Raw genomic sequence first — 1,153,433 nt, 5'->3', positions numbered from 1 at the left:
TGTTTTCATTTTCCCTATGCCAGACTAGGTACCCCTGAGAGAAAACAGACCTTCCCAGGGAATCCAGGCTCAGTGCCAATGACATCCAATCCTGAGTAAATTAACTTTTTTCCCACTAAGGTGAGTAGAAAACAGGCTCTAAGAGAATCCATGTTGACTCCTGGTTAATCTTTAGTTTTACACGTTAAGCTCTTTTCTCCTTAATGATTTTAACATCTGATCCTACACTTTCCTGTCAAATAAGCAAAAAGTCTGGCTTAATTCTATTTTGAAATTTGTAACTAAATATTTATATATGTTCTGAAGAAAGAGGGGGAAATCAGATTGGTTGTGGTAGAATGCCTTTCTGCACACATCATCAGAAACTGTTGAAAATGGTGATGTAATTACCACCATATTAAATGTTCAGGTCTGACTAGTTAAAAAGGTTCTTACTGTTTTCCTGAAAATGTCCACTTAATTTTCTCTAATTTTTACCTTATTTTGCTAATTGAGACTTCTACAAATCTGAGACTGCATTGAATCCAGTCTGGACATTTCTAGTGTTGGCAAAGTCCTTCTGAAAATGAAAACAAGTCATTTTTGATAGTCTTGATTTAATGGAGTCAATGCTCAATTATCCATGTAGATTGAGAAGGGAAATTGGGGAAGAAGGGATTTAGGAAGGGAGGAAACACAGATAATATTGGAATCCTTTTTATTTAATTTGGACTCTTGCCCTACATTCACGTACATAGATATCACATAGCATTGTGCCATAAGTGTACTTTTTTTTAAAGATTTATTTATTTATTTCTCTCCCTCCCCCCCCCCCCCCCCCAGTTGTCTGCTCTCTGTGTCCATTCACTGTGTTCTTCTGTGACCACTCCTATCCTTATTAGCAGCACCGGGAATCTGTGTTTCTTTTTGTTGCATCATCTTGCTGCATCAGTTCTCCGTGTGTGCAAAGCCATTCTTGGGCAGGCTGCACTTTCTTTCACACTGGGCAGCTCTCCTTATGGGGCAAACTCCTTGCACGTGGGGCCCCGCGCATGGCAGGGCACTCCTTGCACGCATCAGCACTGTGCATGCCAGCTCTACACAGGTCAAGGAGGCCTGGGATTTGAACCATGGACCTCCCATGTGGTAGGCAGACGCCCTATCCATTGGGCCAAGTCTGCTTCCCTCATAAGCGTAAATTGCTGCCTGGGTCTAGAGAAAAATTTGGCCAGGCTGCTTTCCTACCTCCTTGGAAACTTCAGAAATGGTAGGGAGGGATATGTTATGATTTGGAGACCCTGAGGTAAAGTTTTGAGAACTACTGGCTTATCATGAGTAGAGAGGGTTCTGTTATACTTTAAACCTGGTGTATTATTTTCCTATTGTTGCTGTAACAAATCACCACTAACTCAGTGGCTTAAAACACACACACACATTTATTATCTTACAGTTCAGGAGGTCAGAAGTCTAAACAAGTCTTAACGGGCTAAAATCTGAGGTAGCAGAGATGAATTCCTCACGGATGACGCTCTGGGAGATAAACCATTTTCTTGCCTTTTCCAGCTTCTAGAGGCCACCTGCATTCCTTGACTAGTGGCCCCTTCTTCCTTCTTCAAACTATGTCATTCCAGCCTCTGCTGTTTCTGATGTTAACCCTCTTACCTTCTCCTTAGTAGGACCCTTGTGATTATACTAGGCCCATCCATATAATCCAGGATAATCTTCCCTTGTCAAGATTCTTCATTTACTCACATCAGCCAAGTCCCTTTTGCCATGTAAGGCAATGTATTCACGGGTTTCAGGGACTGGGACCTGGACATGACTCAGTCGACCTCACCATGGCAGGCCATGCTTCTCATACCTGGACAGACCCTGGTCTTCAGTCGCCACCGCGAATTTAACCTGGCCACGGTCCCTGCACGGTCCAGTCCCCAAGAAACCCCATGGTCAGTACACATTCTGCCAGACACTTCAGTTACTGCTTCTACTCTCATTCATTCAAGCAGCCAGGACATAGGCGAGCACCTATGGAGAAGAGACTTCAAGGAAACGTCAACCCAGATGTAACAGATATGGTGAATAAGTATCAACTGTGATAGACTCGAAAGACACTTTTATTTTTGTCTCCCACTGTCTTTTTAAAATTTATTCAGGGAGGGAAGTAATTCTGCTCCTGCTTCCATGAGTATGTCTCAATGGAACCCTGCTAACATTTAAAGCAGGGCAATTCTTGGCATACTAGAACACTTAGCACCTCCAGTCCTAGCCCTCTAAATGCCATAGCTCCCTCCCCACCAATCACTGTGACAATTAAAACACATCCCATACATTTCCTAACAATTCCTAGGGAGGTGATAATGAAAAATACTGCCTGCAATGGCAAAGAAGATATTATATCATTTCTAAGAGACAACAAGAGGAGGGCATAAGGGGGTATGGGATTTTTTCTTTTAGAGTAATGAAAACGTTCTAAAATTGAGGTGATGATAGCACAACTCTGTGATGAAAATGAGAGCCAGTGAGTACACATTTTGAAAGGACTGTACAAAGCATGGGATTGTATAACACAGGGAATCCAGTGGTAGATGATGAACAGTGGTTAACAGAGTAAATAGGAGGACAATCTCTCATGAACCAGAACAAATACATAATACTAACATAGGGTGTAAATAATTGGGTGGGTTTGGGGGAAAATACACAAATGTAAGATATGGGCTACCGTTAGTAGTATTTTGACAATGCTCCTTCATAGTTTGTCACAATGTTTCACAACGATACAAGGTGTTGGTGGTGGGGTGATATATGGGAGTCCTGTTTGAAGACATGCATGCTTGTTTTATAAGTTCACAACTTTTACTATACACTTATAGTCTATGCATGTTCAATAAAATTTTATATAAAAAATACTGCCCACTGCCTGAAACTTGGGCAGGCTCAGACTTCTCTCTCAGAGCCTCAGGGAGTAATCATTTAATGGTTCCTTTAGGCCATAAATATAGTCTCTATTCAGTAATTAGAATACCTAGTACAATGTAAACCTCAAAACCCTGATGGATTTAGGGTTGCAGCTAGGGAAAATCTACAGTCAGGGAAAGGAGTTCTGGTCAACATCTGCCTTACCCCTTAGCGTCCGCCAGCTTGCTAACTTGAGTGGAAAAGACAGGGGAGGGGACTAGAAAAGTATCCAAGTTCTGATGGCTTGGTTACAATGGACTCTTCCTCTCATGGCTGTTTTTTGTGAGTTTTTTGGAGATTCCTATCACTGGGAACTTCTGGCAACTCCCAGGAGTGTGGGATGTATTCCATTGTCAAGGTCATATACCTCACCCCTGGTCCCTGGTAGGCCCGCTCACAGGCTCACTTTCCTCAAGGAAAAGGTGGTTCAGAATCATACAATTGCTTCGTCCTCCTGTGTATGGTGGTCTAGAGCCTCGCTTTGGAATGTCACATCGTTTGCATCTTGGTACCTAGGTGAAACTTTCATTTTAACATCCTATTGTGGTCAAGAATTCAGAGAATAATTTCAAAACAACTAAGAGGCAACCCTTTCATGGCTAATACTCTCTAGGTCTCCACGCTCCCTCATCATGGTAAAGTATATACTACAACTCATTTTTATAAAATCCAATACCTTTTCAGGCTGAATTTTGATGATTTACTTGAAATAAATTTTTGTCTAGAAGGGTATTTAGGAAGCGCCCCCCCCCATTAAAAATCCACTCTTTTCTTTTCTACTAATTCTTAAGGTTCTTTACCCTGCTGTATTATATTCCAGTCCCTTCAAACTTGGGGTTTGGAGACCCACAGATAATTTCTCATCTTTGGTTTTTTGTTGTTGTTGTTTCGAGGTGCTAGAGCCGGGGATTGAACCTGGGCCCTCATACGTGGGAAGCTAGAGCTCAACCACTGAGCCACATCGGCTTCCCTGAGTTGGTTTTTTCCTTCGTTTGCTTGTTGTTTTCTGTTTATTTGTTTTTAAGGAGGTACCGGGGAACCCAACCCAAGTCCTCCCATGTGAGAAGCAGGCACTCAACTGCTTAAGGCACATCCATTCCCCTATGTTCTCTTTTGACTTTAAGAATGACTGGAACACAGAGGAAGGACTGACGGACTGACTCAAAAATAATGAAAATATAATGATGTATTTCACAATAACAGCTACCATATGCAGCAATTCACAGCTTACAAAGTGTCTGCACATATATTCTCTCATTTGATCAGTATGTCAGTGGCGGCAAGCTGTATTTTACAGATGAATTAAAGCTCAGATGGAAAAGGAAGGGAAACTAAGATTTAGTGGATGCTACTCTATGCTGGGTGGGGTTTTTTATATTAATTATTTCATTTAATGCTCATAGTGAATATATAAGGAGATGTTATTGTCTCCCCCCAGAAACTAAGCCTCAGAAAGTTGAATAATTTGCCCCAAATCACACAGCCAGTAAGAACAGACTCAAGATGCATGCTTGTTTTTAACACTGCCATAAATTTAGTCTTCTCTCTTAAACTAGAACTTATAAGACAGAGTTTAACAATGAATTTGTGAAGCGGATACTCATCTTATACATGGGAAAAGGCTTGAGGGTGTTTTTGCCTATCTGTTTCATTGAATTTTAACGTCAGCATAAAGCCAGATGGCCTAAAAAAAGAACACTTTTATAGTTTATGGTTCCCAATTTTGGCATTTAAGGGTGAGTGAAAAGGAACATGAATTTAAGGAAATAGTAGTGCAAGTCATCACCTGTCTGTAAAATGCGTACTTTGGGACCAATCAAGCCCAGGTAAACACTGAATCATTTCAAGTGAGACAAGCACACTCTCATTTCTAGAGTGCTCATTAGGAGCCCTGAGCACAAAGCTCAGGGGACTGGTGATAGAAGGTTAAATTCTGGAGAACTCCTGGAAACAATTCCAGAGACCGCCCTTTGCTTTGTCAGCAGCACATTAAACATCTTCCTTAGCCCAAGAGGTCCCTTCTTTTGTAGACCTCCAGTTGGGCAGGGCCTTCGACCCCTGATTTCTCTCTTTACCTTCAATTTTAGGAAAGCCCTGTTAGCTCCTTTTGTTGCAGAGTTAGGTTCCGCCCTAAGTCCTCAGGCTTTCTCAGGCCCTTTCTTCTCTGAGGTTTTATAGCACTTGTTGATTCTTCTCTGCAGTGTTTCACTTCATGCTGTGTTGTAAGGAGTATGGACCTTTATCTAGGTCAGTCAGGTGCTGCAAGGATGAGTGACTCTGGAGATAGTATGAAAGAAAAGTTTACTGTTCCTCCTCACAGGTCCCAGAACAAAGGAGCCAGAGGCCTCTTGGGGCCACCTGAGGACATACATCAGGCATGTCCACTCAACCAAGCAGGCAGGGAGCAAAAGGTCGAAAGGACCTGGGACCATGCCTTTATAACAGTACCTTGATGGAGCCACAGCAGTTGGTCCAAAAAGCGTGGGAATTGAGTCATTTGTATTTAGTTTTCACAGAGGAGTGAGCCCAGATAGGACATGGGTAGGAGAAAAAGAAGCTGTTGATCTTGTGTAAGCAGGTGTCAAGGAAGTCACTGAGGGACCTAGCCACAGGCTCTGAGGTGCTGGGGCAGCAGGACAGTATGAAATCCCCTGTTTTATTTTACTTTACCACAATAATGTACCATGTTTTTTGGTTGCCATTATGTACATTTAAGTATTGTTATTATCAAGGCTTTATACATCATGGATTTATAGCAAAGAACTGTATAATGCAAGTTTAGAAGATATCATTTTACTGGATACAGGAGATTGTTAGGGGAAAAAAAAAAGCAAAATTATTCAGCTGTGGTGATGTGGCACCCAAATGCGGAACAAGGCTAGGACTGTGCAGAGGACTCTACTTAAGAGGCAGAGGTGGCTGGTCTACGCAGATAAAGGGAGCGGATGCTTTAAAGTTAAATAGAAGTTTCAAATAGGAACAAATTCCCAGAAAGAAGCCGCTCTTCTCTGTTTCCTATAACCTCATTTCAAAGCAATTTTATGGAGTCAATAACTCTACAGCTGGTCGGTATGATCATAATGGACTCTTGCCTTTCAGAACAATCAAAGACAGAGGAAAGCTCCCTGGGACCATGATGAGGACTTACGTCCACAGCACTTACCATTAAAGAGGACAAAGCTCAGAGGGCAGGAAGCAGGTCTGCACTGGCCAGGAATGACAGCCTGGTGGTAAGGGAGAAAAGGTTCAGGTGTTCTGGCTTCAGTGATGGGGGTTTATTATTAACACAGAAAAGTAAAAACTCCAAGTCCAGTATGTGGCTAAAACCTCAGGCTCTAAAGTCAAATGGATCAATTCAAATGCTGATTCTCCCGTTCCCAAGGTGATGTGTGTAAATTATTTAACCTCCCTCAGACTTGATGTTGTCATCTGTAAAATGGGAATAATATCTAATTTCTAAAATTGCTTGAGGTGAAATGAAATAATGCTATAAAGCTGTTAAAGTACTTAATACTGTGGCCGGTACACCAAAAAAGGTTAGTTATTTCATCAAAAACACCATTTTTTAAAAACCCACCATTAAGAAAATGAATAGACAAGCCACAGACTGGAGAAAATATTTACAACATATTTATTCATCTTAAAAAGGATCCATATCTAGAATATATAAAAAATGAACCACCCAATTTTTTTTTAATGGGCAAAACTTTGGACTGCAGATGCTAGACTATTATGCAATTTCATGCACCACAAATGTTGGATTCCAGATTTGTTTTTGACAGACCTCTTCCCATATCTCATCTTATGTCTCTAATTGGAAGCAAGACCCAGATAGCAACACATCAATCTGGCTGGAGACTATAATGTGTGGGGCTCATCGCAGGTTATGATCACAGGGACCTTTCCACCTACCATTTTTACCTGAGCGCTGCGTCCATTGAAGCCCACACTCTTTCAGCTCATACTTAGGTGGAGAGACATATATCTGAGGTTATGGGATACAATTTGAATGAACTGGTTAAACATGGTCTGTGTGCCTTGGGAGAAATACTTCCTGCAGAGCAGAACTTAACTACAAAGAATGTTTCCATTTAGAATTGTTGGTAAAGACTTGGAGTTTGCGATCTATGATGATGGTGATCGGTCTCCATTCCTGGAAGGTCTTGAAGAAAGACCTCAGAGAAAGGCCCAGCCCACTCAACCTTCTGATGAACCTGCAGGAAAAAGTGATGAACCAATGGAATGTTGGGCTAAACCAGTCTGTACATGTATTATATAATATGTAACAATGCAGGAACATGTACCTGAGGGACAATACTCTACACTTTGAACCAAAAGATGCAGAGTGGTGGGATGTTACATTTTAGAAATCAGACCAGATGTGAGTTTTTTCCAAACAACCTAGCTGAAACCATATAATGGGGTGCTTTTTTTAAGAGGGTCTATATAATCTTTTTCTAGAAAGTATAGATTATCTTTACAACTGTTTTTTTTTTAAGTTAACTCTCTCTTTTTTAAGATTTTTCATTTTTCATTTATTTATCTCCCTTTCCTCACCCCCTCCCCCCCGCCCCGTTTTCTGCTCTCTGTGTGTTCTTCTGTGACAGTTTCTATACTTATCAGGGGCACCGGGAATCTGTGTTTCTTTTTGTTACATCATCTTGTTGTGTCAGCTCTCTGTGTGTGGCACCATTCTTGAGCAGGCTGCACTTTCTTTCGCACTGTGCAGCACTCGTGGGGCTCCCCTACATGGGGGACACCCCTGCGTGGCACAGCACTCCTTGCGTGCATCAGCACTGCGCATGGGCCAGCTCCACATGGGTCAGGGAGGCCCGGGGTTTGAACCGCAGACCTCCCATGTGGTAGGCGGACGCCCTATCCATTGGGCCAAATCCGCTTCCCACAACTGTTTTAATATGAAGAACTTAGTGTCTTTGTGGTTTTAAAGACAACAGAGAAATAAAATTTTCACCTGCAAAAAAAAAAAACTTGGACAGATACCTCATAAAAGAAAATAAACAAATGAGCACATGAAAAGATGCTCAACATCCTTAGTCATACAGGAAATGGATAGTAAAGCAACAATGAGATACCATTTTACACCTCTCTTAGTTTTCTAGGGCTACCTATGACCAATACCAAATAATGGGTTGACTTAAACAAAAGGAATTTGTTAGCTCTTGGTTTGGAGGGAGAGGTCCAAATCAAGATGTCAGCAAGGCCATGTTTTCTCCCAGAGTTGGTAGTGTTCTGGTGATGGCAGGCCTCTGTCACACGGCCATCTGTTTCTCTCCCTCTGCCTTCCTCTGACTTCAGGTTTCTTCCTGTGGTTTTCTCTCACTGCATTTAAATATCCTCTCTTTCTAAGATGTCCAACCATACAGATTAAGACCCACTGTGTTTTAATTTGACCTCTGTGCTGGTTTCAGTCTTTCCTGGACCCCAGAAAATCCTGTTCTAAAAGCAAACCCATCCCTGTGCCTAGAAACCTCTTGTAGGTGGGGCCTTTTAATTAGATCACTGTCCATTAGATGGCTTCAGTTAAGGCCCTTTGATTAGATTGCAGGGTGGGTCTTAATCCTTTTATTGGAGGCTTTATAAAGGGAGGATTAGCCTCAAACACAGTAAAAAGTAGCAGAGACAGAGAAACCCCAAGAGGCTGAGAGAGGTCCCAGAGGCTAGAGGCTGGAATCAGCAATACACAGAGGCATAGAAAGAGGCCCCTGAGAGACTGAAAAAGAGACAAAGCCTGGAAAAGAAGGAAAAGTTGAACCATTGCCTGATTGCTCACAGCTGAGCTCAGGGAGAAACCATCTTTAGATGATGCTGTCATCTTTCTGATCGCCCATAGCTGCATTTCGTGAGACAGCATCTCTTGATGATGCCTTGATTTGGACACTGTGGAAGTGCCTCAGAACTGTAAAGTTTTAACCCTATAAATACCCATCATATAAGCCAACCCATTTCCAGTATATAGCTCCCAGCAGCTTTCACCAGACTAAAACAGCCTCATCTAAAAAAGATCTTCAAAGATGCTATTAATAAGTGAGTACATACCTTAACTAATTATAAATCTTCAAAGATCATATTTACAGATGGGTTCATACCCACAGGAATACAGGGTAAGATTTGAACAAGTATTTTTCTTTTGTGAGGGACATGATTCAGTCCCCAGCAGCATACAACAGAATGACTAAATTAAAAAAGACTGACATCAAATGCTGGAAATGATGTAGAACAACTAGAACTCTTATACATGGCTGGTAGGAGTGTAAAATGGTACAATCATTCTTTTTCAAGGAAAAGAATCTCGAAGTTTCTCATAAATTTTAACATACATCAACCCTATGAGCCAGAAATCCTACTCCTTGGTATTTATCCAAGAAAAGTAAAACATGTATCTCAAAAAAGATTTTTACATGAATATTTGTAGCAGCCTTATTCTTAACCCCAAACGGGAGACACTCCAAATGACTATCAGCAGAAAAAAGAATAAGCAAATTGTAGAACATTCCTATAATGGAATACTACTCAGCAATAAAAAGAAACCAACTATTGGCTCTGCCCTGATCAAGATGGCAAATGTGATACTTCAGGGCTCCATTCCCCCCACAGAGCTCTGAACAATCAGGAAAAATTGGCAGAAACATCTTTCTCCAATCTCCAGAAAACGTTTAAAGTACTGAAGTATTAGATCAAGATTTGAATCAATTGAAAGGTCTTTTGGCATCCTGGATGGCCCCTTACCCACACCTCGCTGACTTGGAGCAGAGTCAGCTTGCACTCCCAGTGTATGCATCCCTGGTCCTAGTTCTGGACGGAGCAGAGTAACCCTTATGCACATACGGGGAGCACGTATGTCTGACTCAATCTGTCTGATAATGGCCTGGGAAATGTGCCATCCCAGAGCTTGCCCTGCATGCAGAAGGTGGTTCACAGAACTCTCCTATAGAATTCTGTAAGGAGAGCAGATGACATGTGCTGCCTGGGGCAAGGGATTGCACGCTGTAGGATATATAGCTCAGTGACCAGAATTGTGAGGAAACTGTTTCCTAGGAAAGAGGTAGCATTCTTATCCATGTAAATTAGAGAATTCCTAGGGCCATACGTGCGTGCTCAAGACAAGACACATGCACAGAAAGGATCACGGAGAGCCCTACACTTCGGCATTGAGGTATTCTCTAAATTCATTGTGTAGATAATCCCTTAATGAGGGCACTCCCATAGGTCAGTCTGCAATGACAGAGGTAGGAGTTTTCTCTTTTTTTCTTTTATAACTTTTTTGTTTGTTTGTTTGCTCCTGGCATTCAAGGAAAGTTCTGTCCTAATGCTAGCTAGGTGCAAGCTTTAGAAACAGAAGCTTAAGGAACAGATGCCTCAGAGTCTAAATTCCAGGTGTAACCCTGTAAAATATCAAAATGTCCAGGTTTCAACAAAAGATTACAGGAAATACAAAACACAGGAAGTGATAGCTTCAGCAAAGGAAATATAACAGCATTAGGAATCAACAGTGAGGAGGACCATACCTGGGACTTATCAGACAAAGAATTATTTTTTAATAGGTCCTAATTATGCTCAAAGGGCTAAAAGAAAACATGGGCAAAGAATGAAAAGAAATCAGGAAAATGATAGGTAAACACAAAGAGAATATCAATATAGAAATAGATACTATGAAAAGGAATCAAACTGCTGAAGACCATAGTAACAGAAATTAACCCTTAGAGGTTTAACTGCAGATTGGAGCAGACAGAAGAAAGAATCAGAGAATTTGAATACAATACACTTGAAATCATCCAGTCTGAGGAGCAGAAAGAAGAAAAAATGAAGAAAAGTTGAAACAGAGTCTGAGAAACCTGTGGGAGACCATAAAGAATATCAATACACACACTGTGGGATCCCAGGAGAAGAAAGAGAGAAAGGGGCAGAAAGAATATTCAAAGAATCAATGGCTGACAATCTCCCAAATTTAATGAAAGATATGAATACACACATCCAAGATGCTCAGTGAATCCAAACAAGGTAAACCCAAATAGAGTTGTACTACAACATACTTTAATCATACTGTCAAATGCCAAAGAGAAAGGGAAAATTTTGAAATTCACAAGAGTGAAGCAACATGACACGTACAAGAGTTCCTCAATAAGATTCAATGCTGGGAAGCAGGCTTGGCCCAGTGGTTAGGGCATCTGCCTACCACATGGGAGGTCCGTGGTTCAAACCCCGGGCCTCCTTGACCCGTGTGGAGCTGGCCCACACGCAGTGCTGATGCGTGCAAGGAGTGCTGTGCCATGCAGGGGTGTCCCCGCGTAGGGGAGCCCCACACGCAAGGAGTACGCCCCATAAGGAGAGCTGCCCAGAGCGAAAGAAAGTTCAGCCTGCCCAGGAATGGCACTGCACACACGGAGAGCTGACACAACAAGATGATGCAACAAAAAGAAGCACAGATTCCCATGCCACTGACAACAACAGAAGCAGACAAAGAAGACAACCCAGCAAATAGACACAGAGAACAGACAACTGAGGTGGGGGGAGGGGGAAGGGGAGAGAAATAAAATATATAAATAAATCATAAAAAAAAAGAAAAGATTCAATGTTGATTTCTCATCAGAAACCATGGAGGCAAGAATCCAGTGGGACAACATATTTAAACTAATGAAAGCAAGAAAACTACCAACCAAAAACTCTATACTGGCAAAACTGTCTTTCAAAAATGAGGCCAAAATTAGGACATTCCCAGATAAACAAAAGCTGAGGGAATGTGTCACCACTAGACCAGACCTACAAGAACTGTCAGTGAAAGTTCTGCAGATTGAAAAGAAAGAACAATATACAATAGATCAAAGCTGCAAGAAGAGATAAAGATCTCTGGTAAGGGTAATGACTGGGGTAAATATAAATGCCAGTATTGTTGTATTTTTTTAGTTTGTAACTCTACCTTTTACTTCCTACAGAATCTAAAAGGCAAATGCATAAAATGTAATGAGAAGTCAATGGTTTTGGACTCATAAATAAGCAATTTGTGACGAGAAGTACATGAAGAGGGATCCAGGGGCATGAGAACATGGTTTGTACATACCATTGATGTTTAACTAATAACAAAGCAAATGAGATTGCTACAGATTTAGGAGTTAAATTTAAACCCCATGGTAACTACAAAGAAAATATTGGAGAATAGGTGAGTTCATAGAGATAGAAAGAGTACAGTCCACCAAGGTGGGCCATGGGCAATAGAGAATAATGGAAAGTGGGTGCATGGTTTCTGTTCAGGAGATGAAAAAGGTTTAGGAATGGAAGGTGGTGAGGGGACCACAATATCGTGAATGTGATTAATCCCACTGAACAGTATCTTGAGATGGAGAAGTTTATTGTTGGATATATGTTCCCATGATTTTTTTAAAAAAGAAACAACTAAAGAGACAATGATAAATGAAGGCAGTACATGATCCTGAATGGGATCTAACAAGGGAGGAGAGAAGACTCAAAAGGACATTATTGGAACATATGAAAAATTGGAATATAAACTATAAGCTTTATATCAATCTTAAATTTCTGGAACTTGATAACTGCACTTCCAGTGGATACATAAGTAAATATCCTTGTTCTCAGGAAATGTACATGGCAGTATTAAGGGTTCAAGGAGCATGATGTATAAATCTCACACTCAGTTGTTCAGACAATGGATTATTAAATACATAAACAGACACAGATAAAAACACAAATAGGTGGATAAATAGATCGATGGATTAATAGAATAATGGATAGATAGAAAAATAATGCAGCAAATGTGGCAAAATGTTAAAATTTGTGGTTGGATATCTGGGAGTATAGGGATATGTTGGAGTTCTCTCTATGTGGTTTATATTATTTTTTCTGACTGTCCTGTAAATTTGAAAGTATTTCAAATTTAAAAGTTTAAAAAAAGTCAAAACTGCAAACATGAATTCTTCAAACATCCATGACTGTTCTGGAGTGAAAAAGTTTCCTCAAAAATGCCCGTAATTTAATGCAAATGTGGGTGTTGTGTGCCTTTCTCTTATGCTTTTCCCTGATGTGAGCAAGGAATCAGTCAGAACTATGGCAGCCAGCATTATATGGTCCACCTTCTGGTTTTGATGATCCAGAACCTGATCTAGAGGTAAAACCTAGAATATTTGGATTCTAGACAAATGAACAGATTGCACATCCTTTAAATACTCATTAATAAATCTCTCAGCTAAGCTCTGGATAAAACCTGAGCAGTAAAGTCGAAGAATCTGCTTTCTGGCTGTCACAAATTTGGCCTGCAGGAATTCTGCTACTAAGGAGTAAAAGGAGAAAATGTGTCTCACGACCAGCAGGGAACCTGGCCCATGGTAGACACTAAATGAACATGTGCTGATAGCATTCAATTTTAAGGGTGACAACAGTGTATTAAAAAACAACAACAACAGTCTATTGAAGATGTTTGTAAAGTCTGGAAACAATTTTTTTTTAATAAATTGAGTGTGATCTGGTGACATAATGTATATTTGCCCATGTTTTTGGACTAATAGGAATACACTCTAATATCAGTTCTACAAATCAAGCATTTTTGGTTTTCTTGGTAAATACCAAAGTAAACTCAAAAAGTATTATAATCTACCTTTTATCTAACTTGCAAAATGTACAAAAGTTTGTTAGCACTACTTGATATTCATGCCAGTATTTTCCTTCTATAAAAAACAATGCCAGAAAAAGTAAAAATTTCAAAAATGAGTTACTGACGTGATAAAACTGCACCTCACACACACATACACACACATACATGCATGTAAAAACTGGTAATATCTATTAACATTTTTTAAGTTTTGGAAATGGATACTGATGATGCTCATGCAACATTGTGAATGGAATGGAACTGAACCGTATGCTTAAAAATGGCTATTAAGCTGCTTATTTGGTTCATATGCTTATCTTCCAAAAGCAGAAATTTCCTGGAGCAAGCAACTAACTTATTTTTGCTTGATCTCAACATTGTTTAACCAGTGACGGTGAACTATGTTTTCCAGTTCTCGCAGATTTGCTCATAAAACTTTAAGGCAATTTTGCACAGATTCTCCTTTAATCTCCTACCTTCCAATGTATCACTCACGAAAAGGCTTTGATGTAAGTCATAGCTGTTATAGACCTTGGGCAACAAGGGCAGGTTGTGACAGAGTGGCTATTGGTTTTTAAGTTCCTATGTGGCAACAGATACTTTTTATATTTTACTCATTGCTCTCACTCTATTAACTTTATGATCCACTGCGCTACACTCCTGGTTGCCTCATTTGTAAAAGAGGAATAACAAATGTACCTACCTCAGAACTGTGAGCATTAAATGTTGTGAGATTACACTCTTTATGTTAAGTGTAAAGAGCTTGGAAACAATTATTATCATATTATTAATATTCCTCTTTTCACCAACCTGGGCACGGCAGAGGTCTGTTACTCCAAGGGCACGTCTTGGCAGGTCCTTCTAGTGGCACATGCCCCAGGACTTCTGCTGCCTCACCCCTGTCCTTTGGTAACCAGCTTTACAGATATTGCCAGAGTAGTTATTTAAAATATCGAGAAACTTCCATCCGGGTGTCCAAGTCCTTTAAATGCTCACCTCCCTCCACTCTGTATTGCTGTCCTGGTCTGTCCCCTGGGTCAGGCTCTAAAGGATAAATACATGGCCCAGGAGGGGGCTCCAGGACCATGCTCAGTGCCGTTCTCCCCCTCCTCCCAGCCTCTGCTTTTGGTTTCAGGCTCCCACCCTCCAATATCAACCTGTTCAGATAATAATGTACTATTTAAATTTTTAAAAGTTGCTACAAGCTCTGAAGCTATGGACAGATTAAACACAGTTAAAAGCAGAGAATCTCAGGAGATAAATCACTTGAGTCTGATTCCAATTAAGAATCATTTACAGGGAAGTGGTTGTGGCTCAACTGACTGAGCATCCGCCTACCAGAGTTCTATCGCTAGGGCCTCCTGACCCATGTGTGGAGCTGGCCCACGCGCAGTGCTACCGTACACAAGGAGTGCCATGACACACAGGGATGTCCCCCACGTAGGGGAGCCCCATACAGAAGGAGTGCACCCTGCAAGGAGAGCCGCCCCCACGCGAAAAAAGCGCAGCCCGCCCAGGAGTGGTGCCACTCACACGGAGAGCTGACACAGCAAGATGATGCAACAACAAAAAAAGGCAACACAGTTTCCCAGTCCTGCATGACAAGACAGCAAGCAGACACAGAAGAACACAGAGTGAATGGACACAAAGAGCAGACAATGGGGGGGAAGAGGAGAGAAATAAAATAAATCTTTAAAAAAAACAATCATTTACAGAACCAGGCATTAGCTTGAACTAGGGGTTTACTTCGGGCAGCCTTGCATCGTATAGGGCAGATGATGCAAACAAGTAACCCTCCTCATGTCCACATCTTGAAAATGTAGACTAACTACCATATGAGCCCAAGAGCTGGGAGTCCAACAAGGCAGCTCAGCCTCCGGAGCTGAGCCGGCTGCCTGGCCACAGGCCTTCTGTCTGTTCTGACACAAGTTGGCCCTGACCTTATGGAGTACTCTAATACAGTTCTCCGAGATCCACCCAATACTAAACCAAAACCCTTTTCTTTCCCACGATCAGTCTCTGTCTGTGCCCAGATGCACAGCTTCTCCTGCTTCTCTCAGAATTCAAGACTGTTTCTTGCCGACGGGATTAAGGGGCATTCCTGGCTTACCCACTTACTGTTAGAGCAGCTGACCACGTGTGGAAGCCATTTACATGCTGTCACGTGCTCAGACCCAGCCCAAGGTGGGGGCCCGGAGGGACATTCACCACAGGCCTCCCTCTCTTTGAGCCTTCCCACTGTTTCAAATGTCAGTGGCAGAAGTTCTGTTGGCTCAGGAGTGGGAGGAGGCACAGTGTGTGTACGAAGGAGCAGATGGCTGCAGGGGGGTGTGGATGAGCTGCTCCCCACCCCTGCCTGGCTTGCCCTGGCAAGTTCACGGAGTTATCGCAGCCCCGTATTGGAACTGCCACCTCCCTGGTCTCCCCACCTCTGCTTTCTCCCCTTCTCTCTCCCTCCCCTCAAGCCAGAGTGCTCCCCTTCTTCTTTTTTCATCAACTTCAAAAATTAAAATGACAAAAGGCAGCTTAACAAATTATGGAAGCATTTCTTTTTAAATATCCTGTCCAAGCTCATTGACTCTCCTTAATCCTGAAAATAAATTCTATGTTTCTCAGGTGTTCTGAACGATCAACAAGTGAGTACAGGTTTGTTGAATGACATGACCAAGGTCTGCTTGTTGATGAAGAAAATTAAATTCCATGTTCTTTGTCGTTGTTCTTGTTTTGGTTTTGTTGTATTTTTTACCCTTAGCATTGATACAGTACCTTATTTGCCTTTGCTACAAAAATATTACAATACTGTTAACTATAATTTATAAATTATATTAGCTGTATTTTCCCATTTATCACCATATTCTTAACACCTTGTAATAGAGAAACATTCTTGTATTTGTATTAACCACAATCCTCATCTACCACCAAAATCACTGTTATACAATTCCTAGATTGTCTTCTAGCTGTCTTTCAATTAACATTAACCTCCCTAGACTACTCGTTTTACTCATAATCACATTTATAGCTCAGCAGTGGTAGTTACACTCATTATAATGTGTTTCCATGAACTCTATCCATTTCCACATATTTACAATCAACCTTATTAAACATTCTGCACACACTCAGTATCAGCTCCCCCTTCTCCACCCACATTCTGTCTCCTACTAACCTATACGCTAGAGTTTAACTCTGTAATTACTCATCGTATTTAGTGCATATTAGTGAGACCATACAATAGTTGTTCTTTTGTGTCAGGCTTGCTTCACTCAACATATGTCCTCAAGGTTCTTCCATGTTGTCATATGCATCCCAACCTCATTTCTTCTTACAACTGAATAGTATTCCATGGTATATATATACCACATTTTGTTTATCCCTTTATCGGTTAATGTACTCTTGGGCTGTTTCCATATTTTAGCAGTTGTGAATAATGCTGCTATGAACATCAGTGTGCAAATATCAGTTCACATTCTTGCTTTCAGTTCTTCTGAATATATTCCTAGTAACAGGATTCCTAGATCATATGGCAGTTCAATATTCAGCTTCTTGAAGTACTGCCAAACTATCTTCCACAGAAGCTGCACCGTTCTACATTCTTACCAACAGTGAGTGTTCCTATTTCTCCACATCTTCTCCTTGTAGTTTTGTGTTTTTTTTAAATAATGGCCATTCTTTTTTTTTTTTTACCATTTTTTTTATTGACTTTGTAATAATATTACATTAAAAATATATATATATATATGAGGTCCCATTCAACCCCACCACCCCCACCGCACCTCTCCCCTCCCAGCATCACTCATTCCCATCATCATGACACATCCATTGCATTTGGTAAGTACATCTTTGGGCACCTCTGCACCTCATGGTCAATGGTCCACATCATGGCCCATACTCCCCCCCATTCCATCCAGTGGGCCCTGTGAGGATTTACAATGTCCGGTGATTGCCCCTGAAGCACCATCCAGGGCAGCTCCATGTCCCAAAGACACCTCCACCTCTCATCTCTTCCTGCCTTTCCCCATACCCATCAGCCACCATGTCCACTTTTCCCAATCCAATGCCACCTTTTCTATGTGGACATTGGATTGGTTGTGTCCATTGCACCTCTATGTCAAGAGGAGGCTCAGATTCCACATGGATGCTGGATGCAATCCTCCCACTTTCAGTTGTAATCACTCTAGGCTCCATGGTGTGGTGGTTGTCCTTCTTCAACTCCATCTTAGCTGAGTGTGGTGAGTCCAATGAATCAGATTGTAGGTGCTGGAGTCTGTTGAGGCTCAGGACCTGGCTATCACATTGTCAGTCCAGAGATTCAAATCCCCTAAATATATCTTAAACCCCAACACTAACTGCACCTCCAGCACATTAGCATGAAAGTCTTATGAAGAGAGATCAATGGCCATTCTATAAGGTGTGAAATGGTAACTCCTTGTAGTTTTGATCTGCATTTCCCTAATAGCTAGTGATGTTGGACATCATTTTTTCATGTGCTTTTTGCTGCCTCCCCCCTCCCCCGGCTGTTTGCATTCATTGTCTGCTCTCTGTGTCAATTCTCTGCATGCTCTTCTGTGTCTGCTTGTCTTCTCTTTAGGCAGCACCGGGAACTAATCCCAGAATCTTCCGGAATGGGAGAGAGGCACTCAAACTCTTGTGCCACTTCAGTTCCCTGGTCTGCAGCATCTCTTACTGTCTCTCCTCTGCATCTCTTTTTGTTGCATCATCTTGCTGCACCAGCTCTCCACGAGAGCCAGCATTCCGTGCAGGCCAGCACTCCTGCATGGGCCAGCACACTGTGCAGACCAGAACTCCTCATGGGCCACCTCTCCACGTGAGCCAGCTCACCACGCGGACCAGCTTGCCTTCACCAGGAGGCCCTGGGAATAGAACTCTGGAGCCCAATCACTTGAGCCACATCCACTTTCCTCACCCTCATTTTTGAAGTTTTGTCAGATAAAGAATTCTTGGCTGGCAGGTTTTCTTTTTCAGTATGTTAAATATGTCATACCACTTCCTTCTCACCTCCATGGTTTCTGGTGAGAGAATGGCACTTAATTTTATTGAAGTTCCCTTGTAAGTGATACATTGCTTTTTCTCTTGCTGCTTTCAGAATTCTTTCTTTATCTATGGCATTTGACATTCTGAATATTGAGTGTCTCGGAGTAGGTCTATTCAGATTTATTCCCTGTTTGTAATGCATTGTCCTTCTTAGATATTGATATATATGTCTTTCATAAGGGTTGGGAAATTTTCAGTCATTATTTCCTCAAATATTCTTTCTGCCTCTTTCTGTTCTCGTCTCCTTCTGGGACACCTAAAATGCATATGTTCGTGCACTTTGCACTGTCATTCTATTTCCTATGTCCTGTTCAGTTTTTTTCCATTCTTTTACCTATCTGTTCTTCAATTTTCCAGTTCAGAGGCTCTGTCTTCTAACTCACTAATTCTGTCCTCCTCCAATTCAAGTGTGCTGGTAAATACCTCTAACGTATTTTTAATCTCATCCATTGTGTCCTTCAGTCCCATAAGCTCTGTTACTTTTCTTTGCAGACTTTCAAATTGTTCTTAATGCTTACCCAGTGTCTTTTTAAAACCCTTTATCTCACTAGTCATATTTTCCTTCAATTCCTTGAATTGATTTAGGAGATTTGTGTGAATATCATTGATTACTTGTCTTAAATCCTGTATCTTATCAGGATTCTTGGTTTGTTCTTTTCTTAGTATGGTGTTGCAGTTTGATATTATTTACGAATATATAAAGAAAAGAGATATTTGATTAAGTTTCTAAATGACTCTGTTCCTCTAGGAGTGATACTCCTTTGATTGTATTAAATTCAGAGGTTTTGTTTTACTTATAAAATCAAGATTAGGGCTCTAATTTGACCATGTCATTAGGGCATACAGGGTTGAGACTCCACCCCTTTGGTGAGCTATATAAATGGAATCTCAATCAATAACATGGAAGTATATACACAGAGAAGTAGATATGCAGAAGAACACAGAGGAAGAGAGAGAGCTCCACAGACACGGCAGAGGCTCCTGCAAGAGAGATGAGCCACTTGCCTGATAATTTACAGCTGACCTGGTAAAGAGACCAGAGCAGCTGAGCCCAGAAAGAAACAAGCCTTAGGAAGAGAGATGAGCCTTATGCAAGCCTACAGCTGAGATGGAAAAAAGCTGGGACCAGAGAACCTGAAGAGAAAGAAGGAAGACTGAACTCTCATAGACATTGCCTACCATCTTGCTTCAGCACATGGCCAATGACTTGGGATTTTAAAAAAGTACCTTTTATGGTACCTTGAGTTGGACTTTTCAGGCCTTGTCATAGTAAGCTTCTGCTCCCAAATAAATATCCTTTATAAAAGCCAAAAGATTTCTGGTACTTTGCATCCATTTCCCTTTGACTGACTAATAGATAAGGCTTGTAATTTTTTGCTGATGTCTAGATATCTGATAATGTCGGTGATTTTACTCTGCTGGTCAAGTTCTCTCTCTTGTCTAGTGGTTTTGTTTTACAGTTCTTCTTTGATTTTTGGTTCAATTTTTCCTAAAACTGTGATTGCCCTTTTTAAGTTATCAAAAAGGGTCAGGGACCCACTAATGTGGTACAAGCCAGATCAACAGGACTCAGAAAGGAATGAGACACCAGCGATCAGTTCCTTCTGTTCCCGGCTGGACAGCAGATGGCACTCTTTGGCAAATCTTTCCACGGAGATGGATCTTTTGAGTTCCACTGACTGGATTTTCTGAGCCAGTGATTTAAAGCCAGGCTATACTGTTTAAACTTGCAGAAGAGAAGTCACACTCAGCCCTCTGCCACACCCTTACTCTTCCCAGGAAGGAATATGTCCTTTCTCCTCTCCATTGGCCACTCAGCCACAAGTTTTACCAAGGCTGTTCGCCTCAAGGGTGAGAGATGGGTGGTTCTCCTATTTGTGGGGTCCAGTAATTCATGGTTTTCCTTTTGACCTCTTCATTTCTCTGTTCCCAATCCCTTCTGTACATTGCATGAAGCATTCTCCTGGTCTGCAGATTTCCAAAGCAGGTCCCCCTGACAACTTCTTCTCTTTCTTCCTTGTTTTGTAAGAGAACTGTGCCCTGCCAGACCTACTCTGATGCCATCTTCCCAGAACTCCCAGGTATAGGAACATAGTTTGTATATACTATTGAAGCTTAGCTGTATCAAAGAAAAGAGTTTGTTACAAATTTAGGATGTTAAATTTAGTCCTGTGATAACCATAAAGAAAATATAAAAAAATATATATATATGCACAGAAGGAAGAGAGAAGAGATCTAAAGAGTTCACTACACAAGAGGAACAAAATAAAAAATAGCCAATAATGGAACAATTAAAGGACAAAAAAGTTGAAGTTATACAAAAATGAAAGAACAAAATAGCAGAAGTAAATCTTACAAAAAGCCACCATTCACACCCTGGATTGCTTGCAGAACTTCTTTCAGCTTCTTGCACCTGTAGATATATATATAGATACATATAGATATATATACATTCCATTTATAAAAGACTCTAGTAATAGGATTAAGTCCATCCTGAATGAGGTGGGCCACCTTAACTGAAGTAGCCTCATCAAATGATCCTGCTTACAGTGGGTTTATACCCTGAGCAATGGATTAGATTTAAAACATATTTTTCTGGTTTACTTACAGCTTCAAACCACCACCCACTAGACCCCCAAAAGACATGTTCTTTCTACATGTAAATATGCTCACTCCATCACAGCATCCCCAAAGCCATAAGTCATTTCAGTAACAATGCTAAGTACAAAGTCTCACCAAAATCAGTTATAGTCGTGGCCTGTTTCGTGGCACATTCCCCTTAGTATGTGGACCTGTGTAACCTAGAGAACAAGTTATTTGCTTCCAGTATATAAAGGAAGGACAGGCATAGGATAATTTTTTTTTTAGTTTCCTAGGCTGCTTAAAGCAGATACCATGAAATGGATTGGGCTTAAAAATAAAAATTCATTGGCTTATGGCAGGAAAATGTTCAAGCAACAAGGTGATGCTTACTTCCTGAAGATTGACTGCTGGAGATCCTTGGCTCCTCTGCCACGTGGCAAGGCAGCATCTGCTGGTTTCTCCCTTTTCTTCTGGGTTTTGTTGCTTTCAGCTTCTTGCTCCTGTTCTCTCTCTCTCTCTCTCTCTCTCTCTCTCTCTCCCCCCCCCCCCCCCACCCAGTGTGTATATTCAATCCATTTACAGAAGACTCCAGTAATAGGATTAAGTCCATCCTGAATGAGGTGGGCCACATCTTAACTGAAGTAGCTTCATCAAATATCCTACTTACACTGAGTTCACATACACAGGAATGGGTCAGATTTTAAAAACATGTTTTTCTGGTGTACATACAGCTTTAATCCACCACACAGTTGCACCCAGTCCCACTCAAGCCCACACCTGAAGACTCACCTTATACTTCACCCCAAAGTCCTCACAAATATCCCACCACTGACTTCCCTTTTGCAAGATGCAGGCAGTGGTCTCCACAGGGAACCCTCAACAATATAATCAAATGAGAAGAAAAGAGAAAAGAAAAGAAAAATGACTATTAGAGTACAAATAAAAGGAAATATGTAATGGATTGATACTTCTAAAAGCCACTATTTTTTGAAAAAGGGGACAAAGTCTTATAACTACATTTTGTCATAGCAGTAATGAATAGCATTACAGTTTCTGTTTTGGGTGACTTCTGCAAATTGACAATGACGTCAAAATCAATGTTCTTGACATGTTTACCACACAGCATAGTTGTCCTCACTCATAATTAAACAGAGGACATTTTAAATTATTTTAATTTTGAAATTTTTCTTTAAAATGAAGCAAAAAAATATATGAATAGTTAAGAAAAAACTTAAGCGTAAGGATGAAATTGGCAAAGTCATAAAAAATCCCATTTTACAATAAATCCAAGAGATGGCAATCCTGTCCCTGTCTCTTTTTTTCCTTCAGGATCGATTCTAAGAGTTTTCAAATGTCTCTACATTAAAAAAAGAAAAATCTTCACCAGAGAATTCTGATAAGTTTCTATTGTATATGGTGGAAAGTTCCTTAACTTTTCTCCTGCAAAGATCAGAGAAAATGGTTGACATAATAAACACTGATTATATTTGATCCTTTGTTTTAGAATGAGAGTGCAGTTCTTGGTGTAAACAATTGAGACATTCAAATATTGCCCTATTGATTTCTTCTGGCAGTGTAAGACCAGCATCTTTTGTTGTTTCTCCTGGCATTCTCTTTTGAAATATTCATTTCTTAATCCTTTGTTTTTGCCAAGTTAATGGTCTTCTCCACAGTTTCTCTGCACAGATCTTCAATGAACAACTTTAAAGTTTAGCACTTCACTGTACTTTGTTCTAGGCTGATTCTGGCTGTTTGCAAATATGTTTCAGTAATCACTTAGAATGACAGAATTAAAATTCCTCAAGTTCTGTTTCTCTGTCTTTGCAGTCACTATCATTGCTTATTTAATAAGCAATTGCTTATTAAATTGTACCACTTACTCCTGTGTTTAAACTGTAGATTTGAAATAAGCAATTGCTATCATTGCTTATTTCAAATCTATAGTTTAAACACAGGAGTAAGTGGTACAATTGTGCCCAAAGTGAGATATAATAATTTCAATCGATCATGACCTTATTCTTGAAACAAATGCACATAGCTGAGTGTGCATGTCCCAGGCCAACTCTGTAGCTAGAAGTTTTCCAAATTAACTTCCCTGATGTAAAACACAATGTTTATGAAAGGATAAGTAACAAAAATATGTGCATTGGAAGCTTGAATGTATTTTCCTAAAACTGAACAGAAACCACAGTAGTTGTTTACAACTCAGACCAAAACAAGTTTTTTTTGCAGGGAGAATTATTTTTATCACTAACATTATTTAGAATGCTGGCCAATGGTGAAAATAAAAAGCAAGTCATCTTTGAGTTGGTTGTATTATTGTTTTTAAATTCCCTTTAGACACCCCTATTGCCCACACCGGGGTGAACTGCTCCCATCACCCTGCCGCTGGCACAGCCCTGCTTCCAAAGCTCTGCCAGGGATGGAAACGGAAAGACAAGCAAGCCTTATGGAAGACTGTGATATATTCCCGTAGCAGCACATCTTCCTTGTAAGCAGAACCCCAGTTTTCCTCGGGTCTCCATGTAAGGGGAGACGACCATAACCCCCCTTCAGGAGAGTTTTTACCAACAATCCAGTTCCCCTTGCCTGCCACTGATCTAGGCATAAACATTTGTCAAAATTCTAGCCAACAAGGTATGAGAGGGAAATCCGTTGTGGGGCTTCCAAGAAAGATTCCTTCACTCTTTCAGTTTGTTTGGGTTTTTTACTTTTTTTTTTTTTTTTTTTACTTCTTCTTTTTGTTTGTTTTGTCTTTTTTTTTAAAGATAAATAGATCACACAAATGTTACATTAAAAAACATGAGGGAAGCGGACTTGGCCCAGTGGTTAGGGCGTCTGTCTACCACATGGGAGGTCCGCGGTTCAAACCCTGGACCTCCTTGACCCATGTGGAGCTGGCCCATGCGCAGTGCTGATGCACGCAAGGAGTGCCGTGCCACTCAGTGATGTCCCCCACGTAGGGGAGCCCCACACACAAGGAGTGTGTCCCGTAAGGAGAGCTGCCCAGCGCGAAAGAAAGTTCAGCCTGCCCAAGAATGGCACCACACCACACACAAGGAGAGCTGACACAGCAAAATGACGCAACAAAAAAAAATAGATTCCTGTGTCGCTGACAACAACAGAAGTGGACAAAGAAGAACACGCAGCAAATGGACACAGAGAACAGACAACTGGAGTGGGGGGGAAGGAGAGAGAAATGCAAAATAAAATAAAATAAAAAACATGAGGTTCCCATATACCCCACCCCCTCGCCCACACTCCCACTCCTCCCACATCAACATCCCCTTTCCTCAGAAAGGCACTCTGTTATTCTCTTGGAGGTCGTCATGTTGGCTTAGGCTGGCTGGAATCTTGGTAGGCATCTTGCTACCCTGATAGGAGCTGGCCTGAGGACAAAGGCAACCCACTCAGAGTGGCAGAGCAGAGAGGAAGGATGGAAGGGAGGATGGAGCACTGCATTTAGTTAACATATAGGTATAACCGAACTCCCAGTGTTGAAATGGCTCCTCACAGTACTGGTTCTACCTGGACACAGAAAGCAGGCACGTTAGAGGTACACTTGCATGGCTGGCTGGTACCCTGGTTTCTAAATTTTATTTTACTTATTTATTAATAGTATAATGGTACTAAAAATCACTAGTTCACTTAAAACACAAACAAAATGTTAATGTACAAATAAGCTGAAAAGTTGCATTTTATGTGGGGTTTTTTTGTTTGTTTTTTGTAGGATTTTCTGTTTTGTTTTGTTTTTCACCGTAGCAGGTACTGTATTTTTCATGCTGGATTTTTTTTTTTAAAAGTGAACAAACAAAAAATTAAGGGTGTGTTTTATTGGATTATGACAGGTTGAGCTAACAATGGCTTAAGTTGTCCTTTCAGTAAAAAGGGCCTTTTAAACAGCTTGTTTTTGTTTTAATTTTTTTTTGGAAAGATATGGTTGTATTATGTGCAACTCAGTTCCTTACATTATAACTACAAAATAATTTGGGTTTCCTGGAAAAAGGTTAATAAGTATATTTGGCTGCTAAACAAATTAAAAGAATTCATTGGGTCACTGAATTCAGCATTCCTGAAGTCACCTTACCTTAACATGAGTCCCAGTCCTCCAGCCTTATGGGATGCTCTTCTTTTAATACCTTCTCTTCTGGAAAGGCTTGAGTCTTAAATCAATATCCTGTGAGAATGCTGGCGATTCCCCAAGATTTCCAAGGATTTCTGGAGGGATTTCTACTCTCCAGAATCTCCTGCTTCACAGCCTGGCTCACGAGATGGTTCCTGACCCCCACTGAGCGTCTCGTCTTCATTGCTACATCTCCTGAGTAGGGGCGCAGCCCGTCTTTCCCCAGAGCACCACAGCCCAAGGCTGCGCCCTGAATGTAGAGTCACAACTGAAGTAAGCCACCCTGAAGCTACACCTCCCCAGGAGTTTCCAACTACCTGAGCCAAAGCAGCCCCTTCCCACCCAATCCAGTTTGAGGTGGGTTTCTCTTACTTACAATCAAAAGCTTTCTATCTCAAACACTGACTCTATACTTTGAGCAAAGTCTGTAATCTCTCTGAATGTCCGTCTCCTCATCTACAAAATAAACAGAAATATTTGACCCTTCCTTTTCAAAATTTCAGTTCATGAAGTCCATTCCTCGCAGAGCAAGTATAAACTCAGTGGGTGAATGCCTTCTCTGCATGTATGTGGTCCCAGGTTCATCCCTGGTACGGGAGGAGGAAGGAAGGGAGGAAGGGAGGAAGGGAGGGAGGGAGGAAGGAAGGAAGGAAGAAAGGGAGGGAGGGAGGGAGGGAATTCCTCTGTTCATACTTAAACAGTAACTATAAAAACTATATCTTTTTTTAAAAACTCTAATTGAGGTATAAGTCATATGTCTTTGAATATGCATAGAATGATGGAAAATTTTAGAAATAAATGGTGATGATAGCTACACAACATTGTGAATGTAATTACTGCCACAGAATTTTATGATTAAATATGGTTAAAATGGCAAATTTTATGTTATACATATATTTTTTTTCTTACCACAGTTGAAAAATTACAGTTTAAAAACAAATGAGGGGCAGCGGACTTGGCCCAGTGGTTGGGGCATCCGTCTACCACATGGGAAGTCCGTGGTTCAAACCCCAGGCCTCCTTGACCCGTGTGCAGCTGGCCCATGCGCAGTGCTGATGCGCTCAAGGAGTGCCCTGCCATGCAGGGGTGTCCCAGCGTAGGGGAGCCCCACGCGCAAGAAGTGCGCCCTGTAAGGAGAGCTGCCCAGCGCGAAAGAAAGTGCAGCCTGCCCAGGAATGGCGCCACATACACGGAGAGCTGACACAGCAAGATGACGCAACAAAAAGAAAAACAGATTCCAGTGCTGCTGACAACAACAGAAGCAGACAAAGAAGACGCAGCAAATAGACACAGAGAACAGACAACTGGGGTGGGGGGGAGGGGGAGAGAAATAAATAAATAAATAAATCTTTAAAAAATAAATAAATATGAGGGAAGTGGATATGTTGTAGAATTTTAGAGAAGTTCAATTATTTGAGTATAGAGAGGCCAGGACTCAGGAATGATTTTGAGAAGGAAAAATGGTTTATTGACGGCCGGCCAGACTCGGGAGCTTTCTGTTTGAATCCCGAGCCCTGAACAAGATTTTCAAATGTCTTTTATACAGAGAGGAAAGGCCAAATGGTCTCTTTGTTTCAGTTCTCAATAGGCTTCAATTAGCATATATATCTTCCACATCTTAGGTAAGCTTTTAGCATGGACTCCAGATATTCTAGATAAGCTTTTAACATATTTGGTTTTTGCATTTCCCCTAAATACTTAAAGTTTATAGCCCTTGCATTGTTAAACTGTTTCCTGGGACTGGAGCCTGTTGCCATTGTCCCTAAGGGCAGGACTGCAGCCTCTTACCGTTCCACACCCACAGCCTTCAGCTTAGGTTATCTCTGAAGAGACAAGGAGCCTTCCACCCATAGCCCACATCAGATATGGCTCAACTGACAAAGCGTTTGTCTACCATATGGAGGGTCCAGTGTTTGAGCCCCAGGGCCTCCTGACCCATGTGGTAAACTGGCCCATGCACAGTGCTGCCACACGCAACGAGTGCCATGCCCCACACGCAAGGAGTGAGTCGTGCAAGGAGAACTGCCCTGCGTTAAAAAAAAAAGCACAACCCACCCAGGAGAGGTACCGCACACATGCAGCAAGATGACACCAGATAATGCAAGCAGATGCAGAAGAATACACAGTGAATGGACACAGAGAGTACACAACGGGGGGCGGGGGTGAAGAAATACAAATAAATAAATAATCTTTTTTTTTTAATGAATCCTTCCCCTGCCACTATCAAGACTTTTGTCTTGGGGAAGTGGACTTGGCCCAGTGGTTAGGGTATCCATCTACCACATGGGAGGTCCACGGTTCAAACCCAGGGCCTCCTTGACCCATATGGAGCTGGCCCATGTGCAGTGCTGATGCGCGCAAGGAGTGCCCTGCCCTGCAGGGGTGTCCTCCGCATAGGGGAGCCCCACGCGCAAGGAGTGCACCCATAAGGAGAGCCGCCCAGCGCAAAAGAAAGTGCAGCCTGCCCAGGAATGGTGCCACACACACGGAGAGTTGATACAACAAGATGACGCAACAAAAAGAGACACAGATTCTCATGCTGCTGACAACAACAGAAGCGGACAAAGAAGAACAGGCAGCAAATAGACGCAAAGAACAGACAACTGGGATGGGGGGGGAAGGGGAGAGAAATAAAATAAAATAAATAAATCTTAAAAAAAAAAGACAATATGGTTTGCACCTGCCTTTAAAAAAAAAGACTTTTGCCTTTCTTTCCTCTTAATCCAGTAACTCCAGCTCTAAAAATAATAAATAGATCACCTGAATTCCTTTAGTATCCCAGTGTCCAGGAGAGTGACTGGGGGAGGGGAGCGTTTCCCGGGACCCCGGCATCCTGAACTGGGAGGGGCTGTTTAGTATTTGAATTCTCTTCTAACACAGCAAAGAAAAGTAGCAGGGAAGAAAGTGGCAGTGTGAAGGGAGAAGTAGATTATAGAATGGTTCAAAAAACGTACGTATTCATTTAGTACTCTTTTAGTTTCCTGTGTTACACCTGAACTTACATCAGCTTGCTCTAGTCTTAATGGAGGTAGCTGAGTAATAATTTTTTTTTAATACTGTCTTCTTTAACACTCAGTCCTCTATGCCTTGAGCAATGTCTAGTAATTATTCACTAAACTTACATGGAATGAAAGAATTTTGCCTTTATTTGAAGTCCCAAACCTACATTGGATTATACCTTAATTTTCATTTTGAACACTAAATCCTTTAGGGTGAGGTCACACCCCCTGCTGTCCTTTGAGGTACCCATTGTTTCAGCTTGTGTTATAACACAGACATTGGCAAGCTGTGGGGGGAGGATGCGGTAGAGGTTGGAGAGAGGACTGTGGAGTTATTACAAGGGGTCTCCAAATCCAGCAGGCAGTCTGGCTTGCACCCCAGGCAAGTCAGTCGCACATACACACACCCACGTACACTGCCACCACCACCGCCAACAACACCTTGCTTCCAAAGTACGTATTTACTATTGAGATCAACAAAAATAGGCGTTCATATGAGAGATACTAAAGTCAGAGTAGCTTTTTGTCTTTATGTATTTTTCTCAGTCAAGAGATACTAAAAGTACAAAAACTATCACATGCAAGTTCACGATAGAGTTTTTATAATCTACAACTGCCATTTTTTGCCATCAAATAATCATACCATCAAATTTTCTATCGACCACTAGAGGGTAGTAGAGACCAGCAAATTGTCTGACCACGCCACAGGCTACAGCACATTCTTGACAAGCTCTAAGTAGCAATAAACAGCCACTTCATTAGAATGGCCAATTTAGGCAAAATAATTCAGGCTGCGTTTTTTTCACCCCAAATTAAAATAGCTTTTCTAAATCCCATGAGAAATGTGTCTTTTTAACTGGTTAGACAACATTAGGCATGAAGTGCAGAGTCTAGTGTCAGAGTGACTAGGTTTAAATCTCATCTCCACCCCTCAGTAGAAAGTTTTTAACCTTTCTGTTTCCTTGCCTGTAAAATGATGATAATTATAGTTTATTTGACCATGCAATTAAAACAATGCCTAAGTTAAGCGTGGGTTCAAATATTGTTTCCTCAAAACTAAATAGCTTCTGACTTCAGACAAGCTGCTTTTCTTAGCTGTTTCCTCTGCTGTAAAATGAGCCCAATAATAACCTCATAATACTGCTTGAAGATTAAATGCACATAAGCACTTAGCACAGTGCCAGGCACATAGAAGAAGGTAATGTATGCTTGTTGTTAGTATTACTTTTAATCTTCTTTTTATAGTTACTATGCTATTAACATTATTAGACCTGTTATGAAAAATTTGGCACAGTTTTATGTACCATTCATTGTATAACTTTAGGTATATTTGAGAAATAGCGACATGGGGTCCATTTTCTAAAAATTCTTCACAAAGTTAGTCAAGCTCCTACCCACAGACTGCTCCTCACTGTTTTAAAGCTTTGCCTTTATCTGAAAACTGAAATGGAAAGTTGTGCAATTAAGTGGAGAATTTGATGTATATCAACTGACAAATTATACAATTTGTACCTCTCAAAACCTTGTTTTTTTGGAGAAATAGGAACACTTATTCAACGTTGGTGGGAATGTAGAATGGTGCAGCCTCTGTGGAAGACTGGTGGTTCCTCAGGAAGCTTAGTATAGACCTTCCGTACGATCTGGCAAACCCACTCCCCGATATATACTCAGAAGCACTCAAAGCAGGAATGCAAACAGATATTTGCACATCACTGTTCACAGCAGCATTACTTACAATTGTCAAAAGTAGAAACGACCCAAATATCCATCATTTGGGCTAGAAGATTGGTCACGAGAAGATAGAATAAGGACAGAGAATGGGGAGCAGATCTTAATCTGTGCAGAACCGGCAATAAGGTTGATTGTAAACGCTGGGAATTGCAGAGAGGTGATGATAGCACATTAGAGTGAATGTAATAAGCAGCATCAATATGGGAGTATGATTGTGCTTGAAAGGGAGGGTTTAGGGTTGCATATGTCACTAGAAGGGAAGCTAAAGGATGGAATAAGGGACTGTATAGCACAGTGAAGGGAGTGGCAGATGATGAGTGTGGTTAATTGTATAAATATAAGAATGTTCTTCTATGAATCAGAACAAATATGTATTAATATTTCAAGATGTTAAAAATAGGGTGGTATATGGGCAAAAATACACCTAAAGCAAGCTATGGGTTGTAGTGAATAGTAATATATTCTTGTGTTTCCTTAATTGTAAAAAAGAGAGAATTATCCTGAGTGACAGAAGCCAGACACAAAGTACTACATATTGTTTGACATCATTTATATAAATTGTAAATATAAATAAACTTATAGAAATGGGATTAGATTAGGATATCTGTATGGCAAGGGAAGGATGGGTTGAGAGGTGATTGAAAAGGGGTAGGGTTTTTTCTTTTTGGAGTAATGAAAATGCTCCATTATTGATTGCAGTGATAAATGTACAACTCTATACCAAAGGCCACTGAATGTACACTTTAGATGGATTGTATGGTATGTGAATATATCTCAATAAAATCGCTTTTTTAAAAAACTTACTTTTCCCCTCAAAAGTAGATATCTTAGATTGAGCACAAGGTGTCATCCTACTTTATTTCTGGGTAGACTTTTCCAGATGTAAACTCAGCTGGCCTCTGCCCATCTGTGTCTTGTCATTGTGCAAGGATGGCTCAGCATTGAAAGCCTGGTTTACGTCTTCTTATCTCCATAGGGAAATTATCTTTTAAAAACTCATGCTTTATATATGAAACCACAATAACATTTTTAATCATACCCATTTCAATTTGATATAAAAATCATCTGTCATTGTATGTAGGTTTTTTTCTTTTTAAAATTCTTTAGATTACATAAATGTTACATAAAAAGTATAAGGGATTTCCATATGCCCTACTCCCCCCTCTCCCACACTTTCCCACATCAACAACATCCTTCATTAGTGTGGCACATTTTTTACAATTGATGAGCGCACATTGGAGCATTGCTACTAAGCATGGAGTATGGTTTACACTCTCTCGAGCACACTTTTGTAAGATATGATAAAATATATAATGGCCTATATCCATCATTCAGGACAAAACCAATGTCCCAAAAATGTCCCCATTTTATACCTATTTTTCCCTGTCCCATCCCTCAGAATCATGGGTGGCCACTGCCTCCACATCAATGATAAAATTTCTTCCATTGCTAGAATAACAATAAGTCTATAGTAGAATAACAGTAAGTCTACCCTAATCCATCATTCATTCCCCAATCCTGAGGATTCTGGGATGGCGATGCCCACTCCACCTCTAATTGAGAGGGGGGCTTCAATCCCATGGGGCAGATAGATGGGACTACCTTGCTTGCACTACCACCTGTTCCTTAGGATGGGCATTATCCGTCATCATCTCCTTGTTAGTTGTCCTGGGTGAGTCCAATGAACTAGAGAGTAGGTGTTGCAACTCTGTTGTGATTCAGAGCTCAACTAGCACACAGACAGCTCAAAGATTTAAATCTCTTGGACATAAACCTATCAAATCTATTACTAACTATAGGTTCAAATACAAAGGGCAGAAGAGCCATGTGTAAGGAAACCACAAATGAATACAGCTCTGTCACCGTGTGTTTTATTCTATCTACCCAGGGAGTTGTGTCTCTCAGCAGTCTCTTTTAGTAATCAAAAATAATTTTTTTTAGTGTTGATAACAAAAATCAACTGATTCATGAAATTAACAATAGTTTTGGGGCTTTAGAGTTTGCCACTGTTACAAAAACTTTTCATGCAACATAGGATCTCACAGCATTTTTGAGCCATTCATGAATCGAGCAGCATCTCATTCAGCAAGGAGAAGGGAGCTTATGTAGGGTAAATGCAGAAGCAAGAGAGGAAATGTTATGACTAGCTGATGTTAAGTTTCTATTTTATACAGGGGTGGTTTTACAAAGTGGAAGCAGATATAACTTGATTAGTATGGTATACTTGTCCATTCTGATAAGCTAACTCTCCTGGACCAAAATTAGTCTATCATTAGATACTGCAGTTCTGTAGGATGTGTCCCACTGATCCATTTTCTCCGAAAGACCCTGTAGGTCAACTGCTTCTGTCTTCTAGAGAACTGTTTCCAGAAAAGGGGTGCCTCCTGGCAATGCCCAGTGAGGGGGTCATTTTATTTCACTTAACACCATAATGAGCAGAGGAGGCCAAGCTGCATTTGCCTGACCTACAAATCCCACAGGTGCCAACTTATCTGGTCAATTTTTGGCAATGGATTGACTTCCTGTCAATTTTGCTTAAAGTCACCTCTGAGTTTCCTATTCTACTGAACACCATCACCACTTACATCAGCCCTAGATGGACAGAGCTCCAGTGGGTAATACTACCCAAAGATGAGAAAATGGCTGGGTTGACTATTATAAGCCTTCTAGAAGACAACTTCCCCACGTGGACCAAAGAATCAGTTTTCCTAGTCATCTGTTTTCACCAAGAGTTCAAAAGACTTGTCCAGAAACTCAGAATGTCCGTGGCAGAACGGCTGGTATTCCAGTGTGATCATGCCTGCCCTTTAAATGTAAAAACTGAAGCACTTTGTAAAACCTGAAAACAGTTCACGACATTAAAGAGAACCCCCCAAAAAGGAATTTTCATGCACTGTAGAAACCATTCAGAGGCAAAACATCACATCCTAGTGAATATAAAAGGGTCTTGCATCCCCCTCTTATTTGAACACAACTCTCATTGACTTAAAAGTGACATTTCCAAACTGGCTGTAAGAATGATTTGTCCCCCAAACAAAGCAGGCTGCATTTGTTCTGGTAGAATGGCTTCTCTTCTTTGTCTCGGGATAATTTGATACAGCATTCATTCTCCAGTGTGACTCGCATTTGAAAAATTTCTCAATGAGACCATTTTAAAAATAGATTTTAATCCAGAGCTTTCATGACTTACTCTAAGGCTTCTTTCAGCCTTCAGCCTTGCCGCTTTAGCTTAATAGAATTGGTGAAAACAGGTTTTTTAAATAAAAATTTTCAGTAAATTTCAGCCTAGATGTGATCATTTTTTCCCTACAACTTTGTCTGGACTGTGGATATGTGGCTTGCATCCATGATTTTTTAAGATTAGGGATTTTCCAATTGCTCAAAGTTTTTTTTTTTCTCCCAGTGAAAACAACAGATTATCAGCCTTTAGACTTGGAAGGGAAGGAAAGTCACTTAATGCCTAAGGCCATAACAGAAGGAGTAACAAATCCCTGAGTGTTTAAAAACAGTGTTGTGGAAACTGGAGCTGCAGGTAATTTTATTTTCTCTTCTGGGAACTGTGCCCCGCACCTTCTCCATTCCTGTGCACATCCTGACCCCTTAGGTCGTAATTCCTGCCTATTTCAGGGCCTGCCGTTTTCCCAGAGGAGAAGTGAATGCCAGGGAAAAGGAGTCTCCAAAATCACATCCTCATTGGCGTAAATACAGCAGATGTCCAAGGTTTAAATTTTGGACCTTTGAATCTTCTTTGTGATGGTTCCCATGTCTCTTTAAATAAACAATGTGGAAAGAAAAATATGGTCTTGATTTGCAGCATTTTCTTCCAAAAATAACTTGCGCAGGAGGGGTGAGTTATTGGCAAGTGCCTGAACGGAGCTCTCTGACCTCAGCTTTCCATTCACCTCTTCACAATGCGCCGGCTCACCAGTTACCACTGCAGTACCTGCACGCACGGCTGAAAGTCAAAACTGCAAAAGTCCCTTTCATGCTAAGGGGAAATTGGGAGTTAAATTTAGGACCGATCAGAAGACAGTCTTGTCGGTGATTATATTTTGCTTTCAACTTCTGTTTTTAGCATATGAATAGGGTTTTAAAGAATAATCAGTATTTAAAGTCAGGGTAGCCCTGTAAGACTCCAATACCTTAACTGAGCCAGTCAATGGGAGTTTTAAGTATCAAAGCCGTTACTATAGCTAACGTCCCCTTGAATGAGAAGTAAATGATCAAATCCAAAAACACTTCATTTGATAAAATGAAATGTTTCACCTTGCTAATCTCCCCCAGAATTTTGCTCTTCGTTTGAGCGAATTAACCGAGGGTGAACGATGATCAAAAGAAAACCTTATGAAGAGCAAACTCCATTAATTGCTGGTGAAATTAAAACACAGATCAGAAAACTCTGTCTTCAGTCAGATAAAGATCAGAAGCAGAAGGCGCAGTCCTGAGCATGAGACATCCACCATAAAATAAATAGAAGGAAAATAGAAATAGAAGGGTCTAGAGAGGGGTTATGGATGTCACAGTCAGAGAGAGCTCTGCCACGCTCCGCGGCTCCCCCTGCCCTCCTGGTTTACCATTCTTGGCAGGTCGAGCCTGAATTATGAGCAGCTCCTGCCTTTAGCCTCCCCAGGCCCCACACATACACACACACCGCACACGCCAATGTTCTTTTTTATAAACAGGGTTTACACAAGCCCTTGGGCTGAATAGGAATGAACAGAGGACGTTTTCGTACAAGTTAAGAATGGCCGTGCTTTAAGAATTAGTCATTTGAAATTACTTCTGGAAATAAATCCTACAGTTTACCTGCACACCTACAAAAGAACCTGGGTACAAGGTTATTCATGATAGCATGGTTTGCAAAGAAATCATTGGAAACAATTCAAGTATCCATCAATAGGGGGCTGGTTAAATAAGCTACACCTAACCCACAGTAGAATAGTAGATAACTATTAAAAATAAAAGTATATATACATTTAAGGATATTCTCCAGAACATACTGGTGCAGAACAGTGTATACAATATGTTATCCTTGGTGTAAGAATAGAGGGGAGATAGGAATGTATTTTTTTACTTAGATTAACAAGCTTCCCAAGCAGACAAGAAATTAATGAAAGTGTTCTTAAATGGGAACAGGACAGGAGTTAATTGACAGAGATGGACACTTTTAATGAATGCATTTTTAAATAATTTTGGTTTCTGAATCATGTGCATATATTACCTATTCAAATTTTTCAATTAAAAGTAAATAATACAAGTCTATTATAAAACTCTAAGTTTTTTGTGTGTGTGTAAAAAATTTGGACACATCAAAGAAAAGCTATAGATAGCAAGTAAGCACATGGAAAGATAATCAACATCATTAGCCATTAGGGAATTAAATGCAAAAATGTTCATGTACTACAAACATCTCCAAAAAATACACAATATCAAGTACTGTGGAGAATGCAGAATAACTAGACTTTTCATACATTGCTGGTAGGGATGCAAAATTTTACAGACACTTGAGAAAAGATAACAACAATTTCTTATAAAATCAAACATACATTGGGAAGCGGACTTGGCCCAGAGGTTAGGGCATCTGTCTACCACATGGGAGGTCCATGGTTCAAGCCCCGGGCTTCCTTGACCCGTGTGGAGCTGGCCCATGCGCAGTACTCATGCGCACAAGGAGTGCCGTTCCACGCAGGGGTGTCCCCCGCATAGGGGAGCCCCACGCACAAGGAGTGCGCCCCGTAAGAAGAGCCGCCCAGCGCGAAAGAAAGTGCAGCCTGCCCAGGAATGGCACCACGCACACAGAGAGCTGACACAGCAAGATGATGCAACAAAAATAAACACAGATTCCCTTGTCGCTGACAACAACAACAGAAGCAGACAAAAACAAGAATACGCAGCAAATGGACACAGAACAGAAAACTGGGCGGGGGGGGCGGGGTGCGGGGAAGGGGAGAGAAATAAATAAAAATAAATCTTTAAAAAACAAAACAAAACATACATTTACCATATGACCCAGCAATTCCACTCCTAGGTTTTTTATCAAGAAAAATGAAAACTTATGAATGCACACAAACTAAACACAAATGTTTATAGCAGCTTTCTTTGTAATTACCAAAAACTAGAAACAAGCCAACTGGTGAATAGATAAATAGTTTTATTGCTGGAATATTACTCAACAGTGAGAAGAAATGAACTGCTCATATGTGTGATAATAGAAAAAATTTCAAGTACATTATGCTAAGTGAAAAAAACCAAACTCAAAAAGCTATATGATTCCATTTATGTGACATTCTGAAAAAGGTGAAAAATCAAGACAGGAAATAGATGAGTGGTCAGTAGCCACAAGTAGAGAAAGGTTTGCCTGCAAAGGAGCTCCAGGGACTTCTGTGGAGTGCTGGAATTATTCTCTATCTTGATTGTGATAGGAGTCTCACAACAGTGTACATATGTTAAAATCCATAAAACTGTATGCCTTCACGGGGTGAATTTTATGGTATGTAATTTGTACTTCAATAAATCTGACTCTTTAAAAAGTATAGTAGGGAAACGGACTTGGCCCAGTGGTTAGGGCGTCCGTCTACCACATGGGAGGTCCACGGTTCAAACCCCAGGCCTCCTTGACCCGTGTGGAGCTGGCCATGCGCAGTGCTGATGCGCGCAAGGAGTGCCGTGCCACGCAGGGGTGTCCCCCGCGTGGGGGAGCCCCACGCGCAAGGAGTGCGCCCGTGAGGAGAGCCGCCCAGCGTGAAAAAGAAAGTGCAGCCTGCCCAGGAATGGCGCCGCCCACACTTCCCGTGCCGCTGACAACAACAGAAGCGGACAAAGAAACGACGCAGCAAATAGACACCAAGAACAGACAACCAGGGGAGGGGGGGAATTAAATAAATAAATAAATCTTTAAAAAAAAAAAAAGTATAGTAAGTAGGAGAGAACCTTTGTCAAACGTCTGCTTTGAAAAATCACTAGCCCCAACCTTATTCCAGAAAGGTTAAGAAAACCTTTACTATGGATGTACTTTATACCACATTACACAATTTCTTTGGACAGTAAAAAATATTTCTTGGGAGTTAAAAATACTCAGATGTGGGGAGCAGATGCGGCTCAAGTGACTGAGTGCCCGCCTCCTCCATGGGAGGGTCCGGGTTTGGTTCCTGGTACCTCCTGAAAAAAAATAAGCAAATTAACAACAAGCAAAACCAAAAAAAACTGACTCAGTGAAGCCGATGTGGCTTAATGGTTGAGCACTGGTTTCCCACATACAAGGTGCAGGGTTCAATCTGGTACCTCAAAAAACAAAACAAAACAAAAAAAAACAAAACCCAGACGTGGTTTGAAAGGTCAACTAATACAGCAAAGCTTGTAAAAATAAACAAACAAAAAAGAACAAAAATAGCAGCACTTGCTTCCAGAATTAGGCTCCCCAGAGACAGAAGAAATTTCTATCCCAACTGGCTTTTCCTCTGCTTAAATTTAACTCCTTATTTTTAAGTAATACATGTGTGCTGCTATTTATTGATTGAACAATTTTAGACAATATTTGCACACTTCCTACTATCGTAGATAAGGATTTTGTAACCTTATTGCACCTCTACACACACATCACATTCTTCTCCTTTCCTGTGTGCTTTATCATAATTTTGTGTTAAATAAATATTCATTTTATAATATAATGATGCAAATATTGTTCACAATTAAGTGATCTGAATACCTTGATAACATTTCTTTTTCTATATAACTTTTTAATTTTTCCTGGAGATCAATATTGCTTACATTTTTCCTCCCTCCCTTCCTTCCTTCATTCCCTCTTTCCTTCCTTCCATCACTCCTTCCTTCCTTTCTCTTTTTTTCCTTCTCTTGTGTGTGTGTGTGTGTACTTAATTTTCTATATACTTTTTTCTATTCTTTCCTTGTTCTCTTCCCAACAGGGAGTTCTAGCAGCTCCACATTTTTATTGAAACTTTACTCCTGGATCTCTCTATCCACCTGTTTCTGTCTGGACCGGCTCATCTCCAGAACTGCTACATTTTGTCATCCCAGGACTTCTCTTCATCACCACCATAGAAACACAACTTCCTTCTTTCCTTTGTTGGAATCACTGTTTTCTCTCAGGTCCCCTTCTTTCTTGGTTTATTCACTTCTTTTGATGGAACACATATATCAGAAGCTTCCTGAAAAATAGAGGCAAAGGAAGCAAATTATTTGAGATTTTGCCTGTCTGAAAACATTTTACTTGTTTGTTTGTTTGCTATCCTTGTATTTGATTGTTATTTGGCTGAGCAGAGAATCAGGTTGGAAAGATTTTCTTTTGGAATATTATAGTTCCTAGTGTTGTTGTTGAGAGTCCAATAACATTCTATTTCCTTGTGACCTCCCTTTTTCTTTCTGGAAGCTTTTAGTTTCTTTTTATCCCTAATGGAAATGTTAGAGTGATATGTCTTGGTAGGAGTCATTTTCATCTATCATTCTCAGTGGGGCCCTTCACCAGGAAGGCACATCCTTCATTCTGGTATACATTCCTTTATTAAATGTTTGACAATTTCTGCCCCTCTCTTTTCTTCTTTCTCTAAAATGCCCATTAATCAGATGTTGTACTTCTAAACTACCTTAATTTCTCTCTTCTTTCTACCTCTTCTGTTCTTTTATTCAGAGATTTCCTCAACTTAATCTTTCAGTCCTTCTATTGAATTTTTATTCCAATAGCTGAGTAATATTTTAATCTTAAATTCTAAGAGTTGTTTCTTATTCTTTGATTGTTCCATAGTCTTTTTATTTCATGGATACAGTATCACAACGTCTTTCTGTGGATATTAATAGATTGACGTTTTCTTTTGCTCTTTGCATGGTCTTTGATTCTTTAAGTTCATTTTATTGTTTGTTTTGTTTCTATTTTTCATGTTGGAGGCTTTCCTGAAAAGTCTGCCAGTTCACATTTAAAAGTAATGAATTCAGGAAGTGGATTCGGCTCAAACAATTGAGCTCCCGCCTATAAGATGGGAGGTCCCAGTTTAGTTCCCAGTGCCTCCTGGAGAGGACGAGCAAGACAGCGAGCTGGCACAATGGGCTGGCACAGCAAAATGATGCAACAAGGAAGCACAAAGAGGAAACACAGTGAGAAACACAACAAAGCAGGGAGTGGAGGTGGCTCAAACGATTGAGTACCTTTGTTCCACGTGGGAGGTCCCAGTTTCAGTTCCCAGTGCCTCCTGTGGAGAGGACGGGCAGACTCAGAGAGTGCACAGCAAGTGGATGCAGAGAGCAGACAGCAAGCACAAAACAACAAGGGGGGGAATAAATAAATAAAATAAACCTTTAAAAAGTAATAAATAAATAAATAAAATAAAAGTGAGGCATTAAAAGGCTGCTTGGTAGATAGACAGACAGACAGATGGACATCCAGATAGATGATGGATGGATGGATGGATGGATGGATATATAAAATGATATGACAAATGTGGCAAAATATGAAAATTGATGGGTCTAAATAACTAGATAACTCCATACTGGAGTTCTCTGTATGGGGTTTGTATTATTTTTATAACTGTTCTGTAAGTTTGAAAGTATTTCAAAGTAAAAAGATTTTTTTAATAGGCTGATTGGAGGCTCTGAATACATGAATGAGGTTTGTTGACTGCTCAACTTCACTGTAGGACGATCAGGTGGGACATTTTGTTGGATGACCCTGAAAGTCAGAGGATATTCACCTTTGTCTCTTGGAACTTCTCCAAACAATCACCCAGGGGAAGTGGACTTGGCCCAGTGGTTAGGGCGTCCGTCTACCACATGGGAGGTCCGTGGTTCAGACTCCAGGTCTCCTTGCCCCGTGTGGAACTGGCCCATGTGCAGTGCTGATGCGCACAAGGAGTGCCGTGCCACGCAGGGGTGTCCCCCGTGTAGGGGAGCCCCACGCGCAAGGAGTGCACCCCATAAGGAGAGCCGCCCAGCGTGAAAAAAAGTACAGCCTGCCCAAGAATGGCCCTGTACACACGGAGAGCTGACACAACAAGATGATGCAACGAAAAGAAACAGATTCCGGGTGCCACTGATAAGGACAGAAGCAGTCACAGAAGAACACACAGCCAGTGGACACAGAAAGCAGACAACAGGGGGCAGGAGGTGGGGAAGGGGAAATAAATAAATAAATAATAAATCTTTAAAAAAAAAAGAAGAAGAATCATCCAGTTTTCTGACTGAGGGGTCTAAGCCTTCCTGCCAGAATTCTCTGGGCTGAGCAGGGGGAAAGACTGGGAGTCTCACTGTTTGGTCTTCTGTTTCTCAATCGCTGATTTCTGTCCAGTGCCTCGTCTCTACTTCTGTTGTGCCTGTGATACTTAAAGCAAGAGTCACTTTGGCATAATTTCTCCAGGTATTAAACCTCCCTTTTCCTGGGTTTAGGAGAGGGTAGTCACTGCACTTCAGAGGCAGGGAAGAAGTTCATGAAGTCTATTTCTTACACAAACTTGCAACTAATTTTGCTATTTTTATGCCACAAATCATCCCTCCTTTGAAAGTGCATGGTGTCTCTAATATCTGAATTTCTCAGGTGTTCGGGGCCATGAATCAGCTTGTTTCTCTTGGGCAATGACCTCTGCAAGAAATGTAAGCTTTGGTTTTCTCTATTCTACTAATTTAGTTCCTACTTATCCTCAATTTTTAATTTGACTAATTTTTTTATTAGAGAAGTTGTGAGTTTTCAGAAAATTCATGCATAAAATACAGGATTCCCATACACCACCCTATTAGTAACACCTTGCTTGGTGTGGTATTTTTGTTACAGTTGAGGAAAGCACATTTTTATAATTGTACTATTAAATATATCCCATGGCTTAATTTAGGGTTCACTGTGTTGTGTAGTTCCATGGATTTTTAAAAAAATTTTTCAATCTAGTATCAATATATATCACCTAACATTTCACCTTTTAACCACAGTCAATATATAATTAAGTGCTGCTCTTTACATTCACAATGTTGTGCTACCCTTACCACCATCCATTACCAAATTTCCCATCAAACCAAAGCGAAACTGTACATTTTAAGCCTTAAAATGTTCCCTACCCCTATCCCTTCCCCTGGTAAACTTTACACTAGATTATGGCTCTATTAGCTTGCTTATTCTAATTGTTTCAAATCAGTGAGATCATAAAATATTTGTCCTTTTGTGTCTGGCTTATTTCACTCAATATGATTTCTTCAAGATTCATCCATGTTGTCAGATGTATCAGAACTTCATTCTTTTTTATAGCTGAATAATATTCCACTGTGTATTTATACATATTTTGTTTATCCATTCATTAGTTGTTAAGACACTTGGGTTGCTTCCATCTTTTGGCAATTGTGAATAATGGTGCTTGATATCAATGTGCAAATATCTGTTCAAATCCTATCTGGCTTTTCTTTGTGGGGAGATTTTTAATTACTGATTCAATCTCTTTTCTAGTTATTGGTTTGTTGAAATCTTCTATATCTTCTTGCGTCAGTGCAGGTAATTTGTGTGTTTCTAAGAATTTGTCCATTTCATCTAGGTTATCTAACTTGTTGGCATACGGTTGTTCATAATATCCCCTTATAGTCCTTTTTATTTAAGAGGGATCTTAATGGCTCTCTTTTCACTTCTGATTTTTGTTACTTGTATTCTTTCTCACTCTAGCTAAAGGTTTGTCATTTTCTTGATCTTCTTGAAAAACAAACTTTTGGATTTTTTTATTCTCTCTATAGTTTTGTTTTTTGTTTTTTTAGGTATCAGGGGCCGGGGAATGAACTCAGGACCTCCTATGTAGAAAGCCAGTGCTCAACTACTTAGCAACATAAGTAGTTGGTTTTTTCATTTGTTTTGCTTGTTGTTTATTTTTTCTGTGTTTGTTTGTTTGTTTTCGGGAGGTGCAGGGAGCCAAACCTGGAACCTCCCATAAGGGGGGTGGGCGCTCAACTGCTTGAGCCACATCCACTCCCCTCTCTATAGTTCTTTATTCTCTGTTTCATTTATCTCTACTCTAACCTTTGTTATGTCCTTCCTTCTGCTCACTTGGGTTTAGTTTGCTCTTTTTTCTAGTTCTTCCAGTTTTTTGAGGTGAGGTCTTTGATTTAAAATCTTTCATATTTTTCAATATAAGCATTTAGAGCTATAAATTTCCCCTTCAGTACTGCCTCTGCTGCATCCCATAAGTACTGGTATGTTGTACTTTCATTTTCATTCACCTCCCAGCATTTCTTAATTTCCCTTGTTATTTCCTCTTTCTTGGTTGTTTTAGAGTAGATTGTTTAATTTCCACATATTTGTGAACTTTCCATTTCTCCTTCTGTTATTGATTTCTAGATTCATTTCATAGGGGTCAGAGAAGACACATTGCATGATGTAAATATTTTTATTGTATTGAAACTTGTTTTGTTATGCCTACCCTGGAGAACGAGCTACATGCACTAGAGAAGAATACGTATTCTGTTTTCATTGGGTGCAGTGTTCTATATATGTCTGTTAGATCTAGTTGGTTTAGAGCATCATTCAAGTCTTGTTTCTTCTTATCAATCTTCTGTCTAGATGTTCTAGCCATTATTGAAAGTGTTGTGTTTGGGTCTTCTATTATTAATGTTCAGCCATCAATTTCTCCCTTCAAATCTGTCAATATTTGCTGCATGTATTTTGAGATTCTGCTGTTAGGTGCGTATGCATTTATAATTGGCCCTTTTATCAGTATATAATGATGTTCTTTGTGCCTCATAATACAATATTTGTCCTTTTGTGTCTGACTTATTTCACTCAACATAATGTGCTCAATGTTCATCAATGTTGTTGCATGCATAAGGACTTCATTCCTTCTTATAGCTGAATAATCCCTCATATGTATATACCACATTTTGCTTATCCATTCATTGGTTTTTGGATATTTGGGTAGCTTCCATCTTTCAGTAATTGGAATAATGCTGCTGTGAATATCACTGTGAAAATGTCTGAGTCCCTGCTTGTAGTTCTTCTGGGTATATATCTAGTAGTGGGAGTCTATATTTAGTTTCCAGAGGAACTGCCTAACTGTCTTCCACAGTGACTGTACCATTTTTCAGTCCCATCAGCAATGAATGAGTGTTCCTATTTCTATACATCCTCTCCAACACTTGAACGTCTCTTTTTTTTTTTTTTTCCGCTAATGGCCATTCCAGTAGGTAGGAAGTATCTCATTGTGATTTTGATTTGCATTTCCCTATTTTCTAGCGTGTTTGCACATCTTTTCATATGCTTTTCACCATTTGTATTTCCTCTTTGGAGAAATGTCTACTCAAATTTTTTGTACACCTTTTAATTGGGTCGTTCGCCTTTTTATTGTTGAGTTGTGTAATAGAATTTCTTTATATATTCTGGATATTAAACCCTTATTAGAAACAAGGTTTCCAAATATTTTCTCCATTAAGTAAGTTGTCTTTTCACTTTCTTGACAAACTCTTTGAAGTATAAGTGTCTGTAATTTTGAGGAAGTCCCATTTATCTGTCTTTTCTTTCATTGCTTATACTTTGAGTGAAAAGTACAAACCAATTGCCTACCACAAGATCTTAAAGATGCCTCCCTACATTTCCTTCTAAGAGTTTTATGTTCCTGGTTTTTGTATTTGGGTCTTTGATCTATTCTGAAGTAATTTTTCTAAGGTGTGAGATAGAGGTCCTCTTTCATTTTTTTGCATATAGATATCCAGTTCTTACAGCACCATTTGTTGAAGAAAGTATTCTGTCCCAGTTGAAAGGACTTGGCTGCCCTGTCAAAAATCAATTGGAGGGGAATGGAGGTGGCTGAAGTGGTTGAGCTCTGCCTCCCACATGAGAGGTCCTGGGTTTGGTTCCCAGAGAATCTTGAAAAAACAAAAAACAAACAACAAGCAAAACAAACAAAAAGCCACCTCAGGGAAGCCGATTTGGCTCGGTAGTTGACTGCTGGCTTCCCACATACAAGGTCTGGGGTTCAATTCCCAGCCCTGATACCTCCTAGCAGTTGCTAGGAGAACTCACTATGGTGACAGGGAGATCAGGTGGATTCTTGGTAACTAGTCCCAATCTGTAAACAATCCCTACCTCTTTCCTGGAATTTGAGGTAAATCTCTTAACTTCCTACCCTATGAATAAAATCAGCTGGCATTTTTTTCATTTTACTGGAGACATGAGACTGAAGAGATCTCTTTTAAAATCAGGAATTAGTGGGCTGTGTTGGCTGGACTCCTAAAGAAAAACTGTACTCACATAGTGATGATCACAAAATGGGGAAGTAGAACTTGTTAACAAGTGAAACAAGTCAAATAGTAAAGCTTCCTCATGATATTTAGCCTATGGATCTTCACTGGTTTCCAAAAAGTTTAGGCATAAAAACACCCAACTCAGGCAGAACACTTTGTCCTCATGAGTTGTGATGGTAAATTTCATTTGATTTCTAAGGTAGGAAGAGTGGAAAAAAGTATAAAGGCTCACTGTTGAGCAGTACTTGCAGGAAGATGGAATTATGAAAGAACAACATTAGTTGCAGTTGGAGAAGATGGGCAAATAAAAATTTGGTCCAAGACTGGGATGCTAAGATCAACTTTAGCTCAACAAGCCCTTTTAAAGAGAGGAATAAAAAGCTGCAGACACAGAAATAATGGCAGAGACAGTGAGGAACCCAGAAGCTGAGCAAGAAGTTCCCCGGAGCCAGAAGTTAAAACAAACAGAGCAGAGAAGCTGAGAGGAAACCACGTTAGCCAGAAGCTGAAAGCAAAGAGGCCTGGAGGAGAGGGGAGAGATGAGTGGAAGCCACCACATGTCTGACAGCCCACACTTGCACATCTTCTGATGAGGCTGCCATGTGCCTGATCACCCACAGCTGCAGATCAGGGGGAAAGCATTTTTGATGATGCCTTGATTTGGACACTTGCCCAGCCTTAGAACTAATAAAACCCATGGAACATATGAGAAGTTAGGGTTTGTATCTATCTTGTTTGGTGTCTTACCAATTACAACCTATTTATGCACCAGTCTGAGATGAAATCCTTGGCAGATCAAAACAGGTGGTTCCTGCACCTATATTGTAAGCAAATAAATTAGCTTCGCAGTAAGTTCTCCCCAGTTCTCCCCACAGAAGCTTTGAACAGAACTAAAACAGTTTTTGTGTTCTGATGTCAGATTGAAAGTGGAACTTATAATCAATGAGTTTGGCTATTTAACTGAGGTGACTTCCAAGCTGAGTGTGGAAGGGTGCAGCCTGAGATAAGCAGAGACTTAAACTCTTAAACATAAAGGAAATAGCAATTGATGATTTTGAGAATTCTCATCCTCTCCAGATAGTTTGCTCTGAGAGCAGGACCAGAAGCAACTCTATCAGGGACCTCCTTGAGCTTTCTGGAAATGAGTGCCCAGAGGTCAGATCTCCAAGTGAGGGTTTAACTGAACATCCCTTTGCTAAAGAAGGTGTGGGTGACCATGGATCCAGTCAGCCATTTCAGTGGAAGTCAGAATTGGAGATGCAGTTATCGGGGAAGGATTTGTGGAAAGTTCTATTGTCTGATGGTTTGGACCCCCTGGATCTGCACACAAGGCCAACAAGGTTTTTTGTTTGTTTGTTTCTCAAAGATTTATTTTATTTATCCCCCCTGCCTCATTGTTTATGCTTGCTCTGTGCTCTCTGTGTCTGTTCATTATGTGTTCTCTGTGTCTGCTCATCTTCTTTTTAGGAGGCACCAAGAACCAAACTGGAGACCTCCTATGTGGGAGGGAGGCACCCAATCACTTGAGCCACTTCTGCTCCCTCCTTGTTGCGTCTTTCTTTTTGTGTTTCCTCATTATGCCTCCTCGTTGTGTCATCTCCTTGTGTCATCTTTTTGCAACAGCTTCCTGCATCAGTCCATCCCACCAGCTCCTATCTTGCTCATCCTCTGTAGGAGGCACTGGGAACTAAACCTGGGACCTCCATGTGGTTGGCAACACCCAACTGCTTGACACACATCTGCTTCCCACCAACAAGATTTTTTCAGAATTTGAATAGAACCTCTACCAGCCTGGATAGAAAAGGACAGAGAAGGGATGAGCTGAAAGAAGAATGACTTCAAAGGAAGAATCATTGAAGCAAAGTTCTGAATCAAAAGCTTTCCTTGGACCAAGAGAATAGGCCCACCCTCATGCATGGAAAGGGAGAGCCACCCCTATGCTTGGGGGGTGGTGGTGGACCTTGCACTTGTCATTTGGGGAGACTGCCACCACCCCAGTGTTGGAGATGGTGGCACCTGTGTCCCAGCGTTCACAGAGAGCCTGGCTGCCATGTCCGTGTGGGAGAGGGTGGGGCCTTCACCCCAGTGTTCAAGAAGAGCACGGTCATGTACAAGTAACTTGGAAATGGTGGAGCTGCTGCTCCAGGAGACCCAGAAGATAAGACATCAACCCATGAATGACTGTCAGACCTTAAAATCTAATCAAGTTTGCCCTGCTGGGATTCTGACTTGTTAGGACCCATGACTACTGTTTTCCTTCCAGTTTCTCCCTACTGGAATAAGAATGTTTATCCTATACCTTTCGTTCCACTGTATATTGAAAGCAGATAACATTTTTTTTTTCCCCTACGTTTCACAGGTTGATCAGGCAGAGGAATTTTGCCATAGGACAGACCACAGCGAAAAGTGATTTTGATGAGACTTGGTACTTAGCGTTGTTATTTACATGACTCAAGGCTTTTGGGATGTTGCAATGGAATAAACATATTTTGCATGTGGGAAGAATATATCTTTTTGGGGGTCCAGAGATCGGTTGAATTGAGGCGCTCTCTATTTTAGTTCATACTCTGATGGGTGTGGCCCCATTGTAAATAAAACTCTTCAAGATGTTACTTCAGTTAAGCTGGAGGCCTTTTTAAGCAGGATAAAAGTCAGATGCAGAGGGAAGCCATGGGGAGCGGCTAGAAGCCTGTTATGTCAATAGGAATCAGAAGAGAAGGGTGAAGCCACTGTGTTCATTGCCACGTTCCAGAAGAGCCCAGGACCAAGCATCACCAGCAGGCAGCCCCAGGCCTCCACAGTCTGCAGGAAGAAAGCACACCATTGGTGATGCCCTGCTATGGACTTTTCCCAGCCTCAAAACCGTGAGCCAATAAATTTCCAGTTTATGGGGGAAAAAAATCAAATGTCCATAGATGTGACAATTTATTTCTGAACTCTCAATTCAATTCCATTGGTCAAGATTTCTATCTTTATGCCAGTATTATGCTGTTTTGACAACTGTAGCTTTGTAATATGCTTTAAAGTCAGGAAGTGAGAGTCCTCCAACTTTGTTCTTCCTTTTCAAGATGTTTTTGGCTGTTTGGGCCCCTTACCCTTCCAACTAAATTTGGTAACTGGCTTTTCCATTACTGCAAAGTAGGGTATTGGGATTTTGATTGGGGTTGCATTGAATCTATAAGTTATTTGGGAATATAATTGGCATCTTAATAATATTTAGTTTTCCAGTCCATGAACACAGAATGTTCTTGAATTTACTTAGGTCTTCTTTGAGTTCTTGTAGCAATGTTTTGTAGAGTTGTGTACACAAATCCTTTACATCCTTGGTTATATTTTTCCCAACTTATTTGATTTTTTTAGTTGCTATTGTAAATGGAATTGTTTTCTTCACTTCCTTCTCAGATTGCTCATTACTAGTGTTGAGAAACACAACTGATGCTTGCTTGTTGATCTTATATCCCACTACTTTGCTGAACTCATCTATGAGCTGTAGGAGATTTGTTGTCGATTTTTTGAGACTATCTATACATGGGATCATGTCAACTTGGCTAGGTATGATGCCCCAATTGTTTGGTCAAACACTGGCCTAGATATTGCTGTGAAGGTTTTTTTTTTTTGTTTTTTTAAAGATTTATATATTTATTTATTTTTATTTCTCTCCCCTTCCCCCGCCAGTTGTCTGCTTTCTGTGCCCATTTGTTGTGTGTTCTTCTGTGACCACTTCTATCCTTATCAGTGGCACTGGGAATCTGTGTTTCTTTTTGTTACGTCATCTTGTTGTGTCAGCTCTCCATGTGGTCGGCACCATTCCTGGGCAGGCCGCACTTTCTTTTGCGCTGGGCAGCTCACCTTATGGGGCACACTCCTTGCGCGTGGGGCTTTCCTATGCAGGGAACACCCCTGCGTGGCAGGGCACTCCTTGTGCACATCAGCACTGCGCATGGGCCAGCTCCACACTGGTCAAGGAGGCCCGGGGTTTCAACCGCAGACCTCCCATGTGGTAGGCAGTTGCCCTATCCATTGGGCCAAGTCCACTTCCCGCTGTGGAGGTATTTTGAAGATGTGATTAGTAGCTGTTATCAGTTGACTTTAAAAAAAAGACTACCCTCTGTAATGTGAGTAGAGTCACATCTAATCAGTTGGAGTCATTAAAAGCAAAGAACTGAAGGAAAAATTCTGCCTCAAGACTCTATCATCTGTGATCTATGAACTTCAATTTAAAAAGAATATATTAAAAAAGACTCTATCATCTACTCCTCTGTAACATTCCAGCTTGCTGACCTCCCGTATGGATCTCAGACTCAAAATTTCAATATCAGCTCTTACTGGAATTTCCAGCCTTCCAATATATATTGAGATGGTTCCTGTTTCTCTGGAGAACATTAGATCCACTACTGACTCCTCTCTGTTCTATTTGCCCTTTATTGTCTCTTTACGTCTTTATTATCATTTTGATGAGGTTTTAGGGAAGTACATAGATGCATGTACCTACACAATTCCTAAGCATAAAGAGCAAAACATGAGCACCCCCGTAACACCTCTCACTCCATTCCCCCAAGGCAATCACTGTCAGTGGTCTGGAACACACAAACCCTTCTCAGTCACCTTTCAATGACTATGCATTCTCAAAGCATTTTGTTCTATATTTTTTGTTCTGCCTTTGTTTTGTCACTTAACAAAATGTCTTAGAGCTATTTCCACATTAATACCTATAGGGCTATCTCATTATTTAACGACAATATAATAATAAACAGTACAAATTTTTCATGATTTATTTCATCACTCTCTTTAAAATTATGTATATCCTCAATTTTGGAGATATCAGCATAGACATCCTTAAAGGTCAGTAAATTAAGGGACTAGAATTTCATTAATATCAAACAATTACATATATGCAAGGAATAGAGCAAAAGAATGATAGTGGTATAAGCATAGGAATCTTCATCTTGGAATCTTAGAGTTAAGTCTAATACTGAGTGAATAGAACCTCCTCCAAGACCTCCAAAATCAGATACTTAATATACATATCCTGTTGAAGATGAGCCATAAATTAAACTAAAGCATCCTTGAATTTTTTTAAAAAGCAGTTTTATTGAGATATATTCACATACCATACGATCTATCCAAGTGAAGCAGACTAGTAAGATAGGGAATCAGTAGATGGGTCTGGAACCTGGCAAGAAGTCCACGTGGACATCACTAATCCCTAAGATGGCTGCTGGAAGACCCCCACCCCCAAGATTCTTCTATCCAGAACAAAGACTTCTTCTAGAATCCAGGAAAAGCCCCAGATATTCCCCAAGGACTTTATCATCATTGAGCCCTCACTGGGGGACTGATAGGTGGGGTAATCAATCAAAGCATCTGGAACCCCTTTCCTGCTGTTAGCAAAGGGGTGGAATAATTAACAACTCAGAAAGCCAAGGGGGCCTGAATGAGTCCTCGCTCTTAGCTCTCTTGCTTCTGGACCGGTTCCTGCCCTCTGTGCACCACTCTCACCATTTTTCCTCTGCCATGTGGCCATGCAAGTAAACTTGGGCATTTATAACCTATAATGGGGAATTGTAGCCTCTAAATCAGCCCTCCTTATCACTTTTCAGCCCCTTCCTCTCTACCTGAGACCCCTGCTCTGTTTTGTTTTTCCATTTCTCTTCCCTTCCTACCTGAATAAATTACTAGCCTAACCTCACCCGGCATGCTCTTGAAATTCATTTCTGCAACATAGCCAAGAACCTAAATAAAATCCAGTAACACAAGTGTACAATTGATGGCTTTTAGAATAAACCCAGTGCTGCTCATTCATCACCACAAAAATTTTAAGAACAATTTCATGACTCCAGAACGAAAAACTTCACAACCCTTAGCAGTCACCTCTCAATCCCTCTATCCTTTCCCAGCCCTACATACCCACTGATCAAATTCTATCTTTACAAATTGATTTATATTTTTATTTTATATAAATGGAATCATACAATATGTAGTACTTCGTCTGGTTTCCTTCCCTTAACATAGTATTTTTTTGCCTGATATTAACATCTTGTAACATTAACAAATACGTTTTTTCAGTTTCAAAAAAAAAAGTCTTATATATGCAATATTCATATTTCACATGAGGTTTTGCTATGCTATCCAGTCCCATGTTACATCCTTTGGCCTTCCTTTTAGTAATATACATGACCTTACACTTTTAATGTAAGTCAACAAACTTCCCCACACCACCACCCCGCAAAAAGAAATCATCATTTGCATTTTTTTTTCTCTGTAGTTAGAGTTTACAGAGAGAGAAGGAAACTTTTCATTATCATAATCAGAAAGTCCCTGAGGCACTTTGGTAGAGGTGAACACTAACCTAAGAAAAGGAATAATCGGTATCTAAGGGAAAACTGTATACTTAGAAGAATCAAAGTAAAATTTCCATCAGAAAACAAAGGAGGACCAAATAGACCTAATTGAATAAAGGTAACCTTTCTCAAAACACAGATTATGGTTTTAATTCCTACAGTGTGTACCTGATAGCCCACCCAGGGGGTGTCCCCGTAATTCTAGTTGATTTTTGTGTACTCTTGTGGAGATAGATTGATTATGCCCCACCACAGTCTAATACAGGAAGAAGGAAGGATTTTAAGGGCCGTTTTATTAAAGGAAACCCTAGTCCGCATTAGAGACTCAACAACCCAGGAAGTGAAATGTTGCTGACTGCTGCCTCGGGGAGGGGGCGGGGGAAGCAGGGCTGTACCTGGATCCTGACCAAGTCTGTTTCAAGTTTACTTGATTGAGAATTTCACTTTGAAAAGAATACTTCAGGGGACTATGGGGAGCTGTCAAACTCTGCCCCAGGGCAGAAGATTAACTGCTCTGTGGACCAGCAGGGAGAAGCTCAGTAAATCAGAGGCCTCTTGTTTGTGAGTCTGTGGATTTACAGGTGGCAAAGTAAGAGGCAGTGCCTCACTGTAGGCGCCTCGGGACTTCACCGTTTATGAGTCAGAACTAACCACATGAATGGAAAGGACCAACTAAATCCGTTCTCCAAACTACAGATTGAAAAATGGGTTTGAATGAGCCTAGAAAAGGAAGGTTTCCTTGAATTACCCATCCTCTGGAAGAAGTCCCAGGAAGCTGGTAACAGTGTAGCTGAACTACACTGGCAACAGTGTGTTTCCAAGAGCCCTTTGGAGACTTACTGAGAACGCAGTCAAGTGTAGTAGAAGCCTGGCTCTGCCCTTTAGTGGCCTTCGGAGCTTTCAACTTTAAATTGTCTCAGCTATAAAACGGAATTATGATAGAACCCAGCAAATGCGGTTAATGTAGAGATTAAATAACTTACTTATATGTAAAACAGAACAAGGAATGTAGAAAGCACCATACAAGTATTACTTTTTATTATTTCATGTCTTGCTCTGTATTGCCTATCAAAAAATACTTCTATATGTTATTGTAAAGTACTGGAAGTGTATTTTGTAAAGAATCATCTCGTGATCTCTTTGTTTTCTGGGCTTTTATCAATTAATTTCATTTAAAAATTTTTATTGAAGTATTGTCATTCATACATGAGCATACATAAATAGTAAGTGTATAGTAAAATTTATGAACTTACAATACAAACATGCATATCAACATACAGGGCTCCCCTATACCTCACCACCACCACCACCTTGTTTTGTTGTGAAACATTTCTTACAAACCATGAAAGAGCATCTTCAAAATATTACTATTAACTATAGCCTACATCTTACATTTGGTGTATTTTGTTCCCCCAATACACCTGATTATTAACATTCTGTATTAATATTTTATATTGTTATAGTTTATGAGAGAATGTTTTCATATTTGTTCTTTTAACCACAGTCTATCAACCACCACAGGATCCACTGTGTTATACAGTCCTATGATTTGCACAATATATTCAAAGTGTGCACTCAATGGCTTTCATTTTCATCATGGAGTAGAACGTTTTCATTACTCCAAAAGGAAACATCCTATACACCCTTTATACTCTCATGTGATGGGCAGACACCCTATCTGTTGGGCCAAATCAGTTTCCCTGCCCTGCTTTTAGTTTCTAGATGTCTCTAGAGGATTTAGGAACTCCATTGGAGGCACTGTTTACTGTGGCAGTCAATCAGATCCTGCTGAGACTTGCATATGTAAAACCTCTGGAATGACCTCCCAACTCACTTTGAAATCTGTTAGCCATAAAAAGTAATTTGTGCTTATCATTTCCCCCTTTTGATCAGGGTCTTTTTCCCTGCATTGCTATTTGGTTCTTGGTAATGACCCCTTAGTGCCAGGGAGGGTCATCCCTAGGAGTCATGTCCCACGCTGGAGGGGAAGATAGTGAGTGGGCTGCCTTTTACTTTCTTGACAAAATCTTTTGAAGAAAAAAAAAATGTTTAATTTTAAGGGGTTCCTATTTTATCTATTTTTTTTTCTTTCATTTCTTATACTTTGGGTGTAAGGTTTAAGAAACTACTGCATATTACAAGATCTTGAAGATGTTTCCATACATTTTCTTCCAGGACTTTTATGGTTGTAGTTTTTCTATTTAGGCATTTGATCTTTTTTGAGTTAATTTTTGTATAAGGTGTGAGATAGGGATCCTCTTTCTTTCTTTTGGATATGGATATCCAGTTCACCCAGCACCATTTCTTGAATAGACTCTTCTGGTCCAGCTGGTTGGGCTTGACAGCCTTGTCAAAAATCACTTCACTGGTAAAGTAGATGGAGCTTGTGGTTTGAGTGCCTACTTCCCATGTACAAGGTCCTGGGTTCAATCTCCAGTACCTCCTAAAAAAAAATTCCTTGATCGTAGCTGTGAGGGTCTATTTCTGAGTTCTCAGTTTGGTTCCATTGGTCATTGTGTTTAACTTTATGCCAGTACCATGCTGCTTTTACCACTATAGCTAAGTAATATGGTTTAAGTCAGGAATTGAGAGTTCTCCAACTTCATTCTCTTTTTAAAAACATTTTGGCTATTCGGGCCCCTTACCCTTCCAAATAAATTTGATAATTGGATTTTCCATTTCTGCAAAAAAGACCGTGGGATTTTTATTGGGATGTGTTGAATCTGTAAACCAGTTTGGGTAGAAATGATATCTTAACTATATTTAGTCTTCCAATCCATGAAAACAAAATGTCTGTTCATTTATTTAGGTCTTCTGTAGTTTCTTTTAGCAATATTTTACACTTTTCTGAATACAGGTCCTTTATGTCCTTGGTTAAGTTTATTCCCAAAAATTTGATTCTTTTAGTCACTATTATAAACTTTTTTTTTCCTGAGTTTACTCCTCAGATTGCTCATCAGTAATGTATAGAAATGCTATGATTTTTGTGTATAAATTTTGTATCCTGCCACTTTGCTGAACTCATCTATTAGTTCTAGAAGCTTTGCTGTGGATTTGCTGGGATTTTCTAGATATAGGGTCATATCATTAACAATACCAAACATTTTATTTCTTCCTTTCCTATTTTGATTTTGTTGGTTCTCTCTATTGTTTTCTGTTTTTGTTTGTTTGCTTGTTCTCAATTTCATTTACATCTGCTCAGATCTTTATTATTTCTTTCCTTAAGCTTGGTTTGGAATGAGTTTGTTGTTCCTTTTCTAGTTCTTCCAGGTGTGTGGTTAGGTCTTTGATTTTAGCTCTCTCTTCTTTTTCAATGTAAGCATTGAGGGTTATAAATTTTCCTGTCGGATGCTTGTGAGCTGAGAAACCCAAAATAAGAACAAGGCCTAGAACAACTTTGTGCCTGGGAATTTCCTCCTGTCAGCCTTCATGTTACTCAAATGTGGCCAGTCTCGAAGCCAAACTCAGCATGTAAATGCAATGCCTTCCCCCCAGCATGGGACATGACACCCGGGGATGAGCCTCCCTGGCAACGAGGGACCACTATCAACTACCAACTGATGATGCAACTGGAAAATGACCTTATACAGAAGGTTCAATGCGGATCAGCAGAATATCCATGTCTACATAAAATACCATGACTTTAAAATGCTGTTTGACCTAAAGTAAGGGGGAAATGGAAAGGAGAAATGAGTTTATATGGCTACGAGTTTCTAAAAAAGAGTCTGGAGGCTGGCAGAAGGTTTGCCCTCATGCACAACTGAGCAGAGTCAGAGAGACAGATAAAGCAGATACAACCCCCAGATATTGGTTCCTTTGAGGGCTAAAGTGACCCACGGGAGTTATGGTCATGGCCGATGGGGTTAACTACCAGGGCAGATGGCCCCTCTTTGGAAATGGTGTTTATGTGTGATGAATCTGGACTCAGATGGGATCTCCCTTCATAAGACTTTCATGCCAATGTGCTGGAGGTGCAGTTAATGTTGGGGTTTAAGATATATTTAGGGGATTTGAATCTCTGGACTGACAATGTGATAGCCAGATCCTGAGCCTCAACAGACTCCAGCACCTACAATCTGATTTATTGGACTTACCACACTCAGCTAAGATGGAGTTGAAGAAGGACAACCACCACACCATGGAGCCTAGAGTGATTACAACTGAAAGTGGGAGGATTGCATCCAGCATCCAGGTGGAATCTGACCCTCCTCTTGACATAGAGGTGCAATGGACACAACCAATCCAATGTCCACATAGAAGAGGTGGCATTGGAATGGGAAAAGTGGACATAGTGGACGAAGGGTATGGGGAAAGGCAGGAAGAGATGAGAGGTGGAGGCGTCTTTGGGACATGGAGCTGCCCTGGATGGTACTTCAGAGGGAATCACCGGACATTGTAAATCCTCACAGGGCCCACTGGATGGAATGGAGGAGAGTATGGGCTATGATGTGAACCAATGTATATGAGGTGCAGAGGTGCCCAAAGATGTACTTACCAAATCCAATGGATGTGTCATGATGATGGGAACGAGTGTTGTTGGGGGGGGAGAGGGGGGGTGGGGGGATGGGGTTGAATGGGACCTCACATATATATTTTTAATGTAATATTATTACAAAGTCAATAAAAAATAAAAAAATTAAAAAAAAAAATTTTCCTGTCGGCACTGCCTTTGCTGTTTTTTGATATGTTTTGTTGTCATTTTCATTCATCTCAACATACTTACTAATTTCTCTTGCAACTATTTTCTTTGACCCACTGATTATTTAAGAGTGTGTTGTTTGGGAAACAGACTTGGCCCAGTGGTTAGGGCGTCCGTCTACCACATGAGAGGTCCGTGGTTCAAACCCCGGGCCTCCTTGACCCGTGTGGAGCTGGCCCATGCACAGTGCTGATGCGTGCAGGGAGTGCCGCCCCACGCAGGGATGTCCCCCGTGTAGGAGAGCCCCATGCGCAAGGAGTGCGCCCCGTAAGGAGAGCTGCCCAGCGTGAAAGAAAGTGCAGCCTGCCCAGGAATGGCGCCACCCACACTTCCCGTGCCGCTGACGACAACAGAAGCGGACAAAGAAACAAGATGCAGCAAATAGACACAGAGAACAGACAACCGGGGGGGGGGGGGGGGGGCGGAATTAAATAAATAAATAAATCTTTTTTTAAAAAAAGAAAAAGAGTGTGTTGTTTAATCTACATGTATTTGTGAATTTTTTCAGTTCTCTTCCTGTTATTGATTTTGAGCTTCATTACATTATGATCAGAGAAAGTGTTTTGTATAATTTCAATCTTTTTAAATTTTACTGAGACCTATCTGGTGACTCAACACATGGTCTATTCTGGAGAAGGATCCATGAGCACTTGAAAAGAATGTATATCCAAATATTTTGGGGTGTAATGCTCTACAAATGTCTGTTAGGTCTAGTTCCTTTATCATATTATTCAATCTCTCTGTTTCCTTATTTATCCTCTGTCCAGATATTCTATCCAACGTTGAGAATGGTGTATTGAAGTCTCTAAATATTATTGTAGAGATGTTTGTTTCTCTCTTCAGTTTTACCAGTGTACCTCATGTATCTTGGGGCATCCAGGTTAGGTGCATAAATATTTATTATAGTTAGTTCTTTTTGGTGAATTGCCCTTTCATTCTTCATCTCTTATAACAGTTTTACATTTAAAATCTATTTTGTCTGATAATGGTATGACCCCTACAAATCTTTTTTGGTTATTATTTGCATGAGATATCTTTTTCCAACTTTTCACTTTCAGCCTGATTGTGTCCTTATATCTGAAACGAGTCTCTTATAGACAACGTATAGATCACTCATATTCTTTTATCCATTTTGTCAGTCTACGACTTTTGATTGGGGAGTTCAATTCATTAATATTCAATGTTATTACTGTAAAGACATTACTTTGTCCTTTTTATCCTTTGACTTTCCAATGTCATATCTTAATATTGTCTTTTTACCCTTTAACTTACCCTTACTAATAATTTTCATTTCCAAGCCCTTCTCCAAGTTTCTCACCCTTTTTTTAAAGATTTATTTACTTATTTATTTATTTATCCCACCTCTCTCATTGTTTATATTTGCTGTGTCTGTTTGTCTTCTTTTTTTTCTTTAGGAGGCACTGGGAACTGAACCCAGGACCTTAGATGTGGGAGGGAGGTTCCTAATTGCTTAATCCACCTCCATTTCCTGCTTTTCTTGTATCTCTCATTATGTTTTTCTTCTTGTGTTTCTTGTTGTGTCATCTTGTTGCATCAGCTTGCTATGCCTGTCTGTTGCATCAGCTTGCTGTCTTGCTTGTCTTCTTTAGGAGGCACCAGGAACCTCTGCTCCCTACTTTGTTGTGTCTCTCATTACGTTTTTCCTCTTGTGTCTTTTGTTGTGTCATCTTAATGTATCAGCTTGCTGTGCCTGCCTGTCATGCCAGTTCACTGTCTTCTTTAGGAGGAACCAGGAATCAAACCATGGACCACCAGTGTGGTAGCCAGGAGTTCAGTCGCTTGAGACACATCTGCTTCCCTCACCCTTGTCTTTCCTTTCAGGTTGTAGCACTCTCTTTAGTATCTTTTTAAAAAATATTTCTTTATTTCTCCCCCCTCCCTTGTTGTTTGTGCTCACTGTGTGCTCTCTGTGTCTGTTCATTGTGTGCTCTCTCTGTCTGCTCATCTTCTTTTAGGAGGCACTGGGATCCAAACTCAGGACCTCCCAAGTGGGAGGGAAGCACCCCAACCACTTGAGCCACATTCACTCCCTGCTTGGGTTTCCCGTTGTGTCTCCTTTTTGTGTCTCCTCATTGCCACATCTCATTGTGTTATCTCACCATGCCAGTCTTCACATCAGCTTGCTGTCTTGCTCATCTTCTTTAGGAGGCACGGGAAACCGAACCCAGGACCTCCCATGTGGGAGGTGGGTACCCAACTGCTTGAGCCACATCCACTCCCCTTTATTATCTTTTGTAAATCTTGTCTTTTGATAACATACTCTCTCAGTTTTTGTTTATCTGTGAAGACTTTAAACTCATCCTCATTTTTTTGCTGGACAGTTTTGCCAAATAAAGAATTATTGATTGGCAGTCTTTCTCTTTCAGTCCCTTAAATACATCATACCCATTTCTTCTCACCTCCATGGTTTCTGATGAGAGATTGGTACCTAGTCTTTTTTTTTTAAGATTTTATTTTTTATTTTTTTCTTTCTCCTTCCCACCCCCCACTCCCAGTTGTCTGCTCTCTGTGTCCATCTGCTGCATGTTCTTCTGTGACTGCTTCTATCCTTATCAGTGGCACAGGGAATCTGTGTCTCTTTTTGTTGCGTCATCTTGCTGTGTCAGCTCTCCGTGTGTGCAGCACCATTCTTGGGCAGGCTGCACTTTCTTTTGCGCTGGGTGGCTTACCTTATGGGGCACACTCCTTGCGCATGGGGCTCCCCTATGTGGGGGACACCCCTGTGTGGCATGGCACTCCTTGCACGCATCAGCACTGCACATGGGCCAGCTCTTCATGGGTCAAGTAGGCCCGGGGTTTGAACCGTGGACCTCTCATGTGGTAGACGGACGCCCTATCCATTAGGCCAAGTCCACTTCCTGGTACCTAGTCTTATTGAGGTTCCCTTGTAGGTGTTGCATTGCTTTTCTCTTGCTGCTTCTAAAATCTTCTCTTTATCTCTGGTATTTGTCATTCTGTATAGTAGGAGTCTCAGAGGTGCACTATATTTCTTCGATATTGATATTTATGTCTTTCATAAGAGTTGGGAAATTTTTGGTCCTTATTTCCTCAAATAGTCTTTCTGTCCCTTTTTCCATTCTCTTCTCTTTCTGGGACACTTATAATGCATATGTTTGTGCATTTTGCATTGTCGTTCAGTTCCCTGAAACCCTGCTTGATTTTTTCCATTCTTTTATCTTTCTGTTCTTCTGTCTTTTCCAGTTCAGATGTTCTGTCTTATAACTCATTAATTCTGTCCTCCACCAATTCAAATCTGCTGGTAATGCCTCTAATGTATTTTTAAGTTCATGCATTGTGTCCTTCATCTCCATAAACTCTGTTACTGTTCTTTGCAAGCTTTCAAATTGTTCTTCATGCTCATACCATGTCTTCTTTTTTTTTTAAGATTTTTTTTTTCTCTCCCCTTCTCTGCCCCCCCCCCAGTCGTCTGCTCTCTGTGTACATTCACTGTGTGTTCTGTGTCCACTCACATTCTTGTCAGTGGCCTGGGAATCTGTGTCTCTTTTTGTTGCATCACCTTGCTGCATCAGTTCTCCATGTATGCAGCGCCACTCCTGGGCAGACTGGACTTTCTTTCACGCTGGGAGGCTCTCCTTATGGGGCACACTCCTTGCCCCTGGGGCTCCCCTACGCCGGGGACACCCCTGCATGGCACGGCACTCCTTGCGCACATCAGCACTGCGCATGGGCCAGCTCATCATACGGGTCAAGGAGGCCCGGGGTTTGAACCATGGACCTCCCATGTGGTAGGCAGTTGCTCTATCTGTTGAACCAAGTCCACTTCCCCCACCACGTCTTCTAAATATCCTTTATCTCTTTAGTCATATTTTCCTTCAACTCCTTGTATTCATTTAAGAGATTTGTGTGATTATCATTGAGTAATTGTTGTAAATCCTGTATCTCATCAGGATTTTTGGTTTGTTCCTTTGGCTGGGCCATCTCTTCCTGTTTTTTTGTATGGCTTGTGTTTTTTTTTTTCTGATTTCTAGGCATTTGTGATAGTTTGAGATTATTTTTATGAATCCCAAAAAGAGAAAGATTATGTTTGTCAACTAATCTATTCTTCTGAGTGTGATACCTTTTCATTATATTGGATTCAGTTGAGGGGCCCTTGATTACATTACCTGCTAAGAGTAGGGCTTTGATTCCACCACATCAGTAAGGCATGACTCAGGCTGAGTCCCACGCCCTTCTCTTGGTGGGCTGATTTAAACAGACACCTGGAAGAGAGCTCTGTCATGTTTGATTCTGGGGCTCCTGGGATTGATGAGGCATTCACCTTATAGTTTGCAGCTGTCCTTGGGAAAAGAACAGAACAGCTGAGATTGATATAGAAAGCCCAGAAAGAATTGACCCCTATGCCAGGAAAGCAAGGACACCCTGAGAGACAAGCCCTATGTCAGCCTTCAGCTGAGGGAGAAGCCCAGAGGGGAAGGCTGAACCCTCGTAGACATCAGCGACAGTCTTGTTTCAACATGTGGCAACTGAATTTTTTGGTGAGAAAGCAACCTTGAGTTGGACTCTTTAGGGCCTTAAAACTGTAAGTTTTTACCCCAAATATATACCCTTTATAAAAGTCAACAGATTTCTGATACTTTGCATCAGCACTCCTTTGGTGGACTAATACAGCATCTGAAGACGTTAGCGACTTGCCTTTGACGATCAATTTCTCTCTCTTGGCCTGTGGTTTTGCATCATGGCCCTTTGATTTTAGGTTCAACTTATTCAGAGTCATCAAAATAGGGCCAGGGACTCACTAATGGGGTGCTGAGCTGCCCCAAGGGGTTTGGGACAACAGACTCCAGAAGGCATTTTTTTCCTTGCAGTTTCCCAGCTGTGCAGCAGATGGCACTCATTGGTGAATCTTTCATGGCAGTATCTCTTTCATCCTTTTCTCTTTTGTTTGTTTGGTTTTTTTTTTTGAGGTACCAGGGATTGAACCCGGGACCTTGTACGTGGAAAGCCAGCGCTCAACCACTGAGCCACGTGAGCTTCCCTGAGTTGGTTTTTCATTTGCCTTGCTTGTTGATCTTTTTTTCTGTTTGTTTTTATCAGGAGGCACCAGGAATCGAATCTGGGACCTCCCATGTGGGAGGTTTTAACATATTCACAGAGTTGTGCAACTATCAGCACAATCAATTTTCATCACCCCAAAAACAAATCTCTTACCCTTTAGCAATCATCTCACCTCCAGCCCCAAAATTTCCCCTAAGTCTCTGTCCTCCTCCCAATCATAAGCAACCACTAATCTACCCTCTCTCTATTATAGTTTTGTCCATTCTGAACATTTCATATAAATGAAATCATACAATGTGTGGCCTTTGTGAATGGCTTCTTTCACTTAGCATAATGGTTCATCACATTGTACCATGTATTAATACTGCATTCTTTTTTATTGTCAAATAATATTCCATTGTATGGATATACCACATTTTATTTATCCATTCATTAGTTGATGGAAATTTGGGTTGTTTCCCCTTTTTGCCTAACAAAACATTCATCCTCAAGTAACATGACATTTTTGCCTCTAATATTTGTTTACTTTTCATCTCCCCCCTTGCAGCTTGTTGCTGTCTGCTCTCTGTGTCCATTCTCTGTGCATTCTTCTGTGTGTCTGTATTTATTTTTATTTATTTCCCCCCTCCTTGGGGCTTGCTTGTTGTGTGCTCTCAGTGTCCATTCGCTGCATGCTCTTGTGTGTTTTTTTTACTTGTCTCCCTTTTTGTTGCATCACCTTGCTGAGTCAGCTCTTTGCAGTGTGTGCTGGCTAGGCAGCATTCCATGGTGCCTGCTGACCAGCAGTTCTCCGTGGCGTGCAGGCTAGCCTGTCTTCACAAGGAGGCCCTAGGATGTGAACCCAGGGCTTCCCATGTGGTAGACAGGAGCCCAACTAATTGAGCCACAGCTGCTTCCCTACTTGTTTTTATTTATTTCAAAGAAGTAAACTTAATCTCAATCAGGTTGGGACTTCAGCTCCATCTTTCCCCAGGGGGTGCATGAATTTCAAGGGACTTGCAGATTATGGATGTGTGTGTGAGTGGAGGGGTGGGTATTAGGTCCTGATCGCCACCTCTATGGCATTCGCGGAGATATCCTTATTGCCCTCTGATCCACTCGGCACACACAGATCAATGCTGTCCTCCCTCTCAAGGTCTCTATGGGTTCATTGGCTGTTTGGGTCCTGTCTATACTACTCTTGAGTACACAGAAAATTCTCTATGGCTGCAGTTCTCACTGTGGGTTAGGAATTCCATCAGGTACTGTCCAATACGGCCACCAGCCGTAACTTAATTGAAATGTGGCTTATCCAAATTGTAAAATACACATAGACTTTGAAGATTTAGTGCAAAGGATATAAAATATCTCTTTAATAATTTTTTATATTGATCACAAGTTAAAATAATGTTTTTGACAGATTAGGTTAAATAAAAAATATTATTAAAATTAATTTCACCTGTTTCTTTTTACTTTGTAATGTGGCTACTAGAAAAATTTTTACTTATATATCCGGCTTGAATTATGTTTGTGCTGGACAGTGTTATGGTCTAGATTTTCCATGTAGTCATTTCTTCCCTACTCCATGCCCCTCCGAGACAGGGGAATCTGGTGTTTTATCAGCTCCGCAAGGTCTACCCAGTAATGGGCTTAGCAGGGTCCCGTTCTTGGGAATACACACCATCACCTTACCTATTTCCGCCTGCCCAGTTCTCCATTCTCCTGCAAATTAGACCCTGTTTAGTTAGGGGATGGGTATTTAAGCTTTTCAGCTAGTCTGTCAAATCTGTTGTTTATACCTCACCTGAACTTTTGAAAGTCAAAGTAAAAAATGGACTGTGTTGCTACTGTGTTATTCTTATCCTGAGGCAGTCTGTGCACAGAACACCCTAAGGGCTGCGGGAAAGGGGGAGGTGGACACAAAAGCAGGGAATGATGGACATGGGCAGTGTGGCAGTTACCATTCCGAAACATTACCCACTGCCCATCATTCCACACACATATTCTGTGCCAAATGCTGTGCTAGGAGCTAAGAGACAACAGGGCTCAGTCCTAGCACTGAAGGAGTGCAGGGCTAACAGTGATTCAAATCACGTAAACCCATGAAATGTCAGAGGCGCCACAGCGGAAGTCTGTTCAGGGCACAGTAACACACAAGGGAAAGGCTTCCTTGGCCGGTGCTGTGGGGGAGAGCAACGGGGAAATGCAAGCGGAAGCACTGGGGAAACTGCAAAGCACTTTAGAAACCAAGCACATTCTTAAGGCCTGTTTTAATTCTTCAGGAAAGTCACGTAACCTTTCTGAGACTTGTTTTCCTCAACTGAGGAGAATAATGGGGATGATTTTGACCTGTTCCCTCTACCTTGCAGCCCTGTTAGTTGAAGGGGAAATGTCCAATAAATATACCAAACCATTAGCATGGTTTGGTCTTGGGCGGTGGGATTATGGCTGACGATTATTTTGTTCTTAATATTCTGAATTACCCACATTTTATGAAATGAATGATTATAATTTTTAAATTTGGGTAACATATAGGTAACCCCAAATTTCCTATTTTAACCACTTCCATGAATACAATTCAGTTACATAAATTTTATTCACAATATATATTACTTTTATAAACAGGAAAAGGAAAAAATTTAATTTTAAAATTGCCTGTGCTGCCAAAGTCCTTGATCCATATTGTCTCCTTCCACTCCCTCCTCATCCACTGAATTGTATTAATACAATTGTATTAATAATCTGGCTTCCACATCCTCATCCAAAGTTCTTCAGTGACCTCCCACTTGCCAAGTCCAATGACCTCTTTTCAACCCTTGTCCAATTTGACTTCTCTACAGCATTAACATAGCTCCTTAAAATTGAAGATCATTGTTTAAATTATAGAAGCAATGTATCTAACTATACAAAAAGTCAAACCCATCCTCCACAATGCCCCACCATGACATAATCAAGGTCATTTCAGCATCTTTTACTGAAGCATATTTTATGTCATTAAGGCATGCACATATATCCAATTTTGGATTTACCATCTCTTTCTTGAAACTCTCCTTACTTCTACAGAATTCTCCTTGTTTTTCTACAGTTTTCCCATCCTGCTGACTCACCTTCATGAGAAAGTTCATGTGACTGAATCAGCTCCCCAGACAGTGATTGCTTTCCTAGTAGTACAGAAAAATCTCCTAGGGTGCTTGTTAGAATGCAGATCCCTGTACCCCAACCCCATCTTCTCCCCAAGATTCTGTTTTATTAGACTTGGTTTGGGCCCAAGAGCACATTTCCCTGCTTTCTGAAGCATGTGGTCCAGAGACCCTACTGAGACACACTTCTGCAGACACATTGCTTCACACATACCAAAAAGGTAAAAATTAGGAAACCCTAACCAGTGTTTCTTAATCATCAGATTCCCTAGGGTGGAGTACAAGTATCTGTCCATTTTTATTTATTTATTTATTTAAAGATTTATTTATTTTGTATTTATTTCTCTCCCTTCCCCCTGCCCCCAATTGTCTGCTCTGTGTGTTCATTCACTGTGTGTTCTTTTATGTTCACCTCTATCCTTATCAGCGGCACCGAGAATCTGTGTCTCTTTTGTTGCGTCATCTTGTTGTGTCAGCTCTCCATGTGTGCGGTGCCACTCCTGGGCAGGCTGGACTTTCTTTCACTCTGGGCGGCTCTCCTTACGGGGTGCACTCCTTGCTCATGGGGTTCCCCTACATGGGGGACACCCCTGCATGGCAAGGCACTCCTTGCACACATCAGCACTGCGCCTGGGCCAGCTCCACACAGGTCAAGGAGGCCCAGGGTTTGAACTGCAGACCTCCCATGTGGTAGGCAGGCGCCCTATCCATTGGGCCAAGTCCGCTTCCTCCATTTTTATATTTTAGAATTGTCTTGTCTGTTTCTACAAAGAAGTCCTCTGGAATTCGAAAAGGAACAGTGTTGGATCTGTAGATCATTTGAGGAAGTATTGCATCACCACAAGACTATGATGCTCCTGATCCATGAGCATGGGATGTTTTTCCATTTATTTAGATCTTTAATTTCTTTCATTAGTGTTTTGTTAGTTTTCATAGTATAAGTTTTGCACTTCTTTTGTTAAATTTATTCTTAAATATTCTATGTTTATGTCATTGTGAATAGAATTGTTTCCTTAATTTCATTTTTGTTTGCTCATTGCTTATGCGTAGAAATGCAAATGATTTTTTTCCTCTTTGGTAATTTTTTTTTTTTACAATTGATCTTTTTTTTTTAAAGATTTATTTTTTATTTATTTCTCTTCCCTTCCCCACCCCCCTCCCCAGATGTCTACTCTCTGTGTCCATTCACTGTGTGTTCTTCTGTGTCTGTTTGTGTCTTTGGCACCTCGAATCTGTGTCTCATTTTTGTTGCATCATCTTGTTGCATCAGCTCTCCATGTGTGTGGTGCCATTCCTGGGCAGGCTGTGTTTTTTTCACACTGGGAGGCTATCCTGACGGGGCGCATTCCTTGCGCGTGGGGCTTCCCTACATGGGGGACACCCCTGTGTGGCAGGGCACTCTTTGCGTGCATCAGCGCTGCACATGGGTCAGCTCATCACATGGGTCAGGAGGCCCTGGGTTTGAACCTTGTACCTCCCATGTGGTAGGCAGACACCCTATCCACTGGGCCAAATCTGCTTCCCCTACAATTGATTTTTATATATTGATCTTCTATGCTGCAACTTGCTGAACTCATTTATTAGTTCTAATAGTTATATATTCCTTAGGATTTTCTATATATATATGGTTATGTCACCTGTGACTAGAGGTAGTCTTACTTCTTCCTGTCCAATCTGGATGCATTTCTTCCTTGATTTTCTTGAGTTCTTATTTACAGATTCTGGGAGAGAGCTGGTCTCTATTCTTCTGTAACAGTGAGCTCTAAGAATGACCTAAGCTTAAGTTTTTACAGCCATTTGTTCAGGTGATATTGGAGGAAGCTGTCATTAGTAAGAGAAAAGAGAGGCAAACATGAACAGATATGAAAAGAGAAAAGGGAATTCTGGTAACATAGTTTGAGCCCCTTTGATCCATCCATGACTGAAATTTACACCTGGGCTCTTCAGTTACATGAATCAATAAATTTCCTTTTTATAGAAGGAAATGAAAGGAGCTCGAAATTCAATAACATTTTCTGATATATAATATTAAGATATTTTATAGGGAAATGTATGCTATTAACCATAAAGAACATTAACTGATTTTATAGATTTTGATGAGTAGGTGTAAAACAACTATTAACCATCATTTGCTTTTATTGACAAAAATAAATTACGATGATAAGGTAAAAAAATAAATTTCCTTTTTCTTTTAAGCTACTTTAAATCGGGATGCTATTGAGTTACTATACACAAATCAGCAGGGTCCCTACTTTATTCCTCTTGAATCTCCAGCATTAGGTTTAGTTCCTAGTACTCAACTAAAGTTTGATGAATACACTATATATTAATTACTATATTTTTACATAAAAGCACTCTGATATCCATAATGTGTACATACATTGAGGATTTTTAAAAAGAATTGGTAATTTGCTGAGTAAATATTAGTTACAAGAACGCTAAAAACCTTAGGGTTTCTTTTGTGGAAAAGTTTCAGTATTTGGCTGTAGGAGCTCCAGAGCCTCTGTGTTAGCTTGCTGCGCTCAGGGTCAGTTTCCTATAATTCTGTGTGTTGTGGTTGAATAAGCAGTTCACCAGAATCCCAAGTATTGCCAGAACTAGGGTAAGAAAATGGGGCTGCTGGAGAGGCACACCATGTTGCCATGGTAATGAGAAAATGGAAAGCGTGCCATGAATGTCTCCAAACACTTGCTTGTGCAATATGTGTGTAAAATTGTGTTGTCAGAATTAAAATTAATAAATGGGTAATTTATTCTATAGAATGATGGTTGTGGGCTGGTGATTTCTGTTCCCTCTAAGGACCATACCTGGAGAGGAACCTGAAAAAGAAAGAGGCAAGCTCAGATTTATAGCAGCAGGTGAAGAGTTCACCAAATAACTGTGCTAGTAATCAGATTATCCTAACTCTTCCCTTTGCTGAAGGGCAAAGGAAAAGAGAAAAACATGGTTCATGAAGGACCATTTTGCTGTGGCTTATATCAGTAACTTCACATGAGCGGCTGTTTTAGTATAGGATAATATAGAGGTATATAAAAGGAAGGAAGTGGGAAGCAGACTTGGCTCAATGTATAGAGCATCTGCCTACCACATGGGAGGTCCACGGTTCAAACCCCAGGCCTCTTTGATCCATGTGGAGCTGGCCCATGCGCAGTGCTGATGCATGCAAGGAGTGCCCTGCCACGCAGGGGTGTCCCCCGCGCAGGGGAGCCCCACGCGCAAGGAGTGCGTCCCATAAGGAGAACCGCCCAGAGTGAAAGAAAGTCCAGCCTGCCCAGGAGTGGTGCTGCATACATGGAGAGCTGATGCAGCAAGATGACACAACAAAACGAGACACAGATTCCCGGTGCTGCTGACAAGAATAGAAGCGGGCACAGAAGAACACACAGCAAATGGACACAGAGAGCAGACAGCTGGGGAGGGTGGAAGGGGAGAGAAATAAATAAAATAAATAAATAAATAAAAATAAATCTAAAATAATCCACAAAACTTAGTCATTTAATAAATAAATAAAAGAAAGTAAAATATGGACAAGAGAGTGGCAGGTTGTCGGCTGTCTGCCTTTCTCTTGAAAGTCTTCTACTCGGCAGCTTTGTTACATCTAAGAAAACTGTTATACACATCATCAACCAAGTGACATATCTTTATTTTTAATTCATCACAGAAGCCCTGCTACCCAATGATGCTTGACAGAAACTCCCTTTTAGGTAAGGGTCTTGCAAAGACAAGGAAAACCTCAAGATTCCTCAGTATTTCCCCCTGGGCTCTTACAGCAAGTCCATGTCTCTTCAACCGGATAAACTCCTGTGGTTCTCAGTCACTTAGCCCACTGCTATTTTTCAGAAAGAGAAGTCTGGTATCTATTTTACTGAGCAGACTGAATTCTGGAATCAGTCTGCCTGGGTTCAAATCGTTGTTACCCACGTACTTGATCTGTATGTCAGACAAGTCACTCGCTGTGCCTCAGTTTCCTCCTGGATAAAATGGTGTAATGGTTAGTTTTGTATGTCAACCTGGCTAGGTTCTAGTTTCTAGTTATTTAACTTAATTAACACTAGTCTAGATGTTGCTGGTGAGTATCTGGTATAAGTGGTTAACCTTTACAATTAGTTGTCTTTAAGGGTAGGCCTCATCCAATCAATTGAAGGCTTTAAAAGCAAAACCTGAGGTTTCTAGGAAAAGAAGATATTCTGCCTTGTAGCGTCAACTCCTGAGTGAATTTCTGGTCTGTCAGCCTGCCTTTCAGACTTTGGACTTACCAGCCTCCACAATTCTGTGAGCCAAGTCCCTAAAAAAGAGTATATGTATATATACATATATATATACGCACATATATATAATTTCCTATTGGTTCTGTTCTCTGGAGAACCCTGAACCTCTTCATAGAGTTGTGGCAAGGATTAAATGAATACATATTCAAGTATACATAGGAAGCCGTGTATACTTTTTTATATTCTTAGTATATGAACAAAACCACATTGCTCTCCATGAAAACTTGCCACATTTTCTTCAAATCTTTGTCATTCCGTGTAAATGTTTCCAATCTATTTGGCACACATTTTCTTCATTAAAGGCATCTCATGGACCAGGTGCTATTAACTGACTTAAGCCAGGTGGGTGGTGCCCAGGTGTGGGCGTCTTGGTGGGGCCTTTGTGCTCAGAGTTGTTAGAGCGGGGGCCCTCGCGCCCTCCACGGTGCTACTGGGTGGTGTGAGCAAAGAAAGTTGGTCTCAGACTGAATGCCACGTTCAAACACGCACTAGCAAATAAGCACTGCAGTTGAACAAATCGACCTCATGGGCTTGGTGAGCTCCGGCCTCTGACCAGCACTTGGTGTGCGATGTTCACCTGAAGCAAACGCAACCATATCCTAGGGCAGAATTCGGCCACAGTTCTGGTTGGATCAGGGGGCAGAATCCTCCTTTAAGTGGCAGGTAAAGGAGTGAGCAGACAGCCATGGCTAGGAAACTGGACCAGGCTCACCGACGACTACGTTGTGCTTACGCTGGGTTACGTATTATGGGACGAGGGGCCTATGGGGTTCACAGACCTCCAGCACCGTTCATTTAACCAATGAAGCATTTATCACTGTGCTAAACAGTCAATTCCCTAGTGTAGATTCAGGAATGGAATCCCAAATCCAGGATCCTGATTACTGTCCTTAAATGCTAACAAACCAACCCATGAATGTATATTCCCCATTGGCCCTTCAGATGTTAACTAACAACTTCTAGCGTGAATAATAAAACTAACCTTTAAAGCATGGATATGCTGCTGTCTAAGCTGAAGTATTTACATTACAGACAATAATCACCCTAGGTCAGGGAAACCCTCAAACTGTAACTTGATTTTTTTAAGTCACAGCGTAGCTCCTGACTCCAATTCCTAAAGAGGTCATAGGTTCTTCATTAAAAACAAATAATTAAAATAAAATTGGCTGATAAAGTGCTCTGTTTGAAAGGAACCTTCACAGCTCTTGATTTTGTAATTGCTGAAAATGTGTTTTCAGATGTGTGGGTGGGTTGGAAGTGATCCTACATGTGACTCAGCCACATGAGAGGTGACTCTAACTACAGCTCTTTAATCCAGGATTATCAGTGGGCAATGACTCCTCGAAGAGAGATTTTCGATAAAGCAAGTGGAATTTCAGCAACTAAATATCAATTTGTTGATGCAGAAAATATTGTAAACTTTTGCTTCCTTTAGGAAACAAACTTCAGTTTATGGCACAAAAGCTGTGCAGCCAACACTGTGAAACAGTTCATAGATGTATTTATTTAGGACACACCTCATCCCCTTCTTTTGAAACTGAACTAAAAGTAGGTCACAGTAGGCAAAATATTAAAAGAAAATGATTTATTTTTAGTGTCCTTGTTGGTACCTGTGTTTGGCCCTAGCTAATCGTACAAAGGGGCGCAGGAGGGCATGGCTTCTCTGCCTGGTTGAGAGAAGGCAGAAGGGAGGAATGATCAAGAAGGGCAATCGTCAAGTCAGGCTTGACTAGTCTGAAGTAGATGGTGTATCACTGAAAATCTGCATGAAGAGTTTTTGTTCTGACTTTTGTTAGGGAAATGGATGAGCACTCCGATTATTATGGAGTAGCAAGTCACTGCGGGTGGAAGCACGAAACCGCTCCATGCCGCCTTGCACGGAATCCCTGCTTTTCTCTGAATGGTAGGCTTCCTTAAGATCTTTTTTTTTGGTTGCATTCTTTGTAACAAAAAAATATTAGAAACGATCTAAATTCTCATCCACAAGAGCCTAATTAAATAAACAATAATGCTTCCACATGATGAAGGATTAAACAACTATAAGAGGGAATGAGGAAGATCTCTATGATTGGATATGGAGTGATCTCCATGATGTACCATCAACTGAAAAAAGAAATCCAAAGTGCATGAGACTTTTACAGTATGCTGGGTTTTGTGGATGAAAAAATAATGCATATGTAATCGCATATTCTTACAAAACCAAACACAAGAAAGTAAACCATGAATTAAGGTACTTGGTAACCTAAAGAGGGTGAGTAGTATTAAAGTGAAAGAAATCAGGGAAGTGGGGAGAATTCCTTAAGATCTTAATGATGACTCCATCCAATTTCATACCATTCCTAATGCTCAGTCCTATTCATTTTTTTTTTGTCTTCCTACATTTATTTCCAGAATTCCACATTTTAATTCAGTGATCACTCTTACCTAAATATAGTTCCCATGTATTGAAAGCCTGAAAGGCCAGCAAAAGAATTTAAGAACATAATTTCAGCCTTCCGTTTGCATAGTTTGAGAGACGATCAAAATCTGCATATACTGGTGAGCAGCTGTAGCTCAGTGGTTGAGCGCCCGCTTCCCCTGTACGAGATCCTAGGTTTGATTCCCAGTATCTCCAAACATTTGGCAAGTTCTCTGTTTTCTGAAAGGAATCCACAACCTGGACGTAGAGCTTGGGCCCTGGGTTTCTTAATGGCGTCCGTGATGGCATTTGTGTTGAGGCAGCTTTTACCGGTGGGAGCTGGGCCAGCACAGCCAGCCTCATCTGCCTTTTTCACATGAACAGAATTAGCATCAGCATCACTGTGTATGGCAACTGTCGTAATGCCCATCTTCTCACATGTTTTAATAACCCTACATGCAATTTCTCCTCTATTAGCAACAAGAAGTTTATTAAGTTTTTTCATTAGGATCATATTTCACTGAACAGAGACTACGGGACACAATTAAGCGTTGTCCTGAATAGTTTGGAACTTGCTTCAGAGTCCACAGGGCCGCTTTCCTCACCAGCACCTCACACCATCCCACCGCGACCAACGCTATAGCCCCTACCCACAGACCCGCCGTTGCCGTCCCAGTCTACTGGCCTTCCTACTAGCCCTATTCATTTTTAAACTTCAATCTCAAGAAAGAGAACAACATAAAGTTTTTATTAAAATTTATTTTTTATTTCTCTCCCCTTCCCCGCCCTCCCCCCCAATTGTCTGCGCTCTGTGTCCATTCGCTGTGTGTTCTTCCGTGTCTGCTTGTATTCTTGTCATCAGCATCAGGAATCTGTGTCTCTTTTTGTTGCATCATCTTGCTGTGTCAGCTCTCTGTATGTGTGCTGCCACTCCTGGGCAGGCTGCAGTATTTTCACGCTGGGCGGCTCTCCTTATGGGGCACACTCCTTGCGCGTGGGGCTCCCCTACGTGGGGACACCCCTGCATGGTGCGGCACTCCTTGCGTGCATCAGCACTGCGTGTGGGCCAGCTCCACACGGGTCAAGGAGGCCCCGGGCTTGAACCGCGGACCTCCCATGTGGTAGACGGACGCCCTAACCACTGGGCCAAGTCCGCTTCCCCGCTACGTAAATTTTGATGTCAAGAATCAAAGCTTGTTACGCCGAAATAAAGGCAATGATCACCTGAGGTTCCGAGGGAAGCGAGAGGGAAGAACAGGTGTAACATGGGGCATTTTGGGAACATTGAACTTGTCCTGCATGACACTGCAATGACGGACACAGGCCATTGTACATTTTGTCAAAACCTATAAAATTGTGAGGTGCAAAGTGCAAACCATAATGTAAACTACAGACCATGGTTAGCAGCAATGCGTCAATATATGCTGGGGGAAAAAAAAAAGAATCAAAGCCTTCTCCTCTCTGTCCTCATGCCCAGGACCAGCCAGTCTGGTGGGGAGGAGGTGGGGCTGTGCCTGCCCTCACAGGCCACCCCTGGCCCTCTCCCAGGCAGGAGCACCCTGGGTTTGGAGAGTGGCGTGTGCGGCACCTCCTCACTTGAGGACTCCAGGCAGGGTGGCGTGGGTCTTGCGCCGAGGTCGCGGCTAACTCCCCGTCAGGCCTGCCTCCCGCTCTGTGGCTACCCGGGAGCCCTTGTCCTGACACTCGGTTCCTTGGCAAGGGTGTGCTGGCTCGGGCTCAGGTCTCACCCTCCTCTCTTGTCTAATACCCTCCCGGATGTGGCCCTGGCAAGATGGCTCAAGCCCAGCTACCTTGTCTACTCCACTTACAAGAAACTCTATCCTTACAGTGCAAATGGTGCAATGACGTTTGGAACCTCATTAAGAATGAATTAGGGGGGAAGCTGATGTGGCTCAAGTGATAAGGCCTCTGCCTCCCATATGGGAGGGCCCAGGCTTAATCCCTGGGGCCTCCTGGTGAGAATGAAGAAGAGAAAGTATGCCTGTGCTATGAGCCAGTACCCGCGCGGCAGGCTGAGTGCCTGTGCAAGTGAGTTACACAGTAAGATGATGATGCAACAAAAAAGGGGGAAGGAAGGAAGGGAGAGAAGGAAGAAGTTAACAGGAAATGTTTTTTAAAAAAAGAGTAAATTAGGAGGAAGTAGATGTGACTCAAGTGATTAAGCTCTTGCCTACCACATGGGAGGTCCCAGGTTCGACTCCTAGTGCCTCCTGGAGAAGACTAGCAAAACAGTGAGCTGGTGCAATGGGCTGGCTGCAGCAAGCTGATGCAACAAGGAGACACAGAGATGAAACACAATGAGAGACACAATAAGACAGAGAGCAGAAATGGCTCAAGTGTTTGTGTGTCTCTCTCCAATATGGGAGGTTCCAGATTTGATTCCTGGTGCCTCCTAAAGAGAAGACAAGCAGACAAAGGGAGCACACAGTGAATGGACACAGAGAGCAGAGAGTGAGTGCAAACAGTGGGGGGAAGGGGAATAAATAAATAAAATATATTTTAAAAAAGTGAATTAGGGAAGTGGATGTGGCTCAAGCAGTTGGGTGCCTATCTACCACATGGGAGGACCTGGGTTTGGTTCCTGGTGCCTCCTAAGGAAGACGAGCAAGACAATTTTCCCACGAGCAAAAAAAAATTTGTTTAATTAAAAAAATCAAGAGAGTGAATTAGAGCACTTTTTAGGAGACCAGGGAAAAAAAGAAAACCATTCTGGAAGTATTATGATTCCAGGGTGAGTCACGGGATGCATAGCGCAAGCTTCTGATTGATCTCTCAATTCCAAATATTAATTTAATGCCTGTTTGCAGGCGGAGAACACATCAGCCCCTTTAACTGATAAGAACACATATTACATTTGATCGTAGCCAATAAACTGAGAAGTAACAAGATTTTACTCAAGTCACGTCCCTCCCTTTCACACTTGAGGTGGGAGCTGACACCTCCACAGCTTTCCACACCTCTCTACTGCTCTGAATCTGTCCCTGATAGATTTCTGACCTGATACAATGCTCCTGGGGAAACAACTTTCTCACTAAAAAGGATCAATTTCCAAGTCTTCCTCCTGAGCACTGATCCAAACACCTCCATTCCATACACACTCACTAAACTCAATTGATCAGCTCTATCCTCTCAGCTCCTATATTTTCTGTAACTCTTTGGGAGACAGGAGACAACTCTGGGACTCAAGTGAGCAAACTAATTTTTAAGTCTTTATTATGGAACTTTCCAAGCATAAACAAAAGTAGAGAGAACAGTATAATGAACTGGCATAAACTCATTTCCCAGCTTTAACAATTATCAATTTATAGTGAATCTTGTTTAATCTATGTCCCTACCTATTCCCCCTTCCCTCCTGCCCCATGCATTAAAGCCTAGCCTTTTTTTAAATGTAAGTACAATACCATAAACACTCGTAAAAATAGCAATTTCTTAATTATCTTCAAAAATTCAGTCCATATACAAATTTCTCCGATAGTCTCATAAATCAGGATCCTAACAATGTTTCTATGTTGTATTTGGTTGAAATATTTCTTGTGTGAATCAGGTAACACTAGATTATGCTATAGTAGAATACAACTTCAAAATCACAATGACTTACCACTCAGGTTTCTTTCTTGTTCAGGTTAATTTCCATTATGAGTCAGGCCTGCATCCTCTTCATGCCTGGCAACAGGCTGAAGAAATTTCCCGTCTTGGGATACATCCACTTTCTGGCAGATGGAAATGAGGAATGCTTGAAACAGGCAATGACTTTTAAAGCTTCTGCTCCAAAGTAGCAACCATCAAGTCTGCTCACATTTCATTGGTCAAAGCATAGCACATGGCTTAACCTGATGTCCGTAGTAAGGAGGAAAGTATAATCTTTCCACGTGAAAGTACAGTGAATATTGGGAATAATACAATCTACCAGACTTGAGTCTCCTCTAATTTATAGGTTCTTCTCCTTACCTTTCTTTTTTTTCCAATTTAGTTGTTGAAGAAATTGAGTCATCTTGTAGAATTGCCCATATTCTGGATTTTGTGCTTTCATCCCTGCGGTGTGTTAGTTTAACATATTCTTCTGTCACCTCTGTTTCTTTTAAAATTGTAGTTAAATCTAAGGACATAATGAGATTCAGGTTCAAATTTGTGGCAAGGGTACTTACTAAGTGATCATACACGTTGTACTAGGGTTCTAATGCTGTGTATCATATCATCCCGAAACTCAGTGACTTAAAACAATAATAATCATGTATTAGCTCATTCATGGCTTCTGTAGTTCAGGAATTCCAACAGAGAGATGGCTGGTCTCTGCTTCAAGGTTTCTGGGGTGTTATCAGAAAAATCTGAGAGTCTGGAATCATCTGAAGGCTTGACTGGGGCTGATAATTCTGCTTCCAAGGTTTGCAAGTTGGCACTGGTAAGTTGGTTCTTTCCAATGTAGGCCTGTCTATAGGGCTGCTTGAGCATCCCCGTAGCATGGTGGCTTACTTCCCCTCAAGTGCTAAAGTAGCAATAAATATTTTAGCAACTGGCTTGGGAATTCATACACTGTGACTTCTATTGGTCTTAAAACCAGCTCTTATTCAGTGAGGGGTCTACACGACAGCATCAATATCAAAAGGGAGTTTCACTGAGTGCCGTCTTACATGCTGGCTACCATATATATTAGGTGGTTTTTGATGTTAAAAAAGAAAAAAAGGCAACAAGCTAAATCATGTCCTCAGGTATAATGAATTTCTTGAGATTTCATGGTCCAGTAGAATTTCAGGGGGAAAAAAAACAAGGGCCTGAGTGGAGATATTAGATCTTTGTTTTATCACATAAAGACATTTAAAAAGCCATCAAGGGAAGCAGATGTGGCTCAACAGATAGAGTATCTGCCTACCACATGGGAGGTCCAGGGTTCAAATCCAAGACCTCCTGACCTGTATGGTGAGCTGGCCCACGTGCAGAGCTAATGTGTGCAAGGAGTGTCATGCCATGCAGGGGTGTCCCCTGAGTAGGGGAGCCCCATGTGCAAGGAGTGGCACCTCACATGGAGAGCTGCCCTGCACAAAAAAAGCATAGCCTGCCCAGGAGTGGCACTGCACACAAGGAGAGCTGATGTAGCAAGATGACGCAACAAAAAGAGACACAGATTCCTGGTGCCGCTCACAAGAATGCAAGCAGACACAGAAGAACACACAGAAAATGGACACAGAGAGCACACAATGGGGGGGGGGGGGAGGAAGGGAGAGACATAAATAAAAAATAAATCTTTAAAAAAAAAATTTTTAATAAAAAAAAAGCCATCAGTTCTACCATCATTTTTATTTCTTTTTGAAAGTCCTCTTTTGTGCAGAAGTACATAATCTCGGAGTAAAGAATCATTGGTATAGATGTAGAGCAAGGAGAATTCTCCTAAACTGCTGGTGGGACTGCACATTGGTACAACCACTTGGAAAACATTCTTTAGTTGAGTTGAATATTCACATACTCTATTACCCAACAATTCCATACCTAAGGCCCTAAGAAATGTGTATACACACCCACCAGGGGTCGTCTACAAAAATGTTCCTAGCAACATGTTAATAATAGCCCCCAACTGGAAACAACCCAAATGTTCAGCAATCGTAGCACAGACAGATAAATTGAAGTTTATTCGTACTGTATGATTCTATTTATATAAAATCCCAAAACAAGCAATTCTAAAGTTTAGTGTTTTGTGATGCATGCTTACACCAAAAAAGTTAAAAAAACAACAACAACAAAAGAGGGTGATTACTGTAAAGGTCAGGCTGTGGTTACCTTTGGGGGGAGGAAGGGTTTTCTGATTGGGAAGGGACACAAAGTGGGGCGCAAAGGGGTGCTGGCTGGCAATGTTCTATTTACTGACCTCAGTGATATTGACTTTACAGCTAATTAAGCTGCAAGTTTATGTTAATAAATTTGTTCGCCTGCTATATTTTCTGATAAAAAGGATTTTTTAAGAAAAAAAAATTCAATAGCCTTTTCAATTTAAAAAATTTAGCTTTAGAGAAAACTTAAAAAAAGCAAGACCATCAGTTCTTTCTTGGCTCCACCATCTCTCTCCTTTCCCTTCTCCACACAGGGCATCTGTGGGATCTCGGCTAGTTCTGTCACTCGCAGCCTTCACACTGGAGACTAGGACATGTGCCTGACTCACGGGATGCGGGGACTGGTATGTTGCACACACACATGCATTCTCTCTCTCTCTTCCTGCCTCCTTCTCTTCCTTCCTTCCTCTCTCATTGGGCTCTACTCCCTATGCTCAGGAAGTACTTTCTCTCCTTTTAGATTGATGAGAAGAGGGAATAGCTCTTCCCCATAACTTGGCAGCCTTCTCTCCCCAAGAAGGCCTCCTTCTTGATACCAGGCCTTCTGGGCAGGGATAATGGCGGCTTGCTGTCTCTCAGCAAGCCCTGCAGAGAAGCCCGATGCCTGGCAGTGCCTCGGGCTAAGAATGTGCCTTGCTTAAAGTTGCTTTAAAAAAAGAAAAGAGGTAAGTGGACTTGGCCCAGTGGTTAGGGCGTCCATCTACCACATGGGAGGTCCGCGGTTCAAACCCCGGGCCTCCCTGACCCATGTGAAGCTGGCCCATGCGCAGTGCTGATGCGCGCAAGGAGTGCCCTGCCACACAGGGGTGTCCCGGCGTAGGGGAGCCCCACGCACAAGGAGTGTGCCCCGTAAGGAGAGCCACCCAGTGCGAAAGAAAGTGCAGCCTGCCCAGGAATGGCGCCACACACATGGAGAGCTGACACAAGATGACGCAACAAAAAGAAACACAGATTCCCGAGCCGCTGACAACAGAAGCGGACAAAGAAGAACACACAGCAAATAGACACAGAGAACAGACAACTAGGGGAGGGGGGAAGGGGAGAGAAATAATAAAAAAAAAAAAGAGAGAAAAGAAAAATGAGAAGAAAAGAAAAGGAAAGGAAAGGTGCCTTGCTTAATGCTTCAGTCCTCAGCAGTGGGACTTAAGAGCCAATTTTGGTACTGGGCACTGTACACAATCCTGTTACACCACTGTTGTTAGAGTATATATTATATGCCAGGGGCTTTGCTAGAAGTTTGTTAGGAGTGCGTGCTTTATAACAACATTTTATTTATTCTCTCAGCAATCCTAGGAAATAGAGTGGGGATATCTACTTATTTCCACTTTTCAAATTGCCTAGTGAGGCTCTCCTGAGTCTGAGCGTCTTGTCTCAAGCCAAGGTGAAGTCACCTCTGAATGCCTGCTACACCCACAGCCTCTTGGCAGGGACGTAGCCCTGGGCATTCTTCAGGCAGGGTTTGCCTTGGAGCTATCTCCTGACCCAGCCCAAGACCATAGCAGATTTTGCTACGCGGTGGCTACCTGACTCAGCTGTAGTCAAGCAGATAGATGGGAAAGCCTAGAAGAGCTCTGCCTGGAGAGGAAGCATGGGATTCAGTAGATATTTAGATCATCTTGGACCATTTTGTGGAAAATAACAGAAAAAGCTAAAAAACCCCAGGATGAGAAGACTGTACGAAGACACTGTGCAGCACTAAGAATCATTAATAAATAGGGTATACAAGTAAGAGTGAGGTAACTGAGCAGAAAACCAGGCAGAGAAACGCTATTCAAATAGAGAGTAAGATAATTTATTGGCACTGGCAGGAACACTAGAAGTAGAGGTTTAGGATGCTAAGTTCCACGATGGTGGTGGAGTAGCACTCTTGCTTCTGAGTGGACATAGTCCAGTGTTGGCAGGATCTGTATCATTATGAGAATCAGTCCCATTCATCTATTCCTATGAACTACACTGTTTTAATTACTCTACCTCCAAAGCAAGTTTTGATACCTAGTAGTGTAAGAACATCTTCATTCTTCTTTCTCAAAAGTTTATTCTTTTTTGGGAAACGGACTTTGGCCCAGTGGTTAGGGCGTCCGTCTACCATATGGGAGGTCCGTGGTTCAAACCCTGGGCCTCCTTGACCCGTGTGGAGCTGGCCATGCGCAGTGCTGATGCGGGCAAGGAGTGCCGTGCCACGCAAGGGTGTCCCCCGCGTGGGGGAGCCCCACGCACAAGGAGTGCGCCCGTGAGGAGAGCCGCCCAGCGTGAAAAGAAAGTGCAGCCTGCCCAGGAATGGCGTCGCCCACACTTCCCGTGCCGCTGACGACAACAGAAGTGGACAAAGAAACAAGACGCAGCAAATAGACACCAAGAACAGACAACCAGGGGTGTCGGGGGGATTAAATAAATAAATAAATCTTTAAAAAAAAAAAAAAAAAAAAAAAGTTTATTCTTTTGGATAAGCTAAAAACAACTTAAATTCCAAAACAAAAATCTACTTTTGAATCCATTAAAAACATTTTTTGGGGGATTTTGATTTTAAATTTTTTCATGGGAGTAAAAGCAGGGCAGATATTTCGCTGGTATGTGCTGCATGGCTCTTCTGGTGGTTTATAATCAACATCTGTTTCAATTGCTCGATACCCATGACATGCCAATTTGAAATATTTTGAAATCCCTGTAGCAGAAAAAGTTTGCTGTACTTGGACATATAGTTGCCCAACTATGTTACATTTCCCAGCATCCTTTGCAATTCTCTCCAGGAGCGTGTGAGTGGAAGTAATGTGTGTCACTTTCAGGCCTGACCAATACAATTTTCCATGCTCAGCTTTCATGTTCTTTCTTCCCTTCCCCATTGCTTGGATTGGTGAAGATAGCAAGAGTCACCTTGGAACATCATAAAATGGCTAGGGTCCTAAAAGCCTGGATCCCTGAAGGACTGTGTGGTTAGGAGTCTGTTGGCACAGCCAGACCCGCACACTGGCCACACCACCGCTGACAGAAGAGCTGCCACGGACAATTGCAGAAGAAAGAAATACTTATTGTCTTCAAACCACTGAAAATTTTTAGTGCTATTTATTACTGCAGTTTACCCTACCCTAACCAATATAATGAATGACTTAATGTTGTTACACTTTTGGAGGGCAATTTGAGAGAACCTATCAAAATAGTAAAACAACTGTTCTGATACAGCAATTCCACTTACACAAATGCATCATAGGAAGCAGATGTGGCTCAAGCAATTGGGCTCTCTCCTACCACATAGGAGGTCCATGGTTTGGTTGCCAGTGCCTCCTAAAGAAGATAGAGCTCACGCCTGTGAAGGGCAGGTGCAGCAAGTTGACCCAACAAGATGATGCAACAAGGAACACAAGAAGAAAAACATAATGAGCAATACAACAAAGCAGGGAGCAGAGGTTCCCAGTGCCTCCTAAAGAGGATGAGCATGACGGCAAGCTGGCACAACCAGCAGGCGTGGAGAGCTGACATGACAAGATGACATGACAAAAGATACAAGAGGAAAAACATAATGAGAGACACAACAAAGCAGGGAACAAGAGGTGGCTTAAGCAATTAGACGCCTCCTTCCCACATCAGAGGCCCGGGTTTGGTTCCCAGTACCTCCTAAAGAAACAAAGAAGATGAACAGCCACAGCAAGTACAAAACAACAAGGGGATGGGGAAAGATAAACAAATAAAATAAATAAATAAACAAGGGGATGGTGAAAGATAAACAAATAAAATAAATAAAATAATGAACAGGTAAGATTTTATTGTTTAAGGATGTTCACTGCAGAATTATTCATAGTAACAAAAAAATTCGGAGACAACAAAAATGTAGATCTATAGGGAATTATTAAATAAATTGTTATAAGCTTATGATGAAATGCTGTGCAGCCATTAAAAAGAACAAGAGATATGGTATGAGGAGGAAAGATATCCTTAAATTATTTAATGAATAAAAAGTTGCAAAACAATAGTTATAGCATTTTCTAAGGGATTTTGTAAAGCTATAAGTAAATAAATAATAAATATGTATATATATACACATGCATACACATGTACATCATGTAGTTATTTGTGTGTGCATAGTTTTCTATTAGAAAGTTATATACTAATATATTAATAGTGGTTTCCTTTAAGGAAGAGAAGCACCTTGGTGGTTTTAAAATGTTTCCACATATTCTTCAGTACTCCTCTCTCCTAAAGGTGGAGCTCAACTCTTCCCCCTTTGAGTGTGGGCTGGATTTATTGTGTGTGTGATTTCCAACATTTAGGTCATAAAAGACATTCGCCTGCCTTCTTGCAGTCTTTCAGATCATTTGCCCTGGGGGAGCCATGAAGAGGTCTATGTGGCAAAGAACTGAAGCTTCTTGCCAACAACCAGAATGAACTTGCCAGGTGTGAGAGTGAGTCCCATGGGTGGTGGATCCTGCAGCCCCAGTCAAGCTTTCAGATGACAGCAGCCCCAGCCAATCATGACAACAACCTCATGAGAAACCCTGAGCCCCCACCAAGCCACTCGGGATTCCTGAACCCCAGAAACTGAGAGAGACAATAACTGTGACTAGAAGTAGTGAACGCATATATACATATGTTTATATGTACGGTCCAAAAACATAAAACCACCCACTCTGGGTGATATGAAACAAAAGACCTTGCCAGCCATCAATTGTTGTTAAATTTTTCTGACTGAATATTGCCTGGCCATCCCTGACTTGTAGAGGAGAAAAACATACAAGAGCATTTTCTCTCTGCAGAACAGATATTTATGTTTAGGTTAACAAAGGACAAAGAACCCCCCCCCCCTTTTTTTTCCCTTAGAGAACCAATACCTCAACTTGCAGTACTGATTAATGGTAAAGCCACTAGTTAAGACACCAGTTTAAAAACTTACGTATTTAACATCTGTTTTTTCTCAGCACCTCCAGAGGCTTCCTCTGGGTTGCATTTATACCCATTTGGACTTCAGAATTTGCCTTTAGCCCTCACCATTTCTTCTCTTCTACACAATTATTTTATCTCTGCAATCCTTGGGCATGACCAACAAATCACTTTAGCCAGGCTGCAGAGTAAGAACTTCCTAGAAAATACCATTTACTTAATGGCTTCCCCTGTTCATGGCTACATTTAATTCCTGTTGAGCTAATGGCACCGGGGGACTGATGTCTGCATCCTGCAGCAAATATTCCCATTATTTCTTCCTCTCCACTTAAAACATTCTTTAGCTTTTAGTAAAGTTAAGGGGCCCAGAGTTCCTTATGTGAGTATTATATGTGCTGTTATATGGATTTTATCCATGTACCAGATTTTTAAAAAGTGAATATTAATCTTGCCTGTTATATAAACTAAACATCTGAGATTTTCCGCATGTAATGATACCATCAAGGGAGGAAGGAATGTAAGAGAAGAAGGGGGGGGGAGGGGAATCATTAAAACACGAATGTTAGGCTAAGACAAAAGAACCTAGACCTCAACTGACTGTCTGAAAAGTTAAAGTAATTGTTCTTGAATTACATCATCAACCCAAGTCGGGGCATTTGGGGCCAATCCAATCACAGTATTTCTAGCTAGCCACCCAAATAGCAACCAAGACGTACAAAAACACTCTTAACCTGTTCCTGTTCATTTTTAACCTCCAGACTTATTTAGTGTTCAGGCAGGAACCTGACACCTAAAACAACCCTTCTTCTCCAACATCCCTCCCCAGTCCCCTTTGCTAACACAAAGTATCCTCTACAACTTTCCCAACAGAATCAAGATCTGCACTGCTTTCTATGGAGATCAGGTCTTTAGGGGACTGACTGTTTTATGGTGCCATTTGGATTGTGGTGGGCAAATAAGGGTGAGATAAAGTCCAAATAAACTGACTCTGACATTCCCATGCTTGTGTGGATTTATTTGGACCTTTGATGTCTTTTTTGTTTCTTTGTTGGAATGTTTCAAATATGCACTTATGTTACCCACAGAAAAGGCTGCTAATGTAAATGGATATGTGTTTAGAATGGGCTGTCATCTTAACCTTCCCAGAGATGCAAAACCCATAAAACACAAAGGGTTAATTGGAATTACCTTTTCTGTTTCTTCTTTTAAATATGAGAGGTTGTAGAGTTCAGATTGCCCTTTCCTTCTTTTTTTCTCTGTTTATTCAGGTGACTTAAATTTCAGCTGTTTTAAGAAAGGGTTGACCCTCAACTCTAGGACTTTCTCTTAAAACTGAGTTTTGACTTCTATGTCTTGATGATTATTTTAAGAATACTATTTGAGACTTAACTTTGGTATCCCTTTTATCCCCTACTCCATAATCTATCTTCACAGTGATTTCTATTTTAAAAAATCTGTAGGACTATGAAGCAAAGTACTTCAGCTTATATTGTAAATACTCTTTTCAAAGTCAAAAATATTTTATTATGAACGTATTACAAAAGGGTAACCCAAGTGTCTGTCAACAGATGAATGGTAGACAAAATGTGATATGTACAGGGAAGGGGACCAGGCTCAACTGATAGAGTGTCCATCTACCCTATGAGGGTCCAGGGTTCAGTCCCAAGGTCTCCTGACCCGTGCGGTAAGCTGGCCAATGCACAGTGCTGCTGCATGCAAGGAGTGCCATGCTGCGAAGGGGTGTGCCATGCGCACGAGTGCACCCCGCAAGGAGAGCCACCTGGCATGAAAAAAGCACAGCCCGCCCAGGAGTGGCGCTGCACACATGGAGAGCTAATGCAGCAAGATGATGCAACAAAAAAGAGACGCAGTTTCCCAATGCCACTGGATAATGCAAGCGGATGCAGAAAAACACACAGTGAATGGACACAGAGTGCAGACAACAGGGGGAAAGGGGAGAGAAATAAAATAAATCTTAAAAAAAAATTGATACATACATACAATGAAATACTATTCAATCATAAGAAGGACCAAGTTTTGGGAACTCATCCTGCACTACACCTGCAAGCCATGCCTTGGATCTTGTATTTTCTTGTTTTCTTGTTTCTTAATAAACTCTTTACTTCCTTTAAAAAAATTTTTTAAATAAATAAAAATAAATAAATCTGATACATGCTACACCAAGGATGAACACTGAAGACATCAAGTTTAGAGAAATCAAATACAAAAGGATAAATATTGTATGATTCCACTCATAAAATACCTAGAATAAGCAACTTCTAAGAAATAGAAAGTAGATTATAGGTTACCAGGGGCTGGGGCATGGGAGCAGATGGGGAGTTATTTCTTAATTGATATAGAGTTCCTGTTTGGGGTAAAGAAAAAGTTTTGTTAATGCTTGGTGGTGAAAGTAATACAAAATTGTGAATGTAATTAGCCTCACTGAATGGTGCTCATGAAAGTAGTTAAAATGTGAAATTTTATGTTACCACAATGGAAAAATTTTTAAAGCATAACAAAATTAACACTAAAGTGTGGAGTGGGTGTAGCTCAGTGGTTGAGCACCTGCTTTGATGTATGAGGTCCCGGGTTCAATCCCCAGTACCTCCTTAAAAAAATAACGCTAAAGGAAAACTAAGATACAGGGAAAAATTTATCCACAATTCATGACTTGAACACAAGTCCTGGTAAAATAGGTCTAATCAGAGGTGAGGTGAGGCCTTGACCCAACAGAGCACATGGCATGCAGAAGGCAGTGTGTGCTGTCTACCTCGCAGCCATAAATCCAATAATGGTGCTCTAAAAGTTTACAGACTGCCTTTGACATGTAAGATTACATCACAAGAATTTTTAGGTACAGTCTTCAAAAGAGTTACCTTTATTCCAGGGTTACAATTTTTTGAGCATGTGCTCAGAGAAATTAAAATTGAGATGTTATATCAACAGCTTCAACCTTGGTTGAATATTTAAGGTCTTACTGTTGGCTTTGTTGTAGAAATGAGACACAGTGTAAAAACTATTTTAAAAGATGAAAGGTTCATTCTTTCCTTGCTGAAAATTACATCAATTATTGATGCAGGTCAATGGTACACAACCACAGTCTTCCGGAGACTTCAAGGTAGGCTCACTCTCTGGTGTGATTGAGTGCATGCTTCACTTCAAAATGTGAATATCTTTGTCAGAACTAGTATATTTAGAGCAGTAATTAAAAAAATATATGTATGTGTGTGTGTGTGTGTGTATGTAATGCTTTCAATGAACTTCTCAAAATTATGAACAACTCTTTAGGGATTAAAGGTGAGAAATTATATTATATAACAGCAAAGAGAGCTATTTTTTTTTTTAAAGATTTATTTATTTATTTAATTTCCCCCCCTCCCCTGGTTGTCTGTTCTTGGTGTCTGTTTGCTGCGTCTTGTTTCTTTGTCCGCTTCTGTTGTCGTCAGCGGCACGGGAAGTGTGGGCGGCGCCATTCCTGGGCAGGCTGCTCTTTCTTTTCACGCTGGGCGGCTTTCCTCACGGGCGCACTCCTTGCGCGTGGGGCTCCCCCACGCGGGGGACACCCTTGCGTGGCAGGGCACTCCTTGCGCGCATCAGCACTGCGCATGGCCAGCTCCACGCGGGTCAAGGAGGCCCAGGGTTTGAGCCGCGGACCTCCCATAGGGTAGACGGACGCCCTAATCACTGGGCCAAATTCCGTTTCCCACAAAGAGAGCTCTTTAAAGCAACTGGGTAGCATCCTGAGTAATAGGAGACATTCTAAAGTAATCACTTGAAGGTTTTTGATGAACAGAAATCGCTTAATGCTGCCTCTCCAATTTATGGTCCTGTCTGTCTGACCTAGTTTGTATCCCTGTCATCCCCTAATCCGTAATCTTGTTTTGTTACTTTCATTTCTGGCTTTGTGGTGTTCAGTTTGGGATCCTGGACAAGTTCCTTGAGCTGTCTACACTTGATATTTCTCATTTGAAAATTAAAATCAAAATTTATTGTGGGAATTAGATAACATAAGTATATGGCACACAGTTGATACATATTAGGTACCCAGTAATGCAATTTTTCTGATATATAGTTATTAGTGTGCTTTGCCAACTCTCTGGTGCTCTTTTCCTGGCATGGCATAGGGTTACACTGCCTGCCCACTTTTGGTTGGGTAGGAACTTGAGACTGGCTCTGGCTAATAAGTTGTGAACAATAGTGACACATACAAGTTACTGCCAGTGCAAGACCCTCTTTTCCTTTTGACATAGTGACTGGCAATGTGCAAGATAGTAGTTGCACTGTCTGATTGAGTTCATTGGCTTCAATGAGCCAAGTGTTCCTACTAACCCATGAAGGACCAGTGGAGTAAACAAGAAGCAAATTTTACTGTTTCAGCTGCTGAAGTTTGGACATTGTTGTTACTGCAGCCTAACCCAACCAATCCTGTTGCTTTCCTCTACCTGAAAAACAAAATATAAAAACTGAGCGAACAGGAGCATAACTTAATTAGTGGCTTGAGAAGAAGTCAAGTAGGTTCTCTGATTTCGCCCTGCTTACATGGAGATGTCACATATCCAGACTGAACCTAGAAACAGCTTCTCTTGTGTTGAGGATGGACCTATCTTTCACTCCAAGTAGAGTAGTTCAGGGAAGCAGAGACTTGAGGGCAAGCTATTAATCGTGCCATATACTGACCCTTAGGAGAAGCAAGAAATTTCCTAGGGCTTTTATATACTTTAGATTTACTTCTGGGTTAATCAACAATATTCTATTCTACCCATCTCCAGTCCCAGTCTTGCTTAGAAAGCATTAAAATATTCCCCGAGTCCCAAAGAATCGAGTAAATTATGTTCATAAATAAAAATGAAGAAAGCATCTCTTGGAAATCTCTTTCCCCAAAATAAAACTTAATTTGGGGGAAAAAACTCCAGTCAAAATATTTCTCCCCTCCTGTAGGTTTACTAGAATATCAATAAAATCATCTCCGTAGAGAACTAGGTAAAGCAGCAAGTTAAAAGCAACAAAAGAATGTCAAATTCTATCTCACCAAATGTTATTACAGCCACTGTCTCTGAATAAGAATGTTTCCCAGCCCCAGTTCATAATTGATTACTTTACACAATACCCACCATAACCAAATTCCATAAAAATAAAAGAATCGGGATCCTTTCTTAGTGCTTGATGCAATTACAGTTGACTTATAATCATATTTTATAGAAAAGTAAAATGTAACATTTATTAAGCTAATGTTATTGGCAGGCAAAATGCCAAGGGCTTAGACCAGGATTGCATTCAGTTGCATATGATGGAAATGCAAACACAGGGGTTTAGCAAAATAGAGTTCATTTTTCTCAGGTAACGGGAAGTCTGAAAGAAGGTAGACTGCTCCTGGTGCAGCTGCTTGAGAAAATCATCAAGAACTCAGGTTCTTCCTGAGATTTTTTTGTCCTCTTGGTTGCAAGATGGCTACTTTTCTTATAGGTATCTGCATTCTAGACAGAAAGGAAAAGGAAAGGAAAAGAGCAAATTACATATGCCAGCTGGCTCTGTCCTTTTTTTTTTTTAACCAAAAAATTATTGCTTTCCTGCATGTCCCTATGCATGGAACTGAATCATATGATTACCAGAGCTACAAGGGAGTCTATGGAGGGTAGTATTTTAGTTGGGCACACTGTCATCCAAAAAAATTGTGTTTCTGTTAATAGAAAAGAAGGGGAATTTTTTTAATTTAAAAAAAAAAAGAAGGGTAGAAAGGACCTTGAGTAGACAGCTAGCAATAACCCCACCGAATATAAAGTACATTATTGCAGATCTTTGCAACAAGCCTATGAGGTAGCAATTGCTACTTCCCATTTTATCCATGAGAAAACTGAAGCCAAAAGGGTTTAAATAACTTATGTAGTGTCACAAGGACAGTAGATGGCAAAGCTGGAATTTGAACCTAGGCAACCTTAGGGAAACTATTCTTAATTAATCACAAAAGGCAAAAATGGAAAGTTTGTCAAGTTTGGAGCTTGGTTTTGCTTTAAGTCTTTTAACTGCCCAATCAATCACACAGAACCAACCAGGGCACGTCCAAGGTCTCTTGGGCAATCTGCCAGCAGGGCCTTGTGGGAGGCAGCTAGGCTGTCATATTTTCCCTGCTCCAACCACACACTCTCAGACTTCAAATAGTCTTCAGCCAGCTGTGGTAAGCATCTATATTAGCCTGCTAGTGAGGCAGAGCTCATGATTCCCCAAAACCTGGCACAGCAGTGGAACTGGGAAGCAGCAGGGAGTGGTGAGTGAAGGGGAGGGGTGAGTGAAGAGGAGGGGTGAGTGAAGGGGAGGGGTGAATGAAGGGGAGGGGTGAGTGGAGAGGAGGGGTGAGTGAAGGGGAGGGGTGAGTGGAGAGAAGGGGTGAGTGAAGGGGAGGGGTGAGTGAAGAGGAGGGGTGAGTGAAGGGGAGGGGTGAGTGAAGGGGATGGCCTTTCTGTCCTCTGGGTTTAGGGCATCTGCTTCAGGCAGGGTATAAGACATTCAGGCTCAAGGAGAGCACACAATAATTCTCAAGCTGTAATTATTTCTAAAATTCAAATTACCATTCAAATGCCATTTTGTGTGTGTTCACCCTGTTATCTTTATTCATTGCTTTAACTTTAACAGCTCCTGGCCTGTAGTAAAATACGTGAAGTATAGCAACAAGAAGAAAGGCTCATCTCAGGGCAGGAAAGCAGAGGCACTGGGAGCCAGCCAGTGTTCTCAGGTTGTAAAACAAAATCTCTCAACCAATCAGATACTGGCCTCGGGCCACGGCAGTGATTAATTCCAGAGTCATAAAAAGTGCTATGGTGGGAACAGTTAGCTTGGTTGTATTTGTATGTGAGCAAGTTGGTTTTTTTCTTCAAAGCAACTTAACATGAAACATAATTTTCAGTTGTTTTGAAATCTAAAAATAAAATTAAAGGATCATTTACTTTATTCTTTTAATTAAGAACTTAAGCAACTTTATAGGAAAAAAGAAGCCTAAGGAGCTTTATTTAAGCTCTAAACTAGTTATATCATTCCAAGTCTCCCCTAATCTTTGTTAATATGCATTTATATATTTTACCCAGTTGTAATTAGTGTAGGCATGTAATCCTGGGTTCTACTTTTTCACTTAACCATATTTTACATGAAGATTTTCATATTTATTTGAAACGTGTTTCTTTTTTTTTAAAGATTTATTTTTATTTATATAATTCCCCTCCCCTACCCTGGTTGTCTGTTTTCTGTGTCTTTTTGCTGCATCTTGTTTCTTTGTCCGCTTCTGTTGTCGTCAGCGGCACAGGAAGTGTGGGCGGCACCATTCCTGGGCAGGCTGCTCCCTCCTTCGCGCTGGGCGGCTCTCCTTATGGGTGCACTCCTTGCACGTGGGGCTCCCCTACGCGGGGGACACCCCTCTGTAGCACGGCACTCCTTGCGCGCATCAGCACTGTGCTTGGGCCAGCTCCACACGGGTCAAAGAGGCCCGGGGCTTGAACCGTGGACCTCCCATGTGGTAGATGGACGCCCTAACCACTGGGCCAAGTCCGTTTCCCCGTGTTTCTTTTTTAAAAGCTTTATAGTATTATATTACATAGATATGCCCAGGTTTGCTCAATCATTCCCTATTGTTGGGCATATGGGCTGTTCTTATGGTTTTGCTGTTATTAATGTCTTTCCCAACATCTTTATACACAATCTTTTTTTTTTTTTTGCCTTTAGGGTATTTCTTTGGATTATGTTCCAAAGTGGCATTATTTAGTTAAAAAGTATGAAGAGTTACTCATCTTTAAGTGTGCTGTAATTTGTAGTGTCATCAGCAATGTAGAGATATACCTGCTTTCCCACATCATTGTCTCTCAGCTCCATACTACCCTTCAGTATTCTACTTTGTAATTCTCGGGCTAGGAACCTGCAAACTACATTTCCAAGACTTCATTTACAGCTGGCTTCCTGTTAGTTTCTACTAATAGAAGGCACAAGCAGAAAGCTAAAATGTGGAAGAAAGGGTTCTTCCTAATTCTCTTTCTTTCTGCTTCTGACAGTTTCCTTAGAATTGACTTTATTTCTAGCACTCCCAGCAATAAAGAGCCTCCCTCTGGCACTCCAAGCCTCCTTTATGGTACTCCCAGTGACAGAGTAGGAAGAGGAAGTGCAATCCTAGGCTACTGTAGTAACATCTCTTCATCTTGGTTCCCGCAGCTGTTTTCTGTCTTTCTGGGCTTACAAATCCCAGGGTTACCTTACCTTTCCCTTTTTGTCTTTTTAGCCCTCCCAACAATATAGGTACCCTATATTAAATGTCCTCTCTTTGAAATCTCTAACTTGGTTTCTATTTTCCTGTCTTTACTCTGGTTTATAATTTTAAAATATATTTTATTATGTTTATGTGTGTATGATGGCATACCAAAGTCTTATTTTGCATTTTTAAAAATTGCTAGTGGAAATGGATTTTCTAGAACTGTAAACATTACATTATCAAATAAAATTGATTTGTAGTTTTAAATCTAGTCTTAGGAGCTTTAGTCAATTTCATTAGCTTATTCTTCTGTTATAATAAATATTATGCAATTTTGCTGTTTAGTGTTAGAAACTATTTTTTTCTTTATCCATTTGTGTTATTCAAAGTACGTATGCATTTAAAAGGGAATTAATTGGGTTTGAGATGATGCTTCTTTATGTGATTTATTTAGTTTTAATTCCCACCTTTTTTAAATTATTACAAATTGTCCTTATTCTCTTCTTTTCTGTTTAATTTTGCTGATGACTCCAGTAAGCCTTAAAATTGGGTCTCAGTGGCGGACTTGGCTCAGTGGTTAGGGCATCTGTCTACCACATGGGAGGTCCATGGTTCAAACTCAGGGCCTCCTTGACCTGTGTGCAGTTGGACCATGTGCAGTGCTGATGCGTGCAAGGAGTGCCGAGCCACGCAGGGGTGTCCCCGTGTTGGGGAGCCTCATGTGCAAGGAGTGCACCCCGTAAGGAGAGCTGCCCAGTGTGAAAGAAAGTACAGCCTGCCCAGGAATGGTGCTGCACACACAGAGAGCTGACACAACAAGATGATGCAACAAAAAGAAACACAGTTTCCCATGCCACTGACAACAACAGAAGCGGACAAAGAAGACACAGCAAATAGACACAGAGAACAGAAAACTGGGGTGGGGGGAAGGGGAGAGAAATAAATAAATAAATAAATAAATAAATAAATCTTTTTTAAAAATTAGGTCTCTGTGTCATTCTGTTTAAGGAAAAACAAAAACAAAAACTTAGTAGCTTCTCATTGAAAGACTCTCACAATTAAATTTTTTCCTTTTTTTTTCCTTCCAATCCCTTTTTCATTTTTAATCTTTTATTACCCTTGTCTCATTCTCTCTCTTTTGCTTCCTCTTAAGTTTTTTTTTTAATCACCAAGATCTCCTTGATTATTTTCCCCATATAGTTCACAGTTTGAAGAATTTTTATCTATAACCCATATTTGTGGAAATTTGTTGGTGTGGGTCCCCCTAATCTTACATTCATTTGGGAACTTACTCCTTCTCTATGCCGCCCACATGCTTCAAAGCAAACGGACCACCTTCTCCACTAACATCAGGGATAGACAGAACTGATCTGACTGATCAGCATGGTCCACTCCCGTCATTGCTTTAGAAGTGGACATTGGACGTCAGTTTGTCCAATCACTGTAAACTTTAGGACTCGTGCTTAGAATGTTGGAACAGTAGTGCATGTTCTCTCCTACTGGATGTAAGTGAGAAAGCATAAAGCTCTGTTGTGGTGGGCAGCTATATTTCCTTCACAAAGACAACAACATTAGGATGAAGGATGAAACTAACACTGTGCACAGCTGAGCAGAAAGACGGAAAGAAAATGGATCCTTGATGACCTTGTTGAGTTGCTGGATCACCCAACCCTAGAGCTTGCTCTACCTCTGGCCTGACCACTTAAGTGAGCCAATAACACCCTGTTATTGGTTAATCCCGTCTGAGCTGAATTTTCTATTACTGTAGCCATCACTAGTATATCAAACAATTATTAATTGCTTTTATTTAGACATGTACATTTGAGCTCTTGATCAATAATCATAATACTACTATATATTGAGTATCTACTATGTGCCATTGCAAGGTTGTAATTATAATCATTCTTATTAAAAGTATAACTCTTGGGTCAGCTCCCAAGGAAAGCAGAATGGTACATAAGACACACAGAAGCAACATATTAGCACAAACAACTTTAAATGCAATAACAGGTAACCTCATTCTTAAAATGTTCTTCAGCCACTGCACTGCAGGGAACTTCCGGGGGGGGGAGGTCCTTCAGACACATTGGCCTCTTACCACTTCGCTATTTTGCAGTTTCCTCTCATCTCATCTCCTTTTCAGGAGCAAATATAAATTCCTCTCCTTGTCGCTCTAGAGTAGTTAGCCCTTATCTCTGATGCCTTACCACTTAACTTGTACACGGTACCTTAGGGTCTCACCTCCTTCCCCAATAAATGTTTTCACACTAAAGACAATTACTTTCCAGAGGAAAAGACTGATGCCAGGTACTAAGATGACAGTTTAATCTTGTTGGAAAAGTCAGAGGGACTTGCAAAGAGGGAAACCAAGAGCATATAGCTATGAAGGGGAGAACTGGACTGTGAGCTCTGAGGCACAAGGTCTTTTAATTACACTGTGGGAACTTGCAACAGGAACACTAAAGGATGCGGTGTGACTTCCAAGTCTGGGTTAGAAAAGGCGTGCAGCTTCTTTTGCCAGTTGCCCTTGCAAGCCCAGTCTGGGAGCCTTTGTGTGCCACGTGAGAAGTTCAGCTATGCTGAGAACACCACGTGGAAAGACCACTTGGAGACACCAGCAAAATCAGATAGAGATGCCCAAGCAGTCCCAGCTGTTCCAGCTCCCAGCTGTCTGAGGCTTCCCGATCCCGACGCCATGCGCCCGGCTGTCTCCTGACCGCAACCACATGGGAGACCCTCGGTGAGAACTGCTTAGCTGAGCCCACACTAGCCCCAGATTTGTGAACAAGACAAATGATCGTTGTACGAAGTCACTGAATTGGGGGGGGGGGGGGGGGAGGGAGGGGAGGGAGCATTACACAGCAATAACATAACTTGAAAAACATATACATTTTATATTCATTCCATCATACAACATGTTTCTTGTCCTCACGAAGTCCTCATTCTGGGGGAAAAAGTTGGCAGGCTCCCTCCTACTATTTTTTGTCGCTACCACTTGGTGATTATTTGTGGTACAGGCCTCTCTTCTCAAGGGCCTCTGGATGTTTTGTTTTAGTATCTGGAAAACGGTCTTTGCTTTTGATACATTTATCATTCTCAGTGATGATACACAGGGCTTTTTATCAAGACATTTCTTTCTATTATTATTTTGGTTTTCAGCTTCCTGTGTATTGTTTGCCATTGTATATTTTTATTTTTTATTTATTATTTATCTCCCCCCCCCCCCCCCCGCTTGTCTGTTCTCTGTCTATTTTGCTGCTTTGTCTTCTTTGTCTGCTTCTGTTGTTGTCAGCGCACAGGAATCTGTGTTTCTTTTTGTTGCGTCATCTTGTTGTGTCAGCTCTCTGTGTGGGTTGTGCCATTCCTGAGCAGGCTGCACTTTCTTTCACGCTGGGCAGCTCTCCTTCCGGGGCACACTCCTTGTGCATGGGGCTCCTCAACACAGGGGACACCCCTGCATGACACGGCACTCCTTGCGCGCATCAGCACTGTGCATGGGCCAGCTCCACATGGCAGCTGACCTCCCATGTGATAGACAGACTCCCTAACCACTGGGCCAAGTCCGCTTTCCATATATTTTTACATTACACAGTTTATTCTTAGTTCATTGTAGATTCATATGCAGTTGTAAGAAATAATATAAAAGAAAGGAAAGAAAGAATTCTGTACTCATGTGTTCTTTGTCTGGAATATCCCAATGTTAACATCTTGCAAAACTGTAGTGTAATATCACAAAAAGGACATTGACATTGATATAGTCAAGATACAAAAGAGTTGCATCATCACAAGGATCCTTTTTGTTGCCCTTTTATAGCAACTCCCATTTCCCTCCCCACCCACTCTCATTCCTGACCCCTGATAATCAATAATCTGTTCTCCAATTTTACGATTTTGTCATACAAAGAATATCATACAAATGGAATCACACAGAATATTACCTTTTGGGATTGTTTTTTTTTTTACGTAGCACAATTCTTTGAAGATTCATCCATCTTGTTTTATATATCCACAGCTCATTTCTTTTTTTTTAAGATTTATTTTATTTATTTATTTCTCCCCACCCCCTTGTTGTTTTCATTTGCTGTGTCTCTGTTTGTTGTGTGCTCATCTTCCTTTTAGGAGGTACCAGGAATCGAGGACCTCTTGTGTGGGAGGGAGGTGCCTAATTGATCGAGCCACCTCTGCTCTCAGCTTTGTTATCTCATTATGTTTTCCTCCTTGTGTCTATTGTTACATCATTTTGTTGTGTCAGTTCATCATGCCAGCCTGCTGTCTTGCTCGTCTTCTTTAGGAGGCACCAGGAACCGAACCCGGGACCTTCCATGTGGTAGGTGGGAGCCCAATCGCTTGAGCCACATCCCGTTCCCTAGTTCATTTCTTTTTATTGCTGAGTAGTATTCCATGGTCTTTTTATTGCTGAGTAGTATTCCATGGTTAGGCTGTACCACAGTTTGTTTAAACATTCGCCTGTTAAAGGACATGATTGGTTGTTTCAGTTTTTGGCTATTACAAATAAAGCTGCAATGAACATTTGTATACAGGTTTTTCTGTGGGCATGTTTCATGGTTTCATTTCTCTGGACAAAGACCCAGGAGTGCAATTGCTGGATCCCATGTAGTTGTACATTTAATTTTGTGTTGTTGTTGCTGTTGTTTTTAGGAGGTAGCAGGGATTGAACCCAGGACCTCATATATGCAAAGCAGGTGCTCAACCACTGAGCTACACCCATTCCCCTGTATGCTTAGTTTTTAAGAAACTGCCAAATAGTTGTCCACAGTGGCTGTGCCATTTTATGTTCCCACCAGTGGTGTATGAGTGATCCAGTTTCTCTGCAAGTCACCTGATTTTGAATAAGTTATAGATAGCTTCCCAGATAAATATTTTTTTTTCCTAATTGCAGGTACCAGATTTCCCCAACAATATTCACACCCCTAGCATTCTGGTTGGCTCTTGGGGACAGGGTGGGGGTGTGGAAATTAGAAAGAAAATGCTGAGCCTAGGAGACACGATCTGATTTTAACACCCGGTGACTGCTATCTTATTTTGGGTTCTCATGTCTTTTTTTAACGTGTTTCTATTGTAATTGTATCAGCAATCTCATTCCCTTCAGGTGGTCTTTTCAAAGGCACAGAAAACCTTAAAGAGTGAGAACAGGCAAGAGGAGGCTTAGGAAGAGCTTTGAAATCGCTGAAAGGTAACAGCTTTCGCCACAGCTCACTAGGCAGTCCAATCAATCTTTACTAAGTAGCTTGTTTTTAAAGCAAATGGTCTAGGTAAGGAGTGACTTCTCTGATGACACCCAGTAGTTTAATTTCTTCTGATAATTACATAGTGCACCATTTTCTCTTAGACTGACACGACTCCTGCTAATGCCATTGAAACACTTATGTAGGATACACACGAAAGCAATAGAGGAAAACTTAAAAACAGTTTTTGCCCTAAACCTAAAATGTTTTGATTTTTAGTAACTATTAGATAGACACTGAAATTCTGATTGTTGTACTGAATCCCCAAACCTAGTTTAAAAATTAGGTTTCTAAACGCATGAATTCTGTTTTACATATCTTTTGTCTTGGAAGCTTTTCCTGTCTATTCTACATTCCCCTTTAATGGAGAACTCTCTTTGAATTCTATCAAGTTGATTATCATCATCATCAATACTACCAATATTCCTCATTTATTTCTGGAATAGGTTGTCTGATCAACAGTGAGAAAACACTGAAGTGATTTTTCAACAAAACCAAAATATTCCATTTGACTAGACTCTCCATATTAATTACCCAAATGGTATGTGCTAATCTCTGATTTACATATCTACAGCTTTCCTCAAATACATAGGCAAATGCAAGTTTTGTTCTGTACTTCGTTTTAGAGAAAATATTCACATGGTTTCAAGTTCCTAATCTCATCAGTGTTTATATTGCTATTTCACAGAACTGAAAATATCATAGTGACACTTGCTTTTTTAAAAGACTCTCGGCAAGAATATATTATACAACCAATATTAAGCATTTTCATATGTTGATTTGCACAAAGTGAGGTACACCTGTATTGTATATTTTTCCTCTTTAACATTAAAACAAAGGAAAAATATAACTCTGTTAATGGCTTCTGACTGCTGCTATTTGGAGACAAGAGCTGCCAATTTACCCCCACATGAGTCTCTTACAGCTTAATTAGAGTCATTATCTACTATTAAAACATCTTCAAGGTGCTCTTCCTTTCACATTTGGCAATTGTGGGCCTTGTGGACAGCTCTGATCAGAATTTTAGAATTTTAGATTGTCATTCCAGCAGAAGTGGTCCCAAGTAACAGGAAGGGGAAAACATACCATATGTTGTCTATTAAATAAAGTTTAACTTCTGTTAATTTACTAAGTGCCTTTTACCTTATTTCATTTTCCCAACATGTGAGGCAGGAATTCTATGCTATCCTTATTTTATAGATGAGGAAACTGAGGCTCAAAAAAGATAAATGAATGGCTAGAATCACAAACAAGTCCAGAAGTCAGAACTGTAATCTAGAGATTTTGACTCCAATTTCAAAGCCTTTTCTTTCTTTCTTTCTTTCTTTTTTAGTTTTTTAAATTATCTTTTTTTAAAAAAAAGATAAATGAATCACACAAAATGATACATTAAAAAATATAAGAGGTCCCCATATACCCCACTCCCCAAACCCCTACTCTTTCCACATCAACAACTTCTTTCATTAGTGTGGCACAATCACTGCATTTGATGAGTACATTTTGGAGCACTGCTACCACAGCATGGATTATAGTTTATGTTGTACTTCACACTCTTTCCCAGTCTATTCAGTGGGTTATGGTGCGATGCATAGTGTTCTGCATCTGTCCCTGCAGTATCATTGAGGACAACTCCAGGTCTTGAAAAAGCCCTAATATCACACCTCTTTTTTCCCTCTCCCTATCTTCAGCCACTCCCGTGGCCACTGTCTCCACATCAATGATATAATTTCTTACATTACTAGAGTCACAATATTTCTATAGTAAAATACCAATAAGTTCTCTCTAATCTGCATTTTATTCCTCCATCCAGAAGACACTGGGATGGCGATGCCCACTCCATCTCTAAATCGAGAGGGGGATTAGATGCCACATGGCTGATGGATGGAATTCTCTTGCTTGCAGCTGTAGGCTGATGGATGGAATTCTCTTGCTTGCAGCTGTAGACTCTCTCGATTCCCTGGTGTGGTGGTTGACCATCCTCACCTCCCTGTTAGCTGATCTGGGTAAGTCCAACGAACCGGAGAGTAGGTGTTGCAATTCTGCTGAGGCTCAGGGCCCAGTTGGCATACAGACAGTCCAAACATTTAAGTTTCTTGAGGACACACCAACCTAGCGCCAACCACAGGTTCAGTAAAAATGACAGAAAAGGCATGTGTAGACTCAGGAACACAAATTCCAAAGAGGTAGGGCTGACTGGCAAGGCACTGAACTCCAGAGCCATTTGTCATGACTGTAGGGCCTGGGTGTCTCTGTAGCCCTCAGGAGCACCACTACCTGAGGTTGTATCTACTTTGACTGTCTTTGAGACCCTGCTGAGATGTGCACACGTCCCCTCTGATGACCTCCTGACTCATTTTGAAGTCTTTTAGCCATAAAAACTCATTTGCTTTTACCATTTTCCCCTTTTATTCAAGGTCTTTTTCTAGTTGCATCACCAGCTGGTGCTTGGTAGTAATCCCTTAGTGCCAGGGAGGCTCATCCCTGGGAGTCATGTCCCATGCTGGGGGTGAAGATAATGCATTTACATGCTGAGTTTGGCTTAGAGAGTGACCACATTTGAGTAACTTGGGGGTTCTCAGGAGGTAACTCTTAGGCAGCCTGCAGCTCTAGGCCTAGTTGAAATTTCAAGCACACAGGCTCATAAGCATAGTCATCAGTATCAAGGGCCCATCATTGGACCTTCCTTCTTCACTGGTCTTTGCCCTTGTAATTGGGGGATTGTTGCTGCTCCATTGGGGAGTACAACAGAGTTTCCTGGACTGGAAACTCAGTACTCCCTCAGGGTTATGTGAAACTCTACCCCCTATTTAATACCCAAGGAACATCCACACATATCTTTATACCCTATATGCATACCCTGGAGGACTCCCTCCCACCCAGGCATCCCCCATCAATGACTCCCCATATCAGTGCTCCTCCCCTGCATAGTCGAACCCCTCTGTGATCCAAAACTTCTTCAAAAATGAAGCCTAGGGAAGCAGTTGTGGCTCAATCACTTGGGCTCCTGTCTACCATATGGGAGGCCCTGGGTTCATATCCCAGGGCCTCCTTGTGAAGGCAGGCTCATCTGTACACCATGGATAGCCGCTGGCCCGCAAGTACTGCGAGTGCCGACTCAGCAAGATGACACAACGAAAAGGGAGACTACCAACAACGCAGAAGAATGTGTAGTGAATGGACACAGAGAGCAGACAGCAAACAAGCTGCAAGGGTGGGGTGGGGGAATAAAAAAAAATGGAGCCTAATATATTGCCAAATTCAATTAATAGGAAACAGAAATGGTAATGATAGGTTTAAAGATTAGAAATAGAATATATAATAATTTAGAAAAACTAAAAGTAAAAAATAAATTTGGATATTAAAAAAATGAAAAATATCATAAGAAAATGTTTGATATTTTGCCTTTCATAACTGCAATAGATGTTGCCCTGTATGTACAGTGGCAAGGCAATCTCTTCCATTTCTTCCTCAGTATCTACATCCTTTTTTAAAATTATATTATGTCTGCAAAAAAGTTTTAGGCCACAGTAAAGTCACATATAGAATAGGGAACTCCCATAAATGCAACATCAAACCCTTTTCCTCCTTCCCCAGCCATGATCTTTTTACATATTACATTTGCTGCAACTGATGTACAGATATTGAAACATAGCTACTAACCATGATCCCATTATGGTTTACACTTTAGACTGTACACTTTTATACATTTTTGGTTACATTATGGTTTATATTTTAGAGTATATGCCTTTATAAATTTTTGATAATATTTAACACGGCCTGTATCCATCATTGGAGGTTCATGCAGAATACTTCCATTGCCCCCCAGTTACCACTCTTCCAACCATTCTATTCCTCTCCCTCACTCCCCTCAGGGCACACAGTGACAACCAAGCTTCACTGCTTGACAAGGTTCATAGATATTTGCAACAATGCTGAGAGCTTAACACACAAGTTTATCCTCCCCCTTTGGGAGCCACCCAGGCTCTCTCTCGAGATACCCTCCCCTCTGTTTGAGGACATCAGGCCTCCCCAGGATGGGGATACAGCACCTTCCCATTCATTGTATGGGTCTCCACCCACTGATATACTACACTATGATGTCATGAGCACTCACACCCTCCCTAGAAGCCTGCCCCAGGTGCACCCTGTGCAGTGTTCTCTTGTTCCCTCCAATCTTCCCCCTAATTCCTTGGACCATCTGACCCATCCTCCCAACCCCAGGCCCCCTCAAGCTTGCAAAGCCCAACCCAAAAGTATCCCTATGCCCCCGTCTTATCCCTTCACTGCACAATTACTTACTTCCACTTTATTATAAATTTCACCCATATGGGCATTGCTTCAGAGTCTTTCCTGAGTCTTTGCTGAGAAGAGGGAAAAGTGACACTCCCAAGGCATAGAACATTAAAATGCATTTGTTATACTCAATGTTAAGGGCACATTTCCTTTAAAGCTATCTTAACCAGATTCAACAATAGTTATTGGAGGGATTACTACCTGATTGCATTACCTTACATTTTCTGAACACAGGAAATTCCTTATTTCCCTCTACATACCATTTTGCCATTAGAAGATGGACTAAACTGATATTTAAAATATTATGGATGGCATGCCATCTTAAACCACATTATCCCAGGACTTTAATTACTCTCATAATATTATAAAGAAATGCGAACCTCTGAATCTATCTCCTTGCTTTCTTCCCTTAGTGGACACCTTACTGGTTTAAATAATTTATTATCTATTCCATAGCGAGTGAGTTCCACAATAGTGGCAGGCTATGTGCTAGACCTGCTGAGGGGCTATATGTCCCATTAGATGAATCCTTTAATTTAACTGCCTGGCTAACGATGCATAGATACAGTTTTTTATATTCCTGAAAGAGCCATTAGCCGACATCTGACCACAGTGTTGGTATATGTGTGTGACCATGTGCAGGGACTGTGTATGTAATTTTGTTACTTTTCCCAACTGGTCTCTCACTATATCTAATTTATTTTATTATTCCCTATGTCTTTAAAAGTATTTAAATTATTTTCCTTTCCAAGATGTTAAAAGGGAGAGGAAGAATGAATGGACAGAAGGAGAATGATTTCTAACATTAAGACAGTCCAAAGAAAAATACGTGCTATACCCTGAATTATTTTAAGTTCTGGATTTCCTACCTTGCCTTTAAGAATTTTTAATTCTGTCTCAGTCTTTGTATTTAATTACTACACTGTTTTAAACATTTCACTTCTCACTTTGTATCATACCATAATAAACACTGGCTAGGATCCTAACTCGGACTTGATTTAAAATAGCAGTACTTAAGAATCCAGCTAGGGAGAAGAGTATACTAACACTTACAAGACACATTCTTTTCTCATACCTTCCTCTGCCTATTGCCCTGGGCAAAAAATTGTATGGTAAAATAACCAGTTTTCTCTCACTCTACTGAGAAGAGCTACACTGATGGCAAACTGACAGGAAATTAAAAAATGTAATTCAGATTCATTGTATGTGTGTTACATATATTTCCCTTTTAATTTTTTCCCAGCTGGTATCAGCACAAATGTAATGCGTGAGATTTAAAACCCTATGGGATGAACAGAGATAACTCAGGAAAAGGAAGAGGTGATTCTTGTCCTCCCCATCCGCATACAAATACAACAATCACCTAATAACCAAGTATAAACATCTTTTATTTTCAAGAGGAAAGCATATTTTTCAAAAACATTAAAATTCATTATTTGAACCTGTGTTCAGCTGATGCTTCACACAATAAAGTACTTAGAAAATGTTCACTTTTTTTTTTTCCTTTCGGAAATGATCTTAATGGAATCATTCCTTTTCCCACCCATGCATTTTTATTGCTGTTTTATGGTCTTGCATCTTTTAAATATGTACCATTTTCACCTACAGCTTAAGACAGTTTTGATGTTCTTCTTACAACATACTGTATGTAATGTTATCTGTTTAAAGTTGGAAATCAGATTGTGCACAATAACATGTAGTTTGGATTACATAAACACTACAGGAGAAAAGGAAGACAGGGCCCTTCTGTGTACAAATTTCAGATTGCTAGGTGTATGCCTGTTTAGAATGTTAAACATCCTAACTAGGCAGTGATGAAATTACTTCGTTAGTGATTGTGATTTCTGAAACAATAAAGACAAAAATTCTACTAAAAATAATTTAAAAATAAAGATGATGCCAGTAATTAACATTTATTTTACGTGAGTTTCTACTTGCTACTTGGGAAGAATTGAAGGTAGAAGGAAAAAAAATCTAATTTCATTAAATTCAAAGCCCAATATAAATGAGCAATTTCATTTTAAAAAATCGGAAATCGGGAAGCGGACTTGGCCCAGTGGTTAGGGCATCTGTCTACCACATGGGAGGTCCGCGGTTCAAACCCCGGGGCCTCCTTGACCTGTGTGGAGCTGGCCCCTGCGCTGTGCTGATGCACGCAAGGAGTGCAGTGCCATGCAGGGGTGGTCCCCGCATAGGGGAGCCCCCACACACAAGGAGTGCGCCCCATAAGGAGAGCCGCCCAGCAGGAAAGAAAGTGCAGCCTGCTCAGGAATGGCACAACCCACACCAAGAGCTGACACAACAAGATGACCCAACAAAAAGCCGCTGACAACAACAGAAGCAGACAAAGAAGATGACGCAGCAAATAGACAGAGAACAGACAACCAGGGAGGTGGGGGGAAGGGGAGAGAAATAAGTAAATCTTTAAAAAAAAACCAAAAAAAATTGGAACTATAGAGAGAATGTGATACAAATTATAATTTTCATCCATTATACATTTCACGTATTATAAACAAGTCTGAAGCAGAGAAATATACCAGTCTATTTTTTTTTAGTGCTGTTTTTCTCGTATCTTAATATTTCTGAGTAGTTAGATCATGGTGGAGCTTTTTTCATTTCTTTTTCTGTCATTAAGATTGCTGTCTGGCTTTTTCATCTGTAGCTGAAAGAATGGTACCCTTTTATGCATTTCATTCTAAGAGAAATTAAATATTACAAATTACTATCTTTTTGGCAATGAGACATTTCAGAGTGGAGAAAGAAGTCAATAGCTTTTCTGTCTTAATATGTATATATTTTAACACTCCATATCCTGCCTTGTTTCAGGAAGGCTTAAAGGCTGCTGATATGTTTACAGCTCAAATATCAGGAGAGCAACAATCAGGTCTTTGAAACTATGGGTGAAAAATTTAGCAAATTTCAGTCATCTTTTATTTACCTAGACTGATTGTGTGGCATTTTGCCGCTCGTCCCTTTTCATAAGAACTCTAAATATGGCTGCCCCTCGGGCCTGGACTCTTCATATTGGGAAGCTCTGCGCGAAGCTGAAGTTTTTATGGGAGAACATGTTTAAAATAAAGTTGTCTTTCAGAGCAGGTTTGCTACAGCAAGGTTAGAGTTTGCCAATAAAGTCATTTATAGTAACTTCTGTATTCCCTACTCCAGACACACCAATGGGATGGCCACAGAAGGTAGCAGCAGCCCCAAGTGATCCTTCCGTGATAAAGACTGGTCTAAAGGGCTGGGGGTGTGAAGTGGGTGGCGGACACCCCCAACCTCAGGCTGGACTGGCTGCCTGGGATTCCAGGGGATGGGGGTTTTGTGGGGAGATTAGAGAACCCAGCCCCTACCCTGACTTTCCGTCTGCGGGAGAACAGCAAAAACATTTTGGGAATAGCATCAACCAAAATAATAATAGCTTCTTTGTGTTTCCCCCTTCTCCATCTTCCTCCTCCCCTCGCCGAAAGAAGCACGACGCTGGCCCTCTGTGGATCCCAGACAGCCCAGCACCAGTCCCGAGCGATCGCGGGAGGCTGCAACCTGGGGTCCCGGGGACGCACGGTCGGTCACCGGATCCCTCAACGTCCCTAATTCGCTTTTGGGAACGAAGAGGACCCAGCTTTCCGGGAAGCAAGATACCGCTTAACACCTTCCATTTCCTTTAGTTCACTCTGGCTCCAGAAAGTGAGTGTGTTTGTGTGCGTGTATACAGTTAACTGAAGCGGAGAGAAGGAAAAGAAAAAAGAAAAAAAAGCCACACAAGCGACCCTAAAGCATCCACCGAAACTTCAGCCGGGTTAATTGCTCCCATATGTCCTCCACCGCTGCTTTGGCTGTTTTCAAAAGGCAGCAGAGAGCGGAGGGCAGGGCCACTTCATTGATTTTAAAGACGCAGGAAAAAAAAAAGACAGCAGGGGGCCAGGCCCCTCGGGGGCAGCTGGGGCGCAGACAGTGGGGACCCGGCCGAGAGGAGCCCCGCCCGCACTCCGCTGAAACTTCGCCAGCCGCGCCCCAGCGGGTCGTCGGAGCCACCGCAGCGCCGGGCGAGGAGGAGGCGCGCGAGAGGAAGGTGCCTTCGGGAACACGCGCAAGGGCGGGGATTCGCGCTGCCAATGAGGCCCGGGTGTGGGCCGTGCGAGGAGGGGGGACGGGTCGGAGCGCAGCCTTCACTGTGGCAGCTGCTGGAGAGGCGGCCGCCTCGGGAGCCGGAGGAGAGGCAGCCGCGGAGAGCCGAGCTGGCCGCGCCCCGAGGCCCGGCCCTGGGAGTGGGGAGCCACGCCGAAGAGCTGGAAACTTTACCGACAGGTAAGTTCCGCCGCTCGGGCGCCGCCGCGGGCCTCCGAGCGTCTAGGGCATGGCCAGTTCCCGTGGTGCGGGGTGGGGCGGAGAGGGTCCTGGGGAAGGGGAGAGAATGATAAGGAACGTGGGAGGGCGAGTGGGAAAGTTTCCGGAGCCCCCCTCCACCCTCCATCCCCCCGCTGGAAGCGGGCACATCCACGAGCTTTCCGGGGATAAGCACGGACATGTTGGGCCCCCTGGGCCTTGGTCCTGGCCGCACCGGGGAGTCCGCGCCTTCCCAGCTCTCTGTCCTCCGCGCCGGGCGGATCCTGACTGGGCTCCGGCAGGAACCGGGCTTCGGGGGCACCGGCAACACGCGGGGGCGCTCCTAGAGTTTCCGGACCACCCCCGCCCGGCGCGCCTCCTCGCCCTCCTTCCCGCCGCCTCTGTAGCCCTGGGGCTTGGCTAGGACCTGGGATGCGCCTGGTACCTGGGGCGGGGGAGAGGCGCGCTTGGTCCTGTGCGGCCCAGGGCACCCCCGGAATGCAGGGGTGCGCGCATCGCGAAGTTGCCAGGTGGCCTTTGGCGGGGTTATATTGCCCCAGTTCTGGGCTGAAAGTCCCCAGCATTGCTTCGCTTCCAAGAACCTCCAAGCTTTTATTTTGGGGAAGGGGGTGGAGGGAGGAATTAGGATTAAACACTGAAGGTTTTTCTTTTCGGAAGAATTGAGGATTGTGTCGATTGGAGAGCCTCCTCTGTTCTTGGAGGGCGAAGAGTGGTCACTTTAGGGCACTTTTGTCAGGGCGCACGTTATTCCCGGAGGACTTTGGGTGCGGACGCCGAGCGCTGGGAGTGTGAGGGGCTCTTGGCTTGGCGCGGCGGGTTTCCGGAGCGGCTGGCGGGGAAGGAAGCTTTAGGCATTGTGTGGTGTGTTTGCAAACAGCAGCGTCTCTAGACCGGCGTTCTCAGAACTTAACTTGACTTATTGTGTAAGACTCCAGGAGGAAATGCGGCGGTGGCCAGGTAGAAATGCGGCGCCACGGCCAATGGGCGGCAGGACGCAGGGTTCGGCGACCGCGACAGTCTTCCCCTCCCTTTCCCCCGCCGGCCCACTCTAGGCAGCTCCAGATCCTGGTACTTGAAGTGACGGGAGTCTTCACTTCAAGTACGGGGTGCGCTAGTCCCTGCTGGAGTGGCTCTGGGGACGGTAGGAGGGCACCTTCATTTTGAACTTGACCCTGCCAGCAGCACCGTCCCAGTGGGGACCTCACACTCTGGCGTGGAAAGGAAGTGCGTGGTTCAGAATCTTTGAGGAAAGGACTCAGAACTGCTGAGGTCGCTAACACTGGAAATGCCAGACACACCAGACTGCAGAAGTTAATGTGTTGGGAGGGGATGAATGTGGGAGTAGGGGAGGAAAGGAAGGAAAGGAGAGGAGAAACCTGGTTAGTTGGAATAGTGGAAATGAAGGGAAGTGGGCATCTTTGCTTACACCATGTCCTCCATTCTCCCCCCCCCCCCCTTTTTTTTTTTTTTTCCTTCCTGGGACGTCTTTATTCCTGCCAGCCTGGCACTTCTGGGATGGGGGAGGGGAAGGAGAAAAAAGTCGTTCTGAAGATTTTCTGGCCTGCCCTGGAGGTATTTCAGCTCTACTATTAGGCGGACTAGAGATTCTTGGATTTTTAAACAGCTGCTTCTTGATTGCTGGGAATGAAGAAATTTATGAGGGCCTGAGAGGTGTTCATTATAGTAGTAGTTTGAATGCTTTACTCATCCTAGCTACTTAAAGAGCTCACAAGGGACCTTCCCTAGAGATTGCCAGTTTCTGCAAAGTTTGTGTCAGCCAGAATGCTTAGGGGGTGTCAGCCAGAATGCATTGTAAATATATCCTGGTGGTATTAAAATGAAAATATGTGGGAGTAAAGGAAATACGGTATCTAACATCCTTCAGGGCTTCCTCCAAGGATTGCTCCTGTTACCTGCCATGTGAACTGGGTCCAGGCTTCCGGACTGTTGTGATTTGACAATAAGGGATGGGAAATAGTGTCATCCATTTCAGTGGAGGCAGGAAAGTCCAGAAATAAATGAAAGGTCACATTTCATGACCCTGTCTTGCAGCTGTGGTGCCAAAAGCTTACTTCTGCTGGAACTTGGAAACACTGGTTTTGCTGCTTGCTTGGTTTAGTTAACCACCAGAATGTCCAAATCATCATAATTTATGTCCATTGTGGAGCTAAAACATAACTGATTCATAGTCAGCTTTTTTTCTTCTTCCCATAACAGTCCATAGAAAAAAGAACATTTGTCTCTTTAAACCACACACAATTTATATGGTACCACAGTGGGTTTTTTATGTTGGGTGATTGCAGACACAACTTTAGAGACAGTGAAGTTAATTTTTATTAAATTGGCCATTTTTAAGCAACATCTTCTTCTGAGTTGTTCATTAATTCTTTCTCTCCAAGGGAACATTAAAACCAGTATTCCTGGACTGTTAGAGCTGTAATCCATGATATAATATGCGTGGTAGCATAGCTGGAGGTTAACGTTATGTCAGTGTTTCTATTAGACATGTCTAACCCAATTGTAAAGGTTTTGTCTGGGTTACCAGTATGATGTGAGTCTCGTAGCAAGAGAATTGGCTTTATATTCCTGAGGAAAACTTAACTTTAACTGTTAAAATACAGGAGTGAAGTTAACAAAAGCAAAATAAAGCAGAAAGCTTTTTTTTTGGGGGGGAGGGGAGATTAATTTTAGTGCCTAGGTTATTTTACATGCATGCTTCAGTAGTGGAAAATAGATTTGCCCTTTCCTCAGTTTACAGAAATGTTCTCTGTACAAGGTCTTTAGCCTTTCTGGGCCTTGGCTTCCTTATCTTTATCATCCTTGAAATGGGTCTTCCATCTCCAAAGTTTTGTGACTGCTAGGAAATTCAGGCATTCTGGAGCCGGTGCTGTAGGACTTATATATTTTATCCCTGAATCCTTAGTTAAGGAAACTGAAGCTCAGGATGTTAGATTAGTTTATCCAGTTACATCTATAAATAGTGAAGTTGAACTTTAATTTCTGATTCTTGAACTTGTTTTCTGATTCTTCCTGTTTCTCCCCCATACTTCTCAGTATTCATGGAGTCTCCTATAAGGATATTGTGGCCATGAGAATTGGCCCAATATTGATGAACTAACATTAATATGTGGCATTTTCTCACAGTATTTTATTTATGAGCTATTTTGGCTTTAGAACCCCAGGGTTAACGTCTGTGCTTTGATGTCTGGGATTAAAAACAGTTCACTAATAGAGGTAATAAAACTTTCTCTCCAAGTGAGCTTCAGAAAGTCACATACCTCAAACTAATCATTTATTTATTTTCAGCTTCCTTTTTATTAAGAATAAAGCTTCAGGGTATAGTATGATTTATAATCTGACTAGTAACTGAGATAGCATTCTTCAGGAGATCAGTTCTTTTTATTTTTTAAAATAAAAGAAATGAATTTATCATTTGCCTTTCATCTTGGCATCTCACAGTCTAATTATAAAGCCTGGTTGAATATCCCTTTTCTGGTGTCATCGTTCTTAGGCTTTTTCTGTTGATGTACGGATAAATTTGATTTCGAAGCACTTTCTGAGCTAAATATGCTTTGATTTAATTGTAAAGAAGTAGTAGGTTGCAGGTGACCTATTTTCACAACCATGTCCCTAAATGTTGTGCTGTGTCCTGCTTGCCTACTTAGCAGTGCTAAGTGCATCTTGACACTCATCTAGAAACTGGTATGGATTTTCTTTAAAAGGTTCTAAAATAAAATTATGTGCTAGGCAATGGGCTCTATTATGTCTAAGCAGCTTGTCCATCTTCAGCTTTTAAAACTTACTCTCAGAGGACTGTGTTTTCAGCATATTGAGCAATGGGTTTAAACCTCTAAAAAAGATGTATCAGTCAGAACTCAGTGACTGACTGTGAAGGAGGTTCGGTTAACCTAAAATTCGCTGCCCTTTCCCTTAAGACCAGGGAAAACATTATGAAGCAGTATTGACTAACAAAGTTGGGGACTTTGCTCTCAGTGCACCGGAAGGGGACAAGAGCAGCAAAGCAGAATAATGGCTGTTTTGTATTATCAGGAGATGGGTTTTGCATGAAAGGTGGGGAGGGTTGATGAGGAAGGTTTTCTGGAAACATTGTCTCTTGAAGAGTGAAAGGTTTTAGGGTAGGGGTTTTCTTTAGAAGCTCCTGTGGTTGTTTGTCATCAGAGAGAATCTTCTGGAAAGAAGAGTCCTGTAAACAGGAATGCTGGGGTAAGAAAATGTTGCCAAAGCATGGCTATTCATAGTCCCTAGATTTTAATATAGATATTGTGATTAACGTGAGGGAATTTATTAGTAAAAATCATCTCCAGTGGTAGACTGATGCTCAGCCAGGATGTTTAGCCATATAGCCTAGAGTCTCAGTGACTCACCACCTTCTCTACCACCATCCCTGCTCCACCCAAAACACCTCAGGTCACACACCTGCCATCAACTGGTTATTACCTCAGGGAGAGGGAGTTGGGGGCTGGGGTGGGGCAGACTCTAAGGGACACTTGGCTATGACCTTTTCATGCATATATACTTGTGCACAAATGAAATCCTCTTTTACTTGTGCTTTTGAAGAATTGTGAAGAAAGATAGATACAAGAGTGCATGAGATGTATTTGGAAGGCGGCTATGCTCACCACTATACCACCAACGCAATGAGATGTATTTGTACATTTTCAAGTATAATACATATTTATGTAATGAGCTTTTTTCCCTGTCATGTCAGTATACATTTTTCTTTGGCACTGTTTTAATGGCTGTTTGGTAAATCCATTACCTGTGTTATCATAGCCTATTTAGCCAATCCTCCTTTGACATTAGAAAAGAAATGTTTCTTAGACTGTCAGAGTCCTCTGGCTCAGGTATGATTTACTCATTAAATCACCAGATCTTAGCACAGTGTCCAGTAAAAAAGCACATAACCAGTTTGGAGCTGCTGGTAGCTCCAAAATCTCTCATCACCAAGTCTCATTTCTCTTATTTCCCTTTTGAGAACACCTAGGGGAGAACATTTATAGGCTTTGTGCAGCCAAAGGGGAAGTATGGTTGGCAGTCCCATTAGACCCACAGGGGTTGGCCTGGAGAGATAAAGTATCCCATAAAGAAGGGGATTATTAATAGAAGAAGGGAGGAGCTGGGTAAACAAAAAGGGCTAGTTGTCTGCTGTAGTATCCATTCCCCAAAGTGGTACTGTTGGCCCTAACAGCAGCGCACCATTATGGCAGAGGACGTGAAGATTTTTACTGTTCTTGGGATGTGCACCTCTGTAGTACTGAGAGGTCATGGCTTTTTCCACTTTCTGTGGGGATCTGAATTGCTGCTCTGCAAGGCACTTGTGTAACCGGGTATTAAATTACTGTGAAAAACTTGGAGCTGGTCTTTATTCTCCCGTTACCCATTATTCTTCCCTCTCTCTGCTTTATTCTAAATTATTTGGGATTAGTAACATCAATTATTAATGTTTGTTGAGTGCTTGCTGACTCTGAACTAGATGTTTGAATTACGACTCTGAACTAGATGTTTGAATTAAGAAAAAAAGAGTTTGTGGAAATGGAACCGTGTATTTCTCCGCTGGTCCCCCGACTCACACACACGTAGAATGCTACGGCAGGGATTGTTGGTGCCCACACGAAAGCCGTCTAACTTCCTTCTTACAGCCTAAACCAACAACCACGTGTTTGTCTGGGATTTAGCGACTGGAGCTGGGCTCCCCTGGATGGATGTTCTGCCTGGGCCTACGCTCACTCGTGTCACTGGTGGTTGCATGATTTACTGGGGGACTGTTACATTACTGGAATAATTCACCACCGTGATTTGATAACACAGCCCTGAGTTTGGTTAGATTTCCGTTGGCCGTGTGCTTCATGGTAAGCTGGGATCGTTCTCTGCCCAGGGAGTGAATCTTGCTTAAGCCACGTCAACCTTAGTAATCCCCTATCTGTTGCCAGTGACTGGTTAACAAATAGGTATGTGGCACCTATTGGGTCCCAACCTATGGGGAACATAAAGTTGTCAGCAAAAGATAACAAGTCATCATTCTGAGGACTGCAGAACACAAAGACAGAAGGTGCCTAAGACCACAGTGACTTTTTTGTGTGTGTGTGTAGGTACCAGGGATTGAACCCAGGACTTCACACATGGGAAGCAGGCACTCAACTACAGCAGCTACAGCTGCTCCCCAGTGAGAGTTGGTTTTGTTTATTTTGTTTTTAGGAGGTACTGGAGATTGAACCCGGGACCTTGTACATGGGAAGCAGGCACTCAACCCTTTTAGCTCCCCCACAGTGACTTTTTTGGGCTGCTAAATTAACCAACTCTGGAAGCACTCTTAACTTGGGTGTCTTATCATGTGAGAAGAAACATTTTCCTTATTGTTTAAGACAATGATTTCCAAAATGTAGTGTGGTCGGTCATCCAGTTGTAGGAGAGAAGAAAATATTAGAACTTTATCTAGGAAAAAAATTAAGCTTTACTAATTCTCTTCTGTTACTTAGGCTCTTTGATAGCCTACGGGAAGAGTGGGAACGTAGTCACGGGGTGGAACTGATGGTGATACCCTCATTCTTGTTCTTGTTTTGGTGAACGCTATTCATTTATATGACATTTTGGAGTCTCTTATCTGGTTTTAACTAAACTGACCTCTACAGAATGGATGCACAAGTGGTTTAAAAATACTCTTGCAAAGAAAGTATGGAGTAATGATAATATAAGTATAAAGGAACAAGAAAATGGCATGTTAATGAGATTTAAAAAATGACTTCTGAACCAAATTTGACAAGAAGTTGACACAAAAAATTGTGTATGGATTTACATTAATGAATAAAAATGAATTAAAAAATACTGTAGGAATCCTTCCAAAAAATTTTAAAAGTTTATTGAGATAACACTAGCATACCATATAGTCCATTCAACGAGTATAAATCAGTGGCTTTTAGTAGTACCAGAGTTTTGCATTCATCACCACAGTAAATTTCAGAACATTTTCATCACTCCAAAAAGAAAAACTCCATACCCCTAAGCACTCACCTCTCAATCCCGTTTTCCTTCCCCAGCCATACATAACCACTAGCCTATTTCTGTCTCTATAGATATATTTAATTTCATATTTTATATAAGTGGAATCAAAGAATGTACAGTACTTTATGCCTGGTTTCTTTCACTTAGCATAAAGTTTTTAAGAAATTATTTTTAATTAGAGAAGTTGTAGTTTTACAGAAAAGACATGTAAAAATATGTTTCCATATACCCTCTGTCGTACTTTTAGACTGTATGTACCCTAGAAAAGATCATGTCCTTAGAGCTAATCCATTCCTGTGGGTGTGACCCTATTGTGAGGGGGACCTTTTGTTTGCTTCAGTTAAGAGCCTTTTGATTAAACTACTTCAGTAGGGCATAACCTAGGGTGGGTCTTAATCCTCTTTTGGAGTCCTTTATACTGGGATGAATACCTAGGGAAACCACCTGAAGCTGAAGGAGAGAGCCAGGAGAGCAAGAAGCTGAAATCAGTAGAACCCTGGAGAGGGAAAGCCAGAGGAAGCCAGAAGCTGAAAGCAGTGGAGCCCGAAGGAGGAGGAGGAGGAGAAGGCAGAGACCAGCAGACGGTGCTGTGTACCTTCCCATGTGACAGAGAAATTTAGGATCGCTGCAACTGTGAATCCAGAGAGGAAGTTTCACCAGATGTCTTGATTCGGACAATTTTCTTAGCCTCAGAACTGAAAGCTTATAAATTAATAAATTCCCATTGTAAAAACCAACCCATTTCTTGCATATTGCCTTGGCAACCTTTAGCAAATGTAAACACCCCCTTTTGTTTACACTTTGTATTAGTGTGGTGCCTTTGTTACAGTTGATGAAAGAGTATTAAAATAGTACTATTGGGAAACAGACGTAGCTCAACTGATAGAGCATCCTCCTACCATATGGGAGGTCCAGGGTTGAAACCCAGGGCCTCATGGCCTGTTTGGTGAGCTGGCCTACACACAGTGCTGATGTGCACAAGGAGTGCCATGCCACACAGGGTGTCCCCAGTGTAGGAGAACCCCATGCACAGGGAGTGCACCCCATAAGGAGAGCTGCCCCGTGTGAAAGAAAGTCCAGCCTGCCTAGGAGTGGCGCCACACACACGGAGAGCTGACACAACCAGATGACGCAACAAAAAGAAACACAGATTCCTGGTGACTCCAAGAATGCAAGCGGACACAGAAGAACACACAGTGAATGGACGCAGAGAACAGACACGGGGGTGGGGGAAGATAAATAAAATGAATCTTAAAAAAAAAAATAGTACTATTAACTGTAGTTCATAGTATATTATTTCCCATATGCCACCCTCTTACTAACACCTTATATTAGTGTTATACATTTGTTACAATTCATAAAAGACCATTCTTAAGCTTGTACTATTAAACCTAGTCCATCGTTCACAACAGTGTTATATGTCCATATAACTTGTGTTATATGGTCCCATGTTTATCTCTTAACTTTTATTCTAGTAACATACATGACTCAAAACTTCCCCTTTCAACCACATTCAGTGCTTTTAATTATATTCCCAATAATGTGCTAACCATTACCACTATCCATTTCCAAATCTTATACAATCCACTTAAATAGAAATTCTACACAAACTAAGTATCATCTGCCCATTCTCTACCCCTAGTCTATTCCCTAGTAACCTATATTCTAGATTTAAATTTTTTTGCTTATTATACTTAGCTCATATCAGTGAGATCATACAGTATTTATCATTTTGTGTCTGGTTTATTTCAGCATAATGTCCTCAAGATTCATTCATGTTGTTGCATGCATCAGTACTTTATTCCTTTTTTATGGCTGAATACCATTCTATTTTATGTATATATCATATTTTGTTTGTCCATTTCTCAGTTGATGGACACTTAAGCCCATTTTTTGGTAATTGTGGATAATGACGCTATTGCTATGAACATTAGTGTACAAATATCTGTTCAGGTCCCTGCTTTCAATTCTTTTGGGTATATAGCTAGTAGTGGGATTGCTGGCTACGTGGTAGTTCTATATATGGCTTCTTGCGGAACTGCCAAATTGTTTTCCACTGTGCCTGCACCATTTTACATTCCCACCAGCAATGAATGAGTGTTCCTATTTCTTCACATCCTCGCTAACACTTATACTTTTCTGTTTTTTAAATAGCCATTCTAGTGGGTGTGAAATATCTCACTGTGGTTTTAATTTGCATTTCCCTGATAGCTAATGATGGTGAACATCTTTTGATATGCCTTTTAGCTATTTGTATATCCACTGTGGAGAATGTCTATTCAAGTCTGTTGCTCATATTTTAATTGGGTTGTTTGTCCTTTTATTGTTGAATTGTAGGATTTCTTTATATATTCTGGATATTAAAGCCTTATCAGATAGGAGGTTTTGAAATATTTTCTCCCATTGAGAGGTTATCTTTTCACTCTCTTGACAGTGTCCTTGCACAGGAGTTTTTAATTTTGGGTGGTTCCGTTTATCCATTTTTTTTTTTTTTTTAAGATTTATTTTTTGTTTATTTCCCCTGCCCCCCAGTTGTCTGCTCTCTGTGTCCATTCGCTGTGTGTTCTTCTGTGTCTGCTTGGATTCTTGTCAGCAGCACCCGAAATCTGTGTCTCGTTTTGTTGTGTCATCTTGCTGCGTCAGCTCTCCGTGTGTGCGGCGCCATTCCTGGGCAGATTGCATTTTTTTCGTGCTGGGTGACTTTCCTTACGGGGTGCACTACTTGTGTGTGGGGCACCCCTACGTGGGAGACACCCCTGTGTGGCACAGCACTCCTGGTGTACATCAGCACTGCGCATGGGCCAGCTCATCACACGGGTTAGGAGGCCCTGGGTTTGAACCTTGGACCTCCCATGTGGTAGGCAGACTCCCTATCCATTGGGCCAAATCCTCTTCCCATGGGTATAAAGTCTTAAGAAACCATTGCCTACCATAAGATCCCAAAGATGCTATGCTACATTTTCTTTTTATAGTCCTTGTTTTTAATATTTAGGTCTTTGATCCATTTTGAGTTGATTTTTGTTTAAGGTGTGAGATAGGCCTTCTTCATTGTTTGGCATGTGGATATCCAGTTCTCCCAGCACCATGTATTGAAGAGACTATTCCTTCCCATTGAGTGGACTTGGCAGCCTTGTCAAAATCACTTGACCATAGATGTAAGGATCTGTTTTTGAACTCTCAATTCTATTCCATTGATTTATCTATCCATGTGCCAGTACCATGCTGTTTTGACCACTGTAGCTTTGTAATATGCTTTAAAGTCAGGAAGTATCAGACCTCCAACTTTGTTTCTATTTTTCAAGATGTTTTTGGCTATTTGGGGCATCTTACCCTTCCAAATAAACTTGGTAATTGACTTTTCCAAGTAGGCTATTGGAATTTTGATTGTGATTGTGTTGAATTTGTAAAATCAATTTGGGTAGAATTGACATCTTAATTATATTTACTCTCACAGTCCACAAACATGGAATGTCATTTTATTTATTTAGGTTTTCTTGATTTCTTTTAGCAATTTTTGTAGTTTTCTGTATACTAGTCCTTTACATCTTTGGTTAAATTATTCCTAGATATTTGATTCTTTTCATTGCCATTATAGATGGAATTAATTACTTGATTTTGTCCCCAGATTTCTCATTACTAGTGTATAGAAACACTGTTGATTTTTGCATTTTAATCTTGTACCCCGTCACTTTGCTGAATTTGTTTGTTGGCTCTAATAACTTTGTTAATTTTTTGGATCTTCCTCTATGTAGGATCAAGTTATTGGCAAATAGTGAAAGTTTTATTTTTCCTTTCCAGTTTGAATGTCTTTTATTTCTTTTTCTTGCCTAACTGTTCTGGCCAGAACTTCCAGTACAATATATAATAATAGTGGTGACAGTGGATATCCTTGTCTTGTTCCACAGAGAAAGTATCAGTCTTTCACCACTGAGTATGATGTTAATTGTGGGTAATCATAAATGCCCTTTATTATGTTGAGGAAGTGTCCTTCTATTCCTATTTTTCTAAGTGTTTTTATCAAGAAAGGATACTGAATTTTGTCAAATGCTTTTTCTCTATCAGTTGAAATGACCATGTGTTTTTTTCCACTTTGTTTTGTTGATGTTATGTATTACATTAATTGATTTTCTTATGTTGAACCACCCTTACATACCTGGAATAAAACCCACTATATGATGGTATATAATTCCTTAGATGTGCTGTTGGATTTTATTTGCAAGTGTTTTGCTGAGATATTTTGCATCTGTATGTTCATTAGAGAAATTGTTCTGTAATTTTCTTTTCTTGTATTATCTTTATCTGGCTTTGGTACTAGGGTGATGTTGGCTTCATAGAATGAGTTAGGTAGTGTTCCTTCCTCTTTAATTTTTTGCAAGAGTTTGAGCAGGATTGGTATTAATTCTTCCTGGAGTGGTTGTTAGAATTCATCGGTGAATCCATCTGGTCCTGGGCTTTTCTTTGTTGGTAGGATTTTAATGACTGATTCAATCTCTTAACTTGTGATTGGTCTGATGAGGTCTTCTGTTTCTTCTAGAGGTAGTGTAGGTTATTCATGTATTTCTAGGAATTTGTCCATTTCATCTAGGTTGTCTAATTGGTTGACATACAGCTGTTCATAGTATCTTCTTCTGATCCTTTTTATTTCTGTGGCGTCAGTATTAATGTCCTCTATCTCATTTCTGATTTTATTTATTTGCATCTTCTCTCCTTTTTGTCAGTCTAGCTAAGAATTTATTAATTTTATTGATCTTCTCAAACAACCAACGTTTGGTTTTGTTAATTCTCTCTGTTATTTTTATATTTGCAATTTTACTTATTTCTGTTCCAAACTCTATTTCTTTCCTTTCACTTGATTTGGGATTAGTTTGCTGTTTTTCATGTCCTTCTAGGTGTGCAGTTAGGTCTTTGATTTTAGCTCTTTCTTCTTTTTTAATGGAAGCAGTTAGGTCTATACATTTCCCTTACAACACTGCCTTTTCTGCATCCCATAGATTTTGATATGTTGTGTTTTCATTTTCATTGTCTCAAGATATTTACTGATTTTCCCTTGCAATTTCTTCTTTGACCCACTGATAGTTTAGTTTGAGTGTTTTTACCTTACAGATACGTGAATTTTCTAGTTCTTTGCCTGTTGTTGATTTCCAGCTTCTTTACATTGTTCTCTGAGAAGATGTTTTTTATGAGTTCAATCTTTATAAATTTCTTTTTTTTTTTAAAAGATTTATTTATTTATTTAATTTCCCCCCCTCCCCTGGTTGTCTGTACTTGGTGTCTATTTGCTGTGTCTTGTTTCTTTGTTCGCTTCTGTTGTCGTCAGCGGCACGGGAAGTGTGGGCGGCGCCATTCCTGGGCAGGCTGCTCTTTCTTTTCACGCTGGGCGGCTCTCCTTATGGGCGCACTCCTTGTGCGTGGGGCTCCCCCACGCGGGGGACACCCTTGTGTGGCATGGCACTCCTTGCGCGCATCAGCGCTGCGCATGGCCAGCTCCACACGGGTCAAGGAGGCCCGGGGTTTGAACCGCGGACCTCCCATATGGTAGACGGACGCCCTAACCACTGGGCCAAAGTCCGTTTCCTATAAATTTCTTGAGACTTGCTTTTTGACCTAATAAGTGGTCTATTCTGGAGAATGATCCATGAGAACTTGAGATGAATGTTTATCTTTCTACTTGGGGGTACAAGAATTCTGTATATGTCTGTTAGTCTAACTCATTTATCATATTATTCAAGTTTTTTCTTTCCTTATTGGTCTTCTGTCTAGATGTTCTGTCTGTTGATGAGAGTAGTATATTGAAGTTAAGAGCTATTATTGTAGAAGTGTATATTTCTCCCTTCAGTTTTGTCTGTGTTTGCCTCATGTATTTTAGGGCATCATGGTTATGTGCTACATAAATATTTGATCGTTATTTATTCTTGGTGGATTGCCCCTTTTATTAATATGTAATATCCTTATTTGTATCATACAACACCTTTATTTTTTAAATTTTTATTCCTCTCCCCTTCCCTACCCCCCCCACCCCCAGTTGTCTACTTTCTGTGTCCATTCACTGTGTGTTCTTCTGTGTCTGCTTGTATTCTTGTCAGCGGCACTGGAAATCTGTCTCTTTGCTGCGTCATCTTGCTGCGTCAGCTCTCCGTGTGTGTGGCGCCATTCCTGGGCAGGGTGCACTTTTTTCGCGCTGGGTGGCTCTCCTTACGGGGCATACTCCTTGCGCATGGGGCTCCCCTATGCAGGGGACACCCCTGCGTGGCACGGCACTCCTTGTGTGCATCAGCACTGCGTGTGGGCCAGCTCACCACACTGGTCAGGAGGCCCTGGTTTGAACCTTGGATCTCCCATGTGGTAGGTGGACACTCTATCCGTGAGCCAAATCCACTTCTCCAACACCTTTTTTAAGTTTTTTTTAATTTTGAGAAGGAAAAATGGTTTATTGATGGCTGGCCAGACTCGGGAGCTTTCTGTTGTGAACCCGAACCTCCAATACCTTTTTTTTTTAAAGTAAAATTTTACTGAAGTATATCACTCATACATGAACATACATAAATAATAAATATATAGTAAAATTTGTAAATTCACAAAACAAGCATATGTATCATCATATAAGGCCTTGTACATCTTCCCACCGCCAATACCTTGCGTTTTTGTGAAACATTTGTTACAATCGATGAAAGAGCATTGTCAAATATTACTAACTGTAGCCTATATCTTATTAATACATTTGTTCTTACGATAGCTTTTTATGTGTGTGTCATCTGTTTTTATTTTTTTGTTCTTGTTTTTTTATCGATTTTGCTTGTTTTTATTTTTTTTTAATGTTTTAAAAATACTGATTATATAAAATGTTACATAAAAAAATTTAAGGGATTCCCACATGCCCCACTCCTCACACCTCCCACTTTTCCCTACATTAACAACATTAGTACATTGTACATTAGTGTGGTACATTGATTACAATTGATGAACACATTTGGAGCATTACTACAAGCATGGATTATAGTTTATATCTTAAAATAGCTTTTGATTTAGACTATTTTGCATGATATTAGTAAAGCTACTCCAGCTTTTTTTGGGTTACTGTTTGCACAGAATATCTTTTTCCATCCTTTCACTATCACTCTATTTGTGTCTTTGGGTCTAAGTTGGGTCTCTTGTAAGCAGCCTATAGTTAGATCATGCTTTTTATTTTATTTTATTTTATTTTTAAAGATTTATTTATTTGTTTATTTATTTCTCTCTTCTCCTTCCCCACCCCCTGCCCCGGTTTTCTGTTCTCTGCGTCTATATGCTGGGTCGTCTTCTTTGTCCGCTTCTGTTGTTGTCAGTGGCACGGGAATCTGTGTTTCTTTTTGTTGCGTCATCTTGTTGTGTCAGCTCTCTGTGTGGGTGGCGCCATTCTTAGGCAGGCTGCACTTTCTTTTCGTGCTGGGCGGCTCTCCTTATGGGGCAAACTCCTTGAGCGTGGGGCTCCCCAACGTGGGGACACCCCTGCGTGGCATGGCACTCCTTGCACGCATCAGCACTGCACACGGACCAGCTCCACACGGGTCAAGGAGGCTCAGGGTTTGAACCATAGACCTCCCATGTGGTAGAAGGATGCCCTAACCACTGGGCCAAGTCTGCTTCCCTTATTTTATTTTATTTTAAAGATTTCTTTATTTCTATCCCCTTTCTCCCCCTCCCCCTGCCCGGGTTGTCTGTTCTCTGTTAGACCATGCTTTTTAAAAATCCATTCTGTCAGCCTGTGTCTTTTGATTGGGGAGTTTAACCCATTAACATTCAGTGTTATTATAGTAAAGGCAGTAAGTACTTCAGCAATTTTGCCACTTTATTTTTAGGTCATGTATTTTTGTCTCTCTCTTCCTTTATTGCAACCTTCTCTTCTGTATAGTTGATCTTTTATGATGTATCTGACAGATCTCTTTCTCATTTCTGTTTATATTTTTTCATCTTTTTTTTTTTTTTTTTTTTTTTTTGAGGTTCTAGGACTAGGGATTGAACCCGAAACCTCTTATGTGGAAAGCTTAACCAATGAACTACATTGGCTTTGGTGAGAAAGCACCTCTTAGGGTAACCTTGAGCTGGACTTCTTACAGCCTTGAAACTGTAATCTTTTACCCCCAAATAAATCCCCATTTATAAAAGCCAACAGATTTCTGGTGCTTTGCATTGGTACCCCTTTGGCAGACTAAAATACCTAGTATGTGACAAATCACTTTTTTCCTTGCTGCTTTCAGAACTCTTTCTTTTATCTCTGGCATTTGCATTCTGATTATTATGTGGCTCGGAGTAGGTATATTAAGATTTATTCTGTTTTGAGTATGTTGTGCTTCTTGGACATGTAAATTTGTTTCTTCCATAAAAGTTGAAAGTTTTTGGCCATTATTTTTTCAGATATTCTTTCTTCCCTTTTTCCTTACCCTTCTCCTTTTGGCATATATTTGCATACTTAATGCTGTCACTGAAATCCCTGAGTCACTGCTCAGTTTTTTCTATCCTTTATTTGTTCCTCTGATTGTATGATTTTGATTGTCCTGTCTGCTTTTCTTTTTATACTTTCTAATTCTTCTTTATATGCACACATTGTCTTTTTTAAAAAAACATTCTTGGGAAACGGACTTTGGCCCAGTGGTTAGGGCGTCCGTCTACCACATGGGAGGTCCGCGGTTCAAACCCCGGGCCTCCTTGACCCGTGTGGAGCTGGCCATGCGCAGTGCTGATGCGCGCAAGGAGTGCCGTGCCACGCAAGGGTGTCCCCCGCGTGGGGGAGCCCCACGCGCAAGGAGTGCGCCTGTGAGGAAAGCCGCCCAGCGTGAAAAGAAAGAGCAGCCTGCCCAGGAATGGCGCCGCCCACACTTCCTGTGCCGCTGACGACAACAGAAGCGGACAAAGAAACAAGACGCAGCAAATAGACACCAAGAACAGACAACCAGGGGAGGGGGGGAAATTAAATAAATAAATTAATTTTAAAAAAAACCATTCTTTTTTAAAATTTGCTTCATATTCTTCTTAATATCCTTTATCTCTTTATGTTGTCCTTTATCTCTTTGAATTGATTTAGGAGATTGAACATCTTTGATTAGTTGTTCCAACATATGAGTTTCCTCTGATGTTTTAATTTGTTTTCTTAACTAAGCCATATATTTTTAGTGTGGCTTCTAATTTTTTGCTGATGTCTAGGTACCTGATTATCTTGATGAGTTTACTCTGAAGTTCATTTCTCCCTCTTGTCTAAGGTTTTATTGTTGACTGGCTTTGTGTTTAAGGCTCTGCTTTGACACTTGGGCCAACTTATTCTAAATATTTAGAATTGCCTGTGTTAACTGTTAAGATTTTCTCAGCTCTTCATCTGATTCTTGACCGGGGTATGCAATGCAGTTTTTAAGCTGTCACTTTTTGTGCAGTTGTTTGACCTCCAGGTGAGAGCTTCTCTTTCCTCCATACCTTCCCTGGGAATCTTGACCTATTCTGTTTCTGTTCAGATTTTTCTGTCCAGCTCCTATTAGTATTATTTGTTTAAATTCTCTCCCTAACTCAGTTTTGCAACTTGTCCTGTCCAGTGTTACATTAGTTCAGTTTAATCCCAACCCCCACCCTTTTTTTTTTTTTTTAACCTTCTGTGAGACTTTTCTGCCTCTGGTTTCTTCCCTTTTATTATATCCCACCCTGGGGGAACCATATGGGACCAATCCAGAAAGGTGAGTAACTTCAGAAAAGTCCTATTTTTCCTTCAGGTTGTCTAGTGAAAGGAAACTGGGTTGAGTGAAGGCGTAATAGTTCTTACCAGCCTCTCAATTGTGGTCTCCCCCTACCCCCAGGGGGCCCTATTGTGTACAACACACCACAGTGACTTGTCATTGTAGACGAGGGTGGAGGGTGATGCATATATGGTGGAGTTCTCACTAGCTGCTGAGTCACTTTGCAATCTTGTAAGTGGTGGGTGGGAAAGACCCAGGCTTTGCTGCTTTTCCAACTCCCAGCCTGAGTGTGACCACGTGAGGGGAAGGAGAATGGGAACCAAGGGCTGGTCTGTGACAGAATTCTACCTGAGATTTTTCTGTTTCTTTGATTCACCATTTATAGAGTCCTTCTCCGGTCTCTACTACCCTCCAGAGTTCTAAGGAAATGAGATTTGTCCTTTTATTCACTAAATATCTGGGGAGGTTTTTTCAGGGGATGTCTTACGTCGCCATATTGATGACATCACTCTCCCGAAAAAGTTTTTAATGGATGTCTTATACTGTGCACACTATATTAATATCCACGTGTGATTCATTAATATAGTGTATTAATTATAAAGTATATATATTTTATAATATTTGGGAGGTACCTGTTCAATATTTTCTTACTGATGGGCTGCATAATCCAAGAACTTTTTTATTTTATTTTATTTTATTTTATTTTTTTATTCATTTTTAAAAAAATATTACATTCAAAAAATATGAAGTCCCATTCAACCCCCCCCCCCACCCCCCCAAGAACTTTTGAGATCACAATTTAAGCCACTCGTAGTAGGGTAGTCCTGTTGCTTGCCAATGAAAGCAGCACAGTTTATGTGAGGACAGACAGTTCCCCTCCCTTAATCATAGCTTTCAAGAGCCAGTGTCGTCTAGTCCCTAACTTTCCTTTCCAATCCTAGTTGTCCTCTTGCTGATGCCGCTGAGTTCCTGCCCATTTCTTGTCACATGCTTTCTTTTAGTTTTGCCTGTGATGAGGCTGTTCTCCCCTCTCTACCTCCACCACTGACATTTTCTTATTCTGCAAGGCCTAGGTCTCCTCAATACTACTTCCATATTTAAGTGGCTTCTTCCTTGTAATTCGTATAACACATTGTTGGTACTTTTCTCATCATGCTTTTCTCTTTTTGCCTTTTATTGTTAACTTGTGTACCTGTTTGCTGTACATATAGACTGCAGGCTTCTTCTGGTAGGGGCCCTTTCTTAACTTAGTCATTTTTTTTCTTAAACTTTTAATTTTGAAATAATTTCAAACATACAGGACATTTGTAAAAATAATATGCTCCTATGGAAAACTCCAACATACCACCTCCCTAGATACCCAGATCTTCCCATTTCAACCTTTTGCATTATTTGCAGAATCATTAATCCATGTATCTGTTTATCCATCCACCTACCTGATTTCTAAACATTTGAGAGCAGGTTGTGTAAAATCATGTTCCTTGAGCACAGTACTACTTCCATGTACATTTCACTTATGTAACCATCTTAAGCACAGTTATCAAATTCAGGAACTTTAACATTAATATAAAACTCACAGTCTTTATTCCAATTTTTTCTTATGTCCCAACAATGTCTTTATGTGACTTTACTCCTTCAGTGGTGGATACATTCTGGCATCATGTATTGCAGTTAATTGTCATTGTATTTTTAGTGTGTGTGTGTATGTGTGTGTGTGTATGTATGCCTTATTTTCCTTTTGGGGATGGGGAGACAAGCAGAGAACCCACAATTTTTAAGAAATCATCTCTGTGCCACTGCACCTTGGTACGGTTCTCATCACTCAGCAGCCTTAGGAAGGTAGAAAACTCCATGTATAATGAAGAATCTCAGGAGCTCCCATGGACAAGATACACAACGAGGATTCAAAGCCCAGTCATTTTTATAACAAAGCTGTTTTGTCTGCCCTCACACATGTTGCCTACAGTTACATGTTGTCCTTTCATGTGGGAACACTGACTTGGGTCAAAATGGGATGCTGCGTGGGATGATGGTGCAGGAATGTAACTAGACAATGTTAAAAAGCCAATCTTTTCTCCCTTGTGGAACAATAGGAAAGGCCTGCGCGTAGTTAACCATCTAAAAGTACCACCAAGCAAAAATACTGGAGGTGGTCCCTGTGGTAGACTCTGGAGTGATCTTCTCTGGGAGATGGCAGGAGACGATGCTTTGATGCTCCGCTGAATTGAGTTTTCCATACAGGTATTCCTCCATGGAATTGCAAATTGAGGCCTTAACTTTGAACCGGTTAGGTGTATGCTATAATGATGGAAAACAGACATCTCTCCAGGGTTTTGAGAGTCAAATGACAAACTATATCAAAGTGATATGAATGTTATAAATAACATTCACTCTCAGGCGCTAGAGAAGGCATCAAATTTGGTTGTTTCCCTTTTGCAGTGACTTAGTGCTCAGATTTCTTTGTCAGCCATTCTTACTTTCTTTTAAGTATATTTTTTGGAAAATCAGATATGTAAATAAAAGTTACTATGATGGCAGACGTTGCTAACCTCATTTGTTACTTAAACTTTTTTCCCTTGATTTCTTTCCAAGTTCTTGTTGTATGTCTGGGAAAATTAAACTTAAAGGAATTTTTTGTGTCTAAATAAAGTATAGTTTGGTATATATAAAATAGCTTTGTGATGAATGGTAGTCATCATAGGCAGTTCTCAGCACATCTCTTTATTTAATCCCTTAGAGGGCAGGGACAGTGTTTTATATGTTAAAACTTGTCTGTTATGAATAATAAGGTGCTTGGACAGAAGAGGTACTTACAGTAGTACATGAAAAATATACACACATTCCTTTTTTCTGCTCCCACCCCTTTTTTAAAAAAGATTTATTTATTTATTTTTCTCCCCTTCCCCCCTCCCCCCCCCAGTTGTCTGTTCTCTGTGTCTATTTGCTGCATGGTTCTTTGTCCGCTTCTTTTGTTGTCAGCTGTACAGGAATCTGTGTCTCTTTTCGTTGTGTCATCTTGTTGTGTCAGCTCTCCATGTGTGCGGCGCCATTCCTGGGCAGGCTGCACTTTGTTTCACTCTGGGCGCCTCTCCTTATGGGGCGCACTACTTGCGCCTGGGGCTCCCCTAGCGGGGGATACCCCCGCGTGACAGGGCAGTCCTTGCGCGCATCAGCACTGCACATGGGCCAGCTCCATATGGGTCAAGGAGGCCCAGGGTTTGAACCGCGGACCTCCCATGTGGTAGGCAGATGCCCTAAGCACTGGGCCAAGTCTGCTTCCCGTTTCCCCCCTTTTTAATATACAGATACAATATGTATGATACAATGAAATAAGTGTGATTCTTGAAGCCAGATGAACCTATGTTTTACGTGTAACTTTGGCAAATTTTACGTGACCTTTGTTTCTTTTCCTGTAAAACGGAGGTAGTAATTCCTGTTTGTAGGGTTCCTGGGAAGACTGAAGGAGAGGGTCTATATAACGAGTTTAGCACTGTGCTTGGCTCGTAGGGGCCCCAGAAAGGTTCTTTTCACCCTTCTCTTTCTCATACCATAGTCTGGTAAATAAATTTATTTTAAAAAATTCAATTTTCTGGATCAGTGGATGAATGGAAATTTTTATTCTGTAAGTCATTGTTTTAAATATTGCTAATTTTAAGGCAGTTGTTATTGAAGCCTCGATGAGATCTTGGTTTCAGGGTAATCTGTATAAATAGTTGGTTTGGTTGCTTATTTTAAAACAGTTAAATATTTATGCTTAATGTTTCAAACCATCAGGTGGGAAACTTTTAGATGATAATTTACAGAGAAGAAAGAACCAGAGAAAAGAAAGTATTTTATTATTGGCAACCTGATATTGTTAACAAACTCTGGTATTTATGAAAATCAGTATTTAAAAAGTCCATTTATTTACTGAGACTATGAGAACATGAGAAGTTTGATAGACTTCAGTAGTGTTTTGCTCGAGTGTGGCTTAGAACAATAAACTTTATTTTTATTTAGATAGTGTAAGTCTATAGCACCATGTTCAAATCATACCTACATGTTTGATGATCTCTGCTATTTCCAATTAGAAGAGCAGGCTTCCCTAGGCACAAGAACTGTCCTGAGGCCTCAGATCATCAGAATGGAGGAAGAAGAGGGGAATTCTAACTGGCTTCTTGCCTTAGCCCTGTTATTGACCCAGGTAAAGGTAGAGTTCAGAGAGTGCAGGCACTTTTCTACTAAAAAAGTGAAAAAGCTGGAAAAAGAGACTGGAATTAACTCTGTAAGAGATAGCCCTGAAACCAGAGTGGACATTTAAAGAGGCTGCTGAGAATCATCTTTTGTAAATGAAAGCAGGATCCAGTGACCAGCTTCTATTGCTTAGCCCCCGAGGCAGTGGCACTGGCACCGACTGTGACAACGTGGTCAGGTTCTGGGAGTGGCTAGCTGGGGCCAAGGTTGGCAGAGGAAACCTTCTCCTCTAAATGTTGGAGTTGAGGGTTGATGTTGATCGGGGATATCTCTAAGGGATCAGCAGGGAAGCTGGCCTGAGTTTCAGCCATCCGGGCAGCAGCACATCCAGCTTCCTGCCTGAAACATGAAGAGCTAGTGCATCTTCTCTGACCTTTTTTTTTTTTTTCCCTTCTGTGTGTGTTTCCTGGTCTGGCACATACCTGAGGGCATGGCATAGACTTTGACCTTGGTTGCAGCCTTCTCTGCAGCAGCAACTCCTGGCACGCAGTATCTACCAGGAAGTAAAGACGCAGTCCTCTTTCTCATTGGTTGGGTTTCTTCTTCCTCTTTCTTAAATTGGTTAGTCTGTTGAATCCCAGAAGGTCTAGCACAGATGCTAGTCTTGGTTTCTCTCAGACGCAGTGACTGCTGGCCTTACACCAATAGTTACAGGGATGTAAAGAGCCAGCATACCTACTTTTTCCTTTTTAAAAAATTTTTGGGTCTGGTGGATCCCTGAGGGCTGAGCAGGGACACTGGCTTGGGTTTCAGTCTTGAAAGCAGCAGTTTCTGGGTTCCCATGGGCACATGAAGAGAAACTTGGACAGGCAGGACACTTCTTTATTTTTTTCCTTTTTATTCTTGTGGTGTTTTGTATGTATTTTTTTCTAGCCCCTCCACTTGTTTTCCTTTCTTCTTTTTTTTTCCTTTTTCTTTCTCTTTCTCTTCTTGATTTTAGACTGTGGTCTGAAGAGTAGGAGAACTAGATTACCAGACTGACCACAACATAATACTCAGAATGTCCATTTCTCAAAAAACAATTAGAAAATATACAAAGAGACAGGAAAGTGTGACTTAGTCACAGGAAAAAGAATTCAATGGAAAATATTCTGGAGGAAGCATAGTCTCTGGAATTACTACTCAAAGATCTGAGAACAACTCTCATATGTAGGATTAATGAAATAAAGGAAAACATGGACAAAGAACTAAAAGTAATGAGGAAAACAAGATGAACAAAATGAGAATTTCAGGGATGAGACAAATTATAAAGAAGAACCAAATGGGCATTCTGGAACTATACAGTAACGGAAGTGAAAATTTCAATAGAGGGATTCAAGAACAGATTGGAAGAGGCAGAAGAAAGGATCAGTGAACTTGAAGGCAAAACATTTGAAATTGTTCAGATTGAGGAGCAGAAATAAAAGAATGAAAAATGAACAAAGACCAGTGCCTGATGAACCTGTGGGACACCTTCAAGTGTACCAATATATGCATCATAGGAGTACCAAAAGAAGAGAATGACAAAAGGTTAGAAAAAATATTTGAAGAAATAATGGCAGAAAACTTTCCAATTCAGATGAAAGATATGACTATACAAATCCCAAGAATCTCAACACATATCAAGCAGATGACTCCAAACACATCTACACTGAGACACACTATGATAAAAGTGTCCAACATCAAGGACAAAGACAGAATCTTAAAAACAGCCAGAGAGAAGCCATGTGTCACATATAAAAGCTCCTTTATAAGATTAATATCCAGTTTCTCAATAGAAACCATGGAGAACATACTTAAAGTGCTAAAAAATACCATTCCCCAAGAATAATATACCTTGTTTTCCTTGAAAAATGAGGGAGAAATTAAGATATTTCTGGACAAAATGAAATCTAAGGGAGTTTATTACTACTGTACCTCCTTACAGGAAATTCTAAAGGGTGTCCCCCATGTTGAAACAAAAGGATGCTAGGCAGTATTTCAATGCTAGATGAAGAAATAAAGACCTCCAGTGTAAGTAACAATATGCTAAATATGTATGCCAGTGTTATTTCATTTTTCATTTGTAATGCTGTCTTTTGCTTCTTATAAGGCTGGAAATTCAAATACATAAAAAACAAGAGTAAATCTCTTACTGAGCACACAATACAAAAACATATAATTTGTGACATAAACAACATAAAAGGGAAAATTGAAAGGATTCAGATATTGTAGTCTATTGAAGTCAAGTTGGATCAACAGAAACTAAATTGTAGTAGTGTGCTAAATGTAATCCCCATGGTAACCATAAAGAATATATCTGTAAAATCTACACAAAAGGAAAGGATAAGTGTTTCAAAGTGGAACATTAATAACAGATCCTCTAAACAAAAAGGAAGGCAGTAATGGGGGAAAGGAGAAACCAAAAAAGGTATTAGACTCATGAAAAATAATTAGTGAAATAGCAGAAGCAAGTTTTATCTGTAATTTCCTAAAATGTAAATAGATTAAAATCTCCAATCAAAAGGCAGAATTGACAGAATGGATAAAGAAATATGACCCAACTATATGCTGTTTATAAGAAAGCGATCTTAGATCCATAGAATAGGTTAAAAGTGAAAGGATGGGGAAGCGGATGTGGCTCAAGCAGTTGGGCTCCTGTGTACCATATAGGAGGTCCAGGGTTTGATGCTGAGGGCCTTCTGGTGAAGGTAAGCTGCCTACATGGCAAGCTGGCCCATGCGAAGGGCTGGCTTGTGCGGAGTACTGCCCTGCAAAGGAGTGCTGCCCTGTGCAGGAGTGCTGGCCCACGTGGAGAGCTGGCTCAACAAGATGACCCAACAGAAAGAGACACAGAGGAGAGACGGTAAGAGATGCAGCAGGTCAGGGAGCTGAGGTGGCTCAAGAGAATGATCATCTCTCTCCTACTCCGGAAGGTCGCAGGATCAGTTCCTGGAGCCTTCTAATGAGAATACAAGCAAACACAGAAGAATACACAGTGAATGGACACAGAGAGCAGACAGTGGGGAGGGGGGAGAAATAAATAAATCTTTAAAAAAAAGTGAAAGGATGGGGAAAAAATTTTATGCAAATAGAAATTAAAAGATGTGGGGAGTGGATGTGGCTCAGTCCGATGGGCACTTGCCTTGCATGTGGAAGTCCTGGGTTTGCTTCCTGGTGCCTCCTGGAGAAGGCACACAAACGATGAGCATACAGATGAGTGAACCATCTGAGGGAAGGGGGGATACATAAGGAAAAAGAAAGTAAATTACAAATAAATCTTTAAAAAAAGACTAAAAACAAACGAAAAAACCAACTCAGGGAAGCCAGTGTGGCTCAGTGGTTGAGCGCTGGCTTCCCAATATAAGGTCTGGGGTTCAGTCCCCAGCCCCAGTATCTCAAAAAAACAAAAACAGAAACAAAAGGAGAGAATGGGGGTGACTATTTTAATAGTCTATTTTAATAGACTTTAGGTTGAAAACTGTTATAAGAGACATTCATCTATAGATGAGTTAATTCAACAAGAATATTTAACATTTATAAGCAGGTACCTAAAGCAGAGTGCCAAAACATATGAAGCAAGCACTGATAGAATTGAAGGGAGAAATATGACAGTTCTACACCATTTTCAACACTGTATAGAGCATCTAACAGAGGACTTGAATAGCGCTATAAACCAACTAGATCTGACATACATAGAAAACTTCACCCAACACCGCAGAATACACATTCTTTTCTATTGCACATGGATTATTCTCTGGGATTGATCATATGTTAGGACATGAGAAGTCTCAACAAATTTCTTATTGAAACCTTAAAATGTAATCTCTGAGCAAAATGGAATGAAGCTAGAAATCCTAAGCAGTGGGAAAATTGGAGAATTTACCAATATGTGCAAATTAAACAGTACACTCTGAAACAACCAATGAGTTAAAGAAGAAATCACAAGGGAAATTAGAAAATATCTCAAGACAAATTATGGGTTACAGCAAAGGCAGTGCTCAGAGGGCAATTTTTAGCTATGAATGTTTATAATAAAGAAGAGCAAAGATCACATTTTAGCTTAACTTTACGTCTTGAGGCACTAGGAAAAAAGAGCAAAGTAAACCCGAAGTTAGCAAATCAAAGGAAATATTAAGATTAGAATGAAGAAAAATAAAATGGAGACTAGAAAAGCAATTGAGAAAATAAAAAACAGTTGGTTCTTTGAAAAAAGTCAATAAATTGACAAATCTTTTAGACTAACAAAAAAAGAAAAGAGACAACTAAACTCAGAGATGAAAACTGATATCACTATTGACCTTATAGAGATAAAAAAGTATTATAATAGTATGAATAATTGTACCTAAATAAACTAGATAATCTAGAAGAAATGGAAAAATTCTTGGAAATACATCAATTATCCAGCTTGACTTAAGAAGTAGAAAACATTAAAAAACCTATAACAAGTAAAGAGATTGAATTAATAATCAAAACCTTCCTCCAGAGAAAAGTCCAGGACCAAATGGCTTCACTGGTGAATTTTAACAAACGTTTAAACAAGTATTAAAACCAACCATCCCAAAATCTTCCAAAGAATGAATAGTAGGAAACACTTCCTAGTTCATTCTGTGAAGCCAGCTTTACTGTGATACCAAAGCCTGGTAAAGACATCACAAAGAAGGGGGAGTGGGGTGTGGAGCATGTGGGAACCTCATATTTTTTAATGTAATATTTTTTGTGATTTATATATCTTTAAAAATTTTTTTTAAATAAAATAAAATCTAAAAAAAGACATCACAAGAAAAGAAAATGAGAGACCAATTTCCCATATGAATATAGATGTAAAAATCAACAAGATACCAGCAAATGGAATCTAACTGCATATTAAAAAGATAATACACCGGGACCAAGTGAGATTCATCTACAAATACAAGGGTGGTTCAACATACGAAAATCAGTCAGTGTAATTTACCTACACGAACTGAATGAAGGAATAAAAAAACACGATTTTAATAATAGTTGTACAAAAGGCATTCCACAAAATGCAGCTCTCTTTCTTGATGAAAATACTCAGAAAAGTAGGGTAGAAGGGGACTTTCTCAACATGATAAAGGCCATTTATGAAGCTAACAAAATTCTCAATGTGAAAGATTAGTGATATTATCATATATAGAATGCTCAAAGGAATTCACAATGAATGATGAAAATACTCAGAAAAGTAGGGTAGAAAGGAACTTTCTCAACATGATAAAGGCCATTTATGAAGCTAACAAAATTCTCAATGTGAAAGATTAGTGATATTATCATATATAGAATGCTCAAAGGAATTCACAATGAATGAAACTAAGGGGAAAATTTGAATATGGGCTGTTAGATTGGCAAGGGGAAGTAATAGTGCCACAGTTCACTATTTTTAAAAGTATGAGTTGGATGTATATAAGGAAGTATGTATAAGTAAAATGATATAATTTGAATTTGCCTTAAAATATTCTAGTAAAGTAAATAAGATTTTGGGAGTAGCATGTATAAAACAAGAAGAGCAATATGGTAGTCATTGTTGCAGTTGAGTGAAGTATTAGGGGACATTTATTATACCATTTTTCACTATTGTGTATGTTTAACATTTTCCGTAATAAAAAAGTAAAAAGGCAGAAAAAAAAGTAATATATCCTAAGTTTTGAAGAGAAGTCAAGGAACAATTTGGGTGCTCCTTAAATAGGTGTTTATGAGCCTTGGCATTTATGGGTAAACCAAGAAGTGTTTTTCTCTTCTGTCAGCTGTCTCAAAGCCTTTGCATCTGGCCTGTACAAGAAAAGGGCTCTACAAGACAAGAGCTCCCACTACTCCCCACGCGTGTGGTACCTGTTCTCTAGGAATGAATGTGATTGCCTAAAGACACTCAAGCTGAGCTGTACTTGAGCATTTGACACTTTTTTCCCTGCCATTAAGTGCTAGTTTTGTTTATTCTTTCCTTTCTGAAATGTTTTGTTTAAGCGGGAGGGACCCTGAAGCTTAACTCTACGTACAGAAAGTCAAGCCAGGTGGAAACAAGATGGAGGCATCTAAGGGCGTGATTTCCCTTTTCCATTATGGAAAGAGTCAAGACATCCCATTTTTAGAGGGACAACATTGAGATCTGATCAAGTGGAATTCACAGAGCTCCTTTGCTTCTTTCATTAAGAGTATTCCCAATTAGCTCAACAAATATATTATCTTTGTGTTTTTAGAAGTAAGAAATGATCATGAGGGTGTTAACTGTTTGACAATTTGGAAACTATTTTCATTTGGCAAAGGGTGACAGAGATCTTGCATTTCTTTTTCCAACCAATATAGATTGAGGGTTGTCATTTCGACCTTCGGAGGTCGAGGCCCAGTTATGTATCTCAGTCTGAGCAGATCAGTGTATACACGGAGTGCAAATACAAGGTGTTAGGGACACTCGTGTGCATGGGGAGAGCACAGGGGAAGGGAAGGAGTTGGTGGCTGGGGAAGGCTTCACAGGGGATGGGAAGGGTGCGTAGGTCTTTGCCAGGTGGGGTAGAGGGTGAGGGGCCTTCTTTGTGAAGGGAGCACAAGGAGCAGAGGCTGGGAGGCATGAAAATACATGTCATGTTTGGGGTGTTATTACTAGAACAGACAGTGCTTGGCATTTGGGTACAGTGGCAGGGAGGAGGGAGCCAGATTGTGAAGGGCTTTGTGTGCCAGGCTAAGAACTGGATTCGATCCTGTAAGCAAGTGATGGCTGTCATAGGTTTTTAAGCAGGGAGATGATGTAATCAGATCTGTGTGTTGGAGATAAGCTTTGACAGGGGTGGTGGGCAGGAGAGACTGGAGTGGGGACAGATGGGCAACAGGAATATTTGTTATGGGGCTTTTGACATAGGCCAGGTTAGAGATGATGTTCGAGGCTTGAGCTGAGTTAGGAGGAAGAGATCTAATGTCAGCTGACTATCTTTCATTTTGCGTTTAGAGTTCATGTAATCTTCACAGAAACCTTTTCATTAGGTACTATTGTCATCCTCATTTTGCAGATGGGGAAATGGGTGCACAGTAACCAAGCCAGGATTTGAACCCAGGTTTACCTGTGGCACCAAACTTTTAGAATAGAGGAAATGAGAAGCCAAAGAAGGGTGTGCCTGGGAGCTTATTTTCATGGTGAAATGGAAGCTTTTTCCAGAACAGTAAGGGAAGACTTGCAGTAGAACTGACTTTAGGGAGCAAGGAGGACTTTTCATTCTTGGCAGCAGGGTGTGAAGGATGAATGATTCTGGTACCTGAGAGACCCTCAGGAGGGAGGGCCAGGATTTGGGGTGTGTGGACTCTGCGGCCCCTCAGGGATGTCCTGTTAGAAGTGTCCAGTTGAACATTTGTTTCCTGAAGCAGAATCCCAGCCTCTCCCTGTAGAAACTCCTTTGAGCCAGTGACTGACCTCTAGGTAGGCTTGCAGCTTAGAACATCTCTAGGAGGGACTGGCCCCTAGTGCAGTAGTGCTCAAATGTAATCATCAGGGGTACCTACTCAGCATGCAGATTTCCGGGTTCTGATTGTAGGTAGTGTTTTGGTAGATCCCCATGTATATCTAGCTCTTGGGTAGAATCTGAGGCCAGTTGCCCAAGGATTATACTTTTGAGAAATACTGGTTTATGTGGTTTTGTTTTGTTTTTTTAGTTTTCACAGCATATAAAATTAACCATTTAAAGTGAACAATTTGGTAGCAGCATTGTGCAACCACCACTCCTGTCTCATTCCAAAACATTTTCATCCCAAAGGGAAACCTGTACCCACTAAGCGGTCCCTCCCCATCCCTCCTCCCACCAGTCCCTGGCAGCCACCAAACTGCTTTCTGTCTCTGTGGATATATGCATAGAAACTTAATTTAGAACCAAAGATACAAATAAGTTGAAAGTGAAAGGACGGAAAAAATCCTCCATGTAAATAGTAACTAAAAGTGAGCTGGGGTAGCTATACCAATATCAGATAAAATAGATTTTAAGTCAAAACTTTTACAAGAGATAAGGACACTATATAGTGATAAAAGTGCTAGTCCTCCAAGAGGAAATAATAAATATAAGTATTAATGCACTTAACCACAGCATCCCAAGATACATGAGACAAACACTGACAAAACTAAAGGGAGAAATAGACACTTAATAATAGAGACTTCAGTACACCACTTTCATCAATAGATAGAACATCTAGAGAGAAGATCAATAAGGAAGCTGACAAATTGAACAATACTATAAATGACCTAGACATAACAGACATATACGGAACTCTGTACCTAAAAGCAGCAGATTACACTGTCTTCTCAAATACACATGGATCATTCTTCAGGAGAGACCATATCTCAGGTCACAAAATGAATCCTGTAAATTTAAAAAGATTCAAAGTATTCAAAACATCTTTGACCACAGTAGAATGAAGCTAGAAATCAATAACTAGATAGAGGGAAAAATGGAAAATCTACTAATATGTGGAGGTTACACAATATGCTCATAAGCAATCAGTAGGGAAAGAAGACATCACAAGTGAAATCAGGAAATAACTTGAGATGAATGAAAACAAAAACCTATCAAAACTTATGGGATGCAACGAAGACAGTGCTCTGAGGAAAATTTATAGCTATAAATACTTACGTTAAAAAGAAAGTACAGGAAAGCAGATTTGGCCCAAAGGATAGGGCGTCCGTCTACCACATGGCAGGTCCAGGGTTCAAACCCAGGGCCTCCTGACCCATGTGATGAGCTGGCCCACACACAGTGCTGATGTATGCAGGGAATGCCATGCCATGCAGGGGTGTCCCCTGCGTAGGGGAGCCCCATGCGCAGGGAGTGCACCCCATAAGGAGAGCTGCCAAGCGTGAAAAAGATGCAGCCTGCCCAGGAATGGTGCCACACACACGAAGATCTGACGCAGCAAGATGATGCAACAAAATGAGACACAGATTCTGGGTGCTGCTGACAAGAATACAAGCAGACAAGAAGATCAAACAGCTAATGGACACAGAAAGCAGACAAGTACGGGGGTGGGGGGAAAGGGAAGAGGAAAAAAAAGTAGATCGAAGACTTAAATAAAAGAATTAAAGTATAAATCATGGAAGAAAACATAGGGAAATATCTTCAGGACCTTGTGTTACTTTGTAGTTTCTTAGATTTTACACCAAAAGCATGAGCAACAAGAGAAAAAAATAGCTAAATGGGACTTCATCAAAATAAAAAACTTTTGTATATCAAAGGTCTTAAGAGAGTAAAAAGACAACCTACTTACTGAATGGGAGAAAAATGTTTGGAAACCATATATCTGAAAAGGGTTTAATATCCAGAATTTATGAAGAACTTCTATGATGCAACAACAATGAAACACCCCGATTTAAAAAGTGGGAAAAAGATGTGAACAGATGGTCAATAAATATATAAAAAGATGCTAAACCTCATTAGTCATCAGGAAAAGGCAAATCAAAACCACAATGAGATACCATCTCACACTCAATAGAATGGTCACTAAAAAAAAAAGTGTTGGAGAGGATGTGGAGAAATAGGAACACTCAATTGTGGGAATATAAAATGGTGTAGCCATTGTGGAAAACAATTTGGTAATTCCTCAGAGGGTTAAGTAAAGAATTACCATATGATCCAGCAGTTCTTCTACTTGGTATGTACACAAAGTATTGAAAGCAGGAACTTGAAATGATAGTTGCACACCGATGTTCATAGCGGCATTATTCCCAATTGCCAAAAGGTGGAAGCAGCCCAACTGTCAATCAGCTGACGAATGGATAAATAAAATGTGGTATATATAAAGGAGTATTATTTGGCCATGAGAAGGAATGAGGTTATGACCATGTGACAACATAGATCAACCTCGAAGACATCATGTTGAGTGAAGTCAGGCACTAAAGGACAAATACTCTTATGTTCTCGCTTATATGAAATAAGCAGAATATACACATTCATAAGGTCAGAAGCTAGAATACAGGTTACCAGGACTGGTTGGGGGAAGGAAAAGTGGAGTTAATGTTTAATTGGTACAGAGTTTCTGTTTGAGTGATGGAAAAGTTGTGATAATGGATGATGGCGATGGAGGCACAACATTGTAAATGTAATGAACAGCACTGAATTATATATTTGAAAAGCAGTAGATGACATTTTAGGTTGTACATAATTTACCGCAAAAATACACATAGAACTGTACAACACAGAGTGAACCCTAATGTAAACAGTGGGCTAAAGTTAATAGCATAATTATAATAATATTGTTTCATCAGTTGTAACCAAAGTAGCACACCAATGCAAACTGCTAATAATAGGGAAACCTGTGTGAGCAGAGGACATATGGGAACTCTGTACTTTTTGCATAATTTTTTCTGTGAACCTACAAATGCTCTTTAAAAAAAAAATCACTGAAAACTACTCAACTCTTTGAAATCTGGGCTTTAAACGGAGCAGTTATTATTCCATTTGCTTGTAATTAGTTATGACTCCAGCCTAGGCCTCTTTCTCTCCTCGGTGTCTTTGTCGGTTTTTTGCCAGGCTTTGAAGGCAGATAGACGGTGTTGGGTCCCAGTCACCTGGAGCTTGTAGCCTATTAATTTGGAATGTGGTTCTTTTGAAGGCTATTTGGGAGTTGAGTGCTAGGCAGTGTGTTTAGGACTGCCTGCCTGCATGCCTTTCCTTAGAACATTACTTGCCTTATTCTTCTGGAAGTCATTCCTGTTTGGTTGTGGTTCATAGTAATAGAGAAAGGGTTGTTTGGGTTTTTATTTTCAGTCTGTACCTTCCTTTTTGGTGTCTGGTTATACCTGGAATGAATTTTGCTTTTTTGTTTCCTTTAGGGAATAATATTTGGGTTCATTGCCTGCTTGCTGCTGATCAGTTAATTTTCCTGGCACGTGAGAGGGAGGAGCAACTTCCTCTTGTTTTAGGACTTTCACTAAATGCCATCCCCACTCCCTATCTCAATTACAGGGCCTCCCAGCCTCCCTTCCTCTTCTTCTTCCCCCTTTTTTTTAGGAGGGACCAGGGATTGAACCTGGGACCTCATACATATGAAGCAGGTGCTCAACCATAGGGCCACACCCACTCCCCACCCTCCTCCCTTCTTTAGTTCGCATCCCAGTGGGAAGGAGGGATAGGAGGAACGTTGCCCACTGGTTGGCCTCTTCATCATTCAGCAGATGCCATCTGAGCCGTTAGTTTGTGCTAAGTGCCTATTCTTTAATTGTCTAATTTAATCCTTGTGAAGGATTCCAAGGGAGCAGCGGTCTCGCTTGCTGTGCCCATTTTTGTAGTAAAGAATGTCTGGCCGTGGGTCTCAGCAGGTTAGTGGGGTGCTGGGACCTCCTCTGGTGGTGCTGCTCTCCTGTCCCACCCCCTCCCCAGTCATGGGCCTCCCAGGAGGGAACACACCTGTTTCCTGGGGTATCTGTGCATTAATCAACTTCTAAACGCTTTAGGGGTGCTTTCCCAAACATCAGTTTTGGTGAGTGCTTCGGGCTGTAGATAGTGCAGGGGTGGGAGGGGAGGGAGCCTTGACATTACTGACAGTGTTCATGGGGAAGGAAAACTGGTGGAGCCTCGCAGGCAGGTGGCCACTGGTTCAGACACTGTCCCCTTTATTTTGATTGGCCCCTGAAAGTCTCTGCCTGGGTATGCTGAATCCATGTTTGTGGATACTGTATATAAGAAGTGCTTATTCTTAGCATCCTTTCAGTTTTCTGTGGTTTTAGTTCTACATTTTATGTTGCTTTTGATCGTGTTTTTGGAAGAGTTACAATGCCCTCAGGTTATCCATAATCATGATGAGGTCCATGACCTTCAGGACTCCCTTGCCTTTCTTTTTCCCTTTCCCTTTCCCTTTTCCTTCCTTCCTTTCCTTCCCTCCTTTCTTTATTTCTCCCCTTCCCCGCGCCCCCCCCAGTTGTCTGTTCTCTGTGTCCATTCACTATGTGTTCTTTGTCCACTTGTATTCTTGGTGGCAACACCTGTTGGCGACACCTGGAATCTGTGTCTCATCTTGCTGCGTCATCTCTGTGTGTGGCACCATTCCTGGGCAGGCTGCACTTCCTTTCGTGCTAGGCGGCTCTCCTTATGAGGTGCACTCCTTGCGTGCGGGGCTCCCCTACGTGGGGGACACCCCTGCATGACAGGGCACTCCTTGCGTGCATCAGCACTGCAAGTGGGCCAGCTCCACACCAGTCAAGGAGGCCCGGGGTTTGAACCTTGGACCTCCCATGTTTGATAGGCAGACGCCCTATCCATTGGGCCAAATCCGCTTCCCTGCATATATTTTTTAAAGATTTATTTTATTTCTCTCCCCATTCTCCCTGTCGTCTGCTCTGTTTGTCATTCGCTATGTGTTCTTCAATGCCCGCTTGTGTTATCATATGGAACTGGGAAACTGTCACTTTTTTGTTGTGTCATCTTGCTGCATTGGCTCTCTGTGTGTGCAGCACCACTCCTGGGCGGGCTGCGTTTTTTCCCCATGGAGGGGCTCTCCTTGTGGGGCTCACTCCTTGCGTGTGGGGCTCCCTTACATGGCATGGCACTCCTTGTGGACCAGCTTACCACATGGGTCAGGAGGCCCAGGGTATTGAACCCTGGACCCTCCATATGATAGGCGAATGCTCTATCAGTTGAGCCACGTCCGCTTCCCAGGATTGCATATTTGACCTCCTAACTTAACTTTTACCATGTGAACAACATAATGACAGATCAGTGATTCGGGAGTAAAGTAGACTTGGTTTCAAATTTCAGCTCTCCCCTAATGTTGTTGGGTAGGTTTCTTAACTGCAGGGCCTCCATTGCTTCATCTCTAAAATGGGATTGCACTCAGTGAGAGTAAAATAAAATAATGTTCCTACATAGATCTAGAATCTGACTTAGCACATCATGGGTTTTCTAAAGTTTCCATCTATTTCAATTTGATTCAGTGGGTATTAAATATATTTAATGTGCCAGACTCTGTACTTAACTTTGGCAGTTAAAAAGATGAATAAGATGTGGTTTCTGTCTTGGAGGGACTTAAATTCTAGTGGGCAGGGCTGATACACATACACAGTTTCATAGTGAGGAGGTTAGTGGCAAGGCAGGGGCTTGGCAGGAGCAGAGCCCCAGGACTGGAAGATCTTTTGTAGGAAGAGGTAATACATAAGCCCTCTTTTAAAGGATGAGTAAGAATTACGTAAGCAAACAAGGTGGAATGGGTTCCAGTCAGAGGAACTACCTGAGCAATGGGATGAACTAAAGTTTAGGAGAAGTCTGCAGAGTCTGGGTGTGTGCGGAGTCAAGTGAGAAGCAGGAAGTCTTGGGAAATGAGCTTCCTGAGCCCCAGCTGTGGGCCTTGTGTACCCTGCTGAAGAATTTAGACTTGAGCCTGAAGGTGATGGGGATCACTGAGGGGCTTTAAGTAGGGAAGGGACATGGTCAGGTTTGTGCTTGGTGGAGGAGGGTGCATTTAGGAAGGGTAGGACTAGAGGCTGAGAAACCAGGAAGAAGACTTTTTATGGTTAAGATGAGAGATGATGGCTTGAACTTTGGCAGGAATGGGAGGGATGGAGAGGAATATTAAAAGGCAAAATCTGTAGGGACTCATGAATAGAGTCTAGAGGGGGAGGAGGAAGGAAGAGTCTAAGGTAAGGTTCAAAATTTCAGCCTGTGTGATTGTGAAGGGCAGTGCCAGAGAGCAGGGGCAGAAATATAGGAGTGGAACTAGGGAGCCCCTCCACCTCCCAGGAAGATGAGGAGTTTGGGGGCATGTGCCGTTGATGTACTGAGGGACTCAAGGAAGAGCTGTTCAGCAGGCAGTTGGGTGTTGGCCTTAGGCCACACATATTTACAGCACATCATCTGATTAAATAAACTATGGTGAATTCCCACAGTAGTATGACCTGTAGAAGTTAAAAGCATGAGGTGGGTTTATATGTGCCCTTAAGGAAATTTTTGAAGGAACATTAATAAGTAAAAAAAATTAAATGAAAAAAAATTTGTTAGAAAATCATGTACAGAATGCATCTATTTCTATTACTATTAAACAAAAGAGGGTTTATAGACTGTATATGCATAAAGTATATCTTTGGAAGTATATACAAGAAAATAGTAATGGTGATTTCCTTTGGTAGGAATATGGAGGTCTGGGTAGAAGAAAATCTCTTTCTGCAGACCCTGTTGTGTTGTTCGGAAATTTGCCCATCTTATGTACTTCTTGAAAAAAAAAAACCCACAAAAATACTGTTAAAAAATGACTAAGGTTGTACATTATCAGGTGAGCCAGAAACCAAGTGGCAGAGCATAAAAATACCTTATGCTGCTGCACTGTAATGGTATCATGCGGCATGCTAGATTATTTTGTGTTCTGACAATAATACCATTCATGAAGAGCTTTAAAGTTTCCCATACAATATTTCAGTCAGAACTAATCACTTTTCCATCTGTGTGCCCAAAGCAGTTAAAATATGTTAAGAATTATAAATGTTAAATGATGCTTTTTAAAGTTTGGAAAAGGGAAAAAAAGGATAATTTATATTGGTTTAATGTAACACCCATTATTACTTTTATTCCCTTCTAGTCTTTGCATGTGTCTTTTAAAAAAATATATAGTTGTAACTAAAGTATACATTTAATTATAGGCTTTCCTATGACTTCATACATTGTGTTGTGTAGCTGTTCTTCTTATCTTTCTAAATAGCTATTTTTTTTAAAAAAAAGATTTATTTATTTAATTCCCCCCCCTCCCCCAGTTGTCTGTTTTCTGTGTCTGTTTGCTGTGTCTCGTTTCTTTGTCCGCTTCTGTTGTCGTCAGCGGCTCAGGAAGTGTGGGTGCCGCCATTCCTGGGCAGGCTGCACTTTCTTTCGCTCTGGACGGCTCTCATTACGGGGCGCACTCCTTGCGCATGGGGATCCCCTACGCGGGGGGACACCCCTGCGTGGCAGGGCACTCCTTGCACGCATCAGCACTGCGCATGGGCCAGCTCCACACCTGTCAAGGAGACTCGGGGTTTGAACCGCGGACCTCCCATGTGGTAGACGGACGCCCTAACCACTGGGCCAAGTCCGTTTCCCTAAATAGCTATTTTTTGGTATGTTGTGGAATACTATGACTCGTTTAACTGTGGCACACTAGGTTCCCTTGCTCCTTCTGCTCACATGGTATGCCTTTCTCGTTGCTGTGTTAGTTTTCTGGGTTGATGCTGTACTCTTCCAAGATCCTTGGGGCTGGGATGGCCTCGTTGTGGCCAGAGTGCAGGATTCAGGAAACAGGCTCAGCAAGTACTTTTGAAGGAATGGATGTTTCTTTAGGGCTTTGCAATAGCATTTTAGGGTAGATGGAGCAGGTAGTATGGGCAGTTCTCAGCCAAGGAAATAGATTGAGGTCAAGCAGTCTGCAGGGTTACGCAACTATCTCTAAATGGTTGAACTCAAACTTGAATTTGGATTTCCTAACCCCAGCCCAGCTTTTATACATTTGATTGTTATATCTTCCTGGTGAATTGCTCCTTTTATTAATAGATAATGTCCTTCCTTGTCTCTAATAACAGATTTGTGTTTTTTTTTTTAAGATTTATTTATTTATTTATTTCTCTCCCCTCCCCACCTCACCCCAGTTGTCTGTTCTCTATTTGCTGAGTTGTCTTCTTTGTCCACTTCTGTTGTTGTCAGTGGCACGGGAATCGCTTTCTTTTTGTTGCATCATCTTGCTGCGTCAGCTCTCAGTGTGGGCGGTGCCATTCTTAGGCAGGCTGCGCTTTCTTTCGTGTTGGGCAGCTCTCCTTACGGGGTGCACTCCTTGTGTGTGGGACTCCCCTATGCGGAGGACACCTCTGTGTGGCACGGCACTCCTTCCGCGCATCAGCACTATGCATGGGCCAGCTCCACACGGGTCAAGGAGGCCTGGGGTTTGAACTGTGGACCTCCCATGTGGTAGACGGATGCCCTAACCACTGGACCAAGTCTTCTTCCCTCCAACAGATTTGAGTTTAAAGTCTACTTCATCCAATATAAGTATAGCTACTCCAGCTTGAAAAAAAAATTTTTTTTTTAAATTACTGCATGTGTGGAATATCTTTTTCCAGCCTTTCCCTTTCTATCTCTTTGTATCCTTGGGTATAAGGTGAGTCTCTTGTAAATAGCGTATAGATGTCTTGTGTTTTCTTATCCATTCCACCAGTCTGTGTCTTTTCATTGGGGAGTTTAATCCATTCACATTCAATGTTATTACTGTAAAGGTAGTTCTTCACCCAGTTTGCTTTTTGGGTTTTATCTGTCATATCTTATTTTCACCACTCTTTTTACATTTTTAGTTACATTTACTGATATAGTCTTCATTTCTAGACACTCGTCCAGGCCTCTCTCTCCTGTCTCTTCTTTTCAGCCTGGAGTACTCCGTTGAGCATTTCCTGCCAAGCTAGTCTCTTGATTACAAACTCTCTAAGTTTCTGTTTATCTGTGAAGATTCGAAATTTCCCTTACTTCTGAAAGACAATTTTCCTTGATATAAGATTCTTTTTTAAAAAAAAAAGATTTATCATTTATTTCTCTCCCCTTCCCTCCCCCCCCCACCCCCCCAGTTGTCTGCTCTCTGTGTCCATTCACTGTGTTTTCTTCTGTGGCTGCTTCTCTCAGTGACACCGGAAATCTGTGTTGTTTTTTTTTTGTTGTTGCATCATCTTGCTGTGTCAGCTCTCTGTGTGTGTGGCACCATTCTTGGGCAGGCTGCACTTTATTTCGCGCTGGGCGGGTCGCCTTACGGGATGTACTTCTTGTGAGGGACACCCCTGCGTGGCAGGGCACTCCTTGCACACATCAGCACTGTGCATGGGCCAGCTCCACACGGGTCAAGGAGGCCCGGGGTTTGAACTGTGGACCTCCCATGTGGTAGGCGGATGCCCTATCCATTGGGCCAAGTCCGCTTCCCAATATAAAATTCTTGACTGGCAGTTTTTCTCTTTCAGTCTCTTAAATATATCATAACACTGACTTCTTGCCTCCATGGTTTGTGATGAGAAATCAGCACTTAATCTTATTGTGCATCCCTTGTATGTGAAGACTTGGTTTTCTCTTGCTTCTCTCAGGATTCTCTCTTTATCTTTGGCATTTGACATTTTGATTAGGATGTGTCTTGGAGTAGGTATATTTAGATTTATTCTGAAGGAGTATGTTGTGCTTCTTGAACACAGATATCTATGTCTTCCAATAGTGTTGGGAAATTTTTACCATTATTTTCTCTACTATTCCTTCTACGTTTTTTCCCTTTTTTCCTTCTGGAACCCTCATGATACATATGTTTGCATGTCTCTTACCATCATTTAGTTCAATTTTTTTACCTTCCATTTTTTATCTGTTCTTTTGTATGTTTACTTTTAGAGGCCATTTCTTCAAGCTAAGTGATCCTTTCTTCTGTCTCTTCAAGTCTTCTGTTAAATGCCTCCAGTGTATTTTAAATTTCATTTCTTAGGCCTTTCATTACCATAAGATCTGCTGTTTTTCTACATATGCTTCCAGATTCTTCTTTCTGCTCATCCAGTCTTCTTAATGTCCTTAATCTCTTTAGCCATCTCATTCAATTTTTTTTCTGAGATTTATTTATTTTTTATTTCTCTTCCCTTCCCCGCTCTCCCTCCCCCAGTTATCTGCTCTCTGTGTCCATTCGCTGTGTGTTCTTTTGTCTGCTTATATTCTTGTCAGTGGCACTGGGGATTTGTGTCTCGTTTTGTTGTATCATCTTGCTGCGTCAGCTCTCCATGTGTGCGGTGCCACTCCTGGGCAGGCTGTACTTTTCTTTTGTGCTGGGCGGCTCTCCTTACAGGACACACTCCTTGCGTGTGGGGCTCCCCTACACAGGGGTACCCCTGTGTGGCATGGCCCTCCTTGTGTGAATCAGCACTGCACCTGGGCTGGCTCATCACACAGGTCAGGAGGCCCTGGGTTTGAACCCTGGACCTCCCATGTCGTAGGTGGACTCTTTATCCATTGAGCCAAATGTGCTTCCCTCATTGAATTTATTAAGGAGATTTGTTTGAATATTATCTATGATTAGTTATCTCAACTCCTTATGTCATCTAGAGGCTTATCTTGTACCTTTGACTGGGTCTTTTTTTCACATGGGGCGGCTCTCCTTACAGGGCGCACTCTCCTTGCAGGGCGCACTCTTTGTGCGTGGGGCTCCCCTATGCAGGGGACACCCCGTGTGGCATGGCACGCCTTGTGTGCGGCAGCACTGCGCATGGGCCAGCTCACCACACGGGCCAGGAGGCCCTGGGTTTGAACCCTGGGCCTCCTGTATGGTAAGGGGACACTATCAATTGAGCCACATCTGCTTACCTTCAAAGTATTTTAAAGTAAGTTGCAAACATCAGTATACGCTGTGCCCCACTCCCCGGCCCAAAGAAGCAAGAAAAGGAAAACTTACTCAAAATGGAATTCTTACTATCTCTGCTAAGTTCACAGTTGAAGAAATGTCTGCGGTTGTACCCTTTTTAATGTGGAGGAGGATGAGAAGTTACAGAGGGGTAGTTAAGCAGGTACTGCCCTCATGATCACTCCTGCGTCTGACCAGGTGGCCGTGTCTGCCTGAAGAAGTGGACCCGTATGAGCGGGCACTGGGCGTTGTGCGCCTGCAGAAATAACCGCTCTTTTCCTGGCGTGTGTGTCCAGTATCTCAAACTTGGGCAGCTTTAAGGATGGTTGGAAGCAGTGGTGAGTCTGGACAGGACAGTACTGAGCTGCTGAAGCTGGGGGGGCTGTCTAGCTCCTGAACATTTATTTGCAGAGAGCCCAAGGCCTCCTCTCACCCAGCCATTCTTTTCATCCTCCCTCGGCCCATGGGAAAATAGAGAGAGCTGGAGGAGCCAGAGCTTTTGCTCTGGAAGAGGGTAGAGGAATTGATCAGCTCATCAATCAGGCGAGTGTGTAATTATGCAGAAAGGACAGAAATCACTCCCTGTAGACCACAGACACAGACTTGGGGATTTGCCCAGAAGAGAACCTTACAGCTGCTAACAGTAGCCCTATTCAGTTCGGGTGCATAATGATTTTAAAACTAATCAGGAACCAAAGCCTGAGGTCAGGGACAAACACAAATATCTTGTTGACAAAGCAAACATCTAGGTTTTGTCAGATAGGAAGTTGCTGAGGAAGGTCAGAGTGATGTAATGGTGTGCTCCAAGCCTTCATCCTTAGACAGATGGGCCCCCAGGCACCATCTGCAGCTCCCTGGGGCCCTTTGAAATCACTCGCTATAAATTAAATTATAAGTTAGTATTGAGAATGAGTATAGTAGCCATACCAGAAGTAAAACTGGACTGAGGAAATTTCCACTGTTGTTAGCAGTTTCCTTTTCCTCCTTTACTTTTATAAACAGACCTCAGACTTAATTATTTTGGTCAACTTTCTTGTTTAGTACTTGAATATTGTTGCGTCCCCCAAATAGCCATCCAAAGTAAACTTCCTTCTTTAAGCTCGGACAACTGCATTTATCCCCACCCCAGTCTGTGTCAGCTGAATATTTTTCATAAACTGTCCTGCTATTTTGGGTTTTCTGATTCTGCTGAGGAGGAAGTTGTGTTTTTGTTCCTGGTTTTTTCTTTCATCAAAGGAAGATTTGTTCTGGGAAGGCAGTGGGGGAGGGGACGGAACCAGTCTTGATCAGAAGGAAAAAAACGTACTTATGTATCCTATGTGTAAGTGGCCGACTGTGGATCTTAATTAATATTAACAGCATTTCAGAGCAGAGTGCCGGGCCCGCTGTACCCATCCTGTTGTTATCACACCATCAGCCCACCTCTGTGCCAGGCCCTGAGTCTTCGCCATGTCAAGAGTGCAGCCTCAGTTTTCAGAGATTTTCCTGTGGGTGGAGTGTTAGAGAAGCTGAGGAAGGAGAGGGAGGGAAGGGACATCAAAGAGCCAGACCATGGGAGTGAGGGGATGTGAGGGAAAGCTGGCAGGACGGGCGGGTGTGGTCATCAGGCAAGAGCTCTGGGTTGTAACCTCCGACTCTGGACTTGTGGCGCTGGGAATGGCCAACTTGGTCCAGAAAGCCAAGGATTAGAAGTCGTGTAGTAATAATGAAAATAGTCGCGGTAACTGCGGTCATTTATTAACGTTCAGCCTGCAGCCCACCTCGGCCGAGGCCTCCAGGTGGGGGAGGGAGGACCTGTAAAAGGGGTAGAGGAAGAGAGTGATTGATAATCGCTACCCTTTATGAAACATTTCTCCTTAGAAAATGGAAACTGATTAAATATTTGAATGTATGCTGGGGATTTTGCTAAATGCTTTATGTGTATTTTCATTTAATCCTCACTTTTAGAGATGAGATAAGCCCTGTTGTCCAGAGAGGAATCTGGGGTTTAAAGAGATTAGACCATTTGCCCCAGGTCATACATCCAGAAATCAGTGGGGGCTGGATTCTCTCTGACGCTAAAGCCCTTCCCCTTGACCCTTGGGAATTTCACTGTGGAAAGAAGATCCAGAGGATCTGGTAGAGAAAGGGGATTGTTGACAGAGGGAGAAACCGGGATGGAAAACTGCTGATGGAGGAGGGAAGGGTGGGTGTATGGGGAAGCGGTTAGGCCACGGGGATGAGCGGTCCATGGTAGGGACCTGCTGTGTTGGAGCAGGTGCAAAGTCCAGGTGGCACTGACCTGGCCTAGGAAAGGGGCTGGGAGTTACAGAGAAGCATAAGGGCCCAATGTGGAGATGTCTGTGCCATCTACAGTCTTGTGAGCAGAAGGTTTTCCCCAGACTGGGACCTGTAGGGGGTTGGAGGTGGGACAGCGCAGAGATGGGGCTCAGTCTGTATCCCTTTCTAATCTTCCTCCTGTTGCCAGGTTGCCCGAGGGGGTTCTGTACTGTTGGATGAACCTGAAGTCAGCAGCCTGCTACTCAATTTAGGTTATATACGTGGGAGGAGGAGATGGTGCGGAGGATTTAATATTATTCTCACGCTGACAGTGCAGATCCCGAGGGTAAGGTCAGATCATGGCCAAGTACCTGGCTTGGTAGACATCACCACCTCGCATACATTTTGCTGCAGATTTACTTTCGTAGCAGAGTGGTATGAGATCTATATGTCAGGAAGTAGATTTTTTTTTACCCGGCCTCCTGTGGCTTTTCTGAGGTTGTAACTTAAAACGCCTTCAGTGGTGGCCAGTGGTATTTGTTACCCCCAGGGTGGATGGAGCTGGGGGCCTGTCTCAGCTGTTTGAATTTAGTGAGGTGTTTGTGAAGTGATCTAAGCTGTTCATAAGGGAAGTGCAAGCGCTCTTGGGAGTTCCTGTTATCATTTTACTTCACGTGTTTACTTTGGATTCAGTGGAATTCTTTTATCCTCCTGCTAGTGGGTTTAAATTCTGCGGTGAAAGGCAGGCTCTGCTCGAGCAGAGCTTTCTGTGTGGCAGTGGTGACTGTGGAGAGCGTGGTCCGTGATTATATAATAACTATGAATAAATAATAAGGCGTTCTCATGGCAGGGCCTGTAAGGGCAGCCTGGAGGTCGGCATCGTGAGGGATTAAGTTGCACTGCAGTTAAATTTTGCAGCTGTCAGACGGCAGATCAACTGTAACCTCCAGGTGTGAACAGACCTTCATCAGCGCTGTGGAAAGTGCCGGGAGGATCCCCAGCGTGGCAGGATGCTATCCATCACAAGTCCTCTGCGCAGCCTCATTCCTGGCTCAACGTGTCAACCCCAATAGCTGGCTGGATTTAGGGAGTGTTACAAGAGTTCTTTTCAAGGAAAAGTAGAATGTGTATGTATACGCTTGCTAGCTCAAATTCTGATTCATCATTTAACTGTCACCTTTTCAGTTTTTTTTTTTTTCACCTCCTAAGAAACAGATCCGGACTAGGTAGAATAGACAACTTTGTCTTAAACTGAAAATGAAACAAGGTAATGATGGCTCTAAAGTAGCCCTGAGTTTTGGGAAAATAATTATAATGAGCACTTATCTTCTGTGCCACTTGCCTTCCAGGTATATTAACTAATATGCTCCATGAGAGCATGCTTTCTTATTTAAAATCAGTTTTACTGTTATATATTCATGAAGCATACAATCCATCCAAAGTGTACAACAATGGTATGAAAAACAGACAAAAAACTCTACCCTTTAATAAGCACCTGTCAATCTCTCTATGCTTCCCCTGCCTTACGTAGCTGCTATTCTGTTTCCATCTCTCTAATTTATTTGTATTTATATTTTGTATAGATAGCCAAACCATATGTAATACTTTTTGTCTAGTTTCTTTTACTTAGTATATACATATATTTTTAACCCATAATGGAAGATTAATATGTTGCTATACGCTACTGTTCATAGTTTGCTTTGGTTGTATTATGTATATATTTATTAGAAAAGTTGTGAACTCAAAAAATACAATCACGTGTAATGTGCATAATTCCCATATACCACTCCTCTACCAACACATTACATTGTGTGGAACATTTGTAACAGATTATGAAAGAACATCATCAGACTATTACCACCAACTATGGGCTATAGCATACATTTGGTATATTTTTTCCATACCCCCCCCAATTAACACCATGTATTACTATTGTTCATTTGTTATAGTTCATGAGAACACTGTTTGTACTGTTAACCACAGTCCTTCTTCCACCACATGGTTCACTGTGTTATACATGCCTTGTACAATCCATCCAAAGTGTACACTCCGTGGCTCCCACTTTCATCAGAGTTGTGCAGTCATTGCCTTAGTAATTTTTTGAACTTTTTCCTTAGTGCAAACAAAAAATCCCATACCCCTTTATTATTGACTCTTAGCATTGATATAGTACCTTCTTTGACACCGATGCAAGAAATTATTACAATATTGCTGCTAACTATAGTCCATAAATTAAATTAATTGTATTTTTCCCATGTATCACCATATTCTTATCACCATGTAATAATGATATACATTTGTTCTAGTTCATGGAAGAACATACTTGTATTTGTACTTTTAACCACTATCCTCATCTATCTCCAGCTTCACTGTTATTCAGTTCCTAGATTATTTTCTAGCTTTCTTTCAGTTCACAGACTATCCCTTTAAGCCACATCCCATTTATAAACCAGCTATGTTAGTTACACTCACTATGTGTTACCATTGACTCTATCCATTTCCACACGTTTATAATCAAGCTAATTAAAAATTATATATTCATTAAGCATCAGTACCCCTTCTCAGTCCTCATCCTATCTCCTAATAACCTGTACTCTAGGTTTTAACTCTATATGTTTATTCTTCATATTTAGTTCATGTTAGTGAGAACATACGGTATTTGCCCTTTTGTGTCTGGCTTATTTCACTCAGCATAATGTCTTCAAGGTTCATTGGTTTGGTTGTCTTTTTTGCCTGATTTTAACATCGTGTGTCATTAAGATACATTTGTTCTCTTTCAAAGAAAAACAGTCTTATATGCAGTTTTACCCCTGTTCATATTTCACATGAAGTTTGCTATGCTATACAGTCTCATGTGAAAGCGGTGTTTTGTCTTTTGTTCACGTCTGCATCTCTCAACCTAGCACAGTTCCTGGGTCATGGTAGGCGCACCGATGAGCACACTCAGTGCAGATGAAAAACCCAAGGCCCAGAGATGTTGAATTGCCTGCCCAAGGTAATAACTGCTAATACCTTGACAACAGATAGATGCAGAAATTGGATGGCACAGATAATAGTGGTTCGTCTTCAGAGCTTCCTTGTTAAATATATTATTTACAGCGGTATTAGAGGTGTCTTAGGATTTACAACAGTAATTTCTCCACCCGGGGGGGAGGAGTTGGAATAATAAAAGAATGTTTCATTGCTTACCTAATCTTAATTTTGAGGTAAAGACAAAATGTTTTTTTTAAATACTGTGAGAGTGTCTTTAAAAGTAGATTTGATGAGAAATTGTAATTCAGAGATAGAATAGGAAAGCTGAGAGGGCAATCTAAAGTCTGATTATAGTAATAAGATGTTATTGTCTAAACACATATGAAAACAAAACATTTTGTTTGCCAAGTAACTAGAATACAACATTTTAGTAGGAATTACTCATGGGGCACCAATAAAGTGTATTATGAGAAAGGATTCTTGTTTAGACTAGTAGTCTTCAAGCTTAAAAAAAAATTTATTTATTTATTCCCCCCCATTGTTTGCTCTCTGTCCATTCACTGTCCATTCTTTTTTTTCAAAGATTTATTTATTTTTTTATTTCTCTCCCCTTCGTCTCCCCTGCTGTCTGCTCTCTGTGTCCATTCGCTGTGTGTTCTTCTGTGTCCGCTTGCATTCTCGGCGGCACTGGGAATCTTTGTTTCTTTTTGTTGCATCATCTTGCTGTGTCAGCTCTCTGTGTGTGTGGCGCAACTCCTGGGCAGGCTGTGTTTTTTTCGTGCGGGGCGACTCAATGCAGGGCACACCTTTTGCATGTGGGGCTTCCCTACGTGGGGGACACTCCTGTGTGGCATGGCACTCCTTGCGCACATCAGCACCGTGTGAGGGCCAGCTCACCACACGGGTCAGGAGGCCCTGGGTTTGAACCCTGGACCTCACATGTAGTAGGTGGACATGTGGACACTCTTATCAGTCGAGCCATATCAGCTTCCCTTCAAACTTTTTTGACATGGCCTTTTTTCTCACATCTGCCACATTTGTATATTTATGAATTATAATCACATATTTCTGCACTCAGTTATTTGCATGATAAAATACTCAAAATAGAAATAAAAAGGATGAGAAAAGTAAACGTGATTAGACTGTTTTCTTTCTACATCCCTTGCACCCCCCCACTTTTGAGATAGCTAGTTTGAAAGACTGAGAGAAACACACCAGTTTTTGAAGGAGAGCTTGCTAGTTTTTGGAGTGATATGTGGATGAGAAACTGAAAGCGAGGTAAACTGTGCAGATTGAGTGTGGGAAGTTTTGGGGGAGTAAACCAAAAAGCTATCCTTGGCCATCTGTCTACAAATGTTGGTCAGGTGATCACAGGCCAAACTCATACGAGTTAAAGCGCACCTATTAGAATTGTCACATCACTTTCTCATAACTGATTACGCTGGAATAGAGGAAAAAATATAGTTCATGCAGAAGGTATGCAAAATTGCTTTTTGAAAAAGGAATACGCATACGTTGAGTGTTAAGGAGGCCAATTCAATCATTTGGAAGGGGGAAAGTGGAAAAAAAGATGAAAATGCTGGATTTGACCTTGACAGAAGGTGTGGGGAGATAGTGAGGTGACTCTCATCCCAGCTCCCAGGCCTAGTGGGGTGGGATCGGTGAAGCACCTAGGGTGGAGGGCGGCTGAAAATTCCAGGAAGGTAGGGGAGAGCCCTGTAGTAGGACATGCTTACTGTTGTTATTGTGGAATATTTGCTGGTAAACTAGGGTTAGTTTCCCCACAAATTAACATTTTCTAAGATTATTAAATACTTGACCTGTTCTGAATAGAAAATACATGAGGTGAGACTATCAAATTAACAGGTACTTTGCTGCTAACTCTTGTCTTGTAACAGGACTCCACAGGTGGAATTCCTGAGCCTTGCAACAGTAGTCACCACCTCAGACCAGTGAGTGATCATGAATGCGAATGTACTGGGGAGTATGTTGGGGTCGGTTGACCACATTTTCTTCTTGATCTGAGGCTGGGCTTAAAAACTGTGATGTGTTGGAGATTTCAGACAGATTTAGAATTCAAATTGTAGTTTATTGAAGAACCAAAAGCAGGCTATAGAAATAAATGGTAGATTGCCCAAAACTTCATTTTCTTTTGAAAGTGTTCAAAACTATGTATTTAGTAATGGATGAGGGTGGAATTTGATAGCACTTCAACAATGATGACATCCTATTGATTATCTCCAAATCAAATAGCTAAGTGTTTCTGGAGTATCTTCAGCAGAAGCATTTCATGAGAGAGAGAGAAAGTGAAAAACAAAAAAACCTGTTGTGGAAATAGGATGGACTGGTGGGCCAGAAGAAATGGCAAGTGTGGGCTGTAGTTGGTAGGTACTTTCCATTCGCTTGTGAACGTTCTCTTGAAAGATGGGATAAGGAGGTGTACCTAGTTTTTGGCAGTATGCAGCCCCGGAAAACTTAACTGATAATCATAACGGTATGCAGGCAACTCCAGTAGTAAGTATTCCTATCTTTAATTTTACATAGAAAGGGCTTAGTCACTTTCATAAATAATTTGTTGATTTGTGTCTTAGTTGGCAAATCCTTAGAAGTGACAGGAATAGAATTAAACACTGATAAAATAAGGATTTAGAGTTACTGGGAATCCTTGAGAAAAGTGGACTCATTAAGAGAATGAGTCACCGAAAAGTTATGCTGATTCCAGAAACATTCATTAGGGGAATGCATCAGTGCTCCTTCTCACCCTGGATTGAGAAGCTGTGGGCGTCTTTTCCTGAGACTCTTCCTTACCATAATTTGTTGGTAAAAAAGGATTTAACCCTAACATGTGGCTCTAGTTCATAGATTATAATCTGCCAAATCCTATTTCAAGAATTTGGGAAGGGAACAACGTTCAGAACTATAAGCTTATAGAAATGAATGAAGAGTTTAAAAAAATTTTCTCTTTATGACCCTTGGCAGATCATTTTTTCATATTAGGTCCCAATTTCCTCATAAGAAAAGGAAAGAAAAGCTGCTTTAAATCTCTTAAAGCCCTTTCTGGTTCTAAGTGAGTGTGTTCATTTCGTGTAGATGAGGATAGTGGAGGTGAAATTTATTCAACACTTCATATGTTCCCGGTGCTCTGTGTATAATATGCACAATAATTATCTTAATCATTATTTCATTTGCTCTGTGTCATTATACGTGATTATATATAACCATAAGGGTGGGTAACATGGACAAGCTAAGTAGCTACCACTAACAAGTGGTTGAGCTAGAATACAATGAAAATTGGTCATACTAGTAAGTGATTTGTTAAAATTTTTGAATGAAATAAAAAGTCTGTGTTTGAGGTATTAGAATTGTTCTGTTGTCTCACGGGTTACTGCAAAGTAAAATAAACTTTTTAAAGATAGCAAGATCTCAAATTATACCCCTGGAAGAGAAACTACTCATATTTTGGATTGAGAGGTTGGGGATGGTAATAAACAACACCTGAGATTTCCCATTCGTTCTGTGCTCTGAACCATATTTCATGGGAGAAAGAAGACATATTGAATTCACTCACCTTTTTACAAAATGAAAGAAGTGATATAGGAGAATGTAACTTCAAAATGTGTCAACAGTGAGCTTTCTGATACTAGATTACACAGTGGAAAGGCTTGCCTGCCTTCCTGGAGGCAGTGCTGGACCACCAAGGCATGTAAGTAGAATGTTCAAGAAGATCTAAGTGTGTGCACCCAGAGGTAGCTTGGCACCCAAGAAGGAGCTATGGACTGGACCCCTGTCCTAATTTATGTTTCCAGGCTTCTCTTGTGCTTCTAGGAAAGGGCCAGGAGAGAAGCCCAGGATGGACACTGTTCTCTGTCACCAAGGCCAATATCATTCTGGGTAAACTGGCTTCCTTCTACCTGAGATACTGAAGTTGGATTAGGGAAAAAAAAAAAAGCTTAACTGTGTTGTTCAGCTGAGGTTGTTTCCATTTTAGTAGAAGACAAAGTAAAATATTCTGGCATGTATTATTTATTCAGTGTCCTAAGAAAGTCATTGGTAAGTGATTGGGCAATGTCTTTCAGAAACTGAATTCAAACGCATGCCTTTACCCTAAAATACCTTGATACTTTTCAAGTTTCTTTGGGAGAAGATTTCATGTAAACAAAAATTGCCACTTTCCATCATGGCTATTGAAGACTGCCATATGAGAGACCCAGTTTTTTAGGTATTCTTTCCCCTCACACAGTATTTTTTTTTTTTGATAGGAGGGCAGATACTCAGACTGACAATTCTTGTGGGCACTTGGCTTGTCAGTTACTAAGGTAACATTTTAATTCAACAAGTAAAACAAATTGGACCAACTAAATTATTCATAGGAATCACAAAACTTGTCATTTAGAGTAGTTGGGATATTCAGGTCATTTAGGAGGCTGTGGTTAAAAATACAATGACCTAAATATCTAACTCTTTTTTTTTTAAGGGAATTTTAAGCTTTTAGTTTTTGACATTGGTCCTAATTCTGTTTCTAGTGGATTGTAATAGCTGCTTTTTCAACATTCTAAATAAAGAAAAACTCTTCTCTGGTTGTTACTCATAGTGTTTGTGGTTCTATTTTTCAGCCAGGTTGTATAAGTTCTTTATCTTTTCTGACACGTGAGGTATATGTATAAGTCACAGGGAAACTGGAGAAGGTGGTAAGCAAATGACTCTCCTCCAAGAAAAATTGAAGACAATTCGTTGATTGTTGTGATCACTCCTTTTCTACTTTAAAGAAGGTGCATTTGAAATATGAACTTGTTCCAATCTGCTTTTGAGTTGGAGCAGTAATTGGAGCATAAAATGTTGAAAATCAATTATATCTTTAGGGAGGATGAAACAGGCTGACATATTGAAGGCATATTGTATTCTGTTTGGTGGACAAAGCAGGACATTGGCATCCTATTCCTGAAGTAAAATTATGTCCCAAGGGGGTGAGACACAGATGATAACATATCCTGATGTACCCAAACTTTGTAGAACATGAGAATATTTATAAAATCCTCTCCATTTGTCCTGGGAGAAAAGTCCTTTCTTAAAAATTGACTCTACTTTTTTTCTTAACTAATAAGCAAAGAATTTAATACTTTGTTTTACACCTACTTGGTTCTGACTTATAACATAGTGGCAAGTTTACAATGCATTGTATATTCCCCATGCCAGTTGGTGGTAAGATATTTGAAGGAGACACTGGGGTTTTAGTTTCTTCTATAATGTCACTGTGCTGGGCGATGCTGACTGGCACTACTTAGTAGTTTGTGGTGGATTTGCAGGATACTTGCATGGGTATAGTGTTATTTCTACTTTATAGGTGAGACCCCCGAGGACTCGATTGTGTTGAGGCGCACGCCACATGGTGGTAAGCAGCAGATCTGGGGTCACAGTCTCTTTCCGTCTTCTAGATCAGTGGTTTTCCCTGCCCTGCTTAATATGTATTTGTTGTTTGGTTTTTAGGCAGCATGGTCAGGGAAGACCAAAGAAATAGCTACTCTGTGCCTTACACTTTGCTTTCATTCTGGCTTGTAGATTGAAGTTTTCTAGATTTTGCCATTCTGCGGTCCTTCCATTCTGGTTTATAGATCTGGATTGTAGATGGAGACAGTTATGCTTAAGGCTGTTTTTCACTGAATTTTAAAAACACTTATCTTCACCTGTTTTGATCCCTGGAGTATAAAAATACATGTCAGTTGGTGTACACGTTGGTTTTTTTTTTTGAAGAAAAATAAAATGTGCACTTTGATTATGATCTTTTCCATTTTTAGAAAATGCCAGGAAAAATGACTAGTATTTGAAGGTATAGATAGATAGATAAGAGACCAACTGTCCAATATATATAGCCACTTGGACAGTTGGTCTCTTATCAGGCAGCAGCAGTGGAAATAAGAAATTAAGATGGTAGGTAGTACTCTTAACTCAAGTTTAGGTTGGTACTCAGAATGTAATATTTAAAAGATAAAATATACTATTCTGAATCACTTTGAATTTTCAATAATATTTCGAAGGATCTCTTAGGTCAAACATACATTTGTGTCAAAAATGCAACTGTTTATTTAAGCAATACCCGAGAGTAGTGAAGTTTCTTCTGGAGAGAGCTAGGTCAGTCTGCCTGACTCATGATTGTAAACTCTCAGGGGCCAGACCAATATGTGTTAGGGAATAAATGCTTGTGGTGGTTTTCAGTTGGAAGAATGCAAATATATACCAGATATATCTTGTTTTTCACAGATTATTGCAGTTTTAAAGTTGTTGTAAATTTGATTATATTTTACATACTTTTTTAAAATTAAAAACCTTTGACAGTGGCAACACATAGAAATTTAAAATTAAGACTCTGCTTGGGATATTCTTAAGTGCATGTTGATTTCTAGCCAGGCAGGTTCTTCATGTGTGCATGCATGAGTGTGTGCATGCACATTCTATGAATATTATCATAGAACAGGCATGGAGAGCAAAACCTCTTGTCAGTGATGTGTAGCATCCCACAGTTCACATGCAGCCACAGTGTTTGTCAGAAAGTCTCCCATTTCGTATATTTGTTGAGAGAAAAGAGAGAATGAGGAGTCTGTGTGGAACATTTAATAATGAGGGAAGAACAGCTAACTGCTGTAGACAGGTACTAAAAGTTGATCCCACTGGCCCCATACTGCATTTGCTACAGATGCATTCCTGTGAGACCTTTAGATTGAAAAGAAAGCCCAATGTTGTGCTGCACAGCTGTTAAAATAGTTATTACTGTTCTTCCCAAACCATGATGGGATATGCAATATGTGGCTTTTGAGAACATGAAGTCATAGTGCATTTGGAGTCATCAGGATCATTAACAATGTAATTCTAGCACAGAGCAATGGACCAGATTCTGTAGGCTCTAAGTAAGTCTTAAGTTGTGTGTGCATAGCTTTCACTGTATGCAATTTTCTTTTTGATCGTGAAATAATTTGGTAGATAACTTTAGAATATTAAAGCTGTGGATAAAGTTTGAAACTCATGCCTTCAGGGGCCAGGAGGCAGTAACATTTATATTTATAGAACAGTTACTGGGTATCAGGTGCAGCTCTAAGCATTTACAGGTATTCATCCTCACACCAGCCCTAGGAGGTAGGCACTAGGCATGCGCCAGTTTTGCAGTTGGGAAACTGAGGACAGAGAGGAATTACTTGCCCAAGACAACATGGGTAGCATGGGGCAGAACTGGGATTCCAGCTCAGAAGTCTGCTCCAGAGCCAAACTCCTTAGAGCTACTGGCTAGGCAAAGATGCAATGGGCTGGGAAATGAAAACAGCCCCAAAGCAGCAAATAGCCTTCGGGTTGGGGCTAATTATCAAGGAGAGCTGGAAGGAGGTGCTGCTGTGGATTGTTGATGAGCAGGAATGTGTGCTCAGTACTTCCCCTAGTTTTCTACAGAAGCTGGAAATCGTCACGTAAATGGAACCGTCTGCTTTCTAAGTGTGCAACCTATTAAAAATCCAACAAACAAATATGTGGGCCACAAAGAATACCTGTGGCCCGTTAGTTTCAGACCTCTATTCTAGGGCTATCAGGATAACCTTTGTCCAGGCCCCTCAACTCCTCGTACCCTGGGGACACTCATCACTTGCCATCGTTTGGACCCAGGGGCAGGGTCTTGCTGATCTTTGCCTCCTCAGTTGCAACTTGCATGTGGCAATTTTCAGTCAGTGTGTGCTGAGTGTATGAGCCTTTACAGCACTGGTGATTTGTTCCTGTGTGCTGCCAACGGTTCACTGAGAGTCTAATTTAAAACAGAACAAAACCAGGTGATGCTGAGAGGCTCCTATCCTTTCATAGCAGAGCTTCATAATTTATTGTTTCATTTTGGGCCCCTTTGATTTAACAGGACTGATAAAATAGAACTTTAAAGTAGGGTTTTTCCCCCCGCTTTCTTTCCTTTAGAAAGAAATTGAAACAAAGAAAATTGAAAAAAATATATGGTTGTGTAGAACATATATAGACCTGAATCACCTTAGCATTTATGGTCTGACTATTATGTGCTAGCCGCTGTGTTAAGGGTTTTACATGCCTTGTTTCTTTTAATTTGGAGCCAGTCAATAATGAATCTGTGAATTTAGATTGAATTTTAGAACCTGAAGGACTTGAGCATCATCTAATTTGCTAATGTTGCATATGAAGCTGCTCAGGGACAACAAATTTAAGATACTTATTTAAAGTCATATATTGGTTTTATAGTGTAGCCAAAACACTTTAGGACATACAAATCTATTGCCTGAACTCTTGGAACATACATACCTTTTGAGTGGTGTAATCAGAATCTGCTTGGAAACAAAGCTTTTGGAATGGTATGGTATCTTTTTCTAGATACCATAATGCTTCCACTTTTATCTTTCTATCATCTGTGGCTAAACAGGGTGTTTTAGTTTTCTAGGTTGCTTAAAGCAGATACCATGAAATCTGTTGGCTTAAGCAGTGGGAATTTATTAGCTTACAGTTTGAGGCTGAAAAAATGCCCAAATCAAGGCATAATCAAAGTGATGCTTTCTTCCTGAAGACTGGCTGCCAGTGATCCTTGGCTCCTCTGTCACATGGCAAGGCACATGGCAGCATCTACTGGTCTTTCCTTTCTCTTCGTGGATTTCATTGCTTTCACATTCTTGTTTCTATGGCATTCTCTTTCTTTCTGTATTCATTCCATTTATAAAGGACTCCAGTAATAGGATGAAGTCCCATTCTGAATGAGATGGGCCACACTTTAATTGAAGCAGTCTGGTCAAAAGATCCTACCACAATTGGTAAGTTTTAGCTTTAAGAACATGTTTTTCTGAGATACAACTTCAAACCATCACATTGGGTTTGGTAAAATTAAAGTGTAGTATGCTCAGACAGCTTCTGAACTACATAATAATTACCAGGGTATTTGAAATGGTTCACTAGTACTGGTGTGAATTTGTATAATCTATTGTGTAGCTAAGAAAAGACACCCAGGTCTACCTCATTAGCATACAACCCTAAACCTGGTTATCTCATCATCTTACAGACAACAGTGTAAGTATAAGGAGAATTTTTTACTTAAAACAAGTAATTTACATATGAATGATACAGTAATCATCACATATATCTAATATTTGACCTTTTATCATACATTTTGATACACATCAGTGGTTTCCAAATCCTTGTTTGGGGGTTGGGTGGGTGGGAGCTGCATTAGGGCAGTGTTCTCACTCTTCCCTCATTCAAATGAAAATCAGATCACTAAGGCTCCTCTTTATCAAGGCATTTTCTTGATGAAAAAGTAATCTTTTTACTGTAGAAATTTTTAAAAAATACAAAAGGTAATTGCATCGTTCAGAGATTGTCTGCATTTATAATAAAATAGTAATTTTTAATTTAATCTTAACTTTAATATAACTGAAATTGACTGCAGGAATTGCTGAATTTGAGATAAATGTGATTTTTTTCCCCCAAATTTAATACCCTCTCATGTACCCAAAGAGAATTCTTAGTCATTTCCAAAATAAAAGAGTTATGCTACTTAAAAATAGGTTTGAAAACCACCAGATTATTTTACTTCCTCACAATAACTTTTTGAAGTATTGATATAGCTACTTTCATTATTGAAGACTTGTAGGCTGATGGAGGGGATGTGTCTAGATTCCTGGGAGGGGCCACTGCTTGTCAGGTCCTTTCTCAGCTGCTGCTCTTGCTAGTCTGTCACTCAGGCCAATAGTGTGACTAGTATAGGGTAGCAAATTTTAGAATGAATTTTACTCCAAATTAGTAGCCAAGGGAAACCATTGTAGAAATTGTCAAAAACATGAGAGCAAATGTAGCTCAGTTGAGTGCTGGCTTCCTATATATGAGGTCCCAGGTTCAATCCTTGGCCCCAGTACCTCAAAAAAAAAAAAAAAGAGAAATTGTCAAAAACTTACAATTAGTGAGGCATAGAATAATGGACCCTTCAACCAGTTCACAAATATCAACATACTGTCAATCTTGTTACTAGCTCACATTGTTTTTAATGGTTGGATCATTTTAAAACAATGCTTATAAAATCTCAGACATTATGTAATTTCACTTGTAAATACTTCAGTATGCATCTCTAACCTTTGAACCCCCCACCTTTGTCCCATTATTACACAAGAAAATAAGCATAATTTCCAAATACATAGTCTATATACAGATTTCCCCCATTAACAGTTTTATACTAAAAGGGAACAGTTTCACTAACTAAAAGATGAATTCATTTAGTACACCTAATTTTTCAGGGATGTTGGCTAAATGGAGCTTTACTCTAATACCATATTTTTTTTTTTTAAATTACATATTATATTTTTCATTTTTATTTGTTGTTGACTTCCTTTTTTTTTTTTTTAAGGAGGTACCAGGGATTGAACTCAGGACTTTGTACATGGGAAGCAGGTGCTCAACCACTGAGCTGCATCCACTCCCCAATGAGAGATGGTTTTTTCTTTTTCTTTTTTAAAGATTTATTTATTTATTTAATTTCCCCCCCTCCCCTGGTTGTCTGTTCTTGGTGTCTATTTGTTGCGTCTTGTTTCTTTGTCTGCTTTTGTTTCTTTGTCCGCTTCTGTTGTCGTCAGCGGCACAGGAAGTGTGGGCGGCGCCATTCCTGGGCAGGCTGCACTTTCTTTTCACGCTGGGCGGCTTTCCTCACGGGCGCACTCCTTGCGCGTGGGGCTCCCCCACGCGGGGGACACCCATGCGTGGCACGGCACTCCTTGCGCACATCAGCGCTGCGCATGGCCAGCTCCACACGGGTCGAGGAGGCCCGGGGTTTGAACCGCGGACCTCCCATATGGTAGACGGACGCCCTAACCACTGGGCCAAAGTCCGTTTCCCATCTAATACCATATTTTTATTCTTTGCTTTAGGAATGTTATGTAATTTTAAAAGATCTTATTTCTAATAGTTTTAATTTAATTCAGACTGGCTCCAGTGGAGGACTCTGCCCCCAGGTCTTCCCTTGTCTTTTTGCTTGTTGTTTTTGCTTCTTGTTTGTATTTATTGTTTGTGCTTGTTGTCTGTTCTTTCTTTAGGAGACACCAAAACTGAACCTGAGACCTACCATGTGGGAAGCAGGTGCTCAACTGCTTGAGCCACATCTGCCCCCTCCTCATTTGTTTTTGCTTGTTGTCTGCTTGTTTTTTTGTTTTTTGTTTTTTTGCTAGTTGTCTGCTCATTGTTCTTTTGCTGGTTGTTTGTCTTCTTTAGGAGGTACCAGGAACCAACCAAAGCTGGGACCTTCCATTTGGGAGGTGGGCAATCAACTGCTTGAGCCACACCTGCTTCCTGCCTTACAACTTTTTATGCTGCTTATTTGCAGATAGCAAAGCTTTTTCTGGGATTTAGAGAACACTTCTATCACGAGGGCTGTGGGTACTCTGATACATGGCTTAGTTCCTTTGGGTTTGCTTCAGTTTTTAGATTGCAGTGTTTAGTTCATGAGTTGGAAGTGTGCAGTTTGTTCCACATAATGCTACCCCTGCAACCTTTGAAAGCTGTTCCCTTCACGCCTTTTTGGCTTTAGCCAGATGCGGGTCTTGTTCCAGTCCCCACAGGCTGAGCCTCTCCTTCAGGGCTTGGCCTCGGTTGCCCTCCTTTATGATAGTTTCCTTGACTACTTGAGCCTTGTTTGGTTTCCTGTCTCCTCTCCATTCCTCCTGTTGTGAATTGTGATCTCTAGCCCTTAATTGTATGCTAATCTGTATTGTTTATACTTTCCTTGCATGTGGACCATAATGGTGCAGTCGGAAGCACTGAAACTTTGAAGCCAGAGGAATTTGAATTCCCGAGTCTGTTTCCTTTTTTCCCTTCAGGTTCATAATCAGCAGCTTGGGCAGTGCTCCACGGGATGCCTGGCCAACTGAGGGGCCCTCGGGGGATGTCTAGAGTAAGACGGGTGGCAGCTCTCGGCACAGACAACTGCGTAGCTCATGTTTCCTATGCGTCAACCTAGGTGATTGATTAGTGCTTGCTTTACTAAAGCTTTACTAAAGCTTTACTATTTTTGACCATGTCTTCAATATGTTTGAGAGTACTTTTGGAGAGAAGTAAACATTTTCCCAAAAAACTTTATTCACTAGACACTCACAGCAGCTGTGTCACTCAGGAAGTGTTGACACTGCTTTTGGTTTTTCAATGACTGTGTATTATTCCTTCCCAGGGTTGAAAAAATGGCAAGGTTGGATTTTTCCAGATTGTTAACAAAATAAAAAAGCAAAGATATAAAGCCAAGGTTGGGTATATTCTTTCTACAGAATAGAGGTAGATGGCAGAACATACTAGGATTCTGTAGAAAATGATAGGTATTGCAAAAATAAAACTTTGACCAGAAAATAAAGGTTGCTGTTTTTCATGTTATTTTGTGTAAGACATTTGAGTCAGCTCGAGTTTTTCGTGTTGTCTGATTTTAAAGGATATTGATACACATTCACATTTAAATTTATCTTTGTTAATGGGGGTTTAGAAGTTGAATTGATTTCCTTATGAAAGCAGAATCTTTTATTTATTTTCATGTTTCTAATTTCAGTAGCCATGGGTGTTAGCTGTGAAGTGGTTCATAAGAAGCCTTTGATTCCTCTGCCATGCAGAGAAGACACAATCACAGCCATTTCTCTGATTTTTCCTTAGTTTTCACCTGAGTAATAGTGCTAGAGGGTGTGGTGGCTTGAGGGACCAAAAATCAATTTGAGGGCCTTCAGTTCTCAGTGATAAGATCTATCCTGTTTCCCTTTTTGTGGATGTTTTGTTGTTGGGGTTTTTGTTTTGACATATTTGATGGGGTAAGATCCAGACCTCATGACTGACTTGTGTTCTAGCCAGAGGACCCTCAGCTTTTTGTGATCTGAGTCATTTCCTGGAAGGGCCTGGCTTGCTGGGCCTGGCATTCCCCTCCCTGGGGTGGGGCAGTGTCTGCAGCTGGGCACAAGTCCAGAGTGCCAGGGAGAAAGGGCACAGGTCTTTAGGGCTGATTGTCCACCAGGTTGTGGTCTGGTTCTGGGACATCAGAGTAGCCTGGCAGGGGCACCCATGCCACCTGACCTGGGGTTCAGGATCGACCCCCAACTCCCTGGAGGATTGCCAAGATCAAAGGCAGTGCCTTATGCCCCAGGCCTCAGCTCCCAGGACTGGCAGGTTGTCAACAGAGGGTCTGCAGGGATGCAGGAGGAAGCTGAGTCATTAGATAGAAGGTCAGGGCTCTTTAAGCAGCAAGAACAACTTGGAACTGTGTCTCTGTGCTAGGCCAGAGCTGTTTACATCTCTATCCTAGAAATTCCTTCAGGGGGGGAAACGGACTTTGGCCCAGTGGTTAGGGCGTCCGTCTACCATATGGGAGGTCCGCGGTTCAAACCCCGGGCCTCCTTGACCCGTGTGGAGCTGGCCATGCGCAGCGCTGATGCGCGCAAGGAGTGCCGTGCCACGCAAGGGTGTCCCCCGCGTGGAGGAGCCCCACGCGCAAGGAGTGCGCCCGTGAGGAAAGCCGCCCAGCGTGAAAAGAAAGAGCAGCCTGCCCAGGAATGGCGCCGCCCACACTTCCCATGCCTCTGACGACAACAGAAGCGGACAAAAGAAACAAGACGCAGCAAATAGACACCAAGAACAGACAACCAGGGGAGGGGGGGGGGGGGAATTAAATAAATAAATAAATCTTTAAAAAAAAAAAAAGAATTCCTTCAGGGTTGCGCCAGCCAGCAAGCGAAGGGGGTGGGGTGGGGTGGGGTGGGGTGTGTCTGTGTGTGTGTCTGTGTGTGTGTCTGTGTGTCTGTGTGTGTCTTTGTGTGTGTCTGTGTGTTGAGGGTCAAGAGGCTTCAGCTGTCTGTAAGGGGGGCTGTGGAAGCTGGAAACAGGCCAGGCCTGGGATCCCCAACTGCCTAGTCCTAAATAGAGAGGTTTCAGTATCCTGGTAGGTCATTTTAGCCTCTCTGTAAATGAATAGGTCTTAGGGTTTGAGTGGCATATTCAAGAACGAGCTTGAACATGGGTATAGATTTTGTTTTTAATTCATTATGGATAAGGAATTCCTTGAATCAAGTATGAATCCTAATATTATAGAACTTCCTATTAAATTCATTAAGTACTCTTCTTTTGAATGTTATTTATCACACAGTAAATATGAAGCCACCTGATAGCCAGTTCTGGATAGGGATGCTTGAAGATGTTTGAGGTTGGGTTGCCCCAGATTTGGTGGCTCAGACAGGCACATGTGGCAGTGCAGAATTTATTCCTTGGGCTCAGTATCCCTTTACAGCAGGGGTTCTTCACCTTTCTTGTTTCATGGACAGGCGTGTATAATAATACACCTGACTGGCAAAAAGAATACAAATATACAAATATTTTTATATGCAAATTATATTATATACACCTGACTGGCAAAAATAATACAAAGGTGTATAATTATGTACTGTATTATTTAATAAACATAGCACACCCACACCAACACATCCCCACAGGAGTGTTTTTGAATTTCAATTCAAGCTCAGGGACCCCTTGTTAAGAACCCCTGGTTTAGAGACTAGAAATGCTTAGGGATGGGCCTGAAACTCCCCACAGGGTGTTTGTGGGGGGTATGTGGTGAGAGCAGGCGTTTCTATAATCTGTAAAAGGAGCGCCAGGTGTATTTTCACTCATTAAATGCCTTCTCCCCGAAGGTATTCTGGCCCTAGGAATTCTGCTCAGCTTGGCAAAGGGAGCGTAGGCTTCTGCTGCTAGAAGGGGTAGGGGAGAGGGGTAATGGGTCATACAGAGGTGTAGCCCTCTGCTCAAGGTCTCTACTCAAAGACTTACTCACAGATGTCACAAGGTAGGTGAGAAGTGGTGCGTGTGGGTCGACTGTGGGAGGAGGCCGAAGGCAGGTGCCAGGTGAGCGGCAGTGCTGAGGGCTGTGTGCCTGCTTTTGAAAGGTGATCCTGGAGGCCACGTGGAGGCGGTGCCCGGCCCTGATTCTGAGAACACTTTGGTCTTTGGGGCTGAGACTGGCCATGCGGGCACCTTTTCTCCCGTTGAAAGCAAAATAACCGTTCTGGGTGTGCCAGGGTCATCTTTCAGGAGCCACCGATTGTGCTGTTTTGAAACGTTTTGGTATCCTTGGGCATTGTTGGGGAGTGCAAAGCTATTTAAACTAAAAGAGCCTGTAATCTACTGTTTTTCATTTTTTGTTTCCTGACAGTCATAACTTTTCTGAGAGCTATCATTGTGTGCTTTGCCTAGCAGTTGCTCTCCACCCTCTTAAATTTATGGTGACAGGAAAACCAAATAGTCCCTCCTGTTGGAATTGTATCTAAAAGAAGTGTAAATGGCTCTAAGGGAGGCAAGACTTGGGAAGGAGGTGGTTGGTAGAGGAGTGGGGAGGTTGGGAAGTTCTAAATGTTTGAGGTAAGATGAAGATGTAGACAGCTCACAAGACTCCTTTTTTCTGTTCGTATTTTCTGGATATTTGAGGTTGCTAGTTTCTATTTTGCCTTTCATTGGTTCCCCCCACTTTTTTTCTCACTAGCATATAAATAATTCTTTGCTCCCACTCTTGTTTGAATCAGTTTTGTTGTGGAAAGGCAAGAATGAAAGCTTATCCAGGGAAATTGAGATACGGTGACTGAGGGAAAATCCTGATAGGAGTGAGGAACTTTGAGCCGGGCGTGCTGGGATCAAAGTGGTATTTGAGGAAGCGGCCATGCAGTGCAAAACAGAGACCTGGTCGGGCCGGAGAGGAGGCCCAAGTGATCAAATGCCGCTTTTGGAAGTGGCAGACGTTATGAGAGATTTCGCAGCACCTCCAATGAACCCATATCAAAGGAAGAATTGCCGAGGGTTTTGTTCACAGACTGTTATGTCTGTGTGGCTGATTAAAATGCAGACTCTTGAGTTCTGCTCCAGATTTCATGATTCCCTGTGGTTTGGAGTGATGCCCAGAAATGCCCCTGGTCTTTCTGCTACAGATGGCCGGCAGCACATACTTTGGAAAATACTGGGAAAGGGCTGAGGCAAAGTTGGATTAATTCCCATGAGGGACAGGAATTGGGAAGGAGACATTCAAGCTGGGCAGGCTGAGTTTGTCACTCAGTTACAAAGGACAGGTAGAGAGCTGGTAGTCCTAAGTATTGAAAAGGGAGTGAGAGCAGAACCACCTCCTGGCCTGAAGCCCTTGTTCCCGCAGTCCGGACTCTTTACCCGGGTACCCAGGTTCTTTCTTATCTGCTCACTGTTACCTGAGAACATCGTGATGCTGATGACTTCAAGTTTGGGTTCAGCCTGTGTTGAGCCAGCTGGTGCCACACCAAGGAAGCCTCTGTTATTAGGGCACTACAGCTCCAGGCTATGTACTGTGCGTACACAAGCCTGTAAGTATGTATGCTTTGTCAGACTTGAGCAAGAAAATATGGATCATCAGTTCAAAAGAAAGGAGAAAGAAAACCATGTCAATAGTGCTGATGGAAGAACGAGAAATCACAGTGGTAAATGCGGTTGGTTCAGTAGATTATTCACATTTGAAAACCATATTATAATCACTTCTCAAATAAGAAATACTTGACTTCAGAATGACCTTTACTGATGAGCTTGGAATTGCTACCTCTTAGCCTTGCCCCTGCCTGCCAGAGCAACCAAACTCCTGTTGGGAGTTGCCATCCAGGGTTTCTTTAGGGAGTGAGCCCACCTGACTGGGCTCCTGTCTTTTTCCTCGGGGAGCGTGTACCTCCGGGTCATACCTCACACCTACCCCAGCGGCCCTCATCTGCAAGTTAGTCCCTTCAACTTCCTTCAGCCCTTCTCTCTTGTACCTTTGTGTGTATCCTCTCCTCGCCCCCCTTCTTTTGAGGCATAAATTTTCCTACCCCACTTCCAAAAGAAAACAGAAAACCACCTGCTGATCATGTAGTTCAGAGGTAGTGGTCTCAACCCTGGCTACACGTCAGAATCAGCTGGTCAGCTTTAAAAAGTACCCGTGTTTGGTTTTAATTGTTCTGGGCATCAAAATATTTTGAAACTCCCCAGGAAATTCTAATGGGCAGTTGATAGGTTAACAGTAACTGGCAGTTCACCTTCTTAAGACCAGGGAAGCAGCAAGGTTTGGAGTGGAGATAAGGGCTTTGTAATAGCGCCTTTCACCGTGAACGCATGCTGAGACCTCATAAAGCGCTCGGTCCTGTCTTCCTCCCCTGTGTCCGTCTGCTTTCTGTTAAGCACCCGCATGCAAAATGAAACAAAACAAAACAGAGCTGCTGCTGCTTTTTATTTTATTTTTGCTATAGGACATCTGGGGTGTTGTTGTTTGCCACGCTGTTGCAGTTGACTATGACTTGAGCCTTGCCAGGAACTCATTGACAAGGTGGGGCAGGAGCCTTTTTTCCTGGTTTCCATCCTTGTGCTGTTTAACCTCTCTGGTTCCTCTCCTACTCAAGCAGTATTCTGTGCTGCAGAATCCTATACTCCTGGAGGGTCTGGGCTGTCACATGGAGTCGATTGTGATATGATTTGACCCATGAAAACACACAGGAGTCAGAAGTGGTCTGAGGAGGCCCATTGCCAGATTTTTAGGGGGGTACTTAAGAGAAAATTTGTTGATACTTACCTTCCTTTTGGATAAACAACCTTTGAAGACTCTCTGTTGACCCTGGAAAGAGGGTGATGGCCAGGAGGTAAGCCCTGATAATTCTCCTCAAAAGACTTTAAGGGCTTTTTAAAAATTTTTATTTTGAGTCAATTGGATATTAGGTCAGAAAATAAAAAGCATGTGATAGGCAGCAGAAAATTGTCACTTGGCTAGTCTCTAAACTCATGTTTTAGCTCCCATTAAAAATTACTCCAATAAGTATTTTGTCATCACTTTGCATTTTGCATGAGAATGTCTTGTGGCATAATGCTTGTTTTTCAAAACTTTTTTGGGCCCATATTTTGGGTTGAAAAAGCCTTTGAAGGGAGGGATGCCGCTACAAGTTAGTAAAAAGTTCCATGATATTTTTGCTTAAACCAAAATTGCCTGAAGTAGAAAAGATTGAAACTTAAGGCTTAGTGTCTCTTCTGAGTCTGATAGGTGATTTGGCAGTAGTTATAAGTAACTTCTCAAACACCACTCAGAGTTCCTCTGGTCTCATTGACCTCCTTTTTTTCTTTCTGTAATTACTGGATATGGCCCTTAAAACCCATGTAGGCCCAAATACAGACTCTAAACTCTGTGATCTCATCACCGCAAACACAGACGGTAGGGAAGCCGCCTCCCCTTGGGACCTCTGGAACTGCAGCTTACAGTGGCGTCTTCGTAGTCTTCAACTCCGAAAGGAGCCCCCTCCTCTCACGACGTAGTACAACGAATGTGCTGCTGTAGATGGAGAAGAGCCGCAGAGAAGCTGTGTGTGTATAACCCAATACAGATCTCACTGGAGAGCTCCCGACGTGTCTGTGTGTGGTCTGGGCAGAGGGTCTTCTGTCCATCTGACAGCAGGCATGATGTGGGCTGTGACGGATATTCCTTCATACTTGCCTGTTGGCTATGGTTGGGACACATGAGAAGCCTGCTTTTCTGCTGAGGTGTGCTTTAGGAAAGGAGGCTCACTGGAAGCCCTGGCAGCAGCTGGAAGATGGATTTCCTTCCTGGCTGTTAGAACCCTCTGTAAAGAGGCAGGTGATTCCTTTTATTAGCGAATAGGAGGAAGCTTCAGGTATTGGTGCTACTGCTCACCAGGTGGTGCTGTCCTGCAGTGAATGCTTAAATACCGTGCCCATGAGGCTGGATAAAACCAGGGGAAGTGGAAACCTGGGGTGTCAGAATCCTTGGCAGTGTTTGCAGGTTGTGGCCGAACCCGAGTCCTTTTTGAGGAAACGTTAAACATCTGACACGGGGCGACCACCTGGCCCATTCTGCTTGAGTGAGAGCTCAGCTGCTTCTGAAGTGGAGGGGTGAAAACCTCCCCTGGTTTCCTCTCAGAGAAAATCACCTGCATTCCATTCTTACCTTTGAAGTCCTGGTGGGAAAGAGGCATGTCTTCTACAACTCTTGGTTAAACAGACTCAAAGGGGAGAGAGGAACTCCACCCAGCCTCTGCATGCACCAACTTACTAGTACCCCAGGCCCTGCTAACTGGCTTTTGTTGGCTCAAACATGACCACACATGATTCAATCCTTCCTTTTAGGCAGTGGAGCCCAGCCGCATTGCTGTAAGAGACTGACTTGGGCAAGAGCCTGGTTTTTGGTGTCTTTGAGTATGTATAGCACCTTTGAAAAGAACATTTTCCAGGACAGGTGTAGCATTAAAAACTGTTTCCCAGAGAAATGTACTCTGAGCCAGTCGTGGGAAGCCTCTTGTTGGAATCCTTTAATCAACAGAAATGCCTTGAGCATCTGCCTGTACTTGTGGTGTGAGCTGGAAGGTGGTGGTGGAGCTCGCTGGAGAAACTTTGGCACTTTGGAGAGGAGGTCAAGGTAAAACAAATACGAATTCTAAACTTTAGACCTCTGCAGGTGCTTTGAGTGTAGAGGAAGGGCTGGTGGAATTCCAGGGGTGTGGGAAGGGGCATGCAGGTGATATTTGAGGTGTGCTTGGGGGATGACTAATTTCCAGATTGGGAGGGAGGTATTTAGGAACAAGGGAACAGGGAGAACAAAGGTGTGAAATTAGTAGGTGTGTTCGGAAATGGCAAGTAGCATGGAAAACTGGGTGTGGAAGTGGAACTTGTTAGAGTGAAGCAGGAAAGGGGGAAAGAGAAGCTCCAGGAAATGAAAGCATCCTGAGGGTTTTGGAGGGTGCTTGGCTCCCTAAACCTTTCCCTTAAACCTTTAAAGCCTTTTCCTTATGTTTTGGGCTGCAAATCCATTAGCATCATTTAAAGAGAAAACCTGCAATAGTGTAAGAAATCTTAAGTTTGCTCAAGAAAAGGGATTGTCAGTAATTGTCCTTTGTCAACTTGAATGGAGGGTGGGTTTGTCACCCATCTTTTCCCACAGTTAGGGGTATGTCTGTGTGGATGTCCCTTTCCTCTCTCTGCATCGCTGTTTTCTGGGAGGCCACGACTAGTTTTATAAACTGTTTCTTGCTTATCACCAGTGAGTGTGCTGAAAGGTTTTTTTTTTCCAGTTCTTCCAACTTTCTGTGGTCGACTTGTCCAGAGGAACTTTCCTGGTGCCTGGAGTGAGACAACTGTCTGTTGCAAGCAAATGAAATCTGGGGTGAGGTGAGGCAAGCCAGGGAGATGAGCTGAACAGAATTCATGCTCTGATAGACCAAGATTCCCAAGATAATGCAATTTTCTGAAGTTTTTGAGGTCTTTGAAAGTAAGGTAGTGGTTTTCAAAGAAATTTAAGAATTATTTTCAAATAACTACTGTCTTACTGTGTTAAAGCACTCATTTATTATTAACACTCAAGTTAACACTTAAGTTTCTAATTTTGTGTTTGTGCTCATTTCAGAGTTTTTTTTTGTTTTTTTTTTAATTTGTCACCTCCTTTATGGTGTTTAACACTGCAGTTTCCACTGAACTTAGTTTACTGTTGGCCTCTATAGAAGTATAACTTAAAAAAAAAAGTCCAGCCTTTTACATAAAGTCAGACTGACTATTCTTGATCATTGTCATTTTTCCTGCCCCATTCCCGCCAATCACCATGAAAAACTTTGTGAAGTTTAATTACAAACTTGACAGTAAGGGACCCTAAGGGATTATATTAGTCAGGGTTCTCTAGGAATCAACAAGGGATATCTGTTGATAGAGATTTATCAGAATCTCTCACACAGCCGTGAGGATGCACAAGTCCAGGTTCCACAGGCAGGCTACAACCAGGAGCTCTGATGGAAGTCCAGTGAAGATTCTTGACAAGTGCTGGGAGATGTTGGCTTCCAAAGACGGCCTGCGAAATTCTCTCAATGGTGGAATCACTTCCCCTTTTTAAGGGATTCAACTGATTGGGTTAAGCGTCACTCATTGCTGATGGCAGTCTCCCTGACTGATGAATTATAGCCAGCTATCTATGATTTACCACTGCAGTAAAGTCAACGGTGACTAAAGTCCATAAATGCCCTTGTATTACAGTTAGCCCAGTGCTTGCTTGACCGTAACAACTGCGCACAATTAGCTGGCGGAGTGGACACAATAGCCTAACCATCACAGAGACCCTTTGCAACCTGCTTTACCCCAACTGCTCTTCAGAGGTTGGTTTATTGGGTTATGATGGTTAAAGCTGGCTTAGGTTCTGTCTCCACCTGTTCCACAGGTTGCCCTGTGAAACTGTTCTGAGTTTCGCCCTTCCCCTTTCACATGTTTCAAGAAGGATTTTCTCGTTATATGGCTTGAGGAACTTCAGTGAGTTGATCAACTTCAGTGCTGAGGTTTTTCTGTACTGTAGCCTTACCTGTAATTGCAAAACAAAAATACCTGCTTCAAGGGTTTTGGTAAGACTGGAAGCTCGGAACGGGTAAAGTTTTTGTTCTTTTCATCTTTTTATTTGCATTCCCTCTCCCCAGTGTGTAGCAGGTAGTCAGATTCAAAAATTCCCTTCTTTTAAGAAGAGAGAGCATTGTTTGTCTGAGGAGCGGGCCTCCAGCCTGATCTGTTGTGTGCAAGGCCATTTAGCTGCTGTTGAGGCAGCAGAGCAGGGATCCTCAGAAGGTCCCAGACAGAAAGGCTGGTGGGGCTGAAGACCCACCCCTGGATCTCTTCTCTGTGGATGTGGAAGTGCTTTTCTGTAGTAGATGGGGGTCAAGGTTACCTCTGAGAGCTTGAAATGTTGTGACATGCCAGCAGTCTCGGCCGTCTGTCCTGTGTGACTTGTGGGCAGGATCTCATTTCGCACTCATGCCTCCTGCCCCCCCTTGCTCACCCAGAAGGAGCAGAGTGGCCACACTACACTGCCCTCAAGTCCTTGCGGGATCCTGCCAAAAGGCTGAGCTTCTCAACAGGAGTGTGGTGGGGAAGTGACCATCACCTTTAAAAAAAATCAGGATATGGGGACTCGCCCTGTATAGGTGAGGAACAGGTGTGAGAGTCCCTCCTGTGTATATATTTTTTCAGTAGACTGATAGGATAGGATAGGATAAAGAGTTTAGATCCTTAAAAATAGTGACCAGAAGAGAAGACAAAACCACCTGCTTGGATCCAATAGTGCTTATAAAGGGTAAGAGTGTTTTTAGGAGATGGCGTTTCAGAATTCTCAAATAGTCAAATCCTTTGTTATGTGTGGGTGACTAGATAATTAGTATTTGAGATGTTTAACTTTTTAAAAATGTTTGTATGTAGGGTAGACTAAAAACAAAACCAAACCCTCTTTCTTACCCTGAGCAGATGTTTGGGGGAATAATTGAACTCTTCTAACTAGTTTAACCAGTTTATACGGCCAAGCCAAACATTCCCTTGTTATACCATAATATGTATTGTAGAATCATGTTATAACTTTAAAGTTGCCTAGGACATTATCTGTGGTTGTGTGTATACAAAGAATAAGAAATATGACATTGAAGAACAATTTACTAAGTTAAACAAGCATATAGGCTTATTTAGAAATCCAGGTGGGAATCTGCTTAAATGAAATAATAGAAAAGTATATAAAGATTTGCATATTGAAAGCAAAGCCATTAGACCTGTGGTAACACATTTCTCAAAGTAACTATGAAATAGGAATTTAAATATATTGCCCTTAGGATTTTTCAGACAGATATTTCATTTGATATATTATACATTTCCCACTTGTTCAATTTTTGTGTGGCAAAGAATTATCTAATTTTTCTTTTTTCCTTTCCTGGGACCAACTTTAGGAAGTAGATAGGAGCTTAATTGTGTAAAATAAGTTTTGTGTTTTTAACTATTTCTTTTCCATGTTCCCTTTCTCCTGAAGAAAACCTTGCAACCTGTTGTTATTTGGGGTTTTATTAATTTGATGAATTTTGAAGGAGAATGGTAAGTTTGTTTTGAAATAAGAGTTTGAGAGTTTGGGAGGAACCTTAGGGATGGCCTGTCATCTGGTTTCCATTATCTTAAATCTGGAAACTGCTCTAGCTGGGGTCATAAAGACCCGATGGTTGAGGCTTGTGGTCTCTTTAGTCCTTGATGTAACACTTAATCCTACTTATTTGAAACTTTCTCCTCCCAGTTCCTTTGCACCATTCCTGGCTGTTTTTCCTTCTTTCATCTCTTCTTAGTCTGCCTTTGCCCGCCTCTTAAGTATTGATGTTGCCCCACGTTTCATCCTTGGCAGATTTCTCTTCATCTGCTCAGCCTCTTTGGGGACTCTTAATGCTTCAGTGTCTTCAGTCATCACCTACACATTAATAACACCTGAGTTTCTCTGAGTTCAACTTACTTTTAAAAAATCTTTTAGACATTTCTACTTGAATGATTCTCAGGCACTTGAAAAAAATTTTTTTTTTAGTTTATATATGCTGTAAAGTTGCCATTTCAACCATTTTAAGTGGGCAATTCAGTGGCATTTATTACATTTACAATCTTATGTTATCACCACCATCTATTACAAAACCTTTCATCATCAGAAACAGAAACTCTGTATTCATTATGGAGTAACTTACCATTCCCCTTCTCTCTAGCCCCTGGTAAGTTCTAATCTACTTTCTATTTCTATGAACTTGTTTATTCTAGATAGTTCATATAAGTGAAATCATATGGTGTTTGTCCTTTTTGTGTTTGGCTTATTTCACTTCCCATAATGTTTTCAAGATTTATCCAAGTCGTAACATGTATCAGATCTTCCTTTTATGGCTGAATAACATTTAATTGTATATATTCAATTGTGTATATACACACATATACACCATATTTTGTTTATCCATTCACTTGTTGATGGACACATAGGTTTTTCCACCTTTTGGCTATTGTGAATAAGGCTTTTATGAAGATTAGTTTACAAGTGTGTGGTCGAATCTGTGCTTTCAGTTCTTTTGGGTATATTCCTAAGAGTGGAATTATTAGGACATATGGTCACAGGTACTTTTTTAGTTTTATTTTTGGTCATAGGTACTTTTAACTCAGGATATCCAAAATGAACTCATTTCCCCTTAATCAATGCCTTTTTCCTCCGCCCTCCCCCAACAAATCCCTCACCTCCATGCTGCTTTTTTCCCATTTTGGTCAATGGTTTTATACTCTACCCTAATATTTTACTCAAGCCAGAAATGTGAGTCATCCTTAATTTCTCATGCAGTCAGCCCCATATTTTAATTAAACCATTTAGTGCTGTCATTTTAAGCTCCTCAATTAAAAAGGAAAAGGCAAATTAAAAAGCCATGGCACTAACATTTAATTATTGTGGACTTTAAAATGTGTTTTTGGGCCTATATAAGCAAGTTTAAGTACATGCTTAGGTCACAAGGCAGAGAAAGCATGGTAGATTTGGGGATTTAAGCTTTTGGGTTGGGCTCTCTGACTCTGAAGTGTTGTCTTTGGCGTCATGCCACTGTCTTTCCTGTTCCCATAATGCCACAGTGCTGTTTTAGTCACTTGTTACTTAGACTGTGTAGAAGGGAGAAACTGGGGTTTATTCACACGGTCTCTGCCAGTATATATTTTTCCTTACATAGTAGGTGCTAAGAATGTGGTTCTTAATGAAAAAGTGTGGTTGGTGTCTTCTGTGGCTCCATCTAGGTTCAAGGTCTGGCAGTTCTTTAGCCGAGTATCAGCTGTGTGGCCAGATATAAGGATGATGGGATCAGGCTCCTGCCCTCATGGGGGCATTTTATGAGAATTAGATGGGTTTGCATGAGTGAAAGTGCTTCAAAATTTAGGGGCAATTTTGAGAAATTATTTTTGTTATGGAGGTTGATAATTGGCTGGCTCAGATCTTTTTGTTGATTAATGACTGTGGGAAAATATTAAGCCTGGATATCTGGTGATCATTCTGATTGAATCATTCACTTATAGGTAATAAGGCAGAAAAGGCTCTTTCATGTAAAGACCTTGTTAATAAGAACAGTATATGTGGATCTAATTAGTTTTGAGTATGCATATTTTAGATCAGATAAGGATGTGGTCTACAAAAACTAGATAATATTAAATAATACATTTAAGTAGGTGAATTAAAGCAGAGTCTACTAATTTTGTGTTGAAGTTCTGTGTATTCTGTAAAATTGATCTTGGGAGAGGATGGATTTGGGCATGTTTTGTGCTGTACTAAAATGAGCCCCAAATCATGACACAGACATAGTTCTGCATTTTGTTTCCTCATAGGTCTCCTTTGTTCTCATTCTCATTTTCTTTCTTTATTGTTCTTCCTTTTTCATTACATTTTGGTAACAAAGTTTGTCTAAGGAGAGGGTTTATTTCTTTTTTAAAAGCAGTTTTATTGAGATATATTCACATACCATACAATTTGGATAAAGTGTACAATGTCTTTTATTATAAACACAGTGCTGTGCATTCATCACCACAAAAAAAATTTTAGAACAAGGAGAGGGTCTTTTAAAGTGACCATATAAAACCAATTTGTTACTGTGAAGTTTAGAAATCATTTAACCTTTCTGAGTCTCAGTTTCTTACAGCTATAAATTTAGGGCAATGCCACGTAGTTTTCATGTTGTTTGGATATCAATGGAGATAAAATTCCTAAAGCACTGTAGGCACTTTGTTAGTGCTAGCTATTTCTATTCAGAGTTAGTTATTGAAGCCCTAAACATTCGCATTTAAAAAGGGTTAAGATGTCCTGTGATAGAAAGTTCAGGAGGAAAGAACTGGTAATATGTGAAAAGGGAAGGGATCTAGAGCAGTGATGCTCAGAGGGAGTGCCCTGATCAAGGGCAGCAACATCACCTGGGAATTGCTAGACATGAAGATTCTCAGTCCCACCCCAGAATCAGAAACTCGGGGGCGGGGTGTGTGTGAGCAATTAGTATTTTAACATGCCCTCAGGGTGATTCTGATACATTTTGGTCTGTAAATCCACAACTTCTCTAATAAAGAAAAAAGGGGAAAAGGCAGAGAAGGCAGGCAGAGATGACAGTAGAGGGGCAGTGAGGCCCTCCCTAGACTGGTGGGAGGGAGAGAAGAGGCGGTGGAATCGGTAAGGCTTGGTACTTGTTTGGCAGTTTTTCAGACAAGGGCGGAGGCTTTGAGTGTGGTGGACTAGTAGGTGGTGGTGCCTGGCAGCAGAAATAGGGAACACAGGCTGGTGAGTGGATTTTGGAGATGAGGCAAGGAGAAGACGAGTTTAATTCCCCCCCACAACCTCTCCCACCTCCCCCGCCCTGCTGTTTTTGCTGTCTGTCCATTCACTGTGTGATCTATTTCTCTTTTTGTCTTCTCATTTTCTCTCCTCTAGGATTCACTGGGATTCGATCCAGGGGACCTCTGATGTGGAGAGAGATTCCCTGTCAATTGTGCCACCTCAGTTCCTGGCCTCTCTTGCCCTTCATGTTGACTCTCCCTTTGTCTCTCTCTTTTTTAAAAGATTTATTTATTTATTCCTCCCCCCCCGTTGTCTGTTCTCTGTGTCTATTTGCTGTGTCTTCTTCTTGGTCCACTTCTGTTGTTGTCAGCGGCATGGGAATCTGTGTTTCTTTTGGTTGCATCATCTTGTATCAGCTTTCCGTGTGTGCGGCACCATTCCTGGGCAGGCTGCACTTTCTTCACGCTGGGCAGCTCTCCTTACGGGCGCACTCCTTGCGCGTGGGGCTCCCCTACGCGGGGGACACCCCTGTGTGGCAGGGCACTCCTTGTGTGCATGAACACTGTACTTGGGCCAGCTCCACACGGGTCAAGGAGGCCTGGGGTTTGAACTGTGGACCTCTCATGTGGTAGATGGATGCCCGAACCACTGGACCAAGTCCGCTGCCCCTCTCTTCTTGTTTTTCACCAGGAGGCCCTGGGGATTGAACCCGGGTCCTCCCATATGTTAGGTGGAGGCCTGATCACTTGAGACACATCCGCTTCCCGAGTTTAATTTTTGTACACCTTGAGTCCATGTTGCCAGGATTGATGCCAGAAGGTTGGAAATAAACTGCTGTAACTGTTGCACATGTAAAGCAAGGGAGATAGAGATTTGTGAGTCACCTGCATTGAAGGGGCAGTTGAAGGGGATACTCAGATAATTGTCGCATGCAGAGAAAAGAGGGCACAGGATAGATTGATATGGGCTTGGATGTTTGGGATGATGGTGTCTAGTTTCTCTTACTGAAAGTTAAGTTACAATATTTAGGATTCCATGAGGATATAGTTTTGAATAAAACCAAATTATCAGAGTGACATTGGAATTTTCCCATAATGCTATCTTTTAGCTCTTTGCTGTGTAACAGAAACTTGTTCTTGTGGTCGTTTCATCTTGGAAACCAAGGCTTAGGGTGCCAAGGTGCAGTCCAGAATGCATCTTTACTTCACGGGAGGAAGTGGATTAGGGTAAGAGCTGGGACAGGCTGCTGAGATTCCCTAAGACTCAGTTCTTTATCCCTCAGAAGAGGATAATTCTAGTTCCTACATCACTGTTCTGAGGACTGAAGTGATGTCTGGGAAATACTTACTGTCTGCCACGGAGTTATCCCTGCATGGATGTCCCCGCCTCTGCGGCTGCTTTTATGATTGGCTCGTGGGCTTGTGGAATAAAGGTTTTCTGTTTGTAACAGATTTTCAGTACTGATAAAAGGAGATCATTTTAAATAGTCAAAATATAAGTTTAAATTGGAGATGAATGTGGTTTTACGGTTTTCAATGAATGATCAGTACATTGAAATATGGGCTTTATTAAAAAAGGTTTTTAGAAGGCAGAAATTTGTTGAGTTGGAAAGTTTTGCTATAGAAAAATAACCAGATTTTTTTTTTTAAGTGCTAGGTTTTTAAAAAATAACTTTTCAGCCCTTCTGCTTTGTTGCAGACTCAGGTGTTTTGCTGTACCAGAAAGATGTTTCATTGAGACAATGAAAATTTAACGAGAAGCCGGTGTAGGCCAGTAGTTGAGTGCCTCCCTCCCATGTATGAGGTCCCAGGTTCAATCTCTAGTACCTCCTAGGGAAAAAAAAAAAGGTAAAAAGTAAACCAAAAAAAAAACCACTTAACACATCTGTGCAACATCTTCATTTCATCCAGAACAATTCCACATTCACTATCTAAAGTCATGAAAAAACGTGTGTGTGTCTTTCAAAGGAAGGCATTTGGACCACACACTTATATTTAGGAAATAACTTTGTGCTGCATGTCTTAAGTATGTGTAAGAAATGCTCCTTCTCAGTTTGGAGGATGAAACATTTGAAACTCACCTCTTAGAGAAAAGTGATCAGTGTGTACATGTGTGTGCATTTGTGGCTTCTGATTAAATGCCAGTGTCATGGGTTCCATACTGCCTCACAGTACTGATTTTGTTCCTTAGGTCTGAGTTGTGTCATATGCTGTCTGTCTGTATTAGGAGAAGTGGCAACAGAATCGGTGATCAAAGCTTTCACTGCAGAATTACTCAATGCTTTAATTGAGCCTTTCACTAGGTCTTAGAGAAATTAAAAAGGAAAAAAATCTGATGTTCGTACATGGCATTGTGACATGCCTTCAAGTGGAAAAGCTTGAACTTCATAGATTTAATTGAAGTTTATGGGACTTCTTAAAAATAATATTTGTGATTTCCATGCACAGGAATTACCCTGTAATTCAAAATTTAGCTGAAATTTTTTTGTTTTGTTTTTGCTGTTAAGTTGGGTTTGAATACCTTGTATTTCATTCACAACCATCATCCCCACTCTTCTAGAATGGTTTGAGGCTTGCATCTTTCTGGGAAGTTTGGCTGCTGCCACAGCTGAAAAAGTGAGACAGACTTAGGTAATTTTATTAGTCTAGAAAAAGTATTGCACTCCTGCAGCTGTTATAATTCCTAACCAGAAAAACAAAAACCATCTCAGTTACCCAGGACTCATGAGAAATTGGCAGCAGCCCAATATAAATCCGTGTATTTTGGACTCTGAATTATATTTATGCCCCTGAATTAGTGGCATGCAGCTGGGTAACAGCCTAATATGAGGCCATGGGGCGAGAGAGGCTGAATCTTGGATTCCATCCTCACTAGGAAGTCAAATCCGGTTAATTGTGGGAGATTTTAGTTGCTAGACCCAAAATGCTTTAAAAAGAGTGAGGAGTTCACCAAGTAAACAACAAAACCAATGCTGTCTATTAAATGCACTTACCCAAATAATAAACCTGTCTTTCTCATTTTTTGTTCATTGTCTTAAACTGTCAAATATCCAGAGATATTTTTCATGTAAGGCCATGCATGTTTATTGTAGGTAAATTAGGAGTTTAGGGGGTCATAGACTTTCTTGTTAAATAGAACTTTTACAGACTAATCTGAAAACTAGTATGGGACTTAGCACTTAATTACTAGGAGTGGTACTTATATGAAATACCTGATCCTGCTAATGTGTGCCAATCAGTAAATTACTGTTTAATTTTCTGAATTTCAGTGGTTCAGTGAATGGTATAAACCGAGCTACTGTTTCTCTGGAAGTATCTGAGCTTTTGGAAGGTCTGAGTAATTGTTGCGTTGGGTCTAGCTCTGATTCTTTTGCTCAAGGTCCTCAATCCTCAGGGTTGTTGGATGGAATTGGGGAGGATGGGGAGGAGGGTGCACCTGTGAACTTGGAAAGAGAGAGGAAAAAAGAGACTTTACTTTTAGTAATCTCTAACCAAAACTTAGTCTTTCCTTCACTGTGAATGGAGGCAAAAAACATGGATCATTAGCAGTACCTGTAACTTTGTCACATGGAAATTAGGTGTTTTTGTCTTACATTGTTGCAGATAGTTTAAAATATCATTTATGGACAGTATTGCTTAGGAACTACAGTAATTATTAGACCTGCTGCTATGTCTTGTTATTTATACGTTAAGAAGCACAATTTTACTATATCGCAGATTTTGCTTTCTAAATAAGAGTCTTGACATATTTGGATTTTCTTTCCTAGCATGACTTGTCTTTGACTTATCTGGAATCATTCCCCATTTTCAGGCTGTTGGAATCAACTAAAAAATAAAACTATCCATTCCCACGTGTCTCCTCTCACAGGCTCTTGTATACCCATTCCCCTTAAGACTATATTGCAACCAAATGCTTATGGCCAAAGATGGTTTTCCCTACAAATTTGAGATAAGAGTACCGTGATGCATATGTTGATATCATGTGCTTCAACCGTGGGAGGAGATGATGCTATGTGACTTGTATGATTTTCATTCAGCTTTTTGCTGTATTAACACTGTGTGTATTTATTTTAGAACATGATGTCCAAGATTTATACTGTACTAAATTTATTGGGCCGTGTAAAACTGCCCAGTGAAAGAAACTGACGTTTGACTATTCCTTGACCAGTCCCATCACCTTTTAACAAGGTTGATACAATTCATTCTGTAACAAATATGGTGATTTTTTTGAGCTCCTCTTGACTAATGTAGTTCCTAACTTCTGGATAAGTGTGAGAGATAGGGAAAGCACCGTCCATGTGACAAAAAGCTTTCTATCCCAAATAATTCCCATTGGCAAGATGACCCAGCTTCCAATGTTCTCTTCGTGTGGGCTGATGAATTGAAGAGTTTGCTAATTTTAGCATGTATCCTGTTCCTTGGTACCTCTGGGGCACACATATTGACAACGCTGGTTTGAAATAATTCCATGTTGGGCACCTAGCAGAACCCAAGGGAGTGGATTTAGGTGTCTTTCATTGGGGATAGGGTTTGTTGCTGTTGTTTTTCCAGGATAGATTTGGGGCATTAGATGATTCTCATGGGGTGGAGGGGTATGTGCTTGTGACAAAATAGGACTGTTCTTTCCTATTATTTAGCAGTTTTGCCTGGGTTGGCTCTCCACATGGGACGCCTGGGAGCTAGTCTCCTTTGCATCCTAAAGGGGAGGCATTGCATAGGAACTGAGGGGTCAGACTGGAGCCGGATCACCTGGATAGGCATGCTGGCTCTGTGCTGTATAGTCTGTGTGACCCTGGGCAGGTCACTAGCCTCTCCTTTCTCTCTAGAATGGGGATAGTAATAGTACCTATTATAGAGGGTGGTTGAGAGGAATAAAGAGGAATAAGCGACTAGACTCCCCCCCCCCACCCCCCCCACCCCCCATGCTTAGTTAGAGTAGGGCCTGGCCGGTGATTACAGGTCAATAAGGGCTGATGGCTGCACATTATAACCAGCTGTGGGAGATTCAAAACCTGCATGGGCATTGAGAACTCCTATCCTAATGAAATTAAGGCCTGGGATGGTTATGACCCATGTTCAAAGAGTCATAGCCAGTCATTGACAGAAGTGCAGGAGGGATTTTGATGTTTAAATTCTGCAGCATTAAGTGAAAGATCCATCTGTCAGTTACATGAGCAAGAGATCTTTCTGTGATGAATAGTTCCTTTTCATGGGTCATCTTTGAAGTTGTCTGACCTTTATCACTTTGAGACCAGATGCAGTGCAATTTAAAAATTTAATTTCTTTAGATTTATATTACCAGACTTCATTCAGCTGGCATTGACTGATTGCCTTTTAACACTTTTGAAAAATGGACTTTGACAGTCTTCAAGGTCTCTTCTCTCATGCTAAAAGGCTTATTACCCACACCACGGTGTCCTCTGATTTTTTGTTCACCGTAGTGATGGTTTATCAGCTACCACGATTACAGTGGTTTTATAAACAAGTAATAAAGTTGCTTCCTTAAGTTATTGAGCCTACAGATGGAAGGAACCTGGAATTATCTAGCCCAGCAGGAAAAATAACTGCTTTTCCATTAGATAGACAAGTCCATGAAAGATTAGGGAACTTGCCCAAAGTCGTTTTGTAAAGTAATGCCTACCACTGCTCTCCAGGGATTTGTGACTGCCTCATGTCAGGAAGGTGGGGATGATACCTCTGTTGTATGATACAAGTGGAATACCTACAGAGAAGGGAAAAGAGGAGGGTGTGACCAGAGTGAGGCGTTACAGAGCCGGCGGCCTTAATGAGTGTTGGGGCTCATGTCTTCATAGTAGTAGTACCTGGTTCCTACTGTAGAGAATGGTTGAGAGGAATAGAGAGGAATAAATGACTGGACACCCCCCAAGCCTTAGGGGCATGGAGCATCCTGTGATTCTGCCAAGTCCTCCAGCGCTCTGTGAGAGAGGATGGGGGCACATTCAAAGACTGTTCACACCAGGTGGTTCTCCAGAAGCCTTTGGCCTTCTGGCGCCTGGGACCCAGGGTTGACACTGGTGTTCTCCCAGCTCTCCTTGGGTCCATAACTGCTACACTTTAATCCTTATGCAAAAGCCACCTTTCTTTGAGGCTTGTGTTCTATGTTTTCCTGGTCACCCTCTTCCCCCTTGCTCTCCACTCCCTATTTCCCCCATTCATTGAGGACTTTTGAGGCAGCTCCTCAGTGCCTGGGCTGGTAGGTCTAGACCTGGATTCAAGTCCCAGCTTCAACTTGAACGATTGTGTGATTGTAGGAAAGTTATTAAACTCTCTAAGCTTCCTTTTCTGTAAAAAGGAAACAATAAACTCAATCTCATAGATGACTTTTTTTGGGGGTATGGGGCAAAAATGAGATTAAGTATGTAAAATCTTCACTCTGCCTGACAAAATAGATGCTTAATAAATATTCACTTCTAGGATGGTTGTTGACACCTCAAGTCCTGCCTCTCTCATAGCAGCAATCAACTAAATGGCACATCCCCAAACCAAGAAACAGCATTTCTTTACTTCTTTGCTTCTAACAATTCTAATTAAGGATATTCCACTTTAACAAACCATACTGCTGACCATCTTGTGGGCTTTGTAATCATCTGGAATTGCTTCACACCTAGAACCTAAAAAGGTATTTAAGAGGACTAGACTCTTTTCAGCCTCCTCGTTAATTTATTCTGCATGTGTCTTTGGTCTCTTTTTGTGATACCATCCCTTTTCTTTTCTGTCTGACCCTAGCACCTTTCTGGGCTCCTGTCCCTTCCCATGCAGCCCTGATACCTTGGCAAGCCACTTAGCACTCTTGTGAGCACCTTGTCAGTCTCATTGCACCTCTGCTGCGAATGTCCATTCATTCATCAGTCCTCTCAGCTCTGGGTGGTTTTTTCTTGGGGCCAAGCCTCAGGGGAAAGAACGCCATGGTTTTGTGACTTGTTGCCATGGCCTATTCTGCAACCTAGGTTGGGCATTCAGAGCTCTTCAGCTGCATCTCCTTATGTGCCTTCTTCTCATTTTCTACAGTGGCATGTTTGTTGACATTGTCGTCTGCCTCTGCTTCACGTTGTTGACTTTGTATATCTCATTGCTTGGCATGGAGGAGATATTTAGGAATGTGTGTAGAATGAGAAAAGCTGCGGTTGCTAGCCCAGTGTTGTTCTCTCTCTGCCCTTTCTAGCTGGAAGAGCCAGGTCCATTTCCATTGCTCGAGGCCTTGCATTGCAAATGAGAGGTTGGAATGTTTTAGCTTTGCTAGTCTATGACTAGAAGTTATTTTTCAGAGTGCTAAGTATCCTTGTAGTTTAACTTTTCCCAAGAATGGATATTTAAAGCAACCAAAAGAATGTTTACATTACACATGAAGAGTTTGGGTTTGTCATTTACTAATTTGTTAAAGGATAGCTGTCTGTTTTGAAGTACAGCCATTCCCTTTCAGAATTGTACATGGGTGAAAATTATGTTCCTCCACAAATGGTCCGTTCTTATTCAAGTGAGAAAAAAAGTACCATGTTGGAGAGTGGGGGCCCAGGTCTCACCATCCAGAGGCGCACAGCTAGTGGAGGAGGCAGGTGTGTAAGCAATTAACATTTGATTAAGAAGGCTTTAAGAAGAAGGTCCTCTGAGATGGGGATTTGGTGTGGAGTTAGGAAATTTCTTTGCTTTCTCTACTAGATCTAAATATCTATGTGTTATCTGTGTGGTGGTAGTAATGTTGCAGTTATTTTGTCTCCCAATTGGGAGTGTTTTGCTGCTAGGCTAGGGGGAGGTAAATGCTTGGTTGGGAAGGGTCCAAGTGAAGGAACCGAAGGCAGTCTTTGTGTGGTCAGGGCCTTTCTGAAAGACTGGTACTCAATCTTGCACATTAGCGACTGGCCTGGGAGGCACGAGGCACGGCAGTTATACACAGAATGGTGCTCTTGGCTATTTTCCCTATCTGAGCCCATCCTGGTTTGAGGGAGAATGTACTGATTTCAGGTTTTGGCTTTTTTGTCATTGCGCTTACTTTTTCTGTGTGCACATATGAAATACCAAAACTAATACTTCCTGCAGCTGGTGCTTCTGAAGCCTGGTATTTTTTACGTTTTTCATCATATATTAATCAGATAATTTTGACCATAAAATTGGGAATTGATACCAGAAAAATTCTTCAGTTATTAGTACAAATCCCTTGTTTTATCGATAAGGGGAGAATTATCATTAACTTTTATTTCTCTTCCATAAAAACCTTGCTACTCTTTCATTTCAAGAGATTTATTTATTGTTTGTTGTGTATAATGTAAATTGTCATGAGGGATTTGTAGAGTTTAAAATGATAGGGAAACATGTTGATAATGTATCAGTACAAGGTGAAATTAGAGAAAAGATTCCTTTTGACCAGCTTGGCCTAGGAAAGCTTAGTGAAATAGTAATGGTAAAGGTTAGTCTGAACAAATACCTTCATGGTACAGGCATACCTTGCTCTACTTGTACTTTGCGAATACAGCTTTACTTATTTATTTATTTTTATTTATTTTTTTACAAATTTAAGGTTTGTGGCAATCCTACATCAGGCAAGTCTTTTGGCACCGTTTTTCCATCAGCCTGTGCTCACTTCATGTCTCCATACCACATTTTAGTTAAGGTATGTATATTGTGTATTTAGACATAATGTTGCTGCACACTTAATAGACTATAGAGTAAATGTAACTTTTAAATGCACTGGGAAACCAAAAAATTCATGTGACTTGCTTTCATGTGAGAGTCACTTTATTGCAGTGGTCTGGAACTGAACCTGCAGTAGCTCTGAGATTTGCCTGTATGTAAAAATGACTCTTGTAACCAAAAGTAACTTGTTCATATTTTATTCCAAAGTGACATTTCTTTTCTGCAAAGTAGTTATTAAAAATAAGAACGTGTTTGAACAAACTTGCACTTAGTAATTAACTAGCAATTGAAATCCTGGCTTAGAGTCAGATTTCTTTAGAAACATTTCCTGAAAGAGCTTGTATTTATTTCTACAGAATATTTCAAATATAGAGTCAAAGTGATTTCATCATAGTAGGGAATTTCCACTTAAGTTAATGCATCAAAACTTAGGCATTTTGGGTTTTGAGAAGATGATGGAATATAGAAGTATAGGAAGCTCCAGAATTGGTCCTTTCCCCAAAACAACTATTGAACTGGCAGAAACTGTTTTAATCAACTACTTTGAACCCCCTGAGTCTAGGGGAACATTGTGCAACCTCCAGGGAGGAGCAGGAGAAAGAGGCTGGTAAAGTACAATAATTACCAGTGAGTTTCACCCTCCCTGCAGTGGCTACCATCCCCCTTCTCCCAGCCCCATGGCAGGCAGCAGTGGTGACTGGAGTGTGGGCTCCTGGCACAGCTTACTGGTGCCATGGTTGGTCAGAAAGATCTCATTGTCCAAATTCTTGAGGTGTGTGGTCTGATCCCAGATCGTCACCTTTTTTTTTTTTTTTAAAGATTTATTCTATTCCCCCCGCCACCCCCACCCCAGTTGTCTGTTCTCTGTGTCTATTTGCTGCGTGTTCTTCTTTGTCCGCTTCTGTTGTTGTCAGTGGCTTGGAAATCTGTTTTCTTTTTGTTGTGTCATCTTGTTGTGTCAGCTCTGTGTGTGTGTGGCACCATTCCTGGGCAGGCTGAACTTTCTTTCGCTCTGGGTGACTCTCCTTACGGGGTGCACTCCTTATGCATGGGGCTCCCCTACGTGGGGGATACCCCTGCGTGGCACAGCACTCCTTGCGCACATCAGCACTGCGCATGGGCCAGCTCCACACGGGTCAAGGAGGCCCGGGGTTTGAACTGCAGACCTCCCATGTGATAGACGGACGCCCTAACCACTGGGCCAAGTCCGCTTCCCCAGATCGTCACCTTTGATTAGCCACTTCACATTGCTGTGGCCACTGGGGCTGGCTCTGAGGATGATCACTGTCCCAGCGCCACTCCCACCCCCCTTAGGTAAAGGTGACAGTTTAGACAGTAACCTTCAAAATGATAGAAAGTAGTTAAAGGGCTGCGTTAACAATGCAAGTGCTAAATCCAGAAAATGAAGCTTCAAAAACAATAGAAGAAGCTCCTGGCACCCTTCCAGTTCCTACCCCAATTCCACTGCAAACTTGAGAGGAGCCACTTGCACTTCCATTGTGGGTCCATGGCCCTATTCCAGAGGGAGCAGAGTAGCCCCTGCGTGCATACTGGGGTGCATGGATGTCAGTTCCAGTCTATCAGGTAGAAGTCTGAGACACTGATTCCAGGTATGTATTTCCTGAGGGCTGAGAAGGGACTTGTAAACAGCTAGGATAGTGTGAGAAATAATAAGTTGAAGTGGCCCGGAGTAAAGGACTACCTGCATGAAGTATCTCAGGAGAGGGTATTGACTTGAATACCTGTGAACTGTTAAAAAAGAATTCCTAAGGCCTCTAGTAATCACAAGTCCAGGTAAAGAAGCAGGTTTCTTGGCTGGCCTCCATGCAGGCTCCAATAAAACAGGGCCTTGGACTGCCCATTTATCTGGAGCTGATCTTTTTGATAGGAGGGCTAATATAGCTCTGAAGGATACCAATAGCCAAAGGAGGGTCAATTTGTAAAGACAGTGAAGGTCCTCTTTGCTTTGCTTTGTTTTGATTTGCTACTAGCATTCAGGAAAATCTCTATTGTATCATTAGCTGAACACAAACATAAGGAACAGACAGTTCAGGGACTAAATCCCAGAGTCAACACTTAAAAATACTAAAAGGCATAGAATGTAACAGAAGATTACAAGACAAACAGGAAGTGATGGCCATCCAAAGGAACACAATAAAAATCCAGAAACCATCAAGAAAGAGGACCAGACTTTGGCTTATCAGGTAGAGACTTAAAAAAAAAAAATCCTCGGTATGCTCAAGGAGATAAAGGAAAACATGGAGGAAGAACTAAAGGGTATGAGGAAAATAATAAACAATATGGGAACCTCTCTGTGAAATACTGGAAATGAACACAATAACAAAATGAAAAATTCCCTAGATCGTTTGAATAGCAGATGGGAGGTGGTGGAAGAAAGAATCAGTGATCCCAAAGACAACTGAAATGATTCAGGTTGAGGAACAGAAAGAAAAAAGAATAAAAGAGAATGAACGGAGACTAAGAGACTTATGACATAGCATCAAGCACAATATATACATTATAAGATCCTTAGAATGAGAAGAAAGAGAGGCAGAAGGAGAGGCAGAAGAAATATTCAAGGAAATAATGGCAGAAATCTTCACAAATTTAATGAAAGACACTAATATGCACGTTCAAGAAGCCAAACGAACCAAAAAAGATAGACTCAAAGAGAACCATGCTTAGATATGTAATCATCAAACTTCCCAATGCCAGTGACAAGGAGAGAGTTCTGACAGCTATAAGAGAAAAGCAGTGAGTTATGTACAAGAGAATACCAATAAGATTAAGGGTCACTTTCTCATCAGAAGCCATGGAGGCAAGAACCAGTGGTATGAAATATTTAAATTACCGAAGAAAAACAAATGCCAGCCAAGATTTTTATATCTGGGAAGACTTTGTTTAAAAAGTGAGGGGGAGGTTAAGACATTTCCAGATAAATATAAGCTAAGGGAGATCCTCACCACTAGACCTGTTCTATAAGCAAGAGGAATTCTTCAGACTGAAAGTAAAGGACACTAGACAGTATATTAAAGCAGCCCAAAGAATGAAAGATCTCTGGTGAAGGTAACCATATAAGTAATTATAAATGCCAGTACTATTGTATTTCCTTACATAAGGTCACTTCTTTCTTTTTACAGATGCTAAAATGCAAATGCATAAAAAGTAAAGATAAACTGGTGGTTTTGGACATACAATGTACAATGATAAAATTTGTAGCAAGTAGAAAAAAATTGGGGGATAGAAGGGTATATATAGGAATAGTGTCTGTATATGCTATTGAATTTAAGTTGGTATGTTATAGATAAAGGATGTTAAACTTTAACCTCAGGGTAACCACAAAGAAAATACATGAAAAATATCTTAAGAAAGAAATGTGAAGGGACTTAATATGGTACAAAAAAAATGTATGAAAATATGCATTAATGGAAGAATTGAGGGTCTTAAAGTTGTAAGATTTATGAAGACAGTAGTGGGAAATTCTGGCAAGTTGGTATTGGCTTAGGTGAGCACTCCCCAGCTCTCTCACAAAAAACTGCTGAGAAGGGGCAAAATCATACCCTAGTGAGCTGTTTTGGGAACCCACAGAGAAGGAGGTTTCAGGGCATTGACCTGGAGGGAACTGGACAAAGAAATAAAGAGCCCAAGGGGAAACCTTGGTGCTGGAGTAGATAGGTGTACATCCAAGAGACTTGAATCTTTGTGCTGTATGTGTGCCAGCTGGACCCTGAACTTCAACTGAATTGCAACACATACTCTCCAGTTCATTGGACACACCCAGGACAACTAACAAGGAGGTGATGTTGGACAACTACCATACCAAGGAACTAAGAGAGTTTATAACTGCAAAAACAGAGAGTCCCATCCATTGGTTGTATGGGACTGAAGCCCCATCTCAATTAGAGGTGGAGTGGGCATCACCATCCCAGAATCCTTAGGATTGGGGAATGAGCTATGGACTAGAGTGGACTTATTGGTATTCTACATTAGACTTATTGTGATTCTAGCAATGGAAGAACTTAACATTGATGTGGAGGAAGTGCCCGTTAGAGGTTCTGAGGTCAGGGAGAGGGAAAACAGGTATAATATAGGGGCATTTTCGGAACTTGGGAATTGTCCTGAATGACATTGCAACAGGCCAATATATATTTTGCCATAACCTACAGAGTGTGGGAGAGAGTATGAACTACAATGTAAACTATAATCCATGCATAGTGGCAATGCTTCAAAATGTGTTCACTGATTGTCATGAACGTACCACAGTAGTGAAGGATGTTGTTGTTAATATGGGTAAATGTGGGTGGTGTGGAGAGCGGTGCATATGGGAATCCCCTATTTTTTATGTAACATTTATATAATATAAGTATCTTATAAAAAATAAAGTCTTAGCAAAATGTCAGGAGAAAGTATTGCATCATGAGTAGTTACTTTAAGTGTAAATGAATTAAACTCTCCAGTCAAAAGGCAGAATTGATGAAAAAGCATGATCCAACTATATGCTGTTTAGAAGAGACTCACCTTAAATTCAAAGACATAAGCAGGTTGCAAGTGAAAGGATGAGGAAAAATATATACCATACAAATGGTAACCAAAAGAGAGCTGGTGGGATAGCTCTACCAATATCAGATAAAATGTGCTTTAAGTGAAGAACTGTTATGAGGGACAAAGAAGGTCACTATATACTGATAAAAGGGTCAGTTAAATAAAAAGACATAACAATTATATGTACCTACCAGCAGAACCCCAAAATACACAAAGCAAATATTGACAGATTTGAAGGGAAAAATAGACGGTTCTGTGTTAATAGAATATTACAGTTTACCACTTTCAATAATGGATAGACCATAGAAACAGAAGATCAGTAATAGAAGACTTGAATGATATCTAAACCAACTAGACCAAACAGACATGTATAGAACACCTCACCCACCACCATTGGAATATACATTCTTCTCTTGTGGACATGGATTTCCTAAGACTTTATACCCAAAGCACAAGCAACAAAATTAAAAAATAGATAAATTGGACCTCATCAAATTTTTTTTTTTTAAAAACCCTTGTATTCTTTGGTGGTCTATATCAAGAAATTGAAAAGATAACCTACTTAATGGGAGAAAATATTTGGAAACCAACTGTCTGATAAGGGTTTACTATCCAGATAATATGAAATTCTACAACTCAGTAGCAAAAAGACAATCAAATTTAAAAGTGGGCAAAAGAGGCCATAGATATTTTTCCAGTGAAGACACGCAAATTCCAAAAAGCACATGAAAAGATGCTCAGACCTTTAGCTATTTGGGAAATGCAAATCAAAATCACAATGAGATACCCTTTCACACCCATTAGCATGGCTACTCCTGAAAAAATGGAGAATTACAAGTGTTGGAGAGGATGTGGATTAATACAAACATTCTTTCATTGCTGGTGGGAATACAAAATGGTGCAGTCACTGTGGAAGACTGGCAGTTCCTCAGAATGTTAAATAAAGAATTACATATGATCTGGCAATCCCCCTTCTAGGCATATACCCAGAAGAATTGAAAGCAGGGACTCAAACAGATAATTTGTACATTGATGTTCATAGTGGCATTATTCACAATTGACAAAAGATGGAATAAACCTAATGTCCATAAATCAGTGAACGGATAAGTAAAATGTGGTATATACGTACAGTGGAATATTATAGAGAGGTAAAAATGAACGAAGTTTCTGATACATGAGAAAATACAGATGAACCTTGAAGACATCAGTAAAATAAGCCAGACACAAAAGGACAAATATTTTATAATCTCACTGTTATGAAATAACTAGAATAAACAAAATCATAGACTCAGAAACTAGAATTCAGTTTACCTGGGGCTGAATGAGGATAGGGAATGGGGAATTAAAGCTTAAATTGTGGAGAGTTTCTGTTTGAGTTGATGGAAAAGGTTTCAGTAGTGGATGGTGGTGATGGTAGGACAACATTGTGAACCTAATTAATAGCACTGAATTGTGTATTTGAATACAGTTAAGATGAGGAATGTTAGGTGGTATCTGTGGACCTAGAAGAAAATTTTAAAAAAGTTTGTTTGCCAGCAGAATGGGGATTTGGGGGCATGATAAATAGGTGAAGCACAAGGGATTTTTAGGGCGGTGAAATCATTCTGGCATCTGTTAAAACCCATGGAACAGGGAAGCAGATGTGACTGAGGTGACTGGGCTCCTGCCTACCACATGGGAGGTTGCTGGTTTGGATCCCAGTGCCTCCTAAAGAAGACAGAGCTGATATGATGGGCAGGCGTGGCGAATTGATGCAACAAGATGTGGCAAGAAGAGACGCAGGGAGGAAAAATATAATGAGAGATACAGCAAAGCAGGGAGCAGAGGTGGCTCAAGCGATTAGGTACTTCCCTCCCACGTCAGAGGTCCCGGGTTTGGCACCTGGTGCCTCCTAAAGAAACAAGGAAGATGAGCAGACACAGCAAGTGAAAAACAAGGGAGTGGGAAGAAATAAATCTTTAAAACAAAAACAAAACAGAACCCCATGGAATTGTACAATACAGAGAGTAAACTCCTAATGCAGGGGTTCTTTAACAAGAGGTCTGTGAGCTAGAATTTAAAAAAAAAAAACAGAACAGAACATCATTCTTGTGGGGATATGTTGGTGGGGTGTGATATATTTATTAAATAATACACTGGATAGTGTGGACTTAGTAAGGGGTCCATGGAACAAAAAAATTTAAGATCCCCTGCCCTGGGGAGCTGATGTGGCTCAGTGGTTGAGTGCCAGTTTCTTACATATGAGGTCCCAGGCTCAATCCCTGGCCCCAGTATCTCAAAAACAAAACATAAAACAAAAACAAAAGAACCTCTGCCCTAATGTAAACTAAGGAATTTAGTAAGTTACCAGCATTTATTTGTCATCAATTGCAATAAGTTTACTACAGTAATGCAAGAGATAGAAGAAACTGTGTGTATGGGGATGGTTGGTTATATGGGAATTCTCTGTATTTTCTGTGCATTTTTTTTCCTGTAAACCTAAAAGTGTTCTAAAAAATAAAGCCTATTAATGTTTTTTTAAAAAGTATTTTGAGTTCAAATGTCATGCCTAGAACACTTAAATTCACATTTGTGGCTTTCAGTTTACTATGTTTTTAATAACTTGTACTCAAATTTGAAGTCTTTTTGCCTAAGATAAACCCAACTATTAAAAAAAACAGTAGAACTAGGGAACAGTTGTACAGTGGATATGAATAAAGAAGACTGAATGGTTGAGTCTAAGTAATTTAGGGAATAAATTATAGCTTAATGCTACCTTGTGACTCAGCTATGAGAGTTAAGCAAACCGAAGGCCAATTTGTTACGTATCACAATTGCTTTCTGATTGCTTGATAAACAGTTCACTCTCCCCCATCCTCTTACCTTTTTGGATGAAGTATATAAATCCTAGAGTAGTTATGTGACTTGTTAGGACTAGGGCTTAGGACTATGTCTCCTGATTCATAGGAGGGTATTTTTTCTACTACAGAACAAAAATGTGAGAGAGACATCTTGGAATTTCAAGTATTCATCAAGGGGTGTTTTTTCCCAGCCCTGAGGGATCTCAAAGAATGTTGAGACAGGGCTCTTGCTCTTGGGAAGCTTTTACATAATGCAGGGTTTTCCATGAATTTCCAGTCAACAGCCAGTGCCTGCTTCTAGCAGACCTTCGTTTCATTTGCCATCTCTATTCTGCTTTGTTTTCTCTTATTTGCTCTATTCAATTATCTTGTAGACTGCTTCAGACTCCCTGCTACCACCACCCATTTCCTTTCTTTTGATGAGCATTAAATGTTGGTGTTGCAAAGAAAAGTTCTAAAGGTAGGCAATTTTTTAGGTGAGTCAAAACTTAATAGAAATTAAATAAAAATACAAGCTCTAAAATTGAGAATGTTTCGATGTTCTCCCTCCTCTGAAATAAGCAATATTTCTTGTTTCCAGCATTTCATCATGCATACTTCATTTTCCAGTTTTACTTGTAAATATTGCTACTCTGGCTTTATTTATTGATTGATTAATAAAACAAAGGAAGCAAATCTTCAGAAATAATTTTGCTTTGAGGATTAGATGGATGGTGTGATGGGAGAAACTCGTTCAAATGGCATATGCACAAACCATATGAGATAAGGTCTTTGGGATCACTGGTTTAAGATGGCAATTTTAAGAATAAATCAGATGTGAACTTGAAGGGATATTACGAAATTGAGCATTTCCTTCCCTAGAATCTCAGTGAATGGTCCTATATGCTTTTAACTGAGTTTTCTTATATTCCTTGTGAGTATAGAAAATAGGCAGGAATGTTCTTCGTAAATAATAAACTGCTATAAATACTAGTTACTTGCTTGATCTGGGAAAATTTGCTCATCTATGTTCCTTACAGCCCTTTTAAATTTTTCAACAAATATTGGGTACAAACTGTATACAAAAGTCTGTGTTCCAACTTCTGTTTGTATCTGTTAAAGAATAAACATTACCCCTGTTCTCAGCTCACAGATTTGACTTGAAATTTTGTAAATAAGCAGTATGGTACTCCACAAGAGGAAAGTTTTAACACTGGTGTTTATGATTTCAGACAAGGTGGCCATGGTTAACAATATTGCCATTGTGATTGCAAGCTAAGATAGATTTTGTCTTGTTTTGAAATCATCTCACTGTTTTATCTCGAAAGATTTTTATTATATTTTATATGCCATTGTAAGACACTGTGCAGAATCCTAATGCATAAGGTAAAGACATTGTGCCTGTCCCTAAAGACTTCAGATGCTAAAGGGGAAATAGCGTACCAGAAGTGAAAGTAAACTTGGTAGATGGTTAAACTTTTAGGTTAAGTTTTTTTGGTTTTTTTTTTTAAGACTTTTTTCCCCTCTCCTCCCCCACCCCCACTGTTGTTTGAGGTCGCTGTCTGCTCACTGTGTCCATTCGCAGTTTGCTCTCTCTGTCTGCTCATCTTCTTTTTAGGAGCCACCAGGAATTGAACCTGGGACCTTCGCTGTGGGAGAGAGGTGCTCAATCACTGGAGCCACTTTAGCTCCCTCGTTTGTTGTGTCTCTCATCGACTTTCCTCTTTGTGTCTCTCTGTTACATCATCTTGTTGTGACAGCTCGCCTTCTCCAGGAGGCACTGGGAACTGAACCTGGGACTTCCCATGTGATAGGCGGAAGCCCAGTTGCTTGAGCCACATCTGCTTCCCTAGGTTAAGGTTTTATGTCAAATTTTTTTTTTTAAGGTGTTATAGGGGATTGAACCTGGGATCTCATACATGGGAAGCAGTTGCTCAACCACTTGAGCTACATCTGCTCCCCACTAGATTAAGGTTTTCAGTAGTAGGCATTCTGGAAATGTTGATATTGAGTGAGAGTCAAAATGAGGAAATTTTGGGTGAAGGAAAATTCAGGTCATTGGTGCTCTAATATTACATAATGACCTTTATTTGTTTTAAATGAACATTACAAAAATTTTTCTCCCATTTTAAAAATCTCAATGATAGTAACCTAGAGGCTGATCTGTCTTCTTTAACTCATATGTAATATAAATAAATGATAGACAAAAATAGCTAGAGGCCAGGCTGAAACAGCCCAGAAAAAGATCTTCTAGGGTTTAGGACACCAGGTGAAGGCTGGACACTGCTCAGAGGAGAGAGGGACAAAGGAGGAGAATGACAACCACAGAAATATTATGAGTCGAAACCAGCAGCTGCGCTACTGGCACTCTTCCCATGCTAAAGACACTTTAGAATACTCGGCCTCTAGGCCTGCAGCGATAGACAAAGGGGGTCCAGGGATCCACTACTCCAGGAAACAGGAGAGTGAGGGACACAGCTTAAGGCTGACTAAGCTTCTGACCCACAGAATTGGTCTGTTGTGTCCCAGGAGCCCTTCCAGGCTGGGTGGGGCTGCACCATTGTCTGCCTTAGGAACAGGCAAGGGGCTAAAGGTATATGACCATCCCAATCTCCTCTACTAACCTGGACTGATGGTTGAGCACACAGAGGGGAGTGGAAATATTTCCAGTTTTGGAAAAGGGAGGGGGCTGCCAGAGAAGGGGAGAGATCTGCCTCTGAGAAAGTTTGAATCCCAAGGCTCTTAGCCTCCAGGCAGGAAGCTCTATCATATTGATCCTGTCTGTGTTGCAACAAATACTCTCCAAGGAGGCATTGAACTGAGAGGTACCAAAGATCGCCATCTGCTGGCAGGTTAAGGAAATGCATGTGAGAAAATTGAAAATAAGTAAGGGAGGCTTTTTCTGACCTATACCGCTCCCCTCCCCAATGCCTTAGGAAGCAGGTTTGCAACCAATTACTGGGTCCAGTGCCCAGTTTTGAGCAACTAGCAGGAACAACCCTAACAATTTAGGTTGAACCAAGAATCAAAGAGCAGTGGTAACACACAGCCTCCTGCTACTAGATCCCTACAAAAGAGAAAGAAATTGAGCATCAGAGTAACCTACATACTAATCAGATGCCTATACATCAGCAAAAAATTACGAACCATACCAAGGAAATGAAAGACATTCCCCTCCCCCCCCAAAATAGATCAAAACCCTAGAAGAGACACAGGATTTGAGAGAACTGATTAGCAAGATGCATACAAATTTCCAAAATCAGATTAATGAGTTGAAAAATAATATGACTAAAGAGATAAATGATATCAAGAAGACATTGAGCAAGTGCAAAGAAGAATTTGAAATCCTTAACAGAAAAGGAACAACTTGTGGGAATGAAAGACACAATAGGTAAGATCAAAAACACATTAGAGTGGGAAGTGGATTAGACTCAATGATAGAACATTTGCCTATGACATGGGAGGTCCAGGGTTCAAACCCAGGGCCTTCTGACCTGTGTGTGGTAAGCTGGCCCACGCTCAGTGCTGATGCGTGCAAGGAGTGCCATGCCATGCAAGGGTGTCTCTCATGTAGGGGAGCCCCACGTGCAAGGAGTGCACCCCGTAAGGAGAGCCACCACACATGAAAAAAGTGCAGCCTGCCCAGGAGTGGCACTGCACACAGAGCGTACGCAGCCAGATGACGCAACAAAAAGAGACACAGTTTCCCGGTGCCACTGACAAGAATACAAGTGGACACAGAAGAACACACAGTGGATGGACACAAAGAGCAGAAAACAGGGGGGTGGAGGGGAGAGAAATAAATAAATAAATAAAAGAAACTATCATTGTGGTTTAAAAAAACACATTAGAGGCACACAACTCAATGATAGATAGAAGAAAGAATAAGGAAAGTGGATGTGGCTCAAGTCATAGGGCTTCTGCCTACCATATGGGAGGACCCAGGTTTGATCCCTGGGGCCTCCCGGTAAAAAAGAAGACGAGAAAGCGTGCCTGTGTGGCGAGCCAGTGCCCACATGGTGAGCCAGTACCTGCGTGGCAAGCTGAGTGAGCCAGTGCCCACGCAAGTGAGTCACGCAGCAAGATGATGACACAACAAGAGAGAGACAAAGGGGAGAGTCAAGTGAAGTGCAGCAGAAACCAGGAACTGAGGTGGCACAGCTAACAGGGAATATCTCACCCCATCAGAGGTCCCCAGAATTGAATCCCTGTGAATCCCAGAGGAGAAAAAATGAGAAGACCAAACGAGAAATAGATAAAATTGAAGAGAGAAAAGAATGGGAAAAAACAGAGCAGGGGCTCAGAGAGTTGAATGACAATATGAAATGCAGCAACACGTGTCATGGGAGTTTGAGAAGGAGAAGAGAAGGGAAAAGGGGCAGAAAGGGTATTTGAGGAAGTAAGAGCTGAAAATTTTCCAACTTTCATGAAAGAAAGAAACTTACATGTCCAAGAAGCACACCGTACCCAATCACAATAAATCTGAATAGACCTACTCCAAGACATATAGTACTCAGAATGTCAGATATCAAAGATAAAGAGAAAATTTTTAGAGCATCAAGGGAGAAGCAAACCATCACATACAAGCTATGCCCAGTAAGTCTTGGAATGGATTTCTCTTCAGAAATCATGGAGGTGAGAAAACAGTAGTGTAATATAATTAGAATACTGAATGAGAAAAACTGCCAGCTGAGAATTCTTTATCCAGCAGAATTGTCCTTCAAATACGAAGATGAGTATGAAATGTTCAGGAACAGGAACTAAGAGACTTTGCAAGAAAGAATCCACCTTTGCTGGAAATATTAAAGGAAGCCTTAGAACCTGAAATGAAGAGATAGAAAAGAGAGGTCTAGAGGAGAGTATAGAAAAAAGAATAGCAGAAAGGATACCCAAAAGAGTAAAAAGACAAAAATGTGATATGACATATGAAAACTAAAAATAGTGGAAGTAAATAATGGATTTACAGTAATATCAATCAAAAGATATAGGCTGACAACATGGATAAAAAAAACATGAGCCATCCATATGCTGCTTATAAGAAATTCACCTTAGACCCAGGCATATAAACCAGCTGAAAGTGAATGGTTGGAAAAAGATATTCCATGCAAATAGTAATCAAAAAAGAGCAGGAGTAGCTATGCTAATATCAAACAAAACAGACTTTAAATGCAAAAAAGTTATGAGATACAGAAGGCCATAATATATTACTAAAGGGACAATCCACCAGGAAGATATAACAATCGTAAATATCTATGTATCTAACCAGAGTGCCCCAAAATATGAGACAAACACTGGCAAACTGAAGGGAGAAATAGATATCATTGGAGACTTCAACACCCCACTTACATCATAAGAGAGAACAACTAGACATGATCAACAAGGAAACAGAGAACTTGAACAATATGATAAATGAGATCTAACAGACATATACAGAACACTGCATCCAAACTCAGCAGACTATACAGTCTTCTCAAGTGCCCATGGATCTTTTTCCAGGATAGACCACATGTTAGGGCATAATACAGTTCTCAATAAATATAAAAAGATAGAAATTATGTAAAGCACCTTTGCAAATCATAATGGGATGAAACTGGAAATCAATAGACAGGAAAAAAGTAAATTTGGAAATGTGTGGAGGCTGAACAACACACTCCTAAATAGTGTGTCAAAGAAGAAATTGCAGGTGAAGTCAGTAAATATATTGAGACAAATGAAAATGAGAACACAACTTATCAAAATTTATGGGATACAGTGGAGGCATTCTTGAGAGGTAAATTTATAGCCTTAAATGCCTATGTTAAGAAAGAAGATAGAGCTAAACTCAAAGATTAAACTGAACAACTAAAGAAACTAGAAAAAGAACAGCAAACGAATCCCAAATTAAGCAGATGGAAAGAAATAATAAAGATTAGAGCAGAAATAAATGAATTTCAGAACAAAAAAAACCACAATATATTGAGAATATCAACAAAATGAAAAGTTGGTTCTTTGAGATCAAGAAAATTGACAACGCCCTAGCTAGATTAACAAAGAAAAAAATGCAAATAAATACAATCAGAAATGAAAGGGAGGAACTTAACAACTGACCCCACAGAATTAAAATGGATCATAGTAGGATGTTATGAGAAACTATGTGCCAACAAACTAGACACCCTGGATAAAATGGACAAATTCCTAGAAATGCGCAAACCACCTACACTGACCCTACAAGAAACACAAAATCTTCACGAACAAGTCACATTTAAAGAGATTGAATCTGTCATCAAAAATCTCCTAGCAAGGAAAAGTCCAGGACCAGATGGTTTAACAGGTGAATTCTACTGAACATTTCAAAAAGAATTAACACCAGTCCTCTTTAAATTCTTCCAAAAAATTGAAGAGGATTGAAAATTACCCAACACACTTTATGAACCCAACACCACCCTAACACCAAAGCCAGATAAAGGTACTACAAGAAAATAAAATTAAAGACCAATTTCTCTAATGAACATAAATGCAAAAATTCTCAACAAAATACTTGCAAATCAAATTCAACAGCATACCAAAAGACTTATACATCACAACCAAATGGGATTTATTCCTAGTATGCAAGGCTGGTTCAGCGTAAGAAAATCAATCAAATGTAACAGACTACATTAACAAATTGAAGGAAAAAAACCCACATGATCATCTCAGTTGATGCAGAAAAGGCATTTGACAAAATCCAGCATCATTTTTTTTATATATATAAAAACACTTCAAAAGATAGGAATAGAAGAGAAATTTATCAATATGATAAAAGGCATATATGAAAAACCCACAGCCAGCATTGTACTCAATGGAGAAAGGCTGAAAGTTTTACCTCTAAGATCTAGAACAAGACAAGGATGCCCACTCTCACCATTGTTACTCAATATTGCACTAGAAGTTCTAGCTAGGACAATTAGACAAGAAAAAAAAATTAAAGGCATCCAAATAGGAAAAACAGAAGTAAAACTCTGTTTGCAGATGACATGATCCTGTACTTGGAAAATCCTGAAGTATCCACGACAAACCTATTTGAGCTAATAAATGAGTTTAGCAAAGTGGCAGGATACAAAATCAACAAGCAAAAATCAGTAATGTTTTATACACTAAAAAACCTGAGGAGGAAATCAGGGAAAATTCCATTTACAATAGCAGCGAAAAGACTCAAATACCTAGGAATAATTTAACCAAAGAAATGCAGTACCTGTATGCAGAGAACTACAAAACAATGCTAAAAATAATTTTAAAAAGACCTAAACAAATGGAAAGACATTCATGGTTTGGAAGAATAAATATCGTGAAGGTGTCAATCTTACCCAAACTGATTTATAGATTCAATGTAATACCAGTTAAAATTCCAAAAGCCTACTTTACAGAATTAGAAAAGGTAATTACCAAATTCATTTGGAAGGGAAAGTTCATCTAAATAGCCAAAAGCATTCTAAAAAAGTAGTACAACATGGAAGAATTTTACTCCCTGAACTTGAAACATATTACAAAGCTACAGTGTTCAAAACAGCATGGTACTGACATAAAGAAAGACACATAGATCAGTGGAATAGAATTGAGAATCTGGAAATACACCCTCACCTATACAGTAAACTGGTTTTTGACAAGCCTACAAAGTCCATATTAATGGAACAAAATAATCTCTTGAAGAAATGGTGCTGGGAGAACTGGATATCTACCACCAAAAGAATGAAAGAGGACCTCTATCTCACTCCCTGTACTAGAGTCAACTCAAAATGGACCAAAGACTTAAATATAAAAGCCAGGACCATAAAACTACTAGAAGAAAACATAGGGAAAAATCTGCAAGACCTTGTAGTAGGTGGTGGTTTCTTGAACCTTACACTCAAAGCATGTAAAAGAAAAGTATAAATGGGATCTCTGCAAAATTAAACACTTTGCACCTCACAGGACTTTGTCAAAAGGGTGAAAAGGCAGCCGATTCAATGGGAGAAAAACTTAGAAATCACACGTCCAATAAGGGTTTAATATTTAGGATATATAAAGAGACATTACAATTCAATAATAAAAAGACAAATGACCCAATTAAAAAGGGGCAAAAGACTTGAATAGACAATTTGTCCAAAGAAGAAATACAAATGGCAAAAAAAAAAAAAAAGCTCAAATCACTTATGATTAGTGAAATGCAAATCAAGAGTACAATGAGATATCATTTCACACCTATCAGAATGGCCACTATTAAAAAGGCAGCACTCAGTGTTGGTGGGAATGCAGAATGGTACAGCCACTGTGGAAGACTGTTTGGCATTTCCTAAAGAAGCTGAATATAGACTTGCCACGTGACCCTGCAATACCACTATTGGGTATAAACCCAGAAGAACTGAGAGCAGTGACATGAACAGACATCTGCACACTGATGTTTATAGTGGCAATATTCACGATCGCCAAAATAGAAACAACCCAGATGTTCATCAGCAGATGAATGGATAAACAAATTATGTTGCATTCACACAAAGAAATGTTATGCAGCTGGAAAAAGAAATGAAGTCGTAAAGCATATGACAACATGGTTGAACCTGGAGGACATGATGTTGAGCAAAGCAAGCCAGACACAAAAGGACAAATACTGTATGATTGCATTACTATGAAACAAATATATTGTGTAACCTACTGTATGATTAAAAAAAAAAGTTATAGGCATCCAGTACATTTAATTGAGAAATGTATTTATTCAACTGTTTTTTTATTTTACATTGTTTATATTTTCATTTATTAAATGTACAAAACAAATTAAAAAAGAAATGACACCTAAAGTTGTCTACCTTTCCAAAGATTTATTCTTAAGTAACTGAATTCAACCATATGTTTGTACTACCTGCTATTATAGAGGCTGATGTTTTATGGGGTAGAAATTGAGGATTGTGTTTGGCCAGTAATGTTTGAGTTATACCTGTGTTTTTGGTCTGTAATGTGACATTTAAAGTAAAAAAGCACAGAACTATGTTTTATCCTCTTAGTACTTTTCCATAAGTATGTGTGTTACCACATATATCTACTAGCAAATTCTACTAGTTGCTACCTCTACTAGGATCGCTTCTGGCAGGTTTCCTTTTTGCTGCTGCTTCTGCTGTTTTTATCCACAGATATTGGGCTTGTCATTTAATCATTAGGGCCTGAATTACTGTGTCTGGAAGGCTGGTGTACATCATTTCTACTTGGTTTTCATCAGTGACTGGTCAGTGTTCATCCATTTTAGGAGGAAAATGAGAGTAGTTGAAGTTGCAAAGGGAATTGATGCGTGGACGGGTGTGTTATGATGCAGAGGACATTCAGAGAGATCCTGCTGGCTGCCCTCACAGTTGTGCTTCATGGTGGATTTTACATGGGAGAATTTACCACTGCCTTCTCATTGGTCCAAAATGGGGGTCAGAAACTGCGTATTTTCCTTGCCTTAAGTTGATGGGGCTTGACCAAGTGGCTTCCTTTAAAAAAACTTGTGAGAGCTTTTGTTTAGAGCCAGAACCCTGGTTTATTGATTTATTCCCAGCATCATATTTGTCAACAAGCCAGAAATGGTGTTTTCTTAACTGGATCAGCATACTCTCTCCCCAACTTGGGCAGCCCAAGGAGCCAAATCATTAGATTTAAGCACATAATCAGAACAAGGGGAAGTAGTTACATGATGGCAGTGTTTAATGGCATCAGGCATCTACAGCCTGATGTATCCGTTTCCAGATTTGGATGTGGGAGTACTCATTTGTAAGTACAGATGTTATTAGGTGCACCCACTGCTCTTCTCTGGAATATGTTGTTGTTGCTGGCCTCTCCGTCCTGTTACTATAACTGCCTTCACCAACTACCCCCTTTAGATGGGCACTGTCTTTAGGTCAGTTGATGAATATCAAGTTTCAGGTACGTCTCTTAGGCAAGGGATGGTTATGGCGCCCAAGTAACTTTGTGTAGCTCCACTCTGGTCTGTGTTAATTTCAGAATTGAACTTGCTGGGCAAGTTCATTTATTTATTTTTTCCAGATGGTGTGTATATGGAGAGGGATGCCCTACTGTTGCACTCAGGTATAACTTCTCCAGGCCACAGTTTGAAAGCATTTAAGAGAAAAATTTAAGCCATTTTCCTCAAGTCGCTACTTACGGAGGAAAGAAGGAACTAAAAAAAGAAAAAAAATTAACAGGACATGTTTGATAGCCCCTTTCATTTAACTCAGACCGCTGATAGAGATGGGACTATCCTGAAAACTGCTCAGCTCCCCAAATTAGTAATCTAGAATGAGATGGCAAAAGCCAGTGTCACCCAGTCCTGCGCCTTTGGGAAGAGTAATGTGAGTGGCACGGTGGGTCCACCGAGGATCAGTTGATGGCCAGGATCCTCATCAGAGGCAGCTTCCCCTGCACAGTGAATTTCAGTTGGTTGGGGATGCAGGGAAATGGGACTATGAAGAAGTCACCAAGGCTTGTACAAGGGACCTTAAACCAGCATCACTGACATGCTCTGTTAATTTTGTTTTGTTTTGTCTTTTAAGAACGTAGTCCTTGATAAATTACCAACCCTGGAGGTTGGTTGATCTAGTTAGAGAAGATATTTGTGCTTGCCTGGCTGACTTGCTTTCTAGCTTTTAAAAATTTTACATACCGTTTTCTAAATACCAAAGTTTTGAATTTTTTCTTTAGCCAAGACCTTCAGGAGCAATTTGTGTTTCTGCAGTTCCTCTTATGATAGTAACACCAGGTCCTTCCAACAGATTCAGTGTTTACCCTTTAGATGAAACTTAAGTCCCTCCAGCAAGATTCACTCAAGTAGCATTTTTAAACAAATTAGACTCTAAGCTATGCCCCTTTGTGTCTGACAGTTTGTTTGCAAGATGATTTAACCCTAAGAAACTTCACTCTGGCTTCTCCAAATTCTGCCAAAGATATTCTCTTCCTGACATTTCTCAGGTTGGTAGGTTGGTGGTTGTTTTTGTTTCGTTGCTGTTTTGCCCAAAACTTTCATTGATCTAAGAGGAAGGGCAGGCTGGAGTGGGAGGAGGAGGACCTTTGCTGGAAGTGAAATTCAGACGTTCGCCCTGCTGTTAATTAGCTACATGACTCCAAGGCATGCCAGTCCCCCAGAGTCCCTTATTTCCTCATCAGTAGAACAAAGGACTTAGAAAAATAAATCCAGGCTTGGACCAAATAATTGATGAGAAAGGTCACTGCAGGCTTACCTTGTGGGAGTCTGAATGGCAACCCCTTGGAGCTCCTTATCCCCCTCAACAGTCCTCACAGAACCTATGCTTTGCTCTTGGCCGGGGGTTCTTGACCAGGGTCCGTGAACTTGAATTGAAATTAGAAAACCATTACTCTTGTGGGGACGTGTTGGTGCAAGCGTGATATATTTATTAAATAATACATTGTATAGTGTGGACTTAGTCGGGTCTGTGGTTTTCACCTGACTGGCAAAGGGGTTCGTGGAGCAAAAAAGGTGAAGAATACTGGTCTAGGCAAGGCAAGGGTGGTGTGGGGCTCTACCGAGGCATTTAGCATTCAGGCCAGCAGGCAGGTGTGGGCCTCCCCCACAGAGGAGCCACTTCCAGCCCCCCCATTTCTCTCCTTTCCTCCCACCCTCCTCTCTCCTCTCTGTCTCTCTGCTTTCCTGTCTGTTCAGATGCAGCTTACCTTCTCCCTTCCTCTCCTGCATTAGCGTAGTGGTGATGCGAAGCAGCCCACCGCTGTTAGAAGCAGGTTTGTTACTGTTGGGGGTTGTCCACCTATCTCCTCTGCGTTGGTGGAGGGGAAAGGAGATTAAGTTGGTGATGAAATAATGGTTCTTTTGTTGTTTCTTGCTGTAGAGGTTTCTAATTTCATTTTAGGCCTGGGCCATCGTGTTGTTTTTATAAGCTCAGTCCAATCCTGCTTAAAAATACAGGTCATTATTAAAAGGATTCAGCTGTGCTGCCACAGGCCTGTCTGCTCTCATCCCTCCTCACCCCGCCCCCAAATGATAACTATACATAGTTAAAACTGTAGTGTGTACTATTTCTTGGGTCTCCTGGCATCAGAGTTAAAATGTATTCCCACTGGTACTGGTTTTGCAAATGCTTATAAGGTATGTTTTATAATGATAACCTTTCAAAGGGTTTTCCTTGTGGTTGCGTAATTAGTACCACCTGTAAAACATGCCTTTGACAACATAGCTTCCTTCTTAAACATTGTTTTAGATCCTGTGTTTTAGTGTTTTCTTTTTTTGCTGAACTGGGGCTGGGAGATCTCCAGTACTGTGCCAGGCCTCTTACAATAAAGAGCCCAAGTTTAGCCTCATAACCTTAATTAGATGTGGAATGCTGAGAATGCACTTTTTTTTTTTTTTTAAACATTTATAACAAGACAGTGAACTTCTGGTCACTCCATTGAAAGTTGTAATACATTCCTTCTGTCTTCAGCATTGAGTTTCCCGTTTTACTTTATTCATAGAAAGTTAGTGTAAAACTCAAGGTACCTTTAGATTGTCTGAAGAAATCTGTTTGCGAGAACACAGGTTATCTCTTGTATCAATATTCAAGTTATATTCCAACTTACAACCCTTATTTCTTCTTTCCTCCCGTCCGTTTCTCTTCAGAAGTAAGAGTGTTGAAAATGCTAAAGGCTGTGCTGAAGAAGAGCCGAGAGGGAGGAAAGGGAAGCAAGAAGGAAACAGGTACGTGTGGAAGAGCGAGTTGAGCTAGTGGGTTGGGCCTTCACAACATGGTCCCAATCTGGCTGGGGCTGGGCAGGTGTCCTTGCTTTGGGACCGGGTCAGAGAGGGCTGTGTGCATTAGAATAAACATACTGGAAGCTCTGAGAAACTGGTGGGGTTCATATCTATCTCTTTTTAAGTGTAAACTCTAAATACATTTCTGAGCTTTCAGTGAGAAATTACTTTAAAATTTGAGTTTGGGTTGTGAACCAGATCCTTCGTCGGGAGACTTTTAAGGTTCATAATTTTAACAGGTCATTCAGATCCAGAGCCAGTCAAAATTATAGACTTTGAGGGGTAGCAGGTGTGTCCAGGAATTTGGTTTCTAGAAAGCCTTTTCCTTTCCCACATGCAATTACATTTTATATGTTTCACCAACTGCTGCTGACTGGTCCCCATCTTTTTAAGTATCAAATTTTACCCCTAACAGGTGTAGTTCTACTTAATGCCAGATCACTAGTTTTCATTAGTATGAGAACTACTTAGTTTGGCTTGCATTTCATTCCTATTTGTAGCTTTCTGGTGTATACATAGTCATTGTGACTCTAATAGCATAAATATGATAAATTCCCCCAACTTTATTTTGGTGATGATCAGTGTTACACCTTTTTTCTCAGCAAGAAACTATAGCTTGTTTAACTGTATTGTACAATAAAAGTCTGTTAGCATGACTTAATTTCACTGAAATGTGACATTGCATGTAAATTTCTTGTTAATCCAGAGTGATTGAGGAATGGCTAAATATTCTTATTTTCTGAGTTAGATATGCTCTGTATCAAATAACAAGTACAAATACAAAGAATAGAAGAAACCAATATCTAATGACATAAACAAGAGGACCTTGGTTAACTAGCTCTTAACCTTAGAGAATCAACTCTTAGCTTTGAATAATTAATTAGAACTGTTATTATTGAGAATTTTCTCTTCAGTTCACATAATTTCTATCCAAGGGGACATTTACTCTTTGCCTGGGTCAAAACCAACTGCCCTTCTCATTATTTTTCTCAAAACTGCTTTAAAAGAAATTTTTCTCCCCTCACCTGGCCCCATCCTAGGAACTTTATTTCTTCTTTAGAAGTCTTTGTAATTTCCAGAATAAAGGTAGATCTCAAACTGTCAGGGGTGGCGTTGACAACAGTGAGTTATTTTTCTCAGGCCCAGGGTCTCCAAGCCAAAACCTAGACAGTAACAGTCTTTTACCACAGACCCACCATGCTCTTTGACCAGCCAGACGCTAGTAATACAACAGTGTGTTAACTCTCTTGGGCACCTGTGCTCGTCAGAGGGGCCAGACGGTGAGCATAACTTGGTGTGAAACACTTCCAATTTCAAAGCTTGTGATTTTTGGGTTTATTTCCCCTTTGGTCTTTAAGAGCAACTACTGCTTTTTCTGAATCATTTCTTCAGAAATAAATACCACACTGTGGCCTTTTGCTAATGCAAACAACTTGAAAAGTCAACGGGAACATTTCTCTTAAAGCATCTGTATGGTATGTTCCTTTTTCCTCTTAAGTAGATCCTGCTTGTGTTCATTTGGAAACAAAGCAGATGGAATTTTAAATCTTGATGAAGTTATGTCACAAGATGATTGGGAAAATAGCTGGAATTTGACCATTCATACGTTGAACTCTGTGCCAACTTTCATGTAAGTTAAGGAAATTGTAGCCAAGTTTCTCTATAAATGAAAGCTAGTTAATCTAGGGATACTGCTCTGAAACTTGGGTAATAATATCTCCCACAATTTGGAAAAATTTTGCTCTACTGTTCCTGTGTTGGCTTGGAGTTATGTACTCCAGGAAAACATGTTGTTACTCTTAAATTCATTCCTTGTGGGTGTGAACCTGTTCTAAGTAGGACCTTTTGCTGAGGTTATTTTTGGTTCAGGTACAGTCAATTGAATCCGAATGGGCCTTAATCCTGTTTCTGGAGGCCTTATAGAGAAGGCCACAGGGAAGAGCCAGAAGTCCGGGGAACCCAGAGGAGAAAGGAGAGACATACCGGGTATATTGCCTTGTGACAGAAAAGTCGGGAACCCCAAAGATGGCCATGCAACCAGAAGATACCGACTCCTGGAGGAAGCAATCCTCCTAGGCTCTGAAACCATGAGCTGATAAATTCCTGTTGCTAAGCCAACCCATTGAATGGTATTTATTTTAGCAGACAGAAAACTAAGAGAGTTTTCACTGAAAACCAATCTTTGTCACAGAGACAAAGGGAAATACATTTTTATGTATGTGGACACAATCCATAGAAAAGTTGGAAATATTTACATCTAAAAAAATGAGTTTAGCTTTTCATATCCTTTGATTTGTTTTTATAATTTTTTAAAAACAAATCAGTTTTATTGATATATATTAATAAAACATGCAATTCATCCAATGTGTATAATCAGTGGTATTTGGTATAATCACATAGTTACATAGTTGTGCATGCATTATTACAGCATTTTCATTTCAATAAAAATAATAAAAAAAAAAAAACATTCATTACCTCTTAATCTCTCTGCTTCCCCTGCTGTACATACTATTTCTGGCTATTCTTGCACATTTATTTTTTTTAAGCAGTTTTATTGAGATGTATTCACATACCATGAAATCTATCCAAAGTGTGTAATCAGTGGCTTTTAGTATAATCACAGTGTTGTGCACTCATCACTACAGAAAGTTTTAGGACAATTTCATTACTCCAAAAAGGAAAACCCCACACCCCTTAACAATCACCTCTCAATCCCTCTGTCTTTTCTCAGCCCTACATAGCCACTAATCTCATTTCCTCTTTATAAATTGATTTATATTTATATTCTATATACATAGAATCATGCAATATGTAGTATTTTGTATCTGATTTCTTTCACTTCACACAATGGCTTTTTTCTTTCTGATGTTAGGTTAACATCTTGTAACGTTAACATATATTCAGTTTCAAAGAAAAAGTCTTAAATATGTATATTACCCATTCATATTTCTCATGAGGCTTTACTATGCTACACAATCTTGAACTATACTTTTATGTTGAATCTGTTTTTGAGAATTTAGAAAATATCACTACATTCAATTTTGTATTATTTGAAAGAAATATTTTCATACTTATTGAAAAGTTGTTATTTTCTCAACCCCATCTCTAAAACAAAATGTCACATGCATCTACTTTAAATTATTAGTAAAATTTTAACAGGTATTTGAATTCACGTTACATATGTATATAAGGATATTTGAAATACTGTATACAGTGAGATATAAGTTCTTGAAAGTCACAGAGTGAACTCTAAAAAGAATTCACAAAATTCTTTTTGTATGCTTTTGTTCACTTTGGAAATGCTTGTTGGGCAAAATATTGTTGGGCAAATATATTTTCGAGATTCTAGAGGCTATAGAAACAAGGTGGAAAGTGCATTATTAAAAATTACAGGGAAGCGGACTTGGCTCAGTGGTTAAGGCATCCGTCTACCACATGGGAGGTCCGCGGTTCAAACCCCGGGCCTCCTTGACCCGTGTGGAGGTGGCCCATGCGCAATGTTGATGCGCGCAAGGAGGGCCGTGCCGCGCAGGGGTGTCTCCCGCGTAGGGGAGCCCCATGCTTAAAGAGTGTGCCCCATAAGGAGAGCCTCCCAGCGCGAAAGAAAGTGCAACCTGCCTAAGAATGGTGCTGCCCATATGGAGAGCTGACACAACAAGATGCCGCAACAAAAAGAAACACAGATTCCCGTGCTGCTGACAACAACAGAAGTGGACAAAGAAGATGCAGCAAATAGACACAGAGAACAGACAACCGGGGCGCGAGTGGGGGGAGGGGAAGGAAGGGGAGAGAAATAAATACATCTTTTTTTAAAAAAATTACAAAATATTTTTTTGGTTAAGTACATTCACCCTGCCCCCATCAATGCACATAAGCATTATATATTTCTCTTTACTTTGAGTTAGGTCTAAGGGAATAAAAATCAATATTAAACCATAATGGGGGCAGGGCCAGGGGAAGGCGTCTATTTTTTCACCCTCTGTTCATTAGGACCTTGATCTCAAACAAATGAGGCGCTCTCTTTATTTTGAAGCACTCCAGAGTACTCTACAACCTTCTACTACTAGTTTATTTTAAGTGACCTTTACTATCAGAACAATTTCCTGTTACTCTTATTAAACTATTCTAAAATTCAATAATTACTGCATTGTAAGACTGTATCCTGATATCAGTAATAACTAGTAAGATTTTAGAGTAGATATAACAGCAGCATATGTAATATCTTTTCTATATGGTAATACTGTTTAGAAAATGAATAGAAAAAAATCCTTTATAACAACAACAAAAGCTTTAAATGTCAGTGTAGAAAGAAATGTACAAGCCTTATATTGAAGAAAATAAAATGTTACCGAGGGACATGGAAGACAGGAAAAAAAGGGAAAGAAATACTGAATTCCTGAATGAATGAATTCATTATTTTAAAGTGACTCATTCTTTCAAAATTACCTATAATTCAGTTGAATTCCCAATTAAAACCCCAACAAATTTTTAATACAACATGACAAGTTGATTTAAAAATTCACCTGCAAGAGAATATGCTTAAGAATAGCCAAGGAAAATTTCAGAGTGAGGAATAATGGGAGGATTAGTCTGTCAAACTATCAAAATAATATGAAATGAAAGTCACTGAAACAGTCATCTATGGCTGCTGGAGTAGACAGATTCATGGGACAGAAGAGTTCAAAAGAGATGCCATTCTTTTTATTTAAACTATTTTCAAATAATTTTAGACTTAAGAAAAAATTGTTGAAGTAGTCAAAAGTTTCCATTATATCATGTACCCAATTTCTGTTAATGTAAATATCTTAAGCATAATGTGATGATCTAAAGCAAGAAATAAATATTGATGGAATTGATGGAATACTATGAACTTTATTTGAATTTTGCCATTTGTCTCACTAATGTCTGTTAACTGCTCCAGGATCTAATCCAGAATACCACATTGCATTGAGTTTTCATGTCTCCTTAGTTTCCACTGATCTGGGAGAGTAATTTAGACTTTGTCTTTCATGACCTTGATATTTTTAAAGAGTTCTGGCCAGTTTTGTAGAATGTCCCTTAATTTGCTTTGTCTGATGTTTCCTTTTTTATTTTTTATTTTAAAGATTTATTTCTCTTCCCTTCGCTACCCTTTGTCTGCTCTCTCTGTCCATTCGCTGTGTGTTCTTCTGTGTGCGCCTGCATTCTTGTCAGGCGACACCAGGAATCTGGGTCTCTTTTTGTTTCATCATCTTCTGCGTCAGCTCTCCATGTGTGTGGTGCCACTCCTGGGCGGGCTGTGCTTTTCTCGCATGGGGCGTCTCTCCTTGCTCGTGGGGGACCCTTATGTGCAGGGAACCCCTGCGTGCCATGGCAGTCCTTGCACGCAGCAGCACTGTGCGTGGGCTAGCTCACCACATGGGCCAGGAGGCCCTGGGTCTTGAACCCTGGAACCTCCATATGGTAGGCAGACTCTATCACTTGAGCCACATCCGCTTCCCTGTCTGTCTGATGTTTTCTTACGGTTAAATCGAGGCTGTTCATTGTTGGAAAGTAATTCACCCAGAGGTAGTGATGTGCCCTTCTTAGTGTGTCATATCAGGGGTTCATGCTGTCAATGTGTTTTTTAGCTGACAGTGTTAACTTTGACCACTTAATTAAGGTAGGGTCTGCCAAGCTTTTCAATTGTAACATTACTCTTTTTCCCTTTGATAAGACTTATGTGGAGTGATTTGGAGACCGTGCAAATATCCTGTTTCTCATTAATATTTTTGCCCACTTATTTTCACATCCATCAGTGATTCTTGCCTGCAGTAATTAGTGTGGTGTTTGCCAATGGTGACTTTCTGTTTGTATCATTTCTTCTATATTAATGGTAATTCTACTGTAAGGAAAAGTTGTTCTTTCTCCCCTGTTTGTTCAGTTTTTTAAATGTCATGAGTATCTATTCTATCAGCTCTAATCCCTTATTGTCATCATTTCCTTTTTTGTTCAAATTATCTCAGATTTGGACATTGCAAATGCCTTTAAGTTGGCTCACATGTCTTTAACATGCCCCTGTAATTTTTTGGACCACTTTCTTACTATCTGGCAACACAAGTTGTTCCAGGATCATCTTTGTCCTCTCCCTGTGTCAGCTCTGGAATTAACCTTGCTTCCTCTTTTTGGAGAATGGAACTTAGAAACCAAGATGTGGTTGCTAGGTGTGCTCATTGCTACTGGGGTGCCATTGTTTTTAGAACCTCTTAGCTCACAAAGCTGGGAAATATATGCATATTTACACATACACACAGCATCTGTATCCATCTATGTATATTAAAAACTATGAATTCACACAGATGCTTCCAATTTCAGTTTAATACTACAGCATTTATTTTGTCCTTCCCCCTTTCCTTATTTGTACAATTCCTTTCTCTGACAGAAACCTGGCTCTCGTTATCCATATCTTATTTTCTTAATTGCTCAATTCTAGGATATATGAAAACTAGAGAAACTGATGTCATTCTTCAAATCCATCATGTCTGTCTTTTAGTTTCTTTGCTATAGCTCCTGGGGAGCTTAGAGGCAAGTGCTTATTCATCTGTAGCAAATCAAGCTCTGAAGTTGGTGTGGCAAGTTTATTCATTTTAGCTGTCAACTTTGTTTTTAAAAATTCCTCATAGATTGATAACTTCAAGCTAATTTTAGCTGCTACAGTATCAGTTTGGAGGTTCCTTGGTTGTGTGTCTAATTCAGTGAATCAGTGAGTATTTATTCACTTCTTACTGTATCAGGCTGTTGGTGGGGACCAGTGATGAATTAGACCAGTGTTTCTTGATCATGGTGCTTTGGACTGGATAATTCTTGGTGTGGGGGACTGTCCTGAGTGTTGTGGGATGTGCAGCAGCATCCTTGGCCTCTACCCACTAGATACCAGTAGCACCTGCTGTGACAACTGAAAATGTCAATTGCCCCCTACCCCCAGGTAGGGGTAAACAGGACTGGGGGTTAGGAATTGAACATGTCATTTTGGGGGACACAATTCATTCCATAACAGTGTGTAGAAGACCTAGAGAGGTAGGCAAGGGCCCACCTTGGGCTTCCTAAATTTTAGCATCTCCATTGACTGTGTTTCTTGGGCAAGCACATCCTGCCATCTTTTACTCCACTTTTTTCTTACCGTACCTCTCCTTTCTTAATATACTTTGACCATCGAGTCCTGTTGATTCTACTTTTATTTCCTCTTTGTAATCCTTAGGGTATTTCCTCAGTAATCCTCAGGCCTGATGCAGGCCTTACCCCAATGTATTATAATAATAGAATGATTTATTCCAGCACCGAACTGTGAGTCCTTCAGGTGCATGACAGGGCCTTGTTTATCTTGGCATCCTGTTCCCAGCACAGTATCTGGCATGTGGGATCAACAGGTATTTGTTGAATTGATTCAAATTACTTCTGTAAAAGGATAAGCTTATCCTTGGGTATCAGGCAGCTTTCTTATTTATAAGTACCAGAAACTGACTGAGGCGTGTTTACTACCCATTCCATATCCCCCACCCCAGCCAATCCCAAAAAAAAAAAGAAGTAGGGGAATTTATTCAAAGAGATTAGGCCTGGTTTAGGGTAGGATCAAAAAAGAGGCCATGCAACTAGAACCATCGCCCAGAACCACTCCACAGTGATAGTGTAGGGCAAGATTGCAAACTTCCAACAGATGTTCAGTGCTCCTGTGTGCACTGCTGATATCACCAACCTGGCCACTGCTGCCAGTGCTGTCTCTGGAAACCATTTGCTGCCCCCAACAGCAAACCAGAAACAATAAGAGATAATGGAGAATTTTTTTACATGGGCACATGCATCTGAGTGACTGTGCCTGGGTCACATGTCTGGGTTTTGTTTGTAAGAGAAGCTGGGAAAAGTGGTGCCTGGAATTATTAGCTTCTGTAGGGTGAGGGGGACTTCACCTCGCATGCAGACACGAATTAAAGAGTTCTTCAATTGTAGATGTTGGTTAGGTCCCCTCTGATACTAATAAAGAAGAGCTGTCTAGAGTAGCACCTTTTAATAGCTGCTGCTTCTACTTTGAAGTAAATGTCTCAGCTAGAGTTTTAAGCTGTTTTTTCCTACCCAGAAATGAAACAAAATTATATCTAACATCAATGAGCTAATGAAAGCTCACAGTTGAGTGTGTATGTGTTGTGTTTAACCCTTGACATAGTCATCTCATTCTGGAAGCATTAGACAGACGTGGCCTCTTGCCCTCCTTTGAGGGGCCTGGCCCCTCTCCCACTCTGTGCATCCCTTCTCCCGCCTGCTGTCAATCGTAACTCTGTAGTTTTTGTTTTGTTTTTGCCTTTTTTTCTGCATCCAGGCTCTCCTATGTTGCTTGGTATTGGTTTGGAAGTACCTCCAAATTGGGGCAGAAGAGCAAAGTTCAGTAAACCTTTAATTGTGGTACTGCCACTTTTAAAATATAGACTGATTAAGGAACAGATGCTTAATATGCCAAAGTAATAGATGTTTATTAGTATTTCCCTTGAGTTTAATTGTGTTCTTTTTTCAGCAGGGGTCTTAGTTTGAAGCAGTTTATTAAAAAAACATTTGGCCTTCACCTTTCTGTTGTTAAAACCCAGGCAGTTAGCTAAGTACTCTTGTAATGGTGTTAATTAAGGCATTGAATAGTCTTTAAGCTTTGGTGTGTATTGAATTAATCGGTTAGTTTCGCATCTGATCCTTCACTTTGAATTTGAAGTAAAAGGAAGCTGGTTGTCTCTAAAGTTTAAAAGCCATTGATGTGATTGTTAAACTTGGTATTTTAAGCCATTCCAGGCTGTAGCCTGGCTTTCAGTGGTACCTTCTAAAAATGCCTCAAGACAAACTATGCTTTGTTTTATCTGGAAAATATGAAGCTGCTTTTGATTATTTTGCACTGCATTGCCCGTTTTCTGTGGTCGTGGACTATTATTTAGGAATTCCATGCAGTGACTGTCTTGCTGAGCTATGGATATTTGGTGGCTTGTTGTTAACTGACTCCAAAATCGTTTCCCAAGCAACAAAACAAGCAGAAATAGTGCAGTCTAAACGTATTGTATTTGTCTTTCACCAAGGCATTTATACAGATTCTGCAAAATATCAAAACATGATTTAAATATAGACTAGAACCAGGCTGGCTTTTAGTAGGAGCTGGGATGCTGTTCCTTCTGGTTCGTTCGATTGTGTTGTTTTGTTTTGTTTTATTCCCATCAGTTTTTCCTTTTCTTATTCCTTAGACATTTCAATATCTAGAAAAACCACAGACTGGGGAGTTAGAAGATACAGATTCAAAACCCAGCTAGACCCACCTCCTCATTAAATTGACGTTGGACAAATTTATTGAATTCTTTAAGCTAACTGACAGGGATATTTTCAGAGTTAAATAAGAGAAATTTTTGCCAAAGTGTTTGGCTTGATATCTGGCTTATGTTAGATATTCAGTAAATCTGTTCTTGAGGAAGCTGTGTGGTACCTTAATGAATAAACAAACCCGTTTAAAACTTCCTGTTCCTACTTTGTTGCAAAGAAAGCGTAACTGATCTCAGCCAAAGAAGTGACATTCTAGAAACTTCTTTTCATGGCTCCCTATCTTCAAATACTGGCCCTACCATTTACTGTGGGTACTAAATGTCTTCCTGCCCTTTTTATCCTTTTCCCTGTTAAACTGTTGAAGGCTCCAAATCATTTGTCTGCTATATTATGCTTTGAAAACAATTTATTTTAGCTTATATCAAGTACTTAGATTTTATCCTTTTTATTTGTGAAGTTAAACCAAAATGCTTTTTCCCTTGCTTAAAGGGGTTTCAGGAATAGTCAGTTTTGGGAATAGATTTTGAACTCCAATTTATAAAGTTTCTGAGATGTTTCATATCAATACATCCTATATTAATGAAGGTCTTTATATGAATGGTCCTTGTCTCCCATTCTTTCTGTAGCTTTCCCATGTGTTTTAGAGAAGTATGAAGGATGAAGGATTTATAGAAGGAAGGGAACACATACGTACTGAGAGAGCATTTATCATGTGTCAGGAACATACACATAATAAGTCAAGCTGGTCCATCCTGAACTGCTTGTTTCCTGTAACACAGATAATTAGAAAAAGCTCTGGACTGAGAGGAGAAAGATTTATTCTAGATCTTCCAGTATTTATGGCCAGTAAGACCTCCAGGAATTCACAACCTATCTGAATAAAGGATGTGGCAAAATTCTTAAACAACAGTTATTTACCTGGACCCTTTGTATATGTGTGTGTAAATGCAATAAGAAACTTAAGTTATAATAGGGAAATATGAATTAATAATTCAATGTCCCATTTTCTATTGTCAAATCTAATTTCATTTCACAAAGATTTTTTCATTAAAGCTGCTTTTCTGTTTTAAAAAAAAACATGAGTTTTATTTTGCTTGGACTGACTTTTCAAAGATTTTATCATGGTCTTAATTTCCATAAGAAGTTCCATAATTTCCATGTGACATAGTTGCATTTCCTAGAACGGTAATCCCAATATTTTACTTCTATTCTACAGAAATGTAAAAAAACTTGATTTCATATCATCTTACTGGCAAATACAGTTCCTTAGGGGGGAGGTAGGCTAATAAAGATTTTATTTATTTATTTATTTGTCTCCCTCTCCCCCTCCCAGTTGTCTGCTCTCTGTGTCTATTCGCTGTGTGTTCTTCTGTGACCGCTTCTATCCATATCAGCGGCACCGGGAATCTGTGTTCCTCTTTGTTGCGTCATCTTGTGTCAACTTTCTGTGTGGGCGGCGCCGTTCCTGGGCAGGCTACACTTTCTTTTTTTTTTTTTTTTTTTTTTTAAAGATTTATTTTTTTTATTTATTTAATTCCCCTCCCCTCCCCCGGTTGTCTGTTCTCCGTGTCTCCTTGCTGCGTCTTGTTTCTTTGTCCGCTTCTGTTGTCGTCAGCGGCACGGGAAGTGTGGGCGGCACCATTCCTCGGCAGGCTGCTCCCTCCTTCGCGCTGGGCGGCTCTCCCTATGGGCGCACTCCTTGCGCGTGGGGCTCCCCCACGCGGGGGACACCCCTGCGCGGCACGGCACTCCCTGCGCACATCAGCACTGCGCATGGCCAGCTCCACACGGGTCAAGGGGGCCCGGGGCTTGAACCGCGGACCTCCCATGTGGTAGACGGACGCCCCAACCACTGGGCCAAAGTCCGTTTCCCGGCTACACTTTCTTTTGCGCTGGGTGGCTCTCCTTACGGGGCACAGTCCTTGCGGGTGGGGCTCCCCTATGTGGGGGACACCCCTGGGTCGCATGGCACTCCTTGCGCGCATCAGCATTGCGCATGGGCCAGCTCCACACTGGTCAAGGAGGCCCAGGGTTTGAACCTCGGACCTCCCATGTGGTAGACGGATGCCCTATCCATTGGGCGTCCCTAACAAAGGGACGCTTCCCCTAACAAAGATTTTGACCTAGTCTATCCCCCTCACCCCCAGGATGATTTAAACTTGTTATTCCTCTTACGGGAATGGGAGTTTTGACTTTGCATCCTGCAGTTGATGAAGATGCCCATCAGGGTGAACCCAGCGCTGGTGTAGAGCATCCAATTGGGGAAGCTCAGTTCACGTCCAAAATTATGGAACTCGGAAATATAGGATCTGTGTCTCCAGCCTCCGCACCCTCCCCTTCCTTTTAGTGGCAGGTTGGTTATAACACATGAGCCATATTATAGACTCAAGTGAAGTTTGTGTCCTACATCCTGGGGTAAAAATAAAAGTAGAGCCTGAACAGTTGGTTTTAATTCTCATTCTCTTCAAGTTTGTATCTGAGAGTTGCCTATTTTTAAGGTAGTTTGGGTGCATCAGATAGCAAGACTTGGTACCTGGTGACAATTTTAGAGCCTGCAGTACTGAAGAGTGAAGATGTCTCCAAGGCTGGGTTTGCACCTTGGTGGCTGTCTGTGGTGGTTTGGGCTCTATAGATGGTGAAACTGGCTGGTAGCAGAGGCAGTGAGTGCTGGATGTCAACTCTGGGTTAACCTACACACTGTCATCCTCCTGTTCATTGTCCTTTCATTAATACTTGTTGAAACTGAGCAGTTTATATGCTAATATCTTGCTTCTTTGTGAGCTTGTGTTTTCTCCCACATAAGGAAATTTTCTAGATACCTTGAAAACTTGTTTCCAGGTGCCAGATATGAAAAATATTTTGATATTTAATAGTACGTGGTCTTGTCTCCATTGTTCTGATTACAAATGTAATACCACATTTCACAGATTATAAAAGATGGCTTTGGGAAGCAGATGTGGCTCAACTGAGCATCCACCTAATGTATGGAATGTCCAGGGTTTGATACCCAGGGCCTCCTGGCCCTTGTGGTGAGCTTGCCCATGCGCAGTGCTGCTGTGTGCAAGGAGTGCCTTACCATGCAGGGGTTCCCCTTGTGTAGAAGTGCGCACCCCCACCCCTGCTCAAGGATTGTGCCCCACACAACAAAAGCGCAGCCCGCACCTGACGCAGCAAGATGCTACAACAAAAAGAGACACAGATTCCCATTGCCATCTGACAAGAATGTAAGCAGACACAGAAGAACACACAGCAAATGGACACAGAGAGCAGATAACGGGGTGGACAGGGAGAGGAATAAATAAAATCTTTAAAAAGAAAAAAGATATCTTTATTCTATGGACCAATAAGGAAGAAAAAACTGCTGTCAAACTAACAAAACTTTCTCACTTCAAATGTTTGTCATACTTGAAATTTCTTTTAGACAGTTTTAAAAATTACTCTTTTCCATAAAATACAATGAAAATGTAAATGAAATATATTGCTTAAGGAATTTTTAAAAAAATTATATTCAGAGTCTGGGTTGTCTAACTCACTCACTGACATCGCCATCCATGTCTGTGTTTCTCTCCACTGCATCCATTTGCTATTAAGATCATTGGTGTTGTAACCTTTCTTCAGAGTGCTTCACCATTTTTTCCAGGACTTTCTTCCAACTTGCACACACTCATTCTGCAAGTTTGATGCAATCCCTTTTGTGATCTCAAAAGGAAGTTTAAATGGAAGTCTTTCAGGCAAAATCCAGATCTCTTATTCCTTCCACAGTGGACTTCAGGTGGTTTGTTCACTATAGTAGTGTAGTCAGTCTACCAGATGTACTAACCTCGGCTTGCACAGGCAGGGACTGCCATTCCACTACCAGTGCCTGGCTGAGAGCAATTTAAGAAGCTGTCAGCTGTGACCTACATTTTAGTTTTGAAAAAGCTGAAAAGTAGAAAAACATCAGTCTTTGAATCAGTGCCCAATATGGTAAATACTCATTGTAGAATGTTTGGGCAATACTAATAAGAATACAGAAGAAAACAAAATATGTCTTTATCATTTTTTACGTAGTATGTTTAATCTTTGAAAAAAGCGTAATATACCAATATACCATAATATACCAGTATACCTTGATTTTTTTGGTATACATATTGTTTCCATGTTTTTTCCTTATTCCTTAAAAAAAAAAAACTATGGAAAATAGTTTGGTTTCTTTTAAAGATTTTATTTATTTCTCTCCCCTTCTCCCCCACCCTGGTTGTCTGTTCTCTGTGTCTATTTGCTGCGTCGTCGTCTTTGTCTGCATCTCTTGTCAGTGGCATGGGAATCTGTGTTTCTTATTGTTGTGTCATCTTGTGTCAGCTCTCCGTGTGTGCAGCACCATTCCTGGGCAGGCTGCACTTTCTCACTGGGTGGCACTCCTTACGGGGCGTACTCCTTGCGTGTGTGGCTCCCCTATGCGGGGGACACCCCTGCGTGGCAGGGCACTCCTCGCACTCATCATCAGGACTGTGCATGGGCCAGCTCCACACAGGTCAAGGAGGCCCAGGGTTTGAACCACGGACCTCTCATGTGGTAGACGGATGCCCTAACCACTGGGCCAAGTCCGCCACCGGAAAATAGATATTTTGGTGGGAATTTCTGATAACTTTAGTGGAATAATCATGGCATTTGGTAGAATTACATGTCATGGAATTAATAATGAAAGAGATGTGCTTTTTAGAAGCTCTTGATATGCCTCTTGCCAAATTGTTTCCCAGAAAGGTTGTATGGTCTCCACCTGTGTAGGCAATGTGTTAACATGCCTTCTTAAATGACTTTTACAAGCATTGGATATATTACATGTTTTAATAATCTTTGCCAATTTTATAGGTTAAAATATGTATTTCTGTGTTTGTAACTAGCTCTTTTTAAAAATATATTTCTTTATTTTTCTTTTATTATTTTTCCTTTTTTTAAAATTTCTCTCCCCTTTCCTCTTCCCCACCCCAGTTGTCTGTTCTCTGTGTCCATTCATTGTGTGTTCTTATGTGACCGCTTCTATCCTTGTCAGTGGCACCGGGAATCTGTGTCTTGTTTTGTTGCGTTATCTTGTTGTGTCTGCTCTCCGTGTGTGCGGTTGCAACTCCTGGGCAGGCTGCACTTTTTTTGCTTTGGGTGACTCTCCTTATGTGTCCTTGCGCGTGGGGCTCCCCGATGCAGGGGACACCTCTCCGTGGCACGGCACTCCTTGTGGGCATCAGCACTGCATGTGGGCCAGCTCCACATGGTCAAGGAGGCCCTGGGTTTTAACCCTGGACCTCCCCTGTGGTAGGCGGGTGCCCTATCCATTGGCCAAGTCTGCTTCCCTAACTAGCTCTTCTTTGAGATTAGTAGACCTCTTTTAAGTATTTAATGCCCATTTACATTTTCTCTCCTGTGATTGCTGTTTCATGGCCTTGTTGGGACTGTATTGATAGGCTTGTCAGTCTGGTAGTTTAGTTTTCCTAGTGTGACTTATTGTGTGTTACATTAGTGGATTTTTAAAAATAAAGTCACTTGTTGGGGCATTGTCAATGAAGTTGTTAATAGTTAAGATGCTGTATTAGCCAAAGGGGTGCTGATAGAAAGTACCAGAAATCTGTTGGCTTTTATAAAGGGTATTTATTTAGGGTAAAAGCTTACAGAGTTACAAGGCCCTGAAGAGTCCAACTCAAGGTTTCTTTACTTACGCAAAGTCTGTTGCTATGTGTTGAAGCAAAATGGCGGGAGATGCCTGCGAGGGTTCAGCCTTCCTCACTGTCTTAAGGCTCTGTGGTCCCAGCTCCTTCCAATCTCAGGTTTAGACCAAAGGGCTCTTTGCTTTCCTGGCTCAGCTGCTCTGGTCTCTTCACAAGATCAGCTGTAAACTATTATATCAGGCAAAAGGTTCATCTCTTCCCAGGATCAAAGTCTTTTTTCATGTGTCTGTGGGGCTCTCTCTCCGTGTGCTTATCTTATTAGTGTATCTTCTAAGTGTGTCTCCTTGATTGTCTGTTTTTACCCACAAAGGGGGCGGGGCTCAAACTGAGCCATCCTATTGGCATGGTCAAATCAAAGCCCTAAGCTTAACATAATTTAATCAGTGTCATCTCACCTGAATCTAATACATTTAAAGGGTATCACAGAGGAACAGACCACTTTACAAACATAACCTGTCTCTTTTTGGAATCCATGAGTGGTATCAAACTGCTTCAGATGCTATGTTAATTGGCTGAAAAGGTTCTCTGCATCATTACAATTTCATACTCATGCTGAGGCATATTCTGCTAGTTTGATTGGTTTATATTACAGAAAATAATTTTAGAGTAAAACCAGAATAAAAACATGAAATCAACTAAAATTAGTCATTGGTTGTCCACAGTTGATAGAATTGTGCCTCTGTGCACAGCGAAAAATTCTTTCTGCTTACTCCTACCTACATGTGCCCAAGGCCTAACTCCTGGTGAGTTCTTAACAGCAGTCAGGGATTGTTTCAGCAACATCTCCTTAATGATTTGCTGTATTCATAAGCACAAACCTTTATTTGTAGTTGTATCTTCTTAGATTATTATGTAAAGGAATTCTTTTTCAAAACTATAATAATGAAAATTTTTAAAAAAAGATTTATTTATTTCTCTTCCCTTCCCCCACCCCAGTTGTCTGTTCTGTGTGTCTATTTGCTGCGCATTCTTCTTTGTCCACTTCTGTTGTTGTCAGTGGCACGGAATCTGTGTTTCTTTTTTTGTTGTTGTTGCGTCATTTTGTTGTGTCAGCTCTCCATGTATGCGGTGCCATTCCTGGGCAGGCTACACCTTCTTTAGTGCTGGGCGGCTCTCCTTACGGGGCGCACTCCTTGCGCGGCGCACTCCTTGCGCATGGGGCTCCCCTACGCGGGTGACACTGCTGGGTGGCACGGCACTCCTTGCGCGCATCAGCACTGCACATGGGCCAGCTCCACACGGGTCAAGGAGGCCCGGGGTTTGAACCGTGGACCTCCCATGTGGTAGGCAGACGCCCTAACCACTGGGCCAAGTCCACTTCTCAAAATAATGAAATTTTAAAAGGTCTGGATCTAGAAGGGCTCTAAGAAATTGAGCTGAATATTCTCATTTTTAAAGGGCTATTTGGAAAAGAGGCATTGAGCAGTTGTGAATGGTCATAGAATTAGTTAAAGCAAAGTAGTTTTTTGATCCAGACTAGTTATTTCTACTAAAGTAGACTGGTTCCCTTATTTTTATATGTTCAACTGAGTAAACTTAAAGAATATATATCTCTGAAATATTAATTAGTAGGTTTCATTTATAATTTCCTCTCTCCAGGGTTGTTTGTTTTCCCAGAAGGGTTATTTCTGAGATTGTTACATGGTCATACCTTAGACTGAGCGTCACTATAAGTAATAGCTTCATTTCTCTATATTTTAAAACCAAGTTCTGCTTGGTGTCCTCAGGACTGTTACAAATTCAACCTATTCTGAGACTTTTTTTTTTGTAAAGCCATTTAAACCACATAAATGTAAAAGTTAAATAAAATAAACAATTATTTTAAAAACACTATAGAATGATATTAGGAGAAAAGACACCATCTCCATTTCTTCTATTCCCTTTTCACTCCCTGAAGGCAGCTGTAGTACTCTGCCAAGGCGGGTGCCAATGCAAAGACCAGAAATCTTTTGGCTTTTATAAAGGGTATTTATTGGGGGTAAAATCTTAGAGTGCCAAGGCTGTGGAAAGTCCAACTCAGGGTACAATAAGTGCTTTCTCACCAAAGTCAGCCGCCATGTGTTGAAGCAAGAGGGTGGGTGATCTCTGTGACGTGTCCTCCTTCCCCTCTAGGCTTCCTCTCTCAGGCTCAGCTTCTTCCTGATTTCAGGGGCAGGGTTTGTCTTTTAGGGCTTCCTATATCAGTCTTGGCTGTCTTGCTCTCTTCCCAAGGTCAGCTGTAAGCTATCAGGTAAAATGGCTGTACTATCACATGGCAGTCTCAGAAATGACAGAGCTCTCTCTTCCTATGTGTCTGTTTCTATCAGACTCAGCAAGGGAGTGGGGACTCAACCTGGGCCACGCCCACTGGTGTAGCCAAAAGCCCTAATCTTAACAAATAATCTAATCAAAGACAACTCAGTTGAATTTAATGCAATCAAAGGGTGTCATATCCAGAGGAATAGATTAGTTTACCATCATAATCCTTCTTTTTTGGGGATTCATAAAATAAACTCAAGCTGTCACAGCAGCAAATGTTAATGGTTTTTATGTGACCATCGATACTTTCCATGCATGTGTGCAGATGAACACACATACACATGTATGCATACACATACACCCATGTATGAATATACACATATACATGCATACATATATAATCTCCTTAAGAAAACCTGCGTGGACTTTATAATATATTTTATTCTGTAAATTACTCTGTTGTTGAATCCATTTTCAGACATTTTTCATATTAGTATATACCAATATATATAGGCTTTTTACAAATTGCTCAGTATTATACTGTGTGAATATTCTATAGTTTATTTCATTATTTTCCTGTTGATGAACATTTAAGTTATATCTCTTTGTTGTCAGGATTACAATCAATACTATAGCAAATCTCCTTGTACATAACTTCCTGTGCTTTCATGAGCATAACTGTATGATAAATTGTTGGATCAAAAGTTTGTTCATTTATAATTTCCTTAGATTTTCTCATATTGCCTTTCAAAAAGGTGGCATTAAATTTCTAATTCCACCAACAATATATAAAGATTCTTGTTTATTCACATCCTTACCAATATAGGTTATAATCAAACTATTTCAGCTTTGCCAGTAAAAGAGTTAAAATGCTATCTTCTTGCCTTAATTATGCAATTTTTAAGAATTCAAATGTTCTTATGTTTATTGGCCTTTTGTTGAAGCCATATTGCTTGTGTTTGGATCCTGGCTCTACTTCTCCCTGGTTGTGTGAACTTGTTTCTGTGCCTCTTTGGGCTCTTGTGAGGATTGAGTTAATATTTGTAAAGTGCTTAAAATCATCTTTGGCACATGGTACATGTTACATAAGAATTTGTCAAAAATAAATAATAATATAAATTTCTTTCTGTGGCCTGTCCGTTCTTTTACCAATTTTTCTGTTGGGATCAGGAAGGCTATTTTAATGTTTCATTAAGTGCTTAACCATTCATAGTTTACTTACATAGTTCTAAGCTAGTCAAACATGTGTCATGTTTAATTTTGAATTATAAAGCCTAAAAAGATTAATCTAAGTCATCATTCATTTTTTATTGGATTAGGTGAAGGATTTTGTATTAATTCTGTAAATTCAGTGTTGAAAACTGACTGAGAGATTACAAATCATTATTTCAGGGAGGTCAGCTCTCTTTCTTTCCTTGCTTTGTGTGTGTTTTGATGCTGCTAATCTGATTAAACCTCTTTGAGCTGTATCCTTAGCTCTAAGATTCTGAAGTCTTCCCCCTACCCGCTCCATTAAATTGTTACCATGGTTATAGGACTCCCCAAACAGTACCTCAAATCCCTTCTAGTTTATGGAAGCAGCAGCTTAAAATGATTGAGAACTCTGCTGTTTTGGATTCAAGAAATTTGGGTTAAGAGTCCCGCTTGAATGTACCTACTAGTTCTCTTCTTTTGAGCAATTTGTTTCATTTTTCTGAACCTCTGTTTTCTTGCCTATAAAATGGCAAAATGATATATATAGTAATTATGAAGGTCAAATTAAATTTTTTCACTTCAGACATGATTAATGTTGAAGATGTAGAGTGTTTTTGAGTGTTGTTTTTTACCACATGGTATCCTTGGTTTTGAGAAATGTCTTTTAGGAAACAAAATACTCTTATAAATATTTAAACGTATGCCAGGAGCTTTTGATTCTCTAAATGTTAGGGGGTAATAGATCTTTTCCTTTCTCAGCATTAAAGAAACCAGGAAGTGAACCAGAGTTCACCAGGAAGTGAATCTTTTGGGACCAAAAAAAAAAAAGGCAGTACTAATAAAAGTTCCTCTTTGAGTGCTTACTGTGTATCATACTGTGTGCTAAATGTGTATAAACATCTCACATATAATAACTTATTAGTGAGTATCTCACACATTTTACTGCTAAGAAAACTGAGGTTTAGAGAGATTAAAAACTAGCTTAAGAGACCGCACAGTTACTGGGTGGCAGAGCCAGAATTTGAATCCTATTCATCTATCTCCAAAGCCTAGAAGGTATAGCTTTGTGATTGAGCATGGGTTCTGGAACCAGACTGCTTAGGTTCAATTCCCAGGTCAAATTGCCTAACCTTTCCCATATTTTCATTTCTGTATCTGTAAAATCGGGATAAAAGTATCTACCTCCTTGGGCTGTTGGTTGTCATGAAAATTAAGGGACTTGAAGTGTGTAGCATGGTACCTTGACCATAGTAAACATTTTATAAATGTTTCCTTTGTTATGGTAATTCTTTACCATTCTTTTACTTTGCTTTTCTATTCTTTGACACTCTCCTAAATATCTAAATAGCTCAGATATTTTTATTTCCATAGTTCACTTGTCGGTATGGCAGACAAGACCACGACCCTTCCATTCCATCTGGTGCACAGGAGGAAAAGACCTGTGATAATAGGCATGTCCTTAGCAAAGTGCTGTGGGGACAGTTGCTGTAAACAGTCTGGAAGGGCATGTGTTTGCTGCAAAAGAGAACCAGGAAGGGTTGTGAGGTGAGGGCTGAATGCAAGGGTCTGAAACCAGGTCAGTAGCTGACAGAGGTGTGTGTATGTGTATGCATGTGCAGCCAAACATAGTGCACACACATGACTTAGTATTCATTATGGCAGGAATGGGCCCTTGTGTGTTTCGAAGTACAGTGAGTCCTAAACGTGGTGTTTCACCTGGGCCACTTAGGACAAATGGAAATCCCCATCACACGTACTGAATTTCTCACCGGGAGTCAGCCACCTAAGCACTACGCATCTTTTTTTTTTTTTTTTTTTTTTAAAGGAGATACTGGAGACAGAACCTGGCACCTTGTATATCGGAAGCAGGTGCTCAACCCCTCGAGCTACATCCACGCCCCTCTTTTTTTTTTAATTTGAATGCTAGCCAGGTTTGATAGTCACAGGTGATATACTAAGCCATAATCTCACAGCCCTGTGAACTAAAGGTGAATTTGAAATGCAGGTTTTTTTGGAAAGCAGATGAATCAAAGGATTCTATTACTGAAATAACAAAAAGGGACAGGATTTTTATCAAAATAACTTGTGAATATATTTTATTGGGTTCTTGTGTTTATGCTGATTCCTCATCAACATTTGCTTATTCTCATGTATAATTACAAGTTAGATGCACAAAAGTAATAGCTATTAAATACAATTTTCATGTTTACATACAACTTTATAGAAATTGTGTTATTTTCTCAGAGTGATAAGTCAGAAAATGAATGAAGTGAGTAACTCACATTCCAATTTTTCTATTTGAGAATCTATGATTAGAATGGAATGTTAATATGGTTAGCTATAGCGAGACAATATTGACATTGTTGCTAAGCTGTCTTCCCTGGCATGTCATTGAGGCTGCTGTTTTGGAAACTGAGCAGTGGGTTTTGAAGTGGGGAGGGGATTGATGTTGTGATGGTGGAGCTGAAATAAAGCAGGTAACATGACAGGCACAGAAAATGTAAAGTCATGTCATTCTCAACCTCCAACTTTGCTCCTACAATACAGACCTGAAAAGAACCTAGTTAAATAGCCACATGTACACAATTGATTTAGTTTGCTTCTTTCTAGAATGTGAACTGAGTTGGTTGTATTGTGCTTTTTTTTTTTTAATGTGTTTTTGAGGGGCAGAATAAATGCTGCCTAGAAACTCCGAGGCATGTTTTCCACAATGTTTACAGATCACATTTTCCTTGTAAGGAATTGTAATAAGATAAGTGGTAGCAGTTCGCCTTTACCCTCTTTGTTTCTATTCCAGCAAGGCCTGCTGGCAGACAGCTTTGCTGACGGGATGGCCTGAGTTTGCATTTGACTAGTTAGTGAGGAGGTGGTGTACTGGTTATGTGGCATTGTTCAAAAAGCCTTTTTCCCTCCATGTTTTTTTCCACCCCCAAAATGTCAGTGAGTCCAATATGACAGAATGTTCCTGATGATTATCATTCACAGAAATGTGACTTGCTAAATTATCTGTGGATTACAGTCAATTTATTAAGTGCCTAATAGTGCTCTGTGTTCGGTACACGCCTTGGTTAGGGGACCCTCAGTCTGGGAAGGCAGGACTATGGATGCTGCGAGTTCTGACAGGTCAGACTGCTGGGCATCCAATCCACACCTGCTGCTTACAGGCTGTGGGTCCCTAGGCAAGTTACTTAGCCTCCCTGAACCTTAGTTTCCTCATCGGTAACAATGGGACAAGGGCAGCATCTACTTGAAATAGGATAGGATGAATAAATAAGGTGATGTATATAAAGTACTAATGAGTTAGGTACTTGGCACACAGAGTGTAAGGGCTTAATAACTGTTAGCTTACTCATCGTAGTAGGGCAAATATACTTGATGTGCTGACAAATGGAAAGCTAAAAATAAATCTTGACTTGTTCCTGGAGTGCTTGCTTAATGTGCAGTTGAAGGGTAATGGTGGGGGAAGGTGTGCAGTTGAGGAAGAGGATGGTTTTAGCAGTTGCTATTCAGTGGGGGAGACACAGTTCAGGGGCACCATTCACATAGATCCGAGATGTACAGCGGGTGGCTCACCACCACCATTCCTCTTGTGGGGAAGTCCTACAGCAGGAGCGGAGGATTCTGTAAGGTATACTTGGGTGGTTAAGAATAGGATTAATTGGTGGTAGGAGGGTGAGTGTGGAGAGGTTAGAGTGTAGCTAGAGCTAAGGTGGTGAGGTTCCTTTGAAGTATGATGATGTACGTAGGGCAAGGAATTGGAAATTGGACCTTAACGTTGGCTGTAGCAAGAAGCCAGTCCAGAAATTGACTGAGAACAATCACCAGAGGAGACCGTCTGACATGAGGAAGACCTGGGAGGAGGAGGATCATGGAGCTTTGATGAAAGATGACCGTGGGCAGTTTGGGCCAGGTTGACAAGGGCAAGTCCGAGCCAGGGGGGCGGGGTAAAAGCATACCAGGATAATGGAGCCCTCCTTCCTGGGGAAGGGGATGAATCCGAGCAGAAGCCCCAGGGTCTGGTAGGGAGTTTTGCTTTGGAACGTATGGAAGTTAAAGGAGGTGGTTAAATAATATGCAAACATATTTCAGATAAATATTTAATGGAAAATTAAGTATATTTTTTCTTGTAAAGTATTCTCATTATAAAAGTTTCAGAATATATACCAAATTGAAAGTGTAAAGGAAGGAGGAAAAAACCACTGATACTTCCACCCCTCTGTCTCCCCACCCTCAAAAATAACCACCATCACCGTTTTAGTGAACTCCTTTCTAGCTTTTGATTGTGTATATTATTTTTCTATGATAATCTCATGACATGTAAAATATTGTGTTCTGGCTTAAATATTTATTCTGCATGTTTTTAAAAATGCTGATCATATGGTAAACTGATTTTTTTAAAAAAATTTAAATTCCTTGGCAATGAAAATGGTCATTGTGGTGTTCTTTGCTACACTGCTTGTTTAAGGGGGGTGAATAGTGTTTTCCCTGCCCAAGGTCCCAATTATGTGAAAAATGTTATCCATTGTTACCAAGTTCTGACACTGGGCAGCTACAGTTATTGTTTTAAGCATTCCTCAGATTAAGGTAAGAGATTCTCTCTGTGCTATGGGCTGAAGGATGTGGTTCAAAAAACATTTCCTGAATGAGAAGGGAGTGGAAACAGAAAGAGGGACTGTTGAGTGAAGTACTGGAAGACCAGGCTTGGGTAATAGTTTTTTGGATTTTTTTTTTTAAACCATGATGTTGCCCATTTTGAGTCCTTAGTTTTGATTCTTTCATTAAGTAACTCTCCTTTTACCCAGAATAGGAAATGGACTGTGTATTACCTGAACCTTTGGGTATCTGAAAATGTTTTTTGGTTGGTATCACATATAAGGTTTGGCTGTGCCAACCCCCTACCTCCACCCCACCCCCCAGTTTGGCGGATTTTGCTTTTTGACTTCTGGTTCTTGGTGTTGGAGAGAAGTCTGAGGTCAGCTTGGCTCAGGTTCCTTTAAAAGTATCCTGTTGTTTTTAAACGTATCCCATTAAAATTCTGTTTTCATTTACTACCATGTTGGTGGTAGTTTTTCCTTAATTTTTCAAGTTAAGGTTTTGCCAGGATGAGTCTAGGCATGGGTGTCAGGGAAATGGCCAATAGCGCAGTAGGTCATTTTTAACTGTATACCTCAGCTCCAAAAGTGGTTGTGTGTGTGTTAGCTTTTAAAATTCAGTTTTGTTTTGTTTTGTTTTTTTTTTTAAGATTTATTTATTTCTCTCCCCATCCCCCACCCCCCCAGTTATCTGTTCTCTGTGTCCATTTGTTGCGTGTTCTTCTTTATGTCTTCTTCTGTTGTCAGCGGCACGGGAATCTGTGTTTCTTTTTTGTTGTTGTTGCGTCATCTTGCTGCATCAGCTCTCCATGTGCGTGGCGCCATTCCTGGGCAGGCTGCACTTTCTTTCCCGCTGGGCAGCTCTCCTTATGGGGCGTACTCCTTGCACATGGAACTCCCCTATGCGGGGGACACCCCTGCGTGGCAGGGCACTCCTTGCACGTATCAGCACTGCTCGTAGGCCAGCTCCACACGAGTCAAGGAGGCCCGGGGTTTGAACCGTGGACCTCCCATGTGGTAGACGGACGCCCTAACCACTGGGCCAAGTCTGCTTCCCTATGCTGTTCTTATGTCTTCTTCTAGAACCCCTTTGTCTATAATCTTGTCTCACATCATTTAGATTTTTGCCCCCTTCCTCGTTCTGCAGAGACCTTCTCAACCTTGCTCTCTTTATGTTGACTTGATTTTCCAATAATTCTATTCTTTACGGCCTGAGATGTGGCTCATAATTTTGCTATTGGCTTTTTTAGTTTCCTTGTTGCCTTTCCCTACCTTTAGCCTTAGTCTATAGCATAGATAATTCATCAGGAAAAAGACAGCATATGAAGGGTGTGGAGGTTATGTCATCTGAGGTTCTTTCGAGGATGCCAAACAGTTGACTGGTTTTTTCTTTAATGAGTTTTCTTTCTTTGAGTCTTCAAGAAGATATTCCCTTTCCGTATGAGCTATGTGTTTTCCTCAATGTCCACCGGGTTATTTTTATTTTGGGGGAGTAGTTGAGGGAAATATAAGATCTAATCAGTTCTGTTTTTACTTATCAGAATCTGTTGTTTCCTGCTGATAGGGTGGGGTGGAAGTACTAGAGCAGACCACAGGGTGGGGGGCCGGCCTCCCCCTGCGTGGTGAGCAGGCCCTGCTGCTTCATTGGATGAAGCATGTTAGACCACCAGTTGTTTGTTGTAGCAACAACAAGGGCTGATCTGTTGTCACCCTTATAATTGCTGAGAATTCTTTCCTCTTCTGGCAGCCCCTTATCCTTTGGTATCGTTTTTGCACTTTTGAGCTTCTGTCTTTTACTCTCTAGGTGTTTTGTCAGGGTGCTGGGAAAGGCTTTGTCAGGACTGCTAGTCAGATGCAGTTTTAAACAGAAGCAGGAATTCATGCTAATAAGGCACCCCACTCTTGTGTTGGTCTCCCTTGACCCCTTTCTTTTTTAGATTCCGCCCGCCCCCCCATCTCCGCCATCGCAATCTCCATCTCTTACCGTCCTCTTCCTGAAGACCGATGTTTCTTCAGGCCTGGAAGTTGTCAGTGTTGTGTGAGAGCCTGCATCCCCCCGCCCACCCATCCATCACCACCACCCTCTGCAGAGATGACTGGACCTAGAAGAGGGGTGGCGTGAAGGGTGGGGAGCGAAGAACTGTGCTGGGTCCATACCCAGGGCCCATTGGTGGTGGGAATACCGGGAACCTGACCTCCTTCAGAGCATTTTCACTGGGCACTCTTCTTTCTTCCTGCTCCTGTGTCCGCCTCAGCCAGCTGGAAATGAGCTCACCTCTGGACAGGAAGGCACTGCACATGTGCCACTTTGAAAACAGACTTTGTGGAATAGAACCTTAGGTCACCTACTTGTCAAGTTAGGCCAGAGTGGGTGGCCCACTTAGCCTTTGTCAAATCTACACATGGCTCAATCCTAAGGAATGTAAATTTAAAATATTTATAGGTAACATGCACATAGAAAAGAAAATGTAAACCATAGAAGACTGTATACTTCCCACTCATGCTCCCAGTCGGCCCGTTCCCTTTCCTAGAGGCAACCACAGCTACTGGCTCCTTGTGTGTCCTTCCAAAGACACTCCACACATGTGCAAAGGGTATGTGTGTGTTTGTGAGTGTGTGTGCACCTCTTTCCATACATATATGCATATATACACATATTTACACATGTAAGGAATGCGAATTTTCAGTAATTGGAACTTTTTTTTTTCAAATTCTACTCAATTTATTCATTCTTTAAAAAGATAATACATTAAAAAAATATGAGGTCCCCATTCACCCCCACTGCCCCCACCCCACCACTACCCCCCCAATAACACTCTCCCCCATCATCATGTCACATCCATTGCATCTGGTGAGTACATCTCTGGGCATCCCCCATGTCCCGTGTTCCACACCATAGCCCACACTTTCCCACGTTCCATCCAGTGGGCCATGGGAGGACATACAACATCCGGCACTTGTCCCTAGGGCACCACCCAGGACAACTCCAAGTCCCGAAAATGCCTCCACATCTCTTCTCTTCCTCCCCTTCCCTGCACCCAGCAGCCACCATGGCCACTTTTTCCACATCAATGCCACATTTTCTCGATTATTAACCACAATAGTTCATGAATAGAATATCATTAAGTCCACTCTGATCCTTACTGTGTTCCTCCTTCCTAGTAATTGAAACTTACCTTAATCATCTGTGTGGTTGTATATTCCTTCAAGATTTTCCTCTGCCTTTTCATTTTCCCCACTTTCTGTCTTATAGTAGGAACACAAGATTTCAGATCTTTTACCACCTTCTTGCCTCAGTAGTTCTCAGTTCTGGTTGCACATTAGAGTCACCTGGTGAGCTTTAAATAGCAATGCCTGAGCCACGTATCCCAGCCCAATTAAAACAGACTCCTGGTAGGGCCCAGGCCGCCCCCTGTGTGGACAGGATTGGGAACCGCTGTTGTAATCAGGTGTGCAGACTTCAGATAGGCTCTGTGTAATGTAGAGTGGTGGATTCCACGCAGATTTGAGACGGTGTGCTTCTGACCACAGCTGTCCTGCTACTTTATGCTTCACCTGTGTTGGGCAGCCTGACTAGACTTTGCATTGTACTGTGGGCTGGCTGTGGCTTCTGGCACAGCAGCCACAGGGAAAAAGAGCAGACCCAAAGGCTGTGAGAGTTAGTGAATTTATAGTACAAAGTGAAGTGAGACGAGACTATTTAGGGTGCCTGACGACTAAACATCTGTTTTGGATCTACTTCCCTTGCATGGAGACAGCATAAGGTGTGACCAAAAGAAAATTAATGATCAGTGGGCCTGGGCACCTCCCAAATGGAGTGTTGTGGAGCTAATCAACCTGCCGGCACAAAAAATGAAAATAGATGAGGGAATGGGTTTCTTTTCAGTGGCCCAGTACTGTGTGTAGACCTACATAGACTATTTCTGGATTTCCCTATTAAGTATACATAACTACGTAATTTTGAAAAGCTTATCTCAGTAACTTTTTTCTAAGGGGAGCAGTACTGAGAGGATGGATTCCAGATTTCAACTGCCTGGGTTCAAATCCCAGCTCTGCCACCTGCTAGCTGTGTTTCCCAGGCAGGACTCGATCCTTTCTGTGCTTTGGTTTCCTCACCTAAGAAGGGAGGTAATAAAAGCATCTTCTTCACGGGGTGGTTGTGATTAAATGAGTTTATATAAATATATAAATACCTGAAATTCGGCGTGGCCCATACATAGCACATCTACAAAAGCTTTCTTTCAAATTGTACACATTCTGGGATTTAGAATTGGGGAGTTTTTTGAGGTCATATATTTTTAAGGCATAGAAAAAAATTAAAAAAAAATTTTTTTTCCCAAATTCTACTCAATTCATTTTTAAAAAAGATATTACATTAAAAAAAAATATGAGGTCCCCATTCACCCCCACCACCCCCACCCCACCACTCCCCCCACAGTAACACTCTCCCCTATCATCATGTCACATTCATTGCGTCTGGTGAGTACATCTCCGGGCATCGCTGCACCCCATGTCCTGTGTTCCACACCGTAGCCCACACTTTCCCACGTTCCATCCAGTGGGCCATGGGAGGACATACAACATCCGGCACTTGTCCCTGGGGCACCACCCAGGACAACTCCAAGTCCCGAGAATGCCTCCACATCTCTTCTCTTCCTCGCATTCCCTGCACCCAGCAGCCACTAATATATATATTTTTATTGGACAAGTTGTGAGCTTACAAAAAATCATGCATAATGTGCAGAATTCCTGTATATCACCCTTCATCCAATACATTGCATTGTTATAGAACATTTGTTACAGATTCTGAAAGAACATCATCTGACTGTAACCATAACTGTGGTCCATAGCTTATATTTGGTATATTTTTTCCATACACCCCCATTATTAACACCATGTACTAGTATTGAATATCTATTACAGTTCATGAGAGAACACTCTTCTGTTGTTCTGTTAACCACAGTCCATCGTCCACCCCATGGTCCCCGGTGTTATACACTCCCATGCCTTCCTTGTGCAATCCAGAGTGTACACAGAAACTCTTGATAGTAACATGTCTTCAAGGAAAAAGGTTGACAACTGGAGAGGAAATGCCAGTCTGTTTACTCATCATCTGTTTCAGGATAAAGCACATTTGGTCTTATAACCATTGAATATTAAGAATTAGACTGTGAGAATAGTTATCACTCATCTCTATTTAGAGCCAACTTGGTGGATATTTGAAGACAAAAGGATAAGCCTAGTCTACCGACCAGGGTTCTTGACCCTGTGTTCACTGTTTTCTTGCCTCTTAATGGTATTGTTTGAGAATAGTCACATCTGGGCAAATGATGTTGAAAACTGCTTTCTGGGATGCACTTATCTTAAATTTCTTTTTTTGAAAATGTGTAATAACAGTCACCTCTGGCTGGATACTGTGGGAAACCCCGGTAGACACAAAACAGATTTAAAGTGCTTTTGTTTTCAGAAAGAACCTTCTGGAGGATTAAAAAATGATACTGGAGGAAATATTTTCCAATTTTCTAGGTTTCCCTACATGTATATGTATGTATACATGTATATGTGTGTGTGTGTATGCTCTGTGGTGGTAAACCCTTTTGATAGAAAACAAAGAAACATCAGTGCATTCTAAGGCAGAGACCACACAAAAGATGCCCTAACACATTTAATGCCTCGTTAAATGTATTGCGCAGGTCCTCATTTCTGAAACTGGATAACAGAACATCTTTTCTCTTTCTATTCTAAGCTTCTATTCCCCTGTCTTCCACTCAGCCACTTCAATGGCACAATAAATGGAAATCTTATTTCCTGCATCTGCAGACCTATTTACCTATCTAAGCTTCACCCTTGTCTTTCTTGGTTCTACCTTTCATGAAATACACTCTTTCATCTCCCAGGCTTTGTTGTCCTCATTTTTTAAAGCCTTTTCTAATCGTTCACTCCATGTACTTTAATCTGTAATGTTGGACATTGCCCTTCTGCATAACCTTCCATTCATCTCTCCAATTCACATTTTCTTCCATTATGAATTTAAATCCCTTTCACAGTGTAATAGTGAAAATATTTGAAAGAACTATTATCAAAAGCCATTTCTGCTCATTAAAAATGCTTTATTTGATGGCTTTATCCCCTTTGCTCATTCCATTATCTTGAGAAGTTTTCTTTAGTTTTTGTATCTGCATGTGTATATATAAATGCATATATTTATTATAAACAGGGAGGGCCTTGTAAATGCTCCCATGCCCTTTCTGGTTTTTATTTTTGGAAATGAGGAATTTTAAAATACAATGAGGCCTATGTGCATGTTTGTGTTTACAGTATACATGTATATAAAAATATACACATGCATGTGATATAGACCGTTGTGGCCTGCAAAGCTTAACGTATGTTTATGATCAAGGCCTGTACAGAGAGGCCCTACATAGATTTAAATCACTTAAAAGCACGTCTGTTTTGGGGACCACCACGTCTTCAAAATAAGGTTTTTAATTGTGTAGCAAGTGTGATGGAACCTCGGCCGGCCGTTTGGGGTCAGGTTCTGGTGGGGGCCCCTGTGCCTCACGGTTCACTCCGGGGCCCTCTCTTCCTGTACAGCAGTGGGGCTGGTCTCTGAGATTCAAAACATGTGAGGGTGGAAGTGCCTGCCTTTGGTGTATAAATGCTCCATGGGAAACACCTGCTGGTGACACAGGAGGAGGCCTGCCTGGTAAATCGTTGGTCGTTTGAGAACGTGATTTTCATACCCTGGAGAGGATTCAGTGCCCTGGCTTGGCTGGGCATTTTCTGCTGCAGCAACAGGAGCGTGATGGAAGTGCGCTTCCCATCACTTAACTGAAGTGGGGAATAAAATAGGTCACGGTTTAAAGAAAAACATCTATTCAGAGCTGGAAAAAAAAAAGTGCCAGCGGTGCTTGGTTGTTGCAGTGAAATGTCTTTAATTCTTAAACCTCTTTAAGCATCTGCTGAGGAATGTTAAATCAACTGGAGAATTTCTGGTGTCATGTTGCCCAGAACCAATATTATATTCCTTGTGCGGCTGCCCCTAGGAGATTTTCACTTTCTGCCACTGGCGTCGTTGGATGCTTTTGGACTTAATTTGACCTTAACCCCCTTGCCCTTGTGCTTTTAAAGCATCAGCTTCCAGCTTGCTGTCTCGGGCTTCTAAGCCACTGGATCGCCCCACTTGCTTTGTGCTGCCTCTTCACAGGCAAAACCCCCCCCCCCCCCCCCACTTTCCACCTCCCTAATAAAAAAGGAAGCTGAAAAGCTGAAAGTTAGGGACCTTCACTTTTTTTCTGAAAACCAAACCAAACCAAATAGAGTAACATGTTTGGAACTGATGTTATGGTGAGGAATCAGAGAAAACTTGAAGTATCAAACTTCCCCCACCCCAAGCCCCTTTGCTAAGTCTGTTTTATTGCAGACTGCATCACATCAAAGTGCCAGAGTGCAGCTGCTCCAAAGGGTGAAAGGCTTCATGATTACAGCATGCTTTGGAAACTCATCCCCACCAGATTTACAGTTAATGACAATATTTGCTTTGCTTGATATAAACAAAGTTTATGGGCAAAATTTGTAAATAGGAAAGTCTTTAATTTTCTCTTTTACCCTTCAACCCCCAGTTTCTCTTCTATCACACAAGAGAATTTTAAGTAATTAAGAAAATAAACCCTTTCTTGGTATCATCTTTATTTTTTATTTCTGGAGTGGTCATGATAGATGCATTTCTCCCTTCTTTTCTGTCCCCATCCATCTGGAGTTTTTCCACATAGCTCAGAAACCCTCCTGGGGGACTAGGGAGATGTGCATTGTCCCAGTGCCTTGTGGCGTATCAAACCATCCCCACAGCCATTGGATAAGCCCAGGTCAGAGATTTGGGCAGTTTAAGGCCAAAGACAGGGCTGTCCCCTGGGGCTGAGGGTGGGTAGCACCACTGGATTTGTAAGCAAGGCATGAGCCCTTTTCCCAGCTAGGCTCGTTTGTGGTACATAGCCTTTGTTTTCTACTCAAATTGTCAACTTCTTGTCACCAGTTCTTTCTTTGTACTTGCTGCTTGGTTTTGGTTTTCCCTGTGCTGTCAACTATCAGGCTGCTGGTTAACCTCATCCCATTCTCTGATCCCCAACCTTGTGTTTGATTTTTTGGTTCACAAGGCCTTTTGTATAGAGGGGGAGACTTCTTCCTTCACTGCCCCCTAATGCTGAAACAAGCACAGTGATGCAATTTGGAACTGACAATTTGGGCCACATTCCTTTTAAACTTTGTACTCAAAGGTCTGCAAAAATTGAATTCCCACCTGGCTAGCGAGCTTTCATTTTTCTTTTTTTTTTCAAGTTCTCTGCAACTTGATTTTTTTTTTTTATTGATTTTGTAAAAATATTACATTAAAAAAAAATTATATGAGGTCCCATTCAACCCCACCACTCCCCTCCCCCCCCAACAACACTCACTCCCTTCATCATGACACATCCATTGCATTTGGTAAGTACATCTGTGCACCTCATGGTCAGTGGTCCACATCATGGCCCATACTCTCCCACATTCCATCCAGTGGGCCCTGGGAGGATTTACAATGTCCGGTGATTGCCCCTGAAGCACCATCCAGGGCAACTTCAAGTCCCAAAGGCGCCTCCACATCTCATCTCTTCTTGCCATTCCCCATATCCATCAGCCACCATGTCCACTTTTCCCATTCCAATGCCACCTTTTCTCTGTGGCCTTGGATTGATTGTGTCTGTTGCACCTCTATGTCAAAGGAGGCTCAGATTCCACATGGATACTGGATGCAATCCTCCTGCTTTCAGTTGTAGGCACTCTAGGCTCCATGGTGTGGTGGTTGTCCTTCTTCAACTCCATCTTAGCTGAGTGAGGTGAGTCCAATAAATCAGATTGTAAGAGCTGGATTCTGTTGACGCTCAGGGCCTGGCTATCATATTGTCAGTCCAGAGATTCAAATCCCCTAAATATATCTTTTTTTTTTTTTTTTTAAAGATTTATTTATTTATTTAATTTCCCCCCCTCCCCTGGTTGTCTGTTCTTAGTGTCTATTTGCTGCGTCTTGTTTCTTTGTCCGCTTCTGTTCCCGCTTCTGTTGGCACGGGAAGTGTGGGCGGCGCCATTCCTCGGCAGGCTGCTCTTTCATTTCACGCTGGGCGGCTTTTCCTCACGGGCGCACTCCTTGCGCGTGGGGCTCCCCCACGCGGGGGACACCCTTGCGTGGCACTGCACTCCTTGCGTGCATCAGCACTGCACATGGCCAGTTCCACACGGGTCAAGGAGGCCCGGGGTTTGAACCGCGGACCTCCCATATGGTAGACGGACGCCCTAACCACTGGGCCAAAGTCCGTTTCCCTCCCTAAATATATCTTAAACCCCAACACCAACTACAATTCCAGTAAAGTAGGATGAAAGTCTTATGAAAAGAGATCCCATCTGAGTCCAGTTCCATCACGCAGAAACACCAGCTCCAAAAAGGGCCATCTGACATGGCAGTGAACCCCGTCTGCCATGACCATAGAGCCCGTGGGTCTCTTTAGCCCTCAAAGGAGCCAACACCTGGGGATTGCATCTACTCCATCTGTCTCCCAGACTCTGCTCAGCTGTGCACAGGGGCAATCCTTCTGACAGCCTCCAGACTCTTTTTTAGAGACTTGTAGCCATATAAACTCATTTCTGCTTTCCATTTCCCCCTTACATTAGGTCAAACAGGATTTTAAAGTCCTGTTATTATATGTAGACAGGGATATTCTGCTGATCCGCATTGAACCTTTAATTCAAGGTCATTTTCTAGTTCCATCTTCAGCTGGTATTTGGTAGTGATCCCTCGGTGCCAGGGAGGCTCATCCCCGGGTGTCATGTCCCACACTGGGGGGAATGCACTGCATCTACATGCTGAGTTTGGCTTCGAGACTGGCCACATTTGAGTAACATGAAGGCTGTCAGGAGGAAATTCCCAGGCACAGTGCTGCTCTAGGCCTTGTTCTTATTTCAGGCATATAGGCTCACAAGCATAGTTATTAGTATCATGGTCTCCCTGTTGGACCCTCATTCCTTCCTGGTCCTTTACTGTTGCACCTGGGGGATTGCCGCTGTTCCCCTAGGGACCACGACAGCGCACCTCCGGCCAGGAACTCAGTACCCCCCCAGCTGTAGTTTTTAATTGTTGCCACTATGAGTATATCCAAATATTACCATGCACCCTGGACATATGCCCTGTACAGCTCCCTGTCAGCCATATATCACCTGTCAATAGTATCCTATACCAGTATTCCTCCGCTGCCATTGTTGAACCACTCTGTGATCCAAAACTTCCTGAAAATTGAAGCCCAATATACTATCAGTTTCCCTTACTAGTAAGATGGCATATAGCGATGGGTTTAAAGGTTAGATATAGAATACGTGTTGACTTGGAAAAATTCTACATCCTATCTTTTTCTTTTTTTTTTCCCCCTAATTATTGAACTTCTCTTCACAAGGGCCCTAGTCCACAGTAATTCATATATACAATGTACAGTGCTCCCCCACATCTACCGTTAAACCTTTTCTCTTCCACAGCGATATTCTTATAACTTATTCATATCATATTTACTTAAAGTGATGTACAGACTCTGAGACAATAGCTTTCAAACAAGGTGACATCCGTGCTTACATTGTGTTCCATACTTTAGGATATACAGTTTTCTAAATTTTTAGTTATCCTATGTTTTACATTGTGGTTTACTTTATTAGTCTGTCGTCCCCTATATGTTTATGGTGTAATATTACATGTTTTATATCCATCCTTGTGTACTCTCGTGAAACTCCTCCCTTACCCCACATTTACTTTGGTTCCACACATTTAACATCCATTTTCCCATCCCCTTGGTGCCCACAGTGACAGCCAACCTCCATTTCCTGAGGAGCCCCATCCAGAGATACTTGCAACAGTGTTCAGGGCCTAACTTGCTCAACTGCCCCAATGCCCTGGGAGCCACCCTTTCTCTCAAGAGATACAGTTCCCTCTATCTGATGGCATTAGTCCTCCCCAGGATGTGGGTCCACCCCCACTCTCATTACTTGGGTCTCTACCCAATGGTACCACCCACTCTGGCAAAATGAGCACTCAGACATTCCCCAGGAGCCCGTCTCGCATCCGACCATCCCCTCCGAGCATCCTAAACAGGCAACCCTCTTAATTATATTTTGATACGATTTTCTCAGCATTTTACTCTCGACCAACACCTGACACTCTCCTATGTTTGTATGCTACCCCTCCCTCCCCCCACTTTTGGGCAATATTACCCATCCGCCCATCCCCAGCCCCCCTCAAACCCGCAAAGCCCCACCCAAAGGCAACCCCTTACCCCCATTTTATCTCTTCTTTGTGTTCATACTTACCTCCAGCTCATCATAAATTCCACCCCTGCAGACGTCGGCTCGCATCCTTCCTCCACCCCCTGATTTCCTGTAAGCCTATCGTTCAGTCTCTAGCTCTCTGAGGTAGTTTTCTTATTTCATATCATTGAGTTCATGTAGTATTTGTCCTTCAATGCCTGGGTTGCTTCACTCAACATAAAGTTCTCAAGATTCATCCATGTTATCACGTGTGTTTGTAGTGTATTTGTTCTTACAGCCGAGTAGTATTCCATTGTGTGTATATACCACATTTTATTGATCCACTCATCTGTTGATGGGCATTTGGGTTGATTCCAACTTTTGGCAATAGTGAACAATGCTGCTATGAACATTGGTGTACATATATCAGTTTGTGTCCTTGTTTTCAGTTCTGCTGGGTATATACCCAGCAGTGGTATTGCTGGGTCATATGACAAATCTATGGTTAGTTTTTTGAGAAACCGCCAAACTGTCCTCCAGAATGGTTGGATCCTTCTGCATTCCCACCAGCAGTGGATGAGTGTTCCCCTTTCTTCACATCCTCTCCAGCATTTGTATGCTTCTGTTTTTTTCATAGCTGCCAATCTTATGGGAGTAAGATGGTATCTCATTGTAGTTTTGATTTGCATTTCCCTGATAGCTAGAGATTTGGAGCATTTTTTCATGTGCTTTTTAGCCATTTGTATTTATTCTCTGCAGAAGTGTCTGTTTAAATCTTTTTCCAATTTTTTAAATCGGTTGTTTATCTTTTTATTTTCAAGATATATGAGTTCTTTATATATGCAAGTTACAAGTTTCTTATCAGATATATGGTTGCCAAATATTTTCTCCCACTGTGTTGGCTCCCTATTTACTTTCTTGACAAACTCCTTTGAGGTGCAGAAGGATTTAATTTTGAGGAAGTCCCATTTATCTGTTAGTTCTTTTGCTGCTCGTGCTTTTGGTGTGATATTCATGAATCCATTTCCTATTACAAGGTCCTGTAGATGTTTCCCTACACTGCTTTCCAAGGTTTTTATGGTCTTGGCTCTTATATTTAGGTCTTTGATCCATCTTGAGTTGATCTTTGTATAAGGTGTGAGATGGTAATCCTCTTTCATTCTTCTACATATGGCTATCCAGTTCTCCAGGCACCATTTGTTGAATAGGCCACTCTCTCCCAGTTAAGAAGGTTTGATGGCTTTATCGAATACTATATGGCTATATATGTGAGGTGCTATATCTGAGCTTTCAATTTGATTCCATTGGTCTGTGTGTCTCTCCTTATGCCAATACCATGCTGTTTTCACTACTGTAGCTTTGTAGTATGTTTTGAAGTCAGGTAGTGTGATTCCTCCAATTTCGTTTTTCTTTTTCAGTATGTCTTTGGCTATTCGGGGTCTCTTTCCTTTCCAAATAAATTTCATAGTTAGTTTTTCTAGTTCCTTAAAGAAGGCTGTGTTGATTTTTATTGGGATTGCATTGAATGTGTAAATCAGTTTTGGTAGGATAGACATCTTAATAATATTCAGTCTTCCTATCCATGAACAAGGAATATTCTTCCATTTATTTAGGTCTTTGATTTCCTTGAACAGTCTTGTATAATTCTCGGTGTATAAGTTTTTTACCTCTTTAGTTAAATTTATTCCTAAGTATTTGATTTTTTTATTTACTATTGTGAATGGTATTTGTTTCTTGATTTCCTCCTGATCTTGCTCATTATTGGTGTACAGAAATGCTACTGAATTTTGCGCATTGATCTTATAACCTGCGACTTTACTAAACTCATTTATGAGTTCTAGAAGCTTTGTTATAGATCTCTCATGTTTTCTATGTATAGGATCATGTCATCTGCAAATAGTGAAATTTTGACTTCTTTCTTTCCGATTTGAATGCCTTTTATATCTGGTTCTTGCCTCAGTGCTCGAGCAAGTACTTCTAAGACAATGTTAAATAGGAGCGGAGACAATGGGCATCCTTGTCTTGTTCCTGAGTTTAGAGGGAAGGATTTTAGGATTTCTCCATTGTAAACAATGTTGGCTTTAGGTTTTTCATATATACTCTTTATCATGTTCAGAAAATTTCCTTGTATTCCAATCTTTTGGAGTGTTTTTATCAAGAAAGGGTGCTGTATTTTGTCAAATGCTTTTTCTGCATCAATAGATATAATCATGTGATTTTTTTCCTTCAATCTGTTTATATGGTGTATACGTTGATTGATTTTCTTATGTTGAACCATCCTTGCATACCTGGAATAAATCCCACTTGGTCGTGGTGTATAATTCGTTTAATGTGTTGTTGGATACGATTAGCAAGTATTTTGTTAAGTATTTTTGCGTCTAGGTTCATTAGAGAAATTGGTCTGTAATTTTCCTTTCTTGTGGTATCTTTGTTTGGCTTTGGTACTAGGGTAATGTTGGCATCATAGAAGGAGTTCGGCAATGTTCCTTCTGTTTCGATTTTTTGGAATAGTTTCAGTAGGATTGGTGTTAGTTCTTTCCGGAATGTTTCGTAGAATTCACCTGTGAAGCCGACTTGCCCTGGGCTCTTCTTAGTTGGGAGATTTTTAATGACTGATTCTATCTCTCTGCTTGTGATTGGTTTGTTAAGATCATCAATTTCTTCTTTCATCAATATGGGTTGCTTATTTGTTTCTAGGAATTTGTCCATTTCCTCTAAATTGTCATTTTTGTTGGAGTATAGTTTTCAAAGTATCCTCTTATGATAGTCTTTATTTCTGTGGGGTCAGTGGTGATATCACCTTTCTCATTTCTTATTTTGTGTATTTGCATCTTCTCTCTTTTTTTCTTTGTTAGTCTCACTAAAGGTTTGTCAATTTTGTTGATCTTCTCAAAAAACCAGCTCTTGGTCTTGTTTATCTTTTCAAGTGCTTTCTTTTTTTCTATTTCATTTAGTTCTGCTCTTATCTTTGTTATTTCCTTCCTTCTTCTTCCTGTTGGGTTACTTTGTTGTTGTTTTTCTAATTCCTTCAAATGTGCAGTTCTTCAATTTTTGCTCTTTCTTCTTTTTTGATATATGAATTTATGGCTATAAATTTCCCTCTCAGTACTGCTTATGCTGCATCCCATAAATTTTGGTATGTTGTGTTATCATTATCATTTGTTTCAAGGTAGTAATTGATTTCTTTTGTTATTTCTTCTTTGACCCACTGTTTTTCTAAGATTGTGCTGTTTAATTTCCAAATCGTGGTGTGCAACCTGGGCCTCTGTCCCTTGCAAATTTCCAGCTTGACTCCACTGTGGTCAGAGATATTGTTTTGTATGATTTCAATCTTTCTGAATTCTTTAAGCTTTTCTTTGTGGCCTAGCATATGGTCTATCTTGGAGAATGATCCATGTGTGCTTGAGAAAAATGTATATCCTGCTGTGTTTGGGTGTAATGATCTATATATGTCTATTAGATCCAGCTCCTCTAATATACTGTTCAAGTGTTTTGTTTCTTTAGTGATTCTCTTTTGAGATGTTCTGTCCAAGGTAGATAGTGGTGTATTAAAATCCCCCACTATAATTGTAGATGCATCTATTGTTTCACTTAGTTTTTTAGCGTTTGCCTCACATATTTAGAGGCACCCTTGTTAGGAGCATAAGTATTTATGATTGTTCGATCTTCTTGACAGATTTTCCCTTTCACTAAAATGTAGTATCCTTCTTTGTCTCTCACAATTGTTTCACCTTTAAAGTCTATTTTGTCTGATATTAATATAGCTACTCCTGCCTTTTTTTGGTTATTGTTTGCTTGTATGATTGTTTTCCAGCCATTCACTTTCAATCTCCATGCGTCTCTGGGTGTAAGATGTGTCTCTTGTAGACAGCATACGGATGGGTCATATTTCCTTATCCATTGTCCCGGTCTGAATCTTTTGATAGGTGAGTTTAATCCATTGACATTCAGTGTTGTTATTTTCAAGGAATTATTTGTGTTAGCCATATATTAATTGTTTTTGTGTTTGTCATATTTTGTTTGTATTTTTTTTCCCTTCTATTTTTGTCTTTTTTTGTTGCTCTTATACTCTCCTCCCACTCTGCCTTTCCTGTTTTTTCCTTTCTTCCTGCAGAACTCCCTTTAGAATTTCTTGAAGGGGAGGTTTCTTGTTGGTATACTCTTTCAGTTTCTGTTTGTCTGCGAATATTTTGAACTCTCCATCATGTTTGAATGCTAGTTTAGCTGGAAAGAGTATTCTTGGTTGGAAATTTTTTTCCTTTAGTACTTTGATTATATCATACCACTGCCTTCTTGCCTCCATGGTTTCAGATGAGAAATCAGCACTTAATCTTATGGAGCTTCCCTTGTATGTGATGGTTTTCTTTTCTCTTGCTGCTTTTAGGATTTTCTCTTTGTCTTGAGCATTGGATAATTTGACAATTATGTGTCTTGGGGTGGGCCTGTTGGGGTTTATGACTAATGGAGTGCGCTGTGCTTCTTGGATATGTACATCTGTTTCTTTCAGTAGATTTGGGAAGTTTTCAGCCATTATTTCCTGCAACACTCCTTCTGACGCCTTTCCCTTCTCTTCTCCTTCTGGAATGCCTATAATACGTATGTTTGAGCGTTTTGCATTGTCATTCAGGTCCCTAAGTCCTAGCTGGACTTTTTCTATCTTTTTATCGACCCCTTCTACTATCTGTTTGATTTCGGATGTACTGTCTTCCACATCACTAATTCTCTGCTCTGCCTCTTCTAGTCTGCTGATATTTGCTGCAAGTGTATTTTTGATTTCTTGAACTGTGGTGTTCATTCCCATCATATCTGTTATCTTTTTGCGTATGTCTGCAATTTCCCCTCCGAGTGTTGTCTAACCTCTTTCATTACTTCATCAAATTTGTCGGTGATAAATGTTCTGAAATCTTTCATTGCTTGAGCGAAGTTCTGTTCCCCTTCCTGATTTTTAGTTTGTTGATTGGATTCAGCCATGTTTTCCTGATTACTGGTTTGGTTTGTAGGTTTTTGTTGCTGTCTGGTCATCATTTTATCTTGACGGGTTTAATCAGTTCCTTAGCTTCTTTGTCTACTCTTGGAGATTAATTAGCTGTTGTTTTTGCGTAAGTGTTATATCTTCTCTTTGTCACTTTGTTCTTCTTATTCTAATTTCTTGTTGCTGGTTACTTTCACTTTAAAGGAAAGTATTAGTGCCAGGGAAAGGTAATTGTGTAAGCAAGGATAAAGTGTAAGGTAGTATTGATGATATATGTTAACAAAGCAAGAATATGAGATCTGGGAGGATGGAGGTTAGATTCATGTAAAATTGTGTAGAGTTATAGCAGTAGGTAGAGTACCTATTATGAGGTAGCTGACTGAATATGGGAGGAATATGGTATGAGCTTAAAAGCTATTGTTTTCGTGAGAGAGGGAAAGAGAAAAGAAAGGTAATAGTTTCAAGAGTGGATAACAGACAGAAAACAAAACAAGGGTATTAGGAATTATGAGTTAGATACTTTGTGGATCAAAGAAAGGGAGATAGGAGGTGGAATATAGGAGAGACAGTAGATGATGGTGGATATCAAGATGTAGGTGAAAGGGGATAGTGTAGGTAGCCTAAATCAGTTCACTTAGAAATGAGGCAGTGGAGGATGAGAGAACCCAGCAAATGTGAGGTGTTCCCTGTAGCACCTATTGTATAATTGAGTTAAAATAAAATAAGTAGAAAATGAGGGACAAGAGGGAGAGCAAAAACAGAAAAATAAAAAATAAAAAATGAAAAAGAAAAAAAAAAGAGAAGAAAGGAAAAAAGAAAAAGGGGGGTGGGCAAAGGGTGGGGAACAGGTAGGGGTAAGAAAAAAACAGATATACGCGAACCACAATTGCAACACCAACTACAACAACAACAACAAAAAACCCTAAATAACTGAATAAAAAAGAAAGACTTCGGGGGATACGCTGGGAGAAAAGACTAGGGGATAATGCAATATTAGCAATCAGGACATTAAAAAAAGTAAAAAATAAGATGAAATGAAAATAAAAACAAAACAAAATGAAACGGTAAAGAAAAAATGTAAACGTTGAAGGCTAGGGCATTCAAGGACCTCAGATGGACCTCAGGGCGTGATGGATTCAGGGGTGGAAAGTCTGAGATATTGAAGGCTCAAGAGGTGTGAGTCTCTGGGGTGTGGGCCACCAGAGTTTAGGGGATTATGCAACCTCTAATCTGGTCAACAGGAAGCCTAGGAGCCCTGCAGTGTAACACAGCCCTCAGGGATCCCTGCAGCTGGGTGCCAGCCCTATGGGGGAAGTCAGATCCGCAAACTATATATTATGTCTGAACCCTGCAATTCACTTACTCACTAGGGTTTATTTTTGTGGATATTTCGTCAATTCAGCTTTTAGACTGCTCCCACCCTATGATCCCAGAAAATGGCCACCTGGGGGCGCCTCTACACCGCAGCCAATTTAATGACGCAGCACCAGAGCCTGGCCCGTGGGTTGGGCTCCAGTTGGAAACGCCGAAAACAGATTCCACAACCGGAATTCCCAAGCTTCGCAAAATATTCCCCAATCGGCTTCCAGACGTGTCCCCCTCCCTCGCCGCACCCTGTAACAACCTCCCAATTACGTCCCTTTGTTGCCAACTCTCTGATTCTGTTGCAGATCGGCAGCCGGGCCTGTGGCGGCGGGGCTCCAGGCAGAAGCGCTATTATTTGTGTCCGCAATCAAAAATTCCCCCTTTCACAACAAAACACCGTCTGTCTCCCCAAATCGATCCGCAAAGGCGTCCCGTCAACCCCCCAACAGCCCGCCCAGGACTCGCGAATTCCCCTACACCTCAGAGCCACCAAAAAGCACGGCCACAGTGCAGGTTCCGCGGCTCCACCCACCCCCAAGGAGGGAGCAACCCGTGTGCAGGTCTCACCTCCGGGCAATAGAACCCAAATTGTATCTCATAGACCAATCCTCTCCGTTACCTTCCCACCAAATCGATGTCCAGACACTTCCTGCCCTGCAAAAATCCCGAAAAAGCCTGGTCCCAGAGAACCTCCGGCGGCGCCCAGCTGCCTCTTCCCAGGAGAGACAGCAAGGCAAGCTCACTCAGCCACCATCTTGCCGGAAGTCCTCATTTTTCTTTTTGCAGATCCAATCCTTAATTTTTTTTTTTTTTTTTTTTTTTTGGAGTCAGGATGTCATAATAACGACCAGTGGATGGCTTTGCCAGAGAGACTGATTTGCTTGTGGAAAGCTTTATGTATCTTTCCAATTCTGCTGGGCATAATTTAGAATTGGAAGATGCTCTTTAATATCAGGAGAGTGATTTTCCGTCTTTTCTGCATGCTCTCACTTGCTTCTTAGTACATACTGATTGGTTTGGTGGGGAAGGAACAGTAGGAGAGCACATCCTCTGAAAACTTGAGGACTGGCTGTATTTTTCTGAGAGGCTTACCTGAGATATGGTTTTCCTTGCATACTCCCTACACTATGATTCTATCCTCTGTATTTTGGGGGACTCTGCCTGTCCTAGAATGTTCAAAGGTGGTGAGCTTGTTTATCCCCAGGTAGTTAGGGGTTAAATAACAAGGAGACACTCTGCTTTACAAGCAAGCCATGGTTTCAGTTCCATGCCTAGTTTGGAGAGTTTTAGTGGGGAGTTGGGGAGCAGATGGGATGGGAGAACAGCTGTGTGGTGGTAGGGAAGGGTGTTAAGGCAGGCAGGGCACTCTACTGGGCATTGTTTTTAGGGAGTAAAGGTGGGACGCCAGGGCTTTTTGTAATGGAGCCTGCCTTTTGAATCTGTTTTACTGAATACCATGTGAGATCCAATAACCCCCTTCCTTACTTTAGCTGAAGTCAAAGCTCCTTTTGGGTCACCCACACTTGGTCTTAACGTAAATGTGGATCAGTTGCTCTCTGGAACCATTCTTAGGATTAAACCAGGCCAGTTGCCGTAATGCAGGAAGGGGTATAGGGCAGAGTTCACCAGAGTTCATTGATGCTTAGGCCATGGAGCTTAACTTTTCCTTCACTGCATGAAAAGTCTTATAAGTGGCAGGAAAACGGTCATTTAAGAAATATAAAACATACATATGGCGTTTGGGAATAATATTCTAAGAATGTAGTTCTTAGGTATTAAATTAGAATCTACTTGTAATGGAAGGTCTAATTGAAGGTATTCTCTCTCCACTCTAGGAGGTGACTCTGGTCCAGAGACTTCTCCAATCCTGCCCCCTGCCCATGGTGGGGACTTTGCTGTGAGCAGCCTTCCTGTGGCTGAGGACACCTACAGGGTGAGCTTGGCCAAAGGTGTCTCTATGTCTCTGCCTTCATCACCTCTGCTGCCTCGACAGTCTCACTTGGTGCAATCAAGATCAAACAAAAAATCCCCAGGTAAATAACAAAAGATATCCACTAGCAAGCTTGATAGTGTAAGTTATATACATACTGAAATTAAGGAAGTCTAGTTCTCCTAAGAAATCTTCTGGGAGAATGTTTTTTCTTTGTTACAGTAACTTCTGGAAAAAGGAAATCTTTATATATGTAAATCCACATATGGTTTGAACAGACTCCCTCTAATTCAGCTGATAATCTGCTTCGACTGCCCAGGCTAGACTTTCATGAAGATTCAAGAGCTTGTTATGAATACTAATGTTAGCCATCAGTTTTGCTGTTTCTTGCTCATGAATTTAGAAACACTATAAACTTATTGCAGTGCTTTTAAAGGTTATGGATTTAAGCAAGAATAATCTGATGACAGATTGTTTATTACTACCAAGTATTTTCTACTTATCTTTTTGCTTGGTTACTTCATCCAACATTTGAATAGCTATAAAATTTAATTGTTTGTGGAAACTCAGACTTGGAAAGGGGTAGGGACAAGAGACTTACCGATTATGTACTATAAAGTATTTTGGCTTTCCTCATCTTTATAAACTTTTTGCACTTAACATTAGCAAAAAAAAAAAAGCCAAACAAACATTATTTAACTTTGAGAGATTGTGAGTCAGATGTGAGGAGAGCCTTTCCAAAATGCTAATACATGGAATCATAAAGGTTCTGTCTTTTTTAAGGCTTATTAAAAGTATTTGTTTACTAAAAGCAGCATAATCAGGGGCCTTATTGATCATTTGCCAGCGCAGGGGTTCTTCTCTGTTACATATAAACATATTCACAATTGCTCTAAATTGTGCCCTGGGGTTGCAACACTGAGATGTGTTTTTCTGGTGTCTAAATGTTTGTATTATTTGCGGTGTCATATATGTTTTTTCTGAATGATTTAATGCATGTTTGAGTTTATGTCAGCATAAAATTAAGAGGACAAAACTTAAAGATTTGATGTTAGAAATTGTGCTATGAATTGGTAAATGATCAAAATCTTTTATTGTATGAAATTTTTCTTATTTTGGATAACATTGCCTATAATGGGGTCATTAGCTAGAACTTGGAAACACTTTTGGTATGAAGGGATTTCCTGTGCCAAGGAATTTGACCTGCTTATCAGTATTTGGAGAAATTCCTGGAATGCCCTTTCTTTCCTCTTTGTCCTCCCCCATCCTATATCTCTTTGCTGAATTTCTTCCCTGACATCAAATCATAGTTCCCACACTGCCTTTCTTGTCTTGTTATCCTGATTATAATTATTCCCTTTTTAAAAAATGCTCACAGCATTTTATTTTTTGTTTTTATAATCAGCTGCATCATTTTCCCTTTTGCCTTGAGTTAGTGTGTATATGTGTTCCTGTGTCTGATACTTGAGGGTGGGAAAAATGTCTAAGTACAACTTCTGTGTGTAAGGTAGTTAATACAGATGTTTCTGAAACTACCTGGATCCTTGAGACTGCAGTCGAGGTCATGCCAAGTACAGAGATTTTATCTTTTGGACAATTTTCTCCCTATGGTATAGTATGTGCATATTGGGTGATATTGTTTGGATCTTAGGACTGGGGAATCCTTGAGAAGCCCCAGGGAGTACACTGCACTTTGGACATAATTTTATTATTAATAATAAATGGAATGTTTGTTTTAATGTGGCTTAAGGCAGCATTGGAAAGGCATGGCAAGGATGGGAAGTATGACTGTCCTAAAGGCTCTCACTGAGGCTGGTGGCAACACAGACACGCCAGCAGAGAAATCCCAGCCTGCCTAATCTCCTTATGTATCCTGGCCAAATTAGATACCCCTGGCTTTGAGAAACTATCCTAACATTCAGTTTTTCCATAGGGATGAAATTTATTTCTGCTAAATTCTTGGGTAGTTGTTCTGCAACCTTTTCTTTGCAAGACCTAATGAATAGAAGAGAGTAGTTGTTTTGCAACATTTGCCCTTTTAATGGGTTGAGGAAAATAACCTCCATATTGGATGTTTTGGATCCAAAATGGTAATTACATTAAACAAAGTGCTGCTGCATGGCTCTGGTTTCTGGGCATCTAGGTTCTTGGCTTATGTCGCATAAAAGAATTTATGGACATGCCATCGGGTAGGCAAGGGAGTAAGGAGTTTATTAAGAAACAAGGGAAGGAGAAAAGTACACTGTCAGAGGCATGGATCTGCGCATGCTGCAGAATGGACCCCAGGTCAGGGCTTTTTAAGTCTTTCCTCCTCCCCTTCATACTGTTGGGGGCGGGGCCCCAGCTTTTGCTATTCTGATTGGTTGCCCCACCTGTCAGTTCTCAGGGAACCAATGGTGAGGCCTTTCAAGGGGATCTGGGGTTTTTTCGAGGGTATCCGGGATCTTGTGGGTCAAATGGGATTTCGTGGTCAGGGTCTTGTAGGGTCTTTCTGGCAGCCTTCTTCGCAGGAGGTTTCCAGGCAGGGTCTCATGACCATGTGGTCTGTCGGCCCAGCTGCTTTCCCTCTCTCTATACTAACCTACCTCGAAAGCAGATACTTAAATATAATGTAGCAATATTACGTGCTGCCCAAATCTGTGCAGCAAGTTAGTGTCACAGTGGTAGTTTGGTTTCATTACCATGGCAATTTTAATTTGAAAAGTAAAGGGCAGAGATACTTGCTTAAAAATGGCGGTGACTCTGAATACATCCAACTGTAAATAGTTTTCCTTCCAGAGAACCTAACACATGCAGATTTCTGTTTAAATCATATTTTTGGAAAAGTATCCAGAGCCCTAATGTGCTACCTGCCCATAAAAATAGCTAACATACGGAAGGTTCAATGCGGATCAGCAGAATATCCATGTCTACATAAAATACCATGACTTTAAAATGCTGTTTGACCTAAAGTAAGGGGGAAATGGAAAGGAGAAATGAGTTTATATGGCTACGAGTTTCTAAAAAAGAGTCTGGAGGCTGGCAGAAGGTTTGCCCTCATGCACAACTGAGCAGAGTCAGAGAGACAGATAAAGCAGATACAACCCCCAGATATTGGTTCCTTTGAGGGCTAAAGAGACCCATGGGAGTTATGGTCATGGCCGATGGGGTTAACTACCAGGGCAGATGGCCCCTCTTTGGAAATGGTGTTTATGTGTGATGAATCTGGACTCAGATGGGATCTCCCTTCATAAGACTTTCATGCTAATGTGCTGGAGGTGCAGTTAATGTTGGGGTTTAAGATATATTTAGGGGATTTGAATCTCTGGACTGACAATGTGATAGCCAGATCCTGAGCCTCAACAGACTCCAGCACCTACAATCTGATTTATTGGACTTACCACACTCAGCTAAGATGGAGGTGAAGAAGGACAACCACCACACCATGGAGCCTAGAGTGATTACAACTGAAAATGGGAGGATTGCATCCAGCATCCAGGTGGAATCTGAGCCTCCTCTTGACATAAAGGTGCAATGGACACAACCAATCCAGTGTCCACATAGAAGAGGTGGCATTGGATTGGGAAAAGTGGACATAATGGACAAAGGGTATGGGGAAAGGCAGGAAGAGATGAGAGGTGGAGGCGTCTTCGGGACATGGAGCTGCCCTGGATGGTGCTTCAGAGGTAATCACCGGACATTGTAAATCCTCACAGGGCCTACATGATGGAATAGAGGAGAGTATGGGCCATGATGTGAACCAATGTATATGAGGTGCAGAGGTGCCCAAAGATGTACTTACCAAATCCAATGGATGTGTCATGATGATGGGAACGAGTGTTGTTGGGGGGGGGGGGGAGAGGGGGGGTGGGGGGGTGGGGTTGAATGGGACCTCACATATATATTTTTAATGTAATATTATTACAAAGTCAATAAAAAATAAAAAAATTAAAAAAAAAAAAATAGCTAACATATGGTTGTGAACGTGCGCTGGGATTTAAAAATATCTATCTATTTAAAAAACTAGCGCTGCTGCTGGTAATGACACAGTACGTATGGGGTGTCCTCAGCCCCTGGAGGACACTGAGGGCCCTGTCTTCTGGATTCAGTCGCACACAAGCTCTGAAATGACCTTGGTGGTTTTTGTTCTAATTTGTAAGATAAGACCCCTTTCTCTCTCTTGTTTAAGAAAGTGCTTTAAAACAAACAAACAAACAAAAACCAAACCTACTTTACTTGTTTGGATAGAAACTCTTCAGAAATTGATGCTAATCAAGAAACTGTCAGGGTGTATAATATAGTGAAACCTCATATGAAATGTGAATATGGGCAATATTGCATATATGAGACTGTTTTTACAAAATATGAAAACAAACTGGAGAGATGGAAACAGAATAGCAGCTATATCAGGCAGGTGAAGCATAGAGATTGAGAGATGATGAGGATTTTTTGTCTGCTTTTTATTTTATTATTAATTATTGGAAAAATGAAAATGCTTTAATAATGATTGAAGTGATGAAGGCACAACTATGTGATTATACCAAATACCATTGATTGCACACTTTGGATGGATTTATGCTTTATTAATATGTCAATAAAACTGATTTGTTTAAAAAAAAATGTCAGGGACTGAAACTATTATTCCAGTAAGGGTCAAATACTATAAACCTCTGTAATAAGGTACACTGAATAACACAGCCAACATTAGTGAAAATTTGTATATTAATACAATTGGTGATTAACTCCTGGACCTTTGGAAATCTGGACCAGAGATAATTTCAGTAATGTAACCTTGCATTTTACATGATTACATTTCTTAAATCTCTTATATTCCGCTTTTATTGATAGGTTATTTTTATTTACTCTACTGCCATCTTGCTCTACTTATTTATCTGTCTTTTTTCACTACTAGTTGGCAGATTCAGTTTTCTCAGGATTGTTTCAAATTTCTGTTTTGCCTAAATGGGAAATATAATTTCTGGGAATGAAAACAAGGTTCTTTTTGGATTAAGAATTCATCAACAATTATTATATATCCTTTTATCTTCCCGAGATAAACCACATTTCTTGTGGTTTGTTTTCTAGCAATACCGTTAGTTAGTATATAGTTGGATTGCTTTTCCCGGATCTTTTATGAAACCAACCATTTAAAATACTATGATAAAGCCTATCTAGCTAATGGTGAAAGTTAGATGCTGCCGCTCTTCTCACACTTGCCTGTGGAGGAAGGGAGACTGGGCAGTGCTTGCGATTTCAGCCTCTGCTGCTTCCAGGTCCAGTTCTGTCTCCCTAGTTGACCTAGCTGATAGGGTAGTTTTGAAAACTTTCTGATTGTCTTTTTTATTAGGAGAAGAATCTTACAACGGACAGGCTGTGAAGTAGAGGTCATACTGCCTCTTTGATTCTTGGACCATGGGTTAATGATGTCTGCCAAGGCTCTCCTTTTCCCCACCCCACAAGAGTGGTGCTTGTGGAGAATTGGGAAGTCCCCGTCATTGAGAGAGAACTACTTAGCGTTTTCATGTTTTTTTCTACTCTTTTTTTTATCAGTATCTGCTTTCCCTGTGTCCTAACTACTTAACCTGAAACCACACTATATATACTTCCTTTCATGTTCTGCCTGCCTTTTTCCACTTAATAATATATCATGAGCAATTTCCAGTTTGTTTGAAGGACTTGATATTTAATGTTAGTTTAATTCTAAAGTTGATTCTTTAAACCAATTTCCAATTATTGCATAACTGTGTTATTTTTCAGGCTTTTTGGTTTTGCTCTTAAATTCCTGATATGAATATTTTTGTCCAGTAGATTTTGCACACACCTGTGAAATCTCCTTAAGGCTGGCAGGTTCCTAAAAATGGAATTATTGAGCTAAATGGGCTGCATTTTGTTAAAGATTCTTGATACATATTGCCTGGCTGCTTTCCAGAAAGGCTGTATTGATTTCACATTCCCCTCAGCACTATTTGAGAGGTTTCTTTTTGAAGTTAACATTTTGCCAGAACAGTCCAAACGGATGGTGCTGGTTGGTGCTTTGTCAAGTCTAGTGTGGCCTCCTGAGAATTAGCAAGAAGCCTCATTCTGTAGCCTTCCTCTTTTGAACTTCCCTTCTGTCTGCACGTCTCAGACAACTTCCATTTTCTTTTCTCTCCACAATTCTATGTCAGAGGGATTATCACAGCTGAGTCAGATAAAGTTCATGGTCAGAAAAACACTCAACTGGCTTCCACTTTTAGCTACAACTGCAGTTTTTATTACATGGTAAAGATCACAGAGATCATGAAGGAACTGAGTTTTGAGAGGCTTCGAGAACACATCCAGTCAAGGCCTCTTTGCCTCTGTGGAAGACCTCTCAGTCATTACAGAACTTGGCCGAATTCTCCCATGCTAGTGGTAGAGGTTGGCCTAAAGCCAAGCTTCTCCAGTCCCTCTGCGCCAGCAGGGTCTCCTGTGCCCATCTGCACCGTCCCTCTGCCTGGACATTATTGACATCTAAGGTGTAGATGATGCAAATTTGTGTTCTGGCTTCTTGTATGAAGAGGACATAAGCTGAGAATGGCTCAAGGTTGTGTGAGACCTCATTCTTGGAAGGTGGAGAATAACACAGGGAACACACAGCCCCATTTCTCCTTAAACTACTGGCTCATTGTATTTATCTTGGGAAATGAAGCTTTCACTTTGGAGTAGTCAGGGCCAAAGTCAGGGATCTAAACTTCAGCAAGGACAGTTCCTTCTGCTGTGGTGAATTGGAGAACATCTTTCCTCCTGGAGACTTGCCTTATGGTAGCCTCCTCCCAGGAATCGATGACTCTGCCTGTGCCTACTGCCAAGCCCGACTGTGAGCAATATACGCACACACGCAGGCTTATGCTCTCTTCTGCATAAGCATTTTTTCTATTTTGAACCTGAGGATTTTTGAGTGATACCTGTTCCACTGCAGATGAGTCCTGGTTCACCCATATACAATTGGCTGCACATTGGAATCACCCCAGGAGTTTTAAAGAATACCCCAGAGTTTCTGACTTAATACATAAGAGGCATGCCCTGGAGGATATGTAGATAATGGACTGGCATATATTTTCTTTCCTAGGTTTAAACTTATTCCCTTGCAGTTAAATTGTTTTAAAACTTAAATCTTAGGCAATACCAATTGATATATACATTTTCACTGAATTGTTACACTTTTTGAAATACGTTGCTTGATGTCTGTCCCCCCCCAACCAAATCAATCTTCCCTAAAACTTATGTTCCACTCTAGTAAGTAAAGTTCAGAGGATTATTTTAAGTGTTTATGAATTTTATTGAAATTTTAATGTGCGAGTAGGGAGCTTTCCAGGGGATTCTAACGCATAACAAAGTTTGAGAACCACTGATACAGAACATGTGATTGCCTCGTTGATGTGGGTTAGGGTTTTCACAGCTTTGTACAGCCATCACCACGATATTATTGAGAACATTTTCATCTCCCCTAAGAGAGACCCTTGTACCCATTAGCAGTCACTCCCTCTTCCTCCTATTCCCAAGCCTCTGGCAACCACAAAACTACTTTCTGCCTCTTTGGATTTGCCTATTTTGGACATTTCATATAAATGAAATCATACAGTGTATGGTCTTTTGTGACTGGCTTCTTTTGCTTAGCATAATGTTTTCTAGGTTTATCTATGTTGTAGCATGGCTATAGCTGGGAGCCTTGAATATATGATCCAATCACTTCCTTCAGATTGATGTCCTGCGGTGATGGGACATTGATATGTAACTGTTAAAATGAAGAGGATTTTAGTATTTCGTGTTCAACTTCATGTGATTGGTTGAAAATACTATTAGACAAATGAGCAGTTTAAGTGTAGTGGTACCTTACAGTGATAAAGCTAGGAATATACCTTTTGCATATCTAGAGAGTACTGTTGCCAGATTTTCTCTAGGTTCTTGGCTAAGCTACATAAAATGAATTTCAAGAGCAAGTCAGGTTAGTTAGGCCAGTAATTTATTAAGGAAGGGAGGGAAGAGAAATGGGAGAAAATAACAGAGCAGGGATCCCAGGTAGAGAGGAAGGGGCTGAAAAGGGATAAAGAGGCCTGATTTACAGACTACAAGTCCCATTACAGATTACAAATGCCCAGGTGCGTGCTGTTCCACGCAGAGGGGGAAGAAGGCAAGAGCAGGGGCTGGTTTGACCTTTGCACTTGCTTTTTTTTTTTAAGGTTTATTTTTATTTATGTCCCCCCGCACCCCTCCCTTATTTGTTCTCTGTGTCCATCCACTGTGTGTTCTTTCTGTGTCTGCTTGTATTCTCATTAGGTAGCTCCAGGAACCGATCGTGGGGCCTTCCGGAGTGGGAGAGAGGCAATTACTCTCTTGCACCACCTCTGCTCCCTGTTCTGCTATGTCTTCTTACTTTCTTACCTCTGTGTCTCTTGTTGCATTATCTTGCTGCGCCAGCTCTCCGCATTGGCGGGCATTGGCCGGCACTCCTGCGTGGGGGGGGGGGCTTTCTTATGTGGGACCGCATTCCTGTGCATAGCAACATTCCCTGCATGGGCCGACACTCCGTGTGGGCCAGCTTGCCCCCGCCAGGAGGCCCTTGGCATGGGAACCCTGGACTTCCTATATGTTAGATGGAAGCCCAATTGTTTGAACCACATCTGTTTACCTGTGCTTGCTATTTGAACCATTAATTACTCTGCCCCTTTGCTAATGACAGGGGAGGAGGCCCAGCTGTTTGCTATTTTGATTGGTTACCCCACCCATCAGTCCCCTGGAAGGGCTCAGTGATAAGGCCCCTGGAGAACAGCAGGGCTTTTCCTGGCTTCTGGAGGAAGTCTCGTGCTGAATGGGAGTTCTTGCAGGTTCTTCCAGCAGCCATCTTGTGGGATACTGATGGCCATGTGTTTAATGTGGCGGTTTTTCTACCAGGTTCCAGATCTGTCTCTTTATTCTCAAGCTAGCCTGTCTCAGTACTGATATGTTAAAGTCCAACATCTTTCTCGGGGTTTTGCTATCACTGAGCAGTGAACAGAAGCAAAGGAAAGTATTTAAACTGGGTTTCTCAGCAGCCTTCTTAGCCCTGTTTTTGTATGCTCTCGTCACTCTTCTGTTTTCTTAGGCTTTGGTGGGGTTTTTTTGTTTTTGTTTTTTTCCTGCATGTTTCCCACCGCCTGCAGTTAATTATGACTGGAGGTTTTATCCAGTCACACTTTACAGCAGTGTCAGCTGCACCCTGTGGTGGTGTCAGATGGCAGTGGGAACAAACCCAGTGCCATGTTCAGAAATGAGTGTTTTTACCTCAAAGAAATAGCCTGGGGGCAGGAGCAGCAGTGGTAGGAATCTTCTTTTTTATCATTTCTCATTCACAGAGACAAGAAGTCACAGAAACCCATGGAAACTGTGATATCTGTATCTAACATTATGAACGTTAGTGTAGAATACAGATGGGGAGGAAAGACTGGTGTCCCAGCTTGGATCCTCAAATTTGCTGTGAAACGAGTCTGTGTGTGTGTGTGTGTGTGTTGGCAAGAAATGCTGGCCATGTCCCAGGCAGAGGGTCAAGCATGTACAAAGTCCTGGAGGTGGGAAGCTGAAGTGAACGCAGAGTGATTTCTAGAAGAGAGACACTGGCCTGAACTACAGTGTCTTACAAAATGGGAACTGGTGCTAAACGTTGCCTTTGACTCATATCTAGAGTGGCTAACTGTGTTTCATGAACCCTTCAAGAGTACTAAGAAATATAATTCAGACACCCTTATCTGAGGAAATAGCATTTTCTTGTCACTTTCATCACCAACAAAGTCCTCATTGGTCACATCGGGTCCTAAGTGTCAGTTAACATGGTCACTTCTTGAAGACCCTGGGTGAATAAATTACCCTCAGTACATCAGGAATTTGCAAGACTCTGGTTTTAGTTAACTGAATATCAGTGATCCTGATACATTCACAAGTCTCCTTCTGGCCTGTCTCGAGCAGGAAGTGGAATCACCTCGGAGCTTTGTGCAGTCAGGCTGCTTATAGGTACAATGGGTGTAATGATGGTGCTTCTCTTATAGGGCAAAGGGAATGTGAATGAGATGTTGACTGTGAAGTGTAGGGTCTCATACACAAGCCCTCTGATCATGGATGCTGTTTCCATTTTACCATCTGCCTTGGAACTCATTTTCAACTTCCTTCATCCGACTAGGTGGCCCTAAATGGATTCCCACTGTATTGGACCCTTCCATTCTTTGTCCTCAGCCAGATGCCCTCCAGTGCGATTCCACCCTCAGATCTGTATGTTTCCTGGCAAGCATCTGTCTCCTTGATGTGCAGAGCTGGCCTCCTAGGAAGCTTTGTTCCCTGTGAATAGGACATGCGCGCAGTGGGGCATAGAAGCAGCTGACTTGTGGTTCCATCCCCAGTTCTGTCACCAACCACTTGTGTTATTCATCTTCTCGTGGTTTGCACTCGAATCATGTGAAGTGATTAACATTTTGAGTATCATAAAATTGCCCTGTAAAGGAAACTATCTCTTAGAACTGGTGATGTAAGTGAAAAGGGCTAAGAAAGTCACAGTTCTTAGCGGAAGAGAGAGGACTTCAAGTCAAAAGAGGGTGGGATGCCTGGTGGTGCCCTGCCTCTAATTTGTGAAGCCCCCATGTGGAAATGAGAAACAGTGGTTCATGGAGCTGATGGAAAATAAATGTTCCAACTAGTTCCAGATTTGTCCCCCAAGCAATAAGAAGAAAATTCTGGTTGAAGTTGTACGGATTTCAACTTGCTATACAAGGCTTCTCATAAGAGCAGAGTCACAGAGTCACTCCCCACACAGATGAGATACAAAGTCAGCACTTGAGGCAGAAATCCTGGAGTCAGGTTACCCTTGAAACTCCCTTAAATGGCTCATAGGTGTCATGTGCAGACATACCATTTCTGGATGGCACAGTTGTTTTCCTACCCTTGGAACAGATAGTTTTTTATTTGGATGAGCACAGAGGAAGTACTGGCTTGTGCTTAGGTCTATATTACTACCAGAAGTACATATCTTACACACCTGGATCACATCCTGGAAGGGTCACATGGGGCTGAGAATGACTGAGGAAGCAGCAGATGCATCTCTGATGCTCACACCCGGCTCCTTCTGTGGTTGGTCACATTTCGTCTTCCATTCTTACAGGGGGCACATAGTTGAATGCAGGTGTGGTAAATGTGCCCAGTTCACAACTCCACTGCAACTCCAGTGGGAAGTGTCATTTGAGAGAATACCAGGAAGTCTTTTTTTTTCTTCAAAGATTTATTTTATTTCTCTCCCCTTCTCCCCCCGCCCCCCATTGTCTGCTCTCTGTGTCCACTCGCTGTGTGTTCTTCTGTGTCCACTTGCACCCTCAGTGGCACTGGGAAACCGCTTCTCTTTCTTGTTGCATCATCATGCTCTGTCAGCTCTCCGTGTGTACAGTGCCACTCCTGGGTGGGCTGTGCTTTTTTTCATGTGGGGGGGCTCTCATTGCAAGGTGCACTCCTTGCGCATGGGGCAAGCCCAGCGTGGCGCAGCACTCCTTGTGCACAGCAGCTCTGCATGTGATCCAGCTCACCACGCAGGTCAGGAGTCCCTGGTATCGAACCCTGGACCTTCCCATATGGTAGGCAGACGCTCTATCAGTTGAGCCACATCCACTTCCTGACCAGGAAGTCTTATGGCCATTTTTGTCTTGGGGAGTTTCACATTTCACAAGGACTCTGGATATAACTCTTGCATATTGAGGGTCTTCAGTAATCAAAAGAAAATATATGTCTTTTGTATACATCACAGAGTCTAGGGTTAATATTTGATATGGAAATTAGAGGCCTGGAAGGGATGTTTATAGGCAAGGAATCTCATGTTGTGTCAATTAGAAGATGCTTGCAGACTTTATCTTTGACATTTCATCTTCAGTGAAAATTCATTACGGATTTGCATTATTAAAATATTTTACTTTTACAAAATAATTTGCAAAACATCTTTTCAGTTATACAGTTCTTGTTTGAGCCAGATGTGTGTACTCTGTAATTTAGATGAATTTGCGTACCACCATATATACATATTAAAATTTGAATAGATCCATGCAGAGTAAATGATTTATTTTTTTAAAGAAATTATGAGGTTTAAGCAGGATGATACCTGCAGCAAGTAAATTTAAACTTCTTCCTCACTGTGTTCTAAATGGAAAAACCCCACCCAGGTGTGGTATCATGGGAAGTTTCTGCCCCTCTTCTTAGTAGTTGTGTGACCTTCGAAGTTCTTCACTAACCACTTTGACCATTGGTTTCCTCATCTGGGACTGTGAATAAATTCTCTCCCACCTAGGTCTTTGTGAAAATTAGAATGTTTGCAAAGTACCTGGCTCATAGAATGTGCTTGGGGAATGCTGCTGCTGCTGCTGTCATGTCATTGTCAAACCACAGTTCTGAGATTGGGTAAATTGCTCCTTCTCTTTTTCAGGTCTCCCTCATGCTTTATTGTCATCCTTTTTTTTTTTTTTTGTCATCTTCTTTTTTAAAAAACCATTACGAGATTTTTATAGAGATTGTCTCATGTGACTATAGAGATGGGCAAGTCCAAATAGGGCAGGTCACAAGCAGGAAACTCCAAAGTATTTGATGAATTTCCTGGGAGCAGCTGGCCGGCTGAAGTAGAGATGGAAATTGTCTCTTCTGGCTGCTGAAATCATCATTTCTCTCCTTTTAAGGACTTCATCTGATTAGATGAGATGTCTCTCATTGTTGAAGGCATTCTCCTTGGTTGAGTGTAGATGTAATCATCTGTAGATGTAATCAGCCATAGATGCAAAGTACTGATGATGTAAGTCCAGGAAATATCCTCACAGTAACTATCAGGCCAGTGCTTGCCTGTTTTGTCTTCTTTGGACATTTGTCTTTTTCTCTTAACGTTTTTCTTTTCCTCTTGACCTGGAGGAAGGGGAAGCCACCACTGTTTCCCTGTAGGAAACTTTGACATCTAAATGTTGATATTTAGATTTGAGTTAGTAAATGTTGGTGAAACCATTACAAACCAACTTGTTGCTATTTGGATTTAGGATGGTTAATTCCCGGCATGGCTCTGTGGGTGAGCTTGACCCATCCACATCATCTGTGGAAGGGTCTCTCTAGATCCCCCCAGCCAAATGTCTTGTTTGTTTATCCTTGGTCCTATTACAGCTTTTATTGGAAATGATGAAGATCCAACCAGATTTTGGAGGGATGTGAAAAGCACATTAAGAAAACAGACTGATACTAAAGATTTTGGGCGTGAGGGTGGGACAACATGACCTAGCCTCTGGGCAGTGGGGGAGGGGAGGGCACATTCTGCCTGGCTAAATAAAGATGCCTCAGTGGTCACCTGGCCCCTCTGGGATTCTCGGTCAAGGAAGCGTGCTTTAAACAGATTCCAAAGATTTAATATTTACCCAGTTTTCGGCCTTACTATGTATTTTATTTTTTGGTGATGCTTTAGTAAGTAATTGAGGAATAACAGGTCCTTTTAAGGCAGGAGCACTTTTACCTATAGCCTGAAATCCATGAGTCACCTTGATTTATTGACACTGTTGCTGGAAGATTTCTGTGTAATATACAGAAGGGAAAAATAAAGACCCATTGAGTCCAACATGTTTTTGCTTAAGGTTGCTAGTAGACTGCTTTAAGAGAATCACATTTTTATGTGCATTTTGGCAACTTTTGATTATTTTTGTGGTTTATGCTCCCTATTTTTTCCTTGCAAAATGGAAATTCTTAGGTCACGTGCCCTTGGTCTTTAAAAACAAAACCCCTTTTTATCCAGTAGTACTTTGATGAGCTCTTTCTCCCTCCAGCTTTCATGGACTTGTTGGCAGCCAAGTTGACAAGTATCTCTTCCAGGATCCCTCTCATTATAAAAGAGACTGTAGGTAGATATGACTGTTTTTGGTGTTGATCTTTATTTTCCCAAATGGCCTCAGAGGTACTCCAAATTACTTAAATCCCTCTTTCACTGAGCGATTTCATGAGATTCCATAAGCATTTGTTTTATACAGAGTTATTGATCATCAGTTATGTATTAGGCTCTGGGCTAGAGATGAGGTGTTTTACAAAGCTAAAATGAATATGTGGTACAACTTTGGGGAGCTCCTAGTTTAGTGAGAGAGACGACAATTAAAACATTGAGATATCTGAAGTGTTGTGACATCATGGAGAACAGCAAGGATCTCTTTGGGGTGGCTAGTAAGGTTCCCTGTGGGTGTGACATTGGAGTGGGTTCTTAACGATGAGTAGGGGTTAGATGGTCATCAGGAGCTTTCAGGGGTTTCAGATTGGGCAGGAAGGCCGTCCAGTAGGGAAAGAACAGTCCCAAGTCATATTGGGAGGTCGTGGTGGCAGGTGACAGTAGAAATGAGGATGGACATACAGTTGGAGCCTGGAAGGATTTTACTCTTTTTTGCAGTGGATATTCTTTGACTGTTTTTAAGCAAAGGGATGATATAAATAGACTTGGGTTTTAGACAGTGTATTTCATACAGGCCATTTTGGAGGTGAGGACATGGGTTGGGAATCATGTAATGATTCAAATGAAATGTTGTGGCTGATACCTTTGCAATGGAGAAACCTTTGTAGAGGAGAATGGAGTGAGATGGTGGTTGATAGGAAAATGTTTTAAGGCAAAGAAGTTTTATTTGTATTTGAGAGTTGGGCAGGAAGAAAAGTATAAAATGGCCCAGGGGCTGTGTTTCCCAGCACTTTTCACATTGTGGTACACACAGGAAATATTTGTATGGCAATTGGGATAAATGAGCTGCTCCTGGAACCCTGCCCCACACTCTGCTCAATAGAAGGGATGCATACCCTGGCACCTTTGACTCATTCTTTGTATATCATTAGGGGAGCTTTGCTGAGATTGCCAGCTTGGTTTTCTAGATGGACTCAGATTCAACCATTTTCTTGCGGTTGTGGTTTTACATTTTCCCCCTGTTTAATTTTTATGGTTCCTGCAGGGTAGGCATTGTTCCTGCATATTACTCAAGGACACAAAGGCTCCGGAAGGTAGAATTTCAACCTAGGTCCTCAGATTCTAAGTAATGCTGTTTATGTCCTGCTACAGCCATTGGCAGAGTGGCAAGTTTGACTTTGAATATGTTGAACTTTGGATGTTCCAATGGATGTTGTTCGTGAAGATCACCGGGAAACTGGAAATGCAGGGTGACAAAGCTCAGAGCTGGCTCCAAGGGGGCAAGGATTTCAAGATGTCACACGTGTATCAGATGCTGTAAAAGGCAAGTAAAATAAGGAATGAAAAGTGTCTGATAGCTTTTGGAAATATGGTATTTGATGACCTTAGAATATGGTCTACAAACTTTTTCTATAAAGGCCAGATAATAAATATCTTAGGGTTTGCAGGGAGCCATGTCTGTTGGAATCATCCATTTCTGCTTTTAATGCATGAAAGCAGTAAAAAAAAAACAATATCTGAGTGAATGTGACTGTTAACAATAAAACTTTATGTATAAAAGTAAGCAGTGGATCAGATTTAGACCATGGGCTATAGTTTGCCAGCCTTTCTCTTGGAGGAAAGGAAAGGGGAATGGAAACTTGGTATTTACTCAGTACTTGGTATGTGCTAGATGCTTTAAATTTTTAACCCTGAGGTGTAGGTACCAGCCCCATTTATAGTTGATGAAGTTGGAAGGCTCCAAGAGTTTAGATAACTTGCCTGAAGGTTACACAACTAGTTAAAGACTGGCTGGGATTTGAACCCCTGTCTCATTCCAAGACCCAGTTATTTCCACCTCACTTCACTGCTGCCTGGAACAGCAACCTTCAGGTCAGATCACTTTCAGAAGATCCAGATGGCAGAGAAGCCATCAAGCTGTGTTCCTGCCGTGGTTCTTCATATGACTTTCAGTGAAGCAGTGTTTTTCCTGCTTCACCCTCTACCTCTCTGGCAGATGTCAAGTGACAGCCAGGAACACAACCAGAATTCTTTAATATAGAAGGTAAATGGATTCTCCTGTCTGTGAAGGCTTCTTTTAGTTGCCCTTTGAACCTTGAATGAACTATTTTTTCCAAATAAACATTTAATTTTAGAATAGCTTTAGATTTATAGAGAAAAATAGCACTGAGAGTTTTCATATACCCAATACTCAGTTTCCCATGTTAAATTCGTGCATTTGTAGGATATATTTGTCATAACTGATGAACCACTATTGATATATTTTTATTAAAGTCTATAATTTTTAGTCCTAAATGCCTTTTTTCTGCTCCAGGACCCCATCCAGCACCACACTATGTTTAGTCATCATGTTTTAGACTTCTCTTGGCTGTGGTGGTTTCTCAAACTTCCCTCGTATTTGATGACCTTGACAGTTTTGAGGAGCAGTGGTTAGGTATTTTGTGGGATACCCCCTCTATTGGGATTAGTCTGATCTTTTCCACATGATTAGACTGGATTATGGGTTTTCAGGAGGAAGAGCACACAAAAGAAAAGAGCCCTTCTTGCCACATCATGTACATACTGTCAACATGACTTATCACCGCTGAGGTTGACCTTGACCACCTGGCTGCGGTAGTGCTTGTCAAGTTTCTCTTGTCAAGTTTCTCCACGGTAAAGTTGCTCTTATTCCCTCTGGCCTTTCCTTAATGACTCACTGGAAGGAATTTACTATGTGTGGTTCACACATAAGGGGTAGGGAGTTATGTTCTACCTTCTTAGGCGTGGAGTAGCCACGTAAATTATTTGTAACTTGTCTGCATAGGAGATTTGTCTATTCTCCCACATCGTTTATTTATATCAGTGTGGACTCAGGGATAGATAAATTTTTTATGTACTTCGAGGTGGCACAGGGACTCCACTGTCCTTTCTTGTTTCCTTGTTGGCCCCAAATGATGCTAATCAGTTATTGTAGGGGTAGAGGAGAGTGAATCAGTTCTCTTAAGTCTAGTAGGCAGTTGCTGCCTTCAGTCATTTAATTCCTCAGTAGAGACTGTTAATCATATATGTGATATTTTGAAACCTTACGGAAAAAGTATTTCTGGACCTTGATGGAGAAACTTTTCTAGCAGGGCTGCAAGTCAGTTGTTTGAAATTAGCATTGAAGCAGCACCACCTTGTGGTAAGTGCAAAATGAGCAGTGTATTCTGTGAACAATTCCTTCCCAGTCTCTGACTGGTACCTGATCGCATCCCATCTCATAGCCAAAATACTTTAGAAAAATAAAAAATATTTCAGTTTCTAGAGAAAAAAGAGGCTGTCTTCTTTGTCTTTATACATGACCAGGTGTAAATTAAAAAGCACACACTTTAAAGTTAAAATTCTGAAGTTATTTCTTTTGACGTAGTAAATTTTAACTTTTAATATATATTTTGATGTGCCTCCCCCACCCCCGATAATTTGAAATTGTTTAATAGCTTAAGTATAAAAGTGGAACAGGTTGGAACTCTCCTTCTGGAGATATTTTTCTTTGGATGCAGGCGTGTTGGGGAGTTTTAAAAATAGTTTCATTCTTCTTTGCCCAGGGGTTTTAAGATGTTTTTGCGCTTAGGCTAAAGATGTTTAAGCATATGTGGAAAGTAGCCAGGGAGTCTGCTAATGCCCATCATGGTGTGTGGGAACCTGGGACAGGGCAGAATTAGCAGCCATCTGCCTCCTGGAATGTTTACATCCTTAGGAGGAGCCTCTAGTGGGGGTAGGGAAGAGTGGATGGGATCGTTTAATTTTGTGGACATGGAGTGGATCTGATTGACTGTTAGCAGGTACTAAGCATGAGATGAGTGTAGCACTTGGTCTTTTTTTTCCTTTTCTTTTAAGGTACCGGGGGTGGGGATTGAACCCAGAACCTCGTATGTGGGAAGCCAGCACTCAACCACTGAGCCACATCCACTCCCTATAGGTGGTCTTTAAAAAAATCCAAAAATGTCAAGATGCAGTCATGCTTTTTGTTGTAATAAATCAGTATGTAACCAGGAATTCTAAATGTAATGTTAATCTTGATTGGATTTTGAGAGTGAGGTAAGGTAAAATTTTAGTTGCTTTGGCCAATAAGAAAAATTCAGTATGAAACTAGACTGTAGCTAATGTAATGTAGAGACCATTCCTTCTTTTGTGTCCTGAGCCGAGGATGCCCCGAGGAAGTTGAGTGCTGCCACTGATAGGATTCCCAGGGTCGGGGTCCCTGCAGGGTTGGGGGGTAGGTGTGTTGTGAGGAGATGAGCTATGACTGTGATTCTTCAGCTAGCTCCTTGTCATGATGTCATGGGCTACCCATGTCATTGGTGAATGCAGTTTGTCCTGTTAAAACCCTGAGAAGATAATGGCTAAGTCCAAAATAGCAATTTGCCACTGCTCTCTTAGGTATCTGATATTTGCAAGAGGCATTTCAGATAATGGGGATCACATGCTTTCAAGTGTGAGCTCATCACCAAAGAGGTCAGAGTAGGATGGTTGCCTGACACTCGCTCCATGCTTATTTCAGTCTCAGATGTGTCCTACTGTGTAACTCTCTGGGGTTGTTCGAGGCTTGTGGCTTGACACACTGACCTCTGACAGTGTATAGCAGGACTGTTGCTGCCCCTAACCTCGGAGATGCTTCAGCTCGGTGCTGCTTCTGCTCAGACGCCAGGAGCACAGAGGTTCAAGCCTGCGGGGGGATGCAAACAAGTACATGGGTGATTACAGTGCAGAAGATCTGTGGCACATGGCACATGGAAGGCTGTGGAATGCAGATGAGGGACCTGAAATGCGTGATGGCTAGTTGGCTAGCTGAGGAGCAAGGGATAGACTGGTGCACAGGGGTGGTCCTGGATTCCAGGATTTTTTTTTTTTTTAATATGAGAGAATCTTGAACTCTTTCCCATGAACATTTGAAAGGGGAAGATTGACTTTATCGAGAGAAGGGAGGCTTCTAAGGAAAGGGAATTGATGGTCTTTAAGATGAGCCTTTTGTCTGAGAACAGCTTTTTATGCATAGAAGAAGATAGGAGTTTCAAATTATGATTTAATGTATGTATAAAGTTTTTAAATGTAACTTTTGTAAGCCTTTAAATTCAGTTTATAAATCTTATGTTGTTAATTCTAATTTAAAATCTTGCATTTAAAATAAATTGTATGTAAAGCTAAAAATAACATATTTCAAATAAAAATCACAGGGCTAATCAGATACTGTGATATACCACATTTTAAAAACCATAAAGGGGAGTGGATGTAGCTCAAGTGGTTGAGCACCTACTTCCCATGTAAGAGGTGCTGGGTTCAATCCCTGCTACTTCATTAAAAAAAAAAAACTCTTCCACATACATACCTTGATCATGTCAAGGATGCCAAACTTATTCCTAAATGTAACACAATTGTGTAAGTATGTTGGGTTTGACTTCATCATTGTACATTTAATTGTGAACCTTGCTGGGGGTAAAGGACAACCAACGTAGTGGAGTCTTATCAACTCTGGCAAGTTGAGATTAGGGACTCTAAATTCAGGATCATAATATGTTACTGTATTAGGATTATGTCTGGCTTCAAATAAAAAAAGAACAATCAATCAAAAATGCAATGGCTTAAATAAGATGAAAATTAATTTTTCTCTCATGTGAATATTCCAGAGGTAGGTGGTCTAGGGCCTTGATGATGTCAAGTTGTCATCAGGGAACCAGCCTCCTTTCTTGGTGCTCACCATGCTAATACAGTGTCGCCTTATTGTCTAACATGATTGCTGGAATACCAGCCAGCATGTCCTCATTCCCTGCAAGAGGAGGAAAGAGGGAAGAGCAAAAAGGGCCTGGTTCAGCTTTGCATAAGCACTTTTCTTCAAGATCTCACTTCGTACTGATTTCTCATTGACTGTCATTACCTAGTTGACGAGGAGGCTGGGAAATCCAGTCTTTTGATTATTTAATGCACTGTACTGCTAAAGTATAATTTTCAAAAAAGACAAAAACACAACTCATACAAATATACAAAGGTTATGTGTTAATGATTTTATTCAGCTCAGTAAAGAGGGAAACCAGTAAGATGCTAAGACTGGTTTAAATACGAATTTGGATTACAGAGGTTTATATTTTCTGTCACAGAAAATGCATTTGCATTGCTTTGAAAGAGAATCATTTGCATTACAACACCTAGCTCAACACTGAAGGGACACCCTGTCATCTCTTTGCCTCTTTCCAAGTATTGGATACTTTTCAAAATAGTCATCTTCAAATAAAATTTAGGACACTCTTAAGGTAGAAGAAAGGATGTTGTCTCTGCCTGTCAGTGAGCCAGAGATGTTTGCCCAGGACTTGAGACTTGGAGTCTGCCCAGAGCTAGAATGATTCCCCCTGCACTGATGGACACCCCAAGTCTGCACTCCTGCCTTTTAATTTGTTTAGGAGGTACTGGGGATTGAACCCCCCCAGGACTTTGTACATGGGAAACAGGAGCTCAACTACTGAGCTATACCTGCTCCCCTTAATTTTTTTTTTAAATAAAAAAAAATTGTATGCCCTGCAGCATGCCCGCAGTCTGTGCCTCAGATTGTATACTCTTTCCTTGTTTCATCAAAAGCTCTTTACTCCCTTGCCTACCCTAAAAAAAGAAAAATGTGTGGTAAAACCTATATAACATACAATCATTTGACAATATTATGTAACTTTCACCACTGTCTATTTCTAGAAGATTTTCATCACTCCAAACAGAAACCAGTACCCATTAAGCAATAACTCCCCATTCCCCCTGGGAACATCTTTCTGCTTTCTGTCTCTATGAATTTGCTTTTCTAAGTTTTTCATATAAGTTTTTCATATAAGAGAAATCATACAATATTCTGTCTGGTTTATTTCACTTAATGTGATGCCTTCAAGCTTTGTCTATTCTGTAGCATCTATCAGCACTTCATTCATTAGTACAGCTGAATAATATTCTGTTGTGGGCATATACCGCATTTTGTTTATCCATTTTATCTGTTAATGAACTCTTGAGTTTTTTCTGCCTTTTGGCTATTGTAAATAATGCTGCTCTGAACTTTGGTTTGTGTCCTACTTTCAGTTTGTTTGGGTATATACCTAATAGTGGAATTGCCAGGTTATGGTTATTCTAGGAATTGCAAAACTTTTTCATGGTGGCTGCACCATTTTACATTGCCATCAACAATGTACAAGGGTTCCTATTTTTCTGCATCCTTGCCAATGCTTATATGTTATTATATTTTAGTAATAGCTATCCTAGTGAGTGTGAAATGGTATCTCATTTTAGTCTTATTTGCATTTCTCTGGTGGCTAATGATGTTGAGCATCATTAATATATAAATAATACATCTTCTTTAGAGAAATGTCTATTCAAGTCCTTTGCACATCTTAAAATTGGGTTGCTTGTCTTTTTGTTGTTGAGTTATAGGATTTCTTTATATGCTTGATATTAAACATTTACCTGATAGATGATTTCTAATTATTTTTTCCCATTCTGTAGTTTATCATTTCACTTTCTTGATAATACCCTTTGCACACAATTTTTAAATTGGGTCAATACCTAGAAGTGGACTTTCTGGGTCCTATGGTAAATGTGTTGGCATTATGTAGAAATCCTAACCATTTTCCGAAGTGGCTGTACTAGTTTGCATTCTCAACAGCAATGTGTGTGAAAGTTCTAGTTTGTCTGCATCTATATCAGCACTAGGTATTGTGAGATTTTTGTGGGTTTTTTGTTCGTTTTTAGTTTTTTATTTTGCCATTCTAAAAGATGTTGTAGTGGTCACTTATTTTCCTAAGTAGGCCTTCTTAATAGTCGCTTTGAAAACCTAGTAAGGCTGTAGCTACCAACTCTGACCTAGCCTGATTTAACTCATAAATCTTCCTGTCTAAAACAACAGTTCTTATAGATATTTTTCTGTAGAGACCTGGATTCTGCTCTTTCTTACCTTTTCTTGGCCTTCATCTTGGCACCCTGAGCACAGGTAGAATGATTAGCTTTACGTGAATGTGATAGGATGAGTCCCGTTGCAGATGAGTGTGAAGATGGGACTGAAAAAAGTTTAAGGTGTTTCCTTATGATGGCCATTTTCTCCATTGTAGGAAATGAGGGTTCCTGTATAGGGTGAGAAGTGGGGTGTCTATGTGCATGCACCTGAGATTTGTTTGAAGAGGATGGAGAAGTTTTGAATTGGCCATGGTGGAGAATGTAGAGAGAGCTGATGAATGAGACACAGGATTGCTGTTCTCCTCCGGGTCCCAATGGTTAGGGAGGGGTCTTGGAGCACCTGCCAGAGGTAGGAACCTCTGGATGGACTGAGAACTTTTTTAGTACATGGGCAAGGTCTTATATAGTTATTCCAGACAGACTAAACCAGCGATTTTCAAACTTGAGCATGCAGGAGGACCATTCAGTGATTTATGGTGGGGCTGAGGATGTGCATTTCTAACGCTCTCCAGGGATGTCTACTGCTGCTCGTCTGGAAGCCACACTTTGAACACCACTGATCTTTCAACCCACAAGGAAAGAGAGTTTTCAGAGTTCCTGCTTCCCTCTTTTTGGAGGCAGTTTTTCATCATGCAGGATAGGGCTCATTTCTGCTTGCATGACTTAAGGGCTGCTTCACTAGTTCCTTTGAGAAACACTGGATTTATCATTTCAGGAAGGATTCCAGATCTTTCATCAGGGACATCTTGAAATCATGATTTGTGATTATTCATTTATTTGTGCCTGGATAATGACTCTTAAAAATGCAACCAAGCCAATTTCATTTCTTAGGTATTGCATAGTAAATTACAGCTACTACCAATAGTTAAAGGAGTTGAAAGTTAGAGCCTTCCCCCCTATAAACTGCTACCAGGTAAGAATGAAAACAAGTGCCAGACTGCGTTCTGCACAGACAAAGCTTTATTTGCAAGCAGGCCCAATGCAGCCATACGATCTGCCTTTATATTCCCCATGAAGTTCCAGCACTGGATCTTTAGGTGCTGAGTGCTCTAGCATCTAGCATTCAGTGTTTGCCATAGTAAATGTGACAGTATTTCATAAGCCGTGTATTGGTTTTCTATTGCTGCCCCAAGAAATTTACCATTAAATCTTAGCATCTTAAAACAACACAAATTTATCTCACAGTTCTGTAGGTCAGAAGTCTAAGCACAGTATGGCTCTGCTGGTTCTCTGCTCTTAGTTTCATAAGACCAAAATCAAGATGGCAGCAAGGCTGTGCTCCTTTCTGGAAGGTCATGGGATGAATAACTTTCACGCTTGCTCAGGCTGATAGCAGAAAGCAGCTCCATGTAACTTTAGGACTCAGATACCCATTTTCTTGCTGGCTGTTGGCCAGGGATCATTGTCAACTTCTAAAGGCCACCTGCCTTCCTTCCCCTGTGGCCCTTTTCCTCCATCTTGAAAACCTGCAATGGATCAAGCCCAAAAGGAATCTAATCCTTCTCATGCTTCAGATTTCTTTGTTCTGTCCTTCTGCCTCATCCCTACTTTCTTTCCTGTCTCTGACTGGCTCTTCTGTTTTTAAGCGTTCATATAATTATGCCGAGCCCACCCAAATAACCCAGGATATTCCCTATTTTAAGATCAGCTGATTAGTAACTTTAATTTAGTCTACAAAGTCCCTTTGCAGCAGTACCCTGACTGGTGTTTTGACTAAAAAACCACGGGACTGGAATCTTGGAGTCAACCTTGTGAATTCTGCCTATTGCAGGCAGGAATCAGATTATCCTGCTATTTTGCAACAGAGGCCTAATAATTCCCCAGCTGGCCATGAGACCAGGGGGCCATTCTGAGGGCCCTAGATTTCTAGAGGTTTATGCCTGTGTCACATAGGGCTGGATGGAGTACCTCTGCAGTATTTCTAGTTAATCCCCTTATTCTAATATCATGAAATTCACTTGGGAATAATAAATGTCCAGCCTCCATAATGCTAATTAACAAAGTCAGTAATTTAACCAGCAAAAGCCTGTTTCTAGCACCAGGTATGCTAATTAATTAAACTTTGGTATTGGGTGGTGATAAGGATAGTTAGCTGACTGACTAGTGGCAGCCATCTCCTGAGTGTGGCCTTTTGATTAAGAGCTGGTTAACTATTCCTTGAGTGCATATTCCATATTAAGACAGTTAATTGCTTTTAGGTGGTAGATTACAGCCAGCTGACATGTATTTATGTTGAAGTGTACTGAAGTAAAATTCAGACAGTGTAATAAAGGCTCTTGACTCCTCAATCTCTGGGGCTGACACACAGTGGATGTACAACAGGTATTTGTTGAGTAACTAAATGAAGTGAATGAATTCATGTCCCTGCTTTAATATATAAAACCACTTGGGTCTACAGTATAGGAACCACATCACAGATCAAACTACATTGGCAGAAAGTAGAAACATTATATAACATTTCCTTTAATGATGATATATTGAAGAGAGCATGGCTCCATTTTGGTATGTTTTCCTACTAGATTTAAGCACCTTTATGGCAATGCACGTTCACAGCCTTACAGTGCCTTGTATGTGACATGATAACACATTGTCTGCCCTTGATAATGTACTGTTCACCCTTCACATGGACTTTTAGAAATAAGGCATTTGAGATTAGTAAAAAGGGGCTTATGGAGTGTAATGTCAGGTTACTTTGGTATTTCATTCACCGTCAGCAGTGACCTATTTTTTCCTCTCTTCTTCTGTTAGTTCTCCCTCAGAATTCAGTCTGAATGTCCCCTGACTTTACCTGTCTTTGGGGCTGGATGAGCTTGAGTTCACATTACTAGTAGTAACTCAGATTGTCCTCATCTCCATACACAAAGTCCCGGGCCCTTGCAAACACGTTTCTGGAAATTCCTGCAAGTCCCCGGCGGGTATCTCACATGTGCTCATGACCTGGGATGCTTCTGGGCAGCTACCGCACTTTTCCACTGGTGCCTGGTCCTGCACCAGCTCAAGTTTACCACATGTCAGGAGCCAGGCTCCTTGGGGGCTGGGAGCCTGTTGCTGTCTTTTCCCACCCCTTGGATTAGAGGGTATTCAAGCAGCATTTTAGATTTCGATTTACAGCCCTTAGCTGAGGCTTTCTTTCTAACCGGGCTGGTTTATTATCCTCCCCCTTTTTCCCTCAGAATGAATCCTCCTCACCAGTTTACCAGCCTTGCCTCAACTCCAGCGCAGGGACAAAGCCAAGGGCCATGCCCAGGTTCCCACCTCCCCACCCCCAAAACTTTTTTTGGAGGTGCCTCTTATCTCTAGGAGTCAGACTTCGGAAGCTCCTCCTAGATAGCTTGCACTTAAAAACCCTAGACCTTCATCCAATCTACTAGTTTACTAGCATTTACCCTTTGAAATTGGTGATTTATTGACATTTGCTCTGTTGATAAAGCACCCCCTTTCTAAAAACAAATCCTCTTACTTACTCATGTACTTTTTGTTTTTCTTTTTGTGAACATTTCGCAATGTGAAATGAAAACCTAAACCAGATAAAATTGATAGAAAACTTTACTGTGAAAGTTCAAGATGCTTTTTAAAAAAATCTCTAAAATGATTGATAACAGTAAGTGTCACTTTTCATAGATTCCAGATGTCCTGAAAAATGGAAGATCTACTTTAAATGTATTAACTAGCCTCAGGTGTTCTGCATCTTAAATATTGTGTTCATATATATATATATATATATATAAAATTATTTTTACGGAAACAAGAATGAAAAGTAATCTCTGCCCTTCTCTCTCTCTTCACTGCCTGGAGATAAAGCCCAGTTTGTTTTGTTTCTCCCATTCCTTTTTAAAAATACATTCCTTATTTGGCAATTTCTAAGCAGCAAAATAGTGAGCTGTGAGATTAAAATGCCAAAAGTGTAGGAAAACTGGCCGCTGGGAAAAGTACCACCTAGCAGAAAGATTCAAATGAGGGAAGGAATCTGGAGTGCAGAAGAATTGGGCTTCGTTTATGCTCAAGAGCATTCCCTGTTTATTTATCTTAAACCTGGGAACCGGGCAAGTTGGCATTCCAACCAAGCCAGCAGACCCCACCCACTTGGACCTGATGTGGGGCTGGCCAGTGGTGGTCTCTGTTGTAGGGCCCCCTGGCCTGTGCTCTGGATGTGGGGTTCCTTTGCCTCCAAAGTCAAGCTCCCATCTCAGACCCAGTATGCCAGAATCCACATTTGGAGAATGTTCCCAGGGGACCCCTGTCCATATTAAAGCTTGTAAAGTTGTTTTGTGCCAGTGCCTTCAGCCACCCAGAGGTGACTGGGAGGTGAGGTAGCCTCGGTAGGGAAAGACCATGACTTAGATGAGTCAATTGTCAAGCTAGTTCCAGCAAGTCTTGACTTGTTTTTAAGAGCCTTGATCTTAAAACTTGGCTGGTAGCTGGAACACCATGCTTTTGGATGTAATGTAGCATTATCTGCTGGTTAATATGGAGAGTCTAATCTTATAGCACCTGGTTGGTTTAGGTAAAGGGAGAGAATTCTTGTACTTTAAGGTAATTTGGGCTTGGGGAGTGTTGAACATTTTTTTCTACATCAAAAAGCTGTGTTCCACACAAAAAAGGTCAGTAGTTTTCATGGCCACTTCCTTCGGGAGAGGTTTTCACACTAGTGATGTGGAAATCAGTATGACTGTGGTGTATGAGATGCCAGTGTGTATTTTATTTTTAGTTGCAGAAGCTGTAGGTTTCCAGAAGAGTCATGCATACAGTACAGAGTTCCCATATACCACCCTATTATTAATAATACCTTGGGTTAGTGTATTACATTTGCTACAATTCATGAAAGAACATTTTTATAATTGTGCTGTTGACTATAGGCCAATTAGATCCAGTTTTATGCATAAGACCAGCACCTGTGTGACTGGTGTGGCCTCCAGGTGGCTCATCCTGCAGCAAGAATCCACTGACCAGATCACACCACACTCTGAACGTCCCTTGCCATAACGTCCCCTTCTTGGGTAATGGATGCCCGATCTCTTCTCCCCTGGAGGCGTTCCTCCTTTGTGTTCTCTGATTCCGCAAGACTTGCTTTTCGAACAAGCTTTGGTCACTGTCTTTCAGGATAGAGCCTTTCCTGGACTGTCTGGTGATCCTTGCCTCATAGTTTGTGGATAACTATGAGGTGCCAAAAAACGGAATGGTTTGTGAGATGTGGTGTGTGTGTAGGGCAGGCAGTCTTTGCTGTGGTGTAAGCGTCAGGGATCCTGCCATTTCCTTCGAGAGAGTCTCCCCCAACTGTGATTATTTCCAGGTCATTTTTCTTGGGCAGGTGAGTTTCCCCAGAGCGGAACCCTCCAGCCTCTTCCTGCCATTGTTCATGAACTGGGCTGTCAGTGCTCTCACGGGTGGGGGGCGGGAGGGGTGCATCTGGGGGCGCAGCAGTCTGCATGTAGAATTTTTTTGTAATCGTACTGTCTTAGTTTGCCACGGGGCTGCCGTTGCAAAGTACCAGAATGGGTTGGATTTTATTTAGGGTAAAAGCTTACAGTTCTAAGGCTGTGAAATGTCCAAATCAAGACACCATCAGAGATGCTTTCTCACCAGAGCCAGCTACTGTTGATTCTAGTATCAGGTCACATGACGAAGATGGCCGCCAATCTGTGCCTTCCCCTCCAGAATCTCCCTGTGTCTCCCCAAGCTCAGCTGTGGGCACCCAGGCATAGGGCTTGTCTCTTTCCGGGCCTCCTCTCTCAGACTCACTGCTCTGCTTTCTCTTAGTTGTGGGCTCTCGAGCGTGTGGCTCATCTCCCTTGGGCCTCAGCCCTCAAGCCTTTGAAGACTATTCTCCTTGAGCTGAGGGTGAACCTGGAGTTCTTTTTCTCACATTGCAGGGTCAAATACGGCTGCTTTCCTTTTCTCTGCGTGTCTTTCTCACTCTGTGTCTCTGTTTATATCAGATCCTGCAAGAGGACAGAGACCCAAGTTGGCTCACAGCTCACTGACTCCAACCAAAAGCCCTAAATCGATGTTATCAAGTAATCTAGTCAAAGGACCCTCAACTGAGTTTTAATGCAGTCAAAGGATACCACACCCACAGGAATAGATTAATTTAAGAACATAATCCTTCTCTTTTGGGGATTCATAAAATAACTTCAAACTGTCACAGCCAGTTTTTTTAGTTTAGCATTCAAGAGTTTAGCTCTTGACCCTCCGGGATCTTGGAAATTTAACCTTGCCACATAATAAACTTGGCCTCCAGGATGAGCAAGGAGAAGGGGGCTCTGAGGTGAGGAACCTAATTCTTCTTTAAATGATCTCCAGCCAATCCTCCATGTATGTGCTTCCCAAGGTATCTGGTGCCTCCTCAGCTGGACTTCCTGAGCTCTGGGCCTGGGCTTTCTCTCCACTCCCCACCCTCCTCCCGCAGTACTACCTTTCTTATCTCAGACCACTGCCCAAGCCATCTGCTTCACACTTTCAGAAGTTTAGTTTCTTGCCTGTGGTTGTCACCTCTCCCCACTCATCTCTCTTTAATTCCTGTACTGAGACTTTTAATGATATTTTGAAAGGGAAAGGAGGCAAAGGTGTTCATCTGCTGTGTTTAATTCAAAGCGCACACAAATTCACCAAAGAACAATTCAGGGGGCAAAGAATCAAACCTCTGTGTTTATAAATTCATCTTGTTTTATGGTGTTCTGTGGTGAAAAGTAATTTGCATGAAGGACCACACTGGAGAGCAATTGTTTACATTCACTTCATGGTATTTCAAATCTTAGTAAAAGTTAAGGTAGATCAGACACAAATGAGTATGAATTTGCTGACTATTCAACCAAAGTCCATAGATGATTGGGTGGTAGAAGGTTCCCGCCCTGGTCCATTTCTAGAGTCACATGCTTAAAAATCCAGACTTATAGTTTTATAAGTGTTGAGTTGGGGTTCAGTGCATGGGCTTTGAAACTGCCCAGAGCAGGGTTTGATTTCTGCTTTTCCAAAAGCAAGTTATTTAACTTACTTGAGGCTTAGTTTCCTGATCTATAAAGTGAAGGACATAGTGCTTTTCTCCCAGAGTTGTTGGGATTGAATGAATTAGTATCTGTATTTGCTTCACCTGTGTGACCATTGGGTACATGTTTATTTACCATGGTCTCTTCTAGGTCTCCTTTTGTATTTAACAATACTGTTTACTGTGTCAGTCTCTGTGTAAGTCTGGGAACCACAGTGACCTCGACTCTGCTCTCAGGGACTTCCCTCCTGTAGCAGAGGCTCACTGGCTCATCCTTCTGCTCTGGAGCATACTGAGGCCTGAGCTGGGGGGAGACGGACTGCAGGGGAGTACTGTATTTGAGCTAGGTCTCCCCAGTCCAGAGGCCCTGCTCTTAACACCACCAGTCCTCAAGTAGAATATTTCTTAGAGACAGTGGCTGCCTTTGAATAGAATAGACAATTTAATACAACTGGAAGACTTCTAAGTGGATGGGCAAGGGTGCTTTTTGAAGGGCTGGATGACATTGGGTTCAACTTTCCAACCATTCATAATAACCATTGTACATTCATGTGGAATAGACCACATTTTAAAAAAGTAACTTACTATTATAGAATATTTTTGAAGGGTTTATGTGTATGAGGTAGGTGGGCTAGAGCTTGGAAATAGACCACTTCAGATTTTATCTTCCTATACCTTGAAGGGTTAAAGTGAGCAGACAGTTCTCCCTCGGCTGCTAGTAGCTTAGAATTGCTAGACTAATAAGGGACCTCATATTTTTTTAATGTAACATTAAAAAAATAATAATAAAGAGACACAGGACAATTAAAATAAATTTAAAAATAAAAGGCTTTTCTTCTCTCTGAAATCTTCAAATGAAGGAAAGTAGGTGAAGGGGAAAAGGATGACAATGATCCATTTTACCATAGGGACCGGATGGGGGAACCAAAAGTGTGGACAGATTGTTGTATTTGTTGGTTATACTTTGCTCTGTCCTCTTCAGGCCCTTCTTCCTACTTTGTGTCTACTGCACTGCTAATATGTACCCTACCACTTCCCCATGCATATTTATAAGTGGATGTATATATTTTAAGTAAAATCTGCATCGTCCTTTGTGTATGAGTGTATAGCCTAGATTTTCCACTTAATATTGTGAGCATATTCTCCCCTTTTCTTGTAACCTTTCTGTTGTTGTTGTGTTTTTTTTTTAAGATTTATTTATTTCCACCCCACCCCCCACCCATTCTGCTCTCTCTGTTCATTCACTGTGTGTTCTTCTGTGTCTGCTTGTATTCTCATTAGGTGGCTCTGGGAACCGATCCTGGGACCTTCCAGAGTGGGAGAGAGGCAATCATTTTCTTGTGCCACCTCAGCTCCTGGGTCTGCTAAGTCTCTTATTGTCTCTCCTCTGTATCTCTTTTCGTTGCATCATCTTGTTGCATCAGCTCTCCATGTTGGCCGGTGCTCCTGCATGGGGCGGCGCTCCTCGTGAGCCAGCACCCTGGACCTCCTGTATGGTAGATGGGAGCCCAATTGCTTGAGCCATATCTACTTCCCATCATTATGGGTTTGGTTTTTTTTACCCGCCCCCCCATGGCTTTTTGCGTGCTGTCTGCTCTCTGTGTCCGTTCACTTTGCATTCTTCTGTGTTTGTATTTATTTTATTTCTCCTCCCCCCTTGTGGCTTGTTTGCTGTCTGCTCTCTGTGTCCATTTGCTGTGCGCTCTTCTGTGTTTTTGCTTGTCTCCCTTTTTTGTTTCGTCCCCTTGCTGAGTCAGCGCTCCGTGGAGCTTGTGGGCCAGGTGGCTCTTTGCAGCGTGTGGGGGAGCCTGCCTTCACAAGGAGGCCCCGGGACGCACACCCAGGGCCTCCCACGTTGTAGATGGGAGCCCAACAGATTGAGCCACAGCTGCTTCCCATTTCCATCCTTCTGTTTTATTGTTATTCTGAAATAATTTCAAACTTACTGGTTTTAAAAATATTACAGACTCCATACAGAGAACTCCAGCATACCCTCACCCTATTCCCAACCACATTTTAACATTTTGCCACCTTTGTCCATCCTCCCTATCTCTCTCTCTCTTTCTCTCTCTATTTTCTGAATATTTGAGAGTGGGTCATACACATAATTCTGAAACACAATATTTCCATGTACGTTTCCTGTGAATAAGGGTATTCTTATGTAATCACCTTAAGTTCCATTATCAAGTGCAAGAAATTTAACATTGATATAAAGCTTACATTTTATATTCTGTTTTTTCCTTATGTCCCAGAAATGTCTTTTTAAGCCTTTTCTCCTCTGGTCTTAGGCCCTATCCAGGGTCATGTATTGTATTTCATTGTTATTATCTCTTCAGTTTATCTTTCTTTTAAAAATTGTGGAACCATATATGCAGCACACTGTCCCATTCCAACCTTTTAGTGCTCTCCTTAAAGCTTAGCCATATAATGAGTTTAGAAAATAGTTCCAGGCCAAAGTGGAGGGGCTGCCCTGATCCTTTCTGCGCATACATCTTGTCCTGGGTATGTACATATAGCCCTGGGAATTCCTCCGAATGTCTCCTCTTACCTAGGAAAGAGTTTCGTCGTGGTCCCAGCACTGCACCATGTGTTCTGCAGCCAGCAGCCCTTTGCTGCAGGCAGCGGTGGGACTGCTGGCTCTCAGCGTCCTGTGGGAGTGCTCCGTGAACTGCCATCTGTGTGTAGGGCAAATTCTGGAAAAGCAAGTCCCTCAGGCTGCTACCAGACAGACTGGGCCAGAGGTGCATGTGCCTGGTATGTACACAGTGGTAGCTGTCCTCTCTGGAGCCAGGACCAGGGATCACAAACTGGTGAGAAGTGGAAGGAGGCAGCCAGGGCACCACGGGATCCTAGCACCCCTAAAATAGCCTTTTTCTTGATATGGTACTTGCTTTGATGCCGCAGTCCTTGTAACTGTTTTCTGGAGCTTTGAGAAAGATGTTTCTGCCAATTCTTGCCTGTTGTTAAAAGCTTCTGTGGGTTCACAGACCCCTGAAGCTTCTCACTCTGTCATTTGGATTGGGATGGGACTTTTTTGACCATTATGTTTTAACTTTTTAAAAATTCCCTTTCTGAAAGGGTTAAAGACTATGAAGACAGCTATATGATTAAATATTGTATTGGTCATTTAAAAATCATGGTCTCTAAAACTTGAAATTCTTACCCTTATTTGTACCTACCTTATTTGTAAGGTACTGTAAGCTTCTTTGATAATGTGGCCTACTCTAAGATTAAGCAGTATTTTATAGCTTAGCCTGGGAATTGGTTTGGTTTTGTAGTAGAATAGATGCTTTCATAGTAAACCTTTAGATGGCAGCATCTCTCACCATAAGCTGTATTTGAAACACAATTTATCAGATGCAGGAGATGTTTAAGACAGAAAGAGGCTCGGTTTGGATGGAGCTGGGGCCAGAGATGGACCATGACTCAGAGCTGCTCAGGGGAGAGAGTTGCACACTCTTGCCTGGCACCCTTTCCCCCATGCCTTCTCTTACTGATGTAAAATGTTTCCTGTCTCTTTGGCTGTATTAAAAGCACACTTTAAGTGTAAGGCAACCAAGGAAAACATCTAAGACTCAAGTGGGCTTTAAAAATAAATAAAAGATATATTTAAAAAATATATAGGATCTATTTTCTTCCAATGTTGATAATATTTTTTACTTATGAAGTTATTATCACGTTGCCCTTCAATTATGGAATGTATGTCAAACATAAATCCAATAAAATGCTTTAATTCATTAAAAAAACAAAAAGTCAAGTGGGTGATTTGGAACCTAAATGTAATGCAATATTTGAAAGGAGGAGCAGGCAGAATATGCAGTCTTTTTTTTTTTTTTTTAAAAGAAAACCAAACCAACACATCCACCCATTTAAAGTGTACAATTCAGTAGTTTCCAGTATATTCCCAGTGTTGTGCAGCCATATCCACAATCTAATTTTGAACATTTTCATTCCCCCCAGAAAGACGCTCCCTGCTCCTTAGCCATCACCTCCAGGCTCCCGTATCTGGCAGACCTAGCCAACCACTCACAGGTTCTGCCTCTGTAGATTTGCCTATTCTGGACATTGGCTATGTTGTAGAATGAATCAGTACCTCATTCCTTTTTATTGCCCAATAATATTCCATTGTATGGATATAGCATATTACCAGTTGATGGACATTGGATATTATGAACAATGCAGCTATGAACATTCATGAGCAAATTTTTGTGTGAGCATATATTCACGTGGGAGTAGAATTGCCTGGTCATATGAAAATCTCTATATTTAACCAGTTGAGGAACTGCTAAATTGTTTTCCAAAATGGCTGCACCGTTTTTCTGTTTTTACATTCCCAGCAATGCGCAAGGGTTCCATACAGCCTATTAAAAAGTCTAGATTTTCTGATAAGTTGGAGGTGTGGGGAAGGTAGGAGATAAAGACTCTCAGTCTTTCCTATGTCCCTACATTGCGTGCTGGACTGGCTGCTGTGCCTTTTTGAAGGCAGCTATCTCAGCTGCCAAGAAAGCAATCATCTTCTCTGCCCCACACAATTACCGTGCGTCACCAGTCTGATAAAATGCCTGTGTTATGTGGCTGTTCAGAGCATGTTGATATTACAGGCCAACTGTTTGTAATCCTTGCCTCCTGACTTTGGAGATACCAAGCAACCAAATAGTCTTTGTCCTAGTTAGAGAAAAATTCTGAATAAAGAACCCTTAACCACAAGCTGACCAGGTTTGAACATGTCAAAATCACCTACTTGATATATACTGAAGACAGCTGTAGAGACTTCGCGGCAAAAGAGCAGCTTTTCTTTTTGTCAGTTTACGTTCTGAAAACTGAGCTTACCCTTTTCTTCTTTGGCAGCCCAGACTGGACATTCCCGAGTCTGTACTAAACTGAGTGTGTGTGTGTGTGTGTGTGTGTGTGTGTGTGTGTGTGTGTGTGTTTATTTTCAAGGGAGGGGAAAGGGCCGGCTCTTCCTTTAGGCATGTTCGGGTCCTGGTAAGGACATATACTGTACATTCTGACGCTTTGTTTGCATCTGGAAAAAATTAGACATACTCAATTCTTTCCCACTGCAGGTCCCGTCAGGAAGCCTAAGTATGTGGAAAGCCCCAGAGTGCCTGGAGATGCAGTTATAATCCCGTTCAGAGAAGTGTCTAAGCCAGCAGAGCCCAGTGAGAATGGTAAGATTATGTTTTCATTGATTTCCCCCATTGATTTCCCCCCTAAAGATTTTACATAATGGCACTATCCATTTCAGAGTGAAACTTGAGTGCCTCTTACAGGAACGCTTTCCTGAACTGAATGTGTTTGGGTGTTTTTTCCCTCAGGCACTTACAGATATCTGTTTAGTTCATGTAAATTTTTGGAATTATATACACAATGTAGGCATAGTTGAGTAGCTGGACATGTATTGCTTAAAGGCTCAGTCTTATTTCCTCTGAATTTTGACCCACATGGGACTGGGAAAATGAAATGCCAGCCGTATGTGGTTTCCAATAATTTGTTGTGTTTTTGTTTTGTTTTTAGTACACTGCCGTTTTAGAAAATTCAATCACAAGCTTTGGCTGTAAAGCTAAAACTGGGCAAAGCTTGTAATAATGGACTTTTTAAACGGGATTTGGTAACTTTTTAAAGTTTCTTATTTTCTTATCATCTAAGATTTTTCCCTAGGTGGTATTGAAGTAGGTGCAAAAAAATAATTCCCAATTGATTGAAACCTTTCAGTGAAGACATTTTATATTCCCCCCTCCCCCCAATCTGGCTATAGCATTAACTAGATGGATTAGTAGCGCTCTTTTTTTTTTCTTTTCCTTAATCAATTCAAGAATTCACCTTTTTGTTCCTTTCTAGTCACTTCCCCAACTTATAACTGCTATAGTCTTGTAATTTTGAACTTGTATTCTCTTTTCCTATGGAAACATGCAGCTAGGAATCCTGGTCTATGTAAAGAAGCCTATTTTACCCTCAGTGTGGATCAAAATTTATGTAGTAATGCTGAAAGAGAACTTAGGAAAACTCATCCTTATTTGCACGTTGGAATGCCTGCTCCTCTCTGCTGGCTAATATAGGAATCCTGGTCTATGTAAAGAAGCCTATTTTACCCTCAGTGTGGATCAAAATTTATGTAGTAATGCTGAAAGAGAACTTAGGAAAACTCATCCTTATTTGCACGTTGGAATGCCTGCTCCTCTCTGCTGGCTAATATAGGAATCCTGGTCTATGTAAAGAAGCCTATTTTACCCTCAGTGTGGATCAAAATTTATGTAGTAATGCTGAAAGAGAACTTAGGAAAACTCATCCTTATTTGCACGTTGGAATGCCTGCTCCTCTCTGCTGGCTAATATATGTTCTCACCTCTGTGTATGGGTTTTATTTCTAGTGAATGACATGGAATGGGTAAGAAGTAAAGCATAGAAGGAACATGGAGTAGGAGTGCTGGTGAAAATAAGACTAAAAATTAACTGAGAAGGAACAGATGTAGCTCAGTAGTTGAACTCATGCTGCATATGTGCAAGGTCCCAGGTTCAATCCCTGGTACCTCCTAAAAAAATTAACTGAGAAGAGGAATTGGCAGAGGCTGAAAATTGGAAAGAGGAGTTTGAGAAGGATGGGCAAAGAGAAAGGACTAGGCACGCTGGGCATTCTGGGCAGAGAAGAGACCCTGTTGCAGGTGTCTTGGTATGAGAAATAGATTCTACCTTTTTCCTTTCTGTTCAGGACCTCTGTGTTGGTTTAGTTAAGAGGTTTCCACAGAGGATTTGTGCAGAGGAGATGGCAGGGAGTTGGTGTATGGTGGTGAAGAGGAGACACTCCACAGTGGTTCTGATTAGGTCAGCCATCCACTACAGCTGAGGCTTCTCTCAGTTGTGAAATTCATGTGTACAGGATGCCCATGTGTTTCTGTTTGGACTGTAAGAAGAAGCATGAAAGCCTATTCCTCTGTGAAGTGATTGTCAGTATAGAGTTGTCTGCACATTTCAGAATAAGCCTACTGCCCCTTATCCTATTCTAGTCCTCAAGGCCTTTCCAGTCCTGGGTCAGTTATGCCCCTGGCATTTGGGCTAGCCTTGACTGCATTATGTAACATCTTCCACCCTGCCTGAGAGTGTAATTGAGGTCCTATGTCAGATTTAGGTTCGCCCTAGGGTGGGTAAGGGAATGTAGAAATTTGGGATTTTTTATTGGGCAAAGAAAACAGGTTATAAATAATTCCCACTGTTGAGAACTTTTCTCACAATTGCCCATCTTTCCTGGGGAGGGAGATATTCTTACACATAGCTGCAGGCCAAGCTAAATTCAAGTGCAGTGATTGGAATTGCTGGCGTGGTCTGGAGTCTGTGTGTGTGCTCGCTTCTGGGACCAGAGCCCTCCAGTTTATCATCATCTGTCTCCAGGGCACTGAATTATGACATACCTAGCCTGTGAATACAGGATCAGAAGTTTCCATTTCACCTAGAATTAAGAACTTGAGTACATTTTCACTTTTTTAGATGTTCAGAAAGTGGCATAGTTCATGTTTGTGGACATATGGTCTTGAACAAAGACAGCCATGCTGTTGGGAGGAAGCCCCAGAAGTTCTCTTTCTGTTGGTTGATGAGGGAGGTGGTTGCCTAACGAAATTAACTTGACAGTAAAGAGTGGTGTGTTTCGTAATCCCCATGGAATCTTTTAAATTTCACTGGGGTTAATTAAATGTGCCATAATAAAAGTAAGTTTTATGTCCAGGTCATTGAACCTAAGGGAGAGGCTCGAGCTAACGAAATCAAATAATTGAGTTAGAGTATTAATTCTAACAAACACAGATGTGTGGTGGACCTGCCCTAATTTTGAAGGTTTTTAATTATTTAAGTTTTAATTTAAAATTTGGTTTTAGGCTTTCCATAAATGATATATGCTTTTGGCATATCTTTAATGTCTCTGAAGACACTTTTTTAGGGACTGTCAATAATAGCATTTCAGAATGCACCAGACTAACAGACTCTTTTGGAAACAATTCTTTGTGAAATGTTTGAGATTTCACATAGAAATGTGAAATATCAAGTTACTCCTCCATGCTTGAATATGCTTTCTAGACTGAGTTGCCTTGCTTTTGTTTTGGTGGTTGTACAGCTCTATAAATTCTTGATTCTTGGCTCTTTGAAATTTAAATCAAAGTAAAACAAAACCAATGAACACTCTGAATTTGTTTATTAATTATAAGTAATTTTATTTATGTATAATTTGCATATATTCATAACCTGGGAAGCAGGTTAACTAACATGGAGCAGATGAAGATTTTTATTGTAAGCAAAGAAACTTTATTAAAGTTTGTATTCACCTGGAAACATCTTTAGGAAAAGACATTCCACAGTATGTTCAGTATTTTTAAATGTTTTTTAAAATAGCATTTTCTACTCTGGCAAAAAAAAGAATAATTTAATGGGGTACTCAATACACACCCCCCTTTTCCTCTCAAATGGCCATCAGAAACTATATGTTCTATAGAATAGGCTCTTCACAAATGAGTTTCCTACTGCTGAACCAACATATTGTTTTGGGGTAAAAAGTCCAGAAAGCCTTCTGTCTTAAGGGAGAAAAAACAGATAAATTAGAGAAAATTATTAAATTATAGTAGGATTTACAGGTATATTTCTTTAAATTAGGGGCAGCCATGATTCATTTAGGTTTGCTTGAATATATCATTAGCTACTTGAGCAAGCCTTCATGGGGAGGGGTGAGAAAGTTTTAGTCTTATGAGTCATTGCCTGTGATGCAGATCAGTCTCAAAATGTGAAACTTTTCTGGCAGTGTGGTTAGCAAGTAAAATGAGCATACATGAAATAACCTAATTAAATACAAGCTGTCTTATTGAGAGTTCTTTTTAAAATGTTTAAGTAAACATTTCATTGATGTCTTCTCATATTTTTGAGTTATGAATTATTTTAGATATTCAGGAAGATGTAGAATCTGTAAAAGACATAAGGAATAATAATACCTGTCTACCCACTTCCAGTTTAAGAAATAAAACAATTGCTTGTTCACCCTATCATATTTTCCTTCCTTCCCCAAGAGGTGACTTTGCTGCTTTTGGGAATATCTTTAACTTGTAGCATCTTATAATGATGATGCACCATTTGGTCTTTGAAGGTTGAGTAAGTGTTAGATGAAAGTATAGGAGGGGGGCATCTGTGTGTGATGGAAAAGAGATTAGAGGCAGGGTGTTCATTCATTCTGCCCTTCCTTGAATAAACATCAAACTCCAAAGCTATGAAAAGTGCTGTGCTGTGAATGCTATTTGAGATGGGTTTTCAAACGTAGGCTCTTTCTTCATGGAACCTTAGAGTTGGGTGGTGGTGGTAAGACCTATAATGACAATATAGCAACTATAATACCAGGAGGAGGTAATATTAGGTGACCCACGCTATGAGGAGTTGGGAGTTAAGCTGATGGATGTTCTGTGCATGGAAAAGACTTAATTGAGGCTATGCTGGAAGATTTATCTGGCAATGGAGTGAGGATGGAATAGGGCCAGAAAGAGACTGCGTTAAGGGAGAATGGTTAGAAAAGGATTTCATTAGTTCAAGTACGGGAATAATATCTCAATTTAGAACTAGGCTGTAAAAGAAGAGCGATGAATGGTTTTGTGGAGTTGCACCAGGGAGCCGTAAAAGACAAAGTTGATGTTGAGGCCTTGAGACCAAATTAAGAGGACATGGAGGAGATGAAACAGATTTGGATTGAGTTCAGTTTTAGGCATGTGGGATTTTGAGGCTGGTAAAACAGCAAGGCGGAAGTGCCTTACTGAGAGTTGGAAATTCACCTGGGGTTCAAGAAAGATTGCAGGGCTAGAGATACAAACCTTGGAAGCTTTTGCTTGGAATGACATGATAAGATTAGGTAAGTTTGTCCAGCAAAAAAGATCATGGAGAGAGAGGACTGAGGCAATACCAGTGAAGGGATAGGAGAACCATCCAGACTGCAGTATACTGGAAACCATGGATTCACCTCTGTATGTCTCTTCATAATTACCACTTTTCTCTTAGAGTACAGAGTGTTTGCAAGATCAAAAATCTACAGAAAAATCAAGGGTAGTTGGGCTATTTAAAAAATACTGTGCTTAATAGGGTTGTTTCAGGACAGTATTGAAAGTGAATGAGTTTAAGTTGTAGGTAGGTGGTGAGGAAATGGAACTAGCGAGGATGGACTTTTTACCCCAAGAAGATGAGCAGGTAAGGGAAGATGAGCAATTAGTTCTTAGGGTGAAGGGTGTAGGTCAGTATATGGTTGAGTTCATTTTAAGATGTGACAGAATTTTACACAATCATAGACTTAGAGGAGAGGTTCTTGAAGTGTAGGCTTTGGACTCCTAGGTGTCCCCAGTACTCTCTCAAGGGTCTGTGAGGTCAACTTTTTCATAATAATCCTAAGAAGTATTTCTGTTTCTCCTTTGTTGACATTTACACTGATGGTACAAAAGAAATTGTTGATAAAACTTCTAGTCCCTTAGTACATGTCAGGGCAAAAGAACCAGCATATTAGCTCTTGTTGCATTCCTCACCACCACATAGTCAAAAGTAAAAATTCACAGAAGGATGTCCTCGATGAAGCACTACAAATAATATTATTAAATCTTGGCCCTTAATACCCATCTTTTAAAATATTCTGTGATTAAATGGGTCATCTGCATAATTGCAGATTAGTACTTCCCTGTATTATTGAGCCAAAGGGGTGCTGATGCAAAATACCACAAGTCTGTTGGCTTTTATAAAGGGTATTTATTTGGGGTAGGACCTTACAGTTACCAGGCCATAAAGTGTAAGTTACTTCCCTCACCAAAATCTATTTCCACATGTTGAAGCAAGATGGCTGCCAATGTCTGCCAGGGTTCAGGCTTCCTTGGTTCCTCTCTTCCCAGGGCTTGCTTCTTTCTGGATTCAAGGTTCCTCTCTTCCTGAGGCTTGCTTCTCTTTCCTCTGTGTGCTTACTTCTCGGGGCTCTAGACTTCAGCATCAAACTCCAGCATCAAAACTCCAACCTTTAAAAACCCTCCAACTCTGTCCTTTGCCATGCCTTTCATCTGTGAATTCCCACCCCTCAAAACCCTACTGATGTGGCCCAATCAAAGTCCTAATCATAATTTAATCATGCCCAGGTACAGACCTGTTTACAAACATACTCAAATACCTATTTTTAGAATTCATAACTATATCAAACTGCTACATTCCCGTAATAATTTTAAGTGGAAAATATAGTTATTTTTAATTAAACATATTATTTATTAACTTGTAATGTTTTATTCTTTTAAAATAAATATATATTTTTAAAATTCTTAGTTTTACATTCTAGTACAATATATAGCAATAGCTATAACCCATATAAGCCAAAGTTCTTTGCCATCCTTAATAATTTTTAAGAGTAGATCCTGAGACCAAATATTTGAGACCACTGGCTTAAGAGAAGGAAAACAAGCAAGGGAGAAAATTTAGATAGAAATAAGAAAATTGATCCCAAAGTCTGGTATAGTTATCTAGACTTGAGGGGATGAGGACGTAGAGCTAAGCGGTAGTAAGACTGAAGAGAAAAAGACTAATTCAGGAGCCATCGTGAAGAAAGGAATGGCAAGGCTTGGTGATGGTTTCAACATAGGAGTGAATGAAAGGAAAAGTTTAAAGATGACTTGTTTGACCGGTGTGTTTTAGTATTGCAGGCTAGAAACCAATTATTGACAGAAACAGAACCGTTTCATGGATAGGTATTCCTCTTAAAAGACTTACATGGAGTTCCAAGGAGGGAGGCAACAGTGTTGGTGAAAGAGAAGGAGCAGCGAGAAACAGGACAATGTGTGTAAGCAGAAGTGAAGGAAGGCACAAGGTCCAGCAAGAAGCAGGTCATGGGAAGGGAGAGGTGGGCGAAAGGGAGTAACAGCAGTCCTGGGCCTGTCTTATTTAAGAGACTCGTTTGAGAAGTAGTAAGTCAGCTGTTCAAGGTCACGTAGCTAGCGAATGGCCAGACCTTGTAAGCAGTGTGCAGTGCTCCTTGGAGGAGGGTCAGGATGGGGAAAAGCGTCCATTTATGGAGCGACCGCCATGGTTCTAATCAAGTTTGGCTTCAAGGAGAGGGAATGATTACGTGGGAAATCAAAGCAGTAAGTGCAGGTCAAACTGGAATGTTTGGTAATCAGAAAAAGTAGGGCATTTGTTATCTTGAAGGACTACTGAGTTCAGAAAAGGCTATTTAAGACAAAAACTAAAAGCAGAAAGCTTTTTTTTAGGTGAGAGAAATAAAATCATACTGGACTTGGACAAGACCTCTCAAGAACCAGAAGATGAAATACTAGTGATGTATACATCTTTGGTATTAAAATTGGTAGAAATAATGGCTTCTCATGGTCTGTGAGATGTTTCCCATAAATGATTGTTTTTGAGCCTCATAACACCTCTGAGAAGTGGGTTTTGGCTGTTTTAGTAATAAGGAAATTGCGGTACAGAGAGGTTTGACATTGTTGGGGCTCAAAATAGCTTTAGCACGGAGAGCGAATGATCATAAGGGCATGGATAGGTTTGAAGTTGGGTGATGATAACTGAGGGGCTGGTCAGTTTATGCATTGCACCCCGGTGTTTATGCCCCAGACATGGTCCAGTAGAATGTGATTACCTTAAAAGGACAGGAAGGAAGTGATGGAAGAAATTCTCTTTACTTTCTCCATTTGGTTAACTTTCCCCAATGGTGCAATATTGGGGATTCATGTAAAACACTCCTGGGAGGAATATCACCCTTCACCTGCCTAATGGATTCCTGGAGAGTGTGAGGCCAATTACTTTCTGAACTCCAAATATAGCCAACATAAACTCTTTATGTTTTTAAATCCAAGATGTAAACTCTTACTAGGAGATGAGGTCTTTTTCCCCCCAACCCCTGTCCTCACTGGCATTGCAGAAGGAAAACCAGTTAGTAATGGTTCAGTGTTAACCACCATAAAAGAATGTAGACTCTCTATTTAGAGCGGCCCAAGAGAATTAGGTTTGGGGATCATTTTGGAGTAATAATTAGCTTAAAGAAAATTATACCTGGCTGTTCAATCTCCTTCAGTGTTTGGTGAATAACTAGGCAAGTATGCACACATTTCCATTTTGCACTTTTGGGTGTCAGTATGATTTCCCGGGCTGCCCATCTCTCCCAAAATGGTGCTGTCACGCTTCACCCAGGGGTCCTTCTGCCAGAATGATCGGTTCAGGGAGAAGAAAGCTCTGTGCATTAGGGAAGGAAGGATGTGGACAGCTTGACACGGATTAAAGAATTCAGACTGAAGAGGACTTTCTAAGGGGAAGGTAGCTAGAATGACATTTTAGAAGAGGGAATACTCTGAAAAGACTGTTGGAAAGGCTTAGGAAGAAATAAAACTGCAGTTGCATAATGCATCAGAAATTGAAATAAAGAGTGTTTGCCCATTAATCTCAAACCCAGGTAGTGTTTTGGAACTTAGGTAGCAGTAAAGTCCAGGTTGAATAGTTAATCATGAATTTCGGTGTCAGTTTGGCCATTAAACCTGGAATTGTCATTGCTTTCCAGCCTGTTTGGATGGGGTAGGTCCCAATGACTAATTGACTTTGGGTCTGTGTCCACCTCCCCCCCCCCCCATGAAAACTTTACAGAATCTGGGTGCTTGTCTGTAGATGCAGCAGTGATTTTGCCAGGGGTGCCACCCACGCGGGACCTCCATGGGATTTGAGGCCCCTGAGCGAGCCCCAAGTGAGCCAGAGGCGAGGGCCTTGTTGTTGTCTGTATACACTTTGTGGCAGCCAAACTTGTGCAGCTGCTCTCTGCCTCCACACAGCTGCCAACCGGGAGTAGTTTTTGGCTCTTTCCCCAGAGTGTTTCAGGTTAAACCAGAAGCTACACATTCTGGGGCACAGTCACAATTGGGTAGCTGTATGGAGATTGCTTCAAAAGGAAAAGGCCGTGTGGAGTAGAGAAACTGCGGAGAGCGGCCCCTCACCCGCTTCTTCCCCTTTGCGCCTGCATCCTCTTTTCTCCCTCTAGTCCAGCTACCCCCTAAGATACAGCAGCTGCCCTGTCTGAACCTGGGTGGGCCTTCGGGCAAGGGAGGGGTAAAGGGGCTGGGGCGGGCCAGACCAATCCTTCCTGAAGTGGTTCAGCCCTTGGGTGTGCCTGGGCTGTGCTGATTTGGTTCAGTTCCCACTTCCCTTGCCCAAATGCCCACGTCCCTTGAGAATCAAAATATGGTTTAAGGTCCGTGGTGCGAAGGGACCTTCTGTAGAGTGGCTTCGGGGGTGTGGTTGACCCACCCTGGTGTGGGTCTCTTTCCCAATGCTGGCTTGGGGCCACTGTCCGTTCACCCTACGAGTTTAACCCAAATGATCTGGAAACATCAGCGTTCTCTAGAACAATCAGGTCTTTGTTACCTTTTCCCTGCAGTTTTCTAAGGCAGCTAAAAAGCATCCCATTGTCACACAGCTATTCTCACCCCAACATAGGGAGCTTTTAGAACAAGCAAGAAGTGGGGTCCTTTTCCTTCCTTGATGATACTGCTGGTCTAGTTCTCCTTGTAGCTGCCTTGCTGGGAGCAGGACTTGGCAACACTGCTGTGTCAGTGAGGCTCATACAGATGGCCTTCCCAGCACTGCTTATTTTGATATTTTGCAGTTCTTTATAAAAGGTAAAGTTAGCCTTGATCTTTGTTCATGACACTGAAGGTCACAAGTGGAATCACTGTCTCCTTCTTCTTTCTTCATTTTATTTTTCTAAGACCCTTATCTATTACCTGCACTTTTCCAGCTCTAAGGAAACTATGTTCATGTGTGTATGGATCTAGCAACCTAGACAATTAACAAAAAAAGAACAAAACGTTAAGATAAGTGACCGTATACAGGTTGCACATTGTCCTTGAGTTTTAACTTCAGTAAGCATGGTTTTCTTTCTGCATTATCTCATCCCCTGAAGGATGCCAATTTAAAAAATGTAGGAGAGGGCTTGGATGGTACAGGTATCATTTTATTATTTGTCAGCCATAATTAAATGCCCTTAGGCTTTTGGAGACAAGGTTAACCTGTGGTTCAATGTTTAAATCAAATCCAGCAATAATTCTTTTAAGGGCAAAAAGCGAGGCGACCAACCTTAGGGAGAACCTGAGACAGGAAAGGCTTCCAAGCAGGCCCTGTGCCCTTCACGGGGCGCATGCTTCCAGCTGAGCTGTGCGGCGAGCGGAGGAGTGACCTTTCTGCAGCTCTGCACGGGCAGTGGAGTGTGAGTGGGTCCTGTCCCTGGGGACTCACTTCTCTGGGGTTTTGAATCTTTGCTTCAACAAGGTTTCTCTACGATTGTCCCTTGAGTGGGAATCCTGGTTTTCACGTTCGCTGTTGTAAGATGTGCACACTAAGTTTTCCACCAAAGTGGTCACACCCCCGTCTAAATGCAGGCTGAGATTGCAGTTTTACCCCAGCGTCTAAATGGCCTGGATTTCCGCCATCACACCACTTCAGTTTTACCTTAGTTCAACCTCCTGTGGGTGCTGGCCACAGAGCTCTGTAAGAACCAGGTCTTTTGCTGTCCTTGTGTCTGATGTACCCGTTTTTCACCTGACATGGGAATAGAAATCGCTATCAGATAATGCCACTGAATGCCTCTGGTTCAGGTCAAATAATTTGCCCCTTGCACTTGGAATTTCTGTTTTACTGTTATCTTAACCTGTCAAGGTCTCTTAATTAGAATGTATAGCTAGAGGACAAGCAGCCTTGTCAAACTTTGTGCATTTTATAAAAATATATAAAAGCACCAGACAAGCAGCAGGAGTGCCAACTCATTTAGATGCGACCCTGAAATTCCCCAGACGTGCATCTTCATTGTTTTCTTTCTTTATTCCAGAAGCAAAGGCCGATAATGAACCGAGCTGTTCACCCGCAGCTCAAGAACTGTTGACAAGGCTGGGATTTTTACTGGGAGAAGGGATCCCAAGTGCCACACACATAACCATTGAAGAACAAAATGAAACCATGGTAATGGAAGCGGAGAGGAGGCGGCTGCATTTCATACCTGCTCGGGTGGAAGATGCACTAACTTCCTCCTTCCCCTCCTGGATTGGGGAAGACGGTGTTCGGTCGAATGAGTTCTGGGTTGTTATGTCTTGAAATTTATTTCAACAGTTTGTTTCTGGGGTTTTGCTGAGGGGAGAAGCAGAAGGGGGGAAAACTTAAGAAAATGTCTAAGTTAACCTTCTGGTCACCACCCTGAGAAGAATGGCTCAATGAATTAAAGTGGCTGAAAGAATTCCTTATTGATGACACTAACTTTATCTTTATAGCACCATTCTTTTCATCTGGCTGCTTTGGTATTATGCTTTCCTGTGCTTTTTTAGCTGTTGAGATTTTGGAGTGTCAGTGAGGAGAGGAAAAGATTTATAGGAGATGAGGCAGAGACAAAATAAGATGAGATCAAATAGTTCATCTGTCGGGGAGAGGAATCCCCGCCCTCCTCACCCCCCCCCCCCCCCCCATCCTAAGGAACAGCAGCGCACAACCTGGCACTTTAGAGATGTGTGCGTTTGAATAGCAATGAGGGACTGGAGCTTCTGTCCCCCTTTGAGAATTTCTGTGAGGGTCTCATGCATTGATTGAGATTGCAGTGGCCACCAGTTTCCTTCTCCCTGATCATTGCAGAGCCCATAAATCTTCAGGAATTGAATCAGGTTGCAGTGCTCATGAAACATTACAAAAACAGAGTCCCCAGATTTTCCATACAGAGGTCAAATAATCCATTAGTCTTCTGCAGACTTTAAATGAAAGGAAGTCTGCCTGTTGGCTATTTATGTTTTACAAATGTGTATTCCCACCAAATTATTTCTGAGACTGCCCTTTTCATAAAAAAGAAAATCACAAAGAAGGGGGAAAGAACAAAGATATTTGTGTTTTAAAATTTCGAGACCATGTACATAGTTGGCTTCCCTGGATTTTAAAAGCTGCCTTCCATTTTTCCCGCAGAAAGGATTTTTTTTTAGTGTCATTGTTTTAAAGTCGAAAACAAGAGTGTGCAGAAGCATTGTGTCCACCGTGCTAATGCCTTGTTCCATTCGTCCTGCAGTGCACAGCTCCTACCCAAGGCATCAGTCCTTGCTCCACACTAACCAGCAGCACCGCATCTCCCAGCACCGATAGCCCCTGCTCAACCTTGAATAGCTGTGTCAGCAAGACGGCTGCCAACAAAAGTCCCTGTGAGACCATTAGCAGCCCTAGTTCCACCCTGGAAAGCAAGGACAGTGGAATTATAGGTAAGACGCACACTCCTCGGTCATGCAGCGGCTCAGCGCACTTTAGCCAGAGCCTTACCCAGGCGGTCCTCTGAGAGGGTCTTCCTGGTGGTGTGTGAAGGTCAGTCTGCCGGTCCCTGCCCTTTTCTTTGCAGGCGGCACTGGTCCCATGTGCTGATGAGAGAATGAAGCATCGGCTTTTAAATTCCTCAATGTTTATTTTACAATGTGGTCATTTGGTAAAAAATTTTCCAGATTGGATTGGCTTGTGAAGTTAAAAGAATCTTCTTCCTCACCACGTAATTCCATTTGCTGGGGACTGGGTCACACTGGGACACACAGCAGCAGGGCAGTGAAACCTTTGCATGTTGAGATGTCTTCCCAGCCCAGTCTCTGGGTCACTTATTTCCCCTATAACAGCTCAGGTGTTTGCTCTTCAGAGTTTCTTCTAATGGGGCCTGGCCATTGTTTTGAGGCTGAAAACGTCTCTGCACACTTCCTCCTTCTCTGTAAAATTAAAGATGTGGACTAAATCCTTGATTTCTAATCCCAGATATGATTAGAATCATCCCAAGGATCTTCTTAAGAACGTTTATTTTTCTCTCCCATCCTGGACAGACTGCACCCCCATTTCTTGAGTTAAGCCTGGGCCTCTGTGTTTCCTCAGGCCCCAATATGCTGCCTCTCAGTGAACAAATGTGTAACTACTGGATGGCATTGCTCGGGTCCTCTTCTCTAAAACTGTAGTGTTATTTGGTAGTGGAGCTCTCCTGTACGACTCAGCTCCTTTCATTTTGCTGAATTATGCACGACTTTGAGGGACATTGAACGTGTTATTATGGAGTAAAACCCCATTTACGTCCACATTAGTATGTAATCAAATGGAATGGCACTTGAGCTCCTGTTTTCTTTAGTCACCTGCAGTTGTTTTCTCATGTAGTTTGAATAACCAAGTTGTGCAGTTCATATTTTGGAGATTGTGTCTGACCTGTGAGATTCCTGGGAATGGGTTGTGGGCTGTCTTGTATGGACTTTACAATGGCTTTACCAGTCGGGGTCCCTCCACTTAAGGAAGGTGACCTCTTCCCTCGGTTTTCACTTTGATCAGAATCATTACTGCACTAAGTTTCGGTTTTGTTTTGCTTTAACTGCTTTATTAAGATATAACTCCCTTATCATAAAATTAGCCTGTTGAAATTATTGAATGATTTTTAGCATATTCAGACTTGTGCAGTCATTGCCACTGTCTAATTTTAGAGCATTTTTTCACCCCAAGAAGAAACCCTGTACATACAAGTAGTCATTCCCTATTCACCATCCATACCCTCTGCCCCTGGCAAGCACTAATCTACTTTCTGTCTCTATGGATTTGCCTCTTCTAGACATTTCGTTTAAATGGTGAGCTGAAGTTTTTTGTAGGAAAAACAGAGTTCTTTTCACTCTGTTTCAAGCCCGTCCAAGTGAGCTAATTCTGCTAATTCCCTGTTCTCATCTTACCTATCTCCCCACCTGCTGTTTAGTCTAGTCCAGCTAAGTTTTTCCAACATGACTTCTGTTCTCGGTAGACCACCGTCATTAATTCTGTGATAGCCAGATGACTTTCTTCAATCCGAAAGGTCACGTCCTCCCAAGGGTTTATCTTCCTTCCAAAACCCAAGTGTATAATTTCTTAACAGAAATGTTCTTTTTATTGTGTGCTCAGTACTGGCATTGCAAGCCTCTGATTATAACCACGTCAGTTTCTTGTTTTGCTTGTTGCACATTTTCTCAGTAACAGAGACTCACCCATATTCATTCTTCTTGCTCTTGCTCTCCCTCCCCACCCCCTCCGCAATTGAGGTTCAGCACTGCAACTCTAAAATAGAGTTCTAATCAGGGATGAGAAAAAGGGGTTCCCGTGGTTCTCTGTATTGTCTGCAGGAATAGGGAGGCTCTTACTTAGTACTTGATTCAATGTAGCCCTGTCCCATCGCAGACTGGTTTGTTTCCTATTGTCCGCTCCCTGTAGCGCTGCATATTTTCCTTCACAGTACTCACTCCTGTTCAATTATTTAATTTTGTCTCTTTACAGACAGAGACTTACCTTTAGCATTATGTCTATTTCCCAAGTTCTTAGCACAGTGTCAGAAATTAAGGAAGGAGAATTGTTGCTTTTGTCAGCTCGCATGGAAGGCGGCACCATCTCGCTGGTTTCTGAAGAAGCTGTGCAGGATCCAGGTGCGTGTTAGCTTTGTGAAATCCTTTAGTGTCTGCTCATACAGAGGCTCTGTCTTCTAGTTAAAGCTCAGTGGCACGTTTCTTATTGACACTTCCCTTTGGCTCTCAGCTCAAGCCAATGTGCCCCTTAACTCGACTGAATGTGAAAAATGGGGACAATTTAGATGAAAATGGGGGAGTGAGGAAATGGTTAGCAAGTCCCCCTCATAGAAGACCGCACCTTCTAGCGCTTGTGGTTCACAGGCTTAGCCAGGAGCAGGACTGTAGGTGGCTACGGGGGGAACCCTGTGCCCTGTGACAATGCTCTTTGTTCTCTTCCCTTCATGACCTGTGGAATGAGAACCTGCTGCTGGGGGACATGTGACCTGTGGTAGGGAGGAGAAGGAAAAGAAGCAAGAGTATTTTCCCTAGGCAGACCACAGCGACAAGTCTTTGAAGGGGCAGGAGTGGTGGGTCAGAGAAGGGAAGGCACTTCCTCTTAAACCAGTGCTGGGTGGCAGGTGCCCTTGTTTCTCCAGGAAGCAGGTGTCTGACTCAGTGGTGGGTCTGTGGTTGGCGGGGAGGGCTGTGCTTTTCCTCCCTGAAGAAGATGCCGGTTTTTCTCAGGGGTAGCCTGGGAATGGCAGCCTTTAGGCATCTTAAATGCTTAATGGAGTAAAATATTCAAGAACACAGTGATCCCAGTGGACAGAGATGAATGGGAGATCCTTGGCCTCCTGCTTTGGAAGGCCTGGCAGCTTGTAAATAGACTGGTGAAGAGCCACATTGCAAATTGCACAGAGCCTGGAGAAGGGGAGGAAGAGGCTTTCCACTGAATTTTCCATTTTAAAAAGTCTAGGATTTGTCAACCAGGGGAGCTGGGGGTTGGAATGAAGAAGCTTCTGGGGAATGGGTCAGTACAAAGCACACATACTGCCCTGGCAGGACAGATCTAAGCAGCAATAGGCTTCCACACAAGGCCCTCACCCCTTGTTCCATGGCTGTTATTAGCAGAGTGTATTTAGGGGAAATTTCAAACAATGCTAACTCATCCTAATTCCTGGGTCTCCCTAACTATTGGAGCACATTTCCATTGTGCTGATTATCTTTAATCTAAGTAATTTTGGGAGCAGATGCAGGGAAGGGAAACCTGTGTTCCTACATGCCCAGGGCAGCCTTCCCAGGGCTGCCACAAGGTGCTCTGTATTCTACATCCACTGAATTTGACATACTGCCCGTTAAGAGAATTTTCTTTTTAGGACCCCCTTAGGAGGAGAAAGGGCAGACTGGTGACCACTGAAAGGATTTCTTGGAGCCCTTGCAGCCTTTCCCTACAGAGGTCAGGGTTTAGTAGAACCTTCCCCTCTCCCTGTTCCAACTTTATTATGGTATGCAGAGGGAGTCTCCCTTCCCCCTATTTCAGAAGGTCCAGATTCTTCCAACGGAAACATTTTTAGAGGTATAGTAACTCTGTCATATAAAAATCCAGTCTAAGCTGGATGGGATTAACTAAATTCCTTCTGAATAAGTTAATTTTTTAAAATAAAGTTCCTTGCTCTCTAGATATTAAAGTCATTGGCACTACCTGTAATTTAGGGTCTGATTTTCAGATTTGCAATGTGAAAGCCTGCTCGATGTGAAAACCAGCTGTACCCAATCACCATGGAGTAGCTTTTCAATTACTTGCTTTGAAAAGGAAAACTTTATAAAGAGGTATACTTTTAAAGATGTTTCCTTCATGCCTGAGAAAACATTTTTCTTAGTGACACTCCTTGGACTAACTTACTTCCAAATGGGTTACCCATTTTAATTCCAGCTTGGAAAAAAGTTATGTGTGAAAACCATTGACAAAAAACCATCACTGAAAATAGTTTTTTTTTTTAAAGTATATTATTTATTTTTGTTATAGCCATATCATAAATATTTTATACACACACATATTTAGGAAGAGAGCGGGGGGGTGGGGAAGAAACAAACAAAATCCATCTTTCCTATCACTGTTAAAAAAATCCTTTCCATCCATTAATGATAGATGTGTCAAGGAGAAGACTTTTAGGATAGTATAATAATTAAGAAAAATTCTGGCTGAGGGCAAGACTCCATTAAAAGTGAGTTGTCTTACATTCTAATCCTCTCCTGACTGCTTTTGCCTGCTGAAGTGCGTGATCTGCAAAGTGTTTTTCTAGTGTCCTGAATCTGTTTCCTTTTGAGAAGTGGGTTGACGGTGGCATCCGTGGAGGAGAGGGATGCCGAGCCGCCAAGTGGGTGGCAGCTGCCTTGCCCTCACTTGGAGTGTTTCCCACACAGAGCAGGTGTGTCGCTGCCTGCCCGCTCCCCAATATCTTGGCTGGATCCCATGCACCATCACATTCCACCTGGCCAGGTAGCTCTCAGGGTGATTAAGTTAATGCTCAGAATTGGAAAAGGGTGGAGCATGAAGTTCTAGGCTTTCTTATCCTCTCCTCATGGAGGCTTCCATTGTTTTCCTCCTGCTCATTGTGCAGCTGAGAGGCAGGTATAAATTTAGACAGTGGAATACCTTCACAGAAACATGTTTTTCCTGCATGTAAGGTAAGGTACTTGGTTAGTATCCTGCTGGTGCTTACTAGAGTTTGATAGTATTTGTTTTTATGCCCATTTGCTTAGGACATTAAAAAAAAGTTATCATGCCCTCCCCCCTGCCACGCCCATGAATTGTAAAATGAAAATGATTCCAGTGGTAGTTTAAACCTTTTGTTTCCTGGACCTTGTGTCCCAAGTGAAATGATCAGATGCTGAGGTACAAAAGGATGAAGTAATTGTGTTATTTTCCTTCTGACTTGTAAATCCTACCATTTTGTTTTGTACTAAAGCTTCTTTCTTGTCACCTGTATTGCCCCAATTGCTACCAAATTGAAACGCTTTTAAAACTGATTTGGTAATAACTATTTAGCGTTTCAAATCTGTGTAAATATTCATTTTACTGTATTGCCTGCAATTTAAAACATCGTCTTTAATTATACAAGCTTTTTTTTGTCTCTTGGGTGAAAGAGGAAAATTTTTCTTTGCATAGATAATTCAGTAATATATTTAATATGGGAAAGAAATCCTTGGTGATAAGATTTGAGTCCACAAAGCTCTTGCTATACTTTCATGCAGACTGGTGGGCTTCTTGAGGCTGGTCTCTTGATTTAGCAAGCATTTATTGATGCTACTCTGTACCAGGGGCGAGTGGATTTTGTACCAGAACAGTAACAATAAGGCACAGTTTCTACTTTCAAAACTTGTCCACCCGAGAGACCAGAGAATGGTCTCTGGTCCTGTGGAGGGTCTGTGCAAAGCTTAAAACATCACCATCACTGACAAGTTTGGAAGATATGTGTTCTAGGTTTATAATAATAGCAACCACTAATTGTGCCCTGTGCTTTTTTCAAGGGAGTCCAAAAGTCTGTGGAGTCATTTGACAATGTTAGAAAGCTCCATTGTCTCTGTATTCACTTTTCAGATTATGCCAAGCTTTACTAAATCACTGTACTGCATGCTATTGCTAGAAAACTTTGTGACTTGTCTGCTGTGTCAGGCCAAGGTTGGGCAGCGTGGTAGAGTGAGGTGGGTCCCCCTGCCGCCGCCCCCCCCCCCCACTTTTCCCTTAGGTGTTTCCAAAATCAGAGGACCTGATGAATGCTGCTGTGAATGCATGGCTCAGGTCCCTGGCCTTGCTGCGTGTACGAGCAGAGCATGCCTTGCGCAATGCGGGTGAGCCCAGAGCTGGAGATTTGGTACAGAGATCCGTCTGTCACAGTCCAAAGTACAGGGCTTGCTGTGCAAAACCAGAGGGGAAGCAGAGACCTACAGCGGGTTAGACTGGCCTGGCCTGAAAAGCCAAACCGTTGTCTGTGGGCGGTTCCAGGCAGAGAAGCCAGGAAGTGCCCTGGCGTGGAAGGTGGCTCCAGCTGCCCTCCCTTTGGTGCAGTAGCATGGCTGCCTTCACTGGACCCTCTCCTTGCTGGGCCGAGGGAGGTTAAAAGCCGTGGCGCCAGGTGAGCTGCAGGCTCTGTTCTCTTTGTGGTTTGTTCTCTGTGTTATTCTCTGTGTGGGGCGGGCTTGGAGTTGGGTGTGGGGGCAGCATGTCTGGTTAGGTATTTAGCACTTGCTGGTTTTATGTGAGCAGTCTTGCGCTTTGTCAGTCGGGGGAGTTCAGATTGTGGCATGTGTTACACGTGAGGCATGAATGCAAAGCAGAGGAGCGGACTTCTCATCGGGTGAAGCGGCCAATGGTTTTCTCCACAGTACTCCCTCCTCTTGTCTCTCTGATCCTTGTCCCGTCTCCTTTAGACTTTGCGACAGTGGAGCTTCCCTTTCCAGAGCTGTTACTGATCTTTCTTCAGTCAGGTCGAAGGAGGCAGTAGCTACGTACAGTACTTGGACATCCCTTTTTTTCATTCACTCTTTCCCTTCTCCCATTTTTATAGGAAATCATTGTGCTTTCTTTTCTTTTTGATCTTTAATTCATTGGTCCAGTCTTTAACTTTTAAATTCTTCCTGTCAACCACGAAACTGAATATGGAGGTTAAAAAAATTGTTTCCATGCTACTTTATTTTTCTTGAGTTGTGTGGGGAGAATATTCTTGAGTACTCCTTGTACCTAATTTTGTCCATAAGCCAGGGAAGGACAGTTTATTCTCTTTATAGAGTCCTTGCTTTGAAAATTGAGAATGCAGGGCAGTCTACAAAGTGCTTGAAGAAAATTTCAGTTACTGGGTTTATCTTTATGTGGATTTTGTCTTATTCTATATTAATATAGTACATAATTCATAAATTTGTACACTCAGATGCATGCTTACATTTTTCTACTAATAGTTTTGCAGGATGGGAACAGCTGTCAGTTACCTTTCTACAGCAGAACAAGCCTTCAGGTAGTGTGAGGCTTTCCTGTGCACAAGGCAAAGGATGCTAGGAAGAATCAGAGTCAAGGTAGGGTACAGGTTTAGACCAGACCCCAGCACATAATTAGCATTATTGTCTATATTTATGTTAGCCACCATTATTGTGGTTATTTCCTAAGAATACATATTTATTTACATTAATATTTAATCCTTCCCCAAAGAATTTGAAATGCTTGTAAATAGACATTTAATAAAACAAGATTTTTTTTTCCCTGAAGGTGTGAGTTGGGGAAAGGAAATAAGAGTAAGAGAAAAGATGGAGTGGCCAGGTTCATAAGGTTTTATTCACTTTTTTTATTAGTGGGCAGAACATAATACCCTTAGGTTTCCTAGTAGCCAGTGTGAAGAGAGAAACAACATCAAATATATAAGATGATGGTATTAAGGTAAAGACAAAAATGTACCTGTTCCTGGCACTGGACCCCAAGACACAAACCTCCTTATGGGTCCTCAAAAGAGAAGAACCAAGGTTTGAATCCAAGCTCCCTGTACTTTTTATTTCTTCTCTTTTCAGCAGCTGAAAGAGAGTTCTGTTCAACGTAGCACACCTTTGATATCACTGGCCCTTGCTTCCCAAACAAACAATTCTGAACTAATATTGTAGTCAGTTTAATTTTCATTTTGGTGTTCTGTAATTTGATTTAGATCTCCCCAAACTACTTATTGGGCCCTGGACCTATATTGATTCCCCACCTGACCCCCGCCCCCCGATTCTAAATATATATTCTTTTCAACATAGAAAGACCCTCCAAAGGCAAAAGAGGCAGACCAAAAAAAAAATATATATATATGAGGAGAGGAATACAGTTTTGAGAGAGAGAGGTTTCTTTAGCTGAGAAGTAGAGGTCAGTGATTCTGACCCCGTCCATCTCTTTTCATGGGTATTTGTGAGCATATATATATCCTAATATATTGAGAAAGTGCTTAGGAATTAGTATATCCCTGTACATGAGTAGGGTACAGGGTTAAATGTGCTATAACTACAGAAGAGGGCAGGACACTCTCCCTGGCTAAAGGGAATTTCAAAACTACATGGTGAGTCAAAAGTGGCATATGTGAATCGATGACCTGTACAAAACCTAACTGAATACTAAATCGTGTGACACAGCCTAACCTCACACTTTGATGAAACATAAGCCCTGATAAAGCCTCGTTTTACAGAATCCTGCATTTGGGAAGAGTGGTTGAGACCCCGTCTAGCTGTGATGGCAAGCCTTAATTGACCTAAGCTGGCATCTGTGCTGGTGGAAGAAATAAGATGTTAGAATTTTTAAATTGTTAGGAAATTTGAAAGATTATCCAGGAACCAGGAAATGGCAAATTGCACTTAGGTTTTAGAGCTTTAAAAAAAAAAAAAGTTGTCCTAGTTAAGATGTTGCCTAGTTTAGGCTGCATTTATGTATCTGCCTTAATTTGAAGGTGGCTGGGTTAACTTAAGTAGGAGTTTGAATTTCTGTTAGCCTGGAAGATATTTTGAGTAGCTTGTCCTTTATTGTAATAACTAGTTTTTCTCTTTCTTGGAGACTGGAGCTACCCTGACTGGTGTGATTCTCAACTTGTGCAGGAGAGCTGGCTCGTAGGGCCTTCAGCTGCCCCACTGGCTCCGCTTCCAGGCTTCCTCGTTGAGCAGCGATGGAAGCACCCTGGTTGCCTTCAGCTGTGCAGGCGGGACCTGGAATTGGATCCCAGGGAGGGATAGCGAGAAGTGGGGGAATCTCAGTGGCGCTTCTTTTGGGGAGGGCCTGTGGCTTCAGAGCGTCTGCCTCTCGGAGCCCTGGTGGGTGAGGGTGGTGGGATGCCTCTCTTACATGAACTCAGTTCATGAGCACAGGGGGCCTAGTGCAGCTCCTGCTTATAAACACTGTCCCCATCATACCCTCCTTTTAAAAACGGCTGCCCCCCTGGGACTTCTCTTCCCAGCTACTGTTCCGCAAGCTAGGAGCCTCCCCCCACCCATTTTCTTTCCTTTCACTGCTGGGAATAAGTGTTTCCACCCATCCATCCCTGGGCACCTTCGGCCTATCGCTGCAATCCAGGAGCCCTGCCCGGACTTGCCACGCTCTCCTCAGTCAGCTTCCCAGGAAGCACTGCTGCGGCTGCCATCACTTCTCACAGGAAGCGGGGAGAGCTGAGTCCCTGTTCCCACTGCTTGAGGTCAAGTTAAGATTCAGATCCTTGGTGGTTTGATTGTGGTGCTTAGGGAGAGCAAATAAGGAAAAACATTACTTTGATCTTCTGTGTATTTTTCAGCCAAATAAAACAGTCACAACAATATAACCAAACAGACACTCCTAACCCCCAGTCTGGAACTTAACCCATAACTAGACAGTGGGCTAGCCTGGGAACCTAACCAATTGCATGTCTCTGGGAAAGCATTCTGAGTTTCAAACACTGGATTTATAAATAAAGGTTTATAACATAACCGGTGTTACAGGACTGCCTGTATTTTATGCCCACAACTTACTAACAGGGTTAACATTAATAAGCATGGCTCATTAATATATTAGACTATTCCTGCAAAGTGTGCCACACAGTGCCTAGCATAAGGGAAACATTCAATAAAAACTGCTGCTATTACCACCACCACTGGCTCTTTTAGGGTGGAAAGAGTCTTACTTGCTAGGCCTATGCTCATGTGAATAGACCATTAAAAATGCAACGAAGGCTGTAATTTGAATCCACAGAAGTGGAGAGGTGGGTTAATACTGCTGAGAGAACACTTGGGAATCCTAGGAGCAATGATGGACACCAAAAAATGTGATGGGCCACTCCCCAAATCAACTGACACTTTGATTAGAGAAGTAATGCTGACAATCTTGAACTGATAGCAAGGAGGCTAAATATAGCGTCTGACCGCCCATGGGATTGAAGCTTGTTCGCTCATTAATTCATTATGCAAACATTTATTAAGTCCCTACTATGTTCCAGGTACTGTGCTCTTCAAGAAAGGCAGAGGTCAGCTTGCCTTAGATACTTTTAGGGGCTCCAGCGGGTACGTGGGATTTTAAAATACGCAGAGGACTCGAGGATAATGGATCCAGGCTAGAGCAGCAGGCGCAAAGAGAGCCTTAGAATTAGTAACAGGATGCCCTGTGGTCACAGGCACAGGGAGGAAATAGTTTTGTCTTTTGATTGCCTCTAAACCTCAAAGAACATTGCAAAAAGAAACAAAACAAAACCCTTTCAGATCCTTTGATCCTAAATAACTGACTCTATTTGAGCTACGTTGTCAGGCTGCTGATAAACGTAGTTTATCATAGTGTGTTGATGAAGCAACTTAATTCAGGCAGCTGGGGTCCAAATGCACTATGGGTGGGTGCCCTCCATGTAGCAGGCTTGCAGTTACCCCTGGACTGCTGAGAACCAAGTAGGGAACACAAAAGAATCAGTGGGCACAGCCCCTTCTCGAGGAAGCTGATTTCTAAGACCTAATGGCAGAATTCCAAGCCAGGGTCAGGTCAGCAGCGGGGCAGCCTGAGTGGCCTGGGCGCCCTGGGGTTGCAAGGCTGTCATATGTGGCTCGGCGTGTCTAGATCAGAGGTGACTGTTTGCAGGAGCTCTGTAGGGTGAGTATAGTGTCTTTCCTCCATCACATCCCTCCTTAAACACAATTGTCCCCTCTTCTTAATTTCTTTTCCTGTGCTAGTTTTCTTTCTTAGAAGTTAAGTTTCCCTGGCACTCATAGCATACTTTTGCACGCTGGTACTTTCTCTGCCTTGGTTACCACGGATGTTTTGCGTTCTGTGTCGCCAAAGAAATAAAATGAATTTAGCCTCTCCGGAGTATCTTGAACAGATGTTATGAAGTTTAATTCCAAGGATCAGTTTCTCTGCTTGACTTTTTTTTACAATTGTCCTTTTGTTTTTGTAGGTTTTCTCCGGCATATTTTCTACATTAATCATTGTGCTTCTCCCCCATCCCCATAAACAAATATTAATTTGGAAAGGATGCTTAAAGTTTTGAAAGATTTAATGAGATATGAATTATTTTGCAAGCAATTCATTTTTGTTAAAAGGAGAGAACACGTAATTGACAAGTCACATAGATTTACCATTAACTTCCAGATACTTTCAGACAGCTTTTTCGTTATCTTATCAGAATGTTTTTCCTTCCCTATAGAGTGATTTCCCCTGATAAGCAACATTCATCTAATTACTAAACTACAGTGTCTGAAACGTACTTTGAAAAAATCTGTATGGACCAGAAAACTGCCCACTGATCATGGGGAGGGCCGTTTTATGTTTTAACTCTCAGCAGCAACAGCCCAGCTCTGCCTGGCCTCCTTCAAAGTGTCTTGGTCTCTCATTTCAGCCACAATTACAAGTTCATCCGAAAATGATGACCGGAGTGGCTCCAGCTTGGAATGGAGTAAAGACGGAAGCCTAAGGTTAGGGGTACAGAAGGGAGTACTTCATGATCGCAGGGCAGATAATTGCTCCCCAGTGGCAGAAGAGGAGACCACTGGGTCAGCGGAGAGCTTGCTGCCCAAAGCTGAAGTCTCAGCTGGAGATGGTCCCGTCCCTTATTCTCAGAGCTCCAGCTCGCTAATAATGCCACGGCCCAACTCAGTTGCAGGTAAGGTCATGCCTCTCCCTTGCAGAATTATCTCCCTGGACCTGCAGTGTCCTGTGTTCACTGCCTTTACCTGGTCTAGCGTAGCAAGCTGCCACTGGGAATCTCACCCAGGCACTCACCTTTGCTGGGCCTCAGTTTACCCATGTAAACATGAAAAGGCTGCACTTACTGGTCTTTGGGTCTGCACCACCCTGAATTCTGTCAGTCTGTGATTTGGGCTATATATGGCTCTTTGTGTATACTGGAAGAAAGCACAAACACTCTTCCCTGGGTTTTTGATATTTTAAGCCTGAGTAGATTCATGACTTTTTATTACATTTTGGTAAATGGGCATCATTGTTTAGAGCGTGTTTGTTAATATCAGTTCAAAGAGTTTCTAATCTGGCCTTCATACTTATTTTGGTATAATTGAGACCCACCGTAGAAGTAAGGTTGATTTTCTTTATAATTCTGTTATAATGGAGCTTGCAGCTTAAAACATAAGCAGCTCAAGTGAGAATTTTCAACTACAGAAATAAAAATGAGCAAGACAGACCTGCTCTAGCAGGATGTGGCAGCTGGAATTCAGAGAGGACCCCAATGCCCATGACTGTTGAGAGTTGACTTGTCATTGGGTAGTCATTAAGCAAGGATTCTGAGCTATCATGTCTGCACAAGGTCTTGAGTTTCTAAACTCCATGTTCTTCCTGGGCTGAATTTAGAAGAGGAACTTGTAACAGTCATTCTTTGTTACCAATGTAGTACTTAAAGTTTCTACTCTACTAACATATGGACCCAGATTCTTTTTTCCTACATCAAAGGATTTTTCTGTAATTGACTCTGCTCCTTCAGGATGTGGTAGGTCACTCTGGTTGTTGGGTGGATTTTACAATGTAACTCTGAAGCAGCTGATAAATAAATAGCCTTAATGGAAAAGTTCTGAGACACAACTCTAATTCACTTTCAAAGGAAGTAAAATGGCCTTGTTCCAGAAGAGGAATTTGGCACGTCTGCCAGAGAGAAATACTGGAGAGCATATGAGTATTGAGTGATGATTCTTCCACAAGAAGAATTCCCTCCTGCCCCCCTTAACATAATATATTGCACCCAAGGCTTTTTAGGCCATATTTACCTAGTTATGATGAATGGTTCATTTGTATTATCCCAGATTGACTTCAACAAATGGGAAACTTGTATTCAGCTTAATCAAGCTATTTTTAAATTAGGGAGCACATTAATACGTTAATTTTTAAAGTGTTAAAAGCATCCCATTTGGGGTCATGTGTTCTGCTCGACGTTCTTTTATGTGGTCTCCTGCCATGTGAGGTGACAGTGGGTGTGAGCTGAGATTTTCCAGGAGACTGCCATGATTACAGAGCAGGGCTTTCTGATGTCTGCCATGCTCATTCATTAGCTTCTGCACATACACTTGAGCTAGACCTCCTGTGGCATGGGAGGGCTTTTACCTCAGGGTTTGTGCAGGGACTGCTTGGCTTAATAGATTTGCTCATTTCTTCTGTGTTGCATACTTTAAAAACTAAAAGCATATTTTGGAAGGAAATAAGGAAGCGAGTGCCTTACCTCATAGTGTCTTTGAACAAGCTAGGAGTCCTGTAGATTCTTCATTACCCACCACCTTACTCTCCGAGCTGAACCTCAGTTAAGAGGGAATGGCAAGATTTCGTTGACAAGAATAGACTGAGGTTGTATATAGACTGGTGTCTAGTGACTAGACGGCAGGTTGCTACAGACAGGGCAGTTGGCAGTACTTGCTGGTGGAAGGCAATCAGTTGGAATAAAGTGATAGGTAAGGATCATACATATTGAAATCTCTTGGAAGAAGTATTTACATGCTAAGGTCCATGTTAACTCATTTAGTAGGAAAGCACTTGAGCATGGGGGCTGAGTCAGGACTGGCAGGCAGGTGCAGGAAGGGTGATCAGGCCACTGTTACAAGCTCCCCGTGGGATCGGGCCTCCAGGAGGGGCTGGAGTGTGTCATGAGTTCCCGTGGTTGCCAGCCATTTACTGTCATTGAGCCTGTGACAAAGAACTCTGGTTAACTGTCTGGTACAGTGAAAACTTCTTGTCAAAGATTATAAACAAACAAAAATTTAGGGAGTGGGTGTATCTCAGTGGTTGAGTGCCTGCTTCCCATGTACTAGGTCCCAGGTTTAATCCCCAGTACCTCCAAAAAAAAGAAGTTGGCTAGGTTTAGGGATTGTTTCACTATACAGAGATTTTGTTTTAAAGATATTTGTTAGCATGGGGGTGATTTGGAATGCTGCAGGTCCCTGCTGCATAGTGTGGCAAAATGTATGACATAGGCAGCATTTTCTTTGTTTAAAAATTAGAATGAGAAGCATGTAAAATTATATCTTGGATAGAAGTTGGGGAATTGAGTTCTATTTTTGACACAACACACCATTTTTTCTCTTTTGAAATACTTTGTGAGTCACAGAACACCTAGTTTAATTTTCTATGAAACCTCAAAACACAATTACTGTCTCCTTTTCTTGAAACTCTTAGCTGGTAATTGCCCTGGACTTACTGGCATTTACCTTGGATAGACGGCTACGACTCACTGTTTGAGCAGATGTTTCTCTTTGCTCAGCTTAGAGAAGGCACCCCCTGCCCACCCCTCAAAATACTTTCCTGCAACCTCTTGAAATGTGTTGCTCACTCAGTCGTTAGACACAGTGTATGTGCAGTAAGGGTATAATTAATTTAATTATAGAGATGTTAGCAGTAGGTTGATTGCATCAAGAAATTATTGCTTTGCCTATGATTTTTTTTTAGCTCTGAATAGTATTTAGGATTTTGAAGGCATTTATTGTTAAATACTGAAATTGAGCCTGAATCTTCTACTGGTAATGTCCAGGAGTCTGCTGTGGGCATGTGAGAAGGCAGAATGTGGTTCCCGTCTCCTTCCCTGGGTCTGTGGAGAACACCCGGGCCCATCGCAGAGCAGGTCAGCTTCGCTGCTCCTCTGCCACTGTCTCTGTCAGCGGCTCTGAGAACACCTTAGAAGCAGAGGCAGCTGGCAGCCGGGGACTTGCAGCATCAGCCTCATCAGGTTTGAAATGGAGAATCAGGCAGAGCAGTGGAGTTGCTGAAGGTGTATTGTCGCATACTTGGGAGCTGAAGCACTGCTGACTGGAAATCTGGAGAGAGAGATGCTTCCCGAGCATCTGTGTCAAACTAGGGCTTTTTTGCCATCTTATATTCAGAATGCCCTTTAACCTCATTTTTAATCTTTTCCATTATCATGAAATTTTAAACTGACTATTATGTTCAGGGGCAGAGAAAGAGGGGAAATAGGAAACCCTTTTTTGAGGCTCAAAACATCTTTCTAATCTCTGGGGCTGAAATGCAGCCTTCGTGGCCGTTCTGGCTCTGAAGCGAATTGGCCTGTGGGTTTCGGCTGCAGCTGCCCTTGCCCCCTGACTGACGTGACAAGTGCATTCCCAGTGAGCCTTGCCTAGGAAGGGGCCTTCACCAAGGCCTGCGTGGTCCCAGGTCCCAGGCAGGAGCCTGGACATGTGTTCTCTGAGCTGTGCTGTTGTAAGGAGACCGCCTTGGGTGTGGTTCACTTCGCCCTCCTGGTTGTGGAGGACCTGGAGACAAGGTAGAGGCCCCCTTTGGAGAGCCGTCACTAAGTCCATTTGGGAGGTCCTGCGTGAGGACTTAGCTCAGTCCTTCTGATGGGAAAGATCTGCAAAGTACTCTGTTGCCTAGAGTATTCACATAAATGTGTACACTGAGTAAACAGGCTGTGGGTCTACACCATAAGAACACAGAAACATAAATGCATGACATTGCAAAATCAAGGCCTTGGATTCACCACTGGCCGTGGGGTGGTGAGTAGACAGATGTTTGGTTGCCCCTTGCAGAATGCAGCAAGAGAGGACGCACGCCATCACAGAGCCGTCCACGGAGCTGTCCAGGCTGCCCAGGGGGTTGTTGTATGAAGGAATGAGAGGGGCTGGTGCCAACAGGGAGGGGAAAAAAGCCTGAAGCCTTAGGAGGGGAAATGAGGTGGGCATAGAAAGGACAACTGGCACTGGTCATCAGTTGGATGCTGTGTTGCCTTTTCAGAGGGGTTTCAGAAGACAGGTGAGCCAGTTCAACCTCTGCCCCTCACAGCTTGGTGCCACTAGTGATTTCACCAGTCCTAAAGGTCTTAGTCCTTGGAATACAACTCCCTGTACCATCCTCATTTGCTCCCCAATTATGTGTAGACTTTATTATCCTGGAAGATAATCTTATGTCTAGGGTTAGCAGTCCTTTATGTTGCGCCACTTGAGCCATAACTTAAAGTTGATTAATTTTGTTTAGATTTCTCTCACTGTGACTAGGGTATATATGTAAATATGAGGGGATTTTTTTTAAAAGGGAAAACATGCTATGTGTTTGCTGCCAAAATTTGCTGAGAATTAACAAAATTCTTTTGCACTAGAAATTTTATAATCCAATGTATGTTTTGAAGGCTTTTAATGTTTTTTTACCAGCTTACCTATGTGCTTTCAATCTACTCATTTTTGTTAGAGGCAAATGTGATTCATTGATTTTCAGAAGTTAAAAAAAAAAAGCATACAAACTACACACACACAAGTATTTGAAGCGTAGGAATATATTTATTTCTGATAAAGTCCACTTTATCAAAAGAAAGGGACCCTGTTACTGCTGAGGACTGGGCACTGTGGAATTCTGCACGCAGAACCTGCTTGCTTAATTAACAAACTTGGAATTCCCAGCATGAGTGGAGGCCCTCAGGAGCAGAAATCGAGGGTCTACCACGGTCTATGTGCTTGCAGTAAGTACCGAAGCTTTAGGGAGTGACGACTGTCAAGGTTCCTCATAAAAATGCATGGTGAAGTCTGTCTCCTTCCAGGAATAGTGGAGAATTATGTCAACCATATCGACATGACTTTGAAGAAAAAGGAGTACACCCCCTCCTCCCTTTTTAACCTCTTTTTGATTAAAAATATTGCCAGGAAAATTAACTAGGGCCAAAAACACCTTTAAGTAAATTTTGTTAAGATTCTAATTGAATTGCTTTGTGATTTATCATCTATAGTAATTCAGGTATGAAATTCAACTCAATTTTGAAGAGACTAAACTTTAGTTTACTGTTACAGCGACGAGCGCAACAAAATTGGAAGACCTGAGTTACTTAGATGGGCAGAGAAATGCTCCTCTCCGAACGTCAATTAGATTACCGTGGCACAGTACGGCAGGAGGTAGGGCACAGGAAGCTAAAGGTATTTGTCCTTGCATCCACTGTGATAATGGGCGGGATTAGCTCATTCACTAAACGTCGAGAGTCTGTGATAACCAGCATTTTAAAGATCTGTTTTAATAACAATGTGAAGTGTATATGCATGCGTGCTAAAAGTTTATCTGTAAGTTGCTGAAGCAGATAATTTTTTACAGGTTCTTCCTTAAAACATGATTAAATTACTTCCTGAGTTGAAAAATAATACTGCTATAACCTTAAAAAAATTTTTTTTATTGTGGTAACATATACAACAAATTTCCCATTTTAAAATCTTTCAAGAATATAATTTAGTGGTATTAATTACATTTACAATGTTGTGCTACCATCACCACCTCCTTTACCAAAATTTTTCCATCATTCCAAGCAGAAACTCTGTATTCCTTATGCATTAATTCCCCATTCCCTGCCCTTCTCCATCTCTGGTAACCTATAATTTACTTTCTGTCCATGAATTTACATGTTCTGGTTATTTTATATAAGTGAAATATTTGTCCTGTTGTAGCCGGCTTATTTCATTCAACATGCTCTCTTCAGGGTTTGTCTTAGCATGTATCAGAACTTCGTTCTTTTTTACGGTCGAATGATGTTGTGTTGTGTAAGCATTTTTCACATTTTGTTTATCCATCCATCTGCTGATAGATACTTGGGTTATGTCCATCTTCTGGCTATTCTGGATAATATTGCTATGAATATTGGTATACAAATATCTGTTCAAGTCCGTGCTGCAGTAAGTTATTTTGAAGTAAGCGTTAGGGTAATACTCCCTAGATATTTTGCTACCAACAAAGAATTAGCTTTCTTTCAGTTCCTTGGACTGTGTGACCTCCGCCTGCGTCTACCTGTTAGGCACGGGGTGTCGTCAGCACACTTACCACGTGAGGCCCTCAACCCACCGAAAGCTCTGGCCCTGTTTCTAGGGAAACTTTGTTCCCATATGGTTGTGGAAGAAACGTGTTAAATACAGTCTCAGATCAACTAAGGAGATATGGTTTGGTCCCTCACATCACTTACTCTAATCCTCTTTTCGTTTGCCTCTGAGTAATGAAAATAACTCGGAGGCATGAAAAGACTAGAAGTCTTTGTAATAGGACACTTTGTAGGGCCGTTGTGGTGTGAGGCATCACAGAGGTATTACTAGAACCAGGTCGGGAATACTTAGAGATCCCTCTTGGAAAATACTAAAGGCTGTGCTAAGTGTAATGCATAAGGGACACTGTATTCCGAGTTTCTTAGTGTATAAAATTGTGATATTCTTCTAAAATAATCTTTTTTTTTTTTAAGCACGGTTTGCTCCCTACAAGCCACAAGACATTTTGTTGAAACCCCTGTTGTTTGAAGTACCGAGCATAACCACAGACTCTGTGTTTGTGGGAAGGGATTGGCTCTTTCACCAGATCGAAGAAAACTTGAGGAATACAGAACTGGCAGAAAATAGAGGAGCAGTAGTTGTTGGAAATGTGGGATTTGGGAAGACGGCAATCATTTCGAAGTTGGTGGCACTTAGCTGCCATGGAAGCCGCATGAGGCAGATTGCTTCTAACAGCCCCAGTTCATCATCTAAAAGTATGTCCGTGTTTAATTACTTGTCTAGTTTATAATAGTAATGTAAGATAGATGGAGGAAAGTGCTGTTCGAGTAGACATAAATTACCAATTTTTCTCAAGTTGTTCCAGCTGCCGTATCAGGTTTGCAATCATGTTAAAAAATGCATTTGAATATTTCTATTCATCATAGCTCTTATCTAGCTACAGCTTGGGCTGGGGGTGGTGTGGGGGGAGGCCAGCTTGCCCTTGTCCTCCTGAGCTCTAATGTCTGTCTCCCTATGTGTGTAGGCAGAGGTGGGGCAATAAGGCCTGATCAAGTGCCCTGGGGGAATTTAGGTCCTAAAACCTAGAGGTTAGATTCCTGGCAGAAAGAGCCAGATAGAGCCTCGTGTAGAATTTTTTAATGCCCAGTTCTCCATAGCCTTCGTCTTCCAGGCTGGGTTTATCAAAATCATAAAGACTATCTCTAAACAAGGTGAACAAGTATAAGTGAGCCCTGAGTCTTTTTTTAAAACAAAACAATTTGATAAAGGGCACTGGAAGCAGTGGTTATACCATGTGCACTTATTAGCCATTACAATACTCTTTGGGACTAATCAAGAAATGCATTTGATATTCCCCCCTTCCCTTTATTCTGATATTGTAAATAATGGAGTTGGTCTGTCTTCCCTGCAGCTTCAGATCCCTCCCCGGAGCTCCCTTTCACTCCGTTGCTTTCACCTGGTTCTTCAACAAGTGGTCCCAACACAGCTAAAAGTCCCCCTGGGTTTGGGTCTGGAACTCCTGAAAACCAGAGACCAAGAGAGGATGCGGTGAAACACCTTGCTTCCAAGGTAATCAGCTCTTGTTTTATGGGAGCTTTCCAAGGAGAGGCAGAGAGAGAAGCACAGAAACTCACTCACACTTCTTGCTAGTTTGTCTTCTGAGAAATGAATTGTAAATGAGATCTTATATTGGAGACAACAATTGCTTAATGCAAAAGAATCACTTTTGGAAAAATTGTGATACAGTACTCCAAATAAAAGGTATTAATTAAAATAAATTTAGAATGACATTGGCAGTGGACTTCTATCTGTCTTAAACATAGAGTTCCTCAAAATAGCAGAAGATATGCTGGGCATTTGCCACAAATCCATCCTCCTAAGCGTCATGCTCCCTTAATTTGGTACGAGATCCAGAAGGTCAGGAGCTTTTAACTTGAGCCAGACCCTTTCTGCCCGAGCTCCGTTGCCTCAGATTCTCACCTCCTTGCCTCTTCTTGTTCCTATGATGCTGTAAAAAGAGACTTGGCTCACTCTCCCATCCTAAATTCATGGTCAGCAAGGTCCCTCTGAAATTTTCCTTCTGTTTAGCATCCATCACTGGTTCATAAGTCGCCCCTCCTGCAGTAAATTGGTTCTGTCTTTATCTTCCAGTGAGCCGCTTGGGTCTCCCTTGGCAACAGTGGTGTGGGTCAGTAAAGCCGGAGACCTACCAGACTTGGGCAGCAGTTGAGGGGCGTTTAGTTGAGAAGAACCCATGGGGTTGAGGTTGCTGCAGGGGAACTGAAACAAATGGGTGTCTGCCCAAGATTCCTCCTCTTCATCTGCTTCCCAGCAGCTTCAGGGCTGCTCCTCACTTTGTGTGGTCAGCCCTGAAGCTCTGACCAATAAGACAAAACTGTCATCTGGCCATGCATAGGTGATCTGAGGAGAGGCTGCAGTGCAAACTTCAAAGCTGCCCTTGCTACAGTGACTTTCCCAGCCCCTTTGACTGTAGCCCACAATAAGAAATACATCTAACACTAGAGACACAGTACACATGCACACATAATCACACACATAGCAAAGCAAAAGCATCATTAAATTATACTCTTACATCCTGTAACACACTCTGATATTTTCAGTTCTTTTTATTTGAACAAAACAAAACTGTTGTGGTTCCAAACTGATTTCATGAAACACTGTCCTAGACCCTGGTGCAGGGTGGCTCCTTGAGGAAGCTGCATGGGGGTTTGTGCAATCTCAGGGGTCTTGCTATATGTTCCTGCTAATCTCTGTCCAGGGGATAGTTGAGGAGCAGTCAGCTTTCCTCTGAGTGTTGGTGATAAAGTTAATCTAAAATGGGAGTCACATGGCAGTTCCAAACTGGCCTGAGAAAAACCTCTCCATACCTCCTACTGCCACTTGCTTTTTCACAGTCTGCAAACCTGGCATCTAATTGCAAAGCTCGCACTGGCTGTCTGTGTCACCTTGGCAATGCATTTAACCTCGGTGTCTGCTGCCCTCAGCTGTGACCCATAGCTGGTGGTGCTTGCCCTACTTATCACAGAGGGTTGTAGAGCTTGAGGGGGATGGCAGCAACTCGGGCACTTCTGAAAAATATAATGGTCTTTACATAAGTGTACCTTGCCTTTTTTGACCTTTGTTGCCTCAAACTTATGCTTCTCCTTTGATCCTCATTTGGAAAGGTATCAGATTTTCCATTCTATAAAGTGTACCTCTCACTCCCAAGATATTCCCATATAGTGCCACTTTCCGTGAGAGCTCTCTAACAGAATAACCTTCTGCCACTTCAGGTTTGTTGAAACAAAGGGGACACTACTCATCCCCTCCTCTACTTTTGATATTTCTCTTGTAATTGGGCAGGTACCTCTGTTCATATGTGTGCCCCTTCACATTAAAGGCATAAATTTGGTGTTTTCTGTTTTCACCCTTAGAAGAATGTCCTCTTTGAGCTTCTCTACAGTGTCACTTGAAAAAGCGTGTGTGTGCGCGTGTGTGTGTGTGTGTGTACTCATGGGGAGGGGGTTGGGGGCTTGACCTCCTACCAGACAAGCAGCAGCTGGGACTTTACTGCCTGGCTGTCATAACCACCAACTTTTCCATCTGCTTTTTGGGATCAGTAGAACAGTTTCCCAAGGGTGCTGTGATTTTTGAAAACAGAAATGTAGTGGAAATGGCATTTTTTTATGTCAAGACCGTGGGGGTGGCTTGGAGTTGCCTTAAGCTAGGCACGACCTGAGGTGTTAGGAATGACTTTCATTGGTTTATGTTCATTTCAGAGTAATTTGTCCTGTTTTCTAATCAGGACTGATTTGTGGCTGCCATTAAAGATCTGCCCAGGACTTAGCAAACCACATGAATGAAAGGAGGACTCAGTGAATGAATTAAGCTAAATAATGATGTGGTCTTGGGGGATAGAGGCAGAGTATCTTGTTATCCTGGAGAACGGGCAGAGCCCCGCTCTCATTTGGAGTCCCGGGAGGAGCTGCGTGAAGGGTGAGGTGACCCTGACGGCCCCGCTTCCCCCCAGGTCGTGGCTTACCACTACTGTCAGGCCGACAACACCTACACGTGCCTGGTGCCCGAGTTTGTGCACAGCATCGCTGCCCTCCTCTGCCGCGCCCACCAGCTGGCCGCCTACAGAGACCTGCTCATCAAGGAGCCGCACCTGCAGAGCATGCTGAGCCTCCGGTCGTGCGTGCAGGACCCCGCGGCAGCCTTCAAGAGGGGCGTGCTGGAACCGCTCACGAGCCTGAGAAACGGTACCTCCCAGCGGCCACCCAGAGCCCCCTCTCCCTAGATCCACACAGCCGGGTGGTTCCCAGGAGGGTGGTCAGCCCAGTCCGCGGAAGCGAGATGGGGGCCGGGGAGCACGCAGGTGGATCAGCGCAGATCTTGTCCCGTCTCAGCAGTTCCACAGTGTTCCCTCCTCACGCCCCTCCCTAGATGGTGTAGTGTTCGGAGCCATCCTTACCTAAAACAAGTCAGTCGGTGGTTGAACATTTCCAAAGTAGTCAGTTTGTAACCGTAGTTTATTCAGATGCCCCATGCCTTAGAAGACTGTTGCCTGCATAGTTTGCACTTCTGGTAATAGGAGAATAAATGGACTGTTTGGGAGCATTTGCCAGCATCTGTTTTTTTTTATTTTTCAGGGCCCTGCTCAGTTGAGTTGAAACCTAAAGCCAATTCTAGAAGTTTCCATTTGACTTTTACCCCTGAATATCCCACAAAATGGGGGATTCATAACATCTCAGGCCCTTTGGTTTTCTGTCCTTCTTTGTGTTTGCCCTCATCCTTGAGCTCATTTATCCGCCAGGAGGTGTTCATTGGTTCTCAGTTCCCTGGGCAGAAGTTGGCATGAAATCTAGGAGTAAGCTATGCTTCGGCTGGTGGGAAGGGGTCCTGTCTTGGAGTCCCCAGAGCTAGGTTCTCAGCACCACCTGGTCGTGTGGCTTGAGCTGGGTGGTCGTGACCTTTGTGGGGTCACTTCGCCTTTCCTGGACTCCAGCGTGGGAGCTCTGACAGGGACCCGGCGTCTCTCCCAGGTTGGCCCTTGCTGCGAGTCAGTCGCCTCTGCTGTAGCGCACCCCAGTGACAATGGTTTATGAGGCGCCACCTGTGTTATATACTTGAGAGTGAGTCTGCTAATGTGTGTACTGCAATATGTTTCTGAACAGTTTTGTGAGAATTGGTTTTCTTTGGCTCGGTGCTCCAGTTTTCATTACAAATGTTATAGAAAATATGCTTCTGTGAAAACCATTTATTTTGCCGTATGTAAACATTTTTAGTTTTCTCTAACACTTTAAATTGTGCATTAAAATATGCTGGGTGGTGCCATCTTATAGAAAAGTATAATTTCTTAATTCAAAACATTATTTTATCCTTTAGAGCAGAAAATTCCTGAAGAAGAATACATTGTTTTGATAGATGGCTTAAATGAAGCTGAGTTTCATAAACCTGATTATGGAGATACGCTTTCTTCATTTATTACCAAAATTATTTCTAAATTTCCTGCCTGGTTGAAGTTGATTGTGACTGTAAGAGCAAATTTTCAGGTAACAAAAGAATTCTCAAATCTCTTTCCAAGTCCCCATACCCAAAACTTTACAGTGATTAATACCAATCACTTAAAACTGTTGTCAACGATTGAGCTGCTTAATTGGAAACTATATTAGGACTTTGAAAAATTGGTCTGCAGAGCTCCAAATGGGCTAAACTCTAACCTTTTTCCCTTCAAAGCATTTTTATCAAGATGTCAAAAAAAAAAAAAAAAAAAAAGATGTCAGGCATGTTTGCTGTCAGCATTGAACTGTGCCTGCGTTTCTTAAATAGAAGTGTCTAGTTTTGATTTACCATAATCCAAGTTTCTGAACTGAAACCAGTCTAGGGGCTGTTTGAGGTGTCCAACAGGCCTGCTAGCCTTTACAGCTATTCCTGCTGGTACTTATTTGCATGCATTTGGGGTGGTGCTTTGTTTCTCATAAAGGGGAAGGGGGGAATGAAGAAAAGATGTTTTTAGGCCTATTTCAAGAGAAGGTCTATTTTTGTCATAAAACTTAGAAAAATGAGGTGGTATTTGCAGCTTGGTGAAGAGTGATTTTTCTTTGTCTTTACCTACCTCCCCTGCCCCCCCACCATTTGAACCCTAAGATTACATCTTAGCCATTGACTCCTTCCCTTTATCCCTGTCCTTTTTTGATATTCATTTATTTTTAAAATTTTTTTTGTTTTTTCTTTCTTTTTTTATTTTATTTTTTCATTTAAAAACACCATTTGACTTTTTCCTTGCATTAAATGTGGAATTAGACCTCAGCAGAATTTGATGCTTGTTTTTATGGACATTTGTTTCATACATTTTTCAGTAATTTTTTTACACAGTAAGCAGAATCTAAAAATCAGTTGGGCACGGGAACAGGAATCCTAGGTTTCACTTATGAACTGTGTAAGTTTTCAGCAGTTGAGTTAAACTTTTGTGTAAAATGAGGGTAATAGTGCTCTTCTGCCTCTTATGGTTATTTCACTAAGTGAGGACTCCTGCTAAAGTACTTCAGAAATGCTAGTGGGGAGTGAAACCAAACAAAACGGGCAAAAACCCGCCTCTGCTGTTTGACGTCAGGATGGTGATGTCAGTTATCTGGGGGTGGCGGTTGAGATGGGAAGGGGTCGAGGGCTTTTGCAGAGCTGGTGATGTTCTGGCTAGTTACACAGGTGTAGTCGAGTTGGTGAAAATGAATGACACCCCACGTGTACAATTTGTGCACAGTGTGTACTCTGTATTTTCAGTTGAAAAGTTGACTTCATTTTAAAAGTTCATTTTAAAAATGCAAGTTTTGAGGAGGGGAAAAACCCAGCAACCATTAAAACAGCCAAGGGGGGCCCTGGAGGCGCAGCGCCCTCGTCTGGCAGGCTGTCATGGGGACACAGCTTGGGGCAGTCGAGAGTCCCCCGTCGGGTTCCACAGCCCCAGTTTGTGAAGCAGGTGGGGGGAAGCCCCGTGCCTGGGCATCTGGCCATCGTCCTAGATGAACGGGGCTCGTTTGCATGGTCCTTGTCAGGTAGCCCATAGCCCAGTGTCAGGATTATGGGCATCAGACCTCCAGCAGGGTGGCCTCTTCCACCTAGCTCGGCGCTGGCTCCTCAGACGAGGGCCCCGAGAAAGCTTTACCGATTCAATCTCGCATCAGGATTTCTTTCACATAAGCTTTTTATCTTCTGCTTATCCTATTACACGATTGAATACAAAACAACGAGTCTCTGTAATCCAGGAAAATCCTCCTTGAAAGAACACTAGTGAATCTGGTTTGAAATGCTGCTAAAATAGAAAAGAAATCTGCGTGGCACAACACTGTGGGTTTGTTTCCCCCCTCACAGGAGATCGTGAGCGCGCTGCCGCTCACCAAGCTTTCCTTAGACGACTTCCCCGACAACAAAGACATCCAGAGCGACCTGCACGCGTACGTCCAGCACAGGGTGCACAGCAGCCCCGACATCCTCGGCAACATCTCCCTGAACGGCAAGGCCGACGCCACCCTCATCGGGAAGGTCAGCAGCCACCTGGTGCTGCGCAGCCTTGGCTCCTACCTGTACCTCAAGCTCACCTTGGACCTCTTCCAGCGGGGGCACTTGGTCATTAAAAGTGCCAGCTATAAGGTCGTGCCCGTGTCTCTGTCCGAGCTGTACCTGCTGCAGTGCAACATGAAGTTCATGACGCAGTCCGCCTTCGAGAGGGCGCTCCCGATTCTGAACGTGGCCCTCGCGTCGCTCCACCCCATGACGGACGAGCAGATTTTTCAGGCTATTAATGCTGGCCACATCCAAGGCGAGCAGGGGTGGGAGGACTTTCAGCAGAGGATGGACGCCCTGTCCTGCTTCCTCATTAAAAGGCGAGACAAAACCCGCATGTTCTGCCACCCATCCTTCAGGGAGTGGCTCGTGTGGCGAGCGGACGGGGAGACCACGGCCTTTCTGTGTGAGCCCAGGTACGGAGGCCGCTTGCTGCCTGCTGCTGAGGGGTTGGGGAAAGGCGTTCAAGCAATGCGGTGCCCATGCTTTCATGGACAGGCAACACCTGGCCAATGATGCGGTCTTGCTACTTTATTTTCTTATTTTTTTCCCCTTTTTGGTGAAAAGAGGGGCAGTGGGAAATCCTCCCTTTCTGTACAGAAGCTTCCTTCCTTCAGTTGTTAGAATTTGAGGACGCCTCAAGAATTTGAGGACGCCTCAGTACATTTGGATGAAAGAGAGGCTTGGCACTGCCTCGGTGAAATTCCTTTGCTGCCCATGTTCTTCTAATCCTCCATCTCCACCCCTCTCCCCCAAGCTTTACAGGGGTCACCTATGGGAAAGTGTGACCTCTGTCAGCTCCAGAGGAGTCGGAGGATTTGCTGACGCTGGTCAGTTTCTCTACCTGTGACTCTCTGGGCACCTCAAGGGTCTCCTCCCTCCCTCACTATTTTTTATTTTTCCTGGTTAGAATTCCAGGAAAAGAATTATGAAGTTAAAAAGTAAAAGCTTCAGTCTTCATTGATATTTCCTAGCTTTTCCTATCTCCTAAACTTTAGCATTATTCACAGTTTACAATATTTGCACCTGTTTTGTTTTTTTCCTGAAATATATTAATTCATGTCATAACATTTTACCCTCAATAACTCATGTACCTCAAAAAAGGGGGACATTATTAAATGCAATGCCATGACCACTTCTAAACCAGTCATCATTTATCAAAACCATCAAATATTTAGCTGTGCTCAGATTTCTCCAATTCTTCCCCCTTTTTTTAGTTATGTTCAGATCAGGATCCAAAATCCATAAAATGAATTTGTTTGTTTCTCTGTTCTCTCTTCATCTGTAGGTTTTTCTCCTCAACCTCTGTTTGTTTTCCTTGCAATATTTGTTTAAAAAGGGCAATTGAGTGGTTTATCCTGTAGAGGTGCATGACTGTGGAAGGATCGCGTGGCGAGTTGTCTCCTCACAGAGGTGGGAAGCTGTGAGCTTAGCCGAGAGCACTGGAATCCTTTGGTTTGGCCACTGAGGGGGTGTGTGGCTGTCCCACCCCATAGGGCCCTCTGTGGTGCTTAGCGTGGTGAGGCTTTATGGTGGATGCAATCCGTGTGTCCACAATGCTCAGTGGCCTGGGGGCTATGGGTGGCTTTGCTGTCATCTCGGTTCAACCCTGGGACCAGCCCTTGGTTAGGGACCAAGAAGGGCTTGGGGGCCTGGAAAAGCTCGGCCCTGAAAAGTGGCCGAGCTTGGTTTCCATGGGAACACGGGAGGCTCTCGTCTGAGAGGCAGAATCCCAGACTCGAGGCTGAGGAGGTGGACTGTTTCTGAGGGATCATAGGTTAGTGCTCATGGGAGAGACAGGCCACGAGACACAGGACGGGACTTCTAGAGGACAGCGTGGCCTCCCTCATTCTGTTGAAACCAAGTCTCCATCTCCATCGCCTTGGTTTCCTCACCCCCAATGTGGTTTATTTGAGAAACAGGCATATATATCTAGATAGATAAATACAATTGAAATGATGTATGCTTTCAATCATCAAGATTAGCAACTACTAGAAAACAGATTCAGGAGAAAGCATTATTTTTTAACAATGTTTATGCTTCCCTCCACAACAACCACTTTTCCCCAACAAAATAGGCTCTCAGGTTTGTCAGAGTGAACCCAAAGAGAATCAGTCACATCATGCAGAAGTGACAGCTGTGGGAGTAAGTGACCCCTCAGTGTCTTTTTCAACCTGTTGGCTCAGACAAAGGCATGGAGTCTGAATAGACAGAATGAGTCTCACAAACATGGAGGGTAAATTGGGTGGGATGGCCCCTATGTGACAGGATTAGTGGGGGAGGAATTGATGGTGTGAGTTGAGTGTCCAGCATGTGCCCAGCCCACAGCAAGAGCCCACTCATTTGTCTTCACTTCCTTTCCCCCACTAAGATGTGTGTTCCCTCCAGGACCCAAGCTTCTATGATCATTAAGTATTGCTGAGCATGGCCTGGCCTTCTTGTCCATCCGCTTAAGGCCTTTTTACTTGGTGGTGACTCTCCTAAGGGCAGGCCTGAATGTGCCAGGTCGTGGCATCTGCCCATCTGTCCGTCTGTCCCTCCCTCCATTCAAGAAATACTTCTTTGGTTATTTACCAAGCCCCGGCACGTGGTGAGGCACTGGGACTGTAGCTTTGACTAAGACAGGAAGGACCCTTCATCTCATGGAGACTTACACTTTTGTGATGGACATACATCAGTAACTAAGATGCTGAGAGGGTAACATGTCCTCAGAAGAAAACAGAGTGGTGGGTTGCACCTGAGTGATTGCAAAGATAAGCATTCTCCCTGGCCTAGCTGCTGTGGGCTGCTTCGCAGACATTGGGGGATCCCAGAGAAAGCCTTTGAGGTCATTTAAGGAAAAAACAGCCTGTGTCATCTTCTAAAGAGAGACAGTCTTTCACCTGGTATGTAGGGTGATGCTGAAGCACCAGGAGGACAGCTTGGGGGATCACGTGGTGACACACACACTGTGGATCCATGGTGCAGTGGAGCAGGGCCTATTTTTTTTTTTTTCTAATCTTAATTTATTTACTCATATTCCATATCCACTAAATATACATGCCTCCTTCCCCCATCACCTGGTAACTACTAGTCTACTTTCTTTCTCTGCAAATTTGCCATTTCTAGGTACTTCTCATAGGTGACATCATATGTCCTATGTGTCTTGCTTATTTCACAGAACATAGTATTTTCTAGGCTCTTTCATATTGCAGCATGTCCTTGAACGACAGTCTTTCTTAGAGCTGAATAATATTCCATTGTGTCAACCACATTTTCTTCATTCACCTATTGATGGACACATGGCCACTGTCGGCAGTGCTGCTCTGAACACTGTGTACACATGTCTGTTCAAGTACCCGTTGCCCCTTTCTTGGAGCATTGCCTAGAAGTGGCATTGCCAGGTCCTGTGGTGATTTATTGGGGATAGCAGCTTTTGATAAAAACCTTTATTTCTTGTCCTAGGAATGGGCATGCTCTCCTGGCGTTCATGTTCTCCCGACAAGAGGGCAAGCTGAACCGCCAGCAAACCATGGAGCTCGGCCATCATATTCTCAAGGCACACATTTTCAAGGTGAGGTTTGGCTTTGATAGCCCTCCATGGCCCCGTCCCAAACACATCCCTTCCTCCTCCCCAGGAATAATCACTGTTCTCTTTCATCATAATCACTTCCTTGCATTTTTTAATAGTTTATTTCCCAAGTGTATATCTAATGGCTATGGGTAAGCTTTTTTCCCTTTAGCTCTCCTTTGGGTTTCTAAAGGTTCCATTTTATTCCCTTTGGTTTATTATTTATTTTTTGGAAAAATTGTTATTTGGCATGCCTAGTTTCTTACCACCTAGATTTTCTGATTGTCCTTATATCTCATGGTGTAGTTTAACATGCTCCTCTTTCCTGTGAATTTCCTGCAACGCATTCGCAGGATCTAGAGACTTTGTGTTGAGGTTTGATATTTTGGGGGATTCAGGGTGGTGAGGGGGAGGCAGGATTGCTTTATAAATGGTAGGAGTTTCTTCTGTCGGGAGGCACGTAATTTCTGCATGCCTCTCATTTTGTGATGTCATCAGCCATTCCCAGGCACTCCTGGAATCATTCATTCATTAGGGATAAAAAAAAAAATGGTGATCTGATTCTGTTGTTTATTCTTTCTTTAATTGACTGGACTACTTGTATAAAGAAAATCTCTACTGTCTGTTTCCCAGAGGTCCAGTTCGAGGGGGAGAGGCAGGCTAATTCCTTGACCCTTGAGTTTAGGTAGGGTTCACAGGTCCGAGTCGCAGCCCTCACTGCTGTCAGTGCAGCATGTCACTCTGATGCTGTTCTCGGGAAAGGAGACGCTGAGCCAGGTTACCTCTGATCGTTTCCAGGGCCTCAGTAAGAAGACTGGGATCTCTTCCAGCCATCTCCAAGCCCTGTGGATCGGCTACAGCACCGAGGGGCTCTCTGCCGCCCTGGCCTCTCTCAGGAACCTCTACACTCCCAATGTGAAGGTAAGGAAGCCTCGAACGAACAGAGTCTGCAGCTCCCAGCCCCCAGCATGGCTGTCTTTCTGCCCGGAATCCTGCTTCCGCCTGCCCTGGAGAGTGCAGGAAGAGCGAAAGGAGCTGCCAAAGATGCTTTTGCCCAGATGCAAATCACACAGGCTTGCATGTTCTGATTACTGCACGTTTTCTAGAAGCTGAGCTTTTGCTCAGGCAGGAAGGTGTGCATGGTCAGGAGCTGCCCTAAGAGCCCACGGTGACCATATCAGAGCAAAAGTGACAAGCAGTTCGCAAAGGTTGGAGAGAGATTTCCAGGGAAATTGAGTTTTAAGGTGTGCTGGGTTACTTATCTGAACCATCTCTTTATGGTTCAAATAAAATTAAACGTGGATGAGTGACATAAAGGGCTGGGCACACGAGGGAAATCTCACTGAAGCCCTTCAGTGTCCGCCGTGTGTCTGCCTGTACCCGCTGCTCAGCCCTGGTCAGCGGCTGCCATGCCACGGTGTTCCGCTGAGCTTTTCTGGGTAGACTGTCCTTCCCTGTTACATGCGGTCTAAGACTCTTAAGCACAGAAGGGCCAAAAGTGGCAGGGCCAGCAAGGTCTTTGCATCCGGCCTGCTGATCCAGGCCCCCGGCCTTGGGCCCTGATGAGCACGGCTGCCTGTGGAAGCTCTGAGGCAGTGTCCTGTGAGCCGTGACCATGACCCACTGTCCCCGTCTCGGTAGCGTGAGCGAGGCCCTTACGTGGGCATCCGGGAAAGACCGGGACAGCTGTGTCTTCCACTTCTGCTCTTCATGGCCACGTGGAGAGGGGGTGCTCTGGGGGCCCCTGGGGAGCTTCTGCGCCTCTCCTCCCTGCGTCTGCCCTCCTCACCCCTGGCACTGCCCCTCGGCTGTCCCCGAGCCTCAGGGCTGCGGGCTTGTCCCCCGCGCTGGGTGGGCGTGTGCCGGGCATACGTCTCCGCGTTGGAGGCATGGGGGTGTTAGGGGCGGCCACGGAGCAGTGCATCAGGAAGGGCCCGCAGTGCCGCTTGCATGGAGCCCTGCTGCCCAGTGCAGGCCTTTGTGTAGATAAGGGAAAGGCCTGCCCCAGGGGTCGCAGGTGGTGTCTCTGCAGAAACAGAAGTGCCGCCTCCTGCAGGTGGGCTCAGCCCCCGTCGGCTCGCAGCTCCATGGGCAGCGGCGGTTGGATTTCAGCCTGGCCCCTCTCGAGCACTAACTCTGCAGCTACACGTGTGAACCCCGTGCTGCCCTCCCGCCTTGGCTCCTGCTCCTTTGCATATTCTGTCCCCCCCCTCCACGCAGACCTTTAGGTTTCAGTGTCACAAATGAACATACATGCAATTTTTTATAGAGAGGGTGGGCAGGCATGCCAGTTTTTATGTGAGGAAAACTAGCTCCAAGCTGCTGCTTCTGATCAAAGGGAATTCTTACTTCCTAGATGAAGTTGCTCTAATAGAGAGTAGAGAAAGCTGTTTCTTAAGTTTAGAGTTCACATAATGAAGAAGTCCTCCTAAGAATTTTTTTTCCACTTAGATTTTATGGAAATAAAAGTTGAACTTTACCATAATAACATGGTTCAAGCTTTCATTTCAGCTGAAAGTCTATCTTTTAGCTTCTCCATAATTAATTAAATTCTATAATGATAAAAAGGAAGAAAGAAATAAGAATAAAAATGGCAAGATCTGTTTTCATGAATTACAGGCACAGAAGTTGTTCTTTATTTTTTAATTAAAGATTTATTTATTTATTTCTCTCCTCTTCTCCCCACCCCACCCCCCCCCCCCCCGCCACCCCGGTTGTCTGTTCTCTGTGTCTATTTGCTGCGTCTTCTTTGTCCGCCTCTATTGTTGTCAGCGGCACAGAAATCTCTGTTTCTTTTTGTTGTGTCATTTTGTTGTGTCAGTTCTCTGTGTGTGCAGCACCATTCCTGGGCAGGCTGCACTTGCTTTCGCGCTGGGCGGCTCTCCTTACGGGGCGCACTCCTTGCGCTTGGGGCTCCCCTACGCGGGGGACACCCCTGCATGGCAGGGCACTCCTTGTGCGCATCAGCACTGCCAATGGGCCAGCTCCACACGGGTCAAGGAGGCCCGGGGTTTGAACCGTGGACCTCCTGTGTGGTAGACAGACGCCCTAACCACTGGGCCAAGTCTGCCGCCTAGTTGTTCTTTTAATATGCAGAAAAGCAAATGAAAAATGCCATCCTCTGTTGAGTACGAGTTTTTAAGACAGTAAATGAAAGGTGCAGCATAATAAAGTAATAAGTTTGACTCTCCCCCTGGGATTGGGAGTTTTCTTCTTTAACGTACTTGCAACCTTTTAAGAGTTTTTCTTCTTTACTTTGGTAGAACTCCAATGTCACGTATATCTCCCTCATTCCCAAAATTAGATTACTTGGTTATAGACTCATATGGCATTTCATTATCTTTATTTCTTTTATCTTTCAAGAAAAACAGTTTTTCCCAGAATCTTGAACAAATTACAGTAATTTAAAGTTATGCATGCAATTAAGGAACTTTTTTTAGAGAGTATTAAATGTTGTCATACAGGAATGAATGTCATTCTGAACACTAATTGCAGTTTGCCACTGTGGTAAATTAAAGTGACTTGACTTATTCAGGAAAGATTACTTGGCCGATGGCTTTTAATTTTAGTGGCATGCCAGTAGATTCCAATAGTTTAGTCTCCCTTTACCAGGCCAGGGTCATGCTGGCCAAGACCCTGGCTGACCCACTGGGGTTCTTGCCACCAAGGCCACCAGGCACTCATCCAGCTGGTTGTTTTGCTCACACCGGTCTCATGGGACTAGCTGCCAGCACAGGCTTCCCCTGCTGCGGACTTGGGGGAATTCAGGTTGTGATTTGTGTCTCAGGGTGAAGGCAGGGAAGGGAGGAGAATGGAAACCAGGCTTGGCTTTTGGCCTAACTTCCCTTGGCTGGGGATCCAGTCATTCTGCTTCACAAGACCGTGCATGTTTTAGAGCAGTTGTGCTCAAGTGAGCCTCTGTGTGCCTAGGGAGAAAACTGACTCCTTCCCCTTTAAGACCGTGCTGGCCAGGGCCCCTTCTGTTCCTCGTGGTTGCCTTGTCCTGCCTGCCCCTTTCCCTCTTTTGTTTTCTTTCATTCATTAAGCCAGAGGCTTATAGATAATACTACCATTTTCAAGTGTTATCAAAAGAGGGCTTCTGTGGTGGTGGTGGGAAAATTTCCATGTAGTTGGAAATAAATTTATGGGATGAACCACTCTTGAAAACAGTGCAAGCTTCTGTAGAACTGCCGCTTCTGGCACTGGACTGTTCTGGGCAGGAATTAGCTTTGTGCCCAGAGCTAATCTTTTTCTTGCCCCCCTCTGAGCCTCCGAGTTGCCACCTGTAAAATGGAGATAACAAACGAGCCCGCCTCATAGAGTGATCAGAAGTGAGGTGGCATATGCCAAGTGCTTAGAAAAATACTTGGCACTCTTTATGTGTTCCGGACAAATTAATTATTTTTCTTAGTGCTACTCATCGTCCCTGGAAACCTGAGACCTTGCGATGTGCCTGTTGGAGGTGGCTGGGAAGAGCTGCCTGCCAGGAGGGCTTGCGTAAGGCGTCTGAGCTGCTCGTGTGCTTGAGGGGTGCCAGGGAGGTGCACAGGTGATGTGGCAGGGAGGTTGGAGCTGCGGGGTGCCGGGCGCTTAGTGCACGGCTCCCACCGCACCTTCCGGGGCCCTTACCCCTTCTGAAGACTCCATAAAGGACTGATTCTAGGAACAGCAGTCACTATCCACGGAGGCCCGGGGGCTGGGCTGCATGCTTTATATCTGCGCTCTTGCGTTTCTAATCTGCACAACCACCCGATGAAGTGGGACTGTTCGAACCACGTTTTTCAGATGAGGAAGCCAAGGCTTAGGACATGCAGGAGCATACCCCAGTCACACAGCAGGCAGGACACCTGCCCTGAGGAAGGCCTTGCCCGCAGGTGCATTCATTGCCTCATGTGTTTACAGCCCTGCTGCCAACTGGAACCTCCCGGGGAGCTCTGGGTGCCTGGGCCCCACCCCAGTTAAGTCAGACTCTCCAGGCTGGGGCCTGGGCCCTGGAAACTTGCACAGCTCCCCGATGATTTCAGCGTGCAGCAACGTTAAGACCCATGGGTTAGAGAAGGTTCACAAACTGATGGGGCATTAAGTGGGTAAAATGACGCCAGCATAGCACCAACAAAGGACATGTTTTTCTTGACAAACAGATGAAGTGTGAATTGATGACACACATTTTGTAAAAAGGCCTGCAGCTGAGCATGGACGTTGCAGCTAAAGTCTTGTTTTGAGCGAAGTATTAAGCAAGAATACTGAATATACACCTTTCCAGCATCGTGGCCAAAGAATATCTGAATGGGGTGAGGTATTGCCATTCTCTCAGGAGGCACCTGAAGCCCTGAGAGGTTGAGTAATTTCTGAAAATCACACAGTAAAAGTTTAGTTAAAAGGCTGCTTGAGCACCCAGACTATTTAATCTACCTTTTATCTCCTAGGCTCTTAAAGAGGGAATGGAATTGATGGGAAAGGGGAAAGTGAGTGACTCTCAGAGGAATCTGCCAGAGAATTTATAAACTGTTCTTGCCTGTCTTGTGTCCAGAGACTCTGATGTGCCTCCTGGCATTATATGTGTTTTGGAAAAGCTCCTTATATGCTTCCCTGGCTAAGAGCCAGTTTCTGAAGCTTTGATAAAATCCCCATGTAGTTCACCAGCATAATCCTATTATTTCTATACTGATAATAGTTAATTCAGAGTGGAGAGGAAGAAGGTCTCTTACTTTGAATTAGCACTTACCATTTTATAATACTTTTTTTTTTTTTAAAGATTTATTTTTTTATTTATTTAATTCCCCTCCCCTCCCCCGGTTGTCTGTTTTCTGTGTCTTTTTGCTGCGTCTTGTTTCTTTGTCCGCTTCTGTTGTCTTCAGCGGCACGGGAAGTGTGGGCGGCACCATTCCTCGGCAGGCTGCTCTTTCTTTTCACGCTGGGCGGCTCTCCTCACGGGCGCACTCCTTGAGCGTGGGGCTCCCCCACGCGGGGGACACCCTTGCGTGGGGCGGCACTCCTTGCGCGCATCAGCACTGCGCATGGCCAGCTCCACACGGGTCAAGGAGGCCCGGGGCTTGAACCGCGGGCCTCCCCTGTGGTAGACGGACGCCCTAACCACTGGGCCAAAGTCCGTTTCCCTTATAATACTTTTGAATCATATTTGAGCCTAGTGGTCATTTTAAGAGCAAGGCCATGTAGATTGCAGCAGCAGGCTTGGTGGGGATTAAATATCAGTGTTAGGACAGGAAGGCATTTTTGGATTCCCCTCAGTGTTTCCTGCCTCTCCGTCCATAACTGCTGATTGACCGCAGGAGGCTGGTTTGGTTGCTGACCTGGGTCGGCCTAAATGATGGGCCCCTCCGGTCGGTGCAAAGGACTGGGCAGCTGGCGGGCTGGCCTTGTCAGGGACCCCTCGTCACTTGTGAGGAGCTGTTCTTCCTTAAATCTAAGTAACAGTCTTAGCAGTGCAAAGGATTTGGCACTGGGGCAGCCCTGTCCGTGGCAGGGCTCTGCCTCTCTCCTCTGTGAATTTGTGTCTTAGAACCATGCCTGGGTGGAGGATGGCAGGGTTTGTGCACAGAGGCAGGGAGCAGTAGGGGGGAGGGACGGGGACAGAACGACTTGGTTCTGGTGATGCATTGGAGCAAAGACCCCCAGGAAACATCCTTCGGCATCTGTATCTATGGAGGAGATTCTAGGCAGAGGGACCTGAAAGGGGCAAGGCTCGAGGCCGCAGCCTGCAGGACCTCAGAGGGCAGGAGTGGGTGAGAAGGTCCTAGAGGAAGCCAGGGGCTGGAACACCAGGGGCTCAAGCCTCAGCGGCAACTGTGGCATCTTCAGATTTTACCCTTTTTGTTCTGACCTTTGTGTTTTCTGAGTCATGGTTTCACCGCCTAGTGGTATGAAATTCCCATGGCTATCAGTCTGTAAATATTCTGTCAGCTACTCTTATGGACACACATCATTTTACTTCCATAACTTTGAATTATCCCTGGGTATTTCTCGTCAAATCAGTGATACCATGTCCTGGGTTATTGGCACCGAGTGAGTAGCTCAAAAGGCCTCCAGGGTTTTGCAGTGGGCGACTGAGAGCTGTTCAGGACCATTGAAGGAAACAGTTTAAAGAAAGCAGTGGCATCTTAATAGTGTTAAAGGAGCATCAATTTTTTAATGCCCGGAAATTTCAAGATGATATTTGTATATACCTAAAATTTGTATAAGGTGTTCAGTGATTTTATTTGAAAATAAGTAGACAGAACTTTTCCCATTGTTTTGAGGGTTTTAGCTGGTGATAAATACAGTAATTAGCAGAAAAAGCAAATTATTTTCTAAAACCGTGGTACTGCTAACAGTCCAAGGAGCGTATGATGATGTTCACGCGGTCTGCTTTTGCTTTGAGGAGCACTTAAGAAGAAAAGATTCACCGTTTGTATTTCTTTTTGGCTTTGTTACCTTACTGTTAATTGTTTAATCCTGTGCTTATTATTTCATTGCCAAAAAACCAAACTGTCTGGTTTTAGTTAGAATAAATAGTGGTTTTCAAAGGATGGCTCCCAGGCTAGCTACATCAGTGTCACCTGGGAGCTCATTAAAAAGTCCCTTTCAGGCCCCACCCAGACTTCCAAATCAGCAATTCAGGGGATGGGACGAGTGATCTGTTTTCACAGGCACCCCCACCCACCCCACCCCGGAGATTCTGACGCTTGCTCAAATTTGAGACCCGCTGGGTTTAAGTGATGAGACAAAAAGTGGCAGATACCGCCCTACTCCAGAAATGTCGAGACCGACGGGTACCCAAGAAATTAAAATAGTCTTGCTGGGGCCTCATCCCACAGGTGAGCCGGCTCCTGGTTCTGGGAGGAGCCAATGTCAACTACAGGACGGAAGTGCTGAACAACGCGCCAGTCCTGTGCGTCCAGGCCCACCTCGGCCACGAGGAGGTGGTCACCGTGCTCCTGGAGTTCGGCGCCTGTGTGGACGGAGCGTCGGAGAACGGCATGACCGCCCTGTGCCACGCGGCGGCCGCCGGCCACACGAAGCTCGTGTGCCTGCTGGCCGAGAAGGGGGCGCGGGTGAGCAGAGCCCCGGGGCGCAGGCGGGGGGGGGGGTTGCCACGTCACAGGTAGCGTTTGTCCCACTGCCCCAGTCTTCCTTTTGTCTCTGCCTGGTCGGAATCGCAGCCTCAGCAGAAAGGGTGAAGCCGCGGGTGACCGTTTGCCTGGTGCCTGGTGGGCAGCCTGGGGAGGGGTGCGTCAGTGCGGTGCGGGAAGCTGGGGTGTGCCCGGCGGTGCCCCTCCGCCCAGGGAGGACCAGCCTCTGAGGGCCTGCGAGTGTTGACCTAGCACTCACCGTGGAACTTGAACGCAGCACCCCGATTGGTTGTAGAGGTTTTCAGTGTTTGATTTCTTCCCTCCTCTCCTTTCCTTCAGTTCGTGTCTTTAAAAATGCTAAAATGAGTCCAGTGGGTCTGAGGAGCCACAGGCTGTGCACACACGGGTAGGAGCCCGGCTGCCTGGGTGGGAAACGCTCCTCCTCCACTCACCTGAGCCTGTGTGCCTCGGGCTTCTCATCTGTCAAATGGGCAGATCAGCAGTACCTACCTCAGGGCTGTGTGTGAGGGAAACGGCAGTCCGTGTGCTTATGTCAGAGGGCCATATATTATTAACAAGCTTTTCTAGGGCCATCAGTGTTAACGGGCTAAGTAAAAACAATTTCATAGAACTCCCAGAGAGCTCTATGCAAGTGTTTTTAGAAACACTAGTGAGATCCTGTGAAAACAACAGCCTGTCAAATGAAAATCCTGCCATCATATGGATTTTTTTAGGATTACTGTAAGCATTTCATTGGGGGACGGGGGGGACTGTGTTTGACTAACAGTAAAGAAGAGACTGCACATATTTGTCTTTTTGTTTCATTAGAAGATTTAAAATTGAGCAAATACATTAGGCTCATAGTACCTGGGGGAGCCTGATGTTTTGGAGGTTGTTTTGTTTTTATCTCAACAACACAGCATCCAGGGCGAATGAACTTTAGCTCAGGAACATGGGGAGTGTCGCCTTTCTGCCTTCCAAAGTGGGCGCGTTACTGCATATCATCACGCCTCCGTTTCCAGATTCACACTTCCCTGAGCCTTATTCTGAGGCTGGGCCCCCTCCCATGCACGGCTGACAGCTCTGTAGGAGGAGGGCAGAGGTCCCATGGGCTCCCAAAGCCTCCCGGTCAGGGTATAAAGCGCCCTGAGGATGTCCAAGCAGGCGAGGCTGCACCTCTTCCAGCCTAGTGTCCCCTGGGTTAGGCAGGAGGTGATAGGGTGGCTTGGGGACCTGTAGGGTATGCAGCGCGCAGCCGCTCGCCCTTTGTGGCCCCCTGACACGCTGCCCCGCCCCAGCTCCCAGGTGGCTGGCTGCTCGCAGCCTCCCTTCCCGCCCTTCCTTATTTGCACCTGGGTTTTCCAGATCCCTTCCTTTCTCTGGCTTCCTGTTTCAGTGACCCAAGAACTACTGTCCTCCCCTAAATCATAGCTTGTCCCAGGAGATTTAGAATGTTCCACCCAAATGACCAAAGGTAGAAAGCATCAGGCTTTGTCTGAAGTTTTGGCCTGTGTCTTCATGTGTGCTCGCAAGAGCACCCGCAAGCTCCGCGTAGTTGGCCTGATGGAGGGGGGGGTCCCTGTGACCACTGGTTCTGCAAAGGGAGCCCGAGGCCTGGCGCTGGGCTTTAATTGCAACCACGTAACTCATGAAGAATTGGGGAGCTGCGGGAAGACGACTTTGAAGGGGGAGCACACGGGCACTTGCAGCGGGGTGGGGTTTGCACACCGCCGTTGCAGTCCCATGTTGTCAGAGGCGAGCGGATGCTGAGCTTTCCCTGCTCCTGCTCCCCAGGTAGACCACTTGGATAAGAAGGGCCAGTGTGCGCTCGTGCACAGCGCCCTGCGGGGCCACGGCGACATTCTGCGCTACCTGCTGACCTGCGAGTGGGCGGCCGCTCCTCACCAGCCAGGCGGGGCGAGGAAGAGCCAGGCCCTGCAGCAGGCGCTGACGGCCGCCGCCAGCATGGGCCACAGCCCGGTGAGTGGGGCCGCGGGCGCCGTGCCCAGGGGCCTTCGTGCAGCTAAGGTGGTCGCGTGCTCTTCTGCCCTTGTGCCTCAGCCCCCTGAAGGAATGGAAGAAAGTGTGGATTTCAGGAACTAGCCTTTGGCTGGAACCACACGTCTTCTCTCGAGGACCAGTGGAGCCTTTGGATAGCATACATTCTCCCCTCTTCTTGTCTGCTGCTTTCTTCCCCCCCGTTTCTACCCTCTCACCCTGCCATTTTACATTTTTTTCCTTTGACTCCTTCTTTTGTCTTTATGACCTTTTAAAAATAATCACATGGAAGTCAAGTTCTTGACTACTTGAAGGCTTTTTAAAAATAGCACTCTAATGCTTTGGTAGCATGTAAGCAAGAATGCTTGTCATTTGCAGTTCCTAGACTGAAGGAAAGCTTTATGCAGTATTTAAATAGAGCATTTATTTCTGGTAGATGTCAGTAGTCCTCAGTTTGAAGATCTGTCATCTCCTGACCCGTGTGTCTTAGCTATGAATTTAACATTTTATCCACTCTCTTCCATGTATTTTTTGCTGTATTATCTCCAGGCAATTAGGGGGAGGAACATTTGATAAGATTCTTTCCCCAAAATGACTTAAAGCAAATTCGGGTGCAAAGCTTGCTGGTTGAAATTTAGCATTGAAAACCCAAAGGGACACACATAGCTGGCTGGCTGATTTTTAGCATTTAAAACCTTAAAAACACACATATACACAAGACACCCAGAATCCGTAAAATACACCTATCCAAGGTGTAGGTGTTTTTCCTTTTTTAACTGTTGCCTAAACCTGAGCAGGTCCAGAATGCAAAATATCATTGCAGAGAGAACAGTGAATGCCACTTGTCTTCGTGACCCTCGTCTCACCTCACGTTCGCTCCCTTGTCACCAGGCTGCCTGGCAGGAATGCTGTGCCGAGGAAGCCAGTGACTGTCATGGAAAAGCATCTGTTCACCCACGGACTTTGAGGGTGTATTTGTTTCCTATGGCTGCTGGAACAAATTACCACAAACTGAGAGGCTTAAACCAACACAGGTTTATTCTCTTCCCGTTCTGGAGGCCAGAAGTCTAAAAAGTGTCAGCAGGCCAGCATGCCTTTGTTTTCTTCTCGTCCAGAAGCCACCTGCATGCCTGGGTCACGGCCCTCCTTGCATCTTCAGGGCGTGTAATTGCAGCGTCTGCTTCTGCCATACTATCTCCTCCTTCCTCTGACCTCGTCTCTTCCTGTGTCCCTCTTCTCAGGACTTTTCTCAGGATTATATCCGGCCTGGCGAGATCATCCAGGATAATCTACCCATCTCCAGAGTCTTTTTTTTTTTTTAAACAAATCAATTTTATGATACATATTAATAAAGCATACAGTTCATCCAAAGTGTGCAATCAGTGGTATATGTGGTATAATCACATAGTCGAGCATTCATCACTTCAGTCATTATAGAGCATTTTAAATATTTCAGTAATAATATAAACCAAAAACAAAGAAGAAAATTCTTCACCTCTAGTGTCTCTGTTTCCTCTGCTGTACACAGCTGCTGTTTCTGGCTCAAGATTCTTAATCACACCTGCAAATTTTCTTTTGCCACACAAAGCAAACATTCACAGGTTTTGGGATTAGGACGTGAACGTATCTGGGGAACCATCATTCAGTCTACCACGGGGAGTGTGGACGGTGAGACTTGAGGGTGAGTCAGGATGACTTCCTCTTGCTTTCCTGCCACTGCTGTTGCATCCGGGCTCTGAGTTAGGGAAAGGATGCTTCTGTTTCCCTAGGCGGCAGCATTCCTGCCTCTACACCTGTGACTGACCCTGTTCTTTGGGAAGAACAGTGCTGTCTGGAGAAAAAAGTTATTTTGACAGTACTACTTTGTAATTTTATTGAACAGGTATGCATCGCTTTGTGTTCTTTCCCTTGTGCAAAATGGATTTACCATCTTCAGGTGAATTCTGCAGAAGCTGCACTTTATCTGATCTGCCATGTTCTTTGTCGTTTAGGCTGGCATTTTTAGGTCAAGATGGAATTCATTAGAATTCTGAGTACCTAGTAATCCTGAACAATGTTATTGAAATTCACTGGGATTTTTTTTTTTTAATTATTTGCAAGTGAAAGCGTGAATAGAGTATGAATTATGCTTGGAAATGGTTTTTGTTATATTTACTCTCCTCGTGCAGCGTGAGAGAATAATGGTTTAAAAAAACCCACTCTCTCCTTTGATACATGGGGTGTAATAAGCACATATTGCTGTGAGAACTCATTAAATCACCTTGCCCCTCCTGACAGGTGGTGCAGTGCTTGCTGGGAATGGAGAAGGAACATGAAGTAGACGTCAATGGCACGGACACGTTATGGGGAGAAACTGGTAATTATGGGCCTGTGATCTGGGGTGGCTGCCTTGATGTCTTAACCTCCGTTTTGGCCTAATTGTCTTAACAACTTGTGCTGCATGTAGTCCTGTTTTTATTTTATCCAAGGGTGTTTAAAGTTTAGCGCTTTTGAAACTTCCCAAATGAGTAGTAAAACTTTGTCAGAAGCGTATAAAATTTGAATCACCAGTGAATTAGACATGCACGTACCATGCCTCAAATGCCTAAATGAGGTGCTCGTTCTGGCTTGCCATTGTCTTCTCAGATCCCGACCGGCCTATCGTCTATGGGCCAAGCAAAGTGAGCAAAGCAGGAACTTCAGCTTTGCTTTCAAACGCATAGAAGGTGATTCAGTAAGGAGGGCTGTGGAATTGTTACAGGCCTCCTGGTGCTTAGTGGAAACACTGAGGAAGAGCTACAAAGTCCATTGCCTCTAGGACAGAGGGTGGTGTGGACATGTTTAGTGTGAGCAGGAAGCCTGAGGTCAGTTCATTTAATGAAGATTTGAGTTGATTACTTGTTGGGTCAGTATAAATAATGATTTGAGAATTTTGATGACCTTATCAATATAAGAAATGCAAGAATTTAAACTGAGTTGGTTGAAGTATACTTTGTGAATAGCTGTAACCAAGAGTGTTTAATATGCATTGCCAGGCTACGTTTTCCATGTGTGTGTAGCACATATGATTTCCATTTCTCTTGCACAGATTTATTTCCAAATGCTTCCAAATTATTTGCTGACAAACCAAATGGCAGTACATAGAGTTGGTTAGCTAATGAACACTTCACTTAGGAAAAGCGTCTGAGATTTTCCAGGCCATGAGTGCAGGCCCTTCAGTACCTCTCGGCCCCCAGGGGCTGTTGCCACTTCTGTGACTTTCACTGTGGAGACGCAGAAGCAGCTCAGGGTAACGCCATGCTGCAGAGAGAGTGCAGGATCCCAAATGGAGCAGGACTGTGCTTGGGGCTCTAAGTGTGTAGATTTAAATATTACCTGTAATTCTTTATGGGGTCCTTGCCCCACCCTTTTCAGTAATACAGGTTGTGTTATGTATTGGTGAAAGAAGTGTGTTTCAAATACCATATTGTGCTGTGAGGGGTGGTGTAGCTGAATGGATTAGAGTGTGGCTTTGCTAAGTGCCAGAAGTCCAAATCCCTCCTCTTTCCTGGCCTAGTTTAGTACCTTGGACAAGGTACCCATAGTCAGTTTTTTTCCCCATGAAATAATTTAAATAGAACCTGCCTTCTAGGGTTGAAGTAAAGGCTAAATGAAATAAAGCAATCTTGCTCAAATGTACCTGATGATAAAAATGTCCTGGGGCACTTTTGCTAGAAATTCTGACTTATTAGGTCTAGGGTAAGCCCAGGACTTTTATTTCCTTAACAACCATCCCAGGTCATTGGAGGTGATTTGTGGGCTCAGGTAACACAGAATGCCACGGCAGAAAAGCTGTCTAAAGTACCCGCCTCACGGGGAAAACGTGAAGTGCCCAAGATGATGATTCTGGTTCATGCTCACTTAGCTTAAATGGATTACCTAACCTTTCATATTCAAGGTGATGATCAATGTGTGTGTAATTTTTTTTTTTCCTGGAAGGAAACATCCTGGGAAGGGCTGCATTTAGGGGCTCTCTCTTTTGTCTTGGGGTGACCAGTCCTGAATTTCAGTATCTGTCCCTTGAGAATCTGCTCATGGGCAGATGGCTAAAGGGGACACATGAGAAAAACAGCAGGCTTCCCATCAGCTTTCATTAAAAAAATTCAAATAAAAATTCAGCCTGTCCCTTCCAAATCCTCCCGCATAACCTTCACACCACTTTTGCAACCTGGGAAGCAGTCCATTCCCTTCCTTAGCAGGCGTTCTGGTAAATTTTGTCAGCCAAGAGTTTTCTTTGAGAAACTTTTTTGTCAGCCAAGAATATAAGCACTATTTCTCAGGCTTAGAGGCAGCTCTCTAGACCACATGCCAGAAAAACTAGTCTTGCCTTCCTGTGCCTTCATCATTCTGGCACCTCGCCCCTGTGTTCCTTCCACCACTGCCTACTACCCCAAACCCTCCTGCTTTCCAGGCCTGTGTTTGTCAAAGCATAACTCTGGAACCCTTGGGACACAGTCTAATTAGAGGATACACCCTCCGAACATGGGGAGCTTTCCTCAAAGGAGAGCTGCATTGTCCACAGCATGAGGTCTGTGTTTAGGATTTGGCCACGTGGGGTCGTCTGAGGGTCCTGCCCCATTAGCGACCCCTGAATGTGGAGAAGAGGGCAAGCGAGGCCGGCCGGCCACTTTCTAGAGCAGCCCACTGCTGCGTGCCGGGGCCTCAGGGGCCTGAGGGGGGGCAGCAGGAGCGAACGAGCCGTCTCACAGGCATGCTTCTCCTGCCCCATCTTCAGGCAGCAAACCTGGAGGCCCCCGGCCTGTGTGGGCTGCCTTGTTTCTAATTGCCAGGAACCCTTGGAAGTAAAAGTGATTGTTTTCCTTCCTGATTTTGTTTGGTCCTCATTCTTGGGAGTGGCCAGTGGCACTTTGTGTCCTAAACACACTTTTTTTTTTTTTAATCAATACATTTTCTGCTTAAGCAGGTTGAATTGGGTTTTCTATTTGCGTTAGCAAAAGTCCTCACTGGCAAGGTATGAAAATTCTAGGACTCTCACAGGAAACCCAGTTCATAACCCCCCTAAACAGAGCGAAAGCCTAGAGAAAGGTCAAGGTCAGTTGGACCCAGACTCCTGAATGACTGGGCAAATAGCCACAGAAATTTGGAGAATTTAATCTGTCCTAAACACTCTTGAACGAGCCATGCCCGTCACCCTCAGGCACAGCGCGTGGGCAGGATTCCGGGACGTGACTTCCATTGGGAATGTGGGGGAGTGATGGAACAGCCAGAAGCTTTGTATGAATAATGCAGGTCATTCTCTCGGAACCCTTGCATAAGTTTATAGCTTTAGTGATAAAGAGCTTAACTTTATTTTATTTTGTATTTTTTTTATATTTATTTTTTTACTTATTTCTCTCCCCCCCCCCCCCCCCCCCCAGTTGTCTGCTCTCTGTGTCCATTCACTATGTGTTCTTCTGTGTCCACTTCATTCTTGTTAGGCAGCACTGGGAATCTATGTCTCTTTTTGTTGCATCATCTTGCTACGTCAGCTCTCCGTGTGTGCGGCACCACTTCTGGGCAGGCTGCACTTTTTTCGCACGGGGCAGCTCTCCTCATGGGGCGTACTCCTTGCACATGGGGTTCGCCTATGCTGGGCACACCCCTGTATGGCAGGGCACTCCTTGCACGCATCAGCACTGCACCTGGGCCAGCTTCACCACACAGGCCAGGAGGCCCTGGGTTTGAACCTTGGACCTCCCATGTCGTAGGCAGATGCTTTGTCCATTGAGCCAAATCCGCTTCCCAAGAGCTTAGCTTTAAAATGCCAGCCTATAGGGCCCCCAAGTTAGGGTCTCCTCGTCTGTTTGGGGGTTCACCTGCTTTCTTGAAGGGCCCTGTGCTTTCTGTGTGGGGACCGCCCTGTTTGCAGCAGAGCCACCTGCCTGTGTCTTCTCACTCACCACCACATCCCAGAAGTAGGGGTACCACACCCTTCCACGAAGTTCACCTCCATTTTCCTGCCATGAGAGGCCCTCAGTCTGTTGTATATCTGCTCTATCACATTGCAAAAGTGGTTTTTGTGCCTGCTTTGGATTGGAAGCAGGGGGTTATCAAGGAGAGGTGGATGGCAGGTGGCAGCTGTAAATAGCAGACCCAAGCTGAGGCCCCTCAGCCTCAGGCCAGTGGGCAGGGGTGGGCAGTCCTGGCCCCTCTGCACTGAGTGTCTTGCTGTTGATTTGGAGTTGCCCCCAGCACTTTCTTATCCCAGGTCTAAAGAGATGGGACAGTGTGTATTAGATTTTTAAGAACTTCAACAAAAATGTTTTTGTTTTTGAGGTTTATTGCAGTAAACTCACAGGTTTTACAAAGCTGCTCTGGTGGAGTAGCCAGTATTCTTGTTTTGGAGCGCAAAAGACTTAATTTCTGTACATTTCCTTTTTCACCACTATCTGGGGCCATTTGCTTTTTCAAGTCTGTTAGCTGCTTGGAGCCTAGCCCTTCAAAGCTCAGTTCTGTAATTCCGGTAACCTTTAGCCCTTCTCCGCCTCGTCGCTGGTAAAGGCTTCAGTGGAGAATAAGAGCAGGACCCATCAGAAGGACCTGGGGAAATATGAGTGGGTCTTGCTGCTGTGTCCCCACCTACCAGCTGGAGGTGGAGCTCCTCGAGCCTGGAGAGACCCCTTTTTCTGAGGCCATTCACAGACTTCGTCAAATGCCCTGCTCAGGTTTCTGGGCAGCCCAAACACAGCGAGAACCCATCAGGATTTGTGGTATGTCTATTTCTGACACTCCAGAGCCATGACAAGTAAGCACTGGCTCCCATAGAAGCCTCACTAAATCAAATTACTGTTTCTGTGTCAGTGTTTGAGCTGAATTAGCCCAAGCAGAAATGGTGGGAGATGCTTATCTGGTGACCTCATGCTGTGGTGACTTGTTGAGGAACTACATTCCTACACTCCAGACAACTCTCGAGTCTGGGAGCCCACTCTCTGATGTTCTGTCAGGACTTTTCACTGTTTAGAGGGGACTAGAGCATCTTCGTACAGATAGACCTGCCTGGCAAGTAAAGCCTTCCCTACCCTTGATTCCACTCACTCACTTTGCAGTCTCCTTCTGAGCACTGGCCACTTAGTTTGTTGTTGCTACTTCTTGTATAAGGTCTGTTTTTTCCAAATTGTAGGCTCCACAATGGCAGAAATCACCATGTCTCTCGTGCTCACCTGTGTGTATGGCAAGTGTCTAGCCTAGCACTTTTCAGCAGAACTTTCTTCAGTGCTGGAAATATTCTCCCTGTGAGGCATCCAGTATGGTGGCCGTGAGCTATTAAAATGTGGTTAGTGCACCTGAGGAACTGAATTTAAGATGTTGTTTTATCTTCATTTAAATTAAAATATCTACATGTGAGTAGTGGCTGCTGGTTTGGACAGGGCAGGCCTAGTCCAATGCTTGTCCCATGGGTGTTGACCAAATGGATGTGTGGAGTTACAACTAATTTTAGGACAGGTGGCATGCTCTTTGCAGAGTAATTTGGGAGAAATATTTTTTGTTGGAGCTGAGCATATTAGGGTTCTCCAACGAAACAACTGAGAGGAGATATCTGTAAATATGAGATTTTTATAAGAATCATATCACATGACTGTGGGAATGTACAAGTCCAGATTCCGTAGGACAGGCTAGAAGCCAAGAACTCTGATGAAGGTACTCCACGAATTCTCCAGGAAGCTGGCTGGTGGAAGTAGAGATGGAAATTCCCTCTTCTGACTGCTGAAATCATCACTTCTCCTTTAAAAGCCTTCAACTGATAGGACAAGACATCTCTCATTAAATGTATTCAACTTACTGATGATTTACATCCAGGACATGTCCTCCCAGTAACAATCCAGAGCTTGCTTGACCAAGTAGCTGGGCACTGTCACCTGGCCAAGTTGACACCAGAACCGAAGCGTCCCGAGGGGAAGGCGCCCCGGCATTCCTGAGGACCCAGTCTCATTTCTTTGTGTTGTGGCACTTTATGGGTCCTAAACTCCAGGGTGGCTTAGATACTCTTGTTTGAGTCGTCAGTGGCACGTGTACTGAGGGTGTTGGTTGTGTCATTGGAACACACCTCCTGTACCCACCAAAAGTGGTGCCAGTATGGCTGATGGGACAGAGCGGCCTGTGCCAGCCGCATGTTTGTGTCCAGAACATCTCCCTTTTGGCACCGCCATGCCAGGCAGGCCACCTCAGGATGGGCTATGCCCTCACAGTGACTCCAGCAGCCGCGCCTTCCTGCCTCAGTGTCCCCCAGGCCCCCAAGGTCCCTCTTACTGCACGACAGGCAGTCTGCCAGCTGGCCCAGAGCTCAGACTTCACACGTGGATAGGACAATGTCCTGCCCAAACACTTCAAAAATGCCTTATTTGCCTCTCTTTCTAAGAACGGCTGCATTTCTCCTTGTAAATTGAGTAGTTATTAATTTTAGTTGCATAGCATGCCTCCCTTTTCAGAGTGCCTTGAAGCAGTTTAACTCGGCATTAGTTTGCTAATCACAGTTCACTTTTCTTGCATTTTGGATAGAATTCTGGGTAGAACCTGGATGGCTCTGGGACTTGGTCACGGGCATAGCTCGCCCTGTCACTGGGATAGGGGCGGAAGTGTTCCCAGGCCAGTCTTGAGGATGGCATTCTCTCCCAATTTCTACACTGGGTCCTGAAGCCAGACAGTGAGTGGCATTTCATAGTTGACATTGCAAATGTTTCTGTGAGTGCCCTCTTCTCTCCATAGCACTGGTTTAATTCCCGCTCGGTGGCTCTTTTTTTCCTCCTGAAAGTGTGGTGCTTCCGCTCTTGGCCACAGGCAGAGCAGGCCATGGACACTGGGCTTCTGTAGCCAAGGCTGCCCAGCACACACTGCAGGGAACAGGGTGTGTGGTTTGTTTTTTGTTTTTTGTTTTTTTCATTTTAAAACGATTGATTGAAGTATAACATTCGTACACAAACATACCTAAACAAGTGAATAGTAAAAGTTGTGAACTTATTGTTGGCTTAAAAACGGTTGGAGGGGCTGTTTGGTACGAATTTAAAGTAAATGAAAAAACTTAATGGATTGAATTGCTCACCTACATGCACACTTCAGGGCAGAACTTCAGATTCTGAGAGACTGGAAGGAAAAGGGTTTTGTCATTGCTTGTTGGAGAGTGTGGAGAAGGTGTGTTAAGTCAAAGAATGGATGGTGTTTTCTCAGTGTATCCTATAGAGAAAAGCTAAGTAACTTGCTGTTGTATGTCTAAGATACTTGATTTTCAGAGGTTCCAGTCATCTCACTGCTTACTGCGAGGAATACTTGCCAATGCATTCTTTCCTCTGCCGGTTTGTTTTGAGAAGATGTAGCAAGATTAATGCGGAAATGGAAATCCAGGTTTCTGTCAGTCCGGCAGAAGTTCTTGATTGTCTGTGGCCAAAATAAAAAGCTGGAAAGTATGAAAGAGGGATAACCCTGGACCCCAGGGGGTGTGTGGGGGGAGGTAACCCAGGACCCAGGAAGGAGGGGGTGGGCTTGGGGCAGCCCAAACAGTGGAGGCAGATGGAGTCTAAGAACTGAGCAGACTAGGTTCGTCGTGCCCCCCCACCCCCACCCCAGCATATGCCTGTGGTTTGCCCCGAATGGGTGCCTTCTGGAACTCCCTTCTGCGCGGGCAGCAGGGATCTGCAGAACTGTGGCGTCGCCACCCTACAGGGCAGCTCTGAGCGGGGAGGGGAGCGTGTTAAGAACCACAGGTGAATGAATTGGTAGCCTGACAACTGACTACAATTCCTTTCTTCACTTCACCACGTTGTTTTTGCTATACACTGAGTCAGTCTTTCTTGTGAGTGGTTCCTTCATGATCATTAGGAAAAACCATCTTCAGCTGAAAAGCCTGCGTTTGGTAGCTCATATCCCCCTTACCTACAAAACCCATTGCTTGTATTCTCATTCAGGCCTGCAAGGACTGCAGGTTGCTCGTACACAGCCTTACAGGAAAAAAACCCGTAATTGTTTCTTTCAAATTCTTGTTGAACTGGCATTTGGATGATTTCATTATCTGAGGCCAGATGTGAAACTGTGTGAAGAGTTTTTGTGAAAATGCCTACTTCTACCTCGTGTAGTGCCCCCAGTACCACTGAGCCCTCCTCAGCGCATGCCGCTCAGACTTAAAGAGTGGAGAGCAGAACTGTATTCGTGCTTTAAGTAACTTGGTGTGGAAGAGGTTCTGTCAAGCATGTGAGCGTTCTCGGCACACTTTAGAAGTGACAGCTGTTTAAAGCTGTGGTCTTCTGTTAGATTTTTAAAGACCAACGTCTGTATTAAGTATGACTTGTCCATGTTTTTGGAAAATTATTTTTAAATTGAATTTATGTTATTTATAGCACACATGATTCCTCAGAGGGTTTGGAGAGGCTTATTTGAAGTACTGTCAAAAGATGAGGACACAGGAGCAGCCTCTCCCCACGGCGTCCCGAACGTGTGCCGAGTTGAGCTCTGGTTTGGCCGCAGGATGCTGAGTGACCAGAGGTGGAGCACAGCACAGTCCTTTTTGATTTTTCTTACTGTCCATGGGAGAACCCCTGGTTCTTCAGGGAAAGAGAAGTCTTTCTGGTACTTTCTTTCTGAAACACTTACAGAAGGCTGTTGGATTGGCTGCAAATTTTTAAAGGAGACTTTCTGGAGGCAACAGTGTAGGAATGAAGAATTGGACTCCCTGGTTTCATATCCCAGCCCTGCCGCTGACGAGCTATGTGACTTTAGGCAAGTTGGTTAATGTCCCTGAGCCTTAATTTCTTCCTCTGGGAAATGGGGATTACAGTGGCCTTGCCTCATAGAGGTTGTGTATCCAGAGCGTTTATGGATGAGTTGCCCTAGAACAATGCCTGGTACTTGGTAAGCGTCATGTGGGAAGCACGTTATGAAAAGTGCCAGTACGTATCATTAAAATGCTAGGACCATCCCGTTTTGATTGAGGGTATGACTCCACGTTCATTTGGCTGCTTGGATTCAATTCCTGGCTCGGACACTGATTCAGTTTGTGATTTGGGGCAAATGATTTAACTTCTTTGTGACTCAATTTCTTCATCATAATAACGTGGACACAATAATTGTACTTAAGTCAAAGGATTTCTGTGACAATGAAATGAGAATTCACCCCAAGTATTTAAAATCTCACAGCACTCAGCAGTGAAGTACTAGTAGATGTCCTCCGCTACCAGGGTTGTGATGATGACTGGTAATTTATTACTGTAATATGTTACTAATGTTATACATTTGGTCTCGCTGAAGTATTTAAATGAACATGTAGGTGATAGAATCTTATAGTTAACTTTGCCATTTCCTAGTGAAGATGAAGGAAACAGCAAAGAATTTTGGTCACACATGAAGTCCTGTTTCGAGGCAATTGCACATTTTATTTTCTGAAGACTGCCTTGGCCATTTGAGTTTCGTGTTTAATCTTGAATCCACACACAGATGGATAGCATGTTTTGTTTTTAAAGATTTATTTATTTAGTTTTTTTTAAAAAATTTTCCTCCCTCTTCCAGATGGTTCGCCTGTCTGTCAGCTCATTGTTTGCTCACCTCCTCCAGGAGGACCAGGAAGCAAACCTGGAACCTCTCATAGGGGAGGCGAGTGCCCAACAGCCTGAGCCACATCCGCTTCCTGCGGGCTGCAACGTCTGCTGCCTTGTGGGATCTGCTCATTTAGGTGTTTGCTCGTTGCAGGAAGTGTGGTGTCTAGCTCCTTTGTGGCTGTGTGATGTCTGCTCATCTTCTTTAGGAGGCACCAGGACCTGAACGCAGGACCTCCCATGTGGTAGGCAGGCGCCCAACTGGTTGAGCCACATCCGCTTCCCAGCCAGCATGTTTTCACAGTAAAATTTGTACCATGTCAGGAGGGTTGTGGTTCCTGCAAGTTGTTTTCTTCCTTGTTTCAGCCTCTCAGAGGCAGCTCGTAGGGAACTGGGGTGACGAGGTGGGTGGCGGCGGGCCTGTGCTGCTTGATTGCTGCCTGTTTCCTGATAACACAGATCTCTGCCGCCCGGCCCGGCCAGGCCTGCCCTTGCAGACTCCCAGCCCGGCCCCAGCCAGGCTCTCTTGGGAGAGTTTTGCCAGATGGAGACAAGTAAGGGAAAGGGTCATTGGGGTGTTACAAACAAAGCCTTGCTGAACTTAGAAAAACTCTGGGCAGTCCTCGATTCCCCTTTCATGGCAGCCGAGGGGCCGTCCTCCTCCTTGCTCCAGACCTCGGGGCCCGTGGGGATTTGACTCCCAAGGCCATCTCATTTTTCAGTGAGAGCAGTCCTTATTACATTTCATTTCATCCTTCAAACTGCTGAGGATTATATCAAGTGTTCGGTCTTGGCGGCAATGAGTTCATAGCTGTTTTTAAGCATGTTCTTCCTAATGGGGTCCCTCCCCTCCCTCAGCGACGGAAGGCAATGCCTAACCAAGTCAAGCGGTGAGATTTGGCTTCTATAAATCTTGGCTGTAGTCCGAGAAGGTGGAGGAGGGACTGCCTGGCCTTTTTGGAGGGATTCTACTTTGACTCGGAGGACTTCGGGCCCTCGGTGTGGCAGCCCGGTCCAGCTCCAAATGGCAGCAAAACAGCACAAGCTCTTCTCCTGTGTAGAACGACTTCTTAGACGGGCAGTGGTTGCAAAGCAAGCAGGTGGCAGGGAGCTGTCATTGCCAGGGAGTTGTTTTTTTTTTTAAATGTTCACTCCCTAATTCTAAGTTCAGTTTCACCTTTTTGTTGTCCAACATTTCATATACTCTTTACTTTTGTCCTTTTTCTCCTCAGCTAAGTGGGCTTAACCCAGCGAGCCTCCAGTGGAGGCTCAAACATCACGGCCTTTGTCATTTCACGTTTGTTTCCCCCTTTGTCGCAATTAGATTTCATTGATGAGAACCAGGCTGCTTACTACTAATACTGGCACTTTCATTTCTCCACATTCCACTCGTTTTTATAAAAGTTGGGGAAGTCCAATAACATAAGAAATAAATAGCACAAATAAACACTCTGCCCACTCCAGACGCTCACCCCTCAGGCAGTACCTTTCTGCAAGTGCCGACTCTTTTGTTTACGTGCTGTTCTGGCCTTAGAGGACTGTTTGGGCCCTCAGATGTACCGAGTGAAAAGACAGTTGTATGGACAGGGGACCTGCGTCAGGTCGCCCTGTGTGCCCAGGCTGGGCGCTGTGCTCTCAGAGTCTCCGGTTTGGGTCCGAAGCACATGAGGATGGAACTGAAGTTCTGCTGTTACAATCCTTAAGCCGTGCCGCGGAGCGCGGCCGGGTGTCTGCGAGGGCTGCCACTCAGTCTTAAAATAGCCTAGTCTGTGGAACCACTGTGTTCCTGGCAAGTTGACAGTTGAGTTTTTGTAAATCAAATCTTCACCCAGAGAACTTTAATATATAAAATATTCCTGTAATTGATCCATTTTATAGTACAAATAATTATGTTTCAGATATGTTTCTTTAGAGTTTAAAAGCAATTTTATTGATATTCACATACCATACAATTTATCCAAAGTATATTATCAATGGTTTTTAGTATAATCACAGTGTTGTACAGTCACACAAAAAATTTTAGAATGATTTCATTACTCCAAAAAGAGAAACTCCGTACTTGGCAGTCATCACTTTTTTCCTGAGGAAAATAAAACTCATGCAAAAAACACAGTATGCTCAGTGAAAAAAAAACCTGAAAACAAAGTACTATATATGATTCTTTTTATATAAAATGTAAGTATAAATCAATTTATAAAGATGTAATTAGAGTAATGTTATTTATGGCCGGGGAAGGATAGGCAGATTGAGAGGTGACTACTAAGGGGTGTGGAATTTTTCTTTTTTGAGGTAATGAAATTGCTTTTATAAATGTGTGTGTATTTTTTTAGGAGGTACCAGGGATTGAACCCACGACCTCAGACATGAAAAGCAGGTGCTCAACCACTGAGCTACACCCACTCCCCAGTTAGAGTTGGGTTTTTTCATTGATTTGTTTTGCTTGTTTGTTTGTTTGTAGAAAGTAACGGGGAATGAACCCGGGACCTCGTACATGGGAAGCAGGTGCTCAACTGCTTGAGCTGCCTCCACTCCCCAGATATGTTTTTAATAAGTTCATTGTTGACTGTCAATCATGTTTTCTTTAAAATGAACCTTGGAAAGCTATTCATGATCTTAAGACAGAGAACAGTACCGCTGGAGTGAAATTATTCAGGATCACACATAAAGAATGCATGCATTCATAGGAATTTAATAACAAAAGTACCATCTTGTTAAGGGTTTTGCAAGTAAATGAAACGGTCCAATTTGAGTCCTAAAAAGTGCCATGTGTTGACATTGGTTTTAGAGCCTCCATTTCCTACCAAGTCTGTATTCTTCATCTTTGTATCTCTTTGGACAGAAAAGGCTGTGTTCACCGGGCTCTTCTCCCGGCCCTCCTTTGTTCTGGCCAGGCAGAGTGAGCTGGCCCTTGGTAGTTAGAGTCTGTCAGTCAGCCCAGAGGTCATCCTTGTCGGCAGAATAGTTGGAATTCCTGAGCATAGTTTGTGCAGTGATTTTGTTTGCTTAAGCACGCAGTTGACTATTTCTTTAACCCAGCTTATTGCCGAATATGGTATTCTTAAATCCTTGTGCCTGCTGAAACTTGAGATATGTCCCAGCCCCCAGAACCTGAAGTGGCGGGGCCCCAAACCTCAATCAGAACTTAAGAAGGAAAAGAAGCCCTGTTGGTTCTCTCAGGATTATCTGCAAACGAGAGCCTCAGGAAGAATCTGTGTGCAAAACGGGATCAGCTCTAAGCCTGAGTAAAGTCCATGCGAGGCTCTCCTTCAGCCTGCGCTTACAGGTGCTCAGTCACCTCAAAAGAAATTACTCCCCAGCATCCCCCGAGCCAGGCTGTAAGGGAGGAGGCGGGGAGCCCGACGGGCGGCCCGGGGCGCCCGCGCTCAGCTGCTCCAGCCTCTGGCGCCTCTGCCGCCTCAGTAAACACAGCCCCTATTTTTAGTGCTGGGCTGTCATTTCTGATATGCTGCTGTTGCAAAATTTCAGCAGCAGCTGCAACAGAAATCCTGATTTTAAAGCCCCGTTTATAATGTGGAGGAAGCTTGTTTACCAAATGAAAGAGAACGGAATGTCAGGGTGAACGGCTGCTGCAGACCCGCCGCCCCGGCGCGCGTCCCGCCCGTGAGGCGGCTGGGGCCCTGTGCGCATGCCGGGCAGCGGGCCTCGCCCTTCAGTCCCTGGCCTGGCTGCCCCCGGAGGCCCAGAGGCACGTTTCCAAACTGAACTACAAGAGTAGCAGGTTCAGGTAGTGTCTCAAGCTCAGATCGTCTATCTCAAGGACCGCCTGTGAGGGTTGTATGCAGATCAGCCCAGGTAATGCGTATCAGAGTGCCCCGCACCCCCGGTTACTAGGAAGGGTGAGCCTCCTCATCCTGACGGCAGTGGGGTGTAGTGGAGGTTCCCGGGGCAGCAAGAGCCCTGCCCAAGACCCACTTGATTCGGTATCATCATACTGAGCAGGATCACCTTGGACATTGCTGTTCACGTGTTTGGGGTTTGGGCCTCCTGTACCTGTGCCCTCACTCTGCATGACTGTGTGAAAGTTATAGCAGGGGAAGCAGGTGTGGCTCAAGTGATAGAGCTTCCGCCTACCATATGGGAGGACCCGGGTTTGATCCCTGGGGCCTCCTGGTGAAAAAGAAAAAAAGTGTGCTGTGCAGCGAGCCAGCGCCCACATGGAGAGCCGAGTGTCCATGTGGAGAGCCTAGTGCCTGCACGAGCGCCCGCATGGCAAGCCAGTGAGCTGAGTGCCCATGTGAGTGAGTTAACGCAGCAAGATGATGATGCAACAAAAGAGAGGCGAAGGGAGAGTCAGGGTGAAGCACAGCAGAAAGCAGGAACTGAGGTGGCACAATTGACAGGGAACCTCTCTCCACATGAGAGGTCCTCAGGATAAAATCCCTCTGAATCCTAGGGGAGAAAGATGAGAAGACAAAAAGATGTAGATACAGAAGATCACACAGCAAATAGACACAGGCAACAAAAACAGCAGGGTAGGGTGGGGGAGAAGGAAAGGAAAAAAAAGAAAGACAAAGAGGGGCAAAAAACTCTGCAGTGCTGTTGTGTGTGCAAATTTATTTTATGAATCTCCATGTACAATCAGTAAGGACAACGAGCCTGTTCGCTTAACACAAGGATGAGTGGCATATGCAGTCTAGATCAGCTAAAACATCCATTTCACTTCTGAGTTTTGTTTTGGTTTCACTGACTTGAAAAAATCCACATTCATCCAGATCAGTAAAGCAGATGGCAACTGTTGTGAAAAATGGCTTTTCTTGTTATAAGTTCTTGGAATAGACAGACGAGAGGAAAAGTATTGTTACGAGGCCGCCAAGGACGAGTTGCTGTGGGCACTCACGTCAATGTGTTGGCGGGCCTTGGGGTATTAAAACTGGGTAGTGACATGTGGTGGGCGTTACCATATATTACTAGTTCTAAATACTCGAAGTGTATTCAGAGAATCAACTTAAAATTAAACATTTGCTGAATCTTGGGGCTCTTCCTCAATCTGATCCAGGGTGACCCCTTAGCTATATGAAGGAGGAAACAAGCCGAGTCCTCGTGGTTGTCAAGGTCATGACAGCAACCCAGAGACTAGAGCGCATTTTCAGGTCCCCCGGCGAGCGGGACGTTTCCCACGCCAGGCGTGCGCTGTGGGGCTCTGCAGCCCTGTCCTGAGGGCCACGGGGGGGCCCTCCGCTCCCTCGTGGGGTGACTGCTCCACGCAGGGGCAGCTGACGGGCCTCTCTCGGGGGTCGTGGCTGCCTGGTCCAGCTACATCCCTAGGAAGCTGGAAGGGACCAGGCCACTGCATGCGACGTCCACCTCAAGGGAGAGGGGAGAGGGGCTTTTGAGAAAATGCGAGCAGCACACAAATCGCTCTGACTCATGGGGGAATAGAACCACTTTGGATTTTGGAGCGTCTTGGGCACAGCAGATGCCCCGCTCCCTGCAGTGCCGCGCGGAGGCCTGGGAGAGGCAGGCGCCACCGTGGCCTGCTCTGGTCGGCCGCCCTCCCCAGCTCCCGGCTACAAAAATAGATGAAGAGGTTGAAGTGACTGGTCGGGCCAGAGCCTCCCAAGCTACCTTTCTGAGGAAGTGCGTGGCCCTATTTCCTGAAAAGCAGCAGGCCTGCGCCCTGCGTCCACAGGAGCTGGCCGGGCGGGCGCGGGGCCCCGGTGTCCCTGGGCTGTGTGGCCGCTCCACCAGAGCCGTCTGTGACTGAGTCAGGAGGGGTGGTCTGCTCACAGGGGGTCCCGCTCCCTGCCGTGAGTGGCCTGCCCTGCTGGGATAGACCCCTACTGCTCGCTCCCGCCTGCCTCGGCTGGAGCAGGGCTGGTGCTCTGTCGGGCAGAAGCGGCGCCTCTCTGTGACATGGGAAGCAGCCAAGCTGCATCCACGCGGCACCGCTTCCCTCAGGCTGGTCAGTGGAGACTTTGTTTCTCCCAGGAACAGCTGCTTGTCCTGGGGAGCTCAGGGCCTGATGCCAGAGTTCCGTCTTTGTGTGCGTCGGGTTCCTGGGGGCTCAGCCACGGCCAGGCTCACTGGAAGCTGGAACAGGTGCCGCTGTCTGTCCAGAGAACGGGGTCTGAGGAGGACAGACCCCAGATCCGCAGGGGGAAATGCAGCCGTGCTGCTGAGCACTCCCTCCCTTCCTCCCTCTTGGGTGCTGGCCCTGGGGCTGCTCCTAAGGTCCCCAGGACCCCCGGCCGCAGCAGGCCCTGCCCTGTCCAAAAGGAGCCCTGCAGGGTGGGCCTGCTTGGGCTGCTGCAGCCGTCCTCATGCTTTAACTGTGTGCATGAGATCGCACCGTGCGTGTCCTTTGTGTTTTTTTCTCTGAATAAATACCAGCCGGGTTTGCTGCATTTCGCCGCATAGCGGTTCTCTTCATTCACCACAGCTGGTCGATGCCACTCCTGCTCCCGGTTTTAGGCTGTCATAAGCTCTGCTGCACAGGCCTCTCGGAGCCTTGTAGCACGAGTTCCTCCAGGCCCGTGCCTGCAGGCGGCATTGCTGGGTCTAGGACAAGCGCGACTTCGACTTTGCAGCCGTGTTGGAATGTTTGCCAGAGCGGATTAGCCAGTTCTCAGTGCCATGAGCATTCCCTGGTTCCATATCCGGTTCTCAAGTATTTGGCTTAATAACGATGTTGGGTACTTTTCATAGTTCACTGCCATGTGGATTTCACATTTTGGGAAGGGCCTACTCCTGTGTTTTGCCCGTTTTCGCACCAAGATGCCTGCCTGTCTTACAGATTTGCTGGATCACTTGATCTGTTCCAGAAGCTGGAAATTTGTAGGTTCATGGGTGTATTTAAAAACAACATTACCCTAGGCCTGCACCAGGAATAGAGCCACACGCCTCGCTCAACTCCTTCCCTTTGTCCCTGAGGAGTCCCCAGCTCTGCTGCAGCCCCATCCTCTCCTCCCACCGTGGAGCTGCTTGTCCTGGCCTGGGATTGTCCCTGCAACCGCTCCTATCCCCTTAGACAGTGACCCGCGCAGCATAGCTGAGACTCCTTTCTCACTGCACCCCTCTTTTTGCCTGTCCCCCCCGCACACTGGCTCCTGGAGTGTGGAGGCACCGTCACCGCCTGAGGCATCATGAGACCCCCTGCTCTGGACTCCCCTCCCCTTCCTATCGTGCTGGTTTTATCGTTAGCTCCCTCCCCCGTCGTCACCACCACCGCGCAGCCCTCTGCCTGTGGGAAGATGGCCTGCACGCAGGGCTCTCTGCAGCCTGCCCCCCCTTTTTGCTTTCTTGATATTCTCAACCCTGACTCTTGACTCTTTAAAGAAAAGATTCTAAACTCCATAAAGGCGGGGATGTCGTGATCGTCTCTTGATGAAATTTATGACTTTGAGGAAACAGGCCAGACTGGACAACGTTGCACTATATTCTGATTCCCTCTTGCTGCAAAAAAAAGACAAGGAAAGCAGTTCGTGACTCTGCCGTCTGGGCGGGGCTCGTTGGGGACGCTTCGTCTCTGCTCACCCCGCTGCGGTGATGCGGGTTGGCTTGACCCAGGCTGGGCGCCGTCTCCAGGGTGGCGCCCACACAGGGTTGGCACTGGTCGCTCAGCGGGGACTGTCTGGGTTTTCTCGGGGGCCCTCACCACAGGGCTGCTTGGCTTACTCAGAGCCTGGCACCTGGATTCAAGGAAGGGGCAGTTGCCGTTTCTCTTAGGCTCTAGGCACAGCTGGAGCAGCAGCGTTTCTACGTTGTGTCACTGCTCAGCATTGCCACAGAGCCCTTCAGATGCCAGCCAGGAGGATGCAAAGACCCCCCCACACAGTTTCTCACAAGAAGTTCGTGGCCCTCTTTGATCCACACACGCTAACAGAGGCCCCCGCCTCCCCCGGCCTTGCTTTCAGCCCTGACGGCCGCCGCGGGAAGAGGGAAGCTGGAGGTCTGCGAGCTGCTGCTGGAGCGCGGAGCTGCTGTGTCTCGGACTAACAGGAGAGGCGTCCCGCCCCTGTTCTGTGCAGCTCGCCAGGGGTACTGGCAGGTACCACGTGGGCCCCTGAGTACTTCAGAGACAGTGGGTGGGCGTGGAGTTCCCTCTTGCCCGTCTCCTCTGAGAACACCTGGGGCGACATCCCATGCGCCCAAGTCCCTTTGGCTGTTCACATTCTCGGCTCCCGCCTTCACATTGGGTTCCCTGTGATAAAGGCAAACGTTTGATGGCCTCACGCAGGCAGCCTCCTTGGCTGAGAAGCAAGGTCAGAGGCACCCAGCTTTTCACGTCTACCTTGTGATGGCCCCAGCATCCTGGCCACAGGCGTGTGACCAGAGGAGATTTGCTCTAAGACATGGGTGGTTGATGATGATGGGGTTTTTTGTTTGTTTGTTATTGTTGTTTTTCTGAGGTACCAGGGGCTGGGATTGAACCCGGGACCTCGTATGTGGAAAGCTGGCACTTGACCACTGAGCCACATCGGCTTGGCTGAGTTGGTTTTTCCATTTGTTCTGCTTGTTGTTTGTTTTTGTTTTTTCAGGAGGCACCGGGAACCAAACCCGGGACCTCCTATGTGGGGGGCGGGAGCTCAACCGCTTGAGCCACGTCGGCTCCGATGGTGATGTTTTGTAACCCCTTCCTTAAACATGATTGGAAGAAGAGCCCTTCTGTTGTACTCTGGAAAAGGAGGCATTTCCCTCTGACCCAGCACTGCAATTCGGGCTGGTGGTTTTCCTTTCCTCTGAATGGCATGTTGTCTTTAATTCAGAGGAGCAGAGGCATCTTCCAGCAGCCGTGCAGTATTCATTCCTTCCTCCGTTTCATTGTACCTACCCTGACTCTGGCACAGAGTCACAAGCAAACAGACATAAGTAAATGGATCTTATGTCTGCTCTAGGAAGAATTTTCTAGACCCAAGGTGACACCATGGCATCATGCCCCTCTCGATTCCTGCTAGTTCCATTGGTAGGTGGTATAGGCGCTCCCCGCCAAGACTCTGGCTTTCCTTCTGAAATTCCCCTTTCCATTTCTAAGAGTTTGGTTCCAGGGGCTATTTGCATCATAAGCTCCCTGTCACCTCACAGCTTCTTGATTCCCTAACTAACCTTTTCTTCTGGTCTCAGTGCTTCCAGAGCCCCAGGGAGGTTTGGAAAGCATCTGTTAGTGCATGAAGAACTATAAAGCTATGGGAACATGCCACCATCTGTTCTTGTGGGCGCTGTAACAAGTACTGTGCCAGGAGAGAGCCTGGGCTCCCGCTGTAGGAGACGGCCTCTCCGGGTTTTGTTTGCTCCCCACCTTTGCCCCGTGTGCTGTGTAAAGGCACGTTCCTGGGGCTGAGCGTCTCTTTCAGGAAAAATGGCCACAAAATGCCCTCTTTGAAGGCCAAGCCATCCCCCAGCCCTGCGTCTTAGAAAAACAGGTTCTTGGGGTGGGCGGGTGGGCTTTTCCTGCCCTTTCCCCCCACCCTCAGTGCCCCTTCCCCAGATTCGCTGGCCTCGGCTCCAGCCCCAGGACCCACATGGTCCTTGCTCACCCCGGCTGTGCTTCCCCGCCCCTCGCTGTGGCTGTGTTGTCATCACCAGCTTGTGAGTGGCATCTCCCCTGAGTTTACACATCCTGCCTGGTAGGTGCACGTTTTATAGATCTAATGATGGATAAGTTAAGAAGACTATTTGGATAAATCTGTTCAAAGGACTACAATAGAGAGTTTACTGTCCCTGGGGATCAGAAAGCTAGAGGGTTTTTAAAAAAGGAGAATCATTTTACTTCTCTCAAAGGCAGAGAAATCAGTTTGGGAGCAGAGCTCCTGGTTTAGAATGCAGTGGGACAATTGTAAGGCCAAGCCTTTCTTTCAGATCATCAGCTTGCTCCTGGACCGCGGCTGCGATGTGAACCTAAGTGACAAGCAGGGTCGGACGCCCCTCATGGTGGCTGCTTGCGAAGGGCACTTGAGCACGGTGGACTTTCTCCTTTCAAAAGGTAGCAGCACATTGGCCTCTGCACGTTTCCGTTGTACAGTCAAAGGAAAGGGTTTTGGCAGATGCGGTCAGTCCTTTCTGAGTCAAACGCATAAAGTGCTTTGTTAGTGAAGGAGGCCCATGTACGGAGGTGTGTGAGAGTAGGTAGTGAAGCCCATTCCCCAGCTCCAACAGTGCCAACCCTTGGCCCGTCTGCTGCACACATCCCAGGCCAGGGAATGGCGACTGAGAAACTCTGACAAGGTTCACCTTCTCTGAATGGGCTCTCCTTTCAGGTGCCGCCCTTTCTTCTCTGGATAAAGAGGGTCTGTCTGCGTTAAGCTGGGCTTGTCTGAAAGGTCACAGGGCAGTGGTCCAGCATCTGGTGGAGGAAGGAGCTGCAATAGACCAGACGGACAAGAACGGCCGCACTCCCCTGGACCTGGCGGCCTTCTACGGCGACGCAGACACGGTACGTAGCAGCAGGTGCTCGCGCTCCTCCAGCCGTGCACCCGGCGCCAGCATCGGGAAGAAACCCCAAGAACTGAACCCTTTCCAGATCGTCTGTGCGGGGATTGGTCCCTGTGTGCCGTCTGGAGGGGTTCTCATTTTCCTCTAAGTCCATAACATACAAAGCTTCTAGTAGATTCTTAAAAGTTTAAAAGTACACGGTTATGAACTTCCTATACAACAGACACATATACATGAATATGCTGACACACATGCATGTGTAGTTTCATTTTCTCGTAATCCATATAAATGGGACTCACATAGAGATCATTGAAATATCACGTATATGAGAAATTAAATAACGAACTTGTTGTTTTTAAAGTGATGTGGCATTGTCTAAAAATAATATAAAATGCCTCAGGGGCCACCTTTATCTCTTTGCCCAACGCCCACGTCTGATCGAGGTATGAGGGCATACCTTCTAATAAACGGAGGTGAAATGCTGTTCAGGGCAGAAGCCATGTCTTTGTCATGGTCCACAGCCCAGGCGCCGAGCAGGTGCTGGAGAAACAGGCCGTGGCTCCAGAGCTATTGGTTTTGCATAGCTAAATATGGCAAACGTGCCGATGAGTGCAAGAGCCAGGTTTGTGCTCCTGGGAGCTGTAGACCATGCGGCAAAAGCCACTGTCCTGTACATCTGGGCCTTGGCACTCGTAGAAGGCAGGAGTGTCAGAGTTAAATGCTGTCATTTTCTGTACCTCTTGTAAACTGTACTTCACAACAAGTTCAAAAACAAGTATTTAACTCAAGCTCACATATACACTTTAGTTTTCCAGGTTAGTCTTGCCTTAACAAATTGCACAGTTTACACTGTTGGGAGGATTGAAGGCGCTCAGTGCCGTAGTGTCATTTGAATAGCTGGTCCGAGAGAACGCACAGCCTGTCACACGGGCATAATTGGCACGGCAGAACGCCCTTCACTGGTGCAGCGTGAGGGACGGGTGCTGGGGCTTTGTTATACTTTCCACTTTTTAATATTTTTATATCTAAAATTTTCCAAGTAAATTTAAAAGTTGCTGATTGTAAGTTTAAAAAAAAAAAAATTGAAACTGGCTACAAGTTTCTTTTCCAGAAGGTGGAGTACTTCATGTGGCCAGAGTGGTTTTCTCTATTCCCAGGTTCGTCCAAGTGCCAAGTCTTTTACCACACCAAATTCAGCTTGTACCGTGGTCTCAAACTGGCCACCGTTACAGTCCCAGTATTTTTCACTTCTCTTTCCTAAGCCTTGAAGAAGCTTATGCTCAGGTCTACCTGGTCCCAAGCTGCTAATCTTTCCAGCTTGCTGTGCCCAGGCTGTGCTGACCTGAGTGTTTTTAAGGTACCACTGCTATAGCCGGCCACCGCGTCAGCACGTGTCGCTGACGACTGCCTCCTAACTACCTGGGGGTGGAAAGGTGCTGTGTGGCCTGCAACCGCCTAGCACGCCTCGCCTTGGGCTCCTTCACCGGTTTCCTTCCCGACTAATACCCGGTCACCTGAGCTGAGCAGTGTCAGCTAAAGACGCTAGCTCTTCTTCTCTGTTTGTGTCCACCTCATGGTAAGATCAGGGTAAAGCACACACTGCCCACGCCTGAGCAGGATGTGGAGGTGAGCGAGCTTTGGCCTCCCTGCCGCAGCTGCTCCTGAGCCTCTGCCCTCCCTGCAGGTGCTGTACCTGGTTGAGAAGGGAGCTGTGATCGAGCACGTGGACCACAGCGGGATGCGCCCCCTGGACAGGGCCATCGGTTGTCGGAACACGTCTGTGGTGGTTACACTGCTGAGAAAAGGAGCCAAACTAGGTCAGTAAACGCCCCCGCGATTGGAAGTTACGTTCGGAAGTGTAAATCCTCACCTGCTTCCCAGGTTAAGAAGTAAAATATTCGATGTCTGGAGATTTTTTTCCTCTCTAAGACTCATTTAATCACAGTCATCCTAAACGTTGCAATAGCCACAGCATCAGCGGCCCTGGTGGTGCTGATGAGCCGCGAGGCCGCTGTTGGGAGCAGTCACCGTCGCTGAGCAGGGCGGCTGCAGCCAGCGTGCTGTGCGAGGGAGGGCTGGGGGTCCGTGCTTAACGCAGGCGAGACAGGGTTCCTCGAGGGTCCCGTGGCGGTGCTGGGTGGGGAGAGCCCCCTCCAGCGGCAGGTCATGTCGGAGCTCAAAACTCCACCCACGGTGTCCTGGGGAAGGAGCAGCTAGAGAGTCACCAGAGGGTTTTGGTTGCTCTGCAGGACGTTGGACCAGCAGACGTTCTGGGCAGGAGCCCACGAGGAGACATGAGCTGGTACACTGGACGGCTAGCAGTGCCAGGAACTATCCCGAGCATTTTCACATTTTAACTAATTTAATCCTCACCACATCCCTACACATAGGCAGTGGAATACTACCATTATTTTACAGATGAGAGCCCCTGGCCCGGAGGTATTAAACAGCGTGCCGAGGTCGTGTCTTCAGGCAGTGGCAGAGCCAGGGTCCGAGCCTGAGCAGGCTGACTCTCGGGTCCCCGGCTGCAGCCCTCCACTCCGAGCAGCGTCTCGAGTGTGCACAAGGTTGGGGTTGTGATGTAGGCTAGGAGGGGCTGACAGAGACGTGAGCAGGAAAGGCCTAGAGCCTGAGTAGTGGGAAGAGAGAAAGACCGGGGCTAAGACATCTGAGTGTAGATTTCAGTGTAGACTGCGCAGGAGGATGAGAGACAGGCCAGCAAGGCGCCGAGAGCACACATCCCCACTTGCCGCCGGAGGTGACCACACCACCATACACTGAAGAAACCATTCTGGTCTCGTGTGATTGACCGCTCCACCCCCTCCTCACGGGAAGGGGTGGGCCAGGGCTCCCCTGGTGGCTTCGTTTCCCACGACGGCACTCACTTGAAGAGCAACCATGGGAAAGCAGACTTGGCCCAGTGGTTAGGGCATCCGCCTACCACATGGGAGGTCCGCGGTTCAAACCCCGGGCCTCCTTGCCTCGTGTGGAGCTGGCCCATGTGCAGTGCTGATGCGCGCAAGGAGCGCCCTGCCACGCAGGGGTGTCCCCCATGTAGGGCAGCCCCACGCACGGGGGGTACACCCCTAAAGGAGAACCACCCAGCACGAAAGAAAGTGCAGCCTGCCCAGGAATGGCACCGCACACACGGAGAGCTGACACAGCAAGATGACGCAGCAACAAAGAAACACAGATTCACGTGCCACTGACAATAACAGAAGCGGACAAAGAAGAACACACAGCAAATAGACACAGAGAACAGACAACCAGGGTGGGGTGAGGGAGGGGAGAGAAATAAATGAATAAATAAATCTTTTTTTTTTTTTAAAAAAAAAAAGAGCAAGCATGGGTTTGTGCCGGGCACGGTTCGCTCCTAAGTGCCTAGATGAGCATAAGGCAGGAGAGGCTGAGCCAGCTCGCTGGGGGCCTGTGCCCCTTTGGTACATCGCTGTCTGGGAGCTGTAGAAGCGCAGAGCCCGCGGCCCCCTGCAGCTGGCTGTCTGCTGTTTGTGATGAGCTGTGATGGGGCCCCAGAAGAATTGAACCCTTTTCCTCCCGAGACCTCTGAAGTGCCTCTGAACGCATGTTTATTTTGTAGGAAATGCTGCTTGGGCGATGGCCACTTCCAAACCTGATATTTTGATTATACTTTTACAGAAATTAATGGAGGAAGGAAATGTGATGTACAAAGTAAGTGATATCCCCCTTTTCGACAGCTTATTATTTTGGTATTTATGGACAGAGCTCTGCTACTGCACGGAGTACCTGTAACTTGGTTTTACTAAAAGTTCCTAGGGATGCTAATGGGGCCTCCTGCCCAGCTTGGCAGTCTTAAAGGTAGAAAGCACTTCTCATTATTTCTTAAGTAATCCTTGAGCCGGCGACTGACTCCCGTCTGAAGGCCTAGCACAAAGGCAGGCAGTCACCTCTGGTTTAATTGGCACTCCATGCAGGAGATTTCATAGCTTTCCGCGGTCCCTCACGCAGCACTCTGAGCGCAGGGCGGCGGTCCCAGGGTGCATGGGGCTGTAGCTGGTAGTGATGAGACACATGAGAGGAGAACCCAGAGAGGTTTCCAGAAGGAACAGATTGTTAAGTACTCTAAGCCTTCATTATTGTATTTTTAAAATCGATAAGCTTAGGAAATTTCTAGAGGTATTTCCACTTAACCTAGTCAAGTAACATCAGAATAACTCAGTTATTCAAGACGAAATGTAATTCTTTTAATATTTTCTTTGGATAATGGAAATAATTGACAGATCAATAAATTTGACATTTAAGGTAAATTTTCCAAAATAAGACATTAGTTTAGATCAGAATTTAGCATACTTTTTCTGGAAAGAACCAGGGAGTAAATATTGTAGGCCGTACATTCTCTGTCCCAACTACTCAGTTGTGCCATTTTGGTGCATAACACATGGGTGTAGCTGTGTTCTGGTAAAGCTGTACCTGTAGATCCGGCACAGGCCACATTGGGCCCGCAGGCCACAGTTTGCCAGTCCCGGAAGAGGTAGATGTTAGACCATTTACATAGAGTACTCTTCTTTCCAGGTCAGTGGTTAGACAGAATTAGTATTAGATTATCAGGGGAAACAATTTATGACCATTGTAGTCCTTTTTGCTGTGAGGCTGCTGCAACTTGGTATGTTTTAGGTTTTTTCCTTTTCTTTTTTTCTTTCTTTTAATAACAACAAATAAATAGGCATATATAGCATGACCCAGCAGGGTTCCTGGCTTGGAATCAGTTTGAAGTTGAGTTCAGAATGCGTATTGTGGCTTTGAAGTGTTTCTAATATGAATTTTTGGTAGGCAGTTATGTCAGAAATATCAAGCCATTTTGAACAGGCTTCATACCTGCTGTGCAGTAGAACTGACTGAGCAAATGGAGTTTTTTAGCCTTGAAAATGATGTGTGGTGCTGTTTTGATTTTTAGAGCCAACGCTTTAGTTCCCCTTAAGAAAAATTATTATTCTACAGCAAGGTCTAGATATAGCCACAAGACTCTCCTTGCTATAGGTACTGCATCATTTTTTAATCTGATTTCTATTATGCTAAGCATTAAAGTATCTGCAGATGAGAGAACATTCATGAAAAAATATTACAATGTATATAACTAGAGAATATATTTAATCTACTCAGTAGTTGTCAGTTCAGCAGTTTGCACACCCCTTCCTGGGAAGCCACTCTCTTTCTCGCCTTGTGTAACGGCACCTCGTGGAGGTGTGTGAGGACAGTGCAGCTGTTCTGTTTGTATCAGTTCCCAGAATGGCACTTACTCATTCGGGCGCTTTGAATATGCTGTCATGGATTTGCGTGTAGAGAGAACCTCCCCAAGGTCTTCACAGTGTAGGACTTTAATTATCTTAGGGTCTCTGAGAAAGGATACATTTCTGTGATATTTGAATCCTAGAAAGGGAAGGTGAAAGAAGCAGCCCAGAGGTACCAGTATGCCTTAAGGAAGTTTCCTCGAGAAGGATTTGGAGAGGACATGAGACCATTCAACGAACTAAGAGTTTCCCTCTATCTCAATTTGTCACGCTGCCGAAGAAAAACAAACGTAAGCTTGCACCATTACTCCATTCCCGTCCTTTAGAGCAGAACGTTTTCACGGCGATGATGCAGCCCTTCCACAGACCGTGTCGTGGGACCTCCCATCTGATTTGTCTGCACAAATTCTATGACCGTAGCATGGGGAACTGCTTCTTTCAGATGATCATCATTTGGTCATTGTCATTTTCCCTCATGATGTGGAAAGAAGGCGCCTACGTATGGCTTCCCCTGCTGCGATGGCAGGAAGGAAACGCAGCGGCTCCTCCACCCAATAGGCTATTGCCCACATGTCTGAGTTGCCCATTCCCAGACTCAGAAGGAAAAGGCATCATGTTGTCCAGCCCAGATGTGTTAGGATCTGCCTTCTGTTTATTCTGTTGGCTCAGAGGCTGTGCCTGTGTCAGGACCTCTCTTCCTCCAGCATTCTACCACAGCTCTGCACTCTGCCTGCATCCGCGCTGTGTTCTGCCCTCCCTCCTGTGACGTGCATGAGGGTCCCCACTCTGGGATCCCACCCCTCTTGCCTCTCGGTGGCTGCTTGTGCCACTGTTACCCTTTCCTGAATCATCAATATTTGTTTCTCTACTGGTCTTTCTCTTACAAAAATTAAAAGCTGAAATTATCTCCTAACTTTAAAACAGAACTCAAAATTTTATGTTGTCCCTTCATCCCTCTTCAGTTATGTCCCATTTCCTTGCTACCCTTTAGAACAAAACTCCTGTTGAAAAGTTGTGTATAATCATGTTGCTGTACTTCTTTTGACTCATGTATTTAAATATTGACCTCAGGACTTTGGCATGGCAGAAGAATTTGCTTCCAAGGCCCTCGAATTGAAACCCAAGTCCTTTGAAGCCTATTATGCCAGGGCAAGAGCGAAGAGAAATAGCAGGTATTGACTGGCTTTAGATGCACGACTAGAAAAGGCTTTTCTGTGCTTCTGTGGTATCAGACCTACTAGTTGAGTTTTGTGTGTTCAATTTCATAAGCTTCATAAGCTACTAAATTAGCAGTTTCCAAGACAACAGTAGATAATATCAGTGACGGCTGAATTTTTCCCTTCTCCTGAACAACTCAGTGACTATTTCTTTTCTGTCCTTTCAGTTGATACTTACTGCAATGTAAAGTTCCTAGATTAGTGCATATTATCAGTGAAACTGACACCTGGAGAAACTCAGAGGCTGCGGGAGGGGAGCTCATGTAAGAATTCTGAGAAGTGGGAGGTGAAGATACTTGAGGAGGATTCTAAGGCCTAGTGATTTATGCCTGTCCTCCTCCCCAGGCCAGTGGTCTCTAGAGGGCAGGGGTCACGGAGTCTCACAGATCGAGGTTCAAGTTCAGCACCGCCACTTGGCCGCGTCACTCTAGGCTGGTCTAAGTGGGTGCTGGCACCACAGTAAGCGTTCAGATTTCCCTCACCAACTCCTCATTCCTTTCAGCACAGTTAGTTATTTCATGAAAGGTTACTTTTGGAGCATGTTTATACATGGCTTGTAATTATTCTTTGTTTTACTATACAGGCAGTTTGTAGCAGCTCTGACTGACTTGCGGGAAGCTGTGAAACTCTGTCCCACCAATCAGGAAGTGAAGAGGCTTCTGGCCCGTGTAGAGGAGGAATGCAAGCAGCTCCAGAGGAGCCAGCAACAGAAGCAGCTCTGCCCCCCGCCAGCTCCACCCAACGATTCAGATAACGAAGAGGATGCCCCGCCCCTTGGGTCAAACCACTTTCCTCTTGAGGAGAGAGAAGACGAAGAAACTTCTCAGCAGGAAGAGTCCATTTCCCTGGCACCCAGGCCCCAGCCGCCCTCGTCTGCCCCCTCCCCTTACATCCGAACCCTGCAGGAAGGGCTTCAGTCCAGGGTGAGGCCGGCGTCGCCTCAGAGCAGGCCCGGAGCCAGCAAGGCTGCCAGGGAGCCTGTGGCTCAGCCGGGGCTGATCGTGCAGCCCACCAAGAAGGCGCAGATAGTGAAAACCAACCAGCATCTCGGCTCTGGACAGGTTGGCGTGAGAAATGGTAGCACAAAAATTCAGGTCTCTCCTCAGAATGCTCCCCCAAGTCCCATGCCAGGTAGAATCCCTGCCACACCTGCTGGCTGCAGAAACCAGCACTTAGAGGGAACCGGCACTTTCACGGTGGGAGCCAGTTCTGGCCATTTTGGGGACCGGCTGGGCCCCAGCCAGAATGTCCAGCTGCTGCGCAGTGAGAGTGGTGCTGCACATCCTCTGCCAGGCAAGATAAAAACTGCCGAGAGGCTCCTGCCTCATGCTGTGGATGTCGCTCCCCCTCCAAACCAAGGTGGGCTGGTGAGCTGCAGTGACATGCGACACGCAGCTTCCCTCACCAGCTCCGGCTCTTCTGGATCACCATCCAGCAGCATAAAGATGTCAAGTTCAACTGGTAGTTTGACTTCAAGCAGCAGTTTTTCAGACAGCTTCAAGGCCCAAGGATCAGATGCTTGGGTTAAAGACAAGGTCATCACCCAGGTTCAGAGCGGTACAGCTGAGCACAGGCCACGCAACACGCCCTTCATGGGCATCATGGATAAGACTGCGAGATTCCAGCAACAGAGCAACCCTCCAGGCCGCACCTGGCACTGTCAGGTGGCAGAGGGGCTATTGACATCTTCTGCAGCTGGCCTGCAGTCCTCAAACACTGAGAAGGCCCCTCTCAGACAAGGAGGGGGACATAACAACCAAGCCAAAACCTGTTCTGTTTCTACTCTGGGTGGAAGTGTCCACAATGGGGCACAGGTGAAGGAACTGGAAGAAAAGAAGTGCCACGTTCCTGTTCACTGTCAAGATAACAGGACAACTAAGACTGTTTCTCATCTGTATCAGGAAAGTATCTCTAAACAGCAGCCTCATGTCAGTAATGAAGCCCACAGGAGCCACCTTGCTTCAGCGAAACCAAAACGGTCGTTCATAGAGTCAAATGTGTGAGCCTTAAGAGAGACCCACTTGTAATATCTGGAAAGCAGAGTGTTGACTCTTGGTAATAAATCATAATTAAATGGTTTTTACCAGAAAAAAAAATTTACTCATATAATTTTTTTTCTTTTTTCCTCTGGTGTGGAGCTGATGTCACTAATATATTAAAAATATAGGTTAAAACTTCTCTGCCAAATAGCTAGAAGTCACCATAATTAAGATCGCTAACCAGAATTAAAGTGATTAATACAAACTTCAATTAGCTACGCCTAGCAAGTTAAAATTTTAAGACAGCCAACACATTAATCCATGCTTTTCTCTTATGAAATTGTTTGGTTTTTATCACGTTTCTCCTAGCCTTTGCTATGTGGTTAAAATCATAATATTTACTTAGAGAATATAAATGTTTCTTGTTAGAGTAATAGGTTTAATTCATGGCATAATAGCCAGATGATATGTTTTGGAAAAGGCAGAATTTTCAAGTTACAGTTTCATTGAGTCAAGTTCCATGAATTAAGACCCAAATGTTTTCTAGCTGTTTATATGTGACTATAAATATAACATAGCGGATTTTTTTTTTCAAGCAAAATAAGAGACTATCCAAGTATTGTTCCCTTAAGAGGATTAAACACATATGTCAGTGTTAGGGTTCTTATAAAAAATATTTGAATAGCACCTTCTGGGGAACTGTATTCATTTTCCAGGGTATCTTGACATTTAGAAACTGTATAAGCCATCTGGAATCAAGATTGGTGGTCAAATTCGATTTGGGCCAACAAGCTAAGACGAGCATTCTTAGTGGCATTTATACATTAGCTCTCTACTGGTTCCAAACTGCTTTTAACAATGGTAGCACTCCTGGAAATAAGTCTTCTAAGGTTCTTTGAGGACAAATTTTAATGTGGATACTTAAGACACATTGCTTTTATTTTATTGTACAATCTTACTTTATAGTCACATGGTCTAAATATTAAAAAACCAACTTTTATTCAGAATTGTCAATACAACTATTTCAAAGTAGTTAATCTAAACAAAATCCAGTCATATTTGCATGTTCTTTGTAAGCTTCATCCATGCTGGTTATTGCACTGAATAATATATATTATTATGGCTTGTTAACAATATACCAGTAACGGCACTTTATCTCGTTTATAGGAACACCTCTGAGGTGCTACTTAAGTTCGAATTAATGTATTATTCATTTGTAAAGATAAGGTACAGGAATGAACCTTGGTTTACAGATACTTTTCTATGAAAATGGTGGGTTATTGGAGGATATGAAAGATGCTGGTTTGAGAGCCACGGGAATGTATTGCTTTTATATGTTAGGATGTGAAACTTATTTTTAGAATTAGAGCGAAATAAGTTCTGTATTTACAGAATGTTTAAAAAATGAATGGTTGTAATGATGTTCCTGTGAGCATCATTATGGTTTTATACGAATGGGAATCTTCCGGCATTGTTCTTCGACATTTGTGTACAGCGCTCTTTGTACAAACAGCTTTACCATTTTTTCTAGGCTTTTCATGAGTTCTTATATATAACTACTATGGCTTATTTATTTTCTTTAATATTTGTGGAAGTCTTACTCTTTTGTTATGTAGTTTTGTTTCTGCATAACTACTGTACTTTTCCATATGGAATAAAGAATATTATTAGAATTTGTCTTGCATTAAATGGAAAACGGATTTATAGAGAATATCCAGATGACAGCTTTAATTTTGGGTGATCTTGTTACTCTAAAGAAAACCGCAAAAAGCATATATTTTAGTAAGCTACCAAATACATATTTCATTTCATTTTATAATACTTTGAAAACAAGGGTGACAGCTTCTAAAACTGCCCAGATCTTCAAAGGCAAAATTAGTCTTTTTCCCTAAAATAATTTTTTCATGAAGAGGAACCTATACTTTTCTCGACTGTTCCAAGAAATCTTTGTGTCTGTTTTTCCTGGCAACAGGATATCTTTAATACTGCATTTCTCAAACACTTTGGCAAAACACTGAACATTCCATTATGACAGATTGCTCTGCACATTTTTTCAGTTAAAACTGTGTGTTTGTCTTAATGTCCACATATTTCAGTTTCATGGCAGTATGAATGAGTGAACATTAAACTGAGTGTATCATGATAAAATTCCGATTTAGAATCTTAAGCGTAAGTAGTCCCCTAATATTACTTTGGGTTATTGTCTGGTCTCTGCTATTACTAGCAAAGCTAAGTGAGTATGTTTAATCTTTCTTACAGCTGTATGTTTAAATTAAAGGGTAAAAAAAACCAAAACTGGGTAGGTGGGTGTTACTGCTAATGGATATCTTGTCATTGGGTGAGTTTTCCTCTAAAGCAGCCACTGTGACTATTAGAATTATGCATTAAGTTATGACTTTGATATACTCTAAGTTAAGATAAAACAGTTGATCCAACAATGGGCTGTACAAATTTTTACATTTTTCAAATTAAACAATTTTAAAATGTTAGAATGTTACCCTGTTCTCTGAAAAACACCTTCTAAAAAATTGATTTTCAATCTTTTTTGTCCTCATAAGAATGTATGTGAAAAAAAATTGTAGAACCATAGATTGGGAATGCTAATAGCTATTATGCAAAGAAATAATTTTCAGAGATACATTAAATTGAGAGAAGTATTACATAGCACTAATTATAAAGAAAAGTGTTTGGAGATTCTATGGTAGCTCAGTTTTCCACCTTTCTGTGAACACACAGCACATCAGCCATAAGTTTATAAAATAGAGAAAAAGGCTGACTACTATAGCCATATAGTATTTAGTAAAATACAATTATTTACATTTTTTCCCTCTTTTGAGTTTTCAAATTCTTTTTCTTATTGTTGTTATTGTGTCTTCTTGTTGTGTCAGCTCTCCGTGTGTGTGGCGCCATTCTTGGGCAGGCTGCACACTAATAACTTCCATTCCAGTAAACAAGTAATGGGTAGGTAAGAATCAGTACAACCACAATTTCCTAAACTAGAAGCTCTATTCTGAGTGAACGCTAATAAGAGGGCTATATTACATATTAAGCTACTCGGTAAAAATACCTTTGTACAGTCTTTTTTTTCGTCTTTTTTTAGAAAAGACACATAAATCACACAAAATGTTACATTAAAAAATATGAGAGGTTCCTATATACCCCACTCCCCGCACCCCCCAGTCATCCCACACTGTCTTCTTTCATTAGTGTGGTCCTTTGTATAGTCTTTAGTTTTGCATAACACGTTAGAACTTTAAGAATTCTGAATTTCAAAAGGAGGCTAGTGTGCCACTTTATATAGTTCAAAAAGGTCAATCCAAACTAATCCCTGATAATTTATTAATTTAATTTGTACCTAGCTTTGAACAATGGGAAAAAAGCACTACCACCTGCAAATTTAGAACCCAACAGATTACAAACATGTCTGAGGTCATACTCTCATTTTAATAACAAGCAACTAAAAATTTATTTTGCTAAAAAAGATTCCAACGAGTTCTCAAATGAATACCTATTAACTAGGGGTTTAAACTTGTTATATTGTAAGATTATGACTATCTGATTGAAGAATAAATCTGAACATCACAATATAAAGTCAAAGTAAAACTTTATTTTTAGAAGACTTATTTTTTTCCACTAGTACCAAAAGGCTTTCACAGTAAAAATAAAAATGAGGTTAGATAAGCAATTTAATTTAGCCCACATTTTTAAAAAATAATTGACAGTAGTTTTTGTAATTAACTGAATTTAGGAAGTTTACCTTTCTGTTTTGCTCTTTTAATGTCTATTATTTGCCTTTAATTCAGTCAAATGAAATCAATCAATATAAACACTATAATACAGTATAAGTAATTTTATTTTTGATGTGTCTCTAGCCATCGGTTGATGGCCATTTTCAGAGTCCTATTTGGTGTAAGTACTACTGAAGGAAGAATAAGATTTGTCATGGGACTTGTACGTTTCTTTTTGCCAATCCAGTTTTCCATGGCTTCCTTTTCATATGAATAGCCATCTAAAAACAAACAAACCACATATAGAAATTATTTGAAATGCAGGAAAGAGAAGTTAGGATTACCAAACTGAGTTGGGTATAAAAACTTCCATTACCACGACCTTTACTGTGATTTAAGTGGCATTCTTGTCTTGTACCTACTTCCTAAACATCTTTCCCACAAAGTCCAAAATTTACCCATTTGAGATACATTCAGATCGGACTGTTCTCTGAGAAGTACACGTTACCTAGAATAATGTCATTATAAGCATGTGCTACTCTTGTAATTCCTTCTGAACACTACAGCTGAGGCCAAGACTGTCAAAAATTCCGACACAATGGAAAGAAAAATAGCTCGGTGGAGTGGTATGAAGACAGACAGCCTCCTTGATAGCTATTCGCAGTGTGTGTAAAAGTAGTTGAGGAGGAAAGAGCAGTAAGAATCACTCAACCAAACATCCTAACACATTTTTTTTAAAAAACATTATAGGAAAACAGACTTGGCTCAACGGATAGAGTATCCGCCTACCACATGGGAAGTCCACAGTTCAAACCCAGGGCCTCCTTGTCCCATGCGGAGCTTGCCCGCACGCAAGGAGTGTCGTTCCACGCAGGGGTGTCCCCTGCGTAGGGGAGCCCCATGCACAAGGAGTGCGCCCTATAAGGAGAGCTGCCCCAGCGTCAAAGGAAGTTCAGCCTGGCCAGGAATGGCACCACACATACAGAAAGCTGACACAGCGAGATGACGCAACAAAAAGAGACAGATTCCCAGTGCCGCTGACAAGAATAGAAGTGGACACAAGAACACACCAGTGAATGGAAACAGGAGACAACTGGGGTGGGGAGAAGGGGAGAGAAATAAAAATAAACCTTAAAAAACAAAATAGATTATAGAACTTGCCCCACTAAAGACTTTACAATAACAAAATCAAGATCCACTCATTAGGGTTATTAATACGTTTTTACAACATTCTTTGCCTTTACACATGCTGTCCTGTCTGTCTAGATTGGCGGTTTTGCTTAACTTTCTAGAAGTTGTGGATTTACAGAACAATCATGCATAAAACAAGATTCACATATACCACCCTACCACCAACACCTAGAATTGGTGTGCAGCATTTGTTACAATTGATGATAGCGCATATTAGTAACTGTACTAGTAAAGGCCAAAGTTTAACTTAGGGTTCACTTAGTATATAGTTTAATGGATTTTTCAAAAAAAATTTTGGTGACACATATACAATCTTACATTTCCCCTTTTAATCATATTCAGATATATATTTTGCACTATTTTCTTCTCCTCCCCTGCTGGTTTTTTTTTGCTGTGTCCATTCACTGTGTGATCTTCTGTATCTATTTCTCTTTTGTCTTCTTGTCTTTCTCCTCTAGGGTTCACTGGGATTCGATACTGGTGATGTGGAGAGAGGTTCCCTGTGAATTATGCCACCTCAGTTCCTGTTCTCTGTTGCACTTGCTTTGACTCTCCCTTTTCTTTCTCTCTTGCTGTGTCATCACCTTGCTGCATGACTCACTTGCGCAGGTAGTGGCTCACTGCGTGGCCACTGGGCTCTCCACGTGGGCACTGGCTCACCGTGCAGGCATGCTTTCTTTTTCACCAGGAAGCCCCAGGAATTGAACCTGGGTCCTCCCATATGGTAGGTGGAAGCCCTATCACTTGAGCCACATCCGCTTCTTAGATAATGTTTCAGTTCTGTTAGATGTGCTCACAATGTTGTGCTACCATCATCCTGAAAAGGAACCTTGTACATTTAAAACCTTAATTTCCCATTCTCACCCCCTCATCCCCTGGTAAGGTATATTCTAGCTTCTGAGTTTGCTTATTCTAATTGTTTCAAATCAGTGAAATCACATAGTATTTGTCTTTGTGTCTGGCTTATTTCACTCAAGATGGTGTCTTCAGTGTTCATCCATGTTACAAATATCCAAGTCCTGCTTTCAATTATTTTGGGTATATATCTAGTAGTGGGATTGCTGGGTCATATGGTGGTTCTATATTTAGCTTTCTGAGGAACTGCCAAATTTCCACAGCAGTGCCCCATTTCACATTGCCACCAGCAATGAAAGAGTGTTGCTATTTCTCTGCATCCTCTCCAACACTTATTTTATGATTTTTAAATAGCCATTCTAATGGGTGTGAAATGGTAACTCATTGTGGGTTTTTTCCCCAGTATTTTAAGATTTTATTAGCCCAGTACTGCCACTTATAATTTAGAAGGGCGTCCACTAATGGGAGTTGACCAGCATCTCTTCTCCCCTATCTGTAGCCTGTGTTGAATTGAAAACCCTTGAGAGCTCCTGGTTCTATGGAGGACTTGGCTCACCTCCCACAAACATGCTGCTGGGATTCAAAGCATCTGATAACCCTGCAAATGTGGATACCTTCATAGGCAGCAAGGTCAATAGCAAAACCAGCACCCAAGTCTAGTCTCCATGGTTTCTGTGTGACCTTGAGTGGCTTCGTTTCTTCCCAAATCCTTGTTAGCCCACTGGGACCCAGACCCCCAGTGTCCCACGCCCACCATAGCAGTCCTAGAGCTTGGGCTGTACATGGGAGCAGTTGCAGATTAGGATAGGCAGGCCGGCGTTCCCCTTCTTCAGCTCCAGGTAATGTTTTTTGATGTCTCTGGCACCTTGGCTACCTGGCTAGCACTGGCATAAGTGGATGAAAATCTCATGCAGGTCATGTTTTGCCCTGACTGTGCAAATTTCTGTGGCTGCCACCATTTTCTCTCTCATTAACTGACACTGATTTTGATTTGCATTTTCCTTAGGGCAAATGATGTTGAGCATGATTTCATGATTTCTGGATATTTGCATATCTTCTCTGGAGAGAGATATCTGTTCTTTTGCCCACTTTTAAATTGGGCTGTCTGTTGAAAGATTTCTTTATATATACTGGATATTAATTCTCTACAGCATATGCGGTTTCCAAATATTTTTCTTCCATTGTGTAGGTTGTCATTCTACTTTCATGATAAAGTCCTCTGAGGAATTCCATTTATCTCTTTCTTTTGTTGCTTGTGCTTTGGGTGTAAAGTCTAAGAAACCACTGCCTAATACAAGGTCTTGAAAATGCTTCCCTACATTTTCTTCTAGGAGTTAGTTCTGGGTCTTATATGTGGGTCTTTTATCCATTTTGAGTTGATTTTTGTGTATACTATAAAGTAGGGGTTTTTGTTTGTTTGGCAAATGGAGAGCTGGTTTTCCCAACACCATTTGTTGAAGAGACAATTCTTTCCCAACTAAGTGTTCTTTGCCCCCTTGTCAAAATTCAGTTGGCCATTGTTTTAGTCAACTATGCTGCCAAAATGCAATATACCAGAAATGGGTTGGCTTTTACAATGAGAATTTGTTAGTTTACAAGCTTATAGTTTTGAGACTGTGCAAATGTCCACATCAAGGCTTTCTCCCTGAAGACCAGCAGCCCATGATCCTGGACTCCTGTCAATGGCAAGGCATGTGGCAGTATCCTTTGATCTCTCCCTTCTCTTCTGGGTTTCAATGCTTTCAGCCTCTGGCTTCCATGGCTTTCTCTCAGTTTCTGAATTCATCCCATTTATAAAGAACTCCAGTAAAAGGATTAAGACCCAAACTAGGGCATGCCTAACCTGAAGTACCCTAATCAAAGGCCCTACTTATGAGACAAAAACAAAACAAAACCAAAAAACCCTTCTTAATCATAGGTTAACAAGCACAGAAATGAATTCGTTTTAAGAACATGATTTTTTTGGGGTACATAACAGCTTCAAACTATTACAGGGTTGATTTCTGAGCTCTCAATTCCATTGTGAGGGTGCACTTTATAGCTCTCAATTCCATTTGTCTATATGTCTGTCCTTGTGCCAGTACCATGCTGTTTTGGTTGCTGTGGCTTTGTAATAAGTTTTAAGATCAGGAAGTGTAAGTCCTCTGATTTCATTCTTTTTTTTCCAAGTTGGCTTTGGCTATTCAGGGCCCCTTACCCTTCCAAAGAAATTTTATGATTGGCCTTTCCACTTCTGGAAAAAAAAAAAAAAAGGTGGTTGGAATTTTTATTAGGATTGCATTGAATCTATAAATTGCTTTGGGTAGTACTGACATCTTAATGAAATTTAGTCTTCCAATCCATGAACATGGAATATCCTTCCATTTATTTAGGTCTTTAATTCTTTTAGCAATGTTTTGTAGTTTTCTGTGTATAAGTCCTTTAAATCCTTGGTTAGATGTCTTCCTTGATATTTATTTCAGTTGCTATTGTGAATGGAATTTTTCTTGATTTCTTCCTCCAACTGTTCATTGGTTGTGTACAGAAACACTCCTCATTTGGGGGTATCACACCACATTGCTGAATTCATTTATTAGCTCTATGAACTTTACTGTGGGCTTTTTATGATTTTCTGTATATAGGATATCATCTGCAAATAGGAAAAGGCTTTACTTCGTTTCTAATTTGGAGGCTTATTATTTCTATTTCTTGCCTAATTGCTTTGACTACAACTTCCAACACAAGTTTGAATAAAGTGATGACAGGACACCCTTGTTTTGTTCCTGATTTTAGAGGGAAAGTTTTTAGTCTTCCACAAGTTTTTAGTCATCTAGTGGATGTTAGCTGTGGGCTTTTTATAGATGCCCTTTATCATGTTGTGCAAGTGTCCTTCTATTTCTAATGTTCTAAGTGGTTTTACCAAGAAAGGTGCTGTATTTTTGTGAAATGCCGTTTCTGCATCAAAATGACCATGTGGTTTTTTTCCTTTATTCTATTCATGTGGTATATTACATTAATGGTTGAACCAATCATGCATACCAGGAATAAATACCACTTGATCATGGTGTATAATTATTTTAATAGGTTGTTGGATTCAGTTTGCTAGTCTTTTGTTGAGGGTTTTTGCATCTATATTCATAAGAGATAGTGACCTATTGTTTTCTATTGTGGTATCTTTATCTGGCTTTGGTATGAGGATGATACTGGCTCACAGAATGAATTAGGGAGTGTTCCCTCCTCTTCAGTCGTTTGGAAGAGTGAGCAGAATTGAAGTTAAGTCTTCTTGCAGTGTTTGGTGGAATTTCCCTATGAAGTCTTCTGTTCTTGGGCAGTTTTTAAATTATTGATTCAATCTCCTTATTAGATACTGGGTTTTTTTTGTTTTTTTTTTTTTGAGATCTATTTATTCTTGAGTCAATGCAGGTAGTTTGTGTGTTTCTAAGAATCTGTCCATTTCATCCAGGTTATCTAATTTATTAATATACAGTTGTTCATAGTATATACTTATAGTCCCTTTTATTTCAGTGGAGTAGTAATGTCCGCCTTTTCTTTTCTCATTTTCATCATTTATATCCTTTTATCTGTCAGCCTAATTAAAGGTTTGTTGATTTTTTAAAAACTTTTTGAATAATCAACTTTTGGTTGAGTCTTGATTTTTATTTTCTATTTCTCTCCTCTCTAATTTTATTTCCTTCCCTCTATTTGCTTTGGGTTTAGTTTGCTTTTTTCCTGGTTCCAGTTTTGAGGGTAGATCTTTGAAGTATTTCTTCTTTATTAATATAAGCATTTGGAACTATAAATTTCCCTCTCTGTACTGCCTTCACTGCATCCCATAAGTTTTGGTAATATTGTATTTTCATTTGCCTCAAGATATTTACTAATTTTCCTTCTGATTTATTCCTTAACCCATTGATTAAGAGTATGTTGTTATAATAAGTTTATTTATTGAGACTTGTTTTGTGACCCAATATATGATCTATCCTAGAGAATGATCCATGTGCATAAAAAGAATGTGTATTCTATTTTTGTTGGGTTCACTGTTCCTATATATGTCTGTTAGGTCTGGTTGGTTTAGTGTAACATTCAAGTGTTGTACTTCCTTACTGATCTTCTAACTAGATGTTCTATCCATTAAGAATGGTATGTTAAAGTGTCCTACTATTAATGTAGAACCATCAATTTCTCCCTTCTGTATTTGCTTTATATATTTTGGGGCTCTGCTGTTAGGTGTATATACATTTATAACTGTTACATCTTCCTGCTGAATTGTCCCCTGTATCAGTATGTATGACCATCTTTTGTCCCTTGTAACTGTTTTTGACTTAAAGTCTATATTACTGGATATTAGTATAGCTACCCCAGCTCTCTTTTGGTTACTATTTGCATGGTATATTTTTTCCATCCTTTCACCCCAACCTACTTGTATCTTTGACATTAAGGTGAGTCTCTTATAAACAGCATATAGTTGTGTCATGCTTTTTTATCCATTCTGCCAATCTTTACTTTTTGGTAGAGAGTTTAATCCACTTACATTTAAAGTCACTACTGATAATATAGGACTTTCTTCTGCTATATTGCTATTTAGCCTTTGTAAGTCTTATACCATTTTTGTTCTGCACTTCTATTAAGGCTTTTTTTTTTTTTAGATTTATTTATTTTATTTAATTCCCCCCCCTCCCCTGGTTGTCTGTTCTGTGTCTATTTGCTGCGTCTTGTTTCTTTTGTCCGCTTCTGTTGTCGTCAGCAGCACGGGAAGTGTGGGTGGCACCATTCCTGGGCAGGTTGCAACTTTTTTTCATGCTGGGCAGCTCTCCTTACGGGGCGCACTCCTTGCGCGTGGGGCTCCCCTACACGGGGGACACCCCTGCGTGGCATGGCATTCCTTGCGCACATCAGCACTGCGCATGGGCCAGCTCCACACGGGTCAAGGAGGCCCGGGGTTTGAACCGCGGACCTCCCATGTGGTAGACGGACGCCCTCACCACTGGGCCAAGTCCATTTCCCAAGGCTTTTTTTTTTATTTGTTTTCTTGTGTTGTACCATATTTAGTGCTTTCTCATTTCTATCTGATATATTTTTCTTCTGTTTTCCCTGAGGTTACCATGGGGGATTAAAATCTAACATCTTAAATAGATAACAGTTATATCTGATTTGCTACCAACTTAATTTCAATAGCATGCACATATACTTTCCCTATAACCCTGTCTCCCCACAATTTTGTAGTTCTTAGCACCTATACCTTTGTACACTATATGTCAAAAAAAAATAGATTTATCACTGCTTTTTATGCATTTGCATTTTAACATTTGGCATTTATGATTACCCAGTTACCTTTACTTCAGTTCTGTCTTTATATTGCTTTGAAGAACTGTCTGGTATCCTTTTATTTCAGTTTAAGGAATTCCTTTTAGCATTGTTTGTAAGGTAGGGGTCTAGGGGTGATGAGAATATTTTAATCTCTCCCTCATTTTTGAAAGTGTCTCACTGGATGTAACATTCTTGGCTGGCAGTTGTTTTCCTTCAGCACTTTAAATTTTTGAATCCAGTGCTTTCTTGTCTTCATGGTTTTTGATGAGAAATTGGCAGTCAATCTATGGGATTCCCTTTATGTAATACATTGCTTTTCTCTTGCAGCTTTCTGAACACTCTCCTTTTCCTTTGCAATTGTTTGATCAGTATATGATGGGTATATTTTTCTTTAAGTGTACCTGTTTGTTGTTCTCTAGGATTCTTGGATATGCATATTCACATCTTTTGCCAGGTTTGGGAAGTTTCTGTCATTATTTGACTATTCTTTATGCCCCTTTTTTCTCCTCTGGCTCCCATAATGGGTAAATTGGTATGCTTGATAGTGTCCCAAAGCTATCTTAGGCTATTTTCACCTTTAATTTCTTTTTTCTTTCCACTCCCAGTTCAACTCATTTGAGGTCACTAATTCTTTTTTTCTGCCAGCTCTAATCTGCTGCTGAAACCCTCCTGGGCTTTTTTCATTTCAGTTATTGTGGTCTTAACAACAACTGTAATTTTGTTTGGCTCCATTTAAACTTTTCTGTTTCTTTACTTAGACTCTCATATTCACTGTTTCCCTGATAATTCTGTTGTTCTTTCTCTGTACTTTCCTTCATTTCCTTGAGCATTTTAAGAGCTTTTTTTTTTTTAAAGAACATTTTTAAAAGGCTTTGTTTGGTATGTCCAGAGTCTCATCATCTTCATTGGTGTTTTCTCTATTTTTATATTCTTCGTTTGGATGGACCATCATTTCCTATTATGTCTTGTATTCTTTTTTACACTCTGTACATTTTAATAGAATTTTAACATGTTAACTCTGGGATTTACTCCCTGGGGTATCTGTTTCTTGATTTTGTAAACAGCTGGGTGATAAGACAGGGATTTTCTGGAGCTTCAGCCTCTATCAGGAAAGTTTGTCCAAGGCAAATGCAGGGTACAGGGCTTTTCTGTCTATTGGGGCCTCTGTCTTGTCCTGGGCTTTTGTTTGTTACTTGTTTTAGAGTTTCTCTGTTTATAGGAGTTTAGATGTGCCCTGTTTTCCAGGGGGGCAAACCTCCCTCTCCCAAGGAGCTGAAGCCAGCAGGCCTTTGTCCCAGGCTATCCGCCTCTATAGCTTCTTACACTCCTTTCATTAGCTCATGCTGCTTTTGCCTGGAGGGCAAATTCTGGGAGGAAGGTCAACCTGGGGAGGACTTTCTCAATTCAGTCTTTCCCAGCCCAAACAGGATCAGGAACCCATGAAGGGGAACAGATTACCTCCAATGTGCCCTGGGGGGGGTGGTTTCAGGAAGGGTGCCAAAAGCTTCTCCCATGGTTCCACAAAGCTGAACTTTCCTGGCCTGCCCAGATAATGCAGCCCTTCGGCTAACTGTTCCTACAGCCCTGAGGGCTCCATCACCTCTACCCGGCTGAAGCAACAGTTGTCAATGCCAGAGTCCAGGGAGAGTTGGACCCAGTTGGACCCAGAGATCACTCAGAGCCAGGACCCAGTGATCTGAATTTGGTAATCAAAAACCATGATCAGGACACAGAAAGCACACAACTGGGGGAGGGGGAAGGGAAAAAAACAAAACAAACCATGATCAGTGATTGGCCATGGCCACCCCTATTCTTGGGGAAGAGAATTCTTTTCTGTCAGCAGTGAGCCAGCCAGGGCCTTGTCTTTCCATATGAATTTTAGGATCAGCTTTTCCATTCTGCAAAAAAGGCTGTTGGAATCTTGATAGGGACTTCACTGAATTGTGGATCACTTTAGCCAATTTTGCCATTTTAAGTCCTCCAATCCATGAACACAGGATGTCTTTCCATTTATTTGTCTTCAATTTATTTCAACATTTTATAGTTTCCAGTGTATGCCTTGCATTTCTTTCATTAAATTTATTCCTAAGTATTTTATCCTTTTTTATTCTATCTTATGTGCAATAGTTTGAACTTAGTCACTCTAGTTTTTTGTGTGTAGAGTTTTCTATATATAAGATGTCATCTGTGAACAGTTAGTTTTACTTCTTCCTTTCCAACCTAGATTCCTTTTCTTTTTCTTGCCTAACTACCCCAGCTAGACCGTTCAGTACAATGCTGAATAGAAGGAGCAAGAATGGACACCCTTGTTTTGTTCCTGTTCTGATAAGGAAAGCATTTAGTCTTAGATGCCCTTCATCAGTTTTGTTGAATGCTTTTATCAGGAAAGGGTGTTGGATTTTCTCAACTGCTTTTCCTGCAACTAATGAGATGATCATGTGGTTGCCTTTTGATTTTTTTCAATTCAATATCTGATTAACCAATTCTTTTTTTTTTTTTTTTTTTAAGATTTATTTATTTATTTAATTTCCCCCCCTCCGCTGGTTGTCTGTTCTTGGTGTCTATTTGCTGCGTCTTGTTTCTTTATCCGCTTCTGTTGTCGTCAGCGGCATGAGAAGTGTGGGCGGCGCCATTCCTGGGCAGGCTGCACTTTCTTTTCACGCTGGGCGGCTCTCCTTACGGGTGCACTCCTTGTGCGTGGGGCTCCCCTACGCGGGGGACACCCTTGCGTGGCACGGCACTCCTTGCGCGCATCAGCACTGCGCATGGCCAGCTCCACACGGGTCAAGGAGGCCCGGGGTTTGAACCGCGGACCTCCCATATGGTAGACGGACGCCCTAACCACTGGGCCAAAGTCCGTTTCCAGATTAACCAATTCTTTACATTAAATTCTCTATTAAAATACCTTAAGAAGTTCCAGTTTCCTTCACTGGACCTTGGTTTATAAACTATTAACAGGATGATTACTACTAATGATTTTCCTAATACTAATTGTATTCCAGGAAATAACATCCTTTGAAAATGACACTTTTTAAACGTGCTATTGGATTCTATTTAATATTTTGAGATTTACTGACAGTCAAAAGTGAGATTGACCTTCAGTTTTTTTATAGTGTTTTGATTTTGATATCAATGTTATACTTATTTCATAAAAAGAATGTGTAAATATTTTCCATGTTGTGAAATGGTAGCACATTACTTACCTAATCTTTAAATATTTGGTAGAATTCTTCTATAAAATCATGTAGACATGGTGTTTTCTATAAGGGGTCATTTTTAAATGGCCTGTTTAGATTTTTTGTTTTTATTGGGTCAGTTTAGGCAAGTCATATTAATTCCTTCTACTTGATTTAGTAGCTGAGTGGTACGTTCCTATAATTTCCCACTTTTATTAGTACAGAAGTTAATGCTATTGATTTTCCTTTGAAAACTGGTTTAGCCATTTTCCATCAATTCTCTTAGAAGGTTTTTTTTGTTATTTACAAGAAATTTTACAGTTTTTAATAGTCATGACCATATTTTTTTGGTAGAATATACGGAACATAATAATCTACCCCTTTGGTCACATTTAACCATATATACTTTGTTTTCTATTTAAATAATTTTAATTTCCAAAGAATTCGTTTATATTTGGGAGAAAAGTAAAATTTTATTAATGCAAACTAGATCTAGCTTTTTAGACAGTAAGTAAACTAAGGACTAAAAACAGATTTCTTTTTAATACCTATTCATATAGAGACATGTCAACTGTAAGCTAATTTATTTTAAGAGAGGTAAATGGGATGAAAGAAATGTTTATATGATACTTAGATAATCACAAATTACATGTTACTCATTTCAGTGTAGAAAAATGTTCTTCGGGTTAAAACAAAATTTAAACCCAAACTAGAAGTCATCAGTTTTACAGTTATGTAGAAGCTAAATGAAATTTTGAGGAGAAAAGATGCCTTTTAATAACCATACAATTAATTGGTCAGTTTTGGTCAGCAGAAACATCAATATGTAAGATTAAACTATCATTCTACTCAATGAGTGTAATTATAAAGCCCATCTCTTCAACATATATTGTAACGATCAAATGGAGCACAAAGGATTGTCAAAGCATACTTTTAAAAATGTCTATTTTGCACTTTTATCTGTATCTATTTTTTAATAGGAAAATTTATACCTACACTTGTATTTATAAAAAGCTGAGTATGGTGAAAATTTCAAACTTGTATAGTGCTGTAACACTGGCCTATAAATGCACTGATAAAAGAGATGAATGTTGACATTACTATGTGAAATGGTGTTCAATGACAGCTAATGGCCTTTGTCACCAGGCTTGATAATAGCATGGTTTTAACCATCCAGGAGAAAGGACCTATTTTGTTACTGAATTTTTAGTTACATTCTATTCCATTAGTGCTTTAAAAATGGAAGGTATGATCAGTCTATTTTTACTGTGCTGTCTTTCTCCTTACATTGGCTGCAGTTTCATGGTTATCTTGATTGAGAATTGTGGTCTTCAGTATTATATAGTAGCCTCTTTTGTAACAAGAACATGACCTCTTAGTTGTACTTGTCTAACAAGCCTTCTGAATTCATGTTTTAGGTATACCTCTTATATAGAAATTATACTTTGTTACACAATCTGAGAATCTTGTAATTTAACAGACGAATTAACCCAAATTGTTTAATGTTACTAATATGCTTGATAATAGTTTTATCATTCTTTTTATACAAACAAAATTTCACTATATAAGTAGGTTTCTTACATTTCTTTTGATGCTCAGGAAGGTTTGTGTTTTGAACTAATGGTTACTTTTACTCTCTTTTAGTAACAAAGGACTAGGGACATTATTAGTTTCTCTTAGTTCCTTACTGTGAGTATATTTAAGTAAGCTTATTCAATTTTTCATATTCTCTATCCTCCAATTTTTGACAGTTTTAGCTACATAATGATCTATAATCATTATATAGCATTGTCATCTGTAATGAGTGCCCTTAAGTGAATAATTTTACTTTGCTTGTGATCTGTCAGTTTCCTGGGGAATTACTCTGTGAAGGTATGGTTTCCTACTACAGGAAACTCAGTTATACTAGCCCTGGTTTTATATCAGCTTTCAATGGTATAAAATAGCGATTCTTTGTAATAATCAATAGGTTCCTACTGCTGCCACCACTGTTATTCAATAGAGTAGGTTCTAGGCTGAGTAATCAGGCAAGCAAGGAAAAAAAAAAAGTCATCCAAATTAGAAAGGAAGAAGTCACATTTTCCCTTTTCCATGATGGCATGAGCCTATATATTAAAAACCGGACTCCACAGGAAAGTAACCAGACCTTCAATGAAAATTCAATGGATTTAGCAAGTTTCAGGATACGAGATAAACACACAGAAGTCAGTTGGGTTCTTAAACACCAGTAATGGACTCTGAAGAGGAAAACAAGAAAATGTAGAATCTAAATTAAAATACCAAGGAGGTAAAAAGACTTAGTTTTCAGTGTTTAAAACACTGCTGAAAGAAATTAAAGATGACCTAAAAAAAATGGAAAGCTATCCCATATTCTGGACTGGAAGACTTAATATTGTTAAAATGGCAAAACTGCTTAAGGCAATCCACAATTCAATGCAGTCCCTATCAAGATTCCAACAGCCTTTTATTTTTCCCTTTTAAGAAATGGAAAAGCTTATCCTTAAACTCATATGGAATTGTAAGGAGCCCTGAATAGCCAAAAAAATCTTGAAAAAGAGGAGCAAAGTTGAAGGATGTATAACTTTAATTTCAAAACTTACAAGGCAATAGTAATTAAACCTGTGTGGTACTGGTGTAAGGACAGACATAAAGACCAATGGAATAGAATCTATGGCCAGTTAATATTCAACAAGAGGACCAAGTCCATTCAATGGGGAAAGAATAAAATGATGCTATAGCAACTAGAAATTCACATGCAAAAGAATGAACGTGTACCCCTAGGTCTCACCAGATATAAAAATTAATTTGATTGAAAATGGACTAATGACTTAAACTCTGAACTAATATTATAAAATTTTTGCAAGAAAACACAGGGAAATATCTTCAGGACCTTGTAGTAGTAGGGAATCGATTTTTAGATTTTACACTAAAAGCACATCCAACAACTTAAAACTAACACCTTTTGCACAAAGGACATTATCAAGAAAGTGAAAAGAAAAACTAGAGAATGAGATAAAATATTTGAAAACTATATATCTCAAAGGTTTAACATCCAGAACATCACACAGTACTTTACACCCAGTTTAAACTATAAACCCAGTTTACAAATGGGCAAAATAGATATTTCTCCAAAGAGATACAAATGGCCAATAAGCACTTGAAAAAATGTTCAACATAATCAGTCATTAGGGAAATGCAAATCAAGACCACAATACTATCTCACACCCACTAGAATGAACATTATTTTAAAATGGAAAATAAGTGTTGGTGAAGATGCAGAGAAATAGAACCTGAGTACATTGTAGGTGGAAATGTAAAATGGTGCAGCCGCTGTGGAAGTTTGGCAGTTCCTCAAAAAGTTAAACACAGATTTACCATATGATGCAGCAATCCCACTTCTATGTATATTCCCCAAAGAACTGAAAACAGGAACACCAATATTCATAACAGCATTATTCAATACAGCCAAAAGGTGACAGCAATTCAAGTGTCCATCAGCAGACAGTCTATACATAGACATAAAAAGGAATGAAATTCTGATAGATGTGACAATATGGATGAACCCTGAAGACATACTGCTGAGTGAAATAAGTCAGACATAAAAATACAAATATTGTTTAACTTCACTATATGAAATACATAGAACAAGCAAATTCATAGAGACAGAAAGCAGACTGTACTTAACAGGGGCCAGAAGTGAGAGTAAGAAATGGGAGTTACTCCTCAATGGGTATAGAGTTTCTGTTTGGTGTGATGAAAAGTTTTGATAATGGATGGTGAAGATGATAGTACAAAACTGTGGATGTAATTAATGGCACTGAATTGTACATATGAAAGTGGTTAAAGTGGGAAATGTGTTATATATGTTAGCACAATAAAAATTTTAAAACAAAGGACCTTAACAATGAACATAAAATGTTTATGTATAAGAATCACATAGGAAATTGTAAATGTTTAAAAATGTAAAAGATTACCCAAAGGAATGCTTAACATTGAACATAAGATGCTTATGTATAAGAATCACACAGGAAATTATAAATGCTTAAAAATGTAAAAGATTACCCAAAGGAATGCAAAATGAGATTACTTTGCACTTATCAGGTTGAAAAAGATTGTTAGTTCCAAGTACTGGCAAGAATGTGGGTGAATCAAGGACCCCCTACACTGTAGAGAAGACAATTTTTCAGTATCCTTCAGTAACTTTATGTTTAGGGAAATTATCACACAGAAATACTCACATTAAGAGTGCAAGGACAGGGAATGTATGTAGCTCATGTTGAGCACCTGCTTCCCATGCACAATCCCTGGTACCACCCAGGAAAGAAAAAAAATTTATATATGCATGTAAAAAGTACATACATATGTATGTAAAAAGTACATACATATATATACATATATATATATATAAGTACAAGAATAAATGTAGACAATGATGTTTACTGTTGCACAGTTTGTAACAGCAAAAAATCAGTAGCAAATGAAATAAAATAGAGGAGGTAGATATACTCAAGTATTAGGCAGCTTTTAAAAAGAACAAGTTGGGAAGCAGACTTGGTTCAATGGATAGAGTGTCTGCCTACCACATGGGAGGTCCGCGGTTCAAACCCAGGACCTCCTTGACCGTGTGGAGCTGGCCCAAGTACAGTGCTGATGTGCGCAAGGAGTGCCGTGCCACGCAGGGGTGTCCCCTGCGTAGGGGAGCCCCATGCGCAAGGAGTGCACCCCATAAGGAGAGCCGCCCAGCACAAAAGAATGTCCAGCCTGCCCAGGGGTGATGCCACACAGATGGAGAGCTGATGCAGCAAGATAATGCAACAAAAAGAGACACAGATTCCCGTGCCACTGACAAGAATAGAAGGGGACACAAAAGAACACACAGCAAATGGACACAGAGAGCAGACAACTGGGGTGGGGGGGGGAAGGGAGAAAAATAAATACAAAATAAACAAATCTTAAAAAAATAAAATAAAAACAAGTTGGATACAGTGATGCCCACTTCTTTCCCCAGAAAATAAATCAAGAAAAATACATACATATATACATAGAAACAGGCCAATGTCCGAGGACATTTTTACCAAAAAAAAAAAAGTACAAACAGTATAAGCCCAGTTTTGTAAAAATAGCTGGATTCTACTGTTATTAAAAATATGTTATCAAGCATACACAGAGAAAAATATCTAGAACTATACACTAAACTGGAATTAATTCTTGCCTTTTGGGACCTAGACTTAGGACCAGATAGGTGACTTTAACTTTATATATCTTTTTATTCTTTGAAAGAATATACAATGTGCATATATTAGTTTTAAAATTTAAAAAGGATACTTGCAAAAAATACAAACATATGTTCTTGGTTCAAATGGATATCATATCTCAAAACAAATATGAAACACCAAATGTAAGAGAACTAAGCATTTTTTAATAGTGAAAAATGTTTATAGAGGTAAAAATGAGAAATATTTCTGTCTACAGAAGTTCAGAGCAAGTAGAGACAAATACATAAAATTTATATTCACAAAATAAGACTATATGATTAATTCCACTAATGATGTGAACATAATATGTAAGGTCAGTATCTAAGTCCCTCAGATAAGTTAGTTACCAAAGAAGAAAAATAGGTATTTTATACCCAAGTATATTTAAATGGTAAATTGCCATGTAGAAAAATGTAATGCCTTCCTAGCAATTTAAAGCATCCAGTTTCAAACAACTAGTAAACTAGTAAAAATAAATGGATCAAATTCAATAATCACAGAACTGTGGAAAAACAGGCACACTTAAATATATTGCTGGTAGCACTCTAAATTGCTTTCTTTTATAGAAAACTATAATATAAAAGAAAATAATATAATAACAAACTGCAACAAGCACTATTAAAATGGTTCTCTTTCATGGTCATAAAAATAAAATATTCTCTGATCAGTTCATTCTTTTGGACACATAGGCCATGGAAATAATCCCACGGAATGGTAACAACAGAAAGAAAGGTGTACCATGATATCAGTGCAATGCTATTTATAATATAAACATTCGTAAACACATATACACATCAAATAACAGAAGAGTCAAGCAAAATGTAGCAGAGAGCCACAATGGAATAAAGCTATTAAAAATGAAAATTATGAGGACCAATACTCAGAAATGTACATAATAAAGTTTACAGCCAAAAATTAAAGTAAACAATATAATGTGGATTCACTGATTATAACCACATAATGTCTGTTTATTGACAAAGATTAGAAATTAATGAGAAATGATACAACTTTCTAATCTTTCAAGTTTTTCTTCTGTAAGTTTGCTTACACTCATGATAGACAACATAAATACAACTCAATGGTCTAAAACAGTTCAGCACTACACATACCTGATGCAATGACAGGATCTTTCATAACCTCTCTAGTTATTGGACATATAAATTCATCAGGAATTCCAGAAGAAAGGGATTTAACCTTTGTCCTTAACTCTTCAATTTTTCTCAACACTTTACTTCGCAGCCCTAGAGATTCTGAAAAGAAATCATTCTGTTAGAGATGGAAAACTACTGGTAACCCTTATGCAAGTCTTTAACAAACAGAGATTTCATCTACAACTAAAAATCTTCCAGCATACTGTTTTACCACATGGAACTGTTTTCTTTATAAATTCCTTAGTGGATCTTTATAGTATAAAATACTTTGAGGTTAAAATAAATCAACAGGAGTGGATGTAGCTCAAGCAGTTGGGCACCCACCTACCACATGGGAGGTCCCAGATTCGGCTCCCAGTGCCTCCTAAAGAAGATGAGCAAGACAGTGAGCTGGATCCCTAAGATGCTGCAATGAGGAGACACAATAAGACATACAACAAGCAGGGAAGAGATGTGGCTCAAGCAATTAGGCACCTCCCTTCCATATGGGAAGTCCTGGGTTCAGTTACCAGTGCCTACTAAAAGATGATGAGTAGACACAGAGCACAAAATGAACAGACACAGCGAGCGCAAACACAAGGGGCAGGAAGAAATAAGTAAATCTTTTAAAAAAATAAATAAAAATAAATCAAACACTAATACAGAGCTTATTTTAAACAAACTGAGATTCTGAAAGATCCTCAAGAACTGCAGGTTGACAGACAATACACAAAGGTTCATTATTTTTGGTTATTTAGATAACTAAAAATTTCCCAACAATCATTTTTAAAGATGTTCAGGTTAAAATGTGAAAATCTGTTACAATATTTTTAAGCTTTCTAAAACTGATTTGCAGTTACTCCTATGAAAAATAATAAAAATTCAGTCATGTTAGTCCAAAGTGGTGTGCATAAGCATTATTCATTAGAATTTGAATTTTATCTAATTTTTAATTTTAGGCAATTTAGTTTAGTTAATTCTAGGAAATTTAGAGTTTTTAGCTAATTACATTTTTAGAGTTAGCTGACAGTTCTACTTTAGGGGTGGGGTAGAAGGAAAAGAATTATCTTTCAGAATGTTTCATAGTTCCCATAAAAAGACAAGCCAGTTTTCTTCTAATTCTGCATGGTGTTTCTATGTGGCACAGGACAACTTTTTGTCTTGGGCAATGTTTTCAAGGATGTTGCACATTCCTGGAAGTTAGAGACAGGGCCTTCCTCCTGGTCAGAGAGATTTGTTTCCTGAAGAGTATAAAGATGATGCCTTTCTCTTAGTCAAGTGTTGAGTAACTTTGCTAGCAGTCCCATTATAGATTAGAAGTAGGGGTTCTTAACCAGTTGTTCATGAGCTTGAATTGAAATTCAAAAAAACAGCATTCTTGTGGGAACGTGTTGGTATGGGTGAGATATATTTATTAAATAATAAACAGTATAGTCTGGACTTACTAAGAGGTCCGTGGAACAAAAAAGGTTAAGAATCCCTGGATTAGAGGTTTCCTAAAATTAGGGTTTCTCAGCTGTAAAACAAACCAAGAGTCTTGACAGGGGTGGGGGGGTAGAGAAGCCATTCTAACATGAAGGTCACACTGCCTACTGTGAATAATGAATTGTTTGAATCTATTTGAATTCACTGTTTTTTTAAATCTCCACACACACATATACACACACACAGTCCGCTCTCTGTCCATTCGCTGTGTGTTCTTCTGTGTCTAGACTTTCAATCTCTTGTACCACCTCAGCTCCCTGGTCTACTGCATCTCTTATGGTCTCTCCCTTGTGTCTCTTTTTGTTGCATCATCTTGCTGCACCAGCTCTCCACTCAAGCCAGCTTGCCTTCATCAGGAGGCCCCGGGAATCAAACCCTGGACCTCCTATATGGTAGACAGGAGCCCAATCACTTGAGCCACATCCGCTTCCCAATTCATTCTTTTTTTTTTTTTTTTAAGATTTTTTTTTTTTATCCCCCCACCTTGTCTGCTCTCTGTGTCCCTTCGCTGTGTGTGATCTTCTGTTTCCGCCTGGATTCTTGTCAGCGGCACCAGTAATCTGTGTCTCTTTTTGTTGTGTCACCTTGCTGTGTCAGCGGCGCCACTCCTGGGCAGGCTGCACTTTTTTCATGCTGGGCGGCTCTCCTTATGGGGCGCACACCTTGTGTGTGGGGCTCCCCTACACAGGGTACACCTCTGCATGGCACAGCACTCCTTGCACAGATCAGCACTGCGCGTGGGCCAGCGCACCACCAGGGTCAGGAGGCCCTGGGTTTGAACCTTGGACCTCCCATATGGTAGGCGGATGCTCTATCAGTTGAGCCAAATCCGCTTCCCATCATTGTTTCTTTATTCACAAAATCTATAGAAGTGTGGTGAGCTGACGTAGCAGCTGCTTAGGCACTGCTTAAGTGCTTGACACTTTCCTATAATTTTTTTCCTATGTGATGCACTGAAACCAAATTGAGGACTTCAAAACATTTCTTGTTAAGCAGTACAACAGAAATCAAAGATTTCTTTACAGGTTGAATGATTCCTCAAAAGTATTTATGACTCAGGGATTCCCTGAGATTTTTTCTGAGATCACAGATTTAAGAGAAGTTATTTTGATACCTAAGTGCCAATTTGGGGAAAGATGCCTCCAAGATCAAGCATACTGCCTGGATCACCAAGTAAGGCCTTTCTGTAACAAGTAAGAGAAACAGGACAGTTTATTGAGCCCATCTTTCCTAAGATTGTCCTATGACTCAATTCTAAATAGTTCCCATTCCATCCACAATGCTGCATTTTCAAAGCTTTAGCAGAGCTCTGTATTTTTATTTTGCCAGGCAAGTATTATGGAGGGCTTAAGAGGAATTACAATGATGGACTATGTAATCTAAACTGGGTAAGAAGGAAAATTAAAGTAGAAATAGATAATTTAACATGTGAGTAGGATCACCAGATTAAGGGTTTTGATAAGATCTTTAAGGTGTGGGTATTAGAAAAAAGAGTAAGAGGTGGTGGAACATCCATTATGACTGGGGTAAGCAAACTGATCATTTTTGCCATATAAACATCCTTTACCTGGATAGAGACAGGGATTGACAAACTGTCATGAGTGTTTCTAGAATGTTATAATTAGACAGTCACCATTTCATTTTATAAAACTTATAAGAGCAGGATATAGAACATTTAATATTCTAATATATGTGTACTTCCCTCTCAAAAATATTACACATATGTGCTAATATTTACAATGTTTATACTAGAGAATAGAGAGTGCCTATTCTGAAATGTCCCAGATAAAAAGGATGATACTTCTGTCCAATTTTAATGTATTAAAAATGGGGTTAGACCACCTGATCCTTGGGGAAGCAGCTACCAAATCATATCCACAGAGCTTAATCATAGACGACCATCCCTTTTTTGTTTATGCTACCAAAACCAGGTTTAGGGTAGAGGTGAGATATAAACATAATTCCTCAGAAAGAAAGATCCCATATCACTGGAGGAATAATAAACCAGGATGGGTAATATTTCGCTATTATTTACCATAATCCTGAAGAGGCATTTAATTCTTAACAAGATCGCAAATTAAAATGGACCACCAGTTCCTCTAAACTTCCTCCCTGTCCCTTACCCAACCCTGGATATATCACGGAGTTGAGAGTTTGATGATTCTAGAAACTAATAACCATCAAAAAAGGCAAAACAAAGCTCTTAAAACCTCCTAGGAAACAGAAGTAGGGGACAGGAAATTACACATGACCTTTACCCTCCCCAACTTTGTCCTGGATCACTGTCAACTTGTGGAGAAAAAGAAAAGCAGCACTGCTCCATCATCAGCTGGAGGCAGATAATGTCAAGGCAATGCTAGAACCTGAAAAATAATAGACACAGGCCATCAGGCTAGACATTAAATCACCCTCCCATTGCCACATTAGGGAAAAACAGAACCAAATGCTGGTGGTTGGGTTTTTTCCCCCAAAGAAAAACTACTTTTTAAAAGTAAATTTTAAACCAGCAATATGGTGGCAGAGTAAGGAGCTCCTAGAGTCAGCAACAGGGCAGTTAATAAACACCCAGAGCTCTCTGGAGCTAGCTGAAGCACCTGTTTGGAGGCTCTAGGAGGCCAGAAGAGCATCCTGAAACGTCTTTGAAGAAGTGGAAGGAGGAGATGCCCATCTGCAGAGAAGACTCGTAAGTGGAGCACTCCACGCCCTGGAGGCCGGTACCCATCCTCCACTGGAGACACAAGCTGCCTCGGGAGCTGTTCTGCAGCTGGAATTGAAAGCTCCACTTCCCCAAAACGGGGAAGGAAGAGATAGTTGGGCACTAACTTCAGCTACTAATGAGGAAATTTAGCGGGCTAAAGTATAATCCTGAGAACAGCTAAAGTTTGAGCCCGTCCAAGTCAGAAAGAGGCCAGGAGCCACCATCTTAACTCCGTTCCTGGCATAGGGGAAGCGGGGCAGACTAAAAATCCCAATGCTGGTGGGAACCGGCTTCTTTCCATCCAGAACAGATTGCAGCTCTAGCCTAAGTCCCACTGTCACCTCCAGCAGGGAGGAAGCTGTGGGGACCTGTGCCACCCTCTTGGTAGCGGGTTGGATGTATGGGACCCCCCTATGATGTTATGCATGTTTGCTTTGTAAGATCACAACTTTTACCATACACTTAACTGTTTATATATGTTCATATATAAATGGTATAAAGATAATAATAACAGTGAGGGTTGGTGGAAAATACTTTGGTTAATAGTAATATTTTGATAATGCTCTTTAATATTTAGTTAAAAGATTTAATAACAATATAAAGTGGTGGTGGTAGGGTGAGTTATGAGAGTCCTGCATGATGCTAAATAAGTTTGTTTTTTAAGTTCACAACTATTACTATACACTTATTGTTTATGTATGTTTGTGTGTGGGTAATATATTTCAATACATTAATTTTAAAAAGATATTAAAAATTAATTTTAAAGAAAAGGGCAACAAGTTTCTCAGTAGGATGGTCAAGAGAAAACGAGAAGGCATAAAAACTATATTAGAAAAAAGGGAAAACACAACTACAGGTACAGTAACTATTTTAAGAGGAGTTTGGGGAAATGGTAAAGGTAACAACAATGTATTAATTTTTCAGTTTCCCCACAGAAAAATAGGCAAAGCAACTACATAGCAAAATCAAATCCCATAGATATTTCTAAAAAAACAAGGGGGCAAGGTATCCTCACCCAAAATATAAGCAGGTAAGGATAAACCACCTATAGCTACAGACCTGTGGCTGCAATCTGCATGGAAGGAAGTAGCAGGGCATCTAAGAGATGATAGAAAAGGAGATCTAGAAAGTTTACTAGTGCTCACTGGAAAAAAGGGTGGGCCAATTCAAGAGAAACAGCTGAAGCTGGAAGAGTTTTGTCCCCTCCAATGGCAGGTCAGTGTAAAGGCCCAGAGTAAGTAGGTCTGAAGGGACTGTTCACTTTAATCTTGTATAAAGAGAACAAAAATGGTATATGTTCTTCTACTTAAAGACAGATACAGGGAAGTGGATTTGGCCCAACGTGGAGGGCATCTGTCTACCACATGGGAGGTCCAAGGTTCAAACCTCAGGGCCTCCTGACCCATGTGATGAGCTGGCCCATGCACAGTGCTGATGCGCGCAAGGAGTGCCCTGCCATGCAGGGGTGTCCCCCGCGTAGGGGAGCCCCACGCGGAAGGAGTGCACCCTGTAAGGAGAGCCGCCCAGTGCAAAAAAAGTGCAGCCTGCGCAGGAATGGTGCCATACACACGGAGAGCTGGCGCAGCAAGATGACGCAACAAAATGAGACACAGATTCTGGGTGCCACTGACACAAGCGGACACAGAAGAACACACAGTGAATGGACACAGAGAGCAGACAACTCGGGGGGGGGCAGGGAAGGGGAGAGAAATAAATAAAATATAAATCTTGAAAAAAAAAGACAGATGCAGTTAAATGGTTATGCAATAAGTGAAATACCACATAAAGTATATTACTAAGAACTGGAAGATGAAGCTTTCAAAATCTGAGGATGTGAAGAAAGTTTGTGTATAAAGTTTTAAAAGGCACTTGATATTATAACTTCTAAATGAGAAGATAATAAAAACATCTCATGTGCTTTCATAATTTCAACTCAATTTCTTTGGCAAAAAGCAGAGGAACCCTTTGAAAAAAGCCTCATTCCCAATTAATGATCTGTGATTGATGATTATTTGAGTATAAAGACTGACATGATATACAATAGTTCCTTGCCTTTTGTCATTCCAAATTTCTATTTTATCATCTATAGCAATTCCAAGCTCCTACATATGTAGCAGTCTACTACATTCCTAAGGCCCAGATGTGAGGCCAATGGGCAGATGAAGTCACAGGACTAGCTGATGAATTCATTACTTGCTTAGTACCACATGTCAAAGTGAATCCTCCTTTGTTCTTCACCTTTCATATTCCATTGCCTTTTAAAAGAGCTATTAAATGCTGTAGTAATGTTGACAAATTTGTGGATTCACAAATGTCTCAATACATATCCCTCTCAGTATCAAAAATGTTTTGTTCCTGAGAACAAAGCCTGGAAATTCCTTATGCAAATATAGTACTAGATATAAGGAGATATTTCCTACCTAAAACTATTTATCTATTTTATCTTGGGTTTTCATTAACACAATCCTAACACGAAATGACTATTATACTTGGTGAAGTTCTAAATTCTCACATATATCCAAGTCTGCAGAAAGTTACTTTATTCTATATTTACCAACGGCCCACTGAAAAAAGATCTGGTAGACTGCCCAATTCCATAAAGATAATTTTTAAAATTCCAAATATAACAGCTCTCCTATTTTGGTCTTTAACACCCAATGTAGTATTTATCATACGATTAGTCAAATTCCTCCAAATGATGAATATTAAATTCAGATCCACTCACAGTGAAATAGATCTTTTAACCATTCTTCTAAAAGGCAAACAGTAAGTATACACACCAGAGATGTACAGAATAAAAACTCATTAGCATATACTCATCAGTTTACCCCTTAACACATTTTTTTCCTAGACACATTTTTAATTCTCTATTAGTCCAATTTCCAGTCTTGAAGAAAGTCTTGCTTTTCTTAATATTCAAGAATAAATTCAGCTTAAGTAGCACTTTGTAGAATATTAAAGTTAGCTTCCTGATCCTATGTACTTTTGCAAAAACCTTAATATGTTAGAATGATGTGAAAAATAAATGTCCTAGTCTATTTATTTACTATTCTGTGTTTAATTTGCTGAATATGCTAACTTTCCAAAGCTTTAATACAAGCACAAACCAGATTCTGTATTTATTGGAAAGTATACAACATTTTTGTTTCCATTTGTAATAAAGATCTTCCTAATTCACTTATTAGGCCACCACAGAAATAATTTGTATTTCAATTTTAGACTTGGGCCTGATAATGTTAAAACCGTTACCCTGAACTTTAAAATAAAATGATTAAACCACTAAATCTAAGACTCATCCTTCAAAAAATACTTCAAGTCCTTAATTGAATCCTGCAAAGATATCTTATTCTTTATTTATCTAGCCATAAAAATAGCGCTCTATTTCTATTCATTGTTCTTTAATATGCTTCTCTTATGTTTTCATGCATTCTTTGTTCAATCTGATATTATTGCTTTGCATTGTGAAATGCTTCTGCTTCATATGGTGGTGTGCTTCATATGGTGGTGTTAAGCTATACTGTGAGAGATTAACAAGAAATCAACTAATTAAGATGCTGAATTCACCAGGACTTTTAAAAAAAATCTATACTACTTATTTTCAGGAAGAAAATGTAAATTATAAAGGAAATAAGTTAGTTGAGATACAAAAGCAATTTTCATGGTATGGCCTGAGTGTAGTATATAGCCATCTCAATCTAAGTATTTTCATAAAATCATCAGTCTACTTTTTTAAAGGACATACATTTCCAAGAGATTTAATTAGGTTCACATACAGTATTTACTGTATCAGGAAGGTATATCATATTTTATTTTAAAGTCCTTTTCTGTAAGACTCAATTTTTTTTGACTCTTCATTGACAATATGGATACCCTGTTTCCTAGGTTTGCTGGTTAAGATTCCACCATAACATGTTTTTAATATATGCCTGGTTATTTCTGTTAGTGCATGAGACTAAAACTCCAAGGTTTTATTTTAAAGTCTGAGGTGGCTAAATAATATTACAAAGCCACAATAACCAGATGTCTTGTAAATGATCACTGAAGAGAACAAATAAGGTGAAGCACTTGTTCCACAGCCATCATCACTGCTTAGAAAAACAAATCAAAATTATAGCTCATTGATGATTTGTTTGTTAACTTTGCATTCAAAGGATAATGCAAAAATGACCAAACTCTCTTTATTATTTCTCATCTTAAACCATTAAATCTTTTAAAAATATATCATCCTATGGTTAAAATTGGTTGATTCTACACAATTAGCATTTTTTCCTCTCCAATAATGGGCTAAAGTCTAGGATAATGAAGGAACACCAGCTACAGGAAGCCAATTCTTGAGACATATTGAATCAAATACTTGTACTGGCATTCTAACTACAAAAAGAATTTACCAAACTGAATTTTAAAAAAAAGAAAAACTAGCTGTAATTTATACTTAGTTTTCAATAATGTTATTACATATCTTAAAACACAGACAAGTGATTAGGCTCAATTTCCTAGAAGACACTACAGAGAACTTTAGTTTTTATATAACCTCCCTAAAAAATTTATAAAATAAGTTTCAATTGACTCTTATTTTACATAATTTTAAGACAAAATTTAGGAAAATGTACATCTAAAGTAACCAATGCTTTTTTCATTTTTCAAATTCTCTTAAGTCAAAATTTGCTTCTAAAGCAAATTATTGAGGGAAGCAGACTTGGCCCAATGGATAGGGCATCTGCCTATTACATGGGAGGTCCACGGTTCAAACGCCAGGCCTCCTTGACCCGTGTGCAGCTAGCCCATGCACAGTGCTGATGCGCGCAAGGAGTGCCCTGCCACACAGGGGTGTCCCCCGCGTAGGGGAGCCCCACGCGCAAGGAGTGCGCCCGTAAGGAGAGCCACCCAGCACGAAAGAAAGTGCAGCCTGCCCAAGAATGGCGCTGCACACACAGAGAGCTGACACAAGATGACACAACAAAAAGAAACACAGATTCCCGGTGCCGCTGATAAGGATAAAAGCGGTCACAGAAGAACACACAGCAAATGGACACAGAGATCAGACAACTGGGGGGTGGGGGTGGGGAGGGGAGAGAGAGAAATAAAAAATTAAAATCTTAAAAAAAAAAAGAAATACTATGCTTTTAAAAAAATAAAGCAAATTATTGATTCATAAGAGTTGAATTTAAAAACTTAGATACTATATTAAAACATCAATCAACCTGTAGAATTCAAACACAACTTAATTTTCATCTGACAGATTAGTATTTAAAGGAAAAAAAACCTTTAAGAAAACTTTAGATTAACCTTTTGTTCTGTAAGTTCTTCCCCTAAAACGGAGACCCAAATGTCACAAAAAATTACTTATAGAACTTGGACTGATAAAATACATCTAACTTCAAATTAGTTTCATAAATATCTATTAATATTACACCATACGCACATCAACCTTCTTGAAATAAAGCTACCAATGCATAAATTCATAGTGATTGGTTACAAAATCTCTGCATGAATTGATAATAAATCCTCCACCCAATAAAGCAGGATACACTCACTAGAATATGTCCAAAAGGAAATAGAGTAAACAGCAAAACTACCTAGCATTTTCATAAAGAAAGCATTTTGGATGCTGTAGCAGTTTGATAGTTATGAATTCCAAAAATAGACATTGGTTTATATTTGTAAACTGGTCGGTTTAAAGTTTCACATTTACTTAATTAAATTATGATTAGGGCTTTGATTGGGCCATGTCAATAGGGCATTGAGTCCCCATCCCTTGATGGAGACATGACAAAAGAAGACAGTTGCAGTTTTGATGCTCGAGTTTTGAGCTAAAGCCCCAGGAAGTAAGCACACAGAGGAGCTTGGCTGTGAGGAAAGTGAAGCAAGCCCAGAGAGAAGCAAGCCCTGGGAGGAGAGGAACCCTGATCCCAGAGAGAAGCAAGCCCCAGGAAGAGAGGAACCCAGGAAGCCTGAATCCTGGCAAACATCGGCAGCCATCTTGCTCCAACAATGTGGCAAAAGACTTTGGTGAGAAAAGTAACTTATGCTTTATGGCTGGTAATTATAAGCTTCTACCCCAAATGAATACCCTTCATAAAAACCAGTCATTTCTGGTATTTTGCACCCTTTTGGCTGACTAACACAGATGCCAAAAGCTTTGTTGTTTCACACCAAATTTCTCTTAATGCTAACCATTTTTATGGAAATATTTATACAATACATCACATACATACATGCATTCACAAAGTATATAAGATATATTAATGTATTAAGTTATAGTATAACTTAAATATTAGAATGTATGTTATATGTATTATAATATCTATATACACATTATAAATGGAAGTATAGGATAAATTTTTAAACTCACGGTTATAAATATCGACTCTCCCTTCAAATATTACCTCAGAGTAAGTCAAATTAGTAGGCCTCTCAGATTTCTGTTCATACCACAATTACATCTTTATCAAACTGTATTTGTAATACATTACTTTATCTTTGACACTAGAAAGTGATTCCAGTGGCTAAAATCATCTCTTAATTGTCTTTGTAAAGCTTCCCCCTCTCTGTTAGTGCTAAATGCCACTATTTTGGTTAGGAGACGTTTGCCTACTTCAAGTTCATGGCTGTACTTTGGAAGATTAAACTGTAATCTACAGGATTGAAACTAGTATTAGTTTGACTTCAGGTATATATAAAATGTTACAATACAGAAACTTGCTTATGATATTTAAAAATTGAAGGTTCTTAACATTCTTTCCTTCACTCAATTAAAATTCCCTAAAACACCTGTTACATAAAAAAGTACTGTGCCAACTCCTGGGCATAAAATGTTAGCAAAAATGGACAGTCTCTACATTCACAGAACATAAAGAAGACCTGAAAAGTCTACCATACCTGTTATTCACAAGCTGTCTACAACTAGGACTCAGCACACCTAATGCAGCTTTGCTTCTAAGATCATTCAAAATTTGGTATATTCTAAGAAGCAGGATAGATTTTTTAAATTTTTGTATTCAGATTACAATTACAGAGTGATGTCAGCAAGAACGGTGAAAAAAGTTATCTCTGAAAAGCTGCTTCACCATAAAAGCAAAGAACACAGCAAAAACTGTCATATCAACATTTTCAGAACTATGGAAATTAACCAGTCATGCAAAAATTGAAGGAACATTTTTTTCAAGGAAAATAGCTAAATCTTGGTAAGAAAAAAAGTTTTTGGCCTTTTAATTTGCCCTATTTTCATCTTTCTCCCCCCACCCAGCTCCACAGAAGCTTTGAAGACCAACAGTCCAACAATCACAGTGAAAATCAGCAGCCTAGGAGAAAATCGAGGGGAGAGAATGGGCTTGGAATTCCCCCAAAATATCATTCTTAGAGAATTCCTATTATTTCATTATTTGACCCATCTTAGAGTTCCCTAGAAACCCCCATTCAAAGGGCTTATATTTATTTGACCTGACTCAAACCTTGTTCAGTGTGTACAGCCCTTTCCCCTGGAATGTTTATCAAAACAATCAATAGCAACTGTTTAACAATACAATTGCCTGAGATGGCAATAACTGTTGGGGCTGACAAGAAGTTGACCAAAAAAAAAAAAATTTTTAAAAAGAAAAGGTGGGGAATAAGATGTCCACAGGGGACTTTTTGAAACACTCCAACATATTTCTAGAATCTAAAAAGTCACACGAATGTGTAAGGCTTTGCATATGTCCAAGAGAACTGAGAAAGCCCTAAATTTTCACCTCTGGCTGACTGTGAGGCTCTGCACAAGAAGTGAAGGCTATAGCAGAGTTAAAAACGGTCTGACTGAGCACTGAAGGTATGTTCCAACATACTCACAGAATGCCTTAGCAAAGGATGGGAGACTTATTGGTTCCAGGCATTTAAGAAAATCTGTTAAATTATTAGCTGGTCACCAAGCTAACCAAGCAGTCTTAAATGGCCATATATGACAAAGAATACAGATTTTTGCTCAGTTAGTTCAAGAAAGTCACTAAACACACAAACAACCACAAGAACAAACAGCAACGGCAAGAAATCCTGGCGTAAGAAGAGGGTAGGAATCTGATTTCCAGAGTTGCCACATTACTTAAATGTTCAGTTCTCAACAAAAATTTCCAAAATATGCAATAGAACAAGAAAGTGTTGCCCGTATATATGCGAAAAGAAGCAGTCAATAAAAACAGTCCTTCAGGAAGCCCAGTTGTTAGCCTTTCTAGACGAAGGCTTAAAATAAGCTATTTAAAATATGTTCAGAGAACTAAAGAAAACTTTGTTGAGGAACCAATGGAAAATATGAGAACAATGTCTCACACCAAGTAGAAAATATTAACAAAAAGATGGGAATTATAAAAAGAACTAAACAGAAATTCTTGAGTTGAAAAGTACAGTATTCACTGGAAAGGTTCAATAACAGAAGAAAGAATCAGTGATGGAAAGACAGTTCAATTGGGATTATCCAGTCTGAAGTACAGAAAACAAAATAATGGAAAAAAAAGAACAAAGCCTCATACACCTGTAGAACACCAACAAACATGCCAACATATGTACAATAGGAGTTCCAAAAGGTACCAGAGAGAGAAAGGGGAAGAAAGAATATTTGAAGAATGGTTGAAAACGTCCCAAATTTGATGAAAAACATTAATCTACACATCCAAAAAGCTCAACAAACTCCATTTAAGATAAACTCAAAGGTACACACCTAGATACATCATAATTATAAAGTGTAAAGGACAAAGACAAACAGAGAATACTGAAGGCAACAAGAGAGAAACAACTTATTATGTACAAGGGATCCTCAATAAGATTAATGGCTGATTTCTCATTAGAAACCATGGAGACCAGAAGGCAGTAGATGACATATTCAAAGGGCTAAAAGAAAAAGACGTCAATCAAGGGTTCCATATTCAGGAAAATTATCTTTTAAAAAGGAAGGAGAACTAAACACATTCTCAGACAAACAGAAACAGGAATTTGCTGTTGGCCAAACTGCCTTACAAGAAATACTAAAGGATACGCTACAGTAAATGAAACTCAAAATTAACATAAAGAAATAAAACCATTAAAGGTAACTCCTTAAGTATACAAGACATATTTTTTGCTTATTATCCTTTTTTTCTCCCATCTGGTTTAAAAGGTGACTACAGAATGCAAAAATTATAAATATTTGATGGGCACAATATTAAGATATAATTTGTATAAAAATAATAGCACAAAGGAGGAAGGAGGGCAAAAATGAAGTTATACTGGGCCAACATATTTCCATACTAGAGAAATTAGGTTGGTATTTATCCAAATTAGATTGTCATAAGATGCTAACTGTAACCCTAGGCAAACACTAATAAAGTAATACAAATAAATACAGTAAAAAAAACAAAGAAAAAATTGAAATGTACACCTGAAAATCTCTAATACAAAAGGAGGCAGTAAAAGAGAGGTACAACAAAGACATAAATTTCACAGAAAGCAAATTAAAAAAAGGAAGACACACCTCCACTTTAACAGTAAAAATACTTTGTGAAGATGACCATATGATGGGCGAAAATATTTTTATATATAATGAATTCATACATGTAACCATAAAAAGACAAATAATCCTATTTAAAAATGGGCAAAGGATCTAAATAGACAAAATTCCAAAGAAGATATACAAATGGCTAATGAGCACATGGAAAGATGCTCAGTATCATTTATAGGGAAATGTAGATAAAAACCATAGTGAGATACTACTTTGCAAACCCAAGACATCTATAATCAAGAAGACAGTAAATAACAAGTGCTGACAAGGATATGAAGGAACTAGAATCCTCATACATTGTTGGTAGGAACGTACAATGGTGCAGCTGTTTTGGAACACAGTCTGGCAGGTCCTCAAAATGTTAAAGATAGAGGTACCATATGACTCAGAAATTCTACTCCTGTGTATATACCCAAGAAAATGGAAAATATATGTGCACAAAACACCTGTGTAACAATTTCCATAGCAGCATTATTCATAACATCCAGAAAGTAGAAACCACCCAAATGTCCATCAACAGATGAACAGTTAAAGTATGTTGTATCCGTACAATGAAATGTTATTCAGACATAAAAAGGAATGAAATACAAATACACACCAAAAAAATGATAAACCTTGGAAACATTATGCTAAGTGAAAGAAACCAAACACAAAAGGCCACATACTGTACGACTATCTGTAAGAATTGTCCAGCAGAGGCAAACCCACAGAAACAGGAAGTATGGTTACTAGTGACTGGAGGAATGAGAAAATGGACAGTGATTGCTAATGAGTATAGGGTCTTTTGGAGATGATGATAATATTCTGAAATTAATGGTGATGGTTGTACAACTCTGAGACTGCACAAAAAAAATCACTGAATTGTATACTTAAAAGGACGATTTTTATGGTATGTTAATTATGTCTCAATTACAAATTAAATTTTTTTTAAATTACAGAGTACCTTTAGTCACCCAAAGAAATGCTATGTAATATTATATTTTCCCTAACCTAATAAGAATATTCTCTCCCTCTATACAAAGATGTTCACCAGAATAATTAGTGTTAGAATATTAAGAGGAAACCATTAATACAACTAAAACCAACCTTAAGAGTAAAGTATTAAAATTTTTTTTAAAGATTGCCATTCTGTCACTAATCTTACCAATTTTCAAGTCATCAGCTAGACTTTCTTTTGTAAGATTCAGCAGTTCTTTTCCATCAATGTTATTCATCTTGAAAACACTAACAAGGTCTTGTAAACCTTGCGCACAAAGCCACGTTGAGACATCCTCCTCTGACCAATCTTCAGTAAATTGTTTCGGCTGATCTTCTGTGCTACTTACTTATTAAAAAAAAAACGCAAAAAAAAACCCACCCAAACAACAATAACACACACATATCATACACACACACACACACACACACAAGCAAAAAGGCAAGAGAAATAAAAGAAAAAAGTATTTCCTTTATAATCATGAATTACAAGTAAACGAAATTTTATTAAATTTGTATATTGCTATTTTAAGACTTCTAAAAAGCAAACATTCCCGCGTGTAACTTATTATTTAGTATTATTTACTTAATATTTAATTAAATACTAGTCTATCCAATACTTTTTCACGCCAGGAAAACAACTTTCTTTTACTATATAAAATTCTAAACCACTAGAGGTATTTGCTCTATCATTTGCATATCACAGCAAATAAAAATCCTAAATTAGGTCCTGACATTGTTTGATGAGGACAAAAATAAAACCAAAAGAATAAAATTATAATTTCTATTTTGTTCTCAGACTATATTTATCTGAAAATTAGCATGGAGTATAAATAAATAGCTTACAAAACCATGAGAGGTGTGATATACATGGATATGCATCCAAGAGAATTTACTAACAGTTTTAAGGTAAATCAACTCCTTTAACACTGGCTTCTCCACAATTATTTTTAAATTTTATTACATTTGATGTACACTTTACACTGAGAAAAGCAACATGAATATCTTGTTGAAATAGTTACTGAATTTCTGATTTTAATGGTGACTGGAATTGAATTGGATTAAAGATGATGCCCTTACTAACCTTGACAAAGTGCTTCTGGGTCAAATTGCCAGATGTTCACTGTTTTGTCCATTGAACCAGTAGCAAGTAAAAGGATACCAGGTGCAAAGGCACAGGTTGTGACATACCTAGTTAACAGAAACAACTATTATGTATCTTCTGACTATACTGAATTCCATTAATACAAATCAATGTTAAGTTCAGACCTGGTGTGCTGAGTCAACGTGTGAAGAATGTTCTCAGTATTCTAGAAAACAATAAAAACAGCTTTACGTTTACTCAGACAAAAGTTATTGATAGATTATTTGATTCATTTGAGATAGTTTTTATGCTATATAAATATATTCAAAGGGAAAAACCATATAATTATATATATTATTAGTCACTATTTTAATAGTTGAAACTTAACCCAATAAATTAGTCCTAAGAAAGGCATCTATGACTAATAATATTATCAGGTATTTATTTCACTCTTTTAAAATTATCAACATTGTTTTCAACTGACCATCTTTCCAGAAATGTTTAATATAGTAGACCTTTGTCATTTGCTGATTTTTAAAAAACTAAATGTCTATCACATGAAATAATCTGTATTTTTACTATGGTATTTGACTTGCATACATTGAAGAACCAGTAGGTAAAAATTAGCCACTTAGATTTTGAGTGCACTTAGCTGCCCATCTCCAGCATCTAGATTTATTTAACTGGAATTCACATACATAGTTAATGGAGAAAATAAGATGTTACAGCTGTTTTTGTAAATATGGTATCTCATGGAAATAAACGGTAAGGACCTACTGCACCTAGCCTAAGTATTCTTTCTCATTTCCTGCCAGAACCTCAGTAACTTCAACTTGTGCATGGAGGATTAGTTCAGATTTCTTGCTTATTTCACTTTGATGATTTACATCTCTATTCCATCTGTGGGCTTAGCTACAGCCTAAAATCAATCATTTTAAGACTACTCAACACTGATTGCTTTACAAGCATACTTCCATTAACTACATCTTCACTATGCAAAATGTTCATTTTTCTTCATGCTCATGGAACACTGGTCTCTACCCATAGAGATCTGCCAAAAACTACTGCAGTTCCAAGTCCATTACAGCCTACTCTTTCTTATACTAGTCTCTAAATCTAGCCAGGACTCTTAAGAGTGGCAGGCCATTTTCGGCCATACCCTACAAAAACCCTAGGGTAAACATCCATTCTTTGCTATTATGGAAACTTGGTATTACATTTTAAGAATAACCGACTAAAAATGATTTTTTGGATACTGCTTTCATTTTAAATCTGTATTTTTTTATGATCAGATTAAAAATCCTGTCTATCTTAAAATCATTATGAAATATTTGATGGTTTTTTCAGACAAATACCATACTTGCATAATTACTTTAGCAGTTACAAAAATGCATGTATTATATATTCTTAGGTATACCAAACAAAAAAATGTAATTTTTAAAATCTTGCTTAACTAAACTTCAAGTTCAGTGGCCTAATAAAGATAATGTATATACATCATATGCAAGACTTTGAAATACTTACAGTATCATATACTATGACAGACTTATCCACTGATCTTTAAAAAAAAGAAAATTATGGGTGAAAGTTCTATAAAAACACAGTATAGCATTTATGTAATTAGTATTTTTAAATCATTTTAGTAACTTTTTAGAAAAGTCTGAAATAATATACAAACATTTGGAATACAGTCACTCTTTGTTCATTTGTAGATTTTTTTCATGCCATATGTGACAGAAAATTATAAACTTTATTAAAACAGCATATACTATTTACAACTTATAACCATTAACTGAACAAAAAACTGTGATGCATAAAGAAGATAATTCCATGTCAAGTTAGTAACTCAAAAAGAAAAACCATTATAAGAAAAAGCTATTACTCTCGGCTTTTGTTTCAGATTGTACTGATCATTACAACTGATATGGTTGCTCCTTAATGACTAATTAATGTCTATTTGTTTTGATCATGACCATTTTTGAAAATTTTATTCTAAACCTCATGTTGCCTCTGCATGGTTTCTTCTAATAGTATAAAACTTAAAAGCAACCAGATGGGATTATACTTGAGCAGGGGTTCTTAATAAGGGGTCTATGAGGGAAACGGACTTTGGCCCAGTGGTTAGGGCGTCCGTCTACCATATGGGAGGTCCGCGGTTCAAACCCCGGGCCTCCTTGACCCGTGTGGAGCTGGCCATGCGCAGTGCTGATGCGCACAAGGAGTGCCGTGCCACGCAAGGGTGTCCCCCGCGTGGGGGAGCCCCACGCGCAAGGAGTGCGCCCGTGAGGAAAGCCACCCAGCGTGAAAAGAAAGTGCAGCCTGCCCAGGAATGGCGCCGCCCACACTTCCCGTGCCGCTGACGACAACAGAAGCGGACAAAGAAACAAGACACAGCAAATAGACACCAAGAACAGACAACCAGGGGAGGGGGGGAATTAAATAAATAAATAAATCTTTAAAAAAAAAAAAAAAATAAGGGGTCTATGAGCTTGAATTGAAATTCAAGAAAGCATTATTCTTGTGGGGACATGCTGGTGCACATGTGATATATTTATTAAATAATACAGTGTGGACTTAGTAAGGGGTCCATGGTTTTCATCTGACTGGCAAAGGGGTCCATGGAACAAAAGAGGTTAAGAATCCCTGTTCTAGATAGGAATAAAATCATCATACAAAGAAAAAATATTAAAACTACAGATAAATATGCTTCTTCATGGTATTTATCCCTCTTGGAAATAGTCTTTATGCTGCTATATATATGCTACAAGGTGAGAAAACAAATCAACAAGTGTTACTGCTCTCTATACATTAATATTGTATGTATTGTTATTAAAAGGTAGCTTATTATAGTCTTACCACAAGTAACACCCGTTAGAAGTGTGTTCAAAGTACTTCAGTCTTATTAAAAATAAGACTTATTTGTTCCTTGTTAAATAGGCCATCTAGTATTGATGAGGGATTTTGATTACAGAATTTTGTCATAAATCTCAAAGTTCAAATATAAAATAAAAGAAAATGGGAAGCATATAAATGCATCCTGGATGTCAAAAAAACAGAGTTATAGCATTAAACTTTAAATTCCATTCGAAAACATTGAGAAATAATATCAGCTAACATTACATGCTTATATCTATGCTAAACATAATTTACACACTCTTTGTTTAGTTCTAATTTTCTCAAAGTACAATATAATTTATTTATGGTATATGCATAAATGGAATATTACACAGCAATGAAATTCAACAAACCACAACTATATGGAAAAATATGAATTATTATCACAAACTTATTATTGGTAAAGAAAACCAGACAAATAATTCATATTGTATCATTTGTTTTAAATCAGTTTTTTTTTTTAAAGAGAAAAAGGGAAAAAAAACATGTTAGTATGTTTAAGAATACATAACTAGGTTGTAACTATGACCTGAGGAGAAGTGACCAGAAAAGGGCATTTGGAAGAAGAGGGTTTTTGGGTCAGGTCACAATAGGCAATGTTCTCTTTCTTGACATAAGTGGTAGTTACACAGGTATATATTATAATAATTCATCAACCAATTCTTTTGTTTTTGTGCTTTTCTGTATGTCTGTTCTACTTCATATCAACAGGAAATTAAGCATCTTACCCTGAGACTAGCATTTGCCCATCATGAGAAAAAGCACAAGCCAGAACAGGAGCACAATGCCCACTCAGTGTACTTTTGTATTTTAATTCAAAACCTGAAAATAACAAGGTGAGAAAAATTAACAAGTGGATAGTGCCTACAGTTGCTTCTTTTTGTAAGTCAAACAATTTTCACCCATTAATTCAATAAATAACTTCTGAGTGTCTAAAGGAAACAAAAATGAAAAAATTATCTTGCAACTCAGGTTAACAATACAATAAGAAAATAATTGCAATGCAATGTGATAACATGATTTCAAATTCGGTAATGGATAAAAAAGTGTGTGCTCAGGACACACTACTATAATTACTGATAAAAAATGCTATTTGTGATTTAACTGAAATTTATTGGGTAACATAAAATATTTGTAGGCATCTGAATCAAAATGACCATTTGACTACATAATTTCAGAGTCTTCAATGAAATTATAACGAAGGAATTAATAAAGATATAAATGCACATCAATGAAGAGAACAGGAAAGGGTCATCAGCAAACCAGAAATTGAAATCAATTTTGGGAAGACAGAAAGCAGATTAACTGATGAGGTAATACAGAGGAGTAATAGACCAGAGTGCCAAGAAGAAAGCTAATCTGTCCTAGAAAACCCCAAGAGACCTGGGACTTTCAACAAGCAGGGAAAATGAACATCAGAATGACCAGTCATAGATTTAAAAACAGAAAAATTAACTGAAGTCTATAAATGAAACATTTAGGGAAGCAGATGTGGCTCAACTGATAGAGCATCCACCTACCACACAGGAGGTCCACGGTTCAAACCCAGGACCTCCTGGTCAGTGTGGTGAGCTGGCCCATGCGCAGTGCTGCCGTGTGCAAGGAGTGTCCTGCCACACAGGGGTGTACCCACGTAGGGGAGCCCCATGTACAAGGAGTGTGTCCCACAAGGAGAGCCACCCCACGCTAAAAAAGTGCAGCCTGCCCAGGAGTGGTGCCGCACATGTGGAGAGCTGATGCAGCAAGATGGCACAACAAAAAGAGAGACAGATTCCTGGTGCCACCAAGAATGCAATCGGACACAGAACACACAGCAAAAGGACACAAGAGAGCAGACAATGGGGGGGAGGGGTGTTTGAGAAGGGGAAGAGAAATAAAAGAAAAAACAGTTTTAAAAAAATAATAATAATAAATGAAACATTTACTGTTTACCTTCAATCCCATGCACAGTATGCTATACAACAGTCAGGTGCTTATCCCCAGACAAAACATTTCTAAGGAAAATAATGACTGCCTGGGGAGCTCCAGTGCAGGTTCAGAGTGACTCAGACATGCATATTCTTAAAGGTCCCTAACCCACCACAATTGCCTTTTCCAAAAGGAGAAAACAGCCAACAACAAACTCTATCCACATGTACGGAGCTTCAAGACACATTTTCATTGTTTTGTTTTTTTTAAGATTTATTTTTCATTTATTTCTCTCCCCCACCCACCCTCAGTTGTCTGCTCTCTGTGTATTCTTCTGTGTTCACTTGTATTCTTGTCAGCGGCACTGGGAATCTGTGTCTCTTTTTGTTACATCACCTTGCTGCGTCAGTTCTCTGTGTGTGCAGCCCCACTCCTGGGCAGGCTGCACTTTCTCACACTGGGCGGTTCTCCTTATGGGGCACACTTCTTGAGCATGGGGCTCCCCTATGCAGGGGACACCCCTGTATGGCATGGCACTCCTTGTGTGCATCAGCATTACATGTGGGCCAGCTCATCACACGGGTCAGGAGGCCCTGGATTTGAACCCTGACCTCCCATGTGGTAGGCAGATGCTCTAGCCATTGAGCCAAATCCATTTCCCTCATTGTCTAACTCTTAAACTCAAATGCAATGCCAAGGATCACCAGAGATCTGAGGGTAACAATATCAAAGAGAAAGATCAGGGTAAACACACACACACGCGCGCACGCGCGCACAGAAAGGGCAGGAGAGCAAAGATGATTAAGAAACAGAATGGAACAAACAAAATAAAAATCTCTAATTGGTATCCTCAGAGATGTGGGTAGATTTTGCACTCATAAAATAAAAGGAAGACCCTATGAAAAAGAAATAAAGACTAAGACAAGCTTTGAGAAATTGAAAATAGCATTGATGGAATAAAAATTCAAAAGAAGTTTTTAAAAAAAAGCAGAGGAATTTTCCCCAAAAGTAGAAAAACTAAGAAAGAAAAAATTAAGGGGAAAAATGATATATAGAATCAATTCAGGAAGCCTAACAATTATTGGTAGTTACAAAAAAAAAAAAAAAAGATAGAGAGAAAAGTGAAAATGGAGGAAAAATTATTATTAATGAAATAAGGTAAAGGAATGCTGTATTCTGAAACTGAACATGGGGAAGCAGATTTGGCCCAACGGATAGGGTGTCCACCTACGACATGGGAGGTCAGGGTTCAAACCCAGGGCCTCCTGACCCATGTGATGAGCTGGCCCATGAGCAGTGCTGATGCAAGCAAGGAATGTCCTGCCACGAAGGGGTGTCCCCCGCATAGGGGAGCCCCACACGCAAGGAGTGCACCCCGCAAGGAGAGCCGCCCAGCACGAAAGGAAGTGCAGCCTGTCCAGGAATGGTGCCACATACACGAAGAGCTGGAGTAGCAAGATGACGCAAAAAATGAGACACAGATTCCGCTTGCTGCTGAGAAGAATCCAGGCGGACACAGAAGAACACACAGCGAATGGACAGAGAGCAGACAACTGGGGGTGGTGGGGGTGGGGAAGGGGAGAGAAATAAATAAAAAATAAATCTTTAAAAAAAAAATAAATCTTAAAAAACAAACAAACAAAAACACTGAATATGTTTCTTGACTTGAAAGGCTACCTAAGAGAATAATACAACACAAAGGAAAAGACCCAAACATGGTCAAAAAACTGAAGTGAAAATAAATTTAAAAATACAGTGGTATAAGCAATATTTACATTAACAGTAGGAACCACAAAAGAACTGAAAACAGAGAAAATGGATATTACCTCAGGGGAGTAGGAATATGTGTGGTGGGGGTGGTGGCAGTCGTGAAATCGTGATCATTAGTGAGCATCCAATTTTTAAATCATGCATATGTATTACATGTATTTAAAATTTCATAAAAAATATTTCTATAATTACTTTTAGATATCCAGAGTATGTTATATTAATTAGAATAGAAATTATACCTGAATCACAAATAGTTTTAGAAAACTATTGAATACATACCTAAGATATAAGTAAAAGAAACAACCCAAATTTTGATCTGGCAATCCTGACCACATGATGCCAATTTAAAAAACTGAAGGTCTTGTTCACCACCTAAAAAAAAAGTGTAAATTTATTTAAAAAAAAAAAAACAAAACAAAAAATTGAAAGCACATTTAAGCCAAAACTTCTAATTTCTTATACTGAGATCTGTTAATTCTATTCATTTAAACCATATTCACAAGCATTATTAACGAACTCATACAACATAATAAAGTGTGTTAAAGAATTTCTTCTAAACAAGGTATTACAAAGGATTATAATTTTTGCATCTTTAAGTTGCTATAATAAAAGCCCTTTTTATTTACCTTCCACTAAAGATATAACTCAAGGCTGCAAGGGTCAATTTTGAGCATCCTCCAACCCAATTTTAGAATCTATGAGGCTGGCACTGATGGAGAAAATTAGGAGGAAAAGTCAGTTATAAATGTTAAATGCTCAATTATTCCATCTTAGCTTCTTTAGGATATATCAATGTCTGAAAAGCTTGATCTATAATTCACACGGAATAATAATGGGAGACTTATTTTTCATTTGAATTAAGACAAATGCTATATATATCCAAATATAAACCCAACTGTATAAACCCAAAATAACGTCAAACCAGTCCATGTGGTGGAAAATATTACACAAATTAGGGAAAGCAATCAGTAAACTTGGCGTCACATAAAACTACTTATTTATCATTACATAGAAAATTTCAGTGTATTATTATATAGCCACTAGATAAGCACCTTGTGAAAAATGTAAATATTTTATTAGTTCTACCTACTTATCAGAGGTACGGTGTCAATCAAAGGGAGTTCTGGCATTCATATGTAGTAAACCACAATTAGAAGCCTAAAATTCATCTTGAGATTGCACTCTGGTTTTGCAAATATTCAGTACATGGGATTTAATGTACACACTACAGTATGTAAAATAAGACTTTTCTATGGACTCCCTCTGTCTCACTGACAGCAAATATATATTTTAATAGGCAACAAATTAACTTTATTTCATTGAAAGTTTTTCTAACTCCACGGAACTTCCACATTACAATTGCATTTTTGTTTTTGTAGCAGTCAGCCCAAGTGCAACCTTTCTCAGAAATCTTAATACAAGAAATTCCTGGTCATCATTTAAGACTTTACAAGGCAAACCATATTGCTCTATAAATGGCTGATAGTAAAATATTTAATTACTAGATCTGATTAGTAAAGCTTTTTAAATTTTTTAAATAAATAGAGTCTCTGAATTATTCTGTACTTTATTTAAATAGTGGAAATCCAGCTAGGACAATGGAACATTATGGAGCTAAAAATATGTGCCTATGCTCAATATCTAACTATAGTATTTAGAAATATTCTTTTCCTCAGGAAAAATGTTAAATTATAATAACTTAACCCAAACTTTATCATTTAAAAACCAGAATTGATCATTTATCCTCATGTGCAAACAGGATTTTTCTTTATTTGAGCAAAACTTCACAAAGATGGAAGAGTGTCAACATATCAAGTTTTTAGAGCTAACAAATACCAATTAAATAACACATTAAAATGATATATTTTGTCTTTTAAGAAAATATAGCAGTTACCCCTAATTCCTGTTTAATTACTTTTAAAGTAATTATCACAGGGAAAGTAGATGTGGCTCAACAGATAGAGCGTCCGTCTACCATATGGAGGGTTCCAGGGTTCAATCCTCAGGACCTCCTGACCCATATGGTAAGCTGGCCCATGCACAGTACTGCCGCACACAAGGAGTGCCATGCCATGCAGGGACACAAGGAGTATGCCCTGCAAAGAGAGTCACCCCACAGGAAAAAAAGCACAGCCCACCCAGGAGTGGCGCCACACACAGAGAACTGACGCAGCAAGATAATGGAACAAAAAAGAGACACAGTTTCCCAGTGCTGCTGGATAATGCAAGCAGATGCAGAAGAACACACAGTGAATGAACACAGAGAGCAGACAATGGGGGGAAGAGGGAAGAGGAGAGAAATAAATAAAAATAAATCTTAAAAAAAAAAAAGGTTAAGTATCAGGGAATTCAAACATAAGGTGAAATCTATTTCAAAAGTAGTACTTAAAAAACTAACAGGACACAGGTTAAAATTATACTGAGAAAATTGAACTTATCAAAATTAAAAACTTGGTTCAAAGGACATTATCAAGAGAGTGAAAAGACAACCTACAGAATGGGAGAAAATACCTGAAACCATATGTCTGATAAGGGTTTAACATTCAGAATATATAAAGAGCTCCTACAACTCAACAACAAAAAAGACAAACAACCCAATTTAAAAATGGGCAAATAAACATTTCTCCAAAGATATATTCGTGACCTATAAGCAGAGGAAAAGATGTTCAACATCATTACATTTGGGAAACGCAAATCAAAATCACAAGGAGATACTATTTACATCCACTAGGATGACTATTATAAAATTAAAAATAAAAAAAAAATTAAACAGAAAATAACAAGTGCCCATGAGGATGCAAAGAAGCAGGAACTCTCATACTCTATTAGTGAAAATGTAAAGTGCTGTAGCCATTACTGGAAAACAGTTTGGTGATTCTTCATTAAGTTAAACATAGAATTACCATATGACAACAATTCTGTTTCTACATATATATCCCCAAAGAACTGAAAACAGAGATTTGAACAGATATCTGTATACAAGTGTTCACAGCAACATTATACACAATAGTCAATGGGTGGAAACAACCCAAGTGGCCATCAACTGATATAACAACTGTATATTTATATCATTATATAAACTGATGGATAAACAAAATGTGGTATATACATACAATAGAATATTATGCACCATAAAAAGGAATGAAGTTCTAATACCTCTACAACATTATGCTGAATGAAATAAGCCAGACACCAAAAGACAAATATTGTATGAGTCCACTTAAACGAAATATCTAGAATAAACAAATTCATAGAACAGAAAGTAGATTAGAGGTTACCAGGGGCCAGGCATAGTAGGCAATGGGGCATTATTATTTTAAAGCTACAGAGTTTCTATTTGGAGTGATGAAAAAGTTTTGGTAATGGTACACAGCACTGTGAATGTAATTAAGACCACTGAAACAGGAAATTTTGTGGTATATATAATCTCAAGAATTCTCTGTCTGGATTAGTGAAATTTTCCCATACCCTTAGTTTTACTCTATCAACTAATATGGTAATAGTATTAATTGAAAATCCATTTTCAGATCATTTAAATTAAAAAATAAGTCTAAATCTTCCTACAATTGATCAAACATTCAACCAAGATGCAGAGAAGGTGCCACAGAAATGGAAGAAATGATTCTTGTCAAACTGTTCTAAGTTAACACAAAACCATATATTGAAAGAATAAATATCATGATCATATTAGGTGGTGAAGTTAATATAAGAATGAGTTCAAAGAAATTTCACTCCTAGGTATACATTCAAAGAATTGAAAAAAACACTAAAACCAATCTATACTCCAGTGTTCATAGTAGCATTATTCACAATAGCCAAGAGGTGGAAACAAACCAAGTGTCAATCAGCAGATGAAAGGATAAACAAATCATGGTACTGTATATGCAACAGAATATTATTCAACCCTAAAAAGGCATGAGGTCCAGATACAATGCTATAACATGGAGGAACCTTGACTGAGAACGTTATGCTAAGCAAAATAAGTCAGACATAAAAAGGCAAATGTTTGATCAAGTTCCTGTTTGGGATGATGAAAAAACTTTAGAAATGGTGGTGACAGTTGCACAACACTGTGAATGTACTTAATGTCACCGAATTGTACACTTAAAAGTGGTTAAAATGGTAAATTTTAAATTATACATATTTTACCACAATAAAAAAAGAAAAACAATTGTGTTGTTAAACTACCAATTTGATAAATTTAGCTTTTGGAAGATTAAATTAGTAATTTGATCAATTTAGCTTCTGGAAGATTAAATTAGTAAATGGAAAAACGTACCTTTTGTTTCCAATTTTTTAATTTCACATTTCTATTTCAATATTAACGTAGTATATTAAAAATCACAACCATGGGGATTTTCTTGTGGCTCTTATATATCCATCTATATTTTATCTATATTGCAAACTTTTGACTGTTAGATACATGATGGTAAGATACAGGCAAAGTATTAAGTTTTTTTTTTAAAGTTAAAGTATATTTTTATATGCCTTTGGCTTTTTATTGCAGAGTCCACACTTTCTAGATATTACATCAAATGTTGTTTAAAAAAAAAAATCACAACCAACTCATGAGTAAAACTGATAAGGTTAAGACTTCCCAATTATCATATTCAAGAATTGACTTACTGTAACAAGTTGAGTCATCTAAATACACTAAAAAACCTGATTTTCCCATATATTTCTTCATAAATGCATTTTCATCAAGGATGATTCCTTAAAAGGCATGAATTAAAAGCGTTCCTCTTTCTACTTGTGATAAAATGAAAACGAATAAAAGAACTAAAAGTCATAAACAAATTATGTATAGGAATCACTAGTGCCTTAAAAGAGTAAAATAACCAACCAGAAATTGGCTGTGAGGAAAAATCGCAGCAGGTAATTCCAAGATCATGTGCTTTTTCACTATGCAGACACCTCATTTTATCATCCCAGACTGTTAAATCTCCACATGAAGAGCCAGTGACAAAGAGGTTTCCATTAGGAGAAAATGCACAGGCCACCAAGGAGCCATCTTTAACACTACCACATCTGAAATGAAATGAAAGCAGAAAGAAAGGGAATTGTCACTTCAGAGCATCTTTTACTTTACATTTTAGTCTCCAAGAGCAACTTGACACAGTTGGGGGGGGGAAAGGCTATTACGGAACTAGAGAAACAGCAAGAGATGCCTACAGAAATAAAATATTTATACTCTATAAACTTAAATATGCTTTCTAAAAGAAAGGAGGAATTTAAACATTATCTTTGCTTAAACATAATGAATTCATACTGTGGTCCAAACCAAAGCCCACGTATCTTCCTATTTTTAAATATGGTACATTAGTATGAACACATTAAATTCTACAAAACTTAGCCAAAAAAAAAAGCAATGATAATAATGTCATTATGGGTTTTTTTTTTTAAAAGATTTACTTATTTATTAATTTCCCCTTCTCCCCCTGCCCCAGTTGTCTGTTCTCTATGTCTACTTGGTGCGTCGCCTTCTTTGCTTCTGTTGTTGTCAGCGGCATGGGAATCTGTGTTTCTTTTTGCTGTGTCATCTTGTTGTGTCAGCTCTCCATGTGGGCAGCGCCATTCTTAGGCAGGCTGCACTCTCTTTTGCTCTGGGCGGCTCTCCTTACGGGGTGCACTCCTTGCACGTGGGGCTCCCCTACGCAGGGGACACCCCTGCATGGCAGGGCACTCCTTGCACACATCAGCACTGCGTATGGGCCAGCTCCACACGGGTCAAGGAGGCCCGGGGTTTGAACCGCGGACCTCCCATGTGGTAGACGGACGCCCTAACCACTGGTCCAAGTCCACCTCCAATGTCATTACGTTTTAAAAAAACAAGATGAAACTATTTGTATTAAAAAACATTCTTGAGAAACGGATTTGGCTCAACTTATGGAGCATCTGCCTACCATATGGGAGGTGCAGGGTTCAAGCCCAGGACCTCCTGACCTGTGTGGTGAGCTGGTCCACACGTGGTACAGATGTGCACACGTAGTGCCATGCCATGTGGGGGTGTCCCCCACATAGGGGAGCCCCACGCGCAGGGAGTGCACCCCGTAAGGAGAACCATCCTGAGCGAGAAAAGCGCAGCCTGCCCAAGAATGGCACCACACACACAGAGAGCTGCCTCAACAAAAAGAGACACAGACTCCCAGAGCTGCTGACAAGAATGCAAGCAGATGCAGAAGAACACACAGCAAATAGAGAGAGCAAGCAGCTGAGGGGGGGGGGAGAGGATGGGAGAGAAATAAATACATACATACACACATAAATCTAAAAAAAAAGATCTGTGCATTTCACCATATGTAAATTTCAAAATAAATAATTAATTAAAAAATAAACATTTTAGGGAAGCGGCTGTGGCTCAATCAGTTGGGCCCTGTCTGCCATATGGGAGGCCCTGGGTGCGCGTCCCGGGGCCTCTTGGAAGGCAGGCTCCCCCACACGCCATGGAGAGCCGCCAGCCCGCAAGCACCATGGAGAGCGGACTCAGCAAGGTGAAACAACAAAAAAGGGAGACAAAAGCACAGAAGAGCGGGCAGCAAATGGGTACAGAGGGCAAAAAACAACAAACTGCAAGGGGGGTAATAATAAATACAGACACACAGAAGAACACACAGCAAATGGACACAGAGCAGACAGCAAGCAAAAGCCACAAGGGGGGGAATAAAAAAAAACATTTTATTGGGGTCAAAGGTACTATTAATGTTTGTATTAAAATCACTCAGAAGCAAAGGTAAGATCTTTCATCTCATTTTCAAATACAAATTCTTCTTGAAAAGAAAATGCTGTGAATAAGTTGACTTTATCTTGGGAAGATACAGAAGCACTGTGCTGATAATATGATTATTTTCTTAAGTAGGAAAAATAAACTGTAAAAACTCCAACATTAATGCAGTATTCATTCAATGGCTAAATCTGTGACAGATAATTTTAAATTAATTACAACATAAATTAGGGAATTACATAATAGAGGCAGATATCATTACAAGTGAAACAGAAGATTCCTTAGCACAGTTGTATTACATTCATATAAAAATAACTTAAAGGCATCTTATTCTTTGTGCTTTAAGTGTTTACTATACCATTTAAAACATATCCTAAATGATCACAGGTGCTGACCAGCTGGCATTTGTGCTCTGTTGTGTGATGTTGGGGATGCGGACCAAAAGTATAATAGGCTATTTCAATCGTTAATCTTTAAAAGTCTGTGGTTTTGGCAGCAGACTTGGCCCAGTGATTAGGGTGTCCGTCTACCACATGGGAGGTCCACGGTTCAAGCCCCGGGCCTCCCTGACCCGTGTGGAGCTGGCCATGCGCAGTGCTGATGCGCGCAAGGAGTGCCGTGCCACGCAGGGGTGTCCCCCACACAGGGCAGCCCCACGTGCAAGGAGTGCGCCCCGTAAGGAGAGCCGCCCAGCGCGAAAGAAAGTGCAGCCTGCCCAGGAATGGCGCTGCCCACACGGAGAGCTGAAACAACAACAACAAAAAAAGAAACACAGATTCCCGTGCCGCTGTCAAAACAGAAGCGACAAGACATAGCAAATAGACACAGAGAACAGACAACCGGGGTGGGGGGGGAGGGGAGAGAAATAAATAAATAAATCTTTAAAAAACAAAAGTCTGTGGTTTTAATGTTAGTAATCTGCAACATAACATTACTAGTATAATTTAACTGATTGTTATCCAAAAGGAATTTTTCAGGTTTTTTGTGGGTTTTTTAATAATAAAAATGCAGCACCATACCAGTTACAAAGTTCTTTCCTTCTGGGCTTCATCATTCACCCACTGAGAATTCTAGTCAAGGAAATAGCTATATCTCTTAGGTGAGATGTACCTATCATTACTTTATTAATGAGAACACTTGAGCCATAATTACTGAACATTATTCATAAGACTAAATTTTCTTTGCCTCATACTTAAGGTAAAAGTTTACAAAAGCCTAAAAAGATTAACTTTGATTCAAAATGAAAAAAAAAATAGATTGGAAATATAAAACTTTCAAAGCCAAGCAAAGTTACTATAAGAATCATATTAAACATGTCTGTTTTTCAACCTTCAGAAGACAGGTGAAAACTTTTCCTTGTGATGTCTGAGTTACCTGCTTTCTAAATTCATCAAAACAGTCTGTTTTCTGCCATTTGGGGAAGAACAGGATTAAAACAGAAAAGGTTTAAATATTCACACCTGTATAACTTGTATGACTGTGCGTTCCACAAAACAACAGTTCCATCAGCTGCCCCTGATACCAAACAAGTGGAGTCTGGGGAAAACCGGCAAACCCTCACGGGGCTACCACTGGGTTGTTCCATCACTGCTAGAGTCTGTCCATTTTGAGTATTCCACAGGACAGTGGTACCATCTGTTGAACAAGAAGCCAAAATATGCCCTGAAGGGGAGAAACAGCAGCAGTGAACAGCGTATGTGTGAAACTTCAATGGAGAGTGTGGCAATTCAGTGAAGTCAGTTAAGGAATACAGGCGAATGGTTTTGTCCAAGGAGCAAGTAGCCAAGAGGGAAAAGGAGAAGGCACAGCAGTTGACATCATCACCATGATCAGCTAATGTGTGAATTAGTTTCACCATGTTCTTTAGTTGAGTAAAATTACCTGCAATTTTTAAAAAGAGAAAGGTTACTTCATCCCAGGAATCACGTAAATGTGACTCAAATCCATTTAAAAAAAAAGCAGAAACCATTAAAGAATTTGCTCAATGAAAGCACCTCCACTATTTTTAAAGAATTACAACATTTATAAGACCACAAACTCTGATGATGATCACAGCTCCATTCCACATCAACAAAGTTCCACAACTGCCACAAAAGAACCCTGTCAAATAACTTCACCCTGATTTGATGTTGAAAATCCAAAGCTTCAGGTATTTTCACCTTGGAAGCCTTTTCCATTAACAAATTAATTCTCAACACCGCTTCATTGCAGATCTGCTAAACTCAACTCAGAGATTTTTTTACTACTTTGACAATCTGTTTCAGCTGCTCCTTCCACAGGGTGGCGGGAGCTCTGCCTTTAAGATGCAACTGTAGGGTTCCCTCACAAAAACTAACAAAAGGTGTCGCTCATAATTTAAGTGGCAGTGTTGGAAGCTATTATGTCATGGTTTGTCATTTTGTCTGATAAAATAATGAAATAAAAGATTTGAGAAGAAAAACCAACTCTGCATAAATTAAGGAACAAAGAGACGAAAACTAAGAGAGTGGGGAAAAAGTTTAGCCAGACAGCAGTCAAGAACACATTTACAAACTTAGAATAAAATCCACACTCCTCATCCTAATTTATAAACCCTACGTGATTTGGCCCCTGCCTGCCTCCTTTTCAGAACTCGACTCCTGCCACTCTCCCTCACTCCCTTCTAGCCTTCCTGACCAAAGTGATTCCAGACTTGGATCTTCACAGGGCTGTGAAATTGCCTTCCCTAGGCCTCTTGGAATTCCTGGTTCCTATTTCTCATTCAGATATCAGTTTTAGTGTCCCTCCTCAGGTTTCCCATTCAGATCTCAATTTTAGTGTCCCTCCTCAGGTTTCCAAATTTAAAGTAGCCAGGTTAGCACACCATCCTCTTTTAGTTTTCAGTGTAGCAATTACCACCTGATTTATTTATTTATTTATTTAGTGGTCTCGCCCTACTAGACTGTAGGCTACAAATGAGTAGGGGCCTTGCCCTTCTTAATATGCTCAAATAAATATTTACTGGATTAATATTTTTTTTCTAAATCCAGTTGAACTCTAGCCTTTAAATATTATATATTGAATGCAATATGAAATGGTTACAAAATTAATGTATCAAGTCTAAAAAATATCTGGCAGTGGAAAAATGGTGTAGCATTAGACACTAATCAGACCTGAAGGGTAAGATACAAACTAGGCTTGCAAAATTCAGCATCTCTTGTCCTAATCTTGCTTATTTAAGGAAGTCTCTAAAAACAAAAATACGGACTGAGCCTTTTCCCATTTTCATCTTATTTCAAAAGTTCCGCCTCTTTTACAGACAAGCCCCAATAAAGAGGGGGGGGGGAAACTTTCTGGCGGATAATTTTCTGTATTCCTGCACTGAAAACAATCAGGATCACGTTGTGCTTTCTGAAGCACTCCCAAATCCCTACTGACCAAGCGCACACGGGTATAATTGTCCAAACAAAATTCCTTCCCCTTTACTTTGGCCTCCACACCCGGGGACAATGGGCTTCCACTGCAGTTCGAGGCCATTCAATCGAAGGAAGGAGACTGCAGTCAGTCGAGAGTCTGTTTTGAAAAGAGTTCTCAAGCCTACCCTACCTGCGGCTGGGGGTGGGCGTCCACGCAGGCCTCGCCGCTCACGTCAAACGCTAACCCCCGGTAAACCGGCTCAACTAGCCCATGTTAACGCGCAAGCGTCAAGGCCGCATCCCCATCTCTGCAGAGCAAACCTGATATACGCCAAGAATCCTCCAAAATAAAGCCTGCCACTTAGTCCCCCCGCACACAAAGACCAAGAATTTGTCCAGCTGCGAGAAGCCAGTCTGGCCTCCGCAGACCGAAAAACTCGCGGCAGAAGGGCGGACGCAGCCGCCGGGCGCTCATCCCGAGGCCGCGGGCACCAGCGCTCAGCCGGGGCCCGGAAGCCGGCAGGCCCTGCCCGACTCGGTCTGCGGCCACGCAGCCGGGCTTCGCCGCATCTAGAGCTGGTCCCCGCCGTGCGCTGAGACCCAGATTCCGAGAAACCGCGAGTTCCGACACCCAGTGCAAGGAGGCTCCACGAGCGGAGGGAGACAGCAGTCGGAACGGTGCCCCTTACACGCCAGCCGCACTCCCCCACCTGCGCAGCTGCCGCTAAAGTGTCCCGTGGGCTCGACCCCTTCCGCCTCGCGGACTCCGGCTGCGCGCGGGATCCGCCCTCGGGTGCCCGCGGGATCCGCCCTCGGGTACCCGCGAGCCGCGCCGGTCACGTGACGCGCAGGTGAGGCGGGCCAGGCCGGCGCCCTCAGAGGCCCCAAAGGGGCAGGCACAGGCCCCGCCCCCTCGGGGCACGGCTCGCGCCGGGCGCATGCGCGCCCTTCCGCCCCCAGTTAGGGAAGTCTACTGTGCCTCCAAGGTCGAGGTTGAGTTCAAACTTGCAAAGAGCCTTTAGTTGCAGGCTTTTTTCCTCAATTGAAGAAGCTGAGACCCCAGGTCTAGGGAGTGTCGCGTGATACTGAAGTATGATTTTTAACAGGGAATAGTATAAGCTATCCGATTATCCCATTTTTAAGTTTTTGGTTCTCCCTCCTCTTCGGGTTTTCTCCAGCCTGCACTTTATTTGTTCTCTTTACCTCCCTGGTTGGTCTTCTCTGCTTAGGCCAGCTCTGCCCTCGGTAGTCTATAACTTGGTGTCTTCTTTCTACACCTCTATGCTAAGGTTTCCCAAATTCTCTCTTTCCAAGCCAAGCTGCTAGCCCCTGGACTCGTCCTGCAGTTCCTGCTGCCCATCGATCCCGTGGTATCGCTGAAACTGATGTGCATGTCGCCCATTCTCTCTAAGGGAGGCTGTCCCCTAGACCATGATTTCCAAGTGTAAATGACTACGAAGGGGCCTGGCACCCCTTCTAAGAGAAGTTGTCCAAATAAAACGTTCCTAAGCATGTTAACCCGTTTTTTAAAAAACAAACCCATTTTATTGATACACATTAGTTAAGCATACAATCTATCCAAAGTGTACAATGAAAAATGGTGTTTAGCATAATCACATTTGATCACTTCAATCTTCATTAGAGCATTTTCATTATTTCAATAATAATAATAAACAAATTCATCACCTCAATCTCTCTATGCCTCCCCTGCTGTACACAGCTGCTATTTCTGACTATTCTTGCATATTTATTTATTTTAAAGCAGTTTTATTGAGATATAGTCACATACCATACAGTCTATCCAAAGGGTGTAATCAATGGCTTTTAGTTGGCATTCATCACCACAAAAAAAAATTTAGAACAATTTCATTACTCCAAAAAGAAAAACTCCATACCTCTTAGCAGTCACCTCTCAATTCCTTTATCCTTCCCCAGCCCTACATAACCATTAAATTTAATTTCATCTTTATAAATTGATTTATATTTATTATACATTTTATATAAATGGAATCATACAATATATAGTACTTTGTATCTGGCTTCTTTCACTTAGCATAATGTGTTTTTTGTCTGCTTTCATATCTTGTAGCATTATATATGCAATATTACCCGTAGTCATTATTCACATGAGGTTTTGCTATGCTAAACAGTCCCAAGTAACATATTTTAGCTTTCCTTTTAGTAGTGTACATGACTTTAGACTTTCCCTCTCAACCACTGTCATATCCATATAATAGCATTGCTAGTTACCAACACTAAGATGTGCTTCACCTTTTCTATTCATTTCCAATATTAATACACATCCTTTTTACCAATTCTGCCCTAGTTAGCTCTCAGGTTTCCATTCTTAAGCTCATTCTATTTTCTGGTAACCCATATTTAGGTTATTATCTCCATAAGTTTATACAATATATTTAGTTTATAATGGCACAATCATACAATATTTGTCCTTTTGTGTTTGGCTTGCTTCACCCAACATAATGTCCTCCAGGTTCATCCATGTTGTCATATGTCTTAGAACTTCATTTCTTCTTACAGCTGCATAATATTCTATCATGTAAATACACCACAGTTTGTTTATCCATACATCGTTTGATTGACACCTGGGTTGTTTCCAACTTTTGGCAATCATAAATAATGCCACTATGAACATCAGTTCATGTCACTGCTTTCAGTTCTGCTGGGTATATACGCAGTGGTAGTATTGCCTAGTCATGGGGCAGATCTATATTCAACTTCTTTAGGAACTGCCAAGCAGACCTCCATAATGGCTGTACCATTCTACGTTCCCACCAACAGTGAATAAGTGTTCCTATCTCTCTACATCCTCTCCAACACTTGTAGTTCTCTGTCTTTTTAATGTAGCTTATACTCTCTCCCACACAATTCTGTAGGTAATGGCAAGATTTATAATGGCCTGTATCTGTCATTGCAGTGTCATTCAGGACAATTCCCAAGACCCAAAAATGCCACCATGTTACACCTGTTTTTCTCTCTCCCTGCCCTCAGAACTTCCAGTGACCACTAACTCCATATCAGTGATATAATTTCTTCCATTGCTAGACTCATAATGCATATAGTAGAATACCAGTAAGTCTACTTTAGTCCATAGTTCATTCCCTAATCCTGAGGATTCTGGAATGGTCATGTCCACTCCACCTCTAATTGAGAGGGAGCTGTGATCCCATAGGGTCGATGGATGGGACTCTCGTGCTTGCAGTTGTAGATTCTCTCAGTTCCTTGGTAGGGTAGTTCTCCATCATCACCTCCATGTTAGTTGTCTGGGGTGAGTCCAATGAACTGGAGAGTAGGTGATACAACTCCGATGAGATTCAGGGCCCAGCTGGCACATGAAAAGCCTAAAGATTTTAGTCCCTTAGACATATACCTACCAACTCTAGTACTAATTAAAGGTTCAAATAGAAGGACAGATGGGAAACCATAACTAAGTCCAACTCTGTCACGCTGCGGAGCATAAATTCCAAAGTAGGGCCTACTGGCAAGGGACCAAACTCCTGAGCTATCTGCCCTGACTATAGTGACTGAATGTCTCCAGAGCCCTCAGGAGCCCAGCTATATGGGGTAGTATCTACTTTTGGCAAAGAGATGCTGCTGAGATGTGCATAAGCATAACCTCTGGAATGACCTCCTGACTCACTTTGAAGTTTCTTAGCCATTTATCTTTACCTTTCCCCCTTTTGGTCAAAGTCTTTTTCCAGTTGCATTGCTAGTTCATGCTTGGTAGTAATCCCTTGGTGCCAGGGAGGCTCATCCCCAGGAATCATGTCCCATGCCGGGGGAAAGGTAATGTATTTATTTGCTGAGTTTGGCTTAGAAAGAGGCCACATTTGAGCAACAAGGAGGCTCCCAGGAGGCAACTCTTAGGCACCCTATAATACGAGGCTGAGTTTAAATTCCAAGAGTAAAGTTTCACATGCACAGACATCAATATCAAGGGCCAGTCAGTGGACCATCCTCCTTCACTAGTGATTGCCCCTGTACTTGAGGGATTCTTGCTGATCTAGTAGAGAATGTGGCAGAGCTCCCCAGGATGGAAATTTGATATATCTTTGGTTATTGTGTGAATTTCCACCCACCATGACAATGCTCCATGAACATTTGGACACATTTATTTGCCAAGAGACAGCATCTCTTGATGATGCTTTGATTTGGGATGCTTTCATGGGCTCAGAACTATAAATTTTTAATCTAATTAATTCTCATTATAAAAGTCAATACATTTCTGGTACATTGCACTGGCAACCTTTAGAAACTAAAACTTAGACTGAAAGCTTTATATCAATGTAGAACTTGATAACTGTACTTAAGGTGGCTACATAAGTGAATATCCTTTTTTTAAAGGAAATGTACATGGATTATGTGTTCAATGAGCATGAAAATTTATGCATAAATAGATGATGGAAATAGGTAGGTAGGTAGGTAGAGAGAGAGAGGTAGATAGATAGATAGATAGATAGATAGATAGATAGATAGATAGATAGATAGATAGGTTTAAAGCTGGATGGGTAGAACGATACAACAAATGTTTCAAAATGTTAAAATTGGTGCATCTGGGAATCTGGGGGTTATGTTGGAGTTCACTGAATGAATTTTGTACTATTTTTCAACTGTCCTGTTTGAAATTATTTCAAAATAAAATTTAATCTTAAAGTCCTTTGAAGTGTTTAATTTTTTTTTTTTTTAAAAAGATTTATTTATTTATTTAATTTCCCCCCCTCCCCTGGTTGTCTGTTCTTGGTGTCTATTTGCTGCGTCTTGTTTCTTTGTCTGCTTCTGTTGTCGTCAGCGGCACGGGAAGTGTGGGTGGCGCCATTCCTCGGCAGGCTGCTCTTTCTTTTCACGCTGGGCGGCTTTCCTCACGGGCGCACTCCTTGCGCGTGGGGCTCCCCCACGCGGGGGACACCCTTGCGTCGTGCGGCACTCCTTGCGCGCATCAGCACTGCGCATGGCCAGCTCCACACGGGTCAAGGAGGCCCGGGGTTTGAACCGCGGACCTCCCATATGGTAGACGTACGCCCTAACCACTGGGCCAAAGTCCGTTTCCCGAAGTGTTTAATTTTTGAAATTATATCAAGCTCAACACATATAAAATGTGTACTTTTTGTGGATATATTATACTTCAGTTAAAAGTTGTTTAAAATATCCCTGTTGTGGCTCAGGGATTTTCTCATCTAATGCAATCCTTCTTTCTACAAACCTGGTATTATCCACAGTGCCACCTCTCCCTGGAGACCTCTGAGGATCTGAGAAGCTGAAACTCTAATGGGAGCATGTTGTGTTACCTTCTGTGCTATGGTGCATTCTCTGAAATCCTCTAATCTTTTGTTAGTAAATAAACTTCACACCCTCTGACTGAGCATCTTTCCATTATCAGACCACTCATAGTCTTGGTGTGCTAATCAAGTAAGGAGAGTTGAGCAGACTTCTTTAGACAGAATGGTTTCCCATAGAAATAAAGGAAAGATCCAAGGATAGTCAAACAAAGAAACAAAGGATCAGAATGAGGAGGGCATACAGTGAGCACAGTGAGAACTATCTGATTGAAGAACATGTATATGTGGCTAGAAAAACACAAGAAAGAAACATGACAACATGTATGACACATGGTACTTGGTAAAAAAAGAAGAAAATTTGCAGTTCCAACTGTGCTTTTTTTTCCTGTATGGCACAGGAAACATTTTTCTTCTTGATAGATTTTTAAATCCCAATTTCCCATACTTAAATTTTTCTTTTTCCTATTTCTTCTGTTTCATTTTCTCAACTTTTTATTTTCAGATATTTTATTATACTTTTCCTCAAGAGAATTAAAAGTGTTAAAAATGCATTTTTGGTTCCAGATTCAACGGTTTTTTATTACATAAGAAGAAACTATTTATAGGCATTGTCTAGCCAAATTCACTTAAAAATAGTCCAGCTCACAAAATTAACAAGTGCTTCTAATCCACTGCCTGTTGTAGTCTGGGATACAATTTTTTATACAGTCTTTGTCATCCTATGACCTCTTGCCAGTTAATGGACTAAATAAAATTAGGCCTCTATTTTAACCTGATTATTTGACATTAGTATTTCTCCTTTTGGTTAATGACTTTCAAACTAAATGACTAATTTTTATGAAATCTGTTGTGACCCTAAAAGAAATCAGAATAGTCCTTTGTTTTATTTTTGTTTTTTGTTTTTGTAACTTGAAGAGAGAAGGGCTAACATATTTAAATGAACATAGTAAAATGTTATCTCTAATGGAGCAGATTGTATTTTTCAAAAATAGCTACAGGAATATTTCCCATCCCACGTGCTCTTCCAGAACCTTGCCAGTCTCCCATCAAGAGGTGAAGTTTATGCCCCTGCCCCTTGAACCTGGATGGGCCATTGTGTCTGCCTCAACCAACAGAGAGTATACTATATGACTTCCAAGTCTAGGTCATAAAGGGGAATATAGCTCTTGGGGCTCTCGCCCTTGGGCCCAGGCACCAGGCTGTGAGGAAACCCAGGCCACAAAGAGAGGCCCTGGGAGAAGGGAACCAAGGCCTTCCTTCCTCCACCAAGGTTGAGCTTCCAGCCAAAAGCCATTGCCTTGAGAGTGAACCCTCTGGGAAGCAGATCTCCAACTCTTAGCTGAAACACCAAAGCGGAGGCCACACGAAGCACAGATAAGCCTTCCTGCCAAACCCTGCCCAAATTGTAGATGGTCGTTGTTTTAAGCCACTAAATTTTGGGGGACTTGGTTATGTAGCAGATAATCACCAAAACAACTGGATAACTGCTAGAGAGATTTAACTATAGTGACAGAAGGCTGGAATTTACATTTTTAAAATTCCCTTATCACTTCTGTAAATTAATAATAGAAATATGCCAGCATAATATCTATTTGCTTAAAATACGTTTTTTTTTTTTAGATTCTATTTTTGTTTATTTAATTCTCCTCCCCTCCCCCGGTTGTCTGTTCTCTGTGTCTATTTGCTGCGTCTTGTTTCTTTGTCCGCTTCTGTTGTCGTCAGCGGCACAGGAAGTATAGGCGGCGCCATTCCTGGGCAGGCTGCTCTTTCTTTCACGCTGGGCGGCTCTCCTTACCGGTGCACTCCTTGTGCATGGGGCTCCCCTACGCAGGGGACACCCCTGCGTGGCAGGGCACTCCTTGCGCGCACCAGCACTGCGCATGGGCCAGCTCCACACGGGTCAAGGAGGCCAGGAGTTTGAACCGCGGACCTCCCATGTGGTAGACGGACGCCCTAACCACTGGGCCAAAGTGCGTTTCCCTAAAATAGGATCTTTTAAACTCATACTCACTGTAGTTATTTCAAACCCAAAGTTCAAAACCTACTATGGGGCAGTTATAATACAACCTAATTTGATTACTTTCTTTTCAGAATAGTATCATTTTGACTCTGGGGAAATTTCTACTTGTTTCTCCTTTTGAACTCTTTTTTTTTAAATTTTTTTTAAGATTTATTTATTTTATTTCTCTCCCCTTCCCGCCCCCGCCCTGGTTGTCTGTTCTCTGTGTCTATCTGCTGCATCTTCTTCTTTGTTGCTTCTGTTGTTGTCAGCGGCATGGGAATCTGTTTCTTTTTGTTGCATGGTCTTGTGTCAGCTCTCCGTGTGTGTGGCACCATTTCTGGGCAGGCTGCACTTTCTTTCGCGCTGGGCAGCTCTCCTTACGGGGCACACTCTTGGGGTACACTCTTTGCGCGTAGAGCTCCCCTACACGGGGGACACCTCTGCGTAGCAGGGCACTCCTTGCACACGTCAGCACTGTGCATGGACCAGCTCCACATGGGTCAAGGAGGCCCGGGGTTTGAACCGCGGACCTCCCATGTGGTAGACAGACGCCCTAACCACTGGGCCAAGTCTGCTTCCCTGAACTCCTTATGATTTTAATAGCCTTACTCTCCAAATGCATTCATTCAGATCGGAAATCTAGGAATCATCCCTCATTCCCTTACGTCCAATCAGTAGCCAAGTCTAACTTCTATATGCCTATCAAATAAATCCCTTTTTCCATTTCCACTGCTGCTGCCTAAGTTTAGGTCCTCATTACTACTTCCCTAAACTGCCACAATAATCACCAAACTGATTTTCCTATTCTCTGCTCCCTGCCCTCCATGGACCCAGCATATTCCATATGGCCGATGGAGTGATTTTCAGAAAACACAAAACTAATTATGGGATTTGCCTCCTTCAGACTTTCAGTTGTTGCTTGTAGCTGGCATGAGGGTTTGGCATGGGACAGAAGTATGCATTTTGGGGTTTGTGACCTAGACTCTATTTTGTTTAAGAGATCAGGAAACTCAGGATTTTTGTTGTTGTTACTGTTTGTTTGTTTTTTAAATAAATTTGAGTCTTGGGTTTCTTATCTGTAAAATGAGAAAAAAAATACTCACCTTGCAGAGTTGTTATGATAATTACATTAGAGGATTTAGCATTTCCCAAAGAGGATTTCAAATCAGTTTTGTGAGGTCTTAATCGATGTTGGATAAAAAAGAATTGTACTCAAATAAGTTAGGATATGCCAAATTAAATAAAGTTAAATAAGTTTCTTTATGGAAAAACTTCTTAGACTCTACTCTGATAATGTCCTTAATAATGCAGCTTTTCCAAACAACTTGATCCTGAGATCTTGTTTTAGTTTGCCAAAGGGCTGCTGATGCAAAGTACCATAAATGTGTTAGCTTTTTTAAAAGGTGTTTATTTGGGGGTGAAGCTTACAGTTCCAAGACTGTGAAAAGTCCAACTCAAGGCACCACAAGAGGTACTTTCTCACCCAAGTTAGCTGCCACATGTTGAAGCAAGATGGCAGGTGATGGCTGCCTGTTCTCTGATTTCCCCCTTGGACTGAACTGTCCCCTGGAGCTCAACTGTGCGCAACCAGGTAAGGACTTCTCTCTAACTGGACCTCCTCTCTTAGGCTCGCTTGCTCCACTTTCTGCCTGATTTCAAATGCAAACTATCTGGCATATGCCTTCTTTTTCCCCAGGGCGTCAGCTACTTGAGTTTCTCCTTTCTGTCACAAGGCAGGATCAAAAATAGCAGAGCTCTCTTTTCAGGTGTGTCTCCATTCTTTTTATAGGACCCAGCAAGAGGGTGGAGACTCAACCTGAGTCAAGCCTCTTTGAGGTAGTCCAATTGAAAAAAACATCTCACCACACAGGAATGGACTAACCCACAAACGTCATGGTTATTTTTTGGATTCATAAAATAATTTCAAACTGCCACAGATCTATTTTTTATGAACATCTCATAGGAATAGAGTTTCATGGGACACAATTTTGGAAACTTGTGTCTCTAAAATATGTTCTCCATAATGTGCTTTATACAAGTTGGAACTCAAGGAATGATAGCTTATTAAATTCTAAACTCATAAGCGTAGTATAAAACTCTTGTACTGGACACGTGTTTTCTCTTGCAGACCATTCCTTCCTCTTCTTCATGTAATAGCACCCAGTATTTTCTTTGGAGAACTGCCCTTTTCTTACTCCATGTGGTTCTAGAAGGACTGTCAAAAACACACTTCCCTGTTATACAGTGTCCAAGAGTTAGGGATAGTCCAGCAATCCCTTCTAGGAATTTGGGTCTTTTAGTGGTTACATAAAGTTGGAAGTTGAGTTATTCCTAAAGCAGGGCCTTAAGAGATCCTACTCAAGTTCCTGTTGCAGAGACCCAGAGGGAACTGTCTTACTTCTTACCTTTCCCCAAGCCCAGTTTCTCAGCTTTTAGTTGAAATTTGAGTTACACTGCATTCTTTCCACGCATTTCTATTTTTGCTTAAGGCAGCCAGAACTCTTTCTGAACCTGAGAGAGCTATTTGTGTTCTATTCCCTGACTACCCATTCAGCTTTCTCTACTGCCTTTCTCTTATGTATCATTGTCCTAGCTGCAACAAATTCTTTGTTTTTTAAACTAACCATGACCATGTATGCCTTTACCTGGATGACTTTTCTGTTCTTTTTGACTATTACAATCCCAAGCATTTTTTTTAGATTTATTTCTCCTGCCTGCCCCATTGTTTGTGCTTGCTGCCTGCTGTGTCTGCTCATCTTATTTTAGGAGGCACTAGGATCTGAACCCAGGACCTCCCATGTGGGAGGGAGGCATCACATCCACTCCCTGCTTATTGTGTCTACTCATTGCAACATCTCATTGAGACATCTTGTTGTGACATCTCATTGCGTCATCTCATTGCGTCAGCTTGCCATGCCAGCCCTTCATGTGAGTTCAGTCTTTTCTTCTTTAGGGGGAACTGGGAACCGAACCCAGGACCTCCCATATGGGAGGTGGGAGCCCAACTGCTTGAGCCACATATGTTCCCCAATCCCAACCATTTTTCAAGTCTAGGACCAATCTTCATATCTTTTGTGAAGGAGTCTTCTCTGACTCCACAATAAGGCATAATTCCTTTCATGAATCTCTAATATACGCAACTCTCAACATTGCAATGATTTTTACTACCTCTCTATTTTCCTCCTTGCCGCCCCTCCCCCCACAATAACCTATGAGTTCCATGAGAGAAAGGACCATGTCTTAATTATTTCTGCCTGATATGATGTCTATTGAATTTTTAAAAAAAGAACAAATTCTTATCCCTAACATAAATGCAGTAATGTAGAGTATAAAGCTAGGAGTTAGGAGACCAGCGTTCTTGCTCCATTTCATTTCCTCATTGTAAGCCTTTAAAATCTCTGGGTTCCAGTGTCCTCATCATTGTTTGATCTCCAAGGGATTTTCTTTTTTTATAGTTCTAGTTTTCTAATCCTCAGTAACTATATCTCTCATATTTTGGATTCTATTTTCTAATATTTTAATTGACCACTCAGTCTTCTTGAAGATAAATCCTCAACACATTGAAGTTCATATTGCTTCCTTTATGTACTCCATGGATTTATTCTAGTAATTTTTCTAAATTGCTACAATTAACTGGACTACATTGTAAAACAGAGTTTGACTGCTAATTTGTATAATATATATGACACCATTTTTATTGTTTTAAGACAGGGTATTTGAAATGATACTGTGGAAGATTTACATGATGAAATAGATGAAATAGCATGACAAAACTTTAATCAAGTAGAAGACAATTTAATTTAACCAAGATAGTAACCAGTGCCTCAGACAAAATAATTTTAAAAGGAAGTTTAATAGCAAATACTTAGCATAAATATGCAATATGTAGTCAGTCAATTTATGTATATAATGACTCATAATTACTCATGTTTTTGGTATGATACTTTTTAAGAAACATTAATAGCAATTTGTACTAGGAACCCAAATATAAGGAGAACTTTACAGTAGTCTTTAAAGATATTGCTCATATTTACAAGTGGGTAAGATATCTAGACACAAAAGGACAGATATTTTAAGATTTATTTTTATGAACTAAAATATGCAAATTCACAGAGACAAAGTAGATTAGAGGTTATTAGGAGTATCAGGAGGAGTAATGGGGAGTTAATGCTTTATAGAAACAGAGTTTCTTTTTGGGATAATGGAAAAGTTTGGTAATGGATGTGGTGATGGTAGCAGAGCAGTGTGAGTGTAATCAATATAACTGAATTGTGTACTTGAAAGTGGTTAAAGTGGGAAATTTTATGTTGTTCATATGCTACCTGTATTAATCAGCCAAAGGGGTGCTGATGCAAAGTACCAGAAATCTGTTGGCATTTATAAAGTGTATTTATTTGGGGTAAAAGCTTACAGTCACAAGGCCATAAAGTGTAAGTTACTTCCCTCATCAAAGTCTGTTGCCACGTGTTAGAGCAAGATGGCTGCCAGTCTCTGCACAGGTTAAGCCTTCTTCTTCCTCCTAAGTCTCTGTGGTCTCAGCTCCTTCCTTTCTTAGCTATAGGTTAGTATAAAGCTTGTCTCTCTCTCCAAAACTCATTTATTTCCAGGCTCAGCTGCTCTGCTCTCTCCACAAGGCCAGCTGTAAACTATCAGGCAAATGGCTGATAACATGTCTGTCTTCCCAGGGCCTCTGCTGTGTCTAATGGAGCCTTTTCTCTTTCCTCAAATATCTGCTTGTGTGTTTACTTCCTGGGACTCCAGCATCAAAATCAAACTCTCACCTCTGCCCACAAGGGGTTGGGGACTCAGTGTCCTACTGACATGGCAATCAAAGCCTTAATCATAATTTAATCAAGTAAAAGTGAAACCTCTGACTTAATACAATCTAACATGCACAGAGGGTAGCAGATTTGGCTCAACTGATAGAGCGTATGCCTACCACATAAGAGGTCCAGGGCCTCCTGACCTATGTGGTGAGTTGGCCCATGCGCAGTACTGATGCGTGCAAGGAGTATAGGGGAGCACCCCCACATGCAAGGAGTGCGCCCCTGAAGGAGAGCCGCCCCACGCAAAAAAAAGCACAGCCTGCCCAGAAGTGGCACTGCATACATGGAAAGCTAATGCAGCAAGATGATGCAACAAAAACAGACACAGATTCCTGGTGCCGCTGACAAGAATGCAAGCAGACACAGAAGAACATACAGTGAATGGACTAGAGAGCAACGGGGGCTGGGGGTGGAGGAAGGGGAGAGAAATAAATTAAAAAAATTTTTTTTTTCAATCTTAAAAATAAATAAATAAATAATATGCACAGAGTAACAGACCAGTTTACAAACATAAAATCCAGTATCTATTTTTGGATTCATAAACTGCCAGACTGCCACACTGCCATAATAAAAATTTTTTTAAAAAAAGATAAATGTCTAGAATCATACAAAATCCCTTATTAAGTTGCCTCTGACAGTGGGAATGATATCACTCGATATGTTCCAGCTGCATATATTATAATTTAGGAGGTCAATAAATAGTACCTTTCCCCCTCTTGAGTTCTGTATCACTTTCGAGAGGCAAGGAAACAACAGATGGAAATCAAAATATATCCTCTGATATTGAAAAAGTCTAGGCTGGAGACATAGGTGAGGGATACAGAACAATGTGCTTTCTAATTCTGAATCCCAGAATTAAGCAGATTTGCCTATCCAGTCACAGGAAGTACTGAAAAACTGCAGGTTTCTACCTACAGGGCAGAATTTTCATTGCCACGCTTACTGCAGTGTCCAAGTTGACCAGAACACATGCTCCTGTAGCCTGTTCCTGTAGGCAGGCCAAAGGGAGGGGAGGGGGAACTGAGCTATATAAACCCAGTCTTTCTCTCTCTCTTTTTTTTTAATTAAAGTTAATAGATCACAAGGAATGTTACATTAAAAAACATAAAAAAACAACAAACATAAGAGGTTCCCATATAACCCACTCTTCACCCCCCCACACCACATCATTTTTGTAAATTGTATTTTTCTGAAGATATATACACTGCACACAAAAATGTTACATTAAAAAATATAAGAGCAAACCCAGTCTCTTAACCTTAACCCCCCCCCTTCAGAGTGGAAGCATGAGCAAAGGGTGGAAAGGTCAAGAGCTTCAGGAATGGTGTCCTTTCACATGGAAAAATGAACCCAGGAGTAAAAAGTTTTTCCAAAACCCAACATAATGCAGCTCTTTCTTCTCTTAATTTAACCTATTGAGTTAGGGCCAGCCAGGGGTGTGGCCGTCTTCCGAAGGTATAGTGGGCGATCCAGAGTTTCTGGATTGTTCCACTATTAACATTTTTAAAAATTAGCTTTTCTTTATTTTTAAGGGAACTTTAGATTACATGTTACATTGAAAATACAGGGGATTCCCATATATGCCCCTCCCCCAATCACACATCCCCCATTAACAACATCTTTCATTAGTGTGGCATATTTGTTACAATTGATAAACATATAATTGAAGCATTGTTACTAAGCATAGTCTATAGTCTACATTGTTTTACACTTTGGACCACAATTTTATAGGTTTTGACAAAATGTACAATGGCTTATATCCGTCATTGCAATATCATGCAGAACAATTCCAATGTCCCCAAAATGTCCCATGTTATAACTGTTCTTTCCTCTCCCTCCCCTCAGAACCTCTGGTAACCACTATCTTTATAACAATTCTACATGTTCTTATTACTACACTAATAACAAGTTTACTTTGTCTATGGTTGCATTCCCCCCTGGAGTTTGTTCCATCCTCAATCTTTTGACGGGGGCGGGGGTAGCTTGGAACTTATGGGTCAGGTGGAAGGAACTGTTTTGCTTGCAGTTGTAGATACTCTGTTTTTTGGGATGGAGGTTGTCCATCTTCATTTTATTTTTGTGGGTGAGTCTGATGATCTGGAGAGTAGGTGTTGGCCCACAACTCTTCTGAGACTCAAGGCTCAATGGCATATGAACAGACCAAAGATTTAAGTCTCTGAGACATATATTTAAGGGGTATAGTGAATTATATAGTAAGCTTCCTGAGGAACCTCCACAATGGCTGAACCATTCTACATTCCCACCAGTGGTGGATGAGTGTTCCCATTCCTCCACATCCTGATACTTGTAGTTTTCTATTTTTATTTAATAGCAGCCAGTCTAATAGGGGAAAAATGATGTCTCATTGTAGTTTTTTTTTTTTTTTAAGATTTATTTATTTATTTAATCCCCCCCCCCCCAACCCTTGCTTGTCTGTTCTGTGTGTCTATTTGCTGCGTCATGTTGTCTTGTTTCTTTGTCCGCTTCTGTTGTCGTCAGCGGCATGGGAAGTGTGGGCGGCACCATTCCTGGGCAGGCTGCACTTTCTTTCACGCTGGGTGGCTCTCCTTACTGGGTGCACTCCTTGTGCGTGGGGCTCCCCTACGCGTGGGACACCCCTGCGTGGCGCGGCACTCCTTGCACGCATCAGCACTGAGCATGGGCCATCTCCACACGGGTCAAGGAGGCCGGGGGCTTGAACCGTGGACCTCCCATGTGGTAGATGGACGCCCTAACCACTGGGCCAAGTCCGTTTCCCTCATTGTAGTTTTGATTTACATTTCCCTAACACCTAGTGGGGATGAACTTCTTTTCATGAGCTTTTTAGTCATTTGTATTTCCTCTTTGGAATAGAGTCTATTCAAATCTCTTGCCCATTTTTAAAAAGGGTTGTCTTTTTATTTTCAAGATGAAGGATTTCTTTATATATGCTGGGTAATAATCCTTATTAGGTAAGTGGTTCCCAAATATTTTCTCTCTTTAAGTAGGCTGCTTTTCACTTTCTTGAAACTCCTTTGAAGCACAAACATTTTTAATTTTGAGGAGGGCCCATTTATCTATTTTTTTCTTTCATTGCTCATGCTTTGGATGTAAAGTTTATGAAACCATTTCCTACTAGATGATCTCATAGATGCTTCCCTACTTTATCTTCTAGGAGCTTTATGGTCTGTGAGCATGAGATGGTGATCCTCTCTCATTCTTTTGGATATGGATATCCAGTTCTCTCCCAGCACCATTTGTTGAAGAGGCTATTCTGTCCCAGTTGAGTGGGTTTGGTGGCCTTGTTGATTATCTGCTGGCTGTAGATGTATGGGTCTATATCAGAACTCTCAATTTGGTTCCATTGGTATGTCTATTCTTATGCCAATACTATGCTGCTGTGTTTTTAAAAAATATTTCTCCATGCACCATTCCCCCATCCCCCACCCCCCATTATCTGCTGTATCTGTTTGCTGTGTGTTCTTCTGTGTCTGCTTGTTTTTTCATTAGGCAGCTCCACGAACTGGTCCTGGGACCTTCTGGAGTGGGAGAGAGGTGCTCTTGTGCCACCTCAGCTCCTTGGTCTGCTGCTTTTTTGTTGTTGTTGCAACATCTTGCTGTGCCAGCTCTCCATGTGGGCCAGCACTCCTGCATGGGGCAGCACTCTGTGCAGGCCAGCACTCCATGTGAACCAGCTCTCCATGCGGGCCATCTTGCCTTCACCAGGAAGCCCTGGGTATCGAACCCTGGATGTCCCATGTGGTAGATGGGCACCCAATTGCTTTGAGCCACACCTGCTTTCCCCATGCAGTTTTTTTTTTTAAGATTTTTTATTTATTTCTCTCCTCTTCCCTCCCCCACCCCCTGAGTTGTCTGCTCTGTGTCCATTCACTGTGTGTTCTTCTGGGTCTGCTGCTCTTCTTGTCAGAGGCACCAGGAATCTGTGTCTTTTTGTTGCATCATCTTGCTACATCAGCTGTGTGTGTGGTCCCACTCCTGGGCAGCCTGCACTTTTTTCACATGGGGCGGCTCTCCTTACGGGGTGCACTCTTTGTGCATGGGGTTCCCCTATGCAGGGGACACCCCTGTGTGGCATGGCACTCCTTGTACACATCAGCACTGCATGTGGGCCACCTTCACCACACGGCTCAGGAGGCCCTAGGTTTGAACTTTGGACCTCCCATGTGGTAGGTGGATGCTCTATCCATTGAGCCAAATCTACTTCCCTGCCATGCAGTTTTAACCACTGTAGCTTTGTAGTATGATTTAACGTCAGGTATCCTGGTTCCTCCAAATTTGTTTTTCTTTATCAATATGTTTTTGGCTCTTTGGGGCCTCCTGCCCTTCCAAATAAATTCCATAATTAGCTTTCCCAGTTAAGTAGAAAATTCTGTTGTAATTTTTATGGGGATTGCATCAAATCTGTAAATCAATTTGGGTAGGACAGACATCTTAATGATATTTAGACTTCTAATACCTGAACATGGAATATTCTTCCATTTGTCTTTCAATTTCCTTTAAAAATGTTGTGCAATTTTTTGTGTACAAGGCTTTTACATCCTTAGTTAAGTTTATTCCTAGATATTTGATTCTTTTAGTTGCTATTGTAAATGGAACTTTTTCTTGATTTTCTCCTCAGAAGGAAATAATTGCTTATTATTAGAGTACAGAAATGCTACTGATTTTTGCATGTTGATTTTATAACCTACTTTACTGAACTCATTTATCAGCTCTAGAAGCTTTGTTGTAGATTTTTGGGGCTTTCTATGGATAGGATCTTATCATTTGTATATAGTGAAAGTTTTACTTCTTCCTTTCCAAATTGGATTTCTTTTATTTTCTTTTTCTTGCCTAAATGCTCAAGCAAGTGCTTCTAATACAATGTTAAATAAGTGTGGTGTAAGTGGGCATCCTTGTCTTCAGCAATTCACCATTGCGTATGTTAGCTGTGGGTTTTCATACATATCCTTTATCGTGTCAAGGAATTTTCCTCCTATTCCTATCTTTTGAAGTGTTTTTTCTTTTTTTTTTATCAAGAAATGATGCTGCATCTTTTCAAATGCTTTTACTGCACCAATAGAGATGATTATGTGATTTTTTTCTTTTGATTTGTTATTGTGGTGTATTACATTAATTTTCTTACGTCGAACCATCCTTGCATTGCTGGGATAAAACCCACTTGATCATGGTGTATAATTCGTTTGATGTGTTGTTGAATATGATTAGCAAGTATTTTGTTGAGAATTTTAGCCTTTAAGTTTATTAGATTTGTCTGTAGTTATCTTGTGGCGTCTTTCTGTGGCTTTGGTATTAGGGTGATGTATTAGAATGAGTTAGGTAATGTTCCCTCCACTTCTATTTTTTGGCAGAATTTAAGCAGGATTGGTGTTGGTTCTTTTGAGAATGGTTGGTAGACTTCACCTGTGACCCCATCTGGTCCTGGGCTTTCCTTGGTTGGGGGGAGGGGTGTTGGAAGATTAAATTAATCTTGTTACTTGTGATTGGTCTGTTGAGTTTTTCTGTTTCTTCTTTTGTCTATGTAAGTTGCTTGTGTGTTTCTAGAAATTTGTCCATTTCATCTAAGTTATCCATCTTGTTGGCATACAATTTTTTCAAGTATTCTTTTTTGATACTCTGTTTCTGGGGGATCAGTGGTGATATCTCCTCTTTTTTTTAATGTATTTACATCTCTCATTTTTGTTAGTCTCGCTAAAGGTTTGTCAATTTTATTAATCTTCTCAAGGAGCTAGCTGTTGGTTTTGTTATAATTTTCTAGTGTTTTTTCCCCCTCAATTTCATTTAGTTCTTCTCTAATCTTCATTTCCTTCTTTCTGATTCCTTTGAGATTAGTTTGTTCTTTTTCTAATTCCTCTGTGTGTGCAGGTAGGTCTTTTAGTGTTTTGTTTTTTTCCCCTAGGGCCAGGGATTGAACCCAGGACCTTGTATGTGGGAAGCCAGTGCTCAGCCACAGAGCTACATCGTTCCCTTGAGGGTTTTTTTTCCTGCCATTTATTTGCTTGTTGTTTTTGTCTCTCTCTAGGAGGCCTTGGGAATCAAACCTGGGACCTCCCATGTGGGAGATGGGCATTCAACTGCTTGAGCCATATCTGCTCCCCTCTTCGTTTTTAATATATGTATTTATGGCTATAACTGTTGTTCTCTGAACTGCTTTAGCTGTATCCCATAAATTCTGATATGTCGTGCTCTCATTTTCATTCTTTTTGAGGTATTTACTAATTTCTTTTGCAGTGTCCTCCTTGACCCATTGATTGAGTGTGTTAACTTCCCTTTGTGCCTCTTCTGATTCTCTACCCCTTATTAATTTCCAGCCCTATTCTGTTATGGTCACAGAAATTACTTGTATAATTTCAATGTTTCTAAATTTTTTGAGACTTGCTCTGTGACATAGCATGTAGTCTGTCCTGAAGAATGATTCATGTTGCACTCGAGAAAAATTATATCCTGCTGTATTTGTGTTTAATGTTCTTTATATATTTATTAGGTCTAGTTTCTCTAATGTATTATTCAAGGTCTGTGTTTCTTAATTAACCCTCTTTTGAGATGTTCTAATGGTGATAATGGTGTATTAAGTCCCCCACTATGATTCTAGAGGTACGTATTTCTCCTCTTAGTTTTGCCATTGTCCATGTAATTTGGGGCACCCTGGTTGGATGCACAAATACTCATGATTGTTTTTTCCTTTTGATAGAGTACCACTTTTATTTATACATAGTATCCTTCTCTGTCTCTTACAATAGTTTTACATTGAAAGTCTATTTTGTCTGATATTAGCATAGCTACTCCTTTTTCTGGTTATTATTTGTGTGTAAAATCATTTTCCCACCTTTCACTTGCAACCTCCTTGTGTCCTTGGGTCAAAGGTTAGTTTCTTGTAGATAGCATCTGGATGGGTCATATTTCATTATCCATTCTGCCAATCTGTGTTTTTTGATTGGAGAGTTTAATCCATTAACATTCAATGTTATTACTGTCAAGGCAGTACATATATTAGTCATTTTTCCTTTAGGTTTATACATGTCATTTTGTTTTTATTTATTTCTATCCTTTTAGTTACTCTAATAATTTTTCTTTCTATGCACTCCTCCAACCACTTTCTCCTGTTTTTAACTTTCACCCTGCGGAAGTCCCTTTAGTTTTTCTTGAAGGGCAGGACTCTGACAAACTCTCTGTTTCTGTTTACCTGTGAATATTTTGAACTCTCATTTTTGAATGCCAGCTTTGCTGGATACAGAATTCTTGCCTGGTAGTTTTTTCCATTCAGCACCTCAAGTGTGTCATACCACTGCCTTCTCATCTCGATAGTTTCAGATGAGAAATCAGTGCTTAATCTTATTGAGTTTCCCTTTTATGTGATAGATCTCTTTTCTTTTTCAGAATTCTTGTCATGAGCATTTTACAATCTGATAAGTATGTGTCTCAAGGTGGGCCTGTTAGAATTTATAGTATTTGGAGTGTGCTGCGTTTCCTGGACATGTACATCCATGTCCCTCATAAAAGTTGGGAAATTTTTTGCCATTATTTCCTCCAACACTCCTTCTGCTCCCTTTCCCTTCTTTTCTCTGTCTGAGATGCCTATAGTGCATATGTTTGTGCATTTCGTTTTGTCACTCAATTCCTTGAGTCCCTGCGGACTTTTTCTTTTTAGCTATTTGTTCTACTATTTGTGCAATTTCAGATATTCTCTCAACATCACTTCTTTTCTCTGCCTGTTCAAATCTGCTGCTATGTGCTTCCAGTATTTATAATTTCTTGCATTGTGCCTTTCATTGCTGTCAGGTGTTCTTTTTATGTTACTATGATTTTTTCTGTATTCCTCCCCAGTGTCTTAATAGCCTTTATCTCTTCCTTCACTTCATTAGGTTGATTCATGGTATTTGTTTGTATATCCTTGAGTAGTTTTTCCATATTCTGCATCTCCTTCTGCTTTTCAGTTTGTTCATTAGGCTGGGCCGTTTCTTCCTGTTTCTTAGTATGGCTTGTAATTTTTTTCTGGTGTCTAGGCAATCTGTTTATCTTGATAGGTTTATTCACTTGGTTAGCCTCTCTTTTTAGTCTAGGGTTTTATTTCATTTTATTTTGTGTTGTGTCCTTTTTGACAATTGGTTCCACTTATTCTTTATCTTTGGAATTTTTCTTGTTCCCTGAAAGAGAAACATTAAGACCACAAAAAAGGAAAGAAAGAAGAGAAAGAGAATAATAAAAACAGGAAGGAAAAGGAACCATAATAGAGTCAGGAAAAAAATGTAAGTAATAAGAGTGAAAAATCATAAAAATAAAAAGGAATTAAGAATAAAAAGGTGGAAAAAGAACAAGAAAAATAAACAGGAAAAAATTAAAATAAAGGATGGAAAGATGGGAAGAAAGAAAATGAAGACCAAATAAGATGGGAAGTGGACTTGGCCCAATGGATGGGGCATCCGCCTACCACATGGGAGGTCCGCGGTTCAAACCCTGGGCCTCCTTGACCCGTGTGGAGCTGGCCCATGCGCAGTGCTGATGCGTGCAAGGAGTGCCGTGCCACGCAGGGGTGTCTCCCGCGTAGGGGAGCCCCACACGCAACGAGTGCGCCCAATAAGGAAAGCCACCCAGTGCAAAAGAAAGTGCAGCCTGCCCAAGAATGGTGCTGACACAACAAGATGACGCAACAAAAAGAAACACAGATTCCCAGTGCCACTCACTGATAAGGATGGCAGCAGTCACAGAAGAACACACAGTGAATGGACACAGAGAGTGGGTTGAGGGGGGAGGAGAAATAAAAATAAATAAATCTTAAAAAAAAAAAAAGACCAAATAAGTGATGGTGGAATAAAAGAAAAGCAAAGGGGAAAAACAAAAGAAAAGAAATAAATGAGGAGAAAGAAAAGTAAAATAAACAAACAGAAAAACAGGCTTCCCTCTCAGGCTGCTAGTAACCCTCTCAGACTGCCAGGGCTCACCAATTACCCTGTAGCCCACCCTCCACAGGTAAGGTGCCTGGATATAGAGAAAAAAAATAAAGAATAAAGAATTAAAAAAACATTAAAAAGTTAAAAATTAAAAAAAAAAATCTTTGATGGATTTTTTTTTTAAGATTTATTTCTCTCCCCTTCCCTGCTGCCTGCCCCACCCCCCCACAATGTAGTCTGCTTTCTGTGTCCATTTGCTGTGTGTTCTTCTGTGTCCACTTGTTTTCTTGTCAGCGGCACCCGGATTCTGTGCCTCATTTTGTTGGGTCATCTTGCTGCATTTAGCTCTCCATGTGTGTGGCGCCATTCCTGGGCAGGCTGCACTTTTTTCACGCTGGGCGGCTCTCCTTATGGGGCACACTCCTTGCGTGTGGGGCTCCCCTACACGGAGGACACCCCTGCGTGGCACGGCACCCCTCATGCGCATCAGCACTGTGTGAGGGCCAGCTCATCACACAGGTCAGAAGGCCCTGGGTTTCAACCTTGAAACTCCCATGTGGTAGGTGGCCACCCTATCCATTGGGCCAAATCCGCTTCCTGATGGGTGTCTTTTTATTGGGTGCCTTTAATATATCAGACAATATATTGGTGCTTGGTGTTTAAAAATATATGACAGAATCTCTTTGTGGAGCCTAATCACATAAGGGTGAGAGATACATAGTCCATAATTTGTAATATTCTTGTCTATGTAGGAACTTTGAAGCAATAATAAAGTCAAATCAACCCATACACAATGGAATAGAATATCTGGACATACACCAAAAGCATGTCTATAAACATGTGACTAGTGGTGAACGTTGGAACCATCCAGAACTTCAATCAGATGGCTGTATATAATTTTAAAGAGACAGAAATGAAAAATGTGATACTTAAGAAAGTGGAGATACTTCAATTTCTCAGGAGAAATAATAGAAATAACCATCATGGAATCGAGCAGAATGGGAACTGGAGAATCAATGTAGTATCTGACATGCAGTGTTAAGGGAAGAATCCCAGAAGATGGTAAACTGATAAACTAGATGCTTCATAATTTTGATTACAATTAGTTCTTATAACAAATTTTATATGTGGATTGTAACAAGTAAGAGAGATCATCCTGCATTTAAAGTAAATTAGTTCTTTTGAATTCAAGGTATACCCATAGATAAGTTTTTACCTCTTTAATTTTTATGGTTGTTAAAAACCAAATAAATACTAATTTACTTTCTACATATTGTTTACAACTGATGATTACTTTCTTAGTTTAACAGTATGGATTCTGTTTGATGGGTTATTCTTGACTGGTTGTTACTTGAGTAATAATCTAAATTGGAGAGCAAGTCATTTTTAAAAAATTATAATTTACAGAGCAATTAGGACTAAAGGGAGAAGGTTCAGGTTAAGACCTAATTTCTATTAAGGAAAATATGTTTTGCCTACTTGCAATTACGTGGTAGCAGAAGGTTAGGATAATTTTTTATTTGAAGAGAACAGTACCATTAATTTTTTTGAGAATGCACCCAATCAAGGGCACTGAGTCATTTATATATGAAATGAGCCACATATGTACAGGTGCAATTTTTGCCTAGTCCAACTGACTAAGACATTTTGGGGTCTTGAATTCATGCCCACTACTTCCTGAGAAGCTACTCTTGTTGAGTAACAACCATGAAGACACCACATGAAATTTGCCAATATTTACCAGGGATATTTTATTTATTTTTAAAGGAAAATTATTGCTCTTAAAATTTTTTTGTCTTATTTGTGTGTGTTTTTAGATATTTTATTTCTCATTTATGAGTTCCTCAGACACTAGACATATTATCAAGCCCGTTATATACCATCTAATCTAAATTACATAAGCATACACCATCCCTAAGGCAAAAAAAAAAAAAAAAAAAAGCCTAATCACGGTAGAACCCCATGCAACATCTGGAAGTTCTATGAACACAAAAACCAGATAGTTTATTCACAGGGTCACCACCTTAAGGCCTCACTGCAATATTTGGTTAACAGAAACTGACATATTTATGTAATCACAGCTCATTTTCATAGAAGTGTTCACAAACAATCTAGTGATTTTGGGAAATTCTCTGTGATTTGAAAGCATTTTCAAGTTAGAAATATTTTCTTTAAAGCATTTTTATTCTTCCTTCACTATTATAAACATTAAACATTATCTAAGGACTATTTTTCCACTTTTCTACTAGGTGATAATCTCCTTGAAAGCAGGGCCTGTTGTGTCTTACTCACCAATGATTTCCCAGAGTCCAGCAGAGGGCCCAGCAAGGCATCAAATTATATTTCTTAAAAGCTTACATTTGTATCTGATGATCTGTTAGACTAATTTGTAGGATATATTTTTCTTATTAGCAACCAGGTTATCTGTCTACCAATAGAGACATGTCTCATATCAGAATAAAACTTTAAAAATACATTATACTAATTGCATATTAAAAATGTGAAATTAGAACTAAACAAGGTCCAGAGACTTAAACCTACTCTCCTCACTCAGCCTAATGCTCTTTCAACCCTACTCTGCTTGCTCCTCTTTTATGATTTTGTAAAAATCAAATTTAATTTGTCTGTTTGACCAGAACATATTTTTAGATCCATTAAAAAGAACTAAAAAACTAGTTTGTAAAAGTCTTTTATTGTATCCGTGCCACATATAGTAGTGAAAAATAACACTCCTAAAAAAAAGAATGCTACCTTTTCCACAACATTTTATTTTAAATAAAACTTCAAGTACTTTTACATAGGTACAAAAAAAAGTCTGATCTATTTGCCTCCAACAGGCCACCACAACACACAGTAGATAAAACACAGTGGTTACAAATGTCTTTTAAATTTATTTCTGAGGCAAGGCAAATGGGAGGGAAATGTTTCTATGTAAAAATACTGTGTGTGTAGGAAATTGTCACAATTTTATTCCACATGGATACAAATGATTATATTTTAATTTAGGCCCTGGTGGCTTGAAATTATATAACAAAATAGAAAAATGGAAAACTAATATCCCCTACACCCTGTTTCAAAGGCAGGCACTACCAAGATTAAGGAGACGCCACAGTGTTGGTAGAGGATAATCACTGTACAAGCTGTGTAGCTGTAATTACCTTCAAACTAAAATAAAAAGCTACAATCCTAAGGCATAAACAATAATGTCTGCAAACAATATATACACATAATACATATTTAAAACAAGACAATATAAACAATAATGAACAGTATATACAGGTCAATTTTTCTTCACTGTCTTGAAATACAATTTAACTACACAAGTGATGCAGCAACATATATATAAATGTACTTTTAACTCTACAGTAAAGTTTATTTTTGGTGCTTTTATAGCACATCAGTGTAAACAGTTTAACTTGGCTTTGTTTTATATTTTAACAAACATTCCTTGTATTTTCAAGATTTAAAGCAATTTTCTAGTTCTTCCTTTTCACAGAAAACGAAGATTCTGGATGTGGTTTAATCATAAATAATTCATAAAATTAAATACATTCACTAAAAAATAAACTACAAAGTAAAAAATGAAAAATAGATATTTATTGAGAGGGAAAGGAAAACCATTTCCCATGTTAGAGCTCTGGTGTTGAATATTCAGTGCGATTTGATATATTTTAATTGCTATTGCACTATTGACACCCTTTCCTTTGAAAACTCTTTGGGTGTGCTTCCCTGTTTTACCTAAATTAGCTGATAAATCACACAAACCAATAACCAAGGGCCTTGGTTGTTGTAGGAGTGAAGCCTTTAAAAATGGTATCATTCTTCTGATACTTTTCTTTTTTGATACTTACTCTAAGGGAAAATAAAGTCATTATGTATGTGCCTTGCACATTTATGTAAATACAGTTCACATTGCTGGTCTCATTTGTCCTTATTTAAAAGGAAAAAAAAAGAAGAAGCTACTATAGCTTCAGCTCACTTTGAAAGTATCTGTCCACTTTTTTTCAAAATATTTCCTCATACTATGGCCAGCTCTGCCTATATCAGAATCATCTTCATTAAATGTTTCACAGTTGTCAAAAACAAGCCTGACATCTAGCGCAAACATTTCAAGACTTGGATACCTGAAAGAAAACACATGATTAGAGATTGATTTGTGGCTGTGGCTTTGTTTTGTAACCAAATGAAAAGCTAATAAAAGGTAAAACAAAAAACTGAAAGGAAAAAGAAAATATTAGGGTAACTATATTTGAATTAACATCATGAAATTTATGATATCCTCTTAAAAAGGGAACATTTTAAAAAATTCCATATGTTCTGACACCATTTAAAGATAGGTTAAATGGAAAAACAGATCTCTGTGAAGATCAAGACACATTTCAACTAGCTGACTTTGATTATCTGCTTTGATATTTCAAACATTATCAGCATTCAAAAATGCTTAGTTGCTATAGAAATAAAGTAAATGTATCCTACATACTATAAACAATACACTTGCCCTGTGTCTTTTATATCACAGGATATGCTACTTTCTTAAGTTTCCCCCATTTCCAATTTCTCTTCTTTTTCCATATATGGTATTTTGCTCCAGCTTTGGAGTATGGTGATCCAAAACAAACAAAACAAAACAAAACAAAACAAAAGCCTGAGCTAACCCTTTGCTATAGATAAAATTATGGGAAACTTCCTTTCAATAAGAAGCTTTGTTGTTTCAGGGCTTTTCTGGTGGGCTAAGCCCAATTCTCTTTCTCTGTAGAACACAGAGAAGGAAACAGAAAGGTGGTCCATGTATAAACAACTCAAGCCAATTCAATACATTTTGAAAGAGAGATTTTAGAAATTCACATTTTAAGTTAATTCTAACTTACGATAAGCTGTATACTAAATTTACCCAATTCAAGTCCCTGTGAGACAAAGAAGCCCTAAGACCTTATAAAAGTGGAATTCTAGTTCTTTAATGAAAAACCTTATAGAGCCTTTTCCTCTCTCCTTCTAATGTATGTAATGATAAAATAAATAAAAGTTCTTTCGCAAAGAGATGTGTCAGCTCTTAGGTAACCTCATTCATTTTCTTGTATTTCAAGGAATGATTTTTTTTTAATTGAAGTGAAATTCACATAACATGCAATTAACCATTTTAAAGTGAGCAATTCAGAAGCATCTAGTACATTCATAATATAGTGATCCAAATATCTATATTTGGATCACCATATTATAGTATACCTGTCACATCTATCTAGGTCCAAAACATTTTTTTACCCCAAAAGGAAACCCCATATCCATTAAGCAGTCACTCTCCATTCTCCCCTTCCCGCAGCTCCTGGCAACCACCAATCTGTTTTATAATTTACCTATTCTGGATATTTCAATAAATGGAATAATACAATATGTGTGGAGGTCTTACTCACATCTGTGTCCTTTCTTTAGAGGGATTGGAGCAACTGATGGAGCTCAGAAAAATTCATTAAAGAATGCATATCCTCCCCTCTGCTCTATAAATTTCTGGTTTACAAATTTGAAATATTGTGAGTTTTGATTCCAACTCACTAATTTGGGTTTAATCAAACAGCTCAAAAGTTTAAGGAGCCTGAATCCACTGGCTTTTGCTTCCCGCACAACGGGGAGGTTGTACTGGATTATAGAGAACTGCTTCCCTCTCTCTCCCTGTTCCACCATATCTCTTTTTCCCTGTTCATCAGTACTCATAATCAAAAGGGAGCTCTAATTTTGTAGCTCTTTTTAGCAATTCTGTGTTAATTTCTCAGTCTGTTTGTTTTGAGGTTTAGGTTCATGCTCTATCAAGAAACTGTAGGATCATGGAAGTTAAAGTAATTAGTTAAACACTGGTAAAATCTTCATGTGGGAGCCTTTGTACTCACCTGCAGATTATGAAGTCCACTCTGTTGTTTCCCTAAATATCTGATTGTTTTGATAGACAGAAAATACAAAAGAACTAGTGCATATCTAGATAGTAGCTTTTGCAGTTTGGTTCATATTAGAACCAAAAGTTTTAATGGTTTTAAATGTTTTTGAATTTACACAGGTTCCTTCTATAATTTTTTGAAAATAAAGCAAAGCAGAAATAACCATTTGAGAAACTGGTATTTCAGCCTCCAAAGGAACATATTAGTCATCTGATCAATCTATCATTTGATATACATAAGAGGGACACTAATCATTATCAACTAAGTTCTATTCAACTCTTTTAAAGTGAATATAAATTATAGAGCACAGTGATTATACGAAAATAATATCCAGAAAGAAGTAAATAATATATTGGAATGGTCATGATAAGGGTGATGAAGATAATGACACCATCCCAGCTCCTGGCCAGTCACATATTGCATGGCTTTGTGTGAGCTTGTTCCATACTCACTGATGTGGCTTCAAAGTGGGCCACTTCCCAAAACCAACTGAATTTCACTAACTGCTGCTCAGGGGTTTGTGGCAGTCTAACTAATATCAATAACTGTAGATAGGAAGTCATTTTACTATTGGGATGGGATCACAAACAGAATATGGTGTAGAGAAAAAATAATAGTTTTCTTCTACTTTTAATATTAGTATTTTTAGCATTTTCCAACAACTCAGAGTAAAATTTTTCATATTTAAAATTTCCAATGATCTTCTACCCCTAGATAATCTGAAAATATCATAGAGTTAATTTTTGTTAAATTCACAAGATAATGTCAAAGTCCATTGATTCAATATGTCTTTGGCTATCGAGAGGTCATTCCAGAGGTTAAACTTATGCAAGTTTCAGCAGGATCTCACTGACGGCCACAGTAAACAGTGCCTCAAATAGTAGGGCTTCTGAGGGCTCTAGAGACATCCAGAAAATATAAGCAGGGTAGACAGCTCAGGAATTTGACACCCTGTCAGAGGGCCTTACTCCCCAGTGTCACAGAGTTAGACTCATTTATAGGTTCTTTATAGATGGCTCTTCAGCCCCTTTTATTTGAACCTATAATTAGCACTATTCTTGATAAATGTATGTTCTAGAGACTTGAATTTTTGGTCTGTCCATGTGCCAACTGAGCCCTGAATTTCAGCAGAGTTGCAACACCTACTGTCCAGTTCACTGGACTTGCCTAGAACTAACAAGGAGATGACGACGGACAATGCCTACCCCAAAGAACAGGGAGCCTTTGCAACTGCAAGCAAGAAAGTTCCATCCATCTGCCCCATGCGATCTAAACTCACTCTCAATTAGAAGCAGAGTGGGCATCACCATCCCCAAATCCTCAAAGTTGGGGAATGAACAGTAGACTAAAGTAGTCCTAATATTCTATTACAGACGTTATTATTCTAGCAATGGAAGAACTCTTATCATTGATATAAAGGCAGTGGCCACCAGAGGTACTAAGGGATGGGAGAAAGAAGAATGGGTGTAATATGGAGGCATTTTCAGGACAATGGAGTTGTCCTGCATGACACTGTAGTGACAGATACAGGACATTGTATATTTTGTCATAACCTGCAGGTTGTGTGGGACAGAGGGTAAACTGTATGTAAACTGTAGTCCATGGTTGGTTGCAATGCTTCAATGTGTTCATCAATTGTGACAAATGTACCACACTAATGAGGGATGTTGTTGATGTGGGAAGGTATGTGAGAAGGGAGTAGGGCATATGGAAAACTCTTATATTTTTTATGTAACATTTATATAATCTAAAGCTCCTTTAAAAATTTAAGAAAAAAATTATTAAAAAAAAATAGTCCACTGATTCACACCACAAGTATATTATTTTTGGGTTCCAGTTTACCCAGGGAGGCTTCCCTGATATTATGTTTTCCCTTAATCTCCAATCTACATTTGGTGCCCTTTCAATGTGGCTAAAAGGAGGTTTTTATACTGCTTTTCAATTGTTTTAATAATTTTATTTTATTTTACTATACTACCCTAACCAAATATATATATATATACAAGTCTCCAAAGGCAAGGCCTATGTTTTCACTGTTCATTAATATATCCTTGGCTCACTAGACAAGTGTCTACCATATATCAGTCATGCACTAAATAAATATTTAATATGAGAAATGATTTACTTACTGTCCACTACTTAGTTTTTCTCTAATTGTGGAAAAATCCATAGGTTTCTTAATAACTTTCTTATAACCAGGAACAAGTTTCAAGTTTACAGGAAGTAGAAAAGGCCATGCATCCTCATGAGTTTCCATTTCAGTCAGGATCATACTAAAGAAAATAATGTTTGAAATCAATATCTACGTTCTAGAATTATCTATATTCATTAAACATTTAGCTTTCTATTATAATCTTTCCCATTAAGACTAATGCAAATTAATTTACTAAAAAATACAATGGAATACATTTGCTTATACCAGAGACTTTATATATTCCCATTTACATGAATTGCCCAAGGGTAATCTTTAAAATGGTAAAATGCTCTTAAAAAAATGGGATGGAATAAATACATAGTACTTGAAAACTGATACAATACCTGCAAAGAGCTAGGTCCTTGGAGTCATCTCTTTTAGGTTTCTTTACAGAAGTAAAATTTTCTTGTTTTGACAAGTTAATAGAAGTGTTTTCCTCCATTTTTCTTTTTTTGAGGTCTTTGCTTCCTCTTTTTAGTGAACTACTTGTAGATGCAGAGTCTTCATCTTCAGTATCACCTGTTAATGGTACTTTCTTGCCTTTCTTTGACTCATTAGACTTTTTTCCTTTTACATGAAGTTTTTTGATTTTCAGAGTTTGACCACTTGCCTTTAATTTAAAAAAAGTAAATGAGGTACAAGAAAACAATTGTCTATGAAAAGCTATTATTTTAAATTATAGAAGTATGACAGGACAAATAAAAAATATTATCTGATTTAGAAAGTTGATAATTCTATTATTTTCAGGAAAGTTTTGTGAACTTGTTCTTCCACAATATAAGGCTAGACTCAAAGCATGAAAAATCTATTAATCTTAAGAATTATTAACATTTGAAAATGCTGATCCATCTTTAGTACTACAGAACTTATTAACAGTATTCCTTCAGTCTAGTCACTAACTGAATGAGTTTAAAGATTACAAAAAGACTCTTCTAGAACACAATAAAATTTTTAAAAAGGTGAGCATAAGTAAAACTATACAGTTTATTCATAAGGAAGTTGAAGAGTCAATAAAAAGCTAAGGCAAAATATGAAAAAGAGCTCATGAAGTATCAAATAGAGAAAAATCATTTTATAAGTGATCAGATCTACTGGAAATTTACTTTTTGTTGCTTTTTATTTTAAAGAAATATGTGTTTTTGAAGAAAACAATGTAGAAAGAAATGACATAAATAATATTATGGCTTTGTGGCTAACTAGGTATGGAACTATGGGCAATATATCTGTGGGTCATGTTTTCTCATCTGTTAAAATGAGAAAGGTAAGTCAAACAATTGCTAATTAGTGAGTTGCTAGCTCTAAAATTGCATTAAAAATTTTCAATGTGGACTTAATGCAATCAAATCATGGCATTGCTTGCAGCAACAATGTGTGTCCCTCTGCCCGATGACTTTAGAAATAGGGAAGTAAGCCAGTCTTCTGAGAGTTAAATGTTATAATAGACCATAGAGAGATCTGAAAAGTTACTGGTAGTGTATTTTTTGTTGTTGTTTTGATTTCCCAGAATTGTGCTAATCTCTCCTTGGAAAACTACTCTACCCTTACCCAGACTTTTTAAGAAATCCTAGTCTGTAGAGTCATATGACTAGCTCAGTAATAATTTAGAGTTGGTGGTACCTTCTTGAAAAGAATTTGATTGAAAACATTTCTTTGATAATTTCCTAATCATTTCAAGCAATATATTCAAAAACTGTTCTTTCATATAAGCAAATGTAATTATTTAGTTCTCTATTGGCAGTATAAAAATATAGTTAAGAAAATATTTTAATTGACTACAACAATAAGGCAAACTATATATATATCTAACACTATTTCACATACCACATCAATCACCCACTCTTTGCCACAAACTGAAATAATTAAAATGTTTTACTACATCTTTTCTCCATTTTCCTTCTGATTATTTTGGGTTTCATATTACACTGATTAAAATGTTTTTTTTTTTGGGTTTTCATATTATACTGAGAATGCTTAATATAATGAAGAAGTCCATTTAATGAGGATTAAATAAAGTTACATTGAACTGTTGTGTTACTTTAAATAAAAAGAACAAAACTTCATAAATAATGGGCCAAAACCTCTAGTTCCTATTTGAACTAAAATATAATTTGAGATCATTTCTTAACAAATTAATACCTAAGAAAATATGAAATTTAAATCACAGTATCAAAAGAATTTTGTGATGTTTCAAAAAAGACTATGAAGTCTATTTCTTTACTAAATGTTCATTAGACTATCTCATTAGATAGTGTAAATCTATGTACTTTCTAAATTTTATTTTTTTAAGGCAGCACTATGAATCTTAAGCAGAATTTGCCAGATTATACATAAAGGGGAATGTTGCTATTATATATCGGAAGTTGTGAACTGCTGGCTCATGGGCTATAGAGATAGCTTACAGAATGAGCTATTTGGTTTATATGGTGCTTGCAAATATTCTGAATTTGTTGCCAACATTTAAAATTTGGAAAGGTATACGTAAAATTCCATAATCCTGACTTCTGTTAAAATACTGGAAGGTCCTGGTATTTGTTTTTTTTTTTTAAAGATTTATTTTTTATTTATTTCTCTCCCTCCCCTCCCCCCCAGTTGTCTGCTCTGTGTCCATTTGCTGTGTGTTCTTCTGTGACCGCTTCTATCCTTATCAGCAGCACTGGGAATCTGTGTTTCTTTTTGTTGCATCATCTTGTTGTGTCACCTCTCTGAATGTGCGGCACCATTCTTGAGCAGGCTGCACTTTCTTTTGCACTGGGCAGCTCTCCTTACGGGGCGCGCTCCTTGCACGTGGGGCTCCCCTACACGGGGACACCCCTGCATGGCACAGCATTCCTTGCATGCATCAGCACTGTGCATGGGCCAGCTCCACATGGGTGAAGGAGGCCCGGGGTTTGAATCTCGGACCTCCCATGTGGTAGGTGGATGCTCTATCCATTGGGCCAAGTCCAATTTCCGATCCTGGTATTTGGGCCCACATTTCTATATGGCAGTTGACTGGCTGGAGTTGAGTGATGATGGCCACAATTAGATGGGGGTATGACTTTCTTGTTTGTCACAATCCCCACTAGAGGACCATGCACTCTTTTTTTAGGAGGTACCAGGCATTGAACCCAGGACCTCAGTACATGGGAAGCAGGTGCTCAACCACTAAGCTACATCCATTCTTCAATGAGAGTTGTTTTTTTCATTTTTTTGTTTGTTTTGTTTTTGTTTTTAGGAGGTACCAGGGATTGAACCAGGGACCTCATAAATGGGAAGCAGTTGCTCAATCACTTGAGCTACATCTGCTTTCCCCAATGAACTCTTTCATGTTATTTGCTTGCTTTTTGTAGGCACTGGAGTTTGAGACTTGTAATTTGTGTGTTTGTGTGTGTGTGTGTCCATGAATGTGACTAAATATGTATATTACATATATAAGTTTTTTGATTCTGTAAGCTACATATATGTACACACAAGTACACAATAAAAATATTTAATCACAGAGTAAAAAATATTTAATCACATATAAGTTTTTTGATTCTGTAAGCTACATATATGTACACACAAGTACACAATAAAAATATTTAATCACAGAGGTCTCTGTAGAAACAGCCATCAGAGGGAAAATGATTAGTGTAAATATTTGCAAGTAACTAGGAATTAACTGGAGGGATATTTTTAAAACCTTAACTTTTCCTAAAGTGTCAAATTCAAATGTTGCGAATATTATTTTCTTATTGTTGTAAGAAACATAACATTTAGTTCACTATATTTAAAAAACCAAAAAGTGCAGAAGCTTATAAATTGTGCATTCACATAGAAAGGCTTGGAGGAGATCATATGTCTCCTGGTTTAATGAAAACAAAATCTGTAAGGGCCTGGCAGGTGATGTCACAAGACTTAAAATACTTATCTGTTCATAATTCATGAAATATTAGAGGTAATTTCTATAACTCTTGACAATAATGAGGCTAAAAGAAAAATTTTTGTACATGTGAAACTCCTTGAACTACATTTAGCTATATAAGACAAAAATGATCAAATAAGGAAAAATCAAAAAGTGATCATTAATGATTATGATACCATGTGGGACCCACTGCTATTCTACAAAATATATTCTAAATTACAATGAAATATTAATATAAACATTTCATAGAACTTCACACTTTGTAAGAATCTTTTACCTACATTACCTAGTTTTGGCTTCACAATTGCCAAGCAGATACTATACCTATTTTACAGATGATTACTCTCAAGCTAAGAAAGGCAAAACACTCCAGTGTTTACACATTAGAGCAGGGGTTCTTAGCCTTTTATGAATCATGGACCTCTTTGCCAGTCAGGTGAAAACCACGGACTGTTGTCAAAATGTAGAGGTATTTAATAAATATATCATACCTGCACCAACACGTTCCCACAAGAAGAAAGTTTTTTGAATTTTCAATTCAAGCTCATGGACACCCTGAAATCTTTGGACCCCTGTTTAAAAACCCCTGCATTAGAGAGATGAGACACACCAGCAAAGGAGACTGAGAAGAAGCAAATGCAGGAGGAAAACCATGCGAATTTTACTCTAGAAGATGCCAAGTGAAAACACTGTTTCAAGGAGGGAGTGTACAACTTTATCAAATGTAACTGACAGGTCAGATGAAGCCTAAGAATGCATCAATGGATTCTGCAACATGGGGTCATTAGTTGCCAAAATAAGAGCAATTTTGGAGAAGTTGTGGAGGTGAAATCTGATTGCAGTATGTTTAAGAGAATATGGGAAAAGAGAGATTGGAGAAACCCAGAAAAGAAAACTTTTAAGGAATTTTTCTGTAAAGGGAAGGAGAAAAATGGAGGAAGTAGATCAAGGGAGAAGTCAGGCCAGAAGAGGGTTACTGCTTATTTTTCTTAAGATAGTAAATAACAGCATGTTAGTAGGCTGATAAGAAAAACTCAGTGGAGGAGAAATTAATGATGAAGGAGAAGGGAGAGCTGCTGGAGTAATGTCCCTAGTGGGGGGAGAGGGGATGGATCTGAGGCATACGTGAAGGAACTAGCTTAGGGGCACTAGCAGTTCATGGCAACAGAAGAGATGGTAGACTATGTGAGCCTAGATGCAAGAAGGATGGCAGATGTGTTGGCACAATCTTGTGATATTTTCTTGTGTTGGCCTTCTATTTTCTCAGTAAAATAAGAGTAAAGTTATCAACTGAAAATGAGAATGGGGGAAGCAGACTGGAGATTGTGGAAAATAGAGGAGGAATAATCACCAAGCAGCATTAAAGGCCCTCTTGAGGTCACTGATTCTTGAATGTAAAGAGCTGGGTGTTTTCTCCAGTAACATTCAGATATACAGATGTAGGTGCTGGAGAAGATACAGTTAGATTAACCAGAATTATGGTTTTACCAAGTGAAAGAGAAGTGAAAGTGCTAATGTTGGATAAAGTGATTATGATAATGGGATCTGACACATATAGGCTAGGTTAGGAGGGAAGAGAGGACACAAAGCGGGAGAAGGACAATGAAGGTATTAAAATAAATGAATTGAAGATCTGAGATCAAAGGACTGTTGGAGTTGAAGTGCTAGGGGGAGTGAGCTGGAAAGAAAGGAGGCAGTGGGCAGAGTAGATGTGTAGAATTGACTTTATGGAGAAGCTGTAGTTACTGATAATGATTAGGTGAAGAGATGACACATGGGAGACAGTAACTGAGGTAGGGACTGCCTCTCAAAGCATCTGGCTCTCGATACATAATCAACATTTTAATGTTTTTACTTCTTACCTTCTGATAACCACTTCTTTGGATTTTATTATATTGCTTCTCTAATTAATTAACTGGTTTGAGAGTACACAGGTTTCTGTTTAAAATGTGACTGGAAAATGACTTAAATGCATATACTTAGCATTTGACCCAGTAATTCCACTCCTAGGTATATACCCAAGAGAAATGAAAACATACATATTGCAAAAACTTGTCCGTAATTGTTCATAGCAGCGTTATTCATAATAGTCAAAAGGTAGAAACCACCCAAATTTCCATCAACAGATGAATTATTAACAAATTATGGGATAGTCATATAATGGAATATTATTAACATTTGGCCATAAAAAGGAAGCATTGACACATACTGAAACACACATCAACCTTGAAAACATTATGTGAAAAAAGCCAGACAAAAGATCATATGTTCTGATTGCATTTATATGTAATGGCTAGAAAAGGCAAATTCAGAGAAAGAAAGATTAGTGGTAATCAATGGCTGAGGACAGGAAAATGTAGAGTGACTGTTAATGGGTATGAGAGTTCTTTCTGGGATGATGAAAATGTTCTAGAATTAAACAGAGGTGATAGTTGTATAACTTTGTAAACATACTAAAAACCACTGAATTGTGCACTTTAGAAAGGTAAATTTTATAGTATGTTAATTGAATGCCCCCCCACCCTTCATAAAATTCTGAATTTAGCTGACAATTAAAAAGTTTAGTTTTATATCAGTCTTACTTTAGCAATGCATGCTGGACAAAACCAATCCCCATCTGGAATAGTAGTAATCTTGGGTCTATGGCAGTATGTATGACAGCCTTTGTCACAACCATCACAAAGGAGGAGCAGTTCTTCATTATCGCCCTTTCGACAGATTTGGCAGTACTACAATACATGAAAAATCATTTAAGATGAACTCTCTGTTCTGAGAAAAATTTATTGGGATGTTAATTTATATTAGTATGAACATTCCGCTTGCTAAAAAATATACAGTAGCCATACACATCTATGTATCTCTCATTACACAGAAATGGACCACATGACGGGGGAAGCAATTCTATTGGGGTAAATGCACATTTCAGGTACACTGCAAAGAACAAAGCTAGAGGTTGAATGCCTGCACACACTTCAGAAGCATGTACACATTAACATATGAAAGAATTAACATGACATTAGAGCACAAAAAGCAATGAAAAGCTTTAGTACATGGTGTTTTTTAAAAAATGTGGTTCATATTTTTGATTATCTTAGCATCCTTATCATATCCTGAGAAAGAAATAAGGGTTAGAATTATTTTAAAGATCAAAATGAGGAAACTTGTATTAGTATCAGAATTATAGAAAATATTAAAAAGATATCCCTAGATTTTGTCTAAATTATTGATATATTTTTTTGCTGATTAAAATGTATCTAAACCAGGAAACTTTGAAAGTTACATCAACCAAAATTAAATGTTACAAGTACATAAAATGGATTCTACAAAATGATTTCTGAGGGGAAAAACATAAATTAAATGAAAGAATTTAAGAGGTCATGATTTATTTTCTAGTACTATTATTTCTTCTCTATTGAAAAATTCCTAATACCATCAAGCTGCGATATAGAACTTCAAGATCTGCAAAGAGAAGATTTTTTTCATGCACACATACGCTGTACAATTAGTTTAACAAAGAGAAAGAAGAAAAGTGAAAGAGTAGTAAAAACTTCCAAGATGGCTTTTAAAAAGGGTAAAAACTAACATTTTTATTGATATTTAGTTTAGATTTTCAGTCACAGTAGAAAATGTCCTGCTATCAGTATTTCTAACATTAAAACATTTAACCTGGAAATCATTTAGTGAATTCAGTTTTATGTATTTATATAGTCTTAAAATCAAAGTAGCTTACCTGTTTAAATGTAATTTATTTTCAATGAAACATTAAATCCTGGATTTCACCAAATTATTTGCCCAAGGTTAATTTAAAACTGGTTTTGATGATTTTTAAAGGGATAATTTTTTTAATCTGGTAAAAATGTTTCCAGATGAAATGAACAATGCCTTACTTAAAACTTATAGTAACTGTTATTCTGGATTGGGAAAAAAACAAATTCGAGCATATTTTGAAAACTGCACGTTTATTATTCTGCAGATATTTTAGAAAGAAGTAAAAAAACCAAAGAAGCAACCATATTTGTTTGTATAGAATGAATAAGGCTTTGAGTAGTCTAAGCATAGAGGTAAAAATGAAGGATAAAAGCCTAAGTTATTTAGGGATCACTACTTTTCTTTAGGGTACAACTATTTTAAATAAAGGAATTTCACCCTGAGCATTATGGAACAAATTTCAAATGTCTGAATTTTACAGCTAGTCTGCAATTCAAAAGTTAATGTTATAGTGATTCATAAAATCTATATATAATATTAATAGATGCCTCTATATATGTTATATAAAAAAGAGGCAAGAGGGACACTTGTATCTGATTTAAAATAAATCTCTCTGGAAAATATATGAAATATAGCTTTATTCTGAACATATACCATTTTGGTGCCTGGTACAAAGTAGAGACTCATGAAATGATAATAATTAATTGGACTTGTACAAAGAAGGTGAAAAATTTAATTTTAATCATCAGAAGAAAGACTAAAAGATCTAATCTTCATGTCAATGACAATTGATGCCAAATACATTATAGAAGTGTACAAGCTGAGAGCTCTCTGCTTATTTTGTATTTATTACCTAAGAATTACTTAGCATTAAAAATGAAAATTGATAGAGATATAAAATTAGGAAGGCATTGATATAGCCGGTAATGTTAGCAACTGGAGGCAAAAGGGCCTTCAAACTTTTTAGGTGAGCAACTATTATACTGACAGAATATAGGAAACAACGACAGTAAGAGTTAGAAACATATTCAAAGGAGGCAGAAACAAGATTTATAAAAAAAATAAAAGATACCACATTTGGCAGTGTCTTCAGAAAGCTCAAAATAAGGAAGAAAATGTCAAAATAAACATTTAAGAATTAGGTAAACTCAAGTGTATATTATTTTGTCAATAAAGTATAATTAAGGAATATCTGGAGGTTGGAGAAAAACAGGACAAAGTAAATTAGTTATAGTATTTCTTAAATAAAAACACTTACAACTTTCATAATTGATTTTTCCCATGCTATTGATTTCTGTAATTGCTGAATGCACAGAGCTACCTGTGCAGCACTGCGAGCTTCTGTTAATGCCCTTCTCCATACCCTGAGCCCTGGAGCAATATCCTCTTCAATTCTGCATTGAAATATAGAAAAATTAAGTAGGTCATGTCCATATCTATGGTTACGGAATGTGAAACAATCATCACACTGAAAGCCAAGCAATGACAAAAACATATAACAGCCAATAAGGATAAGGTTTAAGCAACTAAATTCGATGTAGTGCACAGACTGTGGCTACTACGTGCCTCAAAGCTTAGTCACAACCAGGTAAATGTAAGCTCACTTTGCAGGACTATCAACACACATGACAACAACAACAAAAAATGTTTTTACAAAGCACCATGCAAATAGCATGATCCATATGGATCAAAGACATACAAGAAGATACATAGATAACAGGCAATAGAAAATAGGCTCCAATTAGCAAAGAAGCACAATAATTTTTTAAGTTAATCTCAATAACCTACCCGTCACCATCACCACTAATGGATGGTGCAGGAGCAGGGACAGTAACTGTGCCCACATTATCCAGTTTGATCTGAATGGTGGTACTTAAGGGGCTCTTCAGATACCTTCTTTCAATGTTCCGCTCCAAATCAGCCAGTCTGGTTACAGCTATATCTAGGGGGTTGTCACTCTTCCGTTCTAGTGCATGTGCACTGCTTTCGTCTTCGCCAGTAAATTCTCCATCATGCTCCTTGCACAATTTAGAAATTGACTTATGTTCAAAATATACCAAGTCCTCCCTTTCTGATGCAGGCTCTGGACACATCCAACCCTACATATCAAGAGAATAGTAGTATTACAGTTTCTTCTCTCAATGCCTGATGGGTGAATTACCTTTACTTAAAATGCAGCAATGGATATCAACAGATCTCAAGGATCTTTACTACAAATTTTTACCTTGTGTTTCCTAATGCTAGGCAGATATAAAGAAAAAAAAGTTGTAAGAAAAGGTTAAAAAAGAACTTTAATACTATGAAAGGATTAATACAAATTCTGAAGGATTTTGGACTAAAATGCTTATTAATTCTATGGGATCACTGAAATGGAAATCTCTTGGTAGCCACTAATCCTTGTTCTTTTCATTTTTATTCCTCTGCCACTCTTTTGTACAGGCCCTTGTAGTCACCATTTTCCTTTGGCTGCAGGCCCTTTTGTATAGCTTCTTCCTGATCCTCTTCATCTTGTTAGCTCCACTCATCCTTTAGCTCTCAGCTTAGTCACTTCCTCAGGGAATCCTTCTCTGACATTCATGAAATAAATTCCCATATAAAGCACTCTCATAGGGCTACATAATGCTCCATAGCCTCATCATGGATGCAATTTCATACTAGTGTGGTTATTTGGCTAACATCCTTGTACCTCTAGATTCCATGAGGGCAGGGATCACATCTGCTTTTACCCATTTTCTCTCCAGTACAGGGAAGGCAAATAGCAGGCAATCTGCATATGTTAATTGAATAAATGAATGATTTTACAACTCAGCTTGCTTATAATGATCCTCCACCTTAAATTCTTTCAAAGATTGCCTACTGTTTAACAAAGTGAAAAATTTTTTACATGACATTCAAGCACTTTAATCTACCCCTCTCTCTCACGTCCCCCAGTCACACACACTGTGCCACTCCACAAACATTACTCTGAGCTTTCTTATCCTGGTGCTCTGCTGCTCACGTTGTTCTCACTTCCTAGTATGGTATACCCTGTCCTCTGATGGTAAAAGTTTACTCATCTTCTCAAGTTCCATCTTGACTTCTGCATAAAATCTTCTCTGATCTCCCTTATCTCCAAGTAGTGCAATCTTTTTCTAAATTCGTTCATTACTTGGTACTTCTCTTTGATCAGTTACTAGATTCTGTATATATGTGTACATACATCTTACCTCTCCTAATATATATTAAAGGTTTCTGAGAGCAAGAACCATATTTTATTCAATTTTGTGGCATCCACTATCTGATGTAGAACAAGTACTTAGTAAATGCTTATTAAAAATGAAAAACAGAATGAATATCATCCTTTTTGTTAAATCTCTTTAGAGATAAAAATTTTATATACTTACATATTAGGATTAATTTTTACCCTTTAACTCAGTAGAATGTTTATGTTTAGAAAGAGAGGGTGAAATTATGAATAGTATGAATAAGTGCATTAGGTGTAAGTCAGGTCAAATGAAACTTATTCCCAAATTTTGAAAAGGATATTAAATTGCTAAATCAAGGAACTCTATAAACATAGTACATTTTTATTCCTAGAAGGTAACTGATAACGCAAAAAAAAAAAAAAAAAAAAAGAGGATTACAATTAGAGAAAACTAGATGGTTGAAAACTGTATCCAAAGAATGGCTATTAACAGAGCTTGTCAACTTGGAAAACGTCCTAAGTGCCACTGCCCAGACTCCATATTTGGCTTGTTCTAATAAAACATTTATGAATAACTTAGTTGACTGCTACTAAATCTTCAGGTGACTTAAAACTCAAAAGGAAGTTTAATATTCTACATATAGGATTAAGATAAAAATAGTCCCATATGCTAGAAACATGTACACCAAAAAATTTAATAAAAATTTAATAATGATAAATGCAAATTTCAACTTTGACATTTAAGCAACTTATCAGAAATATCACATGTCACAGAACTTGCTTTTGAGCAGAAGCAATAGTAGGATGAGGATGCTAAAAAGTAAAAGTCCATGTACAGATTCAGACACCTTTATGTACAGTTATGAGCACAACATTTTAGGAGGGGTACCGACTTTGGTGCTTATCTGGAAGAGAATCATAGGCCTGGAAATCATTTCACAGGACTAATGGTTAAAGGAATTAATAAGGCTTATTTTGGAAAAAGAAAACTCTTAAAAAGAGGCATAGGAGCTATCTTTAGAAGAACTGTTTCAGCCATTAGTAAATTCTCAGAAACAAAACTAGGACTAAGGACTCACAGATTTTCCTACAATATAAAAAAGAACTCCCTAATTATTAGCAATATTAAAAACATAAATGAATACACATAAGTAGTTCTAGGCTACCTGCTTAATTTATCTTCACAACGGCTCATTTCCCAGATTAAACATAACTCTATTATCTTTTTATGAAAAAAAAATTAAATTCTCTTTAGGTGGTTAAAATCACTGTTTTGTTATTTTCATCATTTGTGTTTTCAGACTCTTCTTCAAGTCTAATATGATTGCAACTCAATTCTTTAAACAATATAGAATAATTCCATAATACTTTACTAACAGGATAATATTTAAAATATTCCACAAGAAATTCCACTTAGCTACTGAGAACACAGCTAAGAACATCTAAGAAGCCAGCAATGTGATAAGGTTAATGCACTCAAATTTGATATTGCCATTATGAAAATTTTTCAGACCCACATTCTGACTTTATGCATACTTTAAAGTTTGATGTTATACTTTCCGAGCCTATAGCCAATTAGAATTGGCAACCGCAAGTTGGAAGAAAATCAGACTAGTTAGAACCAATCAAATTTAAACCAGCAAGTATTAACAACTCACCATGAGAAAGGACAAAGACAGACTATACAAAGCAGATGTAATAACAAAGCATTTTAGGATCATTTACGTGGTGGTAAAATTTCTTTACATCTCCTAAGGGAATCAGTGTCTAATAATTAGTCTTCAAATTGATGTTCCTGTGGCATGAAAATTATTTAAATTACATTGTTCATTCTCAAACTAAGAAGAGTAAAATGTTTAACATAAGAGATCCAACAAACATGTTAAAAATTATGGCACTAAATGGAGTACTTTTCATTTTCCAAGAAATTAACTGTGTGGAAGAGTTCATTTGCTGAAGATGCCAGATAAATTGGGCAGACACATATTGTTTGCTATCACAATAGGTTCAGCAAATGATAAATTTTTGATTCCCAAAGTTGATAATTATGTTTGTGGCAAGAAAGGGCTACTTCATTTGCTCTGGAAAACTACATTCTTTGGAACTCCTCCAAAGTTTCCAAATGCCAACATTAAACTAATTATGAAATGAAATTTTAATTATCGGATAGCATGGTGTTATGCCATAAATTTAACAATCTGAAAAAAATGAAATATCACATCATATTACATGGAGACTAAAATTTTAAAACCTTTGTAGGTGTCTTTCCCTTTCCTGCTTATTTGTCACCCATCCATTTATTTTCAGAGGTACCAACATATATCAGTTAAGAAAACCTTTATTCCTACCCCTCTTTCCTTTTGCCTGTCCCCTGGAAGCCAATTCTGATCATTGCCTGTGAGATGGTAATTCCTGGTAGATAAATAATAAAAAACTCACACATATATGTGGTATGTGGGTGAATTTGTATGTGAATTCTAATTTAACATATACCTGGATACCTATATTGTTCTCCAAATTTAAACTATATAGAGTAAGTCTGACATATAACATGGTTAAATTCATGTGTCAAGTTGGTTAGGTTTTTGTGTCTACTTGTTTGGTCAAGCAGGCACTGGCTTGATTGTTACTGTGACGGTATTTCATGGATTTAAATCCACTATGATTTTAAAGTGCATAGACTTCTGATGATTGGGTCTGTGGATAAGCAGGCAGCAAGTACTTACTGGTAAAAATATGATCTGCATACGGCAGGTGCAGTGCTAAGTACCAAAAGGAGGAGCCCAAACATGAGCCCTAATACAAGGTCACTCATTCCTGGGCAGATGCTAGGATAATTGGCCACTACCAGTGACACAGGAAAGAGTATTGTGAGAGGTAACCTAAAGCCAGCTGCATGTTGGTCCCTGGCCATGGTTTATGTTTTTTGACTGATTGAGTCAACTGTTGAGGGGCAGTGATTTTATGTAGTGTGAATAACTGAAACTTGACTTGAAGTTTCCCTCTTGTCCTTTCTTGTTTAATTGCTAGTCAACTATGTTCTGATTTATTCTTTTCGGCACTCCTTTGAATCTGCCTGCCATGTGAGAATTACACAAAAGTGCAGCTAATGCTGAGTGTTAGCCCTGAATAGGAGTAGCCTGTATTCAAGCATTTTTTTTCTTCTGTGAATGTTTTTCACTTACTCCCTCCTCATTGGATTTTGGTTCCTGTGGCTGGTTTGCTTTCTTCTCAGGGTTGTGGAGGACAGAAAATAATGGTTCTCAGGGTTTGCAAACAGTGTGAGTCCTTCCTGTAGCTGCTGGTGGGTAGGTGGAGAAATCAGTGTTTGGTATCATTTTCCAGGGGCCAGGCCATCCCTCAGATGGCTGATTACATCTACAATTAACTAAGGAGACTGCATTCAGCAATAAGAGAAGGATCGTTCAATTCAACTGAAGACATTAAAGGGAGAACTGATTTTAGCAGTCAGAAGGAAGAACTTCTATCTCTATTCCAGCCAGCCTGCTTCTCCTGGGAAATTCTTTGAAACCTTCACTGGGGTTCCCAATTTGCAACCTGTCCTAAGGAATTCGGACTTGCCAATTCCCAAGGTCACATGAGCCAACTCCTATAATAAATCTCATAATATTTATACACACACACATGTATGTATGTCATATCAGGTCTGTTTCATTGGAGAACCTGGACTAATATACTTGGCTTGCCTATAAGGGAGTTTCTGGTCCTATATGAAATACTACAGGAGTTTGAAGGGATTTGTACTGTATTATATTTATCCTGGGGAAAACTATAAAGTTTTGCTTGTGGTAAAGGACTGCATACCAGATATGACATTTTTGACTATCCTTAAAAAAGCAGTAAAGAGCATTAAAGAAGTAAAAAGAACATGGGCTCTGGAGTCAGACTGTTTGAATCCACAGTTAGCCACTTATTATATGACCATGGGTAAGTTACTTACTCTGAGCCTGGTTTGTTACCTATAAAATGGGGGAAATTTATTCAGGATTGTTTTGAGAACTAAATGAGATAAAATTTGAAAACATTAGCACAGTACCTGACAGATAGGCATGCAATAAATATTAGTTACCTTCCATTATCCTTAAAACGGATTTTATTCCAAATCAATTTTACCTTTACTTGTAAACTTGCTGATGCAACTCTCTTTTCTAGATCTTCTACCTGTTGAAGAATATTCAAGTCCATTTCCATAGCTTGTTCTTCCACTGACCAGTTCTCCACAATATCTCGAGTTACTTGGTTTTCTTCATTTTCATTTAATTCAATAATAGCAACTATATTTGAAAAGAAATTAATTTTAAAATCTTCTTTTTAAGTTTTTCCCCCACTGATTTCTTCCAAAATGAATATAATTTTAGTAATAAATTAAGAGACATACTAAAATAAGTTTTAAGCTAAAGCAAGAGAACAGGCATCTTTTTCAGGTACATACATACCATCCTTATTCTTGACGCAGGCTTGAGTAATATAATCCAAGTGTTTCTGGATTTGTTTTTGTAATGCCTTTTCTCTTATTCCTCTGAGATGCAGAACTTTGAGCAAAGCTTTTAGGTCCTCTGGGTCAATAATCCTCCACCAACCAAACTGCATTTCTAAATCAAGATACATATGTAGATCTTTTACAAATACTTTGAATATGAAATAATGGCATGATACAAGTCAAAAGACTTATTAACTACATATAAAACCATCAAAGATTCAGTTATAAGGTAAGAATCCATAATAATGAAATAAAAGAAGTGGCTTTAACCATCTTAATGTACCTACCTTCTGGAATAGGTTTTGGACTAGGATAATCTACTGGTTTTGCTACTTCAACAGTTGCAGGTTGAGTTGAAGAAACCTTTTCATTCAGTGGCACTGGAGATTCACTCTTACTTGAGGTAATATTGGGAGTCAAGAATGAATTACCATTTCCTTCTGATAATCCCATTCCTGATACCAGACTAGGTAAAGGTGATGTAAATGGAATATTGGAAGTAAGCACACCTGTGGGCCATCCACAAAACTGAAGTCCCAGCATAGATACGCCACTTTTCATCTGTCAAGAACAAAACAAAAAACATAAAAGCAAAATAACCTAAGAATTCTAGTTTGGAAAAATGTTTAGTATTTGAAATTTTTCAAATTCTAAAAATATATTTTCACTTATCAGAATTTGAGTAGAACTAAATTCAAAGCAACAACAATGTTACAATCCATGTTCTTATTTGTGCCCAAGGTAATTTTCCTGTTAGATATTCTGAAATAGTAATAAGTTAAAAGTAGTTAAAGAAGTGAATACCTCAGGCTTAGACATAGGTTAGATATCAGTAGTTCTGGTAAAGCTTGGTGATAGCAATTCTTTTCAGTTTTTGAACTGTCTTAGGGATATTATAACTATTTAACTGATTCCACCTTGAGGGAAAATCTTTGTGGGGTCAAAGATTAGATAAAGCAACATAAAGATGAATCACAGCAGTACCAACCTGAAGAGGTGATAAAGCAAACGGATTTAGGCCAACAGGATTCTGAGCAGAAGACCCAAGAAGTGGAGCTGGGGCAGGTGAAGGTGACTTAGGTGGTGGCTGAGAGGGAGGAGCCACTAAAGAAGCAGGTGACATATCAGCATGGGTAAGTGAAGTTTCATCACAAGGTGTTCTTGGCAGAAGGCTAAACCATTGCCTGTTCTTTTCAGTAAGTGTTTTTAATAACTGGTCATTGGGGAGAGGACTGTAGAACTTTCCTGGACCACTTAAACAAGTATTAAACCGGGTATTAGAGTCTGTCTTTTCCATGTTGCTTTGTGTTGCTGTTGATTGGAGGCTGCCTAGAGAATGTTTTCCACTATTTTGATAAGATAATGTGCACCCATTTGCACCACCATTAGGTCTGGAGGTCATAACATCTGACTCAGGAGGCATCTTAGCTACTTCTAAAAGCTTGCTTAATTTGGAAAAAGAGCCAGGTTTCTGAAGAAATAGATTGGTGTTATCTTTTTCTTTAAGATCTTCCTTTTGCTCACAATGATCTTTATTTAAACAATTTAAAGTGTCCCCAGAAGTTTCAAACATTTCTTCTTTGACCTGGATGCTTTCTGCCTTTATTAATTTTTCTTTTTCTTTTGCAATTTCTTCTAGTCCTACAAAATTGAAAAGTATTATGAAGATCAGTTACTCCAGATGAAACCACTAAATTAAAATTTACAACTATTTATCAAATTACATGCATACTTCAGTGAATTTTTCTAGACTATCTAATGCTCTCCATTTTTTCCTTTTTTATTGATTAGACTTTCATTGGAAAATGAATGTATATTCATTTAAAAATTAAAATATAAATAACACAAAAAGTATTCAAAGCCCTATTTTGCAGCAAAATTATTCACATTTTTGAATAAAATCTTTTATGAAATTTCTACACACACATACATATACTTAAACCTGTTTAAATAAAAAAAATGGAATCCTCTTATATACATATTACCCTAACCTACATGCTTTACTGAATAATACTTTGTGAACATCTTTACATTTCAATAAATATACAACTACATCACCAATTTTAATGGCTAGAAAACAGTCAATGGAATATATCTTTTCCTACTGATGGACATAAGTAGGGCCCAATTATTCACTATTATAAGCAATGCTGTAAATGATGAATGTCTTTGTTATTTGTATCTTTGGACTTTTTTTCCTGATTCAATTCTTTAGGAGAAATTCCTGGAAATAAACTTACTGAGTCCTAACATGTACTTTTCAGAGTTTTTAAAATATGCTGCCAAACTGCCTTGTATAGAATCTGAACTAATATATACTCACACCAGAAGTGCCCTCAATAAAATTAAATAATGTCAATATTTTTATTTTTGCCAGTACCTGGGAGTTGAAAATTTTAAATTTGCATTTTTCTGATCATTGGTAAGGCTAAATGTCTTTTCCTAGATTTATTGCTTTTCTCCTTTGTGAATTTCTAATTCATATTTTTGTCCATTAAAAAATCATTTATAAGAGCTCTTTTTATTCAATTTGAAAAGTAATATATAAAAATCCAAGGTAAAATATTCAGCAGTGAAGGGTTTAAAATAAAGCCCTTTCTACCTTACTCCCTATTTCTTTTCTTTAGAAGTACCTATGGTTTACAATGTCTTTATATCCTTCCAGAAAATTCACATGCATACATATGCACTATTACGTAATGGAATACTATTATTTGCTTTTCTGCAACTTAGAATAAAATCCAAACTCCTAACCAAAGTCTATGACACTCTGTATGATCTGGTTCCTAAAAACCTCAATACCCTTTGCATATCAGCACGGTTTCCAGGGTGCTCAGTATATACAGACTTTGACCCTCAGTATCCATTTCCCCTAGCACTGTTCTGAGGCCTGAAAGTCAATTTTATATCTTTAGTGTTACTTAGAGAAACTAAGTGCTTTCTACCTTTCTCATATTAACCCATAAATACAGAACAAGGTATAGCATTTTGTCTCTTAGTGTGTTCTTGTTGCATGCTTCTGTCCTGTAGAATAATGTTGGGGGCTGGCAAGTTACCTCTTACTAATAACCACTGTTGTTATTAGCACCCTGTGTGTCATCGGTGGTTTGGGTTACTATGCTTTTGTACAACAGTTGGTGCCCAACAAAGTCTTGATGTCATGGCTTTTTTTTAAATACTAAGGAACTAAGGAATAAATTTTGTGGTTTTTAAAAAAGATTTATTTATTTATCCCCCCTGCCAGTTGTCTGCTCTCTGTGTCCATTTGCTCTGTGTTCTTCTGTGTCCATTTGTATTCTTGTCAGCAGCACCGGGAACCTGTGTCTCTTTTTGTTACGTCAGCTTGCTTTGTCAGCTTTCTGTCTGCGCGGCACCACTCCTGGGCAAGCTGCACTTTCTTTCGCGCTGGGTGGCTCTCCTTACGGGGCGCACTCCTTGAGTGTGGGGCTCCCCTATGCAGAGGACACCCTTGAGTGGCACGGCACTCCTTGTGTGCATCAGTACTGGGCATGGGCCAGCTTACCACTTGGGTCAGGAGACCCTGGGTTTGAACCCTGGACCTCCCATGTGGTAGGCAGATGCTCTATTAGTTGAGCCAAATCTGCTTCCTGTCATGACTTTTTTGAAGGAAGGGGCCCAGGGGTAAAAAAATATTCCTCCTTGGGGTCTAAGGTAATTCATGGTTAGGTCTCGGTAACTATGCCTGAGGAAGGCAGAGACCCTAGAGTGGTGCATTAAAGACTAGTGGTGGGAAGCGGACTTGGCCCAGTGGTTAGGGTGTCTGTCTACCACATGGGAGGTCCGCGGTTCAAACCCCGGGCCTCCCTGACCCATGTGGAGCTGGCCCATGCGCAGTGCTGATGTGTGCAAGGAGTGCATGCCACACAGGGGTGTCCCCGCGTAGGGGAGCCCCACGCGCAAGGAGTGTGCCCTGTAAGGAGAGCTGCCCAGCGCGAAAGGGCAGCCTGCCTAAGAATGGCGCCGCCCACACGGAGAGGTAACACAACAAGATGACGCAACAAAAAGAAACACAGATTCCCGTGCCGCTGACAACAACAGAAGTGGACAAAGAAGAAGACTCAGCAAACAGACACAGAGAACAGACAAGGGCGGGGGGCAGGAGAGAAAGAAAGAAAGAAAGAAATCTTTAAAAAAAAAAAGACTAGTGGTGATAAGGTTTCTTGAAAATCAGTTCTGCCCCTTCTGCTTAGCACCTTAGAGATTTTCATGAGTTTTAAGAGGGTGGGTGATTCTACCAATGGAAGAACTTATATCACTGATGTGGAAGCAGTGGCCAGTGGAGGTTCTGAGGGCAGGGAAAGGAAAAAACAGGGTAATACGGGACATTTTTGGGACTTGGGAATTGTCCTGAAGGACATGGCAACGACAGATAGAAGCCATTATAGATCTTGCCATAACCTACAGAATTGTGTGGAAGAGAGTATAAACTACAATCCATGCTTAGCGGCAATGCTCCAAAATGTGTTCATCAATTGCAATGAATGTACCTCACTAATGAAGGATTTTAATGTGGGAGATTTGGGGAACAGGGCATATGGGAATCCCCTGTATTTTTTATGTGACATTTGTATAATCTAAGCATACTAAAAAAAAAAAGAGGGTGGGTGAATTAGAAGAGGAGATGGCAGCCCCTTTAGAAAGGAAAGTGGGACAAATTTCCACTTTGCCTCTGTTATAACATATGAGACAACTTGACTCCTCTGGATGTGAAGCCAGTAATTAAGGCTGAGTGGAAACATCAGCAGGAGGAAATTTAGAAGTATACAGTAGAAGAGCTGGTTTCTACACACACCTTGGATCTGTATATTTGTATCTTTTGTTATATTTGGGAATTTTTCAGCCATCATTTCTTTGAATATTCTTTCTGCTCCTTTCTCTCTTTCTCCTCCCGGGACTCGCACAATGAATATATATTGGTATGCTTGATGGTATCTCACGGGTTCCTTAGGCTCTTCTCACTCTTTAAAATTATTTCTGGATGTTTTCAATTGTCTTCAAGTTCAGGGATTCTTTTTCTGCCAGCTCCTATCTGTTATTGAGTCCCTCTACAAAACTTTTAATTTCTCTTATTGTGGTCTTCAGCTCTGTTTGGCTTCTTTTCATAATTTTCATCTCTCTATCGATATTCTCTTTATGTTCATCTATCATTTTTCTGATTTCCTTTAGTTCTTTGTTCATTATTTCCCTTTTGCTCTTTGAGCATAATTAGGGCCATTTTTTTTAGTCTTTGTTTGGAATAGCCTAGGTCTGGTTACCCTCAAATGATGGTTTCTAATGCTTAATTTCCTCCTTTGCCTTGGCCATCACTTCCTGTTTCTTTTTATGTTTTGTAATCTTTTGTTGAAACCTGGACATTTTGATATTTTACTGTGTTACTGCTGGAATTTAGACTCCAAGGCTTCTATTCCAGTCTACAACCGGACGAGGCACACCCTTGTGAAATCACTGTGGGGGCTCAAGAGATTCTGAGCTCTCTGTTTCTTCTCAGTCCTCAGTTACTGTCACTAATAAACTTAGTTGTTATTAGCACCATATATATCACTTGTGGTGTAGGTTACTTTGAATCTTGTACAACATGAATTTAATTTAATTAACTTTTCTCCCTGAAGGTATTCAAGGTCTGATCTCTTTTCTGTGTAATATTAATTGACAATAATGATATTATAGGGATTTTTAAAACGTACATTTAAACTTTTAAAAAGATGAATATTAAATCTAACCTTACTTTAAGTACAAATTCATTTTTAGGGAAATTTTAAATAGTATAAATATGAGGAAGGGAATAATATATAGTTAATACTGCATTAACTTTCATTATCCATTTATTTCATGACAGCTTCTACCAGTTGGTACTGATTCATCCTCATCAGCCTTGCCTCTTAGACATAGTAATTGCTTTTATTTTACAATCACTTTTTTTTTCTTGAGGTACCGGTATGGGGATTGAATCCAGGACCTCATATGATGGAAGCTGGCACTTAACCACTGAACCACAACAGCAACCCTGAGTTGGTATTTTTGTCTGTTTGCTTGTTGTTTGTTTTTGATTTTAGAAGGTACCAGGGACCCAACCCAGGACCTTCCCATGTGGGAAGCAGGCACTCAATTGCTTGAGCCATATCACTCCCTACAATCACTTATACGATCTCATTCTTTGTCTTCACATATGTTATGTCTTTCCAATTAGACTGTGAACTCTTTGTGGATGAGGACAGGTTAATTCTTTTGTATCTCCATAGTACACAGCACGTGTCACAATATAGGTCTATGTTAAACATTTGATTATTAAATAATGAGAGTTTTTTTTCCATTTTAACTAGATTGTAAGAGTAGGAATCTATATCTGCTATTTATTTATAACTTTGATAACAATAATATACCAGTTGCACATCCATTAATTAATTAACTTTATGAAATAATAACCTTTAAAGGAAAAATTATTCCTACTTTGCCTCTATTGTTCAATGATCGTAAAAAATAGTATAAGTTCCAATTAATATTTATATAGCACATTATAACTCTCTTAGATTCATTATTTAACACGGTCTTTATTACAACCAAAGAATTTATACAAAGCTTATTAAATTCTTCTTTTGTAGAGAGGGAAACAAGGGTCTAGAGAGGTTAAGTGGTAGGGCCTGTACAGAAACTGAGGTCTAATAACTCCAAATTCAATCAAAATTATTTTACCTGGGAGGCCTAAAAGAAAAAAAAAAATAGCTGTTTCTGTAAGATATTCTTATAAACCTTATAAAGACATTAATTATTTACTTATAGTCTCCATACATTATTTTTATTGTGACTGTCGTATGCAGCGTAGTATACTAAACACTGTGGAAAATAAAATTAATTATATATGAGAATTACAAGGTAGGTGGCTAAACCAGTGATTTAAATAATATGAGGATGGGAAGCAGACTTGGCCCAGTGGATAGGGCATCTGTCTACCACATGGAAGGTTCACAGTTCAAACCCCGGGCCTCCTTGACCCATGTGGAGCTGGCCCGCGTGCAGCGCTGATGCGCACGAAGAGTGCCCTGCCGCGCAGGGGTGTCCCCCACTTAAGGGAGCCCGATGCACAAGGAGTGCGCCCCGTAAGGAGAGCTGCCCAGCGCGAAAGAAAGTGCAGCCTGCCCAGGAATGGTGCCCCACATACAGAGAGCTGACACACAAGATGACGCAACAAAAAGAGACACAGATTGCTGTGCCGCTGACAACAACAGAAGTGGACAAAAAGAACACGCAGCAAATAGACACAGAGAACAGACAACTGGGGTGGGGAGAAGGGAAGGGGAGAGAAATAAATAAATAAATAAATTTTAAAAATAAATAAATAATATGAGGAAATAATATGTGTATCTCTGTGCTAAATAATGGTACAATTTGATTTTCTAGGGTTTCACAGAAAAAATTTGTTCAATATAAATAAGCCAGAGGAGAGTTTATAAAGGAGCTAGGTTTTGACATGGATTAAGATAGATAGATGAAATTTAGAGGGCTGAAGAAAAGGTGGGCTAGTACTATAATGAATATGATTTAACAAAGCATAGCATACAAAGGAATGCACAGAAGGGTTGGCCATGTGTTGAGCAACAGTGAGTAGAGTGGTCTAGCTAAATTCATATTAGGGAACAGTGTAAAGATAGTTTTAAGTGACATCTTTATACAGACTAAATGCCAGTTTTACACTCAGATTTATTATATCATCTTATAAGCAATAGGGAGTCACTTAAAGTTTTATGATACAATTGGAGAATATAATAGGAAGAGGGGGGTGTATATAGAGATGTCAAGGATAGTAAAATATTGATAAAGATTTTAGCAGTAAAAAGTTGAAGTCCTAGATAACATCATGGTTACATGCCCAGGTGTCTGAGAATGATGTGTCTCATCATCAAATTGAAGAATATATAATTGGTCTGGGGTAGGACTCATTTTTTAAAATAAAGCATCCAGGGAATTCTAATTACAGCTAAGGTAAAGAGCCATTTGCCTGAACACTTCTGATTTTCTCTGCTCTTAAGTCTGATCAAGGGTCTATACCCCAAAATGACTTGCAATCTTACATGTCATTTTAAACTAGATTTCTAGAGTAAAACATTTATGCCATTCCAAAAATCGCCTCCTTTTGATTCCACTGATTCAGTTTAAAGTATCACACTTTTTCTATTTAGGGTTAACTCATCATTTTTATCTCTGATTCCACTTTTGCTATATCTTACTCAATAATTTCTTATACCAGTTCTACTTTTTTTTAACAAATCAATGTTATTGATACATATTAATAAACATACAATTCATCTAAAGTGTACAATCAATGGTATTTGGTATAATCACATAGTTGTGCGTTCATCACTTCTATCATTATTAGAGCATTTTCATTATTTCAATAATAACAATAAAAAAAAACCAGACAAAAAGAAAATTCCGCACCTCTCAATCTCTCTATGCAGAATTCCCCCTCTGTACATAGCTGCTGTTTCTGGCTATTCTATTCAAAGTGGATAATCAATGGCTTTTAGTATAACCACAGTTTCGTACATTCATCATCTCAAAAATTCTACTTTTAATATACCTCTTTCAGGCTTCCCATTCCCCCTGTTGGCTCCTGAGTTTAGTGGCTTCCTATTTTTAACTGGGCTACTGAAATGGTCTCATGACTAATTTTTCCTCCCTTTCCAATATGTACTTTGCTCCCAGATTATTTATTTTTAGTGTAGTTCCCCTGCCTAAATTTGTCTCTGCCCTCAAAGAGCTCAGTCTAGTGGTAGAGAGAGCCATGTATGTCTAAATTATGATAAAATATTAAGTAGGATATATATCTTTCCTTGCTTTGAGTCTTCTATTATACCTGTAATGTCTCTGACCATTATTCAATCTATCTACCTATCTATCTATCTCTCTGACCTTACTTTCTGATATGTAGCTTCCTAGGATTCCTGAAAAGTATCTATGGAGCCATCCCTAGATTGGGAAACTAGTTTGTAGGACAGAGGCCTATTTGGAAAAGCTAGGCATTCTCCAAATAGATCAATTCAAACAATTCTGTTTTTGTTAGATATTCGGGTTCTGCATAAGATTTTCATTAAAAAGAAGGACTCTGCTGCTAAAAGCAAAAAGCTTAAAAAGAGTTGCTTTAAATAATTTCTATTATAGCCAACTATGTGATTAACCAATGTTCTGTCACCAATGAATTATAAACTTGTTCATGGCATGGATTATATTTTAAATATCTTTGTACCTCCTTTAGTGCCTGGAAATACCTGGCGCATTGTGGGTATTCAAAAAAATGTTTTTGCCTTCATATACCACCATGGAGTGGTATCTGTATTCTAGAACCTATAAGCACTGACTTAACACATAAGGAAATATCCAGACATAGATTTCTGAAATTTAAGAATATTTACTGAGCACATGAGCAGGAAGACACATAACGTAATGTACTGTACTAGTTAATGTAACAGAAATTGAGCCAGTGAAAGATTGGTCTAAAGGTAGAATAATGAGAACTGTGTGGTAATACAAAAATTCAGTAAAGGAAGAAGTTTAAAGGAGAAGGAGGTGATCACAAATTTTATCCATGACTAATACTTCAAGATCAATGAAGATTTTGATAAGGAACTTGGATTAAGCAAGTTATATCGAGGAGTATTACTAGAATGGACGCTTGTTGCAAAGTAAAGAATAAACCACATGTTGGAAAGCTAGACAATGGAAAGGATGAGACATGGAGCAACAGCTATAAAGGGTAATAAAGGTGAAGATCTTTGTCCGCTAAATAGGAGAAAGAAAAGTCTACGCTTGCTGTCAGAAGGAATGGCAGAAGAAAAATCATAGACAGGAATGAATATTTATCAATGCAAGGGGCATTAATAGGTCAAAAGGAATGGGAATCTAAGTTTTACAGTGTTTATCCATAAAGTGGACTTGATTCTGGAAGCATGAAATATCTTGAAGTAACAGAGCTTTTAAAAATATGATTTCTTATATTACTTTGTAATAGGTTTAAAATTCCTACCTTCTCCACTCTCCATGCCTTCTACAAAAATCCCCCCACATTGGGGAAGAATCCAGTATCGGCGTCTATAACGATCCTGGCCAAACATCATTGAACGTAAAGAGTGAGAAGCATCAAAGAGCTTCCTTCTGTACTGACTCTGTTGCTGTTAAAAAATGATACAAATACTCAGGTTATGGGTATTAAATGCTTTAAAAATTAATCTACAAACAACCTTACATTATGCCTTTAGAGCAGGTAATTTTCACTACTGGGAAAAGATAGCACATTACTTGCTCAACTTCAGTTATCAGTAACAATTGTTTTAAGGATAATTGGAATATATTAGCTCCCATAGATTAAAATAGATTTATTTTATCAGGTATGTTATAGTTAAGCATGTTTTTATACTTGATAGTAAATAATTAAATAAGTAATTGATCAGATCTATTTTTGCCTATTTTTATACTCATGCAGCAAACCTAGGTAATACAGGACTAAATTTTGGGATAGATCTATGATGAAACTAAAACTGATAATTTACAGGCATCTCATAGTATTAACATCATGACTTCTCAAAAACTCTTGTTTTTCTTAACAAAACATTCATCTGAAATTTCACTAAAGCTACTGAAATATCATTTCTAATGGGAAGCACATAAATATATAGTTTATAAATCCAATGTAAATAAAGTTCACAAACATACAAAGCAAAATGCAACAAAAAATGCTGAAACTATTCCAATGAAATCTGACTTAAGTGTTCTAAGTAATTAATTTCAAGAAATAAACAATGCATTTATTGATACTTTATATTTACATGAAGAGCTGAGAATATAGGTAGGCCCTTTTTCCATAGGCTCTAACTTAGTTCAATATCATGTCTCAGGAGGTAGAGTTTTAACTCTGGCATTAAACATTTAAAGTGTAATTGTGAGAATGTATTTAGAGCTCTTCATTTTAATTATTCACAAGAAGTTTGTTTTTACTTAGCAACCAAAAAAAAAAATGAATCCCATAGAATGTGGATTTTAAAATACTGTAACAAACACCTTTAACCTGACCAGTGCTTACTTTACTCAGTTTCTCAATCTGTTTTTCTAGCTCTTCAACACTTGCTGCTTGATCACCTTCATCCTATGCATAACAAAAAAAGTTTTAATATTTATGTTTTAAGATTTACTTGTTCAATCAATCAGCACTTATTTGATGGACACCTCCTATATGCAAAGTATTATGATAGGCATTGTCAAAATGATTAAATCAGTTCCTGCTTTAACTAATAACCTGACAGGGAAAAATATAAAACATGTGTCAGTGGTAGGAAGCTAAAAAGATTTCAAAAGAGGTAAAGGGCCATGGAGTTCAGGGGAAGGCAAGATAAATTTATAGTGGGATTTTATACTGAGAGAGGCTTTATGGAAAAAGTTGTATTATAATTAGCTTCTTAAGAAAGGTTAGAATTTTAGCAAACAGAGAGAAGAAGGCAGGAAGCTCCAGAAAGAGTTTGACATATATTGATATGAAAGGTGTGTGAAGATGTAAGGTAAGAAATGAAGCAAAGATGACTTGAGGGCTAGATTGTGAAAAGCTATAAATGTTTGACAATGGACAACAATATGATCCTTTGAGGGAGATTAAAAACTAAAACTATGTTTTACAAATATTAATCTGACAATAGTTACAAGATGACCTGGTGGAGGGAAATGACGACGATTGGTAAACCTAGCTAGTAGACTGCTGCACTGATTCTAAGATGGAAGGAGAATATCAGCCTTATTAAGGTAAGAAATAGGAATGGAAAAAAGCAATGGATGTAAGATATATAGTTAGAACTGATAAGTGCTGGCAACTCATGGATATGGGGTAAGGATGGGTAAGGGAGATGAAGGAGTAAATTATGATTTTAAGGTTTTACACCTGAGAGCCTAGAAAAATACTGGTACCACTAATTGAAAGTCATGTTGAGAGCAAAGAAGGTAAATTATATTTTGAACACGTTGTGCTTTAAGAATAAAACAATTTCTACTATATATAGTACTAATTTCATAAATGGAACGTTTGTATGTGGATATAAGAAATTTTCCTTCTAGAATATTAAAACAGGAAAACTACCCCCATGATACAGAAGTTTTAGAGGAATTGCATAAAGTAATAGAAAGTACATGGGCTTTTTTTGATCTCTGCTGCACTATTTAATTTGGGCAAATTACTTAACTTTTCTAAGACTATTTCCTTATCTGTAAATTGGTGATAACGTTATCTATAACAAGGGATTACTGTGAGGACTAAATAAAGATGGCTCTGAAAACAACTAGTAGTTTCTGGCATATTAATAGGTGAATCAGGTTAGGTTACTCTTCTTCCTTCTAGAAACTGTTCTTTAATAAAACGAGGATACACCTTAAATTTAAAAAGTAAGAACTTGATTTTAAATGTTCACTTTCTACAAGAATTTTTAGAAAGCCACACCGCCACCAACCATTCATGAATGAAGATTTCTAGATATGATGATCTATCCAACTAAACAAATTTAGTGAAAGGAAGACCTACATAGTTTTACCACTATCTATCATTTATCTACTTATCCAAATTTGCAGGACCAAGTTATGAAGACATTTAGGCATATTTTTTGTCCTAAGAGTAAACCAAATTTTATTTGGGGTTTAAGTAAAACGTAAAGGAGAACAGTTTTGATAATACTTAAGTCTTGACTCTCAAATAAATACTTACATATCTATATGATTCTCAGGTGATCTTTAACCAGCAGGACAAATGTCTGATAATTTGTTTATGTAAAAATGTAATTAAATAAATATTTGAAATAAGACATTCAAATAGCCATGTATCTGCCAAACTAACTGTCATTTTAAAGACTATTCTTATAACGAAAAAGACATAAAATGTCCAAGATTTATTTATAGGACTTCTGGCTAATAATCCTTATAATTTTCAGAAATATGAAGGAAGACCAGAGAAAGGAAACTGCAGCAAAACTGCAAACACAGAGTCTATCTCTACCATGGTTCCCCAAGTTTTCTCAACCAAAAGAGATTGCCATTCTATGTCCCTATAGTCCAGAATTTAATTGTCCCCATAACCCCTTATGTGCCAAGTTGTGAGATTAAAGCTCATGTAGGTCTCAACACAGACCTAAGTGTTACGGAAACATTCCATCTGCTGAAGGTATCAAGAGGGAGAAGAGGAAATCATCTTTGAGACAAAGGGCTATGACTCAGTGAAAGCATTATCTTCTAAATGAAAAAGATCAAATGAGTCTCAATGGAAAAAATCCTGGCAATTAATCCTTTAAGGAGGATAACTATTAACACTCTACCTAAAACTTAATCAAGAGGTCAAACATCTTTTTGGAAGAATAAGGTGCCTATCTTTGTTAATCAGGTTCATTAAGTAGTAATAATTTTATTTATTTAGGAAATGAATACCATTCTTCAATATAAAGAATAACTCTCATATCATTTAAGGAAGTGTTAATTTGGCTTTGTAGGCCAAATTTAAAAATAAGTCTTAGTAAGTTTTAAAATTGTTCTCTCAAATTAACAAGGTATAAATTTGGCAGGATTTTGATCAATAAAATCATCTCATCTATCTAACTCTGTAATTCACTACTACTTTAAATGACACATCTGCTCTAAGAAACAGTAATAATGATTTTCAAATACTTATTTGTAAAGAATAAAGTGTATGGTTTATTAATTCTCCATGTGAAAATGCCAGGTAAAAGAAATAATGTCTGCTAATAAATTTAAATTTAGTGGGATAAGTACCAAGTGGAATACACTGAAATCCCAATTTCAGCATTTATGATATTAAATGCTGAAAAGGGATACTAATTATGTACAAAGGTGATTAATATTGATTAGAAAAGTTAATTCCTGTTATGGAAATAACTCTATTTGCCAAATGAAGCAGAATGCTTATAAATAGTATTTTTTGTTTGGGTAATTAATTTCTTATACCTAAATTACAAACCCTTACATTATTTGTCACAGGATGAAAGTATATGATCAAATGGTATCAAAAGTACAACATTATTATAATTTATATCTGCAAGGAATCTCACTTTAGTCTCCTTTTCAGATTGGTACCCTTAAAAGAAGTATAGTTCACTCTAGTGACAATGTAACATTTGGAGGGTGGATTTATGAAAACATTTTACACTTATGCTATTTTTCCTTAAGAAAGAGAACTGTGTAATACATGCTTTTATAAGTTCTTCTGTATTACTATCCAGATTCAGTCATAAATTTGGTTCAGTAATTTATCATTGGTCCTTACTGGATATTATTCTCATACAATCTACCAATAAATTCATCCCTTGAATCCTTCTTTCTTCATTTCTCCTGCAGCATAGAGTTGATTCAAGAAAGGAAAAGAGTTCTTTCTAAATTTCCTGAGCTGAATACTACTAGCATTGAAGGCAGAGGGACTGATTGGCTGTCTATGGTTTTTTGTTTTCTTTCAGTGCCATTCTAGTAAAAAAGGTGAACTTCAACTTTTTATGTCCCGTTCATACATGTTCATTTCCACATACCCACACACACCTCCCTATCTCTAAGACCTTGCCTTCTTCCCTTTGGCTTACTCTTCAAAGCAAGCCCCTTTATCTTGGTTAATTCCCCTCCAATACCTCTGGGACCTTATACCATTACTTATTCTCTTTAATCATCAACGTACCTATCTCATTTATTGGCTCTTTTTTTTTTTTTAAGATTTTTTTTTTAATTAAAAAAAATTTATTTCTCTCCCCTTCCCCACTCCCCCCCCAGTTGTCTGCTCTCTGTGTCCATTCGCTGTGTGTTCTTCTATCCTCATCAGCTGCATGGGAATCTGTGTTTCTTTTTGTTGTGTCATCTTGCTGTGTCAGCTCTCCGTGTGTGCGGTGCCATTCCTGGGCAGGCTGCACTTTCTTTTGCACTGGACAGCTCTCCTAACGGGGCGCATTCCTTGCATGTGGGGCTCCCCTATGCGGGGGACATCCCTGCATGGCAGGGCACTCCTTGCGAGCATCAGCACTGCACATGGGCAAGCTCCACACGGGTCCAGGAGGCCCGGGGTTTGAACCTTGGACCTCCCATGTGATCGGTGGATGTCCTATCCATTGGGCCAAGTCCACTTCCCCCATTTATTGGCTCTTTTCCTTCAACCAAAAATTATTCCAAATTTTTCATATCTGAAAAATTCTTGGCTCTCCATTCTCCTCTAGCTACTATCCTTTCTTATGGGTACAATGGTTGTACCCATAGTCATCTCCACTTGCTCTTGTTCTCAGCCCATGATAACCTGACTTCTGTACTCACCTCTCTAAGGAAACTACATTTGCTGGCCTAAGTTACCAATGACCTCTATGTTGCTAATCTAATGAATACTCTCAGTCCTCACTGCACTAGATTCCTTGTACTTCAACTTTATCACTCCCTTGTTTTCAAAATGTTGTTTTCTTGATTTCTGTTAACACTACATGTGTAAAAAAGAGTTAATATAACATAGTAGACCTGACTGCTGTCCTTTGGAAGGCCTGCTTATAAGGTTGTCCTTAGGAACCTGAATTTCAGAAGAGTTCCCCCCTCCTAACTGACAAGATTGGAGGGGATAACTGATTCTAAATTGTTTGTGTAAACCATGTGGTTTGCTGCACACCTGTTTTTCTTCTGAGTGTCTGGAATTTTGGCTATACAGACGTTGCCTATGTGACAGCCCCCCAAAAAAACCCTAAGGAGCTTGCCTGGGGACAACTTTTCATATGTGTTATCACAACTCATTGCTGAGGGAATTAGGCCCATTCTGTGTGACTCCACTGGGAGAGGACTCTTGAAAGCATGTGCCTGATTTCCTCTGAATTTCACTATATGTACCTTTTCCTTTTGCTGATTTTGTTTTGGATCCTTTTGCTATAATAAATCATAGCCTTAAATATGTTGAGTCCTGTGAGTCTTCCCAGTTAGTCATAGAACTTGGGATGGTCTTGGGGACCTTCGACCCACTACAGAAAACTCCTAGCTCTCTCATTGTTCCTTCTTGAACAAGAAGGCTTGTGAACTGCTATTCAAACTCATCCACTCTCATGATTTTAAACTGTCATCTATGTCCTAATAGATTCCAGATCTATATTTATTTTCAGGACTGAACTCTTCTTTGTCTCAGCCTCTTATATACAATTGACTGCTGAACTTCTGCATAAGCACGTCAAACTCAACATGTCAAAAATAAACCTATTATCTGCCTTCGAATATCTGTTTTCTATTCCCCATCATCTATTTAATCTGCTCCTCTGAATTTCCTCTTAGTTAATGTCAACAATAGTATGTAGTCTCCCAAGCCAGACAGGAATCAATCCTACTTTTCCACCAACCCACACAGTAAATTTACAAGTCCTGTTGTTTCTTCCTCCAAAATATTTTTTGCATCCCTTCTCTTTCTTCACCTGAACTACCATTGTTCTAGTTTCAGGCTACTTACATCTCATCTAAACTATTGCAATACTCTTCTTGACTGATCTTCCTACCTTTGACCCGTCCCTACTCAAATCTATTTTTTTTTTTTTAAGATTTATTCCCACCGTCCCCTCCCCGCCGCCCCGGCTGCTCTCTGTCTCCATTCACTGTGTGTTCTTCTGTGTCCGCTTGTATTCTCATCAGGTGGCACTGGGGATCTGTGTCTTTTTGTTGTGTCACCTTGCTGCGTCAGCTCTCTGTGTGTGTGGCACCACTCCTGGGTGGGATGCAGTTTCAAGCAGGTGGCTCTTCTTGCACAGGGGCCACATCTTGTGTGGGCCAGCATTCCTGCATGCAGCAGCACTGCGCATGGGCTAGCTCACCACATGAGCTAGGAGGCCCTGGGTATCAAAACTTTGGACCTCCTATATGGTAGGTAGACACTCTATCTGTCGAGCCACATCCACTTCCCTCAAATCTATTTCTTTTTTTTTTTTTAAAACAGATTTATTTTTTATTTATCTCTCCCCGCCCCCCCTTCCTCCCCCTGCCAGTTGTCTGCTCTCTGTGTCCATTCGCTGTGTATTCATCTGTGTCCACCTGTATTCTTGTCAGTAGCACCCGGAATCTGTGTCTCTTTTTGTTGCGTCATCTTGCTGCATCAGCTGCATCAACTTTTGCATCACCATTCCTGGGCAGGCTGTGCTTTTTTCACACTGGGCGTTTCTCCTTATGGGGCACACTCCTTGTACGTGGGGCTCCCTTACATGGAGGACACTCCTGTGTGGTACAGCACTCCTTTTGCACATCAGCACTGCGGGTGGGCCAGCTCATCACATGGGCCAGGAGGCCCTGGGTTTGAACATCACATGGGTCAGGAGGCCCTGGGTTTGAACTATCCATTGGGTCAAATTCGCTTCCCTCAAATCTATTTCTGTCTTCCACAGACCTGCCAGTGCTACCTAAAATCAAGTCTGAATATGCTGTTCCCTTTATCATCCCCTTCAATGGCTTCCTATCACCTGATAAGCATAAAATTCTACTCATCATTGTTGGGTATGAGATTCTCTATTAGCATTGAACCACTTATAATTCCCTTAAATCATATTGTGATTCCATGCTTCTGTGCCTTTGCTCTTTCTGTTCCCTCTGCCTTGAACATTATTCCCTACCTTCTTCCCTAGGTTAACATTCAGCCTAGCTTATAGCCAAAGCTGATGGGTCCCAGAAAGTCTTTGTGGGAGTTTATTCCTCAGAAAGTCTAAATATTTTTCTTCTGTATCTGCCTAGCATATTGTAAATACCTCTACCAAATCAGTTAAAACATTAACAAATTACATTTTCTTTTTACAAATCTTCTTCCATGAGACTGTAAATTGAAAAGGGACTTTTGGTGCCTTATTCATCTTTATGAGAAGTGCCTAGAGTTGAAGGTATAATAACTACTGTTTGGAAATACGTCAGTTTCACTAAAGCTGACAACACTTTTAAAGGCATGAAGTATCATATAGATATAAGATAGTATGCCAACATAATGAAAGAGAACACCTGAAATAGTTCTCTGATAAATTCTCAAGCAATTATTTAGAAAGAAAAAAAATCACTTCTTTTATTCAATATAAGTGCTTTCTATGTATAGGCATTCTATTCAATATATACGCAACCATCACAAAAATTGTTATGAAGTGGCTATTAAAATATTCAATTTTCAGAAGAAGTTGAGGCAAGTAGGTATCAAAAACAAAATTCAAACCCAAGTCTGTTAACTCCAAATTCTGTTTTATTTTCAATGTTTTGATTACCTCATCTTCACAGGTATCAGTCTTCTTTCCTTTTTTGTCTTCTTTATCTTCTTCATCCTCATCATCTTCATCCGCTTGGTCATCACTGTCATCGTCATCATCATCATCATAATCACTCTCTCCTCCCTTCCTTCTTCGCTTGCGTCCTGGAGTGGGTGTGCCCAATAGATTTTGTTCTTCTCCAAGATCAATGCCACCTGAAGTGTCTCTTTTACCTGTTTTCTTAGCATGAATGATTCTTAGCCTTTAAAGGTGACAAAGTATCATGATTATGGAAGAAAAGATTTCCCTGTATACTTTCAAAGAGTATAGGAAGCATTTTAAGCAAAAATACCTTACAGTACCCTCTCCCACGGTAAGCAATAAATCAATTACAATAAAAATTACAATTAAGGATATTTAGAAATATATTTCCATAAATTATGGAATAGTAACTTTTAAGAGTTATTCTGAATATCTCTCTAGAATTAGAACACATTAAAAAATAAACTTAAGCACAACATATTAATTCTAACAATGGTCAAGTGATGATTCCTGATCCCATACTATCAGAATGAGTAGATTTCAACTTAAATTTTTGCAAAAAAAAATCCTCTTAACATAGAGGTTGTGTAATTTCAGCAGAATATTTCCTGGAAGGAAGCTAATTAAGTTTTAATGTTGGGAGAGTTTGGATGTCTTAGGCTCTCTCAAAGCAAACTTTAATTAGAAAGTAATTATGAAAAAAGTGATAATTCCAAACAGATTCTTCTATTCATGACCAAGGCTACCTGATAGCAACAACAACCTTAAAAATTATGATTGCTTGACTTCTTTCAAAGAAAAAAGATAAAGTGACTTTCTTTCAAGTCATATAAGCTCAATGAATCTCATTAAATCTTACATTCATTGCAAATTCTGGCCCTGAGGTTTGTTAATTTTATACTCCATCTTAATTAAGCATTATGTTTTCTAATTCTTACATAAAATGAAGTTTAATTTCTGCCTATGCAAATGAGGAAACTGTACAAGGAGAAAACTGTATATTAATTTTAATATGACAGGACTTACTTGCGGAGTTTACCTTCTACCACCCATTTATCTCTTCTCAAATTTGACATGTAATCAATATTCTTGTCAATTTCACTGCCAATGCAAAAATATATTGAAAGACATAAATTAATACTAATTCAGTCAACATGATAAATAAAAACGATATAATTGACATTGCACATGTGTTTATACATGTATTCCCATATGCTTATACATACATGTATATTTTGAAAAATTATTTTTTAGTGGCTACAACATTAACATTATTAAAAATTTTATTTGCATATATTTAATATCTGATAAATTCCAAAATCATGTGTAAATCAGAACTCACATCAATATTTATATAAATGCAATATATATGTACATGAACATATATGAGTATGTGTACATAAATATCCAAACAGTATGTTTCTCTTCTTTTAAGGTAGTACCATAACGTAGTCTTTACAATGAAATTATGTGTTGCTTTTTTAAAAAAAATAAGCACTACTTATCATTACCATTTATTATGTTTGTGATTAATGAAATTATTCTTTCATGAAATTGTAAAACTTAAATATCACACTTTTTGGAATGATTGCAAAAAGAATTGTAAAAACAAATGAAAAGACATTAATATAGTATGACAGCTAAGATATGCACAGAAAACTTAAAATGTCCAGCAATTATAGAAATGCATGGTTCTGAATATTTGGATGCACCCTTTTCCTAGAAAGGATCATAATTAAAATATGTAAAATAATGAATTGCAAGAACAGGTAAATATAAATTTGTTTACCAAATCTTGACATACTTCAGTGGAGGATTTAACTTTGAATCTTAAGTGAGAGTAAATACTTCAAAAAAAAGTGTCATTTAATAAATTGATAAACCAATAATCTAAGGTTGAATTAGAATATAATAAAATATAAAGTGTCTAGATAATTCACTGAATGGTTACTAAGAAAATCAGGTAATAATCTTTCCTCAACAGATGTCAAGGAAAGAAAAATAATAAAAATTTCTAGTATACAAAAATTAATAAAAATTATTAAATAAAACACGTTACAAAGACTACATATAGTATGATCCAAATTTTCTTTTTAAAGGACTACAAAAATAATTAAAATATTTTTCATGGTTATTTCTAAATGGTAAGATTAAGTGTAATTTTAATTTTCTATTTATGTTAGTTTGTTACACACATTTTTCTCAAGCTATTTGTATTACTTTTGTGAGTGGACAAATTCAAAATAGAAAAAAAGTCATCAGGAAGACTGGTTATATGCTCACCTCACCACACTCTTGCTGCATGCCAGTTCATTGATCAGGAAAGCCAACACTGAAGCTTTTTGTGCTGGAGTGTGAGCCTGAAAAGCTTTAGTCTTCAGGCTTTCAGTAAGCTCAGTTTGTCCACAGTGGGCTTCCATGAAGATCTGTAAAATCTCAGAAACGTTGTCTCGATTCACACCAACATTCAGCAAATGCTCTCCAAGAGCTGTTTTGGCCTATGAAATTTGACATTTTTATCGGTTTTGATCATAACCATTAATAACATAAAAACAATAAGATTAAAAATACTGGTGTTACATGGTCCATATTTTACTGACAATGGCTTTTATTGCCTGTTACACTGAACAAATGGGGAGATGGAGGAAAAACTAACAGGTGTCTCTCTACAATATTATCTAGAATGAAGTTGAGTGAAATGTGAATCTTAATTGGAATTATGAGAAATCTGAACTTATTTGAGTATCCACAGAGTATAATGTATTGGTCTGTAAGTAGGCCTTGATTAGCCTCAGTTATTTACACTGATTCAGAGAGAACAAAGTATACTTTCAGAAGGTACAGACAAGTTCTTAATGCTTTATGAATTATTAATTCTCTCGTTTTGGGGACTACTACTTGGATATTTCCTCAAACCAAGTTGGCATTTCCTTTACGTTAGAGGGAAAAACAACAACAACCAATAACTCGGGAATGGTTCACATTCTTTAGGCATTATACCCCAGGTTTTTCAAGGTTTATGCTAAGTGTAACTTGAAGCAAATCTACATTTAACTTTATTAGACATTATGGGGAAAAAATTGCTTCTGTCTGCACAATCTTCTGTTAATATGCTAAAGATAGTTATCAATGCGCTGACAGTAAGAGTTTTAAGATAAAAAAACATGCAACTTTTTTTTTTTTTTACCTTGTATCCTGTAATTAGACCTGGATCACATACAGCAGCTGAGAGCAGCCTCACAAGCAAGTCTTGTACTTCACCCATGCTGTCCCCTATATTTAGTAATCCCTCTTGAAGAACACTCAGGTTTGGAACGTCAATATTCACATCAAAGCCCAAAACTTTACCAAAGTTTCGTAAGAACTGCACCACCATGAGACAGTCTGAAAACGTACTTCCAGAGAGAACAAGTCCTGGAATACGAGGCAACTCTGGCAAAGGCTGGACATATAATAAACACATAAACAAAATAATAAACAAAAAAATTAAAAATCATGATTTTGCTTTCTCTCTTTTATATTGTACCAGTTGTTTTCCCTCCATATGGTAAACTTTCTGCAACTCTCATGGTATTTAGCATGGGGTTCTAAACACAAGTAATTACTCAATAAATTTTGGTTGAACTCAATATGAACTAAGATCTCTGCAAAAGAGAACACTAATTTTAATGCACTTATATACTGCTATAACAAGGATTATGTAACTGAAGCAAAAATTAAATAACTTATAACAAATTTAAATTTCAAAGGTACTTTACCATGGACATACTGAATAGGGTGTGTGTACTTTTTTATTCTAATTGTGGAGACAAATTTATAATTTACACTTTTTTGGTAGCTCAGAAACTAACAGCATGTATCTGAGGGCTGTATAGTTGGAGAGAATAGTACCATCACTGGCTAATGAATGCAGATAAATTACTATGTCTAAACGATCAGAACCCATGACTCTGCACATCAACCCAGTTAAATGTAACCCAGTCTTTTGATTTCCCTGTATTAGTAACATATTATTATTGACTTTCAGCATTAAAGATTAGAAAGTTGCTTATGTTGCTACTTCTCAAATATGTTCACATATTAACATTTTAATGATTAAATTGTAGTACCAGTTGTTACAGATATTTAAAAAATTCAGTGAATAAGGCATTTAAACCTAAAATATTTTTGCCCATAGATAGGGCTCGATAAAACTACTTTAAATTTTGACTGGAAAAAAAATGTGACTGTAAATATTTCTATTTATCTTCATTGGTCCTTGTTTAAAACTGTTCTTCAATCCTGCACTTAGTGAAATAACTAACCATGACTTTTTCTACTAATACTGTGTGGAAACACAGAACTATGGATAGTAGCTGATACTGTACAAATCTTTTATGTTCCATTTGAAAACCTTATTAAACACATGCATTTCTACATAATTCTAAGGTAATTTATGTAACAAAGCTAAGAACATGGACTTAAAATGGACTTAAATATTTGATATATTTGATATAGTTCACATGGATTAAACGAAAAGATGCAAGAAAAGAAAGCTCATTTAGGATTTAAATAAAACTTGCTCATTATAAGTTTATTAAATACATTAACGATATATCTCTATTCTGTGCTTAGGAAATTTTGAATGTCCAAATGACTAAAACCAGTAAGCATACTTTCTAAAAAAATTTAAATGCACTGATGCTAAGTAAATAAATATAATATTAATATAATTCAATCCCTAATTGGGTATTAAAAATTTGCGTTAAGCACTTTAGAAAAGAGCTTATGTATATGAAGAGACAATCATAATTTATGTCCCAGATGCATATGGCTCAGGTGAATATGGAATATAAGTAAATATGGAAGCTAATGGCCAAGTATAATAATAATATATTATTGGGACAGTATTAGAGAGATGATATGCACTAGTGATATAATTTTCTATAAATCTCTTTTAACACTTTTTTATTTTTAAAGAAGTTTTAGGTTATATAAATGTTATATCAAAAATATAGGGGATTCCCATATATCCTCTTTCTCATATTAACAACATCTTTCATTAGCCCAGTACATTTGTTACAACTGATGAACACATTTTGAAGCATTGCTACTAATTATGGACTACAATTTACATTACAGTTTACACTTTGTTCTGCACAATTTTATAGGTTTTAACAAAATGTATAATGGTCTGTATCCATTATTGCAGCATCAAACAAGATAATTCCAATGTCCTAAAAATGCCCTCAAATTATATCTATTCTTCCCTCTCCTTCCCCTCGGACCTCTGGTGGCACTGCCTTTGTATCGGTGTTACAGTTCTTGGATTGCTATAATGATAATAACTCTAGTCCATAGTTCCATTCCCTCCTTATGTTTGTTCATTCCTCAATCTTGAGGATTTTGGGATGGTGATGCCCACTCTGTTTCTAATTGAGATGGGGTTTAGATCCCATGGGGCAGATGGATAGAACTGTTGTATCTACAGTTAAAGATACTCTTGTTTTTGGTTATGGGCATATAACATCTTAATTACAGCCAAAACATATTTGATTTTTACCCAAAGTATGTGAAATTGTGCTCATTAAAAAGATTATTTTAATCTTTCTAAATTTCCACTTTTATGTGTTTTAGCAACATTTCATGTCTGTGAAACAATATGGAAGAAAAAAAACACTTAAGAGGTACTTAAGTTGGGCACAATTTCAGTTTTCAGGATAACTTCATGGCTCTGAAATTTAACAAACTAGGGCTTGAATCCAAATTGCCACTTATTGGTTGTGTAATTTAGAACAACTTCCTTTACCTTGCGTCTCAGTTTCTCATCTGTCAATGCAGAAAAATATCAACTCACCAGGATTATGGTTATGGTAAGGATTAAATGAGATAATCCATAAAAAATATTTAGCATAGTGCTAGAAAGTAGTAAACATGCTCAATAAAGGTTACTTTTAAAACACTGAAAGAGGTTATAGATTATAAATCCTATTTAAATTAAATATATACCAGAGGATGGGGTGGAGTGGAGTTAGATCTTTCAGTGTTTGAAGACCTGGAAGGACTAAATGAAACATGGAAATGCTGTCTACTTCTATAATTCTTCTTTGTAGATTTTAGCAGTACTTCTTAAATTTAAAAAAAAGGTTTGTCAACGCTCCACTTATATATTAAGAACTTTATATATTAAAATCAGTCCTAAAGAGGCTAACTGGTTGTTATCCGAGAAGAGGCCAATCAATTTAGATTTGTAAATCCACTGCTCTAGTTAAAAATGAAAGTCTTTCATAATGGCAGCTCTGGCAAAGGAATCAGGGAGGAACACAGGAAAAATTAAGTATTTTCATGAAATGATTTACATGATATGTAAATTACCTTTTGGTCTGCTAAGCACATGTCTTCATTAGGCTTCTTTAGCTCTTTTGCCATTTCTAATTCTAATCTTCGTTGCTCTAGTTTGCGCTCTTTATTTAATCTTTTCTCATCACGTTTTTCTTGTTTCAAGCGTTCTTTTTCCTTTAAAAGAAAACCATATCCACATATTCACCTTAATCATTAATGTGGCTGAAAAATCTCCAGTTACAATTTAAAAGTGACCAAAGTGTTAACTATTTTCATGAAGAGAAGTACAGACTTTCTCCTAGGAGGTTTAGAATCAAACCTGGAATTATGTAGAAGCAATTACTTATCTATTTTTACCCTCTGAATTTCATACTTATCTTACGACTCTATAAATATAACACCAATATTAGATTCAACTCAGATTATTCCATTATTTGAAATTTATCAATCTTTTCCCAGGTTTATACCATGAAAATAAAATACTTATTAATAAAATCATGTTTATAAAATACACATGGGCAACTACATAATTACAAAATATTATCATTAACACAAATTTTTGGGTCACTCCAGGAAGCAAGGGAGGCAGTAAAGTGGAAGTAAGATGTTTGAATTTGCAAAAGCAGCTCCTTCAAAGTGAATTGGCCAGTCTAAAAGTTAATAGCAAATAGCACCTGGGATGAAATAAAAATATTTATTATTCACTACCATAAATAACACTTAAGAGAACGTAAAATGGGTTCTGAAGGCAAGTCTTAAAGCATTCAAAACTGGTTTGGGGTAGTAGCAACAATACGGAAATAACCAGCCTGTTTCCCTGTTGTAGGAGATGGCATTCTGTCAGAATAGGAAGTTGAGGATTTGTTAAAAAATCAGTATCACTATTCTATTGTCCTACTTCAAATGCAATACTTATCTAGGGAAAAACAACAGAATTATCAGGTCATTCAAACCTACAACTCCACACATCCTTCACATTGCTGATGGGCTTATTTTTGTAAGGCTTAGATCTAATCATATCTTTTCCTTGATTATAAATCTTTCAATTTCCTGTCAAAATAAGGTCCAACTCCTTATTTTGAATTCAGGACTACCTTCTTTTCCAATCTTATCTTTTTTTTAGCTTCTATATATATTTAGTCAAACTATTTGGTATTCCTGATGAATATCTTGTTTCCTTAATCCCCTTTACTGGTGGAGGATCATTACACATCTAAATCTTAATTAAACACTATCACTTCCCCCCTTTCACAAATTTCTCTTAGTTCTTATAGCCCTTACTTGGAATTTTAACATCTTTATGCCACTATTTCCTTTTTAATTGTTCAGTGCAAGAGTAGCCTACAGTTGAAAGGTGAAGAGAATAGAAAGCGAAAGGGAAAAGTGAGGAAATTTTATGTTCGAGTTCCTTCCCTGCTCCAGCCATCTCTTCTTTGCTGCCACTATTTCAATAGGATGATAAAGATCTAGAGAACAATCATGTGGGGAAAACTGCATTTGGCTGCCAATTACACCACTGTCTTTAACTCCAAATTTCTAAGTTCTAAATCACCCCGTACTAAATCTGGTTCTTTTATTTTCTCTAATTGTCCTTTCTGTTTTTTCCTCCTTTAGGTCTTTTCCTGTCCTTTACCTCAGGGTAACTTTTGGAATTCTTCATTTATCTAACTCTGCCCATGGTTATATAAATCACTTTCTTAGCCTAGCAGAGCTGAAGACTATATTATGTTAACACTGTTTTTACAAAGAAATTTATATTAGATTTGGAGAAACGAATTGACAAATTTTGTATCAACATATTCACAGACTGGAATGCAATTCCCTGAAACAGGAAAATGTCTGATGTATAACAAAGTTTGCTTAATTCATATTTAGTCATTATAATCATCTCTTTATTCATTCATTCAGCAACCATTTACTGAGTGCCTTCTCTATGCCAAAATATATGTTTAGCGTCTAGCACTGGCAAGCAAAGATGACAGACCCAGTCCCTTACTTCAAGGAGCTTACTGTGACTTGCAAGAGATGATTGTACAAGTCAGTCATCATTATAGAGAGTGATAAGGATGATTATTGTGGTAGCCACAAATGTTGTTTATCAAGAAAAAGGGGCTTAATCTCAGGGGATGGGATGTTCAGGTATAGATGCCTTGAAGAATTAAGCATAACCTGAATTTTGAAGGGGAAAGACAAGGGCAAAGCTCTTTGGTATCTTCTTCTCTCATCAATCTTTCATCTTGATTACCACTACTAAGCTAACAAGCTGACTGCTGTGGGAAGGAAGGGGCAAGCGTAGGCAAAGCAGAGATATGTACACGAGGTTAAAATCTGCTATTCCCTTTCCTCTCTCCTAGCCATCCTCCCATCCCACCCCGACAGGTTCCGCTCAGTGATAACCGTGTACTTCTGTATCTGTCATTCCCTTGCCTGGAATGCTCAGTTCCTGCTCCTTTATACAAAAATAAGGTGTTTTTTTTCTTTTTCTTTTTCTTTCATTGTTGTTTTTACTCCTCCTTAAACTACTTATGGCATTTTAATATTTCCCTTTGCTGAGTTTCAGTATAAATTATACCATGAATTGCACGCAGTGGCAATTATTTGTTAGAAGTTGATCTTTTCCACTTAACTATGGGCTGCTAGAGAGAGAGGAAGAAACTTATTCCCCTGTGTTTCTTCAAGGACCTATTAACACCAAGCAGTAAAAGCTGCCAGATATTTCAAGAAAAAAATGGTAATGATTTTATCTTTTTCCATGACTCTTAAGTCATATCAGCCCAACCTTCCTCTTCTACTGGTCCCCCTGGTTTAATATTGCTCTTATTTCCATCTATTATAGTTATCCAAAGACACATGGTATGCCTTAGTATATAAAACTTTTAAAGGATTTATTAATTGCCTGAATGATTAATTTTTCAAATGCAGTATAAAGATTAATATTTGAGCTGGCCATTCAATTTTTTTCTTAACTTTTTATGTTTTGAGGACAAAGGTAATCGATTTCTTACATTTTCAGTTATACACAAACCTTGCATCCAAAAGTGGAGTTTAATATATTTATTAAGAATATTCAGATTATATTTAGGAAGTTTAAAATATTTAAAATGCTTCTCCCATCTATTACAATATTTCTACTCATTTTAATGGCATATTTTGTGACTTGATATGTTTACTAATAGAATTCGGCCATATCAAAATTAAATACATTTTTAAATTATCTGATAATTTCCCCCAGGAGCCAAGGTTTAAAGTAGCAGTTGCTATTTCAGGCCAAATTTGAAAATGTGGAAATTTGTATATCATTTCTTCTTTGGACAGTATAATGCTTAAAAGAGCAATATATTTACCTACTTTTTACCTAAGCCTTTTCTGGACAAATTAAGCTATCATACTTGTTCTTAGATCTAATTTCTATAACATATTTTGTAACTGTGTCAAATGTTTTATTTCCTAATAGAACTCTCTGATTTTGCAAGGTCAGGTCACAACAGATTTTTGACCTACTAGAGATAAGACTTACTAAACCTATCATAACATGAAAGTAATTTTAAAACATTTTACACTAATATTGATTACATTTTAGTGCAATAACTTGAATGCCTACTATAAAATGTTGACAGAATAGAGCTATGTTTTAGTCTGACTATAAATAATCACAAGCAAATAAGTATGCCTCCTCTGAATTATTTTTTGCTTTCATATTTTCCCTGAGTTTTCAAGATGTAAAAATTCTTGAAATAAACATGGGTTCTTGGAATATAATTTACTTTAATAAAACATTTTTATAATCCTAATTTTAGTAAAATGATTTTCAGTATCAAAATTTTACTAAAATTTTAATTAAGAAGTTATTTAAAACTCCTTTTCAAAGTTAAAATATCATTTGATGGCAAATGCATTAAACTTAAATACTCTAACAACCTTCAGAGTGAAAATTTAAAAATCAGTTATTTATTCACATGAAAAGAATACTTTAAAGGCTCTAAAAGCATAAATGAAAGTATTTCCAGAAGTCTTGGCATATTAACAAAAAGTATGAAATAAATTTATTCTTTTTTAAAATGATATAAGTTTAAAAAACAAAGAATGTGGTAGATCAGATGGCTTTGATGTACTATTGTAAAGTTTACAACAGAAAGATTGCAAAATAAGCCATTTTTAAGAGACCATGTTGCAATGGTGCCTATGTTTTTTGCATTTGATGATTCTACTGGGTCTCTTAGGTATTTGCTCTAGGTATAATTAGGATAATACATTTCTTTTGACAGCAACTTGTACTTACATTTAAAAGACATAAATATAATTTAAGAGATACAGGTTTACCTTAGGGTACAGGAAAAATAAATGTGTAAATAAGATTAATCATAGAAGCTATTTATAGAAGACAAATACAAAGAACAAAAATGGTACTGTTTTATTGTCACATCTTGAGTATGTGTAGATCAGGGCTAATTTTTTAAGAAAGACTATAAGTTTCATATTTCAAATAATGTGAAAGTTAAATGTAAAAAAGTAAATAAATTGTGAATCACATGATTGAAGAAACCCAAAAGGTACTTCTTACATAATATTCTATAGGTATAAAGTAATTATATTTTAAAAGAATAAAGCCTTCCAATTGTCACGATTGGGGAAGCAGACTTGGCCCAGTGGTTAGGGCATCCGTCTACCACATGGGAGGTCCACGGTTCAAACCCCGGGCCTCCTTGACCCGTGTGGAGCTGGCTTATGCGCAGTGCTGATGCGCGCAAGGAGTGCCCTGCCACGCAGGGATGTCCCCCGAGTAGGGGAGCCCCACGTGCAAAGAATGCACCCATAAGGAGAGCAGCCCAGTGCGAAAGAAATTTCAGCCTGCCCAGGAATGGCGCAGCACACATGGAGAGCTGACACAAGATGACGCAACAAAAAGAGATACAGATTCCTGTGCCGCTGACAACAACAGAAGCGGACAAAGAAGAACATGCAGCAAATAGACAAAGAGAGCAGACAACGGGGGTGGGGAGGGGTTGGGAGGAAGGGGAGAGAAATAAATAAATAAATACATCTTTAAAAAAAAAAATTGTCACAATTGCTTAAAACCCACCAAAGTATTACATGAAAACTTCTATATTTACTTTAAATTATTATCTTTAAAGATTATGTAGAATATGGGAAACGGACTTTGGCCCGGTGGTTGGGGCGTCCGTCTACCACATGGGAGGTCCGAGGTTCAAACCCCGGGCCTCCTTCACCCGTGTGGAGCTGGCCCATGCGCAGTGCTGATGCGCTCAAGGAGTGCCCTGCACAGGGGTGTCCCCCGCGTAGGGGAGCCTCACACGCAGGGAGTGCGCCCCGTAAGGAGAGCCGCCCAGCGCGAAAGAAAGTGCAGCCTGCCCAGGAATGGCGCCGCCCACACTTCCCCTGCCGCTGACGACAACGGAAGCGGACAAAGAAACAAGACGCAGCAAAGAGACACAGAAAACAGACATCCGGGGGAGGGGAGGGGAATTAAATAAATTAAAAAAAAAAAAAAAAAAAAAAAAAAAAAAGATTATGTAGAATAGCTATAGTTATATAAATGTTTTCTGAGTTCAAATCAAAATTGTTAATTCTTGAATCAGATAACTCAAAGATTTTATTATCTCTAAATTAATTTAGATTTTCAAAAAATCTTTGATGACTTTCTATTGAATAGTTTATATTAATCATTTTACTTTTGTTTTTAGAGCCAATTTAATTTTAAAATTTAAATAGATTAATTGTATATTATGTCTCCAACTGAGAAATGGGGTTGTTAAAATGTACAATTCTGTATGACATTTTTCACAAAACAATAATTGATAAAAGTATAGGATTAGGAATATCTTGAATCACTGTGGAAGGGGCTATGAATTTTGTCTTGCCTTCAAATTGCTTATTAGATAACTTCTGAAACTTGAACTACTGTCTCCCATTTTATGGTTTTATGTCCTAAAATGCTGACATAATCATTTTATGATAGACGCGTGTTTAACAACCTTTTGTAGTTTACTGACCGTTGGGGAAACATACAAAAGACTCTCTGTTAAGATTACTATGGTTTATTCAGTTAATTTGTGACTGGTAAAGTATGAAGTTTTTATAGTTGAAACAGGAGATTTTAATCTTATTGCTACTTCCTCATGTTCCTCAAACTAACCCTAGGTTTTTAGTATTTAGAAACTTAGTACTTAAAAAATACATCTGAAAGCAGATGTATTTCATATTACTTCAATTATACTAAGAATAAGTCGTTTTATTCATGAGGCTAGAGACTATTCTTTCTTATTCATAAAAATATATATGAAAATAACTATTATGATAAGATATACTAATAGTGCTTAAAATTTATATGATAACAGGATAATTGACATAAGTCTGAATTTGTTTACTAACTGTAGATATATTTAAGGAACAATTACAGAAATTAGATTTTTAAATTTCAGAAGAAATAGAAATTTGGGACTTTTATTTAGTTAAAGATATACGATGAGTTACGTCAAAAAGTAAGATCAGTATAGTATACATTCAGAAAAGAGGTGTTGTGTTACCTCCTAACTTTGATAAATATGGGGGAAATATCTTGGAATAATTTCAGATGTCAGACGAGGTTTTTAATTAACAAGGCGACAACAATTTCTTTTTTTGAACCTCATTTTTCTTCAAATACTCTTTTTTTAATCAATCTAATTCTTAAAAGATTAAGATATTAAAGTTTAGAATAAAGGTTTACACATAAGTCAATTCAGAATTTTGCACTGCCCCTGCCTGAGTTTTAAAAGGCTTTTACTTTTGTTCTCTTAATAGTTCGTTCTCTCAGTAGTTAGCAATAGAAAAAATCACAGATTTGTATTATTAGGAGGTAAAAGGAGACAAAATATGAAGCTAAATTATGGCAACTATTGACAATGCATTAGTTATATATTGTAAATGTTAGTTAATAATCAGGAAATGGACAACTACATACAGAAAGATTCTGTTAATGCCCAGGGTTGCACAAATTTATATTAAAAAGCCTGTGTGAAAATTTAGGTTTTCTGTTAAAAACCTAAGTGTAGTAATTAGTTTAACCTCTTATGCTGTTTAACTGTTCATATAATCTGATATGACTAAGTATTTTGAATATAATTTTTGTTTTTACTACAGTATCCAATGCAATACTGGGCATACACAGTGGCATTTTAAGAAAAAACAAAACAAAACAAAACAAAATACTTAACACAGTTGAACACAGATCTATAGGTACTATTCAACAGAGGAACACAATTTGAAATCAGAATGATGAAGTTATCTAGTCTGTGAGCAGTTCTGTTCACAGGCCTATAGTTATCAGAGAATAACACTTTAAACCTCAGCTTTATCCGTAAGATTCTCTCAAACATTCTGATAAAGGATTATTTATGACCTATGTTATTGCATTGCTATGGAAAATATCAAATCCTTGAATGTTTGGCTTTAACAACAACAACAAAATACCTAGAGTCGGGAAACGGACTTTGGCCCAGTGGTTAGGGCGTCCGTCTACCATATGGGAGGTCCGCGGTTCAAACCCCGGGCCTCCTTGACCTGTGTGGAGCTGGCCATGTGCAGTGCTGATGTGCGCAAGGAGTGCCGTGCCACGCAAGGGTGTCCCCCGCGTGGGGGAGCCCCACGCGCAAAGGAGTGCGCCCGTGAGGAAAGCCGCCCAGCGTGAAAAGAAAGAGCAGCCTGCCCAGGAATGGCGCCGCCCACACTTCCCGTGCCGCTGACGACAACAGAAGCGGACAAAGAAACAAGACGCAGCAAATAGACACAAAGAACAGACAATCGGGGGAGGGGGGGAAATTAAATAAATAAATAAATCTTTAAAAAAAAAAAAAAAAATACCTAGAGTAAAATAAATAGAATTATATGTATATATAATTATTTCAAATATAAAATATAAGCTAACAAGACATGCAGACATTTATGTTCTCAGGCCTAGTTTTTAAAAATTTTATTGAATTGTCTTTTTTTAAAAAAGATACATAAATCACAAAAAATGTTAAATTAAAAAATATAAGAGGTTCCCACATACCCCACCCCCCACTCCTCCCAAATGAACAACCTCCCTCATCACAGTGACACATTCACTGCATTCCCAGTTAGTTTTTTTTCCTGAAAGAGAGAAAATGTTGAATTTATTGTTTCTTCACCAGTGAAAATCTTTTACTTATATTTTAATGGAGAATACCTGAGAGATCTACTTTTCATTTTAGTCTCAGAAAAACTATCCTTCCTTGACCATTCCTTACCCCAGCAGAGGCAAAATCAACATTTTGCTTACATATTCTAAAATAAGTATAGATTTATTAGACAAATCAATAAAGAAATGCCATCTTATTATTAAGAAACTCTCAATATCCCCGCTAGATTCTGGAACTGCTATGGATCAGTGGCCCTTATTTTCACCTTCCAGGTTTGAACCTACCTTTTGAACCAGAATATCTACTTTTGTCATCCAATGCCTGTATACTGGGTGTGCTGGAAGCAGATAATTTGTCTTTTTAGTTTCACAATCCACTGAAGAAGAGTTATGCCCCTTAAGCATCCAGGAGCTTTGTCCATGCCTGGATCTAATTTGGATGATGGGATTTTGGACTTTGAGATAATGCTATAGTGGGATGAGACTCTTTGGGAATGTTGTGAAGGGGTGAATGTATTTTGTATGTGGAAGTGATGAAAACGGAAATCACTAGGGACCAGAAGGCTGACTGTGGTGGATAGTTTTTAAAGTGGCCTATATGATCTATTTATGCTTTTGTGCTACTTAAGCAACCATGTTGAGATACCTGGAATTGCAATAAATGCATATATGCCTGTCAAAGGACTTGGTGTTTTTCATTTATTTTTAAATTATTCATTCTAAGTCATTTAGCAATATCTTATAATTTATAAAATAGATAGTATCTTAAATCTTTTCCAAAATATTTTATAGTTTTTGCCATTATTCCCATTTCCTTTTCTGAGTGGCTATTGCTAGATAGTGAAAAGCTATTAACTGACTTTCTTTGCATTTCTTTCACAGATTTACTAGCATTCTTAGCAAGCTGTCTTATTAATTCCACTAGCTTTAAACTTTAAAAGAAATAGCTGCTAAATTTTATTAAATTCTCTTCCAGTGTGTGCGTATTGATAATCATGTCATATATTATGTTGCTATCCAGATATTGTCCTACCTCTGGATTACTGAAAAAAATTCTATTTGCTTACATAGTATTTTTATATGTATTATTGGATTATTTTCTTTAGAAAATTTTCATCTTAAATAATAAGTTCTTAAGAGTAATATGTAGTTGTTTTGGTTTTGGAGTTAAAGATATGCTGCCTTTTTCTATTTTTTTTCTAAGGCTTCCTGTAGTTTAAGTAACATTGATATTATTTGTTCTTTTTTGGGGGTCCTGGTTCTTTTACCAGTGCTAAATCTTTATTCACCTTTTAATTTCTAATTTCTAACTGGGCCATCCAAGTTTTCCCCTTCCTCTTGGGTCAGGTTTAGTCTTTACATTCGGGGATGATATGATCCATGTTCTTTAGGACTTAAAATTTGTTGTCTTGAGGTTAAATATTGAATTATGATACTTTTTTAAAAATAAAATTTTATTGCAGTTTATCACTCATACATGAATACTGTTAAACAGTAAGTATATAGTAAAAGTTGTGAACCTAAAAAACAAACATGCATATCATCATACAGGAGTCCCATACATCACCCCACCAACAACACCTTGCATTGATGTGAAACATTTGTTACAAACTATGAAAGAGCATCCTCAAAATACTGCTACTAACTATAGCCCATTTCTTATACTGGTATATTTTTCTACCAACCCACCTTATTATTAATATCCTATAGTAGTGTTATACATTTGTTATAGTTCATGAGAGAATGTTCTCATATTTGTTCTGTTTAACATAGGCCATCTTCCAGTACTAGATTCCCTGTGTTATACATCCTCGTGTTTTGTACAATCCATTCTTAGTGCATACTCAGTGACTCTCATTTTTCATCACAAATTTGTGCTGTCATCACCTCAGAAAATTTTAGAACATTTTTATTACTGCAAAAGGAAGAATCCCATACTCCTTATATCCCCCAATAGTTGTCTCTTAGAATTGATATATGGTTTTTGCCATTGTTGCAAAAATATTACAATATTACTGTTAACTATCGTCCATAAGTTATATATATGTTATAATATATATAATAAGTTATATATAGGTATAATTTTCCAGTGTATCACCATATTCTTAGCACTTTGTAAAAGAAGAACACTCTTATATTTATACTATTATAGTAATCTTCATCCACCACAAAATCAGTTATACATACCCTAGATCTTTGACTTCCTTTCAATTCTTTAATTTCCTTTCAATTGACATTTACATTCACAGACTACACCCTTTCAGCCACAATCTCTTTTATAAATCAGGAGTGTTAGTTATGCTCACTATAATGGGCTACTATCAGCTCTATTCATTTCCACACTTTTACAATAAATCTTACTAAAAATTCTATATACATAGAGCATCAGTTCCCATTTCAACCCACATTCTATTTTCTACTAACCTGTACTTTAGAGTTTACCTCCATGAGTTTTACCTCTTGTATTTAGTTCATATTAATGAGACCACATAAAATTTGTCTTTTTGTGACTGGCTTATTTCACTCAACAGAATATCCTCAAAGTTCATCCATGTTGTCATATGCATCCTGATTTTATTTCTTCTTACAGATGAATAGTATTTCATTGTATGGATATATCACATATTGTTTAGCCATTTTGTAAGTTGTTGGACACTTGGTCTGGTTCCATATTTTAGCAATTGTGAATAATGTTCCTATGAACATCAGTATGCAAATGCCAGTTCATGTCCTTGATTTCAGTTATGAATATATTCCTAGTATAGGGATTGCTGGATGATACAGCAGTTCATATTCAGCTTTTTGAGGTACTGCCAAACTGTCTTCCAGAGGCTGCACCATTCTACATTCCCACCAACAGGGAAGGAGTGTTCCTATTTCTCCACATCTTCTCCAGCACTTGTAGTTTTCTGTTTTGTTTAGGGCCATCCTATTAGTTGTGAAATGGTATCACATTGTAGTTTTGATCTGCACTTCCTTAATAGCTAGTGATGTTGAACATTTTCTCATTAGATTTTGGGCCATTTGTATTTCCCCTTTAGAGTAGTGTCTATTCAAGTCTTTTGCCCATTTTTTAAATTGGGTTGCTTGTCTTTTAATCATTGAGAAGTATGAACTCTTCATATAACATGGTTAACAAACCCTTGTCAGGTATGTAGTTTCCAAATATTTTCTCCCATTGAGTAGGCTGCCTTTTTACTTTCTTGACAAAGTCTTCTTTTTTTAAAAAATTATTTTATTAACTGACAAAATCCTTTGAAGAACGAAAGTATTTAATTTTGAGGAGGTCCCTTTATCTAATTTTTCTTTCATTACTTATACTTCGGGTGTAAGATTTAAAAAGAAACTACCACCTACCACACGATCTTGAAGAAGTTTCCCTACATTTTATTCTAGAAGTTTTATGCTTGTAGCTTTTTTATTTAGGCCCTTGATACTTTTTTTTTTTTTTAAAAAGGTACCAGGGATTGAACCCAGGACCTTGTACATGGGAAGCAAATGTTCAACCACTGAGCTACCTCAGCTCCCCACCTTAATCCTTTTAAGTAAATTTTTTGTATAACATGACATTTGGGACCTCTTTCTTTCCTTTGGATATATACATACAGTTCTCTCAGCACCATTTCTTGAATAAACTATTCTGGTCCAGCAGGGTGGGCTTGACCACCTTGTCAAAAGTTAGTTCTTATATTTATACAATTTATACTAGAGATATAAGGATCTATTTCTGAGTTCTCGATTTGGTTCCCTTGGTCAATATGTCTACCTTTTTGTCAGTGCCATGCTGTTTTTACCACTATGGCTAAATAATATGCTTTAAAGTCAAGAAGTGAGAGTCCTCCAACTTTGATCTTTAAAAAAAAATTTTTTTTTTATTTTAAAAAGAAGCTTTAGATTAAATAAATGTTACATAAAAAATATAGAGGATTCCCATATGCCCTCCTTCCTCCCCCTCCCACACCTTCTCCCATTAACAACATCATTCATTAGAATGGTACATTTGTACAATTGAAGAACACATATTGAAGCATTGCTACTAACTGTGGATTACAGTTTACATTATAGTTTACACTCTGCACTGCATAATTTTGTAGGTTATGACAAAATATATAATGGGCTGTATTCGTCATTGCAATGTCATACAGGACAATTCCAATATCCTGAAAATGCCCCCTTATTATATTTATTCTTTCCTGCCCCTCCCCTCAGAACCACTGGTGGCCACTATCTTTATATCAATGACATAAGTTCTTAAAATCCTCAAGATTGGGGAATGAGCAATGGACTAAAGTAGACTTATTATTATTCTACTATAGATTTATTGTTCTAGCAATGGATGAACTTATATCATTGTTCTTCTTTTTTAAAAGATTTTTGATTACTAGGTACCCCTTACACTTCCAAATAAATTTGATAATTGGCTTTTCCATTTTTGTAAAAAAAAAAAAAAGCTGTTGGGATTTTTATTGGGATTGCATTGGATCTATAAATCAGTGTGTATAGAAGTGACATCTTAACTATATTTAGTCTTTCAATCCATGTACATAGAATGTCCTTCCATTTGTTTAGGTCTTCTTTGATTTCTTTGAGCAATGTTTTGTAGTTTTCTGAATACAGGTCCTTTACGTTCTTGGTTCAGTTTATTCTTACATAGTTGTTTCTTTTAGTTGCTATTATAAACGGAAATTTTTTCTGATTTTCTCCTCAGATTGCTTATCAGTAGTGTATAGAAATGCTACTGATTTTGCATATTAACATGGTACCTTGCCACTTTGCTAAACTTGTCTATTAGTTCTCGTAGCTTTGTTGTATATTTTTGGGGATTTTTCTAGATATGGGATGATATCATCAGTGAATAGTGAGTTTTACTTCTTCCTTTCCTATTTGGGTGCCTTTTATTTCTTTTTCTGCTTAATTGCTTGAGCAGGAAGTTCTAGCACAATACTGAATAACAGTGGTGACAATGAGCATCCTTGTCTTGTTCCTGATCTCAGTGGGAAACCTTTAGTCTTTCACCATGGAGTTCAATGCTATCTGTGGGTTTTTCATATATGCATTTTACCATACTGAGAAAGCTTCCTTCTATTCTTATCATTTGAAGTATTTTTTATCAAGAAAGGATGCAATGTTTTGTCAAATGCTTTTTTTGCATCAATTGAGAGGATCATGTGATTTTTATTCTTCAATTTACTAATGTGGTTTATCACACTAATTGATTTTCTTGTGTAGAAAACCATACTTGCATACCTGGAAAACCTACTTGGTAACAATGTATAATTCTTTTAATGTGCTTTTGGATTCAGTCTGCAAGGATTTTGTTGAAATTTTCTGCATCTGTATTTATTAAAGAAATTGGACTGTAATTTTATTTTTTTATAGTATCCTTACCTGGTTTTTGGTATTAGGGTGATGTTAGCATCACAGAATGAGTTTGGAGTATTCCTTCCTGTTCAATATTTTGGTAGAGGTTGAACAGACTGATATTAGGTCATCTTTGAATGATTGGTAGAATTCACCTGTGAAGCCATCTGGTTCTGTGCTTCTCATCTTTGGGAGGTCTTTGATGACTGTTTCAATCTCTTTATGTGTTATTGGTTTGTTGAAGTCTTCTATTTCTTCTAGGATTAGGGTAGGTTGTTCATGTGTTTCTAGGAATTCGTCCATTTCGTCTACATTGTCAAATTTGTTGGCTTATAGTTGTTCATAGTATCCTCTTATAATATGTCTTATTTCTGTGTGATCAGTGGTAATGTCCCCCCTCTCATTTCTGATTTTATTTATTTACAGGTTAATTTATTTTAAGTCTTTAACGTTTCACAGTTTAAGTTCTCAAAATAGGGCCAGGCACTCACTAGCAGAGTGCAAACCAGATTAAGGCGACTGGGACAAGACACTCCTAAAGCAGGTTTTCTCATGTGGAGCTGGCCCATGCGCACTGCTGATGCGCGCAAGGAGTGCCCTGCCACAGAGGGGTGTTCCCCGTGTAGGGGAGCCCCGCACACAAGGAGTGCGCCCCGTAAGGAGAGCCGCCCAGCGTGAAACGAAGTGCAGCTTGCCCAGGAATGGTGCCGCACACACGGAGAACTGACACAACTAGATGACGCAACAAAAAGAAAAACACAGATTCCTGTGCCGCTGACAAGAACAGAAGTGGACAAAGAAGACGCAGCAAACAGACACAGAGAACAGACAACAGGGGTGGGTGGGGGAGGGGAGAGAAAAAAAAAAAAAAAAGCAGGTTTTCTCCCAGTAGTTTCCTAGCTGGCCAGCCGATGGCGCTTATTGGCAAATTTTCCACAGAGGTGTCTCTTTTAACCTCTTCACTGGCCTAAGATTCTGTTCTGGCTAGAGCTGAGATTTAAAGGAGGCTCTGTTGGAGAAACTAAGGAAATACACTCTCCGCCCTCTCCTGTACCTTCCCTCATCCCAGGGAGGAAGAAGTCTCTTCCCCTCTTGGTAGGCTGCAGGAGCCATGTTCACTTTGAGGGTAAAGGATGAGTGCTATTCCCAGTCATGGGGGCTAGTAACGCACGGTTTTTTTTTTTTTTTTTAAAGATTTATTTATTATTTATTTAATTTCCCCCCCTCCCCTGGTTGTCTGTTCTTGGTGTCTATTTGCTGCGTCTTGTTTCTTTGTCCGCTTCTGTTGTCGTCAGCGGCATGGGAAGTGTGGGCGGCGCCATTCCTGGGCAGGCTGCTCTTTCTTTTCACGCTGGGCAGCTTTCCTCACGGGCGCACTCCTTGCGCGTGGGGCTCCCTCATGCGGGGGACACCCTTGCGTGGCAAGGCACTCCTTGCGCGCATCAGCACTGCGCATGGGCCAGCTCCACACGGGTCAAGGAGACCCGGGGTTTGAACCGCGGACCTCCCATATGGTAGACGGACGCCCTAACCACTGGGCCAAAGTCCGTTTCCTAACGCACGGTTTTTGATTTAGCTTCTTTTCTGTCCCTTGCCTTTCTGGGGGGTGTGCATCACTCTCCTGGTCTGCAAAGCCCCAAAGCAGATCCCTTGGGCAGTTTTTTGTCCTTCTTCCATTGTTTTATGAAAAAATGAGCCCTGTTTACCTACACCAATGCCATCTTTCTGGAAGTCTATCTTAAACAATTTTTAATCAAGAAAACGGTGAATTTGATAGGTAGCTTGTTTTGTTACTCAATGACAATTTTAGAAAAATAATTTATGGAAATGGGAAATTATTTTCTTTGAGTTGATTTTACTTTTATTGATTTAAAATATTGAATAAAAATGATACAAAAACTTAATAAAGGAAATTAACAGATATAAAATAAATAGAAACATTTTTCCTATTTGGACCTGTACTCCTGAAATTTATCTGCGAAAGTAGCCACTGTGAAGTTCCTCCTATATTTTCTAGGAAAACATGTTTACGAATATACCATCAAATATATGGATATCCTTTAAAAATTTATACAATTAGTATAAATTATATGCATGTTTTGCATCATGCATTTTTCATTTCACAGTTTATCTTGGAAATTTTTGTTTAATCCATACATAAGTCACATTCTTTGTAATGGCTACAAATAATTCCTTGATCCTCTAGGTATCCACATTAGGGACTTCTTTTTAGAATTTTATATGTAACATTGCAATAATGATCCTTGGGAACATACATAAACATAGCTTGGTATATTTTCTTTCTTTAAATTTTTTGAAGATTTATTATTTATCCCCCCCCCTTGTTGTTTTTGTGCTCACTGTCTGCTCTCTGTGTTCATTCTCTGTGTGCTCTCTGTGTCTGCTCATCTTCTCTTTAGGAGACACAGGAAATGAACCTGGGACCCCCCCCACCCGGCCCCATGTGGGAGAGAGGTGCTCAATTGCTTGAGCCACCTCTGCTTCTTTCTCTATTGTGTCTCATTGTGTTTCCTCTTTATGTCGTCTCGTTGCATTTTCTTGTTGTGCCAGGCCATGTGCTAGCTTGCTGCGCTAGCTCTCTGTCATGTTTGTCTTTTCTAGGAGGCACTGGGAACCAAACCCAGGACCTCCCATGTGATAGGTGGAAGCTCAATTGCTTGAGCCACATCTGTTTCCCTCTTTATTGTTTTAATTTTACTTTTCTAAGATATGTGTTTAATATATTTAAGTTATAAAATATACCATATTTTATATGCAAATATGAAATACATATGTATAATTTAAAAACTAATTATGATGTGAACACACATACAACCAAAACTCAAGAATTCAGCAGCACTTCTGAAGCACTCTGTGTGCACCTCTTTCCAATTAAAGTATTTCCTTTTACCTCAGAGAAAATGACTTTTTTATAGTTTTACTATCTATATATGTATCTCTAAAAATATCAGTTAATTTTATTTGTTTTTTAAATTTATAAAAAGGGAATCACATTGTATTTTTTTGCATTTGAATAATTTGGTTCAGCATTTATGTGATTTATACATGTTGGTTTATTCTGTCCTTTATACCTTTTCATTGCTGTAGTGAATTTCATCATATGAATGACTATAACAAATTTATTTATTCATTTTATTGTTAATGGACATTTGGGTTATTGCTTTTTTGGCTATTATGAATAATGCTGTTATGACCATATTCAAATATTCTGATGCACATGTCTAAGACGTTTCGTAAGGCATAAACCAAGGTTTCTCCATCTCAGCACTACCGACATTTTTGGCCAGATAATTCTTTGTTGTGAGGGCTGTCCTATGCATAGCAGGAAGTTTAGCAGCATGCTTGGCGTCTACCCACTAGTGACAGTAGTACCCACCTAACTGTGACAACCATACTTGTTTCCAGATATTGCCTACTTTCCCTGAGGGACAAAATCACCTCTCCCTGAAGACCACTGGTGCAGATTTACAAAGTAAAAGTGTTATATTTTAAAGCATGCGCATATTCAGTTAGATAATGCTGACAGTTTGAGACCAAAATATTTATATATAGACTTCTTGACTTTTGGATCAACAATGTCATTTTCATTAATTTTCATTTATTAAATGCTTTTCTCACTTAACAATCACAGAACTTAGGAGGTATATTCTCAATTTCAAGGAATGAATGGCCTGAAAGGTAAAGCAAGTTGTAGGCAGAGCCAGCATGGGAACCCGAGTCTCTTAAAATGGCCATATACTTCTTTTCAACTATTTTAATGAAGATTGCATGTCTTTATAAGATGTTTTAACCTTTAACTGATTGTTTAAAATTCCAAATGAGTGTATTTTGGCTCATTTCAAAAGTTTTCTTATTTTGGGTTATTTGTTAAAAGTCGGTTTTAAATAAGCACTTAGTGCGGCGGACTTGGCCCAGTGGTTAGGACGTCCATCTACCACATGGGAGACCTGGGTTCAAACCCCAGGCCTCCTTGACCCGTGTGGAGCTGGCCCATGCGCAGTGCTGATGTGTGCAAGGAGTGCCATGCCATGAAGGGGTGACCCCCTGTAGGGGAGCCCCACGCACAAGGAGTGCGCCACGTAAGGAGAGCCACCCAGCACGAAACAAAGTGCAGCCTGCCCAGGAATGGTGCCGCACACATGGAGAGCTGACACAACAAGATGACGCAACAAAAAGAAACACAGATTCCCATGCTACTCACAACAACAGAAGTGGACAAAGAAGATGCAGCAAATAGACAACTCAGGGTGGGGTAGGGGGAAGGGGAGAGAAATAAATAAATATTAAAATAAATAAATAAGCACTGAGTCCTAATTTTGCTCATAGAATGCTAAAAAATAATTTTGAGGGCAGCCCATTCTCAAGTACATGGTTAGAATGATTAGCGTTTGAATAAGGACCCGCGGGACTTGTCTAGGTAGCTATAATAGTTGTATGAAGCTCTACAGTAGTAAATAGCTACTTTTATCTAAACCAATGCCATGTCATTTCATTAAAAACAAGATAATTAAAACCTCAGCCAGTAAAAATAACACATACATTTGAACCCTTCCCACATTCTTTTATGTTCTAACACTCAATTACGATCTCTAACCTTTGGTTTGCTTATGAAAGCAGTAAATCATGACAAAGCCATCCTCTGAAAAATTTATATTTAGAAGAGTCAATGTTTTAGGGAAAAAAAATTATAGCAAGGTAATTTTTTTCTAGATACACTTACTTCTGCTTTCTTACGAGCTTCCATAGCTTTCATAAGCATCATATGTTGCCGCCTTCTTTCTCGTTCCTATTAGGCCAGATAAAATTAGGAAAATAACTCAACTGTATTTAACAGTTTGATTTTAAAATAGAAAAAAACACAAGAACTTGGTATAGCATGTTTAGCATTTATAGACAAGTCACGGTAAAAACTAAATATAAGACAAGAATGGCCAGTCTGTGCATGTTTTAGTTCAGGTTTAGAAAGCAAATACAAGAACAATCAAAAGCAAAAGGTAAAGCAATGAACATGGAGACAGTAAACAGAAGCATACAAGATTTACTTATGGTCAGTTGTGATGCTCCTTCAAAAGCTGGCAGAACAAAAAGCAAAATGGTTGGCTGGAACAGGTCAGTTACCTTACATCTGCTATTAGGAAAACCACAAATACCATAGCCAATTAAACTAAAGGTTGTGTTATTCTTAAATTTTTATATTAGGCAGAAATTGATTTATAATTACTTTCACCTCATGGTTTTAGAATTGGTTAATTTTATTTCAAGGACCTAAATCATTTTGTAAATCCAATAAGCCAGCAAAAAATTAGAAAGATTTTTAAAGAGTTTATACCAATTTAGTTAAAGTGGTCTTGGTTCATATACAAACATCAATGAAATGGGATATTACTATTTACTGATGTCTGCCACTTGGTATGCTATTTAAAGCTACAAAAGTCACACCGTAGGCTAATTAATAAGTGGAACCCAAAAGGTATAGTACGGAAATAAACACTAATTTGAAGTTCTCAATTCTTTTAAAATAAAAATATCACATATAGATTTTTTGTTTGATTATATTTGGCTATCCAAAAGGAAAGTTTATAAAATTTTTCTATGAAACCAGAATCTATTTCATATTCTCTCATCAACCTAACTCAAAATTCCCATTGTAGACAATGGCAGTTTTGCATCTGGAATGAGGGGAGAATATGGATCATAATTGTATTTAATTGTATAGTGATTCAACTTTCATTGTGACATCAGTAATGTAAATTTGTAGACTGTGGCCTTATAATTCAGTAAAAAAAAAAACTTTGGATATGTATTATACTTTCTTTAGAGACAGACAAGCAGATGTATGCAATGCACTGTGCTGTAAAGCCATGCAGCAATATGTAATATGACAGCAGCCAGTGCTACACTTTATGCATTGCTATGACAACCATATCACGACCAAATCACAATGCGGTGTTAGATGTACAAAAATAAACATACCCATACCATATCTAGTCTATGCCTCTCCAACTCCTGGTAGAAAGAGTTGGCACAACATTATGAAACAGAAATCACAGAGTCATAAAACCAATTTATAACCCCCCAAAAGACACCAATACCAAAGCAAGGCAATACACTGTAAGATGAAAGAAACTTAAGCAGGAATTATTTCAGAATAATTTTAAGAATATATTTTGAAGATTTTCTCCCAAATAGCTATAAGCAAAATTAAAAATATGCATTTCAACAACTGTATAACTATACATATACAGACCTGATGCTTCAGAAGAACAGCTTGCTGTCTTCTCATCTCTTTTTCCTTTAAAATAAGAAAGTTTCAATATGTGATATTTAGGGAAGAGTAATTGAAGGAACTAGCTAGACTGTCAGAGTATATAATATACAATTGACATGTGCATTTTTTATTATTTTGATACATTATGGCCCAAGCTACAAGCTTAGCTAGTTAGAACTTCCTCCATACTGAAGATCGATTCCCAAATATACTCTATAATTCACAGCATCTAAATCATTTCTAAATAATTATGTATGAATGAAAGTGACAAGAGACTGACAATTTGAGACTTTCTGCTCACCAATGATTCAGGTCACCATCCCCAAGGAGTGGGGCTTACTGCAAACAATTTTATTAATGTTCCCAATATCAATATTTTTATAAAGGCAAAATCTAGATGAAATTAGTATTAAGGGTGGCCATGAAAGTGGGTAGGAATCTAAAGACCAAAGAGAGTATAAAAGGTAAGCAGGTCTCTGGCTTTATAAACAGGTGGGGTCCTATTTCCAGCAACAGTAGGATCAATCACCTGCCTCCTTTCAGTAATCAGTTATCAAAAATAGTGGAAGGCAGGGAGTTAGGTGAGGAAAAGGGACACCTCTCTTACTCTTCTTAGTAGGAAAACTAAATGAAAACAATCTTAAACACTTCAAGTTATAATAATTAACAATAGCTGAAATTATTGTTGAAAAGGAACAGCTATTGTTTCTGTATGCTTTTCATGTTTTTATAATTAAAGTTGCTGGACATCAACAAAGTTAAAATCTACGGCAAGAATCAGATTTGTGACGCAATCTGAAACATAAACAACATACAAAATAGTTTTGGGGGATCATTTTTATCCAGCAAAACTGTATATAGGCATTATGCAATAGTTTGTATTTCTGATCTGATGTCTGCTCTGTAAAGAACTCAAACCATCACATAAAACCTGTACAATGAAATTTAAAAATTACATATAATATACATACAAATAAAACACATATTACACACATTTTTTCCTGTGCTAAACATATATTTAGATAATCATTTTTCAGAAAAGTATCTCTGTCATATAATTGATACTGATATAACATATAGTTTTTATTTTTGAAAAATAAAAACTCTGGTTCTCATCTAAACTAACCTTTATTCGTTTCTCGGCCTCCAATAATTTGGCATTTGCTGCTTCTTCCTTCTTTTTCTTTTTAGCCTGTGCATGCAAAACAGGTCTCAAAGTCATGCAACAGCACCACTACAACTTGAAAATAATCTCAGACTTGAAATAAAGCTACATGCCTCACAAGGTACAAAACATTAACATATACAAGACAATTAACAGATTTTCCCTCAGTTAACATATTTAACATACTGATTTTAATTTTTATTTATAGATCAGCATTAGGATATAGAAAAATTCTTAAAATTCTTAAGACTATCACAGCCCTTTTTAAGGACTTTCTCAAATTGTTATGTCTGAAATAATTGAGTATGCTATTTTACCTTAAAAATTACAGGAAAAACAGTTTATGTCATTTATTGTTTTTTTCTGATTTTTAAAAGTAAAATGTGATTGATGTAAGGATTTCAACTGATACATAAAAATTAATCCAAGAACTACTCTATATAACATTTTAAAATGCATGTCTACTTTATTTGAAATTACCAATACTTGAAAGCTGTGATAAAAAAATCCATTACTCAGATGGTTTAAATGAAACACATTAAAGCTGATTTCTGAAATCTCTCTATAGTAGTTAAATCTGAGTTTAAAAAAAAAAAAGAATGGAAACTTTTAATCTTTCATGTAGCACATATTGTGTCTCAAGGTCCTGCTATCATATTTGAGCTTCATAATCTTAAAGTCCTTAACTACCTTTTAGTTTCATATTGATTGTCAATTTACACAGAGCTAGAAATATTTTCAGTTTTTGGTGGTGGTAAAATTAATTTAAAATGGTTAAAGGAATGTGTGTATATTTCTAGAAGGAAATAACTGTAACAATGAAAATTCCAGCTATCTGAAGCCCTCAGAGAATAAATTGTTCTATAAAGCAATAGTTTGCTGAATATCTAAGTTATAATTTTAGATGTGAAAAGTTTATTTTCACATTTTGGATAAATAATTTTGAGACATACGCCTGCTTAGACACAGTACACTAAACATAATTAGGCTTTTTCTTGATGACTCAGAACAAGTATTTTAAACATCAGTTATTACTGCACAGTTTGATAGAGTAATCCCTTTGGGCTATTAAGGTGTTGAAAATTGCTTGCTATTCAACTAAAAGATAGCATATTGTTGCTAAGCTCTTGAGTTCTTGTACATGCTCACTAGCATTTTTCTGTATTTTCTCTTCCTATCTCTCTGTTGGCTATTACTTTCGCTGTTGCCAATATATGTCCTCTAGCTCTATCCTAATTAGCTTGCAGGGTGACGGTATGGGGAATGATATTAGAAACCAGGTAATAACCAAACAGGTTCAACTGTTTCTAAATTTAAAATTTTCTTTTACTTTTGTAAACATTTGTTTTTAAATTAAAAGTAAATATTTGACTATAAGCCCTAATGACTTTTTAAAAAGTAAAGAACAACAAATTACTGCACATGAACTTTATGTCAACTACATTGGCTTCTCAGAGGTTTTTCTTTTCTGTCTTACTTTCTTAGTTTTCACTGTTAGAATTAGAGGAGCTTACTAAATAAGGTTTAGCCTAGTAAGGTCTTACTTTGTGCATTATGTTTAAAGAGAACTTCTGATAGACAAATTTGGATGAGAGAACATGTAGGCAGAATTTTTATTTTTGCAGACTCCAAATACATAACTGTAATACTTAAATTATATTAAATTTAAAGTTCTACCTCTAGAATTTGCTGGGCTCGAAGTTCTTTTTCCATTCTGATTTGTTGTATTCTCTTAATTTTTTCCTGTAGGAAAAATTATGGTAATTTAAGATAATAATGGCTAAAAACATAGACACAAAATTACCAAATGTGTCCCATACTGGATATAAAATTTAATTATTTACTTTAATATGATCTATATTTTCATTCATTAAATTAATATAATTTTATAAATTTCTCAAAATAATTTGTAAGGTACAAATGCCAAATAAATACATAGAAGCCAGGTAAGCTGACTAATTGAGTTAACATAGCTTGACGATCTTTATAAATATTTGGAATTGCAAATAAGTGCAGGATAACAGAGTAAATATTGTCTTAGAAAACCTAAGTCCAATCCTGGGGTACTGTCATTTATTGCATGATTTGAGCAAAAAATAACTACTCTTCCATAAAATAGGGAGAGTTACTTGTGCTTTTTCACTTTGTCAAGATCAAATAAAAAATGCTTAAAAAATATAAAGTGCCTCACAATTGTAATAGATGATTATTAATAATTTCTATACTATAATTTTCTATTTCACACGCTGAATAGCATAATATGAAAATGCTTTTAACTATTACAATAAGCCAATTTCAGAAATAATCTGTAACATTAATTAAAAATAGATTAATTATAATTTAGAATTCCAGGGAATTATTTGCATGACACAATTGGTGTTAACATTGACTAAATTTAATGTGCAGGATATTGGTTATGTTTTAGAATTTGGTGATCATCTATGTTCTGATAAGAATTTTAAAAATATTTTGTATGTTATAAGCACATTATTAGCAATTTCATGTTCACAAATCCCTTTGGAAGTTCCAAGCTGCAAAAAAAAAAAAACCCACAAAACACCCAAATTGCAAATTGCACTTGTCCTAGAATTTCCAGAGCCAATATTTTATATTGCTGTACACTATAAAACCTGCTAGTGTAACAATACCAGATGTTAGTTGCAACTTTTGAATCTATACTTTAATTATTTTATTTTTTAAACTGATCTCTTTTTTTTGTACATTGATACCATCAATTCTCCATGAGGTCTACTGCAGAAGACTATGATTTTGCTACTCAATATCAATCATGCCTTGCCATTCATTTTTCTATTACACAAAGATAGGTAGAGGGGCTTTTGTGCTTCTTACCAAGTATATTCAGTCTAGATCTTTGTCTTAATTGTCCAAGTGACGTAGACCCATGTACACATATTTGATAGTGCTGTCTTTAGCAGGTGGCAGAGATAAACATTATTTATAAATTATTATAATATAGGTTCACCTTATATAGAAGTTTAATATTATTGATGAATTCCAAAAAGATATACAGATTGTTTGTAAACTGGTTCATTCCTCTGGCCTGATAACCCTTTGATTACATTAGATTCAGCTGAGATGTCTGATTAAATTATGTTAAGATCAGGGCTCTGATCCATTAGAGTGTGGGTCAGCATCGAGTCCTAGCCCCCTTGGGCTGATAATACAGACTCTCACACAGAAGTAGACACACAGAAGCAGATATGCAGGAAGAGAGAGTGCTCCATAGGCACTGCCCCGGGAAGAGAGATGAGCCTGATAGTCTACAGTTCACCTTGTGGAGGGAACAGAGCAGCTGAGCCCTGAAAGAAATGAGCCCCGGGAGAGAGATGAGTCTTGTGCCAGCCTACAGCTGAGATGGGAAGAAGCTTGGACCATAGGGCCTTAAGAGGAAGGAGGAAGGCTGAATCCTTGCAGAGATTGCCTGCCATCTTGCATCAACACACAGCAACAGACTGGGTGAGAAAGTCTTCTGGTACCTTGTGTTGGACTTGTTAGGGCCTTGTAACTGTAAACTTCTACCCCAAATAAACACCCTTTATAAAAGTCAACAGAGTTCTGGTACTTTGCATTAGCACTCCTTGGGTTGACTAACACACCTTATAATATTGAGTACATAATCACTCAACTGGGCACTTTACATAAAACATCTGGTTGACCATCATGACAGCATAGGAGCTGAAATTATCTTCCTTTTAGGTAAGAAAAAAATGGAGATTCCCAAGGAGTAAATATTTTGCCTGAAGTAAATACAAAGTCCTGGACAGATTCCAATGCCTGTGCTCCTTCTGCTGCACATAATGTTTCTGCTAGCTTCCAGAAAACTGTCTTGTGGACTATTTGGTAATATTTTGGCCTACAGGGCTGAAAAAAATAATCCAGAGGATGAAAAGCAATGCTACTATTCAATTCTATATCTAATGTTGATTTTAAATTACTAAATTATGAAGCAGACTATGTGAGTAGACCTATTCTATACTTTTGTTCACTTCGTTTGCAATAAGAAAAGAATCATACGGTATTCTGAGACTAGTCTCAATGTAAATACCTTGATAAATACCTAAGACCAATTCATCTACATTGTTTTTACCGGAAACTTGGGATGCCAATGTTTTTTCTTTTTCTTTTTTTCCTGTTTTTTGAGTTCCCATATCTCTTACTCAGCTTCCCCTAAAGTTAACGTTTTAAATAACTACAGTAGGAAGCAGATGTGGCTCAACCAGTTGGGCGCCCACCTACCACATGGGGCATCTGGGTTCGGGTCCCAGAGCCTCCTAAAAGAAGACAAGCAGGTGCTGCCCTGCTGCAATGAGCCAGATGCCACTCCCACCACAACGAGCAGATGCCACAAGCCAGCAGATGTGGCAGGGCACAGGAAGCAGATGTGGCTCAGGTTGTTGGGCACTGGCCTCTCATGTGGGAGGCCCCGGGTTCAGTTCCCAGTGCCTCTTGGAGAAGGCAAGCAAAAAATGAGCAGACAGATGAGAACCATCTTGAGGGGGAGGGGGCCAAATAAAGAAAAATATAGTAAATGAATCTTAAAAAAATAATAATTTCAGTGCAATTATCAAAAGCAGGCAGTCAAAATGGTACAAACTACTAAATAAATCCAATATCTGATTTCAAACTTTGCCAGTTCTTCCATGTGGGAAGCCACCCGCTGTGAGGTCTGTTTACAGCCTCTCACAACATGGCGGAGTTCACAAATCTGCCCTGTCATTTCCTTATTCTTCTCCTCCCTGCTTCTTTGTTCTCCCCCTCCTGCCACTACTCAGGTGATCACAGCAACACGCATGTACAAGGCGCAAAACTCCGCAGACCCGGTGCGAACTGTCAGCCAATCCCCTCCTTGGACGTCTGCCACCCACAAGACCAGCCTATCACCTATGTACACGTTCCCTTCCCTCTCTATATATTCCCATGTTCTACCCCCAATAAACAAGGCTTGATCAGAACCCTGTCTTGCCTCCATTCTTCTCTCGACTCCTGCCCCACCCTGCTTCTTCCCACAGGTCCCTGGACTCGCCCCTGCCGGCTCGGGCACTTCCACAGATACCTTTTTTTAAAAGTTTTTATTGTAGTAACATGTATAACACAAAATTCCCCATTTTAATTATCTCAAATATACAATACATTGGTGTTAATTACATTCACAATGTTGAATCACCGTCACTACCACCCATTACCAAACCTTTTTTATCATTCCAAATATAAATTCTGAACCCAACAAGCATCAACTCTCCTTTCCCATTGCCCCATGGTTTTTCAAAGAACAGCAAAGACCATATGGACTAGGTTTGGCTATTTTAAGATTTTAGGATCCCAAAGCTGAATTTAAAGGATAGATGGGATCCAGTGGGTTTCTGAGAGTCATTAGGGAAACCAGGTAAGTTAGAAAAGAGTGTAAAAGGAACAATATTTTTTTAAAAGACGAGATATGAACTTGCTTTAACATACACATGTAAATACAGTAAATACTTATAAAACATTCATTTATAGCCTACATATTTTTAGGTCAGTTGTACACTGTCTTTGTAACAAACTAAGGAAGTAATTTAAGTCACAATTAACTACTTTAAATTACAGTAAAGGAGTGTGCCACAGAGTTTGGTGTTTTATGTGCACCCTTAAAAATCTGAACACTTCTCCTTATTGCTCAAATGTGGCCCCTCTCTAAGCCGAACTCAGCATATAAATACAATAACTTCTCCACAGTGTGTGACGTGACTCCCAGGGATGAGCCGCCCTGGCAATGAGGGATTACTACCAAGCACCAACTAGCAAGGCAACCGGAAAAAGACTTTGACCAAAAGGGGGAAAGGTAAAGACAAATGAATTAAATGGCTAAGAGACTTCAAAGTGACTTGGGAGGTCATTCCAGAGGTTAAGCTTATGCACATCTCAGCAGGTTCTTACTGAGTGCCAAATTAAACATTACCTGGAAGAGTGGAGCTCCTGAGGGCTCTGGAGACACCCAGGCACTAGGTCAGGGTAGATAGCTCAGGATTTGGTGCCTTGCCAGTAGGCCCTACTTTGAGGTTTGTGCTCCCCAGTGTGACAGAATTGGACTCACTTGTGGTTTTCCTACACATGGCTCTTCTGTCTCTTCTATTTGAATCTATAGTTGATGCCAGAGCTGGTAGGAGTATATCCAAGAGAGGAGTATATCCAAGAGACTCGAATCTTTGGGCTGTCCATGTGCCAGCTGGGCGCTGAGCTTCAGTGAAGTTATACCTACTCTCCAGTTCATGGGACTCACCCAGGACAACAAGGAGGTGAGGATGGACAACTCCCATACCAAGGAAGCAAGAGAGTCTACAACTGCAAACAAGAAAGTCCCATCCATTGACCAAATGGAACTAAAGTTCCCTCTCAGTTAGAGGTGGAGTGGGCATCACCATCCCAGAATCCTCAGGACTGGGGAATGAACTATGGACTAGAGTGCACTTACTGATATTTTACCACAGATTTGTCGTGATTCTAGCAATGGAAGAACTTATATCACTGAAGTGGAGACAGTGGCACTGGAGGTTCTGAGTTCAGGGAGAGGGAAAACAGGGATAATACAGGGGCATTTTCAGGACTTGGGAATTGTCGTGAATGACAATGCAATGACAGATACAGGCTATTATATACCTTACCATAACCTACAGAATTGTGTGGGAGAGAGTGTAAACTACAATGTAAACTATAATCTATGCTTAGTGGCAATGTTTCAAAATGTGTTCATCAATTGCAATGAATGTACCACACCAATGAAGGATATTGTTAATATGGGCGGTGTGGGGCATATTGAAATCCCCTATATTTTTTATGTAACATTTATATAATCCAAATATTTTTTAAATTAAAATTAAAAATCAAAATTTCAATTAAAAATTAAAAACAACAACAAAAAATTGAGCACTTGCTTTGTGCCAGGTACTGTGGTAGGTACTTTCCATTCATTATGTCACTTATTCCTCAGATATCGCAGTTATTCTCTTTTACAATGGTAGAAGTAGAGACTTGGAGGTTAAGTCATTCACCTAAGATCACATAATTATTTTGTGGCAGAGCCCATATTTAACCACAAGCTTCCTGATTATAAACCAAAAATTCTGAATCCCAACTCTATATCAACTTTCTCTAGTCATACTGCTTCAGTCAAATCTGGAAAGAACCTTACAGATAATCATATCAAAGCCAACTCAAGCAGCTATTTAGAGTAACACAATTTTCATTTCATACTCATAACTATTTGCTGTTTAGTTTTTATTAAGAATAGTAATTTCCACCTATTCATTTTCTACTATAATGTTAAAGTATATGGAGATGGAAAAGTGGTTCACACATTCACATCTTAAATGAAGTTGAATATCTTGTCACTAAATATTTTGCCTATAAGAATTAAAAAACTACTTCATTAACTTAAACTTAATTTTGAAAATCACATAGTGGAGGGCTATTGTATATACAAGATTGAACTCTGGATGTGCTAAAATAATTGTTTTCTTCATTTTTTTTTTCCCAGTAGCAATGTTAAATAATTCTGAAAGCATTCAGAAGCAATAAAGGTAAACTTATTCTATCAAGCCTGAATTTAACTTTTTATTAATATTTTCCATGTTAGATCAGCAAAATTTTCTTAATAGATATGAACATACAATAGCAATATCCTTTATTTACTGAAGCATTACAACCTTTGAAAGATGTTAAAGATGAGAACTTACATTTAGTCTACTGAGATATTAAAAGCACTTATACAAATTTACTGTTTGGTAATTATTTCTTAAAAAAATAAGAAGTAGAAGACTTGGTTAAAAAGTGAGGTGAGGGAAGTGGATGTAGCTCAAGCAGTTGAGCACTAGCTTGCCACATGGGATGTGCCAGGCTCAGTTCCCGGTGCCTCCTAAAAACAAAACCAAAAAAAAACAAACAACAAGCAAACAAATGAAAAAACCAACTCAGGGGAGCCAATGTGGCTCAGTGGCTGAGTGTTAGCTTCCCACATACAAGGTGAGGTCCCGGGTTCAACCCCCTGGCCCTGGTACCTCAAAAAAAAAAAAAAAGAAGACGTGAAATTTTAACTAATGGAAAATGACAACTGTCTAAATAAGACATATAACATGTGAAACATAGTTAAGACAACAAAGTAAAAACAATGTGCATATACACATATACAAATAGATTTCCCAAATAAGGCCCATGTTGAAAAAATTAGTTCCAATGCATAAACATACCTGTTGCTTCATAATCTTTATCTGTTCTTTTTGCTTTCGCTTCTCCTCAGCAGCCATTATTGCTATGAGGAAAAAACAAAGCACAGATGTCATCAGAAAAGGACTGAAGGAGAGAAACTTCTTATGAATTTCCCAATACTTACTGTTCATATTCATGTAATCTTTTCAATTACCCACCTTGTTGTTTTTTAGCTTCTTTGGCAACCCGAGCCTGTTCCTGTTTCTGAAGTTTTCTCAAAAGCTTTATTTGTGCTGCTTGCCTGGCTATTTCTGAAAAACACAATATTTCAAAGAATTTTACTAACAATTTCATATTAACTGCCAAAAATGTCAATTGTGTGAAACAGACATCACAAAGAACAAAGTATTTGAGAAACTTGCGTAAGGTTAGACAGACACTAAGTAGGAAAGTGGTGAGGCAGAAAACGCCATGTTCATTTCCCCTAAAAATGCCAAACTATTTTATCGAGTATGATCCTATATACAGAACTACATGAAAGTGGTGCTTCTTTTAATCCTCATCACAGAGGCTCATATTAGTACATTTTCTTTTCACATTTCAAATAATATCCACCTAGGAGGAAAGTAGCTGCTAATACGTAAGAATAACAATTTATCTTCAATCTTAAAAATAACAAAATAGATACAAAAGAGAAAGATCCAATATAAAACTTAACAAATATGAAGCTCCCCCAAACTTATTATTTCAATCAGTTGGCTACACAAGTGGTGAACTTTCTGAATTCACTGCCATTTTCATTTATAAAGGAGAGGAACAAAATCTCCTACATAAAAAGAATGGAGAATAGGGAAGTAGATTTGGCTCAACTGACAGAGAGTCTGCCTACCACATGGGAGGTCCCTGGTTCAAACCCAGAGCCTTCTGGCCCATGTGGTGAGCGCTGGCCCACACGCAGTGCTGATGGGCACAAGGAGTGCTATGCCACACAGGGGTGTTCCTCTCGTTGGGGAGCCCCACGTGCAAGGAGTGCACCCCAAAAGGAGAGCTGCCCTGTGTGAAAAAAGCACAGTCTGCCCAGGAGTGGAGCTACACACACGGAGAACTGACGCAGCAAGATGACACAACGAAAAAAAAAAAAAAGACAGATTTCCAGGGCCACTGACAAGAAGGCAAGTGGACAAAGAAGAACACACAGCGAATGGACACAGAGAGCAGACAACAGGGGGAGAGAAGAGAAATAAATAAAAAATAAATATTTTTAAAAAAAGAATGCAGAATATGAGTTTTAACACCAATCTAGTTATAATTTTCAAGAACAAATATGAAAGAGGGATAGAATGATAATAATGTCCCAGTTCTTTCTTCTTCCCTATATCCATGTCATCTGAAATATGACTCTGCAGCTCCTTTTATGAGTAGAATATATTTCTCTATTTTTTCCACAAGTCTGAATTGTCATGTGATTGTCTTTGGCTAATAGGATGTTAGCAGAGGTGATGTTAAGTAGAGGCTTGAAAAAGTGCTTGTACTCCTACTTTTCCTCATGTACCTTGCTAATATAAGAACCTGTGTGGGCTAGGTTGCTGAAGTTGAAACACACGGAGCAGTAAACCGCACATATGTAAGTAAACCCAGCCAACCTTAGCAGAGCTGCTAGTCTACTTCCAGCTGATTCCATCTACACAAGCAATGAACAATTCCTATTGTATGCCACTGAGGTTTTGTGGTTGTTACCAGCATTACTGTGGCAATGGAAAACTGACACAGAAACCATGTAATGTGTTGCTTTCTTCTGCTGGTAAACTTGGTCAGAGTACGTCTATGTAAAAAGTTTAAGTATCAGAATATCACTCACAAAACCATTTTAGAAAATACCACTTTTCTGTAGACACTATTTTAAACTTTCTAGCAGATGAAGAGTTTTCAGGAACTTATATTTATCAAAAAATGAATATGATTGGTAATACCTGCACCACTTGAGCTCTAGTAATTATTTCACTATTTACTGAATGCAGGTACTGTTGTGTTGAACTTACGTGATTTTTTAAACCCTGACAACAACATTAGGAGATAGGCAATAATATACACAGCTTACAAATGAGATAACTGAGGCTCATAAGGTTAGTAGCAAAACAAGGTTACAAATATGGGTCTTTCTGACTCCATAGTCTATCTACTACTATCTCTAAAACCTTTAAGCAAAATTTGAATGCTTTGAGATTTTAGCTAAGAATTTAATGGTAAGTCCTTGTAATAGCTAAGGTGAAGTTCATTACTATGGATGATTTTCTATCATCAAGACTTAAAAAAAAGGGGGAGAGGAGATATAAAAGGGTTTAATTTTATTTAGCAAACTGGAAATAATTAATGAAAGTGGAAATGGAAGCTGATACTACAATGTATTGTCAACCTTCCAATAATCTTCAAATAAGAAGGTTATAGGCCTTAACAAAAATTCCTGGACCACATAAAAACTATCTGCTGTACGCTAACTACTCTGGGAAATAAAAATCTATAAACTGCTCTGCAGAAATAGAAACTTCTGAAAACAGTAAGTCTGCATTCATCTATGATAGTACCAAATATACTTTTTCTTTAAGAATTAAGAATTGAAAGCTTTCACTGAACTTTGCTATTGAAGTCAAACTCTGCCTTAAAATGTAAAGATGTGTGATTGATTAAAAAACTAAAACATAAAACCACGAGTCCCAGAAAATGCCAGACACCTATGATCTTTTGTTTCAAACTAAATCGATGCTCTCTAATAAGTTTAGCTTTTTATAAGAAACCTCTATAATATATACAGGTATGAGTTTGTATATGTGTATATCACTCAATTTCAAGCCATACACAAATAAACAGTAAAATTTTAAAACATTAAATAGTTCAATGTATATTTTTCCTTTTAGCAAGGTATATATAATTTTAGTTAACACTAAAAATTTATAATTTAAATTTTATATCATGAGCAGTTGGAGAAGAAGATGTGAAGGAAAAAAAGTTAGAGACAATATAGAGAAAGAAGAATGAAAGATCTAAGAAAATTGTCCTAGGCTATAAGAAATAAATTGCTTTCAATAGTCTCATTTCTTTAGTTTATTATTGCTGAGTAACATTTTCTGTTCTAATTAACTTTTTAAAAATTAATTAATTAATTAATCTCCCTCCCCTTGCCCCCCCACAGATGTCTGCTATCTGTGCCCATTCCCTGTGTGTTCTTCTGTGTCCGCTTGTATTCTTGTCAGCGGCACTTGAATCTGTGTCTCTTTTTGTTGCATCATCTTGCTGTGTCAGCTCTCCATGTGTGCGGTGTTCCTGGGCAGGTTGTACTTTTTTTTTCACTTTTTTTGCGCTGGGCGGCTCTCCTTACTAGGCGCACTCCTTGCGCATGGGGCTCCCCTACGCAGGGGACACCCCTGTGTGGCACGGCACTCCTTGAGTGCATCAGCACTGTGCATGGGCCAGCTCATCACCCGTGTCAGGAGGCCCTGGGTTTGAACCTTGGACCTCCTATGTGGTAGGCGGATGCCCTATCCATTGGGGCAAATCCGCTTCCCTATAATTAACTCTTGAAAGATATCATTTATGGTTTAAGAAATTCCTTATCTGCTTTAACTTTCAAAAAGTAAAGTTTATTTTTGAAATAAATTTATTTTTACATAGGATTATGGATATTTGGGACATACTGCATTTCTTTAATTCTAAGATAAATTTTAAAAAACATTTTAGGATTTTAACATCTCTAAAATCAGATTGTGTCTGATAACTACCAGCATGTTTTTTTTCTTCACGGTATATCTTAATAGTGTATTATTTAGGCTATGGCATCTCAGATTCTATGATATATGAAATAGACAGGTGCTACTATATATTTTAGAAAATGTGAGACATAAACAGTATTGGTCAAATAAAAAGTGGTTTGTTTACCTATGTTAAAAGTTTGTCAGTTTCTTATTTATATATTCTGAGAAATTAGAAAGTTCTTATTTCAAAGCTTGGATGTACAATCAGAGCTCCCTTTATCTTATTCTTCAATTAAGTCCAGGTTTTCAGTCTACTTGAGTCCTAGTAGGATAATGAAAATATATAATAGAAGTTTCTTCTAGAATTCCTCAGATAACCCCTCAAATTGTTAATACAGAAGTCTTCCAGGAAAAAAAAAGTGGTGTTAAGGTAATTCATTCTTTTTTTTCTTTCATAGAAAAATATGCATATTTACACTTCATAAACTTGTAAATGATTATTTACTTTAAAATACATAATAACATAATTTGTACATAATAACAAAATTTGCGAAGTACAACATTATAACAAGGGAGAATTATGTAAAAGAATACAAAAAATGATTTGAAACATAGATGAATAAAACATTTGGTAAAAGCTGTATAAATTAACTTTATAAGAATAAAAATATAGTTAATTTGGCAAAGCTGCCATTTTGCTTATTAAGTATTCATTATACATGTATTAGATATGAAAATATGCACAAAGAGCTTGTTTTAGGTGTCAGTTAATTTTAAGTACCCCCCTCCCCACTCTTTTGAGGTACCAGGGCTGGGGATTGAACCTGGGACCTTATATGTGGGAAGCCAGCACTCAAGCACTGAGCCACTTCAGCTACTCGGAGTTGTTTTTTTCCATTTGTTTGCTTGTTGTTTGCTGTTTGTGTGTTTTTAGGAGGCCATGGGGACCGAACCCAGGACCTCCCATGTGGGAAGTAGGTGCTCAACTGCTTAAGCCATACCCCCTCCCCTTACTTTTTGAAAACAATGCTCATATTCCCCACTTTTACACATTCGTCAATGGTAGTGGTCTATTGACAATACTAACTTTAACAACCCATCATTCACTTTTTAAATTTAACCATTAAGGGTAGATGAAAGTCTTAAAAGAAGACAAATATAATAATATGAAAAATATTTGATTAAAATACCATGACATGGGAAGCATTCGCCTACCACATGGGAGGTCCACAGTTCAAACCCCGGGCCTCCTTGACCGGTGTGGAGCTGGCCCATGCGCAGTGCTGATGCGCACAAGGAGTGCCCTGCCACGCACGGGTGTCCCCACGTAAGGAAGCCCCACGCGCAAGGAGTGCACCCTGTAAGGAGAGCCACCCAGCACAAAAGGAAGTGCAGCTGCCCAAGAATGGTGCCCCACACACGGAGAGCTGACACAACAAGATGATGCAACAAAAAGAAACACAGATTCCCGGTGCTGCTGATAAGGATAGAAGCGATCACAGAAGAACACACAGCGAACGAACACAGAGAGCAGACAACTGGGGGGGGGGAGAGAAATAAATAAAAAATAAATCTTAAAAAAATATATATATACCATGACAGACAAAAACTAAGCAGTTAACTTATATGGCATTGATGGAAGTGTGAATTGGCTCAACCTTTTTGGAGACATCATTTGCCCGCTATCTACCAAAAAGAAAGTACACAAACTCTTTGATCTAGAGAGTCTACTTTTAGGATTTTATACTATAGATAGCCACATCTTCAGGAGGGTGTGAAAATATGTATATACATATTTTATATAAATATATATAGTTATTGCAGCATTGCTTGTGATAGCAAATATCAGGAAATAGCTTAAACAATCATCAAAAAGAGAAAGATTAAATGAAGCATGGTAGAGCTATACATTACTTACTAAACAGCCATTAAAAAGAATGAGGTTAATTTTAAGTGCTGATAGATAAAGATGTTCAAGATCAAGTAAGTGAAAAAAGGAAGCTGGAGAAAATGCATAGAATGTTTATTTACTTTAGAAATCAAAAGGGATATACAGGTATATATGAGTGTGTGAATGTGTATGTTTATGCATTCCTGATTATATTGGTGAGTGAAAATGAAGAATTCTGTTCTATGGTTTTTATTGTGGATATTTGTTTTATAATAAATACAAAGAAGTCAATATTATGACGGTTTTTACAACGAATAGAAATAAGTCTTTGAGGTATCTTCTCCAGATTTTTATTTTGATTTATAGGAATAATAAAAGCCCATGAAAAGACAAACAATCATGTTAATCTTTTAAATCAATTTTTACTATTAAATCTTTATTTTACATTTGATATGTATGTTCTCATACATGCTGGTGATTATAAGACACTTACACATATTTGACATATTTAGAAACCTTTAAGAGGTTCACATTGTAACTACTAACTCAAATTGCATAAAACTATTTTATTATAGGAAGCTTTCTATGTCAGACACAGTAGGGGAAGTTTTATCTTTATAATTTTGAATCATAAATACATTTGATGTTATGACCATTTTGAACTTGATAAAAATGATACTTTCTGGTGATCTTAAAATACTTTTAATTTAAATCCGTTAGTTGGGCATTTTGAAAATATATATAAGATACCCAGACTACAGAAGAACCCAAACTAAAAGACTGGGGTTACTTACCAGTAATTGGAGTTCTCTGACTGAAAATTTACTCCACAGATCCACATATTTTGGAGTTATTCCCATGTCCCACCTCAAGGAATCGGGAGCTGTTGAAATGAGAATTTCCAGAAAGTTGGCACAACCTTAAGGGATGTGCCAAGGGCTGGTTGATTCCCTTTCTGTGCAAGCCTTAAAAGCTTTACACTCACCTTTTTCTAAACATACAGCATAGGATGTGTTTATGAGCATGGCTCTTGAAAGGAGAATACCTAATCAAAGAACTCCAGTTACCAGTGGGAATCCTTATTTTCTCATTTCAATTCTAACATAAGTATCTACTTCTTAGAAATTGAAGCAGTGTCAATCATTCTTAAGTAAAAAATGTAAGAAATACTTGCCTTAAAAAGTATGATTATTGTATATTAGATATATTGTTTCTTACCTTGAGCTTGCAGTTTCCTTAGCAATTTGGCATCTGTGTTATCCAGGAATTCAGCACTGCCAACATTTGGAGGTCGACCCTTCCGACGTCTCATCCTGGATTCCTCTCTTGCTCGCTGTCTATCTGGATTTGGTGGTCTTCCTCTACGACCTTCCATTGCCCTGATACGGGGAATGACATCCTCTTCTTTCAAAAGACACCACTGCATTCCCTTTTAATTAACATTTTATAGAAATAATATATTACAAACAAAATAAACACAAGAGATCAATATGTGATATAATTATAGGTACATTTACATATAGTTTGAAATTTAGATTTATGATTTGATTGTTCATAACCTTTGGCATACCTTTGGTGTTCTTATCTTAATGATTTCACACTTAAATGATATATATTTGTATTTATATTAATATACTGATATATATAAATGATATACAAGTGAAAATTTGAACAATGACTGATACTTGATGATACTGGGGAATTGTTTTTTAAAGTGTGGTAATGGTATTGTGGTTATGTAGAAAACAAAAGTCCTTATCTTTCAGAGATTTAAATTAAAACATTTATGGATAAAATGACAAGATGTATAACATTTACTTCAAAAATTACGGAAGGTAAGAAAGGGTATAGGTAAAACAATATTGGCCATGATGAAAATCACCAAACTGGTGATGTGTATATGATGTATCTTATTGTGTACTCTGGTATATTTTGATATCTTCCATTATTAGACTCCTAATGGAGGCACAATCTTAGTATATAATAGGAATAATCCTTTTCTGTACATAGATACAATCTTAATCTGTTTTTCATTTATCCTATATGTGTAAACCAAAACAAATATATTACCTTATTTTTAATCCTAAGTAAAATGTTCAGATAGGAGAGAGGATCATTTAAAAATAATTGTTTTACTATTTCTAACATTTTTTAAAGAGAGTTCATCCCTTTAGTGGGAAGTTTATGGGAATTTTTAAAATGTGCTTTACTCTAAAAAGAACCTCAAATTAAGAATTTAGTTAGAACCACTGATGGGCAATTCTGCAACTAATAACAATAAAAAGTTCTTGAGTTATATTTTATGTCATGGCTCCTAACCGGTGGCAAGGAGTCTATCTGGGTCAATGCGTTATAAAAATATAAACACAACTCCTGCTACACTAATGGATAATAGCTATATTGCTAAGTTCCAAGCATTATGCTTTTTTCCAGGTACTTTGAATAGTTTATTTACTTTAATCTTCACAACAGCTCTATCTCATGTGGTGAGTTTTATTTTTCCTATATCACAACTGAAGGAATTCAAGCCCACTGATGTCAAATAAGTTGTCTGAGGTACAGAGATAGGAAGGAATAGAGCTGCGATTCAAACCCAGGACTATCTCAGTCTCATACCTCTGCTCATAACCACTAAATGTACCTATATGATATTACAAAGGTAGTCTTATACTTGATAATTACAGGATTGTATGATTAAAAATATAATCCAGTCACCCATCTATACATGAATAATATCTGTACTAACCTCATTTTAGTAATTCTCATGATAAAAATAATTTTAAAAATTAATTGAGGAAAATGAGAATTCTTTTGCTTACTGAGATTTCAAATGAAGGCAACAGGAACAATTGTTAAATCAGCTGCGTTTTTAGGCCATAAACCATTAAGAAGGAAGCTATCAAAACAGTTTTATATTCAACAGTTTGAGAAGCTTTTGATTAGTTTAGGTTTTCATTTTTTTATTATGCTCTTAGGCATAAAGGCAGCATGTATCACATAAATTGAAAAATATAAAAGTGACATTTGTGACACATGAAGTAGGAGAAACTAATGAGTCTGTAAACAAATCTGCATTCCATTTTTAAAGTATCTATTAATAATAAAATCAATATTTTGACCAAGATCAAAAGGGTTCTATCAACTTAACTTCTTTTATGCAGATACAATTTTTACATATTATATTCTATCATTACTCTGCTAGGAAAATATGCCTTTGTCAAAAAAATAATAGAATATGTTGGGGCCCAAAACTTACCAGGCAAATAGTGATATTATCATTTGAATTTTTGGCCTTGACATTTAGAAAGTAAATATTTTCTAAGGGAACTGTTTATATTGGGTTACATGTAACATCTTCTGAATCCTGGATTTTAGAAAATGAGAAGATATGTTTAAGAAATTTGAAACTTCTATTACAGTTTCAAATCCAATTCCTTGAACAGCCAAAATAATTTGGTTTTAAGAGAAATATGGGAAATAAAGTAGTATTTTTCTCAAACTTTTCCTTGGGAAAGCAAATACAATTTATATCACTTGATTCACATGGAATTTGCTTTTTCTTTTGTCAATTAGAAATTATGTATCAGAGGCGAGTTAAAACAATCTTTCTTGACTAAGTTTTTAAGGAATACAGATAAAGAGGAAAAAGATGGTCAACATAAAATCTATTATGCCTATATAATTCCACTTTTAAAGGTTACTAATTTATAGCTTTAGCCAATGAAACATTCACTTCTATAAATACTAAGAAGAACAAAAGGGGGGAAAAAAAGAAAAGGCTTTATGTTTTATTTGGGAGCCTGAATAAAATAAAGTAAATGAGATTAAAGTATACTGTGAAACTGTGATACCTTATAAAAGCAAAGTTTCTATTACTTAAGTATTTGTTGCGGCATCTGTTCTGAGCAAGGCATAACATTATCTAAAGATGAGCAAGAGGGAAGAGAATTTGGCTCAATGGATAGAGCATCCACATACACATGGGAGGTCCATGGTTCAAACTCAGGGCCTCCTGACCCATGTGGTGAGCTGGCCCAGGTGCAGTGCTGACGCGCGCAAGGAGTGCCATGCCACGCAGGGGTATCCCCCGCGTAGGTGAGCCCCATGCACAAGGAGTGCACCCTGCAAGGAGAGCCGCCCTGTGTGAAAAAAGTGCAGCCTGCCCAGGAATGGTGCCGCACACACAGAGAGCTGACGCAGCAAGATGACTCAACGAAAAGAGACAAAGATTCCTGGTGCCGTTGACAAGAATACAAGCGGACACAGAAGAACACACAGGGAATGGACATGGAGAGCAGACAACTGGCGGGGGAGGGGAGAGAAATAAAAAATAAATCTAAAAACAAAACAAAACAAAAAAATAAAGATGAGCAAGAGAGAGTCTTCTCCCCCTAGAGTACCAACATTTTTAACAAGACCTCAGACTCAGGCTATTCTAAAGCAGATGATTCAAGGACCAGACTCAAAGTAGTAATGACTTTGAAAAAGAGTAGAGAATGAACTGTCTCACAAATTGTCGACACAAGAAATAATGAGGGTCTGGATTATAGCCTGGGAATTAGAGCTTGAAAGGAAGGTGAATGTCTTTCGGAGACAAAACAGACTGGATTTGAACATTATCTGTGTGTGAAGGAGAGGCACCTGAACAGAGAGAGACCAGAAAGGTGATTAAGATTTGGAGTAGTCTCTACACAATATGGAAAAGAGAAATGTAGTGAGGTTTTCTTCCTGTACAGTTCAAAGCTGAGATAAGGAATACTTGAGAACTCTGGAAAATAAATTTATTCTCTCAATTTTGTAATGACTTAAAAGGTAAAGAGAGTTTTAAAGAAAACATCTATTTTAAACAAAATAATTAAAAATTATGTTTTATTTAGAAACTAAAAAAAGAAATAAGATATTATGCAACTTAATTTTTAAGCAGTTTTACTGAGATATTCAAATGGCATTGCAATTTAATTTTAATGATCTTATTTCAGCATTTCTATTATTCTTAATAAATACTCCAAAGTATAACTTGACATCTCATGAACAATTGGTCTGTTTTCATCTTATCTATGGATAATAAATTGTCTAATTAACTGGGTTTCCCACCTTTTGCTGAAAATAAGAGTCAATTTGTGATTCACCAGCAATATGTTTAGGTCTTAATAAGATATGTTCTCAGGTCTCATTGCTGCTTCAATTTTACTTCTAGTTTGTATTTATTTTTCTTTTGTTGCTCGCATTTTGTTTGATTTTACGTAGTAGCAAACTGATTTATTTTTGGGAGAAGGAATGTATAAGTAAATGAGGTAAACCAGTCCACCAAAAGTCAGTTCACTGAATGATTTATTTGTCAAGTTATATAAGGATTTAAAAAAAAAGTTTTATATCATCAAAATTTGGTTGCAGCAATTTCATCAGGGATTTGCAACTCTATGCCACTAAATGTCAATTTCGCATGTTAACATTTGAGATGCTCAGTACCTCTCCAATACTCAATGTTATATACATGAATGGATGAAGAAGTTCCCTTACTCTAACTTTATGTTAGAACCTACCCCCGTATTGCCTCTGGCAATAAAATAACTATGGTCAAGGTTTTAAATCTGGATTCAAGTATTTAGTCTGATAATCTTAGGGCTGTTAATCATTCAGTGAATTGATCATTGACCAAACTGATTTTTGGTTAAAATTTTTCAGTAAATTTAACCAAAGCTTAAGTAAACAAAGTTGATGTTTTATACTACTTTTATCTTTGAAATAGTGCTTTAGGAATCCTTTACTTCCTAATAGTTTATAAAAAACTTTTTGAAAGCCATATCTAAAAGGGAAGTTATCATAAAAACTTCCAAAGAATATATTTCATGTTAAAGATGAAGGAATTAAGGCATAGCTAAGTAGGCTTCAGTTTTTCAAATTAACATAGGATGCTGAATCACCCTGCTAGGAGACTAATAAAAAGCTTATACCATGAAAAGAAAGGAAATCAAATATTTTTGACAGTACTCAATATTTTATATTTAAAGAAAAACATAAAAGTCAATATCATGAGAAAAATTAGAATTTTGTTGTACTTTCTTATACCTATTTCATAGTTTAGTATTATGCCTGCTTCTATAGCATAATTATTATATGGTACCAGAACCAGTTAGATAAAAGTTGATATACCACAAACTTTTTAGCATTAGGGACTCATAGTTGATTGTGGTTATACGGTGTATTAAAATTACATACTGGATAGCATTATAAAGATGTCAAAGAGTAAGACCAGCTATCTATCTTGGGGAATGGGGGGAGGAATAATATAATCTATTGAAGACAGGTGAAAAAGATGTGCTTTGGTATGACTGTTTATTATATAACGTATAATACTGGTTAGTTACATTAAGCTGCCCTCTAAGAGCTATGGCTTTCAATACCTCCTTTGCTCCACACATGGATTCATACAATTGACTTCCTAGTACAAGCTTTGTTAGCCACCAAAATCCTACCTGATAGATGGGTGACATAAATTTCCAGATTTATAGATTTCTGGTACTGGTTTTCAAGTTCTCACCATATGTGCCACAGCTATGTTGCATTAGGTGTGACAGTTAACAGCAGAGTTGAATTAGAACCCTGGTTGTTGACTCCCAATCTTTTGTTCTTCACTTTTTTGAGATAATTACCAGCATTAAAACTGTGCCAGAAACTGCTTGTTGCCCGCCTTATAGTCATGTTCCCCATACCCCTTACTCCTTATTAATAAAACCCTGATTTAGGCTGGCCAGTATTGTGTCTAGTATTTCATCTTCTCCCGATAATATCCTTCTCTAAGCCATTGAAAATAACTTCTATTTCTTTTGTAATTTTTAATTTCTCTACTAACACTAGTTTTTTTTCCAAAGTCAGGCCTCCATCATCATTTCTGTAGTGACATATTTCATAATTATGGAAAATGTCTTTAGAGAAAATATATATGGACATAAATACCTGGTACACTAAGTATTTGCTACAAATATCTATTGAATTAAAAATGAGTAAGAAGAAAGACTTTCCATAAATACTATACACATTTTATGTTTCTCTTAGCTTTATGCTATTAGAAAGAAGAAATAACCTTTAAAAATATATAAAATCTCAGAGAAAGTAACATTTAGTAACTTTTTTGTTTCAATATAATAAACTTTACTTTTAAAGAGGTTTTATTTTATTTTATTTTTGTTATTTTTACTTGCTGTTTTTTTATCATTTTTTATTTTTATTGAATTGTCTTTTTAAAAAAGATATATAGATCACAAACAAAGTTACATTAAAAAATATAAGATTCCCACATACCCCATACGCCATGCCCCCACTCCTCCCACATCAACAACCTCTTTCATCATTGTGGCACATTCATTGCATTTAGTAAATACATTTTGGAGCACTGCTGCACTGCATGGATTATGAATTACATTGTAGTTTACACTCTCCCCCAGTACATTCAGTGGGTTATGGCAGGATATATAATGTCTAGCATCTGTCCCTGCAATATCATTTAGGACAACTTCTTCAAGTCCTGAAAATGCCCCCACATCTCATCTCCTCTTCCCTCTCCCTGACCTCAGCAACTATGATGGCCACTTTCTCCAGATCAATGCTACATTTTCTTCCATTACTAGTTCTATAGTAGAATACCAGTAAGTTTACTCTAATACAAATTTTATTCCTCCAACCTGTGGATCCTGGGTTGGTGATGTCTACTCCACCTCTATATTGAGAGGGCTTATATCCCGCATGGTTGATGATGCGATTCTCCTGTTTGGAGTTGTAGGCACTCTCTGTTCCCTGGTGTGGCGGTTGACCATCTTCACCTCCCTGTTAGCTGATCTGGGTAAGTCCAACAAACTGGAGAGTAGGAGCTGCAACTCTGGTGAGGCTCAGGGCCTAGCTGGCACATGGCCAATCCAGAGATTGAAGTCTCCTGGGTATACACAAACCCCTAGCCCCAACCAAAGGTTCAGTAAAAGTGAGAGAAGAGGCATGTGTAGAAAGGTCACATCTGAGTCCAACTCCATCACACTCAGAAACACAAATTCCAAAGTAGGGCCCACTGACAAGGCACTGAACCCCAGAACCAATAGTCATGACTGTAGAACCTCTGTGTCTCCATAGCCCTCAGGAGTACCAGTACCTGGGGTTGTATCTACTTCGGCTATCTCTGAGATCCTACTGAGACGTGTGTAAGTGCAACCCCTCTGATGACCTCCTGACTCTTTTATGAAGACTCTTAGCCATATAAATTCATTTGTCTTTACCATTTCCTCCTTTTATTCAAGGTCTTTTTCTAGTTGCATCACCAGTTAGTGATTGGTAGTAATCCCTAAGCATGAGCAGCAAAAGAACAAATAGATAAATGGGACCTCTTCAAAATTAAAACCTTTTTACCTCAAAGGAGTTTGTCAAGAAAGTGAAAAGACAGCCTACCCAATGGGAGAAAATACTTGGTAACCATATATCTGATAGGAGACTAATATCCTGTATATATAAAGAACTCCTATATCTTGAAAAGAAAAAGAAAAACAACCCATTTAAAAAATGGGCAAGAACTTTAAATAGACACTTTCCCAAAGAAGAAATACAAATGGCTAAAAAGCACATGAAAAAATGCTCAACTGCCCCACACAAAAGAAAGTGCAGCCTGCCAGGAATGGTGCCACATACACGGAGAGCTGACACAACAAGATGACGCAACAAAAAGAAACACAGATTCCCATGCTGCTGACAACAACAGAAGCGGACAAAGTCAACACAGCGAACAGACACAGAGAACAGACAACTGGGGTGGGGGGCGGGGAAGGGGAGAGAATAAATAAATAAATCTTTTTTAAAAATGCTCAAAATCACTGGCTATTAGGGAAATGCAAATCAAAACTACAATGAGATACCATCTTACTCCCATAAAACTGGCGGCTATCAAAAAAACAGAAGACTAAAAGTGTTGGAGAGGATGTGGAGGAATGGGAATACTCATCCACTGCTGGTGGGAATGCAGAAGGATCCAGCCATTCTGGAGGACAGTTTGGCAGTTTCTCAAAAAAACTAGCTATAGATTTGCCATATGACCCAGCAATCCCACTGCTGGGTATATATATCCAGAAGAACTGAATACAAGGACACAAACAGATATATGCACACCAATGTTCATAGTGTCATTATTCACTATAGCCAAAAGTTGGAATCAATCCAAATGCCCATCAATAGATGACTGGATAAACAAAATGTGGTATATACATACAATGGAATACTACTCAGCTATAAGAAGGAATACAGTACAAACACATGGGATAACATAGATGAATCTTGAGGACCTTATGTTGAGTGAAGCAAGCCAGGCATTGAAGGACAAGTACTACATGACCTCTCTGATATGAAATAAGCAAATGAAGCTGTCTCAAAGAGCTAGAGACTAGATGATAGGCTTACAGGAAATTTGGGGGGGGGGGGTTAGGAAGGTTGTGAGCTGATGCCTACATGGGTGAAATCTATGATAAAGTAGAGGTAAGTATTTGTACAGGGAAGGGATAAGACAGGGGCATAGGGATACTATTGGGTGACACTTTGCAGGCTTGAGGGGTACTAGGGTTGGGAGGATGGGTCAGATGGCCCAAAGATTTGAGGGGAGGACGAGGGGGAACAGATGAACATGGGAGATTGTCGAGTATGTGGTTGAAACCATAATGTTGAGAAAACTCTTTAGAAAATATAATAAGGAAGTATTACCTGTTTAAGGTGCTTAAGGGGGAGCATCTGGCACAGGGGCAGGCTTCCAGGGAGTGTGTGGAGTGCTCATCTTGTCATAGTGTGTTATATCACTGGGTACAGACCCATACAATGAGTAGGAAGGTGCACCCACATCCTGGAGAGGCCTGATGTTCTGAAATAGAGGGAACTGTGTCTCTCAAGAGAACTGGTGGCTCCCAATGGGGGAGGACAGTCTAGAATGTCAAGCCTTCAGCATTGTTGCAAGTATCTGTGAATATGGTCCTTTAAGCAGTAAAGATTGGTTGTCACTGTGGGCCCTGAGGGGAAGGGGAGAGAGGAATAGAATAGATGGAAGCAGGGCAACTGTAGGACAAAGGAAGTGTTCCACAAGATGGTGCAAGGATGGATATAGGACATGTTAAATTATACCTAACATGTATAAACGTCTATAGGCTAAAATGTAAACCATAATATAAAATATAAGGTAACTAAAAATTTAGAAAATTGTACAGTCTAAAATATAAACCACAATGTTAACCAAAATGAAAGCTATGTTTCAATATCTGTACATCAGCTGCAACAAATATAACGTGAACATGTAAAAAGATCATGGCTGGGGAAGGGAAAAAAGGGTTTGATGTTGGATATATGGGAGTTCCCTATATTGTATTTGTGACTTTTCTGTGACCTAAAACTTTTTTGAAGACAAAATTAATAATTAGGGAAAAAAAAGAAAGGATGTAGACACTGAGGAAGAAGTGAAAGAAACTACCTTGCCACTGTACATGCAGGGTAACACCTATTACAGTGATGAAAGGCAAAATGCCAAAAACAAAGTTTTATGATATTTTTCATTTTTTAATACCCCAATTTATTTTTACTTTATTTTAGGGTTTCTAAATTAGTATTTAGTCTAGTCCTAATCTTTAAACCTACCACTACTATTACATTTTTCCTATTAATTGAATTTGCCAATATATATTATCAAATAATATATTTGAGGAAGTTTTGGACCACAGAGCGGTTTAACTATGGCAGGGGAGGAACACTGGTGTGGGGTGTTACTGATGGGGGACACATAGTTGGGAGGGAGTTCTCCAGGGCATGTATATAGGGTACATAAAAAATGTTTGGGTATATGTCGGGTATTTTCATAGTAGTTACAGTTACAAATGACAACTGATGGAGTGCTGAGTTCCTAGCCAGGGCAGCTCTGTCACATTTCCCAATGGAACAGCAACAATTCCCCAAGTGCAAGGGCAAAGACCAGTGAAAAAAGATGCTCCAATGATGAGCCCTTGATACTGACGACTATCCTTATGAATCTGTGTGCCTGAAATTTGAACTAGGCCTACAGCTGCAGGGTGCCTAAAAGTTACTTCTTGAGAGCCTCCATGTTGCTCAAATGTGGCCACTCTCTAAGCCAAACTCAGCACACACACACATTACCTTCTCTCTACTGTGGGACATGACTCCCAGGGATGAGCCTCCCTGGCACCGAGGGATTAAAGAGATTTTAGACTACACAAAAGTTACATAGAAAGTATGAGGGATTCCCATGTACCCTCTCTTCCTTCTCCCACATCATCCCCTATTTTTTTTTAATGTAGCAGTACAGTTTATTATGATGTATCTGTAAAAGCTACTCATTTTTTAAAAATGCACATTTAAAAAAACACTTGTGGTAAGGACTAACTTACCTACAGTAATAATCTAAAAATAAAACCATCATTGTGTTTGAGTCATTTTTAAATTGTCCCTTCTTTGCATCTCTCCTTTTCTTTGCTTTTTTGGCCTAAATATAGGCATTCAATACTGTAAATGAGTGTGGACTTCCTATTGAAAAAAAAAAAACTTAATTGTAATAGTTTTGCTTAAATGTTCTGTTCTCTAGTTCACAAAAAATTGTTCAAAGGAGATCATGACATATTTCAAAATATTCTTTGTCATTAATGATTTATTTTAAGCCTTCATATATTTCTAAGAAAAATGTGAATACTTTTTATCTAACATTATATTTAGATGAATAAAAATTACTCTATTTCATATTTACCAAAATCTGTCTACCTCAATCTTCCTTTCCATTATTCTAACAATCAAAAATAAAATAAAATGAAAACAATGACAAACATTGGGTTCAACAAGTCCTTTATAATGTGATGGAGAAGTCTGCAAGAAACCCATTTACCTTACACCTTATTTCAAGGGGTATTATGGCTAAAAAACAGCTACCAAAAATGCATTAGAAGGTAGTCAAACAGGATAGAACAGCCCTATAAAAGGTATTAGAGTTGGTTTTGTTCCATGCATTCCATCAGTTCTAAAACAATTGTTTTTAAAGAAGCTGGTAAGAAGGATTTGATATCTATTATCAGGTGATGCTGGCAAGTAGTTGATACTACTTATGATCTCTCACCACAGTGTAGACTGAAATCAGGTATGACTGAAAAGCTAATTTAGGGCTTTTTGCCATTTGTTTTGTCAAACCTGTCTACTTGAATTAAGGGCTTCTCTTTTTTTTTGTTTTTAAAGGCAATCACTAGATTGTTAGCTTTCTGTAATGACTAATTTACTTAAATTTTTTTTAAAAAAGAGCTCTCACACCTCTCATCTTATTTACTATTCAAACTGTCAATATTTTTAATAAGGGTTTGATAATACTAAATACATGTATAAATACTATCTGGCACTCAGAAGTACCTTGAGTCAAGAAAAGATTAACCTTATTAAAAATAACCATGGTTTGGAAAGCGGATTTGGCCCAACGGATAGGGTGTCTGCCTACCCCATGGGAGGTCCAAGGCTCAAACCCAGGGCCTCCAGACTCATGTGATGAGCTGGCCCACATGCAGTGCTGATGTACACAGTGAGTGTTGTCCCATGCAAGGGTGTCCCCCACATAGGGAGCCCCACATGCAAGGAGCGCGCCCAGTGCGAAAAAGAAGTGCAGCCTGCCCAGGAATGGTGCCGCACACAAGGAGAACTAACCCAGCAAGATGATGCAACAACAAAAATGAAACACAGATTCTGGGTGCCACTGACAAAAATACAAGCGGACACAGAAGAACACACAGCAAAGGACACAGAGAGCAGACAACTGGGGTGGGGGGAAGGGGAGAGAAATAAATAAATAATTAATTAATCTTAAAAAAAAAAAAACTATGGTTCTCTACTGCAAATATTATTTCCTAGCAGAAATGACCTCCTTAATTTTATTTATAAAATACACAGCTTTTGAATACCACTGTTGTAATTTTTAAAATGCTTTAAGTAAAATGAGAACTTATAGAATACTGGTAATTATTTGATGAATTTTAAGAGAAAAAGAAAAATATAATGGAGAAAATATATTTTCTAAGCCAAATGATTAGGAGAGAGATTAAGAAAACAAATGAATCTGCATATATATAATTTCAATTGCTATCAAATACCAAAAATAGGTATATATAGCTTGGAAAACTAGCTGTAACATTTAAAATATTTATATACAATCCCTATTCTAACAGTTTGAATTTGATGAATCCAAAAAAAGATTATGTTTTTGAACTAATCTATTCATGTGGGTGTGGGGTCCTTTTGATTGGATTATGTCCAATAAGGAAGATGCAGATTGGGTCTCTGCCCTCTTACTGGAGCTTCATATAAACAGACACTAAGAGAGAGACACAGAGAAAGGAAGCTGTCATCTTTGATCCTGCCATGTGTCTTGAAGATCACTGGCAGCCAAAGCTTAAGCATGAAGCCCTCAAAAGGCTGGGCCCATGGAGCAGTTCAAGGCAAGAGATGAGCCATATGCCTGACAGCCCACAGTTGAACTTGGAAAGACAGTGGAGCAGGTGAGCTTGAGAGAGTAGGCCTGGAGAGAAATAAGCCCTATGCCTGGTTGCCCACAGTTGAGCTCTGGGAGTATATTCTGGAGGGAAAGGCAGGGACCTCAGCAGAAATTGTCTGCCATCTTTACCACATGGCAGAATACAAGGATCATCAGTAGCTGACTTTGATGAGAAAGCATCTCTGATTGTCCTTTGATTTAGACATTTCATGGCCTTGGAACCATAAACTTTCACCCCAATAAAATCTCCATTATAAAAGCCTACCCATTTCCAGTACTTTGCACCAGCAGTCCTCTGGCAAACTAAGACACCAATGCATTTGGAATACTGTGAATATCTAGCTTTATTGGGTTATATAGGGCAGAAGTATTTATTTTTAAAACATAGGAAACTTTTTCACATTCTGTAAGTAACAGCAAATTTTAGAAAATTTGAAAAATGAGTAGAAAGGAAAGAAAAAAGACCCATTGTACTGCCAACCATTACCATTACACTCATTATTAAAATGTTAACACTTTTCCTTCCAGTCTTTAGATAAGCATACTTTTGTTTTCTAATAAATATACAGCCACAATATCATTTACATAATTTGTATAAAGGCATATTTTAAATATACAGAGCATGACCTACATGGTAACTGTATTTTATATCATCTACAAAATTTAGACTAATCATAAGAATTACAATAATAATTATTCTAATAAAAACATATAATCTTGGTTTATTTTCATAGAAAATGATTATACAATAATAAAAATTTCTAATTAACTCAATGAATACATATAAACATTAATCATAGAGAAATGTATATGCTATACAACTATATGCATTTCTAATTAATTAATTGAAACACTTTCTTGGATTACTTACCTTTAGCTATTGTTCTCTAAAAGTATTCAGAAATAAATTGAGCTTACTAATTTTTTTAAACTGAAAATATTGTTCTCAAAATTGCTATTATTTTCTCCTACCATTCTGCTGAAATATTGGCAGCTTAATATATTCTGGATTTAATAATTCATCATATATCCTTGATTGGAATTGACCTCTCAGAAAGAAAATATGCATTTGGAAAAAATTGATTATGTTTAATAAAAAGTAAATGGACGTCGAAGAACATTCTGCTCTGCCTAATGATGCTTTGTAGATTAAATCTAATTATCACTGATACAAAACTAAAAATACTTTATGCACTGAATAGCGATTAGCTTTCTTTTCAAAAGGAAAATCTACTGAGCTTACAAAAACAAAGATACCTTTGGCATAAATAAGCAAGTGAGGATTTAATAACAAACCAAGAGATTAAAGAATAAGAATTTTAAAGTAAAATTATTACTGCTTTCTAATCCAGTATTTATCGAGTCTATAAAATAACACTGCAGTTCACTGAAATTGAGAATCTGTTTGGTGACCCCTGTAGCCTGAATTAAAAAAAAAAACTATAAGTTTAAAAATAAAAATAAAAATCCTAGTTTACATTTCCAAAAAGAATTTAAACCTTAGATAAAGACATTTTGGCAAAAGGCCTAGCAATGAAAAGAGAAGTGGATCTGAACATCACTTGTTCCTTAAAAAGTTATGGATAACAATGAAAAAGAGGTATATGATGTATATGAACATTATCAGAAGCCTTCTGATCTAGTTATCTGCCTTGCTGAAGTAATGTGACTTTGGAAAATTCTCTTAATTTTCTTAGTTTTCAGAATCAACTTCTTGCAGAATGAGAAAGGCCTTTTCCATTTTTGTAACTATGAAATTAAAGGATAGCAAAGTCTGCCTATTCACAAAAGAAAATGTTAAGTGCCAGGAAAATTTTCTTTTTGTGTATTATAATGAATCAAAGGGAAGAAAAGTCCAATCAAGAAAAAAAAAATCAACTGGAGTTGGCTGAAGGTTTTAACCTTTCCAAAACATTGTCATGTGTACAATCTCATTTTAACTTTATCATAATCATATGAGATGAGAAATGTATTATTATTGTTCATATTTGGCAGATAAAGAAATTGAGGGAAAAAGAGCATTATTTTGTTGTTCAGCACAAAATATTTTACGGATTGACAAAAATCAAGGTCTCCTCATTTCTTAACTCAGATCCCTTTCAAAGGAGCTGATAAAGACAAAGGGAAAAATAAGCTCATATAGCTGAATACAAGTAAGTAACAAAGGAAAAACATTAAAGGAAACGTTTGAAATGAGGTCTCAGTGTGTGGGTCTTTTGTGCTGACTGGTGAGATTTATGTACTTAAGCCACAAAGTTGAGTCCAAAGGGATCTTCAGTGACATGTTCAGAAATGTGTATGATTATATTAAAAAGTCAATTTCTGCAAAAAGAAATTTCACTTAACTTGTGAGAATGCATCATGTAGACTGGCATAATCAAATGACAAGGTCCTTCTAAAAATCAGAGGCATATTTACCCTCTTTTGGACTGACTTAGTAACATGGCTTTCCCATTCAAATAAATTTTTAAAAATTGTTTTACCTTTAGGGAATTAAAAGTTTTCTTGTATTTCACATGAATATGCAGATACTTTTATACCTGCATAAACTGTAAAATTATTGATAGAACTAATTAACAGGAAAAAATTTTTCTTAAAAATATGTGAAAAAAAGTCTATTAAGGCAAAGCTCCTTGTTACTCTAGTATAGCAAATTGAAGCCTCAGTGAGTGTTTACCACAAAACTATATGTTTAGCTATACGAATTAACTAACAAAAGTTAACTTACAATTAAGTAAGCATTAACTAACAATGCTCCAGTGTAGTTAAATTTACTTCATTTAGGTTATGGTACTACTTTTTGGTTCAAAGACTGTACTTTTTAAAAAGTGGATACCTGAGGTCCATCTCTGGCTTCATAGAAGTCACCCACTCTTATTTTTGCACTGAAGCTGAAATTGTCCCTTGAGATATCCATTATTCCATTTCTGCTGAGATACTGAAAAAATCACATATTTTTCCACTTCAGGTTTTAATAATTACAACCCAGCTTTGATGTATAAGTATCTTCAGGGCACTAAAGTTTTTCATATTCTATCAAGGGGCTATGGATTTATAGCAGATCAATTTAGGTTAAGAATATAAATCTCATACAAGAGGACACTTTGTACCAAGGAACTTTATCTGAGGAAGGAGTGAACATTTTTTATTTTCCATTCTCATACTTAACAGGTACCAAATGTACATTATTTGTTGAAAAGTATGTACCTTAATTACTTCAGGGTACTGCCTAAGTTTCTTTCCACATGGGGCATAATATGCTACTTCTCCTTGAAGGCGACCTCCAAAGTTTCTTATTCTTGTCTCTCTTTGCCAGCTACACATAACAGAAATGAAGATTATGACATATTTAATTTTAAGAAAGTTTTTAAAAATTAAAAATATTAAAGTATATATTTTCGAAAACATAAAAAACGCAAACAAAAATAAACCCAGAAACATTTACTATTAAAATTATCTTCTTAGCTAAATAACTCACTAAAAATATTTCAAAGACTCAATTTACAAATATTAAACTTTATTATATTTTTAAAAAATCATAACTTTTCGCTTTGGGTACTCAGAAATATTTAGTAATGTATCAAAGCCTAGCAATTTTTACATCTGAAAATTTGAAGTGAGAAGAGTAAAATAAATCTGGTTCCTTGCTCTTTGGGGTTCATATACTTCCAGTTCTAAACCTGTAAGTTCCAACTAAACCATTTTAGTCAAATTCTGCTCAAGTCCTCAGTATTACCTACAGTGTCTTTCACTGTCATTTAATTTTATCTTCACCAAAACCTCTGACACTCTTAACTATATTTTGCCCTTTGCCAAATGATTTGTTCTTGGTTCTTGTTCAATAATATTCCCACCTGGTTGCATGACCTATATCAGATCTACCATACTCCCACAAACAGCTTTTCATTTCGATTTTCTGATATGTTAACTATATTGCCCTTTGCTCTGGCTCTTCTGTTCTAATATATACTATGAAGTATATTCACTTCTTTTATTAAGAGAAGAGAATATTAAATGAAGTAAACATCAAACATGCATAAATATACTAGGGGAAAACAAAAAGAGAAATCTTATTTTGCATACCCATATTCCAAAGGAATACGCAGTTCCCGTTCATCTGTTACTCTTCTTCTTTTGGAAGTACCTTCAAGAAAATTCAACCAGTTAATATAAAATATTAGTTTTTAAAGATGACAGTTATTTTCAATAACAGAAACTTTTCTTAGAAACTCATTTTAATTACTTGGATTATTCAGTATTTTTGGACATCTTGCACATCATTTTTAGATGGCTTTCAATAAAATAGTTTGTATAAAGCAGAGATTTTCTATCCCTTTTTTGGGGGATCTAAATGATAGAATAACTAGTCCTTTTCTCTAAAGAAAACAATCCAAGATAAAAATATATAGCTTTCTTTTCCCTATTTAGTTATTAAAGAAATGGCTAGACAAGGGGAAAACAGTAGAAAAAGGTTGCAGATTTTTTTTCTTTGAAAATATGAGTTTTCAGATGCTGAAAAATCTCAACATCTGGTTCATATACTTACAAACAATTTAATGTAGAAGCTCATATAAAGTCATAGTAAAAAACACTACTACTCTTTTATTAATCTAAAGTAAAAAGGATTAGGATTACATGTAAAATTTTTCACAGATAATGATCAAGTTTCATAAATACAAACACTTGTATCTTACATTAGTTGAATAGGATACTGACTTGCTGCAAATGCAAGCAAAACTAGAAATTACCAAGGAGAGTGAAATGAACAATTAATACAATATTTTACTATACACATCTTATCTTAGCCACTGAATGTGAAAAGAGAGTAGTTTTGCAATATTAAATGTAGAAACGTTTAATGAAGACCTCTAGAAGTTTATAAAAGGGCAAACAGAAGACCTCTAGAAGTTTATAAAAGGGCAAATAGAAAAAAGACATGACAAATGAATGGAATAATTATTTTATTCATTAATACACGTTACCTTGGCTTTATGTTGGACAGATACACAATTGTACCTTTAGTAAACAAGTAAGCTCTTTTCTATAAAGTACAAAAAAATACAACTGTTGATCAAATTCTATATCCTAGAAGCACAAACTGAACACAAAAGCAGGAAAGTATTCAAAATCAAGACCTGTCTTCATTCAGGTTCTTATATTGGAAGCAGAGAATAAAAATGGTAATGGTCATATTCTTTGAAATTATATGCTAACTTTCTATAATTCAGCTATAATACTCTAACACTTGATTCCAGTGGTATCTTCTCCAGAACACAGTATAAATAAAAATTCTTGTTATGGCTTGCCTTTAATAACAATAACAATAAAGTATAAGTACCAGAGTGCGAACTTGGAGTAAGCGTGGTAGAAGGTGTGCCAAGAAAAGCAGGTGACTGGGATTCAGAACATAAGGCAGCAGGAGCAGAGCCTGGGGCTTTTGCTATATGGAGGTTACGAGGTGTTGAGTGAGCAGTGAGACTGATGGAAGAGTTTTTGACAGAGGAAGCAATTTTATTCAGTTTCATTGACGGTTTCTCTCCTTCAGTATCACTATCTGATTCATCTTGGTCTTTATCATCATCATCATCATCTTCTTCTGATCCTTCTGTATCTGATTCAGAATTACTATCTGATTCTGGGAAATAAAAGAAGCATTTGTATATTATAACTAGGTAATCACCAACAGCTTGTAGTTTTGATCTTAATGGAATAGTTCAGGAATCTGCATTTGTGAGTGAGAATTAAATGAACAATTATCCTCCAGAGGAACTGTAAAAATTACTATTTTTAAGCTATTGAATACATTATATACAACTAAAAAATCCTCAAAATTCTTTGCTAAAAGTTAAGTTTTACTCAATACTGTATTCATAAAACAGTTCTTCTCATATGACACTATTCACAGGATGAATTCTGTTCAATGGTCACAAAATCACTTTTAACTTAATAGAGGGAACAGAACTGATTACTCAACTTAACAGTGTACAATGGTGTAAGAAGTATACTAAGTCTAGTATGAGGAAGAGAAGTCTGGAATCTGTATCACATTCTTTCAACTGGTCTTGGAAGTAAACGATTTTCTGGGGAGATTCTTGGCATTTTTTGGCTTAGACTTCACAAAAGACCAGACTTACAGAAACAATTACAGGAGGATAATATGGTGAATTATTTATTTAAGCATGTTCTAGCTACGTAGTCCCCTCATCTCTAAACATTTCCCAGTTTCAAGCCAGGAGCCAGGCTTTTCCTCCTCTAGGGGAAGAGGAGAGTGATAATAGAAGGCAAGCAGAAGGCAGTTTGATGAAGTATGTCATCTGTAAAAGTCATAAATCACAGAAGAGATTATATTATATAATGGTATCCTGGGGGGAGGGGGGAAAGGAAAGGTAGCAAGCCTCTTACTCGTAGAAGGAGAATGATACCCAACTCCCAAAGGCTGGTTTACAGTAGTCTTGGCAAGGAGGACGTTAGTTATTTTTGTGACATATTAAAGACAGAGGTCATTCCCCTCTTTTCTGGGCACAACTGTAAGCCTTCTAGATGCCACTGGGAGAGAGAACTGGGGTGAAATATTCTACCAGCATGGTAAGACGCAGATGTAGGAAGAAAATTAATTTAACAAAAATGAAGTCCTATTTCCTGTACATTTAAGTTCCTGGGCCAAGATTCACCAAATACATTTTAGGGAAGATCAAAGGATGTACAATTTATCCAGTTATGCAAAATCTATTCCTGGCTTAACTCTGAGAAGCATGGGCTGATACTTGGACTGTTTCCTAATGGTTCCCAGGACAACGGCTTATGTGGAAAGGTGTTTGTAGGACCCCATGTGCCTACAATAAGGTTCATCATAAAAAAGAGTTTTTGAAAGTTATCAATGTTGATAGTCATTATATCATGTAAAGTTGTGTTTATGGAAACCCTAGGAAAAAAATCTTATCAGGGAAAGTTGTTCTTGCCCTAAGTAATTGTTTTTATCTTATAGACACTTTAAGTTGTATAACTCACTATACTTTTTTATTCATATTGGCTGCTAGAAAATTTACAATTGGATCTGTGGCTACATAATAACAAATTCACAAACTATTAAAATAGGAATTTCTTCTTTGTCTTTAAAATATAAGTTATTTTGTATTTTATGCTTTCAATCTTCTGTGGAACAAGAAGGAGAGGGAAAGGAAAGAAGAAAGGAAAGTTGTACATACACACATACACAAACATATAAAGAAGTAAGTAAAAATAAAATCAGGGAGTACTCCAGATGCTATTTAATAAGTTCCGTGTTTACTGATGGACAGTCATAAGAATTTAGGTTTGTAGGTTCTTTCTGATTGACTATGACTACAATTTTACCTTTGTTAGAAACTTCTAGTGATATATTTTAACAAGCAGCAGAGAATGATCTTGAGTGAAATGAAAATTAACCGAGTAAATGAATTTTTTTCTTAATTCATGCACCCTTTATAGTCACTTTAAACTTCATTATTTGTTTAATGTCAAATGAATAACAAAGCAGAGAATTTAATTAGGATTTCCAATTTTAAATAGTTCTGTAATTTACCAGCTCATTATAGAAACTTACATAGCTGTGTGAAAAGCAGTGAATGACAATCATTTTAAGTCTGTGAAATAAGAAGCTCTTTGAAATGTTTTTATTCAAATAGCATTGAGAGAAATACCTTAAATTTTAAAATAGAAAATAACCTGATTGGCTGTCATCAGATTCATCATCTTCCTCATCTTCTTCCTCATCTTCTTCCTCATCATCTTCTTCTTCATCCTCATTTGAATCTTCAGAATCTTTACTACTGGGAATGTCTGAATCTGTTCCTCTAAACTGCTCCACTAAGGATTTTGAAGGATTAGCGTGGCTCTGTGTTTTCACTGTGTTTACATTATTACTAACTGCTTTTTCCTTCCCTTGACTATGCAGTATGGGAGAGGGAGAAGGCATTACAGGTGTTTGATTGCCAGGAGTTCTTCTCCCACTTACACTCAAATTTACAGGTGAGGCAAAAGGGGTGTTACTTGCAGTAGCAATATTTTCATTAATTTTACTCTGCATTTTAGTTTTGGTAGTAAGTGCTAGAGGAGCTTCTTGGATGACACTTTGAATAACCCCATTTGGCTGGTGATTACCTAAAAGTGCATTTGTCAAGAACGGATTAGGGTGATTATTTTCTAATGTTTGTTTTGGATGTGCTGGTGAACTAGAGGTTGCTTTTGGATTTGACAAAGCTGCAATAACCTTCTTCAGACTTTTAGATGATTCCTGTTTCTTTAATTGTGCTGGGAATGTCTGTTTATATTGTTCCTGTTGAAACATAAGTTAAAAAACATCAGTGCAACATAACAACAAAGACTGCTTTTATTTGTCTTCAGTGTCTGAACACAGCTGAGCATATACAAATTTAAATCACGATATAAAAGTGCTATAAAGGGAATGGCATCAATGACTAGTTTGTTGCTAAAACTTGGCTAGACCAAATATGTTTAAAATTCAATTCATCTTTCCCCCTCAAAATATATATGCTTCCTTACTGTCCCTTTCTCTTTACTGTTGCTCCCATTCCCCCAATAATTTGAGCCTGAAACTCTAAAAGCGTATTTACCTTATTTTTCCAAATCAGCTATATTCCCCATGTTTTTCAGTTTTTCACTGAAATATTGCTCAAATTTAAGCAATATAATTTCTTTCTACGCAACTCCCAATATATGCTATATATCAATGCTATTTTTATCTTAGTATACCTTATTATATTAACTCCTTGGTTAAAATTCTTTAGTGACCCCTATCATTGCTAACTTTATAAAGCCTAACAATTTGCTTTTTGATATTCAAGTTACTTTACAATTAGGGACAAAAATACCTTTTCAGTCGAACTGGACTATCTACCATGCCCTGTGCATGTCATACTTTCACTACCTCCTCATTTTGCAGTGGTAGTTTTCTCTTCATGAAATGTCCTCTTCTTAAAAATTTCAAGTTGATGAAATTTCATTCTTCAAGACCTAATCCAAGAAGCATTCCATACTTGTCCTAGTCAGAAGCAGTCTTTGTCTCTATTTTTTAAGCTCCAGATTTTATCTCCTTATATTCTACCTTATATTACCTATAGCATAAATTGACATCTTTGATAAGTACTTTAGGGTAAGAACAATGTTTTTTATTCACACTAATGGTCTTCTCCAAACTTAGCTTAGAGCCTTGAATTTGGTACTTCAAAAACAACTGTAAGATTACTAGATGAATAATTTCTAGAGTAAGAGGAACCATGAACCATGTATTTTAAAATATTATATTGTTGAGAATGATGGCTCAATATTCTGTGTGAACTACTTTACTGTACCTTTAATAATTAACTTGGAAAGAGTATAATAAACAATTTAGAAAAGCATCAATTTTCTAGAAAAAAAGTTATTTAGCTACTAGAATCTCCTTGAAAACAATAAAGCATATGAATTTCATTCAATTAGTATAACTGAAATAATATATAAAAATAAACCACAGTAGAATTCTTTAAACATTTCAAGTTAATAGAAGTGGCACTGAGTTTTCTAAGATAAAATTCTGCAACAAAAATTATTTTCTTGAAATTAAAATCAGCATTACTGATTTTAATGCTACCTGCTCTGTATATGTCTGCCTCTCCCACAGCATTAAAGCTGTCAGTCTCAGACCTGAGCTCCTGACACTCAAGCCACCAAAGATTGTGGTATGGGATTTCACAGTATAAATGCAGATGGAATGCCATATAATATGACATATTAAACATCTGTATCCTATTTAACATCTTTACTGTATTGGTATATTATATTAAGTTATTAAGATAATCCTTTGCAAAGGAAGTCTGCCACATAATGTATGTACCTAAGCCAATGCATCACAAAGATAGTGCTTAATTAGTATTTACACAGTAAATAAAATATGAAAATTATATTATTTCATTTACTTTTTAAAAAGAATTTTATAAAAAAATTCTTATATAAAATACTTTAATAAATATAAGATTTAAATTTTCAGCAGAAAAACTTAAGTGAACATTCATTTCTTAGAATATAACTATGCCACATAAGCATTTGTATTTTATTTTTACAGGTTATAAAATTTTCTTCTATGTACATGAGACCAAAAGGGCCATGATAACAAAAATTTTCTCTCTAGTTTCATATTTTAATTTTAAATAATTGCATTACCTCCCATACATTGAAACCTAAAGGTTTTCAAGAATAACCAAGATTCCTACATTTGTCCTTTTTGATATTAGGTCTGGTACATAAATAGGGAAGGGAGAGAGAAAACTGAGAACTGTGTAGTGGCAAAACTTCTTGTTGCTTTAAGATATACACTTAAGAGTACAGGAGCAGAAAAAGATAGGTTTGAAACTCTATCCTACCACCAAGCTCTTGCTTCTGCCTACCTGAGTTGCAGCAGACCATAAAAACTCCTCTAGACAAAACTTGGCAAAAGGAAATGTACATAAATACCTACCAAATTCACTGCTGGTCTATATAACCAATTAAGTGAATATTGATTGAATTGAATGTCTACAATTTAAGGGAAGTGAAGGATCCAATGATTAAATAACACCCAAGGAAATCATAGACTAGTGAGGGAGGCAGACGTACAGAGCAGGTAGCATAAACAAATGAGACTGCCATAAGAAATAAAAACACTGTATGTCAGACTGTCACATAAAAAAAATTGTTATGGACTCAAAAGCAGGTACTGATTTAAAAAATTGATATACTCCTTTAGAGTTGAGTCCAAGGAGAATATTCACATAAAATATTTCCTATTAACCACCATTACCATTTCAGAGAATCTGTATTATAATTTCTAAATATCTCCAATTAGCAAGGATACCAAATTTTCTCATCTTAATCAGGGTTTCTGAAATCAGAATGAATTTGGTTAAAATCCCTTCTGTGCTGTTGGCATGTGGTTTAAACTCTCCGAGCCTTAGTTTCTTTACCTCACAAAGTTTTTTAAGTATTAAATAGGTAAGGCAAAAAGCCTAGATTGACTACATGCATTAACCAAATGTCAATAAATGACTTTCTAATAGGTGGTCATATAAATTCTTTAAGAAGAACCTTTAAGAAACCCTTTGAAAAAATTAAGGACCCTTTTGTAACACATATAACTCTTGATGTGGCTCTATAAATTCATTTTTCTTAAAGTGGGGCATACATTAAGAAAAATTAAGATAATTAACAGGATTCTAATTTGCTTCCTTTATTTGTGAAGAGTCAGTAATGTGGTGCTGATAATAATGTCTCCTTACATTGAGCAGTGCATTACGAGTTTTCATATGTGTACTATCAATGCCACAATTCATTATTTCATTCAGATTAGTGGTTCCCAAGTCTGACTGTACATTTAAATCACCTGGGAAACTTTAAAAATATTCAATACTATAGTCCACCACAAGAGATCTTGATTTAATTGTTGTGAGATGGTTTTTTTGTTTGTTTTTTTAGGTTTCCCAGGTGAGTCTAATGTATAGTCAGTCTTGAGAACCATTCATTTAGATTCTCTAAAAAAGGCTGATTTGTTCAAGTCACTTTTCTTTGACCCTGTTCTTAATGAGATGGTTTTTTGTTTGTTTTTTTAGGTTTCCCAGGTGAGTCTAATGTATAGTCAGTCTTGAGAACCATTTATTTAGATTCTCTAAAAAAGGCTGATTTGTTCAAGTCACTTTTCTTTGACCCTGTTCTTAAATTCTTCATAATAAAATAAGAGTCACTAGACAAGGAAAAGGACAATAAACAAACACACTGTGACTTTTTTAAGAAAGAAAGGCTGCATATCTCAGTGGTTAAGTGCAAAGTCTCTAGAATCACATTGCCTGGGCATGAATTCTAGTTTCATCACTAACTAGCAATGTGATCTTGAGAGAGTTATTCAAGATCTCCGATTCTCATTTTCCTCAGCTGTAAATAGGGATAAGAATATTAGTAGCACTGACAGATGTTAGTATCCAATGAGTAAATGCATGCTCAGCACTTACAAAAATGGCTGGCAAACAGTATGTGTTCTCTCAGTGTAAACTAACAATGAGGATGTCTAATGACAATATTTATAACCAAGAGATAGAATGTTATATTCAAACATAATATTTTTCCACTCTAGCTGGTTCTAGAATAAAAGGCAATGGTCATTTAATTATAATACTTCTATGGGCCATATGAATGAAGACTATGTAGTAATATAAAATAAACAGTATGAAAAACAAAGATAAAAATGTCTCTGAGGAGTGGTTTCAGATGTGTAAGTAAGTTATTCAAATTATTTTCTATTTCATATAACTCATTAAGAAGGGCAAGGCAAAATAATTCTTTATAAAGGAATTTTTACATTTAAAATTTATAAATTATAGGAATACAGAAGTAAATTACTCAAGAGTTCATTTCTTTAAAAAAGAACAGAATGATATTAGGAAGAAAAGGGCATTCATTTTAAATAAAAGTAACAGTAAAGTTTGTTTTATTCAAGCATATTTATCCCTGACTGCTAAATCGTTAGACTTGGGAAAAAATGACATGATTTGTTGCCACAGATGTATTATTAAACATGTATATTAAATATACAAATATATACACACACATATAAAATCAGAAAAATTTAATTTTCAGATGTGGCGCTTCTATTTCTGATGACGAAGAAAGTATAAAAATAAGGGTAGAATTTAATTTAGGACTATATAAAAATTGTAGCTTTTTTTAAATAATAAAATTTTTCTATAAATAATTTTAAGCTTACCCGTTTGGATCGCAATTCACTGGTCAAAGGACTAGATTCTTCAGAGGTATTTTTATTCCCTGCTTTAAGTACATCAGGAGAAGGAATTATGAGTTTCATATAAGTTTCCTTTTTGGCTTGATTTACCAAAGATAAAGGTTTCACATTGGATACCAATCCCGTAGACTGTATTACACTGGTGTGTTTGTTCACAGTTTCCTCCTTTGCCTGAGAGCTTTGGAAAATAAATGGAAGCTGCTGTGACAAAACCTGAGGCTGCTTCTGCTGGGATTGGAATGATGAGTGAGTCTGGGTTTCAGACATAAGAGGTAATGGCTGGTGTATTCTTTTTTCCTTGGCTTTTTCAGTTGTTTTCTGTCCATCTGTTTTTGGGTCTGAAATACCATGTAATAGCACCTGCAAATAAAAATCAAGTGGCAACTTCTTAATATCTATAAAACAAAGAACAGCAAATGGTAAAACTTGGAGAAAAAGGGTACTTTAAAAAGTGTTCCTAATGATATGATAGATAACACTCAATAAGTATACATGAAAGGCCCCATTAAACATTTTTCTCCATCTTCCACATTTCTAGTGCAAAAATAAGAAGTAAAGATAATGATTAATTTTAAAATATCTGTAACTTTAGGAGTCAGGATAAAACAGTTAATTCTTACATATGAATAATGTTTGGATACTATCAATGAAACTATTTATACCTGGTTGTTGCTTTTATGTTGTGCTTCACTCTCTGAATCAGAATCATCATCTTCACTTTCTTCAATACTTTGATCTTCTTCATCTTCTTCTAGATCATCAGAATCACTACTACTAATGCCTTCACTTGAGGTGTCTGATGATGTGCCTGAATCACTATCACTGTTGCTAGAACTTTCCATAGCTTTCTTCCTTGGTTTCTGGATAAAGATGAGATTTTTACCAAGACTTAGGAAGAAATGAAGATTCAGTAAGAGCTGTGCTATTTTTTTCAAGTGATACTTTAAATCTCAAAATGACATTTTAGGAAAAAGTCAAAAGTTCCCTAAAGTTCCATTTAAAGACAAAGGAAAAAGCTGTAAGGTAGTTTATCAACAAATTGGTCAAATTAACTTATCTGATAGGAATTCCCCAACAAGAAATATAAGTTAAAAAAAAAAAAAAGAAAATCCAAAGTTGGTAGTCACATAAAAAAGGGAAGTTTTGTGTTTAAAGAACTGAAAATAGTTGTGGATAAAAAGAAGAAAAATCATGAGATGTATTATAACTAAGTGAATAAAAATGAAAAAGTTAAAACTCTGCAATAGGAAAACTGAAAAAGAAGAAATGTTGAAACTATAGTGCAACAGTTAAGCACAATTCAAAGTTATTTAGAATTTCAACAGCATGTGCTGATAGATAAAACAAAGAACACAATATAGAAAAAGCAACAATGAATCATAAAAGTGATTTCTCCATTATCGTCTTAACAGAAATACAGGCTTTCATGACTACTGAGAATGAAAGACAATAATACTTGTCTCTAACAGGAAGCCAAATGTAAGCCTGAGTTACTAAAGATTGTAAATCTGCACTCTTGCCTTTGTTACCTTCTGATGTTTGATTTAAATTAATGCATATGAGTGAGGAGAGAGATCCTCACTCCTGCTGTTATACTCTGCTTGAAATGACTCTCTATATTTTTTAAAAGATTTATTTATTTATTTATTTATTTCCCCTCCCAGCCCCCGCCCCCGCCCCAGTTGTCTGTTCTCTGTGTCTATTTGCTGTGTGTTCTTTCTTTTGTTCGCTTCTGTTGTTGTCTGTGTTTCCTTTTGTTACATCATCTTGTTGTGTCAGCTCTCCCTGTGTGTGCGGCACCATTCTTGGGCAGGCTGCACTTTCTTTTGGGCTGGGTGGCTCTCCTTACGGGGCATACTCCTTGCGCATGGGGCTCCCCTGCGTGGAAGGGCACTCCTTGTGCACATCAGCACTGTGCATGGGCCAGCTCCACAAGGTCAAGGAGGCCCGGGGTTTGAACCGTGGACCTCCCATGTGGTAGGCGGATGCCCTAACCACTGGGCCATGTCTGCTTCCCAATGACTCTATATTAACTGTTCCAGTGTTAGCTACTGTATTGCTTCCTCCACAGACATACCCAAAGATACTCTTCAATAAGCAGAACAATAGCTACCATCTCCTTCCCTTACTGCAAAGTGGAGAAAGATAAACTAAAGTGGAATAGTGTGGGAATCACAGGATGAGGTAGAGATTAAAGGGGAAAAAACATTAATATAGTAGTATAAGACTATCATTTCTTTAGCAGAAGCAGCAGCTGCTTCTTTGCAACCAAAATCTGTTGTGAACTTATAAGCCTGTGTAGTGAGGCTATGAAAATCATAAGGAATCTAAACTGAAGTTAAAACTTTAGGTTTTAGTAAGGGCTAAGAAAGGAAAGGAGTGAGGGGACAATAATGATTTAACAGAGAAAAATGAAATATTTCAATGCCTAGTAATCCGTGTGTAGTTGTTTTATATAAAGGTGGTGTGACTACTAAAGGTGGGGACTACACTCCTCAGAAGAGGCTCTAGAGGTACTAGTTCTAAAGCTTCAGAGTGTGTAGGATTCACTTGCTGAATTTCACCGAGATCAGCAGATTTCTGGGTCCCACTTCCAAACAGGGCACACAGATCTGCATTAATAAGCACTTACTGTAACTCTGAGGTAGATGGTGTGCAGGGCACATTTTGAAAGTGTGCTGAGTCTGTACTTTTATAAGATAACAACTCTAATCCCCATTTTTAAAAATTAGAAGTGAACAGACATTAAGTAAGGATATTAGAGAAAAAGGGGAAAAGATGGGTTTGGATAAAATTATCAGAAATATCACCAATTTTATCTCCTGAGTCCCTATTAGTGTGTGTGTGCATGCATGTGTGTATAGTTCTTTTGTATTCACACTTAATTAGGGAGCATGTCTCTTCTTACTCATTTAAACAATTTATTATTATGATTAGATTGATCAAAAATGATCAAAGAGCTTATTAATTTCTCTCCATCCAGTTTGGGAAAATTTATCAGAACCTTCTGCTCAAATATTCATTTACTATATACTTGTTTCTTTCAATAACCAAAAATAGTAATTTTCAAGGTTACTATATACCAGGCATAGTTTGCTCAAGGCTCTGGAGATATAAGAATGTGACAAACAAAAATCAACTCTGCCAAAGTGGAAACAGGGAGAAGAGAGTCAACAAACAATATAAATACATGTTTTTAGTACTTAATGTCATGGATAAAACCAGATAATTGGATAGACAGTGTGTGGTAGGCAGGGGGAGGTGGTACTGATCTAGAAGTCATAAGGTAAGACCTTTACGAGCTGAGACCTAAATGGAGAACAAGAGCTAGTCATATAAGATGTAAGAGAATCAAGGCAGGTGGAATGGCAAAGGCAAAAGCCATGAGCTGGAAATGAGTATGACATCCTCAAAGAATGGAAAAGTCAGCTAGACCAGCTACAGCAAAGGGAACAAGGGAGAGAAGAGTAGGAGGGAGAACTGGCAGGGGTCAGATAATACAGGGTCTTGTAGGCCATAAGGATTTTATCCTAAGTGGGATAGGAAGGCACAGGAGGGGCATGGTAACACATGATATTTGAAAACCAAAAAAATAATTTATGGTTTTAAAAGGTTGTTTTGGCTGCTGTGGAAATAAGATCTTGCATAGCAGTAGGAATAGAATTCATTCAATCCTGAATTGTTTCTCCTTCTTTGAAAGAGGTTGTATGTTTGTGTATTTTGTAAGTAACCTGCCCACCAGGAGAGATATCAAAACTAGCTGAGAAACATTTTTTTTTCTAACTATATATGGAAAGTGCTAATGAACCAAGTTTTAAAAAGAAACCCCTTCTTCTTGTACTGTTTCTCCACGGCCCTCTATTGCCAAGGCCTAACAATGTGCCAAATGGCAAAGGAGAAAAGGGTGAATTTAGAGCTGAGAGGCAATAAATAACTTGCAGGTGGGGAGAGAAAGGAAATAAAATTGGCCATGAGGTAATAACTTTTAAATCTAAATGATGGGTACAGTGTATACAGATGTTTGCGATACTATCCTGTATACTTTTGTGTATTTAAAATTTTCCATAATAAAAAGTATTTTTGTTTTCTGTTTTTTGTTTCATTTTGTTAGGTTTTAACTATGGGCTCTGTAGTCAGATGGTCTGACTTTAAATCCTGGCTCAGGGAAGCAGACACGGCTCAACTGAAAGAGTGTCTGCCTAACATATGGAGGGTCCAGGGTTCAATCCCCAGGGCCTCCTGACCCATGTGGTAAGCTGGCCCATGTGCAGTGCTGCCATGCGCAAGGAGTGTCATGCTATGCGTCTGCGTAGGGGTGCCCCACACGCAAGGAGAGTCACCCCGTGTGAAAAAAGCACAGCCCACCCAGGAATGGTGCCACACACATGGAGAGCTGACGCAGCAAGATGATGCAATAAAAAAAGAGATGCAGTTTCATGTGCTGCCTGATAATGCAAACAGATGCAGAAGAACAAACAGCGAATGTATACAGAGAGCAGAAAATGGGGGGGAAGGGGAGAAATAAATAAAATAAAATCTTAAAAAAAAAAAAAAATCCTGGCTCGGCCACTTAATGGCTTGCTGTTTGGGGCTTTGTTCCCACATTTATAATAACAGTACCTACCTCATAAAGGATATTGGGAGGATTGAAATAGATGTTACATGCAAACAAATTAGAGTCAAGCTGGTATAGAATAAGTTCTCAATAAATATCAGCTATTATTACTATTTGTATTATTTACACTGGTGCTGACAGTTTTAATTTTTAAAAATACATAATATTAATATAACACCATAAAAATATACATCTACAAAACTAATTGTTGGTAATTCATAAGAAATTCATCCATAGATTCTGGTGATTGGATCTTACATTACATAGAGATCTGTTATATATTTGTTCTTCATAGATTAACTTACCTTATCTTTGATTTTGTCACCTCTAGCGTCCAAAGGTGGGTTTTTACTTGGTTCCTGATTACATTTTCGATTTCCTCCACCTGAGCTTATAGTTTTAGTTTGTCCAGTGGAACTTGTTGCAGTAGTGGATAGTACAGATGTGCTGATACAAGATACAGATGATGTACTGTTTCCATTTATTGATCCATTTACACCTTAAAAAACATATTTAGAAAGATAATTAATTGCAAATATTCCTCTTTGAAAGGAAACTCCCCCAAACACCATTCAAGTGAAATGAAAGATAATAACAAACCATATAAAAGAATATTAAAAATTTCAAATGATATTCTAACAATACTGATCAATTCCAGAAATATTAATGATCATTTAAAAGAAAAATAGAACACCAAGATATTAGTTTTAATGAAACTAATGCTTAATTGCAGAAGAATATATTATATTGAGTTGCATTTAATAGGGAATAGAAGGAAAAGCAAATAGAATTAGAAGGCCTGGGTTCAAATTCTGACTATGTCACATTTACATGTGTTTCCTTGAATAACTTATTTAACCTTGGCTGCAAAATGAGGATACTTCCAATCTCAAAGAGTTATTATAAAAATTAAGCAAGACAAAATGAAAATATCTAGCACAATGCCATGTAAATGTTATTAAACCTGAGTTTTAATGAAGATAGGCATTAGAATAGAAGATTTAAAGTATTTCACTTATGTTCATATGGATACCTTTTTCTGGACCATTTCGATTACTTTTTCCTGAAGTCCTGGGATGGAATGATGAAGAGTCATGATTCTGGGCTGGAGGAGCAAAGAGTGGTGGAATTCCCAGTAATGGTGGAAAGAGGGTTGCCCCTGTACGAGTATGAACATCTGTTGTTCGCCACCATTCTGCACCTCAAAACCAAACAAACAAAACAAAACATTTGCATTAATTTTCTAGTTAACACAACAATTAGTATCTAGATTTTATTACTAAAAATACTGTAATTTTGATCTTGGAAAGGAATTGCTGAATGACACAGTTCTGATCGTCCTTCTAATTGTAAAATAGCTGATTAGAACTTGTACACTCATCATTCCTCTAAATACAGGATCCAAGGATCTTTACTCAGCAGCTTTCTAGAGTTCAAGCTTATAAAGAACAAAGGTAGTCCATGGTTTTAAGAATAAAACTGAAAATTTACAATATGAAAGAACTCACTCTTTGATGACTTGTACCTTTTTTTTTTGCCAAATTAGTAAAGAAACAAAATATTTAAGACTTTACTAAACTATTTTAAAATCTAATACTACATTGAAAGCCTATGTCAAGAATTTCCTCAAATACAATTATCAGAATTATCTGGATCTGATCATTCATATGGCCTAAATAATAGTACAAAAACTACTGAAAAGAAATATACTTCAAATGCATTTCTGGAAGAAAACATTCTGTAGTCAAAAATCATTGAGAGCAAAATCAGTGAACCTCTGATTTTTATATATGAAAAGTGCTCAATGGTTTCAAAAAATGAGTAAGTCTGCATTAAAATATAAGTTCGTAGAGTTCCTCCTCTTTAAGAAAGCTTGAATTTTGTTTATACTTCCTCTCATAAATTATAGGTAATTACTATTTTATCAGTGTAAAAACGACTAAATGGTAGCAAATTATCAAATGCAATTTAGATATTTAGCAGTGGTTCTTAAAATATTTAAAATAGGAGACAAGCCAAATTTTGTAGAATGGATTTTTTTCCAGGAAGGGTGAACATTAAGAAGGGATTTGAAACTAATTCATAGAAGAGTTTTGTATTGCCCCATCTAAACTCTCAAAAACAATGCTCTTCAACTGGCTAATCTATTAGGGATTACCAAATCAGTCATTATTGTTCATTCAACCACAATATAAGAAATTAGAAAAAAAATTAATATAATATGGGAAAAACTTAATATTGTCAGTACATTGTATTATATGTTCCTTAAAGCTTTTCTAGGAATACCTTCTCTAAAAATAGGATTCTGCAAAGTGATGTGTACCTTCATTATCTAATGACAAAATCTGGTTTAAAAAAAATAGAAAGTAAAATATGTTCAAGATAGCTGCTATTTGAAAGGACTTTAAAAGCAGTAGAAGCAGAAAACTGGAAAAGGTATTCTTTTGCACTGCAGGAAAGCTTTGCTCATGAATGATACCAATGTATATATTCAGTACTGCCTGAATGGTGGGAACTGAACCAAGAATAACTTCACAAAACCATCAATCATTTATTCATTGTTTAAACGAAAGAAGTGCATTTAGACATGAAGAAAAGGATGCATTTTAGGCTTATATCAACAGTCAGAGACCTACTATTATTATAGGTGTGAAAACTAGGCTCCACACAGCTGACAAAAGTGACTGACGTTTCCCAAAGATATTTTTGTTATATAACACAGAGTCTGTAATTAAGGCATTAAAATTGAATGTGTAGAAATTGTAAACAAACAATAAATCAGTAAGGTAATCAAAATTATGACAAAATTAAAATATTTTAGATATAATCAAACACAAAAAAACATAAAAATGTACTGTAGAATGTCAGTATCAATAGGCAGACAGTAGCGATTAGAGAAAAAAAATATCTGTTGTAAATAAGCTGATAACAGAGTGGGGAAAAAAAAGTAATAAGAGCAATCAAATTAAAAGATGATGAAAATGGGAGAGCTTACTGAACACAAGTGTTACAAATATCTGATATTATTTCACATGAAGTAATATAATTTTTGTTTAGTGATGAGCGTTTCTGTCTTCAAATTTAGGAAATAAAAATAAAAATTTAGTTCCTAACAAACTAGCCTGTGGACAAACTAAAATAAATAAAATAAAGATTACATATATCAGTATATGATGAATTTCTAAGTGTATTGAAGGGTGGTAATAGTATGCTAGCAACATAAGTCATATTCAACTGAGTCTACTATTTGATAGGATATACTGATCTTAATTTAAATCCATAATATTTAGAAGAATTTAGAAATTTTTTTCACTTGTGTCACATACTTCACGTAAGTTAATGGTAATATAATACAAAAATATGATGTTCTAACATTGCAAACATTTTAAAAAATTATCATGAAATCCTGTTTCAATGTAAAATGGAAAAAAATTTTTACACTAATATATATTAAATAATTCTACATCTGCTGATTTCATTATTCAAAAAATGGAATACTTTGGAAGTGCATAATATTTGGAAATAAATTACCTATCCCTTATTTAAAATTCCTAAATAAGTCTTCCTTATATGTCCTGATTTATTTATTGGGTAATTTCAAAAGTCTGGCAATACTAATTATCCTTCTGAATAAAGCATATTATAATTTATATTTATCAGTTATTGCACTAAATCTACAATTTTAACAAAATGAGTCTTCTAAATTTAGGCATAATCTCTTTCCATTTTGCAAAAAAGTATGCTCCTATAGGCCGCTTTTATCACTAAAGACTACTTTGTAATTGTCTTTATCTGTCTTCTAAAAAATAAGTACATTGATTAATGGGTAAAGAGTTTCTATTTTGGGTGATGAAAAAGTTTTGGTAATGGATAGTTTTGACAGTAGTACAACATTTTAAATGTGATTCATGCCACTGAATTGTATACTTAAAAATCATTAAAATGGCAAATTTTATGATATATGTTACCACAATTACAAATGAATTAAAATAAAAACTATAAGCAACATACAGGTATGTACTAAGTGTCTTTTTCAGTGCCTGGCCTAGTGCACAGAAAAAAAGAGGTGCTCAAGGAACTTTGTGCAATAAACCCATAAGTGAATGAGTAAATAGTTTGTGTAGGCTGGGGAAGTTACTACATTTTTTTCCTACACAGTGGAAATATCAACATTATTGAAGTCAAGATGAGTTATTTTTCTTCTTGTTAACTATCATTCTAGTTCATAAGGTATTTGATTTTATTAACATAGTTATTACATTGTGGATTAGAAATCCTCAAAACCAAAATTATAATAACCTATTATAGACAATAGAAAATATTTAAGATACCTGTAACTATTACTATTATCCATTTTTATTTAGGAATACTACATTTCAGCAAATATCTGTTGAATGCTCATTTGCTAAGCAGCCATCCTAGATATTGATTGAAATTAATTGCTATTAATAATTTTTAAAAACAAATGTTAAGGCTAAGTTTAGGACTTTATTTTAACCGATTGTGTACTCTCATTAGCCCTTCCCACCACCCTATCTCACAGAGAATTGAATCAAAGTAATAACTTGACTCCTGAAATGGTACTTTTGAATATACATTTAACCATTTGTCTTTACGACATATAGTTGAAAGAAGACATTTATTTCCTTTTAAAGAAGCATTTGACAATTTATTAGCCATAAAAGTGGGCAAAGGAAAATAATGAGTCACCAATTTTAGACTAATTATGTAAGATACTGTATTCAACAATGAACATAGCTTATCTCCTTTAATCTTCACAAGAACTCTATGAGGCAGGTACCATTCTTATTCTCATTTGTCAAATAAGAAAACTGAGGCTGAGAGGTTAGATAACTTGTCCAAAGTCACACAGCTAACAAGTAGCAAAGCCAGATTTAAACTCAGGTATATTTGTCTTATGTTCTTAAGTTTAAACTATTTTACATACACCAAAGAATATGCATCCCTTACTAAAATTGATTAAAGTAAGATGAATCACTTGAAAACATAAATTATAGTTTAGATTTCTAAGATAAATTATACCATGTTTGTCCAAGTTAAACTTTGACTGGTATTTTACTAAACTCCTGAATACATGCAGAATTTTAAATACTGTCCTCCTACCATATAAGTGGTGTAAATCTATAATTGTTTTGATCAAATATAGGAAAATATAGAAATTTAAGAGTCAAGGTTATCTTTCTTACAAAACACAAAGAAGTGGGAACTTGACATAAAAGTGTACAAATAATCATTATAAGAACTGGATTTTGGTTTCTCACTGTAAGTTAAATAAATTTTTTAAAAATCAAAAAGCTAAGAAATCATGAAGCTGTACATTTACAATATTTATACTTTTCTGTATATATCTCAATTTAAAAATGTGAAAAACTTGGCTGAATTATTCCTTTTTGTGACAGATGCCTATTTCTCTAGTTAAATACCTAAACACCTAATTAATAACATTGCCATTTAGCATACATACTAAATGTATTTTTTATTTGCACATGATAAATAGGATTTATTTGTGCCAATTCTTGCACAAAAGTTTTAATATACCAGGTATTAGACTTTCTTTTTTGTTCAATTTAATAAAGAAATCACTGCTTGAATATTTTTAAGCTTTCTTCCTTTCCTTGAACACTGTTTGTAACAGTTGTTTACCTGGAAAAGATGCTAGTTGGGGATGTGCGGCTAAGGCTGTGGGTGTACCAAGTGTTCCCAAACCACCAAATTCTGAATGCCCTGAGCTGGCTGAATGTAGACCAAAGACTGGGTGGCTGACCATTGGGAAGGCACTCGACACTGTGGACAGGTTAAACGGTTGATCCCCAGCTGCTCTGAATAAATGTCCTGGGAGGGAAAAAAACACACTTAAAATTGTACTATAAAAACAAATACAAAAACAAAAACAAAAACAAAAACACAAATAACAAATGAGATTTATCTGATATCAGTGTTTATAGTTAAAATTTGTAAAAATTTATCTACCAAATTTTTATTTTGTTTTTTCTCTTTTGCATTTTGCTCTTCAAATCCTACAGAATAAGGTAGTTCTAGAAACATGAAAGTACTTTAAAAATAATTAAAAAGGTAATTACTTTGGGTTTGAGTTTTGGTCATTGATGTTTCACAGAAATAATTAAAACAGTTTGACACAAGGAAGTGAGGCCAATTAACTAACACACATACATATAATATACTATCAAATTTTTCATTCGTAATAAGGAAATGCAAACTTTCTATTAATCTAAGGATGAAAACCAATGAAAGAGAATCAGAATGTCACCAAGTCATTACCTAAATTATCATATGCTTCAGGCAAAGAGCTCCCTCCCAGGTCTGATATGAAAGAACCTCTTAGGTAAAGGTTGATACCAAAAAGTGATTATATTTTAGCCTAATAAAACAATATATAAGACAACAAGTGCTTAATGAATTAATATACTAAAATATTTGTAAATGGATTTTTACTTTGATAATAAAAACATATTTAATTTATATGAATGTGACTTTTATTTTTTTTTTTTAAGATTTATTTATTTATTTAATTTCCCCCCCTCCCCTGGTTGTCTGTTCTTGGTGTCTGTTTGCTGCGTCTTGTTTCTTTGTCCGCTTCTGTTGTCGTCAGCGGCACGGGAAGTGTGGGCGGCGCCATTCCTGGGCAGGCTGCACTTTCTTTTCACGCTGGGCGGCTTTCCTCACGGGCGCACTCCTTGCGCGTGGGGCTCCCCCACGCAGGGGACACCCTTGCGTGGCACGGCACTCCTTGTGCGCATCAGCACTGCGCATGGCCAGTTCCACACGGGTCAAGGAGGCCCGGGGTTTGAACCGCGGACCTCCCATATGGTAGACGGACGCCCTAACCACTGGGCCAAAGTCCGTTTCCCTGAATGTGACTTTTAAATTCAACTTTTAGCCTAAAGAGAATCTAGTACTAAGTGTGTCACAGTTCCAGGTTGGAATGCTGTATCAGTAAAAACACAACTTATTTTTCAAACTTTGCAGGGGTATGGTGGACATTTTTTTAATACTTGGAAATCTTTTACTTTCAGGAAATAATTAAAGTTCCCTGACTTGTTACTAAGAAAACAGAATAATAAACCCCACATTCTAGAGGCAGACTTTTAGCCATGGTACTATTAGCAAAGAGGTTATAAAAGTGAAATAAAATATCTCAAAAAGTTACAGTGTGGAAGATATTGTGCTCTATGTTAAAATCAGAACAAGGCTTCCTTATTATCGCCTGTTTACATCAGCTTTGATTGTGAATTGCAATTTAATTTTAACACAATTAATATATTTGAAGTAAAATTTAATAATACATTTCATAATTTTTGCTATATTTTGCCTTTATAGCACACATTTATAACTTGGTGATGTAAAAAAAAGAATATCTTATTAAAAGGCTCTGTAACACTACATATAATTTTAGTATTGTTTTGACAAAATTTAAAATGGCCTGTATCCATTACATAAAATCATGCAGAGCAATTCCAGTGTCCTATATCCATCTCTTCTATTCTTCCCTCCTCCTCCCATAGGAACTATGGTAACCACTGAGTTTCAATTTTTTAAGAATAAGGTTCATAGTTACATATAATAATATTGAGGGATTGACATATTGGTCTGTTTTCTTTTATTAGGCACTGCTATGTTCTTGAGAGATTCTTGTGCTTCTAATTGAGAACATAGCAGGACTCCCTATGATGGGAGTTTAATATTTTCTTGTTTATTGTGTGGGTCTCCACCCAGTGAGATAACACACTATGACAAGATAAATACTTTCATATTCCACAGAAGCGTGCCACAGTTACACCGCATATCCCTTCACCCCAACACCCTGCACCAATAACCCTCCCCTGCCATATCTGCCAGAAGAACATTCCCACCATTATTGTGTTAATCACAGATGTACAAATCCCCAGAGTTCACCTGTTTCTTTCTCCAGCTCTTTCTCCAATTCCATGGATAATCCCATGGATAAACCCAACCCCCCTACCCTATTCCCCCTCCAATTCCAGCACCATTAAACCTAATCACATTACCGCACCACTATCACCCCATCCAGTGCCCAACCATCCTCTTCCACCTTATCATGATTTTTCCCGTATTGAGCATCAGCTCACTACCCTCTATTCCCTTTCTGTCTCCTGATAGCCTGTCTTCCAGACTCTAAATTCATGAGTCTGCTCAGTTTGCTTGTGTCAAATAATGAGGTCATGTAATATTTGACCTTCAATGACTGGCTTACTTCACTCAACAGAGTCTTCAAAAGTCATCCATGTTGTCCTGTGAGTTAATACTACATTCCTTCTTACAGCTGAGTAGTATTCCATTGTATGTATATACCATAATTTGCTTATCCATTCATCTGTTGATAGACACTTGGGATGCTTCTAACTTTTGGCAATAGTGAATAATGCCTCTATGAACATTGGTGTGCATGTATCTGTCTGTGAACCTGCTTTCAATTCTTCTGGGTATATACCCAAAAGTGGGATTGCTAGATCATATGGCTCCTCTTTTTTAATAAGCATTTTTGTTAGATTTAATGAAAGTATTTAGAGTTCATAAATAAAAATGCTAAACAATAGTTTATATATACTTCTATAGTCAAATGATGCTGTACTTCCTTTTCATAATGAAATAGAAAAGATAACTGTTAAGGGAATCTAATACTAAAATCTTGTTTTACTTACTTTCCCACAAATAAACATCTCCATTCTTCCATAATGAAAAGAAATGATCAAATCAGCTTTGAAAAATCTATTGGATTTATGTTTAAGAATACTTAATTGACTTGAACATTTACTGCTAAAATCCCAAATTAAAATGATCAAGTTCTAATCATAAGAGTTAGGTAAAATACTTTTTCAAAAATATTTGGGGGAAGCGGACTTGGCCCAGTGGTTAGGGTGTCCATCTACCACATGGGAGGTCCGCAGTTCAAACCCCGGGCCTCCTTGACTCGTGTGGAGCTGGCCCATGCTCAGTGCCATGCAGGGGTGTCCCCGCATAGGGGAGCCCCACGCACAAGGAATGCACCCCGTAAGGACAGCCGCCCAGTGTGAAAGAAAGTGCAGCCAGTCCAAGAATGGTGCCACACACACGGAGAGGTGACACAACAAGATGACACCACAAAAAGAAACACAGATTTCCGTGCCGCTGACAACAACAGAAGCAGACAAAGAAAAAGATGCAGCAAATAGACACAGAGAACAGACAACTGGCAGGGGAAGGGGAGAGAATAAATAAATAAATCTTAAAAAAATATTTGGGATCTTGTGATCAAACTCTTCATTAAATAAACCCACTGAAAAAGCTAAACAATTGGAAAATTTGAGATCTTTATTTAGGATTTACAGATACCTACAATATGGAAAACTCAGCTAAAAAGGAAAATAATGTTAAAATAGTTCAAACTATATTAGTACTCAAACAGAAATGAAACTTTTTAAGTGTCAAGCCTATCTCACTTCTCTGGACTATGCTCTACTGACTGTCAACCTAAGCCCTGGTTGTCTTCTTAATAAGAAACTCTGATCAAATCACAATTTTTGACTTTCACATTTGTTCTTTATACATTGCCTAAGATTGTAGGCCAGCTCATCACCCTTTTTAGATTCCTTACACTATGGCTAATAATGCAAATCCCCAAGTAAAATCTGCTTTGTATTTGGTATTACCAAAATAAAGCATAGCACAACCCAGCATAATTAGTCACCTAATTTTCAAGACTTAGTTTTACAATTCATCCCTCCTTTCCTTTCTTCCTTCAACAACTGTTATTTGAACATTCATTTTTTTGCCAGGCACTAAATGGATACATACTGGTAAAACAGAAATACAAAATATAAACAAAAAATACACATGGTCCCTGCGTCTTAAGCATAGAAGAGACAAACAAGTAAAACACCACCAACAGTATAATTATAAACTGTAAAGAGTGTGAGGGAGGAAATTATTAGGTTCAGTAATGGATAATAATGGAGCAATTACCTAGACACTATGATCAGAGGAGACTTCTTTAATTAATGCCTCTCAGGACATTTAACCTAAAAAACGGCATAAGAATGAACAACCCCTATGAAGATATTCCAAACAGAGGGAGAGCATGTTTGAGATCCTGAGCTGGGAAAGAATTTTTTATATTTAAAGAAGTGAAATGTTAGTGAGGCTGAAACATAGTGGGCAAGAATGAGAACATTACCAGATAAATCTGATGAAATAGGCAGAAATCAGATCATGGATAGTGTGTGTTGCCAAATGGAAAAGTGAGGCTGAAATAGACAAAACTCCCAACTCAAAATGGCTAAGTGAAAAGAATTTATTGACTCACATGTAGGATCAATTTGGATGAAGAAGCTTGGTTTAAGGTTCACCAGGACTTAATTTCTCCTTCCTCTGAGCTCTGCTACCTCTTTATTGGCTTCATCCTCAGATCAGCCCTTCCTGGTTTCTGGGGAACAGTATGCTTCTTCCCCAACTCCAATAAAAAAACCTGGAATAAATCTCACTGGTTTTGACTAGTTGACTTGTGTAACGTGCCCATTTCTTAACCAATCACTACTGTCTGAAAAATCTGAGGCTTAGGTGGGGGCAAAGCTGGGTCGCATGCCATCAATGGCACCTTAGGTGAAAATTTTTAAAAAGGCAAGTGATTTCTTTTTTTTGGGGACAACTTCTAGTAATGATAGAGTGAAGTGGTTGCACAAATCCTCCTCAGAGGATTTTAAAAAGTGAAGACACCAGAAAGTATCCAAACGCAGAGAAAAGCCAGAGGAGTGTTTAATCTGAAAAAAAAAAAAGGTATCTAGAGTAAATAAGAAGGATAACTTTGTGGTGGCTTGATAATACTACCTAACCCACACAGTGGCAACTGCAGAAAACAGTGGAATAAAAAAACAAGACTATCAACTAAAGGTGTCAGAGGTGAGATTTCAGGGCTAGAAATACACCTGGAAATTTAAAGGGGGAAATCCTGGCAATTTGCAAACCATAGGAGTAAAACCCAAATGCAGAGTTAATACTGTCTAAATGTCTAGCTGACAACTACACTGTATATGATGCAGACTCCAGGGATGCCATAAAATACCTGGCAGAATATGTAGAGAAATCTACTTTCAAAAGACAGAACTACACCCAAAAATCTGTTAAGTTCAATTCTTAACTTAAGTGAGTGAATTCCCTCATTGTGATCATCTCTGGCAACAGAAAGTCTAAAGTACCAGAGTACAGACCCCAAAGCTGGCAGAACAGCTGGAAATTAGTGAGTAAACCTAGAAGCAAGGGTCTCACAGAAAAAGTGAGACCCATCTCTGCTGAAATACTTGGCTGACCAACAATTTTTATAGGCACAGGGGGCCATTCTGAAAAAGCAGCTGTGGGAAGCCAAAAGAACACAGTAATGATATCATCAGTATATTCTTTTACCACAGCAAAGCTAAAAAGTACATTAATAAAAATTTTAATGTTAAATTACTGACTTCTAAACAAAATGTAGGTCAAAGAAAAATTCACAAAGGAAAACAGATATATTTTGAATGGAATAATGATGATAGTACAGCATATCAAAATGTATGAGAAGTAGGAATAGCAGTAATTAAAGGGAAACGATTGCATTAATTACATATATAAGAAAGGAGAAAGATCTCAAACATATAAGCTTTAAGAAACTAGAAAAAAGTTCAAATCACACTTACAGTAAAAAAGAAGAAATAATAAAGATAAGGGCAGAAATCAGTGAAATAGATAAATAAAATGGACAAACTTCTGGCCAGTAAGAACACAGGGAAAAGACACAAATTAGGATTATCCACAATGAAAGAAAAGAGATCGCTATAGGTCCTACAATATTAAAAAGATAAGGTAATATTTGCTACAACTTTTTGCTCATAAATTCAGTAGCTTAGATGATATGGGTAAATTCCTTGAAAGACTCTAATTACTCTAGCTCTCTGAAGAAGAAAAAGATAACCTGAATTGTTCTATATCTATTTTAAAAGTTGAATTCTTAATTTAAAGTCTTCCAACAAAACAAAACAGCAGCCAAAAAACAAAACCAAAACCAAAAACAAACCATCAGCAGTAAAAAACAACACTCCAAGCCCAGATTATTTAATGAGTGAATTCTACCAAACATTTAGGGAAGAAAGAACACCAATTTTATACAAACTTCCAGAAAATAAGAGGAGGTATGTGCATGTGTGGTGAAATTTCCAACTCATTTTCAGACAGATATAAAAAGAAAACTACAGACCAATACCCTCATGAACACAGATGCAAAAACCCTTAAAATTTCAGCAAATCAAATCCTGCAATAATTTAAAAGGATATTACTTCATGAGCAAGTGGGATTAATCCTGAAATGCAAGCTTAGTTTAACATTAAAATAATTAATTGATGTAATTATTAGCAAAGTAGAAATGAAAACTATATTTTAAAAAAACTAATAACGAAAAACCACATGACCATTTCATTAGATGTAGAAAAAGCATGTAATAAAATTCAATACCAACTCATAATAAAAAACTCTTAGCAAAGTAGGAATATCCTCAATTTGGTAAAAGTCGTCTATGAAAATACAACTAGTAAGATCATACTTACTAGTGAAATAATGGATACTTTTCCCTTATGATCAGGAACAAGGCAAGGCTATCTGGTGTCATCATCTCTATTCAACATTATACTAAAGGTCCTAGCCATTTAACTAAAGAAAAGAAATCACTTGCCTTTTTAAAAATTTTCACCTAAGGTGTCATTGAACTGAAAAACCAGCTCTTATTAGGGAGTACATGTAGCTCAGTGTTTGATTACCAGCTGCCTATGTACTGGGTTCAATCCCTAGCATCTTCTTAAAAAAAAAAAAAAGGTCCCAAATATACTTAAAAGGTAAAGGAAAAAACATGACGAACTAAGGGAAATCTGGAAAAGGATAGATGAACACAAAGAAAATATCGAGATGGAAATTATGGTAAGGAACCAGTCAGACCTGAGGACCACAGTAACAGAAATTCAACAGTCCCTAGAGAGGTTCCCCAGCAAATTGGACCTGGCATAACAATCAGAGAACTTCAAGATAACAAATTGAAATTGTGTATTACAAGGAGCAGAAAGAAGAAAGAATGAAAAAAGGTGAACAGAGCCTGAGGTACCGGTGCAACACCATCAAGAATACCAATACACACATGTAATTTAGATTCTGCCAATCAGATGTATTTTACAAGAATTAAGAAGTGATGGGACATGACTCCCAGGGATAAGCCTCCTTGGCACTGAGGGATTACTACCAAGCACTGGCTGGTGATACAACTGGAAAAAGACCTTGAATGAAAGGGGGAAATGGTAAAGACAAATAAGTTTATATGGCTAAGAGACTTCAAAATGAGTAGGAGGACATCCCAGAGGTAATGCTTATGCATGTCTCAGTAGGATCTCACAGACAGCCAAAGTAGATTCTACCCCAAAGAGTGAGGCTCCTCAGGGCTACAGACACTCAGGTCCTATGGTCATGGCAGATAGCTCCAGAGTTTGGTGCCTTGCCAGTGGGCCCTACTTTGGAGTTTGTGCTCCCGAGTGTGACAGAATTAGACTCAGATGTGACTTCTAAACACATGACTCTTCTGTCCCTTTTATTGAGTCTATAGCTGGTACTGGGGTTGATAGGAGTATGTCCAAGAGACTTGAATTTCTGAGCTGTCCATGTGCCAGCTGGGCCCTGAGCCTCAGTGGAGTTGCAACACCAACTCTCCAGTTCATTGGACTCACCCAGGACAATGAACAAGGAGGTGAGGATGGACAACCACCACACCTAGGAACCAAGAAGCCTACAATTGAAAGCAAGAGCATCCCATCCATCAGCCATATTGGATCAAAGTCCCCTCTCAATTACAGGTGGAGTGGGCATCACCATTCCAGAGTCCTCAGGATTGTGGAATAAAATATGGACTAGAGTGGACTTAGTGGCATTCTACTATATATAGACTTATTGTGATTCTAGCAATGGAAGAAATTATATCATTGATGTGGAGATAGTGACCACTGGAGTTCGTGAAGGCAGGGAAAGGGAAAAAGAGGTATAATATGGGAGCATTTTCGGGACTTGGAATTGTCCTGAATAACACTGCAAAGGCAGATACAGGACATTATATATCCTGCCATAACCCACAGAATGGAGTGGGAGAGAGTGTAAACTACAATGTAAACTATAATCCATGCTGTGTGGCAATGCTCCAAAATGTGTTCAATTCAGTAAATGTACCACACTAAGGAAAGAAGTTATTAATGTAGGAAAAGTGGGAGGTGGGGAGTGGGGCATATGGGAATCCCCTATATATACATATATTTTTTAAAAGATTTATTTTTTATTTATTTCCCATCCCCCACCCCGTTGTCTGCTCTGTGTCCATTTGCTGTGTGTTCTTCTGTGTCTGCTTGGATTCTTGTCAGAGGCACCTGGAATCTATGTCTCGTTTTTGTTACGTCATCTTGCTGTGTCAGCTCTCTGTGCATGTGGCACCATACCTGCTCAGGGCGGCTCTCCTCACTGGGTGCACTCTTTGCGCAAGGGGTTCACCTATGAGGGGGACACCCCTATGTGGCAAGGCACTCCTTGCGTGCATCAGCACTGCGAGTGGGCCAACTCATCACATGGGTCAGAAGGTCCTGGGTTTGAACCCTGGACCTCCCAAGTGATAGGTGGATGCTCTATCTGTTGAGCCAAATCCACTTCCCCCACAATGTAACATTTTATGTAATCTAAATATCTCTTAAAAATTAAAAAAAAAAAAAAAAAAGTGAGTTAAGCTAGGTAACTGGAAAAGACATGAGGCATTCTCATTTCTGATGAAGATCTAGCAGAAGGCACAGAACAGCCCTGGAGTCAGTTCTGTCCATAGTTACTGATCACTGTTTTGCAGCTAAGGTGGTATGCTCATACAGATAGCAGGTGGAATAGTTGTGTCCTGAATGAAACAGAGGTAGTTTCTTTGACAGGCCAATTCTTCAGTATTGCTCTGAAATCATTCATGAGGGCCAGCGGCCACCCTTCAATAGATTTATAAGTATCTAATTTCTCAAATTAAACCTTTCTACTTAAAATACCTGTAGTAGTTTATACTATCACTAGCTTAACTCTCACTGATATATCAACCAGCATATCAAACAGATGATAGTCCAAAAACCAAAAAGCCAATTCAGTCTGTCATAACTGGCTTGATACCTGAAAACCAAGCATTCTTCAAATTAATATTACTGAGAGGTAAGTGAAATCTTAAAAATATATGCATAGACTTGGAGGTAAAGAAGGGTTTCTTAAACAAAAACAAAGAACCTAACAATTAATTAAAATATTGAAACACTTGAATACAATAAAATTGGAAGTTTTATTCATCAAAAGACAAATATAGAATAAAAAAAGACACATTCCAGGTTGGAAAAAGATATCTGTTACACATATAATTGAAAAAAGGACCAGCATCCAATATATAAAAAGAACACCTATAAATCTATAAGAAAAGAAATACAACTCCTTAGAAATATGCACCAAAGTCCTAAAGAGACATTGCAAAAAAGAAATCCAAAAGAATAATAAAACTTATAAAAAGGAAAGCATTGTAATTAAACAGTACATTAAACCATCACTGACAAAAATCAAAAAGTTTGATAATACCAAGCATTAGCCACGATGATAAGCAACAGGAATTCTAATACATAGCTGGTGGGCAATTAAATTCGAACTACAAGTAAAGTTGAAGACATCTTCAGAAATGTAGGCTTATATATATCAAGACTCATATATAGTAATGTTCACAATAGGATTATTTGTATTGAGCAAAAAATGGAAATAACTCAAACACTGATCACCAGTAGCCTGGATAAATAATGTAATCTATATTCCATTCAAATGCAACATGAGAAAGATAACTTTGCCTTTTACCCTTACAACTTATTTTTATTCCTTATTTCTTATTACTTTACCATGTCACCCAAGTCAGGTCAGGGCTTCTCTCCCTTACTCTCTCACTAAATAGTCCCCTGCCCAAATTCAGTCACTATTTTCCATAACAATCTACTCTGTAAATATATCTAGAATCTTGTTTCTTTCTCCATCCACAATGCTTCCTTAACTGGACACTCATCATTTCTCGCCTGCATAAATATAACCACCCCCACTGAAAATTGGTGTTCCATATGCTGCTAGAGCTTTAATTTTGAAAGAAGTCTAATTATATGAAACCCTTTCTTTCGGATAAAGTATGAATAATTAAAATGGATACATTAGTAAGCACCAACTATATGGCAGGTATATCATTTATCCTTATAACGATGCAAAGTGATTATGGCACCTATTTTATAGATGATGCAGTTGACGTTCAGAAAGAATTAAGTTAACCAATTCAATTAGCTAACAGTGGACAAGCCAAGATTCTAGCTTAGGGCCCTTCAACTGCAAAGATCTTGCTTTTCTTTCTTTACACTATGCTGCCTCACCTCCTAAGCATGGCACATGATGTTCTCAATGATCTGACCTTGTCCTACTCAGCTTAACCTCCTGTCCCTCTATGCCACTTAATTATAGCAGATATTGCCTAACCATTCTCCCTTTCTTCCTTACTAATGGAACCCCTATTTATTCAGTATGGCAATACGCCAAGTCAAAAACTATTCTTCGTAGCCTCCAATAAAGCTGAAGTTACCACTCACACAGCTCTGGTGAAAAGGATCTAGTTGGAAATCTGTGGGTGTAACTTCTGGGAAAACTCTCTGAAAGGGGTCAAAATCAGTTGGCACATAATTTCTGCCTTTCTTCCCTTCTCCTTCCTTCTTGGAAGAAAGTGTTAAAGGTGGATAAGCCTTCTTACCTGAATACAATATGCACATGAGCATAAAAGCCCAATACTTCTGAAGACAAAATGTAAAATCAGAGGAAGTCTAGGTCTGTGATAGTATTATCCACCCCAAGACTGCCTCTCTCTGGACTGCCTATTTATACAACCATCCATAGGTTAGTGTAGGTGCTCTGTATTCTTATTCATAGGCAATCGCTGTCATAACTGATACATACCCTAAGTTGAGGCCTTATTGATCAATTTGCAATTCCCTCAAAATACCATCATCTAGCACATTTCTGCAGAGGAAGGTGGCCTGCAATTAATGGAAAAGGAAATCATCAAATTTATATGAAAAAGTAAGGAGACCCAAATAGCCAAAACCATCTAGAAAAATAAAAATGAAGTTGGAGGAAGGACTCAAATTTAACCAATTTAAAAACTTATTCCAATGCAACAGTAATCAAAACAGCACAGTATGGGCACAAGGACAGACGTACAGACCAATAATTGAGAGTTAATAAATGGATGAAAGACCTATTTATAGGAGCCAGAACTATAAATTCCTAGAAGAAAACATAAGGAGCATCTTCAAGACCTTGTACTAGGCAATGGTTTCTTAGACTTTTTCACCCAAGGAACAAGCAACAGAGGAAAAAATAGATATATGGGACCTTATCAAAATCTAAAAGTTTTGCATATCAAATGACTTTTTTTGTGAAAATAAAAAGAAAACTACAGATTGGGAGACAATATTTGGAATCTACGTATCTGATAAAGGTAATATTCAGAATAAACAATTCAATTAATAAATGGACAAAAGACTTGAGAAGATATTTCTCCAAAGAAGATACAGACAAAAGCATATGAAAAGATGTTCAACATCATTAGCCATTAGGGAAATGCAAGTCAAAACCAGAATAAGATACAATTTCACACCCAATAAAATGACTACTATAAAAAAGTCCAGAAGATAAGTATTAGAGGAAATGTGTAGAAATAAGAACACTCATTCATTTTGATGGGAATGTAAAACTGTACTTTTTGTAGAAAAGTTTGGTGGCGCCTTAGAAAGTTATGTATACATACACCAAATGACCTGGGAATCTCATTTTTTAGTATATATTGAAAATAATTGATGGCAGGAACTTGAACAGATATTTATACACTGATATTCATGGTGGCATTATTCACAGTTATGAAAAGATGGAAACTATCAAAGTGTCCATCAACCAATGAGCTGATAAAATGTAGCATACACATACAATGGATTTTTGTTCAGCCATAAAAGAATGAAGTGCTGACACATGTGACAACATGGATGAACCTTGAAGACACTGTGTTGAGTGAAATCAGCTAGATACTGAAGGAAAATAGAGTACACTCTTACTGATATGAAAGAATTGGAATAAGCGAATTAATAGTCATTAACTGCAATACAAGTTACAAGGCCCTAGGGGTGGGGACAGGGAATGGGAGTTAATGCTTAAATTGTACAGGATTTCTATTTGGGTTGATGAAAAGTTTTGGTAATGGATGGTGGTGATGGTAGCACAACATTGTGAATATAATTAACACAATGAATTATATATTTGGATGTAGTTAAAGGGAGAAATCTTAAGTTGTATATATGTTATTAGAATAAAAATCTAAAAAACATGCATAGAACTGTACATCACAAATAGTGCACATTAATGTAATCTGGCCTGTAGCTAATAGCATAGTTATACCAATATTCTTTCATCAATTATAATGAATGTATTACATGAATGCAAGTTGTCATGATAAGGGGAGTAAAAAGGGAACTTTTCATTTTCTGCATGATTTTTCTGTAAACCTATAACTTTTATAATTAAAAATATTATATAAACAATTTTAAGAAATCCATACGTAAAAGTTTCTTTAATTTTTAAAAGAAAAGTAGATATATTCCAGCTTTAACCAGAGAAGTTTCAAACAATTCATCTGTTTTTTATATGCAACATTTGTATAAACTATTGTTTGAAGAGTTGTATCTCTAACACAGACTGAATAAAACTAGTCTATGGCACAGATTAACAAACATTGTTCCAATCCTTCCCAGGCAAAGGTGGCTGAGGAGACTTAAAGTCACTATGCTTCCATGGAACTATGCGGTCAGTTCAAGGGCTGCATTTGCTGTGAAAGTCAAGAAAGTGTAGCTTTGGGGAGCCAGGGAAGAAGTTCTTGTTCTTGCTGATTCTCTACCCATTGTGGGTCCCAGGCCTTATTTTGGCAAAAGACTGACTTGGGAAACTGCTCTCTGAGGTACCCTCTTCCAGAATTTGCCCTAAAAAAAGCAGTCTTGAGATGAAAATGAAAGCAATTTTAAAACTATTGTGAGAAGTGGACTTGACCCAATGGATACGGTGTCCGCCTACCACATGGGAGGTCTGCGGTTCAAACCCCAGGCCTCCATGACCCGTGTGGAGCTGGCCCATGCGCAGTGCTGATGCACACAAGGAGTGCTGTGACACGCAGGGGAGTCCCTGACATAGGGGAGACCCACACGCAAAGAGTGTGCCCCGTAAGGAGAGCCGCCCAGCATGAAAGAAAGTGCAGCCTGCCCAAGAATGGCGCCGCACACAAGGAGAGCTGACATGAGATAACACAATAAAAAGAAACACAGATTCCCTGTGCTGCTGGTAAGGATAGAAGCGGTCACAGAACATACAGCAAATGGACACAGAGAGTAAACAACTGGGCGGGGGAGGGGAGAGAAATAAATTTAAAAAACAAACCAAAAAACTATTGAGGTAGAGTGATGTCATCAACATGGTGACTTAAGACATCCTCTGGAAAAGCATGCAGATTACTGAGCCACTCACAGTGAGTCAGAACCCCACATATATCCAAGCATAGGGACCCAAGTCTTCAGAGACCCAGTGTGGAACATAAGTCACAGAGGAGTGCTACGTACAAAAGGGCCCCCAGAGAAAACAAAAAAGAGAGAGAATGCAGCAGAACAGTTGCCAAGATGTGTGTACATTCAGTCCAGTTGCTGGACCACCTAAAAACAAAATGGACATCTCTAGATTGACCCACCTTTCTGTATTGAACCCATCTGTGTTCCTGGGATGGATTACCTTAATGTGGAAGAAAATGGAGGTGGAAAAACCTAAGGAGAAAACTGACTTGCTGTAAGAGAGGATTAGTCCCAGAAATGGAAAGAGAGGCACTAAGAGAGGAGGAGAATTTAAACCAATATAGGAGCTGGGGATAAAATTCTGCACAAAAACAAAAGAAAAGATCAAGATTCCTAGAGAAGGGAAAGAGGAAAGGGAGCTTTCTCCTGAAGGAGAAACAATTGCACAGGGAGTGCAATCTTAAAAAAATTGTACTGCATATCCAGGGTTAAGAAATAAATGAAGAGGCACTGAGAAAATCTGAAGCGTTAAGCACAAACTATTCTAAGGTCCAAAGGTTGGCCCAAGCATGAAAGAAGAGCCTTAACACAAAGGCAATCAACAAAAAAACCCTCATCAAGAGACAGAAACAGACCCTCAGAGTTAATACAACACAATAACAAGAAGCCCAGATATCAGCATAAAGTATCAAGCCATATTAAGAAACAGGAAAATATGGCTCAATCAAGGGAACAAATTAAAACTTCAGAGAGGACACTGGATTTGGAAAAACTAATCAATGAAGTTCAAACATTCTCTTAAAGCTATTCAAGAAGATGAAGGAAAATATGGAAAAAGAGCTAAAGGATATTAAGAAGACAATGTATGAGCCTAAAGAAAAAACTTAGTTACAAAAGAAACATAATAGAAATTATGGGGATGTAAGGCACAATAATGAAGATTAAAATACACTAAAGGCATAAAAGAGCAGATATGAACAATTTGTGAACTAGAAGACAGGACAATAAACCATAGAGTCATAAGAAAAGATAGAGAAATAAACAGAGAACATTGAGAGCAGTGTCTTAGGGATTTGAGTAACAGCATGAAGCACATAAAATACACATCATGGGTGTCCCAGAAAGAGGAAAAAAGAGTAAAGGGGTAAAAAAAATTTTTTTGAGGAAATAATGGCCAAAAATTTCTGAACTCTTGTGAAAGACATAAACATCCAAAAAGTACAACATACTTCCCCAACAAATAAGCCCTAATAAACCTATACCAAGACACATACTAATAAGAATTCCATATGCAAAAGATTAAGAGAGAATTCTCAAGGCAACAAGAGAAAAGAAGTTCATCACATACAAGAGAGCCTAAATAAGACTAAGTGTTGATTTCTCTTCAGAAACCATGGAGGCAAGAAGGCAGTGCTATGATATATTTAAGGTACTGAAACAAAAAAACTGACAGCCCCAAATTCTTTATCTGGCAAAACTATCCTTCCAAAATGAGGGAATTTAAAATATTCACATACACACACACACACACACACACACACACACACACAAATAGAAACTGAGAGATCTTGTCAAAAAAAGGCAGGGTCTAGGAGAATTACTAAAGGGAGTTCTACAGGTTGAAATGAAAAGACAGGAAAGTATGGTTTGGAGCAGTGTGAAGAAATGAAGTTTATAAGTAAAGGTAACTAAGAGAGTAAATGCAAAACTCCACAGAACTGTATCTCAATCTACAACTCTACTCTTCAATTCATATAAAGATCAGAATAAGACCTGAACAAGAAAAAGGCAAATTTCCTTACAATGGACAAGCAAAATATAAAGTTACACTGTGGGATAAAAGCAACATATGGGGGGGGGGGGTGGGCGGGTAAACAAAGGGATATGGAGTAGAGAACATGTATACTATTGAAGCTAAGCTGGTATCTTTTCAAATTAGTAATTTACATCTGTAGATTGTATAATTCAAACCCCACAGTAACCACAAAGAAAGTATTTTTAAAATATCCAGAAAGAAAAATGAGAAATGGATCAGTCAGATATATCACAAAAGATCAACTATACAGAAAAGGAGCTTGCAATAAAAGGAAAGAGCTCAAATCGAAAACTTCACTGCACACTTGGAAGAACTAGAAAAAGAAGAGCAAGCTAAACCCAAAGCAAACCAAAGGAGAGAATAAAAAAGATTAGAGCAGAAATAAATGAAATAGACAAAAAAATAAATGAGATCATTAACAAAACCAAAATTTGGTTCTATAAAAAGATAAAGAAAACTGACAAACCTTTAGCTAGATTGAGAAAGAAAAAAAGAGAGAAGATGCAAATAAATAAAATCAGAAATGAGAGGGCAGGCATTACTACCGACCCTACTGAGATTAAAAAAGGTCATAAGTGGATACTATAAACATCCGTATGCCAAACAAATTAGGCAACCTAGATGAAATGGAAAAATTCCTAGAAACATACAACCTACACAGACTCTAGAAGAAACAGTAGATCTCAACAGACAATTACAGCCCAGTACCAGATGGCTTCACAGGTGCATTCTACCCATCATTCCAAGAAGAATTAATATCAATACTACTCAAACTCTTCCAAAAAAGTAAACAGGAAGGAATATTATCCATCTCATTTTATAAGATCAACATAATCCCAATACTAATGCCAGATAAAGATACCACAAGAAAAGAACATTTCAGACAAATTTCCCTTATGAACATATTTGCAAAAATCCTCAACAAAATCCTAACAAATCTAACCCAACAGCACATTAAAGGAATTTTACACCATGACCAAGTGGATTTTATCCCAGGTATGTAAGGGTGGGGTTCAACATAGGAATATCAATTAATGTAATACACAATATTAACAAAATGGGAAAAACACATGATCACAAAACTGACACAGTAAAGGCATTTGACAAAATCTAGCATCCTTTCTTGTTAAAAAAAACTTAGAAAAATAGGAACAGACTAACTTCTTCAATATGATAAAGGGCATATATGACAAATGGACACCTAACATCACAGAATAGTACAGAATGACCATAAGACCTGGAAATTCCACCTCCAGGTAAATAGTCAAAAGAATTGAAATAAGGGACTTAAATATTTTCACACCACTATTCATAGGGCTTTATTCACAATTCCAATGAGGAAGCAACTCGTGTTCATCTACTAATGAATGGATAAACAAATTATGTTATAAACGTATAATGGAATATGATTCATCTCTAAAAGGAATGAAGTTCTGATACATGTGACATCATGGATGAACCCTGAAGACATCATGTTGACTGAAACAAATCAGACGCAAAAGGACAAATATTATATGATATCACTAATATTAAATAATTAGAATAAACAAACCTATAGAGTAAGAATCAAGAACATAGGTTACCTGGAGATGGGGTGTGGATAGAGAACATGGAATTAACGTTTAAAATGTATAGAGTTCCTATTTGGAATAATGGAAATATTTTGGTGTTGATGGCAGCACAATATTTTGAATGTAATTAATAGCATTGAAATATGTATCTGAATGTGTTTAAAAGGGGAAATGTTATGTTGTACATATGGTAATAGAATAAAATGTTTTTAAAAGTCCATGAAGCTGTACCACACCAAAAGTGAACCCTAAGTTAAACCAAGGACTATAGTTAATAGTACAATTATAAAAATGTGCTTTCATAAATTGTAACAAATGTACTACACCAATGCAAGGTATTAATAATAGGTAGGTATATGGGAATCCTGTATTTTATGCATGATTGTTCTGTAAACCCACAATTTTTCTAGTAAAAACTAAAAAAGAAAAGATTGTATAGGGTACAGGAGAGGAGGGTTTATATTGATTTTATAAATAAATGACCATATTTTAGTTATTTTGAAATTACTAAGAATATTTTAGAAAGTTGTTCTATGATAATACAATGCCAAATGATATGATTTTGGAGGGTGGAGCTGGCTCAAGCAGTTGAGCTCCTGTCTCCCACATGAGAGGTACTGGGTTTGGTTCCAAGTGCCTCCTGAAAAAAACAAAAAAATGAGCAACAAGCAAAACAAACAGAAAAACCAACTCAGGGAAGCTGATGTAGCTCAGTGATTCAGTGCTGGCTTCCCACATATGAGCTCCTGGGTTCAGTCCCTGGTCCCTAGTACCTCAAAAAAAAAAAAAAAAAAAAAAAAAAAAGACATGATTTCATTATTGATTGTCTCAAAAACCCAAATAATTGACTAAATGTAAATGTATAATTGAAAATTTGCTAGGGTATTTTCTAAACACATATCCATATTCACGCATTTTGTTTACACAAAATTATAAATCTAATTTTGAGAAAGTGAAATAGTTTTACTATTTATAAACATATGAAATAATCTGTAAGTTTTTAAAAAATCAAGGTTCAAAGCTTTCTAGAGCTAAGGGAATGAGTTAATTAAATTTCCATGTTAAAAAAAAAAAGGATGTATTTTATCAAACCTGTCTAAAAGGGCAAGGAGTGATTTTGAGGGTAATTAAAAATATCTGTTACATTATGAATGAAAATTGAGGATATTTTCACTTCTGAAACAAAGCTTTCTTTTTAGCAATATAAACATTGTTCACATCAAACTACAAGTCAGAGAAAATTCTTTTAATGTAGTCTTTTAAAACATTTTCCATCAAGTAAACTTTCCGCCTTCATATATATCTGTGTACTGTGGTATTTAAAGTTTGGTGAACATAATATCAAATATTAGAAGCAAATTCAGGGCAAAGGGCCCAAAGCATTGGTATCTAATTTAACAACCAAAGCCATCTTTATTTATTTACTCCCTCTTGGGCCTATTGTTTTAAAAGGCTTCACATTTATAAATTTATTAATTAAAATGGTCAAACAATAAGATGAAAATAAAACTCCCAAAGAAAGCTTCTATTAGAGTAAGCATGGAATAACCTGTACTATACCAGTGTACTGATTAAATCCAGAAAAAGCAAAGAGAATAGATGTTTAACCTAGACTTTGCTTAACAGGTCAAGAAAGGCAATGAGAACATTTTACTCAGAGTTCAATTAAAACTATGAATGCAAATTATTAAGAGGATGGTATTCTAAAATTGGGTTAATAAAGGATATTCACCACATGAGTTGATTGTAGAGCTAAGTGAAGTTGCTCCAGTGGAAAGGCTGCCTTTTGAAACAGGTGTAGTCACAGAAGGTGTAGAGGATGAAGTTAGTGTAGTAGAGGAGGCTGTTGATGATGGTAACCGTTCTCCAGACTCCATATCTATGAAAGGGTACCAAAAAAAAAGGTTAATTCTCAGATTAATGGAGTTCTTTAAAGAAACAAACCATTTAAAATAAGTCAAACATTTTGGTATACTATTTTAAAATATGAAATACAATTAGAAATATATGTTCTTCAAAAGATAAAATACGGAGCAGATAAAAACAAAAAACAATAAAATTAAAAGTATCAAATATATTAAATAAATTTAATGTTAAACATACCAAGTCCTTCCTAATAGACTTGCAATATTTTCTTATAACAAAAAAAGTTAATTGGTATGGGAAGCTCCAGAAATCAGTCCCTCCCCCAAAACAAAGATTAAAGTACCAGGAATTGTCTGAGTCAACTATTTTGAAACTCTGGCATTTGGTAGAACACTGTAGTGAAGCATCTAGTGACAAGAGAGAGTAAGAGACAGATAAATATTGGTGATTTCCACATTCTATACAGCAGCTAATATCTACCTTTCCCCAACTGTGTGGAAGGCAGAAGTCCAGGGTCCTGGTATAGCTAGCTGGTGCCAGAGTGGGCTATAAGAAACTAGTTCTCCAAAATCTGGGAGTGTGTTGTCTGATCAGAGATCACTGTGTTTGATCAGCTACTTCAGAAAGTTGGGTGGCTGGCTCTGATGGTAATAGCCATTGTTCTAATGCCCATTATGCAAAAGCAGCAGGCAAGTCTTAAAGAGGAAGCACCCTTAACCCCCTCTCTTTTCTCTTTTAGTTTCCTATTTGGGAGCAAAAATGGTTTGGAAAAGTCAGAGACTGATACCTCTAGCCTCAACAACAGTACCAAAACAACAATCCAAGAGGAGTGAGAGAACTAGATTTTCAGATATATAACAACATAATACTCAGAATGTCCAGTTCTCAACAAAAAATTACAAAACATAAAAGAAATAGGAAAGTCAAAACAACAATCCAAGAGGAGTGAGAGAACTAGATTTTCAGATATATAACAACATAATACTCAGAATGTCCAGTTCTCAACAAAAAATTACAAAACATAAAAGAAATAGGAAAGTCAAAACAACAATCCAAGAGGAGTGAGAGAACTAGATTTTCAGATATATAACAACATAATACTCAGAATGTCCAGTTCTCAACAAAAAATTACAAAACATAAAAGAAATAGGAAAGTATGGCCCATTAAAAGGAAAATATAAAAGGATTTGCCAGAAATGATCTTTGAGAAAACTCATACACTGGACCTATTCGTCAAAGACTTTAAATCAACTGTCTCAATATGTTCAATGAGGTAAAGGAATCCATATACAAAGAACTACAGGAAATGAGGAAAACATTGTGTGAATAAAACAATGAGATGGAAATTACAAAAAGGAAACAAACAGAATTTTTGGAGCTGCATAGTACAGAAATTGAAATGAAAACTCATTACATGAATTCAACAGCAGATTTAAAAAAGGTAGAAGAAAGGATCAGTGAACTTGACAACCAGACAATTGATAAAATGTGAAGGGCAGAAAGAAAAAATAATGAAGAAAAGTGAACAGAGCTTGTGAGAGTGATGGAATACCACCAAGCACTGTTGGAGTTCGAGATGGACAGGAGAAAGGGCAAAAAAGCATTTGAAGAAATAATGGTTGAAAACTTTCCAATGTGACAAATGACATGAACATATACATCCAGGAAACTCAATGAATTCTAAGCAGTATAGACTCTAAAAGATCTATCCCAAACATAAAATGAAGTTGTCAAAATTCAAAGACAAAGAGAGGATTGTACCTGAAGTGAGAGAGAAGCAACTTGTCACATACAAGGGAACCCCCATAAGACTAACAGTGAATTTAGCAATAGAAACCATGGGGACCAGAATGACAGAATCATTTCTAAAAATCTTTATTAATTTGTTTAGATATTGTGGGTGCAATCATGCACTACTTTTATTGCAATAGTTTACGTTGATATAAAAATCCAGAAGATAAATTTCATGCTCATTTTAATATTCTATGCATACACTGATCCCACAATTAATCAAGGATAATTGTGAAGTTTTCAGTTGCTCTAAGGAGTACACAATCTACTAGAAGAAACAAACTAAAAGATACTGCTACCTATAAATAACCTTATGATATGTCACAAGTAAACTCTTGCCATATAAATAATCTAATTAAAAAGAGATTTCTGGGGCGGCGGACTTGGCCCAGTGGTTAGGGTGTCCGTCTACCACATGGGAGGTCCGCGGTTCAAACCCTGGGCCTCCTTGACCCGTGTGGAGCTGGCCCATGTGCAGTGCTGATGCACGCAAGGAGTGCCCTGCCATGCAGGGGTGTCCCCCGTGTAGGGGAGCCCATGCGCAAGAAGTGCCGCCCAGCACCAAAGAAAGTGCAGCCTGCCCAGGAATGGCGCCACACACACGGAGAGTTGACACAGCAAGATGACGCAACAAAAAGAAACACAGATTTCCGTGCCACTGACAACAACAGAAGCGGACAAAGAAGATGCAGCAAATAGACACAGAGAACAGACAAGCGGGTTGGGGGGGAAAGGGGAGAGAAATAAATAAATAAATAAATCTTTTTAAAAAATGAGAGAGAGATTTCTGAATAGAATTTCTGTATGGAATTTTGGCATGTCTGTAGAACTCACATAATTACTGTACATTTCTAAGAAATATGATTTGATTTCATTTTAAAATATTGACTACACTAATAAAAAGGTTTAAAATAAGGTGTGTAGATGATTTTTCTCATTAGATAAATATGGTAAAGTCAATGTTAGGTTGACCAATGGCAGCATTAGTAAAACCATTTCAATGCGTTTTCTAATCATATAAAATTCAGAAACTTCTCTTCATATTCTGGTACTACTGTCAATCATCACCACAGATGATGATACAGCTATGATGTGACTGTCTATATTCTTACAGAAACTTTCTTTTTCTTACTCAGAGTTCATCATGGGAAAGGCACAGCTGGTAATGATTGGTGCATGGAACTAATGTTTAAGGGCAAATTTTAGGTCAAACCATAACTAATGAACTTTGAGATATGTAGCTGGCTAATGACAAGCCCATTGCTGCCACCTTTCTTTATGAGCTATTTTCACCATGTCTTATTTCATAAATACCAAAAATGGTGATTCTTTACCAGAATAGTTGATAGAAAAAGACTACTTTTTTTCTTTACAGCTGGTGAACTTATTGTCCCAAAGAATTCTAAAACGTACTATTTAAATGCCTTATCATTATTATTTTTTAAATGGACATTTAAAAATTTGCTTTTTTTTCTATTTCTTTAGTAGAGAAGTTGTGGGTTTATGGAACAGTCATGCATAAAATACAGAATTCCCATATACCACTCCACCACCACCAACTTGCATTGGTGTGGAACAATTGAAACAACTGATGCTAGCACATTTCTATAATTGTACTATTAGTTAAAATCCATGGTTTAACATAGGGTTCACAGTTGTATAATGTAGTGTAGTTCCATGGATTTTAAAAAAAAATTTATTCTGTTACCACATATACAATCTGACATTCCCCTTTTAATCATATTCAGATATATTGTTTCAGTGCTATTAATTGCATTCACAATATCGTGCTGCTATCAAGACTATCTATTACCAAAACATTTCCATCATTCAAAACAGGAACCCTGTACATTTTAAGCCTCAAATTCCCATTCCCTATCTCTACCACATGCTCTGGTAACCTAAATTCTAGATTCTGATTCTGTAAGCTTTCTTATCTAATTCAAATCAGTGAGATCATATAATATTTATCTTTTTGGGTCTGGCTTATTTCACTCTATATGGAAACTTCAAGGATCATCCATGTTGTTGCATGTATCAGGACTTTGTTAATTTTTAAAGATAAATAATATTCCATTGTATGTATACACTATATTTTATTTATCCATTCACTAGTTGATGAATGTATGATTTGCTTCCATCTTTTGACAACTGTGAATAATGCTCTTAGAACACTGGTGTGCAAATATTTGTCTTGCGTCCCTGCTTTCAATTCTTTTGGGTATATACCTAGTAGTGGGATTGTTGGGTTGTATGGTAGTTCTACACTTAGCTTTCTTTTTTTAAAAAAAAATATATATATTTAAAGATACTTAGATTACATAAATGTTACATAAAAAATATAGGGAATTCCCACCCATATGCCCCACTCCCTAGCCCTCCCACATTAACAGCATCCTTCATTAGTGTGGTACATTCCTTACAATTGATGAATACATTTTGGAGCATTGCCACTAAGCATGGATTATTTTTTACATTGTAGTTTACACTCTCTCCCACATAATTTTGTAGGTTATGGCAAGACATACAATGGCCTGTATCTGTCACTGCAATGTCATTCAAGACAATTCCCAAGTCCTGAACATGCCCCCATATTATACCTGTTTTTCCCTCTCCCTACCCTCAGAACCTCCAGTGGCCACTGCATCAACATCAATGACACAAGTTCTTCCATTGCTAGAATCACAACAAATCTATAGTAGAATACCAGTAAGTCTATTTTAGTCCACAGTTCATTCCCCAATCCTGAGAATTCTGGGATGGTGATGCCCATTCTACCACTAATTGAAAGGGGTCTTCAATCCTTTAGGGCAGATGGATATGGGACCACCCCACCTGCAGTTATAGACTCTATTCTCAGAGATGGTCATTGTCCACCACCATCTCCCTGCTGTTGTCCTGGGTGAGACCAAAGAACAGGAAAGTAGATGTTGCAACTCCACTGAGATGCAGAGCCCAGCTGGCACATGGACAGCACAAAGATTCAAGTCTCTTGGATGTACACCTATCAGCTCTAGTACTAACTATAAATTGAAGTAGAAGGGGCAGAAGAGCCATGTGCAGGGAAACAACAATTGAGTCCAACTCTGTTATTTGGGGAGCATAAACTCTGAAGCAGGACCCACTGGCAGGGCAACTAACCACTAAGCTGTCTGCCCCGCCTATAGTGTCTGGATGTCTCCAGAGTCCTCAGGAGCCCTGCTATTTGAGTAGTATTTAGTTTGGCAATCAATGATATCCTGCTAAGACATGCGTAAGTGTAACCTCTGGAACAACCTCCCTGACTCACTTTGAAGTCTGTTACCCATATAAACTCATTTGTCTTTACCTTTTCCCCCTTTTGGTCAACGTCTCTTTCCAATTACTTTGCTAGCTGGTGCTTGGGAGCAATCCCTTGGTGCCAGGGAGGCTCATCCCTGGGAGTTATGTCCCACACTGAGGGGAAGGCAATGCATTTATATGCTGAGTTTGGCTTAGAGAGAAGCCACATTTGAGCACTTACTTAGCTTTCTGAGGAACTGCTTAACTGTTTCTACAGCTGCTGCACCAGTTTTACACTGCCACCAGCAGTGAATGAGTATCCCTGTTTCTCTGCATTCTTTCCAATGCTTGTTATTTTCAGTTGTTTAAAATAATAGCCATTCTAATGGGAATGAAATGATATCTCATTGTGGTTTTGATTTGCATTTCCCTGATGGCTAATGATGCTAAACATCTTCTCATGTGCTTTCTGGCCATTTGTATATTTTCTTTAAAGAAATGTCTTCTCAAGTTATTTGCCCATTTTTAAATTGGGTTATCTTTTTTTTGTTGTTGTTAAGTTGAAGGATTTCTTTATATATTCTGGATATTAATCCTTTATAGGACATGTGGTTTCCAATTGTATAAGTTGTCATTTTATTTTCATGATTAAAGTCCTTTGAAGAATAAAAGATTTTATTTTGATGAGGACTCTATTTTTCCTTTTGTTGCTTGTGCTTTGGATAAAAAGTCTAAGAAACCATGGCCTAACACGTGTCTGAAGATGCTTTCTTATATTTTCTTTGATCTATTTTGAGATGATTTTTATATATGGTATGATGTGGGGGTCCTTCTTTCTTTTTGCAAGTGAGAGATTCAGTTTTCCAGTGCCATTTGTTGAAGTGACTATTCTATCCCAATTGAGTGGACTTCGCCACCCTGTAAAAAACCAGTTAGCCATAAATGTGAGGGTTGAGTTCTGAGTTCTCAATTCTATTCTATTGGTCTGTATGCCTGTCTTTGTGCAGTACCTTGTTGTTTTACTTACTGTGGCTTTGTAATAAGTTTTAAGATTGGGAAGTGTGAGTCTTCCAACTTCATTCTTTTCTTTCAAGATGGTTTAACTTATTCAGGACCCCTTACCCTATCAAATAAATTTGATGATTGGCTTTTCCATTTCTGCCACAAAGGTTGTTTGAATTTTTATTAGGATAGGATCTATAAATTGCTTTGAATTAATACTGATATCTTAATGATATTTAGCCTCCCAATTCATGAACAGGGAATGTCCTTCCATTTATTTAGGTCTTTAATTTCTTTTACCAATGTTTTGTAGTTTTCTGTGTACAAGTCCTTTACAAACTTGGTTAGATTTATTCCTAGATAGTTGATGGTTTTAGTTGCTATTACAAATGGAATTTTTCTTGATTTCTTCTTCCAACTGTTCCTTGCTTGTATATAAAAACACTACTGATTTTGGGGTGATTTTCTATCCCACCACTTTGATGAATTCATTTGTTAGCTCTAGGCAAGAGGTATCACTAGAGACATTTTTAACACCCTCCTCCAACCTCCACCCACTAGGGAACATTTAGCCATATCTGGAGACATTTTTGTTTGTTACAATGAGAAAGTGCTACTATAATTGAGTTAGTAGAGGCCAGAAATGCTGTAATAAGTGCTATTACACACAGAACAGTCCATACAACAGAGAGTTATCTGGCCCAAAACGTTAATAGTGACAAAGTGGGGAAACGCTGATCTAAATATATAAAAAACTATATGACTGGAATTTAATTGATCAAAATTCTCTTTTAAATAATTCTACATAACTATAATAAAATGATGATTCAAGCTGATTTTAATAACCCAAAACAACTGCAATAAAATGCAATAAAATTTGCATATCTTTTGTGTCAGCATCTATCTAGAATCTACCATTTTATGTTTTGTTCTAATTGTTTAAAAACTGGTCATTTGGGGAAGCAGACGTGGCTTAAGACTGATAGAGTATCCATCTACCATATGGAGGGTCCAGGGTTCAATTCCCAGGACCTCCTGACCAGTGTGGTAAGCTGGTCCATGTGCAGTGCTGCAGTGCGCAAGGAGTGCCATGCCATGCAGGGGCGCCCCTGCATAGGGGTGGCCCCACACGCAAGAAGTGCACCCCATAAGGAAAGCCACCCCACATGAAAAAAGTGAAGCCCGCCCAGGAGTGGCGCCATACACATGGAGAGCTGATGCAGCAAGATGATGTAACAAAAAAGAAACACAGTTTCCCAGTGCTGCCAGATAATGCAAGGGGATGCAGAAGAACACACAGCGAATGGACACAAAGAGCAGACAAGTGGGGCAAGGGGAGAGAAATAAATAAAATAAGTCTTAAAAAACAAAAACAAAGACGAAAACCCTGATCATTTGTGCTAGGCAATTAACACAGATCATAATGCTCACTTATGTTGAGTATTATAAAATTTACTGTATTTTTTATGATGGTATTTACCTATAAAATTCTCAAGAACAGACAAAAATCAGAATTTATGAAAACAGCAGGCCACAAATGTCTCCTTTCATGATGACTTTATGTTGTCCAAAAAGATTTAAAGGTCAGTTGTTAATGAAAATACTGCTCAAATCTATGTGTGCCAAATATTCCATTTTGTGTATTATGTTGTTTATGAACACTGACAGCTTGTAAGTATAACCTGATCAGGTGTGAATAGGGAGGGGCAAGATATGTTGGCTAGAAATGTAAACATGATCAGCTCCCTGTGTTTCAGTTGTACAAATCCTTTAACAATGACAGTTTAACTACAGAATAAACTAAAGATTCAGAAAGCACACATAAAAATAGAATTAGATATTTTTCCTGGAAGGTGCTTTCTTAAACAGTGTCTTTATCTGTGCTAACCATATCCAAAGTTCTTTCCTTACTTTTCCTTTTCAATGTAATCTCAAAATGATATACAGTATCAGGAAGAATATCAGGAAATAGTCACTATGCTGCTTCTTTCAGTTTTGTAGGAACACTTAACAGTAGGCTTTAGATGTCCATTACTTTCTAAAAATTCTAACTAAGACTTTTATATAACTATTTCTATAGATAACTTCCAGGCAACTGAACATTTGGACAAATATTACTTCAAGACATTAAGAGTTAATGCTTATATTGTACAGAGTTTCTATTTGGGGTAAGGGAATAGTTTTGATAATGGACGGTGTGATGGTTGCACAACACTGTGAACATAATTAACAGCACGGAATTATGTATCCAAATATTATTAAAGTGGAAATTTTAGATTGTATATGTTATTGGAATTTAAAAAAAATTAGGACTGCACAGCACAAACAATGAACCTTAATGTAAACTATGGCCTACAGTTAACAGTACAATTATAATAAAAATGTTCTTTCATCAATTGTAACAAATGTACCACAATAATGCAAGGTGTTAATATTATAATAGAGTGGTATATGGAAACTCTATATTTTACACATGATTTCTCTGTAAACATACTTCTCTATAATAATAATAATAATAATAATAATAATAAAAGACATCAAGTAGCAAGCAAAAACAAACATCACGTTAAAAAAAAAAGTTCCATTAAGGGACTTTGGGAAAAAGGAGATAAAGCAGAGTAGCAGACAAAATTATTCTTTGAATATATTGGTAAGAAAATGATTCTATTTACAAGATTTTATTTACATTTTCTGGAACACAGTTATTTCAAGGCATTACATACAGTATACAGTGGTTCGAAATATGAATACATGAAGTGGAGCCATTTCTTTTACGTCATTTGACACATTTCAACATATCACATTTAACCAACAATCATACTACTAAACAGAAGCCGTCTGGTAATCAGGAGCTTGGTGTACCAGCCAGTGCTCTGGAGCAAGTTTCTAACATCTCTAAATACTAGTTTCCTTATCTGGAAAATGATGTAATGGAATTAAATTAACTCTCAAATCTCTAACAGAGTTTTATCACTTTGATTTAAAAAAAACAAACCAAACCAAAGCAAACCAAATCAAACCAAAAATAACCCTTCTCACTGCACCAAAATATTCAACAATTTAATTCCATTTTTTCTTTATTTTCCATTCTACTGCCCTTAACCAAATTTCTCTAATTAAAGTACAGATTTCTGTTAAATCTTTTTTAAAAATCACTCTTTTCTTATTTATACCTCAAGAGATATGATGATAAGAAAATCATCCAAGAATAGAGCACTGGTTTTTATACTGCTCAGTAAATAACCAGTCAGGGAGTATCCTTTCCCATTCAAAAATTAAATATTCCTTTACAATGAGATATTCATGGAAAAAAGGTTATTCTAAGACATATGAAAAAGAAAAGAATATTATGGGAAGATTTAAGCAAGATTTAATATGGATAGATCACCTAAACCCACAGGTATAATCTATGAATCTAAATATTGCCTAGCTTTAGATATTTCTAATTTTAGAAGGATAAAAAGAGAGACAATGCATGGTTAACCAGTCCATTCACAAACACAAGGAGTCCCAAGAACATGCAAAAAGACCAAAAGCTTTGCTTAACCAAGAAACATAATTAAAATTAGTTAAACTATTTAAGACATTTCTGGATAGCAACTGAGGCTGATGCATAAGAGTCTGAGTACATCTAGTTAATTAAGGTAATAAAAAGAAGAGATATAGTCTTATGCCTATATGCTTATAGAATATGTCTGAAAAAATACATAAGAAACTGGTAAAGAGGCAGAGGGGCTGGGGATTGGAATTTGAGATGGGAGAATTACTTATCATTGTCTATCTTTTTGTACTACTTGAAAGGTTTACCATGTGCTTGCATTAACGATAGTAAACAAATCAATAAAAAACAAAGATTTCTAAAGATTTGGTATTGTTAAGAATTATCATTCAAAATGCTCTGCATAGTTGAAAGATGACTTTAAGAGCCTTGGAGGATGGAAAAGAGGGGAAGGCAAAGTCTGTGGCTCTGGTCCATAATTTCCTCTTTTCGCTGTTTTGCATATTGGGATCCGATGTGAGCTTTCGTTTGAATGAAGGGTCCTAATGCTTAAAAAAAGTTTGCAAACCACTGGTATAACGGATATCTGCCTCATCGCAGTTTTTAGTAATATGGTCATCTGTCCAATCTTATTTACTGTGACTTCAAAATCTGAGTTCTTGACTTTAAGTAGGAGGTGCTTTCACTGTTCCCTGGTTTTTAATTCCTAATTTTAAGCCACTGCGCAGTGTATCCACAAATTGAATCTCATTTCTTCCTTTAGGACGTCTTTGTAATTCTGCACTCCAAATACCCAGACCCTGGCAGGCTAAGTCAATCACCTACTTGAAGAGGTGTTAAGTGATACATTTGATCTTTTCTATCCCCTTTTCAATCTCTCCCTTGATGCCTAGTTCTCTCTTTACCTTCATTTGTTTTAAAAGTGGAGAGCAAAAAGAATAGGAACAAAATAAGGTAATTATAAAATAGAATGTTTGGTTAAACACTAATAATTATGAATTTGTAACACTGTTGAAAAACAGTTTTCTTTCCTTTACAAATCTAAAATCTACAGGCATTGCTCCCATCCTCTCCTTCCTTCATATTATAAAGGAATTGCTTTTTAATGGTCTGTGAAGGACCTTTCTTTGTTCTGAATCTTCCCTCAAATGGATTCTTCTGAGTTATCTCTAGTTTTAAACACAACAAAACCTCTCCTTCAACCAATCACCCCCATTTAGATACCTCATTTTTATCTATTTTCATTTTCAACTCAGGTTCTTAAAATAAAAGTGTCTACAAATCTGACTTCCCCTTTTCGACCTACCATTCAGTTTCACTCACTCCAATCTGGCTATCTAAATTTATTTCTATGTGACATGTCATTAACATAACTTTTAGTGCTGGGTCCCAGAACAACAGCAAGGCATAAAAGTTAAGCAAAATCTTATCGAATGTATTTGTGACCCTACCAGAAAGGAAGACTATGAGAAGAATACATAATTCAACCAGAAGATAAATAGAATTGTTGATAAAAGTTGGCAGCAATCTGGTTGAGGGATTGCAAATACAAACTGGATGGAAAAATTTATGTAATGGGATCCTGAAACTGGGAGGCAGGTCATGAGACTAATCCAGATCTATAAAGTGTGGCTTTGAAGTCCCCTATACAGGAATGAGCATGAGCATATCCATCCTGAATGGACCCACCATAACTCAATCCATTACCAAGTTGCCTTCATTTTACTTCGCCAGAAATTTTAAAGCAATCTATTTCCTCTTATCTCCATTGCCATCACCCTGATATACGTTGCCAAAAGTTTTCCTCTAGAGCAGGGGCCAGCAAATCATGGCTTGTGGGCAGGGTACCTTGTTTTTGTAAATAAAGTGTTCTTTGTTTACGTATTCTTTATGGCTGCTTGTGCATTGTAACAGCAGAGCTGAGTAGCTGCAACAGAGACCATAATGCCTACAAAGCCTAAAATATTTACTATCTGATCTTTTAAGAAAAAGTTTGCCTATCCTGGCTCTATACTGTAGACTAGACTACTCCTAAAATTCCTAATTGATCTTGTTTACAAACTTGCCCCAGTTCTATTTTCTCTACTAAAATCCATTTGTAACAGCATAATCTTTGTTAAAAATATAAATTAGATAATATCACTTCCCTCGTTCAGTAATATTGCAGCTACATTTAAAATAAAATATAAAATCATTACAGGCTCCACAATGTTCCTCCTTCTACTCTTCAGCCTCATAGATAGGTGCTCTTTCAATAGCTTGATATTTTTAGCTGAATGCAACACATAAAAGGGGTATAAGTCAAGACTGTGGTGGTTTTCCTTGACATTCTTATCAATAAACTCTAAAAAATATAATTAGGTTAAAAACTAGTTTGAAGGCTAGGATGAGGGAGATACTTAAATGCTGATCCTATTATTTACCCTTTTGAGTTTCTGTTTATACAGATATATTTAATAATCTGGACGAACTTAGAAACACACAAAATTTTCAATGAAACACTCAGTGAAATTATCTAGTTTTATGTTCGGCAATATAAAATTGATAATGACCTAGATAAATTGAAAATATGACAGTATTCCAAGGAATCAGTTCAAATTTGTGTACTGAAAGACAAAAGCACCAAAAATACAAGATTGGGAAAATCACTAAAAAGAAAGAAAACGAAACAAAACAAAACTGAGGAGAGTAAAAGAATATATCAGGAGTTAATAATTTGGCATAATTGTGGGAAAAAACTGAGAATATAACTCTTACCTGATTTTATCTAGGTTCTTGACTATAATGCAGAAATGAATTTCAAGAGCATGTCGGGAGAGTTAGGCCAGTAATTTATTCAGGCAGGGAAGGATGAAAAATGGTAGAAAATAACAGATAAGGGGGTCCCAGGTAGAGAGGAAGGGGTTCAAAAGTGATAAAGCAGGCTGATTTATAGGCTGCAATTTCCCATTATAGATTATAAATCCCCAGGTTTACTTGTGTGGTCACATGGCAGAGGAAAAATGGCGAGAGCGGTGAGCAGAGGGCAAGATGGGTCCATAGGCGAGAGTGCACGAGGGAGAGCTCAGGCCTGGTGCCTGCCTTTTTGAAATATTGACTATCCCACCCCTTTGCTAATGGCAGGGGAGGAGTTCCAGCTGTTTACTGTTTTGATTGCTTATTTCTCCCATCAATCTCCCAGGGGGGCCCAACGATGAAGTCTTTGGGGAATATCTGGGGCTTCTCCTGGCTTCTAGAGGAAGTCTTCTACTGAGGGGCAGAATTTAGGGGAGGGTCTTCCAGCAGCCATCTTGGGGTTACTGATATCTACATGGACTTCTTGCCAGGTTCTAGATCCATTTATTGATTCCCCATCTTACTAGTCTGCTTCATAACTATATATTTGACAGTATCATTACGCTAACAACATCCTAATAACTCTACAACCACTGTCATCACTGCACTATTTGTTAAAAGCCTAGTATTTGTACCAGGCATGGGGTTAATATTTCACTTTATTATTTTAATTATACCAAATAAACTCTAAGTGTATTATTATTATTATCATTAATATTGATTTTCACAGATGAGAAAACATAGAAATGTAAAGATAAATAACTTGCCTTAGTCAAAGTGCTGGAGACAGAAGTCTGGCCTAAATCCTCCTTATAAGATATAATTTTATTATCATCTATATTAATTAGAGAAATATTAATTGTGCTCAGTTTTGGACACTTTGCATTTAATAACTTTAAACAAATAAGGGAAGAGGCAGATTAAATAATGTGAACAATATAAAATATGACAAAATAAATTTTATGAGAGAAAATGAAAGAAAGTTTTTCAGGATAAAAGAATGATGACAATTGTGGTCTTAGGGATATAACTTTTTTAAACAAACAAACAAACAAAACAAAACATCTAAATGTAGTCTCTGATTCAGTCTTATTTCCCTCTCAAACACCTTTAATGAACCAGAAAAAAAAAACTTAACATATAAAACTTAAGAAGGTGGAAAACCCATCAAAACTTGGGAAGAATTTCTACAATCCAACAAATAGTGTGTTGGTTAAATATATTGAAATATTTGTTCAAATGAATATCACATAATCCTTAAAAATCTTATTTTCTAATACCATTCAACACAAGAAAACATTCCTGGAATACTAACTGCAAAATCCACAGTATATAATAAACAGAGTATAATATCCTTTTGTAAACAAAAAGAAGTACAAATATATGAAGATATCTAAAGAAAAAAAAACAACTAAAGGAAATACACCAAAATAGTAACAATGGTTATCTCAGTGATGGGATTATGAGTGACTTTCATTTACATTTTTTGATCTCTTCCAATTCTCTACATTAAGTTACTACACAAAAAACATCCATATTTTTTAAAAAGGAGAAATAATCTGAAAATCTAAATTTGGCACAGGAAGAATTATTGATTACAAGGTGATCAACAATATAATGAGCTATTCTATAACTGTAAACTCTATTCTTGAGAATACTTCAGGGAGTTAACTCACAATCATTTGTCCTCAATGGCTCAAAAGAGATGAATTAGTCACAGACTCTGGAGCTAAATTTCAAGTCATCATTAATCAAAAGAGTCACAAAATAGAAAAGGGTGTAAAGAGAAATATTTTTTTCACTAAAGAACCACATTGAGAACCAGTACTAGGTCAGTATTAGTGATATTGGCCTAGACTGTTTAGTAAACAAAAGGCAACATTCTAGATCAAATTAAGTCATAAAGCCAATTTTGTCTCAGCTATTTTTCCCCTAGTAATGGATGAACAGTTTACTATATCATGGACAGATTTTTAGTTTTTGACTCCCAATATACAGCATAAATGATTTGCTGATTATTGAAGAAGTGATCATGAACAAACTTAAAACAAATGGAAAAATAGAAAAGTCTCACCAGTGAGACAGAAGAACTGATGGAAATTTTTGAACTGGAAAACATGAAACTGAAACAAAAACTCACTAGATGGACTATAATTAACCTAATTCTACATTTTTCTTCTACTTGACCTATTATCTAATGGCTATCCCCATTTTCAGTTTCCTTTCTCTTTCACCAACAATCCTCTGGGAAAATCGTTGTAATGCTAGGCAACTATTTTTCTGCCTCCTCCCCTACATTAACAACAGAATTAAGTCTAAACTTTCTCAGTATTCCCAAACTCAACTAGTCATTATCACCTGGATCCTGCAACACATTTTCCATAATCCTTGGCTTAAATGAAATTTAAGCCATCCTCCCTACAATATCCTTTACACTCTGACCCATATACACAGGTCATATTCTTCCTATTCGTCAAGTCTCAGGTCAAAATGACGCCACATGAAGGTTTACCTGATGCCAAGCTAAAAGCCGTGATTTTCAAACCATTAGCTTTGGCTATTGACAAGTTGGAAGAGTAAGTCAAAGCTCTAAAATCTACAATCTTTTAAAGGCATTTTATGTTTGCCTCATTATCATATTTTATCCTGCACTATAATTATGAAATGATATAAATTCCCCTAACCATCTGTAAGCTTATGGGAGTAAATATCATGTTTGCAGCATCTTATATTTCCCAGGCCTTAGAATAGAGTTGCTTATTAAGTATTTATTGAGTGGAAATGTACATTCATTGTTTATATGCCTTAAATTAATGTATCATATTTAAAAAGAAAACAAAAATGTGGCAAAAAAAACAATGTTATTACAATTAAGTTGTAGAATCCTGATGATGGAGCCAGTATCTAATCAGATCTGTTCAAAACATTCATGAGAAATATTAAAATGTTATTTTAGGACTCTAGTATAGCAATCATAGGTGGTCCTGGAAACACTAGGAAAAGCTTTGAGTTTAAATTATACTAAAATCTCAATATTATAAGCAAAGGAAAAAATACTGACATTTATATGTCATTCATATTTGTAAAAAAGATTTATCTTTACTAACCTAAGAGATACTTGTTTAGAAAGGAGGAAATAATCCAGGAAGAGTCTTAATTCTATTTTTAAAAATTATCTATTTTTAATTAATTAATTAATTAATTAGAGGTACGAGGGCTGAGGATTAAACCTGGACCTCGTGTGTGGGAAGCCATGGCTGAGCTACACAGGCTCCCCTTAATTCTATTTTATTGCGGTCTAACCCTAAAGAAACATGAAAGAGGGAAACGGACTTGGCCCAGTGGATAGGGCATCCGTCTACCACATGGGAGGTCCACGCTTCAAACCCCGGGCCTCCTTGACCCGTGTGGAGCTGGCCCATGCACAGTGCTGATGCGCGCAAGGAGTGCCGCGCCACGCAGGGGTGTCCCCTGCGTAGGGGAGCCCCACGCACAAGGAGTGCACCCCGTAAGGAGAGCCACCCAGTGTGAAAGAAAGTGCAGCCTGCCGAGGAATGGCGCCACCCACACTTCCCGTGCTGCTGACGACAACAGAAGAGGACAAAGAAACAAGACGCAGCAAAAAGACACAGAGAACAGACAACCAGGGGAGGGGAGGGGAATTAAATAAATAAAAATAAATCTTAAAAAAAAAAAAGAAACATGAAAGATGGTTGTATTAGTCAGTCAAAGAGGTGCTGATGCAAAATACCAGAAATTGGTTGGTTTTTATAAAGGGTATTTATCTGGGGTGGGAACTCACAGATACCAGGACATAAAGCGTAAGTTACTTCCCTCACCAAAGTCTATTTTCACATGTTAGAGCAAGATGGCTGCTGATGTCTGTGAGCATTTAGGCTTCCTGCGTTCCTCTCTTCCTGGGGTTTCCTTCTCTTTCCTTTGTGTGCTTACTTCCTGGCGCTCCAGCTTAAGACTTCAGCATCAAACTCCAACATCAAAACTCCAACATTAAGAACCCCCAACTCTGTCATTTGCCAAGTCTTTTATCTGTGAGTCCCCACCCCACCCTTTGGTGGGTGGGGACTAAATGCCCTGCTGGCACAAAAGGTTTACCTGATTATTTAATCAAGTAAACCTCTGAATCCAATATAATCTAATATGCCCAGAGGAAAATATCAGTTTACAAACATAATCCAATATTTCTTTTTGGAATTCATCAATAATATCAAACTGCTACAGTGGTCAAATTTAAGATTTTACAATTTCAAAGAAAATAATTCATTAAAATTAATCAGTGTTTTTTTTTTTAAGGTACTGGGGTTGGGGATTGAACTAAGGACCTCATATGTGGGAAGCTGGCACTCAACCACTGAGCTACATCAGTAACCCTAAGTTGTTTCTTTTGTTTGTTTGCTTGTGTTTGATTTTTGTTTTTTTAGGAGGCCTGGAAACAAAACCCGGGACCTTCCATGTGTGAAGCAGGTGCTCAACTGCTTGAACCACATGATTCCCAGTATTTGATTTTTCAGTCACAGAAAAATTTTCTGATTACTGTTCATATGACTTCATAGCAAGCTTCAATTGATCAATTGTACTACCTTAAATCTGAAGGAATTACATTTAAACCCAATACTTTGGTATATTATAAAACTTTAATTAAAAATAATTATAATATAGAAACCATCCTGAATTCTAGTTTTCAGCTTTTTAATTTATTAGTTCTACCACTGATTAAAAACTTAAAAAAATTTTAAAAAGCCATTTACATGTTTAAGAAAACATTTAAAAATAAGTCAAGCATACAGAATTTAATTTCTATTTGTTAGAATATGAATTAAGGAGTCTATTCCACTAAAATACCATTTACCATGCTTTTTTTAGCAGAAAGGGAAATATGGTAGTCACTTATTCTCTGCTAATAATATTTATATTTAATATTCTGCCTGCGTTACTTCTTCTTCAAAGAAACGTTAGAAAATATAAAACTCTGTTCCGTTTATTTTGTTTTAAAAGAAACTATAGTATATTTTGTGTTACTAAACCTGAATGTTGGTTATACTGATAAAGACTATTAAAGTATTCAATTTGTATTGTTTTAAATCCTGTTTTTCTTGAGAAAAAGACAAAATTCCTCTTATTCAATATATTTATATAATAACAATCTAAATTTGTCATCAAGTTTCTATTATTTGTGATTCGTCCAAAATGAATAAAATGTTTTATTTAATTAAAGAAATGTTTAATTACATTGAAGACCTGTTAAAAAGCAGACCCATTTAGTAGGAATTTTTTATGAGCAACTCCTGTAGTACTTAACTCGTATTAAATTTATTCCTCTGGTTGTTCTGTTTAGTGAGGGCACATGATATAGTAGAAATAGGACATTTTCAATCAAGAGATTTTGAAAACTTTAGAAAAGTCACTGAAATTCTCTGAGCCTCACTTTCTTCATCTGAAAGAAAAATCCAGATACTAAGCTTAAGGTTTTACTTCTAAATTTAGTATGCAATACAAAAAGCACAAAATGTTTGTACTATATTATGCAAATTCAGAAAAATTAATAATGTTTTAAAGTTAAAATTAAAATTGATTAATGCCTCGAAAAAGGATCAGAAGTAAATATTCCTAAATACTGTCTTAGTTGGTGCGATTGTGGTGATTTACTTCTCCACTTTACCCTTTTCTGTATTTCCCTAATTTTCTAAAATGAGAATGGTAAGTAGAGGAAAGATATTAAGGGGGAGAAAATGGGGTATTCTTAGAAAAATCTGTGACATAATTGTTACCATTTAGTATAAACTATTTATTATAGAACATAAGGTAGATAAGAAAAATGGAAAGAAAGGCTGAAAGGTAGGCTTATAGAGTCTTGAATGCCAACCAAAGGAGTACAAGTATAACAGTAAGAAACCAATGAAAGGTTCTGAATGGCAGACTGAGAGAGGAATTGGAGATAGGAGGAGATAAAGGAAAGACAACCATTGGAGATAGAGAATCCTCAAGCAGAGAATAAAAGAGCCTAAACACTGATAATGACTGTGACCGCAGAAATGACAGAGTATGCATAATGTGGAAGCTGAAAAAACTTGGCAAGCAATTAGATAGAAGCTGGGTAACTGGAAAGCTGTGAAACCCTCACCAGAAGAAAAAGGAAAAAGAAATAAAATGTCTGAAAGAGCAACTATTTATCAAAAAAAGAGAAAAAAAAACAAAACATTTAACTTATATAGATCATTTAGTTGAAAAGTTTTTTCACAAATATCCCCTAATTTTGAGTCTGACACAATCTATTAAATTCAGGCTCAGAGAGATTGCTACTCCCCATTTTACAGAATAAAAATACAAACAAACTGAGGTTTGGTGGATAGATAGAATGATATGACAAAGGTGGCAAAATGCTAAAAGTTGGTTGATCTGGGTATCTGGTTGGAGGGTACGTTGGAGTTCTCTGTATGGGTTTTGTATTATTTTTGCAACTCTCCTGTAAGTTTGAAATTATTTTAAAAAAAAACAAACTAAATTTCAGAAAATTTGAACAGCCTTTCAAAGGTCACATTACTAGTACTACATATAATTTGTAGAGCTATATTCAAACTCTGATTTTATGAATCCTGATCCACCTACTACCTGTGGCAGTTTGAAATTCTTTTATGAATCCCAAAAAAGAGAAAGATTATATTTGTGAATTAAATTCTTTCCTGTGGGTGTGAGACCCTTTGAAATTGGACTACGTCATTGAGGGTGATTCAGGTTGAGTCTCCAAGCTCTTACTGGGTCTTATATAAATGAAGACACACAGGAAAAGTAAGTTCTGCCATATTTGGTCCTGCCATGTGTGAGAAAGGAGAGGCTCAAAGAGCTAAGGCCCAAGAAGAGATAAGTCATATAAGTCATATGCCTAATTGCTGGCAGTTGAACTAGGGAAGAAAGCAGAGGAGCCAAGTCTGAGAGAGGATTGGACTTTTTATGGCCTTGGAACTGTAAGCTTTTACCCCAAATAAATTCCCTTTATAAAAGCCAACCCATTTCTGGTACTTTGCATTGGTCGCCTTTGGCAAATTAAAACACTACCTACTCCTAGATTTGGCTAGTTTGACTTCTTCATAGGCCTGATGAAGATGGAAGAGGGAAAACAGGAGCTATCTGCAAAAGTTGTAATTAGATACGTAACTCATAGTAACTTTAATGAGAACTGAAACCACACAAATGAATGAGACTGCCAAAATAAAGAGCATAGAAATAAAGAAAGTTCAGGTTGGGAAAATTGGCAAAGCCTGTACTGAAGCAGTAGGAAGAAGAAGAGAAGGCAGGAAATAAGAGAGAAGAAAGTTAGGAAACTAAGAGGGGAACGAAAGGATCAGTGCGTCATTACAAATGCTAAAGGAAAAGTTTAATATAAGAGTGACTGATAAAAAGCGTCCAATAATAGGTGACTAGTTAAATAAAGTATGGTATATCCACACATTGGAATATAATGTCATTTATATCCTGGTTTTGAATAAAGGTTATTGACAGAGGAAAAGGATCATGATATGTTAAAGATATATTGGGTGAAAGAAATTTTGGAAAATTATTTATACACACATGCACACAGACACCATCAATTATGTGTGCTCAAATACACATAGATATGCATAATAGAAAAATATACATATATACATACAAAATATACATATAGGAAACGGACTTTGGCCCAGTGGTTAGGGCGTCCGTCTACCATATGGGAGGTCCGTGGTTCAAACCCCGGGCCTCCTTGACCCGTGTGGAGCTGGCCATGTGCAGTGCTGATGTGCGCAAGGAGTGCCGTGCCACGCAAGGGTGTCCCCCGCGTGGGGGAGCCCCACGCGCAAGGAGTGAGCCCGTGAGGAAAGCCGCCCAGCGTGAAAAGAAAGAGCAGCCTGTCCAGGAATGGCGCCGCCCACACTTCCCGTGCTGCTGACGACAACAGAAGCGGACAAAGAAACAAGACGCAGCAAATAGACACCAAGAACAGACAACCAGGGGAGGGGGGGAATTAAATAAATAAAAAATAAATCTTTAAAAAATATATATATATACACATATATACGTACAAAATATACACATAGATATGCATAATAGAAAATAAAAACATGCAAAGATATACGGCAGTAGTGCCATTTCAGTACTGATAATACTGGTAATTAAACATTTACTGGCTCTACAACAATTTTTATTGAGTCTAGTGTGAGGCTCTATTTTACAGAAGAGGAATATCAGGAGGTAAGGCTGTAGAGGTAAACAGGGTCATATCATAATACGATAAGGCTTATAAAGGTGTTATAAGCCATATAAAAGAGGTGGAACTTTCTTTTGGCGGTTATAAGGTCAGACTATTTTTAATCAGGAGAGTAATATGAACAGATCTGCAATTTAGGAAGATCATTCTGATTGCAGAACAGGTCTTCAGTGGAGAGGCCAAAAAAGAAGCATCAAGAGCTGTTGATAGGCTCTTCAAGTAACCTAGCCTAAATAGGAGGGTGGCCTAAACTAGAATAGTGAGAGGGAGGGGAGGAGAAGAGAAGTCATTCAAGAGGCACAATGGAGAGAGGATTGTGACTGATTGGACCTGGGAGACAAGAAAGTAGAAAATGATAATCATGCCCAAATATCCCAGAGGACCCTGAGAACTAGGTTGCCTATACAGTCACTCTTCAAAAGAAAGGTGCGAGAATAAGTTTCCTCAAATAACCCAGTTTCCTCAACAAATAAACTGTTAAAGGAAAAATAAATAAAGAGGAAATGGGAATCAATGCTTTAAAGAGACTTAAAAGACATGATAAACAAATGAAATATTTGCTTTCTAAAAAGATCATGAATATTTTACATTTATTAGTCACTTCTATTTTTTTCTTTTGAGAATTGCCTTTTAATGTTTTGTCCATTTTACTACTTAGAAATTTGCCTTCCCTTTGAAATGCTTAACTTTGCTGGATGGTTTTTTTGTTTTTGTTTTTTAAATAAATTTAAAAAAAAGGTTTCCTAACTGCAATTTATAAGATGAACAGAGATAGGTATTTTTTTTTAACTGTTCTCTTTTTTTCCCTTTTTTATTATCTTTTTTTAAATAAAGATACATAGATCACACAAAATGTTACATTAAAAAATATAAGAGGGTCCCATATACCTCATTCCTCCCCTGCCACTCCTCCCACATCAACAACCTCTTTCATCAGTGTGGCACATTCATTTCATTTGATGAATACATTTTGGAGCACTGCTACACAGCACGGATTATAGTTTACATTGTAGTTTACATTCTCTCCCAGTCCATTCAGTGGGTTATGTCAGGATATATAATGTCCTGCATCTGTCTCTGCAATATCATTCAGGACAACTCCAAGTCCCAAAAATGCCCCCATATCACACCTCGTCTTTCCTCTCCCTGCCCTCAATAATTCCCATGGCCACTGTCTCTACATCAATGAAAGTTTCTTCTATTGCTAGAGTCACAATAATTCTACAGTAGAATACCAGTAAGTCCACTCTAATCCATATTTTATTCTTCCATCCTGAGGACCCTGGGATGGCAATGTCCATTCCACCTCTAAATTGAGAGGGGGCTTAGATCTCACATGGCTGATGGATGGGATTCTTCTGCTTGTAGTTGTAAACTCTCTCCATTCCCTGGTGTGGTGGTTGACCATCTTCACCTCCCTGTTAGCTGACCTGGCTAAATTTAATGAACTGGAGAGTAGATGTTACAACTCTGCTGAGGCTCAGGGCCCAGCTGGCACATGGACAGTCGAGAGATTAAAGTCTCCTGAGCATACACCAACCCTAGCATCAACCACAGGTTCAGTCAAAGTGACAGAAGAGGCATGTGTAGAGAGGTCACATCTGAGTCCAACTCCATCACACTCAGGAGCACAAATTCCAAAGTAGGGCCCACTGATAAGGCACTGATCTCCAGAACCATCTGCCATGACTGTAGAACCTGTGTGTCTCCATAGCTCTCAGGAGCACCAGTACCTGAGGTGATATCTACTTTGGCTGTCTCTGGGATCCTGCTGAGATATGCATAAGCGCAACCCCTCTGATGACCTCCTGACTCATTTTTAAGTCTTTTAGCCATATAAACTCATTTGTCTTTACCATTTCCCCCTTCTTCTCAAGGTCTTTTTCTAGTTGCATTACCAGCTGGTGCTTCACAGTAATCCCCTGGTGCCAGGAAGGCTCAACCCCAGGAGTTATGCCCCATGCTGGTGGGAAGGTAATACAGTTACATGTTTGAGTTTGGCTTACAGAGTGGCCACATTTTAGCAACACAGAGGCTCTCAGGAGGTAATTCTTAGCCACCCTGCAACTCTAGGCCTAGTTGAAATTTCAAGCACACAGGCTCATAAGCCTAGTCATCAGTATTAAGGGCCCATCATTGGACCATCCTTCTTCACCAGTCTTTGCCCTTGCACTTGGGGGATTGTTGCTATTCCATTGGGGAATGTGACAGAGTTCCCCTGAATGGGAACTCAGCACTCCCTCAGTTGTCATGTGAAACTATACCTGCTATGTCAATATCCAACGAACATCCGAACAGATCTATATACACTATATGCATGTCCTGTAGAACACCCTCCCACCTATGCATCCCCATCAATGACAACCTGCATCGGTGCTCCTCCCCTGCCATACTTGAATCCTTCTGATCCAAAACTTATTCAAAAATGAAGCCTAATATATTGCCAAATTCAATTAATACGAAAATGAAATAGTGAAATAGTGATGATAGGTCTAAAGATTAGAATACATAATAATTTAGAAAAACTAAAATAAAGTAAAAAATAAATTGGAGTATTAAAAGAATGAAAAATATCATTTAAAAATTTTTTTTTGATGTTTTGCCTTTCATCACTGTAATAGGTGTTGCCCTGTATGTACAGTGGCAAGGCACAGAGATAGGTATTTTCATCAAATATATAAACAACAACATTGTAAAGCTAAGCGTATGTACTGGATATTAAAACCTGATTCAAAGTATTCTTCATAGATTGAAATAACGCCCATTCATTCATTCATTCATTCACTCCATTTCATTTACTCATGCAGCAAAAAGTTAACAGGCATGCAGATACTTGGACCCCTGCCTAAAAGAAACTCAAATTCTAGATATATACTATCCAATATGGTAGTTACTGGCTACATAGGGCTATCAGGCACTTGAAATCTGGTTAATGTGAAGTGATACACGTTGTAAGTCTAATATATATACACTATATTTCAGTTACTTAGTAGGAAAAAATAAAAATATCTCATCAATGATTTGTATATCGATTACATGCTCAAACAATATGTTAGATATGTTGATAATAAAATCTATCATTAAATTATTTTTACCTGTTTCTTTTTATTTTTGAAATCTGATGAGAAAATTCTTATGGAGCTTGCATTTCTGCTGAAATATTTCTAAGAGAGCATTGTTCTAGACAGACATGCAAATAAGCAACTACAATTTAATCTGACAAGTGACTGTGTATTTTGGAATTATAATTAGTGAGCAGAGGAGGAGGCCAGAGTTTAGAGAATACCGTTATGTGCTAAATTGGACTCAAACCAAAAGATCAAATTTAATTTGGGTTTAAAAATTAATTATTAACAAGTTGAGTTCTTTATGTATCTTCAGTAAACACAGGTTGACTATGTTAGAAGTCAAGAACACAAAGATGAATTACATAAGTTCCTGTCCAAAGCAGGCTAGGAGGAGAAACATTAAATGCAGAAAGTGTCAAGTGTCTTGGCAAAGACTTGGATAGAGTATAATAAAAGCACAGTTGTTATCAGGGCCTTATAATGAAGGGCTTCATAATGAAAGGAATATCATATTGGAATTCAAGGTTTTAAAAGTTTAAAAGGGGAAGGATGTCTCCATACAGAAGTAGAACATTCATTAACTTCGCTATTGAAATGTAGGGAATAATTTATAGAGAAGGCAATTTCTCAATTGGGAGTTCACTAGATAATCAAGGAAAAGCATCCCATGAAGTAAACACAGAAAGAACAAAAACATACACTTTGGAAACAGAATGAAGATTTTGAAGAATTTCAAGTAATTTGGTATTCCCAAAACAGGGAGCAGAGAAATATGGTGCTCTAGTTAAAAAAAAAAAAATTAGGGAAGCAGACTTGGCCCAGTAGATAGGGCCTCCGTCTACCACATGGGAGGTCCACGGTTCAAACCCTGGACCTCCTTGACCCGTGTGGAGCTGGCCCACGCGCAGTGCTGATGGGCGCAAAGAGTGCCCTGCCATGCAGGGGTGCCCCCCGCGTAGGGGAGCCCCACGCGCAAGGAGTGCGCCCTGTAAGGAGAGCTGCCCAGCGCGAAAGAAAGTGCAGCCTGCCCAGGAATGGTGCCGCACACACGGAGAGCTGATATAACAAGATGACACAACAAAAAGAAACACAGATTCCCATGCTGCTGACAACAGAAGCGGACAAAAACAAGAACACGCAGCAAATGGACACAGAGAACAGACAACAGGGGAAGGGAGGAAGGAGGGAGGAGGGAGGGAGGAGGGAGGGGGAAGGAGGGAGAGAAGAGGAGAGAAATAAATAAAATAAATCTTAAAAAAATAAATAACCTTTATGACAGGCTGAGATTAGAGAACTAACTTCTGGGCTATGATGAGCTGTTGAAAGATTTTATATGGGTAGATGGCAAAATGATATTTACATTTGAGAAATATTTCTTTGGTGACACTGGAAAATAGATCAAAAAAGATTCAGTTGAGAATAAAGGCAGGAATATCTGATAAATTACAGCTTAAACCTTTCTGTGGTCTAACAGTATTCAAATTTCTCAACTGTCTTAAGTCTTTCTGATTATTGTTGTTTTGTTTGTTTTATTATCTGTCTGAAAAAGCATCTATATAAGATTCAAGCACTGTCTCATTTAATCCAATGATTCCCTCTCTTCTCATTTCCCTTTTGTCTTTTGCAAATTATTTTTTTAAAAAATCGGAGGCACATAATGAATATTTGTTTCTTTTTTTGACACATTTGCTGTCATAAATAATCAACCATATGAGGATGCGGATGTGGCTCAACAGACAGAGCGTACGCCTACCATATAGGAGGTCCAAGAGTTCGATACCCAGGGCCTCCTGGCTCGTGTGGTGAGCTGACCTACATGCAGCGCTGCTATGCGCAAGGAGTGCTGGCCCACATAGGGATGCCCCTGTGAAATAGTCCCCCCCCCCACACACACACATAAGGCGAGCCACCCCGTGCAAAACTGCAGCCCACCCAGGAGCGGCGCCACACACATGGAGAGCTGATGCAGCAAGATGACTCAACAAAAAGAGACACAGATCCCCAGTGCCACCTGATGAGAACATAAGAGGACACAGAACACACAGCGAATGGACACAGAGAGCAGACAATGGTGAGGGGGGGAATAAATAAATAAATCTTAAAAAAAAAAGTCCACCATAGAACTACTTATTAGAGGGAACAAATGAAGACATTCTAATATTCCTTCTTTGCTTATTATCTGGAATACGTCTATAAAAGAAAATTTTCCTATATTTTGATGACCTATAGTCTATGGATCATATGGGAAAGTCAGAATAAATTATTGAGCTTTGCAATCATTTACTAGTATTCAAAATCTGAGAATCCTCCAAAACTGAACAATTAGGTTTCTTTAAATACCATTATGAACTAGTAGGTATCAATATATTTGATATGTTTCACTACGTGTAGTTACTGCCCTATTATTAATGATCAAATTGATCCAATTTGACTCAGGCTATTTAAATAGACTCTTGAGTATATGAGATCTCTTTTATTATCTGGTGAGACAAAAGTATTACAGGCTCATCTTGTTTATTTACTGTCCGAGGTCTGGAATGAGCCATTTAACCAAAGAGTACAAGTATCTTTTTGAAAACAGTATTTAAATACCACAATCTGGGCACTAGGAGTGCTTACTGCTACTAGACTAGTCTTTATTTCTAGGCTTTCTCAGAGGACAGAGCTAGACTATTAATTTAATTTTTGAAAAGAATTCCTCATAAGATCATAACAATTTCTTTAAACACAAAATCAGAACTACAAGATTTTTAATGTACCTTATCAATTTTTACACCTCTATATCCTTCCTTTTATTTTTAATTTTTTAAAAAGATTTATTTTATCTCTCTTCCCTCCCCCCAGCCCCCCACTCTCTGCTCTCTCTGTCCATTTGCTGTGTGTCCTTCTGTGTCCAATTGCATTCTTGTCAGGTGGCACTAGGAATCTGTGTCTCTTTTTGTTGCATCATCTTGCTGTGTGTGTGGCACCACTCCTGGGTGGGCTGCGCTTTTTTGGCATGGGGAGTCTCTCCTTGCGGGACACACTCCTTGCATGTGGGGCACCTGTACATGGCACAGCACTCCTTGTGCACAGCAGCACTGCGCATGGGCCAGGAGGCCATGGGTACCGAACCCTGGACCTCCTATAAGGTAGGCAGATGCTCTATCAGTTGAGCCACATCCACTTCCCTATCCTTCCTGTCAATTTGCTGAAAATCTCAGTTCTCAAGACTTCCAGCACTCAATATAGAATCACTCATTTTATTTATGAATACATTAAATAAACAGCTTCAGAATACCAATATCAATACTAACACAATAATATGGTTACTGAAGAAACAGTTCTTTTAGATCTAAGAATATGGCACTAGGAATGTATAATTCCTCATAAATTACAATATTTCAAAGAAATAGAAGAAATAGTTCTTCCCTGATTTTATCTTCAACTAGAAACAAAATCAAATATATTACATTTTATTCCAATTTTTAAAGACAGGATTTTCTTTCTTTAATATTATTTTACTCTTACATAAGATATTTACATATTATTCCTGTGACAGTCTGAAATTCTTCTATGAATACCAAAAAGATTATGTTCTTAAGCTAATCTATTCCTGTGGATGTGAGACCTTTTCTCACTGGATTATAGGGAGGCATGACTCAGGTGCTGGATCTGATATAATAACGGAGACACACAAAGAGACAGACACAGACAGATAAGGGAAGACACCATATTTGATCATGCAATGTGAGAGGAAGGATTCCAGTTTTGCCCACAGCTGGGAAGCAAGGAGAGAAGCCCCTGAGAGCACAAAGAGCTGAGGCCCAGGGAGAGATGAGCCATATGCCTGATAGCTTGCATGACAGTTTGCCTGGTAGCTTGCATCTAAATGTGGGAAGAGTGGAGCAGCTGAGGCAGAGAGAAAAGGCCTGGAAAGAGACAAGTTTGATGCCTAGCTGCCAACAGCTCAGTTCTGGGAGATGGTAGATTCTGGATGGGAAGGCAGAGACCTAGGCAGAGATTGGTGCCATCTTCGCCACATGGCAGGATACTAGAATCAGCAGTAGCTGACTTTGGTGAGAAAGCATTTCTGATGCTGCCTTGATTTGGACATTTCACGGGCTCGGAACTGTAAGCTTTCCCAAATAAATTTCTCAATATAAAAGCCAACTCATTTCTGGTACTTTGTATTGGCAGGCCTTTGGCAAACTAAAACAATTCTCAAGACAAATTTACAAAATAAGATACATTCAGAAAAGTCTAGCTTATACACCTGAATCCACTCTATTCTGTTGGAAACTCTTTACAGACATACCTTGGAAATACTGGGGTTTGGTTCCAGACCACCAAAATAAAGCACATATTGTAATAAAGCATGCCACATGATTTTTTTAGTTTCCCAGTGCATATAAATGTTTACACAATCTGTAGTCTATTAAGTGGGCAATAGCACTATTATGTTTTTTTGAGACATGGTTACCTTCTTCATTGATTTTTTTCAATAGTCTCAACTCAGTGGATACTAGCACAATTTAAATTATTTTTCTCCAATTGCTACTGCTAATTATGAACTTTTAAATTTCACTTCCTTGTTCCCTTAATAATATTTCAGCAATATCCCAAAGCTTTGTGGTCTCCTTCACATATTAAAAGGCTACAATGTCTAATCATGAACTTTTAAATTTCACTTCCTTGGTCCCTTAATAATATTTCAGCAATATCCCAAAGCTTTGTGGTCTCCTTCACATATTAAAAGGCTACAATGTCTAATCCATTTTGAAACTTCAGTCTCATCTCCAATTAAACATCTGCCTTCTTCCTAAACCCAGCGCCAGCTTTAGGGAATAGGGGTGGAAGTAACATTTGTTCTTGGAACCTCCTCCACTTGTGGGGCTCTAGTTCTCTAGATTCTTGGAGTGTGGCAGAGGAGAGGGGAGGTGGAAAGGAACAAGCACATCTTTCTAAGTTAGAACTGCTGTAAGAAGCTTTTGGCTAATACTATCTAGAAGTCATGGCCTTCAGCACGGCTGGTGTCTGAAGTTTCCTCCTTACGTGCCACATCAGTGCATGCTTTCATGAGTCTTGCCATTGAATAGCACTATATTTTAAAAAAAGATGTGCATACCCAAATTAGAAAATATTTTATTGTTAAAAAATGCTAACCATCACTTGAGCCTTCAGCAAGTCATAATCTTTTCGCTGTTGGAGGGTCTAGACTTGGTGATGATGGCTGCTGACTAATAGGATGGTGGTTGATGAAGGGTGGGGTGACTACAGCAATTTCTTAAAGTAAGACAACAGTGAAGTGTGCCATATTGATCAACTCTTCCTTTCACTGAGATTTCTCTGCAGAATGCAATGCTGTTTGAGAGCACATTCAGAAACATTACTTAATGTTTGTTATTTCAACAATGTTCATGACATCTTCACCAGGACTATATCCCATTTCATGAAACCACTTCCTCTGTTCATTCATAAGAAGCAACACTTCACCCCTTAAAGTATTATCATGAGATTATAGCAAATCAAACATATCTTAGACTCCATTTCTAATTTTAGTTCTCTTGCTATTTCCACTACACCTGTAGTTATTTCCTCCACTGAAATCTTGAACTCTTCAAAGTCACCCATGAGGGCTGAAATCAACTTCTTCCAAATTCCCATTTAATGTTGATATTTTTTACCTTCTCCAATGAATTAAGAATGCTCTTAATGGCATTTAGAAAGGTGAATCCTTTGCAGGTTTTCAATTTACTTTGCCCAGATCCACCAGAAGAATCATTATGTATGACAGCTATAGCTTTACAAGATATATTTCTTCAATAGTAAGACCTGAAAATCGAAATGACTCCTTGATCTGTGGGCTGCAGAATGAATGTTGTACTAGCAGTCATGAAAACATTAATCTTGTACATCTCCTTCAGAGCTCTTGGGGGACCTGGTGCATTGTCATAAGCAGTAAAATTTTGAAAGGCATCTGTTTTCTTCCTGAATAGTAGGTCTTAAAAGGCTTAAAATATCCAGTAAACTGTTTTGTAAATAGAAGCGCTGTCATCCGCTTTATTGTTTCTTTTATAGAGCAAAGCACAATAGATTTAACATAATTCTTAAGTGTCCTGGGATTTTCAGAACAATAAATAAGAATTGGCATCAACTTAAAGTCACCAAGTTCATTAGCTTCTACCAACAGAGTCAGCCTGTCCTTTGAAGCTTTGAAGCCAGGCATTGACTTTTTCTCTATAGCTATGAAAGTCCTAAATGGCATCTTCTTCCAACAAAAGGCTGTTTAATCTACATTGAAAATCTGCTGTTTAGTATAGCCATCATCATCATTTATCTTAGCTATATCTTGTAGATAATTTGCTGCAGCTTCTACATGAGCACTTGCTGCTTCACCTTGCACTTTGATGTTATGGAGACAGCTTCTTTCCTTAAACCACATGAGCTGACCTGGGCTAGCTTCAAACTTTTCTCTCAGCCTTCATAGAATTGAAAGAGTTAGGGCCTTGCTCCGGATTAGGCTTGGCTTAAGGGAATGTTGTAACTAGTCTGATTTTTTTCCACACGACTAAAACTCATGTTGGCAATAAGACTGTTTCACTTTCTTATCATTTGTGTATTCACTGGAGTAGCACTTTTAATTTCTTTGAAGACCTTTTTGTTTGCATTCGTAACTTCATTGTTTGGTACAGGAGGCCTAGCTTTTGTCATGCCTTTATCACTAAGCTTAATCATTTCTAGGTCTGATTTAATGAGATGCTATTCTTCCTTTCACTTGAACACTTAATAAGTTATTGGAAGATTATTAATTAGCCTCATTTCAATATTGTTGCATCTGTTTATTATATTATTATTATGGAAAGAATGAAAATGCTTTACTAATGATTGAAATGATGAATGCACAACTATGTGATTATAACAGATACCACTGATTGTATACTCTGGATGAATAATTGTATGCTTTATTAATATGTATCAATAAAATTGATTTGTTAAGAAAAATATTGTTGTGTCTCTGGGAGTAGGGAATCATAAAGACAGGGAGAAAGACTGGAAAACGGCTGGTTGGTGGAGCAGTCAGAACAAACATATTTATTAATTAAGTCCATGGTCTTACACGGGTGCCAGCTAAAGGGGTGCTGATGCAAAGTACCAGAAATCTGTTGACTTTTATAAAGGGTATTTATTTGGAGTAGAAGCTTACAGTTACCAGGCCTTAAAGTGTACGTTACTTCCCTCACCAAAGTCTACTGCCATGTGTTGGTGCAAGATGGCTGCTGACGTCTGCAAGGATTCAGCTTCCCTCTTCCTCTTAAGGCTCTGTGGTCTTCTTCCAATATCAGCAGTAGGCTGGGATAAGTCTAGTCTCTCTCCCAGGCTCATTACTCTCCTGGCTCGTCTGCTCTGTTCTCTCCACAAGGTAAGCTGTAGGTTATCAGGCGCTCTCACTTCCCAAGGCCTCTGCCATGTCTATGGAGCTATGTGTATTCCTGTGTGTTCCTTTTCTGTGTGTTTACTTCCTGGGGTTCCAACATGCAAAACTCCAAACTCTGTTCTCTGACATGTCTTTTCTCTGTGAGTCTCTGCCCACCAAGAGGGTGGGAATACAACTTCCTACTGATGTGGTCTAATCCAAGCCTTAATCATTAGTCAGTCAAGTAAAAGTGAAACCTCTGAATCCAATATAATCTAATGCGCCCAGAAGAACAGACCAATTTACAAACATAATCCAATATCTATTTTTTGGACTGCCATAACAGATATAATATTAATTACAATATTAATGAAAAAGTTTGAAATACTGTGAGAATTACCAAAATGTGAAAGAGACACGAAGTGAGCACATGCTGTTAGAAAAATGGTGCCAATAGACTTGCTCAGCACAAGGTTGCCACAAACCTTTCAATTGGAAAAACTGCAATATCTGCAAAGCACAAAGCACAATAAAACAAGATATGCCTGTATATATTAGAGGGGTGTGGGTGGGTATTTTCCTTTGCTAGACATTAGCATGCTGATTTTTCATATTTATTCGCTAAGTGCTTTTCACAGTACAATTATTTCATAAACACAACCTGTGACACTTAAAATTTTACAAGTGGAGATAAGCTTTTAAAATGGTAGCCATATCATAATCCCTTTAATCAGAAATTCTGTTTTCCTTTCACATAGAGCACTTGGATTAAAGAAGGTCAGGAATCTGACGCCAAAAACAGCAAGCATTTTTGATAAACCAAAGACCAATGTTTCAAAAGCAAAGTCTAAATCTGTGCTGTAAATATATATGTGTATATGTGTGTGTGTGTGTGTGTATTTTTAAATGTTTCAATGTTTTATTAATAGATGGAAATAAACCCAACAATCTGGAAATCCCAGAAGCCCAAGAGGCAAGGGAAATACATTTGCATTTTGTCCCTTTTTTTTTTGTTTCTTTTATTATTAAATGCATCTTAGCAAAAGGAGATTGAAAAATCAAAGGGTCAAAGCCCCAAATGTCAGTGAGCAGGGAGGGGCAACTCAGAGGAGCATCTGACCCCCTGCACCACAATCTTCCTTGGAATAGATCAAAAGAGATGCTGTTACCTCTTCATACATAGGCTCAAGCATGTTGGACTTGCCTAGAAATCAGAATCCTCCTTCCTGGCCCCAAGGCTTTCCTGTAGTCACCCTTAAGTCCCCCAGCAATTACAGTTCTGGGCCAAGCCCTTTTCCCTTCCTCTATCTGGGCATGGTAAACTGGAAGGGATACAAGGAGGGCAAAAGTGTCACCTTCAGTCAGAGAATTTGAGCGTCCTGTGCCTGGGGTCACCCAAATAGTTAGCTTGCCCACTGCTCAGAAGGGAGTGGGGGTACAATGTATGGGGGCACAACTTGTGCCCAATTCCCCAGTGTCTTGTTAGCGTTTGCACACTTGGTTTGACAAATATATTAAATTTATAAATTTCTGTGGTTTCATCTCTCAATACATACTGCTGAGCCTGGCCCAGTTCAACCAGAGAAGAGGCTCTTCCTGTCCCAGAATTGATGCTGAGAGAGAGAAACGTTCTTGCCTAAAGGGCCCATAAAGCTTGAGGGCTGAGGTAGAGGTCCTGGGTCTTGTTCAGGATTAAAGCCTGGGGGAGAAACCCCAGAAACTCTGGAACTTGCTATCGAATCCTCTCACATTCTTTAGGGGGATATGGAGGGAAGAGTTAATTATTTATTTTTTATACTTTCATATAAAAATAGATTTGGAAAACAATATTATCAGCCCGGAGATTCCACCTCCCCATTTCCTTGGAGACAAAGGATGAGGTGTTGGGATGGTCATAATACAGCTCATATTTCAGATGAGATACACCAAAGTTCAGGGGAGTGGATGAGGAACCTTGGCTCAGCAGCTAGCTAGTCCAGAGAGGCAAGGGCATAAAGCAAAAGTATGGCAGTAGTCTGGGGGATGAGTTCAACATTGTCTCTACCCTGCCCACCCACAGATTCTGGTCTGGGCCACAGCAAAGAACAGGCAAAGTAGTCCAGACCCTTTTTTGTTTTTGGAGGCCTTTTCCAGGAAGATGGCGAAGGCTATGCTTTGCGTTGCCTTAGAAGTAGCTCCCAATGCTAGTAATAACAATAGCCAGGAGAGGGAAGAGAAAGAGAAAGAGCAGAGGTGATGGAAATAAAAGGAGGGAAACAGACCAAAGGCCCACAAGCTCCAAGCATTAAACAAACACAGCTAATTAAAATCAAATAAAATTTCAAATTTTATTTCCTCAGTTACCGTAGGAATATTTCAAGTGTCAACTGCCATTATACCATGGCTTCAGAAAGTTCTATTATACAGGGCTGTTTCTAGATGACACTCTCCCTGGCCTTATGGCTAAGTGAAGAAGCCTGTTTCATACTGAGAAACTAGAGCTGTTAAAACTGTTATAAGATGAGCTGGCAGATTTAGGGCAGATACTACCTTGTTAAAGTTTTCTTGAAGAAGGTTGATGTGCAAGAAGTCCTCTGAGGCAGCAGTTACCTCCATGAAGAAATTGAGACTGTTACCATGCTATGCTGCCAAGGTTTTTTTCACAGTGTATATTTATCATTTCCAAAATATTAGTAAATATCATTAAAATCACGTGGCGATTATTTAAGCAAGGATGGTTAGTTTATTTATAAACTATTTTCTTAGAAGCTTGCAATAATTAGAATGTAAACTCAAATACCTCTCATTTTATTTTGTATTGCTTATTTTACATTGCTTCACAAACATTTCCACCAAAATACCACTAGCACAAATCACAAGAGTTTTCATCTATTTGCAGCATCATAGGTCTAGTTTTTACTGGCAGAAAAAACCACATACATATAAGCTCTCAATGTATTTAGTTAGAGAGACAGAATTTAATAGGACAAACAAAACCAGGTGGAGTAGAACATGAGCAGGTGCAGGATATCCTTGCATGGGTTTTCCGTGCCCCTCTACTGATGTTGATGACATTATCTACACAGGCAGGTCTGTCAAGAGTTGAAAAAGAAGCTAAACTCTTGGTTCTCTACTGTTCTTTTATATTCTAATTTACAGTAGAATTCCAGAAGAACTGACTACTCCAGTGGAAACTGCAAGGATAAGTAATTCTCAAGAAACACTGGTTATAAACCCTAAAATTTTATGTCATTAAAATTTTACTGAACTCTTTAGAATATTTTTTAAAGTATAGGTCACAACTCATCAGTGGGTAATGAAATCCATAGAGTGGGTCATAAAAATTGAAATATTTTGGGTCATTTTCAAAGAAGTTTGAAAAACACTGGCATATACAGCTTCTCAGTAATGTATGGCTTTTACAGAGTATCACAGAAGGACTTTACAACCTCTAATCATATTAAGTGCTACACTGAAATGATTACTCCTGTGTGAGTGTATAGTATATATACTGCTATGTATGTATGTGTATATATATAGATATATATACTACTACTACCACCAGCACCACCACCACTACTACAATTACTGCTATACATGCAGGATCCAAATTTTTTTGTACACCATCCAGTGATGTGGGAGGGGCCATACAATATTCTTAGAATTCCTCTAGAAATAAGAAACCTCCTTCCTTCCGTAGATTCTTAACTCTCTAGTCTATGACAAATAAATATGGGACATTATACTAGTTGAGCACCTGCGATACCACCTAAATGCTAGGGTCCTCTACTCTGCATAATCAGTTATATAAAGATAGATCAAAGGTTTTTTTCAACCTGATGCTACAAATGATGCCAATTATACAAAATATAACCATTTGTGGATATATCAGATGTTCAAACTTTCAGAAAGCATTTATTAAACCATGAAGCATGAAAGATGCTTGGGGTATAATGAATACGTCAGTTAGGTTAAGTACCCTATATTAAGTCTTTAAAGCCTAGTAGGTTGATGCAATGGTGCAAACCTGAACAGAACAAATTCATTTTTAAATTAATTTTATTGATACATATTCATAAAGCATACAATCTATCCAAAGTGTATAATCAATGGTATTTGGTATAATCACATAGTTGTGCATTCATTACTTCAATCATTCTTATTTTCATTATTCCAATAATAATAATAAACAAAAAAGAGACAAACGAAAAAACTCTACCCCTTAATAATCACCTCTCAATCTCTCTATGCTTCCCCTCCAGTACATAGCTGCTATTCTGTTTCTACCTTTCTAATTTATTTGTATTGGCATTTTGTATAGATGGAGTCAAACAATACATTAGTATCTTTTGCCTAGTTTCTTTCACTTAGTCTATCCCCTCCACATTTTTTTTTACCCTTAATGGAAGATTATTAATATATTACTATACACTACTGTCTATATTTTGCTTTGGTTGTATTTTTGCCTGATAAAATTTTGTAATATTAAGATACATTTGTGCAATTTCAAAGAAAAACAATCTTTTATATATGCAATATTACCCATATTCATATTTAAAATGAGGTTTTGCTATATTATACAGTGCCATGCTACTGCTTTTCTCACCACTTGTATTTCTTCTTTGGACAATGTCTATTCAAGTTTTTTATCCATTTTTTAATCAGGTTGTTTGTCTTTTTATTGTTGAGCTGCAGTATCTCTTTATATATCATGGATATTAGACCCTTATTAGAAATGTGATTTCCAAATATTTCCCCCATTGAGTGAGCTGCCTTTTTACCCTTTTGACAAAGTTTTCTGAGATGCAAAAAAGTTTAATTTTGAGGTGGCCCAATTTACCTATTTTTTCTTTTCTGGCTCATGCTTTTGATGTAAGGTCTAAGAAATTACTGCCTCCACAAGCTCTTGAAGAGGTTTCCCTACATTTTCTTCTAATAGTTTTATGGTCCTAGCCATAATATTTAGGTCTTAGATCCATTTTGAGTTGATTCTGTATAAGGAGTGAGATAGGGGTCCACTTTCATTCTTTTGGTTATGTATTTATTTATTTTATTTCTTTCTTTCTCTCCCTCCCCCCCCCTCCAGTTGCCTGTTCTCTGTGTCCATTTGCTGCGTGTTCTTATTTGTCTGCTTCTGTTGTTGTCAGCGGCACAGGAATCTATGTTTCTTTTTGCTGCGTCATTTTGCTGCGTGAGCTCTCTGTGTGTGCAGCATCATTCCTGGGCAGGTTGAACTTTCTTTTGCACTGGGTGGCTCTCCTTACAGGGCACACTCCTTGCGTGTGGGGCTCCCCTACGCGGGGGACACCCCTGCGTGGCAGGGCACTCTGCGCGCATCAGCACTGTGCATGGGCCAGTTCCACACGGGTCAAGGAAGCCCAGGGTTTGAAATGCGGACCTCCCATGAGGTAGACGGACGCCCTAACCACTGGGCCAAGTCTGCTTCCCCCATTCTTTTGGTTATGGATACATAGTTCTCTCAGCACCATTTGTTGAAGACACTGTTTTGGCTCAGTAACGTAGACTTCTAGGTTTGTCAAAAACCAGTTGACTGAAAAGAAAATAAAAAACAAACCTATCTCACATTTTATACAAAAATTAACTCAGAATGGGTCAAAGACCTAATTATAAAAGCAAGAACCTCAAAGCTCCTAAAAGAAAATGTAGGATAACATCTTCAAGATCTAGTGGTAGGTGGTGCATTCCTAACCCTTAAACCAAAAACAGGAGCAATAAAAGAAAACATGGATAAATGGGACCTCCTCAAACTTAAATACTTTTGGGTTTCAAAGGACTTCATCAAGAAGGTAAAAAAGCAGCCTACTCAATGGGAGAAAACATTTGGAAACCACATATTCAATAAGGGTTTGATTTTCATTCTATATTAAAAGATCATACAACTCAACAATAAAAGAGTAAACAATTCAAATAAAAAATGGGCAAAAGATTTAAATAGATATTTCTCCAAAGAGGAAATACAAATGGCAAAAAAGCACATGAAAAGTGTTCCTTATCACTAGCTATTAGGGAAATTCAAATCAAAATGATAATGAGATATCATCTCACACTGCATAGAATGCCCATTATTTAAAAAATAAATAAATAAAACAGAAAACAATAAGTGCTGTAGAGGACGTGGAGAAATAGGAACACTCCTTCACTGTTGGTGAATAGTAAAATAGTGCAGCCTCTGTGGAAAACAGTTTGACAGTTCCTCAGGAAGCTAAATATATAACTGCCATATGATCCAGCAATTTGTTCCCTAGGAATTTATCCAGAAGAACTGAAAACTGTGACATGAACAGACATCTGCACAATGATGTTCATAGTGGCACGATTCACAATTGCTAAAAGATTAAAACAATCCAAGTGTCCATCAACCAATGAACAGATAAACAAAATGTGGTATATAATACAATGGAATACTATGCTGGAGTAAGAAGAAACGAAATTGGGACACATATGATAACATGGATGCTAAGTGAAGCAAACCAAACACAAAAGGACAAATACTGCATGGTCTCATTAACATGAACTAAATATGAAGAATAAGTGTATAGGGTTAAAACCTATAATAGTGTGGGAGGAGTGGGGTGGGAGGATGGGGGTTTAGGGAAACCTCATGTTTTTTAATAAGGTAACCTTTTTTGTGATGCATGTATCTTCAAAAAAATACAATTTACAAAAATGATGGGGGTGAAGGGGTGGGGTGGGGGTTATATGGGAACCTCATGTTTTTTTTAATGTAACATTCTATGTGATCTATTAACTTTAATAAAATTCTTTTTAAAAATACAATACAAGTAATTAGGAAATAAGAGGAAGGCTGAGAAAAACTACTGATGTTTAAGGCACGTAGAAGTTTTAATTAACTTGACTGTGTGGAAATGGATAGAGTTGATGGTAACACATTTTAGTGAGTAGCAGATGGTTATAAATGGGATTCTGGCTGAAAAGGGTAGTTTAGGGATATAAATGTCAACTGAAAGAAAGCTAGAGAATAATCTAGGGACTGAATAACATAGTGAACCCAGAGGTAGATAAGAATTGTGGTTGATTGTACAGATGCAAGAGCGTCCTTCTGTGACCTGGAGCAGATGTATATCGTCACTATTGGAGGGTGGTGGGAATGCAGAGAAGCATGGGAAAAATACAATTGGTATGACTTATGGACTGTGGACAACAGCACTACTGTAATATTCTTTCATCAATGCAAAATATACTGTGTTGATAACTTGGGAGGGGGGGGATGGAAAAAGTGTGCCAAATGTAAACTATGTACCATGGTTGGTGGTAATAATCTGAAGATACTATCTCATAATCTCCACAAAATACCATGGTGCAGTGTGTTGGTGAAGGGTGTTGTATGGGAATTCTACACATGTGCATGATTGTTTTGTAAGTTCACAACCTCTGTAATAAAACTATATATATAAATAATAGGGTATGTGGAGGGAAACATATACCAAAAATAAGATATGGACTATAGTTTATAGTAATATTTTGACAATATTCTTGCATAGTTTGTAACAACAAATGTTTCACAACAATGCAAGGTGTTGATAGAGGAGTGATGAATAGGACCCATGTATGATGTTATGTACGTTTATTTTGTAAGTTCACAACTTTTACTCTATGCTTATTGTTTTTGTATGTTCATGTATGAATGATATACTTCAGATAAAAAAAAAAAATCCAAAAAAACAGTTGGCTGTAGAGGTAGGGTCTATTCCTGGACTCTCAATTCTATTCCACTGATTGATGTGTCTACTTTTACGCCAATACCATGCTGTTTTGACCACTGTAGCTTTGCAATATATTTCAAATTCAGGCAGAGAGTCCTCCCACATTTGCTCTTCTTTTTTAGTATGTTTTAGACTACTTGTGTGCCTTTTCCCTTCCAAAAAAATTGGCAATTGTCTGTTCTATTTTTGTAAAGTAGGCTGTTGGAATTTTGATTGGTAATGCAAGAATCTATAAATCAGTTTGGGTAGGACTGATATCTTCTCAATATTTAGTCTTCCAATCTATGAACACAGAATGTCTGCTATTTGTTTAGGTCTTCTTTTAGCAGTAGTTTTTAGTTTTCTGAACTGTAAATCTTTGGTTAAATTGATTTCTAGGTATCTGAGTCTTTTAGTTGCTATTAAATGGATTCTTCTCCCGATTTCCTCCTCAGATTGTTCATTACTAATGTACAGAAAAATTACTGATTTTTGCATATTGATCTTGTATCCTGGCATTTTGCTGAAATTGTTTATTAGTTGAATTAACTTAAATGTAGAGATTTCAGAATTTTCTAAATATAGGATCATGCCACATGCAAATAGAAAGAGGAAGACCTTTACTTCCTCTTTGGATATCTTTCATTATTATTTTTCTTTCTTATCTAATTGCTCTAGGTAGAACTCCTAGCACAGTGTTGAGTAACAGTGGTGACGGTGGGTATCCTTGTCTTGTTCTCGATCTTAGAGGAACGCTTTCAACCTCTCCCCTTGAGTACGATGTTGCCTGTGGGTTTTTCATATATGGCCTTTATCATACTGAGGAATTATTCTTCTATGTCTATCTTTCCAAGTGTTTTTATCAAGGTAGGATGCTGGATTCTGAAAAATGCCTTTTCTGCCCTGGTGCCCAATAGGCTCTTGAGGTGTGAGAGCCGTGAGGCAAACTGGGTCCTGGTGTTGGGACAGAACCCAGCCAGTTCACAGAGACAGAGGAGTAAGCAGGGAGGGGAGATAGGAGAGGCAGAACAGATGTCAGCTGGTTCCCAGGAAAAGAAAAGAGACCAGCAGGTACTGAAATAGCTCCAGAGAGAAGGGAGGAGGGAGCTGATTAGGTGGGCTGTCACACTTACCTGCCCTGGGAAAGAGGGAACTGGATCAGTCAGGAGGTAGGCTGACAGGAACCATACTGCCTGGGTGAGAAAGAAGCCAGAAGAGGCAGCCAGTGAGATGTCAGACACCCACTCGACCTGAGGGAAAGGGGTGGGAATGGAGAAAGGGAGCCAAGGAGCCATCAGATGCCCAACCTGGAAGAGAAGGGTGCCAGAGAGCTATCCAGTGGGTTGTTGGGCACCCAGCAAGCTCCCTGGGGGAGGGAGAGCAGCGGGACAAGCAGCCTTGCAAAAGGGAACTGAGACTGAGATTTTTTAAAAGGATTTTTAATTTTTATTTGTTTTAAGTATTCTTTTTTTTTTTTCTCTGCACCTTGGTACCTTACCTGTGGAAAGTGGGCCAAAGGATGATTGATTGATGAGCACAGGGAGCCTGAGATGGTTGCTAGTGGCCTGAGAGGGAGGTCTTGTTTTCCCTGTTTCTTTTTTTCTCCTTTTCTGTATTTCTTTACTTTCTTACATTTTTCTCTCTGCTTTTGCTTTTCTTTCATTCCATCTTCTCTTGTCTGGTCTTTATTTTCTTTCTTCTCATCTTTCTAGTCTTTTATTTCTTTCCTGTTTCTTTTTTTTTTTTTTTCCCCTCCAATCTTTTTTATTTTCATTCCTTTTTATTTTTTGTGATTTCTTACTCTTATTATTTTTTTCCTGGCTCTTTTATGGCTCCTTTTCCATCCTTTTTTATTATTCTTTTATCTTCTTTCTTTCTTTTTCTATGGTCTTAAGTTTTTTTTTTCGGGAGAACAGACAACTCCAAGGATTTAGAAGAAGTGGAACCAAGTGTCAAAGAGGGCCTTTAACAAAAAACAAGATGAAATAAAATCCTAGAGTAGAAAGAGAAGATAACCAATTGAGTAAGCCCATCAAGATTAACAGATACCTAGACACCAGCAAAAATTACAAGCCATACTTAAAAATAGGAAGCCACAGCCCAGCCCAATGAAAAAGAAGGGAGAGAGGCAGAATGTGGAATAACTAATCAGGGATATACAAATAACTACCATGAATCAACTTAATGAAGTGAAGGAAGAGATAAAGGATATTAAGAAGACACTGGGGGAAATACAGAAGAAATCATAAATAACAAAAAAAGATATGATGGTGATGAAAGGCACAATGCAAAAAACTGAAAATATGCTGGAAGCACATAACAGCAGATTTAAACAGGCAGAGGAAAGAATTATCATGCCAAAGAGAGAACATTCAACATTGCACAGATAACAGGAGAGATATAGATACAGAGATAGAAAAAGTTCAGAAAGGACTCTGGGAATTGAATGACAACATGAAATGCACAAACGGGGGAAACGGACTTGGCCCAGTGGTTAGGGCGTCCATCTACCACATGGGAGGTCCACGGTTCAAACCACAGGCCTCCTTGACCCGTGTGGAGCTGGCCCATGTGCAGTGCTGATGCGCACAAGGAGTGCCCTGCCACGCAGGGGTGTCCCCTGCGTAGGGGAGCCCCACACACAAGGAGTGCGCCCGTAAGGAGAGCCACCCAGCAGTGAAAGAAAGTGCGGCCTGCCCAGGAATGGCGCCGCCCACACTTCCCATGCCGCTGACGACAACAGAAGCAGACAAAGAAACAAGATGCAGCAAATAGACAGAGAGAACAGACAACCGGGGGAGGGGGGGAATTAAATAAAATAAATAAATCATTAAAAAAAAAAAAAAAAAAAGAAATGCACAAACATATGCATTATAGACATCCCAGAGGGAGAAGAGAAGGGTAAGGGGGCAGAAGGAGTGTTGGAAGAAATAACAGCTGAAAATGTCCAAGTCCTTGAGGGACATGGATGTATATGTCCAGGAAATGCACAGCTCTCCAAACAGTGTAAATCCTAACAAGGCTAACCCAGACGTAAACCTATCAGAATGTTAAATGCTAAAGAAAAAGAGGGAATTCTGAGAGCAGCAAGAGAAAAGAGAACCCTCACCTATAAGAGAAGCTCAGGTATTAAGCACTGATTTCTCATCTGAAATCTAGGAGGCGAGAGGCAATGGGATGACAATAGTTTAGGTGCTAAAAGGAAAAAACTACTAGCCAAGAATTCTATATCCAGCAAACCTGGCAATCAAAATAGTGAGAAACAGATGCCTCTACAATCATAGTGGGGGACTTTAACATACCAATATCACTATTAGACAGAACATCTCAACAGAAGGTTAATAAAATAAATAGAGACATTGAATAATAAGTTAGAGGAACTAGATCTAATATACACATATAGAACATTACAGCCAAATACAGCAGGATATACTCTTCTTGAACACATACGGATCATTCAAAAGAATAGACCACATGCTAGGTTACGAACAAATCTCAAAGAATTTAGAAGGACTGAAATTATACAAAGTAATTTCTCAGACCACAATGGAATAAAGCTGGAAATTAATAACATCATACTCTTAAACAATCAGTGGGTCAAGGAGGATATTGCAAAAGAAATCAGTAACTACCTTGAAACAAATGAAAATGAAAACACAGCATACCAAAATTTATGGTAAGCAGCTAAAGCACATGTTGAGAGGGAAATTTATAGCAATAAATATTTTTATTAAAAAAGAAGAAAGTGGGGAATAGGTGTAGATCAAGCAGTTGTGCACCTGCTTTCCACATGGGAGTTCCCAGGTTTGGTCGCTGGTGCCTTCTAAAAACAAAATAAAACAAGGAGCAAACAAATGAAAAAAATCAACTCAGGGGAGCTAATGTGGCTCAGAGGTTGAGCAGTAGTTTCCCACATATGAGGTCCAGGGTTCAATCCCTGGCACTGGTAGCAGTTTGATACGGTTATGAATTCCAAAAATAAATATTGGATTATGTTTGTTTTCTGGTCTGTACCAGGGCGTGATTAAGTTATGATTAAGGCTTTGATTGGGCCATGTCATTAGGGTGACGTGATAAAATATAAAAGGCATGGCGAAGGACTGAGTTGAGGGTTTTTGATGTTGGAGTTTGATGCTGAAGCCTTAAGCTGGAGCCCCAGGAAGTAAGCTCACAGAGGAAAGAGAAGCAAGCCCCAGGAAGAGAGGAACCCTGAGCCCAGAGAGAAGCAAGACCCTGGAAGGGAGGAACCCAGGAAGCCTGAACCCTTGCAGAAATCAGCAGCCATCTTGCTCCAACATGTGAAAATAGACTTTGGTGAAGGAAGTAACTTATGCTTTACAGCCTGGTATCTGTAAGTTCCTACCAAATAAATACCCTTTATAAAAACCAACCAATTTCTGGTGTTTTGCATCAGCACCCCTTTGGCTAATACAACCCCCCCTCTGCCCACTCCTCCCCCAAAAGAAAGCATTAAAATCAAAGATCTAACTGCACACCTGGAGGAACTAAGAAAAAGAACAACAAACTAATCCCATAGCAAGCAGAAAGGACATAACAAAGATTAGAGCAAAACTAAATATAATTGAGAATAAAAAACCACAAGAAAATATTAACAAAATCAAAAGCTGGTTCTTTATCCCACAGAAATAAAGAGTATCATTAAGAGGATACTTTGAAAAATTGTCTGCCAACAAGATGAATAATTTAGATGAACGGGACAAATTTCTGGAAACACAAAAGCAAACTTCATTGATGAAAGAAGAAACAGAAGAACTCAAAAGACCAATCGCAAGTAGTGAGATTGAATTAGTCATCAAAAACCTCCCAACCAAGAAAAGCCCAGGACCAGATGGTTCACAGATGAATTCTACCTATCATTCTGGAAAGAATTAATACCAATCCTGCTTAAACTCGTTTAAAAAAGTGTAAGTGCAAGGAACATTACCAAACTCATTCTATGATGTCAACATTACCCTAACTAAAGACACATGTAGACACCACAAGAAAATGACAGATCAATGTCTCTAATGAACTTAGATGCTAAAATCCTCAACAAGGGAAGTGGACGTGGCCCAATGGATAGGGCGTCCACCTACCACATGGGAGGCCCACGGTTCAAACCCCGGGCCTCCTTGACTCGTGTGGAGCTGGCCCATGCGCGGTGCTGATGTGCATGAGGAGTGCCCTTCCACGCAGGGGTTTCCTCAGCGTAGGGGAGTCCCAAGCGCAAGGAGCGCGCCCTGTAAGGAGAGCCACCCAGCGTGAAAGAAAGTGCAGCCTGCCCAGGAATGGCGCCGCACACACAGAGAGCTGACGCGACAAAAAAACCCACAGATGATGCAACAAAAAGAAACACAGATACCCATGCCACTGACAACAACAGAAGTGGACAAAGAGAACACACAGCAAATAGACACAGAGAACAGACAACTAGGGTGGGGGCGGGAAGGGGAGAGAAATAAAATAAATAAATAAATCTTTAAAATAAATAAATAAATAACGCATACTACAAAGCTACAGTGACCAAAACTTCATGGTACTGGTACAAGAATAGACAAATTGACCAAAGGAACTGAATTGAGAGTTCTGCTATAGATTCTTACATATGTAATCAACTGATGCTCAAAAAGACCAAGTCTACTCAAATGGGACAGAACAGCCTCTTCAACAAATGGTGCTGGGAGAAGTGGATATCCATATCTAAAAGAATGAGAAAGGAATACCATCTCACCCCTGTACAAAAATTAACTCAAGATGGCTCAAAGGTCTAAATATAAGAGCCAAGAACATAAAGCTCCTGGAAGATAATGTAGGGAAGCATCTACAACATCTTCTAGTAGGAAATGGTTTCATAAACTTTACACCCAAAATGCAAGCAATAATGAAAAACATAGATAAATGAATGGGCCCTTCTCAAAATTAAAGACTTTGTGCTTCAAAGGAGTTTTTCAAAGTGAAAAGGTTGCCTACGTAATGGTAGAAAATATTTGAGAATCACCTATCCAATAAGGGTCTAATATCCAGCATATGTAAGTATATATTCTATATCTTGTTTACCCATTTTAAAAATGGGCAAGAGATTTGAATACACACTCTTCCAAAAAGGAAATATAAATGGCTAAAAAGCATGTGAAAAGATGCTCATGTTCACTAGCTATTAGGGAAATGCAAATCAAAACTACAATGAGTTATCATCTTATTATCCCTATTAGACTGGCTGTTATTAAAAAAAAACAAAACACCACCAAGAGTTGGAGAGGACGTGGTGGAATGGGAACACTCAACCACTGCTCATGGGACTGCAGAATGTGCAGCCAATGTGCAGAATGGTTTTGGCAGTGTCTGGGGAGGCTAACTATAGAATTGCCATGTGATCCAGCGATCCTACTGCTAGGTATATACCCAGAATTGAAGTCAGGGACACAAACAGATATAGGCACACCAATGTTCATAGTGGCATTATTCACTATTGCCAAAAGTTGGAAGCAACCTGAGAATCCATCAACAGATGAATGGATAAGCATATTGTGGTATATACATATAGTGGAATAATACTCAGCTGTAAGAAGGAATGAAGTAGTGACACACATGACAACATGGATGAATCTCAAAGACCTTATGTTGAGTGATGTAAGCCTGTCACTAAAGTACAAATATTTCATGACCTCACTAGTATGACCCAAGCATACTGAGCAGACTCACAAAGCTAGAGTCTGGAAGATAGGTTATCAGGAGATAGAAAGGGAGTAGATTGGTGAGCAGATGCACAATCTGGGCAGAACTTATAATAAGGTGGAAGCAGGTGGTTTGGTAGTGGATGGGAATGATGGTGATGCAAAGATGTGAGTGGGGTCAATGGTGTTGGAATGTGAGGGTGAATAGAGTTGGGAAGTAGGTTGGACTACATGGAACTGGGGGATGGGATGGAGGTAGGAACAGGTGAACTCTGGGGAGGTGAAGGTCTGTGACTGAAAATACACTTGTGGGGATGTTCTTTTAGCAAATATGGCAGGGGAGGGTCACTGGTACAGGGTGTCAGTGGTGGGAATGTGTGAGAAAAGGTGCAACTGGGGCATACTTATATGTAATATGAATGTGTTCGTGTTGTCATAGGGTGTTATGTCAGTGGGTAGAGACCAACACAATAAACAACAAAATATTAAACTCCCATCCTGGGAAGTCTTGCTATGTTCTCAATTAGTAGGGCAAGAATCTCTTGAGTTACATAGGTAGTGCCTAATAAAACAGACAATATGTCAAGCCCTCAAATATTAATGCGTGTAACTACAAACCTTATTCTTGAAAAACTGAAACTTTGTGAGTGGTTACCATAGGTTCCAAGGGAAGGGGGAGGAAGCATAGATGGAACCTAACACATTCTTAGGGCATTGGAATTATTCTGCATGATTCTGTAATGATGGATACAGGTCATTATACATTTTGTCAAAATTTATAAAACTGTATGGTGCAAATTGTAAACCACAATGTAAACTATAGACTATCATTAGCAAAATGCTTCAATATTTGTTCATCAATTGAAAAAAATGTACCAGTCTAATGAAAGATGTTATTAATAGGGGAAAATAGGAGATGGGAAGGGAGTATGCTATATGGGAATCCCCTATATTTTTTATGTAACTTTTCTGTAATCTAAAACTTCTTTAAAAATAAACTTAAAAAAAGAGATGTCATTAAAAAAAGAGAAAAAAAGATCTTGTATTGGGTGGGGGTTTCTTAAACCTTACACCCAAAGCACAAGCAATGAAATAAAAAAAAAAGAGAAATGGGACATCCTCAAAATTCAACACTTTTGTGCTCCAAATGACTTTGTCAAGAATGTGAAAAGGTAGCCACCTCAATGGGAGGAAATATTTGGAAAACACATATCTGATAAGGGTTTGAGTTCCATGTTATATAAAGAAATCATACAACACAATAATAAAGACAAGCAAACCAATTTAAAAATGGGCAAAAAACCTGAATAGACACTTTTCCAAAGAGGAAATACAAATGGCCAGAAAGCACATGAAAAGATGCTCAATAATCACTAGCTATTACGGAAATGTAGCTGAAAACTACACAGATATATCCTTCATGACTTCTAGAATGGCCATTACTTAAAAAACAGAAAACTACAAGTGCTGGAGATGATATGAAGAAATAGGAACACTCTTTCTCTGATGGTGAGAATGTAGAATGGTGCAGTCTCTGTGCAAGACAGTTTGTTGGTTCCTCAGGAAGCTAAATAAAGATGTGCTATATGATCCAGCAATCTCACTACTAGGAATATATTCAGAAGATCTGAAAGCAGGGATATAAACAGACATTAGCACACTGATATTCATAGTGGTATTATTCACAATTGCTAAAAGATGGAAAACAACTGTATTAAGGTTCTCTACAGAAACAGAATCAACAGAAGATATCTATAAATAGTATGAGATTTTACTAGTCTCTGACATGAATGTGGGGATGTACAAGTCCAGGTTCCACAGGCAGGCTGCAAACCAGGGCTCTGATGAAAGTCCAATGAAGTTCTTTGATGAGTTGCCAGGAAACGATGGTGGCCAAAGACGAGCTGGGAAATTATCTCTGAATGTTGAAATCACTTCCCCTTTTAAGGCATTCAACTGACATATTGTCACTCATTGCTGACTGCAATCTCCCTGACTGATGTAGATGTAATCACCTGTCTATGCAGTAAACTCACTGGTGACTAAAGTGCATAAATGTCCTTGTATTACAATTAGTCCAGTGCTTTCTTGACCAAACAACTGGGCACAATTACTTGTCAGAGCTGATATATTAGCCTAACCGTCACAACAAACAAAGTGTCCATTGACCAATGAATGAATAAACAAAATGTGGTTATTATACATACAACTGAACATCATTCAGCTTTAAGAAGAACTGAAGTTGGGTTGCTTATGACAAAATGCATGAACCTTGAAGACATTATGTTGAGTGACATAAGCCAGACACAAAAGGACAAATATTGTATGGTCTCACTAAAAAAATGAGTAAATTCATGGATGTAAACTCTAGGAGATAGAATGTGGGTTATGAATGGGGAGCTGATGTTTAATGTATGTATAATTTTTAATAAGATTGAATATAAATGTGTGGAAATGGATAGAGCTGATAGTAATACATTATGGTGAGTACAATTAACACTGCTGATTAAGAAATGTTTTGTGGCTGAAAGGGTAGTCTAGGGACATAAATGTCAACTGAAAGGGAGCTAGAATAACCTAGGGACTCTATAACATAGTGATTTAGGTGGTAGATGAAGATTGTGGTTAATAGTACAAATACAATAATGCTCCTCCATTACAAGGTGTTAAGAAAATGGTGATACATGGGAAAATACAACTAATGTAGTTTATGTACTAGAGTTAACAGCAATATTGTAATATTTTTTAAACAATGGCAAAGATACGCTATCAATTCTAAGGGTCAACAAAAGCAGGTATAAGGGATTATGGGAGGTTTCCTTTTGAGTAATGAAAATGTTCTAAATAGAACTGAGGTGATGACAGCAAAACTGGGTGATGCAACTGAGAGCCATTAAGTATACACTTTGGATGGATTGTGCAAAGTGAACCCTGTGGATGATGGACTGTGTTTAAAAGTACAAATATGAGAATGTTCTCTCATGAATTATAATATACAACACTAATGTATGGTATTAATAATAGGGTGGTTTCTGGGCAAAATATAACAATTCTAAGATATGAACTATAGTTAACAGTAATATTTTGACAATATTCTTTCATTATTTGTAATAAATGTTCCACAACAATGCAATGAATTGGCGGTAGGGCAATATATGAGGATCTTGTATAGCATGCATGATTGTTTTGTAAATTCAAAACTTTTCTAATTAAAAAATGGGATTTCTGGGGAAAAAAAGACAATCCTACTTCTTTGAGAAGTTACATGTGAGGAAAAATAAGTTAAAAATTTCAGGAGCATTTTCAATTCCAAGCAGATGTTATTTTACAGTTAAAACTGGATAGAAGTTTAAGAAGTATATTAGGGAGAAGCGGATGTGGCTCAACTGATAGAGCGTCCATCTACCACATGGAGGGTCCAGGGTTTGATCCCCGGGGCCTCCTGACCCATGCGGTGAGCTGGCCCATGTGCAGTGCTGCCGCGCACAAGGAGTGCTGTGCCACACAGGGGCGCCCCTGTGTAGGGGTGCCCCACGTGCAAGAATGCACACCGCAAGAATAGCCACCACCCATGAAAAAAGTGCAGCCCGCCCAGGAGTGGCGCCACACAAGAGCTGACACAGAAAGATGACACAATAAAAAAGAAATGCAGTTTCCCAGTGCCACCAAATAATGCAAGTGGATGCAAAAGAACATATAGCGAATGGACACAGAGAGCAGACAACGGGGAGGGGAGGTGTAGAAATAAATAAAAAATAAATCTAAAAAAGAAGTCTATTAGGCTCTCTCCTGCCCTTCAAAAAGTATCATCTTTAGTTTAGCTTTAGATAACAGTATAATTTGAAGTCTTGTTTTGAGATTACAGGGAAATTTTGAGTTTAGTTTTTTACATAACCAAAATAATAAAATTACTTTTTCTGGAGAAGTTAATAAATTTTATAACTTTCATCATCCCCTCACACATTTATTTTGTTTGGACTAAACTCTGCTTTTTCAGTAATTTAAAGAACAATTTTTTTCTTTTTGACATAGATAATCTCCACAAATCTACTAATATACCACAATTCCCTTCACTATTTTCTTAAACATAAAATTTAGTCAAATGATGTATTAACTTATCCTTCAAATATACCCCTTGTATGAACCTCATAATTTTTGTTATTTTCTAAAGGGTCTACAATTTCTCTTTGCTTACTGTACTGATAAGCCCATTATATGTACATAATACGCCTAGCTTTAATTTGGAAGACTGGAATATCTTCCATAACACTATGCAGAGAATTTAACTGCCTGCCATCATAATATGAGGCCCTAAGCATGAATTTCAAACATGTGTTAGCATGACCTACATTAAATATATGAAAACATCATCTAATTGTTAAATATAGTGAGTGATAAAATGAATATAACTATAAGCCAAAAGTTTTTAAAGTATTTCTGCAAAGTAAAACAAAGTACCAACTAAAAATAAAATCATTCAGAAAAGAAGCATTGGAATGATTATTTTTTTTGAAGTACCCATAAACAGCTTATTGATTTTAAAATAAATGTAATCTGAAAAAAGAAGTATGATCCTATAGAGTGAGAAGATGGCGTCAGATTAGGGAGACAACGATCAGCTCTCCCACAAAAACAATGCAGAAAAAGCTAAAACCTGCCCAAGGGACCTGCTTTGGGGTCAGGAGATCTGGACAGTGCTTCACAATTCTCAGGTGGGCGAGGAACAGAGTCTAAAAACTGGTAACAACAAACTGAGTTATTAAACCTCATGGCAGCCAGGAAGGGCTACCCTCCCCCACTGCCAACATGTGAACAGGGGTAAAACCACTGGTTCATTGCAATTGACTGAGAGGGAACATATATATTCCTTCCAGTCAGCTGTTAAAAGGAAAAATGAAAGGGGGGGGGGCAGGGTCTGGGGGCTTTTCTTCAGTGAATTTGGCCAGTGGAGTTTGCTTTGAAAATTGGCTTGGGCTGGACCAAAACAAAAGAAAACCAAGAGATACACCTCTGTTGAAAGGGGTCCAACAAGTGACATCTGTTGGACAGGCTGGAAATTACATGGACCAAAATTGCAATTCAATATGGCTGTTTCAAAAATTCTGGGAGAAAATCTGCACCCCATTAGTGACTCCCTGTCACAATTTTGATAACTTAAGCTGGGAAAATTTAAAGACTTAGGATACACTGAACCAAGTATCAAATAAAAACTGTAAAAAATAATAATAGGCAAATGAGAGAAATTGGACATCAAGAGTAAATTCACCAACATATTCAGATGACTAGACATCAGCAAAAAATTATAAGCCATACTGGGAAACAAGAAGAGATGGCCCAGACAGAGGAACAAACCAAATATCCTTAAGACATACAGGATTTAAGACAACTAATGATAATCGCAGAACTCTCCTAAATCAATTTAAAGAATTGAAAGAAAATAAAACTAAAGAGAGAAAGGATATTAAGAAACACTGGTTGAGCATAAAAAACAATTTGAAAGTCTGCAAAGTAAAGTAAGAGACCTTATGGAAATGAAAGACATGATGGATGAGATTAAAAATATATTAGAGGGAAGGGATGTGACTTAACTGATAGAGCATCCGTCTACCATATAGGAGGACCAGGATTCAAACCCAGGGCCTCCTGGCCTGTGTGGTGAGCTGGCCCATGTGCAGTGCTGCTGTGCACAAGGAGTACCATGCCATGCAGGAGTTTCCCCCATGTAGGGAAGCCCCATGCACAAATAGTGTGTCCTACAAGGAAGCCACCCTGTGCGAAAAAAAAGTGCAGCCCACCCAGGAGTGACACTGCACAGAGAGAGAGCTGATGCAGCAAGATGATGCAAAAAAAAAGAGACAAAGATTCCTGGTGCTGCTGAGAATGCAAGCAGACACAGAAAAACACACAGTGAATGGACACAGAGAGCAGACAATGGGGGGAGGGGGATGGGGAGAGAAATAAATAAAATACATCTTTAAAAAAATCTGTATCATTAAAAAAAGATACATTAGAGGCACATAAGAGCATGTTTGAATTGCTCAAAGAGAGAATTAGTGATTTTGAAGACTGAACATCTAAATTGGAAAAGAGAGTAGAACAGAAAGAGAAGAGAATGGAAAAAATGGAACTAGGGTCTCAGGGAACTGAATGACCATGCAAAACACAAACACCTGTACATTACTGGTGTCCCAGAAGAAAAGGGGAAAAGGTAAGAAAGAGTATTTAAGGAAATAATGACTGAAAACTTCTCTACCCTTATGAAAGACAAAAATATCAATAGTGAAGAAAGACAACGTACCCCAAACAGAATAAATCCAAAAAGAACTACGTAAGACACCTACTATTAAGAATGGCAAAAATCAGAGATAAAGAGAATATTCTGAAAGTAGCAAGAAAAAGCAAGGCATCACATACAAGGGAACCTTGGTAAGATTAAGTGCTGACATCTCATAAGAAACCGTGAAGGAGAGAAGAAAGTGGTATGGTGTATTTAAGGTACTGAAAGAGGAAAACTGCCAGGCAAAAGTTCTTTATCTGTCAAAACTGCCCTTCAAAAATGAAGAGTTCAAAATCTTCACAGACAAACAAAAACTTATAGACTGTGTTACCAAAAAACCAGAATTATAGAAGATACTAAAGGGAGTGCTGCAGCCTAAAAGGGGGGAAAAAAAAAAAAGGCAAAAGACTTGGAGAAGTGTGTAGAAATGAAGATGATTAGAAAGGTTAAATTAAAGGGTAAAAGGATAGACAATAGTATGATATTACAACAAAAAGCCAAAGTCAAAATGTATCAAGTAATAATGACTATACAGTAATAACACTAAATGTTAATGGCTTAAACTCCCCAACCAAAAGACATAGATAGAATGGATAAAAAAATTATGAGACATCTATACGTTGTCATAAGAGACTCACTTCAGACATATGGACACAACCGGGCTAAAACTGATAGGTTGGAAAAAGATATTCCACACAAATAGAACCAAAAAAGCTGGAGTAGTGATACTAATATCAGACAAAACTGTTATAAGTGATAAAGAAGGTCATTATATATTAATTAAAGTGGCAATTCATCAAGAAGAAATAACTATACTAAATATTTATGTCCCTAATCTGAATGCCCCAAGATACATAAGGCACACACTGGCTATAGTGAAGGGAGAAATAGATACCTCTACAATAGTAGTTGGTGATACCAATATACCACTCTATTGGAGAAAAGATCTGGACAGAGGATAAATAAACAGAGAACTTAAATAATATGATAAATGAACTAGTCCTAACAGACATCTATAAAGCACTGCAACCCCAAACAACTGTATATACATTCTTTTCAAGTGTCCATGGACAGTTCTCCAAGATAGACCATAGGTTAGGTCACAACCCAAGTCTCAATAAATTTAAAAGATTGAAATTATACAGAACACTTTCTCTGATCAAAATGGAATGAAGCTGGAAATCAATAAGGGATGGAAAGGGAAATTTCATAAATACATGGAGATTAAACACTCTTAAATGATCAGTGGAATTCAGCAAAGGAATTCAGCAAATATCCTGAGATGAATGAAAATGAGAACGCAACATATCAAAACCTGTGGGAAGGGATTGAAGGTGGCTCAAGTGATTAGGCACCTCCCTTCCATATTGGAGTGCAAACAATGAGGGGGTGGAGAGAAATATATAGATCAAAATCTACAGGACATTGCAAAGGCAGTGCTGACAGGGAAATTTATAGCCCTCAATGCTTACATTGAAAAAGAAGAAAGAGCTAAAATAGAAAATCTACCTGCACACCTGGAGGAACTAGAAAAAGAGCAAACTAATCCCAAGTCAAGCCAAAGGAAAGGAATTATAAAGATCAGAGCAGAAATAAAAGAAATCAAGAACCAAAAACAATAGAGAAAATCAAGAAAACCAAAAGTTGGTTCTTTAAGATCAACAAAATCGACAAATCATTAGTTAGATGGAAAAGAAAATAGAGAAGACACAAATAAATAAAATCAGAAATGAGTTGGGAGACATTACCACTGACCCCACAGAAATCAGAGCAATCACAAGAGGATAAGATCAACAACTGTAGATTGTGGGAACATGGCAGATGGGTTAGGCAGATAAGGTTCAGCTCTCACTAAAACAACAGAGAAAGAGCCAAAGGCTGCCTTAGTAACCTGCTTTGGGATACAGCAGACCAGGACACAACTTCACAATTTCCAGGAGAGAGAGAGAGAGAGAGATGAAGAAGCCAAAACAACAAGCTTTGAGTTATTAAATCTCCCAGCCACTGGGAAGGGCTTCCCTCCCCCACCACCAAGATATTAAGCAAGGGTAAACTCCTGGCTAATTTTATCTGAGAGGAGAGCAAATGTCTTCCTCCCTGCCAACTCCTTTGGAAAAATATAGAACAGGAAAGTGCTCTGGGTCATTTTGGAAGGGTGCTGGAAAGATAAAGAAGCCAAAGGAAAATCCTGAGTTGCTTGCCCCTGTATCTGGAAGAGGGACATACACCCCACACCCTCAGGACAAAGAGCCTAGGTGGAGCCCCTAGCTCCCTGCTGTGGAAGATCGGTCTGGGAGGGTAGAGACTGGTTTCTTTGCAGTGGGTTTAGGCAGCTGAACCACCCCTTGAATATCACAAGGGACCCTGACTCAACAGGGATAGGGGTCCAAAGAAGAAATACAAATGGCTAAAAAGCACATGAAAAGATGCTCAACATCATTAGCTATTAGGGAAGTACAAATCAGAACTACAATGAGATAACATCTTACACACATTAGACTGGTGGCTATTAAAAAAACAGAGGACAAGTGTTAGAGAGGATGTGGAGGAATGGGAATCCTCATCCACTGATGGTGGGAATGTAGGATGGTCTAGCCATTGTGAAGGACAGTTTGGTAGTTCCTCAGGAAACCAAGTATAGAACTGCAATATGATCCAGCAAATCCATGTTGGGTATATAGCCAGAAGAACTGAAAGTGAGGGCATGAACAGATATATGCACATCAATGCTCACAGCGGCATTATTCACTATTGCCAAAAGCTGGAATCAAACCAAATGTCCTTCAACAGAAGAATGGATAAGCAAATTTTGGTGTATACATACAATGGAATATTACTCAGTTGAAGAAGGAATAAAGTATTAACACACGGGATAACATGGATGAATCTTGAGGACCTTACATTGAGTGGAGCAAGCCAGGCACTGAAGGTCAAATATTACATGACCTCAGGATATGAATTAAGCAAATTGGGCAGACTCACACACCTAGAGTCTAGAAGACAGGTTTACAGGAAATAGAAAGCAAGAAGGAGGTTATGAGCCAAAGGCCGTAAGGGCAAAATCTATGATAAAGTGGAAATGTGTAGTTATGCAGCGAAGGGGCACGAAAGGTGTGCAGTGATGCTGCTGCGTTGGGCAGTGCAGGTTTGTCGGGGGTGGGGGGAAGGGTGGGTTGGACTGTCCATGGGATTGGGGAGGGGTTGGGGGAGGAAGTAGGTGAACATTGGGGATTGGCGGGTAAGTAGTTAATACTACAATATTGGGAATGTTCTTTTGGCAATATGGCAAGGGAGGGTTACTGGTTTAGAGTGTTGAATGCAGGGGCCATTTGGGACAGGGTGCACCTGGGGCAGGCTTCTAGGGAGTGTGTGAGTGTTCATCTTGTCATAGTCTGTTATATCAGTGGGTGGAGACTCACAGGTGAGCAGGAAGGTATTATTAGACTCCCATCCTGGGGAGGCCCACTAAGTTTTCAAATAGAAGGGTGGGAGTCTCTCGATAACATGCACGGTGCCTAATATAGGGGAGGACCGATCAGTATGTCAAGCCCTCAGTGTTGTTGCAAGTAATTATGAATCTTGTTCGTCAAGAAGTGAAGCCTGGTAGTTGTCCTGGGTCCCAAGGGGAGGGGGAGGGAGGAATAGAAGCGATGGAACAGGGGATATTTTGGGGGCAATGGAAGTGTTCTACATGATCTTGCAAAGATGGATACAGGCCATGTTAAATTTCATCAAAATTTATAAAAGTGTATAGTCCAAAATATAAGCCATAATATAAACCACTGACCATGGTTAGTAGCTATGTTTCAATATTAGTACATCAGTTGTAACAAACATACCATACACATATAAATATTATTAATAGGGGAAGGGGGAAAGGGGAAGGATGTTGGGTAAATGGGAGTCCCCTGTATTCTGTTTGTGACTTTACCATTACCTAAAACTTCTTTGAAGACAAAATTTAAAAAAAGTAAAACACTGGGGGATCAAATGGAAGAAACTGTTACCGTACATAGAGGATAACAGATCTTACATGATGAAGGGCAAAATGTCAAAAAATTTTAAAAAATATTTTTCATTATTTTTAATATTTCAATTATTTTGTTTTAGTATTTAAAAAATGTTCTGTATTTTATTTCTTATGTTTAAACCATCAATATTATTTCAATTTCTTATTAATTATATTTGGCTATTTTATTGGCTTCATATTTGAAGAAGTTTTTGATCACGGAAGGGTTACAACTGTGGCAGGGGAGGACCACTGCTGTGAGGTTATCAGTGATGTGAGATACATGAGAAGAAGCTCACCTGGGTATATATACAAGGCATATAAATATGTTCAAAATTTCATGCGGCATTGCCACAGTGAGTGAAGAATTTAAACAATAACAAAAAAAAAAAAAAATCAAATTCCCATCCTGGGGCACTCTGCCACATTCTCTAATGAAATAGCAGGAATCCCCCAAATACAGGGACAATAACTAGTAAATGAGGATGGTCCATTGAGAGGTCCTCAATATTGATGACTGTGCTTATGAACTTTACTCTTGAAATTGAAACTTAACCCAGTATTATAGGGTGCCTAAGAATTACCTCTTGAAAATGTCCTTGTTGCTCCAATGTGGCCTCTCTCTAAGCTGAGCTCAGTACATAAATGCAATAACATCCCCTCAGTGTGGGACATGACTCCTGGGGATGAATGTGCTGGTACCAAGAGATTGTTACCGGGAAGCGGAATTGGCCCAAGGGATCGGGCGTCTGCCTACCACACAGGAGGTCCGAGGTTCAAACCCCGGGCCTCCTTGACTGGCCCATGCACAGTGCTGATGCGTGCAAGGAGTGCCAGTGCCACTCAGGGGTGTCCCCCACTATGGGAGCCCCACGTGCTAGCAGTACGCCCCATAAGGAGAGCTGCCCAGCGTGAAAGAAAGTGCAGTCTGTCCAGGAATGGAGCCGCACACATGGAGAGCTGACACAACAAGATGACGCAACAAAAAGAAACACAGATTCCCGGTGCCACTGATAAGGATAAAAGCAGAGACAGAAGAACACATAGTGAATGGACACAGAGCAGACAACTGGGGTGGGGGGAAGGGGAGAGAAATAAATAAAAAATAAATCTGTTAAAAATATATATATATTGTTACCAAGCATCAATTAGCAATGCAACTGAAAAAAGACCTTGACCGAAAGGGGGAAAACAAGAAGACAAGTGAGTTTATATGGCTAAGAGAATTCAAAGTGAGTTGGGAGGTCATTCCAGAGGTAACGCTTGCGCACATCTCAGCAGGATCTCATTGACAGCCAAAGTAGATACTACCCCAAATAGTGGGGCTTCTGAGGGCACTGGAGACATCCACAGTCAGGGCCCTGTGTCAGCTCAGGAGTTTGGTCCCTTACCAGTGGGCCCTACTTTGGAATTTATGCTCCCCAGTGTGAAAGAGTTGAAGTCAGTTGTGCTTTCCCTATACACTCAGGACAACTAACAGAGAGGAGATGATGGACAACCATCACACCAGGAACTGAGAGAGTCTACAACTTCAAGCAAGAGAGTCCCATGCATCAGCCATATGGGATCGAAGCCTCCTCTCAATTAGAGGTGGAGTGGGCATCACCATCACAGAATCCTCAGGATTGGGGAATGAACTATGGACTAAATTAGACTTACTGGTATTCCACCATAGATTTATTGTGATTCTACTAATGGAAGAAATTACATCATTGATGTGGAGGCTGTGGCCACTGGAGGTTCTAAGACAGGGAGATGAAAAAACAGGTGTAATATGGGAACCTAGAAGAAATGGAAGACCTCAACAAAACAATCACAAGTGAAATGATGAAATCAGTCATCAAAAACTTCCCAAAGATGAAAAGTCCAGGACCACATGCCTTCACAGGGGAATTCTACCAATCATTCAAAGACAACTTGATATTGATCTTGCTCAAGCTCTTGCAAAATATTTAACAGGAAAAAATGCTACCAAACTCATTCTATGAGACCAAAATCGCCCTACTACCAAAATCAGATAAAGATACTACAAAAAAAATTACACCAATTTTTCTAATGAATATAGTTGTAAAAATCCTCAACAAAAGGCTTGCAAACAGAATCCAAAAGCACATTAAAAGAATTATACACCGTGATCAAGTGGGTTTTATCCCAGGTATGCAAGGGTGGTTCAACACAAGAAAATCAATTAGTGTAATAAACCTGATAAATTGAAGAAGAAAAATCATATGATCCTCTCTATTGATGCAGAAAAGGCATTTGACAAAAAACAGCACCCTTTATTCATAAAAAACACTCTGGAAGATAGGAATAGAAGTAAACTTCCTCAATGAACAACCTACACCTAGCATTGTACTCAATGGTGAAAGACTAAAAGCTTTCTTGCTGAGATCAGGAAAAAGACAAGGATGCCCACTGTCACCATTATTATTCAATATTGTTTTAGAAGTACTAGCTAGAGGAATTAGGCTAGACAAAGAAATAAAAGATGCCCAAATAGGAAAGGAAGAAATAAAACTTTCGCTATTCACTAACAATGTGATCCTGTAATTAGAAATATTTTAAATAGAGAGATTGAGAAACTCTCTCTTAGTCTAAGATTGTAAGTCACATAAATCATTCACTATCTTCTAATTCTGCTTCCTAAGTATCTTCTCTGTTCCCACCATCAACGCAGTACAATCCTGAATCAGCTCTCACTGGAAGTACTTCAATAGTCTTCTTTTTTTTTTTTTTTTTTAAGATTTGTTTTATTTATTTCTCTCCCCTTCCCCCATCCCACTGTCTGCTCTCTGTGTCCATTTGCTGTGTGTTCGTCTGTGTCCACTTGCATTCTAAGCAGCACCGGGAATCTGTATCTCTTCTTTGTTGCATCATCTTGCTGCGTCAGTTCTGTGTGTGTACAGTGCCACTCCTGGGCAAGCTGCACTTTTTTTTTCTGCACGGGGTGGCTCAATGAGGGGCACACTCCTTGAGCGTTGGGCTCCCTTGCTCAGGGGACACACGTGCATGGTATGGCACTTCTTGCGCATGGCAGTGCTGCACACGGGCCATTTCACCACATGGGCCAGGAAGCCCTGGGTTCGAACTCTGGACCTCTCTTATGGTAGGTGGACACTCCATCAATTGAGCCATATCTGCTTCCCTCAATAGTCTTCTAACAGGTCTCTCTCCTTATCTTTGCTCAATCTTCCTCCACATAGCCAACAGAAGTCCTGCTTTTTAAAAAAATGTTTATTCAAACTTTATTTCAAATTAAAAAATAAAATACAAGCAAAAGCAGGTCAACAAGTTATAGAAGCATTATTTTTTTTAATGCTTGTACTTCTGAGCCATATTCTTTTTTTTGTCTTTTTTTTAAAATGTTGCATTCAAAAATATGAGGTCCCCATATAACCCCCAACCCCCTCACCCCACTCCACCCTCCATAACAACAACCTCCTCCATCATCATGAGACATTCATTGCACTTGGTGAATACACCTCTGAGCACCGCTGTACCTCATGGTCGATGGTCTACACCATAGCCCACACTCTCCCACATTCCACCCAGGGGGCCATGGGAGAACATACAGTGTCCGGTAACTGTCCCTGCAGCACCACCCAGGACAACTCCAACCCCCGAAAATGCCCCCACATCACATCTCTTCCTCCCACTCCCTAACCTCAGCAGCCACCATGGCCACTTTCTCCACACCAATACCACATTTTCTTTGATTACTAATCACAATAGTTCATGTATAGAATATCAGTAAGTTCACTCTAATCCATACTCTATTCCTCCATCCTGTGGATCTTGGAATGGTTGTGTCCACTCCACATCTGTGTCAAGAGGGGGCTTAGATTCCACGTGGATGCTGGATGCAATTCTCCTGCTTTTAGTTGTAGGCACTCTTGGCTCCCTGGTGTGGTGGTTGACTTTCTTCACCTCCATGTTAGCTGAGTGGGGTAAGTCCAATAAACCAGAGTGTAGGAGTTGCAAGTCTGTTGAGGCTCAGGGCCTGGCTATCACATGGTCAGTCCAGAGATTCAGGTCCCCTGGATATACACTAAACCCCAGCACCAACTACAGATTCAGTAAAAATAACAGGAGAGGCTTGTGGACAAAGATCACATCTGAGTCCAGCTCCATCACAAAGAAACACAAACTCCAAAGAAGGGCCAACTGACATGGTACTGAACTCCATCTGCCATGACCATATAACTTGTGGGTCTCTGTAGCCCTCAGAAGAACCAATACCTGGCGTTGTATCTACTTTATCTGTCTCTGGGACTCTGCTCAGGTGTGCATAAGGGTAACCCCTCTGATAACCTGCTGGCTCTTTTTGGAGACTCATAGCCATATAAACTCATTTGTCCTTTCCATTTCCCCCTTTGATTCAGGTCAAAAAGCATTTTTAACCCCTGGTATTATATGTAGACTGAGATATTCTGCTGGTCCTAGTTGACCCTTTTATTCAAGGTCATTTTCTAGTTACATCATCAGCTGGTACTTGGTAGTAATCCCTCAGCGCCAGGGAGGCTCATCCCCAGGGGTCATGTCCCACGCTGGGGGGAAGACACGCATTTACATGCTGAGTTTGGTGAAGCATTATTCTTAAAAAGTTCTGTCCAGGCACTTTTATCTCATCTAATTCCGTCAAACTCAATTGCTCCTCCAGTGTTCAGATAGATACACAGAGGAATACATGTTAATAAAATGACATAGCGAGTCCTTATTAATGAAAAAAGTGAAGAGAAAGAAAATGCTTAATCATATTCATATCTCATAAAACCAAATCCCATATTATTTTTTTACCTTTAGCATTAATATAGTACTTTCTCCGCATTTGTTACAAAACATTACAATATTGTTAAGAATCATCTATAAATTACACAATATTTTCCAAAATATCGCATTCCTGTATTTATATTAACGACAATCCTCATCTACTGCCAAAGTCACTACAATATATTCCCAATAGTATCCTCCAGCTGTCCTTCAATTAACATTAATCTCTCTAGATTACTTGTTTCAGCAAATATCACACCCATAATTCCAGAGTTTGGTTCCCAGTACCTCCTAAAAAGAAGATGAGCACACAATAAACAGACACAGAAAGCAGAAAGGAAGTACAAATAATGATGGGGGTGGAGAGAAATAAATAGGCAGGGTGGGGAGGGTGGTTTGGACTGTCCATGGAGCTAGGAGAGGATTGGGAGAGGGAAAACGTGAACTATGGGGATTTGTAGGCATGTGGTTGAAACCACAATGTTGGGAACGTTCTTTTGGCAAATAGGGGAGGGTTAATGTTTTAAGGTGTTGGATGTGTGGGGCATGTAAGACAGAGTGCCCCTGAGGCAGGCTTCTAGGGAGTGTGCAGAGTTCATCTTGTCATAGTTTGTTGTATCAGTGGGTGGAGAATAACATAATGAGTGGTAATGTGTTGGGTTTCTATCCTGGGGAATCCTGCTATGATCTCAAATAGAGGGGCAGGAGTCTCTTGAGAGCATAGGCAGTTCCTAATAAGGGAAAACAGGCCACCATGTCAAGCTCTCAATGTTGTTTCAAGTAACAATGAGTTTTGTCCTTCAATGAGCTAATCTTGGTTATTACCATGGGTCACAAAGAGGGTGGAGGGAAGAATAGAATAGATGGTACATAGGGCATTTTTGAGACGATGGACTTGTTCTACATAATCTTGCAATGATGGATATAGATCATGTTAAACATCAAAATCTGTAAAAGTATATAGTCCAAAATATAAACCATAATGTAAATGATTAACCATGGTTAGTAGAAATGTCTCATATTTGTACATTAATTGTAACAAATATCCCATCCACATGTAATACGTTAAAAATAGGGGAAAGAGGAAAAGGGGAAGGATGTTGGGTATATGGGAATCACCTATATTCTGTATGTGACTTTTCTATAACCTAAAGCTTCTTCGAAGACAATTTTTTTAAAAAAGACACTGGCGGGGGGGCAGTAAGCGGATGTTGCTCAAACAACTGGGCTCCCATCTACCATATAGGAGTCTACGGTTCAATACCCAGGGCCTCCTTGTGAAGGGAGGCTGGCCCGTGTGGTGAGCTGGCCCACATGCAGTGCTGTCCTGTGCAGGAGTGCTGGCCCATGCAGAGAGCTGGAGCAGCAAGATGATACAACAAAAAGAGACACAGAGGAGAGACAATGGGAGATGGAGCAGACCAGGGAGATGAGGTGGCACAAGAGAATGAGCACCTCTCTCCCACTCTGGAAGGTCCCAGGATTGGTTCCTAGAGCCGCCTAATGAGAATACAAGCAGACACAGAAGAACGCACAGTGAATGGACCCAGAGAGCAGAGAATGGAGGGAGGAGAAATAAATAAAATCTTAAAAAAAAAACACTGGGGGAATAAACAGAAGAAAATGTCACTGTACATACAAGACAACAGAATTTACAGTGATGAAAGACAATGTCAAAAAATTCTTTCCTATTCTTTAAATTTTTTATCATTTCAAACTTAAAATTTTTTTTTGTATTTTACTTGTTATTTTAAAAACTATCATTGTTATATCATTCTCCTATTAATTGTATTCAGTTATTTTGTTGGCTTCAATTTTGAAGAAGTTTTGGATCACAGAAGGGTCACAACTGTGGCAGGGGAGCATCATTGGTACCGAGTGTCAGAGATAGGGATGCATGGGAGGAAGTTCACCTGGAACATAACCATAAGGCATATGAATGTGTTCAAGTGTCATGGGGAATTGTCACAGTGAGTGGAGTTTCACAAAATAACCAACAGAATATCTAATTCCCATCCTGGGGAGCTCTGCCAAAATCTCTAATGGGACAAATGAGTTTATATGGTTAAGAGACTTGAAAGTGAGTTGGGAGGTCACTCTGGAGGTTATGCTTATGCATGTCTCAGCAAGATCTAACTGACTGCCAAAGTAAATATTGCCTCATATAGTGGGGCTCCTAAGGGCTCTGGAGACATCCAGACACTACAGTCAGGGCAGAGAGCTCTGGAGTTGGCATGCTGCCTAGTGTACCCTACTTTGGAATTTATGCTCCCCAGTATGACAGATTTGGACTTAGTTCTGGTTTCCCTATACATGGCTCTTCTGCCCCTTCTATTTGAACCTATAGTTAGTACTAGAGTTGACAGGTGTACATCCAAGAGACTTAAATCTTTGTGTTGTCCATGTACCAGTTGGGTCCTGAATCTCAACAGATTTGTAACTTCTACACTCTAGTTCATTGGACTCACCCAGGACAACTAACAAGGAGGTGATCATGGACAATGACCATCTCAAGGAACAGAGAGTCTGCAACTACAAGCAAGATAGTCCCATCCATCTGCATCTTAGATCCCATGGGATTTAAGCCTCCTCTCAATTAGAGGTGGAATGGGCATCATGATCCCAGAATCTTCAGGATTGGGAACTGAATGATGAACTACAGTAGATGTACTGTTATTCTACTATAGACTTATAATGATTCTAGCAATGAAGAACTTTTATTATTGATGTGGAGGCAGTGGCCACTGGAGGTTCTGAGGGGAGGGAGAGGGAAAAATAGCTGTAATTTGGGGGCATTTTCTGGACTTGTGATTTGTCCTAAATGACATTGCAATGACAGATATAGGCCATTATATATCTTATAATAACTTTCAAAAATAAGCAAGAGAGAGTGTAAACTGCAATGTAAATTATAATCCACACATAGTGGCAATGCGTCAAAATGTGTTCATCAATTGTAACAAATGTACCACACTAATGAAGGATGTTGTTAATGTTGGAAAATGTGGGCAAGGGTAGGGAGCAGTACATATGGGAATCCCCCCTTTTTTTGTAACATTTATGTAATATAAGTATCTTTGAAAAATAAAAATAAATTAAAAAATAAATAAATAAAATAAATCTTCAAAAAAAAAAAGTACGCTGGGAGGAAATGTAGCTCAAGTGATTGGGTGCCTGCTTCCCATACACAAGGTCCTGGTACACTCCCCAGGACTCCTGAAAAAAAAAAAAACAAATGAAAAAACCAAGTGTCATTGGGGAGGGGATGTAGCTCAGTGGTTGAGCACCTGCTTCCTATGTACCAGGTCCTGGGTTCAATCCCTGGTAACTCCTAAAAAAAAAAAAGAAGTCCACTACAAATGGATTTAGAGAAAACTTGATAAATAAATATCTTAATTTGGAATCTGGTGGAGCAAAGGAATTATGATTTATTTCACAATAGAAAAGAATTCGAGCAGAGTACCTGCACTTAGTACATAGGTTTTCAAATGTTATAGAGGGCTATATTAATTCTTTACTTCATAAAAGAGTTTTCTATAGACTTCCTTTAAAGCAATGGTTCTAAACCTTGGCTGTACAGTAAAAAACATCTGGGAGATTTAAAAATATATACTAATGCCAAGGCCCAACACCAGAAAAATTATATAAAAATCGATGGGGGAGGGATGTATGCATGAATAGCTCTGAAAAGCCCTCCAGGAGATATCTAATGGGCAGCTAGGATTGAAAATCATTGCCACTGTGCTGTTTTTTGTTGTTTTTTTTTTAAGATTTATTATTTTTTTAAAATTTCTCTTCCCTTCCCCCCCCTAGTTGTCTGCTCTCTGTGTCCATTCGCTGTGTGTTCTTCTGAGTCTGCTTATATTCTTGTCAGTGGCACCAGCAATCTGTATCTTTTTGTTGTGTCATCTTGCTGCGTCAGCTCTCCGTGTGTGTGGTGCCACCCTGGACAGGCTGAACTTTTTCATGCTGGGCGTCTCTCTTACGGGGTGCACTCCTTGTGCATGGGGCTCCTCTACGCGGGGGACACCACTGCATGGCATGGCACTCCTTGTGTGCATCAGCACTGAGCATGGGCCAGCTCATCACACAGGTCAGGAGGCCCTGGGTTTGAACCTTGGACCTCCCATGTGGTAGGTAGACACTCTATCCGTTGAGCCAAATCCGCTTCCCACCATTGCGCTTTTAAAGGCTTCAATGCAACATTGCTGATTTTATAAATTTTTAGATTGAATGAAAATAATAATAAAATAATATTGACTGCACTGTGAGCCCAGTATATAATATTAAGGATGATATAAAACCAAGCAAAATGAATAAAATAAAATTATTGCCTAAAATAAAGTGGAGGGAAGGATTAAGATTATTACAAGAAGTAGGAAAATGACATAGAGAACCTGGATGAGATAGGAAGGGAAGAAACTAGAATTCACCATCATCTTACGATCCAAAAACCAGGCGGAAAAAATTTTAAAAAGTGGAGAACTATTTCACCCAAGTAACTGTATATATAAAAAGAGACTCAACAAACTAGAATTAACAACTAAAGGCTTGAAAAAAATCCTTTACTGATAGTGGAGGTTTGAATAAGTACACTGGTGAACTATAAACTCTCTACCCTGTGTCCAGGTATGCACTCAGAATGGGAGGTTACTAGGGCAGGTGTGAGAACTCTGAGCCATTTTTCTATCACAACGAGGAAAGAAAAATCTAAACCAATCATCTCTTCTCTCCAAATATCTTCTATCTCTTCCCAAAAACTCCTTCAAGGGCTGGTTGATAGGTTTACTAGAATTAGAATATTTAAACCAAAGTTTAATGTAGACACTAGGTATATGAAAAGGACCTCTAACATCCTCCAAAAAAATTTCTTCAAGGACATGCGACTACCTGGGTATAAGCTCCCCACCCACTCATGAATCCCTTACGAGGTAACTAAGTTAGGGTCTAGCACTTCTTAGGGTTCCACCTAACTCACTCAGAGAGGGAACAAGAATTATGGGAAGGGAAGCGGACTTGGCCCAGCATTTAGGGCATCTGCCTACCACATGAGAGGTCCATGGTTCAAACCCGGGGCCTCCTTGACCCGTGTGGAGCTGGCCCACGTGCAGTGCTGATGCGCGCAAGGAGTGCCCTGCCACGCAGGGGTGTCCCCCGCGTAGGGGAGCTCCACGCGCAAGGAGTGTGCCCCATAAGGAGAGCCGCCCAGCGTGAAAGAAAGTGCAGGCTGCCCAGGAATGGTGCTGCACACACGGAGAGCTGACACAACAAGATGATGCAACAAAAAGAGACACAGATTCCCGTGCTGCTGACGACAACAGAAGCGGACAAAAAGAAGAAAATGCAGCAGAGAACAGACAACTGGGGTGAGGAGGAAGGGAAGAGAAATAAATAAATCTTTAAAAAAAAAAAGAACTATGGGAAAAGAGCTGGATCTAGTAATGAGACCTAATAGGACTCCTGTCTTAGCTATCCAAGCTAAGCCATATTGAGCTGTAATATGCCGTATTACACTAGTATAATTGAGAGTCCATAAAATTCAGTTTAACATCGCGTCTAAGGAATGAGTAATGAAATGAATTATTAGAATATGTAGTTCCTTTCTAGGCAAAATAGAAGAAAAGTTCCCATGGAGGGAGGATGCAAACTTCTCTTAGCTGCTTAGGTAGAGTAATACCTCCTAGTACTTGTACAGTAACTCAACAAAGAACCAGATAGGTTCTGTCAAGGAAAAACTCCAGGAACAACTATATTAATACTTAAGTTGCAACTCAGAAAAGCTTGGAAAAGACATTATGCATTTCAGAAGCTTTTTATGTATTAGAACATAGCGCCAACAAAGGAAACACCATTACGTCCAATGTCTTGTTCTCCTCTCACCAATTTTTAACAACCTGAAAACTTTCCTTTTCTGGTCAGAGATTAATAATAGAGAGTACTAAGCTCTTTTCTGCCCTCAATAACTTGTGTCCTGGGGTGAGAGGAGGATATGAAAGGGAAAGAATGAGTGAACTCATTCAAGTTCTCTCACTTGAATGAGTTCTCAAGTAAAATTAGTTCTCAGATAAAATGACCTAAAAGGTAAGAGTCCAAAAATTAGCACTATTGCTAGGACTGATAAAAAATCTGCTACTCACATAAAAGCCCCCTGTTCAATATCAGCTGCAATCCTTTGCAAGATGAGCCAACAGAGAGATGGTCATATCCCTAAGGAATCTAAACTATAGTGATGAAAATTATAGATTCATAGGGTCCTCAAATATTAAGATTGGAATAATAAGAAAAGAGGGCCTCCCGAAAGATGGTAGATGCCCATCAAAGAGGAGATGATTGGTAGGAAAGGAAATCTTATGTTTCTAAGGAAAAAAAAATGAGTTTCCTATCTAAAATATAGCTTGCTATCGAAGAGAAGTTCCAGATGTGGAAAAATCTTAAAAGAACCCTAGAAAAAGTAATGAAACTTAGACTTCAAATCACTACAGAAGAGTGAAGAGGTAATTCTAGATAACCATGGAAGACAGAAGAAAGATGAAAAGAGTAACGTGGAAAAAAAAGCAGAAAGAGATACACAAGGGAGAGGGGATGGGATATATGGGAATCCCCTATATTTTTTATATAACTTTTCTATAATCTAAAACTTCTTTTAAAATAAAATTCAAAAAGACATACTCAACTAGTATTCTTATTTCCCAGCTGTCTAGTTTACCCCTAAAACTGGAAAAAGCCAGAGTTTTTATAGCAGGCCTGGGTCACCAACATGCCTTGACAGCCTGCATCCAGTCTAATGTGGTTACTAGTAACAAGATCAGAGGTAGCATCCCGAATTGAGTGCTAGATATGATAGACTTGGGAGTATGCCAAAGACACACACTCAGATTCTAACACTTACCCTTTCTTCTTAGTGGAACTGCAAAAGCTTTCAAACTGGATGGAAACATTACATCCATAAGTGAGGATTCTTGAAATTAGAATATTAATCTTCAAGTTTATATGGATAGGGTTTCCCCCCTTTTAGTATGCAAAGTATAGAAGCATCAGGATCTAGAATAGAACTTCAAGAAATGGTAATAATGAAATTAACCAGAAAGATGATGAACTTATGTCTAGAAAGAATATGAATTAACTCCATGTTTTAGTTTAAATTAAACTAAGACTTTAATAGGTGTTTGTTTCTAGAGAAAAGAAGAGGTCTTTTTAAAAAATATTTTGTTTGAATTCCATATATTCTAGTTCCAGAAGGCTACAGGGCATTTAGTTTATTTGCTGTATTTCAGGGATTAGTTTGATTTTAGAAAATTAGATGTGTTTTTCCATCAATGCACTAAGAACCTGGGAAACAAACTGGATTTAGCACTTGTTTGAGGCTTCCTCCCATTTGACAAGTAATCTTCTAATTTGAATGATAAAAGCTAAAAGAAGAAAATGTGAAAGGACAACATGGATAAGAGGAAAAGTTTATCATACTGAATATACGATTACTCTTATTTTGGTAAAATATATGTAACAAAATTTTCCATTTTAACCATTTTTAGGTACACTTACTTTTAAAAAGAACCAACTTTTTAAAAGTTTTTACTTCTAAAAAGTGAGGTACAAAAGGAATCATATGTTTTTCATTGAAATTAGAGATATTTTGAAGTAAAAGTAATGTTCAGTTCCTTTCTTGCGGGAAGCGGACTTGGCCCAATGAATAAGGCATCCGCATACCACATGGGAGGTCCACGGTTCAAACCCCGGGCCTCCCTGACCCATGTGGAGCTGGCCCATGAGCAGTGCTGATGCGTGTGCAAGGAGTGCTGTGACACCCAGGGGTTCCCCCACATAGGGGAGACCCATGCACAAGGAGTGGGCCCCCTAAGGAGAGCTGCCCAGCGCAAAAGTGTAGCCTGCCCAGGAATGGCACTGTACACATGGAGAGCTGACACAAGATGACTCAACAAAAAGAAACACAGATTCCCAGTGCCACTGATAAGGATAGAAGTGGTCACAGAAGAACACACAGCGAATGGACAAAGAGAGCAGACAACCGGGGAGGGGAGAAGGAGAGAGAAATAAATAAATAATAAATCTTAAAAAAATAGAATTCCTTACTTGCTTGCCAGTTCAGCGACACCATGATAAAAACTTTAAAAATATTTTATCTAATTATTTAATTTGTTAATCAGTAGGTCGTACAGATTTTTTTTAGAATATTTATTTATTTATTATTTTTATTTACTTCTCTCCCCTTCCCCAGCCCCCCAGTTGTCTGCTCTCTGTGTCCATTCGCTGTGTGTTCTTCTGTGACCACTTCTATCCTTATCAGCGGCAGGGGGAATCTGTGTTTCTTTTTGCTGCGTCATCTTGTGTCAGCTCTCTGTGTGTGCGGCACCATTCCTGGGCAGCCTGCATTTTCTTTCGCGCTGGGCGGCTCTCCTTACGGGGCACACTCCTTGCACATGGGGCTCCCCTACGTGGCATGGCACTCCTTGCGCGCATCAGCACTGCGCATTGGCCAGCCCCACACGGGTCAAGGAGGCCCGGGGTTTGAACTGTGGACCTCCCATGTGGTAGGCGGACGCCCTATCCATTGGGCCAAGTCCGCTTCCCTCATACAGATATTTAGTCTACTATACTGCCAAAGTGGACTACTGTCTTTTTGGTTTTAATGAACTGAAACATTTCCCAAAAGATTTTCCCAAGTTGAACTTTTGTTGATGACTTTAATACCTCATAACCTCATTCACAAGTCCTTCATAGATTTGGAGAGATTCACTAGCCTCAAATAGATATTAAGGCAATTCACTTCAAAGGTTTAAAAGACAAAATATAGTATAATTCCATGAGCTATCCTGTGTAGATTTTCTGAAAATTGCTGGCTTTTTCAAATTCCCTATGCATCAAATATTCTTAGATATACCCCTTGATGAAAAATTAAAGGAAGCCTCCAATAAGTCTTCCTTTTATTTCCAGAAATTACTTCTCTGATGTTCCTAAACAATATTCTCATAGGATGACCCATTACATCTGTTTTTACTATCTGAGTATTTCCTTATTGAATCCACAAGTGTAATCCATTATTATTTGTGTGGTTATAATATTATATATCCTTTCTAGAGAAATTTGTAATTAGGTCAAAAAGTTTCTGTATTGCTATTTTGCTTCCCATTTGCTGGATCATTTGATCTTATCAAGCCAGTGAAATAAATTGTCTTTTGACTCAGTGGTACCTCACTGATCCATGAAAAGAAAGGTAAACACTCTTCTCCTAATTATTTTTTAAATCCATAAACTTATACTTTTAAGACTCATCTCAAAAGGCCAATTGAAATGTCTACAATATTGTCTCTCAGACTTATAAAACATAAAATGTTAGCATACATGAGCAAAAGAAACATGAAATGACTAAAAAGAAAATATTGGAAAAACTTTCTCATTAGAAATATTTCAGTGCTTTTACTTTATAATTCAAGAAAGGCAACTAAAATATAAATATCTTAAAAATGAGCAGAAATACACTCAGTTACATCCTTTACCTGTGGAAAGTGGACACATCCTCACCTATCATTTTATAATGGAGTCTTTAGAGCTGAGAAATCCAAATTCTATGACGATATAAAATATTAGGCCAAAATTGGGTTTACATATGTATTAGTTAGTCAGTCAAAAGGGGTGCTGATGCAAAATACCAGAAATCTTTTGGATTTTATAAAAGGCCCTAAAGAGTCCATCTCAAGGTACCATAAGAGTTACTTTCTCATCCAAAGTCATTCGCCATGTGTTGAAGCAAGATGTTGGGCATGTCTGCGAGGGTTCAGCCTTCCTTCTTCCTCTTAAGGCTCTGCGGTCCCATCTTCTTCTGATATCAGCTGTAGGCTGGCATAAGGCTTGTCTCTCAGGGTTTCTCAGCTGCTCTGTTCTCTTCAGCTGCACACTATCAGGCTTACCTCTTTCCCAAGGCCTCTACCATGTCTATGGAGCTGTCTGTCTCTCGTCCTCTGTGCTCTTCTCTTTGTATCTGTTTCTGTGTTCTTGATTGAGCATTCATTTTTGTAGCCCACCAAGGGGACAGGGACTCAACCCTGCACACCCTAATGACATGGTCTAATCAAAGCCCTAATCTTTTTTTTCCCCAAATTCTACTCAATTTATTCATTTTTTTAAAAGGTATTACATTAAAAAAATATGAGGTCCCCATTCGCCCCCACTGCCCCCACCGCCCCCACCCCACCACTCCCCCCACAATAACACTCTCCCCCATCATCATGTCACATTCATTGTGTCTGGTGAGTACAACTCCGGGCATCGCTGCACCCCATGTCCCATGTTCCACACCGTAGCCCACACTTTCCCACGTTCCATCCAGTGGGCCATGGGAGGACATACAACATCTGGCAATTGTCCCTGGGGCACCACCCAGGACAACTCCAAGTCCCGAGAATGCCTCTACATCTCTTCTCTTCCTCCCCTTCCCCGCACCCAGCAGCCACCATGGCCACTTTTTCCACATCAATGCCACATTTCCTTGATAATTAACCACAATAGTTCATGAATAGAATATCATTAAGTCCACTCTGATCCTTACTGTATTCCTCCTTCCTGTGGACCTTGGCTTGGTTGTATCCATTCCACATCTATGTCAAGAAGGGGTTTAGATTCCACATGGATATTGGATGCAATCCTCCTGCTTTCAGTTGTAGGCACTCTAGGCTCCGTGGTGTGGAGGTTGACATTCTTCAACTCCATGTTAGCTGAGTGGAGTAAGTCCAATAAATCAGAATGTAGGAGCTGAAGTCTGTTGAGGTCAGGGCCTGGCTATCATATTGTCAGTCCAGAGATTCAAATCCCCTAGATATATCTTAAGCCCCAGCACCAACTACAATTACAGTAAAGTAGCATGAAAGTCTTGTGAAAAGAGATCCCATCTGAGTCCAGCTCCATCACGCAGAAACATCAGCTCCAAAGAAGGGCCAACTGGCATGGCAGTGAACCCCATCTGCCATGACCATAGAACCTGTGGGTCTCTTTAGCCCTCAAAAGGACCAATATCTGGGGTTGTATCTACTTTATCTGTCTCTGAGACTCTGCTCAGGTGTGCATAAGGACAAACCTTCTGACAACCTCCAGACTCTTTTTTATAAACTCATAGCCATAGCCAACTCATTTGTCTTTTCCATTTCCCCCTTACATTAGGTCAAACAGCATTTTTAACTCCTGTTATTATATGTAGACAAGGATATTCTGCTGGTCCACGTTGAACCTTTAATTTAAGGTCATTTTCTAGTTACGTCATCAGCTGGTACTTGGTAGTGATCCCTTGGTGCCAGGGAGGCTCATCCCCGGGTGTCATGTCCCACGCTGGGGGGAAGGCATTGCATTTACATGCTGAGTTTGGCTTCGAGACTGGCCACATTTGAGTAACACGGAGGCTGTCAGGAGGGAACTTGTGCTCTCTAGTGCTGCTCTAGGCCTTGTTCTTATTTCAGGTGTATAGGCTCACAAGCATAGTCATTAGTATCAGGAAAGCCCTAATCTTGACATAATTTAATCAAAGATATCTCAGCTGAATCTAATACAATCAAAGGGCATCAAGCCCAGAGGAACATAAATAATATCAAACTGCCACAACATATAACTAAAAGGCTTAATTATTTCTCTTTATAGTCACTTTAAGAGGTGGATTTTTAAACATATGCATGTTCTCACTGTTAAGTAACAGTTTTCTGTTTGGATTCTTTCTCTTCAATGCTTGAAGACCTGCTCAGGTACCTTTTCCTTAAACTAGACTTCCCTGGTCATTCTCATAACCCCTCCCTTATTATCAATTCATAATATTTTACTTGTTTATATCACTCATTTAGTAATTAATCTTAAACTCCTGTTTTGCATCTCTTGTGTTTTTCAAATTACTGTTGTACATTTAATATTTGATTATGCTTTGTTTACTAAACTAGATTAGTTACTCAAATTACCAAATCAAGACCCATATTTAACAGTTGTTTGTACCTAGTTTACCAAACTAGATTAGTAGTAGCTCAAATTGCCAAATCAAGACCCACTAGCCCTCTACCATCTTTAAACCATCAAAAAATAATTCAATTTTATACTCTTGCTAATATGTTAAGTAAAATTTTCAACAATAAAGGTTAAGAGAAAACATTCTGAGTACTTATTCCCTGGGTACTACAATTAATCCAGGATGTAAAGACTAGTTCTGTATAATTACTAGAAAATAGGCAATAAAAAGATAATTTTACCAACAAGTGTTCCGATTGACTAGCCATTTTTTCCTCAACTGGATCAAAGACAAGACAATGTTGAAATAAAAGATAAAACAAAATAGGTGAGGAACATACAAACATATAACATATACACTAATATTTTCAGACCTAAGTAGAATTATGCAGCATATATAATTCTAACCCTAAACAGAATTATTAAAATATGACATTGCACAGGTAATTTAGTTACAAATAAACATGATGCTTGCCCTGTCCATGGGCCTTACTTTGGAATTTATGCTCCACATTATAACAAAGTTAGACTCATTTATAGTTTCCCTACACATGGCTCTTCTGCCCCTGTTATTTGAACCTATAATTAGCACTGTACTTGTTAAATATAATGTACCAGAGACTTATATCTTTGGTTCATCCATGTGCCAATTGAGCCCTAAATCTCAGGAGAGTTGCAATAACTACTTCCAGTTCAATGGACTCACCCAGGACAACTAACAAGGAAATGATGATGGACAACATCCATCCCAAGGAACAGAGTGTGTCTACAACCGTAAGCAACAAAGTTCCACTTATGTACTCTGTGGGATCTAAGCCCCCTCTCAAAGAGAAACAGAGTGACAAGCACCATCCCAAAATCTTCAAGATTGGGGAATGAACAATGGAATAAAATAGACTTTTTATTATTCTATTATAGACTTTATTATTATTCTACCAATGGAAGAACTTTTATCACTGATATAAAGGCAGTGGCCCCAGAGGTTCCGAGGGAGGGAGAAGGAAGAATAGGTATAATACGGGGAATTGTCCTGCATGATACTGCAATGATGGATATAGGCCATTACATATTTTGTCATAACCTACAAAATTGTGCGAGACAAGTGTAAACTGTAATGTAAACTATAGTCCATGGTTAATAACAATGCTTCAATATGTGTTCATCAATTGTAACAAATACACAATACTAATGAATGATGTTAATGTGAGAAAGCGTAGGAGGGAGAAAAGGTGGGGCATATGGGAATATCCTATATTTTTTATGAAACATTTATGTAATCTAAAGTTTCTTTAAAAATTTAAAAAAAAAATTTAAGAAAAAAAGGATGTTTGGGAAGCCAACCACAAGTTATGTATGTGTACTTAAAAAGCTCTTGTAACGATTACAGTCCCATTAAAAAATATGTATTTAAAAGAAGTCTTTAGGGTATGATAATGAAATAAAAGGAAGATGTGAGAAAGAAAAATGAAGGAAGAATAATTATTTTCTTCCCTTGAAAAAACAGTACAAAAATTTGAGAAACATATTAAAATAGCAGACTTGGAATAAAGTCATATATTTAGAGAAAAGAAATATTAAGACTAGGTCAAGTTCCTACCCATTCTGACTACACTGTCCTACGTTTAAAATGACCTTTTGGATTCAAGGGCTATTTGAATAATCACAAGGTTAGTTTTGTTTTGTTTATTAATTGACATTTTTTGATAGGGGTAACATGTTTTTGAAAAAATATTTTTTTCCTAAAGAGTATGTGAATGATTTGCTCTTCAGTGTGTCTTTTAAAAACATAACATAAATGTAAATACCACTAACCCATTGTCCTAGTTTGAGTCTCTTGTGGACCTCAGAAAAAATGTTCTCAAATTGGTCCATTCCTGTGGGTGTGGGGCCCTTTGATTGGAGTGCTTCAGTGAGGTGACCCAGGGTAGGTTTGGGGCCTCTTGTTGGAGTCCTCTATAAACATGCAGAGACACACAGAAAGAGAGCTACCATTGAGGACTCTAGGATCACTTGCAGCTGCAGAATGCCAGAGAAACCCTGAGTGGCCAAGAGAGAGGCCAAAGGTTGAAATCAGTGGAGCAGCCCAAAGCTGAAGCAACGAACCCAGAAGGACAGGGAAGAGAGGATCCATGTGCCTGATCACCCACAGCTGAACTCTGAGAGAAAGTGGCTGGAAGAGAAGGCAGAGACATTCTGTCATTTTGTCTTGCCACATGACAGGAGTCCAGGATCACCAGCAGCTGATCTTTGGTGAGACAGCATTTGATGCCTTGATTTGAACATTTTCATAGTCTCAGAACTGTAAGCTTTTAACCTAGTAAGTTCCCATTATAAAAGCCAACCCATTTATAGTATTTTGCATTGGTAGCCTTTAGTAAACCAAAACACTCATATATTAAATTACATTTTGACCCAGAAGGCAAAAGGTTTAAATTTTTTAAATCTGACATTCAAAAGTACATCTGATCTGTTTGAAAGAAATTCTATATTCTTATGCCCTACTAAAGTAAAACAAAATATTCTCTACTACCTGAGAGACTCTTGCTTTTACAGTCAGAGGCACAGCAACTGAACAAATTCACTTCCCCAGAAAATGGCCAAAAAAGGGAAGGAAACAAAAAGACCTACAAGCACACAAAATACATGAGTCAAAACTCATATTCTTTATCAGCCTTTATTTATTAAAGGCTTTAAGACTTTAATCTTGGAGGTTTTACAATTTACACACAATTTCAACAAGCTTGATTTTGTGATTCCCAAGGTCACTGCATATTAGAAAGAGGGATGAAGATGATGATAGCTGTAATTTTCTGAGCACTTATTTATAAGCACTATATATGAGGATGGGTACCAGGGATGGAGGAAGTGACTATAATAGACAACTGTACTGAAAGTCATGTAGGAATTCAAAACAGGCCAGCAAAATGGCTTGACTTTTTGATCAAGAATTCTACAAATTTTATGTTCCAAAGATTTCACTGTATTACAATATAGAATGATAACTAATGTTCAAAAAGAAAATTCTTGAGATGTAACACAAAGGTCAAAAGTTTACATAGTTAAAAATTTCATACACTTTCAAAATAAAGTTTTAAAAATGTTGATGCTAAAAGGCAAATGGTATAATGTAAAAAGGCACTGGCATCTAAAGACCTGGTTTTAATCCAGATCCATCATCTAATATACCAATTACTGTATTAGTCAGCTAAAGGGGTGCTGCTGTAAAATACCAAAAGTAGGTTGGTTTTTATAAAGGGTATTTATTTAGGTTAGGAACTTACAGAAACCAGGCCATAATGCAAAAGTTACTTCCCTTACCAAAGTCTATTTTCACATGTTGGAGCAGGATGGTTGCCAACGTCTGCCAGGGTTCAGGCTTCCTGGGTTCCTCTCTTCCCGCGTCTTGCTTCTCTCTGGGCTCAGGGTTCCTCTCTTCCCAGGGCTTGCTTCTCCTTCCTCTGTGTGCTTACTTCCCATGGCTCCAGCTCAAGACTCCAGCATCAAACTCAAGCATCAAAACTCCAACATCAAAATCCTCCAACTCTTGTCTTTTGCCATCATGTCTTTTATCTGTGATTCCCCCCCACCAGAGGCAGGGATTCAACACACTTGTTTTTTTTTTTTTAAAAAAGACCTATTTATTTATTTATTTATTTATTTATTTCCCTCCGCCCCCACCCTGGTTGTCTGTTCTGTGTCTCTTTGCTGCGTGTTCTTCTTTGTCCGCTTCTGTTGTTGTCAGCGGCACGGGAATCTGTGTCTCTCTTTGTTGCGTCATCTTGTTGCGTCAGCTCTGCGTGTGTGCGGTGCCATTCCTGGGCAGGCTGAACTTTCTTTTTCGCTGGGTGGCTCTCCTTAAAGGGCACACTCCTTGTGCGTGGGTGTCCCCTACGCAGGGAACACCCCTGTTTGTCACGGCATTCCTTGCGGGCATCAGCACTGCACATGGGTCAGCTCCACATGGGTCAAGGAGGCCCGGGGTTTGAACTGCGGACCTCCCATGTGGTAGATGGATGCCCTAACCACTGGGCCAAGTCCGATTCCCTCAATACACTTCTGATGTGGCCCAAACAAAACCTTAATCATAATTTAATCATGCCCAGGTATAGACCAGTTTACAAACATAATCCAATATCTATTTTTGGAGTTCATAGCTATATCAAATTGTTACAATTAACTTAGGCAGTTATGCAGTTACCCCAAATGTTAAATGAGTGTACTATTTACCTTACAGTACTATGGTGAGAATCAAATAAATTACATGAAAGTACCAAGTCCAACTCATGAATATAGTAGCCACAGAAATAGGAAAACTTGACTATCCAGAATTTGTTCTTTCAGATACTTTTTAAATGTTACAACTTACTCTGTAGTTAATAAGCATGTAGATTAGATAATTCCAAGATTCATTTACATAACACAGTGAATGCTCTTCAATTTTACCAAAAATCACCTCTATGCGGGTTAAATCAATTCATTCTTCAGTCTCAATTTGGTCTTCTGTAAAGCCTTCTGTAATCTTTCCCACACTGCCTTCTCTTATTCCCACTTCCCTGCCTGCTACTACCCCATTTCTTTTCTGCTACAGCCTCATTTTTGTTCAAACTTTGATGAATTAACTCTGTTGTCTCCAATTCCTCTTTTCTCATTCTTTTTACATTTTTATTTTTTTTTTTAAGTTAAATAATACCTTTATTAGTCAGGATTCTCCAGTGAAACAGAACCAACAGGAGGTCCATTCTCTTTTAAACCAACTACAATCAGACTTTCGGTCTCTTCCCTTCACTCTAACTGGTCTACTTATAGTCAATGGTGTTAAATCCAATGGTGAATTCTTGGTTCTCATCTCAATCATTAGCTACTACAAAACAATTGGTTGATCTCTCCTCCTTAAAACAAGTTCTTTGCTTGGCTCCAAAAACACTATACATACTTGGATTTTAGTCACCTCAGTGGTCATTCCCTCTCAGTATTCTTTGCTCATTCCTCCTTTTTCATGTTCAGGTCTCAGTCCTTCGTCTTCTTCCTTCTCTCTCTTTCTCTGGTACTCTTATTTATTGTCATGACATCATATTCTATCTCTAAATCCACATCTTCCAAATCTGTATCTCCACTCCAGGTCTTTCTCTCTTGAACTCTAGACTATATATTCATATCTTCATTTAGCTACTTTTTAGATACCTCAAAATGAACACATCCAAGGCCAAGTGATTCCCCACTCCTATCCCGAATCCACTCCAACTGAAAACCTCCCTATCTCAGTTGATGGAAACACCCCATCCTTCCAGTTGGTCAGCCAAAAACCTTGGCGTCATCCTGTCTCCTCTGTTTCTCATATCCCACATCCAGTCCTTCAGGCAATCATTTTGGTTGTACCTTAAAAACATCCAGAATTTGATTGCTACTATGCTTATCGAAATCTCTTATTTTCTCTCACTTAGATTACTGAAAAAGTCTCTTAACTGGTGGCCCATTCCACCCTAGTCATTCAAGGTGGCAAGTAGAGTAATCCTTTAAAGACACAAGTCAGATCTATTTAAAGCCCTGAACAGCTCCTCAAACTCCCTACAGTCTACAAGGTCCAACATCATCTGGGTCACCTCTCTCCATTACCTCTGACAATACCTCCTCAGACTTGCCCCCTCACTCACTCTGCAATCACACTAACCTCCATTCATTTCCCTGGAAGTGCACCCACTTTATGCCATTTTTCTAGAAGGCTCTTCCAAAGATATCCACATAGTTTATTTTTCTGCAAATTTCTGTAAATAACACTTCCACTGTGAGTTCTCCCCAGCCATCATATCCTATCATCACCCTATCCTTGTTATCCTGTTCTCCTTTTTCTTTCCTCCTTAATATTTATCTCCTTCTAATGTGCTACTTATTTATAATGCTTATTGTTTATCTCCGCCTCAACTATAAGTTCCACAAGGGCAGGAACATTTGATAGCTTTATTTACGGGTATATGCGATGTACCTAGAATGGCACACAAAAATTAGATCTGTAAAGAAAGGAATATATTAGAATCCTCTCTCCCTTAGCATCCTGTGCTTAATTCTGTTGTATCAATTATATACTATAATAGATTATTAATTTTCTGCCCCTTTTACCAGATGAAACTTCCTGAGAGATATATTGTTTTGCTTACCATTGTAATCTCAGGTATTCTGTTACAATGCCTGACACTTGGTAAAGGTACTCCTTAATATTTGATAAATTGATGAAAAATAAAATCAATTAAATCAAAGTTGTAAGTACCGTTATTATATTAAAAATATAGACATAATGGTTAAGGGCATGACAATGGAGACTGAGTTCTAGATTCTGGATTCTATTAGTGTTTTTAGTTCTGGCTCTGGCACTTACTGGCTAATGGACCTTGATCACGTTATTTAAAATCTCTACTATTCCTTTGTCAATAAAAATGGGGGTAACGATGGAACTGGCACCTCAGATAGTTATCATAAATAGGAAATAGGATGAAATAAATAAGGCAATTAGCCAAGTGGCCTGAACATATTAAATTCAATAAATGACATCTATTATTTGTCATAAATTAAGAGGCACTATTACAAGTTTTGTTTGGCTAACTTGACTGAGCTAGAGTATCTATGAAGCATAGCCTTCAGAATTGACTTAGAATGCGTCAGTAACACCTAATGTAAATAATGGACCTCAGATAGAACTATTTTAATAATCTTTCATCAACTATAACAAAGGTAGTTACTGCTTAAAAAAAAGCACAATTATTTTTTTAAAAGTGTGATCAATAGTAAAAATATTCCATACCAACTCAAGGTTGGAGATTTTACCAAAAAATTTTAATTACTGTGAGTTACCTAATCCTGTTAAGCATTTCATAAAGAAGGTGCCATATGTCTCTCAACTAAATGAAACAGTATTTATATTATGACAGAATATTCTTAAATATTTCTGGATATTAGGCTGCAAAACATTTTTGGTAATTCATTGAATGTTTAATAATTTCATAATATGTTTACTTTTACAAGCTAAAATACCTAATGCTAGAGTTTAAAAACTAAACCCCTAACCTACAATTTATAGGTTTATAATATTTGCACATATTCTTCCCTCACTCTGAATAATCTCATTTTCAGGATTAAGACTTTTGGTAAAAAGTTAAAAATTTATGACTCTTTCAGACTGTTTACTAAATCTCCAAATTTCCACTTTTAATTTAGCCATATATTTCACAATATGTATAATCCTTTAGTAATGTTATATTAAGGATTGGCCAAAACTATGAGTTCTGCACAAATTAAAAGGTCAATGTAATGTTGTTTATTTTAAAGCTATGAGATTTTTCCTATTTCCTTGTATACTGTGACTCCTAAATGTTTTCCTATTCCATCTATCTACAGAGTCAGTTCTCCATTTTATAAAATACTTGTGAATTTTATTTTCTTTGTAGCTTGTATTACCATAAAGAAATAACCATATACATTTCATTTAATACTCATGCAGGTAACAGACAAAAAAAAAAAAAAAAAAAAACTGAGGTAAGCAGTTTAAATGTTTGTCCCAAGACCACACATGAAGTGACTATAAGCTTTAGGATTAAAACTAAAAAGCTGATTACTCCTTTCTTACATTCTGAATTTTTAACATTGTTTTTATATCACAAGGATCTCTTAATTAATTTAAGAAAAATAATTTACTTATTAACATGATTAATGTTATGATAATACATGTAAATAGAATTAGGAGATTTACTAAAGTCTCAAAATAAAATTAGTGTTTATCCAAATAGTCCTTGAAAACATTAATCTGATTTACCATATGTTATTTTTTTAAAATTTTATTTAGAGTGCCAATAGAATAGCAGTTTTCTATATTTTACAATTTCAAGATCCTTTTAGAATTCCTAATTTCTTTAGAAATCTACAGTAAGTATATGAAATGGTTGGATTTAGGATATCAAAAAGAAATACTTTTCATTAAAAAATTTTCCAAACTTATAACAATAGTTTCTACTCTAATCTGCAAACTTCAACTTCAAGATTACAGAAATATATATATGAAAAGACAATGATAAAAAAGTAAAGAAAACATGAGTCTTTCATTTACAGGAGAAAAAGACATACAATATAACATTAAAAGCTTACTGTGGAGACTGGGTTTAATCAGGAAGTAGCCATTATCCTTTCGATTCAGAGCAGTGACAGCACTCCAAAACAACAAGCCGAGATATTTTTCAGTTAAAAGGAATGAAAGAATACCTACTATTGTGTCCTAGCTTTGCTGACCCCAAAGGTCACCATATGTCTTTTGTCAAAAGCTATCATGAAAACATAATCCAAGCAAGCATTTACAATGCTCTATTTGCTGAAACACCTAAAATCTACCTAACAACCTTTCTCTCTCAGTTACTCACAAAACATGGCTGTCTTATTCAGAGATTAGCAATTATTGTAATGAGATACTGTCGGAGAGGGTCAAATAGTACTTCCTGCAGTTTACACATCTTGATTTCCTGGTAAACAAACTGAAAGGCAGGTGGAGCACTTAGATAACCCGAAACCATGAATGCTCACGTGACAAAATTGAGTCAGGTAAGGCTGCTCTCTCAAGTAATAGTTTTTTCTTAATTTTACTAACATTAAAACAGACAATAAAGAGATTAGCTGTTCTGTTTTCCTTTCTTTCTTTTTTAAGGAGGGGTTATTCCTGACATGCAAAACCTCACAGATTACAATAAGGAATGCTTGAAACCTAACACTATTTAAGCAGATTTTCAAAATAGCTTATGGCAAATATTTTGCAAAAACAAGGCAATGCTAACAAAGTTTAAAAATCTGCTAAATTAATTAAAGTCTTTAATTAAAAACATACAAATTTTAACTGCTTCAAGAAAGCAGATAAAAGAAGTTGTTGAGTTACAGTTATAAGAACTAAAGTTTTTAGTCCAAGCGTAAGTATTTTCTTCAGGACAAGCTCCTGCAAAATAAGACTATTTTAGAATTTATGTGCCAGTCTTGGAAAAAATTTACAAATAATCTCATGAATACAAAAGTTCACATAACTTGAAACTATTTCCTACATCATTTTAAACTCGTATTTTGAAATTAAAACAAAATTTAAAATATTCACCTAACAAGCATTTAAAACAACATATGACATTATTAGTTTTAAAAAATAAGTTTCATGGTCCTTACTATTTTCCCCCAAGCTGCTGTTTATAAAAAAATCTCTAAAATTTCTAATAGAATTGAATAAATCTTGACTAAATTAACTATGGGTATATAACAAAAACAAATACCAATTCGTCCACATGATAAAATAATCCACTACTTTAAAAATAGTTTGGCGATTTAAAAAATCTGCAAAATTTGCATTTATCTTAACAATTCTATGTTTAGTAAGGCCATGCATCTATGTCCTACATGCATCTATGTCCTGCCTATATGAACAAAGCATGCTGCTTTTAAACAAATCAATTTTATTGATACATATTAATAAAGCATTCAATTATTAAACTAAAGTGTACAATCAAGGGTATTTGGTATAATCACATAGTTGTGCATTCATCACTTCAATCATTATTAGAGCAATTTCATTATTCCAATTATAATAAACAAAACACAAACAAAACTCATCACCTCAATCTCTCTATGCTTCCCTTGTACAAAGCTGCTATTCTGTTTCCATCTCTCTAGTTTATTTGTATTAACATTTTGTAAAAACAGTCTTATATATGCAGTATTACCCAATTCATATTTCATATGAGATTTCGCTATGTTATACAGTGCCATGTTACATTTTTTAGCTTTCCTTGTAGTAATATACATGACCTTAGACTTTCCCTTTCAACCACTGTCCTACCCATATACTAGCACTGCTAGTTACAAACACTGTGCTGTACTTTTACCATTTTTATTCATTCCCAAAGATTTACAATTTTTTTAACAATTCTGCACAGATTAACCCTCAGCTTTCCATTCTCTACCCTCTTTCTATTTTCCAGTGATCTATATTCTAGTTATTAACTCCATGAAGCATGCTTTAATTTTGATGCAAACAGCACTTAAAATCACTTTTACAACATAATCCAGTGAAGGTATTTAAATTCTATTACTTAAATTACATTTATTTCTCTATTTGCAAAATAAAATTCTAATGCACTGAAATAGGAAAAACAAAATAAAAGGATAAAATTTAATAACAACAAAAAGGATACCCAAAAAGATAAGAATGTGCCAAGGGTCCAGAATCTCAGAACTGATCTCACTATAAATACTTAACATGTGCCATTTGAAAGGGGTGTGTGTGTTCAGTATTGAACTCTATTAACACGAGTCACTAACATCACAATAAGCATCTTTAAAATAACACATGAAATGGACGGGAAATTCAGAAAACTAAAACTAAGGAGTTAACAGTTCCAGCTGAATTTCTTGGTCAAATTAAATATTTCAAAATTCCTAGGGGGCAGCAGACTTGGCCCAGTGGTTAGGGCGTCCGTCTACTGCATGGGAGGTCTGAGGTTCAAACCCCAGGCCTTCCTGATGCATGTGCAGCTGGCCCATGCACAGTGCTGATGCGCGCAAGGAGTGCCCTGCCACACAGGGGTGTCCCCCCTGTAGGAGAGCCCCACGCACAAGGAGTGTGCCCCGTAAAGAGAGCCACCCAATGCAAAAGAAAGTTCAGCCTGCCTAAGGATGGCGCTGCCCACACAGAGAGCTGACACAACAAGATGATGCAACAAAAAGAAACACGGATTCCCGTGCCGCTGACAACAACAGAAGCGGACAAAGAAGACACAGCAAATAGATACAGAGAACAGACAACCGGGGTGGGGGGAGGGAAGAGGAGAGAAATAAATAAATAAATAAATAAATCTTAAAAAAAAAAAAATCCTATAGTTACCTGGAATACAAAACATAGACCTTATTTCCTTTATTAAAAACTTAGATCTAATTCCTATTTAATAGGTTGCATTGCATATGTAATTCATATACCAAAACAAAACAAATTTTAAAATTAGAAAATTATGATTTCAAGGTATCCATGACTATCTTGATTTCTCATAATGGGTAGAATTTAGAGGATGATGAAATGAAAACATATAGAGCTATAGAAAAATTTGATATATTTTTTTAATTCAATGTGGCTTGTATCAACGGTCAGCAAGTTTTGGTATTAAGAGTTTACAGTTCGCAAAAACAAGAATAATATACATAGTACCCTGTGTGTTAGAAAAAATACTCTCGTTCTGAACAGACAAATGAGAAAAAGACACCTTTCCCTCCTCTAGGATATATTTCAGCACTAGTCTTCTCGGGTCAAGGGACATTCGGTAAAACTAACCGCACCTGGTGGCTCTGTAGAGTCGAAAAGCTTCAGCAAGGATTCCCTTGGCCCTGGCAAGCCCAATAACCACAGAGGAGAGTAAACCTCCATGACTTAAAAACAAATGTGTGCAAAATTAAATGGGATCGGAATGGAGGTGGCTCAAGCAGTTGAGTGCCTGCTTCCCAAATGGGAAGTCCTGGGTTTGGTTCCCAGTGCCTCCTAAAAAAAAAAATACAAACAAGAGGCAAACAAATGAAAAAATACAACTCAGGGGAGCCAATGTGACTCAGTGGTTGAGTACCACCATCTTCCCACACACGAGGACCCAGGTGCAATCCCTGGTCCTGATACCCTACCCCCAAAAAAAGTGGGGAGTCGGGGGGGGGGAGCACGAGAGGGAAGAAAGCCTCCTACCTTTGTTTACTGGCCTTCTGCTGACAATAAATAAGTTTTAAATGGTTAATTTAGGGGCGGATGTGGCTCAAATGGTTGAGTGCCTGCTTCCCACACAGGAGATCCCAGGTTTGGTTCCTGATGCCTCCTTGAAAAAAAAAAAAAAAGGCCAACTCAGGGGAGCTGATGTGGCTCAGTGGTTGAGTACTGGCTTCCCATATAGGAGGACCCAGGTTCAATCCCTAGTCCTGGTACCTCAAAAAAAAAAAAAAGTTATTTTCCCAAAATAATTTAAAGTGGCTCAGAGAAATACAAGTAGCAGAACATAATGCTTTCACAAAATATAAATTTATATGAACAAAGGGAAAAAAAGAGAAAGCAAGAAAGATAAGCACAAGTAAGGATGGAACAGAGAAAAGTCTATCTATCCTAAGACACACACACACACCCTTTTCTTTTTAGTTTATGGGTTTTTATTTTCATTGTTGTTCCTGTAATATACAAATAACCTAAAAATTTCCCATTTTATCCACTTTCAGTTATAGAACCCAATGGTGTTAATTACATTCACAATGTTATGCCACCATCACCACCATTATACCTAAACGTTTCCATCACCCCAAATAGAAACCCTGTATTAGTCTATCAAAACGTCTTGCAAAATTCTACAATATGGGTAGTTCAGCTCGGAGCTTCCTAACAATCAAAGAAAAGTGGGAAACAATCACATGAAATTCTCATTCTCCACAAGATATATATTAAAAACAAACACCAAGCTTTTCCTAGTATTTGGAATTAAGAGAAATTTCTCCTATATTTTTCAGTAATACAACCCTGGGCAATACAATAGTTAAGTTTTCTCAATAGCACCTCTATAGAAATTAAAATAAATTTCATATAAAAGTTTCTTTTAATATTTTCTCAGTGTAAGCCGGTATCAAAAACATAATGAGGGGAGCAGATGTAGCTCAGTGGTTGAGTGCCTGCTTCCCATGTACGAGGACCTGGGTTCAAACACCAGCACCTCCTTAACAAAATAATATAATGACCAAAAATAAGCCATCTCAATAGGGAAGCCTGCAATTTATCCATGTGGGTCTTTAAACATGTGCCAACAATCCCCAGATCTTTCACTAAATCAATCCTGAAATCATATACCATTTTCTAAATTCAGGTTCTTCTACTGGATAAGTACATAAAACGGGCAAGCAAACTGTTATTGCCAATCAGGTAAAGGAGAAGACACTGATAGGTACGTCCAGAAACCTAAAAGGAACCTCTCTTTTTAACTTAAAGGAGTTATTCCTTTGTTGGTGACCTTCCTAGGATCATACTCTATGTAACAGCTGGGAGTCCATTCTATGATGACTTTTATTTCTCCTCAGTTTGAGATTTCTAACAACGGTATGGAAATCTGACAGTCTGATTCCTGTCTTCACAGGCAGTCTGCACCAATTAACACATGTTTCCATTCTTTTAAACCATTTACATTATTATGTTATTGGTGTGTTTAAAAGGAAATAAAATCAATAAGGGAATTTTCTATACAGCATTTCACTATACAAGAAAACACAAGGCCCATGATATACTATCTCTCGACTGAACACTACTAAATTTAACATTATGGTGTGATTTTGATATGAGATAAACAGGTTGAAGTAAAGAATATATTCCACTGCCATTGGGTTGATGTCATCTCTGTCTTCCAAAGAAGTCAAGCTTATATCCTCTTACCTATCAGGTTATACTTAGTTTTGTTCCCCATTGCTTCCCTTACTTCATTATCAGTTTAGGTCTCGTCATTTTCAAGATGCCCCTTCCCTTTTCCTAACTATTTAGGTCCATAAAACCTTTCTCTACATGATTTGACTCGAAATTACTCTTTAATTATTTGGAGGATCTCTCTTATAATCTTGAAGTTCCTTGTTTTATATTACCTAACATGAATAATGTTTGACATGTAGCACTGTAATATATATCACAATTTAATATAATGCATTAAAAACTGCTGCACATATTTATAACAGTCCATATGTGTTCCACATTGTCAAAATTTATATTATTAGGATTGCAAGAAGTGATCTAGAAGGCCAAATTTTACCATATAGTTCATTTTTCTGCATGGTACACAATCAATCCATATTTAATCAAACCTTAGGATTTTCTTCTTTCTAGTTTGTCAAAAGATTATTTCAGTTTTGAGAACTATGAGAACTCTATAAAAAATTAAATAGATTCTGTAAATTACCAACAGGTCCCAAAACAACTGAAATTAAATTACGATTGTGTCCAATAAATTTGATCCACATCTGAACTCTCAATAAGATAACCCCAAGAATTATTACTATCAAATGAACTCTTCCTATATGTAGTTTTTGAAATCACTATTTCTGAATATCCTATTTTATGAAAACTCAAATCTTAGTATAATAATCTAACATACACTTTTAACTGTATTTTTTCTAAATGCTATTGCAAAAGTTAGTGTATTCAGATTTGGCATAATATTTACAACTTGCTTAACAAAATTTCTTTTAATAAGAAAAACCATTCCTAACATTTAAGAATGTTTAAGAGCATATCTTATCAGATTAAGTTAATCATAATTATATTCTATTCACTTAAAAAGTTATAGGGTAATTTTAAATGGTTACATTATCTGCTTTATATTATCACCTATTTCATAGAACAAAAGTAGGGAAGATATCTTTAATATCAACTGAAAAAGGTTTTGTATAAATTTAACAATAAAAGAATATAATATAATCCAATTTTCTTTCTTTGCCTTTAAACAAAAAGGAAAGAATAAACTAAAGAAAGCTAGAAATGTATAGACTTTCAATTACTACAACATAATAGATATACATAGAGCCTGTGAGAATACAATATTCATTTTGCTGCAGAAGAACAGACATTGCATAACAATGAGATTAGCTAATGAAATCAACCATCAACCTGGAATACATATGTATTAAACCAAGACCTCAGTGTCATTTTCTTTTTGCATCATTTGTTCTATCATTCAGTTTTTCCTTGACCTTTTCAATATTTTTGTCCTTTAGGTTTTGGAACATTGATAAAGCAAAATCAAGACTATAATATTATAGTGTACTGCTTTTCATTCATCACATTTATTTGTAATGTAAATTCTAATTGTTCTGCTTCTATCAGCACTAATAATGTACCTTGGGGCGGGGGGGGGGGGAGGGGGGGATCAATAGATGCTCCAAAAGACATATAGGGAGGTTTATTTCTACAGAAAATTGTTGCATAAGATCCGAAAAAAATTTTTTATCAACATTTGACATAAATCCCATATGAAAACTTTTAGAGCAAGGCTAGTCCTTACTACATAATAAGAGAGAAGAAAATAACAAAAAATATAATTTAAAATCATTTTTGCAATAATAAAACTCCTCCAGCCATTTCCATTACTTACAATTATTTAATAAAATGATTAGGACAGATGTAAAAATTATCAGTATGAAAATTATTCTAATATTTTTAGACAACCTATAATCCCAACCACTGCCACCAAATGCTTTACTGTTCTGGTCTACAAATGTTAATTGCAAATGACCATTTGTCAAAAAAAGTAATTGTGAGAGTTTTCTTAAGTATTGGATTAAATTATTACAATTTTCTATATAAGTACAAAAGTAGTGAAAGCACTTGATATTAACATTTAAAGAAAAGCACGAAAGTTCCCTAGAATCAATTTAAAGCTTTTTGAGAATAAGCTATTTAACTAAAATGGCTATCAGTCTTATTGATTGTTTACACAAATTACATTTTCAATTCACGTGTGCTAAATTAGCAAAATTACCAGACTAACCTGCTGTGGTCTATAATTGCTAATAAGTTATAATAATAACAACAGTTTTTTAAAAAGCAGTAGTTACAACAACTAAAGCAGCCAAGTTAAACTGAAGAACTGTTTCCTATTTTATTCATAATACCTTACAGTCTAAACTCAAGCAATATTCTGCAAAATAACAAAAGGCAGTATGAACTAGTTCTGACAGAAAAATAAACCAAATAATAGATATTCTTTAATGAACTCATCTGAAAGTAACTGTTGACAGTCTAAAATTTCTCAAGGCTGACTAATTAAAAATTCTAGAAGGATGATTATAAGGAAAGAACCACATAATCACAGAGAAGTCTTAATCTGAACACAAAGTATTTCCCTTAAAAACAAAAATTTCTATTAACATGGCAAAATTTAGAGAAGCAGTTTAAACAAATGTCTACAGCAGTATCAAAAACCTACTTTCACTAGGGCAGAGAATATAATCCTAAAGTACAGAGATAAGCTTTGCAAGGTCATCTAGCTACCTGCTACTAAAAGTTTCTCCACAGACCAGAAACATTGATATTATTTGTTAGAAATGCATAATCTCAGGTCCCACCTCAGACCTAATGAATCAAAAGTTTCAGTTTTTAAAAATTCCCATGTGGTTTTTATGCATACAGAAGTTGAGAAGTCGTGATCTAGAAAATGCTTCATTGTACCTAACAATGTATATACCAATTCCAGTAACTTCTGATATTACAACAACCCTCAAAAGTCCATAATAAAAGGGGGACTACTTGAAGATAAATATTTTATTCTTTTCATAAATACTTTTTGCTTAATTATCTTAAGCTTCCTTCATATGTACTAATTTTAAATTTGTAGTAATAATAAGGAAGAAAACGGCAGGGATAACACTTTATGTAAGCTCTTGAAAAATATTAAATAAATGGATAAACTTGATTTTTTTTCACTCTACTAGCAATCACTTTAAATTATTTCAGTAGGAGAAACTTTTCCTTAAACAAAATCTTGTGAAGAAGCCCAATACTAAAAAAAATAAATGAAGGGCTATTTCCTGGGGAGGGGTGATATCCAGCGGCTGCCAAGGACTTCAATAGAACCAACTTCTACAGTTCCTCATAATATAGTTTGAAAAACTCTGACTTCAAGAAAAGGGAACTATTTAAAGGTCTAAAACAATCTTCACACATGTTATACTTAACATGCAAAAAAAGGTTACTAATCATCAAAGCAGGTCATAAAGAATGACTTATACAGTAACTCATTTTTAAATTTAGCTTAATTTATACTAGTGTTTGAAGTAAGAATACTAGATTACAATTACATAAGTTTTTCCTTTAATTCAAATTTAACTTTCCCCAAATAGGTCCAATTGGTAAAGCTGAACTTAATTAATGTAATTTTATTTTCAATTAAATTATTTTAATTAATAGTAGGCTTACCACATACAAAGTATTATGTTGGTACTACAAGGGTAATATAGATAAATGGACAAAGTACTTATCACATTGAAAGGTTAATAAGACAAAAATATAAAACACATTGCATGCTATAAAAATGGTATAGATAAAATGGGAAAAATTATCTGAGGAGATCCGAAGTACTGCCGTTACAGAAATAACACTGATTATTAATGGATTAAATTCCAAAATAAAGGACACAAAGTGGCAAAAGAGATTTAAAAGCATGATGCAATTACAAGTGACTCACTTTGAGTCTAAAGACATAAATAGGTAGAAACTGAAAGGACGGAAAAATATATTCCATGCATAGAGTAACCAAAAGAGAGCTAGGGAAACTATACAAATATCTGACAAAATAGACTTTAAATGCAAAACTGTTATAAACAACAATGAAGGACAATATATATTAATAAAAGGGGCAACCCACCAAGAAGAAATAACAAATCGTAAATATTTATGTACCTAACCACAGTACCCCACAATATGTGAGGCAAAAGTGGCAAAACCTAAGAGAGAAATAAACAACTCTACAATAATAATTGAAGACCTCAATACATCACTCTCATCAACAGATACAATATCCAGACAGAAGATCAATAAGGAAAGAAAACTTGAAAAATATGGTAAATGAAGTAGACCAAACAGATAAACAAAGAACAATGCATCCTATAACAGCAGTATGTACATTATTCTTAAGCACACATGGAACACTCTCCAGGGTAGAGCACACGCTGGGTGACAAAACATGTCTCAAAATTTTTAAAAAGATTGAAATTATACATACCCTATTTTCTGACCATAAGGCAATGAAGCTGGGATTCAATCACAGGAAGAGAACTGGAAAATCCTCAAATACATGTTAGTTAAATAACACACTATTAAACAATTAATGGATTAAAGAAGAAATTACACAGAAATAGTAAATTATCTTGAGAAGAATGAAAATGAAAAAAAAAATCACCTATGAAAACTTATGGGATGCAGCTAAGGCAGTGCTGAGAGGGAAATTTATAGACCTAAATGCTAAAATTTTAAAAGAAGGAAAAGCTAAAATCAAAGACCTAACAGCATACCTGGGGGAACTAGATAAAGAACAGAAAACTAATCCCAAAGCAAGAAGAAGGAAAGAAAAAACAAAGAGCAGAAATAAATGAAAATGTGAATAAAAATAATAGAGAGCATCAACAAAACCAAAAGTTGGTTCTTTGAAGATCAATAAAATTGACAAAGCCATAGCTAAACTGACAAGAAAAAGAGTGAGAAGACAGAAAGTCAGAAATGAGAGGGGCACATTACTGCTGACCCCAAATAAATAAAACGGATCACAAAGATACTACAAACAACCTACACTGACTAGAAGAAATAGAAGACCTTAACTGATTAATTACAAGTAAAGAGATTGAATCAGTCATCAAAAACCTCCCAACAAAGGAAAGCCCAGGTCTAGAAAGTTGCACAGGGGAATTCTACCAATCACTCCAAGAAGATTTAATACCAATCCTGCTCCAGCTCTTCCAAATAATTGAAACGAGAGAATGGTAACAAACTCAATACCAAAGCCAGAAAAATATACTACAAGAAAGAAAATTACAAACCAATTTCTCTTATGAATATAGATGTAAAAATCTTCAACAAAATACTTGCAAACTGAATCCAACATCACCTTAAAAGAATTATACACCATGATCAAGTGGGTTTATTCCAGGTATACAAGGGTGGTTCAACACAAGAAAATCAATTAATGTAATAAACCACATTAAACAAAACAAAGAGAAAAAATACATAATCATCTCAACTGACATAGTAAAGTCATGTGACAAAATCCAATATCCTTTCTAAATAAAACGCTAAGAAAAATAGGATAGAAGGAACTTCCTCAACATGATAAAAAACATATATGAAAATCCCACAGCAAACATAATACTCAGTGGTAAAAGACTTAAAGCTTTCCCTCTAAGATTTAGAACAAGGTAAGCATGACCAGTTTTATAACTGTTATTCAACATTGTGCTCAAAGATTAGCCAGGGTAATTAGGCAAGAAAAACAAATCAAAGACAACCAAAAATAAATGGAAGGACATTCCATGTTCATAGACTGAAAGACTAAATATTACGAAGATGTCAATTCTACCCAGAATAGCATGCATATTAATCACAATTCCAAACAAAATTGCCAGAGCTCACTTTACAGAAATGGAAAAGCCAATTATCAAATTTATTTGGGAGGGTAAGGGGACTTGAATAACTAAAAATATCTTCAAAATGAAGAACATATTGGGAGGACTCACACTTTCTGACATTAAAGCATATTACAAAGCTATGGTGGTCAAAACAGCATAAAACTGGCCCAAGGATAGATACATTGACCAATGGAATCAAATTGAAAGTTCAGAAATAGACCCTCACATTTATGCCAACTGATTTTTGACAAAGCTGCCAAATCCACTCAATTTGAAAAGAATAGTCTCTTCAATAAATGTGGCTGGGACAGTTGGATATCATTTGCAAAAGAATGAAATAGGACACTTACCTCACACCATATGTAAAAATTAACTATAGCCCATAATTTGCAATAGGTGTATTTTCCCCCATATACAACTCTATTATTAACACCTTGCATTAGTGTCACACATTTGTTATAATAAATGAAAGAACATTCTTACAATTGTAATATTAATTATAGTCCATCATCTACAATAGCGTTTGCTGTGTTATACAACCCTATGTTTTATTTTTAAATTTTTAATCTTGTAACATATAAAAACTAAAGTTTCCCCTTTTAACCACATTTACATATATAATTCAGTGCTGTACGTTACACTCACGATAATGTGCGACCATCACTTCCATCCATTGCCAAGCATTTCCAATCAACCTACACAGAATTTCTGTACAAATAAAGCATCAACTCCCCATTCTCTACCCCCAGTCTATTCCCTGGTAACCTATATTCTAGATTCTAAACCTATGATTTTGCTTATTATAATTGTTCACATGTGGTGTCTGAATGAACACAACAGTCAAAGCTAATCTAGTCTTGCTGGTATGTAGGACATACTTAGAAAGTAGTGAGAGAGAGAGCTGAAAAGGCAGCTTAAGACCATTTTGAGGTGATTTTGAATGCTACATTAAGGAGTACAAATTTAACCTTGTAAACATGGTAAACTCCTTATTTTAGGAATATCAATCTGGCAGTTCTAAGTAGGAGGGAACGGAGCAGGAAGAGATTTCCAATAAGGATATTTGCAATATTCAGTCTTTACAACAGTTTAAGCAAAAGGTCAGGATATGAAGTAAGTTTGTAATAGGAGAGTCAGAAATGAGGAGGTGGATATGAAAGCTGTGGAAGCTAGAATGAATCTAAGACTTTAGTCCTTTTGCCTGGTTAAAACTAAACAAAAGGAATAAAAAAATCATATTGTAAAAGCAAAACCTACTGGATTTCATAGCAGATTATATATAAAGGGACCGAGAAGGCTAAAAATTAAGTAAATCTAAAAGGTTTGCAAAAATGTAGAGCTGGAGATTTCTTTTTTCACTGATGGTATAAATTGGTATAACTCTTCTAGAAAGAAATTAGACAATATATAGGAAAATTCAAGCTGCATGTAACCTTATAACAAACCAATTCCACTTCTAAATATGTAATCCAGAGAAGTTCTCATACATAGCCACAAATTATAGCATGATTTATAATACTGGAGATATTGGAAACATTCCAAATATTTATGAATAGAATGAATAATAAGACTGTGATACATTCACATAAGGAGAGTATATAGCAGTTAAAACAGAATGAATATTAACATATATTAGGATGGATATAAGTATCTTTAATATATAAACAAAACCACTTGAGGGAAGTGAAGGCTTTGCATGTACTTCTGTTTATCATTTTATTTACGACAGGGAATCCTTTGGTTAACAAAGAAAAAAATCAGAAAAGAGCCCAAGAATGGATATGTCTTATGAAAGATCATCAAAGGGAGCAGTCAAGGCACAGGAGAAAAAAATTTTTAAAAAATGAATAAATAATTAGGTTTAATGAGGAGGTGAAACACTTTTTCTCAAAGATGGGTGGGTAGGTAGACGAAATAATTGATGGAGGAATGTTTGTTTGCTTGATTTTTTACTTTTAATTTTGAAATAACCATAGAGTCACAGTGAAAGAATAGTGCACAGGGATCCCATGTACCCAACAGTTATACCGTACATAATGCAAATGCAATAACACTGGAAACTGACATTGATATAATGAGTATGTATAATTCTCTATCATTTTATCATATACATAGATTTGTTCAGCCAATGCTGCAATAAAGATACATAACTATTCCATTACCCAAGATCTCTCTGATTCTACTTCCTTACAGTAGCACCCAATCCCTCTCCCCCCACCATCTCTAACATCTGGAAATCTCTAACTTGTTACCATTTCTATAATTTTTGTCATTTTGAGAATACAGCATGTGACCTTTGAAGACTGGACTTTTTTCACTCAGCATAATTCCCTTGAGATCTATCCAAGTTGTTGTGTGCATGAATAGTTCATATCTTTTTATTACATGGTATGGATGCACCACACTGTATTTAACCATTTATCTAATGTTAAAACATTAAATTTAGGGTTATTAAAAATAAGGCTGCTACAAACAATCATGAATAGGTTTTTATATGAAAATAGGTTTTCATCTTTCTGGGATAAATGGCCAAGAGTATAAGTTGTTGGGTAATATGATAAGCTTAAATTCTTTTGTTAAAGAATTTGCCAAACTATTTTCCAGAATGGCTGTGCCATTTTATATTATCACCAACAATGTATCAGAGATACATGTATCTATATCCTTACCAGTATTTGATATTGTTACTTTTTAAAAATTGTTACCTATTCTGAAAAGTACGAAGTGATCTCAGTTTTGCATTTTTTATGGCTAGTCATGTTTAACATTTTTCCATACACTCAATTGATATATGCACACCATCTTTGGTGAAATGTTTCTTCATGCCTTTTGCCCATTTTTTAATTGGGATGCTTGAATTTTTACTGTTCACTTTTGAGGGTTTTATAATATCCTAGATGAGTCCTTTGTCAGATATATGGCTTGCAAATATTTTCCCCAGTATGTAGCTTATATATTTTTTTAATTTATTGAAGAGTATCACTCATACAAAAACATACATAAATAATACGTGTAGAGTAGTAATTGAAAACTTTCAAAAAAAAAAAATCTCATCATACCAGATTCTCATAACTCACCCTACCACCAATACCTTGGATTGTTGTTAAACAGTTTTAACTAATGATTAAAGAGCATTGTAAAAATACTACTACTAACACAGGTAATTTTCTCCCAACCCACCCTATTATTATTATCTTTAAATCATTTATATATTAACATACATAAACAATAAGTGTATAGTAAAACTTGTGAATTTACAAAGCAAGCATGCATAATATCATATAGGGGTCCCATACATAAACCCTCCACCAACACCTTGCATTGTCATGAGACGTTTGTTGCAAATTACGAAGGAATATTGTCAAAATTTCACTAATCATATTCCTTATCTTATATTTTATGTATTTCCCCCCCAAACCACCTTATTATTTTTTTTTAAATATATTTTTATGACAGAAGTTGTAAACTTTATTAAACAATCATGCATATGTGCATGATTCCAAAACAACACCCCTCCATCAACACACCACACTGTGGTGGAACATGTGATACAGATAAAATAATATCACCTGATTGCTACCATGCCCATAGTGTATCACTGCCACACATTTTCCATACTGCCCCATTATCAACACAGTACATCTTTGGCATAGATGTAAGAATATTCTATTATTACTGTTAACCACAATCCATAGGTCACTCCAGTTGTATTTTTCCCATACTTCTCCACATTCCCACCACCCTACAGTAGTGATGTACATTTGCTCTAGCTCACAAAGGACACTCTTGCATCTGTACCATCAACCACAATTTGCATTCTCCTCATGGTTTACTGTGCCGTTCAATTCCTAGATTATTCTCTAGCATTCTGTCAGTTGGCATTTACATACCTAGACTACCATTTTCAGCCATTGGCATTTACATACCTAGACTACCATTTTCATCCACATCCCCATTTATAAACTAGCTATTGCTCAATGTTACCATTCACTCTATACATTTCTGTACTTTTACGATAAAGCTAATTAAAACTTCTACATACATTAAACACCAGTAGTCCATCTTCAGGGAAGCGGACTTGGCCAAATGGATAGGGTGCGCACCTACCATATGGAGTTCCACGGTCTAAACCCCGGGCCTTCCTGACCCGTGTGGAGCTGGCACATGCGCAGCAATGATGCGCACAAGGAGTGCCGTGCCACGTGGGGTGTCCCCTGCATAGGGGGAGCCCCATGTGCAAGGAGTGCACCCCGTAGGGAGAGCCGCCCAGCAAGAAAGAAAGTGCAGCCTGCCCAAGAATGGCGCCACACACACAGAGAGCTGAAACAAGATAACGCAACAGAAAGAAACACAGATTCCTGGTGCTGCTGATAAGGACAGAAGTGGTCACAGAAGAACACACAGTGAATGGACACTGAGAACAGACAACTGGCAGTGGGGGGGGTAGAGAAAAAATAAAAAATAAATCTTAAAAAAAAAAAAAAAGTAGTCCATCTCAGTTCTCCTCTCATCTCCTTTAAGAATCCACCACTTACCACCAGATCTTGAGGATATTTTCCTAAAATTTCTTCTAGGAGCTTTATGGTTCTTGCTTTTATTTTTAGGTTTTTGATCCATTTTGAGTTAATTTTTGGATAAGGTGTGAGATAGGGGTCCTCTTTCCTTCTTTTGGCTATGGATATTGAGATCTTTCAGCACTATTTGTTGAATGGACTATTTTGCCGGAGCTGAGTGGGTTTGACAGACTAGTCAAAAATCACTTGACCACACACATGAGGGTCTTTTTCTCAACTATCAGTTTGGTTCTGTTGGTCTATGTATCTGTCTTTATGCCAGTGCCATGCTGTTTTTACCACTATAGCTAGGTAATAAGATTTAAAGTCTGGAGATGAGGGTTCGCTCTTCCTTTTAAAGATGTTTCTGGCTATTCAGGACCCCTTACCATTCAAAATAAATTTGATAATCGTGTTTTCAATTTTTCAAAAAATGCTGGTGGAATTTTTATTGAGATTGAATTGAATCTATATATCAATTTGAGTAGAACTGATATCTTAATAGTATTTAGTTTTCTAATCTGTGAGCATGGTGAGTTCTTCCAGTTATTTTGGCCTTTTTTGATTTCTTTTAACATTGAGTTGCACTTTTCTAAATACAAGTGCTTTACATAGTTGATGAAGATTATTCCTATTTGAGTTTTATCCACCATATTTTATTTTCACCACTCTTTTGACTGTTTTAGTTACTTTTATTGATGTAATCTTCATTTCTAGACTCTCTTCAAGATCATTCTCTCCTGTTTTTTCTTTTCAGACTCTAGCACACCCTTTAGTATTTCCTGAAAATTTGGTCTCTTGCTTAGAAATTCTCTCAGTTTCTGTTTATCTGTGAATACTCTAATCTTGCCTTCAGTTTTGAAAAACAGTCTTGTCGGATATAAGATTCTTGGCTGGAAGTTTTTCTCTTGTAGTATCTTAAATACACCAGACCACTGTCTTCTTGCCTCCATGGTTTCTGGTGAGAAATCAGTACTTAATCTTATTGGTATCCCTTATATGTTATGCATTGCTTCTATTCTGTTCTCAAAATTCTGTCTTTGGCATTTAACATTCTGATTAGTCTGTGTCTCGGAGTTGATCTATTCGGATTTTTTCAGATGGGAGTATGTTGTGCTTCTTAGACATGGATATCTATGTCCTTCACTAGGGTTGGGAAATTTTCTACAATTATTTCTTCAAATATTCCTTCTGTCCATTTTCCCTTCTCTTCTCCTTCTGAGACACCCATAACAAGTATGTTTGCATGTCATTTAGTACCCTGAGACCTTGTTCAATTTTTTCCGATCTTTTCTTCATCTGTTCTTTTGTATGTTCACTTTCAGAGGCCATTTCTTCAAGCTCGCCAATCCTTTCTTCTGCCTCCTCAAATCTCCTATTTATGATTCCAATGTTTCTAAAATTTCATTTATTGCATCTTCATTCCCATAAAATCTGCTATTTTTCAATGTATGCTTTCAAATTATTCTTTGTGCATATCCAAAGTCTTCTCTTTTTTTTAGATTTATTTATTTCTCTCCCCTCCCCCTGCCCCAGTTGTCTGTTCTCTGTGTCTCTTTGCTGCGTGTTCTTCTTTGTCCGCTTCTATTCTTGTCAGTGGCATGGGAATCTGTGTTTCTTTTTGTTGCGTCATCTTGTTGTATCAGATCTCCGCGTGTGCGGCGACATTCCTGGGCAGGCTGAACTTTCTTTCACGCTGGGCAGCTCTCCTTACAGGGCGCACTCCTTGCACATGGGGCTCCCCTATGCAGGGGACACCCCTGCATGGCATGGCACTCTTTGTGCCCATCAGCACTGCGTGTGGGCCAGCTCAACATGGGTCATGGAGGCCCAGGATTTGAACTGCGGACCTCCCATGTGGTAAATGGATGCCCTAACCACTGGGCCAAGTCCGCTTCCCCCAAAGTCTTCTTAATATCCTTAATCTATTTAGCCACCTCATTGAATTGATTAAGGACATTTGTTTGAACATCTATGATTAGTTGTCTCAACTCCTATATGTCATCTGGAGGCTTGTCTTGCTCCTTTAACTAGGCCATATCTTCCTGTTTCTTGGTGTGGATTGCAATTTTTTGTTAGTGTCTTGGCATCTGGCTTACAAGAGTATTTATTCTGGGTGCAGTTTTTCTCTTTAGTTTTGGGCTTCCTGCCCTTTCTCCCTTCCTGGTTGTGCAACAGGAGCCAAGGATGTAGAAGGTGTTATAAGCTGTGGAGGCTCAAACCGCTCTCGTTGCCCCAGGGACCAATGAAGCTTCTCCCAACTTTCTCCTTTGCCAGGGGTAGGGACAGAGTCACAGCTGTGTGGAATAATCCAAGTCAGGCAGGCCTAGACTGTAGTTGCCCAGAGAGACTCATGAAGCTTCATGGCCCTTTCTCCCCTGCCTTGGGCAGGGATGGAGCTGCAGGTGTAGGCAGCAATCTAGATGGGTCCAAGATGACTGCAGTTGCCCCAGCAGACTTCCAATTATCCAGTCTGTGCCAGCCAAAGGAACCTGCATTGACCTGGATTGGCTGATAGAGGGCCCACCAGCCTCCTCCCAGCCAAAAGTGGGGCTGAAGCCTAGCCTAGGGCTACAGGCCGATCTGGGTGAAAGAAACCAGTTCCTACTGTCACTGTGATTTTCGGTCAGCCGGGATTCCCCTCCTGGAGTCAAAATAGTGTCCACTGGCCTCTTTCTGACTTGGACAGATTCACATCCTACCTGATCCTAGGGTTATATTTAGCTAGACGAACCTACTAATCAGTAGCCAAAATTGGCAGCCAACCGTCTCTTCCTCCCTTGATTTTGGGAAATGGAGCTCCCAATTCCAGCCACAGAATAGCCCGGGGGCGGCTTGCACTGTCAAAATAGGATAATCACCGGTCTCTGTGGCATGGCCGGTAATTTCCCAGAGAGGCCGATGCAGATCCCCTCGGCTTCTTCCTTGCCAGAGGTAGGGTTGGGGCTTAGACTAGAGCTGCAATCTGATCTGGTGGAAAGAAGCCAGTCCCCACCAGCACTATGACTCTCAGTCCACCCAGCTTCTCCTTCTGCCAGGCGCAGAGTTAAGATGACAGCTACTGGCCTCTTTCTGACTTGGACAGGTTCCAACTTTAGCTGTTCTTAGGATTATGCTTTAGCTTGCTGAAAATACTCATCAGTAGCTGAAGTTGGTGCCCAACCGTCTCTTCTTCCCTCATTTTTGGGAAGTGGAGCTTTCAATTCCAGCCACAGAACAGCTTCCGAGGCGGCTTGTGCCTCCAGTGCAGGATGGGCACCGGCCTCCATAGTGTGGCACGCTCTACTCACGACTCTTCTCTGCAGATGGGCAGTCTCCTCCTTCCCTTCCGTCAAGGATGTTGCAGGATGCTCTTCTGGTCTCCTGGAGCCCCCAAACAGGTGCTTCAGCTAGCTCCGTATAGCTCTGGGTGTTTGCTAACTGCCCTCTAGCAGGAGCTAACTCTAGGAGCTCCTTACTCCACCATCTTGCTGGTTGTCCTTTTGTCACTTGTCTTTTCATTGTCTTAACAGGGTCTTTGGCAAAGCAAATGCTTTTAATTTTGATGAAGTCCAATTTACTTATTTCTTCTTTCATGGATCATGATTTTGGTGTCATGTATAAGAACTCCCCCTCAAGATCCTGAACATTTTCTTCTATGTTTTCTTCTAAAAGTTTTGTAGTTTTATACTTTACATTTGAATCTATGATCCAAATATGTTTCAAAATGGGAAAAAAAAAAAGAAATTGATAGATCTTTTTAAGAGAAGATTACATTTGTGGAGTTAATGTTGGCATCTATTGAGTATCACCTTAAAGTGTCAGATATTTAAGGCATGTAAAAGATATAGGCTATTGAGAGTGGAGGAAACAAATACACATTTTTAGTTCACTCTTTTGTTTTGACAGAATTATACACTAAGTGACAGGCAAGGTCAAGGGTGAGGCATTTAAACTAGTCAGAAAGGACTAGAGAATGTTCCTGGAGGAGATGATTACATTTGCTCTAAAGATTTAAGAATGGAGAATTAGGTAATAACACGGGGAAGGGTGTGTCAGGTAGAGGTAACATCAGTGACTAAAGGCAACAGGACTGTTAACCCATCGCCTACCTTGAAGAAACATATATGGTTAAATTTAGAGAGCACTAAGTATGGAAAACTGAGGCAAAATTATAGATATTGGTGACAGACAGTAGAAGATTTCATATGCTGTGCAAATGAGATTAAACTTTTCCCTGTAAAGAAAGAAAACTAGTAAAGGAATTAAAGTAGGCAAAGGACATGGTTAGATTTGTTATGTCAATTAAATCATCACTGAGGATGAAGCATTTGAACAAAGCAAGCCTAAAGGCAGAAACCAGTTAAGAGGTTACTGTGACAGCCCAGTTGAGGCATGATGCAACCTATTTTAAGCATTATGAATAGAGAAAAAGAATGATTTTGAAAAACATTTAAGAAAAAAAGTACAGTCTGTACTGAAAAAGAGGACAGGGAGAAGTATTTGCTTAAGGAGAGTGGAGAAGTTACAATACAGCAATTGTGTTAAATCCTTTTATTAATCTTTAGTTAACCTATAGGATTGTCCAATACAGCATTATCAGAGCATCAAAACATTTGACCCATAAGAAACATTTGACCCAAAGACCCTTTGCAGAAAGGGTCAAATAAGTTGGAGATCACAAAATATTAGGCATGTTAAAGATGTTTTCCAAACTTCTGTGACCAAACTTATTTGACCATGGAACTGTTTTTCTCAGGTAATACCCATTCCATACAATCAATGCTCTATAAAAACTTTTTTGGGGACTGCTAGTTTAACAACAACCATAAGGGCCTTGGCTAAGTTTAGAGAAAAAAATTTTTTCAAACTTCTCTTAAAAAATAAAAAGTTGAAGAGAATGTAAAATAATGTAGTCACTGGAAAGGAGTAAGGTGGTTCCTCAAAAAGCTAAGTATAGAATTACCATATGACCCAGAAACCCCACTCCTTGGTATATACTCAAAGATATTAAAAACAGGGACTCAGGTACTTGGACACCAATGTTCATTATTCACAACAACCGAAATCAATCCAAGTGTCCATCAACAGATGAATGGACAAACAAAATGTGGTACAGCCATACAATGAAATATTACTCAGCAATAAAAAGAAATGAAGTTCTTTTTTTTTAGATTTTGTTTTATTGATTTCTCTCCCCCCACCCCCCAGTTGTCTGTTCTCTGTGTCCATTTGCTGCGTGTTCTTGTCTGCTTCTGTTGTTGTCAGCGGCATGGGAATCTGTGTCTCTTTGTTGCTGCGTCATCTTGTTGTGTCAGCTCTCCGTGTGTGCGGTGCAATTCTTGGGCAGGCTGCTCTTTCTTTCACACTGGGCGGCTCTCTTTACGGGGCACACTCCTTGCATGTGGGGTCCCCTATATGGGGGACACCCCTGCGTGGCATGGCACTCCTTGTGCGCGTCAGCACTGCGTGTGGGCCAGCTCCATACGGGTCAAAGAGTCCCAGGGTGTGAACCGGGGACCTCCCATATGCTAGGCGGACACCCTATCCACTGGGCCAAGTCCACTTTCCAGAAATGAAGTTCTGATACATGGTACAATATGGATGAACCTTGAAAACATTATGTTGAATGAAATAGGCAAAGCATATAGGGCAAATACTGTATGATTCGCTTATATGAAATATCTAGAAAAAGCAAATCCATAGAGACAAAAAATATTTTAGAGGTTACCTTACAGAGGGATAAGAATGGGAAAGAAGGGGATTGTTATTTGCTAAGTATACAATGCTTGGAAATTTGAGGGAAAAAATGAAGTCATCAAACTGTATACATAAAAAGGGTAGATTTTACTGTATTTAGATACACCTGGCTTTAATTTTTTTTTTTTCTTTTAAGATTCTTCTTCTTCAAAAAAATGTAGGTTTGTGTGAAATCTCTGTGGGTTCATTTATCACTCACACCGCTTCAGTCATGCTGATTTCTTCACTGTTCTTGGAACATGCTGTGATGGTTAAGTTCACATGTGAACCTGGCTAAATTATGGTGTCCAGTTGCTTGGTCAAGCAAGCACTGACCTGATTGTTACTGTGAGGATATTTCATGTATTTAAATCATCAACTAAAGAGACTGCCTTCAATAATGAGAGAAGTCTCAGCCAATCAGTTGAAGGCCTTAAAAGGAGAACTGATGAGTTGAGCAGCCAGAAGGAAGAGTCTCCATCCTTACTTCAGCCAGACAGCTTCTCCTGGGGAATTCATCAAAAATCTTCACTGGAGTTTCCAGCTTGTGGCCTGTCCTACGGAATTTGGACTTGCCCCACAGTTTTATGAGCCAATTCCTATATAAATCTCATAATATGTACATCTATCTATCTATCTATCTATCTATCTATCTATCTATCTATCTATCTATCTATCTATCTATCTACCTACCTATCTATCTATCTATCTATCTCCCTATCTACCTATTTCCTATTGGTTCAATTTCCTTGAAGAACACTGCTTTCTTTGTCTGGAAAAGTCTTTCCCCAGATACCTGCATTATTTGCTCCCTTGGTTCCTTAAATTCTCCATTAAATTGTCATCTTAGTAGAGAAGCCTTTATTAACAACCCTATAACAAATATCAATTCCATACCCCTAGCACTCATAACCCTTAATTTGCTTTATCTTTGTTCATTGTGTTGGTTGCCATCTAACATATTAAATTATTTATTGTCTCTTTTGCCCTCAGAATGTAACCCCCATGAGTGCAGTTGCAGTCTGTTTTTATTCACTGTCCTATCCTCAGCACCTGTGTGTACTACGCACTTAATACTTGGTTGCTGAATAATTTAATGGTTATCATTTGACATCAATCTGAGTGTATTTATTTCATATTACAGTAGATAATAGGTGAAATAACAACATACAACATTTCAATGGATAGGAATAGTAGTCTCTTTTATGATGTTGCAGTTAATTCTGCTCATGCTCACATTCTAAGAGATCTGACAAGCTTTATCCTAAGGAAAAAGTAACTTCAAGATTTTGAAAGTTTTCAGGTCTAATCTTTCAAATTCTTTCTCTTAATCAAAAAGATTTAAAGTCATTTTGTTGCAAAACTGTATTATAGAAACTGCATAGACAACATTTTGGTGTAATTACTGTTAAATTTCTTTTTATCTGTACCTCTTTAATGGATACTGGCTTGCAAAAGACTACAATCTGAAGAACTGGAAGAGCATCTAATGCAGCAATTTTGACCCTACAAAGGAAAGGGCCATTTTCTTCTGTGATGTATAGTGATTACTTTCGGTAACTTTAGCAACTGGTAAAGTGCTTTAGTAGGTTTTAGGTGTGTAATGCTTCTGCTTTTCATTTTAACCATGACTTACTACTTTTCAATATAGGTCAGCTTCTAATGGAATACATTCTACATGATAATATACACTCATAGAGAGATATATTCTTCTAAAAACTGCAAGAAATTCTTACTGATAAATGTATCAGTATACACTCTACAAAATTTTGCATGAGTATACACTCTACAATTTTGCATCAGTATACACTCTACAATTTTTCATCAGTATACACTCTACAAAACTCTAAAAAGTTTAACATGAAATACAGTATTTCTAAAAACGTATAAAATTATCTAATTAAGTCAACATGCTATAGGGGAAATGGACTTGGCCCAGTGGTTAGGGCGTCCGTCTACCACATGGGAGGTCCGCGGTTCAAACCCCAGGCCTCCTTGACCCGTGTGGAGCTGGCCCATGTGCAGTGCTGATGCGCGCAGGGAGTATGCCGTGTCACGCAGGGGTGTCCCCGGCGTGTAGGGGAGCCCCACGTGCAAGAAGTGCGCCCCGTAAGGAGAGCCGCCCAGCGCGAGAGAAAGTGCAGCCTGCCCAGGAATGGCGCCGCCCACACTTCCCGTGCAGCTGATGACAACAGAAGTGGACAAAGAAACAAGACGCAGCAAATAGACACAGAGAACAGACAACCGGGGGAGGGGGGGAATTAAATAAATAAATCCTGAAAAAAAAAATTTCTAAAAAAAAAGTCAACATGCTATATATCTGAATTGGTTCAGATTTAAATAAAATATTTATTAAGGGATAAGAATATAGCTTATGTATATATATAGCTTTATAACCCAATTTAAGTTCTCCATTCAACAAAATTTTTCAATACAGCAATGTCCTGATTATAGATTAAACTGAAAACCTGAATTTTTTCCAATAAAAATATCTGTCATTAAATAGTAAATAAAAGTCTCAAATTATGTTCTCTCATTATGTTGCTGTCATGAAAAAGTAGAGATACTCTGTGGTATTCTAAGTTTTATTTAAATAGTTTCTTTTATATTCATAAATAAAGATATTTAATATAGGAAAGGAACTTGGCCCAATGGATAGGGCGTCTGCCTACCACATGGAAGGTCTGCGGTTCAAACCCCAGGCCTCCTTAACCCGTGTGGAGCTGGCTCATGCACAGTGCTGATGCGCGTGCAAGGAGTGCCGTGCCACGCAGGGGTGTCCTCAGCGTAGGGGAGCCCCACGTGCAAGGAGTGCACCCCGTAAGGAGAGCTGCCCAGTGCGAAAGAAAGTGCAGCCTGCCCAGGAATGGCGCCGTACACACGGAGAGCTGACACAACAAGATGACGCAACAAAAGGAAACACAGATTCCCGGTGCCGCTGATAAGGATAGAAGTGGTCACAGAAGAACACGCAGAGAATTGACAGAGCAGATAACTTGGGGGGGGGGGGAGGGGAGAGAAATAAATAAAAAATAAATCCTTAAAAAAAAGAAGATACATTATATATATAACAAGTCATAACCTAAACCACCTAACATTTTTCATTACTTAGCAAAGTGACTTTGGTTAAATCAGTCTCTGAGCCTTGGTCTATTCTTCTATAAAATGAGAGGGTTAATCTGAGATTTTTAACATACTTTTTTGTCTTAATATTCCATAATTCTAAAACAATATTTTTAAACTAAACACATATTTTAAGCATCTGTAAATCAACTTGAGAAATATTCCTAAATACCAAAAAATGCACATTCCCTTAAAAGCTTACTTCTTTAAAAAGTAGGTAATAAAACATATTTATGTTTCTTTATAATGAAACACCTCAATTTGTACTGAGATATGATGGCTTTTATTTATCTACTTTAGGTGAATAAAAGCTGAGGACAATTTATTAGAGCATAGGAAAAACTCTTGAACACTAGAAGGTCACAGCCTCTGTGCTAAGCTGCAAGCAAAACATCTATGATGCTCCAGAGCTGCCATTTTTCTTCCTTGACAAAGACTCCATCTGCCACTGAACCATTTACAGCCTCCAAGTCAGAATATCAATGATTTCCAACCATTCTGCAAGCCTGCTTTCACCTTGACATCACCTCTCTAATCTATCTAAAGCAGATGAAACATATATCCCCAACTATGAGCATGAAACCTGATAGATATTTAAGCTGACAGATATTTAAGCTTTCCTCTAACGTACCATCATTTTTATTGGTGCTGAATTGCAAAATAATTTTAATGTATGTATATTTCCTATAATTCTTGTTGCTTTACTTACATGCTTTAAATCAGATATATTCATAAAACTTTAGAACCAGGGAAGACAATATACAGTAGTTTTCAATAGTGGCTAAATTACTAATAAAATAAACTATTATATTTATAATTAATACAATGTGTTATGTATTTTTTGTAAAACATTTTATTTCTTTAGACACTGAAAACATTAAAACAATAAAGACAGGTTGAGAAAACTTCTAGTTTTGTAGTCTATCAGCATTTCTTGACATTGTAAACAAATGAAACCCAGTTAGTAATAAAATAGACTCAGAAGATTTTTCACTTATTTTTAGTTTTTTCCTACTACTTTCGTTTAGTAAAGCCTTAAAAATAGATGTTAACTTCTAACTAAAAACTACTAAATTTCATCTTCCATCATTTTTAAATAAAAGCAGTATAACTTTTGGTCAGCAGTATCTGTACAAATGGAAATAATGACAATATTTTCAATATTTTATGTGAAAGGAGTTCTTCTACACAAAATAATGAAGAATTAAGAGCTATTATATACAAAATATTAAGGATATTACAACAAAGTTTAAAACAACATTCTTGACCTCAAGTTGATGAAATAATATATGTACTTAAGAAAAAGCATCTAAAAAGACAACACACTTCACAGTTAAAGAAAGTGTGTTATACAAGAAGAAGTCTAGATTAGAGGTTAGGATACTTAAGAGTAATTACATTTCTGCCTTGAACCCTCCAAGTGACTTATGTAAGTCATTTAACTCTAGATAATTCATTTACTCAACTGTAAAGTGACTAGAATAATCTAGCAGTCTAGGTGTCAAATGATTACAGACACTAAATGACCCCAGATTTTGCAAGTGACAATCTGTTTTAAGTAGATGTGGCCACTGTTGAAGAAGAAATGAGATTTGAGTTGGATTTTGGAGAATGTGCAGCATTTGAATATACAGAGAGGTAGGGAAAGCACCTCCCAGAAAAGGGGAAATAGCATAAACAAAGGTGAAAAAGAAATCATGATTTCAGATATGTTAATATGGCAACATTCTCCACAATGAGTTAGAAAAGGAGATATGATACTTAAGACAGAGAAAGTAATAAATAAACTAATACAGGCATCTATGTATGACCTGAAAAAAGGTGGTAGTTACAAAGAAAAGAAAACAAAGGATGCAAGAGATAGTGAGATAGATCACAGGCACTTTAACTTTTGAATATCTAGAGCCAGAGGAAAGAGTAATCCCAAGTAATGCCAGGGTTTCACATCTTGATGTGGAAAAGGGGATATTATTAATAAAAATAGGCCTGAAAGACAAGCCTCTTTCAAAAACAATATGAAAGAGAGCGCATTTTTTTTTAAAGTCACCCAATTTTCAGAATAAAAAAAAAAGAAGAATGGAATAGGAACTAGGCATTGATACTGGAGTCTCTGCCATAATAAGCTCTGTAACAGAGAACAATTCGTCTGAGGTTTGGTTTTCCAAATTGAGAGCACTAGACTTAAGATGATTTTTAAGAATGTTTTCAGTTTTACACATAACACTTCACCTTAATTTCCCCAAAAATTTGAAGTTGTAGAGGCAAGCAACCTTTGGAAACAGTCTTATTACTGACTGATTTAAGAATTAACACTTTTATACATAGGAAAGGCTGAGAAATACAAAGTACTTAATGCAAAAATAATTAAGAATGATTATTTTTCACTTAATATGTATAATCAAAAACACAAATGTCACAAAACTCAAGACAGAATCTATAATTTCAGAATAAACACTGCATTTCTGGTCCTCCATTAGCCATTAGTTGGTGATTCATTAAATACTCTTTACTAGGAACTAGGGAAAGCCAAAAAAGAACACAGTTACTATGTTCAAGGATCTCATACACCTACTGGTGAGATAAAATGAAACATAAACAGTTGCCTGTTGATATAGACCAAATCCACGTATCAAGGAAATCAATTAATTAAAATCATTTCCAAGGGGAGGTGAATCCTGACCTGTAATCCAAGAGAAGTAATGGATATGACATTTAGTTAAGAAAGAAAATATACTTAGAGTGTATCCTTTAACAAGAGAGGGCATAATCAAATTAAAATTGTGTTTATATTTCATATTGTTATTTTGGTACAATGATTACTTATGACTTGGAGTAAAAATTTACTATTTTTTCCTGCCTTGATTCAAAACGTGTTTTTCTAGAGGGATGTGCCAAAGAAATAAAAATAATTTTTTTCTCTGAACATGCAATTACCATTTCAATCATATTCTGAAATAAATCATGCTTGAAAAATAATTTAAAAATTAAATAACAATTTAAATTTTACAAGAAAGTATTTTAATTCATCAAGCATACAAAAGGAGAAAAGTAATTTCTAATAATTTAAGATGCAAAGTTGCCTATTTCTTCCATTAAAATAAGTTTGCATATTCATAAATAATTAAAACAATGTACCAGACCTCATTATTCTTATTTCCTCCATACTTAATATTAACACTTGGATTAACTAAAGATAAAATTAAGATGGTAGGAGCTGCACGTTTTAGGGTGGTAATTCTTATTCTTTGGGGAAAATATGTCTGGGCTTATGGGATTTAAATTCCAGGATAATACTTTTTTTTTATCAAAAAACACCTACATTTTATTTGTAAAGTATGGTAATTAATAATAAACTTTCTATTTTGCCTAAGAAGTACAATATACAATATACAGAATGATCACAATACTGTATTTAAGGTAAATAAAATGGATCAGAAATGTTTAGTGTGTTATCTATGAAAATGCAAAAACAACTTCAGATAACAATACAACTAGTCCTCATTAGAGATATAAATATTCTCCTTCCATTATTAACATTTGACTAGTCCTTTTCTGCCTCTCCAAGTGAAAACTGTATTAAAAAACATTCGTGAAATAAGCCTGAAACAAAAGGACAGGTAATGTATGAGTTCACTTATATGGAATAACAAAGACATGTAAATTCAAAGAGACAGAAAGTAGATTACAGTTTACCAGGGGCAGTTGTGAGAATGGGGAATGGGGAGTTAATGCTACTGAGTACAGAGTTTCTGTTTGGGGTGATGGAAGAATTTTGGTACCAGATGATGGTAGCACAACATTGTGATTGTAATTAATACAATTGAATTTTATAGTTGAACATGGTTAAAATGTAGGAAAATTTTTTAAATGGGAAATTTTATGCTGTGTATATGTTACCACAAGAAAAAACATTTTTTTAAGTCATTGAGGACATAAAATGATAAACTGAAAAGTCACCCCAAGATTTTCACCAAATCTCTGAATTACATTTATATCATCAAAATTCTTATATAGCATATCAGGATGTGTTTATCTCATCAAAATTCTTATTTAGCACATCAAAATGTCAAAAACCAATTCAGAAGAGAAAATACACTGATACTGTATATTTGAAAACTCAAAAGTGGATATAAGTATCTCATATCTCAAGACAAAAATTCTGGGGAAACGGACTTTGGCCTAGTGGTTAGGGCGTCCGTCTACCATATGGGAGGTCCGCGGTTCAAACCCCGGGCCTCCTTGACCCGTGTGGAGCTGGCCATGCGCAGTGCTGATGCGCGCAAGGAGTGCCGTGCCACGCAAGGGTGTCCCCCGCGTGGGGGAGCCCCACGCGCAAGGAGTGCGCCGTGAGGAAAGCCGCCCAGCGTGAAAAGAAAGTGCAGCCTGCCCAGGAATGGCGCCGCCCACACTTCCTGTGCCGCTGACGACAACAGAAGCGGACAAAGAAACAAAAGCAGACAAAGAAACAAGATGCAACAAATAGACACCAAGAACAGACAACCAGGGGAGGGGGGGAAATTAAATAAATAAATAAATCTTTAAAAAAAAAAAAAAAAAAAAAAAAAGACAAAAATTCTGAAAACAAATCAGCTTATTTTTTAAGTTGACATTGCAACAATTTCAAACATCAGCAAATTAAAGTAGTTTATAATAATTTTAAACGTGATATAGTAACATTTTAATCTATGCTTAATAAAAAATGAAAATGTTAATTTAAAATGTTGATAAAGTATTTAAAGTAATTAAAAATGAAAGAAAATTGTGTCCCTTGCTAAACTGGAAAAAATATCAAATTGTATATATTAAAAATATTAGAGATTAAATTAAAATGAAGATATTATAATATTTAATAATGTACTGATTAAAAGTATCAAATTTTTACTGAAAATCATCTTTTATATTATCTAATAGTAGAGTAGAGATTATATTTCATAAAGAGACTCATAAGATTACACACTACTGAGTAAAGGGTATAAGAATTTTTTTTTATAATCTTAAAAAATGATGTTTAAGCAAATAAAGTACAAACAGCTACTAAATGAAACAGGAAAAGAATTATGGAAAGTTCTCCATCACAGGGAATAGCACAATGGAAAAACCAAATTGATTTTCCCTACTGGGGACGGTGAGAGAAGGCTTACTGGAATAGTAAATTAAGATTTAAGAATGAAGAGGACTTGATCATGTAGCCAAGGGGAAAGGGAAAAGTATTCTAGGGAAAGAACACACAGAAAATACAAAAAGTTCTTTAAATAAGGAAAATGCCTTGAATTACTTATGAAAGACCTCCCCCCTTCAATTTTTCCATTCTCTCTGGAATTCCTATTATTCAGACTTAGTTCTGACTTACTTCTGTAATCACTTCCAATTTTCCTTTTCTCTCCCTTTCTATGAGATGTTCTAATCTTATCTTTTAATTCTATTTGAGCTTTCATTTCATATTTTAACTGACAAGAGGTGTTTTCTGTTTTTTCAATGTTCATTTTCTTATAGTGACTTCTTCATGTGACATGAATGCATTATCTGCTCTTCCCTCTTTAAAGATATTAATAATAATTTTTTTAAAGTTTCTGTCCCATAGTCTCTGTTTCGAAATTTGCTGTTTTTTGCTTGTTTGTTAATCTATCATTCCTAATACAGGCTTTCCTCAAATATCTATGCATATAATACTAAAAAGTAGAACACTAAAAGCTAATTGGGGGCCATGTTATCCAGGTCAGACCGATCTTGCAAGATGGTTAGTAAAATCCTTTTCTCCTCCTCCTCCAAAAAAAAAAAGCTAACTGGAAGCTTTGTGAACTTGAGCGAGACTTGCTGATGAGATTTCACTGTAGGGGGATCTGATAAATCATTTCACTAAGGAAACCCCTCAATGTCTTTATCTTTAGGTCAAGTGAGCAAAGACAACTGAGAGATTACAAAATTCAGTATTTTTCCATATGATATCCTTTCCCCCAGCTGTGTATGATTTCCTTAAGTTCAGAGATCCTATGTTTTTTTTCTCTACACAGGAAAAACCTCCAGAGTTCTGCTGGGTGAAAGAGCATTGCCACCCAATTGTGTGAAGTGGAAGGGAGGAGACGAATCTACCTGGACACATACACTTTTTAAGGTCTTTGAATTTTGAGCTCCACCTGCACCTACAAAGCAGGTACTTCATCCCATTCTGCCCCATTCCAGCAATATCTGTAAATGCTAATTTCTGAGGCTTTGGAGGTTTCAGAAGTGTAAACTGGGCGTTTTCTCAGTTTCTTCATTGTTAGCTGAGAGTTCAGTTATTCAAGTTTCTCAGTCTGCTAAATCAATTACTACTCATCAATTGTTTAGCAATTTTGTCGCTATTCATCCCTCTCCTTACTTTGCTTATACCTGCGAAAAATCCCTTTTTTTCTGCCACATTAGTGGGTTTTCAGCAGTTAAGAGAAGTAAGTGTATGTGTTCAATCTACCATCTTGACCAGAAGCTTATTGTCTTCTTTAGTCTTATACAATTTTTTTCTATGTTAAAAATTGTCTTTTGTGGTTCAGGGGAAAATACTCTTTGCAATTACTTTAGAAGCCAATTATTATTAGATTAAGACTTGCTATCCTCACTTTAAATTCCGCTGCTGCTCTATTTTTCTTTTATCTCTTCTTTTTATACTCACTCTATATATTAAATTTTTATGTAACACCATACTCCCTTTTGGGATTCAATACTTATATTAACTATTAAGAAGGAAATAAACAGTTCCCTTTCAATTCCTTCAATTCTGTCAGTATAAATGTATCCTAAATTATGTTGTGCTGCTTTCATTTCTCCTCATGTCATACCCTGGCAAGAGTGTACTCAATATTTGCTTTTAAGTCTGCACTTTTTCTTTGGGCATCTGCCTATATTTCATTCAACCTAAAAGACTTCATGTATTCTTGATTTACTAACTTAAAAATCACACTGTTTTCTCTATGGCCATGTCCCCTATCCCAGCTGTACTGGTACTAATCTCATATCACTCTGATTATGTCTTATTTGTTAGCACACCTGCTCAATATTATGGTAGGAGGCAGTATGTATCTACATTTGAGATTTTGAGTAGGGGAAAGATCTGGCTCCCAGTTGAGGACCATGCTAACTTTAGCTCAGAAATAAGTCAATTACCTTCTTCTTTTTTTTTTTTTTAATTGATTTTGTAAAAATGTTACATTAAAAAAAAAATATATATATATATGAAGTCCAATTCAGCCCCCCCACCCCCACTCCATCACTCTCCCCCCCCCCAGCAACACTCACTCCCCTCATCATGACATATCCATTGCACCCGGCAAGTACATCTCTGGGCATCCCTGCACCTCATGGTCAATGGTCCACATCATGACCCACACTCACCCACATTCCATCCAGTGGGCCCTGGGAGGATTTACAATGTCCGCTGATTGCCCCTGAAGCACCATCCAGGGCAACTTCAAGTCCCAAAGGCACCTCCACATCTCATCTCTTCCTGCCACTCCCCATATCCATCAGCCACCATGTCCACTTTTCCCACTCCAATGCCACCTTTTCTCTGTGGGCCTTGGATTGGTTGTGTCCGTTGCACCTCTATGTCAGGAGGCAGCTCAGATTCCACATGGATACTGGATGCAATCCTCCTGCTTTCAGTTGTAGGCACTCTAGGCTCCATGGTGTGGTGGTTGTCCTTCTTCAACTCCATCTTAGCTGAGTGAGGTGAGTCCGATAAATCAGATTGTAGGAGCTGGAGTCTGTTGACGCTCAGGGCCTGGCTATCCTGTTGTCAGTCAAGAGATTCAAATCCCCTAAATATATCTTAAACCCCAACACCAACTACAATTCCAGTAAAGTAGGATGAAAGTCTTATGAAAAGAGATCCCATCTGAGTCCAGTTCCATCACGCAGAAACACCAGCTCCAAAGAAGGGCCATCTGACATGGCAGTGAACCCCGTCTGCCATGACCATAGAACCCGTGGGTCTCTTTAGCCCTCAAAGGAACCAATACCTGGGGATTGTATCTACTTTATCTGTCTCTTAGACTCTGCTCAGTTGTGCATAAGGGCAATCCTTCTGACAGCCTCCAGACTCTTTTTTAGAGACTTGTAGCCATATAAACTCATTTCTGCTTTCCATTTCCCCTTACATTAGGTCAAACAGCATTTTAAAGTCATGTTATTATATGTAGACAGGGATATTCTGCTGGTCCGCATTGAACCTTTAATTCAAGGTCATTTTCTAGTTCCATCTTCAGCTGGTATTTGGTAGTGATCCCTCGGTGCCAGGGTGGCTCATCCCCGGGTGTCATGTCCCACGCTGGGGGGAATGCACTGCATCTACATGCTTAGTTTGGCTTCAAGACTGGCCACATTTGAGTAACATGAAGGCTGTCAGGAGGAAATTCCCAGGCACAGTGCTGCTCTAGGCCTTGTTCTTATTTCAGGCATATAGGCTCACAAGCATAGTCATTAGCATCATGCTCTCACTGTTGGAACCTCATTCCTTCCTGGTCCTTACCGTTGCAACTGGGGGACTGCCGCTGTTCCCCTAGGGACCATGACAGAGCATCCCCAGCCAGGAACTCAGTACCCCCCCAGCTGTAGTTTCTAATTGTTGCCACTATGAGTATATCCAAACATTACCATGCACCCTGGGCATATGTCCTGTACAGCTTGCTGTCAGCCATATATCACCTGTCAATAGTATCCTATACCAGTATTCCTCTGCTGCCATTGTTGAACCACTCTATGATCCAAAACTTCCTGAAAATTGAAGTCCGGTGTAATGTCAGGGTCCCTTACTAGTAAAATGGCATATAGCGATGGGTTTAAAGGTTAGATATAGAATACGTGTTGACGTATTTTTTTTTTCCCTATTTATTGAACTTCTCTTCACAAGAGCCCTAGACCACAGTAATTCATATATACAATATACAGTACTCCCCCACATCTACCATTAAACCTTTTCCCTTCCACAGCAATATTCTTATAACTAACTCAATTACCTTCTTTATAAAGACACCACTCCCATTTCAAAAGAAACAAACTGGCAAAAGTTCATATGAAGTGTTCTTTCAAATTATTTAGCTCTTTATCTTCTTCCTATCTCAAGTACACTTATAAAGATGGATAATAAGGATGAGAGCAAACAGGAGGAGAAAAAGACAGCAATGACAAAGAGCAACATAATACTTTTTCACCCTACATGTACAGAAGAAATTTAACTTTCTCACATTTACTGTCAGATACCACTTGTGTATTATGTAATACAACTGAAACCATAAATCCTTTCTCAAGATTTTTTTTTTACATTATAGACATCCCTATTCAAATAATGATACCTACCCTGAATTTCTGCTTGAAAGAGGTATGGTGGATAGGAAGTGAATGTGGTACAAGCATTTGGACTCCTGTCTACCAGGTTCAGTTCCAGGGGCCTCCTGGTAAAGATGAGCTGGCCCATGCAGTGGAGAGCTGGCCTGTGCATGAAATGATGCAACAAGATGATGCAACAAAAAAGAGACACAGAGGAAAGACCAATGAGAGACACAACAAACCAGGTTGCTGAGGTGGCTCAATGGATAGAATGCCTCTCTGGTTCCTGGTGCCTCCTAAAGAGAAGAGAAGACAAGCAGACACAGAAGAACAGGCAGCGAATGGACATAGAGAGCAGACAGTGAGCGCAGGTGGGAAGCAGGGTAAGGGTGGAGAATAAATAAAAAAATAAAATAAATCTTAGGAAAAAAAAAAAGGTATGGTAGAAAATCTACTTTGGGGTGAGGACTTCCTCACTCCCAGGGATGACACTACCCTTTCTGTATTCTATATTCATAAAACATTTTATACATACCTCTATTGTGGTATCTTCCATACCTGGAATGACCAGTTTGTGTGTTTGTTTCTTCACTAGACTAGAAATGTAGTATGTGATTCAAAGGACAATGTAGTGCTTATTAAATTAAGGAATAACTCATAATCCATGAATTTCTCTTTAAGATGTTGGAACCTCTTTTGCTGTGTTAGCAGAGGAATGTCAACTTACAGACAAGACTAGTGGAATGCCTCCAAAAATATAAATTGATCAAAAAGTATAAAAATTTAAAAAGATGCTATAATGGCAATAATGCATTAGACATGGCCTCCTGCTTTAAAAATTTAGGAGGAAATTTGAATATGGAACATTTTCAACATAAAACATGCGGGAGGGGGACTATTAAAAATCAACCAACCTAGCATGTGCCCAGGAGACTTGAATCTCTGGGCTGTCCATGTGCCAGCTGGGCCCTGAGCCTCAGTGGTGTTGCAGCATCTGCTCTCCAGTTCGTTGGACCTACCCAGGTCAGGTGAGGATGGACAACCACCACACCAAGGAACCAAGAGAGTCTACAGCTGCAGGCACGAGAGTCCCATCTACCAGCTGTGTGGGATTGAAGCCCCCTCTCAATTGAGAGGTGGAGTGGGCCACCTCAGGGTCCTCAGGATGGAGGAATAAAATATGGATTAGAGTAGACTTAATTGTATTCTACTAAAGAATTATTGTGACTCTACTAATGGAAGAAATTTTATCATTGATGAGGAAACAGTGGCCACTGGAGTTGCTGAAGGCAGGGAGAGGGAAAAGGAGATACGATACAGGGGCATTTTCAGGGCTTGGAGTTGTCCTGAATGATACTACCGGGACAGATGCAGGACATTATATATCCTGCCATAACCCACTGAATGGATTGGGAGAGAGTGTAAACTACAATGTAAACTATAATCCATGCTGTGTGGCAATGCTCCAAAATGTATTTATCAATTGCAATGAATGTACCACACTAATGAAAGAAGTTGTTGATGTGGGGAAAGTGGGGGGTATGGGAAGTGGGGGCATATGGAACCTCCTATATTTTTTAATGTAACATTTTGTGTGATCTATCTTTTAAAAATAAATAAAAAATATATTTTAAAAAATCAACCAAACAAACAAACAAAAAATCCTTCTATGGCTAATTGTTGCATTTGAAAGAAGTTCTAATTACTTGCAATGATACCTACCTCTCTTTTCAAACTGTTCATCCTCTAGTTCATGATATTCTATAACTTCATTGGGAATGCAATTGCTTTTTCCCTAGATCCCCACTGGCTGACTCCTTTTGGTCCTTCATTTCTCAACACAAGTGTTGCCTCTTCAAAGAGACCTTCCATACCTTTTCTATGTTATTTTGCCCTAATTACCCACCACTCTCCACTTTACTCCCTTCCTACATCACATATGCTTTATCACATTTTCCTTTCCTTTCTCCATCCTTTGGAGCTCTTGTCAATATTTGAAAATACTTTATTCATATTTTCTTTTACTTCTCATCTACCACTAGAATACTAACTTAATGACAGTAGGGACTTTGTTATATTGACTATACTGTATATGCAATATCTAGACAGTACCAGCATATAAGTGCTCCATACATGTTTATAGAGTGAATGAATGAACTTCAAGCACACAATATATTGACTGACTGAATGAACAGCTCATAGTTTAGGAATGTTTTATCAGGCAGAATCTTCTAGAACAGAACTTTCCATCTGATAGCTTACTTCATGGTTTCATCCCTTACTGAGTATAAGTACTACAACTGAGGTATAAGAAAATGAAGATAATTATATAAGAAAGGGATTGGCACTACAATAATTTTCTGAAGAATCTGTCTCATAAAGTCAACTCAAAGCACTCACTGGCTTGTTCTAGACTTCTTTTTTTCCCCCCATAATCCTGCTTCTGTTATTCAATCAGTTAGCAAAGATTTATTGAATGTTATTTCTAAATACCCATGCTAAGGTCTCTTGAACACAAAATAGTTTTATATTAATTGAGGGCATTATAGTAGAAAGATCATGGTCTTTGGTTAAAGAGATATAAATGTGAATCTTAGTTACAACTATTACTAATTATGTCAACTAGAGGCAGTTACTTAACTCAAGAAGTCTAAAATGATACTGTCTGGCACATAGTTAGCCCTGTTAGTTCTCCTTTACAGGGCAGGAATTGGAGGATAAAAGAATCATAAGAACAGATCAAATATATCTGTATTCTGATGGCCACATGTATACAGTGGGTTCAGTGTTACTGTGAAGTAATAGGTCATATACAGAGCTAACAAATAATATAAGCATGACTGCACTTGCAAAGGACAAAATCACATCCCTGAAACATAATGGACATTCAGTAATCTTCTCCTGAACTAATAAAATAATGAACCATTTCAGGTCCCAGAAACTTCAAACTTATAATTTCTTGCACATTTCTTGGATTTGCATTTCTAAGAAGGAGGGTGGTACAGATTCTAGATACAGATATTCATAGATTTTGAACCCCATTCTACCACTAAATCATTCTATGACTTTGGGAAAGTCCTTAATTTCTATAAGCCTCAAATAAAATTGAGAATTTAAATATACTTCAAACATTTCCCATTGCTTTTAGGTTAAAGGGGAAAAAATCTTATCTTAGTCTATTATGTTTTCTATCTTTTGGTTGCTTATCTCAACACCATAATAATCTTTGCTCACTGTACTCCAGCTACACTGGCTTTCTATTCTTTCTCTCAAAGTGCTATGATCCTTTCCACCACAGGGACTTTGCACACGTTATTCCCTTTCTGTAAGGGGTGCATCAACGAGTCTCTTTGCCTGCCCCTGCCAGATCTTTTTTTTTTAATTTTTAATTTTAAGGAGGTACCAGGGAGTGAACCCAGGACTTCACACATGGGAAACAGGCACTCAACCACTGAGCTATACTCACTCCACCCAGATCTCTTTTAATTAGTGGATCCCTACTAATCCCTCAGATTTTCAGGCAAATATAATGTCCTTGTGCAAACATTTCCTAATCCCCACCCCTCAACCCATATTAGGTCAGGAAATCCTAAGAGGTTCCCTCAAAGCACAATATAATATTTCTTTAGCCTACTTCTCACAGATAGAATGCCAATTTTACTGTTGTCATTATCTGATAAAAGACCAAAATACATTTTAGAACCTAGCTCAGGGACACAGTAACCACAAATGTTTTTTGTTCATTTTTGTACCCTTTACACCTAGAACAATGTATGACCTAAATAAGCATTTGCTGACTAAATTGAGAGTTAAGTATTGTTGGGAGATAAAAGAGATAAATATTAAAAGCATTTAGCACCATAGCAAAAAGAGAAGCAGTATAGGACAGTAGTTAAAAACATAAGCTCAGTGTTAAAACTGTCTGGATTTGAACCCTGAACTTTATCACTCAAGCCTGTGACCCTGGGCAAACTGCCTAGTTTCCCCATAGCACAATTTTCACACTTACAGATAAGGATAATGATACTTACCCTTACAAAAAAGTATCTGGCACATAATTAAGCACTCACATGTTAACTAAAACTCCTCCTCCTTTTCCTTCTCACCTCCCCCCTCTTCTATTATTATTATCATTATCAGTTTTATAGAGATTCTAGAAATGTGAGCTTTTATTCTTTTCAACTTCCCATATTTCTATGAAAAAAAGCACTGAATATTGGAGAAAGTATGGCACTTAGAGGAGTTTATTTTGTTTGAAAAAGTATGGATTAGTAAACTAATGAAAACTTTAAGTGTGATAATGATATTGTGCTAAATATTCTGTCACCTCTTTTAACAGAGGGACTGAGTAAAAAAGTGATTGGTGAATGTATTTTTCTCTTCAAGCTCAGCTTTGAAGGATATACTTATGCTTATGTAGTATAAGTTTATGCTTTTTATATAAACAAAGAGCCCGATAGTATTATCATACATAAAATTATTTTTAACAATAATTCCTTAATATCAAAGATCGAGTTAGTCAAATTTCTCTGATTGTCTTATTTTTAAATTGTCTGTTTGAATCTGGATTCAAATAAGACCCATACATTGGAATTGGCTGTTATACCTCAAAGTTTCTTTTTTTCAAACTTTTTAATTTTTAAAGAAGCTTTAGATTACACAAATGTTACATCAAAAATATAGTGAAGGGGAGAGGCTGTAGCTCAGTGATCTGAGTGCCTGTTTCCCATGTACGAGGTCCTGGGTTGAATTCCCAGTAACTCCTTAAAAAAAAAAACATAGAAGATTCCCATACACTTTGCCCCCTACCCCTCCCCTACTTTCTCCCATTAACAATATCTTTCATTAGTGTGGTACATTTGTTATAATTGATGAACAGATATTGAAGCACTGTTACTAACCATGGCTATAGTTTACATTATACTTTATACTTCGCACCATAAACTTTTAAAGGTTTTGACAAAATGTGTAATGGCCTGTATCCATCATTGTAATGTGATACAGGACAATTCCAATGTCCCAAAAATGCCCCATTTTACACCGATTCTTCCCTCTCCCTCCCCTCAGAACCTCGGTTGGCCACTGCCTTTGCATCAATGATCCAAGTTTTTCCATAGCTAGAATAATAATGTCCACTTTAGTCCATCGTTGCATTCCCCCCTTGTGTTTGTTCATTCCTCAATAATGAGGATTTTGGAATGGTGATGCCCACTCTGTTTCTGATTGAGAGGGGGCTTAGATCCATGGGGCAAATGGATGGAACTCTCTTGCTTGTAGTTGTGGATACTCTCTGTTTTTTCGGGGGGATGTAGGGGATAGTAGTACCTTCACATAACCTGTCTATTCCCTCCCCCTCTTCATCTCTTCCCCAGGGAATCAATGCTCTCAAACTGCACTGATTATAAAAAGCTATATTTTTGCAATGGTATACAGTCTTATTCCCTGAAGAATTCTGGTTACATCTCAGTTCTGGCCTGCAATGAAAACTTTTGTTCTCTTACCACCTCCATAACAACTGTTAGATAAAAAGAAAACAATTTGACTATCTAATTAAAGTAATCCATACAACATTGTAAGCAATCAGAAATCCTAGGGGATATTTAATTTTAAAAGAGGAATGTTTAAAGTCTTATGAATTCCAAATTGTTAAAATATATTGTCTATATATTTTTTATACATAATAGTTCAGTCTGACAGATTATCAACACACTAAGAGGGAAAAATGCTTGTTAATTCTCTTTATTTCACACTTAACACACCAACACAGGCAAGTTTACTTCATCATACATATTTGCTGGGGTGTGACTAGGTAGAAGGCATTGACAGATTCTAAGGGAAATATAAAGATGAACAGAATATAATATACGGCTTTGCTAGATTATAAGGACTTTACAATCTAATTGGTGAGATAGTTGAATACACAAGCAATCACGTAAAACATATGGTCTCTATTACAATGATTCTGAAACTTCAGTTATGTAAGGACTCCTTAAATCACTTGCACTGACTTTAAAGTGACATTACTGAAATATTTAGAAAAATAAAACTGTGAATAGGGATAGTTTTGCTTCCAAATCTTGTTCAAATATAATAACATACAAATTATGCACATAAAAGCCACAAATTTCAAATTTTTATGATATATGATGCTTTTTTGTTAAAATGTAATCATTTTTCTCAACATGAATATGGTACTGATTGCTAATTTCCCATTACTGCCCAGCTATATTTGGGTTTGGCGTGCCCATATTACAGTCTAGTGTGCCCTGAAAGATTTAATATTCCTCCCATTTCTTTTTTACAAAAACTGCTATAAACCTTTGGTTTAGTTTACTCTGATGTCATTTGGCCTTCACTTGGTACAGATAAACCATTTGCGTATCAAGTCTAATTCTGTTCTTTTCTCATTAGACTGACATGATTAAACACAGCTGTAGTGCTGAAATTACATGGTAGTAATTGGTTATAAGGTAGACATTCCAGATTATCCAAGATTGAAGTTTATATTAAATCTTATGTTAACAATGAAATTTTAAATTTCATAATGCAAACTCCCTCTCCCTTCCCAGAAAATACCTACACACTCATATCAAAAGTCTCTAAGGTTAAAAAACACTGCTATACTAGAAATAACAAATACTGAAACGCAGATAAGATGGGGAGACTAATTCCAGCTGTGTGGGGGAGTAGGCATGGAAGATATAAGATTTTATGGAGGATGTAACATTTAAGGTGAGCTGTGACATTTGAGTTTAGTGCCAAGTGTGTAAGTTTTCTGGAATTTCCTATCCATTAGGCTGATACTGAGAATATAAAACAACCAGAGTTAAAAAAAAAAAAAAAAGACAGGAATATTCAGTGGTAAGGGCAACAAAGAGACAAAATACATGAATTTTCTTTTTTACAGGGAAAGAAAATCAAAATGAAATTGGCAAGCATTAGATATACTAGTCACAAAATAAATGGCATAATTTGCAGGTGGAAAAGTTTACGCATACTGGCTTACATTATTATGGAAATGTACCTATTGATGCAATATTTTAAAAATATATTCCAAAAAACATCCATATAAGGACATCACCAGGAAAACTGGTATTAGTTATACCTTTAAAAAATTTTTTATTTGTAAAGAAGCTTTAGATGACAGAAATGTTACATGGAAAATATAGGGGATTCCCATATACCTCATCCCATCCTCCTCCCTCATTTTTCCCCATTAACAACACCTTTAATTGTGTTTAATTGTAATACTTGAATATGTGTTCATCAATTGTAACAAAAATTGATGAACACATATTGAGGTATTACTACTAAGCATGGTTTATAGTCTGTTTTACACTTTGCACCGCACAATTTTACAGGTTTTGACAAGATGTATAATGGCCTGTATCTGCCATTGCAATGTAATGCAGAACAATTCCAATGTCCCAAAAATGCCCCATGTTAACACCTATTCTTCCCTCTCCCTCCCCTCAGAACATCTGGTGGCAACTGCCTTTATGTCAATGTTACAAGTTCGTCCATTACTAGAATAATAATGAGTTTAAAGACAATAGTTGTATTCCCCCCTTATGCTTGTTCATTCCTCAGTCTTGAGGATTTGGGCATGGTACTGCCTACTCTGCTTTTGACTGAGAGGGGACTTAGATTTCATGGGGCAGATGGATGGCACTGTCATGGCTACAGTTGTTGGTACACTGTTTTTAGGATGGGCGTTGTACATCATTAGTTGTCCTGGAAGAGTCTGATGATCTGAAGAGTAGGAATTACACCTTTTGACAACTAAGATATGATAACTTAGGCACCTTTGTGATGCTATACAACAAGGATTTTTCCATTTTTGTCAAAGTCCTTTCTGCTCCACAGTTTTGTGTATTTACAGAGTAAGAATGAAATGATAATAATCTCATAATCTCATAATTCAGCCTATAATACTCATCACTAAACAATTTCTGCAGACTACTCTTATATTTATCTATCTACTCTTTAACTAGCATTTGTGTAGATGTAGATCCCAGCCAAATTGTGCATTGGTGTTCTACAAGTATGGGCAGAGAAGAATGATTTGCTAACCAAATTAAATTTCGAGTCACTTTAATTCAGAAAATATTTATCTAGTCTAGAAACTTGGCTCTGTGATAATTATAATAAGAAAACACCAAACCAAACTAGAAAACTGCTTTTTTGGTTTATACCCTCTCATGCTTATATAATTATTTCTAGACTTATTAAATTACTTTTTTACTGTTCTTTTTTCTTTATTTGACAGATTTATGAAATAGCTCATTTTGAATTTTCAGGTAATTAAGAGCTAAACTTTGAACCATTTGTGGTAGGTTGAATTAACCCCCAAAGTACATGTTCTTAATGTTAATCAGCATCCCTGTGGGTTTGAACCCATTGTCAATAGGCCATTTGAAGATGTTATTTTTTAGTTATGGTGTTGCAAACCAGGGTGGGTCTTAATTTGGACTACTGGAGGTCTATAAAGAGGACCTAAAAATAAGTTACAGACGTGAGAAAGGAAAGAACACGTCCATGTGACTGTAGCGACAGAAATACAAGCCAGCAGTCAGCACCAGAATACTGCATTTGGGGAGAAAGCAATCCTTGCTGATATCTTGATTTTGGACTTCCAACCTCAAAACTACATGCCAAAGAGTTCTGTTGTTTAAGCCAGCCTAATTTTTTGGTATTTGTGATAGCAGCCCTGACAAACTAAGATACAAATATTTATATAACACTGGATACTTTCACTTGTTAAGAGAAATTTAGTTGATTCTGTGCAACAGTGTCATTTATAGCTACAGTCTCTGAGACAGAGAATACCATGAATTCACTTATCCCATTAATGTTAAAACAATCCAACTTTTTGGAAAGGTACAGTAGGGATGGATAGAGGATTTATTTTATTCAAATATACATTTAGGAACAGCAGAAGAAAATATATCTTTATGAAGTAATTTAAATGGCTGCCACATATTAATTTTGAAGATGTTGTTCAAAATATTCAGATTTTAGAAAATAAAATGTTTAAAACAGTTTATAACTTTATTATATTAGATTTTTTTATTTAAAAGCTTAGTATTTTCAGACTTATTAGTTAGCATAAGATATGGAAATTCCTATAGACTTTTACTTCTGGGTTGACCATTGTTACTATATTTTACCAAAGATATTTTTTAACTGACTACAACTCTACTTTTGATATAAGAAAAGTAGAAAACTAGAGGTCAGAATATACACAATAGACTTGTAGAAATAGTCGATTTTCTTACTTTTCAAATAATGACTTAAACTACCATTGTGACACCCTGGGAAAGACACTTGACCTTTCTGAGTATCAATTTAGTCATCTGTAAAATGTAATAATAAGTCTTCTAAAACTGTTATAAAGCTAACAGAGAAAGCATCTAGCACATTAAAAAGCAGTGAATAAAAAAAGATTAGCATTCTCCTATCTTCTTTAACACTGTATCAAAAAGCAGTTACAAACAAAAATATTTAAATGGAAAAACTATTAATAATGTTAAAATGATTAATATTAAAAGAGCAAATCACTAGGTACCTAGCACTCATCGAACATCTTGGTTTATAAATTCCTACAAGATCTGAACTTAAGGATTATTTACTTCTTATATTTTACATTATAGTAATATTGAACTAGGATATTTGCATATTCCGACCATGTTTTCTTACAAATCTATGTACCAGTTTCTCTTTCTGGATTATCTCCTAATTCATACTTCAAAAATCTACACTGGACATTTTCCTCCTCCCCTTCCTCCCTCACTTGCTATCCTAAATAAAGTGAATCGCTCCCTTTCTTCTTATTCTCTAAAATCTCAAACCATTAAAAATGTCAACAAAGTTCAAGTAAAATAAATGAAATGTACAAATTAATTAAAGATCTTTTAACAACATAAATGTTCTTCATCAAATTATTCTAGTGCATCAGGGTTAGTTTGGCAGAAACCCCCAAACTTCTGTCTTGTACAAGATAGAACTTCATCTCTGTCACATAAAAGAAGTCCAGATATAGACAGGCCAGAATGGGAAGGGTGACTTGGTAAAGTTATTCCGGACTCTCTATTCAATTCTCTGCCCATTCTCAGTATGCAGTTTCTACACATAGTCCAATTACTATGCCTAAATTTCAGTCAGCAAAGAGGATGGTAGAAAAAAAGAGACAGTGGATGCCCTTCCTTTAAGGATACTTTCTATAAATTGCACACAACACTATTCATATGTATCTCCAGTTAAAACTTAGTCACATGACCACATTTAGCTGAAAAGGAAGCTAGGGAAATGATGTTTTATTCTAGGTAGTGATGTGCAGACAAAAAAAAAAAAAATGGAAGAGGGGAGGATAAATACTGGAGGACAACCACCAATCATTTCCATACCTGGTTATTTTGTAACTATGCTATGTCAAACACTGGCATTTTATATTTCTTGTCTAAGACAATATATCTGTAAGCATGTACACTATAAAATTACATAGTAATTCCCTCTGAATATCAAATTTTAGTTTAAACATTTCTATTAAAAGAGGTTAATCACAAAATTCAAGTACTATTCACAATAAAATTCCCAAGAGGAAGGGGATTGTGGGAAGATGGCAGAGTAGGAATCACAAGTCAGTCCCTACACAAGAACAACTATTAAACGGGCAGAAACTATTTGAACCAACTATTTTGAAACCCCAGAGTACAGCAGAACAATGTACAGCATCCAGGGAAGAATGAGAGGAAGAGACTGGCAAATTACAGCAAATACCAGTAAAATGCTCTCTCTGCTTGGTGGTTATGGTCACCCAGCCCCCCATCACAGGAGACAGCAATGGGGTTTGATCCAGAAAGGGAAATGAAAATCCACTTCCTCAAGAAGTGGAACAGGCATGAGCTGACTGCTGATCATGGTTTTGATTAGCTACTTTGGATAGCTATGGGTCTGGTTCTGACAATGAGCAGACCCACAAAGACATGGAATATTATGCAGCACTAAGAAGAAATGAAGTCATGAAGCATATGACAACATGGATGAACCTGGAGAACATTATATTCAGTGAAGTAAGCCAGACACAAAAGGACAAACACTGTATGACTTTGCTATTATGAACTAAATATAATGAACAAACTCATAAACAGCTTGAGTATAAGTTTCCACAGAATAGAATGTGGTTAGAGAATGGAAACCTGAGATATAATCTGTACAGAATTGGTTAAAAGTTTGGAAATGTTTGGAAATGAATAGAAATGGTGAAAGCACATCAGTAATGTTAACATATGGGTATGAGAGTAGTTTCTGTTTGTTTTTGTTTTTTTGAGTAAAGAAAATGCTCTAATGTTGATTATAGGGATGAATGTGTAAACTCAGTGATTACAACAAATGCCATTGATTGTATACTATAGATAAATTGTATGGTTTATGAATAACGACAAAAAATAGGGTAAGTTGGGGGAATAATACACCAAATGTAAAATACAGACTATAGTTAGTAGTAATACTTTGACAATGCTCTTTAATAAATTGTTACAAATATTTCACAATACAAGGTACTGTGGTGGGGTGATATATGGGAGTCCTGTATGAGAACTTGTAAGTTCATAACTTTTTTTGTATGTTCGTACTTTTACTATATACTTATTGTTTATGTATGTTCATGTATGACTGCTATACTTCAACAAATAGTTTTTAAAATAAAAAAAAAGTCCTGCATTGTCAGTAGTGACTTTAAATGCAAACCCTCTAGTTAAAAGGCAGAGATTAACAATACATAAAAAAAGCATGACCCAATATATGCTGTCTTCAAGAGACTCACTTTAAATTCAAATACCTAAGTGGGTTGAAAGTAAAGGATGGGAAAAGTATATACCATAAAAGTAATAACCAAAAGAGCTGGAGTAGCTATACTAACATCAGATAAAATAGACTTTAAGTCAAAAGCAGTTACAAAGGACAAAGATGGTCATTATATATTGATAAAGGCATCAATTCAACAAGAAGACATAATAATTATAAATATATATTCACAGAACAGCAGAGCCCCAAAATACATAAAGCAAATTACTAACAGATTTGAAGGGAAACATTGACAGTTCTACATTAATAGTAGGAGACTTTAATACACCCTTTTCAGTAATGGATAGAACATCTAGACAGAAGATCAATAAAGAAATACAAGACCTGAATGATATTCTAAACCAACTAGACATAACAGACATATATACAGAATACTTCACCCAACAACAAAATACACATTCTTTTTCAAGTGCACATAGGTCATTCTCCAGGACAGAGCATATGTTAGGTCACAAAACAAATCTTAATAAATTAAAAAATATTGAAATCATACAATGTATCTTCTCCCAACCATAAAAGAATAAAGCTAGAAGTCAATTACAGAGGGAGAGGTAGAATATGAATATTCACAAATATGTGAAAATTAAACAATGTTCTCTTTTTTTTTCTTATTTTCTTTTAAATGTCACATTAAAAAATATGAGGTCCACATATACCCTCCACCACCACCCCCCACCCCTCCCACATCAACAACCTCTTCCATCATTGTGGCACATCCACTGCACCTGGCGAATACATTCTGGAGCACTGCTGCACCACATGGACAGTGGTCCACATTGTAGTACACACTCTCCCCCAGTCCACCCAGTGGGCCACGAGAGAACACACAACATCCAGCATCCGTCCCTGCAGCACCACCTAGGACAACTCCATATCCTGAAAATGCCCCCACACCATATCTCTTCTTCTGTCTCCGTACAATCAGCAGTCACCGTGGCCACCCTCTCCACATCAATACTACAATTTCTTCCCTTGCTAATCACAATAGTTCTCCAGCAGAACACCAGTAAGTCCACTCTAATCCATACTCTAGTCCTCCATCCTGTGGACCCTGGGATGGTTATGTCCAGTCCCCCTCTACATCAAGAGGGGGCTTAGATGCTACATGGATGATTGATGCAATTCTCCTGCTTGCAGCTGTAGGCACTCTTGGCTCCCTGGTGTGGTGGTTGACCCTCTTCACCTCCCTGTCAGCTGGCCAGGGAAGTCCAAGAAACCAGAGGGTAGGAGCCACAGGTCTGCTGAGGCCCAAGGCCTGGCTGTCACATGGACAGTTCAGAGATTCAGATCTCCTGAGTATACACCAATCCAAACGCCAACCACAGGAGCGGTAAAAGTAACAGAAGAGGCATGTGTAGAAAGGTCATATCTGAGTCCAACTCCATCACACTCAGGAACACAAACTCCAAAGTAGGGCCATCTGACATGGCCCTGAACTCCAGAGCCATCTGCCATGACCATAGAAACTGTGGGTCTCTGCAGCCCTCAAGAGAACCAGCACCTAGGTTTCCATCTATCTTGGCTGTCTCTGGTACCCTGCTGAGGCATGCATAAGCATCACCCCTCTGATGACCTCCTGACTCTTTTTTGGAGACTCAGAGCCATATAAACTCACTTGTCCTTTCCGTTTCTCCCTTCTATCCAAAGTCAAAAAGCAGGTTTTTAACACCTGATATTACTTGTAGGCCAGTCTGAGTTTACCTCTTTATTCAAGGTCTTTTTCTAGACACATCATCAGCTGGTGCTTGGTAGTAATCCCTCAGTGCCAGGGAGGCTCATCCCCAGGAGCCATGTCCCATGCTGGGGGGAAGGCACTGCTTCAACATGCTGTGTTTGGCTTAGAGAGTGGCCACATTTGAGCACATGGAGGCTCTCAGGAGTTAAGTCTTAGACACCCCGCAGCTCTAGGACTAGTTCATATTTCAGTCACACAGGCTCATAATCAGAGCCATCAGTATCAAGGGATCATCATTGGACCATCAATCTTTGTTGGTCTTTGCCATAAACAATGTTCTCTTAAACAACCAATGGGTTAAAGATGAAATCACAAGGGAAATTAGGAAATATCTTGAATTTCATAAATGTAATTGTATGAAGAATCAGAGATGATAGAAGATTGGGGTGGTAGATTTAAGAAGGAAAAAACCAATGGATTATTTTATTATACTTCCTATAATTGCTATTCACAGATTTTTAATCAGGTAAGAAGTTATCACAAAACAGACTAGTAAAGATTATAATGTTGGGACAAAGCAAAACCAGGCTGACTCCAAGTTCTCATATGATGTGACTATCAGACCAGGATTTCATACTATGTGGCAAATGACTTTATGGATAATGATGACTATGATGAGGGGGCATAAGAATTTAGTATGTGTTAGCCAGTGTATTAAGCAGTTTAGAAGCATTATTTCACTTAATATTAATGACACTTGAGATATAAATATTATCCCTATTTTAAAGAGGAAAAAACTGTCAGTTTAAGTAATATACTAAAGATTACAACAGCTATCCAAATAGCAGAGCACAAATTTAAACAAATGTTTTTTGACTCTAAGTCCATGTTGCATACTACCTCCCTGTAAACTCTATGGACCTTGGTTTTTCTTGTTACAAAAGGGGACTGTAGTACAATCTAAACTGTTCCAGGAAATGGACTTTGGCCCAGTGGTTAGGGTGTCCGTCTACCATATGGGAGGTCCGTGGTTCAAACCCCGGGCCTCCTTGACCCGTGTGGAGCTGGCCATGCGCAGTGCTGATGTGCGCAAGGAGTGCCTTGCCACGCAAGGGTGTCCCCCGCGTAGGGGAGCCCCGCGCAAGGAGTGCGCCCGTGAGGAAAGCTGCCCAGCGTGAAAAGAAAGTGCAGCCTGCCCAGGAATGGCACCGCCCACACTTCCCTATGTGCTGAGGACAACAGAAGTGGACAAAGAAACAAGATGCAGCAAATAGACACCAAGAACAGACAACCAGGGGAGGGGGGAAATTAAATAAATAAATAAATCTTTTTAAAAAAATAAAAATGAAAATAAAAATAAACTGTTCCAAAGTTCATTCTGGCCTTAAATAAAGATAAAAGTGCAGATATGAATAGATCTAATCAGTCTCTTTGCTATAATTTATATATGTCATGAACATTACCAATGGTATATGTAATATAGAAAATAGCAAATTATTTACTAAAATTTGTTGGTGAAAAGGCATAACTAAAGTAAATTTGGGTGTTTGGGTATTATACCTAATTTTTATGGTTGATTTTGTGCCACCTGAGGTATCTGTAAAGGAGCAAACCATAAAGATATATGAGTAAGACCAAAGAAAGAACACTAGCATTATATTTAAATCTGATAATAATCCTATGAAATATATGTAATTTATCACTTTATCATTGATACTGAGGCTCAAAGAGGCTGACTAATTGATGTGACAAAAGTAGTACTGTGGACATTAGTACTCCAATTCTATTTGGTTCTAAAACCTATTTTATTTACTAGCCACCCTACTTTCAATGGTTCGGTCATGGATATTCATGTATTAAGATTCTTCTTTCAATTTTAATATAAGGAAACCAAAAATATTAATTGATTTAGTGCTTTCTGAAGTATTTATTTATATTTTTTTAATGATTTATTTATTTCTCTCCCCTCCCCCCCATCCCGCCCCAGTTTTCTGTTCTCTGTGTCCATTTGCTGCGTGTTCTTCTTTTTGTCCACTTCTGTTGTCAGCAGCACAGGAATCTGTGTTTCTTTTTGTTGTGTCATTTGCTGCATCAGCTCTCCGTGTGTGCAGTGCCTTCCAGGGCAGGCTGCACTTTCTTTCGCGCTGGGCAGCTCTCCTTATGGGGCACACTTCTTGCACGTGGGGCTTCCCTATGCAGGGGGCACCCCTGCGTGGCACTGCACATGGGCCAGCTCCACATGGGTCAAGAAGGCCTGGGGTTTGAACCACGGACCTCCCATGTGGTAAACGGACGCCCTATCCACTGGGCCAAGTCTGCTTCCCTGAAGTATTTATGATTACCAGAAAACATGTGACAAATATGGTAAGATAATGTATATTAAAATATTCAGAACACAAAGGAATATGTCTTATCAATAAAATAGGAGTAATAAAAATGAAAAATTACTAAACCACTAGAAAGGGAGAATCACTTTCAATTAGGATGCTTAAGGAAGGCCTCAGAAAGATTAATATATGTGCACAGATCATTAGAGGGCAGGTTTGATTTCAACAGAATAAATAAAAGCTTGAAAATAAAGTTGAGGTAAAAGGAATGGCATGAATGTAAGTATGAAACCAGAAATATATTCAAGGTGGAATACAAAGTCCACATTCAATAGAGTGTAGGGTTCCTGTTCTTAAACAATGGAATGTATGGTTGGGAAAGATGTTGGTGTCAGACTGAGAAAGGATCTTGAACACAAAGTTAGAAAGTCTAGGTTTGATCCTGTAGGCAATGGGAAGTCACTAAACATTGGAAAGTAAAAGAATCAGAGCAACACTTCAATAAAATTAATCTGAAAATTATGTATAGACTGCAATGGAATTGATGACAGATAGGAAGAAGATGGACCAGTTAAAACATTTTGACATTTCTGTATTGTGACATTGGGGACAAACAGAAATTCTCCTGACTTCTGAAAAATTTTGAAGGGAGGGGATAAAGTATATATTCTATAATATATAAAAATCCACTACAGCTTCAGCTTGAAACACTCTTTAATATTCCCCTCTCTAACAACAGTGTTCTACCCTTTTAGCTCTTACTTTCTCATCTCATCACACCAGCTTTCCTACCTCTGACAAGTCCCCTGACCTCTCCATTTTCTCTCAATAGATCAGCTCTTTCCTGGCCTCACTTTGTTCTAGCCCCAACAATTTGAACTACTCTCTCACTACCATTGTCAACCAAAACCATTCCTTAAATCTACCTTCTCTTCTCCTTGACTTAAGAAGCTGAAGAAGGCCTCATAATCCTGACACTATTATAAAATAATGGTTTCTAATCTCAGCCATTTATGAATTTCTCAAATGTAATGAATACTTCTTAAGTCTTTAACTTACTTAACATCTAAGAATAGAGATTATTACCTCTCTTCCTGAAATTACTGGATTTAGAATAGTTGCAGTTAAATATTCTCTTAATAGTACCTTAAAAATACATTGTGACAGTCAGCGTTTTTAAACTGAAAACAAAAAAAACCCAAAACAAAACAACAAAAAAACACTAAAGAACATTTTTTTCCTCCAATGCTAATTTTAACTTTCTTGATCACAAAGCACTGGATGCTAAGTAGAAGGTTTCTACAGAAATATATTCATCTATTGTAAAATATTCAGTTAGGGCAATAAAGTTCTATTAAGAAAAAACAAGCAAAGAGCTACACATCAGAGAAAGCTAAAATGCTTCCTTAAGAATGTGAATGAATATGCCATAAACATTAGGGTACTAAATCATGACGATAAAAGCCTTTAAAAATACAGTGAAAGTTCTCTCTAGCCTCTGAAAAATGTTAAATTTAACAACTGAAGCAGTTTTTAAATAAAGTGCTGGAACATAAACAAAAGATAACATAAGTTTGGATTCACATTTCTAAAAATTACTGATTCTATACTTACTGAACAATTAAAAGAAGAAGATACAAATTCATAAAGTAAGGTTCAGAGTCAATAATAACTTCTTCTATGTTTAATTCTATTTAAGAAGATTTTTCAAAAGCACTATAAACTCTTACTGCAATTCAGATTTTACTAGAATTTTATAATAATATGGATCAAAACTTTGGAACAAGTTTTTCTTTAGGTAATATATCATTTCCTTACATAGAGTAGAAATGATATTTTAAATAAAATTAAAGAGGAAAAGTATTAATTACTTAAGAGAACTATCCTATTTCAAACAACTCTCCATATTTGGAAGATTCTTTATGAATTATTTAAGTATCAATTAAAAATTTAAGCAGGAAGCCTAAGAAATCTTTTCTAGGCTATGTTCTCATAGTCTTTCCTTAATAAGTCCCAAGTAATTTTATTTTTGTAATTTTTTCCTAATGTGGAGTCACTAAATTTTATGCCTTGTTAGTAAAAACAAAAGCCAAAAAAGGATGATGTTCAGAGTATGATTCACATTGCAATATGTTTAGATAATTAGGCACGTAATTTCATCTATAAATTAGAAGTAATTCTCATTTCGAATGTTTTTTAAGTGCTTTAAATCAATATTTCAAAAAATATTTAAGTAAGTAACTACAAGTGTAAGACATGATTCATTGAAAATATAAACATTCAACTGGCTGCTGAATGGAAAACAATTTAAAATTATAAATATTTTTAAATTCTATAAATTAAATTCCCATTATTAGAGAAAATGTAACATCCTTAAAAGTTTAATTATCATTTTGTTCTTACTGTGATCAGTGTGGTCAATCTTGTGACATCACTATTCAGAAACCTGCAACAGGAAGACAGAAATAGCAATCAGCTGAATCATGCTAGAGTAAGTAATCGCAAAACCTAAAAAGTTTGCTGAATTTTCTTTCTTGATTCCATAAAAATCGTATTTTTAATTTATAATTTTCAGGAAACATAATTGGCATGACACAAATAAGCATACAACACGTCGAGTTTATTTAAAGCCATTATTTATTATAGTATGGCAAGTTATGTTTTTGTTTATAATCAGAGACACCCTAGGATTAACATAACACATTAGAAAATAAACTACAGGACATTTGGGTTAGAAGTTTTATGTTTTCAAATATTCACCAAGAAGAGAATCATTTTTCTTAAATACATTAAAAACAAAAGACAGGCACTCTTTATTGCTAACTTTCTCTAGGAGAGTAGCTCAGCTTAAAGCCAAAATGGGAGAAAGGGAGAGTACGTTATCTACCTAATAAATGAAAAATAGCCTCATCCTAATTCTTATGAATAATGACAGAACTATTAAAGATTGAAAATATTATTGGAAAGGATCCGATCTAAACTATAAACCCAAGGGAAGTTACATTAACTACTTCCTGCATTATATATGGCTTCAAGTTCTTATTTCAATATAATCTAAGCGTTTAGAAACTTCTTCATTAACAAGATATAATTTAAGTTGAGCTTCTTATATATAGAATGTTAGAAAGTTACACACTGCTAAGGTATTTTAAGGTTTATAATGGGCTTTCATGTGTTATTTCATCAGATCCTCATAACAAAGTCCTTCAAAGAAGCAGAAGAGACTGAGTTTTCCTTGGTACCTCTTTTACCTCACATCTTCCATCCAATCCAACTATACTTCCAACTCTAATACCAACTATACTTCTTCAAGCTATTCTCAATTCAAGCACATCTTACTACTGCTAGTTAACTTGCTAGTTCAAGAAAACGCTATATTATCATTATAATCTCCCTACATCTATTCTTAACACAATTGCAGATGGAGCACAACATTCCTATATCTCAAATCGTCCAATGGCTTTCCCCCTGCTTAGAATAAAATCAACAATACTTACCCTTGTGCCATTCTCTCTAAAATGTTCCAGTCACAACGGCCTTTTTGATATTCTATAACCATACTAAACTTATCCTCCTTCAGGGCCTAGATACATGCTGTTCTCTTTGCCTAAAGCATTGGTCCCTGGATCTTTATATAACTTCATTCAGGTCTCACAGTAAATACCACTTCATCAGAGGGGCCTTCTTTTACCACTGGAGACTGGCTGTAAGCTCCATGTGGGAAGAGACCTTTTCTATCTTGGTCATTTGAGCCTTAGTACCTGGAACATAGTAACTTCTCTGAAGAGTTGCTGAATAAACAAACAAGGAATTACTAACTTATTGTATCTAGCATGATGCCCAGGGTGACAGAGGATCCAAAGAAAAGTTTAACATACAACCCTTACTCTTAGAAAATTACCATCTCTTTAAGGAAAATATGCAATAATAACTTAGTATACGAAATCTCTCTACTCCCACCCCTCCAAAAAAAAGGCTATTCAAGAGAGTTTAGGAACTTTAAAATTTTTCGTTTTAAAGGCAAGGCAGAGGGTAGTGGGGAAGTGGGAAGTGGTAAATTCTAGGTACAAGATAATGAGGGTCTGGATAGTAATGATGGGGAAATGCAGAGGAAATGGGAAACCCAAGATAAATTTTAAATGGGGAAATTTAGAGGACTTCATGGTAAATTAAGTATCAGGAACAAGTATATAAAAGAGGGAAAGATTACCTCAAATTCCAACTCATCTACCCACAATGAAAATCTGAAATCTACAGAAATGAGGTAGAGTTGCTTTTAAAAAAAATTATATATTTTTTTTTAGCAAATCAGTTTTATTGATACATATTAATAAAGCATACAATTCATCCAAATTGTACAAGCAATGGTATTTGCTATAATCACAGTTGTGCATTCATCAATCATTACAGCATAGTCATTATTTCAATAATAATAATAAATAAAAACAAGAAAATTCTCCACCTCTCAATCTGTTTCCTCTGCTGTACACAGCTGCTATTTCTGACTATTCTTGCACTTTTATTTATTTATTAAGCAGTTTTACTGAGATATATCCACATTCCATACAATCTATCTAAAGTGTATAATCAACGCTTTTATTACAAACTCAATGTTGTGGGTTCATCACAAAAATTTTTAGAACCGTTTCATTATTCCATAAAGAGAAACTCCACACCCCTTAGCATGCCTTCCCTAGACTCACATAACCTTACTAAGCAAATTTCATCATTATAAATTGATTTTATATAAATTTTATATAAAATTTATATATTTATATTTTATATAAATTGAATCATACAATATATTTAGTTACAGTAGCACAGTCATACAGTATTTGTCCTTTTGTGTTTGGCCTGCTTCACTTAATATAATATCCTCCGAGTTCATCCATGTTGTCATGCTTCACGACTTCATTTCTTCTTAAAGTTGCAGAATTTTACATTGTGTGAATATACCAGTTTGTTTATCCATACATCCGTTAATGGATACCTGGGTTGTTTCCGACTTTTGGCAATAGTAAATAACACTGCTATGAACACTAGTGTGCAGATGTTTTTCGGCATCAGTTTTCAGTTCTTCTGGATAAATTCCTAAATGGTACTGCTGGGTCAAGTGACAACTAACTTCCATCTATTCAACTTCCTTAGGGAAGGTGGCTGGGGCTCAAGCAATTGAGCTCCCATTTACCATTTGGAGGACCCAGGTTTGATCCCTGGAACCTCCTGGTAAAAAAAAAGAAAAAAGATGTCCCAGATCTGGGCATCACGGAGAGATGTAGGTCCCTGCACGGCAAAGCAATGAACCAAAAAGATGAAGATGCAACCAGGTAGTAAACAAAAGACAAAAAACTTCCTTAGGAACTGCCAAACAGTTCTCCACAGTGGCTGCACCATTCTACATTCCCACCAACTGTGAATAAGTGTTCCTATCTCTCCACATCCTCTCCAACACTTGTGTTCTCTGTATTTTGAATAGTGGCCATTCTGATAGGTGTGTAATGATATCTCATTGTAGTTTTGATTTGCATTTCCCTAATTATTAGTGATAGTGAAATTTTTTCATATAATTTTTTTTTTTGCCATTTGTATTTCTTCTTCAGACAAATGTCTATTCAAGTCTTTTGCCTATTTTTTTTGGTCTTTATTTTTTTAATGTTACATTCAAAAAATATGAGGTCCCCATATACCCCCCACCCCCTTCACCCCACTCCTCCTCCGATAACAACAACCTCCTCCATCATCATGAAACATTCATTGCATTTGGTGAATACATCTCTGAGCACCGCTGCACCTCATGGTCGTGCCTATTTTTAAATCAGGCTATTCATCTTTTTGTTGTTGAGTTGTATGATCTCTTTATACATTATGGATATTAAACCCTTATTGGACATGTGATTTCCAAATATTTTCTCCCATTGAGTCAGCTGCCTTTTCACTCTTTTGACAAAGTCCTGTGAGGTGCAAAACTACTTAATTTTGAGGCGGTCCCATTTATCTATTTTTTCTTTTGTTGTGTGTGCTTTGGGTATAAGGTCCAAGAAACCACCACTTACTGCAAGGTTTTTAAGATGTTTCTAGTAGTTTTATGGTCCTGGCTTTTATAATTAGGTCTTTGATTCATTTTGAGTTGATTCTTATATAGGAAATCACATAGGGGTCCTATTTCATTCGCTTGGTTATGGATATCCCATTTCCCCATTTATCGAAGATACTGTTTTGTCCCATTAACATGGACTTGGTAGGTTGGTCAAAAATGAGTTGCCCATAGAGGTGAGGGTTTATTTCTGGATTCTCAATTCAAGTCCACTGATCAAACTGGACTATCTTTATGCCAAGATAATCTAGCTTTATGCCAGTACCATGCTGTTTTGACCACTGTAGCTTTGTAATATGTTTCAAGACCAGGCAGTGAAATTCCTCCCATGTTGCTCTTGAGATTTAGATTTCTTTTGGCTGTTTGGGTGCACTTTCCCTTGCAACTGCCTTTCCTATTTCTGTAAAGAAGGCTATTGGAATTTTGATTGGTATTGCATTGAATCTATAAATCAGTAAAGAGATTTATTTTGTTATCAATTATCTCCCAACAAAGAAAAGTCCAGAACCAGATGCCTCCACAGATGAATTCTGGGAAACATTTAAAAAAGAATTAATACCAATCCTGTTTAAACTCTTTCAAAATATTGAAGAGGAGAGAGAACTACCCAATACATTTTATGAAGCCAACATCACCCTAATACCAAAGCCAGATAAAAACACTACAAGCAAACAAAATTACAGACCAATCTCTCTAATGAACATAGATGCAAAAATTCTCAATAAAATACGTGCAAAGGTAATAGAACCCAACAGCATATCAAAAGATATATACATCATACCAAGTGGGATTTCGTCCTGGTATGCAAGGCTGATTCAAAATCAATTAATGTATTAACCCATATTAACAAATAGAAGGAAAAAAAATACATCATCTCCATTGATGCAGAAAAGGCATTTGACAAAATCCAACATCCTTTCTTGATTAAAAAAAAACATTTGGAAGATAGGAATAGAAGGAAAATTCCTCAATGTGATAAAAGGTATATATAAAGAATCCACAGCTAACATCTTACTCAATGGGGAAAGGTTTCCTCTCTAAGATCAGGAACAAGACCAGGATGCCCACTGTCACACTGTTATTCAACACTGTACTAGAAGTTCTAACTAGAGCAATCAGACAAGAAAAAAAAAATATTAAAGGCATCCAAATAGGAAAAGAGGAAGTAAAGCTTTCTCTATTTGTGAACGACATGATCCTATATTTAGAAAATTCTGAAATGTCTACAGCAAAGCTATTTGAGCTAATAAATGAGTTCAGCAAAGTTGCAGGATATAAGATCAACAGACAAAAATCAGTAATGTTTTTATACACTAGTATTGAATAATCTGAGGAGGAAATCAGGGGAAAAATTCCATTTATAATAGCAACAAAAAAGACTCAAATAAGTAGTCATCAATTTAACCAAAGAAGGACAGGACCTACATGCAGAAAACTACAAAACAATGCTAAAAGAAATCAATGAAGACCTAATCAAATGGGAAGACAATCTTTGTTCTGGATTGGAAGACTAAATATCGTGAAGATGTCAGTCCTACCCAAACTGATTTCTAGAGTAGCTCCTCCGCCATGAGATGGCTCCCTTGTCTGTTTGCTCATTGTTTGCCTTTTCTCATTGTTTTTGTCACTGTTTATGCTTGTTGTTTTGGCTTGTTGTCTATTTGCTGTTTTTTCTCCTCTTGGTGGCACCAGAAACTGAATCCAGGGCTTCCCGTGTGGGAGGCAGGTGCTCAACTGCTTGAGCTACACCTGCTCCCTGCTCATTTGTTTTTGCTGGCTGTCTGTTTGTTGTTTGCCTGTTCTTGCTTGTTGTCTGCTCGTTGTTTTTTTGTCTTCTTTAGGAAGCAGTGGGAACCTGGGACCTCCCATGTGGGAAGTGAGCTCTCAACTACTTGAGTCACATCTACTCCCAGCTTTTGTTTTGATCATTAATTAATCCCAGTGCTATCATAAGCTATTCAAATAGAGATGCTTACCATCAATAGCTAGAAATTATAATTTAGAGTAATCCGTTTATGATAGAGGGAGCGGATGTAGCTGAAGTGGTTGAGCACCTGCTTCCCAGGTACAAGGTCCTGGGTTGAATCCCTGGTACCTCTTAAAATAGATATATAGATAGAGAGAGAGAGAGAAGAGGGAAAGAGACTGATTGATTGATTTGAAATAAGTCATATAGAAGTAGCACTGGTTGTGGTTAAGTTCTCGAAGGGAGGGAAATGGACTATGGCCCAGTGGTTAGGGCGTCCGTCTACCACATGGGAGGTCCGCGGTTCAAACCCCGAGGCCTCCTTGACCCGTGTGGAGCTGGCCCATGCACAGTGCTGATGCGCACAAGGAGTGCCGTGCCACGCAGAGGTGTCCCCCGCGTAGGGGAGCCCCACGCACAAGGAGTGCACCCGTAAGGAGAGCCGCCCAGCGTGAAAGAAAGTTCAGCCTGCCCAGGAATGGCACCGCCCACACTTCCCTTGCCGCTGACAACAGAAGTTGACAAAGAAACAAGATGCAGCAAAAAGACACAGAAAACAGACAACCGGGGGAGGGGAGGGAAATTAAAAAAAAAAAAGTTCTCAAAGGGAATGAATACAGAGAAACAACAGAATATATAGCAGAATTTAGAGAATACCTATAAATAAGGCTCATGAGAAGCGAGAAGTGGCCTTGTAGTTTGTTTTTTTTTAAATCCAAGAAATACAGAAAAGGAAAATATAATGATTGGAAGCAAAAGAGGAGAGATTTTCAAAGAGGAAACAGTGTTGAGCAGCTTTAAATGATGCATAGAGGGTCAAGGAAGATAAGACTGGAAACATACTCTCTCAAACATCTCCCCCTTACCCTGCTCCATCAAATCAGAAACATCAAAGTAGAGTAAACACATTATTCCCTAAATCCACAGATCTGCCCTCAAAGGACTATACTGCCTAGTATTATGGTCTCAACTGTAATAAACATGACAGTCTGGTGAAGAAAGCACTCTCTATAAAAGTCTATTATTTAAAAGTCTAGTATTCAAAAATCTGTAAATAGTCACATTTCAATAATATTCACAACTGAATAAAAGATAAAAGTAAATATTTGGTTTGTAGATTTCTTTGGAAAAAATATAAGCTAATTGAAACTGAACATATAGTTTAAAATGCATAGGAAGCGGCTGTGGCTCAGTCAGTTGGGCTCCTGTCTACCATATGGGATACCCTGGATTCACTCCTGGAGCCTCCTTGTGAAGGCAGGCTCATACTGCATACTGCAGAGCACCACCTGGCCTGCAAGCACCACCTGGCCTGCAAGCACCACCCGGCCTGCAAGTGCCATGGAGAGCCAACTCAGCAAGGTGACGCAACAACAACAAAAAAAGGGAGACAAGCAAAAAACACAGAACAACGCACAGCGAAGGGACACAGAGAGCAGACAGCAAGCAAGCCGCAAGGGGGGAGAGGAAATAAAATAAATACAGACACAGAAGAACGTACAGCGAATGGACACAGAGAGCAGCAGCAAGCAAAAAGCCCCGGGGGTGGGGGGAGGGTGGATAAAAAAAACTAGTAAAGGCATATCTTCCTTGTGATAGCAAGTTTTACACATAACTTACTGGATACTAGCAATTGTATGAGGATAAAAAGCTTGAAATTGAAATGACACTAGAGGTTAAAGCCAGACAAATCTTAAAGCTTCTTATAAAAATCTTACATGGCTTCAAAAAGCCAAAGTTAATTCTGTAATATCATCTTGAACCTAGGAAATATATTCAAATTACATATAAAAAGTAATGCTTCATTTTATGAAAACATAATTCAGCTAATATATTGGCTATATGCTATTTCTTTACAAGTCACTATTTTAGTAAATATGCACAGAGAAAACCTCAACTGTATTTATCCTCAGAAAACACGAATGTCAAACTGTAGAAAAAGTAGGTTAAGTCACAATGTATAATTTTATGAGTATTTTTTCAACAACTACCATATATTAACTTTATTTTTCCTCTTATTTGGTCCCCAAAACACAGAAAGTCTTTCCTTATATAATCAATTTAATATACAGTTTTCACTGAACTCCACACAAGTTTTTGTATCTATAAAGACATTTATTCCTTCCTAGGTCACTGAAAGTTTCAAAAGAACTGAATAAAATACCTACTAGCCTTTACTCACCACACTCAATCCGAATGTGAAAATAGTGACTAAAATATTTAATCTTTTATTTATACATGTTTGTTTTCCCCTGCTCTATGCTCTACCCAAAGGTGTAGTTATAAAGAAAATTATTTCCAAAATTTACATGTAAAAACAAATTTTATAAATCATATTCTATTTGCAGGCTGTTCTAGTGTGCCACTCTTAGATTAATGGATTTACAAAGGTTAAAGATCATCTCTATCATTCTCTTTTTAAAGTATCAACTATACATATTTTGGTATAGATTTTAAGGTTATTAAAAACTTTATAAAAATTGACCTGCTGAAGTTGCTTACATCATTGTCCAGGTATTCTATTATTATTATTATTATTTAGGGGAGTATTAATTAGTAAAAACAAAAATCACCCACCTCAGAGGATTCTAAAAAGCAATACTTTTCTTGGGGGGAAAAAGGGTGGAACTTGTAAATAATAGGAAACAAAAACTGGGGAATCTAGTGACAATGTAATCTTCTACTAAAGGAATACTCAATCCAGAGCTGTGCCATGGAACTTTCTGCAATGATGGAAATGTTCAAATATCTATGTTTTCCAAAATAGTAGCTCATATTCAAATGTGGCTATTGACACTTGTAATATGATTAGTGTGACTAAGATACTGACTTGAATTTTACCTAATTACAATAATTTTTATTTAAATAGCCACAAGTGGCTACTAACTATCATATTGGATGGTACAACCATGTATTTCTGAAACCACACAAGGATTGAATTATAAATAGTACTTCTAAATATTTGAAATTTTATTTTCTCTATTTTTTAGAAATGAAAAAAGAAATACAACTCTGGTGGGATATGTTCACTCCAGCATAACTGCTTAAAATTCGGAAGAGAGGAATCCTTTCAAGTTCAAATAACTTTCAAGTGTATGTCTGGTGAAAAGGGGGTCTATTTTACCATAGGATCCTTGATGCATGATAATGTTTAAAAGAGGAAATCATCTTGGGTTTGGAAGACCAAAAATTTCAAACTTTCAGGTTATGTCACTATAGCCTGGTATTTAAAAGTTTCAATTTGCTTTACTTTGTTCAGCTTCATTTACTCATGTACTTTTTTTTTAACCAGACCACCCCCCTATGCCCCAGTTGTCTGTTCTCTGTGTCTATCTGCTGTGTGTTCTTCCGTGACTGCTTCTATCCTTATCAGCAGCACTGGGAATCTGTGTTTCTTTTTGTTGCGTAATCTTGTTGTGTCAGCTCTCCGTGTGTCGGCGCCATTCCTGGGCAGGCTGCACTTTCTTTCGTGCTGGGTGGCTCTCCTTACGGGGCGCACTTCTTGCGCATGGGGCTTCCCTACGTGGGGGACACCCCTGTGAGGCACGGCACTCCTTGCGCGCATCAGCACTGTGCGTGGGCCAGCTCCACACGGGTCAAGGAGGCCCGGGTTTGAACCGTGGACCTCCCATGTGGTAGTCGGACGCCCTAACCACTGAGCCAAGTCCGCTTCCCTACTCATGTACTTTTATGAACATAGAAAAACAAAATGAAATTTATTTTATTAATGGTTTTAATAGCCGTGATCACTGGGAATCTCTTTTGCTGTCAATTATTCTCCCTTTCTTATTATGTTTTAAGGAGCAAAAATGAGTAAAGCTCATCTGTCTGTAAGACAGAATTTTAACTAAGCATTTAATGTGTTCTAATGAGAAATGCCTGCCAATTCATTCTAAAGCTAGTACATAAATATAAGACATTATATAACATTAATAGATGTTTTGTTAACACTATACCAAACAGTTTTGTCAAGTTAGAAATGCACTAAGTCAATATACTTAATCTACATGCAAAAAAGCTTTTGAATGGGACATCAAGTGATAGCAAATTATTTCTTGACTTGTACAAACATTGTACATACTATGTTGGTATTCAGGCTAACAGTTGTTTCCTGATTCACCCAAGATAGAGAAAGGAAGGAAAATAGATGGGTTGAACAGATAGGATTCCAAACAGCATTGTGGAGCACTACATTCACTGAATGCTTCCTGTCCTCAGTTTGATCTGTAGGTTTAGGCAGGGTATCTACAATAGTATGCATCCAATGTGCTTCTTTCCTTAACATTCAGAGAGGCTCTGAAGTCATTAGCTCCGATGATTCCTGCCACTGCACATTAATTAATACCTGCTAAGATACACTGGCATTAACAAAGGGGATAAAGTATTTTTCATTTAAAGTCAGACTTGACTGACTCCCTGAAATAAAGTATTCATACACTTGTAGAACTGGAAGAATTAAAGTTCTATAGTTCAAGAATTCAGAGCCATCAATTTTTATTTTGACTTTTTGCAACCTGTGATCAAGAAAAGCAAGATCATCTGTACCAAGATTCAACACACTGGCAGAATTTGGCTTTGGAGACTTTACTAGGTAGGTAAGGTCTGGTAGGATAAAAAGACCTCTAATTCAATACCTACTGTTGGTCAATTTAATAACTGCTGTTGGAAATAGTAGAAATTAGAAATTGATGATTCTTTTCCCTCCCATCATAAGTCTGGGAATAAAGTAAATGACAGTTTCTCATTTTCAAACCCCTAACTTTGTCATATCAGAACCTAAAACAAAGTAAACTTCCTAAAGAATATTTTTCCCTTAAGAGCTGCATAAGTAGTAAACACGACCAAAAGCAAAAGAAATCATATGCAATTGCTTTAAAATATTAAAGAGATGACATACCAGGATTCTAACTTTTTCTTACCAAACCACCACTCTCTTCAACTAAACACTTCATTGTCTGTAGTACAACTTCAGGTAAATCAAATATAAACAGATGGCATTTTAGAAGCATATTTTGTTTTGCCAATGATTTTACTTTGTCATACAATAAATTTACACTTCGATAAATGACTAAAATGTATCAATTAATAATTTTACTATCTTTTCTCCAAAAGATTATCAGTCACCTCAAAATGTATCATATTCTTCATTTCAACACATTGTTCTCTTTGACTGAAACTTTTCTAGTAAAGTTATGATTCCAACTGGTTGACTTAGGAAATTTTTAGACCACTAAGAAAAGTATACATGAAGTTTAGCTAGACCCAGATGACAACCTAAGTAGTTTGATGATAAGAAAATCATGTAAACAAAGCACAACTGGCCAACAGACTTGAATTTTTAAAAAATATTAAGTATGTGCAATCTGCCTGTTTTTCCAAACTTTACCACTTTATTCTTTCAACACTAATTAGCACCTCTCAAAATCTTTACCGCTTGTTCTTAGGTTTACACTTTAGAGACAGAAATGGGCATACAGTAGAGGAAGGAGATGGTAGCATTGCCAACTAGGTGTTGAAACATTCTTGAGGCTAACATACACAATTTCCAAAAATTAAGCAATTATTTGGTTGTAGTAATATAACGAAGAGTTTTATTTGAGAAAAAAATCATACACTATTAGCTATATTTTTATTTCTCTAATTTAAAAAAGTTCTGTAGGGAATTCAACTCAAATTGTAGCGACACAGAGCTTTTAAGTTAAATCCTTTAGGAACTGCTAGAAACCAAGTAAAAACACATTTTCTGCATGTAAATTATGGGAAATTTTAATTTTTTATATCAAAATTAGAGTCCCTCTTAGTCTTGTCACAGAAGCCCAATAAATAGATAATTTCTTGCTTATATTAAATTGCTTTTTAAAAAATCTCTCTTGAACAAGCCACCAAACAAAACAAATGTAAGCATAGAGTTGTATAAAATTTTCATGGACCATAGCTAAGAGACTGAAATGATGCTTTTCCAAATGTTCACACCTTAGACCTAAACCAAACCTTGTAAAGTCCATTTCAGATTATGACTATGAAAACAGATGAGGCAATTAAGCAACCTAACAATATACAGGTCAAATAAATATTTGGCTAGTTTCAATAACTGAAGTTACCATCACTAACACGCACCAGTTTTCAGATAATTTATATTTTACTCTTTCACATTAAACATTGTGAAATCTTTTCCATTTAGTTTTCACTTTAAACATTGCTGGGAGCAGATATAGCACAGTGGTTTGAGCACCTGCTTCCCATGTATGAGGTCTTGGGTTTAATCCCTGGTACCGCCTAAAAAAAAAGAAAGGAAAAAAAAAAGAACATTGCTATGATTTATGATTTTTTAGGGATACTGACTAATGAATACTAATATTTTTTCCTTAGAATCCTAAGAATGATTTCATCAAAGAACAAGAAATCTGATATAGTGCTTTCATCAAGAGTCTATACTTACTAACCTGGATATTATCCAGAATTATGACATATACTCATTATATAACTTAGGCAATCTCATGGTACTTTAGTTCACCATGCCAAAATTATATACTTGACAAGGATGTTGTGTAGTTCAGTTAATAATGCTTGTAACATTTTTTGAAGTACACAGATGAAAGAAAGAAGTCTAAGGCATACTTTGTTATATACTTGAATGACAATGCCATTTACAAACAGTTAACAAGTGTGAAAATCAGAGTATAAATAGCAAGCCAGTTTTATAGTTTACTCATTCCCTAATTCATTCACTCATTTAAATGTTAAAGCAATTCATTTGTTCATTCATTAAGTAAATACATATTGAATGCATTTCTATTTCTGGGAATATAGCAATGAACAAGACAAAGTTTGTCTTCATAGAACTTACATTCTAGTAGAAACCCAAAACCAACCAACTATAAATCACAAAAATGTTATCCTTTCTTATAGCAATAGAAGGGTAAGGGGATGGAGAGTGATGGCAAAGAAAGCCTCTCTGAGAAGATAACTGCCCTGAGAACAGAATAAAGAAAGAAAGAACACTCAAAAAAAAAAAAAAAAAAAAAAACAGCAAATGCAAGGCCCTGAAGCAGGAAGACGTGGTGTTTCCAAACTATGAAAACAAAGCATAGGCCTGGTGCACAATAAGAAGATACTGGTAAGACAGCAAGGCACAAATCATGAAGGCCTTGGAAGGTAACAGTAAGTTAGCTTGTTATTCCAGGTACGTTTAAAGCCATATAGGATGCCTTGACAAAGGGAGTAATGTGATCTGATTTTTTAAAAAGAAAAATAAAATCATTCCAGCCACAATGTAGAATAATCTTGGGAAGAACAGGGGGAGAAAAGAATTAAAACATGAAGAACAGTTAGAGAAGGGTTGTAGTATTTCAAGTGGATATGAGGTGACTATAATGGTAGCAATATTGGTGATGAGAAGTTTGATATTTTATTGTTGATCAACTAAATAATACGGGGGGAAAAAAAAGGCTAGTCATGGATGACTCCAAGGCTTGGTCAAAGCAAATGGGTAAATGGTACTGCCAATCATTGGGATGGAGAATAATAGCTTTGCAGGGGGGTGGAGAGGAGGAGGCTAAGAATTTAGTCTTCCCATGTTAAGTAGCAAAGTGAAGAGTTTCAGGAAGGATAATATGGTCAACTCTGACAAATGCTTTTGAGAAAACACTTAACAAGAGGGCAAAGAAATGACTACTGGATTTAATAAGACAAATTTCACTGGTGATCGTATTGAGAACGGTGTCAGTGAAGTGGTGAGGACAAAAGTATGAACAGGATGGATAAAGGGGAGAAAATGAGAGGAGGAAGAAGATGTGGAAAGAGCATATATGTTCAGCTCTTTGAAGGAGTTTTGATATGAAGGGTTGTAGAGAAATAGTACTGTAGCTGGAGGGAGATGTGAAGTCCTGAAAGGTTTTTTGCATTAAAATGTTAGCTAGTACAGCACGTTTTTATGCTGATGAGATGACCTAGAAGGAAAAAAAAATGATAGGGAAAATTATAGAAGCCAAGTCAATGATTACTAAGCATGTAATAAATGCATAAAACTGTCCTTGCTGCTAGAAATACAAAGATCATAAATATAAGATGTGGCAACTAATTTAAGGAGTATATGGAGACTATAATAAAATCATAGTGGGAAAATACTGTATATATATAATTCAATTAAAAGTCCTTTAGAAGCAATATTATTTTGTAATAAAAGCTGCCATGTTAAAAATATTATGCAAAACACTGTTGACATATTTTTTCCATGACAGCAATACCCTTCTAAACCATACACATGCAGCTGCAAAGTATAAAAATAATGCCATGCACTGATTTTATTTGATTATGTACAGTGGAATTTAAATAGGATCAACCTCAGACAAAGAATAGAGCCAACAATATGAAAAAACCTCTGCTGTACTTCCCCTTTTCTCTTCAATGTATTGACCCATTTCTACTTTTGGATATCCAGCATCCCTCTATTCTATAACTTATGGCCCTACTCAAAATGGGAAGAAAATCAATACCCTAATTTACATAAGTCTTCATCATTCCCAGAGTTCCCTTCTTTTATTTATTATTAACTACTTCCAGCCATGTTCTGTTTCTCCTTAAGAAAGTGAATAATTTGACAGTTACATAGACTATCAATTAATTACATTATAGTAAATTAATAAAAAACATTTGCGGGGGGGATATTAAACCCTGATCGGATACATGATTGCCAAATATTTTCTCCCATCGGGTCAGCTGCCCTTTCACCCTTTTGACAAAGTCCTTTGACATGCAAAAGTGTTTAATTTTAAGGAAGTCCCATTTCTCTATTTTTTCATTTGTTGCTCATGCTTCAGGTATAAGGTTTAAGAAACTACTGCATACCACAAGATCTTGAAGATGTTTTCCTACATTTTCTTCTAGAAGTTTTATAGTTGTTGCTTTTATATTTAGGTCTTTGATCCATTTTGAATTAATTTTTGCATAAGGTGTGAGATATGGGTCTTTTTTCTTTCTTTTGATATGGATATCCAGTTCTCCCAAGCACCATTTACTGAATAGCCTGTTCTGGCCCAGCTGGGAGGGCTTGAAAATCTTGTCAAAAACCACTTGACTATAGATGTGAGGGTCTATTTCTGAGTTCTGGATTCAGTTCCATTGGTTAATGTGTCTGTCTTTATGCCAGTATCATGCTGTTTTTAAGATACAGCTAAGTAATATGCTTTAAAGTCTGGAAGTGAGAGTCCTCCAACTTTGTTCTTTTTAAAGAGCTTTTTGGCTGTTCAGGGCCCTTTTCCCTTCAAATAAATTTGATGATTGGTTTTTCCACTTCTGCAAAAAAGGCTGCTGGATTTTTATTGGGATTGCATTGAATCTGTAAATCAGTTTGGGCAGAATTGATATCTTAATGATATTTAGTGTTCCAAAGGATATGGAATGTCCTTCCATTTATTAAAGTCTTTTTCGGTTTCTTTTAGGAATGCTTTGTGGTTTTCTGGATACAGATCCTTTATGTCCTTAATTAAGTATATTCCTAAATATTTGATTACTTTAGTTGCTATTATAAATGGAATTTTTTTTCTGATTTACTCCTCAGATTGTACATCAGTAGCGTATAGAACTGCTATTCATTCTTGTGTATTAATATTATGTCCCACCACTTTGTTAAACCCGTCTATTAGTTCTTATAGCTTTGTTGTGGATTTTTCAAGAGATTTTTAGGTATAGGGTCATATATCATTAGCAAATAGTGAAAGTTTTACTTCTTCCTTTCCTATATGGGTGCCTTTTATTTCTTTATCTAGCCTAATGGTTCTAGCAAGAACCTCTAGTACAATATTGAATAACAGTGGTGACAGTGGGCATCCTCTTGTTCCTGATTTGAGCAGGAAAGTGTTCAGCCTTTCAACATTGAGTACAACACTAGGTGTAAGTTGTTCATATATGTACTTTACTGTATTGAGAAAGCTTCCTTCTATTCCTATCTTTTTTTTTCAGTATTTTCTTTTTTTTTCTCAGTATTTTCTTTTTTTAAATTTTATTTTATTTATTCATTTTTAAAAAAATATTACATTCAAAAAATATGAGGTCCCCATTCACCCCTACCGCCCCCACCCCACCACTCCCCCCACAGTAACACTCTCCCCCATCATCATGACACATCCATTGCATCTGGTGAGTACATCTCTGGGCACCGCTGCACCCCATGGCCTGTGGTCCACACCATAGCCCACGCTCACCCACGTTCCATCCAGTGGGCCATGGGAGGACATATAATGTCTGGCAATTGTCCCTGCAGCACCACTCAGGACATCTCCAAGTTCCGAAAATGCCTCCACATCTCATCTCTTCCTCCCATTCCCCGCACCCAGCAGCCACCATGGCCACTTTTTCCACATCAATGCCACATTTTCTCGATTATTAACCACAATAGTTCATGAATAGAATATCATTAAGTCCACTCTAATTCTCACTGTATTCCTCCTTCCTGTGGACCTTGGCTTGGTTGTGTCCATTCCACATCTATGTCAAGAGGGGGCTTAGATTCCACATGGATACTGGATGCAATCCTCCTGCTTAACAGTTGTAGGCACTCTAGGCTCCATGGTGTGGTGGTTGACAATCCTCAACTCCATGTCAGCTTCCCACGAAATCAATGTCCAGACACCTCCTGCCCTGCAAAATCCTGAAACAGCCTGGTCCTCAAGAACTTCTAACGCTGCCCAGCCGCTTCTTTGCAGGAGAGACTATCAGGTGCACTCACTCAACCACCATCTTGCCCGCCCTCCAGTCTCTATTCCTATCTTCTGGAGTATTTTTATCAAGAAAGGGTGCTCTATCTTGTCAAATGCCTTTTCAGCATCACTTGAGAGGACTGTGTGAATTTTCTTCTTCAGTTTGTCAATATGGTTTATTACACTAATTGATTTTCTTGTGTTAAACCATCCTTGCATACCTGGGATAAAACACACTTGATCATGGTGTATAATTCTTTTAATGTGCTTTTGAATTCTATTTGCAAGTATTTTGATGAGGGTTTTTGCATCTATATTCATTAGAGACATTGGACTGTGATTTTCTCGTTTTTCATGGTATCTTTATCTGGTTTTTGGTATTAGGATGATGTTAAGCTTCATAGAATGAGTTTGGTTGCATTTTTTCCTGTTCAATTTTTTGGAAGAGCTTGAGCAAGATTGGCATTAGATCATCTATAAATAATTGGTAAAATTAATCTGTGAAGCCATCTGGTCTCAGGCTTTTCATCTTTGGGAGGTTTTTGATGACTGCTTCAATCTCTTCACTTGTGATTTGTTTGTTGAGGTCTTCTATTTCTTGTCAGTGTAGTGGTTTGTGTGTTTTTAGGAATGTGTCTATCTCTTCTACATTGTCTAGTTTTTTTTGGCATACAGTGGTTCATAGTAGCCTCTTATGACTACTCCTATTTCTGAGGGGTCAGTAGTAATGTCCCCCCTCTCATTTCTGATTTTATTTGAGTCTTCTCTCTTTTTCTTTGTTAGTCTAGCTAAGGGTTTGTCTTATTAAAGAACCAACTTTTGGTTTTGTTGATTCTATTGTTTCTTTTGTTCTTGATTTCATTTATTTCTGTTCTGATCTTTACTATTTCTTTCCTTTGGCTTGGTATGGGATTAGTTTACTGTTCTTTTTCTAGTTTCTCCAGGTGTGCAGTTAGATCTTTAATTTTAGCTCTTTCTTTTTTTTAATGTAAGCACTGAGGACTATAAATTTCCTTCTCAGCACTACCTTTGCAGTGTCTCATAGGTTTTGATACGTAGTGTACTCATTTTCATTTATCTCAAGATATTTGCTGAATTCTCTTGCAATTTTTTCCTTGGCCCACTGATTGTTTAAGAGTATGTTGTTTAATCTCCATATATTTATGAATTTTGCCTTTTTCCTTCAATTATTGTTTCCAGCTTCATTCTATTATGATTAGAGAATGTGTTTTGTATAGTTTCAATCTTTTTAAATTTATTGAGTAAGCAGAGGTGGCTCAAGTGATTGGGCACCTCCCTCCCACATGGGAGGTCCTGGGTTCAGTTCCTGGGGCCTCCTAAAAGGAAGACAAGCACAGGACGAACAGACAAAGCAAGTGCAAACAACAAGGGGGTGGGGAGAAATAAAATTTTTTAAAAATTTATTGAGACTAGTCTTGTGACCCAACCTGTGGTCTATCTAGGAGAAGGCCCATAAGCACTTGAAAGGAAAGTATATCCTGCTGTTTTGGGGTGCAATGTTCTATCTATGTTCATTTACATTATTTAAGTTCTGTTTCTTTATTTATCCTCTGTCTAGATGTTCTATCTAATACTGAGAGTGGTGTATTGAAAGCTCCAACTATTATTGTAGAAACATCTATTTTTCCCTTCAGTTTTGCCAGTGTGTGCCTCATGTATCTTGGAGCACTCAGATTAGGTGCATAAATATTTAGAAGAGTTATTTCTTCTTGGTGAATTGCCTTTTTCATTAATTAATTTCATTAATATGAAATTACATTCTTCATCACTTATACCAGTTTTGCATTTGAAATCTATTTGTCTAATATTAGAATTGCTACTCCAGCTCTTTTTTGGTTACTATTTGCATGGAATATCTTTTTCTAATCTTTTACTTTTGATCTGGTTGTGTCCTTACATCTGAGGTAAGTCTCTTGTAGATAACATATAGATCTCATATTTTTTAAAAATCCATTCTATCAGTCCATGTCTTTTGATTGGGGAGTTCAAAACATTAACATTCCATGTTATTACTTAGTACATCCATTTTGACTTTGGCTCTCCGTTGTCATAGGGTACTATTGTCTATCCTTTTACTCTTTAATTTCATTTTTCTAATCTTCATTTCTACACTCTTCTCAGAGTTTCTTGTCTTTGTTTTTTCCTTTCAGGCTGTAGCACTCCCTTTAGTATCTCTTACAATTTTGACAGTTTGGTAACATATTCTACCAGTTTTTGTCTATGAGGACATTTTTGAAGGGCAGTTTTGCCAGATACAGAATTCCTGACTGGCAGTTTTTCTCTGCCAGTACCTTAAATACATCATACCACTTTCTTCTCATTTCCATGGTTTCTGATGAGAGGTTGGTGCTTAATCTTATCAGTTTTCCCTTGTATGTGATGCTTTGCTTTTTCTCTTGCTGCTTTCAGAATCCTCTCATCTCTGATAGCTGTCATTTTGCATAGTAGTATCTTGGGGTGGGTCTATTCAGATTTATTCTGTTTCGGGTGCATTGTTCTTCTTGGATACTGGTATTTATGTGTTCATAAAGGTTGGGAAGTTTTCATTCATTATTTCCTCAAATATTCTTTCTGCTCTTTTTCCCTTTTTTCTCCTTCTGGGATACTGATAACACAAATGTTTGTGGTTTTCACATTGTCATTCAATTCCCTAAGACTCTGTTCAAATTTTCCATTCTTTTCTCTATCTGTTCTGCCATCTTTTCCAGCTCAGATGTTGTCATCAATATCACTAATTCTGTCTTTGAGCAATTCAAATCTGTTCTTACATGCCTCTAAGGAATTTTTAATCTCATCCACCATGTCTTTCATTCCTATAAGGTCTATTAACTTTTTTTTGCAGGTTTTCAAAAATTTTCTTTATGTTCACCCAGTATGTTCTTAATATCCTTTCTTTCTTTAGTCATATTTTCTTTCAGTTCTTTTAAGTGATTAGAAGAGCTGTGTGATTATCATTGTATCTCTTCGGGATATTTGGTTAGTTCCTTTGGCTAGGCCATCTCTTCCTCTTTCCTAGTATGGCTTGAAATTTTTTGCTAAAGTCAAGGCATCTGAATTGGTGAGTTTAATCTGATGGCCAATTTCTCTCTCTTGCCTATTGCTTTTTTCCAACAGCTCTTCTTTAAAATTGCCTGGCTTAAATTATCAAAATTGGGTCAGGAACTCACTAATGGGTCGCAAATTTTCCCACAGGGGTAGAAAAGAATCGTTTTTGTCTATGCAATTTCCAGATCAGTTAGCAGATGGCACTCATCAGTACACCTTTCCATGGAGGTCTCTCAGCCTAGGCGTTCCCGTGTTCCCACAGCAGGCTCTGCTGTCCAAATTCACTAAAAAGCTTTTCCCTTGAAACAGCTGATAGGAGGAAGATGTCTGTTCCCTTCCCAGTGGGTTGCAGTGAGCTAGGGATTTTACTCCGGTTTAATTAATATCTTGGGGATAGGGAAGGGGAGCTCTTTCTGGCTGCCTCCAGGGCTTGGTAACTCATGTTTTTTGTTTCAGCTTCGTCTCTCTGTCCCTCACCCTCCCAGGAATTGGGTAGCATTGTCCTGGTCTGCTCACCCTCAAAGCAGGTCCCTTGGACAACTTTTGGCTCTTTCTCCATTGTTTTTCTGAGAGCATTGAGCTCTGCCCGTTAGTCCATCTTCATCTTACCCCACAATGAATTTTTAAGGATTGTCAACATTTCCACTTTTCAGACTAAGAGGGACAAAATTTAATAGGAGGAATCTATGTGTATGAAGATTGATGGGGGTCAGTGATCAAGACTACTTTGATATAGAAAAAACATTTCCATATTACAATGATGGATCTTATAGTACTGACTAAAACTAATACCAAAATCTCTGCACTGCACACTGTGAATTCCTCACCAATCAGATACATTGCCTTGTTAATCAACAGTTGATATTCAAGGGGCATATTGTTTACCATTCAATTAAAAACTTGAAATTGCCAAGTAATAAGAAAAAAGATGGATAATTAATACAGCCTGCAGCATTTCAATAGAAACTAACAATAAATGGATACAGTTCGAAAGAGAAAAAACTGATTTTTGCATCCTCACTGTGTTTTTCATGCAGACTGAAAGCTTTTTTTTTTAAAGGACACTTAAAAGTGCTCTTATTTCTAGCTTTAATGGCAATGCTAATTTGATTCTCTTAATAATGGCTAAATAAAGGCCAGTGTCTGGATTACTCAGCACTGAAGAGAAGATATTTTTCTTTAAAGCTCAAGGAACAGAAGGTATAGATGTATGGCCCGACTAGTTAACCAGATTCAATCAGCAGCTAGAATTCATGGTAAAGAAGATGACAAAAACAACAGTCTGAGTCTCTTAATTGTGATTCCTAAGACCAGGAGTTTTAAATACTGAACCTGAAGAGAGAAAAAGGCAAGATCATGAAAAGGTGCCAAGTTTAATCATTTGAGTATCTAAATTTTACCAAACATAATTTTTAATTCAGTACCACTATGTTAAGTGAATTTTATCATACCATTTCCTATTTTTTTTCCCTTACGTCAAGGTTTCCATACTTGCATTGCTTGGCAGGAACTCTTTTCAACATAGTGATGCACAGGCAATAATTAATATATTATCTATTCTATGACAAGTTATGTCTTGACTTATAATTTCAATACCCTAGTTGTGATATCAGTGATACTTAAATATTACATATATATATATACCACACAATCTTGTTCTCAATACAAAAAAAGATGCTTTAAATGAAACAGATTCTTTTTGTTCTCAAACTGCTAGTGAATCAAACAGACATAAAAGTTGAAATATTTCAAAGAAAATAGTAGCCTTCAGTTTCTAAAAAAAACAAAAACAATCAAATAAAAACACCTGGGAGGTAAGCTGATTAGATGAAAGAATGACTGTTTTTGGAGAAATCCAGAAACAAAGACATATTACAAAATGTATACACTGTGTTCTTCCCTTTCTGATCATATAGCTGGTTAAAATAGGCAAAGAAGTTAAGATAAAAATACAGAAATAGATTTAATACTAAACTCTATCCAACATGCTAACAAATTTTTAAGTATTAAGCAGAAATATTTAAAAGAAAGGAAAATATAACATTGGCTTTTTGGAAACGGTGGTGAATTTAGGAGTTTTTAAAAACAAAAACATAAAATAGAAGATACAAGTTATTAAATTCAAATTAAAAATAATTTCACTTTTTAAAATTGCTTTATTTTCATAATATTACAAAAAATTTATACATGAATAAAAATTTGATTTTCAGCAGTTAATTTATCTGCGGGGGGGGGGGGAGTGGTAAAATTTTTTTTGTATACCTTAATCCAAAGAAGCTCTGTCAATACATTAAGATACAAAATATATTCTATGATAAAATAAGCCTACTACATAGTGTCTGACTCACAGCAGGTTTTCCATAAAATCTGTTAAACTAAGTTGTATATCATTGTATCTAACCTTTCTCTGTGAAGTAACAGCATTATGTCAAAATTGAAAATTCTGGTATTTGGTTTAAAACTTAAACAGTTCTTACTAAGAAATCACATTCACTTTAGAAAATGCACAGTGCCATTCCAATATTTTAATAGGATTTTACTATATAGAAAAGGACAAAAGATAAAAAGTAAAAGAACATTCCATTTGTAAATCTTCCACATATATCACTCTGAGGAGAGTAACCCCACCTTGATTGATTTTTCCTGTGAAGTAGCACCCCGAGCATTTCCTATCCCTTATTTCTCCCTGTCTTCTTTTCATTTGTCAGGTAAAAAGCAACCTGCCCTAGAAATCTCATTCTAACCTTTGCACTCTGCCCTCCAAACCAAATTCCAACTCCTGTACTCCCTACACTGCTGGATAAATGGGGTAAATTTAATATCCCTTAATACATTGTACATAACTCTATCACTGAGTATCTTTTCACATATTGTTGGGATTTTCTTTTTTTATCAGTTTGTTTCCTTCAAGTAAACTTCAAGTTCCGCCAGAGCAAGAATTATGTCTGATACATAATAGAAGTGCAATATATTTATTTTGAATAAATGAATGAAAAGTGAACAAAACTTGAATACATAAACCATTATACTTATTCTATTTACTAATATATATAGTTACGCTTGTATTGCATCACTAGAGCTTTATTTGTTTAGCTATTTCTTTTTGTTCAATTTTTTTCTATATAGACAAATATTTGCTTTTGTTTTTAAATTACTTAAAATATAAGCATACCCTTTTAAAGTGAGTATCACCTTCCAAATTTAACAAAATCTTAAACTAATATGTATTATCAAAAGCAAAAGCCGGGGAACATGCACTGGCACAAGCAGTTGAGCACCCACCTCCCACAAAGGAGGTCCCAGATTCAGTTCCTGGTGCCTCCTAAAGAAAACAAACAAGCAGACAATGAACACAAACAATAAGCAGACAATGAACAAAAAACCAAACAAGGAAACAATGAGCAAAAAGATGAGGGAATTAACTCAGGGGAGCTCAGTGGTTGAGTGCCAGCCTTCTAATGTGAGGTACTGGGTTCAATCTCTGGTCCTAGTACTGCAAAACAAACAAACAAATAAACAAAGAAAAAAATTTCTGACTCTCATTTATGAAAGACAGGGAATTTAACACAGATTTACTTGCATATCTCTTAAACTATTTATTATAAGCAACTTAAGAGTCTGTTCTTAATTAAGAGCTTAATTAGAATGTTCTTTTCCCAAGATTAGAAGACTGACTGGAACATGAAGGTGCTCACTAACTGGATGAAAGGGGAACAGAAGGAAATGTGATGAAAAAATGTCAGAAAGAAGACTATAAAGTGGTAAAGAAGAGGGGAAAGATTTTTTTCTAGAATTGGAAAAGAAAGGAACAAAGGAGTCTATGTGGGGAGGGAAGGAATACCTGCTAGAATGGCTATAATAGAAAAGATAGACAATAAACAAGGGTTGGCAAAAATGTAGAGAAATTAGAATCTTAATGCACTCTTAAGTGGAATGGCAAAATAGTCTAAACACTTTGGAAAACATTTTGGCAGTTCCTCAGAATATTAAACATCAAGTTATCATATAACCCAGCAATTCCTCTTCTGAGTATATACCAAAGAGAACTAAAAACATATATATACATATATATATTCAAAATCCTATAAATGAATGTTCATAGCAGCATTGTTTATAATAGCCAAAGACAGAAAAAAATCCAAATGTTTATTAACTGATAAATGCTCTAATTATAACGTAAATTTGACCCTCCTTTCAACAAAATTAATGGTATATGTTTCCTCCCCTTGAACTGAGGCAGGCTTGAAACACCATGACTTCTGGGGCTAGATCATAAAAGGTGATACAACTTCCATGTGGTTTTCTTTGGGGATATTTACTTTTGGAACCTAGTCACCAAACTGTTAAGGAAGTCCAAATTAGTCTACATGGAAAGATCAAGTATAAGAGTTCTGCCTGGCAGCCCAGGTGAAGTCCCAGTCCATAATTAGCATCAACCACAACACCTGAACAAGGATGCCTCTAGATTATTCCAGCTGCAAGTGTCAAGCCATTCCAGCCTTTATGATACTCCATTAGAGGCTCCAGACATTGTGTAGCAGAGACAAGTCAACCTTGCTAAGACTGGTCTGAATTCATAATCCACAAAAACAATGAGATTTTTTGAAAAGTTAGAGAAGCATGATCATATGTCATTGATTATGCAATTAAAAATCGTTAAAATGGAAAAGTTTATGCTATATGTGTTATTGCAATAATTTTTATTAACAAAAAACATAATTATAAAGTAAAACATTAATAAATTTAAAGCAAAACTGAATGAACTTCTATACAACCAAAGTCACCATAATCCAAGAGAAGACAAGGCACTGGCAGTGACTCAGAGAAGACATTGCCAATGTATAGAATTGTCTAGAATATATGCAGAATAAGAAACACACAAACAACCTAATTTTTAAAAATAGAAAAAATGAACTGTCATTTCACAAAAGAAGAAACCTAAGTGACTAGTAAACATAAGAAAAATGTTCAACAATCAATCAGGGAAATGCAAATAAAAAACAAGTAGAAGGGAGCGGAGATGGCTGAAGTGATTGGGCACCTCCCTCCCACATGGGAGGTCCTAGGTTTGGTTCCCCAAGCCTCATAAAAAAGAAGACAGAGAGCAAGCACAAACAGTGGGGTGGGGGTGGGGGGTGGGGGGAGAGGAGGGAAGATAAATAAAATAAATCTTAAAAAACAAAAAACAAAAAAACAAGCAAGTATCCATTTAATAACCAGAGGACAAAAGTTTAAAGTCTAATAATACTAAATTCACTCAAGATCAGGAGAAATGAAACTTCCATGCACCTTTAATAGGAATGTTAATGGTATAGTCAACAAAGAGTACAATTTTTCAATAGCTAGTCATTTCAAGTTGCAAATCCAGTCCTATATAGTCCTTCAGTAACTCCCACAGACATACATTCTTAAGAATGTAAGTACAATGTCTGTAATAGTGAAAATTATAAATACCATATACATCCATTATTAGGAGAATGGCTTGTACTGTATTCATACAATGAAATACTATTTAGCAGTTAAAATAAATGAATTAGAATACAGGAATAAAACATGGATAAACCTAAAAATCAGACATTTATGAAAAGAACAAGGTGAAAATGATGCAAATAGAATGATATATACAAAGTTTCAAAACACACCAAACAATAGGGCATGGCTTTGGTAGTTTCACACATATACGGTACAAAAAAAGTACGAGCACTTTTATAGGAGTGATCAACATAAATCTTAGGATTTATGATACTCTCTAGAGAAAAGGAAAATTGGATTGGTAAATTAAGATTAGAAGTACATAGTTTTTACAAATCTACTTTTTGTAAACATTTAGAAGTACATGTTTTCTCAAAGCACAGTTAGCATGTAACATACAATCAAATTGTGAATAATGCTAGATAAGTGCCTTTCATGAAACTGATGGATAAATACAATGGGGTCAATTACATTAGGACATTCTATATCTTGCATAGTAATTCTGATTAAAATTCAATACTAGTAAAATTACCTTTAGCAATGTTTTCTTTTTAATTTTACAAATGCTTAACACATTTTTATATCACTGAATTCACTTTTCACTAACATCTCATGCATCAATGTGAATGCTTGCGTGGTGAGTGGCAAATAAATAGCTGAATGTATAAAATGTCAACTTGTGTCTAATACCTGTAAGACTCCATTCACTATCTTATCTTTTTAAAAATATCTTACTTTACTTTTGGTTCCACTTTCTTCCTCATTACTTTATACTTTTAATTTTTTTTTAATCCTTTTTTTTGTTCTCTTTTATTATTTTTTAAATCTAACTTTTCCTTTCAATTTGTAAGTTTTATCTTATTTACTATTATTATTATCTTAATCTTGGTCTACAATAATGGGAAGGAAGTATGAGAATACGAATGACAGGTGTTGAAGGCAACACAAACCATGAACATATGAGCATTGTAGATGGAAATTCTTTTTTTCACCCACTTCTTTATTGAGTTTCTAAAAAAATATGAGCTTTAGTAAAGTAGAAGTCATTCATTCAGGCTAAAACCAATTTCCACAATATTAATATATTTATGCAATATCATACTTAAACTACTGAAAGAGTATAACAGTCTCATTTTAAATACCATCATTGGTTTTTTGTCTTATATAGTCATTAGATAAGCTTTATCGACAATATAATATACATTACAAGAAGGTGAGTGAGACTTTATGTTCATGCAAGGGCTTAATGTCCTGGTTTATTTACAGAAAAGATGCTGTTATAAAGAATCTTCTCATAGAATTTCCATGCCGTATTCTTTAATTGCTTTATAGGACCTAACCTCAAATCTGTTTAGGTCTGTATGAACTTTACAGTTTATAAAGCTAACTGTCTTAGTTTGCCAAAGGCTGCCAGTGCAAAATACCAGGAATGGGTTGGCTTTTATAATGGGAAATTTATTAGGGGTTAAAGCTTACAGTTCTAAGGCCATGAAATGTCCAAATCAAGGTACTATCAGAGATGTTTTTTCACCAAGGTGGTCTTTGAGCAGATTCCATAGGCCTACCACACAGTGAGACAAGATGGTCTGCTTTCTCCTGGAGCTCAGCTGTGGGCAATCAGGTATATGTCTTGTCTCTTTCTGGACCTACTCTCTCAGCCTCTGCTACTCCACTTTCTTCCTGAGTTCAGCTGTATGTGATCAGGTATATTGCAGGGCTCATTTCCTCAAATTTGAGCTGCTTCTTGAGCCCAGGCTCCTCAGGGCCTTTTTCTGAGCCTCTGTGCTCTGCTGATTTCAGACTCCAGGACTTCTCTAGTCTTTCCAGCCTCTCTGCAGTCCTCTCTCACATGGCAAGATCAAAATGCATCTTCCTTTCTCTCTGTTTCTCTGTATGTTCTTAGTTTATGTAAGACCCAGCAAGAAGACAAAGGCCCAACCTGAGTCATGCCTCATTGACACAGGCTAATCAAAAATGATCTAATCAAGTGATCAAATCAAGGTCCCTCAATCTACTCTAATGCAATCAAAGAGTTCCACACCCACAGGAATGGACCAGTTAAAAAAACATAATCTTTTCTGGGATTCACAAAAGAACTTCAAACTGTCACACTAATTTACATATATTTTCACAATAATTTTTTTTTTTTAATTTAACTATTAGAACCATTAGTATGGTTGGTCTTAACACATTTATTTATTTATTCATTCATTCATTCATTCGTTCTCTCCCTTTCCCTCCTCCCCCCAGTTGGTCTGCTTTCCTGTGCACGGGGCACCATTCTTGGGCAGGCTGAACCTTCCCTCACGCTGGGTGGCTCTCCTTACAGGGTGCACTCCTTGCGCATGTGACTCCCCCACCCAGGGACACCCCTGCTTGGCAGGGCACTCCTTGCACGCATCAGCACTGCGCGTGGGCCAGCCCCACACGGGTCAAGGAGGCCCGGGATTTGAACCGCGGACCTCCCATGTGGTAGATGGACACCCTAACCACTGGGCCAAGTCTGCTTCCCACATTAGTTCTTAACATCAGTGAAATACACAGAGTAAATATCATTGCAGAAGAGAAAATTTAAACTCATACAGATTAAATGGATTACCAACATTCTACAATCAGTGGCAGACCACAGAGAACTTAAAACACCAACAACTAAATCCCAAAGCTAAAACAACTGAAAAAAACTTTTATTGGTCATGTGACAGGAATAGGTGAAAGGAAATACAAAAAATGGTTACTCAGTACCAAAAGAAGCACTGTGTGACTGACTATCCTGGTAGATCTAATTCATCAAGATTATCTCTCCTGGTCTACAGATCCCCAAAGCAGCTCCCTCAGACAGTTTTTGGCCCTTCCTCCATTGCTTTTATAAGAGAGTTGAGCCCTTCCTACTTAGTCTAACACCACCTTCTGGGAAGCCTCAAGATTATCTCTACAATATCTTCTAGATACTTCATAGTACCATACGCATGCACCCTGGCACTTCAATATTATGCTGCTTTGAAATAAGGCGCTAATGACTGCTTTTTTAACATGTTCCACATCCAAAATTTCTACTACACCAAAATCACTGAATCAAATAGTGAATATGTAATAGTTTTTTATTTGGGTAGGTATAGAAGAACCAACTGGAAAACAAATAGCAAATAATGTTATAATATACATCAGTTCTGACTCTTCCAAATAAACCACTCATCAAGAAGTTTTTGGTCTAACTCAGTTATTATAATCCAGAGCCAAGAAAATAAAGGATCAAATGTGTTAGGGACTGTGAATGAATGCAGGAGAGAGGTATATCAAACTAGGATGATCCTTTCCCTTCCCACTGATCAAAAGCATTCACTGCTTTGCAGAAGCACAGTTAGCAGAAGGAATATAGCCAGTCACTCCTTAGTAAGCACCTCTCATCTAGTTCCCAGGAGTGATTAGGGTTATCTCTAAATATGAAGTAGGGATGGGGGGGGAAAAACCCCTAAAATTGACATTATATAAGGAGAAGCACCATAGGAGACATACACACCAGTCTTCTTATTTTTACAGCTATGGAATTATAGCAGCAGTAGCTGCAATTGTTCCAGGGTGGGGCCAGGGTGGAGTGGCAGTGTATAGATGCACAATCTCAGTATAGAAGATCCCTTTTAAGCAATGGGGCAAATCTTCAAAACTATCACCTTATCAAGTGGCCACTTTAAAGTGGGGATAAAAAACAGAATTGCGGTATGGTCAGACAATATTTTCAAAGGAATAAGACAGTCTAAGAGCACGGTTGGCCACCCTGCAATGGTTTCAAGGCAGGGGAAAAACTCACAAGGACTAAAGTCCTCTCAACTGATTCAGTTCCCTATCTAACCTCCTCAGACTGTTGAATGAGGAACTGAATGATTAAATAAAACCACGATACCAAAGCCTTCAGGATATAAACAGTATTCTAATAAACAAGGAAGGAAGTAAAAAATTTACATGCATACTCTTAAGTAAAAAATAGGTCTATATAAATTTGTCATTACATTAAAATGACTTAACTAGAAATAAAAAGGAAACTGCAAAAATTTGTCCTTAAAAAGGTATAAAATAAACACAATATATGAAGATTAATGGAGACATATGCCAGCAAACAAGAGAAAATGACTATTTTCTACTCCCAAGAAAATCTAAGATTTTAACTCGAAATAAGTTATAGGAAAACGGACTTGGCCCAGTGGTTAGGGCGTCCTTCTACCATGGGAGGTCCGCGGTTCAAACCCCAGGCCTCCTTGACCCGTGTGGAGCTGGCCCATACGCAGTGCTGATGCGCGCAAGGAGTGCTGTGCCACGCAGGGGTGTCCCCCCCCGTAGGGGAGCCCCACGTGCAAGGAGTGCGCCCCGTAAGGAGAGCCGCTCAGCGCGAAAGAAAGTGCAGCCTGCCCAGGAATGGCGCTGCCCACACTTGCCGCTGACAACAACAGAAGTGGACAAAGAAACAAGACGCAGCAAATAGACACCAAGAACAGACAACCGGGGAGGAGGGGGGGGGGGTTAAATAAATAAATAAATCTTTAAAAAAAAAAAAGAAGGGGATTTTTGCTGGTCCGGAGGTGTCTGGACATCAATTTGGAGGGAAGGTAACAGAGAGGATTCGTCTGTGAAAGATACACGGAGATCCCAGCTACCTGTAGAGGATTCCCTCCTTGGGTAAGCGGAAACGAGGCATCTAGCCCCACTCGGTGGGGCTGAGCCAGGTTGGGCCGCAGCGGCGGACGCCGGAGCCGGGCCGGGCTGCGCCGGCGGCAAGCGGGGCCGGGCGGGGCCGGGCGGGGCCGAGCAGGGCCGAGCTGGGCCGCGGTGGTGTGCGGGCCGGGCGGCTGCGGTATACGGAGCCGGGCGGGGCCGGTGCAGGCTGCGGTGGCGAAAGGCGGACGCTGGAGCTGGGCCGGGCCGCTGTAGCGAGCGGAGCCAGGCGGAGCCGGGTCAGGCCGCGGCGGGTATGGAGCCGGGCGGGGCCGGTCCAGGCCGCGGTGGCGGGAGGTGGACGCGGGAGCCGGCTGGGCCGCTGTAGCGAGCAGAGCCGGGCGGAGCCAGGCCAGGCCGAGGCGGCGTAAGGAGCCGGGCAGAGCCGGTCCAAGCCTCCGCGGCGGGCGGAGCCGGGCCTGCGGAGGGGTTTCTGTTCTTTTTTTTTTTTTTTGTTCTTTTTTTAATTTATTTTACTTTATTTTATTTTATTTATTTATTTTTTTTGGAGCATCTGCAGTAGTGGGGAGTTCGTGGGCCCTGGGCGGCCTATTGGGGGTTTGTGGGAAGGGAGGTGCTTGCAGACCCATTTGGGCAGACAGACGGGGGGTTTTAGGGCAAAGCGGGGGGAAGTTGTTGTTTTAGATAGTGTTGCAATTGTGACACGTGTATACCTGTATCTCTCTTCTCCCTATCCGTTCCCCAGTTTGCCCATCCTCTTTTTCTTTCTTCCTTTCTTCTTGTCTTTCTTTTTTCTTTATTATAATTAGTTTTTTTTTTCGGTTTTCTCTTTCCCTCTTGTCCCTCATCTTCCACTTATTTTTATTTTAATTCAAGTATACAATAGGTGCTACAGGGAACACCTCACATTTGCTGGGTTTTCCGATCCTCCATTGCCTCATTTCTGTGTGAACTGATTTAGGCTACCTACACTATCCCCCTTCCCCTGCATCTTGATATCCACTATCATCTACTGTCTCTCCTATATTCCACCCCCAACCTCCCGTTCTTTGATCCACAAAGTGTCTAACTCTTAATTTCTAATACCTTTGTTCTGTTTTCTGTCTATTATCCACTCTTGAAACTATTACCTCTCCTTTCTTTCTCCCTCTCTCATGAAAACAATAGCTTTGTAGTTCATACCATATTCCTCCCAAATTCAGTCATCTACTTCATAAAAGGTACTCTACCTACAGCTATAACTCTATACAATCTACATGAATCTAACCTCCATCCTTCCAGATCTCATATTCTTGCTTTGTTAACATACATCACCAATACAACTTTACACTTTTCCCTTGCTTACACAATTGCCTTTCCCCAACACTAATACTTTCCTCTAAAGTGAACTTAACCAACAACAAGTAACTAGAATAAGAAGAAAAATCTGACAAAGAGAAGATATAACACCTATGCAAAAATAACAACTAATTAACCTCCAAGAGCAGACAAAGAAGCTAAGGAACTGATTAAATTCGTCAAAATAAAGAGATGACCAGAAAGCAACAAAAATCTACAAACCAAACCAATAATCAGGAAAACATGGCTGAATCCAATCAACAAACCAATAATCACGAAGGGGAGCAAAACTTGGCACAAGCAATGAAAGATCTCAGAACATTTATCACCGACAAATTTGATGCAGTAATGAAAGAGGTTAACAACATGAAGATATCACTTGGAGGGGAAATTGTAGACATACGCAAAAACATAACAGATATGATGGGAATGAACACCACAGTTCAAGAAATCAAAAATACACTTGCAGCAAATATCAGCAGACTAGAAGAGACAGAGCAGAGAATTAGTGATGTGGAAGACAGTACATTAGAAATCAAACAGATAGTAGAAGGGGTCAATAAGAAGATAGAAAAAATCCAATTAGGATTTAGGGACCTGAATGACAATGCAAAACGCTCAAACATACGTATTATAGGCATTCCAGAAGGTGAAGAGAAGGGAAAGGGGTCAGAAAGAGTGTTGCAGGAAATAATGGCTGAAAACTTCCCAAATATACTGAAAGAGACAGATGTACATATCCAAGAAGCACAGCGCACTCCACAAGTCATAAACCCCAACAGGCCCACCCCAAGACATATACTTGTCAAATTATCCAATGCTCAAGACAAAGAGAAAATCCTAAAAGCAGCAAGAGAAAAGAAAACCATCACATACAAGGGAAGCTCAATTAGATTAAGTGCTGATTTCTCTTCTGAAACCATGGAGGCAAGAAGACAGTGGTATGATATAGTCAAGGTACTAAAGGAAAGAAATTTCCAACCAAGAATACTTTATCCAGCTAAACTAGCATTCAAATATGATGGAGAGTTCAAAATATTCGCAGACAAACAGAAACTGAAAGAGTATACCAACAAGAAACCTCCCCTTCAAGAAATTCTAAAGGGAGTGCTGCAGGAAGAAAGGAAAAAACAGGAAAGGCAAAGTTGGAGGAGAGTATAAGACCAACAACAACAACAAAAAAGACAAAAAAAAATATACAAACAAAATATGACAAACACAAATCCAATCAAAGTATGGCTAATACAAATAATTCCTTGATAGTAATAACACTGAATGTCAATGGATTAAACTCACCTATCAAAAGATTCAGACTGGGACATTGGATAAGGAAATATGACCCATCCATATGCTGTCTACAAGAGACACATCTTAGACCCAGAGACGCATGGAGATTGAAAGTGAAAGGCTGGAAAACAATCATACAAGCTAACAATAACCAAAAAAAGGCAGGAGTAGCTATATTAATATCAGACAAAATAGACTTTAAATGTGAAACAATTGTGAGAGAGAAAGAAGGATACTACATTTTAGTCCAAGGGAAAATCTGTCAAGAAGATCGAACAATCATAAATATCTATGCCCCTAACAAGGGTGCCTCTAAATACGTCAGGCAAATGCTGGAAAAACTAAGTGAAAGAATAGATACATCTACAATTATAGTGGGGGATTTTAATACACCACTATCAACTCTGGACAGAACATCTCAAAAGAGAATCACCAAAGAAACAAAACATCTGAATAGTATATTAGAGGAGCTCGATCTAATAGACATATATAGATCGCTACACCCAAACACAGCAGGATATACATTTTTCTCAAGCGCACATGGATCATTCTCCAAGATAGATCATATGCTAGGCCACAAAGAAAGGCTGAACGAATTCAGAAAGATTGAAATCATACAAAACATTATCTCTGACCACAGTGGAGTCAAGCTGGAGATTTGCAAGGGACAGAAGCCCAGATTTCACACCACGATTTGGAAATTAAACAGCACACTCTTAGAAAAACAGTGGGTCAAAGAGGAAATCTCAAAAGAAATCAATGACTACCTTGAAACAAATGATAATGATAACACAACATACCAAAATTTATGGGATGCAGCAAAAGCAGTACTGAGAGGGAAGTTTATAGCCATAAATTCATATATCAAAAAAGAAGAAAGAGCAAAAATTGAAGAACTAACTGCACATTTGAAGGAATTAGAAAAACAACAACAAAGCAACCCAACAGGAAGAAGAAGGAAGGAAATAACAAAGATAAGAGCAGAACTAAATGAAATAGAAAATAAGAAAGCACTTGAACAGATAAACAAGACCAAGAGCTGGTTTTTTGAGAAGATTAACAAAATTGACAAACCTTTAGCAACACTAACAAAGAAAAAAAGAGAGAAGATGCAAATACACAAAATAAGAAATGAGAAAGGCGATATCACCACTGACCCCACAGAAATAAAGACTATCATAAGAGGATATTTTGAAAAACTATATTCCAACAAAAATGACAATCTAGAGGAAATGGACAAATTCCTAGAAACACATAAACAGCCCATATTGACAAAAGAAGAAATTGATGATCTTAACAAACCAATCACAAGCAGAGAGATAGAATCAGTTATTAAAAATCTCCCAACTAAGAAGAGCCCAGGGCCAGATGGCTTCACAGGTGAATTCTACAAAACATTCCGGAAAGAACTGACACCAATCCTGCTGAAACTATTCCAAAACATCGAAACGGAAAGAACGTTACCCAACTCCTTCTATGATGCCAACATTACCCTAGTACCAAAGCCAAACAAAGACATCACAAGAAAGGAAAATTACAGACCAATTTCTCTAATGAACCTAGACGCAAAAATACTTAATAAAATACTTGCTAATCGTATTCAACAACACATTAAACGTATTATACACCACGACCAAGTGGGATTCATCCCAGGTATGCAAGGATGGTTCAACATAAGAAAATCAATCAACGTAATACACCATATAAACAGATTGAAGGAAAAAAATCACATGATTATATCTATTGATGCAGAAAAAGCATTTGACAAAATACAGCACCCTTTCTTGATAAAAACACTCCAAAAGGTTGGAATACAAGGGAATTTTTTGAACATGATAAAGAGTATATATGAAAAACCTAAAGCCAATATTGTTTACAATGGAGAAATCCTAGACTCCTTCCCTCTAAACTCAGGAACAAGACAAGGATGCCCACTGTCTCCGCTCCTATTTAACATTGTCTTAGAAGTACTTGCTCGAGCACTGAGGCAAGAACCAGAAATAAAAGGCATTCAAATTGGAAAGGAAGAAGTCAAAATTTCATTATTTGCAGATGACATGATCCTATACATAGAAAACCCTGAGAGATCTACAACAAAGATTCTAGAACTCATAAATGAGTTTAGTAAAGTCGCAGGTTATAAGATCAATGCGCAAAAATCAGTAGCATTTCTGTACACCAATAATGAGCATGATCAGGAGGAAATCAAGAAACAAATACCATTCACAATAGTAAATAAAAAAATCAAATACTTAGGAATAAATTTAACTAAAGAGGTAAAGAACTTATACACTGAGAACTATACAAGATTGTTCAAGGAAATCAAAGAAGACCTAAATAAATGGAAGACTATTCCTTGTTCATGGATAGGAAGACTGAACATTATTAAGATGTCTATCCTACCAAAACTGATCTACACATTCAATGCAATCCCAATAAAAATAAATGCAGCCTTCTTTAAGGAACTAGAAAAACTAACTATGAAATTTATTTGGAAAGGAAAGAGACCCCGAATAGCCAAAGACATACTGAAAAAGAAAAACGAAATTGGAGGAATCACACTACCTGACTTCAAAACATACTATAAAGCCACGGTGGTGAAAACAGCATGGTATTGGCATAAGGAGAGACACATAGACCAATGGAATCGAATTGAAAGCTCTGATATAGAACCTCACATATACAACCACATAATATTCGATAAAGCCACCAAACCCTCCCAACTGGGAGAGAGTGGCCTATTCAACAAATGGTGTCTGGAGAACTGGATAGCCATATGTAGAAGAATGAAAGAGGATTACCATCTCACACCCTATACAAAGATCAACTCAAGATGGATCAAAGACCTAAATATAAGAGCCAAGACCATAAAAACCTTAGAAAGCAGTGTAGGGAAACATCTACAGGACCTTGTAATAGGAAATGGATTTATGAATATCTCACCAAAAGCACGAGCAGCAAAAGAACTAATAGATAAATGGGACTTCCTCAAAATTAAAGCCTTCTGCACCTCAAAGGAGTTTGTCAAGAAAGTAAAAAGGGAGCCCACACAGTGGGAGAAAATATTTGGCAACCATATATCTGATAAGAAACTTATAACTTGCATATATAAAGAACTCCTATATCTTGAAAATAAAAAGATAAACAACCCATTTAAAAAATGGGAAAAAGACTTAAACAGACACTTCTCCGAAGAAGAAATACAAATGGCAAGAAAGCACATGAAAAAATGTTCCAAATCTCTAGCTATCAGGGAAATGCAAATCAAAACTACAATGAGATACCATCTTACACCCATAAGATTGGCAGCTATGAAAAAAACAGAAGAATACAAGTGCTGGAGAGGATGTGAAGGAAGGGGAACACTCATCCACTGCTGGTGGGAATGCAGAAGGATCCAACCATTCTGGAGGACAGTATGGCGGTTTCTCAAAAAACTAGCCATAGATTTGCCATATGACCCAGCAATACCACTGCTGGGTATATACCCAGCAGAACTGAAAACAATAACACAAACCGATATATGTACACCAATGTTCATAGCAGCATTGTTCACTATTGCCAAAAGTTGGAATCAACCCAAATGCCCATCAACAGATGAGTGGATCAATAAAATGTGGTATATACACACAATGGAATACTACTCGGCTGTAAGAACAAACACACTACAAACACATGTGATAACATGGATGAATCTTGAGAACCTTATGTTGAGTGAAGCAACCCAGACATTGAAGGACAAATACTATATGACCGCAATGATATGAAATAAACAAGCTGCCCTAGATAGCAAGAGACTGAACGATAGGCTTATAGGAAATCGGAGGGTGGAGGAAGGATATGAGCCGATGTCTGCAGGGGTCGAATTTAAGACGAGATGGTGGTAAGTATGAACACAAAGAAGAGATAAAAGGGGGGCAAGGGGTTGCCTTTGCTTGGGGCTTTGCGGGTTTGAGGGTGGCTGGGGAGGGACGGATGGGTAACGTTGCCCAAAAGTGGGGGGAGGGAGGGGTAGCATACGAACCAGGAGAGGGTCAGGTGTTGGTGGAGAGTAAAATGCCGAGAAAATCATATCAAAATATAATAAAGAGGGTTACCTGTTTAGAATGCTCGGAGGGGAGGGTCTGATGCAGGACGGGCTCCTGGGGAATGTCTAAATGCTCATTCTGCCAGAGTGGGTGACACCATGGGGTAGAAACCCAAGTAGTGAGAGTGGGGGTGGACCCACATCCTGGGGAGGACTAATGCCATCAAATAGAGGGAACTGTATCCCTCGAGAGAAAGGGTGGCTCCCAGGGCATTGGGGCAGTTGAGTAAGTTAGGACCTGAACACTATTCCATCTATCTCTGGAAGTGGCTCCTCAGGAAACGGAGGTTGGCTATCACTGAGGACACCAAGGTGGAAGGGAAAATGGACGTTAAATGTGTGGAACCAAAGTAAATGGGGGGTAAGAGAGGAGTTTCTTGAGAGTACACAAGGATGGATATAAAACATGTAATATTACACTATAACATATAGGAGATGACAGACTGATAATGTAAACCATAATGTAAAACATAGGATAACTAAAAATGTAAAGAACTGTGTATCCTAAAGTATGCACCATAATGTAAGCACAGATGTCACCTTGTTAGAAAGCTAATGTCTCAGACTCTGTACATCACTTTAAGTAAATATGATATGAATAGGGCGTAAGAGTATCACTGTGGAAGGGAAAAGGTTTTCTGGTGGATTGTGGGAGTGCTGTATATTATATATATACATTGCTGTGGTCTAGGACTCCTGTGAAGAAAAGCTGAATAATTAGGGGGGGGGGGGGGAAGAAAAAGAAAAAGATAGGATGTGGAATTTTTTCAAGTCAACATTCTTTATCTAAGTTCTTTATCTAACTTTATCCAAGTTCTTTATCTATCCTTTAAGCTCATCGCTATATGCCATTCCCTAGTAAGGGACCACGAAATTATATTGGGCTTCAAATTTCGGGGAGTTCTGGATCACAGAGTGTTTCAACAATGGCAATGGAGGGATACTGGTATGGGGTACCAATGACAGGTGATATATGGCTGACAGGGAGCTGTACAGAACATATGTCCAGGGTGCATGGTAATGTTTGGATATACTCATAGTGGCAACAATTAAAAACCACAGTAGGGGGGGTACTGGGTTCCTGGCCAGTGGTGCTCTGTCGTGGTCCCTAGGGGAGCAGCGACAGTCTCCCAGGTACAGTGGCGGGGACCGGGAGGGAGTGAGGGTTCAACAGTGAGCCCCTGATGCTAATGACTATGCTTGTGAGCTGATAAACCCAAAATAAGAACAAGGCCTAGAACAACTTTGTGCCTGGGAATTTCCTCCTGTCAGCCTTCATGTTACTCAAATGTGGCCAGTCTCGAAGCCAAACTCAGCATGTAAATGCAATGCCTTCCCCCCAGCGTGGGACATGACACCCGGGGATGAGCCTCCCTGGCAACGAGGGACCACTATCAACTACCAACTGATGATGCAACTGGAAAATGACCTTATACGGAAGGTTCAATGCGGATCAGCAGAATATCCATGTCTACATAAAATACCATGACTTTAAAATGCTGTTTGACCTAAAGTAAGGGGGAAATGGAAAGTAGAAATGAGTTTATATGGCTACGAGTTTCTAAAAAAGAGTCTGGAGGCTGGCAGAAGGTTTGCCCTCATGCACACCTGAGCAGAGTCAGAGAGACAGATAAAGCAGATACAACCCCCAGATATTGGTTCCTTTGAGGGCTAAAGTGACCCACGGGAGTTATGGTCATGGCCGATGGGGTTAACTACCAGGGCAGATGGCCCCTCTTTGGAAATGGTGTTTATGTGTGATGAATCTGGACTCAGATGGGATCTCCCTTCATAAGACTTTCATGCCAATGTGCTGGAGGTGCAGTTAATGTTGGGGTTTAAGATATATTTAGGGGATTTGAATCTCTGGACTGACAATGTGATAGCCAGATCCTGAGCCTCAACAGACTCCAGCACCTACAATCTGATTTATTGGACTTACCACACTCAGCTAAGATGGAGTTGAAGAAGGACAACCACCACACCATGGAGCCTAGAGTGATTACAACTGAAAATGGGAGGATTGCATCCAGCATCCAGGTGGAATCTGACCCTCCTCTTGACATAGAGGTGCAATGGACACAACCAATCCAATGTCCACATAGAAGAGGTGGCATTGGAATGGGAAAAGTGGACATAGTGGACGAAGGGTATGGGGAAAGGCAGGAAGAGATGAGAGGTGGAGGTGTCTTTGGGACATGGAGCTGCCCTGGATGGTACTTCAGAGGCAATCACCGGACATTGTAAATCCTCACAGGGCCCACTGGATGGAATGGAGGAGAGTATGGGCTATGATGTGAACCAATGTATATGAGGTGCAGAGGTGCCCAAAGATGTACTTACCAAATCCAATGGATGTGTTATGATGATGGGAACGAGTGTTGTTGGGGGGGGAGAGGGGGGGTGGGGGGATGGGGTTGAATGGGACCTCACATATATATTTTTAATGTAATATTATTACAAAGTCAATAAAAAATAAAAAAATTAAATAAAAAAAATTAAAAAAAAAGAATCTAAAAAAAAAAAAAGAAATAAGTTATAAAATGAAATAAAACAATAAAATAAATCAAAAGCTATGAATTTAACAGAATCTCAATCAAAACCCAAAGTGTTAGTTTTTGGAATGTGAGAAAAATGGTCCAAATATACCTGAAAAAATAATCAATAGAAGAACTGAGAAATAAAGGAGCAAAGATAGGAGATGTATTCTAAAAAACACTAAAACTTATTTATACAGCTAGAAATTCAAAGTGTGGTGCTGAAGGAAAAAGTAAATGAGAGAAACAATTCAGACAGTACAAAAATGATCCTGGGAACTTATTTATATATTTAGAAAGCAGTATTTCAAATTTGTGGGAAAAGGAATGGCTGTATTCAATAAATAATGTTGGGGCAATTGGTTAAGTTCCTGGGAGAAAAAATGAAATTGAATCCATAGCTTACGGATTCCAGGTTTTCAAATGGATTAAAAGGAAACCATTCTAAAACACCAGCAGACATGTTTTTTTTCTTTCACATTGGCACAGAAAACGACCTCCTTCTAGGCCTCACAGACCTGTCAGAGACCACTAGTTATCCCCGACCCCAGCATCCATTCTTTCCTTCTTCTCTTAGTGATAGAAATTACCACCACTACTGAAACAAAAACAAAAAACGAACTAAACCCCACAAATTTTAGCTGTGTACTGGTCATCCAGTTGGAAGTTACATTCACCATGCTTTCTCATAGCCTTGTGACTAAGCTCTAGACAACCTGATATGAACAAGAGTGATTCAGGCAACTTTCTGGTTACATTCTCTGAAATAGACCTTTTTCCCTTCTTGATGAGTAGCTGAAAGCAACAACTGGTGTACCCACCTTGGACCCACATGGTGAGAATGGCAGAGCCTGAACCACTCTCTTCTGGACTATTATATATGACAGAAATACATTTTTTTTTAAAAGATTTATTTTTTATTTATTTCTCTCCCCTTCCCCACCTTCCAGTTGTCTGCTCTCTGTGTTCATTCACTGTGTGTTCTTCCTTGTCCACTTGTATTCTTGTCAGCAGCACCCGGAATCTTTGTCTCGTTTTGTTGCGTCATCTTGCTGCGTCAGCTCTCCCCGTGTGCGGCCCCATTCCTGGGAAGGCCGCGCTTTTTTCACATGGGACAGCTCTCCTTATGGGGCACACTCCTTGCGCATGGGGCTCCCCTATGCGGGGGACACGTCTGCGTGGCATGGACTCCTTGCGCACATCAGTACTGCGTGTGGGCCAGCTCATCACACGGGTCAGGAGGCCCTGGGTTTGAACCTTGGACCTCCCATGTGGTAGGCGGATGCCCTATCCTTTGGGCCAAGTCAGCTTCCCCAGAAACATATTTTTATCTTCTTTAAGCCCCTGCATTTTTTTAATCTCTTTGTTACCGCAGCTTAGACTATATTTTAACACCAAAGCTATAAATTGTAGAGGAAAACAAAGTTAGATTGAAGTATATAAATTGAAAACCTTTTACATGGAAAATCACCTGTATAAAGTTAAAAGGCAAACTGAAAAAAATATTTCATGAACATATGGTCAAAATATGCCTTCTCATGAATAAGTAAAAAAAGGACATGCATCCCAAAGAGAAGTGGGCAAGAGATACTGGCAGGCAATTTCAAAGAAACCATAAATGTCAAAGAAAACAGAGTATATTTTATCTCTAGTATGCAAATTAATACAAATAAGGAAAGATATTTTTCCTTTAATAGACTGATAAGGTTTCAAAGTGGAAAGTGGAAACCCTCATACATTAATGAAATTATAAACTGTTATAACTTTTCCATAGGAAAATATACCAAAACAGATAAAATGTAATGTATTTTTACTTTTTGATAAAATAATTCCACTACATCCTAAGGAAACCAGGCAGACACACACACACACACACACACGTATGCACACACACATACACAATCCTCAGAGGAATATCTGTAATAGTGAAAAACTAGAAACTTAAATTTACTAAAATCAGGGATAGGTTAAACTAATTGGAGTACATGCACCATTAAAAACAATATGATTTGAGATGGAAAAAAAGTCATGACTCAATGTGATAGCCAGATCCTGAGCCTCAACAGACTCCAGCACCTACAATCTGATTTATTGGACTTACCACACTCAGCTAAGATGGAGGTGAAGAAGGACAACCACCACACCATGGAGCCTAGAGTGATTACAACTGAAAATGGGAGGATTGCATCCAGCATCCAGGTGGAATCTGAGCCTCCTCTTGACATAAAGGTGCAATGGACACAACCAATCCAGTGTCCACATAGATGAGGTGGCATTGGATTGGGAAAAGTGGACATAATGGACAAAGGGTATGGGGAAAGGCAGGAAGAGATGAGAGGTGGAGGCGTCTTAGGGACATGGAGCTGCCCTGGATGGTGCTTCAGAGGTAATCACCGGACATTGTAAATCCTCACAGGGCCTACATGATGGAATAGAGGAGAGTATGGGCCATGATGTGAACCAATGTATATGAGGTGCAGAGGTGCCCAAAGATGTACTTACCAAATCCAATGGATGTGTCATGATGATGGGAACGAGTGTTGTTGGGGGGGGGTGGGGGGTGGGGGGGTGGGGTTGAATGGGACCTCACATATATATTTTTAATGTAATATTATTACAAATTCAATAAAAAATAAAAAAAAAAAAAAAAAAAAAAAAAAGTCATGACATATGGTTGAGTGAAAAAACAAGTTTAGAAAACAAAAATGCATAGAAGGATGTCTATGTGTATATGTGCACAGAAAAAAGCAAAATAATTTATACTCAAATATTTAGTAATTATCTCTGGATGGTGAGAATTCAGTATTGCCTTAATTAATTTTAACAAAGAGTATAACATACTCAAAGTTAGGGGAAAAAAGACTGTTCTCATTTATAAAAAATAAAGAGGGAAGGAGTTGTTATTATATCAACTTCTACAGAGGATTCATGAAAGTGAGCTGAGCGGAAAAACCCCCACACAGAATTTAGCAAGGAGCAACTGTTAGTGACCCTCCTTGAGAAGAATGGTTTCATCGGTGATGAGAGTAAAAGACAGACTGCAGCACAATGCAACAGAAAAATTATTTTCAAGTCTACCTTCATCTCCATCCTCAATCCCCTTCAATCCAACCCAATTATTATTGTAACTTTCAACAGGATTTCAAGATTCAAAAGGGACCATTTAGTTTGTCTAAACATCTTACCATTTGTTCCAGTCAAAATTATTCCTTTTTGTGTGGTCCTACAATACTTGGCATGTATATTTAAAGTTTGTCTTATTTTTATCTTCATGATTTACATTATTTATATATCTATATATAAAAATGTTTTATTTATATTTCTACAACTCCCCATCAGTTATACGGTCCTTGACACTGAGCACAGAATTATTCATCTCTAAGTTTCTCAGGATTCTTAAGAATAGTATCTTTCATAGACTAGGCATTCAGCTGATTACCTATCACTTTGTTTTTTATTATAAATATTCTATCTCATTGTTGTGCTAAATCTAAACTTCTAAAACAAACCTAAGGAAAAAGTTCAGAATTCGAATTTCAAAAGAACTAAACTAGGAGCAACTGGGTTTTTCCTATAACTATCACTTTCTGTTCCAGGGCAATTTGCATACAGATAATCAACTTCTGTGGGTTGACTGTGAGCATTTCGGTATTATGTTTCTTTTTAAGAACACAATCAATAGCATGCTTGATTTAAGAATGAAGTTAAAAAAAACTAACCATGTGAATGATCACATGGAAAGTATGTGAGTTTATATGAGCCATCTCCTGAGAAAACTGAGAATAAGTAAACTATACAGTCATCTGATTTGAACTTCATTATGTATTACTCTAGACTCATTTTAACCAGCAGCATAGAAGTTCATGAAAAAGTTCTGAATGAGCTTATTATATATTTCCAGGGAGAAATTATAGTCTTCCTTTTTTTAAGACAGCCTGAACAAATATCGCTCTCAGAGGTTTTATTCAACTATAAAGCTATATAGTTATTGCCAATCTTAACAAATTGACAGATTTCTACTGTTATATCATTTCTAACCTCTACTGTTATGTGAGAGCCTTGAATTAAAGGGCATATGAGTTCATATTCTAAAAATCAACATGTATATACTTTGATGCAATAATATTTACCTTTTCACCTGCACTTATAAATTCTGCTTGAGCACTAGAGGAGAACTAGCCTGAGGAAGAACACAAGTGGTTTTGTTCACTAAAGAGCTATTTATTAGCTATGAAATGAAAAGACTCTGATCACCATATAATCTAAAGAAAATGTAGTAGAAAACAAATTTAAAACATTGAAAGAATAGAGAATTGACAGGTCAAAAAACATTAAAATAAAAGCGGACACAGAACACACAGCGAATGGACACAGAGGCGACAATTGGGGGGGAGGGGAGAGAAATAAATAAAAAATAAATCTTTAAAGAAAAAAAAGGGCTATATTCTGTTTTTCAATTTTCAATTTATGGAAAACTGTTCAATTGATAGAAAAAGCAAGCAAACACTTGAATTCCGCATACGAAATAAGTAAAACCACTGTTTATGGTTGTACACATTTGCCACTAGTTAATTATTGAACCTCTCTGTGTCTAAGGTTGTCAACCTGAAAAATGAGGACTGTGAACTCTACATCTTTCACTTCTAAATTCTAAGAATCGGAACAATCTTGACCAACTTGCAACTAGAATAGTAGGCCAAAATCCACAAAAAGAATAATTTTGAAGTCCCTAATTATAAAAACCTCATATTGATACTAAAGTGCAATGAAAAATATGACATATTCAAAAGTCAAAATTTTATGTGAGTTTTACCAAACATTCAAAGAAGAATTAACACCAATCCTTCTTAAATGCTTCCAAAAAAAATCAATGAGAAGGGAACACTTCCTGTCTCATTCTGTGAGGCCATCATTACCCAACCATCAAAGTCAGAAAAAGATATCAGGAGAAAAGAAAATTACAAACCAATATCCCTTATGAATATAAATGAAAAAAACAAAAATCCTCAATAATATACTAGCAAATGGAATCCAACAGCACACTAAAGGACAATAAACTATGATTAAGAGGGATGATTCAACATAAGAAAATCAATCAATGTATACCATAGTAATAAAGTGAAGGAAATAACCACATGATCATCTCAATTGATGCAACAAAGGCATTTGATAAAATCCAGCACCTTTCTTGACTAAAAACACTCAGAAAACTAGACTAAGAGGGAATTTCCTCAACATGATAAAGACAACATATGAAATCCACAGCTACCAACAAACTCAAAGGTAAAAACTGAAGAAAGTTTTCCCTCTAAGATTAGGAACAACACAAGGATGCACACTTTCAACACTGCTATTAAACACTAGACTGGATTTTCTAGCTAGAGCATTTGATAAGGAAAAAAATAATAATAAAAGACACTCAAATTGGAAAGATATTTGCAGATTTCTATTTACAGAAAATCCTAAAGAATATTCAAGAAAGCTTCTAGAGCTAATGTATGTAAGCGAAGGGGCAGGATACAAAATCAACATACAAAAATCAGTGATGTTTCCATACACTAGTGGTGAATAATCAAAAAGAAAATCAATATAATAATTTCATTTACAATAGCAACTAAATGAGTAAAATATGTAGGAATAAATTGAACCAAGGATGTAAAGGACTTGTACACAGAAAACTGAAAGAAATCACCAAAAGAAATAAAAGAAGACCTAAATAAATGGCAAGACATCTTGTGTTCACAGGTTGGAAGATTTAATATTGTTAAGAGGTCAATACTACACAAAGCAATACACATATTAAATGCAATCCCAATAAAAATTCCAACAGTCTTCTTCACAGAAATAGAAATGCAAATCATCAAATTCATATGTAAATGCAAGAGACCTTGAATAGCCAAAATCATCTTGAAAAAGAACAAATTTGGAGGACTCATACTTTCCAATTTCAAAATTATTAGAAAATGGTGTTTTATTGGCACAAAGACAGACATATATAGATCAATGGAATAGAACTGAGAGTTCAGAAATAAACTCTTTTATCTAAGGCTAAGTAATTTGACAAGGGTGTCAAGTCCATGCAAAGGGAAAGAACAGTTTCCTCAACAAATGGTGCTGGGAAAACTGGGTGTCTGTAGGTAAAAGGATGAAAGTGGACCCCAAATGACACCAGATACAAAAGTCAACTCAAAATGGATTAAAGTTTTAAATATAAGAACTAAACTTAGGAAATTCTTGGATGAAACCTATGGAAATATCTTTAGATATATTTAGAACCTTGTATTAGGCAATAGATTCTTAGACTTCATACCAAAAACACAAGCAACAAAATAAAAAATAGATAAATGAGACTTCATCAAAATTTAAAATTTTGTACATCGAAGGACATTATCAAGAAAGTAAAAAGACAACCTACAGAATGGAGGAACATATTTGAAACCATATATCTCAAGAATTCACTGTCCAGGGAATAAAAAACTGCTACAACTCAAAAACACAAACAACCCCAAATAGTCAAAAGGCTTGACTAGTCTCTTCTCCAAAGAAGATAAACAAATAGACAATAACCACATAAGGAAATACTCAACATCAAAAAATGCAAATGAGGAAACAGACTTTGGCCCAGTGGTTAGGGCGTCCGTCTACCATATGGGAGGTCTGCGGTTCAAACCCCGGGCCTCCTTGACCCGTGTGGAGCTGGCCCATGCGCAGTGCTGATGCACGCAAGGAGTGCCGTGCAACGCAAGGGTGTCCCCCGCGTGGGGGAGCCCCACGCGCAAGGAGTGCGCCCGTGAGGAAAGCCGCCCAGCGTGAAAAAGAAAGAGCAGCCTGCCCAGGAATGGCGCCGCACACACTTCCCGTGCCGCTGACGACAACAGAAGCGGACAAAGAAACAAGACGCAGCAAATAGACACCAAGAACAGACAACCAGGGGAGGGGGGGAAATTAAATAAATAAATAAAAATAAATCTTTAAAAAAAAAATGCAAATGAAAATCCACAATGAAATACCACTTCACACCAAATAGAATGGCAGTATTAAAACCAACAAACAGGCGGTGGACTTGGCCAAGTGTTTAGGGCTTCTGTCTACCACAAGGGAGGTCTGCGGTTCAGACCCCAGGCCTCCTTGACCCGTGTGGAGCTGGCCCATGTGCAGTGCTGATGCGCGCAAGGAGTGCCATGCCACGCAGTGGTGTCCCACGTATGGGAGCCCCACGCGCAAGGAGTGCTCCCCGTAGGAGAGCCGCCCAGCATGAAAGAAAGTGCAGCCTGCCCAGAAATGGTGCTGCCCACTCGAAGAGCTGACACAACAAGATGATGCAACAAAAAGAAACAAGATTCCCGTGCCGCTGACAACAACAGAAGCAGACAAAGAAGATACAGCAAATAGACACAGAGAACAGACAACCGGGGTGGGAGGGGAAGGGGAGAGAAATAAACAAATCTTTAAAAAATAAAAAAATAAAAAATAAAACAAACAAACATACAAACACAAGTGTTGGTGAACATATAAGAAACAGAAACACTCATACATAGTTGGTAGGAATGAAAAATGATGCAGCCACTGAAGAAAATCGTTTGGTGGTTCTGCAGAGCATTAAATATAGAATTACTAAATGACACACCAATTCCACTATTAGGTATATACAAAAAAGAAGAAGAGGAGGGGAGGGGAGGGGAGGGAGGAGGGGAGGGGAGGGGAGGGGAGGGGAGGAGGAGAGGGGAGGGGAGAGGAGGGAGGAGGGGAGGGGAGGAGTGGGGAGGGGAGGAGAGGGGAGGGGAGGGGAGGGGAGGGGAGGGGAGGGAGAAAAAAAATAGGAACTCAAAGAGTTATTTGTACACCAATGTTCATATCAGCATTATTCACAATAGCCCAAAGGTGTAAGCAACCGAGGTATCCATCAACAGATGATGGATTTTTTAAAATGTGGTATATACATGCAGTGGAATATTATTCAGCCTTAAAAAGGAATGAAGTTCTGATACATGCAGCAACATGGATGAACCTTAAAGATATGTTGAGTGAAATAAGCCAGAAATAAAAGGTTACCTATTGAATGACTTCAAGTATATGAGAGGCTAGAATATGCAAATTCAGAGACAGAAACTAGTTTTACAGGTTACCAGGGGCAGGGGAGAGGGTGAATGGGGAGTTAATGCTAAACGGTACACAGTTCATGTTTAGGGTGATGGAAAATTTTGGTAATAAATGGTGATGGTAACATTGTGAATGTAAGTTATTCCACTGAATTGTATATCGAAAGAGATAAAATGGGAAAAGGTATGTTTTCATATGTTACCACAATTGAAAATAAAAGAAATCAAGCAAGTTTGGGAATCACCAGCACTTAGATACTATTAAAATCCAGGGGATTTAATTATTTCACTCAGGGAGTCATTGTGATGAAAGAAAAGTTGTCCAATAACTAAGACCTGGGATTTGGGTGGAGACATGAAGAGAAACCAGCAAAGAAAGAGAAATCAGAAAACTAGGAGAAAAAAACAGAATATGAAGTTTGAGATGCCAAGTGAGTGTTTCAAGGAAGATAGTGTGATAAACTGTGTCAAATATTGCTAGTTCTGTCAAGAAAGATGGGACTTGAGAACCTGAGCATTGGATTAAAATCACAGAAAATAAGAACACTTCAATGGAGTTGATATAAAACAGCTAGCAGCATAACTGAAATCAGATTAAGAAGTGATTAGAAAAGAGATGTGAGATAGCAAATACAATTTGGTTGAAAGAAAAACAGAAAACTGGAGCAGTAGAAGGCAAAAAAAAAGGTGAAGAGTGGATTTTTTTTTTCCCCTCTAGTATGTTGACAGTAATAATTCATGAGAGAGTAAAATGATGATGCAGGAGGGAGATAGGTTGGTAATCTACAAGGAACTACTGGAAAACACGGGGTTATATCCATCGAATAAAACTCCAGGTTGAGTATATGACGGAGGAGGTAGGTGAATGTATCAGTGCAGACATCTCAGAAATGGTGATATCTCTTAAAGACAGTGGGTATGGAAAATTCTAGACATATAGAACAAAGAAGTGCAAAGGCAAAATCCTTTTTTTTTTTTTTTCAGGCACCAGGGCAAGGTTTGAACCTGGGACCTTGTATTTGGGAAGCCAGCACTCAAGCAACAAGCTCTACTGGCTCCGCAGATTTGGTTTTTTTCATTTGTTTCTTTGATTTTTGTTTTTAGGAGATACTGGGGATTGAACCTGGGACCTTATACGTGGGCAGCAGGCACTCAACCACTTGAGCTACATCTGCTCCACTAAAATCTTAATAGCAATTACATTATTTCTCACTCCTTCAAGAGAGTCGGGTATATAAACCACAGTGAACAATGGATCCTTACAATTGTCAAATGCCTACTACTGGATTAGCTAAATTACTTGTAATCATGTGGAAAAGAAAATTTCAGATATAGTGGACACTCTCTCAGCTGATTTATTTTAAGAGCATGTTACACTGACTGAGGCCCTCCATTTCTTCTGAAAATAGTGACTGATGTCCAATCAGGCTAGATGCTTACAGCAAGCAGCCAACTTTCCAGTAGGACATCATATTTTTGCATCATATTTGTATGACTACTGAAGGGACAATCATTTTTGTTCTCAAAGCTACTAAAACTAGTAATAATATTATTTAAATTTATTACATAAACTGATGAAAGGAGTACAAAAATGATTTTTCTGAAAAGTAAATGCTTCTGAAAAACTAGATAAAAGCAGGTTATTTTCATAAAGTTAGATGTAGGTAAGACAACCATGAAATACTGGGGGAAAACAAAAATTTATAAGGATTCTGTAACCAGAAAGCTTTGTAGATGTTTAACTTCTTGCTCTATTTTAAAAACTCTGAAAAGAAATGTTTAGATTGGGTGTGGTTTATGCAAGAAAGAAACAATGATTTCCAATTAGAGAACTATTCTGGTTTGATAAAAGCAGTGCAGAGCAATATACCAGAAATGGGCTCGCTTTTATAATGGGAATTTATTGGTTAAAAGCTTACAGTTCTGAGGCTGTGAAAATGTCCAAATCAAGGCATCCTCAAAGATGCTGTCTCACCAAAGATCAGCTGCTGGTGATCCTGGACTCCTGCCAGGTGGCAAAACACAATAGTGGTTTCCTGGTCTGAGTTTTTGCCTTCTACTCCAAGCTTACCTTCTTCCCAAGCTCAGCTGTAGGCAATCAGGTATATTACTTGTATCTCTTTCTGTACCTTTGTGATTCCAGCCCCTGAACTTTGGGACCTTTCTCAGCCTCTCAGCATTTCTGTCTCTGCTTTCATTTCTCCACTTATAAAGGACTTCAGCAAGAGGACCAAGACCCACCCAGGGTCATGCCTCACTTAAGTAATCCAATCAGAGCCCCCTCCCACAACTGAATCCAATCTAAGGGTCCCACACCCAAAGAAATGAATTAGCTTTAAGAACATCATCTTTTCTGGGATCCACAAAAAGCCTCCAACTGTCACAGGAACCCATCGTAAAGAAAAAGTACTGACTGGCCCCCCAACATAAAAGACATATATATATCAAATGCAAAAACTATTTGGCAAACGAATGCAAAAGTTTTAAGTTATTAAATGTTTAAATTTATATATGTGTGTGTGAATTGTTTATGATTTCTCATTTAATACCTTTTCGATGAAAGGAATGGCTATTATAAGCTCCAACTGCATTGGATAAAAAGATTTTGTGCTGCAAATTCTGCCAATTACCATTAAAAACCATTTTTACTTTAAGTACCTATACTAAAAATACTCTAAATCAATGGATAACATACTTCCCTTCCTCCTTAAATATGCCTTTTTTTTGGATACTGAGAATCAACTAAAAAAATAAACTAGGTATTTCTTATGTATAAGTTTTATAGCTGTAACATGCTCATGCCATCATTTAAATGACTAGGCCTTTTCTAAATGGAGCCAGCCACAATGTTTTCAAGTTTTTCAGCGTTCTCTCTTATTAGAAGGCCTATCAGCTGTGACCTGCTTGCTGCCTGAAAGCTTACTTAAAGAAAATCTTTCAACATCATGGGTGTAAATAAATAACTTTTTTATTACATGCCTAGTTATGTCAAATTTTTGGAGAAAGTCACCTTTCAATCACTAACAACTCTTTAAGGATAGATTTTTAAAAGACGTTAAAACTTTAAAAGATGGTAAACAGATGTGGCTCAAGTGATAGGGCTTCCGCCTACCATATGGGAGGACCCGGGTTCGATCCCTGAGGCCTCTTGGAAACAGAAAAGAAAAAAGAAGAGAAAGTGTGCCTGCATGGCGAGCCAAGTGCCCATGTGATGAGCCAAGTGCCCACATGAGTGCCATGTGGCAAGCCGAGTGCACACGTGAATGCCTGCGTGGTGAGCCAAATGCCTGTTTGAGTGCCTGCATGGCAAGCCAAGTGCCAACGTGATGAGCTGAGTGCCCATGCGAATGCCCCCACGGCGAGCCAAGTGCCTGCCTGGTAAGCCAAGTGCCTGCACAAGTTGGTGAGCCAAGTGCCTATGCATGAGCCAGTGCCCACACAAGTGAGTCACGCAGCAACATGAGGACACAACAAAAGAGAGAAAAAGGGGAGAATAAAGATGAAGTGCAGAAGATCCAGAAACTGAGTTAGTGCAGCTTACAGGGAAACTTTCTCCACATCAGAGGTTCCCAGGATTGAATCCTGGTGAATCCTAGAGGAGAAAAAATGTGAACAGAAGACTGAACGAGAACAGATACAGAAGATCATGCAGTGAATGGACACAAACAGTAAAAACAGCAGGAAGGGGAGGGGGAGGGAGAAAATAAAATTTAAAACTATATAAAAAATAAATTAAAACTTTAAAAGGCAACAACCACAGGAAAGAAACTTAAAGCCAGAGGCCCCAAACAGAAAATTTGAAAATGTGTGTTTTTCTTAATTGTAAAGAAAAAAAGAAGAAAAATAATAAGCAAACTTCTGGCAATCTCTATTCACAATCTCAACTTTATCAGATTCATCTATCTACATTTCAAGAGAAAAATAAAAAAATACAGAGCAGCACTTTTAAAAGGCTTCTACCAAGCCAAAGAGAGCATTTTACATTTAAATATTTATTTTTAAACAATTTGATTTGATAAGTACATAACACTGAATCAGATTACATTTAAGAGTATTTTAATGCATTTTTCTCAGATTTCTAAAATACATACCTTTTTTTAAGGGTTAACTTAAGTGAAAATATTTTGCCTACAGTAGGCTTATCATTAAACATGAAACCATATCAAATCTCATTCCCTAGAAAATTTTAATATCTACCAGGAAAAAGCATATTATAAACATTTAGAAATATAACAGTAAGGAATGAACAGCAGTATAGCTACTCACAAGACCAAAAAGTTCTTTCTCAAAATCTTTTAATAGCTTTGTAGGCAAATGAACAACTCTGAAGCAAATGAGAGCTAACTAAGTTCCAGGCTTTTTTTCCCTTCTTCGGGTCAATAAGCCTTACATTACTTGCTTATTTCCATTAAAAGAGGAGTTGTAATGATACCCAACCACGTGGGGAGAGTCAGGTGTTGAATGGCATGTACAGTAATTTGATTTTTTTTTAATCCCCTCCTCCCCTTGCAGCTTGCTTGCTGTCTGCTCTCTGTGTCCATTTGCTGCGGGTTCTTCTGTGTCTACTTGTCTCTCTTTGTTGTGTCATCTTGCTGTGTCAGCTTTCTGCTGGTGCGGGCCATCAGTTTTCCACAGGCGTGGGCCAGTCTGCCTTCACAAGGAGGCCCCGGGATGTGAACCCTGGGCTTCCCATAAGATAGATGGGAGCCCAGTGGATTGAGCCTCAGCTTCCCCAGTAATTTGATTTTTTTAACCCTGCCCCCCCCCCCCCCCCCCCCCCGCTTGTGGCTTTTTGCATGCTATCTGCTGTGTCCATTTGCTGTGCGTTCTTCTGTGTCTGTATTTATTTTTATTTCCCCTCCCCCTCTTGCAGCTTGCTTGCTGTCTGCTCTGTGTTCGTTCACTGCACAGTCTTTTGCATTTTTCCTTGTCTCCCTTTTTGTTGCATCGCCTTGCTGAGTCAGCTCTCCGTGGAGCTTGCGGGCCAGGCAGCTCTCCGTGGTGCTCGCAGGCAAGGGGGTTCTCTGCAGCATGTGGGCAAGCCTGCCTTCACAAGGAGGCCCAGACACGAAGCCAGGGCCTCCCATATGGTAGGCAGGAGCCAAGGGATTGAGCCACAGCCACTTCCCCCCAGTAATTTGATTAAAAAATAATAATAATCTAAAATGTAAAAATGAAGAAGGGACTCGGTCTATACCAGGGGTTCCTAATAAGGGGTCTGTGAGCTTGAACTGAAATTCAAAAAATACATTATTCTTGTATGGATGTGTTGGTACAGGTGGTATATTTATTAAATAATACACAGTAGAGTGTGGGGTAATAAGAGGTCCATGGTTTTCACCTGACTGGCAAAGGGATTCTCCAAGGAACAAAAAAAGTTAAGAACCCCTGGTCTATATAATCTTAAAGATACTCAAAGAAAACACCCTGCTCTTGCAGTGCCTTTTCTTCAGTTTCCACTTAAATGCATTTAAATTCTACTATAATTTTTCTAAGAAATTTATTTCATTCCCACCATGGATGGCAAAAAAAAAAAAACAAAACCCACAAATCACCAAGTATCCAGATTTACTTTCTAGCAAAATTCAGTGCCGGATTAAGGGTTTAAAATTTTCTATCCTATTTTGTGATTCTAATTATGAGTTCATTTTAGACTTTGAATTTCTTTGAAAGAGTTGATTCCAATGTGAACTTTTGAAAGTAGCAAAACAGCTACCTTTAAGAATGAAAATACCTTCTGTTAATACTGGCGTGACTCTTTCCTATGTGTATACCTCATACCAAATGAAATACATAAATATGTCTGGAATGGGAATTTTCCTCAGATTTTTTAAATAATTCTGGGGCCATCTGAACTCAATGAGTATCCAATACCATGAATTTATTAGATTCTTTAAATCAGGAGTCCTGCCCTTTTTTGTTCCATGGACCCCTTACTAAGGCCACACTATACTATGTATTATTTAATAAATATATCACACCTGCACTGTAGCAGTTTGATATTACTGAATTCCAAAAAGAAATATTGGATTATGTTTGTAAACTGATCTTTTCCTCTGGGCATATTAGATATTGGATTAAGTAATCAGGTAAACCTCTTGTGCCAGTAGTGTGTTGAGACCCCACACCTTGGTGGGTGGAGACTCAAAGATAAAAGACATGGCAAAGGACTGAGTGGAACGCTTTTAATGTTGGAGTTTGATGCTGAAGCTGGAGTCCCAGGGAGACAGACAGAGCCAGTCCCCTGATAGTCTACAGCTGACCTTGCAGAGAAAACAGAGGAGCTGAACCCAGAGGAACCCAGGAAGCCTGAACCCTCGTAAACATCAGCAGCTATATTGCTCCAACATGTGAAAATAGACTTCGGTGAGGAAAGTAACTTATGCTGTATGGCCTGGTATCTTTAAGCTCCTACCCCAATAAATACCTTTTATAAAAACCAACCAATTTCTGGTATTTTGCATCAGCACCCCTTTGGCTGACTAATACATGCACCAACATGTGCCCCACAAGAATAATGTTTATTTGAATTTCAATTCAAGCTCACAGACCCCTTCTTAAGAGCCCCTCCTTTAAATTATTTTTGTCAAGTGCTTTATGTTCAAAATCTTGTTCCTCTCTCACAATGTTCTCACTCTAAAATTATTACTCTGACATTTAGAAAATTACAACTTTTACCAATGGTATCAGTGGGAGCCATTCTCTATGATGGTCCCCAGTGATCCTCCTGGCATTCCTGCCCTTGTATAATCACTTCCTAACAGGATGACCAATAGATAAATTGGTATGTTACTTATAGATAATAAAGGACACTGCAGTTTCACTGCACTGGATTTCTGCTCATCTTTTGCATCTTTCATCACTCTGGGGAAGCAAGCTGCCGTATCAGAAGCAGCACTGTGTAAAGGGCCAAGCCAGCAAGGAACTGTGCCTACCAATAATGATGTGAACTTCAAAGCATATCCTCTACCCTCAGCTGAGCCTTTAAATCACTATTATCCCACTGAAAATTTGAGTCATTTCATGAAAGACCTAGAACCAAAACCACTTCTTAATTAAGCTATTCCCAGATTTTTGACCCCCAGAAACTAAAATAATAAATGTATTGTTTTAAGCACTAAATTTTGGAATACTTTGATACACAGCAACAGTTAATTAAAAAGTATATCATTCACTTTTTTATCTCCCTTCCTCCTGCCCATTCTAACAGAGTTCCTAACCTAGAGTAAATACTTAACTGACAAAGCACTGAGATGTGGTACAGTTTGGCTAAAACTCATACCAAATGGGCTTGTTCTACACCTAAGGGAAACAGGCAAATTTAAGCCCCCATTCTCCACACAATCCAACTTCTCATTTGAAAGTTGAAACAGCAAAAAGAAAACAGATGTTCATTTAATTAGAGATATGATGTGCTACTCTGTAAACCACAGAGAACTATGTCCAAAATTTATGTTTCTACCCTTATCTACCACTATTTCCCACAAAGAACAGGCAAATTTTGGCCAAATTCCTGCATCTTGTTTAATTTGGAATGTATCTCTATTTATTCTACCCATCCAAATCCTAGACCTCTTACAAAAATGATTTCCACAGAGGAAAAACTGTGGAAGACTATTTTTAAAAAGAAAAAAAAAAAAAAAGACTATTGATGTCCTGTCTAGAGAGTTCTATCAGGTTATCTGTGCCTTTTTTTTTTAGCTAAAATTCCCAAATAATAAATTGAACCTGTAATATTCTAAAGTATTTTATGTTAAAACAAACACATACAATTTTTTTTTTAAGAATCCAAATCTGCATAACTATGGCAAACCTTCAGCAAATGAGACTAGTTTAAAATTTGGTTTAAAAGAAAAACAGCTATGGCTTTAATCCATCAAATAAGCTAATATTAATTCTACATAATGTTTACAATTACAAAAAATATAAATTCCATGTTTAAATTCAATCATTATTCTGAAAACCTTTAATTTTAACAGTAATTATGCTTTACAGTTTGTCGGCTTGAAGATAATTTCCAAATCGTTAGGTAACCTGAAACCTTGGATACTGAGTTAATTAAATGATAATTATGGACACATAGATATTATCATTTCTGAGAATAATGAAATTGATAACTAAGCACAGTTTTTAAGTTTCTATACTTTTGCTTCTTATGTTTATATGTTATTGACAGGCTATAGTTTTGGGTAATGTTAATGAAAGTGTCCATTTTTGCCACTTTAAGAAGGTCTAAAAGGGATATGTGTGTGTGGCTATAGAAAGTTGTATAATGTGTTCATGAGCTCTGCTGTCTGCTAAAATGCTGGTATATGATTGGCAGTTCTCAATTATCTGCACTCAATTCTGAATATGAGTGGCTGATAATATAATTGGAGCACCAATGACAAATAAAACTCTGTGTGGGCATTTGTTTTTCAAGGAAAAATAGGAATTTTGTACTGAAGGATGTATTCTTGGACCTTATTTATCTTTATATATTTATTTATATTTGTTGAAAACTCCAAAGAGCTTTTATTTATGGGGATAACTACGGAGACTTACCATACTGGTAATTAAAACTGAAAAATTTTAAAAATATGTTATTGATTCATTTGAAGACAGCAATGATTAATGCACCACATAACACAAATAACATATTAGTATTACTATGAAACTAGTTTTGACTTCACAGAGAATGACTGAAGTAAAGTGTCAGTTTGTTCCAAAATACAAAATATGATAATGAAAGACATAACTTGGGAAGTGAATTTTATTTCTCTTTATTTCTAATAGCCATATCTAAGAAGAAGCTATGAAACATTTTATTTTTTTTTAAGATTTATTTATTTATTTCTCTCCCCTCCCCCCACCCCAGTTGTTTGTTCTCTGTGTCTATTTGCTGAGAGTTCTTCTTTGTCCGCTTCTGTTGTTGTCAGTGGCACGGGAATCTGTGTTTCTTTTTGTTGTGTCATCTTGTTGTGTCAGCTCTCCGTGTGTGTGGCACCATTCCTGGGCAGGCTGCACTTTCTTTCGTGCTGCGTGGCTCTCCTTACAGGGCGCACTCCTTGTGCGTGGGGCTCCCCTAAGCGAGGGACACCCCTGAATGGCAGAGTACTCCTTGCGTGCATCAGCACTGCGCATGCACCAGCTCCACACGGGTCAAGGAGGCCCGGGGTTTGAACCGCGGACCTCCCATGTGGTAGGCAGATGCCCTAACCACTGGGCCAAGTCCGCTTCCCAAAACATTTTAAATTTTAGCAAATTTCACTCTATGTTGATGTGCATATTTAATGCCTTCATCTATAATATGAAAGGCTTTTCAATACATTCTATGCAATGTACCCTAAATAGATAGATCCTGTGTCTTACAAGAATAACTTTCTGTTTTATGTTAACTGTATTACATCCTCGATCATCTAAAGAAAACAACAAAACAAATCAAAGTATAAAGAAAGGTTTCTCATTTATGAAAGAGCTAAGGTATTAATATATTTATTATTATTGCCTCGGGAAAACCAACAAGAATTGTCCTTTTACCTTTTAAAAAGAGAGATGCTAGAAAGATTTAAGTTTGTTTGATATATTACTATTTTAAGAGGTGTATGGAAAAGGTGCTAAATCAAAAGAGACACTTAGCCTACCTAGGTTAAGATTGTTTAGGTAAAATATTAGTAATATAAATATTTCATAAATTTTATGTTTTTATAAGAAGTCCCTGGAGGTTTGTCAATACCCTCACTGCCCATTATATTTTACCCGAAATTCTGATCAAAACTCTTATGAAATAGATACGTATTGCACCTAAATAGAAAACTTTTATGCTCTTTCATTCCGAAATTATTAGAGTTATAAATAACCACAGCCATTAAGTCTCTGCTTTCCACAGATAGCTTTTATTTTTCTCTGATATTTCCTTGAAAGCTCTGCTATAAGCTACAGGGCAGAGTTTGTACTTTTAACAAAGGACAGTCTCAGAGCCTTATGGAAAGTACAGTACCACATACTTCAAATTATTACATTTCTCTCTTTTTTTTTAAAGATTTCTTTCTTTCTTTCCCCTTCCCCCCCGTTGTCTGCTCTCTGTGTCCATTCACTGTGTGTTCTTCTGTGTCCACTTGCATTCTTGTCATGTGGCACTAGGAAACTGTCACTTTTTTTGTTGTTGTTGCATCATCTCGCATTTGCTCTCTGTGTGTGCAGCACCATTCCTGGGCGGGCTGCGCTTTTTTTTTTTTTTTACACAGGGCAGTTTTCCATGCAGGGCACACTCCTTGTGCACAGGGCACCCCTACGCAGGGGACACCCTGTGTGGCATGGCACTCCTTGCATGTGGCAGCACTGTGTGTGAGCCAGCTCACCACACAGGTCAGGAGGCCCTGGGTATCGAACCCTAGACCCTCCATATAGTAGGCAGATGCTCTATCAGTTGAGCCACAACCACTTCTCAAATGATTACATTTCAAAGAACAGAATATTGGATACAGGTTTCTAAGAAGACCTTTCTCAGGCAACGTTCAGAGCATGAGTGGATTGTCAAGATTTCTAGGACCCTATGTAGTCCAGAAGCAGACACCTTCAAAACAGTAGACAGCTACCCCAAGCTCCACAGGAACCCAAGGAACAAAAAAATCACATAGCACTGAATAAACTGATGATAGAAGTTATTTGATTATTTGATTACAATATTGTTGATACTTTTAATATTCTATTTTCTTTCTTCCTAAGCTATGTCTAACCACAACAATTTAGCAAACTCTGCGTTTGTAAATCAAATAATATCTGATTCTTACTGACCCTCAGAATTCAGAAACTCTTTAGAATAAGACCTCCTTTATACCAGGATACAATTGGAGATATCGACTGAGCAACCAAAATTTTACCTGGAGCTTCATATCTGAGAGGAATGTTCTTTTAAGCAAACATGACAATCTACTTTTAAGGAACTAATGTTGACTGTACTTATGGCTCCAATGCCTTAAAAAAACCCTCCCAGGAAAACTGGCCTGTTTTCTGACTTAGCTAGGCCCAGCCTTACAGGTGATAGTAGGCAGGCCAGAAACCTTAGGAAATTTGGGGCACCTTGAGAAGAGAAGAATTTGCCCTTATTTAAGAGTACTGCAGATTTTTTTAAAAAAATCTAGTAGAAAGAATTTCCTGAGCTTGCTTTCCTAACCTAGGCAAAGCAAATAACAGACTTTTAAATATCCTAGCTGAGATCCCTTATTAAAACTTAAGAGTCAAAAGTTACTATGGGGGAGCAGTTTCAGTTCAGTGCTTAAGAGCCTGCTTCCCATGTACAAGGTACTGGGTATTCCAAACTATCAATCACTTAAAAAACAACAACACTTAATTATGTAGTCTTAGTAGTTGTACTATAGCATTTAGGCTCCGGGTTTGCAAAAGCAAACTAAAGGAGGCTATATGGTTAATTAACACTTTTGTTCCACATATATAAATAACCAACAATAACTGAGACCTTTTGGCAGGGGATCAAGAAAAATCTCTTCAAAATTATGATCACATCTCTCCAAAAATCCTATACAAAGCTATTCCTTCTAAACAATTCAGAAACAAATAGAATTACCCAATAAACTGATGAACATGTTACAATCAAGAAAATACAAATTAAATTGAAATAATTCCCACTGTTAAGACTACAATGAGAAAAGCATTCTCAGAGTCAGTGGTAGTATAAATGCCCATCAAGGGGGCATTTTGTGTGTATGTGAAAAGTGGCTTAAAATATGAATGATAGCCTACTAGGCATCCATTTACATAACCCCTCCCAAACCCCATCAAAATGGACAAAAAAAGGGAAGTAAATGTGGCTCACCCAGTTGGGTGCCTGCCTACCACATGCGAGGTCCCAGTGCCTCCTACAGAAGATGAGCAGACGCCACACCTGCCACAAGAAGCTAGAGACTACCTGCTACAATGAGCTAGATACTGAACTTGCTGCAACAAGCAGACACCTAAATGAGCAGACGCCACAAGCCAGCATATGCTGCATTCCATGGGGAGCGGACGTAACTCAGGCTGTTGAGCACTTACATCCCATGTGGATGATCCCAGGTTCAGTTCCCGGTGCTTCCTGGAGAAGGCAAACAATGAGCAGACAGATGAGAGAACCATCTAGGGGTGGGGGTGGGGAGGATTTTTTAAACAAGTAGATAAATACATCTTTAAGGGAAAAAAAAAAAGACCAAAACTAGTGAGGAAAATGACATCTTCAAAGAAGCCAAGGAAAATACCAATACTATAATAATAATCTGATTCTAGACACATATGCCCCATGAGGGGAAGCTGCAAATTTTAGGAAATAAGAATATTCTGATATGTCCCAACTTGCAGAACTGAAGTGTAGGGACATGGCAGGCCTTTAAGAGAAGTAAGCATCACAAAGCTTGGGACTCTACTCAAACATTAGGCTAAATGGTTGAAAGAGACCTACCTTTTGACTTCATCATTTTATTTTTCCCCAAACTGTCATTAGGGTTGAAAAGGAGATGGTATTGCAGGTGATGATCAAATTTGACTAAGCAGACATAAATAAGTACTGACTCACCATACAAAACTCATAAACCAAGGATTATCAAGTGACCAGGCTCCCCCTACTGCCCACCCCATTGCCAGAGTCCACTCCCTGAACCAGGGCAACTGCTAAAATCAGAGGCAGACTCTCACACACAGGTTCATAGAAAAAGTTCTAGGAGAAAACATACCCAAACTATATTTCCTATTGCCCAGTTAACTTTGCCTATTACTTCACATCAACATCTAAACCTCTAGCACAAATCATAAAACAATAACAAATTTAGACAATAGGCAGTAAATGGAGAAGGCTATCAAGAATTATTCAGTGGACAAGCTACCCCATGCACTTAATAAATTTCAACTTTGTTTTCTGAATTTAAACGTATTAATAAAATAGAAATAGATGGATACCTTGCTTAATATGAATTTTGAAAATAAGTATAACAAACCACAAACCAACATCATAAACAGTAATAAAGTATTAGAAGGATTTCCAAAGTCATAAAAAAAAATAAAGGTACCCAATGTTAGCATGTCTCTGCATGCACTAGCCACCTTAATTTTATTCTTTACACAGAAGAGTAAAATAACATTTCAAATATTGGAAGCTGGGCAGCAAACGTCTATTTATATAAGATATGATCATATACCTAGAAAACCGTAGAGAATCAAAATTTATCAGAACAGCAAATGATGAGTTGAGCATTTCAATCAATAGTATGAATTCCTCAACAATGTTTTTGGGAAAACTGAACAGTCTTCTGAGAAAAAAAACTAAGGTGAGAATTCAAACCATTATTTTCACTTAAATAATTCCATCTACGATAAAGATTCAAATGTAAAAATTTGGAAATACGTATTTATAGTCTCAAAGAGGGGAAGGTTTTTTTCCCAAGCAAAGTTTTTCCCCAGGGGCCATAAATGAAAAGAATGACTCATTAGACATCTAAACACATAACATTCTTTCCATATTAAAAATATACCCAAATTAATTATAAGACCCAAACAACAACCTGGGAGGAAAAATTCCATCATAAATACAAAAAAGGGTCAACAGACATAATATAAAAAGACTTCATACCAATTAATATAAAAGATAAAAATTAAAATAGCAGAATCTAATAGCTTTGTAGTACTCAATGTTTGCCAGCCTTGGTGAAACAAAGCAGTCTTACACCCTGCTGATAAGATTTAGAATCAATCTGGAGAAATGTGTATAAAGCATCTGATTTATTAATTCCAATTTTGAGCAACTTATCAAAGTATTTGAAAGAAGTGCAATGATAGAAACACATAATTATAATAGGTAAGTAAAATTTTGGTACTTCCATACAAAGGATTAAGAAACTATTTTAAAAAATGAAGTATATTAACACACGGAGACTTGGAAAGATATCCACAAAAATCCTGACTAAATAAAGTATGTGTAATATACTATATATTTCATTTTGACAATTAACACATGTAAACAATTATAAAATACTGAAAAATATACACCAAAAAGTTAATTAATTATCTCTTAAGAGTCAGGATTTTTTTAAAAAAGAGTCAGGATTATCCCAGAAGCAGCTCTAGATTTCTATAAAAGGGGGAATTAGAGCCAGCACTATGGTTGGAAAAAGGGTAGGGAAGTAAAGATCTTTCTTTTCTTTTTTAACTTAAATTGCATATTTACTTCCATTCTCCCCCATACATACACATAAAACACGTTCTTGCACTGAAACTGAGTTATGGGGCTCTTATCTTCTACTTTAGGTACCTATACATGGTTTGAGGTAGCATTCTGCAGTATAATGTTTCTCAATCATTTTTTCATTATAATCCCCCTAAGGAGCCTTTTTAAAATATTGGTTGCCTAATGGTCCCTGCCAAGAAATTTTAATATCAAAGATATATTGTAAATGTTTATGCACTGTGCCTGTTGAAGGACCACAAACCATTGCAATATGTAAATTATATTCGCCCTTAAAAGAACCAATTTTTGCCCCCGTGAGAATGCATTCTCTAGGAGCTTGAGCCTGACTCTGGAGTCAGACTGCCTAGAATTGAACTCTGGCTCCTCCTGTATGACTAGAGCAAGTTATACAAATTTTCTGTACTTTAGTTTTCTCTTCTCTAAAAGTGGGCTATTAATAGTATCTATTTCACAGGTGGATTGTTATGAGAGTTAAATGAATTAATATACATAAAGTACTTAGAATAGTGTCTGAAACGTGGAAAACACTTTATAAAAGACTTCATTAATTGGGAGGAAAAAGGGAGGGACAGGGGAGTGAAGGAAAAGAGAAGGGAAGGAAGAGAAAAAAATAATCTGGCAATGGTGGGCTAGAGCTTGCACAAAGTAGCTTGCAAGAGCCAGCTGTTAAATTATCAGGAATTTTATGAGTTGTTAAAGTCATATTTAAAAACTAAATTACGTAAACTTACAATTAAATATTAAAAATAAGGTAATAAACACTCAAAACTCACCAGTTTCTAATTATTTTACTAAATTATACTATTACTTATATTCAAGGTTATTTGTGAATATTGTATCGGTATGGCAGAAAAACTAAATACACATCTCTTTTTAACTGTGATCAGTGGTGTTAACTTGGTGTATTGAAATACAGCATGTCAGAGTATTTATGCCAAGGAAAAAAGCAAATGCTACAAATCAGGTCTCCTCTTTTTCCCCCGCCACACAAAACACAGTTGTTACCATTGAGCAGAACACCAATGAATATAGTTATAGTATTTATATCCTTTGACCTAGCAATTCGATCTAAAGAAATATTTCCTAAGGAAGTAAATTAGAATACATATGACGACTCAGGGATGTTTGATGTTATAATAACCTATTATCTATTATATGTTCATTGGAAAGAACTTAAATATACAAAAACTGGGTAGTTAAATAAATGATAATATGCTATTTTAAAATATTTGACGCGAGAAAATGTTCATAATGTAGAGTCCAGTGATTAAAAAGAACTAGTAGGGAAGCGGACTTGACCCAGTGGTTAGTGTGTCCATCTACCACATGGGAGGTCCGCGGTTCAAACCACCAGCCTCCTTGACCCGTGTGGAGCTGGCCCATGCGCAGTGCTGATGTGCGCAAGGAGTGCCGTGCCACACAGGGGTGTCCCCAGTGTAGGGGAGCCCCACACGCAAAGAGTGCGCCCCATAAGGAGCGCCGCCCAGCATGAAAGAAAGTGCAGCCTGCCCAGGAATGGCACTGCACACACGGAGAGCTGACACAACAAGATGACGCAACAAAAAGAAACACAGATTCCCGAGCCGCTGACAACAAAAGCGGACAAAGAAGAACACACAGCAAATAGACACAGAGAACAGACAACGAGGGTGGGGGGGGGGGGGGGAAGGGGAGAAAAATAAAATAAATAAATCTTTAAAAAAAAAAAAAAAGGAACTAGTAAAGTGAAAAGGAGCAGACTGCAAAAATGATAAAACATTTATGCTTGAAAAATTTCTAAAATTTGGAACTTGAACTCGGGCAATTGTTTCCACCACCAAATCTCTAATCTCATGAGTATACACACCCGTATTTTCTCAATCTCTCCAATTAAAGAGGTACCCCTCCTTATAGCTACTGTCAAACAGTCTAACACAGGAATAGAACCTGCTTATCACCACCTTCTCAAAGAAATCTGATTTACATCCTCTGCCCCTGTACCTTCATTCTCATTAAGAAAATCTTCACCTCCCATACTTCCTTCACAGAAACTGATTTCTTTTCCTTCCCCTCAAAAAAAAGGAAAAAGAAAAAAGCTGTCTAAACTCCTTGTATCTTTTTTTTAGCTTTAGTCCAAACACTCCATTGAAATTATTATAACCAAGGTTACCTTGTCACTTAAACCAATGGATTACTTTGGTTTTCTTACTTTATATCACATAAGCATTTCACTCCATTATCACTTTTCATTTTCTTTTTTTTTTTTTGGTAGGGGGTTCATGATACTAACACACTGTTTCATTTATGAACACTTTTATTTCAGTAAATATACAACATAAATGAACCTAATGACATGTGACAGTTTGAGATTATTTTATGAATCCCAAAAATAGAAAGGTTTATGTTTGTAAACTGATCAGTTCCTCTGGGTGTTATCTGAGACCCTTTGATTGAAGGGCCCTTGACTGGATTACCTGTTGAGATTGCTTTGAGGGCTTTCTTTGATTCAGCCAAGTCAGTGGGGCGTGACTCAGGTTGAATCCCCACCTCAGTGGTGGATCTGATAAAAAATGGAAACTCACTCTAGACAGACACAAAGGAATAGAGAGAGCTCTGTGATTTTTGATCCTGGTGTCCAAGCGAGAGATGAAGTATTCACCTGAGAATTTACAGCTGACCTGTGAAGAGGAAAGAAGAGCTGAGACTGATAAAGAAAGCCCAGAATGAAACAAGCCCCTACCAGGAGAGCAAGGAAGCCCTGAGAGACAAGCCCTATGCCTGCCTGCAGCTGAGAGAGAGGAAGCCCAGAGGAAAAGGCTGAACCCTCGCAGAGATCAGCAACCATCTTGCTTCAACATGTGGCAACTGACTTTTTGGTGAGAAAGTAACATTGAGTTGGATTCTTTAGGGACTTATAACTAAGTTTTTACCCCAAATAAACACCCTTTACAAAAGCCAACAGATTTTGGTACTTTGCATTGGCACCCCTTTGGCAGACTAATACATGACATAAAAAGTATTCTGGGGAAACGGACTCTGGCCCAGTGGTTAGGGCGTCCGTCTACCACATGGGAGGTCCGCGGTTCAAGCCCCGGGCCTCCTTGACCCGTGTGGAGCTGGCCCATGCGCAGTGCTGATGCGTGCAAGGAGTGCCATGCTACACAGGGGTGTCCCCCGCGTAGGGGAGCCCCACGCGCAAGGAGTGCACCCATAAGGAGAGCCGCCCAGCGCGAAGGAGGGAGCAGCCTGCCGAGGAATGGCGCCGCCCACACTTCCCGTGCCGCTGACGACAACGGAAGCGGACAAAGAAACAAGACGCAGCAAAAAGACACAGAAAATAGACAACCGGGGGAGGGGAGGGGAATTAAAATAAATAAAAATAAAATCTTTAAAAAAAAAAAAAGTATTCTGGCAATGAAAGAAAATTGGACACTTGAAATTTTTGTCTTAATGCTTTTCTGTAATTTTCAAAAGTTTTATGAACATTTTTATAATGAAAAATATGCCTTGAATTTTAAAAAAGAAAACTTAAAAGATAGTGATTATGGTTGATTACAAGAAGTAATATCTAAGGAACAAGTTGTAGAGTTGCATATATACATTACTTTTGTCATAAACATGGAAAATGGAATGAATATAAAATAAGCGAATTTAATTTTTAAAACTCCAAGTTATATTCTCAAATAGTCTCAGTTCGGGTATCTAGTATGTACTAGAGTTACTTAACAGGATGATAACCTTCACTTACCAAGGAAAATTTATTTTCAGCATGTTGGCATATTTAAAAATATTAATATATTTAGAAAGAATCTTATTACAAGAGTTTGAAACAAACAAAAGAAATTACTTATCTTTTTAAAAGCTGATCTTTAGCTCTCTGGTTCAACATTGCTTATAAAAGAGATAGAAGACTATGACGATATAACATGAAAATGTGGTATGGATAAGTGTCAGAAAATTGGACCTTAGCATGGACTTTAAATGACAGTATAGCTGGCAGAATGGAATGGGCAAGAATTAAGTGCCAAAAAAATTAAAATATGATAAGTGGCAAAGAGGATATTTTTCAAGCTTAAAAATGGGAATAAATTGTTTTAAAAGATTCTAAAGAATTGACAAGATACTATTTCACATTTATGTACATTTAAAAAAGATTAAAAAGAAAAGTATAGTAAATATAGCAGATACATTATTAATAATTTAAAATAATTTATACATAGCTTAAAATGTTCACTCTAACCACAGAAAAACAAATCAAATAAGATGCAATTTCTTGACCAATGGAATTGGCAAAAGCTAAAAATAATGAAAATATTCAAACCAACCAGGGTGTAAAAAATAGGTATAGCTATATCTTGCAAGTGAGATAAAAATTCTGACAACCCTTTCTAAAACGAAGTGGACAATACATGTATCAAGACTCTTAAAGTGGGGGGGGGAGAGGGGGGGTGGGGGGGTGGGGTTGAATGGGACCTCACATATATATTTTTAATGTAATATTATTACAAAGTCAATAAAAACAAAAAACAAAACAAAAACAAAACAAAAACAAACAAACAAAAAAAGACTCTTAAAGTATTCACAGCCCAGTAATGGCATTTTGGGAATATGTCCTATAAAAATAAGGTCAACAACAACAAAAAGCATTATGCATAAAAATGTTCACTGAAACCTTATTTATAGTAGGAAAAAAGAAGAGAGAAAGAAAGAAAACAGTCTACATGCAAAAAGCGTGTACCACCACTAGCACACAGTATTACTGGGGCAAAAAGGAAGAATCAGATGACACTGGGGAAGAGATGGTTGGGAAATTTTGCAGAAATAATTCTTCAGCAGGATATTAGAAAATAAGCAAGATTTTACACAGCAAAAATAGAGGGACCAAGAATTGCAGACTGGGAGCATGCAGAAGTATGGAGTCAAGAAAAGCTACACGCAGAGATCTGTGACAAATTTGTATGTCTTTAATATGTTTAGAATATGCTGCCTCCTATCTCTCTGAAACGAATTTGGCAGTGGTAAAATAAAAAAAAACACAGGGCAAAACAAAAATACATGTGAAAAAGATAAGGATAGCTGGGTGTGATCTATGTACACTGCAATGTAATAGGAGGGAAGTAGAAGGACTTTAAAAACACATGAGAGTTTGTCTTAAGCTAAACTCACCAAGATATTTAGATGTCTGATATATTAAAAAGAATATCTAGGGAAGTGTACATGGCTCAACTGATAGAGCGAACGCCTACAATATAGGAGGTCCAAGATTCAAACCCAGGGCTTCCTGGCCTGTGTGGTGAGCTGGCCCACATCCAGTGCTGCCGCACGCAAGGAGTGCCGTGCTGCGCAGGGTTGTCCCCCATGTAAGGGAGCCCCACGCGCAAGGAGTGGACCCCGCAAGGAGAGTCACTCTGCGTGAAAAAAGCGTAGCCAGACCAAGAGTGGCACCACACACACAGAGAGCTGAAGCAGCAAGATGACACAACAAAGAGACAGATTCCCGGTGCTGCTAAGAATGCAAGTGGACACAGAAGAATACACAATGAATGGACACAAAAGAGCAGACAACGGAGGTGGGGGGAGAGCAGGGAAGAGAAATAAATAAAACAAATCTTAAAAAAAAAAAAAGGATATCTAACTATTAGTAAGTGGTAATACATAGCCAATCTCTCTAATTCTAAATTATATTACCTGAAAAGGGGAATAAGGTTCAACCACATCAAATTATTGTTATGACCATATGAAAGAGATTTGAACGGAGTAATATGATCTCCAAACTCCCCAAACCTGCTCAGTCTCATTCCTTTAAATAATTACATCCCTCTTATTTACCCTTCTGCACATTCACACTGCTATTAATCTAACCTGACACTAGATATTCTACAAATAAACCACTGGTCTTTATTTTAATAGCTTCTATTTTTTTTTTTTTACCACCCCCTTACAGTTTTTTTGTGTGTGTGCTGTCGCTCTCTGTGTCCATTCGCTATACGTTCTTCTGCATCTGTATTTATTTCCCCTTCTCCCTTGTGGCTTGCTTGCTGTCTGCTCTCTGTGTCCATTTTGCTGCAGGCTCTTTTGTGTTCTTCCTTGTCTCCCTTCTTTTCGCTGCGTAACCTTGCTGAGTTGGCACTCCACGGCGTCTGTGGGCCAGGCGGCACTCCGCTACATTTGTAGGCCAGACGGGACTCCCGTGGTGTGTGCGGGCCGGACAGTGTTCCACAGCGTGCAGGCCAGCCTGCCTTCACAAGGAGGCCCCGGAACGCAAACTGACGGCCTCCCATAAGGTAGACAAAAGCTCATCTGATTGAGCCACAGCTACTTCCCAGGTTTTTTTTTTTTTTTTAATGTATTGCTTACAAATCCATCATTTTGAAACATTTTTTATCATGTTGTCCCTCTGCCTAAAAACCTATCAGTAAATCTGACTTTCAAATTATTCTTATTTTATTTCCCACTATTTCCAAACAAATTTTATTTAGGGATGTTTCCTTCCATTCCCTCCTTTGTTCAGAGTGCTGTTTTAAGCTAAAATATCTTCTTCCTTCAAAACTCAACACAAGTCCTACCATCTTCTTGAATTCTTTTAATTTCAAAACCATTTATTTTGTTTTAGAGATATTAATAGCAATACTTATTAAAGCATATAAATTATTCTGAACCATGCTACCTCCGTTAACAGGAGACACTCATCTTTTGACGAACGGTAAGGGGTTAGATTCTAGTGAACAAGTTGTATTAAAATACAGTAACTATTATTTTTGATAGTACCACACTAAAGATTAACACTGTATTTCAATAAGTCCAATACAGTCACCAGTATTTGGCCAAGGGATTTTCAACAAGGGTGTAAAGTCCAAGTAATGGGAAAAGAATAATATCTTCAACAAGTGGTGCTGGGAAAACTGGATTTCTATATGCAAAAAAATGAAGCTGGCTCCCTATCTCATACCACAAATAAAAGTTAACTCAGAGTAGATGAATGAAATAAGTATAGTAAGAGTTCAAAATACAAAACTGTTCAAATACATAACAAGGGAAAATCTACATGACCTTGGATTTGGCAATGGATTTACAGATACACCAAAAGCACACACACATACAAAGACATAAATTGGGCATTATCAAAATTAAAAACTTTTGTGCCCTAAAGGACATTATGGATAAAGTGAGAAGATAATGATAAAATGAAAGAAAACATTTGGAAAACATATATCTGAAAGGGCTTAATATCCAGAATATATAAAGTACTCCTACAACTCAACAACAAAAAAGACAACCCAATTAAAAAATGAGCAAAAGAAGTGAACAACAACCAGCAAGATGGCGGCAGAGTAAGGGACTCCTGGAGTTAGCTCCTGCTACAGGGCAGTTAGTAATCACCCAGAACTATCTGGAGCTACCTGAAGCACCTGTTTGGGGACTCTAGGAAACCAGAAGAACATCCTGTAACATCCTTAAAGGAAGGGAAGGAGGAGACTGCTCATCTGCAAAGAAGATTCATAAGTAGTGCACTCCACACCTCAGAGGCCAGTGCCCATCCTCCACTGGAGGCACAAGCAGCCTTGGGAGCTGTTCTACGGCTGGAATTGAAAGCTCCACTTCCGAAAAACGGGCGAGGAAGAGATGGTTGGGCACCAAATTCAACTACTGATGAGTAAATTCAGCAGGCTAAAGTATAATCCTAAGAACAGCTAAAGTTGGAACCTGTCCAAGTCAGAAAAAGGCCAGTAGCTGTCATCATAATTCCATGCCTGGCACGAGGGGAAGAGGGGGACTGAGAATCACAGTGTTGGTGGGGACTGGCTTCTTTCCATCAGATCAGATTGCAGCTCTAGCCTAAGCCCCAACCCCACCTCCAGCAGGAAGGAAGCTGGGGGGACCTGTGCCAGCCTCTCTGGGAAATTACCAGCCAAGCCATGGAGGCTGGTAATTATGCTACTTCAGCAGTGCAAGCAGCCCTAGGAGCATTTCTGTGGCTGCAATTGGAAGGTCCATTTACCAAAAAGAGGGAGGAGGAGACGGTTGGCCACCGATTTTGGCTACTGATTAGTAGACTTGGCTGGCTAAGGTATCACCCTAGGAACAGCTAGAATGTGAATCTGTCCAACTCGGAAAGAGGCCAGTGGCTGCCATTTTAATCTGCCCCCAGCATGAGGGGAAGCTGGGCTGACTGGAAATCACAGTGACTGTAGGAACTGGTTTCTTTCAGCCCTAGGCTAGGCTTCAGTCCCACCTCTGGCAGGAAGGAGGTTGGCAGGCCCTGCACTAGCTTATATAGGTAACTGCAGGTACCTTTGGCTGGCACAGACTGACAATTGGAAGTCTACCAGGGCAACTGTGGTCAACTTGGACCTACACCGCATAGATTGCTGCCCACACCTGTAGCTCCATCCCCGCCCCAGGCAGGGGAGAAAGGGGCAAGAAGCTTCATCAGATTCCCTGGTAAAGGAGAAACTTGGGAGAAGCTTCATTGGTCCCTGGGACAATGAGTGCAGCTTGAGCCTCTACAACTTATAGCACCAACTACAACCTTGGCTGCTACTGCATAACTAGGAAGGGAGAAAGGTAAGGAAGCCCTAAACTAAAGAGAAAAACTGCACCCAGAATAAATACTCTAGTAAGCCAGATGCCAAGACACCAAAAGTAAATTACAATCCACACCAAGAAACAGGAAGATATGGCCCAGTTAAAGGAAAAAGATAAGCCTCCAGATGACATAAAGGAGTTGAGACAACTAACGATAAACATTCAAACAAATCTCCTTAATAAACTCAATGAGATGGCTAAAGAGATTAAGGATATAAAAAATGTGGATGACCACAAAGAAGAATTTGAAAGCATACATAGAAAAATAGCAGATGTTATGGGAATGAAAGGCACAATAAATAAAATTTAAAAATCATTGGAATCATATAATAGCAGATGTGAGGAGGCAGAAGAATGGACTGGGGAGCTTGAAGAAATGGCCTCTGAAAGTGAACATACAGAAGAACAGATGAGAAAAGATTGGAAAAAAATTGAATAAGGTCTAAGTAAATGATGGCAAATGATGCTCAAACATACGTGTTATAGATGTCTCAGAAGAAGAAGTGAAGAGAAAAGGGACAGAAGGAATATTTGAAGATATAATTGTAGAAAATTTCCCAACCTTATTGAAGGACATAGATGTCCATGTCCAAGCAGCACAAAGTACTCCCATCCAAAAAAATATGAATAGACCAACTCTGAGACACAGACTAATCAGAATGCCAAAGACAAAGAGAGAATTCTGAGAACAGTAGGAGAAAGCCATGCATAACATATAAGGAATACCCAATAACATTAAGTACTGATTTCTCACCAGAAACCATGGAGGCAAGAAGACAGTGGCATGATATATTTAAGATATTACAAGAGAAAAACTTCCAGCCAAGAATCTTATATCCGGCAAGAATGTCTTTCAAAAATGAAGGCAACAGTGGTTAGGGCATCCGTCTACCACATGGGAGTTCTGCGGTTCAAACCCCAGGCCTCCTTGACCCGTGTGCAGCTGACCCATGCGCAGTGCTGATGCATGCAAGGAGTGCCGTGCCGCGCAGGGGTGTCCCCCGCGTAGGGGAGCCCCATGCGCAAGGAGTGCAGCCCATAAGGAGAGCTGCCCAGCACAAAAGTGCAGCCTACCCAGGAATGGCGCCGCACACATGGAGATCTTACACAAGATGATGCAACAAAAAGAAACACAGATTCCCGTGCCACTGACAACAGAAGTGGACAAAGAAGAAGACGCAGCAAATAGACACAGAGAACAGACAACCAGGGTGGGGGTGGGGGGGGAGAAGAATAAATCTTTTTTAAAAATTTTTTTAAAAATGAGGACAAGATTAGAATATGCACAGATAAACAGAAACTGAGACAATTTCTAAGCAAGAGACCAAATTTTCAGGAAATACTAACGGGCGTGCTAGAGGCTGAAAAGACAGGAGAGAGAGACCTGGAAGAGAGTCTAGAAATGAAGATTATATCAATAAAAGACACTAAAAGAGTCAAAAGAGTGGTGAAAATAAATATGATGGACAAAATCCAAGTAGGAATAAACTTTTCATAGATGTAAAGCTCTTGTATTTAGAAAAGTACAATTCAATGTTAAAAGAAATCAAAAAAGGCCTAAATAACTGGAAGAACATTCCATGCTCACGAATTGGAAGACTAAATATTATTAAGACGTAAATTCTACTCAAATCAATATACAGATTCAATGCAATCCCAATAAAAATTCCACCAGCATTTTTTTTAAAATTGAAAACACGATTATCAAATTTATTTTCAAGGGTAAGGGGTCCTGAATAGCCAAAAACATCTTAAAAAGAAAAAGCAAACCCTCATCTCCAGACTTTAAATCATATTACCTAGTTATAGTGGTAAAAACAGCATGGCACTGGCATAAAGACAGACACACAGACCAAGAGAACCGAACTGATGGTTGAGAAAGACCTTCACATGTATCGTCAGGTGATTTTTGACTAGCCTGTCAAACCCACTCAGCTCAGGCAAAATAGTCCATTCAACAAATGGTGCTGAAAGAACTGGATATTACAGCCAAAAGAAGGAAAGAGGGCCCCTATCTCACACCTTATCCAAAATTAACTGAAAATGGATCAAAAACCTAAAAATAAAAGAACCATAAAACTTCTAGAAGAAATGTTAGGAATATTTGTATCTGGTGGTAGGTGGTGGATTCTCCTTTAAGGATTTAAAGGAGATAAGAGGAGGACTGAGATGGACTACTGATGTTTAATGTATGTAGAAGTTCTAATTAGCTTTACTGTAAAAGTGTGGAAATGTGTAGAGTGAGTGATAACAATTAGTGAGTAACCCCTAGTTTATAAATGGGGATATGGCTGGAAATGGTAGTCTAGGTATGTAAATACCAATGGACAGAATGCTAGAGAATAATCTAGGAACTGAACAGCACAGTATACCAACAGGAGGATGAGAATTGTGCTTGATGGTACAGATGCAAGAGTGTTCTTTGTGAGCTAGAGCAAATGTACATTACTACTGAAGAGTGGGGGGAATGTGGAAAAGCCTGGGAAAAACACAACTGTAGTGACCTATGGACTGTGGTTAGCAGAACTGATATTCCTGAATCTATGTCAAAGATGTACTTTGTTGATAATGGGGCAGTATGGAAAATGTGTACCAAATGTGCACTACAGACGTGGTAACAATCAGATATCATCTTACTGTAACAAATGTTCCACCACAGTGTGGTGTGTTGATGGAGGGGTGTTGTTATTTGGGAACTCTGCTCATATGCATGATTCTTTTATAAGTTTACAACTTCTGTCATAAAAAATACATTAAAAAAATAATAATAGGGTAGGCTGGGGGAAAATACACCAAATGTAAGATAAGGACTATAATTAGTAGTAAGATTTTGACAATATTCGTTCATAATTTGTAACAAATATCTCACAACAATGCATGGTGTTGGTGAAAGGTTGATGTATGGGACCCCTGGATGATATTATGTAAGTTCACAACTTTTACTATACATTTATTGTTTATGTATGTTCATATATAAATGATATAAAAATAATAATAATAATAATAGGGTGGGTTGGGGGAAAAATACTTTGGTTTGTAGGAATATTTTGACCATGTTCTTTAATCATTAGTTAAAAACGTTTAACAACAATGCAAGGTATTGGTGGTTAAGTTGATCAGAGTCCTGTATGATGTTATACGCTTGTTTTGTAAGTTAACAACTATTACTATACACTTTTGTTTATGTATGAATGAAATACTTCAATAAATTATTTTTAAAAAGACTTGAATAGTCATCTCTCCAAAGAAGACATACAAATGGCCTAGAACTGTATGAAAAGATGCTCAACATCATTAGCCATTAAAGAAAGGCAGATTTAAACTACTAAGAGATACTACTTCATAAACAGTAGAATGGATGTTCTTTTTTAAAAAATGAAAGAAGGGTAATCATAGAATTACCGTATGACCCAGCAATTTTACTCCTAGGTATATACCCAAAAAAAAATGATAGCAGGGAGTCACACAGATATTTGTACACCAATGTTCATAGCAGCATTACACACAATAGCCAAAATGTGGAAGAAAGCCAAGTCTCCATCAACAGATGATTATTATTAGATTATTCAGTCATAAAAGATGTGAAGTTTTGGTACATGCTATGACATGACTGAACCTTGAAGACATCATGTTGAATATAATTAGAAAGGGTAAATATTGAATGATTTCTCTTATATAAAATACTTAGAATAAACAAATTCATAGACAGAAAGCGAACAGTGGTTACCAGGGATAGAGGGAGGAGGAGTAGAGAGTTATTGCTAAATAAGTATGAGTTTTGATTTATTGTCTGCCAGAGACTCACCTCAGACCCAAGGATGCTAACGGATGAAAGTAGAAGGGTAGAAAATGATATTTCACGCAAATAGTAACCAAAAGAATCCAGGGGTAGCTATGCTAATGTCAGACAAAACAGACTTTAAAATGCAAAAAAGTGAAAAGAGATGCATAAGGTCATTATGTATTAATAAAAAGGCCAATCCACCAGGAAGGAGTAACAGTGATAAATATTTATGCACCTAACCAGGGTGCCCCAAAATACATGAGGCAAACTCTGGCAATACTGAAAGGAGAAACAGACGTTGCTACAAAAACAGATGGAGACTTCAACGTGCCATTCACACCAATAGGTAGAAGACTGACAAGGAAATAAAGAACTTGAACAATATGATAAATGAGCTGGGCCTGACAGATATACAGAACATTGCAACACAAATCAGCATGCTATACATTCTTCTCAAGTGCTCATGGATCTTTCTCCAGGATAGACCACATGTTGGACCATAACACAACTCTCAATAAATTTAAAAGGATTGAAATTATACACAGCACCTTCACACATCATAATGAAATGAAACTGAAAATCAATAATAGCTTGGAAAGGGGAAAGTTCTCAAAAAATACAGAAGCTAAATAACACTAATCAGTTGGTCAAAGAAGAAATTGCAAGAGAAATTAGTAGATATCATGAGACAAATGAAAATGAGAACACGGCTTATCAAAATTTATGGGATAGAGCAAAGGCAGTGATGACAGCGAAATTTAAAGCCCCAAACATCTATACTAAAAAAGAAGAGCTAAAATCAAAGATTTAATTGAACAACTGGAAAAAGTAAAAAGAACAGCAAACCAAATATCAGTAGCATTTCTATACACTAGTAATGAGCAAGCTAAGGAGAAAGTCAAGGAAAAAATTCTACTTAAAATAGCAAGAAAAAGGCTGAAATATCTAGGAATTAATTTAACCAGGAATGTAAAGGATCCATATTCAGAAAACCACAAAACACTGCTAAAAGAAATCAAAGGGAAAAAAAGTTAAAAAAAGAAAAAAAAAAAATCAAAGAAGACCTAAACAAATGGAAGGATATTCCATGTTTATGGACTGGAAGACTAAACATCATGACGATGTCAGTTCTATCCAAATTGGTTTATAGGTTTAATGCAATAAAATCAAAATTCCAACAGCCTACTTTACAAAATTAGAAAGGTTAATTTCCAAATTTATTTGGAAGGAAAACTTTGCCCTGAAAAAAAGAGCAAAGTTGGAGGACTCATGCTTCCTGACCTAGAAGTGTATTTATAAAGGTACAGCATAGTATTGGCATAAAGATAGACACATAGATTAACAGAATCAAATTTAGAGTTCAGAAATAGACCCTCACCCTCTATGGTCAAATAAATTTTTTTTAGGAGGTACCAGGAATTGAACCCAGGACTTCATACATGGGAAGCAGTGCTCAACCACTGAGCTACAGAGAGTTGGTTTTTTCATTTGTTTGTTTAGGAGGTACTGAGGATTGAATCTGGGACCTTGTACATGAGAAGCAGGTGCTAAACCACTTGAGCTATATCTGCTCCCTCAACTGATTTTTTTAAAAGATTTCTTTATTTATTTCTCTCCCCTTCCACCCCCGTTGTCTGCTTTCTGTGTCCATTCACTGTGTGTTCTTTTGTGTCCACTTGCATTCTTGCCAGAGGCACCAGGAATCTGTGTCTCTCTTTGCTGTGTTATCTTGCTGCATCAGTTCTCCATGTGTGTGGTGCGACTCCTAGGCAGCCTGCGCTTTTTTCACACAGGGCGGCTATCCTTGCAGGGTGCACTCCTTTCACGCGGGGCTCCCCTACGCGAGGGATACCCCTGCATGGCATGGCACTCCTTGTGCACATCAGCACTGCACATAGGCCAGCTCACCATATGGGTCAGGAGGCCCTGGGTTTGAACCCTGGACCTCCTATATGGTAGGCAGACACTCTACCCGTTGAGTGTATTCGTTCCCACAGCTGATTTTTGATAAGCTTACCAAGCCCACTTTTCTGGGACAGAACAGTCTTTTTAAGAAGTCATGCTGGTACAACTGGATATCCATAACCAAAAGAATGAAAGAGGACCCATCTCACTTCCTATATAAAAATCAACTCAAAATGGATCAAAAACCTAACCATAAAAGCCAGGACCATAAACCCCCTAAAAATAACATAGGGAAACATCTATAAGACCTGGTAGTAGGTAGGGATTCCTTAAACCTTACACCCAAATCATGAGCATCAAAAGAAAAAAATAAACAGGATCTCTTCAAAATTAAATACTTCTGCACTAAAGGATTATGCAAAGAGGGTAAAAAGGCAGCTACTCAATCAGAGAAAATATTTGGAAATCACATATCCAAGAAGGGCCTTATGTCATGATATATAAAAAGATCCTACAACTCAACAATAAAAAGACAAATTACCCAATTTTTAAAATGGGCAAAAGACCTGAATAGTTATTTTTCTAAAGAAGAAATACAAATGATGAAAAAACATTTAAAAATTGCCAACATGACTGGCTATTAGGGAAATGTAAATCAAAGCTACAATGAGATAGCATTTCACACTACTAGAATGGCCACTATTAACAAAGCTGAAAACTACAAGTGCTAGGGAGGATGTTGAGAGATATGAACACTTACTCACTGCTGGTGGGAATATAGAATGGTACAGCCACTGTGGAAGTCTGTTGGGCACTTCCGAAGGAAATTAGATATAGATTTACCATGTGACCCAGCAATACTGCTACTAGGTATATACCCAGAACTGAGAGCAGTGATACATGGAAAGGTGCTTAACATCATTAGCCATTATGAAATGCAAATCAGAACTACAATGAGATACCACTTCACTCCCACGAGAAAGGCTATTAAACAACAACAACAAAACACACAGAAAGTAAGAAATGTTCCCTAAGATGCGGAGGAATGAGAACCTTCATGCATTGTTAGGAAGAATGCAAAATGGTGCTAGTGCTGTGGAAAACAATTTGGTGATTCCTCAAAAGTTAAACACAAAATTACCCTACGACCTAGCAATTTCAATCCTAGGTACATTCCCAAAAGAAATGACAGTAGGAACTCAGATAGTTGAACACCATGGTTTATAGCAACATTATTCAAAACAGTCAAAAAGTAGAAACAACCCAAGTGACCACTGACCAATGAATAAAGAAATACCCACACAATAGATACTGTTCAGCCTCAAAAAATGAATGATGTTCTGCTACATGCTACAACATGGATGAACCCTAAAAACATTATACTGAGTGAAATAAGCAATGCACAAAAGGACAAAATTGTATTGCTCCACTTACACAAAATATCTGGAGCAAGCAAATTCAAAGAGACAGAAAATAGATCAGAGGTTACCAGCAGCCAGGGACCGGGGAAGGGAATGAGAAGTTATTGCTTAATGAGTAGAATTTCTGTTTGGGGTGATGAAGAGTTTTGGTAATGGATGGTGGTGATGGTAACACATTACAGATGTAATTAATCCCACCAAATTGTACCCTTAAAAATGGTTAAAATGGCAAATTTTATGTTAAATATGTTACCACAATTAAACAACAACAAACATTAGATGTCATTTATGTAGCTGAGTTCTAGATGCCTACTATAGCTGGCCTGCATTTAGGAGCCATGATATAGAACAAAATTTACACAAAAAACATTTATATTAAAACATGGGAGTTATATTTTACTGTAAGACGCATTGCATCATCAAGGAACAGAAAGTGGGAAAACGGACTTGGCCCAGTGGTTAGGGCGTCCGTCTGCCACATGGGAGGTCCGCGGTTCAAACCCCGGGCCTCCTTGACCCGTGTGGAGCTGGCCCATGCGCAGCGCTGATGCGCGCAAGGAGTGCCCTGCCATGCAGGGGTGTCCCCCGCGTAAGGGAGCCTCACATGCAAGGAGTGAGCCCCGAAGGAGAGCCGCCCAGCGCAAAAGAAAGTGCAGCCTACCCAGGAATGGCGCCGCCCACACTTCCAGTGCTGCTGACGACAACAGAAGCGGGCAAAGAAACAAGACACAGCAAAGAGACACAGAGAACAGACAACCGGGGGAGGGGGGGAATTCAATTAAATAAAATAAATAAATCTTTAAAAAAAAAGGAACAGAAAGTACCAGCCAGAACAGCAGATTAATGTATTGTGCCTGGAGCATAAGTTTACTGAGTTAATAATGACTATTTAAACTGCTTTTCCTCCCCACCCCCAGTTCTTTTTCCTAACAAGAGATAACTGAATTTTCCTAAGTTAAAATCACAAATGATGAGACTTCACAGTATGTATATCCTTTCTCCCTAAATTAATTATGCACTTCTTATTAAGTATGTGGTCACATATCTTACTTCTGGGCACCCTGAATTGTTTTCAGTTGTTAGGAAATAGATGTTCACCTGATTCCTGTTCTCGATTTAAGGATCAATTTATTTAACTAATCACTACTGCCTAAGAAGGGGCTGTTAGCAGACTGCAGCGGTACTAAGCATGAGAAACTAATAAGCGATTTTTGCTGTTCCCTCAGGTAACTGAAGGATTATTTTTAGTTCATTTATGAAGTGCTAGGATTACAAATAGAGAAACAAACATGAATTTTTATACAGGTACATATAATTAATTATTATACAGGTACATGTACCTACTGGGTTTCAACTGGAACAAATTAAATTGCTACTTGTACAGAATAAAATACTGTTCTATTCCACAAAAGGCATCTTTTATATTAAAATGAAAAAGGTCAAATTCAAGGTACTATGTCACAAAGTACTTCTTTAAAGGAAACAGTGAAATATGATCACATTCTATTTGGTTTTGTTTGTTTTGCCTCCTGGGCATGCCTTGCTGCTACCCATCCATTTCTCACACACTACTAAAACATATATGTATTCTTCAACTCATTTCTCCTCTTTCGTAAGTTTTGGAAAAAAGACCTATGAACCAGCTTTCTGGAGAGTGGAAAAGAAAACAAACTGTTTACTTAATTGTCCAAAATAGTACACGTTCTCTTTACTCTTTACACCACTCTTCCCTAACCCTTCAACTTCATACTTCAAATCCCCAAAGTATTTATAGATGAGTTATTTCTTTAAATAGCTGCTGAAAATATTAATGAGAATGCAAAGGTATTTAATGCTAAAATACTTAGAGCACTATAGGGGAAATCTCTACTTTCTAAGAGGCTTAATACATAACAACACTGTTTCTCTTAACTGCATTTAAAAACCTTCTTTAAACTTGTCTACTTTTTTTGCATTTGTTACTGGCCACTGGTTTTCTTTAGCTCTGCAGTCAACCCTTCTTTTAAAAATAGATTTGACCCAAAATCTCTGCCAATTACTGTTGGCACACAGACACTATCTCTTCTTTGTATGCAGCATAACCACCCACAAAGAGAAAAACATATCATCCTGTTATATACAGGCTACTATCTAATTTTTTCAACGCTCAAGAGGGACTGCTTCCTATGTCATTGTAACAGTTTGTTATAGGGAAGCAGACATGGCTCAACTGAGAGAGCATCCCTCTACCACATGGAGGGTCCAGGGTTCCATACCTAGGGCCTCCTGACCTGTGTGGTGAGCTGGCCCACATGCACTGCTGCCGCAAGCAAGGAGTGCCGTGCCACGCAGGGGTGTCCCCGCGTAGGGGTGCCCCACGTGCAAGGAGTGCGCCCCACAAGGAAAGCAGCCCCCCATGGAAAAAAAAAGCACAGCCTGCCCAGGAGTGGCGTTGCACACATGGAGAGCTAATGTAGCAAGATGATGAAACAAAAAAGAGACGCAGTTTCCCAGTGCCATCAGATAATGCAAGCAGACCCAGAAGAACACACAGGGAATGGACATAGAGAGCAGACAATGGGGAGAAGGGGAGAGAAATAAATAAATAAATAAATCTTAAAAAAAAAAAAAAGTTTGTTACAATAATCCTTTTCCTAAGGCAGTGCAGAAGTATGTTTTTAACAACCATGTCATCATGGACACCAGAAAAGATAGTAGGTATGACTTCTCCCTAAGTTCAAGACATTAAATAACCTCCTGTTTTCATATATTTCTCCTTTAATTGACCTCAAAAAACATAATCATACAAGATAGTGTAAAATTTTTAAAGTTTTCTTCAGACACATGTCTTGCAAATAAATGTTCATCACAATACTGCAAATAAAATGAAATGAATTACATTTAAATATCTTAGTGCAGTAATAATGAATTAGGAAGAACCATAGTTTCTGGCTCAAAGTTTCTCTAACCACTGAAAGTTATTGTCACTGGACAAAACATCATATAAAAGACCTTTTTGAGTATTTATTTAAAATTTTAAAAAATCTTTCCTTTACTCTCTATTTAGTAAAATTTCTATTTTTAATGGAATTCAGTACCAGTGTTACTAAAAATAGGGGCTGTGAAATTTGTGGTTACTTTTTGTCCTGATGGGTATACCAATTATTGTCAGTCAGTCCAGCCCATCTGGCTCTTTTCCATTCATTCAAAGAAACTAAAATAAATAAAAGTGTTTTTTTAAGCCAGAGTCATTAAATCCCCTTTGAATACCAAATAGAGAAAAGGGACAGAGAAGGGATGTCTCCTCTGCTCTCTGCTCAATGTTTTTAGCAGGTGTGACTATGAGTTGGATTTATAAGAAAAAAATATTTACAAAAGCAAAGGAAAAGAACAAGGAAGAAGGGAGGGGATAGATCTTGTTAATCTCGCATGAAACAAGATTTCAATGTCTGACCAGAAAGGGCAGTTTTTGTTGGTTTTAACCTGGACACCACAAACAACAAGACTATCACTGGAATGGATAATTTGAAACTGATTAGCCCACCCTCACCAAACAAAGCCAAGCAATCAATTTTGAAAGCAATAGAGGAAGGGAAACTTCCATGACATTTTCTTTTCCTTTTAAGAGAAAAGGGATGGGGACAGCATGATCTCAAAAAGGTTGCAAAATCACTGCAGATGTCCAATGGACCTTGCTTTAATGTGTCCGTTCTGTAAGGGACTCATTCTGTGGTTCTTCTGTTGGATCCTTTATTCTTGATCTCTGAATATTCAGAGTTGACCAATTCTACCTGGTCTAGCTGAATGCTATCTAAATCACAAAGCCTTTTCTAACTATTCCAACCAGAAGTCACCTCTCTACTGGAATGAGATTTTTACAAACTCATTCATAACTCTTCAGGAACATGCCTAAAGATAGTATTCAATATAAACATATGAATGAAAGACGCTGTCCCCTCCCTTTTCTCTATTATTAGAACTAGAACCAAAAAAGTATATAAAAAACCTGTGATTTCCCTTATCGAGTCAATTCATTCTTTAAGCAATTACCAAATTTTCTACCATTTTGTTCGGTTACTAATATTTACAAAATTGGGTCCACTACTTCGTTCATTAATATAGTTACTTGTTTAAATTTATATAATTGTCTGCTGCAATTAGAGAAAAGATTGATAAACAACACCCCAAACCCTCATTTTAACCAAAATTTAAGAACACTTTCCATCTGACATTTCAGGAGTGGGGAAGGTGGGGAAACCAGTGTGAATTAGATTTTATTCCATTTTCATACCCTCTGCTTATTCTCTGATGAAATGTAATGAGCAGGGAAATAAAAGCAAGGACAATGGACAAAAGGAAGAGGAGAAAAGAGTATAGAATAATTTAAAAAATGACTAATGGAATCTCAAATAACAGCAAACTGACTTAATGTATATAAAGATATGACCTTATACAACTCAAAACTAAAACATAATACTTTGCCCTTTAATAACCTCTGAATTTATTAGTTAGAAAAACATAAAACCTATTATCAGCTAGATTAAATTTGGCTCTATATTCTGTTATATTACCAATATATCCAGCCATTTGTGAAGTTAAGAAGAGTAAAATGCACCCTTAGGACTGGTTCTCAGCCTTGAAGTGGTGAGGGCTACTTCACCATATAGTACAGGAAAAACATATGTATGTACATGTGAACCTAACAGTATGTTGTGTGGAAAAGCTCTGTATAATGGCATCATCGTAAATCATTCAGGTACCTGTTTATTTTAACATACATATCTCAAGGTACAACTCCCTGTGATTCTTACAAGGGTATCTGAAATCACGTTTAGCATTTTCTCCTCTCACTCTTCTCATTCAAAGCTTGGGTTACAGAGGTTTTCTCCAGTCTTATTTTACTTATTATTTGAAACATGTAGCTCTGCTAGCTTAGACATATTCTTTAAAATATTATAGGACCTTAGCTGAGCTTAACATTTCAGAAGTGACCCAAAATGCAGAAGAGACTCTTCATTAGATTTCTTCTAAAAATTTAGAGTACCTTTATGGTTTTAGGATCATTAACATATTCTATTTCATAAGCTAAAAGTCCTGTCACTTTTCTACATATTAAAAGACATTGTTTTATAGGCTAATAAATCACAACCTATTGTTTGTTTACTTTCCTAAAACCATATGTATAACTAGTAAATATAACTTATAATTTCTGAATCAAAGATAATCCAGCTAATTATCTATAGGAAAAATCATAAAATATACATTTTCTAAAAAAAATTACAATGTCTGTATTCTGGTTTTTGGGAGCTAATATTAAATATGTGACTTATGATATTATTGACTATATTTGACTCCTTCAAAGCTTCTTCATGTTATTCAGCATTTAGTTTAAATTGAATATTTAAAATTGAAGCAGTTCTATGTTGCAAACACAGCTAAAATGAGGAGCTTCAGCAGCAGCAGTGACCAGATTTTAAATGCAGGTAGATCAATAATAAAAAAAATATGTATCCGCCAAGCACAGGCTCCTTGTGTGAGTGGAATGGTTTATAATAGCTTGCAAATGACTATGTGCTTGCTGTAACCAGCTGTTCTTAAATTATGAATATGCAACCAATCCATGTTAAAGCCAAATCCCAGCACTATTTCTACAGAGAAATCCCAGTAGTTTTGCTTGTTCTACATGTTAGCTCTGTTAAGGATACAAATAGCAGTAAGCTTCTGAACAAATAGGACCAAACTATTGGCATTTCATGCACTAGGTCCATTATCACAGCAGGGGATGTCAATCATTGGAACATTCCTATAACAGCTCAGGCAATATGACAACGATCTTATAGGGGAAAAAAATTCAAAATCTCTGCAGCATACTCCAAGTCCTTTTGACAACCTAATGCTTTCTTCAGCCAATCGGATTGTCAAATATGACCTACTAGAAGACTTGCATCAAGCTTCAAATATTTAAAAACATCAATCATAAAAACAAAGACAAGACATTGAATTATACAGTATTAACCTCCAGGGTTTGCATACAAAGACCTTAGATTTATTTATGTCCCAGCAAGTTAAGAGCTTCAGTACACCATTCTTTACACCAAACTGACTGCCAATTTGATGAACCTCTCTGCCCTCAGCAGGAGTGCACTGTCTTTGATTAATGAGCGCATGCTTGTGGAAAAGTGTTAAGAAGAGAAAACAGAGGAAAAATCACACAATTACGTCACATAGTTATTGTACACATAGCTGAAGTGCCAATGCAATAATTATCTTCAAACTGCTTCTTTTTCGTACATGCACATGCACAAACTCACACACTTAAAATTAGTAAAGGTTCTTATCTATTTACTACCTTCATTATTATTCTGTCCCTAATAATTGATAATTTTCATTTGAATGAAAGGCATTCAAAGACCAAAGTATAAGTCAAATATTACAAATGATAAAAACTACTTCAAAAGCATAAACTTTAATTTTGAAGACAAATTGAAAACATTATCTTATATAGTTAAATTTTAAATATTTTGGGAGAAACTATTTTCACCTCATATTCTTATAAAGCCTATTAAATTTAAAAATTCAATGTTTAACTTACAAATATGATGACTACTGAATTCTTTACATCTCAAATACCTTCATGTCTTGCCACAAATCGAAAGCATTCAACTGAATTTGAACACCATGTAAATTCATTTAGTTTTCCTGTTTTTAGCAAAGATTTTGCCAAAATTTTATTACTCCATATGCAACTATAAATGAATTAAATATATTACTACCCTTAATTTCAATGTTAATATGGTCAACAGAAAAACTTACGGAATGAAGGTTTGAACTTTTTATAACTTTTCTCTTGTTCAGAATTATCTTCCTTTCAGAAACCAGTTCCTGTTTAAATTGTGAATGCTTATTTGCACTATAATTAAGACTATATCTCTAAAATTGGATTAATCACTGAGATTCCCTTGAAAAAATACACAACTAAATTTACTTAGTATACAATGAAACTAAACTACACTTAATATACTACTAAATTTACTATAATTTGGTTTATATAAATATCTGCCTTGACACAAATGTGTTATGCATATATTTCTTAAAAATTGAATCAGAAACCAAGATAATAGAATGCTTGCTTTAAAAAAAAAAAAAAAAGAATTATATGGCTATTATATAAAAAGGGGTTGAGAAACCCGCATATATATCTTAGCTTTAGTCTCAGGGAAATACAATCTTGTAAAAAATTATAATTTAAGGAATCATAATTCTAAAATCATTGCGATGAGAGGTATAAGTGTTTAAAATTTGTTTATACTGTATCTGAAGTCTTTCTAATGGAAATTAAACTCAGCAAATTATATACTTCAATCATTGATTCCACATTTTAAATATTTATTTTTTAAAAGGCAAGCTATTTCATTTTAAATGTTATAAATATAATGCTCTTTGAAGAACTGTTTAAATGCTTAATGTACTTTAACATTAAAAATTACAAATCAATTAATATTCGGATTAGAAAAGATTTCTTCATATAATGATAAACTACTTTCTATTTTCAAATCCTATCATCCTAAATTTTCCTACACAAATGTTTTTAAAATGTGTTTTTCCTCTACTGGGCTTCTTTCCCCAAAACCCACGCAAATAATTTGAAAGAACAGAAAACACAAAAGAACCAAGAGGATGATCTAAAACCATTTCAATAATAGTTTGATAGTTGAAAATACCAATAAAAGTTATTGGAACAATAAAAACTTTTTTAAATTTTAATGTAATTAAATCACTACTTTTAAAATATTTTAGATTATAGTTTATATGATTTAATATTATTTTGGGTCTTTATCAAGGAAAATTAAATGCAAAACTTCCTATTTTCTCAGTAATTCTTCCTTTTCTCTTCTGATTATTAAGAAAATAATTCTGCAACATAAATTTAAGGAAATTTAGCAAATGAGTCAGTATTATTAAATAAAGCACGATATTTTTAAAACCTCATGATATGACATATTTAATTTTATATAATCAAAAACCCCTTAAAAAAACCTAACTAGATAATTTAATTAATCCCTCAGGAAATCAAGTATATTAAAAATCTTTAAACCCTGATGATATAATTTCATCTAGGGATAAAAATTACCATATTACTTTATTTGTGCTAAACCACTTTTTTTCTTTAACAGTGATTAGGTAAAAACTTAGAAATGACAACTTAAAATATAACTGAGAAATATGTGAACCGAAAAGTAATCAAGCTCAACATATACTTTCACTAATTCAAGGGGATAAAGCAGAAAACATGAACTTTCTTGCAACTGTGATATCCTACATCTTGTATAGTAACACAAAAGTAGCAACAAAGACATTAACAATTGCAGTTCAAGCTGAGAGTGACTGTTCTGTTTCAATTCAATGACACCACTAATGGCTTCTTAGCAGCTCCATGAAATCAACCAGCTGTCAAGTTGATGCATCAGAAGGAACAGTTATGCACTCCCATAAGAAAAAGCAACACATCAGGATGTTTGGCAAAACATCTGCTCCTTTACACTGCAGTTCTATAATAAACATGCAAACAAAGAAATGGGAGAAAGGGCAACAGAATTAAAATTCCAAGGTTTCCATTACTGTCTTATATGCATTTTAAATGAATGACTTGTAAAATAGAAACAAATTTTGGCCAAGTTGAATACTTCAAGTTATTCTAATTTTTTTTAAAGGCTAAATAAAGTACTCAGATTCTTTTAGAAAAACAAAAAATTACAAACTACATTTTTAAGATTGCAAGTAAACTATATTCATCAAGTAAAATTATCATAATGTTACAGACAAGACTCAAAAATTAACTAATATATCCTTCCTTCATTTAATAAGTATTTAGTAAACACTAAATTCTAATAAACGCATTTTCAAGATTGAACATTCTAAAAATATTTTTCATTAGCATTTGAAGAGTAAATGTTGCTATAATTCAGCACCAGTTCAACATATAAGTAAAGATACCACTTTTCTAGATTCTAAAAGATGAACCTACTCCAACACTTCTCCACAAACCATCATATGAATACAACATTAAATTCTCATGAATAGCTTCCTGTATCTAAACCAATACAACTTGATTTCCTTAAAAAAAAACACACACAACTCAGTTGTCACTGCAAGCTTAAGTTTTACATTGAACCACTCATTTCAAACATATGTAAAATCTTACTCTTTTTCTCTATCTGAAATATACAAGTGCCTTAATGTCTAAATTATTGATTATGCGGCACTATGCAGATAGTATGCACACTGTTTACAATAGGTGTGAGACATCAAATGTACCTAACTACCATTTTCTTAAACTGCTTATCCTGTTGCTCCCCATTTATAATCTGCCAAATCTTCTAGTCCTTTGTTGCATGTATAATTTAGAACCATCTGTTCCATGTGTTTTTAACTATTTAAACATTTTTCATCCACCTACAATTCACCTAAATTGCATTCAATCAGTCAAGTTTTCTATATAGCATTTTACATAAAGCAAATTCTTAGATACACAGCAAATAACCCCAAAGAAGACTGCTGCAGAGATAAATAAATAGCACATACAATATAAGATTTCTGTTGTAGACAAATCTTTTCAATGCATTCAGAATTGTTTCTGTTAGCTTTTTTGAGTTAACTGTTGTTTTCCCCAACCCAGAAGACAAAGAGAATGCAAATTAAATGCAGACAATTTCTTGTCCTTGTTAGAAGAGATGTAAATATGCTGACTGAAAATGACTACAGGAGACAGAATTCCACTTTTCCATTCAATTTACAGTGCCTCTTATTTATATACAAATCCATGTATCATTAAGTTTGGTCATGTGATCAGCCAAACTTCTGTGAGGTGGAAAACTATTTTAAAGAAGCAAAATAAAAGTTCTTTTATTGTTTATATTTTCATAATGGCCAAGAGAAAACTTACAGCCAACGGTTATAAAACATCTTTTTAAATCAATTCTGCCTTTTAAACACTAACTACACTTTTGCTAATTGTTTGACTTAATATCTGCTGCTAAATTTTATAAGTACCCAGTATCTCCAGATATTTTCAATAGTTAACCATTTAAATAAACTCAGTTATATCTCTTCAAAATGTAATGTGTAAAACAGACTATTTAATTGCAAAATGGGAGCAAGACAATCTACAGTAGATATAAAAATTAGCCAAGCTGATTAAAGAAAAATCCACAGGGAGCAAAGCAAATTAGAAAAAGGAACATGCTGGTAACAACATTTGAAACCTTTAAAGAATTAAAAGAACCTTAAAGGATAGGGAAAAAAAGCTAGGTGAAAATCAAATGCCACAATAAGAGTTTATACCATTTTTTGCACATAATTTTCCACCTGTTACCAAAACATAAAATGCAGACTTTGAGGATTCATTTTGAGAGCAGAACAAATGAGCAACACAACATGTACTTAACATATAAATAACACAATCTTGTAAAACAGGAAAAATAATTAAGCGAAAAAGAATACTCGGGGAAATTTCTGTAAAGTTTACATGACGTCACTACCCCCCCCCAACATTCCCTAAACTTTTGAGCCTTATGCAGACGCACTTTTTGCCTTTCCAAGGCTTCCTTCCCTTCCTCAAAAATAAAAAAGAGAGACTTGGGAATAAAAATTGCCCAAGATGGCGAAACGCTTGTTGTTTAAAGGGCAGGGGGAAAAATGGAGGATATTGTAATATACACAAAGGGATAAATTTCAACTCGGCCAAAGACTGCAGCTGCTTCTCTCTTTATAAGGAAGCAACACACAAAAGAGAAATACAGAGGAAGGAAAAAAAGAAGAGAAAAATCTCTAAGCAGCAGGGCCAGGTCTCATCCCCCAAAGCTTCTTTTTCCCACCCTCCAATTAGGGTTCGTAGAACTACTTTAAGCCGCGAAAGGAAACAGAGGGGAAGAGAAAAGATTAAAGAAAAGGGAAGAAGAAGAGTTGAAAACTGGCGGTTGTTCCCGGAGAAGAGCTGCCAGATGAGAGACCGATTCACCGACATTACTGTAGGAAAGGCAATGCTACTCTACCCTTCTGTGTAGTGAGTGATACAGATCTTCGCAGGTACCCAGATCTTTTCCCAGTCCCACCTGGATCCCCATCCCCCCGCACCATCTCGGCTCATTTTCTGTAAACTCTTGAGCTCCAAGCTACCCCGGGAGAAGGGTTTGAATTGGGGGGAGGGGAGGTGTTGGCAAGCGCAGCTAATCAGTTCAGGAGGCAAGAAGGGGCGGAGGCAAAAAAAAAAAAAAGGCAGCAGTAGGCGGACGGGGTGGGGGGTTATCTTGAAACTACCCCAGCGCGGAAGAGTGGGGGAGCCGCCGATATTCTGGGGGTTGGAATGGAATCGCAACAGTGCCCGAGGTTATTTTTCAAGAAGCAGAACTGTTGGCGGTGACATGAACAACAACTACATGCCGAAAAGGAGGAAGGAGACGCGAAGCCAGGGAGGCCGAGAAGGACGCCCGGCACAAAGGAGGCGGACTCGCGGCGCAGCGCCTGCCCGACTCGGGCAGGCTCGGCGGCCCGGAGGGAGAACACGGCCCGCGGCCCTACCAGACTGAAGTCCCGAACTTGCAGCTAGGAATAAAGTTTACATTCTTCTGAGACCGCACCCCCCTCCTCCCACCCAAGACCGCACACCTCCACGCCCTCCTCCCGCAAACTCCACTCGGGACCCTGAGAACCTCCCCAGCCTTCCAGACTCACAACAAAGAGAGACACACCGACCGGCGAGGGTACGCAGCGGCGGCAGGGCGGCCAGAGCGAGCGCCGCGGGATGAGCAACTCCGGAGTCTTCCTAGCTCGCAGGAGCGTAGTTTCTCCTTTTCTGTTTCAACTGACTGTGAAAAGACTTGGAATTTTCATCTTCACCCGCACCCCTGAGACCCGAGGATTTTTAAACTCACCTTTACTTTCGAACTGAGAGTTGCGGTAGATGGGGTTTGTGCCTTCCCCAGATGGTTGAAGGTTACGATTTTTGTTTTTGGAAACCCCACCACCTCCTTATTTCTGTTATTTCTGCAAGAAAAGTAGAGAGCTGGAGTGAAGGTGAGATCTCTGATCGGGAAAGCCTTTGACTCCCTCCTCCTCCGTCTTCCGCCTCTCTCTGATTAGTTCCTATCCAGCAGCAGATTGAAGCAGGAGATGATTCTTCTCAAGGTTTGTTCAGCAGCTTCACTTCTAGGCAAAGGCTTCATGAACCAAGTGACGTCAACCAACAAGGCTTCTCTCTCTCCTCTCTAACAATGAAAGTTGCTGTTAACAAGGAAAAAAAGAGAAAGAATTGTTTATACCATTTCACTTCCAATAATAAATGACCTATCAGCTCCTAAAGGATCCAAGGGAGGGGTTTGCTTCTTCCTTCCAAGAATACTGTAGCTTTGAGTTTGTACCTTTCCTTGACCCAGGAAAAAGTTAAATGTTTTGTTTGGCTTTAAAAGAAGACAGAAAACAGGATTGAAAACAATTTTTTAAAAAAACTTTAAGTGGGAGATTAGAATGCATAAATTAACTATTTCCAACTAAACTTTTTGCCCTTAAACTCAAAATTTGGTTCAAGTCTACATGCCAACTAAATTAATATGCCAAGTATTCGTGGCTGTTAGACACTCCAAAAGCAGAACGCAAGATGATCCCGGAATAAAACGCTACTACGCTTCCACGGTCAAATTAAGTTACTATAATATCTATGCGCTGAATAGAAATTTTAAAATACAAATGAAGGAAGCCCATAAAATAGTATACCGTTTTTTAAGTTATATGTAAAAACTGTAAAATTATCTCGTAGCGGTTTTTTTTTTTTTACATTTCTGAGAGATTTTTAAAAAGATACCTGTAGGAATTAAACACTTATTTAAAAATCAAGTTAAAAGCAAGACTGATAGGCCACTGCTCCAACTTTAAACCACACATAAGGTACACTATTTTGTTATCCCCAGAATCTTTCAACTTTTTTTTATCCTTTTTTCCCCACTTCCCACTATAACCAATCAAGTTAAATTAAAAGTAAAATATACCTCGTTCCCTCCTTCTGCACTCTCCCCCAGAATAGTTTCCTAAAACTTAAGTATTAAAAAACAAACAACAACAAAAAATCCTTAACCTTGGCAACAGTATCAAACAAGAAGATATGTAATTTAAAAATAATTTCAGTGAGGTAATTTTTCCCTGGAACACATCAAATTCTCAAAGTTCACATAATAAAAAATTGCATAACTTAATTTTTACGATTACAAGTGAAAATTGAACGAGAGAATAATTTGACTATATATGTGTATTTTTTTACATACATATGTGGATAAATGTTATCTTAAAAGGTGCTATTGTTTTATGTTTCCTCTTCAGCCACTGGCTGTGATTTTAATTGTGCTGGAGGATCTTCATTAGTATTAACACATGGGGAGATTTCACAAAGCTGCTTCATTAGGGGGAGAGAAAAAAAAAAAAGCCTGGCAGACTAGGTCTTTTTTGCATGCACTGAGAATGTCAGCCTTACCTCGGTCATTTGTAACATAATAAGTGCAAGTACAATGATTGCAATGCAGGAGCACTGGGGGAAGGGCAAAACTACTGCCTGTCTAATACGGATATCTGAAAAGAAGGGTGCTCATTACATAGTAAAATATATGCTAAAAATTAGTGAAGATGATGTCTCAGGAGACTGATGCTAAATAAATTAATGTGCTGATATGTTTTTAATTATTATTTTTGTAGTCGTTTATTTCATTCTCAAGATTCGCATTGAGCAGCAAAGCTGTGCTAGCACTTATTGATTTTTTTTCCCCTGCCACATTCCCGGAATACAGATTTTAATCATTTCACTACACCGCACTCAGTAATTTCATTAAAAACTAGAACCTTCCATCCTCAGAGAAGCATTTAATTTCAATGACATACAATTTCTTTCTTAGCAGCAAACTGTCTCTACAGTAAAAGCTGGCCTAAGGTTCAAATGCATAATTTAATCCTGAGTTTTCCACGCTCTGCATTACTTTGAAGCTATAATTTGAGTAACTACCTAATAACTGTAATAAGGACAATAATTTCCTTATAATATATTATTAACTCATATTTAATTAACTCAGAGGCCAAGCTCTGTACATATATAACTAGGTCAAGAAGTCTGCAATCTCACAATTTACTAATAATGTTTCGGAAGAGAAATGTAGATCAAAATATAAATATGAACGCTAGCTCTTAGGTGTTCCATCCAAACTAATATGCAAAAAAGTTATTGCACTTTTACATAAGGGTGGTCATTATTCAGATAAATTGTACTTTTAACTATCTGTAAGTAAACAATGGAGTTCACTGATATTTCTATATACAAATATAATATTAATGTTTTAAACAGTTCACTGCTCATACTTTGTCTACTGACTAGAGTTACTAATAAAAATATTTAATTTTCAAAGAATAAACAAAAGGATTGGATTCAAGCCTCGATTTTCATTAAAAATTCTCTTTAAAACTTATTTCTCTTGAAATAAAGTTAAGTGACACATTACATTTTGAGCAATTAAGAATATATACTTCACTTAAATGTTCTAAACAAAAATATGACAAAGCATGGTTTAATTTTTGGTTCCAATAATATTTCAAAATACTATTGGATTTGAAGATGCAATAATAGTTTCCCAAACAATGTTAATCATAGGGACATGAAATTTACATTGCCTGATTTTTAGAGAAGAAACCCACGGGAGAAAAAATTGACAGAATAACATTCATTAATTTAAATTGTGGAAATATGGAAATCAACAGGGAAGAAAGTAGCATATATAACGAAAATTATTAAGTGCTATAACTTATAAAATATCATTCCCCAAGTGATTTTAGAATCATACTTTGAAAATTTTTTAAAATAGCATATATATATATATATATATTTCAAATTTAAGTCACATATAACACAAACTTTTCTTTTCCTAGTTTGTATAATGAAGTAACTCATAACAAAATAAGCATCACTGTTGCCAAAGGTAGGAATAAGACATAAAATTAGTGAGAGTGAAGAATATGATTTTCATGTCTTTTTAAAACCTCTTACAAAATTTTATTATCATCAGGACTTTTTATATAGTTTGGGAGATACTTTTGTGATATTTACAAAGTTGAAATAAAGTTAGAAATTAATAACAAATAGTTGGCAAATGAATAACTCAGATTGATACATATAAAATGAATTTCTGTATTACAATAAAAATAATAAAAGCTTTACTTTTTATATTAAAATATATCTTTAAATAATTTAGGGTTATGTGGTAATTCAGATATATTAATTATCCTATTTAATCTATACTTTTTAATTGCTTTTTAAAAAAATAATGGTAGACTAAAAATTGAAAACTGGATTACTCCAAGTGTGATACCCTTTTACTAAGAAGAAATTTTGTTTAATTATTTCTTAATATGACTCCTCCTTTTTCAAGTTATCACATTTGAACATTTCAGAGAATTGAGAGAAAAATGAGAAAATAATTACAATAGTTTTGAAAATAACATGGCTCCCATAGTCTTTAGTTACCATATAAATGAGTACTTCGTTGGGTACAGAATTGTGTAAAGCTTTAATTATGCAGCACATTTTTTTTCAATTTTACTAGTAATTTTGAAATTTAAATATGGCATATACCTATTCCATTGACTATGCCATAACTATGGATTAAACTGTTATACTTTTTTCTATAAAACAGCATTTATTTTTAGAACCAAGACAGAACTTCTTAAAATGATAGGTAGATATAAATAAAGGGATAATGTTGAATAGATAATCTAATTTACAACTATGGGTATTTATACATGGCTCCTCAAAGAGTAAGGTATTGCTAAGTATAAAGAACAAAGTCTGGGAAGGCTGACTACAAAATGACTAGCAAAATGAAGGAGCAATCTCAGTAACAGAACATGGTTGTCACTCTCTCTTTTAAACAATACAGACTAATGAACCTTTATTTATTTCATTCATTGAACAAACATTTAAGTGCTTGCTATATGCTGTGCACTGTGCTGGAGGCTAGATGAAAAGCTCACACTTCCAGTTGATGTGGAAAGTGTGAAATTCCTGGGAGATTAGATATTCATATATTAATAAATCACATACAAATATACAGAATAAAGAGGATGGGGCAACTAATTCTTAACTGGGAGACTAAAATGGCTTTATCAAAAAGATACCATTTCAACTGCATCTCAAAAACTGAGAGCTAACCAGGCAAAGAAAATGGGTGGGGTGTGGTTTTAAGTGGAGAAAACCATAAGCGTAAATACACACAGTTACTAAGGTTTTGTAGTCACTAGTGAGAAATTCAGTGTAACAAGTTTACTTACTGTAAGATGTGGAATGGCAAGGATGAAGGTCAGAAAAGGAGGCTGGGATCTCAGAATAAAAAGCCTAATGTGCCAAGGTAAGGGGTTGAATTTATTCTGAGAGCCAACAGAGGTTAGGAAAGGAGTGACATGAACAACCTTGTTTTGAAGGAACAATAACTGTGAAGGAAGTATGCGAGATGGAGAATAGTATGAAGAGATTTATGTCAATCAACTGAGAGACTGCTGTAAGAGTTCTTGAGAATGATGGTAAAAGTCAGTGGCCTTGGAGGTTTGGAGCCAGATATGTATGAAGTAAAATTTGGATTTCGTTACTAACAGAAAACAGAGTTAAGGGAGAGGACAGAGTAAAGATTTAGAAATTTCCAGCTTAAGAAGCTAAGTAAATGGTGGAGTCGTGTTAACATAGGTCCAGAATACAAAAAAGAAAGCAAATCATAAGGTAGTATATGCAATTATAATTTCAATATCATGCTTTACAGACCATTTGTTCTTAAATATCAGAATCAATTGAAGAGTTTAATCAAAATGCCAAGGGAATCACTAGGTCTGGGGTGGGTCAAGTAATTCTTTTCTTTTTTAAAAAAAATTCTGCAGGTGCTTCTGATACACATCCCCTATAAAGAACACTGCTTATAAGCACAAGTTGATTATAAATTTCATTTAGAAAAACAAAGCAAAATCCAAGAAGATCCTGGAAAAGATCATTAATAGGGGAGGGGAGACTTTCATATCATGTTATAACATGTTATAAAGACTTTATAATTTAGTAACTAGTCAGTATTGGCACATAAATAAAAAGTCCAAAAGAACAGAATAAAAATTATGAAAATGATCCCGGGAAATACAAAAATCTAATTCAGATAAAGGTTTTATCTCAAAAACAGGGAGGAAGAGATGACTCTAGGAAACATTGTTAGGATACCTAGATAATTATAAAAAAAGATAAAGTCAGATCAGTTCCAAGAATAAATTTCAAAAAGGTCAGGTATTTAAATATAAAAAAATTGAACCACACAAGTACTGGGATACAATGTGAGTGAATTCCTCTATAATTGGAGAGAAGGGGAAAACTTTCCTAATGATCAAATTGAGATACAATCAGGTGAAATACTGGTAAATCTGAGTACATTAAAAAAAAGTTTTGTATGGCAAGAAAGAAATGAAAAAATACCATATGCAAAGTAAAATGATAAAATTACAAACAAAAATAATTGAATAAACATTTGGATAAATATTAAAGGTAATTTAATAACTCTAATATATAAAGAATTTCTATAAAGAGAAGAAAAAGACCAACAACCTGATAGCAAAATGACATTTTACAGAAAAAGAAATATCCCTTAAATAAAAATATATTCAACCTTGCTCATAATAAGAGAAATGCAAACTAAGAACCACTGAGAAACTGTTTATTGCCCTTCAGATTGGCAAAATCCAAAAGTTTCACAACACAGTCTGTTGATGAGACTTTTCTGGGGTAAGGGAGACCCGAAAATATTGCTTGTTTTTTTTTTAAATATTTATTTATTCATCCCCCCGCCTTCCCCAAGTTGTCTACTCTGTGTCTGTTCGCTGTGTGTTCTGTGTCTGCAAGTATTCTTAATAGGCAGCTCCAGTTTAGGTGGCTCTGGGAACTGACCCTGGAACCTTCCAGAGTGAGAGAAAGGTGATCATTCTCTTGTGACACCTCAGCTCCCTGATCTACTGAGTCTCATGTGGTCTCTTCTCTGTGTCTCTTTTGTTGAGTCATCTTGCTGTCCCAGCTCTCTGCATAGGCCAGCACTCTGCATGAGCCAGCTCACCACACGGGCCAGCTTGCCTTCACCAGGAGGCCCTGGGCACTGAACCCTGGACCCATATGGTAGATGGGAGCCCAAATGCTTGAGCCACATCTGCTTCCCTGGTGTTGTTTTTGTTAAAGATTTATTTGTTTATTTTCCTCATTCTCCCACCTCCTCCTCCTTCCCCTCCCCCCGCCCTGCTGTTTTTCCTGTCTGTATCCATTCACTGTGTGATCTTCTGTATCTATTTTTCTTTTTGGTCTTCTCATTTTTTCTCCTCAAGGATTCACTGGGATTCGATCCTGGGGACCTCTGATGTGGAAAGACATTCCCTGTCAGCAGTGCCACCTCAGTTCTGGTCTCTGTTGTGCTTTACCTTAACTCTCCCCTTCGTTTCTCTTTTGTTGCATCATCATGTTGCTATGTGACTCATTTGCATGGGCACTGGCTCATCGCATAGGTACTCTCGCTGCATGGGCACTGGCTGACCACACGGGCACTGGCTTGCTGTGCAGGCACACTTTCTCCTCTTCTTTTTGGCCAGGAGGTCCCAGGGATCAAACTGGGTCCTCCCATATGGTAGGCGGAAACCCTATCACTAGAGCCACATCTGCTTCCCAATATTGCTTGTTGAAGTGCAAAATAGCAAAACCCCAATAAGGAAGAATCTGGCAGTACTGAGCAAAATCAGATATGTATTTCTTTTTCAACTAGCATATCCCACTTCTAAGACTGTGACCAAATTACAAAAATATGAAAAATACAGGAAGCCATTCATTAAAGCAGTGTTTCTTTAGCAAAGTCCACAAATAACCCAAATGTCCATGATACAGAATTACTAGAATTAACTATGGTATATCCATCCAGTGGAGTACTAAGCAACATTAAAAAATAGAATGAAGAATGTACATAGTAAGTAGTACTCTGAAGTGTTCTCCATTATATTAATACACTGTTAAATGAAAAAGGTAAGGGGGAGAAAAGTGTGTATAGTATGCTGCCATTCATCTATATATTTACCGATTTTTAAAATGAAAAAATATATCTAAACACTTAAAAACATGGTAATCTATAAGGGAAGAAAGGGGACAGGGTAGTAAAGATAGGAATACTAGGTAGGTTTCTCATAAAACTTGTTTTGTGATTTGGTTATGGAACCATATAAAATAATTTACAAAATTATTTTAAAAATTAAATTATAAAAGGCAATCCTCCCCAAGTGAAATATATAGACTTAACTGTATAAGAATTTCGTGCTATAAACACACACAGAGGAACTATTCCAACTAATCTGAAAAGAGTAATTTACCAATATATCCATTATCAGATAAATCCTGAGAAAAAGAACATCAAAGCAACAATAAGCAAAAAATAAACTGTTATCAGTATGGGGAATGGATGTAGCTCAAGTGGTTGAGAGCCTGCTTCTCATATTTGAGGTCCTGGGTTTAATCTCCAGTACACTCTCCACCCCCCAAAAAAAAGACAAAAAAAAGAGAACAACTTTCACTGGGGAGTGATGTAGCTCAGTGGTTGAGCACCTGCTTCCTATGTTCGAGGTCCTGGGTTTAATCCCCGTACCTCCTAAAAAAGAAAAAAAAATGTTATCAGTAACCAAATATATGTGAGTTGTTATATTTGTGCAAACTGTTCTTATTCTAATACTGTTGCATACATAGAATGAGAAAAAGAAAATTAAATTGGTGTTTTGGGGAAAATAATTTTTATAGTGGGCCCAAAAAGAAACATGTAATATCAAAGAGTTTCACAAAAACTCTGTGATCCTTGAACTGGAAGTATTAGAATGAATTCATTACATATTTTATACTTAAACATACATACTTGTTAGCTCTGCCCAGAGTAACTGACTAGAGAAAAGGACCAGTGCATTATCAAGAAGCATACACCATTAACACCGAGATTATGGTCCCTAAATACCACTTAACCCTAAAAAGAATTCCTTGAAGAAATAGCTAATTCCAGGTGTGGGACAAGAAATATTAAAGAAAAGACTAGAGCAATCTATCATACCATTGAACAGAGAAACTGTAGAAGATTATTTGAGTTATGTCAAAAGGGCTTAGGAGCCAACTTGAAGGTGCTAATGTGAAACAGATACCATAGGCCAAAGATGAGACTTTTGAGCATTAAGAATAATAATTATAGGAGTCTGGCCATCAAAATGGCAGAGAGAGTCACTCCAGGGCTCTATCCTCATGCAGAAACTGTAAGCAATAAACAAGAACTGACAAAATCATCTTCCTCAAAGCTCCAGAGAAGAGCTAAAGGCCTGCAGTAACACTGAAATTAAAAAAAAAAAAAAAAAAAGACAACTAAAAAATGGTAGGAAATCCTCCTCCTGACACCATGGCTGGCCCCTTTCCCCATCCCCTCACCAGATGAATCGGCCTATGTTCCCAATGTGGGACCCTGGTTCAGGTTCCACAGGGTGCACAGTAACTCTCAAGCACATAATGGGGGCATATATATCTGTGCAAATCTTTCTGGTGGCAGCCTGAATGACAGAACCAAGACACTCATCACAGGCTCAATGTCCCAAAACTTGCCCTTTGTGTAGAAGGCACTCACAGAGTTCACCTACAGAACATTATAGGAGAACCATCGAATCACAGCTGTCTGGAGCAAAGATTTGCTGGCTGTGGGACAAACTGTACAGTGCCAAGGACCATGGGGAAACTCCAGAGTATTCCAAAAAAAGATGGGGATATTCTCCATGTAAAAGGGAATTCTTTGGGCCATGCATGCATGCCCAGGAAAAAGTGCATACATAGAAAGGACCAGAGAGAAACCTATGATTTTGCCTTAGGTTATTCTAAAACCTGATTGTTAGGACAGATAAGCTCTGAAGGTAGCTTATTATTTTGATTGATTGCTAATTCTTGCCATTCAAGGAAATCTCTGTCAAAATATTAACTAGATACAAGCTGAAGAAACAGGTGCCTCAGTGTCTAAATTCCAAAAGATAACACATTAAAATATCAAAAGATCCAGTCCAGTTTGCAGCAAAAGATTCCAGAATATCTACAGAAACAGAAAATGATGGTTTATACCAAGGAGCAGCACAAAGAATTAGAAACCATAAACAAGGAAGTCTGCAGAATGGACATACCAGACAAAACTTTTAAAAAATGGTCCTAAATATACTCAAAGAATTAGAGAAAAACATGGACAAAGAACTAAAGGAAATCAGGAAAATGGCAGATGACCAAAAAGAGAATACTAGTAAACAGAAAATCATGAGAAAAAAAAAAAAAAAAAAGAAAAAGCAAGTGATAATCAGAGCAACAGAAATAAAAATTCCCTAGAGGGGTTCAATAGCAGATTGGAGCTAGCCAAAGAAAAAGTCCATAAACTTAAAGTTAAGGCAAATGAAATCATTCAGTCTGAAACATAGGGAAGAAAAAAAAAGAAGAAGAAAAGTGAACAGAGCCTGAGAGAGCTGTGGGATACCATCTATTGTCCCAGAAGGGAGTCCCAGAAGAAGAGAGAGGAACAGAAAGAAGAGTTAAAAAAAAAAGGTTGAAAACCTCCCAAATTTAACAAAAGACATAAATATCCATACCCAAGAACATCAATGAACTCCAAATTGGACAAACCAAAATAGACCCACATGGAGACATATGATAATCAAATTATCAAATGCCAAAGATTAAAGAATTCTGAAAGCTGCAAGAAACAAGAAATGTATCATGTGCAAGAAGGGCTCAATACAATTATGTGCTGATTTTACATCAAAAACCACAAAGGCAAGAAGGCAGTGCAATGACATATTTAAAGTGCTGAATTTAAAAGAATGCCAAACAAAACTGTACATCAGGCAAAAGTGTCTTCAAAACTTAGGGAGAGATTAAGACATTCCCAGATAAACAAAAAAGTTTGTCACCTCTAGACAGGCACTACAAGAGATACCAAAGAGAGTTCTGCAGGTTGAAAGGAAAGGATGCTAGACAAAACATTGTAGTCATATGAAGAAATAAAGACCTCCATTAAATGTAACAGTATGAGTAAATATAAATGCCAGTACTGGCAATTGAATGTGGATCAAGTGATTAGGCCTCCACCTACTATATGGGAGGACCCAAGTTCGATCCCTGGGAACTTCTGTTGAAAAAGAAGAGAAAGCGTGCCTGAGTGGTAAGCCAGTGCCTGTGTGGCAAGCTGAGTGCCCACATGGTGAGCAAAGTGCCCATGCAGCAAGCCAAGTGCCTACATGGTGAGTCAAGTACTCATGTGAGTGCTCAATTTGGTGAGCCAGGCCCACACAAGTGAATCATGCAGCAAGATGATGATGCAACGAAAAGAGAGACAAAGGGGAGAGTCAAGGTGAAGCGCAGCAGAGACCAGGACCTGAGGTGGCACAATTGACAGGGAACCTCTCTCCATATCAGAGGTCCCCAGAATTGAATCCCAGTGAATCCTACAGGAAAAAGACAAGAAGAGAAGACAGAAAAAGAGAAATGATACAGAAGATCACCCACAGAATGGACACAGACAGCAAAAACAGCAGGATGGGGAAGGGAAAAGGGAAGGGGGAAGGGAGGGGAAGAAAAATTTAAAAATTTTTTAAAAAGCTAAAAAAATAAAAATAAATGCAGTACTATTGCATTTTTTGGTTTTTTCCCCCTACTTTTAAAATCTTTTTGGGATCTAAAATAAAAATGCATAAAAAGTAATTATACCTCAGTGGCTTTGGAATTATAATATAAAAATATAATTTAGACAAGAACTACAAAAAGGTGTGCAGAATGGAGGAGTAGAGGACTATAGTGCATGCATGCTTTGGAGAAGTATAGTGGTATCAAACCAAAAAGAGTTTGATACCAACTTAGAGATAAATTTAAACTCCATGGATAACCACAAATTAAATATTAGAAAACTATACACAGAAAAAACGGAAAGGGTATCTACAGGGAAAAAATGGGCAAAGGACTTAAACAGACATTTCTTCAAAGAAAATATACAAATGATTTTAAATACACACACACAATGAAACTCAGCCATAAAAAGGGTGAAGTTTTGATACATGAAACAACACTAAAGATGAATCTTTAGGAAATCATGTTGAATGAAATAAGCCAGACACAGAAAGAAAAATATTTTATGATCTCATTTATATGAAATCATGAGAACATACAAATTCAAGGAGTCAGAAACTAGAACATAGGTTGCCAAGAGTAACCTACCATTCTTGTAGGTGTAAGCCCATTTTAAGTAGGACTTTTTGATAAGGTTAAACTTCAGTTAAGACCAATGTGGCCCACATCAGTGAAGATAAGTCTTAATCCTCTTACTGGACTCCTTCATAAACAGAGTGAAATTCAGACAGAGAAAGAAAAACTCAAGATGCAGTAAACTGAACCCAGAAGCGAAGGGAGAGACCAGGCGATGCTGCCATGTGTGCTGCCATGTGTTCTGCCATTTGATAACCTAAGGATTGCAGGATCATGGGCAACCAGCCCCAGAATTCCACAGTTTTCAGGAAGAAAGCATCACCTTGATGATGTCTTGATTTGTACTTTCTTTTAGCTTCGAAGCCAGAAGCAAATAAATTTCCATTGTTTAAGCCAACCCTTTTCATGGTATTTGCTTGAACAGCCTAGGAAACTTAAACAGTGGGGAATGGGGAGTTAATGCTCAATGGCTATAGAGTTTCTCTTTAGGGTAATGGAAAAGTTTTGGTACTAGATGTTGATGATGATAGCACATTATGAATCTTATTAACGTCACTGAATTATATACCAAAAAGTGGCTAAAATTGGACATTTTCTGTTGCACATATGTTCCTACCAAAAAAATTTTTTAAGCTGATTCATATCTCATATGTTACTTCCAACTGTAAAGCCTAGTATTTATTATCATGTATACATTATAGTAACAGTGCCCTCACAATATAAATCAATGATTTTATAATGTCCAAAAGTAATACATATCAAAGAAATTTTGCCAGTGGTTGATTCTGCATTCTCTCCATACATAATTTTAATATTTTCTGCTGATTCAATAAACTTTTTGGCAACCATATCTGTTTTTGCTTTGAGGATTATAATGTAGAATTATTTCCTTACCCGTAGTGTCTTTCTCCACTGTTTTAGTTTGTTAAAAGCTGTTGGAAGGAATAAACCAAAAACAGGTTTGCTTTTTTTTTTAAATTTCTCTCCCCATCCCCCCCATTGTCTGCTCTGTGTCCATTTACTGTGTGTTCTTTTGTGTCTGCTTGCATTATCCAGTGGCACTGGGAAACTGTGTGTCTTTTTTGTTTCATCATCTTGCTGCGTCAGCTCTCCGTGTGTGTGGTGCCACTCTTGGACAGGCTGTGCTTTTTACATGCAGGGCGGCTCTTTGCGGGGCGTACTCCTTGCGCGTGGGGCTCCCCTATGTGGGGACACCCCTGCGTGGCACGGCACTCCTTGCACGCTGCAGCACTGTGCGTGGACCAGCTTACCACATGGGTCAGGAGGCCCTGGGGATTGAACCCTGGACCCTCCATATGGTAGAAGGATGCTCTATCAGTTGAGCCACATCTGCTTCCAGGTTTGCTTTTATAATGAGAATTTATTAGGTTAAGAGCTTATAGTTCTGAGGCTGTAAATATGTCCAAATCTAGACATCACCAGAGATGTTCTCTCAGCAAAGGTCCAGTGCTGGTGATCCTGAACTTCTGACACGTGGCAAGGCACATGAAGGTATCTACTTCTCTTCCAGGTCTCTTTTGTTCAGCTTCTGCTGCCCTATCATGGCTTCCTCTCTACCAAGTTCCTCTCTGAGCTCCTGGGGTTCTTCTCTCCATCTCTGCAGCTTTTTCTCTCTGTGTCTTTGTTTTCAGCCCTCCATTGATAAAGGACTCCAGCAAGAGGACTAAGACCCACTCTGAGTCATGCCTCACCAAGGTAATCCAGTGAAAGGCCCCCCAATAGAACCTAATCCAATCAAAGGGTCTCATACCTACAGGAATGGATTAGCTTCAAGAACATGCTCTTTTCTGGATTCACAGTAGCTTCAAACTGTCACTCTACGTGTAGACAAAAGAAAACTAGAAAACATGATTGTTCGCTTATCTAGAAAGCTGTTACTGTTTTGCCAGAATAGTTTATCAAAGTGTCATTGGGTTTTGTTTAAAAGAGTGTCAATGGCTTAAAAATATCTCCTCCCTGAATAAATTCAATAACTTTCTTTAACATCTTTCCCCCAGCCTGCATATTTAATAGATATAGTCAATAAAAAAGAGAAATTATCATCCAAGAAAGAAAACAAACAAATGACAGCATCACCTGATAAGAAGGAGATACAAAACACCTTAAAGAATGGTGTAGCAGTTTGATATGGTTATGAACTCCAAAAACAGATATTGGATTATGTTTGAAGTCTGGTCTGTACCAGAGCATGATTAAGCTAGTATGATGGCTTTGATTGGGCCACGTCATTATGGCATTGAGTCCCTACCCCTTGGTGGGTGAGGACTCACAGATAAAACTCAAGGCAAAGGACAGAGTTGGGGGCTTTTTTTTTTTAACTTAGATTTTTTTTTTTAAGATTTATTTTTTATTTATTTCTCTCACCTTCCTCACCCCACCCCTCAGTTGTCTGCTCTCTCTGTCCATTCGCTGTGTGTTCTTCTGTGTCCACTTGTATTCTTGTCAGTAACATCTGGAATCAGTGTCTCTTTTTGTTGCATCACCTTGCAGCATCAGCTCTCCATGTGTGCGGCGCCATTCCTGGGCAGGCTGCACTTTTTTCACGCTGGGTGGCTCTCCTTACGAGGCGCACTCCTTGCACATGGGGCTCCCCTACGTGGGGGACACCTTGCGTGGCATAGTACTCCTTGCACGCATATGGAAATGGCCTTTGGGATTTAGAACTTTCCCTCAATGCAGGAGTCCTGAAGCCCCTGCTTCTGTTTGGAAATCTGTCTGGATCCTTCACTTTTCACCTTTCATTCTTCTCTTCCTAGCAGCTGTTTCTAATTCTTCATGTAAAAAAAAGAAAAAAAAAGAATCCACACATACATTTAATTCTCTATTATTTTAGGTGTATTAATGATGAATCTAAAGATCAGAGCTTGTTTGGGAGGAGATATAGGGTTGGGAGCCATACTATGCTACAATAAACCTGTATCTTTCCTGGGCCATCATCTTTTGGAAGGAAGACATGAAGTTCTACCCTATTTATTCTTTCTGATGGCTTTCATTTTCCAGGTTCTGCTTGTTCCTACTTTTATTAATTAATTTTGGCTTATATCATTAGATATAAAGAGGGATAGCTTTTTACCATATTTAAACAGAATACTATTTTCTTAATTGAAATCATGCTTAATTGAAAGGGTAATAATGTTTTAGATGATAAGGACACATGAGAACAAAGCTTATAAATTAGAGGGATTTTTATGTTTAAAACCTAAAATTCTTTATAGTTTAATTACTACACCACAGCTCTGTTCTTTCTTTCAGTCATTTATTTATTGTAGAAATACTGATTGAGAACCTACTAAATGTTCCAGGAACAATTCTAAGTGCTAGATGAAGCGATGAAAAATATATATATTTGCCCTCATAAGCTTACTATCTAGTGGGAAAAGACAGGCAGCAGACAAATAAACCAGAATAGAGTATATATAAAGGTCGGCAAGCTTTTTCTATAAAGGGCCAAACAGTAAATATTTTAGGCTTTGTGAGCCAAACATCTCTGTATCAACTACTCAACTCTGCCACTGTAGTAAAAAAGCATCTGCAGACAATATGTAAAATAGTGGGTGTATCTATGTTCCAAGAACACATTATTTGAAGAAAGAGAAGGTAGGCCAGATTTAGCCCCCTGGCCATAGTTTGAAGACCCCTAGTATATATGATTGTGACAAGTATTATGAAAAAAAATAGTGCAGGCAAGGATAACAAAAAGTTCTAAGTAGAGTCAAAACGGGTGTCACTGATAAGGTGATATTTAAACAAAAATCTGAAAAAAAATTCAGAAAAGAAGGATGCAGGTATATGAGGAAAGAGCTACTAGGAAGAGGAAAAAGGGCAAAGGCTTTACATAGGAGCATGCTTGGTTGGTTTGTTCAAGGAACATAAATACACTGATGAAGTCAAGAAAAAAACATCAAGAGACAAGGTTACAGAGAAAAGATGGTATGATATAATGCAGGGCCTTTTAGACCTTTATAGGGACTTTGGGGGAAGCGGACTTGGCCCAGTGGTTAGGACGTCCGTCTACCACATGGGAGATCTGTGGTTCAAACTCTGGGCCTCCCTGACCCGTGTGGAGCTGGCCCATGTGCAGTGTTGATGCGCGCAAGGAGTGCCATGCCACACAGGGGTGTCCCCCGTGTAGGGGAGCCCCACGCGCAAGGAGTGCACCCCGTAAGGAGAGCCGCCCAGCACAAAAGCAAGTGCAGCCTGCCTAAGAATGGAGCCGCCCACACGGAGAGCTGACACAATATGACACAACTGAAAAGAAACACAGATTCCTGTGCAGCTGACAACAACAAAAGCGGACAAAGAAGACGCAGCAAATAGAAACAGAGAACAGACAACCAGGGTGGAGTGAGTGGCGGGGGAAGAGGAGAGAAATAAATTAAATAAATCTAAAAAAAAAAAGAAAAGGACTTTGGATTTTTAACTTGAGTAGGAAACTAATGGATGGTTCTGAGCAAAGAAATGACATGATCTGACTCAACTTAGAAAAAAGTTATCTTTGTATAGAACAGACTGTAGCACATACAAAAACTCACTAAAAATGGATCACCAACCTAAACATAAGATCTAAACTATAAAAATCTTAGAAGAAAATATAAGGAAATATCTTCAGGATCTTGGATTAGGCAATAGATTCTTAGATTTTTACACCAAAATCACAAAAAACAAAAGGAAAAATATATAAATTAGTCATCTTCAAAATTTAAAACTTATGTGCATTAAAAGGACTTCATTAAAGTAAAAAGACAACTTACAGAACTGGAGAAAATATTTGGATATCATATATCTGTAAGGTTTAATATCCATAATACATAAGAAATTTCTATAATGCAACAACAAAAAGACAATCCAATTTTTAAAATGGGCAAAGACAAAGTAGATACAACCCCAGGCACTGGTTCTCCTGAAGGTTACGGAGACATACAGGTTCTATGGTCATGGCAGATGGTTCTGGAGTTCAGTGCCGTGTCAGTGGGCCCTACTTTGGAATTTGTATTCCTGAATGTGATGGAGTTGGACTCAGATGTGACCTTTCTACACAGGCCTCTTCTCTCATTTTTCTGAAATTGTGGATGGCGCTGAGGTTGGTATATACTCAGGAGTCTTGAATCTCTGAACTGCCCATGTGCCAGCTTGCAACTCCTACTCTCTGGTTTGTTGGACTTACCCAGGTCAGCTAACAGGGAGGTGAAGATGGTCAACCACCACACCAGGGAACCGAAAGTGCCTACAACTGCAAGCAGGAGAACTGCATCCATCATCCATGTGGGATCTAAGCTCCTTCTCGATATAGGGGTGGAGTGGACATCACCATCCCAGGGTCCACAAGGTGGAGGAATAAAATATGGATTAGAGTGGACTTTAATATTCTACTATAGAACTATTGCGACTAGTAATGGAAGAAATTGTAGCATTGATGTGGAGAAAATGACCCTGCTGAGGGCAGGGAGAGGGAAGAAGAGATGTGATATGGGGGCATTTCTGGGACTTGGAGTTGTCCTAAATGATACTGCAGAACAGATGCTGGACATTATATATCCTGCCATAACCCACTGAATGTAAGAGAGTGTAAACTACAATGTAAACTATTATCCATGTGGTGCAGCGGTGCTCCGGGATGTGTTCACTGGGTGCAATTGTTCTGCTGCGGTGGTGGTGGGAGTTGTTGATGTGGGGACCTCTTGTAGTTTTTCTTTTTTTTTTTTTCTTTTTTTCTTTTTTATTATTATTATTTTTTTAAAGATTTATTTTTATTTATTTAATTCCTTCCCCTCCCCTGGTTATCTGTTCTCTGTGTCTATTTGCTGCGTCTTGTTTCTGTGTCCGCTTCTGTTGTCGTCAGCGGCACAGGAAGTGTGGGCGGCGCCATTCCTGGGCAGGCTGCACTTTCTTTCGCGCTGGGCGGCTCTCCTTACGGGGTGCACTCCTTGCGCGTGGGACTCCCCTACGCGGGGGACACCCCTTCGTGGGGCGGCACTCTTTGCGCGCGGGACTCCCCTACGCGGGGGACACCCCTTCGTGGGGCGGCACTCTTTGCGCGCATCAGCACTGCACATGGGCCAGCTCCACACGGGTGAAGGAGGCCCAGGGTTTGAACCGCGGACCTCCCATGTGGTAGACAGACGCCCTAACCACTGGGCCAAGTCCGTTTCCCTCTTGTATTTTTTAATGTAGCACTTTTTTGTGATCCATGTATCTTCAAAAAAATACAATTAAAATAATGATGGGGTGGGGGTGGGGAGTGGGGTATATGGGAGCCTCTTAACATTTTTTTAATGTAACGTTTTGTGTGATCAATTAACTTTAAAAAATAAATTTTTAAAAATAATTTAAAAATAAAATAAAATAAAAATGGGAAAAGAGTCTGAATAGACATTTCTCCAAAGGAGATATACAAATAGTACATAAAAAGATGCTCAACATCATTAGCTACTAGAAAAATGTAAATCAAAGCCATAATGTGACATCACGTCCCACCCACTAGAATGGCTATTATTAAAAACAAAAAACAGAAAATAGCAAATGCTAGCTAAGATACGAAGAAACAGGAACCTTAGTACATTGTTGGGGGAAATGTTCCAAGATTCCTATTTCTTCGCCAAAGGACACTTTGGCGGATCCTCAAAAAGTTAAACATAGAACTATATATGACCTGACATTCCACTTCTTTGTATTTTCTGAAAGGAATTGAAAGGAGGGACTCAAACAGATACTTGTATACTGATGTTTATAGAAGCATTATTCACAATAGCCAAAAGGTAGAAACAATCTGAGTATACATCAACTAATGAATAGATAAAATGTGGCATATGCATACAATGGAATATTATTCAGTCATAAAAAGGAATGAAGTTGGATACATGTTAAAACATATGAGACTTGAAGATACCAAGTTGTGTGAAAGAAGTCTGACACAAAGGGACAGATCGTATGATTTCAATTATATGGAATACCTAGCATATACAAATTCAGAGATTCAGAAAACAGTACAGTTTGGCAGGGGGAGGAGAAATGGGGCATTAATGCATAATGGATGTAGAGTTTTTGTTTGGGGTGATGGGAAAATTCTGGTAACTGATGGTGGTGAGAAGAGCACAACATTGTGAATGTGATTAATCCTATTGAATCTTATGCTTGAGAGCATCTGAGATAGGGAAGTTTAAGTTGTACATATGTTTTAACAATTAAAAAAGAATGACTAAAGAGACAATGGCAAATAAGTGCAACACCTGGTACTGGACTAGATCTAATACTGGAGGGAAAAAGGCCAAAAGGAACATTTTTAGACCATGAGAAAAAATTGGAATATAGACTGTAAGCTATATAAAATTTCTTGAACTTGTGTAAGTGAATATTCTTATTCTTAGGAAATGTACATGGAAATCTGAAGAACTCAAGAAGCACAAGGTACTGATGCGGGACGGACTCTGGGCGAATAGCTGAAGGCTCATTTTGCCAAGGTGGGTTGTACCATTGGGAAGAGACCCAAGAGTGAGAGTTGGGGTGGACCCACATCCTGGGGAGGACTAATGCCGTCAAATAGAGAGAACTGTATCTCTAGTGAGAAAGGAGGGCTCCCAGGGCATTAGGGCAGTTGAGAAAGTCAGGCCCTGAATACTGCTGCAAGTATCTCTGGACATGGCTTCTCGGGAAATGGAGATTGGCTGGCGTTGTGGGCCCCAAGGGGAGGGGAAAATGGATGTGGAATGGATGGAACCAAGGTAAATATGGGGGCAAGAGAGGAGTTTTGTGAGAGTACACAAAGATGAATATAAAACATGTAATATTACACCAAAAACATATAGGGGATGACAGACTAATAATGTAAACCATAAGGCAAAACATAGGATAACTAAAAAATTTAGAAAACTGTACAACCTAAAGTATGGACCACATAGTAAGCACAGATGTCATCTTGTTTGAAAGCTATTGTCTCGGAATCTGTACATCAGTTTCAGGAAATATGATATGAACAAGTTAAGAGATTATCGCTGTGGAAGGGAAAAGGTTTTATGATGAATCTGGGGAAGTACTGTATATTGTATATATGAATTTCGGTGATCTAAGACTCTTGTGAAGCCGACATTATGTTGGGATTCACTTTACAGGAAGTTAAATCACAGAGTGGTTCAACAATGGGAGCGGAGGAATACTGATATAGGATGTTATTGACAGGATATATATGGTTGACAGGGAGTCAAACAGGGCATATGCCCAGGATATATAGTAATGTCTAGATATACTCATAGTGGAAACAATTAAAAACAACAGCTGGGGGGGTGCTGGGCCCCTGGCCGGGGGGGTCACTGTCGTGGACACTGGGGGAGCAGTGGCAGACCCCCGGGTGCAACGGCAAGAACCAGGAAGGAAGGAGGGCCCAACAGTGGGCTCCTGATACTAATGGCTATGCTTTTGAGCCTATACACCTGCAATAAGAATAAGGCCTAGAGTAGCACTGTGCCTGGGAGTTTCCTCCTGACAGCCTTCATGTTACTCAAATGTGGCCACTCTCACAGCCAAACTCAGCATGTAGATGCAGTGCATTCCCCCCAGCGTGGGACATGACACCCGGGGATGAGCCTCCCTGGCACCGAAGGATCACTACCACATACCAGCTGAAGATGCAACTAGAAAAGGACCTTGAATTAAAGGTTCAACACGGATCAGCAGAATATCCCTGTCTACATATAATAAGATCAAAATATATATAGGTCATATAATAGGTCAAAATGCTGTTTGACCTAATGTAAGGGGGAAATGGAAAGGAGAAATGAGAATATAAGGCTATGAGTCTCTAAAAAAGAGTCTAGAGGTTGTCAGAAGGAATCCCCTTATGCACAACTGAGCAGAGTCTGAGAGAAAGATAAAGTAGATACAACCCCAGGTATTGGTTCTTTTGAGGAATAAAGAGACCCATGGGTTCTATGGTCATGGCAGATGGGGTTCACTGCCATGGCAGATGGCCCTTCTTTGGAACTGGTGTTTCTGCGTGATGGAATTGGACTCAGAGGGGAACTCTTTTCACAAGACTTGCATGCTACTTTACTGGAATTGTAGTTGGTGCTGGGGTTTTAGATATATTTAGGGGATTTGAATCTCTGGACTGATAATATGACACCCAGGCCCAGAGCCTCAACAGACTTCAGCTCCTACACTTTGATTTATTGGACTTACCCCACTCAGCTAACATCGAGTTGAAGAAGGTCAACCACCACACCATGGAGCCTAGAGTGTCTACAACTGAAAGCAGGAGGAGTGCATCCAGTATCCATGTGGAATCTAAGCCCCCACTTGACACAGATGTGCAATGGACACAACCAATCCAATGTCCATAGAGAAAATGTGGAATGGGTGTGGGAAGGGTAGCCATGGTGGCTGCTGGGTTTGGGGAATGGGAGGAAGAGATGAGATGTGGAGGCGTTTTCGGGACGAGGAGATGTCCTGGGTGGTGCTTCATGGACAATTACGGGACATTGTAGATCCCCCCAGGGCCCACTGGATGGAACGTGGGAGAGTGTGGGCTATGATGTGGACCATTGACTATGGGGTGCAGTGATGCTCAGAGATGTACTTACCAGGTGCAATGGATGTGTCATGATGATGGGAGAGAGTGTTGCTGTGGGGGGAGCGGGGGGTGGGGGCGGTGGGGTTGAATGGGATCTCATATTTTTTGAATGTAATTTTTAAAAATAAATAAATAATTTTTTTAAAAAAAAAGAAGCACAAAGTATATAACTTGCTGTCAAAGATTTATAAGGAATAGCTGATGACAGATCTAAAGAAAGTAAACATATATTGAATGATATGGCAAATGTGGCAAAATGGTTAAAGTTGGTAGATATGAGTATGAGTATCTAGGTGTAGGGTCTGTTCTATATATGAGTTATGCATTATTTTTTCAACTCTCCTGTATGTTTGAAATTATTTCAAAACAATAAAATGAAGACAAAAAATAAGATAAAATAAAGAACAGACTGTGGCAGGACAAGGGTGAAAGCTGGGAGACCTTGGAGAAGGGTACTGAATAATGCAGACAAGAGATAGCTTAGAAGTGGATGGGAGTGATTAAAGTAGTGGAAAGATTCTGAATATATTTTGAAGGTAGGGTTAAAGGATCTGTTGGTGGATTGGATATATTGTGTAAAAGAAAGATGGGAGCAAATAATGACTCAATAGTTTTTGTCCTCAGGAACTAAAGACTTGAGTTAGCATTTACTTAAACAGGAAAAATGGAGAAGGAGCTATTTAGGGTGGGCAAGTGGAGCCTAGTGGAAATCATTAGATTGGTTTGGACATATTTAGTTGAAAATGCTTACTAAATATCCAAGTGGAGATACTAAGTAGAAAGATATTAATAGCTACTTAAAATATAAGTCTGGGATTTGGAAAAAAGTCCTACCTGAAGAAACAAACTTGGGAGTTTTTTTACTTATAAAATTTAAAGCTACAAAATGGCTGAGATCACCAAAAAGTGAGTGCAGGCAGATCAAGCCCTATGGGGTTCCAATATTTAGATGTTAGAGATATGAGGAAAAATTAGGAAAACAAAATGTAAAGGAACATCCAGTGGAGTGAAAAATAAAGAGTAAATATTCTAGAAATTAAGTGAAAAATATGTGCAAGGATGGAGAGATAAATTGTTTCAATTGCCACAGAGTAAAATGAAAATCCAAAATTAATAAATTGGGCTTAGCAACATGGAGCTCACAACTGTTCAGGTGAAGTGGTTGAAGTGATTGGAAAGGGTTTTAAAATTTTTTTCTTTCAGTTGGTCTTCATAAAAACTGTTTCTATGAAGGATTGAGAAAGTATTTCTGAACCCTAGAGAATGAGAGAATATTCATATATTCCTTTCGTGTATGAAAAATAAATCAATTGAACATAAAATTCTCAAGTCAATCTTTTTCCCTCTAAATTCTATATATGTTTCTCCACTGTCATCTGGAGTTTACTGTTGTAGACAAAGTTGAGCCATCCTGATTCCCGATTTAGATTTTAGAATTTAGGCCATGATTCATTCTGAGTTTATTTTTGTTCTTTTTTCCCATATGGGCACCCAGTTTTACTAAAAACATCTATTGAAAAGACTTCCCTTTCCCTCATTGAATTACCTTGGCACCCTTGATGAAATCAACTAATTATATATGTCTGGGTCATTTTTAAGGTTCTATTCTATTCTATGGATCCTTATGTCTATCATTTCACAATAACAAATGTCCTTGATTACAGTAAACTTACTCTAAGTCCTGATATCAGTTATGGCGAGACCTCCATTTTTGTTTATCTTTTAAAATATTGCTTTGGGTATTCTTCAGGGTCTTTTTTTTTACATTTCCATATAGGTTTTAAAATCAGTTTGTCATGTTCTACCAAAAAAAGCCTGGAGTTTTTATTGAGATTATTTTGATTCTACTGGTTAATTTGGGTAGCAGTGTTATCTGAATGATACTGAATCATGAACATGGTATAATCTCTCTATGAAATTAAGTTATCATTAAACTCTTTCATCAATGTTTTGTAGTTTTCAGGGTAGAATTTCTGGATATTTTTTGTTATATTTATTCCAAAATATTTTTAGGGTTTTATTTTTGTGTGCAATATAAATGGATTTTTTTTCAATTTAATTTTGCAATTTTTTGCTAATAGTATATAAAAAGTAGATTTTTGTTTCTTTATCTTGCATCCTACAACAATATTAAATTCATTCATTTATTTTAGTAATTGTTTTGTGGACTCCTTGGATTTCCCTAGCTAAAGAATCTTATCATCTGAAAAGAGGGCAAGTTTAACTTTCATACGGGTATTTTTTTTTCCTTTTATTATTATTTTTTGCCTTCATGTGATGGCTAAGACATTTGGATCAATGTTAACCAGAAGTGGTAAAAGTGGGCATCCTTCCCTAATTTCCAATTTTTTAAAAAATTTCTCTCCCCTTCCCCTCCCCTCCAGTTGTCTGCTCTCTGTGTGTTTTTCTGTGACCACTTCTATCCTTATCAGCAGCACCACGAATCTGTGTTTCTTTTTGTTGTGTCATCTTGTTGTGTCAGCTCTCCGTGTGTGCAGCGCCATTCTTGGGCAGGCTGCACTTTCTTTCGCGCTGGGCGGCTCTCCTTCCGGGGCACACTCCTTGCATGTGGGGCTCCCCTACGCGGGGGACATCCCTGTGTGGCACGGCACTCCCTGCGCGCATCAGCACTGAACATGGGCCAGCTCCACACGGGTCAAGGAGGCCCAGGGTTTGAACCACGGACCTCCCATGTGGTAGACGGACACCCTAACCACTGGGCCAAGTTCGCTTCCCCCTACTATTCTTAGTCTACTGAGTTTTTATCATTAATGTGTGTTGAATTTTGTCAACTATTTTTTCTGCACAATTTGAAGTGGTCATGTGATCATCTCCTTTATTCTGTTAATATATTAAAACTGGTAAGAGTTTTGGGAAGCAGATTCAGCCGAAGTGGTTGAATGACTGCTTCCCATGTAGAAGATCCTGGGTTTAACCCCTGTACCTCCTAAAAAAAAACGAAATGAACCACAACAAAATGAAAAAAAAAAACTCTCACTGAGGAGCAGCTGTAGTTTAGTGGTTGAGCTCCTGCTTCCCATGTACGAGGGTCCTGGGTTCAAACTCTGATACCTCCTAAAAAATTAATTAAAAATTATAAAGAAATTGAGTGTTGAATTTTGAATTAGCCTTGTATTCCTGAAATTAACCCTATGTGGTCATGATTTATTATATTTTTATATATTAATGTACTAATATTTTATAAAGGATATTTGCATTTATGTTTATGAGGGATATTGTCTGTAACTGACTTTATTAAAATAAAGTAAGGTTTGGTATAAGGGCAATGCTCCTTCCTCTTCAATTTTCTAAAAAATTTTTTTCTTCAATATTTGGTAGAATTCACTAGTGAAACGAGGTTAATCTTAAATCTTCTTTGCCAGAAGATCTTTTAAATAACAAACACAATTACATTAATACATTTAAGACATTTAATCTTCATCTTAAGATTTTCTGTTTTTATCAACTTTGGTAAGCCATTTTTTAAAGGAATTCATCAATTGTACCAAAGTTGTTGATTTGATGGCTTTAAGTTCTATTCTCTTATTATCCTTTTAATGTTCATAGGATCATTCCTTTTACTGGTGGATTTTACTCTTTCTCTTTTCTTCTTTATCACTTTACACAAGGATGTCAATGTTGCTTTTCTTTTTAAAATCTCACCTTTTGGTTTTGTCAGTTTTCTCTAATATCAACATGTTTTGTGTGTGTTTTCTTAATTTCTGATTTTATCTTTATGCATTCCTCCTATACTTAATTTGGGCATATTTTGCTCTTACTTTTCTTCCTTCTTATTGTGATAAGTGATTTTAGACTTTTCTTATTTTCTAATTGAAGGAATTAAAGCTATGTTTCCCTGTAAGGACTGCTTTATTGGCATCCCACAAATTTTGATAGTTTGTATTTTCAATGTAATTCATTTCACAATATTTTCTAATTTCCTTTGTGATTTCTTTTATGACATGACATTTAGGAGTATGTTGTTGAATTTTAAAATATTTTCCATTTTCATAGCTAACTTACTGATTGGTTTTTCATTTAATTCCACTATGATCAGAGTACATACTCTCTATAAGTTCATTCCTTTTAAATCTGTTGATTTAATTGTTGAAAATTTGATCAAAATTTGGCAACAAACCATGTATACATGAAAAGAATATGCATTTGGTAGATGTTGGGTAGAGTGTTATATAAATATAGAGTAGATCAAGGTAGTGATAGTGTTCAAATTTTGTAGTGTTTACTGATGTTTCCCTTTGTACTATCAATTAATGAGAGAGGAATGTTAAAATCTACTGTGGTTATGGAAATATATATTTTCCCATTAATGCCACCAATTTTTGCTTCATGTATTTCTAGACTGTTATTAGATGTATACACATTTATAATTATGTCTTCCTGTGAATAAACATATCTTTTATCATTATCAAAATCCCTCTTTATTTCTGATAACACACTCTGTCTGGAAAGTTATTTTGTCTGGTATTAATATGCTTTTTATGCTTACTATTCACCTGATACAGCTTTTTCTATCCATTTAAATTTAACACTATGTACTTTATATCTGAAGTATATGTCAAGTAGGTAGCATACAGATTGGTTTTCCTTTTTTATTCACTTTTGCAATCTTGACTAATTTCAGTGTTTAGACATTTAATATTTAATATAGTTATCATTATCATTGGATGTCATTTAATAATTTTACTATTTTTCTGTTTACTCTTCAGTTGTTTTTGTTGCTGTTGATGTAGTTCGTCCTCCTTTCTTACATTTTAAAAAGATAATTTAAGTATATTTTTAGTGTTCCACTTTAATATTTTTATTGGCTTTTGTACTATACTTCTTTGTATTTTTCTTTTAGTGCTTGCTGTAAGGATCAAAAGAGAAATCTCTAATTTTTCAGTTGATCCAGAATACTGTATCTCTTCTTGTAAAATACACTAGGCAAGTATATAGGACCCTTTGACCACCTTCCCCTCACACACACGATTATTTGTTATACTTTTATGTATTTTATAGTCATTTTATACAATTGTTTTATAGTTTTATGTATTACATCTGCATACATTGAAATGTATAATATACAATGTTATAATTTTTGCTTTAACATCCATAGATCTTTTTTTTAATGACATCTTTTTTTTTTTAAAGATTTATTTTATATTTATTTCTCCCCCTCACCCCAAGTTGTCTGCTCTCTGTGTCCATTCACTGTGTGTTCTTCTGTGACCACTTCTATCCTTATAGGCAGCACCGGGAATATGTGTTTCTTTTTGTTGCGCCATCTTGTTGTGTTAGCTCTCCATGTGTGCAGCGCCATTCTTGGGCAGGCTGCACTTTCTTTTACGCTGGGCGGCTCTCCTTACGGGGCACACTCCTTGTGCGTGGGGCTCCCCTACGCAGGGGACACCCCTGCGTGGCAGGGCACTCCTTGCGTGCATCAGCACTGTGCATGGGCCAGCTCCACACAGGTCAAAGAGGCCTAGGGTTTGAACAGCGGACCTCCCATGTGGTAGGCGGAAGCCCTATCCATTGGGCCAAATCTGTTTCCCTCCATCGATCTTTTTAAAGAACTCCAGAGGATAAAAATAGTCTCATATTTTTATCCAGATATTTACTATGTCTGATACTCTACATTTGCTGCTTAAGAACCAATATTTCCCAATATCATTTCCTTTCCACTTGAAGAAATTTTATTAGCATTTCTTGTAATTCATGTCTGGTGGAGACAAATTTCTCCTGGTTTTCCTTTTGTAAAATTGCCTTAATTTTACCAAAATTCCTGAAGGATATTTTCAGTGGACACACAAATCTGGGTTGAATGATTTATTGATTCAGGATTTGGGGTTTTTTTCAGGATGTACTGGGGATTGAACCCAGAACTTCGTATATGGAAAGGAGATGCTCAACTACTAAGCCACTTCTGCTCCCCAAAAAGGGTTTGTTTTTTTTTTATTTGGTTTTGTTTTCAGGAGGTACTGAGGAACAAATCTGGGACCTCATTCTTAGGAAGGAGGCACTAAACCACTTGAGCTACATCTGCTCTCCTGTTTCAGTTGTAAAGATAACGTTAAAACTGTCTTCTGGTCTCTATAGTTTCTGATGAAAAATCTGTTGTCATTTGTATCATTGCTTTGTATATATAAATCATCACTTTCCCCTGTCTGATTCCAAGATTTTTTCTTTATCTTAGAATTTCAGATTGTAATGTGTTGACTTTGTTTTCATACAATAGCCCTCACAATTCTAAATTGTACCTCAACATGACTTACCCCTTGATTTTCTGCCATGCCTAATATATTAAACCTATATATATATTCTGACCCTTCTTTACTCTCTACTTTCTTCATTCATATGCTGCCAATGTTGGAATGGTCAGAACTGCTGATTTATAAGTTAATATTTTATAATTCACCTTAGGGTCTGAGCTCCTTGGCAATATCTTCATTCTCCCAAAGGATTATTCCAAATGATAAAACACATAAAACAGAAGTACACATTCACAGAAAATAATTAGTAACTCTACAGGATGCTAAAAACTTACTCCTTCTGGAAGGTACAACTTCAAATCCTTTTAGAAGTAAATCCAAAAAAATATTCATTTTTCAATGTGTTCAGAGATAAAAGTACCAAGTTTAAAAAGAATAGACCTGATAAGATACTTATAATTTAGGGGGTGATTTCAACATTTAGACAAAAGAAACAATTGTCCAATCCTGTTGAAGTCATAAGAAGTAAACTCAATCAATAAATATGTACTCTCTTTGCTCAGGGATATTCAGTATATCATGCAAACTAATAGAAACAACATTCTTAGTAAATAATCCCATATATTTATGAGAATAATACCAGAGACTGGAGATTGCTAATGGCCTTTAAGACTTGGGAGACATGCTACATTTTCCATTAATGGACACTCTCATGGATATATAGTTTCTAATTACATCCAATAAATTCCTTGTATAAAATAACTAATCCTAATAGTAAATTATATTGTTCAATTACTCTCAGAATGGTTCTCTTGGGAACTGCCCAAGAATATACCCATGTTAGCTTGCAGAGTGAGCTGAAAATTCTTTACCTTATTTTCATTTCAGCAACCCGCTGGTTTTTCTTTTCATTTTGTCTCTCTTCTTATGTTATAGTACACATTACTATTTCATTTTCCATATAAAATTTTGTGTATGATACAAGAATAGTTCTTGAGTGGCAAGAAAAATTTAATAAGTTTGATTAAAAAATTTTAAACTGCTCCCATAGTTATAAAAAAATCAGGATTCATAGTACACACTTCAAAAATATTGAAAGGGGCTCGGGTTTGCAACAGGAAGCTCCTGAGTCCAGCTGGCTGTCAATAAACCATTTTCCTTCTCAAAATCATTCCTGAGTCCTGGCCTCTCTATAAGCAAATAATTGAACCTCTCTCAAATTCTACAACATTTATGGGGGCTCTTCCAGGATTGTGAACTGAAACAAAAGGACCATTTAACCTTTCCTCTCTGTATAAAAGAAACTCGCAAGTCTTGTTTGGGGCTCGTGTTTGCAAAAGGAAGCTCCTGAGTCCAGCCGGCCATCAATAAACCATTTTTCCTTCTCAAAATCAAAAAAAAAAAAAAAAAAAAAGCAAATGAAAAAAACTGAAAGGGAATAGCACACTTAGTAGTCTCATGGATCTGTCTCTTCCTTAAACATTATTTGGACCAAACAGACCCAGGACTACCCTTCAATCTTGGATTATCCTCCAACTTCCTCTCTAGTTACTACCTCCAGGACCATCTTTTTAGGCATCACCAGCTAACACCATTGTTTTTCTGGCTATCTCCACATTGTTGACCACTATGAACTCCCAGATCTGTCAAAATTATTTTGCTAAAGTGGAGGCCTCTTTACTGTATCTGTGGTCTCCCTATAACTACCTATCTCTGGGCTTCTATTTTACAACAACAATGTGGTCCTGAAGGACATGGCCCACTTCTGTGAGTTGGGGAAGGAGAAGCATGAGCATACTCAGCTCTCTTGAAGATGCAAAACCAGCAAGGCCTTCTTCCAAGAGGTACACAAGCCATCCCAGGAGGAATGGAGTAAATCCAGGGATACCAAGGAAGCCACTATGTCCCTAGAGAAGAACCTGAATTAGGACGTTTTGGATCTGTATGCCCTGGTTCTGCCAACATAGACCCTCATCTCTGTGACTCTCTCTAGAGCCATTTCCTAGATGAGGAGGTGAAACTCACCAGGATGATGGGCAATAACCTGATCAACCTCCACAGACTGGCCAGCCTGCAGATCTGGCTGGGTGAAAACATCATCAAAAGGTCATCCTCAACTACAAATAGGAGCTTCAAGAGCCCAGAGGCCTTTGGGGGACAGGAGGGGGCAGGTCCCATGTGCATTCTCCTGCCATCAAGGCTTCTGCCTGAGCACTTTACTACAGCCAGAAGATATATTTTAAGCAACTACTTTGCAGCCCTCTAAGAAACCATGAACCAAGTATAAAGACTTTACAGCAAAAAGAAAAGAAAATAATGTAAAGAAAAGTAAGAAAAAAGAAAAGAAAAAAGTGTTGAAGAGGATAACGTGGTGGACTTCTAGGAAGATGGCGGACTAGAAAGACATGGGACTCTCTTCTCCTCCAGAAAAATAGCTAAAGGACAGACTGAAACAGCCTAGAAAAATATCTTGTAGGGTTTAGGACATCAGGCAAAGACTGAACATCATCCAGAGGAGAGAGAGACAAAGGAGGGAAATCATGATGGCAGAACTATGAGTTGAAACCTGTGGCTGCTGCTGCCAGCACCATCCCCCACCCTAAAGACACCTTAGAATTCTGGGGCCTCTGGGCCTGTGACTACAGACAAAAGAGCCCCAGGGAACCAACAACCCAGGAAACGGGAGAGAAAGGAACACAGCCTAAGGCTAAATCAGCTTCTGACCAACAAATTTGGTCAGCTGTTTCTCAGGAGCCCTTCCAGGGTGGGTGGGGCAGCACCACTGTTTGCTTGGGAGTCAACAGGGATAAAGATATACAACCCTCCCAATCTCCTCCTCTACTAACAGGAAATGGTTGTTGAAGACTCAGAGGAGAGTGGAAATATTTCCAACCTGGGAAAAGGGAGGGGGCTGCCAGAGAAAGCTAGAGAACTGTCTCAGAGAAAGTTTGAATTACAAGGCTCATAGACTCCAGACAGGAAGCTCTATCACATTGATCCCATCTGTGCTAAAACAAATGCCAGGCATTGCACTGAGAGCTGTCAAAGAGTGCCAAATGCTGGCAGACTAAGGAAGTACAGTCAAGAAAATTAAAAATAAGTAGGAGATGATTTTTCTGGACTCTATTGCCTCCCTACTCAAGGCCCTAAGAAGCAACTCTACAACCAATTACTGGGTCCAGTGCCCAGTTGTGAGCACCCAGAAGGACAATCCTAACAATCCAAGTCAAACCAAGAATCAAAGAGCAGTGATAACACATAGGCTCCTGCCACTAACTACCTACAAAAGAAAAAGAAATTGAGCATATGAGTAAACTATATTCTAATCAGATGTCTAGATATCAGCAAAATACTAGGAGCCATACTAAGAAAATAGAGGACGCGGCCCAAGGAAAGGAATATATAAAAGCCCCAAAAGATACAGAATTTGAGATAACTAATCAGTGAGATGCACACAAATTTTCAAAATCAAAGTGAGTTGAAAGACAATATGGTTAAAGAGAGAAATGACATCAATAAGACTCTGATAAGAGTGCAAAGAAGAATTTGAAATCCTGAACAGAAAAATAATGGAGCTCATGGGAATGAAAGCACAACAGGTGAGATAAAAAACACATGTGACGGGAGGTCTGCAGTGCAAACCCCGGGCCTCCTTGACCCATGTGGAGCTGGCCCATGCACAGAGCTGATGAGCGCAAGGAGTACCGTGCCATGCAGGGGTGTTCCCCACGTAGGGGAGCCCCATGCATAAGGAGTGTGTCCCATAAGGAAAGCCACCCAGCGTGAAAGAAAGTGCAGCCTGCCCAAGAATGATGCCGCACACATGGAGAGCTGACACAAGATGACACAACAAAAAGAAAAACAGATTCCCAGTGCTGCTGATAAGGATAAAAGCAGTCACAGAACAACAGACAGCAAATGGACACAGAGAGCAGACAATTGCCAGGGGTGGGGGTGGGGGGAGAGAAATATATAAATAAATCTTAAAAAAAAACAACACATGTGAGGCATATAAGAGCAGACTTGAAATGAGAGAAGAAAGAATAAGTGATACCAAAGAGAGAACAAAGAAAAGAACAGAGGGAGAAAAGAACGGCAAAAATTGAGCAGGGGCTCAGAGAGTTGAATGACAACACAAAACACAACAACATACATGTCATAGGAGTTCCAGAAGGAGGAGAGAAGGGAAGAAGGGACAGAAAGTATATTTTAGGAAATAACAGCTGAAAATTTCCCAATGCTCATGAAAGAAATGAACTTACATGTCTAAGAAGCACACCATACCCCAATCAGAATAAATCCAAAAAGACCTACTCTATGACACATACTACTCAGAATGTCAAATGTCAAAGATAAAGAGAAAATTCTCGGAGCAGCAAGAGAGACGCAAACCATCATGTACAAAGAATGTCAAGTAAGACTGCAGATTTCTCTTCAGAAACCATGGAGGTGAGAAGACAGTGGCATGATATAATTAGGATACTGAAAGAGAAAAACTGCCAGGCAAGAATTCTTTATCTAGCAAAATTGACCTTCAAATATGAAGGTGAGTACAAAATATTCATAAACAAACAGAAACTAAGAGAGTTTGCAAAAAAAAAAAATACACTTTTGCAGGAAATAGTAAAGGAAGCCTTAGAACATGAAAGAAAAAGACAGGAGAGACAGGCTTGGAGGAAAGTATAAAATAAAGAATAGCAGAAAGGATAACCAAAAGAGTAAAAAGACAGACAAAAATAAGATATGACATATGAAAACCAAAGAATAAAATGGAGGAAGTAAATAGTGCATTCACAGTAATATCATTGAATGTGAATGGATTCAACTCCCCAATCAAAACACACAGGCTGAAAGAATGGAGTAAAAAACTGGACATTGTGTGTCCTGTTGTGGCCCCCTGGGTGGACTGGGGGAGAGTGTGGACTACAATGTGGACCACTGTCCATGTGCTGCAGTGGTTCTCCAGAATGTATTTGCTGGGTGCAATGGATATGCCACAATGGTGGAAGAGTTTGTTGATGCGGGAGGGGTGGCATGGGTGGGGTGAGGGGTATATGGGGACCTCATATTTTTTGAATGTAACATTTAAAAGAAAATAAAGAAGAAGGAAAAACGAAAACAAAAACAAAAACATGAGTCATCCATATGCTGCTTACAAGAGAATCAATCACCTTAGACCCAGGGATAAAAACCGACTGAAAGTGAAAGGATGGAAAAAAATACTCCATGTGAATAGTACCCAGAAAAGAGCAGGGGTAGCTATACTTATATCAGACAAAAGAGATTTTACATGAAAAAAGTTATGAGATAGAGAAGGCCATTATATGTTAATAAAAGAAACAATCCACCTGGAAGATATAACAGTCATAAATATCTATGCAGCTAGCCAAAGTAGTTCCAAAATACATGAGACAAATTCTGGCAAAACTAAAGGGAGAAATAGACATCTCTACAATAATTATTGGAGACTTCAACACCCCACTCACATCATTAGATAGAACAACTAGACAGAAGATCAACAAGGAAACAGAGAACTTGAACAATATGATAAATGAGTTAGATCTAACAGACATATACAGAACAATGTATCAAACTCAGTGGGTTATACATTCTTCTCCAGTGCCCATGGATCTTTCTCCAAGATAGACCACTTGTTAGGGCACAATGCAGCTCTCAATAAATATAAAAAGATTGAAATTATGCCAAGTACCTCCTCTGATTATAATGGAATGAAACTGGAAATCAGTAATAGACAGGAAAAAAGTAAATTTGCAAATGTGTGGAGGCCAAACAACACACTCCTAAATATATCATTGGGTCAAAGAAGAAATTGCAAGTGAAATTAGTAAATATATTGAGACAAATGAAAATGAGAACACAACTTATCACAACTTATGGGATACAATGAAGGCAGTCTTGAGAGGGAAATTTATAGCCCTAAATGCCTATATTAAAAAAAAGAAAGAGCTAAATTCAAAGATTTAATTGAACAACTAGAGAAACTAGAAAAAGAACAGCAAACGAATCCCAAAGCAAGCAGAAGAAAATAAGTAATAAAGATAAGAGCAGAAATAAATGAAATTGAGAACAAAAGAACAATAGAGAAAATCAACAAAACCAAAAGCTGGTTCTTTGTGAAGATCAATAAAATTGACAACCCCTTAGCTTAGACTAACAAAAAAAAAAAAAAAAAAAAAAGGGAGATAGAGAGAGAGGATGCAAATAAATACAACCAGAAATGAAAGGGGGGAAGTTACAACTGACCCTACAGAAATAAAAGGAATCATATGAGGATATTATGAGAAACTGTATGCCAACAAACTAGACAACCTAGATGAAATGGGAAAATTCCTAGAAGTGCATAACCAACCTGCACTGGCACTACAAGAAATACAAGAACTTAAACCGATCACATTTATGGAGATTGAATTCATCATCAAAAATCTCCCAGCAAAGAAATGTCCAGGACCAGATGGCATCACAGATAAATTTTAACAAGCATTTTGAAAAAAATTAACACCAATCAAGTTTAAACTCTTCCAAAACGTAGAAGAGGAGGGAAAATTACCCAACATATTTTATGAAGCCAACATCATCCTAATTCCAAAGCCAGATGAAGATACTACAAGAAAAGAAAATTACAGACCAATCTCTCTAATGAAAATAGATGCAAAAATTCTCAACAAAATACTTGAAAATTGACTCCAACAGCTTATCAAAAGACTTACACATCATGACCAGGGATTTATTCCTGGTATGCAGGGCTGGTTCAACATAAGAAAGTCAATCAACATAATACACCACATTAACAAATTGAAGGGGAAAAAACCACGTGATCATCTCAATAGATGCAGAAAAGGCATTTGACAAAATCCAGCATCCTTTTTTGATAAAAACACTTCAAAAGATAGAAACAGAAGGAAAATTCCTCAATCTGATAAAAGGTATATGAAAAATTTGTCCTGGGTGGTGCCCCAGGGACAATTGCTGGATGTTTTATGTCCTCCCATGGCCCACTGGATGGAACGTGGGAAAGTGTGGGATATGGTGTGGAATACGGGACATGGGGTGCAGCAATGCCTGGAGATGTACTCACCAGATGCAACGGATGTGACATGATGATGGGGGAGAGTGTTATTGTGGGGGGAGTGGTGGGGTGGGGGCGAATGGGGACCTCATATTTTTTTAATGTAATATCTTTTTAAAAAATGAATAAATTGAGTAGAATTTGAAAACAAAAACAAAAACAAAAACCCACAGTGACCATCATATTCAATTGGGAAAAGTTGAAAGCTTTCTCTCTAAGATCCGGAACAAGACAAGGATATCCACTGTCACCACTGTTATTCAAAATTGTACTAGAAGTGCTAGCTAGGGCAATTAAATAAGAAAAAAAAAAAATTAAAGGCATCCAAATAGGAAAAGAGGAAGTAAAACTCTCACTGTTTGTGGATGACATGATCCTGTACTTAGAAAATCCTCTAATGACAAAGCTACTTGAGCTAATAAATGAGTTCAGCAAAGTGGCAGGATACAAGATTGACACGCAAAAATCAGTATTGTTTTTGTACACTAGAAATGAACAATATGAGCAAGAAATCAGGAGGGAAATTCCATTTTCAGAAGCAACAAAAGACTCAAATACCTAGGAAATAATTTAACCAAAAAAGTACAGGACCTAAAAGCAGAAAACTACAAAACAAAGCTAAAAAAAATTTAGAAAGATGTAAACAAATGGAAAAACATTCCATGTTCATGGATTGGAAGAATAATATCATGATGATGTCAATCTTGCCCAAACTGATTTATAAATTCAATGCAATACCAACCAAAATCCCAATAGCTTACTTTACAGAATTAGGAAAGGCAATTACCAAATTCATTTGGAAGGGAAAGTACACCCAAATAGCCTAAAGCATTCTAAAAAAGAAGATCAGAGTGGGAGGAATTTTGCTGACTAACCTTGAAACATATTGTAAAGCTACAGTGGTCAAACAGCATGGTACTGGCATAAAGATAGGCACATAGATCAGTGGAACAGAATTGGGAACCCAGAAATAAACCCTCAACTGGTTTTTCACAAACCTACCATGTTAATGTTAACAGGACAAAACCATCTTTTCAACAAAAGGTGCTGGGACAACTGGTTATCTATAACCACAAGCATGAAAGAGGACCCCGATCTTACTCTCTATACAATAATTAACTCAAAATGGATCAAAGACCTAAATGTAAAAGCCAGGACCATAAAACTTCTTGAAGAAAATGTAGGGAAACATCTTCAATACTTTGTAGGAGGTGGTAGTTCTTGGACCTTATACCCAAAGCACATGCAACAAAAGAAAAAATAGATAAATGGGACTTCCTCAAAATTAAACACTTTTGCACCTCACGGGACTTTGTTAAAAGGGTGAAAAGGCAGCCTTTTCAATGGGAAAAAATATTTGGAAATCACATATCCAATAAAGGTTTAATACCCTGGATCTATAAAGAGATGTTATAACTTAACAGTAAAAAAAAAAACTGACCCATTTAAAAAATGGGCAAGAGACTTGAGCAGACATTTGCCCAAAGAAGAAATACAAATGGCAAGAAAAAAATCACATGGAGAAATGCTCAACATCACTAATGATTAGGGAAATGCAAATCAAAACTACAATGAGATATCATTTCACGCCTATCAGAAAGGCCACTATTAAAAAGATAGAGAACTACAAGTGTTAGAGAGGATGTGGAGAGACATGAACACTTATTCATTGTTAGTGGGAATGCAGAATGGTATAGCCACTGTGGAACAATGTTTGGCAGTTCCCAAGGAAGTTGAATATAGACTTTCCACGTGACCTTGCAATACCACTACCCAGAAGAACTAAGAGCAAGGACACGAATAGACATCTGCATACTGATGTTCATAGCAACATTATTTATGACTGCCAAAAGTTGGAAACAACCCAAGTGTCCATCAACAGATTAATGGATAAACTGTGGTCTATTCACACGATGGAATCTTACGCAGCTGTAAGAAGAAATGAAGTCGTAAAGCACATGACAACATGGATGAACCCAGAGGAAATTATGTTGAGCGAAGCAAGTCAAACCCAAAAGAACAAATACTGTATAAGTGTGTTACTATGAACCAAATACATTGTGTAACATATTGTACGGGTCAAAAAAATTAATATATATCCAATACATTTAAGTGAGAAATATCTTTTTACTCAACTGTGTTTTCTTTTTAGTTTTTGTTTATATTTTCAATTATTAAAAGTACAAAATAAAGTTTAAAAAAAAGAAGAAATGTACAACAACTGTGAATATACTTAATGGTTATAATTTAGCTAATTTATATAATTCTACCAGGTAAACACACAACTTGTAACCTTCTAATTGCCAGTTCCAAAGGCTCTCAGCTTACATCATGCTCTTCAATAAATGTCAATTTATCTACTTTACCTGTCATATAAATCTCTCTCCCCAAGTTCGAAAGATAAACATGGAAAGACCAAAAGATTGAACTGTACAGTTTTCTTTAAAATATGGAAGATAGGGAAGCAGATGTGGCTCAAGCGATTGGGCTCCCACCTACCACATGGGAGGTCCATGGTTTGGTTCCTGGTGCCTCCTAAAGAAGACGGTGAACTGGCCTGACGGGCAGGTGTGGCAAGCCAACATAACAAGATGACGCAACAAGAGACACAAGAGGAAAATCATAACAAGAGACACAACAAAGCAGGGAACGGAGGTGGCTTAAGCGATTAGGCTCCTCCCTCCCACATTGGAGGTCCTGGGTTTGGTTCCCAGTGCCTCCTAAATAAACAGAGAAGATGAACAGACACAGCAAGTGCAAACAATGAGGGGGTAAGGAGAGATGAATAAATAAAATATATCTTTAAAGTAAGTAAATAAATTAAAATATAGAAAGTAGAAAACATTTTATCCAGTACAGTATCTTGGACAGAATCCACAAGGAAATACACAGATACTAGATACATTACCTAAATGGAATGAAGCCTGTGGCAAGGATAACAGCACTCTTTGGAGAGAGAGGTATTATAGCTTCCTGACTTCTGTTACTTGTGAATCAGGGGAATGCTTGGCAAGCTAACTTGGTAGAAATATACAACATACCCATAACCTGTTTCAAGTAGTTTTATTCAGAAGCAGGTGAGTTGTAGGTAAAATCCCAGGATTCCCTCACCATTTGTCTAGAATGAGACCCCAGGCTTCCTTGAAGTTTTCTTCAATATACTAGGAACAAAGTGTATTTGAGAGATTCTTACATTCAAAATGGAATGGTCGAAGGACCACAGTCACAATGCTACTTCCTCCCTATCTACTTCTAGATCTTTGGTGAATGATCATTTATCCAGCTACCATAAAACATACATTTGTATGTTTTATTTTGGGGACCTGGAGAGCAGGTGTAGCTCAGTGGTTGAGTGCCTGTGAGTTATGGAAAAAATCACGCAGAAAATGCAGAGTTCCCATATCCACTGTATCAAACACAAAGGTTTCCCTATCATTAACATTTTGCTTTAATATGGCATCTTTGTTACAATTAATGAAATATTATATTTATGCTATTAACTATAGCTTAGAATTTACATGAGGGTTCACTCTTTGTGTTGTATAATTCTATGTCTTTATTTTTTACTGGTAAATTAAGCACACAACCTAAAATTTCCCATTTTATCTACTTTCAAATGTACAATTCAGTGGTATTAATTACATGCACAAAATTGTGTCTTCATGACCATCATTCATTGCCCAAAGTTTTCTATCACCTGAAACAGAGACTATGTACCAATTAAATAATAGATTCCCTTTCACACCCAGACTTAGGCCCAGTTAACCTGTATTCTAGCTTCTGATTTCATGATTTGCATATTTGTATCTAACTTTTTTCCCTCAAATTGATGGTTTGCAAGATTCATCCATGTTGTAGCATGCATGAGAACTTCTTTCCTTTTTACAGCCAAATATTCTGTTGTACATACAATATGCCACATTTTGTTTATCCATCCATTTGTTGATGGCCAGTTGGGATGCTGCCACTATTCGCATTTTTGTGGCTATGTACACCAGTTTTCAAATATCTTAGTGAGTCTGTGTTTTCAATTCTTTTGGGTATATGCCTACACATGGACTAGTAAACTGGGTCATATGGTATTTCTTTACTTCAGTTCCTGAAGGACTGCCAAACTCTTTTCTACAAAGTTTTTCAAAGTGAATAGGTGTTCAAGAAACAGAACATTAAGAACACATCAAAAGCCCCCCTTATATATCATCACCCTTTCATCACTCACACACACATACACACACACACACACGAAACAACACAAGTATCAATTCCTCTGGGTATATACCAAAAATTGGGATTGCAGAGTTATACAGTTATTAAATTTTCAATTTTCTGAGGATCTGCCAAACTGTTTCTACAGTGGCTGCACCACTATACAATGCAGGAATCTATAACTCCCATTTCTCCACATTCTCACCAACACTTGTTATTTTCAGTGCTTTTTAAAATTTGATAATGGCTATCTTAGTAAACGTGAAATGGTATATCATTGTGGTTTGATTTCATTTCTCTGATGACCAGTGATGTTGAGCAGCTTTTTATATCCTAATTTGGTCATCTGCATATCTTCTTTAGAGAAATGTCTATACAAGTAAGTGCTTGGCCCATTTAAAAAATTTAGATAAGTGGTAGGTTTAAGGAAAATCTTGCAAAAATACATAAATACAGAGTCCCATGTACAGCCCTATTATTAGCTCCTTGCATTATAACTATGGTACATTTGTTATCATTCATGAAAGAACATTTTATAATTATATTAATAACTATAATTGTACTATTACCTATAATCCATCGCTTACAATAGGATTCACAGTTTTATATAGTCCTATATTTTTGTTTCTTTTAATTAAATTTTTATTCTACTAACATATGTATAACCTAAAATTTCCACTTTTAACAACATTTACATATGTAATTCAGTGCTACTAATTACATTTACAATTTTGTGTTATCATCATCACCATCCATGGTCAAAATGTTAATACCAAACAAAAGAGTAACTGTAAAACTCAAGCATTGATTCTCCATTCCCTACCCCTAAACTGGGTTCTGGTAACCTATGCTAGAGATTCTGACTCTATGGATTTGTTTTCTTCTATTTCATGTCAGTGAGATCAAACAATGTATGTCATTTCCTATCTCACTTATTTGACTCAACATGTTTTTAAGATTCATCCATATTGTCACATGCATCAAATGGTGAGATTGTATGGCTGCGGGAGTCTGGTGAGAAATGCCTCTTTGATGCATGCGACAATATGGATGAATTTTAAAAAACATGTTGAGTGAAATGAGTGAGATAGGAGAGCTGATGGAGCTCAGTGGTTGAGCACTGCCTTACCATGTACAAGGTTCCAGGTTCATTCCTTGGCAACGGTACCTTGAAAAAAATTATTTCCTTTTATGCTTGAATAATTGTATTATATACATTTTATTTATCCATTCATCAACTGATAGGTACTTGGATTGCTTCCATTTTTGACAACAGTCAGAGATGCTGCTGTGAACATCAGTGTGCAAATATGTGTTCAAGACCTTCTTTTAGTTCTTTTTGGTATAAACCAAGAAGTGGAATTACTGGGTTGTATGGTGATTCTATACTAAACTTACTGAAGAACTGCCAAACTGTCTTCCACAGTGGTTGCACCATTTTACATTCCCATCAGCAATGAATGTTCCTGTTTCTCTACATTCTATTCAACACTTATAATTTCCCATTTTAAAAATAATAGCCATTCTAGTAGGTGTGATTTGCATTGCCCTAACAGCTAATTTTGAGCATCAATTCATGTGCTTTTTAGCCTATCTTTCAAGAAATGTCTATTCAAGTTTTTTGCCCATTTTAAAATTAGGTGGCTTGTCTTTAATATTGAATTGTGGGATTTCTTTATATATTCTGAATATTAAACTCTCATTTTTGAAGGACAGTTTTTTCAGATAAACAACTTGGGGCTGACAATTTTTCTTTTTGAGTACGTAAATATATCATATAACTGCCTTTTCACCTCCAAGGTTTCTTTTTTTTAAAGCAGTTTTATTGCAATACATTCACATACCATTCATTCTATCCACAGTATATAATCAATGGCTTTTAGTGTAATCATAATTCGTTGCACATTCATCACCACAAAAAAATGTAGAACAATTTCATTACTCCAAAAAAACCTCCACACCCATTAACAGTCACCTCTCAATCCCTTTATCCTTCCCCAGTCCTATATAACTACTAAACTAATTTTATCTTTATAAACTGATTTATATTTACATTTTATATAAATGGAATCATACTTGTAGTACTTTGGTTTCTTTCATTTAGCATCATGGATTTTTGATGGGTTTTTTTGATCTGATATTAATATCTTGTAACATTGGCATACATTGGATCACTTTTCAAAGAAAGAGTCTTATATTTGAAAGATTACCCATATTCATATTTCACATGAGGCTTTACTATTCTATATGGCCATGTTACATTTTTAGGTTTTCTTTTACTAACATACATGACCTTAGAAATTCCCTCTCTACCACTGTCACACCCATGTAATTGTACTGTTAGTTACAAACACAATGTTGTGGTTACACCTTTTCCATTCATTTCCAAAGATTAACATATATATTTTTACCGATTGTGCACAAGTTTACCCTCAGCTTTCCATTCTCTAATCATTCTATTTTCTGGTGACCCATATTCAACTCCATGAAATTGCACAGTATATTTAGTTCATAGTAACTCAAACATACAGTATTTGTCCTTTTATATCTGGCTTGCATCACTCAACATAATGTCCTCCAGGTTCATCCATACGCCTCATGACTTCCTTTCTTCTTAGAAAGGCATGATATTCCATTGTGTGTATACACCACAATTTGTTTATCCGTCCGTCAGCTGATGAATACCTGGGTTGTTTCCATCATTTGGCAATCGTGAATAACGCCACTATGAACATCAGTTTGTGGATGTCTGTTTGTGTCATGCTTTCAGTTCTTTGAGGTATTTACCCAGTAGTAGTATTGCCAGGTCACATGGCAAATCTATATTCAACTTCTTTAGGAACAGCCAAACAGTTCTCCACAGTGGCTGTACCATTCCCACCAACAGTGAATAAGTGTTCCTATCACTCCACATTCTCTCCAAACTTTTTTTAAATGTCAATCATTTTTCTTTTAGATTTCTTTATTTCTCTCCCCTTCCCGCGGCCCCCCACACCCCGTGTCTGCTTTCTGTGTCCATTCATTGTGTGTTCTTCTATGACCGCTTCTATCCTTATTAGCAGCACCAGGAATCTGTGTTTCTTTTTTGTTGTTGTTTTTAAAGATTTATTTATTTCTCTCCCCTTCCCCCTCCCCCCCCAGTTGTCTGCTCTTTGTGTCCATTCACTGTGTGTTCTTCTGTCACTGCTTCTATCCTTATCAGCAGCACCAGGAATCTGTGTTTCTTTTTGTTGCATCATCTTGTTGTGTCAGCTCTCTGTGTGTGAGGCACCATTCTTGGGCAGGCTGCACTTTCTTTCACCCTGGGCGGCTCTCCTTACAGGGCACACTCCTTGTGCATGGTGCTCCCCTACACGGGGGACACCCCTGCACAGCAGGACACTCTTTGCGCACATCAGCACTGTGCATGGGCCAGCTCCACACGGGTCAAGGAGGCCCGGGGTTTGAACCACAGACCTCCCATGTGGTAGGCAGATGCCCTATCCATTGGGCTAAGTCCACTTCCCTCTTCAAACTTGTAGTTCCCTGAATTTTTCATAGTGGCCATTCTAGTAATTGTGAAATGATATATCATTGTAGCTTTGATTTGTACTTCCCTAATCGCTAGAGATGTTGAACATTTTTCCATGTTGGTTTTTTTTTTTTTGCCATATGTAAGTTTTCTTTGGACAGATGTCTAGTCAAGTCTTTTATGCATTTTTTATTCGGGTCATCTGTCTTTTTGTTGTTGAATTGTATGATCTCTTTATATATTATGGATATTAAACCCTTATTGGACATGTGATTTCCAAATATTTTCTCCCATTGAGTTGGCTGCCTTTTCACTCTTTTAACAGTCCTATGAGGTGAAAAGTGTTCATTTTGAGGAGATCATATTTGTCAATTTATTATTTTGTTGCTCATGCTTTGGGTGTACGATCTAAGAAATGACCGCCTACCACAAGATATTTAAGATGTTTGCCTAAGTTTTCTTCTATTATTTTTATGGTCCTGGTTTTTATATTTAGGTCTTTGATCCCTTTTGAGTTGATTCTTTCATAGGGAGTGAACAGGTGTCTTCTTCCATTCTTTTGGTTATGGAAATTCAGTTCTCCCAGCTGGATTTGCTGAAGAGATGGTTTTGTCCTATTTACATGGACTTGATAGGTCTGTTGAAAACCAGCTGGTCATAGAGGTGAGGGTCTATTTCAGAACTCTCAATTCTATTCCACTGATGAATGCATCTGTATTTATGTGAATACCATGTTTTGACCACTTTAGTTTTGTAATATGTTTCAAGGTCAGGCAGTGAAACTGATCCAACATTATTCTTTTATAGAATAGTTTTGGTTATTCAGGTGCACTTTTCCTACCAAATAAATTTGGTAATTGTCTGTTCTATTTCTGTAAAGTAGGCTGTTGGAATTTTGATTGCTATTGCATTGACTCTATACATCAGTTTGAGAAGGTCTGTCATCTTCAAGATATTTAGTTTTCTAATCCATGAACACAGAATGTCCTTCCATTTGTTTAGGTCTTCATTGATTTCTTTTAGCATTATTTTGTCGTTTTCTGCCTATAAATCCTATATGTCTGTGGTTAAATTGGTACATAGGTATTTGAGTCTTTTTGTTGCTACTGTAAATGGAATTTTCCCCAATTTCCTCCTCAGACTGTACAATACTAGTGTACAGAAACATTATTGATTTTTGCATGTTGGTCTTGTATCCTGCAACTTTGCTGAACTCATCTATTAGCTCAAGTAGCTTTGCTGTAGACATTTCAGATTTTGCTAAATATAGGATCATGTCAGCAAATAGTAAGAATTTAAATTCCTCTTCTCCTATCTGGATTCATTTTATTTTATGTTGATGACTGCTCTCATAAGAACTTCTAGCCCAATGTTGAATGACAGTGGTAACAGTGGGGATCTCTGTTTTGTTCCCAATCTTAGAGGGAAAGCTCTCAACCTCTCCCCATTGAGTACAGTGTTGGCTATGGGTTTTTCACACATGCCCTTTATCATATTGAGGAATTTTCCTACTATGTCTATCTTTCGAAGTGTTTTTATCAAGAAAGGATTATGGATTTTTTCAAATGTCTTTTGCATTAATCAAGATGATCATGTGGATTTTCTTCCTAAAATTTGTTAATATGGGGTATTATGTTAACTGATTTTCTTATGTTGAGCCACCCTTTCATACCAGGAATAAATCCCACTTAGTCATCATGTGTAATTGTTTGATATGCTGCTGGATTCTATTTGCAAGTATTTTGTAAGAATCTTTGCATCTATGTTCATTAAAGAGATTGGTCTTTATTTTTCTTTTCTTGTAGTATATTTATCTGCTTTTGATATTAATGTTGGCTTCATAAAATGTGTTGGGTAATTTTCCCTTCTCTTCAATTTTTGGAAGAATTAAGTTGGTAATCCTCAAAATGCTTGGTAGAATTCAGCTGTGATGCTAGATAGTCCTGAAATTTTCTTTGTTGGGAGATTTTTGATAACTGATTCAATCTCTTTCTTTATTTTTCAGTGTTGTTGTTCTTTTTAAAAAAAATTTTTTTAAAAGAAGCTTTCCCACTCCCTCCCTGTTCCACATTTTCCCACATAAAACATCCTTCAATAGTGTGGTCCATTTGTTACAAATGATGAACATACATTGAAGCACTGCTACTAACTGTGGACTATAGTTTATAGTTTACACTGTTGCGCATAATTTTGTAGGTTCTCACAAAATATATAATGGCCTTTATTTGTCATTGCAGTGTCATATAGGAAAATTACAATGTCCAGAAAATGCCCCCATATTACACCTATTCTTCCTTCTCCCTCCCCTCAGAACCTCTGGTGGTCACTGCCTTAGTATCAATTATAAAAGTTCTTCCATTGCTAGAATGAATAATATTAAGTCTACAGTAGAATAATAGTAAGTCTACTTTAGTCCATTGTTCATTCCCGACTTTTGAGGATTTGGGGATGTTGATGCCCACTCTGCTTCTAATTGAGAGGGGCATTAGATTCCAATGAGGCAGATGGATGGAACTGTCTTCCTTGCAGGTGCAGCCACTCTCTGTTCCTTGGGATGGGCATTGTCCATCATTATCTCCTTGTTAGCTGTTCTGCGTGAGTCCAATGAACTAAAAGTAGATTATTCAATCTCTTTAAATGTGATTGGTTTGTTAAGTTCCTGTATTTCTTGTAGTGTCCATGTAGGTTGTTTGTGTGTTTCTAGGAATTTGTCTATTTCATCTAGGTTGTCTAGTTTGTTGGCATACAGTTTCTCATTATATCCTCTTATGATCATTTCATTTATGTGGGATCAGCCGTAACTTCCCCCTTTTCATTTCTGATTTTATTTATTAGCATCTTTTCTCTTTTTTTGTCAGGCTAGCTAAGAGTTTGTCAATTTTATTGATCTTCTGAAAATACTTTTTTAGTTTTGTTGATATTCTCCATTGTTTTTGTTGTTGTTATTGTTGTTGTTCTCAATTTCATTTATTCTGCTCTAATCTTTCTTTCCCTCTGCTTGCTTTGGGAATGGTTCACTGTTCTTTTTCCAGTTTTTCCAGTTGTTCAGTTAGATCTTTTATTTTAGCTCTTTCTTTTTTTTTAATACATGCATCGAGGGCTAGAAATTTCCCTGTCAGCATTGCCTTTGCTGCTTCCCATAAATTTTGATAAGTTGTGCTCTCATTTTCCATTCGTCTCAATATATTTACTAATTTCACTTATAAATTCTTTGAAATGCTAATTGTTTAGTAGTATGCTTAGTCTCCTTATTTTTTGCAAAATTTCCCCTTTCCCATTTATTATTGATTTCCCATTTATTCCATTATGATCTTTGAAGGTGCTTTGTATAATTTCAAACTTTTTATATTTATTGAGACCTGTCTTGGGACCTAACATGTGGTCTATCCTGGTGAAAGACCTATGAACACTTGAGAAAAATGTATAACCCAGCGATTTGGGTTGTAACATTCTGTATATATCTGTTAGGTCTAGCTCATTTATCATATTGTTAAAGTTCTGTTCCTTGTTGATCTTCTGTCTAGTAGTTAGATCTAATGATTTGAGTGTCGTATTGATGTTTCCAACGATTATTGTAGAGATGCCTATTTCTCCCTTCAGTTTTGCCAGAGTTTGCCTTATATATTTTGGGGCACCTGGTTAGGTATAATGACATTTATGACTGCTAATTCTTCCTCTTGGATTTTCCCTTTTAATATATAGAGGCCTTCTATATCTCTTATAACTTTTTTTTCATTTAAAGTCTGTTTTGCCCAATATTAGTATAGCTATTGCTGCTTTTTTTTGGTTACTGTTTGCATGAAATATCTTTTTTCCACCTTTCACTTTCAGCCTGTTTCTATGCCTGGGTCTAGGGTCAGTCTGTTGTTGGTAGTATATGGATGATGCATGTTGTTATTCTTTTTTTTTTTTTTAAATCCATTCTGTCAGCCTATATATTTTGATAGGGGAGTTTAATCCATTCACATTCAATGATATAACTGTAAAATCATTATTTACTTCCACCATTTTATTCTTTGGTTTTCATAAGTCATATCTTATTTTTGTGTGTTATTTTACTCTTTTAGTTATCCTTTCTACTATTCTGGTCTTCTACACTCTCCTCCAATTCTCTCTCCTTTTTCTTTCAGGGTGTAAGGTTCCTTTTAATACTTCTGCAAAGTCAAGTTCTTTTCTACAAAACCTCAATTTCTGTTTGTTTGAGAATATTTTTAACTCACCTTCATAACTGAAAGTCAATATTGCCAGATAAAGAATTCTTGGCTGGCTTTTTTTTTTCTTTTTCTGTATCTTAATTATATCATAACACTGTCTTCTCACCTCCATGGTTCCTGATGAGAAATCCATGCTAAGTTTGCTTCTCCCTTACTGCTCTCAGAATTCTTCTCCCTTACTGCTTCTCCCTTACTGCTTCTTCCTTCTCCCTTACAGCTCTCAGAATTCTTTATCTTTCACAGCTAACATTCTGAGTAGTATGTGTCTTGGAGTAGGTGTATTCAGATTATTCTGTATTAGGTATGCTGAACTTCTTAGACATGTTAGGTTCACTTCTTTCATGAGAGTTGGGAAATTTTCAGTCAGTATTTCCTCAAATACTCTTTATGCCCCTTTTCCCTTCTCTTCTTCTTCTGGAACTCCCATGATATGTTGTTGCATTTCTTGTTATCATTCAACACTATAAGCCCCTGCTCAATATTTTCCATTCTTTTCTCTCTTTTCTATTTGGGCTAGTCTTTCTTCTGTATCACATATCCTTTCTTTTATCCATTTGAGTGTACTGTTGTATACTGCTAATGTGTTTTTTTATCTCACCTATCATGTCTTTCATTCCCATGAGCCCTATTATTTTTATATTCAGATTTTCAAATTCTTCTTTGTGCTTACTCAGTGTCTCCTTGATGTCCTTTATCTCTTTAGTCATATAGTCTTTTAACTCGTTAATTTGATTTTGGAAATTTGAATGAATCTCATTGATTAGTTATCTCAAATCCTGTGTCTCCTCTGGGACTTTGATATATCCCTTTGCTTTGGTTATTCTTCTATTTTCATAGTTTGCTTGTAATTTTTTGCTGATTTGAATGAATCTGATTATGATGGTGAGTTTTCTATGATGCTCAGTTTCTCTCTCTTTTATAGGGATTTGGTGTTGGGAACCTGCGTGTTTCAACTATTCTTTGATTCTTGGTTCAGTCTGTTCTGGATCTTTAGGATTGTCCTTGTTAGTTACTCAGATCTGAGCCCTGGACTCAGTAATGGGCTACAGACCTACTTTCAAGGGCCTTGGGGAAGTGAGGCTATAAAGCTGGAAAAAGCCTCTTATTTTACTTTTAATTTCCTCCCATGCACTTCCTTGGTCGACCAGCAGGTGGCCCTCTTTGGCACCCCTCTCAGTTCAAAGCCTAGTCAGAGTGTGTTCCCAGCAACAGGGACTGAAACAATGTGATAGAGGATCCTGGTTGGAGGCAAGAACTTCATAATTCAAATTTTCTCAGTGGTTGTTCTCTAACCTTTGCTGGCAGCCCCCTCTTTTCCAGGTTGGAAATAATTTGACTCCCCTCTATGTCCTCTACAGCCAGGCCCTGTCTGTAAGGAGGGTAATTGAAAGGATTGGATCATTTTGGTCCTGTGCTGGTTCCAAAGTTACACAATGGTGTGGCCCCTCCCAGACTGGAAGGACTCACGGGACATGGCAGAACAAATTCATGAGTCAAAAGCTGAGTTTGCTTTAGGCTGTGTCCTTCTCTGTCCCATTTCCTGGGCAAGTGGATTCCTTTGGCCCCCTTTCTCTGCAGCCACCAGCCTGAGGTGTGAGAATGCAAAATTGTCTGTAGGGTGGGAGAGGAGGCCAGCAATTGCAACTGCAGCTTTAACTCACAATTTTGCCATGCAGATCCTTTTCCGTTGCCCCTCTCTTTCCTGGGCAGTGTCCAGTCTTCCCCTGGTGTCTTAAACTCTAGAACACTTTTTGCAGACTGTTTCTGCCTGTCTCTAGCTATTTTTCTGGGACAAGAGAGAGACCCAAGTCTTTCTAATCCATCATTTCCCAAAAGTTCTTTTACCTACATGATTTCTGATGAGAAATTAGCATTTAGTTTTACTGAAGATCCCTTCTATACGAAAAATTCCTTTTCCCTTGCTGCTTTCAGAATTCTCTTTTTCTTTGCTAGTTGAAATTTGGATTAATGACTCAAGAGTACGTCAGTTAGGGATTATTCTATTTAGAGTACATTTTGCTTCCTAGACATGTATATTTATGTCTTTCATAAGAGTTGAGGGATTTGTGGCCATTATTTCCTCAAATATTCTTTCTGCCCCTTTTCATTTCCTTTCTCTTTCTGGTATTCCCATGATGCATATGTAGTAACACTTCATGCTGTCACTCAAGGCACTTATACTCCGCTTAATTTTTGCTGTTTTCTCTCTGTTCTTCTGACTATATGAGTTCAATTAGCCTGTCTTCTAATTCACTGACTCTTTCTTGTACATGTTCAGATCTCCTGCTATATGCTTGTAGTGTATTTTTTTGAACAACAAAAAAAAAGATTTATTTATACAAAGTATTAACAGATCTCTAAATACAATATGGTTTAAAATAATGAAAATGAAATTGTTTATTTGTAGCTGTATTCATAAAGTATTCTAACTGAAACCTATATAACAATATGGCACATTGATGACAAATTCAAATACAAGCGAAGATGTTATTCTGAATTCACGTTTCATCGAGCATCAAAAACCACCAATCTTTTAGTCCTTTTCTTGTACATTATTCTGTATCCACATTCTCTGCATCTGATTGGATCCCTGGATTTTATTTCATTTTCTGTGTGACATTCTCCACAGATATAGATAATTGGCTGCTGCTTTGGAGGCTGTACGTCCTTCTGGGTGTCCATTGTTAGTCCCCCCAAACCCTGGCCTCCAATTCCCTACCTATGCAGCAGAGAACCCCTCTTAATCCTGTAGTGTATTTTTATTCTTCATTATTATGCTTTTTATTCTTGCAATTTCTGTTACATTTTGTTTTAAACTTTCTAATTCTTCTTTTGCTCACAAGTTGTCTTCTCATATGCTTTAGCTCTATATCCACCCTTAATTTATTGCTATCCAATTTTCCCTCATCTCCTTGATTTACATTTGTTTAACCTTCTTTGATTTAGTTGTTCCAAAATCTATGTACCCTTTGTGGTTTTGTTTTTTTCCCTTTCACTGAGTCACATCTCCCTGTTTGGCTTGTAATTTGCTGATGTATACACCTCTCATTGTTTTGATGTACTAACTCTAAAGGTCAGTATCTTACTCCTGCCTAGCGTTTTTTGTATATTGGTTATGGGTTATGGCTCTTTCTTGACTCTTGGTCCAACTTATACTGTCTACCAGGGCAACTGTGGTCATTTTGGACCCACACAGCATAGATTGCTGCCCATACCTGAAGCTCCATCCCCAGGAAGGGGAAAGAGGGGTGTGAAACTTCATCAGTCTTTCTGAGCAACTAGAGTCTAGGCCTGAATGACTTGGATTATTATGCACAGCTATGGCTCTGTCCTTACCCCTGGCAAAGGGGAAAGTTGGGAGAAGCTTCATTGGTCCCTTGGGCAATGCAGACAGCTTGAGCCTCTACATCTTACAGCACCAACTACATCCTCAGCTCCTACTACACAACCAGCAAGGGACAATGTGCAAGAAAGCCCTAAAGGGAGAAAGTGTACCCAGAAAAACTACATCTAGTAAGCCAGATGCCAAGACAACAACAAAAAGTTACAATCAACACCAAGAAACAGGAAGATATGACCCAGTTTAAGGAACAAGATAAGCATCCAGATAACATAAAGGAGTCAAGTCAACTAATCACAGATGTTCAAACAAATCTCTTTAGTAAATTCAATGAGATGGCTAAAGAGATTAAGGAATTAAGAAGACTTTGGATGAACACAAAGAAGAATTTGACAGCTGTAGCAATTTGATATTATTGATGGATTCCAAAAAGAAATATTGCAATATGTTTGAAAACTGTTCTTTTCCTCTGGGCATGTTAGATTATATTGGATACATAAATTTACTTGATTACATAATTATATAAAACTCTTGTGCCAGTAGGGAGTTGAGTCCCCACTCTTTGGTGGGGGGGGGGGGGGACTCATAGATAAAAGGCATGGTAAAGGACAGAGTTAAGGGTTTTTGATGTTGGAGTTTGATCCTGAATCCTTAAGCTGGAGCCCCAGTATGAGAGGAACCCTAAGCCTGGAAAAAGAATCAAGCCCTGGGAAGAGAGGAACCCAGGAAGCATGAATCCTTACAGACGTTGGCAGCCATCTTGCTCCAACACATGAAAATAGACTTTGGTGAGGGAAGGAACTTATGTTTTATGGCCTGGTATCTGTAAGCTCCTACCCAAAATAAATACCCTTTATAAAAACCAACCAATTTCTGATATTTTGCATCAGCACCCCTTTGGCTGACTAATACAAAAGCATACATAGAAAAACAGCAGATCTTACAGGAATAAAAGGTGCAGTAAATGAAATAATGCACTGGAATCATATAATAGCAGATTTAAGGAGGCAGAAGAAAGCATTGGTAAGCTTGGAGAAATGGCCTTTGAACACAAACAAACAAAAGAACAGATGAAGAATGGAAAAATAATGAACAGGGTCACAGGGAACTAAACAACAGCAAGAGATGTGGAAACATACATGTTGTGGGTGACCCAGAAGGAAAAGAGAAAGGAAAAGGAACAGAAGGAATATTTGAAGAAATAATGGTGGAAAATTTCCCAACTCTATTGAAGGACATGAATATCCATGTCCAAGAAGCACGACATACTTCCATCCAAATAAATCTGAATAGAACAACTCTGAGACACACAGTAATCAGAATGTCAAATGCTAAAGACAAAGAGAGAATTCTGACAGAAGCAAGAGCAAAGCAATGCATAACATATAAGGGATACCCAATAACTTCAAGTGCTGATTTCTCATCAGAAACCATGGAGGCAATAAGACAGTGGTCTGATATATTAAGATACTGAAAGAGAAAAACTTCCAGCCAAGACTCTTATATCCAGCAAGATTGCCTTTCAAAAATGAGGGTGAGTTTAGAATATTAATAGATAAACAGAAACTGAGAGAGTTTCTAACCAAGAGACCAGCTTTGCAAGAAATACTGAAGGATGTACTACAGTCTGAAAATAAAAGACAGGAAAGAGAGGCTTGGAAGAGAGTCTAGAAATGAAGAGTTTATCAGTTAAGTGTAACTAAAAGTCTCAAAGGAGTGGTGAAAATGAAAAATGACAAATAAAGCCCAAAGGTCAGAATGGGTAAAATAAGAACTGTCTTTACAATAATAACACTGAATGTTAATGGATTAAACTCCCCAATCAAAAGACACAGGCTGGCAGAATGGATAAGATAATATCAGCTACTTATATGCTGTCTGCAAGAGACTGACCTTAGACCCAAGGATACCAAGAGATTGAAAGTGAAAGGCTGGAAAGTGATATTCCATGTATGCAGTAACCAAAAACAAGAAGGGGGGGGGGCGGGGGAAAGCCAGAGTAGCTATACTTATTTCATATGAAACAGACTTTAAAAGACACTAGTAATGTGTAAACTGACAAGGAAGTCAGGGGGAAATAATTCCATTTACAATAGTGACTAAAAGAATCAAGTATTTAGGAACAAATTTAACCAAGAGTGTAAAGCACATGCATTCAGAAAACAACAACTCATTGTTAAAGAAATTTTAAAAGATCTAAATAATTGGAAGAACATTCTATGCTCAGGGATTGGAAGACTAAATTTCATTAAGATGCCAAGTCTACTCAAACTGGTATACAGATTCAATGCAATACCAATAAAAATTCCATCAGCATTCTTTAAACAAATGGAATACACAATGATCAAATTTATTTGGAATGGTAAGAGGTAGCTAATAGCCAGAAAGCTCTCAAAAAGAAAAATGAAGTGGCAAGACTCTCACTTCTGGACTTTAAAACATATGATCTTGCTATACTGGTAAAAACAGCATGGTACTGGCATAATGACAGACACATAAACCAATGAAACCAAATTGATGGTTCAGAAACAGACCCTCACATCTATGGTCAAACGATTTCTTACAAGCCTGACAAACCACCTGTCCCTCCGCCCCTCCCCCCAGATCAGGCAGAACAGTCCATTCAACAAATGGTACTGAGAGAACTGGATATCTATAGCCTAAAGAAGTAAACAGGACCCTATCTCACACCTTATTAAAAAAATTATTCAAAATGGAAAAAAAAACTAAATATAAAAACAAGAACCATAATACTTCTAGAAGAAAATGTAGGAAACAACCTCAAGACCTGGTGGTAGGTGGTAGATAAGAGGTGGACTGAGATGGACTACTGATGCTTAACGTATATAGAAGTTTTAATTAACTTTATTGTAAAAGTGTGAAAATGTACAGAGCTGATGGTAACACATTGTAGTGAGTAACAGCTGGTTTATAAATAGGAACGTGGCTGGAAAAGGTAGTCTAGGGATGTAAATGCCAATTGAAAGAGAGCTAGAGAATAATCTAGGGAATAACACAATAAACCCAGAGAAGGATGATAATTGTGGTTGATGGTACAGATGCAAGAGTGTCCTTAGTGAGCTACAACAGATGTTCAATCACTATTGCAGGGTGGTGGGAATGTGGAGAAGCATGGGAAAAATACAACTGGAGTGACCTATGGACTGTGGTTTAAAGTAAGAATTTATTATTCATGCATCTATGCCAAAGATGTACTTTCCTGATAATGGGGGATTATGGAAAAAGTGTGTCATATGTATGCTATGGAACTGGTAACAGTCTGATGATATCATCTCATAATCTGTAACAAATGTTCCACCATAGAGTGGTGTGTTGATAGAGGGGTGATATGGGAATTTTGCACATGTGCATGATTGTTTTGTAAGTTTACAACTTCTGTCATAAAAATATATTTTAAAAAAATAATAAAAGGAAGCAGCTGTGACTCAAGCAATTGAGCTCCCATTTACCATATGGAGGACCTGGGTTCAATCCCCAGGACCTCCTGGTAAAAAAAGAAAAAAGGTGTCCCAGACCTGCACAGAAAAGCATAGGCCCACCCCCATGGTGAAGCAACACATCAAAAAGATTATGAGGGAAGCAGAATTGGCCCAGTGGATAGGGAGTCCATCTAACACATGGGAGGTCCGCAGTTCAAACCCCGGGCCTCTTTGACTTGTGTGGAGCTCAACCATGCGCAGTGCTGATGTGCGCAGAGTGCCATGACACGCGGGGTGCTCCCCGCACAGGGGAGCCCCATGCACAAGGAGTGTGCCCCATAAGGAGAGTCACCCAGCATGAAAGAAAGTGCAGCCTGCCCAGGAATGGAGCCACACACATGGAGAACTGACACAGCAAGATGATGCAATAAAAAAAAACACAGATTCCCGTGCCACTGACAACAACAGAAGTGAACAAAAAGAACACGCAGCAAATGGACACAGGGAACAGACAACTGGGGAGGGGAGGGGAAGGGGAGAGAAAGAAATAAAATAAATCTTAAAAAAAAAAAAGATGATGACACAATCAGATAGAAAATAATAATACTAATAGGGTAGGTTGGGGGGAAAATACACCAAATGTAAGATAAGGAATATAGTTAGTAGTAAGATTTTGATGATACTCTTTCATCATTCACAACACGTGTCTCACACAATGCAAGGTATTGGTAGTGGATTGATGAATGGGATCCCTGTATGACATTATCCATGTTTGCTTTATACGTTCACAACTTTTACAATACACTGTTTACGTACTTTCATATATAAATTTATATTAATAATGAGAGGGTGGGTTGAGGAAAAATACACCAAATGTAAGATATTTTGGTTGGTAGTAGTATTTTGAGGATGTTCTTTAATCATTAGTTAAAAATGTTTCACAACAATGCCAGGTATTGTTGGTAGGGTGAAGCATGAGAGCCCTGTATGTTATGCATGTTTGCTTTGTAATTTCACAACTTTTACTACACACTTGTTTATTTATGCTCATATCCAAATAATATAATAATAATAATAGGGTGGGTTGGGGGGAAAAAAAATCAATCGATCACATATGTGAGAGTCTATTTCTGAATACTCAATTCAGTTCCTTTGGTCAGTATATCTCTCTTTATGCCATTACCATGCTATTTTTACCACAGTTGGGAAGTGAAAGTCCTCCAACTTCGTTATTGTTTTTAAAGACATTTTTGGCTATTAGGGGCCCCTAGCACTTCCAAATAAATTTGATAATTGCTTTTCTTTTTTGTAAAAATGCTGTTGGAATATTTATTGGGATTGCACTGAATCTGTATATCAGTTTAGGTAAAAGGGTCATTGAAATGATATACAGTATTCTAATCCATGAACATGGAAAGTCCTTCCATTTATTTAGGTCTTCTTTGGTTTCATTTAGAAAATATAGTATTCTAATCCATGAATATGGAAAGTCCTTCCATTTACTGAGGTCTTCTTTGGTTTCTTTTAGCATTTTGTAGTTTTCTGAATACAGATCCTTTATGTCCATAGTTAAGATTATTCCTAAATATTTTATTTTTTAGGCATTTTTGCAAATGGAACTTTTTAAACGGTTTCATCTACAGATTGCTCATTAGTAGATTATACAAACACTACTGATTTTTGCATATTAATCTCGTATCCTTCCACAGGGCTGAACTATTTATTAGTTCTAATTGTTTTGTTGTTGATACTTAGGGATTTCCTAGGTATGGGATCATATCACCAGTGAATAACATAAGCTATACTTCTTCCTTTCCTGTTTGGGTGTCTTCAATTTCTGTTTCTTGCCTAATTGCTCTAGCTAGAACTTCTGGCACAATATAGAATAACAGTGGTGATAACAGATATCTTTGTCTTTTACTTGACTTTCATGGGAAAGATTTCAGTCTTTCGTCTTTTCATAGAATACTAGCTGTGGGTTTTTCATATATGCACTTTACCATGTTGAGAATGTTTCCTTCTTTTCCTATCTTTCACAGTAATTTTGTCAAATGCCTTTTCTGCATAAATCGAGAGCATAATTTTTCTTCTTCAATTTATTAATGTGGTGTATTATACTAATGTGTTTTCTTTTGTTGAAAAACCCTTGAACACCTGGAACAAAACCCACTTCATCATGGTGTTTAGTTTTTTAATGTGCTTTTGGATTCGTTTAGCAAGTATTTTGTGGAGGAGTTTTCCATCAATATTCATTAGAGGAAGTGATCTCTAATTTTCTTTTTTTTTTTTCATATATCTTTGTGTGCCTTTGGAATTAAGGTGATGTTGGTTTAATAGAATGAGTTTGGGTAGCATTCACAACTTTTGATTTTTGGGGAAGAATTTGAGCAAGACTGGTATTAGATCATCTTTGAATAATTGGTAGAATTCACCTGGGAAGTCATCTGGTCTTCAGCTCTTCATTTTAGGGAGACTTTTGATGCATATTTTTAATCTCTTTACTTTTTATTGTTTTGTTGAGGTCTTCTATTTCCTCTAAGTTCAGTGTAAGCTGTTCCCACTCTCATTTCTGGTTATATTTACTTGCATCTTTTCTCTTTTTCCTTTGTCAATCTAGCTAAGGATTTGTTAATTTTGTTAATGTTCTCAAAGAACCAGCTTTCAGTTTTGTTGATTTTATTTATTTTTGTTCTCAATTTTATTTATTTGTACTATGATCTTTGTTATTCCTTTCCTCTGCTTCCTTTGAGATTATATGCTATTCTTTTTCTAGTTCCTCCACATGTGCAGTTAGGTTTTCATTATTAGCTCTTTCTTCTTTTTTTAACATAAGCATTGAGGTCCATTAATTTTCCTCTCAGCACTGACTTCATTGCATCCCATTGGTTTTGATATGTTGTGTTCTCATTTTCATTCATCTTAAGATATTTCTTGATTTCTCTTTCAATTTCTCTTTGATTTGCAATCAAAGAAAAATTTACAATCAAATCTTAAGAGAGTGTTGTTTAATCTCCATATACATGTGAACTTTCCCTTTTTCTGCCTTTTTTAAAATTTCTAGCTTCATTCCATTATGATCAGAGTAAGTGTTTTGTAAAATTTCAACCTTTGCAAATTTATTGAGACTCATCTTGTGACTCAAAATATGGTCTATCTTGAAAAAGGGCCCAAGAGCATTTTAGAAGAGTGTATATCCTAATCTTCTGGGGTGTAATACTCTATAAATATCTGTTCGGTCTGGTTCATTTATCATGTTACTCAAGTTCTCTATTTCCTCGTTTGTCCTATGTCCCAATGTTCTATCCAGTGCTGACAGTCTCCAACTATTATTGTAGAGACCTATTTCTCCCTTCAATTTTGCCAGCATGTGTCTTAGGTATTTTGAGGCACCCAAGTAGGTGCATAAAAATTAATAACTGTTATTTTTTCTTAGTAAATTGCCCTTTTTATTAATATATAATGGCCTTCTTCAACTCTTATAAGTTTTGCATTTAAGATCTATTTTGTCCAATGTTTGCCTGCTACTCCAAATGTTTTTGTTACTATCAGCATGGAATAACTTTTTCCAAACTTTCACTTTCATCCTGATTGAGTGCTTGTATCTAAGTTGAGTCTCTTGTAGACAGCACATAGATGACATATATATATATATTTTCCATTCTGTCAGTTTGTCTTTTTTTTTTCAGTTTTTAAAATACATTTTTATAACAGTAGTTGTGAACTTACAAAACAATCATGCTCATGTTTGAAATTCTCATACAACACCCTTTCACCAACACATCACACCATTGTGGAATATTTATTACAGATTATGAGATAATATCATCAGACAATCACGACTAATTATGGTCCAAAGCGTCCACTTGGTATATATATTTTTCATACCCTCCTATTATTAACACAGTACATCTCTGGCATTAATGCAAGAATACTGTATTTTTCACATGCTTCTCCACATTCCCAGTACCCTGTAATAGTGACATATATATGTTTGTTCAAAGGGCATTCCTATATTTGTACTATTAACCACAATTCACATCCACCTTTGCGTTTATTGTGTTTAGTCCTTAGTTTATTCTCTAGCTTTCTTTCAACTGAAATTTACATCCCTAGACTGCCCTTTTCAGCCACAATCCAATTTATAGATAAGAGCTGAGTTAGCTCTACTCACTATAATGTGTTACCATCAACTGTATCCATTTCCACACTTTTACAACAAGTTAATTAAAACTTCTACATACAACCCTCCTCTTTTCTTCTAATAACCTATATCTAGGTTTTAACTCCATGCATTTATTCTTCATATTTAGATCATATTAGTGAAACCATGAAATATTTGTGCTTTTGTGTCTGGCTTATTTCAATTAGCATAATGCCTTCAAGACTCATCCATGTTATTGTATGTGTCCCAATTTCATGTCTTCTTACAACACCATAGTATTCCATTGCATATATATATATATTTTGTTTACCTATTCAATATCTGGTGGACACTTGGGCTGTTTTCATCTTTTGGCAATTGTGAATAATGCCACTATGAACATCAGTGTGCAAATGTTTGTTGGCATCACAGTTTTCAGTTCTTCTGGATATATTCCTGGTGGAGGAATTCCTGGATCATATGGCAGTTCTATACTTACCTTCCTGAGGAACCTCCAAACTATCTTCCACAGAGGCCACACCATTTTACAACCCTACCAAAACTGAGGGAGTGTTCCTATTTCTCCACATCCTTTCCAGCACTTTTTTTTTTTTTTTAATAATGGCCATTCTACAGTGTGAAATGATATCTCATTGTCATTTCGACTTGCATTTTAGTCAATGTCTTTTGATTGGGGAGTTCCATTCATTAATCTTCAATGTTATTGCTTTAGTGGCATTATTTACTTTGTCTATTTTATCCTTTTATGTTCTGTTGTCATGTCTTACTATTAACTTTTTATCCTTTCTACATTTTTCTCCAAGCCTCTTTCTCCTATCTTTTCCTTTCCAGCTGCAGCACTCCCTTCAAATCTAATGTCTTCATGACATACTCTCTCAATGTTTACCTGTGAAGACTTTAAATTCATCCTCATTTCTGAAGAACAATTTTGCTGTATGAAGAATTCTTGGCTGGCAGGCTTTCTCTTTCAGAACTTTAAATATATCATACCACTGCCTTATCAGCTCCATGGTGATGAAAGGTTGAGGCTTAGTATTATTGAGCTTCCCTTATGTGATGCATTGCTTTTCTCTTGATGCATTCATAATTCTTTTATTCTGTGGGATTTGACATTCTGAATAGTAGATGATGTATACGAGGTATATTCACATTTATTGTGTTTGTGGTATATTCTCCTTTTTGGATATTGATATTTATGTCTTTCACAAGGGTTGGGAAGTTTTCGCTCATCAATTTCCTCAATATTTTTTCTTCCTCTTTTCTGTCCTTTTCTCTTTTTGGGGCACCTATAACATGTATGTTTTTGTGTTTCATGTTGCCATTCAATTCCTTAAGACTGTTCCATTTTTTCTATTCCTTTCTCTTTCTTAGCTCCTTTTCCCATTCAGATGCGCTGTCCTCCAACTCACTTATTCTGTTCTCAACCAATTCAAATCTGCTATTATATGCCTCTAATGTATTTCTAATCTCATCCATTATGTCTTTCAATCCCATAAACTCTGTTACTCTTCATTTCAGGCTTTCAAATTGTTCTTTATGCTCACCCAGTGTCTTGTTAATATTCTTTATGTCTTTTAGGAGATTTGTATGAACATCACTGATTAATTGTCTTAAATTCTGTGTCTTGTCAGGAGTTTCTATTTGATCTTTTGCTGGGTCATATCTTCCTGTTATTTAGTATGGCTTGTAAATTTTTGCTGATGTCTAGGCATCTGATTATGTTGGTGAATTTTACTCTGATGGTTGATTTCTCTCTCTCTTGATTAGGGGTTTTCTTTCATGGCTCTTCTTTGATTTATGGTTCATCTTATTCTAAATCTTTAATATTGCTCAGCTTAAGTTATCAAAACAGGGCCAGGGAGCCACTAATGGGGCACAGACTCAAGCCAATATTGCCTGGGCATGAGACTCCAAAAACTGTTTTAGTTCTTTGAGTTTTCCAGCCTGCCAGCAGATGGTGCTACTCAGTGAACCTTCCCACAGATGTGTCTCTTTCAACCTCCACTCCCTGATGATTCTGGTCTGGCCACAGCCAAGATTCAAAATAGGCTTCACCAGTCAAACTCACCAAAGAGACAGCACTCTCTGCTCTCCACCACACCCTCACTCCTCCCAGGGAGGAAGACATCTGTTCCCCTCTCAGTTGGCTGCAGTGAGACACAGGCTTTACCCAGGGTGCTCACCTTGAGGGTGGGAGGTGGGTGCCATTCCTGGCCACAGAGACTAACTCATGGCTTTTGCTTTGGCCTCTTTGTCTATGTTGTTCTCCCTCCTGGCTGGTGCTCAGCAGTTTCCTGGTCTGCAGACCCCCAAAAGCAACTTCCTTAGACAGCTTTTGGTCCTTCCTCCATTGTTTTTGTAAGAGGGTTAAACTGTGCATCCCTATTGTAAGGCCAACTTTCCAGAAGTCCTATGTTCATTATATTTTTTAAAAATTATTATTTTATTTCTCTCCCCTTCTCCGCCCCCCCCCCCCAGTTGTCTGCTCTCTGTGTCCATTCACTGTGCATTCTTCTGTGACCACTTTATCCTTATCAGCAGCACCTGGAATCTGTTGTTTCTTTTTGTTGCATCATCTTGTTGTGTCAGCTCTCCATGTGTGCGGCGCCATTCCTGGGCAGGCTGCACTTTCTTTCACGCTGGGCAGCTCTCCTTATGGGGCACACTCTTTGTGTGTGGGGCTCCCCTACATGGGGGACACCCATGCATGGTACGGCACTCCTTGCGCACATCAGCACTGCACATGGGCCAGCACCACATGGGTCAAGGAGGCCCGGGGTTTGAACCACGGACCTCCCATGGGGGAGGCAGATGCCCTATCCATTGGGCCAAGTCTGCTTCCCTATGCTCATTATCTTTTAAACATTAAAACAACATTCATTCTCAAAAGTTTGAAAATTCCCATTTTGAAACTGTATATAATGATCAAAAAACACCTCCTGTTCTTAAAACACACTTGGAATGAGATTTTAAGGGCAGCAAGATGGCCATGAATCCTCTGCTTAGAACAGGTCCATGCCTGCAAAGCAAACACAGCTGGGTTAAACCTCATCTTTCTTCTTTTCTAACAGAGACATTCATAGCTCTAAATTTCTCTCTGAGCAATGCCTTCAAGGCATCCTGTAAATTTTGTTATGTTGTGTTTTAATTTTCACTCATCTCAAGACAATTCCCAATTTCTGATGTGATTCCTTGTTTGACTCACTCTTTGCTTTAGTGTGTGTTATTTAATTTCCAGATATTTGTGAATTTCCTAGTTTTCCTTGCAATATTGATTCATAGCATCATTCAATTGTGGTCAAAGAAGATGCTTTGTATAAATTCAACTTTTTTAAATTTATTGAGATTTGTTTTGTGACCTAGCATGCGGTCTATCTGGGAGAATGATCCATAAGCACTTAAGAATATGTATTCAGCTGTTATTGAGGATAGTGTTCTATAAATGTCTGTTAGGTTAAGTTTGTTTAAAATACTGTTCAGGGAAATGGGCATGGCTCAATCGATTGGGCTCCCATCTACCATATATGAGTCCAGGGTTTGATGCCCAGGACCTCCTGGCAAGGGCAAGCTGGCCCACATGTCGAGCTGGCCCACAAAGAGTGCTGGACCATGCAGGGAATGTCACCCCATGCAGGAGTGCTGCCCTGCATGGGAATGTCATCCCACACAAGAAAGCCACTCTGCTTAGAGTGCCAGCCAACATGGAGAGCTGGCACAGCAAGATGATGCAACAAGAGACACAGAGGAGAGAAAATAAGAAGATGTAGCAGAACAGGGAGCAGAGGTGACGTAAGAGAGTAATCACCTCTTCATTCTTCACTCCGGAAGGTCCCAGGATCGCTTCCAAAAGCTGCCTAATGAGAATACAAGCAGACACAGAATACACAGTAAATGGACACAGAGAGCAGACAAAAGGGGGAATGGGGGGGATAAAGAAAATAAATCTTTTAAAAAAAGTGTAGTTCAAATCCTCTTTCCTTTCTGATCTATTAAATGACAGCAGTTTATTGAAGTCTACAATTATTATTGTAGAAGAATCTGTTTCTCATTTCAGTTATGTCGATGTTGTCCTCATATACTTTCAGGTTCTGTGATTAGCTGCATGTATGTTTATAATTTTTATATCTTCTTGATGGATTGACCCTTTTGTTAATAGCTGTGTCCTTCCTTGCCTCTTGAAAGAGCATTTGACTTAATGTCTATTTTTCTAGTATTAGAATAGTCACTTCAGCTCTCTTTTAGTTACTATTTGCATTTAATTTTTTTCAGTCTTTCACTTGCAAACTATTTGCATCTTTGAGTCTAAGAGCATCCTTGTAAAGAAAATAAAGTTGGATAATGCTTTTTTTTACACTTTCTACCAATCTGTGTCTTTTGATTGGTGAGTTTAATCCATTTACATTTAGAGTAATTACTGAAAAATTAGGACTTCAGTCATTTTGTCCTTTGTTTTTTTGTACATCTTATATTGTTTTCTCCTGATTACAGCTGTATTTTGTGTATAGGTGATTTTTTGTAATGCAATAGGTTCCAATCCTCCTCATTTTGATTTCTGTACATACTCCAAAAATATTTTTTATGGCTTACATGGAGTCTGCATTTAACAACCTGAATCAATAACAAACTAATTTGAAATGATATGAACTTATCATCAATGGCATGCACATTCTCTGACCCTATACTCTTCTGTACCTCCTCATTATAATGTTTTGGTCTTACATTACCCCTTTATACTTTGCATGCACATAACATAATTAGGTTTATTTCTTGTTTATTTGTATTCTAAATCTTGTAAAAATTAAAAATTAGAGTTACATACTGAGAGTGCCATTATACAGGCATTTGTATTTATCCATTTAATTACCTTTAGCAGAGATCTTTATTTATTCAAACAGTTCCAAGTTACTATATACTCTCCTTTCCTTTCAATCTGAACAAATCCTTTTAGTATTTCCAGTAGAACAAATTACATGGTGACGAACTTCTGTACCTATTGTCTATCTGTGTATGTCTTAAATACTCCCTCACCTTTGAAGAATAGTTTTCCTGGACATAGAGTCTTTGGCTGGCATTTTTATCTTTAAGCAGTTTAAGTACTTCTTGCCTGCATGGCTTCTCTTGGAAAAATTACACCTAATTTTATTGAAGATCACTTCTAATTAATGAGCCATTTCTCTGTTTTCAATTTTCACTTTATCATTGGAATTCAATATTTTGATTATTATGTATCATGGAATGAGTATATTTGCATTTATCCTGCTTGGAGTTCTATGGACTTTTTGATATGTATATTCATGGCTTCCATCAGATTTGGGAGATTTCCAGGCTCTCTTTCTGCAAATCATCTTTCTGTTACTTTTTCCTTCTCCTGTCTTTCTGGAATACCCATAATGCATATATTGATATGCTTTATATCATTCCATGGGTACCTTAGGCTTTACTTTAAAAAAAAAAATTTTTCTCTATATGTTCTTCAACTGTCTTTTAACTTCACTGCTTCATTCTTCTGACTGTTTGAATCTGCTGTAGAACACCTCTAGCATATTTTTTTTAACTTATATTTTGAAATACTTACAAATTTCAAGAGTTTAAAAAAATAATACAAAGATTGTCCAGAGAACTATAACATATCAGCATCACCCCAGACACCCAACCCACCCATTTTAATATTTTGCCATATTTGTTGTATCATTCTATCTATCCACCAAACTCTTAATTCATCTACTATCCATCTGTCTATCAATCCTTTTCTGAACACTCGAGTATAGATTTTGTACACAATGCTCTTTGAACATTTTAAACTGTCATGGCATTTCCTAAGAATAAGAATATTCACTTAGTAACCACTTTTAAGTGTAGTTTTCAATTTCAAGAAGTAAAATTGATATAAATGTTATAATTCCCAATTTTTCATATGCCTCAATAATGTCATTTTTTGCTTTATTATTAGATCCAGCCCAGTATCACGTCTCATATTTGTCATTTTTCTCTTATCTTTTTCCATTTTTTGAAATGGAAACATATTATATACAACTTAAACTTTCCCATCTCAACCACTCCCAAGTAATCAGTGGGATTACTCATATTTATAATGTTGCAGTAGTCTCCCCACCTTCTTCAATGAAAACGTTCCCATCTACTCAAAATGAAATCTTATACTCATTAGGTATTAACTCTCTATTCCCTCTGCCCCCTGTCCCTGACAACCTGCACTCCAATTTCTCTATGATCTTGCATATTCTCCAATATTTTGTTGCTAGTTACCATGAAGTTTTAAATTTAACCTAAATTTGTAACAAACTCGTTTGCTTTATCAACTTAATTTCTATAGTATATACAAACTATGTTCCAATCTCTCCATCTTATATAGTTCTTGTCACAAATTACATGTCTATGTATTTTGAGCCTAAAACCACTGTTATCATTACTTTTTATGCCATTTGCATTTTAGATCCTATATGAAGTACAATATGCAATTTAAAACGAAAAATGCAGGAGTGCAGCTATTAATATTTACCAGTGTCATCACCCTTACCCACAGATGCTATTTCTTCATGCAGATTCAATTTACTGTCTATTTACCTTTCCTTTCAACCTGAAGAACCCTTTATGGCATCTCCTGTAGGGCTTGAATTGTGTTAATAAATCCCCTCAGCTTTTTTCCTTTTTTTAACATGGCAATGTATTGATCTCTCCCTTATTTCAAAAACGCAGTTTTACCAATTACAGATTTTTTTATTGGCAATTTTTTTGTTTTCAACATAACATATTACCTCATGCCTTCTTACCTCTATGGTTTCCAATCTATTAAGGCTTCCTTATATGTGACACATTGGTTTTCTCTTTTGTTTTAAAATTCTCAATCTTTGGCATTCACCAGTTTTAGTATTAATATGTTGTGGGTGTTGGTCTATTTGGGTTCATCCAATTTGGAGTTCATTGAGAGCATCTTAGATGTGTATATTGAAGTCTTTCATTAAACTTAAAAAGTTCTCAACCATTACGTCTTCAAATATTCTCTCTGTTCATTTCTCTCTTTCTTCTCCTCAGATTCCTACAATGCATATATCAGTATGCTTGATGGACATGTCCCATGGCTACTCGGGATCTGTTAACTTTTCTTAATTTTTTCTTCTTCTCCTCAGACACAATAGGACAATATTTTCTACTTATTTAAGGTATCTAGAATCGGCAAATCCATAGTGACAGAAAGTAAAACTGAAGTTAACAAAGGCCAGGGAGACTCAGAACTTATAATGTAATGGGTATGTATTAATAGTTTCTATTTGGGATGAAGGACAAGTTCTGGAAATGGTGGTGGTTTCATATTTTTGTGAATGTACTTAATGCCACTAACTTACATATTCAAAATAATATTACAATGGTAAATTATAAATTATGAATATTATAAAAGACTTTAAAAAGGCAAAAAATGGAACACACAAAATTTTAAGATCTAAATTATAAAATTCCTAGAACACAGGGAAACCCTTCAGAACCTTCTATCAGAAAACGGATTCTTAGACATGACACAAAAAGTATGAGCAACAAAAACAAAAATATAAATTGGACTACATCAAAATTAAAAATGTTTTTTCATCAGAAGATATTATAAAGAAGGTGAAAAAAATAACCTATAGAATGGGTGAAAATATTTGGAAAACATATATCTGATAAGGAGTTAATAAATCCAGTATGCTTGAAGAACTCGTACAAGTCAGTAACAACAACAAACTGAATTTAAAAATGGGCAAAGGATTTGAACAGACATTTCTCCAAAAAAGATTTACAAATGGCCAACAAGCACGTGAAATTATGTTCAACATCATTAATCATTAGGAAAACCCAAATCAATACTACAATGAGATACCACTTCACATCATACTATTACAGCTATTATTAATAAGCTGAAAAAAACAAGTGTTGACAAAAGTGCAGAGAAATAGGAATCCTTGTATCTTGCTGATAGATATGTAAAATATTGCAGTTTCTGTGGAAAACAATTTGGCAGTTATTCAGAATTTTGTTTTTAAGATTTATTTATTTATTTATTTCTCTCCTCTCCCCCCTCCCCCTCCCCCCCCAGTTTTCAGTTTTCTGTGTCTATTTGCTGCATCTTCTTCTTCATCCGCTTCAGCTGTTGTCAGCAGCACGGGAATCTGTGTTTCTTTTGGTTGCGTCATCTTGTTGTGTCAGCTCTCTGTGTGGGCAGTGCCATTCTTAGGCAGGCTGCACCCTCTTTCGCGCTGGGCGGCTCTCCTTACGGGGTGCACTCCTTGAGCATGGGGCTCCCCTACACGGGGGACACCTCTGTGTTGCATGGCACTCCTTGCGCCCATCAGCCCTGCACATGGGCCAGCTCCACACAGGTCAAGGAGGCCTGGGGTTTGAACCGCAGACCTCTCATATGGTAGACAGACGCCCTAACCACTGGGCCAAGTCTGCTTCCCTACTCAGAATATTAAACAAAGAATTATCATGTGACCCAGCAATTTGAAATTTAGGAATATTCCCCAAAGAACTGAAAATACAGGCTCAGATACTTGTACACCAACATTCATAGCAACATTATTCTCAATAGTCAAAAGGCAGAAACAACCCAGATGTGCATCAATCAATGAATGGATAAGTAAAATGTTGTACATATATACCAGGGAATAGTATTGGGCCATAAAAAGGAATGAAGGTGGAAAAACCAGCAAAATGGTGGCAGAGTAAGGAGTTCCTAGAGTCAGGTTATCCTAGAGGGCAGTTAGTAATCACCCAGAGCTACCTAAAGCACCTGTTTGGGGGCTCCTGGAGACCAGAAGAGCATCCTGCAACATCCTTATTTAAAGAATGGAAGGAGAGGTCTGCCCACCTACAGAGAATATTTATGAGTACAACACTCCATGCCCTGGAGTTCAGTGCCCATCCTCCACTGGCAACACAAGCCACCAATGGAGCTATTCCCCTGCTGGAATTGGAGGCTCCACTTCTAAAAAATGGGGGAGCAGGGAACAGTTAGGCACCAATTTCAGTTACTGATTAGTAAATTCAGCTACCTAAGTGTAATCCGAAGAACAGCTGAAGTTTGAACATCTCCAAGTCAGAAAGAGGCCAGTAGCCATCATTTTAATTCCACCCCTGGCATGAGGTGAAGTGGGGCAGACAGAAAATCACAGTGATGGTAGGGCCTGGCTTCTTCCCATCCAGATCATACTGCAGCTCTAGCTTAAGCCCCAGGCCCATCTCCAGCAGGGAAGAACCTGGAGATATCTGCACCCACCTCTCCAGAAAAATACATGCATGCCACAGAGGCTGGTGACCATTCTACTCTGGCAGCACAAGTGGCCTTGGGCTGTTCTGTGGCTAGAGTTGGAGGCTTCATTTTCCAAAAACAGGGGAGGGAGACATAGTTGGCAACCAACTTCAGCTACTGATTGCTGGGTTCAGCTGGCTAGAGTATAACCCTAGGAACAGCTGGGTTTGGACCTGTCTGGGTCAGAAATGGGCTGGTAACTGACATTTTTATTCCACCCCTGGGCATGAGGGGAAACTGGGCTGATTGAATATCACAGTGACAGTAAGGACTGGCTTCTTTCACTCAGATTGGACTCTTTCACTCCTCTAGCAGGGAGGAGGTTGGCAGGCCCTCTACACCAGCCTTTCGAGGTAACTGCAGATGCATCTGGCTGGCACAGACTGAAAAGTTGGAAGTCTACCAGGGTAAATGCAGTCATTTTGGACCCATGGGTATAGACTGCTGCCCACACCTGCAGCTCCATCCCCACTTGGGCAGGAGAGGAAAGGGTGTGAAGCTTCATCAGGTTCTCTGGGCAACTAAAGTCTAGGCCTGCATAACTTGGATTACTACACAGAGCTGTGGTTCTGTCCCTACCCCTGGCAAAGTGAGAAAGTTGGGAGAAGCTTCATTGGTCTCTGGGGCAATGAGGGCAGCTTGAGCCTCCACAGCTTACAGCACCAACTACATCCTCAGCTCCTACTACACAACCAGCAATGAAGAAAGGGCAACAAAGCCCTAAACTAAAGAGAGAAACTGCATGCAGAATAAATATATCTAGTAAGCCAGATGTCAAGATGCCAACAAAAAATTACAATCCATACCAAGAAACAGGAAGCTATGGCCCAGTTAAAGGAACAAGATAAGCCTACAGATGACATAAAGGAGTTGAGACAACTAACCATAGATGTTCAAACAAATCTTCTTAATATTTCAATAAGATGGCTTACGAGATTAAAGAATTAAGAAGATACTAGATGAACACAAAGAACAATTTGAAAGCAAAAATAGATAAATAGCAGATATTATGGGAATGAAAGGTACAAGAAATGAAATTAAAAGTACACTAGAATAATTTACTAGCAGATTTGAGGAGGCAGAAGAAAGGATTGGTGAGCTTGAAGAAATGGCCTCTGAAAGTGAACATACTAAAGAACAGATTAAGAAAAGAATGGAAAGAATTGTACAAGGTCTCAGGGAACTAAACAACAGCAAGAGACGTGGAAACATACATGTCATGGGTGTCTCAGGAGAAGAGAAGGGAAAAGGGACAGAAGGAATATTTGAAGAAATAATGGTAGAAAACTTCCCAACCCTACTGAAGGACGTGGATATCCATGTCCAAGAAGCACAACATACACCCATCCAAATAAATTTGAACAGACCAACACTGAGACACATAGTAATCAGAATGTCAACTGCCAAAGCCAAAGAGAGAATTCTGACAGCAGCAAGAGAAAAGCAATGCATAACATATAAGGGATACCCAATAACTTTAAGTGTTGATTTCTCAACTGAAACCATGGAGGCACGAAGTCAGTGGTATGATATATTTAAGATACTGCAAGAGAAAAACTTCCAGCCAAGACTCTTATATCCAGCAAGATTGTCTTTCAAAAATGAGGGTGAGTTTAGAATATTAATAGATAAACAGAAACTAAGAGAGTTTGTGACCAAGAGACCAGCTTTGCAGGAAATACTAAAGGATTGCTACAGTCTGAAAATAAAAGACAGGAAAGAGGCTTGGCAGAGAGTCTAGAAATGAAGAGTATATCAGTAAGTGTAACCACAAGTCTCAAAAAAGAGTGGCGAAAAGAAAATATGACAGATAAAACCCAAAAGTCAAAACGGGTGAAGCCTTTACAGTAATAACACTGAATATTAATGGATTAAACTCCCCAATCAAAAGACACAGATCGGCAGAATGGATAGGAATATATAAGCCACCTATATGCTATCTGCAAGAGACTCACCTTAGACCCAAGGATATCAATAAATTGAAGATGAAAGGTGGAAAAAGATACTCCATGCATTCAGTAACTAAAACAACAACAACAACAACTACAAAAACCAGAGTACTTATGCTTATATTAGATGAACTAGACTCTAAAAGACACTAGTAATGAGCAATCAGAGGAGGAAGTCAGGGAAAAAAATTTCATTTACAATGGCGACTAGAGGAACCAAATATTTGGGAATAAACTTAACCAAGAATGTAGGGCACTTGCATTCAAAAAATTACAACTCATTGTTAAAAGAAATATTAAAAAGACCTAAATAAATAGGAAGAGAAAGGATCAAGAACCATGGCGGCTATGACTGCTGATTGTTGTGCCCTAGGGAGGAAAAAGTTGATGCACTTGGTAACGACTGCTGTTTGCCTCACAGCTAAGGACACAAAGTGCTATGGGGAAGAGGTTGTTCACAGTATAAAGTGGTGACCAGCCATTAGGATCGGCCCATTCCAATGGAAAATCCTTTTAAGGAGCCTCTTAAAAAATGTATCTTGTTTGGAAAATGTGTAGATTATAAGAATGTACACCTTTTGTCCCAGTTTATTTCTCTATTTACTGGATGCATTTATGGAAGGTACATAACAGGTCTTTGTGGGAAGAAACAAAGTAACCACAAAAGCAATTAAGAGGGCTCAAATAATGGGTTTTATGCCAGTTATATACTAGGATCCTACATATCACCAAGACCCTAAAATTTGTAATATCAGATATCAAAAATAAATTATATATACGTAAGGTCACTACCAATAACCTTATTTTACAATGAATAAAAAGAAAAGAACTATATAATTGGGAGAACATTCCATGCTCACAGATTGGAAGACTAACTACCATTAAAATGTCAAGTCTACCCAAAACAATATATAGATTCAATGCAATCCTGATAAAAATTCCACCAGCATTCATAAATAAATGGAAAACAGGATTATCAATTTTATTTGGAAGTGTAAAGGGTCCCAAATAGCCAGAAACATCTTAAAAAGGAAAAGTGAAGTTGGAGGACTCTCACTTGCGGATGCTAAATCATATTACCTAGCTACACTGGTAAAAACAGAATGGTACTGGCATAAAGAAAGACACAGAGACCAATGGAACCAAACTGATGATTAAGAAACAGATTCTCCCATCTAAACTTAAATGATATTTGATAAGCCTTTCAAACCCACCCAGCTTGGGCAGAACAATCCATTCAACAAATGGTGCTGAGAACTTGATATCCACAGCAAAAAGAAGGAAAGAGGACCCCTATCTCACACCTTAATCAAAAATTATCTCAAAATGGATAAAAAACATAAATATAAAAGCAAGACCCATAAAGGTTCTAGAAGAAAATGTAGGAAAACATCTTTAAGACCTGGTGGTAGGTGGAGGATTTTTAAAAGACATAAGAGGAGGACTGAGATGGACTACTAATGCTTAATGTAAGCATAAGTTTTAATTACCTTTATTGTAAAAGTGTATAAATGCATAGTTAATGGTAACATATTCTAGTGAGTAACAGCTGGATTATAAATCAGAATGTGACTGAAAAGGGTAGTCTAGGAATGTAAATGCCAACTGAAAGAAAGGTAGAGAATCACGTAGGGGCTGAATAAAACAGTAAACCCAGAGGTGGGTGAGAATTGTGGTTGATGGTACAAATGCAAGAGTGTCCTTTGTGAGCTAGAGTACATGTACATCACTATTGCAGTATGGTGGGAATGTGGAGAAGCATGGAAAAATATAACTGGAGTAACCTATGGACTGTGGTTAACAGTAACAATTTAATATTCATGCACCTAAGCCAAAGATGTACTGTGTTGATAATGACAGAGTATAGAAAAGTGTGCCAAAGGTATGCTATGAACCTGGTATTGTCTGATGATATTATTTCATAATCTGTAACAAATTGTTCCACCATAGAGTAGTGTGTTGATAGGGGGGTGTTGTATGGGAATTCTCCACATGTGTATGATTGCTTTCTAAGTTTACAATTTCTGTCATAAAAATATGTTTAAAAAATAAAAGGGGGAAACAGACTTGGCCCAGTGGTTAGGGCGTCCATCTACCACATGGGAGGTCCGCGGTTCAAACCCCGGGCCTCCTTGACCTGTGCGGAGCTGGCCCATGCGCAGTGCTGATGCGTGTAAGGAGTGCCGTGTCATGCAGAGGTGTCCCCCGCGTGGGGTAGGGAGCCCCACGCTCAAGGAGTGTGCCCGTAAGGAGAGCCGCCAAGCGCGAAAGAAAGTGCAGCCTGCCCAGGAATGGCACCGCCCACACTTCCCGTGCTGCTGACGACAACAGAAGCGGACAAAGAAACAAGACGCAGCAAATAGACACAGAGAACAGACAACCGGCGGGGGGGGTGGGGGGGAATTAAATAAATAAATCTTAAAATAATAATAATAATAATAGGGTGAATTGGGGGAAAATACCAAATGTAAGGTAAGGACTATAGTTAGTAGTAAGATTTTGACAATATTCTTTCATTGTTTTTAAGAAATGTCTCACAACAATGCAAGGTGGTGGTGGTGGGTTGATATATGGGACCCCTAAATGATGTCATGCATGTTGACTTTGTAAGTTGACAACTTTTACTGTACACTTATTGTTTATGTATGTTCATATATACATGATATAAAAGTGAAAATAATAATAATGATAGGGTGGGTTGGGGAAAAATACACCAAGTGTAAGGTACTTTGGTTGGTAGTAATATTTTGAGGATGCTCTTTAATCATTATTTTAAAATGTTTCACAACAATGCAAGGTATTGTTGGTAAGGTGAGGTATGATGTCCCCATATGATGTTATGTATTTTGTTTTGTAATTTCAAAACTATTACTATACATTTACTGTTTATATACATTTATATATGTGTGATATACTTCAATAAATTTTTAAAAATGAAAAAAAAAAAAAGGGAATGAAGGTCTGGTACATGCTACCACATGGATGAAGCCTGAAGACATGCTGACTGAAATAAGCCAGACATAAAAGGACAAATATTGTGTGATTTCACTTATTTGAAATAGGTAGAATGACCAAATTCATAGAGGTAGAAAGTAGATTACAAATTACCTCAATCTGGCAGTGGAGGTGGGGAAAGTTATTGCTTAATGGGTACAAATAAGAGTTTCTGTTCAGGGTGATGGAATAGTTTTTGTTATGAATGGTAGTGAGGGCAGCACAATAGTTCTAATGTAACTAGTATCACTGGATTGTACACTTGAAGTGGTTAAATGGAAAACTGTGAGTTGTTTATGTGTTACCTCAATTAAAAAATCTGTAAATGATATATCTGACTAGGAATTTACATCCAGATATATAAAGAACTTTTACAAATCAAAAATTAAAAAAAAATACAATTAAAAATGAGCAAAGGATATTAATTGGCATTTCCTCAAAGAATATAAATAGTAATAACATGAAATGAGATTTAACATCATCAACAATTAGGGAAATGCTAATCAAAACCAATAAAATACTACCTGACAGGAATTCAGATGACTAAACTGAAAAAGACAACTAATAATAAGTGTTGGTGGGAATCAGAAATTGGAATCCTCAAAAATTTATGGTGGGAATTTAAAATGGTAGCAGGCTGCTTTAGAAAGCAGTTGACAGTTCCTGAAAATGTCAAACATACAGTAACCCAGAAATTCCACTCCTAAGTTTATACCCATGAGAAATGAAAACATATTCATACAACAACTTGTGCATGAATGTTCAAAGAAGCAGTATTCATGAAAGGATAGACAAAACGTGGCTTTAACCATACAATGGGGTATTATTTGGCAAAGCAAAGGAATGAAGCACTGATATATGCTACAACATGGATAAACCTTGAAAATCTCATGCTAAGTGAAAGAGACCAATTATAAAACATCACATATTATATCATTCCATTTATGTGAAATGTTTACAATAGGCAAGACCATAGAAAGGGAAATAGATTACTCGTTGCCTAGGGCTACAGCAATCATGGGGAGGAGCAAGAATGTCATTTGGGGGTGTTGAAAATGTTCCAAAATTAGATAGTAGTGATGACTGTATAACCTTTTTTTTTTTAAGGTGATACACACTGAAACCAAAATAAGGGATCATGATGCCTCTAATTATCCTTAAACAATTAATCAAAAGCAACAGTCATAACAATAATGTAAGGATATAAAGAGAAAGAAAGCAAATGTGGAAAAAGGTTAACATTTGTGAATTTAGCTGAAGGGTATAAAAAAATCTCCTTTAAAATATGAAACATTTTAAAAGTTTTTGTTTTCTTTCTCTACAAGTTATAAATGTTTTATCATGATTAGAAAAGTTTTATACACACCCAAATAATAAAGAAATTCATCCATTTTTTTATTCTAGTGCTTGTATTTTGTCCATTTTCTAAGGGGTTGCTTATTCTAATTATTTCATATCACTAAACTCATACAATATTTGTCCATCTGGGTCTCGCCTTATTTCACCCAACATGATGTTTTCAAGGTTCGTCCATGTTGTTACATGTATCAGAACATCATTCCTATTTACAGCTGAATAATATTCCATTGTTTGTATATACCACATTTTGTTTATTCATTTATCATTTGTTGGACGCTTGGGTTGCTTCCTTCTTTTGGCAATTGTGAATAATGCTGTGATGAACACCTGTCTACGAGTATCTGTTTGAGTCCTGTTTTCAATTATTTTGTGTACATACCCAGAAGTAGAATTGTCAGGCCAAATGGTAATCATATATTTAACTTACTGAGGAACACCGAACTGTTTTCCAAAGTTACTGTACCATTTTACATTCCCACCACCAATATACACATGTTCCTATTTCTGAACATCCTCTCCAACACTTATTTTTCTTCATTTAAAACAGTAGTCATTCTCCTGGGTATAAGTGGTATCTCATTTTGGTTTTGGTTTGCATTTCCCTAATGGCTAATGATGTTGAAAATCTTTTCATTTACTTGTTGGCCTTTTGCATATCTTCTTTGGAAAATGTCTATTCAAGTCTTTGCCCATTTTTTAAGTTTGAATTTTTTTGAGGTGAAGGATTTATTTACATATTCTGGATATTAACCACTTATCAAATAAATCCATGCTTTCCAAGTATTTCTCCCCATTGGATAAGTTGTGTTTTCACTTTCATGATAGTCACTTAATGCACAAAAGTTTTTCATTTTGATGAGGTCCCATTTACTGTATTTACTTTTGTTGCTTGTGCTTTTGGTAAAAACTACAAGAAACCACTGCCTAATACAAGATAGTGAACACATTTCTCTACATTTTATTCCAGGAGTTTGATAGCTCTGGATTTTATATTTAGGTTTTTGACCCATTTTGAGTTGATTTTTGAACAGGTGTGAGGTAGGGGTCCACCTTCATTCTTTTGCAAATGGAGATCCTGTTTTCCCAGAACCATTTTCTGAAGAGACTGTTCTTTCCCAATTCAGTGGGCTTTGCTACCTTGTCAAAAATCAGTTGGCTATAAATGTGAGGATTATTTCTGAGCTCTTAATTCTATTACATTGGTCTATATGTCTGATCTTGTCCTAGTACCATGCATGCTATTGGGATTACTGTGGATTTGTAGTAAGTATTAATATTGGGTAGTATGTATCCTTCAACTTTGATCTTCTTTGTCAAAATGGCTTTTGATATGCAGAGCCCCTTACCCTTCAGTACAAACCTGATGATTGGTATTTCCATTTCTACAAAGAAGGCTATTGGAATTTTGATTTAGATTAGTTGGAATTGTAAATCGCTTTAAGTAGAATTGACATCCTAACAATATTTTGTCTCCAATGCATGAACATGAATGTTTTATAGGTCTCTGTGTACAAATCATTTACATGTTTGGTTAGATTTATTCCTAGATATTTATTTTAGTTATTATTGTAAATGGAATTTTTTTCTTGATTTCTTTTTCTGATGGTTAAATTGCTAGTGTATTGAAACACTATTTATTTTGGGGTGTTGATCATGTACCCTGCTACTTTGCTGAATTCATTTATTAGCCTTAGTAGCTTTTTTGTGGATTTTCCAGGATTTTCTGTATAGAGGATCATGTCATCCACAAATACAGAAAATTTTACTTCTTCCTTTCTAATTTGGATGCCTTTTATTTCTTTTTCTTGCCTAATTGCTTTGACAAGAATTTCCAATACAATGTTGCATTAACAATGGTGACAGGGAAGCGGACTTGGCCCAGCGGTTAGGGCATCCATCTACCACATGGGAGGTCCACGGTTCAAACGATGAGCCTCCTTGACCTGTGTGGAGCTGGTCCACGCGCAGTGCTGAGGCGCTCAAGGAGTACTGTGCCACGCAGGGGTGTCCCCACACAGGGGAGCCCCGCGTGCAAGGAGTGCACCCCGTAAAGAGTGCTGCCCAGCGCAAAAGAAAGTTCAGCCTACCAAGGAATGGCACCACACACACAGAGAGCTGACACAACAAGATGACACAACAAAAAGAAACACAGATTCCTGTGCTGCTGACAACAACAGAAGTGGACAAAGAAGAACATGCAGCAAAAAGATGCAGAGAACAGACAACCGGGGTGGGGGTGGGGGGAAGGGGAGAGAAATAAAAAAAAAAAACAGTGGTGACAGTGGGCATCCTTGTCTAGTTTCTGATCTTAGAGGGAAAACTTTCATTCTTTTATCATTAAACACGCTGTCGGTTTTTCATAAATTCCCCTTGTTGTGTTGCAAAGTTTCCTTTTATTCCAAGTTTTCAAGTGTTTTTATCAAGAAGGGGTACTGGATTTTGTCAAATGCATTTTCTGCATCAATAAAGATGATCATATGGTTTTGTCCTATCATTGTATTTATGTGATGTATTACATCAATTATCTTGTGTTGAACAACCCTTGCATATCAGGGATAAAACTGCACTTGATCAAGGTGTATAATTTTTAAAACACATTATTGGATTTGGTTTGCAAGTATTTGATTGAGGATTTCTGCATCTATATTCCCAAGGGGCATTGCTCTGTAATTTTCTTTTCTTGTGGTATCATTATCTGGCTTTAATATTAGCGTGATGCTGGCTTTGGAGAATGATTTAGGGAATTTTTCCTCTTCAGTTTTTTGGGCAAGTTTGAGTGGGATTTGTGATAATTCTTCTTAGAAAGTTTTGTAAAATTTCTGTGAGCCATTTGATCCTGAGCTTTACTTTCTTGGGAGCTTTTTCATTATGAATTCAATCTTTTTACTAGTTATTAGTTTGTTAAGAGCTTCTATTTCTCCTTGTGTCAGTGTAGATAGACTGTGTGTTTCTAAGTATTTGTCCATTTCCTTAGGTTATTTAATTAGTTAGCACACAGTTATTCATAGTATTTGTCTTAGCTTACTAACTGCTACCCAAGCACTATACCAGAAATGTGTTGGCTTTTATTATGGGAATTTATCAGGTTAAAATTTACAGTTCTGAGGCCAGGAACGTGTCCAAATGAAAGTATCATCAAGATGTGCTGCCTCAACAAGCTGTAGCTGTAGGCAGTCAGGTACATGGCAATATCATCTAAAGGTGCCTTTTCTTGGAGCTACAGCTATGAGTAATCAAGCATGTGGCTTGAGGATACTTTCTCATGGAGCTCAGTTGTGGGCAATCAGGCATATAGCTCATCTCTTCCCTCTTCTCCAGGCCTCCTCTCTTTAAGTCTTTCCAGGTCTCTTTCTGAAACTCTGTGCTCTGCTGACTCCAGCCTCCAGCCTCTGGGACCTCTCTCTTAACCACTCAGGGTTTCTCCATTTCTGCTGCCTTTTTCTGTGTGTCACTGCTTTCAGTCCTCCATTTATAAAGGAATCTAGCAAGACACCCAAGATGCACCCTTGGTCACACCTCACTGAAGCAATCCAATCAAAGGGTCCCACACCCACAGAAATGGATTAGCTTCAAGAACATGATCTTTTATGGAATCCATAAAAAGCTTCAAACTATCACAGTATCCTCATAGCCCTTTTTATTTCAGTGTGGTCAGTAATAAAGTCCCACTTTCCATTTCTGACTATAGTTGTATCTTCTCTTTTTATTTGTCAGTCTAGATAAAGGGTTTTCAATTTCATTGATCATTTCAAAGAACCAACTTTGGTTTTGTTGAGTCTCTCTCTTTTTAATTCTCTATCTCATTTACCTCCAGTCTAATTTTTTTTTTCTTTCCTTCTGCTTGCTTTGGGTTTAGTTTGCTCTTCTTTTTCTAGTTCTTCCAGTTTTGATTTTAGCTCTCTGATGTAAAAGTAAGAAGTACAGTTTCATACCAAGAAATACAATACAGGGAAGCAAACATGGCCCAAGTGATTGGGGTTCCTATCTACCACATAGGAAGTCCAGGATTCGATTCCTAGGGCCTCCTGGTGAAGATAAGCTGGTCTGCATAATGAGCAGGCCCAAGCAGAGAGCTGGCCCATGCAGAGTCCTAGCCTAGCCTGTGCAGGGTATGCTGGTCCGCACAGGAGTGCTGGCCTGAGCAGCGAGCTGGCGCAGTAAGATGACACAACAAAGAAACACAGAGGAAAGACAATAAAAGATGCAGCAGATCAGAGAGCTGACGTGGTGCAAGAGAGTGAGCACCTCTCTTCCACTCCAGAAGGTCCCAGGATCAGTTCCTGGTGCTGCCTAAAGGGAAGACAAGCAGACACAGAAGAAGACACAGCAAATGGACATAGAGAGTAGACAGTGAGTGCAAAAACAAAGGGGGAGAGGGGAGAAATAAATAAATCTTTTTTTTTTAAAGAAATACAATATAATAATAGCAGCATTTATAATTACCCAAATGGTTAGCTTTACTGTAGATCTTTATTTCTTTACAAAACATTGAGCTACTGTTTTAGTGTCCTCTCCTTTCAATCTGAAGAGTTTCCTTCAGCTTTGCTTATAGGATAGGTCTAATGGAGATGGATTCCCTTAGTTTTTATTCATCTTGGAATGACTTAATCTCTTTTGCATTTTAAAACGAAAGTCTCACTGTATATAAAATTCTTGGTTGGCAGTTATTTTCTTTCAATAATTTAAGTATTTCAACCTACTGCCTTCTTCTTTCCATGGTTTCTGATGAGAAAGCAACACTAAATCTAATTGAAGCTCCCCTTGTATATCACATTTTGGTTTTCTAATGCAGCTTTCAGAAGCATGTTGTTTGCATTCATTTGATCAATATATAAACTGGGTATATTTTTCTTCAAGTTTATCCTGCTTCATGTTCTCTAAGCTTCTTCAATGTCCATATTCATGTCTTTTGCCAAATTTAGGAAATTTTCTGTCATTTCTTTGACTATTCCTCCTGCTCCTTTCTTTCTTCTCCTTCTGGGACTCCCCTAGTGTGTTTATTGGTATACTTGATGGTGTCCAGAGATCTCTTAGGCTATTTTTGTTCTGCTGCCAGTTCTAATCTGCTATTGAAACCCTCCTGGGAATTTTTCACTTCAGTTATTATGGTCTTCTACTCCAGTAGTTGTATTTGGTTCATTTTTAAAATTTCTATCTCTTTAATGATTCTAATACTGCCACTCATTGTTTTACTGATATATTTTGGTTCTTTCTTTGTATTTTGCTTCATCTCCTAGAGTACTTTTAAGGTCATTTTTTAAAGCCTTTTTACAGTATATCCATGTCTAGTTTTTTTCATTGGTGCTTTCAGGATTTTTATCCTCTCCGTCTGGATATGCCATCATTTCCTATTCTTTGTCTTGTAATCTTTTGTTGCACACTGTATATTTTAATAACTCTGGGATTTATTCCCTGAGATGTCTGTTTATTTAGTTTGTAACCAACTAGTGATATAATAAGATTTTCTTTATGTCAGTCCTCCTATCTAGGTCTGCTCAAAGCAAATGCAATATTCAAGGTCCTCCTGTCTTATTTGGGCCTGTGTGTTGTAATGGTCTTGTGCTTGTTAGTTACTTAGGACTTCCCTTGTTTACCAGAGTTTGAATGCTCCCTTTACTTCCCAGGAGACAGACCTTCTCCTTCTCCTGGGCATTCTATTGCCAGATTTTAATGAAGTCTCTGCCCAAGGCCATCTACCTAATTGTTTCTTATATTGTTTTCATAACATGGTGCTTTTGCCTTGATGGGAAATTCTGGTAGTGGGGGACACGCTAGAGAGTTTCTTAAGTCAGACTTTCCTAACCAGAACAGGCCAGGGACCCACAGAGGGAGTGCTGACAAGCTTCAGGCTGCTCTGGAGAGGGGAAAAGAGAGGAGAGAGAAAGGGTGCCAGGAGCTTCTTCAATGGCTTCCCAAAGCTGTGCTTTCTTGAACTGGCCAACAAATACAGCCCTTCAACTGTCCTCTGTAGCTCTGCAGAAGCACAGCATGCTTAAGTCTCCACTGCCATCTTTGTCCAGGGTGTGTTGAAACAATGACTATCCTCAGAGCCAGGCCCCCAGTGATCTCAAGTTGCTTATCAAAAACTGTGGTCAGTAATTAGCCCATGCACACCCTGGATCCTGGGGAAGTGGATTTTTTACGTCCCTTTTTGCACCAGCAAGCCACACTAGAAGTAGTCCCCACTGCAGCCAGCCTCTAGAATGAGGGATGGATTCTAGTAACTGCTGCAAAGAAAAGAGCAATTAACTGGTATTTGCCGTGATTTGCCAGCTTTTTCCTCCTGCTCTTTCCTGATGCTGTGCAGTGTTCTACTGGACTCTGGAGTTTAGCAGTAGTTGATTCAGAAAGTTTCTACCTGTTCAATAGTTGTTCTAGTGGAGGGACTGATTCTTGGAGGTTCCTATTTCACCATTTTCCCATAACCCCTCCTTAGGGAGATAAAATTTTAAAGTAGAAAACTGAAAGGGACAACCAGGGTAAAAAACAAAATAAACATATCTGTGGACCAACAATTAAAGAGTAGTACAAAGTGATGAATAAGGCCAGAACCCCAGGACTGCAAGACTCTAATCCAAATGCAGGTAGTGAGAGCTGGGAATTCAGTTTACGTAAAGTAACTCTCAATGTTAAACATGCTGTATGTGATAATGAGGAACCAAAGAGAGGTTCACTGTTTGAAGCTGGAGACAGTTACAGGACAGAAGCAAGGATAAATAGACTGTTCTAACTATTCCAAAGAAGGCATAAAATGCTGCCAACCTATTACCTGATGCCCCAGCTTTATAGGAAAGTATGGACCCAAGGTGACGAAAGATAAAAAGATAGCCTCATGATCATGGCTTGGTGTCAGGATTTAGCAATATCCCCCTAAAAAACACTGCCAAGCAACAGCCCTGAAATGTCACTAAAAAAATAGTTCTATAATGGCAGGAGGCTTGGGTAGAGGTAATTTTTAAATTGTTAGCTAGGAAGGGGTGAGTATAGGGCAAGAGGGAGAGAAACAGGAAACAACGCCACACACCTTTTTACTTAAAATGAGCCTACTAATCAAAATCCCAAAACTCATGAGAAAATCTTATGCTAAAACAGTAAGCTATCAAAATCAATAATCAAATCATTACTTTACTATAAATTGCGATAGATTAATTTACTAAAAATGAAATCAATTTTATGCAAATCTGACAAAGATTTTTTAAAAATAAGTATGTTTAAAAGGCTAGTATGTTTTAAATGTTCAAAGTAATAACACTCAAAAAAAAAGATAAGAAATTACAAAGCAAAATCAGGTAGAAATGAAACAAGAATAGGTGGATAAGAAAAAGAAAAATTATTTTTTGAATGTAACATTGAAAAAAAAAGAAAAAGAAAAATGTATCCAGTGAAATAAAAATCTGATTAGAGGGAAGGGATGTGACTGAACCACTTGGGTGACCACCTAACACATGGGAGGTCCCAGTGACCCCTTTTTTTTTTTAAGATTTATTTTTTATTTATTTCTCTCCCCTACCCCCCCCCCCAATTGTCTGCTCTCTGTGTCCATTCGCTGTGTGTTCTTCTGTGACCGCTTCTATCCTTATCAGTGGCACCGGGAATCTGTCTTCCTTTTTGTTGCGTCATCTTGTTGTGTCAGCTTTCCACGTGTGCAGTGCCATTCTTGGGCAGGTTGTACTTTCTTTTGTGCTGGGCAACTCTTCTTACAGGGCGCACTCCTTGTGCATGGGGCTCCCCTACACGGGGGACAACCCTGTGTGGTAGGGCACTCCTTGAGCACATCAGCACTGCGCGTGGGCCAGCTCCACACGGGTCAGGGAGGCCCGGGGTTTGAACCGTGGACCTCCCATGTGGTAGGCGGACACCCTATCCATTGCGCCAAGTCTGCTTCCCCCCCAGTGACTCTTAAAAGGAAGACGAGCAGATGCCACCTCCTGCCATGAGCTAGATGCAACCTCCCTCTGCAATGTGCCAGACACTGCCTCCTGCCACAAGGAGCAGATGCCACAACAGACACCATAGCCAGCAGAGAGTGGATGTGGCTCAGATGAGTGGGCACTCATCTCTCATGTAGGAGGTCCCAGGTTCAGTTCCCGATACCTCCTGGAGAAGGGAAACAATGAGCAGACAGACAAGAGAACCATCGGGGGGGGGGGGGGGAGGGAAGCATAAACAAAGAAAAAATAAATAAAAGTTAATAAATAAATAATAATTTAAAAACCTGATTAGATCAGATAAACTCTAAACTAAAAGAGAGAATTAATATAACGAAAGATAGTTTTATCTATTTGGATACTAAGGGAGCATCCCAGAGATAAACTGATGGTACACTCAAACTGAAGTAATTTGAAAAGGATTTAACCACAGAGAATAGTGCAGTAACTCAGGGCTAGTATAACTGAAAGAGAGCTGTGAAGAAAAGGCTACCCTGATAGGAATTGTGACTTTCACTCAGGGGATTCAATCAGCCCAAGACAATTCTTCAGGACAGGAGCCAGAAGAAGAAATAATCCAATCTCACTCTGATTCCCTTCCCTCTAATCTCCTACTCAGGCTCTTTCTAGTGGCCAATTACCCAGAACAGTGAGCAGGGCAGAGAAGGTAAACACAGATCCAGGGCAGCTAACAGAAGATAACTGACAGAGATGCTTTTGACTACATATAATAGAAGATCCAATTAAGAATGGGTAAAAAAAGAATACATATTATCTATATAAAAAGAAAGATTTAGACAGTTTCAGGGTTGACTATTTTATCAGCTCAATAGTAGAACAGTCTTTCAGCTTCTCTCTAATTTCCTTGATTTTATTTGTGGCTCAACAGTTCCAAACACTACATCTTTTTGCAATTATTTCCAAAAGAGAGAAACAAATCCTGTTTGTTTTCAAGCGTCTCTTATATAGAGCAAAAAACAAAAGCCATCCACAAAAAAATTACTTTCTAGAATCCTGCCCCAGTCAAGCTGGCTGAATGTGACAATTCAGGGCTCCATACCCCTGCAAAAGATTTCAACAACCAGCTTCTCAAAGCTCCAGAAAACAGATAAAGGTGCAATAACAATGCAAGCACTGAATCAAGAATAGACTACTTAAAGTAGTAGGGTATCATGGCCCCCGGTTGGCCTCTCCCCCATCACATCTCAGTTTGGAGCCACCTTGCACTTGTGGTGCAAATCCCTGGTCCCATTCTGGAGAGAACAGAGTAACCTTTGTGCACATACTTGAAGCACGTATGTCTGGCCCAATCTGTTTGATGGTAGCCTGAGTGACTTGCCATCCTGAACTTGCCCTGCATGTAGAAGGTGGCTCACTGAGCTCATCTACAGAACGCTGTGAGACAGTAGTCATATTATACTGCCTGGGGCAAGGGATTGATGGCTTTAGGACATACAGTGCAATTCCTGGGACTTATGAAAATGTTTATTAGGGAAGAGAGGATATTCAGAACCATGCAGATGGGGAAATTCTTAGGGACACAAGTACATGCCCAAGACATTAAGCATGAAAAGGAACAATCAGGGAAGTGCCTATGGTTTAGCCTGGAGTAATTCTCCAAACTAATTTTATGATGAAGCTTTGGGGAGCACTCATATAGGTCAATCTGCAAGGACTGAGAAAGTTGGGGATTTTTTCCTTCCTTTTTTAAAATTAGTTTCTGACATTAAGGAAAATTCTGACATAACACTAACTGGATACAACTCTAAAGAAGAGATGCTTCAGCCCAAATTCAAGCAATAATAACACATTAAAATATCAAAATGTCCAGGTTCCAACCAAAGATTACAAAACATACAAATAATTAGGAAGTTATGGCCCAGGAAAAGGAGATGATTAAAACATGAGAAATCATCAATGAGAAGGACCAGACCTGGGACACACCAGACAAAAACTTTTTTAAAAAAGGTCCTAAATATGCTGAAAAAAAGTAAAGGAAAACATGGAAAAGAACTAAAGAAAATCTGGAGAATGATATGTGAATACAAAGAGAACATTAATAGCGAAATGAAAATCAGGAAAAGGACACAATCATAGGTGAAGACCACAGCACCAAAAATTTAAAATTCTTTTAAGGGGTTCAACAGTAGATTGGAGCTAGCAGAAGAATCAGAGAACATGAAGATAAGACAATTGAAATCATCCAGGCTGAGGAAAAGAAAGAAACAGGAATGAAGACAAGTGAACAAGGTTTTGAGGAATGTGTGGGGCACCATCAAGCATACCAATATAGGCATTGTGGGAGTTCCAGAAGGAGAAGAAAGAGAGAAATGTGCGGAGAGAATATTCAAAGAATGGCTGAAAACTTTCCAAGTTAAATGAATGACATCCAAAACACTCACTGAACTCCAAACAGGATAAACACAAATAGACCCACACACTGCAGCATATTACAATCAAACTATTGAATGCCAAAGATAAAGAGGGAATTTTGAAAGCCACAAAAAAACTATGGAGGTAAGAAGATATGGATGACATATTTAAAGTTCTGAAAGCAAAAAATTGTCAACCAAGAATTTTGTATCTGGCAAAATCATGTTTTCAAAATGCGGGAGAGTTTAAGACATTATCATGGGAAGCAGATGTGGCTCAAGCAATTGCACTCCCGTCTACTATATGGGATGTCCAGCGTTTGATTCCCAGGGCCCCGGGTGAAGGTAAGCTGGTCCAAACAGAAAGCTGGCTGACACAGAGTGCTGGCCCACACAGCAAGCTGGCCTGCATGGAGTGCTGGCCTGTGCAGCAAGCTGGCCTGAGTGGAGAGCTGGTGCAGCAAGATGATGCAACAAAGAGAGACAGAGGAGAAACAGTAAGAGATGCAGGAGACCAGGGAACTGAAGTGGCAAAAGAGATTGAGCACCTCTCTCCCACTCCAGAAGGTCCCAGGATCGGTTCCCTGTGCTGCCTAAAGAGAAGACAAGCAGACACAGAAGAAGACACAGCAATGGACATAGAGAGCAGAATGGACACAGGGAGAGGACAGTCACAGGAGGGGGTGAAATAAATAAATAAATCTTGGAGAGGAAAAAAAAAGACATTACCAGATAAACAAAAGCTGAGGAGAGATTACATCAAGATGGCAGTGGAGTAAGGAGCTCCTAGAGTCAGCTCCTGCTACAAGGAAGTTAGTAAACACCCAGAGCTCTCTGGAGCTAGCTGAAGCACATGTTTGGGCGCTTCAGAAGGCCAGAAGGGCATCCAGCAACATCCTTGAAGGAATGAAAAGAGGCTGCACATCTGCCAACAAGAATCATAAGTAGAGCGCTCCACGCCCCAGAGGCCGGTGCCCATCCTCCACCAGAGGCACAAGCCACCTTGGGAGCTATTCTGCAGCTGGAACTGAAAGCTCCACTTCCCAAATATGGGGGAGTAAGAGACAGTTGGGCACCAATTTCAGCTACTGATGAGTAAATTCAGCAGGCTACAGTACAATCCTGAGAACAGCTAAAGTTTGAGCCTGTCCAACTCAGAAACAGGCCGGGAGCCTCCATCTTAACTCTGCACCTGACTCGAAGGGAAACGGGGTGGACTGAGAATTCCAGTGCTAGGGGGGACCAGCTTCTTTCCATCCAGGTCAGATTGCAGGTCTAGTGTAAGACCCAGTGCCACCTCCGACAGAAAGGAAGCTGCAGTGACCTGAGCCAGCCTCTCTGGGAAATTGCTGGCCAAGCTTCAGAGGCCGGTGATTGTCCTACTCTGGTGATGGAAGCTGCCCCAGGAGCTATTCTGTGACCAGACTTGGAAGCTCCATTTCCCAAAAACAGGGGAGGAGGAAACGGTTGGCTGCCGATTTTGGCTACTGATTGGTGGACTCGGATGGCTAAGGAATAACCCTAGGAACAACTGGGGTGTGAATCTGTCCAAGTCATAAAAAGGCAGTGGCCACCATTTTGACTCCACCCCCATCCCGAGGGGAAGTCGGCCTGACCAAATATCACAGTGATGGTAGGAACCGGTTTCTATCACCCAGATCAGCCCACAGCCCTAGCGTAGGCTTCAGTCCCACTCTGGCAGGGAGGAGACTGACTAGCTCAGTATCAGTCTATCCAGGGAACTGAGGGTACCTTTGGCTGGCACAAACTGAATAATTAAAAGTCTACTGGGTCAACTGCAGTCATCTTGGACCTGCACTGCATAGATTGCTGCGCACACCTGCAGCTCCATCCATGCCCCAGGCAGAGGAGAAAGGGATGTGGAGCTTCATCAGTTTCTCTGGGCAACTACAGTCTAGGCCTGCACAACTTGGATTATTCCACACATTTGTGACTCTGTCCTTACCTCTGGGAAAGGAGAAAGTTTGGAGAAGCTTCATCTATCCCTGGGGCAATGAGGGCAGTTTGAGCCTCTTCAGTGTATAACACCAATTACATCCTTGGCTCCTACTACACAACCAGAAGGGAGAAAGGGCAGGAAGCCCTAAATGAAAGAGAAAAACTGCACCCAGAATAAATACTCTAGTAAACCAGATGCCAAGATACCAACCAAAAATTACAATCCACACCAAGAAAAAGGAAGCTATGACCCAGTTAAAGGAACAAGATAAGCCTCCAGATGACATAAAGGAGTTGAGACAACTAACCACAGATGTTCAAACAAATCTCCTCAATAAATTCAATGAGATGGCTAAAGAGATTAAGGATATTAAGAAGACACTGGATGAGCACAAAGAAAAATTTGAAAGCATGCAAAGAAAAATAGCAGATCTTACAGGAATGAAAGGTGCAATAAATGAAATTTTAAAAACATTGTAATCATATAATAGCAGATGTGAGGAGGCAGAAGAAAGGATTGGTGAGCTTGAAAAAAAAGGCCTCTGTAAGTGAACATACAAAAAAACAGATGAATGGAAAAATTTGAACAAGGTCTCAGGGAACTAAATGACAGCCAGAGATATGCAAACACACATGTCATGGGTGTCCCAGAAGGAGAAGAGAAGGGAAAAGGGGCAGAAGGGATATTTAAAGAAATAATGTTAGAAAATTTCCCAACACTATTGAAGGACATAGATATCCATGTCCAAGAAGCACAACATACTCACATCCAAAAAAAATCTGAATAGACCAACTCCGAGACACACACAAATGTGAAAGAAAAAGAGAATTTTGAGAACAGCAAGAGAAAAGCAATGCATAACACATAAGGGATACCCAATAAGATTAACTGCTGATTTCTCACCAGAAACCATGCCAGCAAGAAGACAGTGGTCTGATACATTTAAGATACTACAAGAGAAAAACTTCCAGCCAAGAATTTTATATCCAGCAATACTGTCTTTCAGAAGTAAGGATGAGATTAAAATATTCACAGACAAACAGAAACTGAGAGAATTTCCAAGCAAAAGACCAGATTTTTAGGAAATACTAAAGGGTGTGCCTGAAAAGAAAAGACAGGAGAAAGAGGCCTGCAAGAGAAACTAGATATGAAGATTATATCAATAAAAATAACTAAAAGTGTCAAAAGAGTGGTGAAAATAAAATATGACATAAAACTCAAGTAGTAAGGAATAAACATAACCAACGATGTAAAGCATTTATATTCAGAAAACTGCAATCAATGTTAAAAGAAATTTAAAAAGTCCTAAATAATGGAAGTACATTCCATGCTCATGGACAGGTAGACTAAATATCATTAAGATGTCAATTCTACTCAAATTGATATACAGATTCAGTGCAACCCTGATAAAAATTCCACCAGCATTTAAAAAAAAAATTGAAAACATAACTGGCAAATTTATTTGGAAGGGTAGGAGTCCTGAATAGCCAGAAAAATCTTAAAAGGAAAAGTGAACCCTTATCATCTGAACTTTAAATCATACTATCAAGCTATAGTGGTAAAAACAGCATGGTACTGGCATAAAGACAGATACATAGACCAATGAAACCAAATTAATGGCTCAGAAACAGACCCTCACATGTATGGTCAAGTGATTTTTGACTAGTCTGTCAAAACCACACAGCTAGGGCAGAACAGTCCTTTCAGCAAAATGGTGCTGAAAGAACTGGATATCCATAGCCAAGAAAAGAAAAGAGGACCTCTATCTCACACCTTATCCAAAAATTAACTCAAAATGGATCAAATACCTAAAAATAAAAGCAAGAACCATAAAACTTCTAGAGGAAATTTTAGGAAAATATCTTCAAGATGTGGTGGTAGGTGGTGGGTTCTTAATGGAGATAAGAGAAGGACTGAGATGAACTACTGATGTTTAATGTATGTAGAAATTTTAATTAGCTTTACTGTAAATGTATAGAATGGATGGTAAAAATAGTAATAGCTACTTTATAAACAGGGATGTGGCTGAAAATGGTAGTCTAGGGATGTAAATACCAATTGACAGAATGCTAGAGAATAATCTAGAAACTGAATAGCACAGTAAATCAAGACATGGATGAGAATTGTGGTTGATGGTACAGATGCAAGGTCCTTTGTGACCTAGAGCAAATGTATATCACTACTACAGGGTGTTGGGAACACCTGGGAAAAATACAACTGGAATGACCTATGAACTGTGGTTAGGAGTAATAATATAATATTCTTGCATCTATGCCAAAGATGTACTGTGTTGATAATGGGGCAGTATGGAAAATGTGAGCCAAATGTATGCTATGGACATGGTAACAATCAGATTATATTATCTTATCTGTAACAAATGTTCCACCACAGTGTGGTGTGTTGGTAGAGGGGTGTTGCTTGGGAATTCTGCATATGTGCATGATTATTTTATAAGTTTACAACTTCTGTCATAAAAAAAAAATTCTAAAAATAATGTGTATTTGGGGAAAAACACACCAAATATAAGATAAGGACTATAATTAGTAGTAAGATTTTGACAATATTCTTTCATAATTTGGAACAAACATCTCATAACAATGCAAGGTGTTGGTGGAGGGTTGATGTAGGGGACCCCAGTATGATGTTATGCATGTTTTGTAAGTTCACAATTTATACTATACACTTAATTGTTTATGTATGTTCATATCTAAACGACATAAAGATATAATAATAGGGAGGGTTGGGGGAAAATACTTTGGTTAGTAGTGATATTTTGACAATGCTCTTTAATCATTAGTTAAAATGGTTTAACAACAATGTAAGGTGTTGGTGGTGGGTGAGTTATGAGAGTCCTGTATGATGTTATATATGTTTGTTTTGTAAGTTCCCAACTATTACTATACAGTTATTGTTTATGTATGTTTGTGTGTGGGTGACATATTTCAATAAATTAATTTTTAAAAAATTAAAAGCTGAGGAAATTTATCACTACTAGACTGGTCCTATGAGAGATAAAGAGAATTCTGTAGGTTGAAAGGAAAGGACAATAGATATGAAGTTACTGAAGAAATAGGTGGATAAGGAAATGAAGACATCCAGTGAAGGTAATGACATAGGTAAATATAAATGCCAGTACTGTAATAATTTTGGTTTTTATCTCCACTTTTTGCTTCCTACAGGATTTAAAGAACAAATGTATAAAATGTAATGAAAAGGCAGTGGTTTTGGACTCATATAAGCATGCAAATTGTGATAAGATCTACATAAAGGTGGGGAGTTGGAAAGATACAGGAACACAGTGTGTATACACTATTGAAGGTAAGTATATCAAAACAAATAAGATTATAACAGATTTAGGAGGTTAAATTTAAGCCCCATAGTAACTACAAAGAAAATATCAGAGAACATGCAAACTTATAGAAACAGAAATTAGAATACAAGTTCCCAGGGATGAAGAGCAGGGGGAAGAGGGAATTAATGCATAATGGGGATAAAGTTTCATCTTGGGGAGATGGGAATGTTTTAGTGACAGAAAGTGGTCAGAGTACCACAAATTGTGAATGTGATTAATTCCACTGAATAGGAAGCTTGGAAATGGTTGCGATGAGAAAGTTTCTTTCACATTTTAACTGTTCCCACAGTTAAAAATAAAGAGCAACTAAATAGACAATGCAATTAAATGTAATACATGATTGTGCTTGGGATCTAGCAAGGGAGGAGAAAAGGCACAAAGGGACATATAAAAAATTGGAATATAGACTGAAAGCTTTATATCAGTGTTAAAGTTCCAGACCTTGATAAATGCACTTAAGTGGTTACATAAGTGAATATCCTTGTTCGTAGAAAATGTATATGGCTACAGTGTTACAGGAGCATGATGTATACAACTTGCACTCAAATGTTCAGAAAATGGAATGTGAGAGAGAGAGAGAGGGAGGGAGAGAGGGAGGGAGAGAGGGAGGGAGAGAGGGAGAGAGGGAGGGAGAAAGAATGTAAACTGTATGGCAAATGTGGCAAAACATTAAAATTGGTGGATCTGAGTATATGCAGAGTTATGGGTATGCTTTAAGGGATTTGCATTATTTTAATAGCTTTCCTGTAAGTTGAAAGTATTTAAAAATAAAAAGCTAAAAGATAAATACATTGGAAAAAAACACATTGCTTTTCAGGAGTCCTTCCCTTGCAAAAGTCCTCCATTGCTAAAGTCTTCCTTTTTAAATTTTCTCATGGAGTTTTGACTTACTGAATAAAAATTCTAACGAATTTCCCCAAAAAGCATTATTATTTATAATATTTACTGTAGCAGTCTGGTATGATTATGAATTCAAAAGAGATATTGGATTATGTTTGTACCTGTCTGTACGTGGACATGATTAAGTTATGATTAGGGCTTTGATTGGGCCACGTCATTAGGGTCCACCCTTGGTGGATGGGGACTCACAGATAAAAGGTATGGCGAAGGACAGAGTTGAAGGTATTTGAAGTTGGAGTTTTGATGTTGGAGTCTGATGCTGAAGCCTTAAGCTGGAGGGCCGGGAAGTAAGCACACAGAGGAAAGAGAGGCAAGCCCCAGGAAGAGAAGAACCCTGAGCCCAGGAAGAAGCAAGTCCTGGGAAGAGAGGAACCCTGAACCCATAGAGAAGCAAGACCCTGGAAGAGAGGAACCCAGGAAGCCTGAACCCTCACAGGCATTGGCAGCCATCTTGCTCCAACGTGTGAAAATAGACTTAGATGAGAGAAGTAACTTATGCTTTATGGCCTGGTATCTATAAGTTCCTACCCCAAATAAATACCCTTTATAAAAACTAACCAATTTCTAGTATTTTGCATCAGCACCCCTTTGGCTGACTAATACAGTTGTCTTCTGTGTTAACATTATATTATACTTTTGACAAATGAATAGGCTTTCATTGACTATCTAAGACATCAACCAGCATGTATAATTTTGTTTCTGAGGGAAAATATGTTCTAAACATAAAATTTTAGGGAAGCAGATTTGGCTCAATTGATAGAGTGTCCGCCTACCACTTGGGAGGTCCAGGGTTCAAACCCAGGGCCTCCTGACCCATGTGGTGAGCTAGCCCCCACACACTGTTGATGGTGCACAAGGAGTGCTATGCCAAGCAGGGGTGTCCCCCAGTGTAGGGGAGTGCCACGTGCAAGGAATGTGCCCCCTCATAAGGAGAGCCGCCCAGTGCGAAAAAAGTGCAGCCTGCCCAGGAATGGTGCCACACACATGGAGAGCTGATGCAGCAAGATAATGCAAAAAGAGACACAAAATCCTCATGCCACTGACAAGACTATAAGCAGACACAGAAGAACACACAGCAAATGGACACAGAGTGCAGACAACTGAGGGGTGGAGGGAAGGGGAAGCAGAGAGAAATAAATTTAAAAAGGCTATAAAAAATAAACATAAAATTTTAAAAGTCATGTTTATTGAGGTATAAATTACATAACAGTAAATTCACACCTTTTAGAGTACTGTACTACAAGTTATGACAAAAACATAACCACCAGCCATTATTCAGTCTACCACAATAGTCAAGTCCTTCCTCAGCCAGCCACAGGCAAATATTGACCTGTTAGCTTCCTCCTTATAGTTCTACCTTTTCCAAAATGTCACATAAATGGAATCATTACAGTATCCAGCCTTTTAAGTCTGGTTTCTTTCACTTAGCATAATGCATTTGAAGTTACATATTGTTATGTTGCTCACAAGTATCCCATTGCATGGATGTACCACATTTCATTCAGTCACCAGTTTAAGAGATATCTGGGCTGTTTCCAGTTTCTTTGTTTGTTTTTGTGTTTTTTTTTAAAGATTTATTTATTTATTTAATCCCCCCTCCCCCGGTTGTCTGTTCTCGGTGTCTATTTGCTGCGGGTTGTTTCTTTGTCCGCTTCTGTTTATCCTCAGCAGCACGGGAAGTGTGGGCGGCGCCATTCCTGGGCAGGCTGCACTTTCTTTCGCGCTGGGCAGCTCTCCTTACCGGTGTACTTCTTGCGCGTGGGGCTCCCCTACGCGGGTGACACCCCTGCGTGGCAGGGCACTCCTTGCGCGCATCAGCACTGTGCATGGGCCAGCTCCACACGGGTCAAGGAGGCCCTGGGTTTGAACCACGGACCTCCCATGTGGTAGACGGATGCCCTAACCACTGGGCCAAGTCCGTTTCCCTGTTTCCAGTTTTTGACAAGTACAAATAAACTAACTATAAACATTCATGCATAGTTTTTTGCATGAACATAAAATTTTCATTTCTCTTGGGTAAATACTCAGGAATGAGACTGGTAAACCGTATGATAAGTTCATGTTTAACTTTTTAAGAAATGGTCAAACTGCTTTCCAAAGTGGCTGTACTCTTACATCTTTTCTGAAGCACATGATAACCCACTACATTAACAAAGAAGTGTTAGCAAAGAAAAATATTTAGTAAAGGAAAAAGTGAAGGAAATAATGTTTGATTAGGCAACACTGTCTACCACAGTGATGATATGAAATCTCCAAAGAGAAAAACAAGGAGATAAAAATATGAAAGCATATTTAAGAGATATGACATAGTTCTAAGGGCTCTGACATATATCTAATAGGAATTCTAGGAAAATGTAGGGAATGGTAAAAAAAGCAATATTGAACTGATAACAGCTAAGAATTTTTGAGAACTGAGAAAATACGTAAATCCACTAATTGACAATGCACTCTTAATATCAAGCAGAATAAATAAAGGCACTCCCACAACATGATGAAGAAAATGTGGATATCAAAGATGAAGGAAAAATCTGTAAAGCAATGAGAAAGAATATAGAGATTACCTAAAAGAATGAAGATAAAGCTGAGCAGACATTTTACCAATAACAGAAGTCAGAAAATAATAAATAGAAATAGATAATTCCTTATCTAAAATATTGGGACCAGAAGTATTTCAGAATTCAGATTTGTGCATGGGGAGTTTTTATGAAAATTAACATCAAATATGGTAACATATACTATATATTACATAGTACATGTAGAAAGTTAATGTGGTACATATACTACATATAATATACTACATATAATATAGCATCTCCAACAGCACACTTAGCTAGCTCCCAGGAAAAAAGCAGAAGGAGGGTGACAGGAAGGAAATTTGAGGTTAGGCTCTAGTGGCTTCCATAGAGATATGAAGAGATAGGGACATCATGGCAGAAGAGATTTGGCAGAACTGTACTAACTGGAAGCTGCAAATTAAATCACCACCACTCCCTTGCAAGATTTTAAAAACAAGGTTCTCTGAAATATTTGTGAAAAAAAGAGTAAAAAGAAGTTAAAGTCTCCAGACCTTTTAGCTCAAATCAGTTCCCTCCCACCAAGTCCTTTGTCCTACTCCTCCAAAGGTAAAAGTTTCTGGTCTACCTTTCTAGCCATATTTTTTCTTTTTGATCCAGACATATTTATAATAAGAAATGTATTTGCATCACAACTCAGAAATCACTTACACTTTCTCTCTCTCTCACTGATAAATACCTGAAATAAATGTTGCAGTAAATAGTAATTACAATTATTATGTGCCGAACATTGATATTTTCTATTCTATTAAACCAGGAAAAGGCTGGTCGTGACCCACTATATTGATTTCATGAAACATCAACAGGTAGCACCCTGCAGTTTGACAATGATATAAATTTTCTGTGCATAAATGTGTATATATATTCTTTTTATCCAAAAACACGTCACCATAAAAATTGTTCCTTTGTTACACTGTAACTGTCTTTATTAATATTGCTTTTTATATTGTTAATATATTCTTAGTGTCATTAAGAGTTAAAGCTTGGCTATATTCTCATTTGTCTACTTTCTTTAGTCATTCTTATATCCTGGAAGAGACAGTTTATTTCCTAAAATGACTAGAGGATTCAGAACCATGTGGTAACCTTATATGTCATAGATCAAACAGGTATTTTAAAACCTTCCCTAAGAAATGCTACAATTTTATACAAAGAATTTCCTGTAAAACAGGCCAAGCTGTCCACATCATGCTCATTCCCTAAAGTAGAACTTCAGGGTGGAGGTATCGTTCCTTGAAAGAGATATGGGTAATGTCCAGATCTCCTTCCTTTATGCCTGTACTGTGTCCTTTTATGTATGCATGTTAAACTAGACTGGCTTCTTATTAGGGTTGTTTTGCAAAGTTTTATGAATTTAATCACAGACCTCTATGCTTTTAATTATAAGGAAAGGTAAATATGACAATGTGTTTCTACCCTATATAAAAAGATGCAAAAAAATACACAAAAATTATACAATTACCTCAATATAAGAATGACTAATTTTATTAACAATTTCCAGATACCATGTGAAATATTAATAATTTTATTTAGGAAGACTAAGCATCTATGAATATTAAAAGGTAACTTCATAATTAACCTAATTCTTTAACTCAAGTAAAATGCTTAAGAATAACAAATGGGATATACATCTTACAAATTTCAGCTCCTAATATTTTTTTTTAACTTTTTATTTTGAAATAATTTCAGGCTTACAGAAAAGTTGCAAAATAGTACAAACCATTTAGCACCAAGATTGGTTTTTAAATGTCATTCTCCAAAAAAAGGAACCAGTACAACTTGGAGAAATAGCTGATGCTACAGCTGAGACAAGAAAAGGCAGAAGCATTATGTGTAACTAAAAAGCAAGAAAGGGCTCAAAAAACACACAAAAGGATGGGGACATATCTAAGGGCAATGGGCACCTACCGGAAAGCTCTCCCAATGGCCAAAGCTGGAACAATGAGAGTGACAAAATAAGTAATGTTGTATTGGATTATAACTCAAAGTATACAATATATATACAAGAGCTCATACTGATATAAATTAGATTGATAGATGACAGAGAGAAAAAGAGAGATTAGATCATAGATAACTCCATAAAGGAAGAAGAATCAAATATTCTTAAGAGAATAATCCAAATAATATATGTAAAAATTCTACTCTCTAGGAGGTAAATTTTTTAAAATAACTTTATTATTATTTTTAAAGATTTATTTATTTATTTCTCTCCCCTCCCCCCCGCCCCCCTGACCCCGGTTGTCTGTTCTGTGTCTATTTTGCTGCGTCTTCTTTGTCCGCTTCTGTTGTTGTCAGCGGCACAGGAATCTGTGTTTCTTTTTGTTGCATCATCTTGTTGTGTCAGCTCTCCGTGTGTGTGGCACCATTCCTGGGCAGCCTGCACTTTCTTTCACGCTCGGCGGCTCTCCTTACGGGGCGCACTCCTTGCTAGTGGGGCTCCCCTACGCGGGGGACACCCCAGTGTGGCATGGCACTCCTTGCGCGGATCAGCACTGCGCATGGGCCAGCTCCACACGGGTCAAGGAGGCCTGAGGATTGAACCGTGGACCTCCCATGTGGTAGATGGCCCTAACCACTGGGCCAAGTCTGCCGCCTAGGAGGTAAATCTTAAACCCTCCTGCCCCTCCTGTCATTGATGGTGGGCAGGATTTAGTGGCTCCCTTTCAAAGAATAGAGTGGGAAACATTGTTAACTCCACAGTGGAGCAACCCAGTAGACACTATGTAAATTTAATACCACCAGGGGTACCCTGTTGATAGCATCTACCCTCTGATATCATGTGATGAGTTTTGGAAAGAATTCTTTTTGTTATCCTTTCCGAAAACTCATAGGCATAGTCTAATCATGAGAAATATATCAGACATAAAATTGAGGAGCATTCTACAAACATCTCTCTATACTCCTCAAAACAAAATCATATAAAACAAGGAAAGATGGAGAAAATGTCACAAACCATATGAGACTAGAGAGACAGAACAACTAAATGCAATGTGGTATTCTGATTGGATCCTGGAGCAGAAATACGTACATTACTGGAAAAAAAAAAAGTGAACTCCAAATAACATGTGGAGTTTAGTAAATCTAAATGTATCAATATTGTTTTCTTAGATTTGACATATGTACCAGAGATAAAAACATTAGGGGAAACTGAAATTAAGTGGAGTGTGCCATAACTAACTATACTATCTTTGCAAACTTTTGTGTAAATCTTAAATTTTTCCAAAATTAAGTTTATTTTTAAAAAGCACAAGAATTTCCATATACATTTCATCCAGATTTCCCAAATTTAACATTTTCCACATTTATTTTTCTCTCCTTTTTGATACAGGCAGTTTTTTTCTGAGTTGTGTGACAATAAATTATAGGCATTATTCCCCTTTATTCCTAAATATTTCAATGTATATTTTCTTCAAAAATATACTTCTCAAAATACCATTCATATAGTACCATCCACTCTACAGACCTTCAAACTTTGCCAAGTGTTCCATTAATGTTTTCTATAACAAATATAATATAAATAAAATAAAAATAAATGTCTCTGTCCTGGTCCCTGATCCAAAACAGGATCATACATTGTACTTGTCATAAGTTTTTAATCTTTTGATTTGTAATGAGTTCCTAAATCTTTTTCATGACCTTGACTTAACATTTTCCAGGTATTGATCTTATGAAATGTCTCAATTTAGTTTGACTGATGTTTCTTCATGTTTAGATTCAGGTTATGCATTTTCAGCAAGAATACCACAGAAGTGATGTTTTGCTCTACTCAGTGCATCTTTACAGGTTACGTGATATCTATTTACCCCATTACTGAAAATGTTAACTTTGAAAACATAGTAAAGGTGATACCTATCAGGTTTTATCTTGCTTTTTATCTCCTTTGTGATTAATACGAATCTTGTGGGAGATATTTTGAGTCATTAAAAATATCATCTTTGTTATCAATCCTTCACCAATTAATTGTAGGATCCATTGATTCTTGTTTGAAACAATTCCTGGTTATTCTTTTTTTTTCTCTCCTTTTCCTCACCCTGCCCCCCCAAGTTCTCTTCTCTGTGTCTATTTGCTGTGTGTTCTTCTTTGTCCACTTCTGTTGTTATCAGTGGCACAGGAATCTGTGTTTCTTTTTGTTGCATCATCTTGTTGTTTCAGCTCTCTCTGTGTGCGGCACCATTCCTGGGCAGGCCGAACTTGCTTTCGCGCTGGGCGGCTCTCCTTAGGGGCGAACTCCTTGTGCGTGGGGCTCCACTATGCGGGACACCCCTGCGTGGCAGGGCACTCCTTGCGCGCATCAGCACTGCACATGGGCCAGCTTCACACGGGTCAAGGAGGCCCGGGGTTTGAACCGCGGACCTCCCATGTGATAGACAGACGCCTTAACCATTGGGCCAAGTCTGCATCCCTCCTGGGTATTCTTGAAGTTTGTTTTTCCTTATGAATTCTTTATCAACTTTTCTAGCTCAGAAAAAAAAAAGTTCGTTGTATATAAAATTATAAAATAGGGAGAAATATCTTTTCATTGACACAAATCTAATCACCTTTCTTTCAGAGTATTTTAACTTTTTGTCAAGTAATATTTGTACATTTCTCATTTGATTTATTCCTAAGCATTTTATTTCCTTTGCTATTTATTCAGGGGTTGCCCTACCACTACTTCCTCTGACTGGCAATTGTTTGGGCATATGAAATATATTGATTTGTGAATGCTAATTTTATAATCTGATACATTACTGAATTATTTTACTGTTTAAGTTTTACTATTGGTTCTCTAGGGTTGGAGTTGACAAAATTTTCCTGTAAAATGTCAGATAATTAATATTTCAGCTTTATGGGTCACAGAGTTTCTTTCATAACTATTTAATTCTGTTTTAGCACAAAAGCAGCCACAGACAATACATGAACAAATGAATGTGACCAAGGTAACAAATGAATAGCTCACAAGGTAGTTTGCTGACCCCTGCTGTAGGGTTTTCCAGGTACACCATCATATCATCTACAGTTAGTTTCACTTCTTTTCCAATTGTTATGCCTCTGTTGAGTTCTTTTTCTCTTTAATATTTTTAAAAAGATATTTAGATTACATAAATGTTACATAAAAAATATAGGGGATTCCCATATACCCTGTTCCCCACACCGCCCACATTTACCCACATTAACATCCTTCATTAGTGTGGTACATTCATTGCAATTGATGAATACATTTTGGAGCACTGCCATTAAGCATGATTATAGTTTACACTGTAGTTTATACTCTCTCTTATAATATTCTTTAGGTTATGGCAAGATATAAAATGACCTGTATCTGTCATTGCAACGTCATTCAGGACAATTTCCAAGCCCCAAAGATGCTCCCATATTACACCTGTTTTCCGTCTCCCTGTCCTCAGAACCTCCAGTGGCCACTGTTTCCACATCGATGATATAAGTTCCTCCATTGCTAGAATCACAGTAAGTCTCCAGTAAGTCCATTTTACTGAGTTCTGTTGTTTAATTGTATAGGCTAATACCTCCAGTACAATGTTGAAAAGTAGTAGCATTAGTGGGTATCAATCAATGCCTCATTCCAGATTGTACTGAAAATGCCTCTAGGGTTTCCCATTAAAAGAGATGATAGCTTAGGTAAATATATTTTATCATGTGAAGAAAATATCTACCAACTTCTATTTTCTGGTGTGTTTGTATTAGAAGGTCTTGTCAGCATCTATGGAGGTAAAAATATAATTTTTCTTCTTATATTTATTAATATGGTGAATTATACTAAAAGGTTCCCTAATATTGACCCAGCCTTGTGTTCTTAGAATGAATCCCACGTTACAGTGATGTATTATTTTCTTTAAGTGATATTGGAATACTAGCTTATATCTTATTTAGTACTTTTGTATCAATATTCATAATTGATATTGAGCTAAAATTTCTTTTTGTAGTCTATTGGTATTATTCACTTTCAATGCTCTGGAACAAGTTATGGAGCATTGAGACTATCTGATCTTTGAATGTTTCATAAATTACCCCTGTGGAACTATCTGAGACTAGTACTTTCCTATGAAGTAGTTCCTTGATATCCTCCTCAACTCGGTCTACAGAAATTAGTCAATTTCAAATGTGGTCAATATTGATAAACTAGATTTCCCTAGAAAGTTATCCTTTTCATCTAGGTTTTCAAATTTACTTGCAGAGAAGTTTACAAAGTAGGTTCTTATTTTTAAAAATTGAGATATAATTCACATACCATAATATTCACCATTTTAACATGTACAATTCAATGTTTCTTACTATAAAATCAAACCACTGTTAAATTCCAACATTTTCATCACCCCAAAAAGAAACCCCATGCCCATTAGCAGCCAGCCTTCACTGCTTATTCACTGTAACCTCAGGTAATGTCTATTTCATATTCTGTCTCTATGGATTTGTTTATTATGGACATTTCATATAAATGGAATCATATAATATGTGGTCTTTTGTGTCTAGCTTCTGCCAACAGCAATGTACGAAGGCTCCAATTCCTTCACACCCTCATCAGCACTTGTTTAGTTACTGTCATACCTTTTGATTATAGCGATCCTAGTGGGTGTGCAGTGGCATCTCTTTGTGTTTTTGATTGGCATTTCCCTAATAACTTATGATGTAAAGCAGCTCTTCAAGTGTTTAGAGCCATTAGTGCATCTTCTCTGGAATAATGTCTCTTTAAATCCTTCGCCCATTTTAAAATTAGGTTGTCCTGTTTTTTGACAAACCTACCAAGTCCATATTAACAGGACAAAACAATCTCTTCAACAAATGGTACTGGGAGAATTGGGTATCTATAACCAAAAGAATGAAGGAGGACCCCCTACCTTACTCCCTATGCAAGAATCAACTCAAAATGGATCAAAGACCTAAATATAAAAGCTAGGACCATAGGACTGCTAGAAGAAAAGTCTGACATCCTTGTTATACAAAGAGATCATACAAGTCAACAATAAAAAGACACATAACCCATTTAAAAAAGGGGTAGAAGATTTGAATAGTCATTTCTTCATAAAGGAAATACAAATAGCCAGAGTACATGAAAAAATGCTCAACATCATTGTTAGGGAAATGCAGTTAAAATCTACAATGAGATATCATTTCAAACCTTATAGGAGGGGCATTATTTTTAAAAACACAACAGAAAACTTCAAGTGCTGGAAAGGATGTGAAGAAGCAGGAACACTCCTTCACTACTGGTGGGAATGTAGAATGGTGTAGCCTCTGTGGAAAACAGTTTGGCAGTACCTCAAGCATCTGAATAAAGAACTGCTATATGATCTGGCAATCCCATTACTAGAATTATATTCTGAACTGTAAGCAAGGACACGAACTGAGATTTGCACATAGCCATTCATAGCAGCATTATTCACAATTGGTAAAATATGGAACTAGTCCATGTGTCCATCAACCAATAAAAGGATAAACAATATGTGGTATATATACACAATGGAATAGTATTCAGTTAAGAAGAAATGCAGTCAGGATGCATATGACAACATGGATGAACCTAGGCGATATTTTGTTGAGTGAAGCCAGACACAAAAGACAAATAGAATACGGTCTCACTAACATGAAATAAATACAGTGAGTATACGCACAGAGGTAAACTCTAGAGTATACTTTACTAGGAAATGGGAGGTGGGGTGAGAATAAGAGATCATGCTTAATGTATGTAGTATTATTAATAAGGTCAAATGTAAAAGTGTGGGAATGAATACAGCTGAGAGTAGCACATAACAGTGAGTATAACAGTGCTGATTTATAAAAGTGATTATGGCTGAAAGGGACAGTACATGGAAGTAAATGTCAATTGAAAGAAAACTAGAGAATAATCTAGGATATGTATAACATAGTGATTTCAGTAGTGGATGAAAATGGTGGTTAATAGATAAATATAATCATGATCTTCTAAAAAGAGCGAAGAATATGGTGATACACAGGAAAATTACAACTAATGTAACTTATGGACAATAAAGTAATATCACAATTTTTTTTCAGTACTGGGGCCAGGGATTGAACTTGGGACCTTGTATGTGGGAAGCCAGTGCTCAACCACTGAGTCACAACAGCTCCCCATCATATTTTGCAACAATGGCAAGAAGGAATTTTTTTCATCACTAAGGGACAACGATGGGGGTGTATAAGGGGGGGTGGGATTTTTCCTTTTGGAGTGATGAAAGTGTTCTAAAATTGAGGTGATGACAGCATAACTCAGTGATGAAAATGAAAGTCACCAAGCACACACTTTGCACAGATTGTACGAAGCATGGGACTTTTATAACATAAGAAATCCAGTGGATGATGAACTGTGGTTAATAGAATATAAGGGGAAGTGGACTTGGCTCAATGAATAGAGTGCCTACCACATGGGAGGTCCAGGGTTCAAACCCAGGGCCTCTGACCCATGTGGTGTGCTGGCCCATGCACAGTGCTGATGTGTGCTAGGAGTGCCCTGCCACAAGGGGTGTCCCCCCGTGTAGGGGAGCCCCATGTGCAAGGATTGCGCCCTGTAAGGAGAGCCACCCAGCAAGAAAGAAAGTCCAGCCTGCCCAGGAGTGGCACCACACACACAGAGAACTGACACAGCAAGATGATGCAACAAAAAGAGACACAGAAAACTGATGCTGCTGACAAGAATAGAAGCGGACACAGAAGAACATACAGCGAATGGACACAGAGAGCAGACAGCTGGTGGGGGGGGGGAAGGGGAGAGAAATAAATAAAAATAAATCTTAAAAAAAAAAAAAAGAATATAAGAGCATTTTCTCCTGAATGACAATAAATATATATAACACTAATACAGAATGTTAATAATTGGGTGGGTTTGGGGAAAAATAGACCAAATATAAGATATGGGCTAAATAATACTTTAATTATAAATATTTTGGTGATGGTTGTTCATAGGTTGTAACAAATGTTTCACAACAAATACAAGGAGCTAGTGGTAGGGAGATATACGGGAGCCCTGTATGATGATATGAATGTTTTGTCAATTCACAAATTTTAGAATACAAATATATGTTCATGCATGAATGATACACTTCAATAAATTTTTAAGAAAATTTTAAGAAAACAGACTCCCTCCAAAGTTGACCATAAATGTAAGGGTTTACTTCTGGACTCTTAGCTGTATATCATTAATCTATGCGTTTATCTCTATGTCAGCAGCACATAATTTTTTTTTAAAGCAATTTACTTTTTTTTTTAAAAGAAGGCATTGCTTCTGTGCAACAACTCTTCTTTTTATTTATTTATTTTTTATTTATTTCTCTCCCCTTCCCCCCCCACCCCGGTTGTCTGTTCTCTGTGTCTGTTTGCTGCATCTTCTTTTGTCCGCTTCTGTTGTTGTCAGCGGCACGGGAATCTGCGTTTCTTTTTGTTGCATCATCTTGTTGTGTCAGCTCTCCATGCGTGTGGCACCATTCCTGGGCAGGCTGCATTTTCTTTTGCACTGGGCAGCTCTCCTTACGGGGCGCACTCCTTGCGCGTGGGGCTCCCCTACGTGGGGGACACCCCTGCATGGCAGGGCACTCCTTGCTCACATCAGCACTCTGTATGGGCCAGCTCCACACTGGTCAAGGAGGCTGGGGGTTTGAACCGCAGACCTCCCATGTGGTAGACGGATGCCGTAACCACTGGGCCAAGTCCGCCGCCCATAATTTTGATTACTATAACTTTGCAGTAAGTCTTGAAATCAGGAGGCATGAGTCCTCCAACTTTGTTCTCTTTTTCAAAATTGTTTTGGTTATTCTGGGTCCTAGGATTTCCACACAAATCTTAGGATGTGCTTGTTAAATTTTTGGAAAAAAAGAAGCCAGCTGGGTTTTTTTTATAGAAATTGATTTAATCTGTAGCTCACAGCAAATTAAGCCTGGATTCCATGAATGTGGGATGTCTTTCCATTTATTTAGGTTTTAATTTTTTTCAGTGATGGTTGTTGTTTTCTGTGTACAATCTTGTACTTCTTCAGTAAAATTCCTATTTTATTATTCTTGATAATATTGTAATAAAATGGAATTATTTTCTTAATTTGATTCTTATATTGTTCATTGCTAGTATATCAAAATACAATTCATTTTTAAAATATATTAATCTTGAATCTGGCAACTGTACTCTACTGGTTTATTATGTAACAGTTTTTTTATACATTCCTTAGTATTTTCTATATATAAGATTATGTCATGTGCAAACAGAGATAGCTTTACTTCTTCCTTTCCACTCTAAATAACTTTTTTTCTCCCCACAGTCATCAGATGGAAAAGGGTTCAAAGGTACTTTCATCAAAGCAGTACAGTGATTCCGGAGAATGTCATCATTCAGCTCCACTCCAAATAACTTTCTTTTCTCTTTTTTTTCCCTGTGTACATGTGTGTATTGACTGGCCAGAAGCCCACCATAATATGGAGTAGAAGTGGTGACAGTAAAATCTTTGACTTGCTCCTAATCTTAGGGGAAATCATGATGATTTAAATTATATTGTTTGAAAGGTTATTTCCTTTTGCCATGTCTAATTTTCTGTATCTACACTTTTCCTTTCTTTTCCTTTATTAGGTTAGGAAGTAATTTGCCTATTTCAGCATTTTTAAACGAGGATTTTGATTTATTAAATAGATCTACTGTCATTTTATTCTCTATTTCATTAAATTTCTTTTTAAAAATTCATGTCCTTCTTTGTGTTCCTTTTGGTTTAGTCTGTTTTCTTCTTTCTGCTTTCATTTTAATGATAAAAGTGTTTAGGCCAATGAATTTTTCCTTGGGTCACTGGTTTAGATATATCTCACAGACTCTGACATGTATTGTTTATTTTCTTAGAAGTTCCATAATTTCAGTTTGTATTTCTCCCTTTCACCTCAGAATTAACAGGGGCCTTATAAGTTTCCAGTTGGGAGTACTTTTGTTTTTTTAATTTTTGCTAATAATCTCTGGTTGTACTACATTGTAATTAGAGTTTTATTTACATTATTTCTGCGTTACGGAGTTTACTGATGCTATCCTTATGATGTAATACATGTTTTATACATGATAGTTGTTCTTGTGCTTTAAAAAGTTTATTCTCTATTATCAGAATGTAAAGTTCAGCAGAATTAATACAGTTCAAAATATAAATATAAATATATAATAAAATATAAATATAAATAAAAAATATAAAATAACATTGTTTTTAGGTCTTCTATATCCTTATTTTTATCTACTTGATCTGTCTTGTATCAAGAGATGTGTGTTAAAGTCTCTGCTTATTAGTGTTTCTAGCTCCCTGTATTTCTTATAGTGATTACTTTATAAAGGTGGTTGTTGAGTTTTTTGTTTTTTCAGAAAAAGTCAGAGCTTCTCTTCACTGTGAAATGTGGTTTATAAACTTTTAAAAAGTGTTGTCTCATTTCTTGCCTTTTGGCTTGAATTATATTTTTGATGATCAGGATTGCATCTTCTGTTCTCTTAAGTGTTTCCATTTGCCTGATATACTTCTTCCCACACTTTTGGTTTTAGCATCTCTGAATTACTTTATTTTCTGTGGCTCTCTTGTATACAACATATTGTCAATTCCTCATTTGTGAACTAAAATGAAAATCATTTTCTTTTAATAATTGAGATGTACATTCACATTTATTGATATGGCTGATATATTTGGTCTCAACTCTGTCATATTATTTTGTAATTATTATATGTATTATATTTACTGTGTTTCTCTGCATATATTTTTTCTTAAACTTATCAATTTTATTAATACATATTAATAAAGCATACAATTCATCCCAAGTGTACAACCCATGATATTTGGCATAATCATTTAGTTGTGCATTCATCACTTCAATCATTTATAGAGCATTTTCATTATTTCAATAATAATAATAATAGACAAACAAGAAAATTCCTCACCTCTCACTCTGTTTTCACTGGTGTATATAGCTGCTATTTCTGGCTATTCTTGTACAATTACTGATTTGTTCATTAAGCAGTTTTGTTAAGATATATTCACATACTATATCTATCCAAAGTGTATAATCAATGGCTTTTAGTATAATCACAATGTTGTACATTCATCATCTCAAAAATTTTAGAATAATTTCATTACTCCAAAAAGAAAGACACCATACCCCTTAGCATATCTTCCCCAGCCCTACATAACCACTAATCTAATTTCATCTCTGTAAATTGATTTGTATTTACATTTCATATAAATGGAATCATAAAATATGTAGTGCTCTTTGTCTGGTATCTTTCACTTAGTATAATGGATTTTTTTTGTCTGATATTAACATTTTGTAGTGTTAGCCTACATTTGTTCAGCTTCCAAGAAAAATAGTCTTACATATGCAATTTTACCCATATTCATATTTCACATAATATATTTAGTTCATAATAGTGCAATCATATAGTATTTGTCCTTTTGTGTCTAGCTTGCTTCACTCAACATGTCCTCCACCTTCATCCATGTTGTCATGTTTCACAAGTTCATTTCCTCTTACTGCTGCATAATATTCCATTGTGTGTATACTCCACTACTGTTTCTCTTTACAAGTTTAAATTACTTAGATTAAGTAATTCTTTTATTAAAATTTACAAAGTACTTAAAACAGAAAGTTATTTTAATATACTTTAAAAATGCCAATGAAAATCTTGTTGAGTGGATGTGCTACAGTTATGAGACACATAAATACAGCTTATATATAAGATATGTACAAGAATATGGGCATAAAGTTTTCACATTCTGTGATTTACCACTAGTCCTAAAATAAATAATTTATTTTAAATTTATAAATTTATTTTAAATAACAAATTACAAAAATAAGAAATCTAGACAGTCTGCTGTTCTCTTTTTGGATAAATGTTCTTTTTAAGTCTTTGAAAATTTGGCATTGATACTAAATGTATAAGATGTAACTACTGTTTCTATTTACAAGTTTAAATTACTTAGATCAAGTAATTCTTTTATTAAAATTTACAAAGTACTTAAAACAGGAAGTTATTTTAATATACTTTAAAAATGCCAATGAAAATCTTGTTGAGTGGATGTGCTACAGTTATGAAACACATAAATACAGTGTATATGAAAAAAACTAGGGAAGTGGCTCTGGCTCAATCAGTTGGGCTCCCGTCTACCACATGGGAAGTCCTGGGTTCGTGTCCCAGGGCCTCCTTGTTAAGGCAGGTTCACCCGCATGCTGTGGAGTGCTGCCTGGCCTGCAAGCACTACGGAGAGCTGACTCAGCAAGGTGTTGCAATTTAAAAAAAGGAACACAAGTAAAAAAAAAACAACAACACAGAAGAGTGCGCAGCAAATTGACAGAGAGAGCAGACAGCAAGCAAGTCATAAGGGGAGAGGGTAAATAAAATGAGTACAGACACAGAAGAATACACAGTGAATGGAAAGAGAGCACACAAAAAGCCAAAAGGGGGGGTTATATATATACATACAAAAAACCTAATATATAATAACAGCTATTTTTAATATATTTAGAATATGAACTGTATCTTCAATTTACTCATTTGTATGCCATTAATAAAACAGGTGTCTTTAAAGGTCTAAAAAGTCATTTTTAGACTTTATATGTTAGACTTTTTCTATTGGCAAGGAATTTAAATTGTAATGTAGGGAAGCGGATTTGGTCCAATGGATAGGGCATCTGCCTACCACATGGGAGGTCCAAGGTTCAAACCCAGGGCCTCCTGACCAGTGTGGTGAGCTGGTCCATGTGCAGTGCTGATGGGCACAAGGAATGCCATGCCACACAGGGTGTCCCCCATGTAGGAGAGTCCCACGCATAAGGAGTGCACCCCATAAGGAGAGCTGCCCAACGCGGAAAAAGTGCAGCCTGCCCAGGAATGGTGCCACATGCACGGAGAGCTGACACAGCAAGATGACGCAACAAAAGGAGACACAGATTCTGGGTGCTGCTGACAAAAATACAAGCGGACACAGAAGAACACACAGCAAATGGACACAGAGAGCAGAAAACTGGGAGGGGGGAAGGGGTGGGGAAGGGGTGGGGAAGGGGAGAGGAATAAAAAATAATAAATTTTTTAAAAAATATTGTAATATAATCTAATTAAGCCTGGGATCCTTGGCTATTACTTTTGAAATGAGTAGCTAGATTTAATTTACAGGAAGATGCTGTAGCAGTTTGATACTATTGATGAATTCCAAAAAGAAATATTGGATTATGTTTTGTAAACTGATCTCTTCCTCTGGGCATATTAGATTATATTGGATTCATAGGTTTACTTGACTAAGTAATTATGTAAACCTCTAGTGCCAGTAGGGCATTGATTCCCCCCCTTTGGTGGGTAGGGACTTACAGATAAAAGGCATGGCTAAGGACAGAGTTAAGGGGTTTTTGAGGTTGGAGTTTTGATTTTTTGGAGTTTGATTCTGAAGCCTTAAGCTGGAGCCCCAGGAAGAGAGGAACCCAGGAAGCCTGAACCCTCACATACGTCGGCAGCCATTTTGTTCTAACACATGTAAATAGACTTTGGTAAGGGAAGTAATTTATGCTTTCTGGCCTGGTATCTGTAAGCTCATACCCCAAATAAATACCCTTTATAAAAACTAACTGATTTCTAGTATTTTGCATCAGCACCCCTCTGGCTGACTAATACAGATGCCATACCTCAATGAGTTGATATTAAAACAATTTAGAACATAAAAGACTTGCTTTATTTTACTTTGCTATTGAGCCTATTTGTACAGTTTCTACCCAAACACTCAGTATTTAAATTAAATCTAACAATTCAAAGATACTATTTGCTTCCCTAACACCAGATTTGTCATTTACAAAACAATTATAAAAGAGAAATTTCAACTGGAAATTTCAATTAACAAAATCTTTTTATATTAATGGACAGGATGAATAATTTCTCAATCTCATAAACTGGTGTTTATGGTTGTATAATATCCCATTGCATGTATATAACATGATTGTTTATCCACTCATCTATTGATGGATAATTGGGTTCCTTCTATATTTCGGCTATCGTGAATTCTGCTGTTATTAACACTGGTATACAAATATCTGTTTGAGTTCCTTCTTTCAATACTTTTTGGTATTTACCTAGGAGGGGAATTGCCAGGTCATATGGTAATTCTATATCTACCTTTTTTGAGAACCTGCGAAACTGTTTTCCTCAGTAGCTGCACCATTTTCCATTCCTACCAGCAATGCACAGAATTCCAATTTCTCCATGTCACAGTCAACACTTATTTTGTTTTTGGAAATAATAGCCATAATAGTGGGTGTAAGTGGTATCTCATTGTGGTTTTAATTTGCATTTCCCTAATGACTAAAGATGTTAACATTGTTCATGTGATTATTGGCCATTTTATATCTTTTTTGGAGAACTGTCTATTCAAGCCCTTTGCTCATTTTTAAATTGGGTTGCTTATCTTTTTGTTCTCAAGTTGTAAGAATTCCTTATATATATTATGGATATTAAACCCTTATCAGACATAATTTCCAAATATTTCTCTTATTCTGTAGGTTGCCTTTTTACTTTGATAATGCCCTTTAATGCAAAAAAGCTTTTAAATTTGAGGTAGTCTAATTTATCTATTTTTTTGTTGTTGTTCATGAGTTTTGTGTCATATTTAAGAATCCATTACCAAATAGAGTCATGAAGATTTCCCCCTACATTTCTTCAAAGAATTTCAAAGTTTTAGGTTTTATATTGAGGTAGTTGAACTCTTTTGAATTAGCTTTTGTATATGGTGTGAGGTAGGGATCTGTTTTCATTCTTTTGCATGTGGCTCTCCAGTTTTATCAGAATAATTTGTTGAAGAGGCTATTTTTTCTCCATTCAGTGGACTTGGCACCCCTGTGGAAAATCTGTTGGCCATATATGTCTGGACTCAAGTTTGGACTGTCAGTTCTATTCTGTTGGTCTACATGTCTATTCTTCTGCCAGAATCACACTATTTTGATTACTATTACTTTGTAATAAGGTTTGAAGTCAGGAAGTATGAGTCCTCCAATTTTGTTGTTATTTTTAAAGCTTGCTTTGGATGCAACGGATTTTTTAATAGTTGTGTCTGTATTTTAAAAATTGATTTGATATTCTATTCTTTTTAAAAGCATTTTTGTTCTACATGAACCTTACATTCATAATTTTTGTTAGTTTCTTTTCCACTATACATTCTTTTCCTGCATAAAATAGGTTAGAAATATTGCAAAGGTATTTTCTACCAATTTTGTTCTGTGACCTTTTCTATACGTCTGAACATCAGCTTAAATTCCACATTTGGTTCTGCTAGCCAGAAAAAAAAATCTTCCAAGTAGGTTTTAAAAGCTTCTATATCTGATAATTGCATTTCTTCCACTTTGGTTGATTTGGAAGCAAAGTGTTGCAATACTTTTTTTTCTACACATTTTTAAAAATAAAGAGTATAAATACTAATAGTTTCTTGTGACTGCCTTTCAAGAATTAGATGAGACATATGACAAAACAATAAATATTTTTATTTCTGGATATTATCAGGAAGCTTTATTACATTTTAACTTAGAAACTCTTTACTCAAATTTTTTAGAAACAATTTTTCTTCTGCTCAATTAACAATGGTTTTTTAAAGTAAAGCCTAATACAAAAACAATCATATGACTATATTTATAAAACTGTTAAAACATATAATAGAGCAAATATTTATTAAAATTGTATCTCATATTTTCATTCACATACCAGGACCATAGTATGCAAACACATATTCAAAACTTTTACTTCAGGTAACCTTTTCAAATAAAGTTCATAAGGTTAAAAAATACCTTAACTGGGTGGGGGGTGGGGTTGAATGGGACCTCACATATATATTTTTAATGTAATATTATTACAAAGTCAATAAAAAATAAAAAAATAAAAAAAAATAAAAAAAAAAATACCTTAACAAATGGACTTGAAAACAATGAAATAAACCACTTTCCCAAGAAAAGCTTTGCCACAAATTTAGGCAAAATAAACCTATTGCAAAGAAACAAAAGTAGTACTGAATTCATATCCTCTATAAGTGAATAACATAATTTTTAAAAGTACGATATAATATTTAAGTGTCAGCTTTGAAGGGAACAATATTTAACCGACAAAATCAATAACAATCAGTTCACATGCTTTGCTAAAGAATAATTGCAAACATTTAAATTTAAGCTAAATATCTGCAAATGTCACTATTCTCATGCCATTTATAATGACACAATAGAGAAAAACATAGGATTTCTTTGATATTGTCCATGTTACAAATGGCACACTTGCTGCTAAGAATGGTTGAGGTTCCATGGTGAGAAAATAAGATTGGGCTCTGGGATAGGAAACAAGGTTATTTGAAAAACCAATTAAATACTGTGAGTGTGTATATATGTGTAGTTGTGGTTGTGTTTTTTTAATATCATGATATGCACAAATACTAGTAAGATGTTTTTAAATAACTGAAGTCTATTAAATAGCTTCAGCAAACTGCTGAGAAGAGAGGAAAAGAATAATGAAAATAATAAATTAAGGTAATTTCTAGGCAGGATGGTAATGTAACATGCACTGTATATGGCAATTCCAGTTAAGTGTATTGGATGAATCTGGAGGAAATAGAGAATTACCATTTCTTATTAATTGATAAGCAGGTGACAGAACAGTTTTAATACATGAAAAAATATTCAAAAGGGAGCCAAACAATATTCATTTTTCTGAGCCAGAATATAAAATTCAGAAATAAATTCTACATAAATTAAAATATTCAATATATGGCAAAGGAGATCTTTCTAATCATAAATAAATGGATGGATTATTTAAAAAATGTTGCTGAGACAGCTGGCTATCCATTGAGGAAAAAATAAAACGGATCCTATTATCTTATCCCACATACAAAAGAAATTTGTAATTAATTTAAAAATCTGGAAAGTCTGGGATACTGCATGATACAATCCAATGACAGATGAGACTTTCTAATCTAAGTTGAAAACCCAATAGTTAGAAATTATAGCTACATTTTACCATATAAACCTACATATGGCAAAACATATTAAATGCAAAGTTAATAGACAAGAGAGTTGAAAAATCATTGCCAAGGTAGAGAACAGAGTACTAATATCTATTACAAATTGAAAACAAAAGATAAACAATTAGGAAAATCAGCAAAAGATATGAATAGGTAATCAGAGAACAGGTTCTGTTAAATGAGTAAAATATGAAGATTCTTGTTTAAATCTGAGCCTAATTTATAAGATAAATGGGTTTAAAAACTCCACGTACATATATGAGTCTTTCTATATAAGTATATGGCTCTTTTATGAAGGCCATGCACAAAAAAATGTGGAAGTATATACACTAGTCAATACTGGTTGCAAGGATATCTATGGAGTATAGATGGAAGCAGGAAAGACAAATTAAAAAGAGAAATAAAGGGGAAAAAAGAAAAAAGTGATAAAAGGAAAGAAATGGGCTTTACGAAAATAGCCAATATATATGATGTAATCAGTCATATATTTTTCCCTCCTAACACTTGTTCTTTTGGGGCCCATACAGTTTTATAGAATTGTACACATATATCCACATGGAAAAAATTTAAGATAAAAAGAGGGGTGCAGCCAAACTTGCCAAAGCAAATGCCCAGGAAAATTTTATCAGTATCTGGATGCCCTTCTGCTTCCAGTCTCATAAAATCTTGTCTGAAGTGGCCATGGAGATCAAACACCATCCTCAATTAGTCATTCTAAAGTCTATTTTTCTAGTGTTCGGGTTGACTGTATTTTGGAATGGAGGTCAGCTGAACCTGGATGTATGTATGTATGTACGTATGTACGTATTGAGGCTGGAGATTGAACTCGGGTATGTATATATGTATGTATATACGTATGTATGTATGTGTGTATGTATGTGTGTATGTATGTAAGTACATTCATACTGAGGCTGGAGATTTAATCTGGGACCACTGTATGTGGGAAGCCAGCGCTCAATAACTGAGCCACATCAGCTCACAGGGTGACTTTTTGTTTGTTTTGCTTCTTGTTCATTTTTTTCTTTTTTCAGGAAGCACCAGGAACTGAACTGGGGTCCTCCCATGTGGATGGCAGAAACTCAACATCTTGAGCCACATTGGTTCCCCTGAACCTGGTTTTATAGTTTAATCAGGGGTCAGCAAACTGTTTTTGCAAAGAACCAGAAAGTAAACATTATTAGCTTTGTGGGCCATTCTTTCTGTCACAACTCCTGCAGGCTCTAGCACCCAGTTGTTTAATTAAACACTAATATAATAGGATGTGTGTGTGTGAATGTGTGTGGGCATGTAAATCCTATTGGTTCTGTTTCTTTGGAGGACACTGATCAGCATAAATGCCAATAAAACTGTTCACAAAAACAGGTGGTGGGCCATGTTTGGCCTATATACCATAGTTTTTCAACTAGTGGTTTAATCAATAGTAAAAGACACCTGGTTTTATTAAGCACCCCTTATGGTTCAGTCAGTGTGAAAGGAGCTTTGCATATGGATTACAAGTGTCCTATAAATTGGGAATTGTTCCTGGCCAGGTCAGATATTCTGGAGCAACTATGAGCAGGAATGATCTTTCTAGAATCAGTGAGATTTCCACCATAACCTTAGGTACAAGGTGGAGAATTCGCATCTTAGCATTTTGAAAGGGTATTCTCTTGAGGTGTTTTTGTATCCTTTTAAGTACTGACTTTTTGTATTGAAATTAACTGCTGCTAATCCAGAAGTAAAAAAAAGTCTTGGAAGCTCATTTATGAAATGTGGAATATTTTTAATAAACTTGATATGGAGAAAGTAAAAATTTACAAAAGCACTAAATCAGGGGTTTATTATGGTCCTCAATCTATAGACTAGGGTCTATCTACAAGTGGGTTGATAAAACCAGATTCCCATTTGCAGTGATTAAAAAGGTTCTTATTTGAGAAGAAACTGGTATCCCTTGTTTTCAACTCAGAAACCTCACAAGCAATCCTATCTCATCCCAGGTATTACCTACTGTTTCTCAAAAGTTCAAGAAGTAATCTACATTTAAAATGACTTGATTTACAAAAAGAAAATAAAAGCACATTTTTCCAAGACCACACCAGTTATACAAACTGAAGAAGATCTATAATATATTACCCTGGCTTCTTAGAAGTTTAGGTTGAGGTATGATTAAAAAAAGGGGGTCGGAGGGGAGGAAGAACTGGAAAATCCAATCATATGAAAGAGAATTCTAAGCTATCAGGATGGTTGAGGAAATAATTAAAGATAAGAATAATGTGCTGTTATGATGATGACCAGATGACAAACAAGTTTATAAAGTAGAAGGGGGGAAACGGACTTTGGCCCAGTGGTTAGGGCTTCCGTCTACCACATGGGAGGTCCGCGGTTCAAGCCCCGGGCCTCCTTGACCCGTGTGGAGCCGGCCCATGCGCAGTGCTGATGCACGCAAGGAGTGCCCTGCTACACAGGGGTGTCCTCCGCGTAGGGGAGCCCCACTCGCAAGGAGTGCGCCCCGTAGGGAGAGGCGCCCAGCTCGAAGGAGGGAGCAGCCTTATGAGGAATGGCGCCGCCCACACTTCCTGTGCCACTGACGACAACAGTAGCGGACAAAGAAACAAGACGCAGCAAAAAGACACAGAAAACAGACAACCGGGGGAGGGGAGGGGAATTAAATAAATAAAAATAAATAAATCTTTAAAAAAAAAAAAAGTAGAAGGGGGAAGAATTAATGGTAGTAAGAACCTAACTTAGAGAGGAAACCAAGTTCAAAAATTAAAGCTGAGTGAGATGAATAAGTGATGAACAAAGATCTTTAGATAAAGAAAGAAATGTCAGCATCAGTCATAATGACCCAACTTTTAGCAGAGCAAAATCCAGTGGGGGAACTCTGTGTATAAAAGGCAACCATGGAGTCTAGATCATTTGGAACAGTCTGATTTCAAACACTTTGCCTTCAAATAATTTTGTTCTGATTTTTAGTGCAGAAAACATGGTCACTATTGTACTATTTGTAACCACAATTGCTAGTAAAACATCTTTAATATATAAAATCTCAATACTTATTTGTTGATAATGATAATTACCTAGAAACTCAAATCAGAGAAAGTATATTAAAAAAAACAACTAATTATTCTTAAAGAATAAAAATATACTTATCGATGATCTTCACCTATGTACTAGCATGAACAAGAAATGAGATTTTGAAAGCTCTGTTTAGCATAGGAAATTGGTGCTATACTCACCTCTGATGATATATCATCAGTGCTGGGTTGGGATGAAGCCACAAATTGCCAAAATATGCACCATCCTTGCCAGGTTTGGGGGTTGTGTAGAGAAGTTACAACTACCAGGTCTGACTGCCATAGCTCAGGAAAATGGTGCGGTCATTCCTCACCGCACAGAATAAACTTGAGGAGAGGATGTTTAAGGGACCTACATAATATTAAGGACCAGAAAGAGAAAATATTAGCAGTGGTTTGGATATGAATGTAATAGCTAACAATTATGGAATGCTAGAAAATATTAGCAGTGGTTTGGATATGAAATGTAATAGCTAACAATTATGGAATGCTTACTATGTTCCAGGAACTGAGGCATTATCTCAATGCTTTCAAAAAACCCATGGGGTATTGACATTGTGATTATTCACATTTTTACAGGAAAATTAGGCTTAGCAAAGTTAAGGAACTGCTCAAGAAAGAAGTAAGGAGCAAGGCTTGGATTTGAATCTATAGGGTCTGGTATTTCAGGGTAGATGTATCTACAACCACAATGCTAAAGTATACTCCAACTGGCTAAAAAAAATATTTTTCTAAAAAGGACAAATTAATTCCTCAAAAGTAATCTGTGTTCACTTTATTCCATACTGTATGCTTAATCTTCATCCGAAATCATAAAAAGTTGAACTGTAATAAATTTAAATCACAAGCAAAATTTAAATCCTTAAAATTTACAATAGTGACTTATAAACAGTTTTGTAGTCTCCAAGACATAGTAAAATAGAGATGATAGTGATACTCCTTTTTCCTCAGAAGAACTGACGAACACATCTAAACCTCATACTTCACTTACTGGAATTATTTGGAATCGATGGATCATTTAAACAACTTAATAAAATGTCACTTTTTAAAAAATCAGGTGCTTTCAGTATGCCTCTAAGTTTCAACAAATGATTTTAACGTTAAAGAACTTTTATGTTTATGATACATTATTTAAAAACACATGATATAATCTAAATCTTTACCTATTTGGGCTTTTTCTTCTAACCTACCTTTTTTATCTGTCAGTACTCAATTTGTCACATTTACAGTTTTTTAAAATTTTAATATTCACCAGACCAATTCTCTCACAATTTCCTTCCCTCTTTAAATGGGTGAATTTTTGCTGGAAAAAAATCTGTAGCTACACCGTCAAAGCTTAATATCACTATTTAAAAATACATAATTATAAAAGGACTTAATTTTCACTGGGAACGAATGACCACACACAAATCGGCCCTGACCTTTATGGGAGGACTTGCAGTCAAATCAAACGCTGCGGACAGGGGCTCAAGAGGGAAGGAGAAAAGGTCGGGAAAGGCAGGGCTTAATTCAGTTCAATAAATATTCATTTCACCACTTACCAAGGGCAAAAAAAACAAAACAAAAAAAACCAGAAAACTAGACCTAGACGGTATTTCGCGCTGTGGGCCCTACAGGTTTGCCTGAGCGATCAGGAGCCTGTCGGCCGGGCGCCGGGGAGCGGTGGGGCTGGGTCAAAGCCCCTGCCTAGGCGAGAACCGCAAACTAGGGCCAGGCCTCCAGCGCCCGCTCCCCGCCGCCGCAACCTCGCCGGCCCAGCCGCCAGCCCTCAGGCCGACCAGCCGCAGCCGCTTACCCGTGACGCCTCGCTGCCTCCCCAGGGACAGCCCATTAACGGCTGCCGCAGCCAGAGCACCACCCCGCGGTGGGGTACGTCGAGCCAGTCTGCAGCTCACGTATACCCGCAGCGCCACCACTCTCGCGAGAAGTCGCCGGACTTCGGGAACTCGGGGGCGGGGGAAGGAGAGAAAGGGAGGGGCACTTAACGGCGGCGGCTTGTTGTGCGCCGGATCCGGGAAAGAAGTGGACGCCATTGTGTTTCGCTGCAGGTTACTGTGGTTCAGCCAGAGGCCTAGAACTCCGAGGAGGAAGGCAGAAGAGTGGTCGCTGCGAGTGGGACCCGTCCTGTTCAGTGCTAGCTTGGGAGCAGGGGTAATGAGCTTCGGAGCACTGCCTTTTCCGTCTGGGGGAGGTGGTGCGAGTCCGGGCCGCAGGTGGGGGAGGGGAAGAAACGAAGTGCGGGCCTAGGGTCGCGGAGGCTGCTTCCTCGCCAGATGGGGTGGAGGAGCTTTGTCGGGGATCCACCGACACGAAATGGGGCCCGGTGGCCTTCATCCTGTATTGGAGTTTGTGATCGGTTGAAGGGGCAGATTGTGCGTTCTACTTTTGTATTTGTAGTGGACGAGGGAAAGAGACTTCGCCCGACCTTGGCCGGGGCGGCCTCCTTTCGGTCAGAATGAGGAGGGTCCTGCGGATCCCTGCGGACCGGCAGTCAGCCCCTGTGAGGTATTTGGTGAGCGCTGACTGAAAAGAGGGGAGGGCTTGGGGCTCTGCCGATCCACCTTAAATTGGAGCGACTTGGTCGGCATCTTAGATTCAGTGAAGATTTGCTCGTTGATAGCTCCTGTTCTTGAATGTCGTGACACTTCAGGAGTTCTTTTGCATTGCGTAAATTATGTGTTCTTCATATGGAAATAGAGGACATAAATAAAAATGACCTGTTGGTGTAAGAGATAAAAATATCGAAGGCACCAGTACTAGAGTACTCCCTCACTTTGATAAAGCAGCGTGGAGATGAACGTGTACAAACACACATAAAAAATGCTAAATTAGTACGTTTTCCTACCTACAAATGTAAATATTAACATGGGGACTATCTCTTTCTTGGTAATACGTTCTTTAGTAGTGGTGTTGTTTGGTACTATAGGCAACTTTTCACTTAAAGAATTAGAATGCAAATGAAATTGAATTTACTAAGTTTTTTTTCGATTTGGGGTAGGACTTTTGGGTTATTCTCTTTTTTTTATTAGAGAAGTTGTAGGTTTACCGAAAAATACAGTAAATGCAGAGCTCCCCTACAACCCCCCTCACACACAGTTTTCCTGTTATTAACAATTTTTCATTAGTGGGATATCTGTGATTCAAATGATGACAGAATACTATAATTGTACTATTAACTATAGTCCGTAGTTTATATTAGGGCTCATTGTATTGTATAGATTAGGGTGCTTTTTTAAAAATTTCCCAATAACATCCTAAATTTTCCTCATTTTTAACCACATTCAAATATAATTAAGTGGTGTTAATTACCTTCAGAATTTGGGGCTACCATCACTGCCATCCATTACCAAAACTTTTCCATCACCCCAAACAGAAACTTTGTACCAATTAAGCATTAAATACCTATTCCTTATCCCCACCCCTGCCCCTGGTATCTTGTATTTTAGTTTCTGACTATAAATTTGCTTATTTTAATTATTTCATATCAGTGAGAGCATGTAAGATTTGTCCTTTGTGTTTGGAATCTTTGTTTCAACCTAATGTCAAGGTTCTTCCATGTTGTGGCATGTATCAGAACTTCATTCCCTTTTATTGCTGAATAATATTCCATTGTAAGTAAATGCCACATTTTGTTTATCAGTTATAGTCAGTTGGTGGACCCTTGAATCCATCTTCTGGCAATTGTGAATAATACTGCTGTGAACATAGGTGTGCAAATATTTGTTTGAATGTCTCCTCTCCATTCTTTTGGGTAGAAACCTAGAAGTACAATTGTCAGGTCCTAGGGTAATTTTATACTTAACTTGCTGAGGACCTCCAAACTATTTTCCACAGAGGCTGCACCATTTTACATTCCCACCAGTAATGAACACATGTTCTATTTCTCCATATTCCCCCCAACACTTATTTTCTAGTTTTTTAATAGTCGACATTCTCGTGGGTATGGAATTCTAGTGAGTATGAATTGGTTTCTTGTGGTTTTGATTTGCATTTCCGTAATGACTAGCGGTATTGAGCATCCATTCATGTACATTTTGGCCATATGTGTATCTTTGGAGAAATGTCTGTTCAAGTCTTGCCCATTTTTTAAAAAATGGATTGTTTACCTTTTGTTGAATTGTAGGATTTCTTTATATATTCTGAATATTAAACTCTTATTGGATATGTGGTTTCCAAATATTTTCTCCCATTCTGTAGGTTGTCTTGTTACTTTCATAATGAAGGCCTTTGCACGAAAGTTTTAAACTTTGATGGGGTTTCATTTACCTATTTTTTCTTTTGCTGCTGGGCCTTTTGGTGTACAGTCTAAGAAACCATTGTCTAACACAAGATTCTGAAGATGGTTCCCTACGTTTTCTTGTAGGAGTTTTATAGTCATGGTTCTTCTATTTTTTCTTTCATCCATTTTGAGTTAATTTTTGTATATAATATGAGGTAGGGGGTCCACCTTCGTTCTTTTTTCGTATGGATATCCATTTTTCCCAACACCATTCGTTGAAGAGACTATTTAAATTTGTGGTTGTTATTTTAAATCTCCTCTTTTCTGACACCCATCCATTCGTTTCTACCTTAGAGCTAAGAGGTAAGGTTAGTGATGAATTTTGGATTTAAAACTCAGGTAGAGCAGAGCATGTTTAACTTGGTGGTTGAGCACCTGCTTTACATGTACAAGGTCTCCCGTTCAGTCCCAAGTGCCTCCTTAAAAGAAAAATTATAAGAAGGCAGACACCAGGGTAAGCGAGTTTTTTTTTTTTTTATGAGATAACAAGATTTATTTCAGAAATGGAGTCAGTGTTTCATTTCACATCTCTACACATCTTTTTGAGAAATAGTGATATGGGGACAGTAGCACTGGAATGATATGGGTTTGAGTCTTAATTTTGCCATAGTTACTTCATCTCTTCAGATTTCCTCAGGAACAAAGCAATGGAGGTTGAGGTTGAGGCAGAGTAGTGGTGAAGATAAAATTAAATGAGATAGTATATAAAACACTGGGGAGACAACATGCAGAGTGAATTTTTAGTAAATATATACAATTGGAGTTATGGTCTAATTTTTTTATAATCGTGCATTCTGCTCAGCATAACCTTAAAAATTATCTCTGCTACATGCATTATTACCTGCTTCATTCATAACATTTAAGTTCTGTATTCCATATGTATTTTTAGGTACCCTTTTGCAGCTTCTTTTTCCTAAATTTTATCACAGATAGTTTTTGGTTTGTTTGGTTGGTTTTTTTTCAAAGTTACATGCTAGGTTATATGACCTAAATAAGTAAAAGTGATTTCTTCTTTCTGTCATATTGGCAGGAGGGCTCTTTTTCCCTAATAAAGCACAAAGATAAAGCTGTCTATATAGGAACACATTTAGGTTTCAAATAATCAAACCTTTATTAAAGTCCTGTGGCTCCCATGCAACCAGTTTTTAATTATCTATCCACCTCACACAACATTCCCATTGGGTGTTTGTTCAGGAATGGCCTATATTTTAAGGAAATAATTTTAATAGTGCAAAATCTATCAAATAATGCAAATATTGATAATTTCTTGTGTTCTGGCTACTGGATTAGGGTTTGACATTGCAAGAAACTACTGCCATTATTTTCTTCTAAGTATGTAGTAGTACTGTGGTAGTACAGGGGAGGGATGCTTACCCCTGAGGGAGAATTTGTCAAGTACTGATTGAACTGAAATCTGAAGGTGACTAGGAGTTTGATTGGAAAACTGCATAATATGGCTTGTTTTAGGAATGGTCAGTTTGTTCCTCATAGTTAGAACGTAAATTGAATGAGCCTGACAGGAAAGGCCTTCTGTATTTAGAGAGTTCATGCTTTGTGCTATGGGATACGGAATGCTATTATGTTCCTAAACCAAATAAAAACAATTTTTAGGTTCTTTTGCTGATAAATCCTTCTGTTACCCAAGTAGTTGTCAATTACAACAGTGGAGATATGCATGTGAATGCAGAGGCCTGCACCAAACCTCATTTCTAACCAACAAATTAAACTTAAGAGCTAATGAACCTTTTAACTGTTAAGTAACTGGATAAATGGTCGCATTAAAATTTTAAAATGATTAGTTAGATCTACTTGAATTCACAAAAGCAGGATTTTATTAGAGTGAAATAATTTTTCTTCTCACCAATCATTACTTTACAAAAATTCTATCTCTAATACAGTTGCTTCCAATAAGATGAACTCCAGAAAGGGAGAGATAAAATTATTTTATAATTTGAAAGTTTACTGAAGTTTTGTTTTCATTGATTTTAGTTGTTAACTTTTCTACCCTTACCTGAACTCATGTGGTCAAAGCTGGTTTTTCTTGTTCTCAGTTAAGTTTCTCTGCTACTCCACCGGTTGGACTAGATGATTTGGAACACAAGGTTTTAACATCACCTACTGCTCTCCACCCATTTTTGTCAACAGCCAAGTTTGACCCTTAAAAGCTAGTTATCCTCAGGAAGCACCTATAGCTTCAAGGTTTGAGTACCTGGTTCCCATGTGCAAGGTCCTGGGTTCATTCTCCAGTACCTCCTTTAAAAAAGGAAAAAAAAGCTAGTTATCCTCTTCCCGTTATGATCAGTGTACTTTAGTGTATTGTTTTTCACCCTCCAGAAGGAATCCTACATGGTTTCTACTTACTGAAAGTTGACACAGATTAAAGTCACTTCTAGTTCAGGTTAAGACATCATCTTAATCATATTTTTGTCATGGAAATGTTAAACGTTTTTCTAGTTTTTGTTTTTAAGACTTGGTATATACCTTTGCATCTTAAATATTCATGTGTCAGCTAAAAGAGGCTTTTTTTTAAGGGCTCCAAAATCCTGTTTCAAAGTGTTTTCCTCATCTGATCACCCTTTGCTCCCAGGTCTCCGTGTTCACTAGGAGCAATAAAACACCAGGTTCTCACATTAAGAAAAAAAATTCCCCCCAGAAGCAGATTTTTAAAAAATGATATATGGAATAAAGTTAAAAAATGTCTTGGAAGCTCTCCGATTTTAAATAAGTAACTATGTTTGTATTTCTGAAGGACTTAACAAGGAGTCTGTGAGCTTGAATTGCAATTCCTAAAAACATTATTCTTGTGGAGACATGTTGGTGCAGGTGTGATATATTTTTTAAATAATACACAGTAGAGTGAACTTAGTAAGGGTTCCGTGGTTTTTACCTGACTTAGTTTTCACCTGACTACCATGGAACAAAGAAGAACTGCCTTAAATGATAATTAAGACTGATTACAAAGTGAATTTATTATGGAATCAGACTAGTCTACAAACACCAGGAGCATAAGTTAAAGTTGGGAAAAATTATGATGTTTTGATATATTGTGACAGAACAAACCACCTTAAAATTTAATAGACTGAAACAACTCTTGTAGTTCTGTGTGCTGCTGGGCAATTCTAGGGATTTCTCCTAGGTTCACTTTGGTACCAGCATTCAGCTGGAAGATTTTGCAGGCTGGGGGATTTAAAATGAATTTACTCATAAGTCTGGCAGTTGGTGTTGGCTGACGTCCGAGTTTTGCTCCATGTAGGCTTTCATGACACCGGAACAGCATTCCAAGAGATGAAAATGGAAGCTGTTAGATAGACTCTTAAAGCCTTGCAAATCATGTAATGTCACTTAGTGACATTCTCTTAGTCAAAGTCAGTCTTTCAAGGCCAGCCCATTTTCCATGGGTGAGGAAATAAGACAACTCTTTGTGGGCTGACCAGCAAATATCACTTTGCATTTTGTATCTTCTATGTATCTTTTAAACATAAAAAAATAAATAATTTTGCAATGGGATGTGCATACTAGGTTGAGAGGAAATTATAGTTATATTTTATAAGTTGCAGCAGGTTATTTAGACCATTTTAAGTTTAGGCATCATTAAAAATGTTTTGATAGAGATTTGTTTTAAAATATAGTGGGTGGTAAAATACACCAAATAAGATTGTTTAAATATTGGTAATTATTGAAGCTTGTTGATTGGTACATGGAGGTTCATTATTATTTCTACTGTTGTGTATGAAAATTCCCATAGTAAAAAAAAATTTTGTCATATATAATCTCAACTTCATTTTGTGAAATGTTAATCTTCTGCTATATTTACTACTACCTTTTTGGTATGTAGATACTAAGGAGTATAAAACAGTAGTACTGTGATTTAGAAAGGAAATTATTCTTAGGAATTCTGTATTTATTTTATTGTAAGTTATTAAAAAAAGGTGTGTTTTTTTCCTGTCTCTTTTTCATTTATAAATAAATTTCTCTTAATTTTGAAGGTAAAATCAAGTCTACTAAGGAAATTTTAGAAAACTAGGTATAAAGAGGAAAACAAAACTCACCAATAATCCTTATCATGTAGCGGTACAGTAAAATGTTAATGGTGTTTAATAATAGCTCTTTATTTCTAGATTTTTTTATGCAGAGAAGAAAATAAGGGGGAAGGCAGAAATGCTAGGAAAGCCAAACCTGCAAGGAAATGTCATATACATATATATAACTTAAAAGTCTTTCTACTTTGTAGTAAAGAAAAACTCCAAATAATTTAAAATAATGGTAAAATTCTTTTATTATTTTTTACTTTTTAAAAATTTTTTAAAAGAAGCTTTAGATTACATAAAAATATAGGGGATTCCCGTATATCCCCATGCCCTCCCTCTCCCACACTTTCCCATATTAACATCTCTCATTAGTGCGGTGCATTTGTTAAAATTGATGAACACATAGTGAAGCATTACTACTAACCATGGGCTATAGTTTACATTTTGCCCCACACAATTTTGTACACTTTGACAAAATATATAATGGCCTCTATTCATCATTGCAGTGTCATGCAGAACGATTGCAATGTTCCAGAAATGCCCCCTTTTTAATACCTATTCCCTCTCCCTCTCCTCATAACTTCCTGTGGTCAGTGCCTTCACATTAATGACACAAGTTCTTCTATTGCTACAATAATAATAAATCTTTAATAGAATTATAATACAGAAATAAAAAGCCTACTTTAGTCAGTTGTTGATCCCCAGTCTTGGTGATTTGGGAATGGTGATGCCCACTCTGTTGCTGATAGAGTGGGGGCTTAGATCCTGGGGCAGATGGATGGAACTGTCTTGCTTGCAGTTGTAGATAATCTGTACTTTTGGGGATGGGCATTGTCCATCATCATTCTTTTGTTAGTTGTCCTGGGCAAGTCTAGTGAACTGAAGAGTAGGTGTTGCAACACTGCTGCTATTCAGGGCTCCGGTAAACGAACAGACCAAAGATTTTAGTCTCTGGGACATATAATTATCAAGTATAGTGCTTATTATGGGTCCTAATAAAAGGGATGGAAGAGCCATGTGTAAGAAATTATAGATGAGTCTAACTCTGTTACATTGGGGAACATATATTCCAAGGTAAGGACCACTGACAGAGTGCTAAATTCTTGAGATTGCCCTGCCTATAATGTCTAGTTGTCTGTAGAGCCCTCAGGAACTCCCTTACTTGAGCCATTGTTTACTGTGGAATCAATGTGGTCCTCCTGAGACATGCATAAGTGTAACCTCTGGAATGACCTCCTGACTCACTCTGAAATTTCTTTGCCATAAAAACATATTTGTATTTAATATTTCTCTCTTTTGGTCAAGGTCTTTTTCCAAATGCATCACTATTTGGCACTTTATAATGATCCCTCTGTGCCAGGGAGGCTCATCCCCAGAAGTCATGTCTCTTGCTTGGGGTTGAGGGGGATTGGTAGTGTGTTTTATATGCTGAGTTTGGCTTAGAGGGAGGTCACGTTTGAGCAACAAGGTGGTTTTTGGGAGGTAACTCTTAGGCAATATATAATACTAGGCTTAGTTTCAGTTTCACAAGAACAAGGTTCCTAAGTACAATCATCAGTATGAAAGGCCTGGGGGAGCAGATGTGGCTCAAGTGGTTGAGTGCCTGCTTCCCACATAGGTGGCCCCATGTTTGATCCTGGTGGTGCCTCCTAAGGATAAATAACAAGAAAACAGATGGGAGAGCCAACTAATGTGGCTAGTGTAGCTTGGTGGTTGAGCACCAGCTTCCCACATACGAGGTTCTGGTCCTGGTGCCATTAAAAGGCGGGAGGGGGGGGCCTGGTTTATCAATCTGTCCTCTTTCACTAGGCATTGCCCATGTACTCGGGGAATTCTTGCCGCTCTGTTAGAGAATGTGACTGGACTTCCCAGGGTTAATTTTTTTTTTTAATTAAGAATTTTCTGCTGTGAAAACATAAACACTGTGATAATATTGCTTAATAATAACTAATATTTGCTGAACACCTGCCATGTACCAACAAAGCTGATAACAGCATACCTGTGTTGTGGGTACTAATGCTATTCCCATTTTGTAGGTAAGGAAATTAAGCCTTAGAATTAAGCCAAGAGTTACACAAGTAAGGGGTAGACTTCAAAGATTACACTCTTGGGAAGCGGACTTGGCCCAGTGGTTAGGGTGTCTGCCTACCACATGGGAGGTCCGCGGTTCAAACCCCGGGCCTCCCTGACTTGTGTGGAGCTGGCCCATGTGCAGTGCTGATGCACGCAAGGAGTGTGGTGCCACGCAGGGGTGTCCCCATGTAGGGGAGCCCCATGCGCAAGGAGTGCGCCCCGTAAGGAGAGCCACCCAGCGTGAAACAAAGTTCAGCCTGCCCAGGAATGGCGCCGCACACACGGAGAGCTGATGCAGCAACATGACACAACTAAAAGAGACATAGATTCCCGTGCTGCTGACAACAACAGAAGCGGACAAAAAAGAAGATGCAGCAAATGGACACAGAGAACAGACAACTGGGGGGGGGAGAAATAAATTTTTAAAAAATCTATTTTTTAAAAAAAGATTGCACTCTTAAACTAGCCTGTTTCTACGATGGTTAAAAATTGGCTTGTGCTAAAAGTTAGCTATGTTCCTTAAATACTTTATTTCTTGCCTAATCTGTCTTTTTGGAGAAATTACCTTTATAAATGAATACATTAAAATACAGTAAAGTGTGTGGGAGTGGCATTTGTTAAATGGATACAGTAAAGTGACCTTTTATTAGGCTAGTTGTCTGGTTTTATGTACTATGAACTTTATTTTTTTTTTTAATTCTCTCCCCTTTCCTTCTCCCCCCCCCCCCCCCCCCCAGTTGTCTGCTCTCTGTGTCCATTTGCTGTGTGTTCTTCTGTGACCACTTCTATCCTTATCAGCAGCACCCGGAATCTGTGTTTCTTTTTGTTGCATCATCTTGTTGTGTCAGCTCTCTGGGTGTGGGGTGCCATTCCTGGGCAGGCTGCACTTTCTTTCGCGCTGGGCGGCTTTCCTTACGGGTCGCACTCCTTGTGTGTGGGGCTCCCCTATGTGCAGGACACCCCTTCATGGCACACACTTCTTGCACGCATCAGCACTGCTCTTGGGCCAGCTCCACACGGGTCAAGGAGGCCCGGGATTTGAACCGTGGACCACCCATGTGGTAGGCAGACACCCTATCCATTAGGCCCAGTCCACTTCCCCCTACTAACTTTTGACACATCTCTGAATAAGACATGCTGTAGTAATGGGTCAGTAATTTGTAGAATGATGTTAATTGAGAAGTCCTTTTATAAGCAAATTCAGAGAAAAAGATGGGTATTACATTGCTGTTTCCCTGCTTTTGGGAATTCACACCTCCAGTTTGGTAAAGGAAGAGGCCAAACTTTTCTTTGCTGGCAACTTGTGGTAGTGCTCAGAAAACTTTTTCAAAGTGCCCCAAATTCTGCTGCTTAGAAATTATTTGTGGGAAGTGGAATGGGTTAAGGCTGATCAGATAAAAGGTGTAGTACAATCAAAAGGCAGGTGTGCTTCCTCATTCCCCACGCCCAACGAAGCAAAAACCTTTATTCTCCATCAGAGTTCTGAATAATTTCCCCCCTTCAGTAATTACCTAAATTCTTTTCTACTTGAAAAGTTTGTGTTGGATCTGCCTTCTAGCCATTTCCACTACATAGAGCAATTATACCAATTTGTCTTGGAGCCAGTATGCCTCTTCTGATAATTTGTCCTTGAACTGAATTTAGTTTTAGGGTTTTTGGTGCTTGTTGTGTTGTTTTGTTTTTTGCTGTTTCAAGATCTTTAGTAACTCCTCTGCTTATTACCTATAGTAGTAGTTTGTTCCCCATGATTCCATAAAAGTAATAAATTACCTATCGAGTTATTTTGAGTATTTCAAAAGATGCAGCAAATTATTTTTGACTCTGTAATCAAGGTTAGACAAAATTAGGTAAAATATTGATGCAGTGCTAATCATTTCATCTTTGAAAGCTGTAATTGGTTATCAGAAACATAATTTCTGGGATCCTTATAAGAATAATAATATGCATGTCACTGGTGGCTAAGAACTTTAAAACCATTCCTTACTAAAGTCCCCGCTCCTTAGCAGAGGACACAAGTTCCAGTATAGCCCTTTTGTTTCCTCTCTTCCCTTTCTTTTCCTCTCATCCTTGCCATGCCCTCAATCTCACCCTCATACTCAATATTTTCTAGTTCTTCTTAAACATACTTTAACGCCTTTATGCATTCTCTCTCTTTTTCTCTCATTATTCAAAGGCTGTCTAAAAAGTTATCTCCCTGAGGTTACTTCAGTGAACTTTTCAACTTCTGAAATGGTAATAATTATTTCAGAAAATAATCTAATGCAAAGATACATATATATAGATAGATATAAAGCAAATATGGCAAAATACTATTGAATGTAGGGAAGGTAAATGGGTGTTAACTTCACAATCTTCATCTTTTCTCTGCGTGAATATTTTCGTAACAAAATGGGGGGAAAGGGGTTCCATTTCCCCTCCACTTTCCCCTCCCTGTGCGGGCACTCAGCTTGCTGCACGGGCACTCGGCTCTCCATGTGGGCACTCGTGTGGGCACTTTGCTCACCATGAGGGCACTTAGCTCGCTGTGGAGGTGTGCTTTTTCTTTTTCACCAGGGGTCCCCAGGGATCGAACTCTGGTCCTCCCATATATGGTAGGTGGAGGCCTTATCACTAGAGCCTCATCTGCTTCCCTATAATGGGCTTTTTTGTACTGTACACTTTTAAGTCTTGGTTAAAAGCATTAAGCTTCAAGTACTTTTTTTCTACTAGTCTGTTATTTTTGCTTATTCCTTTCCTTTGTAGTACTTATAACTTAAAATTCTATGGTTAATTGTGTAATTTGTTTCTCACTGTGATGCTACAACTTTTTTGAGGGCAGGTTGTATCTCTCTTGTGTTCAGTGTTGTCACCCCATATTATTCCCATTTAGTATATTGCTTAGCTCATGGCATTAAAAAAAACCTGTTGAATGAGTCAATAAGCTTTAAAATATATCACACAGAACCTTTGAAAATGGTTTAGAAGAAGTTTTTCAAAGACTGCGTATTTTATTTTTCACTATTTTTTTTTTTGCCTTTGACCTACAACTTATGCAATCAAATTATGTAAGTTTTTTTGTAGCACCTACATTGTCAAAATTCAATCAGTTTCTGTAAAGGAGTTGCCAAAATTAGTTTCATATGAGAGAGATTTTATTTCTCAGAGGACTCTACCTCTTTGAGCAGATTTCCTCCTGGGTTAGTTTATTTTCATTCTGCAAGTAAGAATTAAATATAAATATAGTCTATAAAGTATACTGTGAGGTGATTACTATTAAAGAACCAACTGTACAACTGTATCTTTCAAAAAAACATTTTGTCTTTGTTTACGATCTCTAATCACAAATATACTCCCTTGTACAGTATTTTCATGGCCTTCTTGGAAACAAATCTGGTTAAATCATTTATGGACTTCTTACATGTCAGTGTTTAACCACCTCTAATCTTTCCTCTAATATATGCCTTCTTTAAATTTCTATTTCAAAATTCACCTCTTTATTTTGTCTTATTAATGAAATATTATTCATGAACTTAACAAATAAGTACATGGCTTATAAAAAACTGATGATAGGAAAGATAAGTCAGGTGGCTATGCTTTATCACCCAAATCAGGCCACCTTTAAGAAATGATGTAAGCACTATTAATAATTGTCCTGTGATAATGAGCATTAATTAGGACTTTTCTGAGCATAAACTGGGACTGTTTTAGGCTAACCGAGAAATAAAGCCATCCTACTTAGAAGGAAAACCACTCTCCTTACTCTCCTTGCTATACCCTTTAACCCATTCCCAGTCTCTCCAAAGTCAGCTACCCTTAACTGTATACTGTTTCTTCCAGGATTTACTTCTGTATTTCTAAATGATTTGATTATACCGTTATTACATTATCTTTCAGTATTATTTATTATTTATCTGTTCTTTTCCTTAACCTGTCTTCTTTACTTTCCCTACCCATCTACATCCCATATGTTTTACATTGTTCTATGTTAATATTAAAGAGTTGATTCAAACAAAACCATGCCTCCTTTTTTGAACAATCACTTTTCCCAAATGTAAAATTTCAGTTGCCTTATGTTCTGTGCACTCCACATTTCCCCCCAATTATAGCATCATCTCTGCCACATAACAATGAAATAGAGTTTCTATATGATCCTTTTTTCCTCTCTTTCCCTCTCTTTGTCTCAAAAGCTCTCTTTCCTTTACCTGTGGTCCAGCTTTAGTTGTTGTTCCTGGATCTTCCCTTTGTAACTGCTTCCAGGATTCCCCTCTTTTCATACTTTTGGTTCTTGGTTTCTCTACCTCACACTAAGTTACTAGATCAGAATTTTTTTTTCCTCTGTACTACAAGCACTGGTTCATTTATCTGTTTTTAATGTTGCTGTTAAGCCATTCTGATTGCTTACCCCTTGTATTTGACCAGTTTATCCACTCTGGAAGCTTATAGGAGTCTTTCTCTTTATGTTCTGAAATTTCAAAATATCTTTTACTTGGTGTTGGTCCTTTCTCTTTGATCCACTGAGTAGTCTTGAGCCTTTTCAATCTGGAGATTTGTGTCCTTCGATTCTAGAAAGATTCCTTTCTTTCTTAGCTTCATCTCCTCCATTTTCTTTCTTCCCTTTTCTCTTTTTCTATAACCCATAGTAAAGGATAGAGATCCCGTGGATGATTCTCTTACTGTTAAATATTCTAATTCTCTTTGTTCTACTTTCTGGGAAGTTTACTCATCTTTCTCTCAATTTTTATGTTGATTGTATTTCAGTATATGTCACATTTTGAATTTTCACAAGCCTAATAGTAGACTCTGGTTGCTATCTCAAGCATCCTTTTCTCTATTTTATGAATGAAAACTTTTTTCCCTTTGATTATAATTAGTAATTAGTTCCTTTCCCTCATTTTCTTCTCTTTTTATCATCTCTAGGTTCCTTTTGTTGGTGGTGGTTTTGGTCTGTAGCATTTGGAAGCTTCCTTGGGTACCTTGGTGTTTGTCTTTTAGAGGGAAGCACTGAAAAAGGTGGTAGAAATTCTTGGTGTTTTGGTGACTGGTGGACTTTGCTGTAGAATAGGATGGTCAGGTAGCAAGTTAATTTTTTTCTTGGGGGCATTCCAAATGTTAGTATCCAGAAATTTTGCATCTAGTATTAAGACTCCCTTAGTCTACTGACAGCATTGTAGGAGGAGGACCAGGAAAGAGTCTGTGGGTCTCAATGTTGAGTATTTAGATTTTTTTTTCTTACACATACCACTTCCCAAACCCTACCCAGAGATGATTGTATATTTAAGGTGAGAAATTCTTATTCCCCAGAAAATAAATACCCTGTCTCTGAAATGGAGCTAGGGGAAGAGATTCTAGGGTTCTATTTCACCAAATAGAGATTTTAATCCGACAACTCTCTTTTCAGTCCCAGTCATAATCTCTTTTACTTTGACTATAGGCCAAATGCTTTGCCTCCAGTTCCTACCTTTTTTATGTATGGTATAGTTTGATCCTCTAAATTACGCTACCTCACTCACTTTGTTTTCCAAATATACATTGAACTCACTTGCCTTCTTTGTTCTCCTTTCCTGTTCTCTTCATTGTTACAGTTTTTGATTCATTCACTGTCATTTTACTGGGAATTTGCGAAGAGGGAGCAAAATAGATACGTAAGGACAAGGTCATGTTTAGAAGTTCATAGTATATACTCTTGAGCACTTTCATTGATATAATCATGTTGCATAATATTACTTTTACTCTGGTTCATTAGTTGCATATTCTTGGTTGCATGGTTTTAATTTATAACTTGTGTTATATTTTTTCATGTTTGTTATTTTTGCTCTGTTGGTCCTCTTCACTGTCATTGCCTGACACCATGTTTTTCAGACATATTACTGAAAAAGGAAATTCTCTTGTCACTTTAAGGTCTAAAAATGTGATTAATCCAAAACAGAGTTGATAAATTAATGAGAATGTATGCCAAAAATTAATTAAATATTTTAACTATTTAAATTTGAATGTTTTAATAAAGCAAGTACACTCCTAATCCAAGCTTCACTTTAAATAAATGAAGTGCATCTGTTTGTATTTTGCCTGAATTACAGTCCTCTATCAGAACAGTAAAGGAATAAGTAATTTTTAATTTTGACCTTGAAAGTAGTGACTGTTGGAGTACTTCAAGAGATTGTTGTGATGTGTATTCTTTTATTACTATTTGCCACTTGTGTACTCTTTCTACTCACATAACCAGTGGCATCTCAGGTAATTCAGAGGCCTCAGTCTAAGTCCATTTCCTTAGAAAAAGGAATTTTTAAGTGTTTTGTTATTTGTAAAAGTAATGGCTGCATAATAGCACTATTTGTAATAGTCGAAAACTGGAAACAGCCCGATGTCCATCCAGAGCAGGGGAAAATAAATTGTGTACATTCATACAGTGTAAGCCAATTATGGTGAACTTATTACAACTGTAAGCAGCAAACATGGATGAATCTCACAAATATAATATTGAACAAATTTCAGTTATATGTGATTAAAAATCAGGGTAGTTAGTGATTACTTTTGGCATCACTGGGGACTATTTACTGAAGAAAACTATTAAATATATAAAGGGGAAGACATTTGATTCCACACTTTATATATAAACCAAATTTGGTTTATTTCCTTCCAAGTTTCTTCCTTTCTTTCTCTTGTTGAACATAATTAGAACCATACTGTGTGCTTTATAGATTGACCTTTTCACTTAAAATATTGTAATCATTTTCCATCATTATAAAAATTCTTTGAAAATGTTTCAGGAAACACGCACAGCTATGTGGCCATATGCAAAAATCTTCCAGTCCCAGTTTTCCTTATCCATAAATAATGTAGTACCTATTTCGGGATTGTTTGGAGGTTAAAAGAACAGAAGTCTCTTACCCCAGGCCCACCATGTAATGCTGAGTAAATAGCAGCTATTGCTATTGTTATAATCAAGAGATCCTGTAAGAGAAGAAAATAAAAGAAATATACATGCATTCTTGCATTGCAGTTAATTATATTCCAGACAGTAGTGATAAGATACTTAAAATGGTCTCCTGTTCTAAAGAAACTCACTATTTAGAAGAGGAAATAAACAAATTTCAGTAAAAAATGGTTTTCTGTCTTAATAAAACTATGCACAAAATGGAAGCACACAGAATAAATTCTGCATTTTGAAAGATATCCAGGAATTGAATTGGGGTAGGGTGGGTGTATAGACTTTACAGGCACATACAAAGTCCTCTCAGAACGTGGTGCTACAGGACATGCAAACAGTACATTCATTATTATAGCCCATACTCAGGGTATGGCATTGGACACTAATAGTTGAAAAGAATAGTAAGAGTGTCAAGGATAAATTCTCTGTAGAGACAAAATTGAGTTAGGGAAAAGAGCCCAGGCTTTACATGGACCTTAGAGTTCCTCATCGCCCTTTTTAAAGTGTTTGGTTCATTTTATATGGCTCTTTCTGCTTTGTAGGAGAGAGATGGCTAGTAGTTTATTTCTGTGCCACATAGTTCATGGTTCATGGTTAATTCTTGATTTCAATTGATAAATATTAAGATTTGAAGATTTGCATGTTTTTCTAAAGACAATTAATTGAAATTTACATTTCACAGGAAACTTTAAAAATGGAGTCTAAACCTTCAAGGATTCCAAGAAGAATTTCTGTTCAACCCTCCAGTTCTTTAAGTTCTAGGATGATGTCTGGAAGCAGAGGAAGTAGTTTAAATGATACCTATCATTCAAGAGATCCTTCCTTTAGAATGGATTCTGAATATCAGGTAACATCTTATTTTGGAATATATATCCACAGCCTCTTTTTTTTAAAACTTTATGGATTTCAGAATTCAGAATAAGGGATTACAAAATTTTTATATTTTATAAATAATATAAACTTTTATTTTGTATTTTATAGTTATATTTTATATATAATATATTTTCTAAAGGCTTGAAAACCTTTGTACTTATAAAGACATAAATAACAATTTAAGTATATATTTGACTAATAAACTTGTCAGTGTGAATGAAAAGGGCCAAAAACAACATCCTTTTCCTGACATTACACTCATTTTCAACTTTTCTCTGCCTATATAGCATTGATGGAATAATGATTAAGATTTTCCTTGAGAATACAACTTCTAAATATTTTGCTTATTCTGGTGGGTGATTATTAAATTAGCAGATTTTACTTTTGTGAAGATGTTCTTTTAGATGAGTCTTGAGGTGTTTTTTTAAAATTGCTAATCATGAGTTTGCACTGATTTCATCCTTCTGTTAGTTAGCTAATTTTACTTAGGACAAACGTCATGTTGGTTGGTTTTTTAAAATGGCTTATTGATGTTTTAACACAATGGTTGTAGTATAAAATGGGATGACTCTCAGGGCATGATCTGTGCTGTCAATGAAATCTTTCTTTTTCAAATATAAATTCATTTCATTATTGGCTAAACAGCTAATTAACATGTGATTTGCAAACATCTGATATGTTAAGGTAACTGAAATTAGAAGAATCCCCTAATGAAAATTAATATATATTTTTAATTTGTCTAAGTATATATTATGTAATCTATATGGCAAAATCTCATTTGAAAATATTTCTGTACAGTAATAAGCATTTTATAAATATTTAGAAAGTACTAAAGTAAAAATATAATTTCTCTACAATTACCATGTTTACTGTCTACTTAATTGACATTGTATGAACTTCCTGCTTGGTCTTATTTAATTGTTCCTATTTTGTGTTTCTTTTTTTTTGTAGATAAATGTATACTTGCTTGAGGTACAGAATAATAGTAGTTTGTATTCTGTAGAAATTCTGTAGGTTAAAAGTTTGTGATTTATGAAGTGTGTAAAATTGTTTCTTACTACCTTTATAAATTTATCTTAATCTTTGTCTAATTTTTCATGTAGTTTATTAGCGAGGAACACAAATTCTGAAACTAAGGTATATTAACTGCCTGTATTGGAATCCTTTTCCACCACTTACTAGCTATGTGAACTTGGGGAAGTTACTTAACTTTGTGTCTTAGCTTCTATATCACTTACTTCTAGAGTGGTTAAGAGTTAAATGAGTTATTTTATTGAATGGGAGTGTTTTACATGTGGTAATCACTGTATGAATATTAGCTGCTCCTTCTGTTTATGTTTTTATTTTCATTGTGAGAGTAAATAGTATAATAATAGCTTAGGTACTAAACATCTTTCATGTGTTCAGAAAAGTTATTGATAATTACTTTAAAATATGGCTATTTGCAAACTTGTCTTTTCAGCTTGTTCTTAGTGTCAGAGACTAGCTTAAAAGTCCCATTTTTCATTGTGCTAATAAACACATGCAAGCATTAAATAATTTAAATATCATTTTAATAACCGTAATAGTCAACCTAAAAGGCGGTGGTAGTAACCCATAGGTGTTGAATTAATTCTGTTCCAAATTTTTAAATATATTTAAATATGAAAGTAAAAGACAAAATTACTTTCAAACATGTGAATCCCAAACCAAACAATTTTTAGTTTTAGTTTTTTTATTGATTCTTAATATTACTATCAATTTTGTAAAGTTAGGGGGTTTCTTCCAGGCTTTCCAGTTGCTATAAATTGCTTCCAATCTTTTGAATGTTACAGGAATAGTTCCTGTCATAAACTCCTCCTATCCTGCTTTGCTTTATAGTTTGAAACTCCTGTGTTCTTTAGCATATATATTTCATTAATAGAGTTGCTTTGGTTCAGGCTACTCCATCCCAGTTAATTAAAAGTAAATCTGTTCTGTGAATAGCAATATGGAGAAAGAAAGGTAATTTTTAATATTGATTTCTTATGGAGCCCACTTTTCTGCCCTGATTTTTGTCTTTTCGTCTTATGGGTTCATAGTTTAGAATACCCCTGTTCACCATTTCTTGTATAATTCTGGAATTTTAATTTAGAGTGGCTAAATGCATGAGTTCTGGAGTCAAAACTGCCCAAGCTAATATCTTGGTTCATTTATTTAACAGCTATATCATCTTGAACAAAATATTTTACTTCTTTGTTTACTCCTCTGTAAAATGATAATAATAGTACCTTCCTCATACAGTTGTTAAAATTAATTGAGAAAAATAATACCTGTAAAGCACTTAGAACAGCAGTGGCTGGGATGTGGTAAGGACTCAAATGTTACCAGTTATGATGACTATTACTGCTGCTGCAATCATCATTTACTGGTTTTACATTGGATTAAAGAGATAATTAATATCAGTAGGGTATAGTTTAATATGTTACCAGAATATTAAGTTATATATCACATATTTAGTTTTACTTACCACTTCTGAGATTACTCCACAAAATGTATATTTAATGCATGAGAGTGACCTTTAAATATTGGAGGAAGCATTTCTTAAAAATTTCTGAAGCTTGCTTACAACTGTTGTCATTGTAACATTTTTTCTTACCTTGAAGTACTTAATAAAGCTGAAGACTCAAAAAGGAGGGCCCAAGGTTATGTAGGTCTTGGTAGGTCAATTTCAGTTATATGTCATCTGTTAAATAATATCGAAACCCTTTATTTTTCTATGCTACTTGACATTTTATAGAACATCTTTCACTTTTACTTTTAATTAAGTAGGGTACATATTTGCATCATTTCATAGAGGAAGGATTGGAAATCCGGAAAGATTTAAGTGATTCAGCACAGATCACATGATTAGTATGTAATGTGCATGAGCTTAAGAATCCAGGACTTCTGGAGAGCATTGTTTTTGGGAAAATGTAAGTTCTAAGTTCCGAACAATTGACTTCCCTAAGTATCTTTTGGTTCTCAGCCATTTGTAAGCTGAGGCTGCATCTTTTATTAATCTCGCTGGTACTTCTGTTACTCCATCTTTAAATTTCTGTTAACATTTGAATTGTTGAAAACTATTATAATCGTATCTCTCTGGTAACAGTAAGTAGAATTTAATGTTTTTTTAAAAAGTATAATTTCTTAATTCATACTGTTAAAGGTAAAATTTGGGGAGTATTCTTTTTTTTTTTTTTTTTTTAATTCCCCTCCCCTCCCCTCCCCCGGTTGTTTGTTTTCTGTGTCTTTTTGCTGCGTCTTGTTTCTTTGTCCGCTACTGTTGTTGTCAGCGGCACGGAAGTGTGGGCAGCGCCATTCCTCGGCAGGCTGTTCCCTCCTTCGCGCTGGGCGGCTCTCCTTATGGGTGCACTCCTTGCGCGTGGGGCTCCCCTACACGGGGGACACCCCTGTGTGGCACAGCACTCCTTGCGTGCATCAGCACTGCACGTGGGCCAGCTCCACACGGGTCAAGGAGGCCCGGGGCTTGAACTGCGGAAGCCCTAACCACTGGGCCAAAGTCCGTTTTCCCTGGGGAGTATTCTATCAATATGTTTGTTACCATGTATACTTTTTTTTTATAATTTCAGCAGATACAGCTTTTTTACTTTTTGTTTTATTGGAGGATTGAGTTATTTTTAAATGAAACAAGGTTTGTTTGTTTCTTTGTTTTCTTGTTTGCTTTTTATGAGCTTCTGGGTGCCTTTTACAATTGATACATTTTCCCAATTTGTGGAACACCTATTTCAAAGCTCAGTGTGATTTCTCTTAAGAATGAAAAGAACCAATAGTCTTTAATTTTCTTTCCTCATCCCCTCCTTCCAAGAAAATATGTACGTACATACATGCATGCATACGCATGTACAATTATATAAGAAAATGAAAACAGTTTTAAGGTGGAATAACGAAAAATACAGGTAAAATACTGAAAGTGAGTCAAAATTGTAAACTCAGGCATTACATATAACCTTACACCATTTTTAAGTTAAATGTGAGCTCCTGCTTTGGATGTAAGGAAAATCAGGGTAGCACAACAAGTTCAATAATGTGTGCTCTTCATAAAGCAAAGATAAACTAATTCCTCAGAAGAAGCAAAGCCTGGCAGTTAAGTCTAAAAAGGTACATGAATGATAATGTAGACAATATCTTAGGTAGTATTCCTACTATAAGTGCATACTTTGACGAAGTGATTTCTTAGTAAATTTCAGTGTAAACAAAAGACATGATGCCAACAAAGCACAGCTCAGTGAAAGCAATTCCATAAAGGGACAACAGAGTGAAACAGATATGCACCTTAGTTGTAGTCTTTCTTGACTTAGGTATTAGTCCTAACATGTCTTAAGGGTTGAAGAAATTTCATGTCCTTCCATCCTGTGTAAATACCAGGTTTTCTTAATTGAATTTCTCATAAAGTTGGGCAAGGATTGATCTATATATTCTTAAGATAAGCTAATGTCTTTTTTATGAAAATTAGTAGGTTGACTGCCCATTCGGAGTAGAGAAACGACACTGTAAGTCTTCTTCCACATCAGGTGTATACTCTACATTATATGAACAGTTAAAACAAGGTGACCTCACATTTCTAAGTTGTTACTTATGACTAAGGTAATTTAGGTCAGGAAAATGTTAGAAGCACAATTTATATGCCATTACAGTCATGGCATTGGTTCATGAAAATAAGAGCCAAGAAAATCATGACATTCTGAGCTTGTTTCCATTATTGTGCACTGTATGATTTCCTGTAATAAACATTGGCCAAATGAAGTTGGTTACATTTATAGAAATTAAAATTCTTTTTTACTGTCCTGTTTTAAGGGCATTTGTTTTTGGATAGGAAATTTAATGAAAAAGAGAATTCCATGAAGCTTGAATGAAAATTTAATAATTCCATCCACTTCTTGTTAGTTTCATTTGATTATTCATAATCTGGAATTTTGGGGAAATAAAAGTAGACTGATTAATCACTATCTTATTTGTGGCATGAAAAATGTGATATCTGTTTGGTTTGTTTTGAATTGTAATTATTTAAATAGAGATTGTCTGAGCAATTGAGAATGTAGCATGTAATTGTGATTGACAGATATAAAAAATTTTTACTGCACAGTATATTGCAAACATTTCAGGGACTTCAGCCATCATTTAAATGCACACAAGGACTCCACAGAAATAAGATAACTTTCTTTTCACTATCAAAGAATTGGAAACTCTTTTAGCAGTTTTACCTAGTGATTTTTATGAAACTATCAACTTGTTTTTAATGGTAAAAAATATTAGCTTAGGGGAGTGGATGGAACTCAGCAGTTGAATGCCTGCTGTCCTTGTACAAGGTCCTGGGTTTAATCCCAGATACCTCCCACCGCGCCCCCCCCCCCCAAAATAATTAGGTTTATTTGAAGTTTTGTTTTTAATCATATCAATTTGGTTCTTTAAGATATATAAATAAAAATTTAGAGCCTAAAAGTGAATGGAACAACAATTACTACAATATACATGTTAAGCAGGATTGCAGGGTACAAGATCAGTTATATAAAAGTCAGTTTTATTTTTGTATACTAGCATTGAATAATCCAAAAATGAAATTAGGTAAACAATTCCATTTACAATAGCATCAAAAAGAGTAAAATATTTAGGAATAAATTTAACATAGGTAAGTACTAGACTTGTACACTGAAAAGCAAAAAGTACTGTTTAAAGAAATAAAACCTTTAAATAAATGAAAAGACATCCTGTTCTCCTGAATCTACAAAATCAATGTAATCCTTATCAAAAAAAAAAAATTTTTTTTTTTTTTTGGATGGAGGGATGGCAGAAAACTGCAAGCTGATCTTAAAATTTATGATGAAATGGCAGGAACCCAGAATATCCCAAACATTCTCTTAAAAAAAAAATTGGAGGACTCACACTTCTTAACTTTAGAACACAATACAAAGCTACAGTAATGATGACAGGATATTCACCTGCAGAAAAATGAAGTTGAACTGCCTTTAACATACCCAAAAATTAAAATAAAATGTAGCATAGACCTAAATATAAAAGAGTAAGTGAGAAAAGAAAAAAATAGATTAATTGCACATCATCAAAATTTAAAACTTTCTTTAGTAAACTTTATTTTTAGAGAAGTTTTAGATTACAGAAAGATTACATCAAAAGTATAGGGTATTCCCATATAATCCACCCCTCTCCCTCTTCCACATTTTCCCCTGTTAGAATAATCGTATCTTCCATTAGTGTGGTACATTTGTTAAAATTGATGATTCAGTATTGAAGGACTACTAGCCAAGGTCTGTTGTTTACATTATGGTTTACACTTTGCACTGTAGTTTTATAGGTTTTGACAAAATGCATAATGGCCTGTATCTGCCATTTTAATATCAAGCAGAACAATTCCAATGCCTGAAAAATACTCTGTGTTCCACCTGTTCTTCCTTCCCTCTTCTCTTAAAACCTGATAACCACTATCTTTATATTAGTGTTGAAAGTCTACTTTGGTCCTTGTTGGCATTCCCCCTTATGTTTGTTCATTCCTCATTTTGAGGCTGTTGAGATAATATTGCCTGCTCTGCTTTAGATTGGAAAGGGGCTTAGATTTTTATGGGGCGATGGAAGGAATTGTTTTGCTTGCAGTTATAAGTATTCTTCATTTTGGGGAATGTGAGTTGTCCATCATCATCGTTTTGTTAGTTGTCCTGACTCCAGTGGACTGAAGAATAGGTATGTATTGGCTGCAAATCTGAAATTCAGGATTCAGCTGACTGAAAATTTACATCTCTGGGACATAACATTTAACAGGTATAGTGCTGTGATACCTTATGGCAACAAAAACACATTCATTTTCCATAGCAGCATGCCCCAGGTGTATCCTTCCTCACATATCCCCTGACCACCAACCCCCTGCACCAGTGACACTCCCCTGCCATAGTTCCCACAAGAATACTTACTCCATTGTATTCTCATCCACAGCCTCCCCAGAGTTCACTAGTCCATATGTTCACCTGTTCCTTCATCCAGCCCTCCCCCAAGTTCCATAGAATACCCAACCCACTCACACATTCCTGCTTCAGCACCATTGACTTCAGTTATGCACATTGAAGCCCAGTCTTTGTACTTTAAAGGACACTATCAAGGAAGTGAAGACACCCCACAAAATGTACAAAATTATTTGCAAATCCTATCTGAAACAGGACTTGTATCTAGAGTATATAAATAACTGTTAACAACTGAGCAATAAAAAAACCCAGTTAAAATTGGGCAAAGGACTTGAACAGACATTTTTCAAGGGGGGTATACAAATGGCTAATAAGCACATGGAAAAAAGTTGTTCAATATCATTAGCCATCAGGAAAATGCAAATCAAAATCATAATGAGGGAAGCAGACTTGGCCCAGTGGAGAGGGTGTCCGTCTACCACATGGGAGGTCTGCGGTTCAAACCCCAGGCCTCCCTGCCCATGTGGAGCTGGCCCATGCGCAGTGCTGATACGCGCAAGGAGCGCAAGGAGTGCCGTGCCACGCAGGGGTGTCCCCTGCGTAGGGGAGCCCCACGCGCAAGGAGTGCGCCCTGTAAGGAGAGCCACCCAGAGCAAAAGAAAGTTCAGCCTGCCCAGGGGTGGTGCTGTGCACACAGAGAGCTGACACAAGATGATGCAACAAAAAGAAACACAGATTCCCGTGCTGCTGACAGCAACAGAAGCGGACAAAAAGAAGAACACGCAGCAAATGGACACACAGAACAGACAACTGGGGCGGGGGGAGGGAGGGGGAAGGGAGAGAAATTTAAAAAAAAACACATAATGAGATACCACTTTACACCCACAAGGATGACTGTTATTGAAATAAAGGAAATAAATGTTAGCCAAGAAATTGGAACTTTTGTGCATTGTTATAGGGAATGCAAATGGTATGGCCACCATGGAAAACGGTTGGGCAGATCATCACAAAAATTAAACATAGAATACCGTATGACTCGGCAATTAATTGAAACAAAAGAATTGAAAACAGACTAAAACAGATAATTGCACACTAGTATTCATAGCATTATTCACTATAGCTCAAAGGTGGAAACAACCCAAAAAGTCCTTTGACAAATGAATGGATAAATTGGGGTGTGTGTGCGCGTGCACACAATGGAATATTCAGCCTTGAAAAGGAATGAAATTCTGATATATATATCTACAACTTGGGTACCTTGAAAGTATTATTTTAAATGAAAAGCCAGGTACAAAAGGCTAAGTTTGTGTGAGTCTTCTTATATAAGATCTCTAGATTAAGGAAATTCATTGTGACTAAGTAGATAAGAGACAAGGGAAATGGGAATTACTGCTTAATAGGTGTAGAGTTTCTATTTGGGATGATGGAAAAAGTGCATGTTGGTGATGGTAACATAACATGAATGTTAATACCACTGAAGGTTATGCTTAAAGAAATTTTGTGTTATGTTATCACAAATTTAAAATAATTGGCAAAAAAATAGTTGAATAGCCTTTTTTCCAAGGAAGGTATACAAATGGCCAGTAAACACATGAAATGATGCACAACATTAGGTCATCAGAAAACTGTAGATCAAAACTATAATGAAAATGGTTGAAATGGAAAAATCTTTGTTATATATATGTTACAATTTAAAAATCTGTGAGATGGTTCTTCACACTGGAATCACTAAAATAAAGACAAGTGTTAGGTTGTGAAGAAATTGGAGCCCTCATACATTGTTTATGCGATTGTAAAGTGGTACAGCCACTTTGGAAAACAGTTTGGCAGGTCCTCAAAAACTTACAGAGTTACTATATGGACCAAAAATTATATTCCTAGAAAATTGAAAACAGACTCACGCAACAATTTGTACACAAATACGCATTATTCATAATCAAAAGGTAGAAACAACTCAAATGATCATCAGTTGATTATGGAACAACAAGATGTGGCATATCCAGAATATTATTTGGCAATACAAAGAAATGAAGTACTAGTGAATGCTGCTGTATTGATGCGCTTTTAAAACATACTACTTATTGTAATAAGCTAGTCACAAAAGACTACATATGTGATTTCCTTGTTATGAAATGTCTAGAGTTTGCAAATCCAAATAGAAAGTAGATGTGTGGGCTAGGGGTGTTACTTAAATGAGTCCAGGCTTTCTTTTGGGATTGATAAAAGTGTTCTAAAATTAGAATTTATGATGGTTGCACAACTCTGAATATGGAAGGGGGAAAAAAACCACTGTTTTACATATTAAATGGATGCCTGCTTGTATGGTATGTGAATTGTCTCAATAAGCCTCATAAAAAATGAGGGAGTAGAATGAAGCTTAAGTGAGCACCTGCTTCCCATGTATGAGGTCCTGGGTTTGATCCCTGGTACCTCCTTAAAACAAAAGAAATGAAAAAACCAACTCTCATTTGGGAGCAGATGTAGCTCAGTGGTTGAGCACCAGCTTCCTATGTACAAGGTGCTAGGTTCAATCCCCAGTACCTCCTAAAATATAAATAAAAAATATACATCTATATGAATTGAAGAAGGTTGTAGCTGAAAAAGATACAAAAACAAAAACTCGTTTAAACACCCATTATGTACAAGGCAGTATGCTTTGAAGATAGACTACTTTTCTGAAATCATTTGGCCTTCCAATTTTAGACAGCAGAAAAGATACTGTTAAAATATTTGCAACAGTAAACAAAGCCTCACAGTAGTGCTCCTGAGGATTCTAAGTACATCCAGACACCAGAGGTAAGGAACTTAGCTTCCTTAAATCAACACCCCCTCAGCGCGTCCTATTTGGAATTATATGAGATTATCTGTTTCCCCAGTGTGGCTTTTATACTCATTTGTAATTCCTTTACCCATGAACTTAAAAATTTCAATATACCCTGTAAATACATTTCTCAGAGACTTAAATCTTTGAATTGTTCATATGCTGGTTGATCCTTGAATCGCAGCAGAATTGCAGCCATGTCCTATTCTTTAGTTCTTTGAGTTTGCACTGGGCAACCAACAAAATGAGGATGATGGACAAGTCCCATCCGAAGAAACAAGATGTATCTATAGCTGCAAGCAAAACAGTTCTTTCCATCTGTCCCATAATATCTAAGTACCCGCTCAGCCTGAAGCAGTCAGAACGGACATCATCCCAAATCCCAAGATTGAGGGATGAACAGACACAAGGTGGGGAGTGTAACCATGGACCAACATAGATTTGTTGTTGCAGTTCCCTTGTGTTAACGGTAGAACTCTAACGTTGATATTAAGATAGTAGTTTCCAGGTGTTCAGAAAGGAAGGAGAGCAATGAATAGGTTGGACATAGTGTATTTGTAGAACAGTGGAATTGTTCTGTATGATACAGCAGTGATGGACACAGCATTTTATTCATTTGTCAAGGCCTGTAAAACTAAAGCACATAGTGTTAATCATAATATAAACTATAGACTGGTTAGTAGCAATGGGTGAATATTGGTTCATCAATCATAACAAATGTTCCGCACTAATGTAAGATGTTAATAATAGGGGAAACTGTGGGTATGTGAGAGTGTGTTAAATGGGAATTCCTTATACTTTTTTTTTTAAAGATTTATTTTTTTTATTCCCTCCTGGCCCCCCCCCCCCCCCCCCGCCATTGTTTTATGCTCACTGTGTGTCCTCTTTGTCTGCTTGTCTTCTCTTTAGTCAGCACCAGGAACCAATCCTGGTACCTTCCAGAGTGGGAGAGAGGCATTCAGTCTTGTGCCACCTCAGCTTCCTGGTCTGTTCTGTCTCTTATTGTCTCTCTTCTGTGTCTCTTTTTGTTGTGTCATCTTGCCACACCAGCACTCTGCATAGGCCAGCTCACTGCTCATTCCAGCTCGCTTCGCAGGCCAGCCTGCCTTTCACCAGGAGGCCCTGGGAATTGAACCCCGGATCTCCTATATGGTAAATGGGAGCCCAGTCACTTGAACCACATCTGCTTTATTCTGTATACTCTTGATGTAATCTTTCCAGAAATCTAAAATTTCTGTCAAAATTAAGTTTATTATTATAAAAAAATAGTTAATGCATTGTTAAAATGAACCCAATATTTTATTTGTCAAAAGAATTCAGAGGGTAAAAACTGATTGCTTCTTAAATCAGCACAAAAGCTAGTCAGAATTTTTATTTCTCCTTTCCATATATTAATATTAATGTTTTCCTATCTTGGCATCATATATATTCTACATAGGCTACCATTTTGAGTTGTAACTTGTGAAAATTGTTTCGTGAACAGTGTGTGTATTCAATCCTTTGGGCATTTCAGACTTCAAGTATCTGAAATCAAATTTATCTCCTTCTCTAAATCTGCTCCTCTGTAGTCAATATTTTTTATGGATAATACAGCCCTTTATTTAGTAACCAGTGCCAGAAAACTGCAGTGATTTTAGGTTTTTCCTTTTTCTTCATTTCTCATATTGTATCTAAATCTTTAAAGTTTTCTATAAATCTTTCTGTTCTCCCTACTTTTGTTGTGTAGACTTTATTCTTGCCATTCCAATAGCTACCTAATTGGTTTTACTAATTTCTGTCCACTCTCCCCATTTCATATTCTTCTAAGAGTTTTTCTAAGGGAAGTAGTATTTCTGATTGTATTCCCTCCTCCTTGGTTCTCAAAGTATGCTTGTAGAGTGTCCTTCAATAACAGTTTCCCTGCTACATACCAAAAGAAAAGGATAAGAATAAGTTACTGTGTTTGTACAAATACAAATTTATTCAATTTAAAGAACTGTTGTATTCCAAGATTATATCCTTCAAGTTTTGAGAGGATATAAAATGCCCTTTTTAAAATTGGGCATGAAATTAGATGTTTTTTGCTATTTCACATGTCCCACTTATCAAAGTAAACATGGAGGATCTCAGTTGGCCCCAATTTTATTTTTATTATTTATTTATTTAGTCTCTGAAATCCAAAGGTCTTGGTACCACTGTCCTGCAGAGTAAGGTCCCTTATACCCTGATAATAACACAATAAGATGGTTAGCTTCTGAAAAACCTCATGAACTTCATGTCCTCTACTAACTCCATTTCATTTTGGGGTGGCCCTGTGGAATACCAGGTACGGATAGTTTGTGAAGTTAAATTTGCACTACGCTGAAGTGTACTATTTTCAATTAACAGAATGTTTTCTGGGCAAAGGATGGGTGAAATTCTATTTATTTCATCCTGATCTAGCCTTTCCTACTTTTCCAGCCTTGTCTCTTCTGCTTTTCCATATATATGCAAGGTTTATTCTTCAGAGGTACCATGAACTAATGCAATTCCCTGAATGCATGCAGAATGCTTCCATAATTGAAGCATGATAGAAGATCAAGTAAGTAGTAATGCCTTAGAAGAATTCACAAACTGGAATGTTTTATACATCTTTTCACATTGATCATCTATAATGTCCTTGTTCATTTGGCTCCCCAGTGAACCCCAGCTATCATTTCTGAATTCTCTCCTGGCTTCCTCACACATCATTAGGTTCTTTTCTTTAACCTTTCAGCATACTTCTTACTATAGTGCTTATTTATATTATTTTTACTAGTCTGTTATCTGTACTTCAGATAACAGTTTGTTTAGGAGTACATATTTGAGCTCTCATGTTGTGAATATTAGATCAATATAGAGTGAGTATGGGCCATGATACATTCCATTTTTTAACTTTCTTTTGTCAATTAAAACTTACAAGAGCTTTGTTTCCTTTTTAAAATCTTTAATAAAATGAACTGTTTATCACATACTTATATGCTAACATGATTTTAAAATGTTTTCTTCTTTCATTCCCTAAAACACGTTTTTATTTTAGAGCCTTTACTGTATCAGAGCAATTTAGAGGTTATATGCAAAATGAGTCTGTCTGTGTCTCAATTTGTGTGTGCATGTGTGTATCCAGTTAAGAACTTTGAAATGAAGAAAAATTCTTTTAAAGTAAAAGTACAATTTTATTAATGTAGTTGAAATATTCTTGTTATTTAAACCTATATTTTAAGAGAAAAAAGTTTTTTGATTTTGTATTAAGTGCTTAGCCAGTTCAACAGTTAGCAAGAATTAAAATAGTTTGAACATTGTGAATGACTTTTGTTGAATGGTTTTCTTTTGTCTATGTATCTTTACATGATAAAAGAGAATATCATAAGCTAAGAGTTTGAACTATTTTCTTTAGTTTCTTCACTGATAAAGAAATTCCTGATGTTAGGATTTTCTTTTTTAATAATCCATTTGTAGTGTTGTATGACTGTATTCCTGAGAATGTGCATCAGAATGAGGACAAAAATTTTATTACGACTTGTGGAATTGCAGAATCTCAGTTTGTAGTAGGATAGGTACAATCAGTTTATATGTTATTAGAACCTGTCTTTGTTATGTCCACCTCTAAGAATAGGAAACAAATTTCTCAGAACAAGCTTCTCAGAAGGCTGAAATATTAAACCAGGGAAGCAAAACAATTGTAAAGTTTTAGCTCTTGAGCTGTTTTTATACAGTTACAAAGATGATGTATTCTAAGCCATATTGATTATCCAACAAAGTACAGTGATAGTATATTTTGAAGGGGCACGTGGGAACAAAGATTAGGGAAAACATGTAGTAGAAAATTGGTGTTTGTAAAACACACAGTGGTCCTTGGGAATGTATTAGAGGGTTGTAGATAACATTTATTATTTAATGCAAGCATTTTGTTCTTTTAAAAAATTTTTTTTTATTAACTTGCAGTCTACATCAGCATCAGCATCTGCATCACCATTTCAGTCTACGTGGTATAGTGAATCTGAGATAACTCAGGGAGCACGCTCAAGATCACAAAACCAGCAACGAGATCATGATTCAAAAAGACCTAAACTTTCCTGTACAAACTGTACATCTACCTCAACTGGGAGAAATGTTGGAAATGGTTTGAATGCAGTATCAGGTAAGAATGAAATTTCTTAAACCTTATAGGACAGCATCTTCCTTTTCAAGATGGCGTTGCTTTTTATTTTGTCAGTTCTCCAACATCATCTTAATTGACTTTCCATGAAATTCTGTATCTTTAGCAAGATACACATTTTTGTTATATAATCATTTTACATCATGTTTACATTGTATGGTCAGATGATACAGAGTGATTAATTCATTAGTGAATTATTTTGTTCTGCTGAATTTTGTTTCCAATTGCGGCTATTTAACTGTGAGGATTCCCATAATAAATGTCAGTAGCCTCCCTCTGTATTACTGAAGATTTATTGTCATCAGAAACCTTGAACACTTTCTCTGAATTAAAACTTGTTCACTTATTTTAAGATTCTTCTTGGAGACATAGTCAGGTTCCCAGATCTTCATCAGTTGTACTTGGATCATTTGGAACTGAATTAATGAGAGAGAGGAGAGACTTGGAGAGGAGAGCAGATTCCCCCATTAGTAATCTTATGGATTATAGTCACCGAAGTGGCGATTACACAACTTCATCGTGTATGTATAATTATTTTGTTATGTAAAGCTTACCTAATGTTAAATTTTCATATTTATGTATGTTATTGAATTAATAATACAAAGGAATAAAGTGAATCTTATATCCTTATGATGATTTCAAAATGGCTTAATGTTTCCTACTACTTTATTTTGTTTTTTAAATATATATAAACAATTTAAAATGAAACAGATGTACATCAGTATACCAGTACTGTTTGCCTTTAAAATGTTTTACTTGCATTTTTTCCTTTTAAGAATGTATGTCATAAAGTATACTAAATAATTCTTGAATACTACTGTCTTATGTAGTCTAGTTAAATTCCGAAATACCTCAAGGTTGAAATCACCATTTAAAGTCATAATTTAGATATACTTTTCTGTGATGTGAATGTGATTTTATTTTCATCAAGTTGACATAAAAACCCACACTATTTCTGTCAGTGTACATAGGCTTAAACTTTTCAAAAATAAATACCATAAAACATTCATCCTGAGTAGCTGAATAAAAAAGTATTGATTGAAGTTGACAGAAATAGGTAGAAATGGAGTTTGATATCGATAAAAGGAAATACATTTTATTTTTACAAGCTTAGGTTATTTTAAACAATCTAATTGAGAAAAAAACTTTGTTTTACTTATGACAAAAACATTATCAATAGCTTCTAGATCTTGCGTTGTGTACTGAAGAGAATGCATATAGCCATTAGCAGTTTAATCTTTCCTGAGAGTCCGTGTGTTAGCAGAGCAGACTATGTATGAATGGTTTTGGTTTATTGTTGTTTTTACAAAGGAATGTTACAGTGTTTCTTATCCAGCTTGAAGATTAAAACTGTCCATTGTGTACTTTTAAAATTCAGATGCCAGGGACCTATTCTGATTCTTAGCTCTGGGCCAGGATTAAAATGCAAAGATGTGTCTGATGAATAACCAAGGTTAAGATCTACACTACTGTTAACCTGGAATAAAAGATAAAAGATTAGAGGAACTTTTAGCTACCAGCAATCTTTGCCATAGAATTTTTAAGAGTGATACCTATTGCAGAGTAAGAAAGTCTCTAAATCACTGCCTCCTTTGGATGATTTTGCTTTTACATTGTGTTATTTGGCCTGTTTAAATTTCTTATCAGTTCAGATAGTCTACCATAACAATTTCTGACTAATAAATTCCAGTTTTACCCTTATCAATTTGGTAGATTTATAGTTCGTATTTGTAAATCCTCTAGTTAGCTATGATAAATTTTCTTTTGAGTTTCTAATGATGACTTTACACAAGTCAGAATAGAAAGAGAAATAGAATTATTATTAAGCTGTGTAGTTATAGGAGTTTTCAGTTTGAAACCAATGTTATATTTTGGCAGTACTGCATAAATAATAAAGCTAAATTTAATAATATTCAAATTATTTCTTGTAATTGGTTATTTTTCTTTCCTTTCAAAACTAGATATTCAAGATAGAGTTCCTTCTTCATATTCACAGGGAGCAAGACCAAAAGAGAACTCAGTGAGCACTTTACAATTGAATACATCATCCACTAACCACCAATTGCCTTCTGAACATCAGTCTGTACCATGTTCTAGGGACTCTAGCAGAAATTCTTTTAGATCAAACTTTTGTCCAAGAGAATTGGAATCTCTCCAAAGCAGTACACAGCCTGGATTTTCCAATATTTCAAATAGAGATGAAATCCCAACCATAAGTAGTTCAGAAAGGGTTGGTTCATCTCAAAGACCATTTCAAGAGTCATCTGACAATGAAGGAAGGCGTACAACCAGGAGATTGCTTTCGCGTATAGCTTCTAGTATGTCATCTACTTTTTTTTCACGAAGATCTAGTCAGGATTCTTTGAATACAAGATCACTGAGTTCTGAAAATTCTTATATTTCTCCAAGAGTCTTGACAGCTTCACAGTCTCGGCGTAATGCAGCATCAACTTCTGAAGTTCCAGATAATAGGACATCTGAAACTTCTCAAGGATTTCGATTTCTCAGGAGAAGATGGGGTCTGTCATCTCTTGGCCACAGTCATAGCTCTGAGCCCAATTCAGAACATTTTAACCAAGAATCTGAAGGTAGAAATACAGGACCATGGTTATCTTCCTCATTTAGAAATAGATGCACACCTTTGTTTTCTAGAAGGAGGCGAGAGGGAAGAGATGAGTCTTCAAGAATACCTACCTCTGATATACCATCTAGAGCGCATCATATATTTAGAAGAGAGTCTAATGAAGTGGTTCACCTTGAAGCACAGAATGATTCCCTTGGGGCTGTCAACAACAGACCACAAGCATCTACAGCATCAACCAGTACTGCTACAACTGGTTCCACATCAGATTTGCCTCATGGTGGAAGAAATACAGGAATAACTGGGATTCTTCCTGGTTCCTTATTCCGATTTGCAGTTCCTCCAGCACTTGGAAGTAATTTGAGTGACAATGTCATGATCACTGTAGATATTATTCCTTCAGGTTGGAATGCCTCTGATGGAAAAAGTGATAAAACCAAAAGTGCACCTTCAAGAGATCCAGAAAAACTGCAGAAAATCAAAGAGAGGTAAATTTGAATACCTGTCTTAAGCACTAAAGCAAGGACAGACTAGAGAAAAAAAACTATTTCTAAAATTACCTTCACATAATGTTGGTATATGACATTTCTTCTCTTAAAATTTGCATTCAGTAAGATGTTCAGGAATCAGTAATAGAGATGTAAGCAGTGGGAGTGTGAATAACATCAGGAAATAATCTAAATGTTATTTTAACCACTTTTGGGAGTCATATACACAGATAAAAATCTTAATCTCTGCCCTAGTCCTTGATAATAGGCTATTACTAATGGAATTGGTAGGAGAACCCAGGTGGTCATGGAGAGCCAAGACAGTCTTATCCTTTACTAAGACAGTTTGTTTGCATAAGTAGATTTATAATTTTCACCTCAGATCTTTTTTGGAATGAACTTAAATCAGGTGCAGAAATTATGTTTTGTTTATTAAATCAAGTATATACTGAATAGTCTTTATCTATCAAGAATATTTGATGTAAACAGAAATACCTGTATAAATTCAGGGCATAAAATCTTTTATGCAAATGAATTCTTTTATAGAATTGAAAATTCTATTGGTAAGAATGAAAAGATGAAAGACCACAAAACTCTGTGCATTAAATTAAGCAGTACATGTTTGGCCTGTTAAATAGAGGAAATACGTTAGTGAAAAGTGGACCATGCTTTAAAAGCTTACCTTTATGGGAATTAAGATGACTTAATAAGATTGTTTGGAGTGGGGGGGTACATAATATAAAAAGCTCACGAGTGGAATTGGCATTCTGATAAGTATAAATGAAAAATCACAAATCGTTATCTATTTAGTTCGTTGAAATTGCTTTAAAAGTTTTTTGGAGCATGAGGAACATGATAAATACATATCCTTATATATGTGGACCTGAAGTAGCCTGGGATACTGCAGAAATTAAAATCACTTAGGGATGTTTGTAAAGTGATTGTGAAAATTCTGGAACCCCAACTGTGATGTCAAGGACAAAATTTCTTAAATCATTTGAAGATAAATAATAGTATGGCCTATTTCATTCACCTTTAAGATATTTACTGTAATTTTTATACTCTTAGAATTTTTTATGGTGGTTGCTGCTATTATTGTTTTTGTTGTTTTGTTGTTGTTTGCTCTTTTCTACCCCAAGAGAGCATGAGTAGATATAACCAAAAAAGTATTGTTTAGGATTATATATGACTGGAAATGACCAGTCAGGATGAGTTTATGATAGCTGTGTTTGGGAAATGTGCCTTCTTTTCCAGCCTCCTTCTAGAGGACTCTGAGGAAGAAGAAGGTGACTTATGTAGAATTTGTCAGATGGCAGCTGCATCATCGTCTAACTTGCTAATAGAGCCTTGCAAATGCACAGGAAGTTTGCAGTATGTCCACCAAGAATGTATGAAAAAGTGGTTACAAGCCAAAATTAACTCTGGTAAGACATACCTGTTAGTTGGTATTTTCTTTTCAGAATTTTTCCAAGAGATGCATATATGCATTTTAGCTAATAATTTGTGGTTATAATTTATTATTTCATCAAAAGTATCATAATTATTTTTAAAGTCTCAGCAAATATTTCACCAAGAGTGTTTAAGTCTTGCTTCATAAATTTCCTTAACCTAACAAAATACTTCTTTACACATATATAATACAATTGTAATTTGTGATCATTGATGACCCTTGTGTCATGCAAGTTCCTTTTACATCATCAAAGAAATATACTCACTATTTACCAGCAGTGCAACCTTGAGAAAGGTTTATTGTTTCAAATGCTGTTGGCTCTTGTCAAATTAGGATAAAGGATTGCTGTAGGGATTCATTTTTTCATTGAGCACCTGTTAGGAGCCATGTACAGTTCTATAGATGTGAGGTACAGAGTGGTTAAGAAAACAGACAGTGCTCTTTCGCTTGTGCAAATGGATGTTAAGGGAATGCCTCTTGGAGATGGCATTTAAACTGAGAGCTGAATGATAAGGAGCTAACCATTCCAGAATAAAGAAGAGCATTCTAACAGGGAGCAGCTGTTAAAATTGTAGCTAGTATAATAAGGTTGGGATAACTTAGGTGTGTTTGGGAAACTGAATGATGCATAGTGTGTCTAGAGTATAATTAGTGGTGAAGGGAAGTGTGATATCATTCAGACTGGGAGAGATTGACACAAGGCAGCTCCTAAAAGGCTTTTAAAAGTGTGAAACTTAAGAGTTTGTGATTGTGGTGGGGGCAGCAACTGAAGAACAGGGTGGTAATATTATCTGATTTCTATTTTGTTTGCTCAATGGAGTATGGATTTTAGGGGATCAAGGGTGAAGCTGAGAGACCAACCAGGAGTCTATTGTAGTTGTAAGAAGTAGTGATGGCTAGAATGCAGTGTAGTGGTAGGTGGTGCTGGTGACAGGAGAAATAGATTGATTCTGTTAAGTTTTGGAAGTAGATTCTGTGAGACTTGCCTGGAGGGTTGGATGTTGTAGAATGAGGAAGAAAGAATAGTTAAGAGACTCATTTTTGGCTTGAGTTGCTAGGTTAACAGTAGTGCCAACTCCTGAACTAAGGACAACTGGGAATGGAACAAGTCTGGGACAAGGAATTGTGTTCTGTTATGTATGTTATATTTGAACTGCTTATTAGATAACCATATGTAAATGTCAGGTAGGCAGTTAACTAGACATGTCTGATATTTCAGGAGGCATAGGTTTCAGAGTTACAGTTTTGGTAATCCTGAGCACATAAGTAAAATTTGAAGGTTTGATATTAAATAAGGTCACCTAGCCCTGGACACGCAAACATTTAGTGAAAACAGACAAGGAAATTTGAACAGCTGCCACTAGTCTGTTAGGAAAACTAAGATGATATGCTGCCATGCAAGCTAAAAGAAGAAAGTGTTTCAAGGAGGGTATGATCCGCCCTCCTTGTCCAGTACTGCTAAAAGGTCAAGTAAGATAAGAACAGAAATGTTTATTGGATTTGACAGAATGAATGTCCCTGGTGGCTTAAATCTCAGTGGAGTGGTAGGCTTATAAGCTTTATTAGACTGAATTGAACAGAGAAAAAGAGATAAGAAAGGGAAGGCAGCAAAACAGATCTCTCAACAAGCTTTCTCTAGAGATGAGAGAAAGGGGGCAAGAATTGGAGAGTCATATGGGGTCATGGGAGATGTTTTGGTTTTTTTGTATTTTCACATAGGTTATTTTTTTTATGTATATATATAATTCACCACCACCCCCCTCCCGTTGTCTGCTCTCTCTGTCCATTCATTGTGTGTTCTTCTTCTGTGTCTGCTTGTATTCCTGTCAGCGGCACCTGGGATCTGTGTCTCTTTTTGTTGCCTCATCTTGCTACATCAGCTCTCTGTGTGTGTGACACCATTCCTGGGCAGGCTGTACTTTTTTCGCGCTGGGCGGCTCTCCTTACAGGGCGCATTCGTTGTGTGGGGGGCTTCCCTATGTGGGTATACCCCTGCATGGCAGGGCACTCCTTGCGTGCATTAGCACTGCACGTGGGCCAGCTCCTCATGCAGATCAGGAGGCCCTGGGTTTGAACTTGGACCTCCCATGTGGTATGTGGACTCCAAATCATCTTTTGCGGATGCCAGATCCACTTCCCAGGGGTTTGTTTTTATGTTAACAAGAGATCCAAAAGAGAGAACAAAATTGATTAAAGGGAGAGAGAAAAAGATGGGATCCACAAAATAAGTTGAGTGGTTGGCATTTGTTAGTAAGAATCCAAGGTGAATGACCCATATGGTTGTTGAAATAGCCATGGAGTGAGTTGGTAGAGAAGTCAGAGAGGAAGGTGCTGAAAGCCTTAAGGACTTAAGGGTTCAGAAATAGCAGTGCATGCAGGGAAGGCATTTGCCTCCTCTTCTGTTCCTGAGGTACAAGGAAGGGATTGTGAAAGTGACTGCAGGAGTAGTATCAGTCAGGGTATACTGTAGTTAGGCATGAAGTTGAAGAAATCATTCAGAGAAAAGGTTGGTTATTTACTTATGTCACGTGATGCGTACTAGAGGGCATTGTGAAAATGACTCATAGATTGAGAAAGGTCAGAAATAAAGTCAGATAAAAATGTACCTAATTGTGAGATTGAGAGTCTGATAATGATAATTTGGTGACATAAGCAAATAGATTGTAGAGTCTGGTGGGATTAATTTAATAATCTGTTGAAGGAAGATGGGTAAACAGTTCCAGCTGGAGAGTATGGAGCTCTTGAGAGACTGTTTTCTCCTGCAGCTTCCAGTGTGGTAGTCAAGAAGTAAACACTGGTCTCCTTTACTGGGGGTAGGGGAGCTTGTTGTCATTTTACTATTTTTTGTTAAAGTATATCACTCATACATGAACATACATAAACAATAAGTATATAGGGAAAGGACTTGGCCCAGTGGTTAGGGCGTCCGTCTACCACATGGGAGGTCCGCGGTTCAAACCCTGGGCCTCCTTGACCCTTGTGGAGCTGGCCCATGTGCAGTGCTGATTCGCACAAGGAGTGCCCTGCCACGCAGGGGTGTCCCCCGCATAGGGGAGCCCCACGCGCAAGGAGTGTACCCCGTAAGGAGAGCTGCCCAGCGCGAAAGAAAGTGCAGCCTGCCCAGGAATGGCGCCGCCCACACTTCCCGTGCCACTGACGACAATAGAAGCGGACAAAGAAACAAGACGCAGCAAATAGACACAGAGAACAGACAACCGGGGCGGGTGGGGGGTAGGGGGGGGATTAAAATAAATAAATCTTTTTAAAAAAAAAAAAAGTGTATAGTTACAGTAGTGAGTGAACTTACAAAATAAACATGCATAACATCATACAGGGATCCCATACATCACCCCTCCACCAACACCTTGCATTGTTGTGATACATTTGTTCCAAATTATGCAAGAGCATCATCAAAATATTACTACTAACTATAATCCATATCTTAAATTTGGTGTATTTTCCCCCCAACCCACCTTATTTTTTCTTAAATCAATTTTATTGATACATATTAATAAAGCATACAGTTTATCCAAAGTATACAATCAGTGGTATTTGGTACAGTCCCACAGTTGTGCATTCATCACTCCAGTCATTATTAAAGCATTTTCATTATTTCAGTAATAATAATTTTAAAAACCAGACAAACAAATGAGGCATTTCCTCCCCTTTCATTCTCTCTACTTCCCCTCCCCCCCAACACAGCTGCTACTTCCGGCTATTCTTGTACAGCTATTTAATTGTTTATTAAGTAGTTTCATTGAGATAAATTCACATACCATATGACCCATTCAAAGTATATAATCAGTGGCGCTTTTTTTAGCGGTTAACAAAGACCTTTTCTTTAAAATTGTAAAATAAATAGAAAAATAGATTGAAAGAAATTACGAATGTTTAAAGAGAGTGCAAGGGCAGGTTAGATTTAATATAATCAATTATAAGAAATAGATAGTGTGTTGGGGTGCTAGAGAAACCGAATCAACAAGAGAGATCTGTCAATAGTATGTGATTCTGTAAGAGTCTCTCACGCAGCTTTGGGGATGGATGTACAAGTCCAAGTTCCACAGGCAGGCCACAACCAGGGGCTGCAGTGAAAGTCCAGTGAAGGTTCTTGATGAGTTCTGGAAGATATTGGCTGTCCACAGACGAGCTGGGAAATTCTCTCTCAATGCTGGAATCACTTCCCCTTTTAAGGGATTCAACTGATTGGGTTAAGCGTCACTCATTGCTGCTGGCAATCTCCCTGATTGATGTAATTATAACCAGCTATCCGTGATTTGCCACTGGTGACTAAAGTCCATAAATGCCCTTGTATTACAGTTAACCCAGTGCTTGCTTGACCAAACAACTGGGCGCAGTTACCTGGCTGAGTTGACATATAGCCTAACCGTCACAGATAGTACAGCAACAAACACTTATAAATGCAAATAATAATTCTGATATAATAGAAATTCAGTATAGCATAATTCTGATTTTTATATTATAGCTCTAACTATTGGACATAATCTCTAAGAATGAAATAAATTATTGGTTTAGTTATTTAATTTCCATTTAGGCCATAATTCTTTCTGGATAATCAAATTCCTATTTGGAAATTCTTCATATCGTATTAGAATTTTTAAGCAGTCTTGAGCCCAAGGCTCTAGAATGGGCCATCTCACCTTATGCCAGCCTTTTCTCTTGGCTGTGTGGTAGTGTGGTTTTAGCATGCTTCTTGACATTTAGTAAAGGCCCAGTATTGTTAGCTATTACCAAAATAAAGAACTAACTTGACTCACCTTCTGATAAATTGACATTTGGATTGTTAGTCTTGGGTAGATAATATAGGCATACCTCATTTTATTGCACTTGGCACATACTGCATTTTCTTACAAATTGAGGTTTGTGGTAACCCTGCAAACTTGCCAACACCATTTTTCCGAAAGCATGTGTTTGTGTTCTTGTGTCACATTTTGGAAATTCTTGCAATATTTAAAACTTCTTCATTATTATATCTGTTATGGTGATCTGTGATCAGTGATCTTTGATGTTGCTGTTGTAATTATTTTGGAATGCCACGAACCACACTCATATAAGACCACGAATTTAATAAATGTTGTGTGTTCTGACTACCCAACTGACTGGCTGTTACCTGTCTTTCTCTCTCCCTCTGCTTGGGTCTCAGTATTCCCTGAGAAACAACTGTATTGAAATTAGGCCAATTAATAATCCTACAATGGTCTCAAAGTGTTCAAGTGATAGGAAGAGTCACATGTCTCTCACTTTAAATCAGAAGTTAGAAATGATTAAGCTTAGTGAAGAAGGCATCTTGAAAGCCAAAAAAGGCCGAATGCTAGGCCTTTTGAAATAAAGAGCCAACTTGTGAATGCAAAGGAAAAATTCTTGAAGGAAATTGAAAGTGCTACTACATTGAGCACATGAGTGAACACATGAATGACAGTAAGAAAGCTAAACAACCTTATTGCAGATCTGGAGAAAATTTTAGGGGTCTGGATAGAAGGTCAACCAGCTACAACTTCCCTTAAGCCAAAGCCTAATCCAGAGCAAGGTGCTCTCTCCAATTCTATGAAAGATGAGAGAGATGAAGAAGTTGCAGAGGAAAATTTAAAGCTGGCTCTGGTTAGTTCATGAGGTTTAAGGAAAGAAACTGTCTCAGTAACATCCATGTGTAAGGTGAAGCAGCAAGTGTTGATGAGGAAGCTGTAGCAAGTTATCCAGAAGATCTAGCTAAAATAATTGATGGTGGCTTCACTAAACAACAGATATTCATTCAGTATAGATGAAACAGCCTTCAACTGGAAGAAGATGCCATCTAGGACTTCCTAGCAAGAGAGAAGTCAATGCCTGACTTCAAAGGACAGGCTGATTCTCTTGTTAGAGACTAATGCACTTAAGAGGGGCTAAGTCACTTAAAGGTGACTTAAAGCTGAAGCTAGTGGTTATTTAGCATTCTGAAAATCTGAGGGTCCTAAGAATTAGGCTACATCTATTCTGCCTGTGCTCTGTAAATGAAACAACAAAACCTGAATGATAGCACATCTATTTACAACATGGTTTACTGGATATTTGAAGCCCACTGTCGATGCCTACTGCCCAGAAAAAAAATATTCCTTTCAAACTGTTACTACTTATTGATAGTACAGCTGGTTACTAAAGAGCTCTGCATGGAGATGGACAAGATAAATGTTGTTTTCATACCTGCTAATACAACATCCATTCTGTATCCCTTGGATAAAGGAGTCATTTCAATTTTCAAGTCTTCTTATTGGAGAAATATTTTGTAAGCCTGTAGCTGCCAATAGATGGCTCTGGGCAAAGTAAGTAGAAAGACCTTCTGGAAAAGATTCACCATTCTAGATGCCATTAAGAACATTGGGAATGTGGATTTGGTGAAACACAGGCAAAATACAAGTAGCAGTGAGTCCTTAAAGGTATTTCATTCTAATAAAAAAAAAAACATTGGGAATTCACAGGAGGAATTTGAAATATTAACATTACAGGAATTTGGAAGAATTTTATTCCTCATGGATAATTTTGGGTGAAGGGTTCAGGATTTCAGTGGAGGAAGTAACTGCCAATGTGGTGGAAATAGCAAAAGAACAGAATTGGAAGTTAATCCTGAGGATGTGATTGAATTGCTGCACTCTCATGGTCCTTTAATGGATGAAGAGTTGCTTATGGATGAAGTAAAGAAAGGTTTCTGAGATGGACTCTACTGGGATGATGCTATGAACATTGTTGAAATGACAAAGGAAATAGAATACTACACAAACTTAGTTGCTAAGGCAGTAGCAGGTTTGAGAGGATTGACTCCAATTTTGAAAAATTCTACTGTAGATAAAATGCTCTCAAACAGCATCACATGCTACAGAGAAATCTTTGGTGAAAGGAAAAGTCAGTCAAAGCAGTTCATTGTTGTCTTATTTTAAAAACTTGCCACACTACCCCAGCCTTCAGCAGCCACCACCCTGAGTAGTTAGCAGCCATCAACATTGAGGTAAGACCCTCCACCCGCAAAAGGATTACACTCTTTACTGGCTCAGATGATGGTTAGCATTTTTTAGCAATAAATTATTTTTCAATTAAGGAATGTACATTGTCCTCTTAGACCTTGCTATTGCACACTTAATAGACTACAGTATAATATAAACATAATATTTTTAGGCACAAGGAAACCAAAAATTTTGTGCAGCTTGCTTTATTGTAGTGGTCTGGAACTAAACCCACAATATTTCAGGTATTGCCTGTACAGCAAATTTTTTATAAGCACTTATTTTAATCACTTATTAAGCAGCTGTTAAGTATGAAGTGCTAAACTACAGGATTTACAAAGATGAAAAAAACAAGCCTGTGTTAGAAGTTTAGGCAGATGTAATTAGGGCCTTTTTACATGAGTTGGGGTATAATGGAAAGAGCCCTGGATTAAGGAATGTTGGAATAAGTGGGTTGCTCCCAGTTATCTATAGCCTATTTGAATTAATTTTGGTAAGCCACTTCATACATGAGAAAAATGAAACCCAGAGTATAAAAGGATTTGTAATAAATGATTTCTAAGGACCATTCTATCTCTATTTTATGATAATCCTACTTTTCTTGCTTCTGAATAAGATAATAGTTAAAGTACTTAATATAAGTAAAGCCTTTTAAATGTCTTTCACACAGCCATTATATTCACCATCCTCTTATAACATACAGACTTATCCTGAATTTAGTTGTGGTATGTTTTTAATTTAGAAAAGTAAGAAAATAATCCAGGTGTATTTTATTTTATTTTATTTTTTATTTTTTATTATTTATTTCTCGCCCTCCCCTCCCCCCCCAATCCGCTCTCTGTGTCCACTTGCATTCTTGGCAGCACCGGGAATCTGTGTCTCTTTGTTGCGTCATGTTGCTGCATCAGCTCTCCATGTGTGTGGCACCACTCCTGGGCGGGCTGCACTTTTTTTGCACAGGGTAGCTCAGTGTGGGGTGCACTCCTTGCGAGTGGGGCTCCCCTACACAGGGGACACCCCTGCGTGGCACAGCACTCCTTGCGCACGGCATTGCCGTGCGTGGGCCAGCTCACCACACAGGCCAGGAGGCCCTGGGTTTGAACTCTGGACCTCCCATATGGTAAGCGGATGCTCTTATCAGTTGAGCCACATCTACTTCCTTCCCGTTTTTTGTTTTTTGTTTTTTTTTTTTAAGATTTATAATTTATTTCTCTCCCCTTCCCTGCTCTTCCCCCCAACCCCAGTTGTTTGCTTTCGGTGTCCATTCGCTGTGTGTTCTGTGTCCACTTGTATTCTTGTCAGCTGCATCTGAAATCTGCATCTCTTTGTTGTGTCATCGTGCTGCGTCAGCTCTCTGTGTGTGTGGCACCATTCCTGGGCAGGCTGAACTTTTTTCTCATGGGGCGGCCCTCCTTAGAGGCACTCTCCTTGCACATGGGGCTCCCCTATGCGGGGGACACCCTTGCGTGGCAGGGCACTCCTTGCGCACACCAGCACTGCATGTGGGCCAGCTCATCATGTGGGTCAGGAGGCCCTGAGTTTGAACCGCGGACCTCCCGTGTGGTAGGCAGATGCCCTATCCATTGGGCCAAATCTGCTTCCCCTCCAGGTGTATTTTAATTCCAACATTTTTGTGTATGCTAAAATCCTTTAGAAATCCACCACCACAACAATGAACAACTGGGTTTTATTTATACACTTGAAATACAGTGAAAACCATAGGTAATTTGACTATGTACAGCACATTTTGAGATAAATATAGATCCATACTTCCTCACATTATCACTTTTCAGTTATTTTCTAGATAAACAAATTACTACTGCTGGCTTGGACTTTATGTCAGAATTTACTTCTTAAAAAATTGTTATTCTCTGAGTCTGAGAGTTCCTTGAAGACAGGCATTACTCCTTTCTCTTTTCTCTCTGGAATCTCTAGTATTGTTTGGCACATAACAAGCATTCAACAAATATTGGTTGAATTGATTTTAAACCTTTACTCTGTCACATAATAGACTTTGATTTTTAGAACCATTTTTTATTGTGAATCTCTAAAACACAGCAAAGAAAAAGGTGGGAGGGTATACATATGTTCAGTTAGACAAGAATACTGCCTGCTAAATTAGAGCTAGAAACTTAGGAGTAACCAGATTTTGAGTGCATACCAGACAGAAGGAGCTCTTTGGATGTTGGCAGACATAGACCTTAGACCCCCAAAGGTCTTAGGTATATATTATTACATCATAGGTGAGACTCTGAGCCAGACTCTGGCTACGTGTAATTGGTTGTTTGAGTTGCTGTGTCATTAAAATAGTGTTTTCATGGCATCTTGCCAAAGTACTTAAGAGAGAAGTAGGAAGTGCAAATAACATTTTGCTTCTGTTACTACCTTCCCATGATCAAGGAGGTATGAATATCTAGAAGGAAAGAAACAGCAGATATTGAATTAATGCCTGGAGACTTCAGTGCCGAAGAGGTAGGAACTGAAATGCATGTTGGGTGTTAAGGATTGCTTATTTTAGGAGACCCTGCTAATTTATAGCAATAATGCCATTTTTTCTGCATCAGAAAGATTTTCTGTTTTCTTAACTTAAAACTTAGGAGGAAAACTGTGCAAAAAAACATAGTAAAAAATAGCTTCACTTGTAATTAATTTACTTTTTACCAGGTTCTTCATTAGAGGCTGTAACCACCTGTGAACTCTGTAAAGAAAAGTTGCAGCTTAACCTGGAGGATTTTGATATTCATGAACTACATCGAGCTCATGCAAATGAACAAGTTAGTATATTTTGCCTAATTTGGTAAGTGTCTGTTCTATGCTTAAAGGACAACTCTTGAAGAAAAGGTTAAATCATGGTCAGAAACCCTGCATTAAAATAATAGCAATGATTCTAATGTTTTTAATATAATTGTCTGTTACTACATTAGGTGTTAGTTTAATTTCTCTTTATTCTTCCCTTAAATTTTTGTAAATGAAAAGCAAATAAGTTAGATATTCTACTAAATGTGAATTTAATAAAAGCTTGAGAAAATGGCCCCAAAATAGACATGCTAGCCTTATTTTCTCAGTGCTATCATTTCTGAATGCTTCTGAATGACAGAAGATAATTGAACCACTAAACCCTGGTAATACTTAGTATATTGAGTATTTTCATGTTGTTTTTTCTGTCTGTCTGACCCATGTTCTCCCTACCGCCCTGTTTCCCTTCAGTCTCCTCATTCCTGCCTCATGCGCCACAAAATACGTTGGACAAATAAACCTTATGAAATCTCCCTTATTCCAAGTATCCATTGCTTCTCTCTTTCAACATTTGTATCCGTGTAGTCTAGCCATTATTTATATAATGAATAATGTTGGGTTTTTAAAATAATAAATTTTGAAATGTTTTCCTCTCTGATCTCATTTATTGTATATATTGATAACTCCTAACCCTTCCCAAGTAATGAGTTTGATCTTTTTTATTTTTATTGAGATAGCATATATAGAACACATTCATCACCCTAAATAGGATCGTTGGTTTTTATTTGAGAGCGCTAAAATATATAAATTTTTGTTGAATGAAGTGCTTGATATTTTCCTTTTTTCCCTACTAATGGAACATTCTGGGGAAAAAAAAAGATGTTTTAAGGCTACTGAAAGAATATAAGAGTCAAACTTTACAAGGGTGGTTAGCTTTTTTTTTTTAAAAAAAGATAAGTTGACAGGGAGGATGCATGGAATGCTTGAGAAACACTTCTTAAATGAAGAGGTAGTGGATACCCTTTATTTTTTGTTGTTTTTAGTTGAGGTGAAATTTATATAACATAAAATTAACCATTTTAAGGAGAACAGTGCAGTGGCATTGTAGTATATTCACGGTGCTATGCAGCCACCACCTCTATTTCCAAAAGAGTTTGATCACACCAAAAGAAAATCCCATACCTGTTAGCAATTACTCCCCATTCTCTCCTTCCTTCTGCCCCTGGCAACCACCAGTCTGTTTTCTCTCTCTCTGAATTTACCTATTCTGGATATTTCATATACATATCTCATAATATGTAGCCTTTTGTGGACACCCTTTTAAAATGTGGGAGTAATGGATGCTCTTTAAAAATCTAAAAAGCTATGGAACTTCCTTAAAAATATCTATTTAACTCTATATATATGAGGTCCTGGGTTCAATCCCTGGTACCTCCTTTAAAAATATCATTGATTTAAAGAATAATATTAGACAGTTGATGTAGCACAGCGGCTACTTATACCAGTTACTGTTTCTAAGTTTTCCAAAAAGAAAATCTCTTCAGCAAGGACATTATCTTAACTCCCCAAGGCATCTCTGCAGGTAACTGCTAACTTTTATTTTAAAGGAGGGGACAAGCATATGGAAATGTGGAATATTTTTTTGTTGTCTCAAAATAAGTAGGTTTCAAAAGCATTGTTTTTTCCTACCTTTTCTCCTTCTCTTGATGTTCCATTAGGTCTCTTAAAGGTGGTTCTTTGGTTTTTCAATTTAGCCAGAAAGATTTTACTTTCCTCCAAGCATTTTAGTGATGATCACAGCCTTAAATAATTTAGAAGTGTTAAGAAATATTAGGTGGTAGAGTCATTGTAAAATAAAAACAGTAACACCCTTGATTAAGCTTCCTGGTTTTATTTTGTGTGAATCATGATTCTAGTGCCTGACAACTGACAGTTTTAAGTGATTAAGTTAATGCAGCTTATTTCCTAATCAGTGGCTTCATCTTTTTTCAAGGTGATGACCATTAAATTATTTCTTTATATCTTCTGGATATATGATTTCCTTTTATGATAAAAAATAAGCATAATAATCATTAAGAGGTGTTTTATTAAAACACCTTTGTAAAAGAAACTTAATGTATTAATTTTAGATTGCTTGAATACTCAGTAGAATCTGATAACTAGTTACTTGCTAAAGTTGAAATTAAGAAGTATAATTTTTACTTCAGATGTACCAAGAAAGGTGCAACTTAAAGATAGTTCTTGCTGTGTAAAAATCACAGGATTTTTAAATGACACTATATTCATAGTTTCAAAACAATACCAATTTTCAACCAAAAATTCCGTGTTTAGACACTACAGATTTCTGTGTGAATGAAGAGGAACAATTATTCTATCACCTTTATTAATTGATATTTATATTTACATGTATTTAAATATAACAGCATTTAAGTTAATTACATTGCATAAACACTTGAGATAGAGTAGCTTTTAGTTACATGTATTGATTTAGCAGTCAATAAATGAAATCTCTTAAGAGCTTTATGGAAAAAAAAAAACCAGCATTTATTCTAGCACCAAATTTAAGAGACCCATTTTTATGTACATCACTATGTAAAGGAAGACTACTTGAGAATAAAGAGGACATTCACACCTATTTGGACTCATAATGCATTAGTATAATTTTAATGGAACAATGAACTTACAACTATTTCCAGTTTTAATAAATGGCACAGTAACCCTTCCTAGGAACTGGATATGAGTATATTTCCTCTGTTATCATTATACTGTTGATATCAATCTTGATTTTACTAATTTTTCTTTCTCCATATTTTCCTTTTTCTTGTTTGCCTACCTTCTGAAGGCTGAGTATGAGTTTATCAGCTCTGGTCTCTACCTAGTTGTGTTACTGCACTTGTGTGAACAAAGCTTTTCTGATATGATGGGAAATACAAATGAACCAAGTACACGAGTCCGAGTAAGTAATACTGGAATGGGGAAAAGGGAAGGTGTGATGCAGCATTTGTTTGCCTTGGAAAGTAGATTGTTTTATATACTCTTTATTTTGGGGATCTCTTTAAAATGTTTCTAAAAATAAAGATACTGTAGATTTAATAGAAATTCCTGTCTTTCCTTCTATAAGTAGCCTGAATTTTTTTCTAAAGCTATTTAAGAGAATGAAGTAATTTTCTAGCTCTTAAAGGAAATTGAAATAATATATTTCAGTGGAAAACAGAGGAGCAGTTGGAAACACCACAAGAAAATATTTTTAATTGAAAATAAACAAAACCTCAGTATTATAACTAAGAATCCTGAAATTGAATACCAAAAGCCAAAAATGTATGCAAAATTAATTTAATATTCTGTAGGAGATTACCAGTGTATATATATTTATTTCCATACTACAAACTAATTAAGGTATGAACTATTTGATATTTAATTACGTACATTATTAGCCTTCACCATTTTGCCTAGCTATTTGTTAGGTTTTCATAAATAAATGACGCTGGTTTTCCCAGTATACCAGAGGAAACCTTAACCTCTGTTCCCTGACCATTTTGTGTCATAGACATTGGGTTTATGTATAATATTAATGTAACATGAACACTTCATAAAATCTTGAAATGTGTACTGTATCCTTCAAACTAATTTTTATATAAATCTTCACATTGGTTATATAAACTTAGCATTTATGGTGAGATGGTCATGTTTTTATTTTGGAAATTATCAAATAACTGTAATTCAAATGTTTACAGTACTACATATAAATTAGTAAACATTTTTCTGTATATTATCATTGTGTGGGCATTAATCTTGTGAACCATTTGACAGATTACTTTATTATCATGTAAGAGAAGAATGAACTCTTCTCAAGAACTCTTAGAATTTGACCAAGAATTTCTTGACTTCTATTTAGAAATCATGAGCCCCTAAATTTAGTTCATGCCATAAAATGTTTTTAAAAACGTGTCTTATCTATTCAGAATGAAACCATATAAACCATATAAAGCATATAATAAGATTATTGAATTTATACCTTTGTGAAAAATGCAAAAAAGTTAATATTAAATGGGACTCATTCTTGGTATAAAATTAAATGTAACTTTCTGGAGCTATCAGATTTAGACAGGAAAAGATTGAATCTTGGGTGGTGGTTTTTTTAAATTTGTCCACTAAAATTGAATTCCTTAAGATCTGAGTTGCACAGGATTGTGGGGTTTTTTCCTTCTGTTTTATAATTTTTTGAAGTGGTATACTTGTTCAAGAAGATACAGTACCATTGGGTAAAATTATTTCATTATATCTGCTCCCAAATTTCAAGAAATGGTATTATATGTGATTAGTAATGATTATACAAAACATTAAAAAAGTAATACCCTTACTCTTGTAATTTTTTGTATGTGGGGAGAAAGACTCCATTTAAAGACTTAAAATGAATTTGACTTTTTAAATAGAAATGACTCTCCTATACTGATCCTCTTTAGATCCATTTGCAACATTTAAACTACTGTATTTCTTTCTACATTGTTTCTAGTTTATTAACCTTGCAAGAACTCTTCAGGCACATATGGAAGATCTCGAAAGTAGGTGGAATTTCCCCTTTCCAGACTTGTTGAATTTACTTATGCAAATCATACCCACAGAGCACTATATATATACACACACACACACATATATATATATGTAGTATATACTGTCTACCAAATTAGAGCTTTATTTAAAGGTTTGATAGAAGCAAATGATTGATTTGGGAAATTTGGGTTGGGCAACTAATAATAGGTTTTTTTAAAAGATAGTTATTTTTAAAAGGATATTTATTTTAAGATAGGGAAAGGATGTAATTTTTTATGTTGTAGTAAATGTTAGTATTTTACTTTTATTTAAAATAATTCACTTTTGATCACCTTGATTTTAGCACTTATAATCAAAAAGAAGAAATAAGTTTACTAATCAAACCACACTTCTTAATCTTTTTTTTTTTCTTATTTTGGTAAAAAATTTTCTCATCATCATGCTTTGTTATATAATAAATATTTCTCCTGGGCTTTTGTATGGTTCTGAAAAATGGGAGAAATAGTCCTGGTTCTGCGTCCATAACAGAAGCCATAGTGTTTGTTTTGTTTGCTCCTTGTTCAGGTCCTTATAGACCTTTCATACATAGGCTGCCACCTCAACCACCAGCTTCAAGCTCCTAATGTCCAGCGTTAGTACTCTCCCTAGTCTCCTATGGGAAGGACTTTAATGCTCACATTTTTTCAGGCATCTGATAGCTTACCCTCTTCCCAAGGTCCTTCAACCTCCAGGGTCTTCACATTGGGTAGACACAGATATTGATGACTGGGTTGAACAATTTCTAGGAATCCAAGATTACCCCACCCATCCTCTGCCAACTTTACTTTTTTACCCAAAGCATCAGACTCCCATGATCAGATTCCAGTATACTTTTTGAAATGTTTTTAAATATGCATTTTTCCACTTAATTTCTCTAATATCTATATTCACCTTCAAAAATGGAGTGTTATCTGTAAGTGTACCTAACAGTTTATCTTTAGAGAAAGCTCAGCATCTTTTGAAGTACAATTGAGAAGGCCTTAATCCTCCCAAGTAACTTTTAATTCCTTGAATTATTAAAATGGATATTTGCCATTAAAGCTGAACTATTTTTAAATTTTAAGGAGATTTGAGGTACAGACAACACATTTTCACGCTTTTAATTACTATGTGTGAAAATAATGTATAAAGGAGTCTGTGGGAATTCATTTGGAGTAATTTTTTTAACTTTATACCTTCTTGGTTCAGATCTCTTATCGATTACTACCATATAGGTTTCTTTACTTTTATTTTTAATTATAATTTATATTTTGTGATTTAGATTGATAGTAATTTCATGCATGTACATTTTTCCCAGATTCCTCATATTTTGTAAAAGCCAGTGTTCTTTAGGATTTAGTTTCCTAAACAATAGCAGTGTCTACTTCCAACATGTGAAAGCAAGGTAAAAGAAAATATACCCAAACTCATCTGAGAGTGAATGGTGAAAAATAGGTTCCAACTGAACCTGTTTTCCTTCGCATGGAATTAGTCAAATAGAAAACATGAGAAGTTCACTGGAAAACTATTTTTATTTTTTAGTTCAGTGTTTCTCCCAGGTATATCATAAAACTTAACTGTAGGGTTTATCTGGTCCATGAGCTAGGTATATGTTTGATACCATTTGTTTAAAGAGGATTTAAGAATTTTGCAATATAAATGAATAGATGTTGAAATATGGAGACTTAGTTTCCATATGTAAATTGCATCTATAATTTTGCTTAATTTTCTTGTGCTTTGGTGTAAGTTGGTTCCATTTGTTGGGTGCTTTTTTTTTTTTTAAATATATTTTTATTTTTAAAAGATACATAGATCACACAATGCTGGCTCCTTTTAAATTGTTCACTATTAATATGAGAAAAGCATATGTTAAATTTTTCTGCCCTTGATAATAGGGAATGTGCTGATAAGTTTATTTTGGTGAACTTATATTTTCCTTCACTGCAAACAGTTTATGGAATAAATAATTTTATACCAATTTCTTTTCTAAAGACATTCTGGGATGCTTTATATTAACTCTTTAGAGCCACTAATGGTACTTGAAGAAGTCAAAGGTCAGAAATGTTGCATAAGTGATGTTTCTGACATTGCAGATTAATAGGAGGTAATCTCAAGTAAAGGTTTTTTTTAACTGAATCTAGTGATTTTAATTTAGGCTGTGTCTATATAAAGTTATTTTGACTTACCAGATAGAACCTGTGCAGGCATTGTATAGGCATAGCTGTAGTTTAAATTGCAAGAATGCCCATAACCTATTATTCTATGTATATTTTTTTCCATTCTCATCAGATGCCTCAAACATACAGCGGTAATAAGCCAGGTGTGTGAGAACACTTGCCTTAAATTCACTCTTTATCTGGCATATATATCATTAACTACTATAAGCACCAATTGATTTCAGACACTTTTTAGAAGACACTCTTGAACCACATTTTGAACATTTTCATTTTGATAAAAATTAAATAACATTACAAAAAGATGTGGGGTGGCAGAGTATTGTGGATGAGCATCACCCACAGTTAAACCACCCTAATAGTGTCATAAGTTATTACTTTGAACAAACAGTATACCAAATTGGGATTTTTATTTTAAAGTCACTGCTATTCTGGCTTCGTATTTACATCTCCCATTGTTATCCCCCTTAAAATCATTCTTAATCATCCTGTTTTCTTTCAACAGCTTCAGAGGATGATTCCGAAGAAGATGGAGACCATAACAGAACATTTGATATTGCCTAACTTCATATAAAACAAATGGATTTATCTGTGAACAAGTGTTTATTAAAATTGGCAATTAAGTATCAGTTTTTTGGAGGGAATGCCTACTAAATACATTGACGATCTATATATAATGAATATATATATACAAATATATGCATGTATATATATATTCATTATCAAGTGTTACAGAATAAAATTCTACTACTGGACCTAATTATTAATATGGCCAGTGAGTCTGATGTTTATAAAACTGATGAAAGTATTTTTCTTTTAGGTAATTGGGAAGTGTTAACCTTGTTTTAAACATCTAAGCAGTGTCCTCCTCCAGCCCTTTGTGCTGATTACTGTAGTCATATTTATGAAAGAAAAGTTTCCATTTTACTTTTGCTAATGAAAAAAGTGAGATAAAATGTGCTTTCAAAATAAAATGCCAGAGGGCACCTGATTATTTTTCTTTTTAAAATGTCTTAGGTTGCAGTCTCATTTTGATAATCATTTACTTCCAGTGTTTGAAAAAGATGAATGGGGAGGAGGTTCTGAAGGAGCATTATATTAGGTTTCCAAATATAATTTGAATTCTAAATTTACTTAGCAATAAAATCTCATTTTAAAGTATATAAATATAAAAATGAATTATGGGTTTTTTTATTGATTTGCAAAATGCAGATTATATTTGATAGTCCATAGGACGTAAATATTCCTTTTAGGAATATTACAACTGTAAATTATTCCAGAATTGCCAGCAAAATGCCTTTTGGTTAAAAAAAAAAAAAGATTATTGTAATCTCAAGGTAATGGATTATATTTTTAAACCCCACATTCAAAGTTTAAAACACTGGTTTTCAATGTGTTTTTTAGTGTTGTCACTTCTTTATAGATAAATAAGATATAACCTGTTTGGATCCTGATCATTTTTAACTGTTTCTTGATAATTCTGAGCATTTATTTGATGACTTATTAAAAATTTTCACTAGCTTTGGAGAACAAATGAACGTTAACCTACTCACCATGAATAGGTTTACAATGTGGTCATGATTTGTGTATATTTCCATGACACTGTATTTTTCCTCAGATAACACTCTTAGGATATACACTTAAAAACATTTTCAGGTGGTTTCAGGTTGAAGTCTATGCCATGACAATAAATTACTTTTTAGAATCTAAAAAGAAGCCATGTGTTATCACAAATGTAAATGAACAGGTTGCCCACCCTTAGTTTGTTGGTCTTATGTAAAACCTTGGCTCAAAATAAAGTGCATACTGATTGATTTATGGTAGTTTGAAATGTTTCCTTTTAAACTGGTGCTGGCGCCCAGAAAAGACTGCAAACGGTATAGCCAAAAACTTTATTAACATACCAAATTCTCATGTCATACAAAAAATACTGTTTCTAAAACATATCTGCTCACCTCTATCTGTTACTTTGCATTGCCTTACTAAAACAAAATAAAAAATTTAAGAACGCCAATTTCAATATGAATTCTCTAGTACCTTACGAATGTTTTGAATTTGGAACATTTACATTTTAATAGCATTCAGTGTGAAAATTAAGTGTCTTCAGTTTACACTCCAAAATTTTATTTTTAAATTTTAATTAAATGCTAGAAAACAATCAGTTGTGCATGTAATTGCATTACATGTTATTTTTTTATATTCATCACTCAATGCTATTTACACAGAGACAATGGCTTGAACCTTAAAGTACTCTTAAAATCTCTTAGTATCATTTAATGTTTAAATATTATTAATTCTGAAATACAGTGCAAATGTAACACTAGGAGAGTGCATGAGGCAAACTTCTCTACTTAGTAATTTTAAACATCAAGCAAAAGTAGAAAATACGACACTTCTGAGCACAAGGATGCAGATTTTTAAGGCAGTGTATTAATAGTTCTCTCTAGATAACCTTCTCAAGAATTGTCATTGTTACTAACTAGAACCAAGATACTCAAGAAAGCAGTTTCTATATTCTGAATGTAAACAAGCCTGCCTGTGTTATTGTTAATACAGTCTTAAATGATCAAATATTTGTTGAATACTGGATAGCTGTAAGGGCCTGTTAAAGACACTCTTAATATACAAAGTTAACATGTAACCTTTCATCACCAGGATCCTCTAGATTGGTTTTCTCTTGGTTAAAAATGAAATCAAACAAAAATTAAGTCAGTTTATTAAAACATTCCCCAAAAGTTGCCATTAAGTAGAAATAGTAAGAATGTGCAGATAACTAGTTTTATGGAAGTTGAGTTGTGTAGGATGACAATTTAAAGCAGTACTGCCCAGTAAAACTGCATGGTCCCAATGCAGTAGCCACTAGCCACATACGGATATTGAGCTCTTCAAATGTGGCTAGTGCAATGAGAAACTGGATATTAAATTATACTTACTTTTAACTAGCTACATGCAGCTATTGGCTACTGTATTGGATACTATCATTCTGGAGATCTGAGATGATCCAGAAAACTTTTAGGGAAGTGGTAAGATCAGTCTTAGTTTTTGAGCAACTGCTAAAATTTGGATAGGAAAAGCAGGAAACATTCTTGGCTAATGTCCAATTTGTGAATAGTCTATCAACAAAATTTGAGAAATTTATATTTAGAGCATACTTGTGTTTCTCTAGTATAAAACTTGCTCTTCTTGTGCCATATAGCCACACAGTATAGTTGTCTGTTAGCGTTTTGTAGTTATTCAGTCCTCAATTAACAATAGTGCCATTAATTGGGATAGGGGCTGCTTACGATTCATAGTGGCAAATGAAAGAACAGACCAGTAAGAAAATGGTTATTCCCCATAAATAAATGGGATGAGACTCCAAAATACTTTCCTTCAGCCTTCAAACTTCTAAATATTGTATAATTTTATGTGCAGCCTTTAGTTTTTGCGCTGTAAAGATTGCTAAAGGAAATCTTATCTTTCCATTTTTCTTTACTCCCCAAATGACTTCACACCTGTCTTAAAATGTAGTGAATGTGCTGAAAAGTTAGAACATCTTTACTAAAATAGTGCTTGGTGTTTTTCTTCAGTGTTTACTGATGTGGTTTTTATAAGTTTATAAATGGTTGGAAAGCATGACATACTTTGAATAGGAAAAGTTACCATAGCAGCTGAAAATTCCTTGAAAAAACACTAAGTATTAATGTTCATTGCCAGTCTCATCCATGTCTTCCTGGACACTGCTTTTTTATTTATAAAATCTTAGTAATTTATGATAATGCTAAATACTTATTGAGGTCCAAAATGGTGTGCTAAAGGTAATGAAATTGTTTTTATAATGAATTTGAAGATAACTTTTTCTCACAATGATTACATGGGGAGAAAAAGGATGTTACCAAAATAAGGAAATAAACTATAAAAATTATAATTTTCAATTTTAAGTTTCATAGTAAATCTTGCACAGGAATCACTGTCAAGGAAATAATACTTTGGATGTTTATCTGCTGTTACCAAAATTTAGTCAAATTGAGCAGCATAATCATTTTCTTCTGCAACTACCAAGACACAGTCATCATTATAAGGTGATTGGGGTGCAACTGTAAAAACTGTGGTGAAGCCAGAATCTGAATTTCTTTTGTACAGGAACCAAACAATTGCGCCCAAAACTGTCAAAATTACTGTGCTAGTGATCACCAAAGCTGATATTAAAATGTGGTGGTCTGAAAAAGAAAAGACAACACATGGGTGAATAAGGCTACACACAAATTATAAGAATTGCATTTTGGGGAATACAAGCATAGCTTCATCATGTAGTGTTTTCTCTATATTGAGAATTTCCCACACTGATGAGAAATATAAACCAAAGTTACACCTTAACTACTAATATTTCGTAGCTTTTTTCTCATATTTCTTGCAATTCTCCCTGTTCTGTTACATCCTAAAATGGAAATAACCCATAGCAAGGGTACTGCTCAAATCTGTTAGTCGTCCTTACACATTTACTCTTCAGGAATAGTATTATTTACACGGTTTAATGGGGTTTAAGCTTCACTTATCTGTCTTTCAGGCTTTGGGATTTCTTACACTCAAAACAAAACAAAACACCAGAAGTGGCAGTAAGCTAAATATCTTTCTTTGCATTTGTTCAAGTAGCAGGATGTATTTTTGCATATTCAAGTTCTTTATATGTACATCTTTGTGGTTCTTCTCTATTCAAAATTATGTTTTCATAAGAATTTCATTTAATAAATCCAGGAAAATGACTTGGTTATAGGAGTTAGGAGAAGGAAAACTTTTATAAATTAGGGAAGTAGGTTTATAGAAAAAAACATTCAGAGAGTACTAAGTTCCCAAGACCTATTAACACCTTGCATTAGTGCGATACCTGTTATAGTAATGAAAGAATATAATAATTATAGTCCCTTGTTTACACCAAGGTTTATTGGACAGTCCTGTGTTTTTTTCCTCATCACTCTAAACAAATTCTTTTATATTACTGAGGTTATAAAACATTTGTTCTTTTTTGTCTGGCTTATTTTACTCAACATGCCATAAAGGTTCATCCTTGTCATATATATCAGGACTTCATTCCTTTTTAGGGCTGAATAATATTCCATTTTATGTACATAACACATTTTGTTTATACATTCATTGGTTGATGGACACTTGGGTTGCTTTCATGTCTCAGCAATTCTGAATACTGCTATGAACATAAATATCTGAGTGCTTGCTTTCAAATATTTTGGGTATATACTTAGTAGTGGGATTGATGATCATATGGTAATTCCATACTTAAAATTCTAAGGAACCACTAAATACTCTTCCATAGCAGGTACACCACTTTACACTCCCACCAGTGAACAACCGTTCCTATTTTTCCACATCCTCTCCAGCACTTAAACCCTTTTCAGTTTTTAAAATAAGCTATTCTGGTAGATGTGAAATGGTACCTCTGCAGTTTTCATTCACATTTTCCTAATGACTAAAGTTAAGCAACTTTTGAGGGCTTTTGGCTAGTGTATATATTTTTTTGGAAAATTGTGTGTTCATCTTTTGCCCACTTTTTAATTGGGCTTGTATGTCTTTTTTTGGTTGAGTTGTAGAATTTTTAAAATATATTCTAGATATTAAACCTTTATCAGAAATGTGGTTTCCAAATATTTTCTCCTATATTATGCTTTTACTTTGATGCTGAAGTCTTTTTTTAAAATGAGAAACTGTTTTGAAAGTAATAAAGATAAAAGTTTCGTATTTCTTATACTGAATCATTAGTTCTTGGTGCATTGTAGGAATGTTTTACTTTTTTTAAAAATAAGATAACATCACAAAATGTTACATCAAAAAATATGAGGTTCCCATATACCCCACTCCCCACCCCACCCCCACTCCTCCCACATCAACAACCTCTTTCATCAGTGTGGCACATTCACTGCATTTGACGTATACATGCTGGAGTCAATGTACATAAGTATGTAATTTTGATGGAGTCCCACGTATCTTTTTATACTTAAGCTGCTTTTGTTTCTGGGTGTAAAGTTTAATAAACTGTTGCCTAACACAAGTTTCTGAAGATGCTTCCCAATGTTTTCTTCTGAGTTTTAAATTTTGGTTCTCATATTTAGGTCTTTGATCCATCTTGAGATTTTTTAATGTGGTGTAAGGAAGTAATCCTTCATTTACACATGGACATTCAGTATTGCCAACACAATTTGTTGAAGAGACCATTTTTTCCCCCATTTTAATGGACTTGGAGGCCTTGTCAAAAATCACTTGGCCATAGATGGGTGCGAGTTTATTTCTGAACTCTCAATTTGATTCTGTTGGTATATATGTCTTTCCGTGTGCCACGAACACAGTTTTGATCATGTAGCTTTGTAATAAGTTAGAAAGCTAGAAAGTGTGACTCCTCCAACTTCATTCTTTTTCAAGATGTCTTTTGCTATTCAGGGACTCCCTTTATCCTTCAAAATATATTTTATCATTGGCTACTCTGTTTCTACAAAGTACACTTGAAGGTTTTGCGATTGCATTGAATATGTAAATCACTTTGTGTCTGACATAACAATAGTCTTCCAATCCATAAATAAGGGAATGTTCTTCCATTTCTGCCTTTGATTTAACAAGGCTTGTTTTCTATGTATCAGTCCTTTACATCCTTCCTTACATTTTTTCCTGGATATTTGATTGTTTTAATTGCTATTGAAAATGGAATTTTTTTTTCTTGACTTCAGGATATTTACTACTTTACATAAACATTGTTGATATTTGCAACTATGAATTTATTAGCTCTGGTAGCTTTGTTGCTTTTTCAAGTTTTCTATATATAGGATCATACCATCTCAAATATGGAAAGTTCTACTTCTCCCTTTACAATCTGAATGCCTTATGTTTTCTTTCCTAGTTGCTCTTGCTAGAACTTCCAATACAATGTTGAATAGCAGGGTAACAGTGGGCAAGGATCCTTCTGTGTTCCTCATCTTAGTGGGCAACTTAACAGTCTTTCACCACTGAGTATGATGTTAGTGGTGGATTTTTCATATATACCCATATTATGTTGGGGAAGTTTCCTTCTATTTCAAGTTTTCTCAGTATTATCTAGAAAGGGGTGCTGCATTTTATCAAATGGCCTTTTCCCCCTCATTGTTAATGTATATTACATTTGATTTTTATGTTGAACCACCATTGTATACCAGGATGAAACACATGTGATCAGGATATAGAATTTTTTTCTAAGAATTACCTTTATTTTATGTCTGTCCACGCCCTCATTTACATTTGCTGTGTCTGTTCATCTTCTTTGTTTCTTTAGGAAGCACCAGGAACTGAGCCCGGAAACTTCAATGTGGGAGGGAGGCGCCTATTCACTTAAGCCACCTTCATTCCCTGCTTTATCATGTCTTGTGTTTTTTTGTACTTCTTGTTGCATCATCTTGTCACATCAGCTTGCCACACCTGCCCATCACGCCAGCTTGCCATCCTGCTTGTCATCTTTAAGGAGGCACCAGGAACCTCTGCTCCCTGCTTTGTCGGGTCTCTCATGTTTTTCTTTTTGTGTCTCATTGCGTCATCTTGTGTGTGCTTGCTGCGCCTGCCCGTCGCATCAGCTTACTGTCTTTAAGTGGCACGGGGAATGAAATCACAGGCTTCCATGTGGTAGGCGAGAGCCCAGTCACTTGAACCACATTGGCTTCCCAGAATTCTTTTCATGTGCCACTGGCTTCAATTTGCTGGTATTTTGTTGAGAATTTTGGCTATCTTATTTTCTTGTGTTATTTTTCTGGCTTTGGTATTAGGGTGATGTTGGCCTTGTAGAAGAGTTAGGAAATTTTCTTTCCTCTTCAGTGTTTTTCAAGATAGAAAATTTGATGTTAATTCTTGAAATGTGTGGTAAAGCTACTAACTAGTTTGTTTCTTGGAATTTGCCCATCTCTAACCTTTGTTAGCATACAGTTGTTCATACTATGCTCTTACCCATTTTATTTCTGTAGAGTAGTTGGTTTTGTCTCCCCTTTTATTTCTGATATTGGTTATTTGCATCCTATCTTTGTCTAGTGATTTTATTGATCTTTTCAAAGAACCAACTTTTGGTTTCATTGATTCTCTTGTTTTTCTATTCTGTATTTCATTTATCTCTGTTCGAATCTTTATTTCTTTCTATCTGTTTGCTTTGGATTTGGTTTTCTCTGCTTTTCTTAGACCCTTCATTTGTGAGGCTAGGTAACTGACTTGAGATCTTTTTAAATGAAAGCAGAACAATAAATTATCCTCTCAGCACTATCTTTGCTGTGTTTCATAAGTTTAGGTATGCTGTGTTTTCATTTTCATTCAGCCTAAAATATTTCCTAATTTACTTTGTGATGTCTTAGACCCATTGTTTTGTCTTTATTATGGTGCATTGTTTAATTTCCATGCATTTGTGAATTTTCTGCTTCTTCCACTTATTTCAAGCCTTACTGTGGTTGGAGAAAATACATTATGATTTCAGTATTTCTTAGTTTATTGAGACTTATTTTCTTAACATATACAATCTAACCTGGATTATGAACCATGTGCAGTAGAGAAAAATGTTCATTCTTCTGCTTTTGACCTAAGTTGTTACATAGTATCATTCAAGTCCTCTATTATTGATCTTCTGTCTGGATGTTCTGACTATTATGAAAAGTTGTGTATTGAAATCTGTTAGGGTAGAACCAGCTATTTCTTCCTTCAGATCTCAGTATTTGCTTTGTATATTTGGGGCATTGCTCTTTGGTGCATGTATATTTATAATTATTTCTTCTTGTTGAATTGACCCCTGTAACATTATATAGTGACCACCTTTGTCACTTGTAACAGTTTTCAACTTAGGATCTATTTTTTCTGATAAAAGTATAGGTACCCCAGCTGTTTAGGTTACTTTTTGCATTGTATATTTTTTCATCTTTTCACTTTCAATCTTGTGTGTCTGTACATAAGGTAAGTCTCTTATAAAAAGCATATAGTTGGTTCATGCTTTTTTACCCATTCTGCCAATCTCAGCCTTTTTACTGGAGAGTTAATCCATTTACATTTAAAGTAACTACTGATAATGACTTTCTTCTTCCATTTTGCTATTTGTAAGTATTATATATATTTTTTGACCCACATTTCTTCCAGTATTGCCACTTTCTATATTCATTTGATTCTTTGTATTGTACTGTTTTGAGTTCCTTCACATATCTTTATGTATTTTCTCTGGGTACCCTGAGGCTTAAATTAGACATCCTAAATCTTTAACAGTCTCATTTGAATTTATCTCAACTTCAATAGCATAACATGTACACTGTTCCTATATGCTTCTGTTCCACCTTTTTGTTGTACTTATTATAAACTTTTTTAATACACTTTATGTCCTATCGATTTATTACCTTTTATGCATTTGCATTTTAGAACCTGTAAGTAGTAACTGAGTTACATACCAAAAAATCTAATAGTACAGGCATTCACAATTATTTCTTTTTGGCATGTTGACCCACTGCCTAGTGTCCTTTCCATCTGAAAGATTATCATTGCTTTTAGGGCAGGTCTAAAGGTGCTGAACATCTTCAGCTTCATTTGGGAAATGTCTTAATTTCTTTCCTCATTTTTTGAAACATGGTCTCCCTGAATATAACTTTTTTTTCAGTACTATATTTCATCCTCCTGCCATGTTGCCACTATGATTTCTGATTTGAAATCTGCACTTAATCTTATTGGGATTCCCTTACATATAACATACTGCTTTTCCCTTGTAGTATTCAGAACTGTCTCCTTTCTGGCATTTGGTTTGAATACTAAGTGTCTAGGCATGGTTTTCTTTGAGTTTATCTGTTTGAAGTTTGCCTGGCTTCTGGAATGGTATATTCTTGTTTTTTATTACATTTTGAAAGAGTTTTTGCCAGTATTTCTTTGATATTCCCTCATATCCTTCTACAACTCCCATAATACAAATACTGATACGCTTGATGGGTGTCCCATAGGTCTCTTAGGATCTGTTTGCTTTTTTTAAAAATTATTTTTTTCTCCTCTTCTGCTTGAACAGCTTCAAGTGTCTTATCTCTGAGATCACTGATACTTTGTTCTTCCAGCTCTAGTCTTCTGTTAAATCCTCCAGCCAGTTCTTCCTTACAGTTTTTGTGGTTTTCAACTCTAGTAATTCTGTTTGGTTCCTTTAAAATTTGTCTCTATTGAGATTCTTATGTTGTTCTCTGTTTTCCTGATGTCCTGTCGTTCTTTTTCCCCAATTTCCTTTTTCTCCTTGGGCATATTGAGGACAGATGAGGGCAAGCAAATGAAAAGGTATTCAATATCTTTATTCATCAGGGGAATGAAAATTAGAACTCTGTAAGATTGTTACACATCCATCTGATTGGCTAGAATTTTAAAGATTGACAATAACTTTATGGGGAATGTGGAGCAAATAGAACTTGTGTAAATTGTTAGTAAGAATGAAATTAACTGTTTCAACATACACTTACTCTGTGACCCAGCAATCCACTCTTTGGGATATTCCCAAGAAAAAAGAACACAAGTCCAAAGGAAGACTTGTATAAAAATGTTCCCAGGCAGCTCTATTAAGATTAGTCCCAAACTGAAAACAATCCAAACAACAACCAACAATGGAATGGAAAAATAAACTGACAGTATTTTATTTTTTAAATAAATATAGCAACAGATACAAGTGTTATGAATACACAACACCATGGATGAAGCTAAAAAAAAAAGTCACTGATTAAGCCAGATGTTTAAAAAATACATATTGTAGGATTATATTTATGTGAATTTCATAAACTGGCAACCCTAATTTACGATGAGAAATTAGAATAGTGGTTACTTCTCAAATGAGTGGTGGGAGGGTAAACATTTATTGAGATGAGGCATGAGGTAACTTTCTGGGATTCTGAAAATGTTCTGGATCTTGACCTGAATGTTAGTTATACAGATATATATGTAAATATTCATCAATCTGTACATTTAAGATCCTTGCATTTTACTTCAAATTATACCTGAAAAATAATGTGGATAATATACTATCCAAGTGGCAAAAATCTAAACGTTTCACAGCAGACACTGGTATATTGCTACTTAGAACAATATCAAAGTCAAAGATTTAATTTAGATGTAACATTTACATTTTTCATGTAATACAGTCCACAGATAAACCTGTATTAGTACAAGATGATTCACTGCAGCACTGTTTATAATAGCAAATGTTTAAAGAAACAACCCAGTAGGACCTAGAGTTGGTTAAAAAACTATATACATACAATAGGAGAGTATGGAGTTGTACAACAGGACGATTAATAGGCAAGGATATAGAGAGATCTCTAGATTGTTAGTGAATTAAAGTGGCAAAATAAGACCTATATTGGAATTTGCTTTTGTTAGCAAAAGGTAAACACTAAAACGTTAAACAAGAAACTGGTTAAACTGGTGCCCATGAGGGGAAAAGTAGGATAAGGTGGATGCCAAACAGGATAGGGAAGAGATTTTTTAGCTGCTTGCCTCATAGAGTTTTGATTTTGATCCATATAAATAATGTTTTCCCTTTAAACACATTTAGTAAGCACTTAGGAAGTACTGATGCTTCGTGAAGTGTAACTATAACTATAAAGTGCAGCTTACTTTTAGCATAAGCTTCAAAGTCATTTCCAACAAAAACAGAAGTCAGTGGTTAAAGAAAAAGTTCAGTTCATAGATAATTTGCAGTATCATATTTAAAATGTCAAATCTTATTACTGATCCAATAGACCATCCTTACTATATTCTTATAACAGTTCTTTAAATTATGTAATATAATAAATTTAAAAAGTTATGTTTAACTTGTATGGAAAATTTTAGGCAAAAACTAAAAACTTACCTGATAAATAATTCTTTTCATATGGAACTAAAATACAAAAGACAGTAGAAATTAAAATTTGAGCATACTTTATTCTAAGATTGTTGTTAAGCATGAACCTTTTAGTAGCTTAATACTAGCCTTATTTCTGTTGCTTAGTCAGTTTTCTCTGTTAACTGTTTTGAATTTAGTTCCTACAAAAAAAAAATAGAGCCTGACAATGTAGTAGGTTTGGTTGGTGGAAAAAGAATAAAGTAACTCAAGAAAAAGACAATGGTGAGGCTAGGGAAATAAAAGGATTCTGTTTGGAGTATCTTTTTACAAAAAAAAAAGTGAAGGTATACTACTGTGGCCTTACCCTCATATATGGATTGCTCTCTTTCTGAAGTTTTGAAATTACAGTTTAATTTTTATATTGGTTTATATCACAGTACCCTAATATAGGAGTGTATGGACCTATTTTTAAAAAACAAATATTGTTAAAGTTAAATGCTACTGCCATGAAACCACAACAAAATTGCTATGAAACTGACTGTCAAGAACCTTCTTAGGATTGCAGAGCGGGAAAATGTGTAGTGACGGAATAACCTCAGTCATATAAACTATTTTGACTTACAGTTGAAGTAAAAGGGGACAATGCTAAGGATGCAAAGTGGGGAAATAGCTATTAGTATGTTTCAAGCATCATGTCATATTTTGAATTTTCAGTTTCTTTATGAAAAAACATTTACTTTCTAATATCTAGAACAGATTTTGTTCAATGTTTAACAATAACAAATATTGCTGTGTGCCAGGATAATTTTGTCCATTAAAATATTCTAAGAAAAGAGATTTCAATCCAGAATAAATTATAAACCAAGATGTATTTTTTCTTTATTTGCTTAGACAAATGATGTACATTTGTATTAGATTACAAGGAATTTAGTTCCTTGTAATGTAACCTGATCATTAGAATTCTGGACTTGTGCATTATTATTCTGTACCATTTAGACAGCTCAAATTATGTACGATAATTCCTTTAAACAGCAAAAGAAAATTTTGACCTCTTGCAAACTGTAAATAGATAGGATAAAACTGTGTCAATTTCATATGATCTGGCCCTACCTCTGAAATGTAAGAAAATTACATATTTGACTTCAAATATACTTGGGAGCAAACCATCCTCCTAAAATATTCTGAAATCTTATTTCCTCTATTTAAGGAAGCGCACTAAGAAAATTACCTGGAAACCAGCCCTTCTTTCCCACCATTACAATTGAAAAAGCCTTTCAATCATACTTACTGGCTACTTTACAAAGGGTTCCTTCCACAGAAGAAACTTCACAATTTCCTTTTTTCCATTCACCTGTCCCGGCGTGTAGGAAAGCACAGGTGTCGACTAGATTCTCAATATCTTCTTGGTCTGTCCACTTGTCAAATGTCATATTTGATTTATCAAACCACTTGAAACTCTCATCTGTCAGTTAAGGAATATTTTCAACATTATGACAGTGAAAAATGTGTAAAAGAAAGTTAAAGAGTACACCAGTGTTTACAGTGCCATTATTCACAATAGCCAAGAGGTGGAAGCAACTCAAATGCCCATCAGCAGATGAACAGATAAAAAATGTGGTATATACATAAAATGGAAAATTAGCCTTAAAAAAGGAATGAAGGGTGGCGGACTTGGCCCAGTGGTTAGGGCGTCCACCTACCACATGGGAGGTCCGCGGTTCAAACCCCGGGCCTCTTGACCCGTGTGGAGCTGGCCCATGCGCAGTGCTGATGTGTGCGAGGAGTGCCATGCCATGAAGGGGTGTCCCCCATGCGCAAGGAGTGCGCCCCATAAGGAGAGCCGCCCAGCGCGAAAGAAAGTGCAGCCTGCCCAGGAGTGGCACCGCACACACGGACAGCTGACGCAGCAAGATGACGCAACAAAAAGAAACAGATTCCCGTGCGGCAGACAACAACAGAAGCAGACAAAGAGCACGCATCAAACAGACACAGAGAACAGACAACCGGCAACTGGGGTGGGAGGGGGAGGGCAGAGAAATAAAATAAAAAATAAATCTAAAAAAAAAAAAAAAAAGTTACCAGGCATGCGGGACTCGGGGAATGGAGACTTTTTTTTAAAGGCTATATATATATATATTTTTTTAATTAATTTTAATGTTATATTAAAAAAATAAGAGGTCTCCCTATAGCCCCCATCCCCCTCACCCCACTCCTCCCACATCAACAAACTCTTTCATCATCGTGGCACATTCATTTTATTTGGTGAATACATTTTGGAGCACTGCTGCACCACATGAATAGTGGTTTACATTGTAGTTTACACTCTCACCCAGTCCACCCAGTGGGCCATGCCAGGACATACAATGTCCAGCAACTGTCCCTGCAGTACAACCCAGGACAACTCCAAGTCCTGCAAATGCCCCCACACCATATCTCTTCTTTCCCCTCCCTACCCTCAGCAGCTACCATGGCCACTTTCTCCACATTAATGCTACAATTTCTTCCATTACTAATCACAATAATTCCAGAATAGAATATCAGTAAGTCCACTCTAATCCACACTCTATTCCTCCATCCTGTGGACCCTGGGATGGTTATGTCCACTCCACCTTTATATCAAGAGGGGGCTTAGATTCCACATGGATGATGGATGCAATTCTCCTGCTTGCAGTTGTAGGCACTCTTGGCTCCCTGGTGGAGACTTAATGCATAATGGGTGTAGGGTTTCTGTTTGGAGTGATGGAAAAGTTCTGGTAAAGGATGGTGGTGAAGCTAGTACAACATTGTGAATGTGATTGATCTCACTGCTTGGGAGTGGTTGAGATGGGAAATTTTTTGTATATGTTTCCACAGTTTAAAAAACAAAGAGCATCCAAGAAGACAGTGACAATTAAATGCAATACATGATCCCGGACAAGGTATAATAATGGAGAAAAGGTTCAAAAGGACATTTTTGGACCAAATGAAAAAATTGGAATATAAACTATAAGTTTTATATCAATGTTAATTTCTTGTAATACATGTGTCCTTAAGATGGTTACATAAGTGAATAAATAACTTTGTTTTTGGGAAATGGACATGGAACTATGTGTTCAGAGAGCAAGATGTGTATGACCTACTCTCAAACATTCAGAAAACACAAATAGATAACGTCAAAGGTGGCAAAATGTTAAAATTGTGGATATGGGTATCTTTCAGAGGGAGTTATGCTGGCGGTCTCCATATGAGTTTTTGTTATTTTTGCAACTCTTACATTAAGTTCGGTATCTCAAAATTTAAGAAGTTTAAAAGAAAAAAGCCAAAGAAAGGGGTCTAGGATTAAAGTAGAAGTTACTAAAGTCCAATCTAAACTTTTGGTTGCAGAATTTTAATTATGTAGAATTTATCCTGTGTACAGGCACATCATCAAATTATTAAAGAGGGTTCTGAAGAAGATCCCATTTTTGTAAAGAATATATATATATATTTTTTTTCATGGAAAAGGGCAAGTAAGAGAGTTAACTATTGATAGTAACTTGTCATTCATTTTGAAAATCCTTATATATGTACTTTTTTTATATACATATTTTTTCTACAGTGATGATTTAAAAACACCTACATAATATAACCTTAATAGCACAATCTATCCTTATCCTATTAATTGTTAATACTAATTCTAATTTTTATAACAATACCATATTACAAAAATACTGAGCCTAGAACCAGATTTTAATCCTGATGAGAATCAACCATGGTTCTCATATGAAACACATTGAGCTACTCAGGGAAAAGCTGCATTACAAGTCCTGGTTGGATACCAAAAATACATAACTGGAGGCCACAGGAAATGTCAACTTTTAACTAGAGAATTGAGGAATCTAAAAAAAAGCCATCAGTTTTACTAACAACAAGGGAAGGGAAAAAAAACGTGATATCCCATAGAGTAAATATAACTTACCATCTGTGTCATAAAACATGCCTAGGAGAATATCATCTGGGCCTTTCCATTGCTTTTTCAAAGTATCCAGTATAAAAGCATTTTCTTCTTTATTATGGATGCTTATCATGTCTGCTCCTGAAAGTATTTTAGGAAGAAGTCAGCATGTACTAGAATCTATGGAAAATCACATTAAGCATATAAGTAATATGCATTATTAGAAGGTATTATCATACTTTCACATCTTTTTAAAACAAACCTGTTTTAAAAAAGGTATATAATCCTTAGCAATTTCTCCTAATGTAACTATTGGCCATCTGCTCAAACAAAGAGGCACAATCATTAATGTTAACCAATGATTTATGACACTGAAAAATTGGAAGTAATCTAAAACTACCCACGGAGCAGGAGTAGTTTAGTGGTTAAGCTTCTGCTTTGCATATACAAGGTCCCAGATTCAACCCCCAGTACCTTTTAAAAAAATTTAAAACATTTTAAAGTGAAACTATCCAATAGTAGATGATTGAATCAGTTATGGTATATTTATGTAATGTAACTTTCTAATAGTTATTACAAAATAGGCATTCTATATTTACTGCCATCAAAAGACATTTTTAAGAGAAAATTCTAAATATAGTTTGATGAGTGTGATACCAATTTTGTTTTTAACAAAACGAATATTCATTAAAATATATTTGCATGGGGAAAACCATCTAGGATAGCTACCCAAAATGCTAAGAACCATTACCTTAGGGTAGTGCAATTTAGGATAATTTTCTTTTTTTTTTTTTTTAAAGATTTATTTTTATTTATTTAATTCCCCTCCCCTCCACCGGTTGTCTGTTTTCTGTGTCTTTTTGCTGCGTCTTGTTTCTTTGTCCGCTTCTGTTGTCATCAGCGGCACGGGAAGTGTGGGCAGCGCCATACCTGGGCAGGCTGCTCCCTCCTTCGCGCTGGGCGGCTCTCCTTATGGGTGCACTCCTTGCGCATGGGGCTCCCCTACGCGGGGGACACCCCTGTGTGGCACGGCACTCCTTGCGCGCATCAGCACTGCGCATGGGCCAGCTCCACGCGGGTCAAGTAGGCCCGGGGCTTGAACCGCGGGCCTCCCATGTGGTAGACGGACGCCCTAACCACTGGGCCAAAGTCCGTTTCCCCATTCATTTTATTTTTTAAACATTTGCATAGCCTTGTCTAAATTTTCTATAGCAATTATGCATTAATTATGTAATTAAAAGAAACTTTTAAAAGAAAAATAAGATTGACCTTTAAAATACCTTATAATACTTATATTAGATCAAAGTCAGGATTCAGCAAGTTCTATCTTCTGAGTCCTCTCATTTTTGTTTTTTCAGTAGTATTACTGGATTAATGAAAATGCTCTAAAAATGATTGGAATGATGAATGCACAACTAAGTGATTATACTGTATACCACTGATTGTATGCGTTGGGTGGATTTATGCTTTACTAATTATGTATCAATAATAAAATAGATGTTAAAAATAAAAAAAACTGTGACATTTCCTTATCAGTTCCAGCTACAATCACCTGTTAAATGTCACAGACACTTTCAATCTTTTACCTTAGTACTTGTGAAATATGACTAAAATGCCATTCTAGAAATAGTTCAAGGGAACTATTTACCTAGGTATAGTTTAGGCTTAAGTATTCAAAGATGACTTTCTCATCTTTTTTCTCTGACCTTGTGGCAGCCAATGTAACTTAAATGATTTTTAGAATTGTAATCTAATTAAACCTAAACTTTAAAATGACTTTAAAATTATAATTTGTATAAACTTAAATTACTGTGTCAAGTAAACAGGAAACTTTCATTTTTTTACTTTCTTTAACAAGTAACAGCATAGCTCCCTGAAAAGTGCATGTGCTTAAGCAAATTTTTCTTAGGATACATTACCTTTGATATACCTGCTGACATGTAATTTGGATCTAATTTTTAATTCATTTTGTATAGTGACATAGTTCATATATCACAAAAAGAAAGACTAAAAACATCATATTTTAATGGCTAGTGTATCAATTACAGGTAAACATTAAAAATAATAAAAATTTTAGCCTCTCACAGGTTTTTTTCCTAAGTGAATAACAGTACCAAAATAGTTATAACATCAAGTAAATTGGCTTGAAGCGCTGGTAGTATTTATAAATATAGTTCTCTGCAACCCAGTATGTTCTTACTTCAATAAGAAATCACTTATTTTATATACCCCTAAAGATATGTTTAAGATATGATTTTGCAAATCCAAATGTAAATATTCTAGTATTCTTTATGCTTTTTTGTTCTTCATACATAACACAGGAATGAAAACACTGAATTCATGTCCACATACTACTCTAAACCAGAACACTTTCCTAGCTCCAAATAGTAACACAGTAATCCTAACTAAGTTTAGCTAATAATATGATTCATCAATGAAAATATTTGGAGAGAGTGGAAGCTAATGTATAAGATTAAGAAATAAGTGGTGGGGTTATGAGAAATTCATGGGGAACTTTTTAAAATCAATAAGAAATTGAATTGATAACATTTTCACCAGGGAATAACAATCTGATTTTCTCTAGACAAGACATTTTATAAGCAAATTTGTACAGAACAATTTAAAATTCCTAAATGGCTATCCTGCTTGGACAAGGGAAATTAGCAGACTTTGAAACAAACAAAACTCAGGCCGCGGAATTGTTGGGTGCTTTTTAATTTTGCTCTGCTTTGTTTGCTGAAGAAAAATAACAGAACTACAGTTGAGTTACAGAGGCAATTGGTCAAAACACATTATGTGTAAAATTATTATACCAAAATTACTTAACCAAATGAATGTTTGCAATATATAAGCTGGACAATGAACTTCAATCTTGTGGCTCACAGAAGCAAATATAAGAGTACAGTTAACATTTAATTTCTGTTACTTCAATCTGGTTAGTATGCATAATAAAAAGGGCTTAAAAAAGAAAAAATAGTTGTAGGGGAAACCCCACTTTGAAAATTTTTTAAGACCAGTATACTTGCTATATTCTTTTTCCTTGAAATGAAACTATATTGTTATATCTGAAATTCTGTCTTGTTTTCAAAGAGCCAATGTCCAACATAGTTTGGCAGGTACGAATTTTTCAAAGAGAAATATGTATTGAGTACTCACAATATGGTGCTCAGTAGGATTAAAAACTTCTGTGCTTACATTTATTCTTCCTATAATAATGAATATGAGTTCAATATAAGGTATCCCAAAAATAATCTGACATTCTTCCAAAATGTTATATTGGTGGTTTTGTCAGAAACTGTGAATTTTTTTAGGTAAAGGGCATTTGTAAATGCTGGAGTGATATGAATATGCCTAAGACAAAATTTAATGAAGTGATCGAGAGATTTTAGATCTCACACAGTTATAGAAATCACCTTGAAAGAATCAAGAATTCTCCTATCAGCCCAGATATTTCAGTGGCAAAGATATTTGAGCTGACAGTCATCATGAGAGGCTTAACAAGGATGGACTTTTGGCCAAAACACCAAATATATTAAAAACACCCATACACATCTTTTTAAAAAATAACGTTTTGTATATATATTCGCATTGTGAGGCTATAAATATATTTCCCAGAGAGCACTATATGCTCTAGCAAATGGCCTTTTTCTCATTTTTTTCTTTACCATATTCTCATTTCACAGTCCCACATAATCTAAACTGCCCACACTGCATGACCGAAACAGCACTTTTAGGGGAGAAAAACAAAGTGAGAGGTCTGGTCCTAAAATCAGACAGACCCTGGTTTAAATCCTGGTTCTATCAATTATTACCTGTGTGACCTTGAACAAATAACTCTCAATAAAAGAGGAAAAATAAAAACTCTAATAGTTTTATGAGAATTAAGGCGGATAAACTATGATATAATCAAAGTCAGATACAACAAAACCAGTTTTTTTAAAGAAATTGGTGAAAATATTAACAAATTTGTGGAAAAAAAAGAATATGCCCCCTACCGTGGTCAATACACTTATTTCTGACATCTTCTATACTTTCTACTTTGATGGCTTCTTGAAGAAAAATGTAACAGCTGTCTTGGAACTGAACCCAGGTAGATGAAGGACAGTCTATACAGAAAAGGGAAACACTGTTAAAAACTTGAGAATAACAATTTCCTGAAGGCCCAAAAAAACGATAGTAAATCTTCAGCAAAAAATAATAATAATAAAAGGTAATTTTCCCTGGTAATTTATAGAAAGGCTCTCAATCTTGTTAAAATAAGAAATCAACCAGTCTAACAGGAAATTTGTTTTTTCATATTCTACATGGGGGAAAAAAGAAATGTGCCAAGGATTCTCTTTTGATTTGACAAAGTAAAATTACAAGTATTAAGGTTGTTCAGGAATTCAGACATGCAAATGACAATATTATTACCAGAGTGCACAGTAAGCACTTTGAAAGTTTTAAATGTTTTATAAGATCCCTAAGTAAACTTCCAAGAACAGATTTATATCAATGGAGAAGGGAACGAGTTGCTAGATTATAAATATTCACACACATTTTCATATTGCACAGGAAAGCAAGATCAATGTCTTGTGAATATTAATTTAACACCTCATCAAAGCAGATTCTTTGAACTACTTTCACATGATCTAGAACCCTATCTCTTCATCTAGTGCTGCAGGATAGAATTCCATCTTTTTTTTTTTTTTTAAATTTGGTCTTTCTGTTCTTATGAAGACACATTTTAAGTTTAGGCTCTCAGTTTAGTAATAAACAGAGAGGCTCTTAAAGGAGACCTCTAAGAGCTTGGTTTCATGGATCAAACTGGAGGAAGAGGATACAATTTTACTTAATCCCAGTGAATAAAGAAGTACAAAGCATTTATCTTCCTCTCTTAGATTTATTTAGGTAAAATCTTAATGATTTTAAATTATCATAAATTCTGAATTTGTGCCCTTAGAACACTTCTTTTAAAAATTACATTTTATTTTCAAGCTTTGTAATACAATTTTAATATAAACAAGTAGATACAAGCACTGCTACAAAGATCAGAACTTACCAGTCAACTATATTGGCATAAATTAATTCAACACTCTGGATTTACTATACAAAATATAGTAGAGACGATGTCCTTTGCTGCTTTTATATAGCACGGAGCACATGGTCACGAAGCTAAACTGTTTCTTACTCTCCTGGTAATTTCTAGATAATGAAATGTGAGCAGAAGTGAAACATGCCACTTACTAGTCTTCAGAAGGAAGGAGGGTGCTCCTCTGCACCTACTTCCCATTTTCCACTGGCTAAAACGGAGCTGCGGTAGTTCGCCGTCTTGAACACTGTGGTCAATGGAAACACCCTAGGAATGGTGGAACAGTAAAATGGAAGGACCCTAGGTGGAGCTGTCATATCAGCCCTAGAATATTCTCACTCGGATTGTAATTAGAGAAAAACTATCTTGTTAAGCCATTGTTAATTTAGGTCACTTACAGCAGCTGGCCCAAAAAATTAATGCAACGGTCTACTTAAGAGTATCCCAGTGTGTGAAATAAAGAGCTTTCCTTGGCTTGATTTAATAGTTAAACCATCCAAAATGCACTGGGATGAAGGGAGGTATCTCAAGATAGTTTGTTTTATATGCAAGGTTTTTCGTCCTGCTTTTTAGAAGCACTTGCATTACACACGTGACTATTTTGGCTTAAACTCTGGCAGAAATCTAGAACACTACAATTATGAAAGTTTAAAGGTGACTGTATAGGGATGACTGGAAACTAAGTAAAAGAATCAGGCTATGTATGTTAAAACCCCGAGATTTAAAAAGCAGGGAAGCCCAGAAAGGTTCTGGAATTTGTAGTTGACTTTTTTGTTAGATGGATTCAGAGTAAAAACAAGGTACTTGGTTGAAAATCAGTTTATGGAGTAGCTAGACCCTTTTATCTCCTTCCTGATAGAACCCAGCCATCTGTTTCACTATGGACGTCTGCCTAAATTTCACTCAAAGGAAAAGACTTCTATTTCTCCAAATCCAATTAGTCCATCAAACATCATTCTCTCTGCTCATCTTTTGAGATCCAGGCCATCCATCTGTACCACCCTCTCTAAAACACCACTGGAATTTATTTTGAATTTCTCTTGATATTTCACAATAGAGTTAATTTTCTTTCCTAAGTGACCATCCAAAGGCAGGGTAAAGTACCAGAAGGAGTATGTCTCTGAAGTCTGACGGACTTGGATTTTTATCTTGGTGGTGCACAAATATGCATGCGTTCTCTTGGGTTTATTTCTAGAAGTGGATTGCTGGGTCTTAGAGTGTGTTCAGCTTTGGTAGATAGTATTCAACACTTTATCAAAGTGGTTATAATTCTTATAAGCAGCAAGTAGGTTTTTTAAAATTCAATTTGGTAAACTTAATTGGAGTATTTCTATTAATATATAATGTAATTCTAGCATTTGATTTTATATTTACCGTCTTAGTTTTTTCGGTTTCACTTGTGTTATATTCCTTTTTTCTCCTTGTCCTCTTATGGATTATTAAAAATCCTTGTATTACACTTTTTCTTTCTTTCAAAGTGTTAATTACATGTTTGTTTTTTGTAGTGGGTACCCTGAAAATTACAATATGTAACTTGATTTATCAGAACCTAATATAAATTAGTACTTTTACCACTTCAAAGACAATGCCAGGATCTTATAATATTTAAACTTCATTGACTTCCCTTCCTTTGTGTTTTGTTATGTTCCTGTTTTGCATCATGCGTGTTCCTTCAGATTTAAACATATTTACCCTCGCTGCTATTCTTCATTCCTTCTTGCATTTCTTTATTACTGACTGGGATAATTTTCTGTTTGCCTGAAGAAATCCCTTTGCTGTTTCTTTTAGTGCAGATCTGCTGGCAATTCCTTTAATTCTTGCTATTCTGTTACTGTCTTTATACTGCCTTCACTTTTGAAGATTTTTGCAGTGGAGAATTCTAGAATGGCAATTTATCTTTCAGTGCTTTAAGATGTAATTTCATTGTTTTGGCTTCCTCATTTCTGTTGAGAAATCAGTTGTCAGTCTCATTGATTTTTTGAAGGTCTATGTTTTCCTCACTTTGGCTTTGAAGAATTTCTGTCTTTGGTTTTTAGCTGATTTACGGTGGTATGCCTGGTATTTTTAAAAATCCTACTAAGATTTCAATAAAATTCTAGAATCTGTGGTTTAATGTCATTTGTCACATTTGGAAAGTCATTTTCATTTCAAATACAGCTTCTGCAATATTCTCTCCTCTCTTTCTGAGATTCAGATTATGTATATGTTAGATTTTTAACCATGTCCCATATATCCCCTTTGTTCTTGTCTATTAATATATTTTCATACTTGCGCTCTCTAAACTATGATCTTGTTCTTTCAGGTTCTCTAATCTCTTCAGTTAAAACAAACCTGATTGTTAAAACCATCTATTGAGTTCATAATATCAGTTGTTTTTCAGTTAAAGAATTAAAATTCATTTATATTTTTATAGATTCCAGGTCTGGTGCATTTCTCAATATTATCTTTTTTCTTAAACTTATTACTCTGTTACTTTAAAGTCCTTTTCTTATAACTTGACTTTTGGGTCACCTTTTGGTCTCTTCCCCACCCCCACCCCCACCCTTGGGGTATAGGGATGATTTGGCAACAGGTCAAACCCTTGGGTCTGTTTCTTGTTATACCTTTTTTTTTTTTTTTTTTTTTTAATTAAATGCCAAGTATCTCTGTAGGAAAAATTCTAGAGGATCTGGATGACGTTATTTTCCTCCAAAAAGAATTCTGGTAGGACTCTAGAAGAGAGCAAAGATCACCTCAATCCAATTAAGGACTGATTTGACTTGAGGAGGTATTACATAGTCTTTGGGAGACCCAATATCCATAGATCCCAATTCATTAGATATTAACTGGGATTAATTAGATATTAATGAATTAGATGTTAATTAGAGCCCCCGCCTCCTGGTGAGTTAAAACTCCAATTTTTGTCTCCTTAGCACCAGAAGACTGCCAAAAGATTGGCTGTTTTTAGCTACTTAAGGTTTTGGCAGCACTCCTAAGGGGGAAAGTAGTACAAGAGAATGTTGGGCTCACCTCAGTGAGCCTTAGCAGCTCTCTGATGCTTGTAAATATAATTCTTTTAGAATTTAATCTAAATTTTCTAGTTGTTCTTAGTGGGTGTGTTAGTCTGATACAATCTACTCCATAATAGCCAGCAGAATTTCCTCTTCTACAATTTTAAACAAGTTATCAACAGTTCTCCATTTATCAATCCATTATCCAGTCAACAAACATTTGCTAAGCAACTCCTATCTGTCAGATGTTATGCTCAGTGCAAACAGGGAAGGAGAAGGAGATATAGAGAGAGAGAAGTCCTACACTGATGGGGAGACAGACATGTATACATAATGTATTCAAGAGCTATGACAGGATTCTGTGGAACTTCAGAAAGAGTAAATACTTTATGGAATAAGGGAACATTTCAGAAAAGATGCAATATTTGAGCTACATCTCAAAAGATAAGTAGGAGTTTGCCATGCCGAAAAGGGAAAAAAATTCAAGAAGAGGTATAACAGCTTTATCAATCACTGAATGGTCTTGAAACGCCAGATTGACAATGTTCTCATATTATTTCTAATCAAAGCTATAGATATTTTACTTGATAACTCAAAAACATAAAATGCTTTTTGAAATATTTATATGGAATAAATCATGTCTAATAAGTACATTAAATATAATATACACCTAAGTAAAAATATACAAATTATTTCCCCATACACTTGTAGTTTTTAAGCCTTATAAATTACAATGAACTCTGATCTGTAAAAAACCTATTGACAAAGTTTACTGTTATTTCAGCGGCACCTCGTGTCAATTCTCCATGAAGTGTCCAACCTTCATATTCCTATAATCTCTGCACTTCTACAGGACTTTCTACTACTGTTCTTGAGAGTCCTTTTCTAGTTGCAAGGACTAAACACATGCTCAGGTTACCCCCAGATGATAAAGATTTATTGTAAGGATACATGGGGTCATAAGAAATCTGAGGAAATCTGCTATCATAGGAAATAGGCCTCTTAGAGTTCTTACACCAGGTCCCCTCTAGGGCTACTCCCCAGTTTTTGTTTTAGCAAATTATCCCTATTTCAATGAGTTGTAGCTAGGTTTGTGAGGATCTTATGGCACTATTGGGACCTGTGCATAAGAACCATAGGTAGCCATTCTTGGGAAAGGGGTTGTGTTAACTCTTTTGTGCCTACATACATTCATATGGTACTCATGCTCTATAATGAAATTGTCCTATATATATCCTCTTTTCCTAACTGGACTGTTAAATGCATGAGAGCAGAAACCATCTGTTTAACTTTACTTTGTCCCATTTCCCTTATTTGTAAAATAGAGATGATTACAATACCTCTCTCAGAGAGCTGCTATAAGGAAATTGTTCAACATTCTGGAAACTCCATAGTGAACAAAAAGAAAAAAAAATCCCTACCCTCCTGAAATTTATATTCTAGTTGAGGCAGACAGAATGCAAGATAAATAAGTAAAATAACAGACAGTATATTAAGGATAAATTACTAGGTAAAAAAATTATCCCACAATTAGTAGCTAAAAACAAGAAACATCTCACACAATTTCTCTGGGTCAGGAATTTGGACAATTGAGCTCTGTGACTCTGGCTTGAGGTCTCCCATAAAGTTGCAGGTGAGATACTGGCCAATGCTGCAACCATCTGAAGACTTAACTGGAGCTAGAGGATCAACCTCTAAGAAGGCTCACTCATACGGCTAGTGAGCAGCTGCTGGCTATGGACAGGAAGCCTCAGGTGCTCACTATGTGGAATTCTCAACAGGACAGTTTGAGAGTCCTTGTGACATGGTAGGTGGCTTCCCCCATAATGAGTGATTCACACAAGATCAAAGTGGAAGTCCAATGTCTTTTATAATCCAGCCTCAGAAGCCACACTCCGTTGTTTCCGCAGTATCCCACTGGTTATATAGGTCAGCTCCTACTCAGTGTGGGAGAGGGCTGCTCGAGAGCATGAACACTGTAGGCCACCATGGAGGCGGACAACCACAGATGGTGAAAAGTTCTAAGAAGAAAAATTAGAACAGAAGCAAGATCCCAAGTGTGGCGGAAGGAATTAACCAAAGGTTGCAATGGGTAGGAGTTAACCAAAGGTTGCAATTTTAGAAAGGTTACTAAGAAAGATTTAAGTATGAAGGTGACATAAAGTTTGAAGGAGCTGAAGAAACAAGCCCTGTGGATATCTGCATGAGACAGAATAGCAAGTATAAGACTCCTGAGATGGGAATCACTATGATGAGGATAATGATACTACCTACTCAAAGACTGTTTTCAAATAATTAAAGCAGGGAAGCAGAAGTGACTCAAGTGGTTGGGAACTTGCCTACCACATGGGAGGTCCTGTGTTCAGTTCCTGGTGCCTCCTAAAGAAGACGAGCAAGAGAGACAGTGAACTGATGCAACGAGGAGACACAGTGAGAGACACAACAAGCGGAGATGGCTCAGGCAAGTACGCTCCTCCCTTCCACGTGGGAGGTCCTGGGTTCAGTTCCTGATGCTTCCTAGAAGGAAGACGAGCAGACACAGCAGACAGTGAGTACAAATAACAAGGGGGAGAGGATAAATATAAATCTTAAAAATAATAATAATAAAGCAATGTATGATAAGACCAGCAAAACAAAACAAAGCAAAAAAGCTACATGCAGAAAAGTAGAAAACAGACTGTTAACTCACTCCCCAAAACTTTCAACTGCTTTCTCCTTAGGCTAATTTCAGCAATGGTAGTAATCAAGTTACTCTAGTACTGAACTCCTCTATAGTCACAGTGAGTGCCCCAAACATTAGATGTAGGCCCATCAAAAGCTCTGCTTTGGGAATTGGACGTGGCTCAACTGATAGAGCATCCACCTACCATATGGAGGGTCCAGGGTTTGACCCCCAGGGCCTCCTGACCTGTGTGATAAGCTGGCCCACGCATAGTCCTGCTGCATGCAAGGAGTGCCGTGCCACGCAGGGGCGCCCCTGTGTTGGGGTGCCCCACGTGCAAGAAGTGTGCCCCGCAAGGAGAGCCACCCCGTGTAAAAAAAGCTCAGCCTGCCCAGGAGTGGCACCACACATGGAGAGCTGATGCAGCAAGATGATACAACAAAAAAAGAGATGCAGTTTCCTGGTGCCACCTGATAATGGAAGCAGACACAGAAGAACACACGGTGAATGGACACAGAGAGCAGACAATGGGGGGGGGGGATAGAAATAAATAAATCTTTAAAAAAAAAAAGCTCTGCTTTGACTTTGAGAACAGTGTTCACAAACAGGCTGGCTACCTCCTGTGAGGCAAATTGTTGAGGTTCATGTGCCTCATGAGCAGAAGGCTAGACTAAGTCTTCTTCAGTGCTAAGTAGCTTTGCTATAATCCTTTCATAACTAAAACCCTGCCCACAAACCTCTCGTCAAAGTGCTCTTCTATGACTCCTACTTCTTCACAGCAGTCCTGAAAGTAGATTATTATTAATAGTGCACCTAAATGACTCTAGATTTTATGATTTTTAAATTCTCTCTATGGATTTAATATGTACAGAAATTTAGGGACCTTGTGAAAATTTTTAAAAGCTGGTATTTACTGTAACTCCAAAAATTTCCATATACATCCCCTACTTAAAATGACCATGTGTAAAAGGAATAAAATATCATAGCCTCATGAATATTTTAAATTACCAGTCATTTCTAAAAGAACTGTTCCCTTATAATTTCCTATGTTATTGTTTGACAACTAGGCACAGCCATAAGAGGAAGTGATTCATAAGACATATTGTTCTAAATATTAACCAACAAAAAAAGCAAATCATAATTTTTTCTTCCTTTATCAGTAAGACCTCTGCTCCTCTCCCATTTAGATATGAGTCTGCAGTCAGTTACAGTTCAAAGGGCAACTGGGGCACAGACAGAGGAATGAGAGGACCTGTTTACTACGTTTAGGTAGGGTGAGAGAGTGGCTATGCCAACTCCCTAACTAACCCTAAGGGTCTGTAACTCTACTCTGGGCTGCAAGCTCTCCGCAACTCCCAGTGAAATCCAGCCGCTATGACACCTTAGCCCATGTCCATTATTACCTATCCCTTCCCAATCTCGTTTCCAAGGCTTCCACTCTCTCCCTTCCCCTCCTCAGAAAAGCTGTCAGGATATTGATTGACAGAAGACAGGTGTCAGTGATAATCTGCTCCTTTTTCACTGAGCATCATGGGTCCATTTTCTTATAGATTCGTTTCCATATATGCCCTCAAAACCTAAAATAATTCCTAAAAGGAATGAAATACTTGATGTGTACAACGAAAACCTATAAGAGGTGGTGGCGGACTTGGCCCAATGGTTAGGGCGTCAGTCTACCACATGGGAGGTCTGCGGTTCAAACCCCAGGCCTCCTTGACCCGTGTGCAGCTGGCCCATGTGCAGTGCTGATATGTGCAAGGAGTGCCCTGCCACGCAGGGGTGTCCCCGTGTAGGGGACCCCACGCGCAAAGAGTGCGCCCCATAAGGAGAGCCGCCAAGGGTGAAAGAAAGTGCAGCCTGCCCAAGAATGGCTCCGCACACACGGAGAGCTGACACAACACCCATACACAATTCCCTAAACCATACTTAACTTCTAAATAAAAACAATAACAATCATACTTTTACCTAACATAATTCAACTGTCCTGCATACAACCAGAAATGAACCAAATCTTTCTCCAGTGAAGGATGCAAATTCTTGGGTAATATTCACTCTTAAACTTAACATCCTGTAACTTAATATTATGACATAAAAGTTAATACAGCTTATGTTATATAAGAAGATAGAGGGAAGTGGACTTGGCTCAATGGTTACAGCATCCACCTACCACAGAGGAGGTCCACGGTTCAAACCCAGGACCTCCTTGATCTGTGTGGAGCTGGTCCATGTGCAGTGCTGATGCGCGCAAGGAGTGCCCTGCCACGCAGGGGTGTCCCCACGTAGGGGAGCCCACGTGCAATCACTGCACCCCATAAGGAGAGCCGCCCAGCGTGAAAGAAAGTTCAGCCTGCCCAGGAATCGCGCTGCACATACAGAGAGCTGATGCAGCAAGATGACGCAACAAAAAGAGACACAGATTCCTGGCGCCGCTGACAAGAATAGAAGCGGACACAGAAGAACACACAATGAATGGACACAGAGAACAGACAACTGGGGTGGGGGGGGGGAGGGGAGAGAAATAAAGAAAAAAGATAAAATAGAGAAGAAAAGATATTTGCTTTCTGTATATATGAAAACATTCATAACAAAACAAGGAAAAATACTCATAATTATTACAGTACTCATTTCTGTAACTGGTAATGTGGTCATAGCTCATACCTGTAACGCCTTCTTCCACCATCCATTCTTTATTCCCTTTACCCTCAGCAAGCAACTCAGCTGGTCATGGTTCTCTGCCTGGTGAGGTGACTCAAACCTGCATTCCTGGAAGTTCTGGGCCATGAGTAGCTCTCCGTGCATTGGGTTGTTGCAGTTTTCCATTGAATTTAATCACAGGGCATGGCAGTACTAAGAGACACCCCAAGGGATCTCCTGTATCCAGGCATACTCTTCTTTACCTCCATTTTATAGTAGCAGTCCCATTTCCCCTTGATAATTAGGAATAACTCCCTTCACCTGTAAATTCAGAGGCATGGGAAGCCCAAAGTGCTTCCAGGTCAATGGAATCATTATTTTGTCTTCTGGTGGAAGCACTCCTTGTTTTGGAACTAAGACCCACAGACCAGCTGAGCATAAGATCATTAGGACAGGAAGCAAAAATTTTTCTAGTGGATCACTGGGATAATTTCTACCCCTTGATTCCTGGAACTGTGAATCCTGGCTATCGGAGAAACAGCACCATAGACTGGATACTGATTTTGAGCATATACAGCTTCCAGGAGAATACTGTCCCAGCCCAGCAAGGTGCTGGTACCATAAATGAGTATACAGAAGGCCATTCCAATACATCAAGCCAGCTGCTCTGGATGATGTGAAACATGGTATGCCCAGTGAATTCCATAAGCATGTACCCATATCCACAGTTCATTTGTGGGTTTCTTGATTATTAACAATGCTTTGTGGAATACCATGATGGTGGATAAGCCATTCTGTAACTCCACAGATGGTAGTTTTGGCAGAAGTATTGCAGGGGAAGGTAAATCCATATCAGAGATGTGTCTATTCCAATAAGAACAAAATGCTGTCCCTTACATGATGGAAGTGATCAATGTAATCAATCTGCCACCATGTGACAGGCTGATCACCTTGGGGAATGGTGTCATACCTGGGAATTAGTGATGGTCTCTACTGCTGGCAGACTGGGCACTCAGCAGTGGATGTAGCCAGGTCAGCCTTCATGAGTGGAAGTTCATGCTGCTTAGCCTATGTATAACCTCCATCCCCATGGCCACTTTGTTCATGAACCCACTGGGCAATGACAGCAGTGCTGGGAAAGAAGCTGACTGGTATCCATGGAACAGGTCATCCTATCCACTTGATTAAAATTCTCCTCTGCTGAAATCATCCTCTGATGCACATTCACATGGGATACGAATATCTTCATGTTTTTCACCCATTCACTCATCCCTCTTCCCCAGCCCTCTTTGTCACCAATTTTCCAATCATGTCCCTTCCAAGTCCCAGACCACACAAACCATTGGCCAGTCCATGAATCAATGTGCAAATACAACTCTGGCCATCAACAACCAGGTGCACTGCTTGAAGTTCTGACTACGGGAAGGATATCCTTTCACCACTGTCCATCAGGGATATGCCAGAAATGCGCTGTAGTGCTGCAGCTGTCCACTTTCAGGCAGAACCTATACATCTTGGAGAACTATCTGTATACCAGGTCCACTTTCAGGCAGAACCTATACATCTTGGAGAACTATCTGTATACCAGGTCCAAGTTTTCTCATCTTCAGTCATGGTCATAAGGAACTCCCCACAAGACCATAGCTGTGGGCCGGGAAAGAAGATAATGTAGCAGGAGTGGGGGTCATGGGCATTTGGGCAACTTTCTCTCGTAATTTACGTGTGCCTTCAGGGCCTTTTTGAGACTCATCTCACATATAACATTTTCATTTGATGACAGAGTATGCTGTGTACACCCAACTTTATGGCTTGAAGGGTTAGACAACACCCAGCTCATGATGGACAACTCAGGTCTTGTAATGACCCATAGTTAAGCCTTTGATTTCTAATAAGGGCCAGTAACAGGACAAAAGCTGTTTCTCAAAAGGAGAATAGTTAGCTACAGAGGATGGCAGTCCTAAAGGACTGTGCTTTCATTCTCCTACATGGGCCTGCCAGACCTCCAAAAAATATCTCTATTTGCAACTGAAATGTCTAGCATCATTGGGTCTGGCAGGCCCATGTAGCACGTTGGTCACGTGGACCAAGTTGCAGAGCAGCTATGACAGGCTGGTCCTTTTGCAGAGCCTCTTCTTACTCCGGTCCGCACTCCAGTATCATTTGGTAAATGGGAATGAATAGCACACTCAAATGAGGAATATATTGCATCCAAATTCCAAAGAGGCCAACTAGGTGTTGTGCCTCTTTTCTGGTTGTAAGAGGAGCCAGATGAAATAGCTTATCCTTCACCGTAGAAGGGATATCTCAACATGCCCTGCACCACTGGACACCCAGAAAGTCCACTGAAGGGAAAGGCCCCATAAGTTCTGTTGGATTTATCTCCCACAGTCTGATATGCAAATACCTTATAAATAAGTCTAGAGTAGTTGCTACTCTTGATTGGTAGGTCCAGTCAGCATAATACTATTAGTGTGATGTGTTGTAGAATGGAAAGGTAACGAAGTTCCCTGGGGACTAGATTATGACATAGTTGATATACCACTAAGATAGGACAGTAAAGGTATATTGCTAGGCTTGCCAGCTTAAAGCCACTGTTTCTGGTCATTTTTACTAACAGGTATTGAGAAAAAAGCATCTACCATGTCAAAAGTTGCATAGCAGGTACCAGGGGATGTGCTGATTTGCACAAGCACCGATAACACATCTGGAACAGTAGTTACAACTTGAGTTGTAACTGATTAAGTTTAAGATAATCCACTAGGAAGTAGATGTGGCTCAAGTGGATGAGCACCTGTTCCCACATGGGAGGTCCCAGGTTCAGTTTCCAGTGCCTCCTAAAACAAAAACAAAAACAAACCAACTCAAGGGTGCCAATCTGGCTCATTGGCTGAGTGCTGGCTTCCCACACACAAGGTCCTGGGTTCATTCCCCAGCACCCAATACCTTAAAAAAAAAAAAAAAAAAAAGATAATCCACTATCATCCCCAACTCTTTTCTTCATAGGCCAAATAGGACAGCTGATTAGGGATGTACTGGGAATCACATTCTACATTCTTCAAGCCCTTATGGTGGCAATAATCTCTGCACTCCCTCCAGTAATGCAGTATTGCTTCTGATTTACTATTTCCCAGATAGTTCTAGTGGCTTCCACTTGGCCTTTCCTATGATAATAGTCCTTACTCCATAAGTCAGGGATCCAATGTGGAGATTCTGCTAGTTGCTATACATGTTTATTCCAATTTCACACCCTGGACCTAGGGAAATAACTACAGAATGGGTCAGTGAGGACTGGACTCACTGTGAGACAGACCTGAGCTAAAACCCCATTGATCAAGTGACCTCTATAAGCCCCTTCTCTGACTGGTAGACCAAGGTAACGTTTTGGGTCTCCTGGAATTAATGCCATTTCCAAGTCAGTGTCTAGTAATCACCAAAATGTCTAACCATTTCCTTTTCTCAATGCACAGTTACCCTGGTAAAAGGCCACAGGTTCCTCTGAGGAAGGCAGGAAAGAAGATTAACAGTATAAATTTTTATAGTTTTATAGTTATAGTATAGTAGGGTCCTTTCCCAATAGGACCTGACCTTCCCTTCATTCAAGGGGTTCTGGGTCTGTAAACTCTCTCGAGTTTGGGAATGGATTGAAGGACCATGACTCCATTTTTGCGATTCAAGAGATTTTTGCTCGCTTGACTGAGAACTCTTCTGCTCATACAGATCAAGAAAGAATTTAGTATACCCCCCCATCTATTTCACCTCTAAATACCCCATTATCAGCTAGCCAACACCATAGGTCTCGATGAGTCAGACTATTCTGATTACTGCTTTGACTCTGCTGTCCACTACAGTAGCCATGCCCACTTTGTCTTTGGTGATTAAGTGCTGCCAGCTGGCTCCTGCCAACCTGGGATCTAATCATCCCCATTGTATTTAAGGACCCAAGTTTGGTGGCAGCAGTTCCCACAGTAATATCTGACCTACAGAGAAGAGCAAGTACAGAGCTCTTCAGGGATAATGAAGCTTCTCTCACAGTCCTGTGAAAAGAATGTTCTCTGGACATCCCTGGGTTGGGTGAGCACATCTTATCTGATAAATACACTCTAACATTCCAATCTCTCTAAGATTCTGGATCCCCTCATCTACAAACCAGGGCAGTTCTGGCATTTAAACATCAGGTAGGTAGGCCAACTTTTGTTCCATGCTTCAGCCAACCACCTGAATAAACCATTAGAACCCTTTCTAACCCCTTGAGCTAAAACACTGATTCTAGAATTTCTGCTTAGTGGGCCCATATCAATAAATTCAGGTTGATCCAACTTTATGTTCCTTCTACCTTTATCCCACACACTTAAAATCTACTTCCATACATATTCTCCTGATTTCTAACTATGTAAATTGCAAAAATTATGCAGCTCTTTCGGAATGTAGCAAACCTCCTTATGTTCACACTTTGCACCTTACCTTTCAGGACCTGTTGGAACTTCAGTCGTTATAGGTCTGGATGAAAAGAGGGCTGGGCGGGGAGGGGGCCAGGGATCCAAAGAATTAGCAGTGTTTTGCAAGCTAACTACCTCAGGGTATTCTATTACAGTCTCATCTGGTGAAACAGGTTTAATCTCTTCAGACAGAGGTGTGAGGGTGGTTTCCTCAGGCGAGGCAATTACAGGTTTATCAGGCACAGCTGGCTTAATCCCTTCAGCTGGAGGTGGGATGGCTGATTTCTCATCACAGACTGGAAGTCAGTGTGGCTCACTCCTCAGGGCACAACATTACAGGTTTATCTGGCAAAGAAGACTCAACCGAATTTAGGGTTTCAATGGCTCTAGTCATTATCAGTCCTTTTTATTCCCCATTCCAATTTTCACAATCCCATTCCTTCTTCCCCCATCAATGCCCTCACTTTAATAGCTGACATCCTGCAAGGCTGAGAATTTATGGTGCAACTCAGCCACTCACACAAAGAGAATCTCTCATTTAAGACTCACACTAGTCTGGTGAAATAAGCATCATCTTCAATTTACTGAGATGCCAATAAATCTGGGTCTGAATTTCAGAATTCTCAAGTCTGGCTATAAGAAGTAAGTGTTTCTTTCACAGCACATTTACAAATTTTCATGTAGTGCTTGAGCTGAGAATTTGAAGTCTTGAGCTCATCCTCTTCTTTAACAACTGTATCCAGTGTATTTAGGAACAACCAGCCAGCATCATTATACTTTTTAATTTTATAAAACTCTGTTAAGGTATCAAATATACTGTCACCCAGAGCCTTGCTTCTTGTAAGTATTTGAGTGGCAGTATCCTTTGGTGATATTTTGCATATATTTATTGCTAATTCATGCCATGGACTGCAAATTGCCATCTTGATAAATGGGAATAAAGTCATTAGTGGCTTCTAATCCAGTCACATTAGTGAACCAATTCCAAAACCCCCAGAACCAACTGAGAAATCTCATCTTTATGATTCTGTTTCTCAAGAACCACTCTTGGCTAGTCAGGGTCAATCTTCATTAGTCAGGGTTCTTCAGGGAAAAAGAACCAACAGGATAGGTTTCAAAAATTGTAACGAGAAGCTGGCTGGCTGAAGTAGATAAGGAGTATTTCTCACTGCTGAAATCATCAGTTCTCCTTTTAAGGCCTTCAACTGATTGGATGAGACTTCTCTTATTGCTGAAGGTGATCTACTTTGTTGATTGTAGTCAAACACAGATGCAATAAAATGACTACTGATTTAAATCTACAAAATATTCTCACAGTAACAATCAGGCCAGTGATTGCTTGACCAAACACCTGGACACCATAACCTAGCCAAGCTGACACACGCACCTAACCATCACAATCATTGTTACTAACAAAACTCCAAAATAACAGAGAAAAATAACGATGATTTCAGTTTCAACATCAAATTTACACTTTCTTTATAGCAATCCCATAGGAGCTTTTCTGTTAAGATCTTGTAATTCAGCTAATTCTATGACAACCTTGAAAAGCTCTTTTTTTGGCTTTAGTTCTAAACCAAATATGACTCCTCATCTTGTTAAATAGGGGATTTGCGAAGTATTACGATGAAAAATATATCCAGTAGTTTTTCAGTCCTATGATGTCATCATATATGCGAATGTGTGCAGCAACTTATAAACATCCAAAACACAAAGTGGCTCTCATAATGATGTTTTCCTAGTGAATTTTGGATGAAGAGATCAAAGGAAAGAAAACCAAGATTTACATGCTTGTAATAGGTACTAGACATAATTCCTTCCTTTAAGGCTCACATAAATCCTGCAACATAGACATCACCTCCAATTTACTGAGATGCAGATAAAATGGGTAACATGAACAAGGCCACAGATTTTACCTATCTCCAAAGCTCATGCTCCTTCCAAATTAATTCTCAAAATCCCGACTGAGAGAAGTGATTTAATATATATTAATTTATTCCACATGACTTCTTCTAGAGCCCTTAAAAAGTCCATTTATCCACACTGAACTTATTGAAGGAAAAAGAAGAAAGATTTCAAAAGAGAGTGTGGAGAGTGGATTTAGCTCAAGTGGTTAAGCACTTGCTTCTCACATACAAACAAAAAACAACTCTCATTGGTTGGTAAAAAGATAGTATGGCCCCTATTGCTAATCCAAATAGCTTCTCTGAAGAAGAGTAGCATTGAAATCTAAAAACCAAAATTTTTTGTTGAAAATCTGACAGGAAAATTATGTTCTGACGAGCCTAAATTATGAAGTGAAGGTGTGGCAACACGGAGGGTGGCTTAAAGGGGAGTTTGGATACTTATGTAAGGTGTACAAAATGGCATAACAAGGATTCACATAGTCTAGCTTAGTTTCCTAGAAGCTGCCATAACAAAGTACCACAAACTGGCTGGCTTACAAGAGAAACGTACCGCCTCATGGTTCTGGAGGCAAAAAGTCCAAATCCAAGGTATTCACAGTCATGCTTCCTCTGAGGTCTGCAGGGAAGAATTTTTTTTGTGCCTCTCTCCTGGCTTCTGGCAGTGGCTTGCCAGCAACCCATGACATTCTCCCCTCTGTCTCTCTGACCAAATTTCTTATTCTTTGAAGGACACCAGTCATATAGAGAAAGGGCCCACCTTACTCCAGTATGACCTCATTTTAACTTGCCTAATTCCCTGTGTCACATTCTGGCATTCTGAAGATTAGGACTTTAATATATCTTTTGGACGGACACAATTCAATCAATAACTGAATTCACTATAGAATCTCTAATCAAGCCTTGTCTTAAGACAAAATTAATGTGCTCAATCTCAAGAGTGTGAAAACCTGCACATCTTGTTTCTGCTCCTCCAACAGGCACCAGAAGGCATAACTGGTCACAAATAATGGTCCACAAAAAGCTTTGGGAAAGGAGCTTTGAGTTTGTCTGCAAGTTTTGAGCTCTTTACTGTGCTGCTGCCTCCAACACTGAGATCCTTTAAACTATTTCTGCCTGTCAGCAAGCTTCTGAAGCAGGAACTTATAAAATGGCCGTGAAATTCTGAAAAAAAAAATCTCTTGCATAATCATTTTATTCAAATCCACACAAGTGTTCACTTAGGTCTTGCTTATTTTGTTCTTTAATTCCTGGAACTGTTCAATCAATAGTATTTGTGGGTGGAAGGCTTCCCCACAGTTTCCCCATCAACATGTTTTTTGACATGCTTGTCTGGAAAACTTTTTTTTTTTTTTTTTTAAAGAAAACCATATATCCAATACAACTGTGTGTTTTCCTCAGCAGTCATTTCGGAAATGACTAATCACGTGTAATTTTTCAGATGTCATTTGCACAAAAGCAGACTAAATCTAGAGATTCTTAAACCACACGACTCATGGAATCCAAACCTCCCCTGTTCACGTCCCTCTTCGATCCAGGGTTTATTTGGTTAGCCAGGTTTCCCGATTTAACACTTTGAACATCCAAATGGCCAAACTCCTCCAAGCGAGCGCCCACATCCCCCCCAAACCCCACCCGCGCTGCGCACAGGCCGGGGCAACCTCGGCAGCCAACTCCTGGCTTCTCATGGGAGCTCCCAGGGATTGCCCAGACACCCGGCACGTCGTGGAACCCCAGGCAACGGCCCCCGTTTTGGGGTCCCTCCACGCTGAACGGGCTCCGCGCTGAAACTGCGGCACCCCCCCGGGGGCGCTTCCTGGGAGCCCACTGAGGGCGCGGAGGAGGAGGAGGGCCGACCTGCGCCAGGCCCCGGCCCGCGCGGGGGGCGGGCGTGCAGGTGGCGGCGAGGAGTCGCCGCGGGTAAGGGGCGAAGGCTCGGGTCCCGGCTCCCCGCTGAGTGGGGGCGCCGCCGGGGCGCAGCTTACCCGCAGCGGAGAAGGCGGCGAGACCTAGCAGCGCCAGGAAGACGGTGCGCAGCGCGGCCCGCGGCATGACGGCGGACGCGGACGCGCAGCGCGGGCGAGGCCGACTGCGGCGCGCGGCGGGGGCGGCGCTTCTCGGAAGAGCGGAGCTCGGGTCGGGACCCCTCCCACCGCGGACCCCGCGGGAGGGTGCGGAGCCCGGGAGTCCCAACCAGCCGCGAGCCCATCTTTCGACATCTTCCGGGAGGGGCTGGCTCGCTGCCTTCTGGACCGTCTCTCCTTTTTTAACTTTTCATTTGAAGGAAAATAATCGTAGACTTGCAAAAATGTTACAAAAATAATACAAAGAATTTCCATAATTCTTCAGCTAGCTTCCCTAAATTTTAACATCTTATATAACCCCAGTACAATGATCAAAACCAGTAACTTCACGTCGGTATAATACGATGAAATATCCTACAGCCCTCATATTTTACCAATTGTCTCCCTAATGCCCTTTTCCTGTTCCAGGATCCCATCCAGACCAAACATTTCATTGAGATAATGTCGCCTTAGTCTCCTCTAGTCTGGGACAGCTCCTCCGGCAGGCCTTGCCTTCACGATCTCGACACACTTTTAAAGAGTACTGGCCAGTTGTTTTGTAGATGACCCTCCCTCAATTTTGGTTTATCTTATATTTCCTCTTGATTGAATTCAGGTTATACCTTTTTTCGCAAAAGTACTCCAGAAGTCATGTGTCCTTCTCAGGAGGGACGCGATGTAAATATGTCTCAGTACCTGTGATGTTAACTTATTGCTGTGTAAGGTGGTGTCTGCCAGATTTCTCCTTTGGTTGTAATGACCGGAAACCCCCTTGTCAAAGGCTCCTCCGGGGAACTAGGTCCCTCAGACAACTTTTCTCTGTTACCAGCCTCTGAGTTAAGGGTCTTTAAACAATACTTGTCTCCAAACCACTTATTTGGCCCTGAGGGCCTCTGGAACCGGACAACGCAGTTCACAAAGGACAGGTAAGCCTGCTTGTTTAAACCCAGACAGAGCTTCTTGCCATTGGTGAAAGATCCCTTTAAAATCTCATCTAACTTTGCAAACCCAATCACCATTTCAATAGTACGGCCTGGAGTCAAGTCTTTGCTCAAAGGAAATATGACCAAAGGCATCTATAAGAAGAGTCATAGAATATTAGACATGGTAGGGGCCATCTTCATTTACTGATACGGAAATTGAGGTCCAAAGAAAGGATGCAGCTTGCCCATGGGCACACAATGAATGCCAGAAAGATGAACCAGAGACTAGGTCTTCTGCTGAACTCTTCCATCCATTCTAGGTTGAGTTCTTTGTCAAAGTATCCAGGTCTAGGTCTTATTCAACTTAACTATTTCCATTCCTCTTCTAAGGCTGCCAATAATGGATTTATATGCTAGACCAAATGCCGAAGTGAATCCTTCTAAAGCAGGGGTTCTTAAGCTTTTTTGTTCCATGGACCCATTTGCCAGTCAGGTGAAAACCACGGATCTCTTCCTAAATTCATACTATACTGTGTATTATTTAATAAATATATCACACTCGCATCAACAAGTCCCCACAAGACTGTTTTTTTGAATTTCATTTCAAGCTCACGGACCCCTTGTTAAGAACCCCTGTTCTAAAGGAAGTCTACATTTGAATGTTTAAAAGTCCTGATTCTAAACTCTTCTAACCTGCTAATTACACAAGTATAATAAATAGTTCTATGAAATTCATAGAAACAGTTTTCCTCTCCACCCTCACCCACCTCAGGTGCCAAAGTATACTTATGTTTTATCACTGTAAATTACCCGAGATTAAACTATCTTTCAAATAATGTTAGATTTACAATAAAATTAGTATCCTAATAAAATGGTCTAATTTAGGCAAATAGCTCATTTCAGCAATATGTTCCTAAGTCATTTGAACTCAGGGAAAGTATATTTTTTCCCATAATTAACTCTGGTATACATCACCTCAAGTTTTATGTTAATATGATGAAACAGACTGCTGCCTCTGTGTGGTGTAAATGTCAAATTCATTAAAATCTCCCACTATGACAGCCTACTCTCCAATAACATCTCATGTCTTCTTTTATTTATTTATTTAAAGATTTATTTTATTTATCCCCCCACACACACACACATTGTCTGCTCTCTGTGACCATTTGCTGTGTATTCTTCTGTGTCCACTTGCACTCTCAATGGCACCGGGAAACTGCATCTTTTTTTTTTGTTGCATCATCTTGCTGCATCACCTCTCCATGTGTGCGGTGCCACTCCTGGGCGGGCCGCACTTTTATTTTTTAAAGATTTATTTTTTATTTATTTCTCTCCCTCCAGTTGTTGCTCTCTGTGTCCAATCGCTGTATGTTCTTCTGTTCCACTTGTATTGTCAGCGGCACCCAGAATCTGCATCTCATTTTTTCTTGTAGGGTCATCTTGCAGCATCAGCTCTCCATGTGTGCAGTGCCATTCCTGGACAGGCTGCACTTTCACGCTGGGAGGCTCTCCTTACAGGGCGCACTCCTTGCACATGGGGCTCCCCTATGCGGGGGACACCCCTGCGTGGCTCGGCACTCCTTGTGCGCATAAGCACTGCGCGTGGGCCAGCTCCACATAGGTCAAGGAGGTCCTGGATTTGAACCGTGGACCTCCTCCCATGTGGTAAGCGGATGCCCTAACCACTGGGCCAAGTCCACTTCCTGGGCAGCACTTTTTTCACGCAGGGCGGCTCTCCTTGCAGGGCGCACTCCTTGCACGTGGAGCACCCCTATGCGGGGAAGCCCCTGCGTGGCATGGCACTCCTTGCCCACAGCAGCTCTGCATGTGGACCAGCTTACCCAGGAGGTCCTGGGTATCAAACCCTCCATATGGTAGACAGATGCTCTTTCAGTTGAACCACATCTGCTTCCCTCATGTCTTTTAATTTTCTTTCTCTCTCACTCCAACTTACCTCCTCTTTGACTTCATTCCAGACTCTGGTCCCTTGATTTCATTTTTCTTACCTTTCAGTTCTCCCTTCTTCATCTAGCCTTGCCATCATACCCTCTGTTTCCCCTTGTTCCTCTTTCACCCACCTGGCTAACCCTGAATCTGGGGTCTCATTTCTTTTTCCTTCCACACAGTTCTTTTCCTCAACTTTACCTAAGTAACTGAGGACCAGTAAAGGAAGTCAATTCTTCAGGTGGCCACCACTCCAAAATATGCCTTTTTTTTTTTTTTTTTACCAAAAACCAACTTGGAATGCCAAGTTTATTAGAAAAAAAAATACAGTATCCAATATTAAAATTATTTTACATCATATGTAGGTTTACCTCCATTAGTTTCTTTAATGCTTTTACAGTCTTTGCTTTATTTATTTATTTATTTTTTTTAAAGATTTATTTATTTATTTAATTTCCCCCCCTCCCCTGGTTGTCTGTTCTTGGTGTCTATTTGCTGCGTCTTGTTTCTTTGTCCGCTTCTGTTGTCGTCAGCGGCACGAGAAGTGTGGGCGACGCCATTCCTGGGCAGGCTGCTCTTTCTTTTCACGCTGGGCGGCTTTCCTCACGGGCGCACTCCTTGCGCGTGGGGCTCCCCCACGCGGGGGACACCCTTGCGTGGCACGGCACTCCTTGCGCGCATCAGCGCTGCGCATGGCCAGCTCCACACGGGTCAAGGAGGCCCGGGGTTTGAACCGCGGACCTCCCATATGGTAGACGGACGCCCTAACCACTGGGCCAAAGTCCGTTTCCCAGTCTTTGCTTTATGTAATTTGCACACCTGTAACAAATGTTAGCTTACCAAAGAGGCAATGTATCAGATGTTGAACATCAAAATTTAGGGATGGGAACTGATAGTTATACCCTTTTCTATTTCTGTAGAATTTGGAAAGAGAGGAGAATTAGATTTAAATAATTTACTTCAAATGAGGTAAGTTGTTATGAACTAATATATGCACTAAAGGTTTTTAGTGCATATTTTTTGAATATTAAAAACATTCATGGAAAATTCACTTACATGTTTGCATAGTCTAGGTTATTTTTTAATTACAAATTATCCAAATTTCTTATTAGAAAAAGAGACAATCTGGTTTCACTCAAAATTTGTGTTCACACACAAAACATGCCTTTTAATTCATTTGGGCCCTAAATGCCTCCTTCTGTAATCCATTTACTTTACCTCAGTCATTGTCTTCTTCCATTGCCCTCATTGAGTATTTCAATTTTTATCACTCTGTTCCAGCTGAGACCCTATCATCTGCTCCTGTCCTCAGCAGAAGACCTTGTCTTCTACTGAGCAGGAAAATGGGATCCATTGGGTAGAGACAAACATCTTCAAATACTTATCTGCTCTCTGCCACTCTTTCCCACAGATCTCCCACCTGTAGCCTTAGAGGGGAAAGCATGCTTCCCTTACCCCATCCGAATGGAATTCCTCTTTCTGTGGGCTTAGAAATGCCCCACTCACCTTCTCCAAGGACTTTTTCCATTAGTCACTCCTCTCTCTCCTCTGCATTGTCAAATTCTCCTTGTCCATTGGCTTTTGCTTTTTTTTTCCCTCTAAATTTCTAAAACCGCAAACTTCTTTTCCCCTCCTTTGTAAAATACCCTTCCTCAACCTTCAGTCTTTCTCTTACTATGGCCCAATCTCCCTCCTTTTCATCTGCACCATACATCACAAAATCGCATGTTCCTCATTTCCTAATTGTCCTTGTCCTTCTTCAGTCCACTCCCATCCAGATTTGTCTCCATCACTAGGCTGTATTTCATTTGAATTAGATCACCAATATTTTTCTAATTCCTGGAATCCACTTTTTATCTGACTTTGCCTCTTTCCTGCTTAGCAATTGGAGTGATACCTGACTTGATCTTACACTGTATTAAAATGGTATTTGGGAGGGACAACCAGCAAGATTTACTAACTGCTACCCAGAGCAATCTGGAGCTAGCTGAAGTACCTGTTTGGGGGCTCCAGGAGACCAGAAGAGCATCCTGCAACATCCTTGAAGGAATGGATGAGGAGACTGTTCATCTGCAGAGAAGATTCATAAGTAGAGCACTCGGAGGCCAGGGCCCATCCTTCACTGGAGACACAGGCCACCTAGGGAGCTGTTCCATGGCTGGAATTGGAAGCTCCACTTCCCAAAAACAGGGGAGGAAGAGACGGATAGGCACCAACTTCAGCTACTGATGAGTAAATTCAGCGGGCTAAAGTATAATCCTGAGAACAGCTAAAGTTTGAACCTGTCCAAGTCAGAAAGAGGCCAGTAGCTGCCATCTTAACTCTGCGCCTGGCACGAAGGGAAGCAGGGTGGACTGAAAATCACAGTGCTGGTAGGGACTGGCTTCTTTCTATTCAGATCAGATTGCAGCTCTAGCCTGGACTCCAGCTCTACCTCCAGCAGGAAGCACGTGGGGGGACCTGCGCCAGCCTCTCCAGGAAATTACTGGCCAAGCCATGGAGGCCAGCCATTATCCTACTTTGGCAGCACAAGCTGCCCAAAAAGCTATTCTGTAGCTGGAATTGGAAACTCCATTTCCCAAAAACGGGAGGAGGAGACAGTTGGCCACCAATTTCAGCTACTGATGAGTAGATTTGGCTGGCTAAGGTATAACACTGGAACAGCTAGGGTGTAAATCTGTCCATGTCTGAAAGAGGCTGGTGGCTGCCATGTTGACTCTGCCCCCAGCATGAGAAGAAACTAGCTGACCAAAAATCACAGTGATGGTAGGAACTGGTTTCTTTCATCCAAATTGGCCTGCAGCCTACCCTAGGCTTCAGCCCCACCTCTGGCAGGGAGGAGGCTGGCAGGCCCCGTACCAGCCTATCCAGGTAGCTACAGGTACTTTTGGCTGGCACAGACTGAATAATCAGAAGTCTACTGGGACAACAGCATTCATCTTGGACCCTCACTACATGGATTGCTGCCCACACCTGTAGCTCCATCCCCGCCCAAGGCGGGGGAAAAAGGGGGGTGAAACTTCATCAGCCTCTTGGGCAACTACGGTCTAAGTCTGCAAGACTTGGACTTTTCCACACAACTGTGACTCTGTCACTACACCTGGCAAAGGAGAAAGTTGGGAAAAGGCTCATTGGTCCCTGGGGCAATGAGGGCAGTTTGAGCCTCCACAGCTTATAGCACCAACTACATCCTTGGCTTCTACTGCACAACCAGCAAGGGAGAAAGGGAAGGAAGCCCTAAACTAAAGAGAAAAACTGCACCCAGAATAAATACTCTAGTAAGCCAGATGCCAAGACACCAACAAAAAATTACAATCCACACCAAGAAACAGGAAGCTATGGCCCAGTTAAAGGAACAAGACAAGCCTCCAGATGGCAAAGAAGTTGAGACAACTAATCATAGATGTTCAAACAAATCCCCTTAATAAATTAAATGAAGGAAGCGGACTTGGCCCAACGGATAGGGCGTCTGCCTACCACATGGGAGGTCTGTGGTTCAAACCCAGGGCCTCCTTGACCTGTGTGGAGCTGGCCCATGTGCAGTGCTAATGTGTGCAAGGAGTGCCGTGCAGGAGTGTCCCCCACATAGGGGAGCCCACATGCAAGGAGTGTGCCCCGTAAGGAAAGCCGCCCAGTATGAAAGAAAGTGAAGCCTGTCCAAGAATGGCACCGCACACATGGAGAGCTGGCGCAGCAAGATGACGCAACAAGAAGAGACACAGATTCCCGGTGCTGCTGATAAGGATAGAAGTGGTCACAGAAGAACATGTGGCAAATGGACACAGACAGCAGACAACTGGCGGGGGGAGAGAAATAAAAAATAAATAAATCTTTAAAAAAAAATAAATTCAATGGGATGGCTAAAGAGATTAAGGATATTAAGTCGACATTGGGGAAGTGGATTTGGCTCAACGGATAGAGCATCCACTTATCACATGGGAGGTCCAGGGTTCAAACCTAGGGCCTCCTGACCCATGTGATGAGCTGGCCCATGCACAGTGCTGATGCACGCAAGGAGTGCCTTGCTATGCAGGGGTGTCTCCCGCATAAGGGAGCCCCATGCACAAGGAGTACACCACATAAGGAGGGCTGACCAGTGTGAAAAAAGTGCAGCCTGCCCAGGGTGCCACACATGGAGAGCTGACGCAGGAAGATGACACAATAAAAGAGACACAGATTCCCCGTGCCACTGACAAGAATACAAGCAGACACAGAAGAACACACAGTGAATGGACACAGAGAGCAGACAACTGGGGGTGGGATGGGGAAGTGGAGAGAAATAAAAATAAATAAATCTTTAAAAACAAACAAAAAAGAAGACATTGAATGAGCACCAAGAAGAATTTTTTGTCCAGAAGCTGCTGTGGGCTTGTGCGGCAGCTACTGCACCCCTGGAGGTGGTGCATATTAGTTCCAGAAGGAGCAAAGACAGAAAAAGAAGGCCATCTGTTTTGGATGCAGCCCTGAAGAAAAAGGACGCAGTCCGACAGCACTGATTTATAATACATTTACAGCACATTTCTGAACGTGTAGCTTTGGAAATTTTAATCCTCAAGTTGCTCTGCCTGTTTTATACCCACGTCTTAAAACAGGGTGGTATATGTGCTATATATCTAGCAAACTTTTCTTGTCAAGTTGAGGAAGTTCAAACTCCATCATAATTGGGAACTCCAGATGACAGCAACAGTTTTGAAGACTGAGAATTATTAAAATAAAACACTATATTGCTTTCATAGATTGGCATTTTTAACTATTATGATTTGTATAACTTTTACATATAATCTTGAAAAACAACAGGAGTTAAAGAAAGATGTATAACATTGCAAAACTGCTTAAATGTCCCATTTTGACACTTGTCTTGCAGTTAGTTTGATATTTTGTAATAAATAATTGCAAGTTGGATTAGTTGAGCAATCTCATTCTTCACTTCCTGTAAACCACTCCACAGATTTGTCTTTAAGAAATTAGTTTTCTTTTCTTTGATTGATGGTCATTGGCTACTGAAAATAAAATACGCATTTTGAGATTAAAAAAAAGAAGAAGAATTTTTAAAGCTACATGGAAAAATAGCAGATCTTATGGGAATGAAAGGTACAATAAATGATATTTTAAAAACATTGGAATCATATAATAGCAGATTTGAGGAGGCAGAAAAGAGGATTGGTGGGCTTGAAGAAATAGCCTCTGAAAGTGAACATACAAAAGAACAGACGAAGAAAAGATTGGAAAAATTGAACAAGGTCTCAGGGAACTAAATGACAGCAAAAGACATGCAAACATATGCATCATGGGTAGAAGGAGAAGAGAAGGGAAAAAGGGCAGAAGGAATATTTGAAGAAATAATGGTGGAAAATTTCCCAACCCTGTTGAAGGACATAGATATTGGTGTCCAAGAAGCACATTGTACTCCCATCCAAAAAAATCCAAATTGACCAACTCCGAGACACATACTAATCAGAATGTCAAATGCCAAAGACAAAGAGAGAATTCTGAGAGCAACAAGAGGAAAGCAATGCATAACATATAAGGGATACCCAATAAGATTAAGTGCTGATTTCTCACCAGAAACCATGGATGCAAGAAGACAGTGGTATGATATATTTAAGACACTAGAAGAGAAAAACCTCCAGCCAAGAATTGTATATCCAACAAGATTGTCTTTCAAAAATGAGGGCAAGATTAGAATATTCACAGATAAACAGAAACTGAGAGAATTTCTAAGCAAGAGACCAGATTTTCAGGAAATACTAAAGGGTGTGCTAGAGCCTAAAAACAAAAGACAAGAGAGAGAGGTCTGGAAGAGAGTCTGGAAATGAAGGTAACTGAAAGTGTCAAAAGAGTGGTAAACATAAAATATGACATAAAACTCAATTAGTCAGGAATAAACTTAACCAACAATGTAAAGCTCTTGTTTCAGAAAACTGCAACTCAATATTAAAAGAAATCAAAAAGGGCCTAAATAACTGAAAGAACCTCCTATGCTCACGGACTGGAAGAATAAATATCATTAAGATGTCAGTTCTACTCAAAATGATATACAGATTCAATGCAATCCCCCCAAAAATTACACCAGCATTTTTTAAAATTGAATACACAATCATCAAATTTATTTGGAAGGATAACGGGTCCTGAATAGCCAGAAACATCTTAAAAAGAGAAAGCGAACCGTCATCTCCGACTTTAAATCATATTACCTAGCTATAGTGGTGAAAACAGCATGGTACTGGCATAAGGACGGACACATAGACCAATGGAACCAAATTTATGGTTCAGAAACAGACCCTCACATGAATGGTCAAGTGATTTTTGACAAGCCTGTCAAACCCACTCAGCTCAGCCAGAACAGTCCATTCAACAAATGGTGGTAAAAGATCTCAATATCCAGGGAAATGGACTTTGGCCCAGTGGGGCGTCCGTCTACCACATGGGAGGTCTGCGGTTCAAGCCCCGGGCCTCCTTGACCCGTGTGGAGCTGGCCATGCGTAGTGCTGATGCGTGCAAGGAGTGCCGTGCCACGCAAGGGTGTCCCCCGCGTGGGGGAGCCCCACACGCAAGGAGTGCGCCCGTGAGGAAAGCCGCCCAGCGTGAAAAGAAAGTGCAGCCTGCCCAGGAATGGTGCCGCCCACAGTTCCCGTGTCGCTGACGACAACAGAAGCGGACAAAGAAACAAGACGCAGCAAATAGACACCAAGAACAGACAACCAGGGGAGGGGGGGAAATTAAATAAATAAATAAATCTTAAAAAAAAAACGAGATCTCAATATCCATAGCCAAAAGAAGGAAAGAGGACCTCTATCTCACACCTTATCCAAAAATTAACTCAAAATGGATCAAAAACCTAATAATAAAAGCAAGAACCATAAAGCTTCTAGAAGAAATTGTAGGAAATATCTTCAAGATCTGGTGGTAGGTGGTGGATTCTTAAAGGAGGTGAGAAGAAGACTGAGATGAACTACTGATGTTTAATGTATGAAGAAGTTTTAATTAGCTTTACTGTAAAAGTGTGGAAATGTTGAGTGGTGATAACAAATAATAACAGCTAGTTTATAAATGGGGATGTGGTTGAATATGATAGTCTAGGTATGTAAATATCAATTGACAGAATGCTAGAGAATAATCTAGGAACTGAATAGCACAGTAAACCAAGAGGCAGATGAGAATTGTGGTTGATGGTACAGATGCAACAGTGTCCTTTGTGAGCTACAGCAAACATACATCACTTCTGAAGGGTTTTGGGAATATGGAGACGCCTGGGAAAAACACAACTGTAGTGACATATGGACTGTGGTTAGCAGTAATAATGTAATATTCTTGCATCTATGCTGTAGCAGTTTGATATAATTGATGAATTCCAAAAAGCAATATTGGATTATGTTTGTAATCTGACCTGTACCTGGACATCATTAGGGCATGGAGTCCCCACCCAGTCCCCACCCCTTGGTGGGTGAAGATTCATAGATAAAAGGCATGACAAAGAACAGAGTTGAAGGTTTTTAATGTTGGAGTGTTGATTTTGGAGTTTGATGCTGAAGACTTAAACTGGAGCCCTGAGAAGTCAGCGTGCAGTGGAAAGAGAAGCCAGCCCCAGGGAGGAAACTTGAAGCCAGAGAAAAGCAAGCCCTAGGAACGTAGGAACCCAGGAAACCGGCACCCTCGCAGACGTCAGCAGCCATCTTGCTCCAAATAGACTTTGGTGAGGGAAGTAACTCATGCTTTATGGCCTGGTTATCTGTAAGCTCCTACCCCCCCAAAAATACCCTTTATAAAACCAACCAGTTACTGGTATCTTGCATCAGCATCCCTTTGGCTGACTAATACATATGCCAAAGAGGTACTGTGTTGATAATGGGGCAGTATGGAAAATGTGTGCCAAATGTACAAATATAGTTACACTATGGACGTGGTAACAATCAGATATTATCTGTAACAAATGTTCCATCAAAGTGTGGTGTTGATGGAGGGGTGTTGTTTGGGAATTCTGTACATCTACATGATTATTTCGTAAGTTTACAAATTCTGTCATAAAAAATACATTTAAAAAATAATAATAGTGTGGGTTGGGGGAAAAATACACCAAATATAAGATAAGGACTATAATTAGTAGTAAGATTTTGACAATATTCTTTCATAATTTGTAACAAACATTCCATGACAATGTAAGGTGTTGGTAGAGGATTGATGTATGGAATCCCTGTATGATGTTATGAGTTTGTAAGTTCACAACTTTTAATATACACTACTTGTTGTTTATGTTGTTCATATATAAATGATATAAAGATAAAAATAATAATAGGGTTAGTTGGGGGAAAATACTTTGGTTAGTAATCATATTTTGACAATGCTCTTTAATCATTAGTTAAAAATGCTTAACAATGCAAGGTGTTGGTGGTAGGGTGAGTTATGAGTCCTATATGATGTTACATGTTTGTTTTGTAAGTTAACTACTATTACTATACCCTTATTGTTTATGTATATTTATGCATGAGTGATATACTTCAAAAATTTTCTTTAAATTTAAACTTTAAAAAAAGGTATTTGACCAGGTAACTAACTATACTGGATTGAACAGTGTTCCCCCAAAATTCATGTCCATCTGGATCTTCAGAATGTGACCTTATTTGGAACTAGGGTCTTTGCAGACATAATTGGTTACATTTAATATAAGGTCATACTAGATTAGAGTGGCCCTTAAATGCAATATGAATGGTGTCCCTAGAAGAAGAGGGAAATTAGATACAGAGACCCAGAGAGAAAACAGCCATATGAAGACCAGGCACAGACTGGAGCTGCCATAGTCCAAGGAATGCCTGGAGCTACCAAGAATTGAAAGAAAAAAGCAAGGATCTTAGAGGCTTTGAAGGGAGCAGAGCATTGCCCAATACCTTGCTTTGGGACTTTTAGCCTCCAGCACTGTAAGAGAATAAATTTGTCTTCTTTTAAGCTGCACTGTTTGTGATAATTTGTTAAAACAGCCACAGGAAACTAATAAGGGAACCAAGACTCCTTGTCTTCTCAGGACTGATCACCTCTCCATATAGAGTCCCTGTGTCCAACCATGGGAGCAACCATGTGTCCCTCTGGCCTGGGAGCAAAATAGGGCATCGTCCTCCTCTGTGTATTTCAGCTCCTGAAGCTCAGGAGTGTGGGCAATGGGGAGAAGGGAAATGGCTGATGAGGGAGACCTGTGAAGAGGCTGGTGCAAATAATCCGTGTGTGTGTGTGTGTGTGTGTGTGTGTGTGTGAATAAGAACTTGAAGTAAGAGGACTGAAAATGGAGATAGCCTACTTTGTGAGAAGTCTGAGGTAATATTGACGGAATTGTTGGATTAGGGAGGTAGAAAAGAAGATTTGAGGCTGACTCCTGGGTTTCTGACTGGAGAGGCAATGTGCATGTTGTCTTTATATTAACTGAAAGAGTATAAAAAGAAGAACTGGTTGGAGAACGTATAAGAAGTCTCAAATATTCTGTTTGTACTTAGCCTTGGGGGGGGGGAAGAGAAATACATGTTATAATAAATTTGTGGAGGTATACACATAGTGAGAATATTTTAATTTAGAATATACCAGGAATTAGAGATAATGTTGTACAGACCATTAAGTCTAGTCATTTAAAAAATGTTATTATTTTGAGAAATTGATAAAACTGGTCTTCTTAAGATAAAATTGTTGAATTAATAACAATTATGTCTTTGCTTCCCCAAGAGGGTTTTAAGATTAAATGAACCTTAGATAAAGAAATCTGAACCTTTGACTTTCCCAGGCAAAAATTCAGTAAGCAGGTCAGGATTGGGGGAGAATTCCCAGATAATGACAATATCTTGCTCTAGGATAAGGGATGGGAGTATGCAGGAGAAATACTGGCATAACGTGTATATTTGTCCCCTATACCTGGTTATTAGGTCTATTTAGTTGCTTTTGTAGGTGCCTGTTGATGAGAGGTCAATTTTGTCAGATCATGTCTGGGGGGGTCAAGATTAGGGAGGAATGGAACAGATTGTCTTTAGTTCTTCTGATGTGTCTGGAACAGACAGAAATGGGGAAGGCGGGCAACACAGATAGTTCTGAACATGTTGAGAATGAGTTTCATGTGTAGCTTGTCTAGTGAGTAGTTGGAAATATGAACCTGGAAATACATATTTGAACTATTAGCTTAAAAGTGGTTGCTGAATACCTTGGGGTAGACAGGATCTCATAGGGGGCGCACCAAGAATGGGAAATAAGTGGAACATAGATGGAATCCCTACTGATTCTGATAGTTAAAAGATACACTGAGCAAGAGGAATCTGAATCAAACATTTGGAAATGAAGGAGTGATTATATTTCTTTTAAAAATGTGCACAAATCTTTTTGGACACTTCCTTTTACAAGAGCCAGACACTTTATTTCTTGTCATACTATGTCTGGCACAGTGAAGCCCAAACTAGAGATGCTGTTTCCAAAAAGGATCAACAACACTTTTACTTAAAAAGAAAACAATTTAATTATGGCATCACCACTATATATAGTTGTGCTTCTTGCAGTAATTTGGTTTAGTTCTTTGAGTAAAGTCTTAACTACTACATTGTACAGATCATAAAACAAAATAACTAGTCTGATAAGTTTAAAATATATTTCAAGACTCTGTGGCCTATATTAAAATTGTCTCAGAAAATTATTTACAACTTTATCATAGTATAAACACTCAACTTTAAAACAAATCTATGGATTCTATACAAAAATATTCTAGAGTACAAATATAAATTACACATTGAATAAAATGTTCACCATGTCCAGCTGATGTTATTATTAAGAATATATTCTAGGTAAAAAATTTAAAGGGATAACCACAAAACAGTGTTTTGCTAATCATTCATAATTGAAAACATTTTAGTAGTAATCATAAAGGTTAGAATTTCATTATAAAGGCTTCAGTTTCATAAATGCAAGATATATAAACGATTTCCTTCCCTGACCCCTTCCCTCTCTAGCTCAAGTTAAAAAAAAAAAAAAAAAAAAACTCAGCCAAAAATTGGCATGCCATATGATATAATTTGTAGAAGTTTCAAAAAGTGTCATAGTTACTTCATTCCCTTTGAAAAGTTAACATCAAATTTAGTACATAGGAAAAGACAAAAACCACAGGAAAACAGTGCCTAATTAATCTACAAATAATGTTTTCACACTTTGGAAAACATAGGTACTAAATCTTCTTTTAAAAGACCATTGTTTTGTGAATAATTCTGAAGAGAAAAAATATTTTATTTAAATAATCTTGGTGTGAAGTATCTTTGGAATAGTATAAGATGCATCTTGCCCAGAGGCATCATTTTGCTATGTAAAAAAAAGCACATCTCATTGTTTAAAATCACTTTTCTCAAATGCTAAAATGATATATTTTAAAACAATATCGATATTAGTTATAGTTGGGATTTTACCTTGAGATACTAATTTTGCATTTGGCAGAATGTTCTTAAAAATTAAAAGGTAGATGTATGATCTAGCACAGTAATATGCCAATTTTAATTTTCCAAGAAGTTGTATTAAAATGCCATTAAAATATACATTTCCTAATTACCAACCACATTCTTACAGAGATAACACACATTGAACTTAACACCCTACAAACAACTTGTCCTCTGGTTCCAGCTTTAGTCCCTCTCCATTCTATTAAGCAGAGTTAAAGACATGCGTTTTAACTGTGGACACCAGTATAAACAAATGAAAAAGTACTTAAGAATTCTACTTTGGAACAGAGTAAATACTGACATTGGGATGTTTTTAAATGGCTCATTTTCCCTAGCACATTAGTGCAAATCAACACATTTTTAGAAAAATTTAGTCATGGAAAGAAGGAAGCATAATCTCATCTTCATTCACTCCTTGTTTATACCGAACTGAAGAGAAGCCCAGCCAGTGCATACGATTCCTTTGGCAGAGGTACCAAATCAATCCAGCGATGACAGCTAAGACACTTGGTAGTATAACTGCAATAGCTATTCCTCTGTAATCAGGGCCTGGCATGGGGTAAGGTTTGACATTGGCAGAGAAAATACATCAATGATCATCATTATATTAGGCTGTGTATCATAAACTTAAACCCTGTATGTGAAACAAATAAGTACCTAATTGTTTCACAGCATTGACATAGAATTTAAACTACTCATCAAACATTTAAGTGCTTTCTTTTCAACTTTAATTGTTTTCCTTTTTATCCAAATTCTCTTCATTGTTCTAGAAATCTTCTTCCAAAGAAATCAAAGCACTTCATTATTTTCATTTTCCCTTCCCATCGCTCTTTTGGGAACATAATTTCCAGTACATTACCCTATCCTACTTTGATAGCAAATTGCTACAAGTTGCCACTTTTGTGTCTGACTTAACCAATGCCCAGTAAAGTATTATTTACTTTAAAAATAATTTAAGCCTCTAGGATGCTCTCATTTTATTCTTAGCTATTCAATTTCAAATACTGCCTCAGGTCCCTACTCTGTCTCTGCATGCTCCAAAGATGGCTCATTCTGTCCCATAGGTTTAAATACTATCTCTATACTTATGAACTCTCTTATATGTCCAACTGTATACTACACAGCTCCATAAGGATATCTCATCTCCATTTGGACAGTGAAAGATGGCCAAAACAAAACTCTTTATATCACCCTAAACCTCTCCCCTTCCGCGCCGCACCCCCCCCCCCCAGTTGTCTGCTCTCTGTGTCCATTTGCTGTGTGTTCTTCTGTGACAGCTCCCATCCTTATCAGCGGCACTGGGAACCCGTGTCTCTTTTTGTTGCGTCATCTTATTGTGTCAGCTCTCTGTGTGTATGGCACCACTTCTGGGCAGGCTGCACTTTTTTTGCATTGCGTGGCTCTCCTTATGGGGCACACTCCTTGCACATGGGGCTCTCCTAAAAATGGGGGACACCCCTGTGTGGCACGGCACTCCTTGCATGCATCAGCACTGTGTGTGGGCCAGCTCCACATGGGTCAAGGAGGCCTGGAGTTTAAACAGCAGACCTCCCATGTGGTAGGTGGACGTCCTATCCTTTGGCCCAAGTCTGCTTCCCTAGACTTAGGTTTACACTGTTGAATGGTTTCATTTGGGAGCCCTAGACTCCTTGTGCATTTACTTTCTCTTGTAACCAAATGACTATATTTCAGGGAGAAAGTATCCCTATGACTTAGTCAAGATCTTTGGATATACTTTAAGGTCTAAATACTTCAAGATCAAGCACGATACTCTGTACATAATTTATTTGTACATTTATTTCCTGACCTGTTCTGAAAAGATTTTCTTTAAAGACTTACCCAGAGGAGCTTTGCAGACAACTCTTCCATAGCCGTGTGAACATTCAACTTTTTTCCAAGTTTCATTTGAAGCTAACAGTATGCTACATTTTCCACCAGCACTCCTACTTTTATTTTCCCATTTGACAAATGTCACTTCTGAACCATCTAACCAATTCCAAGACTGACCTAAAGACAGAAATTAAATAATACAATTTAACTGATTGATTAAATGCAACTATGGTTATTGCCACTCAATCATTAGGTTAAGAAGACATGTAGCACATACAACTCATTTACTTAGAATTGTGCTGTCCAATGTTAGAGCTGCCTACCACATGTGGCTACTTAAAATTAACTTCATTAAAATGAAAACAATTTAAAGATCATCCCTTCAGTTGTGCTACTCACATGTCAAGTGCTCAGTGGCCACATGTGGCTAGTAACCACTATATTGGCCAGTGCGATATGGAACATTTCTATCATCACAGCACTGATAGATGGTATTCAATTAAAGTTCAGAGTGTTTGCATATTTGTTGTGTAAGAGAGAGATTTCTAAAGACCTACCCATCTCCCACAATTAAAAAACTTATGTTATTAAAGATGTGCAGGTAGGGATGGAGGGTCCAGTAGGGTCCCTCCCATGACTCCATTTTTGTTTTCCAGCTGAGGTAGTATCACCCTTGTGGTGACAGTGTAAATACTATTTACAATTCATTCAGAAAACCAACTTTGAATCTATTCACTTTTTTTTTTTTGACAAGCATTTAATATTCTGGAATTCACATTTATTTCAATTATTTAAAATTTAGCTCTGCATAAAAGGTGAAATAGGCTTCCTATTCTTCTGCAGAATTTGTGCTCTTATTTGATCCTTTATCAACTCCAAGTTTACTCAACCCTCGATCTATTGTTCCTTATTGAAGAGTTCTTCCACAAATTCTTTTTGAAACAACTCTGCACAAATTTACTGAGGTAGCTTGGAAAATAATTACTATGAAGATTTAATTTTGATCTATAGTAAAAATATTCAAAGTGGGAAGTGAACAACAAAACAACTTTCTGGATACAGAATTATAAGCTGCAAATCCATGGGGTGATACACACGAACTCTAAGGAATATAAGTCATGGGTTCCTTGTGGGTACCTAGGGGACACAGACATTGTTATAGGAGAAAAAGATATCTTGAGGTTGACCCAAGCACCATAGGAATGTCTCCAGAACAATTCCAGTTGATTTACTCTGATTATCTATTTCATTAGTTGTTTCCAGCATTACTAATAAGTTACTCTCTTATTCATCTAGAATTCATAAGACTTCAGAATAACCAGCAGACCTAATTTATTCATCAATGAGAAGCATTTGAATTAGCCATCACTTGATATTCTTCAATGAGGTAGACTTGGGATTTAGCACAAGTTAGAACTCTCTTTGCACACTACATATACAAATACATCACTTACTGGCAGAAAGTTGAGATAATCCAAGCCAAACTCTCATAGTAATATTATTATTTTCCCTCATCAGTCTGCTCACGAATTTATTCTCATCTTCATTCTCTATGGTAACAATAGTTGCAGAATGATCTATTGAAGGAAAATAACCCCAAACAAATTATTTTATGCAAAGTAGGGATATGGTTTTTCTTCTTAACCATTTGTAAAAAAAAAAAAAATACTGTGAACAAGATCAACTGAGAAATTCAAACACACAGAAAAATAATTAAATGGATATTTATGCCAGATTTTTATAATTTTTACTGGATAATTTATTAGTCACATTTAATGATTGGTTTTACCATTGTACAAAGACCATATGATTTCTGACAACCTACATGCAAATACACATTCATGCCCTTCAAATTCCATTTGGATGATTTGCTATATCTTGTTTGAGTAAAACAGATTTTTAAAAGTACAGCATTAATAACTTCCCCAAAAGTTACTTCTAAATTAAACTTGGTGTGAAGAAAAAATTGTTTTCTCAAAATATTTATCTAGCAATAGTTGCATTTTTTTTTTTCTCTCCCCTTCCCTGCCTCCCCGTTGTCTTTCTGTGTCCATTCGCTGTGTGTTCTTCTGTGTCCGCTTGTATTCTTGTCAGCGGGACTCGGAATCTGTGTCTCATTTTGTTGCATCATCTTGCTGTGTCAGCTCTCTGTGTGTGCAGGGCCATTCCTGGGCAGGCTGCACCCTTTTCGTGCTGGGCAGCTCTCCTTACAGGGCGCACTACTTGCACATGGTGCTCCCCTATGCGGGGGACACCCCTGCATGTCATGGCACGGCACTTGTTGCGCGCATCAGCACTGTGCGTGGGTCAGCGCATCACACGGGTCTGGAGGTCCTCAGTTTGACCCTTGGACCTCCCATGTGGTAGGCGGACACCCTATCTGTTGGGCCAAATCCACTTCCCTAGCAATAGTTTTTTTTTTTAAGATTTATTTCCCCTCCCCTCTCCCCCCACCCCCGTCCCAGCTGTTTTTGTTATCTGTGTCCATTCGCTGTGTGATCTTCTGTATCTATTTCTCTTTTTATCTTCTCTTCTTGTCTTTCTCCTCTAGGATTCACTAGGATTCGATCCTAGGGATCTCTGATGTGGAGAGAGTTTCCTGTCTGCAGCACAACCTCAGCTCCTGGTTTCTGCTGTGCTTTACCTTGACTCTCCCCTTCATCTCTCTTTTGTTGTGTCATCATTTTGCTGCATGACTCACAGAGCAGGCACTGACTCACCACGTGGGTACTCGGCTTGCCACATGGGCACTTGGTTCATCAGGCAGGCACTCACGCAGGCACTTGGCTGGCCACGCGGGCACTTGTGTGGGCACTCAGCTGCCCGAGCAGGCACTCACATGGACACTCGGCGCGTCATGTGGGCACTCACATGGACATTTGGCTCACCACATGGGCACCCAGCTTGCCATGTGGGCACTTGGCTCACCATGCAGGCACTGGCTCACCGCACAGGCATGCTTTCTTTTCTTTTTCACCAGGAGGCCCCAAGGATCAAATCCAAGTCCTCCCATATGGTAGGTGGAAGCACTATCACTTGAGCCACGTCTGCTTCCCTAGCCACAGTTTTTGATCTTGGGACTTCTCAACCAAGAGAAGAGTATGAGCAACTAGTCATAATAAGTGGGGTATATAATGACAGAAATACCTGTTCCCCTATATATTTTCAGCATTCATCAACAATCCTTTTTGTATAACTCTCCTTGAAAATAGCTCCTGTTGGGAAGCAGACATGGTTCAACTGATAGGGTGTCTGCCTACCATATGGAGGGGCCAGGGTTCGATATCCAGGGCCTCCTGACCCGTGTGGTGACCTGGCCCACGTGCAGTGCTGCCACACACAAGGAGTGCCATGCCACACAGGGGTGCCCCACGTAGGGGTGCCCCACACACAAGGAGTGCGCCCCGCAAGGAGAGATGCCCTGCATGAAAAAGGTGCAGCCCACCCAGGAGTGACGCTGCACATGTGGAGAGCTGATGCAGCAAGATGGCGCAATACAAAAGAGACAGAGTTTCCCGGTGCTGCCTGACAATGCAAGCAGACACAGAAGACTACATAGAGAATGACACAGAGAGTAGACAACGGGGTGGGGGGGAAGGGGAAATAAATAAAATAAATCTTTAATAAAATAAAATAGCTCCTGTTGAGATGGAAATAAAAGCAAACAGGATATTGGGAGGAAACTAGCCCTCCTTTTAATATTATCTTATATATAAGTATACTTGGCATGCCCATTGTTAAGTTCCTAAACATAGAATTCAGAGTAATGAGTGTGTACCCCTGGGGTTTGATAAATAGCCTTAAACCCACAGAGAAAATCATATCACTAGCATCAGGTAAAGAACTAGGAAGAAAATAATAATTAGACTTGGAAATTAATCCTAAATGGAATTAAATGGTCTTCAACAGCAACAGGCCAACGCATACCTGAACAAAAGCATTTGAGTGGAGATATTTTAAGCAGGTGTTTTACATGTTACTTTGTTTAATATAGCATAACACTATAGAAGAGGTATTATGTTTTTTAAAAAAGATTTATTTATTTATTTACCCCCCCCCGTTATCTGTTCTCTGTGTCTATTTGCTGTGTCTTCTTTTTTGTCCGCTTCTGTTGTTGTCAGTGGCAGAGGAATCTGTGTTTCTTTTTGTTGCGTCATCTTGTTGTGTCAGCTCTCCGTGCGGGCAGCACCATTCTTGGGCAGGCTGCACTTTCGCGCTGGGCGGCTTTCCTTATGGGGCGCACTCCTTCGCATGGGGCTCCCCTATGTGGGGGACACCCTTGCACGCATCAGCACTGCACATGGGCCAGCTCCACACGGATCAAGGAGGCCTGGGGTTTAAACCGCGGACCTCCCATGTGGTGGACGGATGACCTAACCAATGGGCCAAATCCGCTTCCCCCAAGAGGTATTATGTTTTAATGCACAAGGAATCTGAGGCTCAAGGAGGTTGAATAAATTTGTCATGTTTACACAACAAGCCGTCTTAGAAAGTCAATCTTGGCCTTGTAAGACTAGTTTTGAATGTTCACCATCTATAGCACACTGCCCTACATTTGCATACAATGCATACATTATCTCATTGATTCCTATAATAGCCCAACCTTTATCCAAATTTTGATGTAAGTGCTATTTCCATTCTCTTCCTTCAGATGAAAAAAGGGGAACATATAACTTCCACAATGTCACTCCACTTGTAAATCTGAGAGGCAGTATTTGAACCCAGGCCTGTCTTCCTCCAAGGTTTCAGTGCTTAAGTCCTACATCTCACTGACAGTAAACCTTTTTCTCCTTCAAGAGGGAGAGACTTCTAACTTTCAGAACATAAACATATCATGCAATATTCCAGTTTAAATTCTTTTTTCTTTTAGTCAGGTTCTCACCATGTAGTTGAGCAGTAATTAGGAGATTTTTTTTTCAGTCAAGTATCTCTACAACAGTTAGTAAAACAAATTACATAAATGACATCTGCCTGGTTAACTGCTACCCAGGAAACAGGTAAACACTGTTGGTCTTTTTGAAATACTCTAGGTAGTCTCCCTAGAAGTCATGTCACAGTTGGACTATAGGCTAAATTTATCTTGGAAGAGATTCAAGCAATACACCTCCTTCTAAAATAGCTAAATTTTAAGACAAAAAAGTCCTATTCCATACTACTTAATCAACTTCACAAAAATTTTACCTCTTGGCATCTTCATACAAGCACAACTAGGTATATTTAAAACTGTTTCCATTTATTTATCAGTACTTTCATGCAACAGTTCACTTAGCAATTTTGTATTTTACTTCCTACTTTTATTGTCATGTACTTATTCTTACATTGATAATTTCAATGTCCAATTTATTATTCCATTGAGCTCATATATCATAAAATAATTAACTACTTGTCCATTACTGAGTTCTTAGGTTATCAGTTGTGAGTACTTTAAAAATGTACAATAATTTTTTTTAAAGATTTATTTTTTATTATTTATTTCTCTCCCTTCCATCTCCTCTCCACCCCCGCCCCAGTTGTCTGTTCTCTGTGTCTATTTGCTGTGTTCTCCTGTGTCCGCTTCTATTCTTGTCAGCGGCACTGGGAATCTGTGTCTCTCTTTGTTGGGTCATCTTGTTGTGTCAGCTCTCCGTGTGTGCGGCTGCCACTCCTGGGCAGGCTGAACTTTCTTTCACACTGGGAGGCTCTCCTTACGGGGTGCACTCCTTGTGCGTGGGGCTCCCCTACGCGGGGGACACCTCTGCGTGGCAGGGCACTCCTTGTGCACATCAGCACTGCACATAGGCCAGCTCCACACAGGTCAAGGAGGCCCTGGGTTTGAACCGTGGACCTCCCATAGATGGATGCTCTATCCGTTGAGCCAAGTCTGCTTCCCCAATAATTATTATTTAAAATTATTTCCTTAAAAAAAATTCCAAGCATGAAATTATTTTCAAAAAAGTCAATTACAAAATTGCTTAAAAAATAAATGTCAACATTGTCAAACTGAAAAAAATTCAATGAAAAAAAAAAAGTTGATGAATTTTAACTCACCGAGTTTTGGACACAATTGTATGGCCTCCAAGAAACTGTGCAATGCTCCATCAAACATGTAACAGTGATCCTGGAATTGAATCCATTGTGACCCATTCCCTTTTGCTGCTGGACATCTTGATGAGTATGTATGAAGGGACTGCTCTTCAGCTATAAAAATGTGAGGCATAAGTGTAAAAATGCAGAAAAAAAGGACTGTCTTTTCTTAATCTCCTTAAATGTCCCAACTTGCAGCTATTGCTCCTGTGAGTAAGAAGCATTTCATTCAATACACACAAAAGAAAGCCACAGCCCATCATCTAAAAGAATACATTCTAATCAATTTTTTGGAATACCATTTTTTAAACTTAGAAGATGGAGAAAAGTATTCAGCCTGCGAAGAAGGATTTAGACTAAACTAAAAACAACAGGAAAGACAGAATAGGTAAAGAAACAAAGAAAGATGGATATACCTATAACTGCTCTGAAATAATCATTAAAATGATATTTTCCCTTGTGTTCCTTTTGATTTTGATAATTTAAACCTAATTTTACCTAGCCATAAAAATAAATATTTTTAATCACACCAATGAATAAAGAATTGGTAACTTGTTTACCAAGTACAATATGTAAGCACATCAAAATTTGTCTCCAACAAAGAACTAGAGTAGTAGTGACTTCTCAGTCCTAAAAATCTATAGTTTCCAATGCAATACTTTAGTATTTAGCTCTGCTGTATTCCACAAAAAGCCTGTGTCATGACCCTTTATGCCCCCTAACACACATGATTATTTCCAAGAGAAGAGAATATGAGATCTGGAAAGCAAATTGCCAAAATCCACTGGTGAGATATACTTGATTTGAATCGAATATCTGACCTGCTACCAATCAGTAATCCCCACCCACACGACTGCTTTATAATGAACTCTGTGTACTGTGTATGTGCTTCAATAGCTGAAAGCTTTTTCTGCTTTCAGTTTGGTAGGGTCCTTCTTATTAGTGGTTTCTGTGATTCCAAGAGAATGGCTGTGGTCGTTTCTTTCTTAATCAAGAAACATTTTTGTGGCTCTTAATTTCTTCTTCTGCTTTTTTACCTTCTCTTTCTCCTGTTCGGCTTGATATTTTTGAACTTGGTTATCTGATTGTTTCTTGCCTTCATTCTTCCCACTAAGACCATCAGTTTGAGCTCTAAATCTTCCTTTAGTTCAACAGTTGAGGATTCCCAAGTAAGGTTTGCTAGCTGCTTTGTCACAACTCCTTTACCCCAATTCATCTGTAAAGTCTGTAAGACTTCTGACAACTCTTTATTAAAGCAGCTGGTAGAGGGAAGTGTTATTAGCAACTTCTTTCTTTTACCACCTCATGAAGATAGTTGCTTTAACAAAGGATCACTGTTGTCTACTCCATTGTTGCACAGGCATAACTCTTGCACAAATTTAACTGATTCAAAACATGTTGAATATGAACTATCATAGCAAGGCAAGTGCTAGTAGAATTTTCTAGTGGTTTTGACTTTAAAAAAATTATTCTTGCACTGGAACACTTGTCAAAGATGACTAAATTTGTTTCTAGTCCAGTTTGTCCCTGTACTACGTTACCTTGCATACATTTCCTTTCTTCCTGTACTTCTTCAGGGGTTTTGCTTACATTTCTGCATATTTTTCTTCCTCATCAGTCTGCGTTGTAGCAAGTTTGCTATATTTCTGTTCAAGAAGAGCCAATTTTCAGGTAGGCTCTGAACTTAGATCATGTTGTCATTCTCTTTCATCGATAAAATCTTTTTTAAAGACATCTCTCCATTTCTGCATGTTATCTATTTCTTATGCTTTCCTATTATTTTTCTAAACGATTACATTTATTTTTTATACCTAACAGCTATGTTAGTTCTTGATTATGCCTTTATTCCTCATTCTTGGCACCATTCTCCCTTTCTTGCATCTCTTCATCCGGTATTTTCTTATGTTCACTAGACAAGATTTTCACTCTTTCTTCTGTCTGAATCTATTCAAGTTCCGAGCACTGGCTCTTCTCTTGAAGATTTTTTGGAGCAGAAAACATGGCAAGCACTGAGAAGTAGAGGCCTCAGAGATTAAAGCCCCCACTATCTTTCTGCCTGCCTTGCAGCTCCATGCTGGCCTGGGTTTTTGCCTCTTCCTCAAGGTCTCTTCCTTAAGTTCCACCCACCAGGGGATAAATACAAGCCCAGTCCCTGATGGAAAGGGCTCTTCCTTGCATTTTAAGGATCATCTAAGTTTGGAAAATGCTTGATTACAAAACGCTAAACATGTTTCTTTACTATAGAACCTCTCAGGGTCTTTAATGTGATTAATTATGAGCTATTTACAAATTTATATGCTAGGAGCCCTTTTGTGAAGGAGCATCTCAGCAAGGGAAAAACACTGCAAAATGAAAATAGGATTCACAAATTCCAGAGTAAAATTCACCTAGTGATGGAATAACAAAGTCTTAGGATGCAAATTCCCTGAATGGTTATATCGTACTTGTTTCTGTTCACAAAGTACCAATTATTTTAATAGAATTCATGGATAAATCTTATTTAAAATCTATAAAAAAATTACTTCAAGTATTGCATCATGTGCAATAAACACATCATATTTTAGCAAATATACATTTATTCAAAATCAAGTCTTACATTTTATAGGTTTATAACAGATAGCACCATCCTTAACAGAGTCACATTTTTCATGTTTCCAAATTCCTTTTGGATCCAAGACAACACAATTTCCAGGAGATTTTTGGCCTTTCCATGGGATGTGGTCAAATGCACTGCCATCAGACCATTCAAAACTTGATTCACTTCCCTGTGTCAAAAAGAATATAAATAACCTGAATCTAGATGTATGACTTAACAAAGAACATAAAGAACAAATTAGATACTTTAAGAATATTGGAACGGAGTGTTAACTCTTTGTTTACAAGTGAGCAGATCCTCTATTGTCCTGTAAAATCAGAGAAGTACTTTTGAGACATGATTTGAGACACTTGTTCTCTACAATATAAGTGGGACTTGAAACTTGGAGTCAGAGTTATTATACCCTGTCTCTAGATTTTTGTTTACAAAAAGCATTTTACATAACACCTGAAACTAAATTTTTACAAATGGCATCTACTTGTCACAGTTAAACAGGTTTACAACCCCAATCTTGATATTTTCCTGAATGTTGTTTTCTGTATTTTATAGGCTTGTAGTTTGTGTCTCTGAGTTTTTCATATTACACAGAAAATCAAGCAGCAAGAGGCTGGAAAAGGAAAATGCTTCCCAAGAAACAAACAGAAAGATTATTTTTTATTTTTCCTTGTATCTGTAATTCTAACTTATCATCCTCTTTTTCTTTAATATTTCCCATGTTGTTCTAAAATGATTTAAATTAGGCCTACAACTCTAATCTCAACAGATGATTATATTTGGTAGAGATATTATAGGTACATAAATATACTAATTAATGAGATTCAAATAGTGACACAGAAGAAGTATTTACTAGTAGATTAATCTCAAATAGTGCTGGGGGAAATTTCTAGGGGAAATGTGGGGATAAAGTAAACACTTTTTAGTTCTCACATGTGTTAATATTTTACTTGGCCCTTTAAATATATTTTTGGTCTAATATTCACTATAATCCTTAGATTTTACAGATGAGGAAATAGCTTGCTCATGGTCACCCAAGATGTAAATAGAAGATCCTATCGCTAGTATTGGAACTCAGGTTTTTCTGATTCTATGCTATTCCTATCTTATAGCTTTTTTTTTTATTCCCCCTGCTCCCCACCTTGTGGCTTTTTTGCATGCTGTCTGCTCTCTGTGTCCATTCGCTGTGTGCTCTTCTGTTTTTGTTTGTCTCCCTTTTTGCTGTGTCACCTTGCTGAGTTGGCTCTCTGCGGCGCTTGTGGGCTGGGTGGCTCTCCACAGCGTGTGGGTGAGCCTGCTGTCTCAAGGAGGCCCCAGGACGGGAAGTCTCCCATATGGTAGATGGGAGCCCAACTGATTGGCCACAGCTGCTTCCCTATCTTACATCTTTTTAATTGGTCTGCCCATAATACATCACAGAGGTACTATTGAGATAATAATCCACAAAGCCCTTGGGATGGCCTGGAAGTATGCAGGATAGCTGAAGTCCCAGGCCATTGCCCTAGTATGCACCACTAATATAATTTGCTTACGATTTCTATGTCACGAGAAGGTAAGAAAGTACTATGCTATGCTAATTGAGTTTCAGCACTTAAACTGATATGGTATTCTGAATTAGTATTTTATTTCACAGTTCCAACCCTCAAAGTAAAAGATGTGGAAAATTTCTGGGAAACAAAACAAGGAACAACAACAAAATAAACTTTCATTTATCTTTGCTTCTACTCTAAACAAGAATATTTTAAAAACACTGAGAAAACAGGATAACTTGGATTATAAATTAACACAAAAAACAGTATAAGGTAATACTTACATCATGACTTGAGAGTCCAACCCACAGTGGAAAACCATCACGTTTTACGATATCTTCCAGAAAGAGCTGGCCATTCTGGTCATGAACACTTGCCAAATGACCTCCACTTTGAGAACACATGTTTAACGCTTCATACCATGTTACCTTATTTTGAATGACATTATAAGTACCATCTTCATATGGAATAAGCTGTGGTAGAGTAGTATTATATTCTTCCTTGTAGTTGACTACAATGTTTAAATAAAAAGTGTTAGTGGGAAGTGGATGTGGCTCAGGTGATAGGGCCTCTGCCTACCATATGGGAGGACCCGGGATCAATCCCTGTGCCCTCCTGGTAAAAAAGAAGAAGAAAAAGTGTGCCTCGCGGTGAGCCAGTACCCATTTGGCGACTGAGTGCCCGTGAAGTAAGCCAAGTGCCCACACAGTAAGCTGAGTGTTTGCGCGTGTGCCCGTGTGGTGAGTCGAGTACCCACATGAGTGCCCATGTGGTGAGCCAGTGCCCATGCAGCAAGTGGAGTGCCGTGCAGTGAGCCAGTGCCCGTGCAAGTGAGTCATGCAGCAAGATGATGACGCAACAAAAGAGATGAAGGGGAGAGTCAAAGTGAAGTGCAGGAACAGAGGTGGCACAATTGACAGGGAACCTCTCTCCATATCAGAGGTCCCTGGGATTGAAACCCAGTGAATCCTAGAGGAGAAAGACGAGAAGACAGAAAAAGAGAAATAGATATAGAAGATCATACAGAAAATGGGCACAGACAGCAAAAACAGCAGGGTGGAGGGGAAGGAAAAAAGCACTTAAAAAAAGTGTTAGTGATTCAATTTAAATGATTTAATACATATTTTGGGCAACTCTGCACAAGCAATCATTTCAAAAGTTAAATGAAACTGGGCTTATTAATAAGAGAGGCCAAAAGCATACTTCATTTTTTATTATTGCTATAGCACGTAAAGTAATTGCAGTTGGCTAGTTGTTTTAAAAGTTATAAACATATTCTTTCATTTAAGAAGCTCACACATTAGTTGGGGACAGAAAACATCACCACCTGAAATTAAGGGCAAAACAATTAACCACTAGAATAAGTAAGACTGACCAGAGAAGGAGAGATGCACCTTGGGGAAGTCAGGAAGTCTGTATCATAAACTAGGTCTGGAAGGTCAGGTGATATTAGGATTAAAAAGAAGTAAGGTGGAAAGCTTCTTGGCCAGATGCAAGTATGAGGATGGACATACATTGTACATGGGAAAATTATGAGATCAGCCTGAGAAAAAGATGTTATAAAGTGAGATTGAGGCGGAAATGAAGGCTGGCAGAAGGCTTAGAAATTTAGAACAAAGGCTGATTTTTAAAGTCTCAAAAACTTGCATGGACACAAAGGAATTGCTGATAGGAAGACCTTAGAGATTGTTGATGAAAATGGTGCTTCAGTGGGAGCAGGTGTAGCTCTGTGGTGGAGCACCTGTTTCACATGTATGAGGTCCCGAGCTTAATCCCCAGTACCTCTTTAAAAATGATGCTTCAGGAAGTTATTCTGGCAATTGCAACAGACTCCATGTTAGTGGAGGGCTTATAGCACGGCAGCTTAGTAACAGTTTTTAAGTTGCGAGAAATTTAACACCAACATGAATCTGAAAGTAGATTTATTTTAGGAGATGGAAAGATAGATGAATGGATATAGATAGAATGATACAGGAAATGTGGCAAAATGTTAAAAGTTGGTGAATGTAAGTATCTGATTGAGAGGTGGGAGTTCTTTATATGGGGTTTGTATTATTTTTGCATCTGTCCTATAAATTTGAAATAATTTCAAAAGAAAAAATTAAAAAAAACATGAAAAAATAGATATATTTAAGGAATCAGGCAAGGTTGAGAGACATTCATCTTTGGAAGGGAATGTTAAAATTCTACCCACACACATTTTCTTACTTATGAAAATCCTACCCATCCTTCAGGGACCAATCAAGTTTTATCTCCTCCTCAAGTCATTCCTTAGTTATTCCTGTTCTCATTGACCTCTTTTGATTTGCCAACAAATTTAAATCTGGATCAAATAAACTAAGTCTACCCTAATAAAACAGTAATAAGGAATTGAATGGTGTCTCCCCATCTGTATTTTACTCCTTGAGGTTGGAGAACATGACACCACAGGCCTGTCTTATCATGCCTCTGTATCCTCTGTGTAGCACCTGGTCTAGGAGGTGGCACTCAGAAAATACAATTGCTTGTCTACTACTAGTGGAACTTCAGGCCTCATGCTCTTTGTCCCCGGGAAGGAAACCATATATTAGCATACTTACTCATTTCAATTTTACAAGCAAAAATGCTCTGCTGAAGAAAATAATGTGTGTCTTTAATAACATTAAAGGTCTGAATATCCCAGAAACCATCGGTACTCAAACCAGCAAAGAAATTGCCATTTTTTATAGTTGGTCTTCCTTCTCTCCAGTTTGTATATGACAGTATGGTCTTATCAGACCACGTAAGAGAATTATCTACAAAAGAAACATTTTTACTATGCTTACAGATTAAATTAAGGCTTGAAAAACAGTTACGAGTTTAACATTTCAAACTTGGCTAATTTTCTTTCACATTTCCCATCTTCTAAAAGGTTGTATGATTATATATACCCCTTTAAATATTTTCTGATTATAACAGTAAATCATGCTTGTTTTTCATTTGGAAAGTGCAAAATTATACACACAAAAATTTTAAAAAATTATCTATAGTCCTACCACTAACATTTTGCTATTTTTTAATCCAACATTCATTTCTCCTACATATATGTTTAATTGCAATTTATGAACAAAACTATTTTATAAAAATTCTTCTCTGGACTTCAGTTTTACATAATTGTGTGGATTTATGACCAGCTGAATTTTGACAAGAGCACCAAGACAATTCAGTGGGGAAAGAGTAGTCTTCAATAAATGGTGGTGGGACAACTGGATATCTATTCATGAAAATTATAAACTTTTGTGCTGGAAATGATATCATCAAGAAAGTCATAAGAGAAAGTATTTGCAAATCATATATCTGATAAGGGACTTGTATTCAGCATATATAAAGAAACCTTATAATTCAAAACTAAAAAACCAAGAAACTCAATTTTTAAAAAGTGGATCTCAATAGATCATTTCCATAGATGGTACACAAATGGCTAATAAGCATATGAAATGATGTTCAACATCTTCAGCCATCAGGGAAATGGGGTGAAAACTTCAATGAGACTCTACTTCACACGCGCTAGGATGGTTATAATATTAAAAACAAGTGTTGGTGAGGATATGGAGAAGTTAAGAGCCCTCACACTGCTGGTGAGGATGGAAAATGCAATAGCAGCTTTGGAATACAGTCTGGCGGTTCTTTAGAAGATTAAACATAGAGTTACATGACCCAGCAATTCCACACCTAAGAGAAATGAAAACATATGTCCACACAAAAATTTTTACATGCTTGTTCACTGTAGCATTCTTCATAATAAGCAAAAAGTGAAAACAATCTAAACATCTACCGACTGCTAAATGAATGAATAAAATATGGAATATCTATACAATGGAATATTGTCATAAAAAAGAATGAAGCACAATACATGCTACACTTTAAATGGGTGAATTGTATGGCATGTGACTATATTTCAATTAAGCAGTTGGAAAAAAAATGTTGCTAGGTGTCTTAGAAGTTGGTATGAAGAGTGACGCCATCTTTACCTACAGATACCCTTGTTGTCCTTGTTATTTCTCCCTTTCACTGACTACCACCTCCCAAGGCTTTATACCCAAACATCAGCCTGCAGCAAGGACATATTAGAAATACTGCAGATATGATATGACTCTTGCTTGTTGCTTTAGATCACCCCATGTTCCCAGACCCTCTTTCCCTCCCTCTAAACTTTAAAGTTGTCGATTTTCTGACCAATCTGATGTGCAAAGGTATATTTCTAAAGTTACTACAAAAAAAGACCAGTTTTTCAGTTGGCTTGAAGTACCTCTCAGTTGACAGACTGTGACCTCTATTAGTAATTTCTATTTGTGGTCCCATTGTTGGAAAGTCTGAACTTTCTAAATATCAAAAGCTGAGGAATGGATATAGCTCAGTGGTTGAGTGCCTGCTTGCCATGTACAAGATCTGGGTTTCATCTCTAGTACACCTAAAAAACAATGTAAAACAAAACAAAAAAACTCCGGAAAAACCAATTCTCACTGGTGAGCGGATGTAGCACAGTGGTTGAGCACCTGCTTTTCATGTACAAGATCCCAGGTTCAATCCCTGGTACCTCCTAAGAAAAAAAAAAAAAAAGGAAAACCAACTCTCATTGGGGAGCAGATGTAGCTCAGTGGTTGAGTGCCTACTTCCCATGTATAAGGTCCTGGGTTCATACTCTGGTACCTCAAAAAAAAAAATCCTTGTACAGATAGTATATACAATTAAATATTTTATAATTCTATTTTATTTTTAAAAAATATTTATTTTATTTATTTCTCTCCCCTCCCCTCCGTTATCTGCTCTCTGTGTCAACTTGCTGTGTGTTCTTCTGTGCCTGCTTGCACCCTCAGTGGCACTGGGATACTGTGTCTCTTTTCTGTTATATCATCTTGCTGTGTCAGCTCTCCAAGTGTGCTGTGCCACTCCTGGGTGGGCTGCACTTTTTTCACATGGCCAGCTCTCCTTGCAGGGCACATTCCTTGTACGTGGGCCACCCCCACGCGGGGGCGCCCCTGCGTGTCAGGGTACTCCTTGTGAGTGGCAGCTCTGCACGTGGGTCAGCTCACCATACAGGTCAGGAGGGCCTGGGGGATCAAACCCTGGACCCTACCATATAGTAGGTGGATGCTCGATCAGCTGAGCCACATCCACTTTCCTATAAGTTTACTGAAGGGACTAAAAACAGTGAATTATGGATGTTAGTAAGAATTAGACTTAAACCAAATTTTCTGCTTGCCTGAAACATCTTTCTATAATGCTCCTGAGGTGTTTGTACATTTTAGTAGAAATTTAATTACTTATATATTTCATAAAAAGGAGTTAAGGAGATTAAAAGGAGGTCTGCCGATCTGAAAATGTTTTTTTAGAATATAGAATACATTTTCAAGATTTCTTTTACTTGTTTTGTAACTAACAAATAACATGTAGAAGTCATCTCCCTTCAAATATAGCCAGTTGTTTTTTATAATATAGATATAAAGTAATCAGTGGGTACACTTTACATCGCTAACGAGATCCTGGTGGAGTCTTTTCTGCTCTATATAGGACCATTGTTCTCTCGGCCACTTTTACCTAAAACCTGGTAACTTTCCACTTAGTTTTCTTTCGTTTTTCTCTGTTCCTAAATCTAAAGTTATTCAAAAGTCCTTGGAGAAATTGTTCTTGCTTTCCCTCTTATTCCCTATATTAGTAACTGTCTTTTTAAAATTTTTCTAATAATCCTACCTTGGATTTGTGATATTTAGTCCAAGTTCTAAATATTCTATCCCACTGTCAGACTGTATTTCATAAACCCAAAGGCCTAACATTAGCAGATGTGCAATTCTGTTCTTGCTCATCCCACATACTTAAGAGATGTAAAGTAAGTTTTGGAAATTTGCATGGGTGTGGTCATTTTTAGCTGGTCTTGAGTTGCTAGGAGGGAGAGTGGAGTATCCATCAATTTAATGCTGACCTTGGTGGTAAACGTATTTTAATAGCAGAATGGAGACACAAATACTGTCTTGGTATTTATATAATTTGTGCTAAGTACAGAATTACACACTTGCATATTGATAAACATATACTTGGAAGAACAATACTTTAGTAGTTGATAAATAGTTATATGAAGTGTGAATATAAATAGAGAAAAGCATAGAGACTTACAACTTACTTTCATAAGATATTCCTAAAAAGACCCATGAAGCCATATAATTGAAGTGTAGAAGCTGCTCAAGAACAAAGTTATTCTCTTTTTCATCTCGAATACTCAGAATATGTGATTTGGGATCTGTTAAGAAAAAAGTAATAATTTTAATAATTACTTATCCAGAACACTTTTGTTTGATGTTTTAGAAAATTTTATTTTCCCAGTTTAATATATTCTATAACTTAAACAGTAGTGGAAAATTAGGACATGTATATTAAAACTATTTCATTGATCTAAAATAAATAGAGTAAGAAGTCTTCAAACTTAAAAAATATATATATTGTTTTTAACTGTGGTAAAATACATGTAACAAAAATCATTTTAACCATTTTAAGCTGACAATTCTTGGACATTAAGTACAAGGACAATACTTGTAACTTTAACCACTATCTATTTCTAGTCTATTTTCATCGTCTTAAACTAAGCCTCATACTCATTTAGCAATAATTCTCCATTCCCCACTTCCGCCACTCCTGGTAACCACTATACTGTTTTCTGTCTCTATGAATTTGCTTATTCAAAGTATTTCATATAAAACAAATCATACAATATTTGTTAAATTTCATTCTTAGAGTATAGTGGAAACTAGTAACTGAGTAGAGAAGTTAAAACATTGATTCATTTTTCTTTCCCCCATTTAAATCTCATTTTCAGTTGGTACAAATTCACCTGTATACTGTCAAAGATTATGTTAATAAGTAAAACCTCTTAGATGAGCTAAAAGACAGATTACCCTTTTCCTTATATTTTATCAATCTTATATTAGGGTTGAAAATGTTTAATAAAAATTTCCCAAAGTGTATTTTTGAGGACAGGGGTTTCCTTAGATAAATGATGCAGGGATAAAAAAGTTTGCATAATATTGATTTAAACAAGGTTAAGCTAGTTCATTTATGCCAATTTTCCCTAAAGTCTTTAACTTGGTGATGTCCGTTTGATAATATTCAATAAGAGGCCATAGAGTACAACCTTTCCCAACCTCATTCTTTTTCTAAGGTCCCTTTTTGCCTAATATCTCTCAAGGAGTGGTCCACAAAGCACACTCTGGAAAACAAATGGTTTGGTGGCAGACTTAGCCCAGTGGTTAGGGTGTCTGTCTACTACATGGGAGGTCCGCGGTTCAAACCCCGGGCCTCCTTGACCCGTGTGCAGCTGGCCCATGCGCAGTGCTGATGCGCGCAAGGAGTGCCTGCCACGCAGGGGTGTCCCCCGCATAGGGGAGCCCCAAGCACAAGGAGTGCGCCCCGTTAAGAGAGCCTCCCAGCGCGAAAGAAAGTGCAGCCTGACCAGGAATGGTGCCGCACAGACGGAGACATGGAGAACTGACACAAGATGACGCAACAAAAAGAAACACAGATTCCTGTGCCGCTGACAACAGAAGCAGACAAAGATGACGCAGCAAATAGACACAGAGAACAGACAACTGGGGTGAGGGGGGAGAAGGGGAGAGAAATAAATAAATAAATCTTTAAAAATAAATAAATAAATAAATGAAAAGGAAAAAAAACACAAATGGTTCGATATTTGCTATAGGAAGTTTCCACAAAGTGCATAGTTACATCATTTAGAAGTCACAAATCCTCAGGGATCTCACAGGAAATACCTGAAGAATCTTGAGGGTGGGAAGTGTGACCATGTGTATTACTTTTAAACAGCTGCTTTTTTTTGACTACTCAAACTAACCTATTTTCACTTTACCCACATCCTAGTTTGATTTATCTTCAGTTCTTTGCTTTCTAGTATCATTCCTTTCCTTTTTAATCAAAACCCATCTTGTTTACACCCAAAATACAGACTAGTTCTCTCATAAATGATGAAGCAAGAGGTTACTCTTTCAGTCTAGTTATTAGTGCTAATTAGTAACATTTATAACAGTTATGTGAAAATTTTTAAAAATGAGAATAATTTATAACACAGCAGTGTCTGCCTAAACCATTTGGTCTAAATTCACTGTATTATGGTCCTTAATTAAAACGAGGAGTGTCTCACTGGAGCCTCTTCAGAAGCCACCCGTGCTTCCACAGGCTGCCAAGCGTTCCTATAGGAAGAGCAGAATGTGGTGCATGGAAAGCCTGGGGCTCGGATCACCTGCTTCCAAGTCCTCATCTTCTACCTACTTGCTTGAAACTGAACTTCAGTGTCTTCATCTGGAGAAGGGACATAATGGCACTCTTCAACATGATTGCTAATGAGCTAATAAAAGTGAGGGTTCTTTGTTAAAGGCTATTCAGATATTAATAATACTGGCCAATGAGAGGGGCAGTGTCAGGAGCAGTACTGTCATGCAGTGGTGACAGCCGCGTGGGGCTACTGGAAATGTAGCCAGGACAAATTGACATGTGCTGCTAGAATTGGTACAAGGAAGAACAGCTCATTAAGAATTGCTATAGAACTATATGTGAAATGATAATATTTTGGATATATTGGGTTAAATAAAATATAGTGTTATTAAAATTAATATCACATAAAAAATAATAAAAATGAGAATGATGGTATATACAACGGAAATATAGTGTACTTACTCAGTTTCTGGCATTTGGAATGAACTTCATCTTGTGTTACTGCCGTTTGTCTATTCTTTGTTATCATGAAATTATAGCAACTGTTCTGAAACGGTATCCATGGAGTATTTAAAACAGGAGATGGACATTTAACACTTTCTACTGCTTTGACCTCTTTTTCAGTCTCATCTAGAAAAAGAGGTAATGGAAAGAATTTTCATTTCAGTTATAAATGTTAAATCTTGTTCAAAGTCATTAGTTTGATTTGTTGGCAATATTCAGGAAGCCAAGAAAAATGGCCCACTGACGCTAGTTCTCTGTATGGTTATACTAAAAAATTGTATAACCTCAATGTTAAAATTGGCTTTGTGTAGACAGGATATTATTTAATACAACTTTCTTACTCATGCTGTGAAGTGGAAAAACATAAAAAATGAGGTGCTATTAGGTTAAATGCAGTTTCTGTCCTCCTGCCTCATCAATATATTTGACCAAATATCAAATTATAAGTGGCCACCTCAGCAAAACGATATGAATATATTAATAATAGGAACTAACTATAACTTGAGAATTCATTCTCAGGCTTCTGGTTCCTGGCATCTTCTGTAGTTTTATTTTATTGAGAAATAAAATTTGCATAAGTTAAAATTAGCCATTTTAAAATATGCAATTCAGTGGCATTTAGAACAATCACAATGTTATTCAACATCACTTCTATCTAGTTTCAAACATTTTCATTACCCAAAAGGAAATACCATGTCCATTAAGCAGTCACTACCCATTTTTCTCCTCTTCTCCTTCCCCACTCCTTGGCTAACACTAATCCATTTTCTATATCTATGGATTTGCTAATTCTGAATATTTCATATAAATGGAATCATACAATATGTAACTTTTTTGTGTGTCTGGCATCTTCCACTTAGCACAATATTTTCAAGGTTCATCCATGTTCTAATATGTATTAGTACTTCATTTCTTTTTATGACTGAATAATATTCAATTGTGTAGATATACCATTCATCAAATGATGAACATTTCAGTTGTTTCCACCTTTTGGCTATTATGAATAATGTTGCTATGAACATTTGTGTACAAGTATATGTTTGAATACCTATTTTCAATTCTTTAGGGTCCATACCTAGGAGTGGATTTGCTGGGTCATGTGGCATGCTTAACTTTCCAATGAACCACCAAACTGTTTTCCACAGCACCTACACCCTTTTTATTCCCATCAACAATATATGTAAGTTAAAATTTCTCCACACCCCTGCCAACACTTATTTTCTGTTTTGTTTTTTTTAACTATATGCATCCCAGTGGGTGTTAAGTGGTATCTTAATGTGGTTTTGATTTTTATTTCCTTAATGACTAATGATGTTGAGCATCTTTTTATATGCTCATTGGTCATTGTATATCTTCTTTGGAGAAATGTCTATTCAAGTCTTTCACCAATTTTTAATTGATTTGTATCTTACTAATTTTAAAGCAATATTTTAATGATATATGTGATAGTCTTAATAAGTTACTGCTTTAATCAAAGCAAACAAATATTATCTACAATCTGGCATCTAGAAAATCTGATTATATTTATTTTTCAGGAATGAAAAGGCCAAGCATTCAAGAAGATCTATGTGTAGCTGTGTTTTTATTCACAAGAAATCAAACTGATTTAACGTAGTAGAAATTATCCAGTACCTCTCTCATCTCTCAACCACTCCCTTTCTCTGCAAAGTAGTTATCCTCTTTCCACCACAAATCCACAAATGTGGACCCCTGGCAGCCGTGAAACCACCCTCTCTGATTAGGCTGGGGATTGCATACCTGACTTAAGATGAGACCATTAGATTCTCTCTATCTCTAAGAATCTGAAAATTGGAATTCAAAGATAGCCAATTTATCTTCAGTAGTGGCTATATCTGAAAGCTGGAGGGCTGCCAAATTCTACCATGAAAGGGGTAGTAGAAAGTATATAAAGAATGTGGGTCCACAGAAATAGAAACATGTAGAAGAGCATATCTCCTAGTTCCTGATTCTCACTCTGCTCCTGATTCTCATTCTCCATGGAATTTAACTCTATTCCAATTTTTGTGTTCTAAATTTCCCTTTTGGCTTAAGCTAGCTTAAGTTGGTTGCCGTTACTTGCAACCAAATGAGTATAACAGTAACTCGTAAAAGAAATGTTAGCTGCTGATGACAAGAATTATAAAGAATTCCCATAAATATAAAGTTTGTGTGAGGCTTTAAATACAAGATATGTTTATGATGAGGCTGAGTAACAAAGGAACTTTACATCGTCAATTACAATTGTTAGCTAACATAAAAATAAAGATGAAGCATGTCTAAAATAACAAAATTAAAGGCAAAATATTTAATATGTAATATTCTAATTGAATACAAATTTTATAACAAATTTTGTTTTAAAAAGGACATGATTGTAGTTTCTTCCTAACTCCAAAACCAGATTTTACAAAACCACTACCCAAAAATTCTACTATTCATGAGACTGACATAACTTTAAGAATGAAAATATTTGAAATTAGCATACTTCCTGGATAGTAGCAAATAGCTCCTGGTTGATTATTATTGCAATCAGATGTTTTCCAGAATCCGTCAGTGTCTAGTATTACACAGTCTTCAAGCTGAGCGTTATTTTCAGCCCAGCGACTAAAATGAAGATATTTCCCATCTGACCAGCCAAAGTTGAGTTCATCCTGTAAGGAGCAAAAATGCATTTCAAGTGGCAATACTTCAAGTTATCTCCCTTATATTATTGTGACCCTCACAGTCAATCTAATCAACTATTGTATTTAACACACACATATACAGCACTTACTATGTGCTAGGTACTGTTGTAAGTGCTTTACAAACATTAAGTTATTTAATACTCACAAGGACCATAAGATATAGTAATATTAGCTATCTTATATGGTTGTTATGAGGATTTACAAATGAGGAAACTAAAGCTATGTAACTTGGGCACAGTCACACAGGATATAAATTATAATGCTGGGCTTCTAATCCAGGCAGTCAGGCTGTAGAGTCCATAATCATAACCATTATGCTATGCTGCCTTACACAGAATTAGAAGGGCTGGTTGTTGAAAATCAGAAAGCTAAAATGAAGCGAGGACCCACCACTGTAATCACTGATTAAGTTAAGACAATATTGCATTGTAGAAAGACCAGGGGCTTTAGGACCAAGCATAGAGGGGTCTGAATCATGGTTCACCCTCTTATTAGACTTTTGACTTACGATATTATCTCTCCAAGTTTCCATCTCCTTTTCTATTAAATGGATGTGATACAACCTAACCAGGCTGGAATTAATGAGATAATAGGTATAAAATCAGTAACTCAGTGGGTGGCAGGACATAGGAAAAGCATCATAAATGTTAGTTCCTTCCTCTTAACCTCTCAGGCATGGTGGCTGTCACAACACTGTGTTCACATTTGTCTCCGGGGAAAAGCTTACTTGTCTACTATAATTTGTTATGCTCTAGAAATCTGTGAACAACTGTCCTTACTTCCTGGCAAGTGCCTGACCTCCCACCTATCTTGAGATAGTCTTTACATAAGAGTACCTAGAGAAGTCCAAGGGATGGCTTGCACATGTCTGTCTGAGCTCCCAATAGTGATGCTAGAGGACCAGGCCTCAGGTACTGACTCTGGCCTAAACAACCCACTGAGATAAGCTTTCTGAGGCCGAAGGCAATTTTGCAACAATGACTTATTTGGAATATTGAGCAGAGGCCACAGTCTCCTTAGTGAACCACAAACAGCAAACACAGCCAAACCTCAACGCTACCAGCTGCTTCATTCTGATGGTCCTCAACTAGAGTACCAGTTGTAACCTTGGGGCCATTTAATCATAAGCTGTCATGGCCCCAAATGCCAGGTCCTTTGGCCATGTGACATTGACCATACTTTCATCAGCACTGCACTGGACTTCTTTCTCCTCTGCTGCACTACCCACCAAACCCTCACTGGGTCTTCTGAATTTTCACTTAACCCTAGATAAATCATCCCAAACCCTCTATCTTCTTACTAAACACTAAATCTCTTCACTAATTCTATAAATACCTCCTTACTAAATTGTCAACTTTAATGGAACTTAATTAAAATCTGGCTTTTCCAAGGGAATAATTTTGTTTCAGTGCCCATTAGGGGAGCTGTTTTTTCTTCTATTCCTCAGATATCACAAGGCTATGAAGATGGGGATAGGAGGTTAGGCATTTCCTTTGAAGTTTGTCTTTTTTACTGCTGTAAACTCCCAGATGCATTGGCTCTCTCTGACATTCACTGAGGACTTGGGTCTCTTGTTCTCCCTAACATTCACTAGGGAGATGCCCCATGTCTTGCTCTGTCCTCTTGCCCCACCATTGACTTAGGGATGTCCAAGTTCATGTGGATGACTCACCCAGTCCCCAAGCCTTCTTGACTTCCTCAATTTCTATGTACCTTCACTTCTATATGCTTGAGTGCCCCAATGCCACAGCCACATCCTGTACTTTATATAACCCAGAACTGCTATTATCTCAGGCATGGTAAGCATGCTTTAGTACAGTCTATCATTTTCTGCATGAACTTCTATAAGAAACTGGTCTCCCTGTCTCTAGACTGTTTACTCCCTCCCCTACCCTCCATCCAGCATAATTTTTCTTAAGTAAAAATCTGATATCATAATTACTCTGTTCAAAATCTTTCAACACCTTCCCATTGCTTTCAGTGTAAAGTTATTTATATCCTGTCTTGTTTCAAAGATTTAAGACAGCTTATGAAAGTACATAACAGAAATGTACAAATCAAGAGTAAAAGGAAAAAGAAAAGCATGAGTGAAGACTGAAAATATGATGAGAAATCAGACCAAAACCATTAAGGGTGGGGGAAGTTACAAAACAGTATGATCCTAGGGAAGCAGATGAAGCTCAAATGATAGAGCTTCTGCCTACCATATGGGAAGACCTGGGATTGGTCCCTGGGGCCTCCGGGTGAAAAAAGAAGAAGAGAAAGCATGGCTGCACAGCGAGCCAGTGCCTGCACAAGTGCCTGCGTGGTGAGCACAATTGCCCACGTGAGTGCCTGCATGGTGAGCGCAAGTGGCCAGTGCCCACGTAAGTGAGTCACGCAGCAAGATGAAGAAGCATCAAGAGACAAGAGAGTGGGAAGGAGTGCAAGAGCGGGAGGGAGCGCAAAAGCGGGAGCCACAGGCAGGCGGGTAGTGTCAGCCTTCTGGAATCTGGATTCCGGCCTGTCCTTAGGGGCAGCAAGGGGACTCTGCTGTTCACTGTGAGAGAGGCTGCTGGGAGCAGGGACCCCCCCACTCTGCAGCCCCCTCACCATCCCAGGAGTGCAAGTGTGAGCTGGATGCAGGGCTCACCAAATTCCTGCCAGCTGAATAAAAAGCATCTCCACAGCTCTCTGCCAAAGACCCACAGGGACCCCAGGGCCAGCAGAGTAGTGATGGAATCCTGCAGGAGCGGGCTGTTTTGGGAATCTACAAAGCAGGGGGTGTCTGGCCATCCATCTGGGAGACTGCAGCAAAATTAGTGCTTCCTTAAGGTAAAACTGCAGGTTTCCCAGGGCTTCCCCCTGGGCTAAGGGCCACAGTGCTCCCTGAGAACTGCTGGTCACACGCAGCGCTCCCAAGCCCTTGTTCCCTGAACCCCCACAATCCACATTTCACAGACCTATGTACCCTGAGTCCACATTCTCCCAGGCTTCTGTTTCTCAAGCCCAGCACTCCCGGAAATCCGTCATTGCCCTAGCCCTCTGGTCTCGGACTAACTCTGGGAGTGGGAAGGTTCAGGTGGGAGGGGCAGAGGGGCCCAAGGAGAGCAGGTTCAATTGTCTTGTCCCCCCGTTTTTATTGAGTTTGGAGGAGCATATCAGCCGACTTGAAGAGAGCCTAAGAAGAGAGGACAGGTGAATCTTCTGGAAGAGCCCAATTTATCTAAATACCCTGGGATAGGAAACTTGGTCTGAGAGAAGGTAGAGTCAGAAAATTAACTAGCCCCCCAGTAGCACACCTCAGGGAGAGGGACAGTAGGACATGCTTTGCAGGCTTCCAATAGCAAATTTAGGGTTCCTGGCAAGGGGTGGGTGCTCTCTCTCAAATAATTAAGGACGTTTTTTTTCTGAGATGAATTGGTTCACCAGGGACCCATTTGAATCTCTTATGGGGGCCCTCACACAGCCTTCCTACTGCCCTGGGAGAGAGGGAAGTGAGGAAGGGAAAAAGAGGCAATGTCAGACTCCTAAGCAGTTTATTCAATTGCAAAGAGGATTCCTTGCCTGAGGCCTTGTCTGGTCTTTTTTGTTGGCTTGTTTTCTTATTTTTTCTTCCTCTTTATTTAACCCCAAGGCCCTTTTTCTTTTTTTCCTCTCTCTTTTTCTTGCTTGCTTTTTTTTTTCCCTTTTCTTTTTTTCTTTTTTTATATTAGGTGCTGCAGGCAAAATCTCTTACTTGCTGTACTTCCTCATCCTCAGTTTCCTCTTTTCTGTGAGTACTGATTTTGGCTAACAGTGCTATCCCCTACCCTTTACATCTTTCTATCCTCCATTATTTATAGTTTCTCTTACATTCCACCTCTTTTTGTTTAGCCCCCAATATTTCTGACTTTTTATCTCCAATACCTCAATTCTGATTTCTATCTTTTATTCATTCTTTATATTATTGTCCTTTCTTTTCTCTTTCCCTCTCTCCTGACCATAATGGCCTTTTGAGTCACACTATATTCCTCCCCATATTCAGTTTACTATCTCATTATAGTATTCCACCTTTTTATTGTTATAACTCTACACAGCTTACATAAGTTCAATATCCATTCTGCTAGATCTTACATGGTTCTTCTGCTAACATTCACTATCAATACTACTACTGTATTTTTCTTTTTTTACCCCTTTTGTTTCTCTGGCCCTAATATTTTCCTTCAAGGGAACTTAGCCAACAACAAGGAAATAGAATAAGAAGAACAAAGTGACAAATAGAAGACTTAACATGTACACAAAAACAACAACTAATTAAACCACAACACGAAGAAGCTAATCAACTGCATAAACACAAGATAAAGTGATGACCAGACAGCAACAAAAAACTACAGACCATACCAATAATTAGGAAAACATGGCCCAATCCAATGAACAAACTAACAGGAAGAGAAGTGGAACATTGAACAACTCATTAAAGCTCTCAAAACATGTATCATGGACCATGAAGTGAAAGAAGAGATTAAGCATATTAAGAAAACACTTGGAGAGCATACAGAAGAAATTGTAATCATATACAAAAGATAAAGGATATGATGGGGATCAACAGCACAATCCAAGAAATCAAAAATACACTTTCAGCAAATAACAGCAGAATGGAAGAGGCAGAGGAAAGAATTAGTGATGTGGAAGACAGTACATCTGAAATCAAACAGTAGAACTGATCGATAAAAAGATAGGAAAATCCAGCAGGGATTTAGGGACCTGAATGACAACGCAAAATGCACAAACATACACATTATAGGTATCCCAGAAGGAGAAGAGAAGGGAAAGTGGACAGAAGATATGTTGGAGGAAATAATGGCTGAAAACTTCCCAAACCTATTGAGGGAGATGCAAGTACATGTCCAGGAAGCACAACACACCCAAACAGCATAAATCCCAACAGGCCTACCCCAAGACATATACTTGTCAAATTAACCAATGCGTAAGACAAAGAGAAAGTACTGAAAGTAGCAAGAGGGCGGCGGACTTGGCCCAGTGGTTAGGGCATCCGTCTACCACATGGGAGGTCTGCGGTTCAAACCCCGGGCCTCCTTGACCCGTGTGGAGCTGGCCCACGTGCAATGCCGATGCGCGCAAGGAGTGCCATGCCACGCAGGGGTGTTCTCCACATAGGGGAGCCCCATGTGCAAGGAGTGTGCCCTGTAAAGAGAGCTTCCCAGCGCAAAAGAAAGCACAGCCTGCCCAGAAATGGCGCCGCACACATGGAGAGTTGATTCAGCAAGATGGTGCGACAAACGGAAACACAGATTCCTGTGCCGCTGATGACAACAGAAGCAGACAAAGAAGATGCAGCAAATAGACACAGAGAACAGACAACCAGGGTGGGGGGGCGGCGGGGAAGGGGAGAGAAATAAATAAATAAATCTTAACAAATCTTAATAAATTTTAGCAAGAGAAAAGAGAACCATCACATATAAGGGAAGCTCCATAAGATTAAGTGCTGATTTCTCATCTGAAACCAAGGAGGCAAGAAGGCAGTGGTAGGACATAGTCAAGATACTAAAAGAAAAAAATTTCCAACCAAGAATACTCTATCCAGCAAAGCTAGCATTCAAAAATGATGGAGAGTTCAAAATATTCACAGATAAACAGAAATTAAGGGAGTATGCCAACAAGAAACCTGCTCTCCAAGAAATACTAAAGGGAGTTCTGCAGGAGGAATGAAAAAAACAGGAGAGACAGAGTTGGAAGGGAGTGTAAGAACAACTAAAATGACAAAAAGAAAAAAAAATCAAATAACATATGACAAACACAAATCCAAAGACAATATAGTTAATATATGTAACTCCTTGAAAGTAATAATACTGAATGTCAGTGGATTAAACTCACCTGTTAAGAGAAACAGATTGGAAGATTGGATATGGAAATATGACCCATCTACATGCTGTCTACAAGAAACACATCTGAGACCCAGGGATTCAAGGAGATTGAAAGTGAATGGCTGGAAAACAATCTTACTGGCAAACAATAACCAAAAAAGGGCAGGAGTAGCTATATTAATATTAGACAAAATAGACTTTAAATGCAAAACTATTGTGAGAGACAAAGATGGACACTGCATATTAGTGAAAGGGATACTCTTTCAAGAAGAAAAAAACAATCATAAACATTTATGCCCCTAATAAGGGCACCTCCAAATATGTGAGGCAAACACTGGAGAAATAAGGGAAGGAATAGATGCCTCTACAATTATAGTGGGGGACTTTAACACACCACTATCACCATTGGCCAGAACATCTCAAAAGAGAATCAATAAAGAAACAAAGACTTTGAACAATATATTAGAGGATCTGGACCTAATAGATATATACAGAATATTATATCCAAATACAGCAGGATATACATTCTTCTCAAGTGCACATGGATCATTCTTCAAGATAGACCACATGCTAGGCCACAAAGAAAGTCTCAGTGAATTCAGAAAGTTTTGAAATCATACAAAATAATTCTGACCACAGTGAAATTTGAAATCTGCAAGGGCCAGAGACCCAGATTTGGCACCAAGATATGGAAATTAAACAACACACTCTTAGAAAAACAGTGGGTTAAGGAGGAAATCTCAACAGAAATCAATAACTACCTTGAAACTTATGAAAATGATAACTCAACATATCAAAACTTATGGGATGCAGCAAAAGCTGTACTGAGAGGGAAATTCATAGCCATAAATTCATACATCAAAAAAGAAGAGTTAAAATTGAAGAACTACCTATACAATTGGAGGAATTAGTAAAAACAACAACAACAACAACTAACCCCAAAGAAAGAAGAAACAAAGAAATAACAAAGATCAGAACAGAACTAAATGAAATAGAAAACAAGAAAGTGCTCGAAAAAATAAATCAAAGAGCTGGTTCTTTGAGAGGATCAATAAAATTGACAAACCATTAGCAAGACTAACAAAGAAAAAAAGAGAGCAGATGCAAATATACAAAATAAGAAATGAGAAAGGGGATATCACCACTGACCCCACTGAAATAAAGACTATTATAAGAGATATCTACTTTGAAAAACTATATTTCAACAAGATCAGCAATTTAGAGGAAATGGAGAAATTCCTAGAAACACATAAGCAGCCTACATTGACAAAAGAAGAAATCGATGATCTCATCAAACCAATTGCAAGTAAAGAGATAGATTCAATCATTTAAAACCTCCCAACTAAGAAGAGCCCTGGGTCAGATGGCTTCACAGGTGAATTCTACCAAACATTCTGGAAAGAACTAACACCAATTTTGCTTAAACTTTTCCAAAATATCCAAATGGAAGAAACACTGCCTAACTCATTTTATGATGCCAACATTACCCTAACACCAATGCCAAATTAAGACACCACAAGAAAGGAAAATTATAGACCAATCTCTCTAACGACCTTAGATGTGAAAATCCTCAACAAAATACTTGTATTCAACAAGACATTAAATGAATTATACACCACAACCCAGTGGGTTTCATTCCTGGTATGCAAGGATGGTTCAACATAAGAAAATCACTTAATGTGATACACCCATATAAACAGATTGAAGGACAAAAATCACATGATCATATCTATAAATGCAGAAAACCATTTGACAAACTACAGCACATTTTCTTAATAAAAACACTGAAAAAGATAGGAATAGAAGGAAACTTTCTGAACATGATAAGGTGTATATATGAAAAACCCACAGCTAACATCATTTACAATGGTGAAATCCTAAAATCTTCCCCTCCAAGATCAGGACCAAGACAAGGATGCCCACTACCACTGTTCCTATTTAAAATTGTGTTAGAAGTACTTGCTGTAGTGCTGAGGCAAGAAAAAGTTATAAAAGGCATCCAAATTGGGAAGGAAGAAGTAAAAATTTCACTATTTGCAGATGACATGATCCTATACATAGAAAGTCCTGAGAAGTCTACAACAAAGCTTCTAGAAATTATGAGTTCAGTAAAGTCGTGGGTTATAAGATAAATGTGTAAAAATCAGTAACATTTCTGTACACCAATAATGAGCAATCTGAGGAGGAAATCAAGAAACAAATAACATTTACAATAGTAAATAAAAAAATTAAATACCTCGGAATAAATTTAACTAAAGGTGTAAAAGAATTATACACAGAAAACTACACAACAATGTTCAAGGAAATCAAAGAAGATCTAAATACATGGAAGAATATTCCCTGTTCATGGATAGGAAGACTAAACATTATTAAGATGTCTATCCTACAAAAACTGATCTACAGAGTCAATGCAATCCCAATAAAAATCAACATAGCATTTTTTAATGAACTAGAAAAACTAATTGTGAAATTTATTTGGAAAGGAAAGAGGCCCTAAATAGCCAAAGACATATTGAAAAAGAAAAATGAAATTGGAGGAATCATGCTACCTGACTTCAAAACTACTGCAAAGCTACAGTAGTGAAAACAGCATGGTATTGGCACAAGGATAGATGTACTGACCAATGGAACTGAATTAGAGTTCTGATGTAGATCCTCATATATACACGCATCTGATATTCCACAAGGCCACCAAGCCCACTCAACTGGGAGAGAATGGCCTCTTCAACAAATGGTGCTAGATAATCCATATGCAAAAGAAGGAAAGAGGATTACCATCTCAAACTTTATACAAAAATCAACTCAAGATGGATCAAGGACTTAAATGTAAGAGCCAAGATCATAAAGCCTTGGAAAACAATGTAGGGAAGCATCTACAGGACCTAGTAATAGGAAATGGCTTCATGAACTTCACACCCAAAGCATGAGCAACAAAAGAACAAATAGATAAAAGGGACTTCCTCAAAATTAAAGCCTTTTGCACCTCAAAGGAGTTTATCAAGAAAGTGAAAAGGGGGAAGCAGACTTGGCCCAGTGGATAGGGCATCTGTCTACCACATGGGAGGTCCCCGGTTCAAACCCCAGGCCTCCTTGACCCATGTGCAGCTGATGTGTGCAAGGAGTGCCGTGCCACTCAGGGGTGTCCCCGCATAGGGGAGCCCCACATGCAAGGAGTGCACCTTGTAAGGAGAGCTGTCCAGCGCGAAAGAAAGTGCAGCCTGCTCAGGAATGGCGCCGCACACACGGAGAGCTGACATAAAAGATGACGCAACAAAAAAGAAACACAGATTCCTGTGCCGCTGACAACAACAGAAGCTGACAAAGAAGAACATGCATCAAATGGACACAGAGAGTAAACAACGGGGGGTTTGGGGGGAGGACGGGGAGAGAAATAAATAAAAAATAAATCTTTAAAAAAAAAAGAAAGAAAGAAAGTGAAAGGAGAGCCTACCCAATGGGAGAAACTATTTGGTAACCATATATCTGATAGGAGACATATCCTGCATATATAAAGAACTGCTATATCTTGAAAATAAAAAGCAAAACAACCCATTTAAAAAATGGGAAAAAGATCTGAACAGATGCTTTTCCAAAGAAGAAATACAAATGGCTAAAAAGCACATGAAGAAATGCTCAAAATCACTAGCTATTAGGGAAATGAAAATAAAAACTACAATGAGATACTATAATACTCCCATAAGACTGGCAGCTATCAAAAAAACAGAAGATTGCAAGTGCTGGAGAGGATGTGGAGGAATGGGAACACTCATCCACTGCTGGTTGGAATGCAGAAGGATCCAGCCATTCTGGAGGACAGTTTGGCAGTTTCTCAAAAAACTAGCTATAGATCTGCCATATGACCTAGCAATTCCACTGCTGGGTATATACCCAGAAGGACTGAAAATAAGGACACAAACCGATACATGCACACCAATGTTCACAGCAGCATTATTCACTATTGTCAAAAGTTGGAATCAACCCAAATGCCCATCAACAGATGAATGGATAAATGAAATGTGGTATATACATACAATGGAATACTACTCAGCTATAAGAAGGAATACAGTACAAACACATGGGATAACCTGGATGAATCTTGAGGACCTCATGTAGAGTGATGCAAGCCAGGCATTGAAAGACAAATACTACACAACCTCTCTGATATGAAATAAGCAAACCAAGCTGTCTTAGAGAGCTAGAGACTGGAAGATAGGCTTAAAGGAATGTGGGGGGAGAGGAAGGTTGTGAGCTGACACCTACATGGGTGAAGCCTATGATAAGCTGGACGTAACTATTTGTATAGGGAGGGGATAAGGTGGGGGCATAGGGATACCTTTGAGTGGGGCTTTGTGGGCTTGAGAGGGGATAGGGTTGGGAGGATGGGTCAGATGGCCCAAGGAATTGGGGGGAGGGATGCGGGGAACAGTTGAATATGGGAGACTGTCAGGTATATGGTTGAAACTATAATGTTGAGATAACTCTTTAGAAAATATAATAAGGAAGGATTACGTGTTCAAGGTGCTTAACGGGGGGCATCTGGTACAGGCACAGGCTTCTAGGGAGTGTGTGAGTGCTCATTTTGTCATAGTGTGTTATATAATTGGGTGGAGACCCATAAAATGAGTATGAAGGTGTACCCACACCCTGGGGAGATCTGATGTTCTCAAACAGAGGGAATTGTGTCTCTCGAGAGAATTAGGGGCTCCCAATCAGTTAGGGCAGTCTAGTATGTCAAGCCCTCAGCATTGTTGCAAGTATCTGTACATCTGGTCCATCAAGTAGTAAAGATTGATTGTCACTGTGGGCCCTGAGGGGAGGAGGAGAGAGGTATAGAATAGATGGAAGCAGGGCAACTGGGGAGCAATGGAAGTGCTCCACAAGGTCATGTAATAATGGATATAGGACATGTTAATTTATACCAAAATCGTATAAAAGTGTATAAGCTAAAGTGTAAACCATAATGTAAAACATAAGGAAACTAAAAATTTAAAAATGTGTACAGTCTAAAATATAAACCATACTGTAAACCAAAATGGAACCATGTTTGATAGCTATGTTTCAAAATCTGTACATCAGCTGCAGCAAATATAACATGAACATGTAAAAAGATCACTGCTGGGGAATGGGGAAAAGGGTTTGATGTTGGATATATGGTAATCCCCTTTATTGCATGTGTGAATTACTGTGATTTAAAAATTTTGAAGACAAAATTAAAAATTAGGGGAAAAAAAAAAAAAGGATGTAGACCCTGAGAAAGAAATGAAAGAAAGTGCCTTGCCACTATACATACAGGGCAACACCTATTACAGTGATGAAAGGCAAAACATTAAAAACAAAGCTTTATAATATTTTTCATTTTTTAAATACACCAACTTATTTTTACTTTATTTTAGTATTTCCAAATTAGAGATGTATTCTATTTCTAAACTTTAAACCCATCACTGTATTTCAATTTCCTATTAATTGAATTTGGCATTATATTAGGCTTCATTGTTGAAGAAGTTTTGGACTTCAACTATTGCAGGGGAGGAACACTGGTGTGGGGTGTTATTGATGGGGGGCACATGGGTGGGAGAGAGTTCTCCAGGGCATATATATAGGGGACATAAAAATGTTGATATATGTTGGGTGTTTTCATAGTAGTTACAGTTACAAATGTCAACTAAGGGAGTGCTGAGTTCCTACCCAGGGGAGCTCTGTTATATTCCCCAATGGGACAGCAACAATCCCCCAAGTGCAATGGCGAAGACCAACAAGGAAGGATGGTCCAATAATGAGCCCTTGATACTGATGACTATGCTTATGAACCTGTATGCCTGAAATATGCTGCAGGGTGCCTAAGAGTTACCTCCAGAGAGCCTCCACGTTGCTCAAGTGTGGCCACTCTCTAAGCCAAACTCAGCATGTAAATGCATTACCTTCCCCCCAATGTGGGACATGACTCCCAGGAATGAGCCTCACTGGCGTGGAGGGATTACTACCAATCACTAGCTAGTGATGCAACTAGAAAGAGACCTTGAATAAAAGGGTCAACTCAGACCAGCAGAATATCTCAGCCTACTGTAGGATCATGTGTTAAAACTGCTTTTTGACCTTGAATAAAAGGGGGAAATGGCAAAGACAAATGATATGGCTAAGAGGTTTAAAAAAAGAGTCAGGAGGTCATCAGAGGGGTTGCGCTTATACATGCCTCAGCAGGACCCCAGGAAAAGCCAAAGTAGATACAATCCTAGGTACTAATTCTCCTCAAGGCTATGGAGACCCACAGGGTATATGGTCATGGCAGATGGGTTTAGAGTTCTGTGCCATGTCAGAGGGCCCTACTTTGGAATTTGTGCTCCTGAGTGTGATGGAGATATAATCAGATGTGACCTTTCTTCACATGCCTCTTCTGTCACTTTTACTGAACTTGTGGTTGGTGCTAGGGATAGTGTATACTCAGGGGACTTGAATCTCTGGACTGCCCATATGCCAGCTGGGTCCTGAGCCTCAGCAGAGTTGTCACTCCTACTCTCTGGTTCGTTGGACTTACCCAGGTCAGCTAACAGGGAGGTGAAGATGGTCAACTACCACACCAGGGAATCAAGAGTGTCTACAACTGCAAGCAGAAGAACTGCATCCATCATCCATGTGGAATCTAAGACCCCTCTTGATCTAGAGGTGGCGTGGATATCACCATTCCAGGGTCCACAGAATGGAAGAATAAAATATGGATTAGAGTGGACTTGCTGATATTCTACTATAAAAATATTGTGACTAGCAATAAAAGAAACTGTAGCATTGAGGTGGAGAAGTGGCCACAGTAGTTGCTGAGAGGAAAGAGGAGATGTGATGTGTGGGCATTTTTGGGACTAGTCGCCCTAAATGATATAGCAGGGTCAGATGCTGGACTTTATATATCCGGTTATAACCCACTGAATGTACTGGGGGAAAGTGTGAACTACAATGTAAACTATTATCCATGTGGTGCAGCAGTGCTCCCAAATATGTTCACCAAGTGCGATGAGTGTGCCACAATGATGGGGGAGGTTGTTGGTGTGGAAGGAGTAGGGTGGGGAAGTGGGGGATATACAGGAACCTCTTATGTTTTTTAATGTAACGTTCTTTGTGTTCTATTAATTTTAATTTTTAAAAAGTGTTAAAATAAAAAATAAAAATAAAAATGAGACAAGGGGAGAGTCAACGTGAAGTGCAGCAGACCCAGGAACTGAGGTGGCGCAATTGACAGGGAACCTCTCTCCACAACATAGGTCCCCAGGATCGAATCCCAGTGAATCCTAGAGAAAAGAAAATGGAAGAGAAGACAACACAGACAGCAAAAACAGCAGGGTGGGAGGAGGGGAAGGGAGGAAAATAAATAAATCTTAAAAAACAAAACACTATGATCCCAATTTTGCCTTAAAAATAAATATGTGTATATAGAAAAATAACTTGAAAGACATATATCAAAATACTAGACAATACTGAGATGATAGGTGATTTTAACTTTTAAAATGCACTATATTTTTCAGAGGTTTATTTGATTATTTCATCAAGTAGTTAGGGCATTGTGTCATTAGAGTGTTGAGTATCTGCCCCTTGGTGGGTGGGGACTCACAGATAAAAGGCATGGCAAAGGACAGAGTTGAGGGCTTTGAATATTGGAGTTTTGATGTTGGAGTTTGATACCGAAGCTGGAGCCCCAGGAAGAGAGAGAGAGAGCCATTCACTTGATAGTCTACAGCTGACCTTGTGGAGAGAGGCAAAGCCTAGAGAGCCTCATAGTCTACAGCTGACCTTGTGGAGAAAACAGAGCTGAGCCCAGAGGAACCCAGGAAGCCTGAACCCTTGCATATGTTGGCAGCCGTCTTGCTCCAACATGTGAAAATAGACTTTGGTGAGGGAAGTGACTTATGCTTTATGGCTTGCTATCTGTAAACTCCTACCCCAAAGAAATACCCTTTATAAAAACCAAAAAAATAAAACAAAATGTACTATATTTTACAAATTTTCTATGGTTAAAATATTACTTCTTCTTCAAAAATATTTCAGGTGAATGGAACTAGGAAATGTAATAATACCATCCTCACAATAAAAAAATCAAGATGGTTTACACAAGAATACCCAACACCAAAGAGAAACTAAGTAAAAGGAATACTATGAAGAAGTTGATACTACAAGGTATGGGCAAGTAGCAACCTGAACATCGGACTTAACCTGGGTGTAAAACTTAAGACTATTCAGAGCTTTGGATACACTTTTCTTCAAACCATTCCTAAATATGACTTTTGACTGAGGTTCTGGTAAATGTAATGGTGTTGAATTCAAAGTCTGTTAAGATAATGTTTACTTCTGATCTATTTGAAATTTTTTCATCATTTCTCCAGTTCAGTGCTGGGTTTGTGCTAGTACTAAATTGTCTTCAATCACATTTTCTCCATGCAGCCCTAAAACCACCTTGATATATTGAGGGTTATCCTAAGCTATACATAATTTAGGTTTGCTTCATAATGGAATAGACTCTTCCTTCTCTTCTGCCAATTACTCACAATCTGATTGAATTAAGAATACTGGTCTAGGTGACACTTCTCTAACTATGTAAACAGTACCCCACATATGCAACACACAATGTGTGCAGCCTTATATGGCATTCCACTATCTCACCCTCCAATACATCTCAATTGGGAAGAGTATCACATTGTCACAGAATACACTCAGAAGGCTAAGTAAAAAAAAAAAAAAAAAAAAAAAGAAAAAAAAAAAAGAGGCCTACAATGCCTACAGCAATACTGTATCAAAAACATTTCCAGGGAAACAGACTTGGCCCAGTGGTTAGGGCATCCGTCTACTACATGGGAGGTCCGCGGTTCAAACTCCGGGCCTCCTTGACCGGTGTGGAGCTGGCCATGCGCAGTGATGATGCGTGCAAGGTGTGCCCTGCCACGCAGGGGTGTCCCCCGCGTAGGGGAGACCCACGCGCAAGGAGTGCGCCCCGTAAGGAGAGCCGCCCAGCGCGAGAGAAAGTGCAGCCTGCCCAGGAATGGCGCCGCCCACACTTCCTGTGCCGCTGACGACAACAGAAGCGGACAAAGAAACAAGACGCAGCAAATAGGCACAGAGAAAGAACAGACACCCAGGGAAGGGGGGGAAATTAAATAAATAAATAAATCTTTAAAAAAAACAACAAACACATTTTCAGTTTAATTAGAGCAAAAGCTGTATATATATTGCTGTTCATGCTATGTGTACCTAGCTTAATGGTGGTAATTAATAAGAGACTAGCATTCTTTGCTGGGCTCTGAAATGCATAGGAAGCACCTGAGATATCTATCAAGGACCAGGGCTTGAGAAGTGATGAAACACTATTTTAATCTCTTGCCAGAGTGGCTTAATTTCACTCTGAAAGTGATGAAAAGGACCCTCACATTTATCCACAGTGCTTCTCCCACTCCAACCCATCTAATTTCTTAATTTTTCCCTTCTTCTTGTCTTTTCACTGGCTAACGAGATATGGCAGTTTCTGATCCCAGTTCAGCCTTTGATTAGAATAAATCAAGTAAGTATGCTCCCCACAGCTTTTTCTTCATTTTAAAAAATAACGTACTGGGGTTTTAAATAGTGGAAAGATAATTGTTACTAAAATCCATATATGCCATGTGGTCCATTCACTGGCATAAGATTTCAACATATTCAGTTTCTTTTAGTCTTATATGGGAGATGCTATACACAATTTTTTAAAAAAAATCAAGTTTCATTGCCCAATCCTAGCTGTTGGGACTGAACACTTACGTCTTGGCTGGAGAGTCCAATCCATAAAGCAGAATTACGAAGGACAGCCTGCACAGTCAGGAATGCCTGCTGGTACGGGTCTGTGATGCTCACCAGGTGCATACTATCTTTTCGACACTCCTTTAGAGCATCATACCAAGTCAGTCTCTTTGGGATTATTTTGTACAAATTATTTAGGTACTTTATAGTTTCTGAAGTATTCTGCAATGTCTGTCTGCCTTCGGTTTCTGTGTGTAAACAACAACAAACCCTCACTACAAGCCATGTGACATTAAAAAAGTTTCTTCCAATATTAACTAATTTAGATAGTATTTAGCTATCAATTTATTTTAGGTGTTGGGTAAAATAATTAGTTATATGTATCTTATATACATCTAAAATGAAAACAAAAATTCTGTGTAGTTCATCTGATTTGGGAAGAAGGAAAGCTGCAAATAAAAGAAGTAACCTGCGTTCATTCAGTTACTTCTGAGATTACCATTTCAGGTTGGTGTCAAACACTTCCTTTGTCTGAATAGCTTCAACAAGGAAAGCTATTAGTGTCCCCTTACAAAGTTTACATAAAGAAGAGTTAACATGAAAAAATGCACAAAACTACCTAAAGAATACAGATATGAATTACTGATTTACAGCAGTTATCTGAATAAAGCTGTTATTAAAAACTGTGAGACAAATGAGTAAAGATTGATTTAGCAGAAAAGTTCTTCAGAAGTACATGGAATATCCATTTAAGGTTCTTATTACATGATAAAGGTTTTTTTCACATCATGTGTTAAAATCTCATTGTAATTAATGAGAAATAATTTAATACCTTTAAAAATATCTTTCTGAAAAATAGATGATTCCAAATTTTATGTATGCATTTTACTTTCATTTGGATTATAGAAAGACACAGTGATCTGTGTATAGTGCTTTACTAGCTTTTATTTTCAAGTGCTATATTTAACAATGAATGTTTATCCTAGACTCAATTAAAAAACATTAATTTTTCCTTTGCTTTCCCACGATAGAAAGTAGAAAAATTCCAAAGTAGAAAGGAAAACAAAAATCAACAATAACTTATTGTCAATAGACAACTACTATTTACATTTTCCAATATACTTAATTTTGACATTTAAGGATGACAATAGTACTTGGAAAAAATCACAGTCCATTTGGGATAAAATGACTCACTGAGCTAATTTGGATTTAAAAAAGGTGAAATTTTATGGAAGGCAATATAATTACAAATTAATATGAGATCATTTAAAAGATTTTTCTGAAAAAGTATTGTACATATCTCATGGCATCAAACACAATAATTGTCTAGATAATAATATTTACCTGAATATTTCTGACAGAGAGACAGAGTGTGGTGTTCACTGCAGGAAGTAAAATTCCATGTTCCAGTAAAAGGTGACTTTCGAAGGTTGAGTATTAGAGCACAATGGTAGTGGGACTCTTCATCAAAAATCTGAACAAAAGACATATATATATATATATATATATATAAGCATTCATAAAACTAACATCCTGAAGATTCTTATCAAGGGAATTTTAGATTCTGCCCCTGGAAAAAAAAAGTAGCTGTCCTTGAAATTACTAAGAAAATCCTTACAAACCTCCAAAGCATGGGGAAGGGCAATTAACTTTAGAAATTACAAAACCGGGGAAGTGGTTGTGGCTCAACTGATAGAGCATCCGCCTACCATATGGAGGGTCCAGGGTTCGATACCCAGGGCCTCCTGACCTGTGTGGTGAGCTGGCCCACGCGGAGTGCTGCCGTGTGCAAGGAGTGCCGTGCCACACAGGGGTGTCTCCCACATAGGCGTGCCCCATGTGCCAGGAGTGTGTCGCACAAGGAGAGCTGCCCCAAGTGAAAAAAGTGCAGCCCACCCAGGAGTAGCACTGCAAACATGGAGAGCTGATGCAGCAAGATGATGCAACAAAAAAAACAACACAGATTCCTGGTGGAGCATGACAAGAATGCAAGCGCAGAGAGACATAGAAGAGCACACAGAGAATGGACATAGAGAGCAGACGACGGGGGAAGGGGCGAGAAATTAAAAAAAAAAATCTTAAAAAAAAAATCACAAAACCAAGCAATGGCACTATTAATAAGTACATCTTCAAACATAAAGAAAAACTGTTAGAAATAAGACGAAAGCATTGTGCTAATATTTGAAACTCTGCTATCAGTGTTGACAGTTCAAGCAAGCAAAAAAAAATTATTACTTCAACTCTATTCCATGTATATAAATCTTTTATTTTAAAATGATAAACTACACATGGTTCAAAAGAGAATTCACTTTAAAGCTTTGATACAATACTAGCCACTATGAAAACTTCCATAAATTAAAAAAAAGTCTAGATTTCATTCTTTGATCACTAAAAAACAGTAGAAAAATCTGTTCAAAGTATACTGTCTGTATACATTTCTGTATGTTTAAAACATATCATACTTAGAAAAACAAGAAGAGTTACATTATGCCACGGACTAAAGATTTAAAAACATGTTAAAAATAAATATTAAACCTAAAATGAAAGAAAACTTCAGGGAGAAAATGAGAAATATCAAAACAAACTATATAGACAAAAACTTTATGCAGCAGCAAACATACATTATTAAATGTATTTTCTATTTTGTATGATCTATTAACTTTAAAAAAAGATAATTAAAAAATTAAATTAAATTAAAACAAAACAAAAACTGTATTTTCTATTTTTAAAGAAAAATTGAACTAAGAATTCAGTATGGAATATGAGAAATGAACAAAAACAACTCCAAGAAAAAACAGGATAAAGGGTATTGAAAACAAAAGCAAACATAATGAAATAGAAAAATGCACAAGTGTGTTAGTAAATATTGCTTGAGAATGGAGTAGAGGGTAGAGAAGGAGGAGAAACCCAATGGCATATACCAGTTTTTATAAAATTTAAATAAAAAAGCAGAAATACAATCAAAGTAGGAGAGAGGATAACATAAGAGGGAAATTTAAAAAGATTACACCATAGTAACTCTATTTTAATGCATTTGAAGATTTAAATGAAATAGATAACTTTCTAGAAAATATGCTAAACTAATATAACTATCATAAAAAAAGTAAAAACATCAGAATGTACTAGTAATTTTGATGGAAACTGAAAATAATAATAGCTAATTTTTCTTACCATGTACTAGGAGTTTTAAAGGAATTATTTCATGAAATCCTCACACTGACCCAAAAATGATACTGTAAGTCCAACAGTATCAGCTGCTTACAGTAGAGAAAGTAAAGTTTAAGAAAAGTTAAGCAAATTTCCATATGTATACAAAATGGCTGAATTGGAATTTAAATTCAGGCAGTGTAACTCTAGAGTTTGGGACCTCAACTACTGAAACAAATCCCTTTATTATTAAACAATGATCTCTGAAGAAGGTGTTAACATCATATGTCTTGTGGATAGTTCGCTTAAACTTTCAGAGAAAAATCACTCCCAGGCTAAGTAACAAGGTTCAGACCACAGAAAAGACAGAAAGCAACCCAGTTCATCTTAAGGAACCAACATAACCAGAAAAAGTATATAGTAAAAAAGTTAACTCAATAAATGCTGATGAAAAAAATTCCCAAATAAAATCTAATTCCATACAACAGTAAAAGAATAATCTACTCTGAGTAACTAGATTTTATGACAAGAATATAAAGAAGGTCTAATATAACTTCTGTTAATATAGTATACCACATATCAATAGGCTTAATGAGAAAAACTATGTGACAATTTCAACGGATGCTGGAAATAAATTTGATAAAATCCAGTACTTATTTTCTGATTTAAAATTCTAAATAAGCTAGTTATGCAATGATATACCTTTTTTTTTTTAAGATTTACTTATTTTATTTATTTCTCTCCCCTTCCCCACTCCTGTCCCAGCTGTCTGTTCTCTATCTATTTACCGCGTGTTCTTTCTTTGTCTGTTTCTGTTGTTGTCAGCAGCACAGGACTCTGTGTTTCTTTTTTTTTTTTTTATTGACTTTGAATTTATTGAATATTACATTAAAAATATATATGTGAGGTCCCATTCAACCCCACCCCCCCACCCCCCCTCTCCCCCCCCCCCAACAACACTCGTTCCCATCATCATGACACATCCATTGGATTTGGTAAGTACATCTTTGGGCACCTCTGCACCTCATAGACAATGGTCCACATCATGGCCCATACTCTCCTCCATTCCATCCAGTGGGCCCTGTGAGGATTTACAATGTCCGGTGATTACCTCTGAAGCACCATCCAGGGCAGCTCCATGTCCCAAAGACGCCTCCACCTCTCATCTCTTCCTGCCTTTCCCCATACCCATCGTCCACCATGTCCACTTTTCCCAATCCAATGCCTCTGTGTTTCTTTTTGTTGTGTCATCTTGTTGTGTCAGTTCTCCGTGTGTGCGGCACCATTCCTGAGCAGGCTGCACTATCTCTCACGCTGGGCGGCTCTCCTTAGGGGGCGCACACCTTGCACATGGGGCTCTCCTACGCGGGGGACACCCCTGCGTGGCAGGGCACTCCTTGCGCATATCAGCACTGCGCATGGGCCAGCTCCACACGGGTCAAGGAGGCCCGGGGTTTGAACCACGGACCTCCCATGTGGTAGACGGATGCCCTAACCACTGGGCCAAGTCCGCTTCCCAATGATATATCTTAAATCAAGAACTAACATCATCATTTACAATGAAAGACTGCCGAACAGCCTTGTTAAAGTCCACATCAAGCCTAGCATAGTGTCTATCACTCTTGGTATTTGCCATAGCTCTAGAAGTCCTGGCATATGCACTGAAGTATGAAACAAATAAGAGGGATAACTCTTAGAAAGGAAGTTCACTGTTATTTGCAGACTATCATTATCTAATTAGGAAACCCAATGAAATCTAGTGAAAAACTATGAGAAGTAATAAGAGCTTTTAGTAAGACAGATGCCTATGAAATAAACATAAAAATCCCCCAAAAAACAGCTTTCCCATATATTAGTAAAAGTATGAAGGAAAAGCTGCAATTCTCAATAGCAATTTAAAAAAGACAGAACTGTAGAACTTCACTGAGGGATTTAAAGAAAGACTTGAATAATTGGAGAAATATACTATATCATATTCCTAAATAAAAACAGCAATAAAAAGATGTTAATGTTCCTGAGAATTTAGTCAAATTCTCATCAGGAGCTTTTAATTTAATTGTGGTTGGAAACTGACTAAATAATTCTAAAGTTAGTCTGGAAGAATGCACCAGAAGAGCTAAAAATATTTTTTAAAGGCATACAATAAAGGAAAACTAAACCTATCAGATTTTTAAAATACAGCAAAATTATAATATTTAGATCAGTGTGGTAACTGTAAAATACAATAAAATGTATGTACATATACACTTAATACATGATAAAGGAGGTATCTGACATCACTTTAAACTAATGGAAGTATATGCAATAAATGATACTAGGGCACGTGGTTAGGATTAGGGAAAAAGATTAAGTCTTCTTTGACAAAATATACCATACATCATGGCTGTGCCATACTGTCGGGGGCAGGGGGCAGCAATCCATAAAACAAAACCAGAAGAAATTACTAACATTTACATGATGGACTCTCTAATCTTAAAGTAATGACGAGAAAAATGAAATACACAGATTTGGCCATATACAAAAATATCCATAACTTGTTTCTGTAATATTTTTGTTATTGATTATTAAAAAAAACCTATGGAAACATATGCAAAAAGCACAAGAAATAAAAGATCAGCACATTTAATGTTTACAAACTTATAAAATCAAAATACATGAAGACTTAGATAAACTGGCAAAGAATGAAGAGCATTTACATTTAATGATATACAAGTTACTGAACTTGTAGAAGTTTGTTTTCAATAAAAATCAGAGAAATATAAATGAAAATACAATCTCATTTAAGGTATCAAATTACACTGAATTTTTAAAAAAGAAAATGCTCGTTAAGAGGCAATGTAGTAGAGAGTTTAAGAACGGTGGCTCTGCAGACTCTTGAATGTGGATTTAAATCTCAACTCTGCATGCATTGTCTTCATGATTTCAGGCAAGTTTTGCACCTCAATGTTTGTTTCCACATTTCTAGGGTAGAGGTAACATACCTATTTCACATCTATCATGAAGAGTAAATGAAATGATGCATGTGATGCTTTAGCAGAGTGCCCAGTGCATAGCAAATGCTCAAAAATAATAGAAATTATTATAATGCGGATGAGGATAGAAGGGCAATTGTGTAATATACATATGACAAGAACATAAACTCATATAACCTTTCTTGAAAGCAAGTTGATAATGAGAACTTTATTATTACTTCCATCTTATAAGATGGCTATATGACTTCCAGACTCTACCATAAGGAAGTAAACAAATATAAACAAAGAAGTATGCACAAAGATGTACATGGCAACACTCTATGCAGTGAAAAACTGGAACCAACCTGAATATCCAACATTTGTTTGGTAAATGACAGCCTATCTATCAAGAAATACTGTGCAACCATTAAAACTTCTGATCAAGGAGATCTTTTAATGGCATAAGAAACTACTTAAGTATTAAGTGGGAAAAAGCAGAATACAACAGTATATATACCATGATCTCATCTATGTCAAGAAAACAAGATATTGGAAAAACGCTAGAAGAAAAAATGCGGAAAATATTCATAGTGATTCCCTAGATCAGGGTTCAAACAGGGTTTGAGACTCAAGAAGTCCTGAAATGAATCAGTGGACCTTGACTAACATTTGTGATAATGAAATAGGACAGAAGAAGAGGGGAGGTGAGGGGAGACAAGTAGAAGCAAGGGAAGTGGAGGAGAGGAAGTTGGAAGGGAAGGGAAAATATCACTGTGCATAACCTGTGAGGGAAACTATTATTATCTGAAACTCTTATTTCAATATCATATTAAATCTGTATCCATGTACTGGACAATGATTTAAATGTATTATTTACAATAGAACATGGTTAAAAATTGAAAGCCCCTCACCTATGTCTAAGTAGGATTGGAGTTGATAATTTTCCTTGTTATGTTTACTCCTTTAAACATTCCAAAGTTTCTATAGTTAGCAAGTATTACTAGTATTTTTATAATATATTGTGGTAACATATGCAATGCAAAATTTCCCATTTTAACCACTTCCCTGTGCACAATTCAGTGATATTAAATACATTGGGAAGAAGATGTGGCTCAACTGATAGAGTGTTCGCCTACCATAGAGGAGGTCCAGGATTCAAACCCAGGGTCTCCTGACCCGTGTGATGAGTTGGCCCATGTGCAGTGCTGCCATGCACAAGGAGTGCTGTGCCACGCAGGGGTTTCCCCCATGTAGGGGTGCCCCGTGCAAAAGGAGTGCGCCCTGCAAGGAGAGCCACCCTGCGTGAAAAGTGCAGCCTGCCCAGGAATGGCACCACACACATGGAGAGCTGACGCAGCAAGATGATGCAACAAAGAGAGACACAGATTCCTGGTGCTGCCTGACAAGAATAGAAGAGAACACAGAAGAACACACAGCGAAAGGACAAAGAGAGCAGACAACAGGGGTGGGGGAGAGGAAAGGGAAAGAAATGATTAAAAATAAATACATTGACAATATTGTGCTACCATCACCAATATCCAGTACTAAAAGTCTTTCATCATCCCAAACAGAAACTCTGTGCCAATTAGATATAACTCCCCATCTCTGTAATCTCCAAACCCCTGCCCAGTCCCTGGCAAACCATAACCTACTTTCTGTCTCTGAATTTGCTTATTCTAGGTATTTCATGTAAGTGGAATCATACAACATTTATCCCTCTGTGTCTGGCTTAGTTAATACAAAATGATGTCTGCATATAGATAATGCTGCTATGAACATTGGTGTCAATATCTGTTGCATTTCTGTTTTCAATTCTTTGGAAGTGGAACTGATGAGCCATATGGTAATTCTATGTTTAACTTTCCAAGGAACTGCCAAACTATTTTCTACAGCAGCTGCACCATTTTACACTCCCGCAAATAATATGAGGGTTCCTATTTGTCCATGTCCATGACAACCCTTGTTATATTCCATTTTTAAAGTAATAGCCACCCTAATGATTGTGAAATGGAATTCCATTGTAGTTTTTTAAAAACAATTCATTGAAGTGTATCATCATACATGAATATAGATAAACAATAAGTGTATAGTAAAAGTTGTGAATTTACAAAACATACATAACATCACACAGGGCTCCTATACACTATCCCACCACAAATACCTGGCATTGACATGTAACATTTGTAAGAAATTATGAAAGAACATTGTTAAAGACTATCTACTAACTATAGTCCATATCTTATATTTGGTATATTTTCTCCAAAACCCACCCTATCATATTTTTTGTTCATAAACCATACAATTTATCTAAATTGTACAATCAATGGCATTTGGTATAATTACCGAGTTGCACACTGACCATTTCAATCAATATTAGAGCATTTTCATTACTTAAAAAAATACATTATTATATCCATATGTTGCTACTACTAATTACAAATCCTATGGCGAGCTTTCACGTGGATATTCATTTCCAAATATTTACAAACAACCTTTAACCAATTCTGCCAGATTCAGATTCCATTCTTCAACCACATTCTTTTCTCTGGTGACATATTCTAGCTATTAACTCCATGAGTTTGCTCATTATATTTAGTTCATAATAGTGAAATCATACAATATTTCTCCTTTTCTGCCTGGTTTGCTTCACACAACATATTATCCTCCAGGTTCATCCACATTGTCATATGGTTCATGACTTCATTACTTCTTTTTTATTTATTGTTTTGTTTTTTTTTTTACTTCATTACTTCTTACAACTGAATAATCCATCATGTGTATATACTACAGTTTGTTTATCCATTCATCAGTTGGTGGACATATGGGCTGTTTCCATCTTCTGGCAATTGTGCATAATGTCACTATGACATTGGTATGCAGATGTCTGTTCATATCACTGCTCTCAGTTCTTCTGGGTATAAATCTAGTAGTGGTATTGGCCGGGACACATGGTAGATCTATATCTAACTTAAGGAACTGCCAAACAGAATTCCATAGTGGCTGTACCATTCTACATTCCCACCAACAGTGAATACTCATTTCTATCTCTCTCTATCCTCTCCAACACTTGTAGTTTTCTGTTTTGTTAATAGTGGTCATTCTAGGAGGTATGAAGTGATATGTCATTGTAGCTTTTTTTTTTTAAAGATTTATTTATTTCTCTCCCCTCCCCCCCCCCCACTCCAGTTGTCTGTTCTCTGTGTCTATTTGCTGCGTCTTCTTTGTCCCCTTTTGTTGTTGTCAGCGGCACGGGAATCTGTGTTTCTTTTTGTTGCATCATCTTGTTGTGTCAGCTCTCCGTGTGTGCGGCACCATTCCTGGGCAGGCTGCACTTTCTTTTGCACTGGGTGGCTCTCCTTACAGGGTGCGCTCCTTGCGCGTGGGGCTCCCCTACACAGGGGACACCCTTGCATGGCAGGGCATTCCTTGTGAGCATCAGCACTGCACACGGGCCAGCTCCACATGGATCAAGGAGGCCCAGGGTTTGAACCGCGGAACTCCCATGTGGTAGATGGACGCCCTAACCACTGGGCCAAGTCTGCCAATCCCTCTCATTGTAGCTTTGATTTGCATTTCCCTAATACCAATAATGTTGAACATCTTGTCATGTGTTGTTGTTTTTTTTTTGCCATTTGTATTTCTTTTAGAAAAATGACTATTCAGGTCTTTTGCCCATTTTGTAAAAGGGTCATTTGTCTTTTTATTGTTGAGTTGTAGGATCTCTTCATAATAATATCATGGATATTAGACCCCAGATGTGTGATATCCAAACATTTTCTCCCATTGAGTAAGATGACTTTTTACCCCCTTCACAAAGTCCTTTGAGGTGCATAAGTGTTTAATTTTGAGGAGGTCCCATTTATCTATTTTTCCTTTTGTTGCTCGTGCTATGGGTGTAATGTTTAAGAGACCCTCACCTACTACAAGGTCTTGTAGATGTTTCCTCACATTATCTATTAAGAGTTTTATGGTCCTGGTTTTTATGCTTAGGTCTTTGATCCACTCTGAATTAATTCTTGCATAGAAAGTAAGAGAGAAGTTCTCCTTCATTCTTTTGGTTATGGATATCCAGTTTTCCCAGCACCATTTATTTATTTATTTTGAAAGATTTATTTATTTCTCTCCCCTCCCCCCCAACCCTGGTGTCTGTTCTCTGTGTCTATTTGCTGCGTCTTCTTTGTCCGCTTCTATTGTCAGCGGCATGGGAATCTGTGTTTCTTTTCCTTGCGTCATCTTGTTGTGTCAGCTCTGCGTGTGTGCGGCACCATTCCTGGGCTGGCTGCACTTCCTTTCACGCTGGGTGGCTCTCCTTATGGGGCGCACTCCTTGAGCGTGCGGCTCCCCTACGCGGGGGACACCCCTGCATGGCAGGGCACTCCTTGCGCACATCAGCACTGCACATGGGCCAGCTCCACACGGGTCAAGGAGGCCTGGGGTTTGAACCGCAGACCTCCCATGTGATAGACAGATGCCCTAACCACTGGGCCAAGTCTGCCACCTTCTAGCACCATTTATTGAAGAGATTATTCTGTCCCAGAAAAGTGGGCATGGTAGGTTTATTGAAAACCAGTTGACCATATAGGTGAGGGTCTATTTCTGAACTCTCAATTCAATTCCAATGAGCAATGTGTCAATCTTTATGCCAATACCATGGTGTTTTGACAACTGTAGCTTTAGAATACATTTCAAGGTCAGGGAGCATGACTTTGCTCTTCTTTTTTACAATGTTTTGACTATTTGGGACTCCTTTCCCTGTCAAATAAATTTGGCAATTCATTTTTCTATTTCAGTGAAGTAGGTTGTTGGAATTTTGATTGGTATTGCCTTGAATCTATAAATCAATTTGGGTAGAACTGACATCTTCATGATGTTTAGTCTTCCAATCCATGAACATGGAATGTCCTTCCATTTGTTTAGATCTTCTTTGATTTCTTTTGGCAGTGTTTTGTAGTTTTCAGAATATAGATCTTTTACATTCCAAGATAAATTATTCCTAGATATTTGAGTCTTTTTTTTTTTTTTGCTATTGTAATGGAATTTTTCCCTTGATTTTCTCCTCAGTTTGCTCATTACTAGTGTATAAAAATGCTACTGATTTTTGTGAGTTGATCTTGTATCCTGCCACTTTGCTGAACTCATTTATTAGCTCAAGTAGCTTTGTTATAGATATTTTTTGGATTTTCTACATAGAGGATCATGTCATCTGCAAATAGTGAGAATTTTATTTCCTATTTTCCAATTTGAATGCCCTTTATTTCTTTTCTTGCCTAATTGTTCTAGTTAGAACTTTGAGCACAATGCTGAATAACAGCAGTGACAGCGGACATCCTTGTCTTGTTCCTGATGATGAGATGTCTTGTTCCTGAGAATGATGATGGTTGTGGGATTTTCATATATGCCCTTTATTATGTTGAGAAAATTTTCTTCTAAACCTATCTTTTGAAGCACTTTTATCAAGAAAGGATGCCGGATTTTGTCAAATGCCTTTTCTGCATCATTCGAGATGATCATGTTTTTCCTTTTCATTTGTTAATGTGATGTATTATGCTACCTGATTTTTCTATGTTGAACCTCCCTTGCCTAACAGGAATAAAACCCACTTGACCGTGATGTATAATTGTTTTTATATGCTGTTGGATTTGATTTGCAAGTATTTTGTAGAGAATTTTTGCATCTATGTTCATTAGGGGGATTCGTCTGTAATTTTCTTTTCTTGCAATATCTTTATCTGACTTTGGTATTAAGTGATGTTGTCTTGATAAAATGTGTAGGGTAATTTTCCCTCCTTTTCAATTTTTTGAAGACTTTAAATATATTGGTATATTTATTGGTATTAATTATCCTTAAAATGTTTGGTACACTTCACTTGTGGGGCATTTGGTCCTGGAGTTTTCTTTGTTGGAAGATTTTTCATGACTGATTCAATCTCTTTGCTTGTGATTCGTTTGTTGAGTTCCTATATTTCTTGTAGTCAATGTAGGTTGTTTGTGCATTTCTAGGAGTGGACAAATTTTATCTAGGTTGTCTAATTTGTTGGCATACAGTTTCTCATACTTTCCTCTTATGATCCTTTTTATTTATACAGGGTCAGTTGTAATTTCCCCCTTTCATTCCTGATTTTTTAATTTTTATCTTCTTGATTTTTTGTTTGTTTGTTTCTTGTTGTTGTTGTTAGTCTTGCTATGGGTTTGTTGAATTTATTGGTTTTCTCAAATAATCAACTTTTGGTTTTGCTGATTTTCTGGGTTTTTTTTTTGTTCCAATTTCATTTATTTCTACTCTAATCTTTATTTCTTCCTCTCTGCTTCCTTTGGGGTTGGTTTGCTGTTCTTTTTCTAGTTTCTACAGTTGTTCAGTTAGTTCTTTAATTTTAGCTCTTTCTTCTTTTTTAATATAATCATTTAGGACTATAAATTTCCCTCTCAGCACTGCCTTTGCTATATCCCATAAGTTCTCATTTTTATTTGTCTTAAGATATCTACTAATTTCTCTTGCAATTTCTTCATTATGATCAGAGAAGGTGCTTTGTATAATTTCAATCTTATTAAATTTATTGAGAGCTATATTGTGGCCCAACATATGATCTATCCTGGAAAAAGATCTATGAGCACTTGAGAAGAATGTATTACCTGCTGATTTGGGGTGCAATGTTCTGTATTTGTCTGTCAGGTCCAGTTCACTTAAAACATTGTTCAAGTTCTCTGTTTCTGTTGATCTTCTATCTAGTGTTCGATCTATTGATATGAGTGGCATATTGAAGTCTCCAACTAGTATTGTAGAGATGTCTATTTCTCCTTTCAGATTTGCCAGAGTTTGCTTCATGTATTTTGGGATACTGGGGCTAGGTGCGTAGATATTTATGACTCCTTCCTGGGGGACTGTCCCATTTATTAATATATAATGGCCTTCTGTACCTCTATCATTTTTTTTGTATTTAAAGTCTTTTGTCTGACACCAGTATAGTTATCCTGCCCTCTTTTGGTTATTATTTGCATGAAATATCTTTTTCTAACTTTCACTTTGCCTATTTGCATCCTTGGGGTCTAAGGGAGTCTCCTGCAGATAACATATGGATGGCTCATGTTTTCTTATCCATTCTGTCAGTCTATGTGTTTTGTTTGGGGAGTTTAATCTATTAACATTCAATGTTATTTTTATTAGGGCATTATGCACTTTGGCTATTTTATCCTTTGGCTTTTATATGTCATCTTATTTTTGCCTATCTTTTTACTTTTTGATTACCTTTTCTGATAATCTTCACTTCCACACTCTCCTCCAAGCCTCTCCCTACTGTCCTTTCTTTTCTGGCTACAGAACTCCCTTAGTGTTTCCTGCAGAGCTGGATTCTTATGAACTTCCTTACTTTCTATTTATCTGTGAATATTTTAAGCTCACTGTTATATTTCAAGGACAGTTTTGCTGAATAAAGTATTCTTGACTGGCAGATTTTTCTCTTTAAGTACCTTAATTATATCATACCACTGCCTTCTCACTTCCATGGTTTCTGAAGAGAAAGCCACTCTTCTGAAGAGAAAGTCTCATTGGATATTCCTTGTATGTGATGTTTCACTTTTTCCTTGCTGCTTTCAAATATCCTTTTATTTTGGCATTCTGCATAGTATGTGTCTTGGGATAGGTCTATCTGGATTTATTGAGTACACTGTGGTTCCTAGACACATATATTCATGTCTTTCATGATAGCTGGGAAATTTTCAGCCAGTATTTCCTCAAATACTCTTTCTGCCCCTTATGTTTTTAGCTGTGTTATTTAATCATTGATCCATTTTGACTTCATTTTTGTATATGGTATGAGGTAGGGGAGGCAAGACATATTTTGCTATTAATGTTGTACACAGTTACAGACAATTCAGACTTTCTTTTGTCACAAATGTCTAACCATCTTCAGAAAAGTTACACTGCATCAGGAATGTCCGCTGATTATTATCTAGGACACGGTTTTGGAATTTGACTTTTAGTTAATTTTTCAGTTTTTGCCTTTAATGCAAAAAATGGCCTGCATCCATCAAGCAGTAAGAACAGAAGCAATGGGCAGCAACGTTATGTTGTCAGGATGATTACTGTCACTATAACGCCTTCTTTCCTTTCAGTAGCTCTTAGGGTAAAATTGTCATCAATCACCAGTTTTGTACATTTTGTCTCAAGGGCCTTTGGCTGAGAACCCAAAGTCCCAAAATGTTGGGTAAAATATTTATATTTACTTCTATCTACAAATGTCTATTAGATAATTTACAAGTTATAAAACGAGTGCTATGGAATCTGATGCTCCTATGAAAAACTACGACATCCAACTAATGACTGAGAAAGCCCCTGTTGTTGTTGGGGCTGCTATTCCTCCTCTTCCAACTTTTCCTCTTTGTTTTTTGGTAACAGCTTTATCCAGATATAATTCACCATACATTTCAACTATTTAAAGTATACAACTGAATGGTTTCTAGTATATTCATGGAGTTATGCAACCATCACCCCAATCAATTTTAGAATATTTTCAGTACCCCTAAAAGAAACCCCATACCCTTTAACCATCACAGACCAATTCTCCCATTCCCCTTGGCCCCTAGCCATCCATAATCTACTTTCTATCTCTATAGGTTTGCTGATGTTCTTGACATTTCATATAAATGGAATCATATGATAAACCCTTGTTCTTAATCCCACAATTTATGGAAGACTTGGGCAATTCATAGAACTGCATAGATTGGCTGAAAAAAACTTACATCTATTGGTATTCTCCTCCTCCACCTAAGCAATAACGGATGAAAATTACTGTATGTCAGCTCTCTTTCATCCATCCATTTGCTTATCTTTTCATAGGCAGTCCAGCGCAAACCAATCCATAAAGTACTTTCCATATCCGGAAGCAAGGATGTAATAAAATCTGTTAGAAAGAAAAATTTTAAGCCTTTGCCTTAGTCAAATTAAAGATATACTAAAAATGTCAATGGATAGTTCTTGCTTATCTAGTAATTATCAGGATAGTCTTTGGGTCTATAAGTAAAACTGTTCTGTAAAAAGCAGTCTAATAAGATTATTTTTATATCTTAATTCCCAACAGCCTCCACAACTAAGTGGCCCCAAGATCAGAATAAGACAGATTTCCAAAACAGCTCTACTACCTTGTTCACTCTGGCTCAGCACTGAAGGGAGGGTACCACCGTAGGTATGACAAGTTTGGCTTGCTTCAGAAAATGTAAGAGACCTAGGTTTGACTTTTAGAAAACACTGCAAACAAAGAACACAAATGGACCATAAATTTCTAGACACGGAAAACCTAACACAGGAAGTAACGCCCCATCTTTTAGAGGGCTACTAATTTTCAGTCTGTGAGATATAGAAATTTACAAAAAAGTACCATTAAGACTGCAGGTTTATACACTCAATTTGAACTGAAAAAATGGTATTCAAGTTATTATTATTTTTTAAAAACCTCCCATTTGTTTTTTACTCAGTTTGCCTAACTTATCCCATTGAATTCTCACAACAAATGGGAAAACTGAACTACAGGAAAGTTAAGAAACTCTACCCAAAAGTGAAATAGCCATTAAGTAGTAAGATCAGCATTTGGACTCTGTTCCATCTCACTTCCAAGACTGTGCTCTTAATCATCACCTTCTTAGACCAAAAAAAAAAAAAAAAAAATCACCACATGCTCCTCTCTATTTGAAGAACATTTTAACTCAAATTTAATCAATAATGTGTTGATGTAAAGAGTATAATGAGAAAAACAGGATTGTCTTAATTTTAAAAGGTCAAAGTATAACCCTAATATTTTAACTTTACTAAGATACATTCTGCTGTCAGACACATCTCTTTCTTTTTCTTTATGACATGATGATAGCTGTAGTGTAGAGTCATATGTCCCAAATTAAGTTCCTTGAAATGTTACACAAAATATTTTTAGATATTTTACCTCCTCCAAATGTGCTGTGGTCAAATAAACTTGGGAAATGCTAGATTAAATTAATTAGGCTTCTTTATAATAGACCTCTCAGTAATAAATTGTGGTAGAAATTACTGCCTACCTACCATTCACTTTCCACTTTTTCCTTTCTCAGAGAATCCTTGTATTATCAGGGATAGAAATGTGCTTAGCTTTAAAAAATAAAAAAATTCTCAGCCTCCTTAAAGATAGGAATGACCAGTGAGATGTAAATACAGTAACTGGGTGGGTCTTCTAGGAAAGACCCTTTGAGAAAGACCAGAATTTGAGAATGGAAGCCCTATGTTAAGGATGGCAGAGCAGAGAAAAAAAAAAAAGAGCCACCATACCAGTCCCAGCTTGTTTACCATCAAATTTTTTTTATGTGAGAGAATAAATATTTTAACATACTATAGCAGCTTCTGTTTTTAGCAGCCAAATGCAATCCCTAACAGATACACACACCTATAAGGGTTATGTATCTCGAAAAGGGAGGTATAGAATGCAGCATTTTCCAACTTACTGAAACATAAAACCCCTTATTGGAGGCAAGAACAATACATTTTGCACATGCATGTATTCCCTGAAAAAGTAGTTTGGGAAATGCTGATCTAATTTGATTGGCAAATGCTTGCCTTGAGGGAAGAAAATACATCGGCCAGAAATTAAGCCAGTTTCTTCTATGCCACAGATACAGTCCTGACTACTCAATGTATTACTATCCTTTGATAAATAAATGTCACCTATCTAAGCAATTTATGTGTTAGAATAGAAACACTATACTTTGAAAGACCTATAGGGATGACTAACTTGCGACTTAACTTTTAATAACACCTATAGTTTCTGGCAATGTAGAGGGTCAGATGAGATACTTAAATACTAGGGCCATCTTAGTGAAGTTATCTGATGGGCTGCCATTCTGTCATCCATCATCCAACCTTCATGAAGGCAATTATTATTTACACAATGTAGCAATTATTTTTTTACCTTATTCTGAAAAGGAATCCAATCCCCAGAACACTGTACTGTAGCTGCAGATTCTGGACTATATATCTCTAAAGAAGATACATTATATTTTTCACAGATGAAGGGCAATTTGGTATTACAGTCTGCCGGCTTATTTAAGTCTGAGAAATAAAAAGCAGGATTAATGTGGTGAGAAGTTTTCGTTTACCACATTAAAAAAAATCAAACCTCTGTAATATAGAAAGTTGCTTTAAACTGATTTTTCCCAAATGACTAAAATATATTCCTTTTCTTCTCTAGTCATTTCTAATTTCTACTAATACTCGTATCAGTCTGTTTTTAATATTTAACCAGTATTGCCTCTGAAAATGCACACATTTGGCGTGACTATCACACCATTCAAAGAGTGATGAGGAGAAGTAGGAAGACAACTGAAGGGAAGGTTAATGCGGGGAAAGAATTAAAACTGCTGTCTGATAAGTTTGCACAATTTGTCTATGTGGGAAGCCAGCACTCAACCAGTGAGCCAAATCAGCTTCCCTGTGTTGGTTTTTTCAAGAGGCACCTGGAACCAAACTTGGGACCTTCTGTGTGGGAGGTGGGCACTCAACCTCTTAAGGCACATCTGCTCCTCCAAAAGTGGTTAAGTTTTATTGTTAAGTAATCGGGTTAGGAAAAAGGAGACAAAATCTTCACAGGATGAAAAGCCCCTTTGTTTACATTTGGAATCTAAGCTATTGTCATTAACAATAAATCAGAATAAAATGAATCTACCAAACACAGAAAGACAAAAAGGAAAATAAGATTAAGCTAGTGGTTGAACCTGAAGTTCACATATTATATAACAAATTAAAGGATTCAGAATTAACTTTACCTCTAAGCCAAGTCTTGGCAGATATGTATAAACACTCCCTTCCAAACATCATAGGAAAGTGATGCCATGTACGTCGTGAGCTGAAAGAAAATGAGAGATTTGACAACTGACAATATAACCAGATGTTCCATTCTGTTTTTCACTGTCAGTGACTTTAACTCTAAATTTAATGTCAGTGCCATTATCTTAAATGCTTTTTCTTGACGCTAGCAATGGACTTGGTTTCTCTAGTTAGGCAGTGTATGGATGAAGGTTCAAAACTATTTAACCATCCATAAATAGTAATCTAGTTAGGGTCAGGGAATCTGGGAACTACTTCTTTGAATTAATAATTTCACAAAGGTAGCATCAATAATGTCACATACTATATATAATGATGGTCTGTTGCCTCCTCAGAAGTTCTCACCCACCACTTCTGTTCTTCACCAGATATCTGAAATACAAACCAAACATCCATCCTTACATGTGCTGAATTTTCTAGGGAAGTTTTTATTTAAATGCCCTGATCCACAGTAACCATAAAGCACTACAATTTCCATACATTCCATTATTTTAGTCTCCAATTACATGAACCATGTTTTTTCAACAAAAAATTACTTTGAAAACTCTTTGTATATTCATAGGTCTTACTTTGGGTACAGAAAATATGGCTGCTATAATTATGGGCATATATTAATTGAAATAAAATATTAATTGGACCTACATCGGTATCCTATTGCGACCAATTATGTTTTTAAATAAACAAATTATATTTCTGCAGACAAGCAATTTTGCAAGGTTGGTATTAAGAGAACCAGAAACTGAAGATAATTATAAAGTTAATTATAGAAAAAAAAAAATGGGACAAGCAAGTAGGATCATTTGTATCCTCTACTGGTATTCATCTTATAAACTGATATTTATTATTAATCTTGAATATTTTAAAAACATTTAGTAACTCTATATAACTTTACTGACAGGAAACAATGAATGTGGTTGTTAGTTCATAGGCAAATCTTACTTCAGAAGCACATTTAACTTTTGTAGATTGTGGCAAGACTTTTGAAATATTTTTTAATGGAGTAAATATAAAAATAAGAAAAATATTTTAAAATGCAATTCTTTTAAATTACATTTGCTATTTTGTTTTTGATGGCTCTTAGTCCTGCAAAAGATGTTAAAGTAGCAAGGAAACTGTGATTGCTAGCACAGTACAGGACGGCTTCTTCATAGTTTAAGTGAGGATCAGCAACAAACCAGTATTCACTCCCGTCAATTATAACTGGAGGTCCATGAATTCCAGCACGCTCTAAAGAAGAAGATCAGAGTTAAGCAAACCAAATCAAATTGTACCCTCTAAATAGCAAGAGGACTGCCCTCTCTGGCCAGGCGGTGCTTACAGCAGGGAACTAAGGTTTCCTGAGCCATTGACTCTGCCACCCTCCTGTACTCCAGAGAAGATGGGAAAATCCAGCCTCACCCACACTAGCCTTAAATCACTTGAAGATATAATAGAAAAAAGCTTGCACATCAGTCTGGACTTAAATAATATACTACATATATTTATCAAAAAGGAAAAAGCAGCTTTGTCTAAATTTCCATTTTCTTAACTCACCTGGATTGTACCAGTCTGGTGTTTTTGGAGTGCGGCCTATTTAAGGAAGAAAGCAAATGGCTTAAGTTCAGTATCCAATTACAGATCATGGTTTACTCTAAGTATGGTTTTAATGTATCTCAAAAGGACTTGCAGTATTGCTAGTTCATCCATTTCTGGCCAAAACATTTAGTTTCATGTTGCCATCAATTCAGTTTTAATTTTGTGGGGCCCATGCTAAAGTTATTTAGTGGTAATCAAAAAGGCAAATCTATTACATTTTAGTAAAATATCACTAGCAGTCCTCTACCTAGTACCATGGAAATCAGAAAGAAAAGGGAAAAGTTCCTCTATCTTAATAAATTTGTTATGTATCAGGATAGACTAAATGGGGAAAACACAACTAATAACTAGAATGTATAAATAAGTATGTGATGATATTGTATACATTATGTAAGAGCATAAGGAATATGACCCAAGATAATCGTCATCTTGGGATGAGATTATTCAGGAACCACTTCTCCATCTAATGGAACCTGAGTAATTAATTACTCTGTAAACCTGGGTTGGTAGAGTTATTGTCTCCCAAGATACCCTTGGAAGTAATGTACAATAATCCAGTGGTGAACCTTTTGACAGTGAGAGGTAAAACTGGGAGGAAGATAATAAAAAAATTAACCCGGACTTTCTGGACAGAAACAGAATTATGTTACAAAGAATTATGTACAGCACCAGGCACAGGGCAGTTCCTCACAGGATGCTAGTTTCTCTTTAGTTTGGCTTTAGGTCAAACTGGTCAAAAGTACAACACATAATTTCATTAATCTTAGAAGTTACAGGGTTAAATTGCTGTTCTTAATTTTGCTGTGGTATTGGGGCCTAATGCATGGGAAGACCCGACTCAGGGGACTGCCTATCCGTGCCCCACCTCTGGTTTCTCTCTCTGAGCCAGTTCTTTGCGTACTGGATAATATCCATCAGTAATACTGCAGGTCAGCTAAAGATATAGTTTCTTGTCTGTAATCTTGTCAAAGACTTGTGATTATTTGCATGTTGGGGGAAGATGTGGGTAACTTTTTAATTTCTTTAAAATAGTGAGAAAAGCAGAATGCACATGTTTATGCAAGATTACAAGTATGTATGTGTGTAATAAGAAATACAAAGAAAACAGCTGTGTTTGGGTAGTTGTATGATAGGCAATTTTCCTCAAAAAAATTTTTTTTTGTTTTTTTCATTTTGTTGTTTGTTGCTTTGTTTTTTAGGAGGCATCAGGAACTGAACCCAGGACCTCGCTTGTAGGAGGCAGGCAATCAACTGCTTGAGCCATATCCACTCCTCTCAAAAATTTTCTAGTCTTGCTTTGACTTTCTCTATTAAAAAAAGAAAAAAATTAAAATTATATAACATATATCTCCTGGTAGTTATGGCCATGTAAAAACTTGGGGTTACCAAATATTTCTTTAGAGCCCAAAGGGATAATCAGAAACAGTTGGATTAGGTGATAGAACAGGCAGGAGCCAGGGAGAAAATCATGGTGCTTTAGCCTATTGAAGAGGAATACTGCTGCCAGAAAAATAACATAACATTTAAGCCTTGCTTCAAATGACTGAGAATAGGTTGGGCCAGGAAATTCTTTAGGTTTTATTCTGTTTCAGGGTATGTGTATGTGTGTATGTGTGTGTGTGATTTCTAGAAGATTTGTTTTATTAAGCTATTTATTTGCTAAGTTAGTTAATTCCCTTCTATTTTGTTTAAAAGAAAAAAGACAACCATATGCTCTTTGTGATGTTTCCTTTGGTTTCTGGTTTGCCATTTCTAAGGTTACCCTTGTGTAAACTCCTGGGTCTGCTTTACCTCTCAAACTGAGGTAGTAGTAGCAGCTACCAGCAATGGTACACTTTGGAGGAAGCAGTGAAACATCACTGTGGCCTTGTGGCCTGCTAGCAGTCCCCAGAGAGCAATGCAAGCATCACCACTAGTGCTTCAAAGCAGAGACACAGTCCAAAGTAATGATATACATTATTTGCTTTTCCACTTGATTAAAGGATATCCAAATTGGTTTTCCTTTGTCCCTCATTCAGTTTTTTCTTTAAAGATTTATTTTATTTTATTTATTTTTCTCTGCCACCCCCGCCTCAGCCCACCGTTGTCTGTTCTCTGTGTCCACTCACTGTGTGTACTTCTGTGTCCGCTTGCACCCTCAGCGGCACTGGGAATCTGTGTCTCTTTTTTGTTGTGCCATTTTGCTGCATTAACTCTCCGTGTGTGCGGTGCCACTCCTGGGTGGGCTGCACTTTTTTCACCGGGGCGGCTCTCCTTTCGAGAGCACACTCCTTGTGCATGGGGCACCCCCATGCGGCAGACATCCCTGAGTGGCAGGGCACTCCTTGCACGCATCAGCACTGCACATGGGCCAGCTCTACACGGGTCAGGAGGCCCTGGGTCTCGAACCCTGGACCCTCCCCATATGGTAGACAGATGCTCTATCAGTTGAGCCACGTCCGCTTCCCCCTCGTTCAATTTTAATCAAATAATCAGGAATAGCTCGGGTGTAGTTTTTCCTTTAGGAAAATCCCATATACACACACACAATCCCTTTTAATAGTGGCTCACCAGTTTCCTTTTGTGAGACTCACCGATTACTGCACTTGATGTCACATCTGAAGCCCTTTTAAATGCAATATAGTGTGTTTCTGTTTTTGTTTTTTTTTTAGGAAAAAGTACAGTCTTCTAATAGGCAGTTCCATATAAACTTTGGGATCTTTGAGAACTTGTGGGTGGATATACCTTTAGTTTCAATGATTTGTTTACATGTAGTTCAGAAACTCATTTCAGAACTTTCCATGCATTTGCCACTAATTAATTTAATATGTCCTATATGTCTGCTTAAAAAATAATTTGGGCAATTAAAATCTTAACCTTTTCCTTAGTAAAAAGCTCAGTAAAAAGATCTGATTTGTTCTTCCCTCTTTTTTGTCATCAAAACACTCTGATATCAATCTAACTGGTTTCCTGAACTTGAAATACTTGCAGTATTAGCAGTTTTGGGGTTTCCTAGAAATTGCTTCTCAATTCTGCAAGGACCTGACAAATTTTTTCTTGGTTTCTGCCTCATTCTTCCAGCCTTAACTTCATTTTAACCTTTATTTCTCTTGAAAATAAAAATTAAAAGGATTCCTTCTGCCACAACTCTCCTTTACTTGAAATTTTTATTCCAAAATTTAATCTCCCTAAATGAACATTAAATTTTTGTCTTCTGATCAAATTCTTCCAAGAGCAAAGAGGAATGTATCACCTAATTTCAACAAGCCAGGCTTCTACTAGGAATGAGACACAAATGGGGGTGTGGAGGGGCGGGAGTTAATATATTTATTGCATCTATGTAAGTTTTCTTTAATTATAATTATAGACTAAAATACTTTCTTAGGTACTTTTATAATGCTAACATGAGAAGGCTGTAAAAAGGAATAACTACCATTTACCTTTTGGAATCTGGCACACCCATTCAAGTTTTGTATCACAGGCGAAAGGTCTTAAATAAATCCTATCTCTGTCATCATAGAAATGAAATCCTCTTCGCCATGGCCTATGATTGACCTAAAAGGGGAAAAGGATTGCAGAATAATTTGAAGTTTATGAGGTCCTCATGAAATGCTAGACTGTAAGCCCTATGGTCTTTATCTCTATTTTAGCTCTAGCACCTAAGGTATTTGTTTAATGAATGAACACATGAATGAATGAGTGTTTAAACAGTAACAGTCTGAGCAAGAGCCTTCAAAGAGGATGACAAAGGGAATATATCTTAAGTCCATGTTTAAGTTCCATATGCAAATTATCTTTTTTTGGCTGGCATAAAATTGTATAATCTCCTACCTTAATTTAAATTTGGAAAAAGACCAAGCTAGAAAAAAAAGATTTACTTCAGTAATTTCTAAACACCAGGCCGTGATCAAAGCAGATCTGTGAAAAATGGCATAGAAGTCTATTGTCAGGGCCCAGGCTCCTTCTCTGGTGGTATCCTGCCCTTTCTAGGGCACTGTCTCCCTCCACGTGGTCCAAGATGACTCACTACAAATTCCAACCAGCAGCTGGAGAAAAGAGGATGGCACAGCCCGGGAATGTTTTCCCTTCAGTCAAAGATACTGGTGGGTATGGTGACAGCTAGGTATGATTCTCCTAACAGAATATTGCCCCAGCTAGGCTTGTTCCTGATGCAAGCTCTATCAGTGTTTCTTGTATTTATTTTCTGGGTAGATTTTCAAGTCTCTTCACATATGGAGAATTCTATTTACATAGAACATAGCTTATTGTATCCATGTTCTGGAGATACCTGAGAAAATCATAAGCTTCTCTAAAGTTTTCACCTTTTCATGTTTTAACATGGGAATTCTATAAAAATGACAGGGTATTATAATGCACGTTATTACCAGAATTGTTACTTTGAAAATAGTGCTTTCTAATGACTTTCTCAGTTCTTATTTGTCTCAGTCTTTCGGTAACACTTCTGGTCAGCCACTTTCTAATTTCTCCTTCTTGGGCCTACACAGCAAAAATAGTATCTGGGTTTCTCCTCCATCCTCAACATCTTTTACTTTATTTCCTGGCATTCTCTGCAAATATACCTTAGCTCTTTTTCACATTTTTAATATACATTTTTCCTTCAACTCCTGTAAGATTTCAATTTCAGTATTCTTTTGCCACTAGCTTGGATTAAAAACATCTAAAATAAAATATACTATTTTCTCCATAAATCAGTACCCCCCGTTTCTACCAATGCTTAGTCATACAGTATAACAATTACAAATACAGTCTTTAGACCAAGATACACAAGGATTTAAATTTCAGTTCTGTAATCATGTTACCTTTGGTAAATTATTCTAGCTGAAATTTCTTTCACTGTAAAGTGAAAATGGTAACCGTACCTACCTCCCACTTAAGTATTAAGTAGAATATGTATGTGATATGCTTAGAACAGTGCTAAGCTCATAAAGTAGTCAAAAAGTGTTAGCTGCTGCTGCTATCACCATCAGTATCATTATTAATCTCCCATAATATTCTTGTTCTTGCATAAACTTGTATTTCTCCTATCATTGCCCCTGCCCAATGGCATTGTAACTGCTTGTTTATTTGCCTTTACCTCTTATTAGGCTGTAAGTTCTGTGAAGACAGCACCAATGTTGCATATTTTATTCGTTGTTATATATCCCAGTTTCTAACAGACTGTTTGGAAACGTTGCTTATGGAATGAATGAACAAATGAATTCTGCAAAGGAAGATGCCTGAATTCCAATCCTATCTGGTGCATCTTGAAATCAGTCTCAAGATTAACCTTCCTCATAGCCTGAGTTCATGTTACCCTCCCTACTCAAAAAACGAAAGTGCAAACACCTTAACTTAGCACCAATCTTTATTTTCCACCACAACACCAATTACAACTTCTTGATCTGTATTCTGTTCTCCTTACTGCCTCTTCGTCTCCACTGCCACTCCCATCTTCTCATATCCTTCCCCACTAGAAAGCTTCACTCCATTCCCCCTGGACAAATCCTTCCCATCCCTCACAGCCCTCTTTTTGGAAATAGGCCAGAGTGATCACTTCCTCTTCTCAGTTTCATTAGCCCTCTTTTGCCCACTCATTTGGAATTCATTATTGCACAGTAATGAGAGCCATCTTTTTTAGTTTCCCAAGTAGATTGTAACTTAGGTTGTTTGAGGGCTGGGCCATAGATATACTATAGCACCCAACACAAAAAGCACTTCATGGATCTGTTGCCTGACTGAGGCTGATGCCAGATTTATTTTTTAAATACACGGATTTTTCCTATGATACTGACCTTCACAGCAGCACAGTCTCTAATGTCATAATCCTGCTGAAACTCGTTTTCCATAATAGTAGACACCTGAAAATTCAAGAGAAGCTCAAGAATTTAAAGCTGATGCAAACATTTGCAATTTAGATGTAATACGGGCAGCTTTAATAATTCAAGCATTCACAGGCCACAGAAGGAAAAATTTTTTCACCTCTTTTTAAAAATCAGGATGCTAAAATCAAGAGTGAACTTAGAAAATGTCGTAAGTCGCCAAACAAAGGAAGCCACCGTTTCACAAATGGAGGTTAACTGTGTATTAAGTTCACTCTTGGAGTCAGAGAATCATGAGTTGCAGAAGATTATTATTTTCTGCATGTATTGAAATACTAGTTATTTGGGTAACTAATCTCAGAATTGCTCAAATTTGAAAAAAAAAAAGCCAAGGAGTTTTATATTTAGAAAGAATACACAATGAATTGATGCTATGATAGTGTAGAGATAACATTTAAAATATTTGAGAATAATTTTGCTCCTGTAAGAGTTACTTAAATCCTCTTTTCAGAATAATGTTAAAATTTTAAATGATATTTAAGGATTTTTAAGGTTTCCCAAATTATTTCCACTGATAAAGTTTTTTCATTAACTCTTATATTTACATTTTTAGGTAACAAAGATTAAAATCTTCTCATTGAAATAAGCGAAGTAAACAGTAGAAATAAAAATAAAAAATCACTGGTAATCCTATTAAAGATGGTCGTTCTTTTTGACTACATATAAACTATATGTATGAGTTTTTTTAAATTAAAAATGAGATTAGTAACTTGTTTTTCCCCAATTTATATAACTGAGTCTATTTCCATTTCAATAAAAAAAAAAAACAGTTCAATTTTCACGGCTATATGGTATGTAGTTGTAAAATTTAACAATCAACTTACTTGTCATTGAAACAAACTCTTCTTCCAAATTATCAAAAACAATAGTTTTAACTTACTGGTGTACCATCACTCCATTGCCAGGATCCTTGTAAATCTGGGCTCCTTTTATTTAAACCTATCCATAGCCAACGCTGGTCACTATGTAAAAAAGAAGCATTAAAAAAAATGTGAGAACACATACTTGATAAAACTATTTAGCATTCACATGTCTAAAGTGCTTAAGACATGTAAGTTTATTCAGATCTTATCACTAGCTGAAAAGCAGTTTCACGTCATTCAAGAAAGTCTTCTGAAATGAAACTGAATTCTTAATATGAGGTGGCAATTTTTAAAAAGGTACCATACTTCTAAAAACAAAATTTAAGTTGTTTTTTATATATGATAAGCAAAAATTACTCTGCTTTGAATTTTTAAGAGGAAAAAATGTGATTATTCCAAAACTTTAACACAGTTAAAGGATTAGATAATGTTAATGTTTTCTGATATGAACAAACACAATAGTATTTCCTCAAGCATTTGTCTATAATACTGTCAAATTTCTTTTCTCTAAATGTAGAACAAAAGGTGGAAATGCAACTATGGACTAAAGTAGACTAAAGTAGACTTACTATTCTAATAATAGAAGAACTTGTCACACTGATATAAAGGCAGTGGTCACCAGAAGTGCTGAGGGGAGGGGAAGGGAAGAATTGGTATAACATGGGGCATTTTGGGTACACTGGAATTGTTCTGCATGATATTGAAATGACGGATATGGGCCATTATAAATTTTGTCAAAACCTGTAAAATTGTCCAGTACCCAGTGTAAACCATAATGTAAACTATAGATCATGGTTAGCAGTAATATTCAATATGAGTTCATTAATTGTAACAAATGTGCCACACTAATGAAAGATGTTGTTAATGGGTAAAAGTGTGAGGGGGTGAGGTATAGGAGAATCCCCTCTATTTCTGATTTATGTAATCTAAAGTTTCTTTAAAAAGAAAATACATTTTTTAAAAAAGTAGAACAAAACATTTGGCTAAATTTTCATCAGACAAGAAAAAAAATTATTTAATTCCCATTGCCCAATAACTTTCAAGTAAACAAGTATTTGAATATTTTCTAAGTGTCAAATTTCATGGATTATACCAGAGAAATATAATTAAGCAATTACTTTAATCACTTGTAAGTATTATACTTTTATGTACAAGGCATTGGACTAAGTGTAGTGGGTGATGCAGAGATATACAAGACCCTTAAGTGGAATATAAGCTAGCCAGGGAGATAAGATATTTATGAACAAAAATATATGAGTATTTTCTTTAAAAAAATACAATATTGTTAGAGTAGTTTTAGGTTTATCCAATAGAAAAACTGAATAATACAAGTTTTTGAAAGATCTCAAAGGAGTTGTATAAGTTTTAATCCTACAAAAGACCAGAGAAAAGAGAGGTCATTGTGGACCACAGGAAGTCAGGAAAGATTTTGGGAGATAGTTAGAAAAAGATAGTCTTCAGAGGACGGATGATGTTTTTTTCTAGCACAATTTGAATGCTTACCATGTATCAGTATTCAGAATGGCCTAGGCATTCCAAGGAAGAAGGATATATACATATAAAGAAATATATGGAGGCAGTAACACACATTGTAAGTGATCCCTTCTCCTCAAATAAACTTATGCTTTAGCCAGGGAGTTAGTTCAAGTATCAACAGAAATGATATAACCATTAAAAAATTTTCCCTCATTTGAAAATATTCTCTAGATTTTATTACACTTTTTAGGCCTTAATAAATAGAACACTTTCTATGCATTTTAACCTTCTGATGGCACACAGTATGTGATTAAGAACAAACATAGGAGGAAGTGGATGTGGCTCAAGTGATAAGGCCTCTGCCTACCATATGAGAGGACCCAGGTTCGATCCCTAGGACCTCCTGGTGAAAAAGAAGAAGAGAAAGCTTCACCACTTTGTGGTGAGCCGAGTGTCCGCGTGGTGAGCCAGTGCCTCTGCAAGTGAGTCATGCAACAGGATGATGACTCAGCAAAAGAGAGATGAAGGTGAGAGTCAAAGTGAAGCAGAGACCAGGGCCTGAGGTGGCTCAAATGACAGGGAACCTCTCTTAACATCAGAGGTTCCCAGGATTGAATCCCTCTGAATCTTAGAGGAGAAAGATGAGAAGATAAAAAGAAAAATAGATACAGAAGATCACACAGAGAATGGACACAGACAGCAAAACAACAACAGTAGGGCGGGGGCAAAATAAAATAAATCTTTAAAAAAGAAAAAGAACAAACGTGTCTGTGTATACACACGCAACACAGATATATAAATATATTATACTGTAGACATAATATATATAATGGTATAAGGACCCAAATTTAAACCAATCCCTACATTCAAGCTCAGTAGACTATATGGAACGTACAGCTGCGAAACCGACTAGAAAACATACTAAGTCTGCCTTTTTACAAAATTTACTAGTGAATCAAAGGCTGGAGCAACCTTCATTTTAAATGAATTTATCACCTTTTAATAAAGTAATTGCTTTTCTTTATCTCTTTCCTTTGTTTGACATTCCCTCATATTTCAATATTAATAATACTTTTCCACCTTTTTAGCCTCAAGCTTTTCAACTTATTACAATGGAATATAAGTACTGTCCTCCCCTTTTTTTTTTTATTGTTACACTGTTTTCTAACCTAGAGAAAGATCAATTTGCAAAACTAAAATAAATCCAATGGAGACAATTAAGTCCATTTTGAATTTAGCAACTATAAGAGGAATTTGCACTGTGTGTCTTCAACTCATCAGAGGTTTCTTACCAGTTTCCTAATTAATCATACTGCTCAAACGTTGACTTTCAAAACCATAGGGTCCAGGTAATTTCCATACACAGTACAATTAAAGCCAGGTGGCTAAAATAGAGAGGAGGGTAAGTTTCCTTCCTCATACTCATTTTGTGATCTAACTTAATTTATCTCAAATTTTTGCTCATTTTATATTTGGGCCTAGAAAACATGTGCAGAACTCTGTGTTTCCCCAAAGTAAGCATAAGATATTTTATCTTCTTTACACAATCAACAGTACAACCAAGGAAATTATCAAAGATCACTTACCACCTGCATTTAATCTATAGTCGTCTCCCCCTGGCAGCCTCTCAGAGATCTGTCTCTAACCTTTGCTATGGTCCTCAAGCTCGACCCAGTCAGTCCTCTCTTAGCCAGTGAACTTCTACCACTTAAAAAAATTTTCTCTGCTTTCAAACCCATTTCTGACTCCTATGATGAGTGTTTGAGAGTTTTCTAAAGAAAAGTTTCCCCTTTTGTCCAAAATTTCCAATCTTCTCGACTTGCTGAGACTGAACTTCATTTCAATAGAAATGCCCAGTTTTCAGCTTCCATTTCAAGGGATTTACTTCTGAGTCATAAAAATAGAAAATAGTAGGTACTTGTATTTTGTTTGTTGTATGAGATTCATTATCTGGTTTGATCTGATTTAGTTAAATGCAGATAAAGGGCAGAAGAAATTGGAAATCACATTAAACACTGTAAACCTCTAATGTGGATTTTAGAACATTTGAGGAAAAGATGCACCTGATCATAACTGGGGAATCGAACCAAACTGAGATTCTCTCTCTCTTTACACATTTATTTTACTTCAAGCACTAAGTATATGGTTTTAAAGCTATTAGGTTAAAAAAATGCATAAAAGGTTAATACGTGTATTTGTGTTAAAATTCCTACTCTCAATCGAAATTTCCTGCTGTACCTGTTTTCTAAGGCAAACAGTGTTTCAGCCATAACCCCCAATAAATACTCTGTGATGAGGGTGCTTAGTCGGCAAAGCCTTAGATTTATATCTAAATCCATTCAAGCCACACCACAATAGGCAGTGTGCATAGATAGCAGCAAAGGCATTGCAAACAAGACTTATTTCTCTAATCCTATGAATATTTTTGTTCTGTAATGGCTTTTCCTGTTGGGCTGCCATTAAGAGGTACAAAGATCTTGGAGTGTTAATGACTAAGTGCCCCATAAATCCTTTTTACTGAAATGCAGAATCTTAGAACTTAGATCTTGAGAAGTATAGCAGTAATCTGACTTAACACGTTGGCTTATGATACACAAATTGGGCAATGGACATCTTGCTGAGAAAGGTCAATTCCTGCAATAAAAAGTAAGGCTTTCAAGGAGTAAGCTTTAGAATCATTTTCCAATACAAGTGAGTTTGTCTCTTTCTGTCTTTTCAAGCCATGATTGCAATTTTGGTTTTAGAATATGTTCTCTTTCTAAGAACAGCACAGGAAAATAGTCTCTTTATTAATAGAGCAAACACTTATTAAGCAGACACCATAAACCAAGGTTCATTACCTGCGGGATAAGAAGGGAAAAATATGGTCCCTATGAGCAAAAAGATTATGGAAATTTGATTTTTCTTTGTGCTTTTCTGTTTTCTAAATTCAGAATGCATTACTTTTGTGCTTAGAAAAAAATTAAACATAGCACATTTTGTGGAAAATCATTTTTGAAAAAAAACCTGTATGTACAGAATTGGAAGGAAATAGAAACAAATGTTAACTATGTTTATAACTAGGAGGTAAGATTTGAGGTGATTTTTATTTTCTTCACTATAGTTATATTTTTCCAATTTTATGTAAGGAACTTGTACTAATTTTTAATGGAGGAAGGAGACCCTCAGCAAATGTGATAAAAAACAAAAACAGTCCAACAAAGGCTCCTTAATAATTATCTCTCAGACTTTAGTTTTGCTGTCTAGTGTAATCCATCCTGTATATAGACACTCTTAATGATCATTTGAATCATATGATATTTCAACATTTTCTAACAACTGATTCCCACAAATAACCTACAACCTCATTGCTTAGTACTTTTCATGGCTCCCTGTTCCAAATAGAGATTATTAACCCTTTGGTTGGTGTTACTCAGAATGTAGAGTTCTTTTGTTATTTCAGGACCTCTTTAAAAACACTTTAACCAAGACAGTATGATATTGTGTGTGTCAAGCTTGACACCTAGGGGCAGTAAGTTGCCCTGCTTGAAATTCACACTGCAGGGGTGATCAGCAGCATGTCAGAAGGGCCCTGTGCCAGAGGTGGCACCACAAGTGCTTCTGTGATACCAAGCTACACCTGAGGCTTGGTCATGGGCAGAGTGAGTGTCAGAAATGGGTTTGTGTCAGTGAAATTAGAAGCTTGTTAACTGGCATGATGTTAGAAATGGGCTCTCATTAGTGATTTTAAAGTAGTCGATATATGGGGATTAGCTAGAATATTCAGATACTCACTACTCTTAATGACAGGGTATTAGGATCTAGTGAGGCCAGGAGCTTGACCCTTTAGATGCAGCTTCTGAGCTCAATCCCTAAACAGTCATTGGGTCAGGCAGTTGTGACTGCCTGAAGCTAACTACAGTGGGAACAGAATTTTGCTTCTAGAACATTGTCACATCTGCCATAGTAACTCTTCTGTGCAAGATGATGGTTATAACACCTCAAAGGACAGATCGCTGATACACTGTCAAGCTTACAAAGCAGATTGCACGAATCATTTTGTGCCTGCTTTTCCTGTGTGTGAAAGGATTTGGTCTGAGTTTTGCATTCATTATAACCTACTCTCAAGGTTCTGGGGGAGTAGCTAACAGACACTCATCTTAAAAAGAACCTAAGAATCAGGATGTCCAAATTGGTTTAGATCAGTCTGCAATGAACTCTTGTATATTAATTTCTAATACCAGGCAATGAACTCTAGAATACCTGTCATTCTACAATAGACGATTAACAAACGAAAGCAATGGCACATAGCCATGATATTTTACATCAGTTTCCAAAGGACTGTAGTGAAACTTTACTTTCTTTAATGAGAAAAACACAACAGTGGGTATGTTAAATGTAGAAATTTTTGAAGAAAATACTTTTTAAATCACTCAAAATTTTACCTCCCAGAGGTAACCATGATTATATTTTTTTGGGAAATTTTTGCTATCCACCTTTTTATGTAAACAGTGTATGTTAACTCTTTTATAACTTCTTCCCCCCACATATTATAAAGATTTACATGTTATACTTCTTTATTTTTATCTTAATGCACAGAGAATAAATTCCAAAGACCAATAATAGTAATAATTGGGATTACCTTTCTCTGATTTTCAAGAAAATGCATTTAATGCTTTATCATGAAGTGTGATAGGGGCTATTGGTTTGAACTATCCTTCTTTATTTACCAAGAATTTATATATTAATTAAACATATTCACTAAACATATTAACTGAATATATTGCATATTTATATTAAGCCAGAAATGAATACTGAATTTTATCAGAGGCATTTTCAGCACCAATTAGGATGATCATATCATATCTGACTTGTTTGTTATACAGAATTCCTGGCATTGTCCTAATCTTGTGTTCTTGAAAGAAATGCTGCATGATCGAGGTATGTTATTCTGAGGTATTATAATGTAGTAAGAAAGTGGGCTGTGGAGAAAGATGGCTTGCATTCAAAACCTGGAACCTTTACTTACTAACTATAACCTTGAGCAGGCTATTTTACTTCTCTGTGCCTCCATCTCCTTATTTGGATAAAATGAGAAGAGTAATAGAACCTACTTCATAGGCTATTTTGAGGATTAAATGTTTGAAGGATTAATAGATGGGAAACACTCAGGACATTACCGGGCACATAATAAGTGCTTGTAATTATTTCATACTTTTCACATCTAATCATGAGATTAGTATATAATCCTCCTTTGTGTTATCAATCTCATGCTTTGCTATCAGGATTAGATAGTTCGTAAAATAAACCAGATTTTCACATTGGTTTTTATATACTGAAACAACTGAAATACATGGTAATGGTCATTTTTTTTTTTTAATTTGAAGGAATTCACATATAGTACCATATAGTACCATCTCTTTCTTGGAAGAAGTTCTTTTGTCGACTTTCTCCATTTTTTCTATGGTTATCAGATTGAGTTTCTATTAATCAAAACAGTATATTCTCCTTTTAATACTACAAATTGTTCAATAATTTCATGTTATATTAGCAAAGAATTATAATAATATCTTACCAAATAAGAAAAAACTTCTCTGTAAAATGAGTTTTATAATCCCATACTCAGGCTTTTTTTTAAATTTAAAAATTTATTTATTTTTATTTATTTCTCTTACCCTCTCCCCTGGTTGTCCGCTCTCTTGTGTCCATTCACTGTGTGTTCTTCTGTGTCTGCTTGCATTCTCGGCGGCACCAGGAATCTGTGTCTCTTTTTGTCGCGTCACCTTGCTGCATCAGCTTTCCGTCTGTGCGGTGACACTCCTGGGCAGGCTGCACTTTTTTCACATGGGACAGCTCTCCTTGCGGGGCACACTCCTTGCGCATGGGGCTCCCCCACGTGGGGGCACCCCTAAGTGACATGGCACTCCTTGCGTGTGGCAGCACTGTGCATGGGCCAGCTCACCACATGGGCCATAAGGTAGGTGGATGCTCTATCAGTTAAGCCACATCTGCTTCACACAGGCTTCATTTTCGTATCTGTTTTTTATTTCTCCTGATTTAATTATCAGTTTGTTTTTCTATTTTCTTATTTTATTTCCAGAGATCTAGCTATTAGAGTTGTCATTTCTACTGCTTTTCTAATTTTTAATTCATTAATTTTCACTTTTATCTTTATTAGATGTTTTCTTATGGTTTCCTTGGATTTGTTCTGATTCTTATTTTTACTTTTACTTGAGTGCTTTTCATTCTTTTTTAATAATTTTTAAGTTATTAATGTACCTTCAACTATAGCTTTGGCTATATCTCATGATTTTCAGATGAGTGCTATACAATTTTCACCTATACAATTTTGAGTTATTTGCCACAAGATTTACTTAAAATATTTAATTTATATGTGTATAGTGTTTAATTCCCTTCTTATGTAAATCTGTATAATTTAACTTAATGGTATTTGAGGTCTTCTTTTAGCCTAACAAATCGTCATAAGTGATCCAGGCAATAAGCTTGACAAGAAAGTATAAATCACCTTTATAATTTATAAACAAAGAGGATATCTACTTTAACCTTAATTATACCATTCAGATCTTCGTATTATTATTATTTTTTTGCCTCTTTCATTTGCCAATGATCAAGATAGGAGTTTTAAATCTCCCACTACTGTTATTTATTGGAAAATTTCACTAATAAAATATTTTTGCCTTATATATTTTGATGCTGTTGTATTTAAGAGCATAAATGTTCTTTTTCTACCTTTATTTTTAAGATTTATTTTATTTCTTTCCCCTTCCCTCCCACCCCACCGCTGCCCCGTTGTCTGCTCTCTCTGTCCATTTGCCGTATGTTCTTCTGCATCTGCTTGCATTATCCGGTGGCACTAGGAAACTGAGTCTCTTTTTTGTTGTGTCATCTTGCTGCATCAGCTCTCCATGTGTGCGGCACCACTCCTGGGCAGGCTGAGCATTTTTCACATGGGGCACCCCTACGCGGGGGTGCTCCTGCATAGCATGGCACTCCTTGCGAGCAGCAGCTCCGCATGTGGGCCAGCTTACCACAAGGGCCAGGAGGCCCTGGGGATTGAATCCTGGACCTTCCATATGGTAGACGGATGCTCTATCAGTTGAACCACAGCCACTTTCCTAAAATGTTCTTGATTGTTATAGTTTCATTGTAGATTGTACCTTTAATCAATAAGAAATAGGACTCTCTTCCCACCTAAATAATTTTTTTTGTACTTATCTAATAGTAATACTACGACTAGCACTTTAGACCATATTTTCACAATATATTTTTGCCTATTCTTTTAATTTTACCAATTTTAGTTAAGTTGGTTATTATTACCTTAGATGCTGTATGGGACAAGCATATGACATAAGGAAGTGAAGTAGGTCAAGAAATAATAAATTAGGACCAGCTGAAGAAGCAACTAGAAAATGACCTTGAATTAAAGATTCAATGCGGAACAGCAGAATATACCTGTCTACATATAATAACATGACTTCGGGAAGCTGTTTGACCTAATGTAAGGGGGAAATGGAAAGGAGAAATGAGATTATAAGGCTGTGAGTCTCTAAAAAAGAGTCTGGAGGTTGTCAGAAGGAATACCCCTATGTACAACTGAACAGAGTCTAAGAGACAGATAAGGTAGATACAACCCCAGGTATTGGTTCTTTTGAGGGATAAAGAGACCCATGGGTTCTATGGTCATGGCAGAAGGGGTTCACTGCCATGACAGATAGCCCTTCTTTGGAGCTGGTGTTTCTGCATGATGGAATTGGACTCAGAGGGGATCTCTTTTCACAAGACTTGCATGCTACTTTATTGGAATTGTAGTAGATGCTGGGCTTAAGATATATGTAGGGGATTTGAATCTCTGGACTGATAATATGACACCCAGGCCCAGAGCCTCAACAGACTTCAGCTCCTACACTTTGATTTATTGGACTTACTCCACTCAGCTAACATGGAGTTGAAGAAGGTCAACCACCACAACATGGAACCTAGAGTGTCTACAACTGGAAGAGGGAGGAGTGCATCCAGTACCCATGTGGAATCTAAGCCCTCACTTGACATAGATGTGCAATGGACACAACCAATCCAATGTCCACAGAGAAAATGTGGAATGGGTGTGGGAACGGTAGCCATGGTGGCTGCTGGGTGTGGGGAACGGGAGGAAGAGATGAGATGTGGAGGCATTTTCGGGACGTGGAGTTGTCCTGGATAGTGCTTCACGGACAATTATGGGACATTATAGATCCCCCCAGGGCCCACTGGATGGAACGTGAGAGAGTCTGGGCTATGATGTGGACCATTGACTATGGGGTGCAGTGATGCTCAGAGATGAACTTACCAGGTGCAATGGATGTGTCATGATGATGGGAGAGAGTGTTGCTGTGGGGGGAGTGGGGGGCGGGGGCGGTGGGGTTGAATGGGACCTCATATTTTTCATAATGTAATTTTTTAAAAAAATAATAAATAATTAAAAAAAAAAAAAGAAATAATAAATTAGGGACCATGGCAAATTAGAGAGTGATATCCCATCTCAGTGGGCCACCTGTAGTCAGCATTAACTTATTGCTGCAATAAGTTTTTTATTCCATTTCTATAACATCTCTGATCACTTCTCTGTTTTCCTATTCCCATGCTTTCCCAGTGAAGGTTTCCACAAGGGGAGTTATTCTAATTGGTTTTTGACAGTGGGTAGTCACTGTCCCTCCTCAATCTATTCTATAAGGGTTTTTTTGCCATTTTTATTGTCTGAATCACAATTATTACTTCTCTCACCTATGGAGTGTGTGTGTACACACACATATGCATTAATGGACTTAAGCTCAAACTCCTTACCTGGAATGCAAGGAGATTCCAATTTCATATCCAAATCCTATTTTCTAGCTAATCTGTAAGACTCATTTCTCCCTGACCATACCTGTACATTTGGTCTCATTCCCTTTGCCTACATTCTGTTTTTTCCTGACTCCTTCTCCCATCTTACCACTCAAGTTCTTACCTGCCTTGGGAGAAGCCCTCTTCACAGCACTCCCCCTGATTATACCTTCCAGAAACACTTTATCTTTTCTCTGCATTCCCATGGCCTTTCCTTACTTACTAACAATATTCTACCTTGTTCCAGATATGTTGCCATATTTTTCTTATCCCCACTATTGGACTTGATTACCCAAAGAATGGGGACTATGTCTCATTCATCTTTGAATCCCTCAGAGTCTTAAACATAGGAGTACACCACATTGAATGACTAAGTGTTGAATGACCTTATAGATAAGACATCTAAATTCTGAATACTTAGAGGATATCAAATTCAACTCAGGCATTCTCATTCCAAAAGTATTACCTGAACTGGTCCATGGAAAATTGAAGGAATTTCTTTATATCATCCATATGACTGAAACTAGCAAGGTGTGCTCCAAGTGCTTGGCAGAATCGTTCAGCTTCTTCCCAGTTCCTCTTTCTCACAATTCTTTCTATATGAAATAGCTTAACAAAATATCATTTTAATTTGTTTTCCGGTATAATCACAAGGTAGTCATAATTTCATAGTCAATTATAGTCAAACGTTTGGGCCCTGAGATCGATTCATACAGGTGCAATGAAGGCACAGGTACACACATATATACTGTGATGTATGCCGGTCCTGCTGAAAGAGTCACCTAAAGGCCATCATGGGGCCAGCTCACTAGTTCCAGATAGGGTGGCCTTCCTCAGCCAGGCTGGGGATCTGCTCCAACGAGATCCCATAGTTCTGCATTCCTAAGACTTTGAAAAATAAAATGAACCAGCAGGTGAGGCCATGAAGGATACATATGAATACTTCGGGAGCAGTCTTCTGCAATGAAACGTGCTAACAGTATATTTCTGAACGTAAGATGCTGAGACCTGTGCCAGTACAAGCCTATTTTCTGATGAAGAAGAATCAAAGGGCAGCATGCCTTGCTGTACTAACACTTAAAGAACATGGTAAAACAAAACCTGCCACTTCAGACTGTTTATTTAGTTTGTGAAAACTATTATAGTTGCAGCCAAAAGAATCACTCATTTCAAAAGAAGAGGAGAAGTAGAAGGAGGAAGAGATGACACCATGGTAGACTGAATTATTGATCCCAATTCTTCACTTCCCTATAATATAATTACACATTTTTCCCCTGGGCTTCTGGTGGGGTGTATGCTTCCATGTATGGGGCTTGGCCCTGTAACTTGTGACGAAGGCGAAGTTAGTCGACATGAAGTGAACAGAGGTATGGAATGTGCTTACGTTGTTGGACTTGCCTTTTCAGCTCCAGCGATTTACCAGGAGAAGAACAAGTCCCAGTTTCAATCTGAGACCAAGACTGAAGGGCAACAGACCCCAACTCATAGCTGGGAGCCCAGCCTTGCCCACCCACAGTAGGAAGCAGAGCTGAACAGCGGAGTTCAACCTACATCAGTCAAGTCCTAGCTGACTTGGACATCTGTGAATATGAGAATAAACATTTGTTGCCACTGAATTTTGGGGTAGTATGTTTGGTTTGTTTGTGGAATTGGCTGACTGGTACAAACCCTAAATAAATTTTGTACACTATAAGAAGTGATGGGATTCTTAATCTGAGAGCAAGAATTAAGAGAGATACGCATAGTGTCATCAAGGCATGATGCTCACCCAACTGCCCAGAAAAGAGAACCCTCAGAAAAGAGTCAGTCCTGGCCCTGCTCCTAGGATAGTATGCATGCTGGCTGTGGGGACGAGCCGCCTGACAGCAGAGGTCCAGCTGGACAGCCAGGGGGTGGTGCCCTGCCAGGGACTCTGTGCTCCTCAAACACTTTTAACCTGTTACATGTATGTAACATGCAGGGGCATACTTTTGTACAAGGGCATGGACTAGGATAGAGGACAGATGACTTCACTGAGGCATTTAATGAGAATGTGGCTTTACCTTGTAACAAGAAAGGCCTGAGGGGAAACTGTGCCATCCTTCAGGACAGGGATCATCAGGTTTCAGGGCTACTTCCTCAGGCTCAGCGGGTCCACTTATTTTCTTGCAAATTGAAAGTGCTCTAAAGTTTCTGCAGTCTTTCACCTCCCACTTTCCAAGAGACTTTCCAGTAGACATAGCCACACACCCTCCTGGAGAAGCTGGGATTAAATTGGAAAGTTTAATTAAAATTTTAAATTAAAGCCCAGACATTTCTTAGTGTCTATTTTTTTGAGCCAAGGTAGGAAGTGAGAGTAGGAAAGAAAATGAAGGAGAGAAAAGCAAGGTGTTGTTCAGCAAAATAATAAGTAATTAGAGGAGTATTTACTCCTTGCCAGGCACAACTGTAAGAGGATTAAAGTAATTGATCTTCACTATAAACCTTCAGGGTAAAGTCTATCGTCATACCTGAAGTACAGTGAGAAGAAACGTGTCCAAGTTCACAACGTTAGTAAGTGGTTGAGCCAGGATTTGAACCCAGGCAGGCTGCTTTACAGAGCTGTGCCCTAAACCACTAGAATGTTCAGGATAGCCTAAGCAATTCTGATTAGCTTAACAACTTTGTACAGTTTTTAAGCAACTCAGCAAAAATCAAAACAAAACCCTCCCAGATTCAGATCCAAAGTAACGTTTCGTTTAATAAAGGTAGAAGGCAATACAAAGTAACCTACATTTGTTTATTATTTATGTCAGGTAAAACCTCTATTATTCATAACCACTTGGAAATGTAGTTTGTATTATCAGCTCCATTTTCCAGATGAAGAATAAGTGACTTGCCTACAATCACACAGTTAGTGCCGGTGTCAGGATTTGAATCCAGATTTTTTCTGCCAAAATGGCCACGCTCCCTTTTCCTTTACACCACACTGCCTGACTTGGGAGAAGATAAGAAGTTTGGAAAGTAAGGAGGATAACTTCTATCCCACCACACAGAGAAGCCGTATGGTCTCATGTCTCTTATACTTGGTCAGAAAGAGGAAAAGGGATTCAGGAAAGATAATGCTATATTACCCTGGATGGGTCCACTATTGCTGCCCTGTTTCGCACCCCTGGCCCATGGCTTGCCCATGATAGACCAAGCTGGCCAAAGCTGGCAGCAAAAGTAAAGTGAACCTAATGACAGGCTTTTTGGTCTTGGGACTGAAAGAATAGCTATTGTAGCCACTTTCTCAGCATCTCTCCGACCACTGAGGCTCATGCATGAAGAATATGACATTTACTCTAAGATATTTAAGTGTCTATAAAAAGAATCATATACATTTTATATATTGGAATATTTCTAAGATGAGATTTAATCAGGAATAGGTTCTATATCCTTCATCTTCTTCTATTAAGAAAAAGATGACTCTGTTTAAACAACACCACTCACATTTATGGTGATGTCCATAAAACACAAATTTTGTAGGGCAGTCCCTATCTCAAATATTGTGTATGATTATAAACTCACATCACATTTTTGTTTTAGAAAATATGATCTTCATGATCACATCAGATGAGCATGAGAAAATACAAATAATTCAAAAATGAGACCAGTGGAATGCTTACTAATTGCTCCCTTATACAAAGCCAAATCCTTTTAAATACACTGGATTAGAAGTTGGGAGATCTGTGTTCTACCAATTCAATAACTAAATAACCTTTGTCAAGTAAACAGTATTTCTATTTCTAAGCCAATTCTCAATTCCAAAATCATGAGTCAGTTTAATAGTCTTCTGAAAGTCCCTTCTGGTTCAAATGTTCTATGATTCTCATAACTAATTATAGTCAAGGAGTTAAGCTGGTTGGAGAAAGATTAACCAACTTTCAGAATAAAAAAATACCTACAATACTGCATCCTTATTTCTCTCCCATTGAGAATAAGAATATAAACACATTCAATTTTGGAGACAGAAGAAGCAGAGAGATGAAAATATAACATGCTTCATAATGAAGCTTCTAGATTCATTTGAGACTTACCTGGAAATGATAAAAATTCAAAATTATGGCTCTATGCCATTAGATGGGGGTTTCTAAGAACTGATTTTTCTAACATCTTTAACTGGATTATTACCAATCAAGACACAGTCACTGCTTCTATCTATGGTTTCATAGTTAGACTCTAGTCCTGAAGATCACCAATTCCTTCACATTTCATAGTAAGTGAAGAAAACATCTGGGAGGGATGCTGTTATTTCACAAGTCACTGGCATCTACTACTTTAAATGCTAAGGTACTCACCTGGCTCAAGAAAATTCCAGTTGGAAAAGGTTACAGCCCGCTTTATTCCACTGACACTTGCCCAGCTATACTCTCCACGTGAATCTACATCTCTCAAACCAGTCCAGAAGTACTTTTTAAAATATTTATCATACTTTTTAATCATATCATTCAGGTATTCTTGCTCAAATCTACAAAGGAACAGTCGAATTAGCAACTGTTTTACAATGACTGGATTAACATACAAATTGAAGATGTGACTTTTTCTTAAGGAGATTGTATGACAAAGGAACCCAGAGTTAAAAGTTCACAAGTACAAGTTTGTCAATGGCCATACCTGCTAGTAATAGTCAAATTACAATTGGTTCCAAAAGGGACCTCATCTGTATATATCTTGTAACAGGTTTCTCCATGTCTCTTCCAGCCTTAAATCAGAGGAGAAATATTGTCACATTGTATACCAGATTTGATGATATCCCTCAAACAGGTAAGGTTCTGCTACACTGACATCTTACAACTTGTGGAACTTCAGGGGCTGGCTGGTGAATTTATACATGTGATGAAGGTGGGAGGAACTTTCAAAAATAACTTTATCAAGGCTGTGTACCTATCTCAGACAGAAGCTGTGTCTTAGTTCTTGTTATAATAGTGCTTATCTCCCCATAATAGTTGTTGGTTGAATTATTTTTGAAAAAGAATTTAAGTGGAGAAAGTAAATACATTAGCATTTAGGGGAGTAATCATATACATTTTGATAGAACTTCATAATAACTCTTTTTTCTGTAAGAACTTCTACGTGCTGTGGTTCACTGCCTGCTGGCTTGCTCTAATGTCAATGAAATTAAGCTGATAATTTTCCAAGTCTAAACTGTTTAAAGTCTCAACTACTACCTCTAACCAAGAAGGAGAAATACTGCTTAGGAAATGTATACTGGGATTTTTACATACCTCATCTGGAGGACACAGCTTATCAGATCTGGCATCACTCATTTTTTCTCCCTTTTTCTTACATACATATTTAAGTTTCTCTTCACATGACTGAACTTTCCACTGACCTAACTTTTAAAAAACAGAAAATACATTTGTCCATCCAAGAAATTATTGCCATATATTTAAAATTGAACTGTGGTTTATTTTAAATCAAGATAATTTCTTCTTACAAAACTTTGAGAGGAGGGGGAGGGGGGGATATAAGTGAATGATTAAACCTAAGAAAACACTCCCAGAAAATGTTACCCAATATGTCTACAAGCCTGTTATCTCAGTATCACCTCAAGGTCAAGGAAAATAATCCATTTTCTTATATCACTATCAAAGGACAAGAAAAGAATTAGATAGTATAAAAGTTAAAGAGAAAAGCCCATAAACAGTTGCCAGTTTTCTAGTCTCTTCCATATGACATAGTCAAAATTTGTCCATGTCATGGAGTTTTTGCCAAGATTTCTAGGATCAAAACTCTGTCACCTACTTTCTGTCTATATGAATTATTTAATAATATAATGGTCCTTTTGTATCTGGCTTATTTCATTAGCGAAATATATTCAAGGTTCATCCATGTCATAGCATGTATGAAAGCTTGATTCCCTTTTAAGGGTAAATAATATTCCATTGCATGGATGCATCACCTTTTCTTTATCATTCATCTGTTGATGGACACTTAGGTTATCCACCTTGGCTGTCCTTTTAAATAGAGCACCATCTGTGGTACCCTTATAAGTACACCTTCTCTCCTAAAACATTTCTAAATATACATACAATTTATTGTTTATAGTTAACTCTCTGTAGAAGTTTGTGTGACACCATCAACCTCCTAAACAATCAGGAGACCACAGAAATGTGACACAAATATAAAAGGAACACATATCTTTTCTGATCAAAATACAGCCTATTTTGCGCTTTCAACTATAGCATGCTCAATAAATATTAGGCATTCTACAGGGTATGGTGCTCTCTAAGAGAAATTATATCTAATTTCTTAAAAAAAAGATTTTTGTCTCTCAAAGTAGGATAAATATAAAACAATCTGAATATGAATTCAGAGGATGGAATTTCTCAAGTTAAATTGTGGCTACACATGAAAATACCACATTGATGGCAGAAAGATGGCCAGGGACCCTGGTCCTGAGAAAAAACAGGTTATTACAACTAATCTAGAAAAGAATCTGAGTTCTGATGGGATTCTCTGGATCTGTTACAGGCCAGAGCACATGCTCCCAAATAGGAAGTAGACAGCTTATTTAGGACTTTGCTTTAATTTATCTATTTTCAATAGCTATAGGAAAGACAATCTACAGGGCTCTTTTACCTTTTATTATCTTCCCCAGTTTATATGCAAACATTCCATTCAAAGTAATTTTAATATTTTTATAAGGTATAACAATAAAAATACAGGAAAAAACAGAGAGTTTCCTACCTTTCCTAAATAGTAAACACAGTTGGGAGTCTTATTGTAGGGAACATTTGGCTCATTCGCATCCCAATATGTTAGGGTAACATCAGTACCATCTGACCACTGAAATAAAGTTGGCGTATTTGTGTTCTTAAGACCTGTCCATATTTCTTCTTTTGCATCTAAAAGAAAAATGTTTTATTTGTTTGGTATTTCTAAATTGTATTCTTGGATATGTACATTACTACTGATTTTTACATTATGATATGAGGTTTTAGGGGCCTTAATTGTATTCTTGATTAATCTGTTAAATTGTTGATAAGGTAGGCAAGGTAGATAATGAAGACTTTCAGGTCACTTACACAGGTAGAGAACACAGGGAAAGCAGTACTATGATACCTCTGATAGCTGGTTTAGGTAAACCTTGCTTTACAGGAATTAATGAAAAGATGTTCCAGTTAGAATAGAAATGTTGTCCACCACTGCCCTCATAGGTAAAGCAATTACAGTGCTGGCACAGAATAATGAGGACACACACTACTAATAGCTACTATTATTATTAGTGATTCCTAGGGATAACAGTGTAATACTGACAGCCTAGCATAATTTTGTTCACCACATTTTAGCTTTCAAATAGTTACAAAAGCAAATCACTTAAGTTTTTTGAGCAACCTAAATAGAATTTAGTTTGAGATGAGGATATTATTCAGACAATGGTTGTACTGTCAAATTGGTAGCCATTAGCAACATGTGGCTATTTAAACTGAAATTGAAATTAACTGAACTAAATAAAAGTAAAAACTGAGTTCCTCAATTGCACTAGCTACCTTTCAAGTGCTCAAAAACCGCTTGTGGCTAGTGGCTACTGTGCAGCACAAATTATAGAGTATTTCCATCATTACAGAAATTTCTGTATGTCAGAGCTGATCTATAGGATCAAATTGTAAGTTTTCCATTCCTGCTAAGAGTATGCTAAGAGTATGAAAGTAGAGTCACCTCAAACTGTGTCAAACCTCTCAAATAGGATATGTATTTTTAAAACTTACCCCCATTATAGAGTTTTGTGACAACTACTTCCACATCTGCTAAAGAATGAATGCTGATTAGGTCACTGCTGAGGACTTTGCATTTCATATGCGCCTTATCCCAAGAATCACTTTCATTTACCAGCAGATAGCAAAATCCATTATTTGGCAGCCAGTCTGCATCACAGTGGGTATCTGAATATGTCCAAACATCTGGGGGAAAAGCATTTATTTATATTCCAGTAAAGATATATATTTGAATCAATAACATTGCAAATTCTTCTTTCTTGAATTGTAAGGCATCTGGAAAACTGGGGAATGTGTTATCAGTAGGTACAGTGACATCATTAATGTGGTGTCTAATGTATACATAGCATCATGAGAATTACTGCAGGGAGTCAGATAATAGTGGGACTTAACTAACGCGATAAACATATACTGCATGGCTGGGCACAGACTGGTTAAGGGGGAAAGATAAAATCAAGGGAGGGATTCCCTCTGTCTTAGCAGACAGAAGAATGACACAGGATAATCCAGTTGCTGGCAAATTTCCTGGGTATGGGATTTGCAAGGTTCTCCTCCAGTCTCTGCCTTTGAGAAGACAATATTGAGATTGAGCTTCCTTTTCATATATAGTCATTTTAGCAAATGCATGAGCATCAGTGTTCACTGTTGAACAAAGTACAGTCAGAGATTTAAGGAATAGAGTTAAGACATTTAATACACTTCACACCAAAGATATGGCAGAAACAATGGGAGCGGACAAAGGGCATTTCTATACCTCTTCTTTCCTCCCTTCTGCTAGATCTATAGTCCTCAGGGAATTAGTGAGTCTTTGTTTTGACCTTGATAAAGCCCACTGAAGTGAAGGTCAAGAAAAATCAGAGAAAAAGCATGACATGTGAAACCATACAAAAGACTACTATCCCTCTTTAAAAAATCTAGACAGTTACTCAGACTTAGCAAATTCTGAAGCACTTGGAACGTATGCTTTATGAAAATAGCATCCAAAAAATGTGAGCAGTTTATGTTTTTTCCTAAAGGATAAAATGCCATCCGTTCACACTTGCAAGATAATTCAATTAACTTCAAGGTTATGAAATAGCACATATTATTATTATTCTGCAATCATGATAAAAGGAAGACGGGAAAAATCGCCCATAATCAAACTTAAAACAATCATTTTTTATCATCTTTGTCCCTATAAATGCATATTTTTACAGGATTAAAAGCATAAGTAGGCATATCATTTTGTTCTGTTCTTTGTATATAAGACCATATTTCCCCCCTGGCACAGTTATTTTAATAACTGCATAGTATTCAATCATGTGGAAACATCATGATTTACTTATTTGCTAGTGTGAGAAATTTATTCAATCTTAATATTTTCATTTGTGCTATCTTTTCTATTATGCCTTTTGTTATATGGACTATATTTGGTTGAATTAACTTGGGAGATAAATGTCATTTCCTCCTATTATTTTAAAACATTCCCTTACATTCTTTATCTTCTCTATTTTTTTCTTTAAAAATGTAGCTTTAGGGCAAGCGGATTTGGCCCAACGGATAGGGCATCTGCCTACCATATGGGAGGTTCAAACCCAGGGCCTCCTGACTGGTGTGATGAGCTGGCCCATGCGCAGTGCTGATGCATGCAAGGAGTGCCATGCCATGCAGGGGTGTCCCACGTAGGGGAGCCCCACGTGCAAGGAGTGCGCCCCATAAGGAGAGCCGCCCAGTGCAATAAAAGTGCAGCCTGCCCAGGAATGGCGCCGCACACATGGAGAGCTGAAATAGCAAGATGATGCAAGAAAAAGAAACACAGATTCTGGGTGCTGCTGACACAAGCAGTCACAGAAGAACACACAGCGAATGGACATAGAGAGCAGACAACCGGGGGTGGGGGCGGGGAGAGAAATAAAAAATATTAATAAATAAATCTTTTAAAAAAATGTAGCTTTAGGATGACAAGACATTTTATGCTTTATCTCCTCCTCCTACTGTTTTTTGAAGCAAGTTTTAAAGCCTCCTGTTTTTCTTTCCAGTTCTGAGTGTTGGGCTTCCTCATTCAGTGAGGATTTAATTATATACCAAGTTTATGTGCTTAATAGACACGTAGCCCTCTTCTCAACTCCTTCAGGTACCTCAAACTTCTCCACCCCTCAAAAACTTCAGGCTTTTTATCTCTCTCTCAGCCCCAAACTCCCTGGAAAATCCCCCTTCCTTGTATACTTCTTGTCTTTCTCCATCTCTTTTCCACCTGATTTTCAAATACAAAGTTCTGAAGAACCAGCTTAGCAAAGGAGGATAGAACAGGGCAGACATTGCTGGGCAAGGGTTGGGAAAGCTGCAAACACTCCCATGTCTGTAACTGTTTATTTATCGCAAAGGCATGCAATACATACAGCCTATCCCTAGAGCAGATGATCTTTAGTGCTTCTTAAACTTAAACACAGGGCTTCTTAAACACAGATTTGTTTCAGTAAATCTGGGGTAGGTCCTGAGAATCTGCATTTCATACAGGCTCCCAGGTGATTGGATACTCCTGGTCTGGAATCACACTTAAGAATCACTGCCTACCAAAAAAACAAAGTTACCTGTGAACAGAAATAGATCTCCTATCAAGAATTCCTCTGCCTTCTTATGGCCATATAAATATTTTTACTTGAAATTCTTCACTGCCTTAACAAAGCATTATTCATAGACAACTGATAATACCTAAACACATGGTCAAAATCAAACACTTTTCTGCAATGGCAGTATCAGGTGAAGGAAAGATGGAAATAGATAATGGAAATGAAATCACATGACCCTATAAAACAGATTTTGAGGGCTATTTATATATGAGGAAGCAAGAAAGATACCTGTTAATTCCACTATATTATTTAATGGTTTCTTGCAGACATAGGGTAGTTGAGCTTCACAGGAAAAAATCTGCCAGAGACCAGACTCAGCATCCATTTTTACACAGCTTGATCCCCCTATGGTAGGTGAACTTGGAATATCTTAAATGGTAGGATTTTCAAAGAGAAGAAGAAGGTTAAGGTCATGGTATTGGTAAGAGAAAAGACATTTTGAATTCAGTTAGAAAAAATAATTTATATTCCTAATTTTCTTTTATGGGAACTCATAATATAGTTAAAACATCTAATTAAATTGAAATGGATAACCCTCAATGAATAACCACATGCTTAAATATGTCAGTCTTCCAAAATGTAAGATATAGAGGAAAAATACTCTGATATCTTGTAGTTAATTTAAAAAACAAAAACAAAAAAAACAAGCCTCTGCCCACAAACAACTTCCATGTCATATCCAGTAGTCAGTAGCTCTTAATCTGTTACTCTGTACAACCAGAATATTAATTCATTACCTTGTAATGCCTCTAAGGCCCTGAATTTAAGATTAAATTATATTTTAATATTCCATTTACTAAAATAATAGAATATTAAATTAATTGCCAATAAGGACATTTAGTTAGCTAAAATGACTAATTAGTATTTTATTACACTTAACCAGTTTTCCCCATATATGTGCAGAATACTTTTCTACTAAAGTTAGTGTTAACTTTCAGTTTCTACATTTGACAGAAGCCTAAGATATTGTTTTTCAAAAGGTACCCAATCCTTGCTTTTGGGGAAAAAAATCTTTTGGTTCACTAGGGTTTCATGTGTTTTCTTGGGATTCGTTTTGCTCTGAACTAAAATGAAGGATTGCTCTAAAGGCTATGGACAAATGCTCTTTCGTCCGTGGAGTAGGTCAACTTGGCCATAATAGTACCACAACAAAGAATGGCTTAGGAGAACAAATGCTTCTGAACAAAAACCAAAAAAAGGGTTGGCAAGATTTGATGCTTTTATAAGCTCTAAGTGAGTGGGAAGCTTTCCCCTGTCCCCCACAAGCTTTTGCTCTGTGCATAGTGGGGGGGGGGGGGGGGGGAGGGGAGGAGGAGCACTTACCTGGATCCCAGTTGAGAAAGTTTAATGGCTTGTGGTCTGACCATTCCCAGCCTCTAGCAGCAAACAGCTGATTTAAGCCAATCCAGAAAACTCTAGCAATGCCTTCTTTTTCTGTAAGAATTAAATAATTTTTTTAAGTGACAAAATTTACTTTTGTATTGTCTAAGTCAGACTTAAGTTTCTCCTACCAGCAAAAAAAAACCCTGAAGGCCTTGAATATAAGACAGGGATCCCTGCAATAAGGCTATCCAACAGAGGCAGGTAAGGTTGGTAGAAAATTAAGAAACCCAAAGGCTTCAGATTATTCAGATTATTGAGAAACCCAAAGGCTGATCAGTTAATTCCTGTGTGCTTTCTGTATTCTTTTCTGATGTGCTAAGTTTCCCATAGCTTATCCAATTTCCTTTCTCTAAAGAACAGAATATTCTCAGAGTAGCTGTTTCATTAGCTACTTTAACCATCCTGTACTGATATAAAAGATTTAGAAAGAGCAACTTTCAACATACTTTTAATTTTGAAGACCTTACTGTTTTTCAGAGTGATAGTTTAAATTATTAAGCACATATTATTCAGCAGGTACTAGGGATATAAAAACCAAAAAGACAAAGTCCTTGCCCTCAGGGAGATTTCAGTCTAGTAGAGGAAGACAGATACGGATCCCCAAGTTTTAAGGTGTTACAGGTCCTGGGTCAGCACAGGAGCTATTTCTTAGACAATGGAATATATGGATCTAGGGTCCACAGGAAACCTTAAGCTGACGATAGAGAATGGTAGAAACATACTCACACAAAGGTTAGAGATTGCATCATCTAAATTTATCCTTATTACTGTTGCCTTCGGTAAAATAGAGAGAAGGCAGAGAGCCAGAAATAATTTAAATATCAAGAACATATACTGATATTCCACTCAAAGTGCATGAGCCCACAAGCAGTGAATGTAATCACACTTGAGTGGTCCACGCACATTTGGAAAAGAATATAAAGCATGATTGTAAGGATTTTCTCACCACTGTCACAGAAATGAATAGCATTATTAAAAAACCTGGCAAGACTTTATCAACATCATAAAGGAAGAACTGAAGAACTGACAGTAAGGTAGAAGAGGTACAGCAACTTTCTGCAGAAGACAACAACGATGTTGACAAATAAGAACAGTTTAGGAGCTGAGGGCAGGGAGAGGGAAGAAGAGATATGATGTGGGGGCATTTTCAGGATTTGGAGTTGTCTTGGATGGTACTGCAGGGACAGATGCTGGACACTGTATGTCCTGCCATGGCCCACTAGGTGGACTGGAGGACAGTGTAAACTACAATGTAAACCATCATCCATGTAGTACAGCTGTGCTCCAAAATGTATTCACCAAATGTAATGAATGTCCCACGATGATGAAAGAGGTTGTTGATGTGGGGGAGTGGGGTGAGGTAGATAGGGGGTATATAGGGACCTCTTATATATTTTTAATGTAACATTAAAAAAAAAATAGAGAAAAAAAATAACAGCTAACAAAAATTTGGTGAAATATTCCTACCAGTAAAACACTGGATGAAAGTTTCTTAAATTCCTCTCAGAGTATTATATACATTACCATATGTATGTATGTGTATATGTGTGAATATATGTGCATGTATGTATGTATGTATATAGGTATATTTATATGTAAAGTTTGCATACACAAAACCATATGCCTACTTTAAAGGTCTTTTCAAGGGTAATTTTGACTATACACTCCTTTTGCCTATAGCAGTCTTTAGAACTCCAGTGCTTGAAAGACATGACTCTACTAGAACTGAAACCCAGAGAGTGGAAGAACTTCCCTGGCTAGAGAAGAAAAAGCAGCAGCAAAGAGGAAAGGGGCCGAGGGCAGTAACTCCCATGCCAGAATTCAAGGGAGGGAAGCCCAGTTATTGCTCCAGTGAGCAGCAAATAGGAGGTTAGGAGTGAGCTGCAAAGGTGGACTGCTCTTTTCAGGAGCTTGGCTATGAAAGAAAGAGGCAGGCTTGTAGTTAGTAGTAAACAGGATCCTGGAAATAATGTTTTTAATGGTAGAAGTATAAACCTGTGTATAGGCTATGGGGAAGGAATCAGGAAAGTGAGAGTAGATGAAAACATAAGAGATGACAGAAACACCTGAGGTAGATACAAAGCACTTGGGGGAAGGAGTTAACCTTGAAGAAGCTGGAGGGCTGACAGTATAGAGACACATTTTTAAGTACGGGGTGAGAAACTAAGAGTTGGTCCCAGTTTTCTCAAGAATATAGATGGTAAGGTTACTCTACTAAAGAAGGAGAAGGTGGGTAATGGGTGGATGGTTTGAGGAAACTGCTTAATGGAACTTTAGATTCCTCCTTTTCTTTCATGAAATGTTAGCATAAGCAAGGGCTGCCAGCAGAATATACAAAGACCTTACTGTTTGAATCTAATTTAAGTTTTTCCTTATTAGTAAAAGCAATTTTCCAGCACTCCTAGAAAAGTCCAGAAAACTATGAAATATTTACTGTACTTCAGAGTCAACCATATCTTGACATTCAGAATTTCTTTAATTCATTTCTTTATTTAAATTTATTTTTATTTTTTTAATTGTATTTTTTTGAAGATACATAGATCAAAAAAATGTTACATTCCAAAAATATAAGAGGTTCACATAGGAAATGCCATTGAGGTCCAATCTTTCCTATCCATCCCAAGTTCAATGTAACCCCTTCTATGAGGTCTTTTCAGATACCCTCTAGCAGAAATCAATCCCTCCCTCTGATAGTATCACTGACTTGCACATGGCAAGTACGTATTTAGAATGTACAAAATGATCTTTGGATGCTATCAAGCTCCTGATTTGCTTCATTAGTGTTCCATTTGTGATGTACACTGATGACTTTTTCTTTATTGGAATTATAGGATTTTTAAATTATTGTGGCAGTGTTGGCCAACAGTAATGGTCTTTATGTGTCTTATGCCAAGTAGATGGCCTAAGTGGGAAGAGAAAAAACTCTAAAGGTTCTATGTTGGGCAAATACGAAGGACAGAGGATTTCTTATATGGCCTGAGCAATCTGGAGCCAGTGTTTCTTTCTTCATACAGTTCAGGCAAGAAGCTAATTTGAGACTGTCTCTACCCTCATCTTTGCCATAAAGAAATAGATGATTGCTAGTATAAATCTCCTTGCCCAATCAAATAAGTGAATCCAGTAAGATACATAGATACTCCTTTACTGTCCCAGAGATACCTGTTCAGACCCAGCTCTTTATTTTTACTTCTCTCCCCACAATGAGAAACTATCGGACATAGAGAAGCACCTCTCCAATGCATCAAGATGGCAGTTATCAGGGGCTCTAGTCTAAGAAATGTCATGGTGGCTCAAACAAAACTCAGTGAGTACAAGGAAATCACGTATTAGAAAAACAAAACTGAAAACAAAAACAAAACCAAACTAATTAGGTCCAGGTCAGGCAAAAAGTAGAAGGAAAGCTCTTTTAGACTATGTGGGACTTATTTTTAAAGGGGCTGCTTTTGCTTTCTTCCTCGTATTAGACCTCCTAGTCCCACCCACTAGCTGTCAAACCCAGAGGTTGTTTGGGAATAACATGCTCCATTAGGCTCTGCATATGTACGACTCCTATTTCCCCGACTAAACCAAGCATTCTGATAGTGAAGTCTCCGATTATTTATTTATTTATTGTGCTACACCATTCCTAGCCACATGTTTGCACAAGGCAGTTTTCAGTAAAGGGTCACTTGATATTAACAGAAATATCTCTTCAAAGTTTGGATACAATGAGATTTAGATGTTAAAGCACAGCTTTCTTGGGTCTTGGGAAACTACCAGTCATTGTTAGGTATGTTGATTTGTCTAAACAGTTGTCATACTAAAAGAAGAGCTTGAAACATTAGAAATGGAAGTACTTCTAAAATTATTAATATGCATAACATGTAGGGAGTATCTAGTCAAGGGCAGTAGATAATAAGGTCTTTTGAAACATTACTTCACTTTTATGGGTTATTAAAGAAAACTGATGCATAAAGAATCCTGTTAAATGCATTCTTCCAAATGGATCATTAGATTGTTTGGTAGGAATATCATGGTCACATTGACATTTTTCTCCTTCATTGAAGTCATCACTTTTTTCAAATATCAATTTTCTAGGAAACTTAAATTTACTGGCACCTTACACTCACAACAATATATTTTTTATAAGACTTCACTGAGGTCTGGAATACAATTTCATTGCCAAATACTGACCCATCATGCTTAGTTGACAGGTTCTCCTTGAAGTCTGATTGTTCAAGTCCCAGGAAAAGGTTAAAGCTATAAGTAGGAAAGGAGGTCTGTATAAACTTTTAGTCAACAGGCACGATGACAGAACAGTAGATTTTAATGATGAAAAGAAAGATATGTACAAAGAGTAAATGGTAGAGTAAAAAGTACAAAGGCTCTAGAGTTATATATATGTTGATATTCAAATCACAATTCCATTACTTCTTAGCTGCATGATATCTGTATATTATTCCAAGCATCAATATCCTTATCTGTAAAATGAGCATAAAATACTTATCTCATGAGGTTGTAGTGATGATTAAATTACTTAATTTATCTGGAAAAATTTGGACCTGGCTCATAGGTAATATTTATTAAGTATTTACATGATCATAAAACAGGTGGCACAATTTATCTGAAGAATTTAGTCAACAGGTACTCATTTAATAAATTAAGAGTACTTAGAGCAGAGGTTCTTAACATTTTTTATTCCACAGACCCCTTTGCCAGTCAGGTGAAAACCACAGACCCCTTCTCAGAATGTAGTGGCAGATAGTTTTACGACCTTCAACATCAGAGCCAGAGAAAATAAAGATAATAAGTTGATTTTTTTCAACTGAAACTCACAGCCCCCTGTGGACCCCTGGTTAAGAACCCCTGGATCAGAGTTTGTGCAAAAAGAAAAAATACTCCATTAGACCATTTCTGGACTCAAATGACAGAGTCTTATAAAAGGCACATTCATGATACAATTATTGTCCTCAAACTGAATGTATTCAAATTTTGGCTCTGCCAATTACTTGTTGGTGACCTCGTACAAGTTATGTTTCCTTTCTGTGCATCACATTCTTCATCTGAAAAATAAGCATAAAAATAGCTAACTCATAGGGTTGTTATATGGTATCAAATGAGATAATATAGAAAAACATTGGGAAGTGGATTTGGCCCAATGGATAGAGCATCTGCCTACCACATGGGAGGTCCAGGGTTCAAACCCTGTGATGAGCTGGCCCATGCGCTGTGCTGATGCGCACAAGGAGTGCCATGCCACGCAATGGTGTCCCCCACTTAGGGGAGCCCCATGTGCAAGGAGTGTGCCCGGTAAGGAGAGCTGCCCAGCGTGAAAAAAGTACAGCCTGTCCAGAAATGGCGCCACACACACGGAGAGCTGACGCAGTAAAACGAGACAGAGATTCCAAGTGCTGCTGACACAGTGGACACAGAAGAACACACAGTGAATGGACACAGAGAGCAGATAACTGGGGGGAGGGGTGGGGAAGGGGAAAGAAATAAATAAAAAATAAATCTTCAAAAGAAAAAAAGGAAAAACATTTAGTATTCTGCCTGGAATAGCCGCAGCATCATACATTATTTTATTTTTCCATTCAGAGAACACATCATCTGGATCTCAGTAACCTGGGTCTTGATTTTTTAAAATAATATAAAAATTTTCTATTTATAAACTTTTTAATAAAAGATGTGTAAGATTCTGACAGAAAAAGTTATTTTACTGAGCACATAAAATAATACTATACAGCAGCAGCTAAAACGGATAAACTTAGATGTAAATAAGAAAGTATTTGTATCATCTAAATATACAACAATAGCATAATGAATATAATATAGTATACATACAATGGAAAGGCATACCCTTCTCATAGGTGAGAAGAATCAGTAATGTAGAGACACCAATGCTCCCTTAATTAATCTATAATTAAATGTAACTCCAATCAAAATCCTAACAGAGTTCACTGAAATTAACCAGGTGATCTTTCAATGCATATAAAAGAGTAAATGGTTAAAAAGAGGAGCCAAGATAATCCAGGAAAAAAATGTATAAGGGAGAATTTGCTCTACCAGATAGCAAGATTTATTGAATAAGGGCAGAGTAATTAAAACAGTGTGGAATAGGCACAGGGACAGATGGACCAAAGGAATAGGATGGAAAGCCCCAAAACAGACCTACATATAGTACGGGAGTTTAGAATATATTAAAGAGGCCATTGTAAACCAGAGGGGGAAAATGTGAAATAAATAGTGCTGGGTCAACTGGTTATCTGGGTGAAGAAAGATAAATGAGATCGCCACCTCACACCATCTTTAAAATTACATTCCAGATAAACTGAAGATATAAATATGAAAAGCATTTTTATAAACTTTTAGAAGAAAAATAGGAGACTTAGGGCTAAGGAGTGATTTGCTAAATAATATAAGTAAGCACAAGCATTAAGAAAAAGATAAATTTGATCAAATTGAAATTAACAGGGAAGTGGATTTGGCTCAACTGATAGAGCATCCACCTACCACGTGGGAGGTCCACGGTTCAAATCCAGGGCCTCCTGACCCATGTGGTGACCTGGCCCAAGTACAGTGCTGATGTGCACAAGGAGTGCCATGCCACGCAAGGGTGTCCCCCACATGGGGGAGCCACATGCACAAGGAGTGTGCCCCGTAAGGAGAGCCGCCCAGCGTGAAAGAAAGTCCAGCCTGCCCAGGAATGGTGCCGCACACATGGAGAGCTGACACAGCAAGATGATACAAAAAGAGACACAGATTCCCAATGCTGCTGAGAATAATACAAGCAAACAGAGAAGAACACACAGAGAGTGGACAGAGAGCAGACAACTGGGGGTGGGGGGGCGGGGGGAGAGGGAAGAGAAAGAAATAAAGCATAAATCTTTAAAATAAATATAAATAAAAATAACATATTTTATGGTAAGAGGAACCAAACATAAAGTTAAAAGACCAAAGGCTAGGAAATGATATTTGTAATCCTACAACAAATTATCAGTATCCATAAAATATAAAGAATTAAGACAAATCAATAAAAAAAAAAAGGCAAACAATTCAATTCAAAAATGGGCAAAAAGATATGAGCAGTCAAATTACCATGGGGAAACCTGAATGCTTAATAAACACAAGAAAATATTTAAAACCACATTAATTATCAGGGAAATACAAAACAAAAATGAAATACCATTTTACATCCATCATATTGGCCAATCAATAAGTCAGATAATACCTAGTGCTAGTAGAGGTGTTAACAGACACAATCAAGTTAGAAAGCCATTTGGAACTTTTGATTAGAAGTGAAAAGATGTATACCCTGTAACTCAGCAATTCCTAATCTTTAGAAAAGTTTCCGCAAAGCTGAGCAATGATGCGTTGCACAAGGATGTTCCTTCCTTGCAGAAGTGTTTGGAATTTGCAAAAGCTGTAAACAACCTGTCTCTCAATAGGGAATGAATAAACTGTGGATTATTCATACAGTAATACTACATAACAGCAGTTAAAATGGATCAACTTACATATATAGATAAAGGAGATAGTATTTGTGCTATTTTAATAATATATAACAATAGCATAATGAATATAATATAGTATACATACAAATGCACATATACTGTAAAAAAGCATTCCAGAATGCTATACGCCCCTCAGAGTGATAGTTATTTTAAGAGTGGGGCATTCATTCTTATAACATTTTATTTCTTTAAAGGAAAAAGGAGACAGAGGGAGATTTAAAGCAATAAAACAAAACGTTATTATATATTTAGTCAGGGTGGTGGCTAAACAGATCTCTTTAATGTCAATTTTCATTCTTCATCTGTATGTTTTAAATGTTCATAACTAAAAAGTTTTAAATTACCATCACCATCAACACTACCCTGCAAAACAAAACTGCAAAACAATCTATCCATTCAGTGTCCATGTCATGATATCCACTTTAAGATTTTTTAACACTCTCCTTGCCCTGTCAGGATTACACTCCCTTGCTCTATTGTGAGAACCTTTGCCTAAGTCCATTTAACATACTCAGCTAACTTCTTTGCCTTCCTTGAGTTCTCTACTTTTCAATGTTCAAAAAGCTTAATATTCACTTCCTTTTCAAATCATTTCACTTGGTATTTGAGTAGCAATTAATGTTGGTACCCAACCCCATTTTCTGAACATCAATCTCTCTTCAGTCTCCATCATAAAATACATTTTCAATGGGTGGAATATGATCATATTCCGTACTTATTCTGTTTGTGAGTTTCACTGTTTAAGGTCAATTCCAAAGAGGAGATAGGAAATATACATACAAAATAACACACCTGGCTATGAAAACATAGGAAGAAAGACAGCACCTTTACAATTTCACCCAGACTCTACCACATACAAGTCAAGCCTACCTTTAAGAAAAGTTAATTCAGCAGCACTGTTGATGCTCAGTAAGTCGGCTCCTTGATTTTGACAAGAAATATAAGCTTCCTTCCAAGAAAGGGCTGCCTGTGTATTAAATTGGTAGCAACTTCCAATCTGCTCATTCTTTTCCCAATTATCTTCACATCCATTTTCTATTGATAAAAAGACACATTTGTGAAACTAAAGTAATGGCATAATGCTATTACTTAGAATGCTCACAAACACTACAATTCAAATTGCATACTTTCAGGGTCTGCCAAAATCAAGGTTGCCTCTGCAAGAGTAATGACATTATGATCCTTTGGTTACACAATGAAATCGAAGTCATAGGACACCAAAAGACTAAAGCTGGCTGAAGGTTTCCACTCTCTCTTTATCTCCTCTCAATTGTAATGCCATGTTTTACATGTCTTCTGCCTAAAGGAAGGAGCCATCAACCGTCCACACAGTATGACACCCTTTGATAGAAAACAAACTCATTTGAAAAAGGGAGCAGAGGGGCTGACCCATGGACTTCAGTGAAAACAAGTCACATATATATGTGTGTGCACAGACATGCTGCTTAAATAGCCAAATTTAGAGCCCAAGTGACTACCTATTGAGGAAACTGAGTCCAAGTTTCTCCTCAATATATTACTAGAAATAAATTTTCATATATTATGATATAGAATATTACACAATTTCCATTGTATATATTATATATATGCAAGTGCATATATAAAAATATATGTACAGTATATTGTGTACATCTGTGAAATTTAAAAAATATAAAAAGCATGTATATTTTCACACAAAAAACCTTCAAGCTATTTCCTGGATGGGGTATTTGAGTCTTGATAAAATTGGTTCAAAAATATACTCAGAGCCTCCCTTGTGCTCCCTACAAGAGGGAGAAAGCAATGCAGCCTCCCAGGCTCTAATTGGGAATTTTCCAAATGGTCTCCCATAACTCAGTCACATATCACATTTTGGACTCATGGACCTTCAAGCTGAAAGAGTCCTCATAACTCTTCTTATCTAACACCCTCATTTCACAGATGGGAACAAAGATCTAGAGGTGTGGACTACTCAATGAGGCAGGACAGTGTGGCTGCATGGGGCAAGGACTCCCTGGATTCAACTCCTGGGTTTGCTATTTATGAGCTATGTGACCTTAGGCAAGTTACTTAATTCCTCTGTCTCACTTCTCTCATCTATAAATGGAGATAAATAATGGTAACCACCTTATAAGTTGTGAGGCTTGAATGAGTTAATGTAGGCTGAGTATTCAGGTAAGTACCTAACACCTGGTGGAAACCTACAACTTTTAACTGCTATTACTTAGGTTTGGAGCTCTTTCCTTTTCTCTTTGCTATAGATTCTCCCAACTTATTGCCCTTAAAATATTTTTTTGAACACCTATCACATGTTAGGTATTCCAATACCCTGTAATTTTTACCTATACAGCAAGAAAATGTGATTTGGCTGTACACTAGATACTGTGCAACTGCTACTTTGGTCTCTTCCTCTCTTTCGAAGTAACAGTGAATTCTTTAGCACACCTTGAATCATTTGCTTTAAATAAGAAGCAACTAGAAAAAGTGTTCTGACCAAAAAATAGAAATGGCAGTGGGAATAAGGTCACCAATTTTGAGAGGGCCAAGAGTATCTGCTTCCTTTCTTTCTGACATACTTAATGTCTCCGCCATTCTAAAATCTTTCTTCAATCTATCTCCACCTCACACTACCACCTTCAGTCTCCATAAAACTAAGGAGGTTTACTCTCTTTCTGTTCAGTCTTCAGCCCACTAGAACCCAGCTTTCACTACCACTAATCTTCTGCAACTGCTCTATTAAAGACTAGCAGCAATTTCTTAACTGCTGATGCCTTTTCCACGTCTTCTCCATGAGGTACATGTGCTATAGAAACTTACTTCCTCTTTTGTCTCCCATTACACCATCCAGGCTTGTTCTCTTCCTGACCTACTTCGGAAAGCAAACTCATAGTTACACACACTTCTCTCTGTGATCCACAAACATATACTACTTATCCAGTATAAATATTTCATGTGGTCATTTTTGAGTCATCTTAGACTCCTCCTTCTCCCTTTTACGTCATATAAATTACATCCTTTTTTTCCCATTTGTAAAGTTTACCAGCCCACGCATACCTGGTTTTAAGCAGATGCCCCACTTTTGATCATATTCATAATTTAAGGTGGTTGCACACCATGGCCCACCATGATTTTCATCAAGAAGACACTCATGATGCCATTTCCCATTACTTAAGAATGGAAATTCACAAGGTTTTCCATAGGAGTTACCATCTCTGGTATATATCTCTGTGGGTTGGGAGGAAGTAGAGAAAAGGAGAGTTAAAAACTGGATAAGTGGCTTTGGTCAGCTAATTTCTAAAAAGTTTTTAAAGAAAGACTGTTGTTTTCACTTATGAGACTACAGTATCTGAATAGGTTGTATAATGCAACAAGTAAGAGCACGGAGGCTGACTGCTCAGGTCTGCACTTGAATCCTGGCTCTCCCACAACCAACCGGGTGACAGTGGGCAAGCAATATAACCTCCATTGGCCTTAGTTTCTGCATTTGCATATTGGGAATAATAGTATCTACTCATAAGGTTGTTCATGAGGATTCAATGAGAAAATCCATGTACAGCTTCACTTATTGTGGTGTGATTAAGAGCTAACAGATCTTGGTTTGATTAGCTAAGGATCCTCTGACTCTACCCTGGGTGGTAGAGTACTTCACCAGAAAGGGTGCCCTGCCTGAGATTAAATTTACAATCTATTTTCTTTCTTCCTTTTTTCAAGTAAGCACGCAGTCAGAAAAAAATACTTTGGAATCACTGAAGGTGGGCGTGGAGTTCAGAACCACCTGTGGAATTAAAGATGGACAGATAGCCCCATTGTTCACAGAACAGTGGTAGAATTAAGACTGAGTTTTGTGGGAAACGGACTTTGGCCCAGTGGTTAGGGCGTCCGTCTACCATATGGGAGGTCCGCGGTTCAAACCCCGGGCCTCCTTGACCCGTGTGGAGCTGGCCATGCGCAGTGCTGATGCGCGCAAGGAGTGCCTTGCCACACAAGGGTGTCCCCCGCGTGGAACGCGCAGAGTGCGCCCATGAGGAAAGCCGCCCAGCGTGAAAAGAAAGTGCAGCCTGCCCAGGAATGGCGCCGCCCACACTTCCCGTGCCGCTGATGACAACAGAAGCGGACAAAGAAACAAGACGCAGCAAATAGACACCAAGAACAGACAACCAGGGGAGGGGGGGAAATTAAATAAATAAATAAATCTTTAAAAAAAAAAAAAAAAAAAAAAGACTGAGTTTTGAGGATGTGAGAGGAGGAGCTGCTAGACCTCCAAATGGATTCTTGGCGAGGGAAACAGGATGGTAATTCACATTACGAAAGAAGAATCACCTTCAACTGGGCAATCATGGGACCAGCTGGTGGCTAGTGAGGTAGAAGATTTAGCTTTTCCTTTCAATAATTTTTCCTGGTACAAGAAGAGGAACTGAAAACATTATTCCAAATTCATGCATGCCTGGAAATGCTAGAGGAAGTGCATAATACTTATATTGATAAGAGTTCTTTTGGAATGGTGTTTTTGTAGAACGGCTTTGCATCTATTTCTGTCACCCTTTTCTATAGCCTCAATTTGCTTAAAACCCTGGTAATTATCAGATCAAATAATGTCTATTAGATGAAATACAGTAATCAGATCTCATCAACCTTTACCATGCCACTAGAATCCCTCAAAATGTCACAGAGATTTGCTCAAAAGTGTGCTTAAGACAGCATTTGATTCCACATCTTTTATTATTCTCAAGTGTTCATTCAACTGAAGTGTAAGACTTAACAACTTTGAATGTATTAAGCAGAAGCAAGGAAAAAGGTAAGAATAATCTAGATGCTTTTATTTGCAAACAATCTTTCAAGGTACATTAGTTTTGTTTTCCTATGGCTTATAAATGGTTTTGAGCAGGGTAATTCTGTTAAAGAGGAGTCTAACTTTATATTTTATAAGGATTCTGCTTATTGCCTAATGTTTTGTTTTTAACCATACCAAAAAGTCCCAAAAGCTCATGACCAATTTCTCTTCCCATATTTGAACATTGAAAGGACAGTTTCTTAGCACAATGACCATTATAGAACCATCAGAGTTTTTTCTAAAGTCTTTCATTCCAAAAAGAGTGCTTTCATATACATTTCTTTCCTTCATTTGTGCTTTACCATAAACAATGATATCAGTAGAGTGAGTGTTGTATAATTTCCAATTTTACAGAGAAGTTAAATGAAAAGTTCAGTCATTCAGTATAAGTGATAGGGATGAGAGCAGAGTTTCTGATTATGGTCCTTGAATATAAGGGCAATTTATGACACTAATGGCTGCCTTCTTGGTTTTCAAGCCATGAGTCATGGCTCAAAGCTCAGCTTCCAAGTGAAATGCTCTCGCATTCCTAATGTGCTCTGAAGAATGATAACTACACAACAACCACAACAGCAGTAGATACATTTTGCTAACTATTCACTAAGAATTTCATTCTCATACATTCTTTGCTGTTGCTGGAGGCTTTAAATCCCAGGGACTTCCCTAGCAAGATAAGACTTTTCTGAGTAGAATCTTCTGAGTGTGCCAATTTATGGTGACAGCAACCTTAAAACAAGAGCTATTCTACAGTAAGGACAATATATGAGATGAGGTTGTTATGTGGGAAACTAACAAATTAATTTCTTCAGTAACATACGACAAAATAGCTTCAATGATTAGCAAAGAGCTAAGAGCGGTCCCAAAAGTTCGGAAAGTCTGAAGCCACCCCTCCACTAAAAGTCAGTCTCCTCTGCATCATTCACCAGACATCCAAAATCTGAAGAGTGCAAGTGAGGTCGAAATACCTTAATGGCATTAAATGCATACCTAGATGCTAGTCTAAAGCCCTTTCCTCATAAAATTTATACAGCTAAAGTTTTCTCTCAGATGAGCAAGACTTAAATAGAATGGGGAATAGAAGACAACCCAGGAAACAATGATAAACAAATGTTCTTATATTAGAAGTAAAAATTTATATAGTACAAAAGCCCAGGGAGAAATAATGATTCTATATTTGGGGGAAAGAATCCTGGTTTTAAGCCCTAGTTTTGCTATAAAAAGCTGGGTGGGTAATCTTGGACTTGAGTTTTTTGGGACTCAGTTATTTTCTCTTTCTTATCTCTATATACTTAGACAAGAAGTGGGCAGAGTTACAGGAACCAATATCAAGAATTTGGAAGAATTTGAGAGGACAGTCCCAGAGAAAGTCCCTAACTTGACACAGCAGTCTCTCATCTAAGAGCAGGAAGGGACATATGTAAGTTTAAAAATATATAACTGTCAGAACTTAATATCTGATCAAATTTGGATGGTGGCAGAGGAAAGCAGGAAAACTCCAGGGTGACTTACAGATTTCTGACATGCACCTGGGATGGTACCAGATGAAACAGAGAGCAGAAGAGGAGGCAAATTTAGTCCTGGCATCTGGGCATATTAACACCTGAGGTATGTCTTGACAGTCAGAATTCTACGTGTCTTTTAAAAACTTTTTGTGTTCCAAATATTCTACTTGTAAGATCAAGAAACACTTTATGCCCATGAGCTGTTGCCAGTGATACAGTTTAGTTCTCTCCAGGTTGGTGCCTTGGAAGGGCTGTTAACTTTTCCTGTGACATTAATGGCTTTAACAGCCTTGTGAAGCTATGGACCTCTTCTCAGAAGCATGTTATTAATGCATAAAATAAAACATTTAGGATTAAAAGAAAACCAGTTACATTGAAATGCAGACACTTCGAGGATTGAGGGGGTATGAAAAGATTAAAACTATGCCCCTCAAAAGAATTGGGGGAGGGGGTCAGAGACTTAAAAAACTCTGCCAAAAAAATCATCCCGTCTGACACCCAAACAAATATAATGAAACACATTAAGTCCAGTTCAAAAGGTGTTTTTTTCCTGAGTTCAGTTTCATAACTTCTCTTAGTTGCTAAGATAAAGGCTTTTGCAGCACAAAATTTAAACTTGCCATCAAGGGTCTTTGCTTTTCAAGATTAGGAGGAAACTGGTTAAAAGAAACCAAAATTTTCAATTCCTAAAAGGGAGGGAACTGAAGAAAAGGAACCCCCCCCCTAATTCTCTAATATTTCCCCATAATAATATAAACTGATATTCTCAGAAGCAGTTCCATCTTCCCTGGTGACTGTAAAGAGGTTTACCAGAAGACACACATCTACAGGTAACAGGAAGGATGGGAAGGAAGCTGCCATCTTGAGTCATGGGCCCAATTTAGCTTAAAGGAGTTTGAGGAGAACAGGAAAACTTCTGCAAAGCTATGTAATTTTTAAAGAAGGGCAAGGGTGAGGGAATAGCTAAGAGTTAGATAAGACATGTTTTAAGTTTTTTCCAATATGCATATTATTATTTCTGGAATAAATAAACCTTGTTTGAAAAAGGAAAAAAAAAAGAGATAAGAAAAATCATTGTAATTTAGAGCAATATAATGAAAAAGATTTGCTTGGATGATAGCTAGTTATATTTAGTGGTTTATAAAAAAACGAATCTACTCATTCTTTTTATACTTGGAAGTTTGCTATAATCAGGTCCCTAGATGCAGACCAAAGTTCATGATCAGTTATCCCCAAGGCAACATTCATATACTTATTTTTGGAAGAAACTGAGGAAAAGTCCACTGCTAAAATGCTGACTCATAAATACAAACATTAAAGTGTAATAGCCATGCCAAAAATAAATAAACACCAGGCTCTTAAAATTTTTGTTATATCAAAATACCTAGTCAAGAAAAATACATTTCTGTTCTTCTCCTTTCTCCTCCTCTTCTTCCTTACTTAGGATAAGTTAGAATAGGTCCTACTTTATTAGAGTACTTGACTTTTATGCTATATGGAAAGATTTCCCATTAATCTAACATTTCATTTCCTCTAGAGTTCAGAATAGGAAGTACATCAGCTCAGGCATCAGATTTCAAATTCTGAGTTTACCTCAGAATGGCTACGTGACCTCTGGCAAAGTACTTAACCTCTCCTAGCTCCACCTGCAAAAAGGGGCAAATACCACCAACGTCAGAGGTGAATGTAGCTCAGAGTAACCACACAATGCCTGGAACTGGGTGCTAGCTCACTTTCCTTACCAGTGTATAAGTTTATCTTCACTCAGGTGTACGTGTTCAATGTCACATTTAACAAGCACAATGGCAAATGAGTCAAAGTCCCTCTCCAATACTCACCATGGTAAGGCTGGTCACAAAGGTTTCCCCCCAAGCCTCCTTTCTTCCAGACATCAGATGAATTGGCACTTGCTATTGCATGTCCACCCTTCAGAGCCAATCTGTATTGTGCAGCGCCATACAGAGAGTTACCATCACATTTCCACCACAACATGGCCTTGGAGTCACAGCTGAACATTCTCAAGGAATCTGCAGGTTTGGTGATATCGAGGCCAAGGCACTTCTGGGATTGCAAATGAAAGAGTCGATGCTGGGACACCCACTTCCATAGCCTGTCCTCAGTATCATGACAGTCCTTTGCTACTATCCAGTCATTCAGCGGCATTATGCACTTGCCTGTGTTTTCATTGACGATGGTGAATGGATCATTTCCTGGGTCAACACAAGAGTCAAGGAAGATGTTTCAGGATTCTGAATTGCATGGTCAAAGGGCTTTCACCTTTCTTTTCTGAGGAGAGTCTGAGAGTTCCCACCCTCCGTGCTTTAGAAACCATAATGGGCTTTACAAAGGCAGGAGGACAGCAGTGGGCTGAAAGGCAGAGTATGGGCTCTGGAGCCAGACCACTGGGTTCACATTCTGTCGATACTACTTGTTAGTCATATGACCAGGGCAAGTCATTTAACATCTCTGTGCCTCCAACTCCTCATTTGTAAAATAAGGAAAATAGTAGTTACTACTCCATACAGCTGATTAGAGGATTAAATAAGCAAACACATGTAAAGCACTTAGAAAAGCATGTTATTTCAGGAGAATTTTTTTCTTGTTTAATGAGATGAAGAAGCTTCTCAATTTTCATATACCTCAGAGAGGTGGTCATGGTCAATGAAAAATATGAGCCTATTTGGGACAAGAATTCTGTCTTGCTTACACTTTAGCCTCTGTGGTAGGATAAATTATTACACATGATGAATTTAAATTTTGTTTTCTCTATATGTGCCTCTCTCCCTGCATATAGACTGGCCTCTGTGTTCCTCTGTCTCAGGGGAAGTTAGTGTGGCAAGGCAGGAGAATCTGCATAAAGACGACCTCCCCCTTTGCTCTCCACCTCTACATCCCTTCCGTCCTTTTGTGGAAGCCTGAGTTCATTGAGGTGTCTCAGATTAGATGGGGAGCCTTCTGAGGGGGCAGCAGAATAGTGGGATGAAGTGATGAAAAGAAATGGAGATCTGGCATTCTGAGGGTAGAAGGGACCTGTGGCCAGACCCATATTAGCACCTTCAGGAAGGTGACAGGACTTGGACAGGTAGTGGGGGGCGAGGATTGGCTGCGTGGAGCTCCTAGAATCACCTGAGACTTTGGATTAAGGAGCCAGATGGATTTGGACAATGGGAAACTGAGAGGTAAGCAGTGTAAGCCAAAGACTAAAAAGAGGGATCTCCCTCAGTGTTTTACTAAAGATCTCTGGCACCTTTGCTTGAAACGAGGAAGCCCCCAGTAATGACAGAAATTGAAATTCTGCTAACCTAGTGGAATGGGAACTCAGAATCAAATCAAATTTAGGATGGTTTTAGAAAATTAATTAATATATTGTTTCTTGCAATACTTGATTCTTGTGGTGTCGATGAGAGTAAAGTTGTAATATTTTAGGCAAGTTTAAACAGTCATTGCCAATGAGTCAATGAGTTCAAGAAAGGGACTTGTAAAGTGGTTCCCAAAAGACAGTTTCAATTTGATACCAGTTTCACAATCACTGGTTTAGAATAACACTGAATACATTTTTCTAGTCATAGTTCATGGGCTTTCAGAGCTAAATATCTCATATGAGGGCTTGCTGACAAGGGGAATTTTACCATTTAAATATCTATAAACTCAAGTGCAATTTCACTTTGGACTTCAAACAGAATTTTTTTTGCTTTAATTAGCAGCAGCAACAGAAACAACAAAAGTGCTATTTCTGCTTTCAAAACTATGTTTTAGAATATGACATAGGGTTACAGCTAGGTATGCGTGTCATAGCAGTTTCCATCCCTCACCCTTTCCTCTTTGACATCACTGCTACCAATTGTTAAGTGATGAGCACAGGTGGAGAGGACAATCAACAAAAAAATGTACCATCTTACAAGCTTACCACTCACACTTTCTCTAATGTCCTTCTCCCACATTCTATAGCTATTCAGGTCCCAATTTCTCTTTTCCCAACTATTTTCTCCCATCTCTCCAAAATAAATCTTGTGTTCCCAAGTATCAGACTTAGAGAAGAAAAAAAGAGAATGGGTGGTTGCCACCCTCACCTGAATCTTCCCCTGCCCTGTCCTCTTACTGTCTTCTCTCCTGAGCACTCTGCTCTGTGTCCCTTGACCCCACACATGGTGAACTGAACAAGCAGCAGCTTTGTCTTCCTTTGCAATTTGGAGTTTTAGATTTTTTATGACGCTTTTGCAGGATCTATTATTTCTTGGTATAAGAGCAGAGGAATAAGGAATTAGGAGTCCCAGACTGAAGATTCACCTCTTCTACTAGTTAGTTGGGAGATCTTGGAGAGGTCATTTAACCTCCCCAGGACCTTCATTTCTTCAAATGTAAGATGAGAGCAATGGGGTAGAAAATATCTAAAGCTGCTTCTTGTGCTAAAATCCTATGCTTCCACAAGATAACAGTTTCCCTTAGCCTTGCAAGCTTTACTAGTCTTTGCTGAGTTAATTGCATTTTGTTCTTGAACAGATGTCCGTAACATTATGCTGTCTTGCCACTGCTTGTAGCATTTCAGATCATCTTAATCTTCTCTGCATTGGGCATGTGCACTTAGGTGACAGTGCTGTTTTGTAACACTCTTTGGAAGAGACATAAATGTTACTCTTTATTATACCCTACTATATATATTTTATATGTATTTTACCCATGGAATTAATAACCTTTTAGGAACTCTGAAAGAGTACAATATCTATGTTGAAGAGGAGATGACCAGCTTCTTATAGTGTCCCTGGATAGTTGCCTCAGTCTAAACCTGTATTTGAACCAATTGTGTAGCATCAATGTTTGACACCTATAGAGTGGTCTCTTAGAACAGATGTTAATTACTGATATGAATTAAGGCAACTTGCTATTTGCCTTCATACATATGTATGTATAAGCATTCATACATAATACTCAAGCGAGAAAGAGTGTTGTCCTCTCATGATGTTTCCCCATATCTTTCCTCATCCTTTTGCAGGAGCTGCTCAGTACATCTCAGACTTGTGACCCTACTATCCAGTAGATGAAAGAGTGTGAAGGAGGACTGAGAAAACATGAAATGATCCCATATTTAGAAAACTTGTCCTTTCAGGGTATGAAATATTTTAGAAACGTATTATATTTGAAAAAAGTAATCACAGAATTATTTTAAAGATTGAGATAATTGATTGCCTTACATTGCCTCTTCTTCTTTTTTACAGCCTCATACTGTGCTACATGGATCTTAACTTTTAACTCCAAATACAATATTGGAACAAATCTAAAAGGCAGAAGTCGATGAAAAGAAGCCTCCTAGCCCTAGCAGCGCTATTTATATGCTTCATTTTATTTTATTTTTAAAAATTTATTCCCCTCCCCCCCCCAATGTCTCCTTTCTGTGTCCATTGGCTGTGTGTTCTTCTGTGTCCGCTTGCATTCTTGCCAGCGGCACCGGGAATCTGTCTCTTTTTGTTGCTTCATCTTGTTGCATTAGCTCTCTGTGTGTGCAGTGCCACTCCTGGGCAGGCTTCAATTTTTTCGTGTGCGGCAGGTGCTTGTTTTCCTGCATCCTTCCTCACCCTTAGCAGCTGCTCTGGTTAGCCTTCTCTCACCCTCAGAGCAGACTTGTAACCCTGTTAGGGGAAGCACTGGAATTTTGCAATCCCAGCCATTTTTGGTAGCTTGCTTGGCTGTGTGTCAGCTTCATGATGCTGACAATGGCGTGCACCTCATTACAGGTAAATGGCTGGGCTTCAGTGGGTGGTCTTGGTTGCCCAGATGCTGTGGAGAACCTCTCTGTCCTTGGAGAGATGCCAGTGGCTTGGTTTACCTCTTTGGAGAGCTAACTTGTAGTAAACCAGTCTTTCTGGGACTCCTCAGGGTCTCCTCAGCTCACATGACCCAATCTGTATTCCTTGACTTTATGACTGCTAGTAGACTGTCATGGACCCAACTGTCAGATTAAAAATTATTTTCAATAATTTCTGATTTCTGATTCTCTCCTACTGTACCCACACACTCTGCAAACATAGTAGAGATTCCACAAAATGTTTACCAATGTGAGCTGTGGAAGTTCCTTTGAAAGGATAAATGCTGCAATCTTCATCCTCTTGCCATTTCACTCTCCACTCTCCTATGGTAATAAAATGTCACTATCTAGGGTCTTTGGGATGAACAAAGCTCCCTGGTTTTGGATTTATCTGAGAGGAGTTATTTAGTGATCAGACTGAAAGAAAACCTTAAGAGAAAGAGTTTTCCTTTGACATTTTGTGGAAATACTAAAAATCACTTTCAATTTATGATAATGCTACTTAGTCATTTCTCCTCAAATGTCATTGGAGTGTCTATGTAAAATGAAGCACAGGGAAGCAGATTTGGCTCAACTGATAGAGTGTCCGCCTACCATATGGGAGTTTCAGAGTCCAAACCCCGGGCCTCCTGACCCGTGTGGTGAGCTAGCCCATGCACAGTGCTGATGTGTGCAAGGAGTGCCATGCCATGCAGGGGTGTCCCCTGAGTAGGGGAGCCCCACGTGCAAGGAGTGCGCCCTGTAAGGAAGGCTGCCCTGCGTGAAAAAAAATGCAGCCAAGCAAGGATACTTGACACAGGGTAATGCCACTCACAGTCTGAGAAACCTCTTCCCCTCAGTCTCTGAAGAAAGTCTAAATCAGTAACTTAGTTTAGCTGCAATGAAAATTAGAGCCACAAGCAACTTAATGATTCTGAAAAACTCCCTGATCATATTTTACTTCCTCCTACAGCCAGATAACAGAAGCAGTGGGTGGGAGTGTCCCATTACGCTCATTATGAGGCATGATAAGAAACAAAGTCCTCGATACACCTTTTGTCAGAACAAAAACAGAAAGTAAAAGCAAACTCTGGGGGCTGCCAAGGGAGATGGCAGGACTGGCACTATCCTGAGCATCAGTGAAGGGCGTCTGATCCGGCTTCTGCAGTGAGAGGCATTTCAACCCGGGGCCGTCAGCCTCGGGTGGTCTTTGGAGCTGAAAACCAGTTAGCGGGAAGGGTCGCTGCTCTAGACGGTGGGGGAAGGTATCACTGCAGTCAAGGCCACTTCCGAAGACGATGGCTTCACCTGACCTCCTTTTTGACGCGCGCCCTGGGCGCAGTGAGGTCAGGGAATCATTATCCATCTTGGCGCTGTGGGCAGAAGCCCTTCTTGACACACCGCGGCCAAAGCGACCAAGGGGCGAGGGAGGGGAGGAAACGGGCGAGACAAGGGTGACCAGAATGATCGCGGGCCCTGCAACTCCGAGGGAGCAAAGTTCAAGAGGACAGACGATGAAGAAGGGGTGGAGCACTGGTCCATTCAAGACTCCGCGCGCCCGCCCTGCGGTGACCCCCGCCCCCACGCCCCTCACCAGAAAGGCCCTGCTCTTCCGCGCCCCACCGCGCCCTCCTCCCGGCCCGCGAGGGCAACGGAGCGCCGTCTGCTCAGACCTCCCCTTCGGCTCACTCGTCCGACTCCAGACCCCCCGAGAAAGGCAGACGCCGAGCGAAGCCCTGACCCGGGCCGAGGAAAGTTGGCAAAGCTGGAAGCGTCGAGGCCCCGCCGTCAGTCGGGCCGATGCGCCCGCGGTTACCTGCGCGACCAGAGGGCTCCGCTGGTCCAAAGCACCAGAGCAGCAGCACTAGGAGTCCCGTCGCGCGGCCGGGGACCGCCCCGCGGGTCCTCATCCTGAATCGGCCCAAGCAGTCCGTCGGGTTCTGGGGCGCACGCCGGCCCCCGCCCCTCCCTGTGCGCACAGTCGGCTAGCCGGCACCGTCGCTGGGGGCTCCGGGAGCGCCCTGGCCCCGCCCCCGCCGCCCGCGGCCAATCAGATCTGCGTCTCTTCGGCCCGGGGGCGGGGCAGGGCGGATGGCGCGGCCTCGAGGCAGGGGGCGAGAGCCCGGGGCACCTGTGCGGCAGGGCGCGCGTGGGGGCGGGCGGAGCGCGCGGAGGGAGGCGGCGGGGCGTTTTGCCGGAAGCAGGCGTTCTGGCGATTTGCTGAGGAGGGTGGTGCGAACCTCCTCATCAGCCAAGTTGGGAAGACGCGGCACTTGGTGGGACGTAGCATAGCTATGACGGGTGGGTTCAATCAGTTGAGGACATTAACCTCCTGCCCAGCGCTCTGCAGTCAGAGAAACTTCTGGGTTGTTCGACTAGGGACATGTGCGCCCGTCGTGTATCGGCTGCGGCCAAGCCAAAAAATTCAGTCGTCTCTGGCAACACCTTGAAAATTTTGATAGTGCAAGCAAAGGTGGGGTGATGGCAAACTTCAGTTCGGCCCACAATTGTTAAAGCAAGTGTTATTGGAGGAACCCTGCAATGCTTCCAAGGATGGTTTAGGCTTTATAATTATTTGACATTTGCAGGTAAGCGCTCGTCTTAGAAAATTAATAATAATCATAATCCAGTAGAAATGTGGAAGTCTGCACCCAGAACCAGAAATTATGAGTCCAGCTCACCCTCTCCCTATGGATGGCACCGTCATTGTGAGGCTCTTATGACCTAAGTTGCCTGGATGTGGTCACATATTATTAAACCCATTTACTAAGCACGTGGTATGTACTAGGGATGGCCTCCATCCCTGCCTTGCAAGAGGGAATGCTTCCACCAGGGCTCAAACGTCTAGGTTGCCTCCCCTTATTCCAACTGCCAAGGTCCAGAACCTACTCTGCTCTGTCCTGTCAGTGAGTAGATATATTGAACACTGATCACAGCAGGAACTGGACACCTCCTAGGATAGAAGAATGGAAAAGACAACACGACTACCCACTCAGGTTTACTGACCACTAGAGGAGATTGAGGTGACTTTGGTAATTCAGGGTCTATAGTGAAGGCCCAAACTGAGTGATTCTGAAGGCGGAGAATTAGAGTTTCAAGTGAGGCAACATTTGAGCTGGGCTTTGAAGAATGGGTACAAATTTGACCAGACACAGCTACTAATAGAGGAACAGTGACAGAGGGGGGCAAGAAAATGTAAATAAGGGTCAGAAGATAGGAGTCCAGTGTGGCTGCCCTGCAGGGTGGCTGTGGCTGTGGCTGTGTATGTGTGTGTGTGCATGTGTGTGTGATGAAAGTGGTTGTGGTGGGGCCTAGGTATAAATAACAGAAAAGTGAATTGTGGCTGTTTTGTGAAGGGCCTTGAATGTGATACTATAGAATTTGGTCTTTAGGGAATGGACAGTGGAAAGTTCTCAGTAACAGAGCCTACTACTGATCTGCTTGCTTCTGCATCTCTGGCTGCTTGTCTTCTTTCTAATCCACCCAGCTAGGAGTTCTTGGAGACCAGTGGTCTTGCCTTATTATCACGTCTCCAACACTGAGCACAGGTCCTGTCCCGGAGTAAAAGCAAATTAAAACTTCAATTACTTAGCTAATTAATTCCTAGAACCACTGTTATGCCTAGGGCCATATGAGTTCCGGCTTGCACTATATTGCAATAGTTTCTTAGTAGATCTCACTGCCAACAGTTATCCTTTCAGGCAAATGAATCCTCCCAAAGACTGGGACACACTACCATTGTTCTACTCAAATCCTTTCAGTGCTCTCTATTGGATATAGCAAGGATTCCTAACTGGGAGACCAGAGGAGTTTGAACCCGCAAAATTGTATGTAACTGTATGAATGCACATTTTTTAGGAGGCAGATACAGGCTTTCATGAAAGTCTCAAGCCTATGATACAGAAAAGAAGCTGCAACTAGGATAAAGGAAGTCCCTCTACAATTTGACCCCTTATATTTAATTACCTTCCTATGTAAATCCTCACTACACACAGCCTGTCAGAACCGGTCTTGCCTTTTTCTGTCTCCACCTGTATTCTGTTAAATACCTGCTGCTGCTACTCTTTCTGTGGGTACCTGTGAAATGATACCCCACCTAGGTTATAGATCCTCAATAAATATTTGCTGTCCCTGAAGACAATAGAAAACAGTGTAGTGTTCAGGCTTCAGCTTGAAAGTCTTTTCATCAAAGAAATCCTTTTTGACCCTGTAGTCAGCTTCCTCGGTGATCCCACACTTTTTCTTCATAGCGCTTAACATAGTGGGATTAAATAACTATGCATGTGCTTGTTTATCTACCTCACTCAGATAGTTTCCATGAAGGCAGTGAATGTGTCTGCTTTATTCACTGCTATGTGTCCAGTACCTGGCACATGATTTCCTGGATGAGTGAATAAATGTATGGTAAGTACCTTATAAATGATGCAGGAAACAGGAGGTCTAGGTACTTAAAAGAGGGAGAAATCAGCTAAGGTAGGAGTCAGATCATCAGGCTGGATCTACTTAGATGAGTAACATTCGATAGGTGGAGGCAGTGGGGAACTCCAAGATGAGGCAGTAGTATGACCAAAAAATAAGTGTCTGCCGTCCATTGGACATCAGGCCATTGTGCTAAGCACTACCCCGTAATGTCTTTGGAAGTAATCCTCTTATGAAGTAGGTACTTTTATTACTCTCATTTTATAGATGCAGAAACTGAGACATAGAGTGGACCTATAACTCCATGAAGGTCATTACTGGCAAGTGAAAATATCAAGAAGGAAAACTAACTCCAGAACTTGCATGAGTGTGTGAGATTGTTAGTATTATTTTATTTCTAATTACAATTAAGGAGAGGGAATGTGAGCTTTTAGGGCCTCTAAAGTCATCCTTTTGGGAAGCGGATATGGCCCAACGGATAGGGCATCCACCTACCATATGGAAGGTCCAAGGTTCAAACCCAGGGCCTCCTGACCCGTGTGGTGAGCTGGCCCACGCACAGTGCTGATGCGCGCAGGAGTGCCATGCCACGGAGGGGTGTTCCCCGCGTAGGGGAGCCCCACGTGCAAGGAGTGTGCCCCATAAGGAGAGCCGCCCTCCGTGAAAAAAGTGCAGCCTGCCCAGGAGTGGCACTGCACACATGGAAAGCTGACACAACAAGATGATGCAACAAAAAGAGACACAGATACCGGATGCCACTGACAAGAATACAAGCAGACACAGAACACAAAGTGAATGGACTCAGAGAGCAGACAACGGCGGGGGGGGGGGGGGGGGGGAGCGGGGGGAGGAGAGAGAAAGAAATAAAAAATAAATCTTTAAAAAAAAAATTAAGTCATCCTTTTAATTATAAAATATATTTGTACCTAAGAAAAGAGTAGCCAAGTGCTGTGAAAGGCACCATCCTGATCATACCAATCTTACTCTCCATTATGAATTGAATTTTGTCCCCTCCCCCCCAAATATATGTTCAAGTCCTAACTCCTGTTCTCGTGAATGTGATTCTATTTGGAAACAGAATCTCTGAAGATGCTATTAGTTAAGATGAGGTCAAACCAGATTATGTTAGGCCCTAACCCAATAGGATTGGTGTCCTTATAAGGAAAGAAATTTGGACTCAAACAGAGAAGACAGCTGTGTGACAGAGACAGAGTTTGGGTAATGTCACAATGCCATGGATAGCCAGCAAGCCACCACCAGAACCTACAGACTTCAGTGGACGCATAGCCCTGCTGATCCCATGATGTGAACTTCTAACCTCCAGAACTGAGACAAAAAGTTCTGTTGCTTTAAGACACCCAGGGTGGTACTTTGGTAGAGCAGCCCTAGGAAACTAAGATACTTCCCCTAAGAAGTTACACTACTCTGAATTATTTATCATTCCCATCCTATTCTTTATCCATGTATGATACATCATTTAAGCAGTATAGCTTTGCATATTTTGGAATTTTACATAAATGGATTCATTTCAAGTACTTTTTGAGCTGCTTCTCTTTTTTGTTCAAAATTATGTCTGTGAGATTCACTCACGTTGGTGTGCACAGCTGTGGTTCATTCATTTTAACATACCATTCCATTGTAAGAATAAAATGCACTTTATCCATTCTCTTGTTGGAGAACATATGGGTAGTTTCCTTTTTTTAGGCAATCCTTAAACAGTGCTTCTATGAACATTTTTGTACATATTTCCTGGTGTATGTTATTAGCGTTTCTTGAGAGTATATTCCAATAAGTGGAATACCTGGAGCATAGGATATATTCAGCCACAACATAATTAGACAATACCAGTGTGCTGTCCAAATTACACTCCCACAAGCATAACTAAGCACTCCCAATGCCGCACATCTTCAGCAACACTTATTATTTTCAGACCTTTAAATTTTTGGTGGGGACTAAATGGTATCTCACTGTGGTTAAAAATTGCATTTCCCTGATTACTAATGAGATTGAACATATTTTCCTATGTTCATCATTCATTTGTATTTCCTTTTCCAATTCACATGCAGGTTATTTGCCTATTTTCTCTTGGACCCATCCCCTCCTTTACTCTACTTTGAATCTAGGGAGTACCCTGCAAACTATGTTTCCCAGGCTTCCTTTTCCATTGCCTTTTGGTTAGGTTCAGCCAGTGGGAGTCCCTGGCAGGAGATGGAAAATTAGGAGTGGGAAGAACCCAGGGTATTTCTCTCCTTCTTTCACTGCCCTTCCTGGTCCAATTCCCAACAAGCAACCCTTGTCGTGTCTCCAGTTCCTTTTGGGTAGGCTCTTCTCCAAGGTTCTGGCTCCCACAGGGCAGACCTGGCTCCTAAATTGTTCATACCATCTCTTCCCTGTCCCTGTGTCTCCATGGGTGGTAATAGCATCTTGCAGTTATTGCTCTCTGGGTAACCTTATCTGCACTTATTTTTTGCTCTTCCAACATCTGTGAAACTAGTTAGTTCCCTATATTAAATTTCTGCTGTTGAACTACTCAGATGGGTTTTGTTCTCCTAACTGGATCTCTACTCAGACTGATTCAACATATGAAAGAATTGTACCTTGAGAAAGCATCTAAAATGAAAGGAATTGTATTTATAGTCATCAGTTTTCAAGCTGAGAAAGATGTGGATAAGAAAAACTACAAATGGAGCATATTCAACTACATGAGAAGGTGTGGCATAGAGAGGAGCAAGTAAAGGATGTATTTAAACTGCAGTTATGACGATGCCCACAGATGGTCCCAGGTGAAGTAAGCAGGACCCAAGAGGCCCAGGTAATGGCTTTGTCTAAGAATAAATTTTAAATAATTCCCCCTACACTGTGATAATAAAGATCCGCATTCATTCCTGGTTATAACTAAACTCATGAGGACTATAATCACAGATGTAGACCCCAAAGGGCAAATAAAGATATTCCATGTAAACAGTAACTAAAAGAGAGCTGAGGTAGCTATACTAATATCAAAACAGATTTTAAGCCAAAAACTGTTATAAGAGAAAAGAAGGACATTATATATTGATGAAAGGATCAATTCATCAAGACTTAAACAACACTATAAACCAGACATCTAAAGAACACCCCACCCAACAAGAGCAGAACACACATTCTTCTCCTATGCCCACAGAACATTCTCCAGGATAGACCAGACTTTGGCCGCAGAACAAATTGTAATTCAATAAAAAAATTTTAAAAACTCATCTTGTTAGAATAAACTAAATTTCCTCCATCGACTTTAAACTACCGAATCCTCAGATGAGGCAATGCTCTACTAGGATGTCTACAGAAACTGACATAAGAGATTGGACAAGGAGTGGATGTGGTTAACGTATTCACTTAATTAGCTTAGTCTTATACCTAGACACCAAGGAACTGTTTAATTATACTGCTTATAGAGTTCTCAGAGCCCATTCCCTGCCCACCTGCAATATTTTATAGATGAGGAAACTGAGGTACAGAGGGTTCAGTAATCATTATGGATATAAGAAGCATAGAGAATTTAAATGCGAACCACTCAAATTGATGGGGGGAGTGCAAAAATACCAGGGAGAGCAACCTAGGGCTAGATATATCTTTCTGGAAGGGGGAGAAGTGAGATTTGGGGATGAGGTGATATAAGGGTGGATCACAGATCAAGAGGTGCTGGTGTTGATAGGAGTGTGTTGTAAGGATCAGTAATGTATTTTGGTAGGAGTGCTGTATCTCAAGTATAATGGGAATTCTCTAGGAAAGATGGTCATCAAACGGGCATACTTGGAGAATAAGGAAATTATTTGTGTGTTACATCTGATGATCTGCATACAGATTTCTGATAAAGGAATGAATTTTGACTTTGGCTAAGACACGTGTTCACTCACTTTAGCAAAGGGGCACAAACAAGGGTGATGTGTTTGCCTTTTATTTGTATAATTACAGGCTCTTTCCTCAGGATTAACTGAAACCATTGGCTGAGTTTGTTCTAAGAAAACAGCAGAATGATAAATAACCAAAGCCCAGGAGTATTTTCTCCTAAGGGAAACTGATCATCTTTACACTTTAGAACAATTATTTTTCTGACTTCAGCAGAAGTTGAGGTTAGACATTCTACCTTTCGAAGTGAGAGTGTGATGTGACCATCCACCAAAGCTGTCTCATAACCAAGGAATAAAGTTCATGAACACCTAATCTGTTAGTTAAGGTTAGGTGACTTACTGATCTTTAGAAACATAGAGAAGTGAAGTACTGATTGCTATATTAAAAAATGTTATCACTGAGAGTTATGGCATCATGATATTAACAATCTTATCATTTATTCTCTTTTATCAAATCACTAAACCCAAAGCTTATGGTCCAAACCTTTTCCTCTTCAGGCCCTAGTTCCACTTGCCCAAGGGCTTACTCCAGGGAGAGGAATGAGCCCCTTCCTTTGCTGACAGGTTTGAGGCCACCTCATTTTTTTCCTCATCCTTGGAAGAAGAGCCAACTTCTTTTGTTAATATAACTCCTTCTGTGCTTCCAATCATATTCCTCCCCTCTCTAGTAGTCTTTCCCTCTCCAAAAATCAGAGGAATAGAGACCTTGAGCTTGTTTTAGAATTTTTATTTTTATAAATAACTTTTTATTATATAATTAAAAAATACATCAAAAGTAAAGACAATAGTGCCATAAACTCACTTTTCCCGTCACCCACATTTTGTAGGTATGGATATATGGCCAATCTTGTTTCATCTCGACCCTCACCCACTCTTCACTCCTCACAGATTGTTATGAAGCAAATCCCAGACATCAAATATTTCATCTCTAAATATGACAGTATGCATTTCTAAAATATAAGATCTCATGAAAAACATAAACATAAAACATGATCTCACCTAATAATATTTCTTAATACTGTCAAATATTCACACTTCCCCAGTTATGTTTTGTTTTGCTTTTACAGCCTGTTTGAATCAGAATCCAAATAAAGTTTTTAAGCTGAGATCATTAATTCTCTTTTAATCAATTTATCCCTATTACTCCTACTCCATGGCTTCTCTGTCTTACAAATATTGGTCATCTTTTTGAGATCTGACTCAAATGCTCCTCCCTTCTAAGAAGGTTTCCCAACTTGAATTAGCGTCTTTCTCCTTGCTACCTTGGTTTAGACAGGCGTATATTCACATGCCTGCCTCCCCTGGACGCTATGTAGCCCTCACTGACATGACTGTAGCTTATTTATCCTTGTATGCTCAGTGCCTACAAAAGTGCTGGCATAATAGGTGTTCAATAGATAAGTGAGGAATGACTAAAATGAGTAAAATAATATGACTCTTCTGAGCATTACTTAAGTTGGACAGAGACACCAGGAGGTAATAATCCAAGGAGGGATTAGAATAAAAATGCAATTTTTTCTTATTTTATTTTTGAAAATACTTTTTGAGGAATACACTATGTGATATTTTCATCAGCACTGACAGTTGAAGATTATTATTGAAGTAATAGTTCAAACACAGGACTTTTGAGCAGAAGAGGAATAAAGGTGGATTATTTTTAAAAAGCATCTAGGAATTTGCTCATTAAACCTGATAATAAAAATATCACAACGGCTAACATTTATCAAATGTGTGTTATATGCTGGGTCCTACACAAAGTAATAATCGATTAAATTATCTCATTTAATCCTTGTAATTGTTCCTTAAGGCAGGCTTTATTAGCGCTTCTTTACAGATAAGGAAAATGAGACTTACATTTAAAAATCTGCCTAAGTCTAGATGGTTAGCAAATGGCAGAGCTACGACTCAAAGTCAGGTAAGAGCCACTTCTAAGCTGCTGCTTAGCTGTGAATAACACTTTTGTGCAGGGCCACCAAGCACACATGCACAAAAATTTTTCTAGAAAATAAACGTAGGAAGGAAATTGTTGGGTATTAAGGTGTGTGCATGTTCAATTGATAGGATGTTACTGACTGCTCAGGATAGTTGTATCAATTTCTTGTTGGTATTGGTTGAGGATCCTGTTTTATTACTGCCTTTGAGTTTCTTCCTTTTGATATTCATTGTTTTACCCATCTTTCTACTGGTTTGTCTTTTTCTTATTAGTTTGTAGGAGTGCTCTATGTACTCTGGGTGCCAATGCTTTATTAGTTACATATTAAAAATATTTTCTCCAAGTTTGGTGCCTATCTTTTATCTTTTTATAATATAGACATTTTAAGTGCTAATCTAACCAATTATATCAATCTTTCCCTTTACGATGAATGCTTTTCGATTTTGTTTAAAAAATCCTTTCCTAATGAAGGTCATAAAATTATTTTCCTATATTTTCTTGAAAGCATTACACATTTACATCTTTAATCCACCTGGGGTACATTTGGACATATGGTGAGAAATAAAAATTTATTTTTATTTTTCTATATTTAATTAATTATCCCAACATTATCATTTGTATTTTGATTTCGTTTGTTTTTCCACTTCGAATTATCTTGGCTATTCCTTCCCTTTTGCTCTTCCATATGTACCTGAAAATCAGCTTGTCAAATTTCACGCACACAAAAACACCTGTTCGGCTTTTCATTGGAACTGCACTTAATTTAAGGAATGACTTGGAGGAAAATAACATCTTTATGGGCTGGTCAGTCTTCTTTCTGACATGGTATATTTCCTTCTTTAGTCAGGTTTTTGTGTGTGTGGGTTCATCTGAATGATAAACTAGGGGATTTGTACATGATTTGGTAGTTATTTGGGTTCCACTGAAGGTTTCTGATTGGAAAGAGTAAAATGATCAGAGCTCTGTTTTGATAATATTCTTCTGAAAGAGGTTAGCAATTTGATTTGGAAACTGGAAGTAGAGAAATCCATCAAGACACGTTCAAAGGCTAGGGGAAGAGCAATACAAGTCTAATTTTAGTGATAGAAGTGGTAATGGAGATGAGATGGATGTGAGAGACTTCAGGAACTGAAAAATTTCTCCCTTCTATGGGAGAAAAAAGACCCAGTTGGTCTTCCTGCTTCTCTTCTCAAATGAATAAGAATCTCTGAAAGAGAAAGAAGCCAAGGATTGTAGGGATTACTTTAACCCATGGTGGTGAAAAATGTTCATCAGAGGGGTAAATTCATGGAGCACGCTATTCCCTGCCTTTTCTTGTAGAAATCTTGTCTTTCCCTCAAGTCTAGTTTAAATAGACCTCTTGCAAGAAGCCAACCTGATTCCATCAGTAAGAATGAGGAAGCTTGGCATGCTTTCCTTTGTATTATAATTCTGTATATGCTTATCATCCACGTGGCATGCTCCTTCCCCCCCCCCACCCCTCCAGTAGCAGGTGCAGGGGTCTCATCTGCCCTTAACCCTGAGGACCTAAGATATGGCAGCAGCTGCCACCAGCATCCATTTTGCTTATTACAGCCCCATGGCACACTTTCAATGAAAGGAAAAGAATACTATCAGGCAACAAAGGATGATAATTCGAGAATAAAAACTAAAACCTTCCCTTGTTGCACAAAGGGCACAGTTTTTGTTTTTGTTTTCTCTGCCTCTCTTTTAGGGGTAGGTTGGACCATTGTGCTATGAGAGGTCAACACAAAAGAATTTGGTATAAAATCCTTATGGATCTTTCCCTTCTCAGTTTTTTCAAAGGCAGCTCCTATGTTTTGTGACTTCATTCATTGTTTGGCTATTTTATGGTGGACCTATTACATCATGGCGTTTGTGAATGAGTTAAGAAAGTAGTCACGGAATATAAATGATTCTTTGGTGTTTTAATATATTTACATTAAAGTAATTTAATCTATAAATCACCTACCAGGTTACTCTATTCAATTTACAAGATAGAGACCTGAAAGATAGAGACCTAACAATTAAAAAATTGAAAACAAAATAAAGCCATAAAAAAGGTGAGCCTGTACCACCTTGTATATAGATCCCAAGGGAGGTAAGACTTCCCTGTGACTGAGTTATTGGCAAACTAAGGTGATATTCTTAAGATTCTTAAATGTGCTTTAACCTCCCATTGGTCTTAGTGAGAAGGGTTGATTTCTAGAGCCTTTGATTGTGCATATATATGTGTGCATGCACATGTAGTGAATGTGTATCAATATGTGCATATCTCCCTACTGATGTTATACTCCCCAGGTTTGTTTCTTATATCTTAGTCTTTCATATTTTAAGTTACCACTACATGGTTGCAAATGCCATGCTGTCATTTCCACATTGGATACAGAAAGCACTTCAGTTTTTTCAATTTGACATACCTGGTTCACTATTGGTGCCTTCACTTGCTATCATCTTGCCATACTCATGACCAGAAGGCAGCACCCAAATGTGACTGTTTTCAGGAGAGAACTCTGGCTTTTGGCTTGTGTGTCTCATGCTCAGAGTGGCTGCCATGGCCCATGACCAAAGTTCCTGATGAAGGGTATGCACAGGTTATGATGTCCTGTTCAATATGCCCTACAACCTTTGTCATAGGTGATGGGATCAAGGCTGGGTACTTGCCTCAAAGACAGCCAGTTTCAAAGGTGCTTATGAGACTATGAAATGGCCTTTTCTGAGATGGGTTCCCCAGAAGCAGGCCCTGAGATGAGGATTTCTGTGAAACTGATTTTATTTGCAAGTGGTTCCCAGGAAAAACTGGTGGTGAGTGGGGATGTAGGACAGGGAAGGAGAGTAAGCCAAACAAGGGTGGTATATCTAGCAAAGCCCCACAAGAATTAACTTTGTCTTAATTCAGCAAGGGGGGTCTAGAGACAGAGTGAGTCACACCACAAACAATCCCATCAGGGGTGAGGGAGCTTTCAATAGTTTCTTTCAATGACTTTATTTAATTGGAAATCATTTGCATATTTGTCAGACATTGGCCAAGGACTACTCCTGGTGGGGTGGAAGAAGATAAATTCCCAGGCACTGTCTGTTCTCTGTGTATGCTGAAAAGAGCTGGCCGTGTATAACATGAGTACAAGTCTCCAACAAAGAGATGAAGGTTCTGGCTGTTGGAGTGTAAGCAGACCAGAGCTGATGCACACTAATCTAGCACAGAGGCACCTGTGCAGAGCATTGACTTTGGGCTCTACAAGTCCAGTGTGAGAGGCTGCTTGTCAGGGACCATTGTAATGAATGGAACTAATCAGATCCTTTCTCTTCGTGATCCTGGGTATGAGACACAGAGAGCTAGCAATAAGAATTCATGAGGCAGCAGGATCCAGGAGCAAGAAGAAGCAGAGGAGATTGAAGAGAATACAAGCAAAAGTGTACAGAACTCATTCTTTTTGCAGTGGGGGATGTGCCATGGTCAAGAGAACCTGCAAATCAAGTCCAGGGAGTTTCCCTTGCTGTCACAGGACTCTTTAGGTAGGTGTGCAGTTTAGATCCTAGAGTTTTATTCTATTTTCCCAGTAAAACCATTGCATACTTAGTTACCCAGTTAGGAACTCTGCTGTTGAGGAACTCCACCCTGAATTAGAGGCATCTTTCGAAATATGACTGGGCTACAACGTGGACCCAGCAACCTGAGGAGGCAACATGCATAGAGTTCTGTGTCAGACTTAATGCCTCTGAAATAATGGGGAAAGCTATCACTCACATAATCTTAAGTATATCACTCACATAATCTTAAGTATATATCACTCACATAATCTTAAGTATAATCTTAAGTATATAAGTATATAAGTATATAAGAATAGAACTTGGGAAGGCATGAGGAAGATGCATCTAGAAGTACATGATCCTTAATACTTGTGCGAGGAAGTTCAAGTTCTTTAACCAACCAACACTTGCCTAACATGCATGCAGGCAAAAACATGTACGCACACTCAAATCTCAGTTATACTGACTTTCCTTCAATTCCTTATTACCCTATACCTTTCCTTACCTCCAGATATTTCTCCATTTTCTCTATCTGGAACACTCCCTCTTCTTCCTCTCTGAGTTACAATTGCAGTTCCTCAGAAACACTTCTTGACTTATTCAAGCCTCAGATGTTCCTCTTATGGGCCCCGATACCGTCCTCTACTTCCCTATGAAAGCACTTCTCACATTGTATCATAATTATGTATTTGCCTGATGGTATCTCCCAATATCCAATAGGGTTTGTATGGCAGAAGCTGTGTTTATGTTTCCATAGAAAATATAGGGAGACCTCCAGTCTAGTCTAGGAGACCAGGTGCATTTGCAGCAGGGCAAATTCAAGTGACAGAAATTCATAGTCCAGGAGGTAAAATAAGGTGGAGCAGTGGAGCCAAATTCAACTACCAGGTATTAGGAGAGAAAACTCTGAACATATGGCACAACCAAAAGGGGGTAATCTGAGGAGAGCTTAATAGCCTGTTTTCAAAGGCATGGGCAGGATTTCAGAAATTGTGCAGTAGCTTAGAGATAGCAATGTCAGGTTGCTATTATTACCCGAAGGCCTGAAGGGCAGGGGGAGGAAGTGATAACTGGACCTAGACAGTTTTGCTGTATGGCCAGGGCCATCAGACAGGAGCTGTGGTCTTCTGTAGACAGTTAAAGCCAAAAACAGCAACCCAGCAGGGAGGGAGTTGTGGTAAATATGCTGGACCCTGCTCCTTCATCCTGCTGGTGCCCAACTCAAAAGGAAGCAAGAGGGCAGGGAGCATGTTTAATGTGGTCTACAGGGGCCAGCCCCTCGGGGGCACAGAGCAGGGTAGGGAAGGAGGGAGAGGTGATCTGAAGGGGTAAATCAAAAATGTCTATTCCAATACCAGGAGCAAATAGGAGAATTGGAGCCAAAGATGGGAATCAGCTAAGCACCAGCAGAAACCAACAAGATTCCAGGAAGTAAAACTGGGCAGCACATATACTTTGGTTTTTTATATACTTCAGTATGGTCTTAAGCCAGAATTTTGCCTGGCCTCTGGTGCCTGTGGCAGATGCTTGCTCCTTCCTCAGGCCTGCACTATCTGTGATGTACTATTCCCTGAATCCCAGGCAAGGATGGCACTTCCATAGCTGGCTCTTGGGCTTCAGATCCCCTTGTCTTAAGTTTGTGGAGATAGCCCTCTTTATCCAAGAAAACTACCAACGTCTGAGGTGTGGAAAGCCTTTCTGTTATTATCCTCTGATTCATTTGGTTGGCTTGGTTGCCTCTTGGTGAATTTCAGCTTCTTTGTCCATGGTTTTAAGCTGGCATTTTGGCCTAGAGTCAAGTGTCCTTGTAACCTTGATGGCAGGTGCTATCTTCCCTTGCAGATATAGAAATGGCTCTTGGTCTTTCTTTTTTGAAATGTGCTTTTAAAAATCTTATTGTAAAATAATATATTCTTATTGTGGAAAATTTGGAAAATGTAAACATTAATAAAGAACTAAAATTAAGGCATTATTCTACCATTGAAGATAACAGGGTTAACATTTTGCAGTCTATCCTTCAAGTACTTTTTTCTAGGAACTTCCATTATGTCTCCCAGATATTAACTCTTTGTTGTCTTATGTTTTTCAGCTTGATAAGATCACCTTGTCCTAAGTAAAAACTGACTTGAATTCCACTTTATTCATGATAAGTAATCCTGTCTACCTCCCACCATCTCTGAAGAGTCTTGGCTGGCTTTAATGTTCTTTATAGTCACATCTGGTTTCAGGTCCCTGATTCCACTGACCTTTCCTATCACTTTGTTCTCCTCCCTATGACTGAGCTCTTCAGCCTCACGGAAAAGCAAAATAGAACACAATTGCTCCCATTTCCCTAAAACCAGCATTTGCTGTTTGACCTGGGCAACCATGACACCTTAGCTGGGTCTCAGGCCTCAGAAGCAGCCTCTCCTCTGGCAATGTCTTTCTCCAAGGTGCTAAGGATATGCCTTCTTGGAACCCACATCCCTTCTTTCAGTTCACACTTCATGTACTTGGGACCGTTGATACTTCCCTGTCCTAAGAGGCCCAACCTTGCTTCCAGAGCCTGTGCAGCCTCTTTGCCTGGTCCCTCTTCCCACGAATTCATGATTATATATAGTATACAAGTACCTTGACCACAAAAGTGGCATAGGGTGGTAATTAGAGGAGGAGTGAGGGCAGAGCTTGGACATGAAGTCTGGGATGTCTCCATAAATACATGGAAGGCAAGGAGAGAGAAGGGGACAGGCATGTGTATGAGTGTCTGTGGAGGGGTTCAAGGGCCATCTATTTTCACTCTATTCCCGGGCCTTCAAATGTTAGTGGTGGGTCTATCTATACTACCACTAAAATAGACTTTTACTGACATTCAAGGGTAATGACAAAGAGTTTCATCATAGCACAGGACAGTAGGTAATTTAGTATTATTGAATATTAGATATTTATAGGGAATTCCTCAATGGCTACCTTTTCCCCTAGAGCCCCAAGCCTCCTATCATGGAAATTTCCCTCTCTCTTCCTTTCCTCATCACTCCCCTTCTCCATCTTCTTCAAAATTCCTCTCTCTTTATTATTTAGAATAACTCATCCTTTACCCACATAACAATTTTTGCCATGTCCTGTGTGATTTTTCCATATCAAAATGCCTAATCCAGGTGTTTCACTGTTTTAGCCTGCGAGGCTGCCAAAATGCAATATATACCAGAAATGGGTTGGCTTTTACAATGGGGATTTATTTGCTTGCAAGTTTACAGTTAAGAGGCTGTGAAAATGTCCAAGTCAAGACATCATCAGACAATGCTTTCTCCCTGAAGACCAGCTGCCGGTGATCCTGTACTCCTCTCTCACATGGCAAGGCACATGGTGGGGTGTGCTGGTCTCTCTCTTCTCTTCCTGGTTTCATTGTCTTCAGCTTCTGGCTTCCCCTGGCTTTCTCTCCTTCTTTGTCTTTCACTCTGTGCTTCTGTAGGGTTCTCTCTTTCTCAGTATTCATCCCCTTTGTAAAGGACTCCAATAAGAGGATTAAAACCAATCCTCGGTCACAATCTACTGCAGTAATTTAATCGAAAGGTCTTTACAATAAGTTCACACCCACAGGAATTGACTAGCTCTAAGGACATGATTTTTCTGGGATCCATAAATGCCTCAAACTTCCACACTCACTAAATTAAGATAATTTTTTTTTTCCTAAGGGGAATTCTTTCACTTAAACTCAGAATCTTCTCCAAAATACATTTATGAAATTTAGTCCATGAATGGAGTGTGGAACAAATACCATATTTCTATAAATTGCTAATTTGAACCCCAAGCCAAACTGCAGTGGGAAATTTAGCCTCAGTCAATTGCTCTGTAAAGCAGATGAAATGTCCCAAGGTCTCACGTGGTGCCAAAATCTCAGGTAGACTCTCTGGATCATGGTTCTATTTTTCATTTTCTTTGTAGCCTTTATGTCTATATGAAATTGTTTATTACTTACTTTCTTAGTAACTTATTTATTGCCTGTTGCCCCCTGCTAGAATGTATAGTTTCCAGGAAAGGGACCTTGCTCATTGCTCTAGCCCCACCACCTAGAATTGTACCTGGCACATGACAGACACAATGAAATTCTTCAATGAAGTGAATGAATGAATTGATGAATGGGTCATTATGTAGCCTTAATGACCGCTGTCCCAGGCTACATGGTCCCTTCAGGTCTTGAAGCTCTGCTGCTTGATGCAGCTGTTATTTGGGGGTCTTTCTGGAGTCCGTGCCACACTCTCATGACCAGGCCAGGGAGCAGGTCAGAACCCTATTCCTTTGGAATGAATACACAGATCTTGTCCCTGCAGTCCCCACACCACCACCTCAACTGAAGAGAATTGCCTCTTTAGTGAAGTGTCTCCAAAAAGAAACTTCCTTGTCTCATCTCTTCTTTTTTTTTTTAAATTTCTCTCCCCCCCAGTTGTCTGTTCTCTGTGTCCACTCACTGCGTGCTATTCCTTATCTGCCTCTGTTGTCAGCAGCATGGGAATCTGTGTTTCTTTTTGTTGCGTCATCCTGCTGTGTCAGCTCTCTGTGTGTGCTCTGCACTTTCTTTCGCGCTGGGCGCCTCTCCCCATGGGGCGCACCCCCTGCGCATGGGGCTCCCCCACGTGGGACACCCCTGCGCGGCATGGCACTCCCCGCTCACATCAGCACCGTCCGTGGGCCAGCTCCACACGGGTGAAGGAGGCCCAGGGTTTGAACCGTGGACCTCTCATATGGTAGACGGACACCCCAACCACTGGGCCAAGTCCGCTTACCATCATCTCTTCTATTCTCTACTATTGTTCATTTAGTTTCTTTTTTTTTTTGCTAATATAAATCATTGTATATAACATTGGCTTACAACTCTGATTCTTAGAGTAAGTTTCTAGAAGTGCTACTTCCTCAGGATAATATTTCCAGGAATTTATTCTAAGGAAAGATTTACTATCACACTCTAGTTTAAATTAGATTTCCTGTTAATCTATCTCAAAGTACTCTTTATTTTCCTTGATATCATTATCACAATTTTAACAATTAATTCTTATATATTTATTGGTATTTTGTAGAATATATTGATTTTTTTACTTAGTGTTCCCCTAATGCCAAGCACCAGAACTGGTGTTCAATAAATATTTATTGGCTGATTAATGAAATGGAATTCCTTGGTCAGGGGGTAGAAATATTTTTAAAACTCTAGGGGGAAGTGGATGTAGCTCAGGTGGTTGAGTGCCTGCTTCCCATGTTTGAGGTCTAGGGTTTGATCCTGGTATCTTCTAAAAACAGACAAAGAGACAAACAAACAAATAAACCAACTCTCATTGGGGAGCGGATGTAGCACAATGGTTGAGCGCCTACTTCCCATGTATAAGGGCCTGGGTTCAATACCCAGTACCTGCTAAAACAAAACAAAATTAAACAACAACAACTAGGTATCTGTAAGTTTTCAATTATTGCATAAGAAATTACCACAACTTGGCAATTTAAATTTATTATCTTGGCAGTGGACTTGGCCCAGTGGTTAGGGCATCCGTCTACCACATGGGAGGTCTGTGGTTCAAACCCCGGGCCTCCTTGACCCGTGTGGAGCTGGCCCATGGGCAGTGCTGATGCACACAAGGAGTGCCCTACCACACAGGGGTGCCCCCTGCATAGGGGAGCCCCACACGCAAGGAGTGCGCCCCGTAAGGAGAGCCACCCAGCATGAAATCAAGTGCAGCCTGGCTAAGAATGGAGCCGCCCACACGGAAAGCTGATACAAGATGACACAACGAAAAGAAACACAGATTCCTGTGCCGCTGACAACAACAGAAGCGGACAAAGAAGACGCAGCAAAAAGACACAGAGAACAGACAACTGGGGTGGAGAGGGGAGGGGAGAGAAATAAATAAATAAATAAATCTTTAAAAAAAATTTATTATCTCACACTTTTATAGGTCAGAAGTCCTGGCACATGTGTATGGATCCTCTGCTCAGGGTCTTGTAAGACTGAAATCAGTGTTGGCAGAATTCAGCTCCTTGTAGATCTAAGGTCCCTGTTTCTTTGCTGGTTGTTGGCTGCGAGTCCCTCTCAGCTCCTAGAGGTTACCCTCAGGCCCTATCATTGTGGCCCTTTCACAACATGGCAGTTTACTTCTTTAAGCCAGTGAAGAGTATCTTCTGCTGGTTCTTTACTCTTTTAAGGGCTCACCTGACTTATATCAGGCCCATCCTGGATAATGTTCCTTTTAATTAACTCAAATTCAACTGATTAGGGACCTTAAATACATCTTTTAAACCTCCTTTGCCACATACCATAACTTAATCAAGTAGATAGCCCATCATATGCCTACCACAGTACCCATGACCAGCTTGTATGGGTTTATGTTCCCATTGTGTCTGCACAGCTAGCTGCTGTTCCTTTCCTCTTCCAAGCTCATCATGTTCTTCTAAGCCCACCTACTTCTATTTCTTGTTGGAGGGATTCCTCCACCCATTCTCCTGAGGTTCTAGCTCAGAGATCACTAACAAATTACCACTTCAATCTCTCAGGTTCTCTTCCATGTCTTACTCAGCTGCATTCTTTCATTCCCCTTGGGAAGTGGACGTTCATAATTCTACACTGCTTTTTGTAATTACAGAATTCCATAAGCATAAAGGAAACACAACAGGCATGACTATCCCCAAGAATGCCAATGGCCAAATCCTCAGGTTCAACTACTTTACTATTCTGCTTCTCTTTTCTCTCTTCTTCCCCTGTCTATGTCAAGTGAAGTATGGATTCAACATGGAAGATCAGGGACAGAGATGAGTTGAGAAATGAGGGAGATGTTACAAGGAGATAGAATATAATGCATTGCTATTGAAAGGTTAGAGATAATAACTGTTACCTATGGTACAATTAGACTATCTCAATTATTCTAAAGAAACCTCCCATTTTAGTGGCTATCAATCTATGTACAATTGGAATTCTTTACATTTCTCTTCAAGTTGTGATCTGTGAGGTAAAGACTGGAAGATAGGTTACTAGGAGATAGAACGGAAGTAGAGGGTGGTGAGCTGATATGTAATCTGAGCAGTCTATGATAAGGTAGAGGGGGATGGCTTGGCAGTGGATGGGTGTGATGGTGCTGAGTTCGAGTGTGAGTGTGAGCAGAATTGGAGGTGGTTTTGGTCATCCATGGAGCTGGGAGAGGGCTGGGAAAAGGGATAGGTGACTGCTGGGGAAGATAAGGACTGTGGTTGAAAATACAATTGTGGGAATGTTCTTTTGGCAATGATACCAGGGAAGGGTCACTGGTGCAAGGTGTCAGCGGTGGGGGGATCTGTAGCAAAATTTGCACCTGGAGCATGCCTCTATGGAATAGGAATGTATTCATTTCATCATAGGGTGTTATCTCAGCGAGTAGAGACCCACACAGTAACCAACAAAATATTAAATTCCCATCCTTCGGAGTAATGCTGGGTTCTCTAATAGAGTGGCAAGAATCTCTAGAGTACATAGTCAGTGCCTAATAAAAGAAACAGACTAATATGCCAAGCCCTTGATATTAATGCTTGAACCTTATTCTTGTAAAATTGAAATTTAGCCTAATAATATCTATTTCCTAAGAATTACCTCCTGAAAACCTCCTTGTTACTTAAATGTGGCCTCCCTCTAAGCCAAACTCAGCAAACAAACTCAGTACATTTCCCCCAGTGTGGGGCACGACTCCTGGGGATGAGGCTCCCTGGCACTGAGGGATTATATTACCAAGCACCAAGTAGCGATGCATTTGGGAAAAAAAACTTGACCAAAAGGGGGAAACATTAAATACAAAGAGGTTTTACAGCTAAGAAATTTCAAATTGAATCGGGAGGTCATTTCAGAAGTTATGCTTTTGCATGTCTCAGGCAGATCTCACTAACTGCCACAGTAAACAGAATCTCAAACAGGGGTGCTCCTGAGGGCTCTAGAGACATCTGGACACTATAGGCAGGACAGACAACCCCAGGAAATCAGCACCCCATCGGTAGGCCTTACCTTGAAATATATGATAACCTATTTTCCCAATGTAACAGAGTTAGACTAATTTATAATTTCCCTATACATGATTCTTCTATTCCTTTTATTTGAACTATAATTAGCAATTATATAATTAAATTTTATTTGAATTATAATTAGTTAAATATATATCCCAGACACTTAAATCTTTGGTCTGCTCGTATGCCAGCTGAGCCCTGAATTTCAGCAGAGTTGCGGCCAATACCTACCCTCCAGTTCATTGGACTTGCCCAGGACAACTAACAAAAGGATGATGATGGACAATGCACATCCCCCAAATCAGAGAGTATCTACAACAGCAAGCAAAACAGTTTCCTCGACCTTCCCCATAAGAGTTAAGATCCCTCTCAATCTGAAGCAGAGTAGTTATTACCATACCCAAATCCTCAAGATAGAGGAATGAAGAAACACAAAGGGGGAAATGCAACCATGGACCAAAGTAGATTTATTATTATTTAAGTAATGCAAGAACTTTTAACATTGATATAAAGATAGTGGTCACTAGAGGTTCTGAGGGGAGGGGAAGGAAAGAATAGGTGGAATATAGGGCATTTTTTAGGGCAGTGGAATTGTTCTGCATGATATTGCAATGATGGATACAGGCCATTATAAATTTTGTCAAAAATCTATAAAAGTGTATGGTGCAAAGTGTAAACCATAATGTAAATCACTGGCCATGGTTGGTAGCCATGCTTCAATATTTGTTCATCAATTGTAAAAAATGTACCATACTCATTTAAGATGTTATTAATAGGGGAAAATATGGGAGGGGAGTGGGTAAGGTATATTGGAATCCCCTATACTTTCAATATAACTTTTCTGTAATCTAAAATTTCTTTAAAAATAAAGTTTATTATATGAAAAAAATTGTGTTCTATGGTCTTGGATTTTGTTGCATCTTCCAACCAAACTTGTTGTTTCCATTTAAGTTGCAAATATTGAAAGAGAAGAATGAGGCCAGCAATCCCTCAAAGGTCATTATAGCTTAACTTGTATGTGAAACAGTCTATGTCCCTGAAGTTTTCAGTATAGTTAATTTAAGAATACAATCAAGATAAAAACGGAAAATTCTGGCATTCTAAAGGAAAAAAGTAATAGGAAAGGTAATATATAAGATATATGTGAATATATATTAAGAATTGCTCTATTAGAACATCAATACTATGTGGAAATTTGTTAATGTCATTTCATATTTAAACTAAATGCATATTTAAACTGTGCATATCACTTGCATTTTTTTCATGGCTAATCAATTCAGTTTGAAATCATCTGCCAAATAGTAATGGGATTTTCTCTAACAGCCAGATACTTAAATTACCAGACATCAAATCATAGGATAAAAAGATCAATTCAGCATCCCAGGAAATTATCGGCTTAAAACAATATTGTGTTGAGTCCTGGCACATTCCCCTTGACAGCAGATGTCTTTATACTGGACCATTCTGATGATCTTGGTAACTCTTGCATAATAAATTAATGATGCAAATTATTTTTTCATTTTAATTTTACATTGTAGATGGAGCTATTGACCTTTAACATAACATATTTTCTCTTTCATTCAGCTCCTGAATTAGAACAGTAACAGTAGGGAAAGAGAGCAGGTGATAAAGTCTAGAGCTGTTTGGGGGATGTAATACCCTGTGTGGAAAGTGGGAATTGAAGGGATAAATTCCAGGCTTCTGCAGTGAGCAATTGGCAAATGGTAGTGCCAATTGCTGTGATAAGGGATACAGGAGGAGGGGAAGGTTTGAGGGGAAGATAAATTCTTCTTTGGGTTTGATGAACTAGAGGTATTCATGGTATGGATGTGCAGAAGTTTACTAATCCCTTAAATCTCAGGAGAGATCTATGTTGGTGACTGATATTTAAGAGTCATATGTAAAAAAATAAAGACAAAAAAATAAAAACAACAACAACAGAAAGACAAATAATAGTACCACATTAAAAAAAAAGAGTCATATGTGCAGAGGAGGAGATGAAATCATAGGAGTATTTAAACAATGAAGAATTTTGGGGAATACTAACCTGTAAAAAAAAAGAGAGAGAGGTGAGAAGGCATTGAAGGCAGGCAAGACAGAAATGTCAGAGTAGAGGAAGAAAGCCATGAGAGACTGTTCAAATCTCCAAACTTTTTTGTGTGTCCCCAGTCAATTAAAAAAAACTTGCAAAAGTCACACAGCTATACAATTAGTAGTCCTACCAGAATTTGAACCCAGGGAAGCGGATTTGGCTCAATTGATAGAGCATCTGCCTACCATATTGAAGGTCCAGGGTTTGATACCCAGGGCCTCCTGACCCATGTGGTGAGCTGACCCATGCAGTGCTGATGCACGCAAGGAGTGCCATGCCACGCAGGGGTGTCCCCAAGTAGGGGAGCCCCACGCACAAGGAGTGCACCCCTCAAGGAGAGCCGAACTGTGTGAAAAAAGTGCAGTCCACCCAGGAGTGGTGCCGCATACACGGAGAGCTGACACAGCAAGATGATGCAACAAAAAGAGACACAGATTCCCAGTGCTGCTAACAAGAATGCAAGCAGACACAGAAGAACACACTGTGAATGGACACAGAGAGCAGACAATGGGGGCGGGGGGGATTGAAAGGGGAGAGAAATAAATTTAAAAAAAAACTTAAAAAAAAAAAAGATAAAAAAGAATTTGAACCCAGACTGATATTCTCAAAAGCTGAACTCTTAAATAACATGCCTCCCAGTGTGAGTTCAGTTACTGAAGACTGAGTATAGACAACTACACTTTCAGGTAGCCAGGTAGCTTGTCTATAGATGAGAGCAGAAAGACAGGACTTTTTTTTTTTTAAGATGGAAATTCTTATATAATGAAGGGAACGAGACAGGAAATCAAGAGAATTTTAGGCAATTTGGCAAGATAGGTGAAGACTGATAGCAAAATCCTTGAGGATCTAGACCACAAGTGGGAAGTTTAGCCTTGAGCAGGTGGAGGTTGCCTTCTCCATTATGGGCAGGAAAATGGTAATACTGGAAACAGGTATAGATAAGTATGTGGATTTTATGTGGGGAAGGGGAAAGAAGAATGTGGGAAATTTCAAGTGTATGGCATTTATTTTCTTTGTGGAATAGGGCATAAAGCCATTGCTTAGAGAGTGTGTGGGTAGGGAGGAAGAAAACGGGTAGTCAGATGTGACAGAAGTATTATTAAGCTTTAAATGGTAGCTGTGGGATGAGAGCTGTAGAGCACTTGGGACCTGACGGAGGCTATAAACTACTAATAACACCAATCTGCATATGAATGACTTTTGCCCCAGTAGTGACTGGCAGCTTGGACCTAAGAACCAAACAGTTGGATTGGTACAATGTTGAGATTTTACACAGTATAGAGAGGCAATGGTGGGAAGAGAGGGCAGCAAGGGAGTTGAAGATTTTGAGAAAAGTGAAGGGTACTGATAGATTGGAAGATAATTGAGGTATCAAAGACTTGGAAGACTCCACCTTCTAATAACTGGACCGTAACCAACCTGGAGACCTACAACTAAAATTTACTAGGACAAAAAGTAGGTGGCTTCACTAGGTGAATAGCTTTTGCCCAAGATCATGGAAGAGACCCCATAAACCCCTATGTTCCTATCATATTCCTTCTCATATTATTCTTTACAATTATTGTTGCATTTCTATTGTTTCCACACCCATTTTGCACACCTTGTCTATTTTGCTTAGAAAATTCTACCACCAAAAATGTTTAAACTCTTCTTACTTGTCTCTTTCTTCCTTCTTGTCATGGCCTGGGAAGAAAATGCTATCATTTGTTTTTCCCAGACCATTGCAAAAGGGGGCAAATGAACTGATTGTAGAATGTGTCATCACAAACCACAATCTGTACATGATGCCAGAGACCCAGTTGTTTTACCCCTAATTAATCACTCAGGTCTCAAATGCCACTTTGAAAAATATAACTTGTCCTACAGACTCAGGATCACTACTTCAGGAGCTGATTTCCACTGCCTAAAGTTTGTGCAAACATCAGAAAAGCCTTCATTTATACCCTATAACAAAAATAACGGCAGAGCCATTAGCTATGTACCCTTCTTCCCCACACCCCTGGGCAACCTTGCAAGATGCAACAACTCCCAATAAAATGAGAATTGCGAATGGCTCACTCATATATCCAGAGGTGTCCCTGAGATGACCCTGACATCTCTAGGAGTGGGCTCCTGCACCCTTCCAGTTTATTTTTCTTTGTAGAAGAAACGAAACCTCTGCTTGTTGGACCACTCCCTGCATAGGTCATTGGACTGTAACAGGACAATGCACTCTCAGATGCCTTTTATTCCCTTAGAAATTTACAACAAATCTGAAACTTCACACTGCACTACCCCACTTAATTTACATTCCTGAGCCAAATGTGAATTATCTGAGAGTGTCGAATAGGCCTATTTTGTTGGACTCTTATAGTCTTAGTTAGGAATTAACACCAATGAAAATGATTAGAAATTTATGACAGTAAGAAAAATTGCTATTTCCACTGCAAAAGCGATTGCTGCTCAACAACAACAAAAATTTAGGTTCCTTAGCTAAAGTTATTTTACATAATAGAATTGCATTTGACTTATTGCTGGCTATAGCAGTTTGATTTAGTTATGAATTCTAAAAATAGATATTGGATTTTGTTTGTAAACTAATCTGTACCTGGGTATGATTAAATTATGATTAGGGCTTTGATCGGGCCATGTCAGTAGGGTATTGAGTTCTACCCACCAAGGGGTGGAGACTCACAGACAAAAGGCATGGCAAAGGACAGAGTAGGAGGGTTTTTAATGTTGGAGTTTTGATATTGGAGTTTGATGCTGAAGTCTTAAGTTAGAGTAAATAAGCACACAGAGGAAAGTAAGCACACAGAGGAAAGAGAAGCAAGCCCTGGGAAGAGAGGAACCCAAGAAGCCTGAAACCTTATAGATGTCGGCAGCCATTTTGCTCCAACACAGGCAAAAGACTTTGGTGAGGGAAGTAACATGATTTATGGCCTGGTAACTGTCAGCTCCTACCACAAATAAATACCCTTTATAAAAACCAACTGATTTCTGGTATTTTACATCAGCACCCCTTTGGCTGACTAATACGTTGGCTAAGCAAGGAGTAATGAAGTCTGTCAATACCACCGGCTGTACCTGGATAAACACTTCTGGGGAGGTTGAAACCCAGTTACGTGAAATAGTCAAACAAGCTGCATGGCTCAAACAAGTAAGTCCTTCCTCCAGATCATTTTTGATCTCTTTAATTTCATTTAGTTTGGGTCCTGGGGTCCTTGGCTCAGAAGCACACTCCAAACACTGGGTATTTTACTACTCATGACAATCATAATAGCCTCCTCAAGGTGCTGCATTCTCTCAAAAGTTGTAAATGGTTGTACCCAGCAAGCTCACGAAAGGGTTTCTATCCCCAGCATGACAAAAGCATGAAGAGAACAAAACGACCCAAATGTACCAATCCCTCAACATCTGTAACCTAGAGTTAATCACTTATAAGAGCCATCAGTTACCATCTGCTGAGAGGAGTACTAATGCCTTAAATTTTTTAAAGAATATAATATATTTTATTATATTAGAATAATAGAATATAAATTAAGGAAAATCAAGAGGCAGACAGACAGTAAATAAGGAAATTTCAATTTATGTAAGGTTTAGTTTACTAATGTCTTAAATTTTTATCTTGGCTTTCAACTTGGCCCAGGGCCAGATGAAAAGGGGGAGAATTGATATATAAAATTTAGTAGGTCCAACAGTGAGGCACCCATGCTCAGTCCTAAGTAAGCAAAACCAATGTCAAAGTGACTTTCTAGTTCCTGTAAATGCCCTGCTTGCCCAGATAACAGAATTTAAATCAGCCAGTCAGCTCTCACCAACTCTCAGTAACCTCATTGCTAAGCAACCACCTACATGAACCGTATTAGGAAATGTAATCTGCATTAACCCATGGAAATTTCTTGCCAATGTATCCCTTTTTCTGTCTACAAAAGCCTGTTGCTCTTTGTTCAGCAGAGTCCCTGAATATCTCGTGGTGATTAGAATCTCCCCAACTCATCAACAAAACTAAGAGCTAAACAAATTTTGCTCATTTTATTTTAACGGAAAAAAAAAGATAAACCTTCACTCTCACATTCAGCTTGTGTGTGTGCCACAGTTTATGCCTTTTGTTTTTAACTTGACAAACCCTCCAAATGCTCCCCTTTCCCACTGTCTACTCACCCTGTAAGACCTAGCTTCATTCTTGAATCCTTCCCAGAAGGATCTATATCTTCATCCTTGAAACCTTCCTGGCGTAATTATCGCCTTTCAGTCTGATCTCTCAGCAATTTGGACCTTGTTTGGACCTTATTAAGTCCTAACTTGTTTCATTTATATTTGCCATTAAAAATATTAATGTTATCACATATTTAAAACTGAATGAGCATTCGAGATCATCTAAAATAACAGCACTGGCTCATCAGCTCATTGAGGTCATGGCCTGTCCTACCCATAGCTGTATGCCCCACTTAAGCCAGCGTAACACCTGCTTATGGTAGATGTGCTGTAAGTATTAGTTGCCAGGATTGCTCCTCCCCACTTCCACTCTCTCCTCCAGTCACCTCCCTTTACCTGACCATGCCCCCCGCCCATATCTTCTTGATCTCAACCCTTCCCACATCATCCATGCTCTTAATTCACTCTTTTCCTGTAATTTGTAAGGACTCTCGTTATTGATTCCTGCCCACTGACCTGAAATATGCCCAGATGTCCTCTGTCCTTCCTTTCTTTCTATCTTACCTTCCTTTCTATCAACCTTCCTATCTTTCCTTCTGCCTCTACATTTTAAAAAAAAGTCTCTTCACGGCCTCCATGTTTTCACCATATGCTGCTTCCCTATTCTTTTTCTTTCGTCTGACTTTCACTTTCCTACCACTGGACTGGCTTTCTTTCCTCCCAAAGCTACCTGTGACCTCAACTGCCAGATCCCCTGACCCTTTGCGGAAGTCCACTCAGCCCTCCCGGAAGTCCACTCAGCCCTCCCGGAAGTCCACACAGTCCTCCCGCTTGTCTTTAATACGGGGAACGACGCGGCCACTTCCCGCCTCTCCCCTCTCTCCTGAGACAGGCTCTCCGAATTCTTCTGCCCCCTTTCCTGTCTTGTCACTCTCGTGAATGTGAACATTTGTCGCTTTTGGCTGCTCGGCTTCCAGACCCCAGTTGGTTTTGGGGGTGGGGGGAGCGGTTGTGGGTGGGATCTGGGAGGCACAGCAGAAGCCACGGGGTGGGCTGGGGACTCTGCCTTTCCCTGCGTTAGAGAGCAGGCACTTGACCTGGGCTCCGTCTGTCAGAAGCCCTTCTTGGAGACGTCAGAAAAGATTTCTGGACGTGGAACTAGCTCTAAAAGTCGCCTGCCTGGGGAGAGGGTGCAGCGTCAGCACGGGCGAGCGCTCCCTGCGGGCACCCCACGGTGGCGTTCTCACCAAACCGCTTGCTCCCCTGGCCTGGGTGGGCGTGCCCGGGCCTGCCCCTTTTGGTTTCGTGTCTTCTGAGTCTAGTTCTCCAGCCTTCGCTTTTTGTGAGCAAGCTCATATTCTACCAGTAAGTTCCTTTTCTGCTTAGTTGAGCCAGAGTTGGATTCTGTTGTTTGCTACCAATATTCTTGATCGGCACATTTTCTTCTCTTCCTTCTTCTATTCCTTATGTGAAGACATTCCTCCAGGCTCTTCATTCGGCTATCTTCTTTCCTCCTTCCACACTTTCCTCTGGCAACCTCATCTAGTTCCAGAGTATCAGTTGTAACCTTTGTGCACCTTTCTCCCCAATCTTTTTCCCGGCCCCCTCTCTCTCCTGGGCTCTGGTCAAATCTCTTATTTCCAAATGCACACTCCCTGCCACCATTTAGCTTAATACAATATTTGCTTCTGAATTGAAGTCTCACTTGAGTGCATCTCATTGGTGGAACCTAGGTCATATGTCTGCTCCTGGTCTGCAAGGGAGGCTGGGAAGTGAACTCTGTGGCAGGAAAGATGCTCAAAGATGGTAGGTAACCAAAACGCATGTAAAATATCCACTACAATAGTCTCCAAAGCTTCATGAAAATGAAATTCTGTGTAATATAGTAGTAGCCAGAATCCTTAAACTGAGAAAAAGTACCTTTTACTGAATGATTTGGTCACTTAATAGTTGAGCTAGGCAACTACTGACAAGGATAACCCAGCAATCTAGAAAATCATTTCCTTTGACTTAGAAGAGTGACAAAACCAAAACAAAACCAAAAAAAGGGTATATATTTGGGTCGTATTTTTATTTTTTATTTCAATAAAAATCTGCCCCAGGGCCCTCACATGGACAGTTTAATTAGATCTTGTGTTTCATTAGGAGTAACACATAGTTATAATGTCATGGAAAATTCCATTTCCTGTCTGCCTTACATATGTTACTCCTATGGTGCCCAATCCATCTATTACATTAAGGACTTGGACAATAAAAGTGGACAACTTTTGTTTCTTCAACTTCCTGATATGTGATTTTCAAACAAACCAAAATTGTCCTTTTTGTACCTCCTTTTTCTCCTAATGCATACATATGCTCCTCATCAGTGATTAATTTTCCCAGCTCCTCTCACATTTATACCTGCAAGAAATAATTGTGCTCTTATTTTCCTAATCTGTTTAAAATATAATCTCTTGGGATCTGGCATGCCTTAGTAGGGTTACAGTGATGATGGGCATCTTACAGATTGCCCTGCATTCAAATTATGTGATGGGAACAATGATTATGCATTTTTTGAGGGGGGAGGGTATGTGTGAAAGATTATTATGACTTATAGCAAATACATATACGTTAGTATAAATACAAGTTTTGCTCTTCTGTGTAAATAATCTTCTGGGAACATTGTTTTTATTGTTGACACCTCCCAGCAGGTTTCTAAGACACTTAAAATTCAATCTGTTCAATTGAGAGGTTTTATGAATCTGGAAGCATCATAAAAAAACACTTTCTTTCGGAAGGCCCAGAATCAAAGCCATGAAAAAAAATTAAAACAGCTGTGGATTTCTTTTTCTTTAACCTTGGAGACTTCATATTCCTTTTCTGAGAGATTTTATTCGGGAAGGGACCATAGTATTATAATCTGATTGACAATGATCCCATCCTTCCCAAACATTAGCTGAAAATTTAGGGCAAATTCCTGACCCTTTTGGGACCTCTGTTTCTCTTGATAAGAGAGAATAATAACAAGGTTGCCTTCTTATTTCCTAGCACTAGTTACTCTCCCCATTCTTAGCTATGATTGGCATTTTTAGAAAAGTGTATTTTAGTGCATGTCTCTGTCTTTGGTTGTAGAGTGGTTCTGTGTACAATGGACACTCACAAAATGTCCATTCCTTCTTGGTCCCCAAACCCTCTTGATTTGATGTGATCTTTCTGGTGGGGGGAAGAAGAATGAAGGAGAGCTATAGAGGTTTTGGAAGCTTCTCTCTATGATTTCATACTTCTGCTTCAGAGCAATGTTGGTATTTGATCAAACATAAAAAGCTTCAAGCCTTTTAATGTCCTGCTGACACCAGTATCAACAAAGCATTGAAGCGGAAGCCTTCTGGCGACTGATTAGAGGGAGATTTTATTTCACTGGCTTTAAGTCTAAGTGTACCTTTTAGTGAATCTTTCTCAAGGATAAGCTACATCATGCATTATAAATCAAATTCAAGAGCTTTAATAAAGTACCCTTGATAATTTGGCAATATATTTTGGAAAGGCTATAAATGACCACTTTTTATAGTGTAATTTAAAATAATAATATGGATCACAATTGTGTTTAGTCAGGAAAATATAATTTAATAATTTGGGCTTGAAATAACCTTTTTCCCCCCTTGACAGTGTCCACTCATTTTAGCCCAAGAATGGCTTATTTGGGAATGATTTACTGTGCTTGCTTTTGGAATCTAGTAGGGCTGAACATGTATTTAATTGGAATTTTATGTTGCGGTCTTGGAAAAACTTCACACAAAAATGAAATTGAAGCTGGAGCCTGAACACTGCTAAACATTTAGCCAATCCAATACCAAAACCAGGGCTCATGGTTGCAAGCTGAAAGGTAAGGGAAGCAACTTGGGACAGAGAAGCACCTAGGAACTCAAAGCAGCAGGGAACCTTCACCAGCCCAGGCCAGAAGGGGCAGCAGTTTGCTGTTCCTGAATCTGGAGGATGCTGCAGCTGTGGGAGAGGCAGCACAGGACAAGTGGCACAGTGGAGGAAGGTGGACCCTGCTGAGCCCCTGCTAAGCTGCAGCCAGGCAGAGGGAGCTAGGTCAAATACTGCACAAAGGGTTGGCTTAAACAACAGAGGCCCTTATTTTCCTCGTGGGTTTTAAAGTTTTATTGATTTTAATTTTATTTTATGAAACTATATTCTTTATTCTAGGAATCCCTAATTTTTTTTTCCCCCTGAGGTATCAGGACTGGGGATTGAACCTGGGACTTCATATGTGGGAAGCCAGTGCTCAACCACTGAGCTATACCAGCTACCATGTGTTGTTTTTTCTGTTTGTTTTTTGTTTTTAGGAGGTACCAGGGATGGAACCTGGTATCTCATATGTGGGAAGCAGGCACTCAACCACTTGAGCTACATGGCTTCCCTATTCTCTTATGGTTTTGAAAGCTAGCATTACAAAATCAAAATGTTAGCAAGACTATGCTTTTCTTCTTTCTGGCTTCTTCTCACTTCTGGTCCACTTCTATTTCTGGATTTTGGTTTCTTCTTTTCAACTGTCTGAGTCTCTTTTCCTTATAAAGCTTCCAGGACATTAGGGCATAAATAGGATCTTTGGGTGATCCTAGTCACAAACGAGTTCACACTGTAACTAATCATAACATCTTCAAAGGGCCTATTTACAAATGGATTCACACCCACAGAAACTGGACTGAGACTGTCACCCTGTGTCTTTTACATGGGGTGTTTAATTCATCAATATTCTATGTTATTAATGTAAAGGGAGTATATCAGCCATTTTGTCCTTTGGTTTTTACATGTCGTATCTTTTGTTTTGTCTCTTTTCCTTTATTGCAACCCCCTTTTCTGTACAGTTGATCTTTTTGTGATGTATCTCTTTGATATTTTTCTCATTTATGTTTCTGTGTATATATATATATTTTTAGATTTTTCTTTTTATTTCTCCCCCCCCCCCCCCCCCCGGTTGCCTGTTCTCTGTGTCTATTTGCTGCATCTTCTTTGTCTGCTTCTATTGTTGTCAGCGGCACGGGAATCTGTGTTTCTTTTTTTGTTGCATCATCTTGTTGTGTCTGCTCTCCATGTTGGTGGCGCCATTCTTAGGCAGGCTGCACTTTCTTTTGTGCTGGGCAGCTCTCCTTATGGGGTGCACTCCTTGCCCATGGGGCTCCCCTATGCGGGGACACCCCTGGTGGCATGGCACTCCTTGTGCACATCAACACTGTGCATGGGCCAGCTCAGGATTTGAACTGCGGACCTCCCATGTCGTAGATGGACGCCCTAACCACTAGGCCAAGTCTGCTTCCCTAAGATTGCACTTTTTGTGTAATTGTTTTACCTTCAAGTAGAAGGTTCCTTTCCTCTGTTCCTTCTCCAGGAATCTTGATCTAAACTGTTGGGTTTTTGTGCAGAATTTTCTCCCCAGCTTCTGTGATTTGTTTAAATTATCTCTTTCTTTCCGTGTCCTGTTTTCCTTACACTTTTCAGTTCTGGGACTCTCCTGTCTTACAGCAGTTCAGTTAAACCCCCTTTTCTTCTCTGTGAGGCTTTTCTGCCTCTGGTTTCTTCCCCATTAGGGTATCCTGCCCCTGGGGGCCAGATGGGTCAATAGAAAAAGGTGGGTCACAACAGAAAAGCCTATTTTGTGTTTAGGTGGTTCAGCTGGCAGTAACTGAATTGACTGAGGCACCACTTGGCAGCTGTGGTTCTACCTCAGTCTCTCTCCACACCCCACACCCCACACTCCAGGGGCCCTTTCGTATGCAGCACTCCTCAGTGGTTTGTGTTCTGCCCTGGGTCTCTGGACTTGGGGCCCTGTGCCTGGATATGCACTCACTCCTTTAAGTGGCTTTATAGTCAGTGTCCGGGTGGGAGGGAGGGGAATCTAACAGCTGCCTCTGAACAACTCCCAAATTGCATGGGACTGAGTGAGGGGGAGGGGCCAGGACTGGCAGATCAAGTTTCCTACCTGATATTTTTCTCTTCTTTTAATTCAGTGTTTGTGGAGTCCTTTTTCTGTTTCTACATCCTCCAGAGTTCTAAGCAAGTGGGATTTGTCCTTTTGTTCACTGAATATCTGGGGAGGTTTTTTCAGGGTATGTCTTACTTTGCCATGTTGATGATGTCATTAAACCTTGCTTTGTCATCTGTAAAACAAGGTGCTTGGAATATATCTGTGATCCCTGAAATACTAACATAAAGCAAGTAGAATGAGAGCTCATGGAAGTGGCCTAGCTGTTTTTGCAGGAAAGGGAGAATGAATGGAACTTGAAGACTGCAATGTGCTCCATGACCTTGTTCCTCAGTTTTAAGCCACAGAAACACTTATCAGGGACTGATGCTTATCATGCCTTGACTCAATCTAAGTAAACACTGACAACAGCTGAAATAGATGGCTGGAATGTCAATTTATGGTTCTTCTGCCATCTAAGGAAGGACCATGCTTTTGCTTTGCAATCACTGCACCAGGACAAATTACTCAGGTCTACATCA

At 38.6% G+C, this 1,153,433-nt stretch overlaps 5 protein-coding genes, 1 long non-coding RNA gene, 2 other non-coding genes and 2 pseudogenes across 70 annotated transcripts; 3 read left to right on the top strand and 7 right to left on the bottom strand.

The window, feature by feature from the left end:
• Window positions 1-6,643: 6,643 nt before the first annotated feature.
• LOC101428794 (proteasome subunit alpha type-1 pseudogene) lies at window positions 6,644-7,213 on the top strand (annotated as a pseudogene).
• Window positions 7,214-72,816: 65,603 nt separating this feature from the next.
• LOC111759389 (U2 spliceosomal RNA) lies at window positions 72,817-73,006 on the bottom strand. Its single transcript, XR_009186710.1, has one exon. It is a non-coding gene; the product is annotated as a U2 spliceosomal RNA (small nuclear RNA).
• Window positions 73,007-102,461: 29,455 nt separating this feature from the next.
• Window positions 102,462-361,874, top strand: TANC1 (tetratricopeptide repeat, ankyrin repeat and coiled-coil containing 1). Of its 26 annotated transcripts, none has more exons than XM_071216383.1 (27): window positions 102,598-102,878; window positions 182,028-182,120; window positions 202,094-202,171; window positions 244,734-244,931; window positions 278,709-278,813; window positions 289,495-289,625; window positions 290,707-290,893; window positions 302,305-302,568; window positions 307,688-307,810; window positions 309,109-309,390; window positions 310,047-310,204; window positions 312,666-312,897; window positions 314,024-314,190; window positions 316,007-316,614; window positions 319,643-319,751; window positions 320,547-320,669; window positions 327,563-327,799; window positions 329,612-329,797; window positions 332,093-332,171; window positions 349,224-349,357; window positions 351,166-351,289; window positions 351,564-351,739; window positions 353,423-353,555; window positions 355,337-355,428; window positions 357,149-357,295; window positions 358,077-358,177; window positions 358,806-361,874. In XM_071216383.1, exons 3-27 carry the CDS (start codon window positions 202,111-202,113, stop codon window positions 360,223-360,225), a joined length of 5,577 nt encoding a protein of 1,858 aa, XP_071072484.1. In that variant the 5' UTR covers window positions 102,598-102,878; window positions 182,028-182,120; window positions 202,094-202,110; the 3' UTR covers window positions 360,226-361,874. The 26 variants fall into 26 exon arrangements, with proteins under 26 accessions (XP_058156825.1, XP_071072487.1, XP_071072484.1 ...); XM_071216382.1 differs by having other exon boundaries at window positions 102,634-102,878; window positions 289,495-289,742; window positions 307,688-307,789; XM_071216381.1 differs by having other exon boundaries at window positions 102,669-102,878; window positions 289,495-289,742.
• Window positions 361,875-363,788: 1,914 nt separating this feature from the next.
• WDSUB1 (WD repeat, sterile alpha motif and U-box domain containing 1) lies at window positions 363,789-414,155 on the bottom strand. Of its 4 annotated transcripts, none has more exons than XM_023583395.3 (11): window positions 413,945-414,155; window positions 411,321-411,495; window positions 407,983-408,167; window positions 403,419-403,511; window positions 400,190-400,283; window positions 398,091-398,124; window positions 396,752-396,792; window positions 396,567-396,673; window positions 395,652-395,831; window positions 380,802-380,942; window positions 363,789-364,210 (listed from the first exon to the last, which is right to left on the bottom strand). In XM_023583395.3, exons 2-11 carry the CDS (start codon window positions 411,443-411,445, stop codon window positions 364,053-364,055), a joined length of 1,158 nt encoding a protein of 385 aa, XP_023439163.1. In that variant the 5' UTR covers window positions 411,446-411,495; window positions 413,945-414,155; the 3' UTR covers window positions 363,789-364,052. The 4 variants fall into 4 exon arrangements, with proteins under 4 accessions (XP_023439163.1, XP_004449183.1, XP_023439165.1 ...); XM_004449126.5 differs by having other exon boundaries at window positions 411,321-411,741; window positions 413,945-414,104; XM_023583397.3 differs by having other exon boundaries at window positions 411,321-411,522; window positions 413,945-414,043.
• A 22,759-nt stretch (window positions 414,156-436,914) lies between these two features.
• On the bottom strand, window positions 436,915-909,169 carry BAZ2B (bromodomain adjacent to zinc finger domain 2B). 20 transcript variants are annotated; one of them, XM_058300804.1, is made up of 40 exons: window positions 909,035-909,169; window positions 907,402-907,591; window positions 794,365-794,713; window positions 705,664-705,706; window positions 572,860-573,006; window positions 553,689-553,877; window positions 549,058-549,225; window positions 548,330-548,523; window positions 544,072-544,269; window positions 543,374-543,769; window positions 538,312-538,921; window positions 535,946-536,242; window positions 534,691-534,751; window positions 533,815-533,923; window positions 533,444-533,545; window positions 518,283-518,493; window positions 511,646-511,738; window positions 511,469-511,530; window positions 504,906-504,971; window positions 503,190-503,255; window positions 502,043-502,087; window positions 501,775-501,801; window positions 500,516-500,581; window positions 482,289-482,429; window positions 479,122-479,376; window positions 478,218-478,432; window positions 476,961-477,035; window positions 475,911-476,154; window positions 468,728-468,790; window positions 467,675-467,819; window positions 458,624-459,276; window positions 457,923-458,196; window positions 457,592-457,747; window positions 457,269-457,429; window positions 451,739-452,049; window positions 451,209-451,344; window positions 448,825-448,971; window positions 442,704-442,969; window positions 442,295-442,438; window positions 436,915-438,365 (listed from the first exon to the last, which is right to left on the bottom strand). In XM_058300804.1, exons 5-40 carry the CDS (start codon window positions 573,002-573,004, stop codon window positions 438,212-438,214), a joined length of 6,645 nt encoding a protein of 2,214 aa, XP_058156787.1. In that variant the 5' UTR covers window positions 573,005-573,006; window positions 705,664-705,706; window positions 794,365-794,713; window positions 907,402-907,591; window positions 909,035-909,169; the 3' UTR covers window positions 436,915-438,211. The 20 variants fall into 20 exon arrangements, with proteins under 20 accessions (XP_058156787.1, XP_058156795.1, XP_058156791.1 ...); XM_058300812.2 differs by having other exon boundaries at window positions 451,844-452,049; window positions 909,035-909,152; XM_058300808.2 differs by having other exon boundaries at window positions 549,058-549,219; window positions 909,035-909,150.
• On the bottom strand, window positions 896,439-896,530 carry LOC111765463 (small nucleolar RNA MBII-202). Its single transcript, XR_002797797.1, has one exon. It is a non-coding gene; the product is annotated as a small nucleolar RNA MBII-202 (small nucleolar RNA).
• Window positions 909,160-962,103, top strand: MARCHF7 (membrane associated ring-CH-type finger 7). 15 transcript variants are annotated; one of them, XM_012527344.3, is made up of 11 exons: window positions 909,170-909,390; window positions 909,637-909,744; window positions 925,209-925,373; window positions 939,089-939,284; window positions 939,656-939,823; window positions 941,264-942,371; window positions 943,626-943,795; window positions 953,475-953,584; window positions 956,389-956,502; window positions 958,060-958,108; window positions 960,795-962,103. In XM_012527344.3, exons 3-11 carry the CDS (start codon window positions 925,221-925,223, stop codon window positions 960,851-960,853), a joined length of 2,127 nt encoding a protein of 708 aa, XP_012382798.2. In that variant the 5' UTR covers window positions 909,170-909,390; window positions 909,637-909,744; window positions 925,209-925,220; the 3' UTR covers window positions 960,854-962,103. The 15 variants fall into 15 exon arrangements, 9 of the variants coding, with proteins under 9 accessions (XP_004463957.2, XP_012382798.2, XP_058156815.1 ...); XM_004463900.3 differs by lacking the exon at window positions 909,637-909,744 and having other exon boundaries at window positions 909,160-909,390; XR_002797795.3 differs by lacking the exon at window positions 909,637-909,744 and having other exon boundaries at window positions 953,475-953,607.
• Window positions 962,104-962,167: 64 nt separating this feature from the next.
• On the bottom strand, window positions 962,168-1,120,956 carry LY75 (lymphocyte antigen 75). Of its 2 annotated transcripts, XM_071216380.1 has the most exons (39): window positions 1,120,782-1,120,949; window positions 1,115,025-1,115,396; window positions 1,109,908-1,110,078; window positions 1,107,745-1,107,909; window positions 1,099,322-1,099,432; window positions 1,098,227-1,098,367; window positions 1,095,384-1,095,575; window positions 1,094,362-1,094,519; window positions 1,092,897-1,093,007; window positions 1,092,286-1,092,374; window positions 1,091,970-1,092,139; window positions 1,089,714-1,089,913; window positions 1,088,138-1,088,280; window positions 1,077,354-1,077,435; window positions 1,076,387-1,076,452; window positions 1,074,035-1,074,149; window positions 1,070,574-1,070,609; window positions 1,070,092-1,070,267; window positions 1,069,345-1,069,412; window positions 1,068,980-1,069,059; window positions 1,068,127-1,068,266; window positions 1,066,337-1,066,442; window positions 1,065,938-1,066,098; window positions 1,052,449-1,052,578; window positions 1,051,126-1,051,352; window positions 1,035,313-1,035,478; window positions 1,032,789-1,032,956; window positions 1,030,231-1,030,347; window positions 1,026,674-1,026,868; window positions 1,024,379-1,024,605; window positions 1,022,572-1,022,740; window positions 1,019,940-1,020,089; window positions 1,015,367-1,015,489; window positions 1,013,922-1,014,089; window positions 980,007-980,117; window positions 976,036-976,152; window positions 973,387-973,560; window positions 972,126-972,152; window positions 962,168-964,488 (listed from the first exon to the last, which is right to left on the bottom strand). In XM_071216380.1, the coding sequence occupies exons 1-39, from the start codon at window positions 1,120,873-1,120,875 to the stop codon at window positions 964,286-964,288; spliced, it is 5,619 nt and encodes a 1,872-aa protein (XP_071072481.1). In that variant the 5' UTR covers window positions 1,120,876-1,120,949; the 3' UTR covers window positions 962,168-964,285. The 2 variants fall into 2 exon arrangements, with proteins under 2 accessions (XP_071072481.1, XP_071072480.1); XM_071216379.1 differs by lacking the exons at window positions 962,168-964,488; window positions 972,126-972,152; window positions 973,387-973,560; window positions 976,036-976,152; window positions 980,007-980,117 and adding an exon at window positions 1,011,018-1,012,631 and having other exon boundaries at window positions 1,120,782-1,120,956.
• Window positions 983,687-997,767, bottom strand: LOC139439320 (uncharacterized). The gene is made up of 2 exons (XR_011649270.1): window positions 997,694-997,767; window positions 983,687-986,589 (listed from the first exon to the last, which is right to left on the bottom strand). It is a non-coding gene; the product is annotated as an uncharacterized lncRNA (long non-coding RNA).
• On the bottom strand, window positions 1,020,807-1,021,976 carry LOC139439364 (centrosomal protein of 57 kDa pseudogene; annotated as a pseudogene).
• Window positions 1,120,957-1,153,433: the final 32,477 nt, after the last annotated feature.

Source organism: Dasypus novemcinctus, chromosome 7, assembly GCF_030445035.2.
Source record: "Dasypus novemcinctus isolate mDasNov1 chromosome 7, mDasNov1.1.hap2, whole genome shotgun sequence".
NCBI lineage: Eukaryota > Metazoa > Chordata > Mammalia > Cingulata > Dasypodidae > Dasypus > Dasypus novemcinctus.
The sequence above is the reverse complement of the archived record's forward strand: the minus strand, read 5'-3'. Positions and strand labels throughout refer to the sequence as shown.

Bases quoted from the DNA above. Each gene is read 5' to 3' on its own strand.
- TANC1 (XM_058300842.1), top strand. From the start codon at position 102,686: ATGAGGCCCGGGTGTGGGCCGTGCGAGGAGGGGGGACGGGTCGGAGCG. The intron at 202,172-244,733 runs GTACGTGTGGAA...TCTCCACTCTAG, and splicing joins GGGAAGCAAGAAGGAAACAG to GAGGTGACTCTGGTCCAGAG. The intron at 312,898-314,023 runs GTACCTCCCAGC...TTTATCCTTTAG, and splicing joins GCTCACGAGCCTGAGAAACG to AGCAGAAAATTCCTGAAGAA.
- WDSUB1 (XM_004449126.5), bottom strand. From the start codon at position 411,718: ATGGTGAAACTAATTCACACATTAGCTGATCATGGTGATGATGTCAAC. The intron at 396,793-398,090 runs GTAAGTATTTCA...ATTGTTTTCTAG, and splicing joins CTGTCATAGTATATGATACT to AATACTGAGAACATTCTTCA. The intron at 364,211-380,801 runs GTATGTGTAGTG...GTTTGTTTTTAG, and splicing joins AGATCCTGTCATTGCATCAG to ATGGCTATTCATATGAAAAG.
- LY75 (XM_071216380.1), bottom strand. From the start codon at position 1,120,875: ATGAGGACCCGCGGGGCGGTCCCCGGCCGCGCGACGGGACTCCTAGTG. The intron at 1,115,397-1,120,781 runs GTAACCGCGGGC...GTGTTGACCCAG, and splicing joins GGAGCCCTCTGGTCGCGCAG to GAAATGATCCATTCACCATC. The intron at 1,015,490-1,019,939 runs GTGAGTTAAAAT...TTCCTTCAATAG, and splicing joins ACAATTGTGTCCAAAACTCG to ATCATTCTGCAACTATTGTT.
- MARCHF7 (XM_058300825.1), top strand. From the start codon at position 925,221: ATGGAGTCTAAACCTTCAAGGATTCCAAGAAGAATTTCTGTTCAACCC. The intron at 939,824-941,263 runs GTATGTATAATT...TTTCAAAACTAG, and splicing joins CGATTACACAACTTCATCGT to ATATTCAAGATAGAGTTCCT. The intron at 943,796-953,474 runs GTAAGACATACC...ACTTTTTACCAG, and splicing joins ACAAGCCAAAATTAACTCTG to GTTCTTCATTAGAGGCTGTA.
- BAZ2B (XM_058300804.1), bottom strand. From the start codon at position 573,004: ATGGAGTCTGGAGAACGGTTACCATCATCAACAGCCTCCTCTACTACA. The intron at 482,430-500,515 runs GTAAGTGTATCT...TTTCTTTTAAAG, and splicing joins AAGCTCGTAAGAAAGCAGAA to GAAAAAGAACGCTTGAAACA. The intron at 442,970-448,824 runs GTAAGACTGATA...TTTAAATTAAAG, and splicing joins GTCCAGCATGCATTGCTAAA to GCAAGTGGTCAAACTCTGAA.